The 1,153,433-nt window shown below is 38.7% G+C and overlaps 1 protein-coding gene, 2 long non-coding RNA genes and 1 pseudogene across 8 annotated transcripts; 1 reads left to right on the forward strand and 3 right to left on the reverse strand.

The window, feature by feature from the left end:
* Positions 1-2,333: 2,333 nt before the first annotated feature.
* On the reverse strand, positions 2,334-23,267 carry NRSN1 (neurensin 1). Of its 2 annotated transcripts, XM_064597098.1 has the most exons (5): positions 23,129-23,267; positions 21,310-21,385; positions 13,914-13,997; positions 12,527-12,739; positions 2,334-3,957 (listed from the first exon to the last, which is right to left on the reverse strand). In XM_064597098.1, exons 4-5 carry the CDS (start codon positions 12,728-12,730, stop codon positions 3,559-3,561), a joined length of 603 nt encoding a protein of 200 aa, XP_064453168.1. In that variant the 5' UTR covers positions 12,731-12,739; positions 13,914-13,997; positions 21,310-21,385; positions 23,129-23,267; the 3' UTR covers positions 2,334-3,558. The 2 variants fall into 2 exon arrangements, with proteins under 2 accessions (XP_064453168.1, XP_064453169.1); XM_064597099.1 differs by lacking the exon at positions 13,914-13,997.
* Positions 23,268-23,620: 353 nt separating this feature from the next.
* LOC135365476 (uncharacterized) lies at positions 23,621-619,115 on the forward strand. Its single transcript, XR_010413408.1, has 4 exons — positions 23,621-24,057; positions 26,003-26,084; positions 479,032-479,235; positions 619,007-619,115. It is a non-coding gene; the product is annotated as an uncharacterized LOC135365476 (long non-coding RNA).
* On the reverse strand, positions 136,489-136,824 carry LOC123837189 (nuclear transport factor 2-like; annotated as a pseudogene).
* A 408,897-nt stretch (positions 619,116-1,028,012) lies between the features above and the next one.
* Positions 1,028,013-1,056,779, reverse strand: LOC135365520 (uncharacterized). Of its 5 annotated transcripts, none has more exons than XR_010413471.1 (6): positions 1,055,814-1,056,779; positions 1,042,122-1,042,335; positions 1,037,432-1,037,492; positions 1,036,801-1,037,018; positions 1,028,911-1,029,027; positions 1,028,013-1,028,417 (listed from the first exon to the last, which is right to left on the reverse strand). It is a non-coding gene; the product is annotated as an uncharacterized LOC135365520 (long non-coding RNA). The 5 variants fall into 5 exon arrangements; XR_010413473.1 differs by having other exon boundaries at positions 1,028,014-1,028,417; positions 1,036,801-1,036,988; positions 1,055,814-1,056,773; XR_010413470.1 differs by having other exon boundaries at positions 1,028,014-1,028,417; positions 1,036,801-1,036,993; positions 1,055,814-1,056,772.
* Positions 1,056,780-1,153,433: the final 96,654 nt, after the last annotated feature.

The following is a 1,153,433-nucleotide window of genomic DNA, read 5'->3' on the forward strand; positions in this document are numbered from 1 at the left end:
CATAATGGCAAGCTAGCCACTAGAATGAGCTCCTCTAATCCAAATGTTAGGTTGAGGAGAGCTTTGCTTTGAGGCACCCATATCCATACTCTGGTCTTAGTTCTGTCCAGGAAATCCCCTACACACACACACACGCACACACACACGTTAGGGCAGAAATTTTAGTGCCCCTATCAGTTATCTCTCTGTTTTCTCTAGTGCCTGGCTCTAAGTAAAGCTGCACTAGTTATTTTAAATGACCATATAATAGTAGCACATAGATTTTCCATATGCACTTTTGAGGGTTCACCTTCATTAAGATGTGGTCCCTGTACCCAAATAGCTAATAGTCTAGCTGCTAATGGAAGAAACAGATGTGTAAACCGATCACTATAACAGAGACAGTTAAGTGTGGTAGAACATGTTTGTGCAAAATGCCGGCTGTATTGAGGAAGAGACCTTGAGTCTGAACCAGGGGTTGGGGGAGGGAGAGAGGAAACGTGGCAGAGAGCACACTGGATGAAAAGGCAGCCTGCAGACTCTGCAGCCAGGTTGCTGAGATTTGAATCCTGGTTCTTCTCGGGCAAGTGGTCCTCTCTTTGTCTGTTTCCTCCCCTGTCAAGTGGGCATAAGACAGTAGCTCTGACCTCACAGGGTTTATTGGTGAGAATTAGATGAATTACTTATGTAAAATGCCTCCACTCAGTACATACTAGGTCCCATGATTATTGCTATTATTTCCTGATGTGGCCTTGAATGATGGCTCAATGGCCAGTGCAGGGGCAGGAGGTTATCGCTGGGAAGATAAGCCCTGCGAGTGAAGGCACGCTGAGGGAGGAGAGTGGTGGCGCGTGGCCAGGATGCCGGGCTCTGGAGGGACTGTCAGAATAAGACTGGAAGGAGCTGGATCAGATCCCGGGAGGCCTCGGACCCTCGTCAGGGGTTTGCCTCACAGTCTCCCTGCCATCAGTTCTCGGGTTTGAGGTGCTGTGCAGACAGTAAGTCAGGGGATCTGACTGGTAAAACTGGTAGGGACCCCATTTCATAGGTGGCACAGATGAAGTAGGAACAGTAAGAACACACAGATGTGCCTCCCTGCAGAAGACACTGCGGAAGGGGACAGGAAATAACTGAATGAAAATCTTCCTGGGCTGGGACGCGGGGGGCGAGGTGAGTGGGCCATTGTAAGCGGGGTTAGCTTTCAGGTAATTTTGATAGGATTTGGTCCAATGTTTAGAAAGGCAGATTTTGGAAAGATCTGAGGGTAAGCTTACTAACCATGAAGATGCAGGGGCTTGCCCCGGGAGGGAGGCAGCAGGGGTCCCTCACTGCAGCTCCCAACACTTGCGGGATCCACGCTGACGTGGCTGGGCTGGTATCCTCTAGGGGTGGTACCAACTCCACGCTACCCCTTGTGATCTCTGAGCCTGAACGCATTCTGTTTCTCCAGTTGCAGTGTGAGCACGGTCTGCCCGGCCTCCCTCCCCGGCGGTGGGCATGCACTTCCATGCACCTGTGGGAATTTCCATAGCAGGGAGGAGGGACGGACTCCCTGAGAGCAGGCAGAATGAGATCAAGGCTCTAAGGCCATTCTGCCTGCCATACCACTGCTGTCTGCCCACTCAGCTTTAAAAAGTCCTCACGGGCTGCTCCCGTGAGTACCCGTGGTCCGCGCTGTCTCCAAAGTCAAACTGTATTTCCTATTCTTCTGCTTTCCTACAATTCCTCCCAAGGGTGCCAGGAGGGTCCTCACAAGCACCTGCTCTCACAGAGCCTGGGCAGGACGGGAAAGACGGGGCATGCTGAATTGCTTTTTCAGACTCAGCTTCTCCTCTCTCTGTTTTGGTTTCCTTTAGGTCTTTGGGGGAACAGAGCTGCTCCTTTATGGCTGCTCTCATGCCTGTACCGGAAGGTTCCCAAGCCCTGCCGCCATTATTTTTCATTCTGGAGGCTTTTAAAAGTCAAGTTCCATCCTCCAAGACTCCTTAGTACACAACACAGAAGGAAGCATGGAAATCTTCAAATGATGTTGTCTGGAGCAGATGCTTGGGGCTTACACAAGGCTTCAAAGAACACAATTAAAAGGCTATTTCCACGGCAAGGTGAGAACCTGAGGAAACTGGAATGATTTCTGCCCTATCTGGCCCGTGATCCTTGTGGAGGATGCCGATCTGCCCCCTAGTCCCTGCTGGACCGGGACTAACAAACAGTGTGCACTGAGAGCACCGATCGCTTGCTTTGTTCTTCCATTTCGCCAGGGAAACAGGAGAGCTCGCCCCCCCGCCTCAGGATGGAGGCTCGCTCCTTGGAGAGAAAACAGCCGCGGTGAAGGCATGACAGTGCAACTCACGTTCTGCTCGGTCACATATTTTATTTATCCGGTGAAGGAAGAAAGAGAGGAGAGACAGAACTCGAAGGTGGCACGATTTCTGAGAGAATACCAAGGTCACGTGTTCCTTAGTCCGGCTTAAATCCACAGACTAAGTAAAAGTGCATAGGGGTGAGATGAGCATCTTGCTGGAGAATAAAACATCTTATTTGAGGAAGAAAACCCTTTTTAAGGTTAATATCTACTCACGGGTTTCTTATTTGAGGATGGCTTACTTTTGTCTTTATAAAAACACGACAGCACTGTATAAACTGCTGGGGTTGGATATTGAAAGGTGAGTAGCTGCTGATTTGGAGATTTTTCTGGGAGTCCAGATCTCAAACATTCCCACTGAGGTGAGAGCCCTGGGGAGATCGCAGACACGGCCCCGGGGAGACACAATGACACGCGGCAAAAGAGGAATCTCAGACACCACAGTCCGGGATCTCTGTCCTATGGATGGAAACTGAGGCTGGGGGAGGTTAAACGGATCCCCCAAGGTCACACAGCTAGGTAGTAAGTAGTAGCTTCTCATTCTCCGACTTTTGGACACTGCATAGATACTCCTAATGTTAATTTCTTCCCCAAGATTCTAAAGTTGGCAATTTTAGCTTTTCAAGTGAAAACACTGGAGAAAACAAAACAAAACCAAAAGAAGATTGGCAGAGAACTCCAATAAATTTGTATCCAATCTCAGTAACCTCATGTGAAGATTGAGTTAAAAGACGAACGTCTGGGTCAGAATCAAGGAGCTCGATTTTTCTATGAACACACACAACAGTATCTTACACGTAGTGAGGCAGGAATAGAAGCAGCACCAGACAAGAAAGATCAGGAAACCGATATTAGAAAATAAAACACACCACGTTAGCCACTGGTCATCTGGTCTAAACCGGTGGGCGCTCTCCAGTAACGCGGGAAAATGACAGGGAGTCACGATATTTGAGAGGGGAGCTCCCGGGGGCTCCCGGTGGGCACACAGAGCACCCCCAAAGCAGCTCGGTGCGTATGCATGGGTCTCCACGGGCATCACCTCCTCCGGAGCCCCTCCGGAACCGAGCCGATATGAGCTCGCGCCCCGCGCTGCCCGCAGCCGAGCCCCACCCTGGGGCCAGCCAACGCCCTAGCCCCATCATCTCCAAAGCCAGCCCCGCTCCTTGTGGATGAACACTGTGTGTAATCAGAGAGGGGGGACTGGGGTGGGAGGTGTCTCAGGTTGCCGAAACAGGCTGGACATTCTGAACCCTGGACAGAGTGACGGGAATCTTTGTTTCCCCGGGGCCCGGGGCCTTTGTAATGGGCTGGGTGTGAGCCTTGATGTCTGCGATGCGCTCTTTAAACTTTTGCTGAAGGAGCTTTTCCTCTTTGGAGTAGCTTTTCACGAACACTGACATCAGCAGGCACCCCGCCATGGACATGCCCCCGAGGCAGAGGAGAACGGCCCCGGCCAGCTTACACACGTCAAGGGCTCCGTTGAACCGCACAGCATGCGTGTCCACCACCACGAAGTCGGCTTCGCCAAAGGCTTCGATTTTGGGGGGCACCAGAAAGCCCACAGCCAGAACAGTCAGTCCAAGAATCACGAAGACTGTGCCAGAGATGAGTCCGACCTGGAGAAAGACACAGGGAGGCAAGACAGGGTAAGCTCAGCACTTTGGCTCTCTTGAGCCCCCCAGAGCAGGACTTGGTTTCCGGGAGCAGTTGATATTCCCGAGCACCCCAAATTTGTGATCATTTCCTAATGATAAAAGAAGGCGAAAGGACGCCCTTTCTCTTTTTAATGCCAACCAGACACGGCAGCACTGCCTTGATTTTTCCTTTGAGCTTTCTCTTCGTACAAAGCTCTGCAGCTGACAAAGCCACCTTTGGTTTAGGTTGTCTCCTTCAGTCTTTGAGCAAGAGCAAAGCGGCCCTGATACCCGGGAAGAGCCTCACTCTATCCACTAGGTCCTGGAGCTCTCAGAAGCTGTTCCCCTACGGATGTAATCTGTGACACAGAATGTCCATGTCGGACAAGCTCATTCCATGCCCGTCACAGAGGGACACGAAACAAGTCAGCTTCATCGTTTTTTTGCCTTTTTAAAAAGATTTTATTTATTTATTTGAGAGAGAGAGAATGAGAGAGAGAGCCTGAGAGGGGGGAGGGTCAGAGGGAGAAGCAGACTCCCTGCTGAGCAGGGAGCCCGATGCAGGACTCGATCCCGGGACTCCAAGATCATGACCTGAGCCGAAGGCAGTCCCTTAACCAACTGAGCCACCCAGGCGCCCTCGTTTCATCATTTTGTCTAACAGACAAAAACAGGGTCATTGTGCAAAGCACAAAATATCCACAGCCTTTCCACAGCCTTCCCCTGCCCCACCCCCGCTCCAATAATACAAACAACAGCTGCTTCTTTACCCATTACAGCTTTAGTCTTATCCTCGTCTGTCCCTCCCTGTGGTAAAATTTATTATTTATTTATTTATTTATTTATTTATTGGCCAATCATAGAATTGGCCCTGATAATCCAGAGTGAACTCCACTCTGCCCACCCAAAGCCCATGTCCTGTAACACATCCTTCCTCATATTCTTACTGAGATACCCCAGGAGACCCTCTGGTGTCACCTCTCTCACTGTGATGAGGGATCAACTCAACTTGTCCAACGTACAGGTATGTTTCCCAGTGATTTGGTTGGAGGACGTTGGCAATCCGTGTAACTACCACCTCTTCCCCCAAATTACTGGGAAGGAACCATAATTGCTAGTTTACAGGTCAGGAAATGTCACCTCAAGGAGGGTCGGTCACTGGCCCGAGGATGGATGACAGCTAGCAGGTCACTGAGAAATTGCATTAGCTCCAGTTCGAATACAATATAACACACTGAAGCAGGAGAGGATTGCCTACCATCAGGTGGTTTGGAGGTTTGCAACGGACAGATTCAGGCTTGGGTTCCGGCACTGCCAACTAGTACTTCAATCATATAAGGAAAGTTATTTAAACACTTTCATCATTAATTTCCCCATCTATAAAATGCTAAATGATCATTGGAGCTGTGGTGAGGACCAAGTGAGGCCATCCTTGAAGGCACTTAGCCCCGTGCCTGGTGAAGCGATACATTGTAATAAGTGGCTATTATTACATCTATTTGGAAATGCACCTCTTGTGAAATGATGCTACACTGGAACAGCATTATAACAATCTGAGCCCTTGAAGAACAGCTAATATAGTTATTTTTTAAATACATTTAAATACATTTCCTTCTGTTCCTAATTGTTTTTAGTTAGCATGACAAAGTAGGGAAAAAACCAAACGCACAACACCATTTTATCCTGAGCTTTGAATTTAAAGCATATATATTTAAATTATTTATTAAATCTTAGGGTAATACACTAATAAAGAAGGTTTGGATAATAGAAGGAAAACATATTCACAAATCCATCAGAGAGCTAGTATTACGGAGTATCTCTTATGACCTAGGCATAGTGTTTGATATATTTTTCACTTGATCCTCAGCAGCATCTTCTGAAAAGGAGGTATTTTTATTCCCATTTCTCCTGTAAGAGACCCAGGTGAGTGGGGTGGAAGAAGCATAGTTCAAGGTCCTGTAGCTAGCAGGTGGTGTGACTGGGCTCTAACCCAGGTCTGTGTGACCTCCAAGCCTCATACTCCCCTTTTATTCTCCCATGGTATTTCACCAATTACTATTTTGTATATTATCTGCTATTATCATTTTTTTAAATTACCACAGAGTTTTAGTCACTATATAAGGACAAATTTCCACTATGTAATATGGTAAAGAAACTAAAAAAAAAAAAAAAAACAGACTCAATATAATGTCTTCTGAAAAGAATAGAAAGTTTTCTATGTAAGACTTAAGTACTATAAGAAAAGTTGGGTTTGTAAAATATAACATTTTGGATGACTTTCTACATTTTTCTAAAAATAGTGGCAAATTCACCTCCAAAGCCTAACCATTCTTTGTAACTTAAAAAATGAGTCACATTGGAAAGTTCGGAATGCATAAGCTAAATTAACATTAATATCCATGGTGACATGCTTCATATGTTACTAAATCCCCTTTTCCTCAAGAATTGGCACTCATCTTCAAAAACTGAGGCCTGTAAGAATGTATCCATCGTATTTCTGAGGTTCTTAAGAGCGACTGAGGCCAGTGTTCCGTGTCTTCTATTTCTGTCTTGCTCTCCGCATCTCTCGTTCCCGCCCTACACTCCATAAATATTCCTAACTGACTAACTTAAACGGCCAGACTGCTGACTACGGAGCCAGGTGACTGATTCTCAGAGCAGCCTGCTCCTCGACTGAGCAGTGCTTCATAGATTAAAATCCACTCTTGGACTCTCACTCAGAAGCTAACCGGCAAACTGTACCTCGCAGATGGCAGAAGCCCTGCTCACTTCAAGAACTGGAAAGTGGCTGGCCTCGCTGAACCTTCTCCCTTTCCCCCGTTGGATCGGAGTACCCGAGAGAGGCCTGCCATCTGTGGAGGGGAGCACGATGGTGGCGAACAGCCAAGTCCCAGGATCCAGAAGGTGCCCTCCACACAAGTCCAAAGAGGACCTCCAAGACATGTGCCCAGAGAGGACCCTAAACATGTGAAAACCTGTCTGGGAAGGTTTGGGAGGCGGGTGTGGAGGGGCAGTCTTGGGACATAAAGGATGCTGTCTTAACCGAGCGTGGGACAGAGGTGATAAGGGATGCTGGGATGCATCTGCCTAACCCTGGTACCATCTTGGAGGATCGGAAGGAATAAAGATTTGGGGAGTGATGCCATACAGAACCATAAAAACTGTCTCAGGACGCAGCTCTAGGTTGAAGTGGTCCTCGGTCTAAGAGAAAAGGGGGCTCTATGAAATAGAGTTCACAAAAGGCAACACAGGGGTCCCCAAGCATCTGAAAGCACAAACAGTGCTATGGGGGTCCATGCAGAGAGCTGGAACGCCACAGGGCCCGGCCAAGCAGCCCGGGGCAGCTGGTGGGTGGGCCGGCCCAGTGCCGAGGGAGAAGGGCCTCTCCCCGCTGCGACCAACCTTACAGACAGCAGCGAGGACAGTGACTTCTGAGGGCCATCCTGGCTGTGGGGGTGTGTGTGAGAATCCGTCAGCTGCCAGCCAGCACCTGCCGTGACTCGGACCAGCATCCCCACCATCATCTCCGTGTGAGCTGATGAGGTCGGAACACACCTCTGTTTGCTCCAACAAAGTGGGGCTGGCAGCAGGAGCTTCCCACCTGTCCTGGATGAGGACGTGGTAATGACCGCTGGAAGCGGGAACCAGCATGGTGGGAAGGACAGTGGGGGAGCTGAGGCAGCAGAAGGTGGAAGGAGCCATCTGGCTTCTCAGGGGAAGCACAGCAAGACGGAAGTGTGGCCCGTCTTCTTCATCAGCCCCACTCTGACCTCTCTTGAGCAGGACCTGGGCTCGGAGGGGTGTCCCCTGTGGGCAGTGACAGCAGATGCAACTCATCTGGTAGGGATACTGAGCTTCGCGGAGCAACCACTGATGCCCGGCTGGGGTCCCAGCCCACGCCCTCCAGGCATGATACCTGGTACCCTGAGCTCGGTCTCCCACCTGATGGAGGCTCGGTCCCTCCAGCATGGGAATGCACTCAATTGTTTCCATCTTCAAAATCTATTCCAGAGCCCCGTGTCTCTCTCTAGCTACAGCTTGAACTCATCCAACCCTTGATATTCAAGCCGAGTCCCACAATTTCACTGAAATTGGTTTCTCTGAGGTCACTAAAGTCCTCCTAATTGTCCAATCCCATGTGACCTCTTTTGAATAGTCTGCAGTCAGTGATGTTAAACACTTTCGTCTTCCTAAAAACCTTCACCTGACATAACTCTCTTCTGTTTCTACATCTGCATCCTTAACAATGCACACTCAACCTGTTTTGCCAGATGTTTATTAAATTAATGGTGTTCCCCAGGGTATCCCCCTTGATTCACAACTCTTGTTCAAGATGATCTCTGTAGGGTTGAATGTGTGGCTGTAGTTTAAACTCCTACCTAAATGCCAACATCTTCCAATCCCCATCTCCAGCCTGGACTTCCTTCCTGGGCTCTAGCACCGTATTTCTGGCAGCCAATGGGAAGATCTACACAAAAATGTCCCAAAGGCTCCTCAAACCCTAAATATTCAAAATGACACCCCTTCCTTCCTTCTTTCCTCTCTTCCTCCCTCCCTTCCCTTCATTCCTTCCTTCCTACTTTCTCTGTGTTCCTGCCATCCATCCATTCACTGAACTCCTCTCATTTCTAGTATAAAACCAACTCTGCAACCTCTAGCAAAACTCTGAAGAAAAATCTAACACAGAAGTTTAAACTCTGACTTAGCTCAGGGGGGGAAACTAGAGATCAGGACAGATGGGAGGAGGGTCTTGGGCGAAAAGAGAGAGGCCAGTGTCTCTCCTGTTCAGAGAGGCTGTGGAGGAGGCAGCCTTACCTCGTACCTGCACATTGCTGTGGGGACACCGTCTGAGAGGTTTCTAGGATGGGTTGAGAAGGTAAGAAGGAGGGTGACTCTGAGGGGAGGAAAGCATGAATGGGGTAAGGAGATTGTTCTCCTTAGTTTATACCTCCCTTACTGAGGTGATTTGCTGCACAATCAGGTGGTGACAGCTTTCCTCAAGGTCGAGTGCAAGTCTAAGAAGAAAAGTCCCACCACAGCCAGTTTGATTCCTGGGCAGTGCATGGCAAGGGGTCGGTGGGAGCACGTCACAGAGACTTGCAGGTGGCAGGAGTTTTGGGCACTGGGATAAAGGAGGTGTGGCTGAGGGGGTAGACTCTGTGAGGCACAGAGTGTGTGTGTGTGTGTGTGTGTGTGTGTGTGTGTGTTAGGGTGGTGTTTATCATGCTGGATGGTAACAGTCCGTGGACACGTCCACCTTCCCTCTTTGCGAACTCCTTCAGGTCAAGGCTGTGTCTAAGTCACAGGTGAAGAACAGCATCTTATTCACAAAGGAATCCCAGAGCCTATCCCATAACTGTGCACATAGTGGACATATAAGCATATGTAGAAAGAAAGAATGAATAGCATTGTGAGATCCAGGCCATATGGACCCACATGACAGGGCAAAGACTCTACGTCAAGCTCATTAGACTCCAATCTCCATTCTCATTACGCCCCTCCAAGCTTCTGGCCCAGTGCAGTGTCCTAGCCTCTAGCGAGAAACCAACAATCCCTCAGCTCCACTTCACTGGGAATCGGGAGAGGGGAAGCCCATAACTGGAACCACCCAAAGATGCAGTTTGAAATGAAAGAAAAAAAAAAATCACAAAAAACGAATCATGATTAGAAACATGTGCACAATCACTGTCTTTCTCTGTACTGATACAAAGCATTTCATAAATCCCACTGAGATGGATTCACTTGTCCTTTCTAGAAGGAAACCAAAGAACATTTAGTTTATTCCCTTGGTAGAGGGGAGGTCTCTAAGACAGTGACTTCTTAGGTGATTCAGGTTGACTCTAAGCTTCGGAATGCCAGTCTTGTGTTTTGTGATTAGGATCTGAGTCTAGGATTTGGATTTTGCTGGAATATAATCTCTATGTGAGGCCATGGACTTTTGCCTGTTTCTAGTCCCTAAAGTAGGTCCAGCACAATGGGGAACAGATACTTTTGAATCTTGTTTGTGTAAAACAGAAGAGAGAATTCTGAAATCTGAATTCTGGGGTTGGTAATTTACTGTGAGTTCTTTATTTTAAATCTATACCTACGTATTATTTGATGGATTTATAGCTTCTCAAATCTCCTAACTGGTAGTGCCTTGGAATGGTGGGAATGGTTTCAATATTCTCTATGACAGTGGTATTTCAGGCCCTTGGCACAACGGATCTGTCAGGCAAATATTTGTTTTTTTGACACATAAGGAAGCAGCCACCCACTTAACTGGGTAAATACAAGATGTGCCAAGCTTGGCTATGTATTTTATCAGTCCAAGCCAGTAAGGATTCATCAGACATGACATTTCCACAGGGCAAGGACGCTGGCTCGATCAATTCTAATACAGAGTACATGACACTTGTAAGATATTGAATTAACACAGGTCTTGGGTAATCCATGTTAACAACTGTGTTGCCCAGTACTTTATTTATTAACTAGATTTCAAATTTTCTTTCCACTTCAGGATCCAGTGTTTCATAGGACCTCTGATAGTAGGAGTTAATACACTGAATGCTTGATTGCATACAAGACATCTTACTTAATTCTCACAGCTTTACCTGGTAGGTATGATAAGCATCACCACTGCGGCCCACTAAGGTCAATTAACTTGCCCAAAGGTACAGTGCTGTTAAGTGTAAGAGCTGAGGTTTGAACCTGTGTAATCTGAGGACAGAGTCTGTGCTCATAAGTATTATGTGACATTGCCTCTTGTTAAACTATATTGCCAATAAATTGTTAAGTTTATGTCAACATCAATGTAAAACATTCTGGGATCTTTTGGGAGAAGGTTGGGGATGATTGGGATCCCCGAGCTGAGGCCCCACCTAAGGTTGTACCTTCTCAGCCTCCCTCCCTAAATCCTCACCCTTTTCTTGATCTCTAAATGTTCAGACATCTCGATGCCCTCTTCTACGTCCATACTCTCTTCCTGGGTCATTTTATCTAGTCTGGTGCCTCTTATGTATTCTGTATGTCAGGGACTCCCAATCCATGAGCTGCATTTAAATTACCACTAGAGATCCCCACTCACATGTCTGATAGGCATCTCCAGCATATCATGGCCAAACTCAGACTCTTGGTTCCCCACCATTCCCACTGCTCTCCCAGTGTTTTCCTCCCAGAAAATTATAACATCATTCAGTAAATAGCTCAGGCTGCAAGCCTTTGAGCTGTGCTTGGCTCTTTCTCTCTTGTCTACTTCATCAGCACGTCCTGACAGCTTTGTCTTCAAACTTTATGCTAATTCAGACTACTACTCACCATCTCTACCAACACCACCCTACTCCAAGCCATCATCATCTCTTGCCTGGGTGCTTTCAGAGCCTTCCAAATAACCTGGATGCCTCTACCCTTGTCCTCCTATAATCTATTTTTCAAACTGTAGTCAGCACGATCCTGTTGAAATATTAGTCCGATCGTGTCACTCCTCTGCTTAAAATGTTCAAGTGGCTTCCCGTATCTCTCAAGGTAAAAGCCAGTGTCCTCATTATCATCTACAAGGTGCTACACAAATCATCCGTGTCCTGTTATTTTTCTGCATTCCTCACTTGTCCTTTTTCTCCTCTCATTCCACTCTAGCCAGACTGGAACTCTTGCTATTTTTCAAGCAAATGAAATTGGTTCCCATTTCAGAGCTTTGGACTTGCTATTTTCCCAGCCCAGGAGGACGTTCAGCCAGGTCATCTTACGGTCTGCTCCCTCAGCTCATCCTGGTACGTGCTCAAATGTTGTCTCCTCCGAAGGGCTGTCTACAAACAGCAGGCTAAATACCAGGCCTCCATCACTCCCTACTGTCTTGTCCTGATTCATTTCTCTCCACAGCACTTGTTATCACCTGACCTTCTAGTATGTGGTTTATTCATTTACGGTCTGTTTTCCCTGATAGGTTGCAAGTTCCAAGAGAGCGAGGGCTTTTCCTTCTCATCACTTTAATTTCTAGCACATTGCAACTTCTCGACACAGAGTAGGTGCTCACTAACCATATGCTGAACGACTGAGTACATTGTCTAATGAAGTGCTTTCATGAGAAGAAGCTGGAGCTCACAGAGCCTCATGATCACGTCTGGTAGAGGTACAGACGGCACACGACCATTGTATTATGTCTCAGCATCAACTCTCAATACCCAACGATTTCTTTTTAATACTTGTTGCAATTTGTCAAATGATACTTACCAAGCCTGTAGGGGAGGCTGGGAGCATATAACGTTTTGCCTATGGGTGGCTTCACAGCTGGTGAATTTAGCGGCACATCAGTAACAGTAGCAACAATAATAATTAATGATGACATTTATACCTATTTATGTTTAACCTGCAAATCAACCACTGTGCTGTGCTCAGGGGCCTTCTTCAGCCCAAGGTTTATATTCTCCTTTTCTAAGGGAAGAAGACTGCACTTAGGATCATCAAGATGGATGCACACAGAGAGGCCCAGACCTCTCAGTTCTTCCTGGCTACAGGATTTACCATATTCAGTAATGTTTCCATTTCTTGACTTACAAAAATGTTCTGTTCTTACCTTCCAGAATAGTGAGCTCCACCTATTAGGTGATCTCTGGATCTGGAAATCGTCCTCATACTCCCAGATCGAGGTGGTACAGTCCTCATAAAACTGATGCAGGTAGGACCGGACTCCGTAGCTCTGGTACCTGCCCTCGGTAGTAGATGATAACGAGGACATGGGTGCCTGCTTGGACCCACAAATGTTGCTGCAAGAACTCATCCTTCCCAGCTGGAATGACAACATCCACAGGCATCAGCCCCATGAGCTCTGGCTTCAGGATTAAAAGGCATATTCAAAAAAGAAGAAGAAGAAGAAGAAGAAGAAGAAGAAGAAGAAGAAGAAGAAGGTAGCGGGAGGGGAAGAATGAAGGGGGGGAAATCGGAGGGGGAGATGAACCATGAGAGACGATGGACTCTGAAAAACAAACTGAGGGTTCTAGAGGGGAGGGGGGTGGGAGGATGGGTTAGCCTGGTGATGGGTATTGAGGAGGGCACATTCTGCATGGAGCACTGGGTGTTATGCACAAACAGTGAATCATGGAACACTACATCTAAAACTAATGATGTAATGTATGGGGATTAACATAAGAATAAAAAAAAAAAGAAAAAAAAAAGAAGGTAGCAGGAGGGGAAGAATGAAGGGGGGGAAATCGGAGGGGGAGACGAACCATGAGAGACGATGGACTCTGAAAAACAAACTGAGGGTTCTGGAGGGGAGGGGGGGATGGGTTAGCCTGGTGATGGGTATTAAAGAGGGCACGTTCTGGGCGCCTGGGTGGCTCAGTTGGTTAAGCGACTGCTTTCGGCTCAGGTCATGATCCTGGAGTCCCTGGATCGAGTCCCACATCGGGCTCCTTGCTCGGCAGGGGGTCTGCTTCTCCCTCTGACCCTCCCCCCTCTCATGTGCTCTCTCTCTCTCATTCTCTCTGTCTCAAAAAAAAAAAAAAAATCTAAAGAGGGCACGTTCTGCATGGAGCACTGGGTGTAATGCACAAACAATGAATCATGGAACACTACGTCTAAAACTAATGATGTAATGTAGGGGATTAACATAAGAAAAAAATTAAAAAAAAAAGGCATATTAAAGGTGAGAACCGGGCTGAGTACTGTTAGTCTATTTGAACAATGCTCTTTTCTTAAGAGAAAAGACATTTTTTAAAGACCTGCCTTTCTTTCTTATAAGCCGCTCTGCTTTTCGACTCAATGCAAAAAATACCCCCAAACACTCGATGACTAGAAACTGACTCTCCATAAATGAAATGAGACATAACAGCACAGCTCACTTAAATTATGCAAAAAGGGAAGCATGAAGCACATGAAAAATGGCAACAGAGAAGCCGAGATTTTCACTGTCTTGACAAGAAATCTTTAATCTCTTAGAAAGCAGTAGTCTTTACACTTACATGTTAAAGAATTAGGTGGGTACTCTCACTTGCTAGAGATGGAACTTTTCTTGGATTGTCCTCTTGGATGCTTAACCACGTTCCCTGGTGGAAAATACATGGTGTTACTCTTTAGCAGTCTGCAATTTTGCTTGCAGATCTCATGGATCTTGCTCTCACATTTTAGCTAATTGTCATATTGTACAGAAGCTGTGTTTGAAGGCTGCTGAGCAACTTACGCTTCATGCTTTATTAATCACAAATGGCTCAGCCAATACTTTACACCTCACCAACTCTAACACTAGATCTTTCAGTCATTATTTGTGGACCCATCTGTCCATGTGGGATGATAGAGCAGAATGGAGAGTGTGGACCCAGCCTTTCAACATGTTGCATGAAATGTCTACTCTACACAAGAGGCCAGGGAATTGTTAAATGGAACTATGCTCTGGGTGGGTTGTCTGGGACTTGGTCTTCTTAAGATGGAAATTTCCACTTGATTTGACCTAATCAGTACCCTTAGAGAGAAGCATTTGGTTATTAATTCATGTAAAAAAAAAAAAAAAAAGGAATTGCTGAGGGACAGCAATTTTGTTGAGGAAATTTTTAGTAATTCTCTGTTTGGTGTTTGGTTTTCTTTTCTCCATACAGGCAGATACATATGTAGCTGGAAAGTGAAATACTTTTTTTTTTTAGATTTTCCAGTTCCTCCAGATGGTTTTCCCTGTGTGGACATAGTCAGTCTCAAGATGATAAAACAAGAAGCTATGTAGAAAGGTATTTTCCCATTGAACCAAATTCTCTCAGGACTTGCCTGTAATCCAGGCTAACAGAAGACATATAAAATGTTTCCTATTCCTTATCCAGAAACCATGTCATGATGTTTATCTACAAGGAAAAAATTAACCCAAGCTGCCAGCAAGTGCCCCTGTGTAGACACTGAGTTTGGCTGGATAGAATTAAGGGGCTAAAATCAAGGTTGAGGGGTGCCTAGGTGGCTCAGTCGGTTAAGCGACTGCCTTCGGCTCCGGTCATGATCCTGGAGTCCCGGGATCGAGTCCCGCGTCGGGCTCCCTGCTCGGCAGGGAGTCTGCTTCTCCCTCTGACCCTCCCCCCTCTCATGTGGTCGCTCTCTTTCATTCTCTCTCTGTCTAATAAATAAAATCTTTATAAAAATAAATAAATAAATAAAGTTTCATTGGTGCCTGGGTGGCTCAGTCGGTTAAGCGACTGCCTTCGGCTCCGGTCATGATCCTGGAGTCCCGGGATCGAGTCCCGCATTCAGGCTCCCTGCTAGGCAGGGAGTCTGCTTCTCCCTCTGACCCTCCTCCCTCTCCTGCTCTCTGTCTCTCATTCTCTCTCTCTCAAATAAATAAATAAAATCTTTAAAAAAAAATAAAATCAAGGTTGAAGCCATGGATAGTTAGCATTGTCCTGTCCCATGGCCACAAAGTGAATCCATAAACTTATCTTGTAATGTGTGCTCTTAGCCAAAAAGGCATTGTGGTTAGAAAATGTCATCAAATTCAGGAAAAAAAAAATACGGCCCTGATCTTAGAAAAATGATGCAAATTGGTGCTACTGATGGTGACCAATACTCTCATCTTTTTAAGTGTCGGTCAGTATTACATTCAGGGCCTTCCTCCCTTTTTCAGATATGGCAGCCAGGAGAGATGACCCAGGAAGAGAGAGCAGGGGAGGCAATACAAAGATTTCTTTTTTTTACTTTTAAACATTTCAGAAGGATATTATTTCATAAAATATAAAGATTTTAGAATGTACTTCGCCTGATTGGAGTGGCAAAATGTGATGGGTCAAATTCTTTTGTTAACCTAGTTTTCATATTTTAAGTGTTAGGATGATCTCTTCAGTACCTTTAGTTTAATGCCTTATGATGAAGATGATTCATAAAGGTCTATTAGTAATGATACATAAGTAGAGTAATTTTATTTTTTAAAAGATCTTTAATTTATTCATTAGAGAGAGAGAGAACAAGAGTACAAGCAGGGGGAGGGGTAGAGGGAGAGGGAGAAGCGGACTCCCCGCTGAGCAGGGAGCCCGACGCGGGGCTCCATCCCAGGACCCTGGGATCATGACCTGAGCCAAAGGCAGATGCTTAACTGACTGAGCCACCCAGGCGCCCCCATAAGTAGAATAATTTTAAAGGTACATTTTAAAAAAGACATTCTAATAAAATTTTGATCAAGGGGCATGTTATATGCTACTGATGAATCACTGAACATCACATCTGAAACTAATGATGTACTCTATGTTGGCTAATTGAATTTAAATTAAAAAAAGAAAGTAATTATTGATAAAAAATGTTTGATCAAGGGGAGAAGGGATTCGTGTTTTACTAATTCTGCTTTGTCATTGAAGAAACTGAGGCACCAAAAAGTCATCTGCTAAAGGTGACACCCTGAGTCAGGGAGCAGATGAAAGATGACAACACAGAAAGCAAGAATATGGACTGAATCATGTACTTGCATAAGCAGACCAAGTCATCCAGATATGTATTTTCAGGTTTTCTATAAAACATCAGAGACTTTAACATGGAGAAAGGACAAAAATAGATAGGATTGGAGCACAAAGAAGTTCCTCATAGCAACAGGATGAGGTTATTCTTCAATGCTGAAGTCCCTCTTGCTCAGGGGTGGAGGTTTGATGCAGAACTGGACGTGTGACATGATGTAGCTCCTCCCCGCACAGCTGGTTTCTGGCACACGGGGTCGAGTGTTTCTGCATTATAGGATGGAACTCAGGAGTCCAACTTCGTTAAACAAAATATGGGTTCAAATCATAAAAGAGATAGAAAGTGTCCTAAACAAAGGTTTTTGAGCCTGAGGGATGGACGGCTCTACTCTAAGTCAGAACAGATTTTTAGTGATGCTAGATCCGTGCCAGGAAAGGAATCTCAAAGAGCCTTACTTTCTTCTGCAGGCATAGGAAGCACAAGAACACAGCCTGCGCTGTGCTAACCACACAGGGCAGAGAATGGGTTCTAATCCTAGTTCTTGATCTACAATGTTTTGGTCATGACATCGCAGGTAAACTCATTCACCTCCCTGGCTTACGGTTTTATCGTCCTTAAAATAAGATGGTTGGGCCAGATAGCCTTGAATTCCTTCCAGATATAGTTTTCCAGGAGTCTCTGGCCATGAATTTAAGGAATGAGTCAATTATTTTTGTTGGATAAACAACTGGTTTACTGATTTCCCATCTCCTCCCATACTCTCATTGACTGACTGTCTGATTGTCCCCAATTCTTTATCATCATAGTATACGTGAAGCTTTGGTTTACAAGAGCATATAAGTGACTAGTTAGGTCAATTACTTGGATTGTGTACGTTCCTAAATAGTACAAGTGTATCTCAGATATTGCAGGTTTGGTTCCAGACCTCCACAATAAAGCAAATATCATATAAAACAAGTCAAATGAACTTTTGGTTCCCCAGTGCATATAAGTGTTATTTTTACACTATACTGTAGTCTACTAAGGGTGTAATAGCATTATGTCTATTAATTTAAAAATTCCTTATTGCTAGAAAATGCTAACCATCATCTAAACTTGCAGCAAGCCATAATCTTTTTGCTGGTGGAGGGTCTGTCCCTTGGTGTTGACGGCTGATCAGGGTGGTGGTTGCTTAAAGGTGGGGGTGGCTGTGGAAATTTCTTAAAATAAGACAACAATGAAGTTTGCCATATCAAATAATTCTTCCTTTTACTTAAACTCCTAATAGCCACTGTAGAGGTATCAATTGCCCTAATTTCAATATTGCTCTGTCTCAGGGAACGGGGGTCCCAAGGAGAGGGAGAGAGACAGAGGAACGGCTGGTTGATAGAAAAATAGGAACACACACAACATTTATCGATTATGTTTGCTGTCTCCTATGGGCGTAGTTCCTGGTGCCCCCAAACCATCACAATAGTAACATCAAAGATCGCTGATCACAGATTGCTGAAACAAATACAGCAATAATGAAAAAGTTTGAAATATTGCAGGAATTACCAAACTGTGACACCGAGACATGAAGTGAACAAATGCAGCTGGAAAATGGTGCTTGGTAGACTTGTTTGATGAAGGGTCGCCACAAACCTTCAATTTGTAAAAAACACATTATCTGCAATGCACAGTAAAGTGAAGTGCAATAAAATGAGGTATGCCTTTAGTCCCTGGGGACCTTAGAGGTTTCATACATCTTTCCAGATATATAACTTATTGGATTCATTCTTAGAGGAGAATGATCGCTAGAAAGAAGTTTTAAAATGTAACAGGTTACAGTGAGAATTTTGCACCTACAAAAATGCAACAGAGTTACAATTCCTCATAGGGAAGCCAGTAACTTTTTGTCCCAACACAGAAAATGTTACAGTTATTTAGAATCTACTTGATTGATTGACACTTCCAGTATCATAAAGAGGATACATGATGTCACTTCACAAAGCCCCCTTTAAAAGCTGGGCAATTATTATACAATAAACTAGGGCTGAGAAGAAATGGAAAGCATGTACAAAGGTTTTTCAGCTTGGCTCAGCATTTACTTAGTGAGCAAGGTTTCATGAGAAATCTGGTGCTTGTATTGGAATGGCTATAGCTAGAGTAGCAGTTGCAAAAACAGTAATGATCTATCTGTGACTCCTGTTAAGTGATGGATTCTGGAGATGGCTTTTCTTTAGAGAAAGCCTTAACATCCCTGGAAGTGCATGAAGGGGGGGTGGGGGAGCGAGTGAAAATATTTTCCAGTATTGCACTTAAATGAGTCCATGTGAGTATTCCAGCTCCTGTTTGATTTTGTGTCCTCGCTGCCCACATGGCCGTCATGATGGAGTGCGAGCAACATTAGCATCTGGCTGTTTGGTCATCTATGAAGAGGGAGTTATTTTCACTCTCCCCGAAGGACATTCTAGGTGCTAATTAGTGGGGATCTGTGCATGGTTTTCTTCTTTTTATACTCTGTCTATGGTATCTATCTCAATTGCATGCATGGTTATACATTTAAATGGATATTCAACTCTTGGCAGCCCAGCATACCTGGCATGTCCCAGGGACTCACAGGAGGAGAAAATCATGCCTTAACTCCCCTCCCAAGCCCTCCCGAGAGACTCCCTACAATTAGCATGTTCAGTGCCAGCCCTCTATCCCTCTCTATTCTCTTGTCCAAATTTGTTTCTTTTGATAGTGCTTTTTACCATCTGGTGCTTCCTTATGTGGTTTATTTGTTCATGGTCTGACAGACTATGTACGTGATGGATTGTAAGTTTCCTGAGGGCAGGGGCTCTTTCTGTCCTGGTGACAAGCACTTCGAAATTTCTTGGCAAAAAGCTGTACATGGGTTGGTGTGGATGATGGTCTGAGTCATCCTTCCTTTTTCATTCTTCCCCTCTTTCCTTGTTTTTACAGCACTAATTATGTGCCGGATTATGTGAGATAATAAAGATGAGCAGGGCACAGTCTGCTCTCAGTGGGCACTTAGATTAGAAAGAGAAACACTGCTGAAGCAAGAAGGGCAACAAAATGGGCACCAAGAACAGATATTTGCTGGGGCGCCAGGATGGCTCAGTTGGTTGAGTGTCCAACTCTTGATTTTGGCTTGGGTCATGATCTCAGGGTCATGAGATCAGTCCCCATTTCAGGCTCCATGCTCAGTGGGGAGTCTGCTTGAGAGTCTCTCTCTGCTCCTTTCCCCACTCGTGTACACGCTCTCTCAAATAAAAATAAGTAAATCTTAAAAAAAAAAACAAAAAACAAAAAACCCAGGTATTTGTAGATGAGGGAGTGAAAATGTTGAGAATCCTTCAAATAATTCCTCTTTTTAAAAAAAATTTTTTCTTTAAATTCAATTGAGTTAACATATAGTGTATTATTAGTTTCAGGGGTAGGATTAAGTGGTTCATCAGTTGCATATAACACCCGTTCTCATTCCCTTACGTGTCCTCTCTAATGCCCATCACCCATTTACCCTATCCCCCGCCCCCAGCTTTGTTTTCCTATAGTTAAGAGTCTCTTATGGTTTGTCTCCCTCTCTGATTCCATCTTATTTTATTTTTCCTTCCCTTTCTCCATGAACAATTCCTCTTTCGGCAAGTAAACCCATACAGGTAATATTATGATCTCTGCATGTACCAATATTGCTACGGTATCAATTTGTTGGACATCTGAACCTCAGTCAAATAAATGCAATTATTTTTTATTTTACTTAAAAACCGTTTATAGCCATGAAAACAGAAATAAGTCTTTATGCCTCACGAAACTCCAAGAACATCACAGACTCTATATTATTTGTCTTCATGGTCTCCTTGAGAGAGGAGAGGCAGAAAATTGAGGCACAAAAAAGATTAGTGTTTTCCCATGGCTTCATGTGTGAGTCAGTTGTGAGACCAGGCCCTGTTCTATTTATTCTCGTGGAAATATCATTCGATTTTTTCATACTGCTTTTCTCTCCCATAAAAGCCTTCTGAGATAATGAGAGCCACTGCTCAGGAATAGGCCCAGAGCTGCTTTCGACCATTTATCCAACACCAAACCAAAAGGTCAATTTGCTTAAAGGACTCAGTCTCAGCGTGGATGCAGGAAGGCATGAAAGCCTGCTAACGGCTCTTTCATTTTTAACTCAGGCATTCTAGAATTGTATAAGCATGACCTTAAAACTTGAAAATGGGTTTCTGCCAAAAGATCTTTGCGGAGGTATTTTATGTTCTTGGAACAGTGGTAGACATCATGGCTCTATATTATGAGCTTTTTAATACCTTCTAAGTCAGAAGGTATGCAGCCACTTTTGTAATTTTTTTAAAGACTTATTTGTTTTAGAGAGAGAGAGAGATTGATAGAGAGAGGGAGTGCAGACACGAGTGGGAGGGGCAGAGGGAGAAGGAGAGAGAATCCCAAGCGGACTCCATGCCGAGTATGCAGCCAAACGCAGAGCTTGATCTCACAACCCTGAGATCATGACCCGAGCTAAAACCAAGAGTTGGCCGCTTAACTAACTGTGCCACCCAGGTGCCCCCACTTTTATAATTTTTAAAAAAGGGGTAATGATATGTAATTACCTAATTACTTCTTCAAGATGTGTGGTTTCTTTTTTTTTTTTTTAAAGATTTTATTTATTTATTTGAGAAAGAGAGAGTATAAGGAGAGGAGGGGCAGAGGCAGAGGGAGAAGCAGACTCTCTGCTGAGCAGGGAGCCCGATGTGGGACTCGATCCCGGGACCCTGAGATCATGACCTGAGCCGAAGGCAGACGCTTAACTGACTGAGCCACCCAGGCGCCCCTTAAGATGCGTTTTTAAGTAAGGTATACAAAGTCCAAAATCAAAATAAGAAGAGAAAAAGAACTCATATTCTCTTTAAACCTCTTCTTTAACTACGTACAAACCACAGGGTGCTTATGAATTTGCTTGTGACAAGGATGGAGTCTTACCTTTGAAGTCTTCTTCTTCCTCTTCTCTTTGTTTAGTCTTTGGCCTTTCTTTTTAACGGCACATCATCCTTCAAACCTATTTAAGAAAAGAAAAAATCTCTGCAGAATGTGATACAGATAAAAATCAAAATTTCATAAGCCATTCTTATGACCGGTGAAAAGTAATTTTAATGTTGACAAAAACGTTGACAAAGGACTTCTTGCTGAAGAGCAGGAAGATATTTGCTTTTAACAAAAGTACACATATTTCATAACTTTTTAATGGTCTCTCAGGAGACTTTATAGGGTAAATGAGACAACATAAATGAATGGGCTTTGTAAACTACAACACACTATGCGAATGCTATTCTTATTTTGATATAATCATATTCTGCAAGTCAGTAATACAATTAGACTAATACATTTGTATTTTAAAAATTCTAAATAAAAAGTTTATTTGCTCCCTAGATACTCCAGAACTGATCTATTTGGTGCCTGTTCCATTATATTGTAAAATAAATTAATCTTATAGCCATTGTATTTTCTGATCTGTTTACATGCATTTTAGACTTATTAAGGTTCTTTAGATGATTTACTCATTGGGTTGATTTTTTACTCCTGTATCCATTTCTTCCTATCGTGATCATTTTACTTTCCATCTGCCTAAGAAAAGCAGGTGCCCATGCAAGATTTAATTAAAACCCCACTGCCAGTTATAGAGTTCCTGGCTTCCTACATTACTCTACTCATGTGAAATAAAAGAATAGCTGGGCGATATTTTTCAAGAGGTCACTAAAAATTCTTGCTGACGATCAGTTCCCCATCCATTTGGAAGAAAACCTCAAAGACTTGAGGTGAGCAAGCCCACTTGAGGCCTGACAGACTGTTTTCGGTATTTTCCAGTTTCAGTCTATATGAGCCATAGTCAAACCTTCTTCAAGACTCATTTCCTTGCCCTAAAATTTTATTTTGCTGGTGGTATGTGAGCAGATTTGGGGGGAGGGGGAGCCAATTATATTAGGATCCTGGATCTGGATAAGCGAAAGAAAAACAAGTCTCCCCCCAACCCCCATCTGTGCCTCTCTCTCAGTTAAATGTCCCTTCTGTTTGTTTGTCTCCTTGCCCCTTTTCTCTGAAGGAAATGATTCCACACATGCCCTTCACCAAAGGCGGGCCTGGTCTGGAGCCCGGGGATCTCTCCAACGTGCTGAAAACATTTCTGCTACAGAGCCAGGAACCAATTAAGTAAACATCAGCAGTTTAACTCCAGCTCTGTTTTCTTGGAGGTCCTCAGCTTTGCTCTGACCCCCTCCCAACGCCTCTTTCTCACAACACAAAGAAGTAGGTCCTGAGATTATATCAAAGCACTCACATATCTTTGAATATGGCAAAGGAATGGGCAGGGCAAAGGGGGGGGGTTAAATTCAGCTTGGAAAACAAATCAAACCAGCTTTGCAGACTGCAAATACGTATATTTGACTCTTGCCTCATACTTAACTTTTCTTGGATCCCGGGAAAGAAACTCTTAAGTTTGCCCTGTATACCTCCCCAATTCTTACGTAACACAAACCACAAACCACCAAAGCATGGAGTTGGCTACCCCTAATTCGGATGTGTTCACGGTTTTTGATATGCATGATCTTTGCAGAGATTTGAGCCCCTATAATAAACGTGAATGAGTCAGGGGTGTGTGTGTGTGTGTGTGTGTGTGACAGACACAGAAAAACAGAACATGAATATGTGTGCGCGAGGAGAGAGGAAAGAGGAAGGGAGGAGCGGGAGAAGTGCGGAAAGACAAATGGAGCTCAGAAAACCTCGCCTGGGCTCCGCATGGCTTTACCTGCCCCCTCCGATCCCCCGACCCGTGGAGCAAGTGCAGCCGGCTAGCCGCAGATCTCTCGCCGGGGTCCCATCGCCGCCGCCGCTCCCGCCGCCCTGCGGAGCTCAGCCCGCGCGTGATTGACAGCTGGGCGGCCGCCGGAAGCGCCACGTGCGTCCGCGGGGCGCGCTCGGGCGGCGGTGGGCGGGGCCCCGCCGGGCGCGTGCGCCAACCGCGTTCGGGGCCTGGCCGCGCTGGGGGGGGGGCGGGGAGGGAGGAAGCGGCTGCAGTCCGCTTTGGCGTCGGGGGGGCGCCAGCTCCGTCCTTGGGGGGCGCCAGCTCCGTCCTTGGGGGGGCGCCAGCTCCGTCCTTGGGGGGGCGCCAGCTCCGTCCTTGGGGGGGCGCCAGCTCTGTTCCTCTGCAGTCCTGGTGTCTGGTCCTGCCCCCCCCCCCCCCCCCCCCCCCGGTGTCTGGCCCAGCAGGTGCACCACACGGTATTTTTTAAGTGGAGAAGGCAGGCGACCTGAGGTGTGCTTCTTGCACACACCCCCCCCTTTGGGATACATTTGGGGTATGCAGAGGTGTCTCTGGACCCTGAGTTTTGTCCTTGATGAGGCACGCGAGGCCAGGAGCTCCGCTGGGCTGGCGGAGCGCGGCCCTGCTGAAAGAACCTTCTGGCGTTGGCAGCACTGGGCACTTTGAGTCCTCACCTTGCCCCCGACCCCAACGTCAGGGACTCCCCGTGGGCGCGATGGAAGAACGATGTAGAGTGTGAATTCAGTGATGATATTCAAGAAAAAAAAAGAAACAACACCCCCCCCACACAGATGCGGGAAAGCAAGAACGCGCTAGAAATCACCTGTGAAACGTCTCAGAAAATGTGTGTAGGTGTGGGCAGGTTAGCGTGTAAATACAGTGACCCCTGCTTCGGGAGACTCTGCAGACCCCTGGTAAGTGGCATTTAATGGAAATGGTTGCTGAAATAGTTAATATTCGCCCAGCCATTCTACACATAGTATAACAACACCTCAGTTTACCTAGTGCTTACTCTGTGCCTGGCAGGCACTGCTTTAGGCACATTAATATATCTATTAATTATAAGCATATTAAATCCTCCCAGCAGCTCTGTGTGTGTGGGGGGGGTATTCTTTATTATCCCAATTTTACAGTGTACAAGGAGGCCGAGGTATAGGGAGAAGTGGCTTGCACCCACAAAGACACAGGCTCACAATGACTTGTCACAGGTCACACATCTCTTGCATGGGAGAGGAGGACTGGAATCTATAGATTTATCTCCTGCACGGGACTTAGGGTAAAAGGGATACTTTGCCTGAAAAACACAAAGAAGCAACTCCAGTTTTACTAAACAGGGGACAGACCAAAGCAAATGGTGAACAAATGCTTCGAGGGGAAGGAAACCACAGGGATGGCTGTGTGTTCTCGGTTCTTCTGGTTCTCAGCCCTTGCCCCAAGTTTCAACACTACTTTTCGACACCGTTGAAACCTGTAGGTCCTTCCCGGTCTTCAAAATGTACATCTTTAAGGAGTTTTGACACGTTGCTTGTTAGCTTGCTTTTCTCATGTTCAGTGAGTGGACCTGATGAACATTTGTTGATCCTTGTGACATGGTTGTTGTGTTTTCATCCTTGAAAGACAGGAAGAATCAGCACACATGCAAAAAATCCAGGAGCTCTCAGTCACACTTCTACCAGAGGTTAGGCTTTGGAAGGGCACGGCTGACCTCCGATTACCTCATTCTCCTCATCTATAAAATGGTTATAGGACTATCTCCTTCATATGGTAGGAGAAGTAAATGAAATTCTATTTATAAAGCATTTATCACAATGTCTGGTACATAGTAAGTACTCAGTAAATTATAGCATTGATGATGCTGATAATGATGGTGCTGATGATTTAGCTGAATGTTTTGGGAGCTTATAAATATTTTCAGCTGGGAGTCTCAAGTCTTCTCAGTTCCCCAAGCATTCTCCATTTGCTTCATTTCCTCTTTCACCAGGTCTATTTTCAATGCATGCTATCTCTGGCCTCTCGGTGGATGTTTCTGATGAGGTGTCACGGGGGCTGGGGGGCTGGGGGGCTGGGGGGGATATGCCTATCCAGGAGCCAGGGGGTAACACAGGCCTTCCAAGGTCCTGTAGCACATCTGCCTTTCGTTCCTTCTGTCTGAAGTAACTTGAGATAAAGCAAATGGTTTACACATGTCAAGATGCCCTTAAATGTGAATTATCACTATTATCTTGCCTTTCTCAAGTCCATAGGTTTTATTTATTAGTTTTGCAAACCTTAGGGAACAAAGATGATCATTTTGATCACTTAGAATATACTCACAATTTCCCTGGGTTATGTTACATAAAAACATTTACCAGTGAATGTCTTATTAATTCATTATTCAACACACATTTATGGAAGGGCTGCCAATCAGAGCACAGAGGGTGAGATGCAGACAGAAGTGTTATGGAAAGTCACAGAGAAGAGGGGTCAGGAGAGGTCGTCGATGCTCGAGTTGTTTTCCAGAAGGGATGCTATGATTAGACCTTAACCTGCCTATGTAGATATTTCCTGATTCCATCCTAAGTTCATTTCTCATCCCACTGAATGTATTTGGTGTTCTGTAAACATAGCTTGCACATTCTTCCTTCCCTTTATTTCCTTTGGTGGTTCTTTGTGCTTCTTCCTCCATATCTGTGACCCCAAGTGCTGCTCATTCGTCAAGTCCAAATCTTTTCAATGAAGCCTTCTTTGATATACTTGAATAGAGGTCATTGTTCTTTATTTTGAACCCATACAGCATCTTGTCTTATCTGTCTTATGGTACCACCACTTTTTTTTTTTGGCCTTCTATTGGCATTATTTATGTATTTGTTTGCTTTCCAGGCTTGTAAACATCGTGAAGGAAGGATCTACCCACAATTCGCTGTGAATTCTGCACAGTGACTAGTACATCACTTGGTATAAAGTAAGTACTTGTTTTTGGTAAATGAATAAATCAGTGAATGAAGGATGTGGATCTGGGGATAAGCCTTGCCAGGTGAATGAGATTGGGATAAAAGGAGGAGAGAAGAGAGTATTATGTCAGGGTTAGGGAATGAAAAGCCCGAGATTCAGCCTGCAGTCTCAGTTCTCAGATTTGTCCCCGGAATCCAGGATCTCCAAGTGGAGGAGAGGACAGTGATGGAGAAGGGGCTCCATATAATTTGTTCACTCACAGATGAGAGGCAGGACTCGTGGGGGGTGGCCTCCCTTGCTCCTGGGGTGACTGCAGCCTGGCTGAGGCCGAAGTGTTCCGTACCAAGCAGTAGCTTGTGATTAGTATGCTCCTTGTGTTCCCGGACAGAACAGATGTCTGTCTGCTTTTTTCTGTTTAATGATGATGGCAGGTTCCCAATGATCAAGATCCAATTTCACATTTTCTGAGATGCCGTGGCTGAGAAATCCTGTTTAGCCCAGTTCTGAGGCCCAGCCTCCTTTGCAGGAATCTTTGCTTTGCAGATTCAGAGGGACTGAGGGTGCAGTGGGCGGGAGTGGTCTCAGCCTTGCTCAGGTGGAGCAGGTGATTGGAGGGCATTCCAGGCATGGTCTCTACCTAAGTATATTTGCTTTTCTGCATTCCTTTTCCCCTAACAATAGGTAACACTAGGGCTCTTGTGGGTCCTGTAAGCCAATTGGTTCAAGAGAATATTTGATATTTGAAATAATTTCTTTGATAAGTTTATCTTTGGAGGGAGACAATATATTAGCTGCTACTCTAGTGATTAGTGAAAGAGTCAATTCGATCATTTCTGGTAACAGGTTGATTTTAGGGGTGGAGAAGGAATACCATAGGGCTGGACTAGAAATATGGGTTCAGAATCTGAAAAGCTGCCCCAAGATCTCAGCAGTGTATTTCTATAGTGTTTTATTTTTTTCTGTGTTCCCTACCAGAGTTGTATTGAGATATAATTGACATGCACTATTGTGTAAGTTTAAGGTATACAACACGTTGATTTGTACACTTACATCTTGCAAAATGATTACCCCCAGAGCATTAGTTAATACTTCCATCACTTCATGTAATTACCATTCCTTTTTCTGGTGAGAACATTTTAGTTCTACTCTCAGCAACTTTCAGTATATGTATACAATGTAATACAGTATTATTAAACAATAAGCATCATGCTGTACATTGGATCCCAGAATTTACTCATCTGATTACTGGAAGTTTTTGACTTTTGACCAACATCTCCTCATTCCACCCACACCGCCGCCCCCCCCCCCCCCCGCCTCCCCAGCCCCTTGTGCTAGTTATATTGAAATTCACAGATACATAGATCCTGTCCCCCAGAGGTTTCTAATCTAATCTGGCCTTGGAAATAAATCATGTACATAAATAATTATGATACAAGTATCCCAGGAGAGAAACAGATAAGCTGCTGTGGGAGTTGAAAGAATTAAGAAATTACTTCTGATTTGGGGATAAATGAAGGACATCTTAGATTGGAGGCTTTGAAAGGCTTTGAAAAAAGTGTGTCCAATGACCTTGGATCTTAAAATACAAGGGAAATTTTTAAACTTGTGACTGCAAGGAAGAAATCCAGAGATGGGCCTGGAAAAATGCCCAGTGTGGAGCCCTGTAGCTCTAGAAACCGACACATTTTTACTTCTGCGTTATTACTTTTTTCATTCTGTTTCTTCTCTACCTCCCCCAATTAGATTTGAAGCTTTTAAAGTATTTCTAATTCTGCTTCCTGGTAGCTGCCTTCTGAGGCTTTATGTTCTTCATGAAAATAGAGACAGTAGTATCAAGATTTAATCTTGAGTCAAGGCTAATGTTTGGAGGGAAAATGTTTTGGAACCAGTTGATATGGTGTGAGAACGGGCTGGAGCGTGTGTGTGTGTGTGTGTGTGTGCATGCGTGATATACACATATTAAACACAAGGATTAAAGGTTTTAAATATGGGGATTGATTTCATGTATGTTTTGTGGTCACTACAGAGAGGTCATCATTGCTCTGGCTTCAATGTCAAGGATGTGGTTATTATTTGAGATGGAAACTAATAGATAGGTAGGTAGGCAGACGGATAGATTAAGCATAGCACATCAAAAGGAATGAGATCTTGCCATTTGCAACGAGGTGGATGGAACTGGAGGGTATTATATGTTGAGCGAAATAAGTCAAACAGAGAAAGACATGTATCATCTGACCTCACGGATAATGAGGAATTCTTAATCTCAGGAAACAAACTGAGGGTTGCTGGAGTGGTGGGGGGTGGGAGGGATGGGGTGGCTGGGTGATAGACATTGGGGAGGGTATGTGCTATGGTGAGTGCTGTGAATTGTGCAAGACTGTTGAATCTCAGATCTGTACCTCTGAAACAAATAATGCAATATATGTTAAGAAAAAAAAAATAGCAGGAGGGGAAGAATGAAGGGGGGAAATCAGAGGGGGAGACGAACCATGAGAGACGATGGACTCTGAAAAACAAACTGAGGGTTCTAGAGGGGAGGGGGTGGGAGGATGGGGTGACTGGTGATAGACACCGGGGAGGGTATGTGCTCTGGTAAGCGCTGTGAATTGTGCAAGACTGTTGAATCTCAGATCTGTACCTCTGAAACAATGCAATATATGTTAAGAAAAAAGAAGAAGAAGAAGAAGAAGGTAGCGGGAGGGGAAGAATGAATGGGGGGAATCGGAGGGGTAGACGAACCATGAGAGACAATGGACTCTGAAAAACAAACAGGGTTCTAGAGGGGAGGGGGGTGGGAGGATGGGTCAGCCTGGTGGTGGGTATTGAGGAGGGCACGTTCTGCATGGAACACTGGGTGTTATGCACAAACAATGAATCATGGAACACTTCATCTAAAACTAATGATGTAATGTATGGGGATTAACATAAGAATAAAAAAAAAATAAAGAAAAAAAAAGGAGATAGTAGGAGGGGAAGAATGAAGGGGGGAAATCGGAGGGGGAGACGAACCATGAGAGACGATGGACTCTGCAAAACAAACTGAGGGTTCTAGAGGGGAGGGGGGTGGGAGGATGGGTTAGCCTGGTGGTGGGTATTGAGGAGGGCACATTCTGCATGGAGCACTGGGTGTTATGCACAAACAATGAATCATGGAACACTACATCTAAAACTAATGATGTAATGTAGGGGATTAACATAAGAATAAAAAAAAGATTAAGCATAGCAGCATGTGGATATGGATATGTAGAAGACACTTTGTAAGTAGGACCCTGCTTTGTAAGTAGGTTGTTTCTCAAAAAAGCTAAAACCCATTCAGTTACCTTCTTGGTAGGTCATGGCTATACAACTCACCATTGCTTAGTGGATGGAAGAAGAGTGTTGATTCCCTTCGTTCTAAAACTTTGTGAACCAGGCCACCTTCTGGTTTATTATGAAGGAAGCCTGGGCTGGGTACACATTTCTCAGGCTCACTCTTACAGCCTTAGGCAGTTTCTAAAATCATTTCAGACTTAGGTGTTCAGTTTTGAACCCTAAGAAAAGCTGGCAGGACCTGAGCTTACTTATAAGAAATTGGTTCATGTTAAAAGTTGCTGGTGATCCATAAAATGATGCCTGGTTGGCATCATGCCTGCTGGAAGGCATTTTATGTGACAGGACACAAAATTGGCTGACATGTAGGAATACTCTGACTTCAGGGGCTCTAGGGAAGATCATTGCTCAAAAAAGTCTTTCTCCAACTTCTACCTAATTTCAGAAATATTCCAAAGTATCCTCCTTCTAGTGTGTAGCTTTTTTCCCCATCAAATTCTCCAAGAGTGGTTGATAGTTCTTTGTATCTGTTAGTCAAGAAAGGGCCTGAGAGCATTGAAGGGAATGGCCACAAAGTCGATAGGACCAGAGAAGAAATTTTGGGTTAAAAGTAGACAACTCCCCCACCTTTTTTGTGGCAAATCTAATTGTATCAGTATCAATAATAGCATATTTACTACTTTACGTTGCTAATGGTATAGCTCGAAATACTTGATAATGTCCCTACCTTTTGGGGATCCAGTAACTAAAGATTTCTTGCATTCTTTCTTTTTTTTTTTTTAAAGATTTTATTTATTTATTTAAGAGAGAGAATGAGATAGAGAGCATGATAGGGGGAGGCTCAGAGGGAGAAGCAGACTCCCCGCTGAGCAGGGAGCCTGATGCAGGGCTCGATCCCATGACCTTGAGATCATGACCTGAGCCAAAACCAAGAGTTGTATGCTTGAGCCACCCAAACACTCCTCAAATCTCTAAATTTCTAAGAACTATTCCTTTGTTAAAAGTCAGATTCTCAGTTATGTTATTAAATTAATTACCCCCAAATGAAAACTTGTTCATATAGTGCATCACAGTTTGTAAACTGATTTTTAAAAAATATTTTATTTATTTATTTAATTGACAGAGAGAGAGAAAGACAGCGTGAGGGGGAACACAAGTAGGGGAAGTGGGAGAGGGAGAAGCAGGCTTCCGGCTGAGCAGGGAGCCTGATGCGGGGCTCGATCCCAGGACCCCAGGATCATGACCTGAGCCGAAGGCAGTCGCTTAACCGACTGAGCCACCCAGGTGCCCCCTAAGTTCTGTCTTAAAGTATTGACCTGACAGTCTTGAGTTCTTGGAGGAGGAATGAAATGTATGCTATAGCTTCTTTTTCTCAGCTCATCTGGGCTCCAGCTTTGCTGGCTGCATACACATGCCTTAAAAAAGTCCATCTAACAAAATGGCAGACCTTGTATAAGTAGCTTCTCTAAATTCTGGAGGAATCAATGCCAAAGAATTCCTCTGCTTTAATTGCTTCTGTGGAGACAAATCTTATGCATAAGCTGGGTGTTATTCAGCAGGTGTCCAAATACCTGGATAGTATACTTTGTCCTCCAAAATATTCAGACAATGAACATATAAAACCTATTTCATAATAAATAGTAATTTAATTAGATTTTGGAAGAAGAGTTGAGAGACATGAATGTTAAAGTTTAATGGGGACACATTTTTAAAAGGAGGTGATCAATGATGCCTAGAGAGACATCTGCAAGATTTCATCACTAGAGACGAAACCTTACCTAAGAGCCACGAAGCCTGATTCGTAAGCTAGTTCTATTTCCACTGCTTCCTGGTGTGGTGTCTGATTTATTTGTGTCACACTGAAGAAGGAGGGGGTGTCATTAGTCATCTTTTCCCCAAGGTCCGCTGAAACTTGTTGTAATAAAAACAGTACAGGAGAGTTATGTATCACTGTTATGATGCCCGTATGACAACCAAGACCATAATGGGGAAATGGAACTTTGGGGAAATATTTCCTCTATCTAGAAGGAGCAAATTTGAAGAGCAGTTTGATTTGTATAAGTTAGAAACAGTGCTGTTCACTTGGCTTGTCAGAAATAATGAATGTGGATACATAATGTAGTCTAGGTTGGGTCCTCTGGTTTCACAGGCCCAAAACTTGGACACTGTATTTTGAAATTAGAGAAGAGAGGTTATTGTGATTTTTTTTTTTTTATGCTTTGAAATTCCGTCAACCTAGTTTACCCAGTCCTGAGGAGTTAGTTCAGCTGCCATCCCACCTTTTGCCAGATGGCTCAGCACATGGCCTAAAGGCCATATCTTTGGGTGTATGTAAATAGTCCTACAGTTGCTTAGTCAAATATGAGTCAAAGTAATATTGCTGTATGCTGTCTGGAACTTTAGAGAATGTTAGAGTCCTGTCCTCCTTCCTTCCTAATCAAGGTGTCCTTAAGTGGTGGCCTCTGGAAACCCATCTAACTCCAAGATTCATCCCTTTAGACCCAAGATTCTGTGCTCTTTAACGTCTTCTCGTTAAACCTCCTTTATTCTCTGTTCTAATTATTTCCTCCCTTGCACTAACATTTTCCTTTCTAGGTGTTCTTTTGTTGCATCTATTCGTCCCACCTGTTATCCTTCTTCCTTCTGCTATCCTTATATTTGAGAATAGCTTAATTAAATTCAAAAGCACTTATTAAAACCAGTATTTATAATACATTTATGTATATTTTGTGGGAAGATATGAAAGGATTAAAGATGCAGTCTCTAGCTCATCCTTTAAGATCAGAGCTATCTACATCACCTTTCTAAAGCAATGGATGGCCCACTGTAGGTGTGGGACTGAGATACGAATCCTAACAAAGTGCCTTAAATCCTATAGACACTCAATATGCCTGTTGAATGAGAGAAAGTCAGGCTGGATTTAAAGTCAGGAACAGACCACCATAAAATGACCATGCTCATTAGTGGTGAAGGCTTAATATGGAAAAACATTTTGCAACTTTTTGTAAGTTTCCATCAGGCCTTCTGCCCACCCTATGCTCTGGTCACACCAAGTTAATTACACAAACTTGCTTGCACACTATCTTGGGCTCGTCCATCATTACCCCTTACCATTTGGTGAAATTATAGTCATTGTTCCTGGCCCAACTGAAAGGTCACCTCATATGGGAGACATTCTCTAAACTGCTCCAACTACCACACTGTAAGGGTGTGTGGATAATTCCTCCAATTCTGTCCATGTGTCCCTCCATCCTGCCCCACTCTTGGGCTGAAGAGGCCAGATCAAGCTTTCAAAATCTTCCTCAAAATAGCTCAATACATGACTGTATTGAGCATGTACCATGTAGGATGCAAGATGGGAAAATACAAAAAGAAATAAATCATGACCCTGAACTCAAGAGCTCATAGTCTAGTATGCAAATCCATACCTGTACCTAAAACAATACAGAGTGGTAAGGGTTATAATAGAATCAGGGTTTACGCTTGATAACTTCTTTAAGTATTCCCAACTGGAGAATCATTAGTTTGAGACAATAGATTACTTGTGAAAAACTACAACTACAGATTGTATTTAGAAATCTCCAAACATGAGAAGGGTGTATAGTTTGAAAGTATCCAGTAAGCAACTGACCCCATAATGTATCTCCTGTAAAATGACCATGCCTTACCCTCATCAATAGCCTTGCTCTCTGGCCAGCTTCCTCTGGAGAGAGACAGAGGCTGTGGCTTGCTATTGATGGGGAAGAGGGAGGGCTGACGGGGGTGGGGTGGGGTGGGTGTGGTGGGGGAGCAGGCTGCAGATTCTCATGCCTATGAATTCCTACTTCATAGTATTGGGGTTTTGAGGATAGACGGCTTGGACGAAGAAGGGAAGGCATAGGGAAGGAAGATACATCCTGTCCTGTTGGGCCCATCTTAAATTCCAAGGATGCTCAGTCAAGAGCTTGACAATAGTAAGAGCCCCAATCAGGCAATTATGCAATATCTAATGTTCCTAAGCTATTGTACTTGTATTAATTCTACCGTCCTGGAAGAGGAAATGTGCTTGAAACATTGGAAGTAATTTAAGCTAAATAATTTTACAGTGAATCTGTTTTCTGCCAAAGAGGAAGCTCAGGTCAGTGGCCAAACCAACTCTTGGAAGGGAACTTAGGGGCAGCTGAGGGGATCAGATTTTAACCTTCAAAGCATCAGGTTCCTACTCGGAGTTGAGCGAAGGAGACTCAGGGGGGTGGCCAAATGGTCAGCCCTGGAGCTACCCCAAGAATTACCTTTTCTGGAAGGATGTGAGCAGATAGTTCTCATAAGGAGGTACAGGGACCAATAAACATGGTAAAAAATATTGACTGGCCCACCTTAATTGACCTTATTTCCGGATAAGATCACACTCACAGGTACTGGGGGTTAGGACTTCAGCACATCTTTTTCAGGAGCACATGTGAAGCCATATCAGGGAGTATGGGATCATGTCATTGTTTTTCGAAAATGAAATTGTCAACAGTTCTACACTATTCCATTTTACAGATGTAATGAATTAAAATATCCATCCAAGTGAAAAAATTTAAATGATTATACTCAGTTTTGGTAAAGATTTAGAGAAATGTGCGTATTTTTATTTTTATACAGATAGCGTGTCTGATACTGGATACAATTCTCCTTGGCTGAATAATCTTACCTCCACTCAGAGGTGTGGCTTGAGGACCAGACTGGGAGCCGAGGTACCCTCTGTTGGGACGGGTGAAGGCTCATTTTGCAAACCAGTCAGGCCCGAGTCTCTGACATCTGTATGGGAGTTTTACAGTCTTTGGAATAGAAAAGAGAGGTAAAGCTATCCAAATAGTAAGCAAGTAGTAAGTCACCCCTGTCCATTCCCACACCAGCCTCAAAGCCCCTAGGCCTGAAGATGATTCCTTTTGTAGGCACTACCAGCCCCGGGCAACTCCTCTGTATGTTCCTTGCCTACGCCTTTCCTGTGCTCTGAGTCCAGGCCAACAGCTGCTTTGTCACTGGGTGTTGCAAACGGACTGACCTTTGGAGGCCTGCTTGAACCAGGTGAGAAGCCGGTATGCAAGGTATGCAGGTGGACCTTCCAACATTAGCTTGTGCATTCCTCAAGGGTCAGGCCTGTGCTGTGCTCATTTTTAAAGACTCAGCATGAGGATGATCTACATGTTAGTGGAACTAATCAGAAACTTCTGTGTTGGCCTTTCTGGAATATATTCCTGGGAGATTCCTAGTTAACAGACAGCTCATCTAGAAACCACTGGAAGGGGCCACCCAGGGTTCCTTTTACCTAATAGCCAGTGCTCCCTCCCTCCTCACTGCCTCCCACACTCTGTGGCTTTCTGTCTTTCTGTTGTGTGTTCTGACCCCCAGGGTCTATGGCATCCTTAAAACAAGCAAATGGCCACCTGACCCCATATCCAAGCTGGGCCAACCCTAGGAAGTGGTGGTCAGCCTCCAGCAATCAGTGCAAGCTCTCCCCAGGGGAGCTCACCAGAATTCTGGCAGCCTGGGTGGGGGGAGTATACCAAAACTGCTCTGTTCGCTTTTCTGGAAGGAAATAGCATGGGCAATTCTGCTGGGGAAATGCTCAGTTTTTGAGCAGGGGCTTGTGTGGAGTTGTGGAGACACTAGATTGTTCTGGAAAGTCTTTCCTTCCTTTTTGTTTCCTGTGCCACTCAGGACCTTTCTTAGGCTCTTGTGTTTGTTTTGGTGGGAAAGACAGCCCAACCCAGACTCTGCTCTCTGGAGCCGCCTGCGTGGAGTATCCTGGTAACATGGCTGGTGGGAGGAGTGCAGCTGAGCTCTTGGGATTGGTGCTGCTCTATTAACAACTGAAAGAGAAACAGTTTCAAGTGGGAGATGAGAATGGTAACAGAAAACCTATTTCTTTTCATTTCCCCAGCAGTTATAGATTCTGAGCAAAATTGCGAAAGCCCTCTCCAATTTGGAAGAATAACACTTTGGTAACATGTTGGAATAGATAGAGCCTCTTGATTAATAAACGTGATTGGGACACAAAAAGCACAGAAAACTGGGATCACTCTTATTCTTCACCATAATCAGGTAGCAAAGCATCACTTCTTGGAGGGTTGAATGCTGAAACAGGAAGCTTCAGATTAGAAAGCATTCTTGCAGGTTTCCTGATTGTGCCCACTTGTGGGGAAGGATGTTAGAAAGGCTGCTCGGGCAGGGGAGAGATACCTGGGGTGACTCCAACCTTTGGTCTGGGCCCGGGCATTGTCTTAATGGTTTTCCAAGAGGGCAGTAACACAGTTTGAGAACCCCACTCTTCACAGAGTTTCTTTGAAATAGCCTCTTCCCTGTTATCAGACCACAAAACCACCTCTGCTCAGCACTAAGACTCATGCACACGCACACGTTTGGATGCATACACCTTTGCTTCAAGTGCTCTCTGCAGATATTCTGTGGTCATACTTGTGATGTTTATCCCACCAGGTGATAATCAGAAGCCAATGGCAAACTATTGAGTGTTAGTTCACCAGGTATCAGAAGCTATAGTTTATCTGCATTATCCCATTAATCCTTTATTTCCTCGCTAGGTAGCAACTATTAGTGTCCTTCCTTTACAGAGAAGGAAACAGAAGCTCAGAGAAATTACATGATTGGCCTCAGTCCATGAAGCTAGCAAGGGACCGAGTGGAGATCGGAAGTCAGGTCTCTGGACCACTCCACCATATGTTGATGGAAGAGACACTCGAGGGTGTGAGGGGGTAGACCTCGCAGGGACTCTCCTGGGCTTCTCTGCTGGTGAGTCTGCCCTTAGAGATGCTCATCCACATTAGGTGCCATTGCTTCTGCCCTAGAGACTTACAATTCCCCAAGTATGGGAGAAGGGGGTGAGGCTGCTGTATGTTTTGGTTTATATTCTTGAGATCATCTTGTCTCATATTGGTCACCCCCTGCCCGCCTCTCTGGCAGTGGTGGGGATGAGTGGAATGAGGTTCTGTCACAGGTGAAAGCAAATTTGCTCATTTTCATTTACTCACCCACCCACTCACTCACATACTCATGAAATACATCTTTGAACCCTTTTCTTCCTGTGTGTGACGCACAGCCTGGGAATGCTGTGGGGGAATTGGACAGATGGGAGTGGATATGTGTTACTCATTGAACCTATCTGAAGACTCCCTCCTCCTGGCCTCAGGGTGACAATGCCAACCTCAAGAAAGAGATGAGAGTACTAAATGAGAGAATATATGAGAAAGTACTTCATCAGTTCTGAAGTGCTAAAGAAATAAAAACCATTGCTGTCATTTATATCTTAATGGGTTACCAAGATGGGACCTTGTCTCTGCTCCCAGGATGCCTGCCAACAATCAGCATCTGCTCTTCTTGCTGGTTGCTTACATTAGCTCTCCTGAAATTCAAACCCAAACCATATTTGAGTTCCTACTGTGCTCAAATGCGCAATCTCACTCAGTCTCTGAAAGTGCACTTAAGGAGGAAACAGTGTCCAGGACCCAGTTTTGCAAAAATGGCAACATTTTCTATATATTCATTATGTATCAAGGACACCTTTCCAAGGATAGCCCTTCCTCTGCCATTTTAAGACGACTTTGTTCTTGTTAACAGTTATATAGTATTTCATTACATAATTCAGCATCCTATATTTACTCAGCCCCCTATTCATAGGCATGTGTATTGCTTCCAACTGTCCCCGTTGCAAACAACGCTTTAATGAAAATCTTTGTACACATGTCAGTGTGGATTTGTGTCCGTATTTCTTTTAGATGAAAGTGAGATTGTGAGTTGGAGGAAATTTACATTTTATATTTTGTCAGATACTGTCAAATTGCATTCCAAAAAGGATGTACCAATTTATACTATCTCACACTGTATGTATGAATACTAGGTTGTACCAATTTATACTATTTCACACTGTATGTGTGAGTACTCCACATTCCTGCCAACACAGGATATTAACAATCTGTAAAAACATTTGACAAACTTATGGACAAAATTCATATTTCATTATTTACTTTGTGTTCCTTTGTTAACAAGACTGTTCTTTGGCTTTTATATTTCTTCTGTAAATTGCTGCTATGTCTTTCAGCTATTTTTCTATGGATTGTTGATATTTTTCTTCACTAAGTTGTAGGAGGTCTTTATATCTTTTGGATGTTAAGATTTGTTTGTTGAGTATATTACAAGGGATTGCCTTTCTGTAGTGTTGAGTAAATCTCCTTTTACTCATGTTAATGGGTATTAATCTCCCCTTCCCTAAGAACCTCTTGGGGTCATAAAATTCCCTTCTTCTTTTGGCATGCCAGGTACAGAATCTTGGCACTGAATTTTTGAGAGGTATCTACCTATAGAATGATGCCATAGGAATATTGGAAAAAGCATAAACTTTAGACACAGGTAGTCTGATACTGAGTGTTGATTCTATCATCTGCCCTCTGGGTGACTTCGGGAGAGTTGCGTAACCTCTCTGAGCTTCTGCTTCTTTATTGTAAGATGGAATAGCTGTCTTCTCTGAGTACCATATCTATCCCCAAATCCTGAAGATGTTTAGAAGTCTCTCTTCTAGGAGGTCTGTGGCATATAAAGGGTTTAAGAAGGCAGTTAAGTTATATAGACCAGGGAGATCTGGGAACCCTGAACGGGGCTTCAGTCACTAACCTGGCAAAGTAGGTTTTTTATGGTTTTTAATTGAGAACTGATTAACACAGAAGAAAACTTAAGGATTTTTGATGAGTTTTGACAATTATATACACTTATGTAGTTACCACCCAAAATAAGATATGTAAAACTTCCACCCCCCTCAGCAAGTTCTCAGTACCCCTTGTACTCTTGACAGCTTTCTGATTTCTATCACAGTGTATTCATTTTCCCTGTATTTGGCTTTCATATAAATGGAATCATATCATATATATGCATTTGTGCCTGGCTCCTTTCACTCAACATAATTTGAGAATCATTCATGCTATTTCATATATCAATAGATTGGTCCTTTTAATCACAGACCAGCATTCCATTACAGGGAGATACCACAATTTATTTATCCATTCTCCTGATAATGGACATTTGGGTTGTTTCCAGTTTGGGCTACTATGAGTAAGTATGCTACAAACATTCTCATACAAGTCTTTTGGTGGACATGTATTTTCATTTCTTTTGGGCACCAGAGTGGGCTGTTTGAGCCAAGTGTATGTTTAGCTCCATCAGAAACTTCCAAATAGGTTTTCCAAAGTGGTTGCACCGATTTTGCAATCCCACCAGCAACATAAGAGCATCCCAGGTGGTGTTTTGAGCTGTTTTGCTTTTACCCCTTCTAGTGGGTGTGAAGTGGTATCTCATTGAGGTTTGGCAAGTTGGAATTAATGTCTTAATTTTCAGTGGTGAGCTATCTGTCCATATCCGTGTACCTTTCTCTCTTTCCATGTGTGTTGGCTCTCCTGCGACATTTGAAATTCCATGAGGGCAGAGGCGCTGCCTAATGGACCTTCCCCAAATTCCTGACTACACCAAACACAAGGCAGGGGACAGAGTGGCTACTTGATTTCTTGTTGGTTGATTTCTTGCTGCTAAGAAAGGCGTGCAGACTATTTTGTGAGGAGGACAGACGAGAAGGACCGTCACCACCAAAAGCTTTCCAAATGCTTGCAACTTGTGTTGGTTTCCTTGGAGGCAGTTCTCAGATATCTTAGGAGAGACAGGCTCTGGTTTCTGTCTCCCCGCTCCTCATTCTCTCTCTCTCTGACAATGAGGTAATTAGTCAGGGCTTCTTAGCAGCTACTGGATGTGGGTGGCACTTTGATGTGTCAGGGCTGTTCAGCAACAGCAAATTCAAGAGGGCAGAGAAACAGGTGAGTTGGGGTCTCTTATTGGCCAGCTTCCCTTTTCTATCTCAATTGGCCTGCTCCCTGCATTTTAATTCTGATAGATGTCATGTAGTATCATGAAAATGGCTCTTTTTTGATTTTTAGAGTTTTTTGTCCTTTGACCTGAATATATTCCCATAAGAAAATGAAATAGATAAATGAAATTGTCTACAATGTCGAATTTTTTTTCTTCCAAGAATTTGAAGATAGAAGTCTACTGATAAACTGAAAATTTTCTGAAGATAATCACAGATTGCATGATGATTTCTTTTGCTGTCTAAATGTTGTATCAGAGAATACTGTGAAGCTCTTTTCTTTGTTAGAAATCAGACTTTTTTGCCCCATGAGAGTAGTGGGGGGCCTGTATAGTGGAGAGCATTTCAGTCAGGACTCCAGTGCAGGCTTTGGCAAGACCTTGCACGAGGACTTGGGACAGGTGCAAACATCCCAAATTTCATGGCTTGCTGTTGGAGGAAGTCATCAAGAAGAGGACGTGACCACAGGTTGACTGGATAGCTGGCCCAGGTTCCATAGCCCTCCCCTGCCCCTGAATGTACCTTCTACCCACCATTCCCACAGTGGGGACCATTTTCAAGGACACAGCCTTGAGAGTAAGGTGTTGCTGGGACCATCTGGACTGTATGTGTGTCTGTATAAACTTTTAAGGTTCTTGCAGGCAGATGGGGAGGTCTACTGATCTGGTGGCCGTGGAGGACAAGCCTCGTGTGTAGGTTCCTTTGTGTATTAGAATCATCCCCACTACATCTGTATCTTTGGGGTAAATACCCAGTAGTGCAATTGCTGGGTCATAGGGTAGCTCTATTTTTAACTTTTTGAGGAACCTCCACACTGATTTCCAAAGTGGCTGTACCAACTTGCATTCCCACCAACAGTGTAAGAGGGTTCCCCTTTCTCCACAACCTCTCCAACATTTGTTGTTTCTTGCCTTGTCAATTTTTGTCATTCTAACTGGTGTAAGGTGGTATCTCAGTGGGGTTTTGATTTGAATTTCCCTGATGGCTAATGATGTTGAACATTTATGCACCCCAATGTTCATAGCAGCAATGTTCACAATAGCCAAACTGTGGAAGGAGCCGAGATGCCCTTCAACAGACGAAAGGATAAAGAAGATGTAGTTCATATATATGATGGAATATTACTCACCCATAAGAAAGGATGAATACCCACCATTTGCACTGACATGGATGGAACTGGAGGGGATTACGTTAAGTGAAATTAGTCAAACAGAGAAAGACAATTATCATATGCTTTCACTTATTTGTGGAACATAAGGAATAGCATGGAGGACATTAGGAGGAGGAAGGGGAAAATGAAGGGGGGAAATCGGAGGGGTAGACGAACCATGAAAGACTATGGACTCTGAGAAACAGACTGAGGGTTCTAGAGGGGAGGGGGGCGGGGAGATGGCCTAGCCCGGTGATCGGTATTAAGGAGGGCACGTACTGCATTGGAGCACTGGGTGTTATACGAAAACAATGAATCATGGATCACTACATCAAAAACTAATGAAGTACTGTATGGTGACTAACATAACATAATAAAAAAATTATTTAAAAAAAAGAATCACCCCCCACCCACCTGCAGAGGCTTGCCTCTTTCTTCTGTCTCCCTCCGTGTACAAGGGGCTGATTTCAGATTTCACCAGGGAAATCCTTGAAGTTGTGAACCAAGATTTACCTGTCAAACCCCTAATCTGACAGTTGTGAGGGGCCCAGAGATTTGAAAAAAAATCAGACACCAAGGAAAGACGTTAAGGTTTTATGCATCACTTTCTTTAATTTACTTGGGGTAATGCATATGAAGTATATTATACTTAGTCAGTACTTCTTGTTTTCCTGTATTTATTCAGCAGATACTGATTGTGTAACTTCTGTGGGCAGGCTTTATGCCAGGTGCTGCAGGGCTGTCTGTGAATCAGACAAGCCCTGTGCCTGGCTTTGCAGAAAGAAGTCAGATAGTGTGGCCATGATCAGCAGGCAAGCCATCAGAGCATTCCAGGGAGTGAATGATGGGGTTGTGGCAGATGCTGGCCACAGCTGTTGAGTTCCTCACTCAGGGCTTGGGGTCATGACAGGCTTCCCAGAATAAACCTCGTCCAGCTTGCAGTGAATGAATGAGACCTAATTAGGCAAAGGGACACGAGGATCACTGTTTGAGCCAGAGGGAACAGGCATGAAAGTTTAGAGATGGGAGAGAGAAGTTGCTCCAGGACCTGAAGTTTATGAACACTGGAGCATGGGGTTGGGAAGATTGTGGTGGGGACAGCAGTGAGGGACGGAGCTGTGGCTGAAGGGAGAGGCTAAGGCACGTGGGGCCCTTCTGAGTCATCTTAGGGAGTGTGTCCTGCATCTTAAGAGCAATGGGAACCTATTGTGTGGTTTTAAACAGAGCAATAACATCATCAGACTTGTTTTCTAGCAAAGTCTATTTGGGTTACTCCGTGGAAGTGGGAAGGCGTGAGGCTGGATGTGGGAAGACTCCCTGTAGAGATTGGGATGTGAGGGGTGCTGGGGGCTGGGAGGAAGTGATGGCTTTGAGAAATGATTCAGTACTTTAGGTTCTTGCCTGATTTCCTCAGCAAGTAATATGTTGGCCGGATGACTCAGGAGGATGTAGAAATGTTGGGAATCCAAATGACCTGTTTTAGCCCCCTGTGGTGCCATTTCTGAGCTCAGAATCAGTAATTTAGAGCTGAGCAGGACTTGATAAAATCAGCAAGATGAATTCCAGGGTGCATGTTGACTGTGTGCGATTTTCTGAGTGCGTGGGCAGCATATGCTAATTGCCGTGCTCCTGCTTTTCCGAGCCGCGTGATGCTGAAGACCAAAAGAATTTATCCCTGTGAGAAAAATGTGCCAGTGTTTCAAAAACAATTCATTTTCTTGTAAGACTGTTGTGTCCTAGATCATCCTGCTCTGTGTAGAGGGGACAAAACCCACTCCAGAGACCAGCGGTGATCTTCCTAGTCTACGGGATAGCTGCAATCCCGGGCTCGGCGGCTGTCCGGTGATCATGATGCTTCCTGCTTTTGGTTTGCTGATCATCACCTTGTCCATTAAAATACTCCTCTCCTGTCGCCAAAGCTGTTATGTCGTGCTCTCCTTGATGGTTTCGGAAGATGAGAGCCAGGTGCCCAGTGGAAGTCCGCAAGCTCATTGCGCGGGGACGGATGAAGCTGACAACCACCAGCCAGAGCTTCCCTGGAAATCTGGCTTCCCAGGGAAGGAAGAGAGACAAAAGATGATAACTTTGCCACCTGTAGTTTAATCAAGGGAGTTGGTAGGCTGCATTGTTGGCCCCAAGAGCAGAGATGAGAGACCCTTAAAATCACCAGAGCAGATTGTCTGCGGGAGCCGCCGGCCACGACCTCTGCCTGCTTCCAGCAGCTGCGGTCACAGCCATATGGAGGAGGGGACCTCCCGCACCTGGCCATGAGCATCGCTGCTGGCTTTGTGACCACAACCCGCTGCTGAGGTGCCCCCTGGGGAGAGCTGCCCCTCTGGCTCCCAAGCCACCTGGCGGGAGGCTGGCCTTGCCCTCCTGTAGCTCTTCTAACGTCAGCTCACTCAGTTTTCGTCCTACTTGACTGTATTGACCTTCTGGACACAGAACTTCACTTGTCCCTTTCGAAAACACTTCTCTCTTTCTGCCTCACTTTTGCTTACTTCTGGGACTTTGGTTCAGATCTGATGTTGTACTCACAGCTGCCGAATTTCACTCTCTGCTGAGTTTATGTCTCACTGGCACTGGAATGTTGACTCTTCCAGTCTGCTCTTTGTGTGTGTGTGTGTGTGTGTGTGCGTGTGTGTGACAGACACGTGATACATGAACACAAAATAAGAAGGAAAGCCATCAGAGTCGGTAATGCAGATGCTCGCTGGAGTCACCCTGGCTTCTGAAGGTCCACTGGTATTCACTTGGACCCTTATTCCTCCAGCTTCCAGGCTGTCTGGGGGACTTCGGGATGGATGCTGTGAACTGGGCTGTTTTCTTCCTCGACTCTGCGTATCTGTTCGTCCTAGTCATCTGGTTTCCGGGGATTATCTCGGCCTGGGTGCCCTGTGTGTGCCTCTCTTTCTCCTTGTGGTACTGTTCCGTGTTGGATGCCTCCTGCTCTGCTCTTGCTCCCGAGAATGCCATCCCCACAGGGTGGAGAGGGAGCCCGACTTTAATGGAAGTGTCAGAGTTATCGAGGGAATTTCTATTGCAACGCTGCAAATCACTTACATCAAGGGAACATATCCTGCTGGATTTCCAAAATCCTTAGGGGAGACTGTTCAGGAATTTCTCATTGGCCTCCTCCCAGACTCCACTGTTTACTGCGTTGTTAGGTGCTTGATCCAACCGCTAACTAATTCAGTTGCTCTTGGTTTTTCTGCCTTTGGGGGGCTTACCTTTGCTATTCAGAGAATCCAATGAGAGTTCTCTGCATGCTGGAGCCTGCCAGGGCTGGCTGGAAAGAGCTGTTCATCAAGTGTTGGGAAATCTGGGGCCTGGTGGCCACAGTAGGAGACTTTACACCGCAGAAATTGGCAAATGCCACAGATCAGTAGCTGCTATTGTCTGGTGTGTGTTTGTGGTTTTCAGGAGAGCCCTGTTAGTGGCAGACCACCACCTCGGAAAGCTTACCTCGTGGACAAACGTCCTTTTGTTCTCTTCCCACGTAGAAATGGCTGTTGTAAGTTGTGATATTTTCCTCTTCATCACACAGGCTGAAGTAAACCGTGTTTGTTGTTGAATCAGCTGCCAGGCTTCGTTAAGATCTGTAGAGAATGTGCTGGGAGTTTAGATCTGGACATGTCGGGGTTGTTGTTGGTGTGAAGACAAACCAGGTCTGGTTTCCCTGGTTAAGTGCTGTGTGCAGAGGTCGTGGGGTGCGTAGTGCTTGCGGGGATAGGCTCTTCTAGAAGACATTTGTGAAGCTCAGAGATTTAGCTACATCCTGTTTCTGTGGGAAAATAAATGTAAAGACCGGAAAGGGAGGGACCAGTAGAATGAGTTGTTGGAAGCCAGGCTGAGGGACTTTATCCTCATTACCTGGGCCAGTGAAAAACAGGGACAAGATTGGCCAAAATGGAATTTACCATGTTTTTTTCTTGTGAATTGGCCCAGGACAGATTGGGGTGGGAGGTCCACTGGAATGAAGGAGCTTATGCAGACAGCTGCAACTCTCCAGCACGCCCCCCCCTTCCTGCCGTCTTCTGCTATTTCTTCTAGATGCTCTTCTTCTACCTCAGATGAGATGAACAGAGCTCATGTATTCCTTGTGCTTGACTCATGCTAAATAATTCATTAGTGTTTCCAAGTGAGACTTAATTGTTTCATTTCTTTATGATAAATCACTGAGGAGAAAATTGCTTTAATAGAAACCCCAATTAAAACCCATGGCCAGTGGCTACAAGGTCCCTTCCACGGAAGATTAGCATTGTTTGGCCTTTGACTCTCACCTGATGGATGTGAACCACTGCCCCGTGGACTCCAGTGTTGGTGAAATGTTAGTCTGGGACTGGAATGAGGTTCTGTGACAGAATGTCTCGTCGTGGGGAGGACGCTGACCTGGGAAGTTGAGACTCATCTTCTGGTCCCTGGACCAGAGCATCCTCCTCTGAAAAGTGAAAGGGTTGGCCTAATGTAAACTGGTGCACCAACCCTGGGGAGTCAGTTTGATCAAATTGGTTGAAGTTGAATGTGTGCTTGCTTCATGGCCCAGAAATTCAAGTTCCTGATATCTATTCTAGAGAAAGATACGCATATGTATGGCAAAGAGACATGCCATTTCTTTTTTTTTTTTTAAAGATTTATTATTTATTTTGAGAGAGAGACAAAGAGAGTGAGTGGGAGGAGGGGCAGAGGGAGAGGGAGAAGCAGACTCCCTGCTGAGCATGGAGCCCGACGTGGGGCTTGATCTCAGGACCCTGAGATCACGACCTGAGCCAAAACCAAGAGCTGGACGCTTAACCAACTGAGCCACCCAGGCGCCTCAAGACATATCATTTCTAAGCACCCTTCACACTCCAAGAGAAGGCAGCAAACTGTAGATAGGCCAGGCAGACCCATGACTTACTCTCTGTTGGACTCAGCTTTCTCATCTGTAAAATGGGAATAATAATACATGGAGGGCTTGTTTTGAGCTTCAGGTGAAATAATGCCCTTAAAGCACTTTGCACAGTGTCTGACCCATACATTTTCAATGAACACTGTTTCTTAAAAAGAGTTTTCATTTTAAATTAAATTTTAATTACATAAAAGTATATTATATATGGACTCTGAGAAACAAACTGAGGGTTCTGGGTGGGGGAGGGGGATGGGTTAGCCTGGTGATGGGTATTAAAGAGGACACGTACTGAATGGAGCACTGGGTGTTATACGCAAACAGTGAATCATGGAACACTACATCAAAAACTAATGATGTGATGTATGGTGATTAACATAACATAATAAAATAAAATTGAAAAAATATTGTAATATTACAGAGAGGCCAAAGTGCCCTTTAAGCTATTCATCCTCTCCCATTTCATTCTTGGCCCCCTATGCCACTATGGGGAGGTAGTTACTCTTGCTGCTTGCTCGTGTGTGTGCGTGCATTTGTGTCTTTCCTGGTCTTTTGCTGGGCATTGATATATATATGTGTATATATATTTTTTTCTCTTTAGAAAATACATACAGTATTATTCTGCAACTTTCTCCCCCCCCCCACTCGGTATGTTTTCAAGTTTTATCTAAGTTAATAGGTTTGAATAACCTCATTAATTTTAACTATGGCCGAGTCCCGTGTTATGTGTCTCATATTCCCTATTGATGCATATTTGAGGTAATTCTGGTTTTTCACCTGCACAAGCCGTGAGTGACAAACACCTTTCTAGCTCACTTGTGCAGGTACTGCACGAGGGGGGCTCCCAGGAGGGAGATATGTAGGATTGTAAAGCACATACATTTGTAGCTTCAGCCAATTCTGTACACTGATCAGCAAGGTGGTTCTGCCAGTTTAAATAATAACCACAACACACGAGAGAGATCTTTTCCTTAGTTTCTTGTCAAACTTGTCATCACTTTAAAAGCTTTTGATAATCTTGGGTGTGAAAAAAGAAAAGGTATATTATTTGCAGGTTTAATGCACTAATTACCAGTGGGTTTGAGTATCCTTTCATATGTTTATTGGCCATTTATATTTCCTTTTCTGGTACTTGCCTGGTAATATATGTTGCTTATTTTTCTACTGACTTGTTTGACTTTTTTTTTTTATTGGTAGGGAATACTAATCCATTGTTCTATATGTTGCAAATATATTTTTTTCTTTTTTTTTAATTCTTATGTTAATCCCCATACATTACATCATTAGTTCTAGATGAAGTGTTCCATGATTCATTGTTTGTGCATAACACCCAGTGCTCCATGCAGAATGTGCCCTCCTCAATACCCACCACCAGGCTAACCCATCCTCCCACCCCCCTCCCCTCCAGAACCCTCAGTTTGTTTTTCAGAGTCCATCGTCTCTCATGGTTCGTCTACCCCTCCGATTTACCCCGCTTCATTCTTCCCCTCCTGCTACCTTCTTCTTCTTTTTTTTTTTCTTAAAATATATTGCATTATTTGTTTCAGAGGTACAGATCTGAGATTCAACAGTCTTGCACAATTCACAGGGCTTACCAGAGCACATACCCTCCCCAGTGTCTATCACCCAGTCACCCCATCCCTCCCACCCCACCCCCCACTCCAGCAACCCTCAGTTTGTTTCCTGCGATTAAGAATTCCTCATATCAGTGAGATCATATGATACATGTCTTTCTCTGTTTGACTTATTTCACTCAACATAGTACCCTCCAGTTCCATCCATTTCGTTGCAAATGGCAAGATCTCATTCCTTTTGATGGCTGCATAATATTCCATTGTGTATATATACCACATCTTCTTTATCCATTCATCTGTCGATGGACATCTTGGCTCTTTCCACAGTTTGGCTATTGTGGACATTGCTGCTATAAACATCGGGGTGCACGTACCCCTTCGAGTCCCTACTTTTGTATCTTTAGGGTAAATACCCAGTAGTATGTTGCAAATATTTTATCCCAATTTCTGCCTTATGTTTTGATTCTGTTTATGGTGTCTTTTGATAAACATAAGTGTTAAATTTTGATGAAGCTAAATTTGTCATTCTTGCTTTTTTAGCATCTTGTTTAAGGAGAACTTCTGTTGCCCTCAAAGTCAGAGAGATACTCTCTATTATTTTTTTAGCACTTTTATAGATATATAGTTTATATTTCTGTCTTTAATCCATGTGGAATCTCCATATGAACAAATTTTATTTTGTTCAAAAGGAAGTCTTTTATTCCCAGTATCACTTGTTCACTGATCTACTCTTTTGTGAAATATTAAATACCTACTTATACACGAATCCGTTTTAGTTTTTGACTTTCTTCAAGTAATCTCTTTATTCCTACACTGCTACCATGTAATTACTGTAATTTTTAATGTGTCCTGATACCAGGAGGGCTGGACCCAATTCTGCTCTCTTATAAAATTATCTTGGCTATTCTGGCCTATTTGCTCCTCCAAATGATTTCCAGAATCAGTTTGAATGTTATGTGAAGACAGTCAACTGGCTTTGGTTGAAATCATATTGAATGCATGGGTTTAATTTGGGAGAAGTAGTAACAAGTATTCCATCGATGAGGATGACAAGGATTGCTCTCTGATTTCTGCCAGAGTATTTTCTGGGGTTCCAAACGGCATGATCTGGGACAAACAAAGATTACAGTGATAACAGTGAGTCATCTTCTCTGTTTATTTTTTTATTAGAACACAGTGCAGATGAGATCCAAGGAGACCATTGATCAAGGAGATCACACGTCATTCATGTCGTCTGTGGGGGATCCTTACACACTCTGATGTAACACTTGCCCTGCTCACACATTTCTTGAGGATCATCTGGGACTCAGGAACCCAGGGTCCATTCCAAGATCTGACCCTATGAGTGAGACCAACTACCCCATAGGGGCCCCTTTTAAAAGTGGTGGTTCTCACGTGAAAGCAGTAGTTCATCTGGTAACTGTTGCTCGAGAATGCATACAATGAAAAAATGCTACTGTGAGTGAAGTAATTTTTAAAAATTTTTTTAAGATTAATTGACTTATTAGAGAGAGAGAGAGAGCATGCATATGAGTGGGAGGGAGGGCAAAGGCAGAAGGAGAGAATCTCAAGCAGACTCCCAGCTGAGCATGGAGCCCCATGCAGGGCTCGATCCCACAACCCTAAGATCATGACCTGAGCCGAAATTGAGTGTCAGATGTTCAGCTGACTGAGCCCCCCCAGGTGTCCCTCAGCGATGTTAATTCTTAAATGTGATTTGATCATTTGCCAAGTAGGTGTATACGGATGAGACATGTTACTTCAGCTATGGGTGGCGCTCATGTCCACAAGGATTGGAGAACCGCTTACTTTGGCTGATAGGGAACTCCCCTTCTCAACTGGATTTACTTGAAGACCAAGGCCTATCTCATGTAATCTCATTTCTTGTCATGTCCTTTTATACTCCTGGGAAGTCTGCTCAACTAAAACCTACGTTCAAAATTCTCTAAGCCTTTAACCTGTAATACAGTTTGCAAGTTCACAAAGTGGTGCATGGCTTCCTGTCCTATATCTAGGTGATAGGTACCCAGTATATTAAGAAAAACACATCAGCCTTTTAACAAAATGGACTAGCTGTCCACAGCTAGCGGCCTTCATTTGTACACTGAACACTGGAAAATAGTAACCGTAGCCCCCACCTCTCAAGGTTACGGTGAAGAACAACTGAGCTGATGCATACGAAGCCATTTGTAAACCCCAAAGCTTTATACAAATGCTGTCTGGCTCCTGTAGGAACTGATAAACGAAACAGCCATCTTGTTCCTGCCCTTGAGGCATTTAAAACCAGGCTCAGATCTAGGTGGAACAATTAAGGAGAAATTGCAAGGTAAGGTGGAGGCAAGCTCCTGTCAATATACCAATAATGGGGCTGCCGTACCAAGCACCAGTGAGCTCTGTCCCTGCACAGGGGCAACAACCCAGTGGGCTGTCCCCGGCGAAGGTAGGGTGCTTCTCCATGGCAGCGGGGCCCTGAGGCTTCACCTTCCTCTCTTCCTCCTCTCCCTTTGAAAAGCTCTCCCTCCCCTGGAGAATTTTCCAGGCTGAGCCTCGCAGTTACTCGGAGGCCTCTCTCCTTCTAACAGCTCCTTTTCCCCTGTGACTTTTCCCTCCTCCCACACGGCAATATTCAGTCCATTCTGCTGGGACTTGTGCTCTGTGGTACGTGATGCTGATGAAAACAATGTCGAAAAGAACCCACAGCAGGCTTTCTGTCCTTGGCTCCAGGTCAGAGCCTTGTGTTTTCATCACTTCATTTATTATGCTCCCATTTTGAAATGCTGAGCACATGTACTCACTGTTCTTTCATCTGAGAAGGTCCTGGGCTGCTGGGAGGTATTCACAGGAAATTAATTTGTCAGGGTAGGAGAGGCAGGCTTGCAAAATACAAGCAAAAACCTCCAAATTCACACCTCATCTAGCAGTTGATTAGTTCTTCAAATGACCATGAATAACATAAAAAATGGGTGGGGGGGGGAGTGGTAGGGAAGATAAACCTACAAATGGATGAGGCTTTACTGCTAAGCTTGATGCGTTCATACTTTCTGTTTCTTTGAGGGAGGTAGTTTCCCCTTGTAATTGAATCCCTGTGGCTACCACATCAGTCTGCTGGATAAATAAGTTGTGCTGCATGCCTCATGTGGTCCTTGTGTGGGCAAAAGGAAAGGTTTGCTTTCTTCTTTTCTTTTTGTTTTTCTTTTTCTTCTCTCTCCTCTCCTCTCCTCTCCTCTCCTCTCCTCTCCTCCCCTCCCCTCCCCACCTCTTCTCTTCTCTGTTTCCTTTTCTTTCTTCCTCTCTTTTTTTCTTCCTTCTTTCAGAGAAATCCATGCTTTAAACTGGCTGTGAATTAAAGACACCATGAACAGATGTTCTAAACTTGATATTGGGAGACGTGGTCTGATGATAGGAGAGAATATCTGAACTCTGCTGGAAAACCCAGGCCATTCTATGGTGATGAGAGAAGTTTCTGCAGGTAGATTGACTGTCCCTCCGAGAGTTTGGATGATTGTCAGTCTGGAAGTATCAAGAGTATAAGTTTGTGAACCTTGTGAGTAAAGCGCCTGGTGATACTCATGTAACAAACCCACCATATGCTGGACATTTAGTATCTTCTAGTGTCCTTCACCCTGTGTAAGTCGCCATTGATTTGAATAATAAGTAATGGAGTGATTAAATTTTGTAAAGTTTCTAATGACTTGTTTTGTAAGCAGTTTTTAATATCTGGAGCTGCAGGGGAAGGTAGTCTCTCAGTGACTACACTTCCAGTACACCTGATTTCATGAAATAAATGTGCCTGGGAAGTTGTAGAACATTAATGTTTGCAAATCATGTTATGGTTTATGTGCATTAAGAATATTCTTCTGTTAACGATATCCTAGGGATCCTTTTCTTTGGGGATGGGAATGAAAATACAAATTTGGTAAATTCTCATTTTGTCCCCTTACTTATGATTTTCTTGGTTATTCAATTTAACTAGCTTTAAATGAGAATCTGTGATATGCTAGGTATTGCTTTGGCACACTCAGAACATGCCATCTAATAAAATTCTTTCAAGAACTACCTTAATTGTGTACGTAAGGGCCAAGTGTCTAGTGACTTGCTCAAGACTCACAGAGTTAGCAGGTGGCACAATCAAGATTTGAATCCAGGACTCTCACACTGTTTTCGTGCCCAGCTACTGATTACAAGGTCTGAGATTGTTACCTTTTCTCTTACCCTGAGCAACCTGAGACTTTGAGGAAGTTGTTATTTTTGGGAAAGTTTCTAAATTTCTCAGAGTTTTGGTCAACTTACTTGTAAAATGAGGACAATAATACCTGCCTCAAGAATATGTATAAGGATTGTGGAAAATAAAGTACCAGCCACATAAAAGGTGGTCCTTAAATATTAGCTACTATTATTGTCCTTAGTAGTAGGAGTAGCTTGCCATCAGCCTTGATTGTGGAACCCACAGGAATGGGGACACATCTTGTTCATCCAGGGACATTTCTGTGGGGGCAAGTAGAATGTGCTGCCAGTGGTTTAATTATATTATGTCATAGAATCATAGAAAATGTTAAGGTAGTGTATCGCATTGATTGATTTGTGGATGTTGAACCAAGCTTGCAGCCCAGGGATAAATCCCACTTGGTCGTGGAGAATAATCCTTTTAATGTACTGTTGGATCCTACTGGCTAGTATTTTGGTGAGAATTTTTGCATCCGTGTTCATCAGGGGTATTGTTCTGTGATTCTCCTTTTTGATGGGGTCTTTGTCTGGTTTTGGGATCAAGGTAATGCTGGCCTCATATAATGAGTTTAGAAGTTTTCCTCCTATTTTTATTTTTTGGAACAGTTTCAGAAGAATAGGTATTAATTCTTCTTTAAATGTTTGGTAGAATTTCCCTGGGAAGCCATCTGGCCCTGGCTCTTGTTTGTTGGGAGATTTTTGATGACTGCTTCAATTTCCTTAGTGGTTATGGGTCTGTTCAGGTTTTCTATTTCTTCCTGGTTCAGTTTTGGTAGTTTATACATCTCTAGGAATGCATCCATTTCTTCCAGATTATCTAATTTGCTGGCATATATTTGCTCATAATATGTTCTTATAATTGTTTGTATTTCTTTGGGGTTGGTTATCATCTCTCCTCTTTCATTCATGATTTTGTTGATTTGGGTCATTTTTCTTTTCTTTTTGATAAGTCTGGCCAGGGGTTTATCAATCTTATTAATTCTTTCAAAGAACCAGCTCCTAGTTTCGTTGATCTGTTCTACTGTTCTTTTGGTTTCTATTTCATTGATTTCTGCTCTAATCTTTATTATTTCTCTTCCCCTGCTGGGTTTAGGCTTTATTTGTTGTTCTTTCTCCAGCTCCTTTAGGTGTAGGGTTAGGTTGTGTACTTGAGACTTTTCTTGTTTCTTGAGAAAGGTTTGTATTGCTGTATACTTTCCGCTTAGGACCATCTTGGCTGCATCCCAAAGATTTTGAACAGTTGTGTTTTCATTTTCATTTGTTTCCATGAATTTTTTTAATTCTTCTTTAATTTCCTGGTTGACCCATTCATTCTTTAGTAGGATGCTCTTTGGCCTCCATGTATTTGAGTTCTTTCCAACTTTCCTCTTGTGATTGAGTTTGAGTTTCAAGGCATTGTTGTCTGAAATATGCAGGGAGTAATCCCAATCTTTTGGTACCAGTAAAAGAAAGAACAAGAACCATATGAAACTCTCAATAGATGCAGAAAAAGCATTTGACAAAGTGCAGCATCCTTTCTTGATTAAAACTCCTCACAGTGTAGGGATAGAAGGTACATAACTCAATATCATAAAAGCCATCTATGAAAAACCCACAGCAAATATCATCCTCAATGGGGAAAAACTGAGAACTTTTCCCCTAAGGTCAGGAACACGGCAGGGATGTTCACTATCACCACTGCTATTCAACATAGTACTAGAAATCCTAACCATAGCAATCAGACAACAGAAAGAAATAAAAGGCATCCAAATTGGCAAAGAAGAAGTCAAACTCTCACTCTTTGTAGATGACATGATACTTTATGTGGAAAACCCAAAAGACTCCACCCCAAAACTGCTAGAACTCATACAGGAATTCAGTAAAGTGGCAGGATATAAAATCAATGCACAGAAATCAGTTGCATTTTTATACACCAACAAGACAGAAGAAAGAGAAACTAAGCAGTCGATCTCATTTACAATTGCACTCAAATCCATAAGATACCTAGGAATAAGTCTAACCAAAGAGGCAAAGCATCTGTACTCAGAAAACTATGAAATACTCATGAAAGAAATTGAGGAGGACACAAAGAAATGGAAAAACGTTCCATGCTCATGGACTGGAAGAACAAATATTGTGAAGATGTCAATGCTACCTCGAGCAATCTACACATTTAGTGCAATCCCTAAAAATACCATCAACTTTTTTCAAAGAAATGGAACAAATAATCCTAAAATTTGTATGGAACCAGAAAAGACCCTGCATAGCCAGAGGAATGTTGAAAAAGAAAAGCAAAGCTGGTGGCATCACAATTCCGGACCTCCAGCTCTATTACAAAGCTGTCATCATCAAGACAGTACGGTATTGGCACAAAAACAGACACATAGATCAACGGAACAGAATAGAGAGCCCAGAAATGGACCTCAACTCTATGGTCAACTAATCTTTGACAAAGCAGGAAAGAATGTCCAATGGAAAAAAAGACAGTCTCTTCAACAAATGGTGTTGGGAAAATTGGATAGCCACATGCAGAAGAATGAAACTGGACCATTTCCTTACTCCACACACAAAAATAGACTCAAAATGGATGAAAGACCTAAATGTGAGACAGGAATCCCTTCAAAATTCTTGAGGAGAACACAGGCAGCAACCTCTTCGACCTCAGCCACAGCAACTTCTTCCTGGACACATCGCCAAAGGCAAGGGAAGCAAGGGCAAAAATGAACTATTGCAACTTCCTCAAGATAAAAAGCTTTTGCACAGCAAAGGAAACAGTCAACAAAACCAAGACAACCAAGAGAATGGGAGAAGATATTTGCAAATGACATATCCAAAATCTATAAAGAACTTATCAAACTCAACACCCAAGGAACAAATAATCCAATCAAGAAATGGCAGAAGACATAAACAGACATTTCTGCAAAGAAAACCTCCAAATGGCCAACAGACACATGAAAAAGTGCTCAACATCACTCAGCATCAGGGAAATCCAAATCAAAACCTCAATGAGATACCACCTCACACTAGTCAGAATGGCTAAGATTAACAAGTCAGGAAATGACAGATGTTGGCGGGGATGCGGAGAAAGGGGAACCCTCCTACACTGTTGGTGGGAATGCAAGCTGGTGCAACCACTCGGGAAAGCAGTATGGAGGTTCCTCAAAAAGTTGAAAATAGAGCTACCGTATGACCCAGCAATTGCACTACTAGGTATTTACTCCAAAAATACAAATGTAGTGATCTGAAGGGGTATGTGCACCCCGATGTTTATAGCAGCGATGTCCACAATAGCCGAACTATGGAAAGAGCCTAGATGTCCATCAACAGATGAATGGATAAAGAAGATGTGGTATATATATACAATGTAATATTACGCAGCCATCAAAAAACCTGAAATCTTGCCATTTGCAATGACGTGGATGGAACTAGAGGGTATTATGCTAAGTGAAATAAGTCAATCAGAGAAAGACAATTATCATATGATCTCACTGATATGTGGAATTTGAGAAACAAGGCAGAGGATCATAGGGGAAAGGAGGAAAAAATGAGACAAGATGAAACCAGAGAGGGAGACAAACCATAACAGATTCTTAATCTCAGGAAACAAATTGAGGGTTGCTAAGTGGAGTGGGGTGGGAGAGATGGGGTGGCTGGGTGATGGACATTGGGGAGGGTATGTGCTATGGTGAGGGCTGTGAATTGTGTAAGACTGATGAATCACAGACCTGTATCCCTGAAACAAATAATGCGTTATATGTTAAAAAAAAATCATAGAAAATGTAATTGATTTTCAAATTCATTAAAAACCCCTTAGATTTCCCAGTCACTTTCCATCCATCCACAGACCTAAGGAGATGCCTTTCATCATGTTTACCAGGCTCCAAGGAAAAGGCTTATTGACCTTTGGTCTATACCTGGGTTCAAGTTCTGACCCTGCTACCCTGCAGGGTGCCATGAGCTCACCTCCTATTTCCAGCTTGGGTTTTCTCATCCTAAGTGCTCTCCATGGAAATGTCATATTCTTTCTCAACTCACTTTTGGATTACATTTCACCCTCATAGTCTAGATTAAACTAGATTCCTAATTATTTTTCCCATTTGTTATTTAGAAGTATTTTTTGTAACCTGTATTCTGGTATTCCAGAGAGTAGTAAGTCTTGGAGCAAAGGAAGTATGCTCCAATCAGAAACATTTTACACCTGCTTTCCATGCCAGGGCAGGGGGAGAACTATATGTGGATTTTGAACACTGAAGAAGGCTGAAGGAGGAGCTAACCGGGTCAGCATCTTACTTGAGGAAGATCCCTGGAGGTGGAGTGTGTTTTGGAATCTTCTTCATATCCATGACAGTGCGTAATATGGTGCCTAATGTAATGCCTGTTCCAGAGTAGTTGCTCAATAAATACTCCCTGAGGGGAGCAGATCAAGGAAAGGGGAGCTATAAGATTTAAGTAGCTCTCAGATGTCCCTGGACCCCATCACCCAAACCCTGATCTAGGGGATTGCTCCTTAAACTGAAATGCCCTCTACATCCCTGCCTTGTCTTCTTTTTGAATTCCTCTCTGGTCAAGTGTCACCAGCTCTCTGAAGCTTTCACTGGCTTTCCCAGGTAGAATTAGTTCTGTCTTCCCAACCATTGACCCAGGAGTCTGCTATAGCTATAACAATCATGCATCATTTACCCTGAACTTCTGATTTGGCTTTGGACAGACCTGGACTCAGGTCCTAACTTCAAGAATTATCAGCTACACAAGTCACTTCTCCAAATCTCGAATTCTTCATGGGTATAGTGAGGATAATAACACTTCACTCATAAGATTGACAGAAGGATTTGAACACCATCCCTGTTTTCATGTATTTTCATCACATCAAAACTTTCAAAATCAGGAATTTGGTTTTGCTTTATTTCTGTAGGAGCTACTTCAGTGCTAGGCATTTAAGAGAGTCTCAATAATTTTTTTTGTGTGTGAAAAATATAAATGGATGGATGTGGTGGTAATAATTGTTATATGATAATTACAGAGTACTCACCATATGTCTGGCATACTTCTAAATGCTTTGCATATATTAATGCATTAACCACATAACAATAGCAATAATGGGTGTCATGAAGTAGAATATTATCTCTTCCCTGAATGCAGAGCTAAAATGGTAGGAATGGTGTGTGTGTGTAAGAAAGTATGAGTGAGAGAGAGGGAAAGAGGATAAGGATTTACTATTTCAGAGGTCAGGTCTCAACCCACATTGCTAAGTAATTCTCTCTGGAGCCCTTTTATTACTGTTTTTCTTTTGCCTCTGGGGTTTTCTGACCCTGCTCCCTGAGGTTGCTCAGCCATGCTTGCTTTCTCTGAGAGTACACATGGAGTAAATGTATTACCACAATTTATCTCTCTGTGTCCCTCCCTTGGTGCCCTGACTGGTGACTGGTGGCTCAATGTGATAAACAAATTAAAGTCACAGTAGTCATGGCTGATAGTGGCGCAAATCAGAGATGTCCTTTCCATATTGCATGCTCATTAGTATGCATCCCCAGTGCTTAAGTCTAAAACAAGGAATAATTTGGGAGTATTTTCCAGAGAGAGTCTTAGCATCTCTAATAGCAAAGGGAATTGAAGACTTAAAGTGGGAATAGAAATAGGAAAGTATGTGTTCAGTTGGTATTGATCCCAAAGCTTAATGAAGGGAGTCCAAGAAAGAAGACCAGGAATGAGAGTGGAAAATAGCATCATGCCTCAGGTGTGAGGCCCTGAAGGAGAAGATGGAGTTCAATTTCTGTGGCTGAGCCCTGGGATTACCGTTAGCCATACGAATTACAGAGGAACTTCTTAATGCTCTGAAGAGCAGTTGAAGATCTGTGAATATTGCTACTTGGACAGTAATACCTGAAAAAGTTCTACTTAATTCCTATTTGAGTTTATTCTGTATTGAACAGGCATGGCATGCAATGCCTCTGAGGTGAGAGTTCTAATAATCAGCCTTTTTTTTTTTCTTCAATGACAACATAATATATATTGTACAGACTAAGATCCAATTAGACCAGAAGTCTGGATATGACTTGAAGGGTGCAGTGTAACTTTTAGGTATTACCAAACGCAGAAGCCATAACCCTTGAAAGGTTAAAGACGGTGTAACAGATTTTTGGCATAGGTAGTAAATTTACATTGGTCTTTCCAAAGGGCTCACTAAAACCTAGGAAAAGCTATGCGGCATCTAGAATACTGAGTTCTCAGTGCACCTGAAATGCAACCTTGAACACATCACCTAATTTCTTTGTCTTTCAATTTTACAAGTTTGTAAAATCAAGAGTATAACACTAAAGACCCATTTCCCCCCAAATTTAATATTCCTAGTCATTCCTTCATGTTCTGTGAAACTGTAAAATCCCCCTCCCAAAGGTTCTTATTTATTTATTTATTTATTTATTTATTTATTTATTTTTTATTTAAGATTTTATTTATTTATTTGACAGAGAGAGAGACACAGCAAGAGAGGGAACACAAGCAGGGGGAGTGGGAGAGGGAGAAGCAGGCTTCCCACGGAGCAGGGAGCCCAACGTGGGACTCGATCCCAGGACCCTGAGATCATGACCTGAGCCGAAGGCAGATGCTTGATGACTGAGCCACCCAGGCGCCCCCCAAAGGTTCTTATTTAAAAAGAAAAAGATCTTGCCATGGTTGACAATGGAATGCATTTTCTAGGGTATAAAAGACAGTTTCTACATTGAGCAGGGTGACCAGGGCATAGCTTACTATCTCCCAAACCCCAGGGAACTCTACAGTGTGAAAGAACAGTTCACCTTCCACAGAAGTACTTGTCTAGCACCTATGGAACTGCCTCACAGTGTCTCCTTCCTTCTTATTACTCACATTTCATCAATTTCAGTGTGCTTTGATGCTGTTACCTTTTTTTCTTTTTGATCTTTCCAGACATTGTCAAAGGAAGATTTTCACAAAACTATGGCATATCATTTACCTCATGATCATAAATCCTTACCAATTGTGTGATGCATCTTGATTTCAGAGCAGAGTCTGTGAAAGAATGTATGCCTTAGGAATGATGAAATAGGGTGTTTCTTTATTCTGTTCTTTTTCTTTCTTTTTCCTTGTATCTTCTCATACACTTACCCCTATTTCTCCTCTCTCTTCAAGGACCCTAATATGAACTGAACATTTTTATAATGTGGAGTTAAATTCCTTGCCCTTATTTTAAAAGCACTGGAGTTGAATGCCCCCCCCTTTTCCCTAAAACACTTACAAATTCCAAAAAAGCGTGTGTGTGTGTGTGCGAGAGAGAGAGAGAGAGAGAGAGAGAGAGAGAGATACTGTCTGTGAGCCCTTCTTCAAGTTTTCTGAAGGTTAGTATAATTCAATAGCAGAAATATTCAACTCAGCTTTGCAGGACAAAAATCTGTTTTTTGGAGGATGCAGATGCAGTGTTTAGTCACAAGTTGGTGGAACGTTTTGGACAATTTATAGCAGCACCCTGGTTTGGTGTATTGTATGGACTTTGAGGTCTGGTTTGGCAGCCCCAGCGCAGGATCCCAGGTACTCCAGTATGCTGGCCAGGGAATTGTCACTGAAAACAATGTCAGTTTCCCAGGGCTGTCATAACAAACTGGGAGGCTTCACACAATTTCTCATGGTTCTGGAGACTGAAATCTGAAATCAAGTTATCAGCAGCATCGGTGCCTTTGGAGGCTTGATGTGGGGAGAAACCATGCCATGGCTCTGTCCTAGCGTCTGGTGGTCGCAAGCAGTCCTTGGTGCTTCTTGGTTTGTAGATGTGTCACCAAAATTTCTGTGTCCATTTTCATATTCTTCTTTTCTCCTGTGTGTCCTGGATTTCCTTCCATCTCTTATGAAGACACCAGTCATTGGATTTAGGGGCCATTCTAATCTAGTATGACCTCATCACAGCCCATTGTGTCTGCAAAGGTTCTATTTCCTTTTTTTTTTTTTTAAAGATCTTATTTATTTATTGGAGAGAAAGAACGTGAGCACAAATAGGGGGGAAGGAGCAGAGGGAGAAGCAGACTCCCCACTGAGCAAGGAGCCTGATGTGGGACTTGATCCCAGAAGCCTGGGATTGTGACCTGAGCCAAAGGCAGCCACTTACTGACTGAGCCACCCAGACGTCCCTGCAAAGGTCCTATTTCCAAATAAGGTTGCACCCTGAGGTTCTGGGTAGACATGAATTTTGGGGAGACACTGTTCAACCCTGTACAATGCAAAAATATAAGAGGTATACAAGGAGGAAGGGGTGGCCGCCCACAACTAGACCAGCTCTCTCGAACCTGGAGAATAAGACCTGCTTTAACGTGTGTTGATCTGAGTACACATGACAACGGATATTTTTACAGTCCTTTGCATGCTACAAATGTGATTGCATACCTTTAATTACTCAATGATTGAATATCAAAAGGAGTAATGGTGAGGGGTGAATGAGAGGCAAGGACGCCGTCTGTCCCTGTGGCATCTTTTATTTATTTATTTATTTATTTATTTTATTTTTTATTTTTTATTTTTTTTTGGCATCTTTTTTTTTTTTTATATTTTATTTATTTGACAGAGAGAGACACAGAGCGAGAGGGAACACAAGCAGGGGGAGTGGGAGAGGGAGAAGCAGGCTTCCCACAGAGCAAGGAGCCCGATGTGGGGCTCGATCCCAGGACCCTGGGATCATGACCTGAGCTGAAGCCAGAAGCTTAACCAGCTGAGCCACCCAGGTGCCCCTGTCCCTGTGGCATCTTAAGTGTATGCTGGGAGGTTTGAACAACCGGCTGCCTGTGGCAGTGGCTGACACATCTCTGTGTTGACTTGTCCTCTTCCCTGCTTTACCTTCCTGCTCCTGGGATCCCACTTGATAAATTTCTTGTACACACGTCTGTCTTGGGCTCTGCTTTCTGGAGGACTGAGGTTAAGGCAGAGCTACTGGAAACAATTGCTTCCTGGCTTTGCTTGACAAAAGCATGCCCCTGGTAAATGTATCTCATATGAAAATTTTTGGCCTGAGGCTGGTTGACTGAGGTGGTTCAAGTGAGGGCACGCTAGTGAACTGCAGACCCAAAGTGACCCATTTGGCTTCATTTTGTCCCATGACTAGCCTCCATTTTGTTCCGTGACTTCTGTGCAGTCATCTGGAGGATATGCACCTTCTCCATAAAGGAGATGAGGGAAAAACTTCCATTCACTCAAGGCTGCTTGCGAGGGCTTCTCTTTCCATCCTTCCCTGCTCTGCAGTGTGGCTTCCACCCCACTACTCACTGGTGATATATTCTTAACTTACTCCCTTCTTCGTCCCAGGCATCGAATATCACTAGTTTCTTGGGTTGCATTTCATAAATGTCTTTTGAAATTGTCCTCTCTTCCCTCTCCATTGCCCATAAGCCCAATCTTTTCTCCTTGGACCATCACAACCATGTCCTATTTGGTTTTATCCTCTTCATTCCCTTCCATTCTACTACATTATCTGTACTTACGGTCATGTTTCAAAATGAACAGCTCTTTGTGTCACTTCCTTATATTAAAAACAAACATGAAAACGAAAAACAGGGGGCACCTGGGTGGCTCAGTCAGTTAAGCGTCTGCCTTTGGCTCTGGTCTTGATCCTGGGGTCCTGGGATCAAGCCCCTCATCCGGCTCCCTGCTCAGCAGGGATCCTGCTTCTTTCTCTCCTGCTCCCCCTGCTTGTGTTCTCTCTCTCTCTCTGTGTCAAATAAATAAATAAAATCTTAAAAAAAAAGAAAACAAAAAACAAAATTGAAAAACAACTCACGATTGGTTCCCATTACCTACAGGATTAAATTCAAATGCCTAGGTTTCTTTGATCGTATTTCTCAAGTCATGTTTCCCTCCCCAACCCCTGCCCCATCTCTCCAGCACCATGCTCCCATGGTGTCACATACAACAAACTTCCCACTTGGCTCACACATGCCAAGTCTTGTTCTATTTGCCTTTCTTTCTGCCCAGAACATCTTTCCTTTTCTTTCCTTTTCTTTCTCCCACTTATTCTTGAGATGTGACATAAATAGCATTGCAGATTTAATTGCTCCGCTTTGTGTGTTCCCACACCTTTTTTTTTAAATTGCTCTTATACTTATTATTATATTGAAAATCTTCACCTTCTCCCTTAGTCTTCATTATTAGAATTTCATATTAGAGCTTCTTGTGAGTAGGACCTGTGTTTCGTCATCATTATATCGCCATCAGCAGGTGTCTTGTTTAGATGCTGAGAAAAAAAATTATTTTCAGAAGATTGGAAGGATGAGGAAATTTATCATCTCACCCAGAAAAACAGTGTTGGTGAATCACTAGCATCGCTTTGCACCCATGTGAAGGAAAATCTATGTTTAGAATCTCAGATTGTATTATAATCTCAGACTGCTGGTCATGAAGACAGTTTAAAAGGAAATCTTGGAATAAGTCATCCACATCTGGGTGCCTGGGTGGCTCAGTCAGTTAAGCATCTGCCTTCGGCTCAGCTCATGATCTCAGGGTCCTGGGATCGAGCCCCGCATGGGGCTCCCTACTCAGCGAGGAGTCTCCTTCTCCCTTTGCCCCTCCCCCCATTCATGCTCGCTTTCTCTCTCTCTGTCCCCCTCTCTCAAATAAATAAATAAAATCTTAAAAAAAAAAAATCATCCACATCTTGTTTGGTGAGATCTGCTTAACTGTGGGCTAGATCCCAAGGAGAGATGATGCTTCACTGGTTAAGTAGAGTAAGAATATTCTACACCTCTTGTTACTTGCTCCTGGATAGCCAGTGCCTGTTAAATGATTGAATCTGCGGCTTAGTAGCATTAAACATTTCATGTGTAGCTCGGAGTTTGCAGTTCACAATTATCTAGTCTGGACGCTGCTGAGAAGTGATAATTAGGTGCTAAATGTTAACTGGATTACAGCTGGATCGCTCCCACTGGCCATTTAACACCTCATCAGGGGTCGGACCTTAAATATTGTTTTCTACTTAATCTTCCTGTGCAGCTGCCTCTTTCTGACCTTTCTTCAACAGTCTATATTTTATCTTTCTGTCCAATTTTGGGACAGCTACATCTGTTCACCTATTTTATATCAGTATCCTTAGCACATAAGTAGAACTCTATGATTCTTCAAAGAGGGTGGGAGGAACCAAGAGCATTGGGGTATCTCTCAATTTTTCCCAAAAAGAGAATTCACTGTAATCACAATGGCAACCATATATTGCTGACTTCCTATGTGCAAGATAGCCCATAAATTCTGTACAAGGGTTATTTGGTTTATGAGGTGTTATGTATTATTACCATACCCATGCCACAGATGTAGAAACTAGAACGATAGGAAGTTTGCACTTGGGTTGGATGGACTCAGAGCCCTTGTTCTTAAGCATTGTGCTGTGTAGGGGCTCCAGCTTATTTTATCCTAGGCACATCTGTGTCCCCATTTGGCACCAAGAATGCAAAGAGAACTACCATTCCACTTCCTCTTCAGTGCTTCATGAGTGAGGGGTGTATGTACTCAACTCCCAGGAGCACATATCAGAGTGTCTGATGAGGGGGAAAAAAAAGAGTGTCTGATGAGTCTGAGAAAGACTGTTCCCATGAAGTCACCTGGGGAAATTTCCCAGGCAAAAATGCAGGTTGTAGCAAAGACCTGCAGACCAGTGGGATTAAGTTCATGGAATGTGAGCTGATTTAGAGAAGAAGAGAAAGAGACAGCTAGAGAGGTTTGAAGGTATCAGTTGAAATACCCTATTTATTCGTCAATGTCTCAGATCACTTTAAATGTCATTAGAGGCAAAAGGGTATGTGATTTTATTTCTGTATTCATTATACAAAAAAATTTCAAGACGTTACTCATACAGTGACTGCAGATTTTTTTCTCATGGTGTTTTCTTTTTTATTCTGTTACACTAGTATTTGGTAAATAATAAATTTACATTCACTTTGGCTTCTTTTTTTTTTTTTAAGATTTTATTTATCTGAGAGAGAGAGAATGAGAGACAGATAGCAACAGAGGGAGGAGGGTCAGAGGGAGAAGCAGACCCCCCGCTGAGCAGGGAGCCCGATGTGGGACTCAATCCCTGGACTCCAGGATCATGACCTAAGCCGAAGGCAGTCGCTTAACCAACTGAGCCACCCAGGCGCCCCACTTTGGCTTTTATTGTGAATTTTCTGGGAGAAAAACTACATGACAAAGCATTCTTATTCTTTTGTAGTAGCAAATTTAGCAGTTCTAATAGTAATTTTTGGTTTCCAACTTACATTTTGTTCTGAAATTTATCAATATTTATTGTGTCAATGAAATAGGTTTTTATTATTGTACCTTTTTTTTAAACTGTAGTGGGGGGGGAATTTTTTCTCTACTCTTTCAAGTTCTTTTGGCTGGTCTGTTAATTAAATTGACATCCAAGACGGATCAACAGGAGAAAAAAATTAATTTCTTACATATGGGAGCCCCAAAGATGTGAGACTCAAGGGCCATCAGCTTATATGCCATCCTGAGCTAAGGAACAGGATAGGGGTCTGGGGTGTCAAAGGGAAGGAAGACAATTCACAGGAAGATGGGAAGAGCAAATGTTTGGTAAACAAATGCTTGCCATGCCAATGGGAGACAGGAGGACACAGAGAGGACTTTGAACATATAGGCCCTGCTGAGCTCCCTCCAGCTGACCGCACCTGGCCCAGACTCTCTGTAGTTATCTCTGGTGATAGCTCTCTTCCTGGGCCAGACCCTCTATCTAAATTCTTAGAGGTAGTTGAGAGCGAAGTTAAAAATCTCTTCCTGAGTTTATGGGCCTTGATTGTCTTCAGCTCAAAATAATCCACATGCCAAAGTGGCACGTTCCCCTCAGAACCAAATGCTCTGTGAACATGCATGTTGATTAAGTTGTTTGGTTGGCTGTGTATTTTTTCTACATATTGCTGAGCAGTTATACTTTCGAAAAGGTAATTTCAGCCGTCGCTGGCTTACTTGCCATTCAAGACACTTTCTCTGGTACGGTTTGTTATTCTGAGGTTTTCTCTAGGTGGTTGTTTTTACACTTCTTCTTCAGCATGTGTTTTCTTAGTTTAACCATGTATCTGGCTTGATCTTGGGACAAACTCACTTAGCATTTTAATCTGAATCTCGCTTAATCCTTGTCACTCAGCTGATATAGACTGCACATTTACAATGCTCGTTTAATCATTCTGGAAACATTTGGTCATGAATAAAAGAACTCAGCAGCTGTTCCAGCTTGCAGGCAGGATGAGACCCTTCTTTACAGAGCTGTTCCAGAGACTACTGTACATCACAGTGACCTTGAATTCCTTGCTTAGGAGAGAGACAAATATCAAATCAGACATTTTATTAGAATACTGTGTATTTGCTGACCCTCACTAGTCAGCCCCAGGAAACTTTTTGGGGTCTTTCAGGGTCATTTTATCTTTCCCTCTTTTCCTCATCCCTCAAAAAGGAGCAATTTGCCATTTCCTAGTGTTTGACTAACAAAATGGCAGAGATGGAAGAACATACAAATTGTATCACATTTTTTTTTTCTGTGACACAAACATATTTGTTGTTGAGACCATTACAAATGAACCCTGCTAATGCTGTATTTTCTGTGGTTCAGTGGTGAATAGTTGGACTAAACAAATTAAACAGTAGCCTATAGGGCTCCCACCAATCCCTCATATCTTTGTGTAGGAGTCTTTTTCATTATCAGAAACGTTGTTGCCTTACACCCTGCTCCTTCTCCCCAGTTCAGTCTCTAAGTATTGCAAAGGATGCTTTCAGAATCTGTTTATCATCTTCTATGTCCATCAGGATAGGCTAAATTATGAGAAAAAATAAATCTTATTGGCTTCAAACCACAGTTTATCTTGCTCATAGAACATGTTCATTGTACATTGTCTGGGGGCTCTGTCTCTCTCAGGGACTTGCCGATGGAAGCTCCATCTTAACTATCAAAGCAGGAGAAAGGGAATGTGGCAAATGGAGTTCTGGCCTGTAAACCTTTTGCCCAGATGTGACATCATCACTCCCTGCTCACATTTTATCAGCAGCAAGTTCCAGTCCAGTCCTACCTATGTCTGCAAGAAGAACCCAAAATTCTTGACTGGCAGTGCTAATGACTATCACATCCTTGGGTTACACAATCCCTGGGGAGGTTACAGGCTACAGTCAGCTTGCTGAGACCCTTCCTTACATACCTCCAAGGTGCAGCTGAAGACATACACCCAGGGATGGCTGTAAGATTTGTGGGGTCCAGTGTAAAATGAAAATGTGTGGCCCCTTATTCAAAAATTATTAAGAGTTCCAAGAGAATAGCATCTGAAGTCCTAAGTGTGGAGCCCTGTGCAACTGGGCTCTCCATTGCCCACAAGCCCCCAAAGCTGGACCTGTGTACAGTGCAGAAAAGCATGCGGGAAGATGGTCCTCTAGGAGAAGCATTGGAGGATGCTAAATTAAATGTGTGTGCTTGCCCAGGAAGGCCACATACACTATAGCAGATTGTCTGCCTTACAGGAGGTACTGTCAAAATGAGTAAGACCATGTAAGGGAAGGATTTTCCTTCATGAATCCCTGTGGGGAGGTGACCTCTAAATTCAAGGCATAATCATTCCCCAACAGTGATTTAATAACATTAATTACACTCCTGTAACTGAACTGTCTCACTCTTGTAATTTCCTTAGAGAAGGAAGGTTGGGAACATCCTTCCCTACCCTGACTTTCTCTGGGGGAGGAAATATGGTAGCTTGCCAATAAGCATTAGGAGCGATTTCCTTTTGTCTGGGTCCATTTCAGCAAAGCTAAGCCAGAAGAACAGGTTTATTCAGGGGATGGGCAAGAGGACTGTTAACTGGAACTTCTTGTTGAGATGAGCCCCAGCCTATCATGTCCCCCCCAAAAACAAAGAACACTGGTGAGTCTGCCTGGCTTGGGTTGATCTTTGATATTCAGAGATTTTATCTTGATTGTTTTAAAATTTAAGAAGGCAAATTGGCCATTTAATCCTTTGGATTGAACTCTTTCTTTATGGAGTCATCTACTTGTGTAAAGGGTGTGAGGGGCAATTACTTTGTTTGTATAGCCTACGCCTGTTAGCAATGCAGTAGGTGCTGTTGATGCCCTGTCCAGTCACCCAGCTGCCATGTGGGATTGAATGCCCAGGGCTCATCACCTGCCTCCTCTGCCCCTCCTGTAGAACTGCCCTTGGCTGCCATTCACCCTGGAAGCTGTTCATGGCCAATGACTCACTGATAGGCGGGTACAAAGAACCAGACCCCTTGCCTCAAGGTGAGGACAACTTTGTGGTGTGATTTATGTTCTAGGATCCTCTGTGGACCAGGTTGAGGCTGCCATTGATTTGAGACCACGTCCCTGCTCGATTTTTTCCTTTCCCTAGCCTGATTCTCTCTCTCTCCCCTTCAGGATTTTCCTGAGGAACACCGCCCCCCGAATAAATCATGTTTGCCAAACCCTTGTCTCAGGCTCTGTTTCTAGGGAACCCCAGGTGAGACAAGAACTATATCTGTCTTATTAAGGGAAATTCATCTTGAATAGACAGTTGCCACTGGGTCAGAATTTGAACGCACTGACAGGGACTGTGGTGCATTCTTTTCCTAGAAACAAGGGTCTTGTTTTGGTGATATTAGAGAAATGGCCCCCTCTTGTCTTCTGGTCTGTAGATGGCTAAACAAACAGCAGATGAAGGATGAAGATCTGTGTTACCATCACTGATGTGGGCTGCTCCTATATGGCAGCCATTCTACTAACAGAGCTCCCTCAGAGCTGGGTCTCGAGCGAGCCACTGTATCACATCCTACTGCCCTCGCCCCTAGTCTCCAGCTCCCAGTTAACCACTGATGGTGTGACAATGATCGTAGCCAGCCTGCATGCTGACTGAGTGCTTTCTACAGGTCAGCACCTTAAATCACAAAAATCACCCCATGAGGTAGGTCCCGGGTAATAGAGCTACTAGGGGGCAGAGCCTATTAGCAGTTTGGCTCTAGATTCCATCTCCTTACTACCTTTGTTCTGCTGTCTCACAGGTAGGAATAGAGAATGATTCTCGCCTACTTCCTAGGGTTGCAAAATGAGATAATGTGAATGAAACAGTAAGTATAATGCCTAGCACAGAGTAAGGGCTCCATAAATAATCATCATCATCATTATATTTATTATAATATGTTATAACATTATATTATAATAATGCAATTAAAAAATAATAATAATTATTATTTTGTAGAACAGTTTGCAGAGATACGAACATTCTGGAGAGCTGGAATCAGCATCATCTTAGTGAATTCCTTTTAAAATACAAATGTTCCTTGTCTGGAGCCCCATTCCTTGCCTCACCAACCTCTGCTCCTCCCCATCCTAGGGGACAAAGCCTAGAGACAGTTGAGGTTTCTTTCAGCTTCCCATCTCAGCAAGGTGGTGGTGATGAGCACAGGGTGTCACCATGCTCCAGGTGCATTCGTGGTTCTGGTACCACTTTCTTGTGCTCATTGCCTCTTGGAATTACATAAGGAAAGATACAGGCCAGTCTGGTTAGAATTGACTTGGATATTTTTATTGTTTTCAGGCAGAAGAAAGAGGCACACGGGAAACGGGCAGTGCAACCACCAATCTTAAAACCGAGTTGGCAGATTGAGAAAACGTTGCAAGACAGGGTCATTCGCATTGGTGGTATCTTTGGCTCTCACAGTGAGTCATCTGCAGTCATTGCCAGGCGAGTTGGCTGTGCCCTGACTTGCACTGATATCTATATTTTGGTTGAGCATGGAGACTGTATGACACCTGTCCTATTAGATAGCAAACTTGTCATTTAAGCCACTTACAGTGACAGTTCATTGAGTTTCAGCTGAATGGATTAGCAGCTAGACGGGGCTCTATTAACTGACCCTGAAAGTCATGGAGAAGTGGGAGAAATTTACTTTCTGGGAGGCGGCTTACAATGAAGTCATACTGACAAGTGAGAGCCAAGGCATGCATGAGGACACAGAAATACACCTTCTTGGCCAAATTGCTCACAGATGCAAATTAACTCAAGTGAGAAAGAAAGAGCTGGGCAGTGGGCTAATTTTAAAGTATTATGCTGCCTCAAGTTTACATTCTCCTCTGGAATATATGCGTTTTATAGTAGGCTGGGAGTGAGGAAGGGTTATCAGGGTAGTAGGGTGGGGATGGGGGCAGAAGGGTGAAATCATGTGTAGTGCTTTCTGGGATTTGCATCTTAACTGTGAATTCATTAAAATATAGGTCAATAGAAACTTTAAGATGAAGTGTTCAAAACCCACAGACAGCAGTTTAACATCTTTCTATTTTATTGTCACAATCAGAAGACCTAGTTTTTGATCCCAGGACAAGCAAGAATGTGGGTAGAGCAATTGAAAATGATCACTGGAGTAGGGAAAAAGTCAAATCAGATGTTTCTGCAGTCTGCCGATAGGACTCCTGTTTATTGTTCACTCTCAGAGAGGAGACTGTTAGGTAGAAAGATTAAAAAGACATCAGGTATGGATTGGGCCAGTGACTGGTTGAAAATTTTGTTAGGTCCTTAGATTTTGTTTTTGTTTGTTTGTTGGCTTTGTTTGACTGCATATGTCTGAACATGTCAGGGCTAGTTTGTTTTGACTATTTGGAAATATTCTTTTGTTGGTAGTTTGAAAGGATTAATTTGTCTGTTATTAAGGTACCCAGTACAAGGGATTAGTAAGAGACAGATATTATTTCTGGGTGGTGCAGGTTGGAATGTTAGTGGGGAGGGCATTGTTGAGTAGGAGTTAAAAGCATAGACTTTGTAATAGAACTGATTAAGATGCAGTTGGAATTCATCTTCTACTGTGTGGCCTTGGAAATATTATTCAATCTCTTCAAGTTTCAATTTCTTAACCTGTAAATGGGGATTATACTTCAGGGTTTTGTTAAAGGATTAATTTTGACAACACATGAAAATTCTGTCTGGTGTGTGTTTGCAATGTAGGTATTCACTAAACAGTAGGCTCTAGGGTATGATGACGACCATGGTGTTAGCAAGAACTCTCATATCTATTAATCACTGAGTCCATATAAGGCATGTTTCCATCTCTTCCCTCTCTTTGAATAGAAAATTCCGGTAAAGATAGGTGTTAATGCCCATCATGCTCTTTACAATTTCGCTATAGTCTTAAGATCCCTTTTACTGTGATGGCTGAGCCCTTCCTGGTCTGAGAGGGGCCTATAATGAATGATGACCTGCCTGGTTCTGCTGGGCTCTTGGCTTTCCAAAATGGCATGACTATTTAGAATCCAGAAGCTAGAACTACTAGTGTAATGTTTTTCAAATGTGCAGTAATCATAGCTAATATGTATTGATCTCTTACTGTGTACCAGGCATGATGGTAAATCTTGAACAGTCCTTTTCTCAGCTGGAATCTTCCTATAAATTCACCACATAAAAGAGATAGACACAGAGCCATGTGATTGAAACTAGTAGGTGTGTTTTGGGAATAGGGTTGCCCAGAGGACTATTGTTACCTACCCTCCCTCTTCTCCCTTATGACATCTTGCAGTCCTCTCCTTGGAACTCTTGGACCTGATGGAGAGCTGCCAGGTGTTATGGTGGTCAATTAGAAGATAAGCCCAGTGAAAAGTAGTGATGCAGCCTTCATTCACTTACTGCGGTAGTGAAAGCAAGAGGACAAAAAGAGAGTGCTAGTTCCTCCATTGTCCCTTTTTTTCCCCCATATAATGGCACTGGGCATGGGTCAGATGGATCAGCACAGATGGGGGTAGGCGATGGTCTCACTGCTCAGGGAGCCCCCAAATAAAAGCCTCCTGCCATTTGATGGCCCTGGGGTTTAGGGGAATGGAGAGCAGCCCTCCCCTCCCCAACACACAGAACGAGGCTTCTGAATGGAGGTGCCTAGACTGGGAATGCAAATACATGTATGAGCATGGTTGGTTGGTGGGTGGGAGGGTGAGGCAGGCACAGTCCTTGACAACCATCCTTCCGGCGACTGTGGTGGACTTGCTTTGCACCAAGTCTAACCAAGTCAGGAGGGCAGCTTTCTCAGTGTGAAGTCTGCCAAGCAGAGCCTGTGTTTGCATCAGGAAGACCACATGTAGGATTCTGCACTCTTTAGGACCTTTAGAACACAGTTTGAAAATTACTGTAATACTTGATAGAATATAGGATTGCTTTATGAAGGAAAGATGTAGTCATTTAGCTTTTAGGGAGAAAAGGAGTTTAATATATTCTGTGCTAACAGATAGTTTATATTTATGCCTAATTGGCTCAGTGAACTCACTTTAATATACCAGTTGATCCTGCTTATGAAGGCATGCTCTTTATCTTGTTGATAGAAACCAAGTTGGTTTTCTACTTCCTAGGAAATATTTCTGCCCTTCACTGTCTCAACTTCTGTGACTCTTCCATGAGGTGGACTAAATAAGAACTCTCAATACTAGCATAAAATGTTATAGCTTGAAAATATGAAAGCTTTTGTAAATAAGATGCCAGTCATTGTTTATAGTGAATTTCAAGGTTGCTCAGTAATTAGGAGCAGAGGACAAGTCTTGCCAAATAGAGATGCTTTGCCTCTCAAATCAGATTTGAAATAATGACTTATAATTATTCAGCATTTACATGGTATTTTTATATGAATAAAATGCATCCCAATCATTTTTATTAGTGATGATCATGTGCCTTTTGGGATTTCTGTACATTTGTGTTGGTTGATGAGTGAATTGCTCTATGTAAAAGAAAACAAAGCAACCTTAGTGTGTAATGTTCTATTTCCAATTTTTAGATGCAAGGTTAGATTTAAGTTGAATATCTTGACTTCATAATTCACTTGCATACTGCAATCAATGGATTCAAAGAAACCTTTGCTAATTTGTTTGTGTGTTTCAGAAATAAATTTGGCATGTTAGTTAAAATGGGTTATCAGTTTTGCTCCAGGATGATTGAAGTCAAAATTACGTGCATAAATGCTTAGATAGGAAGCATTCAATGGAAGCACGTCTCAGAAGCTGTCAATCTAATTTTTTTGGTAGTGTGCCCTTTAGTTCCCACTTTTTTGTGTTTTTGATGGATATGATTCTATACCCAATTCCAATGTGTAGTTTCCTCCCAACCCCCCACCAAGAGATTCTCCCACACCAGCTGGGTATCCTGTAATTCAACTCAATTCTGACACTGTCTACCTTGAGATAGCTTCAGATCCCACAGGTTAAGGGCTCAGTCTTACCAGATTCCCTCCCCCTACCACTGCAGATACCAATCATAAATCCAGTTATTACCTATGCTTTTCACCCACTGCTCATAGATTGGAGGTCCCACCAACCTTCCGCTTGGGTTCCATTAATTTGTTAGAGTGGTTCATAGAACTTGGAGAAACATTTTACTTATTGGATTACTTGTTTATTATAAAAAGAAATAACCCAGGAACAGCCAGATAGAAGACATGCTTTGGGCACGGTGTGGGGAAAGGCATGGAGCTTCTGTGACTTCTCTGAGTGCACCACTCTCCCCAACCTGTAAGCACTCCAAACCCTGTGCTTTCGGGTTTTTGTGGAAGCTTCCTTATATTGTCATGATTGATTAAATCTTTGGCCTTTGGTGGGTGCCTGGGTGGCTCAGTCAGTTAAGCGTCTGCCTTCTGCTCAGGTTATGATCCCAGGGTCGTGGATTCAAGCATGGCATTGGGCTCCCTGGTCAGTGGGGAATCTGCTTCTCCCTCTCCCTCTGCTCCTCCCAGCCCTGCTCGTACTCTCTCTCTCAAATAAATAAATAAAATCTTAAAAAAAAAATCATTGGCCATTGGTGATTGACTCAACCTATAGCTCCTCTCTCCTTGCAGGTTGAGGTGTAATGTTGAGACTGAAAGTTCCCACCTTCTAATCACATGGTTAGGCCTCCTGGCAACCAGCCCTCATCCTTAGGCTACCTAAGGGCTTTCCAACTGTCACATCATCAACGTAACAGAAGACACCATTATTGCTCTCTTCATGTAGCAAATTCCAAAATTTTAAGAGCTGTGTGCCAGGAAGGTGGACAAAGACTGAATAAATCATATTTCTTACCATAAATCACAATATCACAGGGGGATATTGTAAATGATAGTGCATAATAATGGTACCTCTCAAGAATTTCTTTCTAAAAAGGGGAACCAATATTAGAATTGTAGGCTCCTGTGGAATACTTGGAAACCACTGGCAAAGATTTGATTTCTCCTAGGTAATTAAATCACAGGCTGAAGCTGTGGACATAATAGTGGCCATTCATAAAACACTCTCAGCTTGGAAGGAGATAGCAACTACTCTGCCGGTCTAGTAGCAGTTAAAATATTAGACACACCAGTAGTTTGGTTTTCTCTTTCTCAAATAACTGGTTCTTTAGTTTCCAAATTACTTTTCTCTTTTGTAGGCACAGCCAAAGAGGAGGGTTCAGAGTTCTCCCTTGGGTTCTGTCTTGTTTATCTAGTTGGTTGGAGAACATGAGAAAAGAGAAAGTACAGTGTAAGTTGGCTGAGGACACCAGCCCTCTGGAGGATAGGATTAGCATTTAATTAGAGGTTAGAAACAAATAGAACTAAGTTCAATTCCTGCCAAGTGTATCTTATTCATATGGAAAGGATCAGGAAGCTTTACAAAATGAAGTTCAGAAATACTCAGGAAAGATGCAAAGGTTGAATGGTTCACCATTTTAGAAAAGCAAATGTGAGTTTATATTGGGAGGTACTTTAACAGGAAAAGAGAATATAAGCTGCTATTATCTGGTTCTGCTTCTAATTGATCACACCCAGTTTCAGGGCCGGTTTTTGCACTAGACTCTGCAACTGGGGAAGTCAAAAAGAATCTGGAGTGTTCAGAGAAGGTAAAGAGTGCTTTACTGTTGGATGATAATACTATCAGTAAGGATCAACGAAGCTGCCATTTACTGGTCTGGAAAATAGGAGGCTAAAGCCATACATGAACAAATCTTCAGATGTTGTAGGAGAGGAATTGACTTATTCCACTTTCCTAATGGCAGCACAATTACACTCATATTTGAGTGGGTCCTTGGGGCTTCTCATCTAATATGTTACTTTTATGCAGGAATCCCCCAGACAACATTCCCCAATAGGTAACCATTCATTCACCTTTCAAGTACCAGACAATTGAGCACTACTCAGGCAGTTCCATAAAAATTTGAGGCTTTTAGTTTATGGAGTCCAAATCTACATCCATGTAGCATCTCCTTCGATCCAGGTCCTGATCTTTAGAGCCAAAGAGAATATCATCTCTTCCCTCCCTCACAAGGCAGACTTCTGTGTAGTCTGAGGACAATTGCCATATTCCTTGGAAGGTTTTTTTCAAGATAAGCACTCATACTACTTAGTTTTCTCGACTTTGTCATATGCTTAATTTCTCCCTCCTCTTGATCTTTTTTCTTTGAGCAAATTTCAATATGTCAGTTGTTTTTAAAATTATAGCACAGACCAGGTGCCTGGCTAGCTCAGGGTTATGAGTTCAAGTCCCTGTTGGGTATAGAGATTACTTAAAAATGAAAAATCTTTAAAATAATTGTAGCACAGAGAACCGGGCATATTGTAGGGGGAAACAGGACATCGGCTTCTTTATACTGTATCTTCTGTTAAGGAAGTCTAGGTGACATTGCATTTAGACAGCCACAAAACTCTGAGTGCAATCAGAACCTTGAAACGCATGAAAACCTTGGTTATTTAAGTTATAAAAGTTATTTACTGTTACGACATTAAAGCTCCCCATTTTATTTTTAGAACTGTAGAACATTGGGGCACCTGGGTGGCTCAGTTGGTTGAGGGGCGACTTTTGATTTTGGGTCCGGTCATGATCTCAGGGTCCTGGGATCAATGCTCAGCAGGGAGTCTGTTTGTCCCTCTCCCTCCCCCTCTGCTCGTCCCCCTGAATATAGGTGCCTGTGCTCGCTCTCTCCCCCCACTCAAATACATAAATAAATAAATACAATCTTAAAAAAAAAGAATTGTAGAGTATTATGTTAGTTTCCCAAAGCTGGTGTAATAAATTAACCTAAACTTGGTAGCTACAAAGAACAGAAATTTATTCTCTCACAGTCCTGGAGGCCAGAAGTCTCAGGGCTGCACTACCTTCAGAGGCTCTGGGGGAAAATCTCTTCCTGGCCTTTTTCAGCTTCCAGTGCCATTCGCATTCCTTGTCTTGTGACTGCATCTCTAGTTCACTCTAGTTCATCTTTTTTTTTTTTTTTTTTTAAGATTTTATTTATTTATTTGACAGAGAGAGGGAACACAAGCAGGGGGAGTGGGAGAGGGAGAAGCAGGCTTCCCACCGAGCAGGGAGCCCGATGCGGGGCTCGATCCTAGGACCCCGGGATCATGACCTGAGCCGAAGGCAGACGCTCAACGACTGAGCCACCCAGGCGGCCCTCGAGTTCATCTTTATATTGCCTTCACCTCTGTGGGTCTGTCCCCAACTCCCTCTGCATCTTTCTTATAAGGGTAAATATGACTGCATTTAGAGACCACCTGGATCATACAGGCTAAGTTCCTCTTCTCAAGATCCATCCTGAACAAGCGCTGTTAGTTTCTCATGGTTTCTGTAATAAACCACCATAAACTCGATGGCTTAAAACAGTGTATTCTCTCATGGTTCTGGAAACCATAAGTTTGAAATCAGGAACCCTGGACCAAAATCAAGGCATTAGCACAGCGGTGCTCCCTGCAGAGTCTCTAGGAGAGAAAACATTCCTTGCCTCTTCTGGCCTCTGGTGACTGCCAACATTCCCTGAGTTGTGACAGCATCCTTCCAGTCTCTCCCTCCTTGGGCACAGTGCTTCCTTCTCCTCTGTGGTGTTATTTCCCTCTGTCTCTCTCTCATTAAGACCCTTGTGATGGCACTGAGGACCCACCTAGAGTATCTGGGATAATCTCCACACCACTATCCTCAGTTTAATCACATCTGCAAAGAGCCCTTTATTCAAATATGGCTCCAGGTATTCGAATGTGGATGTCTTTTAAGGGGCTGTTCTCCAGCCTACAATAAATACATCATGTTCAACCTCCTTTTTCTACAAAGAAAGAAACAGAAGCTCTGACATAAGTCAGTCTGTGGGAATGGGTTTCTGTTCTTAAAATGAATAGCTGGAACAAGAAGACTCCCTCCAGACTGTACTGTAGTGGAAGGAAGTGACACTTAATTCCTTGCCCATGATTTTCACAACTGATACTGGGAGGAAGTAAATATATAATGCTATAATGATCTGTATTAAATTTTGCTATATTTGGCCCTTTGTTCTAACCTGTTCACTTATATCAGATTTTCTCAATAGTGGCACTAGTGATATTTGGGTTGGAAAATTCTTTCTTGGTTGATGGAAGCAGGGATGGGGCTGTCCTCTGCATTGGAGGATGTTTATCAGCCTCTCTGGCCTCTACCTACTAGATATTAGTAGTACTACCTCCCCCCATCCCTCTCCCTCTTTCCCCTGAGTTATGAAAACAAAAATACATCTTCAGACCTTACCAAAATGCCTTTGGGAGGAGGTGCAAAATCACCACCAGTTGAGAAAATATGGACTTGTATGGAAACACTAGGATTCAAGGTCTTCTTTTTTTATTTCAACTTTATTATCTGCCAGTTTGATCAAACATCATTTTCTGTAGCCAAATATTAAAGTTTAAAAGTAGTAATGTTAGAAAAAGGACAGGACTGTCATCAAAGCACTGCAAATCACCATTACCTTCTTCTTGATGGACCATAAATCTCCTTTTTGGAGCCAACTGTCAGTCCTTCTAACATTATCACCATCTGATTTACCTTGTTCCTTAAGGGTATTCTGAGCATGTTTGTCAAGTGACTTGCTGAAACCCAGGTCCTAGTTCTAACACATTTTAGTGCTAATTCTTTAGACAAAGGGGATAGAATGAATTCGACTAATCTTTAGTCTCTTCTGCTACTTGGTAATTATGGTTTTCTTTTTGAAGAACTCACAAATCACGCTATTACTCATCTGCTCTAGAGTCCTCTGGTGCTTAAATTTGAACTCACCAGTTTGTGTTTATGGAATCAGCTTTTCTCCCTTCAGAATATTTGTCCATTCCCATTCCCATTCTTTTGGTACTTAATCCTTTAATTCATGATTCCTAAAAGATTAGGAACAATAGATCCAAGATTCTATCTACAGTTTCTCTTAACATCTGAATATATACTATGTATCTTTATCTATCTCTGCTTCTATATTTATCTCTATGTATACGTAGGAGACTTTAACATCTTGGAATCAGCAAAAGGCTTTCGTAGAATCTCCTCCATGGTTGAAACCTTGCCTCTAGGTGCCAGAATTACATATCCAACTGCCAATTTGACATCTTCACTTGGATATCTCAAACATTATTCAAATTATCGTGAACTCCTAATATCCAGACCCAACTGTGGTCTTCTCTGCTGTATCTCAGCTTGGTGAAGGGCACCACCATCTGGTCAATTCAGCAAACCAGGACACTAGAAAACAGTCATGAACATCTTCTTACTCCATATCCAATCCATCAAAAAAATTCAATGGATTATACCTTCTAAAAATACTTTCCACATTTCCCCCTTCTTATTAACTCCCCTTCTTCTATACCAGTTCAAAGTACATCATTTCTCACCCCAGCTGATGGAATAGCTTCCTAATTGGGCATCTGGGGCAACTCCTGAGATGCATGCTGGTCTTCTGAGGTATGAATCTGATTATATCATTCTATAATGAATTCCCTTTATTCTGGAATAAAAGTTAAAATCTTGAACGTTGCGTAGAAAGCACAGTCCAGGCTGGCCCTGCCTATCTCTGCAGCTACATTGCACTCTGCCTACATCTTTATCCTTGGCCACTTTGGTCTTCTTTCTGTACCTGAGCACGTGTACCTTGCTTCCCTGCTCTTGCACTGGTAAATTCCCCCCATGCCAGCCAGGCTCTTCTCTGTCCTGTTTTTATCCGATTTTAGCTCACACTTATCTTCAGATCTCAGCTCAATCATCCCTTCCCAAGGAAGCCTCTCCCAGTCATGTCCTGACACACTCCTCTGTTCCTCTAAATCAAATCTTCCCAACGCATGCAGTCATAGCACCATATACTTCTCCTTTGTTGCGCTTTGGAAATGTGATTTTACACTTATTTGGGTGACAATTGAATTAATATGCCTCCTACAGGAAATCAGTGAACCTTGCTCACTTTTAGAGCCTTGTCACTTTTTTATCTTCTGTGCTAGTTACGCCACTTTTGTACCATTTGGAAAATACCTAGCATATTGTGTGAGCCTAAATATTTTTTTTGGGGTGGAGGATGGGTGAAGGAATGGTTGACTATTGGTCCCTGTTCCCTGTAACATGTTTGTTGTATGCTTTTATGACTAAAGATGCATTTCTTCAACAGAGAATGCAGAATGAAATCTGAGCTGATTTTGCTTCTCTGGTCAAATTAATATAAAACCATCTGCTTTCAGAAATAGATAAAACTCATTCTTTTTTTTTCAAAGAACAATTTAAAAAGCCATTTAATTTTGTTAACTATTCATAGTTATTTTTTATTATTGTTATTGCTGATTTATTTTATCTTATTAATTTTATTTATTTTACTTTTGTAGTTGGTTCTGGGGTTTAGTTCTTCTGACATCATTCAAATTATAGGATTATAGGTCTGTGCAATTCATTTGGCATTTAATGTTGATGAAGTCTTTTTCATTCTATTTGTTGCATGTAGTCTTTGAAAAGTATCTTTCCAGGGGCTCCTGGGTGGCTCAGGTGGCTTTCTACGCATCTGCCTTCGGCTCAGGTCATGATCTCAGGGTCCTGGGATAAAGCCCCACGTCAGGCTCCCTGCTCAGCGGGGTGTCTGCTTCTCCCTCTCCCTTTGTGATCCTTTTCCTTCTGTGATCACTTTTGCTCTCTTTCCAATAAATAAATAAAATCTTAAAAATAAAATTAAAAAAGTATCTTTCCAGATATCTGTGTAACCATTTCTTCCCCAATATGGGCCTTTACTTGATTTGTTTTTAGATAACCTATCTGATTTTTTTTTTTTTTTTTGCTTTTTTTAAAATCTCAAGTCTACCTCTAATGTGGCTCAGAATTCCCCCATTTGGATATCAAGGAGTCTAACACGTGTTTGGTTTCTCCCAAAGTTATAATCACTTCCATTTTACCAACCAGTTGGTTCATCATATCTGACTTGCCCTCAGTTTCTCTGTCTAGCTGTGCGGCCTCAGGTAAGTCCCTTACCTGTCAAAGTTCAGGTTTCTCATCTGTTGGGAGAGGAAGTTGGACTCGGTAAGGTCCCATCATATTCAAAACCCTTAAAGCAATAAATGTATATCATAGTGGAAGAATCCATTTTCTTTTACTTCTATTGAGGTTGGAATATGATGAAATTTTTTGTGAGTATCAGTATTTTGTTCTTAATTATTGCTGAGTAGTATTCCAAGGTAAGGATATACCACAGTTTTTTTTTAGCTTTATTAAAATATAATTGACAAATAAAATTATAATCTATTTAAAATGTACAGTGATCCCTCTTTCTAGATATCTGTATATGCTGTATATAATCCCTCTTTATCCCTGTATATAATCTATTTAAAATGTACAGTGATCCCTCTTTCCAGATATCTGTATATGCTGTATATAATGTATATGTATATCAAATTTGATATTTGATATCAAATATTTTTGATAGATTTGATATACATATACATTATGAAAGTTCCCACAAACACTTAACATAATCATCACCTTACATATTCACCTTTTGTCTTTTTTCACGATTTTTTAAATCATTCAATTGTTGAAGGATATTTGGGTTGTCTCCAGCTTTGATTATGACAGATTAAATTGCTATCAACATTCATGTGTAGGTTTTTGTGTAAACATAACTTTTCATTTCTCTGGGGTAGATGCCCAAGAATGCAATTGCTAGGTCATATGGTACTTGCATATTTAGTTGTTATAAGAAATTGCCAAATGTATTCCAGAAATATAATTTTGTATTCCCATCAGCAATGTATGGCAGATTGATTTTCTCTGTATCTATGCCAGCATTTGGTGTTATCACAATTTTTAAAAAGATTTTATTTATTTATTTGAGAGAAAGAAAAAGAGAGCATGAGCAGGGGGGAGGGGCAAAGGGAGAGGGAGAAGCAGACTCCCCTCTGAGCAAGGAGCCCAACTCAGGGCTCGATACCAGGACCCTGGGATCATGACCTGAGCCGAAGGCAGATGTTTAACCGACTGAGCCACCCAGGCGCCCCTTTCCATATCAATTTTAGAATCAACTTATCTATATCTACAAAATACCTTGGTGAGATTTAGATGGAAATTGAATTACATCTATAGATCAATTTAGGGAGAACTGACATTGCTATGTTGAATTTACCAATCCATGAACAGTATTTCTCTCCAGGTGGGCTTTCTTTGATTTCTTTCATCCGCGTTTTGTAATTTCTTTTCCACACAGATCCTGTACTTATTTTGCTAGGTTTATATCTAAGCATTTCATCTTCTTTGAAGAGATTTTTAAATAGTACTGTGTTTTAAAATTTCAGTTTCTTCATGGCCATTGTAAATGTATAAAAATGTGATTGATTTTTGTGTGTTGATCTTGTATGTAGACAATTGTGACGATACCTTTTTCTGAATTTACATGTTTTTTCATCAACTGGACTATGAAGGCCTTTGGGCGCTGTATGTTTCTATGCTACATGAACAGTAGGGGCTTCATGCATATTTATGTGTAAGAGGTCCAGTACTGTGGTCTGTGACTCAGTCACGTTTAATAAGACCTCACTTCTGTTCTTCTACCTTTCCCTTTTTCTTTTTGCTAAAAGAGCTAATTCACAGTGCATTTGTCTACATGCCCACACTCCTGTTTTTCCTTGGTGTGCAATGCACTGAATCTGTTGGGAATAGTTTTCATTTATTTACAGCTTCAAGAGAGCAGTGTCTTAGGACAGACTGAAATTGGGATTTAATTAATGTCTTTACACAGTACTTGGATACTAACCTCTTTAACTACTAGAGAAATACTTATATATCTGATTCCATTTAGAGTCTTTAGCAGGTACACAAAGTGCTAGAAACAGGGTTTTTTTTTTTTCCTTTTGTATGAGACAAGCAATAATTAAAGTTTAAAAGCTGTGTATTGGCTCTTTTTCATAGTTCATTTGACATTAATTGTGTTTCTATGCTTATGGTTTGGTTGAGGACTTTCATTCAGTACTTTTTATTACTTGTGCTGTGTGTTTGTACATATATCATATTTTTCAAACATTTTCAAACACCCTCTTTCCCAATCTCTACAAAAGATAATTTATACCTGGCAGAATACAAATGAGAAAGAGAACAGATGTGGGTGAAGAAAATCTATGATTTAAAGTTAATAAGCAAAGGAAGAAGTAGTAACGATCTCTTTAGGAGACTCAGGAAACCAGCTTGGAAATGATTAATAAAACCTAATGATAAGATCTTCAGCTTTACTGAAGCTTCATATTCTGTAAGTATGTGTGATCAAAAGTTAATATCTAATTTTGTCAAAAGCAAGACTGATAATGCTGGGTGATAAAATCTGAAATGTTGTTGCGGTTTGCTGAGACCCCATTAATGTAATAATATATGTGAAGAAATACAGTAGAGAAATCAGGAAGTCATAACCCAGAGACTAAGGGGTAACAGAATACACTACCCCAAAATATGCGACTTTGGCATGTGGGTTATTTGGGGTTGAAGGCAATCAAGGCCCAGCAGACTCAGGAAGAATTTCTTACCTCAGTCTTACCTGCCTAAAAGAATTTAGATAAGGGCCTGTATAATGAAGAGATCTATTGCCAAAGATAATTTTTATATCAGAAAGACTTATTTGCATGGTGTGGCATGCATTTGTTTACGTGTGGCACTCATTTGTTTACCACACATTTGCTTTTCCTATGAATTGTCTTCCTTCCCTTTGACTCTAGACCGCTATCCCCTTCTCAGTTAACTCAGGATGGCACATAAGCCTCAATTGCCCAACTGCCTTTGAGTCTCATGTCCTTGTGGGGACCCTGTATATATGTAATTAAATTTGTTTTTCTCCTGTTAATCTGTTTTGTGTCAATTTAATTGTTAGACCAGCCAAAGAACCTAGAAGGGATGAAGGGAATATTTTTCGATCTCTACAAGATTATGCTCCATAAAAGAAGAGCCTCTTCCTCCAAATAAACTACAAAGTAAGAGTGACAGTTATTTAAATATCAAACATTCAAGATAAAGTATAGGTCAATTCAATTTGACAGATGTCTACTGAATCCTTGTATATCCCAGGATCCATAGTATATACTGAGGGAAGAAAGAGGCAGAAGGCACAGGTCTTCCCCTAGATGTGTTAAAACCATGGCTTTCCCTGTAGATTGCCTGGGGAAATAATCTTGAAGGCATGGTACTCAAGCGCCAAGCATTTAGAATCTGCAATATCAAAGATAATCAGACTGAAAACAACTATGCTAAACAAAATCAGATATTCCTGAGATGCCTCACATTAATAATGAATGAAGGGAAGGTAAAAGAAACAATAATCCCTGTAAACCTTAAATTCTGAATATCCATCAGATTCATGTACTTTCGAAACCTTTGTCATAAGAACCAGAATCAGCACAAGATGAACTTGATAGTGCAGTTCTTTGTGTTATTTTCTGGACCTACTAAACCAGAGAATTATTTTTTTTCAAGGTGGCAAAAAAATACTATAATTGTTTTTTGGGACAGATTTGAATCAGGTGGATCTTGGTATAACATTGTTAAAATTTATTAAATTTTGCACCTTTTAAGATTTGATAGATAAGACTACCAGAGCAATAGTATTCTATTCCAGTGGTTCTGTAATTGGATCCAAGTGGAAATGCTCAGATGAAACAGATATTCACTCAATCGGCAAGATCTTGTGTGTGGTGGAGAAACAAAGAGAAGTCATGACTGATGCCTTCAAGAAGTCAAAATTCAGTAGAGCAGACAGATTGATGTGTGAGGAGTCCAGCTGCAGATTAAAAGCAGGGTGTGATTTTTCAGGCCCGACTAAAGTCAATTATAAAAGCTTTACATGACTGGCCTCGGGGAGAAGTCGTCCTGGCCCCGGCAGGCTTGGGACACAGCCAATGCACTGAAGTCTGAGGGGAGTTCAGTCATGATCTTTCACATCTTTCCATGCCTCGCTGCAGTACCTTCATTCCTGGTCTCTTCAGTGGGGTCTGGACAGTGTCCTCTGCATGTGCCCACCCCTGCTGAGCTCTCCTTACAGGAAATGAGGGGGAGAACCTTGAAGACACTTTTCCCCCACTATGGCTCAGTTCACTTCTAACCCACCTTGCTTGCCCTCTGCATCCCACTTCAGAGTCCATAAAACAAAATTCAGGCAACAGAAGGACCCTCTCGTCTGCACCGGTCAACTCATGTACCATTCCATGGGGGAAAATGGACCAGGAGGAGTGGGTGCTTCCTCTGGTTTTAGACTCTGACTTACACCATTGCAGTAAGTGATTAAGGGCTTGATGCCTTCATTTTTGTCTTGTTGTTTACATGGGCTACTCCTACACACAGAACCGCTCAGCCGAGCTCTCCAGGATGTGGGTACAAATAGTCACAACAGAGTGAGAGACATATAGATACGGGCACTGGAAAGAGTTCTGAGAGGCCAAAGGGTGGAGCAAAGGGACAGCCGCAGGAGGTTGTAATTCAGCATGGCTCATAGGTATGCACTGGAAACAAAGGTACTCGTGCCCTTGGGGCTGAAACTCCACAGCCCCTCGGGAAACTGCAAACAGATTGTGTGGAAGACATCGGCAAGTGGTGGTAGGTAGTGGTGAGGCTGGTTGCCTGGGCAGGGGGCCACCTGAAGGACTTCATTCTCTTGGGGAGCTGCTGAAAATAAAAGAAAAACAGATTCATCAGAGGAAAGCGATGATTCATCTATTTCCATTTGAAATGACTTGTGTTTTCTCCCCCCTCACTTTAAATTCCCACTCTTATATTTTAAATACACCAGTAAAGAGTGACCCCACCACCCTCGAGCCCCCACTGTGGACCCCAATAAAAGCAGAATCCACGAACAGTGAGTGCTTTGTCTACTTGTGACCTCACTGTGTGGCTCGAGGTGTGCTGTGTAATTTCCAGGGTTTATAAGAAATAAACCTTATTTTTTCAAAGTTTCCTGATGGTCATTGCTGAAGGGCATCTTGCAATCATAAAAAGAAGTGATGTGGGAAACAAAGGCAAAAGAAAAAAAATTAAATTTCCTTTTTGCCTACAGCCCATTGACAAGTCCTCGAAACAGGTAGAGTGACCTTCCTCTGGGAGCTCAGCTGCCTCAAGGTTGACACTTTGCTAAGGGCAAAAGGCAGTCTTAGCCCAATCCCCCAGGATCCTATGAGTCTACTTTAACATATAAAAATTCCTTTGGAAACATGCTTTATCTCTGCCCCCCATTAAGATATATGTTAGCCGTCATCCCCCAAGCATATGGCCCACTGATACACATCTGAAGGGTCTCATGACTAGGGTTTTACTAGACAGTAATAAATGACCTTTTCCTAACAATAGCTAGCACCCTCAAGGTCCTGGAAACCTTGCTTAGAGACATGCTATCCCTAATCCCCTTCCCAACTTGAAAGTATATAATTGGTCACTCCTCATGACCCCAGCACAGCTCTTTCTGCCCATGGGTCCTATCCCCATGCTTTAATAAAACCACCTTTTTGCACCGAAGATGTCTCAAGAATTCTTTCTTGGCTGTCGGCTCCAGACCCCAACATTTCCTACATCAGAAGCACCGGGGCCTGTCTAACCACAGCATTGCTTATTGATAGGCTGAGACCAGCACAAAACAGTACCACGTAAGATTGTGTGAAGAACGAACGAGAGCTTGTATGTCCAGCATCAGCGGCTGTGACTTAATAAGCTCTCACAAATAGTTATTTCTAGAATAGAGGAGGCGGGGAGTCATGAGGTCAGTGTGGCTTGCATCCTAAAGATGTAGTCTGTGTGTTTAAGGATTTCTGTCCATTAGAAAGTCATTAGTACTTTTTGGAAAGAAAGCCAATAGATTAAAAAAAAATAATAATTCTAAATAATAATCATCAGTGCCAAATTAGGCAATTAGAAAGATAATAAACCCAAAAAGAGACTGTTGTTTTCACACATATCCTCAAACATACATACAATGCACCCATCCACATGGTATTCATGCCTACAAACCCTTCATGTTTTAATGTGTTTCAGAAAGACAATCATTGTTTTGTAATCTACTCTGATTTATAACCATGCAGTCAATAATTAGGTATTCTGGCTGGGTGAACCAGATACTCATGAATCTAATCAAGCCTGTTTTTAAGTAAAACACATTGAACCAAGCCTGCTTTCAGATTCCATTCTCCTATCTTTCAGTATTCACGACCTAGCTGAGAAAATCAGAAGAGCCTGTGTGTGGTAAAATTTCACTGAATATTCAGCATATATGGGAAGCCACCTCCAATTAAGATAAACAATGAGCAGGATGCCTCGTTCTTAGGAAAGAGTTAATGGGAGTAGTGAGACGAACCCACCAGTTCCCAGCTCAAGCATTTTTTTTTGAAACATTGAAAGACTGATCTGCAAGTTTATGAATACAAATGTAGCAGTCAGTCATCTCATAAGATTTACAAATGGCCTTGGCTGCAACTAAGTGGGTGGGAAATGAAGGGCTCAGGGAGGAGGGGGCTGCTGTGTATGTGGTGCTCGGCATTATACCGATGAAAAATGCTGTCGAGGCGCCGTGTTTTCAGATACTTGCGAGAGTCTCCGGCCCGTGTTTTATCTTTGGATGTTACCATGGCTACTGATGGAAAGAAATGAAAACCAAAAGGTGGAGGGAGGTAGACAGATTAGGGGATGGAAGAAGTGCAGAAAACTATCTCAACAGCCAAGCATCTGGGAAGATTTATTACTGAAGGTCTTGATTGCTTATCCTGCTGCATGTACTGTATATTCAGACATCCACTCTGAAGCCAGTTACCTTTTTGAATAAAGCTCCACAAAGGACACACTGGAGATCAATTGACCTGTTTCTCGTGCAACCGTCCTTTTATTTCTTATACAGGAGGTTAAGAAAGTAGGGAATCTTGCCTTCAAATCTCAGCTCTGCACTTCCCAGCTACTTGGCTTTGACTGAGTTATTTCACTTCTTGGAGTGAACCTCGTCAGGTTCTTAGGGGATCACAGGTGTGAAAGTACTTAGGACAATACCATGCATACTAATGAGCACTTTGGGTCAGTTTTTATTCTACTTCTTATAAAGTTGTATATGAGTTGGTTATGACAAGCCAGTCCACTTGTCTGTTTCTAGGTCTTCAGGGAAGTACACATGTGGGATCTATTTCATTAAAGTGATGTATTATGGCTAATAAAGGCTGGTGAGCAAACAAACTGTATTCCCAGCTTCTCTATGGGCAGTTCTTGCCCCTCTGGTCAGGCCTGATTGAGGAACAAGGTATGCTCTATCACTGTTGGCTGCAATAGCCCTACCTTGTCCTGATACTTTATAAAAGTTGGTGTAGGGGCTCCTGGGTGGCTCAGTTGGTTAAGCGTCTGCCTTCAGCTCAGGTCATGATCCCAAGGTCATGGGATCAAGTCCCACATCGGGCTCCCTGCTCAGCAGGGAGTCTGCTTCTCCCTCTGTGCTCTCCCTCTCTCTCTCTAAGAGATAAATAAAATCTTTAAAAATAAATAAATAAATAAGTTGGGTGTAAATAACAGTTTTATAAATGGAGACATCTTTCCTTGGAACATCTTTTCTGTTACAATGTTCTGTCTCATCTCTGATTGAGAGGAAATTAACAATGATATTTAAAAAAAATTTTTTTGGGGGGGAAGGGCAGAAGGAGAAGGAGACAGAATCTCAAGCAGAGTCCTGCTGGGCATGGAGCCCGATGGATGACCCAGGGCTTGATCTCATGACTCAAGAGTGCAACCTGAGCCAAAATCAAGTCGGATGCTTAAACTACTGAGCCACCCAGGCGCCCTGACAATGATATTTAAACCTAGTTTCCCTTTCAGTGGTTCTGTCAAGTGGTTAGTTAATTTTATTACTAACTTAAATGCATTAGGAGCATTATTTCTATTTAAAATTAGTGAAAAAATCCTTTCATAAAGTAAAGGTTGCTTTTGAAATGTGAATGCTTAACTTCCTTCAACTCAGTTTACTAGGTTATAAAAATGGGTCTTCATATACAGTACTAAGTTTTCATAAGGTGCACTGATGAACTATGTCCAACATCTTGAGCATCTTGTTAAAATAGACACAGAATGTATTCTCCTGGAGGAGTTGTTCATTATTGTTTGATATTTATAGGTGTCTTACATTTTTGGAGAAGTAATTGAAAACACTCTGGAGAGTAAGAAGAATGAATTGCTTCTACATGTTTCCCCCTTACGTCTGATTTGCTCTTCTCCTTTCTATACTGTCTACATAATTGCTGAATCTTACGGCTCAGGACAGTGTTTTCCAGACTCTGGGATACAACCCATTTATGAGCCAGGAAATCAATTTGGTGGTGGCTACGAGTGTATTTAAAAAGTGAAATGGAACAGAATAGAAAATATCAGAGTGCATTAAACATGGGAAGGTTAAGTACTACTTCTTGACATTTTACTTCAGTTATATATTTATACTCTCACATGCAGATTGAGGTAGAAAAAAAATGGAGAGCCCTTGACTTCAGGGTTGTAGTCCAAGGCTAGTGGGACTGGGGAATGGAACCAGGCAAGTTTAGGCTTTTATAATGAAAATTTCACCTCCCTTATGGGATGAGAATTTATGATACCTGTAGTTCAGCAATTCTCTTAGTATTAGAATATTTCTTAGACTGTTCCAAGTTCCTGTTGGAGATGCTACCATCTAGATAGTTACCGAGGTTCAAAACATCAGGGTCCTTTTTGTCTTTTCTTTCTCTTCTTCTTCCTCCTCCTCCTCCTCCTCTTCTTCTTCTTCTTCTCTTCCTCTTCCCCTTCCCCTTCCTCCTCTTCCTCCTCCTCTTCCTCCTCCTCCTCCACCTCCTCCTCCTCCTCCTCCTCCTCCTCCTCCTCCTCCTCCTCCTCCTCCTTCTCCTTCTCCTTCTCCTTCTTCTTCTTCTTCTTCTTCTTCTTCTTCTTCTTCTTCTTCTTCTTCTTCTTCTTCTTCTTCTTCTTTCTCTCTCTCTCTTACTCTCTCATCCTTGACTTCAAATCTGTTGCTGGGTAATGATGATTCTACCTATATTATCCATCACTGCTCTGCCTCCTCTCCTCATTTCCCCACCCTGGGGAAGTCCTGTCTACTATAATAGGTTTCTCACACCTCCACGTTTTCTGCTGCCCAGTGACATCCTAAAATGGAGGTAAGGTTATCACTCTTAAGCTTAAAAAGTTTCAGAGCTCCCCTGATACCTTGGTTTCCTGATGTTTAAGGGCTTCATGATAATAATGCTGTCTTACGTCTCCTGTCTTCCTTGTCCGTACCTCCTGTGACCTACACTTCAGCCAGCCAGAACTTCCTGTTGCTTTCCACCCTCACCTCTGTAACTCTTTTCCACATTGTTCTCTCTTCCTGGACATATATTTTCCTTCTGTCATTTCCATCCTTTGCCTGAATTCAGAACTTTATGTCTTACCCAGGTTTATGCCCAAATGCTTGACTTGTTTCTCCAGGTAGAAGCATCCTTCCCACACTGAAACTCATTGCATTTTACCTGTATCATTCTGAGGATGTGGCTTTAATTATTCATGTACAGGACTGCTCTGCCTTTAGATGAAATAATCTCTCTCCCCCATTTCCTATTTATTATAGTGTCTTGAAACTAGAAGTGCTTGATACATGTTTGCTAGTAAGCTATAAAATGACACTCTTCAAGTAGTGTGTTTTGGGTCTAAAAGGGTTAAATCAGCTTCCAAAATGACCTCAGATAGTCCCAGAAATTGTTATATATACGGGAAGAAGGAGAATCATAAAAATCTGGGAAGAACTATTAATTCTTTTACCTGCTTTCAGATACTTCAAAACACTGGAAAAGATTGCCGCCTGACATATTGGTCCTTCTCAACCCATTCACACATATCATTAGTGGCCAGTCAGTGACATATCCCTAAACATTGTGATAAGGTGCAACCTACCAAGGTCAACAGCAGTGCCTGCTATAAATTTCAGTATTCTTTCTGGCTTGAACATTTTGTGTTTTGGATAGAGGTTTTCAAAGCATTGTCCCTGGATTCGTAGCACCAAGATTACCTGGGAACTAGTTAGAAATGCAGATTCTCTGCCTCACCCCACACCTGTTGATCAGAGGTCTGGCATGAAGCTCAGAAATCCGTGTTTCAATAAGTCCTCTGAGGAATGATGATGCATGCTGACCTCTACGATCTTCTGATTTACCTCTCTCTCTTCTCTTACCCCCATTCTCTCTGTAACTTGCATGAATCCTTAACACCATCACAAGCTTGTGAAGAGCACTGAGTCAGCCATCTCTAATCATGGGTAGTTATGCATCAGAAAAAAAAACAAACTCAAACCAGAAAACAAAACAGTATTGCAACTATACCAAGAATAAGGAAATCCAGTTTATGGAGCAAAATTAGACATAACTAAGCAACCTATTCCATCATCCACCAGAATTTTAAAAATTGCTAGAAAGCGTCTTCAAAATCCTTTCTTAATTTTCCTTAAACCTGGCTTTCTTTATGCAGTGCCATTCAAGATAAACTACTTCTCATTCAGTATTTTTTTCCCATTTATTCCCTAGTTATGTGACAGAATTCTGTTATCCATTGCTAATTTGTAGACTATCAGCAGCAGCATTTTAACTTGGGCAGGCTTTTATAGACTTCCTTAGGGGTCTAATTTGCAACTAATATCATTGTTGCTACAGGGAAACGTAGTCTCTGTTCCAAAAGTCCAACTCACAGAGCACTGAAATGTGGCAAATTGGCGCATTGGGAACTTCCTGTGTCGGGAAGATACTATGCATATCAAGTTCTCAGTTCTTCTTTCAGACATGAAAAATTGGCATCAAAGTATATCTTTCACTGAGAATCTTGACAAGACACAGGTAGGGCTAAGTGGGCAATAACCTGTGTCAGAATTTTTTTTGTAGGTGCAGAGAAATGCTAACTGGCCCTTGAGTACTTCCCGGGGAGGAATTTCACTTTTGGAGTTTTTCCCTTTAAATTTAATCATTTTATCCTAGTAAACCATAAGGGCCTCTGAAAGAGGCAACATTTGCAGGTCTTTTTGTTCCTTTTTTAAAAGTAGGCTCCATGCCTGGTGTGGAGCCCAATGCAGGTCTTGAACTCACAACTCTGAGATCGAGACCTGAGCTGAAATCAGGAGTCAGACACTCAACTGACTGAACCACCCAGGCACCCCCTTTTTAGTTACTTTTAAGCCTGAGGTTTTTTAAAAAGATTTTATTTATTTATTTGACAGAGGGAGACACAGAGAAAGAGGGAACACAAGCAGGGGGAGTGGGAGAGGGAGAGGCAGGCTTCCCGTGGAGCAGGGAGCCCGATGCGGGTCTCGAACCCAGGACCCTGGGATCATGACCTGAACTGAAGGCAGATGCTTAATGACTGAGCCACCCAGGTGCCCCTAAGCCTGAGGTCTTTAAAAGAGGAAGAAAATGAGAAGAAAGTGGGCATCTGAGGTTGAGGATCCATTGCCTCAGGGCCTTTGCACCTACCTGTTGTTCTCTCTGCCGGTAACACTTTTTCCTTAAATCTTTGCTTAGTTGGGTCTTATTTCATCATTTTGGACCCAGCTTAAAAGTCACCCCTTTAGAAACATCTTGCCTGAGTCCTTTATCTCAGCTCTCACTTCTAGTTTCGTCTTCTTCAAAACATTTATCTCTACCAAAATAATTGTTTACTTGAGTATTGTCTTTCTTCTACATTATAATGTAAGCTTTATGAGCATAAGAATCTTGTTTTCTCATTTTCTGCAGCTTTCCCTGTGCTCAGAATATTTCAGACTCACAGTAGATGATCAATATCTATTTTTTAAAATTAATGAATAAAGAGTTGAGAAGAAATATGATATTGTATCCTGGAAGGGGCACTTTCTGATCTCACCGACGTTAGGCAGGTGGTTCTATCACAGAGAAGTGACTTGGAGAATTGTCTTGAATTCTGCCTACCTTGACATGGCTTTGAAATTTTGAACCGCAGTTTCCTTATCTGAGGATGATAATAGCTACTTTGCATTGTTATTTCCAGGCTAGAGATAGTATACATAAGATGTTTAGCACTGTGCTAATATCAGCTATTGCTATGAAATATTTATTCCTTATTGTGTCCTTTCTAGGACACAATCTAGTTGAACAAAAATGGCATTGTCTGTGAATTTTTATCTCCAGGGTTGTAAGTGACTGATGTGTTTATCATTCTGGTATCTTTTTTTTTTTAATAGAAATTTATTTGAAAATATCCCTTGACATAGGGCCTAGAAGTTGGTGATGGAATGTCAGAGTACTATCAAGACTTTTTTTTTTTTTTACCCATTTCCTGTATTATATCCAAACTAAGTGTAGGTGTTCCAGAAGACTTGCAAAAGTTTTGTTTTTCTCATGCAGAAGCTCTACTTGAGTCAGACATAAATTTCATGCAGTAGGCATCTGCTCTGAATCCATATGCTATGTATGGACAGTAGAAATATTCCCCATAGAACTGATAATAGTCATCTAGAATTTCATTTTTAAGAAGAGTTTGGAACAATCATATAGTTGGAACTGATGTCAAGGGGACTTGTTTTGAAGTTCCATTTGCATAAGAAATGTATCATTTTTGTACTAAGATCTTCTTTACATAGGATGACTGAGAGTGGCAAGCAGAGAGTTGATACATATTACAAGGGTAGACTAAAGCCACCTGCTAATCAACCCTTTGTCTCTTGGGAATAGTCTGATTGACTTACTGGTTGCCCATAAGAGAACGTATGTTCTAATTATACCAACAGAGTAAGATATACAAAATCCTAAATTCTCCATAATACAGCTAAAGACAACAAACATAAACTGCTCCTCTAACAAAACAATAAAGGGAACATTGGAATGCAGAACCACTGAGTGTTATTTTCCTACTTAGGCAATTTCAATGATCTAGCCTGAGGAACATGGGATACCCCAAAGGCTTAACCTTTCTTTATATTGATTTGTAGATAACATTCAACTTAATGTATTGTTAATCTGGGGAAGAAATAGAACATTGTTTAAGAGTCTAAAATATATGTGTAAATAACTTAATTTTAACTTTACTTTTTTTTTTAATTATGGAAGGTAAATAATGTTAGCTGGAGCAGACCAGGCAAATTGGAACAGTGCTTCCATTGACAACAATTAGAAAGCTGGATAAGATGTAAAAAAGAAAAAACCTAGAAAGGCACTGGAGGATTGAGAGAGAGAGAGATAAGGAGATATCAAGGCAATATTTTAGAGAAGACAGAAATTCAGAGAAGCAAGTGTAACATTTGGGGCTTTTATTAGTCTTGGGATATTTGTTAATCTAGAGCTGAACAGAACTCAAGTGAAGGTCTGAGAAACACTTTTTATAGTTTCATGTGGCTAAGAGAAATTAAGTTGTAGTTAAGGGCTTAAAAAGAGCACTCTGTAAGCTCGCTATGTTTTGGAGTGGGAGCCTGATGGCTCTCCCCCTAGGATTAAGAGAAAATCAGAGGTCAGACAGCTTTGGCATATACTGCAGCCCAGTTTAGAGTCATCTAGGTGGTTAAAGAAAAACCACAATCTCTAAAATTGGATAAAGGTGATCATAGCTTGCTAATACCCCTAAGAATCTGGTAAGAGGAAATAAAAAACTTCTTTGTTGGGGAAGAACTTTATTTTACCCTAATTATCCAAAGCAAAGTTATTTCTACAGATAAATTTAAGTTTACAATGACTAGCACTCAGTAAAAAATAAATAGCCATGAAAGGAGATAATATAACTTAATCCAATAGAAACAATGGATTATAGAAACAGAACCAGAAGTGTTGTAAATATCTGTATTATCAGATTCAAATTTAAGAAAACTACATATCAAATGTGGGAGATAGGATTAAAGAGGTTCTTAGATATATTTAGCATAAATACACATATTAAAGAAGATAAAGGACTTAAAATTAGTGAGATAAGCATCTCTTTCACAAACTTAGAAAATATAGAAAAATCAACCCAATGAAAGTTGAGGGAAGGAAATAAAATTGTAACAGTATAAATTAATAGAAATAAGGAACATATAATAGAGATTAACAAAGCCAAAAACTAGTTCTTTGATGGGACTAATAAAATTGATAACTTCCTTGTGAGACTGTTTAAAAAAAAAGAAGTCACAAAATGGAAATAACAAAGGGGACATTACTGCAAATCTTGCAGAAATGGTAATGTAAGGGTATGATGAACAACACATTATTTGTGCCAATAAAGTAAAAAATTTAGATGAGATGGACAAATACCTAGAAAATTTCAACTTTATGAAACTTACACAAGAAGATATCAAAAATTTGAATAGTCTTCTACCTATTAAAGATACTGAGTCTGTAATTGAAAATGTTTCTACAAGGAATATTACTGTTACCCATGGGTATAAAGGTGAATTCAGTCAAACACTAACAGAAAATCTTCCAGGAAAAAAAAGAAGCATTTTCCAACCCATTTAATGAAACTAACATAAGTTTAATACTAAAACCTTATAGGGACATTATAAGAAATGAAAATTACTGGCAAATCTTGAAAGATATGGGGGAGGTATCCTGAAAAACACAGAGAGCACCAATTTGATATAAAATATAAAAATGATAATATATGAAATAATATAAAAATGATAATATATTAGGCTAAGCTTGTTTCATTCCAGGAGTGTGAGATTCATTTAATACTATTAACTCAATCATTGTAACCCACCACATTTATATAGAAAAAACATGAAGTCAATTAAACAGTTGCAGAAAAGTATATTATAAAATCCAGTACCTATTCACAAAAAATCCCTTAGCAATATATGAATAAAGGGAAATCTCTTAATCTAATGTATGCCTAAAAAGGCTGACAGCAAAAAACATAATCTCAATTTCTTTGGATATTAAGTATAAGAAAGATAACAGCTATTACCACCTCTATTCAACATTTTACTGGAGAATATAGCCAGTATGATAAATCAAGAACAAGAAACAAAAGTTGTAAGGATTAGAAATTAAGAAATAAAACTTTCATTAATTATGAATGATATGATTGTGAGTAGAGAATACTAAGCACTGTACAGATAAATTACTTGATTTGATTAATTTGGCAAGTTTTTTGATACAAGAACAAAAATCAATTATATTCCTATATTGTACTACTGTATAGGGAATTTTTAAAAAATTGCATAGCGCAATGTGGATCGGCAGTGACAGGGGTTGGGGAACTCTTCTCCACAAATTACCCTAGGCTGCGGGTGTCTTCCATTGTATGGTTTTACCACCTCATAGGGCCTGTCTTTTTCTGCATGTAGCTGACAGAGGGGGAGAGAGCATGAGATCATGGGTGAGAGGTCTTCATGGGCCAGGCTTGGAATTGACCACACTCCATTGACTATATAACACAGTGATTGGTTGTTTGGCCAGAGGAAAGGAAATCAAGTCTTGATCTACAGGTAGCCATTTTTACTATAACTTCTGTTTATAATTTCATTATTAGATAGATTATCTGTGGGGAATCAGGGAGCAAAAAAAATATTGTCCCTGAGTGCTTGGAAGAAAGAGAAACTTTGCCCTGGCTGGCTGCCTCTGCATCAGTTCTCCCATAAGACTCAGTTCCAATTCTAACAAGAACCAAGTTGTCATGAGGAGGTGAACGAATTTGTGGGCTACACTGTGTATTTCAGAAAGAAAAGAAAGCTACTTCTGTGTGACAGTTACTGTGTATAGATTTTGTTTGTTGGACATTAATTCCACAGTGGCAGAAACATAGATGAATGTGTTGCTTTGTTTTTTTTTAAATGTCTTGAGACTGCATTGGCAGAGAGAAGCCATATTCTACCCCTTCTTGCTTCTAGTACTGAATGAATTCACTTGTGATAGTGTTTCCTGAGGCAAACATCTTCTTGGATTCAGCTGGAGAAGAAATCTTTAAAGATTACTTTTGTTTCAAGGATAAGGAGAGCAGTGAGAATAACATTATCAAAATTTGGTGAAGTAATCATCATACTTATGGAGATAAGTTTTTCAGGAATAACCATATTGAACAGTGAAAATGTAGAATTGTCATTTTGTGGTAGTAACTACAAAAATTCATGAGCAATTTAAAAAGCCTTATGAGAATGGGCGAGAGAGAAGAAAATGATAAGATGGAACACAATAAAAGAGAGTCCATATAAAGCTTTGGAAATAGATTATTTGTTTATTAAGCTATTAGATTTCAGACCTTTTTTTTTTAAATCTCTGGGTGTAGCTTATTTTTCTCACTTTTGAAATAAAAGTGTTGGAATGAAAAATCTGTGTGATCTTTCCTAGTTTTAGAGCTGCCTGATTCTAAGTCAGTGTTCCAGTTAATAAAATGACTGGAAACACAAAAATGCTATGGGTTGTTAGTGTTGCTTGTGAATAAACTGGTTCATTAAGGCTGTCTGAGTGGGGGATGGTAATTTATGATGTCTGCAAACCCTCTATTTGGAAATTAATCAGAATGTGGCAGTTTTACCCAGCTGGCTTACGGGTTGGAGTTTAGGGCCACAAAGCCGCTGGATAATATCCTAGAGAAGGGAAATTCTCAGTGAGGAAGGAACTACAGATAAGGAGCCTAAAAATCTGTGTACAACTTCTCCTAAGTAGTCAGCCAGGTTCTCAGCTGCACTTGTATGGTGAATCTGGAAGAAACAACAGACAAATAACAGCTGGGAGTCAAAAGAGCTGAGTAGAGATTTCAGCCATAACTAGGTATACTGGGAAGAAAGAGATTCAAGTTTATGTCCCCCAAGGTAGACACCTTGGTAAATCTTCTGGGCTTAATATTGGGACCCCAGAGGCTCCAGAAGTAATGGCCACCCTCCAAAAGTGAAGCATATGTTTTGGGAGTTTTGCACTCCAGTAGTAAAGGGAAACTAAAGTAACCATGCTCTCCTACAACCTAAAACAAAGGCATGGCAGGATCAAGTGATATGCTGACATGCTAGCTGGACATAAAACAAAATGGGACAGCAACAAGCAAAACAGAACAACAACAAAGTGAATAAACAAAAACCCAACACATGAACTCAAATTTTAACCTTTTTGGAGAAATGTATAAGCCAGGTCCTGAACAGGATTTTATCCACAGTATCAAGCAGGTGATACACATTTACGAGGCATGCTAAAGCAATAAGGGAGTGGGGAAGCAAGAAGTAAAACACAGCAAAAAAGGTCCGTGGTGATAGTTATTGGAGGTATCAGATATGGCTAAAATAGCTGAGTAATATGTTTAAGAATATGAAGAAAAAGATGGACAAAATAGATAAAATATGGAGATTTTCTTTTTTTAAAAAAGATTTATTTATTTTAGAAGAGAGAGAGAGCATATGTGCATGAGCAGGGGGAGGGAGAGAGAGAATCCCACACAGACTCCCCACTGAGCCGAAGCTTGATGCGGGGCTTGATCTCAGAACCCTGACATCATGTCCTGAGCCGAAACCAAGAGTCAAATGCTTAACCTACTGAGCCACCCAGGTGCTCCCCACAATATGGAGATTTTCAACAGAGAATTGGAATCCGTAAAAAGAAACAAATGAGTATTCTAGAACTGGAAAATAAAAATATAGTATTTGTAATTATCTGATGGGTATAACAACAGACTGGAAACAACAGAAGACAAGATGTAGTGATCTGGAGGATATGTTCAGTCTAAACCCCAGTAAGTGTTTCTTTGTGGAAATTCACAAGCTAGTTCTGAAATATCTATGGAAATGGAAAGGCCATCCATGAATAGCTAAGACAATTTTGGAGGATACCTCTATCAGACAGCAAAACTTATTACAAGGCTACAGTAATTATGATTTTATATTGGTACAAAGAAAGACCCATATGCAGTGGACACTTGATGTATTATGAAAGTGGCACTTTAGAGGATGATCTCTCCATTGGATAGTGCTGGGCCAAATTGAAATTCACATGGAAAAAAATGAAACTTGATCCTCACTGATATCATAGCAAAATTTAATACCATGTAAAAGGCATATCTCAATGTGAAATATAAAATAAGAAAGCACTTAGAAAAAATAAGAGATTATGTTTATCACTTTGGGATATACAAAGATTTCTTAAATAGGAACAAAATCACTGAAGAGAAAGATATATTAAAATCAAGAACTTCTGTTCACCAAATGACACCATTAAGGGAGTGAAAAGGCAAGTCACAGACTGGGAGAAGATATTTATGGTACAAACAAGTGCAAAGGGCTTATATCAGAATACAAAAAGAACTCCTACAAATTTACAAGAAAAGGTAATTTGAGGCGAAAAAAATGTTTGGAGACTTGAACTGACACTTTACAAAGAGGGTATGCGAAGGGTGAGCAAACATTTGTTCTCAACCACATTTTTTCATCAGGCAAATGTGAATTAAAACCTCAGCACAATATCATTATGTATCCACCAGAATGGTGAAAATTAAAGACTGTCATTTCTAAATATCAACAAGAAATGAGTATCTGGAAGGCTCATCATTGCACGTGGGAAAATAAATAGGTAAAATCATTTTGGGTGAGTCTTTGGTATTGTACATGTTGAATATAAATATGTCCTCTGATCCAGAAATTATACTCCTGGGCTGGCTGCGGATAATGGCTATACAAAAATATAGAAGCACTGAGATATATGATAGGAAAGAAGGCCACAAGAATGAGAATACTTCCAATCATCAGAATCGACATTTAAAATCTACTCTACATTCAGATCTTGAGTTGATGTATACCTAACCATGAGAATAAGCCTCATAGTTCAGTTTGGTTAGCTGAAGAGGCTGCTCAGTTAAGTTACTGATTATCCCACTTTTCCTGAAGTGTTTCCTTAGGTAGGAGTTGTTTTCCAAACTTCCATTTTGCTTGATGACTACGTAGATGAAGGCAATTTTATTGTTTAAGAATATTCTAGATCATAAATTTCTGTTGATTTTTTTTTGCCTCTAAAATTTGAACTGTTTTATTTGTTATTTGCAGGAAAGTCAGAGATTAAGTGCAGATTATATATTTTAGTGTAGGGTAGAAATCCTTATGGGAATTGATGAAATTTCGTATCTTGGATCCATCATGGTAACTACATCAGACTTTTATTTTTTTAAAGAATTTATTTGAGAGAGAGAGAGAGCACGAGTAGGGGAGAGGGAGGGGCAGAGGGAGAGGGAGAAGCAGACTCCCCACTGAGGAGGGAGCCTGAGGACTTGGGGCTCAATCCCAGGACCCCAGGATCATGACCTGAGCTGAAGGCAGACACTTAACTGACTGAGCCACTCAAGTGCCCCTACATCAGACTTTTAACAATTCATTTTGAGCACTTGGAAAGGCCAGACAACCATGTTAAAGTCTAGGACGCCTTTTGATGTGAGTTAGCATGGGAAGGCCCTGTGATTATAGAAGAAGAATAATTGTAAGGGTGCACATTGAACAGACAGAGGTTGTTAGGAATTGCCATTAAAATTTAATTGGTTTCACCCTGGGTATAATTAAACAAATAACATAATGGTTTCTATATATATAGATTTATGAGAAAATAATTGGATGATAGTTTATATAATCAGTCCTGTGTTCCTTTATATCCCTGGCAGGCTCTGTGACAAATAAATAAAAGCAGCTAATTGTTGAAACATAGGTCCAGTTAAGGCAGGTTGATATACTGAAGTTCATTCTAATAGTGGGATCTAGGGCCAAATGGCAAACTCAACAGTTGGAAAGATTGTTGGCCATTGCAGTTTGATAGTAGCAAATAAAGGAATTTAAAAGTTTACAAAAAGGAGGTCTATTTAGAGAAGAACAAAAAAGGATTTACCATTTTAATAGTTTAGTACCTCCAGTAAAACCCATGGAAAGATTATAGCAATCAGTGACAGAAAAAGAAACAAATAAGATGTAATCTGGGTGTAAGTCCATTGTCCAATTATGGATCTTGATCTAAAAGTCTTAGAGGGAAGTAATGCATACCTGATATCTTTATGGTCTCTAAATTTTTGGGTTAGATGTTTGCTTCTATTGGCTTTTTAGGAAGCTACAGTGTTCAATCTTTTTTTTTCTTCATTTCACCTTATTTTTTAAAATTTTATTTTGTTATGTTAATCACCATAAATTACATCCTTAGTTTTTGATGTAGTGTTCCATGATTCATTGTCTGCATATAACACCCAGTGCTCCATTCAATACGTGCCCTCTTTATTACCCACCACCAGGCTAACCCATCCCCCCATCCCCCTCCGCTTTAGAACCCTCAGTTTGTTTCTCAGAGTCCATAGTCTCTCATGGTTCATCTCCCCGATTTCCCCCCCTTCATTTTTCCCTTCCTACTATCTTCTTCTTCTTTTTCCTTTTTTTAAACATCTAATGTATTATTTGTTTCAGAGGTACAGGTCTGTGATTCATCAGTCTTACACAATTCACAGTGCTCACCATAACACATACCCTCCCCAGTGTTTGTTACCCAGTCACCCCATCCTTCCCACCCCCCACCACTCCAGCAACTCTCAGTTTGTTTCCTGAGATTAAGAATTCTCATATCAGTGAGATCATATGATACATGTCTTTCTCTGATTGACTTATTTCGCTTAGCATAATACCCTCTAGTTCCATCCACGTCATTGAAAATGGCAAGATTTCGTTCCTTTTGATGGCTGCATAATATTCCATTGTATATATATACCACATCTTCTTTATCCATTCTTCTGTTGATGGACATCTTGGCTCTTTCCATAGTTTGGCTACTGTGGACATTGCTGCTATAAACATTGGGGTGCATGTACCCCTTTGGATCACTACATTTGTATCTTTGGGGTAAATACCCAGTAGTGCAATTGCTGGGTCATACGGTAGCTCTATTTTCAACTTTTTGAGGAACCTCCATACTGTTTTCCAGAGTGGCTGAACCAGCTTGCATTCCCACCAACAGTGGAGGAGGGTTCCCCTTTCTCCACATCCTTGCCAACATCTGTCATTTCCTGACTTGTTAATCTTAGCCATTCTGACTGGTGTGAGGTGGTATCTCATTAAGGTTTTTATTTGGATTTCCCTGATGCCGAGTGATGTTGAGCACTTTTTCATGTGTCTGTTGGCCATTTGGATGTCTTCTTTGGAAAAATGTCTGTTCATGTCTTCTGCCCATTTCTTGATTGGATTCTTTGTTCTTTGGGTGATGAGTTTGATAAGTTCTTTATAGATTTTGGATACTAGCCCTTTATCTGATATGACATTTGCAAATATCTTCTCCCATTCTGTTGGTTGTCTTTTGGTTTTGTTGACTGTTTCCTTTGCTGTGCAAAAGCTTTTTATCTTGAGGAAGTTGCAATAGTTCATTTTTGCCCTTGCTTCCCACACCCCCCTCACTGAAATGGAAAGATCATCTAAGCAAAAGATCAACAAGGAAATAAAGTCTTTAAATGACACACTGGACCAAATGGACTTCACAGATAAATTCAGAACATTCCATCCCAAAGCAACAGAATACACATTCTTCTCTAGTGCCCATAGAACAGTCTCCAGAATAGATCACATCCTAGGTCACAAATCAGGTCTCAACCAGTACCAAAAGATTGGGATCACTCCCTGCATATTTTCAGACCACAATGCTTTGAAACTAGAACTCAAGTCAATCACAAGAGGAAAGTTGGAAACAACTCGAATACATGGAGGCTAAAGAGCATCCTACTGAAGAATGAATGGGTCAACCAGGAAATTAAAGAAGAATTAAAAAAACTTCATGGAAACCAATGAAAATGAAAACACAACTGTTCAAAATCTTTGGGATGCAGTCAAGATGGTCCTAAGCGGAAAGTATATAGCAATACAAACCTTTCTCAAGAAACAAGAAAGGTCTCAAGTACACAACCTAACCCTCCACCTAAAGGAGCTGGAGAAAGAACAGCAAATAAAGCCTAAACCCAGCAGGAGAAGAGAAATAATAAAGATCAGAGCAGAAGTCAATGAAATCAATGAAATAGACACCAAAAGAACAGTAGAAAGATCAATGAAACTAGGAGCTGGTTCTTTGAAAGAATTAATAAGATTGATAAACCCCTGTCCAGACTTATCAAAAAGAAAAGAGAAAGGACCCAAATAAATAAAATCATGAATGAAAGAGGAGAGATCACAACCAACACCAAAGAAATACAAACAATTCTAAGATCATATTATGAGCAACTCTATGCCAGCAAATTCGATAACCTGGAAGAAATGGATGCATTCCTAGAGATGTATCAACTACCAAAACTGAAGCAGGAAGAAATAGAAAACCTGAACAGACCTATAACCACTAAGGAAATTGAAGCAGTCATCAAAAATCTCCCAAAAAACAAGAGCCCAGGGCCAGATGGCTTCCCAGGGGAATTCTACCAAACATTTCAAGAAGAATTAATACCTATTCTTCTGAAACTGTTCTGAAAAATAGAAATGGAAGGAAAACTTCCAAACTCATTTTATGAGGCCAGCATTACCTTGATCCCAAAACCAGACAAAGACCCCATCAAAAAGGAGAATTACAGACCAATATCCCTGATGAACATGGATGCAAAAATTCTCACCAAAATACTAGCCAATAGGATCCAACAGTACATTAAAAGGATTATTCACCATGACCAAGTGGGATTTATCCCTGGGCTGCAAGGTTGGTTCAAGATCCGCAAATCAGTCAATATGATACAATACATTAATAAAAGAAAGAACAAGAACCATATGATCCTCTCAATAGATGCAGAAAAAACATGTGACAAAGTACAGCTCCTTTCTTGATCAAAACTCTTCAGAGTGTAGGGATAGAGGGTACAAACCTCAATATCATAAAAGCCATCTATGAAAAACCCACAGCAAATATCATTCTCAATGGGGAAAAATTGAGAGCTTTCCCCCTAAGGTCAGGAACGTGACAGGGATGTCCACTATCACCACTGCTGTTCAACATAGTATTAGAAGTCCTAGCCACAGCAATCAGACATCAAAAAGAAATAAAAGGCATCTGAATCGGCAAAATCAAACTCTCACTCTTTGCAGATGATATGGTACTTTATGTGGAAAATCCAAAAGACTCCACCCCAAAACTGCTAGAACTCATACAGCAATTCAGTAAAGTGGCAGGATATAAAATCAATGCACAGAAATCAGTTGCATTTCTATACACCAACAGCAAGACAGAAGAAAGAGAAATTAAGGAGTCGATCCCATTTACAATTGCTCCCAAAACCATAGGATACCTAAGAATAAATCTAACCAAAGAGGCAAAGGATCTGTACTCAGAAAACTATAAAATACTCATGAAAGAAATTGAGGAAGACACAAAGAAATGGAAAAACGTTCCATGCTCATGGAGTGGAAGAACAAATATTGTGAAGATGTCAATGCTACCTAGAGCAATCTACACATTCAATGCAATCCCCATCAAAATAGCATCCACTTTTTTCAAAGAAATGGAACAAATCATCCTAAAAGTTGTTTGGAGCCAGAAAAGACCCCTCATAGCCAGAGGAATGTTGAAAAAGAAAAGCAAAGCTGGCAGCATCACAATTCCGGACTTCCAGCTCTATTACAAAGCTGTCATCATCAAGACAGTATGGTACTGGCACAAAAACAGACACATAGATCAATGGAACAAAATAGAGAGCCCAGAAATGGACCCTCACCTCTATGGTCAACTCATCTTCAACAAAGCAGGAAAGAATGTCCAGTGGAAAAAAGACAGTCTCTTCAACAAATGGTGTTGGGAAAATTGGACAGCCACATGCAGAAAAATGAAACAGGACCATTTCCTTACACCACACACAAAAATAGACTCAAAACGGATGAAAGACCTAAATGTAAGACAGGAGTCCATCAAAATCCTAGAGGAGAACACAGGCAGCAACCTCTTCAACCTCAGCTGCAGCAGCTTCTTCCTAGAAGCATTGCAGTATTCAATCTTAAGTCTAACACATATTTCCAGTTACAGGATCATTGGCACATTTACACAGGAAGACATGATATCATGGGTATATACCTTGGAATTCAAGAACAGTATTTGTGTTTACAAAAACTCAATATGGTTCTTTTCTAAGTAATGCTAAGTTTGTTTTTTATTGGTGTCTTTTCCTGTACATTCAGTCTCCTGGATGTATATTATGTAGATGTATGTCTACTGCTGTCTTTTTGGAAATGCAACTTGTTCTTGCCAAGCATATGTCTATGTATATGACATTTATTTTAACAATACATGATATAATCATAACATGACAATGTAGAGTGTCAGTGGAGAAGTATAGTATAAGACTCATAAGCTTTCTTGCAACAAATTTATGAGAACTCCGGAGAGTTTATAGGAATTTATTTTATGTAGATTGTATATCATTAGGAGTGTGGATAAAATTTAGGCCAAAGAGATTAAACTTGTCTGAAAATTTGGATTGTTTTGATGTAAGATACTATTAGTCTATTCTTTTCTCCCAGAGTTTTGGGAATGTTATTGTATTTTAGTATTCTGTTCATAACTGCTTAAGTATTTCACTTTTTAAAAAAAGACTTTATTCATTTGAGAGAGAGAGAGACAGAGAGAACACAAGCACAGGGAGAGACAGAGGGAGAGGGAGATGCAGACTCCCTGTTGAGTTGGGAGCCTGACGTGGGGCTCAATCCCAGGACCTGGAGATCATGACCTGAGCTGAAGGCAGATGCTTAACCATCTGAACCACCCAGGTGCCCCAGTATTTCACCTTTTAAAGGTAGATTTCTCTATTACTAGTGAGTGTTGAAGCTTTATGACAAAAACATAATTCATAATCATTTTATAACAGGATGTTAGCCAATCTCACCAGACTATTTTAAGTTATTATTAAGGCATATATAAAGGCTTTTGCTTTGGGCAAGTGAATGAAATCCATTTATGGACTGCTTATATAAGATTTTCTATCCTATGGAGGGGAGGGTGATGTTAGGGCTCCAGGAAATCAAGTCTATAGGTTTCTGGAGATTGCTTTTTCTCTGTAAATCATTAAGACAGTTGCAAACTGATGGAGATTCATATCCTGCGTGACCACGATCTCGATCAGTTAACCATTTGTTTTTCCCTTTCCTTTTTCTAGGGCAGCGAGGAGGGCCTGAGGAATGTCATACAGATCTCACCTGGTGGGGTGAGGGTTTGTGGGGTGTCAGCTTGTGCTTTGCCCTCAGCGTGCCTTCTGCTCCCTCATCAAGGTGAATACATTGAAAAGGGTAGAAAATGCTGAGGCACACGCTTGCCATAAACCTCATCCCTGGTATAGTGTCTTATAATTGTGAGGATAATTCCCAACTCTCAGCTTCTCCCTGAGAAGTGAGGAATTTGGATCCCATATTTAGTGCCCTAACTTTTAAAACTCCCACCTGAGGGATGTATCCCCAAAGCACTTAGTTCCACAGGGCTTCTGTCCACATGACCCTCAAGGCTTAGCAAACAAAGAAACCATTCTTAGTGGGCTCTAGAAGGTTCACAGTGGCTATCCCTTCAGGGCTCAGTGGGATCAGACAAAAACACCTACTAGTCTTTTCCTGAAAAGGGTCTATTTGCATACAGTAAAAGTTGCTGCTTGAGGGTGTACTTGAAATTTAGCATGCGTCTAGGAGCTAATTACCAACCTCCTGGGGACCAGGGAAGTCTGTGGATGCATCCATCCTCTGACTGCTCTCTCTAGGCTGCTTTAACTTACCAGTATCTTGTACATATGTCTGGTATTCTGGTATCTCAGCTTTTAAGGCTGCCACCCAGGGCCCGGGCCCCTCCATTGCTTGGCTCCGATAACCAGTGAAACTTGCATTCACAAATCCCACAGGACTATAGCAAACCAAGGAGCAGTTCTTAAAGGGTGCAGGGGCACCACTCCACAGCTATTTAATCAGCCCAAGTGCAGAGGGAGCAGGCAAAAACACCTATCTTTCAGTTTCTCCCTGGAAGGGACCCAACTGCATACTTTCCCAGCTGTTGTCCAAGGGACTGGTTTGCAATCAACCTGCATCTAGGTGCTGACTGCTGTCCTCTCCTTTGGGAAACTGACTGGTCTTGGCACACCCTTAACTACTAGGAGGCACCAAGAACAAAGAGGGTGGTTTGAAAATCATGGAGACTTAAGAGAAAACCAAGAGGTCAGATTAAGCTGGTTGACAGGGTTCCTCTACAGGAGATCACTCCATCAAGACTGAAGAGGTGGCTGTTTTATCTAATGTGCAGAAACCAACACAGAGTGTCAAGAAAAATAAGAAACAGGAATAAGTTCCAAACAAGAACAAGATAAAGCTCCAGAAACTCACCTTAATGAAATGGAGATAAGTGATTTACCTGATAGAGAGTTCAAAATCATGGTCATAAACGTGCTCACCAAGGTCAGGAAAACATAAATAAAGTGAGCATTTCAACAAAGACAGAAAATTTTTAAAAATTCCAAATAGGAATCACAGAGCTGAAAATACAATAACTGAACTGAAATATTCAATAGAGGGGGCTCCACAACAGATAGATCAGTGGAAGAAAGGATCAGCAAACTCAAGACCAGGGTAGTGAAATTCATCCAATCAGATGAACAAAAAGAAAAAGAATAAAAAAGAGTAAAGATAGCCTAGGGGACTTATAGGACAACATCAGGTGGACCAGTATTTACATTATAGGGTTCTCAGAAGGAGAAGAGACAGAGAGAAAGGGGATGAAAATTTATTTGAAGAAAAAATGGCTGAAAACTTTTTTAATTTGTGGAAAGAAACAGAGATCCAGATCTAGGAAGCTTACAGAGTTCCAAAAAAAGATGAATCCAGAGACCCACACCACAACACATTTTAATTACATTGTCAGAATTTAAAGACAAGAAGAAAATCATAAAAGCAGCAAGAGAAAAGTAATTTAATGCATACTAAGGAAACCCCCCTAAGACTACCAGCAGATTTTTTCAGTGGAAACTTTGCACGCCAGAAGAGAATGACATAGTGTATTCAATGTTCTGAAGGAAATGGAGAGGAAGGAAGGAAGGAAGGAAGGAACGAAGGAAGGAATGAACTCTGCCAAGCAAGAATAATTTACTCAGCAAAATTATTCTTCAAAATTGAAGTATAGATAGTTTTCCAAACAAGTAAAACTTGAAGGAGTTCATCACTAGACTGGCCTCAAAGGAAATGCTAAAGGGACATTTTCAAACTGAAACAAAAGATATACTTAGTAATAGGAAGACCTATGAAGGTGTAAATTGTCACTAGTGGAGGTAGATATATAAATTTAGAAAAGTTTAATGTATTGGTGATGGGCTTATAACTCTAGTATGAATGTTAAAACAAAAGTATTAAAAATAACTATATACAATATTTAAAAACTATAACAATAATAATTTGTTAATAGTGTAAAAAGATGTAAATTGTTACATCAAAAACATAAAATGTGGGTCTGGGAGTATATAAATGTAAAGCTTTTGTATATATTGAAAGTTAAGGGGCGGCTGGGTGGCTCAGTCATTAAGCGTCTGCCTTCGGCTCAGGTCATGAGGATCGAGCCCCGCATCAGGCTCCCTGCTCCGCGGGAAGCCTGCTTCTCCCTCTCCCACTCCCCCTGCTTGTGTTCCTTCTCTCGCTGTGTTTCTCTCTGTCAAATAAATAAATAAAATCTTAAAAAAAAAAAAAAAGAAAGTTAAGTTGTTATCAGTTTAAAACAGACTGTTACAAGTTGTTTTATGTAAGACCCCTGGTAGCTATAAAACAAAAACCTATGGTAGATACACAAAAGATAAAGAAGTCTATATATATCATTACAGAAAATCATCAAACCACAAAGTAAGAGAACAAAAGAGGAAGAGAGGAACAGATGAATTACATTTCTGCCAGGAAATAATAAAATGGCAATAGTAAGTCCATACCAATCGATAATTACTTTAAAAGTAGATGTACTGAATTTTCCAATCAAAAGATAAAGAACGGCTGAATGGATGAAAAAACAAGACCTAACTGTGTGTTGCATACAAGAGACTCACTTCAGCTTTAAAGAAACAAACAGACTGAAAGTGATGGGATGGAGAAAGAGAGTTTGTGCAAATGGAAGGTAAAAGGTAGCAGTCATAGCTGTACTTCTGTCAGACAAAATAGACTTTAATCAAAGACTGTAAAAAAAGTAAAGGAGTACATTATATAATGATAGAGGGATCAATTTATCAAGAGAAGGTAACATTTGTAAATATTTTTGTACCCAACATAGGAGCACAAAAATATATAAAGCGAATAGTAACAGACCTAAAGGGAGAATTAGCAAAATAATAATAGTAGAGGACTTCAAAACCCCACTGTAAACAATGGATAGATCATCCAGATAGAAAATTAATACAGAAACACTGGGCTCAAACTACACATTACCCAAATCTTCTTTTTTTTAAGATTTTAAAAATTTATTTATTTGAGAGAGAGAGCGCACATGGGGAGGGGGCAGAAGGAGAGAGAGAAGCAGACTCCCCACTGAGCAGGGAGCCCGAGGTGGGACTCGATCCCAGGATCTGGAGATCATGACCTGAACCAAAGGCAGCTGCTTAAATGATTGAGCCTCTACCCAAATGCTCTTAATAGACATTCACACAACATTCCATCCAATAGCAGAAAAAGACACATTCTTCTCAAGAACATGCGGAATATAATCCAGGATAGACCCCATGTTAGGCCATAAAGCATGTCTTAGTAAACGTAAGAAGACTGAAATCATATCAAGTATCATTTCTGACCATAATGGTATAAAACTGGCAATCAGTTGTGAGAGGAGAATTGGAAAATTCACAAATATGTGGAGATTAAACAATATGCTCCTGAATAATCAGTGAGTCAAAGAAGAAATAAAATGAGAAAACAAAATATCTTGAGACAAATGAAGGTAGAAACGTGATATACCAAAACTTATGAGATGTGGCAAAAACAGTTGTAAGAGGAAATTTATAGCAATAAATACTTATATTAATAAAAAGTCCAGATCTCAAATAAACTACACCTAAAGGAACTAGGAAAAGAAGAACAAACTAACCCCCAAGCTAAGCGGAGGGAAAAAATCATGAGGATCAGAGTGGAAATAAGTAAAATAGAGACTAAAAAGACAACAAATAATTAAAAATAGGGTTTTTTTTGAAAATATAAACAAATAGACAAGTCCTTAGCTAGACTAACCAAGAAAAAAACAGTAGACCAATAAATAAAGTTATAGATGAAAAAGGAGACATTGTGACTGGTATTGCAGAAGTACAAAGGATCATTAGAAACCACTATGAACAATTAGATACCAACAAATTGAATAACCAAGAAGAAATAGATAAATTCATAGAAACATATAATATACCAAGCCTGAATTGTAAAGAAGGAGAAAATCTGTAAGGAGATTGAGTAAGTAATCAAAAACCTCCCAAAATTAGAATAACCAGATGCATTCACTGGTGAATTCTACCAATTACTTAAAGAAAAATTAAAACCAATTCTTCTCAAAATCTTTCAAAAAATAGAAGAGGAGGGAATACTTCAAAATGCATTAAATGAGACCGGCATTAACCTGATACCCAAATCAGACAAAGACACTACAGGAAAAGAAAATAGTAGGCCAGTATCCCTGATGAACATAAATGCAAAATGCTCAACAAAATATTAGCAAACTTAATTCAACAATACATTAAAATGATCAGACACCATAAAGAAGTGGGATTAATTCCAGGATGTAAGGATGGTTCAACATATGCAAATCAATAAATTTGATACACCACATTAACAAAATGAGATATAAATTCATATGATTATCTCAACAGATATAGAGAAAGCATTCAGCATCCATTTCTGATAAAAATTCTCAATGTGAGTATAGAGGGAATATACCTCAAAATAATAAAGGGCATATAAGAGAAGACCAGAGCTCACATCATATTCAATGGTGAAATGCTGAAAGGTTTTTTTCTAGTATCAGGAACAAGACAAGGATGCCCACTCTTGCCACTTTTATTCAACATAGTAGTACTTGAAGTAGAGACTAAAAATAGGCTCCACCAGAAATGTTACCACTAATAAACAAATTGAGTGAAGTTACAGGCTACAAAATCAAAATACAAATTCAGGTGCATTTCTGTATATTAATAATGAACTAGCAGAAAGAGAAATCAAAACAATATGGTATTGGCATAAAAACAAACATATAGGTTAATAGAATAGAATAGGAGACTGAAAAGAAATCTATGCATATATGGTCAATTCATTTATGACAGAGGAGCCAAGAATATACAAAAGGAAAGATAGTCTCTTCAATAAATGGTGTTGGCAAAACTGGACAGCCACATGCAAAAGAATGGAACTGGATCCCTATCTTTCATCATACACAAACATCAACTCAAGATGGATTAAAAGCTTGAACATAAGATTGGCAACCACGTAAGTCCTAGAAGAAAACACAGGGGATAAACTTCTTGATGTGGGTCTTGGCAATGAGTTTTTAGATTCAACAACAAAAGTAAAGGCAAGAAAAGCAAAATTTAACAAGTGGACTACATCAAATGAAACAGCTGCACAGCAAAGGAAACCATCAACAAAATGAAAAAGCAAGCTGTGGAATGGAAGAAAATATTTGCAAGTCTGGAGAAGTGGTTAATATGCAAAAGGAACTTACACAGCTAAATTGTGAGAAACAATCCAATTAAAAAATGGGCAGAAGAACTGAGTAGGTATTTTTCCAAAGAAGACCTACAGATGGCCAACAGGTGCATGAAAAGGTCTTAACATCACTAATCTTCAGGGAAATGCAAATCAAAACCACAGTGTGATATGAGCTCACACCTGCTAGAATAGTTGCCTTCAAAAAGAAGAAATACCCGGGATGCCTGGGTGGCTCAATCAGTTAAGCATCTGCCTTCAGCTCAGGTCATGATCTTAGCATCCTGGGATTGAGCCCTACGTTGGGATCCCCACTTAGTGGGGTGTCTTCCTCTCTCTCCCTTTGCCCCTCCCCCTGCTCATTCTCTCTCTCAAATAAATAAATAAAATCTTAAAAAAAAAATGAAATAACAAGTGTTGGCAATGCTGTGAAGAAAAGGGAATCCTTGTGCCCTGCTTGTGGGAATGTGAATTAAGGCAGCCATTGTGGAAAAAAAGAGTGGAGGTTCCTCAAAAAAATTAAAAATAGAACTACCCTATGATGCAGCGATCCCACTTCTGGGTATATATCCAAAAAGGCAATGAAAACAGGATCTTGAAGAGATATATGCACTCCCATGATCATTGCAGCATTATTCACAATAGCCAAAGTGTCAGAACAACTAAGTGTCCACCAATGGATGAAGAGTTAGAGAAATTGTAACACACACACACTCAGAATTTTTCAGCTCATAAGAAGTTCATCCTGTTGTTTGCAACATGGATGGAAGTTGAGGGCATTATGCTAAGTAAAATAAGTCTGACAGAGAAAGACAATTGCTGTGTTATATCATTAATATGTGGAATCTTAAAAAGCCAAATTCATAGAAAGTGACTAGAACGGTGGTTGTCAGGGGCTGGGGGTTAGAGGAAAGGAAGAGATGTTGGTCAGAGAGTATAAACTTCTAGTTACAAGGTGAGTAAGTTCTGGGGATCAAAGTACAGCATAGTGATTATAGTTAATAATATTGTAATAAGCACTTGAAAGTTGCTGGGAGAGGAAATCTTAAATGTTCTCAACAGAAGAAAGAAATAGTAATTAGGTGACATGACACAGGTATTGCTCATATTCTGGTGGTGATCATTTCATAATATATGAAATCAACACATGTACGTCTTAAACTTACATAATATTATAAATCAGTTATGTCTCAATGAACCTGGGAAGAAGGTGGGATAGGTATCTGTTTGCTAATATTTTATTTTGTTTTTCACCAATATTCATAAGTGATATTTGTAATTTCTCTTTTGGTCCATCTTTATCAGGCTTAGATATCAATATTATAATTGTTTCATAAGTAGAATTTAGAAGCTTCTTTATAGTCTGTATTCCATGAAAAAAATATGTAGCACTGGGTCTTAGATAATTTGACAGAGTTCCCTAAGAAGGAATCTATATTTGGCGCTTTGTTGTGGGATATATTTCCTTGATGATTTTCTCTGCTTCTACTCCCTGAATTGGAATTAAGTATAAACCATTCCAATTTGGAGAGTAGAAAGAGAGAAAATGATCAGTTAATGAGGTCTATTTTGGTAGACTGTATTTTCCTATAATATTATCTTCTTCCTTGAGCTTTGTGAATTTATTTGCATAGAAGTCTACAAAGTAGTACTTTATGATTTTTAAAGGTGTTTGTTGTTTCAATGCTTATTTATTTCTTGTAAACTGTTAATTTGTATATTTATATTTTCTTCCTTTTGTTTTTCTTGATTAAGTTAACTAACGGTTGTGTTTTATTTTTTTATTTTTATTTTTTTAAAGATTTTATTTGAGAGAGAGAGAAAGCATGTGAGAGAGAGATAGAGCATGAGCAGGGTGGGGGGAGAGGCAAAGGGAGAAGCAGACTCCCCACTGAGCAGGGAGCCTGATGCAGGACTCAAACCCAGGACCCTGGGATCATGACTTGATTTGAAGGCAGACTCTTTTTTTTTTTAATAATTTATTATTATTATTATTTTTTATTGTTATGTTAATCCCCATACATTACATCATTAGTTTTAGATGTAGTGTTCCATGATTCATTGTTTGTGCATAACACCCATTGCTCCATGCAGAACGTGCCCTCCTCAATACCCATCACCAGGCTAACCCATCCTCCCACCCCGCTCCCCTCTAGAACCCTCAGTTTGTTTCTCAGAGTCCATCGTCTCTCATGGTTCATCTACCCCTCCGATTTCCCCCGCTTCATTCTTTGCTTCCCGCTACCTTCTTCTTTTTTTTTCTTAACATATATTGCATTACTTGTTTCATAGGTACAGATCTGAGATTCAACAGTCTTGCACAATTCACAGTGCTTACCAGAGCACATACCCTCCCCAGTGTCTATCACCCAGTCACCCCATCCCTCCCACCCCACCCCCCACTCCAGCAACCCTCAGTTTGTTTCCTGCGATTAAGAATTTCTCATATCAGTGAGGTCATATGATACATGTCTTTCTCTGTTTGACTTATTTCACTCAACATAATACCCTCCAGTTCCATCCACGTCGTTGCAAATGGCAAGATCTCATTCCTTTTGATGGCTGCATAATATTCCATTGTATATATATACCACTTCTTCTTTATCCATTCATCTGTTTGTTGATGGACATCTTGGCTCTTTCCACAGTTTGGCTATTGTGGACATTGCTGCTATAAACATCGGGGTGCACGTACCCTTTTGGATCCCTACTTTTGTATCTTTGGGGTAAATACCCAGTAGTGCAATTGCTGGGTCATACGGTAGCTCTATTTTCAACTTTTTGAGGAACCTCCATACTGTTTGCCAGAGTGGCTGCACCAGCTTGCATTCCCACCAAGAGTGTAGGAGGGTTCCCCTTTCTCCGCATCCCCGCCAACATCTGTCATTTCCTGACTTGTTAATTTTAGCCATTCTGACTGGTGTGAGGTGGTATCTCATTGAGGTTTTGATTTGGATTTCCCTGATGCCGAGCGATGTTGAGCACTTTTTCATGTGTCTGTTGGCCATTTGGATGTCTTCTTTGGAAAAATGTCTGTTCATGTCTTCTGCCCATTTCTTGATTGGATCATTTGTTCTTTGGGTGTTGAGTTTGAGGAGTTCTTTCTAGATTTTGGATACTAGCCCTTTATCTGATATGTCATTTGCAAATATCTTCTCCCATTCTGTTGGTTGTCTTTTGGTTTTGTTGACTGTTTCCTTTGCTTTGCAAAAGCTTTTTATCTTGATGAAGTCGCAATAGTTCTTTTTTGCCCTTGCTTCCCTTGCCTTTGGCGATGTTTCTAGGAAGAAGTTGCTTCGGCTGAGGTCAAAGAGGTTGCTGCCTGTGTTCTCCTTTAGGATTTTGATGGACTCCTGTCTCACATTGAGGTCTTTCAACCATTTGGAGTCTATTTTTGTGTGTGGTGTAAGGAAATGGTCCAGTTTCATTCTTGAAGGCAGACTCTTAACAGACTGAGCCACCCAGGTGCCCCAATGATTGTATATTTTATTACATTAAGAAAATAATAGGGGTGCCTGGGTGGCACAGTCAGTTAAGCATCTGACTCTTGGTTTCTGCTCAGGTCATGATCTCTGGGTCCTGGAATTGGGCCCTGTGTCAGGCTCCACACTCAGTTTGGAGTCTGCTTGAGATTCTTTCTCTCCCTCCCCCTCAGCCCCTCCCTCTTCCTCAGCCACTCCCTCTTCCTCAGCCCCCTCACTCTCATGCTGTCTCTCTAAAATAAATAAATAAAATCTTAAGAAAAGAGAAAATAATATATTTAGTATGATATTCTTTTGCTATTTAATTTCTGCTCTGATGTTTATTATTTCCTCTAATTTCATTAGTTTTGGTTTATTTTGTTCTTTTCAGCTTTTTGAGTTGGGCATTTAATTCATTGGTTTTTGTTCTCTTGGGAAAAAAAATATTCTTTAGAAATTCTGTCATTTTAGTTTTTGTTTCCTTTTAGCCAAGAGTTATTTAGTAGAAAAAAATCCAGGTGGTAGATCTTTAAAAAATTTTTGTTATTAATATCATTGTAGTTTGACTGCAGCCTTTTTTATAATACTTACACTTTATGAATTTACTGGTGCTTTCTTTTTAATATAATATATGACAATTTTTATGAGTGTTCTATGTACTCTTGAGATAAAGTTGTAATTTCTGTTGTCAGAGTATAAAATTCAGTATATATCCACAAGATCTATGTTATTGGTTAGTTGTTCAGTTTTTCTATATCTGTATTTATTTTTGTCTTCTTTATTCATCTGAGAATAATGTGATAAAGTCTTATATTATTCATATGTTTCTTTACATGTCTACTGACACTTTGGTAAAATTTATGTTTTACCAAAGTGGTTGCTTTATATTCATAAATACTTTTTCTTCAAGATGAATTGTATCTTTTAGTATTAAAAAGTGGCCTTCTTGATCATGTTACTGCTTTTTTTTTTCTTTTAATTTTATTAAGTTTTTAATTTTAATTCTAGTGTAGTTAACTTACAGTGTTATATTGGTTTCGGATGTAAACAATTCTGTACATTACTCAGTGCTCATTATGATAAGTGTGCTCTTAATCCCCATCACCTGTTTCACCCCCCCCACCTCCCCTCTGGTGACCATCAGTGTGTTCTCTAGAGTTAAGAGTTTGTTTCTTGACTTGTCTGTCTCTCACTCTTTTTTTTTCCCCTTTGCTTGTTTGTTTTGTTTCTTAAATTCCACATATGAGTAAAATCATTATGGTATTTGTCTTTCTCTGACTGACTTATTTCAGTTAGCATAATAATCTCTAGCTCTATCCACGTCATTGCAAATGGCAAGATTTTATCCTTTTTGATGTCTGAGTAATATTCCATTATAGATATACAACATCTTCTTTATCCATTGGTTAGTTGATGGACACTTGGACTGCTTCCATAATTTGGCTATTGTAGATAATGTTGCAATAAACATACAGGTGCATGTATCCTCTTGAATTAGTGTTTTTTGTATTCTTTGGGTAAATACCCAGTAGTGTGATTGATCATCTTAGTGCTTTTTGATGGAATTCTACTTTATCTGATATTAGTATTACAGCCTTTGCTTTCTTACTGTTTCCATTTGCCAGGTACCTTTGTCCATCCCTGTACATTTAGCTTTATTGAATTTGCTTTGGTGTGTCTTTTGTAATCAGTGTATATTTGGGGTTTTCTTTGAGAACCAAGTGGAAAATTCTTTTTCTTTTAATAGATGAGTTCAGACCATTCAATTGTATTGTCTATGTCATATAATTTGGTATGTATATTCTGTTTTATTCTCTCTGATTAACCTTTGATATGTAGCTTGCCAGTTTTTAATGGTACCCAGTGACTCCCATGTATCGATGGGACCAATGTCCTATTTCCACTTCTAACAATTAAATATATATGGTCCTTTTACCAATGTAATTAATTTATATCCATTGTTTTATTTGTAGAGGTATTTTAGGCTATGGACTTTCCTCTGATTATTGCTTTAAGTGTAATTGGAGCATGGTATGTACTGTGTTCCTTATTCTTACTCTTTAGAAATATGAAGACTTTGGGCGAAGTTTCTTCAGTCATTTCTTGGTTGGATGACCCTCATCTGTTGGAAGGGCTCATGGGTCTAGCATTCACTGAGTTCTTGCAAGTTGAAACTCTAATCTTGATACTTACAAGATAGCACAGTTGAATATAAAATTACTGGTTCACCTTCTCTTGATCTTCTTACAAAAGCCACTTCATTCCTGCCTTGCTTTACATATTGATTTTGAGCCATATGATGCCAAATTCTCTTGCTCTCATAAATTATTTTTTTCTGGAAGGCCGGAAGATTTTTTTTTTTTAATTTCTAAATTGGAATAGTTCTACTAGGAGAAGTTTTAGAATTGATCTTTCTAGATCAATTTTCTAAGTACTTCTTCAGCTCTTATAATATGTGGATCCAGGTCTTCTTTTATTTTTGGAACGTGTTCTTGAATTAGAGTTCAAAATAGTAGTTCTGTTTCACTGCATTGTTTTTCTTCTTTAGAGCCCCCACTTATACCTATGTTGATTTTCCATTGCCTAATTCCATTTCAAACAATTTCTCTCTGACTTCTTTTACTCCTTAAAAAAAAACAAAAACATTTATTCTCTTTGTTGTTTTCCTGCTTTTCTTCAATGCTCCTCATTAAACCTTCATTCAACTCTATTGTAAAAATTACATAGGCATCATATAACTGAGCTTTATGCTATGATTTTACCTTCCTCTATTTCTTTCCTGAAACCAACCTACTTTTATTTCATTTCTTTGTTTTATTCTCCATTTTCATTCTTAGATTTTGTATTTTGAATTTTACGTGTCTTTTTGTACCTGCCATAGCATGTTTGAGGGTAAATGATTCCGTTTTGCTTGTGTTAGTTTTCTTTAAATTCATGATTATTTATTTGGGAGAATTTTATCAGCCCAAAGTTTTAGTGTTAATTTTCTGTTTTCTTTCTTTCTTTTTTTTTTTTTTTTTACAGTAGCTTTGTATAGGAGGAAACTGCACATATCTGTAGGTTGGTTTGGTTTGGCAGAGTGCAGCGGTTTCCCAGATTTCTTGTTGAAGCCTGCCACCTTCTGTCGAGTAGAAGATTGCAGTTTCTTTAATAGGTGGTCTGGGGGCATGGCAAGGAAGGGCAGTAGAGTGCAGGATGTCATTCTTTTCCCTTTAAAATATCATCTGGATGGATCCTACAGTGACCTTTATGTTTTCCTTTTGCCACTCTCCAGTGGGCACCTCCCTCCTTCCCTTTTATCCTGTCTTCCTCCAGAATGTTTCTTTTCAAGGCTGTCTCCTTCAGCACTGCATCCAATTTTCACTCCCTTCCCTGTCCTTCCCGTACACTTTATCGGTATTTTATCACTCAGGGTGATTTTCGCTTAATGAATTCTCCCATTTTCTGCACACTTTTTTAAGATACTTTTTCTTCTCCCCTTCTGCTCTTCTCTCCAACCTGCCCCTCCCATTTTGAATGGTCTGTGATGGGAGTTTTAGAGAAAGCTTGGCTGAAAATTGGTATTTTTCTAAATACAGAAAATTTGGAATTGTAGTTATTTTTAAATCTATATATGTTGAAACTATGATCCATGTATGGATTTATTTGTATTTATCAACCCGTTTAGTTTTTTTTGGGCGATGCTTAGTAAGGTTCATATTTAGTTAGCTGTGATTCTGTTGGCTTCTAGATTGAGCACTCTTAACCCCTACATCCCTCAGTATTGTTGCCTTAGGTGTTACCTGCAGTTACTCTTTTGATAGGCTCTGATAGCATTTTCTTGGACTCTGTTTATAAAAGTAAAGAAATTACTCAGATGCCAAGTTGTATTTGCTTTCCCCATCATCTCCTTTCAGGGATATGCACAGACTTGCTTTCTTTATAAGCTTCAGACAAAACATTTCACCAAAATATACAAGCAAAACACAGCAAAGCAGACAACAAGTAAAGAAACCGCTCTGGCTTAAAAATCCATGTGCAAATCTCACCCACCAGTTCAGAAAAGCCCAGATACCTCTGTATGACAGTTTGGGGTGGTGCCTGCTGATGCTCTCTGCCTGTGTAATAGACTGCTCGGGTCTTGGGGTTGTCAGGGAAGATGACATAGACAAGGTTGGCATTTGACTTCAAACTTAAAGGGTAAGCTGGCTTTTTTCAAAGTAAACAGGAAAGGGACAGGAAGCAGAAGTTTTACGTGCTCAAAATCATGAGGATATTAAATGCTTGAACTGTTTGCACAGGTAATCTTATGTGACTTTAACACAGATGGTTTAAAATGAGGTGGCGAGGTGTGGGAGGCCTGGGGGAAGACGGGGCAAGACACAAGGCTGGAACTGTGGCTGGCATCAAATTTGAAAGGCTTTGTTTGCCATGTCCCTCACTCACAAAGAATGCTACGACCCAGGATTGCCTTTTTATAGTAAGAAAAATGAAGAAAATAAAACACCTACTGATAAGACTGATAAATTGTTAGGATCATAAATTTGTCACCTGTAACACAAACTGTTTTTCAGGGGAAAACCAAAAATGTATCAAGTAAGTTTATTTTCAGATAAGTAAACATTTTTTTTTCCTAGCAAGTAGATAACAGTTCATTGTTTGCAGTAGCAGGTTGATAATGTTTAATAGTTTATTTTTAAAGGATATCAGAATGCCCATCACCGGGATAACCCATTTCCCCATCCCCCTCCCCCCTAAAACCCTCAGTTTGTTTCTCGGAGTCCATAGTCTCTCATGGTTCATCTCACCCTCTGATTCCCCCCCCTTCATTTTTCCCTTCCTTCTCCTAATGTCCTCCATGCTATTCCTTATGTTCCACAAATAAGTGAAACCATATGATAATTGACTTTCTTTGCTTGACTTATTTCACTTAGCATAATCTCCTCCAGTCCCATCCATGTTGATGTGAAAGTTGGGTATTCATCCTTTCTGATGGCTGAGTAATATTCCATTGTATATATGGACCACATCTTCTTTACCCATTCATCTGTTGTGGGGCATCTCAGCTCTTTCCACAGTTTGGCTATTGTGGACATTGCTGCTATGAACTTTGGGGTGCATATGGCCCTTCTTTTCACTACATCTGTGTCTTTAGGGCAAATACCGAGTAGTGCAATTGCTGGGTCATAGGGTAGCTCTATTTTTAAATTTTTGAGGCACCTCCACACTGTTTTCCAAAGTGGCTGTACCAACTTGCATTCCCACCAACAGTGTAAGAGGGTTCCCCTTTCTCCACAACCTTTCCAACATTTGTTGTTTCTTGCCTTGTCAATTTTTGCCTTTCTGGGTATTAAGGAGGGCACATATTGCATGGAGCACTGGGTGTTATTCACAAACAATGAATCATGGAACACTACATCAAAAACTAATGATGTATTGTATGGTGACTAACATAACATAATAAAATAAAGGATATCAGAATGACCAGAAATTTGACTAGAGGGGCTTTCTCACTTAAGCAAAAATCATCCAGTGGATGGTTCTGCAAGTCTTTGGTATTTACCTCTTCAAATTTGTATCCTCAATGCCCAGCATGGTGTAGATGCTAAAAAAATAATAAGTATGCACTGAAAAAAAAAAAAGACAGAGAAACAGAGAGAAAGGAAGAAAAGAAGGAAGAACTACCTCTCTTGGTAGACTAAGTTGACCATTTGACTCATGGCTCTTGCATGGAGATTTTTGCTTAAGAGCTTTTTAGGGTTTATACTTTGGAACATACTTTAAGTGGTTTATTTGGGGGAGGCAACATTCTTCCAACTCCAACTAAAATATAATCATTCCAGAGAGTTGATAAACCTCACCAACCAATGTAATTTGGAGATAACTAATAGATAATCACAAAATGGGAAATAGGATAGGTACCAAAGGCTACCTTTAGTCCCATTCCCTACCTCAAGATGGGGCATTTGATTCCATAAAGGCATGGATGAAGGAGGCCCAAAGGAGCCAAGGACCGACATCTCCTGTTTTTCTTAGCGTTTGTTCATTCTGGGCATGGTTAAAGTAATGCCCCATTGTTCAAGCTCTGAAATAATCTGAAAAACAAACAAAAAAGATATAAAAGTCACATACTCAGTTCTTTCTAGGGAATACTTTGGGAAGAAAGTTATAAATAAATGAAAGTTTGTTAGTTTTTTCAGGATACCTAGAGTTATGTTTAATGATAGTCTTACGCAAAGAGGATATAAAATAAGTTTTAATGCTTACTAGGTACCTATAACCATAAAACTTGGGGTTTATATTTGAAACAGAACACGTCAGACTCTACCAAGGAGAAGGAAATAGTAACTTTGTGTTTGGGATATTTTTTTCCAAATTTAGCCCATATAGATATTTTTTGTCTAAATTTTACTAGAAATATTAGAAAAACATTAGAAATATTTTATTGGAATATATAGGTAAGAATATTCCAGAAAATGCAAAGTTCAATCTCGTCAAAGTAGGATGATATCTGATTTTTAAATGTTGGACTGTATGGAATTTTGTCTGGTTAACTGTGTGTGTCTGAGACCTTCCAGGGTAGTTTCTGCTGTCAGTGGATTTTACCCATAGCTGATAGAATTTGAGCTGTGACATGAACCTCAGAATACACATGAGTAAATTGTGGAGGAGACTGGTCATCATGGTTGGGAAGTCTGATATAACCTGCTGATGTTCAGTAAAAATTCACTATATTGTTTACTACTTTATGGTAAGATAGTACAAATTGTCACTTAGATTCTTAACCAACGCAAACTGATTTAGGGGATGAAGGAAATCTAGGACACAAAACGTTTAGAGGGCTTGTGTTATTATGTTCCAAATTTATTTTTCAGTTATTTATAGAGAAGTGGTAAAAACAACATTCCAAATGGATTTTTATGTAATTCTAAATATTGTGGGAAAAATTGCCAAAATAATAACCAAATAATTTTGGATTTTGGTGACACAATGTTGCATATGTGTGAGTGTGTGTGTGTGACCGGGGTGGGAGGAGAGAGAGACAGACAGACAGATGGCACAGAAAATGCCACTCAGAGAATGAATGGTGGTTTTATGTTGTCGGTGTTGCAGGATTTGGCACTTAGACTGTTCGGCTATTTGTAGCCGTGCATCCGCTTTAGAGATAAAATCCCATCAGGTCAATACCTGTTTTCCCCTTTGACCACTCTGAAGGAGCTTTTCAGCTTCTTCCTAGGCTGCATTATTGCTCTGGATGGTCTCTCTAATGGGATATAACCCAGTTTTGTGACATTACTTTTGTTCAATCTACTCAGAAAATCATGGCGTGGTTTGTGTTCTCTCTCTCCCCTTTTTCCTTTCCTTATCTCCTGCAGATGCAGGGGAAAAAAAAAGAAAAAAAATATGATGAAATTATAGAATTAACAGGCACTGAAAAGAAAGAGAGGCTGAGATCATGAGTTACTAAACCAATTTTCCTGCCTAGAGGGTGTAATTCAGTGATATTTTTATAAATGTGATTCAAGCTGTGGCTTTTGTGAAAGATCAGAAGCCACATTATAAAAAAAAAAAAAAAAAGGAGGGGAAGATCACAAGTACTCATCAGCAAGATGACCCTGCTTTCACTGATGAGATTTCTGTAACTTCAGTGATTCCAATTCTTGAGAGATACTTATTTATGAAATACTTAGCTGGAAAATGAAACACAAGGTGAAACCAGGACAATTAAACAAATGAGAGCATGTACATACCTCTGTCTTTCAATGTCAAGAACAAGAGGAAATCTCTGTAACCCAGGGTGTGTGGTTTGAGCAGATGAACACTGGGCTTGAGTCAGAAAACCTGATTTGATTGTGTGACATTTAGACATTATTTAATCTCTTTGGTTTCAATTTGGCTTTATGTTAATTTGGTCATAAATCAGTTAACCATGTCAGAGTAAAAAAAAAAAACGCACAACTTTTAATGCAAGAAATGACAAATTTATGTTATATTTTTGAAGTAAAGCAAGATAAGCTTTGGCTGCTGTGAATTCTCAAGGAGGTCTTATATCTCTGGATGGGTCCCCACTGACATCCCAGAGTATATGTGTGTGTGTGTGTGTGTGTATTTTAATAAAAGACCTGAACTTAATTACCAGCTGACTTTGTAATTTTGAATGAATTACCCAATTTCTTTGGATTTCTGTTTTGTTATCTGTAAAAGAAAAATACCACCCCATGTAGTGACCATGAGATGAAAATTGTTATGGGTGGAAGCAGTCCCTAAAATGATGACCCCCTTCAAATAGCTCAGCTGCTTTGGAGAATCAGCCCAAATAAACCGTTAATGTGGCTAATCCAGTGAATTCATTTAACAGATAGGAATGTTTGGTTGGCCCAACTTCAAAACCAGAGAAGGCAGGCGTCTTATGTATTCTGATACATCTTTCTTCTTGCCTACCCCTGAACCATACAAATGTCCTTTGACTGATGCTCTGGTGACACCGAGTGTTACCATCGGTAACAGGGCTGCATCGTAGATATGTGCTCAGACTCTGAAATCAGAGTCCCCTGCCTCTCATCCTGGCTCTAGCACCCGCTGAGCATGGGTCCTTGAAACTATTGAACTCCCCAGGCTTCTGTATTCTGATTTGTCAGACACTTATAGTAATAGTATCTACTTCATAGCATTTTTAGGAGGATGATAAGATAATGCATGTACACATTTAATGCAGAAATTGGAACCAAATCAGCCTCCAACAGGTCGTGGTCCCCACTACTATTATTATTGTTCTCCCTCCTTTAGGCTGTCTTGTTTGGCATTAGCAATCCTATCTCTGTCCATTGCAGAGGCTTCTTTTCTTCCCCCTCCCCCAAATTTATTGAGATATAGTTGACAATTGAAAATTGTATATATTTAAGGTGTAAAACTTGATTCAGTATATGTATACATTCTGAAAGAAACACCAAATCAAGCTAATTAATATATCCATTTCACATAGTTACCTTTTCTTCTTTTTCTTTTCTTTCCTTTTTTTTCCTTTTGGTGGTGAGAACACTTAAAATCTACTCTCTTAGCAAATTTACTTATGTCATGCAGTATAATTATAGTCACATTGTTGCACATGAGATCTCCAGAACTCTTACCATCTTGCAAAACTGAAACCCTATGCCCATTTAACAAAAACTCCCCATTTCCCCCTCCCCTCAGCCCCTGGTGACCACCATTTTATTTTCTGCTTCTATGAGTTTGACTATTTTAATTAATTAATTAATTTTTTGTTTTTAGAGAGAGGGAGAGAGCATGAGTGGGAAGGGGCAGAGGGAGAGGGAGAGAGAGGATCTTAAGCAGGCTCCATGCTCAGCACGAGCCTGACATGGGACTTGATCTCACGACCCTGAGATCATGATCGGAAATCAAGAGTCGGACGCTTGATTGATGGAGCCAGCCAGGCGCCCCAGGTTTGACTGCTTTAGATTCCACATAGTGGTGAGTTTGTGTAGCATTTTCCTTTCTGCGTCTTATTTCTTGAAATGTGTTCTTGATCTGCTTCTTTGGTGAAGGCTGGGTGCTTTCTCAGTTCCTGGGCTACACTGCACAGTTGTTCACGTTCTAGGGAAAAGTTTCACTTCCTTCATTTCAAAAACGGGAATAACAATAATGTATATGTTAATTTACGCCAAGTAAGCACTCAGTAAATATTAGCAAATAAAATTATAAAAATAAGCCAATATACATTTAGGCTCAAATTTCTGATACATGTTGCCAAATTCCTCTTCAGAGGTGTATCAAATCATACTTGCACCAGCTGTTATAACATGTTTACATTGCTGCCAATGTGATATAGATGAAAATGGTATATCGTAATTTTAATTTGCACTTCTGTTAATGTGACTGATATTTAGTGTCTCTCCATATGATCAGAGCATTTGTATTTTATTTTCCATGACTGTTCATATCCTTTGTGTACTTCCTTATGGAGTTTTTAGGGATCTTTACATATTAAGGAAATGGGTCTTCTCTGTTGTGATCTTTAGCAATTTAGACACTTTGGTTCCCCTGACCCAAGTTTTCATTTGTCTTTTGACTTTAATTATGGTACTTATGCTTTAGGAAAAAAAATGTGTATACTTATAAAATCAAATTTATTCTTTTATGGCTTCTGGATTTTGTATCATACTCAGAAAAACCTTTGTCACTCTTCTTATGCTTGTGTAGTCTTATTTCCTACAGTTAAATCTCAGCGCCATTGCGGTTTTTTTTTTTTTTTATAATTGTTTGTAGTAAGGGTGCAAATTCTCTGGAAGTATCCCTACAGGGCAGCTTCACCTTTGCCTTCTGTGAGAAGACCCCATGGGCTTTACGGGAATCTGATTTACTTATCCTGTTAAATTCTGAACTTGGAAACATTGTACCATGAAGGTGGTACATATTAAAACTCACACAAATACACATTAAAAATGGAAGAATTTCTACAATTAACTCTTCATGCTCTTAGCTCTAAGCTATAGCAAGTGTCCCTGCAGGTGTGGGCTAGGAGGGGGAGTTTTTCTGGCCCCTGTTTCAGGAATTCTGGGATTGAGGGGGTGCTCCCTTCCCTATCAACTCCAATGGTAGGTCACAGCCTCATAAACTACAACATTAAGTATTAGTGTTTGTTCTGAATACCAGTTTGGTATAACCATTTGCGGGATAGGACTTCCCATGCAGATTTTCATAGCCCTGTTGTCAGTGAGCCCTTTGAGAGGACATTTCCCTTCTGATAAATTCTTCCTGTGCCGGTTCATGCATTTGTAAGAAGAAAGCAGGCCAGACACTCTGTTATTATTCACACTGCAGGAAACTCTGAGAAGAGCTCAATGAAAGGAATGGCAGCCTAAAATTAAAGATCCATTTGGTGTGCGTGGTTTTCTTTTTCCCCCTGCTATCAGTAAACGCAATGACTAATATTCCATCCAGTGATACAGATATAGAAAGAAAAGTTGGAGTTAGTATAGAAGAACGTGGTAAAAAAAAAACACAAACATTCATAAATCCAGGGATTCAGTAAGTAATGGAGGGGCTGCAATGGTTTGTGGAGGAACTCACTCTGATTTTCAGGGCACCATCTTTTATACCATGATAGGCTCTATTTGAGACTGTCAGACCAGTGCCAGAAATAATCCCAAATAGCCATTCAGACTCTGGTTTGAGCTTCTTGACTTACCGTCTCTTATTTGGTTAGTCAGGGTTTGGGTTGGGTGAACAAACGTCGAGGGAGGAACCTGAACAGTTAAGTCTTCTAATGTTAAAAGCTTCTCTGTGTTTGGCGCCCTACAGTTTGCTAACACATGCATGCCAATCTTTCTGTATAACCCAGCAGTAGATTTTTTTTTCTTCTAATGGATGACAAAATGAAAAATGGGAGAAGTTGGATGACTCGTTTAAGATTATGTTGCAAAATGTAAGAATAGGATGCTCACAGCAACCCCAAAGAGTGCTGGCCAGAACGAAGAGTGGGAACGTGGGCACCCCCAGCACAGCGAGAAGGGTGTGCCAAGGGCTGTTAAAGAAGTGGGCAGCTGCTGGGAATAAGAGCAGTGCTCAAAGTCAAGTGTGGAGAGGTGAGTCGAAGCAGAAGCAGCCCCTGGATCATGGAGGGCCTCACATGTTTGCTGAGGACTTTGGATCTTATTTTCTAAAATAGGGGTAGACCAACACTTTCTAAAAAGCGCCAGGTAGTAAATACTCTAGGCTTTTGGGCCATGTGGTCTTTGTGGCAGGTACACAGCTCCACTGCTGTAGCACAAAAGCAACCGGAGACAATACCTAACCAAATGGGCATGGCTGTGTTCCAATAAAACTTTATTTATAAAAGCAGCTGGCAGGTGGGCGGGATTCGGGTCATGTGTTGGTGTGCGCTGACCCTACTTTAGAAATGGTGAACCACCAAATTTTAAAGGCAAATAAAGCATGAGGCATGTATTGCTTCTTCGAAAAAGGTCTCCCCACTCAATGTCAAATACAATTAAGCTGAGGTAAATGTATTTTCCCTACTCCGTCAAGGAAGAATGGTTCCAAGGGAGTAATGGTTAAGGCCCTTTCTCCAGGTGGAGTGACCACAGGTTCCTGGTTTACCTGGGATAGGCTACTTTATATAGTTTGCTCAGTATTATACCTGATGTATCTCCTTTCACCCTCAAAAATTTTCCTGCTTGGCTAAGTTATGTATGATCACCTTATTCTAACCCTAAAAAGGGGTTCATTTTAGAACTTCCACATAGGGTTAGACACTGGGCCTAATCTTTTGTAGATGGTGTGATGGCTGAGAAGACTAATGGATAAGAACCCCACCAGCTGGAGGGAGTCCTGGCTCTGCTCTTTATTAGCTGGTCTTGAGTTAATTGCTTAGCATTTCCAAGTCAAGATTTCATTAATTAAAAATTGGGAATGGTAGGTCCTTCCTATGTTAAAGGGCTATGTAGATATAATACAGTGATTTTTGTAAAAGTTCACAGGGGAAATTATTTGCCATATGTTATCCAGGTAGAGAAGAGGCAGAATTACAAGATAGGTAGGGCTTTGGACCTCTACAGAGGGCTAACCCAGTCTCCTCTACACACCGTTCATGGGACCTTGAAGAAACAATTGCCTCTTTCTGAGCCTCAGAGCCTCATCCAGGCTAATGATACCATCTCTTTGAAATTGTTGTAATTGTTTAAGATAATGTGTGTAAGTGTCAAGCACTGTGCCTGGCACATAGTTATTCTCTGTGAAATTCAGTGATTATTTTTCAAATAATCACATGCCATATCAAAGCTATTATTCATCTTTGCTTTGACACATGCCTCAAATTGTTTACCCCCCTTCATAAGCCACATTGACTCAGCCACGTTTCAGAATTGTGATGATGATATTGATGATGATGAGAGTAACTTCCTGAGCAGTTTTTAGGTTATAGGCATCTTTAGATGAAGCCTATTTCCTCTGTGGTCTGAGGTGGCTGATGCTAACTTCATCTGACTTCTGAGGCTCTGATGCACTTCTGAATCCTTGGTTTCCAGGACCATTTTTGGGTCATGGCAGAGCTCCCTGTGGTTTCTCTTCAATAGGGAAGACCAGATGAAATCACAGCTTGAGGAAGCAGGGCTGTGAACACCATGCTTTTCTCTGTTAATGCTCTGCCTACACCCTTCTATCATGTTTGCTTGAAGACCTGAAAATAATTGGTTGAAACTGCGATTTACTTTTAGCCTTTTATCCAAGTTTGACAAGTAGGTTTCTTCAAATAACAAGCACTATAAATGGCTTGAATCTAATGAGTAGTCTTTTTGGACATGCGATCTGTTGTCCTTCTTCCTTTCTTGAGAGGGAAATTACAAGCTTCCAATATCCTCCTTCCATTTCTATAGAATGTAGGTGCTAATTTGAAAGCAGTCTCATAAAATGGAAGCAAACAAGCTAATTAGAAATATTTATGGGCCTGTTAGTGCATATATGTCTAATTGAAATAACAAGGCTCTCCCTGAAGGGGAAAACATTACTTTGAATGTAGGAATAATTAGCTTGTGCTGTAACATTGAAATGGGATAAAACCCTTTCTCTCCTGATCAGATCCAATTTTACTTGATCAGACCAAGGTGCCTCCAGAAGGGCTCATTAATATTTTTATTAGTTTTATTATTTTTTTAATCAAAGGGACTTGCACATTTCTTATTCCCCTGAGATAATCATTTTCAACTCTTTTGGTCGATTATTTTGGTACTTACCTCCATATGTCTAAGTAATAGGCTAATATTCTTCTTTTTAAATAAGTTCCTTAAGTTTTAATCTTTTAAATCAAAATTACATACATGCATGTATTCAAGAGTCAAATATTTCTACATCGCTTTTTAGTAAAACCAGCATATCCATGTCACCCCCCCACCTTCTTAGAAGAAACCAATTTTTGTGTTGACACACATAATTCTAGTTAGCATGATATCATTGCTACTTCTTGCCTTTTTAGCGTTAAAGGTTAGCTGTTGGTTTTGCATGCTGGAAGATGAGAATTTAGTTTTCTTTTATTCATATGCCATCCTATACATGCATCCTTCCTATTTCCTCTCCTCCCAATATCATTTTATCCTAATTTTGGAGAGATCACTATTCTGTATCTATGTTATCATGACTATATTAAAACTGTTCATGGCTGAGCCATGTAATATACTATGGTTATTTTTGTTATCCTGTAGAACATTTAAATGATTTTAGATCATCACTTAAAAATACATTTGCTTAATTTCCTTGGGATTTAGCTCCAATTCCACCCCAAGTTCTCCCACACCAGTGTACATCTGTGCTAGATATGTTCTTTCCACCCAGTATTCTTCAATTGTCTTCTGGAAGAAACATTGAGAGCCCACTGGCAAACTCCCATCTGAATTGATTTCTCTCTGTTCTATATCACTTCTCTTTTACCTTCTCTTTCACCTTAGAGGTCTGCCTTTTGCTGATTTGTTCTCTCATTATGATTTAGTATACCCTCCTGAGGAGCTTTCTGAGAAAAGTAAAAATACTGTATGAAAGATGAGTTATCTGCTATTGTGCAGGTTTGAAAATGATTTTATTGTTGTACTTAATTAAAATTTGGCCAGGTTAGAATTCTCAGTTGGAAAGAATTTTCTTTCAGAATTTTAGAAACCATTTTATTATCAAAATTTCTGAATATGTAAAAAAGCAGAATTCAGAGAAATTCCATGTACTCATCCCACAACTACCAGCCTCAATACCTATCAGCATTTTGCCTATTTATTTCACCTGTCCCTTCACCTACCTACTTGTTTGTTTTGCTGGAGCATTTTCAAACAAGTTTCAGACATCATCCCATTTCACCTCTAGCTGATTCAGAATGAATGTTCACAATAAAATAAAGAGTAGTTTCTTACATAAGCAAAATACCATTATTACACTTAACAAAATTAATAATAATTCCTTTATATTGCCCAAAAAACAAGTCCATATTCTGTTTTCTCTGATTGTTTATAAATACCCTTTTTTAAAAAAGATTTATTTATTTAGAGAGAATGAGCATGTGAGTGGGGGAGAGGGACAGAGGGAGAGGGAGAGAGAGAATCCTAAGCAGACTCCATGCTGAGCATGGAGCCCGACATGGGACTCAATCCCAGAACCCAGAGATCACCACTGGAGCAGGAATCAAGAGCCAGAAGCTCAACCAACTGAGCCACCCAGATACCCCTATAAATATCTTTTATAGATACTTTGTTTGGTTCAAGATCAAAAGAATTTCTACTCATTGTATTTGGTGGTTATGTTTCTGAATATTTTAAGCCCCCAAATCTCCTCTTCTGCCGTATCGCTATCCCTCCCTTTCCCAGTGCCCTTGGCTTATTGAAGTAGTGAGAATGCCCCATGTTCTGGATTTGGCTGATTGCCTCCTCGTTGTAGGCTAACTTGTCTCTCTATTTCCATATTTCTTGTGGACCAAAGGTGGGCCTAAAGCCTTGATTAGATTCTGTTGTTTTCCCAAGAATGCTCCATAGGTGGTAAGAGTCTCTCACTTTTAGTTATCCTAAGCTAGAACAGTGATTCAAGTAGTGATAGCCTGGTCTCTTCTTTGTAATGTTCTCCACACAATTTTTCACCCATAGTTTTGTTTTTGTTTTTGTTTTGCTGAGAACATTTAAGTTTTCTACTCTTTTAGCAAATTTTAATTAGACAATACCTTGTTATCAACTGAAGTCACCATGTTATACGTTAGATCCTTAGACCTTATTCATCTCATCACTGAAAATCTGTACCCCTTTATCAACTTCTCCCTATTTCCCCCTCACCTGTTGCTTTCATATCAGTTAATGATGATCATCTAAATCAATGATCTTATTATAGAAGTTATATGATGGTGATATTTATCATTTATTTATGATGGTGATATTTATCATTCCTATTCATATATTGCTGGAAATCTTCTGATGGAATGATTCTTCCTTATTTAGGATGGCTGTACAGTTTATACTAGAAGACTAAGATAATTTTTCACATTTAATTTCAGAGTAGTAATGAATGGTGCCTTGGAAACCTCTTCTGTTGTCACATGAATTTTGTTTATCTCTTTCTTCTTTTTTTAAGTGTCATTATGAGCTAATGACTTTCTTTTTATAGTGAATTTGTTTTAATCAATTACTGTCATGATGTGTTTGATGGGTAAATTGTCTATTGGCTGGTGGAAGCCTGTTTCCCTCAGAAATTTAAAGGTGTTGATCCACTGGCTTCTTAACAACTGCTGATTTTTAAATCCTTTAAATGAAACCTACTTTTTTTCTCTCTGAATGTTTGTGGGATCATTTCTTTGTCTCTGATGTTCTGACATTTCATAGTGATAGCACTATTTTCAGTCTTTTTCCGGGACTTGTTTATTTACTTAGGTGGCCCTTTCAGTCTGAGAATGTATGTCTTCCACTTCTGGGAGATTTTATTTAATTACAACTTTGATGATTACTCTCCCCCCTCCCCCCACAACCCCCATCTCTCCTTCTAGTATTCTTATTTAGATGTTGGATCCTTTACTTTTCTTATTTTCTTTTTCTCTCATATTTTTTCAGTCTTTGTGTTTTTGCTTTACTTTTTGGGAAATTTCCACAACTTAATCTCTTCTCTTGGGATTTTCTTCTACTGAGATTTTTAATTTTGATATAATTAACTTTAATTTTTCACCCACTATTTTTAATATCCATTGAAAAAGCATGTTTTATGTTCTCTGAGTACTTCCTTTCATAGCATCTTTCTCCCCTTTCATGGGTATAATATCAACTTTTTATTTCTCTAAAGGATTAATAACAGGGTTTTTCGAAAACGTATTCTTCCCATGTAAGGTTAGGGACTTAGTCAAGACCTTTTGTACTTCTTTGTTTTAAAGATTTTTTTTTTAATTTATTTGAGAGAGAGAGAATGAGATAGAGCATGAGAGGGGGGAGGGTCAGAGGGAGAAGCAGACTCCCTGCCGAGCAGGGAGCCCGATGCAGGACTCGATCCTGGGACTCCAGGATCATGACCCGAGCTGAAGGCAGTCGCTTAACCAACTGAGCCAGCCAGGCGCCCCTGTACTTCTTTGTTTTAAAAGAAGATTTATTTACTTTAGAGAGAGAGGTGGGGAGGGGAAGAGGAAGAAAGAATCTCAAGTAAACTCTGTACTGAGCACAGAGCCAGACATGGGGCTCGATCTCACGACTCTGAGACCAGGACCTGAGCCGAAACCAAGAGTCAGACGCTTAACCAATTGTGTCACCCAAGCACCCTAAGACCTTCTGCACTTCTGACACCAACTTCAAGCTCAGTGTTCACAAGATCAGCTTCAGGGTTGATACTTTGTGAAAAGGACTCACAGAACTCACTGAAAGTGATTATCCTCATAGTTACGGTTTATTATAGTGGATGGACACAGATTAAAGCCAGCCAAGGGAAGAGACACGTGGAAAGTCCAGGAAAGTTCCAAGCACAGACTTTCTAGTTGTCTTCTCCCGGATTCGTGGACAGTGTTAACGACTCTTGGCAACAGAGTGTGACACGTCACAGAAAGTGTTGCCAGCCAGGGAAGCTCACTCAGCCTTAGTGTCCAGAGTTTCTCTTGGAGCTCAGTCACACAGACAAGTCAACTGCCCACACAGCTGACTTCAGTCTCCAGCCCCTCTGGAGGTCCAGCAGACAGTGCATTACCCAAGCCCCTACCATGAATCATGTTTGAGGCTCTGGTGTGGCCCAGGACCTCCAGGTAAACAAAGACACTTTTATCAGGCAGGACATTCCAAAGACTTAGAGGTTACTTCCCAGGGCATAGTCTCTGTTTCCTTCAAATTGATTTTTGTTTGCTGGTTTTTGCCTCAGTATCTCACCTTAGGTGTTTTCCTCAGACATCTGAGGATTATTACTATTTGCTTATATTTAAGAGCAGGGAAACAAAAAGTTGATGGGAGCTATCTGTACATCGGGCGGGGGGGGGGCTTGTGGGCTGTCACAGTAGGGTTATCTGCCTGTGTAACATTTTGGATCCCTAATGCTACTATGTTTAAATTATTTAAAAATTTTTCCTATCGGGATGGTCAGATTTCCCAGGGAATGTTCTTCCAGTTTCGTGCTAGAGGGTATAGAACTAGCTGCATGAATTATGAAATCTGAACTGGAAAAGAAGACAGGGAATTTCCGTATTCAGTCTGTACACGCTCATGCAATCCCTCTAAGCATCGTATCCCCATTCTTAGCTGTATTTGGTGCCATCCAGCCCACTGGCCCTCTGTTCTACCTTTCCCATAGAATACACCTCCAGCTTTCCAGAGTAAAGGGGATGAATTGTTAAATTAATTTTGAGCTGTCCTCCTATTTTTAGCCCCATCTTTGTCCCTGCTTCCAGAGTTGCCTCGCATCACTGATTCCTACCCTTTTAGTATTCTGTGTTGAAATCGGGTTAATTCTCAGCTTTTCCCACTGCCAGTTTAGGATTGAACTTTGGAGTCTCACATATGGTTATAAAGGCTGTGCATTGTACCCATGTGGGTGGTCTTTTGTGGAGGGCACCATGTGCATGCAATTAGTGCCCTAGGATTGTGGAGCATGCAAGGTGCACATGCAAGATGGCCCAACTCAGATTTTCTTGGATCTAGTAAAGGAGTTACAACTCCTCTTTCTACATTACATTGTCCAAAGTTTCATTTGTTTTCTTCTCTCCGCTTGTATTTGAACTTACTATTATTATGTTTAATCCCTTTACTGTTGTTTTAGTATAATCTGGCAGGAAGAAGAGTTAAATGGGTGTGTTCACTCTCTTTAATCAGAATTCTCATAACAGATTTTCTGCATTATAAGAACACAGCCTGTTCTGCGTATGCTTAAGATGTAAAGCATGTATAATTTTGCATCCAAAGAGGTCCTTTTCCCCAAGTTCTAAGCAGTCTGAAAACCATCAGATCTTACACAGGTTATGATGGCAGCTGCAGCCATAACATAAAATTCAACTATGAAGTTGGGGGGATGGGTGTGTTTGCTTCTCACTGTTGGAAATCATGAGGAGTTACATATTAAAGGTCAGGAAATGGGTTGAATGGAAGAACTGTGATGGTGGCTCTGCATCTGAGAATGCCCATTAGGTACAGAGATGGGAACCAGGAATGAATCAGAAAGCTTGTCTTAGGTATTCTTACTAAAATTAAGAGGCAGTTCTTTTTTTTTTTTTTAAGATTTTATTTATTTATTTGACAGAGAGAGACACAGCGAGAGAGGGAACACAAGCAGGGGGAGTGGGAGAGGGAGAAGCAGGCTTCCCGCGGAGCAGGGAGCCCGATGTGGGGCTCGATCCCAGGACCCTGGGATCATGACCTGAGCCGAAGGCAGCCGCTCAGCCAACTGAGCCACCCAGGCGTCCCGTTTTTATTTATTTATTTGACAGAGAGAAACACAGCGAGGGAGGGAACACAAGCAGGGGGAGTGGGAGAGGGAGAAGCAGACTCCCTGCCGAGCAGGGAGCCCGATGCGGGACTCGATCCCGGGACTCCAGGATCATGACCTGAGCTGAAGGCAGTTGCTTAACCAACTGAGCCACCCAGGCGCCCAAGAGGCAGTTCTATGTATGCTGCTGAACTGAGCAGTACCTAGCTATGCCTGCTTGTTGAGCTGCCTATTACTTTTTTCCTATGCTCCTGACTCTTTATGATGGAGTATCTTATATATGCACCATTATAATTAAATCATTTACTGGGCGCCCACTATTTATTACAGAAGTCCCTACTAATGATTCTTTCTTTGGAATGAAATTTTAAAACATGAATACCCCATTGGAGAGATGGCATATTACATTTTGCCCTTGTCCACACCTGAACCGATCAATAAATTTGTCCTGCTCATCTTAACTGGTTACTCTGAAATGGTTAAGAGTAAGACAGTAAGGGAGTGACTATAAATAACAAATAAATGCACTAATATTGCCAACTCTGTTTTATATGGAAATGTTCAATGAAATTACCTATCAATTTTTGTTTGGGAAGAAAACATAGTTTTGTGGTTAAGATTGCTGGGGACAAGTATGAGAAACATTCTTTTGATCCAAAAGCTGAAAATACTCAAGAAAAATGCACATCTAGAAAGAGGAACAAGAAGTCCTTTCAGTATTTTGTTTGCTTTTTGCGGCCATGTAAGTGAATTTATCATTGATTTGCTTATTTTCAATTTTAATACTATAAGGTTTTAGGGTACTGAAGCAGCCAAAAGCAGAGGCACTCTTTTTTTTAAATAATAATAATTTATTAAAAAATTTTTTGCAACCATCACCACTCTTATTTCCAGAAACTTTTCATCATCCCAAACAGACTCTCTGTACCCAATAAGCAATGACCCTCCCATACTGTCCTTCCCCCAGTCCCTGGTAACCTCTACTTTCTGTTTCTATGAACTTGTCTATTCTAGATACCTCCTAGAAGTAGTGTCGTACAATATCTCTCCTTTTGTGTCTGGCTTTTTTCAGTTAATATAATGTTTTCAAGGATTACCCATTCATCTCCCGATGGACACCTGGGTTGCTTTTACCTCTTGGCTGTTGTTAATGCTGCAATGAACACTAGGGTACACATATCTGTTTGAGTTCTTGTTTTCATTTTGTGTGTGTGTGTGTGTGTGTGTGTGTATTACCTGGGACTAGAATTGCCAGGTCACATGGAAATTCTTTGTTAAATACTGAAAACAGAGAGGAGCTTTTAAGAGTGCAGTTTATTTTTTTCTTAATGGGACACTACAAGGATGAGATCTGGTCAAGTTTTTTGTAAGCATTCCTTAGCTTCCAGAGGTTTCTCTTGGCATAAGTGGCTGTTGTTGGGTCTTGGTGAAATGGCCTTATTTAGATGAAATAGGATTGTTCCCCCTTTTTTATTTTTGGGATCAATAAAATGGTCTCAGCTGGACAAGGTCTGTCATAATGACCTCTATTTGAGATGGTGAGAAAAGATACCGGGACACAGGCTAAGAGGGGCTGCCTCTATGTTTCCTGGCCCCACGTGGCGTTGTGACTTTCATGTCTGGTAATTTACTACTGTGTTGTTCAGCGGCAGAAGGATGTCATGGCCATCTGGAAATCTTATGATCAAAGTACCTTTTCTTTGTCTTCCTGGAGTCTTTGAACATTTTCTTAAGTTTCAATTCAGTTTTCCCACACTATTCCCAAGCCATGATCTGGTTGATTTGGTGGTAAGAATTACTAGAATCACTGTTCTCTTTGGAAAAGAAGACTCACACTAGTGTGATGGCTGTATGATGGCCATGGAATGGAGACTTTCTTTATCGAGATGCTGCTAACTTTTGCTGTTATAATTTAGCGATCACCTTAAGTTAATTCGTATCGCCTTTGAACCAGAGTTGCCAGATAAAATACAGCACACTCAGCTAAATTTATTTTTATTTTTACTTTTTTAAAAGATTTTATTTATTTATTTATTTGACAGAGAGATAGAGAGAGAGCACAAGTAGGCAGAGCGGCAGGGAGAGGGAAAGGGAGAAGCAGGCTCCTCGCTGAGCAGAACCCCAATGTGAGGCTTGATCCCAGGACCCTGGGAACATGACCTGAGCCGAAGGCAGCCGATTAACCAACTGAGCTGCCCAGGTGCCCCTCAGCTAAATTTATATTAGGTAAACAATGAATACTTTTTTTAAAGTGTAAGTATATCCCAGGCAATCCTTGGGATATCCTTATACTAAAAATTAGTCATTTTTCCCCCCCTGAAATTTAGATTTAACTAGGTGTCCTATATTTTTATTTGCTAAATCTGGCAACCTTCCTCAGAGCACTAAATGCTGGTGAGACCCTTTCTTTTCTTCAGAGTGTCCTTCAGCACACATACTCCTGTCTGTGTGTGCCTTTGCGTCTCCAGCATGATGCAGCTGGTTCATGTTTCTCACAGGCATCTAGTGAGAAACCGTGGTGGATCAGACTCTTGAGTCAAGGACGCAACTGTGCGTATACACCCCGGAGGGCTAGTGTACCCACTAGTTGGGGAGTTGATTTTCAAACCTGGAGAAAGCATGCCTGAGTGGGACATCTTGGTGGAAATCTTGGATGAATTGGACAGTGTGTGTTCGGACCTTGGAGGGGTGGGGAATTAGGAGAGGAGCGTGGGTGGGTGCTGGGATAAGGGAAGCTGGAGTCAGACCACCTTTTCTGCATTTGTGTCCAACGTACTCTCATCCCAGGCATGAGCTGATGATCAGCCCTTACCTTCACTTCTGGCACCTGGCTGCAGGTCAGAATGGACTGACTTCCACTCAGAGCGGAGTCCTTCCATTTACAACTCCTGCCCCCTGGTGAATTTTCCTCCTGCCGTTATTTGCAGCTCCAAGCTTTCATGTACCTGACTCTTGTCCTCTTGTTATACTTTAAGCCCAATAATTCCAGCCATGGCAGCTGCTAGGTAAAGTGAGGCAACTTCAATCCTGTCCAGATTGGCTTTCAAATGAGGTTTGATAAATTAAATTATGGTCAGAGGAGTGGAGGAGGAATAATGATTTGGATGCGTGTCCTGATGTCTCTGCAGCACAGAGCTCCCTGAATCTTTTTTCTTTCTTTCTCACTCTCTCTCATTTTAGATGAAAGAATTCTTTATCTCTTCTCCCCACGCAAGCCAGCAGAAGCCAATGTCCAGCGTATTATAGGAAAGGGTTACTTTTATAAACCAGGGGCGTGCTGTGAAAGGCATCTGAGGGGCTCATCTAGATTGTTTTTCAGCTTACTTTCTTTTTGACAGCTTTAAAGGGCCTTTTAAAATTGCCAGGAGAGTAGATTCATATTTTTATCATTCCACCTGCATAGCATTTTAGACACATTTATATTCCTGAAAGCATAATAATACATAACATTTAGCATTTAATTTATGACTCCTGCCACATCTGGTATAAAACTCCTTCTGAAGCAATAAATCAACCTCTTCATGTCAAATTGCCATTCATTCTTTGACCTCCTCCATAATTTATGGTTTGTGAGTGCAAAATGGGAGAAGCAGCTTAAATCAAGTGGGTTTTAATTAACAATCTTAGGAAATTCAGAAGAATATTTGCAATTTATTCATGAGGGGAAAGGACTTTGTTGCTAGAAAGAAGAAAAAAAAAAGCTTATTTCCATGGGTATAAATTGAAGTCTATTCTGGGTACTTGAACCACAACATGAAGATTTTTCTCTACTTCGAGTCAGAAAAACAAAGTGATTCTGGTAGGAAAAAGCCATCCAAGCTCCTAGGACAGAATCCATTTTCTAGGAGAGGTTTTGCGGGGAAGGAGTAGGGGGAGACATGCAACCATCTTCTGCTTAGAGCGGCCTTTCACGGAGTCGCCTGGCTGCTGACACCATGCCTTTCATGTCGACGATTTTATTTCTAAGCTTTTCACAGTGTGTCCTAAGTAGCTTCTATTAGCATTGTCCTGTCCGTTTCCTTGGCAACAGAGCTGGTCAATTTAGACACCATTTAAGAGCTGTGGAAAAAGCAACAACCAGCAGTGCGATGGGTAAAATTACAGAGAACAAGCTGAAGACAATCCTCGCTGGAGGAGACGCATTTTCTTCCAGGGCCCATTTTATTTTAATTAAAATCGAAAAGCTCTTTTAAACAAGGCCCTAGATTAAGCACAGGCCAGAGTAATCTACTATACAACGGTACAGCTGCATTCCTTAATGTTATCTCTTTAACCCTAACGGAGTGCTTGCACTTTTTCCTTCCTCCCTCCCTCCCTCCCTCCCTCCCTTCCTTCCTTCCTTCCTTCCTCCCTCCCTCCCTTCCTTCTTTCCTCCCTCCCTCCTCCTCCTCCTCTTCTTCTTCTTTTTCCTTTTTTAGAGAAAATTTTCATGGTTTTATTGTACCATGAGGCATTGAAACATCTGAACAAATCATTATCTGGGTGGTGAGGCGGCTGCTTTCTCTTTCCCTTTCTTGGGGGGTTACTAGAGCAACTTGTCAGTAGATTACAAAAAGAAGAAGAAGAAGAAGAAAGCCTGTGGCATTACTGAAGTCTTCCCAAAGCATGTGCTGGGACAGTACCAGCCTCTGTCAGATGCAGCTGGTCCAGCGTGCAGTCATCACGCATGATACCTGGGTAATGTGCGCTGTGCCTGTCCCCACGGCAACCCTCCGTTGTGGGTGGTATCTGGAGCATCTGCAGAAGTGCATAGTGTCAGGAAGCAGAGTGGGGAGGAAGTGGGAAGAGCGCCCAGCTGGGAGGAGGTCAGCTGAAGTTGTGCAGGGCAAGCCTGAACATGTCATTATTGCAAACCCAGGCATCGTTGACGTTCTTTAACTGGAACATGTGGTGGAACCCCATAATGGGGTCTTCCTTGGCCTTGGATTGACCCACAGCCATGCTGATGATGCAGGTGTCTGGCACAGGCTGTGGGATTTTCTGGAACGGAGCTGCCCTCCCCAGGAGTTGCTGTCTTCCCATGTAAGGCGGGATGTGTCAATATAAGTCGCGTCTAGTGGGATTCTTTCATTATCAAAGAGCTGGTGGTGATGTTGAAGGAAACTGGATCCAGTCTTGCTCCCAAATTGGCTTGTCTCACATTCTGAAGTGTCACTGACCTTGGTGAGACCTTCAGGATGGCTCTTGCAAGAGGGCTGTGAACCGCATGCACAGCTTCCCGTTTCCACCCCACTAGTCCACGGGCTGACCGAGGCCAGGGTCCTCGAGGAGTGGAAGTGACTTTGACCTCTTGCCCACTGAGCTCCGGCCTTCACAGACGCTCGGGCCGCCCAGGGGCCGGCTCCCTGGTGGTGGTGGCTGCGGCAGCCCGGTGCTGTCTGCTTGCACTTTTTCAGATAAGCAAGGAGAGAAAACCTAGGGGCAACATGGTAACCTCTTACCAATCTTTAGCGTAAATACAGAGCAGAGAGAGATGAGTCTTCTCATGTCTGTGGTTGTGTTTCAGTGGGGCAGGAGAGAACCTCCAGCTGTATACATGATTACGGTTTATCTTGTGTAAGAAAATAAACTTTTATTCAAATGTCACAGGTGGTCTCATTTGCTATTTATCTCATTTCATGAGTTGTGGGACTTTATTTCCCACAGTGACCTCATATGGATTTTTTCCCAGTACCTTATATGGGTCATTTTGAATATGGAACCAACTAGAACTTTGGGATTTTCAGGACTGAGCTCTATGTTGGCAATTAGCTTACCACTTACCATTGCAGTCACAGATTTTTTTTTTTTTTGGGGGTAGGACAGGACAGAGCATATTTTGGGGTAGGGGAGATCTTTACTCCCAACATGGAATATGTTAAAAATTCCTTTGTCCTCCAAGATGAAAGTAAGTTAATTTATATACTGTGTATATTTGCAAATAAGACAAGACTGATTACTTCTATAGGGGTTTGAAGGTAGTTTCAATATCATTTTCATTTTAAGAAAGTTGGACGGGGGAGTTTATGAATAGGGAATTTTTTTTTTAAGATTTTATTTATTTATTTGACAGAGAGACAGCGAGAGAGGGAACACAAGCAGGGGGAGTGAGAGAGGGAGAAGCAGGCTTCCTGCTGAGCAGGGAGCCCAATGCGGGGCTCGATCCCAGGACCCTGGGATCATGACCTGAGCTGAAGGCAGACGCTTAACGACTGAGCCACCCAGGCGCCCCTGAATAGGGAATTTTTGATAATACTGTCTAACCCTGGTGAGTGCACTGGGACATTTCAGGGTTTGCTTCTTAATGCGTTTAAATTGCTTTCATCTGAGAGGAACCCTGTGCAGCAGTGAAAGCCTCTTCAGTGAAAGTACTAAAGCAGAGACGTAAATCTTGTTATTGGAGATATCTTACGTAGATTCCTGCCCCAGTAGATTTCTAAATTTCTAGGACTTCTGAAGTCCATTCATACACTGACATTCATGATCTTATCCTTGAACATGGACAAATGCAGGTAGCCCAGGAATTAGAGGGAGAAAATGACCCCTCCATTTTGTTTTCCCCAGTTATTTGTAATATACTTCACCTCTTTCTATAGGGCTCCTATTTTTTTGGGGGGGGGGAAGAATTCAAAAATGTTCATTTCTAGGCTTTTTGGATTCCTGTATTAATAAATATAGTAAATGACTGTGTTCATGAAAGTTTTTGATCAGATGCTAGTAGGATGATAGTTTCTGAGATTTCTCTGCATTTTTTTTCCTTTGAGTAAGAATCTGAATCATATTTCCCTTAAAACCATTCCAAACAGAATCTCTATGGCTAGATAACAAAGATGCCAATTAATGCTGGTTGTAAAGGGGAACAGCAGGGCCCACCAGTCATATTCCCATATGGCACACAGGAACAATTAGATACATAGGCTGACATTTCATCTTTGGTATTTACATAATGCATAGTATGGTGATTGATAGGAAGGAGGTACATAGATATGACAGACTGACAGAGGATAAGGGCAGATGTCGTCTGTCTTTTTCATTATGATTACTATTTTAACGAACAGACCAACTCATTTCTGCAGTCCATTAAATCATTTGACAGTATAAACATCTGGAGAAGAGCACTGGGAATTGGGTTTGTCAGGTGAGGGCTCTTGGGCTGGTGGGGAGGGGGCAGGGGACTCTTCTGGGGCTGCTGATTCTGGGGAGAACCACAAGCTGCCCATCACAGAAAACCCTGCTTTTCTTGACACCAGGGGTTTGGGATGTGGAAACGATGTGTGTCACTTAGATGGTATCCAGCTGAGAGCCCGGTTCTGTCCTTTTACGTTCTTTCAGGATTCTTCTCTCCAACGTCTGGCCTTTCCTGGCTTCCTGAGCATTAAACCTGATTCATTGAACAACCTCGAGCAAATGACAACCGCTTTTAGCCCCCTGTTTTCTCATCTGTGAAATGAAGATCCCTCCGAGTCCCAGTTCCCTCTCCCAGGGGAATAACTGTTTCTGAAAATCATTTTGATCTCCATAGGGGAAGGTGTTATATACAGCAACACAGTTATATTGGGTTCTGTACCACCCACAAGTTTAATTTCTGTGGTCCTAGCCTGACTCTGTAAACAATCTAAGTGTTTCTTGCTGTGTGCAGGTAGTGATACCTGAGAGGAGAAACCATTGAAATTTCAATGTGAGCGGCATTCGGTGGCCGTTTTTCTCATACCTTTGTTCCTCTAAAACAGCGTTTCTCAGCTTTGGGACTATTGGCGTGTGGGGACGGATGGTCCATTGTTGTGAGGAGCTCTTGTGTGCATTGCAGACTCTTTACTAGATAGCAGTGTCATCCTTTCCTCATTTCCTGAGCTGTGACCAGCAAAAATGTCTCTAGACATTGCCAAATGTCCCCTGGGCTGTCAACTCATCCTCTGTTGAGAAGCTCTGTTCAAAAACATGCTTGCACAGTCAACCTAGCGACATGAGACTGGGCTGTGCTTGAATCTGGGCCTAGGCTTGTGCTCATATAAACTAGCTGGTTGCATGCAAGGTTTGAAGCAAATCCCAGAGAGAAAAAAAAAATCCCGTTTTTATTTTTGAGTACAGCTAGTTACACGAGAGTCTTCTGGCATTTTCTCCCCCTAGATTGCTGCTGCCTCTCATGTGATGAGAACAAACAAGGGGTCCTGGCCTCTGAGCTTTCCTTAGATGAGGACCAAGGGAACTGTTGGATCTATTTGAAGTCTCCAGATTGAAAAGCAGACACCCAGTCTGGCTGAACGAGATACAGTCTCCTCCAGTAAAGATTTTATATGGCTTCTTGGAAAAGCTTACTGCTTCATGGTCACAGCCTTATTAGTTGGTTTTGTATCCAGCAAACATTCCACTGATTCTTCTTATATTCAGGGAGTGATAGAAAACTTGCACTGTGCTGGGCTGGCATAGTCTAAAAACATGATGTAATCACTGTAATTAAGTCATAAAACAATCAGGAAGGACCCTGGCTGAAATAACTAGGACATAAAACTGTTACGTCTACCACAGGAGGCCAAAGGATAGAAAGGTATTTGGGTATTTGGTTAATTATTCTGTCTGCTAACTGGGAAGGCTGGGCATATTTTTTTTGAAAAGCAAAGTTAACTTTTATTGGAAGAGGGACCCTCTCAGAAAAGGGAGCTTTTAAACACTCTTAAAAAGTGGTTAAGAATTTAGACTGCTTTTTCTCTCCCCCCTCAAAGAAAATGTCTCTGACACACATTGCCTGTGTCCATTGAGTTCCTTTTTCTGTAGTGTGATTTATCACACACCTTAACTGGAATTTAACTAACAGCTTCCCCTTTTTAGGAGACAGATGTGGAATCAGGAGGTAAAGATCAATTCTCATAACCAGAAGAGATTCCAAACAACCCAGGTACTGGGATTTGCATGCTAATCAATCAATTGAATAATTACTTTTTTCACATCCATTTCAACCCATCCAATCGACAGCTATCTGCTCCCAGGGAAGAGGAAGTTCTGGTTTGGGAAGCAGGCTCCATGCTGCTTTGGCAGAAAATCTATAGTCTTGGTACCAGGAGTGTGGTCTAGAGGGGTGTATGGGCTCCGAGTGGGCATATTTTCTTGGTTCTTGGGACCCAATAGCCTCTATGGGGAGGGACATGGCTGGAAGAGGGACAGTCTGAGGCCCCTTAAAGGCCAAAGCCCAGGGTAGGAATCCTTTTATCTACTTCTCTTGATGATCAACCTAGCACTGGAATCTGGCTGAAATAAGACAGATGTAGTTGGCTTGAGTTAAATGAGTTAATACACACAAACCATTAAGAGGAGTGTCTGGTACATGTACGCAATCTATAGGTGTTAGCTGTCTACGCTGTTATTAGCACTGAGAAAAATCAACCCAGGTTTTGGTTCATAGTGTATTTTGAATATACGTCAAAAAAACAGAGATCACTTGAAAAGGGAAAAGTTAAAAATTTCTTTTTCCAGTGCTGTTCTCTTCTGATGGTTGTTCCATTGTCATAGTGTAGCACTGAAATAGTGCTGTGAACTTTGAGGTTTGGGCTGACAGGTTTGGTGGTACCCTGGTGAATCACTGAGGGCTTACCATCACACCCGTGGTCTATAAGGCCATGTCTCTGGATCACTGCTTATGTAAATTAGTTCCTGGTGGCCAACACCTTGCCCTGGGCCTTGTTTGACTATCTTAAAAATATTTAGCTTGGTCAGGTGAAAATGCTAAAGACAGTGCAGACAAAACAGTCTACATTCACCAACACTGCTGGAAAAACTACTCAAAGTATGTCCTGTTAAGTGGTTGGTCAGTTGTTTACCTTTTAAAGATTGACCATGACTTTATAGCTCAGTTGTCTGGTCAAGTGTTCCAGAGGAATGGTTGGCTTGCCTTTTTTTTAATTAAAAAAGTTTAAAAATTTCTAGCCATATGAGTTACTGATTCTATTATTCTTAGCAGTCTGCTTTGGGAATCCTTTAAGAATATTGCTGGGCTAGCTATGTCAAAAAACACATGAGAAATTGGCTTCTAAAACTTTAAAAGTGATGTGACAAATTTTTCCCTCTTAATCACCTTTGCATCATTGAACTCCACATGAATCCAGTCTGGGACTGGCCGTGGACCTCTCTGAGTTAACAAATCAAGGTGTCAAGTCAGGCTCATTTATTACTTCTGAATGTCAGCAATTCTGTCCAAAAGTCTGAAAATAGCAAGGGGCTCTAGAATGAATCATCTCAATTTATTTTAGGCTTTCAGTTTCCACTGAGCGATTTTTACAATTCAGTTCATCTAGTTGGGGAGAAGTCTAGCCAGTGGGGCTGTGACGAATCAGGGTCAGAAACTTGATAATGAAAAGGAGGAATTGGTAAAAGCAAATTTTTAAATTTTAGGAACAGATCAGCTTTCATTGTGGGGCTCAACGTGCAGCCATTCATGCAGTGAGAGGCAGGATGGCAATCCAAGAGAGAGTGGTCCATCGCTAAAAGCTGTAGGATTTATTTTATGGCACGTTGATGCATTTAATGTGATCCGATTTGTTTCTCTAGAAAGATAATAGTGTAGCAGCATAAAATGCATTCAAAACATGAACATATTTTTCTTCTAAAATAATAAGGTAATTCGCTAGGGAAGCACTTGTTTTTTCTTTTTCCTCCTGTCCTTGATTCATTCCTCTTAAAATGGTACTGCCTTTTTCCTTCCTCATTAATAAATCTCTTTGTTTCCTACAGAGGAGAATAAATAAACCCTTCCTTTTTCCTCACAGAAAAGCCCACGATTTAGGTGTGTGTTTTCCACTCACTCTCATTTCTGATGAATTCGTCGTTAGAAAGAACCCCACATTACCCTGTTCTGTCCATCAGCTGAAGGGGACCTGGGAGCTCGCTCATGTAAGCATTTGGGAGAACGACCACATATTTTAATATCTCCGTTTTATAGGAATCCTGATAGAAGGAGCACTCTCAGTAGTTCCTCTAGAAAATAAGTCACTTAAAAAAACCTCATATAATATTATGGTCTCTTGACATTGAAAATTAGACTGAGGTTCTTGACTCAGGAATAAGACCAACTCAGAAAAAAATTGTTGAAAGAATAGAGTTTTCCTTTGAGGGGATGATCTCCTTTGGGGACTCATGACCATGGCTAGTTCTCTTGTGTTGACCACGCTCCTCAGCAATTTCCCAGGCTCCTGAATTTTTCTTTTTCCCTCCATGCCTGCCTTGAACTCAGTTTAGATCTAGGAAGACCCACGAGGGATTCTAAGTCCACTCCTTCATTTTCTAGAAAAGAGAATCAATTTCAAAAGAAGTTAAAGATTATGTGCAAGATTCCACTACTATTCCCTGACCTTGAAGTCTAGATCTGTGTTCTCTCCATGGCAAATTCAACTTCTCTGATGTGCTGCTGGCTGCTAGTCCCCTTCCGAGGACACTGGTATTTTCGGGGGGGGGGGTTCCAGAGAACACATTTCTAGAAGCTGAAGAAATGACTTGAACAGCAAGAACCTGAGAGACAGTAGCAGGCTGGTGTGGGTGCTCCTTTAGGAAAGAACAGATATTTTGGAGAATAGGCTTTTGTAGGTGACCTTGAGAGCCGCCCAACACCAAGGCTGGCTACAGGCTGGTGCTTGTGAGTCCTTGCCTTTGTCCCCAGTAGGCTCTGTGGGACTTGCCCACTCAGCTTTCTTCCAATTAAATAGTTACAATCTTTTACTTTAATTTCCAGGTAGTTAACATTAAATAAGACAACATTTTCTTTCCAATGTTTCTTTGTTCCTCAAACTATTTATTAATTAAAAATACTTATTCTTTGTAGAAAGTTTGAAAGATATAGAAGAATTGTAAGAAAAAAAGAAAAAGGCAATGCTCACTTTCCTGTTGAAGCCAATCACTGTTAACACTTGGGTATTTTGGCTTTCTGTTTTATTTCCATTCCTTTGCCAAGTTAAGGATTAATGGTCATATTTTTCTTTCTTTTTTTTTTTTGACAATTTTTTTCTGAATATGAAAGTAACAAATGCTTGTTAAAGAAAAATTGGAGAATGCAGACAAGTATAAAGAAGAAAATAAATCATTAATAAGCTTGCACCTGAGTGACACATTTCCTTCTAGCCTCTTAACCCCCCCGCCCCAAAATCTGTATTTCCTAATTTCACTTCTTCTTAATCAACAATTAACCAGTATAAAGCTAAAAGGAGTGACTGATACTTTTCACTTGGGTAAGATGAAGACCTTCCAATTAGTTGCCAAAATCTGTTTTAAGTTGAGGCAAACTTGGATACAGGTGAGCTTTCATTTCAAAAGAAGACTTCAGTCCAGACTTTCTCCTATATGAGTTCACATTTTAAAGTCTATGACGGAACATTTTGAACATGGCAGAGGTGCATTCTAAAATGTCAAGAATAATTGTAGCTTTTTTCAGTTAGGTCTTCTGTGTCCTTTTCAGAATGCCTGGAGATGTGGCAAGCAGAGTCTGTGATCATGGGGTGGGAGGGGGGAACTCTCGGTAATATATGACACAAAGGGATCTCTTATAGAAATGATGCTCATGGCCTGAGTGCATTGCAGGGACACGAGGCCATTACTGTTGGCTCTGTCTGAGTGAGCACACTCTTGTTAATCCTGAAAACCAACATCCTACCTGTCCCCTCACTTTTCCTCTCCTGTCTCCCTTCCAGCTAAGAGGACAGAGTATAGTGGAGAACACAGCCTCTCTGGTGGGGTCGGACTGACAGGCTCATTCTTTTCCAAATGCACATTTCACTCAGCTTGTGCCCTCAACCCAGGGTACACTTGTTTATCTAATGGAATCATAAACAGCCTTCAAGACAATTGACATTTCCTGCTCTTGCACCCCGCAGGTGGGGCTCTCTCCGGGCTCCAGTGGCAAATGCTCTCTCTCTTAGTTGTTTGACACTAATGTTTATTGGGGAAATACAGTTTAGGGTATGTGGGCATTGTCCTTGTCCTTCTCCATGGAAAATCATGCATCCTCTACATATTTTCCCCATCTTCCTAAATTCCCAAAGACTGCATTGGAGTGGAATCTCTACTTCATTCTGTCCCCACTCTGTAGCATGGGGACAGCTACAAAATTTAGCCCCACTCAATGACAATCAAAACTCCTATTCTCCTTCCTCTCCAAAAAGCTTGCTGGTTGCATCTTTCAGGCCAAAGAAGGGATCCTCTTTCAGACATCATTGAGACCCCTGGGTGGGCACAGCTAGATATGTGCCTGGATGGGATGTCATAGACTTTCAGCTTGTTTCCATGCTAGCAGAAGGAGTGAGCTCTCTGTGAATCATGCTAGGATAATAATAACCTGTCCCAAGTGTTCTGAACAGGGAATGTATGGACTCAGTGGGGGCAGTCCATCATTCTCAAAATGTGTGTGTTTTCCCAGCATCCTCCTGACAGCCCCACCTCCTCCACTAAGTTGACTTTCTCTTTTCTCTGGTGAAGAAAGAAAAACACTCTGGTCAAGTGTCAGTAACAAATAAAGTGAAGGGCAACATTTTCTGACATTTGCTGCCAGGATCACCAGACAAGTGACTCAGTCTAAGTCAATGGTGAATATTCCCTTATTGCTAAAAAAGGTTTGATGGGCACTGGTACATTTGACATGTAATGTCTTTGACACATACCTCTTTTCCCCAAGAGTCAGAGACATGAGCAGCCCTGGCTTTGGATGACTTTCAACTGATCTTGAATTTCACCCTTAATATCTTTTTTCAAGTCTTAATTTATTTATTTGTCCATCTATCTATATCTATCTATCTATCTATCTATCTATCTATCTATCTATCTATCTATCTATCTATCATCTATCTATTATCTATCTATCATCATCATCTATCTATTCATCTCCTCTGTTTCTTCATCTATTTTTAATTTTTTTAAAAGATTTATTTATTTAGGGGCGCCTGGGTGGCTCAGTCGTTAAGCGTCTGCCTTCGGCTCAGGTCACGATCCCAGGGTCCTGGGATCAAGCCCCACATCGGGCTCCCTGCTCAGCAGGAAGCCTGCTTCTCCCTCTCCCACTCCCCCTGCTTGTGTTCCCTCTCTTGCTATCTCTCTCTCTGTCAAAAAAAAAAAAAGATTTATTTATTTGACAGAGAGAGACACAGTGAGAGAGGGAATACAAGCAGGGGGAGTGGGAGAGGGAGAAGCAGGCTTCCCGTGGAGCAGGGAGCCCGATGTGGGGCTTGATCCCAGGACCCTGGGATCGTGACCTGAGCCGAAGGCAGACGCTTAACGACTGAGCCACACAGATGCCCCTCTTCATCTATTTTTAAATCCACTATTGGATTTATAGAAATTTGCCCCCCAAAATTAAAGTATGGTAAACATGTAGGCATGATTTGAGTGCCTTTACAAATTGTCTTCTTGTTAAAAAAGATTGAGATAGGAGCCTTAATTTCTAGTTTCATAAAGCTGTGAATTCATTGCTCAGGCCCTCTGTGACCTGGCTTCCCTAGCTTGTAAATGAAATGGATGATGCCTGCAGAATTTGTCAAAAGGAATGAAACTGACTTCTGTCACTTGCAGCCTAGGTAGGGTTGGGGGCCGACTGGTAAAACCAGCCTCTGGCTCTGTTCACAAGTGCTTTATTTAATTTTGTTTTGTGTTTTTAGAGACAGTTCTCTGTGCCATAAGTGAAAACCTGGTTACTTAGAATTCCTTAGGTTTATTTCAGTTGGGTGTTGAATTGTGAATCTCTGTTTTTATAAATACAGTGAGATGGGCAGGGGATGTCCACACAACACTTGCTGTTGTGTGTGTACATTGTGTCTGAGGACACACGGACAAATTGGTACTGAGGGTCATAGAGCTAGCCAGAGAGGCGAGCAGTAACTTAGTGGTTTGGTCCATCTGAATGGACAGACTGATCAAGTGGATGAGCTAATGTGGATGCTGAATAGTCTTTCTCCCTTTGTGGCAGCGGATCCATAGCCCCTTTTGGTAGAATAGGGAAGAATTCGGCCTCATGATATAGGTGAGTTTTTCCACTGTCCAACTTTACCCTTCCTGAGATAGTGCATAAGATGTTTACCTCTTTTTTGAAAGACAGATTCTAAATGTTGGTAATTCTGGTCTGTGTGACCAATTTAGGAATGTTTTAAAAGAAAATTCATTGTCCATGATTGTCAAGATTCCTGATACAGGGTGATTTTTATCTTTATTTATGTAGACATTAGCATGCTGAATTTTGTGTTTTTTTTTTAACATGACAGATTTACTGATACATATTTTGCATACCATGTGATTCACCCATTTTAGGTATACCATTCAGTGGCTTTTAACGTATCTGCAGAGTTGTGCCTCCATCACCCTAATCAATTTTAGAACATTTTCATCGCCCTGAGAAGAAATCCTGTGCTCATTAGCTGTTGTTCCCCTTTGTCATCCCACCACCCATCCAGCCCCTGCAACACTAATTCACTTTCTATTTCTATGCCTTTGTCTATTCTGGACATTTTCTATAAATGGAGTCACTTAAAATGTTGTCTTTTGTGACTGACTTCTTTCACGTGGGGTAACGTTTTCAAGTTCGCCTATTTTGTGGCATGCATTTATACCTTTCATTTAGTCTTCGCTGGATCATCTTGAGTATTCATGTTAAGTTTCTGGTTTCATACAATCTCACATACATAATCCTTTCTATATTACTGCTCTCTAAGTTTTTGGGATTTATTTTTTTAGCTGTTTTAAAAAAAATGTTTCAAAATGTTATCTTGAAAGATTTGAAAACAAGATTTAAAGAAAATAACAGACTGGTCCCAGAATTAATCTTATTCAGTTAATACCAAACTAATAATCTTAAAAAAATGTGTGGATTTATTCCCCCATCATCAGTGATTTTTTTCTATTACTCTATATTCTTTTTAAGGCTGAAATTTGAACTAGAAACACTTATCTTCCCAGAGGAGTGTTTGTATGCTTAGGTTACTTTAGAAGCTTCGATGATTTGGGTTAAATTGAATAGTTTTCCAGTGTTGGAGAGGTTATCTCAACAGAACAGACTCACTGAGCCATTTAAGCCTACTCATTGGAAAGTTTGGGAGGCTGTCTTTTCAAAGAAAGTAAAGAAAAAGAGATATATCACAATCATGGTTTGGAGGTGAGAAAATTTCCCTTTTTTTTTTTAATTCTTATGTTAATCCCCATACATTACATCATTAGTTTTAGATGTAGTGTTCTATGATTCATTGTTTGTGCATAACACCCTGTGCTCCATGCAGAATGTGCCCTCCTCAATACCCACCACCAGGCTAACCCATCCTCCCACTCCCCTCCCCTCTAGACCCCTCAGTTTGTTTTTCAGAGTCCATCGTCTCTCATGGTTCGTCTACCCCTCCGATTTCCCCCGCTTCATTCTTCCCCTCCTGCTACCTTCTTCTTCTTCTTTTTTTTTTTTCTTAACATATATTGCATTATTTGTTTCACAGGTACAGATCTGAGATTCAACAGTCTTGCACAATTCACAGGGCTTACCAGAGCACATACCCTCCCCAGTCTTTATCACCCAGTCACCCCATCCTTCCCACCCCACCCCCCACTCCAGCAATCCTCAGTTTGTTTCCTGCGATTAAGAATTCCTCATATCAGTGAGATCATATGATACATGTCTTTCTCTGTTTGACTTATTTCGCTCAACATAATAACCCTCCAGTTCCATCCACGTCGTTGCAAATGGCAAGATCTCATTCCTTTTGATGGCTGCATAATATTCCATTGTGTATATATACCACATCTTCTTTATCCATTCATCTGTCAATGGACATCTTGGCTCTTTCCACAGTTTGGCTATTGTGGACATTGCTGCTATAAACATCGGGGTGCACGTACCCTTTCGGATCCCTACTTTTGTATCTTTGGGGTAAATACCCACTAGTGCAGTTGCTGGATCATATGGTAGCTCTATTTTCAACTTTTTGAGGAACCTCCATACAGTTTTCCAGAGTGGCTGCACCAGCTTGCATTCCCACCAAGAGTGTAGGAGGGTTCCCCTTTCTCCGCATCCCCGCCAACATCTGTCATTTCCTGACTTGTTAATTTTAGCCATTCTGACTGGTGTGAGGTGGTATCTCATTGAGGTTTTGATTTGGATTTCCCTGATGCCGAGCGATGTTGAGCACTTTTTCATGTGTCTGTTGGCCATTTGGATGTCTTCTTTGGAGAAATGTCTGTTCATGTCTTCTGCCCATTTCTTGATTGGATTCTTTGTTCTTTGGATGTTGAGTTTGATGAGTTCTTTATAGATTTTGGATACTAGCCCTTTATCTGATATGTCATTTGCAAATATCTTCTCCCATTCTGTCGGTTGTCTTTTGGTTTTGTTGACTGTTTCCTTTGCTTTGCAAAAGCTTTTTATCTTGATGAAGTCGCAATAGTTCATTTTTGCCCTTGCTTCCCTTGCCTGTGGCGATGTTTCTAGGAAGAAGTTGCTTCGGCTGAGGTCGAAGAGGTTGCTGCCTGTGTTCTCCTTTAGGATTTTGATGGACTCCTGTCTCACACTGAGGTCTTTCAACCATTTGGAGTCTATTTTTGTGTGTGGTGTAAGGAAATGGTCCAGTTTCATTCTTCTGCATGTGGCTATCCAATTTTCCCAACACCATTTGTTGAAGAGACTGTCTTTGTTCCATTGGACATTCTTTCCTGCTTTGTCAAAGATGAGTTGACCATAGAGTTGAGGGTCCATTTCTGGGCTCTCTGTTCTGTTCCATTGATCTATGTGTCTGTTTCTGTGCTAGTACCATGCTGTCTTGATGATGACAGCTTTGTAATAGAGCTGGAAGTCCGGAATTGTGATGCCGCCAGCTTTGCTTTTCTTTTTCAACATTCCTCTGGCTATGCAGGGTCTTTTCTGGTTCCATACAAATTTTAGGATTATTTGTTCCATTTCTTTGAAAAAAGTGGATGGTATTTTGATGGGGATTGCATTGAATGTGTAGATTGCTCTAGGTAGCATTGACATCTTCACAATATTTGTTCTTCCACTCCATGAGCATGGAACGTTTTTCCATTTCTTTGTGTCTTCCTCAATTTCTTTCATGAGTATTTTATAGTTTTCTGAGTACAGATCCTTTGTCTCTTTGGTTAGATTTATTCCTAGGTATCCTATGGTTTTGGGTGCAATTGTAAATGGGATCAACTCCTTAATTTCTCTTTCTTCTGTCTTGTTGTTGGTGTATAGGAATACCACTGACTTCTGTGCATTGATTTTATATCCTGCCACTTTACTGAATTCCTATATGAGTTCTAGCAGTTTTGGGGTGGAGTCTTTGGGGTTTTCCACATAAAGTATCATATCATCTGCAAAGAGTGAGAGTTTGACTTCTTCTTTGCTGATTTGGATGCCTTTTATTTCTTTTTGATGTCTGATTGCTGTGGCTAGGACTTCCAATACTATGTTGAATAGCAGTGGTGATAGTGGACATCCCTGCCGCGTTCCTGACCTTAGGGGGAAAGCTCTCAGTTTTTCCCCATTGAGAATGATATTTGCTGTAGGTTTTTCATAGATGGCTTTTATGATATTGAGGTATGTACCCTCGATCCCTATACTCTGAAGAGTTTTGATCAAGAAAGGATGCTGTACTTTGTCAAAAGCTTTTTCTGCATGTATTGAGAGGATCATATGATTCTTGTTCTTTCTTTTGTTAATGTATTGTATCACATTGATTGGTTTGCGGATGTTGAACCAACCTTGCAGCCCAGGGATAAATCCCACTTGGTCGTGGTGAATAATCCTTTTAACGTACTGTTGGATCCTATTGGCTAGTATTTTGGTGAGAATTTTTGCATCCATGTTCATCAGGGATATTGGTCTGTAATTCTCCTTTTTGATGGGGTCTTTGTCTGGTTTGGGGATCAAGGTAATGCTGGCTTCATAAAATGAGTTTGGAAGTTTTCCTTCCATTTCTATTTTTTGGAACAGTTTCAGAAGAATAGGTATTAATTCTTCTTGAAATGTTTGGTAGAATTCCCCTGGGAAGCCATCTGGCCCTGGGCTTTTGTTTTTTGGGAGATTTTTGATGACTGCTTCAATTTCCTTAGTGGTTATAGGTCTGTTCAGGTTTTCTATTTCTTCCTGCTTCAGTTTTGGTAGTTGATACATCTCTAGGAATGCATCCATTTCTTCCAGGTTATCTAATTTGCTGGCACAGAGTTGCTCATAATATGTTCTTATAATTGTTTGTATTTCTTTGGTGTTGGTTGTGATCTCTCCTCTTCCATTCATGATTTTGTTGATTTGGGTCCTTTCTCTTTTCTTTTTGATAAGTCTGGCCAGGGGTTTATCAATCTTGTTAATTCTTTCAAAGAACCAGCTCCTAGTTTCGTGGATCTGTTCTACTGTTCTTTTGGTTTCTATTTCATTGATTTCTGCTCTGATCTTTATGATTTCTCTTCTCCTGCTGGGTTTAGGCTTTATTTGCTGTTCTTTCTCCATCTCCTTTAGGTGTAGGGTTAGGTTGTGTACTTGAGACCTTTCTTGTTTCTTGAGAAAGGCTTGTATTGCTATATACTTTCCTCTTAGGACCATCTTGGCTGCATCCCAAAGATTTTGAACAGTTGTGTTTTCATTTTCATTGGTTTCCATGTATTTTTTTAATTCTTCTTTAATTTCCTGGTTGACCCATTCATTCTTCAGTAGGATGCTCATTAGCCTCCATGTATTTGAGTTCTTTCTGACTTTCCTCTTGTGATTGAGTTCTAGTTTCAAAGCATTGTGGTCTGAAAATAGGCAGGGAATGATCCCAATCTTTTGGTACTGGTTGAGACCTGATTTATGACCTAGGATGTGATCTATTCTGGAGAATGTTCCATGGGCACTAGAGAAGAATGTGTATTCCGTTGCTTTGGGGTGGAATGTTCTGAATATGTCTGTGAAGTCCATTTGGTCCAGTGTGTCATTTAAAGTCTTTATTTCCTTGTTGATCTTTTGCTTAGACGATCTGTCCATTTCAGTGAGGGGGGTGTTAAAGTCCCCCACTATTATTGTATTGTTGTCGATGTGTTTCTTTGCTTTTGTTATTAATTGCCTTATATAATTGGCTGCTCCCATGTTAGGGGCATAGATATTTACAATTGTTAGATCTTCTTGTTGGATAGACTCTTTAAGTAGGATATAATATCCTTCCTCATCTCTTATTACAGTCTTTGGTTTAAAATCTAATTTGTCTGATAGAAGGATTGCCACCCCAGCTTTCTTTTGGTGTCCATTAGCATGGTAAATGGTTTTCCACCCCCTCACTTTCAATCTGGGGGTGTGTTTGGGTCTAAAATGAGTCTCTTGCAGACAGCATATCGATGGGTCTTATTTTTTAATCCAGTCTGATAGCCTGTGTCTTTTGATTGGGGCATTTAGCCCATTTACATTCAGGGTAACTATTGAAAGATAGGAATTTAGTGCCATTGTATTGCCTGTAAGGTGACTATTACTGTATATTGTCTGTGTTCCTCTCTGGTCTATGTTGTTTTTAGGGTCTCTCTTTGCTTAGAGGACCCCTTTCAAGATTTCTTGTATGGCTGGTTTTGTGTTTGCAAATTCCTTTAGTTTTTGTTTGTCCTGGAAGCTTTTTTATCTCTCCTTCAATTTTCAATGACACCCTAGCTGGATAGAGTATTCTTGGCTGCATATTTTTCTCATTTAGTGCTCTGAATATATCCTGCCAGTCCTTTCTGGCCTGCCAGGTCTCTGTGGATAGGTCTGTTGCCCATCTAATGTTTCTACCATTGTAGGTTACATATCTCTTCTCCCGAGCTGCTTTCAGGATTTTCTCTTTGTCTATGAGACTCGTAAGTTTTACTATTAGATGTTGGGGTGTTGACCTATTTTTATTGATTTTGAGAGGGGTTCTCTGTGCTTCCTGGATTTTGATGCCTGTTTCCTTCCCCAAATTAGGGAAGTTCTCTGCTATAATTTGCTCCTTTATACCTTCTGCCCCTCTCTCTCTTTCTTCTTCTTCTGGGATCCCAGTTATTCTAATATTGTTTCGTCTTATGGTATCGCTTATCTCTCGAATTCTGCCCTCGTGATCCAGTAGTTGTTTATCTCTCTTTTTCTCAGCTTCTTTATTTTCCATCATTTGGTCTTCTATTATCACTGATTCTCTCTTCTGCCTCATTTATCCTAGCAGTTAGTGCCCCCATTTTTGATTGCACCTCATTAATAGCCTTTTTGATTTCTACTTGGTTAGATTTTAGTTCTTTTACTTCTCCAGAAAGGGTTTCTCTAATAACTTCCATATTTTTTTCAAGCCCAGCTAGTATCTTTAAAGTGATGATTCTGAACTCTAGATCTGACATCGTACTAATGTCCGTATTGAGTAGGTCCCTGGTAGTCGGTACTACCTCTTGTTCTTTTTGTTGAGGTGATTTTTTTCCGTCTTGTCATTTTGTGCCGCGGAGAATAGATTAATGAGAGAACAAAATGCTAGCAGAGTAACAACGTCCCCAGAAAATATACTCTAAACAAATCAGAAAAGACCTGAAGCAGTGGAAAAAGAAACGGAAAGAGAGAAAACAAAGAAAAAGATAAAGATAAAAAGAAACAAAAACAAACAAAACAGAACAACAACCAAAGAAACCAGAATGTGATCAAATATGATCAGGCTGGTATATAGATCAGTGCCACACACTAGATTTTGGGTGTATTTGGTCTGTTAGAAGAAAGTGCCTCCCAAAATTTTAAAGAAAGAAAAACTTATATATGTACAAAAATAAGGGTTGATATGATGAAGGGATCGAATATGACTGTAAAGATGGAAATTATAAAAAATTTTATAAAAGGAATTGATAAGAAGTTGTTTGAAAAAAGAAAGAAGAGGATTTAGAAAAAGAAAAAAGAAAAAAAAAGGGAGAGAATGTGATCAGGCAGGGGAGTAGAAAAAATCATATACTAGAGATTTAGGGTATATTTTAATCTGTTAGAAGAAACTATCTCAAAATTTTCAAGAGAGAACAACTTATATATATATGCCAAAAATACGGGTAAGTACTATGAAGGGATAGAATATGACTCTAAAAATGAAAAATAAAAATGTTTTTTTAAAAAAAGGGATTGATAAGATGTTGGTTGAAAAAGGGAAAAAGAAAAACTCAAAAAAAAAAAAAGACAGTTAAAAAAAATAACTCTGAAAGACTAAAGAATCATGGTAAAAAAGCCGTGAATTCTATGTGCAGTAGTCCCCTAGCGCTGGAGTTCTGCCATTCTCATTGATCGGTAAACTTGGTCTTGGCCGGCTGTTCTCGCTGATCTTCTGGGGAGGGGCCTGTTGCCGTGGTTCCCAAATGTCTCTGCCGGAGGCGGAATTGCCCCGCCCTTGCCCGGTCTGGGCTAAGTAATCTGCTCGGGTTTGCTCTCCGGGGCTTTTGTTCCCTGCGAGCTTTCCGTACAGCTTTGGAGGCGGAGAGTGAAAATGGCGGCCTCCCAATCTCCACCCCAGAGGAGCCGAGAACTTGGGGCCCTGCTCCTCAGTGAGCCCCCAGAGAAAAGCAGTCAGTCACTCCTGTCTCCTGGGTCTCGGGCCACACTCCGTGCTTACCCGGCCTGTGACTGAGCATTTCTATCTCTTGCACACAACCCTGTCTGGAGTCTCCAAACCCAGCAGATCCCTGCGGTGCACTCCCTTGTGGCTCCCCCCAGGGGAGAAAGGTGAGTCTCCCCGGATCTGCCGCTTGCTGGGTCCCTGCTGGAGGAGCAGGGGCCCGACTCTGCCGCGGATCCCGGTTTATGGCCACCCCGAGCTGAGAGCCCGCGCCTGGGCTCCGCCTCTGCAGCCGGCTTCCCTGCTCCGATCCCTGGGAGCTCTGCCGCACTCAGGCACCCCCGGTCTTTCTGTGACCCCGAGGGTCCTGAGACCACACTGTCCCGGAGGGTTGCACCCCCCGCTTAGCCACCAGAGTGACGTCCCTCAGTGGAGCAGACTTTTAAAAGTTCCGATTTGTGCTCCGCGGCTCTATCACTTGCCAGAAGCGGCCGACGGAGGCCCCTCCCCCGCCGTCTATCCTCCCGAATATCGCCTTGGATTCACTTCTCCGCACGTCCTACCTTCCAGAAAGTGGTCGCTTTTCTGATGAGAGAGTTGTTGCTCTTCTTTTCTTCGATCTCCTGTTGAGTTTGTAGGTGTTCAGAATGGTTTGATTCCTATCCAGCTGAATTCCTGAGAGGAGACGAAATCCAGGTCTCCTACTCCTCCGCCATCTTGCTCCGCCTTTAGGAAATGTCACTTTTGATCAGTAGCTTCTTAGTCACTCTCTGCAATATGTGTGTGTGAGGCTTGGAAGATACGGAGCAGGGAGGGATGAAGCGCTGAAGCGCTACCTCAGGAGCCACTGGTAGTTCTGGCCCTGCCCCGCCCTGAAAATTTCCCTTTTTAGTGGCATATTTTTCTTTTTGTGGATTCTCGGACATTCACTCCTCACCTGAAGGAGGCCATGGTGTGGGGAGACATGACGATCCTGATGACCCCAGACCTGGAAGAAAGACCTAAGCTGTTCAGTATATTGCCCTCCTGGTCCACTTAACCACTTTTGGAAGACTATTATGTCATATCCAGCAGTGCAATTAAATGACTATAGGTAACAGGTAACCAACATACTAATGATGACAATTTATGACAACAACTGCAATCTCTTTATTCTTAGTTGCATCTGTTTTTGTTTGAATCCTTCCCCCAAACCCACTGAGAAAAACAGTGAATAGGTGGGACTTTCTAGAAGAGAAAAACTGTCTCTCACCAAAGCCATGCCTAACTACAACTACATCTAAAATTAGACCTGTAAAGAGCAGGGCAATTAAAATGGAAATCATAGAAACAGAAAGGAAAATTCTGATCATTAAGCCAGATAAGCTCAAAAGGGGCTTTCTTTGAGATTATTAGAGGATGTAGAACTGCAATTAAAATAAGGACCCAACATATTAGGACCAATTCTTAATTATATTAGCGTCGGAGAAGTAATTAATAGGAATATATACACACTGTGCAAGTTATCTTGTATGTAGTGATTTGCAGGCCCATTTAATTTGTGGGCAGCCAGAATTCATGGACCCACAGAAGGCTAAATTGTATTGCTTGGTATAAAATCTAATTGGGCAGTTTTAAAGTTTATGACCTCCAGCACAATATCCTTCCAGGAAATGAAAGCAGAATGTTCTGTTACTCAGAGATCACTTATAGTATAGGTAGTATATCCTCCATATATTTATAGTGACTTTATTCCTTCTGTTATCCTTTTTTTTCCTTCAGTACAGAATACAGAGAGAATAAATGAATCAATGCAATTGTTTTTCGAACTCTACAATCAACAGGTTTAGTACAGAGTAAGAAGTATAGAACAAACAAATAGCACTTTTGGTATGAAATCTTAGAACTGTCAATTGTCTTTATTTTGGCAACAAAGGATTTGTACAATGGACAGTATTTTCTTTCATGTGGTTATTATGCCAGAGACTTTTGATATTAATTAAGAAATACAGATTTTGTTGATTGTCTTCTTGGTTAATAGCCTACATTTAGGGAAAGTGATATAATTGGAATCTTGGAGTAAAGAGGAAAGCTGATTGAGGGTTTGGTTTTGGTGCATGTTTTATTTTGTTATACATCAGTAACCTTTGCAAAAATATTCTCCTGGCAGTAACAACACTAAATCACAAGCAGCATATGATGCAATTTGTGTCAACCGCCTCACTCTAGATGCTGTGCTAAGACAACATTGCCCTAAGTGCTTTGAGCAATCATCCTTAACTGGAAAGGCTATGCTAACCACACTGTAAAATGAGTCGGTTCAAAATGAGCAGGCTGGAATAAGCGATGATTTAGTTCCATGATCCACTTGGAACCTGGGGCATATTCAAAATCGGCTGTGGACTGCCGGATGTTACTAGAAGCGTGCAGCTCACCAGGTTAAACGTAAAGTCGTATTTTTCCAAATAAGCCTGCTGGGAGTGGGTTGCATTGGTGGCTCAGTGATGCTGCAAATGGGTTTTCAGCTGCGAGTCCCTTCCCGTGCTGTTTCCAAAATACTGTCAAAAGGTATAAAGAGTGGCGGGGGGGGGTGACTTTTATCTCCTTTAAAAGACATTACCCTGTAAGATAGAGTTTTGGGAGTTTGCTTTGAAGCATCTCCAGTCTGGAGGCCTCCTGAGGGGATAGGGGCCGCCTTTGTCCGCTCATCAGAGCTGCAAGGACAGCCTCCTGGAATTCCCTGCTGATTCAAATGATGTTTGGTCCCCGCACTTTTTTGTTTTAGGCAGATAGTATAACTCCATCACATATTGGGAGTGTCCTTTCTTTATATTATGTTAGGGGCTAATGGGGCAGGGGGAGAAATGAAAAGATAGAAGCCGTTAAAACAGTGGAAGCCCCCAGAGAGCTTAGGATGCAGTTCTCTTAGTCAAGAAACACCGCAGCCCACAGTCTCCAAATTATACTGGATCTTTCTCTTACACGGTGTATCGTTGTTTACCCGGAACTATCGTGGGTGGAAAAGCAAAGGCAGATTGGGAATTCAGGCTTTGCAGTCAAGGTGAAGTAAAGGGCAGAACCTGTCTCCTCACTTTCTGTCGTTTGCTACCCATGAGGAGAATGCTTGTTGTGGTGCCTACCACGTAATGTGTGCATGGATGAACGCTATGGCAGCTTGGCGTTCCTTGGGTGTTATGCAACAATTTGTCCAAGTTTTCATGTTTCTGCCAAATATTGGTGGTGGTGGGGAATTCATTTCCAGCTCGGATGCCAGTTAGGGAGTTATTCTTTTCACTAGAATGGATGAAATCTATTGTCCCATTAATTTGTTTATCCATACATGTTTATTGTGCACCTATTAGATGTTGGTGAAACAGCTCCTTCTCTTAAAACTCATGGTCTGAATACACAGAACATGACTGATGACAAAGAACAAGTATGTAAAATGAGAGGGAAACCACTCCCAGTCCACAAGTAAAATGGCAGGTGCCTACTCTGCAGTCTCTAGTGAAGGATGTCTGTCTCCAAGTATTGCAGACACTCTGATGATTGTCAACTCCACCTGGTCTGGTGCCCAAGTGGGTCCACTAGGTCAGCCACATCAATTACAGAACCTTATTTAGGTTCTCCAGAAAAACAGAACCAATACAACATATATAGACATATAGAAATATATTTATTATGAGGGATTGGTTCATGAGTTACAGAGGCCGATAAGTCCCACAGTCTGCCGTCTGCAAGCTGGAGACTCAGAAAACCCAGTGATAGGTTTCTAGCCAATACCTGAAGCCCTGACAAGCAGGGGGAACCAATAAGCCCTAGTCTGAGTCTGAAGACCCAAGAATCAGGAAGCCCGATGGCAGAGGGCAGGACAAGGTGGATATCCCAACTCAAGCAGAGAACGTGAATTGGACCTCCCCCCATCTTCTTGATTCTGTTTTAGGCCATTAATGGATGAGGTGATGTTTCACCCACATGATACAGGTGACTTTCTTTACCTGGTCTGTGGATTCAAATGTTCATCTCTTCTGGACTCACCCAAAGACACACCCAGAAATAATATTTTACCAGCTCTCTGGGCATCCATCAGCTCAGCCAAGTTGACATGTAAAATTAACCATCACAAAAACTTTGCCGTAAAAGGTTGTTCTGAATAAGCTACAAAAAGTATTAATACCATTGCATTGATGGGTGGTGACAATGCCCATTTGCAGTTCTTTGTGAAAGACCAGCCCCTTTCAGTTTTATCCTCTCCCCTCTGCAGCGCCTATATGACTTATCAGTGATATGTTCTGAGCCTTGTTCAAATTAACTAGCGCTGATCTTCAGCATGATGAAAAGAAGAGGAGAAACTGGGCAGCAGTGACTTGTTCCAGTTACTCTTTAGTTAGATGATATCATTCTCTATAAAAAAATCACCTTTTATATATAAAATTTTATATGTATATATATATTTTTAAAGATTTTATCCATTTATTTGACAGAGCGAGAGAGCACAAGCAGGGGGAACAGTAGAGGGAGAGGGAGAAGCAGGCTCCCCGCCAAGCGGGGAGCCCGATGCGGGGCTCAATCCCAGGACCTTGAGATCATGACCTGAGCTGAAGGCAGACGCTTAACGACTGAGCCACCCAGGCGCCCTAAAATTTTATATATTTTAAGTATTTTGATTTGATGGTTGATGGGGTTTGGTTTGAAAAGTTCATTGTATTTCCTTTATATTGTAGGTTATTATGCTGTAAAAACAAAACCAAAAATGCTAATTAGTGAATTTATATAAAATTTCCAAATAACTTCTGCTCAAAAATTTTAATGATAATATCGTTTGAGTTTGCTTCTGTGAACATTACCATTTCATATCAGTTTGAAATGGCTAATGAAGCTTTTGATTAAAAGTCTTTAACAGTGATCTTTCTGAGTTCTTAAGCATTCTTTCTGCATTCTTATGAGAATTATTTTGCACAGGTAGGAGATACAAAATTTAAAGCCATTTTTACAACCATTTAAAAATGTATAACATTTGACATTTTATGTAGAGTCAAACATTCTTCCTATTTCAAATATGAAATATAAGGATGAAATATCTTATGATAATGTGAATGAATTTTGAATTTTATCATAGAATTTTTATAATAAGTTTTCCAAAATAAAGATCAAACTTAATTTGCAGATGACCCATGTGATTATTAAAGCAGTCACTTTGCAGCTGGTTTGGATGTCACTAAAAGGTCACGTCTATTGCAAAAAGAGAGATAGGCTTAGTATAGATGAACACAGAGATTTGGAGATCTTTCCTGGGACATCCTGCCCCAATTGCACGCCTGCCTTATTTTGAGCCATATTTTCTGATTCTTGAGAACCTAAAAAATTAACTCCTTTAGTGCTGCCCGTGCACAATGGCAGTGGTGTGATCTCCGCTGGTTACAGAACTAGTTATCCAGATGGACGTCTTGGCCAGAGCCAGAACATTGTGGGTGAGCCGTGTGTTCTGGACGACCCTCCTCTGTGTGCTGCCAGCAAGGACGGCCACATGACCAACAGCCCTTTCTGCAGTCTCTGTGTCTTCTGAGAATCCCAGATAACGCCCCACCCTTTCAGGGAACTGTTCGGGGGTTCCCACAAACTTGGGCCCTGGTCAGTTACCCTGAGAGCTGGTGAAATCAGTATCTCCCATTTAAATGTAATCCATTGTGAGCCCATCAATAGGATGGCACTTGGAAAGCTCTGCTCCCAGCAGGGAATTTTGAACATTTAAAATCAGACCTACTCAGGACCCACCTACCCACTGGCATACAAATCTGAAACAAATGTTTTAGAAATTATATTTACTCTTATATTGTGCAATTTACTCTAATATTTTCCATTTTATTCTAAACATTTTAAAAAAGATTTTATTTATTTTTTTATTTGAAAGAGAGAGAGAGCATGAGGGCATGAGTGGGGGGGTGGGTGGGAGGGGGTAGAGCAGGGAGGAGCGGACGGAGGGGGACAAGCAGACTCCCTGCTGAGTGCATGGGGGGGAGGGGGGGCTCCATCTCACTACCCTGAGATCATGACCTGAGTTGAAATCAAGAATCAGATGCTCAACCTTGACTGAGCCACCCTCAGGCACTCCTCTATTTTATTCTATTTCAAGTTCTAAAATACTAACTCTGATATACTAAATTGATTTTACCATCTACCTAAGGGTTGTGATCTGTAGTGTGAAAATCACTGCCCTAAGCCTTTCATGGAAGATGGATTCTACCCCATGTGATAGTTTGGATAGACCCCAGACATCTCAGATTGGGAGGGACATTTACCAAAGTTATGGTTGCAAGAGTCAGGGTTGTGTTTTATTCTTTTTATTTGGGCCTTCCGGTATCTTCCACATCTTCTAACATAAACTGTGATTTGACATCAGTGTACTTGATTCAGTGTGTCAATTAATTTTCTTATCTCTTTCAGTGAGTTAAAACTTTATTCCTGATTTTTTTTTCTTTCTTGAAATTCTTCAAATGTTGAATAATTCCATGGGAATCATTTTTTTCCCCATTCAATGCTTTAGTATCTATTTGCATTCCCCCCTGCCAATGATATAAAACAATTTACAGGGAAAATTACCTTTCAGCAACAAAGCAGGCCTTGCCTGAAGGAAGGCCAAATGTGTGCTGGTGGTCTTTGTGACCATTGTATTGAATGGCCTTCTAGTGAAAGGCAGTATGAAAGAAATTAAATCTGCATGCCATTAAAAGTAAGAAACTTTTATTTTTTGGAATAAAACAAAGGATCCATTTGGAGTTCGTTATCTTAAGTCTGTGGTGGGTCTCGCCAAATAAACTGTCCCCACAGAGCCTGCTTGCCAAGCAGGGCATCATGGTTAGTGAAGCTATGTTGATTATTCCTCAATATTGAAAAAAAATGATACTCTATGCCAAATTGATCACTTTTTTCTTTTGCTTTCTGATTTGGAAAAAACTAAATTTAAATTTCTAGTGGTCAATATTCATATATTATTAAGCAAAATAATTATGATATAAAACATCTATGTAATGATTATAATTTTGAAAAAAAAATGGAATAGAATAGAAAAAAATGAGTAGAAAAATGACCCAGAGAGACATTTACCAAAATAATGAATGTAGTAAGAGTCATAGGTAATTTTTATCCTTTTCCTTTGGGCTTTCCAGTATTTTCCACACCTTCCACCATAAACATTTAGTTATTTGATGATCAAAAGACTAAAAGGTTAATTTGGCTTCTTGACAATAATGTGCTTATTCTTTTGGCAAGATCTAATAAAATCACTAAAAATATAGCATGGGATAAAACCTTATAAATGATCCTAGAAAAAGTTGAAAACATTTTATTTCTTTGCCTTTAGCTATAAGTAATATATAGTTTGATGCCAAAAGAAAAAAATGTGCTCTTATTTCTAATAGTTTCCAATTGTTTAACCCAACACCACAAAGTTATCTCTTTATAGTACTTGGGCCAATAATGTCAAACATAATTTGAAGTCAGGATTTTATTAACTTCTACTCTTCACAAATCACTAATTCTTTAGTTGAATGATAAATAGGAAGTTTGGATTGGAAGAAGTTAAGATTAATTTTCAAACAGACTTACCAAAATGTATGCATCAAAGAGAGCTTTATACCCTTAAGTAATTATTTGTGGTATTGTTCAAATCTGTTAATTCTATCTTAGACATTCCCCCAGAGCAAGTTCATGACCCATTAGCCCAAATGGTCTTCCCAAGAGTTTATCTACTGTTTTGTCCTTCAGACTTGGCTTTGAAAAATCTTTGACAGGTTCTAAAATAGAATTAAATCTATCCTCAAAGGATGAAGATTAGCTCCAGCCTCTTGCTTTTCTCAAGTGCACCATGTGTCTTGCCTGCTTACAATGTTTGTGCCTTTGGATAGGCTGTTGTATTCTGAAATGCCTCTCCCTTTCTCTCTATAAAAGTCGTACTTGTCCTAGAAGCTCCTGGCGAGGACTGTCACTTTGCAGCTGGCTTGGATGTCACTAAAAGATCATAGTGACGTGGGCCTTTTCTGGGCTGCTACTGATTGTGGTTCACACCTCAGTTTTCCCACATAACTGTCATAGTACATCTTCATGTATGGCTTCATCCTTCATATAACTTATAGGTTTCTTGTTGTTTGGTGCTTTGTTCCACTTTGAGTCTTCAGTATCTATCAAATTCCTAGCTCATGGTAATTTATGGCACTTATTTTTTGAATAAATTTAAAATAATATGAGGGTAATGAAACAAGAGGGTTATCATGCATGTATTGAGTTAATAGAAATATCTTTGAATAAGTGTATAAGACTCAAGTATAACCTTAAAGGGATACAATATTCATGATAATGTTTACATTTTAAAACTTTAGTTTAAAAATATTGTTTTATGTTTAAACTTTTTCTTCATGAATGTTTGCCCTGGGAAAAGCGTCATTCTGGGTGTCATGGACAAAATTTAGTTCCTATTCCCAAGGAACTTATAGTGTAGCTTAAGAAGCTAATAATTATTTGTGTGAAAATAATATTGTATATGTCAAGTGCCAACAGGCATAGACAATAAATACTGTCATCTGTCGTTTGTTCAGAGGATAGAAAGTTCAGCTTAGGGAGAGGTAAGTCAGAGAAAGTTTCTCCAAAAAAAGGGTAAAATTTGGCTCCTAAAGTCTATAGGATGGGTAAGAGTTGGGGTGTGTGTGTGTGTGTGTGTGTGTGTGTGTGTGTGTTTTAAGTAAGGGTAACTTTTCCTTTTCGCCATAGAGACCAGAAGCCATGTGTCTTTATGGATCATGAGGGAGCTGAGCTCCATGCCATGATTTAGGTGGCTGCCCTGTTGTTGTTCATGGTTGAACAAGAGGGAGGACGCCAGCTCCTTTATTGACACGTGCACGTTCTTCCTATCAGTTCTTGCTAAACCATTATAACCTCTAGTGGGAAGAAGGGGAATTCCTAATGAGTTTGAGACATATCATCTTCCTTCGAGAAAGCCTGATGTTCAGAAGGTGTGTTGTGAAAAGAGAGGCAGATACCCAAGACATACAGACTTGAGATACCGTATAGAACATTTCTACTTGAGATGGACTTGTGACCAAGAGAAAGGCCACATCAGGAGAAAATAATTGTTCTGGGTAGTAGACTCTTTGCCCTTCCTGCTTCCCTAAAATAGAGATCCTTGAGAAGATGCCTGCTAGGGAGACATACCTGCTTTAAAGGAGGTTGTGCTTCAGAGGAGCTGAGGGGGTATGGATGACACAGAAAAACAGTTGTCTAGAAGACAGCTCTTCATCCCACTCTGAGAATGGGGAATGGTGAATTTTTGTAGGCACAGGGGGGCAGGTGATGGATGAGCCATGGAACCCTTGCTGTTTGTCAGGTGACTCTGAGTGAGCTGGGATGATGTGCAGTGTGGGAAGCTGAGAGATTATAAGACCCACTGACACCATTTGTAGACCTCAAGTATGTTTCATGATACTTTGGTTTGCTAATCTTTTTGTCCATAATTCCATCTAAGTAGTTACAAGGAGATCTTATAGTACAAGGAGTCAGGATGGCCTGAGTTCCCATTTGGCTCTCTACCAGGTACTCTTGGTAGGTCACTTAAACTTTCTGAGCCCCAGTTTCTCATTAAAAAGAAGAGATTGCATTTGCCATCTAGGGTCACTGTGATGGTTAGAGAAAATGTATGTAAAATTCCTACTGTTGTGGTTGGCATATAGAGGCACACAGTAAATGGTAAAGTATGATGACAGTGAAGTTAATAATAATGCCACTAGGTGGGTAATATAAGGCTATCAATGATGGTCTATTTTTCTAGGGCTGCAAACTCTGAGTTAGTGAAATGTGCTCTCCCACAAAGAATCTCGGCTCCTATGTGTCAGAGGTCTCTCAGTATTAGAGTTTCACATGAACTTCTCCTTCTGTGGCACATGTGGGCCCATGGCCTCTGAATGGTGAAACTGTGGTGGGCATTCTGGGGTTGCCCAGTGGCACTCTCCTGTCTCCTTCTAACTTAAGGTCTTGCTCACCTGTTGAGAGGGCACATACCCACGGCTGAGAGGAAATATAAAAGTGTTCTCACACTTGTCTAAATTCTCCATAGCATCTCCCACATTGAGGAAGAGGTAGTCATAAGTGGCTGCTCCATGGGTGGCTGCCTCCCACACATGAGTCCAGAGCTGAAGGAGATCCTGCCTCATCTATCACTGAAGTTGAGTCATTAGTTTCATTCGCTCACACACAGTCAGAGTCTCCACAGGCTTTGTAAATTATTTCCCTTCACTTCCAAAAAACATTTTGAATTTCAGATCTATGAAAAGTTCACTTCTTAAATAAGACAGTACTCAACTACTGACAAAACATATTCCTTCACCACCCCATGCTCTTTGCAAATGTTGAGGGCATCTGATAAGGCAATAGATTAAAATATTTCTTTTTTTTTTATTTTTTATTTATTTATTTATTTATTTTTTTAAGACTTTATTTGCGAGAGAGACAATGAGAGACAGAGAGCATGAGAGGGAGGAGGGTCAGAGGGAGAAGCAGACTCCCTGCCGAGCAGGGAGCCTGATGCGGGACTCGATCCCAGGACTCCAGGATCATGACCTGAGCCGAAGGCAGTCGCTTAACCAACTGAGCCACCCAGGCGCCCCTAGATTAAAATATTTCTTAAAAATACTGATACTAAAATGAAAATGGAATAGGCTGTATAGGTATAACATATATATGGATTGAAGTTCCAGTGGGGTTTGCTGGCAATTGCAGATTAAAGAAATTGTATTATTTTTATATTTATAAGAATCTAGCCATCAGATATGTACCAGGCAGTACTTGGGAACAGGACTGAGCAGGTTGGAAGTGTAGGTGTAGTACCACCAGTTACTCTTGAATCTAAACTGGTCACAGTAGAGGTCTTTTGAAATAGTAGTTTGTTTTAAAATTATATTTATATTTTGATAAGGAAAACATTCACATGATTTAAAATTCAAAACTTGTAAAAGTTATACAGTGAAGAGATTTCCTTCACAATCCCTTTTCCCCAGTCTTCCTTGTTTCCTTTCTTATGTATTTTTTCAGCTATGTTTTATATGTATATAAGAACATGTGTGTTTATGTGTATAATTTTGTTAGACATTACCAACACACATGCCATAGAGTTTTTTACCAATTTATAATACCACCAACAAAGTATGAAAATTGCTATTTCTCCACCTCAATTGCCAAATTTTTATTACTCCTCAGCTGGCCAGAATAGAATTCTGCCTTTGTTATTCCCTCACTAGCAAGCCCCCATCTAATCGTTACACAGCAAATTTTACCCAGGTCTTTGCTCCAGAAGTTCTATGTGTTTTCTGATATTTTCACCCCTTTAATATATTTTTATGTAGTAGAAAAAGAATGCTTTTTCAAATCAGAGCTATTTCAAAATTCGAAACAGTACAGCACATTTAAGAACCTGGGCTCTGGGGGCAGGTCATGTAGATTTAAATCCATGCTCCAGTACTTACTTGCTGTGTGAGCTTAGGATAGTTATTTCACCTCTTTGAAACTCAATTCTGTCACGTAAATTGGGGAAAATAACTTGCCTTGCTGACAGGGTGTTAGGAATAAATGAGATAATGCATATAAAGTGTCTGGAACTTGGAAGATGCATAAAAGATAGTTGCTTTTGTTGTTAGTGCTGTTATTAATAAAATCTGTACCATGTGCCATTCAGTGAAATATATACTATATATAAATAGACTTAGGTTAAATCTTAACAGCAATACATAAGGTTCACATTTAAAGGGAAACTTTTATCTTTGAATACAAAAGACCATATGATAAGGAATTAGGGTAGTAGAGAAGACAAACAAACACTGATTTTGGGGTCACTTTGTGTTTGTTAGTTATGGAAAAGCCACCAGAAAAAACTGTTGATCAACAAAAGCTAAGTTTATTAGATTTACTGCAATAAGGGGGACACTATGTAAGATTGTGTCTTAGTAATATTGTAATAGGAGTGAATCAAGGAAGGATATTGAAAGGGATTTAGGGACCTGAGCTGGGTACTTTTAATAGTTGAAATTGGACAGAATTTATGACATTTATGGTAGGCATAGTAAGGTAAAGGTCTTGAAGTAAGAATTAATGTGTGAGCTGTTAGTTTTGACAAGTTAACTATTTTAGTTGGTTTAAAGTCTTACCACCCAGGAATAAGTATATCTTAGACCAAATAGCTGTTATTTTTGCCTGAGCCCTGTTACTGTTTAGAAAACTGGAAATAGGAAATTAAGAAATTAGGACACTTAGGAAATTGGAAAGTCTGTTTGGTCCCAGGATTATTTCACACAGGGTTGGGAAAGTATGCTTTGTCTCAGAATTTGTTAGCACAGGAAACTATGTTGGTTTCAATTCTCAATCCCAACTTTGCTGCAAAAATTACATGTAACTTAGGGCAAGCCACTCAGTCCACCACATACTTGTTCGCTCCTCAGTGCCTGAAAAGCCTAGTGAAAACTGTCTTCTAAGGAAGGTGAGGTTTAGGGCAGGGAGGCCAAATGCATTCTGGACCCTAGGGGAAATAAGAAGAATAAATAAGGGCATGTATTTTGAGTGAAGATTCAGAAATATTGAGATTTTCAAGAGGATAAAAATGAAGAAGTGAGGAGCCTATTTGCAGCTGAAGTGTCAGAAACAGGGTGTTATCAGGTGAGAGAAATAGCTGGGGAGAGCAGTTCTGAACCAGAGACTAAATGCAGACTGTGTGCCAGGTCAACATTTTTCATGCCACCATTCTGATATTTTGAAGGTCTGTTTGGTGGTTAAAGGAGGAAACAAGGGGCCCCTAGGTGGCTCAGTTGGTTAAGCATCTGCCTTCAGCTCAGGACATGATCCCAGGGTCCTGGGATCAAGCCCCGCATTGGGCTCCCTGCTCAGTGGGGAGTCTGCTTCTCTCCCTCTCTCTGTGTGCCCTCTCCCTCTGTGTTCATGCGCTTTCTCTCTCAAATAAATAAATGAATCTTTAAAAAAAAAAAAAAATAAGGAAACAAGCAGCCAGATGGCTGTTGGGGAGGAAAAAATTTTACTCTACCTTTCTAGATTCTGTGCCTGGTAGATTGATATAAAACAGACTGACAGGAGAAACAAAGTTAATTATGTATGTATGCATATGGGATCCATGGACAAGTTGGGCAATTGGGGCTTATATGTCATCTTGAGCTAAGGAATGGGATAGGGGCCTGGGGCTTGAGGGGAGGAGGGTAATTCACAGGAAGATAAGAAGAGCAGATGTTTGATAATTAGTGGTTTGCCCTGCCATACAGATAGGTCATTTAGATAGAAATTATCTCTGGTAAAAGCTCTTTCTCTAGGCCAGCACCCCCCTCATCTAAATTATTTTAGGTAGTTAAAAGAGAGGTAAAAGGTTTTTGTTTTGTTTTGTTTTTTTGAGTCTGCTGGGTCTTAACTGCCTTCAGCTCAAAATAATTCACATGCCAGAGAGGCATATCTTGGGGTCACATATTCTGCTCCCTTATATGGCCAAAATACTTCCTGAAATGAATGCTGCTTAATTTGGTTAAATTTTACTCTCCTCAATCACGAGTAATAATACATTTCAATAAATTCTGATTCAAATAATGTTTATTGAAAATCCATTGTGCATGTTACAGCACTGTGCTCTTTCACATTCATTTCTCATTAAGTTCTTACCTCTATATGTGTGGTAGGCATGATTGTCATATTTCTGAAACAGTGTTTTGAAGTGTTTGCTTGGACAAGGATAATTTCAATTGTTAAGATTCACTGCCAGGAACTGTACGTGATATTTTATTCTGCCTTAAAACATTTTTCTCATGTTTTGTAGTCACAGGCTTAATGTCATGCCCTGGACTTGGTTCATAGACCAGCAAATGGCAGAACTGAACTGAGATCAACTGTGGAGCATTTGACAATTTACTTTAAAATAATGATCTCAGACTCTAAAGGGAAATGGTCTCAGATATAAACAATTTTGCTTGGTGAAGGCCAAGGACAAGATAATGTTTATTCAGTTACTTTTGGTCCTCCAGAGTGTAAAGATAGATGATCAAGAGAAAGGAAAGAGACATTTAGACAGGTCAGCATTCCCTAGATTCTGGCAAGAGTGTGTTTTTCCATTTTTCTCATATTTCCAGCAGCACTTAAATAAATAAAAGTCTATTTAGTTAGTCCTCTAAATAAATTCAATAAAAAAGGAGAGTCACACTGACAGTTCCTAATACAGGAATTTGGGTGTATTAATGGGTATCTAAATGTGGCCAGTGTTAGAGATAGCTTAATACTATTGCCTTTTTGTGTTCTAAAAGAAGAGTAGTGGTATATTACTCATACCCTTCCCCAAAGTGTGTGTGTGTGTGTGTGTGTGTGTGTGTGTGTGTGTGTGTGTTTGTAAGGAGAGAGAAGAAAGCTTGATGATTCTTCTCTTACATGCATAGGGCATTAGCTACTCTGTGTTTTGGGGAAAAAGCATTTAGGAAATGCAGACAGGTAAGAATTTTAACTCTGTGTTTTTTAAAAGAGAGTCCTGATAACTTAGCTACTCTTAAGGGCTAGTGCTTTGGACTTTAGTTGTATTCTATATATGAATTATGAACCTATCTATAGATTATCACATTGATTTGTATGCGTGTTTTCTATTTTCCCTTCAAAAGTTACACTCTATTAAATGCTACCACAGTAGTGTTTCCCAAAGCATATTCCATGACCCAAAATAGATGTCATGTGGGAAAAAAAGGGTCTGTTATGAAATACTCTTGAAAAACTGGGTTAACAAAATTGAACAGATTTCTTTATTGGAAAATTACTCAAACATATTTTTATGTTTATTTGCATTTTAAGTCTCCAAGAGTAGGAAATTATGTGCAGGTTTTAAAAATACTTTTGACCTAAGCAATCTATCATCTGTACCCCTAACAGAATTTCTTCAGAAGTCATTGTCTGTGAGTCATCTCATCAGGGACTGTTGCTGTAAAACAAAAGTCAGCTGAATAATTCCAATTTGGGGTGCTCTGTTTAATTTTGTAGAAAAAATAGCTTGTTTTCTTCATATTTGAAAAAAAATTACTGTTGACTTTTATATGCATTGTACCGTAGGCCTAGGTTTTATATATTGCTGTTCCAAAGGCTCTTGCTTCCTATGTTCCAGAATATCATAAGCTTCCTCCAGATGGAGGTGGTGCTTTGGTTATTTCTTCATGACTGATGTTAATATTGGGAGAGAAAATTAAATATTACATATTTCTACCCAGTGATTGTTTTTCCTATAAATAAGAATACCTAATTGAAATGTTTGCCTATAAAATCTTATAGTGATGTAAATATTATGCAAATAGATAATACATAGATTATGATGTAACTAAAGACCAACAACTATAAAAGTATTTTACATTAAAAAAATTTAAAAAATTAAAAAAATTAAATTCTACTTTAACTTTGATTTTGATTTCTGGGCTTAGGTGGTTGTATTAGCTGCTTTTTGGGACTCTTCTAAATCCGTGCATATTTGATGAAATAATGGTTGACTGGATGGAAATGATGACCTCAAAAGAAATCTAGCCTGAATCTGTTTTGCCTGGTTGAAAAGAGGTCAGTTAGACTAGAGAATATACAAATCATAAGAGAGTACTATGAGTATGTAATATATGAACACATTTGATAATGTGGATAAATGGGCATTTATGACTGAAATATATACTTACCAAAACAAACCCAAGGAGAAATAGAAAAATAAAAATGAAACAATCCATGGCAAAGAAATTAATTTACTAATTAAAAATCACCCCCATAGAGTTCTGGTCCAGGAAGATTTATAGGTGATTTTGCTAGAGTTTTAAGAAATAGATATTTCCTGTCTTGGAAAAGAGAAAAGAGTGAAGAGATACCTAGCTTATTTTTTTTTTAGATTATTACAAATTTGATAACAAAATTGATTAAGGACAATACATAAAAATAAAATTATTGTACAGTAGTATTATTTATGAATAGATATAGAAATCCTAAATAAAATATCAGCAAGAAAATATATAGGTTTAAAAGAAATGAGCAAAAAGTAAAATAAGATTTATACTAGGAATGGAAGGCTAGTTAACATCCAAAAATATTTATTTATCTAATCCACCCAATGTATAGGTTAAAGGAAAATGCCATATAGTAGTTTTCTAAAGCTACAGAATGAGCAGCAGTCAATAAAAGTCAGCATGTTTACATTAATGTTTTGTGCAAATTAGGATTAGAAGGGGACGTTCAGGAAACCATGGCATTGTGTTTAACGAGAAAATGTTAGAAGCATTCCTGTTAAATTCAGGAGCACAGTTAAGTATTTCTGCCATAATATTGTGGTAGAACAAGAGTGTTAGTAAATCTACATTAATATTTTAGTTCCAGAATAAATAGAACAGATGGAGAGCCTTCAGATAGAGTAAAGCCTATATGGGACTATAGTCATTTCAATAAAAGGATTTGAGCTACTTGATTCTCCATGATAAAAAGAAAAATAAATAACATTAAAATGTTAGGATAATGTTGCAATAAATATAGGGTGTTTACATCTTTTTGAATTGGTGTTTTTATTTTCTTTGGGTAAATACCCAGTAGTGGAATTATTGGATCATATGGTATTTCTATTTTTAATTTTTTTTTTTAAAGATTTTATTTATTTATTCATGAGAGACAGAGAGAGAGACAGAGGCAGAGGGAGAAGCAGACTCCCCGTGGAGCAGGGAGCCCGATGCGGGACTTGATCCCAGGACCCTGGGATCATGACCCAAGCCGAAGGCAGACGCTCAACCGACTGAGCCACCCAGGCGTCCCTCTATTTTTAATTTTTTAATCACGGATGGACCTAGAGGGTATTTTGCTAAATGAAATAAGTCAGACTGAGAAAGGCAAATACCATATGATTTTACTCATATGTGGAATCTAAAAAAAAAAGACCCAAAACAAATGAATAAACAAACAAACAAAAAGCAAAAACACACTCATAAATACAGAGAACAAATTCATGGTTGCCAGATTGGGGGGGGGGGGGGTGGTCAGGGGATTGGCAAAATGTGTGAAGGGAAGAGGAAGATACAGGATTCCTGTTATAGAATGAGTAAATCATGGGAATAAAAGGCACAGCATTGGGAATATAGTCAATGGTATTGTAATAGTGTATAGTGACAGATGGTAGCTTAGAGAAGTTGAATCACTATGTTGTACACCTGAAACTAATGTAACATGGTGGGTCAACTGTATTCAAATGAAGACGTTTTTAAAATGTTAGAATAAGATGTAGTAAAATATGACCACAGGCTAGGAAAGAATTTGTTTAACCAGATACCTTCAAAAAGTTATAAAGAAAGAGGAAAATCTAAAAACTTTGTGTCCTAAATATACATGAAATACTTGAATACACATAAAAATCCCAAACATTGAAAAATATATTAATACTGGAATATAAAATACATTAGTATATACTATTTAATTATTAAAATATTTATATTTTAAATTTAACTTATATAAATTGATACTTCATAAAATTTGTAAGAGTCCTAAATATATATTAGAATCCTAAACATTAAAATGTTAGAATAAAATATGGCAAATGTATTTGCAACCAAATTGTAGGAAAGAATTTTTTAAACCAGGTACCTCAAGAAGTTACAAAGAAAGACAAACTTTGATACATTTTATAAAGATTAAAAACTTTTGCTCAAAAACCACAAGGTTAAAAGATGAGCAACAGAAGATATTTGCAACATACCCAATAGATCTATAATCATAAGCCACAAAAAGTATAAATGTGTACTACAAATCTGACAGAAAAAGATAAACAACTCAGTAGAGAAATGGATAGAATATATGAACAGGTAACCATAGAAGAGGAAATGGAAAGAGAGAACAAATATGAAAAAATGGTTGACTTCATTAATAATGTATGAAAGCAAAATGAAACAACGAGATTTTATTTTAAACCCAATCAGAACAACACATTACAAAGGTACAGAAAATCAAGTGCTGGGGAAAATGTGGAAAGTCTCATACAATTCTAGTGATTGGGTAAATTGGAACAAGCACACTGTAGAACCCCATGGCAACATCTATTGTAGTTGAAAATGCATAGATACCATGACCCAGCTATTCCATTTCTGGATATATGTCCTAGAAAATTCTAGGGTATGTAACTGCGCAAATGATAACATCATTTATAAAAGGAAAAAAAAAACCCTCAAATTCTCATAAGTAGGGAAAGGGATAAACAAATTGTTTATTCAGGATATTATACAGCAAATTGAATAAACTATATGAATGCATAAATATGGATGGGTTTCAGAATACCTAAGTTTGAGTAAAAACAAAAGCAAATTATAGAAAGTTACATAAAGTGTGATAACATTTGCATATATTAAAAAATACAACACTGTATATATGATTTGTACATTTTCAAATTTGTGTTCATTACAAGTACGTACAAATATGGATTGCATACTCAACAAATACAGGGTAGTGACTGATGCCAGGGATGGAGGGAGAGGCTTAAGATGGGGGAGGGGTCAGAAAAGCCATCAATTTTATCTGTAGTATTTGTGATCTTTCATAAAAATGAAGGTCTGAGTCAAATATGATAGGATGTTGAATGTTCATATTAACTCTAAGTGATTGGTACACATCCATTTCTTGTATCAGCTTTGGCAATATTCTGGAAAATCCTTTCAAAAAAATTACAAAGAAGAGACATTCACATTATCAGCTCAATTACACAGCTGATAATGCCGAGCCTTTATTATTATTTTTTTTTAGATATCATTTCCCACTGCTCTACTATCTATCACAGTTTCAGTGCGTGTTAGCATCTGGGTCTTTCAAAGCTGGAACTGCAGTTATTACTAATTTAGAGACAGTGATGAGATTTACACGTTCAACACTCCTCTGCCGGTTCCCCCAAACCAGTGTCCTGTTATCTTAAGGGAATGCAGCTCCAGTGATCTTTCAAATGCCATCACTTCTGAAGCCTGCCTGTACCTCAGCATGTTTTTTCTTATAATCCAGGATCACCAAGACATAATTTTAGAAATATATTTCAAAAGAGCATTAGATTTTTGAAACAGAAACACAAGGGTGTTTCTTTATAGAAGTGCATATCAAAGGAACTGTAAAAAGCTTGCTTCGAGTGACTCAAAACAAAGTTAGAAAATATTGCTTGGGTGTTGTGAAAAGGAAGAGGATTTTTATTGATTGCTCAACGTGGTGGTTCAAATTTCCTGTGAGGCCAAAGAATGACATATCATAACATTGAGAAATTTAACACATGTGAGATGGCTTGAAAGTATGCAGCTTTCGGGGCGCCTGGGTGGTTCAGTCGGTTGGGCGACTGCCTTCGGCTCAGGTCATGATCCCGGAGTCCCAGGATCGAGTCCCGCATTGGGCTCCCTGTTCGGCGGGGAGTCTGCTTCTCCCTCTGACCCTCCTCCCTCTCATGCTCTCTGTCTCTCATTCTCTCTCTCTCAAATAAATAAATAAAATCTTTAAAAAAAAAAAAAGTATGCAGCTTTGAAGTGAAATAGACCAGTGTTGGCTTCTTCCTTTTTTTCTTGGCTGTAATTTATATAATTCCAGAGTTTGAACAATTCTACCTTTCTCACTTCAAAGGATACAACAGTGTGGCAATCACAACTCCAGAAGAGAAATGGCATTCTTGCATGCATCAAGAGCTAGAACTCCCCCAATCCTGAGTACATCATGGTCCTTTTTGTCAATTCTGTTCTAATATCTGAACAGTGAATTTCTGAAGGGTGGTTTCTGTCTCTTGTCATTTTATTTCAACTAATTTTTATAGATTGCTTAGTCATGCAGAGCATTATGCATGGATATGGAAGTGAAGAACTCTCGTTTTCTGCATTTCTGAAATAAACATACTGACTAATCTTGGAAAAGATTGGTTCAAGGGATATTGGTAATGAAGAGAAAGCAATAAACCAACACGACTTCAAAGCCCTGACTCTTTGATAGGAAACATACTCCTTAATCCAACTGAATGAAACGGTACCAAAAAAAAAAAAAAAAAAAAAAAGGATGTAAAAAAAGAAAGGTAACGTTTGCTTCCTTAATATCTATTTTAGTGGCATCTCCCCCACATTTCCTTGTGCTGAAAGCCATAGAATTAGACAGAAAGAAGGTTTCCAGAGGCCTGTCAGATTTCTAAGTGTAATGTAGGGACTTTTAATATCATTTACTTCATTCTCCTATAATGCTTTCTAAGTGAAGCCCACCATCCACTGCAAGGAACAAAGAGAATAATGGAACATCAGGAATTGTTGCCTGAGAAAGAGCTGCAGAAGTTGACCTTCTTTTTTTGAAGTCAACACTTGGCCTTCTCTGATATTTTGTCACAGTAAAGCCCTAAATTTTATATTAGGAAAGGACTTTCGGGTCTGTGCTATACCTGGGGCTGCATCTGTTCACTCTCTATTCTGATGGGAGCCTGGGGCCCTTCTTCCTGTGCTCAGCTAAACAAAAGGTATTTCTCTCTTCACTAATGATAGAAAAAACTAAGCCACATTAAAAAAAAGCCCACCTGAATGAAAGCAGCAATAACCATTTGTGATTTCCACTATTCTAAGCCAACAGCTATTTACATTCACACACATTCAAATCTAGGCCAGCAGTCCATTTGTGCTTGGCATCCTTTTTTTTTTTTGAAATGCTGAAATGCCTCACGAATGGAGAGGGCACAGACCTCAGGCTTTATTGTTGCTTTGGAACTTTTGTGAATTTCATTCAAACTGATAGTGCTTTTGGGGCAATTTCTTTGTGCTTTAATTTTCCTGAGGTTTTATTGATAAAGATAAACTATATGATGAACTATATTAGCACAGGAGGTTCTCTTTCAAAAAAGCATTTCAAAAGCCCTTATGCAGGAGACACCAAGAGAGAAGTCTGCATAGTTTCTGTTAACCTTATAGTAAAAAGTGTTCAGTTACCATTCTCGACCTAAAAGCACCCCCTCTGTTGCCATTTGGAACCTAGAGAAGCTCTGTGCTTGGAAGTCATGGGGCAAGAATAGCATCTGGAGTGGGTTGAATAGTGTTTTTTGTTTATGGCTGCACAGAAACTCAGAATATGAGCATATTTGGAAATGGGATCTTTGGCAGATGTAATTATTAAGGATCTCGAGATGAAAGCATTCTGGAGCTAGAGAGTCCTTATGAGAACACCGGTCCCTGTAAGAAGAGAGGATGCATGAGGCACAGAGAAGGCCATGTGCAGATGGGGGCAGAGATTGCAGTGATGCTGTGACAGGCCTAGGAAAGTCAGGGATTGCTGGTGACCATCAGCAGTCAAGAGAAAGAGCCTCCAGAAGGAGCCAATCCCTTGATTTTGGACTTATGACCTCCCAAAATGTGAGAGGATGATTACCCAATGTGGGGTCATTTGCTGTGGCAGCCCTAGGAAAAAAAAATTAGCATCCCTCATCCAGGCCTGTTCTTCTTCTTCTTCTCTCTCTTTCTCTCTCTTTTTAAGATTTATTTATTAGAGAGAGAACGTGCATGCATTCACAAGTGGGGAGAGGGGCAGAAAGAGAGGGAGAGAGAGAATCTTCAAGCAGACTCCCTGATGAATGCCCAGTGTGGGGCTTGATCTCTTGACCCATGAGATCATGACCTGAGCTGAAACCAAGAGTTGGATGCTTAACTACTGAGCCATCCAGGTGCCCCCAGACCTGTTCTTCTAAGGAAATTTCTTGACTCTCCCCACCTTCCCTTGTTTTTGTTTATAATATTTATATCTTTTGGGATATATTAGGCTAGAACATCGTAATACAGAAAACCTTTACTTTAGCTTCAGTGTTTTACAGTTACTAAATCTAAGACAGTATTAGAAAGATGCTGTCTGAGCACTTTTCTTCAGTCGTGCATCAACCATCTGGTGCTGTAGGATCCTGACAGTTGAAAACTGTACTGTCTGGGCTTTCCTTTGAGAAAGCTCTTTCCAGTGCCATAGATCTGTAACACTGGGTAATGGTTGTCTTACGCATACACACACACACACACACATGCACACACACACACACACCAATATAGAGAGAGACCTTGTGGTTTTACCCTTGGTTCCATAGCCATGCATGCAATAGTCCAGGATCTTGAGCACATGGCTGGTCATTCCTTGATTTGACCACTGAACATACCTTTGACTTGTGCTGACAGTAAACATTTATTTCTGCTCACTGCAGTCTTTGATATCAGTAGAGTTGTTTTACTGGGGCATGAAGGTATGTGTGTTTGTAAGAGGACCTTAGCACCTCAATATGTTTTTTTCTATGAATTCTCCAGTTGCAAAGATAATGGGTGTAGACTTTTTTTTTTTTTATAGTCTTGCAGTCTTTTAATTTTTTACATTTATCATGCCATGAGTTCACAGGGAATGGGTTCCAGCAGCTCAGGCTCCTTTCCATCAGCTCTTACAAAGTGTGCTTCTCTGGGTGGGGCAACCTTGTGCTTCAGTTGAACCCAAGTACCTTTCTCTTTGGCTGCCTTCTTTTTCTGGTCATTTTCCTTCACACACTTCAAAGGAAGCTATCTTGGCTCTTTGAGTGTTTAATAGACTCAATATGTACATTAATTCTCTTGGCAGAAGTCTTGCCCTTCACTTGTTTGTTTACAACAATGCCAACAGCATGCTGGGTAGCATCGTAGACTCTTCCAGTTTTGCCTTGGTAACATTTGTGGAGCATTCCTTTGTGAAGAGTGCCCATTCCCTTAATCCCCAATATCACTTTTTTTCGTAGATTCACATGTATGTGGCCAAAGGACAACCCCATGTTTTCTAAGAGGCCTAGGGAACATATACATAGCAGGTACCTTTCCTCTTTCCCTTTGAATTGGTCATTTTGGGGGATTACTGGAAGATGGCAGTTCTGTCTGAAAGGTAGTCTTTTTTTTTTTTTTTTTTTTTAATACCAAAGCATAAAGGAAGTTCTTTATTTTCAGGTGGTTAAATTGAAACAATAAGGAGAGTTTCATGGGTGATTGCCATGTCCTCTTTATTCCAGAAGGTTGGCTAAAGAATGGTTGTCTTAGAACTGAATAACAAGGCACCATGTGTAGACTTAATAATCTCTCCTTTTCCTCTTGGCAAGTCCCTTTAAGACGTAGTACATTATCCCGTCTATGTTCTTTGTACTTCATGATTCTTCTTTAGCAGAACCACTTGCTGTCCTTTGTGCCACGACTTACCCAACTGTACTAAAATCTCATTCTTTCAGTTGGTTCAGAGTAAAAATAAAATTCCTTCTTTGACTCTGGGATTTATTGCCTAATTGACCACTGCATCCTGATCTCATGGTCCTCTCCCCATTGGTCACTAAACCCCAGCCCTGCCTGCCTTGTCTGATGGTTTTCACTGGAGGAAGCTCTTCTGGGTTTAAGGCCTTTCTCACTGGCTCTTCCCTGTGCCTGGAATACATTTTCTGTTAGCACCATCTCATCTCTGATGCATCAGTGTCCCTGACCCCATTATATCAAATAGGCTTTTATCAATTATAAAACATTGTGTATTTCTTTCATAGTATTTATTATGTTTTTTATTTGATGACTATTCCATGAGGATAAGGACTCTGTCTTGTTTCCCAACATGAATTCCCAACACATTTATGTTCTCAACACAGTGCATGGCACATGGTAAGCAACCAAGAACATTTGATGTTGACAAGTAGACGATATAGACATAGATCAAATATTTCTACTAATACATGGTTATTGAAAGACTATACATGCTATAAGGGAAAAATCTCAGAGCTTTGAAGATATATAATGAGGAGTTAGGGATGGCTTCCCTGAGAAAACAGTGTTAATTATGGCACTTGAAGAATGAGTAATATGTACTATGGTCAAGGCAGGGAGCATTTTCCAAGTGAGAGGGAAGAGCATGTATTCAGGCTCTGGGGTAAGAGGTAGCACGATGCATTCAAGGACCTAAAAGAAGCCCATTGTGCTGGAGTTCAGGGGACCAAGCAGAAGACAACAAAGGAAAAGAAGGACAGACTGTGCACATAACTTTTCTCTCTCAGGAGATTGCAAACCCTCTAGATGGGGTTGAGTTGGGGGCAGGGGTATGAGGATGGATGGACAATGTTTTTTGTTTTTGTTTTTTGTATCTCTAGAATAATGGCTAACAGGTAGAAGAAGCTCAATTAATGATATCTAAGCAGAGGGGTTTGGAGTTAGTGCTTCTTCCCAAAGTCAGCTCATGTGCAGCATCTGCAGATCAATAATTACACAGCTTGGAGAATAGCTATTTCTGTAGGGAGTGTGGCTTCCATAATTGTTGGTGAATAGACTCATCAGATGTGCCTAGAATTCCTTATTCTTTCAGCAAACCTTTATCATCACATTTTGTTCCTTATTATCTCAGTGGTCTTAACTTTTAGAAAATGTCTGTGTCCAAAAGGCTGAATGGGGTAATCTGGCTAACCAATGCTTGTCAGGAAAATAAGACTTTGTTTTGTAAGATAAAGAATATCTGTTGCCCATTTTTAAAGGCAAAAACAAGCTCTGGTTTGTGCTTTGGTGGAAGAAAAAATATTCAAACTACTAGCAATAATATTCTGTCTCTCAAAATCTCATTTATTTCTATTTTTAAAAAATCTCAAATAGAGAAATTTGTTTAAAGTGGAGAGAAATGGAGATGAAATGCTTTCCTCTTAAGTCATACATTGCATTTTGTTTGTAAGATTGCAGTTCTTTGAACATGTTCCTGGAATGGGGAAAATCCCGTAGTTTTAGGTATCAGTCATTAATAGAAGCATGCAAATGATTTATTATTTGAGAAGTAGTGAAACTAAAGCATTTTGTAAGAAGCTTTGCTCTAACAGCTACTCACTAGTAGTTATTTGAAAGCAGAAGGTATTACATTTCACCAGATAAAGGCTTGTTACACATTTATTTTAAAAGTTGTTTCATTTGGTCATTGCTATGAAGGTCAAATTAACTATAGTCAAGAAAGGCATTCTATGAAGGGGGGAAATCAGAGGGGTAGACGAACCATGAGAGACAATGGACTCTGAAAAACAAACAGGGTTCTAGAGGGGAGGGGGGTGGGAGGATGGGTTAGCCTGGTGGTGGGTACTGAGGAGGGCACGTTCTGCATGGAGCACTGGGTGTTACGCACAAACAATGAATCATGGAACACTACATCTAAAGCTAATGATGTAATGTATGGGGATTAACATAACAATAAAAAAAAGTTACAAAAAAAAAGTATGCAAGAACATTTTGTCTTGTTCTAACAAGACAAAATGGAATTGCATACTCCTATTGCCATGATTAATTTGTACTTTACACCTTAACATTCAATATGATGGAATGTCATTAAACTGTGAAGCTGGCATTAATGAGGTCACCTGGTTCATACCAGGCTTTTACATAGCATTTATTGATTTACCTGACTTCAAAAATTGTACTCTGAATAATATTTTAAATGAAAGGTAGAAACGTCCTCATTCTTCATCTTGGACATGGAGTTTCAAGGGTTTAAAAGAGCCCTTTATACCATTCCCATTGTAAACAAACTTTTCTTTTTCTCAAATCATGTTCCACCAAGTGCTCATGAAAAGTTTGAGACATAGATTTAAACTTTCAGTTCATTTTGTGATTTTTTTTATTATGTAGCTTGTATTTTTTGAAAAGTGCTGATAATGATCAGAAAGAGAGTTGTTAATATTCTTATTAAAATTTTACTAATAACTAATGAATGTTACTGATATCTGAATTTGGATTAATGCCAAAATAGAAAATGTTGAAAAGTGATACTTTTATTATGAATTTAACTTCCTGACCTATCACTTACTTCCCTCCCTTGTGTTCCTTTTTCATTTAGGTATGACAAATCCTTTGGCATATAAATCTTAGAGGGTAGGATAGAGTATATTATTCAACCTCCAAAGCATATGAATATATCAAAAAATCTGTACTTTAAGTACAGTGATTGAGCAGGATTGATTCAAATCGTATGTCTGTAAGTGAAAATAATTTTCTTGCGCAAGAAAATATCTCAATACTAGCCAACCTTTTAGAACTGAATGGCAAAATTTATGACTGACTTTCAAGTATGGTTTTTATATCTAGAGAGCAAGATCAGTGCCTTTCAGCGGACTAAATATGGTAGGTGTGCAAAGTGGCTGATGCATGGTAGGTACATAATAGTTCCTCAGCTTGCTCTCTTTTAGCTATAGCAACACCTCTCCTCGGGTAGCCCCTGGACCAGCAGCATCAGCATTATATGGGAACTGGTTAGGAAGGCACATTCTCAGGCCCCACCACAATCTTACTGAATCAGATACTCTGGGGCTGGGGTCCAGCAATGGGAGTTTTAACAAGCTCTCCAGATGATTCTGATGCATGCTAAAATTTGAGAATCTCTGCTCTCGAAATTTTCATGTATTGAGCTTTTACTAATTATCTAGGATATCCCGTAAGAAAAATGAACCTTAATCCTGTTCATTTTCTCTTTAATACTTTCCTAACACAGCTAACCTTTGTTCTGTTCTGGATGATGTATTTGCATTGTGCTAACCCCTTAAGAGATTATCTCACATAATTGTTGCTACAATATACTATTATTACATCCATTCTAAAGATGGGAAACTGGGGCTTTAAGAAATTGAATACTTTGCTGAAGGTCAAGATCGCTAAGCTGGTAAAGGGAGTAGGGATTCAAATCCAAGTGGTCTGGTATTCGCTCTTCATCATTGCGCTGTAAAGCTCTTTGTTATTGAAGAATTAAGGCATAGCCAAAGCTGCTAATAAAACCTGTGCTGGCAAATCTATTAGATCCCCCCTTACACTCTGATCTTTCCAGCCGTAATCTAAAATGAGCAATTACTTGCTAGTACTGCATTAGTTTTAGTTTCCATTTGAACTAGCTATAATTGTTAAAATTGACATGCCCCCAAAGGTTGGAGCTGGTAATAACCTTAAAAATGTACCAGCCAAAAGAATTTCACTTTGGCTGCATGTTCAGAACAAGTGTATATGGAATACAGATATTTTACTTCTTAGAAAGCACATGTTGGCTCAGCAGATCAGTAGAAGATAAAGCAGAGAGGAGAAAATAGCAGTTCAGGGAAACCTGGTGTGGGGGGTGCTGGGGTTGGAATTGGGCAGATAACGGAATGAAGAATGCCAACACATACTCCACACACTCCAGGGAATAAAAGTACTGACTGCGGCATCCTTGTTGGATGGGAGGAATTCATGACTTGAGTTTCCAGTTGGAAAGTCCCAGGTGAGCCATGTCAGCAAACATTGTGACCACTGGACCCTGATTTTTGTTTAATTGCTCCATTGCGAGAGAAAACTAGGGAACGAGAGGCTTCAGCTGATAAAGAGGAGTGTCCTGAGGCAAAGAGATGATTGCAAGGTTGATGCAAGCAGGGGAAGGTCTCTGCTGTTCATCTCTCTTTTTTCTTTACCTTCCCCCACACTTCATATTTCAGAAGCAACTCTCCTCAACGTATTTATGTGTCCTTGGAATTTCTGTGTGATGCTGAGTTTGTCCTCTGTTTGTCAATGACTGGCGATGATGTTGGAATTCAGATGCGGGGAGCTATCCAATTATAGCTGGGGGCACTTCAGGTCTTGAACAAGCAGCAAAGTTGAGCTGTTATCATACTGTAATGAAGCTGTCCTCTGCCGTCAGCGGCTTGGCTGGGAGAACCTCACCAGATATCCCTGGTAGGTCAGCTCTTCAATGGCACATGTAAAGCACAGGACCCCTACAGGGCACAAGAAGAGGCTTTGAACAATTGAGTGTAATCTTTTTAATGTTATATTTCCCCCTGGATAACACCTAATTGCTTTGTAAATGGTCCCAGTTTTTGCCTTTAACAATCTTGCATGGAAGGCAATTATGGATTTTTTTTTTAATGTGTAAAATACTTTTTCAGGTCTATTTCTTTCAACTTTTATTTATGCTGCCCAGTTAGATAACCTGTACAGCTTGTTTTTATGACTCCTCGTCATCTTCCAAGTTATGTCTTTCATTCTTTAAGATTTTCATGTTCTCTGATGAAGAGGTGAATTACCAGGTGACCACATCAATGGTACTTCTGTGGCTTGCTATCAAGGCAGAAAAGGGACTTGTTCACTTTAATATAATTGACGCGACTCCCAGTGCTCAGATCTTTGTGTCTAAGCTGAACAGCCTTGGGCAGAGAATCTGGGAGTCGTGAAGGCTGATTCCTCTTGGGAAGACAAGCAAGATGCCCAAGCAACCTTCCTAGAAGCTATTAATTCTCAGTTGTTGCTCAAATTTCAGAACTGGGGCTGCTCCTCAAATGCAGAGTGCATCTTTCCTCTGGGCAGGCAGTCTGGTGGCGGGGAGACTGCATATCAAATCTTCCTGCAGATTGATTTTCACTTTGGAGACAAAACCCAGTAGGTCTCAAGTCCTTTCCACTCCTTTCCAGGGTACTATTCCTGGTTTTTCATAATTACTCTATTAGTCCTCACTGCCAGAAGCCCACCTCCCTTTCCAGCTCTTCATAGTCATGGATCTTAATTATTCTGCCCACATTGGCTTGCTCATAGGCCTATGAGCCTAACTTTTATTATGTGAAGTGTTCATGAAAGGGGAATTTGGCATTCTTGCCTTTGTAATAAAAAAAAATCTCTGAGATTATACAAATTAATTATATTACTTTGCCCTTCAGGAAAAAAATAGAATTGTTATGTGAGACAATATTTATCCTTTTTCCATGATTATTTCTTGGTGACTGAATGACACCATGGGTATTTGTGACCTTCAAAGGTAGGAATGCTATAGTTACCGTGTAAAAACTGCATCAGAAAGGATTTGATTTCGGGGTTGATTTTCTGTTTGGTTGTATTGAATATTGTTTTCATTTGAACAGAATGGCAAAGCGACTTTGATGATTTGTTGAAAAGCTATTCTGGATTTAAATGCTTGATTTGGGTACATATGCGGAAACATATCCTTTCCCTCATTAATATATAGCTAAGGCAATTTTGACTGGATATATCAGTGTGCTTCCGTTTGGACATAAGGATGTTTGGGGAAATTCAAGGGCCTGCAGATTCCCAGTTGTGGACTCCTGACCAGGCTGTTCCTTAGACAGCTGCTGGATCTTGTCCAGTCACATAATTGCTCTGGGCCTGTATTCTTTCACTTTACATTGAAGAAGTACTATAAGGTGCTCTGAAAGCTATGTTTTAGTTCTCGAGTCCTGATTTCCTGTTTTCATATATCTAATGATGATAGAAGTGCTAATAAGAAACAAGCTAGAGAAGAACCTCCATGAGTGGGATGGTGTTCTTATAATGCTCGGCTCTGCAGAGTTCACTATGGAAGCACACACTTCCTTTCACAACACCCAGGCAAGGTCAGCTCATCCTGTTGTTAAAGTGTGAGGCAGTGAACTTGTATTTGCAGTATTTCCATTGGTTAAGTAAGTGAGATGATTTGCCAGAAGGTTCATCTTTTCTAGTAAGGCCACTGAAATAGGAAATCACTCTTCATCAATATATCATCAATAATTTCTCCACCAGGGAATGAATAATGCAAATACTTTGGAGTTATCTTTCCAATCTTTTCATCAAACATTTATATTATTTATAAACAAACATATTAAATGTAGGGCTGTGTATCTTGTTCTTTTCTCTCATATTTATATTATGTTATTAATATTCTTCAAAAATATTTCTTTCTTGGGGCGCCTGGGTGGCTCAGTTGTTTAAGCCACTGATTCTTGATTTTAGCTCAGGTCATGATCTCAGGGTTGTGAAATTGAGCCCCGCATTGGGCTTCATGCTCAGTGGGGAGTCTGCTTGAGATTCTCTCTCCCTCTCTCTCTGCCCCCCCCACTCGTGCATGCTCTCTCTAAAATAAATAAATAAAATCTTTAAAAAAATCTTTCTTAAGCTTCATCTTGTATGTGTTAAAATGTATATTTCAGGCCTGTTTTAGTTCATTTTTAAGATGTTCTTCATAAAACTCAGGGCTTGGATTCATTGAGTACTTTTTACACACCAATTACTTTAAATGTATGATCTCACTTCATATTCATAGTAACCCTACGAAGTAGGGATTATGATTATTGCCATTTTATAGACCTGGCAACTCAACATTAGAAAACTCAAGTAACTTGCCTAAAGTTACCCAACTACTAAATGGGGAGGCCAGCATCCACACGCAGGGTGTGAATCTAGATTCCCAGGTCCTTACCAACTACCTCAAGGAATGAATCTGTAGTATTCAGGCTATTGTCTACATAAGTTGTGTTAGAGACTCTCCAATCTTAATGTTTTTATCTGAAATACTTACATAATTAAGAAAATGGAAGAAAAAAGAAAAGGGCCATTTGACTATATATATGTAGTCTATATATATGTAGTCAAATATCTAGTCAAATATATATATGTGTGTGTGTGTGTGTGTGTGTGTGTATATAATCATTGCTCTTCTCTGCATTTTGGTTTTCTCCTTTATACAACAGATGGTGTGTTAACAATTCTTAACTCAAAAGAGTGTTGTAAAAATTGAAATAACAAATGTGAAACTGCCTTAGAAATTGACAGCAAAGCAGCCCTGCCTTCCAAGTAGGGATTCTAAACTCAGATCATTCTTGTATGATTCTGAACTCTGAGATGTTTTGGCAAGAAACAACTAGGTAAGTAAAATCAGTTTTTTCTTCTTGAATGAATCAGGTATTTCCTTGACTTCTAGGTTTCAATTTGAAAATATTTATTTGAAGTAATAAAGACCTTTTCAAAAAAGAAATTTCAACAAGGAATGAACCGAATCATGAAAGTCAGCATCTCAAAGGATTCAACCATTCATTCAACATGTAACAAATGTTTTCTTACTGTGCTAAGTACCCAAGATGCCCAGGTAGTGCCATGTGCTGGGACCACCACAACAAAGAGGGATCTCAGCCCTGACAAACTCTCTGTGACTATTAGTCATAAAAGCTGGCTAAGAGGTCCTCTAATAAATGTGAGGGACATCACTGAGCCTGTCTTATCATTTTACAGATGAGAAAACAGGTCCAGAGATATGAAGCAACATGACCAAAGTTGACAGAGCTAGAACTAAGTAAAACCATCCCTCTAACTCCATGCTTCCTTTTAATACCAGTGAAATGCTACCTGCAGATCATGGATGAAGTCGATGGAGAAGCCAATGCCTTTGTGCTTGGAAAGGTATTAGGTGGATGTTTTTGTACCAGGGGCAGTAGATTTTCTCTTCCATCCCAATTTGTACAGAAACATTCTGGCTTCCCTGGAAGCTTGTTTTGGGTGTGACAAACACAAACCCATGTTTGCTTCCAGTCCTGATCATTATGCTGCAGCACTGTTCCCCTGATCTCAAATTCACTTTCTATATTTCTTGGCCACTGGGCACATTATTTGACATTTATTTACACCTATCTGCATTTTCCATCTTCTAACCCCACATATAATATATAATAATGTAAATTCTTGGCTGCCGCTTGGCATCTGGGCACCTTATTATTTACTGTGCTGTGTCTCTCCCCCTCTCCATTTAGTGTAATCTGCAAATCTTGTTCTCAGTACCAAGTCATTTGTACACATAATTAAAATATGCAATCCCTCCCAACACTGATCCTTGTCATATGTCTTACTAGTAATTTCTTTCCCAGACAGTGAATATTTTGCTTTTACTTATTTATTTCACTCTTTGGAAGGAGATGGGGCAGAGCAAGCTCAGCAATGTTCCTGAAGTCCAACCCTATTCTTTAAAGTCCTAAGGAATCACAACATCCTTAGCATTTACTCATTTGCTGAGTGATTTGACATGTTTCTTTTTTTTAAAGATTTTATTTATTTATTTATTTATTTATTTATTTATTTATTTATTTATTTATTTATTTATTTATTTATTTATTTGAGAGAGAAAGGGGAGGAAGGGGCAGAGGGTGAGAATATTCCAAGCAGACTCCCACTGAACGCAGAGCCCATCACGGGGCTCGATCTCACAACTTATGAGATCCTGTCCTGAGCTGAAACTAAGAGTCGGTTGCTTAACCTACTGAGCCACCCAGGCACCCCTGACATGTTTCTTTTTAATGAAAAGAAGTTCTGACCCGTAATTGTAGTAAAGATATTAATGACACACTTATGATGGGGAACCATTTCTACAACCATTTGGAGGTTTTACAATTGGAGATAAAATTTGAGTTCGTGCTCACCATGTGCTAGGTGCTCATTGTTCTCCTCTCTGGTGTCACACAGGGACCATTTCTGGATAAAGGATATTGAACCAGATAACTAATCCTGAGATTTTTTAATGGCTCTGAAGCCATTAACTAGGGGCCTGATTGCATAGGGACCTACAGTGAGTTAACTCTCACAGACATCTGGCAAATTGCTTCCCAAACAGCCATTGCATGGCTGGGAAATTCTCTGATGCTTGAAACTTTCTGCTGGTTGAATAAGGAGTATTTAACAGTGTGAACCAATAAAGCTGTCCTCATTTTTTAAGCAAAATCGTACATTTGGGGTTGTTTATAAGCACCCCCCACACTCATATATGCATTCCCAAGCTTCTTAAATTTTTCTACCAGCTTTGATGTTTAACAGGTGTCGTATATCTGCCATTTCTTAATTGGGGGAGGTTTTAACATGCATGTGCCTTTGGGATGGGTAATGGATTGATGGAAATAAACACTGATGCGTACAAGAACTGTTTTCTGATGTGGAGGGCTGTCAGGGAGGGTTGGGAGGGAAAGGGTTCCATACATAGGGAAGAAAGCCAGTGGAGAAGGTGAGTCGGGGGGACATAGTATATGGCAGTTTCTCCAAAATGCAGGTTTCCTAATCAGGGAACTTTAAGGCTGTATATACCCCTGCATTGATGTCCAGTATTATTTCCGATTTAACCCTTTTCATGTGCAAAATTCAAATTCACACTCAAAATTATAAGGCCAGCCTACTGAGACCAAATTTCTCCTGATGTCCTAATCTGTGAGAGGCAAGTGTGAAAGGCAGGGACTGAAGACTAAAAGATGTGGCTCTGTTTCTCCTCAGTATCACCCATTTTCTCCCCTTGAGAAGTGAAATGCCATGCAATCTCTCTCTGGATGTCTGCAGACCAAGAGATGTTTATTTTTATGTCAGCAAAGGCTCTATGAATCCTTTAAGAATTTCAATCTTGATTTTTTTGTCAATACCATTGGCTCTACTTAGAGAGTCATACCCCACCTCCCCCATGAGATAGTTCTTGAGGTAGTACTTTGTCTTTCTCTGGAGACAAACTCAGTTCATTTCCAGAATTTCCCCCAGAAGTGCCACAACCCCAAAGAGGCAAGACAAACCAGCTAAGAAATCAAGCACTTCCTCAAATAGATACAAATCTTAAGCACATGGTTTATTTGACTATTAAAATTTTTTTTCTCATGGGTGTTGGCCTTATTCAGAGCTGTTATTCAGCTGGTACATATCCATGTACCCTCCGACCCCTGGTACAATGCCTTTGTCAGACATGTAATTTGCAAATATTTCCTCCCATTCTGTGACTTTAAAAAAATTCTCTGAGCAATGTCTTTCACAGTGCAGAATTTTGAATTTTGATGAAATCTGTTTATCAACTTGTTTCCTTTTATAGATCATACTTTTGGTGTCAAATATAAGATGTTTGACTAACCCAAGGTATCAATGATTTCAATTATTTCTTCTAAAAGACTGATATTTAGAAGACTTTATATTTAGGACTATAATTTTTTAAATTAAGTCTTGTAAAATAAGGCATACATTGAGATTCTTGTTTTGAAAATGGATGTTCAATTGTTGTAGTAGACATTTGTCAAAAACATTATCCTCTCTCCATTGTGTTGGCAACTGGGCCAAAAATCACTGTGGGTAACTCTCAATTTTGATTTACTTATCTCCTTTTTCACCAAAACCACACTGTTTTGATTACTGTAGCTTCATAGTAAGTCTTGAAATAGGATGTCATGAGTCTTCTAATTTGTTAATCTTTTCAAAATTGTTTCTGATTACCTCAGTTCTTTTGACTTCAGTATACATTTTGGAGTCAGTTGTCAATTATTTACAGAAAAGGTTGCTGACTTGGATTGAGATTGCATCGGATCTATACACTAAATGAGGGTCATTGATGTTTTAATAATATGGAGTTTTCCAATCTCTGACAATTATCCCTCCTTTTACTTGGAGCTTCTGGATTTCTTTCATCCGTGTTTGGTAGTTTTCAGCATAGATCCTGAACATATTTTGTTAGATTTATACCTAAGCTTCATTACTGGGATGCCATTTTAAATGTCTTTCTTTTTAAATTTCAAATTTAAGTTGTTTGCTACTGATATATAGGAATATGACAACTTTTGTATATTGACCTGGTATCCTGAAACTCAGTTATTTGATCAAGGAGTTATTTTGAAGAATCTTTTGGATCCTTTACACAGACAATTCTTTTCATGAATAAAGACAGATTTCTTCCTTTCTTTCCAATCTGTATGCTTTTTCCCCCTATTTATTATCTTATTTACTGGCAAGGACTTAGAGTATGATATCGAATAACAGAGGGGAGAGAGGATAGCCTTGCCTTTTCCCAGATCTTAGGTGGAAAGCATTTAATCTCTTACCATTTTGTCTGATGTTAGCTGTATTATTATTATTTGTAAATGCCCTTTGGTAGGTTCAATTCTCTCCTATTTATAGTTGGTAAAAGTTTTTAGAATAAAGGGATATTAAATTTTATCAACTGTTTTTTCTGCATCTATTGAGATGTTAATACATTTTTTCATAGTCTGTTAATATGGTGAATTACACTGAGTGATTTTTGAATGCTGAACCAGCCTTGCCTTCCTTAGATGAAACCCACTTGGTTGTGATGAGATTTGTTTTTATATAGCACTGGATTTTGATTTGCTAATATCTTGTTGAGGATTACTTATATTCATGAGGGATATTGCTTGAGAGTTTTCTGGTAATGTATTTGTCTCTGGTATTAGAGTAATGCAGGTCTTCTCATAAAATGGGTTAGAGAATGTTGCTTCTCTTCCATTTTCTGGAAGAGATTGTAAAATTGATATAATTTCTTCATTAAAAGTTTCGTAGCTTACCCCTTCAAGTAAACCATGGAAACCTAACAACTATATATATTCCAACTTCAGCTTTACTTGCTTAAAAGGAAATTGTTGCCTTTGGTTTTTTTTTCCCCTCTATTCTGTTCTTGTGAGCTAGAGCATGGGCATGACTACAATCCAGTTTTAAGCATGGACAATGCCTTGGAATAGTGAAGCAGTGAGAAAGAAGACATCTACGTATTTTTTTTTAAAGATTTTATTTATTTGACAGAGCACAAGCAGTGGGAGAGAGAGGGAGAAGCAGGCTCCCTGCTGAGCAAGGAGCCCGATGTGGGACTCGATCCCAGGACCCTGGGATCATGACCTGGGCCGAAGGCAGCTGCTTAACCAACTGAGCCACCCAGGCGTCCCGAAATCTATATTTTTGAATGACCATCCAGAGCAGAGCCACCCTGCAAACCAGGAGTCCTCATGTTTGTATGAGTAAGAAAAACACCTGTTCTCTTAAAGCTACTACATTCTGGGGTCTTTTTGTTAAAATGGCTTAGTCTTTACCCTATTTATCCTGACTGAAAAGAAGATCCTTTTGTCTGAACATTATTGAGATTCACCTGCAAGAAGTCGAGTGGGATTAAATACGGGGGGGGGGGGGGCAGGGGGAGGGGCTATGAATAGATTCTATGTGTGCCATGAAGAAGGTTATAAAACAGAGTGAGTGCATACCCTCAATTTTCCTGGAGCAGCAGACTGTGTTTCCTGCACATTGATATTTCTTGCAGCATCTCCCTCTCTTGGGCCAATTTAGAGATCTGGATTGCTTGGACTACATTTTTTCCAACTACTGGAAATGAGCAGGAAGGAAAGTGTTATTTGGGCATATATGACAAGGCTCAAGACCTCTTTGGTGGGCCTCTTTCACAGTGTCCTAAAATTTCTATTTCATTAGTTAAAGAAATTGAATACAACCCGGCTTTGGGGAGGGTATGTGCTATGGTGAGCGCTGTGAATTGTGTAAGACTATTGAATCACAGACCTGTACCTCTGAAACAAATAATACATTATATGTTAAAAAAAGAAAGAAGATAGTAGGAAGGGAGAAATGAAGGGGGGGAATCAATGGAGGAGACGAACCATGAGAGACTATGGACTCTGGGAAACAAACTGAGGATAGTAGGAAGGGAGAAATGAAGGGGGGGGAATCAATGGGGGAGACGAACCATGAGAGACTATGGACTCTGGGCAACAAACTGAGGGTTCTAGAGGGGAGGGGGTGGGGGGATGGGTTAGCCTGGTGATGGGTATTGAGGAGGGCACGTTCTGCATGGAGCACTGGGTGTTATGCCAAACAATGAATCATGGAACACTACATCAAAAACTAATGATGAATGTATAGTGATTAATGTAACATAATAAAATAAAAAAAGAGAAAAAAGAAAAAAAAATAAATTAAATACTAACAAATACAGAGAAGGTAGTCTTCCCTGATTTTGGACCAATCCTAAAACATGATGCTTGCATAAAGCTTAGTTAGAGTAGGTAGAATTATAAAAAGGTTGGAGAATATATGATTTTGCATCTAGGGCCTGAGTAATTTGAATCTCAAGAGGCCAAAATTAATAAATTCAGTTAACTCCAACAGACTTGAATTCCTCATGGGAGTGGTCCAGCTGTGGGGGGAACTGTTATCATTTGGAGGCCTAATCATACTGGGCAGTCAAAAAAAATCCACAAAACTCACCCCCTCAAAATCCAAAATACAAAAAAGGATTTGTTCTTAACCATACAGAATTTCATTACCAGAAAATACAGATGACAAGCTCCTGCCATTTTCCTTCTCTTTCCCTCCTCTCTTCCTGTAGATTCATTATATGCATTGGTACTACCCCTTCAGAAAACAGACAACCTTATGGCATTTTGTAATATTGGGAAGGTGAGTACATTCTATAACCTGGCTGTCTCACAACTAACGAGGTGTGTGCACATGCGCTTCAGAATATATACACATTTCATCAATCTTAATAGAATCATTGTGCTAATAGCCCCAAATTGAAAACAATTGTCCAATCCAAATGTCCATCCATCAACAGTAGGAAGGGTACAACATTATGTGTGATTCCCACAGAAATTATAGAGCAATGAAAATGAATACATCTCAGATACACACAACTTAGATTTATCTTGCAAATATAATGTGGACCAAAAGAAAGAAGACTTGAAAGAATAGGTCAGTAATGTTTGATTCATGTAAAGTTTTGAACCATGTCATTTAGGGATACTTTCATAAATGAGTAGTAAGACTATAAAGAAAAGCAAGGAAGTGATTTCTTATCAGGTGAAAATGGTCATTGTCTCGGGTAGGGATGGAGGGGATTGTCATTGGAATGAGACAGAGATGGAGCTTCTGGGGGTGCTGCCAGTGTTCTATTTCTTGGCTTGCTTGTGGTCATTGGGTGTATTAATAGTCTCTTGCTGCATAACACATTGGCAGAAAGGGAGTTAAAGGTGTCCATGGACACCTGCAAAACTGAATACTTGTTACTGTCCTGGTCCTAATGTTGAGAACCAAAAGGATGATGCTTCAGGGGTCCTGCCCACTGTGCTGCGCTTCTCAGAGACTTGGACCTTTGTGAAGGAATAGTTAGAGAACAGGGAAAGTCATTTATACATTTCAACATCAAAGAATTTGGACTCTGGCATGGGCTTTGGAGATGGCTGACTGTGGTCTCTCCATTTATGTAGGTGGAACTGGAGTCCCAGGAGAGTTGATTCAATGGAAGTGAATGGCCATTTAGTAGTTTTCTTTATTAAGCTGTCATGTGTCACATGATTTTTAATGCTTCATCTTACTTATGTCATAAGTTATTTGATGTAGATATTAAGTTTGATATGGATATTATATCTACCTTAGGTCCCGAAACAGACTATCTGAAGGCAGTTTGATGGATGTAATGAGTTTGGAGAAAATGCTTAATTGTTTTAATTACATACAGTTTTAGTGATGGTGTGAAAGGATATCATTCTGAGGTGGGGTTGAAATGGATAATGGATAATGTCAATTTCTTAAGCAGCAGATTCTAGTTTTTTTGGTATTGTCTACATCTTGACCTCTAAGAACCTCTTCTTCTCTTGTGGGGTCTGGTCTCAGTTAAAAATTCCCATACAATGGAATATTATGCAGCCATCAAAAGGAATGAAATCTTGCCATTTGCAATAATGTGGATGGAACTGGAGGGTATTATGCTGAGTGAAGTAAGTCCATCAGAGAAAGACATGTATCATATGATCTCACTGATATGAGGAATTCTTAATCTCAGGAAACAAACTGAGGGTTGCTGGAGTGGTGGGGAGTGGGAGGGATGGGGTGGCTGGGTGATAGACATTGGGGAGGGTATATGCTATGGTGAGCACTGTGAATTGTGTAAGACTGTTGAATCACAGACCTGTACCTCTGAAACAAATAATACATTATATGTTAAAAAAGAAAAAGAAGAAGATAGTAGGAAGGAAAAATGAAGGGGGCAAAATCGGAGGGGGAGATTAACCATGAGATCCGATGGCCTCTGAGAAACAAACTGAGGGTTCTAGAGGGGAACGGGGTAGGAGGATGGGTTAGCCTGGTGATGGGTATTAAAGAGGGCATGTACTGAATGGAGCACTGGGTGTTATACACAAACAATGAATCATGGAACACTACATCAAAAACTAATGATGTAATGTATGGTGATTAACATAACATAATAAAAAAAAAATTCCTTAGTTCTGAATGCAGATTCAAGGTAGGGTAGAACACACCCGTTCCAAACTACGTTTCTTCCTGTCTCAAGCCTTGTGTGGAGAATCCAAACTCTGTATAAGAAGATTAGCCTCCCAACAGCCTTTGGTCTTGTGCCCCCATATGCCCTGATTTCTAGCTCCTTTCTGAAATTCCTGTGTTTACTCTCCTGTCCCCAAAGCAGTGGATTTTCACTTCTTTACACTCAGATCAAAATGCTGAGTAGAGAAATTGCTCATAGACCATGACTTCTAACAGGAAAGCCCAATCAAAGAGAGGGGTCTTGTCCACTGAGTTTTAAGGACCTTAGGATTTCTGACAACCCCAAAGAAAAAATAGCCAATGATATAATCCATATTTCATTGTAAGGGGAGCAATATTACTATTCTGCTATGACTGTAATTCTTTTGTAGGCTCTTACAGTCATAGCGGAGGGGAGGAAGATGTGAATATGACTTTATTCAAGAATACAGAGCCCTTCTTTCTCCTGTAACCAGACTTTCCATCTCTCAATGAGTCAGTAATAATAGCATGATGATGATGATGATGATGATGGCTTTTCAGTACCTTCCATTACCATCTCATTACTCCACATACTAAACACCATAGGCAAGTGTTCAAGGAACACCTCTCTCATAGACCTCTGTTTTCCAGAGCAATTCTGACTTCTTTTTCCACCCTTTACTCCCAGTTATTGGTACACATTTCCCTGTTTGGTAGATTGAATCTCTCAGACATCGTTCTCTATCTCTCTCCGCCCCAGGCCAGAGTAAAGCAAGGATGAGAGCATGTTTGTTCCCCAAACAGAGTCCCTGTGGAGTGAGCTGATGCTAGGCTCAGACTTCACCTGGAAGTATGAAGAGCAGGGATGAACAGTCCCAGGGAGCACTCACATATTATAGCTGCCTTATTGTTTTGTCTGATTTCTCATTTGGCTCATGCCTCAGGTTGTTATTTACCTCCTCCTAACTCAATAGTTAGTGCATTTTAGGAAACTTGAAGAACACCAAAAGACTGGGACTTAGGGAGTACAATGAAACCTAGAGATTGAAATTTTTGTGGGGACCAGGCTATGTGAGGTTAAATCTTGATGATTTGCAACAAAGCTGGTTTTGCATTCATCCATTTGGCCTTTTATGGGTATAGCCTAATTGGGAGATGGACTGTCTCAGGCCATGCTGTATTTTACTTGGGTGGTAACTACAGTGTAGGGCAGTTTGGTTCACAGGTGGGTGTCTCTTTTTATATTGGCCTTGACTGAGTGCACACCAGACTTGAGCAAATACACAGAGTTCAGGTGGTGGTGGTTGTGAATGCCCTTCATGAGCACAGGGGCCTCAGCAAACATCACGGCTAGGTTATGTGACAGTAGGCAAGATTTGTTTGAACAGTTTATTCTTTTGGCATTCTCAGAAATTACTGATATTTTTCACTATGGGAGATCCCACAGAACAGATTTGAGGGGATGACATTAGGAAAACAAATGGCTGGGAGGAGATCCAACACAAGTAAAAGGAAGAAAGCCAAATGGTGCTAGCCCTGTATGTGTTAGGAAGGAAGACATTGAGTTTAAGGAGTAGGTTATGCATTCTGTTTAGCCTCTCTGAAAAGAATGAGACCAACATTGTAAATGGAAATACTGCAGATAAAGATGTAACAAAAGCAAATGCTACTCAACGTAGGGATTTTCAAAAATTATGGAAAACCTTGAGGAGAACAAGGCAGAAGTATTAGTCCTAACTGTTAGCTCTAGGGGCACAAAATAAAGAAAATCAGAAGTTTACTTGGGATCATTTTCCAGCTGAAAATAATGTGTGCAGAGGGGAGGCTGATTTCAGAGGCTGAAGCTAAGTCGTAGAAAGAGGCACCACGAGCAGCCGCTGTGCCACAGAACTGAAACTGGCTGCTTATGAGAGATCGTAGAGCCCAGGTTACTAGGTGGAGCCAACCTGAATGCAGTACCACGGTGCCAGGATATGGAGCTCAGAAGCCAAAAAAAAATTGAGAAGTTTTATTAAGTATGCTTCTCTGGAAAGACACACGAAGCAAGGCTGTGTGACCAGGGCTGTTATGTCTCAAATTCCCTTCTCTAAGAGGGAAGTATTAGTGACCTGATGAGCAATTTCTCTTAGCGTGGGTGGGTTGACATCCATCAGCAGTCCCAGGAAAAGCCACAGAGGACCAGTGGCATTGGGGTGGAAGTGTGTGATGGTAGGAAAGTATACTTGGATAGACTTCTCCTCAAGGGTAAAAACCACATCCTTGGATGACCATTGGTTAATGGTTAAGCCCATGGTTAAAGGAACAGTATTTATATTTATAGGACAGACCCACAGCTAACATCATACTCAGCAGTGAAAAACTGAAAGTTTTTCCTCTCAGATCAGGAACAAGACAAAGGTGCCCAGTGTTACCAATCTGATTCAACATAGTACTGAAAATCCTAGCCAGACCAGTCAGGCAAGAAAAAGAAATAAAAGGCATCACAATCAGAAAGGAAGAAGTAAAATTGTCTCTGTTTGTTGATGACATGAAAATCCTGAATATTCTACCAAAAACTATTAGGCCTAATGAACAAATTTAGTAGTTTCAGGATACAACATCAACAAGAAAATCAGCTATACAAAAGGAGTCCTGCCATTTGCAACAACCTGGTTGGAACTTGGTGTTATGCTAAGTGAAATAAATCAGCCAGAGAAAGATAAATACTATATGATACCACTTGTAGGTGAAATCTAAAAACATTAAACTTAAATACAGTAGAATGGTGGTTGTCAGTCACTAATGGGTGGGGAAAATGGAGAGATGTTGGTAAAAGGGTACAAGCTTTCAGTTACAAGACGAGTAAGTGCTGGGGATCTAATGTACAGCATGGTGACTGTAGTTAATAATAGTATATCGTATACTTGAAGGTTGCTATGAGAGTAGAGATTTAATGTTTGCACCATAACAAAAATGGCACTTAAGTGAGTTAGAGGATGTGTTGACTAACCTTATTGTGGTAAGCATTTCACAGTATATATGTGTATCAAATCATTCCATTTACACTTAAATTTACACAATGTTATACATAAATTATATTTCAATGAAGTTGGAAAAGATGGATTACTAAATAAATATCACCAGGAATGTTTATTATTTAGAAGAAAAATTAGAATCTTTTCTAATACCAGATGCCAATATTGACCCTGAACAGATGGTTAAAAACAAAATTGAATCTATACAAGAATAAAGATTTATGTGACTACTTACCTAATCTCTGGATATGAAGAGCCTTCTAGGAATAGCACCATGAAAGTATGAAGAAAAAGGAGGAATAGGTTTGACTATATTGAAATTATAAAACTTATGTAAATAAAAAATAAACAAAATTAATAGACAACAAACTGATAAAATATTTGTCCGAAACCAAAGAAATAAAAGACTAATATTCTAGAGGCGCCTGGGTGGCTTAGTCGGTTAAGCGTCTGCCTTCGGCTCAGGTCATGATCTCAGGGTCCTGGGATCAAGTCCCACGTTGGGCTCCCTGCTCAGCGGGGAGTCTGCTTCTCCCTCTGCCCCTCCCCTAGCTTGTGCTCTCTCTCTCTCTCTGTGTCTCTCTCAAATAAATAACTTTTAAAAAAGGACTAATATAAATATATGAAGAATTCTATATAAATTGATAGTATATGTGCTAAGACATAAATAGAAAAATGGACAAAACTATTTAGACTTTAAAACAGAGAAAATTAAAATGATACATACATGCAGTCAATCCTCATTTTTCAGAGATTCCATATTTCCAAATTCGCCTACTTGCTAAAATTTATTTGTGATCCCCAAACCAATACTCATGGTGCTTTCACTGTAGAATGGTGCTAAGTTGGAGTCACCTGATGCTTATGTTCCCAGCTGAGGTCCAACAAGCCGATGGTCTCCTTTCTTATTCAACTCTTAGACTGCACACAAGTGTCTCTTTCAAAGTGTATTTACTGCCACAATGTTTTCATTTTTGTGATTTTGTTGATTTTGCGGTTTAAAAATGGCTCCAGGGCTCAGAGCTAAAGGGCTAACTAGTGTTCCTAAGTGCAAGAAGGCTGTGTGCCTTCTAGAGAGAGTGGGGTATGTTCCGTAAGCCTCCGGGAGGCCTGAACTGTAGTGCTCTTGGTCGTGAGTTCAATGTAAATGAATCAATAATACATATATTAAACAACGTGTCTTTTTAAAATAGAGATATACATAAGACAAGATTGTGTATTGATCAGTTGTGAGCAGAGGCTTGTAGGGACCCGAATCTGTATTTGCCCTAGGAGCAATTGTTCAGTATCTGCTAACTCGTGAAGGCTTTCCAGAAAATAACCACCTGAATAATGAGAGCCAACTCTATATGAAAATGCTCCGATTTGCTTATAAAACATGTATATAGCAGTATTGGGATTCTACTTTTAACCTTTAAATTAAAGTGAATAATAATGATTATGCTCATAATACTGTGATACAGACATTTTCATATAGTGCTGGTGTTATTTTTAAATGGTTCAATCTTTCTGGAAAGCAATTTGACATTATACATTAAAAGCACTTAAAATATTTCGACCCTTTGACATAGTAATTCTATTTCTAGGAATCTGTTCTGATGAAATAATCAGAATGATGCTATTAAAGATGGGAAGCTGTTCATGATTTAATGTTAAGTATTTAAAAGAGCCAGATATAAAACTGTAAATGACCCCCGTTACTTAAAATGAGTGATATATATTTATATATCTGTATATCTATATGCAAAACAGTATGCAGAGGGAAAAGAAATATACCAACATGTTAACAGTGGACTATTTTTTTCTCTTTTAAACATTTTTTCATTTATTCCTTTTTATTATCATTCCCCAAGTTAATGTCCTCCCTAAGAGATACACACACGATATATATAATTTTTTATATGTGCTCTTGCAAAATATATGTAGGGAATATCTATGTCTATATATGATTTATATAAATAGTACTGTGCTGTTAGCTTGTGTTTTTAGGCAGTGGGCACTAGTACTTTGTTTTGGGTCCATCTTCGATGCTAGAGTACATCTGATTATTACTCCTGATGGTGGGTAATACTCATGGTCTCTGTCATCACATTTTCTTGCCCACTTCTCTAACACTGGATAGCCAAGCTTCCTCCAACTTTCTGCCCCCTCTGTAATGCTGAAATGGGCACCCTCAGAGATACTTCTGTCACACTGTGGGTCATAACATATGCGTATACTTAATCTGACTTAGAGGTGACATAGTGCCCTTCAGAATAACTGGCTTATTTAAATTGTGGGATTATGGTTATTTGAGTTTTTCTTAATTTGCTTGCATTATCTTTATTAAAAAACTAGTTTAATTTTTAAAGTATTAAAAAGGAGCAGTTTGGAGGTAGGCCCATGTCTTCCTGTGTCCTAGACTTTGCCAGTTTAGTTTCTTTGACCTTGCATGTCCCCCTCCTGTAGTAAATAATGGCTCCCATGTCCTACTCCCAGAAACCTAGGAATATGTTACCTTATAAGGCAAAGAAACTGCGATATGATTAAGTTAAGGGCCTTGAGGTGGGTAGGTTATCCTGGATTATTCAGGTGGACTCAGGGTAGCTGGAGGGTCCTTATGAGAGGGACCCAGAAGGGTCAGAGTCAGGGACAGGGCCATGTGATGACAGAGGAGAGACTGGGGTCACCTGCTTTTGGAGACAGAGGTGGAAGCCGAGGATCACAGTGGTCTCTGGAAGCTGGCAGCTCCATGATGAGTCCCCTTCTGGAAAATACCTCCCTGGAATTTTGCCTTTGTTACTTTATTTCTGTGTTTTAAGATTATGCTGCCTACTAATTCACAGGTATCTAATTTCATACTAAATATGATGCCTCAGAGATGTGGGAAACATGTGTCAGGCTGATCATTTCTTTCCAGAGCTTTATAAGGTATATCGAACATGCCAGTAATGTAGGTGAGGAAGAGTCATGTCCTCCACGTCATCCACTTGAGGGGTCTCAAGACACACAGGTGATGTCGCTAACGAGTTGTGCTGTGAATCGTTGATACTAATCACCATTAAGGTGCTGGAATTTGTAAATGATTTAATTTAAAAAAAAACAAAGGATTCAAACTTATCTCCACAATAAGTTGTCCTCTTATCTCTCATTCTCTTGCATTCTGCTATGCTTTCTTAAATAAGAAAGTTGGGGATGGCCATATAGTCTGTGTCCCCTAGAACTGACACAGTCTTGTTTGCCAGTAGGTGAGGTTGCAAAGAAAAATGAAAATATAACATAGATTTAAAAAAAAATCAACAGGTTGAGTGTATATGTAGCTGAAATAGAAGAATTAATTGGTGGTAACTCCAAGATTTTGAAAGGCGGGGGGATTGCTTAGGGGAAATTTTTCGGTAGTAGAGGAGTGTGTGTGTGTGGGTGTGTGTGTGAGTACAAGTGCATTTGGTGAGTTATTCATAAGTGTTTGAGGCAAATAAAAGTCCTGTAGACATTTGTTGATATGGAACAGAAGATTGAGAGCACAAAAGAACAAACAAGCAGATCTGGGGATTTGGGAATCAGTATAGCAATTACCAATGGGTATTCTATGAGAAAAATGTTATATGTAATTGTCGGAGAAAGAAAGTGCTGAGGACTGAGGCTTTGGGCATCTGGAATATGCTGACTGTCATTCAGAATAAGAAGGTAGAGGGCCAGAAAATCATATATTTGGAAACTGTGGAAAGAAATCACATGAGAATACAGTATCACAGATATCAAAGGAAGAGTATTTCTTGACGAGTATTCCATAGTATAATTCCTATAATAAGTATTCTTTGAGTTTCAAGTGCAAGACTTGGCTCGACTGTGTTCAGACATTTGCAGAATGTAACTCCAATGGATTCCACTTATATTTTTGTCTGTGTTGAATGTTTGCCTCTGGAGTTGTGCAGTGCACAGCCTGTGCAGCTGAACCGATCAGATGATTGAAGAGATATGGGTAGGAATGCATATCTAGTGGAGACATGGAGGAGGAGAGAGAATTAATATTGGTGCTACATGGAAGGGAAGAGACCCAGAAAGTAAAGACAAGAAATGCTACAAAGGAAATTTTTTGAATAATTTTTTTTTCTCTTTCTCGCTCTTTGCTCCTTTCTTGATTGATTTACTACTTCTCTGACTGGCAAGCTCTCCCCTATCATTCCAGACCAGGCAAAACTTCTGTGTCTCTCTGAAGTCTTCTCCTATCACTGCAAACAGAACTAATTCTTCCTTTTTGTAATTCTATCACGTTTACTATAAATCTTGTCAAGGACTGCAACAACATTGTATTCAAAATTGCTTATGTGTGTGCCCTCCCAATAAACTCTGGTCTTCTCTTTGGGCACTAAGGCCTTCGTCCAAGTTGGAGGTAAAAAGACAGCCTGGAAATGGGCTGGTTGACTTTTTGTAGGTGTTATGTGCCTAGGCTGTGAACTGCACCACAGGCTCTGCTAATTCATAGCCATGAAATTTGGCATCTGAGGCTCTGCCTTGTTGTATATGACTCTAGATGGCAGTGCCACGCACATGATAACAAGGACCTGGCTGAGTGAAGATCTGGTTCAGGCCGTCTGGGGCGGCGGGCTGAGATTCAGTGTTGCTAGCATGGGCTCGGGTGCCGTTAATGCTGTTGGTCTGAGAACTACACAAGGTACAAGGCTCCGGGCTAGATGGAGTAGTGCTGGTGAGCGGCTCCGTCCTGACGCCAGGTATCTGAAGCTGGCTTCCATTTGTTGCAGAGTAATAGGAGATCAGACTGTATGATTTGGGAACCCAAACCATAAGACCCTTTTACTACTGGCTTGTTGATGAATGTTTAATGACTCATTATTTAAGACTGCTTTCTTCGTTAAGAGCTGTGATGACAAATCCTGATATCCACATTAAGATATCTGTACCCCTACAAGGGTCAGCATGGTGGGTGTCAAAGATATGAAACTAATCACTGGATTGTTTACAGAATTCAGTAGTGGCGACTCTGGTCCTGAGAAATAGTAATCAAAGCTCCTCCAATTTCAGTAGAAAAAAAGAGAGATTTTCTTTTTTTTTTTTTTTAAAGATTTTTATTTATTTATTTGACAGAGAGAGATAGCGAGAGCAGGAACACAAGCAGGGGGAGTGGGAGAGGGAGAAGCAGGCTTCCTGCCAAGCAGGGAGCCCGATGTGGGACTCGATCCCAGGACCCTGGGATCATGACCTGAGCCGAAGGCAGACGCTTAACGACTGAGCCACCCAGGCACCCAAAAAGAGAGATTTTCTAGAAGTCTCATATTCTGCTGGTGAAAGTGTAATTTGGAATGACCATTTTGGAAACTGTTTGACAGTCCTTACTAAGGATGAATACAAGTAAACCCTATGACCAAAATTTTTCTTCAGCATATTAATATATTATAACAAACACACACACACACACATATATATGTAAAATGCAGGCATACCTCATTTTATTGTGCTCTGCTTTATTGTATATATATATATTTCAGCAAATTAAGGGTCTGTGGCAATGCTGTGTTGATTAACTGCTGGCACCATTTTTCCAACAGCATTTGCTCATTTTGAGTCTCTCTGTCACATTTTGGTAATTCTTGCAGTATTTCAAACTTTTTCATAATCACTGTATTTGTTACAGTGATCTGTGATCAGCGATTATGACTCGCTGGAAGCTCAGATGATGGTTAACATGTTTTAGCAATAAAGTATTTTTTTATTAAGGCATGCAAATTGGTTTTTAGACATAATGCCATTGCACACTTAATAGACTACAGTATAGTGTAAACATAACTTTTATATGCACTGGGAAACCAAAAAATTCATTTGACTCACTTTATTGCAGTATTTGCTTCATTGCTGTGGTCTTGAATTGAACCTGCAATATCTCCGAGGTATGCCTATGTATAAATAAATATGTATAAAACTAAATATATACATATGTTCATTAAAAGATGAGTCAGTGTGTCCATAGCAGGGCTCTTCATAATATCCCTAAACTGGAAGCTATCCAAGTGGATAGCTTGGATGAATGAATTGTTGCATATTCACACAATGAGATGTGTGTTTACAACAATGAAAATAAATGATCTATAATCTCACAACAATATGAATGTCACTAACAAAATGTTGAACTCAAGAAGCCATAACAAAGGAGTTATGTTATATGATTCCATTTATACAAAGTACAAAAGAGGCAATCTATGCTGTTAGAAGCCAAGATATTGTTTACCATTGGTGAGTGGTATTTTCTGAAAGACAGTACAAAGGGAGTTTCTGGGGTGCTTGTTTAATAGGATCCTGCTTCACAAGGCTAAGTGCTAGTTATATGGGAGTATTTGGTTTGTGAAAATTCATTGAGCCATCTGTGCAGTTTTCCGTATGAATCATGTGTTATCATAAAAGATTAAAGAGGGGCGCCTGGGTAGCTCAGTTGGTTAAACGACTGCCTTCGGCTCAGGTCATGATCCTGGAGTTCCGGGATCGAGTCCCGCATCGGGCTCCCCGCTCAGCGGGGAGCCTGCTTCTCCCTCTGACCCTACCCCCTCTCATGCTCTCTGTCTCTCATTCTCTCTCTCTCAAATAAATAAATAAAATCTTTTAAAAAATAAAATAAATAAAATAAAAGATTAAAGAATATGTATACAAAAAGAGTGTTCAGGGTGGGACCTTGGATTGCTGTGGGGGCAGGGATGGGATTAGGAAAGGAAGTAATTGTGGGAGCTATCTAAGATAAATTTTATTCTCTTTTGGACCAATTATGTATCCAGCAAACTCTGTTTTCTGGGGGTGATTTTGTGGGCATATTGCTCTATGTTATAAGACCTTTCTTCCCTGGCATGTTGCTAATGTAATAGTCAAGATTTAAAATGTTTACTTCTGTCTTGGTTTTTGGTTTTACAAAGGATTTGAGGCAACTTAAAAGAAGCATGGGCCAATTACCTGGTGAACCATTTCCATGAGAAAAGTCAGGTGAAATAATTTAGAGGAAAACACCAACAAAAATTACTTTTGATGATTTTCTAATAATTAAAAAAGCCATCGGTACTACCCAATACCCAAGTAATTACCAAGTTTACTTCAAAAAATATTTATTTATTTGAGAGAGAGAGAGAGTGCACATGTGCGAGCAGGGGGCTAGGGGCAGGGGGAGAGAGAGGATCCCAGCAGACTCCTCACTGAGCGTGGAGGCCGAGAGGAAGCTCCATTCTACAATCCTGAGATCATGACCTGAGCCAAAACCAAGAGCTGAACACTCAACCGACTGAGCCACCCAGGCGCCCCCCAAGTTTACTCTGTAACGCAGTAGGTTCTGTTCTTGATTCTTACTAACTAGCTATGCATAACCTTAAGCAAGTCATAAGATCTCTCTGGACAACTCCAACCCCAAGAGTAACTTGGTTACCTTGACTTTTTTAATACTTAGAGCACTTGTGACATCTGAGATTATCTTGATTTTTTTCTCATTGTTTATTTATTTCCTGATTCCCTCTGTCTTAATGTTTGAGTTTTATAACTCCCAGTTTATTCATTGGTATATTCCTAGTGTTAGAACAGTGCATGGCACATAACAGAAAATTTTTATTTAATGAGTGAAAAGCCTGGACTAGATCACCAAGCTGTTTTTAGCTGTAACTTTCTGGAACTCTAACATTGTACAAGCAATTTTGCAAAGCCAGAAGGAACTCAGGAGTTAACAAAATTCTGATTCCAGAATCAGAATGAAGGTAAAGTGTAGGACAGTAATTCTCAAAGCACAGTCCAGGGGATTCCAACAACTCAGGGGTTCATGAAGTCAAAAATATTATTATAATAATACTAAGACATTATTTGTAGTTATGAGTCTAATCATCTCATGAGCATACAGTAGAGTCTTCCAGAGGCTACATGACATATGATACTGTAATCGACTGAATGTGGAAGCAGAGATTAGAATCCTGCTGTCTTCCATCATGCAAGGTATTAAAGAGATTTGCAAAAGTCTCCAATGCTAGTCTCCTTGCTGTTCTTTAAGAAAATACAGTTATTGTTTCATAAATATACATTTTTATTAAGATATAATGGGTTTAGTATTGTTATTTTTAAATGAATTAAGAAATACATATATTAAAATGTCCTTATTTCTAATGCTATATGTAAATTGATATAACCCACAAAAACTGAAGTATCTTCAATAATTTCTAAGAGCATAAAGTCAGCCTGAGCCCAACAGTTTGACAGCTGATGCAAGAAGCCATTGAGGAAATGCTGGATGGTCCAGGATAGCCTGGCAGGCTAGGAATAACTCTTCTTGACTTACCCTTTCTTCCTCCAGGCTGTTCTCCTGCTCTGTAGCCTGCCCCATTAGTGCTACATCCTACCCAATCTCTTTTTCTAGAGATCTCCATCGCTGTTTCCCTTCCTGGATGCCGGTTGCTGCGATCACTGCAGTGAGTAGAAAAGTATTCCACTTCTGTTTAGCCAGTCTACGGAACCTAAGTATCCAATGTAATTATTTATTTGGCCACGAGCGTTTCTCTTGTCTGATTTTTAATAATTCTCTCCATTCTCCAGGGCTGAGAGTTGTATTTTTCTCTGGAGAGTTGACTCTAACAGTTTAGTTGCTTTTTATCTAGTGCAATTCAGCATATTTCAGAAGTGCCAGGGGCAGCATGTTTTCATCTGTCCACACCACTCTGACCCCGAGCAAGGAACCCCAGGAAAGGATAAACACGGTTGGCTGAGCAGCTGCTCCCAGTGATCTTAGTTGGACGTGTGTGCCTGCCTCCACTTCAGAGCTGCAGTCCCTGGGGAGGAGCTGGCTCTGTTCAGATGTGTGCCAGGTTGGAGGAAAACTAGGGTTATACAAAAGAAAGCCATTCCTGATTCCTCCTGCTTCTGTCTCCACCGTTCTCACTCACTGTGCATATTATGTTTCACTACTAAATCACGTGTACGTTGTAAGAATTTTTTTAATGAGAATTGATGCTAAACCTAAAACGGTTTTTGATCCTGGATTTATGTGTCACACTGACAAATGAAGGGATTCCCCCACAGGATCTCATGCTGTTGGTGTTTATTGAATGAGGCCAGCTTGAGGCCAAGTTCATATTGCATATTTGATGACAGGTTTACCATTTATCAGCTTGTTCCCTCATGAAGTTTCATCGAATTTTCAAGACAACCCTGTGAAGTTATCAGACAATCATACTTTCTCTTCCTACAGCTACAGCGTGATGTCATAGAAATAGTGTGGGGTCTAGAGATTTGGTGCCTTCATTTTATCCCCATGTCAGTTATGTGCTAACAATATGATGCTGGTCAAGTCACTTAACCTTTTTGAGTCTTGTTTTCTTAGTAGCAAACTTGGGATAATATCTACCTCATAGACTGATTTTTTTTTTTTTAGTTGAAGCTCTTTTTCTACAATTGATTTTTTAAAAAAATTTTTTATTGTTATGTTAATCACCATACATTACATCATTAGTTTTAGATGAAGTGTTCCATGATTCATTGTTTGTGCATAACACCCAGTGCTCCATGCAGAACGTGCCCTCTTTAATACCCATCACCAGGCTAACCCATCCCACCCCCTCCCCTCTAGAACCCTCAGTTTGTTTTTCAGAGTCCATCATCTCTCATGGTTCATCTCCCCCTCCAATTTCCCCCCCTTCATTCTTCCCCTCCTGCTATCTTCTTTTTTTTTTTCTTAACATATAATGTATTATTTGTTTCAGAGGTACAGATCTGTGATTCAACAGTCTTGCACAATTCACAGTGCTCACCATAGCACATACCCTCCCCAGTGTCTATCACCCAGCCATCCCATCCCTCCCACCCCAACCCCCACTCCAGCAACCCTCAGTTTGTTTCCTGAGATTAAGAATTCCTCATATCAGTCATATGATACATGTCTTTCTCTGATTGATTTATTTCGCTCAGCATAACACCCTCCAGTTCCATCCACGTCGTTGCAAATGGCAAGATCTCATTCCTTCTGATGGCTGCATAATATTACATTGTATATATATATACCACATCTTCTTTATCCATTCATCTGTCGATGGACATCTTGGCTCTTTCCACAGTTTGGCTATTGTGGACATCACTGCTATGAACATTGGGGTACATACACCCCTTTGGATCCCTACTTTTGTATCTTTGGGGTAAATACCCAGTAGTGCAATTGCTGGGTCATAGGGTAGCTCTGTTTTCAGTTTTTGAGGAACCTCCATACTGTTTTCCAGAGTGGTTGCACCAGCTTGCATTCCCACCAACAGTGTAGGAGGGTTCCCCTTTCTCTGCATCCCCGCCAACATGTGTCGTTTCCTGACTTGTTAATTTTAGCCATTCTGACTGGTGTGAGGTGGTGTCTCATTGAGGTTTTGATTTGGATTTCCCTGATGCCGAGCGATATTGAGCACTTTTTCATGTGTCTGTTGGCCATTTGGATGTCTTCTTTGGAAAAATGTCTGTTCATGTCTTCTGCCCATTTCTTGATTGGATTCTTTGTTCTTTGGGGGTTGAGTTTGATGAGTTCTTTATAGATTTTGGATACTAGCCCTTTATCTGATTTGTCATTTGCAAATATCTTCTCCCATTCTGTCAGTTGTCTTTTGGTTTTGTTGATTGTTTCTTTTGCTGTGCAAAAGCTTTTTATCTTGATGAAGTCCCAGTAGTTCATTTTTGCCCTTGCTTCCCTTGCCTTTGGCGATGTTTCTAGGAAGAAGTTGCTGTGGCTGAGGTCGAAGAGGTTGCTGCCTGTGTTCTCCTTTAGGATTTTGATGGACTCCTGTCTCATATTGAGGTCTTTCAACCATTTGGAGTCTATTTTTGTGTGTGGTGTAAGGAAATGGTCCAGTTTCATTCTTCTGCATGTGGCTATCCAATTTTCCCAACACCATTTGTTGAAGAGACTGTCTTTGTTCCATTGGACATTCTTTCCTGCTTTGTCAAAGATTAGTTGACAGTAGAGTTGAGGGTCCATTTCTCGGCTCTCTATTCTGTTCCATTAATCTATGTGTCTGTTTTTGTGCCAGTACCATACTATCTTGATGATGACAGCTTTGTAATAGAGCTGGAGGTCCAGGATTGTGATGCCGCCAGCTTTGCTTTTCTTTTTCAACATTCCTCTGGCTATGCGGGGTCTTTTCTGGTTCCATACAAATCTTAGGATTATTTGTTCCATTTCTTTGAAAAAAGTGGATGGTATTTTGATGGGGATTGCATTGAATGTAGATTGCTCTAGGTAGCATTGACATCTTCACAATATTTGTTCTTCCAATCCATGAGAATGGAACGTTTTTTCATTTCTTTGTGTCTTCACCCTCAATTTCTTTCATGAGTATTTTATAGTTTTCTGAGTACAGATCCTTTGCCTCTTTGGTTAGATTTATTCCCAGGTATCTTATGGTTTTGGGTGCAATTGTAAATGGGATTGACTCCTTAATTTCTCTTTCTTCTGTCTTGTTGTTGGTGTATAGGAATGCCACTGATTCTGTGCATTGATTTTATATCCTGCCACTTTACTGAATTCCTGTATGAGTTCTAGCAGTTTTGGGGTGGAGTCTTTGGGGTTTTCCACATAAAGTATCATATCATCTGCAAAGAGTGAGAGTTTGACTTCTTCTTTGCCGATTCAGATGCCTTTTATTTCTTTTTGTCTGATTGCTGTGGCTAGGACTTCCAATACTATGTTGAATAGCAGTGGTGATAGTGGACATCCCTGCTGCATTCCTGACCTTAGGGGGAAAGCTCTCAGTTTTTTGCCATTGAGAATGATATTCGCTGTAGGTTTTTCATAGATGGCTTTTATGATATTGAGGTATGTATCCTCTATGCCTATACTCTGAAGAGTTTTGATCAAGAAAGGATGCTGTACTTTGTCAAATGCTTTTTCTGCATCTATTGAGAGGATCATATGATTCTTGTTCTTTCTTTTGTTAATGTATTGTATCACATTGATTGATTTGCAGATGTTGAACCAACCTTGCAGCCCAGGGATAAATCCCACTTGGTCGTGGTGAATAATCCTTTTAATGTACTGTTGGATCCTATTGGCTAGTATTTTGGTGAGAATTTTTGCATCCATGTTCATCAGGGATATTGGTCTGTAATTCTCCTTTTTGATGGGGTCTTTGTCTGGTTTGGGGATCAAGGTAATGCTGGCCTCATAAAATGAGTTTGGAAGTTTTCCTTCCATTTCTATTTTTTGGAACAGTTTCAGGAGAATAGGTATTAATTCTTCTTGAAATGTTTGGTAGAATTCCCCTGGGAAGCCATCTGGCCCTGGGCTTTTGTTTTTTGGGAGATTTTTGATGACTGCTTCAATTTCCTTAGTGGTTATAGGTCTGTTCAGGTTTTCTATTTCTTCCTGGTTCAGTTTTGGTAGTTGATACATCTCTAGGAATGCATCCATTTCTTCCAGGTTATCGAATTTGCTGGCATAGAGTTGCTCATAATATGTTCTTATGATTGTTTGTATTTCTTTGGTGTTGGTTGTGATCTCTCCTCTTTCATTCATGATTTTGTTGATTTAGGTCATTTCTCTTTTCTTTTTGATAAGTCTGGCCAGGGGTTTATCAATCTTGTTAATTCTTTCAAAGAACCAGCTCCTAGTTTCGTTGATCTGTTCTACTGTTCTTTTGGTTTCTATATCATTGATTTCTGCTCTGATCTTTATTATTTCTCTTCTCCTGCTGGGTTTAGGCTTTCTTTCTCCAGCTCCTTTAGGTGTAGGGTTAGGTTGTGTACTTGAGACCTTTCTTGTTTCTTGAGAAAGGCTTGTATTGCTATATACTTTCCTCTTAGGACCATCTTGGCTGCATCCCAAAGATTTTGAACAGTTGTGTTTTCATTTTCATTGGTTTCCATGTATTTTTAAAATTCTTCTTTAGTTTCCTGGTTGACCCATTCATTCTTCAGTAGGATGCTCTTTAGCCTCCATGTATTTGAGTTCTTTCTGACTTTCCTCTTGTGATTGAGTTCTAGTTTCAAAGCATTGTTGTCTGAAAATAGGCAGGGAATGATCCCAGTCTTTTGGTACTGGTTGAGACTTGATTTATGACCTAGGATGTGATCAATTCTGGAGAATGTTCCATGGGCACTAGAGAAGAATGTGTATTCTGTTGCTTTGGGATGGAATGTTCTGAATATGTCTGTGAAGTCCATTTGGTCCAGTGTGTCATTTAAAGTCTTTATTTCCTTGTTGATCTTTTGCTTAGACGATCTGTCCATTTCAGTGAGGGGGGTGTTCAAGTCCCCCACTATTATTGTATTGTTGTCGATGTGTTTCTTTGCTTTTGTTATTAATTGCCTTATATAATTGGCTGCTCCCATGTTAGGGGCATAGATATTTACAATTGTTAGATCTTCTTGTTGGATAGACCCTTTAAGTAGGATATAGTGTCCTTCCTCATCTCTTATTACAGTCTTTGGTTTAAAATCTAATTTGTCTGATATAAGGATTGCTACCCCAGCTTTCTTTTGGTGTCCATTAACATGGTAAATGGTTTTCCACCCTTCACTTTCAATCTGGGGGTGTGTTTGGGTCTAAAATGAGTCTCTTGCAGACAGCATATCGATGGGTCTTGTTTTTTAATCCAGTCTGATAGCCTGTATCTTTTGATTGGGGCATTTAGCCCATTTACATTCAGGGTAACTATTGAAAGATACGAATTTAGTGCCATTGTATTGCCTGTAAGGTGACTGTTACTGTCTATTGTCTGTGTTCCTTTCTGGTCTATGTTGCTTTTAGGCTCTCTCTTTGCTTAGAGGACTCCTTTCAAGATTTCTTGTAGGGCTGGTGTCATGTTTGCAAATTCCTTTAGTTTTTGTTTGTCCTGGAAGCTTTTTATCTCTCCTATTTTCAGTGACAGCCTAGCTGGATATAGTATTCTTGGCTGCATATTTTTCTCATTTAGTGCTCTGAATATATCCTGCCAGTCCTTTCTGGCCTGCCAGGTCTCTGTGGATAGATCTGTTGCCAGTCTAATGTTTCTACCATTGTAGGTTACATATCTCTTCTCCTGAGCTGCTTTCAGGATTTTCTCTTTGTGTCTGAGACTTGTGAGTTTTACTATTAGATGTCGGGGTGTTGACCTATTTTTATTGATTTTGAGAGGGGTTTCTGTGCCTCCCGGATTTTGATGCCTGTTTCCTTCCCCAAATTAGGGAAGTTCTCTGCTATAATTTGCTCCAATATACCTTCTGCCCCTCTCTCTCTTTCTTCTTCTTCTGGGATCCCAATTATTCTAATGTTGTTTCGTCTTATGGTATCGCTTATCTCTCGAACTCTGCCCTCGTGATCCAGCAGTTGTTTATCTTTCTTTTTCTCAGCTTCTTTATTTTCCATCATTTGGTCTTCTATATCACTGATTCTCTCTTCTGCCTCATTTATCCTAGCAGTTAGTGCCCCCATTTTTGATTGCACCTCATTAATAGCCTTTTTGATTTTGACTTGGTTAAATTTTAGTTCTTTTATTTCTCCAGAAAGCGTTTCTCTAATAACTTCCATGCTTTTTTCAAGCCCAGCTAGTATCTTTAAAGTGATGATTCTGATCTCTAGATCTGACATCATACTAATGTCCATATTGAGTAGGTCCCTGGCAGTCAGTACTACCTCTTGTTCTTTTTGTTGAGATCATTTTTTCCATCTTGTCATTTTGTCCAGAAGAGAATAGATTAATGAGAGAACAAAATGCTAACAGGGTAACAACGTCCCCAGAAAATATACTCTAAACAAATCAGAAAAGACCTGAAGCCGGGGGAAAAAGAAAGGGAAAGAAAAAAGAAGAAACAGCAAAAAAAAAAAAAAAAAGAAAAAGAAAAAGATAAAGACAGGAAAAAAAAACACAGAACAAAACAAACAAAAAAACAGAATATGATCAAATATGATCAGGCTGGGACATAGATCAGTGCCACACACTAGATTTTGGGTGGATTTTGGTCTGTTAGAAGATAGTGCCTCCCAAAATTTTAAAGAAAGAAAAACTTATATATGTACAAAAATAAGGGTTGATATGATGAAGGGATGGAATATGACTGTAAAGATGGAAATTATAAAAAATTTTATAAAAGGAATTGATAAGAAATTGTTCTAAAAAAGAAAAGAGCATTTAAAAAAAAAAGAAAGAAAAAAAAGGGAGAGAATATGATCAGGCAGGAGAGTAGAACAAAACCATACACTAGAGATTTAGGGTATATTTTGATCTATTAGAAGAAACTATCTCAAAATTTTAAAGAGAGAACAACTTATATATATATGCCAAAAATAAGGGTAACTACTATGAAGAGATAGAATATGACTCTAAAAATGAGAAATAAGAATGTTTATTTATTTATTTATTTTTATTATTATTTTTTTTATTCTTATGTTAACCCCCATACATTACATCATTAGTTTTAGATGAAGTGTTCCATGATTCATTGTTTGTGCATAACACCCAGTGCTCCATGCAGAATGTGCCCTCCTCAATACCCACCACCAGGCTAACCCGTCCTCTCACCCCCCTCCCCTCTAGAACCCTCAGTTTGTTTTTCAGAGTCCATCATCTCTCTTGGTTCGTCTACCCCTCCGATTTTCCCCACTTCATTCTTCCCCTCCCGCTACCTTCTTCTTCTTCTTCTTCTTTTTTTTTAACATATATTGCATTATTTGTTTCAGAGGTACAGATCTGAGATTCAACAGTCTTGCAGAATTCACAGTCCTTACCAGAGCACATACCTTCCCCAGTGTCTATCACCCAGCCACCCCATCCCTCACACCCCACCCCCCATTCCAGCAACCCTCAGTTTGTTTCCTGCAATTAAGAATTCCTCATATCAGTGAGATCATATGATACATGTCTTTCTCTGTTTGATAACAATGTTTTTTTAAAAAAGGAATTGATAAGATGTTGGTTGAAAAAGGGAAAAAGAAAAATTCAAAAAAAAAAAAGTTAAAAAAAATTAACTTTGAAAGACTAAAGAATCATGGTAAAAAAGCCGTGAATTCTATGTGCAGTAGTCCCCTAGCGCTGGAGTTCTGCCGTTCTCATTGATCGGTAAACTTGGTCTTGGCTGGCTGTTCTCGCTGATCTTCTGGGGAGGGGCCTGTTGCCGTGGTTTCCAATGTCTCTGCCGGAGGCGGAATTGCCCCGCCCTTGCCCCCTCCCGGCTAAGTAATCTGCTCGGGTTTGTTCTCCGGGGCTTTTGTTCCCTGCGAGCTTTCCGTACAGCTTTGGAGGCAAGAGTGAAAATGTTGGCCTCCCAATCTCTGCCTCAGAGGAGCCGGAGGAGCCGAGAACTCGGGGCCCCGCTCCTCGGTGAGCCCCCAGAGAAAAGCAGTCAGTCACTCCTGTCTCCCCGGTCTCGGGCCACACTCCGTGCTCACCTGGCCTGTGACCGAGGGTTTCTATCTCTGGCACACAACCCTGTCTGGAGTCTCCAAACCCAGCAGATCCCTGTAGTGCACTCCGGTGCCACTCCTCCCGGTGAAGGAAGGTGAGTCTCCCTGGATCTGCCGTTTGTTGGGTCCCTGCTTCCAGAAAGTGGTCGCATTTCTGTTCAGAGAGTTGTTGCTCTTCTTTTCTTCGACCTCCTGTTGAGTTTGTAGGTGTTCAGAATGGTTTGATCCCCATCCAGCTGAATTCCTGAGACCAGATGAAATCCAGGTCTCCTACTCCTCTGCCATCTTGCTCCGCCCCCTCATAGACTGATTTTAAGTCAGATTAAACATACTTGAAATAATTGCTTAATTATAAAGCATTCATGGGCTTAAAAATTTTTTAGTCATATCACTGTCCTTTGTGAGTTTGTGTTTCACCACCAGTATTACGCTAACTCTGCATGACAAATTTCAGTTTTATTCTAAGGATAATAGCTTCCAACTCTTCTGGATCTGTCTCCTCTCAGTATCATCATTCCTCCTTGATACTCAAGTGGACTCAGACACTCTAAAATTAAGTGCCTCTTTTTCAAAATTCCCTTAAGAAGTTGAACAGTAGAAAAAGCTTACTGGTGTCTCACTGCTTACCGAGGACAGACACAAAAGAGAGAGGAGAAAAGGAGTGGCAGATTTCCTCTTTGGTTCTCTTTCAATTCCTCTGAATGCATGAGGGAGTAAGTCTCCATTTGATCACTAACATCTTTCTAATACTTGTTTTCTCTTTAAGACAAAGAAGAAGAGGGCACCTGGGTGGCTCAGTCAGTTAAGTGGCTGACTCTTGATTTCGGCTCAGGGTCATGATCTCAGGGTTGTGAGATTGAGCCCCGCATTGGGCTCCACACTCAGAGTGCAGAGTCTGTTTGGGATTCTCTCTCCCCCTCTCCCCCTCCCGCTCATGCTCTCTCTCTCAAATAAATAAATCATAAAAAAAAAGACAAAGAATAAGAGAAGCTCTCTGGAGGCAATAATGGATAGCTAAAAGTAATAGCATAATTCTTTTGTTTATATTACATATTTGTATATTAATATATTTAGTTATATTAACAATTATTTATATAGCAGATACAATCATAATTATAAAATGTATAACACATGTGTAAAATCCCATATATTTTATATAATATATTTAAATCTCTTTCTGTCTACAGCGGATATTGTTCAGGTGATTATCCAGAAAATCCTTTGAAGTGGTAACAGAATGATTGATCAAAGTGAACATGCTGACTGTTGTTGGATAGTTGGATCTGAGTTTTGTCATTGGCCTACTTGTGTCCTTTGGCTAGAGAATGGACTTCTCTGAACTTTGGTTTCCTCACTGTCAAATGAGACTATTACTAGCTGTTCCATAGGGTACTTGGGAAGATGGAATGAGATAAATTACGTCAGGAACTTGGCACAGGGCCAGTACATAGTGACTTCTTGACAACAGTGGTTGTCTTACCTCTGACTGATTGGCGTTCTTCCTGAGGCCAGCCTGCATGCCATTCCTTCTGGGTCATGTTGTCCTTGAGAAGAGGGTATTCAGATATAGCTCTCATTTCCCAAATGTGCATGCTCACGTGTACTCTTCCACTTCCCATCTAATAATTAAAAATCAGGAAGATATTGCTGGAAATAGCCCGGTAACACTCCTTTATTTTGTAGATTCTTCTACATGATCTCAGGATAGGATATAGCATTTTTTTTTTCACTGAGATTTTATAGGGCTGTATTAAAATGTTTGCATGAGAAATTTCTGCTTGGAATTATGCTTTCTTGAAACAAATGCAACAACATGAAAGCTCTTGTAGTAGAAGATAGAGCCTGGTCCGGTTAGTAGAGGTCACAGCCCACACTGGGGTCTGTCTGACAACTCAGTGCTTTCACTTCTGAGAGCAGAGATGAATGCGAGACGGTCCCTGGAGACATGAACCATGCGTGCCTGTGCACGGTTTTGTGGTTCCTGCTTTTGACAGCTCTTAACTTATATAAGTGTCTTGTTCATAAATGCCATCAATTAACTTTTGTAGGTGATTTTTGGGGAAAATAATTTATCTTTTACAATTCAAAGAAAAGAAAGAAATTTGTGCCTTCACATTTTGTTCAGAGGGCTGGTCTTTTGGATTGAGGAAGGACTGACCTCTGACCAGAGGTACATACCTGACTTCGGGTAGTATACTTGCTATTAAAGTTTCTTCCCCTAGAGCAAAAAACAAATAAACAAACAAACAAAAAACAACAACAACAAAAAAAACCCAAACAAAACAAAACAAAAAACAAAAAGGCAAGAAAAAGTCTCTTTAAACAGTCTTTGGATTTCCACTATTAGAAATCCAAGAATATTTGGTAAAACCACTGTTCCCTATTAAAATGTAGTGGAAAGAGCTCATATTTTGGAGTCAGGTTTACCTGGCTTAGAATCCCCCCACTATCGTTGGACCTTGTGTAGTTTCTTAATCTCTCTGAAGCTCAGCTGCTTCAACTGTAAAAATAGTTAATAATGTCTGCATTGCAGTACCTAATTATGCTGTTTTAAACCATTAAATGGGATTCTATGAGTAGAGTACCTTTCTCAGTGTACCTAGTGCATATTAGGTTCTCTGTAATTAACAGTTACTACTACTGCTCTCTTGGAGGGGATTGGCTCGGTTACTATTAAATTTCATATATTAGTATGTCAGATTTTTCCATGGTGATGGCTAAGGAGAATTCTCTAAAGCCATAAAAAGGGAAGTTTGGTTAGAGAATGGAAGAAGAACCTCTAAGACAGAGGGATTACCTTAATGGAAAGCTTAAGGACGGACTGTGAAGGGTCACTGGTAGAGAACCTGATACCCTTTGTCACCCTCTAACTTTGATTTGAGCTAGCCTGGGACAGAGTTGCAGAGAAATTCCCAGGCCAAGGAACTTCTAGCCACTAGCATTAGTGGAAGAGGAAGATATTAGGACGGGAGGAGGACCAGGGATGCTCATTTTTCTTGTTGATGTGGCATCTTTGTAAATCAACTGTCATTCTTTATCTCCTAGGTTCAAATGTCAATACATTAATGCTGTTAGCAAAGGGCAAATTAAATCAATGTTGTCAGAGGTATCATATAAGGGAGGTTAAGTCTTCACTTGTAAGTAATATATCCAGGTAAAGACAAAAAATATGGATATTTGAACTATCTCAATAGCTTCTGTAATTTTTAAGATTGTAGTATAGGGGTACCTGGGTGGCTCAGTCGGTTAAGCATCTGCCTTGGGCTCAGGTCATGATCTCGGGGTCCTGGGATTGAACCCCACATTGGGCTCCCTGCTCAGTGGAGAGTCTGCTTCTCCCTCTCCCTTTGCTGCTGCCCATGCTTGTGCTCCCTCTCTCTGTCTCTCTCAAACAGATGAAAAACAAAGATTATATTTTAACATTCTGGCAAGGACTGTATTTGTAGTTACTTAAAATTTTCTAAAAATTAAATCATTCTTACTAAAAGTTTGCATAATTTTCTATTGAAGAATATCTACTTACAAGTTGTTAATATATCTAATATTATATACATGCTCCTGAATAATATAATAACTTATATATACATAATAGATAACATACACATATATATATATAAAATTTAAGAGCAGATATGTGACTTATGCTCAAGTGAGATCTTATATATCAAGTTTATATAAAAATATATTGTGGCAACTTAGATGATAAATTATTTCTGGTTTTGATCAAAGTTTATTTCCCAAAGGAAAAGAGCAGTCTTTTAAGATCAGAATAATGATGTAATTGAAAAACAGAAATCATCAATATTCTTCCCTTGCTATTGCTTCTTCACCCAATGTTTTTATTGTCATGGGCTTCACAGGATGTTCCTAATCAAATCTTTCACATTACTGTTAAATATGATGCTGTCTCTTGCCACAAAGTTGCTTCTAAAGGAGAAGACTCCAAAACACTGCTTCCAAATTTCAATTGACTAAACACATAACATTTTGATGTGCTAATTGACATGCCCACAAGCATTGGTGAAGTGAGATATTTGTTCAAAATATTATCCATAATCTGATAGCACACATGGTGCACGTCTCCATAATAGCCCTTCCCATACTGTACAGAAATTTTTTAAGAGACTGGAGGTGCACACTCCTTATTGTCTGTATCCTTAGTCCAAGCATATAGCACAGAAAAGGCATGTAGTCAAAGCTCCATGAATGTGTGGAACCTGTTGAGTATGAAGTTCCTGTGGGACATGCAAGAGGAGCTATCCAGTAGGCAGTTGGAGCCCAAGAGATTAACGTAGAACCACTAGCCAAAAGTCTGTGTCTGGAACCATGCATGTGCCTGAATTTATCAACTGAGAATTGTTGGGGTGGGAAAGGTCAAAGGAAAAGATGGAATCCTGAAGGACATGAAGGTGTAAGGAATGGGCACATAAGCTAGTTCAGCAAAGCTTACTCAGTGGACAAGCCAAAGAGGAAGGAAAAAGATGGAGATAATGCAACATCCTGAAAAACCATAGAAAGAGAGCTCTTAAGGGAAGAATGTCAAGTGCTCCAAAAAAGCAAACAAAGGACTACAAGTAGCCTATTATATTTATCAACAAGAAGGTGTGTGTGTGTGTGTGTGTGTGTGTGTGAGAGAGAGAGAGACAGAGAGAGAGAAAGATAGGAGAAAGAGAGAGAGAGAGAGATCTAGACCAAAGCAGCTACAGCAGGATGATGTGGTAAAAACCATAATATAACAGAATGAGGAACTAAGGGCAAGTGAGGAGTGGAGAGAAGTATTTCAGGAAGCTTAATTTTAAGAGAGGAGATGAGATTAGGGTAGTAACTGGAGGGGGGAATGAGGTACGAAAAGATATCTGATCCTAACTCAATGCTAATGGCAAGGTCAATGGTATAAAATAATCACAGTGGATGACTGATGGGCTTAGGTCCATGAGAATCTAAGAAGGAATGAGTAGCAGAGGATAGATGCAGATGGTAGCCTTACACAGATAGGATTTGTATGGGGACCGCATAGTTCTGTCACTGTCACAGGAGGAGGAAAGGAAAGGATGAATTTATAGGAAGGCATGGTGTCAGGGAATTCCTATCTGGTTATTTTTTATTTTCTTTATGAAATAGGTGGTAGGTCCATCTACTGGGACTCTGGGACAGGAGTTAATGGAATAAGAGGTTTGCTGAGCACATGAAGCTATGGGCATAGTGTCTGTGGAAAGCAGTAGAGGGGTCTGGCTAAGAAAATCTAAGATCACCAAGATGCATGGATGGCCAGCCAGCCTTGGAAATTGAATGTGTAGAAGCAACAAACAGCTTGGCTCTAAATGTTTTTCCTCTAGTAGCCCTAAGGAGTTTGGTGTAGAAGTGGAAAGAATAAATGATTGGACTGACCCAGGTTTGGGATTTGCTAGAAAAGTGAAATAGCAAAATAATTGAACAGTAAAGTTAAAGGTAGCTCCAGCAGAGTAATGAAAACTATGCCTGTTATGTATAGCACTTCTATCTGGTGTCCTTTGGTGGAACTTTAGGGTTTATAATGGACAAGAAGCCCATCCCAACCCGAATCCCATTTTTCATTTGGAGGAGCAGGCTTAGGGAAGTTTAATATTTTGTTCAATATTGTATCTATATCTGATGAGGCTGGACTAAAACTGTTAGGACACTAAATTCATATTCTTTCTACCACATGTCACTTTCTACATGAGATAAAGAAGAAATTAAAAATAAATCCTAATGAAATTCAATTTAATTGGAGTTCATTTCCCTTCTCCCTCATCCTGGACGATTTGAGAGAGTGGGCTGAGGGACCAGATTGCTTGGGTTCAAATTCTGGCTCTGCCCCTTCCTAGCTGTGTAATCTTGGTCAAGCTACTCTACCTCTCTGTTTCCCATGTCTTATTGGTAATATGTGGATAATAACGTTACTTCTGTCATCTAACTGTTGTAAAGAGCAAATGAGTTAATACAGGCAAACCAGCACAATATATGGCACTTTGCTAGCATTCAATAAATGTGAGCAATTATTACTGCTGAATTCATGGCAAACTCTGAATTGAGCCTCCCAATAAGCTTGGCTCTTTGTTCGTTGAACCTCAGGTTGATTTCCTCAATCTCCCACTTCCCTTAGTTTCCACATTCCAATTCTACATTCCATTTACTCATCTGCATTTCCCAGCCTTCTTGAAGTTAGCTGGCACTGTATGTCTACATTTGCCCCGTAAGTGACAGCTGAAAGTAAATTAATGCCTTTCCCTCCTGGGCCGAAGGATAGAAGAATTGCACAATTCTACAGTTCTCTTTTATTCTGCCGCAGCAACTGAAGGAGCCATGTTGTCCACTTAGGAAAGCTAGAGAATGGGGCACAACCTTTGTCTGTGATCTCTGGGTCACTGCGTGGGGGACTCCTGCCTTGGAGAGCCACCGACTCTCGGTGGAGAGAGTCCATAGCAGAATTTGTGTGTATGAGAATCAAATCCTTGTTATACTGAGACCACTGAGATTTGGGGGTTTTTGGTTCCTGCAGCATAATTTAACCTGCTAGGATTAATATACCTTGTTCTTGCTTGAGTCAAATTGGAAAAAACAAAAACAAAGACAAAAACTTGAGTTCACAGTTGATGCCAATTCAGTGATGAATTTTTATATTTATAAATATAACAGTGTAGCACTGTGTTGTCAAGTGATGATAAATAAATGCTAAGGTATTATATTTCCAGTTCTTTCTAGAGGCAAAATTCAGTTCTCTACTCTTTCATGTGTGGCTTCTAAAACGTGAAAAAGAGAAGTTTTAAATTTCCTTTGAGGAGCTTCAACCATCCACCCAGGTTATTGGCAAAAACACTTGAAGTGGGTAACTTAGTAATCGTTGCTCATAGACAGTGTCTGAACTTGACTTTGAATAAGAAAATCAAAGAACCGTCGACCCTCAGAGCAGGAAGAGGCTTGGGTGTCTACCTAATCCATGCTTTTTTCTCTTTTGAAAGGGTCATCCACCCATGGATATCTCATCTAGTGGCTCACTGCAGATGGCACTGTTTTTAAGACAGTACTAATTTGAAGGGAGGGAGCATTAAACATGGTTCTTTCGGGGCGCCTGGGTGGCTCAGTCAGTTAAGCGTCTGCCTTCAGCTCAGGTCATGATCTCGGGGTCCCGGGATTGAGCCCCACATAGGGCTCCCTGCTCAGCAGGGGAGTCTGTTCTCCTTCTGCCCCTCCCCCTGCTTGTGTGAGCTCTCTCTCTTTCTCTCTCTCTCTCAGATAAATAAATAAAATCTTAAAAAAACAACATGGTTCTCTTTTGGTTTGTCTGACTTCTTCACTAAATTATCTGGTTGATCTGGCTCCATGTTTCTTTAACGTCATCTATGCCATCCCTTTCGGTTTCTACTCCTAGGCTCTCCTTTAACTGGTCGGAACATCTGATCATCGCAGCCTGGCCTCATGTGGCTGCTTGTGCTTTGCTGCAGGTGTACTAAACCTTCCCACGAGGATGTTCCTGTCACGCACACGCTCATGCTTCGAAAGTCCTGCTCGTCATATCCATGTCCACGTTAGGAAGCAGAGAGTCCTGAGGTCTGGGCGGTAAAAACAACCCCACAGAAGCAGAAAAACAAAGATAGAAAATGCAGGGAGAGTTGGGCACCTGGGTGGCTCAGTTGGTTAAGCGACTGCCTTCGGCTCAGGTCATGATCCTGGAGTCCCGGGATCGAGTCCCGCGTCGGGGGGGAGTCTGCTTCTCCCTCTGACCAGCTTCCCTCTCATGCTCTCTCTCATTCTCTCTCTCAAATAAATAAATAAAATCTTAAAAAAAAAAAAAGAAAATGCGGGGAGAATGTATATACAGAGCCCTTTTGCTCCACCTCCCTGGCTGGATTCAGTGACCACAGAGGCACAGCTGGGATGAGGCTGGGGTTTTGTCCCTATCGCGTTACAGGGGGTGACGCAGAATCCTTGGGCACCAACCAATCAGGAACCATGGGCCAGGTCAAAGGAGGAGTGATCTATGTGTAGAGTTAGGGTGGAGGATTAAATTTTTTTTTATCATACTCCATAAAAAATGTACTAATTGTGTTAACGGTTATAAGGTATTTCTTTAACAACAACAAAAAAAGAGAAACAAATTTTCTGTAAAAAAATTTTTTTAAGTGGTATTATTTATGTGTGCTAGCTATTTTTTATTAGTTTGTAAAATGTGGTATCATTAGTTCTGGTATTCAGGATGATTTGGGGTGCTTTGTTCATTTAATGAGCTTTTGTTATTATTAGGTGACATGGTCATAAAATTGTGTTATCCTGAAATTTGAATAAAAAGAAAATTTAAATTCCTACATCCAGGCCAATTCTCCTAGGTAAATCACAAATACATAGATTTCAGTGAATCTTTTTTCTTGTCCTTAATAATTGAAGTTGGGAAAACTAGTTCTTTTAATGATTTTCTTTTGCTAAATCTAAGAATGCTCAGATGTGATTGTTCCCTTTATTCTTCTCTTATTGAGCTATCAAACAGTGTTGCCAAGGACTTCTCTGTTTCCCTTGCTACTGTTTTTTTCCTCATGAGTTATGGTGCAATTCAGCTGGGTCCAGCGCTTTGTCAAATTGAATATTTTTAATTGCCTTATTTGCAATGGGAAAATCTTTTAATATTTCACATTGCCCCTCAAGAAATTATATTTTTACCCGTATGACATTTCTCTCTCTCTCACTTATGAATAACAAGATAAAGCTACACAATTAGACCTTCCGTGATAGATCTTATCATTCTTCCCTTTGCCCCACACGCCCACCCCCATCTCTCCCTCTCTTGGTCTCTTTAGTTGTGAATGATGAAAGGGGTAGAGATTTAACTCAATGAATCCATTTTGTATTTCCTCTTTTCACAGATGATCTTCATTATGTTTCTCTAACCAGCGTCTTTCTGCACTGAGAAGAGAAGTCACTGGTTAAGTCTGTCTTACTTTCTTTTTATGGCTTCAGAAAGCTTTGTTAAACCAATCCTGTTTCACCTTTTCTGCTCATTTGCCAGAGTATGTATGACCTGTGGTATCTGGTTAGGGGCCATCCTTTGCTTGTTCTGCTCTTGCAAAAACCAGCATATGAGAAAAAGGTCCTTAAAACCTGCAATATTTTGAGGGCAAATGTGCCAGACCCTGCTGACCATGAGAATAAGAGGATGGAGAATTTTCTTTGTTTTCATTGATCATGTTTTATTTATTTCCTTTCAGTATTGCTTCTTGCCTTCTGACATAACTGTCCTCACACAGTTACATTTTATTTTTTGTCTTTGTAACTGGTTTCAAATAAAACTTTGCTTTTTGAAATAAGTTTTTAAATCATCATGCTGAACTTTTATTTTCTTTTATTTTGATTTAAACCACTAATTTTCCCTGCCAAAAATCTTGCTTATGCTTAACGTGACTGAATGAAAAAATTCTCATTGTGCAACTATGCCAAAAGCGTTCTCTTTCGTACTTAAAGTTGTGCATTTGTTAAAAAGAATCTCTCTAAACTTCTGAAAGCAGGCCCATCCATATTCAAAACCTACGCTATTAACGTTGTCTGTTTAAAAGGACAAATCTCCGTGTCGTGAAAGTGAATCCACCCCCTTTCTTTTCTTAACCAATTTTTATGACTTTTTTTTCTTGTCTTAAAATTCTCTAAAAGCCTTAATTTTAATGTTTCTTCCTTTAAATGGGTTTTTCTTTTTTTCCTCTAAGTGACCACTCAACCTAATTACCTGTCTTCACCTGCAGTCTCTCTCGCTTGGACCTAATTGAAGCAGAGCTTCCTGTGATAAGGAAAGCTGCTTCATCACAGGGATCCCATTCCTGCCCGAGTGAGGGCTTCCCTTACCCTTTGTGAGGTAGCTATTTAAAATTTAGTCTAATATTCAGAAGGAAGCAAAAATAAAACCACAGCACGTGTATTAGTTTCTTACGGTTGCCGCAACAAAGCGCCTCAAATGTGGTGGCTTCCAACAACAGGAATTCATTCTCTCGCCCTTCTGGAGGCCAGAAGTGTGCAGTCCAGGCAGGGCCACACCCGCCTCTGAAGAATTTAGGGACGGTGCTTTCCAGCATCTCGTGACTGCGAGTAGGGCTTGCTTTGTGGCAGCTGGCCTGCCATCCCTGCCTCCCTGAGGCTTTTGTAACACCTTCCTCTCAGCCCTCAAGTCTCCCTCTGCTTTTCTTTTAGAAGGACACCTGCCATTTGGATGTAGGGCCCACCCCAAATCCCAACTGATCACAGCTCAAGATCCTTAATGTACTGATAGCTGCGAAAACTCCTTTCCGAGTGAGGTTGCATACATAGGCTCAAGGATTAGGGTGTGGAGTATCTTTTTGGGGAACACAGTCCAACCCGCGGCACCTTGGCAACACATCATCCCTTTTACTTTCAATTTTTACCAAATGCTAAAATGGCAATGGCAGTGTGTTAGTTGAATGTCTTAAAATTTAGGGTATTAGCATCTTCTTAGGAAACAAATATGGAATGACATAAGTTACATATTATCTCTTAAAGTGTCTAACAATGTTTTGCCCATACTTATGGCCCAATTCTTAGTGAGAGGGGGCAGATGGTGCTATGATGATGATTAATAATTTCTTGTTTTATATGTGATATCAAAAGGTCTCATTTCAGTCAAGTACCAAATTGTTATTTAATAATGACTATAGTTACTCCTAAACATTTATAGTTTCATAAATTAGTTTCAGATTTTTTAATCTTTTATTTTCTTATAATGGTCACAACAATTTTATGAAGTAGAATAGTAGCTTTAACAGGTGAGATAACCGAGACTCTAAGAGGTTAAGTGAGTTCCGTAAGATCTTACAGGTGCTAGTGACGGAGTCAGAGGGTAAACCCAGATATTTGACAATGAGTCCTATGTTTTTTTGCTATATATGTTGCCTTCTTGTTCATATAATATCAAATCAAACATAGAAATCATTCATTAAAAAGGCGTATATAGGCTTACCTACTTGGGGGTCAACTAATTAGGTTATTAGTGAAATCACATTTATTTTATTGGGTGTCGATCATACTACATTACTTAACATTGGTTTCACTAAATTTTAAAAGATTATGGTCAATTTCATGCTTTTTAAAAAATGTCATGCTTTTGAATTAGAGCTTTGAGTTTTCTGGAGAAGGTGTCTGCACACCAGAAAAAAGATATTTTAGAGTTTGTGGGGTATACGGATCTGTTGCAACTACTCAACTCTGTAATTGTAGTGAAAAAGCAGCCAGAGACAATACATGAAGGATTGAGTATGGCTGAGTTCCGATAAAACTACATTTACAAAAACAGATTGGGGGCCAGATAGGGGCCATGGGCCATAGTTTGCCAAATCTGGCTCTCGATCAGTGGTTTCCAAGTGAATGTTTGGATTCTGGCACTGGCCAAGTAATCTATTGGCATGTGAGAAAGAAAACATCAGGACTATTATTGGCATTTTTTTTTTTACAAAAAACAAGGACAATCAAATGTTGTTAATATATGTAATTTATAAATATATGTAAAAAAAATTAGGGCATGTGCACCCAATATTTTACTGATCTGGTACTTAATGTACAAAGTTTGGAGATGACTGCCCTATGGAGGTAACTCAGAAAAATGAATGATTTTCAAGTTTATTCTAGTAAAAACTAACCTAAATAACCTTTACAGGTAAATTTATATGGAACATTTACTGTTAATAATCTTGCTTATAATTGATTACTCAGTTTAATTAATCATATTCTGGTGCCTGTTCTATGCTGAAATTTTTATCCAGGTTTATTCTGCCACAAAAATTTAGCAGAATATGTAAATAAAATTCTTGGGCACAATTATAAAATTATTGCCTTGTATGCTTGACATGTAATCTCTTCTGATTTGCACCAGACTTCAGCCTCTCCACTAGACATTTGTCCTTTTTACTTTTATGGGAGTAGGAGAATTTATTAAAACATTAATCTGTTTTTGTTTTGTTTCCATATTTCTCTTCTTCTCCTTGCTAACCTATTGAAAAATGGCAGTCAGACTTTGCAATGTCTTGCTGCAGTGATTTGGGCCAGGCAGAAACATTAGAACATTGGAAGCAGCCTAGAATGAAGGAATCTATGAGACTTTTGTAAATGTCTGTGGTTCTTCCACCTTGTATTCATTTCCTGGGGCTGCCATAACAAAGTACCACACACTACGTGGCTTAAGACAACAGAAATATATTATCTCACACTTCTGGAGGCTAGAAGTCTAAAATCAAGGTGTCAGCAGGGCCATCTTTCCTCCACTACCTGTACTAGAGAATGGCTATTTGCCTCTTTCCAGCTTCTGGTGATGGCTATCAGTCCTTGACATCCCTTGCTCACCTGTGCATCACTTTAATCTCTGCCTCTCTTCTCACGTGGACTTCTCCCAGTCTAAATGTGTCTTCACAGACATTTTCCCTTTTCTTCTAAGGACTTCAGTTACATTGGATCAGGGCCCACCTTAATGACTTCATCTTAACTTGATTACACCTTCAAAAACCTTATTTCCAAATAACTCTGTTGTCATAGGTACTGGGGTTAAGGAGTTTAACATATCTTTTAGCGAACACAGTTCAACCCATAACACTACCAGTGGGGGTGCGATAGGAGAGAGGGACACATCTTTGAGACATAAGGAGGCCAGGAAGGAAAATTCCTCAGGAATGGGAAAGGAATGTAGGTTTCTTGATCACTCAAAAGAGTGAAAAAACTGGCTCATTACCCTGAGGAGTGGCTGCATGGGACGCTTGGGGAGCTGAAATGCCATTTATGCATTGTCATGCTCCCTCAGATTGAAAGACAGCATCTGGAGCTTTGTGCAGTACTCTTGGTCATGCACTTTGTGTTGAAGGAGAGAATATATATACATATAAACATAAAATTAGAATATACATATTCCTGGAAGTGGCCAGTGACCAACATGGCTGGTCAGAGCCTGGATGGAAAATGATTAGAAGAGTGAAGTCCATTTGGTCTAGAAGTTGTGGGAAGTAGATGGATAGATATAGTGGGCACAAAGTGTGGAGACTTTTATATTACACATTAATGCCCATCAGAAATCATCCACCATGGAAGAGGTACTAAAAATCAAATAGGAAAAGTGACTTTTCCAGTTGATATCATCCAGCCTTTGTTATTGATCACCCGAGTTCTAGCAAGAAAAGCATCTTCACAAAGTGGCCATGTGGCAGATTTGGAGGCTATACATGGATCCCAGTATGGACTTCAGCCCGCTGAAGTTGACCTAGCTTCTGTTGTCTCTGAATGTTGAACCTGCCAGCAGCAGAGACGAACACTGAGCCCCACGTATGGCACTACTTCTTGAACAAACTGGCCACTTAATGGCAAATTGACTATGTTGGGCCCTTTCTACCCTGGAAGGGCTAGCAGTTTGTTCCCACCAGAATAGACATGTAATCTGAGTGCGGATTTACCTTACCTGCCCACAGAGTCTCAGCCAATGCCACTTGACTGAGTTTGACAGAATGCCTAATCTTCAGGCATGGAATCTGACACCTCATAGCATCCAACTGGGGTCATAACTCCACACAGAGGGAGGTGAAGGACCCACTGGTTATACTGGATATAGCACCACCCAGAAGCTGCCGGGCTGATAGAACTATGGTATGCCCTGCTGAATGTGCAGCTGAAGTACCTGCTTAGCATTGATATTCTGCAAGGGAGGGGAGTTTTCCTCCAGTATGTGGTTTAAACATTGAATTGGAGACTTTTATATGTGCTGTTTCCCTAATGGAAAAAATACATGGATCTTGGAATCCAGGAGCAGAAGTAGGATGGACCCCAGTTACTCATGTTCCCAATGTCCCATCAGGAGCGTTTTTGCTTCCCATCCCACAATTCTGGGCTCTGCAAGGTCAGAAGTCCTGCTGTCAAAGGAAGTGCACTCTCACTAGGGGATGCAGCAAGTTTTTCACTAAAATATGAGACATACCTGCTGCCTAGGTACTTTGGACTTCTTATATCCATGGTCTAGCAGTCAAGAAGAGAAGTTAACATCCTGTCAGTGCTAAGTGACTCTGATCTCTGTTAAACAGTTGAATTGGGGGAGAATATGTGTGGGACTCAGGTCTTAGTTCCTTCAGGGCCTGCCTCAGCTTTTGAGCCAAGGGCAAGTTCTTGTTTGGGCAAGCCTAAGCCAATGACTTGAGCAAAGCATCTTACAGGGGTGTAATTATTTGTTCTATAAAGAACTCTTCTTATGGGCAATCTTTGCTCTGGATCTCCTGATTAGAGTGGCTGATTTGTCAGGCCTGCATTAATTACTGTCTGATGATTCCTTCCAGTCTTTTCCTTGTATAGATGTTTCTTCTCAATAAATCTTTTTAATTACTATCTCTCCTTCAGCATCTGTTGATGTCTCAGCTTTCTGAAGAATTCAACCTGTAATAGCAGACTTGGAAGGAACAGTGCTGTAGGTGGATGAGGCCATGGCACCTGGGACATGTAGGTTTCTAAGGGGTGACTAATGTGGACTGATGACAAATTATGATCAAGAGGGCTGCTATAAGATCCAGGGAGTTTAGAAGAGGGGAGGATTGGGTGAGTGAAGAATGATTTTGGTTGCATTCCCTGAGAGCTGAAAAAAAATTGGGCTTACAATTAGAATTTCCTTGATTTAATGAAATAAAAAGATGTGGTCTAGGTCCAAAAGGGGATATGAAGATGTTTATCATAGAATTACATGTGGCAGTGAAGAATTAGAAGCAACGTGAGTATCCTTTACTAGAACTCCTTTTCCTGTTTTCCATGAAACTACTGGCAATATTTTTTTTTTTTAAAGATTTCTTATTTATTTGACAGAGAGAGATACAGTGAGAAAGGGAACACAAGCAGGGGGAGTGGGAGAGGGAGAAGCAGGCTTCCCGCGGAGCAGGGAGCCGATGTGGGGCTCGATCCCAGGACCCTGGGATCATGACCTGAGCCGAAGGCAGATGCTCAATGACTGAGCCACCCAGGCACCCCACTACTGGCAATATTTACTGATTTTCTCATCTTTGCTGGAATTTGTAGTATTTTGAATTTGGAGTAGGAATCTTGTAGCATGTGGCTAATCCACTATTTTGGCCTAAAATCTCCCAAAGTTAGCTTCTAGTATGCCAGTGTAATGATACAACTTGGGAGTTTTAATTCTTTCAATCAGTCCTTAATGCTTCTAGGTTAAAGTTCAGATTACTTCCCTAATAGGCGTGGCTAGGTACCTAGTATTATCTCTTGCTCATTTTCCTTCCTTCCAGCCTTAATTAACTGCTTGCATCTTTGAAACCTGCCAAGATCTCTCAAACCACATAAATCAGCCCTCATCACTTTCCAAGTATTAAGTTGGCTGTGGGTACTCTCCTTCCTTAATTCACAAATCAACATAAACACTACTTTCATTGACAGACCCATTTACTTATAGTTCTAAAGATAATCCACCATTGGAAAAACTATGTAAGTAATTTATAAAAAGAAAGGCGCAAGACTAAACGGATAGAGCAGTGGTTAATGGAGTAGTTATAAAAGCTGTATGCTAACACTAACTGGAGAAACCAACACAGATAAATGAAATGCATTTAGAGAGGCAGTATATTTGGGAAGTTTCTTACAATTATATTACCTGTTGATCTAGTTCTTTATTATTATGTAACAGACTACCCAAATCGAATTGGCACCTCTAAAATGGCAGTCTTGGGGTAGTGTGATTTCTTAAACAATGGCTTACAGCTCCCCAAGAGCATGTTCCAAGAGTCCAAGGCAGAAACTAGAGACTTTTATGATCTGACCTCAAAAGTCATGTGGCATCACCTCTTTCATATTCTACAGGTCCAGTCCCAGTTCAGTATGGGAGGGCCTCACAAGTGCATGCATGCCAGAGGTGCTGACCTTTGGGGGACCCTATTAATCCTACCCCATCATACCTGGTAAAGGTGTCATTTATGTGATGAATCCATCGAGTGAATGGTTCTATCTTACAGCATCTAACATTTGTTTATTGATCCACCTTCCTTTTTATTGGGTCCTAACCAAAGCCAGCTTCCCAATTTCTTGGGAAATATATCTAGCTGCTGTGCTTTGTGAGGCAACAGGGCAGAACAGTGCCCTAAAGCGCCAATTCTATGACCTAGTTCCACATTTTCTTTTTCTTTTGTACTAAATATATATATTTTTTCTTTATAAAATGAACACTTTCTTTTAGGTGTTTATAATTTCTATATAAATTTCTTTTTAGTACAGTAATATAGTAACTCTTACTTGGTATCTTGTAAGAAATATAAGAAATTCTAATAACTGGATTTATTTGTTTTCTTTGCCACAACCTAGACACTTTTGGCCCCAGTATGTATGAATTTGAGGTATGGATGTTGAGGATAAATGGTAAAATAACAGCTATGGATTGGGGCTAGAAAGATTATTATGATTGTAGAGTATTCACAGTCTAGACAAAGGCAAAAACTTGTACACAGAAGGCTTGAGGATAACAAAAGCTGTTGAGGAGAATGGTCTGCGCCTTAGAAGACAGAATTGATTTTAGATACTAAGGAGATGAGACATGTTATAGCAGGCTGATGGAAGCTAATGGGTGCTTTCCATCTCTCCCCTTTTTATTACCACTTGCATTCCAGTTCAGGCTACTCTGGGATACCCTTTTCTATGTAAACATTTCCCAGTTACATATACTTGCTTTGTACATGAGCATTTTATGAGTACAAAGTTTTTTTATATTTCTTTACCCAAGCTTGAGACCATGGAAAGTGGAGATTCCGAAAATTTTTTTCATAAATAACAAAGGAAAATAGACTGAGCTGATTACTAATTTAATGTACTTGATATCTTTGTTGACATCATTTTTATTTATTACGCTCTAATATTTTTAAATAAATTAATAATTTTTATTGGACTGTAAACCCAAAGACTTTTTTTCAGATATAAGAAGTTTCTTAACTTTGAGTTCTGTTATGATGAGGTTTTCATTATGCTGATGCCCTAAGGTTGTTGAGAACCAACTCTAATGTTGGTAAAAAGAGAAAAAAAATGGACAAAGATGTACAACTGAATGGGCAAAGATAACAAAGGAACAAATATCAGAAAGAAGGAAAGGGGCAATGCAAAGAAGAGAGAGTTTGTGATTTAGTCTTTGTAATTTCTCCTAGTAGTCATGTTTTTAATTAATTAATAATTTAAGGCAGAGGGAGAGAGAGTGTGAGTGGGGTGGAGGAGCAGAGGGAGAGGGACACACAGAGCCAGACTTGGGGCTTGATCCCATGACCTAAGATCATGACCTGAGCCGAATTCAAGAGTTGGATGTTCAACCGACTGAGCCACCCAGGTGCCCCAGGATTCATGTTTTTTATACATGCATGTAAGTATTTGCTACTTCTTCTATGAAAGCTCAGAATTAGAGGTGAACCTCATTTATATTAGAGAATGTCACAAGTAATATAGGACATAGCATCAAATATCTAGATTTTTTTAAAAAATTCCAAGTAATTCTTGTCTTTCTAAAGATTACAATCCATTGAAGTGGGGAGAAGACTGAACCCGGCTGAGAACAAAGATGATGCCCCCCCCCCACTTAATTTTTCATTTTCTAAATATGTGCTTGGAATATATTTGAAATAAAATAATTTGGAAGCCAAGACTTTCATGTGTATATGTTATAAGATTCAGGCTTTTAGTGTAAAGAATGAAGGTATTTGAGTTCCAAGGAGTTGAAGCTGAGGGCCCAGAGCTGAGATTTTATAAAAGTTAACCCCAAACAAGGGAAGATGTAAGAGAGAATAGTTTTCTGTCATGAAAGGAGGATATGGAAGCCCATTTTGGGCCAGGAAAGGAACAGGATAGAGAGCAAGAGAGAGCAAGAATGCTGAGGTCTGTCCAGTGGTCAAAACCTAGGGGTTGGAGAAACACTAAAGAAATCCAAGGAGAGGATGTCCATCTGCCCCTTCCACCTGGGATTCTTGGAGGAATTGGCTTTCAATGTTAACTTGAAGAGGTTAGGCAAAGAAAAGATGGGAATTAATATTACTGTTTTCCCACAGCCTACACTTAGAGCAGAGGAAATTCAGATATTCTTGGATATCCCAGAACACTGATCAGACTGGGAGGACACAAGAGTTCTGGGATCAGGACAAAGAGTAGACCTCAAATCTTTTATAGAAAAGTCTTTGAGATGCTGTCGGATTCTTTGGTGGGACCATTTATGTCAGCAGTGAACTGACCTGAGTCCATTGAGATCTCAGAGGACAAATTTGGGAAGAAATGCCTTCCTTGCATCAATGGTATGATAGATTTTTTTCCCTCATCCCACACCAACCCAGGTAGGAGGGGAAGAAAAGATGCCGAGACAGAAGAAGGACTTGTTAAGATGATTGAATTTTGAGTTGACTGAGTTTAAACCTTAAACAGACTGAATAATTCCTCAGAAGATTGTTTTCAAGTGAAAGATAGTTAACACGAAGTGGGGAGATTAAGTGATTTTAGCTACTGAGAGGGAATCAAGGCTTGTGATTAAGTTAAATTCAGAAAAAAGTACGATTTCTGCACATCTGAGTGTCAGAGTAACTAGAAACATAGTTATGTATTCCATTTTTATTGCATTTTCAACCTTCTGTTGTCTGTTGTATTTTAATTTCCTATGCAACAGTGTCTTGTATAATGCTGATATTTGCACTGAATTGGGAAAGTTCCAGGGATGGAAGAGAATTTAAAGAAAAATGCCACCAAGAGTCAGTGTAATTTTCAAAAAAATTAAATCCCGACTTTCATACAAATATAGAATAAACATGTGGCAAAGATTTATGTAATTCATTCTTGAGGAAACCAGTATGATGATAAGTCTGGTACAAAAGATGATCAGAAGAAAAGTAGTTAGTGAGTCCCTCAGGAAAGTTATCCTGAGATAAATTTACTAAATTAGAACACAAATTAGTTAATGTCCTACAGGGCAATAAAAGCATAATCTTTGAGAGTAACTTTTCCACTGGAAGGGGATAATTTGTATTTCTACCAGACAAAATCTATAACTTAATATGTAACTTCATAGAATCTTGGCTCTGATAAATAATAAATGGCAAGTCAAGCAATGCTGTATCTCCTGACATAATTAAAGAATCCATGGGTGGATCTATGAGTTCATGTTTTAGTATGACATTGAAAGGACATGCAGTCTTTCTTTTGCTTTATTTTCAAGATTTGGGCATTATTATTTTGTCAATTTTTAATTGAAGTCTAATTAGGATAAAGTATTATATTAGTTTCAGGTGTACAATATAATGATTCAGTAATTTAATACAATACTCAGTGCTCATCATGATAAGTGTGCTCTTAGTCCCCTTTATCCATTTCACCCATACCCCCAACCCACCTTCCTTTTGGCAACCACTAGTTTGTTCTCTGTATTTGAGTCTTTTTGTCAATTTGCTTGTTTATATTGTTTTTTTAGATTCCACATATATGTGAAATTATATGGTATTTGTCTTTGTCTGAATTATTTCACTTAGCGTAATTCCTTCTATGTCCATCCAGGTTGTCACAAATAGCAATATCTCATTCTTTTTTTACAGGTGAGTGATATTCTATTGTGTATATGTAAATACCACATCTTCTTTATCTGTTCATCTATTGATGGACACTTGCATTGATTCCATATCTTGGTTATTGTGAATAATGCTGCAATAAACTCATATTATTTTTTAATGGATACCTAATTATGATCTTTAAATCTATGGTCTTATTTGTCTCACTGCTGGATTCTGTTGGAACTCAGAGCAGAAATTAAAACTTGGCAGTAGATTATGAACTATTTGGGAGCAATGAGAGATAAGAAATTTAAGGGTAGCAGAATACCTCACCCTCAAATATGCCAGTTGGGCATTAGGACTATTTTGAGCCAAAGGCATTTGAGAAGAAGCAGATATAAGAAAAGCTCTCTGCCCTCCTCTTATTTGCCTAAGAGCAAGACCTACATTTGTAAAGGTGTTCTATGTCCCCTCTGCCAGGAATGATGGATGTTAATCACCAGAGGCAGCTCTAGACTCTTACCAGCCCAGATACAGCACCAGAGGAACCCATATAACAAATCTTGCCCAAACTAGCCCTTTATCTACTAGTTTCCCCATATATTTGCTTTCCCAAAATGTGCCACCCTAGAAACCCAAAGTCTTTTTTCCTTTGTCTTGTCACTTTTCTAAGCAAGTTATTGTTCTCTTGTGAAGATGCTATAAAAGCCCAAGTTCTAACCATCCCTTTGAGTTCCTCATCACTGACTACTCCCATGTGTATGTGTGACACATGTGTGAATAAGCTTCTGTTTGTTTTTCTCATGTTAAGCTGTCTTTCAGGAGTCTAATTTATAGGGTCCTTGTAGAGAACCTAGGAGGGTGGAGGGAAATATAATTTTCTCCTCCCCCCCAAACCAAAAGGAAAACATTTGGAGAAACAATCAAGTTAAAAACTCCCTTTCAGCATCTCAAGTAACCAATTTTAGGACTGAACCTTTTATAACAGCAGTCCTCCCTAATGGATACTTCACCAGAAAGTTCTGTTGAATACTGTACTTCTCTGTTTTCTATGAGCTTTAGTTACCACTTCAGATTTAGAAACATTAATTTGATCACAGACCTTAAGGCAGGAAACCACCTTAATCATTAAAGATCAGTGACCTGGACCTATTAATGCTGCTGCTAACTTACTGGGCCTAACATCTCAGTGGTTTTCAAACTTGGCTGCACATCAGTGTCACTGTGGAACTTCTAAATATCCAAGACCCAGGTCTGACCCCAGACCAGTTAAATTAGAATCTCTGTTTTGGGGATCTAGGCATTTTTTTTTTAACAACTCTCCAAATGATTCCAGTGTTTTGCCAAGTTTGAGAACCACTTCCACATCTTAATGCTTTCTTACGCTTATGCTTTTTTCTACAAACAGCCATGAGAAAGAGAGAAATATCTGGCAAATGTTAGAAAGAACTCTCATTTAAATGGTGTCTCCAAACCTTCTCCCCCATTTCTTTCTCCTTAACTTACTGAAAATAGTGAAGATTCTGGAGAATACCTGGAGGCACGCTATGTGTACAGCTCTTTATTGTGGCAGCCAGGGCATTTTCTAGGGAATTTCTAGAGTGAGGAATAGAAAAGACATTCCCATCTTGGAAACCATTAATTCTGTGGGGCATCAGTCAGTTGAACACTAGAGAGGATCTAGGGTAGTGCTGTCCATTTCCTACAAGTATTTTTTGTTGTGCTATATGTGAAATAACATTCACATATGCAACCCTTTTCTGAATGTACACACACCTTTCTTTCCCATTCAGGCTGCACACTGGAATGGAATGTTCAAGGTATCATCATAGGATAATCTTAAATTTGTTCTTATTTACTTTTTTTTAAAAAAGGGCTTCTCAAAACTTCAGATATTAATGTTAGTAGTAGGTTACATGCAATGAAACTCACACATGATTTGAGTCACATTAGTGCCTTTGAGAAAAGCTCAACTGTGTGCAGATGGGACACAAATGCTTCGCGATTCTGGGATCTCTCTAAGACCTGTTAGAATAGATGATTTATGGAAGTTTGTCCTGGACTCTAAGTAACCTGCTCCCCTCCCCTAACCCTGTGTCCACACTGGAAAACCTCTGAAAGAAACCCAAGTTTTTACTCTTTCCAAGATTTGAATCATTATTCACAATTCAAAAGATACCTCACTTCTTGAATGATGGAATAAATTATGATATATCAATATGATGGAATTTTTTGCTACCACTAAACAATACTTAGGAAAGCAATGCAGGAATGTGGAATAATATCTGATCATAAATATGGACGGAAAAGGCTAAGTAAAAGTGGCCCCTACAACTATTTAATATTTGCGTGCCTGTGGATAAGAATTAAGGAAAACCTGCAAAAGTGAAAATTATTTCAATTTTTAAATCCTGAAACAGAAAATAGTATTTAAAATAGGTCTATTACCCTCACCTTATGTATTTGTTTAGAAATGTTAGGATTCTAGCATCCTAGATTTTAGCCAAGTGTCGATATTCAGGTCTGGCTTAGTTTACAGAGAAACATTTTTTTTCTTCTTGGGTTTTAAGACCTGAAAATTCACATTTTTTGTCTTGTGTCTCTTTATATCCAATTTATGATTCTAGAAATTATTAGAAATAATTCAGATATTTTTACCTGACCTTGAACTATTTTGTGTATTATATACCTCCCCTCTCATATTTCTAATGACCATGCTTTTAGTGAAATGGTCTATTTACTATGCCAAGCTTCTAAGAGAAAAAGTAAAAATTTCCATGTTCTCGTTCTACTCCTTTGTTGCATAATGCTCATTAATGCAGTAGGGCTCAAAATAGCCAGTTAATGGCAGACAGGGTACAGCACTATCTTAGCAATAAAGGTATCAACATCAAAAACTATGTCTGCATTTCACACTCCAGACAGATTAAAAAAAAAAACAAAAACAATAACAAGCTCAGTGCCACTCACCTTAGAAACCAGTGACATTAATGAAGATAGTCCCTTTTTTGCATGTATTATCAAAGTCTTCTTAAAAGTTCATTGAAATGGGCTGTTTACTTTATTCCATCTTCGGCCTTGGCTTTGAGCTTTGGCCAGCATCTAAAATGGCAAAGGATGAGACATTTTGCCTTCATTTGTATGATTATCTCAGCACCATCTGACAGGAAATTTCTCTCCCATTTTCTGGAGATTTTGCCTTTATTTTTGTAGGTAGAGATCAGCAATGTATCTTATACTCCACTTTCCTAATCCCATTTTCTATTAGGTCATAATGTCACCATTCTCAAACCCAGTAAGGCTGGATCTCAGTATAAATTATGTTTAATCAGGTCAGAAACCTACACGAGTAGGTAGCTGAGAGGTATAGGAGCTGAGATGAATGCTGGCTTTGTTCACATGAAATATCAGTCTGCATATTTCCCTGAGTTTGCTCAGTCTGGATATTTGTGTTGAAGTCCCTAAGACTGAGTCATTCACTCACTGCCCATGATCTCTTGGCTTCCTGAGAAAACTGCTATCATTTCCTCTTGATTTGAGTTGGCTTGGTTATACTTTTCATACCTCAAAATATTTTCACTCCAAATTCATTCCTTCTTTCTTTAGTCCATAATCCAAGGGTCTTTTTTGTTTGTTTGTTTTATTTTTATGTTTCTCCCAAACTAGAATCACCTCACTTCTTTTGGGTATACAAGATTCATCAGGAGGCCTAATAATTACCCCTTTTGTTTGGGAGGTGGCTTATGGGAAAGAAAAAGGTCATGTAAGTAAGACAAGGAACTTGATCTGCAAAACAAAAGAGATGTGGACTACTAAGAAGGCAAGAAAGAACCAATGATAACAGAAAAACTACTCCTAAGTGCTCGATTTCACTACAGGAGTTATTTAGTGGGATAAACTATGGAGCTATGTCCAAGGAGCATGGGGATGGTATTGTGAGGCCTCACTGACCAACCTGTATGACAAGGTCTCTGGGCTCCTGGTACCCCTCATAGAGATATTATGGCATGGTCAGGCACTTAGATAAATATTACAGATGCTAGATTGTCACAGTAAGGGGAACAGGACTGGGAGAGGTTGGTGTGTGAGCATAGAAGGCCACATTGGGCATATACGCACTTGTATCATCCCTGAGAAAACAGGCAGTCTGATGCTCCAGTACATCCTGGAAATCTCAGGTGAGTTACGGAGGTAAATACAGTTAACTCGATGCATTTTGAAAGCGTCGTGAAGTTTTTGTTATTAGGAGATCCAAAGAGGGCTCTATAATCTGGAAAGTGATTATTAAAACACTGTTATATCAGAAGACTTTCTGTGCCTTATACACAATTGGGAATAAGTAGTGGGAGGGAGGTACAAATGTGGTCTTGACATTTTTATTTATTTATTTATTTATTTTTTATTCTTATGTTAATCCCCATACATCATTAGTTTTAGATGTAGTGTTCCATGATTCATTGTTTGTGCATAACACCCAGTGCTCCATGCAGAATGTGCTCTCCTTAATACCCACCACCAGGCTAACCCATCCTCCCACCCCCCTCCCCTCTAGAACCCTCAGTTTGTTTTTCAGAGTCCATCATCTCTCGTGGTTCGTCTACCCCTCCGATTTCCCCCGCTTCATTCTTCCCCTCCTGCTACCTTCTTCTTCTTCTTTTTTTTTTCTTAACATATATTGCATTATTTGTTTCAGAGGTACAGATCTGAGATTCAACAGTCTTACACAATTCACAGCACTCACCATAGCACATACCCTCCCCAATGTCTCTCACCCAGCCACCCCATCCCTCCCACCCCCCCAGCAACCCTCAGTTTGTTTCCTGCGATTAAGAATTCCTCATATCAGTGAGATCATATGATACATGTCTTTCTCTGTTTGACTTATTTCGCTCAACATAATACCCTCCAGTTCCATCCACGTCATTGCAAATGGCAAGATCTCATTCCTTTTGATGGCTGCATAATATTCCATTGTATAAATATAGGTCTTGACATTTTTTATACAGTGGGCTTTTCCCACCACCAGAAGTCCTTGTATAACCCTTAATCACCTTGAATCCCAGTGTCCTGGAGAGTTTAGGGATATGAGGGAGGAAGAATCATTCTGTCAGGGACTAAGGGCCTTCCTTGCCCCTGGGATACCCCTAGTTGTCTGTAGGCAGGCATGAGGTCAAGATTGATTTTATTTATAACCAGAAGAATCAGCATGCCATTGTGAAATTACTTGACTTAGAAGTTAGGGGACTTGGATTCTAGGGTTGGTGTGGCCTTACATCCTTGGATAAGCCACTTCTGTCCTCTCTGCTGCAATTTTCTTGGAACACAAAATAAATGACTTGAATAAATTTGAAAAGCCTTTCTACTTTACTATTCTGAGATTATCATTCAAGAACAAGGTTGGGGGATATTGCCTTTTTGTGCCCATAGGTTTTTGTCATTGTTGTTTTGAATTCTAAGTTTATTCTCTGTTAGATACCTCTTAAAGTGATGTTTTTCTTTATAGTCCTTTTACATAATTTGAATGCCACAGCTTGCAAGCCACAGCTAATGTCCCTGGGAGTATGGTGGCTGGTGGGCCTATGCTGCGGATACTATATTTTTATTCTTCAACCATAGTGATATCTTGATGGTCTTAATCTTAATGGATCTGGATGGACTGTTCATGGCTTTGCTCACTTCTCACTTGGAGGTCTCTGAGTCACCAAGGATTATCTCACTAGTTACTTTATCTCAAGGGCCCCTATCCCTAAGCTGCCGAGGAGGTGTTACCTTACTCTTTGGTATCTTTCCCTCTTCAACTGATAGAGAATGCTACCTGGTCTTAACACACAGTTTAGATGGAGCAAGCTCTGGTTATAACTCGCTCTGCCATTGTGATGAACACTGTCCCCAACAACATGAGCACTGTGTTCCTAGAAGGCAAAGTGCTGATGAGGACCCTGCTTTCCCATGGAGCTGTTACCAGTTTTTATTAAGATAAAATACACACGCCCAGGCACATGGAAGCAGGCTTGAGAAACTTTCGCTTTAAACATCCTGTATCTTCCTAATATCCTTATTATACTTATAAAACCTTCATTAAGAAGCCTTCAAAGAAAGAAAAAAAGCAAGAGATGAAAAAGACAGACTTGGAGAGAGAATAAGAGATAGGAGATACCTCAGTAGAGAGAGGGAGATCAGTGTGGCGATCCACCTCCTGCTGACCTGCACCTGGCAGCCAACCCCTGGAACAGTTTGTACTAGTTGTACTAATATCAGTGTTAGTATAACGTTAAGACTCCAGTGGCTATGTGAATGCAGGCAATGGAGAATTTAACTTACCTCAGTGCCCTGTTTGATGATTGCCTGAAGGACTCATTAACCGGCTCGTATTGGGTATACTTAACAACGAAATGGTAAATCTTGTGTCCAATTTTGCATCTCAGTGTGGGTCTTTGGTCCATATTTGTGTTAATTTAGCACAGGAACACTGCTAAAGCCTAACTTGGTCACAGTTTTCAACTCTGTTGTTGGCTGTCAGGCTTCAGATGACATAATGGGATCTGACAGTAGCAGTGGGGGGAAGGGAAGGATGGTGTGTGTGGATAGATGGATGGATGGATGGATGGATAGACAGATAGATAGGAAAGAAGAGAGAGGGGGAAAGGAAGAGAAAGAAAATGCCACACTCAATCACACAGCAGTCTCAGTGTGATAAACTGCTGCTAACAAGCATGAGTGTGTCCTCCATTTCCATATAAATGTAGAATTTGACATTTTCCAGGGGTCAGTGATGAAACCAATTCATTAAAATTCTGGGAGAATAGTAATCTTTATCTCAGATTCTCTTGGTTGAAAAAGTTCTCCTTTTATTCAGTTTTGTCTTTTCCCTCTGTCATTTGTTAAGTTGTGTACACAGGGCCCTGAAAAGGCACATCCACTAGGCTTCCACTGTGTTGTAAGAGGAATGGGATATAAATGGCAGTATGTACTGTTCTCTGCAGAAAGTACATTGTTTTTAAGAATGGGGAAGGCAAAAAGGAACAGGCACAACCTAAAATTTGGCTCATGAACCATTCCTTCTCTTTGGAGTAAAAGAGCACTGCTTCTCTCCTAGCCATAGACCCAACCTACCAGGCTTTGGCAGAGCAAGGTGCCTTCCTCTGACAAGCACCTCATGGTGTGCTCTGGACTAAAGTCTGGCTGCCGTGGACACATAGAAATATCCTACATTCCTTGGGGAAATGTGCTGGACCACAGTACCATATCTCATAATCTGCCACGGGGGTAGGGACATAGAATTTAATCTTTGAAAACACAGTAGTCTACTTAAAGTTTGTTTGGTGAATAGCTATATGAAGTTGGTTATTTATGAATTTGAGAAATGGAGAACCTCTTGAAGCTTTACATGCATGGAGGTTGGTTTGTGTAATAAAGATCTCTTAAAGGGTTAGTGGGTATTAAAGGATTTTGAGTTGCAAACACACAGAAATGTTAGACAAATGGAGAATGGGTCAAGGCCACTGAGGCAGGTAGAACAAGTGTAAGAAGGAGCCAAGGCCATTAAAGAAAGACTGATCTTTTGTTTAAAGGAGGAGTTACGTTCTGATAAAGAACAATAACTTTTAGAATGTTAGGGGCAGGAACTTTAGTTAGGAGCATTGAAAATGCCCTTGTAAAGAAGGAAAGTGAAGTCAAGGTTAGTAGTTTTGAGGATTAGGTCAGAGATGATGCATTATAGTATGAATTATTTTTCAATTCATCATGCTGGGCTCCTAGTGGAATATCTTAATCTGAAATCTGTGTGTTTAGTTCTGGAAAGTTGTTTGCTTGTAATATCTATATCTTGTCCTCTCTGAAATTTCTGGTGGATATGTACTCAATTTTCTCTATTGATGTGTTAATATTCTTTTTGTTTTTGTTGTTGTTCTAGAAGTTGTCTCAATTTTATTTTCCGAACTTCCTATTGAGAATTTTTTGTTTCAGCTGTCATTGTTTTTTCTATACTTAAAAAATAATGAAGACATTTTTTAAGACCTGTTTTAGTTTCATAGGAAAACTGGAGGGGAAGGTACAAAGATTTCCTGTAAATTCCCACACATGCAGAGCGTCCCCAGTTAGCAACATCCCCCACCAGAGCGGTACATTTATTGTAATTGATGAACTTGATTATGACATCATTATCACCCAAAGTCCATAATTTACATTAGGATTGGCTCTTGGTGTTGTACAGTTTATGGTTTAGACAAATGTATAATGACATATGGCCATCACTATGGTATCATACAGAGTGTTTTCCCCACCCTAAATATCTGTGCTCTATCTATTCATCTGTTCCCTACAAGCATAACCCCTCATTCTTAAGTTTTGATTGTGCCTCTCAATTATTTCCTGTCTGTAATATCTTCTCTTATCTATTAGTATTAATTTTCATTACTTTGGAGTTTACTTCTGCTCTACCTTTTGTCTGTTTTAGTAAGCCCCTTTTATTCAGTTTATTTGATTCTATCTCTGTCTTCCATGTTAGAGGCTATCTTTAAATATATGCTAATCCTTGGTAGTCTCTAAGTATGTCTTAGAGACGTACTTATTAACATATCCATTATTAATCATCAGAAAATAAAGTTCTTGTTCCTTTGTATATTATAGTTTTCTATCTAGGTATATGCTATATAATATATATACCTAATATATTATAAGTTATACAAAATATATTTTATTTATATTATTTGGCATATCACATAACATAGAAGTATAGATATTTTATTTTTCTATTGCTGTAGAACAAATTAACATAAACTAATGGTTTAAAACAACATCCACTTATTAGCTTGTAGGTCTGTGGTCAGAAGTATGAGTGAGTTTGGCTGGGGTCCCTGCTTAGGGTCTCACAATGCCAAAATTATGGTGTTGGCTAACTTGGGCTTTTATCTGGAGACTGGGGAAGAGTTTGCTTCCAAGTTTACTCTGGTTGTTGCCAGAATTCAGTTCAAGGCAGTTGTAGGACTCAGGTCCCTGGTCCCACCCTTTTAATAGTTGCAATGGCATGTCAAATCCTTTTCCTGCATTCTCTGACTTCCTTTTTTGCTACCAGCCAGAAAAAGATCTCTACTTTTAGGGGTCTCATGTGATTTGTTTGGGCTAAATCCAGATACTCTTCTTTTTGTCATATTATAGTAATACAATTGATTTCATACTCATGGGTTCCCTCCTTATACTCTCTTTACTCCGAAAGCAAGGGTCATTGAGCTCATTCTTAGAATTTTGCCTACATTTACCAAGATAAATGAAGCACAGTCAGCTGTGCTGTTTAAAATGGGAAGGGGATGGCAGGGAACAATAGCTCCCTAATCAGACTCTCCAGTCCTACTTATCACTCTCACCTCTTATGACCGCCTAAATGGTGACTGTTGCCATTGATTCCTGACTACTTCCTGGGTTCTGCAACCTGAATCAGCACCACCCCGCCCCCAACAGCCACATAGGGTGCAGATTTTTCTGCTATGCTAAATTAGGGATTTGTGTGCTTTCCATCTTCTGAAGATGTGTTGACATCTCTTGTCTGCAGTTAATCTCCTCTATTACTGTTATTGTATGTTTTTACTATCTTATTGTTTACTATCTTCAAACCTTGCTAATATTTATACAACAAATCTTCTGAATTAGCAATCCCTTGTGTAAAACACGCAATTTAATGGTGGTACAAAACAGGACTGAATTAGGTAAAAACTGACATAAAATCAGAGATGCAAAGTTTCTGATTCTTTTTGTAGCATTGTTACTCCTCTCACTGGTTCATGAGTTTTCTTCTGAGGAGGTAGTTTTCCTTAAAACATTAAAATGTGTTGTCTAGACAGTTAAATATTTATTGAATCATTGAGGTAATTTTTTTTTAAAAGATTTTATTTATTTATTTGAGAGAGAGAGAATGAGAGACAGAGAGCATGATAGGGAGGAGGGTCAGAGGGAGAAGCAGACTCCCTGCCGAGCAGGGAGCCCGATGCGGGACTTGATCCTGTGACTCCAGGATCATGACCTGAGCCGAAGGCAGTCGCTTAACCAACTGAGCCACCCAGGTGCCCGATTGAGGTAATTTTTAACAATATATCAAGAAGCTAGATACCATCTGGACGTTTTGGCTTTTTTCAATGTGGGTAGTATTCTGTCAGTATTTTTAAAACCCTGTTTAAAACTAAATTTTCTTTTCTTTTTTTTTTTTAAAGATTTTATTTATTTATTTGAGACAGAATGAGAGAGAGAGAGAGAGCACATGAGAGGGGGGAGAGTCAGAGGGAGAAGCAGACTCCCTGCCGAGCAGAGAGCCCGATGCGGGACTCGATCCAGGGACTCCAGGATCATGACCTGAGCCAAAGGCAGTCGCTTAACCAACTGAGCCACCCAGGTGCCCTAAAACTAAATTTTCTTAAATTTAAAATATTGTCTTTAGTTGGTAACATAAAATATTTAATAAATATGGACCCTCAAAGGCATTCATAGCCTTCCTGCTCTATTATTTTATTGAATGTACTTTTTGAAGTCCCTCAAAGCTTTTTCAAATACTTTACACATTTTCTCAAATTCTTAAGACTGAAGCAGTACTTAATATAAACCAGAAGAGCAAAAGTGTGCATTCTCTTCCTCCTCCTTAGCAAAACAAGCTGATTTAAATCTGAAGTGTTATCATGAAGAACTGTTTTATTAAAATATATTGTTGTTACTTCTAATTTAGAGATAGTCCAAGTTATTGTTTGGTTAATACAGCTGTTCAAACTGAATATACAGTGGAGTCTGGGACATGTTTGGCCATTTATTCGGAAGGAAAATGAAATAATTTCGTGCACATACAGCCTTTAACATGTCAAAATCTGTCCATATGTTCACTAATTTTCCATTTCAATGTTCTTCCCTCCATGGAACACACTCACTTTCTCAGGAAGACAATCCCATATTCCATCCATTTCCTGCATCCAGAATAAAGAGCAGCATTCTTGGGTGGCACGGAGCCTCCTCCTTCTGTTCTGAATGGGATTCCTTATGGTGTAACCTCAGAACTAAAGTATAAGATTATATTATCCTCGTCTCCACTAGACAATGATGGAATTGGGACAGAATCACTCCAATAAACACACTAATTTGCAAAGTGAGGAACGAGAGATGTGTAACAGTCAGTGGTCTTAACACAACTGAAATGCCACTTGGCAGCTATCACAAAGGCCCTCTAATTTGGGGGCTGAGAAGTTCTTTTCATGAGATCAGGCTCCCACTCTGTAGAAGGAATGGTTTTGTTTCTTGTTTTCTGCAGCCCTAACTCTACCCTCTATCATTCTCCTTTGCGGTTGGAGTGTATGGCCCTTCTAGGGACTGCCCCAGGCTGGCCACCTGCTTGCTGCATCCTGGGAGGACTGGAGTTACTTGCAGTTTAAATAATTGAAAGCTTTTTAAATTTAGATAAATGGTTTCTTTGGCGATGTAACTTCCTAAAAACATGGTGGGCTTGATCTCTTTCTTGGTAGGCAGTTACATATGCTAATAAACACACTCGAAGTTCTTTCAAAGACATAGTTTTCACTCTACTGAATTTTTTGTTGTCTTTCCCTCCTGATTCTCTCTCAACTAAATGGCAGCTATCTTGAGGCTATCTAAAATAATGTGTGGGAAGATCATACTGTTAATCTGGTTTTACCATTAGGTTGAATCACTCCATTCTACTAAAAAGTCTCACCGAGACCTTTTCTCTCAAAGCTTTTTAAAAATACCCTCTTATTGTTTGAGGCCTAGAATTAGTCAGTATTTTCAATCATGTGAAGATTTATATTTCTTGACTCTATTTCCTTTCTCCTTTCAAAGAACTCATTTCTTTTCCCCCCCTTCAAATCGGAGGGGAAGACGAACCATGAAAGACTATGGACTCTGAGAAACAAACTGAGAGTTCCAGAGGGGAGGGGGGTGGGGGGATGGGTTAGCCTGGTGATGGGTATTAAAGAGGGCACATTCTGCATGGAGCACTGGGTGTTACATGCAAACGATGAATCATGGAACACTACATCAAAAACTAATGATGTAATGTATGGTGATTAACATAACATAATAAAAAAAAAAGTTAAAAACAAAAACCTCATTTCTTTCACCAGGCTTATTTTTTCATGAAACATTTGCTATACAAAATCAATATCAACCACTGTACACTTATAATTTTCTTTTGTTCATCCTTTTGCTCTAAAGCTATATAATCAGTAGGCACATAGTATGCCTACAAAGATATGGTAAGCAACTTTTTTTTTTTTTGCAATGACTCAAATATGTTTATTAAATGGAAGAAGCTAATCTCAAATGGTTACGTACTATATGATTCCATTTATATGATATTCTGGAAAGAGCAAAACTGAAAGGACAGAGAACAGATCAGTGATTGCTAAGTGATAAAGGTAGGGAGAGGGTCTGACTGTAGAGGGGAGGCATGAGGGCATTCTTGGGATATTAGAATTGTTCTGTATACTGTTAATTGTTGTTACAAGAATCTCTGCATGTATTAAAACTCATAGTGCTGGGGCGCCTGGTTGGCTCAGCTGGCTAAGCATCTGCCTTCAGCTCAGGTCATGATCATGGGGTCCTGGGATCGAGCCCTGAGTCAGGCTCCCTGCTCTCTGGGGAGTCCGCTTCTCCCTGTCCCTCTGCCTATCCCCTTGCTGGTGCTTGCATACTCTCTCTCGTGCTCTCTCTTGTGCTCACTCTCCCTCTATCTCTCAAATAAATAAATACCCATCACCAGTTTTAAAAAAACTCAGTACTGTACACACACATAAATTTTTACTGTATATAAATTTAAAAGCAATTTTTTAAAAATTGAAGTATAATTAACAGTTATATTAGGTTCAGGTGTATAATATAATGATTCAACAATTCTATACATGACTCAGTGCTCATCATTGAGTGTACTCTTAATCCCCTTCACCAATTTCACCCATCCCCCCCACCCACCTCCCATCTGGCAACCAGGAGTTTGTTCTCTGTATTTAACAGTTTGCTTTTTTATTTGTCTCTTTTTTCTTTCTTTGTTTTGTTTCTTAAATTCAACACATGAGTGAAATCATATGATGTTTGTCTTTCTCTGTCTGACTTGTTTCACTTAGCATAATACTCTGTAGCTCCGTCCATGTTGTTGCATATGGCAAGATCTCATTCTTTTTTTTGGCTGAGTAATATTCCATCGTGTATACATACACTACATCTTCTTTATCCATTCATCTGTCAATGGACACTTGGGCTGCTTCCATATCCTGGCTATTGTAAATAATGCTATAATAAACATAGGGGTGCATATATCTTTTCAAATGAGTATTTTTGCTTTGTTTGGGTAAATAGCAGCAGTGGAATTACTGTATCATATGGGCATTCTATTTTTAAGTTTTTGAAGAAGCTCCATGCTATTTTACACAGTGGCTACACCAGTTTGCATTCCCACTAACAGTGAATGAGGGTTCCTTTTTTCCCACATCTTCAATGACACTTGTTATTTCCCATGTTGTTGATTTTAGCCATTCTGACAGGTGTAAGGTGATGTCTCATTATGGTTTTGTTTTGCATTTCCTTCTGATTAGTGATGTTGAGCATCTTTTCATGTGTCTGTTGGCCATTTGTATATCTTCTTTGGAAAGATGTCTATTCAGGTCCTCTGCCCATGTTTCATTAGATATTTTGTTCTTTTGGTGTTGAGTTGTATAAGTTCTTCATGTATTTTGGATATTAATCCCTTATCATATTTATCATTTCCAAATATCTTCTCTCATTCAGTAGGTTTGGTAAGCAACATTTTTTACCAACTCTTTGATCACTGCATAACATAAATAATCACTTTTATATCTATCTTCAATATCAGTTGTCTTGGTTGCCTGCTGTCTAACAAGCCAACACCATATATTTTAGGTTTTTCTCAGCATCATTCCACTTCTGGATATAGGTCTGCATTCATCTGAGTAGATCATTTGGTCTAACAAACCTAAAAAATTATTTTTTATGCATATAGAATCCACTGTATATGTCCATAATGGGTGGTTAGCCTGGATGATTCTCCAAGTGATGAGCTGGGAACCCAGGCTTCTTCATCATGTGGTTCTGTCTCCTATAACAAGTGGTGTATGTATTCAGCGATGAAAGGGAAGAGAGAATATTAAGGAGTGCAGAGGATAGTTTAAGGTCTAGGACTGGAAAATACAAACATTTCACCCATATTCCACTGTCCAGAACAAGTATTTTCTTAAGCAGTGCAAGTGAGGAGAGTTTCAAAGGGATCATGGGGAGGGCTTTAATATGTTTCTCCTGGAGTTTGGGCTTGAGGCAGCAGAGCAAAGAAAAAACAAGAGAGATGAGCATCGACTGGTAGTGGAGTAGGGTTGTGTAAGTTTTCTCATGGACTTGAAGCACTTCTAAATGGGACCTGCCTGGGATCATTTTAAACGGGATCCTTCCCAGGAGGACTATGTGGAGAGCAGAAAGCCAGCCCAACACAAAAAGTCTGCGGTTGACCACACAGAACTGGTGGCTAAAATAGTCAATTTTAGGCGACCACTGGAGGGGGAAAAAATCTCCAAAGCAGTCAAGGGAGCTTTGTTCAGGAATCTCTAGCAAGGAGAAACTCTAGGGGAACAAAAAGTCCCACCAAAGGAAAAGCCAGTAATCTTGCACCTGCCATGTCCAGAGGGAAGTAACAACAGATCGCTACTGTGCTCACCACTTTGTAAACTGCAGAATGCTTTAGCGGTGTAAGCTATTTTATAACGCTAATTTTTGGATGTGTTTGGACACTTAGCGGTGTTGCTATAAATCTTTCTCACTCGGGATTTTTATATGTCTTTTTCTTTGACTTGGAACAATCTACAGAGGTCTTGTATGGCACCTGTGTAGCAAAGCATATTTGGAATTGTAGGCCGGTTCAGAAAAAATTTACCATCTGCCGACCTTTTTTAAACAAAAGGTATTCTACTCAATATCACTCCTACCTTTGCCAATGTGTTCTCTATAACTAGACTAAGAAAGTTGTTAGCTTAGATCCACATATATGTGTAAGCTTATCTGTTACCAAAAATTCATATGACAACAACCTAGTAAATGAATAAGAGAACAGAGTCATGGAGAATTAGAATGAAAAGACAGGGTAAGTAGAGATCCTGCAATGTAGAAGTAGAGGAAAAAGAGAGATTTTAGAAAGAAAGAAGAGGGAAATAGCAACACAAAATAAACTGTTTCATCACAAAATTTGACCTCTGGTGAACACATTAGCTGGAATTATAATCAACTAAACATTGGATGAACAGTGTTTTTTCTTTGAATTTTGAAGTGTTTGTTGAGGGGAATGATTTGGTGATTCCAGGATTTTTAACTGGTATGGCTCCTACAGGTTTCCTTTAAAACTCATATTGATTCCTTTGTTAAGAGTGAAGGTGGGTGCCTGGGTGTCTCAGTCAGTTAAGTGTCTGCCTTTGGCTCAGGTCATGATCCCAGGGTCCTGGGATGGATCCCCACATCGGGCTCCCTGCTCAATGGGGAGCCTGCTTCTCCCTCTCCCTCTGCCTGCCGCACCCCTGCTTGTGCTTTCTCTCTCTCTCTCTCTTTGTCAAATAAATATATAAAATCCTAAAAAAAAAAAAAAAAGAGTGAAGTGCTCAGGACCTGCCAGGTGCCATATACTCTTGAACTTAAGAAGAAAAAACTCTAATACAGTATCTCAACATTGTGGAGAAAACTGGAAATGGTTTTAGTCCATGATTCTTTGAAAAGCCTAAATTCAAAATCCAAAAAATTTGTTCTCTTCTCCCATCCTGTCTCCTCTTCCCTCAGTCAACAGTCTCATATTTGCTTGCTTAAGAGGAAAGTAGCTACCTTAAACTAAATATCAATTAAAATAAAAGAAGTATTTACCACAACATAATGTAGTTATGTTGATTGTGTAGTGGGTTGAGACTTTGGGGATGTTGGGATAGGGTGAGTGCATTTTTATTATGAATCTTGGAGACCAGAGGGTAAACTTTGGCAAAATAATGCCCCTGATGTCCAAGTCCTAATCCCTGGAAACTATGCATAGGTCACATTAACACAGCCTGATGATCTCATGCTAGAGGTTGGGCAATAGAGTTTTGCAGTAAGAGAAATCTCATTCACTTTCTTAGGAATCTGAATTTCCTTTCAAGTTTTCAAGTCCTTTCTTCACCAATTCTGTTCCTATTCATGATTATAATCTCTTGAAGCTTTTGGTTAGCCCTAGATGCTGCACTCTGAAACAGAAAGCTCTGGGGCTCTGGACTATATTCTAGATCCTTGATACTTGAAATGTGGCTCCTGGTTCCATAACATGAGCATCATATTGCTGCTGGTGGAAAATGAAGAATCTCAGGTCTTAACACAAAGACATCAGAATCATATGCATGTTAAAGTTGGAGAAACACTGCTTTAGGCAGTATTTCCCAGGTCACAGAAATCTTAGGAGACTGTCCTCAGTTCACTGACTGATATTGTTGATGCTATCTGTCATTGTGGTGGTTTCTGTGGTAGTGGTGGTGGTGGTTGTGAGGGTGTGGAGTTTTGGAAGTAGTTACATAAGACAAATAGCTACAGTGAGAAAGCAATTTCTCTAATATGGCAGACATCCACTGGCCTTGCCTACCTTTTTAAATCTAGCACCTAGCACAGTCCTTGGTCTATCTAAATACTTGTCGAATGGAAAGAAGTTAACAAAAGGACAATCAGCCATAAATTTCTGGTAATCATATCTGTCCTATATTTCTTCTTCAAGAAGAAATGAAAAGTCTATTTCTATAAATTCCTCATAAAACCATCCAACCAACTATCCATCCATCTACCCATCTACACATTCATCCATCTATGGGCTTCATTCAATCATGTGTTCAACAAATATTTATTGAGAATTTCCTTTTGTGTTAGATTCTGGGGAATTAATGATGAAAATGACACAGTCCTACCTTGAGGAGTTCAAAGTCTTGTTACAGAGAGATGTGGACAATTATAATGAAGTGTAAAGATTCAGTGACAGATATGTAAGGAGTATTATAATGTCATTGAGGAAAAGGTAATAAAAACTGGATTTTAAGGGCTGGGCGTGAAGGATCTGAAGGGTAAGTAGACTTTTATTAGGCAACATTGGGAAGACAATGGCATTTTAGGGAGGTGGGAAATCCTGAGTTATTTTCATGTGTTCAGATAACTTTTGACAATCTGAGCTTCATAATGTCTGATTGTCATGTTTGGGGTATGACATGTGGGGTGTGACAAATGGAGTCAGGCCAAGAGGAAGCAACTATACTTTTGCTCTGTGTCCCCAGGTTTCAATAGTTTTCTAAGAACTGAGAGATATTTACCACCCTTCTATTCTCTCCAAAAAACTCCAGAAATGTGCCAATGTATTTATGACAAGTGAGGTCTCCTTCATCAACATGACTTTAATATATGTTCTAAGAAATTCTTGCCCAGGAAGAAGAGGATAAAACTAACAAATACATTTACTGTGCACTTTGGGATATTCCTGAAAACCAATTTGTCTTAGCAAATTATTTCACTCATCTGGGTAAACAGCCCATGCACAGGACAATAGATTGCTCACCTGAGCAAATAGCTAACCAAATAAACAACTGTTTACATATCAAGGCTCATTTCAAGACCCTCACCTTATTGTGTCCACCAATCATAAAATATGATCATGAATTTAGCCCAGTCTCAGAGCACAACATTGAAAGATCTCCCTTAAACTATGTGAGCCCAGATCCCCACATCCTAGAAATATCTGTTCCTGACTGGAGCTTTCTGAGACTTCACAGAGTCAAGTTGTGCTCCTGTACTACATTAGGTTTAATCAACTTAGCTTTGCTTGATAAATATGTGATTTGGTGAAGCTTAGAGAGCAGTTTTGGGACATCTGGCATTTAAAATGTCTGAGAATAGAGGACTATAAAGGAAATACTAAGTTTATCCTATGGGTCACATGCAGTTACAGACTGGCATAGAGTTGGAGTGGGCAAATAATTTTGTTTATTAGGTTAGTCCTCCTTAAAGGAGGACAATATAAATATAGATACTAATTGTTATTACTGGAAATAAAAGATGCCTCAAGTATTTATGACAGAATACCTAACAGCAAATAATTGAAAGTTCATCTTGGAAAATACAGTCACCGTGTTTCTCTAAAAATGGTGTAGGTCCCATCACTGTTTATTTTCCACCTTTATTTGCAAACCAGACAAGTGAATTATTTTTCTTTTCCCCTTACCTATGTTGTGCATGGTTTATACAAGGTAATAAATGTTTATTGTGAATATTAGCAAAAAGAACCTAAGGGGTTAAGAAGGGTTCATCAAAAAGTGTCAAGATTTTCATTCAAAAAATATATATGCAATTTGAGGTTGGGCTGTTAATATCATTAAGCTTTGAAAAGAGCCATTTCCATTTCTGGCCTGACTGAGGAACATGAAGTACAATCGCCTTTGGTGTTGCTAAACAGATCTTATTTGTTTCCTTTATTTGAACTGGCACTGTTAACAAGTAGGCCCGAATTGGTTGCTACACAAAACAATTCATTCTTTACAGAAGGAGGCAGTGTGGAGGGACTAAAGGAGAGCCACATAACATCTTTTTTTCCAGTCTGGTTATATAAGGCCCTCTGTTTTCTCCTACATGGACAAAATTTATACATAGAAAATTTTAAAAGGATATAATATGAAAACAGAGATGTTTTTTGATATATCCTCATATTGACCCACATATTTGTGAATTAAAGGATGGTTTTAAGGATTGTGAACTAACAGGACAATCACTAAGGATGCTGTGTTTTCTGACTATGAACTTAATTCTGGCCCTCGTCACATTTTATTTCCATTACTACCATGGGCTCTTTATGGGTCTCATTGTTCCACTTTGCTCCGTGCGATAATTCATCATCTACATTATCTTGAGTGATTTTTGTTTTCTAAAATGCATATGTTATGATATCGTCCCTGCTTCAGTATCTTTTATTGGGCCCATATATTTTCAGGAAGAAGTTCAAGCCCTTTAGCAATAATAGTATAAACTTAATTGATGCATATGCTTCTGATCAGTATGTTTAATCAGTATGTAACCCAAAATTCTACAAATGACCTTCTATGACTTGCCCTCAGACTAAGCTGTTTGGTCTCAGGCATGCCTCCAGCACTCTGTATGTACTCTCTCACGCCGTGGCATCACTTGGTGTCACCGATCTTTGGCTACTTCCCTGTCTTCCTCAGTAAAATATGAGTCACCAAGTTCAGGGGCTGTGTCTCCATCTCTATGACCTTGCTCATCACCATGCTCACTGTAGGAATTCAGTAATAATCTGTTGGATAAATTAAAGGAAAACATCTATGCAGGATATTATGGCTGAATTGTGTCCTTCCTCCCCCCAAACCCATGTGGAAGTCCTAATCCCAGTACCTCAGAATGTAACTGTATTTGGAGATAGAATCTTTAGAGTCTTTAAATTAAAATGGGGTCATTAGGCTGGACCCTAATCCAACACGACTGGTGTCTTTATAAGAAGAGGACATTTGGGCACACACACAGAGTGAAACCATGTGAAGACAGGAAGAAGACATCCTTCTACAAACCAAGGAGAGAAGCCTCAGAAGAAACCAACCCTGCTGATACCTTGCTTTCACACCTCCAGCCTTCAGAACTGTGAGAAAATAAATTTGCGTTGTTTAAGCCACCCAGTCTGGATGTCTTTGTTATGGCAGTCCTAGCAAAGCAACTCATAGTGTCATAACATTAATTATGAATATAGGTGAGAAATTATCTATATCGAACAAGCCAATAGAACACTTAGGCTGAAAAAGACAATTTGTACATATCAGATATATGTCAGTTCAGTTTATATCATTCAATTTAATAGCTTATTATTGAGAATTATCTACTGAGAAGAGAGGACAGTCTGCTAGAATTTATATCAGGAGTGTTGGGTTTGAGTTCTGTTGTTATGACTTATTAGCCATGTGGTGTCAGACATTTATTAATCCTATTTTGGAGTCTATGACTGCATCTATACTAAAGAGATATAGTATCTCTTTCATTAAAACACTAATGTTTAAATATTTAAAATGTTTGGTAAGATGTTATTCCATGATTAGACATTATTTTTATATGCGATTTATTCTGCTAGGTGTAAAGATATGTCAGCTATTATCTCCTTTCCAAGGAGTGAAAGGATTTTTAATGTTTGTGATAAATATTGCCAAATTGCATCACAAAAATTTTATTCCAAGTTACATTATTACAGGTAGCAGATGAGAGTACATGTTGCTCCAAACTAGGTCATATATCTATTGCGATTTCTATTTATATATATTAAACTTTGCCAATTTTATACATAAAAAATACTCTCTCTTCATGTTAATTTACATTTATTTGATTACCGGTGGGAATGAATTTTTTTTCTTATTATCTCTATCTTTTGTGATGCTTTGCTCTTATTATTGTCTATTTTTAATTTTATGAAAGATATGTATAACATTTACATATGTGGATATGTGTATGAAAGAACATTGGCACGTGTTGCACAAATCATTCTGGTTTATAATTTATCTTTTAATTCTGTTCATGGCTTTTTAGGTAAATATTTCCATTTTTATGTAGATAAGTCTATCAATCCTTCTCTTTAGTTGTAGCTATAGTTAGGAAGTGATTTCTACAATTTTCCTTTTATGAATTTTTTTTCACTTTAAGTAATAATCCATCTGGAATTTATTCAGTATAAGAAGTGAGGTGTAGATATAACTATACGTAGTTTCAAATGTATGGCCATTAGTCCCAGTATCAGTTATTACATAGCCATGTATTTCTCTTTGATTAAAAGTGTTATTTTCACCCCCAATTTTTTTCTGAGTTCAGTAAGCTCTCACTTCATTTTTTTTAGTTTATTGTCTTTTTTTCTTATTAGTTTTTTTTTTTTTTATCTCTGATTTAACATGTTTTTATTTAATCCTAGAACACTTGTTTGGGATATATAATTAAACTGGGGTGTTGTATTTCAGTTATCTTCATGGCTGGTTTCTTGTGGGGAGGAATTTTATCAAGTGCAGTGTTGGTACTGAAGGGGCCAAGGGCAGGCCACCCCAAGATGGGCCACTTTGGCATGAGGATTATTTTGAGTGAAAAAGCCACCAAAACCCAGGAGATTGAGGAAAAGCTCTTTACATCCCCCTACAACTACCTAAAAAGAATTTTGATAGAGGACCTGCTCCAGGAGGAGAGCTGTTACCATGGATAACTACATTATGGTATGAACTAGGTATGGTAGACAGGGAGGAACCTAGCAAGGCCTGTTTGATCAAAGTCCTTTATGTCCTGTTATTTCTAAGTGGCCCAGCAAACATTTGTGTACCAAACATTTACTCTTTTTCATTCTTCCTGAGGATTGCATTCTTTCCTTTAAAGTCTAAACCCTTACCCCCTTCTCCTTGGTTGAGGATGACATATGTACCCCATTTTGTCTGACTGTCTTTGGAATTTCCATGTCTGTGTGGATTCCCAGTACATATGAAGTTAAATTCTATTTCATTCTGTTCATCTGTCTCATGTCATGTCAGTTTGATTCTTAGCCCAGCTAGAAGGATCTTGAAGAGCAGAGGAAATTCCTTTCCCTGATACTTTTGAGTTTTGTGTTTTGCTCGCCTAGGAGCATGTGTAGTGGGTGGTGCTTATTTCTATCTCTGCAGTTTGTGGATGGACTGGGGAATTCAAAATTGTCCTCTCCTCTCAGTTTACCCAAGCTCTGTGTTTTCAGTGGGTTGCTCTTTTTGGAAGGAGAAGGAACATTGTTGATCCTATTTTATGGTTCCTGCTCTTCTCTTCTCTTCTCTTCTCTTCTCTTCTCTTCTCTTCTCTTCTCTTCTCTTCTCTTCTCTTCTCTTCTCTTCTCTTCCCTTCCCTTCCCTTCCCTTCCCTTCCCTTCCCTTCCCTTCCCTTCCCTTCTCTTCTTCTCTCTTCTTTTTCTGTTACTTCATTCATTTCCCCCTCTTGCTCTTTTCCCCTTTCATCACCCAGTTTCCTAAAGGCACTTTTCCACCTCCTCTTCCTCCTAAAGGCAAGTGAACTTGCTGGAAACAATAACTTCTTTTCTTTTGTTAATACCTTCTTTGCCCCATCCTCTTCCCTATAGAAACCTTCTATTTTGTACAACTCAAGAGAATCTCTCTACTTGCTAGATGGTGGGCTGCTGCGGATCCATACACTGCTTAATAAAGCCACTTAGATCTTCAAATTTACTCAGTTGAAATTTTGTTTTTCAAAGTGATGTTCTCTGCTTTTTTGTCATGCCAGAGATCTGGGCTCCTTCTTCCTCTAGTTGATCTGTAGAGATTTTGGAGCATGTGTGGTGAGGGTACGATTTAGGTAGCCACTCTTAAACTGGCTAGTTTGCACTTTATAATGAAATTTCATACCTCTGGTTTCATAATACATAATAATTATTATTTTTAAAACAATATAAGCTAGTTTCTTTCAACTGTTTATTCCATGAACTATGGAACTTGTCATGATGAAATTTTCCATTAAAAGATAATCGTATGATACTTTAACATTTAAAAAGATGACTTTCTTACAATATTAAAATCTTTGTATCCCAGAACATGAATACCTCATCATTTATTTAATTTTCATTTATTCTACAGTAAAGAAGCATATGTTATTGATAGTGATCACATAGGTGATATTTGATATCAATTCATAATGGATATCAATATTATACTTATTTGTGTGATTTTCAAAATGACTTAGTGAGATACTCTTTCAATTTTTTTCTATAAATGCATTGCACTGTCGGTGGGAAACATATTATTACCAGCCCGTTTAACAATGATAAATTAAATGCCAGAAAATTTAAATGGCTTGCATAAGTTCATGGTTATTTGGCATTACATTTGGGTCCAGGTTCTATGTTAACTGACTTTCTAGTTCAGTCCTTTCTGTTTACCATAGAATCATGATTTTAAATTTCTGTATACTAAATAACCACACAGTGAGACATTTTTCAATTTATGTTCTGTGGTTGTTTTATTTCTAGATATTATTTGGTTTTTTAGCCAATGGATAGCTTATATATACATATGTATTTATCACAGTGTGTGTTTCCATAACCCAAATGTTTACCCTAATGCATTGCCTAACATTTGTTGAATGAATGAAGTAAATATTCTTTTAATTTTAGAGCTCAGTAACTAATATGTAAAAAAGAATTTTTCTGCAGTAATATTGAATAGTCTTGCCATTTTTGTTTAAAAGATCATGTAAAAATTTTTTCTATGTCACAATCCATCTTTTCTTTACTTTCTATCAATTTCTCTCTACTTCTTTCTCTTCCTTTCCTTACTTCTCATCTCCCACCCTCTTAGTCTTCCTCTGTCTTCTTACCCTTAAACAGAAATAGCCTTATTGATGAAAATAAATAAATGAATCTTGAAGTTTTAAGTGAGGTCTGGGCTCAGTAGAAATTGTCAGCCCTCTCAGATGATCTCATGTTTATATAGTAAAAAAAAATTGCAATTATAAATTTTTGGTTGAGGACTGATTTCAAAATATAATGGGTAATGGAAAAACAGTGTAATTTTATTCTTTTGAAATACAATAACAGGTTATCCATATGCAGTTACAGCCAACACTCAAATATGGTTGATATTAATAAATAGTAAGGAGAAATGTTTTCAAACCCTTACATTTACTGAATGCCTACTCTGCTTAGGTAAGGAATCAGTCAATTTCACACTATCAAATTTAATCCCTGCAATAATTCTCTGTTTTGCATGTGAAAAAATTCAGGTTAGGGGAGATTAATCACCAGGCAGGGGGTCACTTGGGATGTCAATGAAGGACTTAAGGATTGAGAGAAGGTATCTCTCATTCTAAATCTATTCTCTTTCCATCAAAATGTGTGGAAAGGGGTAACTATTCTGATAAGATCTCTAATTATGGTGTTTGCCTGGAAATAAAAAGAGGGGGGTCATCTGTCCATATGCAACTGTCTGTGCATATTAGAAGAATTTTCCAAGATAATTTTAGATAATATTTCATATAATCCTTTCCCCAGTGAAAGGGGAAACAGTCCTTTGAGTACATCTTTATTGAAGTATTTCTTATCTTGTCTGCTGCAGGCTACAGCATCTAAACCCCTGAAAGTCCCCAATAGATTTTAGGTCCAAATGAATAATGTTTGTCTTCTGTGTTATTACTTTTAGAAAGCAATTTGTGGTGCCCATGTGGCTGGGGACTGTGGGTAACAAGAAGTGCTACATTGAGAGAGCAGTATAGCCTGTTCCTTGATGTGGTACCTTAAAGCCCAATTTCCAAGAAGGACGTGGCTTCTCTGCTTTCAGTTCTTTTCTTTATAAATTTCCTTAAGAAATTAACTATTATTGGCTACATCCACTCGTGATGAAATTTCTGTGTTTAGAATGTATATACTATATCTGGTTAAGTGAGCCAGCAGTTACCATTTAGAGAGAAGGACACAATCTCATTAGCAAGAAGATAGGCAAATCATAGAAATAATGAATATTTTTTAAGCATTTTATTTATTTTTATTTGAGAGAGAGAGAGAGCATGAGCTGGAGGAGGGGCAGAGGGAAAGTGAGAAGCAGACTCCCCACTGAGCTGATCCCAATATCATGACTTGAGCTGAAGGCAGACTCTTAATGGATTGAGCCTCCCAGGTGCCCCAGAAATAATGAGCATTTAGTGAGTCAGCATCTCATAGGTGGGGAGATTTTATTTGGATATATTTTCATTGACTGTATTTCAGCTTCAATAAGATATAGTCTGCTTATTTAACATGATTTCTTTTAGTATAATGGAAATAATTATAATAAACCATCATGATGGACAATTAATATAAATTAGATTTAGCAGAAAGACATATATGCATGTAAATAAATGCAGATTGGTGGAGTAATGTGAATGAAAGCAAATACTTTTGAACAAATTATTCCCCAGAAGTTTAACTCCTTGAAATAATTTTTGGGATTTGTTAGTGTAAAAATAATGTCAAAACTCAGTTGATCAGGAGACTCACTTAAAGAACTTTTATTAAATAAATTACTTGGGTTAAACCTGATGTATTGGTTCAGTAAATATGAATGGGGCAGGAAGAAATTTTCCAAAGATCCCTGGTGATTTTGATGACTGACCAAACTAGAGAATAATTGTAACAACTTGACTTTATTGAGCTTTATTGAGCACCTACTATGGGCTAGACACTGTACAACACTTTACAAATACTGACTCAGTTTACCTTCATAAAACCCTGTGAAATAAATACTGTTTTTCAGGGCCCAATTTACAGATGTGATAACTGAAGCCCAGAGAGGCTAAGTACTGTGCCTAAAATTATAAAGCTAGTTAGAGGGGTGATGGGATAGGAAATTTGACTCCAGCCCCTGAGCTGCTTGCTAAACAGCATATTCTAGTTTAAAGCTCATCACCGTGAAAAAAAATCTTCCCTTGCCTGGAGTCCACCATTTCCTCATTCTGTGACCTTGAATAATGGGGTTTTACTTTGCCTTGTGGCAAAGTCTGTAGGAATTATGATAGAGTCTGGTCTTTCAAATGAACAACTGGTTGTTTTAGTCATGTAAATAGATGAATCCAGCCTAATAATTAAGTTTAAATTTATGGTTTTTAACTTTTTTTCCCCTAGCCTTCAAGTATATGAAAGTTGCTGTTGATAACTCAGTATGTATATTCTATAAATTCGTGTAATATCAGCTGTAATGCCAAACTTTTCCCTCTAGGGGAGACATCAGATACCCAGTGAGTGACAGGGTGACTGTTAACAAGATAATTTTGAATCTGCTCCAATTAATGAAATAAGAGCAAGTCATTTATGCTCTTTTATATCTTAACTTTTGTGAGTAACAAGTATCCTGCAACACTCCTCACAACTGATGATGATGTGTCCCTATGTCTCTTCCCAGGATGGAGAGAGCTCCTTCCTGGTTTATCCATAGCAGGCACATGGATCTGATTTGGCGGATATGACTTAATTCAAAAGCTTGCTTTCTTAAACTGACCAGGCAATGCCATCAAAATATTTGAATCAGTCCCAATAAACTCAGTCTTTCCTTCTACTTTGATATGAAGAAGAATTGGAACAGCCCTACCTATCCTTCCTGAAGCAATGTGGAGAGGATTCGAGGGAATACATGCATTTTTTGGAGGAAGTGCTATGCATTGGAAGTGCTATGCATTTTTTGGAGGAAGTCCAAAATGAAATATTTTCATAATGGGTTCATCTTATCTGACATATTAAAAATAATTCTGACAGGGTCATGATCCTGGAGTCCCTGGATCGAGTCCCGCATCGGGCTCCCTGCTCGGCAGGGAGTCTGCTTCTCCCTCTGACCCTCCTCCATCTCATGCTCTCTGTCTCTCATTCTCTCTCTCTCAAATAAATAAAATTAAAAAAAAAATAATTCTGACAGGACCTGAGTTCAAATCTTTACTCCATCACTTCCCAGTTGTGTGTTAGTGGAAAAATGATTTTGCCTCCTGTGCTTCAGTTTCCCCATCTGTTTATAAAATATAGTTATAGAATCTTTCACAGAGTGGTTGTGAGGATTTAATAAAATAATTAAAATGTTAAAAAAAATAATTCTGACAGTAAGAGGGCAAAGTGGGCTCATTACTGGATGTTTAATATCAGCCTTTAGCAGCCTCTGGGTAAAGATCATATTGGCTCAATGTGACACCAGTGGGGAATTGTTTAATTATAACAGAACGTAGCACAAAAGATGTGATTATTGCCCAGGAACAGTTGGAGATTCAATTCATTTCTATAGTTTTCCAAAGCTGCTTTTAGTTGCTCTACTCACAGAGGCACTCACTGTGGAATGAGGAGTGAGGTTTTAGTAGATCTCCCATCATGCTAAAGAGAAAATGCAGCCCCAGGGGGCATGCTCACTGCAAAGTTCTGAAGTCTGTCATAGTGGTCTTCATGGATGCTCACTTGTTGTTCAGTACTTCATTGCCCTTCACAGCCCTCCTGTTTTCCCTTGGAGCTTCTTCTTACATAGATGATTTGTACTAGACCTTCTCCCTCTGATAAAAAATTCTTTTTTTTTTTGGAGATGATCTCGTTGGGGCTTGGATGCGGTTCAATAACAGTCACAAAGAGACCCAACCCCACGCTCTCCACTGATGTTCTTTGGGTTGTTTGAGATGATGATGATGATATTTTCAATTTATTATATTTGAGGTCCAAAGAAGGAAGTGGGCATGTGGTAACATGTTTAGAGTTAAAGCAGATGGAAGTGGGTTCTGCGTTATCTATGTGGATCATGGTTTTGCCAGCTCTGAGCAGGTCTCCTCGGACGACTTCATTGATGGATTCATTGATGGATTCATTGATGGATTCGAGCTCCCAGTGAACCAAACACTGCTCTGGATTGGGTTTTACTTATGATATACATGGTATACCAAACGATTATCTGCATTGTCTCAACTCAATGAAATTAATTTTTAAAACAAAGGGAGAGAATAAATGCTTCTCAGATCATGTAATGCAGTAGAGTCACTACGAAACTAGCTGCATAATTATAGTATTTCTTCAGAAGGGGTCATTTCTTATTTTACCAACATACATTAAAGTTCCTCCACAAATTATGCCAATTTATGGTGGCCTTTATGTATTTATTTGTATTGAACATACCCTGTTTTTTGGTCTAAGAAATCACTTCCTAGCTGATAGATTATTTTTATTATGTGGTTTCTTTTAAGACAATTTGAAAACCAGGGGTCGTCTTCGACTAATGAGCTTCCTATGAACAGAAGGGCATCGTTGTTAAGGTGCTTTGAATTGGATCACAGGTATCCCCCACTTTGCTTTAATGAAAGACCTACATTAATACCTGCTTTCTCTAACTGAAAGGAATCTGAAGAGGATTTTCACTTTTACGATAAAAAACAGAAATAGTGTTCAGCATCTGTGTTCCAGCAAGCCCTTCTAGAGGCTGTGTGCAGCCTGAGAGCAAAGAGTAGCCCCCGCCAAGGTCCTTCCCCAGGAACCGGACTCAGCGTCTCAGCATCAAGCTGCCATCGCTTTGAACTGGGTCTGTGAGCATCTGTGCTTTATCTCAAGTTATTTTGTACATCTGTTAGCAAGATGAGTCTGGGAATTCTCAAAAAATTTTCCATATAAATTAATGGTAACTGCTTCATCACTTTAAGCCATTTAACTTACAAAAGCTTTCATAGGACTGCTCTACTTTCAGATAGTGGGGGAAACCTGCAGTTGGGGGGCCAGCCCTGGTCTTTTCTGTAGGCATCATTCATAAATCATTCCCTATGGTCTGCAGCAAAATCATCCACTCTCTATTGCTGGGAAAGTCTCTACATACAGTAATAACCCATAGCCCATCAGAAAAGAACTCCATTCTAAACATATTGAATTGTCTCTTTATAACTGTACCCACCTCGAATTAGACAAAAACAGGGCAGCCAAATGGTTTTACTTGATGTGTAATGGAGATTGTTTCATCTGGTGAATAGCTGGTTGGTGTGGAGAGGATAATAGGAAGAGACTATAATGAATATCCCACATGGTTAGCCAAGTTGAGCAGAAAGCATTGACTTGGACAATCGGAATATCCTTTGAAATCTTGCCTGCTGCTTTTCTTTTTTTTCTAGAATGCTTTGCAGTTTTATTTTTTGTTTTTGTTTTTGTCATTTTCAAGGAAGTCAGTAGGTTCAGAAGCAACTTTGAATTTTTCTTATCCTTGTTAGGTATTAACATTTCCAGAGGGAAGGCTATCAGAATGATGCCAGTCCTTGAAATGCATTTTCCAGTGCTGTAAATATTTGATGTTATATATCTTTTTAATAAAGTCATTATTGATCAATATCTCCACCTACCCTGCTTTAAGATTTATTGCCATCTAACCTAGTCTTTTTTTTTTTTTTTAAGATTTATTTACTTATATTAGAGAGAGAGAAACACGGGGTGGGGAGGGGCAGAGGGAGAGAGAGGGAATCTCAAGCAGACTCCCCACTGAGTGTGGAGCCTGACACAGGGCTCGATTTGACTACCCTGAGATCATGACCTGAGCCAAAATCAGGCGTGGGATGTACAATGGACTGAGCCACCTAGACGCCTCCCATCTAACTTAGTCTTTTTTTTTTTTTTTAAGATTTATTTATTTATTTTAGAAAGAGAAAGAGAGCAAGCATGAGTGAGGGGAGGGGCAGAGGGAGAGAATCTTGAAGCAGACTCCCGCTGAGCATGACCCATGAGATCTCGACCTGAGCTAAAACCAAGAGGCGGGTTGCTCAACAGGCTGAGCCACCCAGGTGCCCCAACCTAGTCTTAATCTGTAACTAACATAGCATTTTCCTCTGCATGGATGAAATATAACAAATATTATAATATTTTACATACCACTCCTGAGAAATCACCCTTATTATAGTTATTTTGCACCTAGTTAAGCAAAGAGGTCAAGTTCGTTTCTCAGGATAAGATAACATATCAGGGGCCTAACCAGACATAAATCCTAGAGCTCTAACTTAGGGTCCACAATTAAAAATACTTTTGCTTTTTAGTTTAAAAAAAGAAGAAATTAACTGGTAGCAGACTCTGAATTTCTGAATACCTTTGGTGTGACATCCCAAAAGGGTTCTTCATTATTTTGGTCCAGAAGATCCAGGTGATCACCATATAGGGCTCTAAAGAAAGAATCAGAGTTTGACTACTGAGTTTCTCCATGATTCTAAGAGGCAAGAGTGACTGTAGTCCTTTTGTCTGCAAAACTGAGCTCCATCCCACGGGGAAGCCCTGTTGTGTGTACTCTGTGCTGTGTCTCCCATGCTCTCCACCTCAGCCTGGTTGACTAAATGGACAAGTCATTCACCTCTCCAAGCCTCAGTTCCTCAACTGCAAAATGAGATCATTCCACCTGCAATGTCTGTCTCATAAGATTGCTGGAAAGGAAGGGGTGCCTGAGTGGCTCAGTTGGTTAAGCATCTGACTCTTGTTTTCCACTGTGGTCGTGATCTTGGGGTTCTGAGATCGAGCCCCAGGCCGGGCTCTGCGCTCAGCATGGAGTCTGCTTGAGATTCCCTCTCCTTCTTTTTGTGCCCCTCCTGCTGGTGCTCTCTCTTTCTCTCTAAAATAAACAAATAAATCTTAAAAAAAAAAAAAAGATTGCTGGAAGGGTCCTGTGAGGCAAGAGGTACTAGCCCTTTTAAAGTAGCATCGGATTGAAAATCTGCATTTTTAAAGAAAGGTTTGGACTTTGATTTAAAGCTTGGCATTACAAAGAAGATCAGAGGAGGGTATAGCAATGGACTCGGGGAGCTTTTATTTTATTTTATCTGTGATTCTTAATCATACATGTTAGAACAACTGCAGCAGAAAAATGATGTTAAGTTTCAAAATTAATTGTCACAAGGGAGCTAGAAAATTCCTAAAAATTCTTTTCCTTTAGCAGTCTTGATCTGAGAATCTACATCAGGCTTTCTATCAGGAGAAACAAGTTCAGAAGGAGGGGCATTGGATTGTGAATGATAATTTGAAAATTAAAAATGGATATTTTCTCCTCTGACAAAGTTTATAAAACAGAAACATGGTATATGATGTGGAAGCAATAAATTACATTGCTGTAGATTTGCTATGGGACCTCAGAGTAAGAAAGAGCTTTGGCATATTAGTTTTCAAATGTTCTTTCAAATATCAGAAAATATCTCAAAAACAAAAAAGAAAAGAAAATATCTCAACATTAACAGGCAAATCTAAATCCCGGGGTGTGGGAGAAGCAACATAAATATCCTTGGAATAGTCATAATATCAGTTCCCAAGTATATTTGATGTTTTTGCTCCTCAAAAGTTGCTACTTCCACTTATATGCATTTCAATCCACAGCATCTCCCCACTTGTGCACCACGGTTTAAATGCTTTAGTTAAAGGCATTTGTGGGACTCTGAATTGTGTCAAATGCATCCTTGACACCTGCTTAAGTGTTTCCGGAGAGAATTGTGGAATGGCAACATAATTAATTTTCTATTGAAGAAAGCCTAATGGATCAGAGAAAATGCCCAAGTTGGCATGTGTAATTTCAACACATAGCTCTCGGTGTTTCCCTAAGAGGTGTTCGACTAATGAAATAAGTAATATTACAAATGGCAATTTGATTTGCTTTGTTTATTTACCCAGTTCTATTGCTTCATGAAATTTAAGTTTACCTATGAAAACTTACTTTGGGCCATTCTCAAGATTAAAAAAAAAGCCTGACATGATCAAATAAAGTGACATTATTTTTTCTTAATCTATCACTGTTGAGGATATTCTAGACATACACTACTTAATTGAACACTTGTCTCAGGGACCTATTTATTGCCCCTTTTAACTTAAAATGTTTGACTACTAAGCAAAATAGTAAATATTGATTTTAACTATTTTTAAATCTCCTGAATATGGGAGCACTATTTTAATATAAATTGACTTGAATTTTGGTGGACCAATTCCTAAAACATTCTTCTGTCACTCTCATTTGGTTTATCTTGGTCTCTAGCAGCATCCGGGGGTCCACACCTGATTATGCCACAATTTGGTATGTATCACTTGCTTTAGTCTGCATATAATGTAATTTATCCCTCTCAGCCTCTGCTCACCCAGACCTCCTTATACAACTCTTTATTCCACATGGCTTTCACGTTTCTGCTATGATTGCATCACTAAACCCAACATGAGTTTTGTAGAGCTAGATAGCTGGGGTTTCTGAAACTTGAATCACGGGGGAGTTTATACCACCCACATTGGAAATGTGGAACCAGTGGGCAGCAGCATCAGGAAGAGCACAACCCAGTGACTCTAGGGTGATATTTTCAAGGCGGGAAGATTCCTTCTGCTATAGGCATATTTCTAGTACCTCTGAAATAATGCTCACCTGTGGCATTCATTAGCGTAAGTGTGTATCTAAGGGGGCAAAAATTGTGGAGGGCAGTATGGTATGGTAATGTTTGAATGCCACAAACTGAAAAGTGATCACTGTATTTGATTATTTATCAGGTTACTTTCACACTTTTAACTTTTACGTCAATCTCAGCGTAGAAGTAGGAGAAGGGTCTCCATATCCTTTATGTACAAGGGTGCTGGTGTGCCTCCCTGGATCCATTTTCCACTCTCTGTGCTGTGCTGTGTTCCTCAAGAGCTTGGCTTCTAAAGACTATATCACCTGGGCTCCTTTGGTGAATGGCCTTCAGTTGGGTTTGCCAATGAGCAGCACTGGCAAATTATTGGGGAAAAAAAAGGAAAGAGTGAGATCAAGGTATTTTGTCCCTGCTTTTTTCTCGTTCTAGCACCCTGACTTTGTACAGCTATAACTCCTCTGTGGTTCTTGTTTTCACCAGCTCCAGGAATATTGTTTTCTTCCCATCTTCCTTTGGCCTTGGTTTCCCTCTGGGGCTAGTCTTTGTGAGCATCAGCCTCCTTTCTGTCATCCATGAACCCTGCCAACACCGCTGTCGATAATCTCTTCATTCAAGTCTCTGTTTCCCGTCACTTTTTCTGCCTGATACAGAAGTTGTGTGATGTCAAGATTGCAGAGTTTGCTCTGTTCCACTCTTTTTTGCCTCCAAAATTAAATGTTGCTGAGTAGTCCCTGCCCAACAAATATAATTAAGCAGAGCGTAGGGCTTAAGAGAAAATGAAAAGGAATAAGAGAGTCAACCTTGGGTTTGATTTTGTGCAAGTAACTTAACCACTTCCATCTCCACTTTTCTCTTCTGTAGAACAGGGATTGTCATTGTATTAACATCGCTGGGGTGTTTTGAAGACTAAATGGGATAATACACGTAGGACTCTTGGCACAGTACATAATACTTTGTACACGGTGTATGGTAGTCTAGTACATAGTAAACGCTTAGTATACTTTAGCTGTTCTCGTGATGATTACATATCTCCTAGCTCTAAATGCAGTGATACTTAGAGGGAATGTGTCTAATGAGTTGATCTGTAGAACAGAGAGAATCTGCCCATCGTCACGTATAACATGGGTGGTATGCTTTGTTGGCAGGAAGTGTGGACGAAGAAGAACTTGGTGTGCGGAGTCAGAAAGGGATGGTACTTCAATCATACTGGTGTACCATCAAAGCCTCTCTGCTTGTGGTAGCTAGTTCTGCTCCGTTTAAGATGATCTGGGGGACATGTGGCATGCTGTTTTGATTGTCTCTGTTAAGAGGCTACCATCTGCTGTATGATCATCAGGATTACTGATATTACCAGTTGTTCTTTTATTTCTGTTTTAATCAACCTTCTTCAAGGCATGCTTCCCAAATGTGAAGAGCCAGTTTGCTGAGAAAGCCAGGCACTTGTGCCTAGCAAACTTGAAAGAATCTGTTCACTTGGTAACTCCCAAAAATGTTCTTATTAATGAAACAGAATCTACAGTTTTGGTTATGTTTTCTGAGTAGATAGTTCTCTTAGGAATTCAAGATGCTTATGCCAAAAATTTCTGTCCTTCATGGGTTGCTTGCAGGACTAATGGCTCTGTGGAGAAAAATCTAGGTCCAAAGTCATTAGCCTTCTACTTACTGTTACTCTCAGTGATGATACTAGGCAGTTGTCCATGGTTACTGTCATATCCAAGATTCCCAACTATTCTGGAAGCACTTAATTGCATAGATGTTAGTGGTATGTCTGGACAGCTGGTGAATGAATGCGTCCTGCCCCTTCTGTTACCCAAAGTGTGAAGGTTAGTAATTGATCTGCCTAGGCTGGATACCCCATAGCACCACTTCTGAGCTTTATAACCTTGGACATTAACTTACCTTTTTCTAATCCTCTGTTTCCTAATGTACAGGTAGGGATAACAGCCCTCACAGCATCCGTGTGAATGATAAAATGAAATAATGTAAGGAAAGCATTTATTACAGTTTCTGGCTCCTAGTAAGTTCTCGTGAAATGTTAGGTATTAGCTGTTATGTGGCAGAGCTGAAGATGCAGTGCCAGGTCCTGAAGCTGTGGTGTTAAACTAAATAGTCCCTTGTACTCATGGAGCTTAAAGTCTGTTTTTGGGCTAATAGCTTCCATGATGTTTGCTTGCAAACAGTATGTTTTACCCATGCCAACAACGAACGTTGGCCCATCTCCTGGTTTTAATGTTTCAGAAAGGGAACGCTCTGAGTATAATTTTATTGAATCCACACTGTTGCAAGAGTTGCTGTGCAAGTGGTGTTGAATTTCCATTATCTTCCCATTCCAGCACATTTTATTCCCCTCCTTTTTTGGCTACACTTGAAACTGTGACTGACTAGATAAGTATAAAAGTATCCAGTTGTAGTTAAAAGCACCATCTTTGCAATCAGACTGATTTATACTTGAATCCACACTCCACCACTTATGAGTGCGTGATCTCAGGCTACCTGTCTCACGAACTTGTCAAGTTTTTGTTATTATAGACAGACTAAAATAAAAAGAAGAGATACACACATGCAGAGACACACACACACAGGGAGAACACCATGTGACAACAGAGACAGATTGGAGTTACATTGCCATTAACCAAGGAACACCAAGGATTGCCAACAAACAACAGAAGCTAAGAGAGACTCATGGAGCAGATTCTCCCTCTGTACCCAGAGAAGGAAACAGCTTTGCCCACATGGACATTTCAGACTCTGGTCTCCATAACTGTGAGAGAATAAATTTCTGTTGTGTTATTTTATTTTATTTTTTTTAAAGATTTTATTTATTTATTTGAGAGAGAGAATGAGAAAGAGAGAGCATGAGAGGGGGAGGGGCAGAGGGAGAAGCAGACTCCCCGCCGAGCAGAGAGCCCGATGCGGGACTCCATCCCGGGACTCCAGGATCATGACCTGAGCTGAAGGCAGTCGCTTAACCAACTGAGCCACCCAGGCGCCCCAATTTCAGTTGTTTTAAACTCAAGGTTTGTGGCACTCTGTTACGGCAACTCTAGGAAGCTGATAGGAACATAATTTTTTACTACTGATAAGTAATAGGAGGACTAATCATTTTTTTTTCCACTGGATATAAAGGGGATGAGTGTCTTAGGGTGTAAATATCTAAGCTCTGAAATTATCTACTTTCTTCACATTGAGAAACAAGTCAATTTCATTAATATGTATTTATAAATAATAATTATATAATATTAAGTGTTACCTATCTGCATACTCTCTTATAGATCCTTATAGGTTATGTGACGGTTTCCCCCATGTTATCATTCTGAAATGCATGCAGTGGGCTTCAGTGATGAAACAGTTTGCCCACGGCCATACAAAGAATATGATTTCCTGATTGCTAGTCTGATTCCCTACTGAAGGTGAGACCTGGTAACCCTGCCCATGATTTCATCTCCTTGATTAATTCATTTCTCTTTGAAGATTGAGTTGGCAATCATGAGTGCCCTTCTGTAATATTTTTCCTTACACCATTATTCCTTTCATACTTGAAATTGCCATCTGTCTCTGATGCTCCTGTATCTTATTCTTTTCTCATGCAATATAAAATCTGATTTTTTTTCAGTTGATCGATGTATGATCTATGTAGATAAGGACCAATACTAAAAATGAAATGCTCTACCACTGAAACACCACAGTCTAATTGGGTGGGCTCTAGTGTGTTCTCTCTATGCCAATGATCATTACTTTCAGGGAGGTGGGAATAAGTATTAAATTATGAGGAGAAAAATAGTCATTAGGATATAAAGATTTCTTAATTTTTTGAAGGAAATCTCTCCAATGACCAGGCCTGCTATAAATACACAGAAATTTCTGATTTTGTAACTAAAACAATTGATCTAGTTACTTTTTTTAATGAGTAAGGGAAGAGTGCAAAAAGAAGTGTAGATGTGCTCTTTAATTAGAAAGAATTTGATAAACTCATTCAAATGGGATCATAAATGACCAGTGCATTTTAATATTTTGCTTATCTGAAAGGGTTCTTTTTTGTTGTGGTGGTTGGAGGGGGAGGAGTGTTGTATTAACAAAAACCTGAAAAACTGCAGTTGTAGAATATCATACATTAATGTGAATATACATATTGGTAGTGGGGGTGTATTTGCTGGTAGTGTGATTCAAAAAAACATCTGTATACATTTGAATCATAAATAACCAGAGGAGGTTGTGGTTTTGGAATTCACCTAAACTCCCATCTTTTTTTTTTTTTAGGTGAAAATTAGTTTCTCTTGATTTTATTGTTCTTTTAAATAAACTCCCATCTTTACAAGAAATATTGAACCCTGGGAAATTATGTGGCTTGCTAAAGTATAATACAGATTCAGCATTTAAGAAACAAAACAGATGAACACAGGGGAAGGGGGAAAAAGAGAGGGAGGCAAAACATAAGAGACTTTTAAGAAGAGGAAATGGTTGATTCTTGTTATGAATTGTCATCTCTGTTCCACACAAGACTGGGACTCTGAACATATTTTTAACTGTCATGTAGTAGATATCTCTAGAATGAAATGTGAAATGAATCATATGTAGGGGCAAGAAAGAGCTAAGTTGTGTGCGTGTGTGTGTGTGTGTGTGTGTGTGTGTGTGTGTGGTAAAGAAAGCAATCTTTTGCCCATGGAGGCATGTTTTCTTCAATTAAAAATCTCTTGAAGCTCAGAAACCTAGTGAAAGCCATTTGCAAAAACAAACCAAACCACAAACAGAACATTAAAGTCTCCTCCATGCACGAGAGTTTGGAATTTTAAAATGACTGATGCAGTATTTGCTTCCTTTACCATGAACACCTGCAGCTTAGAGGATGCCTCATTTGTGATTTATAAAATGAAAATCTATTGCCTTCACCTTTGATTTTCTCACTACAAAAGTATACCCTTTGTCTCTATTTAAAGCCTCCGTTCATAGAACATTCACAGAAAGAGAAAACCACACACTTCTTCCTTCTATACCCTTCCAGGTGACTGCTAAGCTGTCATTCTGCTTTTCATGATACTTTGTACTTGGAGATTTACTATTCTGAAAGGCCTCAAAGGGCTTCATGAAATGGAATTTGCTCTTTGATCCAATTCCCTATTGAGTTTGGAAAGCGTTAAGCAACAGTGTCTCCTTTCTTTTATACATGGGGAACTGCTAACAGAGAAGGTGAATGAACAGCCATGAGTCACACAGCAAGCAAGTGTTGCAACCTTCAGTTCTGACTATTATGCTATATTGTTTTTCTCTTTATCCTTTTGCCCTATTCCTGGAAGACCAAGGACTCCAGTGATAGTGTGCTTTTCAGCTTTACCAAAGCTTTGGGCTACTATCTTCACAGGAACCACACAGGCAGGAAGAAATGAGCCATGATCTACCTCCATGGGTCTCTGTTCTTTCACAGACACAGATTTGAGGCTTCATTTCTGGAGAATGAATCTCTGGGAGATAGATCACTTTAATCTGAAAATCAGTTTGAAGATTTGTGAGGTTTGTTGGCTGCAGGCAAGAACTGTATGAATTTTTTTTTTCTCTCAGACACCATGCATTAGGGCTCTACCTATGAAAATGACAGCTAGAAAAAGAAAATGATGTCTAGACCAATGGACAAAACTTTCAACTGTCTTTAAGTGATAAAGTGCAAGTCACAATTCCACTTCTCTGGCAGGGCAAGTTTTCAAAGTTTTTGCAATGTGCATTCATTTATGAGAACTCACAATTTTCTCTTCTGTGTGTCCAATTTCTGAAAACATGCTATCTGCTATCTGGAGACAGTCTTTCTCTGGCTGATAAGCCAGGATTGAAGACCCTGGAATCGTTCATTTCAGTGATTTGGGGAAGAAACAAGGCATAACTAAGGTTATGTCTGCACATAACCACTGGAATGACCTTTTTCAATGATGGACGAATGGATGGATGGATAGATTAGTTCAGCCTACCAATCTGCTAATTCAATAAATTTATTTAAAATATATTATTATATAATTTTTTATTATTTAATCTAATACATAGTCATTGGAAAATATACCATGAGAAAAAATACAGTTTACCCACAAACTTGTTGTCTGGCAATAACCACTATAGCATTTTGACATATTTTATTTTAATCTTTTTAATATGCATATTTTTAATATTTAAAAAGAAAATTGTTTATAAAATTTTGTATTTGGATTTACTTCCTTAATGTTAATGATATTTTCCTCATGCAATTCTTTGATTGGCTCTTTATTTCCCCATTTTATCATTTAAGCATTCCCCAATTTATTTAAGCATTCCTTTATATTTGAGTTATAATATTTTTAATATTATTAGTGAGACTGAAATAACACTTTTCTACATATATTTTTGTCTTTCTACTGGTCATATTTTTTTGTTAGGGAGAATTCAAGAGAAAGAAGAAAAGAAAGGAGCAAGCAGGTGTATTTTCATGAGAGATTGCCAAATTGTCTTCCAATGAGATCATTCCAGTTTATACTCCACCAGTGCATGAGAGTACTTATCTCCCTATAACTTCATGAATTCAGAATTCCATTATGTATTTGAAGGGCCAGTTTTATATGTAAAATATGAAAGTACAGAAAGAATGACCCCAATTTCCTTTGCATGTGGCTGGGAGACAGGCAAATGATCAAGGAAATCTTCACTGGGTCAGATGAGCAGAGCCTTGAAAAGGAAAAGGAAATCTCTGTGCACATAAGGGGTGAAAGCTCAGGCTGAGAAATCTACCAGGATGTGCAAAGAAGCAGGATCAGGAGAAAGCATGAAATTTGGGAGGGGCGGTCACATATCAGAGAGTGTGGATTCTTGGTTGAATGGAGGACAGTGGAAAGGGATAAAATGGAGACCAATACTAGAGCATAAAAGGCCATTTGTTTATCACAGAGTTTTTGGTCTTTGTCTTGTAGTTCAGAGTTTCTACTAAGGTTTTCCCCAAACCACCAGGCACTGAAATTACCCAGGGCTTTGGGAAGGAGCTCCTTGGAGCTGTTCTTCACTCTTTCCTTTAAATTCCTCTCTTACTTAATTTTTACCTCTTTTTTGAAGCATTTTCTATCATGTATCAGTTTTCATCTCTGTTAACTCCTTTTGCCTACATATAATTTTTTTTTAGTTAGTCATTAAAATCTAATTAATCACCTAACTCTTGTTGGTCATGGAGTCTGGTTTCTGGGGACCTACAGCAATGCTGGAGGGTGGGCTCATGCACAAGGGGTTGCAGCAGAGAGAGATGGCACAGAGGAAGACTTAATGGGAACATGGAGGAACTCTAGATGTGCCTGAGGATGACAAGGATGGTGCACAGTGTCATACTCATTGCAGACTTAGCATTTATAAGTGCTGATCATCATAGGCCTTGGTAAGTATTAATTTAATCAATACACCAATGAGTGGAAGGATCTTAAGCAGAGAAGTAATATGATATAAAGGAGACCAAAGAATGATATGGACAATGAGTTTGTGAAAGACCGATTTAGAGATGGGGAGAACAGTTAGGAGACTATTTTAATGTGAGAGGAGAGAGAGAGAAAACAAATCTGAACTATGACAATGGGAACTGAATGGAGAGAAAAATGACAGAAGAAAGACTTTTAAGACATTTTTGTTACCCATTGAATGGGTGTGTGTATGTGTGGGTGGGTGGGTGGGTGTCCAGGAGGAGGGAGTGATAAGGTAGAAGAAAGCATTTCTAGATTCAGACTTGAATGGGTAGATGGGGTTCCCTAAATTAATAAAGAAGTACTACAAGAAGACATGTTTAATGGGAAAGATAATGGTGGTAGCTGTATGGATTTGAGGTGCTTCTAATGTCTAGTGTAAGACATTCAGGTGAAGAGTTCCACAGGTGTTCTTTTCTATTGTATTAAATACTTCTTGTTGTTTGTCTTAATACTAACATGTGAAATTTATATCACTCAGAGATGGATGTGGGAATTTTTTTACAAAGTGTGTATTAGGCATTGTGAAAACATTATTTTTCTCTGATTTATATTATAGCAATGTTATGAAAGTGTATGAATATTTGGGTAATGTATTAACCAAATTTAAATGAATAGCAAGTGGATAAAAATCGCTGTAAAATGACTTGTATCTTCATAAACAGGTTACTTGTTGACATTTAGGATTTTTTTAAATGTTAAAACACTAACTATTTTAAGGATAAAAGATATTTAAGTTCTTTCTATTTTTACTTTTAACAACTCTATTATACTGTCACTGTAAACATTTAAAATGTCTACAGATACAAAATAAAGATTTTAAAAAGAATAACTTTTTTAAATTTATTTTTTTAAAGATTTTATTTATTTATTTGGCAGAGAGAGAGACAGCAAGAGAGGGAACAGAAGCAGGGCAAGTGGGAGAGTGAGAAGCGGGCTTCCCGCTGAGCAGGGAGCCCAATGTGGGGCTCAATTCCAGGACCCTGGGATCATGACCTGAGCCGAAGGCAGACGCCTAACGACTGAGCCACCTAGGCACCCAAAATTAACTTTCTAATTTTCGATAAATTTATGTAAAAATTCAGTGTATTGCTTGGACGTTAGAAAAAAGATGATCTTTACTGATTCTTTCATATTGTCTCATGTACTATATAATTAGAAACTATATATTGTTTTCTAGAAAAATACTCTTGTAATAATTTGAATACTTTAAAATTCTTATAATAAAATCACTTTATAAAATATCATTAACATTTAAATCTGACTTTAATAGTAAAATGCATTGAAATTTGCTAGAGATGTGACTCTGGATCCAGGACACTGTAGATGATAAGAATAACAAACATACTATATTTTAACAACAAAAAAGAGAGAGATAACATTTTAGCTGTATTTTAGACTGAGCTTGTCAAAGGTGAAAGACTGTTAATTATGAGGCTAGATTCAAAAACTTCAATAAAGAGTTTAATAAGAGGTGAGTTAATTTTATTTGCAATGAGATTTAATGCATCCAGCATATTCTCTTAATTTGTTTAGAACAAAAGCATTTTATGGAATATAAACAGTTTCTTTGCTATGGAGTCTAATGCTTTCAGGACACAGGAGTTAATTAGTAACTATGGTAACTCTTAGGCCTACTAAGTCAAAATGTAGAAATACTTGACTGACAATAGATAGCTTTATAATGTGCTTTCAGCTTTCATGAAAAATATTAAGCTCATAAGCTTTCTGAAGAAGATGGTGTTCAGGGATTCAAGATACGATGCTGAATTTACTTAGATTTTTTTTAAGCTTTTCTTTTTAAAAATCTCCATATGAGCAAGCAAATGGCCCAGATAAATGTTTCTCACTGAGGTGTTAGAAGAGAAAAAAACAGCAGGTAATAAAGAACAAAATGATAGAGGTGTTTTGGGACAGTTACATAACAGCGTAGTGTCCTGTTTCTTTGAGAAGTCTTTTGTCCTTGCATGAAGCATTATAAAATTGGACTCTCTAAATAATAATTTAAATAATAGATTTATAGGTGTTTTTCACATTTCATTTCACAAAGTTGGGGAAAAGGAGAAAGCATCTTTTTAAGGTCCTTTTCATTGACCTGTTGTTCTAGGTAAGATTGCACACTGAAGCACTATCGAATTGCTCAGTTTGGGAATCAGGAAAGAGCCCTTTGTTTCTGAATAGTATTCAAAAAGGTTTTAAAATCATACAGCTTGTTAATTTTTCCCACTCAAACCACTGAAATCTGTGAGTACCCGACTTTTGCAGCAAATGCACATTTGCTCTAGCTTGGTACTTTTGTTATTGAATATTTGCATTATGTGGAGAAATGTTCATATGAACCAAACTCGTGTATCTGAAGCAATATGAGCAAGATGTATGTATTTAGTACCTGAAAAAAAGTACTCTTTTGAATAGAAACTACTTTGTTTTAATTATGCAAATTTTATTTTTAAATTAAATTTTTTTAAGATTTTTATTTATTTATTGAGAGAGAGAGAATGATAGAGAGAGAGCATGCTGAACAGGGAGCCCGATGTGGGACTTGATCCTGGGACTCCAGGATCATGACCTGAGCCGAAGGCAGTTGCTTAACCAACTGAGCCACCCAGGCGCCCATTTTTAAATTAAATTTTTTGATACAGCTGTAGAGTCACATCTAATTTTAAGAAATAATACAGAGAGATCTCAAGTACCCTTTCCCTAGTTGCCCCTCATAGAAAACATCCTGCAAAACTGTGTTGTAATATCGCACCTGGGATATTGATGTTGATACAGTCAAGATGTAGAGCATTTCCATCTCCACAAGGATCCCTCCTGCTGCCCTTTTATAACCACGCCTGTTCCTCCCACTGCTGAGTCCCTTATAACCACCATCAACCACTTATCTCCATTTCTGTCATTTTTTTAAATTTCAAGATTGTTATCTTAATATTAGATATGGTTCAAGAATCATATAATATGTAGTGTTTTGGGATTGGCTTTTCTTCATGCAACATAATTTTCTGGAGATCGATCCAGGTTATTGCATATAATGATAGTTTGTTCGTTTTTATCGTTGAATATTATTTCATGACATTGTTATTATGTCATTGTTTAATAGTTCATGCACTGAAAGAAATCTGTGTGGTTTCTAGCTTTTGGCTATTACAAATGAAGTTGTTATAAATATTCATGTGCAGGTTTTTCTGTGAACACGAGTCTTCGTTTCTCCTGGGATAATTGCCCAGGAATGCAGTTGCTGGGTTTCGTGGTAGTTACATGTTTAGTTTTCTTAAAAACTGCCAAACTGTTTCCACAGTGGTCTTATCATTTTACATTCCCAGTAGCAATGCATGAGTTTCTCCACGTCATTGCTAGCATTTGATGTTACTATTGTTTTAATGTTAGCTATTTGGACAGTGCAAGGTGGTATTAAATTGTAGTTTTAATTTACATTTCCCTGATGACTAAAGATGTTGAACAGCTTTCCATGTGCTTATTTGCCATCTGTATATGTTCTTTGGTGAAATGTCACTTCGTGTTTTCTGACCGTGTTTTAATCGGATTGCTTTTTAAATTTTTTATCAAGTTTTGAGACTTCTAAATATACTCTAAATAAAGTATGGCTTGCAAATATTTCTCCCAGTCTGTAGCTTCTCTTTTCACCAAAGGGTCTTTCACAGAGAAAAAGTTTTTGTTTGGATGAAGTTCAATTTACCAATTTTTCCTTATTTTTTTTTTTAAGATTTTACTTATTTATTTGAGAGAGAGAAAGTTCATGAGAAGGAGGGAGGGGCAGAGGGAGAGGGAGAAGTAGGCTTCCCACTGAGCAAGGAGCCTGATGCTGGGCTTGATCCTAGGACCTAGAGATCATGACGTGAGCCAAAGGCAGATGCTTAACCAGCAGACGCTTAACCAACTGACGCCTACCCAAGTGCGCCTACCAATTTTTCCTTTTATGGATCATGCCTTTGCTGTCAAAAGAAAACCAAGAATTCTTTGCTAATCATCCCTAGATTCCAAGGATTTTATCCCGCATTTTTTCCTAAAAGTTTTAGAGGTTTACATTTTGTATTTACGTTTATGATCCATTTTAATTTAATATTTACATGAGGTGTAAGCCTTAGGTTGAGATTGAATTTTTTGTCTATGGATATCTAATTGCTGTAGCACCAGTTGCTTTCTGAAAAGCCTAACTTTCCTCCCCTGAGTTGCTTTTGTGTCTTTGTCAAAAGCATTTGTATACAACAGTATTTGTGTGGATGCTTTTCTGGATTCTCTGCTCTGTTCCACTGATCTAAGTGTCTATCCCTCTGCCAGTGCACAGAGTGTTTCAATTACTATATACACTAAATCTTTAAGTTGGGTAGGCTGGCTTTTCCCACTTTATTCTTCTTTTTTAAAATTGTTTTAGCTATTCTGGTTCTTCTACCATTCTATATAAATTTTTAGTAATTTTCTCTGTAGCTACAAGAATCTTAATGCTATTTTGATAGGAATTACATTAAACTTATATACTAATTTAGGAGAATTGACATCTTTTCTATGTTGAGTCATTTAATCCATATACATGGTATGTTTCACCATTTAGTTAGATCTTGATTTCTTTCATCAGTGTTCTGTAATTTTTATTTTTTAAATTTTTTATTTTTAATGTCTAATTTTTAAAAAAGATTTTATTTATTTACTTATTTGATTGAGAGAGAGAGAGAGTTCAAGCAAGCATGAATGAGGGGAGGGGCAGAGGGGGAGGAAGAAGGAGAGAATCTCAAGCAGACTCCATGATGAGCGTGGAGCTTGATGCAGGGCTCAATCCCAGGACCCTGAGATCATAATCTGAGCCGAAACCAAGAGTCAGATGCTTAACCATCTGGGCCACCCAGGCACCCTTAATGTTGTGTAATTTTTATTTAGCATTTGAGTCTTGAATTTGGTTGGTTAGATTTACACCCAAGTATTTAATTTTTTGAATGATTATAAATGGTATTGTATTTTTAATTTCTGTGCCCAGTGTTCATGGCTAGTATGTAGACACAAAATTGATTTTTGTATGTGTATCTTGTATCCTATGTCCTTGCTGAACTCACTTATTAATTCTAGACATTATTTTTGTAGATTCCTTGGGGTTTTCTATGTAGGGTATTATGTCATATATATAATATATGCAAATAGGGATAACCTAGGGCCAAAATTAAACTAATTTTTTTTCTTTCCAATCTGTATGCCTTTTAGTTCCTTTTCTTGCATTATTGCACTAGTTAGATCTTCCAACACTGTTGAGTAAGAGTGGTGAAACTGGACAAATTCGCCTTATTCTCAATTTGGGTGAGAGTATTTAGTATTTCTCCATTAAGGATAACGTTGCCATTAGTTTTTTGTTTGTTTGTTTTGTTTTTTGTAAATGATCTTCATTAAATTGAGGAAATTCCTATTTCAGTGTTTTTGAGAGTTTTTATCATGAATGTATGCTGTAAATACTTTATCTGTATTGATGGTTTTTTTTTTCTTTATTTTGTTGATATGGTGGATTAAATGGATTGATTTTCAGATATTACACCAATTTTGCATCCCTGGAATAACCCCACATAGCTGTGGTATATATTTTTCTATGTAAGTGTTGAATCCTATTTGTTGTTGTTTTAAAGGATTTTTGTGTTTAAATTCATGAAAGATACTGGTCTATAATTTTTTTTTTGTATTTTCTTTGATTTTGGTGTGGAGTAATAATAGGTTCATAAAAGGAATCCCTTTTCTTCTATTATTTGAAATAAGTTGTGTACAACTGGTATTAATTCCTTTTTACAAAGAATTCTCCATCTGGGCCTGCAGATTTCTAATTTAGAATTAGGAATTCAATGTCTTTAATAGTTACAGGACTATTCAAATGAACTATTTCATATTGGGCAAGTTGTGGTAGTTTGTGTTTTTTAAGGAATTGGTCCATTTTGTCTAAGATGTCAAATTTATGTGGTAGAGTTGTTAGGAGTATTTTCTTACTATCCCCCCCTTTTTTTTTTCTCAATGTGGGGCTTAAACTTACACCACTGAGATCAAGACCTGAACTGAGATAAGGAGTCAGATGCTCAACCGACTGAGCCACCCAGGGCCCCCTCTTATTATCCCTTAGATGTCTCTGTGGTCCATAGTGATATCTCCTGTTACATTCCTGAATTGGTCATTTGTGCCTTCTCTTTTCCCCCTTTGTGGTCTCACTAGAGGCTTCTTAGTTGTATTTACCATTTTTTTCCTTGGGTCCCAAGTTCTCCAGCCAGTCTGCCTTTTTCTTGCTGACTTTCAGGTTTCTTGTATTTGTTTTCTATATCACATCCAGAGTTTACATTTGTACCTAGTGGGAGATATAGGAAAAGTATATCTGTTCCATCTTTCCAGAAGAGGCATGACAGATTTGATTTTATGATGTATTTCTGACTCCTGTAAGTATTGCAGTGTCCTAATGGTTTCCCATTTGCCACAGAAGTGAGGATGAACACTTAGTTTTCATGGCTCCATAAGAAGAAGCCATAGGGAAAAAAATGCTTGTCCTCAATCCTTGTATTATATTTATAGCTGTTGTGAGGCTCTGAGTTTCAAACTAGACCCTCTGAAATCATACTGTGACTTCAAGAAGAATGTGGCCTTTTCATAAACCAGATATGAAGGATCACGGCATGTCATTTCCATAAGGCTAAGCAACTAAAGTCCCAGTGCTGAGGGGGCTCTGAGAGCCTAAACAGAAAGTTTCCTTTCTGTAATACCCCCAGTTTTACCAAGCTATCATGGTAGAATTCTGTGATTAACATGTGAATTTGCCCAAGTTCTGATAAACAGGCAAATCAAAGAATATTTAACAGTGAAGCAAGTGATTGAGGTGAGAAAGAAGAACAGAGTGGAAAATGATGAATGAGATTCAGAAGAGGTGAGAAGATAAAGAGAAGCCTTGATAATGACGGTGTAGCTGGAAGTCTCCAAAGGGGTGCAGGGGAAAGAGGGGCAGAAGGTGGTACTTGGGCAGGACAGTGTGGACGTTGACGGGGGTGAAGAGCGAGGCATGGCTCAGCAGAGTGGGAGGTGCTTAGTGAGTGGAGAAGAGACATCCTAGTGGGGCAGAAATGAAGGTTATGTCAGGGTGTGGAAGGAAGAATGACAGAAGACGTTAATTTAGCAAATACACATGCCATCTAAGGAAATTGAGAGAAGAGCTATGACACAAATGCGCACCAGGGAGAACAGCAAAGAAACCCCAGAATACTTTGAAATGGAGTCATCGAAGTTGATTGAAGAAGACCTTTGGGGTTATAAATAGGGAAAGGTAGCAGTTTCAAAGCAACTTGAAAGCATGGTGCCTCAGGACACTAGAATTTGGGGGAAGAGAAACAACCTAAAGGACAAAAGCAAGTTCCATCCCAGTGAGCAGCTCCGCATGTATTTGTACAAATACATGCAAGATACTGCAGGGGAGGCAAACACGGCATAGCTTCTGGTGCAAGACATTTATAGCGAGATGAGAATGTAATAGTTGCAAAACAGCTGAATAGGAAAGTACCACACTTGGAGTGAATAAAGGGAGAGAGAATTTAAGGAAGAGAGAAATGCACCCCAGTTGGAATTCATGAAGAAGGGGATGTTGGGCATGGGTCCTAAGACATGAGTAACTGTGACCAGGAGGAGACAGGAACAAGATGCCCCAGGCATGGGGTGGGCGTGTGCAAAGGTGCAGGGGTGGGATGTTTGGGGGATGTGTAGTCAGCTAGCACCAACGTTCCCACGAAGGCACTTTGGGGTCACTTAGTGGATGTCCTTGAGTGCCAGCACCTCATACAGCACCCAAGTGACCTGTGTAAAATGCAGATTTGATAGGGCCTTTGCCAGTTAAAATGCTCCGTCTCCCACTGCAGTTGTGATAATATGACTCTCTGCTGTGTGGCCCACAGGCCCTGCATCGTGCCTCCGAAGTCCATTGGAATTTACCTTGCTCTCTTCCTTTTCATTAAGTTCTGACCCAGCTGGTTTTGTTTGTGTTTCTTCAGGGATGCTTTTCCGGACCTCCAAATCAAGGTTAGGTTTCTCCATGTCGTGCACATTCTCATAACTCCTCTTATTTCTTTTTCTCCTCATACCAATTGAATATGCATTGAAGGAAAAAAAAATTTTTTTTGTTTTACTATCTGTCTGATATCTGTCTTTTCCCCTTGACCCATGAAAGCAAAAGCTTTGTCTGCTTTGAATTTTGTCTTCCTCATTGCTGTCTCCCCGACTCCTTGCTTGGCATATTGGTGGCTTCCAATAAAAATTAATTAAATTACTAAATGCCAGATTAAAGAGATATTCTTCTTTCAGTAAGTGATGAACAAACACAAAAAACCCTTTAATGAGGATGACAAAAGTTGAAAGATAGTTTAAGATAAACAATACAGGCACCCCTGAATTATAGACATCAGGTTACAAATGGGGGTCTTCCTGGCCCCACATGACCTCCAGCCCTTTCCCACTGCAAGCTCTTCCCCTCTCACTCCTGCCCTACTGTTGCTGTGTCCCCCATTTGTGAGAATTCTCGTTTATGAGAATTGAAAAATTTATGCTCCATTTTGATATGTAATCTTAGAAAATTATTTCGCTATTTCAGAATACAAAATATCTGGGTTTGGCTATGGTCATTAAAAAATTAAAAGGTAGTTTCTTAGAATAGGGAGTAAGGTCCTTAAGTCAGCATTTCACAAACTGGAGTATACAGGTTGTTTTTTTTTTCTTTCTTTTCTTTCTTTTTTTTTTTTAATCTTCTGAAGGTTTCCAGATGATTCACATTTTGAGAAACATTGCCTCACAACAGTCAAGCCAGAGAGTGACAGAGAACTGAGAGAGAGAGAGAGAACTCTTGCACGATACAATGGTGATCAATGATAGAAAAGCAAGTTGTAGCTTAGTAAATGACTATGTGGGCAGAATCTGAATCATACCAAATTTTTTTAAGGATAAAAATGACAACATGCAGACAAAAATATTAATTAAGAGAGAACACTATAAACAAATCCAGGGCAAGAAATAGAGAAGTACCAAAAAAATTGAGTAACAACTGAATTTTTAAGCGATGACTTTATTGGGGCACTTGGGTGGCTCAGTCAGTTAAGCATCTGCCTTCAGCTCAGGTCATGATCCCAGGGTCCTGGGATCGATCCCCTCTTTGGGCTCCCTGCTCAGAGGGGAGTCTGTTTCTCCTTCTGCACCCCCCTTCCCCCCCCATGCTCATGCTCTCTCTCTCTCTCTCTCCAGTAAATAAATAAAATCTTTAAGGAAAAAAGAGAGATAATTTATCAAATTAAAACTTACTTGGCACCATCAATAGATGTCTCATACAAAAGAAATGAGAAGAATCAATTTTCTTACATCTTAAAAAGCCAGACTAGAGATGAACTTATTGAAAGCATGTGAATGAATCTCCAAAAAAAAATAGGTAACCAGCCGTGTAAGTTGAACCCTTTCTTTTAGAGGGAAGTAGAGACTCTGTACAATGTTTCACTCACTGAAATGTTAAAGACGTGTTCTCCCCACTCATGCATCAAGAGTGAGTGCATTTTCATTTGGCTTGTGACCGCCAGCTCCTCTGACTCTCCTTTTGGGGTTTTTCTTGGCTGGCTTCTAGTTGGCAGATCGAGCTTTACTACTGTCTCAAAAGTTCTCTAACTTTTGGAATCAAGTGCTGAAGCTGCAGTTTTCTGGGGTTGCACAGCCAAGCGGGTCCCCACTGCTGAGAGCACAGAACTCCCATTACAGCTCCTGGGGCCTGTGGGAGGTACGTGAGAAGAGAATGGACTCCCAGAGGACTGTTTGTCTCTCACCCTCTTATCCACTGAATGTCCTATTGAAGAGTAAAGGAAGGAACACGTTTTCTTTCTCCTCACATTTCTTCAAGATCCACATCTTTTATTTTTACTTTGATCGTCTCTAAGTGAGGGTATTACAGAGATTTGGAAAAAAACGGATTGTTGTCTGATTAGCAAGGGGGCAGGGAATCTGGCTTTAAATTTCTTTTAACATCTTTGCTCTCAAATTGGTAAGTATTTATGCAGCTTCTTGTCTCTGGAGGGCAACCCCAAACATCAATCCTCCGCATCCCTGTAATATTTGCAGTGTCCTGGTGGTGTCAGAGTGTTCGCGGCTGGAGATCTGTTACCATGGCTACCACCTATAAAAAGGTCACCTTCAGGAAATTCTTTCTGTGTGCAAGATAATACAGGGATAATGAAACTTCCTTGGGAGAGGATAAAGAACAGAGTTTGTTATTGCAGGCCTATAATTACCTAGGTGGTTTTGGAAATCTGTACATTATAATCAGGGCTCCGTATTTCAATGGGAAGAACTCCCTCAATCAGATATGATCTAAGGTAGGATTCCACACTAATGCCAGCAGTCATGTTCTGAGAGGGCAAGTGAGCTGTGATGAAGGGGGCTCTGGTTTCTTTCCTCGGTGCTAAGTTTATTTTCGTCCCTGCAAATTGCTTGATTGTTTTAAGTCAACTAATAAGTGTCGAAGGAAAGGAACTCCTTATTGAGAAGGATTAGGTCCCTCATCACTACTGGGAAGAGTATTTGGCCGCATGTGCAAAGCGTTCGCAGTCAGATGTGACTGCGCTCTCTAAAACAGTAGGGAAACTGTAACCTGTAAACCGGGGAATCCTTTAAATGTTCATCCTATCAAATATCTGCCCAGTCCCTGAGATATCTCTCATCAGAGATTCAGTGGAACATTCCCCACACCATGATACTAGTCAGAGAGCTTGATCAGCCACCTCTTAACTTCTTCCTAGCCTTCCCATCGGATGGGCATCCAGCCCCAGTTACAAATCTGTTATGATTCGGTTTGGTATCTGTGCGTTCATGCACCGAGGGAAGAAGCTCGAGTCCCCTGTGCATGGACACAGGACATCGCCATTGAAGGATGGCCTCTGTGCTCAGCCGGGGCTGCCTCTCTAGTTTGTCTCTATAGAATCCTTCCTCTGGAAAAGCTGTTTTCACTGAGCGCCTCCACATGGCATCATGGGAAAAGGCCCGAGGGATGCAGACAGGTGAAGGTATCTCGGAAATTCGTGATGCACTTGTTCCTTTACGCTTTGCAACTACAGTTGAATAAACATAAAAGTCACTTTAGGAGGGTAGGTTTTCCCTGTGTCATTTTTAAAGAAATCTTAGGTTGTCAGATATGAAGGATGCCATACGCGTAGGCACATTCCTTTGGCTGAGTTTTAGGGCAATCCTGCTCGCTCAGAAAGCAATACAGACCTTAACAATTCTTGAAAATGAGAGACTGATATCTGAATGCAAAACTATGCGTGCACTCCGAACTTTAGGCAGTGTTTCCTGTATTATGTAAGCTTCTGATGTACATGAGGCCTGCATATTATTTTACTGTTTTTTGACTCTAGAATTTCAAGAAGGGCCTTTCTTCCCAGCATCAGTTCAAAGATTACTATTTTTTTTTTTTTTTAAGAATTTCTCATTTCCATGCCTCCAGGGATTCTACCAGTGAATATCCTTGTAACCTGAAGACAGGCTACATCCCAGGGGCCTAGGTGTAGTATGTGGGGACAAGCACATTTGCAAAGACCTGCCACCAACTGGCTTTATGCTCACGAGTTTGGAAAGCAGTGGGATGATAGTAAGAGCGGAAAGGCTCCCAAAGGAAGGCCTTTGCACCACGTATCCTTAGAAGTTGACTCTAACGTTTGGGCCAGTCATTTATTCCTTGAATCTTTTACACAACAGCTTGGTAATGCATCTGATGGAGTGGTGTTTCTAGGTGCTCAGGGCTTGTCTGGAAAATTTTTGCGTTCCTAATATAATCATCACAAGCCTTTGCTTTTTCTCTTTCCTCATCATCACAGAGTTTTGCTCTAATTCAGTAGCCTTTTATTTATTTAGAGGTCACTGATTAGTCATTTTAACCTTTTAGAACCACCAGGAACATAATTGAGAATCCATAAATAAGTTTAAAAATATGTATGGAAACAATGGATATTGTAAATCCCAGGCACTAAAGCAAACCTACTGAGCTCCTGCTCAGACTTTTGTTCTCCATTTATGTTGTCTGAAAGCCCAGAGGCCCCTGTCATTTCAGATCAGAAGCAGACAATTTAGAGGCATGGATGATAGCTGCTAGAAACAGATAGTAGAGGAAAGCAATAGCTAGTAAGAACTGATGTCTGAGTAGTGAAAGAATAAAAGAAATGTTACAAAAAATAAATACATTAAGTCACAAACTAGGGCAATTTGAGGCCATTTAGTCAGGGACAAATGACTTGAAATGTACAACATCTTTTGAGGACGTTGCTTTTAATTGCATGGTATAATCACGGAGCTATATCATGATGATTTCATAATGAAAATGTTGAATTAAGAAAAAAATAATTTATTATGTTTCTTCTGCATAAAACATAACTGTTACTTATGTTTACCAGGTTCTAGTAAAGAATTTAAGCAAAGGAATATAAATATATATAATTTATTTTTAAAATTCCATTAAAATTATAGTTTAAAAAATCATGCTCCCAGAGATAAATGTTATTTATCTAGAAACATTTGCTTATATGGATTATTTACCCATTTGTGCTGGGTATATAAGTTTTTACATAAGGAAAAATTAGAGAGTATTAGTGAAGAATGATTTCATGTGCCCTCCTTAATGCCCATCACCCAGTTACCCCAGCCCCCAACCTGTCTCCCCTCCAGCAACCTTTTTGTTCTCTAGAGTTAAGAGTCTCTTATGGTTTGTCTCCATCTCTGTTTAGGTCTATTTTATTTTTCCCTCCCTTCCCCTATGCTCCTCTGTTTTGTTTCTTAAATTCCACATAGGAGCCCAGATGTCCATTGACAGATGAGTGGATAAAGAAGAGGTGGTGTACGTAGATAATGGAATATTACTCAGCCATCAAAAAATGGAAATCTTGCCATTTGCAATGATGTGGTTGGAACTAGATTCTGTCCCTCTTGTTCCTCATGCCTCTGACCTGTCCATGTCCATGCCAGGTCCTTGCCAGCAGTGAACATTAAGGAGGGAGGGCACTGGGTGTTATATGCAACTGATGAATCACTGAATTCTCCCTCTGAAACTAATACACTCTATGTTAATTAATTGAATTTAAATAAAATTTTTTAAAAAGAGGGACAGAATCTAAGTGCTTGGGTCTATTTTATCCATACTGTTATTTCCCAAACACTGTCATGGGGTCTTGATGACAATGAAGTTGAAATCTTATAAAACATGGAAGAATAGATTGTACTATTTGGGGACTAGAGGGGAAGGGAGAGCTGATAGTGCCTCACTACTCAAAGAGTTAATTCTCATCATTTAATTTTATTAATGATCTATTCTGACCATAAAAATAAAGCAGGTTTATTGTAGAAATGATAGACAAGTATAAAGAAAATATAAATCATCCATGATTTCGGTACCCAGAGATAATGAGGAAAACTTCTTCACACACATACATACTGTCAAAGAAAAACCATATCTAGGTTATTACGTTAGAGGAAAAATACTTCTGCTGAGAACGGGACTCAATTCTGAATATAGTGTGGGCACTGGGAACTTTCAGCCAAAGAGCAGGGTGGGTCAGTGGATGGAAAGTCACTAAGAGGAAACATCAGCAGTAGAGGGGATTCTGGCTAGATCAACCTGATGGGACTGTGGGCTGCAGACAGACCAGGATGATCATCCTTCCCCTGTGGGTGGTGGAGAATGAGGACTTTAACCTGATACTGACGGTGATCAGATACAGAGGGTGGGGGTTCTGCTTAAGCTGACTTAGCAGAGTTCTTGCTAAAATTGGATTTAATATCTCTTCTGTAGATCAAAATTATTTCACAAAATGGTTACCTGTATTTTCCAGGTAGAAATGGCCGTAACAATAAAGGTGCTGGAAACTATGCTTCCTTTTGATTCCTTTCAAGATGTGCTTGTGTGTGTCAGGTGCACAGGTATCAAGGGTGTGTTACAAGTAGGATGTTGTCAGAGTAATTGGTATTGATGGATGGCATGTACAGCTGTGATTTCTATAACAAGGACTGTTGTCTCCATGAGATTCTAGCCGACCCCAACAAGTCTATGTACAATTGGTTGAATGACAACATTCAGAATTGCTTTCTCCCTTTGAAAGAAGAACATAATAGTGTTTTCAAAAGACAGCCGTCAAGTAAACAATATTCGTCTCTCTTGAAATAGGAGGTTGACAACTGTGAAGGCTAGCGTCCCAGATTTATCACCAGAACAACTAACGTTTGGTAAGAATAAGCATCACTATTGCTTTCCTAATATGCTTTACACTTGAATGACTAAGTGGTCTAAATCACTAAGACGAGTAAAGGTCTGGAAGCTTTTCATTTTTCTGAAAAATTTCTATTTCTCTTTTCTTATGAAAATACAGTTTGTACAAAGGTCACTAGCTCTTTGGATCGCCTTAGATAACCATTTCATCCCGTGAGAAGCCTTTTAACATCTCCCTAACTAAAATATCATTGCTTCCATTCTTAAAATGCAAAGATTGACCAAAAAGTCCTCAGTGGGTGAGTTCCATTTCTCGTGGAACTTTTAAATTTCAAACTATCTGTGTAAACGTGTTTGTCTTGATATGTCATTTTTGTGCATTGATATTGCCATTATCTTAGCTGCTTGTTTGAATTCTAATCCAGAAATCTTCCGAGGAACTAGAATGATATTAATTAATTCAAACGACACATTCAGAAGTATGTGAAGCCCTGTACCTGAAAAGTTATAATCTGTGCCTCTGACTCAACCTAGACACAGCTAGGGACTCCACAATAGTGAATTTCCCAGTTCTGAATCATAAATTGAGAAAATATATATATTTTTTAGTTTCTTATTCAGAATTGTGCCAAATGAAAATTTATTTTAATTTTCATCTTTTAGTCCATTTACATGTTTATTTTTGTCCTTTTATATTTAATTGTATATCTAGTTCTTAAACTGTCTGGTCTTATTCATGTCAGTTCATTTTATTGTTCCTTTGCAATATTTCCTCAATCTTTATTTTTATTTTTTTATAAACTTTGTTTTCTTTGATCTTTTTCAATATTCTGGATTGTCTACATGCTGTTTTTAAAACCGTCCTTTAGTCTGCATTTTTATCCTCCAAGTCAAGAATAAAAACACATGTTTTTTGGATCTTTACAATTGAAAGCAAGAAATTTCACCTGCTTTCCTTCTCCCTCTCCATTCACACCTTTCCCTCATCTATTTATTTATTTATAAATGAATAAGTTTTATTTATTTATTTTTAATCTGGGTTCTAAAATTCAGATTATTGCTCCGAAATGAAATATTTTACTTAATCACTTTTCTTTTTATAAAATCACTTTTGATATCTTCATCCCATTTAGTCATCAAATTAAAATAATCATTTTGACTCAACTTGATGTCTGGCCAGCTGGAGGTCTCACTGTCCTCTCTCACCCAAACCTCCTCTTCTTGAAGGCAAGTGTCTTCTTCATTCCAAGATCAAAGCACATACTCAGTTTTAAAAGTTTTCATGGGTGAATATTTTCTGAATCTTGCAAAGATCTCCTTTTGCCTTTATATACTGCCTGGATGTAAAGTTTATTAGCCTCTATCCTTCCTTTGAAAATCTCTGAAAGTTGTTCCACTGTTTATAGGCACTTACTTTTATTTGCTTGGTTGCCTGTAGTAGTTTTTCCGCATCCATGCCATTTCTAACATTTATCTAAGAGGTAGCTAATTATTTAGAGCAAGAATTTCTGGTGTATGTTTATAGATCTTTTCTAAGTTCAGGGAGCCTTTTCCCTTGGTATAACCCTAGCTTTCTGAGTCAGAAGGGAGATACAGTCTTCTTACCTCTTTATGGACTCTTTTCCTGAGGAGCCACATGGCAAGGTCTTTGATCTACTTTGGGTACGTTTCTTTCTATCTGATTCCATTTGTATTTGGAATCATTTAATTTATTTATGTTTTAATTAATATTAAAAATAAGATAAAATAAGTTAACATTTATTAATCTTGATTTTCAGTGGTATTATAAACTCTTCTTTTTATTGTGTTTTCCTTTTTTTATTCTTTGAGAGACAGAGAACACGAGAGTGTGAGTGGAGTGTGGAGGGGGAGGGAGAGAGGGAGACAGAATCTCCAACAGACTCCACGTCCAGCATGCAGCCAATATGGGGCTTGATCTCATGACCCTGAGATCATGACCTGAGCCGAAATCAAGAGTTGGAGGCTCAACTGACTAAGCCACCCAGGCAGCCCCTTACTGTGTTTTCATAAGCATTTCAGTGGGCTTTTAGAAGAGGCTGTCTTGGCAGCTGATAGACTGATGTGGTTTTCTAAAACAGAAGCCTACAAATAATGAATACGAGTGATCTGTAAAGAGAAGGGCAATCAGGATGAAACAAATGAAATTATTGTGTTTTCTTTTTTTTTAAAGATTATTTATTTATGTATTTATTTGTCAAGAGAGAGCACAAGCAGGGGGAGCGGCAGACAGAGGGAGAAGCAGCCATAGCAGGGTCGAGGCAGATCCCAAGGCCCTGAAATCATGACCTGAGCCAAAGGCAGACGCTTATCCAACTGAGCCACCCAGGTGCCCCCCCAAATCATTGCGTTTTCTTATTTCAAAATGTCCCCTTTCAAATAGAAGATTCAATATTCATCCAACTTTAGAATAAGTTTAGCATAAGTGCTATACTGAGCCAAATGAACAGCAGAATGTAGTTCCTCCCGGGGCACCTGGGTGGCTCAGTTGGTTAAGCATCTGCCTTTGGCTGGGGTCATGAACTTGGGGCCCTGGGATTGAACCCCGTGTTGGGCTCCCTGCTCAGGGGGGAGTCTGCTTCTCCCTTTGCCTGCCACTCCCTCTGCTTGTGTTCTCTCTCTTTCTGTAAAATAAATAAATAAAATCTTAAAAAAATTAGTTCCTCCCTCTATTCTTGTGTATCCTGAATATAACCACATAGGAGACCTCTCTCTGTTCACCTCTTTTCTAATCAATGTAGGTTTTCCTATTCCCATCAAGCCCTATTATTCCTTAAAGGGGGGATATCTCTACCAGGGATGGGTAAACTTTTCAGAGTCATTAAAAAGTTAAAAGTAATTGTATTTCCTATCAATCCCAAATGGACAATAATATTTTACTTTTAATTATAATAAATTTTCTTAAAAGATCAAAAACTTTCAATGTGAAAACATTTTCTTTTTCTAGCTGGAAAATACATAGCTGACTATTCATAATAACATCAATTATGGAGCCACTTCAGTTTTATACTCATGACAAGAATAATAAAACATTTTGGTAAATCAATTAATCTCACATACATTACAATCTGTACCCTTATTCCTAGGGCTAGTCCTGACCCTTAGAATGTGGCCTTTCTGGATCCTCATCCAAAAGCCCAGATGTTGATGAAGATCTTTCCTGGCTTGGCTGAGTCTGAATTCGAACCTTCCCGAGGCACCATGTGGCGTCTAAAACCTCTACTCAGCTCCCCAGGCTCCCAGGTGCTGTTCTCTGCTGGCCCATTCGAGTCTTACCCTGCTTGTGTGCCCCTTAGATGGTGCTCTAAGACCCCAGGGAAATTTTTATGCTGATATTAAATGGCTCCTTTTCAGCAGTTCTTTCCTCTCTAATACCCTGTCTCTCAAATCTCAGATGCATGGCCACCCCTAACTCTGATCTATGTTTCTTTCACTGACTGAGAATACCTCTCTCTGCCCTCAGGGATGAAGCTGGGGGAAAGATTTGGGAGTCACCTCCCTTCTCCCATGTCCCTTCTCGTAAGGATCATAATCTTGCCCAATGCCTGCAAATGATTGTTTTCTATATATTGCCCAGTTTTTATAGTTGTTTATGGCCGTCGTTAAGCTCTATATCAGCTCCTTCTGAAAGACTTTCTTTGAGCTTGGACTTACAATATGACTATAATCCTGCCTGACGTTTTTCATCTTCTTGCTAGCATATTATTCTGGTTTATATTCTAATAAACCACACCACTCTCTGAGGTTATCTCAGTTATTTGTTTGTTGGTTTGTTTCCTCATCCATTTTCTGTCTCCCCCACTGGAACCGTAAGCTCCATGGATTCTGACGTCTTATCTGTCCTGTTAAATGCTATCGCTCCAGCAGCTAACAGCATGCCTCGCATGCAGGAGACACTAAAGAAATATGTGCTGAACGACTGATTGTTTGTTATTCTTGTGGCCAAAGTTGCATAGAATAAATTTGAGTTTCAAACTGGATAAATAGCTAGCTTCATTATTTGTCATATTCATGTGTTGAAGACAAAGCAAAAAAACCTTGGTTTTTTTTTTTGGTTGTTGTTGTTTTACCTCCTTCCCAGTCCTTATTAAAGCATAGCATTTTATCTGAGGAGTTAAATCTTGAAATACATAAATACTGATATTTTTACTTTTTAAAAAATTTGATTCAAGGTCGTTTTCTTGCAGAGCTAGTCTGTACCTCTTTTCCAACATGAAGTTGGAAGTTATCTCTTTAACTATACAACTAATACTTTGTATTTTGAGTTTTATACTCCCCTCTAATTTGGGGGGGATATGAAAGTAGCTTTGTGAGGACCGTTTGGATTTCACTGTCATGACTCCTGCCTGTGGTGTTGTATCTCTGCACATGTGGAAAGATTTGTAGATGAAACACTGTATAGAGAGTTTGGTTGAAAACATAAACCTCACTGGCAGGCAGAGGGAAATAATAAATCAGTGATATTAAAATCTTACAATGTATTTCTTATGTCAGAAAGATAAGATCCAGAATAAAGACCCTTTGCTTTGAGAGAGTACTCCCAGATCAGTATTCAGGTGGAAATTTTAATAGGGAACATGCATCTTTTGGTAATGGCAGTTGTTAATAAAGAACAAGATAGCACAGATTGGTTTGTTCTGCTCTGTTTCTGGAAGAAAAAAGTTCCTGGAACAGAGTCCCTATGAGTAGGCTCCATGGAATTGCTGACAAATGCTGGTTCAGTAGAAATGAATGGGAGTGAATGTGAACCTCCCTTTAGAGGAGCAATTTATTAAATGGAGGGTGACCATGGACACTGAATGGAGGACACAGTGTTGGGAAATCATGTAGTGATCATAAATAATAGACTGGTATGGAAGGACTGATTTTGATGGCACTGAAAAACCCAAGAAAGAAAGAAAAAGATGGCCTAAGATCTTGAACTTTCAACTCAAGACAAAGATGGAGAAACAAAAACCTTTATGGTGATCATAAAGGAAAGGGCAGATGTAAATGACTGAGTTCAGAAGGGCCTAATTGTGTGCTTGCTCTTTAACTGTATGTAAGTTAGGGCATTGCTTGGCAGGAGTGGGACTTATGATGGTGCACATGAGAATATACGGATAAAATTGAGACATTTCAGCCTTTTGTTATCTGAAACCTGTTTGCTAATAAAAGCATCATTTTCTTACCCTTCTCTGGAATCAACCATTCTTTATATAAAATATTGGGACAGTTGACTTATAAACAAAATGACACCTGTTCTATGAAGGATCCTCTCCAACCATGAGATTTCCCCTAAAATGCGAGTTGATGTAGCTCCTTGAGAGTGGTATTGAGCCATAATATTCAGCGTGAAGGAATTCATAGAATAGTCATTTTCTGCAGCTTCCAAAAGACACAAAATACAAACACGAAAATGCTAATCTTTGTGATTACCAGAAAGTTAGAGTTTTCTCCTTTCAAAAAATTTTTTGACATTTGTAAAAAATATGAAGTTTTTTTTTAAGAAAATTATATAATAGTGGTGATAATCTTAACTCTGACCCCAGAAAGATATCCTTTTTTTTTTTTAATTTAGTGCATTTAGTTTAGAATTCAACTTCTTTTGAATGGCTGTGAATAAGCTAATCTGAGGCAAATTTCTAGAAGGAGCAGACAGCAGTCACTTGAAATATTGCCTAATGATCTGTAGTTTGGGGATTCCCTTGGTTTATTTCGTGTAATATTTCAGCCATACACTGTAGGTACACAGAATAGAATTTCCTTATGAAATACTTATAAGGCATCTTTCATATTATAAATAAATAAGTGGAAGACCAAATTCATGATATAATAAATTATAGTAGATGTCTTTGCATAAGAAACTTTCTTGCTGATTAAATTTATTTTTGAAATACCTAGGTATAATGTCAGTCCTTAGCTTAAAATTATTTTTTTTCTGATGTGTACAAGAAATAGAGCTTTGTTACCCAAATGTAAACAAGCAAGAAAGAATATATTAGAATTAATAAACTTGCACTGCCTTGAGCTCTTTTGGAAATCCTCTGTAAAGCTGATAAAGCATGTGCTTATTAATTCATATTTTTTTCACTTAACAAAACATTTGTGGAGCCCTTTCCATATGTCTTGGGGAAGTTTAGAAATGACTAAAGCTTGAAGGCTCAACTGTCAAGGACTTTTAGGATAGTAAAGAAGACAAGACGTGGGCATGTAAAATGTGTAGAACTAGTAAGTGCTATGAAAGAAGTGTAAGGAGCTACTTATCTCATTTTTCTGAATTTGCATAATGCTTTTACCTGTTGTTGAAGGAGTCAGGTTACGACTCCTTGGATGGGAAGAAAGTGGATTTCAAAAGGAGAAGCAGATAGACTTAGCTACCTAAAATAATAAACTTTTATAAATCAAATAACAAAGAAACAGAAGGCAAATAAAAAACTTGGGAACTGCTTACAATGAATCTTACTATAAAAGGGTTTGTAAGGATAATATATAAACATCCTTTATGATTGCTAAGCAAACACTACAACATCACTAGAAATTCAACAGAAAACGTAAACAAAAATTCACTGATCAGTTTCAGCCTATAAAATTAAACTTACCAACTTATTAATACCATAGTGGAATACGCTTTTTGCTTATAAAGTCAATATAGATGTTTTTGGTAAAAGATTGCATCAATCTTGACAAAGATGGGGTCAGGTAAGTCCCTTTGGGTGAGGAAATATTCCTGTAACATTTTAGGAGATATTTTCAATACCCACTGAGAGTACACATTTTTTTCATTTCCAGCAATTATGCTTTATTTTTTACCATGTGTCCTTAATAATGAATCACAAATATGGTCAGATTTATACATAAACATGTTTGATGCAGATGTGTTTATAATAGGGAGTGATTATGGGAAATATAAGTGTTTAACAATGGAGGAAGTGCTTAGCTGAAATGTCAGACAGTCATCCATAATGCGTGTGTGTGTGTGTTTGTGTTTTATATATACACATAGAAAACAAGGAATAAACCATACATAGCTGGTGCAGCTTTAGTTCTGTATTTTACCATGAGGACCTAATATGCTTATAGTTTCTTCTTCCACCACCCAAGTTATGTTCTCATCACCCTCAACAAGGACCTCAGCTAATTGGTTTTCTTTACTTAGTTGGGTGAACCAGACTTCATTTCTGATGGTTCTGAATCCTCAGGGGACATGCCTCTTTTTGTTGGTATGAGGGGAGTTGTTGTAATTTCCCATTATCTTTTACTTTTGAACATGGAAGTGGTAAGAGGTACTCCACAGAAGACCTTGGCTTCCATATATAGTTCTCTTGCCCAGTTTCCTTGATTATTAGGGTCAGCCATCCTATCCACTAGTAATGTGATCCCCCTCTTTGTCTGTAAATTTCAGTTACGTGTGGAACCCAAATGACCAGGTAGCAGCCCTAAATTTCAATTTGGTAGAAGCCGTCTAGTCTTTCTGTCTCATGGAGGGAACATTACCCTCTTGGAATAACGGACACCAAAGTAGGAGAGTTAAAAAGTCCAAAGAGAGGAATCACAAACTCTATGAATGGGTTTTTAGGTGTGAAGGTGAGAGGAGCTGCTCTCATCCCTTGATTTTTGGACCTATGAATCCCAGAAATGAGAGAGACAGCAGACTTCTAATAATGAGAGTGCTTTAAAAATAAAGCAATCTATTTGGAGTGTGTGAGTATCACTGTTCACAACACTTGTACCACCTGGAAACTTGTACATGTGGAGAGGTGGCCACTTCTGTGAAGAATAATTTTAATAGTCTTGATAAGAAATAAGAAAGAGGTTTTGATAGGAATACATATGTAAAGAGAAAGCCTTCATTTCTACCAGTGATTTTCGTATCCCCTTCAAAGCTCAGATATAAAAATTTCCATGCAGGTAAAACCCATGTCTACTTCCTTTTCCTGGCTCAAGAAGTAATGCTTACATCTGTTCTAAATTCACCTTTCTCTCTTTTTTCTTCCAAATGTGGAATACTCTCTTTTTGAAGTATGTGGGCTACCATTCAGAGTTGCTGGGATTGACTCTACTGTCAATAGACCAGATAACTTTTGTGCCATAGACGAGCCATAGATGTCCCCATAATCTCTCGGATAAAGTACCACCTTTCCCTTGCAACTCCTTCCTGTTGTAAAATGACACTATAACTAAAGTAAAAATCCTGCTTCTCTTTCCACTGTACAGTGGAATTTACCTGATCTGGTACTTCAGTTTTTCTCTTGTGGTTGTACTAAATTTGGAACCTAGTTATGATATAGTTGAGCAGTTGCCAGCCTTCATCCAAATTATTGGATCCAATGCTCCATTTCTCTCTAGCTGGAGTACTGCCGTGAATGAACCAGTCTACCAAAACCTGGTCATAACATACTTAACTTCCAGCAGTGCTTGTAACCTGGTATTTCTCAATGCTGTCTGCATTGGCTAGAACTCTCTCTCTGTGATCAGTGTTTACCTTAACTACACTTGAGCTTAGCTTATCAACAAGACACTTTATATGAGAAATTTACCTTCTGTAACATGTAACTGGTCTGAGGCTTCTTCCCAAATGAAAGTAAAACACAATTAACTAAAGAAATAGTTTACCTGATGTACAACTCATTCTTCACCTAGCCTTGCTTATTAAATAATTTATCTTGTTTCAAAATTAAAGAATCCTAGTTCCTGTCATAATGTCTTCCCATGGCTTAATTTCTAGCTCTTAAATTTGCTCAACCATTTTAGGTTCTCCTTTGCCCAAATATAGTTATGCCATATGACTTCACATAATGTCTCTTTGCAACACAACCTGTGAAATTATATTTTCTGGCTGGCACACAATCAGTGTTTCCATCATTTGTGAGATATAATACAGAGCTGCTAAAGCTAATTCTGTTAGGTGATGTCTCACTGCCTGCTTAAAAAGTGCAAAAAGATTAGCATGTTTAAATTAAACTAGATCTACTCATAGAAGATTAATTATTTGTCTTGCCAACAAGAAGTCACCACATTATTAATGTAATGAGCAAAGAAAATTGCTTCTAGAAGAGAGAATGATAATAAATGATACTTTGCCAAAACATCAGAATATAGCAGAGGTGAGTGATGGCAACATTCATAGATGTTATCCATGTATAATTTTTTTAAAGAGTTGGTCTCAATTATGATCCCATTATCCTGCTATTATTTTTAATAATTCTGGAAAGAGCTCATATTCAGATATCATTGATATGTGTAAATGATGTTAGAAGACTAAGTCTATATTGAGGGTACTCCAGACACTTGTCATCACTTTCATTAGACTACTGTACAGGCTGTCAGTTGTCATGGTCCAGAAGGCTTGGTGCTTGTAACCTTTCCAGGAGCTTAAATATTCATCATGGGTTCATCCCGGTGGCCATACTCAGAGATATGAAAAGATATAAGATGCATCAGAACCAACTTCTCTAAAGAAAATGTTGTGACAATCTGACAGCCATAAAAACAAATATGTCAGTACCACAGGTGAACATAAAAGGAGAAAAGAGCACCACAACTATACTGGAGAAAGGGATAGTGGGACAAATTGCTTTTTTATCAATACACAAAAAAATTTACAAAGTCACTATCTTCTTTTAGTTCAAATTCACCTTTTCAGTTAAATTCTGGTTGGTTTCTTTACTCAGTTTTTAGGGAAGAAATTTTAGGAAAATATAAAGAAGAAATTTAAATTACCAGCATTCTCATATCTCTGAGAATGTTTTGTTTTGTTTTGTAATGTGTTATGAATAATTTTATTTTAGAAAGTAGCTATATAAACCATATTTATCCTGCAATTTTATTTCATATTAAATTGTGAGCACTTTATTAGGTTATAAAAGTTATTGGGAAATATCATTAATAATGACTATATGATATTCCAAAAAATTGATGTATCCTTCTCTGATTGTTGAACATTAGACTTTCTCCAAATGTTTTCCATTACAGATTATTTTGCTTTGAGCATCTTTGTGTATAAATATGTCTATATTCAGATTATTTCCTTAGGATAGATGCCCAGAAGTATAATTATATTAAATACTATGGTTCTTGATGAATGTGAGTTACTAGACCAAGATCTAGAGTGTATCAGAAACCCAGGAATTTGAATACTATACTTGGGTTGTATTTTTACTGGGATATTTAGTAATTATGGGAGAGGTAACTGAGAGCCAGAGGAGTTAAACACAGATGCTGTAGCTTCTCAGGATAGAGAAAGATAAAAGAGAGTACTGTGAAACAAAACAGGGAAATAGTATCTAAAATAAAAGGACAAAATATATTTGAGTAAGAAAATATCAAAATTTTAGAACTGAAAAAAAAAATTAAAAACACAATGGGTAGGCTTAACAATAGATTACATAGAGATGAAGAAATTGTGTATGAAAGGAAAACTAAGTTTAAGAAAATGTCCAGAATGAGATAGATAGAATGAATAGACAGACAGATGGAAAATACAGAGGAGAATACAGATTCTTCCTTCACTTATGACGGGCTTATGTACCAATAAATCCATCATAAGCTGAAGATATCATAAGTTGAAAATGAATTCAATATACCTAACTTATCAGACACCATAGCCTAGCCTATTTTAAATGTGCTCAGAAAACTTACATTAGCCTACAGTTGGGCAAAATCATCTAACACAAGTTTATACTAAAGTGCTGAATGTAATTTATTGAATACTGTACTGAAAGTCAAAAACAGAACAGTTCTCTCTATGGGTACAGAAAGGTTGTAAGTGTATCAGTTGCTCACCCTCATGGTCCCGTGGCTGACAGGGAGCTGTGACTCACTGCCATTGTCCAGCGTCACAGGATAGGGTAGTACTACATATCACTAGTCTGGGAAAATATCAAAATTCAAAGTTCAAAGTATGGTTTGTACTGAATGTGTATTGCTTTCTCACCATTATGAAGTTGAAAAAGTGTAGGTTGAACCGTTGTAAGTAGGGACTGTCTGCCTAAGACAATTATTGATTCAAACTTTTTTAGGGAGATCTCTGTCCAATACATTAACTGACCACTAAGCTAACTGAGGAGAGACTTCAATGACTGCACGTGACAGAGAATGAAGGCTTTACAGAATTCCTACAGAAAGTCACTGTACAAACACTATTATATTATTTAAAAAAATTTTTAAAGGACCAAGTAGAAATTCTGGAGTTGAAAAGTACAGTAACTGAAATGAAAAAAATTTACTAGGGAGAACATGTCCGCAATCTATCCTACAAGAAGTATGAAAAATAGTCCTTTGGGCTGAAACAAAAGGACACCAGACAATAACTTGAATCCACATGAAGAAATAAAGAGTATTGGTAAAGTAATTACATAGTTAGATATAAAAGATATTATAAGGCATTTTGTTTGTAGTTTTTGCCTTTTCCTTTCTTATTTATAAAACAGGCGCATAGAGCAATAATTTATTTTTATTTTTTTATTAACATATAATGTTAATTATATATATATATATAAAATCAGGGGTACAGGTGTGTGATTCATCAGTCTTACACAATTCACAGCAAAGAGCAATAATTTTTTTTATTATTATGTTATGTTAATCACCATACATTACATCATTAGTTTTTGATGTAGTGTTCCATGATTCATTGTTTTCATATAACACCCAGTGCTCCATGCAGAATGTGCCCTCTTTAATACCCATCACCAGGCTAACCCATCCTCCTACCTCCCTCCCCTCTAGAACCCTCAGTTTGTTTTTCAGAGTCCATCGTCTCTCATGGTTCGTCTCCCCCTCCAATATCGCCTCCTTCATTCTTCCCTTCCTGCTATCTTCTTCTTCTTCTTTATTTTTTTTAACATATATTGTATTATTTGTTTCAGAGGTACGGATCTGTGATTCAACAGTCTTGCACAATTCACAGCGCTCACCATAGCACATACCCTCCCCAATGTCTATCACCCAGCCACCCCATCCCTCCCACCCCTCCCACCCCCCACCACTCAAGCAACCCTCAGTTTGTTTCCTGCGATTAAGAATTTCTCATATCAGTGAGGTCATATGATACATGTCTTTCTCTGATTGACTTATTTCGCTCAGCATAACACCCTCCAGTTCCATCCACATCTTTGCAAATGGCAAGATCCCATTCCTTTTGATGGCTGCATAATATTCCATTGTATATATATACCACATCTTCTTTATCCATTCATCTGTCAATGGACATCTTGGCTCTTTCCACAGTTTGGCTATTGTGGACATTGTTGCTATAAACATCAGGTGTACATACCCCTTCAGATCCTTACATTTGTATCTTTGGGGTAAATACCCAGTAGTGCAATTGCTGGGTCATATGGTAGCTCTATTTTCAACTTTTTGAGGAACCTCCATACTGTTTTCCAGAGTGGCTGCACCAGCTTGCATTCCCACCAACAGTGTAGGAGGGTTCCCCTTTCTCCACGTACCCGCCAACATCTGTCATTTCTTGACTTGTTAATTTTAGCCATTCTGACTGGTGTGAGGTGGTCTCTCATTGAGGTTTTGATTTGGATTTCCCTGATGCCGAGTGGTGTTGAGCACTTTTTCATGTGTCTGTTGGCCATTTAGAGCAATAATTTAAAGTGCAGGTTGATGTGCTTATAATGGATAAAGATATAATTTGTATGACAATAGAATGAGGATGGTGGAAGAAATCAAACTATGTTGGTGCAAAGTTTTTGTATATTTTAAATTTAGGTTGGTATTAAGGCTAGATTATTTTAAGATGCTAACTGAAATCTCCAAGGAAGCCACTGGAAAATAACTAAAAAATATAGAAAAATAGACAATAAGAGAATTAAAATGGCATAAAAGAAAATATCAATTTAACATGAAAGAAGGCAGTAATAGGTGTTGAGAGAAAAACACATAAGACATACAATAAAACATCAAAATGACAGACATAAATCAACTTTGTTGCTTCTATTCAACATTGTACTGGAGGTTCTAGCAATGGAAATTAGACAAGAAAAAGAAATTAAGGGCCTCTAGTTTGGAATGGAAGAAGTAAAACTATATTTACAGATTACATAAACTTGTACATAGAAAATACTAAAGATACTATAAAAGTAACTAATACATAAGTTCAGCAAGAGTTCAGAATACAAGATCAATATAATCAATTACATTTTTATATGCTAGCATAAAACAATACAATTAAGAAAGCAATTACATTTATAATAACATTAAAAAGAATAAAAACTTAGGAATAAATTTAATTTAAAAGTTGCATGTTAACAACTACAAAACATACCTGAATGAACCTAAAGAAAAATTAAATAAATGGAGAGATATACCACGCTCATGGATTGAGAGAATTAACAGTTTAAGATGGCCTTGCTTGCCAAATTGATCTACAGTTCAACACATCCCTATCAGAGTTCCAGCTGTTTTTTTTTTTTAATAAATTTACACTAAAAGTAACATGAAAATACAAAGGACCTAGAGTAACCAAAATACTCTTGAAAAAGAACAAAATTGGAGGATTCACACTCTTCAACTTCATAACTTACTGCAAAGCTACAGTAACTAAAGTTGTGTGATACTGGCATAAAGATAGACATATAGATCAATGGAATGGAACTGAGGATCCAGAAATATACACTTAAATTTATGGTTAATTGGTTTTAAATAAGTGTTCCAAGATAATTCAATGGGGAAAAATATTTGACAAACAATGCTGGGATAACTAGATAGGGACATGTGAAAGAATGATGTTGGACCCATACCTCACACCATATACAGACATTAACTGAGAATGGGTCATAGACCTTAGTTAAAAGGCTAAACTATAACTATGTTAGAAAAAAATCATAGGAATAAATAAATCTTCATGACTTTCAAGCTGGCAGAGGTTTCTTTGATATATCAAAGTACAAGCAACAAAAGTAGACAAATTGGATTTTATTAAAATTAAAAGCTTTTTTTGTTTCAAAGGACACCATCAAGAAAGTGAAAAGACAACCCATGGAATGGGAAAAAGGTATTTGCAAACCATATATGTGATAAAGGAGTGTATTCAGAATATATAGAGTTCTTACAATTCAACAATGCAAAGACAAATGATCCAATTTAAACACAAACAAAGGATTCAAATGGACATTTCTCCTAAGTTATATTAAAATGGCCAGTAAGCACAGGGAAAGGGGTTCAACATCAATAGTTATTATGAGAATGCAAATCAGAACTACAATAAGGGAGGCTGGAAAGATGGTGGAGTAGGAGGACCCTAAGCTTGCCTTGTCCCATTGATACTACTCACATCAGTTTAAATAACCCAGAAAATGACCCAAAGGCTGGCAGAACAAACTCCACAACCAAAGGTGAAGGAGAGGCCACACCAAAGAAGGTAGGAAGGGCAGAGATGCAGTTTGGGAGCAAAGGGGGACCATGGCTGTAAGCAGTCAGGAGTGAGCTGGAGGCAAGATAAAGGGTGAGGAATAGACTGTCACGCTTGGTAGCCTGCATGGGGAAGAAGAATTCCCATCATATTTGGCTTTGAAGGTAGGAGTTCTTACAACCAGCAGCACTTAAAACCTGGAAAGACAGTACAACAGACCATTTGTGGGGACACAGCATAGCAGGAATGGTTTGAAAAACACTGGGGGGCATAAGGGAGGAAGAGTTATTTACTCATCTCAGAGCATGGCCTGGAAAGGGAGGGATTGCAGGGACAAAGGAGATGGCAGGAACCATTTCCCTCCCCAGCTCCCCAGGACAAACACCTGCAGGAACCAGCAGTGCAGACATTAGCTACCTAACTTGCTTATACCACCCTGTGTTTTGGTGGATATGCCCTTTTCACTCACACTGGCCTTAGTTCTGGCTCTGTGGGTATTCTCACCCAGAAGCCTGACTCAAACCTTGCCAACACTGTGTCTCTCCATGCGGGGCCTTGATTCTGGGGCAGTGGTGGTGTCAGGTCACATTTGGCAAGCAGACCAGTGCACACCTTGTTAAAATGTGCCCCACCTGGCTGGGGACCAAACACTTCCCACAATCGCCTGAGAGCCTCTCCAGCTGACCGGACTAAAGGAAAAAGCAGTCAGGACACCACAGGGCACACATAAGACACATAGGAGATATTTGCTGAGGTGCCAGGGGAGCAGAAGACACTGCATTGAAGGCCACTGCAGGAACTCTTCTTCATAAGGCCATTACCGTTACCTTCAAAAGCAGGAAACTATAAGTGGATGTGAAAATAAAATTGGGGTAGCAATACTTATATCAGACAAAATAGACTTTAAAACAGACTGTAGCAAGAGACAAAGAAGGATACTATATAACAATAAAGGGGCAATCCAACAAGAAGATCTAACAATTGTAAATATTATACACCCAATTATGGGAGCACCCAAATACTTAAAGCAGTTAATAACAAATATAAAGGAACTAACTGATAATACTGCAGTAATAATAGGGGACTTTGACACCCGTCTTACATCAATAGGCAGATCCTCTAAACAGAAAATAAACAAGGAAACAGGGCTTTGAATGACACACTGGAGCAGATGGATCTAACAGGTATATTCAGAACATTCCATCCTACAACAGCAGAATACACATTCTTTCTAGGTGCACACAGAATATTCTCCAGAATAGATCACATATCAGGCCACAAAACCAGCCACAAAAAATTCAAAAATATTGAAGTCATGCCATACATCTTTTTTGACCACAATGCTATGAAACTAGAAGTCAACCACAAGAAAAAAATTTAGACCACAAATACATGGAAGTTAAGCAACATGCTACTAAACAATGAATGAGTCAACCAGGAAATAAAAGAAATTAAAAATTACATGGAAACAAATGAGAATGAAAACATGATTGTCCAAAATCTTTGGGATGCAACAAAAGCTGTTTAAGATTAGGGAAATTTATAGCAATACAGGCTTACCTCAAGAAGCAAGAAAAATCTCAAACAACCTAACCTTATGTCCAGAGAAGCTAGAAAAAGAGCAACAAAAGCCTAAAGCCAGCAGAAGGAAAGAAATAATAAAGATTAGAGCAGAAATAATGTTATAGAAACTTAAAAAAAAAAAAAAGATCAATGAAACCAGGAGCTGGTTCTTTGAAAAGATCAACAAAATTAATAAACCTCTAGCCACACTCATTAAAAAAAAAAGGAGAGGAAAGAGAGAGAGAGACATATGACTCAAATAAGCAAAATCAGAAATGAAAGAAACAATAACAAACACCACAGAAATACAAACAATCCTAAGAAAATATTATGAAAAATTACTGCCAACAAATTGGACAACCTAGAAGAAATGGATAAATTCCTAGGAACATATCAAAACTGAAACAGGAGGAAACAGAAAATGTAAACAGACCGATTCCCAGAAATGAAATTGAATCACCAATCAAAAAACTCCCAACAAACAAAAGTCCAGGACCAGACAGCTTCACAGGTGAATTCTACCAAACATTTAAAGAGGAGTTAATACCTATCTGTCTCCAAGTATTCCAAAAAATAGAAGAGGAAGGAAAACTTTCAAATTCATTCTACAAGGCCAGCACTACCCTGCTACCAAAACCAGATAAAGACACCACATAAAAAGAAAACTACAGGCCAATAACCATAATAAACATAGATGCAAAAATCCTCAACAAAATATTACCAAATCAAATCCAAAAATATATTAAAAAATCAGTCACCATGATCAAGTGGGATTTATTCCTGGGTTGCAAGGGTGGTTCAATATTCACAAATCAATCAATGTGATGCATCACATTCACAAGAGAAAGGATAAAAACCATATGATCATTTCAATAGATGCAGAAAAAGCATTTGACAAAGTACAACAACCATTCCTGAAAAAACCCTCTACAAAGTAGGTTTAGAGGGAATAACTCAACATAATAAAGGCCATATATGAAAACCCACAGCAAACGTCATCCATGATGAGATGATTTCCTAAGTCAGGAACAAGACAAGGATGTCCACTTTCACCACTTTTATTCAACACAGTATTAGAAGTCTTAGCCACAGAAATCACATAACGAAAAGAAATAAAAGGCATCCAAATTGGTAAGGAAGAAGTAAAACTCTCACTATTTGCAGATGACATGATACTCTCTATAGAAAACCCTAAAGACAACAACAACAAAATACTAGAACTGATAAATTAAATCGGTAAAGTTGTGGGATAGAAAAGCAATACACAGAAATCTGTTGCATTACTATACACCAAAAATGAAGCAGCAGAAAGAGAAATTAAGAAAACAATCCCACTTATAACTGCACCAAAAATAATAAGATACCTAGGAATAAATTTAACCAAAGAGGTGAAAAAGACCTGTACTCTGAGAACTATAAAACACTGATGAAAGAAATTGAAGATGACACAAAGAAATGGAAACACATTCCATGCTCATGGATTGGAAAAATCATATTGTCAAAATGTCTATACTACCCAAAGCAATCTACACAGTTAATGAAATCCCTATCAAAACACCAACAGCATCTTTCACAGAACTAGAACAATCCTAAAATTTCTATGGAACCACAAAGGAAGCCTAATAGCCAAAGCGATCTTGAAAAAGAAAAGCAAAGCTGGAGGCATCACAATTTCTGACATCAAGTTATATTACAAAGCTCTAGTCATCAAGACAGTATGGTACTGGCACAAAAATAGACACACAAATCAATAGAATGGAATAGAAAATCCAGAAATAAGCCCACAGTTATATGGTCAATTAAGCTTCAACAAAGCAAGAAAGCATATCCAATGGGAAAAGACAGTCTCTTCACCAAATGGTGTTGGGAAAACTGGGCAGCCACATGCAGAAGAATGAAACTGGACCACTTTCTTAGACAAAATAAGACAATAGACAAAAACATTTTGTCAATAGACAAAAATAAACTCAAAAGAGATTAAAGACCTCGATGTGAGACCTGAAACCATAAAAGTCATAGAAGAGAACACAGATAGTAACTTCTCTGACATCTACCTTAGCAACATTTTCCTAGGTATGTCTCCTGAGGCCAGGGAAATAAAAGCAAAAATAAACTATTGGGACTACATCAAAATAAAAAGCTTCTGCCCAGGGAAGGAAACCATCAACAAAAACAGAAGGGAACCTACAGAAAGGGAAAAGATATTTTCAATAACATATCCGATAAAGGGTTAGTATCTAAAATATATAAATAACTTAGAAAACTCAGCACCCAAAAGACAAATAACCCAATTAAAAAATGGGCAGAAGACATGAACAGACATTTCTCCAAAGAAGATGTACAGATGGCCAACAGACACATGAAAAGATCCTCATCATCACTTGCCATTAGGGAAATGCAAGTCAAAACTACAATGAGATATCACCCCACACCTGTCAGGATGGCTAAAATCAAAAACACAAGAAACAAAATGTGTTGGTGAGGATGTGAAGAAAAAGGAAGCCTCTTGCACTGTTGGTGGGAATGCAAACTGGTGCAGCCACTGGGGAGAGCAGTATGGAGGTTCTTCAAAAAGTTAAAAATAGAGCACCCTAGGACTCAGTATTTTCACTTCTGGGTATTTACACCAATAATACAAAAACACTAATTCAAAGGGATGCATGCACCCCTATGTTTATACACAGCATTATTTTATGGCAGCATTATTTACAATAGCCAAGATATAGAAGCAGCCCAAGTGTCCATTGATAGATGAATGGATAAAAAAGAAGTGGTATATATTTACAACAGAATATTATTCAGCCATAAAAAGAATGAAATCTTGCCATTTGAAATGACATGGATGGAGCTAGAGTGTATAATGCTAAGTGAATAAGTCAGAGAATGACAAATACCATAAGTTTCATTCATATGTTGAATTTAAGAAACAAAACAAATAAGCAAAGGAAAAGAGAGAGAAAGAGAGAGAGAGAAACCAAGAAGTAAACTCTATATAGAGAACAAACTGATGGTTACCAGAGGGGTGATGGGTGAAATAGGTGATGGGGATTAAGGAGTACATTGTGATGAGCATCGGGTGTTGTATGGAAGTGCTGAATCAGTACGTTGCATACATGAAACTAATATAACACTCTATGTTAACTATACTGGAATTAAAATTAAAAACAATAAAAAACTGTAATGAAATACCTTTTTACATACACTAGGATAGCTAAAATAAAAAAAGATAGACAATAACAAGTGTTGGTGAGAAGGTAGAGAGATTGAACCATCATACATTGGTGGAGGGATTGTAAAATGATGAAATCACTTTGAGAATCAATTTGGGACTCCCTCAAAAATTCAACACAGACTTACCATACGACTCTGTAATTCCATTCTTCATAGGCCCAAGAGAATTGAAAGGAAGTCTAAACAAAAAATTGACCACAGATGCTCATAGCAGCATAATTTATAGTAGCCCAAATGTGGTAACAACCCAAATGTCCATCAACTAAAGAATAGTTCAGTAAAATGGCATATTTGTCATAAAAAAGAATGAAATGCTCATAGATGCTATAACATGAAATATTGAACCTTAAGAATATTATGCTAAGTGAAAGAAGCTATATACAAATGGCCATAATATGTGTCCTTCCATTTATATGATATTTCAGAATAGGCACATCCATAGAGACAGAAAAGAGATTAGTGTTTACCATGGACTGGGGAAAGGAGAGAATGTGAAGTGGCTACTGATGGGCATGAGGGTTCTTTTGGGAATGATAAAATATTGCTACATTTCATAGTGGTGATTACTGCACAACTATGAATATATTAAACACTGAATTGTGTTTTATAACTGGGTGAATGTTAAGGTATATGAATCAGAACTTAATAAAGCTGTCATAAAAATAAATATGAAACAAAGATTTTCAAATATAAACTGAAAGCATAACTTACAGTTAATAAAAGGTAGTTATCAAGTGAAAGTAAAATGATCCTAATGGAAGCTTTGATATGCAAGAAATAATAAAGAGCAATGAACAGAGAAGATATTTGTTTAGTTGTCTAAACTATATGAAACAAAAATTTCCTTAGATAAATTGTATAAAACAATAGTATATTAAACAAACATAATATTTCTTAATTTAATCAAGAGGATGAAAAGAGTATATATTTATGCAAGTCCAGTCTGATACAAAACAGTAATAAGGTCTTTAAGGTAAATCCATTTTATAATAGAATAATAATTTTTTTTCAGTTTCAGATAGAATTTATAAGGTAGAAGTCCTGTGTATAAGTTGGGAGGGTTAAATGCATAATTTTGAAAAACACGTATTATAGGAAAAATGTGAAAATACCAATTAACGTTATTTTGTAAGTTTAGGAATATCTGAATTTTCAAAGTTGACATAAACTGATAAACAATGGAACATAACAATAAAATTACTAAACTTGAAAGATGAAGAATCCTGTGAGGGTCTATGCAAATGCATATCCATAAAGAGTGAAAAATCAGAATGGCTTTATAGTTTATACAGTTTCATTGAATTCCAATATTTTGCTAAACAATTGTGACAGTGATGTGAGAGAAAATAGGACCTGAGGAAATAGAACTTGAAATACAGATTTAATATTCAAGTTTCAAGGCAATAAAATAAACATTCTCCATGGATGCATCACTCAATATAACTTGATCATTTAAAGATATTTGATTATACATCCAGACAATCAACACGTGACACAAAACAAAAGTGAAAAGATGTGACTTGAAAGGATTTGCTATTAGTCCATCATCTTTTTTAGAAGTACAAATACCACACAGCTGTTGAAATTATAATCAGAGGATCTAAGTTTGTATATGATTACTTTAACATTAAAATATCACCTTATGAAAATCAGTTGGATAAGAGGATGGGCATGTGCCAGAAGGTTTAAAAATGCTAAATTCTTCATGTAGTAAATAGAAGAATTAGTAGATTCTGTTTCCAAGTTAAAAAAGTAAGAGTTAATGTACTTCTAGTTTCATAATTTCTAAAGGTAAACTAGAAAAACTGTACTGTTTATATACTTCGAAATTACTATTAGGGGAAAAAAAACCATAAAAGCACACAAATTAAAACACACCACAGCCATGTAGAAATCTTTATAGGGGCTATTTAAAAGAGAAAACAAAATATAAAATAAAAAATGTTTTGATAATATGTACATAGATTAAATTTAACTGGAACAAATTAGATTCGGTCAAACAAATTTCACACTACATTAAATAGGCTTATAAACTCTAAATCAATATGCTTTAGAAATGCCAAAATAGAAGTATGGAAGAAAAAAAAAGCAAGCCAGAGAAACAAAAAAAAAGCAGAAATCAGAATACCAAAGCAAGAGAAGTTTGAAAGGAGGTGAGAGGAGCAACAATGAATCATGAAACAGAGAGGCACTTCTAAATTACAAAGGTTACAACCCAAACTGGAAAGCTAATGGTCCTGAGTCTTCATGTAACAAATAACACAGCATCAAAATCTATATTGCTGAAATAATAGGACATTCAATAGAAAATTGTAATAAAATGTTTGACTCCATTTTTGATATATGACTCCTGAGAGGTCTCAAGTCCTTCATTTCCCTTTCCACTGCTTTCCCAAATCTAGGCAGGCTGGTAAGAAAGTCTGGGCCCCCCTCCTTCAGTGCTAATGGAAAACTCACAGCAGGCAAGCCCCAGCTCATGCCTGTGGGAAGCCCCCAACAACATTAAAAACCAATCTAGTCTCCTGCCTTTTAGGTCATTTTTGGACCTGCTTGGGATCCCACCCTGCTCTCCCAAGAAAGCCTCATTATGTGATGAATGAAACTTTCCCTACCCGTTGGTATGGTACCACTGTCTCAACATCTAAACAAAAGTTTTCATTTGTGGGGGGGGGGAGTCCATCCAGTTACTGCATGACGATTACAACAGAAATAGACAATTGTATTAGGATTTTTTAAATTAACATATAATATATTATTTGTTTCAGGAGTTGTATTAGGGTATTTTAACCTGTATCTCAGTCCAGGCAAGAAACAAATGAATATATAGAGGGTCTAAATGGTATAAATAGATATATTTAAATTAAATGCATACACATCTACTTGATTATATATTTATATTTTATGTGTTTAGCGATAGATATAAAATATATATATACATGTACAACACACAGATATACAGTCATATATAATGTATATGTATGTATGCATTGGTATGTGTGTGCATATATGTGTGTCAACATACACCCAAAAAGGAGCCTTATAGAGAGTATAACTTCTTTCAAGTATCCAAGGAATATATTTTTTTTTAAGTAGGTTCCACACCTAATGTGGGGCTTGAACTCATGACCCTGACATCCAGAGTCACGTGCTCTACTGACTGAGCCAGCTAGGTACCCCTATCCAAGGAACATTTTAAAATGACTATGTAGTAAGGCACATCTGCAAACAAAACAAAAAAAAATCAAGAATAGAAAAACAGACCCCATTATTTGATGAGAAACAAAAACTGGAAATTGATAAGAAAAATAGAAACTGGAAACCACAAACCACTGGGAAATTGACTTAATTTCTTCTTCTCCCCCCCCACCTTATTATTTTCTACAAAAATTGGACTGTGATTAATTTTGAGGGATAACTCTTTGCCCAAGAACTTTTGGGATTTTGCATCTCCTTGTTTTGGGAAGAAGGTGAGAATGTTTAAGTGTAAGTGTACAGCTTCTGTTGTTGTAAATGGACATTGAACCATTTGTACAAAGGCAAGTATGGTCTTGAATAGTCAAATGGGTGAGGTGTGCTTGTCACTGGACTTTTGTCTCTCAGCTCCAAATCTGCTCTTCTCTATTTTGTTCTGTGACTCTGGGGCTGGTCCTCTCCAAGGCACTTCTTTTTTTGCCAGTTGCTCTCCCCTTAGGCTCTTAGTGGTGACCACTAAGGTGAAACTACCTGATTGGAGGAAGGAGGGGACCTGTTACTTCCTGTTTTCTTCCTGTGCCTGTCACTGCATGACATTAATAGTTCTTCACCTTGGCAGTGGCAGTTCCTCCAAGCGGTAGTAGTTGATTTCAGGTTGCAGTTGTTTTAGCTGTCAGAACTAGCCTCCATGTGCCCCCTGAGAGAGTCCAGTACCAGTTGGTTGAAGCTCCTGTCTTAGAGGTCTGGTCCCAGCTCCATGGGTCCCATCTCCTGAGGTATCAGATAATTAGCAGACAGCATGTCTTTCTCAGAGGTACAACTCCTAGTTCCCCAGGGTCCCTCCATTCATCCCCCTACCCAAAGGGGTTGTAGCTTCATCCAATAGTGACTACTTCTGTGATTCCTCAGTGTCTTTGATTATTATTAGCAGTAGTAATGGTACATTTTCTGTTCTCTGCTGCCTGGTTGAGAATGGTTCATATAAAATTCTCTTTGTTGAAATGATTGCACTAGTTCCTATCTCCAGCAAGACCCTGACTAATACAGAAACCCATCCTTTCTCCTCCAGATACTTAATCCCCTAAACATAAGAAGCCAGTTTCCTAAGTGTCTCAAGCAACCATATCTCCTAGTTGCTGGGATCTTACATGCAAATTACTCCAAAGCCTATAATCATGGATTCTCCAATCACTTTCCCCAGAGAGGCATCCCATTTAATTATGTCATTGTCTCCCATTGTAAAAGTCAGAGCTCATGTGCCATGTCTTATGTGCTTAGATAATTTCTGAACACCAAAATAAATTTGATTAACCAAATGCCCTTTCCCTGATTATAGTAGAAGACTGAGAGCTATAATAAGTTCTTGAAACCATTTCTACTGAAAGCAATACTCATTCCTGTGGTTTACTTTTAGCCCAAATAGCTATTATAGTAGATAGAGACTTTTGTGGTTAAGAATCATTATTTTTTCTTGTTTTATGTGCTCATGAAGGCAATCATAGGTTTTCAAAGCCCTCAGAAGAATATTTAGTGTTTACATGTTAAGAAGTAAGATTCTTGAACTACTCTTTTGATACTATCAAAAGAGAATGCGGGCCAATGTAAGTGTGCAAGAGCATTTTAGTTTGATAATATTGGCTTCCGTCTTCTTTTATAAATTGTCACCTTGTACTAGCAACGTTGAAATTTAAAAAAATAGCTTAGTAGGATACATTTTAAATAGTTACCTGTGTCATTTAAGGAAATCTGTGTTCCACTTATAATGATTTGGCCAAGCATTGAGGATTAGAGTTTAAGATCCTCAGAATCTCACCTTTCCTATATCATATATCATAGATGGAAAATTCCCTAAATTTTTTTTTATCTGTGGAACAAATTGTATAGAATTAATCCTTAATGTTGTCAAAGGAAAGAGTAGTTATTTCAGGCTCCAGTTTATTTTCAATTGATTCTCAGCAAAGTGGGACAGTTTTATTCTAATTTAATATATACAGACCCACTGAAGTAAACATAGATTTTTGGGAAATGGAACTTGATATATCGCACTACATAATCCTTCTGGGACTGAGGTTGGCATAGGCCACTGTGGTCAGTTTTCTTTTTAATCTTCCCCATTTTCACTGTTGAGAAGGTCCTGAAGAATTTCACTTTGTGGCTTGCCAGAAACATGATAAGCATCTCTAGAGTTTCAAATATAGCAATGGGCACTCCACGTACTTTAGTTTTTCCTAAAACAGGAAATGCTATCTGCTGGATGTGAATCACTTATGAAATATAAAAAATACGGAAGGCTTTCTACATGCTTAACTTCCTAGAGAAAATACATGGAATTTAATTTCATGGAAAATGATCTTCAATAGACAAAATCATTATACAATTAAAATACATGCTTACAGAATATATTGTATGTGTTTACAAAACCTAAGGACCTTTAAACCTATCTTTCAAGATGATAAGACCCATGTCTATAAAAATCTGAAAGTGTATGATTTGAATTACTGTGCAGTAATTAAACAGAATTTGTATTAATTCCCCGTTTATTCAGTAATCTGTATTCCAGAATAGAAGAACACGAATTTGATTCATTTGACTTTATACCTTCTTCTATTATAAAAATAATACAAAATTATGGTATGATATGTGTGTGTGTGTGTGTGTGTGTGTACGTACATGGTATGTCTATGGTGTGTATATATATATATGCTATTTATATATATGTATACACACACACACAAATTTTCTGCAGGGAAACTTATTTGCCTAAATATGCTGGTGTATATATTATATTGATATAACATAATTCATTTAGTCTCTATGAAATCTAATTGTTTCTCATCTTTTTCCTATTAAAATACTGTAATTAAATATTTTTTTTGCCACTTATAAGATTATCTCTGAAGATAAATCTCAGAATTGGAATTTCTAGGTCACAATTTTAAGTTATGATGGATTGCCGCAGTGTTTCATAAAATTATACATTAATGTCCTTATCTATGCATATCCCATGATAGTCTATCAGTTTACAGGAATTTTTTTCATGTACAAAGCATTGGAATTTAAGGAAATTGGAAAACCTTCTCCAAGAAACTCATTCATTTTTTTACCTTTGTTAATGATGTTTTTCACCCTAACTTTTCCATTTTAAGTATTTTATGTCTTTAAAGTCATGCTTTCAAAAACCATTTTAGTAATTTTTTTTACTTTTTTTTAATTTATTTTTTTTATTTTTATGTTAATCCCCATACATTACATCATTAGTTTTAGATGAAGTATTCCATGATTCATTGTTTGTGCATAACACCCAGTGCTCCATGCAGAATGTGCCCTCCTCAATACCCACCACCAGGCCAACCCATCCTCCCCCCCCAGAACCCTGTTTGTTTTTCAGAGTCCATCGTCTCTCATGGTTCATCTACTCCTCCGATATCCCCCGCTTCATTCTTCCCCTCCCGCTACCTTCTTCTTCTTCTTTTTTTTTTTGTTAACATATATTGCATTATTTGTTTCAGAGGTACAGATCTGAGATTCAACAGTCTTGCACAATTCACAGCGCTTACCAGAGCACATACCCTCCCCAGTGTCTATCACCCAGTCACCCCATCCCTCCCACCCCACCCCCCACTCCAGCAACACTCAGTTTGTTTCCTGCGATTAAGAATTCCTCATATCAGTGAGATCATATGATACATGTCTTTCTCTGATTGACTTATTTCACTCAACATAATACCCTCCAGTTCCATCCACGTCATTGCAAATGGCAAGATCTCATTCCTTTTGATGGCTGCATAATATTTCATTGTGTATATATACCACATCTTCTTTATCCATTCATCTGTCGATGGACATCTTGGCTCTATCCACAGTTTGGCTATTGTGGACATTGCTGCTATAAACATCGGGGTGCACGTACCCCTTCGGATCCCTACTTTTGTATCTTTGGGGTAAATACCCAGTAGTGCAATTGCTGGATCATATGGTAGCTCTATTTTCAACTTTTTGAGGAACCTCCATACAGTTTTCCAGAGTGGCTGCACCAGCTTGCATTCCCACCAACAGTGTAGGAGGGTTCCCCTTTCTCTGCATCCCCGCCAACATCTGTCGTTTCCTGACTTGTTAATTTTAGCCATTCTGACTGGTGTGAGGTGGTCTCTCATTGAGGTTTTGATTTGGATTTCCCTGATGCTGAGCGATATTGAGCACTTTTTCATGTGTCTGTTGGCCATTTGGATGTCTTCTTTGGAAAAATGTCTGTTCATGTCTTCTTAAGGCAATTTATTCTATTAGAGATCATTAGCTTTTGTTTTAGAAGTTAGTTAAGTTACTTGAGAGTCAGTTTGATCATTTGCGGGAGTGTTTTTAATCTCTCTCAGGGTAGGTTTGGGATAAGCTTTACTCTAGGGCTAGTTGAGACTCATTACCAAGACATGACTTCTTAGTTGATTATGTTGAATGTTCTGTGTATTAAAGAAGACGCCACTCTGGCTTGTTGGAACTCAAATATATTTTGGATCTGTGTGACTCTGGGAATGGTCCAGCTCACAACTCATCAATCCTTTGTGTGGCTGTATATACAGTTTACTCTGTGCCTCTGCAGCCTCGTATTCAGCAACAGACTCATATGAAACTCTACTCAGCTTCCTGGGGCTTTTTCTTTATACAGCTTTAATGCTGGCATTACATATTGCAAGTTCTATCTGCCTCAGCCTTCTAACACTCTTAAATTTGTCTTATCATTCAATGAAGAGTTTTAAAATATCAGAGACAGTTGCAGTTTAGGCTTGAAACCCTTACTGACCATGAACTAACTATATTTATCCTTATTGTTTTATTGCTTAAAACAAAAAATAATCTTAGGGCATAATATCAAATGTAAAATGTATAACTCTTGGTAGGTAATAGTTACATTGTACTCTTTAAAGTTCGTATCTTTTCTGATATATATTTTTTCCTGTTGTCAACCATATTTTGAGAGAGATAATAATTAAGTGGTATATTAAAATGAAATGGCTGTATTTTCAGCTGAAGTTGTGAGACATTAAATATAAAGAATACTAAAAAGAACACTTAATTGAAAAGCATGAATTAATGTAAGTAAATGGACCATATATAAAAAAGAATTTTTTTTTAATGCAGAAATGTGTTGTCAAAGGCATAGATTTGGAGATCATTCCTTTAGTTATATTGACTTCTCTAGGGCAATCATAACCTCACATATATGAGTTAGAATTAATAGCAACATCACAAAACTTTAATTCCTTGTTAAAAGATTCGTGTTTTTAAATCTCGGTTGGTTTTTTTTTTTTTCTGTTTGTTTTGTTCTGTGCTTAAAATTCATCTTGAATACATGTGAATTTGTGGTAGTAAGTGATGTGAGACTGTGCTATCTAGAGAGGTCTGGTAAGTTCTTTTCCTGATAGTTTTATGAACTTAGTAGAATTGCTGTTAGTGGTTCCGACACTATGTCTTCCTCCACATAAACCTTTTTCATTAATTTTTAGCTGCTACAAATGATTTTGGTTGATCGGTATTCTTCACTGCAAACAGCAGGAACTGCTCAGGGTAATAGAAGCAGAGTCATTTCTTACTGGAGTATATTCAGTAGCTACCAAAATCATTGGTGATGAGGGAAAGGTACTGAAGAAATTGATTTGTGGTTACAAGTCTAGGAAGAAGGCCCCAAATCTGCAGAAAAACAGCCACCATTGCCATAGCCACCAGTAAAAAACCCAAATGGCAGGAGTTCACCTTTGTTATAAGCAACTGCTTCTGCCAAACATCAGAGATTCAACCTTGCAACTATAGTTGTTCTCAAAAGGTAGTATCTCTTTGCCATCTGTAGAAGTGAGATTAAATGTCTACATCAAGTCTACTTCTACATATCATTCACTTCAAAGTCAAAATCTTTTGTGGAGGATTTTGATTGGGGGTTCTCCATCTTCCCCCAGGAAAAAAAAAGCAAGGCACAGTATTTGAATTTTGAATTCCAATTTGAGGAGGCAGAACTCAAAATGCAGATTTTACCAATAGAGAAAAGCTAATCAAACATAATTGGCAGCCATGAAAGTGACACATCAGCTAACTCTGTGACAGCTCGCTTTTAGGGCCTACTTAGTTGCACTGTTTGCTTATCCCAAAGGCAGCTGGTGGTGGTGGTGGGGAATCAGTCACCCTCTAAATGTGCCCACGATTATTTTCATAATTATCTAGGAGTCTCCATTTTACCATATTCTTAGAGGTGTTAAACTATTGGTTCAAAGGTCTTTCATCGATCTGTTTCTTTCTTTTTTTTTTTTTTTTTGGTTGCTTTTCTTTTTGGTTTCATGTTTTATGTGCAAGTGATAAAGATAAATCATTGTTCCTACTCAACTCTAGGGAATTAGTTTCAAGCAGTGATGGTTTGATCCAAGTTTCATTTCCTGGAGTTGTCAGTTTTTCTCTATTTCATCTCATGAGAATACAGCACAACTTTTGCCACCACATTTGAGGTTTGGCATTCACAATGTAAAGAGCTGATAAACGGAGGCAACTGGGCAAACAGCATGGAGAGTGATTAGGACACTGACTTATTGGAGTGGCTGGCAAGGCAAATATTCAGCACCATTCCTAAAGAGGTACAGACTAGGGGGAGGAGGTAAGGTAGAGCATGCTACGATGTGTAAAATTCTAGGAATTTAAGGAGTTAAGCAGAACTGTGAAAGGGAGTAAAACAGAAATCACCAGGGTTAAACTTAGAAAGGTGTGAATTTGGATAGAAAATCCCAGGGGCCATGGAGAAATGTTTTTTTGAGTTGAAGATTTTCAAGTCTAAGAAGCTCGCACATGAACGGGTAAAGCAAAGAACAAATACATGTGGATTATTAATGTGTCCTGATTTCTACTGATGGGCTGGTGAGACCTCGATGTATTGGATGGCATAGTTAAAGATCACTGATTATTACCAATCAGGAGGGATGTAATGTGTCATCTTATCCATGAACAGAGAGATCTCACAAATTCATTCCATTTAGGGACTGTGATACCACAGACCCTCCAAACCTCCAAATCAATGTGCTTCTGCTCTCTTAAGAGAAAATATCTTTTTAACTTTTTAACTTTTGCTTGAGTCACTGCCAATAATTGTCTTAAGATTATGAGATGATTTTATTGGTTAATGTACAGATGTAGATGGTCACTATAAAAATTCACAATTTTTATAACTTTGCTAACTAGCTCATGAAATATCTCTAATTTAGGAATCAGATTTTGAGGGTTACTTCTAAGCTAGGGCTTACTTTAGTTTCCCCCGTATTCGGATATATATATATATATATATATATATATATATATATATATTGTTATAGAGATGATAGAATCATAGAGTAAAGGACCACAGAAATCACCTAGTTAAATCTTATTCCATAATTTAACAAATTGAAAAATAAGGAAGTGGGAACCCATTGGTGACAGTCACATAACTAATACGTGGCAGGACTGGGCCTTGTTCCAAGTCAATGGACTTCCAGTTACTTCTAATACATTCTGCTGCCAGGATATATATTTTTAACTACCTAAAAGAGCAAGGATTCTGATTATCAACACATAGTGTTGATATTATTATCCAATTGAAAAGCTATGGCTAGATTTACTGATGCGTGATAGATTGCCGCAAACTGTAAGTTACTGAGAGACAGGCAAGATGGCAGAAGAGTAGGGGACCTCATTTCATCTGGTCCCTTGAATTTAGCTAGATAACTATCATACTGTAAGTTGCAGTAGATGTATAATAAGAGTCCTTGTTGTAGATGTTGCCTGCCTGGCTTCTGAGTGTGCTATTCATTGTCTCATAAGCTGTCAGAATCATTTCTTCAAGTGGAAAGACTACTTTTCTGGTAACTACATACTGAATTGGTGCACTGGTTCTACCAAAGCTTCAGAATGCTGCCATACTGCTTGAAGCTTTTCCATGAGACCCACTGAGGGGTACAAGACTCTGCCCTCCTCAGGCCACCCTCCTGTGTCAGCCTTTTTCTGTGAATCAACATTGCTTAAGTATAATGCCCTTATTTATTTCCTATGCTTGTCCAGTTCCGATAAACTATTTTTTTTATTCAAAAAGCATTATTTTGGGTGTATAGAATGATTGGTTTTTATCACTTCCTTTTTAGAAGTCCTGTCTCTTCTTTTATGTTATATGATCTTAAATTATGCTGATAAAATTGCTGAAAATTTGGATGCAGAATGTTGAGGCAGAGCCAACACAAGCTCAGTCTTTGTTTCCAGATTTTCAGTGAGATATCTTTGACCTGGGGGAGGACTTTGAAAGTCAACAAAATTATCTAGGATCCCATATTTCACAGTGAGGTTTGTAAAATATTCTCCTGTCACCTTGCTGATAGATTTAGCCCATTTTCTTCAACCTAGATCCGGATTTCATAAAATTCAGTATGGAAACACATAAATTAGGAAGTAATTATTTGCATAACAAACTCATGCTTAGCCTCTTGATATGAAGTCCATCTATGCTAGAGGGGTTCTTTTATGTAAATATTAACACTTATGAATTCACTCTCAGGTTATGAATTATTTGACAGGCTGATTAGTTGGCTATTTGGGAAATGATGGCAAACTTGGGGGAAAAAAGTAAGACTTCAATACTAAACTAATAGAAGAATAATTAGAAAAAAAAGAAGAGAGATTCTCTCAAATTTTCACATGTCAGTAGAAAACTGACGTGGTCACTGGAAATTATTTAATAGATCTTAATGTGTTTGGGGAGTGAAATTAAAACAATATCCCTAAAATTCCATAACCCTTGGCAACCTAGTAGAGAATGAGATATAGGGGGGAAAAGGTACATACACAAATGCCCCAGGGAATCAGATAAATATAGATTAAAAGGAAACAGAAACAACATCCTTTGTTTGCCAAGTACTCACTAATAAGCAAATGCATAAAAACTGGGGTACTGGATCATATACTCTGTTCTTTGGGAAATGTAAGATTCTGCTGATCTTTCAAGGATTGTCACTTTATAGCAATCCTCTTTAGACTCAGGTGCCTTCCTGAATCCCTTGGGCTGTAGCTCTATTTCCATGTTGGCATTCAGAGAAAAGTATGCTCCTCATAGGTTCATCTCTTCAGTATAATAAAAAGTACAGAAACAGGCTCTGAGTATGGCCAGAAAATACTGACTGACTTACTTTAAATGTTTACACAGCACAGAATGGCAAATAATTGCATGGTTCATGTTATCGTATTATCAGAAAATCTTGTATTTATTTAAATTAGTTGGGTAAATTCTTGAAGTGAGTAATTTCTTTCAGTGCATTTATCCAGTTTGACTGTCTCCACTTAAGTAGATAGTTGCTTCTCTTTGAGTGGAGGTCTCTTGAGGCAGTAAATAAAAGGGTTTGCTACCTTTGAAAATGTGGATAAGTTGGGTGTTTTTTTGTTTTTACTTATTTTGCCTGTCTATAAAAGGGGGCCAGTGTTATCCATTTTTCATGTAATAAGTTTTTCAAAAATAGGGCATTAAAGGTACTTACATTGCAGATTTACAGTATGCAGGTAATGTAACTGATTACATTATTATTTTATGCTGATATAATAGTTATCATTATCATGAAAACAGTAGTTCTCAACCTTGTCATCTTTAAGGAGCCATTGAATTACTTTTTCATTGTAGACGCTAAGATTTAGGATCTTGTCAATAAACACTATTTGTACAAAGTAAAAATTGATTAGTTTTTAATATTTAAAAGTCAATGCTATTCACAACTATTAACCAGAGATTTCAATAAGCATTGATTAACCAGGTTATCAGAGCAAGTTAACATAATCTCAGTACAGAGTAATTTAATGCTGTGTGGAGCCTCTGTAGCTTCATCTTTTCTAAAAGTATAATATTCCCTAAGTCTTTTAAAGTTTGGAAAAAAGTCCCCCCAGATTCTTTCAATACTTTGAGAAATCTTTAGTGGCTCAGAGACCCCATACTGGGAGCTAGTGAATAAGGTGGAATGTCTTTGGGGTACTGTAAAGATTTTTGAGAGTACATAATAGTTCAGGAAACTCATCAGTATGTATTAAAACTACACAGGGAAAACTGTCAGGCTTCTAGAAGCCAGTAACATATCAAAGAGACAAACTATCTGCTGCTAGGGCTCAGGCTGGCAGGAATAAATTTCAGACTGTGGGAAATATGGCCAGACCTAACAGTAGGAAGGGTGCTGAGCATACACAATGCATGACTGATTACAGGAGCCAATTGTTGCCCCTCATGATAGCCAAGACAGCAGGTCCCAGGACACCAGCATCTGTGATAAATCTGACTTCTTCAGAGAACATAAAATGCCTGCTCTCGTTCTTAGACTAAAAGAGTAAATCTTTAAGCATCATTTGCATTCAAGTGAAAACCCTGAGGGTCTTTCAAAGATGTTTCAGAGAATGACATACAGCAGTAGGCATTGTTTTGTGCTGCCAGGATCAGAGAAAAGAAGAGAAAATGCCCCATCAGCGAAAAGAGATGAGCCCAGCTTCGATGTGAAAGACTAAAGGTCCGGCGATGGAAGGGAGAATGGCTTATTGTGGAAATCCATAGCAGTAATCCCTGACCTTGGACTAAATCCAGTTTAGTTTAAATCCTTCATTCCGCAATTTATAGAGTATTGGTATTAGCTGTGTGTACTCGGGCAATTTACTTACCCTCCCTGAGCCTTAGTGTTCTCGTTGTACCCTTAGTGTTATACTACACACGTAGGGAGTTACCATGAGTATTAAATTAAGGGATGTAACAGAAGCAAGATGTCTAGTACAGCCTGGATGCTTAATGCATGATAATGAAGATTATGAAGATTATTTGAATATAATCAAACCAGCAGATTGGAACCAGTCTCTTTCTGCACACTGGGGCAGTCACCTAATATTTGACTTTTTATTTCTTGTGCTGAGATATTTATCTCTTTCATTCTAAGATTACTTATATCTTGTTGTCTAGAAGATTTTGAAAGAAGTTGTGTCTTTTTAGGTGATGTCTTTTTATTGATCTGAGAGATGGATGATCTAATTCAAGCATTGAGAAAGAGAGAGAGAGAAAGAGGGAGAGAAATTTAAGTGAGCCAGATCAGGAAAACATGTAAATTCTGATCCAGTAATATATTATCAATACATGACTTGATTATTTATTATGCATTTTTCAGAATTCCAGATACTCGTAAGCTGGGATTTATCTGTTATTTAATATTTACTCTCAGTTTTGTTCCTTTCCATTAGTGTAGATAATAGAAGTTTATTGTATACCACTTAAAAATGAAAGCTAAGTATTTTATACATTCTTAAAAATACTTGCAAAATTGCAGCAATACAACATTTCGTGTATCATGGTTGGTTGTTAATTGTCAGTTACAGGCATTATATCAGAAAAAAAGTTGCAGCAGTATCTTATTAGCAAATGGAATAAAAAGATCTTTAGCATAATAGAAATAGCTCTGGTATTTTTCTAAGAGATGGTTATTATTTTCTTCGAGAAAAGAAAAATCACAGCTGGCATTCATTGGTAACCATGAGCTACTTAAATCAGCACAGTAAAAAATGGGCCTGAGATACTCTGCACTACAAAGATTGTAGATTTTAAATCTGGATAAACAAAGAAAACCAGAAATTATGGTGTTTTAGAGCAAAATGTATTAAACTCCATGGATCTAAAAGATTGTCTTTAGGGATATGCTACATAAAAGTTTGGACGATTGAAAGTCTTTGAGAAGATAGACCATAAAGACAAGTATCTAACAAGGTTTCCTATAAGAATTCTCAGAGATTTATAGCTTAAGAAAAATTTAAAGTGGAAATGGTAAGAAAGAAAGAAAAATTAACTATTTAATAAGTATACTGTTTGATGTTGGTAAGAGCAGCAAACATGAAATTAAGTGAAAATTAGAATAATATAAAAATGAAGATAGAACATTTATATAAACATTTTAAATTTATAATGTATAAAGCATTTTCCCATACCTAATGGATGTTATTTCCATCAACATATGGAGTGGAAAACATGTTGTGAAGAAAATATACTTATGGTTAAACAAATTGTTCTATAAAACTTCCTACCAGATTTTTTAAAAAGGGTATGAAAAGAGTCTTGATCATGATTATTAAAAACGAAACAGGCAAAACAGAAAACATACAATCTATAATTGTTTTAAAATTTAGAGAAGCTAAATATCTAGGCAACACATCTTTCCCGTGTTGTGTGACTTCCAGCAAGTCCGTACAAAAGTGAGCTATTAACAATTTCTCCTTTTGCTTGGGGGAAAAAAAAAAACAATAGTGTTTGGAACAAAAGGTGTATAAGTACTTATAATGGCCACAATGCTATTTTTGCTAAGCCACTTTCCCAATACCGTCTACTCAATGGAAATGAATACTTTATGTGTAAACAGAAACATTTTGCAAATGCTTTTCAGTTTCACTTGAAAAGTTGGTTGTGATTAACCTCTGTAACAGTTTGATTAATTAACCTCACTAACAGTTTGATTAATTGTATATATCAATAGAGGGGAGGAGTAACATGAAGGATAATTTTAGGGAGGGTATAGGATAAATGCTGTTTTTATTAAAGCATTAATTTAAATTTAAATAAGTTTAAATAAATTTAAATTTTAAATTAAATTTTCAACTACTTTCGACAAAATCTAAAAAGCTTAGCTACAGTGTGTCTCCCCAAATAGATGTACTATTTATAATGGAACCAGAGGATCTTTGAAGTAGGATCACGTGGCCCAGGGGTCAAGTGCATTAGTGTGCCAAACCTGGATTATATTCTTAGTTCTCAATACTAAATAAATAAAATTTATTTAAATTAATATTAAAATTAATTTAAAATTAATTAAAAAATTAAAGGGCTGCTTATTGGATTTATGCACATTTTCTCATAATTTGGGACTAAGATAAAGTCGAGTTGGTTGTGAAGAAGCTGACGTTAGTCCAATACAACAGGAGACTTTCTACATTTAATATTGTCAAGTAATAGAAGAGAAAATTTTAGCAAGTCTTCTGCTACTGGAAGTATTTTACCAGAATCTGGATTACTGTCTTTTGGGGAGATTTCAGATGAACTTCCATTGTGAGGAGGTGGAGTTGATTTATTTATGAACTTTATTCCAAAAATAATAGTGTAGATTCTGGACTACTATGTTCTAGATACTCTTAAGTTCATCAATTTCATTTCATCAAAAATCTTTTCACTTAGGTAATATTATGGCTTACATTTTACTGTTGCTTAATTCTAGGCAATTACTTACCATCACTTAATGTAACAGACTTGTTAGGTTGAGAACTAAGAATAGATTTGTCGAAAGTAGTTGAAATAAAAAGTCAGTTTTTGAATGTTCATAGAGAATGAAAAACACTCTCGTATCTGTGTTGTCAATAACAGATGCTCATATATATCTCTGTAAGCAGTACCTAGTCCAATAGGATTTGTTCCATAGTTTCTTATTGTCCTTGTTGAAAAGAAGTAGAGGCTGTCAAAGGCAGGGGAAAGTTAATTATAGCATGCTTTTGGAGTAGATCTTATCTCTTTTACAGGAAGAATTATAAGATTAATAAAACACATATCACATGTAGGGTACAAATATATTTTGCTTACAAGGATGTTAAAAAGACTTACCTGCACACATCCATCATCTAAAGAGTAGCAGCTGAGGGGTCTGTGGTGATGGTGGTTATTAATCTGGAAGTAAAAATTAACTGTGGGTGAATAATTCTTAGATAATCATCGTGTAGTTGATTGGAGTTTTACACGATATGAATACGTATTACCATATCTGCTATCTGTAAAGCTAATAAAAGCAAACCTTTATAATAGTGAAACTAAAAATGCTATTTACAGATTTAGATCATAACTGCAAAAGTAATCACAGAATACTGATCATTATACTCGAAGGCGCTACCAGTACTAGATAAGTCTTAACATTTTTTTTAGAGATTTTGGGTTGGCTTTTATTATTTCCAGTGCTACTGATCAAACTAAAGAAAAAAATTTAATTCACTAGTTCATTGAATGAACAAATGATGCAGGCTATTGTGTGGACAAAGAAATAATTAGGAGTTAGGACAACTGGGTTCTATCGCAGAATCTCTCACTAACTAGTTTATGTCTGTGGCAAGAGTGCATATTTCTTGGTTCTCACTTAAAGCCCTTTAATTATAAAATTTAGTGATTTTACTTTAATGCCTATTATGTGCAAAGCAAGTTAATTGCTCTGTGCATTTCCTGTCACATTTAGGGAAAAATGCCTGCATATGTGTCAATACCAGGTAAAGTCTTGCATAAAGTAAAAAGATACTTCTACTTTTTTTTTTTTTTAAACCAGGAGATAATCAGATGGTAACATCAGTGTGAAATGTTTCTTTGTTTCTTGTTCGATATCAGGCTGTACTAATTGTGGCTAGGCGCCTGGACTAGTCTATGACTTGTATAGCTATCCAGAAGTAATTATATGAATGGCACAATGGGTTTGTGCTTTTATTTGTAGTGATGAAACATGGAATCTGCAAATCATTTTGATGGAGAAATAGGACACCTGGAAATACACTGAGAATATTAGATCAACTTGGGTGCCTAAGTGTGCCACCACCCATCCAGTATGTTCAAATGGAAAAAGAAGAGCATCTAATGATCACTGAACAGAGCATCAACAGTAATTTAAGAATTTTGCTGACTTTTAAAATGTGTCTAGCAACTCCATTAGATACCACGCTGGCCTCTAAGGGGATGTTAATACAACACAAGCTGCATATGAAACCTTGTCCTCTTTAAAAGGACTTTCTGAGTACATCCAGAGGAAAGGTATTTTTCCCCCCATCAAATGAAATAGCCTGATTTAGTCAAAAAGAGGAAAGGGAAGGTTTTGGATGCAGCCAGACATTTCTAGAACAGCTCTTTCAAGTCACACTGAGATGGGGATGGCAGAGCAGAAGAGAGAAATCTGAACACAACATGGTGGTGGCCAGGAGCCAGGAAAACACATTTTGCCACCCCTTATTCCTTATTGCTCCCCTAAACATACCAGATGGGGAGGCTTCATCAATGTCAAACCTGCTGTTATTGTCAGAGAATTTCCTTATCAGTGGGTTTGGAATAGGCACCTCAGCCCCCTCTGAGTAGCAGACAGGCAAATTCATCCATTTCAAATATCACGAGCTTCACACGTTAGAGATGATTGCTCCAGTTAAGACCCAGGTAGGGAGGTCAGCAGGCTCACACGGATGGGGGTGGGGGCTCTCTGCTCATCTGAGGGTTTTCTGCCTCCTGTGTGAGTATTTGACCCCAAAATATGCATAGAAATGGTATTAGTAGATTTTATCTTGGGGGGGAAGCTTGACAAAGAGGGGCATGTTAACATTTGGGGACTGTAAAAAGGCTATTCAGGGGCGCCTGGGTGGCTCAGTTGGTTAAGCGATTGCCTTCGGCTCAGGTCATGATCCTGGAGTCCCGGGATCGAGTCCCGCATTGGGCTCCCTGCTCAGTGGGGAGTCTGCTTCTCCCTCTGACCCTCCCCCCTCTCGTGCTCTCTCTATCTCATTCTCTCTCAAATAAATGAATAAAATCTTTAAAAAAAAAGGTTATTCAGGATTGTATTCTATCTAAAGTATAATTAAGTCATTAAATACACGTGCATTTCTAAGTAAGTTTTCTGTATAAAAAAAGGATTCATATTGCACCTTGGGTCCACCTATGGGTTCATTAATATGTGTTCACGTATTCATTAAAGGTATATGTCTGTGCCAGAACTCCATTAGTTGCTGAAGGCACAGTAATGAAAAGGAGAGGTCCCTGTCCTCACATTACGAGAGTATCCAAGTGCACGATACTTTGGAACTGACAACAGGGAAGCCTGAGATGTTCGAGACACCGTAGGGAATTGAGTTTTACTTTGGTATTGAACAATATTCAAGTGTTCTGGGGAAAAGCATTCCAGACAGAAAAATACAGCAAGTTCAAGGGTCTCAAAGTGACAAAGAATACTGTAATTTGTGAAATGGAAAAAAAAAAAAGACTCTTATATTTGAAATGTAGAATGGGAAGGACTGCTAATGTTGTTTGAGGCCAAGATGTGTAGGTAGGGGCCAGATTATTATAAGACTTTGGCATTGATTTTAATGTTTTTCCAAGAGGAAATTTAAGTAACTGTAGGGTTTTAAATGAGAGAGATACAATTTGTGTCTTCAAAAGAAGATCTCTTGCCTGGACTATGAAAGGATGAAATGAGCACAGCAAGGGCATAGAGTGAGAGGTGAGGATGAGACGATTACAATAGTCCTGATTAGAAATGATGATGGTTTGGACTAGGGAGTCACAGTGCGGATGGGAAGAAGTGAGAGATTTGGAGATAATTGGATAGTAGGATTGAATCCCCAGAATTTGCCCTCAACTTGGTCGTGGTCTCACGGGACAGTAAGATGTATGAACAAATAAGTTTAAAATAGTGTGACATGTACAAGTGAAAACAATATAATCGTAGATGTGTGTGTTGTTAATTTGCATACGATCTCTTCATGTTACTTGGCTGTGAACTTGCTGTGAACTGAAGACAGCTCGAAGTGAATTGCAAACAGCAGGAAATCTAGGGTTTGGTTTCTGCTGAAGAACGAAAGGAGGGAAAAGTTGCATTTACCGAGCTCCCATTATGTGACAGTGACCATACCCAGTGTTCTCAAAACAATCGCAACTAAGTTTCATACTCCTGCAAAGAAAGTCTTCTCATTCACATGTGACAGATGATGAAACAGATACAGATAAGTCAACAGTGTGAGTTACAGCTCCTTGGTGGCCAAGCTGGGATGAACACTCACATCTAATTTTGAATATGAATTCTTTCCTCCACGTCTTCTTGTCTCAAATTCTCATAGGGAGGATTGGAAAGATCAACAGAGCTCAGGCAGGGTATACAGCAGGGTTCTTTCCAAAGTTTGGTACACATTATACCAGTGTTAAGTAAGCAGATTTTCAGTAGTAGAAGGATTGATAAAGGATTTTAAATTTTTAAAATTGTGTATTGATTTTATTTATTTATTTATTTATTTATTTATTTATTTATTTTTTGAGTTTGGACTTACTTGATTTTTATTTATTTATTTGCTATTTTTTTTATTCTTATGTTAATCCCCATACATTACATCATTAGTTTTAGATGAAGTGTTCCATGATTCATTGTTTGTGCATAACACCCAGTGCTCCATGCAGAATGTGCTCTCCTTAATACCCATCACCAGGCTAACCCATCCTCCCACCCCCCTCCCCTCTAGAACCCTCAGTTTGTTTTTCAGAGTCCATCGTCTCTCATGGTTCGTCTACCCCTCCGATTTCCCCCGCTTCATTCTTCCCCTCCCGCTACCTTCTTCTTCTTCTTTTTTTTTTCTTAACATATATTGCATTATTTGTTTTAGAGGTACAGATCTGAGATTCAACAGTCTTGCACAATTCACAGCGCTTTGTGTATTGATTTTAAATGTATTATAAAAAGTGTTAACGAGTATATCAAGCTCACGATTCTGCAAATATTAATGTTTAAGATGAATCTGATGCATTTAAGCTGAACACATGGAGTCAGTTAAAGGAAAAAAAAATTAAGGAAATAATTAATAGTACTGGTATGTTGGTAGGACAAAAATTCTGAGGGTGGCAGGTCATACGTAGGACTACACTAATCAGGATTAATCCACTACAATTTGCTTTAGCTGGAGTTTGCTTCCAAAATATAGCAAAGAGCTCATTTCATATATATATATATTTTTTTTTAAAGATTTGATTTATTTGAGAGAGAGAATGAAAGAGAGAGAGCACAAGAGGGGGGAGGGTCAGAGGGAGAAGCAGACTCCCTGCTGAGCAGGGAGCCCGATGCGGGACTCGATCCCGGGACTCCAGGATCATGACCTGAGCCGAAGGCAGTCGCTTAACCAACTGAGCCACCCAGGCGCCCCTCATATATATTTTTTATTGTCTCCCAATGGTATGACCCTTGAGAGGAGGGGAAAGAATTTCTCCTTCTTTTTGAGATGAAACTAGGAAGCCACACTGCAGGCTGGCATTTGGGGTCCCTCAAACGCTTCAGTGACTTCATAGTCTCCTTGTCCTTGACCAACGATGTCATCTGTCACCAAACTCTGAAAGTGAGCCTTCAGAATGAAAGGCTCATCCTTGCTCTGGTTGGTCACAAAGGACCAGTGTCAATGGCTGGAGTCCCATGAGGAGGACACCAAGGCTGTCCTTACACCTGGCAGTCCTAAACCAACCACAGACTTGGCCGCATCCCTGGCCCACTGGCTTTTGCCAGGCCCTTGGGCATCAAGAGATCAAGAGAGTTCATTTGCAAAATGTATTTGGAAGATATGACAGGAGCTCACAGCTGCCTGTCCTAGCATTTTCCACTTCATTTTTCCTTAAAACACTCAGGGTGATATATCAAATTAAGTGACATGTATCAAGTTACCTGAGGCTGTTCTTCGGGGAAGCAGACAGCCGTGGTCTCCTGAGATAATTCTGGACACCCTGCATCTGCCTGGAGGAAAAATGGGCCCTCAGGATGTGCAACGAGGCTGCCATTGGGCTGGTTGGCTCTGGATCTTGGCAGAGGATAGATTGGGCCTAAAGTCCACTACTTGCCCGGCCCTCACCTCCTAGAAAGCAGTGGATTTTTCTGCCCACAGGATCACAGTTCACTCCTCGGTTCTGGCCTGGGAACCAGAGTTGGCTCCCTAGCGCCTGACTGGGTCGGTGGAGTGTGGTTCCACAGCCTGTGACTCAGAGTGGAGCAGGGTAACACATGGAACCCCATGGAGGTTTGCTTGACAGTGGTGTGAGCCAGACCCCTAATGGATGAGTCTGGGACGGGGCCTGTGGCACCTAGCCCACCCAGGTGTTTCTCTTCCCAAGACGCACCTGTAGCCTGTGAAGCTCCTGGGATCCCCTCCCCCAGGCTTCCTCTAGGAGGAGTGGTCAGGGTGGTAGCACTTCTGTCCCCCATGCCCAGCACACCTCAGCCCATCCTCTCCCTGCTTCTTAATCAGTGCTCGGCTGTTTCCATGTGCTCACACACAAATACACATTTATACATTTGATATATTACCAGACCTGCGGGGACTGCATCTTACTATATTTTTATGAGCCTGGGGAACACAGAACCCTACCATACACTCTCTAAGACAATCTGTATGTTTATATTTGCACGAGATGTCAAATAAAAGATGTGACTAGTAAGAAAGCTGAAGAACACCAGAAATTAACCAGTATTGCACTAAGGTGGTGGAAAACCAGATCAAATGCCGCCGAAGAATTACAGAACCAGATGCTCCTATTGTATTGTTTATAAGCATAGAATAACTTAACTCTTTGGGAAACACCCTTTGGCTTTCCAGTGATTTCAGAAACACACCTGGGAAATTGCCATTTTCATGTACTATTTGGTACCAGAGTTAGTTGAATAGTATGTGTGAATCTCAGGACACATTCGGAGGGTATAGATACACTATGAAACCAGTTGGTTTTCTGTCTTCTAGCATCGAGCCTTCCTCGTGCTCTTCCCAGTGAAAGATGTGTTTATTCAGTCTGGCCTATCAGAGAACAGTTTTTAGAAATAGAGATGTAAAATATGACCAAAGACAAATAGAATATTAACTGCAAGAGTAATTTAGGTCAGAATAACAGAATTATTGCTAAGTCAAATATTAGGTAATATCCTGAAAGACATTTATCTCAAGTACCCAGTAGTCCACCTCGTTTTAACTGTGACATAAATCCCAATAAATCCAGGTGAAGTTGTTAGGTTATTCATTTCTTAGCACCTGCTCCAATTACCTTTTCTCTCTGGTGGCCGTAAATCCTTGAAACAAGATTCATTGATCTGTTCATTCACACATTAATTCATTCGACAACATTTGTTCAGTGCCCACATTTATAATTTTTATTTAAGTTTTTAATGCAGTAAAACTTACACATATAGATATACACAAATCATAAAATACAACTCTGAATTATCATAAAATAAATATACTCATGGACCCACCCTGACTCAAGTCAGGAAACAAACTTTTCAGCATTCCCAAATTCTCTTTGTACGTACTTCTAATCACTGTTGCCTCCCAAAGGCAACTATTGTCCCAACTTCTACCCTGTTTTAGACTTTATAGGCATGGAATCATCCTTGGTGCATTTTTCTGTGTCTGGATTCTCACTCAGTGATATCTTTGGAGGTTTATGCAAGTTGTATAAAACAGTATGTCATGGATTTTTATTGCTGTATTATTCCCTTGTCTGAATAAACCAGAATGTACTCAACCATTTTACACTGGGTATTTCCATTATTTGAATATTAAGAACAATGTCACTTTGAACATTCTTGTGTATTTGGTGTACTTATTTATGTACTTTTCTTGAGTTTATACCTACAAAGGATATTGTAAAATAGACAAGCAAAAAGTCCGTTGAATTTTTTTTTTTTTAAGATTTTATTAATTTGACAGAGAGAGGGAGAGAGAGCACAAGCAGGGGGAGCAGCAGAGGGAGAGGGAGAAGCAGGCTTCCCGCCGAGCAGGGAGCCCAATGCGGGGCTCGATCCCAGGGTCCTGGGATCATGACCTGAGCCGAAGGCAGACGCTTAACGACTGAGCCACCCAGGAGCCCCAGGCCCGTTGAATTTTTGTCTATGCATGCACATGTATAATTACCAAGATAAAAATCACTCCCAGAGAATTCCCCCATGGTCTTCCCATATGCTAAACACCTTTTAAATAGTTTCCAGTTGTCTTCCCTCACACACTTTATCATAAGTTCTTAAACCTATTATTCATAGTCATTTTTTTTTTATTTAAAGATTTTTATTTATTTATTTGAGAGAGAGAATGAGGTAGAGAAAGCATGAGAGGGGGGAGGGTCAGAGGGAGAAGCAGACTCCCTGCTGAGCAGGGAGCCCGATGCGGGACTCGATCCCGGGACTCCAGGATCATGACCTGAGCTGAAGGCAGTCGCTTAACCAACTGAGCCACCCAGGCGCCCCCATAGTCATTTAAGTTTTTATTTGATAACTATTTTATTCATCTTCTGAAAGTCTAAACCTATTGTCTATTCTCTTAATTTAATTCTTTAATTTTTCTATAAATTCTTATATTCTTATATGCCTGGTTATTTTTGATTGGGGTCTAAGCATTGCATATGGAAACGCATAGGAATAATTGGAGGCTACCTTCCTCTAGAGATGAGTTACATTTGCTTCAGACAGCAGCTCTGGTGTTGATCCATCACTGTAACTCAATCAGAATGAGGTGACTTATTACTGGGCTTAGGGAGCTGCTTATTTTCAGCCCACTCTTACTCCTACCATCTAGTCCTGCTGTGTTCTAATCCAAAACTCGGAAGGTTTACCTGGCCTTCTTGGCATTGGGAGGCCATGCATTCAAATGCCTGTCCCCAGTCTCTGTAAATGGTGGCAACTCTGACAGATTCCCATACTCTTGGACACTTTGGTAACCGGCCATCCTTGCCAGAGGCAAATGGTTTTCTAAATACTGAGCTTACCTCTCTGGACTTCCTACTTGTCTTGATCGCAGACCCTGGAAATTCTCATTGCCTTAGCGATGTGAAAGAGCAAAAATTCAACTGACTAAGTTTGAACATCTAACTGTTAATGATTCATGAATCAGGCAACATCCTTCTAGTAAATAGATAGGCACTATGAGGAGTTGTACAAAATGGAAGATTTTTATAGATAGAGGGAGTGTGGGACAAAGAAGTTATTAGCAAAAGAAGAGAGGGGATTGTTTTAGACCAGGTCATCTCCTTTTGGGGGGAAGTGAAGGGCAGGGGTCTTATGCAGGTGACCACAACAGTGCTGATCCAGAAATTTCTGCTTGGCTGTTTAAAGATCCCATTTCTGGGAGAGTTGAAGCAGTAGTGTCTCCGTTTGCTGTTGTGGGGGCAAATGACTCCATTTGGGGCCGGTGGTTTCTTTTCCAGCAGTACTCCAGTGCATTCTCATATAAAAGAAATTTTTGTATAATTTTTCTAGTTTTCTGAGGGACTTTTGGTCCAAAACATATTAGCCTGCCTTTGCCAGGAACCCAAATACTTCAGTGCTTTTTTTTTTTTCCTTTTTTAATGCAAGCTCTGCATAAAGGATTGCAGACACCTAGTTTAACAAGAAACAGTCCCTGCCCTCGAGCATCTGTCAGTGTTCTAGGAGAGGCAGAAATACAGAAGACAAAACCAACTCTAGACCTTACATGACTATGTGACTGACGCTCTTTCAGTGATTAACTTTGTGTTGTACATCAGAAAGGGTTTTGCAGACCAAGAAATTACTGGGCTGGGAATTAAAAATGGAAAATAAAAGGTAATTTCTTTTTTTAAAGATTTTATTTATTTGTCAGAGAGAGAGACAGAGACAGAGAGCACAGCAGGGGGAACAGCAGGCTGAGGGAGAAGCAGACTCCCCGCTGAGCAGGGAGCCTGATGCTGGGCTCCATCTGGATCCCAGATGACCCTGGGATCATGACCTGAGCCAAAGGCAGATGCATAACCAACTGAGCCACCTAGGCATCCCTAAAAGGTGATTTCTTGCCAGAGAGTATTAAATAAAGGGAAGGTATTGGAAGGAGTGTCTTAATAACCCTTGAGCTGGGATGTAAAGTAGGACCTTTGCTGTGGGCCAGGAGCGGACTTATGGTAGGGCAGGTCAGGCAGAGGGAAAGCAAAAAGTTGAGTATGACTACCTGGTCTCTCTTTCTTCCTGCCTCCTCCCTCCCAGGTGAATATTTACTATTTGTGGGGGCACATAGCGGGGGTTGCCATAGGACTCCCTCATCCGTCTCAGGAGGCATTTCCAAACATCTTACTTTCCCTGTGGTCACTCAAGTGCCTGGAACTAAAGCCAGGTAGAAATCTAAAGTATGTCTGTTTCTACAAACTTAGCATCCTGGTCTTTTCCAAGGGGAAAATTGTATTCATAAACACAACTGGTTTCACTTTTAAAATGATTGTCAGTTAAACTATAACAATAAGAATTCCAAAACAAAAAATAAAGTAAAATATAATTAGTCAGATCTAGGAATATAAGCAGAAAACCCAGAGCACACAAGAACAGGGCCTTGGCCATCTGTTTCATATAAGCTGATTTCTAAATTATGCCATGTGATTGGACTGGATCTATATAAACATCTGGTTCAAACTTCACAATAGTCAAGTCTTCTCTTTTGGCTTGACTTATTTGTACTGAACTTGGGCCTTCATAATGGGCTCATCAGTTGAGCTTGCCGACATAGCCTGTAGATGTATGTATATTATTATTTTAAAAAAACAATGTGGCATAATTCAGGAGCTGGTTTATGAGAAACAGACTGATAACCCAGGGCACATTGGGACAGGGCTTTTTTCTTCTTACATCTATGGATTTTTACTTCAGTTTTTCTGGAATCTTTTGACACAAAAGAGGGAGGATTTCCAAGAAGTTGTTATGTCTTGCTATTATTGTGGGGGTAAGGATTTCATTAAAGCAGATTAGTCAAAGAAAATATACAGACGGTGATTCCAGGCAAAACAATGTGTTATTTTAGCAGTCTATTCATATCAGAAATCTTCTTGTGTAAACTACAATAGAAATCTGGTTCATATGTGTTCTTTCTTTCTCCTTTTTGCATTGACCCTTTTTTTGCTTTTTGGTACCTTCTCCAGGGAGGAACCATTCTCAATCATATTAACTCATGTCTGTGCTCTTAACAAGACAAAGCCTTTCATGAGATCTTCAGAGTGCTTTTTAATACAGTTGGTCTTATGTGAAATTCACTCAAGGCGTGGTTAATGATCATACAGGCCAAAATCATCTTCCTTTCATCTGCCTGACACAAAAGCTGAAGACTTTTTGGAGGGTCTTATTTTTAGCAGTAGTGGTGTGGCCCCTGGGAGAAGGTATGAGAGTGAGGTTAGGGTTTCAGGCTAGGACAAAAATGAGGGTTGACAGGTTGGATGAAATGGCTGTTTTGCTGTCTTTGCAAGCATATCCTCCCATCGGATTATATTCTCTTTTGATGCATTATTGTCCAAGTCTAAAGAATATTTTTTCTTTCCATTTTTAGTATGATGACTCAGGAAATTATTATACTCCTACACAATTCTCAAGGAAATCATACCAAAACTTTTTCCAGGGTTGAAGAGTTTCCTCTCTCTTCCATAAGATAAGTCCAGTGGTGATTTGTCATGGCTTGTCAGCCAAAAAACATGATCACAAATAACACAACACATGTAAATATATAGAGAAGGGACTATGTCTTCTTTATCATTTTATACCCAGCATCTGGGGTGAACTGAAGGTAGAGCAAGTAATGAGAGAACCAATGTTTATTGAGGGCCAAGTGTGTGTTATGTGCTTTACACAGAGTATCTTACTTAATACTGATAATTACTTTTGTGGAGAAGTTGTTCTCAATAATTTAAAACTGAGAAAAGTCCGGCACATGACAGGTAAGCACCAAATTTTGTTGTTAAGAGTTGGTTGGAAAGAGCTTCATAACCTGAAGTTTTGGGTTAATTGTCTAAGATAAATCAGTAAGCATTTGTAGATCCTGGAGGCATTTCTTTCTCAAGATTTAGCAGAATTTTCTAGGCTGAAAAGAAGAAGAAACCTGACTTTCCAGCTATATTAATCACCTTAGTAAAGAAAAAAGGGAAAAGTTACTTGCTTCTTTAATCTCAAAACTGAGTACCTACTTTAGGAATGAGGACCATTGAAATTTCATGTGCCTGTGGTTGCATGTGTCTTAACCTCATTTAACATTTTAGCTACTTTAGATCTTGAAGTTGTTTTGGGGGCAAATAAGCATATGTGTTCTACAATATCAGTGTAATGAATTAAAATTGAAATATTTCTTACTATTTCTAGGGGTTTTTTTGTTTTGTTTTATCATTTCTGTCTACCAGAACATTTCCTTATATTGTACTTTTGGGAAGTTAGAGGTTTGAGGTGGGTGCTATGCTCTCATCAAAACGTTAGGTCCATATAATTTTTGAGGCAGAATCTATCACTATTCATCAATGTGACTGACTCTCTTGTTATTTTTTGCTCATTCCCAGGCATGTCGGCCAATGGTTTTCTTGATTTTGCTGTCTTTGGACGCTCTCTACTGTAGGGCTTCCCAGGCCTGAGTTTGAAGGGCCTTTAAAGGAACGGGAGGATTGTTGCTTTTTAGGTAAAAAGGCGAAAATTGCGATCAGTGTCTACTTTGCAGAGAGCCATTATAGAGGCTGTGTGCATCCTTGGAGCTCCTTCTCCACCAACCCCCCCACCCCCCATGACAACTCAGCATCAAGCCGCCATAGCTTTGGACTGTCTATGAGTGTCTGGACGTTATGTCGATTCATCCGTGCATCCCTTTGCAAGTTGTGTCCCGAGGTATCAGAAAACCCTAAGAGAGGTTATTTTTTTCATTCTGAGAACACTCAAAAATGTTTTTTCATATAAATTAAGGGTAATTGCCTCTGCACTTTACCCATTTTGGTTTAACAAAAGGTTTCATGGAAAGGCTCTATTTGCAGACAGTGGGAAACCTCTAATAAAAAATAGCAACAAGAACCCAGTTCTCCAGAAAAAAAAGCCTGTTTCATTTGGTTCTTTCAATTAGATCTGACCATTCTGAATTCCTAGGAGAAGTTTATGCATTACAAATTCAAGACATGGTAAGTCATCACAACTACCCCAAATCCTCTTTGAGAGCCTGACCCTTAACATCTTTATCATGTATCTTAACAAAAGCAGTCTCCATATAGAGCCCTTGATCAGATTTCTTCCTGTGTGTGGATGTTTGGATGATTTGATCATCAGAATCTGATACTTAGACTTGATCTTAAAATATCTATAGAGGATGGTACTCTTCATTTTAAGGGGTAATCAAAAAACATTAAGTGGAAGATAACTCTCTTGAGAAAATAGAAAACCTGGTGTCCATTCTTAGCCTCATTAATCTTTAATTCTCTTCTTTGAAAGTGAGAGGAGCTATCAAAGTTACAGGATCAGGAGGTAAATACAAAAACAGTCATTCAAAATTAAGGTGCTTAGTAAACATATAATAATATTCTGTGATTCTCCACTATGCCACTCATGTGATAGAATACTTTTGGTAATGATAGGGTCTTATTTAGCTTGAGATAAAGTATGAACTAGATCAGCCCTTGATCGTTTTAGCAAATACAAGAAGTTAATTTAATATCTGGGTAGATGAGGAATGTCTATGAAGAAAATTTCACTGGAACATCAATTTGGCTTCCTGGATGACCCAGCATATGAAGCTTTTTTTTTTTTTTTTTTTCCTATCCACTTATTCCAAAGAATGGCTATTCTTTCATTGAAAACACTATGCTTTGACATCTGTTTTCAATATGCTTCTGTTTGTTCCAATGCCTCTGGTATCCTCTGCAAATCTTCAGTCTGACCTGATATGACACTATCTACCCATTTAAAGTTCTTACCGTACAACCGCATGTTGGGATTTCTTATGAGCTTTCTCCAAGTCTTTCTCCATAATTTATTTGTTTTATATGAATCTTTTTTCTTTGTCTTAGAAGTAATTAAATTTATTATTTAAAATTTGTGTTGGATGGGATAAACTCCCTGAATATGCTCTTATAAGGAATAGCCACTAGTCCGTATCTCTTAAACTATTTTCTTGTACTGAATCAGGATTGTTTTTACTAGAGCCACATCTGACATTTACATTTTTGTTTGTTCCCTTTCTTGTTTTATTTTTAGACATTGAAAACATTTGTTCAATTTGGGGAGGTATTTTTTAATAATTTATTTCCACAATGTTTAAGCATGTTTCCATAATTTCATTTATAATGAAAAAAAGACCCAAACTTATAATTGGAGATAATTTCATACTTTCAGATAAGTTGCTAAGGTAATAATATAAGGAACTGCTGAACATTGTATATTCACTCAGATTCATCAATACTTACTGCTCTCCCCTCTCATGCATATGTCTGTGTCTTTTTATCTTTGATCTAAAATTGCAGTGTGTGTGTGTGTGTGTGTGTGTTGGGGTGTGGTCCTCACCAGCAAGCAATGTTCCAACACCAGCTGAGTGTCCCACCATTTAACTTAGTTCTGAGGCTACCAACAAATAGCATCAGACCCCATGGGGTAAGGGCTCAGTCCTATAAGACTGTTCCTCCTTCCACCACCTTAGATGGCATGGAAAGTTCCTGTTACTACCTCTGCTTCTGAGGAACTGCTATGGACCAGAAGTTCCAACAACTTCCTCTTTGGGTTCAATTAATTTGCTAGAGTGACTCACAGAACTCAGAGAAACATTTTACTCACTAGATCATCAGTTTATTATAAAAGGATGTAACTGGGCACCTGGGTGGCTCAGTCGGTTAAGTGTCTACCTTCAGCTCAGGTCATGATCCTGGGGTCCTGGGATCGAGTCCCGCATTGGGCTCCCTGCTTGGCGGGGAGTCTGCTTCTCCCTCTCGCCCTGTTCCTCCCTTGTGTGCATTCTCTCTCTCAAATTAATAAATAAAATCTTAAAAAAAATAAAAGGATGTAACTCAGGAAAACAGGCAGATGGAAGAGATGCATAGGGCAGGTGTGGGGAAAAGGTGTGGAGCTTCCATGCTCTCTGAGCGTGACACGCTCTCCAATCTCCATGTGTTCACCAAGATAGAAGCTCTTGGAACCCTGTTGTTTTAGGTTTTTATGGAGGTTTTGTTACTTAGATGTGCTTGATCACATCATTGGCCATTGGCATATGAACATCTCCAGCCCCTTTCCCCTTCCCAGGGGTGGAGGATGGGACTGAAAGTTCTGGCCATCTAATCCTATGGTTGGTTGGCTACCCTGGCAACCAGTCCCCATCCTTAGGTGCTTCTGAAAGTCACTTCATTAAGATAACAAAAAACACCTTACTGCTCTCTTCACTTAGGGAATTCCAAGGGTTTTAGGAATTCTGTGCCAGAAATGGGACAAGGGCCCAATATATAGATTTCTTATGAGAAATCTCAGTACCACATGATCAATTATCATTATCTGCCTTTTTTTTTTACATTTTACTGAGAATGGTAAATAGTTTTCTTTTAAAGAAATAACTTGCAGTGTTTTACTTTCATTTATTTTTCACAATTCCGTTTGTTTTTGCTCTTCATCACTCTTTCATCAGCCACATGTTATTACTCTTCTTTACTTAAACATGCATAAGAAAATAGCTTTCTAGATTTAGTGTATGCCAATAAACAGTGTGCAGTTCCACTTTGTTCCACTGTGTGTTGGTCAAATCTATGTAATAGATCAAGCTGTATAGCATTATCTAATCCTTAGTTTCAAGAAGGCTTCCATCAAGTTCTCTAAATCTTAAGTCAGATAATTACATTTCATTGTTGGGACTTCTGACATTGATGCAACAAAAAACTGGTGATATTTTAATTCTTAGTGTGCTGTGCACCTGCAGCTTTTCCTGTCCCCCCACCACCGCTCCCCAGTAGAGCTTCATCTTGGGAGAGGACTCTTCTCCAAATGAAATCTACCACTGTTGACCTCCCAGATTCTTCCCTAATTGTTTTTCTGAGCACTGACGTTTCCAAATCAAAAAAGATAGGGATTCATGATGGAGAAACTCTACTCTGCCTGCCATAAAAAGTAACCATTGTGTGTTTTAGGGACAGAGTTTAATGTTTTGTTGGGTCCCTTCCTAGGAATGTGAGGAAGAGCTATTTCTATTTACTTTCAGATGCACTGGCCTTTTCTGTTTGTGATGGCATGGATGTTGCGTCTTTGACTTTTCCATACAACGTCACAACGTCTGAATTCAGTGGCAATAAATCCAAAATTCTTAGGTAGTTGACTCTCAGTTCAACTTCACAACATGAGAATGGAAGTAGTGCTGCTATTTCTGGGGTGAACCAATCATGGCTCATAATATTTCAAGTGTTTTAAATTATCAATCAGGTAATATTTATTATTTTCATCATTATATTCAAGTGCAATTTATTTGCTCTGGTTCTAATCCTTTAGATCATGTAGGGTACAAGACATTTTGTAGACATGAATGTGTGATAGATATTATCCATTCATTCTCTCATTCATTCATGTTGAAGGACTGAGGAGTGTAGAGGTTAAGAGTATCAACTTTGGATTTTCATCATAACGTTAGGTTCAAATTCCAAGTCTAATTTTGACAGGTTTTTTGGACTATTGGCAGGTTTTTAACTTTCTTCGTTCCCATTTGCTAGCTCTACAGTAGGACTACCACCTCTTTCCAAAATGGCTGGAAGGATTAACATGATATTGAAATATAAAGTCTGCGGCATTGTAGGTGACTCACAACAGGTACTCCTCCTGTGAAAGTTATTCTTGTTTTTTTACTATCTAATGTTCACTCCCACTATTTGTCTATGCAGCAGAGCTATATGGCACTGTTGACCAATGGCAACTACTTCACTTAGCAGGTAAAATCTCTACAGCATGCAAACCTAACCTATTAAAGGAAGATCATAAAAAGGGGATGGGTCTTTGTGTTTTATAGTAAGTTACGTGTGCAGTTTACTGTATGGATCTAAATGAAAGATATATATTTAAGACCCAGGTTACACATATTAATAAGTAACATAGACACTGGCTGCATTTCTTCTGGTATCCTCTACTCTCATGATAGCAGTGCCCCTAGGCCTTGAATTGTCCCAGTCTGTAGGGTTAATTCCAGTCTTATATGGCAACAATTCTCACTTTACCCTCCACTGTAGGATGCAACATAAAAGCACCTTTTACAGCTGCTGCAGTCCCAAGTTGGGTTTCAGGTTTACTCTGTGCCCAGGGTCACTTCACTGAGTTTTTTTCTTTTGAACTCTGCCTCCGTGCTTCTCCTGGTAATGCTAGTAAATCAATTTCCAAAATATTAAGTCAGTGCTGATGGATGCTTGTTGGCATTTATTTAATCCTGCTCTTGTATGCCCTAGCTCTGATCCCTCTATAAGTACATGCCCACTGCATTGGAAACTAGGTGACTTTATGAGAATTCCTGATGCTCCCTGCACTCCAGAATCTCTGGCGAACATACTCCTTTTTGCCAGAGTGGGCTTCCTCTCAGAACATCTCCCGATCTCCCTCTCCAATGGGCTGGGACGGTCCTAGGTGCTGGCTTTCTCAGATGGCCTCCTACTGTGCTGCTTAACTGCATTCGACTTAGCCAAGTTCCAAGCTCTGACTAATCCATTTTTCGTATTTAGACAATGGAAAATTGTTCTAAGTTTATTGTAGATTTTATTGGGGATAAAATATTTATTCTTACTCAATTGGTTTATTCGAGAGAAGCACAATGCTTATTTTACTTAAATACTGTTTCATATGAAATTTTATTTTCTTAGGGGGAATAAGAAAATCATTTCATTTATTTATTTTTTGTTCATATTCACAATGGAAAGCCAGATTAAGTTCTATAGTACAAATAAATAAAACACTGTGTTTAACAGCTTGTCAGCTTGAACAATGACATGGCAAATGTAAAATTAAATTTTAATGTACGTTTGAAATATGAGGAAAGGATAACCATACAAAAGTTATACTAGAGCCCAGGAAGCATTAACCATTTTTATAAGAACATTAATAATTTACCATTAAGAAAAGGTGAAATGAAAAATCTTTGCAAACACTCTGAAGCAAACATCTTGAAAAAGAAGTTAGTGATATTTAAGTAGATTGTCAAATAGAGTCTTGTAATTTTATTTGAATATACATTTTATTTTTAGAGTCAATGAGTTGGTATAAGATATCCTTAAAATATGAAAGAATTTGGTAAAAGTAGACACCTTTATGTTTGTGAAAACAAATAATATTCATTTTAAAAGCCTAAAAGTCTGCACATTCCTTATTTTCTCTCTCCAGTCTTAACCCCAATGAAAATGGAATGTGGCCATTGATGTGGTTTATTTTCCTAGACAGAACATATAGCAGAGCAAGAAGGACACTCAAGTATTTCATAGATAAATAAATATGGTGTCCATTTGTTGCTTGAAACGTACCCATGCCATTTGCCTACAATCGCTCAGCTTCTTGTTCTTGCTGGGGGGTGTGGGGAGGGATGGCCATGTTCTGCAGGCTTTTTGCAAACCTGTGTCAAATGTTTTAGACAGTCACCCCATAAGCCCAATAATCACTTTGCAAGAGGAATTCTAAATTATGTACCTTCAGGGTAAAATGAATTTTGTTCCTGGAATTTGATACTGCTTAATGAAGGCTCTGTTTTCTGTAATACCAGATGGAGTACCATGTTTCAAGAGTAAACTCTTGAAAAAAGTTCAAAATTGCTGTATTATTTCCTTCAATCTCAATAGACAGATATATTAACTAGGATTTTCCAGTTTTAATTTTTTAAAGAGACTGAATCATTTTCTGTGGTTATGGAGTTATTAATATATCTTACTTTAGAGGTGTATGATGTTTTCTTGGATGCCTCAAACACTTACATTTTTCTTGCATAAAATAATAGCTATCTGTGGCAGCCACTTCCAGCCAGGTTGGAGTAACTGGTATCACTCTGACCTATCTTCCTGCCATAAACATCTAGAAAAGTGAGCAATATATATGAACCAGCTGCTGTCAGATACTAGATACTAGGCAGTTCTGTTGGAGAAGGTTGAGGTGGGGCAGAGTTTTGAAGAAGAGGGGCTCTGAAGAGAAACTGTTCTAGAATACCAAGCTGCACATCTGTAGACTGAAACTTCACAAAGTCATCCAAGCAACAATTGCTAGTAAGATGTAAGTTTTGAAACATTCCTAGGGCTGACAGAGGGCTAGAAGATGCTTGAGTTTTAACTGGCCAGAATACAGAGATCTCACTGAACACTTGGGGTATTCAATAGAGACAACATAGGATCACACCTTGGTCATGGGACCAAACTACACCTAGAGTACAGTTACCCTTACCTTATTCTAACCAATCTTAAAAACTGATTGCCCAAACAAATCATGAAAACAAAGCCTGAAAAATGGATTACCAACACAAAGTACAACATTCTTTAAAAGAAGAAAATAAAGTCCAAACAACATAATGTTCACAATTTCTGATATCCAAGGAACATTCTTAGACATCAAAGAAGCAGGAAGGGTGTCCATTAACCAGGAGAAAACCCAGCTAATAGAAACAGACCTGGAAATAACAACAGAGATGGAACTGGCATTAAAATAGCTAATACAATTAGGTAAAAATATATGAAGTCAAATGTAGACATAATGAAGGGAGAAATTAAAAATATTAAAAATACCCAGTTGGAATTTCTAGAAATGAAAATGTAATATATATTTAAAATGAATTATTTACTGGATGCTCTTAACGGAAGATTAGTAACTAAAAAAAAAAAAAATCACCAAGTTTGAAGACACTATAACTGAAAATAAGCAAAATGAAGCGCAGGGAGAACAAAAGGGTAAAAACATAGAGCTCAGTGGTGTATGAGGAAATGGGAAAGAAGCCAAAATACATATAATTGGAATTTCAGAAAGAGAAGAGGGTCAAAATAATTTTTAAATGATGGCTTAAAATCAGTCTCAATTTGATATAAATTATCAAGCCACACATCGGAGGAGCTCACCAAAACTAAGCAGTATAAACACAAAGAAAACCAAGGGTACATAGTAATTAAAATGCTGAAAACCAGTAATAAGGAGAAATTCATAAAAGCAGAGAGAGAAAAAAACCACACATCACTAACAAGGGAAAATAGGTAAGAATGACTGTAAACTTTTATTTAAAAATGCAAGCCAGAAAATAGGAGAATGGTATCATTAGAGCTCTGAAAAAGAAAATAGAAGGCCAATCTCTAATTTTCTATTTCAGTGAAAATAGTTCTGCAGAGTGAAGTTTAAATAAAAGCTTTTCTGAAAAATAAAAGCTCAGAGAAATCTGTCATGAGGAGATGTGTATTGCAAAAAACAGGGGAAATTCTTCTGGCTGAAGGAGGATGATCCTGTGTAGAAATCTGAACCCACGTACGAGGATGAAGTGAGGCAGGATAGGTAAATATAGAAGAACTTTTTCCTCTCTCTTTTCCTCTTATTATTATATTTTTTCTATTTAAAAAAATGATTTTTGTGAATACTCTTATGACCTGGGGCTAGGCAGAGTGCTTAGACATGATATCCAAAGCGTGACCGATAAAAATTTGATTCATTTACACTTCATCAATATTTAATATCTTTGGCTCTTGAAAAACACTGTTAGGAGAATGAAAAGATGAGCTGTGGATGGGGAGAAAATATTCTCGAATCTCATATGTGACAAAGAGTTTGGACCCAGAATATTTAAAGAATTCTCAAAGTTCAATAATAAAAAATATACAGCCTGATTACAAACTAGGCAGAAAATATGAATAGACACGCCACTGAAGAGGATACAAAGGTGGCCAATAAACACATGAAAAGATGTTAAAACATCGTTAGCCATTTGGGAAATCCAAACTGAAACCATGATGAAGCACTACCGTATGTGTATTAGAATGGTTAAGCTAAAAAATGCTGGTACTACTGGGTGCTGGATAGAGAACACCTCTAACTCTCTCACACTGCTGGTAGAAACAACAAATGGTAGTCACTAGAAAATCACTTGACAGTTTCTTATAAACCCATCAATCCCACTTCTGGGTCTCTGCCCTGGAGAAATGAAAACTTACACTCACACAAAAACTTACACACAAATGTTCATAGCATCTGTATTCATGATGGCTAAAAACTGGAAAACACTCAAATGCTCTTCAACTGGTGAATGGGTAAACAAACTGTTTCAGATCCATAAAATTTAATATTGTGAACAATATAAAGGTACAAACTACTGATACATTCAACAGCTTGCTTAGATTTCACATGCACTATTTAAGATGAAATAAGTCAATCTCAAAAGGTGATTTGTGATATTATGTCATGTGTATGAAATTCTCAAAAAGATAAAAATGGTAGTGATGGAGAACAGATCAGGGTTTTCCGGGGACTAGGGACTGGGGTGGATGCCTTAGAGTTCTCCAGAGAAACAGAAGCAATAGGATATATATTATTTTTCTCTTTTCTTTTCTTTTTTTGAAAGATTTTACTTATTTCTTTGAGAGAGAGAGATCATGAGCAGGGGGGAGGGGTAGAGGGACAAGCGGACTCCCCACTGAACAGGGAGCCCAACATGGGGCTCAATCCCAGGACCCTGGTATCATGATCTGAGCCAAAGGCAGACACTTAACCGACTGAATCACTCACGCTCCCAGGATATACATTATTATAAGGAGCTGGGTCATACGAATCTGGAGGCTGAGAAGTCCCACCCCCTGCAGGATGAGTTGACAAGCTGGAGACCCTGGAGAGATGATGGTGTAGCCTGAAGACTGGAACATGCTCGAGACCCTAGAAGAGATGATGTTTCAGGTGAAGTTCAAAGACAGGAAAAAGCTGATATCCCAGTTCAAAAGCCAGGAGACAGGAGAGATTTCTTTTTTACTAAAACAAATGTCAGCCTTTTTGTTCTACTCAGGCCTTCAACTGGTAGGATGAGTCTCACACACGTTAGGGAGGGCAAGCTGATTTACTCAGTCTATTGATGTCAATGTTAAACTTATTCAAAAACACTCTCACAGAAACACCTAGGATCATGTTTGACCAAATATCTGGGCACCCAGTGTCCCAGTCAAGTCAACACATAAAATTAACAATCACAGGATATATTTACAACTTGGAAGCACAGGGGATTTTCGGGGAGTTTGGAACTTTTCTGTGTTCTGATGATGGTGGTGGTTACACAAATACATGCATGTGTTGAAATCCAAAGAACTATACACAAAAATTAAAATAAAGTCAGTTCTCCTATATGATAACTTTAAAAGTAAAAGTAAAAAACATTGACTAAAATCAAGATGAGAATATACTGCATGGAGTTTGTAGCATATGCAGAAGTAAAACATATCACAGTGAGAGATGGAATCTGGAAGAGGGGGAGTTCAAGTGTATTATTTTTACATTATCCATGAAGTGGTGCAATATTTGAAAGATATCCTGTGATAACTTATGGATGCTACTATAAACTCCGGCACAACCAGCAAAAATAAAAATAAACAAAGAAACACATTAATATATCAAAAGAATAGATTAAAAATGCCCAATTCAGCCAAATGGGAGCCAGAGAATTGGGTGGGTGGGGGAACCAAAGACTAGATGGGACCAAATGTTACATAGTAATATGCTATACCAGGATACAACCATATCAATAGTTACATTGAATGTAAATGAACTAAACCCTCCAATAAAAAAGCAGAAATTGTCAGAATGGATTAAAAATAACAACAACCAAAACTCAACCGTATGCTGCCTACAAAAAAAATATGCTTTAAACATAAGAACACAATTGGTTAAAAGCAAGAGGATGAAAAATTGCATAATATACAAATAGTAATCATAATAAAGTTTGACTGGTAAACAAATTACACCCCAGGAGAAAAAATATTGTCGAGGATAAAGAATAAAATATAAAAATGATACAAAGGAATAATTCATGAAAAAACATAATAATCCTAAAATAAGTAAGCCCTGTAACAGAGCTTGTAAATATGTGAAACCAGCACTGAGAGAGCCAAAGGAAAGCCAGATGAGGCCACAATTGTGTATGGAGGTTGAAACGCCCTTCCTCAGTGACTGAGGTCTGAGTTGGCAGAAAAGTCACTCAGGGTATGGAAAATGGAAACACCACCACCCACATGACCCTGATTGATATTTATAGAACAGCACAATAAAAGAAATCATGTTCTTTTCAAGTGACCTGGAACATTAAGATAACTGGAGTCTGTTCAGGACAATAAAAAAATTCAGTCAATTTATAAGAACTTAAATCATACAGAGCATATACTCTGTCCACAAGAAAATTACAGTAGAAATGTAAAACAGAAAGCCATCTGGGAAACCACAAAATATTTGGAAAGTAAAAAATACCCTCCTAAATAACTCAGGGGTTGAAGAGGAAATGAATTGAGTGGAATTAAATCACAGCACAACAAAATAATTGGGGTGAAGGGCAATCGGTGCTTAGGAGGAAATTTTATCATGAGTATGTACATTGTCAAATTCCATTGAACTGTATGCTTAAAATGAATGGATTTTATTTAAGTAAAGTATGCCTCAATCAAGAACTATAGCTATTATTTATAGGGGGGAAACACTCATTCCACCAACTTGAGGGCTCAAGAATATTTTCCTGAATATCATACTTTTGTTGACTATGTATAGGATTATTCTTATTCATTAAGGAATTATAACAGCATTTGTGCATGCCTACTATTTTATAAGCACTGTGCCAATTGTCAAGGATGTCAATATGATTAAGACCATTCTCTGCTGTCTTAACTGCTTGATGTGTCACCTTGCGCGGCAGGAGCTGTGTTTGGCTGGACAATGCCAGATGGTACCAAAGCCCAAAGTGTATATTGCTCAAGAGCAATGTCACTCGTTAACAAAATTGTGCACGAGGTGGTAGGCAAAACCTTGTTATCACAAAAGTTAAAAAAGTCTGCAAGTACACATTCACCTGCACATATTCCAATTTTTATTCATGCTAAGTTCTTTGGGGATCCTGAGAATAAACACATACCCTTCATTTCGGTCATTTCATGTAGAAAATTGGAATCTTAGTGACTTTGAAATGATCCTTGTCTTCAAGCTAACAACTTTGACCTGACATGTCCTATGTCCTGGTAAGTTGATTCTAAGCTTGGGCTTGGGTGATGCAGCCATGATACCATCACCTCTGCTGGAACTTACATTGGTAAATGTGACAAATAACTCAGATGATTATAAACATTGCTCTCTACTCTTCAACATCGATCCACTAAAAAACAAGAATTAGAATGTAAGTTTATTCGTGGTCAACATCAGACACCAGCCAGAAAAATCCTGATGTGTTTCTTATGCCAAGACTTATTGACCTGAGTTTTTATATTTAGTCAATTAAGTCACTATTTTTACATTTAAATACTTATCTAAAGCCGTGGGTTTTTGTTTTTTTTTTTGGCAATGAGAAATTTTTAAACATATTAATTAAATGCTGGGTATTCAGTGACTAATAAATAAAATGAATACAGATTAAAATGAGAGTTGGAGACAAATATGTAAATTTAATGAGATGATTCTTTTTCTATGAATCAGAAAAAAAAGCATAGAACATGTTAACACCTAGATAAGAGAGAGGGAAAGCATTTATTTTAAACTTAACATAAGTGTTTTTAAATAAATATTTGAGAGCTTATCTGTGGCTAAAATGTTCTTCAGTAATCACTTGGTTTGGTAGGAAAAAAGTGAGAGAAAAAAGGCAATGAGTTTAAAGGAAATTATATTAACTCTCTATGTGCCTATTTAAGACATTTCTAAGTTGAGGATATTTGAAAGAGAAGGTAAGGAGGATGTGATGAGCGACACCAGCAAATACTGCACCCATTTTGTTCACTTTTTCTTTACTTCCCATAATTCATGCTATTGTTTACAAAATCTGTATCAATAACCAAAAGTGTATTCAAGAAAAAAAAATGAATGTTAGTCAGATGATTATAGTCAACTATGATTATATTTTTGTATTTCAGTGCATGAACATCTATTATTAAATTAGTGTTACAAATGTGCTGTGACCAGAATATGGACAATATTCTATCATATGAATTAGTTCTATTTCATTCAAGTCTTTCCTTATTTTTACTATATAGAGTATTATAATACGGCTCTAAAATAAATAGGACCACAACCAACATCTGGACATAAATCTGTGTATGTAAATCTGATCATTTCCTTATAAGTACCTCTTAGAAGTAAAGTTAATTGGTAAAAAGGGGCCCATATTTTAAAGGAAAGATTTCATAATTTATAAATAATAATTTATAAATTTATTTATATAATGAATTATATATATTTCTTTGATATCCATTTATATAATAAAATTAATATATACAATTTATGACCTCATCAGTAATACATAAGCATGCTTATCTCATCATGTCCTTGCTAGTAATATGTATTAACATTTTTAAATACCTTGCTAACTTGAAACCTAATGGTTAGGTAAGTTCTCATAAGTTTGATTAGCTGTGACAATAAATTTTTTGTTTGTTTGTTTTTTTGTGACAATAAATGTTTTTTTCATGTTATGCCATTTGTAGTTCTTACTCTATAAGTCCTTTATTCCAATGCTGTCCTCTAGGGATAAAAATAGAACTACATATTTAATTTTAAATTTTCCAGTGGTCACATTAAAAAAATATATAAAGGGGCACCTGGCTGGCTCAGTCAGGTGAGTGTCCCACTCTTGATCTCAACTCAGGTCTTGATCTCAGGGTCGTGAGTTCAAGTCCCATGTTGGGCTCCAGGTTGGGTGTGGAGCCTACTTAAAAAAAAAAAGTGTGAGGTGCCTGGGTGGCTTAAGCAGTTAAGCAGCTGCCTTGGGCTCAGCCCATACTGGGCTCCCTGCTCAACGGGAAACCTGCTTCTCCTTCTCCCTCTGCCAATTCCCCTTGCTTATGCTCTCTTGCTCTCTCTCTTAAATAAATAAAATCTTTTTTAAAAAGTATAAGGAAATGTAGGAAATTACTTTTAGTAATTTAGTCTATTTAGCATGATTACCATTTGAATGAAATCGATATAAAATTATTAGTGAGAAATCAAAATTTTTTCATACTAAGTCTTAAATCTGGTGTGTAGTTGACACATACATCTCAGTTAGGACTGCCCACATAATCACATGGGCTAGGGGATGCCTGTTGAACAGGGTGGCCTTTGAAGGGTGATCTATTCTCTTCTGAGCATTCTTATCTCAGGTGTATTTTTGAGACAAAGAAACTCATTTAGAATTGTCAAGATAGGAACAGGAAAATAGAGTCAATTTCTTTTGGGTGTGACCTTAGGATTTCTTTACCTGATTATGCAAATAAGGTGAGTTCATTCCTCTGTCAGTGGTACAGTAAGAAAGGTGAGGACCACCTCAGACAGGAAGTTGAAAATGGAATCAGTGCCATAGGGAGTTGAGTTGACCTCAGTCATGGCACACAAAGACCCCTTGGAAGCAGAGTTCTTCTTCATCTTTGGTATACAAGAAATTCAACTCCCCCTAATGTCTAATCCACCCCAAACTCCCAGATCATCCTGAATTGGGAAGTGCAGAGAGGTCTTCTCTAACATAATCCATTCTCTAACAAAAGCATTTGGAATTGTATATAGAAATAACTTTTGCTTGTTTTGAATCATACCAATGGTTAGGAATTCTTGATTTTTCCCATCTACTTTGTAACACTTCAGTAAATTCTTATTGGCCTCTCTATGTTTTTAAAAATAATAAAGTTCTTTTTGTTGAATACACACACACACCATATTTGAAATATCTCTCCCTCGCTTGTATAGTATATTAATACATGGTATTAATATAGTATTAATATACTATGTATATAAATAGTGTTAGGACCAGGACTATTTATAAATGCAGCATATTAATTACTGATTTACATAGAAGGTATAGAAATAAAACACAAGTATTTTATAATCAAATGCACATGCCCATCTATATGTAGATATGTATATTTGATACACACACACACGTGGAATATTCTTGTTAGCCAGTCTTATAACAAACAATTATGATGCTTAAACCTTAATTATTAAAATGATAAACTACTGAAACAGCATTGTATCATTTAATTACATGAGAGATAATACGTTTTCTCAGCATGGACTACATTTTTTCTTAGAGAAAAATGTTGCTCCCTGGAAGGGCTTGAGAAATGTTTGCTGACTGAATGGAAGAGACATCTCCCTGAAGGCAACAGCTGAGTGGGGCTGAAATGGGCTGCCGGCGCTGGTGTGCTTGCCTTATGCTGGTAGAAACCTGAGGCATAAAGAGGAGACGCTTGGATATATTTGCTGATCCTTGCATCTTAACAGTTTTCTGGGGATGTCTGTCCCTGTCTCTGCCCCTGCGTGTCCAACTTTAGCTATCAAGAACAGTTAATTGGGAATCTCAGTTAGGACTGCCCACATAATCCTACAAACTTGGCACAGTTTTGGAAAATCTTATTCTTCTTGGAATTTTTGCGAATTCCCAGAGATTTACACAACAGCGTCTCATTGTTCTCAACTTCAGCTTTCCCACGTGGTATATTTTTGCCTTCAGTCAACTCATAGTCTTCTTTTCATTTCCCCTTGAAGAGTCCATATTGATGAAAAAGAATTAGTGAGAGGTGTAACATTTACTAAAGCATTGGAAGACCAAAAAATCGACAGGTGCATAGGAATGCCCTGGTAAATGACTTAAAAATGCCTACTTAGTGTGTTTCTCATGTTCCAAAGTCCTTTAGGGATACTCTGTCCTTGAGAGTTTGCACCCATGCAGGGCCTTATCTCTCCCACCTCTTTTCCCAAAGTCATCTTCATGATGACTCTTCCAGTTAACATTAATATTTCTTCTCTACTGATTGAATGGAGAAATTCAGCTCTCCCAAATCTCTAGCTCAACCTGCACTCCCTAAACCATCCTCCCTTGAGAAAAGGGTCTTCTTCTTTTTTTTTTTTTTAAGATTTTTATTTATTTATTTATTTGAGACAGAGAGAATGAGAGAGAGAGAGCACATGAGAGGGGGGAGGGTCAGAGGCAGAAGCAGGCTCCTTGCCGAGCAGGGAGCCCGATGCGGGACTCGATCCAGGGACTCCAGGATCATGACCTGAGCCGAAGGCAGTTGCTTAACCAACTGAGCCACCCAGACGCCCAGGGTCTTCTTCTTTTCCTGCAGATTTATTATTTTTTATTTTATATATTGTTTTGTTGCAACTTTTTAAAAAAATATTTAATTCTTTTTAGAGAAGAAGAGAGTGGGGTCAGGAGGGGCAGAGGGAGAGAGAGAATCCCAAGCAGGCTCCACACCCAGTGCAGAGCCTGATGTGGGGCTTGATCTCATGACCCCGAGATCATGACCTGAGCTGAAATCAAGAGTCTGAAGCTCAACAGACTGAGCCACCCAGGAGCCCCAAATTTTGTTGCAACTTTACTAAAATATTACTTACATAACACAAAATTCACTCCTTGAAAATATATGATTCAGTGAGTTTTGGTATATTAACAGAGTTGTACAAATATCACTTCTTTTTAAGATAGTCTAAATAGCAGAATCATATATAGCAACATATACAATACATTTTGTTTGTTTCAAATCACACCTATTGTTACTCTATAAAAATATCCTGATTTATTTTTATCTACTTCCTAACATTTCACAGAAATTCCTATTGGCCTTTTTCTACTATTCAAATGATTAATGATATCATTTTCATTGATGGCTTTTATGTATCTGTTTCATCTCCCTATATTAGCTGGGCATATGACAGAGTTGTAGTACTTACAGCTTCATTATTAAGGTCATAAACTGTTGAGATTAAGTACTGTATTATTTCCTTGCTTTGTTTCCTTCCACCGGAATACTCAATCCTTCCTGTCCATGTAATGAGGCTTTAGGAGATCTCATGGCTCCTCTCTTTGCCTGTCTTCTTCTATATCAGCAATTGACTCCATAGTCTCCCATGACCTCAGTCTCTACACTTGAAGTCCATACTCTTCCTGTCTGCTCTTCCTTGACTTTGGGAGTTCTCTGTCTTCAGAGACATCCCTTTTGTCATCCCAGTACAGCTATCAACTAGCCTTTTATATATCCTTGTATCTCTTGCAATATTCTTTTTTTTTTTTTTAAAGATTTTTATTTATTTATTTGACAGAGAGAGAGATAGTGAGAGCAGTAACACAAGCAGGGGGAATGGGAGAGGGAGAAGCAGGCTTCTTGCCGAGCAGGGAGCCCGATGTGGGACTCGATCCCAGGACCCTGGGATCATGACCTGAGCCGAAGGCAGACGCTTAACGACTGAGCCACCCAGGCGCCCTGTCTTGCAATATTCTTTATGGGCTAGTTGTCTACTTGATTGGTATTAAGTTCTCAGGATTCATGAGAATAAAAATACCCTACAAACTTGGCACAAAGATAAGTTCCAGAAAAGAATTTCCAGGTGAGGAGAAGGAGCTATAAAAACAGCCCACCAAATATATTCTCCAAAAATGTGAATATCATAAAAAGGCTGAGATTAAAGAACAATAAAGATAAAATGGCACCTAAAAACAGCATGTGATTCAGACCTGCACTGTCCAATATGGCAGCAACTGGTCACATGTGGCTAATTGCAATGGATATTAATTAAAATTAATTAAAATTTAAAATTCAATTTCTTAGTTACAGTAGCCAAATTTCAAGTACTCAGTATCTGTGTCTAGTGGTTACTGGATTGGACAGGGTAGGCAAATTCACATGCTTTGCACTCTTACTCTTGGAGTATGCAATCCTTTGGGGAGAATTCTTGAGTTTCAATGCCAGCTACCTAGTAAACACATTAGTAACCTCCCATTGTAGCTGAAATCTCTAGTCCTCAAACATTCATTTTTGTATCTGCTAAGTTTGTAAAGTCTATTCTTGTACATATTTGAGATAAAAATGACTTGATGTTTACTTCAATTTTCAGAGTCTTCATGACAGTAAAATGCAGTTTGTACCCCCTTTTTAAACAGAAACTCTTGCTTTAAACAATGAAAATAATGGCTAATAAGAAGGCATGCCACTATAAATTCAGCAGTGTTATTGAGAGTTTGTAGGGTGGTTACCAACAGAAGGGAATTTTAAAGTCATCCTCTTTTGATAATGATTTCATAATTGAACCCCTTTAAAATTTTTAAAGTAAGTGTATGTTTTAGAATATCAATTTTTGTGTAACGATCTAGGCAAGAAAACCAAGGAGTCCACTTAACAGAAATGTCCAAAAGTCCTTTCTTAGCATGGTGGCCTTGTCTACGAGCTTTGGTTCTCACTAATGAACAGCGTTGTACTCAATATTCATTGTGCATGAAAGACCCTGGTAATATTACATTTCTAAAGAGCACAAATGCCTAATTTGTAGAGTAATCCCTTTGTTCTGTGATTTATACATCAGAATCAAACCCAGGGCATGTTTCTGGCCTTTGGTAATAGTAAAGTCATTTATCTAAAAAATATTATTTCTAAAGGTTCGGAAGCACTAGAGAAAAACTTAATTAAAAAAGAAAATCAAACCAAGTGTCGGTTTGGGTTTCAGTGTCAGTTAATGCAATTTTGAAAGTTGTTGCTCTGTTGGGTTCTCTTGGAGTTTCCTGACCAAATATATTCTGAGAGTGGGATGGAAGAGGCCCCCATTATGGGGGCAATGTGTCATCCCAGTACAGCTATCAACTAGCCTTGTCCTAGCTCTGATTAAACAAACCTTTTAGGGAGTTCAAACTACCACAAATTGTGTATTTTAATTAAAATAATCTGATGGGTAATTTAAATAGGAATGTATTAGTCAATATCTTGGCATCAACCAGCTTTATTTTTGATGTTGTATAGATTTCAACCCAAGTGTGAATAGATTACAGTATTGACTTTGAATTTTTTTGTTGGGCACCTAGTATTATGCCTCCCATATATCTGCTCAATGAATGTTAAATGAGTAAATAAATTAATGAATTTTTTAAAATTTGATTTTGGGTATGAAAATACACTTACACCTAACATGCCGGTAGGAGCAATTTCAGCAATATACCACATGATGGGGTTGCTATTCTATGAACAAAGACTTCTAAAGCAAAAGAACCCTTGCTGCATTTCTGGTAGGGTGAAATAATTTAGAGATAGGTAGAAAACAATTTAAAAAGTTCTCAAAAAAGGCCACCTTCCTTTTTTGGATTAAATATTGTACAATTGTTTTAAAGCAGATGCCTTAAAAAAAGAAAAAAAACAACAACAAAGCCTAGAGCAGTACTCTCAAGTATGGATCAAATCTGAGTTACCCAATGCATTTTAAACAAACAACAGATACTTTTGTCTTACTTTGGACTTTCTAAACCAGAAATACTTGGAGTAGGTAGGGGGATCCACCTTGAAAAACAATCCAAAAACCCAAAAACCAACTCAACTGTTTCTCTTTCTTGGTTAGAATTGAGACTCTAAAATAGTGGGATATATAATTAAATCTATTAAATTTTTATCTATTAAAAATGGTATGTTATAAGGAAATGAGAGAAATGGACTTCCAACGGGATGAGAGATGAGATAGGCAAAGCCAATGTGATAATTCAGATGTTACACAACTGGGAGACCCTTTAGTGCATGGGTAGTCATTTCTGTAACTGCCTGTGGTCCTTAAGATTATAACTCTTTTAATGCACATGACAGTCATTGGCATTCATAATGATTTCACCCAGTCATTTGTCTCCAGAATACTTCATAATACATTTTCAAAGATCCCTATAAAAACAAAAGCACCAGCAGCTTGAAAAACGCAAACAAACCCTCAGAGAGTCATCCTTTCTGTTCCCCAAAGTTGTAATTACTATGCAGCCTCTTTATCTCCTATTGTTCAGTGAAACTTCAGGGATTATTTTGTCTGCTTTCTACTTTGAATATTTGTTTGTGCATCTCTGAATACTAAGGGCAGGGTCTATATCTTATCTTTTCCTTTTTTGTGTGTTTAACCCAATGCTTTATGAAAAAAAGACATTTGGTTTGACTTCAAATTATGCTCAGATAGCGAGAAAATTCATTCATATCTAATTCTCTTGACACATCCAAGAATTGAGGTTTAGTGTATTACTTTATTATTTTTATTATGTGAAAAGGGAAGAGATTTGTGCGGAATGATTTCTCTGGCAGTTGTCTAGTTAGGAGTCTTTCCTTTGTCTCTGATATGATATTCCTTACCAAACAAAAGCAGTAAAATGTCTTTAGAATATGTAAAATAAGTGCTTTAATTTATTAGGTTACATAACAATACTATAACATGTCGATTATGTAACGGCAGATAAATATTTCCAAAAAACACCAGAGTAAGTTGAATATTTTAAAGAAGGTGACTTCCTAAGTATATTACAAGCATACATATGAGACTCTAAAGGAACGGTATTACAATGTTCCTGAGGATTGAATGATATTTTAACTCTCTTAATTTTTGAGTAAAACATTCTGGCAAAGGATCTGCACCCACAGAGAGAAGAGAATACAAAATATTTATTTTTATTATGTTTTCCTCCCAGTTTTGGTTTCAGTGATATTAAAATTGCATGGATGGGTAATTCAGTCAGATTTAACTTCTGTTAAAAACTAGTCAGTGTAGGATTTATGCATGATTCATATTTTGCTACAGTAGAATTAGCAATGGGAAAAGACAATGCACCTGTGGCAGAAGGAAATCATCCTGTTGGCTTATGATTGGTTTTTCCAGATAATGCCGGGTAGTTCATACATTTTAGGTAAAAAGAAATTTCAATTTACAAATTTAATTCCACCAATCTATTATGATGTAGACCAAAAATGTGATTTGTTCAAATATTTTGTCTCATTATCTTTAATTAGATTTTACTCTGTGATAGTCAATTTGTCATGACCTTAGTAAGTATGAGGCAAACATGATAGTGGAGTTTTAATTTAGTGCTTATAAAATCAACAGGGCTGAGAAGGGGACTCTTCTCATTTATTTCACTGACAATTTAATTAGAATTAGAAGAAATACTTTTGAGCAAACTTTAATGCATGTTATTAGTTGGGATTATGTAACATTGAAAAGATCTGCAAGGATCTTCAAATATGACTCTTTCTTCTTTATCATAATCTAAATGTTTATTTTAATTTGTTGATAAAATGCTAATAAGGCATCTCCTGTCAAGCTTCATTTTCAGTATTCCAAACAGAAGAACTGTATTTGCCTCCTGTTTTTTTTGTGACTTGAAAGTGGTCTTTTAAGCATTGTGCTGCTTTGTTTAGAATTATTTCTCTACCAACTGAACTCATCTATTAGAAGCGCTGGGGCTTGGAGAAAGTTGAGCCAGAACTAAGACTCAGAATGCCCCTTAATATAATATAATATAATATAATATAATATAATATAATATAATATAATATAATATAATATAATACATGATATAATAAGTATAATACGGTGTGTGCATATTATATGCACGTGTGATAGAATTTTCAAAAAGTTAATCCAATTTTCCTAAACATTTTTCTTTCTTTTTTGGAAGAAATTATCATTATATAAGAAAATACCCAACTAAAACTTTAGGATAGAAGCTGAGATCCTCAGGCAAATATTAGTGAATGAATAAACTAACCAATATTTTAAATTTGGATGTGGATGAAGACAACACCAAGACAGTAGAGCTTTACAGTGGTTGGCTCAAAGACTTTAAAACTTAATTGAAATGGTCTGTATTTCTGGGATTAAAAAAAAAAGCAAACAAACATTGCCTCACCGAATATTCAAGTCTGCTATACATTCCAATTTTCTGCAAGCTTTATACATATGTAGATGGTGTGTAAGTTAAAAATGAACCTTTTCTGTGATGTACAAGTTTTAAACAGAATTATTTTAGTAGAGGGGTGTAGAAGTGCAGGTAAAGTAATCGTGCGTGTAAAGAAAACTAGGACAGAGATTGTACACTCAAAGTGCCCAGAATGTGGCCTGTTTAGCTTTTATCAGACCACGGTTTATATTTGGGTTGTGACGATAACACAGTTACTAAGATGCGTATGTAATACCCTCTTTATTGGGTGCCTTATTTAGCGTCACTCTTAATATCTGCAATAGCCTAGGGCACCTGGGTGGCTCAGATGGTTAAGCGACTGCCTTCGGCTCAGGTCATGATCCTGGAGTCCCGGGATCGAGTCCCGCATCAGGCTCCCTGCTCGGCGGGGAGTCTGCTTCTCCTTCTGACCCTCCTCCCTCTCCTGCTCTCTGTCTCTCATTCTCTCTCTCTCAAATAAATAAAATCTTAAAAAATATATATTTGCAATAGCCTATGAAGTAGATATGATTCCCTTTTATAGACATGGCTCAAAAAAGTTAAGACATTTGTTCAAAATTGCACAGCTACTGACTGTTCAAACCCAAATCTGAATTCAGGTCTGCCTGATTTCTGAGCTCTTCTTTCCTCTACACCACACGTATCATTTTGGTGAAGATGAGATAAATACGTGTATTTTAACTTCCTAAGTTATAGGTAGTGGTGGGTCATAAAAGCAAGAGTAAACTGCATAGTGCAAGGTTCAGTAGGAAAGGGGGATCTCCTGCATGCACTGGCATGGAAAGACTCTTAGAAATGAGGGGCTTACCTGACAACTGGGGAAAGGGGGCCACCTGTGGTCACATGAGTGTCCAAGCGTGAGGAGGATGAGAGGTTAAGTTCGACAGCACGAACTGAAAAGTCCGGGGGAAGGGCACTGACATTCAACTTAATAATTTTGCCTAGGATCCAACCCCATCTAGGTCGTACAGTTTATGATTTAATACTTTTTCTAGTCATGGGACGGATGCACCGGGTGACCTTCTCTTCTCAGGAGGCCTTCAGTTGAATTCATGGTAGTGGATGTGAACCATAAAACATAGAGATTTTTTTTTTAAATCTCATTTATTTTTCCCCAAACTGACAAAAGGTCTGAGGAACAAAGGTCAGCCTTTATTGTAGCAGTAAAAATGCTCCTATTTATTTTCAATTAGTGGGCTGAGAGGCTGCGGGTGGTGATGAATGGCTTCCCTGGAGGACAAGGAGCCTTTTCGACTCCAGACTATCCAGCCTGAGCCCATTTGGATGGACATGCCTTAGAGGTGATGCTTCTAGGCCGGGGTCACGACTGCTCATGGATCTTTTTTTTTTTTTAAGATTTCATTTATTTATTTAGCAGAGAGAGAGAGATAGCGAGAGCAGGAACACAAGCAGGGGGAGAGGGAGAGGGAGAAGCAGGCTTCCCGCCAAGCAGGGAGCCCGATGCGGGGCTCGATCCCAGGACCCCAGGATCATGATCCGAGCCGAAGGCAGACACTTAACGACTGAGCCACCCAGGCACCCCTGCTCATGGATCTTTTAAAAGAGCGTTGGTTTCAATGGACAACGAGAGAAACGGGCTTTGCAACTTTTTGGCCCATTGTCTCTTCCCAAGGTTCTATTTTAGGAGAAAAGAAAGATAGAGAAAGAGGAGGGCTGCACATAAAATGATTGAAAAATTGCTTAAAATTAATTTGAAGGGCTAATTAAATGTAATTGAATGAGTTGCTAGACATAAATCAAAATCAAAAGCTTTTCTTTCTTCTTCTCTCTAAACCTCCTCAGAGAGTCTCCTCCAATTTGGGCTCATCGTAGCCACTGCAGCTTTGTCGTTGAATATAATTTAATACTGCACTCCCTGGGCAGTCTGTCTCTGGCTTGAGCAGCAACGTTCCTCACACAATCACGAAACCATAATGAAGACACATTGGGAGGCCATCCGTGCCTTCTTACCTAAACCGTCCCCAAACTGATTATGGGTTGCTTTTAAATTCAATCAAATCTTATCAGATGCTGACTTTCCTCTGCAGCAAAGCAAGTGCCTTAACCATTCTATCACTAGGAATGTATGCAGTGTGTTTATAACGTTAGCTTCATACCTGCTCCTCCTTTGCCCATGCACTTGCTGGGCCTAGTTAAGGCCCCGTAAGACATGGTTTATAGCTGTTAGTTTCCTCGCACAACATATAATGAAGCATTTTTTATATAAGCACTTCTCTACAGAGTGATTATGTGGGAAAATACTTTAGCAATTTGGTTAGTTCTTGCCACAGTAATGTTATGTAACAAACTATCCCCAAATTCAGACACTTAAAACAATAATTTATTCTCAGTCTTCCATTTGCGGTGCAGATGAGGGTTGGCTGATTTAGCCTGGGCTTAGCTAGCTTGGCTTCCAAGCCACATGTTGGGGTCAGGTCTTTTCCATGTAACCCTTACCTTCCTTAGATCAGTGGGCAAACCACAGCTAATTCTTATAGTGACGGAAGAATTGTAAGCAGACAAGCCAAACCATTCAAACATAGTTCCCCAACATTTTATTGTCAACACCTCAAACATATGGAAAAGATAAAGCCACTGGACAATGATAACCCATTCAAGCACCACCTAGATTCTAATATTAATATTTTGCTATATTTACTTTACCACATATATATCCAATGCTATGTATCTCTCTCTCCATCCATTAATTCATCTTATTTTTATGTATGTCAAAGTTACAGACAACAGAATATTTCACATCTAAACATGTAAGAATGCATATCATTATCAAGAATTTAATATTTGTTACATTTTGAGTACAACTTACGTACAGGGAAATACACAAATATTGAGCATACTTTTCTGTGAGTTTAGATGAATGTAGACACAAATGTAACATATTCTTATCAAGTTATAGGGTGTGATAATGACCACAGAAATTTCTCTTATGGCATTTCACAGTCCTCATCATCCAATCCTCAGGAGCAACCACTGCTCAGATTTGTTTATGTAGTACAGCTTAGCCTGTTCTAGAACTTCATATACATGATTCATACACAAAAAAATCAAAAGCATAAGGCCTGTTTTACTTAGCATGATATTTTTGAACAGTCTTCCCTATTTGCATAATCAAAGTTTCTTTTTATTGCTGAGTAGTATAACATCGTGCGAATATACCAGGGTGTTTCCATTCTCCTGTTGATGGATGTGTGAACTCTTTCTAATTTTTTACAACTTTAAATAAAACTGCTATGGTCATTCTTATAGATCTCTTTTTGTGAACATATGCTTTCTTTCATTTGAGTAAATATGTAAGAGTGGAATTACTGGTAAGTTTATGTTATGATTTAAAATATTACCACAAATTTTTTTGACACATTCCTCTTCAAAACTGGGAGCCTAATTCCATGCCCTGTAAGTGTGGGCAGGACTTAAGAGTTTTGCTTCTAACAAATAGGATATGGAAGGAATGGTGGTGCATGGTTTCAAAGACTAAGTCATAAAAGGTATTTTAACTTTCTCCTCACTTTCTGTCTTGGATCACTCATTCTAGGCAAAGCAAGTGGACGTATTATAAGAAAATTCAAGCAGATCTAGGAAAAGAGCCATGTAGTGAGAAGACAAGTTCTCTTTCCAACAGTGTGCGAGCAATCCAGCCATAGGTGTGAGCCATCTTGGAAGCGGGCACTACAGCACCCGTCAGGCCTTCAGATGACAGAGCCCTAGTCCATACCTGACTAAAACTTCATGAGAGATCTAGCTAAGCTGCCTCTGGATTTCTGACCCACAGAAACTGTGTGATAATACATCATTATCTACTTAGCTTTAAGCTTAAGGTTTCGGGTAGTTTCACATGTAGCAATAAATAACCAATACAGATTTTATTCCATGTGGGTTCCAGCTTGTCCTTGTTCTCCTCCATTTTACGTTCATCTTCCCTTTTGATTATCTGCCTTGTAGACTTAAGCTTGAAGACAAAAACATTATAGGGCTTGTTGAACCAGCTCCCACAGTTGCATAGGGTCAAATCATTCTAGTGGTTTGCTTCTCTAATTTACCCTGACTGATAGAGAATTCATGAACAAGAGTGGTCCCATAGGGGCAGAATCTTAAGCATGTGATCGATAAATTGTTCCTGGGTTATTTGGGATTGGTTTTTTGGTCAGATTAAATTTAGACATTAATGACTATTTATCAATAGATAAAAGGGGCACTACTAGCTCATGGCATTCAGTGGCAATGTAGTTGTACAAAAATTATTATTACTCATAGATACTATAATCAAGTGTGTATTGAAAACAAGTTTTGATTGACCAGGTATTTGCTGTTCTAGAATATTTGTGTGTGTGTGAAAATAAGGAGTATGATAGGCTAAGTTGGTTGATTTTCTAAGTGTGCTGGAAAACTTCGGGAGGAATGATGACCTTGGTGCTTATAATTCCCAGTTCAAGGTCCTTTATAAAAGTCCTGAAAGCATCTGTAGACTGCTCTAAAACTAAAAGAAACCTTGTTCCTCTATAATCATGATGCTGAGACTTCTGAAGATCAAACCCAAGGTCTGTTCCTCCAGAAGTTGACTTCATCAGTTTATCAATGAATCAATCCTTGCCTAAGTGACTTGTAATGACCCCCCACCCCAATCGTAGTTGTCTCACAATGTACTGGTGATTCTCCTCAGTTACTTACCTTCATTTTTTCTCCTTGCTTATAAACTATTAGTAGGCTGAAGTCTAGCAAGGCCTAGAGAATGAGATTAAATAATGTAGGAGGTATACACACCAAAAGAAGTGCATGGTTTTGCCAGTTTCTATCAACAAACCCTGGGGGATGGGTGTGTGAGTGGATCTTAAGGAAATGAGAATCATTCTGAAATGTTTTGTTGCTAATATATTTTAGCACAATGGATTTTTTTGTGTGTTTTTTGCAACCTTGACAAATCCACTTGTTAGTTCTAATAATTGTTTAAGCCAGTTCACACCTCAGGGCTTCTTGAATGAAGGAGAGTTCAAGTCCCATTGAAGGAGGACCTCACTACACTGCTGAAAAGTTTTACTCTTTATCTTACTTCAAGCCCTCCACAAAGGGACATGTGGTACTTACTAGGGTGAAGAGAAAATAATCCAACTTTTCAGTAGTTACTGGAAATCACTGTTACACCAGTCACAGTAGTGACTTATGGAAATCAAATGATCATTGGAATTTGGGCTCAGTTCCATCCCAAAGTGGGTCCAGTGTCTCCCCTGATCTACACTGTGGTTATTTCTCCAGTTCCAGTATGTACAATTGAAATAGTCCTACTCAGCTGCTGGTAAAATCCCCACATTGGTTCCCTGATATGGAATGTGGGCTATTTTTGGTAGGAAAGGCCAAGTGGAAGCAACCAGAACTGCCTCTACCTTTGAAAAGACTAAACCCCCAATAAAACCACATTCCTGCAGGGATTGTAGAGACTGTGCCACCATCAGGAGTGATCCCCATCACATCCCCATTCAACTCACCTTTTTGGCCTGCGGGAAAAAAATAGAAAGGGCTTAGAAAATGACAGTGGGTTGTTGTAAATAATTTAGGCAGTGACTCCAATGTACTGCTCCAGATGTGGTTTCACTGTTGGATCAAATCAGCATACCCCCTTGCATCTGGTATGCAGTTATTGTTCTGGTGAGTGATTTTCTCTATGTATCTGTTAGTAAAGATGATGAGGAGGGGATTGCTTCCAGCTGACAGGCATCATTTTTCAGGGTGTTCAGCCATTTACCTAGTGGGAGGTTTGTTACATTGTACCGCATCCATCATAGAATGGACAGTGTTTTGTTTTCACTGGAATAGTCACTTACTACAGATAGGGATTTTCCTCCCCTGGCCTATGCCAAAATATAATTTGTGAACTTAGGAAATTCCTTAACCAACATCATTGTAATCCATACAGCATTGCATCTGACCAAGGAACTCATTTTGAAGCAAATGAAGTAAGAAAATGAGACCATATTTATGGAATTCACTTCTCTTCCCATGGTCCTCTTCATCTTGGATGATCTCACTGACAAAACAGTGAGATCATCTTTGAAGTCTCAGTTATAGAACCAAATAGGTGGAAACACTTTTCTAGGCAAGGGTGGTCCTCCAGGATATGGTATATGCTCTAAATCAAAACCTTCACATAAGTACAGCCCAAGACTTTAGATTCTGCTGCTCTAGAGGTTTTCGTTAGTTTCAAAGGGAGGAATATTTCCACTGGAGGGAACAACAATGATTCCATTAACATGGAGGTTGAGACTGCCACCTGTCTACTTTGGACTCCTCATGCCAGTGAACCAACAGACAGAATGTGATTTACCGTACTGGCTGGGGTGATTGTTCTTGACCATCAAAGGGAAATTGGGTTGTTAGTACACAATGTAGTTATATTAGTTATCTAAGGTTGCTATAATAGAGTACCACAAACTAGGTGATTTAAAACAATAGAACTTGGAGCACCTGGGTGGCTCAGTCAGTTGAGCATCCAACTCTTGATTTCAGCTCAGGTCATGATCTGGGGATGGTAGAATCCAGCCCCACATCAGCCTCTGTGCTGGGTGTGGAGCCTACTTAAGATTCTCTCCCTCTGCCTGTGCCTCCTCTCCACCCCCAGCTTGGGCTCTCTCTCTCTCTCTCTCTCTCAAAATACAAAAACAAAAACAAAAACAGTAGAACTTTATTTTCTCATTATATTGGAGTCTAGAAGTCTGAAATCAAGTTGTCAGCGGGACTAAGCTTTCTCTGAGGGCTCTATAGGAGGATTGATCTTTCCTTGTCTCTTTCTAGCTTCTGGTGGTTGCTTGCAATTCTTGGCATTCCTTGGTTTATAGCTGCATTGCTTCAATCTCTGCCTCCATTGTCACATGGCCTTCTGCTGTGTGATCTGTGTCCAAATCTCCTTCTTCCTATAAAGGCAACATTCATATTGGATTTAGGGTCCATCTTAATTCAGTATGACCTCATCTTAACTTGATTACATCTGCAAATACCATATTTTCAAATAAAGTTATATTCAGTGATTCCAGGTGGACATAAATTTGGGGGATCACTCTTTAATAAAGGGGGTAAGAAGGAATATGTCTATATATTCTGTGGGATGCCTCTTAGTACTTCCATGTCCTGTGATTAATGTCACAGCAACTTCATTCAGTTAGGAACAGAAATGAAAAACCATAGAAACTCAATTCAGTCAGGACTACTCAAGGACCAGGTCTTTTATGAATGAACATTTGGGCTACCCCACCAGGCAAGGTACAACAACCAGCTGTAATACTTTATTTTTTTAAGATTATTTATTTATTTATTTGAGAGAGAGAGAGAGGTAGAAGCAAGGGGAAAGGAGCAGAGGGAGAGGGAGAGAGAGAGAATCCTTAGCAGAGGGATCTGTGCTGAACCTGATGCAGGGTTCCATCTCATGATCCTGAGACCATGACCTGAGCCGAAACCAAGAGTCAGATGCCCAGCTGACTGAGCCACTCAGGCGCCTCCCAGCTGTAATACTTTCTGGGAGAAAAAGGAATATGAAATGATTATTGGAAGAATATATTTATACACACCACTCACGTGACCATGTGCAAAAATGAGTACTATAATAATTATAAATATTTCTTCATTATTTTGATTTGAAAGTTTGATTATATATAAACCAAATATCTTTGCTTTCTTTTCCTCTCTCATTTTCTTACCATCAAACATATGATTTGCTAATAGTAGATATCTTTTTATCCCAGTATTTTAGTAACATATCAAAATCAGAGTGTGAATTAACTAGAAGAAGAACAAATATCATCAAAAGACAAAAAGAAATTTCACATTCTGTTCTGGAGTTAGTGTTAGCACTATTTTTTTTAAATTTAATTTAATTTTATTTTATTATGTTATGTTAGTCACCATACAATACATCATTAGTTTTTAATGTAGTGATCCATGATTCATTGTTTTGGTATAACACCCGGTGCTCCATGCAGTACGTGCCTTCCTTAATACCCATTTTTTATAGTAGGCAACACAACTGTATAATGCTAGGCAGAAAGAAGACTACATTTGGAAATTAAGTAAAGTTTAAAGATACATGTGTGGCTGCCAATGGGCCAAGGAGTGGGCTGTACTGGGTTTTGTAATGTGTCAATTTAGCTAATCTGAACCATGTTTATTTCCCTATACATTTTCTGTGGGTGACAAGGGACATTTTTGTGCAAAATTTGAAGAATAGAAGTACATCAGTCAGCAGCCATATATTGTTAACTCTTGAAATATTGAGACACCGTCATGAGGCATTTTTGTATCATGTGTGTATTGTAGTTAGTTGGAAGGCTTATCTTGTTGGCTCAGGGTAGCAGCTGGGCCTACAATTATTCTACTTCACCCTGGATCCTTTTTAAGTTCCCTGACTTCAGGGAAAGATGTATACTAAGTTCTGTGAAGAAGGGACCAGCTTCCCCAACAGGAAATCCATATTATTAAGGTAGAGACAGTGAGAAGTGACTCAGATTCCAGGCTATTTTATGGATCCATCTCATGCATGAGATAAATTTCAGCCATTATTTCTTTAAATAAATTCATTTGCCCTATTTTCTCTGTTATATTCTTCTGGGACTCCAGTAGTTTTGAAACCTTTTGATACATTTGGTAGTTTTTAAAGGCATTCTACATTGTATAGCAGGGCTTTATATTTGTTCTTCCCATTGGATGACTTCTATTCTGTCTTTACATTCTTTCCTCTGTCATCTACGATCAGCTGTTCAGCCCATCCAGAGATTATTTTGAGATTTTTTTTCAGTTCTAAAATTCTTATGGTTTATATTTCTCTGCTTAGATTTCCTATTTTTGTATTCATTAAGAACATATTTTTCTTTACATTTTTGAATACAGTTAAAATAGCTTCTTTAAAATCCTTTAAAATTTTTTCCCACCTGTGTTGTCTTAGGTTCAATCTCTATTAATTGACCTATCTCTTGATTATGTGTTCCGTTTTCCTGTGCTTTTAAGGTCTAGTAATTTTGGATTGAAACCTGGGGTTTTTGAATGATACATTGTAGAAACTCTGGATTTTTTTAATGCTCTTATTGGTTGGACTCAAGCTTCAAACACTGTCATTTCTGGCATAAGCATAAGGTAAAAATCTCTCTTCAACTCTTTTATCCTTAGTTTGGCTGCTTGAAGTCTTTCCTGTTCATGCATAATACAAGGGTCAGCAGGAATTTGGGCAATTTATATGCAGAATTAGGGCTTCACATCTGAGCTCTTTCCTTTCTTGGATTTACTCATTTACTCTCCACCTATTATGTTCGCTTAAATTCTGTCCTCTGTCATTCAAGCCCATAAGGCTGCAGATTTTCTATCTCAAATATAACTACCCTGCAAGGTCTCATTTGGTCCTGTCCTAATGGAAAAAATACAAAAGACCCTAAGAAGGAGACATTCACTCAGTTCCTTTGCCTTCTTCTAAGTGTAGATTTCCTTTAAGCTTTTTTCTGCTTTTGGTTGCTCTCCAGCATTTTTAAGGTGGTGGTTTTTTGTTTGTTTTTATTTTGTCCGGTGTTTATTGTTATCTATAATCTATACATATAGATTGATCTATATTGGAGGGTTGATCCAATAAGGGGTATTCTCCATTACTGGAATCTAGGATTCAAATTCAGTTTAAGTCTATTTGCCTCATTACTTCAACACCATCTGGTCAATGCAACTTGTATGTGCAAGCCCAAAATCAAAGGACAAGTATGTATATTCTACTCACCAAGAGAACATGACAGGGATTTATAATACAACTACAAGGAGTAAAGAATTAGGATTAATATTAAATTTACCACACTGATCAGGCAAAAAATATATACAAAGGCCTCGTATATACTGTGGTTTTTATGTCTTGTCAATTGAATTATCTTAAACATTAATCTAATTATATATATCAGCAATTAATTCTATAATATTTATCATGTTAGTATATTAATTCAACAATTATCAAGTTTTTACTATAGTCTAGAATTTGTGTCAGATACTGAGAACAAAGTCATAAACTAATGAAGGAAATAAATATTAACACTATTAAAATGTATTGGAACAAAATTTGAGATAATATCCAATTATTAATAGAGATATTATTAATACCTAGATGCAGTTGGATGGTTGCCAGGAATCCATATATCCTACTTACTGTGGGTACAACTCAGGGTTTTGGGGGTAAAGATAATAATACATATAAGTCAGTAGATATCCCATTGCAAAACTGACCTTCACTCTCAGGATGAAGATCAAGAAGGGCGGGATCTTCATATAAAAGTTACTTCCCCTCTGTGGCAATAGGATAGAGTATAAAAGGCAGCATGGTGTTATTGGACAGATGTTGAGACACCCTCCTACCCTTACATACACACACATACTCAGGTAACACTGGCAGCACTTACAATTTTCTATATTATTGAGAAACAGATATTAAAAAGGATGCCAACAGAAACCAAGTGGGAGCTCAGAATAGTCTGCACGAAACGTGTAGAACTCTGGTGGGTATGAGGAGACTAGCAGTTGCTAAGGAAAAATCCAACAAAATGAACTACTTCACCAAAAAGGTGAAGGAGATATCCTCCACCATCAGTAGCTGAACAGGAGATAGGACTCTCAGAGTTAGATCACAGGCATAGGAAAAGATGGGCGGAAACAGACCTGAGGATTTATTTAAAGGGACAGACAGATAACTTTGGTTTATCTGGATATTATCAGACTAAGTTTTCTGCAGTGAATCAAAGTGGAGCTTAAAAGCCAAGTAGAGTTCAATTATTGAAACATTTAAAAAGCTCCAAATTTTATTTACAATTTTTAAAAAGTATTATTAAAAGATGTTCAGTGAGTGTAAAGCAGAATGCATGAGGGTGAAAGAAGGCTTCTCCACGGCAAGGATTGGTATGAAGACACAAATAATGAGTAGAGGTTATTGGGCCCAAAGGGTGGGTGGGCACAGTCCAGGCAGAGGGGAAAGCATATGCAAAGACCCTGTTTCTGACATTAGCTTTCCTCACGGGTGGTCTCAGAGAAGGTCAGCAAGGCTCAGGATTGTAATAGAGTGAGAGGCCATATTTATAGGGCATTCAGTGTTTGTTTCATTTTTCTCGGAAAATGGTCACTGTCTTAGTCTATTCAGGACGCTATAACAGAATGCCACAGACTGGGTGGTTTATAATCAACAGAAATTTACTGCTTACAGTTGTGGAGCTGGAGAGTCCAAGACCAAGGGACCTGCAGACTTAGTGTCTGGTGAGGACTCGCTTCCTGGTTCATAGACACTGGTCTTCTCTCTGTGTCCTCACGGTGGAAGGGATGAGGAAAGCTCTCTGGGTGTCTTTTGTAAAGACACTAATTTCATTCATGAGGGCTCTACCTTTATGACCTAATCACCTCCCCAAAACCTTACCTCCATATATCATCACATTGCAGATGAGGCTTCAACATATGAATTTTGGGGAGGACACAAAATATGTAACAGCCGCCGATTGTCTTCAAGCACATCTTCAAGCACATCAGAGGTATACCGAGTTTTAACTATAAGGAAATAATGCCAGCTGTTCTATGAAGAATGGCCTGAAGGTTTGGGTAGATATGAGAGCCAGTTCCTTGATGAAACATAGACTGAACAGAGGGAATAAAAATTGTGGAGACCAAATAATAGGTTATTTTTGTAGTCCAGATAGCAGATGACGGTGTCTAGATATTTTTGAGCTGAAGATTAGAAAAGTCGAAGGCTATAATGATTTTTTTAAATGGGGAATAAATCATTTTGCTCTTGGTAGAGAGAACTTGAGCAACTTTCAGATATTTAACCAGCTAAGACTACGACTTCCCATTCTCGTCCATTCACTCTTTGAATTCCCCACAAAATTGTGTGAAGTCATTCATCCATCTTCAGTTTGTGAGAACAATATACCAGAACATGCAACCTTCTCATTTCCTTTATATAAGGAGTTACCTCTTTCTGTATTGATATATATGAATTAGTGTAGTAATAAAGAATTTTATAGATATCTGCTATAAAGTGGGGATGTTTGGCTGAAATGTTATAATGGAGAAAGTGTTATTATTTTCTTAAGCAGGGAAGGGTTTTGTTTTGTTTTGATAATTTGGCATCAGAATTTTGAACTAAATTTGAACTTAGTGGCGTAGGAATTAGTTTCCCCCTGGTTATATGTGACTGCATTTTGTCCAAGAAAAACAATTTGAAAGCCTTGGAAAAAAACTCAAAAAGCCTCTTAATATATCAAATAACTCTTACAAAACTATTCTTTGATGTTAAGTGTGAAAGTATCAGAAACATGGAGATTAAATTTCCTCTGGGACATTTCTACATGAACAGAAAAAGTGCTTAGTAAAACACCTTTTGGGTTTTGCCTATTCCCCAAAGTATTTTAAAAGGAAAACAGGCGTTTAACAAATCCAAGAGCAACTAAATTTTACATCTTTTACAGAGACATATTGTGTTACTTAACTTCTTTTCCAGTTCCTGTAGTTTGATTCTTTTTAATATATTTGGATTTTCAAAATTTTGTCAACTTGGTTTTAGTTTTGGATGAGTATTTTCAAATGGGACCAACAGAACAGCCAGGAGAAACTGGAAACAAAGATGCTACTCTGAAGAATTTCTGAATTTGAGGTATAATATCTTTGCTCTGTTTACAAGCACACCGTCCTCATTAAACATGATTTTCATTTGGTGAGGTCAAAGCTAGCCCCGAGAAAATCAGGATGTAGTCAAAATTTGTTGGCCGTGAGTAATGTCGGTCCTGCATAAAGTGCACCATGGAAATATCATGCCTTTTTTATAGGATCAATGTTGTTTTCCTGAGTTCTACTGTGATTCAATGACTTAAAAAAGTTTCTTTATTGGTTTCCATGATTCACTTTCCTTTTTAAAGAAATAAGTGTTCATCAGGAAGGAAACTAACACCTATTCAGTGTTCACTTTGTACAATGAACTGAGCTAAGCCCTTTACTTGAATTACATTAATATTTTCTTTGAGATGTGAAATAAGAATTAATTTCCTTTGTTCACAGTTGAGCAAATAGTGTCAAAGGATTAATGTTCATATGCAAGAAATAGTGGCACTGAGCTTTACATTTTGATTCTCTATCCCACTCTCAAAGTTATTGCTCTTTCTACTTTTCTGTTTTCTTTTCTTTCTTTTTTTTTTTAACCTCCTGTCATTTAAAGATGGATTTTCCTAAGGATCTGTGCTTGGTTTTCTTCTAGCTATGGTTTCCATGATGCTATCCAATCCGAGGTTTGCACTTAATACCTCTGCGTAGGGGATTTCTGTGCATCTGCACCCTTTCCATCACCGCCAATATGTCATATCATAATTGAATTCAAATTTAGCTTTACAAAAAATTATTTAGGTATGTAGATTCCTTTGAAGAATTTTGAATCTTTAAACTAATATCCCCAGTGGGGAAGGTAAGTTGTCCAATAGGAATACTCATATTTTAAATGGTCTTATATATTTGTGTGAAGGTTTGGATATTTGTCTGGCACACAATGAATAGCAGATATAAATCTTGTTAGAGCAGATGTGCTAACGTCTTGATTTCACATTTTTGGATGGGAGTATTTTATTTTTAGGGCCAATATCCCTATTACATAAATAAGTAAATTAATTAATTAATTAATTCTGGAGACGAAAGTGTTCTGAGTTTATGCTTTCATTTTAACATTTGCCCCATTATATTGCATATATACATGCATGCTTTAAGGAAAATCTATTTTGATCTCTTTCACAGAAACAGAATCCTGCAGAGCATCTTTTCTCTGACATATGAGATTCTTTGGCAAGAGTACAACTGGATTTTCTCAGCTTGCTGTATCTCCTATGAGACCAGCAGGAGAGAAAACTGGTTGGCAATTCATTTTCCCAGTTAGCATGTTCCTTTTCAATATTTTAAATGTGTGGTCTCTTGTAAAATCATTTACTGAACTTTGTGTTCTTGAAATCTTTACTTCCTCTGCTGTACAAGATTCTCACACACACAAAAGGTTCAATTATAAAAAAAACATGTTTCCATTATGGGCTGTAATAAAATATCACATTATGCTTATATGAACACTCACACCTCAACCAGTGATAATAGAAACCATTACACAGCATGTGGCAAGCTTCACACATAACTGTTCATGAAGCTAATCCTAAACCTTTGGGTAATTTGGCCAAATTTCTCTAATTATCTTCAAGGCTATATCACTGCTGTCATTATTAACTGTATTTATTAATGCAATAGCTTCTTAATAGAATTTAATAAAATAATAAATATTTATTATGAAACCATCATGAACATTTTTGAGTTTTTAACAGAGGCCAGGGATATACAGAAAAATGAAAGTAATTTCACTTTTAGTGGTCTAAGTATTTAAATTATTTTTCAGTAGTACTTTATTTCAGGCTGTTATCTGTTTTAAAATAAATTTTTCATTTAAGAATCATTTTAAATTTACATAAAATTGCAAAGATGGTACAGAGTTCTCATATACTCTATACTCAGTTTTCCTTATTATTAATATCTTACAAATATGGCACATTTGTCGCATTAGTGAAGCTATATTGATACATTCTTGCTAGATAGAGGCGATACTCTATTCAGATTTCCTTAGTTTTCACCTACTGTCCTTTTGGTGTATCAGGAACCTGTCCGGGATACCACATTACATTGTGCGTCCTTAGTAAACTCTTTTTCTCAGTTTTTCCATGTTTTTATAACCTTGACAGTTTTGAGGAGTATTGGTCAGGTTTTTGCAGAAAGTCCTTCAATTGGAATTTGTCTGTTGTTTTTCTCATGATTAGAATGGGTGATGGTTATGAGTTTTTAAAGAAAGAACATGGAGATGAAATGTCATTCTCGCCATATCCTATCAAGGGTATATACTATCAACATGACTTAATAATCTTGATACTAACCTTAGTCACCTGGCTGAGGTTATATATACTGAGTTTCTCCAGTGTAAAGTTACTCTTTTTTCCCCCCTTTCCATACTGTACTCTTTGGAGGGAAGTCACTATGCACAGCCACATGTAAGGAGTGGAGGATTAAGCTCCACCTCCTTAAGGGCAGAGTGTCTCTATAAATGATTGGAATTCTTCTACATGGGAGTCTTGTCTATTCTCCCTCATTTATTTAGCTAGTCACACACAAGCTGCAACCTGATGTCCAGGCCTCTGTTTGTATAGATATCTTTATAATTATATATCATAATTATTATTATATCATATATACTGATATAAATAAATGAATAGCTAAAGGAGGTGGAGCTCTGTTGGAGCTAGGTGGGATCAGGTTACTGCCCAATGGGATGTAACTGTGTGACTTGAAGAAAGCACATTCTAATCCCTGCATCCTTCCCATTGGCTGGAGTGCATAGGATTCCTACACCCGAGGCAGCCATCTTGGCTCTGGAGGTAGTGCGCTAAGTACAGTATGGCAGCAAGAAGGAAGCCTGGCTCCCCAGTGGATGCAGAAAACATTGCTGTGCAACTATCTATCTTCAGATATTCACATGAGAGTGAAATACATTTCTATCTTGTTTACATCACTATTCCCTTAGGTCTCTGTTACATGCAGCAAACAAGATTTGCCCTTGAACCTATGGCTTTGGTTAGTTGTGCCTTCCATGTGTCCTCTTAGCACACCGTGTTTTCCCTATTGTGACACTTCTCATGTTTTATGCAAATTTCTCGTTTCATCATTTTTATCTCTCAATAACAGGTAAGTTCTATGAAGACAGGAATCCTTCCTGTCATTTTTTATTCTCAGATCTCGCAGTGCCTGGTTAGTATTTTCTAAAATTTTATTGGATAAATAAATGACTTACTAAATGACCATCATATAGTTAGAATTTTTATGTGAACATCCAAAATGTTCTTCTGCACACACCTTCTGTCTTTTTAATTATTTTAAGAGCCTCAAAGGAAGAGACCATGATTCATAGCACAAAGATCAATGTACATTGCCAATAAATACTTGACAGTAGCACAAAACAATTAAACAAAATCCATCAAAATGTATTAAAAAGTGGTGTGAAGTGTAGTTCTAAGTGGGAAAACTAGAAGTACAAACACAGTTTTTTAATCTTTATAGTAGTTGAGGTTGCAAAGCAAATAAAGACAAAGTCTTTGACCTTATGGAGAGTAACATTTGTTAAAAGAATTTGGCATAGTCAGCATGGGCCCCCGACTACACATGCTGTAGGTAGAGTGGAGGGCAATGTGAGCATGACATATCTGAGAAATGCTGGACTAAATTATAAGCAGTTTTCAGCACACCAAGGCCAGGTGGAGAACAGGCCTTTTGGTGATGTGGAGAAAGGTCAGAAAGACAAGTCCAGGAGAAATTTTATTGTTTATGTTTTGTTCATTACTTCTACTCCTACTGTTCTCCTGTTTCACAATCATTTTGAATATCACACTTACAACTTACTACAACGCTTTGAACACTATGAGAGCTCATTGATTCATGATATTGCTCTTCTTCTGGCTTCAAAATTTGAAAATGATTCCTAGCATTTAGGACTGTGTTTATATATTTTTGCTGTCCTTTATAGCCTTTGGATACATTAAAATTTCATTCCTTTTAGGCAATATATGATGTTTCCTTCTCTCTTGTTTCACATTTACCTATATAATAAGATAATCAATAGCAGTAAGCATCAATAACCTGTTAAAATGTAGTCTCAAGGATCTTAATTGAAAGTCAGTGAATTTAACTTCATTTCTTTTTTACCCTGGATCTCTAGGCATATTCTGCTTTTCCTAATTTCTGGGTTTTTTTTAAAAATATACTTTTAACAACACTAAGAATAGTATACTAGTATCCCCACCACCATGTCTTCCCAAAACATTGACTGAATGATAACTCTTAGTCAGGTGATATTCTAAATGCTTTGAATAGACAGTAACACAATGAATCGTAACAATTCCAGGAGCTAGGTATTATTATTACTTCCATCTTAGAGAGGAGAAAACTGAGACACAGAAAAGTTACTTGTTGGTGGTTTTATTCAGTTAGTGATTATCAGAATGAGAATTCTAATCAAGATAGTCCAATTTTTGGACAGAATCTTAGAATGTAAGGGAGTCTGAATCTCAAACCACTGCAGTGTACTGCATCTCTGGTAGCTTCAGAAATGTATGTTGGTGCTTTAGGGATCTATCTAGGGTTGCCAGTTTTTCTGAAATTATTCTTAAAGATTGATTTCTGTCTTAGATTATTGAAAAGTTTTTCTTGGGGAAAAATTCATGCTTTGTTCTCTCTATTCTACATAGTTGTTTCACAAATCCCTGAAAATGGAGCTTCTGCTAGAATTTCACAATTTCAGAATGTGATAGGAATTCTGGAAATTTCACTATGAGATTGGAATTCCAAACTTGGACTCAAGAGGCTAGATGGGACTGCTATTCATATTTACAATGGTAATGATTTTAGTAATAGCAATGAACACAAACACTCATCCAGGCATTCCATCAGCAAATCTTCATTGAGCACTGTTTTCTAAGTACTCTAATATGTGTTGAGAATACATAAAATCTTTTCCCTTAAGGAATTCATGGTGGAGAAGACTCACAAAGAGGTCATTGCGATACATCGTGGTTACATGCTTTCATGGAGATTATATATAATACATAAAGCATGTAGTTATGGATGTGAGAGAGCAGTGTCTAATTGCAGTCCCGAATGCAGTAGGGAAGGTTGGAGGATGTCAGGGCTAAGATGAATTCTAAAGATGAATTGATCAATAGGAGTCAGAGAAGTAAAGAATAGAGAGATAAAAATAGGAGTAACTTGTATCTTAGGAAAGATGAGTTGATCAATAGGAACTAGGCACATAAAGAAAGTCAACAGGGAAGGACATTTTAGGCAAATGGGTGAGCAGGATATTGTGTATGGAGGAGAAAGAGTCTAGAAGAGTATGTAGTAAATTATAAGTGGTTTGGTGTTATTATGTGAAAAGTTTAAGGTAAGAAGTGTCAAGAGTTTAGATTCACCATTTGCTTTTGGCAGGTCAATGGAGAATTGAAAACACATTTCTAAGACTTTTGTTAAAGCACTAATATATTTAACCATAGGGCACAGAAAAATCAAGATTCTTGCAGGTGAGTCTTCTAATAATCGGAGATGGAAGGATGTATAGTCAAAAGGTGCTGAGAATCCATTAAGGTCAAATTCTGAATTAAGGCTTCAAAGAATCTAGCTATCTGGTATTTTAACTGTCTGAAGCTACACATTTGTCTTGAATTCTTTAGAACTAAGATGCTTATTACATTCCAGTCCCAGAGGCATGCACACACCTAAGAGTTATCTGTGAGGACTTGAGCAACTCATAAGTTTAACTTACTTCACTCTAGAATTATGGAAAATAAGGTATTCCAGAAGTACCCATGAAGTTGCTGGATATCTCAAGTGGCATCTGTCATCCATATAGCAGCTATATGTACAGTAATTCATTACCTTCCTTTTTATCATCCCTTTATCTAATTTTAAACTCTAGTCTGGGTCCAAGTTATGTTATGCCTAAATCATCCCAATAAATGTAAGTTTCCATAAATTCAGGTTTCATTTTCCATAAACATTATTTATGTCATGTCACTCCTTGAAATCAAACAGTCAGGGTATTTTTTTTTTCCTGACTCAGTCTAAATTTTTCTCCTATGTGGCCTCATTTATTCTATTAAGCCTATTCTTTATTGCATCTCAATATATACTATTTGCTTTAAGTAGATGTCCTTTACTACCTGGGCCTTCCTGCTCTTCCACTTACCTGGAACCTATCACAAGTTCCATCCCCAGTTGGATCCTCTGAAGTCACATTTATTATTATTATTTTATCTATCTATCTATCTATCTATCTATCTATCTATCTATCTATCTATCATCTATCTATCATCAATCTAAAGTAGGCTCCATGCCCAGTTAGGAGCCCAATGCAGGGTTTGAACTCATGACCCTGAGATCAAGACCTGAGCTGAGACCAAGAGTTGGACACTCAACTGACTGAGCTGCCCAGGTGTCCCTGAAGTCTTATTATTTTTTAAGACTTAGTCAAAATTCTTCTCTTTCCTGAAGGCTTTCTTGACTATTATAGGCGTTGGAAAGTAAAATGGTAAACAGTAACATTGTTGATAAAATATATGATTATGTTCAAGTTCAAATCACATTCTAAAAGTAGATTTACTTCTAAAAATACACACACATGGTCCATAGTCTCTCATGCTTAGAGACCCCTTTCAATATTTCTTGTAGGGCTGGTTTCACGTTTGCAAATCCTTTTAGTTTTTGTTTGTCCTGGAACCTTTTTATCTCTCCTTCCATTTTCAATGACAGCCGAGCTGGATATAGTATTCTTGGCTGCATATTTTTCTTGTTTAGTGCTCTGAATATATCATGCCAGTCCTTTCTGGCCTGCCAGGTCTCTGTGGATAGGCCTGCTGCCAATCTAATGTTTCTACCATTGTAGGTTACAGACCTCTTGTCCCAAGCTGCTTTCAGAATTTTCTCTAAATACACACATGGGCACGTGCGTGTGCACACACACACACACCATGGAAGTGAAAGTAGATAAGAAAGGTCAGTTTAAACCAACCAATTGATGAAAATAAATCAGGCTTTCTTTTGCATAATTTTGAGAGTATTACATTTTGCTCATTTAGGAGAAACCAATTAGTATTTGCATTATCATCAAAGAAGGGCTGTCGAGATGCCAAAGAAGGTAGACTGTGCTATCAAACCTCTTGTTTTACGAAAAGATGAACTGGAATATGAAAGTGTCTCAAGATCAGTCTGGAGTGGAAACCCGGGTGGATGCAGGAATGGAACAAAAGGATGAAGAATCTTAAAAATGTACATGCATGCATGCATGCATGTGTCTCCAAGCATGCACATTTGAGAACTGGAGAAACACAGCCCTGTAGCTCCTTCCACTGTCTTTGGACAGGTCTATATGATCAATAAATCATGTACTTGCGTATCTGTGTTGCCCCAGACATTGTCACAAGCAGGAAACAGCACAATGGGGAAAGATGGAAGCCCATTGCCCTTGTACCCTGTGAATTGGCCTGGGAATAGTGAAATCAAGGTAATTGGTGGCTTGGATCTGTCTCCCTCCCTCCTTGGGCCTGCCTGCCCGTGGTGGGATGTAGAACAGGGAGCCAACATCAGACCCCCTTGATCTCACTTGCCTCAGATCCCCTATAGTAATTAATGTGCCGTCATTGGAATTAGCAGCTAATTATATTCTCTTTAATTTTTTTTCTCTCTTTCAACTATATTGGAGATCCTTGAGGGCAAAGACTATGCTATAAGCTTGTTTCTCTTCTCTCAGTGTTCAACATAATGCTGAACACAAAGAGAGTGCACCGTATGTTAACTGATCCCACTTTGTATATAAAGACATGAGAAGTCCAGTGTGTTTAAGAATGTGTTTTACCATGATTTTAATAGTTTCATCATCAGTAATTCAAATTCTATTTGAGGCAGTTAACTTTACACTGGATAAAAATAATAATAATTAAAAAAAATAATAATAGTTATACACTTATTATGTGTACACATGTTATTTAACTTAATTATCATAACCAGAGCCAGGTGAAGAAGCTGAATGTCATTCTGATAGGCACTAAAAATACATGTGTACTTAAATATCACTGGAAAACAAATTTTTATTTATTAGAAGGCTTCTAAGGCCTTGTTACTGAAAGTATGGCTCAAGGATCAGCAGCACAGGCATTATCTGGGTGTTTTTTAGAAATGAGGATTCTCAGGCCCCACCCAGATCTGCTGAACCATGCTTTAGTTTTGTTTCAATAAGATACCAAGGGCCACATTATTTGAAAAACAGTCTTAGGGATAGTATGTGGTTAGAGGTATTACTTTCATAAACTGCTTAGGAAGAGTTATATCCCAAGAGACATGCTCATGGTTGCTCACTAAACTGATTCTTTGAACTGGTACATCTAGCAAATTTCAGGGTTTTTGCTTTGTTAAGCAAAGTATGTGAGTTTAGGGCCAGAGCGCAATCGTTCATAATACAGCAGAGACTGACTATTGCTGAGTAATACTAGTAATACCAGTAAACCTGAGTTTCAAGTCATGATGAGCACAGACAATATGCTACATACATCCAAAACAAACATTTAAAAATGTCGATACTGAGGGGTGCCTGGGTGGTTAAACGTCTGCCTTCAGATCAGGTCATGATCCCAGGGTCCTGGGATGGAGCCAGCGTTGGGCTCCCTGCTCAGTGGGGACCCTGCTTCTTCCTCTCCCCACTGCTCATGCTCTCTCTTGCTATCTGTCTCCTTCAAATAAATAAATAAATAAAATATTTAAAAATTGTCAGTACTGAAGAGCACCTTTGCTCACTATGCATTAGGCATATTGATCCTCTCAGAGCTCTTCAAACTTACCCGGTGAACCTGGGACCCCTGGCACTTGCTGTTCCTTCTTCATGGGATGCACTTCCTCTAAGTCTTTGTGTGGCTATCTCTGTCATGTCACATAGGTTGCATCTATGGAGAGCTTTTCTTTAGGCACCCTCATTAAAATAGACTTTACCCCTTTACTTTACTATTACTAATAGCATTTATCACTCTCTAAACTTCCTAACTTCCTTCCTTCCTTCCTTCCCTCCTTCTTTCCTTCCTTCCCTCCTTCCCTCCTTCCTTATTTGTCTTCTCCCCCAGACTGTTAGCTACACAAGAGGAGGAATTTAGTCTCTGTTGTTTGCCATCACATTCCCTGCTCTGGTACACAGTAGATGCTCAATAAATACTTGCTGAGTGGATGAGTCAACAGAAAGTGAAATCATGACAGTTATGAAGATCACTATGCTTAACGCATACTGCATTAGTAATGAACTATTGTATTCATCCCCAATTTCAAGCTCAGTCCAACTTTGCATTACATTTTATGGGTCCCCTTTGCGAAGTAAGGTGATTTCTTATAAACACAGAGCATAGATGAAGAGGGTGAGAAACCTTTTTCATTTTTCAGCAACTGTTGGTTGAGTGCTTTCAGTATACTCATGACAAGCACTGCCCTGAGCACCCAGATCTGCTACATGTTAGTGCATAACTTTGCTCAAGTTACTAAGCCTATTTAAACTTCAATTTCCTCATGTGTAAAATGGCCCTAATAATAGTACCTGTACCTACTTCATGGGGTTGCTGAGACTATAAATTGTGGTAATGCATTGAAAATGCTTATTATAGAGTCTGGAATATACTAAGCACTCAATATGTCAATATTAGTTTCAGAAAATTTAGACAGTTGGTGCTTGGGAGGATGAATTATCTTTCTAATAGAAAAAACATTTGCATTGTGATAACCATGATAATAGATGGTATTCACAAATAATTTAAAATATTTTTCGAAGCACTCTCATCACAATCTCTTCTGTTATTGTGATGTGTTTCCTTCATTTTATCTTCGGAGAGAAATGAATGTATGTTTACCAAGTTCCTTTTTGCTTCTTTTAATCTTTCCCTGTTGAATGCCTGGGTTGGATCACAATATATTAAAATAGGAAATTTTATGTGGCTATGTATTATATTTTATTAAAATGTAATACACATGATATGAACAGATTTTAAATGTACAGCTTGATTAAATTTTGCATATGTGTATGCCGACATAATAAACATCCAGATAAGAACATTGAACAAGACCAGATCCCAGAAGTCATCTTTTCCTTTCCCATATATCACCACTAATCACACTTACCTTACTGCGGATTGGTTATGCCTGTTTTTCAGTTCATATAAATGCAGTCATTTACATTCTTTTTTGTTTGGCTTCTTTTACTCCACATTATGTCTATGAGAGTTATCCAGATTGTTGTGTAGAGCAGTACATTGCTCATTTTAGTTGCTGCATAATATTTTGCTGCATAAGTATGCCATAATTTATTTATCCATTCAAGGATTCTGATGAGTGTGTGTACTGGAATCATACTGTGGTTTTAATTTGCATTTTCTCAATGACTAATGATGGGGGTGATATTTTCTTGCATTTATTGGACAATCCTTTGCCCGCTTAAAAAAAAATGGTGGGTCTTCCCTTTTATTGTTGATCTTGGAGTTTTATATCCTTTGGATAAAAATGTTAGTTGAGTAAATGTGTTGGAAATACTTTCTCCCATTCCGTGTCTTGCATTTTCCCTCATTAATGGCATCCTGTGGTGAACGGAAGTCTTCATTTTCATGTAGTCCTATCATAAGTCTTTCCATTAATGGTTAGTGCACCGTAGTCCTCTTTAACATATCTTTGCTTACCCAAGAACATGATGATTTTATTGTGTTTTATTCTATAGACTTTGTTTCACCTTTTAGATTTCCTCTCTTTTAAAGCACATATATTAGCTGATAAGAATTCTCATTTGATAACATTTCATTACAGCACTTTAACAATGCCATGCTACTGTCTTTGGGCTCCCTGGTTTCAGGTGAAAAGACCACTCTGTGCATGATAAGTAATCCTTTGAAGGGAATATTTCCTTTTTCACCAGTTGTGCTTTAATTTCTTTCTTTTTCATCAGCCCGGCTGTGATACACCTAGATGTGGTTCCTCTTGTATTTTTCCTGCTTGAGATTTGATGTTGTGACTTGATGTCTTTAGATGGGTTTTGAAAAATTGTCAGCTAGCATTTCTTCAAATATTGCTCCCTTTTACTGCTTCAATTAAACATCATCATTTTCCCGGTGTTCCTCGTGTCTTTTGTACTCTCATGTTTTTTAATCTCTGTCTGTATCTGTATCATCTGTCATCTGTATCCATAGCTACATTATAGCTATATAGTAGGAAAACTTGCTTAATTTGATAAAATACATCTTTGAAAAACCTGTAACTAATATTTTTTTTTGTTTTTTGTTTTTTGCTTTTTTTTATGTTATGTTAATCACCATACATTACATCATTAGTTTTTGATACAGTTTTTATTTATTTATTTATTTATTTATTTATTTATTTATTTATTTATTTATTTATTTATAATTTTTATTTTTTTATTATGTTATATTAATCACCATACATTACATCATTAGTTTTTGATGTAGGGTTCCATGATTCATTGTTTGTGTATAACACCCAGTGCTCCATGCAGAACGTGCCCTCCTCAATACCAATCACCAGGCTAACCCATCCTCCCACCCCCTCCCCTCTAGAACCCTCAGTTTGTTTCTTAGAGTCCATAGTCTCTCATGGTTCGTCTCCCCCTCCGATTTCCCCCCCTTCATTTTTCCCTTCCTGCTATCTTCTTTTTTTCTTTTGATGTAGTGTCTCATGATTCATAGTTTGTGTATAACATCCAGTGCTCCATTCAGTATGTAACTAATATTTAATGGTGAAAAACTAAACATTTTCTCCCCAAAAGTGGGAATAAAGCAAAGGTGCCAGCTCTCTTCACTTCTATTCAATATTATTCTGGAAGACATTGCAATAGTTTAAGAAAAATAAATAAAATACACACAGAGTAAAAAAGAAGTAGAACTCTCTAAATTCATGTATTCTGTGATTGTATGTGTGTGATTGTGTGTGTATCAAATTCTATGAAAAGTACAAGAAAGTATTGAATTAGTATATGAATTGTACAAGAACAATGACAAAAAATAAGTGATATATTTATGAGCTAAGGAAATCATGGGCTTCCCTTGGAAACAGCTGTGACCTTGAATGAAGCCATTTTCTTCACCGAAATTTTTGACTTGGTGAGTCAAACAAAAAGCAGTTCATGATGGACAGGCTGGCTGTTCGGTCACTAGAAATTTCATTGTCAAGTGACTTATCCTTTATTTAAGGAGACACATTTGGTTAAGTATACTGGAATAAAGGCTAATTAACCCCATCCACCTCCACAAAACCCACCAACCCAACAAAATTATGATAAACATTGAAGAAAATATCTTCAGTGGGAACAGGAAATGCTAAAAGTCTTGAATGAAAATACAAAGCAGATACCAAATACTGTGGAATATGGATCAAAATAAAAAAGGAGGATGAAAACTCACATAGACACTCAGATCTTGAGGAGGAGGCATATTTCTTCAAAATTAAAGGTATTAGCTCTAAGAGTCCTCTCCTGTGATGCTGCATTAAATCAGTGAGATACCAGGAATATGAGTATGCCATTGAAGGAGCAGAGTATATACCTAAGAGACCAATTTGATAATTAAAAAGAGATATCAACTGATCTTTGATAAGGGTGGCAAGCATACACAATGGGGAAAGGGCAGTCTCTTTAACAAATGGTGTTGGGAAAACTGGGTATCTACATGTAAAAGAATAAAATTGGACCCTATCTTATATCATACATAAGAATCAACTCACAATGGATTAAAGACTTAAATGTAAGACCTGAAACTGTAAAAAACATCTAGAAGAAAACTTACAGGAAAAACTTGACATTGGTCCTGGCAAAGTTTTCATAAATATGACACCAAAAGCACAAGCAACAAAAGCAAAAATAGATGAGAAAGACAATGTCAAGAAAAAAAGAAAGAAAGAAAGAGAGAGAGAAAGAAAGAAAGAGAGAGAGAAAGAAAGAAGAAAGAAAGAAAGAAAGAAAGAAAGAAAGAAAGAAAGAAAGAAAAAGATAGACTATGTCAAACTACAAAGCTTTAACACAGAAAAGGAAATAGTCAATAGAGTCAAAAGGCAACCTATAGAATGGAAGAAAATATTTGCAAACCATATATCTGATAAAAGGTTAATTTCCAAAATACATAAGGAACTCCTACAACTAAATAGCAGAAATAAAAAATACTAAAAAATTATATATTTTACATTAACAATGAAAAACTGGAAATTGAAATATATTTCTTTTTTTTTTAAGATTTTATTTATTTATTTGACAGAGAGAGACACAGTGAGAGAAGGAACACAAGCAGGGGGGAGTGGGAGAGGGAGAAGCAGGCTTCCTGTGGAGCAGGGAGCCCGATGTGGGGCTCGATCCCAGGACCCTGGGATCATGACCCGAGCCGAAGGCAGACACTTAATGACTGAGCCACCTGGGCGCCCGAAATATAAAATATTTCTATTTACAATACCACCTAGAATAGATGGAATCTCTAGGGATACATTTAAGCATGTGTTTTACAGTGCATCACCAGGTTATACCAAACAATACTGAGAGAAATTAAAGACCCTAAATAAATAAAGAATATATATCATGACTATTAATTGGAAGATTCAATATCATTAAGATGTCAATTCTTCTCAAATTAATTGATAGGTTCTACGTAATCCCAATCAAAATTCTAGTAGACTTCTTTTTTAAGATTTTTTATTTTATTATTATTTATTTGACAAATAGATAGAGAGCATTAAGTAGGCAGAGTGGCAGGCAGAGAGAGAGGGAGAAGCAGGCTCTGCACTGAGCAGGGAGCCAGATGTGGGGCTCGATTCCAGGACCCCAGGATCATGACCTGAGTCGAAGGCAGCCACTTAACCGACTGAGCCACCCAGGCATCCCATTTAGTAGACTTTTTAAAAATAGAAATTGAAATGCTGATTCTGAAATTTATGTGGAATAGGCAAATAATTTTGAAAAACAAGACAAAACAAGATTGAAAGACATGCACTATGTGTTTTCAAGACTTGCAATAAAAATTATCATTCAAGACAGTGTAGTAGGGGTACAATGATAGATAAATGGATCAATGGAATAAAATAGCGGGTCTAGAAATTGATGCACATATCTGTGGTGAACTGATTTTCAACCTAGTAACCAAGGTAATTAAATAGGAAAACAATAGGCTTCCGCAATGGTGCTAGAACTGCTGGATATTCACGTGAAAAAAACCTTAATCCTTAACTCACATCATACACAAAAATTAAGGTGAAATGGACTATAGACCCTAACTAAAAGCTAAAATAGATTTTTTTTGAGGAAAACAAAGGAGAAAATGTGTGGCCGTGTTATAGGCAATGATTTCTTAGATACCATAAGTACTAACTGAACAAAAAAATATATTGATAAATTAAACTTCATTAAAATAATAAACTCCTGCTTTTTTGAAAGACAGCATTAAAAAAATGAAAAGCAACAAGTTGGGAGAACACATTCTCAATACGTATATCTAACAAGAAACTCTCACAACCCAATAGAAAGCAGCCAAATAATCCAATAAAAAAATGGGAAAAGCAGGGCTGTGAATGGCCAATAAGTTGGTGGTAAAATGCTCAATATCATTAGTCATCAGGGACATGCAAAGTATGACCAAGTGAGATATCAGTGTAAATGCATTGGAATGACTGAAATAAAATACAAAAAAAGATTGAAATACCACATTTTGGCAAGGATGTGGAGCATCTGGATCTATCATCTGTTGCTATTTGGGAGTACAAACTACTCTGGAAAACACTTTACTACCTTCTTATAGATGTAAGTATATTTGCGCCAGGCAACAGCAGGTCCACTCCCAAGTATTTACCCAAGAGAAATAAAATATATGTATATATATACACCCCCCCACAAAAAGGCTTGTATATGAATGTTTATAACAGCTTTACTTATAGCGGCAACTGATAACAACCAAAATGTCCAACAACAATTGAATGGAAAACCCAACTGTGAGATACTCGGATAACAGATACTATTTAGCAATAAAAAGGAACACAACAAAGATAGGACATAAAACAGGACACACCTTATTATTATACACACACATACATACACAATTCTAGAACAGGTCAAACTAATCTATAGTGGCAGAAAGAATTTCAGTGGTTGCCTGGAAGTTGGGTGGGTGGGATTTTCCACAAAGCGTCATGAAGGAACTTTATGAGGAACTGGAAATACCTAATTCATAATTGTCATGATGTTTTTGTAGGAATATGCATTTATAACTTCACCAAATGGTATAATTTAAACTGTGCATTTTATGGTAATTTAAAGCTTAACTTAATGTAAGTATTGACTTGTCCATGATTGGACGTTAAGACAAGAAAAATCGGTAGTGCTGTGAACATGTTACTCTTCTCAAGAGGTACTCCAGGATTTTTTCACTCTCTCTTCCAGTGCTCTAGTTCTATTGTAGCATCCCCTTAACCCACCAACATGGAGTTTCATGATTTGTCATGGCTGTTTTCTCTGGTCTGCCCTTGCTCCTAAGGCATAGCCCTCAATTCTACTTTGTTGCCCTTTTGGGATGGTTTAATTTAGAGCCCTGAGTGTTCACTCTTCACCTTGGCTCACCTGGAATTCCAACCTCCACGTCCACAGCTGCCAAAGGGCTGCTCTGCTCCCCCTTTTCCCTGCAGTATTTTCTGCTGCATACTCATGCCTCTCTCATGTGTGTACACCTCCAGAATCTCAAAATGCCAACATGGGGGACAGTGAGCAGAATTTTAGCCTCTTTTTTCCTGCAGTTCCTTTCTCTCCAGCATTGAGTTCCTTTAAGTTTGGACTCCTTTGGTTGCTTTGATCACTTTTAAACACACATTTGACTACCTACTATGTCTCTGGCATGGTGTCTGGTGTTCTAGGATTAAACAAAATTTTATTTTCTGCTTAAATCTTTGGGCAGACTTAGTAGGCAAGTACAAGGGAGATGGGATAAAGATCTAGCAAACAATTTAGAGACGATTTACAGTAGTTCCCAGTAAAACATTGAATTTAACATTATCACATGCTGGGGTGGGATGGAAGGGAAGAGCATCACGGCTGGCTGGAATTAGGGAAGACTTCTTGGAGGTGGTGCTAGCTGAGCTAGACCTTTACTGAACCAGTGGGGCTCCGAAATTGGGATTAAGCTTGGATTAGGATGGGGTATTAAAGGAATCTGAGAAGATGGGCCTGCAGAAAGCTAGGTTATGATGGGAATCAGTTAAATCAGGATTATCATGGAGTAGACAGGGAAACTATCGTTACCTACTTTATCCACGAGACACAAACTAATTAGATGTCTTGCCAGAGATCACATACTTAGGGGCAGATGCAGGACTAAAGCAAAGTTTTCTGATTTTCCTTTAGTGTCTCTTCCTTACAGACACATTTTTCTGGTACTAAGGAAGAGCTATAAAAGTGTTATGACATCTCTTACCTGAAAAATTGAAAAGAAATATTGCTTGGGCTTCAAATCACTGGACTCATCTGGGAAATATATGAGGAAGAGCTGATAAATCTGTTTTTGTCTGGGTTTGATGTGGAATATAAACAGATGCTTATGGCCTGTTCATGAGAGTGTTGACAACTGAGTAGGAATGATGTACTCAGGATAGAGTCACACATGCTGGAAGATACATCACCACTCAAATCCTATTAAAATAATTTGTTCACTAAACAAATATGTGTTCTGGTTGCACATGATTCCTGCCTCCTGAGTCTCTGGAGTTATCTGTGGCAAAATTATCCAGAGCTCCTGGAGAGTAAGCTGCATGCCTTTCTTATTTGCCTTTGCATTTCCAGGGTCTAGCAAAATACTTGGCTAATCGTTGGTTTTTAACAAATGTTTGATGAATTGCATTAAATTTATTTTTGTCTGTTGGGTTATGGAAGAAAGAAAGGCATGCACAATGAGCAATATACTGGCCGTTTTCATATATTGCTATTCATGATGTAAATTGGTTCAATACTTTTGGAACGATATTTAGCAATAGATACTAAAGCTATAAAATTACATATGCTTATTAAAATCCAACTTCTAGATGCCTATTCTAAGGATATAATAAAAAAAAAGAAAAGAGTTATACTGATGGAACTCTTCACCAAAGTTGTTGAAAACTGAAAAAACAAAACACTGTAATGAATAGAAGTAGCAATAATGTCTAACAATAGAGAAATATACAAGAAAATACCCTAGTTTCAATATTATGGAGCCATTAAAAAGACAACTATGACTACCATGTAGAACATGGATAATGTATACTATATATCGAATTTAAAAATTAGAATACAATGGATGTATACTAAAAAATTACAACTATATAGAGCAAATAAATATAGTAGAAGGCCATACAGAAGATGGTAGTTTTGCAGGGTGGAGGGTTTATAAATTCAGATGGGTGCTGAGCAGGTGCCCATGCAAGATGAGTAGTATGAACAGCCCCAGTGGGTGGTAGGCTTGAGAGGAGAGGGCTGATAGAATTAAGCTCCAGCTTTGCAACTCATAAATCAGTAACTGGAGGAAATCTTTGGGGAAAGATGTAATATATCTTATCTAACTCACCAAGTTTTTGGTGAAACACATTAAAAAAAGAAGGTGAAAAAAATTTTGGAACCGTAACGCAGGACGCAAATACTAAACCTCTGTCATTGCTCTCTTATTTCTACCAGTAATGATAATGCCATTGAATCTTGAAGGTTTTTATTATTTATTTATTTATTTATTTACTTATTTACTTATTTATTTAAGATTTTATTTATTTGCCAGAGACAGAGCACAAGCAAGGGGAGGGGCAGAGGGAGAGGGACAAGCAGGCTCCCCACAGAGCAGGGAGCCCGATGCGGGGCTCGATGCGGGGCTCGATTCTAGGACCCTGAGATCATGACCTGAGCCAAAGGCAGACGCTTAACCACTGAGCCACCCAGGTGCCCCAAATCTTGAAGGTTAATATTAGGGAGTCCCTTATCAGCAAGTACATAACCATGGGAAGCACAGACCTTAAATGTTAGGCTGGCAATTCATATCACTGTCTGGAAGCCGTGGGAACAAGAGCCAGGTTGAATGTTCCAGAGGTGAAAGGGTAGAGAGAACAGGAATGCGGACTCTTCCTAGGCCACAGGAATGAGGACTCTTCTTTCTACGTGTCAGAGGGTTTGCCCTACACATGTGAGTGCCACTCTTTAGACACAACACAAGTCTCCAGTTAGCATTTGCTAATCATTAACTTTCTCTCCTGAGAAATCATGTTTCCAGTGCCCAGTCTAAAAATAATTACATTTATACTGTTTGCTACTACATAGCGATTTCATTTTCTTTTCCCTTCATTATTTGTGCCTTTAGGTGATACACTCATTGGAACAAGAGCTATTCCTTGTTTTGGCACAGTCTGTCCTACTTTTGTGCGCGGCTTATAGAATTCTAGTGAAACGGAATGCTAAAAACAGGAATGCAGGATAGAAATAACCCCAAACCTCCTGGGAGAATGTGAACTTGGTAATGTATATTGAAGGGGATAAAATTAGATTGTAGCAAAGGAGGGCTAAACCACATTTCCTGTTCTGTCTTTGACTTTCTGCACAACCTTGGAAAAATGACCAATATTCTATGCTGTGGTGCCACTCTGGTTCAGACTTGTGCTTATTCAACCAGTTTTCTACTGCTTGAGTTCCTGTGAGGGGGCATGGCTCTCCACTTACTCATTAACCATGAATATTTACTAGGATCAGCTACTCGTGACAGTCATTTCATGATTCCGTCTTTGGTCATTTGTTCTCATCTTTCCTAATGCAGTCATGTGTCCTGCCTATTCTATTTCTTCTATATTACTTCCATATTACTCCTATAATATGTTCCAAACTTAGTTTTTTTAAATGATATTTCATCTAACTCATCCTAAATAAGTCATTCAAGTTCCTAGAATACCCTCTCATGTCATCCAGGTGAATAACAATGCAATAGAAGCTCATGTACAAATTGCTTAATAAAGGATGGCTTATAAAAACTTTGAGAAGGTCTTTCATAATCATACCTTCTTAATGTAATATAGGGAAATTGCCTATCAAAGAGTCCAATATCAATTCAATAAATGCTAGGTTCTAGTCTTCCTTTCTTCACCTGCTTTTTAGAAAGCACTTGAGCTGTAGGGAGGACATTCATTATCTTTATTTTATAAATTTAAGAAAGTAAAAGGTTCAGAGAACCTCAAAGTCTAATTCATCGAAGACCTAATAACTAATAAGTAGGGATGACTGGACTCAAGCCTGTTTACTTGAGTAAGTTCATTAATTCCTCAACTCAATGACCAACATTTTAAGAATTAACTATATTACAGCTGCTGTTTTAGGTACTGGCATCTTATAATGTAGTGATTATAAAACTTCCCATTGCACCAGATTCCCCCAAATGGATCATGGTCCATTGGATCAAGATCCAATAAGGATCTTCTAATCTATGGTGATTGGATGAATTAATAACATTATTTTTTCATATTATTCAGTTGTTCATTCACCAAAAAGAAAAAAAAAAAAAAAAACCACCACCAGTGTACTGCTTTATATATATAAAATACAGTGATAAATACAGTATCACAGCAAGAAATATATATTTCATCTGATTTTTTCCTTTGTGAATTTACAACAATTTGCATGTTTAACAAGGTCATTATTAATAGAGGTCAGGTGATGTAGGAGAAGCAAAGGACATGATGGGTGTTAAAGAAATAACGTGGACTTCGGTATTAGAGTCAAAACTGAGTATCATCTCTTCTGTTTATTGGTTGTGTGAGTTAGGACAAATTATTTAACATTTCTGTTTTGGTTGTCTCCTTTGGTAAACTGGAGATAATCCCACCTTCAGAGAATCAGAGAAATTGATGACAAACTTAAAACATGACCTGAGTGAGCATGAGAGTGTTCAGGAAACATTAGTTTTTTCCCTGTCCTTAATGGAGGCTGCCATTCTCTGCTACAATCCTCTTTCTACATGTCAGAGGGTTTGCCCTACACATGTGAGTGCCACTCTTTAGACACAACACAAGTCTCCAGTTAGCATTTGCTAATCATTAACTTTCTCTCCTGAGAAATCATGTTCCCAGTACCACTGACCAAAGCATTTAGGTCTGCAGTACCTTTTTTTTTTTTTTTAAAGATTTTATTTATTTATTTGAGAGAGAGAGAATGAGAGAGAGCACATGAGACGGGGGAGGGTCAGAGGGAGAGGCAGACTCCCCACCGAGCAGGGAGCCCGATGCGGGACTCGATCCAGGGACTCCAGGATCATGACCTGAGCCGAAGGCAGTCGCTTTAACCAACTGAGCCACCCAGGCGCCCGAGGTCTGCAGTACCTTAACTGAGCATCATCATGAGGCCATGCATAGATCCATGTTCACCATAATCTCCACCAGAAGTGCCAAGCTTCCAGATTACTTGACTAGCTCCTGCACGTTCTTCCTTCTATAGTTCTGCATGACAGAATCTGATGCCATTCTCCGCCCATCCCCTCCACTCCTTGGCCATCCACTCCATAGCCCTGTCTCAATCATCAGGGATCAGCACAGTCCCCTGCATGGCCATTTACTTCCTGAGATATTCCCTTTCTCCTTGCTGTCCTCAGAGTCTTCCTATGGAGTAGTCATTTGTATATTTTATGCCCCCTATCTGTCAGGACCAGGAAATGGTGTTGGAGTCTGTCTTGAAATCTACTACTACTTGGAGATCATCCCCTTGCTTGTAGTGGAGTTGCTGGATATGAAAAACAAAACAAGTCAAATGAATAGTCTTCCCTTAGGAAAATATAAAGAAATACAAAAAAGTTACTTGTAGAACTCATATATCATTTCAGTAATCTGGCCATGTGTCAACTCTTCCTTATAGCAAATTTACCAAAATGGTTGTCTATGCACATCTTCACTTAATTACCTCCATTCATGCTTTTTGAGAGAAAGAAAGGGCACAGCAACACTGTAGCTCTTTTATTTCTCTGTAGCTGTCCCCACCCATTCCCCAATCCCACGGCCCTCTGAGAAGACTGGTGGGATTAAAATTGGACCCAAAGTGAAAATGATCTAGTAAATTCTACTGTAGTCTCTTAGAGCTTTCCTTGGTCCCTTCATATAACTGCTCAAACTTCTCATTCTTCCCCTTATCCTGCTCCTCTCTAGGATGGCAAATGGTTGTATGAAGGTTGTCTATAAGATTTGTAAGACAGATCCTATATGGTCTCACTTATAGGTGGAATCTTAAAAACTAAACTCATAGAAAGAGAGAATAGATTGGTGGTTGGGCGGAAACAGGGTGAGATAGGAGGGAAATAGGTCAAGGTGGTTGAGGGGAACAGATGTAAGTTATAAAATGTGTATTGCTGGAGATTTAATATTACAGCATGGCAACTATAGTTAACAGCCCTGTATTGTATATTTGAAAGTTGCTAAGAGAGTAGATCTTAAAAGTTCTCATCACACACGACATACAAATTGTAACTATATGAGCTGAAAGGTATAGTAATTAACCTATTATAGTAATCATTTTGCAATATTACAATATCAAACATTACGCCATACACTTAAATGTATTCAACGTTATATGCCAATTATATCTCAATAAAACTAGAAAAAATAATTTTTTTCTATACACAGGTTCATTGTAGAAAAACTGAAAAATACAGAGGTGCCTGGGTGGTGCAGTCGGTTCAGCGTCCAACTCTTCGTTTCAGCTCAGGTCTGATCTCAGGGTTGTAACATGGAGCCCTGCATTGGGCTCTGTGCTCAACATAGAGTCTGCTTTCTCTCTCCCTCTGCCTCTCTCTCTGCCCCTCCCCCATTCTCTCTCCCTAAAATAAATAAATAAATCATAAAAAAATTGATGGCCACAGAAACTTCTTTCAAGACACATCTCTAAAGGCAAGGGAAACAAAAGCAAAAATGAACTTTTGGGACTTCATCAAGATAAAAAGCTTCTGCACAGCAAAGGAAACAGTCAACAAAAAAGCTTCTGCACAGCAAAGGAAACAGTCAACAAAACTAAGAGGCAACCCATGGAATGGGAGAAGATATTTGCAAATGACATTACAGATAAAGGGCTGGTATTCAAGATTATAAAGAACTTCTCAAACTCAACACCCAACCCAAATAATCCAGTCAAGAAAGGGGCAGAAGACATGAACAGACACTTCTCCAAAGAAGACATACAAATGGCTAACAGATACATGAAAAAATGCTCCACATCACTTGACATCAGGTAAATACAAATCAAAACCACAATGAGATACCACCTCACACCAGTTAGAATGGCTAAAATTAACAAGGCAGGAAACAACAAATATTGGCAAGGATGTGGAGAAAGGGGAACCCTCTTATACTGTTGGTGGGAATGCAAGCTGGTAAAGCCTCTCTGGAAAATAGTATGGAGGTTCCTCAAGACATTAAAAATAGAATTACCCTACAACCCAGCAATTGCACTACTAGGTATTTACCCCAAAGATACAGATGTATGAAAAGAAGGGGCACATGCACCCAATGTTCATAGAGCAGTGTCCACAATAGCCAAACTGTGGAAGGACCCAAGATGTCCTTCAACAGATGAATAGATAAAGAAGATGTGGTTCATATATACAATGGAATATTACTCAGCTATCAGAAAGGATGAATACCTGCCATTTGCATTGACATGGATGGAACTGGAGGGGATTATGCTAAGTGAAATTAGTCAAGCAGAGAAGGTCAATTATCATATGGTTTCACTTATTTGTTGAACATAAGGAATAGCGTGGAGGACCACAGGGGAAGGGAGGGAAAACTGAATGGGAAGAAATCAGAGAGGGAGACAAACCATGAGAGACTCTGGATTCCAGGAAACAAACTGAGGGTTACAGAGGGAGGGGGGTGGGGGATGGGGTAACTGAGTGATGGGTATTGAGGAGGGCACATGTGGTAATGAGCACTGGGTGTTATATGCAAATAATGAATTGCTGAATACTACATCAAAAACTAATAATGTACTATATGTTGGCTAATTGAACATAATAATAAAAAAGTAAAAAATAAAAAATAATTGAAAAATACAGAAATAAATCTTATCCCCCAGAAACAAAGAAATAAATAAACAAACAGTCTGCATGGCCTTGGAGGCCAAGGCCCCCAGACTCTAATGCTGTTCTTGAAGGTGCCTGCCTGACAACTGCTAATATGTGGGTTAAGCCATTCTCATCTCTGATTGTTTTGCTCACATCTGCTACTGTCTGCAGTCGATGAATTCATGGTACAGTCAATTCTGCTCTAATGATTGTTTTGAAAACACGATTGATATATTAGGGAATAACTGAGCATAAATCCTGCCTCCATTTGCCTTGCTCAAATTCTTGAGCAGGAACACTAGGGGAACGCTGAAAACTGCACCCAGCAGAGCCAAGTCCTCATGGGCAAACAAACAACAGGCATGTGTACGCCTCAAGCATCTCCCAGCTGCCTCAGTTCACCCATGTGGCATGAACCACTCCCTTCCCCACCTAGTGTTGTAACTTCCTGCACTCCCACTATTCCCCTAACTCCCAAACTGCCACCCTTCCAGTGCCCAGTTCCACCTGGAAATTCCAGCTCTAATTCGAGGTACACTGCCCTATCATTGTAGTATTTGTTAACCATGTAGTAGCATTTCTAAATCATTTAACATGTAAATTGTGCTTCCGTTTTGAGGTGTTTCTTGTGTTATTTTGCGCAGCATGATGATTCTAGGAACACATATTCCTCCTATAGCAGAGCTGTCTATACGATCCATTGAGGCTAAGCGAGGGTCCTGCTGACTTTTTCTTATGACCCTTTTCAGTTCAGCTGTCATTGAGACTACACACTGCCTGAACTTTCTGCCTTGTCTTTTATCCAAATCCCTGTCTAGATGTTTGACTTTCCACTATTCCCCATTTCTTTTTCCACTCTTCCCTGACCCCGTGGCAGGTGTGGAGGCACTCAACTCATTTTGTCCAACACGGTGGGGCAAAAAAGGCCCAGGAGCCACACCACCCTCTCTGTGGCAACACACCATCAATCATGTCCTGGTAGGTGGGACAGGTCACCTGTCACAGTGGCCTTCTCCAAAAACCCAGACAGGGCAGAATAAGAGTCCCTTTCCCCAGAGCCTTTTCTCAACTTCTGTGCACATCCTTCCTCCTGGACGTTGGAGATTTTCGGGAGGAGCCGATGAGGGCAGGTGCCTTCGATGTGTCTTTCCTTCAGCATTTCCCTTTCTGCTTTCCCTATTCTCTGCCCCACACACCTCAATCTGTTTTCTGCTCCAACACTCACCGGAAACTGCTCTTGGCAAACGTCTCCAAGATCTTCCAGTTGCCACAGGCAGGGCACACCTCTGTCTTTATTTGATGGGATCATTGAAAGAATTTAGAAGCAGGTATCTTTCCTAATTTCAAAGTGGCCTGCTTGGTGGTTCTTCCAGAGCACGCTCCTTAGACTCCACTCCAGACTGACTTCTAAATTTGGACTTCCTCAAGGTGCAGGCTTGGATCTGCCTCTTCTCTGTTCTCTGCATCCTCTCATTGAATGGTACCATCTATTGCCTGCCATGGCTTTAGCTATCATCCACATGTTGGTTTTCTTACATGTAACCCGCACTATTCCTCTGAGCCCTAGACATATGTCTAGCTGGTAATCTCTACTAGGAAGTGACAAGACATCTTAAACGCAACATGTCCAAAATCAGACTCTACTTTCACTGGATTTTATTCCCATTGCTCTCTCTCTGAATTGGACAGAACACTTCCACATCCTTGCCAGGATGGATTCTCTACATTTTCCCATCTTTATGTCACTAGGTTCTCATGGAGAGGCTGTCTTGCAGGTATGTGGTACACAGAGGCTGTCATATGAAGGTTTTCTGCATATGAAGAAGGGATAAGTGGCTAGAAAGAATAACACATACTAGTGATGGTTGGAGGATATGTGAAGAGAAGTTTATTCTCATATATTGCTGATAGAAATGGGAATTTTAATAGCTTTTCTGGAAAGCAATATGATGCCATTTACCCTTCACTTGCACTCCTGAGACTCTCCAACACTGAAATAAAAGTACCAACGCAGAGTAAAGATATTTAAAACAGCATTGCTTATTGTGGCAAAGAGTGGCAATAAGGTGAAAACCCATCCATGGGGAAAGAATGGATCAATGGATTTCCACAATGAATAAAGCAAGCTGGAAAAAGGTGTGTCTCATATCTTGTGGGTTTTTGTGCGCATCTGTGGATGGTTTTGTGCAGTTGAGTGTGGAGAAAGGTATCTGATTTAAGGTGGTAGAATTTGGGTTATGTTTTTACTTCCTTATTCTTTTACCTGATACACACATGTGAAATGTTTGCATAAATTTTCACAAAAGTTATTCTCTTTATAAGAAACAAGAGAAGGGGCGCCTGGGTGGCTCAGTTGGTTAAGCGACTGCCTTCGGCTCGGGTCGTGATCCTGGAGTCCCGGGATCGAGTCCCGCATCGGGCTCCCTGCTCGGCGGGGAGTCTGCTTCTCCCTCTGACCCTCCTCCTTCTCATGCTCTCTGTCTCTCATTCTCTCTCTCTCAAATAAATAAATAAAATCTTAAAAAAAAAAAAAACAACCAAGAGAAACCTCTCTCCTTCTCTTCCTCCCTTCCCCCCTCCACCCCTCCTGCCATTTTTTCCCCGCATCTCTGTAAGGGCACCGTGTCTAAGGCAGCATGGGTTGGCATTAGCCTGGGATCTTTCCCGACCCATCCTCTTTTCTTTTCTGTCTCTCCTGGAATGCTCCTTCTGGCTCCCTTGTCTCCTTCATTTCTGGGAAATGCTCTGCCTAAATATTGTATGCTTCGTATATTAGGGAACAATTTGAAGAACAAGTACCTTAGGAAGCAAACAATGTAAAGTGAGCAATCTAGCAGAACTAGCCTTTCTTCCACAGTGATGTCTATTGCTCGGTTTCCTTCACTGGACACGTCAACTCTTCGCAAATCCTGTTCTGCTCATTTGTTCATCACCTGGGCTGCTATTAGACCGTGGCAAGCCCTGGATTCAGGATGAAGGATCTCCCTTACTCCTAGTCCAGGAGCGAGTGCAGTTCTTGGCACCTAGTAGGTGAATTTCAAATAAATATTGGTTGGGAAAAATGAACAAGTTACCGAGTGAAGAAATAGATATTTCTTACTAACAGAACATAGGAATATTTTAAATGACTTGAGTTCCCTGACACTACATGAAGTGATATATATATATATATATACACACACACACACACGCATATACACACATGCATCAATATTCCATGTTATATGTGTATGGAGGTAATTCTAATAACTTTAATTTAAAACTGTTACATGCAGATGCATTTTTCACAAAATGGGGATTTTTGTTGGTTTGGAAGATGAACACTACGTGGCATGGTTTGTCTGTGAGGTAAGACAGCAGGTTAGAGAAATTTCAGATAGAATTTGAATACCAGTCATTGCAGCTCTCATAGGTGAGAGGGAACATACATCCCTTATTAACATTTTTGACTACTTCTTTCTGTCCATAGTATTATATATCCTAAATAACAACAACTAAAAAAAAAAAAAAAAGATCGAGTTAAATTGGATCTGAAATGCCAGATACATGCCCAAACCTCTAAGAAATCGATGAAATATTCCGGTCTGAAGGCTGGAACCAAACATGATTTCATCCATATCAGCAGAATCACTAATAAAACACCAAGGTGCTTCCTGACCTCCAGGAAAGGTGAACGATGCTTAATCGATAAATGTTTAGCTGAAGCAGGTTTGGGCTAAGAATATCTATAGGAGGTAATGTAAAATGTGATATCTCCTGATGCTGTAATTGCCCCGTCAACAACACTAACATTTGAAATATGTATTCACACCCATACCATCCTTTTCAACATAGAAATGCAAATAAATTTATCCTCTAATTAATATTTCATTATCCCGATAACTAGAATGGATACTACCACAACCCCAAATTCTAATCAAGACACTAAGTAAAGCATTTCTTTAGCCAAATAATTGAACTCGTAACAAAGAGGTAAGTTGAAAGAATCAGGGTTGAGAAACTAAGTAGATCTGTCTTTGAACGGCTAGGCTGCCTGCTCCATAAGCTTCCAAGGGTGATATGACTTGTCTGACTCTGACTTTGTTCATCTGTAAAACTGAGAAAACCATATCTATTCATCGTACCATGTGGCAACTCAATTAGGAAACATATATAACATGCCCTGTACAACATCTGCATATAACAGGTGCGTGGCAGAATTTTGCAGGTACATGATTAGTTCCTTAAGAGTTTATTTAAATATAGTCTGGTGCAATTGCAGGGTTATTCAGGACATAGACTTAGCTAGAGTTTTGTCTTGTTTTCATGTCTTTGTTTCACAAGCAAAAAGAAAATCAGGGTGAAGTTTTTTTTTTTTAAAAAAAGGGTTTATGCAAAAGGATAAAAAGTAGCTTCGATGAGAAGGCTAGAGAAACAGCCTTGAAATAAGTCAGATGGAACAGGAGCCAATTTGGCTCAAGGTTCTTGACCTCAGGAACCTGAGACTCAAGAGATTATTTGGGTTCCATCACCCAGATGAAGGCACTTTACCATCATATTTTTTTCTATCCTGTGCCACTTAACTCAAAATTTGGGGATTCAATAGAAACTCTGATTGGCTTAGCTTGAGTTACTTGACCATCTTTTTTTTTTTTTTTTTTTTAATTAAATCTGTGGGAGTTGGATACCTCAGTTCATGGCCCTTCAATAGTACTTGACAAAGGAGAAAAGGCAATTCCTCGAATCAAAGCTCAAGCTGTTAAGAAGGGCAGAATTTAAATTAATTAATTAATTGGTTAAGAGGACAATTAAATATGAGAATTAAAAGTTAATTAAAATGAACATGTCACTACAAATTTCGAAGCCCTCCCCATGGCCTCTTGAACAAAATGGAAAATCTCTGAATAACATTCTTTAGGCGACAAGATGACACGGGGCGCCTGGGTGGCTCAGTTGGTTAAGCGACTGCCTTCGGCTCAGGTCATGATCTGGAAGTCCCAGGATCGAGTCCCGCATCGGGCTCCCTGCTCGGCAGGGAGTCTGCTTCTCCCTCTGACCCTCCTCCCTCTCATGCTCTCTGTCTCTCATTCTCTCTCTTGCAAATAAATAAAATCTTTAAAAAAAAAAAAAAAGATGACACTTCAATATCAGAATAGAAAAGTGGGAGGTGGTGTGAACATCGCACATATGAGCCCAGGGAGTCGTTCAACCAGGACAGGTGAGCCCCAGGATTCCCAGGGGTGGCTGGGGCAGGGCGGCGAGCTCTGGGCTTTGGACTTGATGACATTCCACATAAGCTTCACATAAAAAATAAAAATAAATAAAAAATAAAAAATGTTCTAAAACACACGTGTAGGAACAACAGCAACAAAACCACATTTTCAAGACTACAGAACAAAGGCACAGCATCCTAGCCATGGCGGCTGCATATTCTACATCTCTGATACAATGGATCTGATATCGTGGAGGAAATGGGATAAAGGTTAGCTTTGAGCTTCAACGCCGAACAGCTTTTGTTAAGGAGGTGACATATGGTCAGCCTAATGCTGCAAATACAGCATTGACGTTGGCACAATATTTTCCAGTTTTGCAAAGACCTTAAAGGAGCACTGAAGGGAGCTGATGGTCCCTCCATTGACAAATGAGAAGCCAGGTGCAGAGTGATGGGGTCTCTAGGACAGTTCTAGAACCCAGCTGTCCTGCCTCTTCATATAGTACTTACTACCCGATAACAGTGTTTTCAATTGAAAAAAAAACAATGGGTGGAACTCTTTCCTCAGATAAAAATGCCATGAGATCCCAGTATTTAAGACCGGAATGAGTGGAGCCTCCACAGTTGGATTGGGGTGAAGGTCTTGGGCCTCCCCTCACCGCTCGCCACCCCCTCACCCCCCAGAGCATGAGCAGGTCTCCAAAGGTCTGAGGAAAGTGGTGTTTTGCATTTCATGGTATGAACACTTGCCAGCTTTATCGTCCGGGATTTAGTTGGGTCTCCCTTCCTCTGTTCGCTCCACATGGTGTGATTTTTATTTTTTTCTGTGTGGCTTGGATCCCAGGGCTTAGCTGTAGTGGCAGGAAGCAGTGTAAGTGGCACTGTTGGGAAAACAGGCTGGAGACAGGAAGGCAAGATGCTCCTTTGGTTTTGTTTCTCCTGAAGTTGACATTGATTTATGGTGGTGCCCAAAGCAAGGCATGGGACTGCTATGTCACCATTTCTGTCATGAAAAGACACCAGGGGACCTTTTGTAGAGTGTTGCTGTGTTAACCCGTGAAGTCTCTCAGGATCTAAAGTGTTCTTTTTCCAGCCATAACTGCAACCACCTTTAAAAGCACATCCATGGTCCTGACCAAAGCTGGTTTTACTTCTGCAGCAACACTTCATGGGTTCGTCTTCCCTCCGTATAGCCTCTAATGCAATTACGTAAGTGTCTTCTTGTCTGCTTTATCTGAACAAGGCATGTGATAATACCCCTTCCCCTCCCACTCGTGATAGAGAATTCAAGTCCACCATGCATAGGCTACATATACATACTCCTATTCATGTTCCTTCACACACACGCTACTCAGTCAAAGCAAACCCAGGCCTTAAGGGGTCTTCAGCTGCATCAAAAATAGTGCCATTCTTAGGGGTGAATGGAGCTTGGCGTTCAGTGCTGCTGGGTTCCAGTACTGTGAAGAGAGGGGACAAACAGGAGAGGGTGAGACAGTGGGGCTGGGTGATTCGTTGGCTGTAGAGAGGGAAGGCCATGGTCGCTTGAGGATACGGCACTGGAGGGCATGATGAGGAGCCCTGTTACAGGGAGAACTGGCTGGCAGGACCATGAAGCCAGTCACAGCCAGATAAACAGCAACGGAATGAAGGAGAAAAATGGAAGCAAGCTGAAAAAAAACCCTTATTTTGCACTTGGGATTAGAAATGACTTCATATCATATGATATTGGTAATCTGACTGCAAATTAAATTGATCCGATATTCAGACATTTTGTCATGTATAAATGTTTGTGTGTGCGCATGTGTTCATGCTCGGTGTTTATTACGTGTTATTTACCTTTCTTGGGCTGTGACTAGATCTTGCTGCTCTTGTTAGAAAAAGGAAAATGGGGTTTTAGGAAGAATAATGAATTTGAGGGGGTATGTTAGTCAGGTTTCTCCAGAGAAACAGAATAAATAGAATGTATGTATGTATTGAAAAATATTTATTATAAAGAATTGGCTCATGCAATTATGAGGCTGGGAAGTCCCAAATCTGTGGTGTGGGCCAGCAGGCTCAGACCCCAGAGATGCAACAGTGCACTTCCGGTTGGAAAACCAACAAACTGGAGACCAGGAGACTCCTTGGTGCAGTAACGTCTGAAAGCAGTCTTCTGGAGAATTTCCTCTGGCTCAGGAAGTCAGTTTGTTGGTTTTGTTTAGGCCTTCAATTGATTGGATGAAGCCCACCTACATTATGAAAAGCAATCTGCTTTACTCAGAGTTTATCAATTTGCATGTAAATCTCATCCAAAACACCCTCCAAGTTGACACATGAAATTAACCATCACAGGTAGGAGGAATGAAGATATAAAAATGTAGGTTATTTTAGGTTCCAGGAAAAATGATGACTATCTTGCACATAAAAACATGTGCCCTATGGTAGATTATGAGGAAGGCATCTTGGTTTGATGAAGTAAAGTCCTAATGATAAAAAATTTTAACAAGCATATCAGCACCTGGGGAAATTCTCCATGCAAAACAAACCCCCTTACAGATGTATCAAGCACTATATTTTACTTTGAATTCCAGTTATCTTCACTTTTATGTTTTTAATACTAGTCACAATACTTTACTTACCTTTCTTTGCACGAGCCCTAGATTACTGGCACAAGGTAGGTACTCAATAAATACATGTTGGTTACATTTTGAGTATATCATAATTTACAATGTTTGGCAGTTTGCTGCCAATTTTTTTCTTGAAAGGGGAGACTCATTCACTTGATAAAGAATATATAGGAAGGAGGGGCATCTGGGTGGTGCAGTCAGTTAAGTGACTGACTCTTGGTTTTGGCTCAGGGCAGGATCTCATTGAGGAGTCTGCTTAAGTTTCTCTCTCTCCCTCTCTCTCTCTGCCCCTCATCCCCATGCGTGCGCTCTCTCTCTCTCTCAAATAAATAAATAAGTCTTTAAAAAAAGAATATATAGGGAGGAAAAAACTTGTGCAAAGTGATTCCCTTAACTCAGGTTTTCTGGTTGATCTCCCCACTCACAAATACTTTCTATGCAAAGGGGGATCAGAGACTATGGGGATAAAAAGGGGAGTTAAACTATCCTTACTTTTTTGCACCCCCCCCCTTTATTTCATCCCTTCAACCCAGGTGCCCTCTGGACTTCTCTCATCATTTTAATTTCAAATGATGAGAGAATTTAATATTTAAATATTTCCTGGACCATTCTGTCAAATACAGAATATTTTGTGTAATTCAAGTTAGTACTGCTCAATAGTTGAACCATATGCTACTGGAAACTACTTAATGAATTTTCTTATATTAATGTGCTTCTCTTGGGTTTGCCCAGTCAGACATCTTTGACCCTAATACTCAAATGTCTTCTGTGCCCTTGTGTTCTTTCATATTTCTACTCTCCTCTCCATCTCCAGTGGCACTGCCATCATCCTGCCATGTGGACCATTGCAGCAACCTCCCTGTCTCCATTTTGTTTTCCTCCAATGCACATCTTCCTCTGCTTCCAGCAGAGATGAATATTTCCGGCCTTGAAACTGCCTCTGTTATTTCCTTGCTCCAAAGCCTTCTGTGAGTCTCCATCATCTAAAGGATAAAAATCCAAATCCTGGTCCCTTGTCCCTTCCATTAGGCTTATCTTTTAAACCTCAAGTTAATCTTGCCACTAGTACTCATCTACTCATTCCCATGCTCTTTGTTGGCCTATAATGCCTTCCTCTTGTTCTGTCTGGCGAACTCCTTTTCTAGGCTCAGTTCAAGTGCTCAATATATTTAACTTTTATATGGAAGCCCCTCAAGCCTCTAGCTAGGCTCACATTCTCTTCTACTTTATTGTGGTGCTGATGACATTGTGCATGACACCATACCACTATAAAAATATCATGTGATGTTGAAATCATTTTTATAAACACCTATGTTCCATTATGAGCTGTGAGCTCTTTAGGAAACGACATGGTCTATATCGTCATAGTGCTAGCATCTACCTGAATCCTTGGCACATAACAGGGACTGAACAAATATTTGTTAAATGATAGAATAAGTGGCTCTCCTTCACCTCTTCTTGCAATTACAACTCACAGCTGAAAGCTGTCATATATTTATGGATTATGATTCATTTTAGGCCCAAGGAAGTTACTGAATAAAGAGGTGTCTGCTTTACAAAATGATAGTTAACTGTAGTTAAAGTAGAAAGGGGGAAATGACATGCCCTCCTCTTCCCATCCCTGTCTTTCCCTAGCCCTGTGGCAGCCAGCCCCTTCCCTACCCCCACCCCCCCACCGCCTTGGTTCAGGAGAGGACATTCTCACTTCAAGGTGTTGTGCCTCCAACATTGCTTCATTACTCCCCAAGGAACTATTTAGGAGCAACAAGAAATAATAATAATAATAATAATAATAATAATAATAATAATAATAATAATACTAAAAACCTCAATCACTGTACCAGGCTCATGTTTAATGAGGAAGGAGAATAAAAGCAATGAGTCAAGTATGATGGTGCTTGTTACTAGACACTGGTTTTGCCTGTTAAACTAACAAAGATTTCCGTCATGATTCTTCCTTTCCAGCTCTAGGGTGAAAGCACATCTTTGACATAAAAAGACTTGAAAAAGGCAGCCTGATGGTAACACCAGGTTCTCTGGTTTGTCTTCAATTCTCTCTCACTCAGATATCTTAATTTTCTCATTTTCTGTTACAGATGTGTTAAGTTGGGCAGCAGAAATAAGTCATTGGAGAGGAATGTTTGAGAAAGAACCCGATTTCTCCCTCACTTTCTTCAAAGTACATTCACATGCACTCATACCAAAATAATTGTTCTAGATCAGAGATAATTAAGGCTTCAAACTTACATAAAGCTGATAACATTTTATGATTTTCCCTTTGGGGGGAACTTAGTGGGAAGGGATTGAAAGTATAGCTGAATATATTACATTACCTTTGTTTGAGTCACAAATTTGCTCATGGCGGCTTGCGTGGGAGCAAGATGGATACACGCTCCTTTGGCTGACCAAATTCCCTTGAATATGTTTAGCAGAGACATACCAGTTATCTTATAATTAATATTGAAACTTGGCTTCTGGCTCATTGCCTTCAGAGTGAGCTAATCTGTGCTCAAATGCTGCACACCCTTCTATAAATGATAGTTCTCCAGCCTGCCTGTGCATTAGCTCAGTCCAGTCTCCATTTCCAGGCTATTATTTCTTGGTACCTTCTGGGTTAAATAAGCCTGTCTGTCTACTACTCTTGAGGTAAGCTAACTCTGTGGGTTATGAGTTTCCTTCCAGGCATCCTGCCAGCAGTGTCATGTTGAAGGGGATGAAAAACTGAAAGTAAAGAGGGGTGTGCGGGTGGGAAGGAGTGAATCTCAAAGTTTCTGGCTGATGCGAATCCAGGATTTTTAAGGACATGAGTAATTCTGTGTCTTTTAAAGGGCAACCTATAAACAAAGGAGTTTCTGGCCAACAGATATAACTGGAATTCAAGGATGAAACTCACAAACAGCAAGCCATGATTTGTTGCCTATAGGATAAGGTCAGTGTGATTTCACCGTGGCCCTGAGTAAATGTATTTCTTAAGAACCCTCTACTATGGTTTGGATTTGAGGGAAGATAATTTTTGGAGGACAAGGCCAGAGTTTTAGGAAATTGATGTGCTAGGACTTGTCAGCCAAATTATATTTCTTTCCTTAATTATCACGGCCACTCTTTAAGGTTAGTATTACTGTTCTCATTTTATATGTGAGAAAAATAAACTTTATATAGGCAAAGAGACTTGCCCATAGTAAATAAATGGAAGGTTTAGAATTCAAATTCTCTTCTGTCTGACCTCAAAGCTGAACTCTTTCTACCACACTGTTAATCATCGTTTGGCTAAAATGGATCTATCCCTCAAGTTGCTTACTCTGCTTTCAGTGATAATCTCTATGTCTGGGGGAAATGTGTCACTGACCACAAAACTTACAAATTATTAATCACATCAGTGTCCTGGTTATTGGCTCTACCACTTTGCCCTACTCTAATGGGTTGGGCTTCAAGTCATTCTTTGGGTAAAGTTAAACAAGTTGGCTTTCCCATGATCTGAAATACAGATTGACAATGCTTGGTGACCTGCTTCTCATCAAACTATAATATCGCAGACTTAAACCAGTGATTCATCTCTGGCTTAACATTGAAATGACCTGTGGATCTTAAAAACAAAAAAATATCCGTGTCTGCCCATCCTCCACCCCCTCCAAACATATACCAAAATAGATTCTGATTTATTTCTTCTGAGGTATGTACTGGGCATAGGATTCTATGTGATTTGAAAATACATTTAGGGTTGAGAACTGAGTTTTCCATCATAGCACTAAGTTCAGTCTTATTCTGAAGCAACTCTATTGGCAAAAAAAAAAAAAAAAATTAGGTAAAAGAATACAAAAAGATTATATTTATTTTTAACTTTAAGAGGAGTTTTGGAAAACCATGATAGATGTTAGCTGCTTCCCCAAAAAAAAAAAAAAAAAAAGATCGTGGAAATTTGATTTAATTCTATAAACATTTGCAGATGCCATAGAGGATACAAAAGCCAATAAGACCCTCTTTCTCTAAGGAAAGTGCAATCTAGTAGAGTAAACATGTGTGCAAGCATAACTACACTTCTGTGTGAACTTTGTGAAGCCCATCAGTAATTGTGCAATGAATTATAAGATGGACAATTACATTGTTCTAAAGAGAAGGAATGGAATGTGCAGAAGGTTAGAGTATTCAAAAGAAAGGTATATTAGGAAATGGCAGGTAGACCAGTATGTCTAGAGCAGAGGGATCAAGGAAGAGATTGGCAGGCATGAGACTGGAAAGGGGCAACACCTTACCAACCAAGTGTTCTCTGTTAGCTTCTGTCTCTTTTGTATCTACATAAACACACGGATTTCTTTCTCATCCTTTCATTTGGTCTCATCTTCCTTCTCTTTCTTGATTGGTTATAATTAGGTTAATAATAATGACAATGATAGCAGTAGCTTGTATCTTGGCTTTTCCTAAATACCAGTCACTATTCTGTCATCACATTTAATCCTTATAGCAACCCTAAAGATTATGTAGTATTATTGTTTTCATTTTACGTCTGAGGAACCAGGGGCCCAAGGGCACAGGAAGTAGCTCAAAGTGTTAGGGGCTCCAGAAATGGGGTGTGGAGCCTCAGCCATTAGGCAAAGTGGCCTTGGCGAATGAAGAACTTTGAGGGATGGGGGAGTGGAGGTAGAGTTCAATCTTGCCATTAAGATGCAAGACCATTCTCCTTTCAATTTTCTTGCTTCCCCTTCCATCTGACTTCATAGGTCACCATGGGAATCAAAACATGGAGATGGAGGGTTTCTGGCTTTCATAAATCATGAATCAGTCACTGACTTTTGATTTTAGAGTAGATCTCTTTGTATTGCGTCTTTGTATTGAAAGGAAGAGTAAATTTTACCTTTTATGAGCAGCAGTTGAAAAGAAGAGAAAAATTTGGAAGTATTTTGCATTGTTACATGTGAATGAATGGTTGAGAAATGATTTATTGGTTTTGAAGAGGAAAGCATTTGTGGGAAGGGTACCAGCCACCTAACTCTTACAATGAGTTAGGGCACAGCTTTCTAAACCACAGAGCCCCAGGGCTGAGTCCCAGCTCCAAGGTTTACTAGCTGTTCAACCACTGACCAACTTCTGAGGCTCACTAAGCTCCAGTGGTTTTCATTTGTAAAATGGGGACAAAATGGACTACATTGATGCTTTTCCAGTCATTCTGCCATGAGGCCACCATTGACATCTACCTACATAGATCAAGGAGTTGGGACATCTCTTATTTCACTGGCAAATTTTGAGGTAAGAAAAGAACTGATACCTTGCTGTTTAAACTCATATCTCTAGACCTATACATTAAGAGGCCTAAGAAAGAGCAAGAAAGGTGTCTGCAAGTTTATGAAGGAGAGGAATCCCCAGATGCTTTCTCTCCTCCTTGTGAGTGTTAAAAAACAGGAATGTAGAAGAAAAAAAACACCCCTCTTTTCTCCCCACCCCCTTGAGCTCTGCTCCTTTCATGAAGGCTCTAGACACTTTTCCTAATGCTTGACAAATTGATTCCTCCTGACTGCAAATCAGCAGGTCCTGGTTTGCAGTGCATACCCTCTGTGGATTACAATCCTAGAGGAATTCTAGAAAGAAAGAAATACTATGTTTGCTTTTCTTAAAAAAAGGCATTTGATAAATGCCCTGGAAATACCCATGAAACTGCTATAACCTTGGACCTCTGGTGGATTAGCTCCAAAAGCCCTCAGGAATGAATGTGCCATTCAGACTTCCGGATAACGATAACTCGAGTGTGGAAAATTTTTGCAAAGATAGATGGGTCATATGAAATGACCCTTTAGATTGAGCTGCTTTGTGACTGCCTTGTATTTTTATAGTACTCCACAATTTACAAAAGGCCTTCATCTACATGACAATCCCTCCCAAATTCCGGAGTCAGACCCTGGGAGTTATTGGTCCTTCTTTTCAAATGAAGAAAGAATGACTGAGAAAAGTTAACAGGTCCTTTTGAAGTGACTCAGCCACTATCTATCTATCTAAAGGAGCTTTACAAGAATCTCTCTGATGTTATAAAGACTATTGTTTGTATGGAACTTTACAGATTACAAGTCAAAATAAAACCAAACGCACTTACTTTGCTAGGATTTGTGAGTGATGCTAGAAATGAGAGGCAGGTTAATTTGCCTTAAATCAATTTATCGAAAGTCAATTTGCCAAATGATCAAGTTGCTGATTTGTATCAAAAAACCAATTGTGCTTTTTACCTAAAAGCTTTAAAAGGAATGAAATCAAAATATAAAATCCATTTTTTAAACAATAACAAACATAATGTTTATATGCTATAGGAGAAATCAAAGGATTGTAAAGGGATGTGAACATATTGGTGTAATGGAATGCCATAAAAAATAAAAATTTCTGGGGCACCTGTGTGGCTCAGTTGATTAAGAGACTGACCCTTGATTTCAGCTCAGGTCATGATTTTAGGGTCATGAGATGGAGCCCCAGGCTGGGCTCCGTGCTCAGTGCTGAGTCTACTTGTCCCTCTCCCTCCTTCCCTGCCCCTTGCATGATCTCTCTCAAATAAATAAACAAAAAAATAAATAAAATCTTAAAGGAAATAAAAATGAAAAAAAGAACTTTCTGACATCTAATGCTCTTTTTTCCCACCTGATAATGAACATTTATAGGGAATAGGAATATTGGAGCTATGTCTAGCAAATTAAAACCTAATATAATTATAGAGCACAGAATTTATATCACAAATATCTGAGAAAAATCAGAAGTTTTACTTAAATGTAATATAAAATTAAAATTTCAGGAGATTAGCCCAGCACTCTGGGAATACAATAAACATGTTTAGTTCCTTCTTTCATAGCCTGACTGTCTAGTGAGAAAGGTGGATCTTAATCAAAGTCTCACCCGTGAATGTAAAAGCGTAATGGGAAAAAAAAGAAAGTAACAATAACATACAGAGAAAAGAGGATCAAGGAAGATTTCCCTGCATTAGGGTCAGACATGGAGATCTGAAGGATGTGTAAAAGTTAATTTGGGAAGTCTGGAAATATATCCATAGCGTAAATTTTAATTACTTCTTAATCCTTTACACCAGCAGGGTCTGGGAACTTCACTGCCAATTTATTTGTATTTCTAATGAATGTGGTTCTTTCTACGGTGAACAACACCATGTGCCTGTCTATTTCTTTTTACCTGGGAAGTGTAAATGTAAATCCACTAATGATACTGTTAGAAATTATTTGCATTTCGACTTGTATGTTTTTCAGAGGGTTGCACTGACTTACTTAGCTGGGCTTCCATTAGTATAAAAGGACAGACTGAACCCATCCAATCTGACTGAATTCAATTCTGAGGTTTGATGATAACCAGCTTGACTGTCGCTTTTTTAAAACCATACCCAAGCTTTGTAGCTTTCCTATATTCATGCCTCCAACTTGAAGAATAAGGTCAAATATGTCTTCCTTCCAGATTTATAAAAATAATGGCATATCAATACATACATGATTATAGCAAAATGAAGAAAATTGAGGCTTTATAAGAATGGTGATAACCGTGTTACTAGTGGGAAATTTTATCTATAATATCCAAATCCACAAATCTTTTACTCATGAAAAGAACTGAATATCTTTTTAAATTTAACTTTTGGAAAGTGAATTTTCTTTTATTTCCCTGAGTTCCAGGAACCCAAAACAAACAAGAAAAACCTCAATCAAGTACATTATTAAATTGCTCCCTTTGGCAGATATGTTAGTTCCCTTTTTATCCTTTTCCTGAAACTAAGTTGTCTTTAAAATAATCATCCTTTCATTGGCAAGATTAATGTTCACTGAAATTTGCATGCTTTATAGGCTCACAGCATATGTAAAATACATTTTTCTCAGCGAGATGTTCGTACAATAACAAAATATACTACTGTGTTAAAATATGTTATATAATTGTGTAATTTTTTTTTTTTTTGCTTTAGTCACCTAGTCTTCGCATTTATAAATGTTTCTTTAAATGAAAGGATAGCTTCTTCATAATCAGGAGATTAAAATTTTAAATTCTAAGCTGTACTATCAATGTGTGATATATTTCTTGAGTCTTGCCTCATCTTGCTTAAAATTTTGCATCAAATTATTTATGCAGTTAAATAAAGACTATTAGTTGCACCACGACCGGAATGCCCGAAACTTCTTGCGAGCAATAGTCAACAATTGTTCATTATGAGGGAGAGGTAGCGCACATTATGAGAGAGACCCCCTGTTTTATAAGTGCAGACATTTTAGTTATAAGGAAAGAGATCAATGTGAATGCTGAGAGACTGATTAAAATAGAAGGGACGACATATAGTGAATAATATTGCAATATTTTTACTACTGTTGGAATCATTTAACAAAAGCATTCCATAAAAATTCCACCACAGAATCAAGATGCTAATGTTATACCTCATTTATTGCCACCATATTCAGTGACATTTTATAATGTACATCTGTCAGCCAGAGATATAAATGAATGAGGTGAACCATACAATTTACCCTCAGGAAGTTCCATTAGCGCCCCAAAGTATAATATTTATGAGGTCAGAATCAATTAATCAGATAGCTGTATTTGCTTTTCAGCTCAGCAGGCTCTCTGCTCCACCAAACTGTTGCATTTGAAAATCTTTCATATTTGGCAAAAGAGTGGGTTTGTATGTGCTACATAAAAGCTATTTTGTAAATCAATTACTTTAGTAACACAGAACGTATTCAGTAGTAATTCATGGTCTAAGTGGAGAGAATGCAAAATATGTTCTTATCAGAAATGTTTTATCTCAGTAGGAGTCCTAAATATTCTTTATGAGCTATGATGGTCTTACCTATCCCACAGTTTACTGAATCAAAGGCAATTATGCAAGAAATACAGGCTTGTGCTTGCATCACATGGTAATTCAAACTTTGGGTGGGGTGAAATCGTAGAAGTTGGCGGAGGCAGGGCTCATACTGCTGTCAAAAACAATCTGGGCAGATATGGACAAGGACCATAAGAATTTTACAGCAGAAATGGCTACTATTCTGATAAAGAAGGGCATGTGTAGTTAGCCTCAGAGAATACAGTGAATGACAGTTGCTATCTTATTCACAGGGAGCTGCTAGCTTCTCTAGCCGGAAAGCAGGTCTCAGAGCAATTTTAGAAATGATGATGCATTCAAAGAATTCTGATAGTAAAAATATAAGATCTCTTTTTTATTTTATTTTTTTGCAGTAGAGAAGAGAGAACAGAGACCATGACGACTGGTACTCTATTAACAAAAACTCTGAGGATAATTCTTCTCTATGATTTGACAACCTGGATAGACGTTAGAAATTGTGGGAAAAGGTTATAGGTTTTTGTTTTTTTTGTTTTTTTAAAGATTTATTTATTTATTTATTTATTCATTCATGAGAGACAGAGAGAGAGAGAAAGAGAAAGGCAGAGGGAGAAGCAGGCTCTCTGCTCAGCAGGGAGCCCGACGCGGGACTCGATCCCAGGACCCCGGGATCATGACTTGAGCTGAAGGCAGACGCTTAACCATCTGAGCCACCCAGGCACCCAAGGTTATAGGTTTTAATACAAAAATTTAGTCAAGAGACAATAGACTAATTTTATCACGTCCCTAAATTTACATTAAGTTCCTGTTATTTGCCCTAAATATTGTGTGCTTGTATGCGGGGGTGTGTTAAGGTGTAGTGTTGGTGTTTTGGTTCAGTGAGTCAGCGAGCGTACATGAAGCCCTACAATGTGCAATGAATGCTCTCTGCTGATATGACCCAGATAAACTAGGTTGCTTTCTAATCCACTCAGCATGGCATTGCATTCAAACAGAACAAAATGAAACCAACCCAACACAGTGACTTCTTAAAGACAGCAAAATAACAATATTTCTACCTCATCTCCCTTCTGAAACAAGCTAGCCATTAGTAAAAAAAAAAAAAAAATCATGGGGAAAAAAAACACAAACAACCCTCCTTCAATAAAACTAGAAATCCCTGAAGTGTAATTGCCATTATAGAATGTAAAGTTCACTTGTTTAGCTTATTAGCGGTATATCCCCAGAACCTAGAAAGTGATCGGTAAACGTCTGTCAAATATCCGGACTGTATTTTTGAATGGCCTTGTACGACCTTTTAACCTAATTGCATTCAACTAAGTAGGAGGAACATCCCTTTTTTGTATTCTTTTGTTTTCCCATCTTCAAACTCTATCTCTTGGTCTCCACTTTCTGAAGGAAAAGAGGAAAAATCCAAAATGCAGAGAGAAACCTTCAATCATACTCTTAATTTTAAGCATCCAAGGGCTCGTGTCCTGACAAGGTAAGCATGTTTACGGGAATTTTAGAAGGGTCATTTAGATTATACCCGATTTTTGCCTGGTAGGCTGACTGTAACACCTAGCCCCACTTAAGCAGAGAGACCACTCTGAAATACAGTCAGGATGGACCCATGCCCATCACACGCAGCAAACAGGCTTCCCCAAAACTCAGTGGCAGGAGTCTCAAGTCCCTAATACTTTACCTTTTACTCAAAGTAGCAAAGGTTAGAGGTTTAGAGTGCCTCCTGAAGCATGTGGAGCCTTCCTACATACAAACCTCATTAGGAGCGGCTTTGGTGAATGGTAGGAGGATGTGCCACCCCCCGAAACGGAGGGCTCTCCACATTTCAGAAAAGAGAGATCACAAAAGCCAATCAACTTTGCTCTGTAATAAGCATGTCAGAAAACATACCTGACAGGAAACACTTCCTTTCAGCCCCCGCTCATAACTTTGACCCATTTCCGCATCGAGGGGATGCTTGGGTCCATGTACCTCTGTTTTGAAATGTGTGTGAAAATTGCTTCCCTTACAGTGATGTATTCTGGCCTGGAGGTGCTGTGATTCTTCTGAGTATATTCCAGTTACTTGAATTAATTAGCTTTCAGCGATATCCGTGTTTACTGCAGAGGGAGCATCACCCTTCTTTATCTGATGCTGTAATTCAGAATGTGTGGGTCTTTCCTGGTAAGTCAGGTTCTATTTCAGCAGTTTTAAAGACAACTTTCCTGAAATTACTTGTAATGAAAATGGCAGATATCTAAATAAAAGGTAAGTATGGAGTTGTTAATGGACTAACATCAATCCCCGAAATGCCAATGACGAAGTTATAAAAGAAGAGGAAAAGGAAGGGAAAGACAGTAGAGCTTAAAGAGAGAACTTTGGGGGCTGGTGTTGTACTGTATTGCACGCATCCTTGCTTTTATTAAGTGAATAGTTAGTAATTTGCTTTCAAATTATCTGGGGTAGGCTATCATTTCTAGACAGAATCAACTTGACCTGTACACTGTGGATTCAACTCCGGGATGCATTGGCTGAGTCAATGAGGAAGGTGGGAAAATGTATACTTGGTAATGGGAAGAGGGCTTGGTGTGACACAGTATATGGAATTCACGTTTAGAATAGTGGACAAAGGCACCTGGGGGGCTCAGTCCATTAAGCGTTAGCCTTCGGCTCAGGTCATGAGCCCACAGTGCTGGGATCGAGCCCCACTTCAGGTTCTCTGCTCAGCAGGGAGTCTGCTTCTCCCTCTGCCTCTGCCCCTCCCCCTGCTTGTGCTTTCTCTCTCTCTGTCAAATAAAGAAATAAAATCTTAAAAAAAAATAAGAACAGTGGACAAAGTGGGGAAAGAGGTGGTAGTCCAAAAAAAAAACAACCCAGAAAAATTGGATTATTAAGCTTTTATATTTGAGCAAATTAAATAAAGAGGCAAACTGAAGATAGAGGTAGTTTGAACGTGTCAATGTAAACTCCTAACCTAGAGGAAATATTTCCCCCCATCATTTTTTGGAGTTTCTCTGTCTACTGCAAGCACCCAGTGGAAATTAGTTTCATGCCACTCTTGACCCCCCCAGTTTTGAGCACTAATATAATTTACTAAGGCAACCAGAACTCCGGGGAGAAGAACTAATGCCGTATCTTGAGGCAGAATAAATAAATATGGACCTGAAATACCTTCTGGCAAGAAAGCAAAGATATTTTCCGTGATGTTTGGGGTTGTGTTTGACAAAGAGGCCAGCAGAAAAAGCAGCCTGTGAGTGGCCAAGCTGTTAGAATTTGACCATCAGAAAGAAAAATTATAGCCAGTTGGAACAGAGGAGGATGTTTAAGAGGCTGTATGTCTGTGATCACACTAAAACAGGGAAACAAACCCAAAATGCTAAAAAGTGCTCTAATATACTTGAGTTTTTAACATCTTCTATAGGGGATGCTGTTTATTGTGTAATCCAAATGACATGCATCCTACAGTGTAGTTTTAGTCAATTGAAAGGTTATCAAATCCAGAGGGTGTTTTTTTTTTTTTTTTCAAGAGAAAATGGAAATGCAGAAAGACATGTAAAATATGGAGGAATTTTGCATAAGATGTTTGGCTCTCCCTGTGTCTTCTGTAACCAAATCATTTATGGCTCTTTTTGTGGACTAGTATAGTAACTTATACTTTTGCTACTCAGCCCGTAAAATTGTGGTAGTCCTCTATGAGAAAATTTAATACTATTGTGAAATGTCATGTGGTTGTCTGGAAATGAAAGTTTATATAAAGAGTTGGGCCCAAAACTGCATTGTGGCAAGAGCATAATAATCAGGGAAGGGCTTGTAATTCCTGCCCCTTTGGTTGGGGAAAGAGTAACTGCCTTTCACACATTTCTATGGGGAGTTAGAGTGGTGCCCCGAAATAATAATCTCTGGTCACTGCAACCTCAAGATTTCTTTTAGAGGCTTGTTTGGTTTGGTGTATGCCTTGTAGCTGAGATTTTTTCGAGGCAGTTTATATTAAAAAGTGCAGGATTTTTCTTTCTTTTTTTTTTTTTTGCAGGGTAGGAGTGTGGTAGGACAGAGAGGCCATGCGTGCCTCATTCCAGATTTTTTTCCTTCCATATGGAAGGAGCAACTCTTGCGGGAACGTTCCTGGCCTCTCTTTGCACTTCAATCATTCTTTGCCTGGGGCTGGGGGAGGAGGGGCAAGGATGAGTTTGATTGCTGAGATTAGGAGAAAACGGGTTTGCATAGCCCAGCCTTCTCTGCCTGCATTGTGCTCCTAGGAATAAATTGCCAGTAAGGCACAGATGTATTCTGCTTCTTAAGGCACAAGTCTTAACCTGGGCTGTACCAACCCTCCTTTCTAGGGAGAGGTGCTCCTGGCCAGCCTTGCCTGTGATGGCATGGGAGTCTTCGTCTGTAATTCATTGTTAGTAGTGACACCTTCCCAAGGACAGAAATCACACTCTACGGCCTATCCCTTATCAGGAATACAAGTGCTAGCACATTTCAACAATGATGTACTTCTTACATTTATTATTTCTGAAATTGCAAAATGCCTTGCAGTCCATGAGGTATTAGATTTTTGGAAATATAGTATTCTGTTCTTTCATCTGCCACTTACTTGTTTTACTTCACAAATTGTTCAGATCCTGGATAGGAAAAAAAAAGCTGCTCTTTATTGGGGTCCTGAAGATTCCAACATGTATGTAAAAACAGTACAAAGCTAATTACAGAAGTCAAAGTGTTTTAACCTGCAGGATATTTTTATTCCCGAGAACATCCTCAAGTCTGAGCTACATTTCAGCCCCGCCAAAACAAGACAGCTTGGATTGGTTCTGACACAGCAATGAAAAATATGTGAGAAAACAGTGGAAGGAACGCAGCACAATTAGAAACAAGAAGGGGGTCAAATCTACAGAGTTTAAAGCATTGCTTCCCAATGAAACACAGGCAGCTCATTAAGAATATACTGTACTTTGAAAGAATGAATTGGGAGAATTGATATTTTATGTAGTTTAAGAAGAGAATTACAACAATAACATATCTCTTCTATTAGCATTGAGGTAATATAGCAAAGTAATATCATGACAAAAGAACCGAAGTGGAGGCATGCAGAGAAAAATCACAATATACCCATTTTATGGAGAGACAATAAAGATCAGAAAGACACTTTCAGAGACTGAGGCATATTGAATTGGGAGGATTGATGAGAGGCGAAATTCAGAAGGGGATCTATTTTGGAGGAGGAATAAAAGGCATAGTAGCTAGTAGAAATAAAAAAGGTTAAAATGTCATTAATACATGTAGGGGAACTATCGAGTTCAGCTCCACCTTGAGGTAAATTAGAGAGGGGGAGAAAGGAAAATAATGAGAACAGAAACAAAATACACAACAGGAACAACAACAATGACAACAAAAAACAAGGAGAAAGCCAGCTGGCAATAGTAGGAATATTTCCATTCTTTCGATAACAGCATTTTATGAATCTAAAAACACAGGGAAAGTTTAGTCAGGTGAAGGTTTCAATAGTGACTGCACTAGGCAGAATCCAAAGGACTGTCACGAGGGTGGCAGGAGTCTTCCTTGTGGGAATGCCATTGTAAAGAAAACCATATGCGAACATTAATTACAGGTGAAATCCCAAATGGTCCCCCTAAGCCCACCTGAGCAGAAGTTCAGGTTGGAGTTTGGGAAGGATTTGTGCCACAGACAAAGGGTGCAGTTGTGAGGGACTGAGGCTGGGTATGTACAAAATATGGCTAACTGAGTCTCTGTAAGCACCTGCTGGTCCTCTCAGGCTAGGTCAAAATCACCATGTACCTGTGAAGTCACATTATTTTACCTCTCTCCAGTGTCTCTATCTGGAAAGAAAATTGGACTGAGAAGACAAGATTTCTGCTCACTCACTTGAGTCAGGACTAGAGGCGAAATAATAGCCTGCTTTTGTCCAGCAGGACTATGTTGGCCAGAGAACTTCCTGAGTATAAAATAGAGATTACACGGGAATTACATCTTGCTTAACTTTGAAGCTCCCAGAATGGATATGTCGTGTATATAATAGAGAGTTAATGCATATCTTGTGATTTGAACTAGGTGATAGTAATTGGGGCAGCTCTGAAGGAATCAGAACAGGGTTTACATAGTTGGTGGAAGATTAGCAGAGAAGGCTGAGCTGCACTTTGTGTGGTTTCAGGCACAAGTGCCCCATACCCCTGATGGTAGGAAAATGTCACTGAGTGAGGGGTCTGGAGTATGTGTATTTAGTTCTGTTTACCTCAATCCTTTATGAGGACCTGCTTACTCTGATGAGTCAATTAACTACTATGTTCAAACTATAATTTCATCATTTTTAAAGAACAGTAGAATCAATAGTAAGCAAGACTGTAGGCTTTCTGGGTTGAACAAAACAGACAAAGCCATAGTGTAGAGAATGGAATTCATAAGCAAACCATTCTAGCATGACAGCCAATGATAGTATTTCTGGGGAATATGAATTTTGGGGCAAGAGGTCAAGTTTGTAACTGGTTAGAATGAGTTATGAGAAAAAAGATTATCCTCATGATTCTCCCCCTTCAGGAAATATAATTCAGTGGGAAAAGATGTGGTTTGTTATGTTTTCTATTCTGTAATGGTTTCTGTTTGATAGGTCTTAGTGATTCCTTTTCCTTTTCCTATACTTTTCCTACTTCCTCTCTGGCTACCAGGAAAGCTGGTCAGTGTGATTTAGAAAATATAATCTCTGCTTTAACAGTGGTAATTCTGCTACAAAGTGACTTGTAGAGATACTCAGCTCTGAGTTTGTTGGCATGCTGGGGAAACTGAAACACTGATGTTAGAGAGGCAAGGGGACAGTCCGATGGTAAGAGAGATTGGACCAATAGAACTAGGACCTGAAGGCCTTTGGAAAAGTGATGGAAAGTGGCTATCAGCTAGTGGTGGCTGCATAAAGCTTGCACCTTAATAAGTTTAGAGAGAGTCATCGATGCCCAACCTTTGCTATCCAAGTCACATGATAGCATCTGCGCTATTCAGAGTTTGTGTTCAAACAAGCAAATAAAATAAATACCTACTTTGGCAAGCTTGAGCATAAAAGAAACTTACTAAATAACGTTAGACTCACAGCATCTCCAGTACAGTCGGAGAACCTGGCTTGGAGTCTGTGCCAATGGGAACAATGCCCAAAGGAGGCATCAGAATGGTTTCTGTGCAGACACCATTGCAACCACCACTTTTGTAAGGTAACTGCTCAAGGCTTTTGCCTATTTTTCTGTTATATTAACCTTTCTTTTTAAAACTTACTTGGAGGGGCACCTGGGTGGCTCAGTCGTTAAGCGTCTGCCTTCGGCTCAGGTCATGATCCCAGGGTCCTGGGATCGAGTCCCACATCGGGCTCCTTGCTCAGCGGGGAGCCTGCTTCTCCCTCTGCCGCTCCCTGCCACTCTGCCTACTTGTGATTCCTCTCTCTCTCTCTGTCAAATAAATAAATAAAATCTTTAAAAAAATAAATAAATAAAACTTACTTGGAGAAGTTTTTTTAAATAATGTGGTTATTAATTCTTTATTGATTTTATGGATACCAAATATTTTTTTCCATATTATGGCTTTAGCTCTTTTTATTTTATTTTATTTTTTCATTTAAAAAATACTGTCTACTTAGGGACCAATTACATTGAATCAAGCTTGGTTATTGTGTTTTCCAAATCCTCTATATCCTTGTTGATGTTTTGTTTTTTGGCTTGCCTTGCCCATTACTGAGAAGTGTATTCAATTCTATCATTCAGTATGATTGTGGATTTGTCTATTTCTCTTCAGACTACTGTCAGTTTTTTCTATGTATATTTTTAGGCAACATTATTGAGTAGCAACATATTTATAATTGTTTTCCCTTTCTGGTGAATTGAACATTTTATTATTCAGTAAATATCCTTATATATAGTAATGCTTAGTTCTTTTTTAAAATATTTTTAACTGGTAATAGCATACCAACTGATGCACTAATATTCTTTTGGTAGAAATTTGTCTGGCATATATTTTTCTGTCCTTTTATTTTCACCTTCCTGTTTTCTTAAGTTTTAGATATATTCCTCATAATAGTATATAGTTGGATTTTAAAAGTCTAGTCAGACAGTCTTTGATTTTTAGCATTTAGTCTGCTTATATTAATATAATTGCTGATTTATTTAGAGTCTGATACAAGGTTTTACTCTATATTCCTTCATTTCCAAAGTATGCTATAGTTCTTTTTCTCTCTTTCCTTTTAGTTTCTTCAGATTGATTTTCTTATTCCATTTCTTTTTTCTACCAGTTTTGAAGTTTTACACACTTTGTCTTTATTTACTGGTTATTCTAAAATTACACACACAAATTTAAAATATCAGAGTCTAAAGTGAATAACAAGGACCTTATTACACAATGAATCCATTAACTTCTCCCCATGTTCTATGCTATTACTTTCACGTATTTTCAATCTATCTCGTTTTTATTTTTTTTAGATTTTATTTATTTATTTGAGAGAAGGGGAGAGAGAGAGAGTGCACCTGAGTGGGGGGTAGGGGCAGAGGGAGAGAGGAAGCAGACTCCACTGAACAGAGAACCCAATGTGGGGCTCGATCCCAAGACCCTGAGATCATGACCTGAACCAAAGGCAGATGCTTAACCAACTGAATCACACAGGTATCGCTAACTTGTTGCTTTTAAACTAACACCAGGTTATTAGTTTTTATGGAATGTAACTTTAGATTTTCTCTGCTTCTTCCTCATCCTCATATGTGGTTTGACTAGCCATCTGCTTGACATGTATCTTTGAGAATTTTCCTTTTCTTTCTTCTGCTCGTAGTAAATTTTTTGTTTTTGTTTTTTAGAAATTATATTTGCTTCATTCTTGGAACCAATATTTCTGGGTAAAAAAATTTTGGTTGGCCATTACTTTATCTGACAGTGAAGATCAATACACTGTCTTTAATTTATAATACAACTGTTGGAACAGTGTATATTTGTTACTTTTTAAAAAAGATTTATTTATTTTAGAGAGAGAGAGAGAGAGAGAGAGAGAGAAGAGAGACGGGGGGGAGAGAGAAAGAGAGAGAGTCTTAAGCAGACTCTGTGCTGAGCATGGAGCCCGACGTAGGGCTTGATCTCACAACCCTGCATTCCCGACCTGAGCCAGAACCAAGAGTTGGAAGTTTAACAGACTGAGCCACCCAGCTGCTCCAATATTTGTCACTTTTTAAAAGATAATCTGTCTGTTTACTTGGCAGCTTTCCAGATTTTCTCCTTGTTTTTGATGTTCTTCAGTTTCATGATAATATCTTGATGTGGATTTCTTTTTAAATATCCCACTTGAGGTTCACTGGTTTCTCTGAATCTATGCATTAATATCTTTCCTAAATTAGTATCCAATATTCCTTCAAATATTGCTTCTGCTGAACTTTTCATTTCAGTTTAGACTTCAGTGAACTGTGTGCTACACCCTTCAACTTTTTGTCTTACCTTCTCTTCTCTTTTTCATCTTTTTGTTTTAATGTTGTTCGTTGGATAATTCCTACAAAACTCACCTTCCAGTTTATTAATTCTGTCTTCAGCTATGTCTGATCTGTTATACATTTACCCACTTAATTTTAAATTTTAATTGTTATAGCTTTCCTTTCCAGATGATCTATTCTGTTATTTTAAAAATATTTTAATTCTCTATGCATTATTTTAAACTTGTCTTTTACTCCTTTAAAGATTATCAAGTAAAAGAATTTTGCATTTCATACTTGATTATTCCAATATTTAAAATCTTTGCAAGGCCTCCTTTTCAATTGTTTCTGTGGGCTGTCAGTCAAGGTGACTTTTTCTTCTTTGCTTTCTGAGTTTTAATTAAGAGGCATTTTTAAAAATTTTTTTTATTCTTTTTGAGACCTAAAGTGATGTATTTTCTGCAGATAGTATTGCATTTGTTTCTGCCTGGTACTTTGGGTCAGTAAAATTTACAGGATTTCTTTGATTTATTAATGACTTGAGATTATTTTGGATAATACAGGTAATGTATATATAAATCTTTTTGCTTGTAGTTACAAGGGGCATCTTCCAGTTACAGCTTTTCTGGTTGCAATTGATCTTTTGGACCCCACTCCATTTTCTATTGGCAACACAATTTTCTTTGTTGCTTCCTGGAAATAGAATGTCACTTGGGTTTACTTTTGCTTCACATTAACACTGAGGGTACAGCCCTTTGGGATCTCAGATCTATAATGGCGATTCTCCTATTTGAACCTCCATTTGAGGGGCGCCTGGGTGGCTCAGTCATTAAGCGTCTGCCTTCGGCTCAGGTCATGATCCCAGAGTCCTGGGATCGAGCCCCACATCGGGCTCCCTCCTCAGCGGGAAGCCTGCTTCTCCCTCTCTCACTCCCCTTGCTTGTGTTCCTACTCTCGCTATCTCTCTCTCTGTCAAATAAATAAATAAAATCTTTAAAAAAAAAAAAAAAAAAAGAACCTCCATTTGAGGAGCGCCTGAATGGCTCAGTCGGTTAAGTGTCTGCCTTCAGCTCAGGTCATGATTGCAGGGGCCTGGCATTGAGCCCCTGCATCGGGCTCCCTGCTCAGCGGGGAGTTTGCTTCTCCCTCTCTCTCAGTCCCTCCCCCTGCTCACGCTCTCTCTCTGTCAAATAAATAAATAAAATCTTAAAAAAAAAAAAGAACCTCCCTTTGGGGGGTACTAAGTTTTGTCTTCTCTCCCAAGTACTATGAAGGACTATGAAAATATAAACTAACTTTATCCATATTTGAAAAGTGCTTTTAGACTATATCTGACTTCAGAAATCTGTTTCCCTGAATTTCAAGCTTTGCTTGTATATTGTACTTAGTATTTCCTTATTTTTGGCAGCACTTTTAGCTTTGAAAAGAAGTCATATATATTTTATCTAATCTGGGTTTTTCATGGTCTTTAGTGAGAGGGTGTATCTAACCAGTCATATTGTAACAGACAAGGCTGAGAAGAGGAAGATAGAGGATGAAAGGTGTCCTCTCACTAAAATTAAAATCTGCGTTTCATTGGGTATGTAAATCAGGTCTTTTCTTAATCCTGCATTATCATAGATAATTGAGCATGAAGCATTTTTATTAGCCCATAAGTGGCCCTAGACAAAATGTGTCCTTCATCAATATTGGCCTGCAATATGGAGGATTTTCTTAAGTTTCTTATTCCAAACCCATTTGTTTTTCTTAACATACATATAGCCTAAATTCCTTTAATCCTTCCTCATGTTTGTCTTTGATCTATCTGTCAAAAGATTACAAACCTTCTGGAAAAGGGCAAGAGTTCCAGCCATTATAGTGTAGTATCGCTAATAATGAAAACTATTGCCATGATGTCTCTTGTTTTTATGATTGTTGATATTTTGCGTGTGTGTGCTTTGTTTTTGGTGAGCATTTCAATGAAAAAGAGCTCTGCTATTTGTCTGTTTATTTTTGCAAAGGATTTGCCCCAAATCTCCAAGCACCCAGATGGATTTTCCTGATCTTTAATGATTTTCTGCAAAAATCACTTATTTCAAGTGTGATATATATTTTCTATAACATGCCTATCTTTGACTCATTTATTTTCATGGTCTGGACGTTGAAGGTATTTTCAGATAAGATTTAACTGCCAGTATTTTTGTGGCAAGGACCATTCCTTTTCTGTTGTTAATTTCGTTGTCCAAAAGAATCAACTGGAAGTGGATTTATTCACTTTACTCTTGTATTCAATGTCACTCTAACATTGTCAGAAAGCAGATTTTGGTGTCTTACTGCTCAGTCTGAAAACTGGGCCCTTTTCCTTTGCCTTCTCGTTAGCCTTGTCCTAGCGTAAGCTTCCTTAATTGCACGTTCTGTATGAATTTCCTATTGTTACTGTGACAGATCACCACAAATGTGGTGGCTTAAGACAACACACATTTCTTGTCTTACGGGTGTGGAGGACAGACATCTGAAATCAGTTTCCCTAGGCTAAAATTAAGGTGGTCCCTTGGAAGTTCCAGGGGGAGACTCTATTTTCATGTCTTTTCCATTTCTCTAGAGCTGCAGTCTCTCCCTCAGCTCCATTTCCATTTCCGAAGCCAGAAGTGTCACGTTGCATTCCTCTGTGTCAGATCTCACACTGCCTCTCTCTAATAAAGACGTTTGTTATTGCATTTAAGGCCCTCCTGCATAATCCGGGATAATCTCTCCATCTCCAAATTCTTAACTAATTCACATCTGCAAAGTCCCTTTTGCCATATAAGGTAAGATTTATAATTTCCAGGGCTTCGGACCAGGACACTTTGGGGTGCCATCACTCACCCGGTCGCATCTGTCGTTCTCTTGCTTCCCCTCGGCTGCCACGGTTGTTAGTAATCCCTTTGGTTTGCTTTGCTCTAACAAGATACGAAAGTCACTGTACAAAGACTGAAACTCCTAGTAGCCGAAACTGACAATGATCCTTTCATTTCTCCATTTCATCTTATGTGGAGCCACCTATTTTCTTCTGTTCTCAGATATAATGTCTTGTAATTTCCAAATGGACTGGAATAGGCTTCCGAAGTTAAAATAATGAATATTACCTCTCCAACGTAGTTGATTCTAACTCTCTTATTACCAGCCATTGAAAATGAGGTCCAGTAAATTCAGCGAGAGTGCTAGTTTCCTTCTCAGTTGAGGTCGCTGGTGGTGTTGCATATGCACACCCAGCTCAGAGTGCACAGGCAGGGTTGTGGTGTGTGTATGGGGGTGTTTCGTTAAGGGCAGAAGATGAGGCCTTGAGCCTGATAGGAGCCACATGGTAATCATACATACAGGACTGGGTGTTGATATACAAATTAACAATAACATTTAAATGACTTAGGTCCTAACTCCTCTGGGTTACCTAGTAAAATGCAAAAAGCAACAGGAAGTCAGATTTCCTAAAAATGTAGATCATTCAGTCAAAAAAACAAACAAAAAAACCAAAACCCAGGAAAATCACTGAGCAAATTGGGACAAGTTGTTAACCCTTCTCATAACCCACTTTTCCGTAACGTCTAGATAACCTCCAGTTTCTAAAGTTCCCTGATTTTGTAAACAAACAAACAAACAAATAAAAAACCCCAAACAAAGACCACTCAGTCATAAAGTTGGGTTTGGGAGCATCAGCTTGAGGGAAACGCTCAGATCTGAAGTTCTCATGAAGTGCCTATGTCAGGCGGGATGCTTGTGGTTTGCGATCTGTGCTGAGAATCCTGCTAAGGATGTTTTCAGGGCTGTCCTCCCTCACTGCGGAGGGCCTTTGGCCTTCCAAAAACGTATGGAACTGTAGTTTTTCTTTAGAGCTCTCTTCCTTATCTGGAAGAAACTATCCCGTTTGTCCTTTACTTTTTTGAAGCTATATTTACATTTTACGAACACAGAGCATTGGGTAAATTCTAATTGCACAGAAAAGTGAAGTGACTCATTCACATTCTAAAGTTGGTAAATGCCCTAGTAAGGGTAGAACTGAGTTTCCAGCTATCTAAGCAAGTGTTCTCCGCGTGCTCCCCCTGACCTACAAACATCAAATGATGAAGAAAAGGATACAATTCACTTCCTGCATCTGATATCCTGCAGTGAATACAGGATGTTAGCACATGTGAAAGGAAGACATTTAGCAGAAGTGGCATATGGAACCCTTGCAAATGTTATTTTGTGGTGGATTATGAATTAACCCTGGGTTTCCTTTTTTCCTTAACTTACATGTTTTAATGGTGCCAGCATTTCATTTATATTTGGAACATTTCGTGTTTCTTGAAATACTGTTAGCATAATACATATCTGAGAAAAAGAATCATTCTTTTAAAATATCTTTTTAATCTATCTTTTTAATTTTCTTCTCTGAGAAAGTCAGACTCGAAATTAGCCTACGCTGGTAAAGCATGATGTGCTGTCTGGTATTTTCTGTGGTTTTAACTCCAGTTAATCTGCCAAGCCTGTTTTCAAGGTATTAGAGGTCATTTTGAGGAAATGAAACAAGTAGAATATTGAAAAAGGATAAAGTTATGTCATTAAGGGTGGCAAATTAGTAAAGCCATTGTCCTTAAGTATTTATGAGGACTTTGGTTGTTGACGTATTTCAGTCCCTGCAGATACTCACCTAATGAATAAGTAGGTTCTAGTAAAAGAAAGCATTTTGTAGGCATGGATGGATAACTTTGCTTCACTAGCCAGAAAACTACACTAGAAAGTGCCGTGCGAGTCAGATGATCAGATGGACCCTCTGTTTACAGGACTACATATGAGTGCAGTTAGTGTTATGCTGGCTTAGAGAAGGAACTAACAGGTTATAAACAAACAAATCTTTGGCCTAAGGTACGATACTTGGAAATGGTTGCTTTTCTTAGTAAGTTAGGAGAACTGACATAGGGAATTGAATAAATAAATGTGTTTTTACCCTGATAAGTTTATTTCATTTTTGTCTGCGTAATTAACAACAGCAATAACAAAGGAAAATGACTAAGGACACAACATGAAGTCAAGCAAACATATATTAACAAGATGGGATAATTAGTGTCTAAGTGACTGAATTATGTCAATATATGAAAATATATTATACATTAATATAGATGGAATGGATAAATTGGCATGAATTTATCACCACTATTAGAAACATACATTAGTTAATGCTGAGATAGCTTCATTTTACTATCATTTTCATGAAACTATTATTTATTTTCATCAAATAAAAATAATACTATTTAAAATTTAAATAGTTAAGGTTTTAAAATATTGTTACTTGAGTATGTAAAAATGTTCAGCAGTTCATTTAGGGACCTTATAAAAATAATACCTTAGTATTATTGTAGAGCTTTTTTTGTTTTAACTACAACTACTTACCCAGCATACTTTCTTATTCCCCCCTTAATCCGATATTCCTTCCATTGGACAATGTTTCTGCAAAAATGCAGATACTAGCTGCATCAGATGGAAGTTCAAATCTTTTTTTCTTCAAGATTTTATTTATTTGACAGAGAGAGACACAGCGAGAGCGGGAACACAAGCAGGGGGAGTGGGAGAGGGAGAAGCAGGCCTTTTGCAGAGCAGGGAGCCGGATGCGGGGCTCAATCCCAGGACCCTGGAATCATGACCTGAGCCGAAGGCAGATGCTTAACGACTGAGCCACCCAGGTGCCACATGTAAGTTCAAATCTTCTTGAGGAACTTTTAAGAATGTCTCTTCTTGGGCGCCTGGGTGGCTCAGTCAGTTAAGTCTCTGCCTTCGACTCAGGTCATGATCACAGGGTCCAGGGATCGAGCCCCACATTGGGCTCCTTGCTCAGCGGGGAGCCTGCTTCTCCCTCTGCCTCTGCTTATGCTCGCGCGCGCTCTTTCTGACAAATAAATAAATAAATAAAATATTTTAAAAAAGAATATTTTTTTCTTCACTAAAATATCAAGTTCTCTTAGTTGTAGGGATTTAAATGTCTTTTCTACCCTACTTTCAGCTACCTAAAAGCACGCTCAAGAGAGAAATATTAGTAGACATTTTCTTGAGATGTACGTTAAGTTTCTGACTTCAAAATTTGCCACAGTAAGAAAATTATATAGAGCATAATTCTGAATGTGTCCCTATTTAAAGATCAGAATAATTGCAAATTATAATTTAAAATGGTCTCACAAATCGTTTAATTTTACTAACACCTATTAATATTAAATTACATACCTAAGCATATAAGCTAGTTGGTATTAGAGCTGTGAGTAAATCTCAAATTTTCTTATGCTTTAATGCAGTGCTTTTCCCATTATGTATGATTGGTACCTAAATTGATATGTGCGTTTTTGTATTTGACATTTTGTGATGATTGAGATTATATAATTGAAAACTGATCCTTATCCATATAAAAGATGCAGAAGAAAGTAGAGTCTTGCAGAAATACAGATTGGTGGATCAAAACACTGGGGCATTTGATTTGGCTCAGAGTTTATTGGCAGTGAAAACTGAGGGGGAAATGAGATTGAATTACAGAACTTCTATTTTCTGGCAACAGAGAACCTATATACATTCATTTAGAAAGACTGTATTTTCTTGAAAGTGAATTTGACATGGAATATATGAGAAAAGTGGCAAGAGAATATTTTCAGAGCACCTACTATGCTCCAGGTATTATATTAACTACTCTATGTATGCCATTTGATTTAATTTTCATGAACACCCCACAGGGAGGAATAATCACAGTTTTATATAAAAAAAGACTGAGCCTCAGAGAGGTTAAGCTAACTGCCAGTTACTTCCCCTTAACACCTACTAATCCCCATCACTAGTAAGTGACAAAGCCAAGATTTGGACTACCCTTGTCTCAGGTGAGTGATGGGAAGGCAGGGAGGTACTTAGGTGCTATGAAGATTTTTCAAGGAATCCACATATAATCAATTTGTTCACAAGCATTTTCTATATGTGTACAAAATAAATTTTAGGTCTTACAAATGTATGTACTCTCTTTAATGCTTTTTGCATTAATAAAATGCATATTTAGATGCATTACTGATATCTAGTAGATTTTTTATTGTACATTTTCATAATCAAGGTATTCAATATACACTTACAATTGGGTAGAGGGTCACAAGGCTTTTTTAGTGCTCACAGATTAGAAACTATTAACAAACTTCAATCAACTATTGATCATTTATTGGACACCTATTTAACTGTACCAAGCAACTACCAAGTGGGCAAAGTGGAATGAAGACTATATAAGGTATATTTCCTCAACAAAGGAAGCTTAACATCTAGTTGTTAATATATATAAACAATTTAGATATCAATATCAGAAAATATATAATCAATATAAACTATGTGGTACTTTATTAGAAGTTGAATAAAAATGTGGAAGAGAACAGGACTTCCAGTGTCAGATCTAGCATGTGAGGATCTTAGAAGTCACCATTCTGTCCTCACAACAAATGAAAAGCTGAAAAAAACTGAAAAGTCAAGAACTCTTCTTAGATATGCTATAGAAGTGAGATCACAGGGCAAACTCCTGCCCCCCAAATTGGAGAGATGAACAAGTGGTTAAGAGAATCACAACTTCCGTCAGCAGACACCCCATGGGGAGCCAGTGCTGGGGCAGACAAATCTGAATGGTACTTGACAAATTGCTGAAGGCTCAGAGTAGACAAGTCTGAGAGTTAAAAACTCCAAGGACTCCCGGTGATGGTGGTGTGGGGGTTGTCTCCCAGTTTGGTGACTTTTACCTTCAGTCTCTACGTGATTCTTGCAATAAATCCCAGAGAAAAATCCCCTTGTGCTTCTGGCAGGGGGAAGGAAAAAATAATCATTTTGAAATACTCCAGGGCGTTCTGTTCTTAAAACAAGACTTGCCCTCAGGAGAAACTATTTTTTACCAGAGTCTAATCTGAGATTTTTTCAGAGCTTAACCAAACTGAGGGTAGGAAAATACTCAACCTCAGCAGGCTCTAGCCTTCCACATGGGAGAAGAGAAATGCCCAATTCTTGCCCTTCTGAACACACTGACCTAAAGAGGGGGAAAACGAAAAACACTGATGAAGTTCATAGTCTAGGGGCACAACTTCACCAAAAGACTGAGACTAATCATAGGACTATGCCGTGCTTCCTTTACCCCCATACAGTACCACTACATTATTAAAAACCTATTTGCCACAGTTCTTTCTACCCAGTACATCATGTCCTCATTTCAGTAAAAAATTACAAGACATGCTAGAAAGAAAAAGCAGTTTGAAGAGACTGAACCAGCATCAGAAACAGAATCAGATATGGGAGGAATGTTGTAATTATAAGACCAAGAATCTAAAAAGCTGTGATTGATATGCTAAGGGCTTTAATAAGAAAAGTAGACAACATATAAGAACAGATGGGTAATGTAAGCCATCAGATGGAAATTCTAAGAAAGAATGAAAAAATAAATGCTACTGATCAAAAACATTGTAACAGAAATGAAGAATGCTTTAGATAGGCTCACTAGGAGACATGACATGGCTGGGAAAGAATTTCTAAGCTTGAGGATATCTCAATTGAAACCTTTAGAACTGAAACACAAATAGAAAAAAAAGAAGACTGAAGAAAAAGAAAAAGAACAGAATATCCAATAGCTGTGAGACAACTCCAAAAGGTATAACATATATGTCATGAAAACACCAGAAAGGGAACAAAGTGAGAAATGAACAAAAATATTTAAAACAATAATGAATGAGAATTTACCCAAAATTAATGTTGGACACCAAACCACAGATCCAGGAAACTCAGACAACATCAAGTAGTTTAAAAGCAAACAAAACCACACTTAACTATATCAAATACAAACCTCAGAACATCAGAAATTAAAAAAATATTTAAAGAAGCCAGAGGAAAAAAATAATAACCTTACCTATATAGGAACAAAGATAAGAATTATATCTGATATTTCCTCAGAAATATAGAGGCAAGAAGAGAGTGGAGTGAAATATTTATGGTGTTAAGAGAAAACCCCCCACAAATATAGAATTCTGTACCCTATGAAATTACCTTTCCAAACTGAAGGTTTGGATATAAAATCATTATTAGACAAATAAAGATTTGGTTTTGAAGGTTGATAGGTTTGAAAATATAAAATCATTATTAGACAAATAAAGATTGAGGGAATTTATTTCCAGTAGACTGCCTTGTAAGAAACACTAAATGAATTCTTCAGGGTGAGAAAAATTATATAGGTTAGAAATTTGGATTGACATAAAGGAAGTGCATCAGAGGAAGAATAAGTGAAAATAAGATAAAAACTTTTATTTTTCTTATTTTTAACTAATCTAACAGACAAGTTTGTTCAATATAATAATAGCAACAATGTATTCTGTTATATATATGCACATATGCTTGTGTACAAGTGAAATGAATAACCACAATGATAAAAGGGATGGAAAAGGGAGGAATCAGGAATATTTTGTTATTATAAGGTACTTGAACTATCCATGAAGTGGTATAGAGTTTTTGAAAGTGGATTTGGGTTGGTTGTAAATGTATTTTATAATATCTATAGCAACCACTTACAAAAAGTGGAAAAAGAAGTATAACTGATATATAAGAATGGGAAGATGGAATCATAAAATGCTCAATTCAAATCATAAAAGGCAGAAAGAGATGGAAAACAAAATAAGAGCAAATAATAACAGCCACAGATAGAAAATGATAGCAAATATGGTAGATAGGAATCCAAATATATCAATAATCATTTTGAATATGAATGGACTAAATGCACCAATTAAAAGACAGAGATTGTCAGGGTGGATCAAAACTAAGACCAAACTACATGTTGTTTGCCAGAAACTCACTTTCAATATAAAGACACATATAGATTATAAATAGATGGATAGAGAAAAATTTTAAATGCTATACAAATGAAAAGAAAGAAGGAGTAGCTATCTTAATCCCAGACAGAGCAGATTACACAGCAATAAAAGTTATCAGGCATGAAGAGGGGTGTTACATAATGATAATGATGTCAATTCTCTGAGAAGACATAACCCAGGATGCCTGAGTGGCTCAGTCGGTTATGCATCTGCCTTCGGCTCAGGTCATGATCCCAGGGTCCTGGGATCCAGTCCCACATCAGGCTCCTTGCTCAGCAGGGTGACTGCTTCTCCCTCTGCTTGTGCTCTCTCTATCCCCCTGACAAATAAATAAATAAAATCATAAAAAAAAAGACATAACAATCCCTAATGTGCCTAATACCAGTGTATCAAGATAATGTGAGGCAAAAACTGATAGAATTATAAGGAGAAATAGGTGAATCCACTATTATAGTTGGAGGCTTTAACACCCCTCTCTCAGAAATGGACAGATTCAGCAGGCAGAAAATCAGTAAGGACATTGTTGAATTCAACAACATCACCATAAACTTGATATAATGGACATATATAGACTACTGCATTCAACCCAGTAAAACACATATTCTTCTCAAGCTCACATGGGACGTTCACCAATATGAACCACATTCTGTTCCATAAACCACACCTTAACAACGTTAAAATAAAAGACATATAATTTCTGCATTCAGAGAGAGCATAATGGAATTAAACTAGAAATAGATAATAGAAAGATAATTGGAAAATCCCCCCAAACCGACACACTTCTAAATAACACAAGGGTCAAAGAAGAAATCTGAAGAAATATTAAACAATGTTTTGAACTAAATGAAAATGAAAATGCAACTTATCAAAATTCATGGAATGCAGCAAAAGCAGTGCTTAGAGGGGATTTTATAGCATAGTTTAGAAACAAAGGACAATCTGAAATCAATTATCTAAGTTTCCACCATAGGAAACTAGAAAAAGGGGAGCAAATTCAGTATAAAATAAGTGGAAGAAAAGAAGTAATAAAAATTAGAGCAGAAACCAATGGAAGCAAAAAGTGGAAATCAAAGAAAAAAATCAACAAAACCACAATTGTTTCTTAAAAAATCAATAAAATTGAGAATCCTCTAGCCAAGGTAACCAAAAAGAGAGAGAGAGAGAAAAAAAATACAAATTACTAATATTAGATCACTCCAGATCCATGGAGAACTAAAGGATAATAAAGAAATACTATGAATGACTTTTTGCTCACAAATCTGATAACCTAGATGAAATGGACCAGTTCCTTGAAAGATCCAATCTGCCAAAACTCACACAAGAAGAAATAGATGATCAGGATAAGCATATATCTCTTAAAGAAATAGAATCAATAACTAATAACCTTGCAAAACAGAAAGCACCAGGCCCAGATGGGTTAACAGGAGAATTCTACCAACATTTAAAAAGAAATTATACCAATTCTCTACAATCTCTTCTAGAAGACAGAAGCAGAGGGAATACTTCCTAATTCATTTTAGGAGGCCATCATTACCCTAATATCAAAAATCAGACAAAGATATTACAAGAAAAAACTGCAGACCAATATCTCTAATGAACATAGATGCAAAAATCCTTAACAAAATATTAACAAATAGAATTCCACAATGTATAAAAAGAATTATGCATTATGACCAAGTATGATTTATCCCAGCTGTACAAAGCTATTTCAACATTTGAAAATCAGTTAATGTAATTTATCAAATCAACAGGCTAAAGAAGAAAAACCACATGATCAAATAAGTAGATACAGAGAAATCTTTTGACAAAATCCAATACCCATTCATGGTGAAAACTCTCAGTAAACCAGGAATAGAGGGGAAATTTCTCAGCTTAATGAGGAAGTCATTATGTTCCTTATTTACAAAAAACCCTACAGCTAACATTATACTTACTGGTGAGAAACTAGACATTTTCCTACTAAGATTAGGGACAAGGCAAGGATGTTTCCTCTCATCATTGCTTTTCAAAATCATACTGGAAGTCCTAGCTAATGCAGTAAGACTAGAAAAGGTAATTACTGTATACTGACCGGTAAAAAAGAAATAAAACTCTGTTTGCAGAAAACATGATCGTCTATGTAGATAATGTGAAAGAATCAACAACAACGAAACACTCCTGGAGGTAATAAGCAATTACAGCAAGGTTGCAGGATACCAAATTAATATACAAAAGTCTATTGTTTTCCTTTATACCAATAATGAACATATGGAATCTGAAATTAAAACAATACCATTTCCATTACCCTCAAAAATTAAATACTTAAGTATAAATCTAACAAAATATGTTCAAAATCTATATGATAAAAATTATAAAACCCTAATGAGTGAAATCAAAGAACTAAATAAATGGAATGATATTCCATATTCATGGATAGGAAGACTCAATATTATCAAGAAGTCAGTTCTTCCCAACTTGATCTATAGATTCAGGGAAATCCCAATCAGAATTCCAGCAAATTATTTTGTGGATATCAGCAAAATGGTTCTAAAGATTTATGTGAAGAAGCAAAAGACTCAGAACAGCCAACACAGTATTGAAGGAGAGAAGCAAAGTTGGGTTACTGACACTATCCAACTTTTAAGACTTACCATAAAGCACAGCAATCAAGAAAATGGTGAGATCAATCAAAAATTAATCAAGACAACCAAGAGGTGAAATGACAGACAAATAAATCAATTGAATATAATGGACAGCCAAGAAATAGACCTACTTAAATATGTCAACTGATTTTTGACAAAGGAGTAAAGGCAGCATAATGGAGCAAAAGTAATCTATCCAACAAATGGTGCTGTAAGAACTGGACATCCACATGCAAAAGAATGGATCTAGAAACAGACTTTACACCCTTCGCCAATGAACACAAAATCAACTCAAATAGATCATACACTTTAATGTAAAATGCAAACCCCTGGAAGATAACATTGAAGAAAATCTCGATGACCTTTGGTATGGTGATGACTTTTTATTTTTTAAAAGATTTATTTTAGAGAGAGAAAGAGGAGGAAGAGGCATAGGGAGAGAGAGAATCTCAAGCAGACTCCCTGCTGATCATGGAGCTGGGTGGTGTGGGGCTCGATCTCACGACCTTGAGATCATGACCTGAACTGAATTCAAGAATTAGATGCTTAACCTACTGAGTCACCCAGGTGCTCCCAGTGATGACTTTTTAGATACAACACCAAAGGCACAATGCGTGAAAGAAATAATTGATAAGCTGGACATCATTACAACTTAAAACTGCTCCACAAAAGACAATGTCAAGAGAAGGAAAAGGCAAGCCACAGAATGGGAGAAAATATTTGCAAAAGAAATATCTAATAAAAGACTGTTTTCAAAAATACACAAAGAACGCTTACAATTCAACAGTAAGAAAATGACCTGAAGGATTAAATATGGGCAAGAGATCTGTACACACACCTCATTAGGTGTCATTAGGGAGTTATAGATTAGCACAGCAATGAGATACCACTACATATCTATTAGAATGGCCAAAATCCAAAACACTGACACCACCAAATGGTAGGAAGGATGTGAAGCAATAGGGAATCTCATCCAAAGAGAAGAAATGCAAAAATGGTGCTGCCTTTTGGAAGGCAATTTGGTGGTTTCTTAGGAAACTAAGTATACTCTTACCACACAGTCCGGCAATCATCTTTCTTGGTATTTACTCAAATGAATTGAAAATTTGTGTCTACATGAAAATCTGCACATGGATATTTATAGGTACTTTATTCATGATTGCTAAGACCTGGTATTATCCACAGTGTCCTTCAGTGGTGAATAGATAACTTAAACTGTGGTTCTCCGGGGATTTAATATAGACCGTGGTGACTATAGTTAACAATACTGTATTACACGCTTGAAAATTGCTAAGAGAGAGAGATCTTCAATTTTGTTTTTTTACCACACATATACACAAAATTGTAATTATGTGAGGTGATGGATGTGTTAGCTAACTTTATTGTGATGATCATTTCACAATCTATATGTGTATTAAATCATCACATTTTACACTTCAAACTTAAAAAATTTTGTATGTCAATTGTAGCTCAATGAACCTGGGAAAGACAGTTCAGGACAAAATAATCCAAAACACTAAACAAAAACCCTGAACAATAAACCAACCTAGCAACCAGAAAATGGAATATTATTCAGTGCTAAAAAGAAATACACTATTAATCCACGAAAAGACATGAAAGGAACTTAAATGGATATTACTAAGGGGAAGAAGCCAGTCTGAAAGGCCAGACACTGTGTAATTCCAACTATATGGCATTCTGGAAAAGGCAAAACTTTGGGGACAGATCAGTGGCTGCCAGGGAGTAAGGGAGAGGGCAAGATGAGCATACAGAGGATTCTTCGGGCAGTGAAATGATTCTTCATGACACTGTGGTGGTGGCTACGTTGTCCATGGGTCAGAACTCACAGATGCACACCGGGCATGAACTCTAATGTGAATGGTGGACTCTGGGTGGTATGATGTCTCCACACAGGTTCATTGATGGTACCCAACGTACCCCCGTTGTGTGGGAGCACAGCGGTGTCTGCGTGAAGGCAGTGGGTGCATGGAAACTCTGTACTTCCTGCTTAATTTTTGCGGTGAACTCAGAACTGCTCTAAAAAAATGAAGTTTTTGTTTCGTTTCTTAAAAGGGGAGAAAATAAGGAGGACCAGAATAGGGAGGAAGAGAGTTCATGGGGAAAAAAAGGGGCCAGGGTGGGAAAGAACAAAAAGAAGAATTCTTTGAGTTCCGGGAGCTACATGAACAGAGGAATGGACTGCAGGCCAGGCATGACATATAAAGAAATGGGTAGAAAAGGACACATTCAGCACAGCATCTGCCTATATGGAGATGGGTAAGGATAGCAAACTCTGAGGTACGAATCCGTGTACCCTCCTCTTGGAGCAGACAAATGAGGCCATATGCCAGTGTGGCTGCCCCCCTTGGGCCAGACCCTTGGGTGGAGCCCTTGGGGGCCTGAGACTTACCTGATGGTGAGCCTGATCTGATTCCAGCTTGCTTAATTGCCCGCCGCTGAGTGCACATTTGTAAAATGCAATACCACCCCTCAGGCGCTTTCTCTCTCTCTTTTCTGCAAAACTGTAGTTCCTGCTCATTAGGAACAACGCAGCTGGCGTTTTTACTGGGGAACCACCCACAGCACAATAGTCACAACAGGCCCAGGACATTCGGCTTGTGCGTAGTTTTTCGGATTTTTCTTTTTGACGCCATCAGAACAGTACAAAGAAAGGAAATCTCCTGGAGGTTTTCCCTAAGGAATGATGGTTTTGCAGTAGCGCTGATTTATCATCCAAGAGCCCAGTTCATAAAATAAAAATGTAATAAAACACAACGGGAATGGTTTTTCCTTATCCCACCACACAGCTCTTACTAACATAAATGGGAATTGTGAGTGAGTTTGGAAAGGGGAGGATGCCTGGTTTTTCCAAAGGCTTTATATTTAGACCGATTCGATGAGAGGGTCTCATGTGCTTTATTCAAGCACAATATAGAATAAAGGGAGGGATACAGGGCCTCTCTTTGGAGAATACTATGCTTTTTGTTGGGGTAATTTGATTTATTTTGCTGTTCAGAAGCGTGGAGACACGGGGCTTCATAGACACAGAGAGAAGGGTGCTGTTTATTGCTCAAGCCTGACGCACAGTGAATAAGTTCACTTATAATAATGATTTCAAAACACACCCTTGTAAAATGGATCTATTTCTTCTTGATTTAGTATTCCACGTGGTATATCTTACTCTACCCCCATCTCTGAGAACATATAGAAAAACATCTCAGAGGAGGGGAAAAAAAAAGTAATGATTTTTCTTCTCCTAATTGAATCAGGCCTTCAAGTCTCTCTGGGATTGAGCAATTGCCGCGAGCAACTGGTTTCCCTCACTTGGTGAATGCTGTCTGTGTGGTTGAGGGCTGCTGAGCAGCACCGAGAAGTTTATTTTTTCTAATTAGAAAATACATAACACATTTTCATGGTGCAAAATTTGAAAAACTCTCAGAAGGTAGAAAGAAAATAAAAACTGTCCATAATCTCATCATCCAGAAATACTACTCTGTTGCTACATTTTAACAGATGTGTATTTATATATATGAATGTTCATGTATGTCTTATGATCCTGACTGATACTGTATATAGATTTTTATACCTTGCCTTATAAAATTATTTTATGATTACTCTTCTTCCATGTCTTTATATGGTCTTTGAAAGCATAGTTTTCTTTTTTTTTTATGATTTTTTTTTTTTTAAGATTTTATTTATTTATTTGAGAGAGAGAGAGAATGAGAGACAGAGAGCACGAGAGGGAAGAGGGCAGAGGGAGAAGCAGACCCCCTGCTGAGCAGGGAGCCTGATGTGGGACTTGATCCCGGGACTCCAGGACCATGACCCGAGCCGAAGGCAGTCGCTCAACCAACTGAGCCACCCAGGCGCCCAGAAAGCATAGTTTTAATGGCTAAATAATTATATGTGCATTCCTTTAATTATCCTCCTATTGCGGGATATTTAGATTGTTTGCTAACAACAAAAATCCTTTTGTATACTTTTTGGTGCAGGGAACTGACACAAAGTATTGTAAGTTTAATAGTATTTGCTATTTTGACAGGTAAAAATATTATGCTGTTGTTTTAACTTTTGTTAGTTTGACTGATAGAGCAACGGAGAAGTTATTCAAATGTTTATTTGGCCATGCAGTCGCTATTTGGTGACTAGACAGCATAATACTTAATAATACCATATAAATCTGCACATCGGAGGCTAATGTTCATTTTGAACTGTATTTAAATATTACCTGTGGGCCAATGCTTTAGGGCTGGAAGTTATAGATATTATTATGGAACTCTTAGGAAAAGTTTGTTTAAAAGAGAGACATAATTATTCATGTATTAAGGAAGAAATTACAGTGCCCATGTCCCAAAATGTCTGTAAAGTCTGTAGGCTCATGGCAAAAACCCCATGTTTCTTAGCGATTTGAAAATAAAGGTATTGTCTTGATAGATCGGGTGTTGCTGATATCAGATATTGTTCTAGCTAAGTTCGACAGAAAGCTGCTCTGGGTTCCACTGGAACAACAACTGTTCTGAGTTTAATTGAGCCAAATCCAAACGCTGAAAAAAAAAATTATTTTTTGGCAAATTCCCATTGCAGTGATTATTAGCTCTAAACAAATGGAGTAGGATGTAAGTTTTTCTTTTAGGGACTCTAAATTCTCTTTCTTAGCCTATCTCCTACGGTCACCCACCTTTAGTAGCGAATTCTAAACTTATGGTGATTTCCAAACCAGACAGCTACTGGAATATTCTGATGAGCTTTACACACACAGACGCCTTGGCCCTTACTTAGGGCTACTGCCTGAGACTCTTTTGGGGGTAGGAGTGAAATTATTAATGATACTTCTCTATTGTCTTGTTACTTGGAGATCCAACCAAATGGATATATTGTCTTATCTAATCAGCCTCTGTAACTTACTCTCACTCGGTTGTAAAACCAGCTCCTGGCTTGCAAACCTTACTCCTTGGCCTTATTGGCATGGGGACTGGAAACCAAACCGAGTATCATACCCCTGCTGTTGCTCGAAGTGTTTTGAGCAGGATAATTCTTTGCTGTGTAGGAATACCCCACAGATTGCAGGATGTCTAGAATAGCGGCGCCTTCTGTACCAGGTACACTCTGAACATGACAACTCCCCAAAATGTATGCTGATATTTTCACTAGCCCTTGTCAGGGAAGCTTGGAAGAAATAAGAAAATAAATGGCATGGCACCTCCCTTGAGGGAGCTTATGATCATTTAGTGAGTCAAAGTATGCAGTTACAATACAGAATATAAGATGATAAAGAAGAGACCAGCAAAGGTCCGGTAGGGGCTATAGGACAGAAGAGAGTGATGAGTTGATGTTCTACCTATCTTTTAAAAAATGTTTTTTTTGGGGGGATGTCTGGGTGGCTCAGTCAGTTAAGCATCCGCCTTTGGCTCAGATCATGATCCCAGGGTCCTGGGATCGAGCCCCACATCAGGCTCCCTGCTCAGTGGGGAGCCTGCTTCTCCCTCTGCTTGTGCGTGCTTGTGCTCTCTCTCTCTCTTTCTCTGCCTCTCTCTCTCTCTCTATCCCTGACAAATAAATAAAATCTTAAAAATAAATAAACAAAATAATTTTTTTTGCTTAGATATTACAGGCAGCAAGTTTAATATAATCCCATCTAAAGGCATATGTCAAAAGCAACAACATCAATATTTGCCTCCCCAAAGGCAATCACTTTCAGTTTTGTTAGCTATTTATGTTCTGGCATTTATTTGATTCTCTAAAAATATATGTATATAGTTATTTCTTGATTTACTTTTTAAATGGTAAGCCACCTATTATGATATATTAGGATTTATTATTCTTACATTCTCACATACTACCGCTATGTTTTTATATATAATATATATTTTTAATATATTCTTTACTATTGCATATATTATTTGATCATTTAATGTAGATAATTACAACTAATTTTTCTTTCTTTCTTCCTTCCTTCCTTCCTTCCTTCCTTCCTTCCTTCCTTCCTTCCTTCCTTCCTTCCTTTCTTTCTTTCTTTCTTTCTTTCTTTCTTTCTTTCTTTCTTTCTTTCTTTCTTTCTTTCTTTCTTTCTTTCTTTCCTTTCTTTTTCTCCTGTAGAGAACCACCCCACTCCCTTTCGGAAATGTGCTCCTTATCACTGTTCTCTCACTAAACTCTCTTCTTTTTATTGAAGACAAAATTTCTCCAGTGAAATGATCTTCTGTCTTTTTCTCTTTCTTCCCTTGGGTTTGACTTCTTATTCCCTTCCTCTCATTTTAGCGTGGTCTGAGGGTGGTTCTGGAAAGGAGGTGGACATTTATATTCCATTCTCCTCATGTAACGGTCTCACCGACTATCTCTAAAGTTGGTTGTGACAGAGGGTTGGAGAAGGGTTCACAAAGTAGTAGTGATTTCAGAGGTGGGTTTTCATAAATGACTCACATCTGTACAGAAAGGTGGGAGAAGAGGGAAATCCACTCAGAGGGTGTGACAGACACGGGGACAGGGTGGAGGAAAGGGCTTGGCCTCCCTCATCCTGGGGAGGAGAAGGGGACACTCAGGGACATAAAGACCTCTGTGCACAGCGTTCCACCAGTGAGGACCTTTCAGGACCCAGTGAAATGTGAGGAGCTAATAGTGATTTACATAAAAAATTTCAAGCAGTTACTAGAAGACTCACCAGGTAGGGGAGTGGTGCAGCTTATCTGAGGGTGAGAAATAAGGTTTTATAATGTTCTTATATATACTGTCCTTTTTGCTTTTGATAGAGGCTTAGCAATTGCTTTATCAGTGTTGGTTGGAATAATTATCAAGATGATTTGATTAGCTTTCAAATTAGTACATCTGACTCTCAGAGGCATATGATCATCTCAGAAATAGTTACCTTACTGAATCCTGCCGGCCTATGAAAGTTTGCTTGGTGTATGCGGGGTGCGGGAAAGCCCTCTTTCTCCCTGCCCACTTTGGCATCTGCCAGCCCACTACCACCCTTCTCTCTGAGGAGGGCAGTAGAGTCCCACAAATCACGCTTCTTCCTGGCTTTGTTCCCTTTCCATTATTCATGCTGGTTTTCCTTTTTTCCCTGGATTCTCTCTTTTGTATAATTCCATCATGCATTCTCAGGGGAATAATATTATCTATTGGGAAGGCCTCACTGTCTGCAACGTAGCAAACCTGTATTTACACATCGGAGAGTCCTCAATACAGAACGTCAGGGCTGGAAGCTACCTCAGAGATCAGCGTAGAACCCTTGCCTCTTACAAAATCTGAAAACCATAAAGGTGACTTGACTTGCTCAAAGTCTCAAGTTAGGTATGAATAGCAGCAAGCCTAGAATCCATGTCTCCAAACTCTGTTGCTTCTGCCGTATGATTTTACTGACGTTTGGCAGTTGGTGCCCATGGTGTGTTTACCAACAAAGGAAGTACAATTCATTGTCATGAAATTTTATTATTATTATTATTATTTTATTTTTTTGGGTAATCTCTACTCCCAACGTGAGGCTTAAACTCATGACCCTGAGATCAAGAGTCACAAACTCTACCACCACGAAATGAAAATGTTTGCTCAAATTTTTAAAAAATATTGCCTTTTCTATCCCATTTCCATCTGCACTAAAAGTAAAGTAGGATTCCCTTCCCCCATCATCAGAGGGTTTATTTATTTTTCTTAATATGTGCCGTGTGTTGTATACCACGTTAGGCTTTGTGAAGGTTATAAAAATGGTAAAAACATAATGTCCATTTGGAGAAACAAGATATGAACCAAAAATAGCCAAACAAGTTAAAATAATATAAAATCATGAAGGAAGGGTTGTTCTAACTAGTTGCCAGGTTAGTTATACTAGTCACCAGGGGAATGATCTACACGAGCTCTGACCTCTGATGGGAAAAAGTTTGCGGAGGGGAAAAGTGAGAAGCTGACATAGACCTTGAATGATGATGGGCTGATGTCTGCAGCCAAGGCGGGGAACATTCCAGAAGGAAGAATAGCTTGTTCATGACGCCGATGCTCTCCTGGGCCAGTTACAGGCCTAGCGCTGGGCAGGTAGAAACGCTCTCAAGGGGTCCAGAATCCAGCAGGCCCGTAAATTCTGCTGTACTACAGCAGAACCTTCCGAGGGCCTGGGTAAAATGTTTGGAAGTAAAATGGATAGTAGGGTCATAATCACAGATAAGTGATTACATATTTAATATTTTCCAGGCATGTTACCCATGTGTAGGATTAACAATTCACGGTTACCATTGGAAGTGGGCGGTTATTGTCACTGATGTACAGGTGAGCAAAAATGCAGTTTCAAATGATGGTCAGGATCACGTAGGAAGAGACTCATATGAGGTGCTTTCTCAGAAGCATCTGCACCGGGACCCACCCCTACAGGCTGTGATGCGGGAGTCTGCACTAGGGTCTGGGTATTGGGGTAGTGGTTGTGTTACGGTTGTTTGGTTGTTTAAACCTTCCAGGTGGTACTCATGTGCAGCCAGGGCAGAGAATTCCTGGCTGAGAGGGACCAAAGAACAGTTCAGGCTCATACATCTCAGAAGTTGCAAAGTCAGGGTTCCAGCACAGGGGTCTGGGTCCCTCAGGCTGCTCCTTGTAGAAGGATAGAGTCGCTCAACAGCAGAGCACTATGAACGAGGGGTGTATATGTGTGTGAGTCAAGGAGACACCCAGAAAAGATGCATTCAGGGGATACTGAGTCCTACAGTTTGGCTAACCAGAGAACTTATGATGTATGGTAGGAAGTAAGGCTGGGAGAGATGCTCAGGTCTATGTTTCGGATGCCATATGCTAGGAACCCCTGCAGCACCATAGAAATGGAAGAGACACCAGAGGTCCCTGTTCAGGCCACTGGTAACGCCTGAACCATGGTCCAGATGGTTGATACTAAAAGGCTGAGTGCCGGGTTTTCCCGTGCATGAATCTATTTGGAATGGAAGGAAGGGAAGAGACATCATGGAGGTTGAGAGAAGAAGTCAGATAAGCTTGTGGGCCCTTTCTAGACCTCCGACTGAGAGAGTAAGAATGATCACAGCAGGGCGCCTGGGTGGCTCAGTTGGTTAAGCGACGGCCTTCAGCTCAGGTCATGATTCTGGAGTTCCAGGATCGAGTCCCGCATCGGGCTACTTGCTCAGCAGGGAGTCTGCTTCTCCCTCTCCTGCTCCCCCTTCTTGTGCTCTTTCTCTCTCTCACTCTGTCTCTCAAATAAATAAATAAAATCTTAAAAAAAAAAAAAAAAGAATTAGAATGATCACAGCAAGGCTACTCAGCACAACACAGAATGGACCTTGTCTGTTTACTGGACAACAGGGCTCAATTGTCACCACCACAGTCGCTCCCTTACAGGACCCAGATATGCCTGTCAGGGGCCGAGAACCCACTTGCCTAAGACAGGGGATGGAGCTTCATTAGTAGGAGACCTTGTGCTAGGTTCTCCCTCTCCTGTCCCGGCTGCTGAGCCTTCACCCCTGAGAGAAGGGAGGCTCTCCCACAACACTGGGGTTCAAAGCTGGAGCAGAGGTAGAGCCCGGGTAGGAGGTAATTCCGTATCAATTATGATCCTGTGTTGCATATTCTCCATTCCTCCAGACCCATCTCTCCCCACCTTAATAACTGTTCTCCTGACCTTCGGTCACGTGACTCTTCTTTTCCCCTCCCTTTTGCTCATTTTGCTGCACTGATCCCCATCAGGAACGGGCTCCGGGGCATCCGGGGAGCGACAGGAATGCTGCCCCTGCCCTCAGCTTCTGCAAAATGATGGTGGAGTGGGTGGTGTGTCTGTAATAGGTCTTTAGAAAAGAATGCATTGATTTCTCTGCGGATTTTTTAAAGGCTTTGGGACATGACTGAGGGAATGGCTAATTACTATTTATGACTGTTTCATTCGGAGCTAATTGCCGGAGTTGCTGCAGACGCTGGGGCGCTCACTGCTGCTCGGCACCAAATGTGCAAACAGTAATAAAATGGTCGATGGGGGCTGATTCTTTGCACACCACTCCTGGAACAGAGTCTGTGTGTGTGTGCGTGTATGTATGAGTGCGTGTGCGTGCACACACCCACAATCGCACAGATTTCAAGGAGCCCAGACGCAATTCCCGAAAATCCTCTATTTTCAATGGGTCGTGGGTGTACGCGAGGGCCTGGGCGTCGTTGTGTAATTAACCACGCTGAATCCTGCGCTCATTCGAGGCCTGAAACAACAGTGAGGGTATGGAAGAGTCAGCTGGAGTCATCCAAGTTTGACTGGAGTAAAAGGAAACATGTAGAAATAGTAAACGGAGCCTGGAGGGGTTTCCCCCAAGTTGTGCTTTGGCTTTCCTTTAATTGATTTTCCTACTTGGTGTGAACTCAGGACGGATGCAGTTTATAGGGGCTGAGTCCCCGGATGCGGTGCGCGCAGAGCCAGCCGCCCACATCCCGCCGGCAGCTTTTGGTCCCAGTGGGGAAAGATGTTCCCAGTGTGTGTCCCCAAGCCCCAAGCGCCGACTCCCTCTCCTGTTTGGTCAGGGTGGGGAAAGATGTTCCCAGTGTGTGTCCCCAACCCCCAAACACCGACTCCCTCTCCTGTTTGGTCCGGGTGGGGAAAGATGTTCCCAGTGTGTGTCCCCAAGCCCCAAGCGCCGACTCCCTCTCCTGTTTGGTCAGGGTGGGGAAAGATGTTCCCAGTGTGTGTCCCCAAGCCCCAAGCGCCGACTCCCTCTCCTGTTTGGTCAGGGTGGGGAAAGATGTTCCCAGTGTGTGTCCCCAACCCCCAAACGCCGACTCCCTCTCCTGTTTGGTCCGGGTGGGGAAAGATGTTCCCAGTGTGTGTCCCCAAGCCCCAAGCGCCGACTCCCTCTCCTGTTTGGTCCGGGTGGGGAAAGATGTTCCCAGTGTGTGTCCCCAAGCCCCAAGCGCCGACTCCCTCTCCTGTTTGGTCAGGGTGGGGAAAGATGTTCCCAGTGTGTGTCCCCAACCCCCAAACACCGACTCCCTCTCCTGTTTGGTCCGGGTGGGGAAAGATGTTCCCAGTGTGTGTCCCCAAGCCCCAAGCGCCGACTCCCTCTCCTGTTTGGTCAGGGTGGGGAAAGATGTTCCCAGTGTGTGTCCCCAACCCCCAAACACCGACTCCCTCTCCTGTTTGGTCCGGGTGGGGAAAGATGTTCCCAGTGTGTGTCCCCAAGCCCCAAGCGCGACTCCCTCTCCTGTTTGGTCAGGGTGGGGAAAGATGTTCCCAGTGTGTGTCCCCAAGCCCCAAGCGCCGACTCCCTCTCCTGTTTGGTCAGGGTGGGGAAAGATGTTCCCAGTGTGTGTCCCCAACCCCCAAGCGCCGACTCCCTCTCCTGTTTGGTCAGGGTGGGGAAAGATGTTCCCAGTGTGTGTCCCCAAGCCCCAAGCGCCGACTCCCTCTCCTGTTTGGTCCGGGTGGGGAAAGATGTTCCCAGTGTGTGTCCCCAAGCCCCAAGCGCCGACTCCCTCTCCTGTTTGGTCAGGGTGGGGAAAGATGTTCCCAGTGTGTGTCCCCAACCCCCAAGCGCCGACTCCCTCTCCTGTTTGGTCCGGGTGGGGAAAGATGTTCCCAGTGTGTGTCCCCAAGCCCCAAGCGCCGACTCCCTCTCCTGTTTGGTCAGGGTGGGGAAAGATGTTCCCAGTGTGTGTCCCCAAGCCCCAAGCGCCGACTCCCTCTCCTGTTTGGTCAGGGTGGGGAAAGATGTTCCCAGTGTGTGTCCCCAACCCCCAAACACCGACTCCCTCTCCTGTTTGGTCCGGGTGGGGAAAGATGTTCCCAGTGTGTGTCCCCAAGCCCCAAGCGCCGACTCCCTCTCCTGTTTGGTCAGGGTGGGGAAAGATGTTCCCAGTGTGTGTCCCCAACCCCCAAGCGCCGACTCCCTCTCCTGTTTGGTCCGGGTGGGGAAAGATGTTCCCAGTGTGTGTCCCCAAGCCCCAAGCGCCGACTCCCTCTCCTGTTTGGTCAGGGTGGGGAAAGATGTTCCCAGTGTGTGTCCCCAACCCCCAAGCGCCGACTCCCTCTCCTGTTTGGTCCGGGTGGGGAAAGATGTTCCCAGTGTGTGTCCCCAAGCCCCAAGCGCCGACTCCCTCTCCTGTTTGGTCAGGGTGGGGAAAGATGTTCCCAGTGTGTGTCCCCAACCCCCAAACACCGACTCCCTCTCCTGTTTGGTCCGGGTGGGGAAAGATGTTCCCAGTGTGTGTCCCCAAGCCCCAAGCGCCGACTCCCTCTCCTGTTTGGTCAGGGTGGGGAAAGATGTTCCCAGTGTGTGTCCCCAACCCCCAAGCGCCGACTCCCTCTCCTGTTTGGTCCGGGTGGGGAAAGATGTTCCCAGTGTGTGTCCCCAACCCCCAAACACCGACTCCCTCTCCTGTTTGGTCCGGGTGGGGAAAGATGTTCCCAGTGTGTGTCCCCAACCCCCAAGCGCCGACTCCCTCTCCTGTTTGGTCCGGGTGGGGAAAGATGTTCCCAGTGTGTGTCCCCAAGCCCCAAGCGCCGACTCCCTCTCCTGTTTGGTCAGGGTGGGGAAAGATGTTCCCAGTGTGTGTCCCCAACCCCCAAACACCGACTCCCTCTCCTGTTTGGTCCGGGTGGGGAAAGATGTTCCCAGTGTGTGTCCCCAAGCCCCAAGCGCCGACTCCCTCTCCTGTTTGGTCAGGGTGGGGAAAGATGTTCCCAGTGTGTGTCCCCAAGCCCCAAGCGCCGACTCCCTCTCCTGTTTGGTCAGGGTGGGGAAAGATGTTCCCAGTGTGTGTCCCCAACCCCCAAGCGCCGACTCCCTCTCCTGTTTGGTCCGGGTGGGGAAAGATGTTCCCAGTGTGTGTCCCCAAGCCCCAAGCGCCGACTCCCTCTCCTGTTTGGTCAGGGTGGGGAAAGATGTTCCCAGTGTGTGTCCCCAACCCCCAAACACCGACTCCCTCTCCTGTTTGGTCCGGGTGGGGAAAGATGTTCCCAGTGTGTGTCCCCAAGCCCCAAGCGCCGACTCCCTCTCCTGTTTGGTCAGGGTGGGGAAAGATGTTCCCAGTGTGTGTCCCCAACCCCCAAGCGCCGACTCCCTCTCCTGTTTGGTCAGGGTGGGGAAAGATGTTCCCAGTGTGTGTCCCCAACCCCCAAACACCGACTCCCTCTCCTGTTTGGTCCGGGTGGGGAAAGATGTTCCCAGTGTGTGTCCCCAAGCCCCAAGCGCCGACTCCCTCTCCTGTTTGGTCAGGGTGGGGAAAGATGTTCCCAGTGTGTGTCCCCAAGCCCCAAGCGCCGACTCCCTCTCCTGTTTGGTCCGGGTGGGGAAAGATGTTCCCAGTGTGTGTCCCCAAGCCCCAAGCGCCGACTCCCTCTCCTGTTTGGTCCGGGTGGGGAAAGATGTTCCCAGTGTGTGTCCCCAAGCCCCAAGCGCCGACTCCCTCTCCTGTTTGGTCAGGGTGGGGAAAGATGTTCCCAGTGTGTGTCCCCAAGCCCCAAGCGCCGACTCCCTCTCCTGTTTGGTCAGGGTGGGGAAAGATGTTCCCAGTGTGTGTCCCCAAGCCCCAAGCGCCGACTCCCTCTCCTGTTTGGTCAGGGTGGGGAAAGATGTTCCCAGTGTGTGTCCCCAAGCCCCAAGCACCGACTCCCTCTCCTGTTTGGTCCGGGTGGGGAAAGATGTTCCCAGTGTGTGTCCCCAACCCCCAAACACCGACTCCCTCTCCTGTTTGGTCCGGGTGGGGAAAGATGTTCCCAGTGTGTGTCCCCAAGCCCCAAGCACCGACTCCCTCTCCTGTTTGGTCAGGGTGGGGAAAGATGTTCCCAGTGTGTGTCCCCAAGCCCCAAGCGCCGACTCCCTCTCCTGTTTGGTCAGGGTGGGGAAAGATGTTCCCAGTGTGTGTCCCCAAGCCCCAAGCGCCGACTCCCTCTCCTGTTTGGTCAGGGTGGGGAAAGATGTTCCCAGTGTGTGTCCCCAACCCCCAAACACCGACTCCCTCTCCTGTTTGGTCAGGGTGGGGAAAGATGTTCCCAGTGTGTGTCCCCAACCCCCAAACACCGACTCCCTCTCCTGTTTGGTCAGGGTGGGGAAAGATGTTCCCAGTGTGTGTCCCCAAGCCCCAAGCACCGACTCCCTCTCCTGTTTGGTCCGGGTGGGGAAAGATGTTCCCAGTGTGTGTCCCCAAGCCCCAAGCACCGACTCCCTCTCCTGTTTGGTCCGGGTGGGGAAAGATGTTCCCAGTGTGTGTCCCCAACCCCCAAGCACCTCCGGCAATTACCTTCCTCGGCAAGTGTGAGACAGCAATGGGGAAAGAGACAGGGGCGTGGTTCGGGGAGCCTGGAGAGGAGGTGCTCTAAGTCCCTGCTGTAAACTAAGGGAAATAAATAGCCCCACAGTCCAGTACCATTTCCAGCCAGGGCCGCTGTACGCGCAGGAAAGCTTGACCCTGAGGGGAGCGTATCGGTCAAGGGTATATACGAGAGTCTCACTAGCTGATAACCAACGTAATGCTCGTGACATGTTGGTTGGTTTAGCGGTGAGAGCTGCACATCTCCACCATGTATGTAACGGGGCGAATTAATAAGCGGCTAATTGGTGAAAACCACCCTTTGGCTTGTATAAGGGCCTGGGAGAGAGATCCTGCAGGATTGGTCGCGTAGGGCAAGGACGGGGAAGTGCCTGGAGGTGGGACAGAAGGAGCTGTCTCACCCTGGAGGACGGGGGAGAGTGCTGACGCAGGCATTCTAGCGACATTTAAGAAAGACTGGGACCCTGCTCCTGCTCAGGTCCCTGGGACAGAGAATGTTTGGGGGTGTACTCCTGGAGATGGATCCTGAGCCCCTGGGCTCCCAGCCTGACAAAGATACCTGGTGTTCAACAGGGACGCAGATGCTGAGTTGACCTCTTCAAAGGCAACCTGAGGGATCAGCAAGGAGGGGCACAAAAGGAACCATAACAGCAGGGGCCAGGGGGGCCCTTGCTCACTGGAGAGTAATCCCCAGCCCTATTGTGGGTGATCCTAGGACAGAGGGGGCATTTTACTATCTGAATGCAATTGGATGTCTCTCCATCATTGAGACAGGGTTACAGAGTCAAAAATAAGTGTACTTAGGAAATTTAAGTAATGTGATTTTGTTTTTGCACCTGAATGCCGTAAATTAAAATCTGTAGTCATTGTACAGGTTTAGAATTCAAATGACAACAAGGAAATACATACACAGGCCTGATTTAGGGTCACAGATTAACTGAAATAATGCTTTCTGGTTGTCAGTTGGGTGCCGATAATGGTTATTCTCTTAAGTTCGAATCTCACAGACCGCTTTTGGGTTTTGCACAGGGTTCGAGCATTAGAAAGCTAAATAGGACAGAGTTCCTATTAAGGCACATTCAGACTAGTGGGGAAGACAGATATGTGAATAGATTTGACTGTGATGTCATAAGCACATCAGTAAGACTTCAGAGCTGAACAATTATCCTTTTTTATTTCTATGGACATCTGAGTTTAAAGTACTCCTATGTTTTAAATATGTCTGCTTTTTTCCTAGGGATTAGATTCCACTATTGCGCTATTTTAAAATATTATTTTTATACGTTTATAAAATATGTATTGAAAGACCTTTTTTTTTTGTAAGCTCATTCTAAGAAAGTGTGTATTAGTTTGCTAGGGCTGCTCTAACAAAGTTCCACGCCGTGGGTGCCTTAAACAACAGAAACCTATTGTGTCCCTGTTCTGGAGGCTTGAAGTCCAAGACTGCAGCATCAGGAAGGCCATGCCACCTCTGAATAGATTCTAGGAATGGATCTGTTCAGGCTTCTCCCCTTACTTCTGATAATTCCTTGGCTTGTGGCAGCATATTTCCCATCTTCACCAGGCATTCTCCCCGATCGTGTCTAGATTTCTCCTTTTAATGAAGACACCAGTCATATTGGGTTAGGCATTCTGCTCTAGTGTGACTCCATTTAACTAATTACATCATCAATGACCCTATTTCCAAATAAGGTCATTTTCTGAGGTACTGGGGATTAGGATTTCACCATATGATTTTAGGGGAGGGGTGCAGTTCAATTCCTAATAGAGGGTATCATTTCTTTTGTTATATTGATCATCTTTTATTCCTCTAGAAAACTCCCCTTTGAATTGGTTCACCACTGTCCTAAGTGGGTCCGACATTTATGCCACCTTTCTGTATGAAATGCCTCACTAGCATCATTTACAAAGACACACTGTAATGCCTATTCTAGAAAAGGTCTACAGGTAAAGAGAGGGTCTTTATTTTCCATTTTGTTGCTAGTGACTTTCAGGATGTCCGTCTACATTTCCTGCAACAAATATGGAGCACTGTATGAAATTTGGCTAGATGGTTCTCTTCTCCCTGAGCCTTGTAGATTGTTAAAACTGGCTGCTTCCCTCTTGGGGCACTTTCATTGGTTGTTGGTGATGGTCATTGCTGGGAGCCTTGCAAGTCAAGGAGAGCCTTGATTGGTGGAGTGCATCTCTACTCTAGTGGTTCTTTTGGTTCTTTCAGTAGCTCTTAGAAATGTAACATACAGGTCCAGGTATTTAGCATATGCTTCCTGCACGCTATCTCCCTAAGTGGTCCTATTATATAGGAAGCAAGGACAGACCACCTAGTCTTTCTCTTCTTCATGGCCAGCCTACATCTGTTCATTGCAAACACCTGTCCATATTTAGCTAAATTCAATGCAGTCATCTCTATCTTCTTCCACATCCTGCCTGCTTGAGGTTTCTTAGGCTTAAGCCGGGCACTAAAAGCAGTGAACACATTCACATTAGTCTGGATGCTTTTCTTCTTCTTCTTCTTCTTCTTTTTTTTTTTTTTTTAAAGATTTTATTTATTCATTTGAGACACAGAGATACAGAGAGAGAGAGAGAGAGCGTGATCAGGGGGAGAGGCAGAGGGAGAGGGAGAAGCAGACTCCCCAGTGAGCCAGAAGCCCGATATGGGGCTCGATCCCAGGATCCTGGGATCATGACCTGAGCCGAAGGCAGACGCTCAGCCGTCTGAGCCACCCAGGTGCCCCAGTCTGGATGCTCTTCTTACCGGCCCAGAGGTAATGGAGATTGTAAGCCTTACTAACATTGGAACAGTGGGATGTAGACTCACAGCAAAGCAAAATCTCTCCAAAAATAGTCATCTCCACAAATTCTCACTTTCTGACACCTTTATACAATACAGGCACTTTTTTTAATGTTAGCTATATTTCCTTTTTTTTTTTTTTAAAGATTTTATTTATTTATTTGAGAAAGAGAGAATGAGAGAGAGCACATGAGAGTGGGGAGGGTCAGAGGGAGAAGCAGACTCCCCGCCAAGCAGGGAGCCCGATGCGGGACTCGATCCAGGGACTCCAGGATCATGACCTGAGCCAAAGGCAGTTGCTTAACCAACTGAGCCACCCAGGCGCCCAATGTTAGCTATATTTCAATAACAAAGTTGAAGGCCTTACCTAATTGCTACCATTACATATTCTTTATTCACAGAGTATCTTAAAATATATTTTTGAATCTCAATGACTCTATTAGATAGGAAGGCAGGTAGCAGCATGCACATTTGACAGATGAGGAAGTCGAGGTCCAGAGAGAGTAAGTAACTCACCCCAGTACAGATGGCAGCTAAGTTAAAATGGGGCTGGGACTTGAAACTTGATTTTCTGATCATGTGCACACAATAAATGGTTTTCAATAAGAATCACACAGCTCTGGGAAGATGTGGTAGATGTGGGGGAAATGATAGATTGGAAGAGGGGCATGTGAAGTTGAAAAAAAAAAAAGAGCACAGTTTTCCAATACGATGATTTGCTTCTTGTTGCATTCATGGTATTTCAAATAAAAGAGTTTTTGAGATTTTTATATTTTTCAAAAAAGGGCATGGGCAAAAAAGCCTAAGGAAAATGACACTCAAATACTCTCTTTCGCTAGACCCATATTCTTCCTCAGCTTACGTAGCCTGCCAGGGTTGACACACATTGATGGTATGTAGTACTCTTTACCATGATGATATTTATACTGAGATAAAAAGTAAATTTCTTATTCCAGTTTAGCTTTTTAAAAAAGTTATCAGCATAAAACATACTTTAAAGTAAGAGCTAATAAAGACTTTAAGAATTGAAACCCCAAGGACGTTTCCTATTCAAAAAGCTAAAGAGCTAACTAAACAAAAATAAACCATAAACATGAACGCTTCCTCCTCCTCCTGCCCCTCCCCCACCCAAGCCCCTCTGATTTTTCTGGTTTATTTTAAGCCCACGGAGAACAAAACCCTTGCTGTTCTTTAACAAGTGAGAATGACTTGCCCAGACACACAATAAAACATTTGTGACAAGCAAGCATGCACTCTCTTAATCCAGATTTTGCTCAGCACAAGGTACTCTGGCTGCCTGATTCAACAAAGGGCCTTCTGTCCCCACTCCTTGCCAAGGCTGAATGCCAATTGTCTTAAATCTGATTGCTCGTTGAAACCCACTCCTCTCGTGGATGGATGAGAGCACCACCCAGAATACCAGGACCCACTGGGCTGAACTCAGTGAGGACATTGTTTTAAATTAAGTTTCCTTTATCCTTCGTTCTTTGAAAATGTTAGGTGTGTCTTTGCTTTGCTTCTCTTCAAGAAGTGTTCACTCAACCCCACCCTCCAGCCCCCTTCCCTAAAACAGCTGCTTTTTCCACCTGGTGGTCCATGTTACCTTTGACCAAGATGTCACTAGGCTAACACAGACTTGATTCTGTTAGATGTCCTCCCCAGATTCACATTAGTGTAGGGTGCAGTAAGAAGCGTAGTCAATATGAAAGAAAACACCTGGATATCAGCAAATTGAAGAATGCTCTGGAGAGGAGGAAGGGGAAAATAAATTGAGAAGGTATTATGGAGAGGCATTCCCTTAGAAGAGAGGACATTAGGGGCGCCTGGGTGGCTCAGTTGGTTAAACATCTGCCTTCGGCTTAGGTCTTGATCCCCGGGGTCCTGGGATCGAGTCCCATATCTGGCTCCTTGCTCAGTGTGAAGCCTTCTTCTCCCTCTGCCCCTCCCCCTGCTCGTGGTCTCTCTCTCAAATAAATAAATAAAATCTTAAAAAAAAAAGAAGACATTAAATGGCCTTTTGTCAACTTCTTGATATGAAATTCCTCCCAAATCTCAAATTCCGCCTGCGTCATCCTCTATTCTTGTCACTCAATTTTTTAGAAAACTAGAATAACTTACGTCTAATTATGGAAACAATATGTTGATAGAATTTTTTTAAAAAGACTGCAAAGTAGAAAATGAAAAACCCCACAATTTGGGCTATATAATGCAAGATTTCTCTCTCTCTGTATCTCTCACATAGACACACACACACACACACACACAATACAGTTTATTTGGTAAATTATGTATTTTTAATAATAATATATATGGAAATATTTTATTGGTAACAAATACTAATTTAACATCTGGCTGGAATTTTATATCATATATCATATTTATTTAAACAATCCCCTATAGTTGATCTTTTTTGATATTCTAAGTAATATTGCAATGGAAATCTTTAGAGCTACACTTAATTTTATGGGGAAATAACTAGAAGGGGAATTTTTAAAGTAAAAGACAAGGTAGATGTCAAAATATCTTGATGTTTATAGTGGTGCAGGAAAATTATTTCTCCTGCATTATATATCTCTTGAAAGGCACTCCAACCTCATATTCTTTATGGATACTCCTTTGAATGAGCAGAGCTAATCTTACATCTTATTAGCCCTAATGCACCTTTATCAACTATCTTTAATTTAAACTATTATGCATAGAATACAAATAAGAAAATGCTTTCATGTGCTTATGCTGGAATATATTCATGTATCCAACATGTTTCTGCTTCTGTTTTGTTTCATGATTAATTCAATGTTATAGTGGGGAGTCAATACCTTATCTGTTGTGAATCCCATTCATTTGGGGGGACAGTGTATAGACTGCTCATGAAGAAAGTCTTGAGCACATTATTTCATTTGAAATTCCTTGTGTTCTGCTTGGAAATGTTTATCTTAAAAGAAGCTAGACATTATTATCTCCACAGCAATATAACAACAGAGTTATCATTCTGCTGGGAATGAGTGAAATTGTCTGGTTATTTGTAAGAGAGGCCTTAAAATTATATTTTAAGTTATTTAGCTTTAGGGGACTGATGGCCATTTGAAAATTAAGTTTTTCTTTTCTCAGAGATTTTTTTTTCCTGTCAGACACTGTGTTTTGTCATACAATAATCATCATTGATTTCTTAATTGTGCTCTTGATTCTTTCTTAGCAAAATAGGGCGGCAAATTTGATTGAAATCATTATAGCTAGGTTGTCTGTAAGCTTACTGTCAATACAAGCATTTTCTTCCTTTCCAATCTGCAGCTCAAGGACAAATAATTCAGCCTCCTGAGACTGTCATTCACTGCCCCTCTCTCCTGCATGCACACACACACACATGCACACACAGGATCATAAGGCCTTATCAGGAATGCTTAGCCAATCTTTTGTCTTTTCCTAGTTCAAATAGCTATTTATTTTTCAGTGTATAAAGAAAGAACTGTGTGTAAATATTGTTCTAGATCTGAAACAGATGTCTTAAAGCAGTGTCTCACAGCTTTTACCCCTTGCCAAATAAACCAAAGAAATAGAAAGCTAGAGCTTGAAGTTAACTATTAGCTAAGTTTAGGTACCAGAAAGCAGGTGTTTTGATTGAATATCAAAGGCATTTAATCCCCGGTACTCAACTGCTGTATTAAATAAACACATTTATCAAATTTATTAAACATTTGCACAGCAGTTTGCTAGTTACCCTTGGCTTGAGGCATCAAATAGGGCAGGACATTGTGGGATCTCACAATAAATGGGACCAAGAGAACATTTAACAGCATCACTAATAGCATTATTTATGATTTTATACACATGAAGCAATAGACCCATGGAAAGAGGATCAGCCCTCACCTCAAAAACCTCAGTTCCAGAATAACCCCAGAATAAAGAGAGCATTTCCAGTTTTAATCTTTATGAACAAATCTGAATCCAAGCCATTCACCTTTGCTCTCTTTACAAAGAGGAATGGGTTGTTCATGGAGATATTCCCCTAAGGTATAGCCAAGTCCTTTACTTCCCCATTAAAAAGAGTTCTGATCCTTCTTCACGACTTTCCCTACAGGTTGGTAAATATATACACAAAAAATCAGCCTGGTTTATGTGATTTATCTTTGTCTTCAGAAGGAAAAGTGATGTTTCAGTACCATATTTGTAAATTTTAAATAATAGAAAGTTCTGTGTATTACTGGACATTCCACCAGGGAAGAAAAATTACTATGAGTCATGTGGTATAAAAGATTTATTTTAGATCTCACGTGATTTGGGGAGCTGGTGAAGAAGTTTATAGAAAGAAAGCTGCTGCCTCTGCCTCTGGGGGTGGGAATGACATTGTCATAGGTCAGTGAAGCCAGCAGTGGGAGAAAAGCTGGGGTAGATACAGGATGAACTGGAATTCGTGAGCAGCTGGACCCTGCATGTGCTTCTCACTGCAGAATGCACTTTGCACAAGGACAGGGAGATAGGTGGGGCTTCCGGAGGGAGCTGCAGACATAGATGCTGCCCCAGGGTGATTAGATAGTCAAGCAAATCAGCAACTTTGCGCTTGAGCTGCAACCCAGCCCTGACCCTCACCCAGCTTCAGAGCCCCATGTCCTCCTCCACTCACTTGTCATTCCAAATCTCTGCATAGTTCTCGTGGGTCACCTTCACCCACAAGCCCCAGAGAGGGGAATTCTAGCAAACGCTGTTCCAGTCTCATTCAGCTGACATACTATAAAACCAGTATAAGCAGTGATGGTAAGTTTTGAGACTTAAGTTTCCACCTTGCCTGAAACTTCATAGCTGAGAAGTCACCATCTTGCTTGTTGTTCACGCCAACTCATACTTTTTCATATTACCATTTCTTTCTATTTTTCGTGACTGCTAATTCAAATGTCCTTCCCTGTGTCTTTTCACCTGGTAAATTTCTAATAATCCAATAAGGACAGCTCAAATATCTCCTACTGTGGGAGGTTTTCTTCACCCCTACAGGCGAGGCTATTATTGTTGTTTTTTTAAAAAAAACCAAGCACTGTATGCTGTGACTAATGTTTATATTCCTGTTTGTCCCAGTAAAAAAGGAGTTCTTTTTTGAGAGGTACTACGGCCTTCTTAACAGTATGTTCTTATTGTGCAACCTACATGCATTTGGCATAAAAGTCAAATGCATGTGGTATAAATGAAAAGATAACCTGAGTTTATTATGTAAGGTGGAACGGATGTGCATGTTCTATTATGATAATAAAATTTCCAAGAATTACTGCAAGATCATACTTAGAAGGATACAATACATTATCCTATCTCGAAATATCTTCTAATACATCGAATAACCAGAATAAATTCTTCAGAAACCTCAATTACAGAGATATTTTGCAATATAGAAGGAAGTTTCATTGAAACCATCAGTGTGGTCCGTCCCAGAAGAGGCTGCTCTAGGTTCACCTACATTCTGTGAACTCCCTGTAAGTCCAATAGCTACGCTGGTGTGCGTGTTCTAGACCAGGTAATATTTTGTTTCATTTTAATAGTTCCAAAAACGCAATTTGAAGTGTAATTGTAATACAACGTGTCTGTAAACAGTAATTATACTTTTTAATATTAAAGATGAAAAAATGTTTTGACATAAGTCTTTCCACAAAATCATTATTCTACAAAGAGAGTTGGTGTTTATACAGGCCTTCAGTAATTTGTCAAGGATTTAAATTTTTCAAAGTATTTAATTAATTCTAGGTCAAGGAACTAAAATGATTTAGAAATATTTTCAACAATAATCACTGATACTATTTTTATCTCTTTTACCTCTCTTTTAAAAATAGAGTTAAACAGGAAAAATAATCTTATGGAACATTCTGATGAATGAACAATTTCTGTGCTGATTAGTGTAGCAAAAGGCATCTGAAAATATGTAGTTTAGAGTTCTATGAAGGTTTTTTTTTTTTTTAGGATGGCTCATTTTTTTCTTTCTTTCTCTCCTTTCTTTCTTTCTTCTTTCTTTCTTTCTTTCTTTCTTTCTTTCTTTCTTTCTTTCTTTCTTTCTTTCTTCTTCTCTTTCTTCTCTATTTGCTTTAGCTTCACAAAAACTCAGAGTCAAATTGGGTACTGTATTTCAATAATTAACTTAGTTCTGGTTCCTAGAACAGTTACCTCCTTTCTTTTCCATGTAACTTTGTATTTTCCTTTATATATTTTATAAACTCATCAATCTATTTTTCTATCTACCTATGTATTTATATTAATCTGAACTCTGTGAAATTCCCATATTTTTGAGTAGGAAACATTCTAATGTAAATTCATATGGTAAAGTATTGGCAGTTCCATATGGCAAGCACATTGTAGGCCATCTTAATTCCTTCTGGATGCACCAGTCATAAGTTTTAAAAATAGGTAGTTACCTTATTGACTTTACTTGTCATAAACCAGTGTGTGGTACATTGGAATAGAGAAAGACATGATGATTTTGTGGAAACCAGACAAATAAACAACAAATTTGTTGGGAAAACCTTTTTATTAAAAAACCATGCAGTTGATATAGTCAATTCAAAGAATTCTTTGGCATTATTTATTATTAAATGGAATAAGGGAGGTGAAAGTTCATTCACTCTTAGATTTTAATAAACTTAACAAAGAAAAATGCATTTTTCTTTTTAATTTTGATTTCCTTTTGATGAGACTTTCCATTGTAGTTACCAAAATGCATTTTTCTTCTTTCAAAGATACAATAACTGCACAGTGTATATGAGATACAATGGTTGAGGTGCCAGGAGATAAGGAACCATAGCTCACTGGTATAGTACAAGCATGAACAATATCAGTACCTTCCCCATAATATTCTAGAGTATGGAAAGACCAACTTGGCTTCTACCAATGGAAATAACATACATGTTTAACAAGAGGAGGGTGAGTTTAACAGGGTTAAAATTGCCGACAAGTTGAGCAAAACTTAATAACTATTTCTTGGGTTAATATCTGCATAAGAATTTAATTAAGAAAAAAGTATCCAATTTATGATTAAAATAGACCATTATAGGCACCATGTGACTCTTGCCATATGAATGACAATATAAAGATAAATTCATGAGTAATGGAATATATTTCACAGGAATATATGGAATATGGGAAGACACACTATCATAAAGATGCTTGTTTGTATAAATTACTGGAGTAATTGAATGTAATGCCAATAAAAATGCCACTCTTATTTTCTGGGGACAGAAAAGGTAATTGTAAAATTTACTTGGAAGAAAAAACAAGCAAATATATCTAAGGAAAACTTTAAAAGGAAGAGCTAATGGTGGGAGGGGTACCTAGACCTACAGAAATTAAAACATACAATAAAGCTTCTATAATTAAAACAGAAAGTGTATTGGTGTAGGAGTGGACAGGGAAACCATCAGAAGAGAAAATCTAGAAATAGCCCTGTTTGCATATGAAATGTAGTATCTTGATTTCTAAGTTATATTCTATAGTAAAAGGTTTCAAAGAAACCAGTGCTTCTTAAAGAAAAGCCTTATTCCAAGGCTAGGGCAGGAATGATACAACATGAGTGTTGAAAATTTAGCATGCCAGAAAGTTCTTTATAATACTCTATTTACTTTGGTGTATGTTTGAAATTTTCAGTAATAAAACATTCTTACAAAGTATGGTCTCAGAGAAATAGTTAAACATTCTAATGGCTTACTTGGTTTAGCTCTAAAATTATAACTGATTAATATTATTTTGAAATATAGCTTCACAAGGTTGGCCTTTTGATGGAAAAATTTTTTGAGACAAAGGTAAAGAACAATAGATTAGCTATATTACAAAAATCAGATCCTATTGATACTTTATATACAGTAGTTGGTTAAGTTGAAGATTCTAAGGGATTTTCTTCTGATATGGGAGAATACATGCACCTATAAGAAATTATAGAAATTGATAATACACTTTATTTATCATATACTTTTTATAATTTGATTTATAAATATGCTATAAATCAAACTAATTATGATTTTGGCATAGGACTACATTGGTGGAACAGACTAGAATTTAGGAACAGATTCAACCGTTAAAAAATTACGCTGTTCTGGGCACCTGGGTGGCTCAGTTGGTTAAGCGACTGCCTTCGGCTCAGGTCATGATCCTGGAGTCCCGGGATCGAGTCCCGCATCGGGCTCCCTGCTCGGCAGGGAGTCTGCTTCTCCCTCTCCCACTCCCCCCTCTTGTGCTCTTTCTCTCTCTCACTCTCTCTCTCAAATAAATAAATAAAATCTTTAAAAAAAAAAAAATTACGCTGTTCTTTGTAGAATAAAATGCTAATAACGCAGTATTAAGAGAACATGTATTATGAGTTTATCTTGTAGTATCAGGGATGAGTTTCTGCTGCATCACCTATATTTTTTAAGGTGGGAAACAGCAGAGCATGCTAATGAGACTGTTTGCCAGGGTTTTCAGTGAAGATCTATAAGTAATGTAAAGAGATCCATTGATCTCTTAGAGAAACCCATTTAAAATTCTCTGACATTTCACAAAAACTTCTGGTTTCTTTACCATAATTGTGGGGAAAATAATATATTAAGAGAAACACAAGTCATTTCTGAATGTTATATTTATAGATAATGACCAAATGTAATCAAAGTTATCCGAGTGATTAGGCAAAAAGGAGGCAGATGTTAAATATTTGCCTATTCATGCAACTACTTAAGCCGTAATAGATGAAACAAGTTACACACACATACACACACACACACAGGCAACCACAAAGACTTGAGGGCAAACAACTCTATAAAATTCTTTAAAGAGAAATTTTGCTAATTGGAGCTTACTTAAGGTTTTGGTAGTGACTTCCATTAAAAAGGCATCTTTCAGACATGGATGATCACATATCATAAAAATGTTAAAATACTCTGCAAGAAAAAGTTTCAGTACCAGAGGAGATACAATGATGCCTTTTCTGAGGCTTTGCATGCTCAGACTCCTACATTTTTTTTTTTCTTTTAGCCCCGCCACTGCCATGTCACTCCTAGCTTGCAATTTGAAGATTTTAAGCAAGCAGCCCCAGCTAAATAGCAGCATGATAGCTGAGTGTGGTTGATATGCAGAGAATCCCTGTACTAAATTTTACCTCTGCACATTCCCTTAATTGACTGCTTGCCTCCGGTAATGGTACAATTCTGCTACAATTCCGCTACTTCCTGTGCTCCAGGTCTGGTTGGAATCCTGAGTCCCTGGTAATGAAACAACATGGCAATCCCTCAGCAAACAGCCCATGTTGCAGAATTCAGCAGTTGTTCCATACAGGCTTAGTCAGTTAAAAGCTGCTCTTTTCAATAGTGAGTGGTTCCTTTTTCAATGACTTTTCTAAGGTAAGATCCCAGAAGGTAGGTGAAATTAAAACCACCGCCACAACAAAGCTGCACAAGGCTGATTTCCAAAGTGTATTTTAGCTCCCAAAGTATTTTTCCTTAAGAAATCCAGCTTGCTCAGGGTAACAGGAAGTCTGGTAGTTTTAGTATTTCTCTTTGGTATAATTGGAGGATTTATACCACGACTTCAGAGTCATGGACCTGGGAAATAAAAGATCCCGAATTTATATCTGCTTTTTAAGAAGCAAATTTATACTGCAGGTAAGAAATTCTACCCCGAGAGTCTCGGTCCTATCTTAAGAATACCTTGAGGCATGGGGTAGTAAATTCAGTTTGTGGAAGTATCGGAGAGGGAGTATCAGAATGCGAGCAAAAGGAAATAATAGTGAATAAAGCAAAATTAATAGGAAATAAAGGGAGGTAATATGAAAGTGATAGGGAAAAGTAGAGGGGAAAAGAGTGCTATTGTCAAATATAATACAAGTATGTCTTGAGGGATGTGGGTAAGTCTGTGGATCACATGGAACAGGTTCTTTCCTGGCTCTGACCCCCAAGGGCCCATCCTGCAAACATAGCCTGATGAGCTTTGAGAATACTAGGTGTATCGTAGATGATTGTTACCCCCTGGTTCTATGTATTGGTTGCCTGGGGCTGCCTGTGTTCATGCATGCTGTCCCAACATAATTATTAATAGCATACCTGTCACTCTTAGAAGTGCCTTGATACTAAATTATATGATTAGTCTGTATGCAGCACTGCTTTTTAGGCTGTGTGGCGTATCTATTTGTATGTGTAAGAAGGAAACAAATAGAACTTTCTTAACAAATCCCTGAAAATATTGTTTTACCTTATTACTTGATTTCACTGGGCTTCTCATGGTTTTGTCACCCCTAGGTACCTTCAGAAGAGATGACCCAGGTAGGAAAGGGGCTTGATCCTGTAAAGCCAGTATAACTTTTTCTCTCCTTGGCTTTTTTTTTTTTTTTTCTTTTTTTTAACCATCAACCTTGGCTCTGGAGCTGACCAGGTCTCATTGTGTTTCAGCACGTTAAGCAACCATCAGTACATTTTGATCTATCCCCTAACTTTGCTCCAATATAGATACACTTTATCCTTCCCCTTCACAAATGTCTAAGTTAATGTAACAAATATTTATTGACTACCCATTATGTTGCAGGTACAGCACTGAAGTGACTTGATAATACAGAAGGAACATTTTTCTTTAAAAACAAAACAAAACAAAACAAAACTAACACAACCAAAACAAATTCAAGCAAATTACATACAAAATAGATGGTGGTGAACCTGGGAGGTAATAATATACATCCCCTGTTTTCTGTTAAGAATCACAGAAGACTGATCACAAGAGGTATGCAGATGGTCATGCTCCTGCAGCTGGGTCAGTGGTTAGGGAGGTCAAGGGCACATTTAGAAGGGAAGCACTGTGTTATGATGAGCTACCCAAGAGGGGCAACAATGGAGGGTACCATCAAAGAGAAAGAAAGTAGAGATTGTGACTCCTACCACATCTTCATTGGACCTCACCAATTTGTCTTGAGCAAAACCCAGACATGCAGAGATTGTGACTCCTACCACATCTTCATTGGACCTCACCACTTTGTCTTGAGCAAAACCCAGACAGCTCTTGGGAGAATTCTAGGGTATTGTTTTAAACTTAATCAAACTGTGAGTCCAACTCCAGGTGTTGTTCCAGCTGTAGTTTCTTTACTGGAGCAAAGGAATACACCTTGATATCTGGTAGCCAATTATTGATTAATTGGATTTTTTTTAATATATTTTAGTAAGACCACAAAAAGCATATTGCTTTCAGTTTACACAGCCAGAAATATACCTTTACCATTCTATCTTGGGGCTAACACTGGAGCATTAATCGCCTCTCCATTCAAGAAGACTTCATATCAGGCCCTCCACTGATACCAGGTTGATAGTTCTCAGGGGCAGGAAGTAACAACTGTCTTGTAATTTTTGGAAAGAAAGAAGCATGTATGCCAGAAGTTGAGAAATACATTCCACTAATAATCAAGGGCCTGGCAGCTTATGGAAATGTCTAGGGCATGTTTTAATATCCTTTGCAAGATCAAGAAAAGGTAACTACAGCTGACCCTCCTAATTACCAAGAAAAAGATAATACCTAGTGAGCCTCTTTGGGTTTTGAAGGCCACATATGATCATTTTTGGGACAATATGAAAGAATATGAGTTTTGAGTGTGGCTAAAAGCAAGAGAAGTCTTTGTAATAGGGCCATACTCACTGTGTTAGATGCTCTGTCCCTTGGGCTATATGACCCAGCTGACTCCGTGGCTCCTGGAGTGTCTACTACAGATGGATATGCTCTCTGGAACTTTTGTAAAGTCTGTCTAGCTGAACCACTTTATAGGCTTCAGGTTTTAGAATAAAATCATGTCATCTTCAGTAGATGACAATTCTCTTTTGCTAAATAGCTTCTGGCTTATCACCAGGACCTAGAAGAGGAGGGACATTTGTCCATGGACCCCTAAGCTTCCCTGTAACATAGCCATCCACAGTGAACTGGGTGTTGTGTGGGCCCACCAAGCTGTAGAGTTGGGTGTACATAGCAGTCTTATATCTTCAACTTGAAGTGGGAAATGGGAAATGGCTCGAGTAGTCACTGAAGGCCCCTACCCATAAATTGCATGGGAAGTGGCTCAGATTCCCATGGCACCTAAACTTTACTTTCTGTCTCTCAGCAATCATATAGGGTCTCATGGATCATTCTCTGGGATGTGTTGACTGAAGAAGAAAAAAAATTCCTGATTTACATTAAGATTCTACATGATATGCTGAATCTACCCAAAGTAGGCATTTAAAGAAATTTAGCCAGATCCCAGGGAGGTCCTGAAACATAGTAAAGAAGGTAAGTCCTTCCAATGGCAAAATTTTGAGCATTGCACATGTTTTTGTTTTTGTTTTGTTTTGTTTTTACTTTACTTGTAATGGGAGATGTCCAGATATACAGCTGTCCATGAATTCATGGGCAGTAGTTATCAATTTGGCTGAATGGTAAAAATGAGGAAGGAACATGATTGGAAAATCAGTAACAAGGAGGTCTAGGAGCAAGTCTATGACTATATCTCTTCAAATGGGCACTGAGTGTGAAGATATTCGTGTCCACTGTAATTGCTCATAACTAGAAATATTAACAGAAGATGTTTGGACATCTGGGACAAGATGGCTCATTCTGCGGATGTCAGTAATCCTCTTTCCCCAGTTACCCCAACCTTGCACAATGAGCTTTGTGAAGAAAAGCAGCCATGGAAGCAGGCATGGAGATTATGCATGAACACAGCAACGTAAACATCTATTCAATGGTGCTGTTCTGGCTCTAGGCACTGATGAATTCCCACACTGCCAATGGCAGAGATCAACCCTGAGCCCCCAATATGGCACACCAAGGGTGAGCCAGCCATCTGTTTGCAGGTTGGTTATGTTGGATGATTTCCATCATGGAAGGAACAGCATTTCTTCTCACTAGAATAGACCCTTACTGTGGATAAGGATTTGCCTTTCCCGTGCAAAATACTGCTTCTAAGAAACCGCCTGTAGACTTACAGAATATCTTATTCACTGTCACGACACTCCACCCAGACTGATTCAGAGCAGCTGTCACACTAAAATTCCACAACGGCTTATGCTGATGGAATGCGTCTATCTCACCTCGTCTTCCGTCTTCCATCACCCGCATCAGCTGAACACTGAGCATCATGAAATGGCCTTTACATCTTTAAAGATTAGTTAGAGTACCAGCTGTTTGGGGGTAATGTCCTCAACGCTCCAGGGCATGTTCTGAATCAACAGCCTATTCATGGTGCTGCTTCTCCCATAGCCGGATGGCAGAGGTCTGGGAATCAAGAAATGTGGAATGTGAGCGACTCCTTCCACTGCTACTCTTAATCATCCACCAGCAAAATTTTGCCTCTTGTTTCCACAATTCTGGGCTCTGCTTAGATGTCTGTCTTGAGGTTTTAGTTTTCAGGGAAGAAATGCTTTCACCAGGGGGCACATACTGTTTCCATTAAGCCAGAAGCTGAGTCTGCCACCTGGCTATTTTCGGTTACTCATAACACTAAACAATGAGGCATGAGGCTGGGACAATTGATCTCATTAAGGGGGAATTCAGTTACTGCTGCACAGCCAATATAGGGAGGACTACGTTAGCAACAGAGGACAATAAGTAATAAGTAGTAAGAGGTATAACTCTTACTACCCTGCCATGTTTTGTGATGAAAGTTCATTGTAAACTACAATCCAATTCAGTCAGGACTACAAATGGGGAGATACCTCAGGAGGAAAGGTTTGGATCATCCTACCCGGCAAGAAAACATGACCAGCTAAGTTGCTTTCTGAGGCCAACGAGAATAAGAAGTGGCTGTTGGAGGAAGAATATCATGTATACCAAATACGACCACATGAACAACTGCAGAAATGATGCCTTGTCTATCTAAGAGATGTCAGCAATTAATATATGTTTCGGTATTTACGAGATCGCAACACTGGTGTGTGACTCAGCTCGAAGAGAAATGAATTTCACCCAAGTATGGATGAACTGACTTTGTCTATCCTCTTTCAAGTAGAAGGTAAACATTGTTTGGTTGTAGCGGGAATGACATCCCATTAGATGGATTTTGCTGTTCTCTTTATTTATAAGTTAAATATGATTAAAAGAAGTTTGTATGGTTGTCAGGCTGATAGGGACGAACTGCCCAATTGTGGTAGGTCAATGTGGCTAAGCTGTGAACTACGTTTTCCAGAATCCTTTCCCCTGCATGGTTAGAGGTTAAAAGGGAATGCTACGCCAGGTTTGGAAGCAGCTGTTACTCCAGCGAAGCTATTTCATTGGTGAGCAGGTGGGCGGTAGTCAGCAAAGGCCAGTTTGTCTTCAGTCCTTTGCCTCACATCCAAACCATCCTTCTGTCTGCAGTTCTGGGGTGTCATGGCAGCTGTAGGCTCACCACTGGATACCCGCCTGCCGATCCATACAGACGGAGCTACTCGGCAGCAAAAGCTTCACACAGACCACTCAGTGAATCCTCTTCCTTGATCCCATTTGGTGACTGGATATGCTTCCCTTCCCTGCTCTCCCTACAAGCTCCATGTTGCTTCACGGATGCACACTTTGATGATCAGACCCTCCAACTCCAAGGTGCTTCACACGAACAGAGTTGTTTCAGGATGTACCTCGAGCTGAATTTCACAGCCCTGACCCCTGGTAGTTCCTCTCTACTTCTTGTCATTCCTCACTCCTTCCTCCCCAGGCCTGGAAGCCACATGGCCAAGAACCCAGAAATTGCTGCTGAGGACGTTTTTGTTTTAGGTGGTGAATTGAGGGGCAGCAAAATACCTCAAAAAAATCCTCATCACTCTTGTTTCAGAGTCTGACCTTCTCTTCAGATGCCTGCCATCTCTGTTCAGTCTGAGACTCACTCCCAGATTCCATTTCCCCTCAGCGATCAGGTCGAAGCAATTTAACCAGTGCCATCTTGTTCTCCCGCATGCTTCCAGAAGAGTCCTCACTGTGTTCCCAAGGTTGAGATGAATGCTTCACAGAGATTCTAAATAAAATGATCATAGTTTATAATATTTAAATATTAAGCATATCAAATTATTTCTTCTCAAAGAAGATAGAGATCATTCTTTTCCTTTTGAAAGCATCTATATTTCATATTTTATACAAGCTCAGACAAGCCATGTATTTTGCAAATGTAGAAACCAGAGTTTCTCGGATCAGACCAGGCTCTAGGTACAAATAGGGTACAATTAATAACAAAATGATAACAAAAATTGCCTTGTCTTTGATTAGTTGTTGGAATTAATTGTTGGAATTAAATTAATTGTTGGAACCTGAAGCCTACCCTCCTAAAAGAATCCCAAGGTGGCCAGCCCCTTTGTACCAGGTCTCTGATACCTTCTTTGTTACTACTTGAGTCTTCCCTGGGATTTCTCCAGGCTTTGATTTGATCGACCTTTCATGGTTTTGGGCTTGCCCCATCCCACTGCCCTGAGATTCCATCTTCTCTTCAGTGCTGTTAGCCTGATCACAGGTGGCGTGGTCCATCCCCCAATGATGGCATCGCTGAAAGCAGAAGGGCCCTCTCCCGTGCTTTATCAGCCCCCAAACAGATGCCTTTTACTCTAATTCCTGCAGAAGTCCAATGAGTTGACGAGCTCTGTCCTTTGACTCATGTTGATCTTATTGCATACATCCTTCTTAGCATCTTGGTACAAAATCCCCCTGGGACTAATTTGGAAAACCATTTTCTTCTTGATAATCTAATCTCTGCCCCCTTCTCTTCACACCAATACCTAATTAGTATCCCCGAATAGAATCAGTACATCCTGACAGTTTTCTCAGAGTGAATTTTTTCTATGGTTAGTTTGTTGTTGTAGAAGTGCAGATGCCCTCAATTTACTCTAGATTCTCAGAACCGGCTGTCCAAAAGGGGCTATCTTTATTCTGTCCCTTCCAAAAAAGTCTTTTTGATCCTTCAAAGATTTGTTCTCATTTTCCTAGCATGACCTGACGTATCCTGAAATGCCAACGTGCTAATAATGGACCCAGATTGAGTTCCTCCTGGTGTCCTAAATATATATGCTCATCAAACTGAAAGTCCTAACATTCCTGGCATATTACCTTGGCCTTAGAGCAACCAGATACCCTGTTCCCGAGTACTTTACAATGCACTTGATAGCCTATAATGAGAAAGACTGTACCTGGATGCATATAGGAAATGTATACTTAGACAATAAAATTATTTTATAATTTCATACATTGAAAATATTAATCCTTGGATTTCATTTTTCCTAGCTGACAGGACAGAAGAATCAAAACAGATATTCTGTTTATCTAAGTAAAATATTCCTGTTACATAGTGATGTACACGACTATGAAATAAATGGTACCCCAGGACATGTTGGAAAAAATAACTTTCTTCCCTCTGCTTTATTATTACCATTTGGAATGCTGACATTCAAGTTTTCCTCTAAGGTCTGAAAAAAAAAAAAATTGCTGCCCAGCTTTAAAAATAGGGCTTTCTTCTTCTTTCTGAGGTCTACAAAAAACTTCCTTCTTTCAAGACTCATTGAAATAATCTATCAGTTACTATTAAAACTCTCCTCCATTCATTGAGCTGAGAAAGCACTGAGCCATAAGAACTAAAATCTCCCGGTTCCCCTCTGATTCTCTAAATGCTAGGGAACTGTGGGTGCAAGTAGATTAAAAGTGGCATTATCTTAAAAGTTTCAGTAAATAATGGATCTTAAATGAAGAGTCCAGACAGAGTCATCGTGGCTGAGATGAGTCAGCCGGCGCTGGGAAGCTGCCTTGGCGCAGTGGGTGGGTGAGAGCTCCAGGGTTTGTGTCTCCTTTGTCCCGTCCAGGTGTTCTCTGAGTGGAAGAAGGACCTTTTTGTCCATCTTTCTTTCAGGGCTTTCCTCCCCCCTCCCATCCAACCACGGGTCAGACCCTCCAAACTGAGAAAGAAAACCGCTTTTCTATGGGATCATAGAATTTTCTGCACAATAGGAATACACTCGTGGAAGGGGTCAAGCCCAAACTGAAAAACCCCAAGGAAGGGCTTCAGAAATATAAACTCGAAGTTGTGGGGCTTTGTCACCTGCTGCCGCCTGTCCATCTAATAATAGAGCAATTGCTAATTCGTGATGGTGAGCCGAAAGGGGGACGATTACGCATGTGCTGCACAATCGTGAGAAGTGGCCCTTTGTTTCCTGTGGCCGCCCCCCAACAAAGGCAGCAGTGAGAAGCGGGGTCTGGTTACCCGGGTAGCCATGGTGCGGAAGCCGGCCACCCTGGCACGGCTCCGACCGGCTGCCTTTGTCCTCACAGACTGCCAGTGCCCTCCCCGTTGAAGGGATGAATATGTAGGCCTTCGCACACATCGGGGCTCAAATGAGTTGGATACATGGGGCCTCTTGCAGCACCTGCTCCCATTCTCACATTCCAGCCCTGTTGGGAACTATTATCTGTCTCCCTTCTCCCACTCTCCCCCTTCGTAATTATGTTTAATCCCACAGACACCTGCCTTGGCTTTGGGGGACTACTGATAGAAAGAGATGAAAAGACCTCCCCCCGCCATTTGTATCCAAATCTACCAAATAAACACAACGGGCCCTGGCTAATTAAACATGTCCAAGGGGAAGGTGTGAGGAAAGCCCCACGAATAGGACGCAGCGCACACTCTCCTTCAGTTCTGTGGGGTCCTTTTCACCGGGGTCCAAAGTCAGAAAAATATCTAAACTATATCTTAAACCCTCCTCCATCCCTGAAGCTTCCGAGGGTAGTTCTATGGAGATCTTCTGTGATGTTTGTGTGTTTGTTCAGTGCAGTTTTATTTGAAAAGCATTATATTCCTTGCTGTCCTGACTGGGAAGTAAGACAAGTCAACGACAGGCCAGATCCATCATCTGTTATTGAAATGTTACCATCAAAGTGTCATATCTCAACATAGGAAGGTTTTCTCTTAACATGCCCTGCACCTCTCCTTTATCGCCCAGATTTAAAATTAATTTCGCTAAAATGACTTTACAAGCACTTTTATATTACAAATTACTTTTACTTTGCAAATGCAGCCTTAAATCTTAGTCTGGCATTCTCCGAAATATCTGTATTTGACACATTTGGGAACATTGTAGAGAACTGCATGGCTTGTTCCGGAAATTTGTCAGCATGTGGTACAGGAACAAATAATGATTTCATTTTTAAACAGTTATGAAATGAAAGGATCCTGGGACATATGTGCTTTGGGGAAATTTAAGTCAAAAATTTGAGGGGAAAGAAGTTTGGAGAGACTGGTCAGGGATGCAAAAAGATGGTAAATAATTTAAAATTGTATCATAATATACAAAATAATTATCTAACAATAAAAATTTCCTTTCTCTTTCCACCCGATGGTTAATGCAATCAGTAGAACCAGGCAGAAGTCCGAAGCATGACTCTTTAAGTTGCAGGGGATGTGGTTCTCTTTTGTATTAAAAGTCTTCCTGGTAACTGGTAGAAGCTGGCTTTTTTAGTCTGCAAGTGTGTGGATAGATGCAGATAGAGCAGAGGATCAGTTTGGATCATCCTCTTTTGTGGATGAAAGGACATATTTTTTCTTATTTAGGACCAAAGGTAAAGGAAGAACAATCTAAACATGGAAACAAGTTTTGGGGAAAAAAAAATTGTATGGGCTAAAACTTGTATGGGCATGCTTAAAAAACAAACATACTCTTGAGGTCCCCTGATATATAACTAATAATAGTCATGTAATTTTTTGAGTTCAAACACAGATTGAAAAAAACAAACATATGCAATTTATGCATTGAGCGTTCCCTTTCATTATATTTGACCAAAATCTTAAAGTCTAAGTACATCAACAAAAATTACATAAATGGTCAAAATCTACATAAATCAGCCATAATATTGCTCATGCTTTCCTGGAGGCATGCAGTTACTAATCTGTAGAAAGGAGTTCAGGAATATGTAATTCAACATCACATGAAATTTTGGATTATCTTGGGAGGGAAACTGGAACTTGTTGACAAACAAGAATATTTTATTGGAAGAAGCAGAGCCTCAGACGTGGGGCTTTGTATTAAGGACTTGGATGATGATTTGAAACAGTTTATGTCCCACTGTGATTATCTTTAAAGTTGAGTGTGAGAAAAAAATAGAACTTCTATGTATATTTATTTTATCTAAAAATAAGAAATGAATATTGTGTGACAAGGGAACTGTACACAATATATGAAATATATGATTATTTATAATCATATATATGAATATATGATTGACTCTGGAACCTCCATTCCACCCATCTGCTGAGTGCCCAGAGTAGGAGGTGAGGTACCAGGAGGAAGCATCCACCCCCACAGAGGGGCTGCCCCTGGTGTCTTCATGCATGTGTTGGCTTTCCAATTTATGTGATGTATTGTAATTTGCATGCTCCTCATTAACAGAGATTTTCAAGGATATTATCCTGTTTTAACTGAAGGAAATCCTTATAAAATGGGCAAGTTGGCTTAAAAAGAGTCCTGAGGAGTGAGTCTGGGTCAAAAATAAGACAGATCCTGTAATTGCAGCCAAGAAGGGATGGCAGAGCTGACACTTATCTGCCTCATGTGAGCTCTTCATCAACTGCTTCAGGAGGCAAAAAGAATGATATAATCAGATCTGACGAGAAATCAGTGCCCCGGAATTAATTTTGTACAGAAAATTATTTGAAATAGAGACATGTATCCATGGTTAATGGTGAGCCTTGTCTTAACTGTATATTCTGCCTTGAGATTTTAGCTAAGAATAGTGAAGCTATCAAACTTAGCAAGATATTTTAAAATATCATTCATTTCATTTTTATCTCATCCCTTAAAGGTTGCTAATTTTGTGTGCATGTAATAGTGCATGCATGCATTAGTACATTGTTAGGTCCAAATGCTAAATATGTGCATTATTACATTATGTGGTCTAAGAGGCTTGCATTGGAGAGTTGGTTCTATTCTATGCTCAGTCTGTTGTTGCCTGAGTCATATTACCTCCTTGAATATCAGTTGCTTCCACCAGAGAGTGTTGCTCAGTTATCATGTCCTAGTTAATTGTTTGGGTTGGGGAAGACTTAATGATGCCTAGCCTCAGGAATCTTTTGCAGGGTTTTAATGAAAAGTGAAAAAGTCCCATATGCCCTTTTCCAGAATTCTTAACCAATAGCCTCTCTCTTAGACTTCGCTTCACAAAAACAAATCCATTGGTTGAGAACTCACAACTTCAAGGAAGCCCAAAGTTATCTCTGGGCCCTGGCTGGAAAAAAAAAATATTGTACATGTATGGTTTCGAAGGGAGCATTGCTACCAAAAACATATGTGTATTTAGGAAATCTGTCTGAACTTTGAGTGACCTGAAATCTACCAGCACACATTATAGGCTGGGACATCTGGTGGTCAATAAACCTATTTATTTATTTATTTATTTATTTATTTAACATGAAGCAGCTGCTCTTGAGCAGATGACCAGGGGCTGTGCAATCAGAGTGTGAATAGCTGAATGAGTAAATCATATTAGGCTTCTTAGGCACTTGTTTAAGGGCTACATATGCCTTTTTAATTTTCCGTTATTAAGGTTGGCCCCAAACATAGCGGTGTGAGCAGTAGGGTTATTAGTGACTTATTTGCTTCATTAAAATTTATGGCACATTTTATATCCACCATCTGGGGCAATGTCTCCCCACCTCACTGTTAACATGTAACTTAAAACCATGCCTGGCACTGATAATTCCTGAAAAAAACACTGTATAGGTGGAATTCTTTTTTTTTTTCTAATGCCAGGATTATCCTGCCAGGAACTCAATACACAAACACCATAACAGCAAGGTCAGCATTTCCAGTCCAACCACACTCAATCATTGCTGGAACACAAAACCTCATGTTCAAGGGTTTTGCTGTAAGTTTCTTGTTTATAGGTAAAGGAAAAAAATAAGGGGGGTGGGGAGTTGTTATTTTAAAAGTTGTAAACCCTGTAGAAAAATGGAAAAAAACTTAAAATGTCTTTGGTAGAATAGTGCATATCTTGACCTCCCGTGGTTTAATTCAGAAATATTTGGGTTTAGGAGGCTGCAGATATATTAATACCAGGATGGATTTAAAGTAAGGACTGAGATATGTAAGAGGTGGTGGACTTTCAGGGCCTGCCTGATCCATAAAAATGTTTGAAGTCTTGAGAAAAATATTAGCAATGCGGGTCAATTTCCAAACTTGTCTCTTATTCAAATGCCTGGGATGGAAATCTATGAGATTAGAATGGAAGATTATTGAAAATAAAATCTGAGATACATTTCACAGTGGAGCCCATGAGATGGAAAGAAGGATCTTTGGGATAACACTTTGTGGATCCACATTCACTTGGGGTATAAATTCTGTCTGTTAAACTATTTCTTTTGGTTAAAACATACACACACACACATATACTACTAGAATTCTTCAACTAGATAATAATTTTCTTTGGTTTCTAAAATTTAGCATCAAACTATTAAATTGTTTTTAATTGACTCAGCATTGTAGTGTTGTAGTGACCAGCATATTCTGGTCCCATTCGTGCCACTTACTGGCTATGTAATAATCTCTGTGTTTGTGTTTCCTTATCTGTGAATAAGGAAAAGGAGTATCTTCTAAACTTTTTCTATAGCATTTGTAATAATCAAATTAGATCATGAATGTTAAAAATTTTGAAAACTAAATGCATTATTAAAAAGCAAGACGTGTTATTTTTTTCCAGCAAGTTAATAAAATATTTGAATAGGAAAGGATCTTATAAGGTTACCACCCCTCCTCTCCAGACAATATTTAAAAAAAATTCAGAAGTGATATTTTGTTAGTCTTAAAAACTCCAGAAATGGGATTCAAACCCTCCTTGGAGATTCACTGAAAGGTATAGTAACCCTTGCTGCCAGATTTTACTTCTTCTTCTTTGTTTAAGGTTTACTTATTATTTTAGAGGGGAGGTAGGGAGGGGTAGCGGGAGAGGGAGAATCTTAATCAGACTCTCCACTGAGCACAGAGCCCAATTCAGGGCTCCATCTCATGACCCGGAGATCATGACCTGACCTGAAATCAAGAGTCCAATGCTTAACGGGACTGAGCCACCCAGGTGCCCCTTTCTTACTTCTAACCTTAATTTCAGATTCTTTATTAGGAGTCTATTGTATCTTTCCATAAAGTAAAGTCTCGTCACTGGAAATGGGATGAGTAGACCCTTCTGGTCCTGAAGTGACTTTTACTAAGTCTCACCTCGGTTTTCTTTTTTCCAAATAAAATCATAAATTTAAAATTAAAAATTTCCCCAAAGTGCTTTTTTTGAATCAATTCATAAATATACTAAGCTGAAAAAATAAACTTCTAAATCTATATCCAGATAAAAACATGTTTCATAAGTTCGGATAAAATAAAAAAAATTTCTAGAAAATAGAAGCTGAGAAGATTTATTGGCAGCAGGCTTGATGTACAAAAAAATGTTAAAGGAAGTTATTCAATAGAAGGAAAATGACATCCAGATAAAAATTTGGTTATACACAGTAAATTGAAGTACACTAGAAATAGTAAAAATGTGGGTAAATACAAAGGAATTGGTTTTAATTTTCAATCTTTTAAAAAAGACACTAATCCAAGGGCACCTGGGTGGCTCAGTCCATTAAGCGTCTGCCTTTGGCTCAGGTCCTGATCTCAGCGTCTTGGGATCAAGCCCCACGTTGGGTTCCCTGCTCCCCACGGATCCTGCTTCTCTCTCTCCCTCTGCCACTCCCCCTGCTTGTGCTCTCTCACTCTCTCTATCAAATAAGGAAATAAAATCTTAAAAAAAAAGACACTAATCCAAAGTAAAATGAATAACAATGGAATTTTATTTGATATGTAGAAATAAGATGTGACAACAATCTCATAATGAATGGAAGCCAGTAATGGTTCTGATTTTATGTGAAATAATATAAAATAATGTAACTTGAAGATAGATAGTAAAAAAAATAAAAGGATATATTGTACACATCTAGAGAAACTACTGAAGAGAATGAAACAAACTATAATATACTTTATAAACAAGGAGTAGAGAAAAAATAGACTCTAAAAATGCTCTATTCAACAGAAGGAATGGAAGAGGGACACAAGGATACAGAGTAAGTGGGGCAAATAGGAAACAGCATGGACTAGATTTAACTCAACTACATTTTACATTAAATATAAATGTCCTAAATAACATAATTAAAAGGCAGGAATAGATGAATAATAAGGAAAGACCTTCCTCTATGCTACCTAAACCCAATTTTAAAAAAAGAGATAGACCTCAAGTAAAATGAAAGAAGACAGACCTTGTATATTAGCTTCCTGGGGCAGTTATAGCAAATTACTACAAACTTGGTGGCATAAAACAATAGAAATTCATTTTCTCATAGTTCTGGAGGTCACGTGTTTGAGGTCAGTATCCCTGAATCAAATTCAGGGTCAGCCTGGGTGCCATCCCTACAGAGGCTCTAGACGTGAATCTGTTCCCTGCCTTGTTCAGGTTTTGGTGACTTACAGCTTTTATTGATTTGTGGCGCATCTCTGTAATCCTTGCCTCTGGGTTACAATGCCTTCATCTTTTCTCTCTGTGTCAAACCACCTTCTGTCTCTCTCTCATAAGGACAACTATGATTGCATTTAGGACTGACCCAGATAATCAAGGATGATCTCTGTCTCTCTCTCAAGATTCTTAATTACATCTACAAAGTCTTTGTCATATAAGGTGACATTTTCTGGTTCCAGAGATTAGTTCATTGTATCTATGGAGGCTTGGGACACCACATAGTTACAAATGAAAATAAAACTGGAATGGCTATATTAATATCAGAAAAAAGTAGATGTAATAAAAAGGAAAATCACCAAGGTTAATAAAAGACATTACTTAATGATAAAGAAGTCAATATAAGAAAAAAAGAAGTCAATATCGAGGATTTATAATAATTCAAAATTTGTATGCCTCTAATAAAAGTGCCTTAAAATACACAGAAAAAAATCTAACAAAAATGAAAAAAGAAATAGAAAAATATACAAGTATTGTAAGAAATTTCAACAAACTTAGCTCAGGAATTGATAGAATAAGTAGGCAGAAAATCAGTAAGAATATAAACTTTGAAAACATTATCAACAAACTTGACCTATTTAACATTTATAAAATACTCTACCCAACAATAACTAAATACAAATTCATTTTTAATACAGTGGAATATTTACCAAGTTGTATCATTTTGTTGGAAATACATTTAAATTCAATAAATTTAAAAAGTTTGAAATCATACAAATATGTTTTCTGACCACAGAGAAATAAAACTAAAGAGCAAAACCATAAAGATGTCAAAACAAGCCATAGGCTACACACACACACACACACACACACATACACACACATATGGAAAATAGAAAATACTTTGAACTAAAAGACAATTAAACATATTCAAATTTGTGGAATGTCACTGAACCTGTGATTAGAGGGAAAATTTTAAGATTAAATGATTAACTGAGAAAACGAGAAGGATTTTGAACAATTACATAAGGTAGTACCTTTAGAAATTAGCAAAGGAAGAGCAGTGAAATTCAAATTAAGCAGAAGGAAAGCAGTAATAAAGGTAAGACTAAAAAATCAATGAAATGGAATACAGAAAAACAATGGAGAAAAATCAAAGCAAACAATGTTGGTTCTGGGAAAATATCAGTTGAAATACAGTTGAAAGCCTTTTTAGAGACTAATTAAGAAAAAAAAAAGAAGACAAAAATATCCAATATCAGGAATGAAAGGAATAATTACAGAAAATACAAATATAAAAACTGTGATGCTGGAGTTTTATAAACAATCTTTTGCCAATAAATTCTATAATTCTGACAGGAAGACAAATTAATTGAAAGACAAATACTGAGTTTACTTAAGAAGAAATACATTTCTCAAATAGCCCTGTATCAACTTTATAAACTTGAATTTGTGATTTAACTTTTTCATAAAGAAAATTTTAGGCCTATATAATTTCACTGTTGAATTCTCTATGATATTTAAGGAATAAAGAATTATAATTCTACACAAATTTTTCCAGAATATAAAAGATAATAGTAAACTTTCCAATTCATTTTATGACACTAAAATTACCCAGATAACAAAATGAGACCAAGACATTACAAGAAAGCTACAGACTAATATCGAAAAGTAGAAAGTTTAAAAAAAATCCTTAACAAAAAGCTATCAAATCATAATCAGCTATATATAAAATAATAACCTTTTGTGTCCAAACAAGATTTATCCCAGAAATGTAAAGTTAGCTTAACATGTGAAAATCAATCAATTTAATTCATCCTATTCACAGACTAAAAAAGGAAAAAAAAAAAAAACCCAACTTTTGTCAATAGAGCCAAAAAAAGTATTTTTAAAAATTCAATATACATTTGTGACTTTAAAACGTAATAACTCTCAGTAGACAAGAAATAGAAGGGAAATTTCTTTACCTTATAAAGTGCATTTATGAAAAATCTAGAGCTAACATTATATTCAACAGTAAAAGACAGAAATCTTCACCCTAATATCAGAAAGAAAGCAAGTATATTCCTCTCACCACTTTCCTTCAACACTGTATTGGAGATACTAACTAGTTCTGTAGAGCAAGAAAAAGAAATAAGAGGCACCCAATTTGGAAAGGAGAAATAAAAAATTTTGTTTGTAGCATTATTATTCTCTATTTTACAAAAATCCTAAAGAATCTACAAAAAATTTCCTGGAGCTAGCATGTGATTTTAGCTAGGTGACAGGATATCAGTTTAGTACACAAAAGTTAATCATATGTCTATATGCTAGCATGTCCAATTGGAAATTGAAATGAAAATGAAGTCATTTAAATATATCAAAAACACAACATATTTAGGACTAAATTTAACAAAATACACAGACGATCTTTTCTGTGAAAACTCCAGGAAACACACAGGAGACCTATACACTGAAAACTGCTGAGGAAAAATAAAGAAAATCTGAATAAATGGAATTGTGTTCTTTGTTCCTGCACTGAGAGTTTCAAAATTGTTATAATTTAATTTCTTTTCAGTCTTCTATAAAGATTCAAAGTAACCCCAATCAAAACCAAGGCAAATTTTTAAAATAGAAATTTACAGACTTATTTTAAAATTTATATGAAAATACAGCAGTTTGACCATAATGTGGCCAAGTGAGATTTTCTTGGTATTATTCTGATTGGTGTTTGCTGAGGTTTTTGAATCTGTAATTTTTGTGTCTTTCATTAAATTTGGTAAATTTCCAGCCATTATTCCTTCTAATGTATTTTTTTGCTCCATCATTTCTCTCCTTTCCTCCAGCACTCCAATTACATCCTTGGTAGATCTCTTGAGTCATCTCAAGTTCCTGAGGAGTTGCTCATTTTGGGCCTTTTTTTCTTTATATTCTTCATTTCTATTGAACAGTCTTCAAACTCATAGGATCTTTCCTATGTCATCTCTTTTCTGCTGTTAATCACATCCACCAAATTTTTTATTTTAAATATTATATTTCTCAGTTCTACAGTTTTCATTAGATCCTTTTTTAGTAGTTTCTATTTTTCTGCTGAGATTTCCTCAGCAGGAGCAGATTTTCTTTTACAATCTTGAGCATACAATAATAGCTGCTTATGTGCTAATTCCAACATCTGGGAATAGAGTCAGTCTCTATTCATTGTCTTTTCTGTATAGAAGAGCATATGTTTTCCTATTTTTTTTTTAAAGATTTTATTTGAGAGAGAGAGAGCGAGAGAACATGAGTGGGGGGGGAGGGGCAGAGGGAGAAGGAGAAGCAGACTCCCTCCTTAGCAGGGAGCCTGATGCAGGACGGGATCCCAGGACCCTGGGATCATGACCTGAGCCAAACGCAGAAGCTTAACCAACTGAGCCACCCAGGTGCCCCTGTTTTCCTATTTCTTATTATGTTGAGTCATTTTGGATTGTATCCTGGACTTTGTAAATGACATCTTACAAAATTCTGCGCTAGTTATGTTCCTCTAAAGAGCCCTGTGTTTGTTTTTGTAGGCTATTAAGTGGGCTTAACTCAAACTGAAAATTCTGTTCTGTTTTCCTTTCAGTTCAGTTGTTTTAGTCTTTCCAGGGATGCTTGTTGTTTGCATAATGCATGTATTTGAATCATATATGTGTCATACAAGGATCAGACAGAGACTTAGGGAGACTGTATATTTAGAATCCAAGGCTCCCTTCTCTGACTCTTCCTTTTCTGGAACTCCACTTTCCAAGGCCTGTGGTTGCCCCAAATTCTGTTCTGATTTATCAACCCAGTAATGTTGAGGTTTTTCTACTGAAGTTATAGCTGTCCTCATTGAATACTGGGGACTACTCTCAGGGTAAAATCTGTAATATGGGAAACTCAGTATCATTGCTGTGTTAGTTTTCTAGTATTGCCATACAAAATTACCTTAAACATGGTGGCTTAAAAAATAAATGTATTCTTTCACAGTTTTAGAGGCTAGAAGTCCAAAATTCAGGGTGAGCAGGGCCTTGCTCTCTCTGAAGGCTTTAGGGGAGGATCCCTCTTTGCCTTTTCCTAGCTTCTGGTGGTTGCCAGCAATCCTTGATGCCACTCTGTGTATAGACACATCATTCCAATTTCTGTCTCCATCATCACATGCCATCCTCCCTGTATGTCTTCATGTCCAAATATCCCTCTTCATTCAAGCAACTTAGTCATGCAGTATGACCTCATCTGAACTTGATTGCATCTGCAAAGACCCTATTTCCAAATAAGGTCACATTTGTGAGTATAGAAATCTGAACTTGCACATATCTTTTGGGAGATATAATTCTATCCACTACAATTCTCTTCTTGCAAATGTTACTTCTCAAAGAGAGTCTTTGTCTCTTTTTGTTCACTCTCTGGTATCTTCATGCAGTTGCTTTCCATTCTTTTCCAGAATTTGTAGTTGTTCTTTTGAGCAGGATTGGTTTTATAGGAGCTATTGTTCCATACTTGAAGTGGAACTTCCTTCCATCACGGCTATGTCTGTTTGTCTTGTCTATCTGTCTCTATCTATCTTTTTCTCTATCTCAGTTCTTCTCTCTCTCTCTCTCTGTATCTCCCCTCTCACCACCACAAATACAAAAGCCCTTGAGGCTTTAGATAGAAGATTTGTGATATCACTGGATTTAAGCCCAAATAATTCTTAGCTCCTCATTATATACTTCCTCCTCAATCACAATTTTGTTTCATTTCTTTAAGAAAAATAAATGTAAACAGTGGCCAAAAAATTAAGTGAAAAGGTAGGAGACTTTCCTGTTCGTCTTATTTTTTGTGTGTGTGTCACTTTTACCTCCAATTTTAAAGAGGAGGATAGGATATAACTAAAAACACACATATTTCTTAGTGACTACGTGCTCTGACTGCATGCCCCTTGCCCCTAAAATCTCCAAACTTTGAAAGTTTCATGTTTGATTTGGAAGACAGAATGAAAACTGGGCAAAAACCTTCTCTGTCTACAAATACTCATGAGTTTCATGGGATTATCTATTTGAACCTCAATTTCTACATCTACATGAGGATGACGCACATCATTCGAGTTACAGTGTGTGGCACATCCAAACAAAAATAGACCCTGTTCACCAGAATTTGGCCTTATGTTGTCCTTTATGTCTTTTGCATACTTTCACTTTCCCTTACTACATTTTGATGGGACTTTAAAAATGACAACTTTACAGCCAACAAAATAACTAGTTGAGGTAAATGGAATTCATACCATACATGACTTGGACCATCCATTGGTTTTGATTGTTTTTTTTCCCCTAAAAGCTGTGTTCACAATTGCCCTTCCATCGTTTTGCTACATATAGTGAGCTGGTACCATGGACACGATTCTACACAGTTATGCCCAAAAAAGTTTATTCACTTTTCCTCTCAAAGACCGAGGATTTTGTGAAGCTACCTCCTCTGTAAACTCTGCCTTATTGAAAGCAAAGCAAGTCTTTTGTTAATTCAAGTATTCAAGCTTTATAAGTATGGGTTCACTCATTTTTTTTTTATCCCCAGGCACTCAACTTTGCTGTGCCTACAATGCGGATAATAACATGTGCCTTATTCATGCGTCTGAGAAATGCAAGGAAAGTTAATTAGAAAATGTCAAGAAAGCTCTCCAGGCTCCTTAGAGGAAAGAGCATCACGTGACTACAATGTATCATTTGTATAAAAATAAGACCATTCCCAATCCCATAGCTCTTAAAGGGTCTTTACACATTGCTAGTGCATTTAAGAAATAAAATTATAGACTCACTGAACTGGAAAGAATCTCAAGTAGTCATAGGGCCCATTCCCTGCTTCAAGAGAGACCACAGTTCTACCATCCCATGTGACTTCCTAACCTATTTTTAAGATTTCTAAGGAAAAACTTCTAAAGTTCCCAAACTCCATTTGATAATTTGTTTCTACTGCTTAATATCTCTTAACTACATAAAATAGTTTTAACCCACTTTTTAGGAAATGTAATGCAATCTAATACTATTCAAGATACAGACTGGAATTTCTTAGTCAAGAATTACTCTCCTCAACTATTTTATACAACTAAATACAGTAAGTACAGGATGTAAGAAAGAGGGCAGAGATGGGGTTTGACCCTGAAATGAGGTCAATGTCTTGATTATAAATCTTTTATTTAAAAGAATATTCTTATAAAATTTTAAGAATATACTTGATACATGAATTTGCAAAAGATTCCCATTTCCTCCATTCTGTTTTCAGTTGTGTATACATTTATTATTCATTTATTTATTTATTATTTATTTATAGGCTGAAAATCAGATTTTAAAAAAGTCATAATTGGCCTTGATCCAAAAAAATTCAGAAAAAATACTTGAGAGAACCTAATAAAATTACAACTTCCTCCAAAATATTTTCCTTGGTGTAATTGGAATTACACTATAATGAGAAATATTTTAGAAGGTTCATTAGGCCACTTTCTACTGCAGCTTGTGATTCAAAATAATATATACAGTAAGCAAATGGATTTATTTAAGGAAAGGTCATGTTAATGCACACTTTAATTTAGAGGCACGCAGTATTTCAAGTGACATACATCTGAGAACCATTTACAATTTGAATGTTTTTTATTTTCATATATTTTGAAGAAACCAGTGTTGTTCAGTTGTCAAGGAACTTATTTGAACATTTCTGCCAAGCAGATAATGACCTCCCTCCCTTTATAAGATTCTTGACGTTCCCTTGCACTATGTTTGACCAGTTCTCTTGGATCTGGTCCCTATCCTATCACTTTATAGTTCTCTTTTCTTTGGCCAGTTTCATAATGCCTTTTAATCCCATTTTCCCTTGGACCTGTTGAGCTTTAGAAATCCATAATTTAAACAAGGAGAGATGTGAAGCAGACAGTTGCAAAGAGCTTCAAAATTTATTCCACCAAATTTAATTCATCCAAAATTATGGACTGGCTTATGGTCTTATACCAATAATTTGCACTTTGGGCTATCAGAATCGGGTTATAACAAATGCCACCTATCATACATATTTATGTAACAAACTATATTCAAGACTTAGTAATAGCTATTGCTTTGGGTAATTTGATATAAAAAAACTACAATGCTACAATATACTGCAAAATATAGAAGATTCCTGTAGTTTATATTAGCAAGATATGGCATTCAATAGAAAATGTGATCCCAACTCTTTAGTCTACACCTACTTTGGATTATAAGGGCATTTACTCAGAGGCTCTGGCTATTTATTTGATTATTTCCATGCCTTAGGATCATCTAGATAATGTACACGTTACAGAAAAAAGAAATGAAATAACTAAAAGTAGCAGATCAACTGTAATGCATGTGATTTCTTTTCAAGGCTCTGGAACTAAATTTTTGCCCAAAAGGAAATCAAAACTAAAGTCAAGCTTTTTTCAGTAGTAGTGATTTAAACAAACATGTGCTGGGACTTATATTTAAACATAAAGGTACATAGCCAGAGGTTTTATTCAGGATTGCTATTAAATAAACTCCCCTCAGGGCCTTGTAAAAGACGGTATTTGAATTATAAGTAGACATACCCCATTTTCCACATTCTTCAAGCCACTGAAGATTTCTCATTGCCTGGACTGTAGCAAGGGGAATGCCCTCTTTTGAATATCTGTTGAGGCCTGTCTCTATTGTAATTATGAGTTTGGAGATCATTAAAAATCTTAAAATTTTGGGGGGGTACATAAGACTGCTTTTGAAGCTCTGTAGCTGATCAACAACATGTTCTAAAAAGCTTTTGATATATACATGGCTCATTAAGTAAAGGTCAAAATTGGACAATGTCCTGTTAATTTCCTTTTGCCAGAGAAATCAATACCTGCATCAACATTCATTAAATTTGACAGAAGCTAAGAAAGTTAGATGTGAAATGTGAATCAATACTTACTCCTGATAGGATTAACTTGCTGTACAGAGAGTATAAAACATCAATTCTTTATACATCTTGTTCAACACAATACTCCACTTTAGCCTTAGGGAGGCTGCTTTTTTTTGCCTTTTTAGCCTTCACCTCTAATCTGCCTTCGGGTTTTTGTTTGCTGGACCTTAGTATTCCAACCTTGAACAAATTTTACATCTTGTTAATATATATGCAGTGTGATATTTCCTTTTGTATTATTAAGTTTGCAACTTATTAAGGCTAAATCATGCCCACCAGGATCACCCCAAAAATCTAGGTATTTGAAAGTTTCAGAACATATTTTATTCCCTATGAAATGTGCAGATTAAAGAATTTCATTTTCTCTCCCTTGCAGTTATCTGTAGAGCTTTTGATAGCCTATGAATTCCAGAAGAATTTTGGAAAAGTTCAGTTTATTGACACAAACATCTAGGAGTTGTTTGGATTCATTGTTGGTTCTATCTCTGAGACACGAAACTCTGCAACTATTGTAGTTCCATGAACCCAGCCTTATTTTAGTTGACATTGATGCTCATAATTATAGCTATGTGCTATTTTTTTTCAAAGATTTTATTTATTTATTTGAGAGAGAGAGAACAAGTGGGAGGGGGAGCAGAGGGAGAAGCAGACTCCCTGAGGAGCAGGGAGCCCAATGTGGAACTTGATCCCAGGATGCTGGGATCATGACCTGAGCTGAAGGCAGATGCTTAACCAACTGATCCACCTAGGTACCCTAGCTATGTGCTATTGCAAGATTGTAAGACAACCTTTGAACAGAAGAATATTAAATCATGAACATTATAGTTGTGGACTTTGTTACATTTTGATTTTTTTAAAGATTTAATTTATTTATTTATTTGAGAGCGAGAGAAAGAGAGAGCAGGGGGAGGAGTAGAGGGAGAAGGACAAACAGACTCCAAGCTGAGCATGGACCCTGACTCAGTGCTCCATCTCATGACCCTGAGATCATGACCTGAGCTGAAATCAAGGAACAGATGCTTAACTGACTGAGCCACCCAGGCGCCCCACATTTTGATTTTTTTAATAGAAAATGTATAAATGACAGCCATTGACACCTCATCCCGCCCCCCCCCACACACATATTCTAGCATTAGATAAGAATTTCTGGGTATGTCACATTTGTCTGGAAGTCTGAAAAATAAATTATTGCTTTCCCCCCCAAATTTGGGTTTGCTAAAATTCTCAACAGATACCAGCCAGCACTGTATCCTGTTGGGTTCCTCTTCATCTACTTATTCTCTGGCCATCCAGGAATTTCTCTGTAGTATCAAAACCGAGCCTGGTTGGCAATAGGAAAGAATCCAAACCAGAGAGAACCACACTCCACAGACTGAGTGGGCTCATCAGGAGGTGACAAAGGAGGTTATCTAGAAGGATCATAACAGAAACCAAGGGGAAACACCAAGACGTGGAACTAGAGACAGGGATGTTGAGGTTTTTCATGCAGAAATTAGAGCAATCATTTTGCAGAATAAATAGGTTTCCATCACTTTCCTGTTTAAGACATTATCTTAATTAGACAATTAAGACAAAGTACTTCTTTCTTAACTTGGTCTCTAAAGTTCTAGGTAATTTGATGCCATGCCTCCTTCTCTATACTTTTCTCTTGTCACTTCGCACATCATTCACCATGTAGTTAAGTCTTCTTTTTGTCCCTGGACATGCCAAGGGCCACAGGTTTTGCATTTATTGTTTCTGCTGTCTGACACACTCTCCCCCTAGATCTACCATTGCGTGGCTCCCCCTCTCATTCCTCTGGACTTCGCTTATGTGACACCTCCTCACAGGCATCGTTCCTGATCGTCACCCTAGAGAAAGTGACTCCCCCACTGGGGATGTGCTTTACGCCCTTGGTGTTATTTTCATCACAGCACATTTAGTGTATTCATATTTCTATGCCTTTCCGCTAGATTATAAACTCCAAGTGTTAGGGATTCTGTAACTAGAGCATAGCCTGGTGTAACAAGCATTTCAATACACCCATACTGACCAATGAATGAATTCACAGAGAAAAGGCAGAACCCTTGTCCGATGAAGCTGTGGAAACGGGATGCTGTCTGGACCCCGCAGGGCAGAGATGCACACATGAGGGACTTGAACAGGGAGCCAGTGACAGGACTTGGAGTAAAACTGAATTCATGCATTTGTAATTCTAGTTCTTTTCACAGGTCCTACCTACGTGTCTTGGGAAGAAACTTGTTGGGGACCAAAGGTCACATTTGTTTCCTGGTTCTCATTCTGTGCTTCCAATTCTTTGTTCTCCTAACAGATGCACCTGATTCCGTGCTCTGTTGTGCTGCTCAGACATGGACAACTCACTCACAGGCCCTCAGACCTCCCGGATGCCAGTCCAGCTTCAGGAACTTCTGCCTACTGCTACCTTCTCCATTGGCAAGCAACACCTCCCCTCTCCCTCTCCCAGGACTTTCCCACAAGATGCCCCGGAAGATCCACCTACTGGTGATGGTTACAGGTCAGTTTGGCTCTGTCCACATGGTAAAGATACATGCTTTCCAAGTTCCCCGGTAGGATCAGAATTGGCCGGAGAAATCCATTCTCTTTGGAGCGTTGGCATCAGCATCTCCACAAAGTTCAATCTTTGAGATGAGAACCAAGCACTTATCAACAAGACTGCTTGGCATACTAGAAACGTCAGCAGATCTGTCACATTTAGATTAAAATTCCTGGAATGACCTTGGTAGAGAACTTCCAAATATCTCATAAAATAAGAAACAAATCTGCTATAAAATCAAGATACTTAAACTTCAGGTCCTTCTCTTACACCTCGGGCCCTTCCATGGCCTTAAAAGGGGCCTTAACACAGTCACATATTCATATAAAATTCGAAAAAAGTATGATATTCCATTCTGAATCCCCTTCCATCCCGTTACCCCCCACGTTGGCTGGTATTGGGGTGGCCGTGAACATTTCCAGGGTAAGCTAGCTAAGGAGGAGTTAATTTAGAAATACATTTATGGTGGATTTATTGGGATATATTCCTGTGGCTTGTAATCGCTTTCATGTACGCTGAAGTTATTGCTAGCTATCCTGACACAGCCTCAGAGTTTCCTCCACGTGAGGGAGGCTTGTTGGCTCTTGAACGTTAAACCAACACTTTTCACTCTAAGGAAATAATGGTGACGCCAAACTTGATATTGTTTTGAAGGGTGATGACTGCTGCTCTGTATGGATTTGCGGGTGGTATGATCCACACTCCAGTGGACTGATGATCTGTGTTTGACATCTCAGTGACATTCCACGGAAGTTCAGAGGTAGAGGTGTGAGAACAGGGGTCTTTATACATTTTCTGTAAAAATCAATCATTTTCCATAGACCATGGTCCAGTGTGTGAACTAAGAAACCACTGGGACTTGATTTCTTAATAATCTTTGTAACATCATGTCTGTTTATTAGAGAAAACTGTCTCCTTCAAAGAAACACATTTGAACTATGAGATATAAGAGGATGAGAAGTTTTCCCCTTTTTTGCTTGATCAAAATAGCACACTGGGCCAACCTGATTGGCGGTTTCATTATTGATGTTGAGCAAAAGAGATGACAAAGAAGTAAGTAATGTGCTGCTGGGTGGATCTTTGACTGGGGCTTGATTAGGGAGGTGGGCGCCTAGAGATTTTTGGCCTGATGGCCCTTTGTGGCAGCGGGCTGGGGAGTCGGTTCAGCTTTGAGTTGAAGCATCTCTCCATCAAGAGGCCGGCCCTCACAGCTGGTCCTCGTCGGGGCTATTCGGCCTGGGCTCTGCAGACGGTGATGAGACAGACTGTATTTTCCTCGGCCGATCTGCCCCAAGCCAGAAGTCAGGCTGGTGCCTTGCTGCTGACCCAGGCTTTGCTCACCCTTTGGCTAATCAGAATATCTCTGTCTCTTGAGCTGTCAAGCTCACATCTCCCAAGACCATTATTTCATTAAAAACAGTCTACAGGAAAATATTGTGAGTTTTTCTTTCTACTGCACTGCCTGGCTTAAGTGGCTTTGAGCCTTCAGCAAAATGCTGACATTCTCAACTCAGGAAGAAGGAGGATCACTCAGGACGAAGGATTTTACAAAATAAAAGTCTTTGTTCTTGATGCTAAGAAACCTTTGGCTTCCAGTTGTGCGACACTCCAGGAAAGAAGATTTGATTCTTTCAAGCAATATAATGGCCTTGCATCTTGGAGGAGAATTTGGAGATGGGGAAAGAAAGCAAGTGGTGGAGGGAAAGGCATCCCATAAAATGGGAAAGGAGGCAAAAGGGCATACGAGGCTGAAAGGCTTTGGGCGAATAACAGGAGTGGATGGGATTACAGAATGTTTTTATTATTCAAGTACAGCTGAAGCTAAGGTGGAAAAATTACCAACTTTTGCCAACTCCAATGCATATTTAACAGAAACATTTCTATCTGGACCATTGTTAGGAGAAACATCTTTTTAAACAAAATGAAAGAACATACTCTAAAGTAATAAGTAGTTCTGCAGTTGAAATATAAGCCAAATGAGAGAGAGATCCACATTCCAGTCCCATTATTGTATGGCTTTTATTTCATTTCCAATGGAAAAAGCAAAGCATAATTTTTCCCTGTTCTACCTTCTCACCTGATCCTGTGGGATAAAAAATTCTTGAAGATTAATGAGTTCTTAATGACCTGGGTACCTCTTAATTATTGAGACAACATGTGTTAATAATCATCAGCCTCTCTGGATGACAGTTTCCAACATGTGCCAAGCAAATATGCATTTTCTTCACCCTAACCAATATGGTACTGGCATTAAATAAACGGCAAAGTAAATATGGCACAATGACCCTCTTGTGTCTGTATTAGAAGACTTTCAAGAAACATGTCTTGCTACTTTTGTGGGAAATTTAGAACATGCAGGGCCAAAACAGTGGATTCTCCCTGTGTGTTGTAGTGTTGTGTGTTCCACGGGACAAAGAAGAAAATAATACGCACTTTAAAAATGGAAGCACGTTTAATCCACACTGGTTGTTCAGTAACTAACAGTGACCCCCAGAACGACTGTGCTTTTGACATTGAAAAGATAGCACATACCTTTTTTGTGTTTCTAACTTCCTATTCTTTGCTGTAGGGCATTTGAAATTGGATATGGGGGGAAATTGTGATGTTCTTTCCATTATTGTAAAATGAATTCTTGGAAAAGCTTGAGGGGTTCTGCTAGCAATTGTTAATGAGGCTTTATTAACCTAGGACACCACCCTATGGAATAATAGCTTAGTAAAATAGATGTCCTCATAGGACTCACTTGTTTTATTAATAGTGTAGCAGGGAAGTATGCAAGGCTCTGGGGAATGAAAATGGCCAGGTGAGTGGGGTATGTGGCTTTTCCTTCAAGAGCAGCAATTCACCTCTTGCTCAAGTCAGACATGGCCCCGATTATCCACCACAGTTACCAAGTCCATCCTCATAGATTGTTTTGTGCCAGAAGGTGGCAACTTTTCTTTATAATCTACTTAGTTCACTTGAATCCTGTATCTATATATTTATTCATAGTCTTTTCATTTGAGGAAAAAAATGTAATTTCTACCGTTAGGAATTCAAGATTTAAAAAAAAAAAAAATGGGTGGGGGGAGGACCAAAGAAGTGCCGGTCTTGATGTATTTCACGTTTTTGTGGGTTTAACTGGAGTCAGGGTTTTGTTTGTTTTCTGTCTTTGGAGATTTCTTAAGCTCAGAGAAAATCCAGGGAAAGAGACACGAGTACTAAAAAGTGTTTGAGTGCTGGGGTTGAAGAAGAAGGCTAGACTCGCTCTGGGAGCAAGCAGAGCGAAGTAAACACACAGGACACAGGTAGACGCAGCTGGGTGCGGATTCACAGCCACACGGGGGAGCCAACACCAGGTGCACCTGCATATTCTCTCTCCATGTTCTTGGAGTCCTGACATGAAAGATGGCGGGCATGGCTGGAGGGTTCCAAGGAAAAGAGACCGCCCCTCCCACCTCCCCCTTGCCCCCTCAAAACAGCTAAATTGAAAGCAAGAAAAATGGCCAGCAGGCAGCCACCACTCTGTCTCTGTATTGTGTCCTCCAAGACTGAATATTTCTTGTGGCTCCATTTTGCTGGTGTTCTGCCTTTTGATGGGTCTGGCTTGGCCTTTGATGACTTGGGTCTTAAAATACAGCTGTGGTTACTCTGAAGAGGCAGAGAACTCGCTAACTCACAACTGCTCACTGGTAAACAGACAGACGCTGGAGGATCGTGTAACTTCTTGCGGTCACTGCCAACTAGTATGAATTTGAATTGGTGACCAATTTGGATGCCGGGATTTTTTTTTTTTTCCTGTGTGTTTAAATATCATTTATCCTGAGAAGTGCACATTACTGCAATGAACAGGAGACCCCACTGGGACTTAATTAGGAAAGCCTGACCTGGGAAGTGACAGTTCCCATGCTGTTTTGGAGCTGTGCTCCCAGTCCTTGTTTCTGTCTCCTGTAGTAATACAATTAATATCCTGTATCTAGTTTTAATAGAGGCAGTAACTCTAGTAAGACACATTATTGCTTCTTGGCCCAAAGAGAAATGTTCATATATTTCTCTTCTTGCTGTTATCTGTCAAGCCGACCAGCTTCATCTGTGCCCTGAGACATTACACATTCAGGAAAGCAGTTGTTTCCATATGTCTTGGGGGAAAGCTATCATTTTTCAGAAAGGCATGAGGTGCATGGAACATTTTTCGTACTTGCTTTCCCTCTGCATATATCAGGTGGTAGCCATTATAGCATTCCCAGGACATACCACCAACGTGAGAACTGGAACTTCTATAACCTACAGTTTGTATTTATTTCATTGGGAGACAGAGTTATAAAGCTGCTTCCTGACATATAGCAACAGCTGGGAAGCATCTGTCCACCGTCTTATGAAAGAATTCAATGGAAGCAAGAAAATATTGTTTAAGGACTACTGCTAGGACACGGAACAATCATCTGAGAAGTAAATCAATGACATTTTCAGTATGCTATCTTTAATTTATTTGCCAAGAGTAGAGAATGAGGATTATATCACACTTATTTTGAACCAATGGTTTAATTACACTTTGTTTTCTCCAGGCTACTTCCATATCTATCATTCATGATCCTGGTGTAATATGCTAATAATTTATGAAGCCCATTTTTTTGTTGGCTTGTTTTTGTTTTGTGGGGGTTTTTTGTTTGTTGTTTGTTTTTTGTTTGTTTTTTTTAGAGAGAGAATGAGAGAACACTATCACCCGCGAGTCGGGGTGGGGAGGGGCAGAGGGAGAGGGAGAGAGAAAAATCCCAAGCAGGCTCCATGCCCAGTGCAGAGCCCAATGTGGGGCTTGATCTCAGGGGCATGACCCTGAGATCATGACCTGAGCCGAAATCAAGAATCAAACACTTAACCTACTGAACCACCCAGGAACCCCAAGGCCCACTTGGGATCACAATAGCCTTGGTGCTAGGTGATAAAGAATTCCTTTGTTTTATCCTATGAACAACAGACTATTTACAATATGAGGGTTTCCTGTATCTTTTTTTAATAGGATTTTTTTTAAAAGATTTTATTTATTTATTTCACAGAGAGAGAGAGAGAAAGAGCGTACAAGCAGGGGGAGTGGGAGAGGGAGAAGCAGGCTCCCTGCCGAGCAGGGAGCCCAATGTGGGGCTGGATCCCAGGACGCCGGGATCATGACCCGAGACAAAGGCAGACGCTTAACCAACTGAGCCACCCAGGCGTCCCTTAATAGGAATTTTTAAAGAAGTTTTACGTTTACAGAAAAACTGAGCCAGGAGTAGAGAGTTCCTGTATACCTTCTCACTACCACCCCAACCCACAGTTTCCCCTATAATTACATCTAATGTGGTACATTTATTGCAGTTGATGAGCAAATACTGATAGGTTATTATTAACTGAAGTTCATAATTTATACAAGGGTTCATTCAATGCTGTACATTCTGTAGGGTTTTTTTTTTTTTTTAAGATTATTTTTATTTATTTATTTAACAGAGAGACACAGCAAGAGAGGGAACACAAGCAGGGAGAGTGGGAGAGGGAGAAGCAGGCTTCCCGCCACAGAGAGCCAATGTGGGGCTTGATCCTAGGACTCTGGGATCATGACCTGAGCTGAAGGCAGACGCCTAATGACTGAGCCACCCAGGCTGCCCCCATTCTGTAGGTTTTGACAAATATATAATGGCATCTAGCTACCATTACACTATCATACAGAATAATTTCACCATCCTAAAAATCCCCTCACCTCTCCTATGCTTTATTCCTTTTCCCCTTCCTGAGAACCCTGGGTGACCACTGATTTTTTTTACTGTCTGGTTAGTTTTGTCTTTGTTAAAATGTCCTATAATTGGAATCATACAGTACAAAGCTTTTCTAGATGGGTTTTTTTCACCTAGCGATATTTACGTTTCTTCCATTTCTTCCTGTGGCTGATTGTTTGTATCACTGAGTAATACTCCATTTCATGGTTGTACCACAGTTTGCTTATCCATTCACTGATTGAAGTTTTCCAACTTTTGGCAATTATGAGTAAATCCACTATAAACATTTGTGTGCAGGTTTTTGTGTGGATGTTAAGTTTTCAACTCATGTGAGTAAATACCAACCAGCAAAATTGCTGAAACACATGTCTGATTTCATAAAAAATTGCCTAATTGTCTTCTGAAGAGGCTGGTGCTGGTTTGTGTTCTCAACAGCAATGAATGGGGGAGTCCCTGTCATTCCTCATCTTTGTCTATGTTTGCTGCTGTCAGTCTTTTGGATTTTGACCATTCTAATGGGTATGTAACAGTATTTCATCGCTTGTTTTAATTTGCGATACCCTGATGACATATGATGTTGAGTGTCTTTTTATATGCTTATTTTCCATCATACATCTTCTTTGGTGAGGGGTCTGCTCAGATCTTTTGCCCATTTTTAAATTGGATCGTTCGTTTTCTTATTATTGAGTTTGAAGGGTTCTTTTATATTATGCATATCAGTCCTTTATCAATTAAGTATTTTGCAAATATTTTTCTCCCGGGTATGGCTTGTCTTTCAATTCTCTCAGTGATTCATTCTTTCATTTAATTTATGCAATACTGCTTCTTCTAAGAATATCATGGACATGAGCACTTGTGCTTATAATGTTGATTTTAACCTACAAGTTCTAAGGAAGCATAGGTGCCAATTTTCTGTAGGTAGCATAGAAAAATAAACCCAGGAGTTCTGGAATCTAAACGTGCAAAAACTAAGAAACATGAGATTTTAGAGAAACAGAAGAAAGATTAGTGTGGCTGGAACACAAAATAAAACAAAGGAAGAGGCACAAGAGAAGGCTGTTGAAGTTATTGAAGGGATTTAAGTGTGTGTGTTTGTGGTCAGTGAGCAGGATCGGGGAAAATAATTCCTGTTTGAAAAGATATCAGGGTAGGAGCTCCTGATAGGTTAAGTATCTGACTCTTAGCTTTGGCTCAGGCCATGATCTCAGGGTTGTGAGATCGAGTCTTGCATTGGGCTCTGTGCTGGACATGGAGTCTGCTTAAGATTCTCTCTCTCCTTCTCCCTCTGCTCCTCCTCCCACTTGTGTGCTTGCTCTCTCTCTCAAAAAAAAAAATAGAGAAAGATAAAAGAAAAAATATTAGGATAAATTGTTGAGAATGGACTTGGGTTTGGTGGGACAAAGTTGATGTAGGGTTAAACAGTCAGGAAGCTATTGCTATAGTCTGGACAAGAGATGCTGGTAGCTTAAAGTTGCATGTGGGTCTGGAGATTTTAAAAAGATATTTTGGGGTTAAAGTGGATGTAAGTTGTTGATTAATTATATTTTCTTGGGAGTAGTTAAGGAGAAGAAGGTGTTAAGGGTACTCTTAGTTGCCTGGATCATACAACTTGGTGAATAATGATGCTATTGATTGAGCTAGGGAATCATAAAGGAAGATAAAATCTGACAAAAAAGATGATGACTTTTGAATATGTTAATGTTGAAGTTTCTGAAAAACTAACTGAAGATATCAAGTAGACAACCACATGTATAGCTCAAGAGTTAGGAAATTCTGAGCTGATGATATAAATATTGAGAGTCACCAGTCATAAATATATGACTAATATAGAAGATTAGATCACTATTCACAAAACACCTACTTCCTCCCCTCTCTATCTCCATGAAAGAAATTTACTTCCTGTTTCCAGGCTTAGGGCTTGCCATGTGACTTGCTTTGGCCAATGGCATGTTCACAAATGTGACATAGTCAGTGGCCTGAAATGTGCTTATGCAATTGGGCTTTCCATATTGTAGCCTTTCACCAGCCTCCATGAGCTGCTGGTCTGAGGAGTTCAAAAGACATGAGCAGATCTGGGCCTAACCAGCAGCTTGGAGACAAACCAAGTCAAGTCCAGGCCAGACTGGCTGGAGTCTAACTGAGCCACAGAAGCACTGGCGAGATGTATGTCACAGCTATCTTATTATGTTTTGTGCCCTAGTAGCTTTCTGAGACTCTGAGCTCACTTAAGGGGTTACTGAACGGTAAGATGGGAAAGGGACCAGGGTCAGATCTTGAGGAATGCCAACACTAAAGGTTGGGTAGTGGAGGAGTGGCCAGAGGAAAAAGGGAAAAATCAAGAGCACGTAATAGCAGGGAAGTCAAAGAGGTAGATAGGGACTAGTCAACAGGGGGGGAAAAACCTACTGTAAGTTCAAAACGTATATAACAGCATTGAAATGAAGAGCCTCCCAGTGGTGAGAAAGGAAAGAATATGAATGTGAGCTACAGAGTCTGTGTAAGATGAAAATATAGACGCAGGTGGAGAGAGAGAAAAAACAAGAGCAGAGGAAGAAAAGGCTTAATCACAGACACAAAGCGTCTCAAATTTTGTGGGGGATGGGATGTGCACCACAGGCTGCAAGATTGGATTATAGAGCTGGAGGAACTCTCCTTTGTTATAGCAGGTGGGAATGAGGTTTAACTACGGGAAGGTGAGGAAATTCCAGTTAGTAGCTTCAAATTTAAATTAGAACTGCTGTATAAACTTGATGCCATCTTCTGAGAGTGAATTAGGAAGTAAGGGATTCAGAGGCTTCTGAGTGGGAAGACAGAGGCCATTTTACATTGTACAAGAGGGTTAACTTGCAATGAATGAGAAAAAAACCCATTTGTACTCGCCAGTTTTCTCTTGAAGTCTTGGAAGTTTTTGTTTTATTTGTTTGTGTGTGTTTTAATCAAAGAAGCATGATAAACCCACTTTTATATGAGTGAAAAATATCTGTATTAAATCTAAGTGGGATACTTTTGTTTTTCTCTTCGTTTCTCTGTCTTCCCTTATCAGTTATTTTGCATTGCAAATAAGCACATACTCAACCTTGAGTTGAAAACTTGGCTCTTCTTCCCCTTTCATTATGGAGTACTCATTCCAAATTCCAAAATTCAAACTCACAGAACAGACAAATGAAGCTTACGTATGTAGATTTGTGAAGAATAAAAGGTGATGGAAGAGGAAGAGGGAAATTCCATCATTAATATTGTGGGTCATCTTTGTAGCACTGAATTTTAACCTTGAAACTCTTCCAAGATTTCCTTTTCATGAGCTTTATGGCCAATTGCCTCCAGATAGGCACACTTCTTTCTACAAATATCCTTTTAAATTTGACACCCGGGCCATATGTTATGCTGTTTTGCTCTGATTTTCAGGCAGAATTCTTCCCAATCTACATTTAATTATGTGGAGCATTTGGCTTTGCTGAAGTCTGACAACTCTACCAGAATCCCCTGGAATTCATTTTGTCTCCCAGATCAGAGGAAGCTTGGATGTTAATTAAGTAGGACTGCAGTTTACCAGGTAGTGACTCAAAGTATCTAAAGACATGTTTGGGGCCACTGTTGGGAGGTAATTTACCCCACTCTGCCTCCAATTATTATGGAAGAACTTTGCTACAGAAGAAAATATGCCCTGCTCTGGCAAGTTATTGGCGACTTTTCTTCTTTGAAAAGGTGAAAGTCAAGGCAACTCTGCCTGATTGATTGGCTAAGGAAGATGTCATACAGGATTTGCATGTGAAAGTTATTTTGGGCTACAGCCATGAGTCTGAGGCACAGAGCAGATTACCTGGCTGTCTCCTATTGCTTTGGTACCATAGTGGATACTCTGCTGTGCTACCAAGGTCCACTTTTGAGGTATGAGGTATTCATTTCCCCAGTGTCTGAAGAATGATGCCTATTGACCGTGTATAGCTAACTCGTACCCTCAAGAATTTCCCTCAGCTAAAAGAAACAGTTTTGCCTAACATTACACCCTCACTCAGGAGACAGGCCACATTCAATAACTGGTCAACCAACATAGGACTATAATTCTGGGTCCTCTTGCCTCTCTGTAGGACATCTCTGTAGGACATCTCTGTAGGACATCTCTGTAGGACATCTCTGTAGGACTATCTCAGCTTCAGAGCTTCCTGTGAGGTCACCTGAGGCCTCCCTCACTCAGGAGACAGGCCACATTCAATAACTGGTCAACCAACATAGGACTATAATTCTGGGCCCTCTTGCCTCTCTGTAGGACATCTCTGTAGGACATCTCTGTAGGACTATCTCAGCTTCAGAGCTTCCTGTGAGGTCACCTGAGGCCTCCCTCACTCAGGAGACAGGCCACATTCAATAACTGGTCAACCAACATAGGACTATAATTCTGGGCCCTCTTGCCTCTCTGTAGGACATCTCTGTAGGACATCTCTGTAGGACATCTCTGTAGGACTATCTCAGCTTCAGAGCTTCCTGTGAGGTCACCTGAGGCCTCCCTCACTCAGGAGACAGGCCACATTCAATAACTGGTCAACCAACATAGGACTATAATTCTGGGCCCTCTTGCCTCTCTGTAGGACATCTCTGTAGGACATCTCTGTAGGACTATCTCAGCTTCAGAGCTTCCTGTGAGGTCACCTGAGGCCTCTGTTGTAAGTACACCCAAATGCAACTCCTCTCCCTGGGCAATCCTGCTTCCCTTTTTTTGTTACAGGTGTTTCTGAGAGTGTACCCCAGTAAACCATCTGCATACAAATCTCCATTTTAGTGTTTATTTCTCAAGAAACCAACGGAAGCACTTAGTGCTAGGAGTGATCCTAAGAAACAGACTCTAAAAGAGATCTTGGAGCTGGATCATCTGCCTGCCTCCCAACAACAGGGACTCCATTACTCCAGGTCAGGAAAATACTGACAACCTCTGAAAAGTAGCGATGTATTGCAAAAACGTCCATCGCTGGTGAACTGGGGAACTGGAATGGGATACCACTGGGATCCCATGGAAGGGATGTGTGGATATATAAAATACCCCAGGCATTTGAGAGGTTCCCAGAAAGTAGAAATGATAAGGTCAGATGACTATGACTGGGGGTTAGCAATACATTGGAGAAGCAAAAATGAGGGACATTAGTCAGCTTCTTTATTTTTTTTATTTTTTAAAAGATTTTATTTATGTATTTAATTGACAGAGAAAGAGACAGCAAGAGAGGAAACACAAGCCGGGGTGGGGGGGAGTGGGAGAGGGAGAAGCAGGCTTCCCGCCAAGCAGGGAGCCCAATGTGGGGCTCGATCCCAGGACCCTGGAATCATGACTTGAGCCGAAGGCAGTCGCTTAACCAACTGAGCCACCCAGGCGCCCCTAAAATTGACTTCTATGAGAACAAACATGAAGCAAAAAGTGATAGCTAGGTGACTTCCTTGCCAATATATAAAAAAGATTCTCATCTTCTGCAGAAAGAGGAAGGAAAATTCAGGATGCAGTTGTAAAAGTAATTGCGTTCTAGAGAAAGTTGAATTCCAAATCCCAAGAAGTCTGCTCTGCCAAGGTGAGGGCCCTGATGGCAGGAACAGCAACCTGACACTTGGGATAGGAATATATGTCTCAATACACTCAAACTCCTGAATCTTTAGATCCTTCTGAATCCTCTGGGCCTGAAGAAGTGGCCCATTTCTTCTCACTCAAGACTAGTCCCTCTCCCTCTTTGCTTTGCAATGAAAAACAACGTGTCCTCTGGTTTTCAAAACAACGTGTGCCCTGCTTAGGATGTGCCCACACAGTTCCTCTTGGCCAACGGACCATTAACTAGGGTTAAGTGACACATTATCTGCTGGGGAAGTGCTGAACAGCTAAGCGCTCTATACTCTGAAGGAACTGCAAGATGGAACTAGCACATACCAGGATGAACCAGGAGAAAGCATAGGGGATTATATGCTAAGAGTACTCGATCAAAGTGAGCATCTTCGCTTGAGATAGGGGTCCCAGGAGACAGTGCTAACATGCTACCAGAATGGCTTTGGGAAGTTTCAAGAAAGTGATGGCCTAAGGAAGTGAAATGAAAGTGCAGTATTGCCATGGCAGGCAGTGGAAGAGATCAAAAGCTTCTCAGTAGAAGGCATTCCAGAATGTGCATAGCATCCCATCAGCTGACTGCGCTCCATGGAAGTCCCACGTTATATTCCATTTCCAAGCATCAACATCATTCAGAAGCCCAGTGGTGGCTGTCCATGGGGCCGATATAATAGGAGGTATTGTTAAAAAAATAGGTTCCTGGATAGCAGTGGAGATAGTAAGGTCTTGCAGTGAGAGCCCAGGGGGCAGCACTTAACTATTACAAGTGAAGTGGGCACAATCATCATAAAGAGCAGTGTGGTTGGAATGACAGCTGTGGGAAACTGACCCGCAGAAAACTACAGAGATGGTTAGTTGAATACAGCCTTTCTGAGGGTAAAATAGATGTTCAGCCAGCATGAGTATTGTTCAGTATATACAGTCAGAAGAAATTTAAAAAGGGTGGTCAGGAGCCTGAGGACAACCATTCTAATAAGAAGCCAGGCTCCTTTGCCTTCTGCAACTTAGTCAGTTTTTAAATCCAGAGCCCACAGACTGAAGCAGAGACCAGATTCCCAGGATGAGGGACCCCCGTAAAATCTCAGCTTGTAAAAACAGGATCGCTTGTTCCAGATCTTCCCCCAAGGCCATACCCTCAAGGAACCATACACTGAGGAAAGGGAAATACCTTGAGAAATGGCAGACTTTGAGTGGGGGTAGGTAATTAGTGGAATCCTGGTTCAGGTTCAGGTTCAGGTCATAGGAAGTTCACTGGGTTCAGAGACATGCCCAGTGTTTATTTTCCCAGTACCCAAATTTATAAAAGGCATGTTCATATTTGGGAACCATCATGTTGATTTCTTGGTCAGTGGGGGAAGAGCTGCCAAAATGGGGAAGGCCAAGCTGAAGTTCTAAAACTACCCCTTTTTGCCTCCCCAAGTCAAGACAGTAAATATAAAATTGCATTACACTTTGGCGGACATTATTGCCACACTTAGTGACCTAAGGGATTTGAAGGTTGTTGACTCTACCATATTCATATTTAATTCACTACTCTGGCCTTTACAAAAACCTGAAAGATCTTAGAAGATCATGGTCAACTACCACCACTTTAACAGCGGCCCATTTGTGGCTGGCCAGATGCGGTATGTTTATTAGGTGTATATGACACTTGTCATCACCAGAAAGGAAAGGTAATGCTTGATAGACCTCTTCAGGTTAAGTAACATATTTCAACTTTAGGTGACTTCCCCAACCAATTTACCAAGTTGCCCAGAGGGCTCCCAATTTGGGTGGACCCTTGAGTAGGAAAAGGTTCTTCATAAGGCCCAAGCTATGGTATAGAGAGCCCTACATGTGGACAATAGAACCCAGAAAACCTCATGGCATTAGCAATATCTGTGCTGGGAAGAATAAAAAACAGCAAGTGGAGTTTCCAGGAAGCCCGTTTAGGAAAATCATAATGTGGACCTATAGATCCATCAGATCATAAGGCTAAATGGGCCCAGCAGCAAATCATCTTAAAATGGAAGATGTTAAGGTCTCCTAGGACAGATATCTCTAATTCAAGACTGGGTACAAGCAGGTGAAGGGTTGTAAGTAAGCTGCACCAGCAGGTCATACATGCTGTATGCCACGCCCCATGATGGCATGGACACTGTCTCCTCAGCTAGGGCCACAGGCAGGGACCCTGACCACCAGCTGAGGGAGGAGAGCAAGACCAAGCTTGAGTCACAAATGGGTTTCCTTGGTATGTGAACCCAAGCCCCAAATAGACTGCGTCTGCACTGAAGTGCCACTCAGAGTTGGCCCAGGAAGACAACAGTGAAGAGAAAAGCTTCGGACAGCTTATCAGGTCATTGCTTTTCATTGAAAGAGAGGTGCTATGAGGAAACTATGTACATGGATTGACAGGCAGTGGTAAATGGTTTCATTAGTTGGTCAGAAACCTGGAAAGAGAAAGACCAAAGTCTGAGGAAGGGGTATGCGCATGGGTCCATCGAAGCGGGGAAGCATGTGTGAAAATCTTTATACTGTAGGATAACATGCACTGTGAGAGAGGCGCCGTGCAAGCTAGCAGACAACATGACTCAGCCAATTGATATTAGGCAGACTTTCTCACTGTGGCTCTGCAAATGTTGGCACGTGAGTGTGTAAACAGAGTACTTCAGGGCAATAGGGATAAAGCATGTGCATGAGCCCAACAACATGGATTTCCCCGCATTAAGGCTATTCTAGTTAATCCTATTGTGGAATGCTCCGCAGTTCAGTAATTTTGAGCCCCTAAGATGGCACCATCTATTGAGGAGACTAACGAGCCACTTGGTGGCAAGTGGATCACCCTAGACCCCTTCCATCTTCGAAGGGGAAAAGTTTCGTCTTGACTGGAATGGTTACATATTCTAAATATGGGTTTCCCTTTACTACTCATAGGCCTTCAGCCCCACTCGTTGTTACCACCTGGGCAGGGGTCCTTGACTCCAACCATCAGGAAGACATAGGGCTGCTGGACACAATGTGGGTAGGTGGGAATAAGTTTGGCATCGAGGTCATTTGCAGGAGCATCTCAGCTTATCCCCCCACACAGTTTTGAAAATCAGTGGACAGGGCAGTAGCCACACTGAGGAGGACAGAGTGATGAGAGTCATAGACGCCCCCCTCCCGAGGATGACAGTCTGGATTGTCCCATGAAATAAGCAACTTTAGACCAGCGGAGGTGTTCGTTAAGGGCAAGGGAAGAGATGGATATTAATCATGGCCCTGAGATCAGCTGCAATGGCAGGGCCTTTATTTAATTCTACTAAACTCCCTCTTATAATAATTTCCAGGAAAAGAGACTGATGTATATGGTCGAGGAGCGATTTCAAGATGCATTCAACCTATACAAAGCAAGTTGGTCCAAGAGGCACAGGGGTGGACTGAGTGATCGTTGTTGTCTGCCAATGGGTATATGACTGAACCACACATTTCCCTAGGTGTCAGGAGTGTTGTCTGCAGACTGTTCACCTGTAAGTCCCTCTCAGGAGTTGTCTTAGATCTGAAGAGAGCGGACTCATCCCTCCCAGGAACACTTGATATCCAATGACTGCTCAGTGCAGGGGTTCAAAGTCCCTACCCCTGCACTGAGATCTGGATTGAGAGATCTGGGCCATCTCTAAAGGGCCGTCTTGGGTGTAACGTTCCCTGTGCGATCAAGTGAGGATTCTGATTTGGCTGCACAGTATTTATCTTTGCCTTCTGCCTAATCCTTCTGATCCCACTCCATTATAGGTGTTATTCCCAAAGGCATGTGCCAATAAACCCATCATCCTATTTCCAAGTCTGTTTCCTGAGGAAACCAACTTAAAACAAATGCTGGATCTTCCAAGGCCACTGATGATTCACTTTTTTTCTAGTTGCTCTTTTTTATCTTGTGGTTTATACTGTGGTTTTCCTGCAACAGTCATTTGCTCTGGATGGGTAAAGGCACAGTTCTTTTTTTCCAGTCTTCTTTCAGTAAAGATTTCTAATATTAACTTCTGTTGTTTGGTTGAGTGCTAGGGCATCACTCTTGAAATAGATATTCGTAGGCGTAGCTCTTGTTACTGGATTACTTCTTCCGGAAAATCTGTGCCTAAACTTTGGAAGCCATCACTAGGTAGTCTTGGTGGCAGGGGCTTGAGCAATGTGGGGACTCAAACAAGAAGCAAATATCTGGAGGAATAGAGATAAAAAAATCAAAATCCAAATTGTAAACATTTTGGGAAAAAAACCCACAATCCATTTCTACACATCAATGTTCTCTCTCTTTTTTTTTTTTACTCAGCCCTGTGCTGCCAAAAAGCTAATAGAAATATTAGAACACTTCTCTGGGTTGTTTACTGTAGTGAAGAAAACACTGATTAGCTCCCTGCTAATGAAGAGCTATAAAATAATATATTAACAAGGCACCAAATAAATACCATTTCCCTTGTCATCAATTACCGTTCAAGTCAATTTAATCCTGATTTTCATTTTCATAACTAAATAGTTTGTTTCCATGCCTTAATAGCTAGGACAATTCTGTGAAGTCGGGTTTTTTGGTAGCTTTCTAATTTTAAATGTTAACCTTTCTAAATGTCTTCAACACTTTGCCTCAAAACTAACAAAACACCGAAAGGTCGCTAAACACACCGGGATTGTCTTTTCTACCCTAGAGTGTCTTTTCTAGGGAGTTCAGTATTCAGCATCTCTTTGATGATCAGAAGGGGAAAATACCATAGGCAATGTCATGTTTTTTTCCTTCCCTCTTTGTTCCGTCCAGTGGTGTTCAGGTGGGACCTCAGCATCCTATCTCCATACTGCTCTCAGAGGGCCTAAATTGCGAGCCTAATGCATGGCTTTGTGTGCAAACTTGTATTCCTTTTCTATTTCTTATATCCCACACTACTGTGCTTTTTTATAAAGAACTAATTACATTCTTCCCATTACATATGTAGAGGGTATTTTTAAACACCTATGAGACTCTTCTTCTTTAATCGGTTAACCCTTTCCCTTCTTTAAATTTATGTCTTTAATATGGTTTTGTTTCATGGATTTGTAAAATGAGATTTTCAGATTTGTTATTTCCTGTGGCAGGGGAAAACCTGGTGCACAGAATGAAGTCGTGGCAGATGGAACAGGGCCAGACTCTAGCGAGTATGATGCGAAGAGCCTTTCAGGGAGTTGACCTTTGGTTCGTGGGCGTCAGGGTCACCTACCCATTGTTCCCTATTTTAGTAATTTATGAAGGCAGGCTGTGGGTTTGATGTGAATGTCTCCTGTTCTGTACTCATATGCTCCTCTACTCTTAAACTCAGCAGTTAGAAATTAAAATCAAAAAACAAAATAGGACAAAAGGTGCAGTGTGCCTGACCATCTATAAAGGGTATAATTTATTCTAACCAGGATTGACCTTCTTTGGTGGAAACCATCCATTCCTCTGCCCCCATCATCCTTACTCTTTGGGGTGGTATTAATTAAGAGCTATTGATTTTCTCCTAATGTCAACCCACCCATTCTTCCAGCTACCCTGCTAATCCACTCATTCATATTTAGCAAAGGCATTCACTGCAGATGCTACTTCTTTCTATTCATCTTTCTTCCTCTTCCCGAGTCTTTCTTTTCCATTCAGAAGAGTCTGTCCTCGACCCACTAGCTTCCTTCCCTTTCTCCACATCTCTTTGTGGCCTCTTTTGGCTGAATGCTTTAGTGACAATGACTACATTGACAATTCTGAAACCTCTCTGTCCACCTCTAACCTCTGTCCCAATATATAGCTTCTCTGTCAATCAGAGGCCCCCTCTGGGCATTCACATGCATGCCCAATCTATTTGAGAATGAAAGAATCTTTCATTTTGTCCCTCTTCCATTCCATCATTTAGAATCACCTCAGGCATCACACTTCTAAAGCCTGAATATGCATTTTGATGCATGTCAAGATCAAGATGTATCTTTAAAGACAGACATTGCTGTGGTCAGAGGCCCTTGGCTGAGAGGCATTGCAGTTCACAGATGTCAGATTGCAGGAGAAAGCCTGGATATGCGACGACAAGGCCCTGGAGGTGACACAGGAGTGAAGCTTCCTCCTCTCCATGAGCCCAGAATCTCCACTTAGCAGCTTCCTTAGAGGTGATTAAACTTGGGATGGAGCACAAATTCAGGCCAAAGGAACTCACAAAAGTAGATTTGGAAACCAGAGTGTCAGGGAGTGAATTTAAAGTGGAAGATAGGTCTCCCCAGGTGAGCCAGACCAGTCATTTCCTCTGGTCAAGAAGAAGCTGCTGGGTAAGTGGGTTCAGTAGAAAACAAGTCAGAGTTCTGAAGGTTGCCTGATTGATCGAGAACCTGAAGACTATCCCTTGGTGTATAGATTCTCCCCGGGAGGAACTCAGGCTCCACCTTGTAAACCGGAGTCAGGTTTAAACCTGAGTCTCAAGCCCCAAGCTCACTTCTTGTAGTGAGTCATTTCTTCAGGTGGTCATTTATATTGATTTTGTTCTAATTTCCATTTCGGGGAGTTATGTTGCCTTCACCTTGGTCCCTGCACTAATCCCAGCAGGTTTCTTTCATTCTGGCCCAGAGAACTTTTAGATAATCCTCCTTTCACTGAGGAAGAGAACTGTATGGAAAAAGCACCTGCAAACAAATAGTTATGCTCTCCTATCAACAGCCCTCGAAATGGTACTTAGGTTTTTTGATGACTGTGGTGACCAAGATCATTTCAAGTGTAACTGATACAACCCAGGAGGGGTTAATCATTCAGAATACCAGCCATGAGCTAAAAAGTAATAGTAGCTCATATAAAATATAATTAAAGCTAAAACTTAAAAAAAATGCCATCAGTTCTAAATGAAGGAAAAGATTCATCTGGTTTAGTAAAATGCACAATTTAAAAACAATATTATTATTTTATTTTTTAAATTTTTTCAAGTTTTTATTTAAATTTTAGTTGACATATGGTGTAATATTAGTTTCAGGAGTAGAATTTAGTGATTCATCACTTACATGTTAAAAACAGTATTATTATTTTATACCACTTTGTGTGTGTATCTTTAAGAATTACTTTTTTTTTTTTTTTAAAGATTTTGTTTATTTACTTGACAGAGAGAGACACAGCGAGAGAGGGAACACAAGCGGGGGGGTGGGGGAGGGAGAAGCAGGCTTCCCGCTGAGCAGGGAGCCCGAGGTGGGGCTTGATCCCAGCACCCCGGATCATGACCTGAGCTGAAGGCAGATGCTTAACGACTGAGCCACCCCGGCACCACCAAGAATTACTTTTTATTTCTTTTCCTTATATATGGCCCATACCCTAAGAGGCATCATAGCATACGGGTTAAGAATATGGTCTCTGGGAGTGCTTGGGTGGTGCAGTTGGCCGAGCGGCTGACTCTTGGTTTCGACTCAGGTCACGATCTCAGGGATCATGGGATCGAGCCACACCATGGGCTTCTTGCCCAGCAAGGAGTCGGTTTGAAAGATTCTCTCTCTCTCTTCCCACTGCACTCATACGCACACATGACTCTCTCTCTCTTTCAAATGAGTAAATAAATCTTTTTAAAAAATTATTTATTTATTTATTTATTTTTTATTATTATGTTATGTTAATCACCATACAATACATCATTAGTTTTTGATGTAGTGTTCCATGATTCATTGTTTGCGTATAACACCCAGTGCTCCATGCAGAACGTGCCCTCTTTAATACCCATCACCGGGCTAACCCATCCCCCCAAACCCCTCCCCTCTAGAACCCTCAGTTTGTTTTTCAGGGTCCATAGTCTCTCATGGTTCATCTCCCCCTCCGATTTTCCCCCCTTCAAATGAGTAAATAAATCTTTAAAAAAAAAAAAAAGAATATGGTCTCTGGAGCCAGATTGTCTGGATTCAAATTCAAACTGTCACTTTCTAGCTGTGTGTGACTTTAGTTTGTCCTTAATTTCCCTGTACCTCAGTTTCATCATCTGTGAAAATGGGATTTCTAATAGTATCTGCCTCATGTTGCTAGTGGAAGATTAAATGATTTAGTATACTTGGCAGTAAAACAATGCTGGGTATAGAGTAAGAACCATCTAAGTGCTTGCTATTATTTATATAGAAATGGATGAATGTGGGGACGCCTGGGTGGCTCAGTCGGTTTAGCATCTGCCTTTGGCTCAGATCATGATCCCAGGGTCCTGGGATCCAGCCCTGCATTGGGCTCCTTGCTCTGCGGGGAGTCTGCTTCTCCCTCTCCTGCTCCCCCTGCTTGTTCTCTCTCTGAAAAATAAATAAATAAATAAATAAATAAATAAATAAATAAATAAATAAATAAAATCTTAAAAAAAAAGAAATGGATGAATGTGAACATTTATGTGCCTTTTAAAAAGTAGTCTTTTTTGAAAGAGAGAGGACTTGGTTTCGTTCTTTCTGTTTCTTCTTCTACTCACATCAGTGCTGCTCTTCTCAATCCCATCCATATGCAGGGCACACATGCCTCCATGTTCACATCTCATAAGGGCTTATCTGTATTTTTCTCTGTACTCAGTAATTCTATAAAGAATATGCAGATATGTGTGGAAAAGTTGGTGATTGTTTCATTTTGTAGAAGTGATATCATAATATGCAAGCTTTTCTACAGCCTGCTTCTCTCATTCAAGAATCACTTCAAGTAATCTGCCTTTGCATGAATTCATGGTTGCACCATGATGTGGATACACAATTGTTTATGAAATTATTTGTGCTCTGATGGGCGTCGATTTCCAGTTTCCTGAAGCATCCTAAGCAATGCAGTAATAAGTGGCTGATTACATAGACATTGCCTTTTTTCTGTGTATGGCAGAGATTCCCACAGTTGAACCTCTGGCTTGAGAGTCTATGTATTTTAATTGGTGCTGTCAGATGGTTTTCCAAAGCTGTAACACTATGCACTTCCAACAGCAGTGCAAGGAGACACCCCCTTCCCGACATCTCCAGTAGCAACAGGTGCTACTCTTCCTAATTGTTTCCAGTCTTACTGACAGAGAAGCAGCATTTAAAGGAGTTAGAGGACCTCACAGGATGAAGCTGTCCATGCTGAGCACAGGGAACAAAAGCAGAAGTGAAACAAGGAAGGAAAATCAACCAGAAGCTAGCAGACACCTAGTGAAACAGGATGGGTGCTTCTTTCCCTCCGGAGCAGGCTGAAAACAGAAGCAAAGCTCAAACAGAAATATGGCAGATTCACTTTAGCGCATTCACGCCTTTGTTTACGTATTTAGAACTACCTACTTGGCATCTACTAATGGCCACATAGCAGAGATGCAAAGGGGCTAGAGCCTTGAATAAGACAGACAAGTTCTGTGCACTCAGGGAACATGTAGCTGGAGGTTCAGATGGGTACAGGTATCCACGATCAAAGGGACCCAATCTGGGGAAATACTGAGTGGACCCAGACCCAGAATCGGTGTAGCCATCAGCCTCAGGCTTCCCGTAAGCATTGGAATCCACTTAAAATCAAAGAGCCAGAAGAGGAAGAGAGCCCAGTTGCCCAGCAAACAGGGGCAACAGGAACAAAGCAGGAAGCAGACCCAAGTGGCTAGGATACAAGACAGGGCTTGCTACCTGACATCAGTGTTTGCGGGATGGGGGCAGAGAACTCCAAGAACGCTCACGATTCAAAATGGACAGCGCTATTTACTTAGAAACAGGAAAGTTGCTGCCCGTAGAGTTTCGTTTAAGCACCTGGTACTTGTCCTTCTGGGGATAATGGCAGAATAGAACGATTTCCAAATTCCGGGGATTTATGGGACAAATGGTTTTGATACGCTGATTAACTACTTTCCTCTACTTTTCCAGGAAAAGAGTGAAATGACCTGGAGATAACTGAACATTCATTTCAAAGAGCTGGGGTATGGTTTGGCTAATTGGGTCGTAGCAGCTCTGCAGTGTGTGAGGCCAGTGGAGGATTGTTGTAGTCATTATTTCCAGGAGCTCATCAGAGATCCAGGAAGTTATAATGGGAAGAGCTTTGGGGTTTTGCAATTAGAAAGTAATTGGTGAGCTTGGAAAACAGTTTTATAAGAATCCTATGTACAGAAGGCAGATTTTAGGGGACTTAGGGAGCGACTGAGCTGTGGGAAAGGGGAGAGTGAAAATGTAGATTGCACTGTTTCCAGCTCTTGTGGTTCTAGGAAGAAAAGTGATAGAACAGCAGATAGGAGAAGTGATTTTGGGTAAAATATATATTTTTTTTTTTCTTAAAAGAAAGGTATGGTTTAAGCATATCAAGAGGTAGGTAGAAAAGAGACAATGGATTTTTTTTTTAAGATTTTATTTATTTATTTGAGAGAGAGGGAGAAAGCACAAGCAGGGGGAGGGGCTGGGGGAGAGGGAGAAGCAGACTCCCCGCTGAGCAGGGAGCCCGATATGGGGCTCGATCCCAGGACCCCGGGATCATGACCTGAGCCCAAGGCAGACACTTAACCCACTGAGTCACCCAGGCTCCCAGAGACAATGGAGATTGACAAAGTTGAGTATCAAAAGGCGACAGACCAGGTCTGAAGGGAGCTGGCCAGAAGAGATTGGATCATGGGCAGGGATAAAAGCTTCTGGATTTCTGCTCCTGGAAGTCTAGGTAAAAAGAGTGTTTGAAAATGTACACATATACACAGAAACTCTGAAAGCAATACCATTGTAAAAAATTTGTTTCTAAAAAATAGTTAATGTGAATGTAGAAAATTTCTGGAAGGAGACACTACAGTTTTTTTTTTTTTTTAAGACTTTATTTATTTATTGAGAGAGGGAATGATCAGAAGGAGAGAGAGAGAAGCACACTCCCTGCTGAGCAGGGAGTCCCATGTAGAGCTCCGTTCGAGGACCCTGGGATCATGACCTGAGTGGAAGGCGTCGCTTAACCCACCGAGCTGCCCAGGTGCCCCTTCACTACAGTATTAATAGTGGTCACTTTGGAGGAGTCATTGTCTTTCAGCAAATATTTAATGCCTGCTCTCGTCAGCTGCTGTCGAGCCCAGTTGTAAACAAGTCCTCGCCCTTGTAGAATTCAAACTCTAGCAAGGAGGAAAGAAAATACAGTATCTGCAATGAAGGCTATCAGGAAAACATTAAGGAGGCTAAGAGAATCCGGAGGGACAGGGACTGGGACGTTAGATAAGCAGGCCTCCAAGGTGGGATCTGAATGCAGGGGAGGTCAAGCAAGTAGCTGGGAAAGATCTCCCAGGTCAGGTGTCAGCCAGGGCAGACTCTGGGCCAGGATGAAGAGAGCAGGAGGGGCTGTTTATGTGGGGGCTGGTTGGCATTAAGAAGAGCCTCAGAGTCCATCTTAAGGCAGGGGAAGCCGCCAGAATGCTGTAAGCATCAAAGCAGCGGGGTCCGACCTGGATTGGGTGGCTGTGCTGTGAGAAACAGAAAGCCCAGGGTCTGAGAAGGCAGGAAACTGCAGCAGCCCCCGGGGAGGGATGGAGGTGCTACGGTTAAGGGTGAAAATGAGATTCAAGTCAGCATAGCTAAGGCTTGCTGATTGTGAGGTAGGGAAAAAAAAAGGGAAATGTTGGGGCACTGCAGCAGAAACAAAAGTTGGGGAACTGACCCTGACACCTAACGGGCTGTTGGTGACAACTGAGTAAACCCTGTCATAGTCCTGTGGTTGCTCATGGCCGTGAGCATGCATGCGCACCAGGACCCAGTTAGCCTGCGAGTGACTGGAAACGGCCCCTCCACCGGGGGCGCTAGAGGGCACCCCAAAGTTCTTGACTGCATGTGGAGTCTCCCCCAGAGAAAATCAGACTGTGGCTGCACATAGTAGCTAACATAGAGCATGAGTCATATCAGGCAGAGTTCTTGGAAATCCCTGCCTATTCCCAGAACCCAACATGAATAGTCTGCGCCCAATTATAACCACCCATAAGAGTCAGAACCCTGCATCCACCTGGTGCAACTGAGATCCTCTTTCTGAATGCGCCCACACTCCCTCGTTGAGTGTGTACTTCTGCTTTGTTATACAGCTTCTCCTGCTATACTTTCCTCTGACTCGTCCTTGAATTCTTCCTCGCAGTGGTCAAGAACTTGGCACCGGCTTGGGGTGAAGTCTCAGGGCCCGAGAACAACTCCAGTCTCCAGTATCAACTGGGGGTTGACTTTTCTGCATGCTTAGATTATTTTCTTTGCAATGGGAATGCACTGTTACTATAATTCAGGTCATAAAACCTAAGCAATCTCATAACATTGCTAAATACCAAGCAGACCAGCAGTCAGGTTAAGACCATATTAAAGTAGCCGCAAAAACAAAAGCATGGAAGCCAAAACACAATGCTAATAATGAAATGATGGGAAAAGGTTCAACTCTTTCCGTTGGAGTTCAAGTTGAAAGTCAAGTCAAATTCCAGGAACCAGAAGTAGGTCTCAGAGTACAAAGCTATTTTCCCTGTAATTCTCCGAAAGTGTTCACAATGAAATGAGGGCTGTGTTTTGCCAGAGAACCTGCACCAAGGCCCATGGATTCTTAATCAAATCAAGTGGCTAGCTACAAAGTTATCTTTATGCAAACAATTAAGGGCTTTGTTTTTCTATGCAAATCACTTGGGTTGTGTTTGAATTTTGGAGTCATTGAGATCAACATCTGGGTAGTCATTGTGAATGATATTCCTGGGGTCCAAGTGTATATTTAGTTTCCCTGTTTTCCATATATTTTGAAACCAGGGAGAGAAAAAAGGGATATTAAAAAAAAAAACAAACATGAAATGTCTAATGTTACTGACATTGAAAAAAAAAATGTTATGTGGTCAACAAAACAAACAAAACTGTCTGCTGACCAATCAGGAAAAAAGCAAAAAGGCAAAACAAATTTACTTTTTTTTTTTTTTGTCCTGACTTAAACTTTTGCACTTGAAGATTGCTAACGGATTGATTTTCTCCCTGCTTGCGAGATGAAACCAGGGAGTGTTCCCCACCCTTGATAGGCCAACTGCTGCTTCAGCTGCAGTCTGACCTTTGGCTCGCTGGTGGAATAACATTTCCCTGACATGGCTTCATCAGACTGTCCTTTCCCTCCTGCAAACCTCAAGATAGGACAGAACGTGCCAGCAAGCTCTTCCAGAAATCTTGCAGAGAATAAGCTGGCAACCTTTTAGACATTTGTGGTTGTGAAAGATGAATTGTAGACATTTCAGGGGAGGTTGGCTTCCCAGGGCATTGGGCTATGTAGATACTCACTTCTGAAGTGGAAATCTCTTTCTTGGGGCGTGTGTGTGGATTTTGTTCAAATCTTAGTTTGATGACTTGAGCTCAGAAATTAGTAATTTAAGGTGGAATGATTTAGGTGCCTTTCATACTTCTGGTTATAACGTGAAAAATGGATATCACGATCCCCCTTGCCAAGGATAGAGATGTGTGCTGTCATTTACTTACTGGAATCTGCCATCAAATAGGAATGCTAATCCTACAGCTAAACCTTAAAGATGACTTTAAAAGTCTGTGTCTTTACCACTGCCAACCCACTCCTTCCCCTAACTTTAAAGAAAAAAAAAAATCATTTGTGGTCAGGACTTTCTTTTGCATTTTCCAATGCATTTTATGGAGTCTGAACCTACATTTATTTTTAAACAGAAGAGATTACGCCACCTTGCATGTCAGAGATGAGCATGGCTCACACTCCACCCTCTTGTAAATGGGGATATTTTAATTCTGGACTTTTGCCAATATCTTGCTGTCCTCTCCTTTCTTTCTTTTCTTAGACCCTGTCTTGGCAATTAACATTACTGAATGCGTTTATGTGATGCAGACTGCAAAAATGGCATTTTTGCATTATCTTATTTAAACCTTGCAGCAACTCGAGGACAGCTGATGGAGGTATAATTATCAGGAAAGAAATTGAAGAGATGCTGGTGAGGTAGCAGGGTAGGAATTTACACTCAACCTGTTTCTCATGCTGCTTTTCCATTACTCAACACATCCGCTTAGATTCAGCACATTTTTTTTTTCCCAGAGTTAATTTTGTTAGGTTATTTTAAGGGGGTAATCTCCTGATCTCTAGATGAGATTTTTTGTTTGTTTGTTTTGTTTTTGTTATTCTGTCACTTAAAAGATAACAAGGAGTTTGAGCAATTACCATTTTTTCCTCTGCGTGTTTCATTTAACATTACCAAACTTCTGTTATGTCATTTATACCACTATACTTAAACTTGAAATTGCAGTTAAATCTCTGACCCAACAAGCATGAAAGAATAATGGCTCTCCAAACACAAAACCTCACCCCTAATTTTATTTCCCTCCCATGTAATTTTCCTTACATTTGGTTTGACCAAAAAAGAAAAAAAAAAAAGAAAGAAAGAAAGAAAGAAACTGCCTGGTAATGAAATCTATATAACAAAGTTGAATCTTTGATGTGGCACTTATTACTCAGTGGAAGGGTTGGACAGTGTGCATGCATAAACACACATACACACACACATTCACACATGCCTTCTTTTCCTATCGAGGCGGAGGAAGCGTGAAGAACAGAACTGCTGTTTAATGGGCTGCTGTGAAGGTTGTTCTAGCCTCCTTTACAAGGTGATCAACCTTGAGGAGGGGTAGAGACAGCTTTGCATTCTGCATGCCTCACCTTTTGGGAAGGTGACACACCCTTTTAAAGAGAAGTTCAAGAATACATTTTGGCTTTGCTTATTTTTATCCTAAAGGGGAATATACTTCATGCTTTTCCTGCCGCATGTGTGATACTTAAATTATTGACTATCTGAATAAACGAATAGACCATTTCAGGGACAGTGTGTTTAATTCACATTATTATTAGCAGCTTTTCATAGTGAAACCTGGAACATCCAGATAACACACAAATGAATAATTGTTGAATCTTATTTTTTTATTTTTTAAAATATTTTATTTATTTATTTGAGAGAGAGAGAGAGAGAGAGAGAGAACTCAAGCAAGGGGGAGGAGCAGAGGGAGAGGGAGAAGCAGACTCCCCGCTGAGCAGGGAGCCCAACACAAGGCTTAATCCCAGGACCCTGGGATCGTGATCTGAGCCGAAGGCGAACGCTTAACCACCTGGGCCACCCAGGTGCCCCTGAATTTTATTTTTAATTTAAAAAAGTACTCTGAAGGCGCCTGAGTGGCTCAGTTGGTTAAGCGTCTGCCTTCGGCTCAGGTCATGATCCCAGGGTCCTGGGATTGAGTCCCACCTAGGGCTCCCTGCTCAGCGGGGAGTCTGCTTTTTCCTCTCCCCCCGTGTTCACTCTCTCTCTCTCACAAATAAATGAAAATAAAATCTTTAAAAAAATAAATAAAAAATAAATATACTCTGAAATATTCTGTAAGCTCAGTACTTATATTCAGGTAAGTAAAAATGTCATCAGAGATGCGCAATACTAATGTGCACCATCTAAAAAGGAATTAATGAGTTATGTCAGGACTTTAATTTTTGACATTTCAAAATATATGTCCATATGACTGTCATATTTAGTAAACTTTAGTTTAATTCTAAGTGGTTCACTATAAAAACTCTTTCTGGGCTATACATTCATAAAAATAATTGTAGAGGATTGGCCAGGTATTCATGATGTAACCTCTTATGCAATCAGAAAGGTTCTAACCTTACTGACTTGGTTAGGCAATAGTTAAGCCATATTTAAAAACAATGTGGTGCTCTACAACACTTAGGACAGAGTTTCAACTTTATGGTAACCTGGTTTCACATGACTCTTTCCTTCTAACTAGTAATATTTCTCTCTCTTTTCTGGTATAATTCTTCTTTCTTCCTTTCTGACAAAGCCATTGCTCTATGAATTGCAAATCATGTTATTTGATTCCTAGATTCAACCTTCCATATTTAGACTCTCATGTAATCTTCCAAGATCGTGGGAAGTCTGCCCATTCTCCTTTTCATTAGGTAAGAGGAGTTATTTTTATACTTTGAATCAATAAATGCATATATAAGCTGGCTTTGGGGCTTTTCAAAAAATCATAATTTTATAAAGAAGATTTCATTTGAGCTGCCATTTGTCTGATATTCTACACTATAAATCATATGCCATTAATGAAATGTTATGTTTTTCTATTCAACAAATACTACAGGGAACACTGCTATGTCCCTGGTACCATTCTGGATATCAGGGGAATAAAAAGGAGTAACACAGGGACCTGCCTCCCAGGAGCACATTATGTATATATATAATGGAAATGTTTAGGGCTCTGGTTCCAGGTAAGATGGAGTAAGCACACTTTTTTCCACTCTTGTGGATTCAAAGCCATTGAGGAATAATTGAGAAACACTGTAGCAAGTACTCACTAAAGGTCTTCCAAGGTTAGTGATTCTAGGAATATTTTCAAACTTTCCTGGATATAAATTAGATAATGGTTTAAAAATATAATAGCTCATTCTAATAAACTGATTGGAAATAAATAAGCTAAGTAAACCATATAGAGAATAAACATAAGTTTAAAATTATAAAAGTCAAACCAAGACTCCAGCTTCTTGAAAAAATAAGAAAGTACTTGATCATAATCTTCAAAAAACACTATTCAGTCTTTCTATGGAAAGAAAATTAAAATACACGTGCTCTTCATTATATGAAAAACTTTTGGAAAATATAAAGCAAAGAATTAATGAAGCATCAATAATTTTGTATCTATGAAATTTTGAATTTTCTCTTTAACTCCAGGGAATATCTGAATTATTTAACTGTAGGCCGATATCCTGAGGTTTCATTATCTTATTTTTTATTCCTTTTCTTTGTTTATTTAAGATTTATCATTTACCAAACAACAACAACAACAAAAAGGAATGTATAAACCTCAATTAGGGGAAGGTGATGCATAGGACAGAGAAACCACGTCCGTGGTTCAATAAAATAATGTACAGAAAATTGTTTTATAAACTGCAACACTACTGAAGTGCTGTAATTATTAGGAAGACATGAAATACAGTGAAGAGCAAGCACAGCTAAACGTTCATTCAAAAGTCATCCTCAGGGGCTCCTCCATGGTCCAGTTTTTTATGCATCTGACTCTTGGTTTCAGCTCAGGTCATAATCTCAGGGTTGTGGGACTGAGCTCTGCGTCAGGCTCTGTGCTCAGCATGGAGTCTGCTTGAGATTCTCTCTCTCCCTCTTCCTCTGCCCCTCCCCCAGCTCGCTCTCTCTCTCAAATAAATAAATAAATAAATAAATAAATAAATAAATAAATAAATAAAATCTTTAAAAAAGTCATCCTTCCCCTCAACTCTCCCCTTCCTCTCTCATCGCACAGCCGGGTCATCCGCAAACTCTACCCTACGGCTACTTGTGTCAGTCATCCTCATTATTACTCTTCCACACTCATCTCTCTGCTTCTATCCTTGCTCCACAAAGTCCATTCTACACCTGCTTCCAAAATGATCCTACTTCCTGGGAAGTGAGATTCTGCCACTGCTTTGCTTCGTTGCATCTAAAGCAGACAGCAAAGTCCTAACAGTAGTCCCATGGGTATCTCGCCCACTCCCTTCAGTTCCCTGACCTTATCTCTCTCTTGCTGCCCACTTCTGTCTAGCAAAACAAACTCCCTTGCTGTTACTCCAACATGCAAAGTGAATCCTCCTTGAGCAGTCTGCATCCGGATTTTACTCTGGTTGTTCTTTCTGTCTGGTAAGCTCTAACGCAATGTGGCTTACAGCTCTCCCCTTTCAGATCTTCGTTCATATATTGATCAGTTATCATTGCATTTCCCGATCACCTTATTTAAATAGCAAGTCTCCTATGGCCATGTGTCACTGTCTTTCCTTTTCCCTGCTTTATCTCCATAATATCTGTCAACATCTGACGTACCGTATCATTTACTTGTGGATTTATTTAGTATCTTCCATATTGGAATGAAAGGTACATGAGGGTTAGGGATTTTTATTGGTTTTACTGAAAGATATATCCCTAGTGTCTAAAATGATAACTGCAAATCCTCAAAAATAAGTATGAAATGAATTGCATTTTGATTGAATATTGATTTGATCAATATTTCCAGAAGGAAGAATTCAAAGGTAAAAGATACAGACAAAGGGTCTGTTCTCATGGACTTTCAAGAATTAGGATTCAGAAACTGAGGATTCAAATCCAGGTTCCATTTCCTCCTGAAAGAGCCTAAATAAGTTACAGAGACTCTCAGGTCCTCAACTTTCTCATCTGTAAAATGGGCCGCTGCTCATGCCATCACACAGGTGGCTGGGAAAATTAAAGGAGACAACAAAAGCCAATGCAGAGAATGAATTATTGCATACAAATGCATACTTTCATACAAATTTTACTATGATTTTATACTCTTTGTGGAGAGACTCAATGACTTTTTAAACAGAGGAGGGAAAAAACGGGGCAGAAGATGACTTCAGAGTGGAAATAATAAAGCATGTTGCTGGGTCATGAATGAGAAGGCCCTAAGCATGAGGAGATTAACATTTTTAAGTAAATGACAGTTATGCCCATTGTGGGAATGGGAGAAGAATTTGGGGAAACAAATAGTAACCAAGGAAAAGTGTTCACCGCCTTTTCAGGTAGAAGTTCTCTTTCTGGAGTTGCCATGTATAGCTATTCACGATGTTAACCGAACAAGAGGATCTAGACAAGTGTTTGGGAATGGAGCTAAGATCCAGCCTATATTTTGCTTGGGAAGCCACACGGTCTAGGGTTGCATTTGCCTGAGGAAGGGGTGCCTTATCCAATGAACACAGAGACACTGTGGGCTGCCTACAACACTTTACTTTCCAGCCCAGGTAACTTCTGATAAGGTCAGCCTTAGCCATCTCTCCTCATATGAACATGTACAGTTCCTAAGATTTGCACCACTCATGAGAAACAGTTATATGTGGAATTTATTTATTTTTATTGTTAGTATTAATTTATTGCTGTCATTATCTGTCAATAAAATTTTTATTATGCAATAGACATTTATTGCACATCTGGGATGTGTGGGCTGGGATGTGTTTATAGCTTATCACTCGAAGAACCTAAAATACGTCTTGAGCGTAGGAGTAGTTAGAGTTTCTTGGATCTGTTTGGACCTCATGAAATGCCCTGTTTAGTTGCCGAGATTTTCTCTGAAGGCATTTGCTGATTGATTGATTGATTGATTTACTGGTTGCGGTCAAAATAGTGTGAGGAAAGCCAAATGGTAATGATAACAGGCAGTAGAAAAATAAGAATGCAAAATAATTACTAAAATTGGAAGTGTAAATGTGTAGCAGGTGAAAACCTAAAGTCAAATCATGAAAACTTAGGATGTGTTACTTCCATCTCTTCATCTGCTGATCATCATATTTTTAGTTTCAGTATTTTTATCTTCTGACTTTTTCCGGGATGTTAACATTTAATTTTAAAATTGGGTTTGCATTAGAAATATACTTAGAATGACTTTGACATATTATTGAATATGACTTTATTTTTTTTTTCAAAGAAGTGAACAGAAAAATGAAGGGATAGTATCCTGGTTTAGTTTAGAGACCGTTTTTGAGGAATCTATCTACTTTATATGCAGAGATGTTCAGTCAAGACTCCCTTCAACAATATAAAACATTTAGGACTAAGTTATTGTATTCAAAGGCCAACTTTCTCGACTTCTTCCTGGCAACTGCAATTTAGGATGCACCCACTGTAAGACGATTCTGATTTCAGAGATTTTAAATGAGAAAATTGGATCTCTTAGACTTGATGAAGTATGGTGGTAGGTGAGAAGCAGGGTTGGTCGTGTGCTAGGAGTTGTGGATGGAAGGAGGTTCTGTTCTTCAGGTGCTGAATTGAACGTACCTGGGGAGACCAATGTGGAAGACCTCCCCCTCGAGGTCTTGAACTAGGTTCAGCTCTGAGTGAGAATGACAGGTCAGGAACCTCAAGGGCATGGCTTTCAGCTCGAAGTTGTCCCAGCTGACAGAAGGGAGCCCTGGTGGCAAGCAGAGGGAAGTGAGCAGTGTTCCTGGGGGTGGAGAAATGTCAGGGGCTGATGTGAGTTGGGTACTGTGAGATCCAGCATCACATATGTGTGGCTAAGACTGCTGGCTAGTAAAGTCAACTCTGTTATTCTCCTTCACAAAACCTCCCCCGGAACTTAACCATGTCGTTTGAAGGACAAAACAGAATTCAAGTTGCAGCCAACATTCCCTACTCCAGGAGGTGGAAAAAAGGACAAAGACGGAAACTATATTGTGCCTTAATAAAAATAAGGGAGAACGAGCCCCACATCTAATACTGCAACCCTCTTCTCTAAATAGATAAATCAAAGATTGAGATGCATCAAAACAAAAACATCTTGATGGCTCTACAGCTGAGTATTTATTTTAATTCCTTCGCTCTTCAGCTCGCTCTTGGGCTTTCTACAGGGCAATTTGCTCCTGCCTTCACGACGCTGTTTGCAATCGCCCTGGGGAAACACAGTAAAATAGGTTTTGTGAGAGTACAGCGAGGAGAACGGTATTTATAAAGGATACTTACTGCTCAGATTATGATTACCAGGCTTAAACTGATATAACAAAAAGAATATGCTTTACCAAGCAGGGATATTGCTGAGATTTTATAGAGCCATTATGATTGGAGTGAACCTTCAGCACAACTGGGTTTACTCCTGCCTCTACCTGGAATCGAATTAGATGGGCTCTCCTTGGACAGGGAGAAGTGCAGAGTGGGTAAATGAGAAGATATGCAGGTTTCCTCCCTGTCATGGGCCAAATGAGAAGAAGATGATGTACATGTGGGGATAGTGACCAATGAGGGGTAGGAGATCTGGAGAATGACATCTGAGGCTGGGGGAGGAGGGAGAGAAAGAATTTGCTTTCCCTTCCTGGATGGAGGCTGTCTGATCTGTCTGTTTGTCTCCCCATGGCCTTCAGCTTAAATCTGGACTGCAGAGTTAGAGATTATCGGTACCGTAAGGTGCCTTGTAATCTAGCTGCCCAGTCTCATGACCTACCATTTCCCCCATGCTCTCTACAGTCTAGCAATTCATCCCTCAAACAAAATTTTATGTTTGTCATGTGATTCTTTGTGGTTTTCCCACAGTGCCATGCCCTATCTTATCTTCAGGCTTTCATGTGGACTGAGCTCTTTTCTCCAAACACTTGACTCCCCTGAGGGCCTGGGAGCTGCCCAGAGTGGCGTAAGTAAAGTAGCTGCTCTTTAAAAGCTGGCCCCAGACACCCCCAGTGCTCACCAGCATGCTAATCTCTAAGCCCCTATTTGTCACACTATCCTATTGGACTTTCCACACAATGTGAAGTTGGCCAGCCTCCTGAAGCTCTCTCTACCCTGATCACTGAGACACCCCCTGCCTCCTGATTCTTCCTGTACCTCTCTGATTGTATTTTTTCCACTATTTTTTTCTGTTCTCTTCCACCAGCTTCTCCAAATCTAAGTTTTCCCCTATATTCTGTACTCTGTTTTCCTATCCTCCAGCTTTTACTGTTTTCCTGGGAAATGTCACCTCCTTAGCTATTATGGATATATGGAGGACACTCGGCCAAATCTGTGAATCCTTTCAGGTTTCTCTAAGTAGAACACTTTCATCCTCATTTGTGCTGCTGTTGACACTTGCTCAGAGCTTCATGGAGCCAGGGGAGCCTTTGTTCACTCACTTTTCAATAACCAGCTCCTAGCAGGGCCTGCCACATACTGGGTATCTTATGTATACGCATAATGCATGCATGCATGCATGCGTGAATGAGTGTTTATCTACATACACACATGTTATAAATTAGCTTTTAGTGCCAGTCCTATGTTGTAGGACAGTGCAGGAAACAGCTAAATACAAAAGCAGTTTTCTAGAAAGAGTAATCAAACTAATAGCAATGACTCTTAATAGATTAATTTTAAATATTTGGCGTCTTTATGGAGTAAGGTAGAAGTCATCAGTCTGGTGGAATGTTTTGGTTCTGGGAACAGCTACATTTTTCACCTTGTATGCTGACATATCACCAAAAAAGTTTCAACTAAAACTGAACTCAAAATTGAAGAAGAGTGATTGATTGAGACACAAGATGCTAAATCTCAAAATGAAGGCTGCCCTTTGCTAACGTGCATTGCAGTGGTAATTTGTTTACCATCAATGAATACACCAGTAGCCCATTTATGTTAATACTAACATTTTGAAATATCATAGGATTATTACCATGTCATTCGCAAGTGTCATCTGTTGACTTTTCCCCAAGAATCATAGATGTTTTCATCCTACAGGGAAATCAAGAGATTATCTTGTCCAGCTCTTTGCTTTTAGGCAGGTAAGGCATGAATAGTCTTATCTCAGAAAGAAATTGCTGCTGAAGCCCAGAGAAAGAAAGGACTTGACCCAAGTTCATGGTTAGTTTGCGGTGGATTCCTAGGCTCAACATCGTGCAACTGCCGTGCACTTGTTACTATCCTGAACTGCTGATGTGTCTGCAGCATTTATCACACCGAATTAACCTCGTAGAATGCTAGTATGATAAGGCATATTCAGAGACCGATGTGGAGACTCAGGAAGGGAGGGTACATGATGACCTCATGGGACCAAAGGAAAGAAAAGAAGCAGTAATTTTTAGGCTCATCCTTTACACTCTAAAGATTTTGGACATAAACAAGCAAATGAACCCCTAATTTTAAGGAAAAGCATGACAATGATCTTAGTCATATTTGAAGAGTAAAATACCAGAGTCATGTCAGTAAGGCTGAAAGGATCTCTGCTTTCTCTCTTTATCCTTTGCCCACCCGGAATGTGGTGAATGACCAGTAGAATACCATTGTTATTCAACTCGAGTTATGTTCCATATGAAAAGAGAGATGTAAGGAGAAATGGGAATGTTTTGGGACTTGCCATCCACTACTGATAGCTTTGAGCAAGAGCTTTGCAGAAAGCATCTGTAAATTATGGCATTTGTGCACCACAAAATGATGCATGCTCTTGTTGACTCTCTTTCTGAAACTCTGTCAACCCAAAGCAACCATTGACCTTTCTCCAGCCGCTGGTGGGTATGTCAGTCTGGCACTACAGAAGTCCCATCCTGGAAGCCAGTTATGGCCATCCTCTTCAGGGACTGTCCCATGTTCTGAGCTTATTTTCCCTTTCCCCATGCCCCATCACCATGGCGATTTCCATTTCTTCCCAACATCAAGCATAGAACACTCTGCGGTGACTGTCCCAGCAAATGCCCACCTCTGTCCCCCAGGCAGCTGCAATTTTAGACATGGACCACAGTCGGTCCTTGCCCATCACAACAGTCCATCCTCAGTCCATCATGGCCACAGTGATTGGTTGAGGGAAAGGCATGTACTGGAATGCGGTCCAACCAGAGTGAATCCCATGAGTTTGTTTCGGGGCTAGAAGAGGGGACAAGGTGATGTCTCCTGCTGTAACTGGTGTAACGTGTGGAATGACCCTGGCCATTCTGACGGAAAAGCCACTGGGGTTGCAGCCAATATGACAAACGGGGAAGATGTGAGAATCTTGCTTGAAGATTGCTTACCCTCTTCATCTTTCAGTTACAAAGGCCAACTTAGGAGATGAATACAAAGGCAAAAAAGCCAGTTTGAGTTAGGTATCCTTTGCCTTAAGCTGAAATCATTTTAAAGCTCTCTGGGGAAGGGGAGTGTGGGACTTGCTGGACTAGGGATGTGCCCCAGCCAGAGTGACAAAAAGCCCACTCCTCCAGTGAGGGAATTGGCAATTTTGCTTTGCGACATCTCCTTGAAGATGGGTGCACTAGCTTATGCGCTTTGGTTGTATAATTATATGCTTTTATGATATTATTCTTCCAAAGTATTGGTACTTTGGAGGCCAGACTTTAAAGCCCAAGGGAGTGAATTTCTTATGCTGCACTTGCATAAGTTTATTTGGGGGCCAGCAGAGTTGATTTGCCTCTCCGATGCTTACAAACTACTCCATCTCTGTGTCATACACATTGAGTGAATGAAAAATGATACCACCTTCCTATTAATTTAGATAACTAAGGGAACACCATTCTTTAACAATTCTTTGTCATGCTCTTCTGTACCATGACTCTTTTTTCCAGGTGCCCCACTGTGTTAAAAATTGTATGTATTTTGGGGGCGCATGGGTGGCTCAGTCAGTTAAGCATCTGCCTTTGGCTCAGGTCATGATCTCAGGGTCCTGGGATTGAACCCCGCATCGGGCTCCCTGCTCAGCGGGGAGTCTGCTTCTCCCTCTGCCCCTCCCCTGGCTTGTGCTCTCTCTCTCTCTCTCAAATAAATAAATCAAATCTTTAAAAAATTGTTTATAATTAAGGAACATCTAGCATGGGTTCAGTAACGTCTTGATGCTGCCAACCTCAAGTTTTTGTCGGGGTTGTTATTCTGTTCTGTCTTTTTCAATTTTCTCCTGGTGGGGACTAGACACAACTGAATTACTGCATAGGATGTGGCCACACAGAGTTTTGGTCTCGGCTACATAACCAAGACAGATGGAGGGAGGCAGCGTCTGCTACACATTCTGGGTAAACATTTTGTAGCCTCTTAAGCAAATATAAATTCAAGGTGCCCTGTCCTTCTGCCCAGACCTCTGGCTGGCATCCAGGAAGCTTAGTGAACCATCTGTCCATTCATGTTTTGGTGCATTATTGAAGACATTCTTGATTTTGTCTCATTTTGCCTTGTTTACATGTGGGGTCCATACTGTACACAGAGAAGAGCCCTGGGCTGGAGGTAAAGGCTGCTTGTTTCTAATCTTTGTTTGGTGTCTGACCTGCAGTATAACCTCAGGTAGGACATTTCATCTTTCATGGCTCCTTTTCTCATCTGTAAATCATGGGGTTGAACTGGATGTTCAAAAAGTCCTTCAAAACCTGAAGAAATAAGTTTGCATTTATGAGGATGGCATATGGACTAAATGAATTGTGGTAGTGACTTCAACAAAGTACCAATTCCACAGACAGTCTCTCTGGGCACAGCTGGGCATCCACTCACCCATCCATCCATCCATCCATCCATCCATCCATCCATCCATCCATCCATCCACCCATCCATCCATCCATCCACCCACCCATCCATCCATCCATCCATCCATCCATCCATCCATCCATCCACCCACCCACCCACCTGTCCGTCCATCCATCCATCCATCCATCCATCCATCCATCCATCCATCCACCCATCCATCCATCCACCCATCCATCCATCCATCCATCCAACAGGTCCTGGGCTCTCACAGTGATGGGGGCTACTACAGGTGCTATGTCAGAGGGGAGGAATGTCGGGGAGGCGCGGGAACCATGCATGAATGGTTATTTCTCTGTGCTCAAGAATGGAGCTCATCCTCTAGGAGGAAGACAGACATAAACAAATGATTAATTTACTAACTTCCTTTCTGGACTGGGGACCAAGGACATAAGCCGAAGGAAGGTAATGAGGCCAAAGGAAAGAAGACTCAAAAGAAGTATATACTCTAGATGCTAGGGAAAGATCATTTTCAGTTGCTTACTTTTCCCACCACAGGTAGAAAACTCTCCCAAATGAACTCATTCCGTGATCACAAGAGCCCAGTTAAGAAACCTAGATGATTGAATGTACACTCTATAAATCAATGTATTGGAGATCTGTGAGCTTGGGACTATGGAACTATGACCATTTTGTTCACCACTGCCTCCCTTACAGTTAGCACAGAGTCTACATACAGCCGACACGCAATAAATACTTACTTGCCCAGTGGCTGTTGGAGGAATTAACTCACATTAATTCTAATTGAGGTGGTGTGATGTCTTCTTCATCAATTATTAAATAAAAGACCCGATATGTCAATGTGTAGGAAAGGAATGAGGCTGATTCATGAACAACCAAACATTACAACTTCACTTTAATGAAATTGGGGAGGGAACGATGATGCGAACCTACTCGGAAATAATTTTTTTTTTTTAAGATTTTATTTATTTGCGAGAGAGAGAATGAGAGACAGAGAGCATGAGAGGGAGGAGGGTCAGAGGGAGAAGCAGACTCCCTGCTGAGCAGGGAGCCTGATGTGGGACTCGATCCCGGGACTCCAGGATCATGACCTGAGCCGAAGGCAGTCGCTTAACTGACTGAGCCACCCAGGCGCCCAATGAAACTTTATTTATTTGTTATTTTTTTATAAAGATTTTATTTATTATTTGACGGAGAGAGAATGAGAGAGAGAGAGCACACGAGAGGGGGGAGGGTCAGAGGGAGAAGCAGACTCCCCGCTGAGCAGGGAGCCCGATGCGGGACTCGATCCCGGGACTCCAGGATCATGACCTGAGCCGAAGGCAGTCACTTAACCGACTGAGCCACCCAGGCGCCCTCTCTCTCTCTTTTTAACAAGGGAGACCAGTATACATTGGCGGTCCTTACATTGTCTTGATATACAATAAGACATTTTGGATGCAAACCTTCGCTTTTATGTAATTTTTGCTTATGGTCCCTATTCCTTTGGCAAAGGAAATCACAGGCCTGCACCTTCTCAAGTGAAAATAATTTTAGCTTTTATAGGAGCGAGAGAGTCATTGGAAGCAGTAGGAATATCTTAATGATGAAAGACAGGTGTTTTTCAGTGTGGGGCTGACCGAATAGGGACTTGGTCAGATCTGGGTGGGATAGAATACAGTCAAGTGATCAGAAGCTTCCAGGACATTTTGTGGCTTGAAGGAAAAAGCTTTCAAATCTTTCAAAATTGCTCTGCACTAAGGCATTTCAGGGCCCACTTCCTTTTCAGATTCAACCATTACAAAAATGGGAAGCGTTGCCATCATGGCAAATGGGCTCAGCGTGCCGAAGGCAAGGGCGGAGTGAGGGGGATTGGTGCACTTTGTGTCGACATGTGTTCCCCCAGTCACGCAGCTAATCTCCTGGCAATGATCCTAAGACCCTCAAGTTACATGGCGTGAGCCAGGAGTTGTGCGAGATCTCTTCAAAGGAAAAAAAAATCTGAAGGAAATGATATTTGAAAGTACTAACATATCCCCTGTCCCCCTGGTGGTATACACAACTTACTCACGACCCTCTGAATGAAATTTGCCAAGGGAAGAGGGAGTCCGGCCATTAGGAGTCACTTCTTCATCACACCTGCTCCCACATAAATTGACACACGCTAAAGGTGTTAAATATGAACCTCTTCTTCCCTTTAAAGAACGGAGCAGTCAGACAAACCAGGTGCTACTAGTTTACCCGGGTATGTTTCTGTAGCTGGCACTGGTACATCTGCCAGCGAGAGCTTCGTCATCTGCATGGAGAGAACTCAGATCCCCTCGGGGACGGACAGAGCCCGCGTGGCTGGCTGCCATCCAGACTCCAGAACTGTTGAGTTTACTCCAGTGTGCCACAGAAATTCTATCATGCTCATGTTCACGTGACACTAACATTTTTAGGAAGCGCTGACCTGCCCAGATACCTATTCTCTCCTTCTTTCTTAAGAGAATTCTGATTTTGTTTGGGGAAGTACTATGTTCAAGGAAAATATTTAATATTCCAGTTCCCTTATGGATAATGATGTTCAGGTGACATAGTCACTGCCAGTAAAATGTCAGCAGAAGTGTGCTTAGGTGGATCTACTGGAAAACCTAGAGTTTCCTGGAGTATTGGGTCTCAAAGTTTCTGGGCCATCAGCAGTCTCCGCATATCCTTGGGCACTTGTTAGAAATGCACATTCTTTACCTAGACTATGGGGGTAAAGCCCAGCAATCCTTGTATTGACAAGTGTCTATATGATTCTGGTGCACGATCAAGTTTGAGAACTAATGTCTCAGGCCTCGAGTAATTGTTCTTTTTTTTTTTTTTTTAAGATTTTATTTATTTATTTGAGACAGAGAGAATGAGAGAGACAGAGAGCACATGAGAGGGGGAGGGTCAGAGGGAGAAGCAGGCTCCCTGCCGAGCAGGGAGCCCCATGCGGGACTCGATCCCGGGACTCCAGGATCATGACCTGAGCCGAAGGCAGTCGCCTAACCAACTGAGCCACCCAGGCACCCCATCGGGTAATTGTTCTTAAATGTGATGGAAGCTGGAGGCACCTGGGGTGACTGATGCTTCTTGGGTATTGCCCCCAGAGAGTCTCATTTCATTGGTCTGGGATGTGGGTTAAGTCAATGCCAGTCTGCCTGGTTGTAATTTACGCCGGATGTCACCTTCTTGCTCTCCAGGTGGTTCTATAGCACATAAAGTTTGAAAGAGCCTGGTCCCCAAATGGTGCATGCCACCCTGTTCAGTTTCTCAGTGATGGAGATGACGCCCTGTCGCTGAATTGTGCTTCTGTTCCCTTATTTGTTGAAAGTGTCCCTTTGAAAGTAACAAGGATGGCAATGCCAGAAATCTGGAGTGCTTCCTCCTATCCATCTCCCCGCCCCGAGTTGTCCTAGAAAACGAGAAGTGGGTTAAATCCCAAAGGTAGTAAAGAACTTGTCAGTATGATAGCAACGATAATAGAGCTAGGGAGCAATAAAGGAAACCTTGCTTTATGTTCACGCCTGGATCCCTGAATAGGGGAGACTATGCTTTTTGGTTTTTGTTTGTTTTTCCAGATGTTAAGCTGTGCATTCCCGGCATTCTCAGGAGGCTCACCGACTTCTAGCTAAGGCTGACAGTGGATTTGCCCCAGCTTGACGTAGACTAAATAAGCAAACTCAGTAGTTTAGACTTGGGGCACGGTGGTTTGTGGCTGTCCAAGTTTACTTGTTTATTGGCCTTGAGACTTCTCCTAAATTGCTGGAGAAGCCAGCCAACCTGGGCACAAATGGTTGAAGCAGGAATCTGAGCAGTGTTTAAAAACTGGGTTGTGGCGAATGAGCAAGACTGGGTGGAGTTGATTCACTTAGTAAAACACACATTAGCAGTTGATGGTGGTTTAGTTTCATAGCAGGAGTGGGCATGCACAAGTGGAAATCGTGTTTGGTGAGAGAATTCTCCAAGGTGCCTGGCTTAATCTCTGGAGGGAAGGTAGCTGAACTGGAAAACAATGGATTTGCAGTCAGTTTGATATGACTCCCCCACCCCCAGTCAGTTACAGAGAATTGTAACAAGTTAATGTTTATCTAGGGCAGCTTGCAAAGTTGAATGACACTAGTTTTAAAGGAAAAAACGAAAGTCTTCATTATTCTTAGTGGTGACAGAAGATAGTTTTTTAAAATGTTGCATATAAACAAAGAAAATCAACAACTCGGCACTAAAACGATCATCAATCTAATATGACAAATGATGCTTGCTAAAGAAAAAAAAAAATCTCGTTTTCAGCCACCACGCTTACAGTGTTTTGGTGACCCATGTGCCTGGGTCTTCTGAGAAGCAGAGGCCAAGATGAACATAGGAGAATTTTATTAAGAGAAACACCAGATGAGAAAGAATGAGGAGTGAACCAGGAAGTCTGATAGAAATCTGACCCCTTGGAGAGGATGGATGGAAGCAAAGTTGCCCGGAAGTGTTCTAGACTAGGGGAGGCAGCCTAAGGAAGCTTTCCTAAGGCCACTGGGGAGTTATCAAGCCAGTCAGTCGTCAGACAAGCCCCCCATGTCTCAAGACAGAACCTGCTTTTCTATCCCAGCCAATATCTTCATCTAGACCATGGCACTTATGAGTAACAGATTATTATATTGTAGCACGGACGTGATACATTCACTTAGATCTTAGCAACTGCTAATAATCAGCACCTTTCGAGATGGAGATGTCTACAAGACCATATGATCTTTGAGGAGTCAATTCTACTACTTTCATGTATTGTGAGATATTATTGATGCAACAGGTTCAAAGGTTATTTGGCTCTCCCTTGCCAAAATTTCTTCATATTCGTATTCAATCTTTCTCTGTTCTTTTCTCAGAGGCCAGAAACAATCGATGAGCAATATATGTCTTTATGCTGTTCTTTTGATTTCAAGTCTAATTTTTTTTTAAAAGTCATTTGTTAAACCCCAGTGTTGTTTCTGTGAAGGTATGTTTTAGTTGTGAATGATGAGCGCAAAGAAGGTTGTTTCCACAACTGGAAAAGAATTCAGCAGGAGTAAATGGCTGTCTTTGTACAATTGTCATCTTGATAATAGAACGCGGTAGCCTCATGACAGCAAGTTATACTTACCAATGCATGAAAGTTAAATATCATCGTGTTACTAGAGGGTTTGTCACAAATATATGTACAAATGCAGTAACAGCATTGCATCTATGTGGTGGTGTGGGATTTTTAGGTGGCTGCCCAGATAATCAACACCCTGCCTGACAGCATCAGGGTACTTCTAAAATATACATCAGTTCTTGGATGTCACACTCCAGAGATTGTGATCCAGTTGATTTTGAGTGGAACTGGGTGTTTCTGTGTTTTAAACTCACAGGTTTTATTTTATCTTATTTTATTTTACTTTATTATTATTTTTTAAGATTTTACTTATTTATTTGAGAGAGAGAGAGATTGAGAGAACACAAAGGGAGAGGGAGAAGCAGACTCTCCACTGAGGAGGGAGCCCCCGATGCGGGGCTTGATCCCAGGACCCCAAGATCATGACCTGAGCTGAAGGCAGATGCTTAACCCACTGAGCCACCCAGGTGTCCCAAACTCATAGGTTTTAAATGGAAATCACCTGTAAACTTATAGTGAGTTTTTACATTATCTTAAGAATGAGAAAATAATTTTCATAGAGAGCTTTCAGATCTTTTAAAATACGATCATGGATAGTACAGCCACTTCGGAAGACAGTTTGGCAGCTTCTTACAAAACCAAACATACTCTTACCAGTGTGATCCAAGTGTAGTCCTCCATGGTATTTGCCCAAATGGATTGCAAACTTATGTCCATACAAAATCCTGTGCAAAGATGTTCTTATAGATTTATATAAAATTTATAATTGCCAAAGCTTGGAGGCAACCAAGATGTCCTTCAGTAGGTAAGTGGATAAGTAAGCTGTTGTCCATCCAGGCCATGGCATATTAGGATTCAGGGCTAAGAAGAAATGAGCCTGTCGAGCCATGCAAAGAGATGGAAGGATGTTAAATGCATAAACTAAGTGAAAGAAGCCAGTCTGAAAGGGCTGCATACTGCATTGCTCCAACTATTTGACATTCTAGAAAAGACAAAACTATGGAGACAGTAAAAAGGTTAGTGGTTATTAGTAGTTGGGGGGAGAGATCAATAAGCATAGCACAGAAGATTTTTAGGACAGTGAAACTATTCCACACTACTCGACAGTGGTGGGGGATATGAGGCATTATACATTGGTCCAAACTCATAGAAGGTACAACGTGAAGAGTGAGCCCTAACATAAGCTCTGGACTTCGATGATAATGATGCATTAATGTAGGTTCACTGATAAATGTACCATCGTGGTGTGGGATGTTGATAGTTGGGGACATTGTGTATGTGGGGGAGGCAGGAGATATAGGAGAAATATCTATACCTTCCACTCAGTTTTGCTGTGAACCTAAAACTACTCTTAAAAAATTAAGTTTATTGGGATGCCTGGGTAGCTCAGTCAGTTAAGTGTCTGCCTTCGGCTCAGGTCATGGTCCTGGGGCCCTGGGATCGAGTCCCGAGTCAGGCTCCCCATTCAGCGGGCAGCCTGATTCTCCCTCTCCCTTTGCCTGCCACTGCCCCTGCTTGTGCTCTCTTGCTCTATCTCAAATAAATAAATAAAATCTTTAAGAAAATAAAGTTAACTACTTTTAAAAAAGGTGATCATGAGTCTAACACTGGATTAGGGTAAATAAATACTGGTTTGTTTTAAGAATAAGAACTGATTGTAAATACTGATTTCTAGTTTTTCTCTGTCCTTGCATTTACCATCTAGCCATATTTTTTTTCAAAATTTAGATTATTTTTATAGTGTAAACTTTAAGGCAATTTACCATAAATAAAACTTTATCATGATGCAGGAAATTGATTTATTTGAACTCAGGAACAGGTACTTCCTAGGCAAAAGAATGCCCAGAGTTTCAGTGACATTGGCAATTATCAGCCTGTCCCCAAGCAGATTAGTAGCCAATCTCAAGTGGTCAGATCAGTAGAATTTGTACAACAGAAAAATTGGGGTAGCAAAGTTTATCATCATTTCAATTGAGGAAGCTGGAAAATGTATAATAATGAAAACTGGTTCTTTTCTTTCCTAACTAACCACTGAAATACATTTCTTTTATTCACAGCTAACCAGACAAATAGACAACTTCTCCAAATTTACTAGAACCACTAAAAAGATAAAACTTTCATAGTATTAAGTGGGTTTTTTTAAAAAAAGAATTAAGTAGATTTGCAGTAAAATATGAGGTTGCAATGAATAGCTGAATGCAATTTAAAAGTCACAGGCTTAGGAAACTTACAGATCTGGATGCTGGTTTGGGCTTTACTTCTTATTAGCTTTGTAGTCGGAGAAGGAAACTAACCTCTTTGACCTCAGATTTTCAATCTGCAACACAGATGGTTATCACTTGTAGGCTTTCCTGAAAGTTAGGTGAGCTAATGTTGGGTTTGTTGTTGTTGTTTTCTTTTTAAAGATGTATTTATTTGACAGAGAGAGAGAGAGCATGAGCAGAGAGAAGAGGCAGAGGGAGAGGGAGAAGGAGACTCCCCACTGAGCAGGGAGCCCAGTGTGGGGCTCGATCCCAGGACCTGAGCTGAAGGCAGACGCTTAACCGACTAAGCCACCCAGGCGCCCTTAGGTGGACTCATGTTGTAAAGCACGTGGCAACTGGTATACAGCTGTGGTCAAGTTATAGTGAGTTATTGCTGTTACTGACAAAAATATAGGCGGTAATTCCAGTAGCTCTTGTTCCAACCAAGGGATGGTTCACATGGTTTTCCTTTGTTTTATTGTCTCACTGACAATCTAGGGATGCTATAAATCAAAATGTAGAAACATGGGCAAACTCCCATACACAAAATTGCATATAAAACACCTGAGATTTTGAGACCTGCTCCCAAATCCACCCATAAGCCTTTCATTTTAGATCATTTTATCTCAGAGTGTGTTCTGGAGATGGTGTCAAGATGCAGTTTAGGAAGGATCCTGAGAGATTCTTCATTAGAGAATACAAGGGAGAGAGGGGAATGCACACAGAACTAGATGCATGTCACTACAGTTTTCTTGGGTCACCTTGGACTCTCCCTACCCAGACCTCTGGTTCCTGTGCATTCTGCCTCTTCTTCCCCAACCTCTCTGGTTTTGAATTTTATTCTGCCCAGACCCAGTGTACCTAATTCACATCATTTTGAACAAACTAAATATCGGATCCTGAGGCTCACTGCAAAGCATTCCTTTTCCATGTGTGTCTTCCAGCACAAGACTTGGTGGTAGACACGGCCATTGTCTTTTGCTCCACACGCAGTCACAACCTATGGACTTTGTCTCCTTCAACCCACACATGCACTCAACTGGCATGATTGTCTCAGCTGCTCTGGACAGAAAATGGGTTAGGAGGCCTGTGCCTCTGCCCAGGCCCCAGGACCCTCTCTGCATTCTCTAAGAGGTGGAACTCTTGCTGATCACTGATTCTTATAGACCTCTTATAGACCTTATAGACAATCAGTGTGATCGTCAAGCACCTCCCGCCCTGTATTCCTCTCTAGTGGTTTTCTTATGCTAAGGATGCCTTCTCTTTCTCAATTTAGTTTATGACAAGTTTTCAGTATTTCATGACCTGAGTGCTTCTGAAGAGCACTGAGTTATTTTTTCAAATGTTCCTCAATTTGGGCTAACTATGTTTTCTTATGACCAGATTGAGCTTATGCATTTTTATAAACAAAAATGATACTGTGTCTTTCATAGTACATCCTACCACGGGTTACAAGATGTCTGTATATATTACTGATGATGTTTATTATTAAATACAATATAGGATGCTGGAATAGTAAAAGGACATTAGTGGAAAAATTAGTGAAATTTGAATAAGACTTGTAATTTAGCTAACACTGGATTAACGTTAATTTCCTTTTCTTGGTAATTGTACTATGGCTATATAAGATACTAACATTACATGAAGTGGTTAAGGGATATACAGGATTTTCTTGTACTAAGGTACTTTTGCAAGTTTTCTGTAATTCTACCATTATTTCAAATTAAAAAGGTTTTTTTTTTTTTTTGAGATTTTATTTAAGAGAGAGGGAGTGAGAGTGGGGGAAAGGACAGCAGCAGAGAATCTCAAGCAGACTCCCCACCAAGTGCAGAGCTCACCATGGGGCTTGATTCCAGGACCCTGAGATCATGACCTGACCCAAAACCAAGAGTCAGATAGTTAACTGACTGAGCCACCCAGGTGCCCCTCCAATTAAAATGTTTTTAAAAGTGCAAAATATTAAAAAGATGTTCAAGTAAGATGATGGAAGGGCCTGATCATCGATCAGTGAATGATAAATTTCTGTCTAACCAAGTGTTGGTTGAAATTGCCCTATATATGTGCTTAGAATCTCCTATACAACAACAGATAAAAAACCTGGCTACCTAGAATACAGGAATACAACATTTGATATCTCTCAGTAAGATGTTTAAAAAAGAATTTGATAGAGGGGTGCCTGGGTGGCACAGTTGGTTAAGCGTCTGACTCTTGGTTTTGGCTCAGCTTGTGATCTCGGGGTCATGATCTCAGGGTCATCAGCATCTGGCTCCACACCCGTTGAGGAGTCTGCTTGAGATTCTCTCTCCCTCTCCTTCTGACCCTCCTGCTTATGCTCTCTCTCTCAAATAAATAAATAAATCTTTTAAAAAATAAAAAATAAAAAAGTTTGATAGATAGCTAAACATGTTCCTTTCTCATCTCTTCTAAAACTAAAAATGGATTATAGAGGAATTTCTTTTTCAGGTTTGCAAATATAATGAGATTACTTGTTCAGAGTTCAAAGCTATGACAGTTTCAGTCTATATGGCTGTCCTTCAAATGAACTAAAAAATAACTTTAAACATTTCATCTCCCTTTTCCCAAAATCCTCCTAGAGTTTTTCTTTTGTAATATAACTCTGGACCACTTCAATTACATCTAAAATCAGAAGAGGTTCAGGCAAAGAGTGTAAGATTAAATCACTTTTTTTTTTTTTAAGGCAGCTGGAGTTTATTAAGTTGAAAGATTCCAAAGGCTTGCTTCAGAGTGTTTTTAAAGATTTGCATTTGAAAACAACTTAGGAAAAAGTGAATATTATTTGTTTCAAAAATGTGTTGCTCTTGATATTAAAACAAATGTTAAAAATAGACAAAGAATCTTGTTTACCATTTGTGGGTTGTTGTGGCTTTTTTTAAATTTTGATGCTATTACTAAGTTTGTGTTGCTGTTTTTTATATGAACTATTTGAATCAAAGCAGCTGTTTTTGCTGGGACAATATACCAATTTTTGCTAGAAATTTTGAGGGCATGGTTTAAATGGTACATCTATCCAAGTAGTTGTAGGAGGGCTATCTAGGCTAAATTAAATAGGTCCCACAGTATCCACTATCACCCTGGCGCCTCAATAAATGCCAATTATGGATAGAGAGCATCAGCATTTGCGTATCCAGAATATGGTCCTGCCCACGTGGGTGAGTGTGATAGGAAAGCCCTAAATAAGAATCCCGAGGTTTTGTTCTTTCTTTTTCCTCTTATTACAGAGGCATACTTATTTCTCTTATTTTTTTCAACCTGAACTTCAATCATTTTTCGGTTTTTAAAGAGCATATCATTTTGTTGTTTCTAGAATTGTCTTTTCTATCTCTTGGTTTTTAGATTTGTTATGGCTCTCATTGTTCATCAATTCATTCAGAAATTATGCATTGAGTGCCAATTATTGTTCAGGATTTTCTGGAGGGAATTTTTTCTACAGTGGAAAGACTGTTCATGCATTTCTTGTTAATATCTTTCAATCAGTTTGTAGCTTACAGGAGAAAGTCCCTTACATAGCAGGTAAGGTCTGTAACCAGCATCACCACCCCCAACCTCTATGGTTCTAGATGTATCCAGTTGTCTCATAAACTTACCATGTCTGTGCACATGACTATCTCCTGTATGAAATGCCTCATTACAAAATCCAGCTGCCTTTTGCACATTCTTCAAAAGTCAACTGAAAGGTCAGCTTCTCAGGGAAGTGCTGCCTAATGAATGCTTGTAGAATAAAAGAAGAGGTAGAATAATTAATGAATTCCTAGTTCCGTTTCTGGTCTGGTCTGGAGGGCTTTCCAGAGACCTGATCTCAAGGGGAATGTCTAGAGCAAGAATGATAGAGAAGTCTGTTGAAACATCTGGTTTATATCATTAATCTGGTCAGTTTCTATACTGCCAGGAGATGTGTGTTGTTGTTGTTGCTGTGTTCTCTCTTTGGGATAGAGAAGATGGTGGTCCTTCTCAAACCCAAGTAAGCAGCTAACTGAGACCAACCCACACTGGACTTGCTCTGAGGTATCTTGGAATTCTTTTCAATCAAGAATCTATTCCCTGTTGCTACCTCATCAACATAATTCCACCGTAGAGAAAAATCATTGACGAGATAGAATACTCAGTCCAATCAGGGACCTTCCGTCCAAGGAAGGAATCCTAGAAATGTCTTGACCAAGAGCTCGGAATAATTCCTGACCATTGAGTCAGTTTAGATTGAGACTGTCAGTGAAGAGAGTCCTCCTCCAACATCATGTGCTGGGTTTCAAATGAAGACCACTGGTGGCTTCTCTTAAACCTGTAGGTCAGATTTGGCCCGTGGTCATTCTCAAGAGCTACCAGTGCTTGGCAGGAAAGATCAGACACCCTTGTACTTACCTGAATTCACTGCTGTTGAGGAAGCTTCTTTCTCCCTCAAATTTATTTCTCTACAAAGGTTCTTTTTTTAAAAAAAAAAAACGGTAACAACTCCCTCTCCCCAACCCAAAGTTGGCTTGATAGAAAACTACCAGCAGCTCCCGGAGAGCCCATTGTGTACTCAGGAAGTGATAGCCCTTTGCAGCTTTGTACATCATCGTTACCATTGATTTGTTGCTGTTTACACAGAAAGGGAGCCCCAAGTATCCTTGCATTTTAATTTACATGTATTTTATGTCTCCGCTATTAATCTCTAAATATCTTGAAGGAAATATTTATATTTGAGTCATCAATTTATCCAACACAGCACGTGGCACTAAATTTTATAGAGAGAGGTAAAGTAAGTATGGTTTAAGTTACTGATGGCATGAAATGAAGCTCAAATTCATGACTTCGGAGAACAGAGAGTACAGTGTGGCTTTTTGTAGCTTCTTAATGTCGTAAAACTTCACTCCATGTTAACAGCATCATTCGATCAACCTGGAGCAAAATGTTAGCTCTCTTATTTGGGCATCGCCATAAGCCGTAATAGAACAATGAAAAAAATCTTAGGTTCCATAGAACAAACATTAATAAGATGTAAATTAATACCCTTATATTTAAAAAAAATGAATCATGGAACACTACATGAAAAACTAATGAAGTAATGTATGGTGATGAACATAACATAATAATAAAAAGAATTTTCAGAGGGGCACCTGGGTGGCTCAGACAGTTGGTCTGACTCTTGATTTCAGCTCAGATCATGATCTCAGGGTCATGAGGTCGAACGCCTCTTCCGCTGGCTCTGCGCTGAGCGTGGAGTCTAAGATTCTCTCTCTCTCCCTCTCTGTCTGCCCCTTCCTCTCTCTCTCTAAAAATAAATAAATAAATAAATAAATAAATAAATAAATAAATAAAATTCAACATTCATGATCATTTTGATTTCAATAACTTTGTGCAAATATTTGGGGAATGGAGTATTTGGGAACATTTTCCTGTTGAAGTTGGTCCTCCGAACTTGTGTTCACTTTCAAATGGTGTCAGAAAACACTGCAGAGTTAACCTCTGTTGCCTTTTGTAATTTGGTCATTTAATTCAAATTAATACCTTTCACTTGGTAGGTGCAAAAATGCTATTTCTCATTGTGCAGTAGACTATAGAGAATAATTGCCATTTATCCAACGTTTTAAAATACCAATTAGCATCCTAAACAGTTTTTTAAAAAAAAAAAAACAAGTAATGCAAGCCTCCAGAATTAATGGAAGTGATAAGATGTGTTTACATGGAGGAGATAACTGCTCTGTTTGAATCAAACATATTTGAAAAAGTTAGAAGCTGTTCACTAAAAGCAACATGGTTGCCTTTTTCTGTATTTCTTTCAAAAGATGATGGTGAAGTTTAACTCATATGGCAAAAGCACATTAAGTCCTACTAGATAGCATTCCATGGAAAGCTTTGGGTTTTAAAATTCCCTTTTCCTCATAATCAAATGTAATTAAATTTTATCATGCTTCAGATGATACCACACATTCATTAAGCTTAGCCACTTACCTTCTAGAAAAAGCTCCTGATTTGAATGACCCACAGATCTGATTTCTCAGCCCATCTCTGTGTTATTCTGTGAATTCATCTTTTACTTTTTCGTGTATTCATAGTTTCGCATATATGATTCTGTGTCTGGCACATAATTGAAGCTTGGCCACTGTTTCTTGAATGGATTAATTAATGCTTAGTGTGACTTTGGTCAAGATCTCCTCATTGCTAAAATCAAACAGAATGAGGCTCAAGTTCCCTTCTAGCTCTGTGCTTCTAAAATAAGCCCTCTCCCAAATTGCTGCGAACATAAACCTCAAAGCATTTCAGAGTAGGGCAAAAGTAGGCTACATTTATTTCTTATTATTTAAGGTGTATATTCACCTTTCATCAGTGGCTATTCATCTTTGGAGAAACTGGGGGATGTACATGACTCGGGTTTTCCATCCTCTTAACAATAATGGCCTTTTCTCTATGAACTATTTTGCCATAAGTCTCAGGTTGCGAAAAGGTTGAATATCAAGCAGAATCAGAGCCCTTATAATTATGTTGCCTTCTCTACTGAAGTTCTTATTTTTAAAACATAGTCCACAAGACGGTGTTTTTGTTTTGTTAGAGTTCTACTAACTTGTTCCTTTACCACCACCACCATGTGGGTTTCAAAATCAGTCACCAAAATCACATTGCCCTTTAAAATCTGTCCCTGGCTCCCCACACTAAGGACACACTGTTCCATAACAGCTCTTTTAAAATCTGTTGAGGGTCAAGGAGTTCTCCTTTTGACTTGGGGGGATGAATCAGTGGACTGATGTATGTGTAAAGTAAGATCGTGATGATGGACGTGAGCCCTAAAATAAGGACTTTCTGATTTTCCTTTTCACTCTTGACAAACCCTTTACCCCATCCCATTAAGAAAATATACACATGTACAGGACCTCTATTTCCCCAACCTCTTGTCTCAGATTAGAGTGCTCTCAGCGTTTTCATGCTCTGAGAGGGGAAATCTTTTACACTGTCAAATTGTGCTGGAAACGATGTGAGCTAAACTTCGTTTTCCTGCAGTTGAATATTGAATCACCTGCTAAGAAGATGCTAGGGCAAAGTAAGCTGATGGTTACATGCAGACCCCACACATAGAGCTAAACCACCTGAGTACCACTCCCTGATGCTCTGCTGTCTGGTGATCTTGGGCCTGGGCTCTCTGTACTTTAAGAGTTCTCATCTCTAAAATTGAGTCAATGGTAGCATATACCTGTTTGTGATTTTTTTAATGGATTCTATAAATTGATGCATTTAAAACATTCAGAATACTACCTGAAAAATTAAAGTGTATAATAAGAGTTATTTATTACTATAGTTATCATAATTATTTTGAAAGGAGTGCTTTGAAATAATTTTTATTAGGTGCAATACCAGTACACTTCCCTACCCAACATGTTCCAGTATGAGTTTTAAATATTTGTTTTTGGGGGGTATAACTTGAGAATATTATGCTATTATACTGACAGAATGCAAAATATCAATAAAGTGTCCTTATGTAGGAAATGGCCATATATAGCTTCTATTGGCCCAGTGCTCTGACAGATATTTTCAAGGATACCCCAACAAATAAATATTTAAAACTCAATACGGGGTAATGTCCAACAAGGAAGTGTATTGGTAGAATAGGTATTGGTAAGTTGACAGACATAAATTTAAACATTCAAGAAGTTCAGCAAAGCTGAAGCAGGATAAATATCAAAAAAATATACCTAGACAATTCCAGTCCACTGCAAAAGACCAAAAATAGCAGGACAATCTTGAAAGGATCCAGACATAAAGGGAAACAATGATCAAATGATCTTTGTTTTATCCTCAAAACAATGGAGTCCTGAAGCTGGTGGAATACCATCCTTAGAGTGTGAAAGTCTCTAAAGAATGAAGACAAAAATAGAGGCACTTTCATATAAAAGAAACTACTGGAATTTGTTACTTAGAAGATCTGCACTACATGAGATTCTAAAGGATTTGTATAACCAGATACAAAACCAAAATGTTTTAATCCCCCCGCCCCGCCCCCCGCTCACTGTTTTTCACCATGCTTGGAAAAATCTACTATATTGACCCGAAGATGTCTCCACCAACCCCCATGGCTTTTGAATCTCTTTTAGCAGTTCAAAATGTTCTCGACTTCTTAATTTCACATCCAATTAACTCTCACTCTTCCCCTCCCATGGCTGCCAGTCAAAGTTTAGTTGACAACTAAGAGTGGGTGGATGAGTTGCCTGTTCTAATACTCCTTTCTCTTTTCTGTGTCTGTTTCTTTTATGTTGTTGGACTGAAAGGGGAAGATCAAGTACAAGCATCAAATATCTTTTTTATTAGCAAGTGCCACTATGGTCCTTTTAGGTTTCTCATGACACAGCAATGCAGCCTCTGGGCATATCATAGGGGTTTTTTATTATTATTATTATTATTATTATTATTATTATTATTATTATATTTTTTGGCAGGTATTCAGACTGTGGTCTTTCTTGGGGTCTGTGTCACAGGTATTCAGAGGCTGAGTATTTCCTGGGGCCTATGAACCATCTCCCGATACATCTCATGGACTGGTTCTGTCATGAGCTCTTGGGAAATCTCTTCATTTTTGATATTCAGGGATGCCTCCTCAGCTGCCTTTCTAGCTAGGTGTTCCACAGTCATATACTTCTGGGAAACCCTCTTTGCCCAGGTTTTGTAGAATACATGACTGCTCACAACAGTGCAAGACTGTCTTCTTTCTTCTGTGTTATCTAAGCCATGAAAATCTCTCAGCCTGATTACTCAAAACTTGTAGGATTGCAGATTATTCCACTGTGGCCTCCTTACGTGGCTCAGCCATTTATCCTCACTTCCTACCCCCTCCTCCATTCAAGAGGACAGGAGGTAGATCAGAAATCTCTTCCTAAGTGGGTGAATAATCAGGAATGAGATGCCAGTCTTTTGAGGCTTCATCACGTGGCTATCAAAAGATGACAAAACATGTCCCCATCCTCCTACTGCACAGAAAAACAGAGAAAAGCCTCAGGACTCTCTTCTCTAGCCAATGACCCACCATTCCATGTATATCCTTGAGTCTCCTCCCACTTTATAACTTTTGCTAGAAGAGATTAATGGGAAAATGGCTGAGGAGGCAGACTGTTTTTGACTGTTTGTGTTTAAGTCCTAGGGAGCTATCTGGACCTTCCAATGTTGATTCCTTTTAGAGTGTAGTAGTAATCATCACTTCTTGTGTTCATTTTTGGACCTCATCCATTAATTCTGGGGCAACAGGAAAGAATCTACTCAGCATTCTGTTACAATTCAGGTCAAAATCTCCTAAATATAAGATACAATTCTTCTTTTTCTTTTTTTTAAGTCTTTTTTTTTTTTTTTCTTATTTGGAAGGTGGAACAACATAAGATTGTACTTGTTTAGCATTTTGGGAAATCCTCAATTTCTATGCATTCTGACACTGATACTAGACTTTAACAAGATATGCATTTTGTGAGGTTCAATCTAAATGACCCCAAGAGCTCTTGACTATGGGTCCCATAACCTCTATGTTCTCAATGGCCAAGTTAACTGGGAATGTCCGCAAGAGGAGTCATACTGCTTAGGGTCAGTGCCAACATCTACAATTTTTTCATTTTGAGCCAATGGTTTTAACAATGACAAACTATGTACTTTATATCCATATTTATGGATTTACTGTGACATATGTTAATATCTTCTAAATCTGTATGCAGCTGGTCATCTCCTGAGCTCCAGAAAAAAATATGCAATGCTCATGTCTAATTTAACATGATCATTACTAAACCTATCATCTTCTTTCCAAAATGTTCTACTTCTATATTCACTTTCAGAAAAATATATTTTGAACATGACTCTCATGGATTGGTTAGTCTCATGGAGGTAAATGGATAACAAATAAATATCCTGTGAGATAATAAGTAGTAAGGGAAAGAATAAAGCAGGGAAGAGGGTGAAGAGAGTGTGATTGGACATACATTGGTCAGTAAAGTCCTTTATGACAAGATGATACCCAGGTTAAGACATGAAGGAACTACAGCAGTAAATCATGTGGATATCTGGAAGAAGAGCCCTCCAGAGACAGGGGCAGAGCTGGATTTAGGGAAAATCAAGGAGGCAAGGGTGTCTGGAGCCCAGTGATCAAGGAAGAAAGTGATAAGGAATGAGGTCAAAGAAGCTGTGTGGGTCAGATCACATAAGCTGTTATAAGAGCCATGGCTTTTCCTTGGGATAATATGTAAGGCCATTCAGGATTTTGAGCAGAGAGATGATTTGATCTTTTTTGGATAATGTGAAAGGAGCCATGTGAAAGAAGACATAGTAAAGCAAAAGGAGTCAGTATGGCAGAAGACATTATAACTAAATTGTCAAAGTCAAAGACAAAGCGAGACATTTGCAAAGAGCAGGAGACAAGTGTCTTGTCACATGCAAGGGGACCCCCATAAGACTAAAGGGACCCTCATAAGACTATCAGTGGACTTTTCACCTGTAGTGGATTTCTCTTTGCAGGCCAGGAGAGAGGAGGATGGTATATTCAAAATACTGAAAGAAAAAAAATCCCTGTCACTCAAGAATACTATACTCGACCCAAGTTTTCTTTCAGAAGTAAGGAGAGGTAAAGACCTTGAACAAAGAAAAGCTAAGAAAGTTCACCACCACTAGACTTGACTTACAAGATTTGTTAAAGAGCATTCTTCAAGCTAAAAAAAGTTGCTACTTAACATTATAAAAACACATAAAGGTGTGAAACCCATTGACAATGGAAATATATGGTCAAAGTCAGATTCTCTGATATTGTAATGGTGGTGCATAAATCACTTATAACTCTGGTTTGAAAGTTAAAAAACAAACATATTAAAAATAATCATAACTATAATAATTTGTTATTGGATATACAACATTAAAAAGATGTGAATTGTAACATTAATAAACTAAAAGGTCAAGGGGGAGGGAGAAGTATAGGTACAAAGTTTCTGTATGCTACTGAGGTTAAGTTATCAGCTTAAAATAGGATGTGGTAAGTATAAGATATTTTATGGAACCATCATAGTACTCAAGAGAAAAACCTGTAGGAGACCCATAAAGATTATGATAATGTAGTCAAAAGCATATCACCACAAAGGATGATATTGAGAGGGAAAGCAAAGCAAAGAAACCTACAAAACAGAAAACAACAAAATAACAATAGTAAATCTTTACCTAGCAACAATTACTTTAAATATAAATGTATTAAATTCTGTAATCAAAAGACAGAATGGTTGAATGAATAATGATAAGAAAAAAAAAAACAGATCCAATGGTGTTGCTACCTACAAGAGACTGAATTTGACTTTAAGGACATATGTAGACTGAGAGTAAAGGAATGGAAAAATATTTCAAGCAAGGATAACCCAAAGAAACAAAGGTAGAAACACTTATATCAGACAAAATAGACTTTAAGCCAAAATGGTCTCAAGAAACAAAGAAGTTCATTATATAATGATCAATGGATCAATTCATCAAGAAGATACAACAATTGTAAATATTTGTACACCCAACATCAGAGCATCTAAAGACATAAAGCAAAAACTAACTGCTAGGAATGTAGGAAAGTAAAATAGCTCAGCTGACGTGCAAGATTCTCGGTAGGTTAAATATAGAATTACAATATGACCCACTGGGCGCCTGGGTGGCTCAGTCGTTAAGCGTCTGCCGTCGGCTCAGGTCATGGTCCCAGGGTCCTGGGATCGAGCCCCGCATCGAGCTCCCTGCCCGCCGGGAAGCCCGCTTCTCCCTCTCACACTCCCCTTGCTTGTGTTCCCTCTCTCGCTGTATCTCTCTCTCTGTCAAATAAATAAATAAAATCTTTGGGGCGCCTGGGTGGCTCAGTTGTTGAGCAACTGCTTTCGGCTCAGGTCATGGTCCCAGAGTCCTGAGATCGAGCCCCGCGTTGGGCTCCCTGCTCCGCGGGAGGCCTGCTTCTCCCTCTCCCACTCCCCCTGCTTGTGTTCCCTCTCTCGCTGTGTCTCTCTCTGTCAAATAAATAAATAAAATCTTTAAAACAAACAAACAAACAAACAAACAAACAATATGACCCACTAATTCCATGCCTTAGGCATGAAGGATGATGGCCATTGTGTCCATTAAAAATCAGAATGATAGAATGTTTTCTCTGGACTTACACATCTTATGGAAGAAGAAACTGAGATTGTAGTCATATTGTGCATGTTCGATAGTACACAGCTATAACTGATGGAGCCTGAGAGGGAAGTCACATTTCCAGACTCAGTTTCCCCAGACTGCTAGTGATAGAGTATAAATTATCCTAGAACATCAGTGTAACTCCAGGTAGCTGTGATATGTTACTATGTAACAGTTCAAACTGTGCTGAAGGAAAATAAGCACATCCCAGCACACACCCTGATAAACTCTAGCCACTTAAAAAAGAACAGATCCAGGTGCCTGGGTGGCTCAGTTGGTTAAGCGACTGCCTTCGGCTCAGGTCATGATCCTGGAGTCCCTGGATCGAGTCCCGCATCGGGCTCCTCTGACCCTGCCGACCCTCCCCCCTCTCATGCTCTCTCTCTCTCAGTCTCTCTCTCAAATAAATAAATAAAATCTTTAAAAAAAACCAAAAAAAGCCAGATCCCAGCTCAGAGATTATTTAATATCCTCTGATTAACATAAGCAAGCGTTATAGTTACAACATGCCTTTTCTGGCAGTATGCCTAAGTAGTCATCCTAAAAATAGCTCCTGACTCAAAACATATACCAAAATATATCAAGTATCTTATATAATATATTGCTGAGGTCGTATGAATAATGAACCTTGAGACTTCCAATTGGAAGGAAAATGGGAATGAAACCACAGCATTAACATTTTGGAAGCCAGGAAGCATTATACTTGTGATAATGGAATTAGCAGCCCCTAAAAAAGCTGGATTCTAAGCTGGCAACAGGGAAAGCCAAGAAATGACCTTATTTCTACAACAGAATCCTGTCCCCGCACCCCCAATCCCCAAAAGGCTCAGGACTTTGTAGTACCAGGTATCTAGTAATCGGGGTAAATCTGGGGATGAATATACAGAAATTTGTTGAAATCTGTATGAGAAGCAATTAGAAGCCCCAAACTGCTTCTCCCACTGGCAGTAGACAGGAGTTTACTTTGTGGAGAAGTTGTAACGGAGTCTCTGACTTGGGCCACACCAGGCTCAACTGTTAGTTAAAAGTTTACTGGAAGAAAAGGCTCTGAGCTCTGTTAAGAGCTCAGCCTTCTTCCGTCAGTCAGCTCTCAGAAGGCCGGCAGCCAGGCCCATGAGTGCTTCGCAGAGTTCAGGAGGCACTTTGCAGTGCCCAACCAGCCAGAACAGGGTAAGGTGCCAACACGCCAGGCTTCCTGGTGGTCTTGTTCTCTCACGTGGCAGGAACAAAGTACCACAAGCTGGGGTGGTTAAACAACAGAAGTTTGGGGTCTCCTATTTCTGGAGTCTAGAAGTCTGAATTCAAGGTGTTGGCAGGGTTAGTTCCTTCCGTGGGCTGTGAGAGACAGACCTCCGTCCCCGGCTCGTAGATGGGCATCTTTCCCTGCTCTTCTGTGTGTCCATATTTGCCCTGTGTATGAGGAAAACAGTCATATAGGATTAGGGCCCTGCCCATTATAATGACCTCATTTTAACTTGATTGCCTTGATAAAGACCCCATCTCCAAGTGAGGTCACATCGTAAGGTAGTGGATGTCAGGACTCCAGCATGTCTATTTGGGGGTAGACGCAGTCCAACGCATTAGACCAACAAAACTTCCAACAAAGCTTCTGATCTTCCTATTAATGCCTTACTTTTAAATCTGTGGAGACAAAAAGACTGAGAAAATAACCAAGGAAATGGATATGAAGGATGAAGAATATTAAGAAACAAATTTTCAGACAGATATGACAAGACGGCAGCAAATAAGAACAGGTGTTCTGATTGAGTTCTATTCCTATGTTGGTTTTTTTTTTTTTTTCATTTTTGTAGAGCTAAGAGCTGAGAAACTTTGTTCACATAAATAAGTAGATGAGAATGGAAGAAATTTCCTTGTGGCTCTTAACTGCATGAACTGTTATGTATCAAAAACTACATAAAGTTCTATTCCTAAAATTTTTCAGGCATAATTAATTAGCAAAAGGATGAAATCCTACTAAAATCTCGTTGCAAGTAAAGCGTTATGAACCACAAACCCCGCATAAAGTTGTGTTATATAGTCAGTAGACTCATTTCTTTTTCTAAATAAACTGCAATGTTTTAGACTGTCCTTGGTACTCAAGGAATTTTTATATTTTGGAACAATGTTCCATGGTAAAATTCTGAATGGATACACAGGTTTTTATTTATTTTTTTATTTTGCTTTAGATAAAGATTTTTATTTTTTTGTATGTATTTTATTTTGTATGTGTTTTTATTTTTCTGTATAATAGCTCTGTGAATCTCTAACAGAGGTATGGATTCATGTAAACCCCATGACAGGGAGGAAACAGCCCCTTCTCCCAAAAAGCTTCTTTGTGTTCCCTTGATGACTTGTATTCAGGCTCTCTTCCCACACCTCTCTTTGCTCTTGGCAAACACTGGTCTCCTCTTTATCACCCATATGTGCTTTTGCAGAATGGTATAATAATGCATTCATATACTATGTAACCTTTTGAGACCTTTTTTTTTTCATTTAGCATAATGCCTTTGAGATTCATAGAAGTACAGTCCTTTTCATTGCTGAGTAGTATTCGATAGTATGGATATCCCACAGTGGTTTATCCATACCTGCATCCGAGGACATTTGGGTTGTTTCTAATTTGGGGCAATTATGAACAGATCTGCTATATACTGTTGTGTGTGGTTTTTGTGTGAACATAGGTTTTGATTTCTGTAAGATAAATATGTAGTAGTGGGATTGCTGGGTCTTATGTTAAGTATGTATTTAATGTTGTAAGAAACCGCCAAACCATTTTCCAGAGTGCCTTGCAGTTTTGCATGTAGTGGTGATCTATGAGAGTTACCATTTTTCTATTATTTTCCTATCACTTGATAATGTCAGTATTGTTCATCTTAGCTATTGTGATAGGTTTATGTAAAATGAGAAGGGAGTGCTTTTGAAAGGAGAGGTGGGAAAGGAGGAATAGTAGCCTGACATCTTAACCATAGGTACCGACTTAAGATCACGTGAGGAAAAAAAAGTCTTGTGGAAGTTGAAGTTAATTGCTTCCATTTAAAGCACTATGCTCTGGGAGCCTGAGGGGCTCAGTCGATTAAGCATGTGCCTTTGGCTCAGATCATGATCTCAGGGTCTTGGGATTGAGCCTCAAGACCAGCTCCCTGCTCAGTGGGGAGTCTGCTTCTCCCTCTCCCTCTGCCCCTCCCCCCGCTTGTGTTTGCACGCATGTTCTCTCTCTCTTAAATAAAAAAAAAATCTTAAAAAAAAAAAACAAAAGTAAGATAAAATAAAGCACTATGCTCACACACCTATGGAGACATTATGTGTTAACTTTACCAAAGTTTGAAGACCTGCTCTAGAAAAACTTTCATATATATTTAATTAAAAAAGTAAATAAATGTTAGTGACTGGTAGGAAGGTATAAAAGTGCAGTCATAGACTATTATACCTGGGGTTTCTACAATTGTCACACTTCTTAAGCTCAGTTGGGGATACACAAACATCTATTAGATAATCCTCTATGCTTTTTTAAAAAAAAATTTTATTGTTATGTTAATCCCCATACATTACATCATTAGTTTTAGATGTAGTTTCATTGTTTGTGCATAACACCCAGTGCTCCATGCAGAACGTGCCCTCCTCAATACCCATCACCAGGCTAATCCATCCTCCCACCCCCCTCCCCTCTAGAACCCTCAGTTTGTTTTTCAGAGTCCATCGTCTCTCATGGTTCGTCTACCCCTCCGATTTCCCCCGCTTCATTCTTCCCCTCCCGCTACCTTCTTCTTCTTTTTTTTTTCTTAACATATATTGCATTATTTGTTTCAGAGGTACAGATCTGAGATTCAACAGTCTTGCACAATTCACAGCGCTTACCAGAGCACATACCCTCCCCAGTGTCCATCACCCAGTCACCCCATCCCTCCCCCCCACCCCCCCTCCAGCAACCCTCAGTTTGTTTCCTGAGATCAAGAATTCCTCATATCAGTGAGGTTATATGATACATGTCTTTCTCTGTTTGACTTATTTCGCTCAGCATAATACTCTCCAGTTCCATCCACGTCGTTGCAAATGGCAAGATCTTATTCCTTTTGATGGCTGCATAATATTCCATTGTATATATATACCACATCTTCTTTATCCATTCATCTGTCGATGGACATCTTGGCTCTTTCCACAGTTTGGTTATTGTGGACATTGCCGCTATAAACATCGGGGTGCATCCTCTATGCTTTTTTTAATAAAAGATTTAAAAATATATTTATCTCATCCTTTTCTTGTGTGGTCAGCTTTCTTTATGTCCACTTAGGGATGCAATCCATCTCACCTCTTCTGTTCTTTTTCTCCATTCAAGCTTCTAAATCTTAGACTTGGTTTGGAAAAAAAAAAAAGAAATATTAAATACTGATTAAAATTTTCAAGGCTGTTGATATTCTTTATTTCCAGAGATTTATTTTTTGGTTTAGAAGGCAACACACAATACTTCTAAGAAACCAACTTTTGAAGTTAATCTTGATGGATCTCAAGTGACAAATCCAGTGTGAAAAATAAATTTTCAATAACTAAATAGTCAACAAGTGCACAATAAGGATGCCTAAATTCTTGGCTAGCTAGTTCTTTATTACAAATGAGCCAGGCCATTATAACAGTTGCTAGGATTAAAACGATGCTATAGTGAAACTAATTGCAGTCACAACAATGTTCTTGGTTTTTTCTTTATCTGTAGACTAGATTTTCTTTGGATTTGGGTTTCTTTGAGCATCATCACTTAATACAAAACTTAATATAAAGTAATTAGCTATGAAAGAAGTGAAATTCCATTTTATCCTAGAAATATCAATTGCTTATTATTTTTGCCTTTTTTTAAAAAAAAGATTTTATTTACTTATTTGTCAGAGAGAGAGAGAGAACACAAGCAGGAGGAGTGGCAGGGAGAGGGGAAGCAGGATCCCCGCTGAGCAGGGAGCCTGATGCAGGACTCGATCCCAGGACCCCGAGATCATGACCTGAGCTGAAGGCAGACGCTTAACCAACTGAGCCACCAAGGCATCCCTATTTTTGCCTTTAAAAAAAAATATTTACCCAGAAGCTAATCTTTGAGCTGAGGACAGAGCGTCTGGTTCAACCACGACGTAGCGTCCAGTGTTCTTCAGAGTGCACCTTCTTTCCCCAAAGCAAGCAGGTGTTGGTTGAATGACTGAATGAATGAGCAAGTGAATAAAGTGTGCTTTTAAAAAATTTAGTGTTTTTGACAGCACTATAGTCAGGTCTTAAGTATATTATTTGATTACTTTAGATATTGAGCCCTTGTTTCTAAAGGCCATTTTTAGATGCTCTTCCTCACTTATATTTCTTAACTAACTTCTTAACAATAATATTAAAGCCCTGATGTCAGTTTACCCATTTGAGACATGTTTAGACGTAGGTGACTTCTAGGGCCCTGACAGTCACCGACAGAAATGGCCCAAGACAAGACACCACCATGTAGTATAAATGCCAGTGAAATTATTCTCATTTCGCAGATGTTTAGGTTTATCTGTATCAACTCTGACTGTGAATATGTGTCTCCATGTATAATGATCTATAGCAAAAGGATGAAAGCTGTTCTTAAAAGAAAAAAAAGACATTCTGAATCTTTACTGTAAATTATACACTATACAAAATCAGTCCAAATTGTTCAAACCCTTGGACACTCATAGTGTTATTATGCTCACTGCTCAGAGTGCTGTATAATTATCCCAGTTAACAGCAGTTTGTTAGGGCTGATCTCCTAAGAAGAGATGCAAGACTCACAGAACTAAAATAAGTACAGATGTGGGCCCCTGTTTTTGTTCTCTGACTCTGCCTGTGAAAAACAACCACTTAATTCCAGGCTTTTTTCATTTTCCTAGTTAAGATGTTAAGCTAGACAGATCAAGTGGTTGCTTGGTAAATAAGAATCTCAACAGTGAGCTGAAAGGCAAAGTGCTGTATGCATCTCCAAAGCTAAATTCACCTAATGGGAATGGACATGAATTTCCCTTTCAGAATGAAGAAAATGCAGTTATCCCATTGTGTGTTTTTTTTTCCCCCTTCTAAGCATGGGGAAGTAATTTTTGAAAATATTTTGGCTTTTGGTGATACTTTATCATAATTTATTACAGTATCAGAAAATAATGAGGAGAAGACACACGGATGGGAAAGTGGACGAGAACTCTAAAAGGAAACCAGAGCCTAAAATGGTGCTGGATTTCAATAAATAAAGGGAAAACGAGTGAGAGCAGTTTCAGTAACACTAATACTGTTGGTTCCCCTGCCCTAGCTTTTGCACTTGATGGAGAAGAACTGGGGTATCAGGAAGGAAGTCAATGCAGAGTATATAAAACCTTCTCCTGAGAACATAAACCTCACTCTCCCAGCGGCTCCTCTGGGTCCTGTAAATCAGTCTTCACTCTTAATTGTGTCAATTAATGGTGCCCTGAGTAAGCCACAGGGGCAAAGCCGAGGAGCCAGAGAAGAGGGTGAGTATGTGGCAATTCTCCCGACATGATGGAGACTAACCTAAATTACACACTTTATTATAATGGCATTACTAACCTAAATATCATTGCAGATGATTCATTCCTATCATAATCATGGGGGAATCCTGCAAGTCAGCCTGAGAGAGAATTGGATCCTCATTTTTTATCGTTTCATTTGACACCTTCTGCTCTACATAGAAGAGCAAATTGAGAGTGTGTGGCTTTGGCAATCCACCTCCAAGGGTTGCTCTTTTAAATCCAGCCTAGATGGGTCTGACCAAAAATTATGGACATTCAAACCTAGTTAAAAGGGGATTGTTAGGAAGGAGGGTGTTTTTAGCCTGCTTGTTTTTCTGAGTTAGTTACTGTGGTAACTGGAGCTAATAGGACAGTTCTCCACGGGCAAAATGAATCTGAGAGTTTGCAGCAGCGACCTAGATAATCCAGACAAACTGCCCACTTCTTCCTGGAGTGTCAGGGAAATTGCTCTAATTCCCCACTTCACTTTGATAGTGGGAGCCTACTCCGTTTTCTTCAGCATCCTATTAAAGCCTGAGCTCTTCTTCTTGGTCCATAGGATGGGGCTGAGTGTGTCAGTTGGAGCTCATTCTCTATAGCTCTGGATTTGATTGCTATTGAACTGGATGGGACTGAAATAATAATTTGGTTGAACTCATGGGAGTCATATGGCCTGCTATATGGGGCAATCACTCTTGTGTCATTTAAAGTGATGCTGTGTGAATGGCAATACCCGAATGCTCCAATCCTGGCCACCCTTTGTTATTTCGTCCATCCTACAGATACTTATTAAGTGTCTATTACATCCCTGTGATGGTCTGCGGGAGCAGGATGTGCGTGGAGGTAGTGGAAACTGGTCCTTCTTTTGGCCACCGAGACCCGGAACATGTTTCTCGAGTTTGGGAAATGTCCCAAATTGTTTGCTCCATGCTCCTCTCTGGGGAAACCTTTTATTTGCTTTTCCAGCCTTGCTTTTCAGTGCTGAGACAGGCTAGATTTTGAAGAGGAAGCTCGTGAAAGAAAGTCTCGGGCATCGTGGGAGTGGTGGCAGCTCTGAGTTTCAGAGTAGCAGGGGGGCAAGTAGCCCCTTTAAGTGCCCAGCACTGTCACATTGGAGGTAGAAACTGAAACATCCATGCTAAGGGTAGCAGCAGGGAAATCTCTATTGAATCAGTTCTACAATGTGCTTTGGGGCATTGGTTTGGCTGTGCACCCTCTATCATTGTTCTCTGTCCTCCCAAAGAATCCATAAGCTACCTACTATATTTTAGTCAATAAATATTTTTTTTTCTGGATAAACTAACTAGAGTTGGTTTCTCACATTTGAGATTAAATAGTTCAACGGGGAGCCCAGGACAGATGGTCAGCTCCTCTGAGGGAAGAAGGGTGTCAGGAACAGAATTGTAGATGAGGCCACCCTTGAGCTGAGACTCAAGAGGCTAACAGACCTCTCCATCCCTCCTCAGTCTGACCAGGCTTGCATGGACATAGTAGTAATTTGACCTTTCAAAAAGGTCTGCTTGAAATAGATACAAGAAGAATGGACAGACAGATGACAGACGTCAAACCCTTTAATTTCAATTATGCATTACAATGCTTTGCTCCACATGAAAAATTAGGGGATTTCAAATTAAACATTTAGGGTTTGAGTCCCATCCCTGTATTAGAGTAATTAACGCAACACATAGGTTCTCAAATCTCCGTGGTTTAACGCAGAAAACTTGAACTCGCCCTCATGTCAGAATCTGATGCTGGTGACGCCACTCCCTAGAAGAGTTCTTATAAAAAGTGGGATTCGGGACACATCTGGTGGAATATATGGCCTCCAAAGTCACCTCAGTGTGGCAGAGGAAGAGAGGGAGGATGGGAGCCCATGTCTCTTAACTTCCCGAGATCAGAAATGATCTTCCTTCCTTCCTACAAGTATAGAGAAGCCCAGAGATATCTGTGGGCCTTCACAGCCTCTGCCGGTCTAGCCTCCAGTCACTCTATATCCATTCACTCTCTCTTCCGACACATAGAGCACACACACTCCCCTCCCCAAGGGAGACGACCTCAGGTCCCATCCAGTTACTACAGTTAGCTCAAATCCAAGGTTTCTGGGTGGTCCCATATGTTCTTCATCCAGATGTTGTTCCTTTTGCTCCTGAGGCCCATGGGCAAAAGAAACATGGCAGATTATCCGTGCTCCTCCCCCTTATACACATCCACTATCTAGAATGTTGAGACAGGGATGAGAGATGCAATAAAACCCCCAATGGGAAGTAAGAGGAATGAGATACAGCTGTAAATGTTCTATGGCAATTATTAAATCAACAGGGGGCAGAAACTGTGAAGACCCCTTCTCTGTGGCACGGGAGGCACCTTGATTACGTGTTTGTTCTTCTCCCTGTGAAGAGTTTATTTTCCGGTCCATTTCTTTCTGGGAACCCTGCCTGTACCCTCCTGGCTGTTTGTCCTTTTCCATCATCCTCTTTGACAACATCTGAAAAGGATGTTGGGGAATTTGACCACTTTACAAGTTGCACAAATTTCTCGGCCTGCTTCCCACGTGTATTCCATATAGATGGACTATAAGGAGCCTACCGATCATTTCAGTTTTCAAAGTGTGAAAGGGATTTTATTATTTACTGATTTATTTTGATTAAGGCTTGGGATTCCTTTGGGAAAATAGTATATCACCTCCCTCCCACCACCAAAACTTACTAGGTTTCTGATCTGTGTGCATCCTATATGTTTTATGGGCCAGTAAGGAGGAGGACTCCCCTCCTCCTTTCTTTTTTGCTTAGGTGCCAACTTCTCTCAACTGAGCTGTCTCTCTTGGACCCACCATGTCAAAGCCTGGGCCCCATATTTTATTTTCACTATTGCTGCTACCCAGGCCCATGTGGGTTCTGACCACTTTCCTCCAAGCATAATCAAGCAGTACCTTTCTACAGACCGGGGTCAAGTATCTTTTCCTTCTTGTTCCAGGGTTCTCTGATGTCACATCAGAGGCGGCATCCTCAAGGACTATTCAGCACTCATATGCATACAACCCAGAAGTGGAATTGCTGGAAAAAAATGAATGTAATTGGATCCATTCTTGGCTTCTGGGGAACAGGACACAAAGGATAAAGTCTCCCACCTTCTATTCCTGGGTATTCAGCTCTGAGATGCACTCTGCAAATCTTGCAATATCATGCAAAATTGAATGTCATTGTCTAGAGCAGTGGCCAACTCCAGAAAGCATTCCCTTGTTGGCTTTCCCTTTCCCTGACTCATTTCTTATCTGTCCTCCTCTCTCAAATCCCTTCCCAAATAAGCTCCTTGCCTATAGGCCTTCTGCTTGGGCCCTGCTTCTGAGGAATGCCTAGAGTACGTAAGCTAGTGGCTGGCTGGGGGTGGCTGGTGGAAGGGAAACCCCCTTCGTGTGATCCTGCCTTCTTTCATCCAATAGAGCTCAGGCATATCCCACATAGTAGAAGTTTTACAGGACTCTTGCCACTCAAAACCTTTTGGATCTCATGGTTCCCCTGTCCAACCTTGGATTTCCATTTGTTTGTTTGCTGGCCTGCCAGCTTACTTGGGGTTTATAAGGACTCAGTTTCTCCATCTGTCTGGCCCCTGAATTTCTGAACATCGTCTATTCCTTTAAATTTCTAGTTGCTTGCTGGTCAACTTGTTTCCTCACCTCAGGTCTATAGCATCTTGCCAAATATTACCAATCGTGGCCACCTCACAGAACACCTTTCTGCTTTTTAAGCTGTTTCACTAAGTTGCAGAAGCAATAGGCCTGTGGTTCACCTCCTATAGGATCACGTGTGGCACCGTCACTGGATGTTTCGTGTCTCCTTAACCTGAATCGCCTGTGTACCGGTCCATCCTCTGCACCAGCTCATCACCGCCCACACCTGAATCCCAACCCCGTGGCACACATTTTGTATTTTGGCCACAACAGCACCCAACTTCAAGTGCTTGTTTCTACATTAGTCAGCGTACTTATTGCTTGGGGCCACCAGTATGAACCCTAAAATCCAGTGGTCCATATCCTAAAGATTCACTTCTCCTGCTCATGCTGTCCACTGTGTGTTGGATGGCCTTCTCCACTCCACTGTGCAGGGAGGCCATCTGGAACACACAGGCTTTGAGGACCCCGGGGTAGGGGAGAGAGACGGGGAGGAGGCTCACTGCCTCAGCTCCAAATGACTCTGTCACTTCCACTCATGTTCTGTTGGCCACACAGATCACAAGGCTCCATCTTCAGCACAAGAGCATCTGCAGAATAAACGCGGAGCATGTGGCTCTCTGATCAGAAGTTTCCACTACCTTCATTTTGGTTGAATCTTAAATTTCTCATTGGCTGAACAGGGGTTATAAAACCTGTCCTAGTTTTAAGAGTCATCACGGAGCTCCAATCCAATATGCTTTTCCTGCATCTCCTTATGAAGTACAGAGTTTCCACAAACACTAATCTTTTATTAAAAAGGAGAACCCCTCATTCAACTAGTAGGCATTTTGTTACACTTTCTTGTTTATTCCTAGAAAATCTTTAAATAGAGAGGTTGGGGTCCATGTTTCAATAAGGACATGATAACCATGGTTGGTTTCCATGGCTAGTTATTCCTACCAGAATAGGCTGGCATGAACCTGGGCTAGTTTACTGCATATCATCAACTACAAATAAAACAAAACACACAAAAAAGTGTGTCTTAAACTGATAGCCTAGCTATTCACAGTGAAATCTCTTAACCTCCTTCTATTACAGATCTGTTTCTGTTGGCTTCTGGTTTCCAAATCTCTCCCACATGAGATTCATCCCAGGAAAACGGCCTGATCTGACCTATTACATCTGCTCATCTCTTGCAATAAATCCTCTCTCTCACTTCCTCCCCAAAAACATGCATCTCCCTTCTCAATGACAGAGAGCTCAGCTCTTGCAGACTCACTGATTAGAAGGTGGATCCTGCATTTGTATCAATCTTGCAGAATTTCAAGATCCTCCTTTGAAATTATATAACTGCCTTTCCTCAAAGTTGTTGCCAAAAATCTCTCCCTTTCCTGCGGAACTTTCATCTAGTGTGTATTTACTGCTGTAGTCCTGCTCTGTGTGGTCTCGAAGATGTTGGAGGAAAATCATCTGTACAGACCAGTGAAGTGGAGCCTTCAGTTTTTAAATGCTGAATGTCATCTTTGTGGACAGCTAATAAAGATTATTCTAGTCCCTTAAAATTTTCCAGGCTCAGGATGATTTCTCCATCGTTCCATCGTTCCATTTTGATTAGCTGATACAGTCTGCAAAATATTCATATTTTACTAATCTTTTATTTCAGATATAAGCTAACATTTCCTAATGGCAAATCTTTATTTTTTTCTCGCCATTGAAGATTGGAATTTTTTTTTTTTGGTAGACTTGTAAGATAATTTCAATTTGCTTTTTTTTTTTTTTTAATGATGGTTCTTTGTGCAACTGTGGTTAGTTTCTCAGAGTTCTTGTTGAGGTCACATCACTTATTGTACAATAAAAGTCTTTAGGTGCAAAGAAGCAGATGCATTTCAATCTGCCCAGCAGTAAGATTCACCCCTCCAACTAGATACACTGGGAATTTCTTCTGTATGCTTTTCACTTATTTTATTCCGTGATGTGCAATAACTTATGGTCAAGAAACTGACTCTGATTTCCTTCCTCGTGGTGTCAGCCCAGAATCACTAAGGTGATCCTGTCCTCAGTTTACCATGGTCCCATGAGCTGTATGGATATTAACATAACGAGCAGTAAAAATATGGAAAAAGAAGAAAGGCTGCCTGGCCATTCTTTGATTTTCAACTTCTAATTAAGGTATTTTGACAACACACAAAAGGAAAGCTTTCAGATAAATCACTTTCTGGAAAGCAGTATAAAATGCCATTAATTGTGATGCTTTTGTAACACAGTGAATCTCTCCTCTTTGCAAAGCTATACTGCTCCTAGAATATGTCCTCACTTGAAATTGTTTTGTGATAAAGAAACTGGGGGTGGGAGAGAGTATGTTTTCACTCAGTATATATACATATCTGTAGATGAATGCAGGGGACCACACACAGTACATACAAAGAAATTGATGTGGCACTGGATATTTACTTCTGAGCACAGCAATTAATCACTCAGGACAGATGAATTAACCTAGCTAGGGGCTGTTAAGAATAAACTGGACCTTAAAAAAAAAATGAAAAAAGAAAAGACAGAAAAAAGAAACTGGAAACTTTGTGACTTCTTGGCATTGGATGAAATACTCTAACCCAAAGTTGGCCCTAAATAGAATGTTAGAAAGGCCCCTTTCCCTCATAGCCCTTTCTGCCTCGACACTGGCTTGGAGTCCTGGTGTGGCTAGTGGGCAGTTTTTCAGTGAAAAGGCATAAGATGCTGATTACACTTTCTAGAATTTATCAAAATATTAAGTCACTTGATCTATGGTCTATATTGAGTTTCAAATGTTTTAGAATTCCCCAAATAATAAAACATCCAAGTTTACTGGTAAGAAAAAATTAGTGAAAATGTAATTTTAAAGAGAAATAATACCTGTTTTTAATTTATATACAATCAACAATTTTTTAGGAACTTGCTTGCTGTTCAAACACCAGATGATCTCTCTATAATTACCTATTTACTTTTAAAAACGCAATCTAGTTGCATAGATTGTGTCAAATCCAAAGAGAACTTGACTCTTGAGAAGCTTATTCCATAGTCTAAAATTAAAGTCCAAAGTGTCTTGAGTAAAATCAGCATTCTGTTAAAAGCGGGACAGATTCCTAGGATTTCAATACTACATGTTTTCTAAATGTCGACTGTTGTTGTCTGAATAACCCAGATGTCTTCTGAATTAGTAGTATTCTTCTTTCTCCTATCTGTCACTCTGAATCTTATTTCCTTGCCTGTTTACCAGTGCATACACATAAAGGTAATTGGAGGTTAAATCTTATAAAATGAATATCCATCTTTCTGTTAATTCAAAGCTACTTTTTGCTTTTATTTGAAAAATTGAGATGTTCATCCTCATCTCATCGAAATGAAGAGAAAACACATGTTTCTAATTCTAACCATGAAACTGATATAACTTTAGGATCCATCTTCTGCTGAACTTAAAGAATCAGGCTGTGTTTCTGAAAAAGTGCCCAACATAATAACGTAGTGGATACACCAGGAAAGAATGCTGGGAAAGAAGGTAAAATGATGCCCTCTTAAATTTTTTAGCAGCCAGGTCTCCCAACTAGGGTTACTTTTAAAGGATGAGAATAACAAAATAGTCACTCCACGTTGAGCCAACACGTATAATTGCAGAAATGGCAGTTTCTATAGATTTTTTCCTTCTGGCTTTAACAGGGGGCCAGACCCGGGTGCTAAGCTTTTCAGTGACTGCCTCCCCATGTCCACCTTCCTGTAGGGCACCGAGGTGGGGTGGCTCTTGGTGCTTCCCATCTCTCCCTTTGTCCTTCAAGAAATGGAGTCCTCCCCAGCTAGGGAGAACAGTTACCCCGTGTCCACGTGGATGACGTAGGGCCTTCCCTCCCCATGAGAGGCATTCCATCCATCTGTGACAGTCAGGCTGCCCTTTAGAAACAACTGCTGTTTTCATTTCCCAGCTGACTCCATGTGTTGTTAGAGTCTGTGTTTATCTGAATCTCGATTTTAAAAATGTTCTCTCAATAATGGCTGATTCTGTGACGACTTTGAATTTTTTCCTTTGCCCTAAAACATGTGCTTCATTTAAGTATCACTTCTAAGAGGCTCTAAAATAGTTCTAATTTAATTTTCAACTATTAATAAATCCTAATAAATGTTTAATTGTTCTTTTATAAAGGTTAACTATATCTGTCTGAGATTTGTTTTTTTTTTTTTTTTACCCGAAGAGTTAGATTCAACAATGCTTCTTTACTCTAACATTTTCTCTTGTTCATTCATACTAATAATTTTCTTCATGTGGACATCCTTATTGTTTTTCTTTTACATTTCCACATAGATTTAATTGAGAATGGAATAAATTAAAATACATTTTTTTTAAATTAAAATACTCTTTAAATAAAATAGTTCTGTCTGATAAAGTCTTATAAGAAAGTTATATTGGTTTTCTCTCTTGAAGTTCTGGTTAAGAAATCAAGCAGGCAAAACAAACACAAAAACAAAACAAAACAAAGGAACAAAATAGGCAAACCAAATTCCCACTTAATGAGGATATATTAAATTCTCTGTAAACTTGGTGTCTAGGTTTTGTTCTAGTAATCACTACCCTCGATTAACAACCAGAGAGGAACAAACAACATATTCACAGAATGGGGCTGTCTGGGTGCCAATATAGTAAAGGGTTAGTTCCTAGGTAAAAAGTACTGAGCAATGTCTTGAGGTGGTTCAGTTTAATTCTTACCACAAAGATTATTTTTAATGATGGGGTCTTTTATAAAACAAACACCTTGTAAAACATTAAAATTCAATAATTATAAATAATATTTATCCTTCTGGGCTTTTAGCTTCAATATGGCGAAGGGAGAAAAATCTCCTTTTATTTTAAAATTGGGACACCTGGGTGGCTCAGTAACTTCTTGATTTCCATCTCCTCAGTAGTCAAATAAGGATGATGGACTAATGTATTTCTATAGTCTCTCCCAATTCCTAAAATCCTGTTAATTTGGTAACTTTTCCTGTTTGGGTCAGAGAGGTGAGTGGTCAGTATCTGAGAAAAATTCTGTATAACTATGAGCAGATTCAAATCCATTGGAGGTCTAAACATAAAGTCAAATATAAACCCACTAACATTTGTGTTTATTCTAGTATTTTCTTCATTAAAATATTATAACAATCATTAAGGATTTTTTAGACAGATTTTCATGGCAGTCATTCGTTTGTAAAATATAAACCTGAATCTGGTTTTAAGAGATGTTTAAGGATGAGACATTTGCATAGAGAATAGCAATTGGTTTTAAGCAAGAATAGTAGTTACTGTCTGAAACTAACTACAAAGAGTGTTAATAGCTACTATTGCTTGAATGATTTAGGAGGTGTGGACAAAAGAAGTCAAGAGGGAAGTCTTGAAAACTAGGGTGACATGTGTTTGAAGTGTTTAATTCATATATTTTAAATGTTATTTGTATTAAAAATGGAGCTCTCGCAAATAATTGGCAAACATCAGAACTAGTCCCTTCAGCCTTTTGCTGAGCTGAAATTTGCTGTGATAGCAAAGCCCAGATTTTTTTTTAAGTAAGTTAAAAACACTTATTCACGTAACTGACATGGAGTTAATCTAGCTGGGAGGTCTGGGATATTTCCATCACCAACAACAGCATCTCCAATTTCTTCCTCTAGCTCAGGATTACAAGAGTATTTTTTCGGGTCCTGCATTTGTACCCTGCTCAGGGGAAATGAAGTCAGGTCTATTCTTCGTGGTGTGTTGGAGGAATTTTTTCATCTTGTGCTCAGAATATGAAGCCCTTGACACCTGGCTTTCTGGGACAGGCACTGAAGCTGAAAGACAGAGGTCGTTATCTCGGTGCTTTGCCATCACGGTGTCTCTCCCTCCCTCTGTATCCAGCTCCATGACTTTTGAGCTCTTCATTCAAAATGATTGGAATTTGCCTGAAAAAGCGAAATTCTGAAAATAAAGGGGGAAATTGGCGATACAGGTTCTGCAAGCTTTTCTCACCATCTCAGCAAATGTGAAGTTTTTTTTTTTTAAGATTTATTTATTTATTTATTTGAGAGGGGGGAGAAAGGGTGGGGGGCTGGAGGGGGAGGGAGAGACAGATTCTTGAGCAGGCTTCCTGATGAACACAGAGCCTGATGTGGGGCTTGATCTCAGGACCCTGAGATCATGACCTGAGCCAAAATCAAGAGTCTGATCCTTTACTGACTGAACCACCCAGGTGCCCCCAAATGTGAAGTGTTTTATGTGTATCTCTCCTTAGGAGATAATGTATGAGTTTAGTAATGTAGGCAAATCCAGTTAGGTCTGTACTGAGATCTCAAAACTTTCTTCCTTTGGGTGCTTTAATGTAGAGAAAATTCCATTTTCTGTACAGAACTATGAAATGATAAACCAGACAATTTTTTTCTCCTTTCATTTAAATGATAGCTACAAAAATCAGGTATCCAAATATTTTTCTTTTCGCTAAATGTTCAGTTCCATGTGGAAATTAAAATCTCTACATTTTACAATGTCTTTAGTGTTTAATCATGTTAATATGTACAGACATCATAATACATGGAAAGTGATCACATTTTCTTGTGTGATTAGCCTTACACACAAGTTTAACATTGCCTAACTAGCTTTTATTTATTTTTTTTAAGATTTTGTTTATTTGAGAGAGAGCAGAGAGCACGAGAGAGAGCTACCTTTCTCCCGCCTCTCAAATACATAAATAAATGTGTAGGGAGGAAGGACAGAGGGGGAGGGAGAAGCAGGCTCTCCACTGAGGAGCCTGATATGGGGCTTGATCTCAGGACCCTGGGGTCATGACCTGAGTTGAAGGCAGATGCTTAACAGACTGAGCCACCCAGGTGCCCCAGCCCAGCTAGCTCTTGAATAGCATGTCACTGCAGAAAATGTGATGATTTTCACATAAACAATGAGGAAGAAAGTTCCTTCTGAAACTTTTTTTTTTTTTTTTTGGGTTTCAGAATATAAGCATTTTGCTTTGGTTTTATTGCAGTTCTAAGAAATACAGTTTCACTTAATTTTATTTTGCAATACATTGATTCTCTCTTTAACAAACACTTTATGTGAGCCTTCTGAGTATTTGATTAAGTTATTTAAAGACAAGGTAGAATTGGAGACAATAAATATGTACAATAATGTTTCTTAGCAGTGAGCTTAAAATTACATAATCAATAGGCATTTAATTGTAATTGTATTACTAGAGATTAAATGTATAAAGTAGGTCAACTATGTAGTAATTTAACATAACTCAGGATAAGTAGATATTAATTATTTAGGTACTGAGAAGCGCTGAGAAGTACTATACAAATGGAATGCAACTTGAAGTGATTAGCATTACACATTTTTGATATAGTTTCATCGAATCTGAGAACTGGGATCAGAAGAGAATCCTGAAGCCAAGGAGATTTTGTGGCTTCCAGACCACCTGTTAGTGGTCTGTACAACTGAGTTTCTGGTGTTGGATTTTCTTCTTCTTCCCCGCATAGTTACTCTTCACATTCTTTTAGAGAGACTTCAATTTGCACCAGCACATCACGGGACATTATGAAATTCCCCGGGATGAATTCGTTTGTATTTGTTTGTTTTAAGAATATCTGTTGAGTAGCCGTTCTTCTCACAGAGAGAAAACATGGACACACAGACACAGATGTGATCATGGAAGTGGGAGCGATAGGAGGGTTACCTGGTGGAAGCTGGCATGAGGAGGGGCTCAGGAAAGCCAGCAGGAGTAGAAGCATGAGGACTAATCAGCAGTGGGAAGAATGCATGTCTCCATGCGGAAGTGCCGAGTGAGGAAACTGATTATGCCATCTATGCCCAGGAGGATGGCAATGTCTGAGATGACTCGTGTATGGCCAGGAGACCTGCTGCTGAGATCCCCACGTCACCGAATCAGGCTATACAAACAGGGCATTAGACAATGAACAATCTCAATGGCAAAGATGAAAACACAATAGGAATTCACCAAATGGTAATGAAGAGCTAGAACAAAGAAAGTGACTGTCACACTCACAGTTTGACAATGACTTACCCCTGAAGAAAATAAGGACACGCTTTTAAAACAACAAGTACACCTTCAGTGAGGAAGAGGTAAGTAAAGGCACGAGACAAACTGGATAATCCTCAGTTCATACTTTGCCTCATGGAAGAATGATTAACTCATAGTGGATTATAAGAGCTAAGTGTAAAATCGAAAGCCATAAAACTTCTAGGAGAACGTAGAGGAGAAAATCATGGGATCTGGGCTATGCACGGATTTCCTAGGTGTGACATCAAAAGCAGAAACCATAAAGAAAATAAATTGCTGGGGCGCCTGGGTGGCTCAGTCCTTAAGCGTCTGCCTTCGGCTCAGGTCATGATCCCAGGGTCCTGGGATCGAGCCCCACATCAGGCTCCCTGCTTAGCAGGGAGCCTGCTTCTCCCCCTCCCTCTGCTTATGTTCCTGCTCTCACTCTCTCTCTCTCTGTGAAATAAATAAATAAAATCTTTAAAAAAAAATTTTAAAAAAGGAAATAAATTGCTAATTGGGACTTTGTCAAATATATGAATGCTTTCTGAGGGACTCTGCTAAGATAATTAAATATAAGTCATAGAAAAGACCAATCACGGATATACACATCATATGGATTAAAGGACTAGTATTCAGAATATATTCAAGACTCTCAAAACTCAAAAATGATACAAAAAACAAACCAGGTATATAATGGACAAAAGATTTGAGCAGTTACTTACTAAAAAAAGATCTGTGGATGATAAATATCATTAGTCATTAGGAAAATGCAAATTAAAACCACAATAAGACACCAGCACATACCTATTAGAATGGCAAACAGAACAGAATGAAACAAAACTGCCATTATCAAGAACCAACAAGGCTGTGGAGAACTAGAGCCCCTATGTATTGCTGATGGCAATGCAAATTGGTGTGAACACTCTGGAGAAACATTTGATGTTTCTTATAAAATAAAACATACATTTACCATATACCCCAGCAAACTTAATCCTATGTATTTACCCAAGGGAAATTAAGATTTATGTTCATACAGACATCTGTACCCCAGTGTTACTGGCAGCCTTAATATCAAACTAGAAACAATTTCACTGTCCCTCAGCTGGGCACTGGGTAAACAAACTGGGGTATATCCATTCAATGAACTTCTCAGCAATAAAAAGCAATGTATTTCTGGGGCGCCTGGGTGGCTCAGTTGGTTAAGCGACTGCCTTCGGCTCAGGTCATGATCCTGGAGTCCCGGGATCGAGTCCCGCATCAGGCTCCCTGCTCGGCAGGGAGTCTGCTTCTCCCTCTGACCCTCCCCCCTCTCATGTGCTCTCTCTCTCTCATTCTCTCTCTCTCAAATAAATAAATAAAATCTTAAAAAAAAAAAAGCAATGTATTTCTGACACATTCAAAAGCATGGATGGATTGCTAATGCATTCTGCTAAGCGAAAGAAGCCAGACTCCAAGAGCTACATATTGTTATGATTTCATTTATATGACATGTTTGCAAATCAAGTTATCAGTGGTCACCAGGGGACAGGAGTGAACCTAGGAGTTCATTTCAAAGAAACAAGGAAGAGTTTTTTTCAGGTGGTGAGTATCTTCATTGAGGCAATGGATACTTATGACTATGTGTTTGTCAAAACTTAAAGAACTGAACACCGAAAAGCAACAGTTTTAATGTATGTACATTATATCTTAATGAAAACAAAATTAAACAAACCCAAACCTTAGAGAGATAAGGTAGAAAATTGCAAATATAATAAAGCATATAAATAACTGAATACAATTTAGTAAAAAATACAGTTATGAAAAAAGAACAAGTAGTTCTTAGAGATCTCAGAATACAAAAAAAATTGTTGATTTGTAAAATCAGTATATGGACTGAATAGGGGAAGGATAAAGGTAAAGAAAATTCATACCAGGTATAATTCAAGTGAGTCATCAAGGGCTATATCATATTTATAAAAATACATTTTAAAAATTTTTTAAAAGATTTTATTTATTTATTTGACAGAGAGAGACACAGTGAGAGCGGGAACACAAGCAGGGGGAGTGGGAAAGGGAGAAGCAGGCTTCCCGCGGAGCAGGGAGCCTGATGCGGGGCTCGATCCCAGGACCCTGGGATCATGACCTGAGCTGAAGGCAGATGCTTAACGACTGAGCCACCCAGGCACCCCTAAAAATACATTCTTGACAACAAAATGACTCAATAACTATAAAAATGAAAAGGTGGAAAAACTTATATCAGTACAGATTAAATTAAATCAGATTATGCTATCAAAATTGTGAAAAAATACCTAAATGTCACATAGAACATTCAGGAATATAACACATTGAGTGAGGTTATTTGTGATGCAGTTACTGGAAAGAAGTGATAGGTACCATCAGTCCCATTGGGTTGTTAACCCATATTTCTCTCTCCGTCAAGATAAGGCATTTCCATTTTAATGACCAGTTCCAGAACCAGTCTGCATCAAGATGGGTGTCCCATACTCTGACTCTTGATGAAATAGTTACTTGCTTTCCGGGTCTCTGTGAAGGCTGCCAGGAAAAACGAAAGGCCTCCATGACTTGGCTCCTCAGCAGCAAATGCAAAAGCATAAAAGCCTCACCACTGCCCCATTTTCTCCTTGGAAATCTCACACCACTGCATCGCTGGGGGAATATAACACATCTGGAATCCTAGTTGTAAGGAATTCTAGAGAATATAGGCTTTTGCACATCTGCATGTTGGAAGTTTAAAAATAGGTTTTGAATACAATCTGCCACACTATCAAAAACATCATCAAATTTGTGTGTGTGTGTGCATACGTGCGGAGAGAGAGAGACATATATATATATATATACACATATACATGATTATGCTGTGTTTAAACAGAACATTTCTCTGCCTTCACAGATACAGACTGGGCATCTGGTATCAAAGGAATATTTACTTTTCATTGTAAAACTGGTTCATATTGTTTACACATATGCAGGTACTTTTTACCATATACAGGTACTCTATTTTTATAAAAAGATTGGGTTTTGAAATAAAAGCCCTTACAACATGTTTGCACGCAGAGTGTTCTATCTGGTCGTATAGCAGTGCTGAGAAACAACACTGTTATTCCCATTTTATAATAGTGGATCATGAACTGCAACATTTTTAGTGCTGAAATCCACCAGCCTTGAAGCATGCTAAAATTTATTTGGAAGTGTCATGTTAGTGGGACTGGATAGTCTTCAGTTGAGGGCAATTCAGCAATATTTATAGAAATTAAAAATGTTTATGCCCTTATATTTAGCATTTCTACTTGGATTTTTTTCTGCATTAACATTTCCACAAGTATTTGAGGGGACATCTACAAGAAAGTTTCTTGTAGCTTCCTTCATAAAGCAACCAATAAGAAGAATCTCAATACACACCAACATGTAACGGGTTAAATCATGAAAAACTACACAGCCCTTGCAAATAATGAAGTAGGTAAAGTATGGGTGAGCAAACTGTGCCCTAGATGTATTAACTGGAAAAAAATCAAGTTGAAAAATATTGAATATATTTTTGTTCATATGTAAAGACAATATTTATGGTAAATATGTTGAGACTCATGAAAAGCACTGTAGTTACATGCATGGAATTATTTAGAGTGTTATGACTGATTGGTGAACATTTCAGAGCTCTTGTTTTCAAGTTCTGTGTATGTAACATCTGTGTTTAACTATGTGCAATATTTGCAATAGGAAAGTAAAGATATAAAAGTAAGACGATAAAAACATGAGATGATTCAAATAGATGATTTCTTGGATTCTCATCATATGATATTGTATGAGTTTGGCTTGTGAGTCTGCTAAATGCCCAAGCAGATTGACCCAATGGTTTGGTATCCCGACCCTTATGGGGAGCAGGTTGGTACAAAAGAGTTGCTGAGGAGCTGAATGTTAGAAGTACTGCGTTTGAATCAAAGCTCTGTCATTGCTTCAGCAAGTTGTGCAATAAAGCTGAGCCACAGTTTTCTGATTTGTAAAATGAGTGTAATAAAAATATGTTGAATGCTGCTCAGGAAAATTCAATATGATTTAAAGATCCAGTTGAAGACTAAAATCCAGTATATTGTTAGTGAGATACATAAAAACTACTTTGTGAAGAGCTGTGACCATATATCTTCAAGACCTATTCTTGAAAATATTAAAAAAATTAAAAATTGCACAGATACTCTGAGATAGCCAATGTAGGATGATGCCACCAGCCAGGCTGGCCACCAATTCCAAGGCTGAGGCTGAGACAGAGGATTCTACATCATAGAAGAATTTAGAGCTCCTGGGTGAAATCCAAATTCAGGCATGTGAAGGGACTAGCAGCACAATCAGGTTCACAATGTGCTTGTCCAATAAGGATTCTTATGATTGCTTTGATAATTGTTTCCGATTTATCAACTTGAGTTTGGGGATATAGGTGGTTTGTTGGATGGCCCAGCCCACTGTGGCAATTAGGTTTTGTCTGGAGTAAGGTAAGCCATGGGTACATTATTAAGTTCCATGTTGATGTTCCTTCATCAAGTTAATGGAATTTTCCCCCTAGAAACAAAATAACCCTATTCTAATGTAATTCAAATTTACACAATGCATTTCCTTATGAAATATTTAGGAATTGGACAAGCATGGTGCAATTTAGATACTTTAATATTTAATAACATAAAAAGCATTCTATTTTATTGTGATATTAGTTCAATTTATTTCATGATATTTTTAACCTTTTTGCAGTTTTATATTAGATATTTCATATGTATGAAAAACATGAGAAATAACAAAGTGATGCCTATCTACCCACTACTCACATCTGTCAAATCCCAATGTTTTGCCTTGGTTGCTTCAGATATTTTTAAGAAAAAAAATATTTCAGAAGCATTTGAAGACCCTTATCTACCCAAGTAAAAATCTGCTTCTACTCTACTCAGAGATAATAGCCAGCTTGAATTTGGTGTTCAATGTTGTCATGAATATCTCCAAATAGGTACATAAACAGGTATCCACATACAATATATGATACCAATTGGCAAATTTTAAAAATTTATAAAAATGACTATACAATGTAGGTTTTGCAGTTTGCCTTCTTTACTCAACATTATATTTTTGACGTTATTCATATTAATACACGCAGTTCTGTTTCAATCATTTTAACTTCATTTAGCATTCCAGTGTGTATATATACCCAAGATTTTAAAATTGTCGCTGAATACTTAAATTATTTCTATTACTTTTCCTATTATAAGACATGCTGCTGTAGATATTTTTACACATGTCTCCTTATGCATAACACTTTTTAAGATATATATGAAGATGTAGAATTATAGGATCAGAGCTCATTCATGTCTTTGACTTTACCAACTATTGCTTAATTACTCTCCCAAGAAGTTTAATGAATATTGACTTCCACTATCTCGGTAAGAGACTTCTCTATATCTTCTCAGCACACTTTTAATTTCTGCTTCTCTAATAGATGCTAAATTATGTTTCAGTATTTTAACTAGCATTTCTCTGATTACTGATGGAATTGAGCATGCTTTTGTTTCTTTTGGCCATTTGAATTTCCTCATTTGGGTGTTCCTTATACTTAATGATTTCCCATTCTCCATTTGGAGTGATTGTCTATTTACTATAGATTTGGAGAAGATAATTGTATAATCTGAATGCTAAGCCTTTGTTGATTGCGGATGTATTCTTCCAAATGATAGCTTGTGTTTTCTACTCTTTGAAATGCATCTACGTTTTTACTTTTTTTTTGGATATATATCTTAATTCTTTTAATTTATAGATTTCATCTTCCATAGTATTTACTTCAGTTGCTTTTTTTTGTTACTGTTTTTTTAATTTGATTTAATTTTATTATGTTATGTTAGTCACCATACAATACATCATTACTTTTATTTTTATTTTTTTTTTTCATTTTTTTATTCTTATGTTAATCCCCATACATTACAACATTAGTTTTAGATGAAGTGTTCCATGATTCATTGTTTGTGCATAACACCCCGTGCTCCATGCAGAATGTGCCCTCCTCAATACCCACCACCAGGCTAACCCATCCTCCCACCCCCCTCCCCTCTAGAACCCTGTTTGTTTTTCAGAGTCCATCGTCTCTCATGGTTCGTCTACCCCTCCTATTTCCCCCGCTTCATTCTTCCCCTCCCGCTACCTTCTTCTTCTTCTTTTTTTTTTCCTTAACATATATTGCATTGTTTGTTTCAGAGGTACAGATCTGAGATTCAACAGTCTTGCACAATTCACAGCGCTTACCAGAGCACATACCCTCCCCAGTGTCTATCACCCAGTCCCCCCATCCCTCCCACCCCAACCCCCACTCCAACAACACTCAGTTTGTTTCCTGCGATTAAGAATTCCTCATATCAGTGAGATCATATGATACATGTCTTTCTCTGTTTGACTTATTTCACTCAACATAATACCCTCGAGTTCCATCCACGTCGTTGCAAATGGCAAGATCTCATTCCTTTTGATGGCTGCATAATATTCCATTGTGTATATATACCACATCTTCTTTATCCATTCATCTGTCGATGGACATCTTGGCTCTTTCCACAGTTTGGCTATTGTGGACATTGCTGCTATAAACATCGGGGTGCACGTACCCCTTCGGATCCCTACTTTTGTATCTTTGGGGTAAATACCCAGTAGTGCAATTGCTGGATCATATGGTAGCTCTATTTTCAACTTTTTGAGGAACCTCCATACAGTTTTCCAGAGTGGCTGCACCAGTTTGCATTCCCACCAACAGTGTAGGAGGGTTCCCCTTTCTCCGCATCCCCGCCAACATCTGTCGTTTCCTGACTTGTTCATTTTAGCCATTCTGACTGGTGTGAGGTGGTATCTCATGGAGGTTTTGATTTGGATTTCCCTGATGCCGAGCGATATTGAGCACTTTTTCATGTGTCTGTTGGCCATTTGGATGTCTTCTTTGGAAAAATGTCTGTTCATGTCTTCTGCCCATTTCTTGATTGGATTCTTTGTTCTTTGGGTGTTGAGTTTGATGAGTTCTTTATAGATTTTGGATACTAGCCCTTTATCTGATATGTCATTTGCAAATATCTTCTCCCATTCTGTCGGTTGTCTTTTGGTTTTGTTAACTGTTTCCTTTGCTTTGCAAAAGCTTTTTATCTTGATGAAGTCCCAATAGTTCATTTTTGCCCTTGCTTCCCTTGCCTTTGGCGATGTTTCTAGGAAGAAGTTGCTTCGGCTGAGGTCAAAGAGGTTGCTGCCTGTGTTCTCCTTTAGGATTTTGATGGACTCCTGTCTCACATTGAGGTCTTTCAACCATTTGGAGTCTATTTTTGTGTGTGGTGTAAGGAAGTGGTCCAGTTTCATTCTTCTGCATGTGGCTGTCCAATTTTCCCAACACCATTTGTTGAAGAGACTGTCTTTGTTCCATTGGACATTCTTTCCTGCTTTGTCGAAGATTAGTTGACCATAGAGTTGAGGGTCCATTTCTGGGCTCTCTATTCTGTTCCATTGATCTATGTGTCTGTTTTTGTGCCAGTACCATGCTGTCTTGATGATGACAGCTTTGTAATAGAGCTTGAAGTCCGGAATTGTGATGCCACCGGCTTTGCTTTTCTTTTTCAATATTCCTCTGGCTATGCGGGGTCTTTTCTGGTTCCATACAAATTTTAGGATTATTTGTTCCATTTCTTTGAAAAAAGTGGATGGTATTTTGATGGGGATTGCATTGAATGTGTAGATTGCTCTAGGTAGCATTGACATCTTCACAGTATTTGTTCTTCCAATCCATGAGCATGGAACGTTTTTCCATTTCTTTGTGTCTTCCTCCTTTTCTTTCATGAGTATTTTATAGTTTTCTGAGTACAGATCCTTTGTCTCTTTGGTTAGATTTATTCCTAGGTATCTTATGGTTTTGGGTGCAATTGTAAATGGGATCGACTCCTTCATTTCTCTTTCTTCTGTCTTGTTGTTGGTGTATAGGAATGCCACTGACTTCTGTGCATTGATTTTATATCCTGCCACTTGACTGAATTCCTGTATGAGTTCTAGCAGTTTTGGGGTGGAGTCTTTTGGGTTTTCCACATAAAGTATCATATCATCTGCAAAGAGTGAGAGTTTGACTTCTTCTTTTCCAATTTGGATACCTTTGATTTCTTTTTGTTGTCTGATTGCTGTGGCTAGGACTTCCAATACTATGTTGAATAGCAGTGGTGATAGTGGACATCCCTGCCGCATTCCTGACCTTAGGGGGAAAGCTCTCAGTTTTTCCCCATTGAGAATAATATTTGCTGTAGGTTTTTCATAGATGGCTTTTATGATATTGAGGTATGTACCCTCTATCCCTATACTCTGAAGAGTTTTGATCAAGAAAGGATGCTGTACTTTGTCAAATGCTTTTTCTGCATCTATTGAGAGGATCATATGATTCTTGTTCTTTCCTTTGTTAATGTACTGTATCACATTGATTGATTGGCGGATGTTGAACCAACCTTGCAGCCCAGGGATAAATCCCACTTGGTCATGGTGAATAATCCTTTTAATGTACTGTTGGATCCTATTGGCTAGTATTTTGGTGAGAATTTTTGCATCCATGTTCATCAGGGATATTGGTCTGTAATTCTCCTTTTTGATGGGGTCTTTGTCTGGTTTTGGGATCAAGGTAATGCTGGCCTCATAAAATGAGTTTGGAAGTTTTCCTTCCATTTCTATTTTTTGGAACAGTTTCAGAAGAATAGGTATTAATTCTTCTTGAAATGTTTGGTAGAATTCCCCTGGGAAGCCATCTGGCCCTGGGCTTTTGTTTTTTGGGAGATTTTTGATGACTGCTTCAATTTCCTTAGTGGTTATAGGTCTGTTCAGGTTTTCTATTTCTTCCTGGTTCAGTTTTGGTAGTTGATACATCTCTAGGAATGCATCCATCTCTTCCAGGTTATCTAATTTGCTGGCATAGAGTTGCTCATAATATGTTCTTATAATTGTTTGTATTTCTTTGGTGTTGGTTGTGATCTCTCCTCTTTCATTCATGATTTTGTTGATTTGGGTCATTTCTCTTTTCTTTTTGATAAGTCTGGCCAGGGGTTTATCAATCTTGTTAATTCTTTGAAAGAACCAGCTCCTAGTTTCGTTGATCTGTTCTACTGTTCTTTTAGTTTCTATTTCATTGATTTCTGCTCTGATCTTTATGATTTCTCTTCTCCTGCTGGGTTTAGGCTTTATTTGCTGTTCTTTCTCCAGCTCCTTTAGGTGTAGGGTTAGGTTGTGTACTTGAGACCTTTCTTGTTTCTTGAGAAAGGCTTGTATTGCTATATACTTTCCTCTTAGGACTGCCTTTGCTGCATCCCAAAGATTTTGAACAGTTGTGTTTTCATTTTCATTGGTTTCCATGTATTTTTTTAATTCTTCTTTAATTTCCTGGTTGACCCATTGATTCTTCAGTAGGATGCTCTTTAGCCTCCATGTATTTGAGTTCTTTCCGACTTTCCTCTTGTGATTGAGTTCTAGTTTCAAAGCATTGTGGTCTGAAAATAGGCAGGGAATGATCCCAATCTTTTGGTACCGGTTGAGACCTGATTTATGACCTAGGATGTGATCGATTCTGGAGAATGTTCCATGGGAACTAGAGAAGAATGTGTATTCCGTTGCTTTGGGGTGGAATGTTCTGAATACGTCTGTGAAGTCCATTTGGTCCAGTGTGTCATTTAAAGTCTTTATTTCCTTGTTGATCTTTTGCTTAGATGATCTGTCCATTTCAGTGAGGGGGATGTTAAAGTCCCCCACTATTATTGTATTGTTGTCGATGTGTTTCTTTGCTTTTGTTATTAATTGCCTTATATAATTGGCTGCTCCCATGTTAGGGGCATAGATATTTACAATTGTTAGATCTTCTTGTTGGATAGATCCTTTAAGTAGGATATAGTGTCCTTCCTCATCTCTTATTACAGTCTTTGGTTTAAAATCTAATTTGTCTGATATAAGGATTGCCACCCCACCTTTCTTTTGGTGTCCATTAGCATGGTAAATGGTTTTCCACCCCCTCACTTTCAATCTGGGGGTGTCTTTGGGTCTAAAATGAGTCTCTTGCAGACAGCATATCGATGGATCTTGTTTTTTAATCCAGTCTGTTAGCCTGTGTCTTTTGATTGGGGCATTTAGCCCATTTACATTCAAGGTAACTATTGAAAGATAGGAATTTAGTGCCATTGTATTGCCTGTAAGGTGACTGTTACCGTATATTGTCTGTGTTCCTTTCTGGTCTATGTTGCTTTTAGGCTCTCTCTTTGCTTAGAGGACCCCTTTCAAGATTTCTTGTAGGGCTGGTTTTGTGTTTGCAAATTCCTTTAGTTTTTGTTTGTCCTGAAAGCTTTTTATCTCTCCTTCAATTTTCAATGACAGCCTAGCTGGATATAGTATTCTTGGCTGCATATTTTTCTCATTTAGTGCTCTGAATATATCCTGCCAGTCCTTTCTGGCCTGCCAGGTCTCTGTGGATAGGTCTGTTGCCAATCTAATGTTTCTACCATTGTAGGTTACATATCTCTTCTCCCGAGCTGCTTTCAGGATTTTCTCTTTGTCTATGAGACTCGTAAGTTTTACTATTAGATGTCGGGGAGTTGACCTATTTTTATTGATTTTGAGAGGGGTTCTCTGTGCTTCCTGGATTTTCATGCCTGTTTCTTTCCCCAAATTAGGGAAATTCTCTGCTATAATTTGCTCCATTATACCTTCTGCCCCTCTCTCTCTTTCTTCTTCTTCTGGGATCCCAATTATTCTAATGTTGTTTCGTCTTATGGTATCGCTTATCTCTCGAATTCTGCCCTCATGATCCAGTAGTTGTTTATCTCTCTTTTTCTCAGCTTCTTTATTTTCCATCATTTCATCTTCTATATTACTGATTCTCTCTTCTGCCTCATTTATTCTAGCAGTTAGCGCCCCCATTTTTGATTGCACCTCATTAATAGCCTTTTTGATTTCTACTTGGTTGGATTTTAGCTCTTTTACTTCTCCAGAAAGAGTTTCTCTAATAACTTCCATATTTTTTTCAAGCCCAGCTAGTATCTTTAAAGTGATGATTCTGAACTCTAGATCTGACATCATACTAATGTCCGTATTGAGTAGGTCCCTGGCAGTTGGTACTGCCTCTTGTTCTTTTTGTTGAGGTGATTTTTTCCGTCTTGTCATTTTGTGCAGAGGAGAATAGATTAATGAGAGAACAAAATGCTAGCAGAGTAACCACGTCCCCAGAAAATATACTCTAAACAAATCAGAAAAGACCTGAAGCAGTGGGATAAGAAGGGGAAAGAGAGAAAAAAGAAAAAGAAAAAAAAAGAAAAAGAAAAAGATAAAGATAAAAACAAAAACAAACAAAACAAAACAACAACAACAAAAGAAAAACCAGAATGTGATCAAATATGATCTATATGGTATATAGATCAGTGCCACACACTAGATTTGGGGTGTATTTTGGTCTTTTAGAAGAAAGTGTCTCCCAAAATTTTAAAGAAAGAAAAACTTATATATGTACAAAAATAAGGGTTGATATGATGAAGGGATGGAAAATGACTGTAAAAATGGAAATTATAAAAAATTTTATAAAAGGAATTGATAAGAAGTTGTTTGAAAAAAGAAAGAAGAGGATTTAAAAAAGAAAAAGGAAAAAGAAAAAAAAAGGGAGAGGATGGATCAGGCAGGGGAATAGAAAACACCATATACTAGAGATTTAGGGTATATTTTAATCTGTTAGAAGAAACTATCTCAAAATTTTAAAGAGAGAACAACTTATATATATAAGCCAAAAATACGGGAAACTACTATGAAGGGATAGAATATGACTCTATAAATGAAAAATAGAAATGTTTTTTTTTTAAAAAAGGGATTGATAAGATGTTGTTTGAAAAAGGGAAAAAGAAAAATTCAAAAAGAAATAAAAAGACAAAAAGACAGTTCAAAAAACAATTAACTTTAAAAGACTAAGGAATCATGGTAAAAAAGCCATGAATTCTATGTGCAGTAGTCCCTTAGCGCTGGAGTTCTGCTGTTCTCATTGATCGGTAAACTTGGTCTTGGCGGGCTGTTCTCGCTGATCTTCTGGGGAGGGGCCTGTTGCCATGGTTCCCAAATGTCTCTGCCGGAGGCGGAAGTGCCCCGCCCTTGCCCCCTCCCGGCTAAGTCATCTGCTCGGGTTTGGTCTCCGGGGCTTTTGTTCCCTGCGAGCTTTCCGTACAGCTTTGGAGGCGGAGAGTGAAGATGGCGGCCTCCCAATCTCCGCCCCGGAGGAGCCGAGAACTTGGGGCCCCGCTCCTCAGTGAGCCCCCAGAGAAAAGCCGCCAGTCACTCCCGTCTCCCCGGTCTGCAGCTGCACTCCGTGCTCAACCGGCCTGTGACCACGCGTTTCTATCTCCGGTACCCGACCCGGTCTGGAGTCTCCAAACCCAGCAGATCCCTGCTGTGCACTCCCGCGCGGCTCCTCCCGGGGGAGGAAGGTGAGTCTCCCCGGATCTGCCACTTGTGGGGTCCCTGCTGGAGGAGCAGGGGCCCGACTGTGCCGCGGATCACGGTCAATGGCCACCCCGAGGTGAGGGCCCGCGCCTGGGCTCCGCCTCTGCAGCCGGCTTCCCTGCTCCGATACCTGGGAGCTCTGCCGCCCTCAGGCACCCCTGGTCTTTCTGTGACCCCGAGGGTCCTGAGACCACACTGTCCCAGAGGGTTCCACCCCCCGCTTAGCCACCAGAGTGACGTCCCTCAGCGGAGCAGACTTTTAAAAGTTCCGATTTTGTGCTCCGCGGCTCTATCACTTGCCAGAAGCGGCCGACGGAGGCCCCTCCCCCGCCGTCTATCCTCCCGAATATCGCCTCGGATTCACTTCCCCGCACGTCCTCCCTTCCAGAAAGTGGTCGCTTTTCTGATGAGAGAGTTGTTGCTCTTCTTTTCTTCGATCTCCTGTTGAGTTTGTAGGTGTTCAGAATGGTTTGATCCCTATCCAGCTGAATTCCTGAGAGGAGACTAAATCCAGGTCTCCTACTCCTCCGCCATCTTGCTCCGCCCCCCCCCACATCATTACTTTTAATATGGTCAAGTGTATTTCTTTTCCTTTCTAGTATCTAATTTTAATGTCATAACAGAAAATGATTTCCTGGCCAGATATATCCAATATTGTTATTCTATTTTCTGATAAAAGCTGATTGACTTTGCTTTTCATGTTTAAGTTTTAGCTCCACCTGTATTTCCATTTCTGAGTGGTGTGAGGTAGGGATCAAACTGCAATTGTTCCATCTATCTGCAAGCAGCTGTTGCCTACTGCTTTCTAGCTTCACCATCATCATGTATCAAGTTTTCAAATAATGTGTGGGTGTATTTCTCTGCTTCATATTTTGTTTCACTCGCTGTTTTTTGTCATTGTACTTCAAGTATGGTTTATTATTATTTAAAGATTTATTATTTATTTCAGAGAGAGAGTGTGCAAGCAGGGGGGCAGGGCAGAGGGAGAGGGGAAGTAGACGCCCAGCTAAATGTGGAGCTCGATGTGGGGCTGGATCCCAGGACCCTGAGATCATGACCTGAGCAAAAACCAAGAATCGAACACTTAACTGACTGAGCCACCTAGGTGCCTCTAATTTATTGTTTATTATGTGTACTAATTTTGTCATCTGAATAGAGCCAAAAATATGTCAGGAGACAAAATTCCCAGGCTGACTCTTATTTTCACCATTTTACAGTGGGGGAAAAAGGGCAAATTTGGTATTTGAGTTTGTACTTTCACAGGTATTTGGTAGGGGGAAGGTATTATGTTGCATCCCCAATTCCCCCCTGCTTCATAAAGGCAGCTTCTTCAAAGAGGAGATCAGTTAGAGCAGAAAAAGAGGAGTGGACTTAGGGTCAGAATATGTTGGTCTTGTTTTTGGACATGTCTTTCTGTTACTTTTGTTATAAAAGATGTGTAAAATCAGCGCTGTCTACTTTATGGAATATCACCTCAAGGAAGGTAATAATTATACTGTAAAGCATGATGCTAATATTAGTTATTATAATTATCTTATAAATGCCTTTTTAGAGAGTGGAAGGGAAAATTACATTAGTTGTGTGTGTGTGTGTGTGTGTGTGTGTATCACCCTCATGCATTGAGCACCCTTTGTGTACGTAGCACCACATGGTGGCTGTGGTATTAGGAATAGCTGTAGTAGCAGTATCACTGGAAGTACTCTAGTAATACAGTAGTAATAGAGGTAGTAACATCTAGTAACATCTCAGCTGCTAAGTCATTTGCTCCTTAGAATAAAAAAAAAGCATTCTTAAGAACTGGCTTCAGTGAAAGATTAATTTGCTCTACTGAAGTCGGGTGGGGAAATACCAGCTCCAATATTCTCTTGCTTCTCAGTTTTAACGAGGATTGGAAGTGATCTGGGTTCTTCCCCAGCATCTTTGACCATCTTCAATGATTAATTCTGTGACAGTCATTTGAAATGGTGTAATCCCTTTCCTTTAACTCCCTTCTGGGAATGGACCACTGCTCTATCCTTGTTGTTATTCGCCATCTTTGCGTGCACGATTTCTGCTCCTTAGTGAACGTGCGCGTGGGTGGGCACTGCTGGAGTCACTCTGCTCCCCTCTGCTCTACTCCTTGGGAAGGGTTCTGCCCTGTTTTAAAGGATTAGCATCTTGGTTCCTCTTTGATTTATCCTTGTTAGTGAAATAGAATGAGAATCACTGACACTTTTCAACGGGGTGTGCAATTTAGTTTGACTAAGCAAGAGAAAAAAAATATGAGATGAGAGGTTCGCTCTGGAGATGTGTTCAAAATTATTTTCTTCATAACAATGAATGTGGCATTTTATAATGAAAATAAGAACACCCCCCTCCCACATGGACCATTTATATAAAGCAAAGGAAATGAAGTTATATGAAAATGCATTATAGCTTTGTATGTGTCATATGATTCTAATGCTCATTAAATACAAGTATTTACGGAGAGTGTGCTGTGAGCAGACTCAGAAAGAAAGGAGATATTCCCTACCCTTTGGAATAAAAATAAATGTGATATGAACCCCCATCTTTCTTGTTTATTTTTGTGACTTTTGGAGAGTTTTATATATACATAAATTCTCTCTCTCTCTCTCCACATACAGAGACACACAGAAGTACATATGCATATATACATTGCTGAACAGAAAAACTGTTCAGTAAAGTATATAAAAACAAAAATATTTTTAGTGGTTTTGGAATGATAAGCTAATACTAAACAAAAAAAGTGATACAGACCGAAGTTTTAGTAACTGGAATGTGCTTTGTCCAAAACTCAGTAAAATGTCTTTTTTTTTCTGGGCCTACATAATATTCAGGCACTCAGACACTGTAGTAATACTTTTGGACCATAATATTAGAATGAAGTGTTTCCCTGAATTACACTCCAGTGACCGAGGTCAGTGAGCTCGTTGGTTTGGCAGATGTTTGTGGAGGGCTGCATTTCGGCTAGGCTCTGTGCTCAGCACTGAGGGTGCAGGGGTGCACAGAGTGGGGGAAGAATTTGTTATGCCAAAGAAACAGAAAGAAACAGAAGGAAAACAGATGTGCCTCATGGAGAAAGAGTGGCAAATACGAGGCTAGGGTGGTGTATGGGGGTTGCCCATCATGAAGAGATGTATTTAGAGTTTTGTGCATTTTCCAAGTACCATAGACAATGACTGGAGTATGTCATGTCATGCAGCGTCATATTTGAAGTTAGTCTTTGTACAGATAGCTGCCATTTTTGGAGTGCACATTATACATTAGACACTGGCTAAGGGTTTTCTCTCTACTTGATTCATATCCACAACAACCCTAGAATCGCTTTCTAAATGGGGAAAAGTAAATCTGAGAACTTTGTTAGGAGTGAGTTGGACAGTCAGGAAGTCAGGTCCAGGGTCCGCAACGAGAAGATACGGAGTCAGGACAGCTAAGATAAGATAGCACCGACATCCTGTTTTGCAGCTTAGACGGGACCACACTGATACTCTGCTTTGCAGCCTTTGCAGAAATGATTGCTGCAAAACGTCCTAAAATAAGACAATTAACCATAAAAGCATTTGTCAATTATCATGGGCAAGGGGCACTTAAGATGCCCCCAGATGTCAGCAAAAAAAAAAAAAAAAAAAAAAAAAAACCACACCAAAAAACAACAAAACAAAAAAACCCGTCAGCACGTGGACATGAACCTAATAGGTAGACAGACACATGACCAAATCCCTGATTGGCACGACTCAGCACACCCTGAGAGAGTGTTCCTCAGAAGAGAGTTCCGCAAAAGAGCTCATAAAAAACCCTAAACTTAGAAACTCTGGGGGCCCCCCTCCCCTCTCCAGGAGCTTTATACTCTTGCTCAATAAACTTTGCCTTGCTGCCCACCACTGTTCGTCTGGTCTACCTCTTCATTCTTTGAAGGGGCGTGACCAAGAATCAAGGGCACTAAGGAGACCCAAAATCTTCTAACAACCTGACACTATTTTAACTGAACTCAGGTGGCCAGTAGTTGGCAGGGCTGAAATTAGAACTGATGTCTCTATCTCTGTAGCTCATGCCCTGAAGCATTCTACTAACTGACTTTCTAGTGTATTTAATTGGGCCATTGGCACACATCTCAGGAGGTAGAAGAATCAGGCACTACCAACTTTTGTCTAGGAATTTTCTAGAACAGTGGCTAGTCATTGTGACTTGAACCATTGTCTGCGGTAGTATTTAAAGACTAAGTAAAAGGATCTCTCCTGAATGAGAGTCACCTTCCAGCTGTGCCCACTATTTGGTTTGGTTAACAGGAGAACAAATGAAATGGTAAGCTCCCTCCAGTTAGCATTTATTTGAGTAATGATCTATAAGGAAATGGCACCTCGAGGGCTACCCTGAAATGGAACTGCCCAGCTGGTTCTCAGCTGGTCGGCTTATTTTGGCCCATGTTTCACAGACACCATCTCTCCTCACCAAATTGGAAAAAAAAAAAGTATGCTAATTTAAAAACTGCTCTTCATGGCTTTTACCTTCTTTACTGGCAAACTTCCTTCACATTATTCACTACTGCTCTGCTCATCTGAGAGCACAACTATTTTTATGGCAGGGAGAGATCTTGTCCTAGGTAACTCATTCACAAATAATATATCATTTGGGCTCAAGTTACTCTGACTCAGTAAACGTTTAAGCTATTAACCCCTCTGGACTGGGCCTTACATCATTTACTCCACTCTTAATCTCAGTCTTAATTTGTTTACCCCACTCTTTTACCTCAGCTCCTTCTCTTCCCCCTACCTCCTCCCTTCCCAGACCCATGGCCACTTCCCCAAACTGACTTTCCTTTCCTTCCCTCAGAATACATCAAAAGGGCCCAACAGCTACGTCTGTAAAGAAAACTTCCCTGACCTATTACTATGACCACGGCTTAGTGACATTTTTCTGGTTCCTAAAATAGAGGTATGAGGACTACTTATTGCCAACCTTATGGACCCCAAAGCTCTTCATCTCAAATAATGATGTCCAGAGAAAAATGTTGGCCATGGAAATGAAGGATGGGTGTGTGCCTTCTCAATGCGAACATTGTCTGAAATGAACTGTGAAGAGTCAAGTGTTATCATCCTCATCATTCTTCCTAACTGTCCTCTCTCCTTGTGCCCCAGCGAGAGTGGTTGAACCCCTTTGAAATTTCAGGGGCTTGCTTTATCTAATTCAGGCTTAACTGGAGTTCACTCGAAATAAGAAGAGCGACTACATAATTCATCAACCAAACTGATAAATTCTGAGTTAAGTGGGATGTTATGAATAATTATTCCAAGGTCATATACGTAAAAGTACTTTCTTGAGGGCAAAAGAAATATAGTCCATCTAAAAATACATAATATGGCAAGAGTTCATGGAGTGAAATGACACGTAGTCAACATTTTCTTTTTTTTTCTTTTATCCTTTCTTCTGACTCTTTTTCCTTATCCTTGCTTTGTTATTCTTTTCCCTAAACATTATTTAAAAATTCAGATGTTTGCTGTGATGAGCACTGGGTGTTATATGTAAGTGAGGAATCACTAAATTCTATTCCTGAAACCAGTATTACACTATATGTTAACTAACTAGAATTTAAATTAAAAAATTGAAACAAAAAAATGAAAAAAAAATTTATTATTTTCAAAATAAATAAATAAATAAATAAATAAATAAATAAAAATTCAGATGTTAACCCATACTGGTTTTACCCATCTGCTTATGGGTATGGTTTTTTTTTTCTCAGTTAATTTGCATTTTATTTTCTCCCAAGTAGCTGTCTGGATCCATGCTTTTGGGGAAAATGGACTACGAAGATTTTCTGCAACTGGGCTTCTGCTTCAAAAAGAATAGGTGCTGTGACATTTATAATTTCTTCCTCTGGTCCAGATGTTATTTTTTTATTATTTTTATTTTTTTTTAAAGATTTTATTTATTTTTATTTGAGAGAGAGAGAATGAGAGAGAGGGAGTACATGAGAGTGGGGAGGGTCAGAGGGAGAAGCAGACTCCCTGCCGAGCAGGGAGCCCGATGCGGGACTCAATCCCGGGACTCCAGGATCATGACCTGAGCCGAAGGCAGTCGCTTAACCAACTGAGCCACCCAGGCGCCCTGGTCCAGATGTTATTAATCACATCATCAAACCATAATTTAGTTTTCTCACTTGAGGCAAATTCACTAGGCAGTTCTCACTATTTTTAATTAAAAATATTAAACATCAGACTAGCAAAATGTATCTCAATTTTATAACCTGTGTAATTTATCTCTTCTGGGGAAAGACATCTTGATTTTACTGTGATTTATTTAATAAATACAGATAATCATAAAAGTTATTATTAATTGTATGGAGAGAGGCAACGTCTCTGTTGGAATGTAGAGGTGATCTTGACAAAGGAATCCTTACAACAGTGTTGTACTCTGTAATTTTAGGCTGAAAAACTGGCAAAAAGGATGGGGGGGGAACATGAGAAATATTTCTAAAATAGTATTTTGAGTCAGAATAAAAACAATGGAAATGGTATTAAGTTGGAAACCCAGCAGTTAGTATTATGTTTTTGGCTTGGTCTATATGATATGGACAATTAAACTCTTTGGGCCTCAGTTTTCTTATTTATAAAAGAGGTAACATTTTACTATGTCATTGCCAAAGGTGTCTAAAGTTCTTTTAATTAGTATTAGTTGGTAAATCTGTTAACTCTAGTGTGATTTGACAAGGAGACTCTCACTTGAGTCTGGCTCATCCCCTTGATGGCGTTCCCAAAAGTCAACCCACAGTGAGGTGGTATATGGTGGGTAAGCATAGGAGCTTGCTCTACATGTGACCCTGGTTCAGATGTTAATTTGTGAACCTTAGTTTCCTCAAATGTAATATATCTGCATTAGTATGATCTTTTGCCATTGTTGTGAAGCTTGGCAAAGAGTATTTACAACTTATTACTATTATCATCATTTTTGTTTTCATTCATCTCCACCATCTACGATTGATGGTGCATTAACATAGCATTAAAATAATCCTAAAATCACAAGGCCCCATTATATTGATGAAAATGGAATCTGTCCCTCCACAAAGATGGGTATCTCACTGACCACCAAACAGGCCACGCTCATTTCCATTTCTCTGTGTCTATTTTTGAAGATCCACTTACCTGGAGTCCTCTTGACTTTTTTTCTGCATATCCACTGCTATCCATACTTTAAATCTCAGCTCAAATCACACCTCTTTGCATAAAGTTTGTCCCTATTATGTCAGCCTACACTGATTGTTTTCTGTGAATCGCTATGCACCTAGCGTCATTATCAGTGAACGTTAAGGGAAAGAGCGTGAGCTGTGGAGTTCATACACTTTATTTGCCATCTGGGATTTTTACAACTAGGAAATGAGCTAAGTGATTTTGGAAAATTATTTAACTTCTCTGATTCTGTTTCCTAATATTTAAAATGGAAACCATGTTACATACCACCAAACTTGTCAAGTACCCGATGTACATTACAAGCTTAGTAAATATTTATTTCTCCCTATTGCTTACTACAGAAATCTATAAGAAATGTATGTTGAGCTGAATATATATATATATATATATATATATATATATATATAATATATAGAAATGTCTTATTCTCCCAAGAGAGAATATAAGTCATTTAAAACAGGATGATACTTTTTAATTTTTTATTACAAAATATAACTTTTGAATACATCATAAGCATTAAGTAAAACATTGCATTAAAATACTTGTCAGACAAAGTTTGTTGTTTGCATAAGAACAATCAAAATAGAGCAAAGTCTTGGGTGAATAAGAATACTTATTTCCTTAATCATATTAAAAAAGATATGAGTAGCTTTATAACAATGCTCATATGATAGAACAACATAAGTAAAGAGATTTCTGTAAAGGCAAAAGGATAATAAAATAAAATAATAAACTTGGCAATCAAAAAGAATGTCAGGAATTCCTAATTATTAAAGGTGGATTGAAAATTTGACCCTGAGCCTCCTCATAGAATTGGGTGGACTCCTTCACTTATATTTCCACCTACAAGTTTTCTATTGGTTCTGGAAGACTTCCTTGGGGTACCAGAAAAAAAAGTCTTGGCATTTCAAAATCAATGATTTTTGCCCAGGCCTACCTATATGTAATGAACAACATCTATCACGTCCCTCTGGAGTTTATCTATCTGCTCTACTTTATAAGATTAGATCAGTCAGTAGCATTCGTGTGGCAAAGTTTCAATAAAAGTGGTTCCAGGGATATACACTGAGTTTTCTGAAATAGTGTTTCTGAACCCTCACGGAGAAGAATCAAGGGGCTAAACTTGTGTGAAGATAGGTAATTTCAAAAGGAGACAACTTTCTGCCAGGATATGCTGAGGAAAAATCAGCCATGCCCAATTGTTACTTGTCTCATTGGCTGTCATTGAAATAAGTAGTGATATAATGCCTATAGGATGTTGTTGTTTCCTTTATGAATACTTGTCTCTGACTATTTCTTCCATTATGGCTATCTTTCCTTGGAGATCTATAAATATACTTCACTTTCCTTAATGCATTCTTTCATCCTAAAAGCATTATTTTTGTACACGTATTAACAGATTAACAGATCTTTTTACATATGGTGTGTCAAATGCCGAGACGTTAGAAGAACAATGTTGGAATCAAATGATTACCCTAATAAATTATTTTAATAATTTAATGTTAATAGAATGAGCAAGATCTCAAAGTGCAAATCAATTTTGGGTGCTTTTTTAAAAAACACCTTTCATAACATGCCCTGAGGTAAGTATGAATTCTGTTCATTCTTTTAAACTTCAGGATGTATAGCTGTGTAATCATGTAATTATCAAAATCCACAAGTGATGACTCTTTAGTCATGTTTTTCTTAGTTGTAAAAGAAAGATTAAATTAGTCTTAGTGTCCTTATAGAAGCAAGGAAGTGGATTACCTCAGTATTCTCCATGTGTGAGAGGGAAAGATTTTTGTGGTCAAGTATGTAGGAGAGACATGGGTTAAAACAAGATAGACATTTGGGGTACTGGGATGGCTCAGTTGGTTAAGTGTCCCACTCTTGATTCCGGTTCAGGTCATGATCCCAGAGTCATGAGATCGAGCCCTGTGTTGGGATCTGTGCTGAATGCGGGCTTACATAAGATTTGATTCTTGCTCTCCCTCTGCCTCCACCCTCCCCCTCCATGATCTCTTAAAATAAGTAAATAAATCTTTTTTTAAAAGATAGACATTTATTCTATCTTTAAAAATTCTCAAAGCTTGATTTCTTTATTTAATCAGAGACTTCTAACCCAAAGCACACATTTCTTGAATATGCTGATTAGGTTTTCTGAGGTGGATTTCCCCTTTAGGGGAACACTGTTGACTCTAAGCAGCCAAAACGACTTCTAAATGTTTCTGATATTTTCCTAGCAGATGACTGGGGTTTGAAGACTGTGATAGATCCTTCTCAAGAAGGGGCCTTGCTTGAAAGTCACTGTTGGTCTCCCTTTAACATTCAGAACTGTGTAGACCTGCCTTGGAAACAAGATTGATTGGCTAGAGATGGAGCTCTCCTTATGACTGGGTCAAAGAAACTTTGGAGAAGATAAAGTCAAGTTAATCAGGCTTGGTTCAGTTATAAGAGGGTCAGAATCAGAGGGTAGTGGTCATTTTAAGGTGAATGAGCCCAGAATCTTTCACTCACCTCTTCTAAGCCAATCCATAAGAGCTCTTGCGTGAGTTTTAAAGAATGACATCTTAGTCCATTTTAATACCCAGACTAGGCAGCTTACAAACAACAGAAATCTATTTCTCAAGGTTCTGGGTAGAAGTATGAGATCAGGGTGTCAGCATGGTTGGATGGGGGCCCTCTTCTGGTGGAACACTTCTCAGATCCTCACATGCACAAGGGACTACCAAAGGATGGGCACCTCAACTGTGACTCAATCCATCTCCCAAAGGCCTCACCTCCTAATACCATCACTTGGACATTAGGTTTTCAACACATAAATTTTGCAAGGACACAATCAGATGTTAGCAAATGCTAAAGGAAAGTACTAGAGTAGGAGTAAAATCTGAAGTAACTTGTTTTTTTTGTGACACCGAAGACTTGAATGTGTGGCCCTGTAACAAGGATGACTGATGAATGTTATCCTCATTTGGGATTTTGGGTCCCTGTATTGGACCATGGAGAGACACAGCAGCCCAAGCGGTGATTCATCAAGGGCTTCCATGCCCAGGAAAAGTAGTGAGTACATGGCTTCATGATAGCATTTCAGAACACCAATTAAATTTCTTTAGATTTTCTTCGTAGTTGATTCTCTTGGTTGATTCAGAGATTAGGCACAAATTGACTCGAAAGTAAAATTATGGAGAGACTCAAGGTTCATGAATCTAAATGGGTTTATGACTCCTTTCTCTCCCCCTTACTTCTTAGATTCTGGAGAGCAGAGAGGAGGGGGTTGAGTAAAGGGAGAGAGTTTTTACCGGTCTGCTGATCCCTGGCCGGAGGAATCCTCAGTGGGTAGAGTGGGCTCTGGCAACTCTGGAGGAGAAACACAGTAAAGAAATATATACAGATATATGATGCCAATCGATGATGAGTTCTATAAAGAAAAATATACCAAGATAAGAGAACAGAAAACAAAGCGATGTGTATGTATGTATGTATGTATGTATGTATGTATGTATGTATGTGTGTATTTAGGATCATTAAGCCAAAGGTCTCTATTGTAGTAACTGAGGAAGCAAGCCATCCAGGTATCTGTCATAGCAAACACAGAGGCACTGAAGCTTGCTCTCTGGGACTGCAAGGAATTCTGTATGATTGAACCAATATGAGCAAGGAAAAAGCAAATGGGAGCTGAGGTTAGACTGATAACTGGAACCAGATCACATAGGGTCTTTCAGGCCATGGTGAAACTTTGTTTTTTACTCCTGATGAGATAGGAAAGCACTGAAGATTTTACGCAAAGTGACATTTGCCTGATGTTGCCAGCAGATCCGAAACTCACTTTTTTTTTTTTTTAAACCAAAGACTAGGCTAGACTGTAGCTAGGTTGATCTACAGTTACTTTATCCCAATTCAAAGTTCTTGAGGAAGAATTCTGATTGTTATTCTCTTGGCTCTCGGGCCTCACAATGATAAAGTGGTTGTCATTACACCAAGCATTATATCATTACGTGTCAAGGTCCATAGGCAGGAAGGAAGAGAGGACTTCTTCCAGTACTTTTCTCTTGACTAGAGAAGAAAATCTTTCCTGGAGCACCTTCATTACATATACAGTTGATCCTTGAACCACATGGGGTGTGCATTGTGCAGGTCCACTTATATGTGGATTTTTTTTTTATATAAGTACAGTACCATGCTGTAAATGTATTTTCTCGTCCTTATGATTTTCTTAATGACATTTTCTTTCCTGTGGCTTACTTTATAGTAAGAATAGTTTGTAATGCATAAATAAGACATAATGTAAAAATATGTATTAATTGATTATGTTACCAGTAAGGTTTCTGGTCAATGGTAGGGTATTAGTAGTTAAGTTTTTAGAGGAGTCAAAAATCTATACAGTGAGTTTTTTGACTGCTTGGGGTAAAGGGGGTCAGCACCTCTAACTCCCCATGTTGTTCAAGGGTCAACTGTACCCTCCCAGGTTGCATTGGAAAAAATTCAGCTATATGCTCACTTTCAGCCCATAATGGCAAAGGGAGTACAGGATTCACATGCCTGACTTAGACTCAATATGTTCATCTCTTAAAGCTGAGCTTGCGCTTCTTGAACACAGTACCTTCCCCACCCTCAAATATTTGAACAAAATTTGTATTCTATTAGTAAGGAGTGTTGAGTTGGAAACCGCAGTGTCTTAAATATCCCTAAAAAGAAATCAGTATCTAACTGAATAGATGCAGAAAATAGAAAAATGATATAAAGTCCCAACAACATTCCATAAAAGAAATGTTGCCTATTATTTAAACAGATTTTACTCCTACGTTGCCTATTACTCAAACCCTCTCTCTTCTCATTTTTTTCCACATCCTGATTCTGTGGCTTTGTATAGTCTTTCATGATTTATTAAGCATCTCAGAAATCTGCTGTACCCAAAGTTTATTAATCTTTCCCAAGTCATTTGGTTTGCAGGGCTTTCTAAATATGGAAGCGTAAAATGTTTATTTACTTAACTTCAGGCATTTAGTTACTGAATCATCCCTTTGCTAACTCTAAATTGGTCTAAAAGATAGTTCAAACTCAATTCATTTTTCCTTTTTAGAAAGAGCATGATAAAAATAAGAAAACCCATTCTAACAAGAGAGAAAAAAAAATGCCCACCCTAGAAATCAGTGCAGAAAAAGGAGAGTTTTCTCTTTAAATACCATGGATCATCATCCCCAGAGTTGGACCCAGTTATAAATTTCTTGAATTGTTATGTATGTGTCCAGATCTCCCCAATTTGGTGCCCTTTGATTCCTTAGGGAAGCCTCCCTTTCCTATCCTCACAGAGCCCTAAGGTTAGTTTGCTTTCTTCTTTCTCCAATCTTTCAAAATTTTGGTAAAGAATTTAATAAATCAGAATTGCCACATACTAATGCAGAGAAGGTTTAATTAGCTATCATTCTCATGGGAGTTTTAGTTGAAGAATAAGTCTTACATCAAAAGAATGCGTCTCTAAATTGTGGCATCCAAGCCATTGTGAATGTACTTAGACTATATGGAAGCCCTACTGGCCCTGCTGACCTCACACAGTGCATTTTTGTTGTTGTTGTTGTTTACTTGTGAAGCCAGCCTGATCGTCCCATTTGCTTTGGAACTGATGCATCGAGTCTCCTTCTAAGAAACAAAACGACAAACATTCTTTCATCTTAAAAAAAATGTGTAAGATAATGAAGTCAGTTAAAAACACTAAAGAGGACAGAATTGTAACATGGAAAAAGTACTGGACTGAATATTTGGAGAACAGCGTTCTAAGCCAAATTTTTCTCTAGTAAATTCTAAGACTTTAAACGAATGTCTCAGCACCTCTGAATGCACTTCCTCATGCTTCACTTGAAGGACCTAAACAAATAATCTCAAATGCTTTTCTAATTCTTTGGATTCCTTAACTTACGCTTCTTCAGGAACCAGTACTCTGTAAAGAGGAAAAAAACAAGAGGAAAAAACAGGACCAAAATGTATGAATCTTTCTAAGTTATTGATAAATTTGCAAACTGATTGGGGAGATGATCAGAGATCAATGGAAAACCATGTGGTAACCAAAGCAAATGGTATCATACTCATAAGAAATGTTCTAATAACACACTGCCAAGGACAATCAATGGAGTAGATCTAGGGAAGATGTGGCAAAGGCTGGAGGACCAAGACTGATGACAAAGGATGGGGGGGGAAGTGTGCAGTCACAGAAGGGACCAACTAGGCACACCAGCATGGTCAGATTAGGACAGATCTCAGGATGGGCCTGAGCGGGGGAAGAGGCCAGAAAGGGGATTATCACAGGGTCATATACTGGGGTACGGAGGTGGTAAATTAGGATGGATTCAGAAGAACCTGATGAAAAATTTCCTCCTAAACAGGGAAACTATGAATTTTATTATTCTAACTGGGATATTCATCAGAGTAAAAAGAGGGACCCTGAATAATTACTCTAAAATAATGGGTGTAACTGGTACTATATCAGGAAAGCTGGGATGATCCCAAGTAAGCTGGGGCCTATGTTCCCCTGCTTAGAAGGACTGCACTTCTTTTCCCTGTAGATGTGGAAATGTCTGAATCCTGGGTTGAAATCGCAAAGCCTTTATTTAGGTAGTAAAAGCGGAGCCTGCCTTGGATATAGTCTGCTCTAAATTTTAGTTCTCTCTCTGTCAGCTCCCTACAGACACAAACATATGATATGACATGTGTTATGTTGCAGATATTTCCTGTGTGGGATTGCTAATTATACCTAAGGGAACAGAAGACCTCCCTGAGAGTAGAAACATGACGTGAGAGTGATAAACTATGGAGCTAGACCTACACATGGAGGAGAGAGATGGAAGAAATCAAGGACTGTAAACAATTCTAAAAATTGTCTTAGAATATACACTGACACTTCCAGATGGGTTTCTTCGCTCCACTTTCTCTGACATTTATGGGCACAGTTCCTGCCTCTGAAATCTCTGTGGTTTGCTCGTGGTTGACGATGTGTGGCAATTCCCAAAAACACTGACGCTCGCCACGAGTGCTGGATCTGTGCTTGGCTCATTCCATGGCCATACTGCAGCCAACGTTCCTCTCTGAACACCGCTCTGAAAGTCAGCCAGTCAGCTGGGCAGATGGGACAAGATAAATATGGTTCCTGCTCTCATGGAGCTTGTGTTCTGGCAAGGAAGAAACAGGATTATTAGTAAGAGCCTATGAAGGAGAAGTTCAGAATTTTATGGCAGCTATAATTAGGTGATCTCCCTTTAGCTGGGACACCAGATAAACTAGATTACATATGAATGGTTATAATAATACAACAATAATACCATTGATTAAGAACCTATTATGCATGAAGCCCTTTTCAAGGGCTCATGCAAGGATCTTGAATCCTTACAAAACTCTGTGGTATCTGTAGTAGTATTGTTGTATTACACATAAAATATGTGTGGCCTTAAAAAGGTGATGTGACTCACACCACCACATGACTGGTAAATAGCAGAGCTGGGATTGAGACTGGTGTCTGCCTGGATCCCAAGCCCACATGTTTCCATGGTGCCATATTTGTTTTTTCTGAGCCCTAATCTCTTCACCTGTGAAATGAGGGTGTGAAAATCTAGCTCATGGTGGTGAGGATTGCATGTGGTGATGTTTAAAACAAACGAACAAACAAAAGCAGGGCCTTACACACGATCAGACTAGACCTCTCAAGCCTCTTTGAGGTCTGCATCTCGGAACCACAGTATTCTGAGTAACTATCCCTTCACCCCTCTCAAAATGGCTTCTCCATCTTTCAAATCATAGCTCTGATGGAGTTTGTACAACCCACCTCTTCCCATGAGCGCCCACGGTTCTTGTCCAAATTCCCAAAGTAACAACAGGAATGAGAAGAATCATCCCATAGATGACATCAGTTACACACTTACTGTGTTGTATGTCTTTTGCAAATACGGTTGACTCTTGAACAATGCAGGGGGTAGCCAAAAATTTGGGTATAACCTGTGACTCCCCCAAAATTTGACTACTATGAGCTTACTGTTGACCAGCAGCCTTACCAATAACATAAATAGTTGATAAACACATATTTTGTGTGCTATATGTATTATATAATGTACTCTTAGAATAAAGTAGGCTGGAGAAAAGAAAATATTGAGAAAACCAAAAAGAAGAGAAAATACACTCCCAGTGCTGTGCTATAAAAAACCCATGCATCAGTGGACCCATGTAGTTCAAAGGGTCCTATTGCTCAATGGTCAACCGTGTTATGTAATTGAATTTAAGCAACCTATGTGGCAGGCACTTTAATTATCCATACACAGAGCAGAGAAAACTAGGACACAGAGAGCTTAACCAGCTGTCCACGATTCCACAGTCCGTCAAGGTCAGAACTGGATTCAAATCCACAGTTCATCTCTAGACCACATATTCTTCATCACTTACTACTGTTGAGATGATTCGAGGATCTTACGATATCCCAGTTTAGAATTTACCTATACATACAGATTATCCTCCAAGTTAAACAATTAAGATAGATTGATAGAGGATTGGAAGAAAAATATTCTTTCCCTCAAACACACACTTACCTAAATAAGGCCCAGTCTCATCACAGAAGCCATTTTATATGGAAATAAGAGCTTTGGGGAATTTAAAGTTGCAAGGGGAGGTCAGTAATGAGGAGAGTATTTCAGAACAGAGGCAAAGAACCCTGCCAGCCAAACATGAAAAGCATTTCTCATGTACTAAAATGATAATATAAAGGAAATTAGAAGACCGAAGTGGTGGAAATGGTAAGGTGATTTGATACCAGCTGGAGGGACCATCGGGGAGTGGAAAGGCAATGATGGGTCAAAGGACATCAATTTCCAAAGCCATGAAATCAGCTGGGACACAGAAGAACTGGCTGGGGACTAAGTATATAGGGAAAAAATTTTATTGTTTTTAGAGTAATTTTTTAAAAAGAAAATCAGAAGTATACCAGTCTCTGAATGCCACATTCTGAAAGTCCTAAGGTGGTGGGGAATGTGCTCACATCTGAACTTGAGGAAGTGCCTGGAGAAATCAGGAAAGACAAAGATATTTTATTCTTCATTACCGGGGAATTAAGAAAGAGGGGCAAAGGAAAGAACAAATATATTTATAACCTTTTATTACAATAATCTATTCTCCGTCGAGTCAGCTGAAATAATATGGAACTATATAAGTTTTTCCCAAAGTTTGTCATATTTTAATAAGGTCGGTGCATCTCTTCCTTGGCTTCAGGCTTGAAGTGTCCCTACCTGAGACAGGTGTGCCCTGAGCCCCGAGGCTCCAGAAGCTTCTCAGGAGTTTCCTGTGCCCTTCATCTCCTCAGCCTGGATTGTTTGTGGCTTCCCAATACAGCTAAGCTATAGTTGCCTCGCTGTTCCCTGTTCACTCTCAGAAACTTACTTCTGTGTAACTGATTCTTCTGTGTAACTGATTTTCTATACCCCCTTCTCTCTGTTGCAACTACTGTGTCCTTAGAATATTCCTTTGTTTGGAAGGAGGTGGATACATTAGTTTTCTCAGGCCGCTGTTTTAATAAACTGCCACAAACTGGGTGGTTTAAAACATTTATTTTCTCACAGTTCAGAATGACACGAGCCCCCAGATTCAAATATCAGCAGGGTTGGTTCTTCCGGGAGACTCTGAGGAATGATCTGTTCCATGCTTCTCTCCAAACTCCTGGTGGTGTCTGCAATCCTTGGTGCTCCTTGGCTTGTAGATGCATCAGTCCATTGCTCTGCCCCCAACTCCACACAACATTCTTTCCTGTGTTTCTGTCTCAACTATCCCTCTTTTTTCTCTTGTAAGGACATTTGTCATTGGATTAAGGACCTGCCCTAAATCCAGGATGATCTCGTCTTGAGATCCTCAAGTTAGTTATATTTGCAAAGACCTTATTTCCAAAGAAGGTGACACTCACAGGTACTAGGAGTTAGGACTTGGACATATCTTTTTGGAGGCACTATTCCACCTGCTGTAGATTTTCCTCTGTTTTTCTGTTTAGACCATAAGAGGCAGAATGGTCCCCACTCTCACATTTTCAAGTGCCATTGTCCAATAGAATGTTCTATGATGATGGAATTGTTGTCTCTGCACGGTCCAATTCAGTAGCCATTAGCCATGTGTGGCTAGTAAGTGCTTGAAATGTGGCTAGTGCAATTGAGGGACTGAATTTTACAATTTATTTCACTTGAATTCATTTAAAATTAAGACATTTCATTGGACAGAGCTGTTCTACAAGGAGAAATTCGCAAACACCAGTCAGGTTAATTCAGTGTAACGAATGTTACGAGAGTGGGTACCTTGCGAAAAATGGAGTCAGTGACAGTCACAAAAACAATGACATGGGACTGGGGCTTTGCAGGACAGCAGAGGGGCTTGCAGGTATCAAAATAACCTGCGTGAAGGCACAGAGGAGAGAAGGAAATGCCTAACAACATATGGAGCACAGGGGCTGGGGGTAAGTGAGGCTTCAAAGGTAACTTGTAGGTAACTCAGTCATCGTGCTAGACAATGTGACCCGTGTCCACCTGCATAAAAGAGGCGAGGGAAATAGTCAAGCTTTTTAAAATTTATGTTTTCCAGCCTTATTGAGGTATAATTGGCAAATATTGTATCTGTTTAAGGAGTCCAACTTGATGATTTTATATATACATCCATTGTGAAATGATTGCCGCAATCAAGCTAATTAACATACCCATCACTTCGCATCCTTGCCATTTTGGGTGTGTGTGTGGCCAGAACACTTAAGATCTACAGTCTTAGCAAATTCCAAATATTCAACACAGTATTAACTGTAGTCACCATGCTTGACAGCATATCCTTAGAATTTAATCATCCTGTGTAACCGATATTTTGTATCCTTTGACTCTGCATTCCCCCTATTCCCAGCCTCTGGAACCCACCATTCTACTTTCTGCTTTTATGAGTATGCCTATGTTAGATTCCACATATAGGTGAGATCATACTCTTAAAACGCACCTGAGTGGCTCCGTCAGTTAAGCTTCTGACTCTTGATTTCCACTCAGGTCATGGTCTCAGGTCCTGAGAGCCAGCCCTGTGTTGGGCTCTGTGCTCAGTGCGGAGAGTGCTTGTCCCTCTCCCTCCCCCCACTTGTGCTCTCTCTCTCTAAAATAAATAAATACAATCTTTAAAAAATAAAACATAACCTTACCTGGAGACAGAATGGAAATTGGGTTGGAGCAGAGGGAGCCCAGAACAAAGTTTCCTATTCCAGCGCTTTCCTAAAATATATATATATAGTGTGTGCCAACCAGCACAGTAACCCAAATTTGAGAGTTGAGGAAACCGTGCTGAGTTCATGCACGAGAATTATATACATGTTTCAATTCTGTTTATGTAAGCTAGTTAGTAAAGTCATTGCATTCCTTAGAGCATGAAAGCCTTTTTAAAAATCTCTTTGCTAATTTCCAAGGCAGTGGAGGTATTACATGCAATATGTAAAAAAGAAATAAAAAGATCCCCTGTGGTAGTTCACCTTCTACCCAGAATAATTTTGAGAGATGGCAAAGCTGTCCATCTTTCCGTTGTAGGCCCTTTAGATTTGGTGACAGTAATAATTCTTCTTGTAATTCTTGGCTAATGCATTAGCATTCACATTAATTTCTGCCATTAGACAGGTCTACCATGCACCATGACGGTTTCTACTCTGTAATTGTAGGGATCCTCATTAATCTAAAAGAATATTATGACACTGTAAGCTTACAGGGGAGACAATTCATGACTGACACAATAAAGGCTTAAATTATCCTGCTTTTGATGATGAGAGATACAGAGCTGCATTTTTTTTTAACTTTTGCAAAATTAGGATTTAGCAGCTGTTAAGAAAATTTTCTTGTATAATGAAAGTGGATGGCGTTCAGACACAACCAATTCCAGGCCTGCCTTGAGGAAACCTTTTATTTCAGGAAGAGATTAAAATTTCAAAGCTGTTTTCTGGTGGCATTTTTATTGATAAACCTGCATTTAAAGCAGAGCTTTAAAAAATGCATGAGCTGCACATAGCCAGAACATACCATGTTAGAAGCTGCTGCCTGGAGCCTGAAGCTCACAGAATTTTACAGACTGCTCTGGACAGTCTCCAAGATGTGTTTTGACATATGTTAAATTTTTTACACTCAGCTCTACTTGATGAAAAAGAGTTGACCTGGGTGTGTGTGTGGGGGTAGGTTTTCCTTTTTTATTAAGTAGGTAAAGACTGTTTACTTTTTTTTTTTTTTTTTACTGTCCAAAAGAAAGGTATGGATTTAAATTTAGACAAAATAGAAAGTAAAAGGACTTCTCTCTGGTGTCTTCCCTTCATATATATGCTATCATCCATATCGTTCTCATAGGTGACTTGCTATGCACATTGTCTTAAAGATTTAGACTTGCTTTATTTTTATCAATGAGAACATTGAAACCCAGGAAGGTAATGACTCCTTCAAGTTCTCTGATGCTTGGTGGTGATCCAGAGGAAAAAAATAAGCCTTATTTTCCTCTTTTCAGATCCAGTACTTTTTTTTTCTTTTGTAATATCATGCTGAAATCAATTAATCAATATGTATTTAATATCTACTCAGTGCCTCTCATTGTGCTATACATCAGAAATGACTCTGGCACCAGAAGTTTACAGTTCTTTAGATAACTAATCTAGCACACATGAAATTATTCTCCACATCACCAACCATGAGGGAGATGCAAATCAAAGCCACTGTGGGCTATCACCTCATACCTGTCAGAATGGCTGTCATCAAGAGGACGAGAGACACAAGTGTTGGGGAGGACGTGGAGAAAAGGGACCCCTTGTGCACTATTAGTGTAATGAGAACGGGTGCAACCTCTATGGAAAAGAGAATGGAGTTTCCTCAAAAAATTCAAAATAGAACTGCTATATGATCCAGTAATCCAACCTCTGAGTATGTGTCTAAAGGAAATAAAAACAGAATATTGAAGAGGTATCTGCACTCCCATGTTTATTATGGCATTATTCAGAATGGCCAAGATATGGAAACAACCTAAGTGTCCACATACACATTAGTGTGCATATATACACAATGGAATATTGTTTAGCCATAAGAAAGAAGGAAACACTGCCATTTGCAACCATGTGGATGGACCTCGAGGGCATTGTGCCAAGTGAGATAAATCAGACTGAGAAAGACAAACACTATATGATATATACTTATATGTGGAATCTAAAAAACCCAGACCCTGAGAAATAGAGAGTAGAGGTTACTAGGGGCTGAGGCTAGTGGATAACTAAGTTCTGAGATCCAATGTACAGCATAGTGATTATAACTAACAATACTGTATTATAACTGTGAAGTTGCTAAGAGACTAGATCTTAATTGTTCTCACCACAAAAAATAAATGACGATTAAATGATGTGATAGCCGTGTTAGCTAACTCTATGGTGGTAATTATATTGCAATACATACATGTATCAAATCAACACATTGTACACCTGAAACTCATACAATGTTATTTGTTAATTACATCTCAATTTTAAAAATGGTGGATCTAGGGGCGCCTGAGTGGCTCAGTCGTTAAGCGTCTGCCTTCAGCTCGGGTCATGATCCCGGAGTCCTGGGATCGAGCCCCGCATCGGGCCCCCTTCTCCGCAGGGAGTCTGCTTCTCAGTCTCCCACTTCCCCTGCTTGTATTCCCTCTCTTGCTGTGTCTCTCTCTCTGTCAAATAAATAAAAAAATATTAAAAAAAATGGTGGATCTAGATATGCAACAGAGTGCAGTTTATTCCCTGTTGGGAGAATGGAATGATTGCCATCTGAGAAACATGATAATACGGGGGGGGGGTGGGGGGGGAGGGAATATAGAGGCCAATCCTATGTAACAGACTCTGGGCAAGGCAAATAAGTTAAGGTGCAATATCTCAACTATATAAATAATGCATTAACAACTGGAAACAATGCCTTACCAGAAACACCTATGCATTTCTGCTTGGGGATGTGTGATTCTGTTTAACCTCTCCCATTACTTACTAATGCAAGTGGAATTTGTTTCAAATTAATGACATGTAGGGATTTCAGTGGTTTGTTGGTCAACTTTATCTCTCCTCCTGAGAGAACATATGGAAATGAGGAGCAGTGTCTCTTATCTATGTGGCTGATATGACCTCACCATATGGACACACTTACTCAGAATATAGTCTTGAGAAACTTTGTTGAATTTCATATATCCTCCGCACTGTCAGAGGAGGACTCTCTAATTGACAGCGTATCTCTAAGAATAGGTGCCCTTTTGCCATTCCAGAAACACTTCACTCTCTAGAGAGAAGGTCAGAAATATTCTCCCTCACTAGCGAATAGGTTTTGTGTTGACAGCTCCTGATGCCAGTGGGGATCCATTAAATTAGTTTCTATCAAACTCGAGTATTTCAAAACATAACTCAAGGTGGACACTTTACATACCCCAGAGAAGCATGCTCAGAGAAAAACTAATATTCTAAGCAACACTGTATACTTGTTCTCAAGTCCTATCTCATTACAAGGCTTTCTTTTCCAAAGTGATCACTTTCATTGAAATTTTGTATTGTCCATGCCCCATGATTTGCATCAGTTTTCCATAAGTGGAATGTAGGAGTTTTCTGCTTTAAGTTTTAAGAGTTTGCTTTTTACCCTATATTATGCATGCAGAGATTTTAAAACAAAATTTTAACTTTTGTTAACTTTTTATGACAATGATCTGCGATCCCTTTATTAGCCAATATATAAAAACACAAAGAAAACAAATTTCCCCCAATTTCTAGAAGTAACCACTATTAACACATGATTCCAGACAGAGAGTTTTGCTACCTAAATAGATGGGTGGATAAATGGAAATAGCTTTATAAAAAGAAATGATACTACACATGCTTTTAAAAAATAAAAGGTGCTACATATCAGTTTACTTGCATTAAACAGAAGAAACTTGAGTTATAATAAAAGGGCTGCAGCCTCCAAATTCCAAATAAACATTTTCCCCACATTCTTTTGCTGCAAGAAATGCTATTTCTATGAATTATCAAGGTAAAAGATCATGAAAAATATGGAGAAAAAATATGGAGAAATTGAAGACATGTTATTTTTTATTTTTTATTTTTTTATTTTTTTTTAAAGATTTTATTTATTTATTTGACAGAGAGAGACACAGCGAGAGAGGGAACATAAGCAGGGGGAGTGGGAGAGGGAAAAGCAGGCTTCCCGCCGATCAGGGAGCCCAATGTGGGACTCGATCCCAGAATCCTGGGATCATGACCTGAGCCGAAGGCAGACGCTTAACGACTGAGCCACCCAGGTGCCCCTCCATGTTATTTTTTAAATGGCAATATTTATTTCATTTAGTAGAAATAAAAGGAAATTAAAGGATAAGCACTTTCACACTAGGTATTTTTAAATTACTTTTCTATTTGTATTTGTAAAATTGACATTATATTCTAGAATCATAATTCCTATACTTGTTTAGTGCATATTCTATGGTTAGAAGGATTAATGTCTCCTCCCACACCAGCCCCCTGCTTCTTAATTCCTGTGTCCTTTATTTCTGACTTAGCAATTGTTTGGATGAATTTCATCACCTTCTTTCCCAAAGAGCTTCTATATGCTATTTTTCCCGAGATGTTTCTTATTTGAGAAAGTTTGCCTATTGCCTTTCTGCACTTGGAGTGATGACTGTTAGATCGATGACTTGGTAGACACCAGACCCTGGTCTTCCAAGATGAAGTGTTGTTGTGAATTCTCTCACAGATTAGCCTCTCACTGAAATGTCCCACAGTATGAATCATATCAGCTGAACTGTATGGTTTATATTTTTATTGAAAATATCTTTCCTGGAAACATCAGTGATCCTTTTGATGTGGCCTGGTTACTCTCCAGGACCACAGCAGAGTATCACTGTGAGATTTCTTTTGCTGTCATCCTTCACCATAATTCTGTGTTGGTGTCTCTAATTAATGACTCTCCTATCATCCTGTTTAGTGGTTTATTTCTGTATATTGGGCATTCCCATTCTGCAGCTGTAATGTTAGGTTACAAAGATTATATAGTAAGCAGATGATACCACAGTGCCTATCTTTTGGGTCATTCGGCTCCGGGTCAACTGTGTTCTTCCACACCTGGTGCCCAATGTTCATTCATTCTCCACTCCCCCATCGTTCCTGGCCTCAATAACTTCTTCCCCTTTTTTTCTTATGTGATGCTCTTTTTATTATCTTTCCACTTTGTACTAGTTCTGGTTTACTCCCTAATTTGGGTGGAGTTTTCTTGCTCTCAGTAGTGCCAATGAAATCCAGTTATTTGATTCTTTTTTTTGTTTTAAAGATTTTATTTACTTATTTGAAAGAGAGAGAGAATGAGAAAGAGAGCACATGAGAGGGGGGAGGTTTGGAGGGAGAAGCAGACTCCCTGCCAAGCAGGGAGCCTGATGCGGGACTCGATCCAGGGACTCCAGGATCATGACCAGAGCTGAAGGCAGTCGCTTAACCAACTGAGCCACGCAGGAGCCCCAGTTATTTGATTCTTGATCATTAATCTGTAACTTCTTTAAAACTTTATGGAATCTGTTCCCCTTGATTCCTGGCATTATGAAGTCTCGCCATAATGTGCTATTGGTGAAAAAAGTTCTTGAATGATTTTTCCTCTATTTTTTTTAATTTTTCTGTTCTCTCTGGAGAGTTGTTATTGTTCAGATATTAGACCTTGTGGACTAATTATCCAGTTTTCTTAATTTTGTCTTCTTTTTTTTCTTTTACTCTATTTTGGGAAGAGTTTCTCAATCCTACTCTCCAAACTTTCTGTAATTGAAGGGTATTTTTAAAATAACCACTGACACATTTAAGTTTCTGAGGGCTTTATTTACCTCTCATTCCTGTTTCATCTTATTCCATTCTTGTTTCATGAATGAAATTTTTCTTCTACCTCTCCAATGATATAAATAATGGATTTTAATTTTGTTCCTTTCTGTATTTGTCTTCTCTCTACAAATCATTTTTTTTCTTTTATTTTCTTGTTTGAGTCTCTGTTCTACATATAAGAAGCTTTCTTCAAGAGTTTGGAAATTCTCAGTTTTGAGGCTTATGATTAGGGGTGTGTGTGTGTGTGTTTGTGTGGCTAAAAGGCTAATTAGAGGTTTTGTGGACATAGGGGGCTTGTTAAACTGAGCTTTACTATATGATAGTAAAGGCTATTTACAGAGCTTAAGTTCAGAATCTTTAGATCTTTTCTGTAGGGATGATTGGTTTCCTTAACAAGGACTCTTTCAGTCTCCTGTCTGGAAGGTGAATGTCTGGCTCTAGGATAGTGGGACACAACGGAGTCCTCTAGGTTCCTGAACGTTTTGAGGATTTTAGAATATGAATTGAACTTTTTAACATGCTTGGATATTTAGTGCACATCAACGTGTTTTCTAGTTTCCAATAGTTATTACTATTTCCACTTGTATTCTCACTGTCCTTCTTTATGTTAAAGGAGTATTTTATGTTAAAGGAGTATCTTTATTACAGTTGTATGTTAAAGGAGTATCTTTATTACAGTTGTGATTATGGTTGTAATACAGTTGATTTTTAGAATGGTGTGAATTTATTTGTATATATCCAATCTAATGTCTTACCTTGAAGTCTACCATGTTATTTTAATTTTACTGATTTCCCTTTTTCTTTAAAACTTGCTGAAATTATCTCAAGTCTTTTCTTAATCCCACTAAATTAATTTTCAACTGGCTCTGTTTTATTGCATGTCCTTTGCAATCTGTTTAACAATAGCCACACTAATTAGCACATCAGACCTAATACAGAAGGTAATATTTTTACTCTCATTTCAGAGATGAGAAATGAAATCACCCGGAGGTTATGTAATTTGTGCAACACTGCAGTTAGTAATGGGAAGAGTTTGGAAATTCTCAGTTTTGAGGCTTATTAAGGGGTGTGTGTGTGTGTGTGTGGCTAAAAGGGACATGATCATTGCAGTTTATAGCTTGAGACTAGGTTTCAAATTCAGGAGATGTTATTCCATGCATGTGCTAATAACTGCTATGGTATTCTAGCTCAGTGATGTTATTATACTTCCTTATTTCTAACCTGAAAAATTCCCATTCTATAATTTTATCGTTTTATTATTGAAATCTACTTTTGTTGAGTTTTTATTCTTATTATGTTCTTCAATACTATAAAACACTCCTGGGACTTCGTCTTCTGTTTCTTGCTTTAATTGGCTTCCATATCAGATTTTTTCACTTCGTAGGAAGTTATGCCACCTTAATCATTACTATATTCGTTATTACTACTCCAAAATGGTATTCTTTTACAATTAACATAACTTTTCCCCAGTACATCCATGCTTAATGTAAGTAAAGTTAATAGCTCTGATATTGTGTGGGTGACACATAGATGTTAGTTTATCCTCAGCTGGAATATTGTATCTATCTCTTTGAATTATCATTTAAGAGATGGGTAAAGCTTTTCCTTAAGTTTTCTTTAATCAGTAGAAAGATTCCTTGATGGGAGACTTGAATGAGCTTTTCTGTTCTGACTACTTTTTAAATGAACGACATCACTGCCCAATATACCTATAAAGTCCTTCAACTTGGTCTTCTAGCCAGCACTGTACCCTGGAAGATCTGTGAGGCCCTTGTCTGTGCTAAAGCCCCAGAGTGGTTTGATGGACTTCTAAAAAAAAGCAGTTTAATGCAACCATGCCAAAAGCTGTTGTGAACATACCACCTCAGACAACCTTTCATTTGCAGAATATTCATGAATTCTCAAGGTGTCGTCCACGTAGATTCTTTCTCTGCACCTTTTCTAGGGTAGAGATCATACAGAGGTAAGATTGAGAGATTAGGCATTTGGCCACAAATACATCTCTTTCTAGTCAGGGACATGATCATTGCAGTTTATAGCTTGAGACTATAAACTCTTTTCTCATTAGGTAAGCTGGTAAATTTCTGGTGGCTTTTTAAAAAAGTATTTGGAATTGTTTAATTATAGAGTGGAGCAGAGGTATTCTGTAATCCAGTTTTTCTCCACTACTTTATTTTAATTATATTGATACTCACCTTCAAAATCTAGCAGAAATAAAGATCAGAAAGTCAACCTGATTTAAAATAAAATAGAGATTAGAGGTGACCTCAGTATAAATGGGTTGGGTAAATTTTTGTTCCTGCTGGGGGTCAAGGGACATAGGGAACATTTTCTTTATCTTTCATCCATTGATGGGTATTTCCATACCATAGACAATTCTTTAGTAATTGTGAATAAATGCTGGTATGAACATGGAAGTACAAATATCTCTTTGGGATAATGATTTCATTTCCTTTGAATATATACCCAGAAGTGGGACTGCTGGATTACATGTTAGTTCTGTTTTTAATATTTTGAGGAACGTCCATACTGTTTTCTGTAGTGGCTGAACCAATTTACATTTCCATCAACAGTGTACAGAAGTTCTCTTTTCTTCGCCTCATTGCCAGTGTTTATTAGCTCTTATTTTTTTGATAATACTCATTCTAACAGGTGTGGGGTGCTATCTCATTGTGGTTTTGGTTTGCATTTCCCTGATGATTAGAAATGTTGAACACCTTTTCATGTGTCTGTTGACCATCTGTATATCTTTTTTGGAAAAATGTCAATGCACGTTCTTTGTCCATTTTTTAAATTGGGTTGTTTTTCTGCTATTGAGTTGCATAAGTTTCTTACGTATTGTGGATATTAACTCCTTCTTATCAGACATGTGGTTATCTTCTTGTAATTAATTTCTAGTTTCATACCATTGTGTTTGCAAAAGATGCTTGCTATGATTTCAATCTTCTTAAATTTGTTAAGACTTTTTTTTTCTGTGGCCTCACATGATTTATCCTGGAAAATATCCCATGTGCACTTGAGAAAAATGTGTATTCTGCTGCTGTGAGATGGAACGTTCTGCATATGACTGTTAGGTCAATTTGGTCTATAGTGTTGTTAAAATCCACTGTTTCCTCATTGATTTTCTGTCTGGATGATCTATCCATTGTTGGAAGTAAGGCATTGAAGTTCCCTGCTATTATTGTATTGTTAACTGTTTTTTCCTTTCAGATCTGTTAATATTTGCTTTATACATTTGTGCACTCCTATGTTGGGTGCATAAATACTTACAGTTGTTTCATCTTCTTCTGATTGACTCCTTTATCATTATTGAATAACCTTCTTTGTCTTTTGTTACAGTCTTTAGCTTAAAGTCTATTTTGTCTAATATAAGAATGGCTATCCTTGCTTTAATTTTGATTTCCTTTGGCATGGCACTTCTTTTTACATCCAGTCACTTTCAGTCTATGTGTGTCAAAGCTGAGCTGATTCCCTTGTAGGCAACATGTAACTGCATCTTGGTTTTTTGTTTTGTTTTGTTTTTTTACACATTCAGCCACTCCGTTTCTTTGATTGAAGAATTTAGTCCATTTACATTTGAAGTTGTTATTGGTAGTGTGGGACTTTTATGGTCATTTTGCTAATTGTTTTGTGTTTGTTTTGTAATTCCTTTGTTCCTTTCTCTCTCTTTTAGTCTCAATCTTTGTAATTTGATGATTTCCTATAGTGGTATGCATTAATTCCTTTATCTTTTGTGTATCTACTTTAGGCTTTTGTTTTGAGGTTACCATGAACTTACATAAAACATCTTATATTTATAATAATCTATTTTAGGTTAATAATCACTTAACTTTGAAAACATAAAAAAGCTTTCCCACCCCCCATTTTATGTTTTTGATGTCACAATTTGCATCTTTTTACATTGTGTATCCATTAACTAATTATTGTAGCTATAATTATTTTTAATATTTTTGTTTTTATCTTCATACTAGAGTTATAGGTGATTTACCCACCACCATTACAACATTGGAACATTCTGAATTTAACTAGGTATTTACATTTGCCACTGAGCTTTATCCTTTCAAATGTGTTTGTGTTACTAATTAGCCTCTTTTCATTTCAGCTTGAAGACTTTAACATTTCTTGTAAGACTGCTCTAGTGCTTCAGTCTTGATTGTCTGAAAAACTCTTTACCTCTACTTCAATTCTGAAAGACAACTTTGCTGGGTAGATTATTATTTTGCAGGGTTATTATTATTTTTTTTAATCTTTTAGTACTCTGAACATATCACTCCAATCCCTTCTACTCTGCAAGGTTTCTGATGAAAAATCTGCTGACAGTCTTATAATGATTCCCTTGTACATAACAAGTTGTTCTTCTTTTGCTGCTATTAATATTATCTCCTTGTCTTTAATTTTTTTTCCTTGTCTTTAATTTTTGACAGTTTGATTATGAAGTGTCTCAGTGTAGGTCTCTTTAGATTCCTCTGTTTGGTGTCTGTTATACTTCCTGGATCTGGATGTCTGTTTCTTTCCTCAGGTTAGGGAATTTTCAGCCATTATTTCTTTGAGTAAGCTTTCTGCCCCTTTCTCTCTTTGCCTTCTGGGACTCCCTATAATGCATATATTGATTCATTGGATGGTGTCCCATTAGTCTCTTAAGTTGTCTTGACTATTTTTCTATTAGTTTTTTTCTTTTGGCATCTCTGAATGAATCTTACTCCCCTGTCTTTGAATTCTCTGATCCTTTGTTTGTTTGATCTAGTTTGTTGTTGATTCTTATATTGAATTTTACAGTTCATTTATTGTATTCTTCAGCTCTATGATTTTTGTTTGGAACTTAAAAAATATTTTCTATCTCCCTATTGAAATTCTCACTTTGTTCATGTATTGCTTTTCTGGCCTTTGTGAGCATCTTTATGGCCATTATTTTGAACTCTCTATGAAATAAATCACTTATCTCCATTTCACTGAGATCTGTTCCTGGAGTTTCATCATGTTCTTTTGGAACAAGTTCTTTTGGAACATATTCCTCTGTTCCTTCATTTTCCTTGATGATGTATTAATTGCTGTGCATTAGATAAAAGAGACACCTCTCCCAGTTTGGATGGAGAAGTCTTGTGTAGCAGACATGCCCCATTAGCCAGTCAGTCCAAGCTCGTCATTGTCTCTCAAACTTTTGTGATTGTCCAAGCTGCCTTCTTTGTTCTTAGCGGCCCTGTAGTGGAGGGTGTGCCAAAACTCATCAGTGTCCAAAAGGGGAGCATTGCAGTCAGCACCTAGATGCAGGCTGATTAGATGCTGGACCCTGAGGCAGCAGCTGGGAAAGTATGTAGTTAAGTCTCGTCTAGTGAGAAACTGACAGATGGCCATTTTTGCCTGCTCCCTTTGTGTTGGCCCAAGTTTATAGCTGCAGGGGTGCTCTTAGAGTGCCCATTAAGAACTGCGTGTATTTGTTTGTTTGTTTGCTCCAGTCCTGTGGGACTTATGAATGCAAGCCCCATTGGCTATTGGAGCCTAGCAATACAGGGCCCCATCTCTCAGGTGACTGACACAAAAGTTGTAGCTGTGGTACCATGTGTGTATACTAGCTCCTTCCATGGATTTACTGGTGACTTGATTTTATTATTGGAGTTGACTGGAGGGAGAAGGCATGAGAGGTATCTGCTAGCTGCCTCGGTGTCTGGGAAAAATCACAGCTGCCCTTAGAGACTTGCCAAATTAGAAGCCTGGCCCTCAGGCAGAAACTTTGAAGTATGTAGATAAGCCTCTTTTAGTGAAAGTTGAGAGATGGGAGATTTTCCCTGCTCCCTTACTGCTGAGCCCTGGGGGATAGTGGCTGTGAATGCTCATGCACCTGTTAAGAATTGCTTCTTTGTTTGCTATAGTCTGCCATTCTCACAGATAGAGGTCCTATTGACTTTCAGAGCTGTTTTAGGATACCATCTCTTCCTTGGAAGGTTTAAAATTTGGACTGCTACAGGGTGTTCAAATCCCTCACTCCTCAGGGAGAAACTAGGAGTTGGGGGTTAGAGGTGGGGTTTATGATAAAAATGTGTCTTGGTCTTTCTTACCCATTTTGATGTGGGCATTTTCTCATTCATCTAATGTGTAGGAGTGACTCAGCTAGTTTCTAAATCTCTTTCAGAAGGAATTACCTCAGGTGTAGCTGTACATTCAGTGAGTCCATGGGAGGAAAGGAGCTCAGGAGCCTCCTCTGTTGCCATCTTGGTTGACCTGGAATGTCTTGTAATTCTTCCCATTCACTCAAAAGAAACATTGCTAAGACAGGCATCAAAAATATGAACATCTTTTTTTTTTACCCTGGAAGCTATTTTTTAATTACTCTTTTCTGCATTCAGAAATATGCATTATCTTCTTACTGTACTAATAGAATACTTGTTATATTGTTCATAGGAAAATTTATTCAATATTCATGTAGGTTGTGGTCTCCTTTGGATCATGTATCTATTATAACTAGGTTCTCTCAATATTAAAATATGTGGTCATTACCATTTGTTGAATGATCCAGAGATGTCCAATTACTAGTTTTCAGTTACACTGAGGAATATTTACAAAAGTAGCTATCTTAATCGCCAAGCACTGAGCCTTTTCAATGTGCCTTGAGTGGCCCAATAACACCAGTAGGCCAGTTTTTTTACCCCAGTTTTAAGCAGAAAATTTGAAACTCAGAGAAGATAGGCCTTATGCCTAAGTTTTTGTTGTTGTTGATAAGGAGGTAAGTGAAATTTAAAAACAAGTCTGTTTTTCTCAAGAGTTCATATATACCCTTTCCCCTATATCGGACGCACTATGTTAAAAAAAAATTACACTCACATAAAACACTTTAATAAAGAAATGAGTTTGCTAACATTATTCTTTAATATTAGGGTTTGTATACTTCTTTTCAACATTAAAATAAAATAAAATAAAATAAAATAAAAATATTCAATAGCTTCTGAACTCCTAAATAACATTGTAAAAGAGATATGAAAGGTAAACACCTGACTTATATCTCTCATTCATGAATTTCTAAATATTATTTTGAAGCCTGTTATCCTTAGATACACATTCATTTCCTTCAGTCAATACTTACTACATTTTAAAGACAAGGCAATGGTATCTAGACTGTGATTTTTCTTATTTATTATGAATTTCTGCCATTTCATTAACTAGTGCTTTATTGTGTTAGGGAAAATATATTTTCTTTTCCCTTCTTTTTTTTTTTTTTTTTTTTTGTTTTGAGAGGGAGAGCATGAGCATGGGAGGAGGGGCAGAGGGAGAGGGAGAGAGAGAATTCCAAGCAGGCTGCACGCCCAGCCTAGAGCCTGATGCGAGGCTTGATCTCAAAACCCTGAGATCATGACCCAAGCCAAAATCAAGAGTTGGATGCTTAACTGACTGAGCCACCCAGGCACCCCAGGAAAATATATTTTAAGGAATGTAACTCAATAACTATATTACATTTGGTTTTTGTCACCTTAGCTACTCAGATACTTTGTTTGTTTAATAGCCTATTTTTTTAAATTGTGGTAAAATACACGTGACATAAAATTGGCCATATTAAACATATTTAAAATGTACACTTCAGTGGCATTAAGTATATTCACATTCTTGTGCTGTTATCACTACCATCTGTTCACAGGACTCTTTTCATGTTTCAGATCTGAAACTCTATACCTATTAAATGATAACTCCCCATTCTCTTCTCCCGCCAGACCCTGGGAACCACCATTCCATTTTCTGAGGCATGAGTTTGGCTACTGTAGGTATTTCATATATGTGGGTTCATACAGTATTTCTTCTTTTGTAACTGTCTTATTATTGCTATGTATTAAACTACTATAGAAGCCCCAAATCCTGGATTGGTGTGATTGTTTATAAGGTTCAGGTTAGACATTTTGCAAGCATATTGCATTTTTGCATATTCCTTACCTCTCATCAAAAGACTTCATGTATTTGTTTATGTGACCCTAACTACTAGGTCAAAGATGTCTCAGGTTACTCATCTATAAAAAAAAAAAAAAAAAGGGACAAGGAGAGGAGGAGTGATAGATTTTATATTTCCAAGATCTCAACTACACTGACATTTTTACTTAATAAATTATGGAATTGGTAGGTAAAGACAGTATTATTTGCTGATTTTGACTTGTTATTACCAAAATCTAGGGACTTTTTCTAATTTTGCAGAACAAAAGTCTTTGCATAGCTATACCACTGAGCAGTTAATTTTCTTACTCTAAAGAAGTCTATTAAGAATTTTGAAGTATTTTCAATTGTTCATTTAATTTTTAGTAAAATGGATATACTTTAAAATAGTATTTTAATAAACAAAACAAGACTACCTTATTCCAGAATCAAAATGGTTTGATATATAGAGAAAATGTCTTTAAATAAAAATTAGAAATATTTTCCTCATTCCTTTCATAGCATAAATATTGAACTCCGATTCTCTTATTTTTTTAGTACTTGGTGGAATTATGAATCTAGGGAACATGATTTCCTACCATGTTTTCTGTGTAATATTAAGAAACCCTTAATATTAAGACTACTCTACTTTTTTCTTACTATCACATATCAATTTATCAGTCTTGATTTTGTCTTATATACACATTTTTAAAAACATATTGCTCCCTACAGTGAATCTATTTTAGACATATCCAGCTTGAGGGGAAGGCACCATTTGGAATACTGACTTAAAGACTTTATTGCTGGCAAGAATATTTGATTTGTTTACCTAGTAATATAGCTTAAGGTAAAAAGAGAATTTGGTTATACTCCAAAGAATTAAATACCTAAGGCTGTAGCTTAAAATACATTATTGAATGTATTTAATAAAAATTTAAAAAACACACTATTGTGGGATATTTTTCAAACCTGATACATTTTGTATGGAGAAATTCTCCTTATTTTTTTTTTCCTAAAGAAGGTCCTTAAAATCTGGGGCACCTGGGTGGCTCAGTCATTAAGCGTCTGCCTTCGGCTCAGGTCATGATCCTGGGGTCCTGGGATGGAGCCCCGTGTCGGGCTCCCTGCTCTGTGGGAAGCCTGCTTCTCCCTTTCCCACTCCCCCTGCTTGTACTCCCTCTGTCGCTGTGTCTCTCTCTGTCAAATAAATAAATAAAATCTTAGAAAAAAGATTCTTAAAATCATAGAAATTAGGTTTTCGAGGATTTTAGAGTCTGTTGTAACACCCTGCTCTTCCGCTCTTGTTTGTATATTCACATAAACTGTTTTCTCAGCATTTTCCCCCTCTATGTATTCTCTAAAAGGGGGCTTTTTGGGTGCAGTTGGTTTGGTATAAAAAAGACTACATATTAATAAACAAGGCTTTGTTTGATGTGTGGAGGCTGTACCTTATCCCACAGCTGCCTAATAGTGAAACCAAAAAAAGAAAGAAAATATATATAAAAGATAGGAAAATATTTGAACTTGACTCCTTGCAATAGACTTACCAGGAAAAACGGCTTCTCTATTGGGAACAAAATTGTTCCATAACTTTTAATCTGGGGGGCTCCAGTCAAAGAAGTGTTCTGGAATCTTTCAAATTTAGCTCAGTTTGATTCAGGAAATAGGCTGTGGATGAGAGTCAGTAAGATACAGATGTATAAAATAACCCTGCCGTTTAGAAACTTCAGGCATGGGGTACGGGTAGGAAGGAATTTGAATGTTTTCCATAAACTGGGAAAACTGCAAGGAAAAACATGGACTGATGAATGAGTACAGAGAAACAGGGTGGGTTAGGGAAGTTTCTCAAAAGAAATGAAAGCCCTAGCAGGTTCTGAGGGACATTTAAGTAAAAGAACTTGCCAAACAGATGGGTGGGAGCAGGAACATCTCAAATAATGGGGACATGCTACATAGCAGTAGAGAGGTATAAAATAGCAGATTTTTAAAAAAGGAATCACAGCTATTTTACTATTGAGCATAAAGTGCAAAAGAGAAGTTGGCCCCACTGCCTTTGGTGTTACAGAGTAATTCTTTTTCCCAGTCTTATTTTCAACTAACTTCCCTTTTGCTTTGTATGGGAAACACATAATTTGTGGAACTAGACAGAGACAGACATTTGACAAGTATTACGCAACAATACAGTCTGATAAATTAAGGGATCATGAATTGAAAGTAGTGTACAGAATCAAAAAATATTTAAGAGATAAGGACAAACGGATTGATAACTGGTCATAGATATACGGATGATTAAAAAGGCAACATTGTCTTTCAGATTTATGATATGGGTGATTGGATGTCTAATAATGGCAACCAAGTAGAGAAAAGAGGACAAAGCTCAAGCTTGCTAGGCATGAATAACAACTTCAATTTTGAGTTCTTGGGATTGAAGTATTCATTTATATTCCTAAGGAGATATCTAGCAGACAGATGTGTACATGCATACATGCATATATACACACAAATATCAGTGAAAGTTGCAGAATCTAGTGAGGTCTAGATGTGGGGGATGAATGTGTTGTTAAAAGATCCAAAAGTAGACAGTAAACTCTGGCTGTGTTTTCTTAGATTCTGTACTTGTCTATTTGGCATGCGCTGATTACAGCTCCAAACTAATGACCAGGGTGGTTTACATCCTACAGTCTAGAACCCATTCTCTGCACCTTTTCCTTATCTAAAAAACACACGGAACCTATATTTCCCCTGCCCCAAAGTCAACCGAGGGCCAGATAGCAGACAATAGGAATAGCCCAACCCTAAACTGTCTATCCCATAGAAAACCCCTAAAGAAGTTCTAATCTGGGCTTTCCCCTCACTCCTCCTGGCAAAATGTGGTGTTTCCACATGTGGCCCTGCATGGCATGGCATGCCCCGTTCTCATGGGAAATGAAATAAATGCTTCGTTCAAAGGCGTTGTCTCGTGTTTGTTACCTTACTTATGAAAACAAATCCTGGGAATAAATGCTGAAACAAGCAGTCAGTGAGGTGAGAAGTGTTGGTCGAAGATGGAAGACTGAGGAACAGGGTATCAGGGCATCAGGGAATAGAATTAATGATACGACAAGGACCAGGAGAGCTAAGCCTTATTAGTAATATTATTTATTATTTTCAAATAAAGATACTTGTTAACCACATCCATTAAAATACGGACTGAAAAAGTGTCCACTGATTTGCAAAATGAAGTTATCAATAATGGCGTTAGCAAGTGTTTCATGGGTATGGTAGGATCCAATGATTAGAGATTCTATATGGATATCAGTTTTCCCAGCTCATCTTTCTTTCCTCAGATAAAACTCACCTAAAGTTGTGATTTCTGGTCTTTAAGAACATAAGTCTAAACCGTAATTTGCACTCTTTGGGACACTTAGGTAAGTGCACTATATATAATATGTGCCCTCTCTCTATATATTTAGAAACAAAATTTCTCAACTGCAATGTGATGATTAGAGAAAGAAAAAAATATGTGAACTAAATCATAGACTTAAAAAAAGGTTTTTGGAAAGAATCAAGTGTATGAACAAAATTATCACTAAACTTGAAGTCAAATTCAACAGCCTTATTGAAATTGCACAAATTTAGAGGTCTGGACAGCATTTAACAATATAATTAGGCTTCCTAATTTTAGAGGGGGAAATGAAATTTGAAAAAGTTAACTTGCCTAAGGACCCATGACCCCAGGTGTTCTGGTTATTTGCACAAGCTTTCCCTCTACTTCATAGCACATGGCCTTCGAATCATTTTCTGTTAATTCTTTTATCTGGTTTGCTCCCCTTCATGAAAAATGCCTGACATTATCATAATTATATGATATGAGAGATTAGTCCTTACTTAATATTCCATTTGACAATAGATTCTTCTTTTCTTCAAGACAAAAAACAGTCCCCATCTCCCCTCCACCCTTTTTAAAAGATGACCCTGGCATTGTCCTGTTTATCTGATTGTGGTTAGAGCACCATGGGCAGTGAGGTAATGACATACAGACTTTTTTTTTTTTTTTAGGATGATGGTGATGATAAGAGGGTTGGAAAATTTTATAAGAGGTATGAATAGACAGGTAATCGACCTCTGTTTCCGACCTAACAGAAATAGGCAAAAAGGAATCATAGATCTTGTCCTATACTTTATAATTTAAATAAGTTATTGACTATTGGTGATATTTATTTCAGATTGTGCATTTTTAAGATCCTCCCTCAAAATCCCCAATTTATAATAATTATTGCAAAGTGTCTATTTTGCACTAAGAATGGAACAAAAATGCTTTCTGAAAAGAACTTTTACTGGCTTTGTCTTTTTCCTTCTTTTGAAACCTGTCCCCATTCCAATATCCTGTCTATTTTTATGTTCCCTTCCTATTTTCCTCAGCTTAGTGGAAGTAAATAGCTGTTGATTACAGTTGCCCCAGTCTGAGCAGTGGAGCTAAACCTGGCTCAGAGAAAAGAGGTTGTTTGTCAAATGGAAACAAATCACTTCCAGGCTTGATTTTAATCAGATAATTGTATCTTGAGTCCCTCTAATGAGGCTTTTGAAAGTCTCCCAAAACTATAACAAGATTGAACAAATATTCTGCTATGGGATGTGTTTCCTCATCAAGCATAAAAGGAAAGATGGAAGGAAGGAAGGAAGGAAGGAAGGAAGGGAGGAAGGAAGGTAGGTAGGAAAGAAAGAAAAGGGAAAGAGAAAGGAAGGAAGGAATGAAAAGAAAGGAAAGGAAGGGAGGGAGGGAAGGAAAAAATAGTGGAGAACACCTTCACCCTCTAATAATATTGATTTAATTTTGTGGATGTGTTTTTTAAACAAACTGTTTAATAAACTGTTTTATTTTCCTCTATTTTGTGTGTTCAGTCACTTTTTAAAAATTTGAACTAAACTGCGGTTTACAGAAAAGTCACAAAAGCAGTATGGTTTTCCTCCTCACTCAGCTTCCACTAACATCTTACTTAGCCACGGCAGAAGGATCGGGACGAGGAAATTAACATTTGGTACGATACTGGTAACTCAACTAAGTGCTGCTTTGAATCTCACCAGTTTTTCTGCCAATATTCTTTTTTTCTGTTCCAGCAACCTATCCAGGTTTTCACCTTGTGATTAGTTGTTATTTCTCCTTACTCTCTTGTAGGCTGTGGGAATACCTCAATGTTCCCTTGTCTTTCATGACCTTGACACTTCTAAAGATGATTGATCGGTTAATTTTCCAGTGTTCCTTAAGTGGGGTTAAACTAATTTAAATATGTTTTCTAATGCTTGGCTGAAATATAAATATCCTTTTCCCTTTTTCTCCCCCTAATCCGGGCTTGCTCAATGTTTTCTAGTCCTTTGGCAAGAATATCACAGAAATGATGTGTCCTCCTCTCTCCATCTTCTCACAGGGCTGATAATGTTCAGGTATCTTATTACTGGTGACACTGTCTTTGATTACTTGGTTAAGATGGATTCTATTGATTTTCCCCCTGTAAAGTTACCATCCTACACTGTGTGGTTAATAAATAACTCAGGGAAGATACTTTGAGACTCTGTGAATCCTGTTTCTCCTCAAACATTTGCCACTGAATGGAGCCCCAGAGCTTGCCTACAACAGTTACTGTTGTGGTGTTTGCCTCCTGGTACTTTGTTTCCTCTTTGCTTTCCTATATTTTTTTAAAGATTTTATTTATTTATTTGAGAGAGAGAGAGAGTACCAGCAGGGGGAAGGAAAGAGGGAAAGGAAGAAGCAGACTCCCCGTTGAGCAGGGAACCCAATGTGGGGCTCGATCCCAGGACCCCGAGATCCCACGACCCTGAGATCCCAGGACCCCGAGATCATGACCTGAGCTGAAGGCAGACGCTTCACCAACTGAGCCACCCAGGCGCCCGATGCTTTCCTTTATTAATTGGAACTCTATAAGGAAGAGATTTCCCTTCTCTCCTACTTGTTTATTTTTTATATATTTTAAATCTAGTCTGCGGACTAAAATCTAACACTCCTGTTATGTATTTTATTGTTCAGATTCTTCCAGCTCTGTCTGTTGGGAGCGTCCCAGGTTGGCTCCCTTTGTTTTGACAAGCCCACATCTGGTTTGAGTACATTCTTCCTTTCTGATGCCATCCAATGTGCCAGACTCATCTCATATTTTCTCTGCCTTTGCCCTGGAGCCAGAAATTTCCCCCAAGAAATCCTGGTTCCTTCACTGCGGAGAATGAGACTGAGAAGCCTAGATCTCATGTCAGCATTTCTAGGCCCTTCTAGAAGACAGAGCTGGGATGTCTGCATTAGTTTCCAGGGGCTGCCACAACATTACCCCCAATCTTGCAACTTAATGTAACAGAAATGTGTTCTCTCAAAGTTCTAGAGACAGAAGTCTGAACTACTGAACCAACTTTGTATTTTTGCATAAATGTCACTTGACATAGTATATTATTAATCATGTATTGATTAATGTATTATTAAGGTATTGATTCTGTTTGCTAATATTTTCTTTAGAATTTTGAATTTACTTAAGGAGTAATATCGGTCTGAAGTTTTTTTCTTTCTCTCTCTCTCTCTCTCTCTCTCTCTTTTTTTTTTTTTACTATCACTATCTGGTTTAGGTATTAGGGCTTAAGAAAAGGAATCAGGTAGTTTTCTTTCCTTTTCAGTGCCTTGGAATAATTCAAAGTATTGGGAATATCAGGTCTTTAAAGAATTTGGTAGAATCCCTCTGTGAAAACGTGTATTCTTTTTTTATAGGGTGGTTCCTTAACCACGTTTTGTCCTTTTACTTAATTTCTGGAATTTCATCTGTCTTATATGGAGACTAATAATTTAAAATCTCTTATCAGCAAGACTAAGATAAGGGAAAGGGGACTGATGTATTTACCTTAGGCACAAAGTGTAACGGGGCACCAAAACACTTGGTAATCAGGATAAACAATATTTTAATGCAGTATTTCAAAAGATTAAACCAGCAAAGTACAACCTTTATTTTTATAGCCTTTTGTTTATATAAATAAAGTTTTATTGGAATGTGGGCCAGGATTGTGGTGACACGTGTGAGTCGGGGTTGTGGAAGTGAAGAGCCAGATGTTGTCTTTACTTAAAATTTTATATTTGACCATCATGGATTTTAAAATTCTTCTGATTGTATTAGTGTCGATCTAATAGACAGGTATTGAGTTCTGCTATACTCTTTCTTGCCTCGCCCAAGTTGAGCCAGCTCTCCTAATCTCCCCATATCACCTGCATCTCCTCCAATTGTTGTTTCATGAAGGTAGTGACTGTGTTTTTTAATTTTTGGTATCTTCCCTTCTAAGACATACTTGGAAATTGCTTTTGTGCAGTTCTTGTTCTGATCTGCCCCATTACTTCAGTTACTTCTCCCCTCAGATTTAGAGTGAATTTACTTTTTCTGGTGGTCACACCAGCTCATAGGCCTGTTGGCTGAAGTTCCTGCTCTAATCCCCTTCGCTGTTTTTTTGTTTTGTTTTGTTTTTGTTTCTCAATCTGCACTGCCGGTCATACCAAGGGCAGAGTTGGGGTGCTACCACGTGAGACCAGCACTTGCTTGTCTTTATTTTTCCCTTTTGACGTGCAATTGTTTTGCCAGTTTTGCTTTCTGTGTCTTCAAGTAACTTTGAGTGTATGGTTTTGCTTTGAATTTTCATGGATGTGAAATTAGTTCATATTGCTGGGGAGGAGATTTGGGGAAGTTGTTTCTTACATACCCGCTGTTGCCTGCAGCAACTTGGAAGTCTCCTGGCCGTCACTGCTAACGTTATAATTATGATTCTTTACAGTGGTATTATGTACTCCCAAGTGATATGCAAACAAACTAATAACGTCAAAAATATCAAGATATTTTTGATTGTTCACCTGAAACATCTGAAGGTGACTGGGGCTGTATCTGAGATCCTGATGTGTGAAACTGGGCAGAGCAGGTGTCCCTATAACAGAACGATAACAGGACATGCAGACAGACTTACATTTGATTTCCAGGTTAGGGCACGTGTTTTGAAACTGAATACACCTCTGGTTGAATCTCCAGATGCACAATCATGAACAAGTCCCTTAACTCTCCTATGTGTCCTTTTTGTCCTCAACAAAATCTCCAGGCTGTTGGGAGAGACGATCTGATCACATATTAAAATGACCTCCCAAAAGTGCCTGGCACAGTGTGTGTTCAAAAATGTTCTTGAATTTACCATTTTGTTTTTCCTTCCCTACAATTTTTGTTGGTGTAGTAGGCGGTCTGGACTGTTCCTTCTTCCTCGCATTCCTGTGTTAGAAAGACGGTCTTTTCCCCCCTTTTGACACAATTTTCTCACGCTCCCACTCTGCCAAACACTAAGTCAGCAATCCTCCTGCATTCTGAGATCCACGATTGTGAGTGCACAGAATCAACTTCAGTTCTCACTGTGCAGTTTTTACTGCATAAAAATTACATGCAAATATCCAACGATCGGTGCAAACTGTTAACACTGAATCCCGTCAGGTGCAAGTTGGGATTTGTGTGGTTTAGAAGTTCTGTCTATTTTCGTGACACCTGGGTGGCTTAGTTGGTTAAGTGTCTGCCTTCGGCTCAGGTCATGATCCCAGGGTCCTGGGATCGAGCCCCGCATCGGGCTCCCTGCTCAGTGGGAAGCCTGCTTCTCCCTCTCCCCCTACCCCTGCTTGTGTTCCTGCTCTCTCTCTCTCTCTGTCAAATAAATAAATAAAATCTTAAAAAAAAAAAAAAGTTCTGTCCATTTTCTCTTGTCGTCTGAGTTCCCATTCCTGGATTCTTCTAGAAATCCAGAAACCTACCCCAGTGCAGTTCTGCATTGCATCCGGTCCATTCAGCGCTGCTCAGGGACAGAGAGGCAGGGATGTGGGAGCTGGTCGCTGGGAAATGAGGAGGATTTTGCCAAAAAGGAAACGATGGGTGGTGGCAGGGGACATTGTGGTGACCTCCGGTTATGTACCAGTCAGTGGTTTTTTAACAGAGCCCTTGAAGCCTTAGATTTTCCCTGAGGACTTGAGTAGCTGTGGAAAGGATGAAGTCTGATGGGACAGAGAGGTGATCGAGTGCGCAGACTGAACATACATGATCGTAGGCCAACTCTTTCATGTTTCAAAACATCATCCACGGAGTCGAGTTTCAAAGATCTAGCTGATCTATACCCTAAAGAGTCCCCGTTCTCTAAAAGCTCCCTGTTGCTTAACATATTCAAGCTTTATTTTCTTCTTTATCACTTTTACTATTTGTCTTCATATCTGACACCTGGTCCTGTTTGTCTTTCATTTACTGCTGAGCTCCTGTTACGCCCTTCATTCTAATCATTCTGGCTTTTTCACCCTCCGTCAACTCTCTGCTCACCTAATATATATGAGCACTTTCAATTAGGTAGCCTAATTGGATTGAGAAAGCATTGTCGGTGTTAAAGAAGGGTATGAATGAGACGGTTATTAGGGAAATTCTGGCCTAGAGCAGCTTATAAAGCTCGGCATTCTCCATTGTTTGAAATAAACTTCCCTCATTACTTTTTTTTTCCCCCCCTTTGGTCTCTTAAAAAAATCATGACTCTGTGGAGACTTCCGAGGAAGAACAACCAGATTTCATCACGTTATTTTCCAGCTGGATGTGAAGGCAAAGGGTAGCCTTAGAAGCTTCTGGCTGAGGATGAAGAAGCCCCTGTCAGTCTGCTTTCCTGAAGGTTCGGGCAGGTCTTCCCTATCCCAGCCAATGGGGCTTCAGGTGACTAATAGGGTATTGTGTGAACGCGTGGAGATTTAAGGGCTCATTTATTACAGTAGCCAGCGTTATAAACCATCAGACACTGGAGACATAAACCTCTGTGCCTTTTTACCTGTTTTCTTTCTTTTAAGGTCCATAAAAAAAAGTTTCGAACCATTTCTGGGAAAACTGTGTTGCTAGAGACTTAAACAAACCAACATAGATAGCTCTGAATAGAGATGCTCTTTGCTTGCTTGCTTGTTTGTTTTATTGGGAATTAACCTCAAGCAAATGTTACTATGACTGCAGTCAAGGGAGGAGCTTTCTACATAAAAAAGGTAGGAACAGGTGTTTGAGGGGCAGACGGCCTCCTAGAAGTATGGCTATACAGATAGGCAGAAGGGCCATCCTGGAAGATACAAATATTTATTTTCTAAATTGAGAGGAAAACAAAACTTTTATTTTTCCAAATATTTATCGTTGCCAGTGTCCGTCATTCTTTCCAGTGGAGCTTGTCAACACTCCCCCAACAGCCCAGAGAATTTCCTTTATCCTGCATTGCAGATCTATTGGCAACAAGCTCTTAGTTTTAACATCTGAAATGTCTTTATTTTATCTTAGTGTTAATATCTGAAAATGTCTTTATCTTAATGATTAATATTTTAGTGTCTGAAAATATCTTTATCTTAATGTCTTTATTAGATCTTAAGTATTTTTGTCTGGGTGTAGAACTCTGAAATGTCTGGGTTATTCTGATTTTCAGTTCTTTGCAGATGTCTGGTTTCTGGTGTCTTAGTTAAGATGTCTGTGATTAATGACATCATTGGCCACCCATTTCTATGTGTTCCTGGCGACTTTACTGGCTTTTTATGTGGGTTGCAAGAGTGGGGTTTTCATCTTATTTCTTCTGTTTGGAATTTGGTAGGCAGCTCACAAGTGTTAATGTATGTCTCTCCCCACATTTGGAAGTCTGGGGGCCATGATTACTTTAAATATTTTTCTTCCCCTTTCTCTTCTTTCTTCTTGGGACTCCATTTACTCAAACATTAGATGTTTTGCTATTATTTTACAAGACCTTAAGATTCTTTTTTTCAATTTTTCCCAACTTCCTTTCTGATATGGAGGTCTCCTGTGGGTTTTTTTTTTCCTTACTTTTTTGAAGGGCCTAGAACTTTCAGTACAATGTTGAATAGAAGTGGTGAGAGTAGATACTGTTGGTTTTTCCAGATGATATAGGTGGAAAATGAGGTTTTTTGTCATCAAACATGATGTTAGCTGCAGGTTTTTCACAGATGTCCTTAATTAGGTTGAGGATGTTCTTGTCTGTACTATTTTTCTGAGAGCTTTTTTGTTTTGTTTTTTAGAATTTATATTGGATTTTGTCAAATAGGTTTTTTGACATCTATTTCAGTAATCATATGTCGGTTTTTCCTTAGTTTATTAATATGGTGAATTACAACGATTGATTTCCTCATGCTAGATGACTCTTGCATATCTAATATAAGCCCCACTTAATCATAGCCTATTAATACTTGTATGTATTTTTGGATTGGGTTTGCTGGAATTTGTTTAGAATTTTTACATTTATATTCATGAAGGATATTAGCCTGTAGTTTACTTTTCTTACAATGTCTTTGTAAGACTTGCAAGACTTTGCAAGACTTTGTCTGGTTTTTGTCTTCCAACCATCATAGGATGAGTTGGGAACAATAACTTCAGTTTTTCAGACTTTATGTATAATGGTGAGTTTCCTTCCTTCAGTGTGTGGTCTCTTGGAAAGGCTTGAGGCTTTCTTTGTGGAAAGGATTTTAAATATAAATGAAAATTTTCAAAAAAGATACAGGGCTATTCAATTGATCTGTTTCTTGATTGAGCTTTGGTAGTTTATTTCTTTTAAGAAATTTGTCGATTTCATTCAAGATATCAAATTCAAAGGCATAAAATTGTCCATAGTATTCTTTTATTAGCCTTTCAAATCCATAGACTCTGCAATGTGGCCCCTCTCTCATTCCCAGTTTGTGATTTGTCTGTGTTTTCTTTTCCTAATCTTTCTGGAGGTTTATCAATTTTCTCAAAAAATCAACTTTTAAAATTTTCATTTATTTTCTTGATTTTCTCCTTTTTATTACACTGATACCTGCTCAGATGTTTATTATTTTATCTTTTCTCCTTATTTTGGGTTTGATTTGCTCTAATTTTTCTGGTTTCTTAATGTGGAGGCTAACATCATTTATTTGAGACCTTTGATTTCTTCATAGACTTTTCAGCTGAGATGAGGGAATGAGTGTTAGTAAACACAGTTCATTATAAATTCTATGTCAGAAGGTTAGAAGCACTATGAAAAAAAATGTAAAGGTTGGTTAGAATTGACTGGTGCGCGGTCCTTGGGACGGGGTTGCAAATTCCAACAGGGTGGTCAGTGTAGGCAACATTAAAAAGTAACATTCAGGAAGATTTAAAGGATGTGACAGAGTTACAAAGTTAGTCCTGACTCCTGGGGAAAGAAATTTCCAGAAAGAAGGAAAAATCAACACAAAGGCTCTAAAATGACACAAAATGGGAGTTTTGATTAAGAGCAAGGAGGCCAATATGGCTGCAGAGTGAGTGAGGAACCAGGGTAGCAGGTGGAGAGGTGGGACCGTGAAGGGGGAGGGTGTGTTACAGTGCTCCTCCATTAATAGTGTTCTAGCTGGTCCCATGGTGGTCATTTTTTTTAAAATTTTTTATTGTTATATTATTATATTATATTTTTTTAAAGATCTTATTTATTTTTTGAGACAGAGAGAGAGCATAAGCAGGGGCAGAGGCAGAGGGAGAGGGAGAAGCAGACTCCCCTCTGGGCAGAGAGCCCAATGTGGGGCTCGATCCCAGGACCCTGGGATCATGACCTGAGCTGAAGGCAGATGCTTCACCGACTGAGCCACCCAGGTGCCCCTGGAAGTGTCTTACAATGCCATTTGTAACTGTGGAAGAGAAATAACAACAAAAATAAATAAATGAAAAAGAAACTAACCTTTTCTGATTCTTTTAAAGATTCCATGCTTAAGGCAGGGTCTTCTGCAAGTGGTCTTCTGAATCAACAGCTTCAGCGGACACATTGAGGTGGCAAAGCTGTGACACATCACAGAGAAGATTCAGGTGTGCATGCCATCTTATCCTGTTGCCTCTCCTACAGCACTCAGGTGCCTGCTTTGTGTTATGCACACAAAGTGCTGCCTCTGGACAGTTTTGTTGTTGTTTTATTTTAATGGATTGGCTTAACCCAAGAAATGTTATATCCACAATCATTAGTATTTGTCACTAAACCACCCCCACGTAGGACAATCCTCTTCCCACATAATGCTAGAAACCATGCCCCACCCCTGGGTGGCTCAGTCGCTGAAGCAGGGGACTCTTGACTTCCGCTCAGGTCATGATCTCAAGGTTGTGGGATCGAGCCCCCTGTCTGGCTCCTCACACTCAGCATGGAGTCTGCTCAAGATTCTCTCTCTCCCTCTCCCTCTGCCCCTACTGGGCCCTGCCACCCCCGCCAGTCATACTCTTGTGCACTCTCTAAATAAATAAATAAGTAAATAAATAAATAAAATCTTTAAAAATAATACGAGAAACCATACCATCTTGAGCGTAGAGGAAAGTGAGCAGGTGAGAACAGCATTCATTCACCTGAATTCACAATTATAATGATAGTGATGGGGGCAACCAGAATTTAAAAAACAGGAGGAGGTACAGTGTGGTTGAGTTTTGTGAAAAAAAAAAAAATGACACTGTTATAACAATATTAATGATTAATACTAGTTAAGTCTTTTTTCTTTTTTAAAGATTTTATTTATTTATTTGACGGAGACAGAGATAGCCAGAGCAGGAGCGCAAGCAGCGGCAGAGGGAGAAGCAGGCTTCCCGCCGAGCAGGGAGCCCGATGCGGGGCTCGATCCCAGGACCCCGGGATCATGACCTGAGCCTAAGGCAGACGCTTAACCGACTGAGCCACCCAGGCATCCCAATACTAGTTGAGTCTTACATAAAAGTTTTGAAATGGTGCAAATGACTCCAAGTCAAACGTTCAGTAAACATCAGGAAATTCAAAATCTTTGGATCAAGTGAATTTTTAACTGTATTTTCTACTATTGCCACATCAGGTGGGCAGGTGGGTAGGCAACCCACAATAGTGTCTTAGGAGAGATAAGAAGGATGTGAGGTCTGCAGGAATCCTTAATCCCGCATGGAATGCTACGCCCTGTTGTGCTATCTTGTCTTACCCCTAAATGATGCTGAGAGGTTGGTGCTGCTCTGGTTTTCATCTCGTGGATAAGGACTCTGAGATTCAGACTGAATACATGGCTTGTAAATATCACTCAGCCACTGTGCACCCACATCAGGACTCAAACTGGCTAAATCCTGATGTGCAAGAGTGCTGACATCTTAAAAAATCAGGCACATTTTTAGCCCACCTCAAACAGTGAGAGTGACCATTGTCTCCTCCTCTTTTTTTTTTTGGTCTGACTTTCCTGACCTAAATATTGCGTTAATTGTGGATTTCGGAGTTCCAGGAGAGAGGCTGGCTATAAACATTGGGCGTATCCGATTATCTACATTGGTACACTGCTGTTTGAAGAAACGGGTTTTAGGATTTCAGCATCACAACAGGATTCTTTGGGGCATATTTGGCACCTTCTTGTCACTGCGTCTTGTTCCACAGGCTATGCTCTAGCAAGGGACATGTGACACCTGTAATATGAATCCTAGTTAATAGCCGATTTTTCTTCTTTTTCTCTAAATGACGTTACTTTCATGGGTACACACTGGCAAGAATATTTAGAATTTTATGTTTTTCCGTTTTATGAAACTACATACTGTCTTTCTTAACTCATTTTCCCTGTGAATATATATGCAGTGCCAGAAATTATATTTAAACTACTTACTCATTGAAGTAGTTACTGCAATTTTCATGCTTTCAGTGTGAAGGCATTTTAGATGTGGTGCATTTAAGGGTTTAAAAGCAGCAACAAGGCACTTTCCCCAGCTCCCCTTCCAGTTGCGTCCTCAAAATTTGAAATCCTTCTTATGTAGAAGGACAAAGAGGCAGGGTCACCTACCTGTGCCTCGTGCTTAAATTGAGGTGGGCTAATTCATGTCTTTTCCCTCTCTTTTCCTTGAAGATAACTGCTATTTTCACCACAGAGAGGAAAAAAAGATTTTACTGTACATTTCTATAATGGAGCTAAAAGAGTCCAGTAGCTTGTCTGAATTGAAAGGTCTAATTAGATTCTACTTTAATGTAAGATCTTGGCTTCAAGGTACTTAACCACTAAAAGAGAGAGGGCTTTCAAAGAGGAAGCCATAAAATGTTTAAATAGGAGCATCTTAAGGGTATAACTAGGAAATAAAAATAGAGCGCACCTTATAAACTGGGGATTTTCTAACTCATTGTGAAAATTTTTTTTTTTTTCTTTCCTTTCATGCTTGTTTCCATTCTGGCTGTATCCTGGCCTCATAAAGGAAAGGGTGATAAAAGGAGGTGAGCTATGGGAGAAAAAGATCCCAGCGAGATCTCCAATTTTAAAATAGAAGCAAGCTGTTCTAATATATTAGTGATACAAAGAGATTCACCACTTCTGCCCCTTCCAAAGGGCAATATTCACTCTCCCCGCCATGTTCCTGTGGATAAAAGATTTTCTTTTTCATTTTCTAATTTTTCCAGACCAGCAAAATAGAGACTCTCAATGAATATGCCATTGTTAAGCAAGACTTAACAGTGTTGTCCACATGAAATTTGGGGACAGATGTTTGTGAAATGTATCTGCATAGTGAGAATTATTGACTTGAATTATTCAGTGATTCTGTGATTGTGTGCCCTGAAATCCTAATTCTTTTAGACCCCTTGTGAATTGGGACTTTGTTGAGGCAGGTGAGACCTATAACCCCTCTACCTACCTCAGCCACTTGAAGCTAAATTAGTTAAAACAGCAGCCTGTTGACAGAGTTAAAAGCTCCAGCGGGGGGGAGCAGTTTCTCAGACCTGAGCTCTAGAATCTGGACTTCTCTTCTACTCCAGGATTAATTTTGTAATTGAAGAGCCTTCGTGAACCCTTCCACTGTGTAATTTTGTAAGCTCACGTGTATTGTTCTTTTGCTTCCTTCCATTTAAAACTGCCCCATGCCTTTTACTGCGATTCTCATAGGACCGAAAAGAAAAGTTTCGTTAAAGAACATGGTTTCTGGCTTCCATGCTGTCGTCTATTAGAGATTAATTTGGTTCTTCCCCTGTTTTCAAAGAAGTAGAATCTGAAAGAATCCTTTTAAAGGAATGCAGTGATGAAGAACTTCTATTTTGTTGGTGCCTGTAACTTTTTTCCCCCCCGCTTAAAATAGTATTTTTGTCTGGGAACTTAAGAAAGACACTCTGCTAGCATTCAGGAAGTATTTATTGAGTGACTGTTATATACGGAGCACTGGGGAAAGAATAAAAAGTAATATTAAACGAATACAGATTGCTACATTAAAAAAATACCTGGATGGGTGCGACTGGGTGGCTCAGTCGTTAAGCGTCTGCCTTCGGCTCAGGTCATGACCCCAGGGTCCTGGGATCGGGCCCCGCCTCGGGCTCCCTGCTCTGCGGGGAGCCTGCTTCTCCCTCTCCCACTCCCCCTGCTTGTGTTCCCTCTCTCGCTGTGTCTCTCCCTGTCAAATAAATAAATAAAATTAAAAAAAAAATACCTGGATGAGTTGAGGCAGTGTAGTGTGGTATGTAGTATGCTTTACTTTTTTCTTTTTTTTGAAGTTGCAAAAATATATTAGAGTTCCTGTACACACAGCTGCAAGTTTCCTCCATTGCTAATAGTACTGTGGTACATTTGTTGCAACTAATGAACCAATGTTAATACATTGTTACAACTCAAGCCCATACTTTATTCCAATATCACGATTTTTTCCTGAATGTCCTTTTGAGGTCCCAGGATCCTATATGGGATCCCACATTGCATTTATTCAGGATGTTCTTTAGGCTTTAGACTGAAAATTTATGAGACTTACCTTGTTTTTGAAGACTGTGACAATTTTGAGGATTACTGGCCAAGTATTTTGTGGAATGTCCCTCAGTTTTTTGTTGTTGTTTTTCTGATGTTTCTCTCATGGTTAAACAAGGTTTGTGGGTTTGGGGAAGAAAGATCACAGAGGAAAGCCATCTTTTGTTGAGCATAGATACATGATACATGTTCAAAACATGACTTACCACTGTTGTTACTGATCTTTTTTTTTTTTTAAAGATTTTATTTAATTATTTGAGAGACAGAGAGTTGAGTGAGTGAGCATGAGCGGCGGGAAGGGCAGAGGGAGAGTGAGAAGCAGGCTCCCCGCTGAGCAGGGAGCCAGACATGGGACTGGATCCCAGGATTCCGGGATCACAACTGGAGCCGAAAGCAGACACTTAAATGACTGAGCCCCCCAAGCTCCCCTGTTATTATTAATATTGATCACTTGTCTGAAGTAGTGTTTGTCAGGTTCCTCCCTGTAAAGCCCCTTCTTTCTTGCTGTTCATGTCCTCTTTGGAAGGAAGTTACTATGTGCAGTTCTCACTAATGGGTGAAGAATTATGCACCAGAACTTTGAGGAGTGAGCATTTACCAAAATTATCTGGAATTTTTCTGTTTGGGAGATTTGTTTGTACTCCATTTATTTATTCTATCATGGGTTTATATCACTATGGACTCAAGGATATTTACTGTATGTTTTGGGTTATAATCCAATACTATATTATTTATTTTGTTGCTCAAATTGTTCCAGCTTTAGTCATTAAGAGACCTTTCAGTTGGCTCCTGTGCCCTTTGGACATTCTCTCATCATTGTGGGGTTTTATTTTATTTTTATTTTTATTTTTTTTAGCACATTTTTAAATTCTGACACTGCATGAAGCTTCAGGTTCATCTTTCAAATCTCTGCCCCAACCTTAGAACCATCCACTTCTCCAAGGAGCCCTCATTCCTTTTATTGATTCACTCTTTGTACTGAAAAGTTCTATGGGCTTTAACATATGCATAATACTGTGTGTCCACCATGCTAATATCATGCAGAATAATTTTGCTTCCCTAAAAGTGCTTTGGGCCTTACCTATTGAACCATAATACTCCTAAAACCTTGGCAACCACTGATGTATTTTCCATCTCTAGAGTTCTGAATTGGAATCCTACATTAAATGGCCTCTTCAAACTGGCTTTATTCACTTGACAACGCTCATTTTATAGGCACCCCTGTCTTTACATGGCTTGATAGCTCGTTCCTCTTTATTGCTATACCATTTTGAATTTCCACCAGCAATGAATGAGAGTTGACACCGGTCCTAATTTTCATCAGCTATTGGTATTTTCAGGGTTGTTTTTTTCTCTCTCTAGCTTTTAGCCATTCTACTAGGTGTATAGTGGTATCTCAGTATTGTTTTACTTTGCATTTCTCTAATGAAAATGGAGTTGAACATCTCATATGCTTAGTTGCCGTCTATCTCATATGGTGAGTTTTCTGTTTGGATTATTTGCCCATTTTTCAAATGGATTTTATTTATTGCTGAATTTTAAGTTCTGTATATATTCCAGATGCAAGTTCTTTATCCAGTATGTGATTTGCAAACATATCCTCTTGGTCTGTGACTTGTCCTTTTATTCTTTTGGCAGTGACTTCTACAGAGCAAACATTCTTAATTTTAATGACATCTGTCTTATCAATTTTTGTCATGGATCATGCTTTGATGTTGTATCTAAAAACTCACCACCAAACTAAAGTTTACACAGATCTTCTCTTCTGTTTTCTTCTAGGCTTTTTGTCTGTATATACTTTATAGTTATATAATTGATATGTTTTTAGTTAATTTTTGTGTAAGTTGTGAGTGAGGCTTGTGTTTATGTTCATTTTTTGCATCTGGACATATATACAGACAAATGTTCTAGCCCCAGATGTCAAAAAGATGCCTCTCTTCATTGTATTGTCCTTATGCCTTTGTCAAAAATCAGTTGGTCACATTTATGTGGGTCTATTTCTGGGCTCTCTATTCTGTTCCATTTTTCAATGTCTTTTCTTTTGCCAATACCACACTATCTGGATTCTTGTAGCCTGACAATAAGTCATGGGTAATGCAAATCCTCCAACTTTGTTCTTTTTCAGAAGACAAAGGACCTAGAAACAAAAACAAAAACAAAAACAACTCCTGTATGTCCTTGAAGAGTTTTACTGAAAGTTAAAAGACAAAAGTTAAAATAACTGTAATTCCAAAATTTGTTAGCACAAGCTAAAATGTAGATTGTGAAATCAAAAACATTAAATGTTGGGGGGGGTAAAAATATAGAGCTTTAGTATGTGTTTGAACTTATGTTATCAGGAATTTTTTAAAAACAGGTTTTTTGGGTTTATTACATAGACAACCATGCCAACTGCAATAGAAGACAGTTTTATTTCTCCTTTTTGCCTTCTTGCACTACCTATAATGTGAAGTTGAATAGTAGTGGTAAGAGAACCCACCCTTGCTTTGTCCCTAATGTTAGTATGAAAATGTTCAGTCTCTCATAATTAAGTATTCTGTTAGCTGTAGACTTTTGTATTTTTTGTATTTTTATTAGGTTATAGACATTTCCTTCTATTCCTAGTTTTTTTAAGAGTTTTATTATGAATCAGTAATTTTGTCAAATGATCTTCCTGAATATGTGGGGGATACAATCTGTTAGTATGATGAATTTTGTTTGTTAAATTTCAAATGATGAACCAGCCTTGCATTCCAGGAATGAATTCAACTTGGTTGTGGTGATTTATCCTGTTATGTGAGATTAGATTAGCTCATATTTTGTTAAAGATTTTTGTCTCGATCTTCATCAGAAATTGGTCTGTGTTTTCATTTTCTTGCAGTAGCTTTATTTGATTTTGGTATTAGGGTAATGCCATCCTCATAAAGTAAGTTGTGAGGTGGTCCCTCTTCTATTTGGGGGGAAAGGATTGTGTAGAATTAATTTATTTTTTATGTAAATGTTTTTAAAAATTCACCGATGAGACCATGTGGGCCAACTATTTTCTGTTTTTGGAAGATTTTTAACTGCTACTTCAACTTCTCAGTAAATATTATAAAACTATTCAGGTTATCCATTTCTGCCTTACCTATGTATTTTGGTAGTTTGTGTCATCAGATAAAAAGTCCATTTTATCCAAGTTATTAAATTTGGATTTATAAAATTGTTTGTAGTGTTCCCTTATGATCCTTTTGCTGTCCATGGGATCAGTAGTGATTACCCCTTCCTTCATTCCTGATATGGTAAAGTGCTCTGTTCTCTTTTTTTTGGTTAGCCTGAAGAGATTTATTGTTTCCAAAGAATCAGCATTTGGGTTCATTGATTTTTTAAATTTCTTTTCCATTTTTAATTTTATTGTTTTCTGCTTTAAATTTTGTTTTCCTTCCTCTGCTTTCTTTGGGTTCAATTTGCTCTTCTTTCTCTAGTTTACTAAGGTGGAAGCTGAGATGACTGATTGTGGATATGTCTTCTTTTCTAATGTATATTATTATTAAATATTATTGGTAGCATTCCAAAAATTTTGAGGGTATAGCTTCATTTTCATTTAGTTCAAAATACTTTTTATATTCCTTTGAGACTGCCCCCATGTAAGTATGCTGTTTCATTTCCAAATATATGGGGATTTTCCAGCTGTTTTTCTGTTCTTGATCTCTAGTTTAATTCTGTTGTGCTCTAAGAACATACTCTGTATGATTTCTATCATTTTAAATTTATTAAGGTACATTTTAAGGAACAGAATGTAGTCTAACCTGGTAAACATTCCATGGGAGCTTGAGAAAAATGTGTATTCTGCTGTTGAATAGAATATTTTATAAATGTCAATTAGATCAAGTTGATTGATAGTGTCATTCAGGTTATCTATAATCTTACTGATTTTCTGCCTGCTTGATCTTTCAATTACTGACAGAGGGATGTTGAAGCCTTTAACTATAACTAGGAGTCTTTCAGTTATAATCCACTGTTATTATATTGGATACTTGGCAGTATTGCAGGATTAGAGGAGTGGGGGACATTCTATAATTTTCTCATTAAGTCTCAGTCATTAGTGGGCCTGTGTCTCAGAGGAGAATCTTGCACAATTGCTTCTGTTCTTCCTCCAGCAGTATAGTTTTTTTTTTAGCCCCTATTCTCCTTCTCCCTTCCTTGTTTCCCAAGGAATACAGGAAGCCTGGCATTGGGGCAAGATTCCTTCCTGAACTGGGATTAGGTTTCAAGTTTGCCCTATGGTGAATCCCTTCCCTCTGGGTTCTAGGCTTTTGTCAGGGTACAGAATCTGAGTGGGTTTTAAGACTACAACTCTTTCCTTCCTCCAGCCTGGGCTTTGAGGGGATTATTCTCCGATCCTCACCATGAGAGCCTGGTGGGACTTCTGGAAATGTAAGCTCCCTAAGATGGCTACCCCCAACAATTTCTCATTCTCACACTAGTTTGAACTCAATCTCTATTTATCAAAATAGTCATTCAACTCTTCCTACCAGCTGTGGATCCAGTGACTTCTGCTCCAGATAAGCAAACCTCAGAAGCTGTATCTCTCTTGGATGCCTCTGTTTCTTTAGATTCCAGGGTGGGTGGTTTGTCCTGGGACCACAGGTCTCAGATTATTCAAGAAAAGTCATTGATATTCAGTTAGTTCAGCTTTCTTTCTTGTTGTAAGGTTGGGATGGCAGTTTACCAGTTCTATATGTGCTGGAGTTTAACTTAAAGCCCTGGTCCATGCTTTTATTTAGTCACGTCACCCTGGACTTACGATATAGCCTCTGAGCATCAGTTTCATCACCTCTTTTTTTTTTTTAAAGAGTGGATTATGGATTCTAAATTCCCTTCAAGCAAACACAGTAGGACTCTGAAGGATTCACGAATGTGCGACGTGGAGATGGGCCTCAGGAACACAGGATTTTAAAGTCCCAGAGGAGATACAGAGGCTTAACACAGGTAAGCTACCATCAGTATCAAAATGTCACTCACTCCTGAATATTCTTTTCCTCGTACTTTACCTCCTGGAGGCCTGCTAACTACTGATCAAATAATTAGAATTCAAAACAGAAGTTAAGAGCTGACTCCAACATTAAAATTTACCCATTACCTGTGAATTCACTCTTTCTTCCTTACCTTCTCACTCCCAACCAGTATGGGACATTCCATTAATTAGCTAGAAGGTTGTGCTACCCTCGTGCTAAAAATGACCAAAGTGACTGAAACAAACAAACAAAAAACCCCCCAAAAGCCAAATGAGTGTTACTTTATTTATTTGTATGTAACTTGGCATGAATAGCTCAGTTTGTCATTCATCCTCATGCGTTTCTAAGATTGGAGATGACTATCTCTAGGACAATGAGAACAAAAGCAAACTGCATCACTATAAACAAAATAATACATACTAGTCTACCTGGATGTTTCATTTAATATTATATCATCAAATCCTTTGGTGTGAGGGCTAAGAAAGGTTTGAGTTACTCATGGACAAGTCATAATTCTATTTTTTTAGTTGGCCATGTCCATCCAATTATGACCTCTTCGACCTCATCATCAGACCCAAATATAATTTTGGGTGTCTTGTGTATTGTCTTTGTGATCAAATTGTTTAGTGCTTCTTGGTGGTCTCTTCAAACTAAACAGGGATCAAAGGTAACGTGTCTTTTGTTCTAGTCAGGTCCTTTCTCCCATCTCCCATGGATTATTCATCTATTTTGCCTAGCTAAAATCCTTAGAACTACCTCTGACTTTATATTCTCTACCGTTTCTATTATTCTATCACAAAGCCATGTTATAACTTCTGTCCAAACATCTCTGATTCTCTCTCACTTCTCCATTCAGACTTATTACCACCTTAGAGACCAAGTACAATGAAAAATGACATTAGTCCCTCTTTCTTCTAATTTGAAACAACACTAAACTATAAAGCACAAGATTTATGATGCAGCATAAAAATAGCTTTATTTTAGATTGCAAAAATCTTAATAAGTTGATCAACACTAAAATTTACTCTTTTTAAAAAATTTTTATATTAATCCCTGTATTGCTGGTGCCCTGGAAATATGTTTAGCCTCTGTAGGCTGTAATAAAATGTATTAGGAGATTATAGTTAACAGGTGACAAGATAGCAAGGTAGTTGGGAACCTGGGAAGAGGATGAGGATCCTTTCTCTGTAATAACCTGAATACAAAGGAGACATGACAATCTTTCCATTCTTCCTCTTTCTAAGGCCTGGGCTATGAGGAACATTATTTTGTTGTTGTTGAAAGAAATATTTTATAGGAGTACACGAAGAGGTTTATGAATCTAACTGAATTCACAAATTAGTGTTTGCTTCTATGTTTTTGATGTTATTACTCTATATTTCTTCCCAGACTAGTTTCAGAACAATGGTGCAGCAGAACCAAAATGACCTACTTTTTTTAGGTGAATTCATTAGCACATTACAAAGTCTCCTTTTTAAACTTCCTATGGCATTTTTCCACATTAACCTTATTTGCCATAATGGATTTGTGTTTTATTAAATTGTGAAAATGGCACTTTCTATAATAAGAGATTGGTTAATTTGCCATTTTACTGAAATGGCTAATGGGATGATTTTCATATTGAATTAGCATTATTACACCATAGATTTGAAAACACATAACTGACTCTCCATAATGCTTCTGTGATGGCTTGTTTATTCTTTAAGTGTTCCTATGGCGAAGTGGGCTGTCTGTCTCAAGGTCCGATGATTCTAGGTATCCTGTAAAGATGCTGATGTTCTTTCTTTATGTCTTTGCCCTTTGGTTTCAAGAATAAATTCAGACTTTTATTCTTGCTGTTTGGTTCTGATGTTTGGGACATTCTTTGTTAAATCCTATGAAACATTTTGTTGTTCTTCTAGTTTGAGTAGATGTTTAAAACCAACTGCTTGGGCGCCTGGGTGGCTCAGTCGGTTAAGCGACTGCCTTTGGCTCAGGTCATGATCCCAGAGTCCCAGGATCAAGTTTCATATCGGGCTCCCTGCTCAGCAGGGAGTCTGCTTCTCCCTCTGCCCTTCACCCCACTTGTGCTCTCTCTCTCTCAAATAAATAAATTAAAAATATCTTTAAAAAAGTAAAATAAAATAAAACCAACTGCTTAAGGGAGCTTTTTTGAAGATTGAGAAAAAAATCATCCAGAAGCTGGTAAAACTGAAACCCATTAACACTGTTTTATGCTTATAAATACATATATATATACACACAGATGTGTACATATATAGATAGATAGATATCTATGATATACTAATACAAATGATGTATCCTTAACATATGACACATTTTTGCCTTTTCAAGAAAAGGAGCAAATTTAAAAAGGTATTAGACACTAAGAAAAACTGGCAACATTGTAAAGCAACATGAAGAAAATGGGAATTATATAGTTTTACCAACTTAGCACACCAACTGAGTCCATTCTTAGGGATTTTCCTTACCTGGGATGTTAATTTAGTTATAATAATAATTTACACATGGTGTACCTTCCCCTTCATTTAGTATTAAATCAGAGATACCACCCTATATTATTGCTTTCCCTTAAATTTCCTTAGTTTCTCAGTTGTCATTCCAAGTTAATTCCATTTCAGCAACAAGGTACCAGAAGAAGTGATTACATATCTACAAATGTGGAGGGGTGCCTGGGTCGCTCAGTCGGTTAAGCGTCTGCCTTCAGCTCAGGTCATGATCCTGGGGTCCTGGGAGCATGCCCCACATCAGGCTCCCTGCTCAGCGGGGAGTCTGCTTCTCCCTCTCCCTCTGCCTGCTGCTCCCCCTGCTTGCACTCTCTCTCTCTAATAAATAAATAAAATCTTTAAAAAAAAATCCACAAATGTGGAACAACACTTGAGAAGTAACATTTGCCTGTGTTCTAATTAAATGCTTGAATGTGATCTCTTGTACATTTAAAATAACACATTTATGTAAGTAAGAGTGGAGGGTAAATGAAAGATTAATAACCCCAGGTCAGAGCTGGGTAATGGCCAAGGCAAATAATTGCTATGATTGTAGTATTATCTGGATATGGAAAATGGTCTTCAAATTATTGACCTGTGCCTTTAATAGAAAATGATTATAATTATGTTCTTGGTCTTATAAAATTATGAATTTCATACAGATGGCTATTGTTGCTCTCTATACTAAGGTAGTAAGGATAACATACTTCCTTCATGACTGTGCTATAGGGTGAGTTGAATAGACTATTTCAGTATAATCTCGGGCTTCACAGAACCATGTTTTATGAATTTGAATCAACTTCCACCGAAACCATCTAATGCTTGCTTAGTGTAGTGGACACTGTGAGATGAAATTTTTATCAATTTCAAACAATTTATGTGGATTGTTGTTGCTTCTACTTAAACTTTGTGTTTTCTTAAATGAGGAATTGTTTTATTTTTAATATGAATAAATAAATTTATATTCAAATTCATATGTTGTTACAAGGAAGTATTGACTCAGTTACAATACTTTGTCTCATGATTATTTGCTCTGCTCTTTTCCACAGGATTTCATTGATCAGAATTGTTTTAATAAAAGTACAGTGGAAATTTATGGAGTCTGCAGATTTGAAACTGAAAAAACAGGTAGGGGAATAATAACATATTCTTTTTAAAAATATCTTATTCCTCATCAATCAAAAATAATTTATTTGATCTCCTAGTATCTGTTGTGAGTTCCTGGAGCACTACCATCCCTGCTGTGAAACCCATATCCCTTTTACTTGAATAAGATATTTTTATTAAAGACTTTAAAAAATTTGTCTCAGTGGACAGAAGGCCAGTGAACTATTCAGATGACCTGAAATGAAATACATTTTTTTCTGATTAATTTTTAAATAATATTACTGAGACATTTATATAAGGCTACAAAATATTGTTTGGACACGTAAATATTATCTCACTAGACATGTACCTGAGGTATCAGGATGATTCTGAAGCATTTTTGTTGTAATTTTTGTTTTTAAGGCTTAGTTTGAGTGTTCTGGGTACTTAGTTTGGGTCTTTAATAAGTGCTCGATGACTCTGTGTTGAATTTGATGAACTTCATGATATTTCTTTAACAAATACGGAAGTCTGACACAATGTCTTGAAAATCTCACAGATTCACCTTAGGAGATAGAGTTCTTATAGAGTGTTTTCACTGACTTTTTGGAGGCAGAGCCCTGCATATTGTGTGATGAATTTCATCTTTTCTGGATCATGGGGAATAAAATGTGATAGCATTCTTGTTTAATTTTCAAGATCAGTCTCCCTTTTTTCAGAAACTCACAAAACCAAACCTGACCTAGGAGCATAATGAATCTTGCCTGAAGTGATTTTATATATACTATATACTTATATATATATATATACACTTATACATATACATATATATACATATATATAAGTCTATATGTAATTAATATATAAAATAAATTTTATGTATTTATAAAATATTGTCATTTAAAATATATTTTTTCTTTTTCTTTTTTTTAAAGATTTTATTTATTTATTTGAGAGAGAGAATGAGAGAGAGCACATGAGAGGGGGGAGGGTCAGAGGGAGAAGCAGACTCCCTGCCAAGCAGGGAGCCCGATGTGGGACTCGATCCAGGGACTCCAGGATCATGACCTGAGCCGAAGGCAGTTGCTTAACCAACTGAGCCACCCAGGCGCCCTTAAATATATTTTTTCTAAGATTTTCCCTCCCTCTTGCATGAAGTCAGTATAATTTGTTTTTCTCAGCAAAAACTATCTATCTCATAAAGAGTTCAATGACGGAAAGCTTTGGAAAGAGCTCAATTTCCTGTTGTCTAGCACTGATCAAAACTCACCAATGTCTTGTTCTAGAATTTGTAAGAATTGCAAATATATTGCATCAGGTATTGGTACATGTTGACTTCAGTGGCCCACTAGCTGGTTCCATTTGCTTAGAACAGATATATAAAGTAACACACATTTCCTCTGAGGTTTGTGGCTATGACATTGAAAAATATTGACCTCAATGTCAAAGAAAAATAATTTTTAAATGAAAAATTTATCTGTGGTTAGTCTTTAGATTATTACAAAAGGCTTTTATAAAATCTATTTCTTAAGACTAGAGTGTATACTTCAGAATAACTCGTAATTAATTTTTTGGACCTTAGGACATCCTTCGATTTTTCCATTAAAAAAGTATTCTAGGAAATCAGGTTACTTTTATTATTATTATTATTATTCACTTCCTATAAGACCAGCATTTTGAGAGAAAATAGATGCATATTATGCATTAGGCTACATTATTTTCAACCTAGGTAAACTTGATAAAATTTTGGCCATATTTTCCTTATTTAAAAAAAAAAATGAGAAGAAGACCTGGAATCTCTGATTCCATATGAAAGTCCAGTTTCTAGTTGATTTGTCTGTGTTGATAGGAAAGGAAAGGCTGGCTTTTTATTTAAGTTTAATATTCCTATTGGTGCCTGTCTAGTTCCCAGTATCCAGTCTGTCATTATCCACTGATGTATCAACCAATCTCATTTTGCTCTAAGAAATTGACTAAATTGCCTATGTCATAACTTTGTTTGCATTTAACAGTTTAAACTATCTGTCACTAGTGTCATTGTCATCGAAATAATTTCCCCCAACTCTCTAACTACGTATGGCTCCATGTTTTCAGGTTTAAAATTAAGTGAAGTGATATGGTCTCTGCCCTCCAGGAGTTTATAATCTTAGAAAGACTTGGTTAAGGCAATCTTGCAGACCTCCATCTGTGATTTTTTTTTTCCTGTGATTTAACCTGTGGTTGTTTCCTGAGCCCCCTTCCAAGTCCCTATCGCCAGATATATGGTCTTTGAAAGGGCAGATGTTTGCAACGGTGTGTGTGTGTGTTTCCACATGCACACAATCAAAGCATGTGTCTCTATCTTAATTAGGTGGCAACATTTTATTAAGCCACAGACCTGGCATAATTGATTGACTTAAGAAAGAAAGACAGGAGAAGCATTTTCACAATTTTCCAATTCAAGTAGAACTCTAAACTCAGTGCTTTGCCCAGCACACTTCTCCCGACCAGGGAGAAGTAGAGAACGGAGAAAGGCACCTTTCCCCGATGTCACCCGTTTGCTTCTGGGCCAGCCTGATACCAACTCAATCCAGTTGCTTCTGTGGAGGAGGCAGCCACTCCTCTCCTTCCACATCTTGGAGGTGTAGGTCACAAGGCACTAGAGATTTCTGTGACCCCAAATGAAAGAGAGGAGCTGAGAGCGGTCTGAGGGGACAGGGGAGAATATCTGCTCCTTACCTCCCTGTCTTCCTCAACATGGCCACCTCCAGACTGTGCACATTATTAATAGCTGTCATTTTTCTTTCTGAACAAATCACCTCCATGCAGTTTGCACTCGAGGGTACTGGAGAGTGTCCTGCCTATCTCCGTACATTAAATAACCTCATTGCGGTGCTGAGCCTGGCCGTGTCTCTCTCTTTCTCTGTGGCAGGTGTATTTATCATTTTCTCCACTCTGACATTCCTAGCTCCAGCTGCCAGACCAGGCCTGGCGCCTTTCTCTCTGTAGATTAGTTTGCATTCTACAGGATTAAAAAGGTTTAGGGAGCAACTGGGAGTTGGCAGGAAGAGACTGAGTTGTTTAGAAATGTCAGAAAAGTGTCAAGACTGCCAGTTTTCTGGGGGCTGAAATGGAGGGAGGAACAGAAGTACTTTTCAATCAGATTCTGGCAGACAAAACACCAGGAGAAAAAGTCAGCAAGGATCCCTAAGATGATAAGAAACGTGAGCATCCTGAGAGGGGTAAGAAGAGCAAAGAGGATTGGGGGAGTGAGGACGGTAGAAGGGACAAACAGCTCTGCTTTGCCACCAGGCAATTTAAAGTTGACAAATAGGACAGCCCAGTATATCACACTCCGGTATCCTTCTTGTGTATGAGTCACCGTGGTGGAAATCAGCCACTGGAGAGAAGATAAAGCAAGAGATGGAGCACTCTGAAAACACACACAGGGCTCATGCACTCAGCAGCGGCTCCCTTTCCCATTTCATTTTCAGCCTCTATTCGGATTTCTTTGGTTATTTGTGGAGGAGGGGGCTTTTGTCTTTGATGCATTTCCTTGAAGAAAGGAGACCCTTCCCAGAGCTCAGAAAGAAGCCTTGATTTCCCAAAGATCCTGCGCAGGTGACAAAGGAAACGTAAAAACGTACATTTTTTAACACCGTATCTATCCCATGCACCACCACAACTGCTGAGAACAAAGGGGAGTGTCAGGTCTGAAAACCTCAAAGCTGGACTTCACATGAAAAATGAATTGGAAGTGTTATGACTGCACTGCATACATGGATAGATTGGCCACACCCTCTTGCCAGTGTTTTGTGCCTGTATTGGGGGAATGTGTTCTGAGCAGCCTTAGAAAGTGTATGACTCAGTGCACCCAGAAAAAGGACTGAGGCCTGAGAAACTTGGAGAGAATTTCCTTGGGTTTGGCTGAATTTGAAGTGAAACACTCAAGTCATTTGGCACCTCCTCAGAAGTGATTTTCACCATGCTTTCTGCCAGCTTGTATCGCACTTTGGGACCTTCCCAGGGTAGAGAAGGAAGAGGAGCAGAACACAGCAAAGATTTTGGCTTTGACTTCATGGCAGGAAGCGTGGGAACAGCCTTAAATTAGGAATCAGAAAGGAAAGTTTTAGTCAAACTCTTGGGCTTTTTTCTCCATTTGTAATATAGGTTGGGTGGGTCATTTGTAGTATGGGGAGCGGTTGGCCCATATGATTTTAAAGGTTCCTTCTAAAATAAAATCCTATAATTCACTTATTAAACTCACACCCCTGGCCGTAACAGCTGGATGAGGCTGGTGAACTCTGCATGTGTCCTGTCTAAAGGTGCTACTGAGGAAGAGGTAAAATCATCTCTGCTATGATTAGTTCTTATCCAGATGTTGGGAATTCAGGGGTCAATGCTCAGGGCATCTGACATATAGAGCCAGTCAACAGGAAACAGAAAACTTCCTTTTGGCCAAAACATTGTTTACAAGGGCAGCAAAATTAGTCAACCCCTTTTGCTAATGGAGAGCAGATTCCTAAAGGAAGGAAGGCGTATCTCCTATATGCGAGAAAGAACTAGATCTTGTCCTCTTGAGATAAATCCCTACCTATTCTTATTAAGTTCTTTATCTCCTTACCTGTATGAAGCCTCATTCTACCAACATCTCTTCATTCCCTTCTTCTCCATGGGTTTCCTTCCCTGCGGTCTGTGCGCATGCCCGCGTCTCCCTTGGCTACACCTTCATCCAGATAGCTCTATGCAGAGCTCTCCAACTTATATTGTTCTTTTCACTGATGCATCAACATTTTAGGAGCAAGACACAGGCCAGGACAGCAAAGGCCCTTGCTTTCATGCAAATTAATCTCCAGCATGCTGTGGAGGTGAGGAGGGGGATTCAGTGGGAGAATAATAAATGATAAACATGTACATAAACGAGGTACTTTAACACTGTGTTTCACAACCCTCTTGGGAGCTTCCCAGGAGTGATCTGAAACTTCCCCCTATGGGAGGGGCAAGGGAAGACCCATGAAAGAGGCAGGTCCAGCCCAGGTTGGTAGGTGGCAGGTTTAATAAGCAAAGGGAACTTACATGGGTGGGAGAAAAATGAATGGATCCCTGCATTCACCTGCCAAATCTTAAATGTTTATAAAGAGGCCCTAACTGGGCTCAGTCACCTCTATGGTGCAAGTGTTCTCAACACCACATCACCATCTTAAGGCTGTATCCTTGGGGCAGCCTCTGGGAGCAGGAAAGGCAAGGGACAGGGAGGGCATAAGCAGTCTCCAAGTGCCCAGGCCCAGCTAATGCGTCAACTGGCTGGTCACCTCTTTTTGATGATGTTTCCCAATAACCATAATGATAAGAACTTTAAAGACAATAAAAATAGGTGACATAATAGAGAGTGAATGAGGGGTGGGAGGGACATGGGGCTACCTGAGATGGTGAAGTAAAGGGGGTCTTTTTGAGGAAATGATATTTGAACTGGAAGCTAGAAATCACAGGAAAGAGCCAGTGTTATAACGATCCATAACAAAACATTCAAGGCAAAGGGAGTAGAAGGTGCCAGACGCATAAGGCCAGCAGGAGTTTGTGACTGAGAAGAGAAAAGAGGCTATGTAGGGCGAGCAGTAGGGAGTGTGGTAGGAGACACAAACAGACATGGGCAGGGCTGGACTGTGAGAAACTGAGGGCCTAGTGAGTCATGGTTAGAATTTGGGGGATTTTAAGCAGGAGGTGACACAATCCACCTTATATTGTAAAAAAAAAAAAAAAAAAAAAAAGCATCCTTGTTATTGTGTGGTGAGCTGATGGTAGAGAAGCAAGAATAGAAGCAAGATGGCCCATAAGGAGGCAACTTCAGTTTCAGGTGAGTCATGATGGTGGCCCGGACCTGGTCCATTTGGTGGATGGAGATGGACAAGAGCCGTATCCAAGACAGGATTTTGAGATTAAATCAATAGATTTGGAGGTAGGTTGAACTTGTCAAGCAAAGGAGTTGAGAGTGTTAATAATGGTTTCCAGATGTCTGGCTTGAGTAGTTGAGCATGGAGACGTGACAGTGACCGAAATGGGGACAGCTAGGAGAGGAGAGGTCTGAGTATTAAGGAAGGATTTGTCTTTGGCCATCTTCTTTCCATTGTATCCATTTCAAATGCATCTTATTATTCCTCCTGGGGGCAGCAGGAAACACCTCATCTTCCCTGTTACCCAGTGGTAGTGCTTCCAGTTAGACTGATACTATGGACTTCTCTCTGCCCCTTGAGGACTCAGACCTGTCCTGAGAAGAGAACTGAATTACTTCACTGGCACATTTTTGAGCAAGAAGTGGGAGTGCTTAGTTCTGCCTCTTCTATTGTCTTTTCTCCTCAAGATTTGTCTTCACTCAGGCTCACAGCCTGGAATTTCTGTGGCCCCTCATTTCCATTGTCACATTCATTCAATGTTCATGATGTTCACATTCATTCCGTGGATGAACCATGTCAGGTCTATCTGTTACAGCTCTATTGTATCTCCTTTTCCCTGTCATTCTCCAAGTACAAATCCTCATCGAAACCTTGACTACCAACCTAGAGCCTCTCCCTATGTTCGCAATGTTAAATGAGCATTTTGTATCAACAACTTTTAATAGTTTGGGCTGGAAAAAAAAGATATCAGACTCCCTTAGACCACTTACAATTGAGTCTCAGTTAATTCTTTCTTTGGTAAGATTTTACTTATTTATTTGCGAGAGAGAGCACAAGTTGGGGGAGGAACAGAGGGAGAGAGACAAGCAGACTCTGCACTGAGCTCTGAGCGCAGAGCCAGATGCGGGATCCAATCCCACGGCCCTGAGATCATGACCTGAGCCGAAATCAAGAGCTGAACACCCAACTGACTGAGCCAACCAGGCGTCCCTGGTCCCAGTGAATTCTTGCCCAATTCATAGTAATATGAAAAGTGTCTCTACTTCTCAGTATCACTTTACGCTATCTGGTCTACATGGATAATTCATGCTATTCTCTTAGCCTAAAAGCTCTAACGTTTCTGCAAGGCCCAATTCTTTCCATTCTCTATGATCCAGCTCAGTGACACCAGTGAAATGAAATCTTTTCCTATTGATGTCCCTAGATGGAGATAATTTCTCTCTTCAAGTATTATATTCAAATATGATCTACATCCCAAAAAACACACTGAGAATTTAATAAAAAATGTTATGCTGATGCACAACTTCCACTGACCTACAACTCCTCATTTAAAATTGTTGTTACAATTGATGCTTTCTAAGAGTCATTCTCAAATAGTAGTTGTCAGTTAAAAAACAAAGGGTAGTCTAAGGAAATTTATGATGATCTGAATCCTGATGCACATTGGCAAGACACCAGCCACCTAAAGGAGAATGTGAGTGATCCAGTGAAGGAAAAGTGGAGAACAAGACAGAGGCCAAGATAGACATTCCTCTGTTCAATGTAGTCTGTTTCTTTCCTTCTCTAGAACTTCCAGCAAAGTCTCGAGGGACACAGAAAAACACATTTTAAGTTCTTTTTGTGGATTAAAGTCTTAGATTCTAGGTTTTTCCCTTTAATATGCTAATCACCTGGGCCTTAGCTGAGTGATCAGGCAACTGGTGTTCTTGATGTATAAAACATCGATGGGCTGTTTTTTGGTTTTGGTTTTTAAGAAACGTGGAGCTTTCTGGTACTTCCCCAAAGCTGCTGATCCACTCCTGAATAGCACTGAGCACTATATGTATCAAGATAATGCTTTTTATTTTACATCATGACATTTTTTGAAGAACACAGCGCTCAGTACAAACAATGGTTCTGATACCATCAACAAGAAGGATATTGAAATGTACTGCTCTTCGAATATTAAAACTGGCAGCATTTTTTAATATGCTTCTAAAGGATAATGACCCAGGGACCTGCTATCAGTATCATATTATTGCTATTACCGAACACTATCAATTACAGAATACCACCTGGATCTCACAGTAACCTTTTAAGATAAGCCGGATGGGTATTTTAAATTCACACTTGTACAGAGAAGCAACTAAGGCTCAGAGGGAAGAACTGACCCAAAGCCACAATGTGAATGGTACAGTGAAAACCTGAATCACCACGTGTGAGTCTTACACAAATGATCTTTCATTGCACCATTCAGACTTACAAACTAGCATTTGGTAGACTAAATTAATCAGACCAGGGAAAATTCGTGCAGATTTACACAAACACGGACACACACACATACACACATACACACACACATACATGCACACGTATGGACAGAGGCAATTTGTGGGACCAAAAATGTGCCATATTCTTCCAAGTCTTTCAGTTTTGCTGCATTTAATATTTATGTTCATTTTTGGTTTTTTAAGATTTTATTTATTTATTTCAGAGAGAGAGAGACAGAGTGAGCATGAGTGGAGGCAGAGGGAGAAGTAGACTCCCCACTGAGCAGGCAGCCAGACACGGGGCTCGATCCCAGGACCCTGGGACCATGACCTGAGCTGAAGGCAGGCGCTTCACTGATTAAGCCACCCAGGTGCCCCTAATTTTTGTTTTTTGATGAAATGCTAAAACAGAGGCAGCAGCTAAATGAAATCAAATATCATCTATCTTGGGGCACCTGGCAGGCTCAGTCGGTAAAGTGTGCAACTCTCGATCTCAGGGTTGTGAGTTTGAGCCCCACGATGGGTGTAGAAATTACTTAAAAAATAAAGTCTTTTAAAAAATACTGTCTATCTTTCAGAAGTTCCCTTTTTTTAATCTAGAAGCTTGATGTTAAATAGGTTTAGGCCAATACTATATACAATGGGAATAAAAGTTTTCAAAAATATCTACATTGTCCATTTCTTTTCTCGTGTCTTTTTTTTTTTTTTTTTGGTTTATGTCCAAAACTCTTTTAAATATCAAATTGGGACGAACAGCACTTCATTGGAAAACAGTTGGGGATTGGAGGTTTTCTATCTCCTTATTATAAAATTAGGATTGAAGCCATAAGAATGGCAACTTCAAGACATAGGAATGACTTGAGTTGCACCTCTGGCCATGTCAAGTCAGACTCAGAAGTGCACCGTGACTTCCCACCGAGTGCCCTTGCTCATCCTGGCCCATCCTCCTGGAATGTCTTTCTCCTGCTCCCTGGTGTAATCCCAGTCTGTATTTTATGCATCAGATATAAATCGTATAGATCCAGAATTTGCATTTGCTTTCTGGGGCTGCCGTAACCAAGTTCTACAAAATGGGCGGCTCAGACAACACAAATTTATTATCTCAGGTCTGGCGGGTAGAAGCCCAAGTTCAAGATATCAGCAGGGTTGGTCCTTTCTGGGGGCTATGAGGGAGAACATATGCCTGGTAGATGGTCGTCTTCTCCCTATGGCCTCGCATCTTCCTTCTGTCCCTTCTCAAATGAGTACCTTGTTCTCTGCCCTCCCAGTATTGTTTTCAGTGTGATTCCATGCGTTCTTCATCCTGGCAACTTCAATGAGAGCTGAGACATACTTGATTGCCTTCACCTCTTTATGCCACAATCTAGAAAAGTGTTGTCCATGTAGAAGCCTTCAAGAGTTAAGTAATGGATAGCCACAACAAAACTCTTCGGTAAGGGTCTTTGAAAGCAGAAATGGAATACATTTGGCAATATTTCCTAGATTTTGAATGGGGCATCCTAATGTGTGCAAGCCTGTCATCAGGTGAGAGCTCATCAATATTATGTACTTAAATTTATATGTAGATTCAAAGGTAAACCTCGCAAGAAAATATGAGTTTGTTGTACGGATTGGGACTCAAGACTGGTTTCTTTTAATTCACACTCTTGTCTTTAATTCTGATTTACTTTCAGTCTGAGCATTGATTTACCTTTCTTTAGTGTTTTCTCACTTTGTTCTTCATAAGCCCTTTGTTGGCTTTCTAAAAGTTATTGCCACTGAATTAGATTTTAATGGAGTTAATATATCAGTATGTTATTTAAGGTTTTAGTCTGTGATTAATCCTAGAAAAGCTGGGTGAGTGCCTTACCAGGGGCTGTGTTTTCTCCAGGTTGTAACATTATTCATGTCAAATGCAAACCTACAAATACAGAGCGGCAGGAAAAATGAAGTGAGGAAGCAGGGGGGTCTGGGCTTTGGCAAGAGAGAGCAAGGGGTACATTTTTCTCAGGGGAGCTCAATTTTCAGTCTAAGGGTCTCTGGTGAAGCAGGTCGACTTGAATTCTGTGCTAAGATTAAGATGTTATTTGTTTCTGCTCTACCTTTAATGATGAATTAACAGATTTACTTTTTTTTTAAAGATTTTATTTATTTATTTGAGAGAGAGAGAATGAGAGACAGAGAGCACGAGAGGGAAGAGGGCAGAGGGGGAAGCAGACCCCCCGCTGAGCAGGGAGCCCGATGTGGGACTCCATCCCAGGACTCCAGGATCATGACCTGAGCCGAAGGCAGTCGCTTAACCAACTGAGCCACCCAGGCGCCCCAGATTTACTTTTATATTCAACTATGTAATATAGGGAATCAAAACAAAGGGCAGATCATTGGATTGTATGACCCAAGACTTACAGCTCTATTTGCACTTCTCCTGGCCTGATGAAAAGTTGCTTAATCTATATATGACTCTTGTAAATAATATTCAGAGCCAGTTAAGTTGGATCCTCTGTGTTATGTGTGTTATGAAACATGCATCAACCTCACACCCCCTCTCTGCATGTCTCCTTTCTCTAGGGAGCTCCTCCACCTTCTTTTGTTTTCCTAATTCACACATGATGAGAGCACCAGCAGAACATTTACCTGAATTCCCCTCTCAGACATGGATGGCTAGAAAAACCTGAGAAGAGCTCTAGAAACAATCCCACTTACATTTTTCTACCCCAAAGGTGGCCTGAGAAGCTGGAGATTCCGCAAGTCTAGACTATGAGGTCGACATAGCCTCCTACCTACATTTTCTCTCAGAAGAACATGGCTGGTGATGTGCATCCTCCTGTCAGTGGGTCTGGGCCCCGTGTGTGGATAGCAGTGCTCTTTTCATTTGAGATACCTGGAGCTACAGGTCACTTTCTAAACCAGCAAAAATACCCTGCAGTTCTAGGTTACTCTGACATGGGTAATGACTTAAAATTCCTCTGAGCTTAGATTTTACACTTCACGATTCTCCAAATTAGCTCTTGTTATCCCTCTAGGTTTCTGCCTTTTGAGCTTTTAGTCTCTAATATAACCAGGGCACCAAAGTCCTTAGCGTATGGAGTCACAACCCCCTGCAGGATGGGATGGGAGAGCTATGTGTGTATGTTAGCAGGGGTGAGGTAGCTAGTGAAATAAAGAATTGAAGACTTGTCCGATGATGAATAGAAGAAATGGTGCTGGATATCAGCCTCAAAGGCACCAGCGGATATCTGATCCAATCTGTACCAGACTGGAGAAAACTGTGAAAAAGGAGAATTACGGAAGGTTATACAAAGACTCTCAGAGAGTCTTTACCAATGTCCTGTATCTGTCAGCTAAAGATATATTATGAACTGCTTATGGGCATGAATGACAAATATTATTTTCATTTCATGGAATCTGAGGGCTCGAAAGGAAACTAAGATGCCATCGAAACTGTCCACCTAGCTGGGCATAAACGTGACCGTCCTTACAGAACACTGTCGACATAGGACAATCTGGACCGTTCTCAGAGGATATGGACATTCCTCTCTTGAACAAATCATACCTGCTGTTTAATAACCTTTATAGCTGGGACGTTCTTCTCATAAAGAACTTGCTTTTAGCCTTGGACAGAGTTTTTCCATTTTGCTGGAAGAAATAGACTACTCTGTATTGCTTGACCACATATACAAAAAGCTTTTGTAGCAAGGGAATTCATCATATGGTGAATGTACTGGTTTGGTGGCTATTTCTTTCCAGTTGTGCTCTTTCCTTCCTCTAAACTTCCACAATCTCAAATAGAATTGTCTCCTAGATACTTTTTCCCTCCCCTCTGGGTTACGGCACATCACACTAGATGGCAGTAATACCCCAGTTTGGGAGTCCATTTACTGTCTCCCCTACCCCCACATACAACCTTTTCTTGTCCAAAATAATATGGAATAAAACATGCAAATAAAATCCGTTCATTTTGTACAAGATTCATTCAGAAAAGCTGATATACAATTAAAGCTGGTAAAGAAAAAAAATATAAGTTAAACAATATTGAAAGCTCTGATTTTTGCGGGGCGGGGGACTGGTCTTCTGGTTTGTTTCTTTGTTTGTTACTGTTTTTCAGATATAGTTTAATTACAAAAGGAAATGGTTGGGCCAAAAATCTAAGCTTAAGTGAGAAGGTTTATCTGTATTTCTGAGAAAGAAGGAAGTCAGCCATGCCAGTCACTTCTGATTTTTTTTCAAATTCTATGCTTCTTCCAGCAGATTGGCTATGCTTTTATGCAACATTAACCTGGATTTTCTAGACAGAGGTGGTCAGATGCAAACTGAGAGCCTTATGTGTATTGCCCATTAATAGTGAATAGGATGACTGGAAGGAAAACCAAACCAAACCAAAAGCTCCTGATATAATAAGGACCCCTTTTCATTGTGTTTGTGTAAGTCTACAGATCTGCTGAGGATTTAGAGGGAGACAAAATCAGTTTCTGTAAAATATTCTTGGTCAGCTAATCCAGAGCCCCTGAATGCCCTACTAGGTGGGCACCATCTGAGAAAAAAATATGCAAAAATTCGCTCTACTTAGACTGGCACTAATTCATTTTGCATATAAAGTAGAAAAAGGTAAAATGTTTTTATCAAAACAAATTTGTCAAACATTTAACTTGATGTTAGAGGAATGTTATTTTTTTTTTTTCTCTCACAGTTCACAGTCCTAGGCTTTATATTGGAATTCATAGGCACTATGCTCTCATTTTAAAGGAAAGCATGTAATCACCTTTTAAAGGTTACTACACAGAAAACTGAAGCAGCATCATGAGAAGCAGCATGAATTCATGAGCAAATATGAAGAATGTTACTCAGCCTGCATGTGAAAATGCTTAATGCATTATTTATAGATATTGTTTTACCACGGAGATCAAGGTCATGCATTGGCCTCCCGGGCAATGGGTCAAGTCTTGAGAGGCCATCCTGGTAATACCAGCTGACAGTTTCTTGGATAGACTTGGTGTACTTTAAGTAGATGTATTTTCCAACTTGGAAGGAACAGTCAAAACTTTTTTTTTTCTTAATTAGCTAGCTGCTCATTTATCCAACTTGATCACAACTCATTAATTTTGATCAGAAACAGTGCACGGGGTTGTGAGGTGTTGCTATGTTCACATTCTCTCTCCCTAAATTTTATGAATCATTCTATTAAGAGAAATAGGCAATTAACCTTTTCTTCTACCAATTCCTTCTTGCCTTCTATCCTTTGCCAATGATGTTTCCATATATTCTGGTGTCCAAAAGCAGACTCAATTATAATGTGACTTATAGGAAGATCCTGGAATCCTAGGGCATTTACTCTAGAATCTTCAATGGCAAATTATTTCTAAATACTTTTCAAAATCAATATATATTAAATATTACAGAATTCCATGCTTTTGTTACCCATACTGGGCCCTTTTGTTGTATGGGGCTCCCTTAGGTTCTCTTGTGTAATACAGAAGATGTAGACCTGCTTGTTCAAATAATCTTGGGACATGATATTGAGGTCCTGACCTCACCTAGTATTGAACAGGCAGAGTGGTATATGGTGGGGGGATTAGGGAGAGTGGTTTGTCCCTAAACAGGCAATAAGGGAGTATATCATCTGCAGAGAATTTAAAAACAATAGTAAACCCTACAAAAAATAGCTCTGGCTTTTATTATCATTGTGCATGGCAATTCTAAACAATGTCAGTAATAAAATAGTCTACCACGTCAAGCATATCCTTCCTCCTCTCTGTCTTCCTTTGAGGGCTGCTGAAAAGGGGAAGGTTCTTGATCCCATCGTACTAGCTCAAAGGGGCTACATTTCCTACTTAGGCTTAAGTGTAAAAAAAATAAAAACACAAGAGTTCTCTTATCCTGCCTTTTAATCATTTTTCCCAGTTCTAATCTCCTATACTTCCTTCAATTTTGATTGGAAGGTTTCACATAGTATTTTTGTGAGCATGCAGGATTTCATGGCAATTAGCACTTTCTATGAATACTGGGACATTTCTGGATCAATTTGGGCTTTCCTCAAAACCTTGGAATCACATATATTCCTTTCTATCTTTTCTGACACCCAGGATCAGTAGATTAAAAATCAGTCAAACTAACATAGATCTTTTATATTCACAAAATACTATAAGATCAAAACATTCAGAAAGAAGCATCCCTATTTAATAGCTAATGGAATTCAGGGTAATAAAAGGTGGCAAAAGAGCCTTCTGCAGGAGAAAAACTAGCAAGAACTTGTCACCAAAGCTGACATGAATCACGTGAGCCCCAAAGCAAGCATCTCCGGGCATCTCTGTTTTCATTAACCATCTCTGTATCATTGGCCAGTTGTTTCCAGACCAATTAAAAAAAAAATCATTGATTGAATTTACAGTAAAACCAACATATGAATGGAAAGCAGGGTTGTTGCATTTGTACATCCAGGAAAGGCGTAGAAATAGGACCCATGATTAGAGGTGTAGATTTCGAAGTTAGGAAACTGAAGGTTTTCGTCCTGGCCCCACCACGTCCTAAATGTATGACACTGCATACATGTCTCTTTAAGACTTGGTTTTCTAAGCTGCTAAATTGGTATAAAAATAGCATAATAGTAGCATATTGTGGGGTTACCATTAGGTTGAAATGATTTGATGTAGGTAAAATGCTTACCCCAGTTCTTGGCACATAGAAAGCTTTCTATGCTTTTTGGCTATTTGATTCCATATAGAATTCCATGCATACAGTGGGTGATAGAATAATTCTCTTTGGCCTAGATGAGCTATCAATTAAGTCTGGAGTGGGTTCCTAAGGCTTTAAAAAGCAAATGATCAGTCTAGGTCCTCACCTTATCTTTCTATATTTACTCATTTTCTCACACATCAGCACTAGTTATTTAGTCTAGGCCTGGTTATTTAGAATATATCCCATGTCCTCTCACCAGTGTGTAAATAATAACAATATCATACTCCTAACACAAGTGGTGGATTTTCATCAAAGAAAGAAGAAAAAGCAAGAGATTATCAATGAAGTAAGAGAAGTTTCCGTGGTAGGGGAGCTGTTGGGCTCAGTCTTGCAGGATAGTATGGGCTCAAAACAAGGGGAGCAGGAAGTGGTTTCACTTAGGGGTGGAGGAAGAGCATGAGCAGAGTAATGGACACAGGGAGAGAAAATGTGCACAGAGGAAGGAGGGAACAAGCATCAAGGGTGTAGGAAGTTGTGTCTTGAGTAGATCAGGTTGGGTACGCAGGCAAGGCTGGTCATGCAAACCCTTTAATGCTGGATGGAATTCTATTGACTTACAGCAGGAAGCCTCTTGGGTATGAGATTCAGGGTTGGTGCTGAGATGTAGGATGGACGCTGGGGCTAAGGTTGGAGCTAGAAGTTCTAGGTAGTGTTTGAAACTACACCTGGGTTTAGAGTAGGTTTGGGGGCCACTCATGAATAAAAGTGAAGATATATATGTGCATAGATGCATACATTTCAGAGGATTCAAACTCCCTGAAGCCAATCAATGGGTTACTGTTTAAGAGCCTCTGCCTCAATCTCTGTCTCTGTGTGTATATATGTATGTATATATGTAAATATATATATATGACTACATTGTATGTACACATATGCATATAGCCAAAGCAGTCACGAGTCCTACTATAGGAAATGCTGTCTGATATGTTTGTGAAGCAGAATAATAAAAATACTAACGAACATTTATTCAGCCCAGGCACTGTGCTAAACACTTCATGTATGTTATCTACTATAATTTAAATCTAGTGGAAATGGAAGCGAGATTACAGTTGGGGCAGAAAGGGGACGGGCATCAGGGAAACCAGTTAGCAATCTGTTGCCAAAACCAAACCAATGAAGCTTTGGCATATGATAAATAGAAGTGGGAATGGAGAGAAAGGAGGAAGATATGAAAAATATTAGAAAGGGAGAAGTGATCTCACTTCAAAAGACAGCAGGCCGAAGAGCTCTTAGAGAACACTGGAGGATGTTTGTGAATTGAATAAGTTCGGGAAGTTACAGGAATACAAGAGGCACGGTAGTGTTTGTAAACTGCAGTGTGCTTATGAATGTACGCCATTATTATTTTACCTATCCACGCGATTCTCCAAAAGAATACTTGAGTTCCTGCTGTACGTTATCCTCTACTCTGTGGTATGCTTTATTTATTTATTTATTTATTATTTTAAAAAATTTTATTATGTTATGTTAGTCACCATACAATACATCATTAGTTTTTTTTTTTTTTTAGATTTTATTTATTTATTTGAGAGAGAGAATGAGATAGAGAGAGCATGAGAGGGGGGAGGGTCAGAGGGAGAAGCAGACTCCCCGCTGAGCAGGGAGCCCGATGCGGGATTCGATCCTGGGACTCCAGGATCATGACCTGAGCCGAAGGCAGCCACTTAACCAACTGAGCCACCCAGGCACCCACATCATTAGTTTTTGATGTAGTGATCCACGATCCATTGTTTTCGTATAACACCCAGTGCTCCAGTGCAGTACGTGCCCTCCTTAATACCCATCACCAGGCTAACCAATCCTCCCTCCCCCCTCCCCTCTAAAACCCTGTTTGTTTCTCAGAGTCCATAGTCTCTCATGGTTCATCTCTCCCTCCGATTTCCACCCCCCTTTATTTTTCCCTTCCTTATCCTAATGTCCTCCATGCTATTCCTTATGTTCCACAAGTAAGTGAAACCGTATGATAATTGACTTTCTCTGCTTGACTTATTTCACTTAGCAAAATCTCCTCCAGTCCCATCCATGGTTGATGTAAAAGTTGAGTATTCATCCTTTCTGATGGCTGAGTAATATTCCATTGTATATATGGACCACATCTTCTTTATCCATTCATCTGTTGAAGGGCATCTCGGCTCTTTCCACAGTTTGGCTATTGCAGACATTGCTGCTATGAACATTGGGGTGCATATGGCCCTTCTTTGGTATGCTTTAAATAATGTCTGTTCAGCCTGTCTCTGACTTTGTCTCCTTGTTTCCAAGCAGATGAAAGAAAACACAGCTATGGACTGGCTTGCTTCAATGACATCAAACCCCATGACCCGATCTGTTCCAATCAGGACATGGTCGCCCTAGCAACCAGTTACTCTTTTTTTGTTTTTTTGTTTGTTTGTTTGTTTTTTGTTTTTTTCATTTTCTCTCCCAAGAAGTAGGAATTAGTTTACATAGACTAACTAAAAAAATTTATTCACTATATTCTGCATTTTACAGTTTGGCTCCTTGAAAGATGCCCCAGTGTTTCTCCTCCTTAAATGGGTCAGACTCCTTTACATCTTTCTGAATATTTTAAGACACAGTTTAAACAAAATAGACTAGGTGGTAGAAAAAGTGATGCCGTCATGAAAGCAAAACATTTCACTCCATCATTTTTTTTGAGATTGACATTGTAATAGATGGTTTGCCCTCCTGAACTTTAAATCCAAACTGAGATAATGAAATTATGATTTATTTTTCTCAAATCTTCCATTCTCCTTTCTTGCCATTCCTCAACTGGCATTCTCAGATAGAAACATCATGGTCATCTCTACCCTTCACAGGATAAGAATGACATTTGTCTAAAAGAGATGGCATGGTGGGGATGACAGTTTTCCTAATGTGGTGACTTCTGTGAAGGAAAGTTAATTGCTAGGATGAGCCAGTTATGTGTCAGGCATCCCATGAAAAAATAGTCCCTTGGAACAACAACAACAACAAAAAATCCCTGACCCCTTTGGTCTTTTTGTCCCAAGTTTTCCTTCAGTACTAGTTCAATTCATATTTTCAAGCTCTCAGTAGAAGAATTTCAGAAGAGACAACTAGGAAACATTCAAAACCACTACCTATTTGCTTACCAACCTCAACTCATATTTGAGCAGTTCCATCCTATTGGAAGAATTTAGGTTTTGTGCAGCAAAGGGGAATTTTAAACAATTTGAAAGGGCTAGATTTATACTGGGGGATTCTAAAATCTAGGCATTCATGTAAATAGCATTTTTATAATTTGTTAAAGGGTTTATGGGAACTTAAATGTTCTAGAGATTTGGGGATTGTCAAAGTTTTAGAGATTAGTTTAGAGTTCCCTAAGTCTAATGACAATAGGATGGTCAGAGTGGACCTCATGAAGAAATGAGGAAGGGTGTTGGAGCAGAGAATGGAAAGAAATGAGGGGCAAGTCATGAGGAAGAAAATTTTGGGGGAAGAAAATCCAGCTAGAAGAAATGTCCAGAGAAAGGTCCCAAGAAGGAAAAGTATCTGAATGTTTGGAGAAGAGTAAGGACGCTGGCATGGAGTGCATGATGCAACAGTAATAAGTATTGAGGTCAGAGAGTTAGGAGGACAAGGGTGTAAGGGGGAAAGCATGTTGGTGTAGGTCACTGCAAGAAATTGTAAAGATGTTGGCTTTTATTCTGAGGAAAATTTTCTGCTGAAAACCTCTGCATATAGGTTATCAAATTCATTCACATCTTTAGACTTGTCTACAGTAGGATTGGTACTCCTTTTCATACAGAGCTGAATAATAAGTATTTTAGGCACATGAGCCTGATGGTCTCTGTTTCAACTGCTCAATTCCGCTAATGTGGTATAAAAGCAGCCATAGGCCATAGGTATAAAACGGGCGTGACTGTGACCCACTAAAACTTCATTTACAAAACATGGCAGCAGCCCAGTGGCCAAGTTTGCTGACCTTTATTCTAGAGATTCATTGGACTTATTTATATGTCTTCCAGGAAAATTCAGCTAAAGGAAAACGGAGAAGAAACTTAAAGTGATTGACTACTATGGGCCAGCATGTGTTCTAAGTATTATACATACACACAGTCATCTATTTCCATCCCCATTATTTGTCACCTGTCCAGGACATCTTTATCTCTCAGTAAAATAACTTCAATAAACCCCTTCCTGATTCTGTTTTGCTTGCACATCTTCTCATGCATTCTGTCAGAATAATCTTTTAAAATATAATCATGCCAAATATTTAAAGAAAGAATAACACTAATTCTATATAATGTCTTCCAGAAGATGTCAGCTCCCAATTCACTTTATAAAGTCAACATTATTCTAATATTAAAACCAGACAGAAAAAATATAAGAAAACTACAGAAGAATATCCCTTATGAGCATAGACCCAAAAATTATCAACAAAATTTTAGTAAAGTGACTCTAACAACATATAAAAGGAATAATATACTAATATCAGGCAGAATTTATTCCAGGAATGCAAAAATGAATCAATATTCCAAAGATGATTCACAGTAATCTGCAAATTAAGATCCAAAAGAAGCAAAAGCACAGGATGATATCAATTGATGCAGAACAAGCATTTGACAGAACTTAACAACCACTAACGGTATAATCTCTCGGTAAATTAGGAGTAGAATGAAACATCCTCAACCTGATGAAAAGCATGTACAAGAAAACTCACCATTAACATTGATGGAAGACTGAGTGCTGTCTTTCTCAGACAGGAAACAAGTTAAGAATGTCCATTCTCCCCATTCATATGCATCACATTACTAGAACACTAGCCTGAACGATAAAGTAAGAAAAGAAAATTGAATGCATATGGATAAGAAAGAAAGGGAACTTTTCTGTCATTATTTGAAGGTGGCAAGCATATTTCTACATTTGGGTAATAAACTGATATAAAAAATAAAAACATTTAGGAGAGTAACTCAAAAAAGTTAAATACTGAGGTATAAATCTAACAAAACATGGGGGCGCCTGGGTGGCTCAGTCATTAAGCGTCTGCCTTCTGCTTAGGTCATGATGCCAGGGTCCTGGAATGGAGCCCTGCATTGGGCTCCCTGCTCCACAGGAAGCCTGCTTCTCCCTCTCCCATTCCCCCTGCTTGTGTTCCCTCTCTCGCTGTGTCTCTCTCTGTCAAATAAATAAATAAAATCTTACAAAAATGTATATTAAAAAAAATCTAACAAAACATTTATAGGATCTGTATAGTGAAAAGTACACAATAATCATGAAAATAATCAAAGACCTAAATAAACAGAGAGATAGATTTTGGTCAGGGATTGGAATACTCAACATAATACAGATGGTGATACTCCCCAAATAGATCTGAAGCTTAATGTAATTGCTATCATAATCCCAACAGAATTTTTTTTGAAAATATAGATAAGCTGATTCTAAAATGAATATGGAAAGGCAAAAGAAATAGAATAATGAAAACAATTTTGAAAAAATAGAATAAGGTTGGAGAAATCAGAATACTTATTTTATGATTACAATTATCAAAACAGCGTGGTCCTGGCAGAAGGATAGATACCTAAATCAACGGAACAGGACAAATTAATACAGAGAGGCACAACTGATTTTCAACAAAGGAAGGACTGATCTTCATCCAGTTTTCCCTATGACAGTTAATTGAATCTTCATCCTTTTATTTGGTTGTAGTATAAGAGCTTGACATTAAACTTTTCGGTGCTGAGGCATCCAATTCAAAGACATTCTCTTGAATAAATATAGCACCAGTGGTGTGACAAAGATACCAGTAAAACCACCAAATAGGCTACCACTACCCAAGGAGTTGCATCTTTCAGAAAACCCTGGGGGACCTAAGTAATTACTGCTTGAGTAACCCTGCATCCGTTCTCCCATGCCCTAACTCCTGCTCTTGTGCTTCAAATTAGCCAGTAATGAGGGACCCCAGAAACTGCAAACTTCTCGCCCTTGCACCCTAATAAAGGCAGAGTACCAGGTCCATTCCCTCCATCTGTCTCTCTCTCTCCCTGTGAAATCATTGTGTGACCCTCAGGCAGGCAGTGTGCCCCATAGGACTTGTAAGTAATAAATCTTGTTCCTCAAACTTCCCTGATGGTTTCTTGGTGAAGTTCATCCTGTGATCATAATAAGAACTATAAGGGTGTGGCCCTGGTAGGAGTGATGTCTGTGGGGGCTCTCCATCATTAATTCGGGTTGGGTGAGGCCTTCAGGCATTCCTAGCTGAGAGCACGACCTTCAATATGCTGGGGCTGACATAACATTGGTCAAGACCAAACTAGAGTCACCCTTGATTCTGCTCTTTTTCTCACACACCTTTGCCCCATCTGTTGAAAAATCCTATCTATTCTTTCTTCAAAGCATATCCAGAATCTGACTACTTTTGACCCCCTCTGCTCTTATCTCCACCATCCACTCCTTATCCAAACTGTCGCAATAGGTTTTTAAGCGGTCTCAATACTTCTACACTTTTCCTGCTCTATAATCTATTGTCCATTCAGTGACCAAAGAGTTATTTTAAAAGATGGTATCAATCCTTGACTCAAAGTCTTCAAATGGCTTCTCATCTCACTGAGAGTAACCCGAAGTCACGACCATAGGCTTAAAAGATCATGCTTGATCTGATGTGGTCTTCCACCATCACTCTGCTCTCAATACTCTCCTGTCTCTGTTTCGCTCATTGACTCTTCTGCTGTCACATTGGCTTCCTTGCTGTTTCTTGAACAGGCCAAGTACACCCAACCCTTGTAGTTTTTGTACTTGATGATTCTTGTGCCAAAACTGTCTTTTCCCAGGACTCAGAAAAGTTCACTCCCTTGCTGCCTCCAGGTTTCTGCCAATATGGCATCATATCAGAGACCTTTCCTGATGAGAGCAACCTAGCCCTCCCTGGCATTCCCAACTCCTCCTACCCACTTTATCTTCTTCTTTCTTTTCAGTATATACAACCTATTAATGAATTACATATATTTTCTTTATTATGCTGTTCCATAAATAGAATTTAACTTTATTGAGGGCAGACAGTTTGCCTGTTAGTTTGTTTATTGCTAAATCTAGAATAGCCCTTGCCATATCATAAGTATTCAATGATGGGGTTTTGGAATATAGATGAGGTTCAGTGGGGTGGAGTTTGGAGCAGAGGACTAAGAAAGAGTTCTTGAGATGTCTTTGGTGCAAAATAGTGGTTGATTAAAGCAAGGGGACGGGACCCTGGGCAGAAAGAGCTGCTGCCCTAGGGTTGTGAGGGGTGGCTGATTATCTGCTATGGGGTTGGGGGAGGTAAGGAAAAAGGGAGGTTTTCAAAGGACTTTCATATGCTAAAGAGGACCTACAAGATACCAGAGGCCTTCCTCTGTCAAGTTAAGGTTGTTTACCCCTCTATTAAGGCATTAACATTAAGATAGTTGGGAACTTCCTGGAGGAACATTACACTCTGCCCCCTTCAATTATCTGTCAACGGGCTGCAGGATATTAAAGGCATTTAATTGTATCTACATTTCTTTCTGGAAGCTAGGTTATTGATGATAGGAACACTTTGTTCTTGTAGATTGCTAAGACATTTGTAAACTGAGGGAGACTCATGTCTTGTAGGATTGTGATCTCTATAAGTTAACTATTTGTTTTTCCTGTAGGGCAGCCAGGAGTGCCTGAGGAATGTCGCATATATCCCATGGGGCAGCGGGAGTTGTGGGGTGTCAGCTTCTGCTTTGTCCTCAGCTTGCCTTCTGTTCCCTCATCTCTCAGTACATAAATGTTCAATGAATGAATTTAATAAAGTCATGGCTTTGATGTCCAACTCAGAATCTATGAATATACTTGATGAATCAACCAAGCTCTGTCTTTTATGAATATACATTTGGAGAGTACTTTTAATAAATAATTTAGGTTTATAAGTATTACTATTATTCTCTACATGTCTTTAACATAAGCCATAATTTCTATCCATTCCTCCCGTTCTTTCTAAATTCTTCAAGAGACTCCATGATGCACTGTTCATCATTTTATCTTCTGTGATTTATCATTATTACATTGAGAATCTAGATTCCATGCTCAATAGGCTATTTCATCTTTAGTGTTTTGACAAGAATTAATGAATGGTACTTCTGGTATGTGTGCTGGTTTTTGCCATGTGTTCCAACCAGCCAGTTTTAGTACAAGTGTACTTAAGTCAAAGAGCAATCAATGTTTGGGGTCTTTCTTCCCCTCAATCAAATGTCTTTACTGTAGCTTGGATTGACAAGATTGTTCATTTCCATTTTGAAAAGAAGTTGGCAAATATTTACTAACAAATACCTGTTCCCTTTCAATATATTTAAAGACAAATATAAAACTTAAAGTCGTATGTAACAACGGTTACATTACATAGAACTTGTGTCAAGGACCTTTTCAACAGAGTACAATGTTTGACTTTTATGTGGCAGAGCAAAATAGGAAAAGGGATCAGAGCACCTAAATAAGTTTATATAACACAAGTCATGAGATCGCTCTTCTCAAGGATAATGAGACTACAATGATAAACAAAACAAGATAAAAAAAATGGATAAGGATCCATGATGTACCTAATTCTATAGGAAATTGCTATCAGCAAAAATGCTTCTTAAGCAACGAAAGATAATGTTTACCCTTAAGTTGTCTACAATCTAGGTCATGGGAGAAGCCAAACCCGCAGCGCTCGCCGCATGACAGCAGATGAAAGGGAGATGAATTATTACTGAGTTTTGGGTTTCAAAGCCTTTTAGGGACATTGGGAACTTTCAGGGATTCCAGAGAAGAGCCACAGAGATGATTAAAGAGTGTAAAGCAGGACCTCTGAGGGTAGGTGAAAGGAACTGGGATTATTTGGTTTGGAAGCGAGGTGATTAAGAAGTGGTTTCAAAATAGCTTTAAAAATACACAGTGAGAGGGGCGCCTGGGTGGCTCAGTTGGTTAAGCGACTGCCTTCGGCTCAGGTCGTGATCCTGGAGTCCCTGGATCGAGTCCCACATTGGGCTTCCTTGCTCAGCAGGGAGTCTGCTTCTCCCTCTGACCCTCCCCCCTCTCATGTGCTCTCTCTCTCTCATTCTCTCTGTCTCAAATAAATAAATAAAATCTTAAAAAAAAAAAAAAATACACAGTGCTAGCTTTTCCCCAGGATGAGAAGTGAACAACAAAATGCTGCCTGAGAGATCTGGTGAAATATATTAGTAAGGGGGCGTTGTCTGAGATTAAAGATAGAAATGGATCGTCAAAGTACGAGACCATGTTTTCTTTTCAGTTTACTTAACCTTTAAAAACGAGAAGAGATCCATGCAACTGACATGCAAAGGCAGAGAGTGAAAGTAAGTCATTTTTAAGGGCTATAGCACTGGAGGACTTTTCAAAATATCTTCCACGTAAGTGATTCTTAGACTATAGTTAGCATTTGCCAAGTCTTACCATAGGCTCCGTGTCAACTTTGAATAGGAAATCCTGCAACTCAGCGTTTCCTCTCATCTTTAATTTTTTTATATAACACTAATTATCTCTATGGATTGAAATTTTAAGTGCTTGGTATTTTGTATCCACTTATCAGGCACACCAAAATATCACAAAGGAAAGCTTTGTTTGTTTTCTTTAGGAAGTATTTCACAGTTCATTGGTAGATGATGTATATAGTCTTCTCGCATATGAAGCCAGACTGGCAATAAACATTACTTCCTGGGGCATTATAATTTATCCTACATTTAGTACCTCCAAATAGTTTTGGTAGAGAAAAAAAAAAACCTGAAGCAATCAAGCTGAGTTTCACTTTTTTACTTATTAAAGCCTACTTAAAATAAAAGGAATGCTTAATGCATTGATTATGAAAATAAATTTTTCCAGTCCAAAGGCAATAATTCAGTTGAAAAGCTCATAAAAATGGGGTACTCTGACACAATTCATCTCTGAAAGCTTGAATAATGTTTGATTTCTTCCAAACCAAATTTTAAACAGCCTAAGCAAACCCAAATTTATTTGAAAACCCAACTCCCATTGTTTACTTTTTCAGTGGGTTTTCTTTTTGGCAACAAAGAACCTGAAGTCTTAATAAAGTTGGGAACTTACTTAAATGCAGTGATGAAGAAAATGGGCCAATGCTTAGGGAAACTATGTGCCAAGAAATTTTAGAACAATTGCATTTTAAGTATTGTTCCATTTCAGGGGTGGAATTAAACTTCTATGGAGCAAAACTGCCATATACACCTTATTGCTTGGTATGCTTTGCACAATCTTAAATGGAATTAGGTTTCTCATTAATGAAGGATATAAATCTGAATTTATTTGCTGAAAAGGCAAGATATGGATTCCAGTAATAGTGTTTTAAAATACACTCTTGTGTACTTACCTACATTATAGTATTTCAAAGTAATAGAAATCTTGGCCATCAAAAGTATCTTCATTAATTTCACACCGCACATGTCAATAAACAGCTAAGCTCAGCACAGACTTTCTAAATCTTTCTGCCCCATCCACTTACCTATTCCTTTCGCTTCATTTACAGGGGTGTGAGAACCAGCTATGTGACTGGATTTTTGGTGCATGAACCATTGCATGTTAGAGATAAAATTGTTTCTATTACATGAATTACTTCCATGTAGGCAGGAAAAGAATCTTTAAAAAGAGTAAGAAAAAAGCCACCCAGGATTAGGGGAATGAGCTAGTCTTGGTGATCATGGGTTAGACGATACTCAGAAGAGCTAAGTTTAACTGACTCCTCTACCTCTGTATACAACCTCCTATTTTATAACATCCTATTGCCAAATTGCAAAAATAATATTTTTTTTCCAAAAAGAATATTTCTAAGAAAATTGGGAATCTTGTTCAACAATGCAGATCAATGCTGGAAAAGTGTGATACTCCCTGAATGGAGCACCTACAATAAGAATACCCCATTTAAAGACATTTTACTCTACATTAGTTAGAATTAGAAAAAAAAAAAGGCCATCTGGGTAAAATCATCAGATTTTTACCTCTGAAGTTTTTAGAGATAGGCTCTCCCACTAAGGCTCCATTTAGGCAGAAATTAAATTTCCATCCTTATCAGCTGTGCAGGCTTCCATGGAGCCATGCCCACAGAGCTTAATCCAGACAGCAGTGTTTTGTCATCCACAAATCTATTCTATTCTAACCTTTGGGTGTGTTTAGAAATATGAATGTGGTATTTTCATAGGCCAGGCTGCAAATTGGAGGCATACCATGTGGCAAAAAATATGAGCTCATGGGGGAAAAAGAGCTTAGGTATTTTACTGTCAATTGACAAATAGGATGTTCCTGATCTCAGAGGAATTCTTTGGCTCACTATTTAATTGCTATTAAAAAAAATGTATTACTGAAAAACATACACATTGAGATCCTTTAGGAAACAGAATTTCAGTGTATTTTGTATTGTTTCCAGGACGAATTAGCAGCACTGAATTAAAGGCAATGCACAATGAAATAAATTTAAAAAAGCCTTCATCACTGGGAATCTTATGATGAAGAACTTTGATACAAAAAGTAACACAAAGGATAGAATGTCCCTCGTGTATATACCCAAGGGAGAGAGGAAGTTGTAGTCATGTGTTTAGACCCGAAAATTTGCCAAATATCCTTTTGAGAAGGTTTGATTGGGAAGTAATTCAGGTGATACCTCCCTGTACAAGATAGGAATTTAACGCACACGGGAGAGTGGGGCATTTCAGGATCATGATGAAAACAGAAGAGAAGCTTGGAACATGTATTGCAATGGCTGGAAAATGAGTGAAGGGGGGAAATGGATGTGCACTTAGAAGACAGAGGCTCCCAGTCTTCTCCACTGTCTCTCTTAAAATAACGCTTTTATTGTGTGCATAATAAATGTTCTAAGAAGTACAAGGTGGTCATAGATATCTGTTAAAAAGCTTGGAGCAAGTCCTGATGGGAAGTTTAAAGGTAAAACTTTCACGTTCTTATCAAAGTCACTGGGTGAAAAAGTAGCTTTTAACCATCATTACCTCCTGGCTGCTTTTTGTTTCTCAATATACTTGGCATTGGCATGTTAAATATCATAAACCTTTACAGGAAAGTGGTGTTGGTAGGCATCCAAGAAAGTATGTGTGAGATAGATACACACACATACACACACCCTTGTAATCTGAGTCCCCTTTAAGTCTATGCCAAATTTGACCTCTATTTTTTAAATTTTCTTTCAAATAGCTGTGCTAGTTATTTTATTGTTGTATACGAACTGAGTTATGAAGATGTAATAATATATTTATAGGGATGGTGTGAGTAGACTACAGTTTATATAAAAGTCTTGGAAATAATTTCTTTGGGCATATGGCAGGTATAACATATCAAGCCATTTCAAATGCATTTACTTTATTTTTAAAGACTGCCCATTATATTATATTAAATTCCTTAGGTAAGTTTTAAAAAACCATTTATAATGAAATGGGTAACTCTTAAAATAAATGTGTTTTAGTAGTTGTTGATGGGTTGTGATGATTTAATAAGCTGTGTCTAATACTTTCTGTATCTATTTAACATAATTTATAACCATTCAGTCTAGCAATTGAGAAATAGAAATGAACCATTAGGGCAACTTGTCCCTTTCTGCTTTTTCTATACCCCATAAATGTGCTTTGTCCATTCTTGGTTTCAATAATTCTAGTGGTGGTTCATCCATCATATCCTGTGGGAAAGCTGTGCACACAAAGATAGCTCTCAATGTTTAGATATTTTCTTTTCTCGTAAAACTTAGTCCTTAATGTATATAACAAAATATGTTGGTTGAGGTTTGTACAGAATATTCTCTAGGGGAATAAGTGCATAGTACATTTTCAGATTTATAAGCTATTTCTAAATCTTTGCAAAATCCATGGCAATATGCTTTAAATAGTATCATTAATATGATATCTCATTGAGACTTAGATACTTAAAACTATATATATATGTATATATATAAACTATATATATAAACTGTCTCTATATGTACAAAATCATATCCTATCTCTTGTCAGTCACCTGGTGAGGTCTAAATGTGAAAGAAATCACTTCGGGGACCCTCCATCATTCTGCCTTCTTATATCTCTGATTACACATGTAGCACTTTTAGATGGAGATACTGACTTTTTTTTTCACATGAGGTTGAATGTATTTATTTGTATTTGTCCTATCTCTGACATCAAACATTAATCACTACAAGGGTCACCCTTTTAAGCCCAATAGCATAATTAGAGAAAATTTTCTTTTTCATATAAATGTAACTCACCTTAATAAGATCTAAATGGAAACAGGTACCCTGAGCCAAAAATGAATTTGGGACATTCAAGATGATTTATTGCCTTTATGCTGTTTTGCATTCTTTTTAGAAAGCAGCTACACCGTAGGGTTAAAAAGTTCTCTGTCTGCAGCTGGAGGTTCTGGGTCTAAATTCTATTTATGTGTCCTTTGGAAATCTAAGTGTTGTGTCCATGTTTCCTTATCTGTGAAATGGAGCTAACATTTTGGTAGATGATAGAATTTTTGTAAATATTAAACGAGACGATGCATTTAGAACACTTACTAGAGTATCTAGCTCATAGTTGGCATTTAATAAATATTACTTTTATTTGAAAAATCAAGAATGGATAATGAAATAACAAGTTGCTAGTAATGGGCATGGAAATGTGCATGTAGATCCCCTTGGAGGAAGGATCTGAGGCCCCCACCATTGTAAATGTGGTCAGAAGACTGCATCTGGTGGGCAGTGCTTCTTCGGACTGCTTCTGTGGCCGACAGATACCGCATCCTTTGGGGGAAGCCATGTGCATTGATGATCAAAGCATAAGCGTTAAAAGTCTCACCATTTAGGCTCAAAGCAGAATCACTGTGACTGGTCATTTCAGCTCTGCAGCTCCCAGTGGATGGCTGAGGCTGCTTCACACTTTGCCTGCACTGCTTCTTGTCTCTCCCTTCCAGAGAGGTTGAGCTGATCTCATGGGCCCTCCCTGATGAACATTTTGAACACTAAACTCTGTCTCAGAGTCTGCTCTCCAGGAAACCCAAACTGCAGCCTTGCTTTACAAGGAGAGTTTTAAAAATACTAGCTTTTTAAACAAATATTTAATTCAAAAATATAAAAAATGTAAAAAAAAAAAAATCTTCCTAACTAAAGGTGTTATTTCAAGCCCAGCATACCTGTCTTCAGCATTGCTTCCAGTTAGGTTCCTTAGAAAATCACTTAAGTGTAAAGAGATGAGTTTTTGAAACAGTTTTATGCCATGAAGTTGCATTCTTTTTTTTTTTTAAGATTTATTTATTTATTTATTTTTGAGAGAGAGAGAGAGAGTGCATGAGTGGGAGGAGGGGCAGATGGAGAAGCAGACTTCCCTCTGAGTGGGGAGCCCAATGCAGGACTCGATCCCAGGATCCCAGGATCATGACCTGAGTCAAAGGCAGATGCTTAACTGACTGAGCCACCCAGGTGCCCATGAAGTTGCATTCTTGATTGAAACACCTGATGGCCAAAATTCTGTAGAAATCATTATTAACAGTATGCATTATAACTGATATAATTATTCAGTTTCAAAGTATTCATTAATAGCTTGTTTTGTAGCAAGACATGTTTAATTCAATTTATAGAAAAGATTATCCAGGAAGGCGCCTGGAAGTTTTGTGATGCCTCCTAGAATCAAAGGAATCCTAGAAGAGTAGGGCAAGATCTTTTGAATATATAAGGACCCAGATGGAAGAGCAGACTAATTCAAAATGTCACTCATTGGTTAAGCATCTGCCTTTAGCTCAGATCACGATCTCAGGGTCCTGGGATGGAGCCCCACATCAGGCTCCCTGCTCAGTGGGGAGTCTGCTTCTCCCTCTCCCTCTGACCCTCCCTCTGCTCGTGCTCTGTTTCTCTCTCTCTCTCTCAAATAAATAAATAAAATCTTTAAAAAAATAGGGGTGCCTGGGTGGCTCAGTCGGTTAAGCGGCTGCCTTCGGCTCAGGTCATGATCCCGGGGTCCTGGGATCGAGTCCCGCATCGGTGCTCCCTGCTCAGCAGAGAGCCTGCTTCTCCCTCTCCCTCTGCTTGCTGTTCCCCTGCTTGTGCTCTCTCTCTCTATCTCTCTATCTGATAAATAAATAAAATCTTTAAAAAAATAAAATGTCACTCATTTATTTATTTATTTATTCACCAGGTATGTATTTATTGAGCATGTATTAGATAATAGGCACTTTGCTAGTACCAGTAGTGAGAAAACACAGATGTGTTCCCTGTCTTTTTTGGGCTACTTTTATCGTATGTGAGACATATAATCACATAAATACCCACCAAATTTCAACTGTGAAAAATCCTAGCAGGGAAAGGGGTCTTGGTTTCCTTGAGAGATTTTAGAATGGAGATCTGCCTCATCGGGATGCGTCCCAGAAGCCACTATTGACCAAAAGCCTGAAAGATGAGTAGAAGTTAGCTATGTGGAGACAGAATGAAGAATGTTCCCTGTAAATGCAGGAGCATTTCCAAAGGCCCTGAGGAGGACACAGTTTGGCATATGACGTCTGATACATGAAGGAATGAATAAAGGCTAGTTTGCCAACATCAGAAAACAAGGGGGAGGGGTTGAGGTTGAGGAAAGACTTAAAAAAACCCACATGATCCTGAGTTCTTCAAAGTGGCACATGACGACTGTCAAGGAAGTGATAAGCAGAAATATATACGTATGTATCTGTATAATAAATATACATATATAATTATATAAAATATATGGATACTTTTAATATATTTTTGAAATATGATTGGCTAATGCAAAACTAGTTTTACTATATATTGGTGGGTGTAGAAAATATTTCTAATCAGAGTGGCTGCACAGATGGTTCCTGAACTCCCCTCTTTCTATGGACTCATGAGTCCCTCCGAAAAAAATCCAGAAACTATCTGAGCAACTCCTACACAGTGGGTGTACCAGAAAATACCCACATTGAACTGGGTAGGAAGGGCTGAGATATACCTTCACCATAATTCTCACCCCTAACATAGCCCCATGCTATCTGCAGGGAACACCTAGCTAATTGGCCCCCAAAATGCCATTCCCTCAGCTTTTACTTATTTTTTTATTTTATTATTTTACTTGTTACTCCTAAAGAACTTTAGAATTTGTGTATGTTTAAAGCATAATTTAAAAACAAAAACATTTTGTATTACTATGTGAATCTTAAAATGACATATGCACAATAATTACTTATGGTACATATGCAAATTCCTTAGCCCATTTCTTAGCCGTATCTGTCTCTAGTGCCTTGTCAAAAGTATTTAAAAATTTTTTAGTATAGTGTTATTTTAATGTGTTTCAGAAAATCATCTGCAATTTGTTCGAAAGTTGTGTTTTCTAGTTAAAGAATGTTGCAATTATTGATACATTTGTCTTTTTTCCATAGATCCTAATATTTTACTTGTGTTCCACAATTTTCTTATTACATGTCTTCATTATCATTCAGGTCACAATATTTTAAATTTCCCTTGTGACTTCTTTTTTGTTTTACTCTTGGTTATTTAGAATTATATTGCTTCCTTCTCTCTCTCCTCACAGAGACATTGGTGTTCAAAAATTGGGTGACAGGAGCAGGGCTTAGAGGTGACAGGTGGAAGAGGTGGTTAACTGACTGGTTATATTGAACAAATATGTTAACTGATGGAGCAAGGAAGTAAGTGGAGAATAATGGGAGTCATTATTCTGTCTGAGAAGTTATTTACAAACAGCAATTGGGAGGACCACAAAAATTCCGTATGTGATGGACTGGGATTACAGTGACAGCCAAGTAGCAGTGAACACAACAAGCATTTGGAATTTGTATTCCAAATACTATTCTTCCCTAAAAAAAGAAAACCAGGAATGCCCTGAGAAATATCTTGGAAAGGGAAAGGAGATGAGCTTGGAGTCTCTTTCTCTTCTCAAAAGAATGAAATTTCTCAAATAACAATGGAGGTGCATAAAAAAGACTCAGGAGTCAGCCTGAAGGGCCAAATGTAAGAAATTTGAGAATCAAAATAAATAATGAGTCTAGCCAATCAAATCCATTGAATGGAATTGGAATCATTCTGCTATTAAAAAATGAATAATTGGGCTCCTGGGTGGCTCAGATGGTTAAGCGTCTGCCTTCGGCTCAGGTCATGATCCCAGGGTCCTGGGATCGAGTCCCACATCGGGCTCCCTGCTCCTTGGGAGCCTGCTTCTCCCTCTGCCTCTCTCTCTGTCTCTCATGAATAAATAAATAAAATCTTTAAAAAAAATGAATAATTATATGAAATTGGAAGGAGAAAGAAAAGTTCTTCCTTGCAGTAGAGTGTCTGACAATAAATGTATGAAGAAAGACGGACATGATGATCCCCATCTGGCGACCATCTTGGGTGCTGGTTGGATCAGTCAGGAGTCAGAGTGAATTATCTGGCTGGTGAGTAGAAGCTGGAAGGGAAGAGACTCGATAAAGATTTGGCAGGGCAAAACAGGCATGAGTCCTTTCTGGCTCCAGAATTATTAGGATCTCAACTGCAATGGCTCACATGGCTAGAGGTATCCCAGACAGCTTGCCTCGGGCTCAGTTCAGGCTGGAGCTGTGTTCTTTTGTTTCTTCTCTGCATTTTCTGTGTTGGGCTTCCAGGGATGGGGCCTGTGTGAGCATGGCCGGAAGAGCTTAGGTTGATTTCAAAGTTTGTTTCATAGCTTCTGCCTTCTGCAAGGATGTGTCTTCGAAGGGGTCAAAATGGAAACTGCACAGCTTCCTTTGAACTAACCTCAGAAGGGCTGAATGTCAGCTCTCTCCGCTGCATTGTGTTGTCAAGCAAGTCAGTTGGGCCAGGACTAGATTCAAGGGGAAGGGAAAGAGCCTTTACCTTTCAATAAGAGGAGCAGCCCAACATCTGCAGCCAATTTTATCCTACTGTACTCTCTATCCCAAGTAAATTTCTTCTCCATTGCTATTTTACTCAGTAAGGGCATTGTTTTATTTACAGTAATGAAGTGTTTCTCAAAATATGTATTCATATTATCACCCACCTAAATCCTTTTCTCTTTGAAGTATTGCATTGTTGCGATAATTCGAGGTTCTGCTAATGGGGCCAAGACAATCAACTCTATCATTTTGATTTTATTAGTTCATAGGAACATTTGGAATTGAAGATGCGTGAAATCAAGTTTTAAAATTGATTTAATTGAAAAGTCATGGTTCATACTGTTGTAGGTAAATGTGACTTTTACAGCTACAGGTACGGAAAATTTTTGAGTTATCTTAAAATAATGGCCAACTCTGAGGTAGATACCAATTACTTTCAGTGGATTTTTGACTTACTTTCATTTTATCTGTAATGTCACTGCTGTCACTCTTTTTTTTTTTTTTTAAAGATTTTATTTATTTATTTGACAGAGAGAGAGATAGCGAGAGGAGGAACACAAGCAGGGGGAGTGGGAGAGGGAGAAGCAGGTCCCCGCCAAGCAGGAAGCCCGATGCGGGGCTCGATCCCAGGACCCTGGGATCATGACCTGAGCCAAAGGCAGACGCTTAACGACTGAGCCACCCAGGCACCCCTTTGATGTTACTCTTATGGGCAGTAAATACTGACAAAATCATTTTGTGTTAAATCACTCATTATCAACTTCCAAAAGAAACAACTTGTCAGTATTTAATTTTTCATTAAACATGCAATTTTATTTTGTAATCTAATTGTTGATGGAAGATTTATCACACGGAAGTTTACAATCAGTAAAATAATTGCAAAAACTGACAAATACATAACACGTAGCAAAGGAGTTAAGACTACTCTCATAACCTCTACAGAAGGAACGCAAAGCTCCCATACTGACTTTACAAACACCTGTAGTTTCGGGCACCTGGGTGGCTCAGTTGGTTAAAGCAACTGTCTTCGGCTCAGGTCATGATCCTGGAGTCACTGGATCGAGTCCCGCATCGGGCTCCCTGCTCAGTGAGGAGCCTGCTTCTCCCTCTGACCCTCCCCCCTCTCATGTACTCTCTCTCATTCTCACTCTCTCAAATAAATAAATAAATCTTTAAAACAAAAAACAAACACCTGTAGTTTCCTATTTTGTTGTTGTTGACTCTGCAGACTGGCAGCCTGGAGGCTTCACGCATATCATGGGTCTCTGTGATCCTTCTCTAGCTGCTTGTGTCTGAATGCATGTTTTCAAACAGCAAGAGCCCCACGTTGTAATTGAAAGAGAGGTGTTGTATTGAGTCAGAGAGAGAGATGAGTTTTTGCTGGCTGTATTACAAATGGAATAGACTTTAAAGTGAGAACCCTGTCCCCTGCCTATGTATTCCATACATGACCAGATGGGCATTGGCAGAAACTGGGAGTACATAATAGACGTCTACCAAACACAGCCTCCTTTTCCCCCCTGGCTTTTTATTTATTATTTATTATTTTTAATTAATTAATTAATTAATTAATTAATTAAAGTAGGCTTCACATCCAGTGTGGGTCCCAATGCAGGGCTTGAACTCATGCCTCTGAGATCAACACCTGAGCTGAGATCCAGAGTTGGACCCTTAACCGATGGAGTTGCTCAGGTGCACCCCAACCCCTGCCCTGCCTTTTTAAAAATGCAACTCTAAATAATGCTACTTTATAAAAATTCAGAAATCAAGAAACAGCTGGGACAACAATACCATACTAGGAAATCAAGACATATGATCATCTACAAGAGCAAAATGAAAAGTCAATTATTTTAATTGTGTTGCATTTAGAAAGGATCACCCCGGTGCATTGTGAAGAAGGAACTGGAAGGCATAAGAGAGGATACTGAGAAACCAACGCACATAAGAAGTTATCATTATATGCTGGGTGACAGATGAACTATATTGATGGTAACAGGGATGGCGAAAAGTGGTGGGTTTCTATAGATACGTAGGAAATAAAAGCAAAACGATTTTGTTCTATATTGGAGTAGGACAGAGTTTCAATAATGACATCATGTATCATGTACATGTACTGGGTGGATGATTGTTTCATTCTCTGTTAGAGAAAAGGTCCAGAAATATCAGAGGACTACCTTTGAGATGAGATGGCTTTTACTCATTCAAGAGATGTCAGCTGAATATATAAGTCTGGAATGAATGAGGATAGAATATTCTTAGCTAAACAAGTTTTTAAATGAGAACTTAAAGTTTCGTTTGATGAGTTAAATTTTCTCAGCCAAGTAGGAGACAAAAATGTGATTGCTAATGGCTGGAGGTGAAGGTAGAAAGTGAGAGAGAGAGACAGAGAGACATAGAGAGAGAGAGAGAAACAGAGACAGAGCGAGGTTAGGAGACTGAAATTAATCATTGTTATTGCCTTAAGTAGCTGCATGAGTTGATCAGGGACGCGGAAGAGCACCAGGAGGACATGGGAATTTTCTGATTGTGATATAATCATACCGAGCCAAGTGCTATGAGCGTGGGTTGCTCTAAAATTCAATCACTGTACATTTAATTATGAAAAGAGAGGGAAACTCTGTTATTCATGGTCTTTGTTGATTACATTTTAAACCGATCACGTCTTTTGTGAATCAAAGTCACTTTTGTTGCTTAACGTTTGAAAAATACTTTTATACACCTTGATGTGCTGAGCTGAAAGCAATTTCTAGTTTTCCTGCTACTGATTTGCATTGGCACTTTCTAGTTATTGTTCTAGACCAGGCTTTTTAAATTGCTATTGGATTGAAGGGCAACATTCAAGAATAGGCCAAGAATCAGGAACCAAAATATCTGTGGCTTGAACTCAATCATATAACCCATTTTGAATTTTCTTTTTTTTTTTTTAAAGATTTTATTTATTTATTTGAGAGAGAGAGAATGAGACAGAGCACATGAGAGGGGGGAGGGTCAGAGGGCAAAGCAGACTCCCTGCCGAGCAGGGAGCCCGATGCAGGACTCGATCCCAGGACCCTGGGATCATGACCTGAGCCGAAGGCAGTCGCTTAACCGACTGAGCCACCCAGGCGCCCTCATATAACCCATTTTGAATTTTCTTTTTCCTAGCCATTGCATTCTACAAGAGAGGGTATAAAAAGAGACTGTTTTCTTTTTTTTTTTTTTTTAAGATTTTTATTTATTTATCTGAGAGAGAATGAGAGACAGAGAGCACGAGAGGGAAGAGGGTCAGAGGGAGAAGCAGACTCCCCGCTGAGCAGGAAGCCCCATGCGGGACTCGATCCAGGACTCCAGGATCATGACCTGAGCCGAAGGCAGTCGCCCAACCAACTGAGCCACCCAGGCACCCAAAAGAGACTGTTTTCTAAATCCCTAGATCCATTTGCAGCATAGGTGAAGAAAAATGGTTGCTAGCTACAAGTCTTTATTCATACATTTAGCTCTACTGTATGTTTTATTACAAATGAATTTGGGGTCCATATCTATCAAGGTGATGCTCATAGAAAATAGAGTTCTATCGTATTAGAGTTTATGAATATCACTTCAACAGAACTAATTCTAGGGATCGTGCCATGTGTCAGAGGCCTTTCTCAGTCTTCAATGCCATTCATATTTAAAATATAAACAAAGAAGGATCAGAGTTAGTCAGTTACCACGGATGACATTTGTGCATTTGTGTGTCTGGGAAAAAAAAAAAAAAAGCTGATTGTGAAAAAAACTGTCCCAACTTTGAATCATATATTTCTTAGGTGCTAAATCATATTTTAGAAAAACCTAGTCTAAGGAATTTCCAGTGAGGCTTTCTGCCTCATCAAATGTCATTTATGTCACAGTCCTTAAAAGCTTTTACCCTTACTGTTTTTTTTAACCTATTGGTTTGACAGGGAAGTGCAGGATGCTTTTTGTGTGTGTTAAGCCCTCACCATCTATCTTGTCCCAAACCAATGTGGCCCAGGAAATGGAAGGCGGAATGTTATTTTTTCACTAAGCTCTGCCCAGACCACTGGCAATAAAGAAAAAAAAAAGTGTTGTTTTTTTTTTTTTTTTAATAGTAGCCTCCACACCCAGCATGGAGCCCAACAAAGGGCTTGAACTCACGACCCTGAGATCAAGACCTGACCTGAAATTAAGAGTCAGATGCTCAACTGACTGAGCCACCCAGGTGCCCGAAAGAAAAAGTTTTTGAAACTCAATGTAGGGAAGATTGGGGTTAACTTTTTGAGTTATCAGTGTCATATTCATTGGATTTTTATATTCACTTTGCATTTCCCTTCATCTTTATTTATTGGTTAATTTTTTTTTTTTTTTTTTTTTTTTAGTTTCAGGCATCACTCATCTGTATGGGTAGCTCTGAAATGTCAGTATGTTAGAAGTAAAATACAGCAAATTCATATGCCAAACCTACAGCTGTCATTTACTTTTAAAACTCCAGGAATCTGACAGATTTGGTAGAATTCCTGTGGGATGGGACATCATTCTTTGAGATAAATCCCTGTCTTTGCAATGGACTGGAACTAGGAATTAAGAATGAATGGTGACTAACATAACATAATAAAATAAAATTAAAAAAAGAAATGACTAAAGATTTTTAATGTCATATTTTGCATCTGTGCGCTAATAAAATTTAATTTTCAAAAAAAAGAATATTCACAAATAATGATCAAAATTTTTTTTTACATCAAACACATTTTAAAATTACAAACTCCAGATAGATTTGAAATGCTATTAATGTGCCAGTGGTCTGGCTTTTTGGAGGGTGAGGGGGTGTGGGGGGTGTGCGTGCGGTGGGCACGCCAGGCTGACGTCTAACGCTTGTGGGGACAAGAAAAATGAATCAGCTGCCCAGGTGAAGAAGCAGGTAAACACATACCTCCCTTGCGTGTGGAGGGTTATGTTGGGACACGATGAAAATCTGTCACAACCAGGAAAACTAAGTAATTGCTTTAACCTGCTAAAGATCCCTTCTTACTCCATAATCTATTTAAGTCCTGAAGTTTCATTTCCACCCACCGAAGCCGACTCACAGGTGCGACTGGAGACACCACATTGCTTGAAGGTCCCTGGCAGTGTTCCCTAGGAAGCTAGAAAAAATAGATGCAGAAGTGCATTTGTGAATCCAGAGATATCATCTAATATCTGGTATAATTTATTTGTTAAGGAGAGCTTCAGCCTCTGCTTCATTTGAGAAGTACAGCATTGATTTTGTCCCTGACAGAATAAATACATTCCATAGGTCACCTGCACACTTTGTAAACTTATTTCAGCAGACATTAAGAATTTTATCATATGGATTATGGGTGATTTTCATTTTTCATTGCTGTTTTTCTTGGAAAATAAGAAAATTCAGGCTATTTTTCCATAGTTAAGTGGATACAACCTTCACAGATAGATCTTGAGGCCAAGGGCAGGAAAAAAAAATGCATAATTTGTGGCAGTTTCCCATGAAACTTGGATATGGAATGTAATTGTTATTAATACTTTCACATATAGAAATATACAATTATAGGGGCACCTGGGTGGCTCAGTCGTTAAGCGTCTGCCTTCCGCTCAGGTCATGATCCCAGGGTCCTCGGTTCGAACCCCTCATAGGCTCCCTCATCAGCTTCTCCCTCTGCCTCTGTCCCTGCTTCTGTGCTCTCACTTACTCTCTCTCAAATAAATAAATAAAATCTTTTTTAAAAAAGAAACGTACAATTATAATTCTATAGCAATAGTCCCAAACTTTAGTTAGCATTACAATCATCCAGAGAACCTGTGAATATTTTAGACATATGTTCTTCACTATTGTCTAAAGACCTCAGATATTCCCCATTAAAAAATATTTTGTGGGGCGCCTGGGTGGCTCAGATGGTTAAGCGTCTGCCTTCGGCTCAGGTCATGATCCCAGGGTCCTGGGATCGAGTCCCGCATCGGGCTCCCTGCTCCTTGGGAGCCTGCTTCTCCCTCTGCCTCTCTCTCTCTCTCTGTCTCTCATGAATAAATAAATAAAATATTTAAAAAAAATATTTTGTGTTTCAGAGTAGGAGCACTCTGTGGCCAATTACTGTGTTTAACAAGTGTGGGACCTTTACTTCGGGCCACACTGTCCCTGGTGTTTTTAGACTCACATACCTACACTCACTTGCGTATTTTTTTTTTAATTTTTTTTTTAAGATTTTATTTATTTATTTGAGAGAGAGAGAGAGCACATGAGAGGGGGGAGGGTCAGAGGGAGAAGCAGACTCCCCGCTGAGCAGGGAGCCCAGCGTGGGACTCGATCCCGGGACTCCAGGATCACGACCTGAGCCGAAGGCAGTCGCTTAACCGACTGAGCCACCCAGGCGCCCTCACTTGCCTATCTGAAACACATTCAATCAGTGCACTGATGCTGTACAGGACCCATAATAATTTAAAAATAAATCAGTCCTTCCTTCAATGAGCAAACAATCTAGAAAGAGAGGAAAATAATGCAAACAAAATGTTATAATCCTATACCATAAAATAGGGGTTTTGCAGAAAAGAATATAGATTAGAGAGGGAGCCTATTCACTTCTCTCCTAAAGCCTAGACTTTTCTATCCAGCTGCGAATGTGACATCTCCCTTTGATGCCTGACAGACACTGCACACTTAGCATGCAGAAAAGTGGACCCCTGATATTTCCCAGATTTATTTCTCTTCTAGTTTTCTTCAATTCAGCAAGCATCAACTTCACCTGGTACAAAATACATAAAGTCATCTTGAGGTTCTCCCTTGCTCTCATACACTACATCAACCCGTCAGCAAGTGTGTGGGCTCTACCTTATCCTTTGCTGTGATTTTATTCCAGCTCCCCACCGTTTTTCACCTGGGTGATGCAATGGTCTCCTACCTCACCTCCCACGCCCATCATTGATCCCCTTTCCATACTTTCCGTGCCTTAGCCAGAGGGGCACTCTTATGCCTAACCATGCCTTATGCAACTCAGAACTCTCCAGTGGCTTCCCATTTTGTTCGGAGGGAAAGACCCAACAATGATCCATGAGGATCTACAAAAAATCTAGTTGCCTCTTTCTTCCATTGACCTCAAATCTTAATATTCTCCATCTTGGTCATTCTAATGCAGATACGTTTACTTTCTCTCTGTTCCTCAAACACTACAGATGTGCTTCTGACTCGGGGCCTCTGTTTGGTATGCTCTTCTCAGAAGTATCTGCATGGCTTTCTCTCCTCCAGATCTGTGGTTCACTGTCACCTGTTTGGGGAGCCCTGCCTTGACTATCCTTCTTCGTATTAGTTAGGGGAGGCTGGCGACTATAATGCATAGACCTAACATGCATCCTGGATCACAAATCATGGATGTTTATTCCTCAGTCTCATGATAGTGCAAGGCAGGTGCTCTTGTTGGGAAGAATTCTTGGTTGATGGAGTACTTCTTTCCATGTGGTGATTCCATTCTATCCTATGAGTCAACCATCCACTAGGACAAAGGCCTGCCTCCTGGCCAAGTCTGGCCCACACATGTGTTTCTATTTTTGCCCCATAGTAAATTTTTTTTTACATTTTAAAGGGGTTATTGGGGGAAAAAACTAAAAAATATGCAGATGTATATGCCTAGAATACCTTTAAAAATTTGCTAATCTTTGGTCAAGAGACTAGGCGGTAGAGTCAAATGTAGTCATCTAAAAAGTCTTAAAGTCATATATTTTTTCTGCTTTTTTTTTAACTAAACCCTTTAAAACGAAAAGAAAAAAAAAATCCCTAGTTTGTGAGCCATACAAAAAGAACCAGAGGGCTGGATTTGGCCCACAGCCATAGTCTGCAGACCCCTGCTCCCGCCATACATGCACTTTGGAGATCGAGTCATTTTTCTAGGCTTTGATCCCAACAAACAGAATGGAAATTTTTTTTATTAGCAAGTATGAACACTATCAGCTTGATATCCTTGCCTTGTGTTAAAGGAGCGTGGTTTGCTAGTTAAGGGGAAGAAGATAAAAGGCATTTACTTCCCTGACTGCTGTGCTCTCCAGCCTTGGACTGATGGTCAGTGGGAACCAGGAATTACAGCACTCTGAGTTCCTAGGCAGGCCACGGTGATCATTTTTACTTGAACTGAAGTTTTAATTTAGTAGTCTGCTATAGGGAGTATAGGGGTGGCTATAGGGAAAATAATTACTGTGCATGTCAGGACAATGGTCCCTGGTAAAAAGGGGACCTTCCCCCATATGTCCTGATAAAGCTTAAGGCATAACCCACCTGTCACTTTAAATCTCTCTCTCTCTCTCCTGCGGTCTCGGAATTCATGCCAGCAACATTCACTGTGAATTGTAACATTGCCTTACATGTATGACTAGAATAAAAATAACAACCTTGTGCTAATAGAATTTATTTACTTTGTCTTGAATTTCAAGCATACTAACCCACAGAGAAGATCTAAAACTGTAACAATCTGAACCAATGGACTGCCATTGTTTTGAAAACAGGAGAAATAAAATTTTCCTGAGTGCTGGGGAAATAAATATTTGAGTGGGGATAAAAAGGAAGTGGAAACTTGATTTTGCCAAAATAAAAGTCATGGGGTGAAATTTCCCTTTGTTCTCATGTGAATGGAGTTATTATCAGGTGACTTTGAACCCAACAAGGAGGACACTGGAAAATAACTGGCCGCCTAGGTACAAGGTTGGGTCGTACCAGTCCTTGTTTCCAAGATGGAGACTGTTGGAACATCAGGGATTATAACGCAGTTAAACCAGCACAGCTAGCCTGTTTCTAGTTCAACTCAGCAGGTATTTGTGGAGGGCCTGCTAAGTTCCAGATATGTCGCTGGTGCAAATGGATATAATAATGATGTTACCACCCCTGCATTTAAAGCCTATAGGGTGTTGGAGAAAACAGCACTGGGGAAGCCCATTAGGATACAGTGTGGTCATCACTACAAACAAAGCCACCCAAACAGAAGACTCCTTGGGTGGTATTAGCCTGGGAGTAAGCTGATGTGAATTCAGGCTCCATATTTGCTATGTCTTTATATGCAATATTGGGGAAATAATAACTATCTCACGGGTATGAGAGGATAGACTGATAGATGGGTGAATAAATAGATTACTAGGTAAATGATAGATAGATCCATCTTCTATGTGATAACACTTGGCATAGAGGGTGCACAAAAAAGAAGTGCTTCTTTTCTTCATCTACTCCTATAGCTGGATAAATCTAACATACCTCAATGTACCAAAGAAGAGATTAAAAGTAGTCAGCAGTATTTTTCCATAGATATTATAGTTTGCTTTTATCACTACTCCATATTTTCATAGTTACTTCATAAACTTCAAAACTATCTCATTTTTGGCATTACATACATTTACCAACCTATTCTTGACACCATTTCAATCACTAGAAGGGCTCCCACATTTGTGAGTTAAAGACAGATTGCCCACATGTGATTCCAGTAAGATCGGTAATATCATTAAATGCAAACAAACACATTTTGTTTTAGTGTTTTGTAGGAAAGGTATTTCTTTTGTTCCTTTATTAAAGTAATTGGAGGGTGATTATTTTTCCTATCTCTGCCCTTAGCTATTGGGTTTTTAAAATTCTTTTGATGATCATGTATTCCTACAGATGTAACATCTGCAAAATACCTATTCATAGTACAGCAATTAGCATACATGTGAAAATGTATCGTTGAACATCTACTTGTTAAAATCGTGACAAATATGTATCTATTGTTTATTTGAAACATCAAGGGACCTTGCAATGTATATCTTATTATAAATGTTTTAAATTTATATTATTTGTATTTTATTATACAATATTAGAATACTTGGAAACGAATTCATTATGCAATCTCACATGACTTGAATTAGCAGAATCCTTCTAGTTGCATATGTAAATGTTTTCTCCCAGCTCTGTGTTTCATGGTGGCAGGATTGGATGGGAGGCTCTATCTCCCAATTATCAGCGAATTCAAAAGGTAACTCTGAGTTACATTAGAGGGCAAAAATAAATATAAAAGAAATAAAAAAGACATTGTTTTTATCTCATTTTCCAGAGAGCCACCCAATGAGATCATTTTCTTTCCTCTGTTGTTACTTTATTTTCCTGTGCACAGGTTTCAGTAAGTGTTGAGTGTGGTTTTCCAGTGTATCAGACACCTGGACATCGGAGAGGTCTCAGGTGTGTGTATGTGTGTATGTGTGTTTATCTAATTACCTTTTTGGATACAGTGAGTCTGCTGAAAGCTTCTCAGGACTTGAGTTCTAACGGATGAGCAGCAACAAGAGGAGGTGACCATCTTGAAATGGGAGAGAGATACACACTGAATGCTTGTCACGTGTAGCAGGAGACGTCGAGAGCCCACAGCCTGACGTCTCAGAGCCCCGGAACCCCAGGCCAGGGAATTTGTATTTCATCTTAAGGTCAACTGATTGCCACAGAAACTTCTTGCACAAAGGTGTGAAGGGAAGCCAGCCCTGTAGCATCTTCACTGTCTTCCGTGCCTATGAGCCAGGTAGGGGAGGGACACTTGGGTAAGGGAAGTTGGAGAAAAAACGTGAAGATTCTGTTTTGCTATAAAGAACTTGGGGCAGTAGTTTCCATGTGAACACACTGAAAGGTATCGCAACAGGCTGGCTGTTAAAGACAGTTTCCAGAAAGAGGCCAAGCCAGAACTGAGTAATGAAGAAAAACAAAAGTGAGTGGGGTGGGGGGGTAAAGAGAGGGCCAGGGGTAGAGGGGGTGGGGATGAGCCTGCAGGAGGCATGTTTCTAAGGGAGGGACTGCTGCTTGCCCACTTCACCTGGATCTGTCCTGAATTCCTTCCTAACAGATGAGCAAAGGTGGAAGGAATGATAAGGGTGGACGGAGCGAGGACAGGAGGAAGAAAGTTAAATCAAAGAAATTAGCAAATACACAGCAGCTTATATTTGTTCTTTCCCACAGAATGAATGGTATATTGAATATTTTATTTATTTATTTATTTTTTGTTTATTTTGTGGGGTTTTTTTTTTTGCATTTTTTTTTGCTTTTTGGTTTTTGTGGGGTTTTTTTTGCATATTTTAAAACTCAAAAAATTATCCTCACTTTCAGAACACCATTACTTTGAAACTGTTTTTAAAATATCAGAATTCTCAGCATTTGTCGTCATCAATCTCACCTGTATGGACTGCCTATGGATGATTTTTGAGTGCCTGACCCCATATGTGCCAATCAGGAGAGAATGGAATTATTTCCATGCCTTCAAAAAGCCTATACTCTGGTTTCATGAGGAATCACTACTCTAAGTGGCTAAGGTTTAAAAATGCACTTCCTCTTTTTAAAATCATTACTAATGTAATTCTCCTTTCCAGTCCCGCACCTCGCTAGCAACTCCTTACGGAATGAATGATGCGACAGAATTCAGCAGTAAAGCACCACATTTTCAAAGCACCAACGACCGTTCTAGACTTCCCTTAGCCACAGCCTATGGCAGCCCAGAGTCTGAAAAACATGAGTTCGCAAGTGTAGGTCTTCAATCGTGGTCCTTGAAATTTCCATGAGGGTCGTTTTCCTACAACAGCCCTGCATATAGACCCTTTCTGCTCCAGGAAAAGCTGTTTTTGAATTATAGAGGTGAAAGATGACCAAACTTTAAAAAATTTTTTTATTAACATATAATGTATTATTTGTTTCAGGGGTACAGGTCTGTGATTCATCAGTCTTACACATTTCACAGTGCTCACCATAGCACATACCCTCCCCAATATCTATCACCCAGCCACCCCATCCCTCCCACCAGCCAACACTCCAGCAACCCTCAGTTTGTTTGAGATTAAGAGTCTCTTATGGTTTGTCTCTCTCTCTGCTTTCATCTTGTTTCACTTTTCCCTCCCTTCCCCTATGACCCTCTGCCTTGTTTCTCAAATTCCTCATATCAGTGAGATCATATGATACTTGTCTTTCTCTGATTGACTTATTTCTTTTTAACTGGAAGAGATAGTACAGATTGTCTAATCCAAACTTCTAATTTTGTAAGAAAAGAAATGGAGACCAAGAAGTTTAAATGATTTACTTAATATCACACTGTGAATGACAGAGGTTAGATGATAACCTACTTCTTCTGACTCTTGAGACAATGTTTTCCCTTTTACTATGCCATATCACCTCCACTTATCTAGTGCAGATTAGAAAAAAGAAAAAAACACTAATGGCTTTCAGAATTTGTTTTGCTGGTTATCAGAGACAAGTTTGAGAAAAACAGTAATTGGGAACAAAATTTGATTCAACTCTTTTTAAACAGGTGCTTCCATCGGTAACAAGAAAAAAAAAAGAACCTTTCTCTAATCAACTGAACAGGAATATTATGTGAACAGAAATGCAAATTGGAGCATCATTCAGTCTCCTCTTTCCCTGGTCTCTGAAAAACCTTTTGTTTCTAAGTAGACATTAGCAGGAGAAAAGAGCCCCTTTGCTCGAAAGCCAGGGCCAGGGGTTCTCAGCCTCTTGATGCTTTCCTCTCCCTCCTGGCTTCTCCTGTTAACTTCTTCAAGGTTCAACTCTATTTTCCTTGTGGCATTACATTCCTAGCTAGGCAGCTTTCCCTTTATTCTGAATAACTGAAGGCCAGTCCCAGAGAAAGGGGAGGGAAAGGAAGGGTGAAAAAAGGAAGCACAGAAGAGAAGAAACAGAGAGAAATCCATTCCCTTTTGCAAACTGCTGATCATGAGAAGAGCCACAAAGGGCACAGAGGATGTAGAAATAAAAATACTCCAGACTATCCTGCAGATGGGGCATAGTAAGAAAAAAGAAGCTCCCTGGTCGAAAGCAAGCAGAATAGAAAGAGTAATAGAAAGGAAACTCAGGCATGCATCTTAGCAAGTTCCACAAGGAAAAGGGAAAAAGTGGATCCAGTCATTGCTCACTGACCATCCCGGATGAGCCCATATCACATACAAAATGATGGTGACCATCTGCTTTCCCTCTCTGATTCAGGAGCAGTGTCCAGAGCCACACTGTTCCTTTCGTCCTCCTTTGCCCACAACCTCCCACATGTGGTTTCATGGGCACTCAGGTCCTACAAGGTCTTGTTTTGCAAGCAGACCCTTGAGCGGCCACCCGGATTGGTAACAAGGGACCGCAACACCACCAGCCCATCAACTTCTAGGCAGAGCCATTATGGTGACTTTTATTTCCAACTTTAATCTCCAGTTCAAACAGAAAGCCTATAGCTACAACCTCAAGAATAGATCAATGTCAAAGGTAGCGAAGGAGGTCAAACTGAATGCAGAGAGAGCTTGAGGCAACTGAAAATTATATCAAGGCAGCGGGTCATCGTAATTCCATTTCATGAATACTTTACAAAGCAGGGACTGGTGGTCCCCAAACCATTTAAAGCTTTTATTGCTTTGCCAGGCAGCCCGCAAAGAATCTCAGCTGTCAGACATTAGCACCTTGAAGGCCCTCAAGGTCGGTGAAGTTTTCAGTTCATTTGTTGTTCTGTCTGTATAGAAGTTGAGTTATAACAGAGAGTCTGGTGCCCTGATATGTTGATTCCTGATATCAGAGTCATGTCTCCAAGGCTGATAAAAGGAGCACCAACCTCCAGGCTGCAGGGGAAGAGACAAGCTGTGCGTGTACACATTTCAGGAAATTGAACAAAGTCAACACATTCAAATGAGTTTACTGCATAGAAGTATAAGAAATGGAAAGACAACAGGAATCAAGGCAGAATGAAGGAAAACAGAAAGGCAGGCAGGAAGGAAACAAGGTAGGAGGAATAAGGATGGCAGAGACAGGGTGGAAGAAAAGGACAGAGAAACCAGATAATGGATGGAAGCCTTTATCCAACTATGGATTCAACTATGATGACGCTGAGCTGTGGAATTCGATTTTTCAACAAAGTCATTTTTAAAATTAGTCATTGAAATAGATGTCATTACTGAACAAGATGTGGTTGTGAGATTAATATTAGTAGTCCATTTTGGTTTTTAGGACAAGCAACTTGAGTTTTAGCTTATAAGGAAATCCATAGCTTCTTTTCTATACTTCAAATGTTGATATGAAAGAATGCAGAACAAGGAAGTGGGGATGGCCAAGTTTGGCAACAGACGTGGGCCCATATGCAAGAAGGACTTTGTAGATGTGACAATACCAAAAAGTCTTTGGTGTACTGCTTTGAATGTAAAGATTTATTTATTAATTTGAGAGAGAGAGAGAGAGCGCGCGCACATACAAATGGGGAAGGGACAGAGGGAGAAACTCTCAAGCAGACTCAGCGGAGAGTCCAAGGAGGGGCTCAATCTCACGACCCATGAGATCATGACCTGAGCTGAAACCCAGAGTTGGCTGCTTAACCCACTGAGTCACCCAGGTGCCCCATGCTGCTTTGAACTTAGATGTGATGTTTTATAATAATGAATTGAATTATTTATGAGATATCTGTTTGTAAAAGTAGTATCCTATACTCCAGATGACATATGTCTGTAGTCCTAAATCTATTTTTCAGTTAATTCTGACATTCCACCAAAAATGAAATATAAGATCCACACGGTGAGTGCCTTGAATGTGACACTTCCCTAAATCTCACACACACACACCCCCACACACAGGTGTGCATGCCCACACACTCACACTAAAGCAAAATCCATTCCTTAATGAAACAGTGCCCTTAATCACCTCTACTAATCTCTCTTTATTTTTGAGATTCGCTGTTCAGTTATCTAATTTTCAGTGGCATGGGAAATGCTCCCATAATTTTTAGCGAAGAGCAGGATGTAGCCCCTTGCAGCTTTTAGAATTCTAAGGAAATTATGCATAGGGAAACACTGGACACAGATATAGGATGCGTGTGTTAACATCGGCTGTCGGATGAGCGGATTCCAGGTGATCTAATTGTTTTTCTTGAAGCGTCTACGCATTTTCCAAATTTTCAGCATTTTGGAAATTACCTTTATAATCTGTAATCTGTCATTACGTAGTGAGAATATATTGCTGGTGTTATTATTCTTATTCAAGTGAAAAGGAAAGTGAAGCCTGTGTTTCATGCCACAATGACTACTTCAACTCTTTGAACCCTTAGACCTTAGTGTGAGTTCTCCATTTTTATTTTATCTTTTTGCCCAGGCCCAAGGTTGTATTTGAGAGATAACTCCACTGCCTCCAAGACTGATCAATACCAGGAACTTCAAGAAGGTCGAGCTCCAGTACTAATTCACTTACAAAATGTGTACGCATTCAGACCCACACACCACCCTCTTACCACTACCATTCTAATATACTTAAAGAAAACCCCATTTTAAGTATACAACATGTTGGACCAAATTGAAAATCCATAGGCACAATCATTACACAAACTGCTCTTTAAAAACAAAAATGAGTTTCATGCCTTTACGGATCTAAAAATTCGAAGTGAAAAACTTTGGCCCGGCTGTTTAGCTAAATTATAAAATGATTAAAAATATACTTGATATCTAACCCATGTAAACGTTACTTCACGCAGGAAGCTGCCTATCATCTCTTAAAGTATTTATAATATTTATTAAGGTGAAAGAGAAAAGGAGGGCTGGAAACTCTTTGAGCATCTAAGGGTTAAATTTTTTTACATAGCATTATCATTTATCAAAGAAATTAGGATTAATTCAGAGGCCTAAAAATTGGTAAAAAAAAAACAACAACCAAAAAACAAGTAAAAAACATCTGTTTCTTCGTTTTTTTCTCAGTTCGTCAAGGGTGAATGTTCCAAGAAATCTTTCGTCATGGTGGAAGTTTCGGCTTCCCTTTGTCCTTACACAAACATGCTCAGTGTCATTTTGCTAAGGTCTCCCCTTTAAGGAAGCTCTCCAATTTCCTTTCAGCTAGATTTAATACATCTCATAGTTGAGGTAGTAAGGAGGGGATGCATCTAGTGTGATTCCTTTAAAATATCCTTTCCCCCAAGTCGTGTGTTTAGTTACACATTCAGAATGGGATCCCTGCATGTAAGACGATGTATCACACGAGGAAAATGGCCACTCCCCTGTTCTTTGGTTTAAGAGCCAAAGGTTGAGAAAGAGTTGATTGTAAAGTTATGATAGGAATTGAGCTACATAACTAAGGAGGGGAGCATGCTAGAACCTTATTGCTACTATGGTCTATAACATCCCTCGCCCACTCTAGTCAGATGGCCCACGTAGCCACCAACAGAATCTGCACATCAATTTCTTCACGGGAATGTTCCATCCCAGATAATCACGGAAGAGTGGCAATTCCGTGATTTCAAGTTTTAACCTCACATGGCAGACGATGACATGAGGTTCACAAACAGAAATCACTGGCAAATTCATTTTTTAAAATACTCGATTCTTCTATAAATTTCCCTATAAAGACTGCCACAGTTAAATTAATAACTAGTAAAGGAAGATAAAGAAGGTGCATTTTTTTTTTTTTAACAGAGATTCAGGAAATGAGGTTGTTTTTGAAAGTGTCAGGGCTCCTGGGAGGCTCAGTGGGTAAAGCTTCTGCCTTCGGCTCGGGTCATGATGCCGGGGTCTGGGATCGAGTCCCGCATCGGGCTCCCTGCTCAGTGGCAAGTCTGCTTCTCCCTCTCCCTTTGTGCTCTCTCTCTCTCTCTCTCAAATAAATAAATAAAATCTTAAAAAAAAAAAAAAAAGACAGTGTCTAAAGGCATGAGTTAAAAGCAATGAACGTGATTGGCCAGTAGGTGCTTTTCTGTTGCTACTAGAAGGTCTGTGTGTCCCTGGACTGGCCCGCTTCACTCCTGTGTGGAAGAGAACGCACCAGGCACACTTAGAAATTCATCGCTCGGCCAGGCTGCTGTGGCAGGATGATGTAGACATTATGCATGGCTTTCCTTGCTTTTCAAAAGAAAAAAAGAAAACCGTGAAAAGATCACTCCCTCGCATCAGGAGAGAGCTGGGTCAGTGAATTCCTGCCTGGACATGCTAGGTCAGGTCACAGAAGGCTTTCTTCAGAAACCAGGGGGATGGCTTGCTTCAGCTGTCATGGGGAAGCAAATTCAGGAGGTGAGCTCCGCATTGCTTTCTCTCCCTGCATCTGCCTGAGGAAGGTTTCCTCCTGGGTAGATGCAAACGTTATTTCGTGCAGACCGGAGTCCCGCAGGTCCCCAAACTCCCTCTCTTCATGTGAATTCCAGCATTGTAAGAAGGCAGGTGGGGGGCCCCACTTCACTGTGCTGGCCAACCCTGCTGAATGGCACGCCCATCACGCCGTGTGCACGAATGTGTGTGTACGTGTGTATCGGGCCTGTGCGCGTCCGACCACCCACCTCCGTAAAAATATAAAAATACAAACTTGGTCACCTTTGTTTTCACACATTCCTTTCTTATCAATCTCACGTCCAACATAAAGAAAGAAGCATAGACATAACTCATCATTATATTGAAAGCAGAGGGGGCAGGAGAATGTGGATCTCTCGATGTATTTTTGTAATTATAAGAAAAATAAATAGAAATCATTCTTCCTCGGGGTACCAAGAGGACGGCAGTTGGAAGAGCGGGGGTCTCCAAATGAACTCTCGCAATTATGTGTCCTCCACAAATCATTCTCTGAGCATGTTTGTCTTCTTTTAAGTTGACAAGAAATCCTTCGCCAAACCAAATAGTGTCAGGAAGAGATTGGTACCTTACAAACTTTGCAGGGTTTTCTGTCTTTTGGTTGTGATTTTTTTTTTGTTTGTAAGTTCATGATTTAGTACCTGTGAAAGTAGGAGGCTGCTATCCTCGCAAGTTCCAAGATTGATTTCTTCAAGTTCATCCTTGCCAGCCTCATTTGACATGTACAAACACAATCAATACACTCACACCCCAGGTGATCACTCATTAGAAGGACTCCATCCATCCCAAGCGCCATGTGCATCAATTCATCATTTCATTTCCATGCATGTCAGAAGGGTGTGCTTACCTTTCAGGGGCATCATTTGAAAAGACAAGGTTAATACCAACTTAATTTTACTTTAATGGTAATTTAAATGGAATACTTTGAAGAACGTGAAGACCTGGAGAGTCTGCTGAGGAGCTTCAGTTAAAAAACCGTCTCCCAACAGACCTGTATGTGAAGGGTGGCTGTTCACCCTGTTTTATTTGATCTCTTCCCCTTTTATGATGGATAGTAGGAGACCAGCACCATGGGGCCTTGGGCATGAGGAGGGAATGAACATTGGCCATTGAACTGCATTTGCAGGGGTTGGAGGGCGGTCAAAGCCTTTTGCAAGCAATGTCAATTTTCTTACACGGGACTCTGAATGTCCTGTCTTTGCACAATATAATAGTGGAAACAGAGCATGTGATTTCAATTCCTGTTGCCTATTCACTTGCTTCTTTTCACATTATTCAAGAGGAAGCCTTAGCACTGTGGGCTCTCAGGTCTTCACGGGGCGGTACCAGGGGGATCCAGTCCCTCTGTGGCCCCATAGCACTTTCTCTGGATCCTGCCATAGCATTTCCTGCACTGTCCTGGCCGATATCTGTTCAAGATAACTCTGCAGCTCAGACTAGACTCTGCTCTGCCTGGTCCCCAGTAGCTGAGCTATGGTAGTATCTCTTTTGGGCACATGCAAAACTTAGTAGGTACATACAAGAGCTCTCTTGATATTAATACTCATTCATAATACACGTTTAATAATTTTTTATCTTGTGGTGAGTGTGCATTTTTCTTTTCTTTTCTATTACTTGTCTTGTGCCCATAGGTTCTACTCGTCAACCATGGCACTTGTTTTCAAGGTGTAGGTCATGGGTCATCACCCGTGGATCCCTTTATAGTTTAAAAAGTGCCTTCAAGAGGCACCTGGGTGGCTCAGTCGGTTAAGCATCCGACTCTTGGTTTCGGCTGCGGTCATGATCTCAGGGTTGTGGGATTAAGCCCTGCCTTGGACTCTGGGCTGCACGTGGAGTCTACTTGGGATTCTCTCTCTCCCTCTCCCTCTGTCCCTGTCCTCCCTGCTCTCTCTCTCTCTCCCTCCCTCTTTCTCTCGAATAAATAAATAAATCTTTAAAAAAATATAAGAATAAAAAGTGCCTTCAAAATAAATGTGCTCACTTAAAGCTAATAGCCTGTGAAGATGAGAACTGTAATCCCCATGAGGATAAAGTCAGGTAATAGTGACAGAGTACAATAGCATTTAGTTTACTGATGCATTGTGTTTGATGTGTGTGTGTGTGTGTGTGTTTGGTGTGTATGGGTGTGTGTTTCTTATTTACCCCCCCAACTCCATGTGAGTGAAGATTTCTGTCTTTATTCGTCATTAATTCCTCCACACCTGACAATCCTTGGGCACAGTAGATGCTTGATAAATATTTGTCCAATACATTAACATATAAATGAATGAGCAAATATCACTATACTTTTACTAAATGAAATCTCAGCCAGTGTTCCCGTGCTCCCTTGGTTAATTTTCTCTACCTTGTCTCTCAGTGGCTATTCTAAACTTTAATCTTTCGCATCAAGCCTGCCCCCTCTCTCCCCTCCCCCAGCCAATAGTACCGTGGAAAGCACCTGCACAGAGAAGAGAGCAGACTCCAGGCAGGGACTCTCTTACCTCCTGGTCTCCACCCATTAAGAGAGCATTGGAATCTCCATTCCATCTTCTCCCCACCTGCTTGAAGGCGGAGGCTTCCAACCACACTCGTCATTCCACTCCTCTCCAGTGTCTCCTGGATCCTTTCCATGAAGTATTCCATCTCCCACACAGTTTAGTCCATTACCTTTCTTCCAGTTGTTGTTGTTGTTGTTTTTCTCAAATGCTGAGCATGATGAAGTCACGTTTACTGACATCTACTTTTTCTCTTGGTATCTGCCCCCTCTCCTCCCTCAGGGACAAGATTCTACTCCCTTTAGCCTTACTCTCTCCATCTGTTTACATTTCATATACTTCTCCCAACATTTCGTCTGGTTCCGATCCTCACTGGTGCTGCTAAGGTCCTTGCTAAAACCAATGGACACACTTCGATTCCTAAGGTATTTTCTTTTAAGCGTTTGGTTCTCTTGACCTTTTCCTGGATTTTAGAACATCTTTTCTTTGGTGGCTGTCCTCTCTCTGGTTCTTTCTGACCATTTTTCTTCCCCCTTTACCTGTCTTTAAAATGATGGTGCTTCCTGGTGTTTATCCTTGGTTCTCTATTGCCTTTCCTATTTGATCCCTTGACGATCTTAATCTGATTTTGTTACCACATAAACGCTAATGACTCTTAAATCTAGCTCTGATGAGTTGCTTGACTTCTAAATTATGAATCCCCCATTATGAATTTTTCCAAAATTGAATTCATTATTTTCCCTGGAATCCATTTATATTCTGAAATTTCTTGTCCCTTTTTAATGAGTACTACATCAACACAGTAACCTAAACCAGTTAACTCAGCCATTATTAATTTTTCTCCCTTCTTCATAATCTACATGTAATTGGTTATTAATTCCTCTCAAATTATACTACTACTTAATTCTTAGTTTTCTCTCCTTCTCTTCATTTGTCCTCCTGTGGCTTCCATGCAAGCCTTTATCACCTCTGGTCTAGGCTGCTGAAAAGGTACCATGAGGGGTCCCCCAAACTCTCCCCCCCAATCCATTCACCCTCCATGTTGCTGCTATCATTTTATTACTGAGGCAAAGACCATTATATCATATACTTCTGTTGTAATCTTTTGGTACCTTTTTATTACCACAGAATAAATATTAAATTTTTTAGCCTGCCTTCCAGAATGAAGATCTAGCATGTCCCCCTCAACCTCATCACCTAGGAGTCTAGGTTTTACGTCCCCCACCTCACTCCCTGCTGTCCCAGTTACATTTGTCCCAGTCACACTAAAACATTCGAAGACCTTGAATCGTGTCATATCTTCATGCCTTTAAAAGTATTTTTAGTCTAAAAATCTCTTCACTTCACTCTTTCATCTCACACTATTTTTCACTTTTTAAGACTCAATTGTCAACAACTGTTATCTTTCCCAGACTCCATCACAAGCATAATTGATGAATTAGTCCTTTGAGTATCTACTGTGATTTGTGTATGAACTTAAACTTCTTGAACCAATGACTGTAATTTTTCATCCAATGTCTTAAAAGAATTGAACACATAATAACTGGTAAGTAAGTATTACTTGAATAAATGTAAAATAATATTAGTCACTATCATTTATTTTCATGTATGATCACTCATTAGTAATTAGCATTGATTAGTAATTAGTAGATTAGTCTACTCCTTAACCTACTCTTCTTTATTACATTAGAAAAATCTTTTTCTTATTTTAGTTCACTGTGGTGAGAGCAGTTAAGATGAGACATTTCCTCTTAACAGATTTCAAGTATCCAATACTTACAAAGTATTATTATATATAGGTACAGTGTTCTACAGATCTCCAGAAGTTATTTATCCACTTAACTAAAATTTCATACCCATTGATTAGCAACTCCCTGTTTCCCCCTCCTCCTAACCCCTGGCAACCACAGTTTTATTCTTTGCTCCCATGAGCTTATTTTAGATAACTTCCTGTAAGTGGATTTGTTCTTCAGTCACTGGCTTATTCCATTTAGCATAATATCTTCCAGGTTCATCCACATTGTTGCATATTGCAGGATTTCCCTCTTCTTTGAGTTAAGGATTTCAAAGACATATTAACATTGGCATGATCATTCCAGCACTATTCACAACAGTCAAAATGTGGAAACAACTTAATGTCCATTAGTGGATAAATGGATTTGAAAAAACACTGGCATAAACATACACATGAAAAAGTGCTCAACATCGCTTGGCATCAGGGAAATCCAAATCAAAACCTCAATGAGATACCACCTCACACCAGGCAGAATGGTTAAAATTAACAAGTCAGGAAACGACAGATGTTGGCGGGGATGTGGAGAAAGGGGAACCCTCCTACACTGTTGGTGGGAATGCAAGCTTGTGCAACCACTCTGGAAAACAATATGGAGGTTCCTCAAAAAGTTGAAAATAGAGCTACCATACGATCCAGCAATTGCACTACTGGGTATTTAACCCAAAGATACAAATGTAGTCACCCGAAGGGGTATGTGCACCCTGATGTTTATAGCAGCAATGTCCACAATAGCCAACTGTGGAAAGAGCCAAGATGTCCATCGACAGATGAATGGATAAAGAAGATGTGGTATATATATACAATGGAATATTATGCAGCCATCAAAAGGAATGAGATCTTGCCATTTGCAATGATGTGGATGGAACCGGAGGGTGTTATGCTGAGCGAAATAAGTCAATCAGAGAAAGACATGTATCATATGACCTCATTGATATGAGGAATTCTTAATCTCAGCAAACAAACTGAGGGTTGCTTGAGTGTTGGGGGGTGGGAGGGATGGGGTGGATGGGTGATAGACATTGGGGAGGGTATGTGCTATGGTGAACACTGTGAATTGTGCAAGACTATTGAATCACGGATCTGTACCTCTGAAACAAATAATGCAATAGATGTTACAAAAAAAAAAAAAAAGAAGAAGATAGCAGGAGGGGAAGAATGAAGGGGGGAAAATTGGAGGGGGAGACGAACCATGAGAGACGATGGACTCTGAAAAACAAACTGAGGGTTCTAGAGGGGAGGGGGTGGGAGGATGGGTTAGCCTGGTGATGGGTATTAAAGAGGGCACGTTCTGCATGGAGCACTGGGTGTTATACGAAAACAACGAATCATGAAACACTACATCAAAAACTAATGATGTAATGTGTGGTGATTAACATAACAATAAAAATTAAAAAAAACACTGTGGCATAGACATACAATGGAATATTATTCGGCCTTAAAAAAGAAAGAAATCTTGTAAAGAGAAAATTATGGATTTTAATATATGAAATTATATTTTTAGGCAGAAGATAACTTGCTTTTCCTCGACACAAACTGAGCACTTAGCAATTATAAATAAACCAATGTCATTGAGGGGAATATAGTCAAAAAGAATCAGCAATGCACAGATTCATCTTTTCAATAAAATTCAGAAGAACATAAGAGTAAGAGCCAAAGGGAAATTAGTACCTATCTTCTGGTTTGGGATAAACTCATGGTGTTTGAAACAAAGGCTGTGGATAATGTGACCAACACCCTTCAGCCCACTTTACCCATCCTTTTGATTTGGTCCTTTTGGTTTGATTTTTTTGTAACATACCCCTGAAAGCTGAGACCCTGAAGGTCTGTGATCATTCATATCCTTGCTATCTGAAATTAAACGGGTGTGGGTGTGAAGCTCTAAAAGATGAATTCCTAATACCCCCACATTACCTGTATTTTGCAAAACAATAATTCTGCAAATAATCCCTTAAGACTTCCAGGAGAGTGAAAGCAAATTTAAATAAATTACAGGGCACAGTCACAATTCACTGGGCTTATGTTCTATACGCTACTTAAGTAGTGAGAGAAGCCTTGATACCAAATACATGATTTCTTCTGACCTAATGATAATATTATTCTTATGTTTTACCTAAACTTTAGTACTGAAAGAAAAGACCAAGTAATAACCCGCTGCCATGCATATTGCTGAAACAGCTAACACACCAATGTGGTGTGTTCTTTGCTTGATAGGAAAGCAACAGGGACATTTTGTGGCTTCTTCCAAATGTCAGGAAGCCGAGATCTTTTTCCTGCTTCTACTTATTGATCGTGTGCCCTTTTGTCACCTCATACACATCATGATGGAGTGAAACCTGTTTCTAATAATGCAAGGTTTCAAGTTGCAGGTGGGGTGGGGAGCAAATATATTTGTTGGAAATATGATCGCGCTATCAACAGTATATACCAGCAGCTACATTGAGGTGAAATGTAAGTCAAGTTCATTCTACCACAGCAAAAAACATACATATTTTTTTGTGAAGATGGAAAAAGAAAAACTATAAGAAGTTTGGCTTCTTACTTAACTAATCCTAACACCTCAATTTTGAATTGCCCTCTTGCCCTCTTGAAATTATTTATTAATAATAAAAAATGTATAGCTTAACACTGGCCGGCAAACACAATTTTTAGCAGCATTAAAATTTAGCGGTTCAGAACATATAACTCTTAGGAAAAGAATCATGGATTTGAGTTCTAGTCCACAACTGTGATGGTGGACGATTTAAAATCAGAGCTTAACGTCTCTTTAAGCGAAAAAATGCATATAATCAAAATACCAGCCTCAAAAGTATTTTATGTGGCAGAGAACGTAGAGTTTAGTACATTTAGTACATTGCAAAACCCATGACTCTTATCACAGAGATTCAGTTGTTTAGATGATGCCACCATCCTTCAGAGGCCGAAGTCAGGGCAGAGATGATTCTGAATAGAATGCCACGTTATATACGCAGATGTTCCTTTGTTACAACCAACCTGCCATGGCCCAGTGGGGAAGGAGAAGCAATGCTGATGTAGAGAATCCTAAAAAGAGTTCTTCAATAGGATTTCAAAAGGACTTGAATTTGCAAGGGATCAACGTTTAAAAGGCATAACCTGTGTGGATTTGCAGAAATAGTGGAGAGAAAATTAAGAAGGCTCTGCTTTCCTTCGGAGCCCGTGGAGATGGGGCCTGAGAGGTACAATGTAGTGGCCGTCATGGCTTGGGGACTGGTGATGGACACAGAGACTCAAGCACGGGACAATCTGCTATCAGGAGGTGGGCAAGAGCAAGTAGAAGAGAGACAGCAAGTTCACTCACTGGAAGATTCATCTTAGTATGCAGGTTAGGGAGTTACTTAGATAAATTTAGTTCTTGAAGAACTGGAGGCAAGAGAAGTCCCAGCGCAGGGGAAGGCACGGGAAGATTCGGGAAAGAGCAGTTTCCCCGCAGCCATTCTCCTTCCCAAAAGGCAGAAAAGCAGCTGATCCGGGGCTCCTCGGAAGACTCACCAGCCCCTCTTGCTTCCACAGATGCACATTAGTTATATTATTGTCTAATAATGTCTGCTTGCTTCCCATCTCGCAGGGATAGAGGAAGAATTAACGGTATGAATTTTTTCAAGCACTTCAAGACCCCTGGAGATATGCAACATAAATATCTTATGATGGTATACATTATTTCTTCAACTCGTTTTGTACCTCATACGTGGGAGAGAAAGATATATGCATTTATTTAGGAAAAACATTGGTGGTGCTTTTAAAATAGAATCCAATTTCATTGACTCCATTCTTTGGATTTTGAGGAAAGGCAATATATATATTTTTTAAATGGTTTTACCTTTTTCGTGTCCTCATTAGTGATGGCCGTGATATCCATATTCTTACTATGCATTCCCACGTCTAACATATTTGAATCCTTGCAAATAGCCATTACAACCATTCTGTATCAACATTATTTTCTTATTCAAGCACATGTATTCTCTCCCTACCAGCCTATCGGCTCCTGTCTCTTTTAAGAATATACAAGAAAACTATCTGAAATAAAGGGATTGAAAATACATAAAACAAACCCTGTGAATTACTATCGGTTCTTACTTAAAAACTATTTTTCTTTAGTGAAAGACTACATTTTATGCTCAGCTAATTAAGCCAATATAATGCCATTCACCTCAGTTAAAGAACAATGGCAGCAAAGATGAAATAATAAGATGAGCAGACTGCTGACCAGTGGGCCCATCTCCCTCCTAATACATACATTCTATCCTGATTCATTTCGAAGGCGCTTACCCACGGAGAGGACGTGCTTCTGCATATCTGTACTAAGCTGTTCTGTTTGTGAGGAAGGGAAACTTTCTGTAGCAGTATGCTCTGGATATTTTTCCCCTCAGAGCACCAATGAATTATTTAGTACTTGATTTGTCAAAGAAAAGCTTGGCTACACTATGGTGACAGAGCTATGCTGTAGAAATAGAATATTGTTTAAGAAATTATTGGTGCAAAAAAGGCAACTAAAGCAGAAGGCACAGTTGGTTTTCCAAATATACATACATAGCACTCACATTTATCATAATTCAAGGGCTTTATGGGAAAAAACTTCTAGCATGTTTTGCCTTTATAAAACTGTCTTTATGTTCCATGTGCATCTCTTGGCTGGCTTCCCCCTAACCCTTTCTCTGTAGCCATTCGTACTGATTTCTTTAGGGGTCTCCTTTTGTCACATATATTCAGGATAAGAGGGATATTTCTTTTGTATCATCTCCCATTTGCTAGTACTTCTTAATCCCATATTGCATGGAATTGTCCATATGGGTTCAATAACATTTTTCCTTTGTTTAATGTGTGTTTTTTTAAAAACTTTATTATTACTTTAAAAACTCATTCCTCCTCTCCCTCAAGGCTTTTCAAAACTGATAGTTTTCAATTATTCGACCTCCTTGTGTACTCAGATTCCAGGACAGACAGCCCTTGCTTTGCCTGGTTGTGACATGCACAGATTTCAGTTGTCCTGATTTAATTAAACCACATGAGTGCCTACATGGTACATTCAAGCTTCAAGTACCACATATACTAACTGTGAGTAATTGCAGAAGTACAGCTTTAGCTGCCCCCTCTTCAGCCAACTAATCATGACATCATAACAAATGAGCATCCATGCTTCTGACCAATCACGTCACTGCTTTTGAAATCTGATGGTTGGTCCCAACACAGCAGCAGTTCAGTCCACACACAGACAGCAAAGCACGTAGTTGTGTTTCCTTCTTATCACTCAGCGCTAAAACCGGGTGATATTGCACAAAAACAGATACCTGAGGTTGGAAATATGCCAACAAATATGGAAGTCCAGCAAAGAAACAAAACATGGTAACACTGGGAGTGAAGTTGGAATTGCACACGAATGGAGTTGTAGAAGAAAGAACTGATTCTAGGAATGTCAACCCTGCTGCCCTTGACCCTACATATATAACCAGGGAAACAGAGTGAAGGCAAACTCATTGATATCAATGAGAAAAGTGGTTATGCTAAAGAGGAGGAAGATGGGCGCCTGGGAGGCTCAGTAGATTAAGCATCTGCCTTTGGCTCAGGTCATGATCCCAGGGTCCTGGGATCGAGTCCCCCCTTGGGCTCCCTGCTCAGCAGAGAGTCTGCTTCTTCCTCTGTCCCTGCTCAGCAGGGAGCCTTCTCCCTCTCCCACTCCCCCTGCTTGTGTTCTCTCTCTCTCTGTCAAATAAATAAAATCTTAAAAAAAAATAAATAAAAAGGAGGAAGATGTCCCAGAGCCAATGACACTAACATAAAAGACTTCCCATAAAAGGAACCCTCAGTCCATTTCAGATCACTGTAAGAGCAAAAGGTAAAATGTTGAAAGCTGATGAAAACCTAGAGTGGGCTAATTCGCTGAGGTGCACAAAGATGCTCCCTCTTTGCTCCTTACTGTAAGTTGTGCTATGATAAGAAGGCAAACACTGGTCCAAGGACTCTGTTTGATCAACGTTTTGCACAAAGAACTTAAACACTAATTTTCCATGTCGCTCATGTTTGAAATGATGATGTACTCAATAACTATCAGTTTTACTATTTTTACTATAGCACTTCACTGCTGGGCAAGCACTGAAACATTTAAAATATAGGAAAGTCGTGGTCCTGTTGATTCGGTCTCTTGGATCAAGATATTTAAACTACTTAATGTATCTTAATGTCATGTATACTTACTGGCACGCTGACTGGGGCAGATCAGGGTATGCCTGGTGTTGAAGCCATTTTGGAAATGTGTTCTATGTAATTGATGTTCCAGGGAACTTGAATCAAGATAGTCACTGTCCAGCTGCCCAAATCATGATCCTAATGGTCAGCACAGCGTTTCTATTATTTTTCAGTTACTTTTAGTTGTAACAAATGAGTGGCATTTTACTATATAGGTTTTTTTTAAGAGTTAGGTATATGATTGTTATTCCTAAAGATTCTCCATTTTTTTTTTTAAGATTTTATTTCTTTGTCAGAGAGAGAGAGAGAGAGTACAAGCAGGGGGGAGCGACAGGCAGAGGGAGATGCAGGCTCACCGCTGAGCAGGGAGCCCAATGCGGGGCTCAATCCCAGGACCCCGGGATCATGACTAAGCTGAAGGCAGATGCTTAACCTACTGAGCCACCCAGGCGCCCCAAGATTCTCCATGTTTCATCTATGAACTGCATCCCTTTCTCCTCCTACTGTGCTTTCCCCCCTAAAAACTATTGTTAAAGGTTAAACAAATAAAAATAAAAACATTAAAACATTACAATTAATAATTAAGATGAATAAGGAAGCCATATTAAGACTACTTCTGCAGTTTTTTTTTTTTTTCCAGTATTTCGATTAGGGTCATTGCCCTGTTATAAAGCTTCTAGGTATAAATTTTTTTTGGAAGTCAGGACCAGGAACCCCCCCCCCCCAAAAAAGAAAAGTTTTTTCCCCTCATGAACAGGCTGCATCTTTGTATCTTCATGAGTTTCCTATTGCTGCTTTAATTACCACAAACTTAGTGGCTGAAAACAACAGAAATTTATTACTGTATGGTTCTAGAGTGGAAGTCTTAAAACCAAGGCAGGGCTCCGTTCCTTCTGAAGAATCTAGGGAAGAATCCATGTGCTTGCCTTTTCTAGTCTTTGCATGTAGCTCCCTGCATGTTAGAATCAGCAACAAGCTGTTGAATTCTTATCCTCCCATTACTCTGGTTTTCTGCAGCTGGAGAAGGTTCCTCACTTTTAAAGACTTGTAATACAGGGATGCCTGGGTGGCTCAGTCGGTTAAGCATCTGCCTTAGTTCAGGTCATGATCCCAGCGTCCTGGGATCAAGCCCCGCTTTGGGCTCCTTGCTCAGCAGGGAGTCTCCTTCTTCCTCTTCCTCTGATGCCCCCTCTGCTTGTGCTTTCTCTCTCTCTCTGACAAATAAAATCTTAAAAAAAAAAGACTTGTAATACAATTGAGCCCACCCATCTCAAAATGCTCAGTCTTAATAACTGCCAAGTCCCTCTTACCATCTGTAAGCTAACACGGGAAACAGGTTCCAAGACCTAGGGCTCTGGCATCTTGTTATCCTGCCCTATCACACCACGTGGCAATAAGAACGAAAGAGCAATTCATTCCTCTTGACTCAACTTCTACAAAACTCAGAGCTACCAAAAGTACTCAGTTGTCATAATTGCAAATTCTGCTTCCTTTCTGACTTTTCTCTGCAATTACCCCTTTTCTATTATCTGGTTTTATTGTGTGAAGGTCCTTACTGTACCTACGTTTTTAGTACAAAATCATATTTTTTTCATTAACAAGTAAATTAAACCAAAGTAATACCATCAGTGCCTCCTTAATACTTCAATCTTTTAATTTGTCAAGTCGTGATGTTAAAAGACAGAACTAAAAGTTTGTCCATTTTAACACAAAAAAATGGAGGATGGACACAAGCACAGAATAAACGGTATTTCTTTCAAAGAAAAGAGAATGACAAATACCAGATTTAGCTCTCTGTATCCTCATAGCTCCGGTGTTGTTAAAATTAAAGTGCAGGGGCGCCTGGGTGGCTCAGTCGTTAAGCGTCTGCCTTCAGCTCACGTCATGGTCCCAGGGTCCTGGGATTGAGCCCCGCATCAGGCTCCCTGCTCAGCGGGAAGCCTGCTTCTCCCCCTGCCACTCCCCCTGCTTGTGTTCCCTCTCTCGCTGTGTCTCTCTCTGTCAAATAAATAAATAAAATCTTAAAAAAAAAATTAAAGTGCAGATAAATAAGGTTGCTTTTTTTAAAAGATTAATTTACTTATTTTAGAGAGAGAGAAAGTGAGCAGGGGGATAGGCAGAGAGAGAGAAGGAGAGAGAGAATCTCAAGCAGACTCCCCGCTGAGCGCAGAGCCCCACGTGGGGCTCGATCTCACAATAAGGTTGCATTTTGATTTAACATTTGTGTAACTTTTTCTTCACATGATTGATATGTATTGAATAAAGACCAAAGTGTTCTGGCGTTTTCTATTTATTCTGTTTCAGATAGATTAACCGATGCAAATGGAGGCAACACCCTGAATTTGGAAAATTTGTCCTCCAAATAAATATGTCATTGATTTTTTTCCCCTAAACTTCTTGGAGAGGTTGATATTATGTAGATACCACTTTATGAACGTAAAAACATGGAAATTATATATGAAATATATATAATGAATTATATATGAAATTATATATGAAGATAGAATTGCATTTCCTTGCAAAAATGATACCATGGTTTATGGTTAAGATGGCTGCAAAGGTGTTAAAAATGTTAAATGTTGGGGCGCCTGGGTGGCTCAGTCGTTGAGCGTCTGCCTTTGGCTCAGGTCATGATCCCAGGACCCTGGGATTGAGCGCCACATCGGGCTCCCTGCTCCGCGGGAAGCCTGCTTCTCCCTCTCCCACTCCCCCTGCTTGTGCTCGCTTTCTCGCTGTTTCTCTCTGTTAAATAAATAAAATCTTTAAAAAAAATTAAAAAAAGTTAAATGTTGAAAAACGGTCACTTTTCGTCTACCAGTTATGATCTCCACACCCTCTCACTTCTCTTTTTTGGAGCAGTTGTTTGCCCTCACTTTTTAGGACTTGTCTTGCATGGTCTCTGCTGGGTGACAGTAAACCAGCCCCCAGGTAGATTCCTGACCCAAACTGGATGGACTGAGTTCTTGCTCCCAGGATGTCAGACTTGGAACAGGGAGAGCTGACTCACTTAGCTGGGGGCACCAAGGCTGGGAGCTCACATGGGGATCAGGCTGGAGTCACTGTTTCGATCATGTGCATGAAGAAGCGGGAACGTGTAGACCATCACGAAGGACAAGAACAAAGAAACGCAGCAACAGAATATGCGACCAAAGAGAGAGAACCAGCTGGCTTCCCAGAGCCCCTCTGGTTTGTTTCCAGTGCCTGGTAAAACACAGTTTCCTGTTTTTGACCTTGAGTTCCATCAGCTCTTTTTAACAAATTCCTATTTTAGATAGAACAAGGGTTATTTTTGTTGTTGTTGTTGTTATTTACAACCCAAAGTCTTTCTGAGACTTTGATTATTCCATGTGAAATCTCCTATTATCCAAATTATGAAATATTTTGATGACCATGTCAGAGTCGATGAGGCATGTGTGATATAACAAATATTTAATGAGTGCCTGTTCTGTATCATACTCGGAACTGGGTCCTAGAGTTATAATGACAAAGAAAGCATGGTTCCTGTCTGGTTCCCTTTGTTGTTGTTGTTATTTTGTTTGTTTGGTTGGTTTTTTTGCAAGATAAATAAACACACATCCTACTTTGGGCCACACAGAAGAAACCCCCTTTCAATGGTCATTTCTAACACCAAATAAACTTTCAGCATTCAACAGCAGTGTGTTTTCATGTTAATAAAGCTTGATGTACTGTGGCAATTTTTATGATCATTCGGATCTGTCTAATTTTAATTTGACTTTTTATTTAAGTGAAGTGGAATGAGCATAGTAAAGGACTGACAGAAATGTGGTGAATTTAATCAGAAGAATTTCTCCTGGAGGAGGATTTATAAGAATTCCATGAAATCCAGTTATACTCAGCTTTGAGAAATCAAGAAAATATATTTGAAGGGAAAAGCCATTTGAGATCATTATGCTGTTTTCTTGCCTCTGATGCCCAGCCCCTTCTTTGTGAAGCCGAACACACTGGTTGGGAGCTGAACACAGACTTACAGGTTTTGAATCCTGGTCCCGCCACTTTCTTACTGAATGGTTTCAGCTAATGTATTACTTCCTCCTGTTTCCTCGTTTTTAAAAAGAGGATACAACCGTATCTACCCACATGGTCATTTTTGAAAATTAGATAAGATAAAAAATATAGAGCCCTTAAAACAGTAGCCGGTGTGTAATCAGGTGTTGAATACATAACAGCTGTTATCACACTCTTTTAGTACATACACAAAAACACGCAACACAGCCGTGCACACACACTCGGCCCAAATAGAACCATCAGAGTCTGAACTCATTATATTTTTTTAGGGCCTAAGAGATGGGAAGTGCTACAAGGAAGAAATGCATGTATAGTGACTAGATTATGTTCAGTGTCTGGAGGTAATTATGCAAGCCATCCCTCAAAAAATAAAGACAAAATTTCTATTCTATCTTTATTTAGCTTTGCTATTCGGTAAAACTCAGCTTTATTATTATTTACTTGAACGCGCACTTACCCTGGTGCAGTAATTAATGGCAAAGGGATGCTTATGACTTACCTTTTTTTCATCCAAAAAAAAAAAAGATGATTAAGATACAGAGAGTAAATACAGATTTATTTCTGACAACAGTAGTTCAGCCAGAAAAGTTATATGCTAAGTTATTCCTTCCCTGTGAAAGTTATACAAATATAACTGAATTTATTTGATGGATTGAGGTTAAGTGAATGTGATATAAATATTTATAAAACACAATCATATTAAAAACCTAATTTATATATATACACATATATATATTCCATATATATATATATATATATATATATATATAAAATGGAAAATGTCCTGAGGAATAAATTCTGCACACAAATAACGCTGCAAGGTTTAAGCACCTAATTTACCAGAATTAGAAAATGAGAAGACCAGGAAATATACCTCAAAAATCAGAGACGAACAAACCTAAGGTGAGCCTCTAGGATTTTTCAAAGTGTTTACAAGAAGGGTTTTAGCATTTCAACTCCTAATTATACATATAAATGATTATCCTTCTAATGATCAATAAATACTTAACCCAGATCCAATATTATACTGTTAATATGTTGTATTGTCCAAGGAAATATATCCTTAGTGTTATCTTAACTTTCCCTCCCTGTATTAATCAAGTGTTGATGACCATGACTTAAGGCCTGAAAATATTACAGCAGAAAACCTTGGCAGAGGGAAAGCCAGATCGTGCATGCGCAGGGTTATTTATCATACTGTCACTGAACCCCAGGGAAGTGCAGCTCCAGCTAATTTATTACCATGTTGTTTTCATTCTTACTGGGCGCGGGAAGAACCTACACAGGGGCTACAGCTCTGATTTCCACCGGGTACAGGCAGAGGTAGCAATACCTTGCTCGTGCATTTTTTTTATGGCACCTAGTTTTCCCTGACTCTGCTCTCTTTCCCATAACATTTAAGAGCATTCATGAAACTCAACAGACGCCCAGGGCTGGATCCGTGTGGTGAGGACAGAGGAGAGAAGAGGAGGAGATTGAAACGCATGAAGGCTGCCCCAGCGCCATATGCATCTTACATGCAAAAGTGACCCGTTTGGACCCCCAATGCCTCATGCAGGGTGACAGGATACCCAAAGCTGGCACATGTGGTGACTGTCCACACAGACGACAGAACAAGGTGGAAAGTGAGCTCCCGGGATGGCCAACTCTTTCTTTTTCCAGCATAAACGCACAGACAGATGGAACTGGGGTCATGAAGAGTGATGGGTGGGGAGTCCAGAAGCCTCAGGAAGTGAAAATTTGTTTTCATTGTGTGCAAACCTGATATGTGGATTTCCCATTTCTTCTTGTCTCATGCAGTCAGAAAGCAGATCCTTCCCACTGTTCATATAGGGCTTAGCTTCCACAAAGAAATTGTAAACCAGGAATCATTTGTCATAAGTTGTGGATATTTCCTGAGAACGTGTAATATATATATATATATAAACACTCAGTATGCATTTCTCTTTGATATACATACATATATATATATATATAAAACATCAAAGAGAAATGCATACTGAGTATTTACTCAACTGCACAAAGAAAACAATACACAAAAATGTCCTTTGTCCCCAAAGATTTGGTCCAGCTTCCATCAGTCCGCTCCTGCTTTACTCCCTAGGCACCATTATAGACTGTATCCAAATGAATGAGCATCTGCATTATTTGCATGGGAGGGTGATGCTCTTGTGCGACAAACATCCATCTTCTAAGAACTAGAAATCATATGAATCATGCATGTCCTGTGAATATACTTAGAAGTTGCTTTCATCTGCTGTTTATTTAATATCTCCAACGGTGCCTTGAAACATAAGGTGGCCCATCTTCTGGCAGCTAAGGTAACTGAGAACAAAGAAGGGAAATGCCCCCCGTAAGTCAATGCGTAAGCCATAGTCACTCCTGGAGCCCAGGACTAAGGTCGCTAGATTGTGCCCTGTGTAGATACTGGAATAGGACATTTGAATCTATGCACACATTGGTGCAAATACAGTCTTTGTGATAATTCACACCTTGCAACAAGCTTCTTGCTCCCAGGATGAAGTCCATACTCCTAGACAAGGGTCTGAAGCCTCTCTTGGACCTTCAGCCCAATCAAACATTCCTCCTGATAGCCACTGTAGAATGCAGCACAGCTGAACCACTTGTAATTTATTCTACGTGATCCTGTGCTCACCTCTCCTCAGAATGCTTCCTGCTGGCCTTTTCTTCCTTTCACCCACTTGCACATCCTCTAATCATTTTTACCTCATACCTCCACTCCCCAGTAATTGTCCCTGATGCCCTCCATGAGACTAGACCCTTACCCTCCATGAATCTCCCATAATTACTGTGCATGCACACATCCTTCTACTTCACACTGTTGTTCTAAAATCAGCTGTGAATGGGTGTGTCCCCTGCCCTGGTCAATGACCTCTCAGAGGGCAGAGGTATCGATTCTTTTCTTATAGTTTGAGCACAGAGCCAGGTGCCCAGGCATATATTAAAAATAGTTGATGGAAACAAAAAAAAAAACGGACTCTTAAATACAGAGAACAAACTGATGGTTGCCAGAAGGGAGGTGTGTGGGGAGATGGGTGAACTAGGTGAAGGGCACTTAATCATGATGAGCCCTGAGTAATGTACAGAATTGTTGAATCTTAGATTGTAAGCCTGAAATTAACATAACACTGGAGGTTAATTATACTTGAGTAAAAAGTAGTTGATGAATGTATATGTAAAGTAATAAACAGTAAATGTTTGATGTAATTACTCAGCTGGTTAGAAGACATACACTCACATGGTTTAGGTTGAGCATACTTGGGGGACAGTTAGGTACATCAACCAAGACAGCAAGCCTGGGTGCCTGGCTGTCTCAGTCGGTAGAGTGTGCGACTCTTGACACTGGGGTTGTTAGTTCGAGCCCCATGTTGGGTGTAGACATTACTTAAAAATTACATTTTTAGGAAAAAAAAGACAGGAAGCTAACTCTAGTAATGTATCTTCTCTATGGGGAATGTATGGGGCCCTTCTAAGAAGTAGGCACGATTCTGGGTTCTGAAAAGTCAGTTCACGGTGTAGATAAATGGGAAGAAAATGTTAAAACAGGAAAAATTCCTCATGTCGCACATCCTACTGATGGTTGACCAGTAATGTTAGCTTAGTAAACCAAGCAAAAACATTAGGCATCAGAAAAAAATATAATATCCCCCCGAAAATATCATGATCTAATTTCTTATTACAATATTGAGGAGTTGCGGTAACTCTCACTACATAAGGAATTCTTATGAATCCTAGCATTCAAGTTTGAGATATCTGTAAAATAAAGGTCTTCGGAAGTTATTTTAGCACTTTCTCCAATTATAAACATAACCTTTACTCAATATACTCATTGATTAAAGACACACATGTAAAAGAATGGGAGAACAGATACAAGCATATTTCACCAACGATGACTCTCCTATTTAACCATTAAATTAAAGATTTTATTTATTTATTTGACAGAGAGAGACACAGCGAGAGAGGGAACACAAGCAGGGGGAGTGGGAGAGGGAGAAGCAGGTTCCCCGCTGAGCAGGGAGCCCAATGTGGGGCTCGATCCCAGGACCCTGGGACCATGACCTGAGCCGAAGGCAGATGCTTAATGACTGAGCCACTCAGGCGCCCCTTAACCATTAAATTAAAAAAACCTAATTATAGCTAAAATTATCAAAATTTTTCACATACCAGAAAAAAAAATCATGATTCCCCAAGGTTGTTAGTAATCTAATTTATAGAATATTGAAAATTATATCTTTTTCACTCAGTATTTTCCTATCATACACGCTCTACCCCAATTTATTGATTTCTATACCAGGGCACTAGAAAGTTAAAAAAATGCATTTGAAATTTTGAATGGATTTAAAAGTAATTCCACATGTTTTTTTTCCCTGCCTTTTTAAAAAAATCCTCCAAATTAAGCTTATCGGTTTCTTCAAGTAAGATTTTTTTGTTATCTCCTTCCTTTGTGACAAATTTCAGTCAAAGCCTCAACAAATTATGTCATAAAAATAATTTTAGAATGCTCTTGTAAAACGAAATTCAGATTTAACAGTAAAATCGAGAGAATCTGGTTTGCACCAATGCTGCTGTCCTGGACACTTGCTCCTTGTTCGAAACCCTCTCCGCTTCACTTCCTAACTTCAGTTTGTTGGTGCCATTGGTCTCATGCAGACTCTCGCCAGCTTCACACGGTGCAGTTAGACAAAGTCTCGCCTCAGGCACTGTATTTCTCTTGTTCCCTTTCTTGGGACTTCTTTAAGACATGGTAGGAAATAACCAGCAACCATTCTGCATCTACAAGGTCAGGGATGATAATGTCCATGGGGCCAACCTTGGCCAGTGGGGTAGAGGAGCTGATGGATCAATGTTCCCTTCTTTTATCCTCTGGGGTAGACTGTTCTGAGGGATATTAATAATGCTCCTCAGAAATTCCTGGGCCGTATCATAATTGCACATTTTTCTCATCTATGGAGGACTGGGAAAAGGAAAGGGCAGGAAATGAAGCATCATTGTCACAATGTTCTCCAAGTAGGATCCTTGAGCAAACAGCATCGGCATTGCCTGAGATCTTGTTACAAAGGCAAATTATTGTGCCCCACACGGGATCTATCAGAATCAGAAACTTTAAGTTGGTGTGGTCTGGCGATTTCTGTTTTAATAAGTCCTCAGGTAATTCAGATACACAGTAAAATTTTCTAAGCACCGAGGGATATGAAAGCTGTAGCACTCAACAGCAGGGGGCATTCCTAAATAGGGTTGTGAAGTGAGGTGGCTTTTGTTTTTGTGTTGGAATTCCTGAAAAAGGAAAATGATAAGCCAAGGTCAGGTAACTATCATCATGTTTCAAGAGCAGAGTAATTCTATAGTGGTATTTATGGAGACCTTCCTCTTACACAGACAAGCGGCTTAGTGCTAAAAATAAGGTCTATACTTTCATCACGAGAGTGAGAGATTTTGCACACTGACTAAAAGCATAAACTCCAGAGAAAGAAACTATGTTAAAAATCAGGGCTTTAATAAGAAAAGAATGTTACCCTGAAATCTGGAATGGCCATAGTTAGGAGAATGAGTCTGAGAATCTTTTACACACACACACACACACACAGATATGTAGGTATAGATACAAATCCACATGTATGTATGAATGCATGTATTTATGTATAGACAAATACATAAATAGATTCCAGCCACAAAAATTGATTGCAAAAATTGTTTTAAAATAGAGGAAAACCAATGCAATTTATCCAGAAATGTTAGGGAGTAGGTGTTAAAAAAAAAAACAAAACAACTCAGGAAACTGCAAAGAGAATAACCACAGGTGTGATTCAAAACAAACAAGAAGTGCTTGCCATATTTAATTCCACTTGCTCTGGTTAGAGGCTGGGTGGTGTCAAAGGGATGGTTTCCCCCACTCCCCAGTTCAGGATAATTTCGGGGTGCACCTTGGGGCAGAGACTTAGAAAAGCTAAATTCTTGGAAAAGCTAAATTACTCTGCATAATAAAGTTGATAGAGAACTATCCCTATTTTTTTTTTCCTGAGGACCCTAAGCATGCCATGGGTGACTTCCTGAGGCACTGATTTCATCTACCTCCTGTGTAAGTTGGAGATACTACCTTGTCAGTCCATTACAAACAGAGGCATCGTTTTTACTCCCATTGGGAAAAATAGAGCCATGGATTAGATAAGAGAAAACTAGGCCTAGCCCCCAGCAGAGATAAGTTGTTAGTTTCCTATTCTAACATTTCCCAATCAAGTATGTTAGCATAGACAGACCTAAAATGGGGACTCTCAGGAAAAAGCAGAGTATCACCCTGCTAGGGCTAAGCTGTCTAATGAGGTGACCGGTAGCCAAGAGGTGACCGGTAGCCACGTGTGGCCCCATCCAGCAAAGTGAAATGTGACGAGCCCAAATTGAGATGCGTCATAAGGGTAAAATGCATATTAAATTGCAAAGGCTTAGTACAAATATAATGTAAAGCATCTTTATCAATTTTACATTGATTACATGTGGGAATGATTTATGTTGGATATACTGAGTTAAATAAAATATAGCACTCACCTTTAAATTTATTTCATTTGCAGTTTTTTATGTGGATGTTGGAAATTTTTAAGTTTTATCTGTGGCTCACAATATATTTCTATTGTATAATACTGATGCAGGTGATTTCCAGATAGTTAGAAATTAAGCAAAATTACTTCTAAACAGTTTATGATCAAGAAAGAAATCAGAAGAGGTATTCAAAACATTTCAAACTGAATGGGTATGAAAATACAATATATCAAAAATGTAGAGTGATAATAAAACAATGCTTCAAAGGAAATGGATAGCTGTAAGTATGTTTACTAGGAAAGAAGAAAGATATAAAAATGATTATCTCCGTTCCTAAGGAGCGAGAAATGATACCAATTTTAGGAGGAGATGGGAAAAGGGAAAACTTCCCAACCTATTTTTGTGAGGTTTGATAACTGAAACAAAACCTGGCAATGACCATTCAGGCAAAGAAACAAATTTCGGTTTCAGATCAGAAACTCTCATGACAGAGATGCAAAATTCTATTAGGAATAACAGCAAATCAAATCCAATACGTAAAAAAAAGAATAATGTATCATGACCACTGGGATTAATTCCCAAAACGTATGGCTAGTTTAACATTAGATAAATAAATTCATGTAATTCATCATATGAACAGAATAAAAGAAAAATCCTATGAATATCTCAATTGAAGCTGAAAAAAGCCCTTGACAAAATTCAACATCCATTATCAATAAAACCTCCCAGCAAACTAGAAAATTAGAGAAGATTCCTTAATATAATGAAGGATGTCTTTGAAAAACCTACAGCTAACTTCATAATAGTGAAGTATTACAAGTGTTTTCCCAAATTTGGTAATAAGAAAGGATATTTACTCTCAGACCTAAGTAATGGATAGAAATACTATATCCATGGATCTGGAGACTCGATATTTTCAATATATCCTTTCTCCCCACATTTCTTGATAGATCCAATGAAACCCTAATAAGAATTTCAGCATGATTTTGGGGGAAATTGACAAGCTAATTCTAAAATTTACTTCAAAATGTAAACAACTAAACAACTAATACTAACTAAATAATTACTAAATATAATAACTGAAGCCATTTTAAAAGAAAAAACTTGAAGGCTTTACTTACCTGATTCCAAAACTTATTGCAATGCTACAATAATCATGACAATATGGTAATGGAGTGAGGATAGGCAAATAGATCAGTGTAGCCGACCTACGGACCCCAACGGACACACAGAACTAAATGAAGGCCATAGCACCAATTCAATTTGGTGGGGATATCTTTTAACAAATGGTGCTGGAACAACTAGATATTTTTATTTAAGAGAAGAGCCATGACCACTACACCACTATATCACTTCATACACAAATTTAATTCAAGAAGGATAATAAACCTAACCATAAAAGCTGGAATAAAGAAGCCCCTAGCAGGAAACATAGGAAAATCTCTTCACAGTACTGGAGTAAGTAAATATTTTTATAGGATGCAACAAGTACAAAAATGCAAAGGACATAACAGAAAAAAAAATAACAAGTTGGACTTTATCAAAATTAAAATTTTCTACTTACCAAAAGACACTACAGACTAGGAAAAATAGTGTGTGTGGGTCCAGAATTTTCTTATTGTTTCTTTCAACAATAAGAAAACAAGGAACCTGTGGTAGGCAGAATAATGAGCCCCCAAAAGATACCCACATCCTCATTTCCAGAACCTGTGGATATGTCCCTTTCCATGGCAAAAGGAATTTACAGGTGTGATTAAATTAAGGATATCCAGGTAAGGGAATTATTCTGGATTATCTGGATGTGTCCAATCTAATCACAAGGATTCTTAAAATCAGAGATACTGTCAGTGCTGAGTTCAGAAAGAAGGAAAGATGTGACCACAAGGAATGATTAGAGGGATATAACCTACCTGGCTTTGAAGATGGAGGAAGGGGCCATGAGTCAAGGAATTCGAGCATCCTCTAGAAACTGTAAACAGCAAAGATAGGGATTTTCCCCGAAACCCTCCAGGGAGGAATGCAACCTTGTGACACTTCATTTTAGCCCAGCAAGACCTGTGGCAGATGTTACAAGACAATAAAACTCTGTCGTTTTCAGGAATGGGATTTGTGCCCTTTTAAGAACAAATGAGAGAGAGATCTCTCTCTCTTCCCCCTCTCTTTCTCTGTCCAGTAAGGATACAGCAAGAAGGTGTCCATCTGCTTCCCAGGAAGAGAGCTCTCACCAGAAACGAAGTCAGCCAGCACCCTGATCTTGGACTTCTCAGCCTCTAGAACTATGAGAGATAAGTGTTTCTTGTTTAAGCCCCCCAGTCTGTGGTGTTCTCTTGGCAGCCTCTACTCACTAAGATAATTGGCAAAAAGATGTGGAGCAACTGGTAATAGTATTAAAGGGCACTATCATATGTAGACCTGCTCAGCAAGGTTGTGATAAATATTTACTCTATGACCCCAGCAGTTCCATTTTTAGGTATTTACTCAAAGAAATGCAAACATATCTCCACAAAAAGACTTGAACAAGGACCTTCATAGCCACCTTACTCATAATTCCTAAAAACTGGAAAACATGGTGCCATCGATGAGAATATGGATCAACAGTCTTATATTCCAAGAAAAATCTTGCCTGATAATAAGATTGGGTAGCAAATAAAACAATACAAAGAAATGTACTATATACATCACAGCACGATATACATACAGCATGAATGAATCTCAAAAGCATCATGTTGAATAAAAGAAGTCATGCAATGGTGTGTATATTTTTATTATATTTACATAGTTATAAATCAGACTAATGACAATTTAAGTAAGATTAAGCTCCCAATTTGATGTGATAGAAATCAGAATGTAGTTGCCTTGAAGTTGGGGAGAACTGATGAGAATTAGACTTTAGGTAACTCTGTAGGGTTATGGTAACAACAGTCGTACCTTGTTTAGAGTGATGGTTTCACTTGTATATGAAATGGTCAACACTTCTTCAACTGGACGCTTAAGATCTGCACATTCAATTTTATTTAAATAACACTTCAATGCTCCAGCCTTGCACACGTTGCCTCACTCCTCTGCAGCATCCCTCTCGCTCCCTGCCCTGTGGCACCTCCAAGATGGCGAGGTGGGACTCTTTGGAACTTGCTCTGCTCTCAGCATGCACAGCCCAGCAACGGGAGGGTGGGAATTCCCATTTGAGTGCCGCTGTCCAATGAGGGAAGGGGTTCATTCTCCAGGCATAGAGAGCTAAGATCCATTCTGTCAGTATCCTCAGAAGCTTCTCCTGTGGTTAGGGGACTAATACAAAGACTTACCCATGTGGTGGTGTTTTCTCTGTGAGCTCTTTTATCTCATTCTCCGTATGCCTGTGTCCTTAGAACACATTCCCACATTAACTAACTGAATATAAGGATCTGTCTCCTGTTCTGCTTGGGGAGAAGCCAGACTAAGTGGTCCCTCTCTCTAGTCATACATTTTTTTTTCCTTAATGCTGACTCTTTTGTAGCTCCCATATTTTTAATAAAGTGGTTGCTCTTACAGTATAATATTTCTGTATGATAATTTTATTAAAATGTATGTATGTCTTTCACATACAAATATAAAATGTAAACATCCATACTCAGAAATCACTAACAGTTTTTTTAAAGGTCAAATTTCACCTAGTATGCTTTGTATTTTAGCTTGTCAGAGTAACGGCAGAAATGTTTGTTTTGTTCAATGACATTCCTTTGATACTGACAAATAGATCACATTATATTGTTTGGGTCTTGATTTGTTACTTTCCTTGGGTACTCCTTTCTTTTTTTTTTTTTTTAGATTTTATTTATTTGAGAGGGAGAGACAGAGATAGTGAGATAGAGAGCACAAGTGGGGAGGAGAGGGAGAAGCGGGCTCCCCAAAGAGCAGGGAGCCCGATGCGGGACTCGATCCCTGGACCCTGGGATCATGACCTGAGCCGAAGGCAGTCGCTTAACCGACTGAGCCACCCAGGCGCCCTTGGGTACTCCTTTCTTATTAACATATTAAAATCAATGGGACAGTTTATATCTTCAGATACCTGAGCTATAGTATCTGTCAGTTTAAAACTCAAGAGTTGTGAAGTTGAGAGCCTTTTCATGGCTAAACACATTCCAAATAATGAATTTACAAAACATATCACAAAACTTTATAAGACACATCACACAACTTTATTTTTATTTTTATTATTTATTTATTTATTTTTAAAGATTTTATTTATTTATTTATTTATTTATTTTTAAAAGATTTTTATTTATTTATTTGTCAGAGAGACAGACAGAACACAAGCAGGGGGAGAGGCAGGCAGAGGGAGAAGCAGGCTCCTCGCTGAGCAAGGAGCCCGATGTGGGACTCGATCCCAGGACCCCAGGATCATGACCTGAGCCGAGGGCAGTCGCTCAACCAACTGAGCCACCCAGGCGTCCCGTTTTTATTTATTTATTTGACAGAGAGAAACACAGCGAGGGAGGGAACACAAGCAGGGGGAGTGGGAGAGGGAGAAGCAGGCTTCCCGCGGAGCAGGGAGCCCGATGCGGGGCTCGACCCCAGGACCCTGGGATCATGACCTGAGCCGAAGGCAGACGCTGAACGACTGAGCCACCCAAGCGCCCCACATCACACAACTTTACAAAGCACATTCTTTTACAAAAACACATTTAAATAACATATAATTCCTGGAGGTCAGGCTGGTATGATGCCAATTTTGTGAAGTAGCTCAGGGCACCTTCATTTTTGTCCCTTTATGAACCTTTATTTCCCTGAAGATGTCCCCCACCCCACCCCACCCCCCACCCATTGAAGGCAACTCTCATTCGGCTGAGAGTAATACTTCCCACTGTTGAGTACTTGAAAAAAGACAGATTTTGGAGTGAGAGAAAGAGGACAGGTTCTCTGCCTCACTACTTGCCAGATATGGATCTGTTGAGTCAATCTTTTAACTATTCTGTACTTTAGCTCCAGATCCCAGAAATGTCATCTTAACATTTCTGGTCCTTCTTGAGGGACAGACTCAAGTTGGAAGGGCCTTGGAGACTCTGTCCTGAGTTTTCCTACTCAAAGCCCAGAATTCTAACCATGGACTCACAAGGCTCTGTGGCCGTGATCATGTCTTGAAGTGCGTCCTGATTTGATGGAAGGTAGGAGTTTGGGCATAATGTACTGGTTACTGGGAACATAGTGTTCTCATCAACAGCTTTAGGGCCAGATACCCACTTTAGTATAATCCCCATTCTGCTATTTCGTGATAGGTCTACTTTTCATACAGGGGTGTAGGTTTTAACAAAGATGGGAGAAATTATATTAATGCTCTACACTAATCCTCATTTTGGAAAAAAAAATGAACATGATATTTTTGAAGGCCTTCTCCAAATGATAAGAGATCTCTCCCTAGGTGTGCTTCTACCACTTTCTGAATAAATATTTCCATCTCCCTAAAGTATATTTTGTTCTCTCATCCTTTAAACAAAACTACTTCCACCCCAGAGGTTATGGGAAGAAAATAGCTGTCAGGGATACCATATAATTTATCAGCTTTACCATTTTCCAGCAGTTTTAAATATTTCATTGTTCTTTCTATGTAGGCAGTAACTCAGCTGGACTGTTCCCGTCTTTGCAAGTTGAAGAAGCTGGAGATACAAATTCCCTCAAGATTCCCAGTTCCCAGATCCTATCCCGGGGAAAGGCAGGCTAAAAGGAAACATGGCTGTGATATCAGCAATAACTCAAGTTTGGGAGCTCTTGTCCCTCCTTTATTGCTCTCTTTTGTTTTGATTTGCCTCTTCCATCTTTTTCTCTGTCCCTGAAGATGGCAGTTGTCACACTGTGTACAGGTAAAGATAAAAAAACGGTTCAAGGAGCACCCGAATGATGCCTCCTGTCTTTCAAATAAACGTGCCAACAAGAGCCCAGGGAGATTTATCTTGGCATTTTGCAAAACCCTGTTGGTTTATTTATTTATTTATTTTCATTATGCCCATGCCACCCTCTCACCCTCTTCATTATACTCTGTCACTGCTGGTTCCTGTTTATCATTTACTTAAGGGGTATGTTTTCATCCATTCATGAAAAGGTGACACCACATCCATTTCAAGTGACAGTTACCAAATAGGCTAGTCTAGGCTGATTAAGTGCACAGGGAGTTTCTTTTCTTTTTCCTTAAAAAATAATTATTCACAAAGACTGGGGGGGGGGGGCAGGAGGGCATGGAAACACATTAGTCTTTTACTGGTAACAGTTAAAATTTAGTTAACTTTCAATACCTTATTGATTGGGGAAACTCTACATTTCTGAAAATATGTGCTTAATTGTCTGAAAAGTGAGAATTGCATTTACCAAGGTAATCCGTAAACAAAGGAGGGTTATAATCTCACCCTTAAATAAAACATAAACAGATTATTGACCATGCTAAGACCAATGATCTATGAATCAGTCAAGTAAAAATTTGGAATTAAACAGGGTACGCATTTTGGCAAATGTATGTGCTCATTCCAGTAGACCTGAAGAGTATAGTAGCCGTGATTGCTATGCCCTTCAAAATACTAGGACTACTAGGCCTTCCTCCTCATATGGAATTACATCCCATAGTTAACAAGGCTAAGAAAGCAAAATTAAAAGACAGCCTGACTTCCCGTGTATTTAACAGTTGAGCTTTTGTTTTTCTTTTAAATCAAGATGAAAAGAATTGTAGATGTCAGATGAAGTATGAGCGCATCTTTGGTGGTGGCAGATGGCTCCACCTGCTTGGTTTCCTCTGTGCTGAGAGCAATATAATTTGGGCAAAAGCAACTCTGTGGAGCCATTAGCTTCCTTGGCTCTCCTCCATGCCTGAATCACGTAATTCACATCACTGGGTATATGCCTCACAGTTCAAAGACATTACTATATTTGTTTGAATTGTTTACTTTTGTTTTTCCACCTTTATTTTTTTTATTAACATATAATGTATTATTTGTTTCAAGAGTACAGGTCTGTGATTCAACAGTCTTACACAATTCACAGCGTTCACCATAGCACATGCCCTCCCCAATGTCACCCAGCCACCCCATCCCTCCCACCCCCCACCACTCCAGCAACCCTCAGTTCGTTTCCTGAGATTAAGAGTCTCTTATGGTTTGTCTCCCTCTCCGGTTTCATCTTGTTTCATTTTTCCCTCCCTTCCCCTATGATCCTCTGTCTTGTTTCTCAAATTCCTTATATCAGTGAGATCATATGATACTTGTCTTTCTCTGATTGACTTATTTCACTTAGCATAATACCCTCTAGTTCCATCCATGTCATTGCAAATGGCAAGATTTCATTTTTTGATGGCTGCATAATATTCCATTGCATATAAATACCACATCTTCTTTATCTATTCATCTGTTGATGGACATCTGGGCTCTTTCCATAGTTTAGCTATTGTGGACATTGCTGCTATAAACATTGGGTTGCATGTTCAGAACATTTCGTCCCAAAGCAACAGAATACACATTCTTCTCCAGTGCCCAAGGAACATTCTCAGAATAGATCACATCCTGGGTCACAAATCAGGTCTCAACCGGTACCAAAAGACTGGGATCATTCCCTGCATATTTTCAGACCACAATGCTTTGAAACTAGAACTCAATCACAAGAGGAAAGTTGGAAAGAACTCAAATACCTGGAGGCTAAAAAGCATCCTACTAAAGAATGAATGGGTCAACCAGGAAACTAAAGAAGAATTAAAAAAATTCATGGAAACAAATGAAAATGAAAACAACTGTTCAAAATCTTTGGGATGCAGCAAAGGCAGTCCTAAGAGGAAAGTATATAGTAATACAAGCCTTTCTCAAGAAACAAGAAAGGTCTAAAATACCTAACCCTATACCTAAAGGATCTGGAGAAAGAACAGCAAATAAAGCCTAAACCCAGCAGGAGAAGAGAAATAATAAAGATCAGAGCAGAAATCAATGAAATAGAAACCAAAAGAACAGTAGAACAGATCAACGAAACTAGGAGCTGGTTCTTTGAAAGAATTAATAAGATTGTTTTTCCATCTTTAATTGTTGATTGTCATCAATGGGCAGTGCAAAGATCTCCTTCTCAATCACTCTAAGTCTGAAGACCCATGGAGCCATACTCAGTTGAAAGGAGTTAGGCTTGTCTTTAAATGCCAGAAAAGGTAAGAGTGAAATTGGAATCCATGATTGGTGTTCTTGTTTACATAGCCCCCATCCTGGTGTTGTGTGGGCAGTCATTGTTCTTTCTTGTCCCTGATATCAGTCATGGCCCCTCCAACCCATTCACCAAATCTCAGTCACTTTTGAAGTTTCCACCCAGAGGGTCCCCTGAGTCCAAAGGAAAATTACTTTATGCCTGCGAAGAATTATGGCAACTAAAGATAGGAATTGTAACATTGGCTAGTGGAGTTTTTGTTTCATTATATTATTTTATTTGTCAAAAGCCCCAATATGTAATATAGATAGACACTCTTCTTCTTATATATTCTGGATTCACAACCTTAAAAAAAAAAATCTATATATGAAATAGGGTATGCAACTACATATACAATGCAAACGAATATAAAAGTAAATAACTAGAAAAAAATGGAAAAAATACACTAAATGTTAGCAACCGCTTATCAGTTGTGAGATGATACCATTAATCCTCATTACTATTCTCAGAAATGAATGTTGATTATTATTATTTTTTAAAGATTTTATTTATTTATTTATTTATTTATTTATTTATTTATTTATTTGACAGAGAGAGAGAGCGAGAGAGGGAACACAAGCAGGGGGAGTGGGAGAGCAGGGAGCCTGATGCGGGCCTTGATCCCAGGACTCCGGGATCATGACCCGAGCCGAAGGCAGACGCTTAACGACTGAACCCTCAGGCACCCCTATTATTTTTATTATTAAAGAAAAATTCTAACAATTTGGAAATCAACACACAAGAGAATAGATGTGGTTTTTCTTCAATTTTTTTGAAAGCAAAAGTGATATACATTTCAAAAAATAGGAAATTGCGTGGTCTAAAATACAGAACTATAGGTCTCTGGTGCAACTTTTTAAGGAGGCTATCTCTGAAAATACATGAAAATTTTTATTTTAATGAAAAACAGAGCTAATAGTTGCTCTTCATGCAATTCTTCTCAAGTATTCGTAGCTTGTATTTACCCCCAATTTAAATATATCACCCATTAATTTATGTCAACTTTTTAAATTCATAAACTTAAATTTTAGAAAATTTAAGAAAGACTTACAAGCTGAAAATTCAGGTGGCAACATGTTGATGCTAAAAGCACTGGGTGATGGATGTTCTCTGGGTTTAAAAATATCATTCACTCATGGATTATTTCTTATAAATTGAGTGGACAGACCATGTGGTGCCACTTTACCCAAGTGACCCAATGTAGCATCAGCAATAGTGAAATAAAACTTAGGTTCCACTTGAAGGGAAGCAATAAAAAAAATATACAACATCCTCCATGTGTTTTTTCTGCTGAAAAAAAAAATAGAGAGAGAGAGAGAGAGAAAGAGAGAGACAGAGTCAATCATGAAGAAACAGTCAAAGAGTGCCAGACAAAGGGACAATCAACATGAAAATTAGCCTGAACTCTTCAAAAAATTCATGTCATGGCTCAACATTGTGGACAAAACTAGGTATAACTGAATTTATTTTAACGATCACACGTGTTTTAATTGTATTGTGGTCATGTAGGAAAATGTTTTCACTCTCAGGAAATGCATGAGAAAGTATCGAGAGGTGAAATGTCATGTCTGCAAATCATTTCCAAATGGTGACCACCGCCATGAACAACAGAAAGTATTAAAACATACAGACAGAAGGAGAGCAATAATGGAAAAAAAATATTAATCATGACTGAAAATAGCGAAGGGTAATGAATGTTCTTTGTGCTATATTTCAATTTTTCATTCAGTCGATGCTGAGTGATGTCTCTTACTCAGAGCTGAAAGATTTGAAAACAAATGAACTGAAGCCAGCTCAGAGAGACTTCCTTCCTCCTGGGGCTTCTCAAGGAGCCATATGTGTGTGCAATTCATTCATAGCCAGGTGTCTATTAATGGCTTCAGATAGTTTAGATGGTAAGTACAGAATAGATACGGCAGGGAGATATCTGGGAGTGAAATGTGTGGCATGTGTGACTATAAAAGTAAGAATATAAATGTGCATGGGTGTATAAGAGAGAGACTATATATGTATATATCAGTATATGATGTTTATAGCGGTAGCAAATTTAGAAAGAGCTATTTATAATTAAGAGCATGCTGAATAGCTTTCGATCCTCTATAAGAGTGCGCACCTTCTTACTCAGACATGCTTTCCAAAGGTAGGAGAATGAAAGGAAGATCAATAGCACTCTAGTTGATTATAAGAGTCTGGAAAGATTAGGTTGAACATTTTTGCAGACTAAATAACAATATAACGAATCAAAACTGTTGAGGTCAAATAAAAGGCAACCTAATTCCCACACCTTTGTGGATAATATTGAGATCAGTCCTCAGGCACCACTCAGATCTGGTCTGTGCATCTAGTAAGCATGATGCTTGCTGGCATATTCCACCTCCAAAGCCACTGGAAATTATCATCCTCTTTATCTCACACCCTCTCTAAGACCAGCAAAAGAAATGGTTTTTATTTTCCAGCGAACTTCCTGTTTCAATTTATTTTAGAAGAAAAACCTAGATATTACAAAGTACTGGCACAGAAATTAAAATCAACTTGAAATTTCTTTGGATAAAGAAAGAATCATTGCTTTGGCCATCTGTTAAATATATTCGAATAGGTCTGGCAGAATATTGCATCTGCTCCTGTCTCTCCTTACAGCTTTATCAGCTTTAAAGGTCAATTGTGATGGTGTTTATTAAAGAAAAGGACAAGGGAATTTGTTTCACCTTTAAATCTTTCACATACTTTGCCTTAAGCTATCTCCTCAAGACATAGAACCCATTAAAGCAAATCTGGCCACATTTGTGGATAGCAAACCATGCACATTTTTCCTTCATTAGGGAAGGATTTGTTTCCTTTTGAATTACTACAGGTTAAAGTGGGAGCATAATTGAAAACTGAGAATAAAATGGTTAAGTTCATATACCTTGAGTCTGTTTAAACCATTAGCCAGCACTAATGGACTTCTTCTATCATTGGTTAGCTAAAATAAATGCTTCAAACTTTTGCAAATATTAAATATCACTCAATCGAGTTCAATAACAGAGAGTGAGATCATCAGTTAATTTTTCTTAATAGTCCTTCTGCAAATTTTCTTTCTCATTTTTTATTAAAAAAAGAAAATTCATCCTAATTAATGTTACCCTTCAAAGTATAAAAGTGAATTGTTCTAATTTGCCTAATACTAGATGCTTTTCTAAGTAAAAACATGAACATTTAGGTATATATTTTGTCTGGTACAAAGAATTTTTGGAAATTATTATTTTTTTTTTCTTTTGGAAGTGAGGTAGATACGTTGGCAAAGGAGACTGAGCAGCAATGCCCAGAGACATGGGCAAACGTCCTGGAGAAAGTGGCATAGAAAGAATGAAAACCAGAGAGAGATGTCCAGAAGTCAAGAATGCCAACTGGGTCAAATGCTACTGAGAGGGTAAGATAATCCTGGCATCGCACCATTGGATTTACTGTCATAAACATCACAGGTGGCCAGTGGGGAAGAACGTGAGGATGAGAGCAGGGTAGAGTGGCTTGCCGCATGAGGACAAGGAGACAGAGCTTCTTTCAATATTGAGAACTTGCTATCCTTCCGAACTGCCTGACAGTGAAATGGACGACATAAGAGATAATGTGCTTCCTGTCAGAGGAAATGCTCAAGGTGATTTTCGATGTTCAAGGATGTGATGGCACAGATTTAAGCACCTCTTGGGAGGTGAGGAAGAAGAAGGTGCTGCATTCAACATGTGAACTCCTTGGGGACACAGCCACTTTATGTGACCCTGGCAAGACTTAGGAATTATGTTTATATTTCTGTCCATTTCCATATAGACTTCTTGTTTTCTCCAAATTAGCAGTTACAGCTCAAAATTGAGATATACAGATTCTGAGAACCTCCTGTGAGAGCAAGCAAACAAAACTCTTAGGCAATCAGAAGGCAGAAAGGCCTAAGAAATATCTGCAAAATCATAACAGAAACATCTTCCCCTCAAAATTTTTGGGAAAACTGAAATTTCAATTGACAAGAGATATCCTTCCAAATATAACCTGGAGTAATAATTCCTTCAATCTAAAGTAAGTAAAATTAAGGTAGAAGGACAAAACAAACTGACAGAGAAAGCAAGAAAGAGCTTTGGCTTGAAGAAATTAAGATACATCAGTAAATAAAGTATTTGGAGTTACGAAATTAAACTTATGTCGATGTAACCAAGAGATGGGTTTTAACTGCTCAAAGTTGGATAGCAAAAGTGTTATGATCCCTCTGAACAATAGCATATCTCACAATGGGAGAGATTCTATCTGAAAACAAAGTACTTGGAATCCTTTCCCAAGGCTCCCATATCAAAGATGGCACCTATTGCTTAATAGGCATATGATTATTACAGGATTAATTCAACAAATATTTATGGCTATCTCCTATGCCCATGACATTGTCCTGGGTACTACGGAAATAGTGAACAAACAGACAAAATTCCCTGACTTAATGGAAATAGTATTCTAATGCAAGAGATCAACAAAGCCAGGATTATTCAGTGAAGTGTGTAGTAAGATAGAAAATGATATGCCCCAAGGAGAAGAAGTAAAAAACAGAGATATGAAGTGTCAGGGGACAAGACCAACCATTCTCTCCTTGTAAATAATTTCAGTGCCACTAAATGCCACGTACAGGGGCAGGATGAACACCATTAGCCTACTGGAGTTTCTAATAGTCCTTCTGCAAATGTCCCCAGCCTGAGGATGTACCCATTACGGAAGCTCAGTCTTAAAGTCTCCTCTTCCGTTCCATACATTCAACTACATTGTTACTCCAAATATCTTCCCATATCGAAATTTTGAATCTGCTGATGACATAGATGTGTATGAGAAGCCAAAACATGATGAAAATGTTTCTTAGTGAACATATGTTCGAAACAAAGAGATCTGCGTGAATTAAATCTTTAACGTACAGCCTGAGTCTATCAGGCTAAGAAGGCCAGATATATTTGTTTCACAACAGAAATGATCTTGTCAATGGCATCCAGAGTAAGATTAATCTTGATTTAGGTTTTCTAAGTCAGTCCTCAGATGGCCTAGCATCCATTCATATTGAGATTTTTTCCACGTTTCCATTAGGCTGACCTTCCTGTTTTAACGATCAGTTCCCTAAATACACATTGTACTGACTTTACTAGAGTTATTGTGATATCTCATTGGTCCAGGGCACTTAGCTCCAACTGATTGTGCTTTGCTTCTACATTTTAATTGAGGGTAAATTGTTTTCTGTTTTCTAAATTCTTGCAGGAACAGGATGTTCTTTGTGTAGAGTTGAAGCTAGTCATCTCTGGCTTCTGTGTGGTCTTTAGAAAGTTCTTCCCATAATATCCACACGATGCATTCTCCTATGCATAGATTTTGGAAGCCCATTCTTCCAGCATCCTCTTGAGAAGTAAATACCGTGAGTTCTTAAAGTCATGCTGGTAGTCGACTGCCACCTTAATCCCTGATGTGCAAAAGTATTTCATACTGAACCCTTGCAGATTAGCGCTGCCGTATTTTTGCCAGAAATTGTTTTGCCCCAAACATGGGCATAACTAGACCCTTAATTTCTCCAAACACAGCTTCCTCTGAGCTATCAATAAGACCATTTTAAAGATGGCTGGGGAAATAACAAAAGTAAAATATAGAGAGTGGTTACAACTGTTGGGACCTATTCAGCTAGGGGAAGAGGCAACCCTCTCAGCTACCATTTCAACCCTACCTCTCTCATTATCTGCCTGAAATGACTGATAGGAGACTAACCATTCCCCTCAGTGGGTATTTGTCACCCCAAAAACAAAAGATTGGAGGTCGCCTTCAAATAGAAACACATGTATATTTCCAAATGTCTGCCCTATTCTGTCTTAAATTACACCTCACACCTGATGCTGACACTTAGATAGATTTTGTTCTATGCTACATCCTGTGTAGCTTCTCTTTGCAATTTTCCTCCAAGGCGAGATTTTAAAAGTTCAGGTCATCAGGATTTTCAAACACTACATTTGGTTCCAATTCTACCACATCATTTTTCAGAACAGAGTATTTAAACGTACATTTCTTCTTCAGCTTCCCTTGTCACTTTCTTATAGTTGGGAGGCTACCAGGTTGCTCTCACCCTAAGTGTTGCTTTGGGCCAGTCCTATGCTAGCAAGAATCTATCCCTTACTTGTGACCATCCCCATTTCTCACTGTCCAAAGATTCCAATCCATGGCTCTGGGAATGAAGTTTATTTAAGGGGAGTCAAAAGTTATCAGGAAAACCACAGACAACTGAAATGTCCATATGTTTCAAGCACCACTATAAAAAATGCACGTGTTGTATGCCCACAAGATAGAATATAATTTAATCTTTCTTTAAAAGGCAAGGGAGGAAAATATTTTAATATCATTATACTTTACTGGTGGAAAAATCATGATTCCCTGAAATGTTACATAATGTTTTGTGTAAAATGGGGAAATTTACCAGAATGGTACTATAGTAATTTGGAGTCCACATACTCATAGATTCTTCTAATTCTAATTTGTTCTTTCCTGGTAGTCAGTGAGATTCTAATGCTTTGTTTGACTACTCTGAGAGGTGATTTCTTTTCAGTAGATTAAATCAATTTCCATTTGTTCTTGGTCTAGGAAATTTTATTTTCTCTTGTCTTTATTCAATTTTCAATTCATTCTTCTCAGAGCATAAATCAATGTCTTCCTTTGATTTCATGGCAGGTATTCCTTAGTAGAGCATGAAAAAAAATCATTATATTAAACATCATTCCAAGCTTTGAAGTTAGAGTTGTGCAAAATAATCAATATCAGGATACTTCTAACTCTATGGGAAATACCAAAAGCTTAATATTCAAGGAGATGAATACTTTAGGAGCAATAATTAGAAATCCTTGATCAGGTTTACCTTTACCTGCGATATAGACAGTACAGTATCACAAAGCAGATATAGCAGAAATGAAGAAGAAAAATAAACTCTCAGAGGAACACAAGTCAGAGTGATGATTTTATTAAGATTCTATTTTTTTCCTGAACAAGTCTGCCTAGAGAACACAGGACTGCATACTTGTGGTCATATGTATCAATATACTGGTGGATAAATTAAAACTTTAGTTTCAGACTTTCCCCCTTATGTGATATATCAAGTGGTTTAATCCTCTCTCTACCCTCTTCTCTCTCACACACTCACACTCACCTATTAACATCTACAACTATTTGCATGGGCTTCATGAACACCGATCCTTGAAGTTTGTGCAACTATTGAAAAAGAGGGATTTATTTTGACCAGTGAAGTCACTATCACACCAATTCCAACTATTTTCTTATCATTGTTTAATTTATAATTTTATCCTCATGGTGCATAAACATTTTCACTCTTCTTAAAATTAGTCCCCTGATGCAAAAACAATGGGTGAAAAAGTAAAAAGTTTATTTAAAGTGATTATTTAGCATCAAACAATAGAGTTCACAACTAAGTGGATTTTTGAAATAAGAATTCATTTACATCAGTCGATATGCTCATGTAGTACTAAAGAAACTAGGTTAATGACTTCATGTAAGAGCCTTATGTCTGTGTATTATGAACTTTTATGTGTAATCCAGGTGACAGAGTATGATGAGTGGAACTAAGAACTAAAAAGTTTGGACATGTATTTCAGTAATTTGAAAGCCACTTTAAAAGTTTTCTCAAATAAATTTATAACTGCAGTTTTTAACTGAGATCCTCAGTGCACTGGGTGCAGTGAAATCATTGGAAAGTATAGCAATACAAAGAGCAATTGCTAAACTCCAATCTAGTCAGGTAGAAAGGATATTGTGTTTGTATAATATCAAATAACCATATGTTTAAGAAAATCCAGTGAGCACTTAACTAATGTTTGATAATTTAATTGATTGTCACTCCCATTTGTGACACACTTGTCAACATGTAGCATTACACAAAAATAGAGATGACTGGTATTTTCTCTTCCTATCGGCAATTCCAGGCACCCTCTAAACTCTCCATTTATTGGTTTTCAATTTACTTGTGCAGTTGCCCTTGATTTCATTTGTAAAAAATGGAGAGAAACACAAACTAAGGTCTAGGAAAATCTCCAGGCATCCAATTCTGTGGCTCTACTAAAACATGAAAGCCAAGGACAATTAATTATGGCTTAATTCATTTCAATCATGGAGGGAATTCTTTACAAAGTTTCTGATATTAAAAAAAAAAAACAACCCAAAACACAGCAATCAAAAATTTTCTTGTGAAGCATGCTTTTAAGATGCCAGAATATTTAAAAAGAAAGATAATTTCAGTAGAACTCTTATTTAGATGAAGGACAGTGTCAAACTTTAAGGAACAGAAAGTAAGTAGAGTAAACCAAATGGTGCTAAGCTTTCACAGCTCAATTATTAGGCCTGCTTGAATGAAATAAACATGTCAGATCAAGACATTTGTTTTATCCCAATTTATGTAGATGAGCACCCGGTAAACTAATCATAGTTTAACAGTGCAGATTCTCACAACTATTTCATTTTAAGGCTTTTTAAAAGTGTTATTTTTCAATATTATGTTAAAATCATATAGACATAGATATATATCTTTAAAAGATATATATATATATATATATATATATATTATGCCTATATATATTATATATATATAGGCACCTGGGTGGCTCAGTCTGTTGAGCAACCAACTCTTGATTGGCTCAGGTCATGATCTCAGGGTCCTGAGATCAAGTCCCATGACAGGCTCCATGCTGAACGTGGAGCCTGTTTGAGATTCTCCCTCTCCCCTTCCCCAATGCTGGTGCTCTCTCTTTCTCTCAAAATAAAAAATAAATAAATAAATAAATATATATATACACACAGATATATCCTCATGTATATAATTACATACATGTATATAATTACATACATATGTATAATACATATGCATATAATTACATACATGAGGATGTATCTGTACATATAAAATATTTAAGACATATATAAATGAATACATCTGTATATGTACCTATATGTGCATTCACACTTCTCAGTAATTTATAGTCTTCACATATCTAATAAATCACAAATAATTGATCTTATGTAAAATGTAAAGAATCATATAACCTCTCCTTTTAGGTGAAATATTTTTCCAAAAAATATAGTATTTGCTGAGAATGTATATTTCCTATAACCATAGCAGCATCCAGGATATTGTTGTATACATATTAGATACATACAACATATGCCCGTTTATTTGATTTAATTGAACAGATGAACATATGTATTTTGTGAAATGCAAAGGATATGCTATTGTGGTTTTTTTCCTTATAATCTGATTTTAAAATGAGAAAAAAAAACCTTGAGGGACGACTGGGTGGCTCAGCCGTTTAAGTGTCTGCCTTGGGCTCAGGTCATGACCTCAGGGTCTTGGGATCGAGCCCTGCTTTGGGAGTCTGCTTCTCCCTCTCCCTCTGCCCCTCCCCTCTGCTTGTGTTCTCTCTCTCTCAAAAAATAAATAAAATCTTTTTTTTAAAAAAGAAAAAAAGCCTTGACTAAGGACCAAAAATACCCCCCCAAAAAACAAAAACAAAGCAAACAAATAAGAAATGGCTTCTAGCTTTTCATCTATATAAATGGATAGAGTTTATTTAAGTTTTTAGTAGAAATAAAGACTCACTGAGGTCCACACTCATCCTTTTTTCAGCTTTCTTATAAAAGAGTTAAAATATGGAGTAGTATGTAATTATTTAACATAATATGTAAGACATTCAAGGTATCTTAAAAAACTAAACAAAATTCTGAGAGAAAATCAAGCAATTATATAATATACAATACAAAGCATCCTATTAAAAACTAACACAGCTGTGACATATAACAAATGAGCTATGAATTTGCCAGAAAATAGGCATTATGGGGGTTTTCTTTTACAATTGTAATGCTAACAAATGATATTCTATCATGTCTATCTCTGTACCACTTTCAAATAACACAGATAAACAGTTAAAATAGTAATTTCAAAAATAAAGAAAACTCTTGAGTTTCTTGAACAATATCAAAAGGAAGTTACAGAGCATGGCAAAATATCTAAAGCATCGGGGCACCTGGGTGGCTCAGTCGTTAAGTGTCTGCCTTCGGCTCAGGTCATGATCCCAGGATCCTGGGATCAAGCCCCGCATCGGGCTCCCTGCTCGGCGGGAAGCTTGCTTCTCCCTCTCCCACTCCCCCTGCTTATGTTCCCTCTCTCACTGTCAATCTCTGTTGAATAAATAAATAAAATCTTTAAAAAAAAATATCTAAAGCATCTTCTCCCATCTCATCTGCTTCCCTCACAAATCACAGCTACCTTTCCATTGTCTATCAGTAACCTACTCGTTGGCTAGAAGTGCACCCCATCTTTCAGGAACTGCCCTAGAAATTGAAATTCATACTCTTCCCTTCAGCCTTCCCCAAAGCATCTGCCCATCTACATAAATGAGTCATTTTCTTCCAACCTCTCTTCTTCTCTACCCAAGACAGGGTCAAGAAATGGGAACGAAAGTGTGTGGCCTGCACACAGCAAGGGAAAGGGGACCCAAGAATGTGGATCATGAACAGGAATCCAATGAACACATTTGCCTTTGCTGGAGGTCCTTCTTTAAAAAACAAAATAAAACAACAATGAAAACTCTAGACCGGATCTCTTTGGAGAATCTGGTTCAAGAAATTCCTTATTGGCAACACCACCTATCTTCAGATAACCAACTAATTAAGGAGAAGAAACAAATCAGTCTTCAATTTCTGTACTATGATGTATTTCGTCAAGGTCCAGGCATCAGTTTTACTTATACATCTAGTTGACTTATTTTGTCAAGGAACTTCTCAAAACAAAGCATAGGAGACCGGTCATATTTCAGAGTGAGGTTTTGTTTGTTTGTTTGTTTGTTTTAATCTGATAAACAGCCCTGAATATCTGTTTACTTCAAGTGCATTAACCATCTTAGATAAGAAAGAACTATGATTGTATCCTTATGTCTCTGAAAATATATGGATTATGACGGGTGTGATTTATTTGCTCTAGGTGTATTTGAATTTTTAAAATTCCTTGCTATAGTCTATATTTATTATTGGTATTTGAATGATTAGGATTATTACGATATTGCATTATATTTTGAAATGTCAGGTCATGGTTTCAAAACTCTCTCCCATGTTGGTTGACTATCTAAAAGGTTCTCTGACATTTCAGCCGTCCAAATACACAATGACAGGATTGTGTGACAACCAAACTTGAAACTACATTGCAGGTTGCATATGAACAGAAGGGATCGCTTTTTTTTTTTTAAGACTTTATTAGAGAGAGAGAGAGAGAGCAAGAGCAGGGAGAAGAGGGAGAAGCAGTTTCCCTGCAAGCAGGGAGCCCGATGTGGAGCTTGATCCCAGGACCCCAGGATCATGACCTGAGCTGAAGGCAGACACTTAACTGACTGAGGCACCCAAGTGCCCCCAGAAGGGGTCATTTATTGGTAACTCAATATCTGAATTCCAACTGATGGCAAAAATTAACTAGCATGTTCTTAACAGGTTCAAATTTTAATAATATTTCTTAAGAAGGAGAATCAAGAAGGCCATGTTATGAGAAACATTACTTTTTAAAATAAAGGACATGAAAATAGCATCCTATGGTTCCAAAAATCCCTGAATCTGAATGGATGTATGCTCCCTGATTTCATAAATTGAGAAAGGGATTGATGCAATTCAGAGTTTGGCTTTTTACCACAAGTGATGATAATCAAATGATATTTGTAATTGTTTAGCAATCTTATGTACTTAGAATAAATAGCACAGCTTAAAGAGAGGAATTGCTCAAAACTTCATTTCTTCCCTTTTCATTCCATCTCTTGTATTTTTTTCCCTACCCCTCACTCTTCCAAGTGAAAGCAGAATGTTTAGTAGGTCTTCAGATTTGTCCAATTAATTGAATATGATAATGAATGCAGAATAACGTTTATTCTAAAATGGATGGGGAGAAAGACAAAACAGAAAGCTAACTTGACCTAGTTTCATAACATATGTATTCTTCTTCATTAAAGACAAATGTTGGGTTAGAAATTAAGAAGCAGCATATTATGGGTGAATGTGATGTTTAGATAAATTATTCTGATTGAATTATTTACCTCCCTCTCCTTTCAAAAAAATCAATTATTCAGATTAGCATAGAGGAAGACAGACACGACAAAACAGATCTTCTTTGGTTTTGGATACTATGTGAATTTATGGTGTGGTAAAGATTGTTCACAGCAGTGTGAGTAGCTGGAAAAGTTACTGAAAGAAGGTACACTCCAAACATAATAGGACAGAATGTTGGTAGGGTGTGACATTTGGGGGTGCCTGTGATGAAAATGGGACTTCCTGCTCATGCTCTATTATTGGCAAGAGAACCAGGAGCTGATTATTAAGCCCTATGTTTTCCATTTTGATAAGAATCTCAGACTAATTTAGAACCGATTCAAATGGAGTCCCGCCATTTTTAATAGCAGTGACATACTGAATCTGCAGCAAGAAATGACGTATGATACTCTTCTAAAAATTGGTGATTCCATATTAAGGAGAACAATAATTAAAGTATGATATCTGAAATCACAGTTTTCTCTTCAATATTGGTCTTACTGTATTAACAGCCATGATAATATGATCCCTACCTATACGGTCTTCATTATTTGAAAAGTCCACTGATGCTAGTGTTACTGGAATTTGGAAACCACTCAAAAAGAGTAGAGAAAGGGATATCATTCAATACTGTCACTTCATAAATCATTAATCTCTATATTAGGATTGCATCATGAAAGTCTAAAACTCTATTATTAAGTAGAAATTGTCCATGTATGGCTTTCTCTCATCTACTCTTCTTTACTTCTCGTGTCATGCTGTCTTCATCTACTGGACCCACAGACAACCAGTGGGTCTTGCATTGCTTCCTCATAATAAATAGCAGCAAGAGAATCCCTTAAGGTCAGGTCTTCCCTGCAATGTCACATTCCCAGAGAGAAATTTATCTCATCTAGGTCTAGGAGAGAGAGCAACCTGAACAAATGAAAGATTTTCATATAAGGTAGGGAGATTTCATAGAATAATGTTATGTTGCATAAGCTCTAGCTGGGCTATGAACAGGACAAATCAATACACTAAAATTATTCTCCCTACAGAGCTAATTTACATTAATTTACAAAATTCAGATCCGATGTAGTCCCTTCTTTCCAAACAGCTTGGACTTTCATCTCCATTTCAACTTTACTTACCCCAAATGCAAATCAAGTCAAATCAAAACATTTGCTTTTAGGAAGTGAGAAACATATGTCAGTCTATAGCCTCTATGTATACTATTTGTGGATTCATGCTACCCAAGAACCTCAACATGCATTTTAAGTTCAGTGCCCTTCCAGTCAATTATATCCCCCCAAAGTTTGTCATAATCAACTGAAATAAAACAAAGTGATTTTTCCCCCAGGGAGACACCAATCAGGCTGGAAATATGGGTGATCCGGGCCACTCTCTTCAAGTCCAGAGAGTGCTCTGGTTTCGGCATTAGGCGCTAATTCAGTTTGTTTGGCTGTTAGAGCTGATCCTCCAGGCATAAAGGATGTCTAGTCATCAAACAAACAGGATTACTCTATCTTGGACTTCTGCCCCTGGAAACCATTAGCAGGGCGGTAGTGGGCGGTGGGGAGAGTGGAGATACAGATGGGCAAAGTCGGGTGACTATCCTTCAGAGACCCGTTTCAATGACATAGACTTAAATTTACTAACAGGCTGTGAAAGCTAGCCCTTCCTTCTCTTTGCCCCTTACCCATTCTATACAATTTGGACTGGGCAGAATTGGAAGGGGCCCTATGGGTGTTCTGAGCAACTCCCCCTCCTGGGGCAGAAGACTTCTCTACAAAATATTTATGACAAATGGTTGTCACAGACTCAAATACAAAAATAAAACCAAAACTTCTGTTGTGGGAAAACTTGCTTCTCAGAATGTTTTTACCTCTTGGAGATAGTGTGCCCGCTGGAGCAATGAAGACCAATAAATCAAACCCCAGATTCCTTTTGACAGAGCTGGCAGATGATGGAAGACAACAATTACACCCTCTAAGTTCACTTTGTCTATGATTAACATGCACAGCTTTGTTATTTCCAAGACTTCTGAATGAGTCAAATCGCTTAACCTCACATATCTGTACCTGGAAACCCAGTGTCCTGGAGAAATACTCTCCAGCCTTGTGACTTATGAGGTCGTTGAGGAAATTGTGGGTGGGTTGGAACCATGCTCCCTGCTTTCAAAGTCAGGTGCTTTCACACTCTGACACGTTCTCTTTAGCACATATGGGCACCTTATCCAAGATGACTTCTTCCCTGAGCTGTATCAACCCAAAGAGAAATTAACTTATCTTCAGACAGCAGTGCCTCTAAAAGAAAAGAAAACTGCCCTAAATCGAGAAATCGGTGAATGATGTGAGTGTTATGATCTCCTGAGGCAGCTGCACTGCCCAGCACATCCCAGTCCTCTCCCTGGTCCCTCAATATGTTTTCACATTCATGTTAATTCATCCTTGATAGCAGTTGCACTCTGAAGCCCTCTTCACTTGAAGTGATAATTACATGGTTCTCCAGACTTTACATTGGAACCCACGCAGAGAGGTACCAAGCTATGGAGGCGCGGCATGTTTGGGGCCGGATGTGAATTTGCAGGAACGGCAGTGACAGGGCCGTGTTGTCACACGAGCAAATTAAATAATTAAAGCTATTTCCCCCATCCACACACCCCACTTTCTTTACGGCTCCTAATTACAATGATGCACTTGGGTGCAGGCAAGGGCATTATCAGATAATGCCTGAAGTGTGAAGTGGCCTCATCAGCCACCCGAGGCGATGCATAATTGCCCCACTTTTGTGCATTATCAGATGGCAGACTATGTTACTGAACGTTATTACATAAGTATTTTAATTTTTCATTCGGTAAAGCCATTAACTTCCAGCTCCAAGAGAGAGCAATCTCTGGATTGTGTGGGTGGGTGTGTCTGGGCAAGGGAGGGACCGCGATATCCAGGAGACTTGGCGCATCCTTGGAAAGGGTGAGTCTTGCCTATTGGACATGTGCTTTTTCTCCTTCTTCTGACACCCAGGGAAGAGAAATTTCCAAGTCCCCGTTTTCTAAGGAAAGCAAAACTCTCCGTCCTCAGTTCATTGAAGACATAGCTGTAACAAACTCGCTGATGGCTGGTAAAGTGGTTGTGTTCATTTGGATGCAGAGAGCTGTCTTCCTTCACCAGAGGGCAGAAAACATAAGGCATTTGTGATGAGCACACGTTGCAAGACCGACAGATGTTCTTGGTCCTTGGTGCATTTTTACTGCAGTCATGGCTACGAGCAGCCACTCTGGCTGTGTGGCCTCTGCTAGGATGGCAGAGTATAAAAGTCACCAGCCTGCGAGGGGACTGGCCGTGTCCGTCGCCATCGAGTCTCTCCTGGCGTAGGAACCAACTGCTCTAGTAAGAACTGGTAACAGGTACATGCAGAGGCATTAAATTCCCCTGCCCCCCACCCCCGGCACTCCATAAAGATTTTGTTTTGTTAAAGGTCATCACAATGGCATGGTTGGAGTTCAGTGTTGTGGCAGGTTTCCCTTCCTTCCTTCCTTCCTTCCTTCCTTCCTTCCTTCCTTCCTTCCTTCCTTCCTTCCTTCCTTCCTTCCTTCCTTTTTCCTTAAGTCACAGAATTACTTCTATGAAATTTCACTTGGGTCCACTGTCCCCAGGAGGAAGGTCAGATTCCTTAACACAGTTTTTCATAATCTAACTACCTGCTTACATCTGCTGTCTCGTCTCTTATCCTTTCTTCTGGCTCCTGTGTGGCATGGCCATGGCTGTCTTCCCTCAGGGACCCTGCAGGTTTGACCACAGGCTTAGAAGACACTTCCCATCAGCACTCTCCCTGTTCACCATCTTGGATTGGTGTCTCCAATCATAGGGCTGAATTGCCTATATTTCCACCCTGAATGTAAGGGACAGTGTGTCCCATTCACCATTTCTCCCTTACCACCGAGCATTGATTATACAGGCAACCAATGGTTGTTGAATAAATGGATTATGGGATATTATAAGATTTAATAACCATAATCATGACACATTAAAAGTAAAAGTCCTTGGCAGTTTAATGTCACATTTATTGTCAATAAGTTTTAAAAGACTTAATTCATATCCCTTGTATCTGGTACCCACATGGGAGAAATTTCTTCTAGCTGTCAGTTCCAGAAAAAACTTTAGGACTGAGAAAACTGGTGTTTTTCTTTTCTTGTCTTGTCTTGTCTTTCCTTTCCTTTTTTTATTCTTCCCTTCCCTTCTCTTTTCTTTTTTTTTTTAAAGATTTTATTTATTTATTTGACAGAGAGAGACACAGCAAGAGAGGGAACACAAGCAGGGGGAGTGGGAGAGGGAGAAGCAGGCTTCTTGCGGAGCAGGGAGCCCGATGCGGGGCTCGATCCCAGGATCCTGGGATCATGACCTGAGCCGAAGGCAGACGCTTAACGACTGAGCCACCCAGGCGCCCCTTCCCTTCTCTTTTCTCTCCTTCTCCTTTTCCTTCCTTCCTTCCTTCCTTCCTTCCTTCCTTCCTTCCTTCCTTCCTTCCTTCCTTCCTTCCTTCCTTCCTTCCTTCCTCCCTCCCTTCCTCCCTTCCTCCCTTCCTCCCTTCCTCCCTTCCTTCCTTTATACGCACTAACTGAACCATTTCTTTGTTTACACTGGCTCCTACAAAGCACAGACCCAAATTTGAGGCTGGATTTTGTGCACTAAAAAAAAAAAAAAAAAAAAAAAAAAGGCAAAGACAGAAAATAAATTTTCCTGGGTTGCGTAAAAAGCCAGTCATGGCCCCCTTAGTTCACAAAGCACCTTCTCGAATCAATGTTGGGGTCCTGTTTGCATTTAAAGACATAGTTTATGCCTTCAACAAGAAAGTATCAGACTGAGCATTCAGATTGAGCTATTTGCTGTTACACGTTCTTCTTAGAAAAGTTTTAAGGGATGGCTTTGGGCTAATAGCTACTGTTTTCCTTAAGAGGTATCAAATGGCCCTATAATCATTTCCCTAATCCTGTTATTGTATAGTTGAACTTTGCTAATTGGTTTGAGCCTAGGTTTTAGTCAAATGTAAGCTTAGAAACAGTCCATGGATAGCCATGTTTGCTCAGCCTCAAAGAGCTCAGAGAAGATAAACGTTCAAACATGCACTGCTGTCTGCCCACCTCTTGCTACAGTTTGCAGCCTGTGACTTTGTATAATATTCTGAGGATCTGACTGAAGGTGAAGGAAAGCAAAACCATTCAGCAAATTATTTTCAGGCTACTTTGTACATTTTTATCAGTCCAGCCTTCATAAAGAAAGGTCTTAATTTTAATTGTGCCTCCATCATCCTATGATGTACTTGAATGGGGAGATGCAGGGATCATTTCACAGCTAGTGAAATGGCCTCACTTTTTAATGAGTGCCTAAAAATGAACACCTTAGTTTTTACTGAAAACAACAAAAAAAATAAGAGTTAAGCACATCAAAGGTCCTAACTCAGTGGATGTTAAATCTTGACCAACTATAGCTGGTCCTTCTAAGGGTATGAACCAACAACACTGACATTTTCTATGACAAATTATTGAAAAAGCAATGTCATGGGGACTTGTCATGTGTGTTTGTTTGTTTTTTGCTTTCGGTCTCTACAGACAAGTGAATTGTGATATATAAAAATTTGATTTTCCACCTAGTACAGTGTTTTGATCCCGAAAGGCATTGGATGCAGCATACTTGATCAAAATTATCTGGGGGAGAGACTGCCAGTGCATTTCCATCTCTGGTCCCTTTCTCCTTGATGGGCATAATTAGTGACTTCACCCTTTGAACTGGATGAAGCGATTAGATGGTATTTGTGTTGGCTTCCTTAGAGAGAGGTCAGTCTACTACGTATAGAAGAAGACTGTGCACTTAATGTGTGGTGATCAGGAGGAGGAACTTGGTAGAGACTGGCCAGCATAAGGTCTGGCAGGCCCACATAACTAGTTTTAGCCAAATACAGAAGACAAAAAGTGATGTATGTTGTTTGGGTCCCAGGTGATTAAGAGCTGGGATGCCACCCACACAGCTGCTCACCCTGCCATATCCCTGCTGGAGGATGGATGCATGTGGGATTGAAGCCTGGAATGGAGAAAAGCCTCTTCCAAACACATCAGATTTGTGTGAACCAGAAATAAACTAATATGTCACCTCTAAATCACACTATGGTCCAGACTTCTCAGTCTTGTAAACATGAACTCAGTTCTGAAAACTCAAATATGTTCTACTTTCCTTCCATACCTTCTATTTGGAACGAGAGACATAAATGAACATTCCATCTCTCTTTCCTGGGTGCATAAATATCAATCTAAATTCGTTTCATTACCAACTTTTTAAGAAACAGATGAACTCCAAGGTACCTTCAAATGATAGGCTTTTATAATGTTTTGGATGTAACTTAATTAATTTCCATCAAGATTAGTTGCTGGGATTTAAAGAGTATCTTAAAAATAATAAAAGAAATCTGATGACTCGATGTTCAGTTCAGAGATTTCTTTGGCAAGAGTAGTATATAATACAGAAACAAACATTTTGAATTTTTAAAAAATGAACTATACAGTGAAACTGGCTCTAAACTTTGCATGTTGGTCTAAGGATGAATTTATTTTGAATTTTTTGTTGATGTTGTTATTTAGAAACTAACTGAAAAAAAGTGAGATTGGGTAAAAGCAGTAATGGTAATAGATAAAACTACCTTTGAATATAAACGAAACGTAGCTGACAGTTATTCATTTATATTCAACCAATATTTCCTGAGCTAATTATGTTCACTCACATGTGCTGTGAAATAGGGTTGAATAAGACAGGGTCCACATCCTCAAGGAATTCACTGAGACTATGGACAACAGACTAGAAAAACACACAATTACAATACAGACTAAAAGACAATGCTATCACGTAAGTTTATTTGATAACTCAGGGTGCCATGGAGTGGGAGTGGGAGGTGACATTAACTAGGAAGGGGGAAAAGAGTGGAGAGTATTTCGAATCTGTAGGAGATATATAAAAAAATCACTGCATACTAAAATTTCTTTCCCTTTGAAATAACTAAGTAACCAAAGTAAATGGTTTTCTATCAACTAGACAATTACTTCAAATAAAGGAAAGGGAAGGATAAGAAGAGAGGAAGAAAATGCCAAACTGACATATAACTTGATAAAACCATGCAGGAATACAAGCTCAGGTTTACTGAAGCATTCCATTTGAAAATGTGTCAGGAAACACAAGGTCATTTCTAGCAGGCAATGCATGAGAAGAAGATGAATTACCTATAGATGATCTATTAATTACAGACACATGGTTATTTATAAGCAAATATGAGAAGCCATTTTCTCCCCCACAAGCCCCACTCCCCAAAGCCTTAAAAGTCTGAAAAATAGTCTAGACTTATCCCTTTATGAAAATGTTAATTTTAACCATGACAAGCTAGACGGTAAGTGGAATATTATCCATCCAAAATCTCTACTGAGGATTCCAGACATAAGATAAAAACAAAGGGAAAAAAATACTTCAGTAGTAACTGAAAAGCTTGAGGGATTGGAAGAGAGAAGAATAGTAAAATTGATCTTGGTGTTTCAAGGTAAGACAATAGTGAGGCACTGGCCAAAATTAGACAGGACAGCTTTGACCTGATTCTTAGAAGATCACACGTAGAAATAGGTGCTTAGCTTTTGATACAAATGCAAATTTTCACAACTTTGTTTTGTAGGTAAGAACACTGGAATAATGCATACAATGCAGACTGCATATAGCCTTCCTTTGCAATCTCCTGAATTTTATAAATAATCTCAAGCATAGCTTCACCCTCATTAGTCAATGAAGGCAGAATGTCAAGGAAGAAAAAGGAGCAGCTTTATAATGAGGAATGGATATAATTATAGTTATTATCACAAAGAAAATGAGGCAGAACAAGTTTAAAAGAATGAAAATATGATTAAGAATCAATTTTAAATACATTCTTAACTTGCTGTAAATACCAAACACTATACCCTGAAAAAATTTTTAATCACACATTTGGATAGGCCCATTTAATTTTTTAAAAAGCCCTAGTCCAAGGCTGACCTCAAAATATTCAAAATAGAGACCCACATTTATCTCACTTAATCCTCATACACAGGTAGATATTAATATTTTATATAATAACATTTTTCTTCTCTATGAAGTTATGGTAAGAAACCACTTGTCCATTTTATACAGTTAATAGTTAACAAAACTGGGATTCCAATTCTGATGTCCTTCTGCATTTCTGGGCTACTTTCCAGAAAATTTCTATTTATTATAGAAGATTTAACATAATTCTTTCCAACTTTCCTAACCTTCTTCCAAGGCCTTCAGAAGAAAATAAATTTCAATCCACTAAGAATGTGTTGTCAAAAAGCATATTTATACAAAGGGGTAGGATGTTATGAAATCAAATATGATTACTGCCTCCCACCTCCGTCCTGCTTCCTCAATAGAAGCTGTTTTGATATCTTCACGCCATACACCTGCCCTTGTTTATGGGGGGAGGGTGGGGGTGCATAAGTAGGTCACCCAACAGTTGACTTTCAACTGTTTTGTTTCATTTTTTGTTTTTTGTGTTTGTTTAATTTGAATATAACTGATACACAATGTTATATAGTTTCAGGTGTACAACTTAGTGATTTGACAAGTTTATACATTATGCTGTGTTCAGCATAATGTACCTACCATCTGTCCCAGTACATTGCGATGACAATATCATTGACTGTATTACTTATGTTCTGCTTTTTATTCCCCTGACTTACTCCTTCCATAACTGGGGGCCTCTATCTCCCTCTCCCCTTCTCCCATTTTGCCCAGCTCCCACCTGCTCCCTTCTAGCAACCATCAGCTTGCTCTCTGTATTTATAGTTTCAATCCTGCTTTGTGTTTTGTTTATTCATTTTTTAAGATTCTATTTATGAGTAGAATCATATGGTATTTATCTTTCTCATCTGACTTATTTCACTTAGCATAATACCTTCTAGGTCCATCCATGTTGTCTCAGATGGCAAGATCTCATTCCATTTTATGGCTGTGTAATATTCCATTGTGTATATATACCACATTTTCCTTATCTATTCGTCTATTGATGGACACTTGGGCTTCTTCCATAATTTAGCTATTGTAAATATGCTGCAATACACACAGGGATGCATATCTTTTGGAATTAGTGTTTTTGTTTTCCCTGTATAAATGCCCAATAGTGGAATTACTGGATCATATGGTGGTTCTATTTTTAATGTTTTGAGGAACCTCTATGCTGTTTTCCACAGTGGCTGAGCCAATCTGCATTCCCACCGACAGTGCACGAGGGTTCTTTTTAGAAAGAACAGTCTGGAAAACATTCTGATTGAAAGCTCTTAATCTCCACTAGGCAAACCCAGAGTATCATTGCTCACGAGGCAGAATTCGAAGGGGATCAAGTGGGCAGAGTTGAAGGATATCAGGACCAAAATGGACTGGTGACTAACCCATTTTCTATCGCTCCTTTTGGTTACCGGATGCACCAAGTGTCATTGGCAGCATTGACACCATGGGCCCTGACCTAATCAAACAACACTGGTCTTGCCACACAAAGAAGTGTCAAGGTGCACACGGATATGTTGGAAGCATGTCCACCACAGAATGGATTTCTTGAAGATGCAGTTACTTAGGCCTTAGTGTCAGTGAAGTCGTTGTTAAAAACTGCAAATTATCCTGAAAGTATTTCTGCCTGTTAGACCGTATCATCATGTCAGAGTATGCTCCATCTAGTGCTGCTTTGTATTTATAGAGGGCTTTTGCTTGGAGTTTTATTGCCCATTTGTCACAAGAATCCTGGAGAGGTGTCAGCCTCCATATCTTTATTTTTTACAAGGCAAGAAGGCAACCGAAGATGCGCGTGCATTACATGACCTGCCTCTGGGCCCCGAGTTCTAACCAGCCCGTTACAGCACGATGTCCCTGAAGTGGGGTGAGACTGAGGTGATGCTGACCCGTTCCAACATGCCTGCACCCCTTGTTCTGCATTACCTAGCTGATCGGGGCAAATGAACGCATGCGACATGCACAATGTTTTGCTAGGCCATTATTTTGCTTCAAGTCAGAAGATTACTTGACAAAATCTCCATACAGGACGCCTGTGTGGCTCAGTTGGTTATGCATCTGCCTTCGGCTCAGGTTATGATCCCAGGGTCCTGGGATCGAGTCCTACATCAGACTCCCCCTGCTCGTTGGGGAGCCTGCTTCTCCCTCTCCCTGTGCCTGCCACTTCCCCTGCTTGTGCTCTCTCTCTCTCTGTCTGCCAAAGAAATAAAATCTTAAAAAAAAAAAAAAATCTCCAAACAGATGCCACACCCAGACTTCCCAAGGCTGTTTTTAAGTCCCTTCAGGTTAGTGGAGGGGAAACGAGTAGAGAAGGTTCCTGTGGGTCTGGAAAGCATTAGTGGTAAATCCTGCGTATAAAGCTCATCGACACCACTTTCTCTTAATGAACATCTAATCCAGAAATACGGCACAGTCCCCAGGGGCAGGACTACACATCTGCTATCCACATCCCACCAGGGGTTCCAGTTTTCTGGGAGGAAGACTGAATGCCTCTGCAGTATCCATTATGTCCTTGAAATCATGCACGGGCATTTGGAATAAATACAGACAACTGACTTGGCTGAAGTCAAAACCAATCTGGACTTCTAGCTCTCCCTGAAATGTTTAAAAGCAAATCTAAAAAAAATATGTATGCCTATATATATATATCTCTCTCTCGACATCTCGTTTTTATTATCAGTAAATCTTTGCTGAGTACTAATTATAGTGGAGGCGTTAAGTATTGAGAGTGAAAATATTTGGAAGTAAACAAGGTATCTATATTAGAAGAGAGATCCTAGTAGGAAAACCAGATATATGAACACATAATCTAAAAATGTTTGAATATATGATATACCTCTGTATGCATACATGTAGCTCCTTCTTATATTAGTTCTACAAAACTTTAGACTTCCAGTCGACAGGATTCTCAGCGATCCTTGGGTCCTGATATTGATGCCTTTGTGGGGTCCCCTCCCATAATGAATAGGGCTGACTTGTGTAAGTAATAAAAGATTGCAAATATGACAGCATGTGATCTCAGGCTAAATATAAAAGACACTAAGCTGACATCTTGACTGAAACTTTGTAGGAGTCCCCGAGACAAAACCACCCAGCTAAACTGCTCCCAGGTTCCTGATCCACAGAAACGATGCAAGACAATTTCCCCCCAAAAATGTCCTTTAATTGTCAATGTCTTAAGGTAATTTGTTATGCAATAATGGATAATTAATACGACTTTTGTAAGGTAAATTAACATTACCTACATTGCTCTTCAGTCAAGAACAAGGCATAAGCTTTGAACTGCTATTCTGGATTTAGTGATGAATTTAGTGAGGGGACACCTTGTCTAATTACACTATTGTCAGAAAATCATATTGATAAGACGGCTAGTCCGAATTTAGGACTACATTTAGTACTCCTTCTACAGCCATGCAGCATAAAGTTTCTTATCCTTTAGCTTAAGTCTGACTTAACTGTGCTCCCATCTATTCAGAGAGTCTGGAATATTGCCATGATTAAAAAAAATATATTTGTTACCGCTATGTTGGGGTTTATAACACTTATTAGAGATGATTGATCATAATTCTTATTCACATCCCTATGAGTAGGAGAAAAAGAAGTTCCAGCACATATAAAGGGAAAATGATCAGCGGTCGAGGGTGTGCCCTTGAGAAGTACATATGCCTAGTAAATGCCATATGACCTGCTTGTCTCCATGGAAAACGACTGGATGTCAATTCCCTCATAAAAACAGCGGATGAGTTATACCATGCAGTTACTATTTTGTGAGGGGTCTTTGATAATTTCACAAAGGAGGCGAGGTTTTCACTTACATTTTACAAGAGGCATGGAGCAGGTTTGATTGCAAAACAACAGAAAGGGTTGCCTAGGAATCTCAAATAATCCATACAATGCTCAGAAGTGGGATAAGGAGGCCAAGCAGGGGGTGGGTGGGTTTGCCAAGAGGGTGGCTTGTCTCCCTAGAGCTGAGGATGGACATGTGTAAGTAGGATGGGATGAGTGACACAAGGCATGAAGAGCCCGGGGTAACCGAAGAGCTTAGCTGGAAGAGGGGGACGTGGACACACACACATGGGTGTGTGTTTACAGCATGTCTCATTCTATGTAAGGAGAGAAGAACACCAAAAGTATGAGTATAGGAGAAAAAAGGAGATTGGGGCACAGAAAACCATTAGCCCCTTAATATCCAGAAAAGAAGAATAAATGTAGGCAGGAGTCAAGCCATGATCACTGGGAAGAAGTAAGGCAGAGACACAGATGAGCCCACCTCGCATTCAAAGCTACTTGTTTCCTGATCTGGACCCTGCATATTCATTTATTTTATCATGATCTCATTCAACAATATATTCATTCACTTAATAAGGATTTATGGAATGTTTTCTCTGTACTCAGTGCATGCAGGAAACTCAGGATACAGCTTGCAACAAGACAACCCAGTCTCAGTCTCTACTTCACTACGAGTCCCCTGCTCCATCATTACTGAGCATCCCCTAATAACTACACAGACACAAAATTTTCCCTTCCAATATATATGTCTTGGCAGCCGTTGTTTGCTCCTTGTCCATCTCAAGTGTCTGAAAGGAGTAATGATATTCTCGCTTCATTTAATTCCTCAGTTCTCAGCACTCTGGCTCTCTTCTGCCTATGCACTGGACCCACTCTAGACCTCTCCAGAAGGTCAGCCATTCATAAATTCCTTGCTAGTGCTCTGTGACATTTAACACAGTTTTCTACAATCTCTTCCACTGTCTTGGGCAATACCACTATCTCCTAATTCCCTGGGGCTTCCTTGTCAGCATTGAATGGCATCATTGACCCAGTGTTTGGCTTAGAATTCCACTCTATTCCCTCTCTCATTTCCACTCCAAATAAGAAGAGATCTTATCCAAACACAGCTCCTTCAACAACAATTCTAAATAGTAAGTCATTGCAGAAAATATTTCCTACGTGCCCACCGTGATCCGGGCGCAGATCTAGGTGCTGAAGATCCAGAAATAAGCAAGGAAAGTCCTTGCCCTCATGGAGTTTATTTCTAGCAAGGGAAGACAGGAAACAGTGAACATGGCCAGAGGCCATGCGTGCTTCCATGAAGAGCTTCCTGATCTCAATTGTCCTTCTCAAGTTTCAATCTCAAGTTCAAACTCGCTCTTCCCACTGTTCTACACATTTCCTGGAGTATTTAAGCTCAGCATATCCCAAACTGAATTCAGCACCAAGTTGCCTGAACCTGCCAACCCCTCAGAAATAATCTCCTTTTAGTTTTCGATCTCAAAGAATTAAGCCATCATCTACCCACTTGCTTGAATTTTGATACATTTCCTGTACGGCCACTGGTATTAGTTTTTGAAAAACTAAGTTGTGTCTTTGCCTTGCCTCCATTCTCCTAGTAGTTCTCCATACAAAGTCCAATCTCCTTGGCAGAGCAGAAAAAGCCCTCCAAAACCTACCACCTGTCTCTTGCCCCTTATGTATACCTTCTGGCATACCCTTTCTTGCCCTCATCCTGAGCTCAAGATTCTCCTTTTGCTCGTCATATCCTTGCCGAGTCGGTCCCTTCTCCACGCAGCTAACTCCAATTTCAGCATTCCTCAACATTCTGTTGACCTGTAACATCCTCTTGGAAGTGTGTACCATCCTTGCCTTCCCTGTTGAGATTGGCATCCCCAGTGTTTCTCTCTGTCTCCTTAACATTCAGACACTTACCTTGTCATTGACCATAACCACATTAGGAGGCAAATCACATTCCATGTTTTTCTCCCACATTCAACCATGACTCCTTTGAAGGTGAGAGGCTGTTTTCTCCATCTTTTCCCCAAAGTTTAGCACAGTGCCACCCATCGAGGAAGTTCATGAAAAATCTATCACGAATGAGTCACAGAGTCAGCATGCCAACCACTGAGCCAAACCTACATTATGCTTATGTGTATTTCCACCTTCTTACAGAAATTATCCAATTGGAATCATTTTATGTAGTGTTATTCGTACACAGTCATGTTCTCTTCTGTGATTTTAAACTTGGTAAGGTGTTAACTCAGGCAAGTATCCTCTCCAACTCAGTTGTTAGGTGAGGTGTTTTTACTTATTCTTTCATCTTACTTAAGAGTAGAGCTATGTTGAGTTTGTGCAGAGACATTTAATTTTTAATACCGAAGAAGTTTATTAGAGGATTGTAAATCATTCTTCAGCAGCCATACCTGTCCCTCACATGCTGGGGTATGAGCTTTCCTCATCTCGTTGGCCCAAATGAAAACAAAGCAACTGTTGTTCACATTTTCTCTCTGAGACCATCTGTCATCTCCCTCAACCTAATTTATACTCTTTGCATTTAGAGAAATAGGAAAGAGGACAAGAGAGGTAAACTGCAGAATTTTATCTAAGAGAAAGTAATCTTTAAACTCTTCACTGTTTATGTCATTCTTCAACACGATCTGTGCATCCAAATGTGTTTGGGAGCATTTTGTGTCACCGTGTACAGCTCTTCTCAACAGCAGCAGTTAAGCTAGACTTAGTCCTTCAGAGGCTTTACCCACAGCCAATGGTCACAGTGTCCAGTGAAGACACGGGGACCAAGGCACTGTCAGTTGTGGCTTACAAGTGGGTCCTGAGCTGACTTTATATTGCAAGGCATGAAAAGGAGGGGAATTGTGGTGCTTGGCAAGATTGAGTTTGGTCGAGAATTTTTTTCCTCACAGCAAGACAAAGAAAGCAGTGTTCTCTGGAGCCTCTTAGATGCTCTCTTGAAGGCATACTGCTGTCAGCTATTTTTCAAATGTGGAGAAATGGGGAATGTTCCTGTTCCAAGGTAGCTGGAGGCTGCCTGGACTCTTGACCAGGCTGCAGCTCCTTGGGAAGAATGATTAACCTGCCATATGCTACACACCCTGGAACAGAATAAAAGAGGAGGTGGCAGGGAACCAAGTCATAAGAAGGTAAATTAGGCCAAGTCAGAACACGAAAAGTCACTACCATTTATTCAACATGTATTCATTTGTCAAATATTTTCTGAGTACCTACTTTATGCCAAGCACTGTTCTAAGCATGAGGGATGAATTAGCAAACAAAGCCAACAACAACAACAACAAAATCTATGTTCATGATTCAACATTCTAGTGGGGGGAAATGCAGCAAATTATAAACATCACAAATCAGTTATATAGCATGTTAGAGAGAGTATCAGGTATCGCAGAAACAAGTAGAAAAGGATAAAGAGAAACAAAAGTGCTAACAGTGAGTTTGTCACTTTAAATGGAGCTACACTGGGCAGGTGATAGCAGAGCCAAGAGTTGAAGGAGCTGAAGAAGTGGCCATGTAGAGGGAGATTATTCTGTGCAGGGAACAGACAGTGCAAAGGTCCTGAGACGAGAAGCATGGCTATAATGTTTGTGAAGAATCAAGGAGAACCGTGTGTCTTGAGTAGCCTGAGGCAGGAGAGGGTTGTACAAAATGAAGATAAAGAGATAACAGACCAGGAATGAGGACTGACTATATATATATAGTCTTTTGGGCCATTTTAAGGACTCCCACTCTAAAAATAATGGGGAACCATTGGAGAATCTTGAGTAGCATTAGATGAGATGACTTCAGTTTTTATAGCTGCTATGTGCTTGCCAGGTTGAAAACAGCCTGTGGGAAGACTGTACGGGGTCCTAGTGACTAAGGACTGAGAACTTAGTCCTTTTAGTAAAACAGGCATTATAATACCCATTTTACAGATGAGGAAACTGAATGACAGTGAGGGGTAGTAGCTTGAGCAAGGCCACACAGCTAGCAAACGATGGATTTAAACCATGATGCAAGCAATAGTGTGTATTCCCCCTGCTTTACAGCAATATCGATTCTGGTCTAATTGCACTGATGCTTGGGGTTACTAATGGGATCTTAGTGTATCAGGAAACAGTCCATAGACTTTGGGGCATTACTGCTTGAACTAACTTCCAGACCATATATGAAGGATGTGATTGAAAGCTTTGGCCAAAATTGCTGGCACTTTTAATAGTTAACCAGTTTCCTACTTAAGGAAGAAAGAGTTCCCTGTCTCTCTTCACAGATGCATCTGCAGATGGCTACGTACCCTTTCATGAGGATTCCTGTATCATTGGAGAGGTACAACCCTGGTTAGGATACTAACACTCTCTGAGTTGATATATCTTACCAACTTATCAATAATAACTGCACCTGCTTCTAAAACATCCAGTATTTCTCCAAAGCAAATAATAGAAAAAATGGTCAAACTGAATAAAAGCAAATACCACAGTGATGACCAGTGGTATTCAGTGAAGACTCCTGTTGAAATTAATCCTCATGATTCTTTCATGCATCAGCTTTTACATATAATTTGTCTACCTTTAGTTAAGAAATATGCAGAAAGGCTTGTAGCCATAAAATCAATAAAGGTAAAAAATATACAATAATGACTAGAATCTTAAAAGTTTGGTACCTACCCTCACACCACAAAGTTAAAAATAACAAATAGACTATGAGGAGTTTCTGCTTAGTTCTGGTCTCCTTTGACTTTGGGATGGATATCAAAAAGCAAACGTGGGGGAAGGGTGCCTGGTTGGTGCATTAGGTTGAGCCTCCGACTCTTGGTTTCTGCTCAGGTTGTGATCTCAGGGTCGTGAGAGCCAGCCCCGTGTCTGGCTCCACACTCAGCAAGGAGTCTGCTTAGAGTTTCTCTCTCCCTCTGCCCCTCCCCTCTCTTTCTCTCTCTCTTGTGTGCGCTCTCTCAAACAAATAAATCTAAAAAAAAGAAAGCAAATGTGGGAAAAACTTTACTGAAAATTTAATTGACAATAAACACCGTGATTACTTTAGAAGATAATTTAGAGGATATTTGCCAAATTATCTGATTCTTTGTTTGCAGGCATTGGTTTCCACACGTCCTAAATATAATCATAGGTGATTGACCATGGCTTTCTTGTGTTTGATTTACCAAGGATATTGTCCTTGCCATTAACCAGAAACAAATCACTCAAACTATAGGCTCATGCCATTCTCTTCAGGGAAAAGTCTACTTTTAAAGATTGTCTTAACATGCAAGTGAACTGAACATCAGAAATACTAAAGCTTCACTTGAGGGAAGAAAATCCAAAGGTCAATTTAAACCTTACAATGTATATCCACACACTAGCATCTGAAAAGGTTTACTTATTTGATGTGAAGCATAAAAATAAAAGATAGTAGCATCCAAATATTTGGCCTCACATGGAGAAGAACATCTGGATAATGGATTTATTAAGAAAATTATTCTGAATGTCTGAGTGTAAAGAATAGTTCCTGTTCTTTGCTCAGAAAAGTGGTCTTGAAGTCTTTTTTTAAAAATTTTATTTTATTATGTTATGTCAATCACCATACAATACATCATTAGTTTTTGATGAGGTGATCCACGATTCATTGTTTTCGTGTAACACCCAGTGCTCCATTCAGTACGTGCCCTCCTTAATACCCATCACCGGGCTAACCCATCCCCCCACCCTCCTCAGTCTGTTTCTCAGAGTCCATAGTCTCTCATGGTTCATCTCTCCCTTGAAGTCTTTAGGAAGAAGTTCCTCATGAGAAGAAATCTCATTAAACTTTCAGTGTGACCTATTTTAAGCTTGACTGGAAAATACATAATTGTTCCATTTGAAACCAGGAAGTAGAGCAAGTCAACATCCTTTATAGCCAAATCAATATAAAAAGTGCCTGTTTATAGATAGGTGCCATAACTTTCCACAGCAAAATTGACAGTTTCCAATTTATAGCATCTGAATGGGAGCCACATTTGCATGTGAAATTAGTTAAATAGGTCTCATTACTTTATAGACACATTCTACCTGTGTGTGTGCATATGCATTCCATTAAATCATTTTTACCAAATAATTTTATAAAACCTGCCTTTTGCCCTGATTCTGTCATAATTTGGGGGGAACTTTCCTGTCGTTTTATTTGTATTGCCCTCTGGAGATGGCTCTCAGCAGTTTTATCCTCCCCAATTTATTGCTTATATTTTGTCCTTGTTTCTTACTGATTTAAAGCTACATGCAATTGTTTTCAGGTATGCTTCTATATTAAGCAACGTGATCCATCTTTCAAAACCATTCTACAAAGACCAGTGCTGTTGGACTCTTGAGTTCTAATAGTGTTTTGTCAATGCAGACACACTAACTTGCCATTGAAATTCATTGAAATCATGGCAAACATTTCTGCGTTTGATTGACTCCCATCAAATTCCAGTGAGTAGCCATAACAAGTGAGTTGCCTGGCTTTCTATGACTGAGGTGTCTAATTCATTTTATTGCTCAGAAATATATTTTAACTCTACAGAAATACAATTTTCATTTTTTCCCTACACACACACACACACACACACACACAACACACATATGCATATCTATGTGCCCCATAGGTAGAGGAATTAATTCTATAGAAAAAAGTGAGGTGTTTGTGTATGTGTTTATTTTATCATCTATCTATCAATCATTACCTACATCTATCTATTCCTAATTTATCCTTCTATACTTAGATAGTATAAAATCAGATCCACATCTAGGTATAGATCTAGAGATAGATGGATGGATGGATAGATAGATAGATAGATAGATGATAGAAAGATTAGAGATAGAGCATTTCTTTTTCTCTGAGAAAAAGATGGGAAAAAGAGGAAATGACATATTTAACCACACATCATCTTATTTATATGGATTGGTTTAAAATAGACTAAGCATTTGTCAACAACTTTTCTTCCTCCTTCTATCCCCACCTGATGGCAATGTCCTTGAGGGATACTGTCCCAAAAGACATGGGGGTAGAAAAGAAAATGAAATCATATTATATCCATTCTACTACCTATATGTAGAAGCCCTAGTAAAGAGCATAGAAAATCAAACATTGGTTTTCCATTAATTTTATTTATAATTGGTTTGAATTTTTGCAAAGAGTTCTCAAACTTCTTTAATACAGTGTGTGTCTGAACAAGGTTCACTGGCAACTGGTTAGTTAGCTTTTTAAAAATGTAGCTTCTAATTACCTATGGTGTTAACCACAGGAATTCAACTTATATTATATCCTGATAATGTCCTTTCAACACTGTGATTATTAAACCATCTGGTTTTCTTTCACAATCTGAATCTGAAGACAACTGTGCATATTAAGGGCACCAGCTTCTGAAATTCAGAAACTTGTCTATAAACATGTGTTAGGGGATATGGGATGGGCATGCAGAATAAAAATTATAGACACAATAGCCAGTATGTATTAAAACAGCAATAACAGCAGTCACACTATACCACTGTCAAATCAAGTTTTGATGGATATAAGCATGTAACTGATTACCTTATCAGAGAACGGCAGAAAACCAGTTGTCCTGTTGGGCTCTAATTGAGAATCCACATGGAGACTGGCAGTCGGCGTGGTCCTTGGACATGCAGGACCACAGGAGGCAGTGAGCCATTGGTTCGTTTTGCACATAGCCAGAACTGCCCTTAGGAGTAAGAACAGATTTCCCAAGCTATGCATATCCCAGCAAACATACTTTGCTCTAGTACACAGCAAACAACAGATTCTGTTGTAACAGACACTTTCTAGTTCTTATGAACACTTCTAATTATTTTAATGTAAGGAAAGGAGGTGAGTCGAAATACATAAATGATATGAAGAAACTATGGGGAGTAAATTATTTTCTCCATTCGAGTTGCATAAAAATGCTCATGTAGGAGGCTATTAATGTATTTTCCATGAATTACAACACTGTACTCATTCCATCTTCAGAAGAAAAATATGAAATTTCAGTTAGGAAACAATGTTCTTGCCCACATGGAAATGAATTAGTGAATCTTGGCAGATTAGGGAGGTGTGTAAAGAATAGAAAGTTGTAGCAGATTTCCAAGCAGTCTTCCCACATTTAGAAAGCATTCCAAAGCAGAACAAGTATATTGTGAAGGATTAAAAGTGCAGAGCATGCTAGTCCCCTTCACTGTGACTCCCTAGACATTTCACTCGTCATTTCCCTCCCTTATTGCAGAACGCTGCATGGAAGGAGGGGGCAAAGTAAGGACAGCTACAGAAACGGGGAGGGGGGTCAAACAGAACTGCTCAGGAGGGAGTCTCTTGTTGCCTAAATGTGGGCAGGCTTTGCAGTAGCCCAGCTTCATTTCCCCAGCGTGTGTGTAACAGAACTGCTCTTCTGTATCACAAGGCACACGGAGCCTTATGTCACAAGCACTAGGATTCATTCCAAGGTGTCACACTGCATGCTTTGGGCATCACATTTACAATCCAAAGAAACTCGTTTGCTTAACTGTCTTTTGCATTCCTATACAGAGGTGCGGATTTGACAAGGAACCAAGTGGAGAAGCACCATTTAGAAACTCTATATATTGTGAAAGAAGTATATAGAAAGTATGTGGTGGATAGAATCATGGCTCCTCCAAAGATGTTCACTTCCTAATCCATGGAACCTGTGAATACGTTGGCAAGGAGGCCTTGCGAATGTAATTAAGTTAAAAATCGTGAAGTGGAGAGATGATCCTGGGTTATCTAAATAGTCCCAATATAATCTTATGAGTCTGTAAAAATAGAGAATCTTTCCTGGCTGTGGTCAGAATTACACGTGACTATGGAAAAATGGTCAAAGACATGCAATATTGTTGGCCTTGAAGATGGAAGCAGGGAGCCATGAACCAAGGAATCTGGTGGCTTCTTAATGGCTGGCAAGGAAAAATATTCCCCAGAAAGTAACAGAACTCTGCTAACACTTTGATTTTCACCCAGTTAAGACCCAGGTTAGACTTTTAACCTACAGAACTGTAAGGTAATACATTTGCATTGTTTTAAACCAACTGTTTGATGACTTACTTTGGCACCAATAGAAAACTGATACAGTGTCTAATAAAACTACCTTTATACATTATCAATGATAGTTTACAATGTCCTTCTACCAAGCCCTTATTCATACATCTCCTTCCCCTACCATATTTGAGGATAAAAAATACCCCTATTGACCCACCACCTAACTTTCAGCCAGGAATTTTCCTTTTAATGTATCCAGTGGCTTTTTTTAAAAACAATATATCAGCTCACATTTTAAACTCAGGATTCTTTTTTCCCCTAAATATCCCATTTTAATTCATTTCTTTTTAATGTTTGAATCAGCACAAGGATGGGGAAGAGTAGTTGTCTCAAAAACTAAACTCAAATACTAACACTCACTAAAAGGAAGCACACATTTCAAGTGCATATGAAATATTCTCTAAGATAGAGCATGTATTTGGCCATACAATAAGTTTCAGTATATTTAAAAAGATGGTAGTCACACAAACACAAAACACATGTTTTCTGAACACAATGAAATTATATTAGAAATCAACAATAGAAAAGATATCTAGAAAATCATCCAATATTTGGAAATCACATAATTCACTTAAAAAAACCCAATGGTCAAAGAAGCGTAATTAGAAAAAATTTAGACCAAATGAAGATAAAAACAAAGCCATTTAGACATTTATGGGATGAAGTTAATGCAGTATTTTGAGAGAAATTTATTTCATCAAATGTTTCCATAGAATAGAAAATAATGGTCTAAAACTAATTATATAAGAGTCTACCTTAAAGCTAGAAATAAATGAACAAATTGAACTCAAACAAGCAGAAGGGAGCAAATAATTAAGACAAAATGAGAAATTAATCAAATAGAAAACTTCTGTTTTCTAGACCAAAACAGAAAAAAAATCAATGAAAGCAAAATTAATTCTTAAAAAGATCAGTGTAACTGATAAACTTCTGTTCAGATAGATCAGGAGAAAAAGAGAGGAGATAGATATCACCAATATCAGAAATAATGAAAGGTATCACTATACATTCCACAGACTTTCAAAGGACAATAAGGGAGGATTATGAACAAATTTATGACAATAAATTCAGTAACCTAGACAAAATGGACAAATTCCTTAAAAGAAACAAACCACTAAATTTAATCTCAAAAGAAACAACCTGAGGGTGCCTGGGTGGCTCAGTTGGTTAAGCGACTGCCTTCGGCTCAGGTCATGATCCTGGAGTCCCGGGATCGAGTCCCGCATCGGGTTCCCTGCTGAGCAGGGAGTCTGCTTCTCCCTCTGACCCTCCCCCCTCTCATGCTCTATCTCATTCTCTCTCTCAAATAAATAAATAAATAAATAATCTTAAACAAACAAACAAACAAACAACCTGAATAGACTATGGCTACTAAAGAAATGTAATTGATAATCCAAACAAACAAATGCCTCATTAAAAAAAAAAAAAATCCAGGAGCAGTTGGCTTCACTGGTAATTCCTAACAAAAAAATTAAGGAGAAACAACACTATTTCTAAACAAACTATTGAAGAAAAAGGAGAAGAAGAAGGAGGAGGAGGAGGAGAAGAAGGAGAAAGAAGAGAGGATACTTTTCAAATTATTTAATGAGCCAGCATTACTCTGATAAAATCAGACAAAGATATTACAATAAAAATATAGATATCTCTCAGGAATAAAGAAAAATATTTTTAATGAAATATAATAAAAAATATAATAAAATGATAATATAAAATTATCCACTGGAGTTCATCTCAGGAGTACAAAGTTTGTTCAATATTGGAAAAATCAACAAATGTACTTCACCATATCAAGAGATTAAGAGTAAAAATCATATGATTATTTCAATAAATACGCAAAAAGTCTTTGATGAAATTCAACATCCATACTAGGAGTTTTCTTAACCTGACAAAGTGTATCTATGAAAAATCTATAGCTAACATTACTCTCAAAGGTGATTAACTCTATGTTTTACTCCAAAGATTGGGAAAGTGGCAAAAGAGGAGGTAGATGAAATAAAAGGTGTACAGATTTTAAAGAAGAAACTAAGCTATATTTCTTTTGATCAAAGAACATAATCATCTACTAAAGAAAAACTACTAGGGGCTCCTGGGTGGCCCAGTCATTAAGCGTCTGCCTTCTGCTCAGGTCATGATCCCAGGGTCCTGTGATCGAGCCCTGTATCAGGCTCCCTGCTCTGCGGGAAGCCTGCTTCTCTCTCTCCCACTCCCCCTGCTTGTGTTCCCTCTCTCACTGTGTCTTTGTCAAATAAATAAATAAAAATCTTTAAAAAAAAAAAAAGAAAAATTACTAGATCTATTAAGTGAGTTGATGTCACAGGATACAAGCTCTCTCTATAAAATTCAATTGCAATTCTACAGACTAGCAATGAAAAAATTGGAGATTAAAATTAAAACAAATATTTATAATAGTATTATAATGTGAAAATGTAGGGATACCTTTAAAAAACACAAGCAATATCTGTATTTTACAATTATAAAATATTGCTGAGAGAAATTAAAGACTTAAATCACGAAGACATAGACTGTATTTATGGATTGGAAGTTTCTATGCTATTAAGATGTCAATTCTCCCCACAGTAATATATATATACATATACTTATAATATATAATATATATATTTATATTATACATATATGATATATATGTATTTTTAAATCTCAATCAACATTGACATGAAATTTTTGTATCAATTAATTGACATTTCTTAAATTTACATGTTAATACAAAGGACATAGAAAAGTCCAAATAATTTTTAATGAGAAGAGCAAAATTGGATGACTTACACTATTTGATTTCATAACTAATGATGAAGCTACTGTATGCAAGGCTATCTGGTATTGATATAAGTAGACATATAGGTCAATGGAACAGAATAGGTAAGTTCAAAATAAATGCATACATGATCATTTGATTTTGACAATGTTACCCAAGTAAATCAATAAGAAAGGGATACCTTTTCAACAAATGGTGATAGAACAATTGAATACTCATACTTATTTTATACCAAATAAAAAAAATAAGTCAAAATGGATCATAGGCCTAAACTTCAAATTTAAAACTACAGAACTTCTAGAAAACAGAAAAAACATTTTTTTAAATTTGGCGAGGCAAAAATTTCTTTTATAGCACAAACCATAAGAGAAAAATTTATGTTTATACAGTAGGAGTTTCATTTCCACATTTCCAGTATTGAAAAGATAAATATCCAAATTCATTAAGATTTTGGAGATTATCTCATTTCAAAATAATCAAGCTAGAGCACCTATTTGGGACTTCATTATCACTGTTGGGGTCTAGTTGTCTATCTCATGGTTTTTATTTTTATTTTTATATATTATAGCTTTTATTTCAACTAGGTATAAACTCCTTGAAAGTCATCTTTGATACATCTTGCTAACATGATTTATTAGATAAGGGGATATATAAGTAAGCTAACTGGCATGGATCCATTTTTTTTTTTTTTTTAATTACAGGATATCCCTCAGGAAAAAGTAGGTCACTGTAAAGATAGGAAGATGGGGATGGAAGTCTTAGCAATAGACAGGAGCTGCACAGACAAACAAGAGCACCCACCTCTCTTCCACCTCTTTTTCAAAACAGTGATGATCTGGCACAATGCTCCAGCTCTGTCTGAACAACGTGGCTCCTTTCATTTCAGCAACCCAAGATTGTGAAATATACTCAACGGGATACTGAAACTTGTCAAGATGGGGTGATGATGTTTCATCCTTTTGTTCATATGCAGATTGATGTCTTGTTAATTTCCCTGTTTTGATTCCAGCCGCAGTCCTTCACCATTATCTTCAAATGTTAGTTGCTTATACAAGGAAATTTTGCCAGGCATCTTAGGACTGACAAAATTTCTTTGTATTAGCAATGGGTTATTAACTGTAGGTGTTTCGATGACAATGGAGAGATTAGAAAAGAAAGAACTAATATTTACTAAACTTCAATGCCATGCAAAGCACTTTATAAGCTTTATCTTGCTCAGTTCTCAAAAATCTCATAAAATACTGATGAGTTAGGTATTATTTCAGTTTTAAAAATGAGGAGGGGATGGGGCCCCTGGGTGGCTCAGTCGTTAAGCGTCTGCCTTCAGCTCAGCTCATGATCCCGGGGTCCTGGGATCAACCCCCACCTCGGGCTCCCTGCTCCGTGGGAAGCCTGCTTCTCCCTCTCCTACTCCTCCTGCTTGTGTTCCCTCTCTTGCTGTCTCTCTCTCTGTCAAATAAATAAACAAAATCTTTAAAAAAAAATGAGGAGGGGTGCCTGGGTGGCACAGTCCATTAAGTGTCCAACTCTTGGTTTTGGCTCAGGTCAGGATCGCAGGGTTGTGAGATCAAGCCCCTGACAGGCTCTGCATTCACCGTGGAGTTGGCTTAATACTCTCTCTCCCTCTGCTCCTTCCCCCCGCACTCACTCTCTCTCTTTCTCTCTAAAATAAATAAATCTTTTTGTAAAAATGAGGAAATTGTGCCCCAGTGATATTAAGGGAACATGACCAAACTCAAGAAGAAAGTAGGCAGTAGTTTTTATTTAAACCGAAATCTGAGTTCAGAGTCTGTGCTGTTTTTGCTACTTCACCCTACATCCAGGAGGATCAAGAACCTGGACTCACGTCTCTGGCCCTGCCAGGGAATCAAGGCAAAGACGGTGTATGAGTCATCTATTGCTGTGTAACAAAGTATTCCAATTCTCAGTAGCTTAAAATAGAAGAAAATATTGATTATCTCACATGGTTTTTGTGGTTCAGAAACTAGGGAGCAGATGTGTTAAAAAATACACAGGGGATTGTAATTGATGGAGATGATGGTGCGACAACATGGAGAGGCTAATGCCAAGATAAAGGGGTATGCCGTACCATGTGAGGCTGCATGGAGAAGTGTAGATTCAGGCAGGAGGTAGAAACAGGGGAAAGGAGAAAGCAGAGCCTTTACTGTGTTTTCTGCAGGAAAAACAAGGCAGGGGATACAGCTTAGAATTGGCTAGTAGAATGTCAGTGGGCTGTGGACTGTAGGGGTGGTCTTTAGTTGTCTAGTACCTGGTCATGGGTGGTTGATTTAGGGCAGGAGAAATATTGGCTTGGCGTGTGAGAGTCACACAAAGGAGGTGGTGAGTGGTGTGGATCCAGGATTGGTCAGTTGCAGATGCAGTGTGTTTGTGATGGCAGGTGAGTTGTTTGTTACCTGTAGGAATTAGCTGGGCCTGAGTGATAGTCTCTCCCCAGCAAGCTAGGCCCCTCAAGATTTCAAAACATCATAAAATATTTTTAAAAACATGATTCATAAACAGCCTAGCTGGGTGGTCCTAGCTTTGGGCCTCTCATGCAGTTCCAGTTAAGATGTCAGCCAGAATTGCAGTCTTCTGAGTGCTTGACTGGTGTTGAGGATGCTCTTCCAAGATGGTTTATTCATACCATGCCAGTTACTGAGGGAAGACCTCAGTTTACTTCTGTATTAGTTTTCTATTGCTTTGTAACAAATTGCCTCAAATTTAATGGCTTCAGTCAACACAAATTTACTATCTCACAGTTTCCATGAGTAAGGAGGCAGGGTACGGTTAAATACGGTCTTCTGCTTGGGTTCGTTCCTGAGGCTGAAATTGAGATATTGGCTAGGCTGTATTCTCATCTTAAGCTCAGGGCCCTATACCAAGCTCACACAGATCGTTTGCCAAATCCAGCTCCTTGTGGCTATAAGAATGGGGTCCCTGTCTTCTTGCTGGATGTTGGCCAGCCATCTCTCTGAACTCCTAGAGGCTGTCCTCAGGTCCTAGTCACATGGCCCTCTCTTAACATGGTGACTTACTTCCTTAAAGAATCTCTCCAGTCTGCTATGACAGGCTTAAATAACATAATCATGGGAGTGACTATCCTTTCACCTTTTCTGTATAACCATATTTGGTCACGAGAGTAATACAAACTCCTATTCCTATGTCCTGTCCACATTCAAGAGGAGAGGATTATACAGGATGGGTACACCAGGGGGTGGGAAGCTTGGGGGCCTTCTTACAATTCTGCCTGCCACACTCTGGCTTTCCACACACACGGATGTGGCAGTTGGCTTCTCCCCGTGAAAGCCATCCAAGAGCAAGCAAGGAGGAGGCTGCAAGGCCATTCATGACCTCGTCTTACAAGTCTTGTGCTAGTATTTTCACTACATTCTATTCTTTAGAGGTAAGTCTCTAAGTCTGCCTTACTCTCAAGATCAGAGTAATGAGACTATCTTTTGAGAGGAGCTTATAAAAAAATTATGGATGTATTTTAAAGCCACCACAGATGGCATTTAAAAATGTTAGCTCTTTGTCTCATCGTCTACAAAATGAAGGGTTTAAACCAGTTGGTTACTAAGATTTTTGCAGTATACGTGCATACATGTTTATATATTTGCGTTTAAAGTAGTTCCAATTGTGTGCCTCCAGAAGGGATATTCACTGGCAAGGGGTGTGGTGACTCTTTCTAAGGAAAGATATGTTTATTTTGAAGTCGATTGGTCTGGATTTTATACTAATGCCTTTTCCTTCAAAGTGAGGATTTTTCCTCATTTATGTAACTTAATTAGCAGATAAAAACTCATATTAATGGTTTAAATGTGTGCATGTTGGAAGGGGAAATTGTCACAACATACTTTGCTACATTTCAAACTGTCAGATTGTTGTTCCTCCTTTCTTTTCAGGAAGATTTTTTTTTTTTTAAATATAAAACACTTTTCCTTCTGAAAGAATGGGTAGTTTTAAATTTGTCTATCTTTGTGAAAGAAAAGAGGAAAAGTGGGGGTGGGGGTTTTAGTCATCCTGACCACCCTGACATTCAGGGAAATAGAATAATCCATGTCCAGTTTTCCCATCAAAAAGTTGCTGTGGTTTATGGCACATATTTCAGACCCATTACCTCATGGATTTAGTGGCTCATGGATTACCCAGCATATAATTCAGGAACATGACTTCATGAAGGAAACATCTTTATTATAAGATGGCCATATTTCTGAAACATAAGCTTGCCACGTGGTGGCTATAGGTGGCTGCTGAGGAATATACATTAATAAAAAGCCTTGATCACTAAGATACCTGATCTTAGACCAAACAGTTCCTTGTGGAGGGCCAAATGAGCTAACAGTATTTCTCTCTGACATTTTGTGAATTAAAGGCTGCTATGCGATCAAAGTATGCATTTGCCAGGCAAAAAATTTCCATTAGAGAAAGCTACAACCATTTCTTTTCTTCTTTGCAGAGGTCTCTAAAGCAACAAGAAGCCAAAATGAATCTCTGAGAGTATGATCTTCTCAAGAGTCTACCCAGCTTTTACTTGGTTTTAGCATTGTTTATTAAAAATAAGTTTAAGTTGTCAAGGATATCTAGGTCTTTACAGGTCAACCAAAATTAAAGGGTGGGAATCTAGGTGCTCCTCAGGGTACCAACCATCCCAGGAATACTAAAAAGCCATGGTGGCACAGAAATATCAGAAGAAATATAATGGACTGAAGAAGAAGGTTGAATGAAACATTTTGAAGATTTCACTTGAGGTGGGAGTAGAGAAGTCAGGATCATGTAGTGGTGCCTAGTCTTTAAACAATTTACTATTTGCCCTCAACTGTACAAAACAGTGTATCTATATTATTGTAATCCTTATCATAAAGAAACTATACTATTGCTGTATGCAAATTAAAAAAAGGCAAATCAAGACAAGGCAGGTCATTTGCCCACATTTACTTGACTGGGAAGTGGCAGAATTAAGGTTCTATTCAAGGAAGGCTAACTCCCAAACATATAACTTCAAACACGGGATTAATAACATCTGATAACTGAACTGCTACAAAGGAGCGTAGTCCAGGGATTCTGAACTTCTCACTGAGTGGAATATCGAAGCTATGAAAGAGCCACCAATAGAAGTACCCTTTGCTCTTCTCTGACATAACACTTAGCCTCAAAAACATGACATAACACTTAGCCTCAAAAACATTACATAATAAGCAACTCTCCAAATTTCCATGATTTCTCATGACCAACATGTTTTTGTTTGTTTTTCCTGTGGACAGGTCTATGAGTTGAATGCGATCGCTCTACATCAGGTCACGTTCTAGACTTTTCCAGGCGCAGGCACTCTGAGCAGCTTTGGGCACGTTTCCATCATGGTGGATGGCAGAAGTACTAGAGTCAAGCGAAACCACACAAGCATATTGAAAGCCTGGGTTCCCAGCAAAACTGCTTACATTCCACTGGCCAAAGCAAATCACGGTCAAGGTCAAATTCAATCTGTAAGCATTAGAAACTTTCTGAGTTCTTGAAAATAAATGCTAATACATGGGAAAATTGCAAACATGATACAATGTAAAGGTAATGCATTTTAACACGTGTTGTTCTGGTGTGCTGAACCATATGAGTCGGGCTCATACACTGCAGGTAGAAAAGCCCTCAGTATGTCTGCAATCTGCTTCTAATGCCAAGGCTTTTGTCCCACCATTCAGAAATTCAGAGGGTGAGGGCTTCTCTTTCCCATAAGTAGTTCACACTGATGCCATCCTCTCTCAGAAATCTTCTTGCTCCTCCCAAGTTCTGATTCATTGCTCAAGGAAATATGATCCCTATGCCCTTGAGAAGCCCCTCTCTTGGCCCTCACCACACTGTACTGAATCTGCTAATGTTCTCATCTGTATGCCACCCAAATGTAAGTTCCTGGAGGACTTAATACACGTAAAATGCCTAGATCAGTGTCTAAAACTCTTGAGTAAATGTTGTTTCTTCCTCTTCTTCTTCACAGTTATATCCCTGGTACCTAGCACATTTTCTAACACATCGCGGGGGCTGAATATTTACTTGCTGAACCGTTTCCTTGTTGTGCCTTGAGAGCAAGTATGACCAAGTTTTTTTAAATATGAAATCAGCATTTTTATTTGTCTTTTTCTCTAGCTTTACTGAGATCTACTTGACATACAACATTGTGTATGTTTAAGGTATACAACGTGATCATTTGATACACGCATACACTGTGAAGTGATTGCCACAATTAGCTCAGTTAACACAGCCATCACTTCACGTAATTACAATTCCTAACCGGGGGATACGAGCTAATGGCTACTGACGGTCCGCACTGGACCGGGACATCACATATTGTATCACAGTTAACAATCACAAAATTCATGCTGATAAGTCTTATACTCGAGGCATCAGAAAATAAATGACTTGCCCAGGATCTGACAACATTGGATTAGAACCCAGGAGTACCCCCTACATCTGAGCTTCTACTGGAATCTACATACACATGAGGGTTGTGAGCATAGGGGCAGTTATAAAGGTGAAATAGGCATGCTTCACTCAATCCAGGGATGACAAACACGTCTCTGCTTTTGGTTTATGATGTATCCTGCAAGCCTTTTATTTTCTCTTCTTTATAATACCGGTATACTCCTGATGTAAAAATAAATAATCACAGGTATGTACTCCAAACTCATTTAAAACCCAAAGATTTGGTAATCCCCAAACTCTGCCTACCAACCAAGAGTTTTGCCAACCAGATTTTCTAGTAAAGACCAAAAATTCTATTGCAAATCTGTCTTGAGGTTTAGAACCATTAACTATTGGCAAGATTTAGGGAGACAAACATATAAAATACATACTCTGCCGCAGAGCATCCTCCTGATTTGCCTCCGTATTTCACAGCACATATACTGAGGACTTTTATACCTGCAGTGTATGAGCCCAACTCATATGGTTCAGCACACCAGAACAACACGTGTTAAAATGCATTACCTTTACATTGATCATGTTTGCAATTTTCCCATGTATTAGCATTTATTTTCAAGAACTCAGAAAGTTTCTAATGCTTACAGATTGAATTTTTTTAGCATACTGATGCAATGAAATAAAAATTAAATGTGCATTACTTTTAGCGGTATCACTGAAAAATAATCATAAACGTTTTGTGAGAATTGCAGTTTTGGAACCTCCTGCATTGCCTTCTTTTTAGAGAGAGAGAAGGAGAAAAGGAAGAAAGAAAACGTACATGTTGATATTTGAGTTTTAAGCTGGGGCTCTCGTCCTACCTTTTCCTGTAATATTTTTCCTTAGAACCATGTTTATTTTTTTAACAGATTTTTAATAATGTATTCTTATGTTAAATACTACTTTTTACATATGTTTTAGGTTATGTTCTTTCACCCGAACACAAAAGTTCCCCTCTTCTACTAGAAAACTTCATGAAAAACTTTAATGTAATGCTCCTTGCTGCGAAGATTTGAAGGTCTGACACTGAATACGCAGGTTTTCCCCTGTCTCCCCGTAGACGTTTTTTCACGTCCTGGGCTCTTGAAAGGATGTGGGGAGCATCCCAATAAATTTAGTCTTGCTACAGAGAGTCTACATATGTTTGTACACTTCCTCACCCTCCCTTCCAAAGGCCCCTGGAGCAGATGTTTGCAGATTGATTTATGCTCCATTATATTTAGCTGTCACTTCACCCAGAACTGAAAAGCAGTCATCTCTGGAGGAAAAAAAAATGGCAGGGTTTTAATGAAGTGCATGGATACTAGCAATGAAGGGCAGGAAATGAAGGCCCATTTGAATCTCAACCTGTTATCATAGAAATGTAAGAATTTTTTTCTGTCAGGTGTTCTGTGAACAAATTTGGAATGTGGGATTAGCATTCAGAAGGGATTCTCTGTCTGCATCCCTTCTGTCCCCCTCTACTCCCCAAACACAGCCTTCCGTTACACCTAGTAGGTCATGGACACCAGTGATGTTCCTACGGTCTTCTGGAAACCCTATTCCTAATGATAGTGGCCAAGTGAACCTGGAATCTTTAAAAAATAGTAGAAGCACATTTTTTGAGCATTCAGTGGCTTCATTTGCCCCTTGAGACTCACCTTCCCTCTGAGGAAGCCAGCCGCCTTATTAGCCATCACTGTGAGAAAGCAGAGGACCATGTTATCCTGGAGAAGTAGCCAGTCACCAATGGGGCCATGGTAGAAAACATTCTGTCCCATCCTGCGATCTTCACCCCACTCCCCCACATGTCCTTCACTATGGACACCGAAAAATTTATGCAGTATGGTTTCATTTCATTTTCTAGTCTAGTGGTTCCTCTTATGGAGTACAAATTCTCCCTGGGGGGTACCTCTAATCTAATTGAACTGATGGAAGAGGTTTCCTTTCTGATTAGAGAGACCAGGGCAGGATACAAATGCAGGCGTTAGCTGTCTGGGATTTCTAGGTGAAAAGAGAAAAACGGATAAAAGGGAGGGAAAAGCGGAAACTGAAAGCACCAAAGACACTTGGGGAGCCTGGGTGGCTCAGTTGGTTGAGTATCCAACTCTTGATTTCAGTCCAGATCATGATCTCAGGGTCCTGGGATCAAGTCCCAAGTTGGGCTCCATGCTCAGCAGGGAGTCTGCTTGAGATTCTCTCTCTCCCTCTCCCTCTGCCTCTCCCCCACTCACACACTCTCTAAATAAATAAATAAATAAATAAATAAATAAATAAATAAATAAATAAATAAAATCTTAAAAAAGAAAAAAAGAAAGCACCAAAGACACATTGGAAATGTCTGCTTTGGACAAGCTCTTTGCTGTGATATTATGACTCTGCTCACTTGTTTCAACCCTCAGTTCTAGATGCTTTTGGACATCTCCATGTAGGTGAACCTCTGCTCTTCAAATATAATACCATCCCCCTCACACCCCTCCCCTTTCTCTTAAGTTCCTTATCTCAGTGAGCCAATGAAGCTTTCTTTATGGTTCTGTTTCAGCACGTGCTTCATTCTTTGCACTGTAGAGCAGTATGTGAAACATTTATTGACATATACATTCATTTTTAGTATATTCCTCATACATAGCAAGTATTCAGTCACTGTTAGTGAGATTGGATTACCTTTGATTACTCTTTGGAATAGCAATTTTTTCCTTTTCCAGGGAAACTCATCTCAAGGTCACTGGAACAAATAACTTCATGAGTTTAGGGAGGTTCCTTGGGCTCTGAGTGGCCCAGTAGGACACTGGGAACCCAAGGTGTGAGCTGGGAAGGCTCGTTCTACCCTGAGAGTAAGCATTTTGCAAACACTCTATCAAGACCTCAACACATCATCTAGCACAGGCTGGCCACCCTCCTCAGCCCTTGCCCTTCACCTTTCACAAAGCAATCTTAGTTTCATCCAGAAAAATCTACCCTTCCCAATGTTCAGGTTAAACTCATCCCATTTTGATTCAACCACCTGTCATTGAAAGCTTACTGCACCCCAGGCTCTTGCTGGGCACTTCAATATGCTAAAGCAATTTAGTCTTTACAAAACCACTCCAAGATAGGCATTGTTACACCACTTTACAATAGGGAGTACTGAAGTTTAGAGAGGTTAAGTGAGTTGGTTCAAATTAAGCATCTAATAAGTGAACCAAAAAAACAAAAAATAAATAAGTGAACCAGACTTCAAATTCACATCCAGATGTGCTGATTCTGTGTCCTACATTCTTTTCACTGTAAACCACAACTGCTCATCAAAACAGATGCAAGTTGTGTCCAGTCTTATTTGATTACTCCCACCTGTTTATCATTCTCCAAATGTCTGCCAATAAAGATTGGGCTGAACCTATCAGATCAAATTTGAAGTGCTGTCTACCACTCTCTGGACAATGTTAGCCAATGTGGCCCAGTTGGATCAATGAATTCCAACACATTAGATTTCAGCTCTATTTATGTGAAGGTGTATACCTGTAGATAATAAGTCACAATATAATCAAGAGATCAGACTATTACTATAGTAAAATGTTTCAGAATAGTTCTCTAAGAGAGAGGGGTATTATGAGCCTGACCCAGGTAAGAGAACCATTTTATTTCATTTGAACCTATTTTCTAAACTCATGTGTATGTTCTGGAAGATTGCTGATGTAGTACCATCTTTACCATCTAATTAAATACCACACATACCTGCATGTTTGTTTGCTTTTGAAAGAAAATCCTTTCCTACACTTTTGCAAATAAATTTACTTAAGACAGGGCAGAAACCATAGTCAATTCTTAGACTTTTGACCCCATTGGAGAGAATAACACAGTGTATTTAGTGATGGAATTGGGTGGGGGCATAGCAGTGGTAAAACATGGTGCTGACAGCCTGTCTTGATCAAGAATATTCTCCATGTGTGCTTGGCTGAAACGTTTTCAAAGCACTTTTCCCTCTATTCTGAAAGGTGTTAAGTATCTCAGAGTGCCAGAAACACATCATTCCCAGCCAACTCTAGTGAATTTTTTGCCAATATTGCATTTCTTCCTTCCTGCCTGAAGGTATGAGGCTAACAGAGTTTAAAAAGTTCTACATCTTAAGAAAGAATGCTCGTATTTTATTTTTTCAAAATGTGGTTTATATGCCTTTTAAAATCACAAGAGGTCCCCCAATGACTTCTGCTCCTCATTGTTCACTCATGGAGGTAGGCCGTGACCTCTGGGGAGTGGTTTGATCATTGGCATACCCTACACCCACTTGGTAGACAATCAGGAATCCAGAAATGTTTTATCATCTCAACTTATACTAAGGTGATCTTTACTGTGTGTAAATTTTAACTCTTGCGATCACATTTTTAAAGTATCTCAGAGTGCCACTTAAGATGTGGCTTTAAAAGCTTGTCATTGCACTTAGGATAAAGAGCCAAATACTCACTACTGCACAAAGACCCACCTGTTGGGGGCCCTCCCTTCCTCTCTATCGTCCTCCCCATGGTCCTCACCCCATCCCTTCACCCTGGTGAACTCTCACTCTTCCTTCAAAACTCGTTGAATTCCCACTTCCCCATGGACATTTTTCTGCTACCCTTGAATAACAGCGCCAGAACTACTAGTAAATAATTCCCTAGCACCCAGTAGTTTTCCATGAACTATCTTCTATAGCTCTTACCATAGTTTTAATTTAACATTTCTTTGCACAATTCTTTGATATGCTTAAGTCTCCCTCACTGTGTTCCAGGAAGGTAAAAAACATGTTTCTCTCTCTTTCTTCTTCTTTTTTTTAAATTCTATTTTTCAGAGCCTAGAACAATGCCTGGTACATAGTAGACAATAAACATTTGTCGACGAGATGAACAAACAATCATCTTCATTTTTATTTCTAAATGTCCTAAACAACAAGGCTAGAGTAAGCATTTTGGTTTTCCTCCTTTAGGAAAAATAATCCTTTTAAGCACTGGAAACTTGGAATATTTGTCAACTCAAAGGCAGAGAGTGGACCAAATGTTCTATCCAACTCCATGGTTTCTTATTTTATCTGATGATTTTTTTTTTTAAGATTCTATTTATTTATTTGAGAGAGAGAGAATGAGAGACAGAGAGCATGAGAGGGAGGAGGGTCAGAGGGAGAAGCAGACTCCCTGCCGAGCAGGGAGCCCGACGTGGGACTCGATCCCGGGACTCCAGGATCATGACCTGAGCCGAAGGCAGTCGCTTAACCAACTGAGCCACCCAGGCGCCCTATCTGATGATTTTTAAATGAGTTGTGGAGTCACATGATATGCAAACAAAAATGGTAAGTCCTAGAATTACAAAAAATAAGGAAGCCCTTATTCCTGCCCTCAGGTTACTACAGTTTTATGGAGAGACTGAAAACACACTGATTTAACTACAAGGTGGTGAGGATGAACATTACAGAGTGTAAAAGATGTAAATGGCATGCAGGGGGCAGGGGCATCTCAGGGACCACCCGGGGGACAAGGGGTTTCCACAGAAGGAACTACCCTCAAGCTAAGACTTGAGTGGGTAGCATGACAACTGGTCCAGGTGAATAAGCAAGGAAGGGGGTTGGGAATCCAAGTAGAAGAACCAGTGCGACCAGGGTCAGAAGACACAAATCCATGGCAAAGTCTGGCTGTTACAATTCATTTGATATTGGTAAAGTTTAAACCTTGTGTTGGGGGTCAGTGAAGAAGAAGCTGGAGAGAAGAGAGACATGAGGGCATGAAAGGCTCTGCCACACCGAGGAGTGTGGTGGTCAATATTGTGAACACTCCGTTTCACAGCTGAAAGAAATATTTTAAATTGAGCGTCAACATAGGCTTTATTATTTCATTTTTTTCTGTTATGAGACAAGAGCCAAATGATGACTTTCATCCTTTAAAGACATAAAATTAACTCAGGAAAATTTTAATCTTTTCTCAGAGCCTTCTCAGGATCAGAGACTATAGAGTTTAGGGAGTTGCCTAAAATTAATTGAGACAAAAATAAACATACACTGCTAAAAGTTTTCTAAAAGATGAACCACTACCTCAAAGAAGAGATGAGTCCCATTTACTGTATTCTCAAGGTGTTCCTTCACCACCATGGGAAAACAGGTTACAAATCTTATGATTTTCTAGGGGAAGTTTACTCCTAAATGTTATTATAATAATATCACCTTGGAGAAAGGAAAATAGCACTATAACAAATGTGTATCTGATTAAAATGGGCTAGAATTAGTTTTGCTCTAGTTAGAATGATTTGGCCTTAAAAATATATTGACAGTCAAGAGCCCCACTTCAGATGGAAAAACTTTGGGGATGATGGAAAATAGTGCTGAGCCCTTCTTTTGACGTTAGGTGTGTGTGTGTGTGTGTGTGTGCGCGCGCGCACACATGCACAGAGGGGCAAGGATGGAGTAGAGACGGAAATATTTGAAAGGATTTCACGTTTAGGAGTTGCCCAAGACTCCCTCCTGGGCCCCCTTCATGGCTCATTTTATGTTTCCCTAAACAATTTTATTCATATCCATGGATTTAATCGACCATCACTTATCTGAGAATGAGTTACAAATGTTTATTGTCAGTCCAGACCTACTCTCTGAAATCTGAATATAATTTCACTACACACTCAGTACCTCTGTGTAGGTGCTTCAAATTAACAGTCTATACTAAATTCGTTTCCTCTCTTCCCACATCCACCCAGGCTGTTCCTCCCTGCTGAGGATACCTCACCCAGTAAATGCCACCACCATCCATGCAGGCGGATGCAAGTATCTTTCCACTGCCATTTTTTACACTTAGAACCTAACCCATCAACATGTTTGCTCTTTTCTTACAACATCTCTAATCTCCGCATGAATTTTTATTTCTTCCTCCAAGCCAACATCATCCTTCTTCTAAATTACACAGTGGCCGCCTCACTGAGGTGCCCCATCCATCCTATCACCAGAGGAATCTTTCCAAAGTCAAATCTCATCATGTCATCCATCTCCCACCAACTCCTGACCAAAAGCCTATGTGGCTTCTCCCTCCTCCTTGAATGAATAATAGCCTGCAAGGCACTGCATGGTGTGGTCACTGCTAACACGATTTATTCTACTTCCTTTTCCATTTGAACTTTCCCCTTTCCTTCATTATGCCATGCTTACTTCTACTTCAGGGCTTTTGTTCCAATCATTTGCATGTCTTTTCTCCTGGTTAATTTTTATTCACCTTCAGATCTCTGTTCTAACATTGCTTCTTCAGATAAGCATCCATTTAACTTGTCTTTATGACATTTACCACATGCTGTGACTCTTCATTTATTTTTATGTTCATTGTATTCTCCACTAGACTTCAAGATACTTGTAGGGAGGGGCTGGGTGGCTTAGTTGGTTGAGCATGGGACCCTTGGTTTTGGCTCAGGTCATGATCTCAGGGTCCTGGGACTGAGCTCCTCCTCTGCTCTGTTCTTGGCGTGGAGCCTGCTTAAGATTCTCTCTCCCTCTGCCCTCCCATCCTCCCACCCTCCCCTGCTCTCTCGGCCTTTCTTTCTGGAAAAAAAAAAAAGCTACATATAAGGAAGGAACATGTTTGTCTTCATGCATTATTGTATTCCTAAATGCAGGAGAGTTCTTGGTACATAGCTGGCACTGAATTAACATATGTTGAATGGATGAATAGTACGTGTTCAATAAATATTTGCTGAATAAATGAATAGGTCCTAATAAAGGAGGGGAATTGCTGAATTTAATTATGACTCTAATTTCTCAGGTGAATTATTGAAATCTAGTCATCTCTCCTCTCCCATCCCAAGCAGAAAATAGGGGGAGAACACAGAACTTAGTCATAATTTAGATCCAGCCATGAATGCCACATTGTTTACATCAGTTCCATCTAGAGGAGGAGCATGCCGGCTCTCTGGAAAATAAAGTTCTGGGATGAGACTTGGCTGAATAGTAACAGTGAAGGCACCTTATACCACTTCTTGATTTATCTGCAACACCCAGAAAATAATATTTTTTCCTTTCTCTTTCTTTTTTCTTTATATTTAGTGTTTCTTTTTTTTTTTTTTAAAGATTTTATTTATTTATTTGAGAGAGAGAGAATGAGAGAGAACACATGAGAGGGGATAGGGTCAGAGGGCAAAGCAGACTCCCTGCCGAGCAGGGAGCCCGATGCGGGACTCGATCCCGGGACTCCAGGATCATGACCTGAGCCGAAGGCAGTCGCTTAACCAACTGAGCCACCCAGGTGCCCTATATTTAGTGTTTCTGATATTAGATGCTCAATTTAGCCATTTGGGAAAATTGGGGAACATTAACAGTGGTATTCTTAAATTTCTCTAGTGATCCATTTACCCTAGGTTTGATGACCCCAGAAGGTGATGGCTAAGAATTAAAAACAAACAAACAAACAAAAAACACTTAGTATTTGCTTCTAATTCCAGATTTAGTAAATATGATCTAAAATTGATTTATAGGGGTGCCTGGGTGGCTCAGATGGTTAAGCGTCTGCCTTTGGCTCAGGTCATGATCCCGGGGTCCTGGGATCAAGTCCCGCATCGGGCTCCCTGCTAGGCGGGGAGCCTGCTTCTCCCTCTGCCTCTGCCTCTCTCTCTCTCTCTCTCTCTCTCTGACTCTCATGAATAAATAAACATTAAAAAAAATAAAATTGATTTATAGAATTTATAAATTATAGGGATTATGGGAAGTTGTTGGTAGCCATGTCTGGAAAAATCTCCTAACATAGCACACATAATGAAGTCATCAACACAAGGAAGCAATGTGAACAAAGATGTTTTCAAAAATGAAGATTAGAAATATTTTATTTCTTACCTAAGTTCAACAAAATTTTGATGAGCTAGCAAAGTCAACTGGGAAAAGAGTCATCAATAAAAAGGCAAAAAATATACACTGAAAATAAATATTCCAACAAAAATAACTCCACAGATATTATTGTTGTTCATTTGTTGGCTTTTGATAAACTTGAATCATAAAAACAATGGACAACGGTGTTACTCCAAGCAGTGATGTCTGCTATGTTTAGAGAAGAGTCATGTGATTGCTCAGGTAAAATACCATATTTTTTCATCACAGCCAGGCATGGCCAGGCTGACTTCAGTAGGACAGGGAATATAGGGTCTGTTTGTTACTCTTTATGCTCAGTGGAATACTGAGAACACTGATGGATCAAATCAGCCAATCATCAATTGGGAGGAAATAATAACCAGTTGGGAGTCCAGCTTCTCAATCAGCACTGTTTAATTGAAAAGCAAGACAAAGATTTGAAAAATAAACAAAGGCAATTAGATAAGCAGTTTACATGGAAGCTACTCATGGTGTAAGAGCAGTCTCCCAGGAGAGGTTTGATGATGAGTGGTGGGTGAAAAATAGGGCAGTGTGCAAGCTGCCAGACCAAGGAAGACTTTCTGTTGATAAAAGGGAAATTAAGCTTCTTACTCTGGGATAGAGTTTGACCAATTCAACCTAGGCCTTAGCACCAAGGACAGAATAAAGGCCTTAAAAACAATGAAGTCACCCATGGAGCCACCAGAATGTTAGAACAGATTAGTAATGATTCCCTTATCCACAGTCACCTTTCTGAAAGCTGCCATCAGCAAGAGCTAAGAAGGAATCTATGACACCAAATAAGACCTCTTATTGAGTGACTCTGTAGGTCACTCACATATTTGCAGTGGGATCTCTGCAGACCACCATTGGCAGGGATTGAGACTGTCCCAATATTCAATGTATGACCACCTCGGAAACCCTTACTTCCATTGGCAGGAACCAAGTGGGTACGTGAGAACTCTTCCTGCTCCAGGGAAAGTCCTACAGTCCTCCTTCCCCTCGAATTGACAGCTTTAGGATTGTGAGACTATCTGGGATTAAACTCATTGCACCTTGTCCTCCTCCTGGGGGTCACCTAAAGCAGCTCTGGACTATAGACTATTGCTTATCCCTTGAACTCTAATCCCTATACCACTCCAAACTTGTCTGACCACTTCTCCCACCTTGTCCCAACCTGTGAAACCAGTTCTCTGAGCTTCTGGAACCCTAAGTCAGTCATTTGTAAAATGCCTCATATCTCCTGCCTCCTCTCTGAGCATTCACTTGGTCTTCTTTCTCTAACTGAAATCTGACTTTCTCCTCATGAAACTGCTTTCCCTACAACCTTCTCCTCTTCCCCCTGGGGTCTGTTGGTGGGAAAAGTTCCTTCATTACTGCTTGTTGTGACTCCCTAGACCGTCACTTCTCTCTCTTCCATGAAGTTATCCACCTTGGACTCTCCTTTCTTCAGACAATAGCAGCCACTTCTTTATTTTGCAGACAAATACTTCCCTTCCTCAAGTTACTTCACTTCATTCCTTGAGCTCCCAATTCATTATCTCTGTTACAACTATTGCCATCATACTTCTCAGTGACTCAAATACCCATAGAGATGACTTCCTACAGGCTGGTCTTTTATCCTTTGACCTGTAAATATCTTGTCTTTCACTCACCCCATCCACTCATTCTCATGATCTTACCTTGACTTTGTTATTATCAATAATTGCAACCCCTCTATAATCTAAATCATGAGCATCCCACTCAATACATAAACTGATGTGAAAGAAAGGAATGGTAATCTATATTCTCATAAGAAAGGACCCAGACCCTCCCACTGCAGACCTGTCAGAAAGGGTTGCTTCAGGAACAGGGTGCTCGAGCTGAAGCTAATAGATGTGTAAGTGTTTAGTAGGAAGGAAAGGATCTCTGTGGAGAAATAAAGGAGAGGGGTTGACCAAAGACTTTCCAAGTAGAAGGAAGGCTATGTGCCAAAGCCCTGGGGATAAGAGGGAGCATATCTAAAGAACAGAAAATAAAACAAAAATTAAAACAAATAACCAGAGTTGTGCAATGTGCTGAGCTGAGGCACAAAGCCCTTAAAGAAAGGATTTCCACATTCCAGCTGCTCCTGGCAATGAATGCTGAATTCTCCATAAACACCACCTTTTCTATTCACGCTGGGCTCTCTGGCTTCTTCTTGAATATAGAGACCATGAACTTGACCCAAAGTCTCTGTTAGCTCATACAGTCATAAGATACTCTTCCTCACATAGAATATTTTTCAGTTAGGATATTTTGGATTACCCTCAGCAGCTTTGTGCTGGGGGTCACTTTCAACCCTGGGGACAGCCACCCTAGGTGCTCACAATCTCACAAATGGTCTTACCCGCTCATCAACCCTCGATGTCAGGGTGGGCAAGCTTCAGGTCCTACTCTGCCTTTGCCCAGTGGAGACTGGCTTTAGGGAGTGGCAGACAGAGGAAAGCAGGGAACAGTGAGAGTGTGTCACCAGACAGGGCACAGCCATGGCCCTGTAGGCCCTAGTGAGTGTGTGTGAGCATCCTCTCCCATATGTGCACATGCATGTGTGTGCCCATGAGTGTCAGCGTGGGTTTATGCAGGAGGAGTCTCTCTCCTTCCATTCCAGGACTTGGTTGGGAGGCTCAGAATCTCCATGTTCCATACCCACTGCCACACAAATCACTCTGTGTCTACAATGTGAGTGGCTCTCTCTCTTGTGCAGTAGACGCCGACAACCCCCCTTTGTTGTGGCCTGGGCTTGACCTCTCCTCTCTTGTTTCATTGTCTGCTTTCTGGACTGGAGCTCTCTTTGTTTTGGCTCCTTGATAATTGCTCTTGATTTCCTGCCTGTTAGATCTTTAATTCACTTTTGACCACTTTTCCTCAGACTGTAATAGTTTTTAACCCCCCTACCCCCCCACCCCCACTCCATTAACTGATCCAAAGCACAGATGTTTGATTCGTCTTCCCATTTGGGTGCCTGGCACACCAGAGAGTTTGACCAGAGAGACACCAATCAAGCAAATATATACTCATTTTTATGCTAATGTGAATAGCTTTGGTTTTATCCTTCTTTGAAGCCAACAGCCCATGTGATGTTTGAAGACATTTAGTTTGGGGTAAAAGAAGTATTGTAACATTGTGTTTCCGTCAGTGTTTTTCAAAGTATTTTTTGCTTCCTATATATCAGTGTATGCAGTGCACTTGAATAAATTCCTGATGCCAGTTGCTGAAAATCACAAACTGCATTTTATGATTCCTTGAAAATGAAAAATGCATGGGTGTGTGGATGTGGCAAACCCACACTTCATCATTTTCAGCTGTTAAGCTTTTGCTGCAGAGATTTTTCCTAGGCAGATCAGTGGAGTTTTAATCTTCTACTCAAGAATATTGATTTAACAAAGGGGGAGAGAGGTTGGCATTTTTGTCAGCTCTTCCCACTTGAAGACTGATCACTTATGGGCAGTGATCCCCCTGAGCCTAGCATGTCTGGACTTATTTATATAAGCAAACCCACTGTCAGAGGATTGCAGCAGGAGATACAGTCTGCTATTTTGTTAATACAATTACTCCTGCCTTCTCTACGTAATCAAAATTGAATAGAAGGTTAAGATAATAATTGAAGTTCAAGAACGTATCCTTAAAAACAAAAGACTTTTGCCTAAGTTAGATGAAAAATGGTTTTATTAATCAATTTCATTTACATGTTTGTTCAGCTCTGCTTGGCCTGTTCTGATTTAAACTAAATGGGAGTTTAATAATACTTACCAATCAGAAATTCTTAGAAGAAAATTGGTGGTCAGAGGTTAGCATGAGAAAATGATTGCGCTGAGGTGTACTATTTGATCATTTATGTTGTTTGGCTTCAAGAATAGTAATAATTTTATTTTTTATTTTTATTTTTTAATTTTTAAAAATATTTTATTTGCGAGCAAGTGAGAAAGCAAGAGCGAGAGTGAAAGAGAGAGAGAGAGAGAGAGGGAGAGAGAGAACACGAGTGGGGGAGGGGCAGAAGGAGAAGGAGAAGCAGACTCCCCGCTGAGTAGGAGCCAGATGCTGATGTGGGGCTCAATCCCAGGACCCCAGGATCAAGATCTGAGCTGAAGGCAGATGCTTAACTGACTGAACCACCCACCCAGGAGCCCCAGGAATAGTAATAATTTTAATGAAATATTCATAAAGATTTCTTAATTGATTCTTTGGGAAGTGATTTGTTTCTGGAGTATTTATTTTCCTAGAGTTAACATATATATAATAAAGATTCAGAAAAACAAATATAATACACAATATAGAAATAGGCAAATGTCTTAAAAATCCAACTGAATTGCCTAAGTGATTGATAAAGTGTACAAATGGCCGCTACTTTTTTCTTTGAGATTAAAAGCAAGCTAAGAATGAACAATAGCTCACTGTTTACAATGAACTGTAGAAAAACAAGAAACCAAGACAAGTAGTGAAACATAATACTCCTTCACGTCACTGGTTCAGAAAAAAGATAAGCCACATTGGGAATTTTGCTCCTTGCTTGTGTATATCATGTTATGTCATACAGTAAGAAAGCTGCTGAGAATGCAGTAATAGAAAAAAGCCATTTAAATCTATCTATTGTTGTAGGCACATAACAAATGAACCTTCATTGTACCCTCCCTTCAAGGTGGTCCAGGAATAATGGTAAAGTAAGAGCACGTCGATACCGATGGCGCATCATTTTTCTCCACTTGGAGGAGGTGGAGGAGGGGAAAATAATCTATTTAATAAATGTATTTTAACAACGTAGTACTTTTATATCATAACTCTCTTCGGCCAGATGTCCTACCACCCCACAAATAGGAATTAGCTGGCAACTATCCTGTGAATTTTGATTTTACTAGAAAGCTAATCTGGATCAATTGAGATAAAAAATCCACTTACCCTAAGAGAACTGAAGTATAGGTAAATTTATGAAAAGAGTTACTTTTCCATTTTTTTTGGCTTAGGCAAAGCTGTCCCTTGTGGAAGGCAGACTGCTTTCCACATGTCTTGGTGTGAGCGTTTGAATCGTGGGGCTTATTACCTATGTGGCCCTCATCCCATTACTGGTCTTCTTCGAGACTCAGTTTCCTTGGGAGTCAGGAAATAACTGTCTTGCAAGACTGTTGCAAAGCTCAACCATGACTTAGAATATTAATTTACAAATAAATCTAGTAGAAGCATAAAAACCTACACTTTGGTAGTAAGTGAGCATCAGAGAGCTGAAATAGAGAGCTATAGACGATAGACGACTAAGGAAAGGAACAGAATCCAATGGGGATATATAGCATTTTTGTTACTGAAATTTAAAATATTTAATTCAATTTGGAAATTCAACAGTAACTTACACATACACTTTAAGGGTATCACTAACATATGCACATGTATAGTTTTCATCTCAAATTACCTAGCTTTTAAACCCAAGTTTGCATATGTAAGATAGCCTTCCAGGAAATCACATTTCAGGAAAGATCCAATGGGATAAAAAGGAAGCCACTCCTATATTTCAATGAAAAAGTAATCGTTAGCTAGTGGTAACTTTGTTCAGATGTCTGAGGGTTAATGAGCAAAGCTACTCAGTGCCGAACATGATTCACAGGGTGCAAGCATTTGAGACTCTAACTCCTTAGGACAGTTTTTTTTTTCTGATGGCTTTATATTAGTAGAGACTGGCTGAATGTTGGTAAGTTAGGGGCATCTACTCAGGTTATGTAAGTGACCAAATTATCCATATTCATTGTTTACACTTTAAAATACATCAAAAACTGACACACACAGCGTTGTTTCTCCATCTCAAGTTCCCTTTATTTCTTTCACCTTTCCTGCTCCCCAGTATCTCACAATTAGAACATGGCAATGCTGTCCCTGTGACTTCTCCAAGGGATCCAACAAACACATCAGAGGAGCGAAAGTACAGCTCAAATTCAGGAGGTGGAATTTACCAACCCAAGTGACTTCTGAAACCTGGACCGTGAGTCTCACGGATACACACACACACACACACACACACAATCAAATGGTCTTTTGAGCAAGAGTTAAGCTGTATTTGCTTCTCTCCAGTCCCCTTTCCTTCCTGTGGAATGGCATAACCCCAACGTTCTAGACTCTTTAGTTTGGACGGACCCACTCTAATTGGCCACCCTCACCTAGATAACAAATGTCTAATGTGTTAAAGGTGTGTGCTCTCCCCAACACAAATCAGTGAGTAAGGTGGACAAGACCAAAGCCCATGTAGTCTCTTCAGTTGTATCCTGAATTTACTGCAAGGGTAGGAAAGTAACAAGTAATTTGCAATGAAAAAAAATAAGAAGTCATATGGAACTCATCTTAGCCCTTCACTCATCTTCACTACTGTTCAACAGATCTTTTCTGAAAACAAGGTGGGTGTTTTGTTTAGATGGTGGGTTATATTCAGGGAAGGCAGGAAACTTCTAGACTTCACTCTGAAGCTTAAGCAGATGCTAAATCTTAAGTAACTGCTTTAAGGCACTCTTGATAATTTTATCAATCTGTCTTAGCTTTAAAAGCCAAGATATTCTCATTATATGTTAAAGAAAACACAAATTATAGGAACACAGGTTTGCTATGTTTTTCTATGTTCCTAATTGTCCATGCCACCCAAATATTTCCCCCATGAAAAAAACACTGACATCCATTCCTCACTCGAGAGCATGTCATTGGATGAGTCTGTGGGATTAACGAGAGTATACTGTTCACCAGATTTTACTGTTTGTTCTAGGATTTAAGCTTTACACATAGAAAAATAAACCTTGCACAAAAATTACTAGTCACAGTGGGAATATGTGACTTTTGTAATTATCAGTGTTTCTTACATTGTATATCCAAATCACTTTCAACATTGATTTTTGATGCCCCTCATAAAAAGCATACATTAAAAAATAATCTGCATCAGGGGCGCCTGGGTGGCTCAGTTGGTTGGGCGACTGCCTTCGGCTCGGGTCATGATCCCAGGGTCCTGGGATCGAGTCCCACATCGGGCTCCCGGCTCAGCGGGGAGCCTGCTTCTCCCTCTGACCCTCTCTTCTCTCATGCTGTTTCTCTCTCGCTCGCTCTCTAATAAATAAATAAAATCTTTTAAAAATAAAAAAAAAATAATAATCTGCATCATACATACATGCAGAATATATTCCAAAAACAAGGTGGACAGAATGTGGGAAATGTACACTACTCTGTGTCTGTGGACAGTTTTAGAACTATCAACTCCTCTGGAGGCTACAAAGGACAATATATTCCAAGCCATTTGACATAACTGTTTCTTTCTTTGGTTGTGGAAAGAAACCTCTGATCATGAATGTATTTGATTTTATAGAGCATTCAAAATTTTCTTGATTGCTATAGAGTTTTGAAAGGAAACTGACAATAGGTCTGCATTTGGATTAAAGAATGCTGGGACAGAATGCTAAGGAGTGGTACTCTCTGGGATGTTCTGACGTGCATTATAGAAAGATCACTTATCACTCAGTGTGGCATTCCATTTTATCCATTAAAGGCTGTTTTAATAAATTACTGAAAAAAATCAATATCTTAATATTTGGTCAAATCCTCTCTGTCTAGTGAATCAGGAACATCTAGTTTACCTTTCCCAGATCCTCTGGAATTAGATTTGATGAATGACCCTCAATCACAGAATGTACAAATTTCACATCATTGCATATGACATGACACGCTTGCCAACTAAAATGCTCTGACAAACGTAGTGAAGATACTTAAAGAGCATTTCCTTTTAATTTACATGTGGTTTGGATGGGAATCCTGGGGAATCACCCATGAAACAAACAAGAAAACCACAATGTGAAAGTGGATCTGCTTTTTTATCTCCACCAAAAATATTGATTTCTTTATAGCTCTCTTCCCATGAATCAAGTTCTTGGTCATTTGCTCACATACAGACTACCTCCTAAGTGACACTGCCTAGCACTTTAATTGAAGGCAGATGCCTTTCTTCTTGATTTCTTTGCATTGCTGAACATGTCCAATAAAATAATTCAGTGAGACTCTTGCCCTTTAACTTCACATATTAAAAAACTAATAATATGTTGAATAACACAGAAGTCTTTCCCTTTTACATCGGGATTAGGTGTTGGGGCTTTCTTCCATACCCTCCATGTCCACCACATCATCTTTCTAGTGAATTTTAAAATCAGGAAACAAAAGGAAAAACCAGTGTTCACAAAAGGGTCATCTTCAGGGTGTATGTAAATTTCCTTTTTTCTTTCACTTTGGGTATGTCTTTTAGAGAATGACCTCAAGGTGAGGGATCTGGCTAAAATGCAGGTCAGCAGCCTTAGTTTTTATACAAAGTTTTAGAGAAGAAAACTCTTATTTTATCTAAAGTTGAGGCAAAGGGAGTCTCCAAGTTTATCCATAGGTACTATGATTCAATTTCCTGCATGGGTGTGTCCATGTGTGTGCATTTGCCATTTTGACCATAGTAAGCAGAATACCTCCCTTCTCCCCTAACCAAAGATGTCTAAGTCCTATTCCCCAAAACCCAAGAATATGTTAGGCTATATTACAGAGTGCTTTTGGAATTTCAAATCACCAACCTTGAGATGGCAGGTTTTCCTGGACTTATCCAGGTGGGTTGAAGGTAATCACAAGGGTAGTGCAGTGATAAACAACGGAAGAGGGAGGCAGAGAAAAGGTCAGAGTAAGAGGACGTGACAAGAACCCAGTCCACCATGGCTGGCTTGGGAAGGGGCCACAAGCCAAGGAATGTGAGCGGCCTCTCGAAGGTGGGAGAAAACCTGGAAACGATTCTTCTCCAGAAAAGAATGCACCCTTGATGACAACTTTAGATTAATCCCATGAGACCGATTTCAGACTTCTGACTTCCAAATCTGTAGGACAATAAAACCATCATGATTTAAGGCACTAAGCTTGTGGCAATTTCTTAAGGCAGCAACAGGAAAATGACACATGATTTCTGCAGTTCATTCTGTAACATTGTTGCAAAATTGTGTCCTGCTCTATTGGACAGGGAGTGTCAGACAGATTGGGGGTAGTGGTGCCATGGTGGGAGAGGAGAGAGAGGAAAAATAATACTAAGTTAGTTTAGAAAAGCTTCATGTCATCAAAGAACTGTCTCCTTGAATTTTTTTCTACTTCCATGCCCCTTTGCAATGCTAACTATGGCAACAGATTGTGAAGTAACTTTGGTTTTATCTAAAAAAATTAGAGTCTCGTTCCAAAGGTCTTATTTTAATAAGCTTTTCCTTTTTGCAAAATAGAAAAACTTTCTTCAGTATCCCATTAACTAAAATAAGACTAAATGCCATCCCAAACTCTTCCTTTGTTACAAATCCATCTACGGAATATGTACGTGTGTGTCTCATAGGCATCTACATTTGTCATAAGTCATTTTCCTTGGAACTATCTCTCCAGTAAATTCCTTTCTGTTTTTGTTTTAACCAATGTCTGAAAGAGTGGAGACCCCTCGGTTTCTATTTTCGAGTTAAATGACTATATATAGGATTCTACAGATGATTTATTATCCCTGGTTTCAATATGTAAAGTCTCAACAGAGAGGTGTTCTGCCTAGAGACTACACATTTTTAGTCATTGGTAATCTGAATTCTAGGATTGGAAGGGAATTCCGAATTCACTAACTTCTCTTTAGGTAGATATCTACATTAATGATCCAGACAGACATTGCCTTTTTTTTGTTTTCCTTTTGCATTTTCCGGTTGTCCTGGGAAGATACTTTCATAGCAACATGAAATTGTGTTTCAAATCCATAACACTGTGCTTTGTTATGTCTAATTTAAGTCCCTTCTGATCCATTCAAACCCAGTTCCTGCTATGGTCTTACTAGTTATATGTCACAACCCTTACCCCTCTGACTCATCTTCCTCTTTATACTTGAAATTTTCTTAAGTAATCACTATCCCCCAATGATAGTTTTGTCCTCTCCAGGCTTAATGGAGTCTAAAGTGTTTTCCTGAAATAGGAGAAAAAATTCAACAATTAATCACATTCATTCTTCTCTCTTGGGGGCACTTCATAGGTCAGCTGTGGAACCCAAACAAAGTACTATATCCTAATTCGATTGTGATCATTAGGGATTGAATGATATTAAGGCACTTCAGTTGATGTTATCTCTATCATTGTCAAATTTCTTACATTATTACTACATTAAAGACTCATCTTTAATTCATGGCCTCCATAGCCTGATTTTTTAATCACAATTAAAATCAAAGTTTATTTCTACCCAGAAATTCTGTAGTTCATTTCCCTTCTTCCATTAAAGGAGAAATACAGTTATATCCAAAGACGGTGGGACTGGGAATAAGGAAACAAATTCTAGGCAAGACCCTTCTCTTAACTGGGCCTTTTATTCTGTAAAATTAGCCAATGTGAACCACACAGATTTATTGTACTATCTTCCTCCAGCTCCTATCCCTGAGATATTTTAGATTAATTGATGTACATTTATGGAACTCATGAACAAAAATACCCCACTGCTTGCTGTGAAGAGCCACTTGATTTTTTCTCACACAGAAAATTTCTCTAGTCTGTTAAAACTAGTATAATGGGGGTGGGCGGAGCAAGATGGCGGAGGAGTAGGAGACCTGGATTTCATCTCCTCTCAGGAATTCAGCTGGAAAGGGATCAAACCATTCTGAACACCTACAAACTCAACAGGAGATCGAAGAAAAGAAGAGCAACAACTCTCTCATCGGAAAAGCGACCACTTTCTGGAAGGTAGGACGTGCGGGGAAGTGAATCCGAGGCGATATTCGGGAGGATAGACGGCGGGGGAGGGGCCTCCGTCGGCCGCTTCTGGCAAGTGATAGAACCATGGAGCACAAAATCGGAACTTTTAAAAGTCTACTCCGCCGAGGGACGTCACTCCGGGGGCTAAGCGGGGGTGGAACCATCCGGGACAGTGTGGTCTCAGGACCCTCGGGGTCACAGAAAGACCGGGGGTGCCTGAGTGTGGCCGAGCTCCCAGGTAACGGAGCAGGGAAGCCGGCTGCAGAGGCGGAGCCCAGGCGCGGGCCCTCAGCTCGGGGTGGCCATTGACCGTGATCCGCGGCCCAGTCGGGCCCCTGCTCCTCCAGCGGGGACCCAGCAAGCGGCAGATCCGGGGAGACTCCCCTTCCTCCCCCAGGACGAGCCGCGCGAGAGGGCACCGCAGGGATCTGCCGGGTTTGGAGACTCCCCCCGGGGTCGGGTGCCAGAGATAGAAATGCGCGGTCACAGGCCGGGTGAGCATGGAGGGCGGCCGGAAACCGGGGAGACGGGAGTGACTGGCGGCTTCTCTCTGGGGGCTCACTGAGGAGCGGGCCCCGAGTTCTCGGCTCCTCCGGGGCGGAGATTGGGAGGCCGCCATTTCCACTCTCCGCCTCCAAAGCTGTACGGAAAGCTCGCAGGGAACAAAAGCCCCGGAGAGCAAACCCGAGCAGATTACTTAGCCGGGAGGGGGCAAGGGCGGGGCAATTCCGCCTCCGGCAAAGACATTTGGAAACCACGGCCACAGGCCCCTCCCCAGAAGATCAGCGAGAACAGCCAGCCAAGACCAATTTACCGATCAATGAGAACGGCAGAACTCCAGCGCTAGGGGAATACTGCACATAGAATTCATGGCTTTTTTACCATGATTCTTTAGTCTTTTAAAGTTAATTTTTTAACTGTTTTTTTATTTTTGAATTTTTCTTTTTCCCTTTTTCAACCAACATCTTATCAATCCCTTTTTTTAAAGAAACATTTTTATTTTTCATTTTTAGAGTCATATTCTATCCCTTCATAGTAGTTACCCATATTTTTGGCTTATATATATAAGTTGTTCTCTCTTTAAAATTTTGAGATAGTTTCTTCTAACAGATTAAAATATACCCTAAATCTCTAGTATATGGTGTTTTCTACTCCCCTGCCTGATCACATCCTCTCTTTTTTTTTCTTTTCTTCTTTTTTCTTTTTTTAAATCCTCTTCTTTCTTTTTTCAAACAACTTCTTATCAATTCCTTTTATAAAATTTTTTATAATTTCCATCTTTACAGTCATATTTCATCCCTTCATCATATCAACCCTTATTTTTGTACATATATAAGTTTTTCTTTCTTTAAAATTTTGGGAGGCACTTTCTTCTAACAGACCAAAATACACCCAAAATCTAGTGTGTGGCACTGATCTATATACCAGCCTGATCATATTTGATCACATTCTGGTTTTTTGTTGTTGTTGTTTTGTTTTGTTCTGTTTTTGTTTGTTTTTATCTTTATCTTTTTCTTTTTTTTCTTTTTCTTTTTTCTCTCTTTCCCTTTCTTTTCCCACTGCTTCAGGTCTTTTCTGATTTGTTTAGAGTATATTTTCTGGGGATGTGGTTACTCTGCTAGCATTTTGTTCTCTCATTAATCTATTCTCCTCTGCACAAAATGACAAGACGGAAAAAATCATCTCAACAGAAAGAACAAGAGGTAGTACCGACAGCCAGGGACCTACTCAATACGGACATTAGTACGATGTCAGATCTAGAGTTCAGAATCATCACTTTAAAGATACTAGCTGGGCTTGAAAAAAATATGGATGTTATTAGAGAAACCCTTTCTGGAGAAGTAAAAGAACTAAAATCCAACCAAGTAGAAATCAAAAAGGCTATTAATGAGGTGCAATAAAAAATGGGGGCACTAACTGCTAGAATAAATGAGGCAGAAGAGAGAATCAGTAATATAGAAGATGAAATGATGGAAAATAAAGAAGCTGAGAAAAAGAGAGATAAACACCTACTGGATCACGAGGGCAGAATTCGAGAGATAAGCGATACCATAAGACGAAACAACATTAGAATAATTGGGATCCCAGAAGAAGAAGAAAGAGAGAGAGGGCCAGAAGGTATGATGGAGCAAATTATAGCAGAGAACTTCCCTAATTTGGGGAAGGAAACAGGCATCAAAATCCAGGAAGCACAGAGAACCCCTCTCAAAATCAATAAAAATAGGTCAACACCCCGACATCTAATAGTAAAACTTACGAGTCTCATAGACAAAGAGAAAATCCTGAAAGCAGCTCGGGAGAAGAGATATGTAACCTACAAGGGTAGAAACATTAGATTGGCAACAGACCTATCCACAGAGACCTGGCAGGCCAGAAAGGACTGGCAGGATATATTCAGAGCACTAAATGAGAAAAATATGCAGCCAAGAATACTCTATCCAGCTAGGCTGTCATTGAAAATTGAAGGAGAGATAAAAAGCTTCCAGGACAAACAAAAACTAAAGGAATTTGCAAACACAAAACCAGCCCTACAGGAAATCTTGAAAGGGGTCCTCTAAGCAAAGAGAGAGCCTAAAAGCAACACAGACCATAAAGGAACACAGACAATATACAGTAACAGTCACCTTACAAGCAATACAATGGCACTAAATTCCTATCTTTCAATAGTTACCCTGAATGTAAATGGGCTAAATGCCCCAATCAAAAGACACAGGCTATCAGACTGGATTAAAAAACAAGACCCATCAATATGCTGTCTGCAAGAGACTCATTTTAGACCCAAAGACACCTCCAGATTGAAAGTGAGGGGGTGGAAAGCCATTTACCATGCTAATGGACACCAAAAGAAAGCTAGGATGGCAATCCTTATATCAGACAAATTAGATTTTAAACCAAAGACTGTAATAAGAGATGAGGAAGGATATTATATCCTACTTAAAGGATCTATCCAACAAGAAGATCTAACAATTGTAAATATCTATGCCCCTAACATGGGAGCAGCCAATTATATAAGGCAATTAATAACAAAAGCAAAGAAACACATCGACAACAATATAATAATAGTGGGGGACTTTAACACCCCCTTCACTGAAATGGACAGATCGTCTAAGCAAAAGATCAACAAGGAAATAAAGACTTTAAATGACACACTGGACCAAATGGACTTCACAGACCTATTCAGAACATTCCACCCCAAAGCAATGGAATACACATTCTTCTCTAGTGCCCATGGAACATTCTCCAGAATCGATCACATCCTAGGTCATAAATCAGGTCTCAACCGGTACCAAAAGATTGGGATCATTCCCTGCCTATTTTCAGACCACAATGCTTTGAAACTAGAACTCAATCACAAGAGGAAAGTCGGAAAGAACTCAAATACATGGAGGCTAAAGAGCATCCTACTGAAGAATGAATGGGTCAACCAGGAAATTAAAGAAGAATTAAAAAAATACATGGAAACCAATGAAAATGAAAACACAACTATTCAAAATCTTTGGGATGCAGCAAAGGCAGTCCTAAGAGGAAAGTATATAGCAATACAAGCCTTTCTCAAGAAACAAGAAAGGTCTCAAGTACACAACCTAACCCTCCACCTAAAGGAGCTGGAGAAAGAACAGCAAATAAAGCCTAAACCCAGCAGGAGAAGAGAAATAATAAAGATCAGAGCAGAAATCAATGAAATAGAAACTAAAAGAACAGTAGAAAAGATCAACGAAACTAGGAGCTGGTTCTTTGAAAGAATTAACAAGATTGATAACACCCTGGCCAGACTTATCAAAAAGAGAAGAGAAATGACCCAAATCAACAAAATCATGAATGAAAGAGGAGAGATCACAACCAACACCAAAGAAATACAAACAATTATAAGAACATATTATGAGCAACTCTATGCCAGCAAATTAGGTAACCTGGAAGAAATGGAGGCATTCCTAGAGATGTATCAACTACCAAAACTGAACCAGGATGAAATAGAAAACCTGAACAGACCTATAACCACTTAGGAAATTGAAGCAGTCATCAAAAATCTCCCAAAAAACAAAAGCCCAGGGCCAGATGGCTTCCCAGGGGAATTCTACCAAACATTTCAAGAAGAATTAATACCTATTCTCCTGAAACTGTTCCAAAAAATAGAAACGGAAGGAAAACTTACAAACTCATTTTATGTGGCCAGCATTACCTTGATCCCCAAACCAGACAAAGACCCCATCAAAAAGGAGAATTACAGAGCAATATCCCTGATGAACATGGATGCAAAAATTCTCACCAAAATACTAGCCAGTAGGATCCAACAGTACATTAAAAGGATTATTCACCACGACCAAGTGGGATTCATCCCTGGGCTGCAAGGTTGGTTCAACATCTGCAAATCAATCAACGTGATACGATACATTAACAAAAGAAAGAACAAGAATCATATGATCCTCTCAATAGATGCAGAAAAAGCTTTTGACAAAGTACAGCATCCTTTCTTGATCAAAACTCTTCAGAGTATAGGCATAGAGGGTACATACCTCAATATCATAAAAGCCATCTATGAAAAACCTACAGCGAATATCATTCTCAATGGGGAAAAACTGAGAGCTTTCCCCCTAAGGTCAGGAATGCAGCAGGGATGTCCACTATCACCACTGCTATTCAACATAGTATTGGAAGTCCTAGCCACAGCAATCAGACAACAAAAAGAAATAAAAGGCATCCAAATCGGCAAAGAAGAAGTCAGACTCTCACTCTTTGCAGATGATATGATACTTTATGTGGAAAACCCAAAAGACTCCACCCCAAAACTGCTAGAACTCATACAGGAATTCAGTAAAGTGGCAGGATACAAAATCAATGCACAGAAGTCAGTGGCATTCCTATACACCAACAACAAGACCGAAGAAAGAGAAATGAAGGAGTCGATCCCATTTACAATTGCACCCAAAACCAGAAGATACCTAGGAATAAATCTAACCAAAGAGACAAAGGATCTGTACTCAGAAAACTATAAAATACTCATGAAAGGAATTGAGGAAGACACAAAGAAATGGAAAAACGTTCCATGCTCATGGATTGGAAGAACAAATATTGTGAAGATGTCAATGCTACCTAGAGCAATCTACACATTCAATGCAATCCCCTTCAAAATACCATCCACTTTTTTCAAAGAAATGGAACAAATAATCCTAAAATTTGTGTGGAACCAGAAAAGACCCCGCATAGCCAGAGGAATGTTGAAAAAGAAAAGCAAAGCCAGCGGCATCACATTCCGGACTTCCAGCTCTATTACAAAGCTGTCATCATCAAGACAGCGTGGTACTGGCACAAAAACAGACACATAGATCAGTAGAACAGAATAGAGAGCCCAGAAATGGACCCTCAACTCTATGGTCAACTCATCTTTGACAAAGCAGGAAAGAATGTTCAATGGAACAAAGACAGTCTCTTCAACAAATGGTGTTGGGAAAATAGGATAGCCACATGCAGAAGAATGAAACTGGACCATTTCCTTACACCACACACAAAAATAGACTCCAAATGGTTGAAAGACCTCAAAGTGAGACAGGAGTCCATCAACATCCTAAAGGAGAACACAGGCAGCAACCTCTTCGACCTCAACCGCAGCAACTTCTTCTTAGAAACATCGCCAAAGGCAAGGGAAGCGAGGGCAAAAATGAACTATTGGGACTTCATCAAGATAAAAAGCTTTTGCAAAGCAAAGGAAACAGTCAACAAAACCAAAAGACAACCGACAGAATGGGAGAAGATATTTGCAAATGACATATCAGATAAAGGGCTAGTATCCAAAATCTATAAAGAACTCATCCAACTCAACACCCAAAGAACAAAGAATCCAATCAAGAAATGGGCAGAAGACATGAACAGACATTTTCCCAAAGAAGACATCCAAATGGCCAACAGACACATGAAAAAGTGCTCAATATCGCTCGGCATCAGGGAAATCCAAATCAAAACCTCAATGAGATACCACCTCACACCAGACAGAATGGCTAAAATTAACAAGTCAGGAAATGACAGATGTTGGCGGGGATGCAGATAAAGGGGAACCCTCCTACACTGTTGGTGGGAATGCAAGCTGGTGCAGCCACTCTGGAAAACTGTATGGAGGTTCCTCAAAAAGTTGAAAATAGAGCTACCATCTGATCTAGCAATTGCACTACTAGGTATTTACCCCAAAGATACAAAAGTAGGGATCCGAAGGGGTACGTGCACCCCAATGTTTATAGCAGCAATGTCCACAATAGCCAAACTGTGGAAAGAGCCCAGATGTCCATCGACAGATGAATGGATAAAGAAGAGGTGGTATATATATACAATGGAATATTATGCAGCCATCAAAAGGAATGAGATCTTGCCATTTGCAACGAAATGGATGGAACTGGAGGGTACTATGTTGAGTGCAATAAGTCAAACAGAGAAAGACATGTATCATATGATCTCACTGATATGAGGAATTCTTAATTGTAGGAAACAAACTGAGGGTTGCTGGAGTGGGGGGTGGGGTGGGAGGGATGGGGTGACTGGGTGATAGACACTGGGGAGGGTATGTGCTCTGGTAAGCGCTGTGAATTGTGCAAGACTGTTGAATCTCAGATCTGTACCTCTGAAACAAATAATGCAATATATGTTAAGAAAAAAAAAAGAAGAAGAAAAAGGTAGCGGGAGGCGAAGAATGAAGTGGGGGAAATCGGAGGGGTAGACCAACCATGAGAGTCAATGGACTCTGAAAAACAAACTGAGGGTTCTAGAGGGGAGGGGGGTGCGAGGATGGGTTAGCCTGGTAATGGGTATTGAGGAGGGCACATTCTGCATGGAGCACTGGGTGTTATGCACAAACAATGAATCATGGAACACTACATCTAAAACTAATGATGTAATGTATGGGGATTAACATAAGAATAAAAAAAAAAACTAGTATAATAGTAGATGAATCCAAAATGCAATTATTTTATAAACTCTCATCTTCTAAGGATTTTCCAATATTTTCTTAGCGGTGGCAGATGAGGTAGGAAGCCTCTAATCTCTAAGGCTATGGTTCTTATAGGTTACAGTTAGATGTTAAATGTTAGTTCTTATATAGGGATATTTAACTAAGCTTCCATAAGTTGCTCAAGAAGATATGTAATATACATGCAAAATCAGCTACACTTATGAAAAAAAAAATGAAAATTAACTATCAGACAAGGTGAAATGCTAGGCTAGGTACTCCTTAAGATAATCATGAGGAACCCTTAAGAATAAGAAGAAATGTCTTTATTCATGCTGTATGTCTGAAATTTTTGTAGCTCATATCCTGTAGACACCTCAACAAATTTCTGAAGAACCGTAATGGGAAAATATTACGTGACATGAACTCGAGAAAGCTCCGTATATTAAGCTAGGCATAGACAGCTTCGTCCCCTTCGGAATTCTAGTTATTGGAATCCTGCTAAGTTTGGGGTTAATGATTGTGTCTTGAAATAATTTAAGTTCTATCCCTTTAATGTTTTTGATCATAAAATATTTTTTTCCTTTCATATATATTTTGCAGTCTTTACAGATGGGTTTAGAGGGGTGGTTTTCAACCAGGAGTTAATACTGACTATAGTTATAACCCAGAATGTAATTCCCTTCAAGGAAAGTTGTCCCTATCAGCAACAGCACTCTCTTTCAAAGAGAAGACCCTGAAGGCTGAGTAGGTGTAATTGAGGAGGAATAAAATGTTTTTAACTATTAAAATTTACTTCTGGCTTATAGGATTTAATGAAATGGTTTTGCACCTGTTCAATGATTTGTATCCAAAATTCAGATTGTCAGCATTTATTTTAACAACTGGTGGCCCAACTGGCCTAGGGAGGACAGACAACTTGTTTATTCCTCTCTGTATTGGAGAAATCAAAATATAAAGAGAACATATATACATATATATATACACAAGCAGAATGTTTCACTTCCTTTGACCAATAGTGGGTGTATACCCTTTATGCTCTTCTAATACGGGACATATTAAAAGCTTTTTGTTTTTTGTCCTCGAAGTGCATTTATCACAGAAAATTGGCCCATACGGTGTATTAACATCCCCGTGATGAAGCAGCTACTGACAAATTCAGAAGACTTCCTTCCAGGAAATATAGTTGAGTAATTGAAAGATGTGATAATCTTTTCTCACTCCCGGTTTGCATGAAAACTGTTCCAGGAAAAATGGGTTCTGCTATAATACTGCCTGTCAGAGTCCTTCCCACGGGAAGTGCGGATTCTCAGTGACACTCTTGATAATGTGGAGAGACGTGGAGATGGATTGCAGTCAGACCTTGAACTTCAAATTAGTGGACAATGGCTCTGTGGAGATACCAACTAATTTTCTCCCTACAGGAATATTGTGCAGCCTGACAGGCCAATAACATCCATTATTTTTAATTGGAGAGAAAAATGACACAGTTAGAGTGACATACCACATATCCATGGCCTAACTTTGTGATGGGTAAAAAATTTGCCAGCAAAGTGGACTTTCGTTTTGTATTCAGTTCCTTTTCACACCAACGGGAAGAGGTGAGGGGAGAAATGTCTAAATGTCAGACAGTCAGTGAGGAGACTGCTGCTTCTCAGCAGAGGTAATTAGGTGGACCTTTCTCAACCCTGGACTAGGGAGTGAAGGCTCCTTCCAGGTAATAGTGCCCTTTATTCTGTTTTCAAGAGCCACAGACCAATGTATGTTCTCAGAAAGGCGCTTTCCCCTCTGTGATTAAATATTTATCACAGCAAGAAGCTAGCAGTGGGTCTAAGTGCCTCCAATTAGCCACAACAGAGGGTTATAAGTGACTTCAGAACAAGTATCAATATTTTAAAAGGGAGGAGCAGGTCAGAGCAGTGAGGTTGCCAATCTTTATTTCTCCCCGCAAGCCCATTACAAAGGATGCTGTGTGTTGGTAAACATCAGCACTCACCAGCCTTCTGCTCTATTAGCAAGCTTTTGGTGGCAAGTGTCAATTAGGATAGAACTTATGTAGAAACTCTCTTGGCTTCCTGCGGTCTTAGGCGCAAAGAGCAAAAAGAAGCCTTCTATGAAGAAGGTGATCAATTCTAAGTCTACATGATTTAGCTCAACCGTGGCTCACCAAGAAGAAAGTCTGGCTTCATTTCCAGGCAAAGATAAGTTCCTTGAAGGCAAGTGCTCTATGCTAAGTTCTATTATATGCTCAGTGCCTAGACGGATGAGAGATTTCAACTTAGCTCTGATGGCAACCTTATACTCAGTCATCCTGAGTCCAAGAAAAGGTAATACTCTTTTTCACAAAGACTTCATCTTTACAGTCTTCAAGGATACAAAAACAATGTAAACATGACAAAATGACCAGATAGTGCCCAGGAAAGGAAAAAAAAAATGTACAGCAAATCTTCTAAAAACGAACTGGCAATCTGACATTACATATTTCAGAGTTAGGGAACAACTGCATTTCTATGATATAAAGTCAATAAAGGCTTCTATTTTAAGGGAGAAATCCAGACGTTTCACACCCCAATATCAAAAGTTTTTTGAATGCAGTTTTGCAATACAACTGATACTTACAAGTAGCTCTATCCAGCATGAGTCATGATGAATCATCATTCATGAACGAGACAATGATATCCCTTGCCTCACAAAGTAATAAAGGAGACAGTGTAATGTGATCACAGCTAATAATGTGCCTGAAACAGCCATTCAACGGTTATTTGTCTGCTCCCTGACCTTCCCTCAGTACAGATCTGCTTGCTTGGGTGGTTAGTTTATTACAACTACTTTTCTATAAAAATAGGAAACTAATATTACACTGTTAATTAACTGAAATTTAAATAAAAACTTGAAACTAAAAAACAAAACAAAACAAAACTAGGTAACATAAATGATCTATTAATCTTCACTGTAACTGCCATAATCTGGCATGTCAGTTTATAGTGATATGATAACTCAGCAAGTGTTTCCTCAACATCCTAGAACTTTGTGTATAAGATGGGCCTGGCCATGACTGATTTAGATATAAACATTCACATGTGAATAGTAATAATATCTAATACATCTAATTTCGGGCCCCAGTTCAAAATCATGGTGGATACTCGAACTTGTTCCACATTCTATTTCTGCATGTTGGCATTCGGGGTTAATTTTGTTAAGTCTCCAAAAGCAGAATGGGAAGATCAATTCCCACTGTCGCACAGAGACAATGCAAAGAGGTTCACAGTCCTGAGGAAGTTCACTTCTGCTTCTTTTTCCTTTAGAATACTGGTCACAATCTAGGTGGTCACTTCTGGCTAGGTTGTTAGGTCCCCTAAATGAAAACTTTCAGTTTGGAAGTGTTATGTCTACCTGGTAATTTTTGTTAAGATACTTGCATATCAAACGTGTCACTATCAAAATAGATCAAATGTAAGTGTTAAACAGATGCGCTAGCGATCGCTAATCTATGTCAGTTGGTTATGAGTTACCCTCATTGTTTGTGTTGTGTCTGAAGAATGGCCGTTCATTCCAGGTGCATCCATGAGCCCAGGGCAAAGGCTCGCCCAAAGCACAGACTGGTTTGAATGACTATTCTGTACCTGTTTACTACTGGTTTGTTACCTCATTTGGTAACATTTGTAATGAGAGCTCCTTTTCAAAAATAATATACTTTCTTCTTTTAACCCTCGAGTTTACCAAGTTCTACCAAAAAAATAATATAAAATATATAAAAAAGAAAAACTGACCTTGGCTGAACAGTCAAACTGACTTGGGCTAACGTATGACACAAAGATATATTTCGCACTTCTTTTACTGGGCTTACTCATCAACAATTTTTTTCCTGTGTATTTTGTGTAAAGAGCAACCCAAATATTAGGATGACAAAGATGAGTTAACATCTATCCAGTGTAACTGGTACCACAATGGTTAACACGGTTCCAACAACCATCCCTGTAAATGTGCTTTTGGCAGTTCTGTTCATCCACCAGTGATTAAAGGATGTGGCAGCAAAGCTTAACTGCTGCATTCAGTAAACAACCAGAGGAACAGTAGATGCTTTGTAGCATCTGAAATGGCTCTTGTTACCAGTCCTGAGTTCATGTGATTCTTGGAACAGTGCAGGAGGCTGAAGTTGAGATGCCTTTCAACCAAGAATGTACCATTTAAATAAATTTGAATAAAAATAGCCTTCTTGGAGTCACAATACATTCCACTTAACTAACAAGTCACTATTGATAAAATATATAAATATATATATGTGTGTATATATATATATATGTATATGTATATATATATTTCAGAGAGTATATAAATTAAAACTGAACTGGAAATATTCATCATCGTGAAATTCTGCAGGTTGGAATACACCTATTGTATTTCACACGTTCCCTGGTTATTTGAAAATGTGAAGGATTTGTATGAGTTACAAGATGAGCTCTCAGGTGCTTCACTGAGGAACAAACCATAGGGAATGTCAGAAGATCATTTATATGGCTGCTCTCTCATGCTGTAACTGCACTGGTCTGTCCAGAAGTTCTTTATAGTCATTGGATCTGAACACATTTTTTAAGGCAAAGTAACAACACTTGGATTTAGGAACACAGTATCAAAGTTATGGGAACAAAAGAAGAGCTGAGAGACCCTGATAGAATGTAAAATGTGGTATTTGTTGTATATCTATGCATCCTCCGAGTGGGTGGTCCCCATAATAAGCCATGCAAGACCGGTGTAAGCCTGTTCCCAAAGATCAATGCCATGACTGCGGTCATCCATCATCTCTACCACAGGCAGGATGCAATCAATGGTAATCCATCTCTTTCCCATTGGATAATTGATTTTTTAAAAAATTTGTGGGATTGATCTTTTTTCATTTTAAGAAACTGTCATTGCATAAATACAGTAGTCTTAAGGATTGAGGGGAAAAAGGGTCTGGTTGTTTCAATAAAATTCTAATGTCCCTAGATTTAATCATATTCTTTCATGATTAGCCCTGGGGAAAAAAATTATAAAGCTTTCATCTTAGGTAGTTTCCTGTGTTCCCATTTTGGCTATTTTCCCCTCTCCTGGGATCTTTTAGCTGCTTACCAAGGATTCCGTTTGTGTTGATTAACTCACATCAAATTATTCTCCACTAAAGATATTCCAATCCTGAGGACTTTGACTTTTACAGAGGTCTTTTAAAAAGTAAACACTTTTGTTATCCCTATAGGATTCTACCTCAGGGACAATGATAACTAATAAACATACTTTTTTGAGTGAAGGCTTTTTAAAAGACACAAATGTTACAGCACCTAGCCAGACTTCTAATTTTCTCTTTCAACTTTTTAAGTGTTAGAAAAACACTTCATAGCATGCCTCACTTCCATGTGTTTACTCATTCAAGAGGTATTAATTTTGAACCTACAATGTGCTAGACACTATTCACTCCACTGGGTATACATTAATCAAAAAGAAAAAAAGCTGAATCTCTCTCCTTCAAAGAGATTGCAAGAACAAGAGAAACAACAATAAGAAATACATAAATATCTTCTAGTATTGGTAAGTTCTATAAAATATAAAGTAGTCTGATCTCAGAGTGACTGGAGACTGCTAATGGTGGCTCACCTTGGAAGGCCTCTTGGTGGAGGTGACATTCTGTAAAAGAAATAAAACGTTCCAAAGTTCTATAAAAATTAAAAAAAAAAAGCAACTTGAAAGAAAGAGATCATGCTGGCATGAGAAGCCATGGTTTCGGGCTGGGTGTGCGGAGAGCATGTCCCCAGTGATGATGTCTAGATGACAGCTGAATGATAATGACAGGCAGGCCACACAAAACTATGGGAGTAGAACATCCCGGCTGAGTGGCTTGTTAGGGTGGAGTGAATTAAGCATGTTCTGAAAGAGTTTGGTGGATGTGGCAGAAAGCAAGCCAGTGGCACCTGTGTGCAGTGAATGCCATCTGGAGTGGTACCCTCAACCCACAAATACCCTTGTCACCTACATGAGGAACTGAGACAATTCACAAAGCCATGCTCATGGAACATCCCCAGCCAGAGGTCTCTGTTACAGTCTTACTTTAAACGTATCATAATGAACACCAACGTCTATAAAATTCTTTTGTCAGAGTGTCCATTTTCACCAAGCACAAAACCTGAACTTTCCTAGAATAATCTCAAATTCAGAAAGAGTCCCAAGGTCCTCATTGCAAGGGTAGTAAATATGTTGATTGATTTTAGCCTTTAAACATGCAAGATGAGTTTTCAAGGTAACCCCTTAAAATATATTAATAAAGACATACTTGTTTGTAATTTTTCTTTTCCTTATAATGTCCTGATCAGGTTTTGGTATTGGGGTGTGCTGACCTCATGAAATGATTTGGGAAATGTTTTGGGGTTTTTTCCTCCTCTCTTTTATGCAACTCTTTGGGTAAGTTTGGTCTTATTTCTTCCTTATTTCTTTCCTTATTGTGAGGGTCATCCACAAAACTGAGTTTGGAATTTTCTTTCTGGGAGCCTTTTATTTTTTTCAAGATTTATATATTTATTTTATTTTTAAATTTTTTTTAAAGATTTTTTTAAATTTATTTGACAGAGAGAGAGACAGCAAGAGAGGGAACACAAGCAGGGGGAGTGGGAGAGGGAGAAGCAGGCCTCCCACAGAGCAGGGAGCCTGATGAGGGGCTCTATCCCAGGACCCTGGGATCATGACCTGAGCCAAAGGCAGACACTTAACGACTGAGCCAAGATTTATATATTTATTTTAAAAAGAGGGGGAGAGAGAGAGAGAACATGTATGTGTGAGCAGGTAGAGGGGCAGAGGAAGAGGAGAGAGAGAATCCTCAAGTGGACTCCCCACTGATTGGGAAGTCTGACACAAGGCTCAATCTCAAGACCCTGAGATCATGACCTGAGCTGAAACCAGGAATCAGGTGCATAACTGACTGAGCCACCCAGGAGCTCCTTTCTGGGAAACATTTTGAAAATTTCAATTCAATTTCTTTAATAGATATAGGGTTATTTGGACTTTCTATTTCTTATAGTGTCAATTTCACCAAGTTGCATTTTTTCAAGGGATTTCCTCATTCTAATTAAATTGTCATATTTAGTTTTGAATGGATGCTCCTAATAGTCCCTTATTATTCCGTAACAGCTATAAAATCAGAAGCAAAATATCCTCTCTTTTAATCTTGGGATTGGTAATTTGCTTTCTCATGCATTTTTTTTGTAAAAAGTATTGTTTGGTGTTTCTAGCAACATTATCAACAACAGCCAACTTATGGAAAGAGCCCAAATGTCCTTCAACTGATGAACTGATAAGGAAGATGTGGTGTATACGTGCACACACACACACACACACACACAATGGAATATTACTAAGCCATAAAAATAATGAAATCTTGCCATTTGTACCAACGTGGATGGAGCTAGAGTGTATTATGCTAAGTGAAATACGTTGAGTCAGAGAAAGATAAATACCGCAAGATCTCACTCATATGTGGAATTTGAGAAAGAAAAAAAATGATCATAGGGGAAAAAAGAGAGAGGCCAACTAAGAAAAAGACTCTTAACTGTAGGGAACAAACTGAAGGTTACCAGAGGGGTGCGGGGTGGGGGATAGGTGAAACAGGTAATGGGGATTAAGGAGTATACTTGTTGTGATGAGTACCAAGTGATGTAGGGAAGTGCTGAATCACTAAATTGTACACCTGAAACTAACATTACACTGTATGTTAACTAACTGGAATTTAAACAAAAACTTAAAAAAAAAACCCTATTGCTGGGGTTATCCATTTTATTAGGCTTTTTGAAAAGACTTTTAAAAGACTACCTGTAGTATTTTAGTTCCATCTTGTAGGTGATAAGGCCGTTCAGCTTTTGAGTATCAGAAAATGTGGATATAGAATTCCAGATTGAAAAACTTTGGCTTTATTAATTTTTCCCTATTATTTTTCTGGCTTCTATCTCATTGGTTTCTCCTCTTTGTTATTTCCTTTCATGTACATATTTTGGGTTAAATTTCCTTTCCTTTATGTAGCTTTCTAAGATAAAAAATGACATCATTTTTGTAAACTTTTCTCCTTTAATACAAATATTTAAACCTATAAATTTCTCTGTAAGCATTACTATAAAGTCATCCCGGGCGCCTGGGTGGCTCAGTTGGTTAAGCGACTGCCTTCGGCTCAGGTCATGATCCTGGAGTCCCCGGATCGAGTCCCGCATCGGGCTCCCTGCTCTGCAGGGAGTCTGCTTCTCCCTCTGACCCTCCCCCCTCTCATGTGCTCTCTCTCTCTCATTCTCTGTCTCAAATAAATAAATAAAATCTTTAAAAAAAAAAAAAAAAAAAAAAAAAAAAAAAAAAAAATAAAGTCATCCCACTAATTTTGACATGAGAGCATTTTCTTTGTCATTCAGTGTGAAATACTGTATAATGTCTTGTGCGATTTCTCCTTTTGCCCATGAGTTATTTAGAATCGTGTTGTCTAATTTCCCAGTATTGGGTTTTTTTCAGATGTCTTATTTCTACTGATTTCTATTTTAATTCTGTAGAGGTAGCAGGACACGTTTTGTGAGACTGAAATATTTTGAAAATTACTGAGAACTGTTTTATGACCCAACATATAGTTTATTGTGGTAAACATTCCAAAAGGAAACAAATGTATATTTAGCTGTTACTGGGTAAAATGTTCTATGAATGTAAATTAAGTCAACTTATGGTATTATTTGAATCATTTAAAACCTTACATATCTTTTTATCTATAAATTACTTTTCCTTTAAATTACTGAGGACTTAAAATCTCCGCCTATGAGGGTGCCTGGGTGGCTCAGTTGGTTAAGCGATTGCCTTCGGCTCGGGTCATGATCCCGGAGTCCTTGGATGGAGTCCTGCATCGGGCTCCCTGCTCAGCGGAGAGCCTGCTTCTCCCTCTGACCCTCTCCCCTCTCATGCTGTTTCTCACTCTCTCTCTCTCTCAAATAAATAAATAAAATCTTTTAAAAAAAATCTCCACCTATGATTATAGATTTGTCTATTTCCCCCTTTACCTCTGCTTTTTCTTCATATATTTAAACTCTATGGTTGGTTGCATGCACATTTATGGTTGTTACAGTTTTTTAATAAATTAGTCCCTTTATCATTATGAATTTTTCCATTTTATTTCTGGTTATACTCTTTCTCTTGATGTTTACTTTGTCTGAAAGTAATATAACCACTTCAGGTTGTCCATGCTCAGTATTTTTATTGCAGGTCTTCTTTCCTCCTTTAACTTTCAATCTATCTGTGACTTTATGTATAAAGTGTTTTGTGTTTTCTTAGGAAGAACTTAGTTATTAGCCTTATTTTACAGACTGACAATCTCTCTCTCTAAGTTGGACTTTTTAGTCCATTTCTGTCAATGTACATAGTGATGTGGTAAGTCTACCAGCTTGCTCTCTATTTTCCAGTTGTCCCTGCACTTTTCTATTGTTCTTCTGTTTCTCCTTTCCTCCCTTCTTTATTAGGGATAATTCAGTATTTTTAGTATACCACTTTATATCCACAAACTCTTTTTGAGTTATACATTTTTATTTTATTGTGTTAGATATTCCTCTAGGGATTACATATCACTTCCTTTACTTAAAATAGTCTCCTTAGAGTAAGTATTGTGCCACTCACAGAAACACATGAGTTTACCAACAGTATGATTCCATTTACACCATCCCTCTTTTTCTCTATGGATGTGTTTTATTTCACATCTATAAGTATTATTGATTCTGTAGTACAATGTTATTTTTTTATGTAAACCATCAGTTGTATTTCTAAAAATTAAGAAGTGAAACAAGATATATTTTTTAAAAAGATTTTATTTATTTATTTGACAGAGAGAGAGCACAAGCAGGGGGAGTGAGAGAGGGAAAAGCAGGCTCCCGACTCAGCAGGGAGCCTGATGTGGGGCTCTATCCCAGGACCCTGGGATCATGACTTGAGCCAAAGGCAGATGCTTAACCAACTGAGCCACCCAGGTACCCCAAAACAAGATACACTTTTATATTTACCATTATGCTTGCTATTTCCAATGTTCTTTTTCCTTAAAAATTTCAAGCTTAGGGCGCCTGGGTGGCTCAGTTGGTTAAGCGACTGCCTTCGGCTCAGGTCATGATCCTGGAGTCCCAGGATCGAGTCCTGCATCAGGCTCCCTGCTCAGCAGGGAGTCTGCTTCTCCCTCTGACCCTCCCCTCTCTCATGCTCTATCTCATTCTCTCTCTCAAATAAATAAATAAAATCTTAAAAAAAAAAATTTCAAGCTTAAAAGTATCACTTTACTTCAGCCTCACATATTTCTTTCAGTATTTAGCAGAATTGTAGGTGAAAAATTCTTTCAGCTTTTGTGCAATAAAAAATATTGGATATAGAATTCTGGATTGACAACATTCTTCGTTCCCATGTCAGCACTTTTAAGATGCTTTTTCGTCATCTCCTGGGTTTTGCAGTTATCAATAAATAACCAATTATTAACCAATAAATAACCATATTGTTATTCCCATATATGTGATGTGCCTTTTATCTATAGCTGCTTTTAACATTTTTTCTTTACCTTTGATTTTCAGCAGTTTGACCCATTTTGTTTTTGGGTTTGCTGAGATTCTTGGGTCTGTAGGTTGATGTTTATATATATATATATATATATATATATACATATATATACACACACACACACACACACATACATATATATGCATCATTGTTTTTATTTTTGGAGACTTCAAATACATATATATTATACTGCTGAAACAGTTCTATGTATCATTGAGGCTCCATTCATATTCTGTAATTTTTTTCTTCAGGTTGAATAATTTTTGGTTTTTCAAACTAATACCTCTTTCTTTTGCCATTTCTAAATTCATATTAAACCTATTCAGTGAATTTTTCATGTCAGATGTATATTTTCCAGTTCTAGAATTTCTGTTCTTTTTTTTAATAGTTTCCAGTTCTATGCTGAGCTTCATCACTTGTTCACTTATGTTCACCTTTTTCTTTAAATCTTGAATATATTTATAATAGCTGTTTTGTAGTGTTTTTCTAATTTCAAATTCTGGGTCATCTTGGGGTCTATTTTTATTAAATGCTTTTTGACTTGATTAGTGGTCATATTTTTCAGCTTCTTTACATTTCAAGTTTTTTTTTCCTTTGCACTAGATCTTGTACACATTAAATTATAAGGAGTCCAGAATATGTTGTCTTCATTTCTAGGAATTGATTTTTCTTTTGATAAACAGTTAAATTACTAGTGGATTTTCTTGATCCAGTCAGGCTGGGTTTTATCCCTTCTTTGGCCATATCTATCTTTATCTTCTTTGGTCTTATGGTATAGCTCCTACTCTAGGCAGTATCTAGTTATAAAGTTTACCCTTCTGGGAGCTTACCTCAATACCCAATGTGTTCCATGTGGCATTTCCACTCTGACTGGGTGGAATATTCTAAGAAATGCTAGTACTGCGTGACTTCAGAGGTTTCACTTCAGTTTCAGGTACACAGCCTCTGATTTCTGTTAGACTTTGCAAACTAATCCAGGCCTCAGCCAAAGACCCAAAGGGTACCTCCACATAGACATTGCCCTGCTCCCCATACCTCCATTTTCTCTGGTACCATGTCTCTCACAAATTCCATGGACCTCCATAGTCCTGGACCCAGATTTCTGCCTGCTTAGCCTGAGTGGAGTTAGTTTTAGTTAACTTAGACTTCTGATTTCTGCCTGGGCTCCATGTTCCTGTGCCATGGTCTAGAAAGCTCCCAAAGCAGAGAGTCCTGTATTAGTTAACTGTCCCTTAGGAAAAAGACTGCATAGCTGTAGTAGCTACCATAAGGTATAAAACTCTCTGAAAGTATTTTGGGTTTTGCTTCCTTTAGCAGTAGGTTTTAAGGAGAAATCTTATTACCATTTTGGGGATATATATGTAGATATATAGATGTATAGATACATAGATACATATAGATATATCATAATATATATTTTATATTTATCATTTAATTAATTTTATATAAATTGTAAATTGAAATTAAATATGAATTATAAATTTTAAATTTATTTAATTTTATAGAAATTTAATTAATTTTATATAAATCATTTGTAAGTAGTAATATAAGGACAAGAAAACTGTATCTGTTAGGGTATCTTGAATTATCACAAAAGTATCTCCTTCCTCAGCATCAAACAGAAGTCCTAATGGCTATTTTGATGTCATCAAGCTGAACCTACTGTGTTGGCCAGGGATATTAGATTGTCCACAACTGCTTGGACTGATCAGGACACACCTCTGGGGCTGAGGGTGGGACCCACTTTCCCTAAAGCATGTATACTGCATGAACAAGAAATTATATCTGCAGGAGCATGGGGATACTGGATGTTGACTTGACCATCATGTCTAGTACAAAGTACTGTAGTTTGTGTGTATCTGCTACTGATTTTATAGATGAGGGAGCAAGCACATTATTGTTACTTTATATGTTAAAATATAAGTATAATGGTATTTAACAATAAAATGTCAAATGCTAGTAAATAGAATGCTTTAGTTGACATATGTAAATGCCCATTGACAAACACTATGCTTCACAGAAGAGACAGTAATTGTTAATTAGGATGGCATTTTTATAGTTGTTCTTGAATCCCTGTACACATGTGGAATGTTTATGTTATTATAGAGAAAATAAAATGACACTTATGTTCTGTCCACTAGGGGAATCCATTTTTAGTTTTTGTGCTCTTCAAGGAATTACTCTATTCAAAAAAATTGTGAAGTCTACTTCCATTTTACTTCCAGAAGTAGAACACAGATTTATCAGGTCAAAGAACAAAAGATAGACATAGAGCACTGAGGTAAGACAGATGAAGATTTGCAGCAACAAGGGAAGAGACATGAAATCATTCCTAAGGCGCTATGCAAAGCAGGCAGCCAACAATTTACAGACCATTCTAGAAGAAAAACAAAACTTCCTGAGAAATGCAATGATGATGCATAAACTTTGAATATAGTCAATATCAAAGATTAAGAACTTTATGTAAATAGAGTAAGGATTATGATCTGGAAAATTATAGACCCAAAGCACAAGAACAAATAGAATAATTATGTTCTAGGGACACCAAAGGATCAAATATTCAAATAAAACTGTTGTTTTAACAAATGGATTCATTCTCAATGTGTTACTCATTAAAACTGAACTGAATTTTTATATTTTCTAAGGTGCATTTGATATGGCAAGATTATTCATGGATATGAGCATATGTAAATTCACTCACTTGCAAAAATCATCCATAAAGAATTTATTGAGCACCTATGATTATAAGCACACATCCCCTGAGTAGATTCAGTGGAGCCAATTACCATATCCTAGAGGAATACCATCACTGCTAATATCTACAGATAGCTTCATTTAGGTTTACAGCCACCCAGAAGGGTATGGATATTAACATTTCTTTAATAAGACAAACTACTCCAAAGCAATTAAATTTTAAGCTTCCATTTCTACCCTACTCTGAACACTTCCAAAAATCCAAGTACCCATAGGATACTGAAAATCTATATGATACTCTCTAGTATGCTAACAAACAATGTCATTTGTGTTGATGGGCTCTAGAGGCCATCTTATTAGTAGATGAATCTACTCCTGCTTCAGCTCCCAACCCCCTTCTCCCCTAGCAAGTATTTGTGGTTTTCCTGTGGGAGTATCACAGATGACTTTGTTTAGAAAATACTGAGTGTCACTTATTTAAATATTTAGATTTGCTTAAGTTTGGGGAAAAGTCTCCAAGGACTCTCTAACCCTCTTCATAAATATTTAACATCAGTTTTAACTCTATTTCTCAAAAATTTTGTTAGAATTCAGCAAAATCTATCTTAATTCTCCAACTGGTGCCCTTTAGGGCTGCCTTAACCTCCACAGTTGTGTGATCTTTTAAAAGATATTCCTTGTGCTTCTATTTCATCATTCGAAAAATAAAAATAATTTTCCTAAACATCCTATATGGCTGTTGTGTAGTTCAAAGAAGCTAATTCACAGAGCACTGATAATATTACCAGTCATGTAGTAAATGCTCAACAAGGATTAGTAAAGTGACCATATTAATTATCATCCAAGTAGAGACAACTTTTGAGAGTAAAGGGTACTACTGATAACATACAGGAACAACAGGTATAAAGTAGAATCACCTAGAGCAAATGAGGATGTATGGTCATCCTGATTAGTTGCTGTCATTAGTGAAGAAAGCATGTCCTACAATGTAGTGGTTTTGATCCAGCACTCCTATTTCAATTTGTTTGGATCTAACACCGATGGTCTTTCCTAGCATGAACATCCATGAATGGTAGTCCTCTTGAGTTGCCTGCCAATAAATATTCACCTACTGCCTAATGAAAGCCAATATTGTTCCTATAGTGGGGGAATTTTGACAGGAGGTCACGGAGGTTTGAAGTAGCTTTGGAAGAGACTGGACAGAGACTGGTTCTCCAAGGCTGGGCAGAATTTGAACATGTTAAAGGAAAAGAGAGTGCATTCCTAGGGAAAAAATGTCTAGTGTACTGAAAACAGTGTAATGCATACACTGAAGAATAGACCAATTAGACTAAGTTCTAGATTAGTAGCAGGGGGATATATGTTTACCCAGGTGAAGTTTGATTAGAAAGGGACTTTACAATGAAACAGAAAGGTCAGGATTTAGTGCGACAAGGGGCATATAGTTTAGGAGTTTTTTACATGGAGGGCAACCTCATGACTGTGTTCTAAGAAAGAGCATTCTGCAAGAAGACAGTGATTTACACAAGAAGTCTGTTTCTTATTAAAAGGGAAATTTGTTATCTCAAATCTTGAATCAAGGACACTGCAAATTATTCTTCCTCTGTGCATTTTCTCATCATCTACTCTCTATTTGCTTTCAGCCAATTGTTTTTGGGTTATCCCTGACACTTATTTTCACATGTCCTGTAAATGTATGTAACACTTACTTTGTCCTTAGCACTCTCAGTGCAGCTAATTCACATCAGGGAACCATGCGAGGAAACAAAGATGCTAATTTTATAAGTTCAGTGTAGCTATGTCTTCAATATTCAATTTACGGAGAGAATTTTACACACAACTGATTGAATATCCATCTGGTAAGTCTTCAGCATTATCTAATTTCTTTCCACTGTGCATGGAGCTGCTGAGACACCTTGGGGACTATTTGTACAACATCGTTGCTCCAGGCCATGGAAAATTCTGTGCGCTGCTTTCCACACATGCTTGGTTACAGCTGGTTCTGGTTTGTGTGTTTTGGGGTTTTCCAATGCAATTACTGCCTACTTCATATACACCAAATGAATCTGTCTCTTTCTGTTTCAACTGAAGGCTTTTAAACCAGAGTTTGAAATGTGAATGCACTGATTCAAACATAAAAATGCCCAGACAGACTGAAGGAAATTCAGAAAGACAAAGAGAACCTCAGTGTAATGTGTTCCCAAGCAGGAACTACCAAAACAAGGAAGGGAGGAAGGGAGGAAGGAAGGAAAGATGGAAGGAAGGAAGGAAGGAAGGAAGGAAGGGGGAAAAAAGAGGGGGAAAAAAGCTATTTCTGTTCTATGTTCTATTAGACTCCTTTGTGAGTGTGTATACTTTGGATTCAAGTGTTTCCTTGGAGAGAATAATTATTTCCCTTTCTGTGGAAAGAACTTTCCCACCAGGAGCATGATATATTCTGCCCAGACCTGACAGATCCATCCTATTCCTACTAGATCAATATGGGCCTCAGTCTTGCAGTCACCAAAGCCTTCGTTCGATCTCAGTAATTCTCAGACTGACTACCCATAAATGCAGCGAGGAGGAGCCAATTATCCCACACGGCCTCTGGCTTGTTACGGCTGCACACAATTATTGGAAGAGAGGTGTGCAGAGTAACCCCAGGGATGGTACCAAAAAGAATGTTTTTTTTTTTATTCATCATTACGGTCTCAGTAAAATCAGATAGTACTCCACCAACCAACTTTTTAAATGGGGGTTTATATTGCTTTGCTGAAAATAGGTGCAAAATGCATGGCCACCGACAGAGAAAGTCTGTGTCTTCCATGTATGCAAGCAAGATATTCTATACATTAATGCTATTCTCCTCCATACTGAAGATATTGCTGACAGCAAGTGAAATAATACTCAAATATATGACCCTTTCAATGCTATTGAAAGAACACCTGCAAACACAATGATGGATTTGTGCTTGGGACACATTCTGCACTGTTTTCTGACATGCATGCATTTAGCATAAGCAAATGCTAAATAGTGATGCATTAACAATATGGTTAGTATGTCAGTGATATTCTCTCTTTCAGTTAATAATATGATAACTATGGAACAGGCGTTTAACTCACTTTCAGAATTGCCAAATAAATACACCAATGGAATATAAAAATAGAAAGGAAAAAAATTTTGAAACGAAAGAAGGAGAAAAAAATCCAAACGCCAGGAACTTTAAGTCATTTCTGCTGGATCCACTTGATTCAAGAGACAGTTGACTTGAGGACTGGGCTGTGACTCTTAGGGGAAGGACCTGTGTACGAGGGATGCTACTGGCAGAATGTTACTGATATTTCTGAGGGTGTGAGATGCGTGCGTGTGCGTGCGTGTGTGCGTGTGTGTGATGTTAAGGGAAGCACGTGGGTTGGGGATATGGGACAAGCAGGGTTCTGAGCGAGAGCATCTGGGTCCCATTCAGGACACTAGGAAGTGATTCTGGTTCTACATCGAGCCTGGAGACTATGTGGGCACCTATTGCATATTTACACCTGATGTAGCTCCTCCTATCAGGCAAACAGGGTGATTTTACCAGGGCTGGCTGTGGAGGAAGGCAGACATGCCAGAAAGTTAAAAACAAAACAAAACAAAACAAAAACGCACTGTGCCAGTATAGAGATATCTATCAGCACAAGGAAACACCAACACAGAATTTACCTTTCATTAGGCTTTCTCCCTTCCCTCCTGCTGTTCCCTTTGTTGGATCACTGACCAAGTACAAGAAATGCTGTGTTAATTCTAAACCTCCCACGTCTCACATCATTTGGGACTGATTTAGGAAAAGACGTACACCGTTCTATGCAAAACCTAGCTCAAAACTTTAGAAGAAAATAAAATCATTGTTTTTCCAGGTTGACTAAATACCTAATTCTATGCACCTAAAGTCTTCTGCAATTAACAAAGATTAAGAGACTTGGAGAAATCAGCTGGTAATTTTTTACAAATTGCACTTCATTTACATACTTTCTAAAAAAATAAATTCCACATGTGTTGAGACATTTAGGGGGAAAAACAGTAAAACAGCAGGGAGAAAATGTAGACTAGTATTGAATTGAAGAAGTAAAAGATCCTATGCAAAGATAAAAGTGAAGGGTCACACCAACTAAAAAATACTGGTAGCTATACCTTTGTAATTATAAATACCAAAGGTCATCCCAATAACTATCTTTCTTCAAGCTAGGAAATACTTGCAACATAATCGATTTATTTTTAATTAATTAATTATTTTAGAGAGAGTGCATGCAGAAGCTTGGGGGTTAGAGGGAGAGGGAGAAAGAATCTCAAGCAGATTCTACCCCCAGCACGGAGCCCTATGCAGGGCTCAATCTCACAACCCTGAGATCGTGACCTGAGCCAAAATTAAGAGTCATGCAGGCGCCCCTGATTTAAAAATAATTAATTCCCCAATATATAAAGAATTTGTCCGTGGTCAAAAACAAGAAATACATGAGAAGAAACATAAATGGCTTATAAACACACATGTGCACGTGTGCACACACACACACAAATTTTCTTAACCTGTAATTAAAGAAACACTAACTAGAAAAAATAAAACAAATTACCATCTCTTAAAGTGGCAAAGGTATTTTCTAAATTTCAGTAGGGCTAGTTAGAGTGGTAAAGGAGCACTCTTGATGGGTACCATTTATACTCTTTCTGGAAAGCAAATTGGTCATATTATGGAGCCCATTACAAATGTCTGCATCTAGGGACACCTGGGTGGCTCAGTCTGTTAAGCGTCTGCCTTTGGCTCAGGTCATTATCCCAGGATCCTGGGATCGAGCCCCTTGTCCGACCCCTGCTCAGTGGGGAGTCTGCTTCTCCCTCTCCCTCTGCCACTCCCCCCGGCCACTTGTGTGTGCATACATGCTTTCTCTCTCACAAATAAATTAATAAAATCTATTAAAAAATCATTTTAAAAACAAACCAAAAACACAAATGTGTGTGTTTAATCAGACACAGGCACAAAGATTTGGGTAGCAGGGTTTCATCAGGGCATTGCTGATATCTAGAAAAAATAAATCAAAGGCTAAAGCCCAGATAATTTCTTTTTTTTTTTAAACAGGCAAAAATCACACAGACACGTATGCAATGATTAAGATCATTTCTTAAAATAACATTTGATGGGTGAAGCCAAGCTCATAATAAATTCCGATGTAGAAGATCAGAATAACACATCATGTTATTTCACCCCCATTTTTTTAAGATAAAAATAAGAATGATAGGATTGCACAAACCTCAGAAGGAAATAGAGTGTCGGTGTGTGTGAACCATGATGCTCTTATGGACAATGCCTCTGACATTAGCCATACTTCTTCCTTATTAACATGCAACTTTTTTTTTCAGGGGCTCAGAGCCTTTATCAGGGTGCTGTCCAATGAACCAATATGACAGCCATTAGCCACAGGTGGCCCTGAGCACTGGAACCAGGCTAGTCAGAGGAAGATGTGCTGTCACTTTAAAATATACACCAATTTAAGGGGCGCCTGGGTGGCTCAGTCGGTTAAGTGCCTGACTCTTGATTTCAGCTCAGGTCATGATCTCAGGGTCGTGAGATCGAGTCCTGCATGGGCTCCACGCTCAGCACAGAGCCTGCTTAAGATTCTCTCTCCTTCTCCCTCTGCTCCTCCCCACCCCATGTGTGCTCTTGCTCGCTCACTCTAAAAAAATATAAAATAAAAATAAAATAAAATATACACCAATTTCAAAGACAAAGTGTAAAACAGGCAAAGTATCTCTTTAATAAATGTTATATTGACTATGTTAAAATGATAACATTTTTTTTACATGGCAGGTTAAATAAAATATATGACTGAAAGGAATTTCACCTGTTTCTTATTTCTTTTTTTCCAATCTGGCTATCAGAAAATTTACAATTACTTAGATGGCTTATTTCTAGGGGACAGCACTGTTAGAGATATGATGATGGCTTCTGCTGACCTTTTCCCCTCTATCCTGTACCATCTCCTGCATTTTGGCATTCTTTGTTAAAGTAGCTTTTGCCTCAGGGCATTTTCTGCAGTGAAGGAGACAAGACACAAGGAGGTGGACAGGCAAGAATTTTTAAATTACAATTACTTTGGAGAAGTTGTTACCCCTGACCTCAGTCTTAGGAAATGTTGTTTCATGTAGTTGCCGAAGAGAATGCCAAGTAGAAAATTCTAGAGCAGAACCATCCACACTGAACTTACCTCTACAGGGACCATGTCTGCTAGACTACTTTATTTTTAGTTTTTACTCTTTAATATCTTACTTGTTGTCTGATGCTGGGCAAGTCATGTGTCTCTGGGGCTCAGTTTTTTCCATCTCTAAAAGGAATCAAAAAAATTCTTCATCTGTAAAAGGAAACAATGAAATTCACACAGTTGTGCAAACTACATGAGTAAATGAACCTGAGCGCTTAAAAAGTACACAGCTACCTATGAAACTTTCTTAAATATACTGACAAATATGGGGAACAAACTGAACAGATTTAATAACCTGATAAAAATTTAAGAATATATATTATCAGAGAAATAATCTGGGAAAGTTGAACAGGGCAGGCCAGGGACTTAGATTCCCTGGCCCCAAAACGGATACGATCTTAACAGTTTTCATCTTGGGCAGGTTACATAAGTCTGCGTGTTTCCTCTTCTCTGCAATGGAGTCATGCAACTCACAGGGATGGCTGGAGAAATGAAATCAATAAATGCCTTGGAATTGCTTAGGACAGTGCCATGGACAGTTTAATAATTGTGATCCATTAATATCACCATTATGGGGAAACTTACCAACAAATTCCCACACCTTCAGGTAAAACAAACAAAAATTTGCAAATATCATACACTCTCAAAGTAAAATTCTTCTTGGGGGGGGTGCGGTGGCAGCCACTGATCCTCACAGTATTTCTGAAGGCGGGAATATCAGTAGCCTAGCTGGTATTCTCATGCTTTACCATGTGCAGATAAATGCCCTGGGACCTTGTTAAAATGCAGACTCGGATCCAGTGGGTCTGGGGTGGAGCCTCTTGAGATTCTCCATATTTAGTAAGCTCCCGTGTTTTACTGGTGCAGCTGCTTTCTACTGCATTCAGAGTACCAAGGGCTAAAGCAGTATCATCCACCTTGACAGCAGAAATAATTGAGGTGCAAGATCACAGAAGGCGCATCAACATAAGTGCATGAAACAACAGTCCTTTTTGGTTTTTTTTTTACACTGACTACTAGCTCGCGGATAGATTAGCTTCTTTCTCCTTTAATTGAATTCATCTCATTAGGGTTAGAGAGGGGTCAGGCAACATCCCCTTAATAGAGATTATGATTCTGTAGCATACACAATTTATGACATTTGCTTTGGGTTTCATGACAAATACAACATAAAGAATAAACAGGCCTTTCAAAATGTAGTTTTCCAGAATAAAGGATTGTCCTAACTCTATTTTGAATGGTTCCTTCTTTACGGAGGTTTTTAGAGCCACCAGTTATTCAGCTAAGAATAACTTAATAACCCTTTTAATTAAGTTAGTGTGTAAAGAATCTGAATTGCAAATCAGTGTTAAATAATATCAGATGCTTTTTATGCGTCTCTGTGTTTTCTCCTTTAATTTTTTAATATGCAGAGTCAGATTTATAGATTTTTCTAATGCTCACCCACCCTGCTCTTGCATTCTTTGGAAAAACTCAACGTGGTCACAGTATATATGCTGCTAGATTTCATCTTGCCAGTATTTTGTTTGGCCTGCCATGTACTATTTTGGTTTGGGTATCAAGGTTAAGAAAGCCTTGTAGTGTGTATAAATTTCAGGTGCTACTATGTTTCAGGTACAATAAAACTTTATGCCAGGAGCATCAAGTTCACGGACAGTGACTACCGATGAACGAACATTTAGATTAATGTACATTTTGTAATATGCATAGTAAATTATAATGATACAGAGTTTTATTTCCCATGATCATGTTAATTTACTATTTCAAAATACATGCAGGATTGATCTGTGCCCTTGAGGATGTTAAATGTCAGCTCTCTCAAACACACCATAGAAACCATCACAGATGCAGAACCTTTGTATCTCAAAGGATAAGGGATGTCAGATGCCTAAGAAGAAATATCCCAGGGATCTATGTTCCTGCACTTTCTCTAACATACATAACTTGCCATTATTAATTAAACTGGCCATTTTCTCCAGACTTTATGCTTATTAACAATCTTATTGAATCCTCACAATAACCCTGAAAGAAAGTATTTTCATTCTCATTTTTCATGAACTTGAAAGTCTGAGTGGTAATTTTCTAGGGTCACATAATGAATGAATGAAGGAGTTAGGCATCGTTGACTAACTCCAGAATTTAGATACATTTTCCAGTGGCATCCTCTCCCTTATAATTTTAGTTCTCAACTCAGAGTACATACACAGTGCATATACAGTACCTCATTGTTCTCCTGGAAGCACAGAAATTTCTATCTTGTCCCATATTCTAGGGAAGCAGGTTGTGAACTAGAATTTTTCATCAGGTCTGTTCATTCTTTTTTTTTTTTTTTTTTAAAGATTTTATTTATTTATTTGACAGAGAGAGACATAGCGAGAGAGGGAACACAAGCAGGGGGAGTGGGAGAGGGAGAAGCAGGCTTCCCGTGGAGCAGGGAGCCCGATGTGGGGCTCGATCCCAGGACGCTGGGATCATGACCTGAGCCGAAAGCAGACGCTTAATGACTGAGCCACCCAGGCGCCCCAGGTCTGTTCATTCTTGATATTCTCTGCCCAGCCTCACCTTATAATTAATGTTTCCAGATCACTATAAACCCACAAACAAATAAGTGAATAGATAGTTTATAATCAGGATGATCAGTTTGCTCATTAATTGATTCAAGTAGTGGGTTTTTCACCTAACACACTTTTCCATCTGACAAATTCGCCTTGTTTAAATCCTAAAGTCCCTCTCCTTCATCGTACTTAAAATGTTGAACGCTGAAAAATACATTTCTCTGAAATGAGTAACAGCGCGACATAGAAAATGACAAAAGAAGTAGCATTGGAGAGCTTAAATAATTTCAATATGCAAAACTCATTTAGACTATAAGCTTGATCAAAATGAACAAAGGTATTGGTTCTACCAAGAAAAATGGCTTTGAACACCACAAATATTTAACCTGTCTCCTCAGTAATGTGCTTTCTAATTTCAAACGCCATTGCATTTGTATTCCAGCCAATTTCCATACTATAAATGTCAGTCAACATAGGCTGATTATGCCTAAGAATGATTTAAAAAGAACCTTAACAACAGTAAAAGTCATGTCCGTATTTTCATTACGCATCTGAGCCTTTGGATTGTAAATATTCCCTCTGAGCTAATATTTTAGAATTCAAGGTCATATACAGGGGATTTTTTCCTTGCTAATTAGAAAATAGATTACTCCACTTGAAATTATGTAGGTGGAAATTCTTCCCTGAGGAATTTATCTCTTTCAGATGTGTTTGATCATGTTCAATATTTTTTTAACTATATTATATTTGCTTTTTCCCCTCTCACCTACCAAATATGATGCACCAAATGCTTAAGGATTTGACTTATTATTCTGACATTAGTAATAAAGTTATATTAAAAATAATGTACTAGAAGTCTTTCACCTGCATACAATTTTCCTTATTAGATTTGCTTGTGATTTCACTTGTCAAATTTCACAACGTCTAATGTTCCCTCTGTATATTTATAAAAATACTTTATTGCAGATGAGTCTAATCACTATGTAAATTAGGTAATTATTTGGTGAATATTAACATTCTTTCCCATACAAAATAATACATATATTTTGAATCTTCTTTCCTTGCTTTTGGGAGAATATAGCAATTAAAATAGTTATTGAACCCTTATTTGCATGCAAATGAGGCAAGTGAAGTAGCATATCAGGTTATGCAAAAGTATATTTAATTTTCAATTTCAAATGTATTTCTTATTAGCTAGACTACATCATTTTCAATGCAATTTTCTTCTGGCATGTCACAATCATGTATCATAAAAAGCTTTTCTGGTAACTACTTGCTTGCATGTATGGGCTTTTAATCTTGCTGGATTCTTCTATGGCAAGACAAAGAGAGATAAAGAGAGAAAAAGTCACCATGTTGATGAATTACACGATTAATAGATGGTATATAGCAAGTATTTTAATATTGTATTGAATGGATGGCTTAAAAAGGTAAGTTTAAAGTAATTATAAACCAAGTATAAAGTAATTATAAAGAAATATGATGATTTTTCTTCTACCAAGCAATCATAAAAATATTATTAAACATAGAACTATATCTGAAAGAAAATAATAGATATGTCCCTGGGTAAATTGCAAGAAAATCAAATAAATGAAGACTTTTCTTGTAAAGATAAAAACTGATGTTATTGATATTTCTATAAATATGAATGACATAGACAATAAATACATATTTAGATTTCAAACATTGTAACTGCATAGGAATGAGGTACCTCTTGACGTTTTAAGAAAACAGTTATGAAAGAAATAAACAAAAGTAGTACAATATTAGAGTAATGAATTCAGTACCCCAAAGTGTAATGAAAATAAATATATTCAAGATGGGTGTAATCTGTAGATCTAGCTTTTGATAATGAGTTACTAAGGCAAAGTTCATGGTGTGTCTTACACTCCTTAAGGCTGATGGCATGGAATACACACCGTCTCACATGCATTCCATAACTTGAATAGCAGACATGAAAATCTGGCTATTGAAGTTCATTGTCTGGACTAAGTGAGATATCTCTTAGGTTCTTAGATTGAGACAAAGGAGTCGTACTTAATAAAAAATCAAAATATGTTTCAAGCCACAGATAGTTTTTTTTTGGATATTAGGTGCATGTTATGATTAACTATAATTGCAATGGCATTTCCTATAGGGGGAAAAAACTATTTCCAATAATCTTTGCTTATAGTAGTATCCTGTTTTGTCTCTGTTATCTGCCTCAAATTAACACCTTATCTATCTATCTATCTATCTATCTATCTATCTATCTATCTATCTATCTACCTACCTACCTGCTACCTCTCTAACCTCATGCCCTATTCTCTGGCTCTCCTCAGCGACTACAGTGCTATTCTCCTACTTAACTACTTTGGTCCTCTGTGCAACCTTAATTCTATGTCCTTTCCTGAGTTCTGTGGCCAATCAGAGCCTGGCAGATAGCTCTACTGGTCACGTGACCTGTGTCTGTCTTTCCACCTGGGGCTGGGTGGGGGGCAAGGTTGAATATAAATTCTGTTTTCTAAGCTCTGTCTGAAATAGATTTTTTTTTAAAGATTTTATTTATTTATTTGACAGAGAGAGACACAGAGAGAGAGGGAACACAAGCAGGGGGAGTGGGAGAGGGAGAAGCAGGCCTCCCGCTGAGCAGGGAGCCCAATGCAGGGCTCCATCCCAGGACCCTGGGATCAGGACCTGAGCTGAGGGCAGACGCTTAACGACTGAGCCACCCAGGCGCCCCTGGAATGGATGTTTTATGATAAAGACTAGAGCTCTATCGTCTTGTTTTTGTATATTTTGGTGTGTGTGTGTTTTTTTTAATCTAACCTTGTGGTAATTGAAAAGGAAGGCAACCCTGGTATATTAATTAGGTTGATGGATTATTTGGCCCTACAAACAAGGGAACCTAAATGGCTAGTGACATTTCCATAGAGGATATAACCTGGTTTATTTAAAACATATAGAATGTTAATATCTGTAACCCCTCCCGCGGGATGGAGGCCTTCTTACTTGTTCTCATTCCAATGTCTGCCCCTCCAAGCAGCACTTCTCAGGGCTGCAATTTGAGTCTGTTTTTAATTGTATTAATATCTGTATGTCTCTATCACCTGATTCTTCTCAAAGGCAGAGTTGGTGCCTCCTTTTGCTCACCATATAATACCGAGGTCTGGCACACAGGCAATCCTGCATGAATTAATTATTGAATTTCAGTTTAAGTCAATTAGGTTTAAGTTTGGTTCAACCACTCAATAGCTGTGTGATCTGAGCCAAGTTATATAACTACCTATGCCTGCTTCTCGTTTTGCAACAATGTTACAAGAAGCAATAAAAAAGCAAAAAAATAATATAGAGATCTTAGTTATTTTAACTACATAGTAATAATGCCCAGTGTAAAGGTTGTTATGAAAGTAATCAAATGCCGCTGACTTCTTGGTTGGTCTGTTTATTACATATCTTTTCTTTTGCCACAGTAAATGTGAAGCAGAACCACTGTTCCCTGAACACATACCATGCTGGTAGCTCTGTATGACCCAGCAGAATGTTAGAAGTAATGACGATGTAACCATACTTATTTCTTCTTTAATGCAATATAAGCCTGTTTTAAAGAAAGACTGAACAGATCAATACTCCTGATGTGCTGGTACAAATAAAAGGTTTTATCTCCCATGGATCCCCCAGGAGCCCACTCTATATAAACAACAATTGTTGACCTGGTTGTTGTGGAAAGACCATGGGCAGGTTGTACTGGGGGCTCGCTGGAAAAGCACAGGACTCCAAAGCTGAGAGCCTAGAGAGAGATCAGTGTGTGCAGGAAAATAAGGGCCATGAAGGTTGAAGGTAATGAAAATCAAGACCGCTCTTGGGCCTATTCCCAAAACTTTATAGAGGTCTTCAGTTACAAGGTATGTGTGATAAGTTTAGAGATCACAAAGAAAGGGCTAACCTAGGGCAAAATGAGGGAATAGGGGTGAAATGGGGATGCTTTCTGGAACAACAATGATAGCAGAAAAGGTAAAAATGGGGATAGAAATGGGAGCTCCTGGGTGGCTCAGTCAGTTGAGCATTCGACTTATGATTTCAGCTCAGGTCATGATCTCAGGGTCGTGAGATTGAGCCCCTCACTGGGCTCCATACTCAGTGGGGCGTCTGCTTGAGATTCTCCCTCTCCCTCTTCCCCCTGCACACTTTCTCTCTCTCTCCCCCTTCTCTTTTGAATAAATAATTAAATCTTTAAAAAAATTATGGATGGAAATGTGTTGGTCTAGATTGTGTCCCCTCAAAATTCACATGTTGAAGGCTTAATCCCCAGAGTGACTATATTTGGAAAGAAGACCTTTAAAGAGATCATTAAGATTAAATGTGAAAGGGTGAGGCCCTAATCTAATAGGACTGGTATCCTGGTGAGAAGAGGAAGAGATACCAGGAGTACTACAAACGGAGGAAAGGCCATGTGAGGACACAGCAAGAAGGTAGCCATCCACTAGCCAGGAAGAGAGGTTTTACCAGAAACCATCCCTGCCAACACTTTGATCCTGGACTTCCAGCCTCCAGAACTTTAAGAAAATAAATTTCTGTTGTTTAAGCCCACCCAGTCTGTGGTATTTTGTTATGGCAGCTGGAGCCGACTAGTATAGGAAAATGCAACTTAATGTTTGCAAGTTTAAAGAATAAGGACTCATGTCTCTGGATAATTCAAAATATAACACCTTATTATCTGATGAAGGTAGGTAAATGAGGTAATACATTTCAAACAGTTAAATATTAACAGCGAAAAGAAATAAAATATTGGTTTCTTAAAATACTGAGCCAAGATGTTTTCCTATTTCCCCATAGGTTTCCCTGATCTTATACAGAGCTCAACCCTCTCACAAGGGCTTTAGCAGAAACCCCAAGATGCACTGAACTGGTTACCCACCGTTCCTAGGTCTGGTTTAGACTGTGACACAGTCTGAGATACCATGGTCATATCATTTACCTTTCCTGGTCTCAGTTTTCTCATTTTGAGAGTAGTGGATTTGATTAACATGACCAGTGTGTGAGTGAATTTTATTTCGACTTGACAGCAACAAAAATCTATGATGAAAGATACACGAGGAAGGTGCCCGGTGTAACAGAATTCTCTATCGCAGAACTGCTCAGAGCACTTTAATATTAATGTAACTTACAAACCTATAAGATGAGGATTCAGCATGCAGTGTTCCTCCAGTGTTCTTTCACCACACAACACTGGAAAGTGGTTACTGCTCACTGTGATCCCAAATTGGAGATCCTTTGACCATGATGTAGTAAGTTCACAGAGATCGTTTTCATGGATTCTTGACTGCTCATCCTCTAAGAAAGAGGAATAATGAAGGATCTTTTAGGAAGTTTACACCTCAGGAAAGATGTTTTAAGAAAACACAAGTATGCTATACACTCAGGGAAAGTGCATTTTTTAAATATTTATTTATTTGAGAGAGCAAGAACAGGGGGAAGAGCAGAGGGAGAGGGAGAGAGAGAGAATTTCAAGCAGACTCTCCGCTGAGCCCAGAGTCCGAGGCTGGGCTCAATCCCTTAACCCCAAGAAGATGACCTGAGCTGAAATCAAGAGTCAGACACTCAACCAACTGAGCCACCCAGGCGCCCCGGTAAAGTGCATTTTAAGAGAGAGTTACTGGTGGATTTGAGATGAAACCCTTAACTCCATATGCTACTCTTCCGTTCTCAAGACATTCTTCTGTTAACCACAAGAACCCCCCCCTCCATTTCCATCTCTCAGTTTTAACATTTCTTATTTATAAACATGTAATGCACTATTTGTTTTGGGTTTGTTGTTATTGTTGTTCTTTAGCATGGAATAATATATTCTTGTAAATAATGAAATGGACTCCAAAATTACTTGGCAGGAAATTCAGGACACGATGGGAAACTGACAATATTTTGTAAACAGGAATTCATCAGGATTCTCTGAGAGACAACTATGGCCACAATTCCTAAGCATCATGAACAGTGTTCCACTGGAGGAATAATTACTGGCTGCATCATCACTCCCATCATGGAAGTATAACAAGCAGGAGTCAGGTGATTCCTGAGGACTGATGCTGTGCAGTGTAATACAGCTCACTTCATTTTATCTACATTAAATGGTGCACAATTTACTAGGTTTTCTTATACTTTTTTTTCTTAGCTGTAGTAGAAACTGCTTCAGATGGACTCATTGACCATTGATCATAAATCAGCCCTTTATTGGTGAAGAGGTGAGATGGGTTAACAGTGGATTTACTTGTAAATTGAGAAGAGATAAATCTTGGCTCCCTCAAGGGTAGCAGTGTATTTATAGGTTGGAAGGCAGTACCACTTTTCAAAAGGCACTTTATAGGAAGGTAAAGTCTTCAAGACCTTGGGTGTTTATGATCTCTGAAGCTTGTGTATCTGCAGAATTGTTGTAAAATACACTAATAAAATAGAATAGGATGTTGCTTTATATTTGCCTGTGTTACCACTTGAAGTACTTGTACAGGTAGAATAGAGGCTCCATAAAATAAACTCATAAGCTGAAATTTAATTCTTTTGGGAAATCTGCCACTTTTATTTACAGGTCTATAAGCCTAGCAGATAAAAATAACTAAGAGAAAATATTGCAAATATATTTCATACCACTCTGCAATCAAGGTCCTTGCATGGTCTGTAAGCATTTCCATCCCATAAACCTGTCTGGCAATCATTACTGACTTGAATATGGGGAATTAATCTCCTCATCAGGAATCACCAAAACCTACTTACAGAATAAGAGAAACATGGGATAGGCTTAGTCTTCCACTGGTTTATGATTATATTATGATACACTGAAATGTTCTTCTTGACTGCAAAATGACAGAATAATTATCTTGGAAATTTGCACTATAGAAAGCAAGTAAATTTGGCATAGAAAATGATGTTTGAGATTTCAGAGCAATATTAAAATCTGAATTATATTTTAAAAAACCATGGAGAGGTTCTTCTCACAAGAGTCATTTGGAACATTTTGAAAGAACCGACTAAATCAGATTTTGGGTATTCTAACCTATCTCCATGCCATCTAAGTTAGCTGTTTGGATATGCTAAGCTATTTCTATTCTCTAATAAAGCAGTCAAACAAATAAAAACAACTTTGGTCGAATATCCTGAGAATTTGAATATTAACCAATCATTAAATATGGAGCACGTTCCACACAAACATGATATACTGTGTCATTTACTCCCATACTAACCAGATGAGGTATTAGATGACGAAGATCGATGACATGATCCATGCTGCCAACTGTCTGGAATGTCTACCTGACATCTGAAACTGAAATTACCTAGAGCTGACTTCCTGCTCCACACTCCCCAAGACCTACCCCCTCAACACCTTCGCATCTCAGTTGATGGCAGCCCCATCCTTCCAGCTGCACAGGCCAAAAACCTTGGAGTTACTCTTGACTCCACTTTTCCCTTCACACACATATTCAGTGTGTCGGCAAAGTGTTTCACCTTTAAAACAGAATGTACCGCCACCTTGGTTCACCCACCATCATCTCTCACTTTAACTCTAATAGTTTTCTTCTTAGACTCCTTGCCCTCAGCTAGAGTAATTCTTTGCACCTAAGAGCTGGCTGGAGGGACTTTATGAAGCCTGTTAGATCACGTCTCTCCTCTGCTTCAATTACTCTAGTGACCACATGCCCACCATCTCACTCAGAAGAAGAAGCCAATGAACCGCCACCTCTTTATCTCCCTGACCTCATCGCCTCCCACTCTCCCCTGGGTCTCCCTGATCTGGCCGCCCTGGTCTTCCTGCTCTATGTCATGTACTCTCCCGCATTTCACCAGCCGTTCCCTTCTCCCTCCAATATCCGAGTGGCCAAACCCTTCATTCTTTGCTCAACTGTTACCTTCTCCATGTGGCCCATGCTGATAATCCTATTTTAATTACTTTTTAAAAAAGATTTTATTTATTTATTTGTCAGAGAGAGCACAAGCAGGGGGAGCGGCAGGCAGAGGGAGAAGCAGACTCCCTGCTGAGCAGGGAGCCCGATGTGGGACTCAATCCCAGGACCCCAGGATCATGACCTGAGCCGAAGGTAGACACTTAACCGACTGAGCCACCCAAGTGTCTCAATCCTATTTTAATTACAACATAACTGCGAATCATGCCTGATCCCTCTTTCATTGTTCTTTTTTATCTTTTCGTGGTACCTGTCCGCTTCAAACATACTACCTTCTTTCATTTATCATGTATGCATTATGTTTACTGTTCATTACCTTTTCCCTCTCCCCAGAACCTAAGCCTCCAAAGGCACAGATTCTTTTTTGAGGGCAGGAGGGGCTTTACTTACTTGTGCTAAGTTTTTAAAACTGTGCTTTGCACAGAGTCCACGCTCAACATATTTCTATGGGATGATGAACTGAATACTGACATTATATAAATCTAAAAGCTCTGCTCCAAAAACAATCGATTTTTTTTTTACCACTATCTTGCTAAACAGGTTCAAACCAAAAAATAACATATACTTCTTGAAGAAAAACCTTGAAACTTGGATTTTTAAAGATGTTCTTAAACAGAGCTTCTCTGTAGGTCTCATTAAAATATTATGAAGGACCAAAAATTGATATGGTCTAATAAAGACAATGAGTTCACGAAATGTGTGCTCAGACCCATGTTATGTAATGGTTGCGCTAATGGTGCAACCAGCAGAAATAATCCAGATTTCCTGACTCCTGTTGTTTGCTTGTTTGTTTTTACTATTCCACTGTACTGGCTACGTAGTTCCCATGATGTGGTTATTCCGATCTGTTTCTGAGGAAATTTTTGTGCAGGTTTGATGTTCAGTTGAGATGGGCTTCTAATCTACCATCGCCCTTGATCTCAATGCTAACAAACAGCATTATAATTCATCCATCTCCTCAAGCCAGAACTCTAGCTATTCCTGTATTCTTCCTCTAACCATGCACACTCTTCCCCTTTGCCAAAAAAAAATAAAAAATAAAAAATAAGCAATAACAAAGTCGTATTAGCATTTACCAAATCCGTATTGATTGCACTCACTTCTTTCCACTGTCTTTGCTATTTCCCTAATTCAGAAAACAGGCATCTCTCTCCTGGTTTTCTGGAAAAAATTCACATACATTCCTTCTTACTTCCTGTTACAATGACGGGGCTGCATATTTTTCCCGTTCAAGACCACTTCTTCTGTGTACAGTATGGATTCTACTCTTTCCTTCTTCTCAAGTACCTTTCATTATTGTGTATCCTTCCTCTCTCGAGTATCCTCTTCCTCTCAACTGATCCTTTCTACTGGCTTTTAAACATCTGTCAATCCTTCCTTTTTTACAAACTAAAGTCAAATATCCACTTTTTTCTAATCCACGTCCTCTTCCACTTACTACCATATCTCCTCATTTACGACCCTATCTCTTTTCTTGAAAAAGTCATTAATGCACCATGTCTTCATTTTATCACTTCCTGCCCTTTTCCCAACTGTCTCCCATCCGGGTCCCTCTCTCACCACTTCTCTGAAGCAGCTCCTGCTACATTGTCACTCACAATTCACATGTCAAAAATCAGGTATTTTCCATTTTTCAACCTACTGGAGTTCTCCTCTTTAAAATGTTGTTAAATTAAGAGATAAAACTATGTATAATTTAATTGCTAAATACCCAATCCAATACATAACACAGAGTTGAAGAAACATGATTCCACTGTGGCGTTTGAAGTACCCATTACTGGGGCGCCTGGGTGGCTCAGGCAGTTAAGTGTCCAACTTTTGATTTCGGCTCAGGTCGTGATCTCAGGGTTGTGAGATCGAGCCCCACATCAGGCTCCACTGCTGAGTATGGAGCCTGCTTAAGATTACCTCTCCTTCTGCCCCTCTCCCACTCACTCAGGTGTGCATTTCTCTGTCTCTCTCTCTAAAAAAAATATGAAAAATAAAAAATAAAATGAAGTCCCCATTGCTTCTCTTCACCTAGTCCTTTGCATCTCCCTTCAGATGCATCATCAAAAAATAAAATAAAATAAAATAAAAATAAAACAAAGCAGATAGCCTAACAATATTATTTTATAAAAGCTTCTACTGGACAATTGTAAGGAATTTATTTGGTTCTGATGATCACTCTTTTCCATTAAATGATTTATAGCATTCTTATTTTTAAGGAATTTTCACAATAATCGACTCATCATGCTTTTTTGATTTTAATAATACTTAGTGTTACAAAAGCCTCAAAACATGTATTTTTATTGGCTGTGATTATCTGACTGGTATTTAAAAAAAAAAATCCATCTCATTGACTTTGCTTGAGCTGAGCTGAAAGAATCTGTCCTCAGACCAGATGACAAATAAGAAGCTTCTGAATAAATGAATAAGGGGATACCCTCAGAAAGACAATTCCTATTCCTCCCATTTTAAAATACAATTTTCCCTGATGAAACTAACATTCTGGTCTAATTTTATTTCAAAACCATTAACATTCTATTTTGTCTGTTTGTTGCCAAACATCTGGGATGAAAACTAAAAAAAAAAAAAAAAAAAAAAATTACTCATTCATATTTTTCCCTCGAATCCACAAAGAAGATTAGCACTTTACAAATAAAATTGCCAAATAAAATGCACTATTCAGCTATATATTTATCAGGTTTTGTAGACATGGCTGCCATGGAAGTAAATAACAGAACAATGCACAGAGAACACATGTAGTTCACTGTATTGATCAGCTTTTACTGGGTTATTCTGTAGTAACAAAGGTTATTTCTGTGGTACTAAAGACCCCGAAAATTCAATAGTCTACAACAGCAGTAGTTCATTCCTTGACCACAATACATATCTATCATGGGTTAGCTGAGGTTCTGCTCCACAGATTCTTTGTTCTGGATCCATAAGTCTCAACCTCTACCAGGTCAAGCTGGCCTCATGGAGAAAGAAAAAGAAAAAAAAAAAAGAACCTATATAATTACTCTTAAGGCTTCTGGTAGAGAATGGTATATGCCCAGTTCATACACATTTCATGAGCCAAAGCAAGTAATGTGGCCGTATCTGACTTCCATGTCTCAAGGAGGTATAATTCTCTCATAAGAAGGTAAAGCAAGTAATGGGCAACAGTACTAAAATCTGGCACACCTCACACAACATAGAAGATTATGTCTATGATTATGATCTCACTGATACAAGGGGATTTAGAGTCAGTTTCTTCCCTGGAGGATGAATCAAACAAGTGGGTTCAAATCATGATGTTGTTGCTCATTGTTAGTAAGGGATGTTTGTTTACTATGTGTTGGGCGCTGTGTTAATGCATTCCACTTACTTAGTACTACTAAAATGATATCCTTATTTTATAGATAAGGACACTGAGACTTAGAGACATAACTGACAATTAGATCCATTGTCTAAGGAAATACAGAAAATGAGTGATAGAGTCTAAGATTGTACCATGGCAGCCTAACTGTAGAGACTATTTTTCTTAGCCCATCTGAATCTTAGCAAGTTATACAGCCCATAAAATGAAGAAGTTAGACAAGATAATTTCAAAGTTACCTTTAGTTTTAAAAATCTACATTACAACCACACTCATAATACATATTATTTTTAAAATAAATAAATTTTGAATTCATATGTTAGATATGTCTTTCACTGATTACAAAAACAGAAGGCAATCTCTGTTGAATCTGCTCTGATGCCCAGAAATAAACTTAGTAGGCACTGGTGAGAAAGCAAGGCTTGTGCATCTTCCATATACATCACACCCTGGCACACTCCTAGGCAAAAAATGAGGGACCCAATCATGATCTTTATGGGATACAATGAGTATGTGAATTAATAAATGAACACATGATGACATAAGTGTCCTTTTTCATGCCCCAGATCTACTTCTTTAATTCACTAGTTATTGGTGGCTTAATCACTACTCAGTGACTTCATTATTTTTCTTCATTACCTTCAGCTTCCTAGGCTGAACTAACAGTATTCAACACCAATATAAGTACACTCAGAAAAGAACTGAATTATCAGATATGGGAGGTTTGCCAAATGCATCTAAAATCACTCTTTCCTTATATCTAAGATGCACATATATCACTATGTTCTATTTAGGACCATAGAACGCAAATATTTTGAAGGATTAACAGCCATTAACAGCAATATCACCACAGAAGTTCTTTTTTATCACTTTCTACCAAATAGCTGAGCATTAAGAGGTCAATAATTGGTTTGAAAAAAACCTTCCAGGGAAGTTATGTTCAAATAATTGCAAGAGCAATTGGAAAACCGAGTCAGGTAAGAGAAATGCATAAACGAAACCGAAAACTTCATGTACAAAGTGGATGGGTGGGAAATTTATATAAAAATTGAAGAAAATATATTTGATAGTAAAAACAAAGTATATACACCAGGAACAAACAAATAGGAATGAAATTTTTTAAAAAAGATATGTTTACAATAGCATCCAAGGATAACAAATATCTAGGAATTTAACAAGAGTTATGAAACACTTCTATAAATGAAATAATAAAATATAATGATATATTTAAAAACACAAATAATTGGAGAGATAAATTATATTTAAGAATAAGACAATATGTTTATTATGTTGGTCCTTCTGCAAGTCATTTAAATGTAAATCAAAACCAAAATGCAATGCCATTTTGTTAAAAATAAAAAGCATGACAATACAAAATGCTAGAGATGTGTGCCCATGAGATCTCTTACACTTGCTCGTGGAAGTGTAAAGTTTTGCACCCACTTTGGAAAGCAACGGACATTATCTCCCACACCTAAAGACTCATGCACCCTATGAGCAATTTTCATTTTTAAGCATATGTATAAGAGAACATCTTGCATATGTATAGTAGGTAATATTTATAAATATTTCATAAAAATAATCCTCAAAATAGAAATAAATACCGAATGTATGGAAGAAATGTATATGAATCAACTAAAAAAATTAAAGCAATGGAGTATTATGCCATAGTCAAAACAAAAAAAATTCAATGACATGAATTAATTTTAGCAATATGAAATTAAGTGAAAAACAAAAGTGTGAAAATATTATTTACAATAGGGTACTTCTTATAAAGTTAAAAATAAACTTCTAACATGATAATATATACTATTTAGATATATGTGAACACACTTTTTTTTAAATAGGCTCTATGCCCAATGTAGGGCCTGAACTCACAACTCCTAAATCAAGAGTCACACGCTCTACCGACTCAGCCAGCCAGGTGCCCCTGTGAGAACATTTTTTAAAAAAGAAAACACATAAAAAGAAGGCAAGAAATTTTAAGTCAAGATGGAGAAACAGACAAAGATTTACCTTCTGTGCAAAAATAACAATAACAAATACACATAAGACATTACAGTGTTATAATGACAATTAAAATGTTGAATATCAGAGACAGAAAACAAACAAGGTAAGCACTACAATTGTCCTAAAAGTGCTGTAAGTTTCTAAGCCCTGGTATATAAAGGAAAAACTCAGACACCCCCTGGGCATTTCCCTGAGTTGAGCGGGAGGATCTGGGAGTCTACTGAAGCCAAGAAGTCTCAATGTCATAGAGCAGAACACAGGAGACAAGAGGGGTGACCAGAGAGAGAAATCCAGGGATCTCCTCTGAGTATTCAGTTGAGAACTGATCATAACATGCATGCAAGAAAACTACCCAAGTCCAGGAAGGATTAGAGGGAACAGTGCCAAGCCTGTCAGAATGGAAATCTCAATAACTCAGAGGACATTGGTTCTAATACCCTGAAGCCTCTTGTTCACTAATGGAGAAAAATTAACATTAGGAAATGCAGCTCTGTGAACAGTTAGCAACATTTAAAAACAAGACCCCAAAGGATCAAACTATTTACAAATAATTTCAACATGTCCCTAAACAAAACTCAATAATATCTGTAAAACACAAATCTATATTGCATCCAATAATGTAAAATCCAAAATGTCTGGCATCCAATTAAAAATTATCAGACATGTAAAGATGCAGGAAAATACAACAAAAAGCAATCAATTGAAATTGATCCAGAAATGACAAAATATATAAAAATAAAAATTTTTGCCTAGCAAAAAAACTCTCAAAAATGAGAACCAAATAGTATTTCAGATATGAAAAAAATTGAATTCATCAGCTACAGATGTAAGATGGCAGGATTAGTTGACTAGGACATTAAAGCAAATATTATGACTGAATTCCACATGCTTAAGAAGCTAAAGAAGGAAAGACTAAACATATAAGAAGAAATATACAAGATATTTTAAAAAGGCACACGTTAAAATTCAAGAAATGAAAATTTTAATATCTGTGATAAAAAGTTCACTGGATAAAATTAATGTGGCAAAAGTACTGGAGAAAAAAAGAACTTGAACACAAAACAAAAGAAAATATCCCAAATGAAACATATTAAAGAAAAGAAGACTGAAAAAAAAAAATGAGCACAGTGCTACTGATCTGTGGAAAATTTCATGCAGTCAAATATATGGGAAATAGAAGTTCTAAACGGGGAGTGGTGGTATTTGAAGAAATAAGGTCAGCAATATTCCTAACGTGATAAAAATTATGAACCCACAGATCCAAAAATTTGCTTATCTAACCTGTAGTGCACGCACACACACACACACACAACACACACACACTACATAAAACCATGATGCAAATTCTATCAAAGCTTTCATAGCTTGCTTAAAACCAGAGATAAAGCAAAACTTTAAAAAGCATTCAGTGGAAAATGACAATAAATGCAGAAAAACAACAAAAAGGACAGTAGATGTATCGCTGAATGTAAAGAAAATTAGAAGACACTGAAGCAACATGTTTGAAGTACTGAAAAAAGTATATAAAAATAAAAATTTTTGCCTAGCAAAAAAACTCTCAAAAATGAGAACCAAATAGCATTTCAGATATGAAAAAAATTGAATTCATCAGCTACAGATGTGCGTGACAAGAAATGTTCAAGGAAGGTCTTTAGGCAGAAGGACGATGGTATCGGAAGGAAACATTGAGCTACACAAAGAAATGAAGAGCACCAGAAATTGCAGCTACATAGGTAAATATAAAGACATATAAAGTTCATTAAAAGGTAAGTAACTGCTTAAAGAAAACATAATGAAATACACTGTTGGATTTATAACACATAGAGTAGTAAGTTATGTGAAAACAATAGCACAAAGATTAGAAAGGGAGAAATGGAAGTGTATTATTGTAAAGTTCTTAAACTATATTTAATACATTACAATATCACTTGAAGTTAGACAGTGATAGGTTACTCTAAGGTATGCCCTAAAATGATATATGAAAAAATTATAATTAATAGAATCATAAAACATACACAGTTAATTCAAAAGGAGGCAGATGATGAGAGAAAAAGGAACAAAGGGTAGATGGGATAGGATGAAAATCAAGATGGTAGATTTAACCCAACTATATGAATAATAAGCTTAAAAATAAATGGGTTAAGGACTTTCTGCCTCCTGGAAAATGGATTAGGGTAGTTTTTCTTAGTCCTCTCATAAGTACAACTAAAAACCCTGGAACATTATATTTAGAACAAATATAAGAGGACTCTGGAAGGTAGAGAGAAAGCAAACCAGATGGGGTCCTCAAGACATGATGAATGACATGGTGTGAGTTTCCTGTTTTTTTTTTTTTATCATTATTTTTTTGTTTTGGCAATCTTGAGATGCCAATGCATGCAGAAACATAAACCCCTCAAAACCTCACAATCTCTCATCAAACACCAGAAAATGGGCAGTTGATTAAGACAGAAAATTCTCAGACAATAACTGCTGTACTCCAACCAAACACCACAGAAAAATAGGACCCCATCTCTAACCACATGAGCAAAGTTGAGTGGGGAGCCAGGACTTCCATGCTCACTAGGCTGTGATGGGGCATTCCAATACTGCTGCCAAAGAAGTGTTAGAGAAGTCCCAGTAAAGAACCAAGACTTTCATGTCCATTAGATAATAAAAGGTCCCTTCCTTCAGGTGATAGTAGAGAACACATGGGAGCTTGAACTTCTACCCCTACCTGTAAGTGTGAAGCATGTCATTCTTCCTGCTGGGTTTCTGTCAGGAGAGAGTCAGGATATGCCCAACACCCATCAGTAACAATGCTAATTCCTATGCAGTATCAGTAAAGACCACATGAGAGTGGGAGTTATAATCAGGCACTGCTACTCTTCCCAGCCAGGGTAAGCATCAGTGGAATATAGTGGGGAGCTATAACTCCCAACCTCACTCAACATTAAGGAGGACCTTCCACTTCTCAGATGTCTATAGAGGCTGAGTTGAGAACTTGGAATTCTATCCTCAAAGGGCAGTAGTAACAAGGTGATGACCTCCAACCCCCTGCTGGAACAGCGTTAGAGGAAACCAGTGACAATAGTAGGTTTAAATAACATTCAGAGTATCATAAAATTACACCTTAATATCCAGGTTTCAACTGAAAATTCACTTGCCATACTAAGAACCAGGAAGATCTCAAGTGGAATGAAAAGAAACGATCAATAGATGTCATCATTGAAATAAGAGATTGTTGGAATTATCTGATATTTTTAAGCAGCCCCACAAATGTATTTCAAGGAACAACTACAAACATTCCTAAAACAAATGCAAAAGTTCTTATCACAGAAATTAGGATATAAAGAAGAACCCAATGGAAATTTTAGAACAGGAAAATGCAAAAATCAAAATTAAAAACTCAGTAGATGGGCTTACTAGCAGTGTTCCCTCTCTCACTGTGTCTCTCTCTGTCAAATAAATAAAATCTTTAAAAAAAAAAAAGAATAGAGAGGAGAGAGGAAGGAATCTGTAAACTAAAAATGGAACAATAGAAGTTACCCATCTAAACAACAGGGAGATTTTTTTTTTTCTAACCAAAAAACAAACAAACAAAAAAAACAGAGTCTCAAGTACTTGTGGGAATATCACAACAAAAAAATCTAATATTTGTGTCATCAGAGTCCCAAAAGGAGAGGGGGAAAAGCTGGGTGGCTGGGGGGTGGGAGTGGGGGTGAGAGGATTATAAAATACCCCAAGTAATAACGGTAGAAAATGTCTCAAATGTGGCAAAATACATAAACTTAGAAATTCAAGAAGCTTGAAGAATCTCAAAGATAAATTTGAAGAATTGTACATCAAAACACATCATAATCAAACCTCTGAAAACTAAAGACAAAGAAAAAAATATTGAAAGTGGAAAGAGCTTATCAGGGGGAAAACAATTGGAATTCAGGAAGATTATTCATCAGAAAACAGTGGAGGCCAGAAGGAAGAGAAACTATATTTTTGAAATGCTAAAAGAAAGATCTGTCAACCAAGATCCCTTTATCCAATGCAAATATCCTTTAAGAATGAGGCAGAAATTAAAGCATTCTCAGATGAAAAAAATAAGAGAATTTGTCACCAGCATCTCTACCCTGAAAATGATGGCTAAAGGAAGTTCTCTAAACAGACAGAAATGATGAAAAAGGAATACTCTAACAATAAGAAGGAAAAAAGGGCAACAGAAAGAGTAAAAATATGGGTAAATACAATATGTTCTCATTCTCAAGTAATCCAAAAACTGCATCTTACAATTGAAGCAAATATAACACCGTCTAATATAGTTCTAAGTATATGTAGTGAAAATATTTAAGAAAATTTTAAGGGAACATGAAAGCAAGATTACTACATTCACTCAAATCAGTAAAGTGATTGTACCAGTAGATTATGATAGGTTATGTATATGTAACTTAATACCTATAGTAACCACTAAAAATAGATCTATACAGATACACATGAAAAACATTAGAAATAAGTCAAAGTAAAACTCTAAACAATGTTCAAGTATCTGACAAGAAGGCAGGAAAAAGAAAACAGAGAAACAATAAAATATAGAGAACAAAGAGAAAAGAAAAATAAAAAATAAAATGGCAAAGTTAAACCCTAACATATCAATAATTACATTATATGTAAATGATCTAGATGCATCAATAAAAAGACCAATATTGGCAAAGTGGAATAAAAAACATGAGCCAACTATATGCTATTTACAAAAGGCTCACCTAAAATATAATGACATAGGTGGTTTGAAAGTAAAAGATGGAAAAGATATATCAGGCAAATATCAATCAAAAGAAAGCAGAGGTAGTCATACTAACATCAGATAGAGTTCAGAGCACAGAAGTTCGCTAGGGGCAGAGGGACACTATACTATGATAAAGAAACCACTAAGAAGCATATAGCAATCCTTAATGTGCATGTACCCATTGTGGCAAAATATATAAACAAAAACTGATTGACAGAAATAAAAGAAGAAATAGCCAAGTCCATAAATATAGTTGAATATTTCAAAACCTCTCCCTCTAGCACATCCAGACAGAAATTCTGCAAGGATATAGAAGAAATAAATAACACTATCAACCACCATTATCTAATTGACATTTACAGAAACTCCACCAAACAATTGCAAGATACAGTTTATTTTCAAGTGCCCATGGAAAATGTACTAAGATAAACCATATATTGGGTTTATATATATAGATCAATTGTCTTTCTATAACACTAAGAATAAGTACATGGATATCAAAAATAATAATACAATATCATATATAATCACTCAAAAATGAAATATTTAGGTGCACCTCTAATAAAATATGTGCAAGACTTGCATGTTAAAAATTACAAACATTTATGAAAGAGTTCAAAGAAGATGTAGATATAGAGAGATATACTATATTCATGGTTTAAAAATCTCAACATAGTAAGGGTGTTAATTCTTCTCCAGTTAACATAACAGATTTAACATAATTTCTATCAAATAAAAACATGATATGTTTATACATATAAACAATGTTATTCTAAAGTTCATATGAAAAGGTAAAGGAATTCAAATAGTTAAAATAATTTTTAAACAGCAGAACAAATGGGAGGAATTAGTCTACCCAATTTTATGATTTGTTATATACATATACTCAAAAAGATGGCATAGTATTTGCAGAAGGGTATCTACACTGATAAATGGAACTGAATAGAAAACCCATTAGATTCACACAAATATATCCAACTGATTTTTGACAAAAATGCAAAAGTAATTCAATGGAAGATATATTGCCTTTTTAATAAATGGTGCTAGAGCAATTGTACATCCACAGTAAAAAAAATGACACCTTACAAAGATTAACTCAAAATGGATAGAGAAGTAAATGTAATATGTAAAACTATAAAACTTTGGAAAAAAGTACGGGAGATAATCTCTAGGATCTTGGGTTAGGCAAGGAATTCTTAGACTTGACATAAAAAGCATGATCCGTAAAAGGGAATAAATGATAAATTGGAACTCATCAAAATTTAAAAAGTTTTGCTCTTCGAAAGAGACCATGAAGAAGATCAAAATGAAGGGTACAGAGTGAGAAAAAATATTTTTAAACAATATATATGTTGAGACTACTATCTACAATATATAAAATCTCCTAAAACTCAACTATAAAATAAAATAATCCAATTAGAAATTTGGCAAAAGAATTTCACCACAGGTAAAACATGTGTCAGACATATGAAAAGATATGAATAGACACCACTTCACCAAAAAAAAAAAAAAAGACATACAGTGACAAATAAACATGATAAAATGTTCAACATCATTACTCACTAGGGAAATCAAATTAAAACCACAACAAGATATCCCTACACATCTATTACATTCACTAAAATAAAACATAGTTACAACACCAAATGCTAACAAAATGCATAGAAACTGGATCACTCATACATTGCTGGCTGGAAGCCATACTTTATTAGTAACTAGAAATAAACCAGATGTCCTTGGTGAGTGAATAGTTAAACAAACTGTGCTACAACCCTGATATGGAATATCATTAAATAGTCATAATGAGTGGACTATTGATTGTGACAATGGCATAGATGAATTTCCAAATAACTATTTTGCACGAAAAAAGCCAGTCCTAAAAGGTAACATATAGTTTGATTTATACAACAATCTTGAAATGACAGAAAAGAACAGATAGATAAGTGGTTGACAGTGGCTAAGAAAGAGGCAGAAGAGAGGGGGCTGGGACTGTAAAAGGACAACATGAAGCTTCCTTGTGCTGATGGAAATGTTCTGTATCTTAAGTACATTAATATCATATCTTGGTTGTGACACTGTATTATAGTTTTGCAAGACGATTCTGCTGGAGGAAATTTGGTAAAGGGCATGTAATATTTCCCGCTATTATTTCTTGTAAGTGAATGTAATTCTACAATATCTCAAAATAAAAAGTTTAATTAAAAACAATTGATTCAAATTAAATAAAAAGCAAATGGTATAATTATCCCAATTAGAAGGAAGACATTGTCAGATTAGATAATATAGTGATCCCCCAACACAGGGTGCCTATACGAAACCTAGTTTGAATTAAAGAGATAAGTGAGTTAATGTTTAAAAATGAAAAAATATATGACCTCCTAGTTTTAATCAAAGAAAGCTGGAAAGGCTATATTCATATCAAACAAAGTGGATTTCAGAACAAAGAATATTACCAGAGTTAAAGAAGTTCACTTGGTAATGAATGAGGGGTCAGTTCATCAAGAAGACATAAGTTCTAAATGCTTATAGAACTAATAATAGACCTTCAAAATATATAAAGCAAAAGCTGATAGGAATGCAAGAAGAAACAGACAAATCTGACAATATGATCAGAAATTTCAATACATTTTTTTCAATAGATGACTGAGGAAGGTGATAGAAAATCAATAATGTTGAAGATTAGAACAATACTATTAATCCAGTTGACATAATTAATATTTAATGAATATGCTACCTAACTATAAAAAAATACACATTATCTTCAAGTGAGCATTGACTATTTATCAGAAAGACAATATTCTGGGGGCACCTGGGTGGCTCAGTCAGTTAAGCATCCGACTCTTGATTTCGGCTCAAGTTGTGATCCCAGGGTGTGAGATCAGCTCTGTGCTCAGTGTGAAGTCTGCTTGAGATTCTCTCTCCCTCTCCCTCGGTCCCTCCCGACCCCACGAGCTTTCACACACACCCACAAGCAGTCTCTCTCTCTCTTGCTCTCACTCTCGCTCTCAAATAAATAAATAAATAAATATTAAAAAAATACTATATTCTGGGTCATTAAACAGGTCTCAAAATATCTAACATGATTCAAGTTATACAAAGTATTTTCTCCAAAGACAATGGAATTATGTTAGAATCAAGCAACAGAAAAATACTGAAACACTCCCTAAATAATTGGAAACTGAAGAATATGGCTCATGTGCCTAAGAAAAGGAAAAGTTAAAAGTATTTTGAACTGAATGAAATGAAAATGAAAACACAACATATCAAAATATGTTGAATGCCATTAAGGCAATATTTAAGGGAAATTTTATAACACAAAATACCTGTATCAGAAAAAAAAAAAAAAGAATTACCTAAGTTTCCACCTTCACTAAACAGAGGAGAAGCAAATTGAACCTAGAGTAAGCAGAGCAATAAAATCAATGAAATGGATACAGAAAAAAAGGAGAAAACAAAAGCTATTGGAGAAGATAAATAAAAATGATAAATTTCTAGTCAGACTGGTCAGGGAAAAAAGATAAAAATTACCAATATCAGGAATGAGAAAAGTGATACTACTATAGATTCTACAAATATTAAAAAATAATAAGGGAGTATTATAAACTATTTAATGCAAATAAACATGAAAATTTGGAGGAAATGGACACATTTCTTGAAAGATGCAAACAACCAAAGTACATTCAACATGAAACATAATCCAAATAGCCCTGTATCTGTTAGATAAATTGTATATGTAGCTAAATCTTCCTACTAAAAATTCCAAGCCCAAATCGATCGAACATTGTGTTTTACCAAGTATTTAAAGAAGAAATAATATTAGCAAAATGAAAATGTTATGAGAAAATTAGAGTATCCGTTTTTAACAACATTTTTGCGAATGGAATTAGAGAAAAAGAGAGAGGATAGTACAGTAACATCAAGTGGGGTTTACCTCAGGAATGTGGGGTTGATTTAACATTTGAAAATCAATCAATACAATTCACTATATTAACAGACTCAAAAAGAAAATCTATCTGATCATCACAACAGATGCAAAACACCACCATCTCACAAAATCTAATATCCACTCCAGATAAAAACTCTCAGAAAACTAGAAATATAAGGGAACTTCTCCAACCTGATAAAGGATATATATGAAAAACCTGTAGCTAACATCATACCTAATGGAGAAATACTAAGATCAGGAACAGCAATAATGAAAAATTAGAAGTTGAATAAAAAAACACCATTTAAAATAGCAACAAAAATATTAAATATTTAGGAAGAAGTCTGGAAACAAAGTGTGAAAGTTACAAAACATTGTTAAGAAAATTAAAGAGCTAATCCTTAAAAAATTAAAAATAAAAATACCACACAACCCAGTAATTCCACTACTGGGTATTTGCTCAAAGGAAACAAAGACATTAATTCAAAAATATATATGCACCCCTATATTTGTTGCAGCATTATTTACAATAGCAAGATATGGATGCAACCTAAGTGTCCCATCAATAGATGAATGAATAAGGAACACACACAAACACATAATGGAATATTACTTGCCTATAAAATCGAATGAGATCTTGCCATTTGTGCAACATGGATGATCTGGAGGGCAGTATGTGTTAAGTGAAATAAGCCAGATAGAAAAAGACCAATACTGTATGATTTCACTTATATGTGGAATCTAAAAAACAAAATAAGACAAAACAAAAACAAACACAGAAACCAGACACATAAATACAGAGACCCAACTGGTGGTTGCCAAAGGGGAGGTTTTGGGGGGTGGCAAAGTGAAGGAGATTAACAGGTACAAACTTGGGGTTATAAAATAAGTAAGTTATGGAGATGAAAAGTAAGCATTAGGAATAAAGTTAGTAATGTGGTAATAACATTGTATAGTAACAGATGGTAACTACACTTATCATGGTGACCATTGTATAACACATGGAATTGTCGAATCACTATATTGTGCAACTGAAACTAATATAATATTGTATGTTAACTATACTTCAAATATAAAATTATTTTAAAAAAGAAAGTTAAAGAGTTAAATTAATGGAGCACTGTGTTCATGGGCAGGAAAATTCAATATTGTTAAGTTGTAAATTCTTCTGAATAGATCTCTATAGATTAAGGCAATCCAATTCAAAATATTGGCAGGGTAATTTTTGGAAATAATAGGCTGATTATATATATATATATATTTTTTTTTTTAATTTATTTATTTATTTGAGAGAGCGAGAATGAGAGAGAGAGAGTACATGAAAGGGGGGAGGGTCAGAAGGAGAAGCAGGCTTCCCGCTGAGCGGGGAGCCCAATGCGGGACTCAATCCCGGGACTCCAGGATCATGACCTGAGCCAAAGGCAGTCGCCTAACCAACTGAGCCACCCAGGTGCCCAGGGTGATTATATTTTTCATGTGGAAATGCAAAGGTTCTAATACAGCTGAAACAACTTAAAAAAAAAAATTACAAAATTGAAACATCAACACTGTCTGATTTCAAATCTTAATATAAAACTAGAGTAATCACTAAGGTGTAGTACTGTCATCAAGACAGACAAATAAATCAATGGAATATGATGCAGAGTTCCAGAAATGAATCCAAATTTAAGCTGATTTTTGATAAAATTTCTAATTTAATTCAGGGGAGGAAGAATAGATTTTTTTAATAGTGCTGGCACAACTGGATACCCAATTTCATAATGAATTTTGTCTGTGCCTCAGACCATAAAAAAGATAAGTCAAAATGAATCACAGACCTAAGTGTAAAACCTAAACCTATAAACTTTTAGAAAAGAAGGAAGAAAATCTGTGACTTTGTATGCAAAAGTTTTTTAAACACAACTTACTGGGCAATGATTTAAACAGACATTTTACCAAAGAAGATATGTAGATGACAAATACGCACATGAAAAAATGTTTAACATCATTATTCATTAGGGAAAAGTAAATTAAACCTACAATAAAAGGAGAATTTTGGTTTCTTGTTCTGCATGTAAGGAACTTGAAAGTTACCATCCTGTCTTAACAAGTAAGAGGGTAAACATATTTTTTTTTAAGTAAGCTCTATGCCCAAGATCAGGGGTTGCATGCTCTACCAACTGAACCAGCCAGGCACCCTAAAAGGGTAAACATATTGAATAATCAACAACTCTTCTTGGGTCCATAAGAGATTAGAGGATCTAGGACAAACTGCTGCTCCCCAGGTTGGAGAGACAGACAGGCAAATAAGTGGAGTCACCACTTCCCAAAGCAGAGACTCATGAGTGGAAACCATGCTGGGGTACATCATGTCCAGCTCCTGAGGACAAAATTACAAGACACACCATAAGGCAAAACACATGATTTAAAGAGACAGAACAATCATCATAACCAGACATGCTAGGAATGTGGGAATTATCAGACCAGGGATTTAAAACAACTGTAATTAATATGCTAAGGGCTTTAATGATAAAGTAGACAACATGGAAGAACTGATGAGCAATGTCAACAGGAAGATGAAAATCTAAAGACAGAATCAAAAAGAAAAGCTAGACAGATTGGGTGGTTGCCAGAGATGGGGGCTACGGGGTGAGCAAAATAAGTAACTGTGGTCAAAAAGGTACAAACATCCAGTTAGAAGATGCTTAAGTCTCAGAATGTAATGTATGGCATGGTGACTATAGTTAACAACACCCCCCTGTTTATTTGAAAGTTGCTAAGAGAATAGATCCCAAAAGTTCTCATCACAAGAAAAAAAAGTATAACTATGGGAAGTGATGGACCTTAGCTAAACTTATTCTATTGTGCTGTGTGTTTAGCGAAATCATTATGTTGTATGCCTTAAATTTATATAATATATGTCAATTACATCTCAGTAAAGCTGTACAAAATGTGCAATTTATTTTATATCAATTATATCTCAATAAAGCTGCTCGAAAAGTGAAAGCAAGAAAAAGAAAAATATATATTTGGGATGATATTTATTAACCTCAGTAGAGAGAGTGCAAGTTATGCATTGTGAGGGGTCTGTGGTTAGCTGTATTTTATTTTTAAGATCTTAGCTTCTAAAAACTAATAATAAATAAATAAACAAACAAACAAATAATTAATTTTGGCTGCTGTGTTGGGAGGTGTGTTTCTAAGAACTTTTTATGTTATTAGAAATAATAAAATGATTAGATAACATCAGTGCAGAATGACCCAATGATGAGAATGTGCTTTAAGGCAATGGTTGTCATGTTTAATCTGATCCTCTGTGTCTGTCTTCCAAAAAGCTAATAATAATAAGAAGAAGAATATTTTCCAAAGTCTATTCAAATGTTAATCCATCACAGTAAATTATAGCAACAAACTAAGTTACCTTGGAATTAGAGACTCTATATTTAATTCTATTTCAAGTTTTGACCTACAGAGAAATAATGCACACCAGTTTCCTCAAGGATATGCTTTTAAGTATTTTGGCAGATACCTCAGGATATTTTCGTGTTTAATAACAGTCAACCCTAGTACAAGGAGAATGCCACATGAAAAATCGCTTTTTAAAGTGGGTTGCAGGATGCCATATCTCACCTATGACCTCTGCCATTTCTCTGTGCATTCAGACATGAAACTTAACGATCTAGTCTGCACAGATTGGCTGTCAATGCCCTGACTTTTGGGAAAGGTGGAAAGATGTTAGCCTCATACTGCCTTATTTTTTCTTGTGGTGAAGGGTGGAGTGATGTGTGAATATCTGATGTTTTTCCGAGGTTTCTGGCAAGTATCACACCTCTAACCATGATCTCAACTGGAGGACCTGAGCCAATTATTTCCCCATTGGTTTTTTTCTCTCTCCCCCCTCTCTAATATATGGTCATAGCAGACCTTAAATCATGGTTTGGTAATGTATTTAAAGTTCTGTATTTAAAGTTTAATAGTTCTGAAATGCTCAGTTTCTGCTAGAATGATAATGAAATAAACTAATAGCTATAGATTTTTCAAAACAGATGTTGGTGGTGGGCTTTTCTCATTAAACAACTTCAAGGTAAAAAATTTACATAGAGTATCAGTCAAAGATGACCTTGAGTTGTACAGCATATATATCAAATATCAGTGTGTAATATTTTATGTTCATTCCTAAATTTTCTCCAAGAATGAAATTGGTAGATACTCAAGAGAACATTACATAAGTTTTCTGATTTTATGAATCTTTATATTTGACATTTTTAGTAAAATGATTTGGTAAAATTATTTCTTAACATGTTTTGAGCATGTACAAATGTTACTATTCATAATCTTGAAAATACTCAAAATCCTGAAAATGAAATCATGGAAATAAATCTCCACTTTGTACTAGTCACTGTTGTGACCTCTTCATACAGTTCCTCAAATAGCAAGTGACTTAACCCATGTTTTCCAAAAACAAAAACAAAATAAAAACCCCAGCTGAACAAAGAGCTATGAGATGGAGCACAAAAGTTTTTCAATACACTTCAAACCTGCCTTCTCCTTCCTCACACCATGTGTATCCAGATGGCCTTCCTGGTGGTGGAGTGCCTTGATCTCTACAAAAGTCACAAGAGAAGACCTTTAATGGAGCAGAAACAATCTCCTCTGCTACAGCTTGCCCTTTGCCATAATTGACACTCATCTTTGTATCTAATAGCTCATCATGTTTTTAATTATTCCCTTGGGTTAAGCAAGGAAATGCTTGTTTCTAGAGGTAGAATTACTCTACTTAATGGATTTTGTAATGTTTATACTGCCTAGTTTCCCACCAAAAATGTTTTAATTTATACTTTGTTGATGGTAAATGAGAAACCTTCAACTCTAACCATCATTGAGCTTTGTCACTTTTGCCACATTTATTTGATTTATATAAAATAAAACCCAGAGAATTAAGTTGTTGGGTAGCTTAGTCATAGGTCTGTCTACTAGAGCTTTCATAAAAAACCTCTCCAATTGACCAGCTTTTGAATATAAAGTTCAATATTTATATATCAAAGTGTAACAGAAATATTTACCCAGAATATTTTAACATTTAGCAGTCATTCCTCGTCTAGTCTCAAAAATTCAGCACCTTTCTCTCTTTGTCAACTTGATTTCTCTTATTCTTAAGTTGATAACTTCTACTTTCCTTAAGAAATAATTTTCAGTATTGACTGGTACTGCATAAGTGAATATACATTATTTATAGGAAGCCTAATAACTAACATATGCTCCACCTACTAATCTGATAGCAATATAAAGTGCCCCACAGTGACAAAAACTCATTAGGATATTGCAGAGAAACTAGTGTTAAAATTCAGCAAGTCTAATAAAAATTCATATTGGATTAAATAATAAAAATGAAAATGATATTCAGTAAGAAACTAAACCTTAGTCTTTAAGCTTCTCAGCAGGATTGATAAATTAGAATGACATGAATAGAGAAGAAGCCATAGAAAAGAATGACATTAGTTGGATTCCCTTTCGACCAGAATTCTTGTTTTAAAAATAATCAATGAAAAACTTGTGCACAGGCACACAAGTGTGTGCACGTGTGGACACACACACACAGACTTCCCCAAAGCTCCAAATACTGTCTCCAATATTGCATAAATTGTGTTATCTTTTGTGTGATAAAGCACATCTCCATATTTCTTTGGTCCAGTCCTAAGTTTTGGATAGCTTATCTACTTGATTAGCATTTTAGAGCAAGATGGCTTACATATTTATACTCCATAAACATTTATTTTTCTGTTTTTAGTAAAATCTTAGTTTTGAAATTAATTCATTTTTCCCCATTTACCCTTTTTATTTTCCTGTGGCTATATGTTTCAGTAATCTATTCTGTAAATTCTATTATCGGTGAGATTGCTGATTAAGGTGCTATCGATGATTGGCTCAGAAGCATCACTACTATCTGAAAATGTGGCTCTAATTATATTCCTACTGACAGTCCAATCTTTATGTAAGAAAGACTGGACCATACCTTCCATGATACAGGAACTAGCAATACTGACCAATTTAGATGAATGGGGAGAAGAAGTTTAATTCAGAAATACCCTTAAACATGTAAATTCTCTCACTTAATTGCTCATGTTTCTAAAGTGTTCTTTATTATTGGAATTAAAGCACCTTCTTAGATTCCTTAATCATTTATATGTGGTTGCAGCATTCCTACTGCCCCAGAATGACTTTCTTTCTCAGGCTCCATTTATTGACAGACATTTGGGAAAAAGATAACTGGGCAACACATAACCATTTCATTTCTTCTTAGAGTGGATCCCTGAGAAGTAGCATTCATGGAGACACCTCTCTAGGGACAAAGGAGGTGTCTGGGGCCATTTCATTCCCCTGCCCCTCAGCAGAAACAGAGAGGCACCTGCAGGAAGCAACGCAGCACCTACACTGGCCTGCCTAAGCTGCTTACACCAAGCCCCACCTCCCTGTGTTCTGGCAGGACTGCCATTCTCTGTCAGGCTTGCCTCAGTCCCCACACAGAGGGCCACTTCCCCAGAAGACTAGCACAAATCCCTGCTCACGCCACATCTCCTGACCAGAGAATTCTGCAGGACCTCAATTCTCTTGGAACCAGTACCAGGTCTCATTTAACAAGCAGCCCAGAGCACAACTAGTTAAAACCACATTCTGGTCAAGTACCAAATGCTGCCCACTGTGGGCAAGGAGAGTCTTTGCAGATGACTGGCCTGAAGGATAGAGTAGCCAAAACACAACAGTAGAGGACACTCAAGACACACTAGGTATATCACCTGAAGTTCCAGGGCCTTGACAATATATGACCTCTTCTTCATAAAGCCATTACTCTCAGGAGCAGGAAACATAACAGGCTTTTCAAACATGCAGAAGAAGGCACAGACTTAGACAAAATGCCAAGATGAAGAAATTCATCCCAAATGAAAGAACAAGATAGTCATGGCCAGAGATCTAAGCGAAATGGATATGAGTAACATGCCTGATGGAAAAGTTAAAGCAATAATCATAAGGATACTCACTGGGCTTGAGAAAAGAATGGAAGACTTCATGGAGGCCCTTACCACAGAGATAAAAAAGTTGAAAAAGAATCAGAAATGAAAAATGCAATAACTGAGATTGGAAACAGGCTGGATGCCATGAACACAAGGCTAGAAGAAGCAGAGGAATGAATAAATGATATAGGAGACAAAATAATGGAAAATAATGATGCTGAACAAAAAAGAGCAAGAATTATGGAACATGAGAATAGACTTAGGAAACTCAGTGACTCCCATCAAACATAATGACATTCATATTATAGGAGTCCCAGAAAAAAAGAGAGAGAAAAGGGGCCTGAAAATATATTTGAGGAAATAACAGCTAAAAACCCCTAATCTGGGAAAAGAAACAGACATCCAGATCCAGGAGACACAAAGAACTCCCATCAAAATAAACAAAAGAGGCGAACACCAAGACATATTCTAATTAAATCTGTAAAATATAGTGATAAAGAAAAAAAAAATCTTAAAATCAGCAAGACAAAAGAAATCCCTAACTTACAAGGGAAGACCCATAAAGCTAGCAGCAGCTCTATCCACAGAAACTTGGCAGGCCTAAGAGAGTGGCATGATATATTCAACATGCTGAATGAGAACCCAATTCTGCAGCCAAGAGTACTCTATCCAGCATGGTTATCATTCAGAATAGGAGAGATAAAGAGTTTCCCAGACAAACAAAAACTAATGGAATTAATGACCACTAAACCAACCCTGTAAAAAATATTAAATAAATAAATAAAATATTAAAGGGGATTCTTTGTGTGCAAAAATCTCCAGAAAAAAAAACAACAAAAAAGTAATAAAAAAAGAAAACAAGAAAAATCTACATGCTGCCTACAAGAGACTCATTTTAGACCTAAAGACACCAGCAGATTGAGAGTGAAGGGACAGAGAAACATTTAACATGCACATGGATGCCAAAGGAAAGCCAGAGTAGGAGTACTTATATTGTGTAAACTAGACTTTAAACCAAGACTGTAACAAGAGATGAAGAAGGACGTTAAATCATAATAAAGGGGAAAATCTGACAAGAAGATCTAACAATTATAAATATTTATGCATCCAACATGGGAGCACCCAAATATATAAAATAATTAATGACAAACATAAAGAAACTCATTGATAACAATACAATAATAGTAGGGGACTTTAACACTCCACTTACAGCAATGGACAAATCATCTACGCAGAAAATCAACAAGGAAACAATAGCTTTGAATGACATACTGGACCAGATGTACTTAATGGATATATCCAGAATAGGTTATCCTAAAATTGCAGAATACACATTCTTTTCAAGTACACATGGAACATCCTCCAGAATAGATCACATACTAGGTCACAAATCAGGTCTCAACAAGTATAAAAAGATTGAGATCACACCATGCATATTTTCTGACCACAACTCTATGAAACTTGAAGTCAACCACAAGAAAAAATGTGAAAAGACCACAAATGCACTGAGGTTAAACAACATGCTACTACACAATGAATGGGTCAACCAGGAAATCAAAGAAGTTAAAAAATATATGAACACAAATGAAAATGAGAAAACAATGGTCGAAAGCCTTGGGGATGCAGCAAAAGTGGTCTTAAGAGAAAAGTATATAGCAATACAGGCTTACCTCAAGAAGCAAGAAAATTTTCAAATACGCAGCCTAACCTTACACCTAAAGGAGCTAGAGAAAGAATAATAAACATTGCCTAAAGTCAGCAGAAGAAGAAAAATAATAAAGATCAAAGAAGAAATAAATGATATAGAAACTAAATAAACAATAGAACAAATCAATGAAACCAGGAGCTGGTTCTTTGAAAGAATTAATAAAACTGATACTCCCCTAACCAGACTTATCAATAAGAAAAGAGAAAGGACCCAAATAAATAAAAACACAAATGAGAGTGAAGAGATCACAACCAATACCACAGAAATACAAAAAATTATAGGAGGATATTATGAAAAACTATATGCCAACTAATTGGACAACCTGGAAGAAATGAATAAACTCCTAGAAACATATGAACTACAAAAACTGAAACAGGAATAAATAGAAATGTGGGATGGAACCTGCATCAGACTCTATGCTCAGCGAGGAGTCTGCTTCTCTCCCTCTTCCTCTGCTCCTCCCCCTACTCATATGCTCTCTCTCTCAAATAAAAAAAAAATTTAAAAAATAAAAAGAAAATTTAATAACTTCGTTTTAAACCTTTCCAAAAAATAGAAATGGAAGGAGAACTTCCAAATTCATTCTATGAGGACAGCACTACCCTGATACCAAAACCTGGTAAAAATTCCACTATAAAAGAGAACTACAGGCGAATATCCCTAATGAACATGGATGCAAAATTCTCAATAAAATACTAACAAATTGAATCCAACAGTACATTAAAAGAATCATTCACCACAATCAAGTGGGATTTACTCCTGGGCTGCAAGGGTGGTTCAATATTCACAAATCAATCAATGTCATACACTACATTAATAAAAGAAAAGAACAATATGATCCTTTCAATAGGTGCAAAAAAAAGCATTTGACAAACTACAACATCCATTCATGATAAAAACCGTCAACAAAGTAGGGTCAGAGGGAACATACCTCAACATCATAAAGGCCATATATGAAAAACCCACAGCTAATATCATCCTCAATGGGGAAAAATTGAGAGCTTTTCCTCTACAGTCAGGAATGAGACAGGAATGTCCACTCTCACCACTGTTATTTAACATAGTACTGGAAGTCCTAGCCACAGCAATCAGATGACAAAAAGAAATAAAAGGAATCCAAATTGGCAAGGAAGAAGTCAAACTTTCACTATTTGCAAATGACATGATACTCTATATAGAAAAACCCCAAAGACTCCACCAAAAAATTGCTAGAACTGATACAAGGAATTCAACAAAGGCACAGGATACAAATTCAACATACAGAAATCTGTTGCATCTCTATACACCAATACTGAAGCCACAGAAAGAGAAATCAAGGAATCAATCCCATTTACAATTGCACCAAAAACTGTAAGATACCTAGGCATAAACCTAATCAAAGAGGTAAAAGATCTGTACACTGAAAACTATAGAACACTTATGAAAGAAATTGAGGAAGACACAAAGAAATGGAAAAATATTCCATGCTCATGGATTAGAAGAACAAATATTGTTATAATGTCTATGTTAACCAAAGCAATCTACACATTTAATTCAATCCCTATCAAAATACCACCAGCATTTTTCCCAGAGCTAGAATAAACAATCCTAAAATTTGTATGGAACCACAAAAGACCCCGAATAGCCAAAACAACCCTGAAAAAAGAAAAGCGAAGCTGGAAGCATCACAATTCCTGACTTCAAGTTATATTACAAAGCTATACTAATCAAGACACTATGGTATTGGCACAAAAACAGACACATAGATCAAAGGAACAGAACAGAAAACGCAGAAATGAACCCACAACTATATGGTCATTTAATCTTCAATAAAGCAGGAAAGAATATCCAATGGAAAAAAGTCTCTTTAATAAATGTTGGGAAAACTGGACGGCAACATGCAAAAGAATGAAACTGGGCCACTTTCTTACACCATACATAAAAATAAATTCAAAATGGATTAAAGACCTAAATGTGAGAAGGGAAACCATTAAAATCCTAGAGGAGAACAAAGGCAGTAACCTCTTTTACATCAGCCACAACAACTTCTTACTAGATATGTCTCCTGAGGTAAGGGAAACAAAAGCAAAAATAACTACTGGGACTTCATCAAAATTAAAAGCTTCTACACAGCAAAGCAAACAATCAACAAAACTAAAAGGCAACCAAAAAAAACCCACAAAAAACTAAAAGGCAACCTATGGAATGAAGAAGATATTTGCAAATGACATATCTGATAAAGGATTAGTTTCCAAAATCTATAAAGAACTTATAAAACTCGACATCCAAAAAATAGATAATGCAGCTATAAAATGGACAGAAGATACAAATAGACATTTTTCCAAAGACATACAGATGGCCAAGAGACACATGAAAAGATGCTCAACATCACTCATCATCAGGGAAATGCAAATCAAAACTACAATAAGATATCACCTCACAGCGGTCAGAATGGCTAAAATCAATAACATAAAAAAATTTTTTTTAAAAATAAATATAACACAAAAACAACAAGAGTTGGTGAGGATGCAGAGAAAAGGGACTCCTCTTACACTGTTGATGGGAATGCAAACTGGTGCAGCCACTATGGAAAACAGTATGGAGAGTTCCTCAAAAAGGTAAAAATAGAACTAACCTACAATTCAGTAACTGCACTAGTAGGTATTTACCCAAAGAATACAAAAAATTAATAATTCGAAGTGATACTTGTACCCTGATGTTTATAGCAGCATTATCAACAATAGCCAAATTATGGAAAAAGCCCAAATGTCCAACAACCATGAATGGATAAAGAAGATGTGAATATGGGTGGATGTGAATATGAATGGATAAAGAAGATCTGAATATTACTCAGCCATAAAAAAGAATGAAATCTTGCTATTTGCAACAATGTGGATGGAGCTAGAGAATATTATGCAAAGCTAAATAAGTCAGAGAAAGAGAAATACCATACCATTTCACTAATGTATGGAATTGAAGAAACAAAACAATCATCGGGGAAAAAATCAGAAAGGAAAACCAAGAAACAAACTCTTAACTATAGAGTACAAACTGATGGTTACCAAGGGGGGGATGGGTTAAATAGGTGATGGGGATTAAGAAGTACACTTGTGATAAGCACCAGGTATTGTATGTAAGTGTTGAATCACGAAATTGTACACTTGAAACTAATGTTACACTGTATGTTAAATAACTGGAATTTAAATAAAAACTTCAAAAAATAACAATTTCTAATTAAAAAATTATACACTTATAATTAACATATATTAGTTTCAGGTATATAACATAATGTTTCAATATTTGTGTATATTGTCAAATGATCACCACAGTAAGTCTAGTTGACATCTGTCATTACATAGTTACAGAATTTTTTCTTTCTTGTGACGAGAACTTTTAATATCTATTCTCTTAGCAACTTTCAAATATACAATACAGTATTCTTAACTATAGTCACCATGCTGTACATTACATTCTTATGACTTTTTTTACCTCTTCACCCCAATTTTTTAAAATAAATAATGACACTAAAAGTGAACAATAGCTTCTTTCAGGAGTAAAAATATGGAAGAAAAAATATACTTTGGATGATATTTTATACATCATTTAATACAATCCAAAATTATCATACATATGAAGAATCCAAAAGATTTGACCCATTTTGAATAGAAAAGACAATCCTGAGATAACTCATATGTTACAATTAGCAAACAAGTATTCTTAATAGCAATTATACTATTCAAGAATATAAGGGGAAATATGCTCACAATGAATAGAAAGGAAATAGAAAATAAATAAAAATTTTGAAAAGAAACGAGCATCATATACAATATCTGAAATTTTAAAATTGCTACATAATATGAATGAGAAAAAGTGAGTGAACTTGAACAAAGAGGAAAAAAAAGGGGGGGAAAATGAAAAAAACAAAAAGAAGAAAGCTCAAGAATATGTGGAACTATATAAAAAAAATCTAATATACATTTTTAATTGGAGTAACTGGAGTCCCAGAAAAAGAGAGAGAATCAGGCAGACAGTTTATCTGAAGAAATAGTGTTCAACATTTTTCCATAATGAAATATATAAGTTTAAAAATTCATGAATTTTTGCAAACATCAGCGAGAACAGCCAGCCAAGACCAAGTTTACCGATCAATGAGAACGGCAGAACTCCAGCGCTAGGGGAATACTGCACATAGAATTCATGGCTTTTTTACCATGATTCTTTAGTCTTTCAAAGTTAATTTTTTTTTTTTTAAAGATTTTATTTATTTATCTGAGACAGAGAGAATGAGAGAGACAGAGAGCACATGAGAGGGGGGAGGGTCAGAGGGAGAAGCAGACTCCCTGCCGAGCAGGGAGCCCGATGTGGGACTCGATCCAGGGACTCCAGGATCATGACCTGAGCTGAAGGCAGTCGCTTAACCAACTGAGCCACCCAGGCGCCCAAAGTTAATTTTTTTTTTAACTGTCTTTTTTCTTTTTCTTTTTTTCTTTTTTTTTGAATTTTTCTTTTTCCCTTTTTCAACGAACATCTTATCAATCCCTTTTTTAAGAAACATTTTTATTTTTCATTTTTAGAGTCATATTCTATCCCTTCATAGTAGTTATCCGTATTTTTGGCATATACATATAAGTTGTCCTCTCTTTAAAATTTTGAGATAGTTTCTTCTAACAGATCAAAATATACCCTAAAACTCTAGTATATGGTTTTTTTCTACTCCCCTGCCTGATCACATTCTCTCCCTTTTTTTTCTTTTTTCTTTTTTTAAATCCTCTTCTTTCTTTTTTCAAACAACTTCTTAGCAATTCGTTTTATAAAATTTTTTATAATTTCCATCTTTACACTCATATTCCATCCCTTCATCATATCAAACCTTATTTTTGTACATATATAAGTTTTTCTTTCTTTAAAATTTTGGGAGGCACTTTCTTCTAACAGATCAAAATACACCCAAAATCTAGTGTGTGGCACTGGTCTATATACCAGCCTGATCATATTTGATCACATTCTGGGTTTTTTGTTGTTGTTGTTTTGTTTTGTTCTGTCTTTGTCTGTTTTTATCTTTATCTTTATCTTTTTCTTTTTCTTCTTTTTCTTTTTTCTCTCTTTCCCTTTCTTTTCCCACTGCTTCAGGTCTTTTCTGATTTGTTTAGAGTATATTTTCTGGGGACGTGGTTACTCTGCTAGCATTTTGTTCTATTATCCTCTGCACAAAATGACAAGACGGAAAAAATCACCTCAACAAAAAGAACAAGAGGTAGTACCGACTGCCAGGGACCTACTCAATACGGACATTAGTACAATGTCAGATCTAGAGTTCAGAATCATCACTTTAAAGATACTAGCTGGGCTTGAAAAAAGCATGGAAGTTATTAGAGAAACGCTTTCTGGAGAAATAAAAGAACTAAAATCTAACCAAGTCAAAATAAAAAAGGCTATTAATGAGGTGCAATAAAAAATGGGGGCACTAACTGCTAGGATAAATGAGGCAGAAGAGAGAATCAGTGATATAGAAGACCAAATGATGGAAAATAAAGAAGCTGAGAAAAAGAGAGATAAACACCTACTGGATCACGAGTGCAGAATTCGAGAGATAAGCGATACCATAAGACGAAACAACATTAGAATAATTGGGATCCCAGAAGAAGAAGAAAGAGAGAGAGGGGCAGAAGGTATGATGGAGCAAATTATAGCAGAGAACTTCCCTAATTTGGGGAAGGAAACAGGCATCAAAATCCAGGAAGCACAGAGAACCCCTCTCAAAATCAATAAAAATAAGTCAACACCCTGACATCTAATAGTAAAACTTATGAGTCTCAAGACAAAGAGAAAATCCTGAAAGCAGCTCAGGAGAAGAGATATGTAACCTACAAGGGTAGAAACATTAGATTGGCAACAGACCTATCCACAGAGACCTGGCAGGCCAGAAAGGACTGGCAGGATATATTCAGAGCACTAAATGAGAAAAATATGCAGCCAAGAATACTCTATCCAGCTAGGCTGTCATTGAAAATTGAAGGAGAGATAAAAAGCTTCCAGGACAAACAAAACTAAAAGAATTTGCAAACACAAAACCAGCCCTACAAGAAATCTTGAAAGGGTCCTCTAAGCAGAGAGACTCTAAAAGCCACATAGATCATAAAGGAACACAGACAATTTACAGTAACAGTCACCTTACAGGCAATACAATGGCACTAAATTCCTATCTTTCAATAGTTACCCTGAATGTAAATAGGCTAAATGCCCCAATCAAAAGACACAGGCTATCAGATTGGATTAAAAAACAAGACCCATCGATATGCTGTCTGCAAGAGACTCATTTTAGAACCAAAGACACCCCCAGATTGAAAGTGAGGGGGTGGAAAACCATTCACCATGCTAATGGACACCAAAAGAAAGCTAGGGTGGCAATCCTTATATCAGACAAATTAGATTTTAAACCAAAGACTGTAATAAGAGATGAGGAAGGACATTATATCCTACTTAAAGGGTCTATCCAACAAGAAGGTCTAACAATTGTAAATATCTATGCCCCTAACATGGGAGCAGCCAATTATATAAGGCAATTAATAACAAAAGCAAAGAAACACATCGACAATAATACAATAATAGTGGGGCACTTTAACACCTCCTCACTGAAATGGACAGATCGTCTAAGCAAAAGATCAACAAGGAAATAAAGGCTTTAAATGACACACTGGACCAAATGGACTTCACAGACCTATTCAGAACATTCCATCCCAAAGCAACGGAATACACATTCTTCTCTAGTGCCCATGGAACATTCTCCAGAATAGATCACATCCTAGGTCATAAATCAGGTCTCAACTGGTACCAAAAGATTGGGATCATTCCCTGCCTATTTTCAGACCACAATGCTTTGAAACTAGAACTCAATCATAAGAGGAAAGTCGGAAAGAACTCAAATACATGGAGGCTAAAGAGCATCCTACTGAAGAATGAATGGGTCAACCAGGAAATTAAAGAAGAATTTAAAAAATTCACGGAAACCAATGAAAATGAAAACACAACTGTTCAAAATCTTTGGATGCAGCAAAGGCAGTCCTAAGAGGAAAGTATATAGCAATACAAGCCTTTCTCAAGAAACAAGAAAGGTCTCAAGTACACAACCTAACCCTACACCTAAAGGAGCTGGAGAAAGAACAGCAAATAAAGCCCAAACCCAGCAGGAGAAGAGAAATAATAAAGATCAGAGCAGAAATCAATGAAATAGAAACCAAAAGAACAGTAGAACAGATCAACAAAACTAGGAGCTGATTCTTTGAAAGAATTAATAAGATTGACAAACCCCTGGCCAGACTTATCAAAAAGAAAAGAGAAATGACCCAAATCAACAAAATCATGAATGAAAGAGGAGAGATCACAACCGACACCAAAGAAATACAATTACAAGAACATATTATGAGCAACTCTATGCCAGCAAATTAGATAACTTGGAAGAAATGGATGCATTCCTAGAGATGTATCAACTACCAAAACTGAACCAGGAAGAAATTGAAAACCTGAACAGACCTATAACCACTAAGGAAATTGAAGCAGTCATCAAAAATCTCCCAAAAAACAAGAGCCCAGGGCCAGATGGCTTCCCAGGGGAATTCTACCAAACATTTCAAGAAGAATTAATACCTATTCTTCTGAAACTGTTCCAAAAAATAGAAACGGAAGGAAAACTTCCCAACTCATTTTATGAGGCCAGCATTACCTTGATCCCAAAACCAGACAAAAACCCCATCAAAAAGGAGAATTACAGACCAATATCCCTGATGAACATGGATGCAAAAATTCTCACCAAAATACTAGCCAATAGGATCCAACAGTACATTAAAAGGATTATTCACCACAGCCAAGTGGGATTTATCTCTGGGCTGCAAGGTTGGTTCAACATCCGCAAATCAATCAACGTGATACAATACATTAACAAAAGAAAGAACAAGAACCATATGATCCTCTCAATAGATGCAGAAAAAGCATTTGACAAAGTACAGCATCCTTTCTTGATCAAAACTCTTCAGAGTATAGGTATAGAGGGTACATACCTCAATATCATAAAAGCCATCTATGAAAAACCTACAGCGAATATCATTCTCAATGGGGAAAAACGGAGAGCTTTCCCCCTAAGGTCAGGAACGCGGCAGGGATGTCCGCTATCACCACTGCTATTCAACATAGTACTAGAAGTCTTAGCCACAGCAACCAGACAACAAAAAGAAATCAAAGGCATCCAAATTGGCAAAGAAGAAGTCAAACTCTCACTCTTTGCAGATGATATGATACTTTATGTGGAAAACCCCAAAGACTCCGCCCCAAAACTGCTAGAACTCATACAGGAATTCAGTAAAGTGGCAGGATATAAAATCAATGCACAGAAGTCAGTGGCATTCCTATACACCAACAACAAGACAGAAGAAAGAGAAATGAAGGAGTCGATCCCATTTACAATTGCACCCAAAACCGTAAGATACCTAGGAATCAATCTAACCAAAGAGGCAAAGGATCTGTACTCAGAAAACTATAAAATACTCATGAAAGAAATTGAGGAAGACACAAAGAAATGGAAAAACGTTCCATGCTCATGGATTGGAAGAACAAATATTGTGAAGATGTCAATGCTACCGAGAACAATCTATACATTCAATGCAATCCCCATCAAAATACCATCCACTTTTTTCAAAGAAATGCAACAAATCATCCTAAAATTTGTATGGAACCAGAAAAGACCCCACATAGCCAGAGGAATGTTGAAAAAAGAAAAGCAAAGCTGGCGGCATCACAATTCCGGGCTTCCAGCTCTATTACAAAGCTGTCATCATCAAGACAGTATGGTACTGGCACAAAAAGAGACACATAGATCAATGGAACAGAATAGAGAGCCCAGAAATGGACCCTCAACTCTATTGTCAACTAATCTTTGACAAAGCAGGAAAGTATGTCCAGTGGAAAAAAGACAGTCTCTTCAACAAATGGTGTTGGGAAAATTGGATAGCCACATGCAGAAGAATGAAACTGGACCATTTCCTTATACCACACACAAAAATAGACTCCAAATGGTTGAGAGACCTCAATGTGAGACAGGAGTCCATCAAAATCCTAAAGGAGAACACAGGTAGCAACCTCTTCGACCTCAGCCACAGCAACTTCTTCCTAGAAACATCGCCAAAGGCAAGGGAAGCAAGGGCAAAAATGAACTATTGGGACTTCATTAAGATAAAAAGCTTTTGCAAAGCAAAGGAAACAGTCAACAAAACCAAAAGACAACCGACAGAATGGGAGAAGATATTTGCAAATGACATATCAGATAAAGGGCTAGTATCCAAAATCTAGAAAGAACTCATCAAACTGAACACCCAAAGAACAAAGAATCCATCAAGAAATGGGCAGAAGACACGAACAGACATTTTTCCAAAGAAAAAATCCAAATGGCCAACAGACACATGAAAAAGTGCTCAATATCGCTCGGCATCAGGGAAATCCAAATCAAAACCTCAATGAGATACCACCTCACACCAGTCAGAATGGCTAAAATTAACAAGTCAGGAAATGGCAGATGTTGGCGGGGATGCAGAGAAAGGGGAACCCTCCTACACTGTTGGTGGGAATGCAAGCTGGTGCAGCCACTCTGGAAAACAGTATGGAGGTTCCTCAAAAAGTTGAAAATAGAGCTACCATATGATTCAGCAATTGCACTACTGGGTTTTACCCCAATGATACAAAAGTAGGGATCCGAAAGGGTACGTGCACCCCGATGTTTATAGCAGCAATGTCCACAATAGCCAAACTGTGGAAAGAGCCAAGATGTCCATCGACAGATGAATGGATCAAGAAGAGGTGGTATATATATACAATGGAATATTATGCAGCCATCAAAAGGAATGAGATCTTGCCATTTGCAACGACGTGGATGGATCTGGAGGGTATTATGTTGAGCGAAATAAGTCAAACAGAGAAAGACATGTATCATATGACCTCACTGATATGAGGAATTCTTAATCGCAGGAAACAAACTGAAGGTTGCTGGAGTGGGGGGTGGGGTGGGAGGGATGGGGTTATGGGTGATAGACACTGGGCAGGGTATGTGCTCTGGTAAGCGCTGTGAATTGTGCAAGACTGTTGAATCTCAGATCTGTACCTCTGAAACAAATAATGCAATATATGTTAAGAAAAAAAAAAAAAGAAGACGGTAGCAGGAGGGGAAGAATGAAGGGGGGGAAATCGGAGGGGTAGACGAACCATGAGAGACGATGGACTCTGAAAAACAAACTGAGGGTTCTGGAGGGGATGGGGGTGGGAGGATGGGTTAGCCTGGTGGTGGGTATTGAGGAGGGCACGTTCTGCATGGAGCACTGGGTGTTATGCACAAACAATTAATCATGGAACACTACATCTAAAACTAATGATGTAATAATGTATGGGGATTAACATAAGAATAAAAAAATTTAAAAAAAAACTAATAATGTCATGTATGGTGATTAACATAACATAATAATAAAAAATAATAATAATCAGAAAAAAAAGAATAAATGTGAAATAAAATCATTTTCAAATAAAGAAAAAATAAGATAATTTCCAGCAGACCAGTGCTATAAAAAATTTTAAAGGAAATTCTTTAGAATAGTTTAAAGCAAACATTAATTGCCCTGTGGGGCTTGCAATTTTGTGAATATGTAATACATATTACAGTTATAGCATAAAAGATGTCTTCAAGTTTTCTACATTTTATGTGAAATGGTATATTAATACTAAGTAGATTGAAAAATAAAGAATGTATTGTAAAATCCGTAGAGCAACCACAAAAAATAATGTAAAATGTCATGCTAAAAAAGCCAGTAGATACATTAAAATGGAATTCTAATGATACTGAAATAATCCAAAAGAATGCAAAAAAGGAATAACAACAATAACAACGAAAAACAAAAAACAGAACTAACAAGCAACACAAATAGCAAAAGATAGACCGAAATCCTAAATATGTCAACAACTGCATTAAGTATTAATGGACTGAGCACTCCAATTAAAAGTCAGTGATTATCAGAATGGATTAAAAATCACAAACTATCTGACAGTTTCTACAAGAGTTTCCCTTTAAATATAAAGACATAAATAAACTGAAAGCAAATGGATGGAAAAAAGATATACCATGCTTACAGTACACCTAAGAAGGCTGGAATGGCTGTTAGTATCAGGCAAACTAGTCATTAAAAGAATTTCCAGAGGGAAACAGGCATAAATATAAAATGTTCCATTTTTAAGGAATACATATAATACATGTTCATGCACTTAATAACAGAACTTCAAAATATATGAAGCAAAAGTTGACAGAATTAAAAAGAAACTCTTTCACACTCACAGTTGGAGATTTCAACACTACTTTCTCAGCAATTAACAGAACATCTAAACAAGAAGAATCAATAGATATATTGTTTCAGTAACAGTGTCAACCACTTTGACCTATTGATGTTTATAGAAGACTGCACCCAACAACTGGAGAAAACATTCTTTTCATGAGCATATGTTATGTTCAGCAAGACAGACATTATGTGGGGCTATAAAGCAAGCCCCAATAAATTTAAAAGAATTAAATCATGCAGAGTATGTATGTGCTCTGGTCACAAGGGGGTGTAACTATAAATCAAAAACTGTAAGATACCTAGGAGAACCACAAATATTTTCTTTTTTTCTTTCTTTTTTTTTAAAGATTTTATTTTTATTATTTATTTGACAGAGAGACACAGCGAGAGAGGGAACACAAGCACGGGGAGTGGGAGAGGGAGAAGCAGGCTCCCCGCAGAGCAGGGAGCCCGATGTGGGACTCGATCCCAGGACCCTGGGATCATGACCCAAGCCAAAGGCAGTCACTTAACCGACTGAGCCACCCAGGCACCCTTGAACCACAAATATTTTCAAATTAAACAAGACACTTTTAAATAACCCAAGGGTCAAAATCACAAATGAAATTAAACAATATTTCAAACTGAATATTAATAATGATTCATCATATAAAAATTTGTCAGATACAGATTAATCATTGCTGAGGGAAATTATTGCCTTAAATACTTCCATTAGAGATGAAATAATGCTCACTCTATATCAGAGATAAAGGAGAAATGAGATAAATTTTAAATCCCCCAAGGCTAAAACAGGTTATCTGATGTTTTTGGAAAAAGGGTAGTTTTATAAATTTGGATTTTTTAGACTTTCAATCTCTCTTTTCTCTCAGCCCAAGAAAGTCTTCATATTTAGTTAACTACATAAATTTGGATTGAGTGTACCTGCTTCTTCCATTTCTTTCTTCTTCCTCCCTCGTCTCCTGATCTTGGGTCCTTCACTGATGGTTCCTAAATGAAGGAGGCTGAATTAATCCTCAGTCAGATTCACTGGTCTTCTTGTTCTAGTATCTCCACTAGTATTGATTTATCAGTCCTGTATATTTTTCTGAAGATTAAAATGTAACTGCCCTGAAGGACTAAGGTGTGCTATTCCTGAGGTCATCATTTTCCAAAGCCAAACCTGACCCTTAGGAATAAATGTGAAAATGAGTATCTGATTCACAGATGTCCTTGGAATGAAGTTAAAACTTAAGCACAAAACTTCAGTATGGTTTCCCAAAATTAACTGTCGTAAGCTACTCATTTGAATACCTGGATTCAGGATGAGAAAGAGAACCTGTATGGTTCTCATATCTAGTGTTTATGTCTGACTTGGGAGAAGAAGCCTTGACCTAACAAAGTAAGCATGAGTTCCAAATCCCAGATACTAGACAAACCCATGGAGATGAAAAATTTAAGACTTGTGTTTTTTACATTGTAAGGTTTAAGAAGTTTATAATTAGTTGACTTTATTTAGCAATGCGAATTTTAGACAATGATGCAAGAGTTGGGGACAAGAATATAGAAAATCTTGATTTTAATGTCTATGTTTTTCTCTGTATATAAACAAATCATGTAACATCTAAAGTGGAACGCTCTATGCATAAGAGATTTGTCTGCACAATCAAGACAATGCAGTATTGGTGGTCAATAAATTCTCTTTCTTTCCATTATTTCAGGAATTATAGTATGTGGCATATACATAATCTAATTTAGTGGCCATTGTATAATGGATGCATTTACTTTCTAAAAATGCCCATTGTTGCTTTACAGTTTATGGAAAAACATACCTAGACTTATTATGCATATGCTAAATTTTATTGCATGTAAATTATGATATTGAGGTCTTAAGTTATTATTATTCTATAACCTATTATGGGAAGTCTTTTAGGAGATTACTGCACTGTTTCAGGGAAAGGGACAAAAAGATTTAGAGAATTCTTTCTTGGGGTTAAATGTAGTATTCATCACTATTTTATAAAGTGTATAAAGTGATGCCCATCCCATGTCTCTCATACTTGGAATTTGTACTTAGTTTAGGAATCCTGAGAATGTTCAAAAAGGAAAAAAAAAAAAAGGATTGTTTAAAAGTCATTAGTATTTGATTGAAAAAATCTAGGAAGACCAGATTCCAGGTTGCAGACAACAAGATAGCACCTGAACACTATGGACAACATTCAAATAAGGTTGTAAAATCAATCCAGGCCTCCTTTGCTGGCATTAATTTTCCATAGTCACATATGAGACATAACTTCATCAGCTTGGCTGATTTTTCCTCCCCCCGCAAGCCCCCTGGAGGTCAATGTCTCAGTCACTATGGAAACCATTTGCAAGGAAGGGGTGTACCAATGAAGCAAAATCTCATGAAGAATGAATCAGAAACTGCTTTTAGAACTGATTCTGGGGGTACCTGGGTGGCTCAGTCGGTTAAGCAACTGACTCTTGGTTTTGGCTTAGGTTATGATCTCAGGGTTGTAGGATCAAGTCCCCATGTGGGGCTCCGCACTCAGTGTGGGGTCTGCTTGGGATTCTCTCTCCCTCTCCTTCTGCCCCTGCCACTAGTGCTCTCTCTCCCTGAAGTAAATAAATCTTAAAAAACAAAATGATTCTCTCTCCCTCTGCCCCTCCCCCTTGTGTGCACTCACACACACTTTCTCTCAAATAAATAAATAAATCTTAAAAAAAAAAAAAAGAACTGATTCTTATGACTTGGAATGTTTATTTCCGGAATGGTTATTTGCTCAAGTAATACATGTCGATAATTTTGTAAGTTTTATCACCAGATGCTATTTTCATAAAAGAGCATTTATGTATTATTCATTTACCTATATTCCAATACATTAGCATGCAAGAAATAAAATGAGGCTAATTGGGGGGGGGTGCATCATAGTGAACACTTCCTTTAATGTTGGATTTACTTTGTATTTGTTCTAATATTTTTACATGTATTCATCATCACACACACAGAGAAAATCTGTAATATTATAAAGGTAGGTAACCATTAGCCTCCTAACTTTACAGATGAGGAAACTAAGGCATCAAGAGATTTAAAAGTGACTTGCCCAAGAATACATGAAGAATAGTAGATGGTACAGTTGAAATTTGCTCTTAGGCAGTTTAGTTCAGAACCTATATTCTTAACCATTATATATATTGAGGAAATGTCCTTCATGAGTTAAATATTGACATTCTGTGAAGAGCCTGACAGTAACATTCAACTACTGGCCTCAATAAACCAGACCTCAAATTCTTCTGTTCAGAAAATCTCTGTTAATAGGTTGTGAATCCTGGGATGAGTCACCCCATCTCCACATTGATTTTTACCACCAGAAAGAAATGAGTTATTTGAGTAAATGGTCATTAAATATTTGAGTGCATAAAACTCTATGATTCTAAAAGCACGTATCAATGTATCATTTATCCAGATTTTCTTCTGATTGCTTGTTAACTAATTTACACTTATGATTTTGCATTCATAGACAGAGTGAACCACGATAATAAATGTAAAGAGTTTTCTTCTTGCAATAAACTCACAAAAATTTTGGATGAAAGGAAGCTGAACATAGTAATAAAAAATATGGCAGCAATATCATTGGTTAATTTATTAATTAATCCTATAATTGCAAATTATAAAAGTTTAGTATATAAAGTAAAATGATAATAATGTAAATGGAAGCATTCACAAAGAGCATGTCTGACAGTGACATTGAACAATATGCATTATTTTATTTATGACCAGTGTGAATTTTTTAGTAATCATTTCACACTGACTCATTATTGTGAACAGAGAAAAACCTACCAGAAGCAAATGAAGACAAATTATAGAAGCACATATATTTAAATGCCAAAGACTCTTACCAACCTATTTCCCCAAAGCGAAAATCTATACCATTTTCACAATGTATGCAGTCTTAAGTTGTCTTTGTTTTAACATGAAATAGTGGATTACTTTGACCTATGTGGTTATTAAGTCCAATTGCCTTTGATATTTTACTTAGGATTTTACTTAGGAATACTTGACCATATATTTTATGTTCCTGAATATATCTATACATACTGAATCATGGTAAATCATGTAATTTGACAATCTGAAAAAAAAAATTTGTGAGAAACCCCTCCAGAATCTTACTGTAAACATAGCAAACTGTCTTTGCTTTTTTATACATAATTGTTCATACACTTTTGAAGAAACTTCTCTTGGTTGGTACACAGTATTCAAAAACATGTGGCAAAGGAAGTGACAGGCAAATATTTTGGAAATTACCTGCTAAGGTGGAAAAAAAAAGTCCCCGATTAATAAAAGAACTTTTGAAGATATTCCAATAGCCAAGTTAGGACAATTTCAATTAAAGCGATTGGAATGCTCTACATACCAAACGTTTCTTTCCAGGGTTGTCCTGATACTCTGTTCTGTCCTAGAGTGGGATTCACCTGCTACCTTTTCTGTTGTGTTATCAACTATCCAGCCATTTCCCTCCCCTTTCCTCTCTGGGCAGTTTGCTGGCCCAGCTCAATTAAAGGACAAATCCATTGCAGTCTGCAGCGCAGGAATTATAATGAAGTCAGCTGTCAGACCCCATCTCACAGCTGCCCCTCTGTGGGTAATCTGATGGCCACTCGTCAGTGGTTTCGCCCAGTCAAACACAGACAAAGGGCCTCTGATGGCTGCTTTATTCTAATCAATCTACACGGAGGCAGATGTTAAAATCCCAACAGGAAAAGGTGTAATTTGATTTAGCATTCAGAACTGCCTTCTTCTATTGATACATCAGATCTCTCTGAACTCGATATCCTTTTGCAACCAAGGGGCAAATGACTTTGTGTTTATTTATTTTCCTCCTTCTGTCATTAGAAATAATGCTTTAGAATGACATTAAGGGGTACAGAACATTGCCCAATAGAACATAACAGAACACAATAAATTAATTGGTCTCTCAAGGTGGAAGGAATCTGGGTGATTTTGATTTTTAAGATTTCTGTAATTTTCTAAATATTCTAAAGTGAGCCAGAAGAACCAGAGAGCTATTCATTCACTCATATCTTTATAATCTCTGCCAGCCTGGGTAGATACTAGAAGGGGAAACAAAGTAGATACTGTTCCTAGAATAATTAGGCAGAAAAAAAAAAAGCAAGATTGGATTGAAAGAAATAAATCTGATACCAATTATATTCTTAGTTTTATAATCTCTATCCACAAAGACTGTAGTGAAGCTACCCGTTTTCTTCATGCATTTCTCTTTTTTTAAAGGATAACTTAAATCAACACATATGCTATTAACTCTAAACTTTTAAAAATATGTGATTTTGATTACACAATTACTGACTCTGCCACTCTGACTAGCCCAGCTATGTCTCCGGTCTTCTTAAGTAAGATACACATACATCGGAAAATCTAGCCTCAGTGGAACAGTTTGTCTTCTTAGTAACGAATATCTGTAGTTTCCATTGGTACTGCCTTTCTGAAGGTGGCAAATTCTTCTTGATGTTATTCAAATATTGAATACATGGAAGTAATTATGTCTTAAAGACATGATCATAAAATAGACTTGGGGAGCCATACCATTTATCTTAACATCTGCTTGAAAAGGGGAATAGAAATATTAATGATCACATATTTGAGGTTCTTTTATACTGAGAATTAGTATCTTCTCCAACCCAACTCCTGCTATATACTTAGGAAATCACCTTCACCTCAGGCATTTTGTTTAGATTAATTTAAACTCAAGCTGTCAAAATGTAAACTTTATGTTTTATTAGGTCTTTGAAAATCAACATAATACTGAATTCATGCTTCCCACATGTCAAATTGCTGACAGACATTTTTTCACTGGCTTGGTACTAACTTTGCAGTGGTTTTCATAATTATTTAAAACATCAATGTCTAAGAAGAGAACAATATTGTAGAATGAGGTTCTACTCCACACATTGCAACTGGTGATGTTGGAAGAAATACAGAGACAACATAAAATTGTAAGAAGAAAAGGCCAAATCTTTGGTGGCAAAATACTCAAAGACATTTAATTAGAAAAAAATCATAGCCAATGCTAGGAAAAAAAAAAAAAGCTATTACAGAAACCAGGGTTTTTAAGAATTTGGAATTCAATGCTGCAGTGGTCTTTTCCTATTAAAATAGTTTCAGTGAATGCTCTGCTGTATTTGAAGATCAAGATGGTGTGTGTGTGTGGGTGTGTGTGTGTAGTGCTTTAAGAATGACAAGAATTTGATGTAAAAAAAGAAAATGAGGAGATAAGCTTTCTGTCATTCCTGGTAAAATCAGTATCTGCCTATCTTTTGTCTGGCCCGAGCACAGTCCTAAAGTTGATTTGTTCTAAAAGAAGAGTAGGCTGTCCATACAGATAAGAATGAATGCTTAAAACTGTCTTTAGGTTTGGGTATTAAAATGGTGGTGGCAGGAAGAGGGGCAGGATGTCTAGCCTTGTAATTTCTGTGTGTTATCCTAACTTTGGAACAAAAAGGGAGATCCTTAGACTCTGAATAACTGCCAATATATGTATTATAGATAAATGATAGAGAGATGATAGATAATCTACTATATATATATTTATATATAATGGCTTCCTTTTGGAAGAATTGCTTATTTAAAAAATAGCTAGGTAGCTCAATTTTCTTCGATGTGAGTGATTCTCCAAGTTTGTTTGGGATCCCTGTGAATCCTCAAGATCCTTTCAGAGTGTCTGTGAAGGCAAATCTATTTGCATAATAATACTGAAGTGCTGTTTGCCTTTGTCACTCTATTTTCCCATAAGTATAAAAGTATAGTTTTCTAGACAGCTAATGGAATGTACACTGTGTATTCTGTTTTAAAAATTTCTCAGTTTAAATTTCTAACATACCAAATATCAATGAATATAACCCAATAAATAAGAACTCTTTGGAATCCTCAAGAATTTTGGGAAGTATCACTATATATTAAACTGCGTTTCCCCTAAATTCATATATTGGAACCTAAGCCCCAAAGTGACTGTATTTGGTATTTTGTATTTTGGCTACCAAAAAATTCAGCTCACCCAGATGTTAGGGTCTCTTACTAGAGGGCGTGACATCACACACACACAAAATTAAAGGTGAGTTTTGCTGCTCTTTAAATGGTATCGTGCAAATGGATAAACTAAATATTTTAATTTCAACTTAATTTAGACAGAAATAAAGTAATTCTGGAAGAATAGAGCAGGACATTTTCCACTCAGAATAGATGCCTACAGAAGACTGGATAAAGAAATAATTCACATTTATGGCATGATTTCTAATGCAGGAGCTGTCAAGAATTTTTCATCATCTCCTTTGGGTAATCCCAACCAGAATTTTATGCTAAAATAAGAAGCTAAACCCAGGGACTGGGTTCAAACCTCTGTTCTATTTATCGGGTCGGTAATCTTAACTTCTTAGTGCATCAATTTTATTATCTATAAACTGGGATGCCAATAATAATAACTGACTTCATTGTGTTGCTAAGATTATTAAACTTATTAATATACCTAAAAGGCTTAAAGCACTACCTGACTCACAGTAACCTCGATATGAACTACCTCTTATTTTCTCATTTTACTAGTAAAGATCTGAGACTTGAAAAGGTGAGTTAACTCTTTTTTTAAAAGATTTTACTTGAGAGGGAAAGACAGAGAGAGACAGTGGGGTCGGGGAGAAGGCAGAGGGAGAGGGACAAGCCCCCCAGTCAGGGGGCTCGATCCCAGGACCCTGAGATCATTACCTGAGCCAAAGGCAGACACTTAACCGACTTGAGCCACACAGGCACCTCGAAAAGGTTAGTTAACTTATTAAAGTCTATGACTAGCAAATAAATAAGTTCTGGAGATCTGTACATGGTACAGTGATTACAGACCATAAAATTGTATTATAAACGTTAAACTTGCTAAGAGACTAGATCCTAATTCTTCCTGCCACTGGGAGAAATGGTAAGTCTGTGATATGAAAGAAGTGTCAGCTAATGCTACCCTGGCCATCATATCACCATATAAATGTCTCAAATCAATGTTGTACACCTGAAACTTATACAATGTTATATGTGAATTATATCTTCATAAAAATTATTTTTAAACTCTTATATGTGAGAGTTGGAATTTAAATCCAGACAGTCTAACTGCGTAAGTCATGATCATAATCTGCAATCAAAACAGCCTTTGCCAGAAGTGAAGCAGAGAACGGGGACCATTGAGGAGAGCACGATTAAGGAGCCATCAGAAAGATAAAAGTCAAAAACCCAAACTCAGCCACAGGTGTGTGATACTTCACTCTTTCCTCACAAGCATTCAGTTAGCCAAAGCAAACGTTATTCTTCTCATCTCACAGATGATGAGACTGAACCTGGAAAACATTCAGGGCTTGGTGACTATCAAGTGTTCATGGATAAGTCTCGACTAAAACGCAGTCTTCGGAATAGAGACTCAGGACCATAAATATGGGGAGATCAAGATGGAGAATGGACACTGATCTTGATGTTGCACAGGATGCATTAGGCTGTCTTTAAAATTCTTTGCGTGACTGTTAGTTTTGAAAACCCAACAAAAGAAGATTTTCTATTGAGGCAATTATCACATTAGGATTTTTTTGAAGCGGAGGTGAATAAATTTTTCCTGTGAAGGGCCAGGGAGCAAATATTTTAGTCTTCCCAAGCCAAGAGGCAGTCTCTGCTACAACCACTCAACCCTAAAGCACAAAGCAGCCGCAGACAACGAATAAGTAACTGAATAGGCATGGCTGCCTTCTAAAAAAAATTCATTTACAATAACAAGCAGCAGGCAGAATTTGGACTTCGGGCTATAGTATGCTGACCTCTGTTCTAGAAGCGGAGAGATACTAGTTTCTTACCAAATGCTGCATTAAGTTTTCATTGAATAGCTGTGAATGGATAAATCTAAGGTTAAATGCAATGTGATGAGGCCAGCCTGATTGTTCATTCAGTGAATATTTACTGCATACCTACAAGAGGACAGATACTTTCCTAGCTGGTGGGAAAAAATAGTTAAAAAATGATAAAGTCCCTTATCTGGTGGAATTCATAATATGAATGCCCTTTCCTATTAGAAGATCCTTAAGTAAATTAAATACACACAAGATAATTACAAAGCACAGTACATGAGTGATAGGAAGGACATAAACACAGTGATGTGATAGAGAATAATTAGGAGTGGGGGAGATTTGCCGGTAGGATATTTTAGGTATTGCAGTTACTTACAAGGAAGTTTGTGTGACTAGACAGTAGGAAAAGTGGTGAGTGTAGTGCTAAATGCGGGGGGAAAAGGCAGATTTTGACATGTGTTGTCAGAACTCTGTGTTTTATTCTAAGGATATGGGAAACCATCAAGGGGATTTAAGTTAGAAAGTGGTACGTTCTGAATTTTGTTATTAAAAAAGCTCACATGGTTGCTGTATGAATAATAAGCTAGGGGAGAAGGTCATCTCTGGGTGTGGATGGCCAATTGTAGGATTTTCAGAAGCTTAGGGTAGGGGTGGAAAGACCTGGACCAGAGTGGTAGCAATGGGACAGAAAGAGTGGACAACCCCGAGAAGGCTTTGGGACTTATTTTGGAAATAAATCTCACTCTTTCTAAAGGGATCCATGGGAATTATTTTGGCTTGAGAAAATCAGTACATGATGTTGTTTACGGAAATGAGGCAGAAAATATTTAGGGAGGCTGTAGATGCAAGAGTTCCGCTTGTAAACAAACAGTAAGCAAGTCCGTGATGTTTATTGGACATCCAAGTAGAGTTTTCACAAAAGCAGTTGAGGAATTAGGTCTCAAACCCAGAGAAGAGGTCAGGGGTGGAAATACAGATTTAGGAGTAAGAAGCCTCTGTACGGGTCTTTAAGGCCACGAGGCAAGACGGAATACAGAAGACAACAGGGGATCTAGGCCAGAGTCCTGCACATAACAAGACAACTAAGAAATATCTGGGGGCTTCCAGTTCAAGATGCAGGAGGATCCTGGGCTGACCTCCTCCCACGGACACACCAAATCTATGCCACAAATGCAACAGTTTCCTCTGAAAAGAAAGACGTAAACGTTGGTTGAGCAACAAGCACACATCGGGCAAACGAGAGGAAAGCCACACACCGAAGCAGGTAGCGAAGGCTGGGTCACCACCTCGGCATGAACTCCATTCCCTGTGCTGTCTGCCACCCACAATCCGGAGGGGACCCAAAACCCGGAGGGAGATTCTCCCCGAGAAGCGAAGGGTCTGAACCCCACCTCAGACACCCCAGCTTTAAAACCTGCACCTGAGAGAAGAGCCCCCAAACATCTAACTTTGCAAACCCACGGGCCTGGCGTCTACCAGACCCAAGAGACTGTAACAAACAGACTTGGCTGGAAAAGGGCTGGGGCACGGGTGCTCACCTGCTGGGGCTCAGTGCAAAGGCACACCACGCAGAGGTGCGCCACTGTCTGCCCTGAGGCTTTTTTGGGGTTTTTTTTTGCTATTTATAACACGTCAGCCTGAGAGGCAGGCATCTCCTCTAGCACCCGTCTACGGCCTGCTGGCTGGCGGGCAACATCTTCTGTAGTTCCCTCTGTCTTGCTGTAGCCTGAGCTCTTCTTTTCTTCCTCTCTGGTGCCATCTGTGCGCCCCGTCCACCTCGTCCTGCGCAGGCACCGTCGTCCTGCTCCCCGCCGGCCCGGAGCCAGGCCTCTCCCGGGTAAGCTTGCAAGTGCGTCCGCTGCTCTGGTTTCGTGGCTGCCCACGGGCACATCCTCGATCCCCGAGCTCTGGAGGCCAGGGGCCCTGGTGATCCTGGGTGTCCCAGGACTGTAGCAAGCAGAGACAGTTGTGGGCAGACTGCCATCCTGCAGCAAACACGCTGCAGACTGAAACTCCACTGTCCCCGTCCACTTCCCCAGCCCCCAGCTCTCTGGGCAGGAGACCTGTTTCCTTGTTCTGGAGCCTGGAGGGCGGGGGAGACGCAGGCTTCCAGTTTGGGCACTAGCTCTGGATCTAGGAAGTGCTCTTTGGGATCATGGTGGTCATGAGCTTGGCACCTTCGGCCCCCTCCCCCCCGCCCCAACTCCAGCTCTAGGTCACCGCCCAGAGAAGAGCTCATACGTTTGTCTGGAGCCCTGTTGTGTGTTGTTGTGGCCCACACACACTTCCCTGTTGCCAGGCTCTGGCTCTGGGGTCCCAAACAGACAAGGTGCAGTCACTCCCTGCTGACAAAATCCAAAGGCAGAGAGAAACAAGTAGTGGTAAAATGGAGAAGGAATTTATTTGTGAGGCCAACAACAGAAAACAACGGACTAACATCTCAAAGACTGTCTCCAAAATGTCGAAAATACTTCCATATTTAGATAAGGAAAATGTGGGGCAAAGGCAGTGGGTACATGCTGGTAGGCAGTGAGGGTCAAGTTGATCATTGGAATGGGCAGGGTCTTGCTGGTAGTCCTTATTGCTTGGAGGGGGAGTTTTGGTTCCCATCAGAGACGCTTTGCCTACAGGGTCTTTGCCAGAGTTAAGAGATAAGCTGGAAAGAACATAATTAGAAAGCTGCTTGCACAATCCCAAAGGTTTGAGAGACAACCAAGAGCTAGGACGAGGATGAATGATAAGTTTCCTCCTCTATAGGAAGCCACTCTTTCAAGACGGGAGGATAAGGCTGTTTTATATCTAATACATAGGAACCAAAGCAGTCAAGCAAAATGAAAGAATAGAAAAAATGAAATGAAAGAATAAGATAAAACCTCAGGAAAAAAACCTTAATGAAACAAATATAACTAACACGTATTTTGACAGGAGACATTAGCTAAGGAGATGGAAAGGGGGCTTCTGGAGAGATAGAAGGAAAACTGAGAAAGCATGCTTTCACAAAAGACAGGAAGTATATCATGAAAAAGGGATCAGCCCCTATGGCAGAGGCTGCTGGGAGCCCATGTCCAACAGGTATAATGCCTCTATATACTTTAATTCTAACCATAATGGTCTTTGACAGCCATGAGAAGAACATCAGTATAGAGAGGAAGACAAGGGAGTGGGAAGAATGCAAGAGAGAATGGAAGGTAAGGAAGCGAATTCTGAATTTCTCTGTGAATACGGAATGGGCACTTGGGAGGAGGACACTGGAGTCAATGTTTGTTTTTTACTATGGGAAATGCTGGAGCATGTGGGTGTGATAATGAATGTGATCTAACAGAGAAAGGGAAATTAATGAGGTAGATGAGCAGATCCTAGAGCAGAGACTAGATAAACAAATCTTGGTATATTACAGAATAAGCTCCATTTAGAACACAGTACAAGTTAAAAAAAACCAACAAGCTATTTTGAAGTTTAACTATTTTGAAATTTGGGATGAATAAAAGAAAGGAGAAACAGAAAGGAAAATTTTTATTTGCACAATATTTGCAAATAAATACTATTAAGTTTTAAATCTTGGACTAATGGAGTGTTATTACAAAAGAATAATAACCTCGCAGGCTTGAATGAGGAAATAAAAATACTTTGTTACTAGCACAGTGCATATTGCAACATTATAAATACCTACCAACTAGTTTTTAAAAATCCTGTAAAATCAGTTTTCCTTTTTGTTTTCCAAGTATGTTAGAAATCATCTTCCTCCACAAACACAAATTGTGATTATAGTTTTAATTCATTTTTCATATCATGGCAAAGATAAACACCAGTCACATATGTATTTGAATTAGGACAAATTTGAAGAAAATATTCATAGCCATTTAAATGATTCGTAAGGAGGACATTATGCCAATATAAATTACAATTATGATGATGATCAATATTTATGTTGCCTCTGCCAGTCATCTGAGCACATTCTGTGGCATTCTGAATGAGGGGGCTTATTTATAAGAATTGCTGTCTGCAGAAGACCATTGAGTGAATCACAATTATGGTATCATGACATTAATGTAGGCTGAGTGATGATTGGTTTCCACCTCAGTGATGATACAGTTGTGGATGGCCCAGTTTCAACAAGCAAAGGAAACTCATTTTTATTTATCAGGTATAGCATGTTCTTGTTACCTTTCTATGCAAAAGCTCTGTTTTCCAGGTAAACTGGATAAGAGGACATTTGGGAAAGTGGCAGATAATGTCTGTTGTTGCTTCATTTCTAATTAACTACACAGGATACCATTTGAGTTTTTATTTGTTTAAAATATATTTTGACTTCTTTGTTATTAAACCAGACCAGATACATATTTTAAATTGCTAACATTTGACCCAAGAATCTGAAGGCGAGGAAGATCCAGAGCTTATGATGGGACCACCTTGTAGTCCTGGAGATGACACAGAAGAAGAGTCTAAAGAAAAAATCAGGCAAGGACTTGCACTACGTCTAAATGGATGAGATCAGGCTTTCAGAGCTTCAGGCCAAACCAACCACAGAGCATATTTGTTAAAGTTATGGAGTTAGGAAAGCTGATAGGGAAATCACCAGGAACATTGTTACCCTCAGGCTCTCCCTTGCACTTTACTTATTTTTGAAAACCCATCTATTGCTTGTAACTGAAAATATGTTGTATCTCAAACATATAGACATAACCTAGTGGGCAAAAAAACCATGAGATTTAGCATCTGAACACATGGATTTGAAAATCAGCAGCCCCTTTTATAGATGTATGACATGCCATGTTGGATGCAGTAACTCCGTTTCCTCAGGATTGAGAACCTCAGTTCCTGAATAACCAAGATGGACATCGTCATGGTTCATACTTTGTAAATAGCTCAGGCTGCAGATTCAAGCAGCCTGGTTTCAGATTCCAGCCCCATCACAGACAACGCTGCGTTACCTTGGGAGAGTCACTTGTTATCTCTGAACCTCAGCCTGTCCAATATAAAAAGAGGACTAATATCACCTTGCTCATGGTGCTGTTGTTGTTGCAAGGGATTAAACAAGATAATCGATGTAGATGGCTGAGCTTTGTATGTTCCAGAGAGTCACTCAATACATCTTCAACATTCCCTTTCTTCTCTAATTCTACAGATTTCTGCCACTTTAGGAACTATCAGTGTGGCCATTTTTTTCCCTCAAGCTTGTGAAGTGGATTCAATGAGCTGCTATAAATTGAAAAACTTTGATAGATTAGGACTTAGGGAGGTGGTGGTAGCTCCCAAACATGGAGAATAATCTGATACAAATGGTGTATAGGTGTTTTTTATTTTTATTTTTTTTAAGATTTTATTTATTTATTTGAGAGAGAGAATGAGAGAGAGCATGAGAGGGAAGCGGGTCAGAGGGAGAAGCAGGCTCCCTGCCGAGCAGGGAGCCCGATGCGGGACTCGATCCGGGGACTCCAGGATCATGACCTGAGCCGAAGGCAGTCGCTTAACCAACTGAGCCACCCAGGCACCCTGGTGTATAGGTGTTTTTTTAAAAAAAAATTAAAAAAACAAATTATATTATTTTTCTTACTATTTAAGTAATACATAATCATTGTAGACAAGATTTGTCTTACTCTACTTTGGATTTTTTTTTATTACTTCCACTAATTTTCTGAGCATAGCATTTTTAATTTTGTATATCCTGATAATTTATTTATTTTTATTCCCCCCATTGTTTAGTTTTCTCCCAACATTTGCTGTTACTGAGCATAAATTTCCATATATATATATATATATATATATATATAAGCACCTGTTGAAGATTAATTCCTAGAATGGACACACTGGATCAGATACATAAACAACTTGAATATTGCCTATTTGCCTTTTAGAAAACTGACAATATTGTTCCCCTACTAACCTCAGTGTCTTTCAAGGTGAGGCATGAAACTCCAGAGTCAACAGTAGTCGCAGGTATAGGTTGAAGGGGAGAAAAGGTAGAATTGATGTATCTTAAAAATATCACCTTTCCCCTTGCTGTCACTTCACATGGATGGTACCCATTCTGTACATGTGTTCATGATTTTCCACCATGTGATCCTCTTCACTTGGACTGTGCTTGTCCATACAAGGCTGATTGTTTCAGAAGAGCTCATAAGAGCTCCTATTCATTTTTTGGCATTAGTTGTAACTACTCCTACCTCAGGTCTTAACCCAGGTATTTCTGGGAAACCTCCTCTGGACTGTGAGCCAGTTGCCCCCGCTCAGTGGTCCCACGGCACCCTGTTTTTCCTCTACCATTTATCCCCTTTGACAGTTGTCTTCAGGTTGGATTTTCCTATCCGTAGGTATGTCTTGCGGAGGCAGACACAATGCCTTTCTTGTTTATGGCTATACCTCCAGGGTCTGCCATGAACATACACTCTACAATGACTGTTGAGTCAGGGCAGAATAAATGAATATCTGAGTGAAAGAGTACGTGAGCTTATATTTAAACCCCTTTCACGATTGGATGTGTGGAATTGCAGATATTAATAACTCAAAAGTCATACCGCTATTTAAACAGTGATCATCATATAACTGGAATGAGTATATAATTACCTTTCATTGGCAAAATAAAATAATTCAATTTATAATATCAATTCAATTTTTTTTTTTTTAAAGATTTTATTTATTTATTTGACAGAGAGAGACATAGCGAGAGCAGGAACACAAGCAGGGGGAATGGGAAAGGGAGAAGCAGGCTTCCCGCCGAGCAGGGAGCCCGATGTGGGACTCGATCCCAGGACCCTGGGATCATGACCTGAGCCAAAGGCAGACGCTTAACGACTGAGCCACCCAGGCGCCCAATATCAATTCAATTTTGAGAGGGGGAAAAAGTCCCTTTCTGTGGAAAAACACATTAAAGTCTAGTTACAGCTGATGCTTTCTTAAACTATCTGGTTCATATTTCCTAAGACCTTCTTGGAAAAAATATTAAATACTTGGATGCTCTTAGCTTAAACTTAGATTCCTGTAAAGAAATAATGAAGTTTGAATTCCTTAGATAAATTGTTACGTCTCCATTATTAACTATTAGAGAGAGGACTTTCTGGCTCCTTGAAATGGCTTTTATTCCTATGTATTTATTTTGCTGGTTTAAAAAAGGGAATTAATGATATTCTTTTTTTAAAAGGTTTTATTTATTTATTTATTTATTTGAGAGAGAGAAAGAGAGGAGGAGCAGAGGGGGAAAGAATCTAAAGTAGACTCTGCATGGAGCCTGACGTGAGGCTTGATCTCAGGACCCTGAGATCATGACCTGAGTTGAAACCAAGAGTTAGGATGCTTAACCAACTGAGTCACGCAGGCACCCCAGAAACAATGATATTCTTTTTTTTTTTTTTAAGATTTTATTTATTTATTTGACAGAGACACAGCGAGAGAGGGAACACAAGCAGGGGGAGTGGGAGAGGGAGAAGCAAACTCCTCGCTGAGCAGGGAGCCCCATGCAGGGCTCGATCCCAGGACCCTGGGATCATGACCTGAGCCGAATGCAGACGCTTCACTGACTGAGCCACCCAGGCTCCCCGAAACAATGATATTCTTAAAGAGACTCAGAAATCACTATTTTCTAATTTCTTGATAATTATTCTATTAAGTTAAACATTTAAAGTTTATTTTCTCCTGAGAACTACAGAAAAAATAAAACCAAACTAAAGCCATCAGAGAAACCCCAGATTCAATCTGTACTTTGATTCATGAAAATAGAGAGAAGGACTGTTTCTGAACTCAGTGACTGAGGATTTCTGTTCAGAGAAATCCTTTCGTCGGTTGAGCAATGGAAATAAGTACGAATACTTGAAGAGAAGAGGTAAACTGATGAAGATTATTACAAAAAAATATCAAAATCAGCAAAATTCTATATTTAGCAAAGCACTAAGAGAATTGGCATACAGTTGTAGTTATTATGGATTAGACATTGATTACATTTCACAGCAGTACATGACCTCAGGTTGGATTTGCCCTTGTCTTCTGGGATCGAGCCCCGCATCGGGCTCCCTGCTCCTCGGGAAACCTGCTTCTCCCTCTCCCACTCCCTCCGCTTGTGTTCCCTCTGTCACTGTGTCTCTCTCTGTCAAATAAATAAATAAAATCTTTAAAAAATAAATAAATATAATATAATATAATGCCACAGTATGATTGAAAAATGTGGAAAAAATATGGATAATGCTAGCCAAAAGAAAATCAGGAGAACTGTATTTATATCAGAAAAGGTAGACTTTAAGAAAAAATAGTTTTTATGGTAGAGAATATTATCACCATATGATAAAATATTCCACACACCAGAAAAATACATGCACCTGAAAATGTCTTTAAAATATGTAAAGCAAAAATTTATAGAACATAGGGATAAGGTAGGGAACCCAGCATTATAGTTGGAGGTTTCAAAACTCTTCTGTCAGTTATTCATAGGTCTTGCAATAAAAACTTGATAATGATATGGAAAATTCAACAGAATTATTAATATCCTTGGATTTAACTTTGCTTCTCGTGTCTTGTTTCTTAATACATTTATTAAGATACAATTTACATACCATAAAATTCAACTGTTTCATCAAGGAAGAAATAATAATAGGAATTTTGAAATACTTGGATGGGTTGTTATATAATAAGAGATTGGTTGCATATAATATGGATTAAAAATAAAATGCAATAGTAGGAACAGCTCTTTATATGGTTAATAACCTAATTTAAATCCAGTGGCAGGTTTTTATGTATATTTAAAGGTATTTTAGATACCATTGATATGCTTCATAGCTCATATATATTCTATACATACTCTTCTGTATGAATTACATAACAAGTAATAAAGCTTTTAAACAACGCCTAAGAAAACAGTACAGAGGTATTTACAGCCTCAGAGAGCACGGAAGCCAGAGAAAATTACATGACTGATCCATTCGTTCCTTCATACGTCAGTGTGCAGAAATACTTAAGCATAACTCCAAACAGCTTCTCTTCCACTGATTATCAACCAACAAAAATGCTTCAGTGTCTTATCAGCTACTGAAGTTATTCATTTTTCAAGCACCTATTGATTTCTAAACATTTCTACGGAGTTTTCTTTAATTGTGGTATAATTGACATGTAACATTATATAAGCTTCAGGTGTACATCCTCATGAGTCCATATGTGTATACATTGTGAAGTGATCACTGGGAGGTCTAGTTCACATATTCATGTGAACATTCACATACATCAGGGGTACTGATGCTAATTTCAGTGGTTGACATAGTGAAGTAATGAAGATATTGGCTGAGTAAATAAATTTAGGAAGTCCAGACACCGTGTTAGGAGTGTGATCCCGGGACGGGGAGAATGGAGAAGAAAATGACAGTGGTACAACAAACATCAGTCCAAATCATAAAAATTTCACAAGTGCTTTAACTTGGTAAGGAGGTACCGACAGTCCCAGTTACATGAATTTTGAGGCCAATATCCCCTTGGCCCAATGGTCCATCATACACTGACTACGTTGATGTGTGTGCCCACATCACTTCAGAGAAACCAATAGGAAGTATGGATATCTTTATTTATTCTACTAGATCTGTATAAAATGAGCTAAGAAAAAAGGAGCAGGTCACTTAACTGCTTTTGACAATCAAAAAAACCCCATAAAAATAAAATAAGATGAGAAAAAAAAAATAAAAGGAGTGATACTAATGCTGAATGATTCAGTATTGAATTCCCTGTCTTTATCCATTTACATAATTCCCTGGTCAAAGTGGAATCCATAACTATTACTTCATCCCCCTGACCGTCCTTTATAATTAAAATGACTTTATCTACCTGAAGAGAGATTATATGTCACAGAATTTTTTTCTGGCAAATTTTAAGCAGCGATTTCCAGGCTAAGAAATAAAAGTAATTTTGACAATGGTGATTTATTTCATAGGAAATTATGATTAAAATTGTCTTGATTATTCAAAGATGTGAACTGAATAATATCCCGATGTAGAATTATATAACTCAACAGCGATACTTATCCTACTGTATTAGCCATCAAGGTAACAATTAAATAAAAGACCTTTAGTCCTTATTGAATAAATCATAAGAACTCATTAGAATTGGGTTATTAGAACACTGAAATCCTGACAGCGTGGTCCACAGATAGAAATGTGCTTCTAGTCAGTTGTTTTCTTAAGAGAGAATTTACATTTTATAACAGCCAAGAGCTTCTCCAGCTTACATGTGGAGATTTTATTGGCGTATATAAGCAATCCCAGTACCCCAGCTTAAAATAGGATTTACATGCACGGAGACTTTGTGTCCCATTGCTCCCTGTCTTTCTCTGGGATTACTGTAGGACTGTATATCATTTCACAGTAATTTTCAAAAGTGAGTATAAATATTGAATGCCACATTCTTTCCATATATTATCTCAGGGAAGCAGAATTTCCTCAAAATCAAACTTAGGTTTAACTGGTCAGCCGCTGAATCTTTTTGTGGCTTCTAAATTACTTGGTCTTCCAAACTCTGTTGGCTGGCAAACCTACGGGGCCGGAAACTACTAGGGAAAGTGTCCAGTTACCATTTTGGAGGTGAAATGATATGCTCTGAGTGTGTGTAACTTGTCAAGGGTGAGTTATCTTGTCTACCTATCAACATGGACTACCAGCATGCAAACCCAACAGCTGTCCAGTATATCTACTTAGTTATTACTTTTACCCCTTTAAGAGCAGATTGTGATATTTAGCAAAGTTTAAGGCCTCAATTCAAGTCAGTGGATCATCGACATAACTGTAGGACATCCGTATAAGTATTGGCATTATTTAAAGGTCATTAAACAAGAGTAAGCTGCAGGATGAACTTCTAATGCAATGGCTAGCAATACAAAAATCCACACCAGCACGCAATAAAATCTTCTGTCACAAGCATGACAGGCTTCCTTAAGCACCTGGCATTTCAGGGAACCCAGGAGAAAGCTGAGAAAACTAAAAGGTCTAAAGACTGGATGGTAAAAAAGAGACAGCTTTCGATTGGTCTGCTTTCATCCAATAATGATGTATTGATGAAGGTTATAAAAGATAACTACATGGCTGCAAGAAGAGTGTTGTTTAAAACCACTTATTGGTAAAGATTAAGACACCACAATACATGTCATTAAGAGACTTAAAACCGGTAAGCTTCATGGAAATAACCTATAAGTGGAAAATTGTTGGATTTTGTATGAAATGGGTTAATGGGAAAAAGAATGATAGCAAGTAAAACCAGGAGCAGGAGTGTCAACATCATAGCCTGGAAATAGTGGTTCAGAATTTATCCAGATTTGCTCATGTGGCAGGTAATGGAAGTATTACATCTTGATGAGTTAATCAGGTTTCTCCTATGGTGGGAAATGGCTTTTTCTGCTATTTCATGCACTCCAACTGGGTATAATATATCTAAGATATATATTGTCTCTCTCTTTCCTTCCTCCCTTTGTTTCTTTTGTTGTTTTATTTTGTTTTGTTTTGTTTTGTTTTATTTTATTTTATTATTTTATTTTATTTTATTTTATTTTATTTTATTTTATTTTATTTCAGATAAATTGTTTGGCCTCTTAAGTACTCCCACTTTTTCCCAAAAGTTGCACATACAATTAAAGAGAGAGAACTTGTTAGTTAAGAAGGTGACTACCTATCTATAGTATATACTTATGAATGTATTATATGCATTGTGCTCAGATTTTGCATGTTTAAAAAATAAAAGAATTTTCTCGTCTGCATTGATATCCCAACTCTCCTTCCCACCTGGGCTGCCTAACCTAAGAAGCCACTCAGAATTCAAATAAGGATTATTTTTTTTTTTATAAAGCATAATCTATGCAGTGTCTGATTATATTCTTCAGGAGAGATGAATGAAAGAAAGAGTAACTATGCTATTTTTCAAGCTCCTTGAGGACCAAAATCATGTCTAATATCCCTTTAAGAGCAGATTGTGATATTTAGAAAGTTTAAGGTTATCGGTTCCATTCAGTAGATCGTCTGTGTGACTGGGGAACATTTGTGTGTTGTGTGCACTGTTTAAAGGTCACAAAGCAAGAGTTAAATTGTCTAGTTCACTTGCATTTTACATGCTCAAGTATAGTGTCAGACTCTACGCAGACTCATGATAAATATTAATTGAATAAATTAATTAATCATTTATTTGTTTCTGATAATAGATAATGAATATGATAAAATTAATAGTGATGTTTTAAAATAATAAACATATGGGGCTCCTGGCTGGCTTAGTTGGTAGAACATGTGACTCTTGATCACGGGGTTGAGCCCCACATTGGGTGTAGAGATTACTTAAAAATAAAATCTGTAAAAAAATGATTAAAAAGCCATATATATTAATTTTCCCTTAAATTGTATACCCTTGCTCATGTCAGACAATTATAAAATAAGTGAAATATATGCTTATGAATAAAGACAGAAACAGATTGAAAGACAAAGTGAACAGTAAATATTCATGATGCACTAAATATATATGAAGTTTATGAGGCATTTAATTGGATAAAATCTTAAATTGGAGCCCATTGGTGATACCCATTCTGATTCTAAGTGTCCTCTTTTTGAGACACTCAGGTAAAAAGACATGGCGACTCAGCAGATCATCAGCAAACTAGAGATAGCTCTGAGCTATGACTAGATGTACTACTCCTGAGATCTACCTCTGATGGAGCAAGAATTTTTGTTGGCTCTCCATGCCTCCCGTCTCGTGTCATCCCTCGTGATACCTGAACTCTGCTCTAAGCACACCTATCATGGTGGAACACTTACACAGCAGAGAAAGTGGTAGAATATATGAACCCAGAGTTCAGATAATGTTACTTTATTTCTTTCCATGTGGATCTCAGTTTGTGTTCTGTATTAAATAAACTATGGGCATCCCTTATTTTAGTTAGGTGTGTGAGCCTTCCTGTCACATGACTTGATTATAACTTGTCTCCTCATGTCCTCAGAGGTGACCGTTCCATCAAAGTCATTTCCCACATGACAGAAGGCTATTCTTTCTAACAAAAGTGGAAGAAGGGATAGCCATACATGGAGTCTGAGGGCTGAGTGTCAACCATGTTGTCCTCACTTTTCTTTTGCTTGAGGAAATTGGGGGAGGCATCAATAGTGGTAAACTTTGCAAGGGCCCTAAGTCAAGATTTCCCAGAAGCCACTTCAAAAATAAATTCCTGAATGGATGCGTGGATAGATTAGCCTGAGGGTGAGCCTCTGGTTCATCTGTCATCCCAGCATTGACATGGAGCCTATAGGATGTTGAGAAGGATGATAGAACAGAAGAAAGTGTGGTGTTAGACAAAGAGGCCACAGTTGGAGCGAAACAGTGATTTCCACTTAGTTCCACAATCTACCCCAAGTGTCAGTTAAAACCAGTCACACCACTCCAGGTGAGATCCAGACACCTCATAATAAAACAGAGATATTACAAAGACCAACCTGAATGTTCTTATCTAGATTTCTTGGAGAAGATCAGGCAGTTGGGGGATATGAATGACAGAACACTTCAACAAGAGAGACAAAGTCATTCAAGAGTCGATTAAATCCCCTGGGAATTAAGATACTATTGATTGAGCAAGTTAACAATTTTATTGTTTGTTTTTGTCCCGGCTACTCTAAGGTATGGGAACTGGTTAAAATAACAACAACAACAAAAGGATGTTGAAAAATTTAGAAACTACATTTTTTTGTACACATGTACAAAAACATTTGGTGTGTGCAAATGTTTAGCCCTTTTTACATGGGTTACAAATATGAAACTTGCTCTCTTGCAATAATAGACACTCGTAAGTTATAAAGACCTAACTAATCATCTAAAGATAAGCATTCAGGCAGTACCTATAACTCTATTTATACCCTAGCATCTTTACTTAAACATTTGCAGTAACTTGGACTTTATTACTTCACAGGTGAGCCTGCTTGACTTTTAGTTAGCTGTATTTTCTAAACAGTACATTTTTATATTGACCCCAAATTCACCTCCCTATAACTTCATTCCTTGCTCCTAGTTCTGTTGCACACAAATGCAATGTAGAATAAATTTGCTTTCTTATCCATATTTATTCAGCAAACATCTATTGAGTACTTAGTTTATAGCATTGCATATTACGTGCTAGAGGTTGCTAAAAAGACTTAAAAATGATTATAGGTGCTTCTGGTTCATGTGCTGATATCTCAAAAGACCATTGTTCTCATCCTTGTGATTGAAACAAGCCAAATAGGTTACATAAGCATAGCTTTAAAACCCATCAGAGAGATTAAGACCCACACAAACCTAAAAGAATTCTAGAAAGTGATGAGGCTTTTATAAGAAAGGAAAAAAAATAGCTGCATTAAAAAAAAATTTTTTTTTAAAGCTTTAATTTTTTTGAGAGAGAGCATGCATGTGTGGAGGGGAGGGGCAGAGGGAGAAGGAGGGGGAGAAAAGCAGACTCCCTGCTGAGTGTGGCACCTAACACCGGGCTGATCCCACAACTCTGAGATCATTACCTGAGCCAAAATCAGGAGTCTGATGCTTAACTGACTGAGCCACCCAGGCGCCCCTAACAAAATTATTTTAAAAAAACCCATATTTTTTCAACTTTATGGAGATATAATTGACATTTAACATTGTGTAACTCTAAGGTGTACAATGTGTTGATCTGATACATTTATATATTGCAATATGATTGCCACTATTATATAAGCCAACACCTCCCTCATGTCATATAGCTACCCTCTTTTTGTGGTGAGAACATTTAAGATCTACTCTCTTAGCAACTTTCAAGTGTATAATATAGCACTGTTATCTCTAATCACAGTGCTATGCATCCGATAGACCCAGAACTAATTAATCTTTGAACCAGAAATTTGTTCCATTTGACCAACGTATCACCATTTCTTTCACTCTCCACACCCTGGTAACCACTATTCTACTGTTTGCTTCTGTGAGTTTGGATTTTTGTAGATTCTACATATAAGTGATATCATATAGTATTTGTCCTTCTCTGTCTAATTTCACTTAGTATAATGCCCTGAAGGTGCATCCGGGTTGTTGCAAATGGCAGGGTTTCATTCTTTCTCATGGCTGAATAATATTCTATTGTGTTGTATGTGTATATATATACACCACATTTTCTTTATCCATTTTTTCATTGATTAACATTTAGATTGTTTCCATATCTTGGCTACTGCGAATAATGTTCCAAAACATGGGAGTGCAGATATCTCCTTGATATCCTTTTTATCATTTCCTTTGAATATATACCCAGTAGTGTAATTGCTGGAATATACGGTATTTCTATTTTTTAGTTTTCTGAAGAAACTCCATACTGTTTTTATAAAACAGAATTGCTGATCTAGTTTACATTTGCACGAACACTGAATAAGGATTTCTTTTTCTCCAAGTCCTTGCCAGCAATCGTCATCTCTTGTCTTTTAAATGCTAGCCATTCTAACTTATGAGGTGTTATCTCCCTGTGGTTTTGATTTGCATTTCTATGATGATGAGCGATGTTTTCATGTACTTGTTGGTCATTTGCATGTTTTCTTTGGAAAAACATCTATTCAGTTCCTCTGCCCATTTTTAAATCCTACTGTTTTTTTTAATTATTGATATGTATGAATTCTTTTTCTATTTTATTTTATTTTATTTTATTTTATTTTTTTTTAAAGATTTTATTTATTTATTTGACAGAGAGAGACACAGCGAGAGAGGGAACACAAGCAGGGGGAGTGGGAGAGGGAGAAGCAGGCTCCCCGCAGAGCAGGGAGCCCGATGCGGGACTCGATCCCAGGACCCTGGGATCATGACCTGAGCCGAAGGCAGTCGCTTAACCAACTGAGCCACCCAGGCGCCCTCTTTTTCTATTTTAGATATTAACTCTTTATTAGATATTTTCTCCTATTCCTTGTTTTTTTTTTTTAATTTGTTGATTGTTTCTTTTGCTGTGCAGAACCATTTTAGTTTAATGCAGTCCCACATATTTATTTGCACCTTTATTGTTTGTGCTTTTGGTGTCATATGTGAAAAACTGTTGCCAAGACCTAGACCAATATCCTTGATGAATGTAGGTACAAAATTCCCTACAAAACTTTAGCAAACTAAATTTAAAAGCATGTTAAAAGGATCTTACACCATGCCCCAATAAGATTTATCCCTGGATTGCAAGTCAATACACAAATTAATAAGTGTGATGCATCACATTAACAGAAAAAGATAAAAATTATATGACCATCTAAAGGCAGAAAAAGCATTCAACAAAAATACAACATTCTTTCATGATAAAAACTCTCAACAGATTTGGTATAAAAGGAACATAGCTCAACACAATAAAAATCATAAATGAGAAGCCCATAGCTAATATCATACATCGGGGGGCAAAGTGAAAGCTTTTTCCTTTAAGATCAGGAACAAGAAAAGTGTGCCCGCTCTTACCACTGTCACTCAACATAGTATTGGAAGTCTTAGCTAGAACGGTCAGGCAAGATAAAGAAATAAAAATCTTTCAAATAAAAAAGGAAGAAGTAAAATAGTCTTTATTTGCAGATGATGTGATATTATATAAACAAAATCCTAAAGATTCAACCAAAAAAACAGTTAAAACTAACTAATTCAGTAAAATTGCAGGAGATAAAAATCAACATACAGAAATCAGTTGTACTTCTAAACACTAAAAATGAAACATCTATAAAGGAAATAAAGAAAAAAGGTTCATTCACATTAGCATTAAAAACAATAAAAGACTCAGGAATGTATTTAAGTAAGTAGGTGAAAGATCTACACCCTGAAAACTGTAAGACTGATGAAAGAAATGGGATGCACAAACAAATGGAAGGATATATCATGTTCATAGTTCAGAAGAATGAATATTGTTAAAACCATACTACCCAAAAGATATCTACAGATTGAAGGCCATTAGTATATGACATTTTTTGCAGAAATAGAAAAGGCAATCCTCAAATTTGTCTGGGACCACAAAAGACCCCAAAGCGCCAAAGCAATCCTGAGAAAGAACTGAGCTAAAGGCATCACACTTGCCGATTTCAAACTCTAGTGCAAAGCTCTAGTAATCAAAACAGTATGATCCTGGCATAAAAATAGTTGCAAAGACCAATGGAACACAACTGAGAGCCCAGAAATAAACTCCCACATATACATTTGACAAAGGAACGAAGAATGTGTAATAAGAAAAGGATAATCTCTTTAATAAATGGTGCTGGGAAAACTGGATAACCCCATGCATAAAAATGAAATTGAACCCCCTATCTTATACCACTCACAAAAATTAACTCAAAATGGATTAAAGACTTAAGTGTAAGACCTGAAACCATAAAACTCCTAGGAGAGAGCATAGGGAAAATCTCAGCTGCTCTTACTGCAGAATGAAAAGTAGCAGAGATGAAGAATTTGCCATAGGTGGGATTAAGGAGGAGAGTGTAACACTTACCAATCTATTATTGGCTGTGTGTGGTCTCACTTGGTAGATTTATTATGTGCTCCATAGACAGACTCTTTAGTTTTCACTTGGAAATCATCTCTGTGAAATTCTGGCCTGAGGTTTCATGTCTAGAAGAGAAAGTAGCCACCAAGGCTCCCCTTTTTGCATTTAGTTCATTAAAAATAATGTTCTTTTCCTGACTAATGCTAGCAAGTGCAAAACACTCAAGTTAAATGTAATTTCTATAAAAGAAGAATAGATACAATTACCCTAAAACAAAAATCAGTCCAAAAAATCACCATAAAAAAATAGATTAACTATTGATGTAAATGCTATCAAGCCAAAATTAAGTAATAGATGTTTTGAAAATATGTTGTAGATAAGACTAACATGCTTCCTAAATTTTGGCAAGAGCTAAGGGTGCCTCCTTGAACAGATCATGTCAATATAAAATGTAGCTTATATAAAACTACAAAAAGGAAATTGTACAGAACCAGGACATTTTTACAATTGATGATAATTACATCTGATAAGGAGGATAGAAAAAGAGGATTGTGTACACATAACTTCTCAGTATCTTCTCAAAACTGTTCAGAGATGCTATTTTAGCCCCAATGATGTGTATTCCTTATTTAGATTGAAATATAGTTGAAGACAATAATTTGTCAAATAATATTAGCTCCATCCATACAGTTTTTTAAAAGCTCTCAAACTTTAGGCTTACTCTATAGCACATTTGGGGCTCTTCAAATAACCAGAATTGATTATTCTATCACATTTAGCTCCCAGGATAAGATAGATTTTAAGAGTCTGGTTTATCTGATCCAATCTGGAATTAGTGTTATTAATCATGAACTTATTTCCAAAATCCTTACTTTTAATTGGGAAAATAACATACCCAAGTTCATAAAATCAGAGACCAAACCCTATATTTTTTGCATTGACCCTGCTAGGTGGCCTATAAAGTGAATGTGAGATCAATTTTTTTCTGTCTCTTTCTGTGTATGTGTGTATGTGTGTGTGTGTGTGTGTGTCTTTTTGTTTCCTTCCATTTTTCCCCTGTAATCTGATTAATCTGAGTGAGGGGGGAAGAGGGACTTGTGTATATTTAGTGTTAATAAATATCTTCCGTGTCAGCACTGGGCCACTTCTATATCTGGAAGTAATGTGAAGAAATTATCTGAAATGGAACTTCTAATCCCCAAGGTTTTAAATTTTCCACATTCTCTCTCACAAGGCAACATCAGACTGTGAAATGAACAGTGTTCTGAGAATCAGAAGACTGTTTTCTAATCTAGACTCTGGCACTAAAACCACGTGGCATGGCTGACCCTCCAGTTCTTATTCTACAAAATGAACCAATTAGGTTTTTTTATTTATGAAGTCTTTTCCAACTTAAAAATCTAGTTATAGAAGGACATCCTATTTAATATAGTCCTGAGAATGTCACTAAAGTTTTTAAGAGAATATGGCAAAAGTAAATCCATGGAAAATAAATTATATAATATGAAGGAGTAGCTTATTTGAGAATTCTAGACCTAAATAGAAATTGCTTTCCGTAACTGGATGCATCTAAGTTCATGGAATATTTGTGTTTGTGTGTATCTGTGTGTGTGTGTGGGGGGGGGGGGAGATGGATTTTATTTGATCAATTTAGCCTTTTTGTATAATATAATTTCAGTGAGCAGTATGGCAAACATAAAATTATAACATTAGTATTGACATGGGAGAAATCTGTAGGGCTTAATCAGTGAGGCCATATTTAAAATGTAAAGCAGTAAATTCTGCCATCAGTACAATAAAAGAAATACAATATGACCAAATATTAAGTGTTTGAAGGCTATAAAATTAACATGGTTTGCATAAAATCTGAGCATATGAATAATTCTTACATAGACACCATACTCAGTAGCCAGAAACAAAAATGTAGTTATTACCAAATATATGTTCTTATAATTTCTGCCACTCTACTTATATTTGACAGAAGGGCTAGATTAGGCTAAATCAGCCAGAAATATATGGGGCTTTAATATTGGTTCCCAAGGCAAAAACTTCCTAAATGTCCTTTGTTAACCATGACATGAATGTCGCAAATTAAAAGGGTACACATATTTTCTTGCATCTTCTTCCATCACAAAGTCACTAAAATAGCTTTACACTACTTTTTAAAACTTTTTTTTAATGATTATAGACTCACAAGAAGTTGCAAAAATTTTGCAGGGAAGTCCCTTGTGCCCATCACCCAGCTTCCCCCAATGGTGACATGCATAACTCACGTGCATTACCAGCTCAGGAAATTGATTGGCACAGCACAATTAACTAGATTCCAGTTTTGCTCAGATTTCCCCTGTTTTTGCCTGCACTCAAATTGTAGATATCTTTTTTACATTAATTTTTACTTTCAGAGATGGTGCACCAACCTTTCCTTTTACCCTGTACTAATTTGAAATCCTAATGGCTAAAAATCATATTTTCATTTCTGTGTCATGAATAATCTGTACTCTTTATGGATTTAAAATGAACGTGTAGGCATAGAATCAGCTATTTGGAAAACAATGACTAATATTTATCTTACCAAAATAGATTCCTCAGATATTATAACTCTCTGTGCTATATCTGGCGAGGGACTCAAGCGTTGAATTAAATCCCATTTCGTCCTACAGACCATTAAGGTATTCGTTGATTTAGGAGATGTTTATTGAACAGCTTATTCTGAGCAAACACTACACTAGACAATATGAGGGATAAGATATACATAAAAGCAGTTTCCCCAGTGTTCAAGGGACTTGAAGACTATGGTAGGGAAGTATGATTGTGGGAAAAATAAAATAAACAGCAGAGATTGAGAAGTAGCCTGGATGTGGGGAAGGTATAAGGGAATGCCATTATGTTTATGGAGAGTTTGACATGAAATAATCTGCCCCAGTCAAGACCAGGAAGTTTGAAATTATGTCTAATTTAGTATCTCAACCCAACCACTCTGGGCCTCCACTCTTGACTCACAATCCCATCTACATTAGTTTTATTACAGCAATTTAGAAGCCGTTTATATTTATTAATATATATTATATATTTATATATATTTATATATTTATAAAAATAACACGTTTATTTTTATAGGTTAGTATTCCCATCAAGAATACTAAACATCGGGCGCCTGGGTGGCTCAGTTGGTTAAGCGACTGCCTTCAGCTCAGGTCATGATCCTGGAGTCCTGGGATCGAGTCCCGCATCGGGCTCCCTGCTCGGCAGGGAGTCTGCTTCTCCCTCTGACCCTCCTCCCTCTCATGCTCTCTGTCTCTCATTCTCTCTGTCTCAAATAAATAAATAAAATCTTTAAAAAAAAAAAAAAGAATACTAAACATCACAGCAAGGATAAATCCTACATTGAAAAATACTTTGGTGTTTCCCTTTTTTGTTGGTTGGTGGGTTGGTGGCTCATTGCTGTCAACTCACAAAATGTATACTGCCTTGCCAACAGCAGATTTGATTCTTTCTGGGGAACGCTAACTTTGCATTTACCTTTTCTTTTTTCTTTTCTTTTTTTTTTTTTTTAAGATTTTATTTATTTATTTGAGACAGAGAGAGTGAGAGACAGAGAGCATGAGAGGGAGGAGGGTCAGAGGGAGAAGCAGACTCCCTGCCAAGCAGGGAGCCTGATGCGGGACTCAATCCCGGGACTCCAGGATCGTGACCTGAGCCGAAGGCAGTCGCTTAACGACTGAGCCACCCAGGCACCCCTAAGATTTTATTTTATTTTTTTTAAATTTTTTTATTTTTTTAAAGATTTTATTTATTTATTTGAGAGAGAGAGAATGAGAGAGAGCACATGAGAGGGGGGAGGGTCAGAGGGAGAAGCAGACTCCCTGCCGAGCAGGGAGCCCGATGCGGGACTCGATCCAGGGACTCCAGGATCATGACCTGAGCCGAAGGCAGTCGCTTAACCAACTGAGCCACCCAGGCGCCCCCTGCATTTACCTTTTCTTACCCCAAGATCCAGCCTTTAGTTGGTAAGCTTGATTGTTGGGAATAGCTCCCAGTCTTAAAACAGAAAACAATGAGCACAATGCTTCCCACAGACAAAGGGAGACAGATGAAAATTAACATCCTTTTAACACTACTTCCTGCTGCTTGAAATTTTACTTGGCTTGAGGAGCTTGTTTATGCTAAAGAATACAGCAGTGAATAATTTGCAGTGCCAACACTAACTTAGTTTTAACCGGAAGTGTAACCAACATCACATTTAAGAAGAAAGGAGTGAGTTAAGTTCCAGCTTAGCGTAGTGGATCCCTACTGGAGCTCTGGAATCAGATCTCTCAGTTGACAATCTTGGTTCCCCAAGACATCTGCGGTAAGTTACTTAACCTAACTGAGCCTCCGGTTTTTCATCCGTGAAATGGGAAGAGTAGTAATGTATATCTTCGGGAAGGCTCGGTTCCAAAATGGGTAAATATCAAAATGTCAGTGGCTTAGAATTGCAATCAACCAAAAGAGATAGCAGCAAACAACTGAATAGGTCACCAACATGGTGCTGATAACTCCCCTGCTGGGACTCTTAGGAATGAACCAGGGACCCAAGAAGCCTAGGAAACACCAGAACGTGCTCATCATGATGAGAGGCGTTGGGAGGCCATCACAGGCTACGGTTGCTGCTGGAACTGTTATAGCCCTACCTTCCTGCCTCCACAATAAAGGAGTTTTAATTAAATCATGTACATGTGGGGTTTTGCTGTTGTTGTTGTTGTTGTTGCTGTTGTTTTAGACATAATACTGTTGCACACTTAGTAGTGTAAACATAAGTTTTATATGCACTGGGATGCACTGGTTGAATTGTGTATGCCCACACACACTCCCCGCTAAATTCATGTGTTGAAATCCTAACAACCAATACCTCAGAATGGGATTGTATTTAATGAGAAGATCTTTGAAGATGTAATTAAATTGAGGGCATTAGGATGGACCCTAATTTAATATGATGGGTGTCCTTAAGAAGAAGACATCTGGACACAGACATGGACAAGGGAAAGATGATGTTAAGAGAAAGAGAAGATGGCCATCTACAAGTTAAGGAGAAAGGCCTAGGACAGGTCCTTCCCTCATGGCTTGCAGAAGGACTCAACCCTGCTGGCATCTTGATCTTGGACTTCTAGCCTCCAGCACTGTGAAAAAAAAATCTTTTTTCTGTTGTTTAAAAAGGAAAAAAAAAATGGCAGTGGCTTAACCAATTAAAACAATATGTTCTGTTTAAGTATAGTCTACTGTATGTCCCAGGTTGCATGCTTCTTTTGCAAGTGGGCTCCTTTTTATTTGGTGGTTCCATCTTCTTTAGTATGAAGATCCTAAAGACACCACCATGTGTGTGCGTGTGTGTGTGTGTGTATAAAGGGACAGGTGCATCTCCGTTCCAGTGAGCTGGAAATAGAAAAGATCATGAAGCGCTGTGCATGGAGGGATATATAGTTCAAAACTGGAAAGAGAAAAGGTCATAGCTGTCCATATTTCACTGGTCTGAAGTCAGTTACAAAGCCACAGGTCACTGCAAGATGTAAAATATAGTCAAGAAAAGAAATCAGGTTTTAGCGAATGTCTAGGAGCTCTGCCATAATTCTGTATCTGCGGGGTTCTTGTGAGATTTAAAATGAATTAAAACACGTGACACCCTTGGAATTATGCCCTGCAATACAATAAATATGAACCATTTTTACATTGTTTATGACTACTTTTTCATAATCTCAAGTGTTAGCTCTCTTTCACATCAATTCTAAAGCTTTAGGCTTCTACAGACTAGTTGCAGAACAGGCTCTTGACTCAGTCACTACTCAAGAATACAAGATGTCTACAACATCATTGGAAATTCAATGAGCAAAGTATCCATTCAGCAGCGTAGTTCTTGGTGTTTTAGAAAGACGTATACGCCCATATTAATTCAAAGAGGATATAATATATTTAAATATTTATATGAAAAAATAGCCAGAGTAATGTGACCCTTTAACCCAACAAAATGGAACACTGCTCCTAATATCTCTGCTTTTAGATCCTACATTATTTCCCTTAATTGACAACATGTAAATTAGATATGTCAACCATTGGCATTTCATCAGAACTGCCTTGTATTGGGGGGATATCTTTCTTCTCCCCTCCAATTTTTAAATAATTCTTGTAGAGGTTTATTTTTCACATCGCTCTATTTTGAGTCTAACATTTTGTAGCCAGGGACTACATTTTTTTTTTTTTTTACATCTATAAAAAAAGAAACCAGGTCTTGGAAAATGCTTAATAGCTCTGCCAGAATTTTGAGGATTGGGTATATATATCTACTTTTTCAATTGAACCCGTTGCCTTATATGTTACAAGTATCCTCCAAGTGCTTGTTTATTTGATTCTTTGTATCCCTGCTGTGCTGTGGTCAAGGAGTCTGACTACTATATGGTAGCCTGCGGAAACTTGGGCAAGTTACTGACAACTTTAGGGTTAGCCTACAGTTAAATAGTGACGTGAGCAGGTAATAACTGCTCATAATATTACTACTACTACTTATTATTACTGTTATTATTAATGGTAAATAGGTAAGAATTCTTGGGATAAGTAGGATGATGAATGAAGACAAATGGGAGGGAAAAGCCAATGTTGGCATTAAATAACTCGGGGATGCTTGCATCTCCAGACCTGAACAAATAATTCGAGCACCACCCTGAAGCAAACCATTCCCTTTGTATCTTTCCAGAGTTCTTTCATTTCCAAGATGTCACACCACGGTGAGAGCAGACTGGACAACTGGGGAGGCAGGCCAACAACGCGAAGATTTTAAAAGAGTTAGGGATGACTCCTTTTCCTTCCCCTCGAGAGATCTACAGAGCACAGACTGAAGAAGCACTTCTTTCCTTGACCTGGTTTTAAATAATTCCATGGGGGGGGAACGAGCAATGTCTCTATTTGTGCTATTGTTTGATGGAGGCAAAAATTGTTCATCAGTATTATCTCAGGAAATGAAACCCAATAAGATGGATATTATATAAGTAACCTGACTGAATCACACAGTTCGCTGTCACCGTGACCTGTTCCTGCTGACAACCCACAGCATGAGTGGCCATTAGGAGTCTGGGTATTATCGAATTGGCAAAAAAGCATTAAAACCCAGCATAAGAGTCCTTAGCCCACTGGGGAGAGCTCAACAGATGAGCAAAGTTTTCACTCTAAGCTTCAAGACTCTTTAAACTTCCACATTAAGAGACAGCCCTGAAAGGAATAACACTTCACTCAGAGGAAGCCACCCTCTGAATAAAACATGATTTACTTCCCCTGTTTCCCTCGAGCTGTACCCACCCCCCGCCCATCACAGAATTCTTGACCTTGTAAAATTTTGGCAAAAGCATTGCAAGCAAGGCCATGGCTTGTTGTGCAGCGGAAATAAAGCAATATGTGAAAGCCTGTTCTAAGCAATGGTCTGTTTGACAGGCATGCTTAGGATGGAAGGCTGATGCTTTTCCACAACTGTTTCTCGGGCATTTTGTGGGGCTGACTTGTCAAACTCACTTGAAAATCTACAAAGAAGCCTTTTTGGCTAACCTCGGCCAGGAAATTAAGATGCAAGTAAGTTGAATAAAAGTAGATTGTGAAGAGGTCAGATGAGGAGGGTGTTGCTTGCTGATGCGGTGGACCTTCCCGAAAGCCTGCGGTTCTTCTGATACACACGAACCTTAGTTTCCACCTCATTCTCTGGCCCACGACTCCCAGACACAGGTCCTAAATAAACAGACCTTAGGAATTCAGAGGCACACGTTTGTGTTATAATAGCACATAGAGCATGAGAGGAAGATGGGCAGTGTTTGCTTCCGTTCCAGAGGAAGGCAGTTGGCTCCCGCCGAGCCTAATCACGCAAGTTCAAAAGCGTTTGGCTCAGGCCATGCTAACGTGAGGGAGGGAGGTGCTAGTTAAGTGTTGGTCAATTTCCATTCTCTTTAGGGGGATTCTGCTGGTGCCAAGGCTGCAAGACCCTGAGACAGATTTCTCCAGACATCCAGCCAAAAAAAAAAAAAAAAAGGTATGGTATTTATCTCTTTCTGAATCTGTTTTATATCTACGCCTCAGCCAGCGAGGCTCAGGTACCAGAGCTCTGGCTCCTCATGTCCCCATTTGTCTATCACCCAGTTCTGCTCTTTCTCTCCAGCCTGCATTCAGGTTCCTCGGGGCATTCTGAAAGCACCATATCATGCTAAGATGTAAATAATTAATATCTCCTCACAGATTTCCATTTTAATTGGTTTTTCTTTACTGAATACATGACCAAGTAGTGGTATACAAAATGGGGGAAATTAAAACATAGGGCATCTTATGGAGTTGTTCTGGGGATGTTGTAGAAACAGTGGCCCTTCTTAATAACATCCATACTCTTTTATCTCTTTTTCATCCTAGAAAGCAGATAATGAAACATATATATCGTTAAAAATAAAGGAAAGAGAGAGAGAAAATGGGAGAATGAAAAGAAGGAAGGAACAAAGAAAAAGAGAGGGAGGAAGGAAGGAAGGAAGGGTAGAAAGAAAAGAATGAAAGGAAGGAAGGAAGGAAGGAAAGGAGAAAGGGAAAGAAAAATGGTTCTTGGGTGCCTGGGTGGCTCAGTCGTTAAGCGTCTGCCTTCAGCTCAGGTCATGATCCCAGGGTCCTGGGATCGAGTCCCACATCGGGCTCCCTGCTCGGCAGGAAGCCTGCTTCTCCCTCTCCCACTCCCCCTGCTTGTATTGCTGCTCTTGCTGTCTCTCTCTCTGTCAAATAAATAAATAAAAATCTTTATTTAAAAAAATGGTTCTTAGCTCTTCCTAAAGTGGCATTTTCCCTACAAGGAAAGTCTAACCTCATGGATGGCTTTTAAATATGTGACACCTCAAGAATCCAAGGGCAACAACTATAATCAATTTGAAACCCTACAAATTACAGAGAAGAAAACTAAGACCAAGGAGGCAAGACCCAAAGCCAAAGGCAGAGAAAGACCTGTAACAAAGGCCCAGATCTCCAGACTTATAGATGAGTGTTCTTCCCATCCCACCATGCTTCCGTAAATGCTGGATTTAATTTGACAAGAGGCAGAATATAACAGGGCTCAAGAACTCGGGTTCTTCAGTCAGAAAAACTGGGGTTGGAAATGCAGTTTAGCCGGTGTGTGAATTGCTTAATCTTCAAAGACTTGCTTCTCAAAAGAAGGTCCAGAGACCGGCAATAACACTAGCATCCCTTGATGGCTTGTTAGACCTATAGGGTTTCAGGTCCCACCACAAGATCCCCTGGTAATTTGCATGCACATCAACGTTTGAAAAACAGCACTTAGAATTAATGATTCTCAATCTTGTATTTTTGTCAGAATCACCTGGGAAACATGACAAAATACTGGGCCTCACTAGGAGAGACTATCATCAGTGATGTTTGGGCATCAGCTACAACCCATCTTGCAGGGATACTGGGTGATTTTAATCATCTAACTAGTCTAGGGCACCCTTGTGCACTGGATGAGCATCAACACTTCTATTGCATAGGTTCTGTTTGGGATTATATGGGATTATATGGGATAATGTTTATATCAGCATAGATTATGTGCTCAAAACCATTATTTCTTTCTTTGTTTTCTTCTCCTCATTCTATTCTTCTTTCTCCTTCTTTTCTTTTTAAGATTCTATTTATTTATTTATTTATTTATTTATTTGAGAGAGAGAGAGAGAGGAGAAAATGTGAGCAGGGGGAGGTGCAGGGGGAGAAGAAGAGGGAGAGAGAGAATCCCAAGCAGACTCTGTGCTAAGCGCAGAGCCCAACGCAGGGCTCGATCTGACCACCCTGAGGTCAGCACCTGAGCTGAAAACCAAGAGTCAGATGCTTAGCCGACTGAACCACCCAGGTGCTCCTGTCCTTCTTTATAATATAATGCATACGTTAAAGCAAGTTTTCCCCCTTGGAAATGTCAAGGTGGGCTTTTTTTTTTTTTTTTTGCTGTTTATTTAATAAATTTTTTGAATCAGTAAAATTGAGTGAGCTCATAAGATGTGTCTGGCCCCCTGCTATGCACCTGGTGAAGCAACAGTGAATCCTCACATACCATAGCTCTATGCAGACAGAAACTTTGTCTCTGGGTCATACATAGTCAGTACTGAGTTCTTGAGTCCTCAACCTGCTCTATTATAGAAAGTAAAACAAATAAATATTGAAATATATATCCCCACACAGCAATAAGTATATAGTAAGTCAACTATTGGGGTCGGAAGGAAAACAAAACCCACACAAAACATTTTCCTTTGAATATCTAGAATAAAAAAAAAAAACAGTTTAATGATACCTTCTTAGTTCAAGTTCTTAAGTTTTGCAAAATCTATTCTTTTTCCCTTAAAATCAATGACATTGTCAAGTTATCACATGCACGTGCATGCACACACAAGCACACACACACGGTATTAGAAGCATTTAAGTGAGAACCCACAATGGGAGACTAAGCAGTTTGAGGTCAGGGATGCCCCCGGGTGACCGACCGCATCCCCGCCCTGCAGATGTGAGGCACAGAGCAGGAAAGATACGCGGAGGGAGGGCTGCTTCAGGGCGATTGTGATCAAGGATTTGTATTTTAATATCTCCATGCTTTTGTCTGATCAGAACATTATTATTCATTGTTTCTAATTGCTCCATTTCTGGATCTGTTCATAAATACACATCATAAGAACATTTTCAAAAGATCTGTCACAGGATTGTCTCTTATTTTTTTTGTGCTTTTAAATATAAAAGCCCCCAAAAGAATTGTCAGCAACTCAAAATAATGATTATGTAAATGAAAAAAAAAAAAAGAGTCCTGCTTTTAAACCAAAGAAAGGCAAAGCTATTTAGAGCAAGGACCCTTCTCTTCCTACCAGGCAGGCGGTGCTGCCTTCCTCCTCCCTGGACCCCACTGGCTGCTAAATCTTAGGGGACCTTCTCCCCCCACTGCCCACAGCAAGGTCACCCTTCAGTGGCCTGAGGACCAAGTGCCAATCTACATCATACAACTTCATCATACAACTCAAACTGCTCTCGATTTCCTGGCACTTGGGTCAGCCCATGGGACATTTGTTTCATCTTTTGTGGTTGAAGATCAATTCTGGTTGGAAGGGGGGAAAAAAAAAAGCCCTCCAGATATTACAATAAACACACACACACACACACACACAGAGGCAGAAAAAAAAATTGTCTATCTCCATTGAGCTTAACAATCAGCAGGGCCCAAATTACCTCTTATTAACATTTATTTTACAAAAGAGGCAGGGTATAATTTGGTGATAGATTCAGATTTGGAGAGGAACTATAATCAGCCTCCTGAAGTGTGCAGCCCGAAGTACATGGCTGCTATTTTTTGTAATTATATTTCTCTGTCCCCAACCCCCTCCTCGGGCTAGAGAGTCTTTCACTGGTGCCTGAATGCTCCCCTCCCCCTTCAGTCCCTTCTTGCTCTCCTCCCCAGCCCCGGCCCCTTCTCTCCCCTTCCCTCTTCAGGCCTTCTGAATAACGCAGCCCCTTTCAGCAGCCCGGGGCGGCTTGAAGATGAGGAGGCCTGTTTGTAGAAAGAGGGGCTGGCTGAATAGGAGCCCGAGGCCCCGTCCCCCTGGCAAACAGGGCCCTGGGAACCGGTCCAGCCGTGGAGAGCATGTGCTGGGGGGGCTGAATAGGCAAGCAGCCGGCTGGCCCATATGTCGGCCTGTGCCACAAAGACTCCTCTGCGTATCTACCATGACAAACAGGATTACCAGAGACAATTAATCTGGCACGCTTTATCAAAATCAAGCACTGACCCCCGACCTCTCCCCTCGGTGCACGGCAGATGCCACGCTCCAATTCAGTAGACCTCAAGGGGTCCCTGTTTCACTTCTGAAAAGAATCCAAGGCCTGAATAAGCCTGGCGTGGACTAATTGCAGCTCCCGTGTGACGGGGACGGTCAATCAAATAGGATGGGTCTACCTTTTCTCCCACTGCTAACAGAAAGGCCGGCCCTAGCTCCCTGTCGGAGGCAGAAGGAGAAAAGAAATGCAGCCCTTTTGCTTTTATGCCTCTTGCCGGGGGCCCGCAGCTCTGGGGGGTGGGAGAAGGGCCCAGAGAAGCAGGTAGCTGCTAGGTTGCTGCTCGCTGCCTGATACTTGGGATTTCGGTTCCAGTGGGAGAAGGTCCGCCAGTGGCTGGAGATCATAATGGTGGTCAGAATTAGTCCATCTGTGGTACTTTGAGTGGGGGATAATAACATTGTAGAAAGCCTGTGGGGCCCTCTGGCATCAACAAGATCTCGAGTCATGACTCCCTATAGTCCATTCCTGTGACTGAATCCAATTTATAGAGGTTTCCACATCTGTTGTTGTTGTTTTTTTTTAAGATTTATTTATTTTAGAGAGACAGGGCACAGTGGGAGGGGCAGAGGAAGAGGGAGAATCTCAAGCCGACTCCATGCTGAGCTCGGAGCCCCGTGTGAGAATCGAGCTCACAACCCTGAGATCACCACCACCGGAGCCGAGATCAAGAGTCAGATGCTTAACTGGGCCACCCGGGCACTACTCACATCTGTTTTCTTTTATGACCCTGATAAGAGGAACCCTGAATTTGCTTCTGTTAAGCATATTGACCAAACTGCTGAGAATAATTTAGGAATGAGAGCTCCTTGTAGAAAGAGAATAATTCATTGTTCTTGAAGCTTTTAAGGTTTGAGAGAGACCAACGAGAAAAGGAAGGCTTTGACCACATCTCTTCTTACTGGGAAGAGGCTGGAGGATAATAGGGAGGTCAGAATTGAGCAGAGTTGACATTTTGGCTTTGTTTTGGGGGTGGGGGGACTCACAATTCTCTCTTCCCCAGAAATCAGCCTGAACACTCTTAAGTGTAGAGGGACAGGAAGCAGGATAACTCCTATCAGTCCGTTAACCTAGGTGTCCCCTTGGCTAGACACTTGAATAATTAATTTCTTGGTTTTGATTCCAGAAGTCTTTCTCTTAAAATCAATGGCAAGCTGCTCCATGAAGGAATGCAGCTTTTCCTAAAGCAGCTCAGGCCACCCATGTCGTGTAAAAAATACGGATTGCTGCATGTGAGCCTCTTGGCGTGAGTCTGTGTCTGCACACTAAGGTCAAATAAAAACCGGAACGGAGGCTGGGACCACTTTTCGCCTCTGAGCCAAAGATCCCACCCAGACCCAGCTCAGCAAAACTCACCAGCAAGCATTTCCCCGAAATATCCACTTCAACCGTAGAGGAAGTTTCAGTCTTCCTTCCTTCGCGATGGGACTCAACACACTATAGCCAGTCGGGGATGGTCTAAGTAACCTGCTCTCTTAGCCAATGAAAATTAAGTTCTAGAAACTTCTTCTTCCCGGCCTTATAAAACCTCACCTTAACCTTCCTGAGAAGGTTTTGAAGTCCTCTGTTCCCAAACAATCTGTTTCTTACTCAATAAAATACCAAAAACTCCCTGAATTTTCTTTTGTTTCTGCTCTCTGAGAATTCATGTTGCAGTCGGAGAGGAATGCCAGCTCATCGATTCGGTTCTAGGTTTATTCCTGACTAAGCTAGCTGCATCATTACGGCTGAGTCTCTGCGTTTTGGTTTCTTCACGGAGAATGATGGGATTGCATCAAGATCTCTCTTGCTCAGTCCAGCTTCGAAGCCCCTTGTTTTTCTGGACCTGATCTTCTGAGAGCTCCTTCCCTCCTGCCTGGTGTCTGACACATGGCGTCTTCCCTTGCTCCCATTTAGTCCTGTAAGTTAGGTACTCTGCAAGATTGCTAAGAACGTCTGAAAGGTGCGGGTTGTATGATTCTGTCCCAGGACACCGTTGCTCTATGATTTTTCTTTCTGGCCCAGTCAGTAAAATTGAGTGAAAATGATCAAATTCAGTTACCAAAAGAAGGGAGAGGTTGTTGTTAAACCGTATATGAATAAAATCAGAATGCTGGGGAGTGTTTGCTCATACTTGCTCAACTTGAAGAAACTGAAGATGAAAAACATTTTACTAATAGGCATGGGAGTCTGGATACTAAAGTGTGTGGGGAAATCGTATTCGCCTGAATTGCTGCGACCTTAGGTCCATCTGCGATTTCCTCTGTCAGAGTGTCTTTCTATGTTTGGCCCACTGTAGGTGCCTGACTCTTGGGCATTAACCCTTGAAAAGTGCAGAGACTCTACCCTTCAAGAAAGCTCTCTGCTGGCATCATTTCAACGCAGGCTGGAGAGGATTACTCTTTGCAGGCATGTCCACCTTAAGGTTATGTAGCATCCTTACATGGAGGTGTTAATTTTCCTCAAACACAAAATTATCCCCTGAAAATATGAAAATCTTGTTTTACTGCATTTATATTAGAAATTATTTGCAATTAAGTTATTAATTAGTTTAGGGATTTGCAAGATCCAAGATCAGTAAGAATGTCTCCAATTAATGTTAAGGGTATAATATATGTAAGACTTGAAATAAAGAGGAGCATTTCTAGGGAAATGATGCATAAATGAGATAAAATAAGAACATTAAGAATGTTATTATTTATTTTAGAAAAAAATAGAAGATTAAGTGATTTTTTTTCTATAAGGCTTGAGGAGGAAATAATATATATTTTGTTTGCTTATTTGTCTCTTGTAGCAAGAGACACAAAACCAGATAGAAATGTAGAGAGATAGACAAATAGAGGATAGATAATTTTAGACCCAAGAGAAGATTTGAGTATAATCATAGATCTATAAGGCATAAGGTTCTTAGTCAATAAAAATTTGGTCAGTAAGCACTTAACTAGATGGTTTTAGTCTCTAGAACTATTTTCCATTCCTGACTTTACAGCTTTACTAAACAATCCTGGTATTTTAATGTATAAGGAGTCCCGATTCACTCGGGCCTAAGTGCACACACATGGTTGGAAGTGGCCATGTGCGAGTTCTTAAAATGATCCTGGACAAAGCTAATTTTGCAAGGCTGTGAGGCCGAGGTAAAATGGAGCCTGCTTTCACTTTCTGGGGAGAAACAGGAGGAGATGACAGGCCAGCAGAGCTCTGGATCTATGGAATCACACTCTATGGTGTCAGCGATTGCTATAGGGTTCCAAGGGGTGATTGTCCCCCATAAGCCAGTCCGGGAGGCCCAGCTTGCTGGGGTCCAGCACACACTGTCTCTTGAGGACAACATTCTCTCCTGGAGAAAAATGGAGGTGCTGCACGTACCATTCCCTCACTTACAATCCTGCTCGTGCTACTTCATTTCTTCTGAGTGGCTCAGCAGAAAATGCACCTGAGGGTAAATCTAGGGCCCTTGCCGCATCCAGAAAACCATCCAGTAACAATGGGAAATGATCCCTCCCCCATCCCTTTTATCTTCCCTCTTTTGATTCTTTAAATGGTGAGGCCGCCCCCCCCCAACGCCAAAGGCAGAGATAAACTGCTGCTCAGATAATTCACTGTCAAAAATATTGAGCACACTTTAGGGGGATGGCAGTAGTAATGGGCTTTTCAAGTGCTGCAGCGCAAAAGCTGGGCCGACCAAGATTTTTTGGCAGGCTCTGCGTTTAGCTTGTCATATTACATACTGCAGAAGTGCGGTTGGGGATCAGTATAAATCAGCTCCAGGAGCAGGGAAGCGGTGGGAAGGGCTGCGGTAGCAGTACCAGGGCTAAACAGAAGGTGGCAGCATTTTAACGTCATCTGCATACAGGACATCCAGATGCCCCTGCCATGGTCTTGGGCTCTCTTCTCAATTCTTGATAGGCAGCTTACAGCTTCACGCTTAGTGCAGCAAGGGAGCAGAACACAGAGCGAGGAGACGTTTATTCGGATGTGATAGCCCTGGACACTTCGAGGTCCAACTGTCGAAATCTACAGCCACTAGGGAGCCATGGCATTGGGCAGAACGTCTACAGCAGGACCAGGATTTCCTACTTCCTATTCTTACTTAAAAACTCAGTGTTAAAGGTAAAGAATGCATAAACATTAAGCCTACAAAGGGACGGGGAGGTTCAGTTTTTCCTGCTTCCCAAAGAACCTTCCGGAACTCTTTTTGTAGTAAGGGGAATCCCCTGGGTTATAAGAAAACGTTGGTCCAGGATGGGTTTTGCTTCTGATAAGGGTGTGCATCCTTAGGTCATCAGTTAAGCCCAAGGGCGTACACTTTAGTGTTAGACTCCCTAGGTTCGCTACCTCCCAGCTCCACCACTAGCTAGCTTCTGACCTAGGTCAAATCCCTAAACCTGTTTCTTCATTTCCAAACTGGGGAATCCAATGCAGCTCTCTTGATAGGGTTGTGATGACTTGTGAGATCATGGGTGTAAATCACAGTGTCTGGTTCATTCCGGCTGTTCAATAAATGTTATCTTTGGGATTATGATTATGTTAAGACTGACTGTATTGTTTTCCAAAAATTTGCAGACAGTGTCTAACTCGATTCTTCCAGAGATTCTGCGAAGTAGGTGGGAAGGGCATTCTTATCTTCACTTTACAGTTAGGACTAGTGAGGGTAGGTTAAGTGACATGCTATGTTGCAAACCCTGTCCTTTCTCGAGGATTCCATTTTCTCATCTGTTAAATGAAGAAACTGGGCTGGAGAAGGGGCATTGTAAAGCTCAGTCCAGCTTTAACATTTGCAGCTCTGTCCTATAGATTAATTTACAGCACAGGGAAGAGAGATCCAGAGGGGGGATTGACTGAATTTATCTTTTCTTTTAAAAAAAAGATGTATTCATTTTATCTTAGAGAGAGAGAGAGCAGAGAGCAGGGGAAGGGGCAGAAGAAGAAAGAGAGAATCTCCAGCAGACTCCCTGCTGAGCACAGAGCCCTACGTGGGGCTCGATCTCACGACCCTGAGATCATGACCTGAGCCAAAAATCAAGACTTGGACGCTTAACTGACTGAGCCACCCAGACACCCCTGATTGCACTTTAATGTTAACGACAATTTGCTACATAATAAAGATAATGTTTCTTTGCAATGAGCACACAAAGCTCTTCTGCCTTATGAGGAGCAAGAGAAATGTTGGAACACAGGGGTCTTGTGAAACCTAACCGATGACAGAAACCAACTTAAAGTGTAAGCACCTCACAAAAGAAACCCTGTGTAATTTTATTCACAGCCAGGCACTTGACTGTATTTTGCAGTCCACTATAGTCCCCGTCCATTAGCTCCTTATCTGTGAGAGTGCTTCTCCTGAAATTAATCTGACCTAAATTTGTCATACATGTTCTAGAATGAATGTAATTATCAATACACTATTTAAAAGAACGACCTTCCAGAGAGAACAAGCAAACATTAGCAAAGGTGATTAAACTACCACCACTTGCTAAGAAGTGGGGTGTTTTCTTTACGACTGTTGTTTTGGTAAAATGTCTGAAATCTCCCAATTATTTCATACAACTGCCACATTTAGAGTTTTGCATAATGCTTTTGGATGATTACACCACATGAGAACCCACGCGTCACGTGTGACCTCAGCTGTCCTTAAGATCATTGTGAGTATTTCATCCTATCAGCCAGATGTGTTTTAATTGCCACACCAAAGGCCATGCTATAGCAAATTTTACAGATTTAAATTAAATCTTTTGTTTTAATGGCAAGATCTGCCGGAGTTCTAGTAATTTAGATGGGAAAAAACTATCTGTCATTCCAAGATTGTCAAAACAGAAAGGAGAGCTTTTCTCACAAACATCCATGGCAAACGTCTGAGCTGCTTCTCTTCCTCTCTTTGCAGTAGACCCTTGACTCGGTATAATTCTTTCTCTCTGGTACCAGGCCAGGCATGAGAATACACGTTGTGGACCACAGCCACAGTTGGGTAGACACGAGTGCCGACCCAAAAATCCATCCAAAATGGATCCATCCTGCTCCAAAACCCATCCCAGCATTTGCACTGAGTCCACACTTCCAAACGAAGGACTACATGACTACAACACTGAGGCTGGCCTGTTCCTGGAAGGCAGGGGACTCCTTTAATGGCCCACTTGGTCTCAAGGACTCCCTAGCATCCTGATGGAATTTTCCTTAGACCAGATGGCAATTTAAGACTCTTCCACCTAACCTTTTTTTCTCCTCTCCTTCCCTTGAGATTAAGCTCACAGGGTGGTCTGATGTCTCCCCCGAAATTTCGTGCCTCCCTCTTCACTTTCTCTCCCAGACTTTGTTGCTAATCAAGTCCTTACAGGTCTAACCCCATCTTGGCATGTTGGTTGTAATGTAGTCGTGTTTCTTAAAATGGGATCCATAAAGCATCTGGGCCAGAATCACCTTGAGTTACTGGTTGACATACAGTTCTCCAAATCCCAGAGGAGAGCCCCTCAGTCAGAATGTTCTGAGGTCCGGGAGAGCTTTCTGCATTTTTAAGCAGTTTGGCAGGTTATCACGGCTCCTACTAAATGCTCAGCTCCACAGCCTCACCAGCATATCTTTCAACACTTTCATGATTTCCCTCCCCTTGTCTCTTGCTTGTATAATTTCTGAAAAGAAGTCCACTGTCATTCTTATCCTTATTCCTTTATGAGTAGGCTGGTTTTTTTTTTTTTCCTCTTCTCTATCTTCTTTGTCCTTGGTTTTCTGCAGTTTGAATATGATAGGTTTAGGGGTATGGGATTTTATTGTTGCTGTTTGATATTTATCTACTAGCTTTTTCCTAGGCTTTCTGGATTTGTGGTTTGATAATGTCAATCATTTTTGGAAAATCCTTGGTTATTGTTATTCTAAACATTTCTTCTGTGCCAATCTTTTTTTTAAATTCTTCTGTTATGGCAATTTTGCACATTGTACCTTATGAAATTATTCCAGTTCTTAGACATTCTGGTTTTTGCCCATTTTCATTATTTTTTCCTCTGAGTTTCTGATTAGGAAGTTTCTATTGACCTGTCATCAAACTCAGGGAATCTTTCTTCCATTACTTCAAGTCTACTGATGAGCCCATCAGAGACACTTTTTATTTCAATCACAGTGTTTTTGATTTCTAGCATTTCCATTTCATTCTATCTTAGAGCTTCCATCTTCCTGCCTATGTTACCTATTTGCCCTTGCATGTTGTGTACTTTTTCCATTAAAACTTTTAACATATTGATCATATTTATTTTAAATCTGCAGCCTGATAATTCCAAAATCTGTGTCATATCTGAGTCTAAGTATGATGATTGCTTTCTCTCTTCAAACTGTGGTGTGGGTTTTCTGTTGTTGTTGTTTTTGGTTTTTTGTGTTTTGCCTTTTGGCATGTCTTATAATTTCTTGTCAAAGCCTCCGTTCTGGTAATAGGAACTGAGGTTATCAGGCCTTTAGTTTGAGAATTTATGTTAATGTGGCTAGGAGTTGTGCTGTGTTTAATGTTTTCTGTAGATGCCAGAGGCTTCACATTTCTCTAATGTCCTTGTTTGAGTTTCCTCTCTTTGCTTTGGGCTTCCCTAAATGCCCCTTCTCAGAGAGAGTCTATGTCTTACAGTTCTTTTATTTGGAATACATTCTATTGTGTGGAGCAGTGATGTAATCTGCAATTTTATGATTGCCTCTCTGTGTTCTTGCGGGCCTGTGTCTCAGGGCCATAATCTTCACAAATGTTTATATTCCTCTACCTCCTACTCCCTTGCGTGTCTGTATTTTCAGTCAATGTCCTTAAAGTCCTGACCTGTTGCCTCAGGGTTTTGTTTTGCTTTGTTTGTCCTCCTTAGCTGACACAGGAAGGCTGGAGGTGGCTTTGAATAGAAGAAATATTTTTCCCCCATCTGGTATAAAACTCTGGCAAATCTTTTTCCATGGAGAATAGGCTTTTGTGATGAAGGCTCTGGGTGTGTTTCACAATATGTCCTCCTCCCCTTTCCCTGCCAGAACCACAAGGGGATCCCCCATGTATCTTCTTGCAGAGACATCACAAGGAAATGTGGACCACCCCCAAAGACTGCAGCCTCTAGGGAGTTATAACTCTAATTCAGCCTTCAGCAGTTCATCAAAATTACCATGTAAGTGTTCCTATCAGTTTTTAGCTTAAACAGCTTCCGCTCCAGGTAAGCAAATCACCGTTGTGTGTCTAGATGCTCTTTCTTTCTAGATACCAAGATAATGGTTCTCTGATGGGTCTAAGAAGAGTCACTGATGTTCACTTTGTCCAGCTTTTCCTTGTTGTAAGGATGGGAGAAATGACCTCTGGGATCTTCACATGCTAGAGATAAGACCATTGTAGCCACATCTCTAGTTGCAAAAATCAGCAAATGTGATTGAACGGCTAAAACATGAAAAATTACCATAAATGATACAATAATGAGCTCAAGACCCTATTTGTGTCTAGAACTTCATTGGAAATACAAGATATCCACAACCCTCAAATAGCTACAATTATCCCATATCCTCAGATCCAAAGTGTGCTTTTCCTACCAGCTTTTTGGTCTCTGGCTTCTTCATCTGAAGTGTAGCTTCTTCTAAAATGTTTTCCAACACTCTGTGTTAATCCTTAGTATAGCAATTAAAATATATACATTTCTATCTACTCACTAACCAGTAAGTGCCTTGAAGGAAGGAATTTATTTTATTTATATATGTATTTCTAGAATATGAAATATTCTATCAAATAGAGGAGGCCCAGTATGCATTTAATGAATAAATAAAACCAGATAGTTTCTACTTATAAATTAATAAATATGGTTTGACCACATTTCCTTGACTGGAAACCCTTTTTAATGAATATCCAGGAATAAGATAAATATATGTAAAATAAATATACTCAGATAAGTTACAGGCAAAAAGCCTCTGTAATCTTCAACCTCAATATTAATTCAAAATTTGTGGGGTATGAAATAATGGTAGGCAGTACCTACATGCTAACTAGTCATTTCTTTATAAGTTAAGGACTCTCCTTAATATTCTTCTACAAGATCTTGATCATTAGCAATTTTTAATTATCTTACTCTTCCTGGCACTCATATTCTGATCATGCAAATCTTATGTTTTTGTCATTCAATTTCATCAGTAATTTATTAAGCATCGATTAGTAACAGTCTTCTTGTAGTTGCTGGTGATAAACTAAGAAAATATTTATGTTCTCTTGCTTTTAACTAACTTGAATATTGTAGGTACAGACAGACTGGAAAAATAAGAGTCACCTAAGGTGGAAAAAGTATTGCAGGAAAGTTTTATGGCAGAGATGGTGTGAGTTGACTTTTTGAAAAACATTTTGTAAATGTTATTTAAATAAAACCTACATATAGAAAAATTCACAAATAATACTTGCACAGCTCAATGAATGTATATAGCAAATTGGAAAACAGTGTAACAGGGCCCACAGAGCCAAAAACAAAATGCAACTGTAACCCAGGTAGCACCTGCTTGCCCTTTGAAATCACTAACCTCCCCAAATTCACCATTAACCTGATTTCTAATATCATAGATTAGCTTTTTTTTTCTATTACCATATATTAGTTTTTCCTCTTTTGAAATTTAATTGATACACATGGACTTATTTCAATAGACTTATTTTTAAGTTAAGTCTAGGCAGGTATAAGAAAAAAAAGTGTGGAAGATTCCAAGCAAAAGAAACAGAGGTGGATGGGTCAAAACCTGTTTCATTTACTGGTTGCATCCCATTTATCTTGGGTCTTTTCCTACACGTGGAAGGCTAGGTATTTCTTCTTCACTATTTCTCTGCTCCACCCACTCTCTCTTCATCTTTGGATACTTTTCTCTTGAAACGGAACTGAGGTAATCATGTTTTCCTCTTCTTCCTCTGTTTGCTCTGTATGTACATTGAGTTTATTTTATAACAACATCAGCACGTCCCATCTTGGATTGTAAACTCCTCTGGGCAAGGGTTGTTTTATTTAAACTAAATTTTAAATAATTTAATAAATTACAGGCTCATGAGGGTGCTCTAAGCTATTTAATAATATATTTTCAATTGGGATAGCTTCATATAGAAAAGTGTAAGTGATGAACTAAGGTTATACCAAAAATCTCAATGTGATGTGGTGTGTGTGTGTGTGTGTGTATGTGTATTTGACAAGAGTCACAGTTTTAGAACATTTAAAAGTTATTTCTTAGCAATTTTTAATAAGCCTTTATTTTTCTAAGGGTATAACTTTTTACCCTTTCATCATTGTTTCAATTATATTTCTGGTGCTTACATTTTTACTCTGGGCTCCATTTTTCCTTTTTTGTGATACACTTTCCCATAATATTTACTAATCTTAATGAATACCAGAAGCAATAGATCATCATGCACTTCAGACTTTACAAGGCCCTTAAATTAGCCAGAAATCCTTTTCCTCTTTCTTCCTAAAGAAATTGGGTAATTTCTATGGGTTTTTTGAGCACTGATCTTTGCTGTGCAAAAATGCCTATTAAAAGGTCCATGTTGTTTTATAACATGTTTAAGTTAGCCAAGCGAGTGGAGGTCATGTTTTTCCCATTTGAAAATGCTTAGCCCAATGAAACGATTGAGTTTGTGTTTATTGTTTCATTTTACCTGAGTATCTAAGTCTGAATCCATCACTGTGATATATTACATTATTATCACAGTATCTTCATGTTAAAGAGCTCTTTAGGGCAACAATAAATGTCTTCATGAATTGTAATCATGAAACTAATTAATATTTGTTGGCTGCCTGAATGGTTCTGGCTCTGTTCTAATCACCTTATTAATTCATCTAACACTTTCAACAACCCTATGAGGTGAATATTATCTTCATCCCCCTTTGGCACATGAAGAATCTGAGATACAGCAACCCTAACTAGCCAGCTTTTCTGGGGTAGAACTGGAACTCCAACACAGGCAGTGGGACTCTTAAGCCTATGCTCTTAACAAAACCATCATCAATATGTATGACTGGGGACTATCAGCTAGAAGCCATGCTAATTACTTTTAAACTCAGATTTATCTTGAAGCCAATACTCTCCATAACTGAGTTCCCGTTGAGTTGCGATCATGTACCCACACTGTACCAATAGAAGACGTGCTGCCTGAGATTTGAGAACTTTGGTAACACAACTGAATTCTTGCTGTGACTGTTCAGAGAAAGAGGAATGCCCTACGAACAAAAATACAGGAAGAGCAGCTGAACATAAGAGGTGGCTGTTAAATTAGGCTTTCTAGTATCGAAAGGATTGAAATAGGCAAGGACAGAGGGAAAGAGCATTCCAAAAAGATGAAAATTGATGAATACAGTTGTGATGATGGCTCACCTGGGTTGTTAGGATCCCCACAACTCAAGCTGAGGGGGTGCTGAGGGGGGGCGCGTGGAGTGAGGAAGGATATAAAGATGAACGTGCACAACACAATCAGGAAGGTGCGAGATAAAGCATCAAATTTGCCATCATATGTTATATAAATGCAAAGGGCTTTTTTTTTTTTGTATATATAAGTACTTATAACGTATTTGGAATTGTTTAGCATTGCTCACAATCCTTCATGGGTCCAGTGGCACCACTAGGACCCTAGATGTTTTCAAGAGCTTATGTGTACCTGTTTCTAAGGTGATTTTTCCATTTCTGTTTTCAAATTTTGTGGCCTCTGACTTTTTCACGTTGCCTATTAAACTTAATCAATCTATTTATAATTCACTTATAAAGAAGGTACCACAAATGTACCTACATTATACAACTTGCAGATTGTGGAATAAACAAGCTTTCCATTTTTTTTTTTTCTCTTTTAGGTGTTTTCTTTTCCTTCATTGGTTGACAACTCCCATAACAGATTTCCTTCAATGGAAACATTGTTTTTGGAGGAGTTGGAGTAGGGGGGTGGGGAGGTAGAGAGATGATGTAAGGAGCAAAACCTTAAAATAGACAAAGGACACTGCTGTGGACCCTCCTCGAATGTAAGCGTGCACACCTTCATTAGCCATTCCAGCTTCTCACTGGGCTGGCAGCAGGGGGAATGAGATTTCTCGTGAGCTGGGCTGATGACCTGCTAACTAGCCAGGTTAGATAGACCTAGGACGGGTTTCAGACAGCAACTCGATTGGAAAGAACTGGATGTGGCTGCTTATTGGAATTTAAATCCTCCTTATGTCTACTGAAAAAATTCTCAGGAAGAAACTGTAATATACAGTTTATATTAATAGTATTAATGTATGATTATTCAACTTGCAGCTTCCTAATATAACAAAATGTGAATTTCAAACATTCCTTCTTTACAAAAAAAAAAAAAAAAAAGTACACAGTGGATAGCCCTCCCACTTTTCCTTCTTTCCTTCCTTTTTTTTTTTTTTAAAGATTTTATTTATTTATTTGAGAGACAATGAGACAGAGAGAGCATGAGAGGGAAGAGGGTCAGAGGGAGAAGCAGACTCCCCGCTGAGCGGGGAGCCCGATGCGGGACTCGATCCAGGGACTCCAGGATCATGACCTGAGCCGAAGGCAGTCGCTTAACCAACTGAGCCACCCAGGCGCCACTTTCCTTCTTTTTTAAAGGTACTTTAGGTTTCACTAAATTTAATACTAATACTGTTCCAACCCGATGCCCAAAGACCTCCTGATGGTTAGTTTCCAGGATGGAGTGGGTGCAGTTGAGAAGGCATTTCAGGCGGCTATTTGTCATTCTTGGAATTAAAATCTCAACAAAGGACATCAGGGGTGAGTGGTCAAACATCACTTTAGAAGTGAGGATGTCATATTTCCATCCTGTTTGTCCCTTGGGCCAATCCTTCAGGCCAGCAATTCTCCCGGAATGGCCTGGTGACCAGCAGCATCAGCATACCTAGGAGCTTGTTAGGAATAGATATTCTCCAATCCCATCCAGACTTACTGAATCAAACACTCTGCAGGTGGGGCTCAGCAATGTGTGCACTGGAGAGGCTTCTAGGTAATTCTGAGCACATTAAAGTTTGAGAGCTTTTTCTGCAGTGTCTGTGTCTAAATTTCCTTTTAAGGAAAATAGAGAGGATTAAACTTGATCACTATCCAGGTTCATCTAACTGTTAACAACCTAAGATTCTAAACTTTCCTGAGGCCCTGTCTACTACCAACCAAAAGAAATATGGCTAATTTAGCTTGGGGAAGCAGTCATCTTGAAATAAATTAAGAAGGTCTGACTACTGAGTTGATACATGGCACCTAGTACCTCACTTGAAACTCTAAGACTTCTAGAATGTTACTAACAATTTCTTTATCCGTATTATAATAAACAGACCTAGTGCTACAAAAAAATTTACCCCCTCCATAACACTCAGGATTATGTATTGCTGTTTATAATAATTCTTTTTTTCTTGTTTTATCAAGAAAGTACGTGGGGCAATTGGACGGCTAGTTTTTAACGATCTGGAGAAGCTCAGAGTTCAGGACCGTATTTGGCAGCTACTGGATAAAAATCATTAAGTATTTAAAAGCATTTAAGATGTTAGCTGAACGTGGAATTAAACAGTTTTGACCACAACCATTAGAAGACCATGAAAAATATGAACAGAGAAATGCCCGAAGAGAAACACATCTTTGGTCCTAGATGGAAACGGCCACATGACATGATTTAAAAGTGGGTATTTGAGAAATAAACACTTTTTCAGCAAAGAGCAAAAGCAGCTGCAAAAATAATCACCATCTTTAGAAGCCAGAGCTCAGAAAAGATGTCAGTTTCTGTTCTCTTTGCCAAGAGAAGAGCACACCCACCCTCCCGGCCGCCCAGCCCGCGGCACAGGGCAGGGCTCACAGGTGCTGGCAGGGAAGGAGCCTCCAGACAACTGGAGAAGAGACAGAAGAAAACAACCCAGTATGTTAGTCCACCCCATGCAGAAGCAGAATGTGGTTTGCACCGGAATACATTCTTGTAGCCATTCTTCATCTGTATTCCTGTAAAATGACAAAAGCAACAATTCACTCTGTTCTTGAAGTTCCTTCTGGTTGTAGAAACCTATCCCGGGTGCTTCTGACCCTGGATGTTGGCAGCGGTGAAGTTTTACTTGGGTCTCTGTTTTCCAGGTACTGTTCATAAGTTGAATTAGGTAAATTTGATTTCTTTATGTTGATGTTCTTTGAGAAAAAAATGGGAAGGGAGGCTTATCTTTCTTTGCATTTCCTACTAGCACCACTTTGAACTTTTGTGTTTCAGCCACAAGCAAATATTAACAGGAGGGTAAGCGGAGAATAATTTGCCAGGCCTGGACCTAAATCTGTGTATCAGTAAGGAAAGTTTGACATCCTTGCGTAGGTATCTGCTCGAGGACCAGTTAATTTTAAGTGAACTGACTTTGCTTAGAAAGAATTAAAAATCAGCATCTTTGGAAAGTAGGCATGCATTTCTGGGTTTTCATGACCACAGTTCCTTAAGATCCATGTGAAAGTCAAATGTAAATCAGTGAAAGGCTAAATCATTACTTTACTTCTGTTAAGAAGACTAATGAGTGTGATGGAAAGATTGGGCTCTGGATTCATACAAGGTCCCAGCATCATTGCGGCAAACCCAGAGATGGTGTGCAAATTACTTAGCCCCCTGGGCATCACTGAATTCCGCTATAAGCTTTAGCAAATACAGCTGCTGTAAGAACTAAGTGAATGTTTCCTATGTGGTATCCACTTTAAATGTGTCAGTATATATTAGTTATCTTCCTTTTAATAAATAGAATTGTCTTCACACCATCCCCATGTGAGGTCTTTAGTTCAACAGAATTGTGATAGCTATTTTCCTTCCTTCCTTCTTCTCTTTCCTTTCTTCCTTCCTTCCTTCCACACCCCTCTTCTTCTCTCTCTCCCTCCTCCCCCACCTCCTTTACAGAAACTTGATTTAAGAACTTACAAACGGCTGGACACTGAGCTAGATAATGGATATCACTGATGTGAGTGACATGATTTTGGTTTTCAAAGAGTTCATGGATCCTCTGACTTTGATACATGATAGATCCATAGGTGAGTGCTTTGATGGAGGAAGCGGCAGGAGCACTGGGTCAAGATTTAACCTTGACGATGGTGAGGAAGAGTGTGCTTGAAACAGGGAAGAATTGATGAATAGGATGGAAGAAGCCATTTGGGACTTTTAGAGCTTTAAATATGACTGAAGTCTATGATGTGTGTGGGGAACTTTAAAAAAAAGAAGCCAAAATGGAGAACTCGAGTGGAGTCAATGATAATGAGCCTTATAATTCTAAACTGATGTATTGATTGGGTTTTATCTTGCAGAACATCTACTGTCATTGAAGGGTTTAATTGGAGAAAGGGCATAATTATATCTCCATTTTGAAAATATCTGGTCTTATTGGGTAAGAGGGGTTAGAGCAAAGGTTTTTAACTGGATCCACAACCCTCAGGGATCATTCTACAGCCCCCAGAGGTCCAAAGACCTCCTGAATTACATGCATGATATTGTATGTACATGCATTTACATCTTTTTAAAAAATATTTTATTTATTTATTTGTCAAAGAGAGAGAGAGAGCACAAGCAGAGGGAGGGGCAGAGGGAGAGGCAAGCAGGCTTCCCGCTGAGCAGGGAGCCTGATGTGGGACTTGATCCCAGGCAGACGCTTAACCAATTGAGCCACCCAGGTGTCCTGATATCTTTTATTCTTTCTTTTCTTGGAGGATCAGATTTACTTGAGAAGTCCATCAGTCAAAAAGTAATATTTGAAAAACCCACTCACATAAAAAACAAAAACAGAAACTGGTAGTGGGAAGATCATTTAAGAAGCCCTTATACTATCTGGGTGAGAGATAATGGAACAAATTAAGGTCAGTGAAAGTGGTCGAGAGGAGAGTATGAATTTGCGGCTCTTTCTTTTTTTTTTTTTTTTTTTTTTTAAAGATTTTATTTATTTATTTGACAGAGAGAGACAGAGTGAGAGAGGGAACACAAGCAGGGGGAGGGGAGAGGGAGAAGCAGGCTTCCTGCAGAGCGGGGAGCCCGATGCGGGGCTCGATCCCAGGACACTGGGATCATGACCTGAGCCGAAGGCAGACACTTAACGACTGAGCCACCCAGGCGCCCCGGAATTTGCGGCTCTTTCATAGGAACCAAATAGAGGACTTTAGTGGCCATTTGGATATGGACGTTAAAAGAAATAGAAGGTTCTGAAAAGACCCCAATTCCCTACATGAGTTTTTCTGATGAAAGTAATGATCACAGAGGAGCAGGTCTTCAAAACTTATGGTGAGATCAGCTCTGGGATGTTTGATTGAAAAGTTATTGCTGAATCCAGTAGATATGCACAAGGAAGATGCAGATAAGGATCCGGAATGGCAGGAAATCATAGCTGGGGACACTCAAAAGCTTTAGGAGTTTAAGAAAAGGAGATCATACATGAAACAAAGGGGTGATCACACAAATAGAAAATATGGTAGAGAAAAATTGCCCAAAATATTCTTGTGCCCACTTAAAGAGGGAGGAAAGCAGGATGGTGGGTCTCAAAAAATTGATTTTAAAAAGGGTAAACCAGCTTATCACAGTGGCCCATGAGCTGTCCTCTATTCTGACAAATCAGTTTGGCAGTTTCTCTCTTGAGGAAGACACAGTAAGTGGTTGAGTCAAAAAACTAGGATTGTTTTTCTTTTTACATTCCTTTGCTTTTGGTTCTCTCATTTTTGAACACTTTTAAACAGCAAGCTGATTATAAGATTATGATTGTTCAGGGATGCAGCTGACTTCCTTGAAGCTGCTTGCCAAAGAAGCATCTTCATTCAGTTCTTACTCACTCCGAGTCCCCAACCATTCCAGGTAAAAATGATTTCTCTATTTTCATACAATGACTGTATTGTTTATGCCTACCTCTTTTGCATACTGCCTTAAGTCAAATATAGATAATATTTGCTGAGAGTCAGTAATTTAAGTGGCTCTGGAACCAGACAGCAAGAACGCGAATCCCAAGCCCACCACTTACTGGCTACGCCACATTGCACCAATTCTTAGCCTCTGTGTGTCTCAATCTCCTTTGCCTGTAAAATGGGGATGCTGACTGCAACAGAACTGTAGTGAAGAGGAAATAAATTGATGTAAACTTGTAAAATGGAAAATGCTTGAATAGTATCTGGCACATAATGAGAGATCAATAAACGTTCACTTTCGTCTTGGTATTTCTGTATAGCAGTGCAATGTGGCACGTGGTAAGAAGTTCTTATTTCTCACACATCTGTGGATAATCTAAAGGAGCTCTGTTATCTCCGCTGGGTTCACTACCTTGTCTGGGTAGTGGCCAGTTTTTGCTTGGTCCAGGTTAGTGGCTCTGGGCAACTCAGCTTCAACCTGCAGCTCTGTAAGTTGACAAGGTCATTCTGCTTCTTTGTTATTCATCTTCCTTGGACAAATGGGCTAGCCAGGGTATGTTCTTCAAGCAGTGATTGGAGGAGGCAAGAGTACATGCACAACCAAACAGTAAACACTTTAGGTCCCCACTTGCATCATGACTGGTAGTATTCCATTAGACAAAGTGATTTATATGGCTGAGCCCAAAGACAAGGAGCAGGGAAATACATTCCTCCATGAGAGTGAGGAGGACGATGGAACTGAATAATTTTGAACAATAATTTAAACCACCCCAGCTATGTATCTGTAAGGTGAGTTCTTGTTTTTTTCTCAGTGTGCCTTACAAAAAGAACTTTGGGACCAACGGTCAGAGCACCTAGCATCTAACATTGCATCTAGCCCATAATATGATAAGATTTGGAATTTTAAACCTGGGAGAGATAAGTACAGTTTTATAAATTACATATATTTGTAAATAGGTTGACTGATTGAGCCATTCATCATGGATTCAAAGAATATGCTCAACATTATCACTGGACCAGCAGTCATGGGTCATTTATTATCATTGTTAGTTGCTACCATATATTAAACTAATTTGCATTTGGGGGATAGAAGAAGAGATTGATATGAAGTACGAATAATATTGTTCCTCTTAGATAAATCTGACATTCATTCCAGTTCTTTTTGGAATAAAAGCCACTTCCTATATTAAAAGAAATGCATTGTGGTTTTAAAGTTGCAAGAATCAAGCAATCCCTTATTTTTAAACTCCATTGTGCACACCTTAAAAATAGAATATAAGAAGGGAAGTCAGCAACCTTTAAAAATGGGATAGGATAAAATAAATGACCACAACTCCCAAAAAGGAAAGAGGAGTATTTCCCTAAGTAAGCCAAATCTCAGCTTCCAGAGGATTGAGTCTATCTGTACTCAAAATAACTGATACTATTATAATTTTTATGCCGAAAGAGTCAGTTCATCTTTTGATTTTAGACAAAAATTTCACAGTCGAAGTCATTATACTGAATTAAGTAATGTGTCATGATATACTGTTTTAGACATTCTACTAATAAAGAAACATTTGGACAATTTCAGCCAATATATAACTAAAACTCATTCAGCAATCCACCAGACAGGATTTTCTGGAAGTAATCTTATCTGAACTTCTATCAATACATATTCATAGGATGCATGTGAAATGTCAAAGGATAATGCCAGGTAAGAATCTTTAAATAAAGATGGTAATATTCTTAAAGCAATTCTCTGGTCTGTCACTCATTCCTTTCTTAGGCAGTGAACCAAAATACAGTTTCTAATAGCTGTGATAATATAATTCAGTTACAAATAAGACATAATTTAGCATTGTATAGAATTAATCCTATGTACTTTTATTATATAAACATTTACAAATAATTTAACTTCAAAAATCAATGTTTGACTATATAATACATTTGTGTTTTCGCTTGGGCTTTCTGTTTTAGAAATTTGGGGTGCAGAGTAAACACATTTTTAACAGTGAAATATCAAAACAGATATTGGGCCATCACCCTGAAACAAATGGCAGTCTTATAAATGTTACAAATGTGCATATTGTTAAAGACTTATTGGATTTTAATGACATCTCTGTAGATTCAAGTTATGGAGGAAGCTACCATACATACAGATGAAGGTTACAATTCATAAAATGAGAGTCATTCCCTAGCAGAATATTTCTCCTGTCTTTTCCCTTTCATTTTATAAAACAGTTTTTGCATATCACCTCTGACTCCTTTTGGTTTCCCTCCCCTGAATTATGATCATTACTAATGCCAGTAGGATTACAAGGATATTCACGTGCATACATAGTGAAACTCACTTCTGGAATTTAACTTATATACATTTTTTCCTCCTTTCTAATGAAAAGTATTCCGTGATTTTTTTTTTTTTAAAGAATCTTTCTGGATTGTACCACATGAGTTTTTGTGTTGGAAGCTGGTAATTACAGGGCAGTTCTTCTGTAGATGCTTTTTGGGGCGATTACTCTTGCCGTGGGCTAAATCCCCAGGCTTCTGAAGATTTCAGGCCCTGCGTTCCTGTGGCTCAAGTCTGCATGCTTCACCTGAAGGGAAAAACTCGAGTAGATGCCTGTTCAGTCCTCTTTTTACATGTGATAAAAGAGGACCCGAATGCAGTAACTTTTGGAGGGTATGTTGGTGAGTCAAGAGAGAAGGCAGCTGACAAAGGGGAAGAAAGAAACAAAGTGCAGACACTAAAATAATTATATATCTGTCAATTCCCTTTTTTTCCTGTTAAACACTCACCTATTTTTTTCCCTGTGAAAAGTTCATTTAAAGCTGTCTCCCTCCAGCTATATGAAAAAACCCACAATGCATTCAATAGTATAATACAAATCCAGAATGTTTTCAAATTTCCCTCTTTTGTGGTGTTTGAGATTGACAGCTCTATAATTAGAGATAACAAAGAAGAAGGGAATTAATAAGATTCAAATACAGGGCCCAGTCAGAAATCTGGAATGGGGAATAGAGGGGAGAAAGGAAATCAAGGGGTGTAAATCATATAATCTTACTGTAGACTAGAGAGTTAGATGTTCAGATTTTATACAACTAGTTATTTGTTTAGATTTTATAGAACTAGTTAGATGTTCAGATTTTATACAAAAACTAGTATCCTCGGTCCCCAATGTATATTTATTGATCTAAAATAAAAATTTGGTCCAATGTTCCACCAAATACTTGGTACGTGAAAATGTCTCCATTGCTAAGTAGTCTCCTGGCTCGCGGGTTAATTAAATATAGCTCTCAACATCAGAACAGAAGACTTGGAGACTGTGACCCGAACATCCTACTGTAGATTGGGAGAGAGGGATTTACAAATTACAACATCCTGCTGTAGATTGGGAGAGAGGGATTTACAATTTAAAAAAATCACTGGCTTTCATCCCTGGGAGCTCTTCTTTTTTTTTTTTTTTCCAGGATATGTTCTTTCATTCTTCTTGTTCAATTAAATTAACCCATGTGGTGTTCTGCAAGATAAAAAAAAAATCATATAGAATATATTTATGTTTTTTTAATTTTTTACCATATCTGCCATACTTTTATTGTATTGTATTTATTTCTACTTGTTTTATTTACTTATTTACGTCTCCTCTTCGAGACTTCTGATTTAGAATAATAGATTTCCATGTCTGATCTTCCATTCAGTAAGAAAACCAATGGTGGTAATAGCACTGAAGGTTATTTAGATGTTTATTTAGTCATTTACTAACTGTTCATGCAAATCACTTGTCAAAATGCAAATTGTGTGGACTACATCTCTGGCAAATGACTTTAAGGAAGCATACACAAAATTGAAGTAAATAATTATCAGGACACCTCAATTTTAGTTATCAACTCTAACAATTTTTACATAGTCTTACCAATTCATTTCAAATATTTGTTAACAATTCAGATCTTTATAATTCATATACTAAAATTTATTGGGGATGATATTTGGGCATGATTAGCAGCCAAAGTCTAGTAATATGATATAAGCTCCAAGAACTTTTTTTTTTTTTCAAGATTTTATTTATTTATTTGACAGAGAGAGACACAGCGAGAGAGGGAACACAAGCAGGGGGAGTGGGAGAGGGAGAAGCAGGCTTCCCTCTGAGCAGGGAACCCAATGTGGGGCTCGATCCCAGGACCCCGGGATCATGACCTGAGCCGAAGGCAGACGCTTAACGACTGAGCCACCCAGGCGCCCCTAGCTCCAAGAACTCTTTTTTTTTTTTTTTAAGATTTTATTTATTTATTTGAGAGAGAGAGAATGAGAGAGAGCACATGAGAGTGGGGAGGGGCAGAGGGAGAAGCAGACTCCCTGCTGAGCAGGGAGCCTGATGCGGGACTCGATCCCAGAACTCCAGGATCATGACCTGAGCCGAAGGCAGTCGCTTAACCGACTGAGCCACCCAGGCGCCCCGCTCCAAGAACTCTTAAGAGATGTGTAAATAGTGGGTGACGGAGGTACAGATAATAAGCCGTTAATTATAGCTAGAATGAGTACGAAAAGCACCAGAAGGGGGAAAAGACAGAAATTCCTCAGGGCGCCTGGGTGGCTCAGTTGGTTAAGCGTCTGCCTTTGGCTCAGGTCATGATCCCAGGGTCCTGGGATCGAGCCCTGCGTCGGGCTCCCTGCTCAGCGGGGAGCCTGCTTCTCCCTCCACCCCTCCCCCCTGCTCATGCTCTCTCTCTCTCTCTCTCCTCTCTCTCAAATAAATAATCTTTAAAAAACAAAAAAACAAACAAAGACAGAAATTCCTCAGCCAGTCGAAAGGCAAAAGGGTCCTCCCTTCGTGCAGAGGAATCAGCATGGTCAAAAACAGAATGGACTTGGGAATTTGGGGCAAGTTGTCAGAGAGGCTGATACATAGTTTCCACATACACATGGGATTACAGAGGTGGATACCCCAAAGGATACAGAACTGTCAGTGGGGATGACACTGGAAAGCCTTGCGTATGGGAAAGACTTTAATGGAGGCCAGTGGCTTCCAAAGTTTAGTGTCATAAATTCACCAAGACAAGTTTTGTGCTTAACACTATACATCGCTTCAGGTGTTACGAAAGATATTTTTCTCCATTAGATTTAGTATTATTATTATTATTACTTTTTAAGTCTTGTTTGTTTGTTCTGTGTTTGCAGCTTTCATGCTGAGCTGCCCCCTTCACATATTTAGGAAGTCATGAACACTAAAAAATTAATGAATAGTCAATGCATGGTTCCCATCAAAGAAGGTTCAGTATCACCTTTGCTATTTTCTCTGGCCTTGGAAACTTATGAGAGAGAAATGATTTACATGTTTTCTTTCCAGTAGCTCTACAGGAGCTGGGGCTAACAAGTAAATCAATTGCACTGCACTGGCAATAGGTAATTTAAAACAAGACTTAGGGTAAGGTTATTGACTTGTTATAGATCTGTGATCTGGTCTTTATTAAAAAATAATAAATTAAGCATCAAAGTATTCACTTCGCATATATCATTCAAATGAGCCAAGTTTCCTGTACGACTTGGTACACAAAACCACCAGAGGTCAAAATAGTCCCTGCTCGTCTTTCAGTTACTGTAAGTAAAGCTTAACATCTTTATTGCTAATAGTATGTCTCTTTTTAAAATACGATTTTCGGGCGCCTGGGTGGCTCAGTTGGTTAAGCGACTGCCTTCGGCTCAGGTCATGATCCTGGAGTCCCTGGATCGAGTCCCGCTTCAGGCTCCCTGCTCGGCAGGGAGTCTGCTTCTGCCTCTGACCCTCCTCCCTCTCATGCTCTCTGTCTCTCTCATTCTCTCTCTCTCAAATAAATAAATAAAATCTTAAAAAAAATAAAATAAAATACGATTTTCTTGTGCCTCCATTACTTTTGTCGTTCTTTATCAAATTCCTTTCTCTTTATCAACCTCTCATTTGTAGCCTGCACCGTTGCAAACCTTATCTGTTTTAATTTACTTTTCAAGCAACCTCCTATTCTTTGCCTTTGTTGGTGTGTTCATTTTTCTCTTTTACCTTTAGATCATTTTTTCTGCCCCCTTTATCTTCTGTGTTCTTCGATGTTTGGTCTTCTAAGAATTTTCTTACTTTTTTTTTTTTTTTAAGTCTATGCCTGAATAAAATTTAAACTCCTGAAACTTTACGTCATCTTCAACATTCAGCCTGGACCTTATTTTCATTAGAGGGTTTTAAAATATTTTTACATTTACTGCTTACCATTCTTTAATTCCTCATTTTCTCTGTGATTTACTAATACACTGGCTTAGATGATTTATTTCATTAACTTGACTCTAAATATGAGTATTTAGAAATTTTTTAAGCTGAGTTTTATAGGTAGCTTTATTACCACACCTTCAAATCAAAGAACTCTAAGAATTAGCCATGTGGTCATTACTTCCTCTCCCTCAAGAACAAGCGGCGAGTTTATATAAAAGCTGCTTTGAGGAGACATAATCAATATTAATCCCAATAAACAAAATGTGAATTACTTAGAATTTAATAGAAACCAATTGTGATTTCGAATGGCTTGGGAATATTTGCTTGCTACTTGACAAGGTTACATAATAGAAAATAATGTACCTAAGGCATTTTATCAATTCCCTTGACTGAGTGCGTGAAGTTACTTTGAATCAGCCCAGCTTAGAAATTAATTTTCCATACATACAGATGGAAGACCATTACTGTATTCAAACCATAAATTTGTAGACAGAAATGAAGATCTTCAAAGGTTCTATTAATCAACCAATTAAATTGAAGTTGAATGTTCCAGAATGTTTTTGACATTACAGACAATTGGTTGAAGGAGAGGGAATTTGACACATGGTTAGAATTTTTCAAAGGGGATGCAAGCTAAAATTTATAAGCAGATTATTGCTACCTACATCATTGAAGCAATTTATAGAAAATACAATGCCACATCTGAAGAAGTAAGTATAGAGAGTTTGTCATCATTCCCATGTTAAAGTCTGAGGAAAAGTACAACTATTGGTCATTTAAATTATTTTGAGTGTATATAGATTTTCCTTACATTAATCCAAGAGTGTCAGCAAGCCCATTTTCATCCCTGGATTTCACTGTAAAAAATTTCACTTTGCTGCTTGAGCAAAATAATTTTCAAATCATAAAACTCTATTTGATTTCTCTCTTTGCAGAGCTGTTAAAAATAATAATCTATACCAATAAATTTTAAATATAAGGCCAGGAAATACAACTAAATAAAAATATACTCATAAAAGTGATATACCCGGTAAACCCCACAGGAGTAATTCCCCTGTTGCTGAAATATCATTTGTAGGTCTTAATTCAGCTTAATTTATTACTGTAGGACTCATAAAACTCCTCCAAGTTTTAGGGATGTGTTTAACATCTTTGAAGAGAAATAGAAATGGTTATTTTTTTTTTATGCGTGACCTGGGTTTTTTTCTTTTTTTTGAGGTCAGATTTTATAATGTGCTATAATGTACCCACATTTCAAGTCTAACATCAAACATGTAACATTTGACATTGCTTTTCATTTGCTTTATGATTTTCTCCCTTAGGATGTTTGACTTACCAGTGTAGAAGCAAAGATTTCAGATATATCATAAAAAGCTTGTTGAATTCTTTTTATTACTTTTCCCCTGTTTCTTAGTCGTTGTTGTTGTATAATCAGTGGGTGGTTTTTGTATGATACACTATGTTCAAATATGTTAGGTTTTCCTAAGAGGTGGGAAATTTTGGAATTAGAACAATACCCCAACCAAAAAATGAGCTACCCACTTGCTGTTTCATCAAAGACTGTACATGTTTTAGTAAAACACAAAAAGAAAATCAATACTTTTCTAATAAACACATAGAGATTCAACACCAAAAATAATTAAGAAGCAGAACAATCAAACAAAAAATCCAATCAAATAAACAATAAAAACATGTCATTATTGAGGAACCCATTTGGTCATTTCAGACAAAGCTGAAGATTCAACCTAAGTATAAATTCTCAATATCATGTGACTGATTCTGAAATCATAAGTTCAAGTACTTAGATACCACCACCAACAGCTTCCAAGGAGCAGAGAGATTCAATTTAGTCTCTGTTTAGAAATTAGCTGTATATATATATATATATATATATATATATATATATATATATAGCTAGTTTCAGGTTTGTTTGGTTGTTTTTTCTCTCAAAATAATTGTATTCTCCTGAGTTTATAGCATCCTCTTGCCTATGATTAAAATGTCTATATCAGGTTTTTCTGGTTATTTTCTTCCTCTGTCTTCTGAGTGACTGATTCCCTGCGACAGAAAAATCAGACTGTTAACATATAGGTTATATACAGTTAAATAAATATATCTTTTTAGAAGCTGACTATAAATACATCCTTTATACCTTCTACTGATATTCAGGTTTATCTACTAACTGATAAACTAAAAACTCTTCCTTGTGTGGTGCATGAAAGATGGCAGCATTTGTTATTCCTAAATATGCTACTTCGGCATAAGGTGTATTTTGAGGTAAAAGCACTTGAAAAAGAGCAAATTTAAGAAGAGTGCTTGACTTTCCCTTTTCTTCCTGAAAGCAGGAGATAAAACTCCTATGTGAAAGGTGCCCTTCCTATGCCAAGAGGAAAGAAACATTCTTATCACCAGAAATGGGGAGTCAAGGCCAAGAGAGATCTGTATAAACAGACATCGTTAAAAAAACAAAACCAAAAACAAATAAACAAAAACCAAACTGTACTTCCATTAGTTTCCCCTATATATTTCACTTACTCCTCAACAATATCTTCTCTTTGTTCAATCTGGTATAGAAGCGTTTAGGTTTGGCACTTCCTTCCATCTGCATTTCCTTAGAGGGCTCTCGTGTCATCCAAAACATAAAATAAATCTGGGTGCTTTTCTCCTGTTCATGTAATTCTCAGGTCCAGCCCAAAACCCTAAGAGGGTCGAGGTAAAGTTTTACCTCCCCGGCATGTGGGTGATAGAAAAGCTAAGAAAAGTGAGTAAAACAAATCCACATTTACTATCTTTTGCTTTATTTTAATTCTTTTTTTTTTAAGATTTTAAAAATTTATTTATTTGACAGAGAAAGACAGCGCGCGAGAGAACACAAGCAGGGGGAGTGGAAGAGGGAGAAGCAGGCTTCCCGCGGAGCAGGGAGCCTATGTGGGGCTCGATGTGGCGCTTGATGTGGGGCTCAATCCCAGGACTCTGGGATCATGACCTGAGCAGGAGGCAGATGCTTAACGACTGAGCCACCGAGGCGCCCCTATCTTTTGCTTTATTATGGAAAGGCAGGAGATAACAAGTGTTAGTGAGGATATGGAGAAAAGGAAATCTTGTGCGCTGTTGTTGGGAACGTAGCTTGGTGCACCATTCTGGAAAACAGTACGGATGTTTCTCAAAGTATCAAAAATTGAACTGCCATATGATCCAGCAATCCCACTTGTGGATATATATCCAAGGGAAATGAAAAGAAGATCTCGAAGAGATGTTCACACTCCACGTTCATTGTAGCGTTATTCACAATAACCAAGACATGGACACAACCTAGGTATCTGTTGATGGATGAAGATATAGATTTAGATATAGATGATATAGATATAGATAGATATAGATATATACAGACATTCACACACACAGTGGAATATTATTCAGATTTAATAAAGAAGTAAAGCCTACCATTTGTGACAGTGGGGATGAAACTGGGGAACATTATGCTAAGTGAAATAAGGCAGAGAAAAAGACAAGAAATGCATGGTCTCACTTATGTGGAAACTTATAAAAGGGGGCAAACTCACTAAATGGGGAATAGGATACTGGTTTTAGGGGATAGGGGTGGGGACGAAGTATGGATGTTGGTCAAAGAATATAAACTTTCATCTTGAAGATGAGTATGTTCTGGAAATCTAATATACGGGATTGTGACTAAAGTTTTTTTTTTTTAATTTCAGCCTTATTGAAGTATAAATGACATATAAAACTGTAGGGTATTTAAAGTTGACATCGTGGTGATTTGATATAAATATAGATCGTGAAAGAATCCCCCCCATCTGGTTAATTAACACATTCATCACTTCGCTTATTTACCTTTTTGGTGAGAATATCTAAGATCTACTTTCTTTGCAAATTTCAATTATACAATACAGTGTTATCTATTGTTACCATTTTTACATTAGAGACCCAGACCTTATTCATCTTGTAGCGGAAAGTTTGTACCTTTTACTGACCTTTTCCAATCCCTATGCCCCCCTGCCCTGCAGTTACTGGCAACCCCTTTTCTACTCTCTGTTTCAATGAGTTTGACTTTTCTTTGCTTTCTAAAATAAGTTTGACTTTTCTTGCTTTCTAAAAATATTTCATATACCAGGCAGTATTTGTCCATATCTATGTGGCTTATTTCATTTAGTATAATGACCTTAAGTTCCATCCATATTGCTGCAAATATTAGGATTTCCTTCTTTCTCACGGTTGAATAATATACCATTGTGTATATATACACATCTTCTTTATCCATTCATCCACTGAAGGACACTTAGGTTGTTTCTGTATCCTGGCTAATGTGGATAATACAGCAATAAACATGGGAGAGCAGATCTCTCTTCAATATCTTGTTTTCATTTCCTTTGGATATAAACCCAGAAGTGGGATTGCTGAATAATATGGTCATTCTTTTTTAATTTTTGAGGAACCTCCATACCATTTTCCATCCTGGTTGTGCCAATTTCCATTCCCACCAACAGTGGACAAGGGTTATTTTCTCCATGGCATTGCCTATACTTATCACTTGTCTTTTTGATGATAGCCATTCTAACAGGCGTGAGGGGATACCTCATTGTGATTTTGATTAGCACTCCCTGATAATGAATAATATGGAGCACCTGTCCATGAACCTGTTGGCCATTTGTATGTGTTCTTTGGAAAAATATCTATTCAGTTCAACTGCTCATTTTTTTCAGATTGTTTTCTTGCTATTGAGTAGTATGAATTCATCACATATTTTAGATATCAACCCCTTATCAGATATGTGATTGCAGAATTTTATCCCATCCATTAGGTCACCTTTTCAGTCTGTTGATGATTTCCTTTGCTGTACAGAAACTTTTTACTTTGATGTAGCCCCATTTGTTTATTTTTCCTTTTTGTTGCCTTTGCTTTTGGTGTCAAAACCAAAAAATCATCGCCAATACCTATGTCAAAGTGGGGTATTAAAGTCCCTGCTATCATTGTATTGCTCTCTATTTTTCCCTTTAGTTGTGTCTCTCTTTGCTTTATATATTTAGGCACTTCTGTGTTGAGTTCATAAGTATTTATAGCCTCTTATGAATTGATACTTTTATCACTATATAATGACCATCTTTGTCTCTTATTACAGTCTTTGTCTTAAAGTCTATTTTGTCTCTTATAAATATAAATATCTACCCCTATTTTCTTTTCATTTCCATTTATTTGGAATACCTTCTTCTATCGATTCACTTACAGTGTGTGTATCCTTAAAGCTGAATGAGTCTCTTGTAGGCAACATATAGTTGGGTCTTTTTTTTTTGATCTATTCAACTCTTTGTGTCTTTTGACTGGAGAATTTAGTCTTTTTGCATTTAAAGCAATTATTGATAGGTATGGGCATACTATTGCCACTTTGTTAGTCATTTTCTAGTTGTCCTGTGATTCTTTTTTTTTCTTTCTTACTCTCTTCCTCTTTGATTTGATGATTTTCTGTAGTGGTGTGCTTTGATTTCCTTCTGTTCATTTTTTGTTATTTAATATAGGTTTTTGAATTGTGATTACCATGAGGCTTATATAAATTATCTTTTATTTGTAATGGTCTATTTTTAAGCTGACGACAAACAATTTTGAAAGCACACTAAAACTCTACATTTTTATTCTCTTTCCCACATTTTACATCTTGGATATCACCATTTACATCTTTTAATCTCTTGTTTCTATTGAGAAATTATTGTAGTTTAGTTATTTTTAATATTTTTTCTTTCAACCTCCATAGTACATTTATAAGTAGTTTAGCTACCCCTTTACATTAGAGTATTCTGAATTAAAATATATATATTCACCTTTATGAGTGAAACATATGCTTTCAATTCAACTTGAAGAAGTCCCTTCAAAATTCCTTGAAGTCCCTTGAAGAAGTCCAATTTTTTTTTAAGGTTGTTCTGGTGGTGATGAACTCATTTAACCTCTTGTTTGGAAGACTTTATTTTTTCTTCAATTTTGAAGGATAACTTAGCTGGATAGAATATTCTTGATTGTTGTGGGTTTTTTGTTTGTTTTGTTTTCCTCTCAGCCCTTTGAATATATTGTGTCACACCCATTTGGCCTACAAAGTTTCTGTGGAAAAATCTGCTGATTGTTCCCTTGTATGTAACAAGTTGTCCTTCTCTTGCTGCTTTTAAAACTCTCTCCTTGTCTTTAAATTTTGACAGTTTAATTATAATGTGTCTTGGTGTGGGTCTCTTTGGATTCATCTTATTTTGAACTTTCTGTGCTTCCTGGACTTGGATGTCTGTTTCTTTTCACAGGGTAGAAAAGCTTTCAGCCAATATTTCTTTTTTTATTTTTTTTTAAAGATTTTATTTATTTATTTGAGAGAGAGAATGAGAGAGAGAGAGAGCACATGAGAGGGAGGAGGGTCAGAGGGAGAAGCAGACTCCCCGCGGAGCAGGGAGCCTGATGCAGGACTCGATCTGGGACTCCAGGATCATGACCTGAGCTGAAGGCAGTCGCTTAACCAACTGAGCCACCCAGGCGCCCCCCAATATTTCTTTAAATAAGATTTCTACCCCTTTCTCTCTCTTTTCCTCTGTGATCAATATAATGGGAATAATGGTCCACTCAATGGTGTCCCAAAAGTTCTTTCATCTATGTTCACTCTTTTTCATTCTTTTTTTTGCTTTTGGCTCCTCTGGATGAATGACATTGCCCTGTCTTTGCATTTGTTGATCCTTTCTTCTGCTTGATCTAGTCTATTGTTGAACATCTCTATTGAAATTTTTCAGTAAAGTCATTGTATTCTTTAGCTCTGTGATTTCTCTTTTGTATTTTTCAATATTTTCTATCTCTGTTGTAATTATTCCTTATTCATCTGTTGTTGATCTTGGTGAGCATCTTTATAACTATTATTTTGAATTATTTATCAAGTTAATCATTTATCTCCTTTTCATTAAGACTGATTTCTGGTGTTTTATCTTGTTCTCTTGTTCTTTTGTTTGAAACAGATTCTTCTGTTTCTTGATTTTTCTTTGCTTTCTGCATATAAGATACAACAACTATCTCTCTCAGTCTTGACAGGGTGGTTCATATAGAACATAAAGTTAATCACTGTGCTCATCCTGACCTCTTGGTTGTCTCTCAAATCTTTGTGATTATACAAGCTGCCTTCTTTGTTTTTAGTGACTTCCAGCACATGAGGGTGTCCCATGAAGTTTCAGTGTTGCAAAAGGGAGGATCTCAATTTGAATCTAGATGTAGGCTGATTGGAAGTCAGACACTTGGAGAACATATTTTAAAGTATGCAAGTAGACATCTTTCAGGAAAAGACTAGCTGATGAGTGTTTCTCTCTTCTCCTTCTGCACTGAGCACCATTTTTTGATGTGGATATTTTCTCATTTATATAATCTGTAGGAATAAATCAGTTGGTTTTTTAAATTTCTATCAGAAGGAATTGCTCCATGTGTATATTCAGTATATATATTTGTTCATGGGAGGATGTGAATTCAGATGAATTCATCTTGGACCAGAACTCATATAAACAAACTTAGATAATTCAACTTAAAATAGAGAGATTATTCTGGATTATTTGTATGGACCCAATGTAATCACAGGATCTGCATGGGTTGGTCATGGGCAAGAAGCTCACTCCTGCTGTGCTACAGCATGCTAGGTAGCTCTTGTCTGAGGAGGGTGATTCTCAGAAGGTGCAACTGTGAGTGTTAGTAGTCAACACTCAAAGTAGCTGAAGAAGGGTGTACCCACATAGTGGGGCTGTTTAAGCAAGTCCAAAATCTTTAGGGTAGTTTATCAGGAAGCGCAGGCTAGAGCTCTCGGACTAGGGATAAACCTTGATCCACTGATGGAATATGTTCTGGTAATCTAATGTAAAGGATTGTAGCATAGTTAATAACACCATATTGTATGCTTAAGATTTGCTAAAAGAGCAAATAGTAAGTAGTCTTATCACAAAAAAAGATAACTATTTTTAATTTTTAAAATTTATTTTAATTAACTTAGTTGTGGTAATCATTTCATAATGTATACATATACCAAATCATGACATTATATACTTTAAATATATACAATTGTATTTGTTAGTTATATCTTAATAATGCTGGGAACATAAAGTAAAATTAAATTAAATAAAGAAAAATTAAATTAACTGGGCAATGAAGGCCATTGTTGACAGGAGAAAAAGGAAATGAGACTTATGTTTTAGTAAAGATTTATAACTTGATTTCAGATTTCACACTAAAGAGGTAACTGGTATTTTTGCTTTAAGCATGAAATGCGAACAATATTATTGTGGTAAATGAAACAATGATTTACTAATGGTGCTCATAAAAATAGAATCTTGCCTTTTAAGTGCAAACAGAATCTAGTGTTGGTAATTACAGACTGAAACATAATATAGGAAATACCAGCAAGTGTTCATCATTCTAAACATCACTTTCTGTGTTCTTACACAAAGTTTAAGACTGAGGAAGTGTCTATTTCAGCATGAGGCAGTGAGAGAGTGGCTATATGATATCCACCATAGAGTCCTGGGAATGGAACTTTCATACCCGGGTTCCAATGACTTGCCTCAGCCATGTGGCCTTGACATTTAGCCTTGGTGAGTCATTTATCTCAACTTTCTCCCTACGTAACTAAGGTTAATGGTAAAGTCTGTCATGGTCCGTTTTTGGTGTTGTTGTGAAGACCAAAAAGATAATTCACGAAGACTATTTAATTTTATAAACCATGTTATTGGTGTTGATACTATCTTCATCCACCCCACTCCCCATCATCAATATACAAGCAAGAAGTTAAATACTGATCACTTCCAGTATTTAGAAAGGAAATATATTGACTTTTTGAATAGATATAAATATAAAAATGGCAATAATCAATCCTGCGAACCAGACTGGGCAGTTCCCCATATGAAATGTTCCAGTGACGGTGCAGAATTTAAAAACCTAGGTGCACTCGACCTCAGCCACAGCAACTTCTTCCTAGAAACATCGCCAAAGGCAAGGGAAGCAAGGGCAAAAATGAACTACTGGGACTTCATTAAGAAAAAAAACCTTTTGCACAGCAAAAGAAACAGTCAGAATGGGAGAAGATATTTGCAAATGACATATCAGATAAAGGGCTAGTATCCAAAATCTATAAAGAACTTCTCAAACTCAACACCCAAAGAACAAATGATCCAATCAAGAAATGGGCAGAAGACATGAACAGACATTTTTCCAAAGAAGACATCCAAATGGCCAACAGACACATGAAAAAGTGTTCAACATTGCTCGGCACCAGAGAAATCCAAATCAAAACCTCAATGAAACATCACCTCACACCAGTCAGAATGGCTAAAATTAACAAGTCAGGAAACGACAGATGTTGGCGGGGATGCGGAGAAAGGGGAAGCCTCCTACACTGTTGGTGGGAATGCAAGCTGGCGCAGCCACTCTGGAAAACAGTATGGAGGTTCCTCAAAAAGTTGAAAATAGAGCTACCATATGATCCAGCAATTGCACTACTGGGTATTTACCCCAAAGATACAAATGTAGTGATCTGAAGGGGCACGTGCATCCCGATGTTTATAGCAGCAATGTCCACAATAGCCAAACTGTGGAAAGAGCCAAGATGTCCATGGACAGATGAATGGATAAAGAAGATGTGGTAAATATATACAATGGAATATTATGCAGCCATCAAAAGGAATGAAATCTTGCCATTTGCAATGACGTGGATGGAACTGGAGGGTATTATGCTGAGCGAAATAAGTCAATCAGAGAAAGACATGTATCATATGATCTCACTGATATGAGGAATTCTTTTTTTATTAAAGATTTTATTTATTTATTAGAGAGAGAGAATGAGATAGAGAGAGCATGAGAAGGGGGAGGGTCAGAGGGAGAAGCAGACTCCCCGCTCAGCAGGGAGTCCGATGTGGGACTTGATCCCAGGACTCCCGGATCATGACCTGAGCCTAAGGCAGTCACCCAACCAACTGAGCCACTCAGGCGCCCCTGATATGAGGAATTCTTAATCTCAGGAAACAAACTGAGGGTTGCTGGAGTGGTGGGAGGTGGGAGGGATGGGGTGGCTGGTTGATAGACATTGGGGAGGGTATGTGCTATGATGAGCACTGTGACTTGTGTAAGACTGTTGAATCACAGACCTGTACCTCTGAAACAAATAATACCTTATATGTTAAAAAAAAAAAGAAGAAGATAGCAGGAAGGGAAAAATGAAGGAGGGGAATCGGAGGGGGAGACAAACCATGAGAGACTATGGACTCTGAGAAACAAACTGAAGGTTTTAGAGGGGAGGGTAGTGGTGGGATTGGTTAGCCCAGTGATGGGTATTAAGGAGGGCACGTACTGCATGGAATACTGGGTGTAATACGCAAACAATGAATCATGGAACACTACATCAAAAACTAATGATGTAATGTATGGTGATTAACATAACAATAAAAAAAGAAATAAAGAAAAAAAACCTAGGTGCTCAGCAATACATTTTTTTTATTTAGGATATTTATTTTACTCATTAAACTTCTATGGTCTCCTTTCTGCTTGTCTTTATTACCTGGCTTCTAAGCTCATCCATTCATTATTTGGGATGTTACTTTTTTTCTTTTTGATGACTCTAGAAGAGGATTGAGGATGAAGAACATAATTCTTATTGCACTCCCATCTCTGCATGTGGCACTTCCAACATTTCCAAATCTCAAGTCAGAGGTAAGGTAGGGATTACCTCAGGTAGCATAGATCTGTCAACTACTTAAAAGTAGGTGCAGTAGGGGGCGGAGCAAGATGGCGGAGGAGTAGGAGACCTGGATTTCGTCTCCTCTCAGGAATTCAGCTGGATAGGGATCAAACCATTCTGAACACCTACAAACTCAACAGGAGATCAAAGAAAAGAATAGCAACAACTCTCTCATCAGAAAAGCGACCACTTTCTGGAAGGTAGGACATGCGGAGAAGTGAATCCGAGGCGATATTCAGGAGGATAGATGGCGGGGGAGGGGCCTCCGTCGGCCGCTTCTGGCAAGTGATAGAGCCGCGGAGCACAAAATCGGAACTTTTAAAAGTCTGCTCCGCTGAGGGACGTCACTCTGGTGGCTAAACGGGGGCTGGAACACTCTGGGACAGTGTGGTCTCAGGACCCTTGGGGTCACAGAAAGACCGGGGGTGCCTGAGTGCGGCAGAGCTCCCAGGTAATGGAGCAGGGAAGCCGGCTGCAGAGGTGGAGCCCAGGTGCGGGCTCTCAGCTCGGGGTGGCCATAAACTATGTTCTGTGGCACAGTCGGGCCCCTGCTCCTCCAGCAGGGACCCAACAAGCGGCAGATCCGGGGAGACTCACCTTCCTCCCCCGGGAGGAGCTGCGCGGGAGTGCTCCGCAGGGATCTGCTGTGTTTGGAGACTCCACACGGGGTCGGGTGCCAGAGATAGAATCGCGCGGTCACAGGCTGGGTGAGCACGGAGTGCGGCCGGAGACCGGGGAGACGGGAGTGACTGACGGCTTTTCTCTGGGGGCTCACTGAGGAGCAGGGCCCCGAGTTCTCGGCTCCTCCGGGGTGGAGCATGGGAGGCCGCCATTTTCACTCTCCGCCTCCAAAGCTGTACGGAAAGCTCGCAGGAAACAGAAGCTCCGGAGAGCAAACCTGAGCAGATTACTTAGCCCAGACCGGGCAAGGGCGGGGCAATTCCGCCTCCGGCAGAGACATTTGGAAACCACGGCAACAGGCCCCTCCCCAGAAGATCAGCGAGAACAGCCAGCCAAGACCAATTTACCGATCAATGAGAATGGCAGAACTCCAGTGCTAGGGGACTACTGCACATAGAATTCATGGCTTTTTTACCAAGATTCTTTAGTCTTTCAAAGTTAATTTTTTTTTAACTGTCTTTTTGTCTTTTTATTTCTTTTTGAATTTTTCTTTTTCCATTTTTCAACCAACATCTTATCAATCCCCTTTTTTAAAAAACATTTTTATTTTTCATTTTTAGGGTCATATTCTATCCCTTCATAGTAGTTACCCGTATTTTTGGCATATATATATATATATAAGTTGTTCTCTCTTTAAAATTTTGAGATAGTTTCTTCGAACAGATTAAAATATACCCTAAATCTCTAGTATATGGTGTTTTCTACTCCCCTGCCTGAACACATTCTCTCCCTTTATTTTTTCTTTCTTCTTTTTTTTAAATCCTCTTCTTTCTTTTTTCAAACAACTTCTTATCAATTCCTTTTATAAAATTTTTTATAATTTCCATCTTTACAGTCATATTCCATCCCTTCAACATATCAACCCTTATTTTTGTACATATATAAGTTTTTCTTTCTTTAAAATTTTGGGAGGCACTTTCTTCTAAAAGACGAAAATACACCCCAAATCTAGTGTGTGGCACTGATCTATATACCAGCCTGATCATATTTGATCACATTCTGGTTTTTTTGTTGTTCTTGTTTTTTTGTTTGTTTGTTTGTTTTTATCTTTAGCTTTATCTTTTTCTTTTTCTTTCTTTTTTCTTTTTCTTTTTTCTCTCTTTCCATTTCTTTTTCCACTGATTCAGGTCTTTTCTGATTTGTTTAGAGTATATTTTCTGGGGACGTTCTTACTCTGCTAGCATTTTGTTCTCTCATTCATCTATTCTCCTCTGCACAAAATGACAAGACGGAAAAAATCACCTCAACAAAAAGAACAAGAGGTAGTACCGACTGCCAGGGACCTACTCAATATGGACATTAGTACGATGTCAGATCTACAGTTCAGAATCATCACTTTAAAGATACTAGCTGGGCTTGAAAAAATATGGAAGTTATTAGAGAAACCCTTTCTGGAGAAGTAACAGAACTAAAATCTAACCAAGTAGAAATCAAAACGGCTATTAATGAGGTGCAATCAAAAATGGGGGCGCTAACTTCTAGGATAAATGAGGCAGAAGAGAGAATCAGTAATACAGAAGACCAAATGATGGAAAATAAGGAAGCTGAGAAAAAGAGAGATAAACACCTACTGGATCACGAGGGCAGAATTCGAGAGAAAAGCGATACCATAAGATGAAACAACATTAGAATAATTGGGATCCCAGAAGAAGAAGAAAGAGAGAGAGGGGCAGAAGGTATAATGGAGCAAATTATAGCAGAGAACTTCCCTAATTTGGGGAAGGAAACAGACATCAAAATCCAGGAAGCACAGAGAACCCCTCTCAAAATCAATAAAAATAGGTCAACACCCCAACATCTAATAGTAAAACTTATGAGTCTCATAGACAAAGAGAAAATCCTGAGAGCAGCTTGGAAGAAGAGATATGTAACCTACAATGGTAGAAACATTAGATTGGCAACAGACCTATCCACAGAGACCTGGCAGGCCAGAAAGGACTGGCAGGATATATTCAGAGCACTAAATGAGGAAAATAAGCAGCCAAGAATACTATATCCAGCTAGGCTGTCATTGAAAATTGAAGGAGAGATAAAAAGCTTCCAGGACAAAGAAAAACTAAAGGAATTTGCAAACACAAAACCAGTCCTACAAGAAATCTTGAAAGGGGTCCTCTAAGCAAAGAGAGAGCCTAAAAGCAAGATAGACCAGAAAGGAACACAGACAATATACGGTAACAGTCACCTTACAGGCAATACAATGGCACTAAATTCCTATCTTTCAATAGTTACCCTGAATGTAAATGGGCTAAATGCCCCAATCAAAAGACACAGGCTATCAGACTGGATTAAAAAACAAGACCCATCGATATGCTGTCTGCAAGAGACTCATTTTAGAACCAAAGACACCCCCAGATTGAAAGTAAGGGGGTGGAAAACCATTCACCATGCTAATGGACACCAAAAGAAAGCTGAGGTGGCAATCCTTATATCAGACAAATTAGATTTTAAACCAAAGACTGTAATAAGAGATGAGGAAGGACATTATATCATACTTAAAGTGTCTATCCAACAAGAAGATCTAACAATTGTAAATCTCTATGCCCCTAACATGGGAGCAGCCAATTATATAAGGCAATTAATAACAAAACCAAAGAAACACATCGACAACAATACAATAATAGTGGGGGACTTTAACACCCCCCTCACTGAAATGGACAGATCGTCTAAGCAAAAGATCAACAAGGAAATAAAGACTTTAAATGACACACTGGACCAAATGGACTTCACAGACCTATTCAGAACATTCCATCCCAAAGCAACGGAATACACATTCTTCTCTAGTGCCCATGGAACATTCTCCAGAATAGATCACATCGTAGGTCATAAATCAGGTCTCAACCGGTACCAAAAGATTGGGATCATTCCCTGCCTATTTTCAGACCACAATGCTTTGAAACTAGAACTCAATCAAAAGAGGAAAGTTGGAAAGAACTCAAATACATGGAGGCTAAAGAGCATCCTACTGAAGAATGAATGGGTCAACCAGGAAATTAAAGAAGAATTAAAAAAATACATGGAAACCAATGAAAATGAAAACACAACTATTCAAATCTTTGGGATGCAGCAAAGGCAGTCCTAAGAGGAAAATATATAGCAATACAAACCTTTCTCAAGAAACAAGAAAGGTCTCAAGTACACAACCTAACCCTACACCTAAAGGAGCTGGAGAAAGAACAGCAAAGAAAGTCTAAACAGAGCAGGAGAAGAGAAATAATAAAGGTCAGAGCAGAAATCAATGAAATAGTAACTAAAAGAACAGTAGAACAGATCAACGAAACGAGGAGCTGGTTCTTTGAAAGAATTAACAAGATTGATAACCCCCTGGCCAGACTTATCAAAAAGAGAAGAGAAATGACCCAAATCAACAAAATCATGAATGAAAGAGGAGAGATCACAACCGACACCAAAGAAATACAAACAATTATAAGAACATATTATGAGCAACTCTATGCCAGCAAATTAGATAACCTGGAAGAAATGGATGCATTCCTAGAGATGTATCAACTACCAAAACTGAACCAGGAAGAAATAGAAAACGTGAACAGACCTATAACCACTAAGGAAATTGAAGCAGTCATCAAAAATCTCCCAACAAGCAAAAGCCCAGGGCCAGATGGCTTCCCAGGGGAATTCTACCAAACATTTCAAGAAGAATTAATACCTATTCTTCTGAAACTGTTCCAAAAAATAGAAATGGAAGGGAAACTTCCCAACTCATTTTATGAGGCCAGCATTACCTTGATCCCCAAACCAAAGACCCCATCAAAAAGAATTACAGACCAATATCCCTGATGAACATGGATGCAAAAATTCTCACCAAAATACTAGCCAATAGGATCCAACAGTACATTAAAAGGATTATTCACCACGACCAAGTGGGATTCATCCCTGGGCTGCAAGGTTGGTTCAACATCTGCACATCAATCAATGTGATACAATACATTAACAAAAGAAAGAACAAGAATCATATGATCCTCTCATTAGATGCAGAAAAAGCTTTTGACAAAGTACAGCATCCTTTCTTGATCAAAACTCTTCAGAGTATAGGCATAGAGGGTACATACCTCAATATCATAAAAGCCATCTATGAAAAACCTACAGCGAATATCATTCTCAATGGGGAAAAACGGAGAGCTTTCCCCCTAAGGTCAGGAATGCAGCAGGGATGTCCACTATCACCACTGCTATTCAACATAGTATTGGAAGTCCTAGCCACAGCAATCAGACAACAAAAAGAAATCAAAGGCATCCAAATCGGCAAAGAAGAAGTCAGACTCTCACTCTTTGCAGATGATATGATACTTTATGTGGAAAACCCCAAAGACTCCGCTCCAAAACTGCTAGAAGTCATACAGGAATTCTGTAAAGTGGCAAGATACAAAATCAATGCACAGAAGTCAGTGGCATTCCTATACACCAACAAGAAGACTGAAGAAATAGAAATGAAGGAGTCGATCCCATTTACAATTGCACCCAAAACCAGAAGATACCTAGGCATAAATCTAACCAAAGAGACAAAGGATCTGTACTCAGAAAACTATAAAATACTCATGAAAGGAATTGAGGAAGACACAAAGAAATGGAAAAACGTTCCATGCTCATGGATTGGAAGAACAAATATTGTGAAGATGTCAATGCTACCTAGAGCAATCTACACATTCAATGCAATCCCCATCAAAATACCCTCCACTTTTTTCAAAGAAATGCAACAAATCATCCTAAAATTTGTATGGAACCAGAAAAGACCCCACATAGCCAGAGGAATGTTGAAAAAGAAAAGCAAGGCCGGCGGCATCACAATCCCGGACCTCCAGCTCTATTACAAAGCTGTCATCATCAAGACAGCATGGTACTGGCACAAAAACAGACCCATAGATCAATGGAACAGAATAGAGAGCCCAGAAATGGACCCTCAACTCTATGGTCAACTCATCTTTGACAAAGCAGGAAAGAATGTCCAATGGAACAAAGACAGTCTCTTCAACAAATGGTATTGGGAAAATTGGATAACCACATGCAGAAGAATGAAACTGGACCATTTCCTTACACCACACACAAAAATAGACTCCAAATGGTTGAAAGATCTCAATGTGAGACAAGGGTCCATCAAAATCCTAAAGGAGAACACAGGCAGCAACCTCTTCGACCTCATCCACAGCAACTTCTTTTTAGAAACATCGCCAAAGGCAAGGGAAGCGAGGGCAAAAATGAACTATTGGGACTTCATCAAGATAAAAAGCTTTTGCAAAGCAAAGGAAACAGTCAGCAAAACCAAAAGACAACCGACAGAATGGGAGAAGATATTTGCAAATGACATATCAGATAAAGGGCTAGTATCCAAAATCTAGAAAGAACTCATCCAACTCAACACCCAAAGAACAAAGAATCCAATCAAGAAATGGGCAGAAGACATGAACAGACATTTTTCCAAAGAAGAGATCCAAATAGCAAACAGACACATGAAAAAGTGCTCAATATCGCTTGGCATCAGGGAAATCCAAATCAATACCTCGATGAGATACCACCTCACACCAGTCAGAATGGCTAAAATTAACAAGTCAGGAAACGACAGATGTTGGCGGGGATGCGGAGAAAGGGGAAGCCTCCTACACTGTTGGTGGTAATGAAAGCTGGCGCAGCCACTCTGGAAAACAGTATGGAGGTCCCTCAAAAAGTTGAAAATAGAGCTACCATATGATCCAGCAATTGCACTACTGGGTATTTACCCCAAAGATACAAAAGTAGGGATCGAAAGGGTACGTGCACCCCGATGTTTATAGCAGCAATGTCCACAATAGCCAAACTGTGGAAAGAGCCAAGATGTCCATCGACAGATGAATGGATAAAGAAGAAGTGGTATATATATACAATGGAATATTATGCAGCCATCAAAAGGAATGAGATCTTGCCATTTGCAACGACGTGGATGGAACTGGAGGGTATTATGTTGAGTGAAATAAGTCAAACACAGAAAGATATGTATCATATGACCTCACTGATATGAGGAATTCTTAATCGCAGGAAACAAACTGAGGGTTGCTGGAGTGGGGGGTGGGGTGGGAGGGATGGGGTGACTGGGTGATACACACTGGGGAGGGTATGTGCTCTGGTAAGCGCTGTGAATTGTGCAAGACTGTTGAATCTCAGATCTGTACCTCTGAAACAAATAATGCAATATATGTTAAGAAAAAAAAAAAGAAGAAGAAGAAGGTAGCGGGAGGCGAAGAATGAAGCAGGGGAAATTGGAGGGGTAGACGAACCATGAGAGACGATGGACTCTGAAAAACAAACTGAGGGTTCTAGAGGGAGGGTGGTAGGAGGATGGGTTAGCCTGGTGGTGGGTATTGACGAGGGCACATTCTGCATGGAGCACTGGGTGTTATGCACAAACAATGGATCATGGAACACTTCATCTGAAACTAATGATGTAATGTATGGGGATTAACATAAGAATAAATAAATAAATTAATTAATTAAAAACCCTAAAAAAAAAAGCAAAACGTTTATAGTAATGCAAACATGATGAATATGAATATCTATTTCTCTTTAAAAACCTAAAAATTCTTCCCTGTCAGGTGCGTGGTTCTTGCTCCATTCGAACTCATAATGTCATTTGAAATCTCCTAAAAGTTTCCAGTAGAAACTATCAGTATTCGGGAGAAAAGAAAAATTATTTGATGATGAAATCATATGACCATTGAATTTTACTGTATTTAGGGGACCATCAAACACAAGTGTAACCCCATGACACTGAGATTTAGAGAATTCTAATGGGTTTGCCCTTGAACAAGTAGCTTGCATCAGAGTTGGGATAAAATTCTAGAACTTTTGTTCATTCTCAGTATGATGCCTGCGCATCAGCGCACTCACAGGGGGAAACGGGGCAGTAAGTACACTGGCTACAGGTATTAATAAATACATGGTATATTAATACATAATAAAAATAAATGGGTCATATATATGTATACTACCATATACATATATGTACATATGCATACATATATAGATATGTATTTGGTAGATGGAAAAGAGCTCCCTACGTAGCTAGTCAGAGAGCTTTTTGAAAAGCAACCTTTTTCCAACATGGGCATTGAAAATAAACCCAAACATAGATGCCTCAGGTATGTGCACTCCACATCAGTAAGACAGTAGTCCAACTCAGAAGACATCACAACATGATTTGCCTCTGGTAATTCACTGGACCTCCATACCACCCCCAATTGCTTGTCCTCTTCACGGTCTCGTTTTACCTTGTCATGACCTAGAGAATTCAAATGGGACATTTGTTCCAGATTCAGAAAATGCTTATGGCACCCAGCACATGATCGGCCTCATGCCAAGGGCTAGCTGCACAATGCTGAGCAAGCCAGGATTTGTCCCTGCCCTTGTGCTGCTTACAGTCAAACCTTTCAAGGAACACCAATCAATAGTGCAGTGTAAGCTCTGGGGCCCCATGTCTAGTGATTCTGATTGAATAAGTCCAAGTAGGCCCAGGAATCTGCATTTTAAGGTGCCCAGGTGACTTTCAAATAAGTTTTCCAATGGTGCTGCTTGAAGAAGCCCATGTGCTCAGACAGCTCAGGGATGTGAATCATGAGAGCCATGACATCTGCTTCAGTCGGCTAGGGTCGCCTAACAAAATACCACTGGTTATGTGGCTTTAACATAGAAATGTATTTCCCATGATTCTGGAGGCTAGAAGTCTGAGACCAAGGTGCCAGCATGGTCAATTTCTGGCAGGGGCTCATCCTGGCTTTCAGACAGCTACCTTCTTGCTGTGCACCCAAATGGCTTTTCCTGGGTACATGTGCTCAGAAGGAGTGAGCAAGCTCTCTGGTGTCTCTTCTTATACAAGTACTAATCCCTACTGGACCAGAGTGTTACCCTCAGGACCTCTTCTAACCCTATTACCTCCCAAAGGCCCCATCTCTAAATACCATCACCTGAGGGGTTAGGAATTCAACATATGAATGGGGGAGGGTACATAAATCAGTCCAGTGGAGCATCTTCAGTACATCCACTCATTGTCCCATTCCACTAACCTTCATTATTTTGGAACTTGGGGAAACTCCCTGCTGGGTCTTCACTGTTGTGACAGAATTAGAATCTTGGACAACTTAACCCTGCTCCCTGAGAGGACTGATGCATTTTTTAATGAAATAATGGTTGTCTTAAAAAAAATAGTCCTGGGGCCCCTGGGTGGCTCAGTCAGTTAAGCCTCTGCCTTTGGCTCAGGTCATGATCTCAGGGTCCTGGGATGGAGCCCCGCATCAGGCTCCCTGCTCAGTGGGGAGTCTGCTTCTCCCTCTCCTTCTGCGCCTCCCACCCCTGCTCATGTGTGGGCCCTCTCTCTCTCTCTCTCAAATAAATAAAATCTTTAAAAACAATAGTCCTGAATTATTTAGCTCAAAGTAAAAGTAACTATTAGATGACATTAAGGCCTTCCCCCCCCCCCCCCCACCGATGTGATGTCTTCATTTGAGAACTCTAAACAGTAAACTTTCTAAGGGGATCCGTGGGGAGAACTGTGAAAAACAGCATTTTGCATTCCACAGAAACATCTAAAATCTCTGCACATGTCTTCTCCCAATTTGTATGTTCTAAATCAGTCCAGAGTAAATACAATCAAAATAAAAGGGAATGATACTTTGCTGCTTTATAGCTCTCACCCAGGCCTTTCCCTGTTCTGAGAATAGCAGTTAAAATCTCAGCATTGAATCTTTCCAAGTGCAGTGCAATCTCTCTCTCTCTCTTTCTCTCTCTCTCTCTCTCTCTCTCACACACACACACACACACACACACACACACACACAAGAGTATAAAGATATTACAAGTGTTTAGGAGCAAGAGTTGGTAGAGAGATGTAAGCAGTTTTGGACATTACACATTTCAGATTTTCCTTTTCCATTGCCTTGAATTTTTTTTAACACTTTTACTGATGTATAATTGGTATACAAAAAAAAAAAACAAACCTGGACACATTAAATGTACATAAATCTGATGAATGTAGAGATATGCATGCACCCATGGAAACATCACAAAGATCAAGGTAATAAACATTTATCACCTCCAAAACTTTCCCCCTGCACCTTCATTGTGTGTGTGTAAGATTATTTAACATGAGATCTACCCCCTTAATACATTGTTAGGTGCACAATACTGGATTATTAGCTATAGGCACTGTTTTATATGGAAGATCTCCAAAACTTGTTCATCTTGCATAACAGAAACTTGCCTAGAATATTGTGAAGCAAATTCTTGCTTATAGATAAAAACAAACAAAAGTTTTGGTTTCCTTATATTGAGACATATCGTGATGCAAAAAGGTACAATGTTACTGGTCTCCAAGCTCTTTCAGGCTCAAGACCTCTATTCATGATGACACTTGTCCCTTCGTTCTGCTCACCCTGTCTCCTAATCCCAATCATATGGTTCAGGTCAGTGCCACCTCTTTATTCTCTATTATTTGACTCAGCTGGCCGTTTTCACAATTTGGTGTTTCCTTTTTGGCTGACTAGGAATATAAAGTCTTTATTCCCTTTGCACCGTAAGCATTACTTCTGGCATGCAGCAGGTGCTCAAACATGTATTTGTTGAATGCATGAATTCACCGCATTGATAGGCAATCAGGACAGATGCATAGGGCATGGGTTAGAAGAGTTATATGCATTTTTGCTTAGTTGTGTGTATTTTTCTCCCTCAGAAATGGAATGCATGAAAGTATGTTAATCCTTCTCATAAGAACACCTGACAACATGTTACACTTCAGTATAGTTGGTATGTCATGTTTAGGAAAATTAATTTGTTTTTTAATCAGATTTTTATTCTTGCATGCTTGCCAGTGTTTATGAGAGAGGCAGAGAGAGAGAGAGAGAGAGAAAAGCCAATGGACTCAATCTTCCTGGGAATGTTTTTAATTCCTACATGTGTCTCTACACTAAATAAAGGGAAGAGATGGGGTGATTACAGGGTCTTACAATATGATTTTTTAGGCAGCCACCATACAAGAGAGTCAAGGACATGTTTTATTCCTTCCAATTCCAAAACATAGCAGCTAAGTTCATTACAAGCTAAACTCTTTGATACAGATGGGAAATACTTTAAAACATACTGGTTCAAAGTTCTCACCCTTACCAAATTAGCCTACCATTGTATTCAGGTATATAGGAATTATACAATTTCACCTAGAAGAAAAAAAAATGAAAAGGATAAAGTATAATAGAACTGATTCCAAATAACATCATAGGGTTTTACAGATAAGCACATAAGCACTTGAAGGTAGGCAATTATTTCTAGGAAACAAACAAACAACAAGAAATGTTGTCACTGCCCTTTCCAATTAGGGTGAAGCTAATCCCAGTTTGTCTGTCCTGGCAAAATTTTTAATAGTGCCTCTTTTCACCTTTAAAAATATTCTAGTTTGGACAATAAATTATATGAACACCTTATTTGTGATTTCTGAACACCTGCAGCTTAGAAATCTGGGAAATTCAAGATGTATCTAAGTAAACAACAAAATATATCCATATATCCTTTAGTATTGATTTTGTCCTTTTCAATTATATTCTGAAAAATAATTGTCCTGAAATTCAGAATAACAATTTCAACTCTTATTCCCATATATGACTGGATGTAGCATATTCTTTGTACTAACAATGAATCCTGTGGTAATCACGCTTCGAAAATGTGTGTCAAATCAAATGCAGGGCATTAAAACAGTGGTAAGACACAGAATAACTATGGAAAAAACCCTGGACACTTGGAATTTCTGCTCAAGGGACCTGGATTCTGGCCTAGACTCTACCATAAACTAACTTTGTGGCCTAGGGCCATTCATATAACCTAGACAAAAATTTTCTGATATGTAAAAAGAGATGAAAAAATTCTCCCTGCCTATTTCACAGAATTAATAGCATCAATGAAGAAAACGCATAATGCCATCATCATTAATCTTACTGCATTTAAGGGCAGCCTGAATGGCACCTTACCTGTGAAAATAGACAGCTATGAAGCCCACCAGGTTCGGAATGTGATTAGGCTGCTAGAGGTCCTGGCTTACCAGGTCACTTACCTTGGAGAACCTACTTCACCTGCTCAATTATTTGTTTGTTTGCATACAAAATGGGTATAACTGTACTAAACCTTGTTTCTCATGTTTGTGAGACAATGCAAAACATCTCACAAATAAACATTAGCTTTGGTACTTGAGAGAAGGACTACTGTGAAGGTGGTTTCTTACAATATAAAGCTGGGATAGAACCCCTAGCACTTTTAGAAGTCTGAAATTCATCTATACATATAGGAGACCCAACAAAGTGGTGGGGTGAGGGCGAGGGAGGTGAATCCAAATTGTTTTGGAAACAAAAGAGTAACAAACTCCATAGGCTCTATGTGTTAGTAGGTTGAGTTATGAATGAGTTCCTTCTATTTTTCTATATTCTATAACAGCCTGTATCCAATGTTACCAAAACTTGAGTTTGTAATAAATTTAAACATTTGTTAACTATGAAGACAATTTGATATAAAAGTAGCCCCTAAAATGGAAACAGGAGAGTGTTAGTGATTATAGAACTTCACTGGCTAGATTGAAGCAGATGGAAGGAGACCTCGGATCTGATCTTAAGAGATTTAGTGGGATTAGGAGAAAAACAAAGTAGCAGGTGGATTTCCAGCAACATGATATTCAAAAGTTGTCACTGTGGTAGAAGATACTATAGTTGAAAACCCTCATAAAATTCAACCATGGTTATCTGGTTGAGCCTGTTTCTTGCCTTAGTACAAAGACACCTCACAACATTTTTCATGGACAAGAAGTGATTGCAGATTTTCACACATTTCAGAGTAAAGTTTCATTGTAGCATTAAAGAGAGGAGAAACAAAATACAGACTTGTTGCTCCATGGAAATTTTTATGAAATATAACTTGTTTTGTAGCTTTTTAAAAAATTTTGTTTCAGCTCTTTGTTAAACAAGATATGAAACATTTTACGTATTATATGTTAAACATTGGATCTTTGACAATTTACTTTTTATGATCTGAGAATGGGAAGGAGAAAGATATTATAGTTTAAGGGGTAAATAACTCATTTGTCACCTCTTTGGATTGAGAATTGTTCTGAGTGTATACCTAAATTGACAGTTTATTAATCAATATTGGCAATTTTTGATGGAGGTTCCTTTACTATTCTGCCTTCTTGAGTATTAGCTATTATTGTTACATCCTCTAAGATGGGCATTAAAATGAGAGCATACTCAACCTGACAAGAAAAAAAATAATTAAGGGGGAAAAATCAGTGTAAAACCTTATAAATTGTAAAAAGATTACTGGTAATCAAAGTGTCTGACTTTCTCTTTATGCAAATATTATTGAAATTCATGCATATGCAAATAAAGATACTTCTTTATGACAGAGATTAAAGACATACAGTACAGTGATTAGTATTCTTTGTATACATTCAAATACAGCAAGATTGATATGCAAGCAAAATGAATTACAATCAGGAATAACACTCTATTATTATCATATCACTCAAAATCCATATCGAAGTACCAAGTAGGCAACATAGCATTCAGGGCAATGTGGGAATGTTGTAAGGCATTAACAAGAGACAGGAAAATTTCTCTTTTAGCAAGATGACTTTATATCACTCGTGATTTAAAAATCTATAGGTAACACACAAAATAAAACACAATGGAAAGTATAATTATTTATAAGTATATTATATAATTTATTAGGAAACAAAACCAGTTTCGCATACATTTGCAAACTTTGGACAAGGCTGATCTTTTTAGGGCTTAGCTCCTGCTAGGTTGATGCTAAACTTTGCACAAAAATTTCCATTGCAGAGGACAACTGCAACTGATCCCATCTAATATTTTACGGGGAAAAAAACCCTATAAAATCCAAGTTAGATATTCAATTTGGAAGCTATTTGGAGGAAACTACTCTTTCTTTAGGGCAATGATATTTTAAAAAATGTTATGCATGTCTACTAAGAAGGAGTAATTACTTCCAATCCTTCAGAGTAACAAATTATATTGCATGCCAAGGTTAACATAAAATATAGTCATGTACTATTTCCTTTTGAATATTGAGCCACAGTAGCAACTAGGGTAATAATAATTTATAAGTATGAATTAATTAAGTATCTTGTTCTCATATTGTTAAGTTACAATTTTTCTTGAATAGAATAAATATGGTATTTCTGAAATCCACTTCCTTTAAAAAGGCATACTGTGGAGAGTAGATTAGTTCAGATCCATTGCCAAATAATTTACAACGTCCAAGCCTCCCCATAACTTAATCTAAATGGTCCTTGAGTTACTGCACCTTTCTTTTTCTTTTTTTTTATTCTTATGTTAATCCCCATACATTACATCATTAGTTTTAGATGAAGTGTTCCATGATTCATTGTTTGTGCATAACACCCAGTACTCCATGCAGAATGTGCCCTCGTCAGTACCCACCACCAGGCTAACCCATCCTCCCACCACCCTCCCTCTAGAACCCTGTTTGTTTTTCAGAGTCCATCGTCTCTCATGGTTCGTCTACCCCTCCAATTTCCCCTGCTTCATTCTTCCCCTCCTGCTACCTTCTTCATCTTCTTCTTTTTTTATTATCTTAACATATATTGCATTATTTGTTTCAGAGGTACAGATCTGAGATTCAACAGTCTTGCACAATTCACAGCGCTTACCAGAGCACATACCCTCCCCAGTGTGTATCACCCAGTCACCCCATCCCTCCCACCCCACCCCCCACTCCAGCAACCCTCAGTTTGTTTCCTGCGATTAAGAATTCCTCATATCAGTGAGGTCATATGATACATGTCTTTCTGTGTTTGACTTATTTCACTCAACATAATACCCTCCAGTTCCATCCACGTCATTGCAAATGGCAAGATCTCATTCCTTTTGATGGCTGCATAATATTCCATTGTATATATATACCACTTCTTCTTTATCCATTCATCTGTCGATGGACATCTTGGCTCTTTCCACAGTTTGGCTGCTGTGGACATTGCAGCTATAAACATCGGGGTGCACGTACCCTTTCGGATCCCTACTTTTGTATCTTTGGGGTAAATACCCAGTAGTGCAATTGCTGGATTGTATGGTAGCTCTATTTTCAACTTTTTGAGGAACCTCCATACTGTTTTCCAGAGTGGCTGCACCAGCTTGTATTCCCACCAAAAGTGTAGGAGGGTTCCCCTTTCTCCGCCAACATCTGTTGTTTCCTGACTTGTTAATTTTAGCCATTCTGATTGGTGTGAGGTGGTATCTCATCGAGGTTTTGATTTGGATTTCCCTGATGCTGAGCGGTATTGAGCACTTTTTCATGTGTCTGTTGGCCATTTGGATGTCTTCTTTGGAAAAATGTCTGTTCATGTCTTCTGCCCATTTCTTGATTGGATTCTTTGTTCTTTGGGTGTTGAGTTGGATGAGTTCTTTCTAGATTTTGGAAACTAGCCCTTTATCTGATATGTCATTTGCAAATATCTTCTCCCATTCTGTCGGTTGTCTTTTGGTTTTGCTGACTGTTTCCTTTGCTTTGCAAAAGCTTTTTATCTTGATGAAGTCCCAATAGTTCATTTTTGCCCTCGCTTCCCTTGCCTTTGGCGATGTTTCTAAGAAGAAGTTGCTGTGGCTGAGGTCGAAGAGGTTGCTGCCTGTGTTCTCCTTTAGGATTTTGATGGACTCCTGTCTCACATTGAGGTCTTTCAACCATTTGGAGTCTATTTTTGTGTGTGGTGTAAGGAAATGGTCCAGTTTCATTCTTCTGCAAGTGGCTATCCAATTTTCCCAATACCATTTTTTGAAGAGACTGTCTTTGTTCCATTGGACATTCTTTCCTGCTTTGTCAAAGATGAGTTGACCATAGAGTTGAGGGTCCATTTCTGGGCTCTCTATTCTGTTCCATTGATCTATGGGTCTGTTTTTGTGCCAGTACCATGCTGTCTTGATGATGACAGCTTTGTAATAGAGCTGGAGGTCCGGGATTGTGATGCCGCCGGCCTTGCTTTTCTTTTTCAACATTCCTCTGGCTATGCGGGGTCTTTTCTGGTTCCATACAAATTTTAGGATGATTTGTTGCATTTCTTTGAAAAAAGTGGAGGGTATTTTGATGGGGATTGCATTGAATGTGTAGATTGCTCTAGGTAGCATTGACATCTTCACAATATTTGTTCTTCCAATCCATGAGCATGGAACGTTTTTCCATTTCTTTGTGTCTTCCTCAATTCCTTTCATGAGTATTTTATAGTTTTCTGAGTACAGATCCTTTGTCTCTTTGGTGAGATTGATTCCTAGGTATCTTCTGGTTTTGGGTGCAATTGTAAATGGGATCGACTCCTTCATTTCTCTTTCTTCTGTCTTGTTGTTGGTGTATAGGAATGTCACTGACTTCTGTGCATTGATTTTGTATCCTGCCACTTTACTGAATTCCTGTATGAGTTCTAGCAGTTTTGGGGCGGAGTCTTTGGGGTTTTCCACATAAAGTATCATATCATCTGCAAAGAGTGAGAGTCTGACTTCTTCTTTGCTGATTTGGATGCCTTTGATTTCTTTTTGTTGTCTGAATGCTGTGGCTAGGACTTCCAATACTATGTTGAATAGCAGTGGTGATAGTGGACATCCCTGCCGCGTTCCTGACCTTAGGGGAAAAGCTCTCAGTTTTTCCCCATTGAGAATGATATTCGCTGTAGGTTTTTCATAGATGGCTTTTATGATATTGAGTTATGTACCCTCTATGCCTATACTCTGAAGAGTTTTGATCAAGAAAGGATGCTGTACTTTGTCAAAAGCTTTTTCTGCATCTATTGAGAGGATCATATGGTTCTTGTTCTTTCTTTTGTTAATGTATTGTATCACATTGATTGATTTGCGGATGTTGAACCAACCTTGCAGCCCAGGGATGAATCCCACTTGGTCATGGTCAATAATCCTTTTAATGTACTGTTGGATCCTATTGGCTAGTATTTTGGTGAGAATTTTTGCATCCATGTTCATCAGGGGTATTGGTCTGTAATTCTCCTTTTTGATGGGGTCTTTGTCTGGTTTGGGGATCAAGGTAATGCTGGCTTCATAAAATGAGTTGGGAAGTTTCCCTTCCATTTCTATTTTTTGGAACAGTTTCAGAAGAATAGGTATTAATTCTTCTTGAAATGTTTGGTAGAATTCCCCTGGGAAGCCATCTGGCCCTGGGCTCTTGTTTTTTGGGAGATTTTTGATGACTGCTTCAATTTCCTTAGTGGTTATAGGTCTGTTCACGTTTTCTATTTCTTCCTGGTTCAGTTTTGGTAGTTGATACATCTCTAGGAATGCATCCATTTCTCCCAGGTTATCTAATTTGCTGGCATAGAGTTGCTCATAATATGTTCTTATGATTGTTTGTATTTCTTTGGTGTCAGTTGTGATCTCTCCTCTTTCATTCATGATTTTGTTGATTTGGGTCATTTCTCTTTTCTTTTTGATAAGTCTGGCCAGGGGGTTATCAATCTTGTTAATTCTTTCAAAGAACCAGCTCCTCGTTTCGTTGATCTGTTCTACTGTTCTTTTAGTTTCTATTTCATTGATTTCTGCTCTGATCTTTATTATTTCTCTTCTGCTGGGTCTAGGCTTTATTTGCTGTTCTTTCTCCAGCTCCTTTAGGTGTAAGGTTAGGTTGTGTACTTGAGACCTTTCTTGTTTCTTGAGAAAGGCTTGTATTGCTATATATTTTCCTCTTAGGACTGCCTTTGCTGCATCCCAAAGATTTTGAATAGTTGTGTTTTCATTTTCATTGGTTTCCATGTATTTTTTTAATTCTTCTTTAATTTCCTGGTTGACCCATTCATTCTTCAGTAGGATGCTCTTTAGCCTCCATGTATTTGAGTTCTTTCCAACTTTCCTCTTTTGATTGAGTTCTAGTTTCAAAGCATTGTGGTCTGAAAATAAGCAGGGAATGATCCCAATCTTTTGGTACCGGTTGAGACCTGATTTATGACCTAGGATGTGATCGATTCTGGAGAATGTTCCATGGGGACTAGAGAAGAATGTGTATTCCGTTGCTTTGGGATGGAATGTTCTGAATAGGTCTGTGAAGTCCATTTGGTCCAGTGTGTCATTTAAAGTCTTTATTTCCTTGTTGATCTTTTGCTTAGACGATCTGTCCATTTCTGTGATGGGGATGTTAAAATCCCCCACTATTATTGTATTCTTGTCGATGTGTTTCTTTGCTTTTGTTATTAATTGCCTTATATAATTGGCTGCTCCCATGTTAGGGGCATAGAGATTTACAATTGTTGGATCTTCTTGTTGGATAGACACTTTAAGTAGGATATAATGTCCTTCCTCATCTCTTATTACAGTCTTTGGTTTAAAATCTAATTTGTCTGATATAAGGATTGCCACCTCAGCTTTCTTTTGGTGTCCATTAGCATGGTGAATGGTTTTCCACCCCCTCACTTTCAATCTGGGGGTGTCTTTGCTTCTAAAATGAGTCTCTTGCAGACAGCATATTGATGGGTCTTGTTTTTTAATCCAGTCTGATAGCCTGTGTCTTTTGATTGGGGCATTTAGCCCATTTACATTCAGGGTAACTATTGAAAGATAGGAATTTAGTGCCATTGTACTGCCTGTAAGGTGACTGTTACCGTATATTGTCTGTGTTCCTTTCTGGTCTATCTTGCTTTTAGGGTCTCTCTTTGCTTAGAGGACCCCTTTCAAGATTTCTTGTAGGGCTGGTTTTGTGTTTGTAAATTCCTTTAGTTTTTGTTTGTCTGGGAAGCTTTTTATCTCTCCTTCAGTTTTCAATGACAGCCTAGCTGGATAGAGTATTCTTGGCTGCATATTTTTCTCATTTAGTGCTCTGAATATATCCTGCCAGTCCTTTCTGGCCTGCCAGGTCTCTGTGGATAGGTCTGTTGCCAATCTAATGTTTCTACCCTTGTAGGTTACATATCTCTTCTCCCGAGCTGCTCTCAGGATTTTCTCTTTGTCTATGAGACTCGTAAGTTTTACTATTAGATGCTGGGGTGTTGACCTATTTTTATTGATTTTGAGAGGGGTTCTCTGTACTTCCTGGATTTTGATGCCTGTTTCCTTCCCCAAATTAGGGAAGTTCTCTGCTATAATTTGCTCCATTATACCTTCTGCCCCTCTCTCTCTTTCTTCTTCTTCCGGGATCCCAATTATTCTAATGTTGTTTTGTCTTATGGTATCGCTTATCTCTCAAATTCTGCCCTCGTGATCCAGTAGGTGTTTATCTCTCTTTTTCTTAGCTTCTTTATTTTCCATCATTTGGTCTTCTATATTACTGAATCTCTCTTCTGCCTCATTTATCCTAGCAGTTAGCGCCCCCATTTTTGATTGCACCTCATTAATAGCCGTTTTGATTTCTACTTGGTTAGATTTTAGTTCTGTTACTTCTCCAGAAAGGGTTTCTCTAATAACATCCATATTTTTTTCAAGCCCAGCTAGTATCTTTAAAGTGATGATTCTGAACTGTAGATCTGACATCGTACTAATGTCCATATTGAGTAGGTCCCTGGCAGTCGGTACTACCTCTTGTTCTTTTTGTTGAGGTGATTTTTTCCGTCTTGTCATTTTGTGCAGAGGAGAATAGATGAATGAGAGAACAAAATGCTAGCAGAGTAAGAACGTCCCCAGAAAATATACTCTAAACAAATCAGAAAAGACCTGAAGCAGTGGAAAAAGAAACAGAAAGAGAGAAAAAAGAAAAAGAAAAAAAAAAGAAAAAGAAAAAGATAAAAACAAACAAAACAAAACAAGAACAACAAAAAAACCAGAATGTGATCAAATATGATCAGGCTGGTATATAGATCAGTGCCACACACTAGATTTGGGGTGTATTTTGGTCTTTTAGAAGAAAGTGCCTCCCAAAATTTTAAAGAAAGAAAAACTTATATATGTACAAAAATAAGGGTTGATATGATGAAGGGATGGAATATGACTGTAAAGATGGAAATTATAAAAAATTTTATAAAAGGAATTGCTAAGAAGTTGTTTGAAAAAAGAAAGAAGAGGATTTAAAAAAAGAAGAAAGAAAAAAAGGGAGAGAATGTGATCAGGCAGGGGAGTAGAAAACACCATATACTAGAGATTTATGGTATATTTTAATCTGTTCGAAGAAACTATCTCAAAATTTTAAAGAGAGAACAACTTATATATATATATATGCCAAAAATACGGGTAACTACTATGAAGGGATAGAATATGGCCCTAAAAATAAAAAATAAAAATTTTTTTTAAAAAAAGGGATTGATAGGATGTTGGTTGAAAAAGGGAAAAAGAAAAATTCAAAAAAAAGAAAAAAGACAGTTATAAAAAATTAACTTTGAAAGACTAAAGAATCATGGTAAAAAAGCCATGAATTCTATGTGCAGTATTCCCCTAGCGCTGGAGTTCTGCCATTCTCATTGATCGGTAAACTTGGTCTTGGCCGGCTGTTCTCGCTGATCTTCTGGGGAGGGGCCTGTTGCCATGGTTCCCAAATGTCTTTGCTGGAGGCGGAATTGCCCCGCCCTTGTCCCCTCCCGGCTGAGTAATCTGCTCGGGTTTGCTCTCCAGGCTTTTGTTCCCTGGGAGCTTTCCGTACAGCTTTGGAGGCGGAGAGTGAAAATCGCAGCCTCCCAATCTCCGCCCCGGAGGAGCCGAGAACTCGGGGCCCGCTCCTCATTGAGCCCCCAGAGAAAAGCCGTCAGTCACTCCCGTCTCCCCCGCTCTCCGGCCGCACTCCGTGCTCGCCCGGCCTGTGACCGCGCGTTTCTCTCTCTGGCACCCGACCCGGTCTGGAGTCTCCAAACCCGGCAGATCCCTGCGGTGCCCTCCCGCGTGGCTTCTCCCGGGGGAGGAAGGGGAGTCTCCCCGGATCTGCCGCTTGTTGGGTCCCTGCTGGAGGAGCAGTGGCCCGGCTGTGCCGCGGATCACGGTTTATGGCGACCCCGAGCTGAGAGCCCGCGCCTGGGCTCCGCCTCTGCAGCCGGCTTCCCTGCTCCGTTACCTGGGAGCTCTGCCGCACTCAGGCAGCCCCAGTCTTTCTGTGACCCCGAGGGTCCTGAGACCACACTGTCCCGGAGGGTTCCACCCCCCGCTTAGCCACCAGAGTGACGTCCCTCGGCGGGGGCAGACTTTTTAAAGTTCCGATTTTGTGCTCCGCGGCTCTATCACTTGGCAGAAGCGGCCGACGGAGGCCCCTCCCCCGCCGTCTATCCTCCCGAATATCGCCTCGGATTCACTTCCCCGCACGTCCTACCTTCCAGAAAGTGGTCGCTTTTCTGTTCAGAGAGTTGTTGTTATTCTTTTCTTCGATCTCCTGTTGAGTTTGTAGGTGTTCAGAATGGTTTGATCCCCATCCAGCTGAATTCCTGAGAGGAGACGAAATCCAGGTCTCCTACTCCTCCGCCATCTTGCTCCGCCCCCCCTAAACGTTTTGCTTTTGTTTTTACTATTATTATTATTTTGCAGGCACGTCAATGGGGACATGCAAGTGGCAGAAGAAAATAGTTACCTGAGGGTAATCAGGTGTGTTCAAATAAATGCTCTGTCACGCTGGTATAAATCCCAACATGTTCCATTCAAATTCTCTCTGATACAGTCAACTAGATTGAAATATATTTGTTCATAAATTGAAAAACAAATTTATACTTGGCATAGTATGAAGGGCTAACTTTATTTTTATTGTTCATTTGCTCACTTTTTGGGTGGGAGAGGACAGTTGCTGACAGAGGACATGATTTCATCTGGAGAAATCAGGAAATATTTGCAGGAAATAGTAATAAAATGACATGCAAATATGTACAGATTCTAGGTCGCCACACAAAGCCAGATCTGCATCCTGTTTTCCTCTGTGGTGTGGAAAAGAATCAGACCAACAGACTATTAGTCATTTTCTATCAACTGCTTTCAACAATTCTTAAACACTCGCCCCACTTGCCTCTGTGATAGATCTGGCGAATGAATGCAGTGGAGCAGGTAACAGTTCACTGGGAAAATCAACAAACATTCCCCAAACCAGCTCTGCTGTTTCATTACCATGCCTTCCCCACTTCTGTTTATCCTCCAGATCCAGGGTTTTGAAATAAAATAATGACCACCCATTGTTCTTAGGAGCAGAGAAGAGATGGACTGAATCATGGAGCCTGCCTGACAGCTGTAGGGGAAAGAGTGGAGACAAAGTCTTTTCTGTGTCATTGTCCCTCCCATGATAATTTCTTGCCTGCTACAAGGGAATACAAGGGCCTCTGCGATTCTCAGAAAGCCTCCAAGCAGTGTAGGAGAAAATAACGTGAACCAAGAAACTTTGGTAAGATTAGTTTTGTTTGGAGAACACTGAAGAGAATAGAAACTTCTTTGTTTACTTTAGAGGTATATTGCCATTTGATTGTATTTACTGCAAACAGCAACGGTTAGGAAACAATATATAAATCCAATCTATTACCATAGCAGTAGGAGAACTTTAAATGAGCCTACTGAAAGCCTTTACTAAATGAAACACTTTGCATACTAGCAGCAAATCTGCACCTCCTTGATTCCTGAGGAAGGGTGCTTACACACAGGGTGTGTTACCTGGGGAGATGGATAACTGCTTGCAAACAAGGAGCACTTTTTTTTTTTAAATTTTATTTTATTATGTTATGTTAATCACCATACATTACATCATTAGTTTTTGATGTAGTGTTCCATGATTCATTGTTTGGGTATAACACCCAGTGCTCCTTTCAATATGTGCCCTCATTAATACCCACCACCGGGCCAACCCATCCCCCACCCCCCTCCCCTCTAGAACCCTCAGTTTGTTTCTCAGAGTCCATAGTCTCTCATGGTTCATCTCCCCCTCCGATTCCCCCCCTTCATTTTTCCCTTCCTACTATCTTCTACTTTTTTTTTTAACATATATTGTATTATTTGTTTCAGAGGTACAGATCTGAGATTCAACAGTCTTGCACAATTCACAGCGCTCACCATAGCACATACCCTCCCCAATATCTATCACCCAGCCACCCCATCCCTCCCACCCCCCCCACTCCAGCAACCCTCAGTTTGTTTCCTGAGATTAAGAATTCCTCATATCAGTGAGATCATATGATACTTGTCTTTCTCTGATTGACTTATTTCACTTAGCAAGGAGCACTTTTAAGCAGGCTTTCAAAGCAATGCTGCAAAGAGGGCCAGCCTTCCCAGGAGCCTAGACTTGGCCATCCTGTTGGCACTGTTCCTTCTAAGGCAGGGGTCCAGTTCATCCTCTCTCCACTGGCTCCCTTGATATCTCAGTCTTTCCATCAAGTCCTCTTGCCCCATCCATACTCTCTCTCTCGCGCTCTCTCTCACATGCACACACATACACACACACCACACACACAACCCCTTATGTGAATTTCAAATAGAGATCTCCCATTAATATTCACCTACCTTTAAATTAGGTTGTTCTTGAGGGCATTCTAAGTCATTAATCTGTAGGGAGACGATTCTGGTTTTGGTTCTACTCTACAGAAATTCTCTTTTCATTTTTCTTTGTATTGCTATTTTGCCAAGTAATACCTTAGGATATTTCTTCTACAATTTTGGAGCTGTATTATTTTTAAACAGCATTACTGATAATTTATATATAATAAAATTTACCAGTCTTAAGAGTACAAGGCAATGTGTTTGGACAAATGCATATAATCAAGTAACCAACACCAGAAAAATGATATAGACTATTTCCATCACCCCAAAAGGTACCCTGTGCCCCCTTGGAGTCATTCTGCTACTCCCACCCTCAGCTACTTGCAAACATACCTACTTTATGTCACTATAGTTTTACATTTTCTAGAATTTCATTCAGTAGAATCGTTGACCATATAATCTCTTGTGTCTGGCTTTTTTCTCCTAGCATAATGCTTTCAAGATGCATCCACTTGGTTGCATAGCATCAATAGCTATTGTCTTTTTATTGCTGAATAGTGTTTTATTATATGTGCATACCACGGTTTGTTTATCCATTCACCAGATGATGGCCATTTGAGTTGCTTCCACTTTCTGGCTGTAGTTAATAAAGCTTCTATGAAAAGTAGACTGCAAGTCTTTATGTAAACATATGTTTCATTTCTCTGGGGTAAACAAGAATGGGATGGAGTCCTAGAGCAATATAAGTACAACTTTAGAAGAAATTATCAAAGTGTTTTCCAAAGTGATTTATACATTTTGTATTCCTACCAATGATATACAATGGCTCTTATTGCTCTATAATTCTTGATGTGATCAGGCATTTTTATTTTAGCTATTCTAATAGGTATGTAATAGTATCTCATTGTGGTTTTAATGTACATTTTCCTAACGATTTCATGCATCTTTTCATGAGCTCATTTTCATGTGCTCCTGTGCTCATTTCTTTTTTAGAAATGTCTGTTCAAATCTTTGTGTTTTTTTTTTAAGATTTTACTTATTTATTTGATAGAGAGTGATAGAGCATGAGTGGCGGGGGAGGGGCAAAGGGAGAGGGAGGAGCAGACTCCCTGATGAGCAGGGAACCACACATGGGGCTCGATCCCAGGACCCTGGGATCATGACCTGAGCCAAAAGCAGACACCCAACCAACTGAGCCACCCAGGTGACCCAAATCTTTGGTTTTTTAAAGTAATTTTTTCCCCTTTTTATTGATCTGTAAGTGTTCTTTATACATCCTGGATAGGAATTCTTTATTGGTTATGTGTTTTGCCAATATTTTCTTCCAGTCTGGGACTTGTCTTTTTATATTTTTAATCGTTTTAAGTTCAACAAAGTCCAATTTATCAATTTTTTTCTTTTGTGGTTAGTGTTCTTTCTTCTTTAATTAGTATTACTCTACATAAGTTTTTGAAGATTTTTTTCCCTAAGTTAATGTTTATAGGTTTTAGAGTCGCAGTTCTTATATATAAGTCTATGATCCAATAAGAAGTAATGTGTGTACTTTTTTCAGATGTAAATTGTTTAATTTCCAAATATTTAGGGGTTATCCAGATATTTTTCTGTTATTAAATTCTGCTTTAATTCTGTTTTGCTCAAAAAATATATGATTTATGTTTTCAAATATTTTAAAGTTGTTGAGATTTACCATCCAAAATATGATCTATCATGGCCAATATTCTGTGTCCATTTAATAAATTATCTTCAGTTATTGATAGATGGAGTATTTTTTTTTTTTAGGTGGAGTATTTTATAAACATCAATTATATCAATTTCATCAATAGTGTTCCTTGAGTCTTTTATATTTTTACAGATTTTCTGCCAACTTTTTGTATTGATTACTGTGAGCCAAACAGTGATAACTAACAATAAATATAGATTTCTTTTTTCTGTTCTATTAGTTTGGGCTTTATGTGTTTTGAAGCTCTGTTCTTAGGTACATATTCATTTAGAAATGTTATGTCTTTTTGAGTATTAACTTCTTTATGATTATAAATATCCCATTTTATGCCTGATAATTTTATGTGTCTTTTGCACAAAAGATACATCAGGAATTCACTCTTTTTTTATATATACTATCTGATTTCTATTTGCATTGTTTGTATAATTTACCCTTAAAGTAATTATCACTATGTTTTCTTTACATATTTCCTCTTGCTATATGATTTCTATGTACCTATCTGCATATTATTGCTTTTCTTTTTTTCTTTATTCTTTTCTTTCCTTTCTTTTTTTTTCTTTTCTTTTTTTTTTTTACCTACTTTTGAATTGACATATTGTATGATTACATTTTTTGATCATTGTCTCTTGTGTTTTTGTTTCTGGTTGTTCTAGAATTTACAATATGAATCTTTAATTTTTCATGGCTGATAGTCAAATAATATAATGCTACTTTACATACAATATGATTGCCTTAAATTGGAATATTCCATTTACCCACCAGTCACTGTGTGATTATTTTCATATGTGGTTATTGTTTTGTTTTAAACTGTCTATGGTCCTTTAAAGATATCTGAAAATGAGTAAAAATTTCTTTTTCTATTTATCATTCTATTCACTATTTTCATGACTTAATTTTTTTGTGTAGATTCATATTTCCATTTGGTATAATTTTTGTTCTACTTGAAGAACATTTTTCATTTTTTGTAGTGGTAGTCTGAAAAATAATAATAATAAATTATGGAGTTAATAGTACATGAAGAAGTAGAATGTATGACAAGAAAGCACAAGTTCTAGTAGGGGAGAATAATACCTAACAAATGGAGGAATGTATTATGTCCACAGATTTAGGAGACTCAATTTTTTAATGCAAGGCAAACCACAGCTTACAGGATCCCCAACCCATTGTCTGTTTTGGTAAAATTGTGTTTGAACACGACTACACCATTTATTTGTGTATTTTCTTTGACTGCCTTCATCCCACAATGGAAGAGTTGATTTGTTACAACAGATATTGTAACAGTATGGCCCACCCACAACACCTAAATATTTACTCTTTAGTTCTTTACAAAAAAGCATTTGCTGACACATTTTTGAAGTGTGAATTGTCCCCAAATTGATCTATAAATTTAACATAATCCAACTCAAATCCCAACTGCCATTTTCATAAAAATCAACAGGTTAATTATACACATTTATATGGAAAAGCAAAAGATTTGGAATAGCAAAAGGAATCTTGAAGAAGAACATCATTGAAGGACTCATGCTATCTGATTTCAAGACTTGTTATAAAGTTAGTTATTGAAAGACAATGGTGTTGGCATAGAAATAAACAAAAAACACCAGTAAAACAGAATAGAGAATTTAATATTAGGCCATGGCATATATGTCAATGGATTTTTTTTTAACAAAGGCACTAAGTCAATTCAATTAGAAAAATATAGGTTTTTAATTGCTCTGTAAAAACTCGATTAAAGTGATTCACTAAAAAAATGAATCTAGTATTTTTATCATATGATACACAAAAATTAATTTGGAGTATATGAGTAATGTAAAAGCTGAAACTATAAAATGTCTAGAAGAAAATATCAAAGAATATCTTAATGACCTTGTGGTAGGCAAAGATTTCTTAGAGAGGAGACAAAAATCACTGAGCATAAAATAAAACACTGGCAAGTTGAACTTAATGCAAAATAAAAATTTCTATTCATCAAAAGACATTATTAAAAAGTTAAAAAGGCTGGCCATAAAATGAAATAATATATTTGAAATATACATATTTAATAAAGAATTTACCCCAAATATACAAGAACATTAACACGTCAATAGAAGAGGCAAAGAATACCTCTTCTCCAACAAATATGGGCAAAAAACAGTCATAAAGATATATGAATGGGCAATTAGCACATGAAAAGATTCTTAATATCATTAATTATCAGGTGAATTAAAGCCAGAATATGATACCATTTCACATCCACTATAACAGCTAGATTAAAAAGACTAAATATTGGCCAGGGCCTGAAACAATTGGAAAGTTGCACAATATGGTTCAACCAGTTTGGAAAACTATTTGGTAGTTTCTTATAAAATTAAACATCTCCATCAATTTCACTCCTAAGTATTTTTCCAAGATAAATGAAAACATGTCCCCAGAAGACTTATATGAGACTCTTTTCATAGCAGCTTTATTCATAATCTCAAAAACCAGAAACAAAACCAAGCATTCATCAACAGGAGAATAATAAATCATGGGATATTCATACCATGATGTACTAAACAGTGAAAATAAAGAATCCACTCATGATGTGCACATAACGACACGGATGAATCTCAAAATCATGATGTTAATTGACAGAAGCCTGAAGAAATGCACATATACTCTAGGATTCCATTTTGCTAGAAGTTCAAAAACAAGCAAAATTAATCTATGACAATAAAGATCAAACTGATGATGGCCTATAGGGGGTGGAATTGCTGATGGGAAAATGGAACAACTTTCTTGGGTGTTAGCAGTGTTTTATGCCTTGATGAAGATGGGACAAGAGTGTGTTGGTTTATTAAAGCTTTGTACACTTCATTTCACTTCACATATTTCACTTTATGTAAAGTTTACTCCAATACGAAAAGATAGATGATGAGCAATGGGTTGATGAATGGAATTGTTGAATCACGATGTTGTACACCTGAAACTAATATAACACTATGTTAACTATACTGGAATTTATATTTTAAAAAAAATAATGCCCAAGCAGGTATCAGAAATAAACGTGGTCAGATGGGGTCTGTTCCTCGGGCACAGGCTTTAGCCTGGAGGTTATGCTGGGCTGCCTGGATAATGCATGACCAAGGCCTGCATACAACATTGTCAAATTAAGCACTGAATAAATATTGGTTAATAAAAAAAAAAGATTTATAGTGCAGTATTTTCTAGATTAATCCTGGAGGTAAGCCAGCAATTATTACTTTAGTTTATCTCGTATTTTCGTCATCATTTTCGAACTATTTAGAATCTAAGACATGTTCAATGACCACCGCCTCTAGTTGTGAGTGGATAGTAATTGGAAAATTGAAAGATATATGTGTCAGAGGAACAGCAATTCAAAAGTTCTGAAGCCAAGTGATGCTTGGAGGTGGTCTCAGCATCCCCAGATGCCCCATGGTCTGTTTGTGGGCACAGGGCAACATACAGAGCTCAGCATCTTGGGAATCTCACCTTGCAGAAAGTGAGGATTACATAAGTATTCAGGTGTTTCATGCACCACAGGCTTTACAACAGAGGAAGATTATTTGTGCAAGATAGCAGCCTATATTAAGGTACACATGCGTTTATATTGTTTTTGGCATCCAGGGGCCCTTTTTACTAGATTTTGTCAACCATGTTTCCTTTTTGAACAGAGGCCGCATACAACAATTGGATGAACAACTTTGCAAAATCTCTCAAGGGGCCTCTCTTGAGGCTGAGCCTGTATGAGATCACGATATGAGAATATGCCTTGGCTGGACTTTTATTTCAGTAAGTGATCTCATTCACTTAAAGCACTAATCATTTTAACAGGAGAAAAGTATAGCTTTCCAAAATCACAGCAGGAAAAAATAAGAGAAAAAGCATGTCAGAGTGATCTTGTAGAGGTTCCCATGTGCTCTTACACTGAAAATTTTCCATTTATACATCATCAGAATGGATGTATAGTCTAATATTACTGGTGAAAGATAGATGAGAAAAGACAACCTAATGCAAACAAATAGGATTCCAGGCTGCAAAGCTGACTTACCTGGTTTGGGTTTATTACATTTGACATGAAGAAAACCACTTTCGCCTTTTGGAAGTCTTTCCATCATAAGACACATAACATCTGCATGAGCATAATTTGCAGATGAGAGAGATCAGAATATGCTTTATAGAAGGTTTGATACTGGTAACTGGGTCTACCTGATGTACAATATTTAAAGGAAAACTGGAAATTTTAACATGGCTTCCCCTGCCATACATCCTGGTTTAATTTTATGTTTATATTCAGGTTAGCTAAGCAGAGCTCTTTCATTTATATTCCCTATCTTTCCCACTGTAAATCTGTCCCTTTGCTTATTTCTGATTAGCCACAGTAAAAAGCTGCTCTGTATGTGCAGCAAAGCACTTTTAGACATCTAAACACTATAGGGAGTAAGATTACTTCCAGCTAACCCTAACAAGTCTGGAAAGCCCATCAAACCCAGAAATAAAGTTGGCCTAATTTTGTTTTCCATCAGTGAATGCATCAGGAACAAATTCAAGCTAAGTTCATGAAACGGCTGTATTTTTAACAAAAATATGTCTCTATTGGGGGAAAAAAGAGGGTGAAGGGGTGATGAGCATTTCTATAATTGCATGTGCAGCAATCATCTCTCCTGGATTTCTGAATAGAGTCCTAGATAATGCAGCCCGCTGTGAGATATGTCAATTAGAGCAAGACTGAGTACTATTAGTGGAGATGCTCATAGTTGGTGGCTCCTGTGGGTTTATGATGCGTGGATTCATGATGAGCTTCTTTCAGTTTCTATGACCCAGCATCTGAGCATTAGAACTCCTCCTTAACCCTTCTGCACACACACCACAATGGAGGGGGCCTCAGTGTAGGAACCTCATGCCCAGAGCCTTGTCATCAGAACCAGTATGGTCAACTTAAATCAGAAGTTCCTCACTGAGTACACCTTCCTTTGGAATTACAGTAACTCAAGCCATAGTTGGTCTTTCCCAGATGAATAGGAAACTCTTACAGCAAATCTTGGAAGGGTGTGGCCAGTTTAGTCTGCCATTACTCAAGTCTGTTATCCTTGCTCATTGCCTATGATCCGAGCCTTTCTACTCATTGACCGTGTACATTCTCAGTTAATGTACTCTGCCCAGTGCTTACCCTCTATGTGCCTTTGGGAGACCCTGATCTGGTTACTAATTTCTCCCTTGTTTGTGAGTTGTTCACTGAACATCCCAACTTTTCCTGATCTTAACTGGAAGTAGGCTTTGACATGTAAAGCTATTTTCCCTGCAACTCTTTCATCTGGATTCGTTTTTTTTCTCTGACTTCTCATAGACCTCACCTCTGGGAATCAGATTGGCATCTCTCTGAATTTGGTTCTGGAATCTATACTGTTTTTCCTTTTCTGTAGAGTAAAATTCCTGCTCTTTGGAGGCTTATACCAACCCCTCTTCACCCATCTCATAAATCATCCATGGACTTTCTTTTTTTTTTTTTTTAAGATTTTATTTATTTGACAGAGAGAGATACAGCGAGAGAGGGAACACAAGCAGGGGGAGTGGGAGAGGGAGTAGCAGGCTTCCCACGGAGCGGGGAGCCCAATGCGGGGCTTGATCCCAGGACCCTGGGACCATGACCTGAGCCGAAGGCAGACACTTAACAACTGAGCCACCCAGGCGCCCCCATCCATGGACTTTCTGAACTCTTGCTCATTTACTAATATTTGACTAATATTTTAGTATCTGGTCATAGTGTTTCCTCCTGGTTAAGGTGGGCCTTTATTTTAAGCGACTTCAAACCTCACTTTGGCAACCATCTAACATAATAGCCTCTCTGTTTCCTTATTTTTCTCATCCAGTTCCATTTGCTTCCAGTCTACTTTATAACCTATTGCCATGGGCTTATGTCAGAACTTGGCTTCTTGTGAAACTCTTCTACCACTGGACTAATCTTTCAGAAGCTTAGTTGAGATGGATAAAAGAAAGAGGAAACATTTATAGATTGTTTTTATTTCACTTTTATATACAGAATACTTTCAAATACATGTTCAAAAAGGATCCAATGAAGAATAAGTGGTTGAAAACGATGAATTTCATTCATTAGTGATGGAGAAAACTGTCTAAGAAGGGTGAAGAAAAATACAAAAGCATAGGTGGAAGGATTGAACTTGGTTAGAGGAAGAACAGCGTGCCCTTTGAAAGAGATGGAAAGAAGATAAGGACACATGATTATATTAGTGGCAAGTTTAGGGAATGCATGTCCAATGGTTTCTAATTTCTCTGTAAAGAACAAGTACAAATTTCCTGCAGAGTGAAAGAATGTGGGTGAGAATGAGGCAAAAGAACTAAAAAAAATTGTGAAAATTTAGAAGAGAATTATCACACATTGTTGCATATCCAGATGAAAACTCAAACCATAAATGAGTTGGAGTAAATGACAAAGGAATGGCACCTTGGTAGACATTTGTAGCAGAAGGTGAAGAGGCTGACATTGCTGGTGAGTGTGTAGTTATGGATGAGTGGGTTGACATTTGATAGGCAGAGAATGGAAGCCATGCAAGAAGGCTAAGAGACTGAGGGGAAACAGGAGGGATTGAAGGACAAAATGCCTCAGAAAGATCAGAGATAAAGCATGAGGAAAACAGAAGAGAGAAATTGAGAGGATGAGATATATAAAAGAGCAAAACACCCAAACTGGCCACTGCCATTCCTTTCTCGCATAAGAAATGTCCTACACTGTTGGTGGGAATGCAAGCTGGTACAGGCACTCTGGAAAATAGTATGGGGGTTCCTCAAAAAGTTGAAAATAGAGCTACCCTATGACCCAACAATTGCACTACTGGGTATTTACCCCAAAGATACAAATGTAGTGATCCAAAGGAGCACATGTACCCCAATGTTTATAACAGCAATGTCCACAATAGCCAAACTATGGAAAGAGCCTAGATGTCCATTGACAGATGAATGGATAAAGAATATGTGGTATATATATACAATGGCATATTATGCAGCCATCAAAAAATGAAATCTTGCCATTTACAATGATGTGGATGGAACTAGAGGGTATTATGCTAAGCGAAATAAGTCAATCAGAGAAAGATAATTATCATATGATCTCGCTGATATGTGGAATTTGAGAAACAAGGCAGAGGATCATGGTGGAAGAGAGGAAAAAATGAAACGGGACGAAACCAGAGAGGGAGACAAACCATAAGAGACTCTTAATCTCAGGAAACAAACTGAGGGTTGCTGGAGGGGAGGGGGGTGGGAGGGATGGGATGGTGGGTGATGGAAATTGGGGAGGATATGTGCTATGGTGAGTGCTGTGAATTGTGTAAAACTGATGAATCACAGACTTGTACCCCTGAAACAATATATTATATGTTTATATATATATAATATATATATAATAAAATAAAGATGATCTTGTGTAGAACCGGGGGAAAAATAAAAAAGAAATGTCATGACAGGAGGCTCACGTTAACTAGTATAGGAATGTCATTTCTGCCTAAAAAATTATTAGGGATTCATAAGACTAAAAGCGGATAACAAACACATTTTAGTGACACAATTCATTTGTAGTTTGGAGACTGATTGCTTGTTCCGCTTTGTCACAGCCTAAGTAAAGTGGGATCTCTGATCCAATAGTTCATTTAAAGAGGAAAATTGAGAGCTAGAAAAGGCTCCTTAAAGGAAAGCAATGGAGAACACAATTCCATATTGAATTTCCTTAACCACAATTTGCTTTAATCCCCACCTCCACAGGGGACAAGCAGATGGCAGTCATTCCTTTCAAACATTGTTGCTGATGAAATACAAGTTGCAGATTGAATCATCATTCTTTTTTCTTTTTTAAAGATTGTATTGATTTATTTAAGAGATAGAGAGATAGTGCACAAGTGGGGAGGGGAGTAGAGGGAGAGGGAGAAGCAGATTCCCCGCTGAGCAGGGAGCCCCATGTGGGACTCGATCCCAGGACCCTGGGATCATGACCTGAGCCGAAGGCAGATGCTTAACGACTGAGCCACCCAAGAGCCCCTCATCATTCTTTTTATAAGTGATGTATTAATATAAAAAAAAAACAGAATCAAGTGTCTACTTCACACAATATTTACTTAAAAATCAAAAAGATGATTTGACATGAACCAAATGAAGCCAACCCCAGGTAACAGTAAGAATCAAAGGAAGAATTAGACAGCCCCAAGAGTAAGTTGAACAAAACTATTTGGAGTTTTTTTGTGTGTGTCAGAAATTGCTATTAGAAGGCAGGCAACAATAGTATTTTCAAACATTAAGAAAAGATGTATTTGTTCTGCAGAACTTAAGCCCTCAGGGTAAATGTAATGGATTTTCTAAGAATGGCCTTTTTGATAAAGCCTGGAAATTCAGCATTTGGAAATATTCTCTATCTGATAAAGTATTTCTTGCAATCATATTTTGTTCTAGGAAATTGGTAGACAGCAGGTGTTTGCATTGCATTTTCCAGTAGGTTATGGATTTCAGGCAGTTTTTAGCCAAAGGGGATATCGATTATATTACTGCTCTACACTCAACGATTCCTGTTCACTGGGGACTATGACTCAAGTTCAACTTGTGCTCAAAGAGAAATATACTTGCTGGTGTCAATGAAGTCTCTGGTAGACTATCATCTGCACAGAATTCAGTTGCAGTGACAAAAATCCTTGGCCAAAGCTATCAAAGAAAATGAAATACAGCAGAATTCAGTACCTTTGGGTCAACCTGGAGGCCAGTTGTTTGGGGGGTGTATTTAATGACAGAGATGGAGTAGAGCACAGGTATGTGTTCTGTCCAGATTTACTGAGAGATAATCAGAGGTGAGGGGGGTCACCAAATGCATTCCCTGCCCTTGAATTAGGTGGAAGGAATCGCAAGGAGAGCTTTCTCATTCTGGGCGTCAAGTATGCAACCTTAACATCATAATTCAGACACGAAGAAGTAAATTATATCATCTTCCTGATCTCTGCTGGAGTAACATTTATCATAATCAATCTTATCTAAACATGGTTTAAGTAACCTCTTCCTCTGGAAGGACAAGGAAGAATGCAAGCAACCAAAATACTTGTGCATATTTGTTCATTCATTCAACAAATATTTATTGGCACCTACCATGAGCCAGGTACTGTTTCAGATGCTTAGAATACATTGGTGCTCAAAATAGATGAAGCTCCTAGTGGAGATTACATTGTACTGAGGGAGGTAAGCAAAAACAGTAAAGATTGTAAATAAATTAGACAGTATGTTAGAAAGTGATTGCTTTAAGGACAACGAGGAGGACCAAATGAGCAGAGGAAGGAGATGCTTCAAATTAAAGAAGGAAGTTGGAAGTGAGGGAAAAAATGGCATGTAAGCCAAGTCTTTAAAAGAGTTCAAGGAGTTAGTCCTGTAAATATTGGGGAGAACTGACATGAGTCCATGGAAGAGGATGGGTTTTGAAAAGGGGGGGCTTCAGTTTTCTACCTTCCCTGGAATGTAGAAAACAAGATCAGATACTAAGACCAACATGGGCTTGGAATAAGGAACTGGTGAGAATAATTAGAGTTTGGAAGAGCCACTATGGGACAAGCAAGATGAAGTAACCAGGGAGAGTAGCAAACAGATGCTCGCAGTGCTGGAGGCTCAGGTAGGTCAGTGGACACTAACCACAGATACACACAGTCTGAATGGTGGCATGCTTTTCTGAATACTATGCTTGACAGAGTGAGAATTGATTAAATCAGTAGGAAGACCAAAAAACAAAACAAAACCAAAAACATGAGTAATAAAGAAAACGTTGTTGTTTGAGTGGGACCGTAGATTCAAGTTTTGAGGATTATAATTATTTCAGGCACTAAAAAGGTATAACCTTGGAAATGAGTTACTTAGGGGTTGTTGGAGAAGACAATTGGATTATAGGAAGTCACCGAAACTCCTGTCCCATCCAGTGATCCTTGAGGCTAGGAGGCAGGGTGTTTCATCTACTATTCCTCCAGGAGAGAGGTATGAGGTTGGCAGTTGAATTTAAAGAACATAGGCCTTTCTTTTACTTACTAGCTCAGTAACCTTGAGCAAGTTCATTAGGTATAAAGAAATTCAGTTTCCTCATTTGCAAAAGGGTTAAAATTGAATGCAAAGCGAGACTATTGAGAAAAATAAGCAAGTTAATGCATGTAGTATGTGCCTAGCACAGTGCCTGACCCAGTGAAAGATAAACGACCTACAGCTACAACGTTTTTTTCCATCCGAAGATATTTTGTACTTTTAAAACATCTGTGGGGTGTCTAGGTGGCTCAGCTGGTTAAGTGTCTGCCTTCGGCTCAGGTCATGATCCCAGGGTCCCGGGATCAAGCCCCACGTTGGGCTCTGTGCTCAGCGGGGAGTCTGCTTCTCCCTCCTTCTCACTCTGCCTCCTTGTGCTCTTTCTCTGTCAAATAAATAAATAAACTCTTAAGAAAAGATCTGTGATGTGTTTTATGATTCCTCCTCCAAAGCTAATACTAAATCGATGATGTTTCTCACTTTCTTACAGTTGATCATGTTTTAGAATTGAAGCATTATGTCCATTCCCTCCCCTCTCCTCCATCATTTCTTCCCCAGTGAATGCAGAGGACTAATTATAAACTAAGAGAATTATGCTCGTAAGCACAAGCTGAAGCTGGAAGAATTGGCTGGCTGGCATCTGGAAGGAAACGGTGGCTTGGCGGGAAGGTATGAAATCCAATAATCCAAGAATGTCATGGTGATGACAGTGACGCTACCACCTGGTCTGACATAGAACTTGATTTCCCCACATTTAACTTTGGCCTCTCGCCCAAATTCTCAGGAAAAAAAAAATGTAGGAAGTTTCAAGGATATGAAGTTGAGGGATCCAAATTGACTAATAACAATGCCAAGGAAAGATTGAGATGGACTAAAAGAGCACCTTCTCTTATGGCCCAGAAAGAGACAAGCAACTGGAAACATTCTTTTTTTTTTTTTAAGATTTTATTTATTATTTGACAGAGAGACGGCAAGAGAGGGAACACAAGCAGGGGGAGTGGGAGAGGGAGAAGCAGGCCTCCCGCCGAGCAGGGAGTCCGATGTGGGGCTCAATCCCAGGACCCTGGGATCACGACCCAGGCCGAAGGCAGATGCCCAACAACTGAGCCACCCAGGTGCCCCAGCCACTTTGGAAACATTCTTATTTACCCACTAAACATTTTTTTCTGTCCAGATGTGACAGGGAAGGGAATGTTAGGTGATAGCTTGAATAAAAGGAGTAACAGAATTATGGATTATGCATTAATTTAAAGAGTAAGAGGGCTTTGGACCTTCTTGTGAGAGCAGAAATGTGGGGCTTTTCCCAAACTAATGGAAGAGTATTAAGAGGAATTTTACAATATCTTCATCACTATATTAAATGTGGGGCTCAAGTTAGAAGTTCTATCCAGAAATTGCCACCAGTTTGAGGGCTCCCCATGGTCTGGTTCCTCTGAAAATGTCATGGACATCTACCTTCCAGGGTGGGTGGTGAGGTGTAAGTTCTTAAATCCTGGCTGGACTATTTGGGTTATTTGCAAAGAGTAACTCATAGCAGTGGAGACAAAGAAGAAATCCATCTCCTGGTAGAAGACACAACAGGATAGAATTGGCAATGATACTGAGATGAAATCTGGGAACAAATAAAACTGTAGTTGTAGAGGAACTCACAAGTTCAGGACCCAGAATCATCAAGAATAGATCAGAACTTGAAGGGGAGTTGGGTCAGTCTGGGTTGGGTCAGTCTGAGGACTCAAGGCAGAACTGAGAACAGAGAGAATCAGTGGCCACTTTTTATTTGGTGTTGGCATGAATGTTAATTTGCTGATTGAGAAAAGACTAAGTAATTGGGATACTTCTTCAGGATCTAGATGTGGTGGATATAACCCAGGAGAATCTCAATATTATTTAAACCTGATTAGAGTTGCCTCTAATCATATTTTAGTAAGTAAAGATTTATTGTAAAAAAAAAATTTCCTAGCAACAAAAACTACCAGGTTGCCTGGTAATTAGGTAATTTATCCTTGAAACAACCATAGGTCTGATCGAATGGAATATGATATGTGGCTAACAGATAAGGTTATCTTGCAATTTATGCAGCTATAAGAGTTTAGGGATTTTAATACTAAAGCATATGGCATTAGGATTTTGTCTATTTCACTTAATTTTTTGAACTGTTCTATATAACATGTGAACCATGATTTATAGAGTACAATTGAACTCACATTGAGGTCACAGGGCCACAGGTTATATTTCAATTGGTGAACTACAGAACACAGCCTTTTCATTATAACCTGATAGATTTTTACAGTGGAGCCAGGATTTTATGCTATTTTAAAATCCTCAGTCTTCTACTTGGCTTCTGTGTCAATTTCATACAGAATCTTACTGTGTAGTTTTCTTAGTCACAGAAAAAAAAAATCTTTTCTATTTTTTTTTTTATATATGTCAAACTGGTGTCCAAGTAGCTCCCTGATTTAAGACTGTATGCTAATAATAACAGTGAAGTGTTTATGCTTCTATGTTATTTATTGACCTTTTATAAGTACCAGGCACTGTGCTAAATGTTTTATAGATATTTTCTCATTTTATCTCCATATCAATAACTGTAACTATTATTACGTATATATAATTTTCTCCATTGCACAGATGAAGAAACCAAGCTATAATTAACTTGCTTAGAATTCCAAATCTTGTCATTGAAATAACAGAAATGTAAGGCCTGACTGCTGAGTTTCAGTTCTTATAATTAGCCACCATTTTGTATTATGTTTAGCTGTCTTTCATCGAAATCCCCTTAAATCCCTTGTGGATGATTGTTGATCAGCAATTCTGATGTTGTCATGTCCTGTGGTCTTCCTAGCTTAGTCACCCCGGTCAGCTAATATTCTTCATTTTGATATCCTATGTAACTATTCTATTCCAGCCCTAATAAAATCATCCTGCTTTCAGATCTCCAATTTACTTATCTCATTATCCTGGTCGTTCTCTTAGTGCATATTTCTGGGCCTTCACTTCAAAGACACAGACCAGTCAGTCCTGCTTAGGTCACCTGGCAGTCCGTCCTTGTCTGTTATAAGCATTAGTGAGAATAAATCTAGCACAGGCTCATGATGGCGCCTCCCTTTAGCAGAGAGTACTTATATTTAAATCTGTCTCTTTCGGCAATGGCTTTTTCTTTGCGGAGATTATTTTCCCTCAATTGTGTCCTGTGACGTTTATGAGCAGTGACTTCTTTGCTTTAAATAGAAGCATCTACCTAGGTATTATTTTCATTTTAACCTTCCCCGTGGGTCCCTCCTAAATGAAAACATTGTAGGTCAAAGCAAATGGACACCAATAGCATTACTGAGACAATAGCTTTTGTGCCCTTCTCCCTGGTATCCATTCAGTTTGGCTTAAGTGCCTCATCTTACAGTATACTCCTAGTAAATACGAGGTAGAATTTGCAAAGCCACATAAATGGATGTTGCTTAAAAGCCTCATTGAGATTGTGAATGTCTTATTGTGTGCCACTAGTAATATTTAAATTTTGGAGTTAGTGGAAAGTAGAAAGGGATATTGGGTTCCATTTAAAAATGGTAAAGCTGTTGGGGCACCTGGGTGGCTCAGTTGTTAAGCGACTGCCTTCGGCTCAGGTCGTGATCCCAGGGTCCTGGGATCGAGCCCCGCATCGGGCTCCCTGCTCGGCGGGAGGCCTGCTTCTCCCTCTCCCACTCCCCCTGCTTGTGTTCCCCCTCTCGCTGTGTCTCTCTCTGTCAAATAAATAAATAAAATCTTAAAAAAAAAATGGTAAAGCTGTTTAATATCAACAGGTCTGGAAGCAATCAAGATATTTGGAAATAAGGTTACTAAGATCATTCATTCATTCTTTTTTTCCTCCTAAAACTTACAAAATTTTTATCCAACACCTACTTTGTTGTAAATTTTAAGACATGATGCTAACTACCGGATATTTACCCAAAGGATATAAAAAATACTAATTCAAAGGGGTACATGCACCCTGATGTTTATAGCAGCATTATGAACAATAGCCAAATTATGGAAAGAGCCCAAATGTCCATAGGCTGATGAATGGATAAAGGAGATGTGATATATACACAATGGAATATTACTCAGCCACAAAAAAAAGAATGAAATCTTGCCATTAGCACCAACATGAATGGGGCTAGAGAGTATTATGCTAAGTGAAATAAGTCAGAGAAAGACAAATAACATATGATTTCACTCATATGGAATTTAGGAAACAAAACAAATGAACAAAGGGAAAAAGACAGAGAGGCAAACCAAGAAATAGACTCTTAACAACAGAGAACAACTGATGGTTACCAGAGGGGTGGTGGGTGAGGGAATGGGTGAAATAGGTGAGTGGATTAAGGAGGGCACTTGTCAAGAAAGGCCCCAGGTGATGTATGGAAGTGTTGAGTCACTATATTATACACCTGAAACTAACATGACAGTGTATGTTAACTTACTGGAATTGAAATAAAAACTAATAAAAAGGGGCACCTGGGTGGCTCAGTCGGTTAAGCATCTGCCTTTGGCTCAGGTCATGATCCCAGAGTCCTGGGATCAAGTCCCCCATTGGGCTCCTTGCTCGACAGAGAGCCTGCTTCTCCCTCTGCCGCCTCCCCCCCTGCTTGTGCTCTCTCTCTCTCTGACAAGTAAATAAATAAAATCTTTAAAAAAAACTTAAAAAAAAGACATAATGTTAAATTATAAAGACAAAGTACGATTCCTTCTTTCTCTTAAGAAAGGGAAACCAGATGAATAAATGATAATACAGTGTGAGTGTGCTATGTAGAGACAGAACCATTCCCGGTGAGTTATTTTACCTCTAAGGAAACTTTTATTCACAATTGCAAATCAACATTTGATGCGAATAATAGAATGTACTCATGTACGAACATAATAGGCGTGTAATAGCATCATATATTTATATTTGCAAATTATTTATTTACTTACTTAATTTTTATTTAGAGAGGGAGAGATGAGAGGAGGGGCAGAGAGAGAATCCCAAGTAGGCTCTACGCCCAGTGGGGAGTCTAACTCTGGACTCGAACTCACGACCCTGAGATCATGACCTGAGCTGAAATCAAGAGTCAGATGCTTAAGCCACTGAGCCACCCAGGCATCCTACAAATTTTTATATAAATAAAATATACTTATTTACGTGCATTTTTATATTTTCAAGTAGTATGATAGGATCTATGTATAGTTTAATTACTATTTACATGTATCTTTTATATTTTCGAGTAGTATGATAGGATCTATGTATAGTCTAATTACTTATTTACATGTATCTTTATATTTCGAATACCATGATATGATCTGTATATAGATTAATCGTGCTTTTTAAGACAGTGTCTCCAACTTCTTCTTTTCTGTCTGAAGTCAGGACAGCCCCCCCACTCAATAAAAATAGAGTGCAAGAGAGAGGAAAACATAACAGCAAAGTAGGGAATTTACCATGTCAGTTTACAATGCAACCAATGCATGGTTTATTACCTAATGATACAGTTCCTTTGCACTGTTTTCGCTATTCCCTGATGGAATGGAATAATTTCTGCTGGTAGAACTGAAAACCTAAGAACTGTTGTTAGACCTTCTTTTTCTTTCTTTCTCTCTCTTTCTCTCTCTCTTTCTCCCTCTTCCTTCCTTCCTTCTTTCCTTCCTTCCTTCCTTTCTTTCTTTCTTTCTTTCCTTTCTTTTTTCTTTCTTTCTTTCTCTCTCTCTCTTTCTCCCTCTTCCTTCTTTCCTTCCTTCCTTTCCTTCCTTCCTTTCTTTCTTTCTTTCTTTCTTTTTCTTTCTTTCTTTTCTTTCTTTCTTTTCTCTCTCTCTCTTTCTCCCTCTTCCTTCCTTCTTTCCTTCCTTCCTTCCCTTCCTTCCTTCCTTCCTTCCTTCCTTTTCTTTCTTTCCTTTCTTTCTTTCTTTCTTTCTTTTTCTTTCTTTCTTTCTCTCTCTTTCTCCCTCTTCTTTCCTTCTTTCCTTCCTTCCTTCTTTCCTTCCTTCCTTCCCTCCTTCCTTCCTTCCCTTTCTCTTTCTTCTTTCTTTCTTTCTTTCTTTCTTTCTCTCCTTCCTTCCTTCCTTCCTTCCTTCCTTCCTTCCTTCCTTCCTTCCTTCCTTCCTTCCTTCCTTTCTTTCTTTCTTTCTTTCTTTCTTTCTTTCTTTCTTTCTTTCTTTCTTTCTTTCTTTCTTTCTTTCTTTCTTTCTCTTCCTTATTTACCCTCACAAATTCACCAGCACTGGAAGGGCACACACTGTAGTCCCACTACTTATAAAGAGAGAACAGAAACAGAAATTGTGATGAGAAAGTAGTTAAGGGATAGGTTTTTTTTAAGCAATACTTTTCAGTTTCTAAAAAATATTTATTTAAGTATAGTTGGCACACATGTTTCATTAGTTTCAGGTGGACAGTACAGTGATTTGACAACTCTATACATTATGCTCTCCTCACCACAACAGTAGCTGCCCTCTGTCACCCTACAACACTATTATGATACCACCGACTGTATTCCCTCGGCTGTGTTTTTTATTCCCACAACTTGTTCCTTCCATAACGGGAAGCCTGCACCTCCCCCTCCCCTTCACCCATTTTGCCCAACCCCCCACCCTCTCCCCTCTGGCAACCATCAGTTTGTTCTCTGTTTATGGATCTGTTTCTGCTTTTGTTTTTTGTTTGTTGTTGTTGTTCTTATGTTTCGTTTTTCAGATTCCACATATGAGTGAAGTCATATGGTATTTGTCTTTCTCTGACTGACTTATTTCACTTAACAGAGTACCTGCTAGGTCCATCCAAGTTTTCTATTCAGTTTTATTGGAAAATATATCCCTTTTGTTAGGAAAATAGTTTACTTTGGAATCCTTGTTATTCTTATTAAATGTTTTCATATATTAAAAACTAATTCTTAATTATATTTTGGAAATTAATTATAGAACCTCTACTAAATTAAATTAAACTAATTAGAGTGAATACTAATGAAGTCTTGCAAGGGTAGTGTTTTATAGACCTTAATCAAAATTGTACTGAATAGAGTTATGCACATCTATGGACAAGTGAAGAAGGGGAGAATGTTCTAAGAAAGGAGAAAGCAATAAAAATGCCCAAATGCAAGAAAAAAAATATATTCTTAAAACTAGGACAGATTTGATATCTTCAATGTATACAGAAGGCAGGTAAATTCAGGATTTTAGGCCACAGAGATGGTCCAGGGCAAATTACAAAGATGGGGCAGGTTGTTGAGGCACAAATAATGACTTCAGTTTATAAGGAAAGCAAAAGAAAAGAAAACTGTCCCCCTCCCAAGAGTGAGTAGGGAAATAACCCCTTCCGGGGGGTTAGGCTTGAGGAGAAAGTCATTAAGAAGTTTGCAGGAGTGTCACGGATAGATAAGATAATTTTTGTGTCCTTGAAAAACCTGTGATTTTGGAGACAAAGACTTTAGAAGATCAAAATCAAGGGGGTTATTGTAGACTGAATTGTGTTCCCCTAAAATTTACCCATTGAAGTCTTAGCAACCAGTGCATTTTGAGACAGGGCCTTTAAGGGGGCAGCTAAGTTCAATGCGGTCATAAGGGTGATGCCCTGATACAAGAGGACTGGTATCCTCATAAGAAGAAGAAGAGACATGAGAGATCTCTCTCTGTGTGTACACAGAGAAGGGCCATGTGGGGACACAGGGAGAGGGTGGCCATCTACAAGCCAGGAAGAGATCCAGAAACCAACACTGAGGGCACCTTGATCTTGGACTTCCAGCCTCCAGAGCTGTGAGAAAATAAAGGTCTGTTGTTTAAGCCCCCATCCCCACCCGGTCTGTGGCAACTTGTCGTGGCCACCCAATCTGACTAAGATAGGGGCGACTTAATTTAATTGATTTAGAGGAAAAGAAGACATTATAGCAGGTGTCAAGGTTGGGAATTTTGCTGTATATTGTGATGTGTTGGGATTTTAGGAGGGCAATAAACAACAAAATAAATATATACTGTATGTAATACAGGATGTGATACATGTATTTTATTTGTTACATACTTAATTCCTTACTGAACTGGGTCAACTGAGATAAATGTGTTTCATACAGGCGATCAGATTATTAACTTTATCACTGTGAGGATAATTGGAGATTATATTTCTGATTTCCAGTTTAAAGGGCTCATTAACATTACACTCCTGCATTAGACAGATCCAACCCTCATCACCAATGTGGCTAGATGACCACATGGCAGAGCGCAGACCAGAATGCATGCCTCTTGCAGACAGACCTTGATGCAAAACAGAAAGACGATGGAGCTCTTCACTATGGTTGCTATAACAAATTATCACAAACTCAGGGGCTTAACTACAAGTCTGAAATCAATGTGTTGGAGGGGCTACGCTCCCTCTGAAGACTCTAGTCAAGAATCTTTTCTTGCCTCTTCCTCACTTCTGGTGGCCCCAGCAATCCTTGGTGGTCCTTGGCTTGTAGATGCATCACTCCAAGCCATGCCTCCATCTTCCTATGGTCTTCTTCCTTATGGTCTCTGTGTGCTCTCTCTTCTCTTACAAGGACATTAGTCATTGGAGTTAAGGCCCACAATAATCCCATATAACCTCATCTTAACTTGATTATATCTGCAACAACTCTATTTCCAAAAAAAGGTCCCATTATTGGATTCTGGGTAGACATGAATTTGGGAGGGGGGTTACTGTTCAATATACTACAAGCTGGACTAGTCATGCCCACATATTTCTTTTAAATCCCCTGCTCCAATATATACTCTCTTCCTCCAATAAAGGAGAATGAATAAGAGGTGGGGAGTGAGACCAGGTATGTTACTCTACTGGAAATAAAAAGATGAAAACAGGAAAACGAGGTCAGAAAACTAGAAATTCTCCCAATTACATTTCAGGTTTTTGTTTTTATAAATGATTACATTTAACTCTTGGCTCTGCATTCCACTGTCCTTGTGGATACCTCTCCCAGAAGAGGCAAGCCCCATTCTGTGAAGACTGTTCCACTCATCTCTCCTGAGTCTAGTCCCCAAGTCTCTAGTACTGTTCTTTGGGCTTCCTTCTGCTACTAGGAGTTTAGATTTTGCCCCAACAGGTGTCTGAAATGGGGCAGTTCCATATATTTAAGTGAAGATCCTTCTGTTCCCTAGGGCAGAATAGTATTTCTTATTCTCATTTTTCTTATTCTCAAAATATGTTCAGCCACATTGCATAAGATAACTTAACCATGTGTTATGCTATTAAATCAAATGACAGCAGGAAAACATTCTAATAAGTTGTCAGCATTACAAAGATATTCCAAATTTAAGTACTAACACCCCTCATTACTACATGAGGAGAAACTAAAATGTCAAGAATAAGATCTTACAAATCTAAGTGCACAGAAATCAAAGATCAAAATTCTCGGGTTAATGTCAAAGTAAAATAAATAGCAAAACACAATTATCTTGCCTTTAAATATTAAGTTCAAAGAATGTCCAAAATCTTCAAGTTGTAGTCCAGCAAACATCATTGTCAATGCTCTTGTTTGAAGGCTGCTAACTCTCAGCCAAAAAGCAGAACCCCAAATCAGAAGTCTGAGTAGATGCCTGTCTGTCCCAAACTGGAAGGGATGTCGCTTTGTGGTGCTTTTGGGATTGGATTACTCCTGCCAAGTTTCTCATGTGCTCCTATTTATAAAAAAGTCTAAAGTATACACTGGGAACAAAGGAATATCTTAGCATTAAGACACACACTCACAAAAAGAAGACAATAAACCAGTCCTCAGCCCTGATAGCAGTTACCCCAAACAAAAGAAAGGTTCCAAAAACACAATTAAACTAGACCCATATTCCTCTTGCCTGAGACTTAATGATATCTGAGCAACAGAGGAGAAATAAAATCAAGGAAAGTCTTTGTTTCAGGCTCACCAGGTTGCCATTCATTCTATCCTGGGGGTCTAGGCTTCAAGACTTGAATTAAAATTTAGTAGGGAGAAGCATCTCACCACAGAATTAATTATGGCACTATTTAAATTCTCCATATCTTGGAGAGAAAGCCTTCCCTCGAAGTGTGTGGCATTAAAATAATCCTGCTATGTTGGGGAGTTCAAAATTTGCAGTGGCAATAAGCCCATTTTCAGAATTTATTCTCATCCAGCACATTCAAAATACCTTCATTTCCAGTTTCTCTCTGAACTTCAAGGAGCTGGTATTCTGGGGCCCCATGGAGTGGGGGAATATTTGCAGTAACAAGCCTCCCCACCTGCTGCACATGCTTTCTTGATTGGAAGGCATGTTTACTCCAGTTCATGACAGCTTCCTCTCCATAGACTCTTACAGTGTGATTGCTTTATGCCTCAAAAGCAGGGTTACCCCAATCCCATCATCAGAGAATCACCCTCAGTGCATTACCTGAAGAAGGCTGCTGTTGATGGATATGGAACTCATGCCCCTTGGGCTTGATAATTACCAGTCACTCAGCTATCCACTTAGTCACTCTCTTTACTTAATTTTCCTTAATGGTTGGGTTTTGAGAAATGTTTTTGGACATACTTTTATGCAATAGTGAGATATGTCCCCTATGTCTCCAATGGTCTCTTTCCTCCTGTAGGAGTCCTTACTCTTTTGGGGATAGCTGAGCTGTATTTTAGACACCGAACCCTACTTTTTGACCTCATGTAGGACTGGCATTTTATGCTTGATCTGGGTGTCTCCTTATCTTTGTCTTTCTCTTTGTCTTCTGGCCCTGACATTTCTTTTGCTAACATAGTCTTCTAAACTTTGTCTTGTATATCCTTCATAGTAAGAGATTTGGAGTCAAGGAGTCCTAATTTTGCTTGAAAGCATTAATTGTTCACAGGATTTTTTACTCTGGCACAATATCCATGATCCCCATCTTAGTCATTAACAGAACCCTGATTTTGCTAAAAACTACTTACCTCTCAGGCTCTTGCACAGAAAGACTGGCCACGAGACCCAGTTCTGGCTACATGATGTATGTGGATATGACAGCATGGGAGTTCAAAGAGGCTTTAAAAGAAGACAGACTTTGTCCTTTGCCTACCACCTTTTCACTGTTTTTCCTCCAAGACTCAATTCCCACATATACAGAATTAATCTCGATCAGTATTTTATATCTACCAACATACACATAGAAGCAACACCCTGTGGGTACAGTGGCCATTTGACTAACATCTGGCTAGGTTCAACCTAACACTGACCATACTCAGCACCTTCAAAAAATTGTGTCTGATCTCTATGCCTTTATAACCCTGACTCCATACATTTCTAGGATGTATTCAAGTAGGCCAAGAGTGATATCCCCAGATGTAATATTTCAAGCTGGCAAATTAATGCTTTAATAATTCTGGTATTTTTGATAATGCTGGTATTTTTTTCTCTACCTCTCAGATCATCCCAAGTATTATGGAAGTACTTGGAATAGATCCCCAGTCATCAAGGGGTGATTTCTTGAGAGCTCTTATTTTGAGTTGCCTTAAGAGAATGACTCTCAATTGTTGCCTGCATTTGGGCTATCTCTGGGGAGTAATTCCAGGTTATTAATGAGATTTTGACCTCTCTGTCTTGATAAATTTCTTTGGGGGCCTCAGTTTCAGTTTCTGACTTAACATCTACTAAATCAACTCATCCGTTTTTAAGACTCTTTTGAAGAGTAACGAGACCTGCATGCACCTCTGCTCTGCTTTCATTTCTGCTCATCTTTGCATTCAAGGCCTCCTCTCTCTCTCTTTCCAGATCTGTCTTGCAAGTTTTCCAAAAATCTCACGCATTTTTTTCCACGGGCAGCCCTTTCTCTACCTCAGTCAATCTGTCTAGTGTCATTCTTCTTTCATCGTCCCACAACATCTGTGCGGACAGTAAGACCAAAGGATAATTTTCAAACCTCCCTAGTTTGTCTTCGGTTTCCTTACTCTTAAAGGTGGGGATTTCCAAGGATAGGGCATTTTACATTGCCTTTTTAGCTTTCGGATTCCCAATAATATCTCTGAGTTATTCAAATTATCCAGAGAGGGAATTTGCAAGGCGTCTCTCATTGTTTTGCTCTAGTCCCGTCTTCTGCCTCTGGTCCACTCACACACTGACTGGTCTTGAGCTGGTGGCCTCCGCTAATTAAATCACATGTGAAAAGGAAGCCCAAGCATTCCAAGTACAGCTGTTCCTTCACTGCAAACACGTGGGAATCATTTTTCTGAAGCAGAGTCTGGGGGCTGGCAGACAATGATCGGTGTTCTAGCTAAAAGGAGTGAATATCTGAACGAGGTCTTAGGGTTCAGGCAGACACCGAACCAACCTCTGTAAGCAGGTGTCTCTGGGTGTGAAGGAAGCACCTGCCTCTACTCAAGGGAGAAATTGCTTTCACCATCACTTGTCAGTGAAAGCTAGAAGATAGGAATACACCTTTGGAATAGATTAATGCAGCGGTACTTATTTATAGGAGTTCTAGAAGGAAAGCATTAGGAAAGAAAGATGCAATGAAACATAAAGCCAAGGGAGGCCTGGGTTAGCTCACTGTGTTAATAAGAGAAAAGGAGAACACTGGTGACCCGATATTGAGCTCACCTTTCGGATGGCAATTAACAATGCCAGGGATCTGAGGCTGACCAGGCACATCATGGGTCCAGATCACAGATAACTTCATATGTACCATGAATACGTTCAATTTTATTCTAGAGATCATGACATTCCTTACGAAAAGTCAATACAGAGACAAAAGTGCTTTTTAAAAATACAGTATCTTGCCGGAAACTGCACCAGTTAGGATATGGATATTGGTCACAATATACATCCAAGTAAACCTGTATTATCTGATTTTAGATAAAAGGAGAATATGGTTCAGTTAGGAAGTTCTCTGTAAGTACTTTATAATAATATAGAAACTTGGTGAAAAACACCAGAGTAAATAGCCCAAAGCAACATAATATTTATAATGTATGTGTAAGATTATGTTGGTGAATGGCCCAGAATGTACAATCAAGCTATGTACAAGTGACACTTTGGATCACCAGTGGAGAGACTGCCTTCTTTTGAACAAAATATATTAAGTGTATTGTAAGTGTTAGTAATGTGAAAGCAGGAAAAACAACATAATAGTTCCATTTTTTAAACAGCTCAAGAAGACTGCCTGCCTTGATAGATCTTTTAACATATAAAATATTAGTATCAAGCTGGAAGACCAATGAATTTATAAAGCAAATACTCCTGAAAAGCCATTTCCTGTGTTGTAATCATTTCTTCATTTAAACCATTCTGCTTAATAATCGAGCTTACTGGGAGCATAATGAGGCAAAAAGCTATCAAAGTGATTGTTGCTATGAATGCTGAGATTGAATAATTGTTCACTCTTCAGCAAGGTCTTGCTATAACCAGAGGCAAAGATAGAGTCAGGACAAACATTTACATTTGAAATAGCCTGTTACAAAGTAACAGCCAGACCTGCCTACAATTAGCTCTGCCCAGAATGATTTTTAGTTAACATATGCAATGAAATGTCAGGAAACAATGCATGTGGTTTTTTTTTTAATAGTCTTACAAAAAACCTGATATATGATAGAAATCAAAGGAGATTGATCCTGGCTGGTATCAGGTGGGGCAGGGAGAGAACCCTACTCATTTCTTCTCCCCTTGCTAGTCTGAGACGACATCTCAGGAAGTTTTGCAAGACTCTAGGGCTCTGGAGAAAGAGGCTTGATAAGCATTCTTCTAAATGACAACTGGAATGATTCCAGGTAGTTAAAACCACTGTCATGATGGAAAACCCTTCTTTGATAGGTCATGTTCAAGGAAGCATAGAATTATGAATCCTAAGCACTAAAGAGAACGTAGAATGCCTGTCCCACAAATCACATATCCTAAGAGTCCCTGTAAACTATTTCTAATAGACAAGTCATCCAGTTTTCTGGTTATTCAGCAATCCATCCACGTATTCTCTACTTCGATTTCTCATTTTCATTCATCTGGTAAAAGAGGATTCAGTCGGGTTTCTCCCCTGCAATCAATTTTATGTATATCTCCTAATGCACACATCTTTGTCCTTACTCTTGGTGAGGAGGAAGCAGCCCAGATGTCCGGGAGCTGGCCTGGTCTATAGGTCAGGTTTTGGTGAGGCTGGAAACTTATGTGACCCTCACAGCTCAACCTTGATGACCTTGATGTTCTCCTGTTGAACATACACAACTTCATGGAACGTCGATATCAGACAAGGCTGCTCTGGACACTGATAGATCAAGACAAAATCAAGACGACTGTGCAATCTTATCTGAACACAGAGAAAAACAATAATGTTGTCCAAACCACAAAAATGACCAAAAAGCCCATAAGCTGGCTAATATGTATGACTGCTTCTTTACCTACTACATCTTTATCCTTGACTCTTCTCTCCTTCTGGATTATATTCATTATGAAACCCAATTTTACCCCCACTTCTTGACAGCATCCAATCCAGAGAAAAGCCCAATGTCCTCCACAAAATCACCTAACCCAAACCTGGATCCTATAAATCTTGCCATTCTCTTACTGAAACACCTCAGAGTCCCTTGCTGCAAAGAGCAATTGGCCAAAGCTATCTTCGTGCTGGTCTTTGGCTGAGGTCAGTGGTAACATCCATAGCTCACAACATTTCTCCCTGTCACCATCATCCAGGGCATCACATCCTGTCTGGCTATTTATCATGACTTTGAAGTCCTGCCCTGATTTCATCCCAAACTTTATGCCAAACCTCATTGCCCTTATGATTTCTCACGTAGCATTTAGGAAGACAGGCTAGGTACGAAATGATATATCTGAATTGCCTCGTTTACTCCTCACAACAATCTTGAAAGATAATATAAAATTATTTCTTTTTTACCAAGAAAACAGAGAAACAAAGAGGTTAGCTAGCTCTTGCAAATCCACATGGAAAATCATGGAAAGAAGCAGAATTTTTACCAAAGTATGTGTACAAGTCCTGTGGTCTTTCCATTGCATTATGCAAGTGGCAGACTACTTGCTATCACTCAAACATGCCTTATACTTTCTAGTTCTTGTGCTCTTGCTTGTGCTATGAATGTGTTCCACTGTCTTTATTATCCTCCCAGGAGTCTAGCTCAACATATCGCTGACTCTCCATGATGCCTTCTCTCCAACGTTCATTCACTTGTTCATCCACCTCATCAACACTCCTTGGGCTCTACCTATATTTACATTAGAACAAAAACCTCCAGGAAAGCAGTGCTACGCTTTTCCAGTGATGTTGGTAAGATGCAGAGAAAGGGTGGGGAGGAAGTGAAGCATAGAAAAAGATACCCCCCTGTCAACGTCTAGTGCGTTGGGGTCCCTGGGTAAGGGTCTACGAAATCACCAGGACACAGGGGATGCAGAGCAAAGGCAGCACTTGCAACTGCATACTGCCGTTTATTACTCACATAGCTATATACTCGCAGTGATCAGATAAACATAACAATGTGTACTTAAAGTATCAAGCCAACATCTGTGAAGTGAAATATACACGAAATTCAATAAGAACAAAATACATCCTGTTTATGCTTGCAGAATAAAGAATTCTCTTAGCCATCCTTCCTTTGGAGACAACATGTTCTTTGTCTTTAGAAAGAACACTTCTGTTTAGAGAGATACACTTTAAGCTAGGCAAGAGCCACTTCCTGCTGATCCAGGCATTTAGGCCTTGCAACATGAGATAAGGGGAAGAGAACATTTTCTCCTCCTGGCCTAGGCCTGCCTGGCCGTCCTTAACCTCAGTGCAGTCCTCAAATGACCCTGGCCTGCAAGGGGTCTACAAGCCTACACCATCTCACCCCCAACAGTTAAGCACGATACATATGTAGGTTGTAATTATTAGGATCATGAATCACTTCTGCACCTGTGTGCATTTCATGGTTCCCCTTTATTGTACCCCTTCCCCAGAAACGTGTTTATTATTCACAGATTTTCCTTGCAAAAAACAGGTGAATGTTGGCATTTGCTCTGGGCATATTCTCGTAGCCAACTCTCTCTCTGCTTGGCCGGAGACTGGCAGTGCTCCGAATTGAGCCAGTCTCGCAGAGGCTCCTGCTGGCTGCACCACGGAGCCCCCGCTTTGCTCTTCATCCAGCACTGACCGGTGCCTACCAATCTCTGCTGCAAAATGCCTTTTCACTGCCTCATGGTCCTGGGGGTGGCTCACTTGTCCCCAAGTCAGTGTGCATGCAGAAGGAACACTTCAGTGGCTCAAGAAGGCTAATGAAACCCCCACACTTGCCACCACGGTGCTGCTAATTTGTGACCTTGCTCCTGGGAGGTGTGGGACAGCCTGTGGGATGGTTCCTTTCCAGAGTTCTAGATGGGGAATGAGGAGAAAGAGCATCCCTCAACCCCAATGCAACACCCAATTCCATATGGCAAGTACATGCAGACAGCTCTCCCATGGCCATTCTTGTCTACACAGGCACTCAGGGCATGTGGGCCCCCAGGAGCCTCTAGGATAGCACAGGAAAGAGGAGACAACACCACTGTCCTGAGATAAAATAAACTTTATCCCATATGGACTTCACCATCTGCAGGCATTGCTAAATATTTGGAAGGGGCAGAACAATTTAAACTGAATAGAAAATAAAAAGTGCCTTCCCTTCCTGGCTTTAATGAGTGAGTATGGCCCCTGGCAAAAGGCCACGTTAAATATTAGAAAAATAAGGATCACGATGCTCTCCGTGCATTCTGCTCATTCTGTGTCTGGACTTGGCCTGGGACAAGCAAACCTCGCTGGCAGGTCGCACCTGCAATTCGTGGCCAGTGATCTCGGGCGGGCGGGACTCTCCTGGTGGCCATTCGCCATTTCGCAAGCCTGTTCACTCTTGGACTCTCCTCAGGGACTATTCTAGGTTTTCTCCTCTTTCCTGAAACCTCCTCCCTCCTCATTCTCAGCTGCTGAGCTTGCTTCCTTCTTCAGCCTTAAACTAATGTAATCGGAAGAAAATTTCTGCGGACTCTCAACAACCACGGGCCAGGATCTATGCCCACGGGAGGTGTGTTGACTCCAGGTGACCACAGGTAAGCTCTGTGCCAAGGCAGCCCCTTGGCTTGTCTACCACGCGCCCTCCTCTCGGCCCTGCCCCCTCGCTTCTTTCTTCTGTATTGGATTATTCTCATTGGCATATCAAATATAACCATTTCTTCCACGTTAAAAATTTTTTTTAATGCTTCCTTTGACCCTACTTATCCTTCCCGGTAGCTCCCATTTCTGACCCTTTTGTAAAAATTATCTTCGAAGCTGTTGTCATTATTCGCTATCCCCAGTTCTCTCCTCCCATTCTGTCTAAAGCCTACCCCTAAGATTTGCCCTCTTCTCCGCTAAAAATTTTTTTTTATAAAGGTCACTGGTGATTTCTACTTTGCTTAATCCAATGTTCAAATTTCAATTCTAATCTCATTAAACTATCAAAGACATTTCACATAGTTCATCACATTATTCTTCTTGGAATACTTTCCTTGCTCTTCTGGACGATGTGCTCTATTGCATTTCCTCTTATCTTAGGGGTTCTTTCTCAGCCTCTGAAACCTTCACCCCTCCTCAATCCCTTATCTTCAGAGTGATTCAAGGCTTCATCCACAGTCTCCCCTCCTTCATAGCTATCCTCCCTCCTTGGCTACCTCATCCGGGTTCATCGTACATTTTATTTTATTTATTATTATTACTATTATTTTTATTTATCTATTTATTTATCTATATATTTATTTATTTATAGTATTTATAACTTTAACCCAGACCTCACTCCTGCATTTTAGGCTTATGTGTCCAACAACTTGCCTGTCAGAGTGCTGGTTAAGGGGTATCTCAAATATAACACACTCAAGAATTAAACCCTGCGTGGTCAAACTTGTTCCCATATGTCATTAAATAACCAGAAAAAAAAAAATTCATCCCTCCAATTGCTCGGGATAAAACTTCAGAGTCATTCTTGTCTTCTCCCTTTATCTCCTAGCCCACATGATTTTGGTCAGGAAAGCCCACTGTCTCTGTCTTCAAAATAGGACCAGAATCCGCCCACCCACCTCCTACCATCTCTACCACTAAGATCCTGGTTGAAGTCACCACAGACTCTCACCTAAACGCTTTGAAAAGCCTCTGAGTGATGTTGCTCTTTCCATCTTACCCCTTTGCAGTCTATTATTCACAGACTAACCTTTTAAACATGTCAGTCATGACTCTTCTACTGAAACCTCTAAGAGTTCCTGATTCTTATAATAACCCCCAGCATTCTGAAAGTGGTCTACAGAGTCTCAGGGACATAACCCCTTTTTCCTTTTTCTCTCTGACCTCATCCTCTGCACCCCCTGCCCGTCCACCCTACTGTCCCTGCACCACTGTCTCAATATCCTGGGCACAGTCCCTCCTGAGAACCTGCGCTCTCTGTCCCTTCTGGAATAGTCTTCCCCTCAACATCCATGTGATTCATCCTTCATCCCCTTCACACCTTTCTTCAAATGCTGCTTTCTCGATGCCGCCCTACCCTGACACCCTGTTTCACATTGTACTTTCTCTCTCTCGAGTCCCCTTAGGCTATTCTAGTTGCTTCTTTTCCTATAGCACTATTTTGCTTCTCACATAATAATATATTATTATATTTATTATATGTTATTATAATAACATAAGTTATTATATTTATTATGTTGTCTATCTTTTCTTTACAAAATATAAACTCCATCAGGGTCAGAATTTTTTTTAAACCGTTTATTGCACTATTGTATCACAAGCGTTTAGAACAAGGCCTGAGATAGGAATGAATGAATGAATGAATGAAAATCTGAGGTAAGTATTTCACAGAGAAAATGTCTGGCATGCTTTAAGTCCTTAATAAATATTCCTTTCCTTCCTACCCTATCTTCCCATTTACTTCAGTATTTTATATTGTCTATGTTATTGATGAATTACCTTCTACATATAGAGTATCATTTGGCTACAAAATCTACAATTTTGTCCTTATCGAGTGTAGACCATATTTAGGACAAACAGAACCATCCGTGTACAATCCTGGCTTTCAGAATTAGGAGGAATTATCCTAGATTTGAAAGATCAGCATTCTGTTTCTTATTTTAAAGTGGGATTGATTGTACAGAACAGAGTGTCTGTGCAGGGAGTCGGTCTTTTGATTAATTCAAAATTATTTATCAAACTCTGCCATGGAAACATCACAATCGTTAACTACTGTGAGTACATTTTCAGCTAAGGATAGTGTTTTAGGAATACCTGATAGTTTCATCTTAATTTAAGCTTCTCCCCACCCCCATTTTTCCATTCCTACCTTAAAAGGTAGCTTTCCAATAAGATGTCCTAGACCAATGAATGACTAAAATAGCAGATAAATAGCTCTATGGACCCCAGGGCTGGTTCTGAGGTCCAGGCCTGAATCTGCTCTGGGATGTCAAATTGGATTTGTAGCATTAGCATATTTGAATTTCATTGTAGCATATTTGAATTTCGTTGTACGTGCTTTTGACACAATTTGTTAACAACAGCAAGAATGTTTCTACCAGTCACAGTGATTTGCCGGCTGCCAGTCCCATGATAACAAATTTTCTTTGGTTCTTGGCACGGATGTTCTTTTATACAGTAGCATGGGCAATGTGACATAAATGACTTGTCCAAGAAATTTATGGAAAATTTGGAAAGATAATGGGGTAAAGAGAGAAAAAAACCCACAGTTAAGATGAATTAAATAGGCAGCATCAACTAAAGTATAGATTATAGAACATGTTTCATCACCTCCACTGTAATTATAACCTTGATTATCTGAGAGATCTTTCCCAGAGACAGTATGATATTTCAAGCTGAAATTTCTGTAGTTTTGAAATTTGCAGTTCAAAGAGAACGTTTGACAAATTGGCCCCCAAATTAACTTGGCATCTGTTTTAGGTCATTGGCAACTAGCTCCCTGGCATGCTTTTCCTTTTGCCTTCCATTTTACCCTAATTCCTCATGCAACCCCTCCTTATGCGTTTTTAAGCAAATAAACCATGTGATATATATATATATTTTTTTTTTGTGGCAGAAAGAGGGGTTTTATTTATGGCTTTCTGTGATCTGTGCCTTATTCTGACAACAATACAATTTTCAGACTTCCCAGATTTTAGATATTTTCTCCTTAAATTTATAGAGATGAGGGAAAGGATTTTTCAGGGAGGTCCTAGATATGATGTGTTTAATAAAAGACTAGCCTACTGCCCCACTTCTCTCCCAAAGACGCTCTGAGTAATCTTCTTTGTTGGAAACCATAATTCATTATCTCTTCTTACCTCCTATAGAGAAGGGATTGAACTTAAATCTCCAGTTTGCACAGATTTATACAGAGGGGAAAGAACCACACATACACGCATGCACAGAAGATCTATATTAAGGAGAGACTGTATAGGCATAATTAATGTGAGACAAAATTAGGAAGCAAGGAAGATAACAGGACTGCTTTTCTGTTTAAGTTGAAGGGATGGCAGTCTGAGTAATTCCAGAAATTTCTGTCCTTCCCCGAATAACTCAAAACATTCTTATTTCATCAATTGATAGCTGATATCCATGACTAATAGGTATTTATTTCAGTTCTATATTAGGGTTAAAATTTAAAAAAAAAACAACAGTCCTTGAACTTGCAATCATTGATTTACATTGATTTGCTTTATTTGTGCAGTTTAATCTTTTATGGATTAAGGCACAGAATAAATACATAGATGAAAGATAGATAGAGAAGTAGATAGATAGATAATTAGTTTTAATAACATCTGATCTTTCCAGAGTTTGATTGTTATGGGAAGAATGTGGAGGTGATAATAAGTCACAATGGCCTAAAAGGGAAGTAAGGATTTTTTCCACACAAAAGAAAGCACTGAAATGGAAGTTTAGGCAGGAAAAATAAATTTTGGTCTATCACACTATTTTTTGCAGGCCAAGCCTTAATTATGTCAATATTTATGGATCCCAGAACTATTTTAACATTGTTATACCTGAATTGAGTTCAAATTTGGAAATCAGAAAACTTTGCCATAACAGTGGCAGAGTTGGCTAAAGGGAAAGAGGAAACTGGCTGGAAAAATGACAGAAGTTCAGAGATAAAAGTAATCTTCGAAACAGTTCCTTACAAATGAGGAAACAGAATCCAGAGTAGTTAGGTTGGATGGTTCTCAGGTTATTAATTAAAAGGAGGAAAGCTTTTGAGTAAGAATCAAGGTTTTCTAAATTGCAAACTTCACTTAGAATAAAAACATGCTAATAAGTTAATAGATCAATTAGTTTGAAATAGATCACATTGTTTAAAATTTGACCTTAAATTTGAATTTAATTGATGACTTCAGGATAACTGCACCATCTGATTATAAGAGAAACCTTAAGTGAAAAGTGCCTATCTAAGCCCAGTCAAACCCCAAACCGTGAGACATAATGATAAAATGATTGTTGTCATATCCGTTAAGTTTTAAATGGATTTATTACATGATATCGATAGATAAATACAGAAGTAGAACTTCTATGAGTTTTCCAAATTCACCGGCAACTTCTAATCATTCTCTCTGTCTTGCTCCCTTATCTCCGTCTAAGCTCTTTGTACTGGAATTCTACAGCCCTGAGTTCTGTGCTATATGTTCTTCTAGCTACATGTTCTACCTTGTCAATCTATGCCTTTAAGTATCTATATAGCAATGACGCCCTAAAAGGTATATCTCACCCTCACCTCTCCGATGAATTGTAGTTTATAGAGTCAACTGCCATTTTGAAATTACTATTTGAATGTCTAAAATTTACCTTCAAATATTCTTCTCCAGTCTTTCCCATCTCAGTAAAAGGTACTGTCATCCACCTAGCTGCAAATGATTGTTACATCTAGAAATAATTCTTAATCTTGTCCTTTCCCTCCACACCCATGCTGTCCAGTGCAGCAATAAATCCTCTTGACTCTCCCTTCAAAATATATCCCAAGTCCCGTCACTTTTCTTCATCTCTGCTGCTACCAGTCTTGGTCTGTTGCCTTAGGATTGCCACATTTGCCCTGCCCTGAACCTACAATCCATTCTCCACAAGGCAGTAGATGTGCTCTTGGCGGGGGCAGGGGAGGAATGATACTATATATTCCTGTTTAAAATTTTTCCTTGGTTTGTGATCAAAATTAACATAGAATCAAAGTTCAGAGGGCTTTCCCTGACTACCTGATTGAAAGTGACAATCTTCCAATCACTCCTTTGTACAATTTGCTTTTTCATTTTCTCTATAGATAGCAGTTATCACAGTTATTATCTGTTTTATTTATTATTTATTTACTTGTTTATTAATGCCTTTCCTCAGATCTTCCTTTTTAAAAATATTTTTTTGTAAAGATTTTATTTATTTATTTGAGAGAGAGTATGAGCAGGGGGGAGGGGCAGAGGGAGAAGCAGACTCACCACTGAGCAGGGAGCCTGATGTGGGCTCGATCCCAAGACCCCGGGATCATGACCTGAGCCAAAGACAGACGCTTAACCGACTGAGCCACCCAGGCGCCCTGCCTCAGATCTTCCTTCAGAGCAGGGACCTTGCTTGTCCTATCTGCCACTGTGCTGTATTCTTCTTTCACCAAGTACAAACTTCGTAAATTTTGCTGAATCAAAGAATGAATACATTTGTATTTTTCAAGATAGATATATTGTCCCTGATATGTCAGAGAAACATTTTGGAATTTAGATCTTAAAAAGAGTTGTCATGGGCACCTGGGTGGCTCAGTCAGTTAAGCATCTGCCTTGGGCTCAGATCACGATTCCAGAGTCCCTAGATGGAGCCCCGCGTCAGGCCCCATGCTTAGCAGGGAGTCTGCTTCTCCCTCTCTCTCTGCCCCTCCCCCACTTGTGTTCTTTCTCTCTCTCAAATAAATAAATAAAATCTTAAAAAAAAAAAAGAGTTGTCATATGCCTGTTTCACCTTACTCATAAGTGGGGGTAATATGAACCAGAAATTCTAGATCTATTGGTAGTGGCAATCGTTAGTTTTTAAATGACTTTAAGCAGTATCCTGAACATAAATGATAACATTTAAAAAAAAAAATTTTATTTAAGAGAGAGAACATAAACAATAAATAACATTTTGATTCTTTCCACATTTCTAATGTGGTATCTTGCGTTTGTGTATAGCTCTGTGTAAATGAGTATATTGATTCAAACTCAGTTTGACTTGACAGTTGGACTCTTGGTGTCAGAACGAACATAACCAGAAATGTCTCTTGTCACAAGCTGGGTTAAGTGACATTATCTTCTCTCTGGAGCAGCTACGCAGGTTCATGTTATAATGGTGGTATATTGCATGCTGACCTTCCTGATCTTCTTTCTTGAACATTGAATGGTTCTGTAGCTTCTGGCCTTTGGGAGATGACAGTCACTTCAGAGTTTGAGATCGGGAGGAGTAATGACTGTGATATCAGTCTCCAGTGAAAATATAATTGCGCTAAAAAAAAATTCCACTTGTACATAGAGAACAGGGACCAGCACCCTAAAACAGCCAGAGTTTCTGGTTCAAATTTGGTTGTTTAATAAAGAATGAAGTCATTATTGGCACATTTAAGTGATTTAAGAAGGAGGGTCTATTGTGATTGTGAAAGAACCAGTTATCTAGAGATTCAAGAAATATCACAATTTTTGGCAATTTAAAATGAGGATTTGGAGACTACTTCAGCTTAATTTTTTTTTTTAGCATGAATGATTGATAGCTTTAGATTGGAAATTCTGGGAAAAGCCAATAAGAAGTAAAAGAGTATTTTCTTAGAAAGCCAATAAGCACTTGAATGAAAACAAAAAAATAAAAAAATTCAAAACAGTATTTTCAAAGAACACAATTATATGTATGTAATATACACATCATATATGTAACATATATGATTATGCTATAGAAATGCCTTAGAACTTTTAAATGACTAGCTGTATATTTCAATTCAGATAATTATACACTATGTTACATATTATTTAAAACAGGTTTAGCCCTTTCTACTGTTATAACAACCCAATGAAATGCACTGGTCTCTTTTCCTCCCACTGACTAGGAGAAAATTCATAGCAGGAATTGCCTTGTTCATGGGACTAAATCAAACGAGAGTCCAAAGAAGTAATTGACATTGTCCAGAGCAGAGAGCTAACAAGACTTTCTTAACAATAAGGCTGAAACCATCACAACTAAAATATATGTAAACGTCAATGAGATTAAATTTGCCAAGATTTTTCTTTTCTCTCCTCTCTAGGACCAGCCAATGAGAATTCTCCCACATGAGGTAATGCTCTTCACTCATACTTTATTGGATGAATGAGTTCTGTCCCGAGTCTGACTAGAAGAGAGAGCTTCCTCTAAGAGACTACAGATGCTGCTAGACCTTTCTCCCTGCAGCCAGTGTGGTCAATTAAATTACATTTTTTTTTTATAGAGTCAATTCTTTTTTCTACCTTTGCCTCTTCCCCTCTTAAATAATTCGATGCCAAAGACAAATGCCTTCTCTTGTTTAGCAGGAGTATTGTAAAATGGAATTTTTACTGATATTTTCAATATCTCCTTGTCTTTTGCACTGCAGCTCAGAGCAGTAAGAGATCACTGGGTCCGTCAGCTCAAATCATTTAATGTTTCTTCATTTAATTTACAGTTTAATAAATGAGACAGTTCTGTTTATGGTTTGGATTTATTTTGGTAAGTTTTGTTTTTGGTTTTGAAGGTTTAGTGTTTTCTTTCTTTCTTTCTTTTTTTGAAGGTGTTGTTTTTGTAGGTTTGCCTGTAATTTTGCTTTGAAATGTGAGGTCTTAATTCAAAAAGATCAGCATCTCATATGTTTGTTAACAAAAGCCACAGAAAATGTATAAGTCCCACTCCCCTAAGCATTATATTTTTCATAAAAATGGATAATGCATGTCTATAGCTTGTCACAATTATGTGTTATACTCAATTTATGAACCGGAAGAGAAAAATTGGCTTCAGACTCATGAACACCAAATGAGATTTTTGGATTCATTACACTTTCCAGTTACATTCCCCCCCCAAAAACATTGATCTGGTTATCAATAGTACATGGGAATAAGAACAAAGTTGCACATTTTACATCCAGTTACAGGCCCTTTTTCTAACCCGAAGCTCTTATGGAGATAATTTTTAATACATACTGTCTAGGGGAAGCATTTTTAATACTCTTCTCCTTAAATGGAAAAAAAATGAACTGAATAAATAAAAAATGAATAAGTAGACTTTCTTACGAACCATGGAGACACAGGGTGGACAATGAGAAACAGAATTTAAGAGTTAAGAAAAATATTGGAAATTAAAAGAATGATCTCTCTCATATATTATATCACAAAAGAAGAAAAATATAATTTATCTATATATCTATTTTTCCTATATGCCAATAGTTCAGAGTCTATCAGATCAGAATGTTACTCTATAGTTAAGAAATATGCATTTTGACTGGCATATGAAAGAATATTAGTACATAGAATATCATATATGACATCTCAAAGCTTGAAAATATCACATTGTCTTCCAGTTTGCTTTTAGTGAACTCTGGTAATAATTTTTTTAATGTGCTGTTTTGGCATGAACAGACCCTACTTTAATCTTGAAGGTGTTACAAAGGATTCTTAGAAAGCACGCTATATAATAGAACACATTTGACACAGTAAAGTAATAGTGCTGAATATATTATCACTGGAATTAGGGATTAGAAATCCTAAAATTTTGCTAATACAAATGAAACATGCTGTGTGTCTTCTGATTCTTATTCTGAAGATTATGGGGTTTTTTTCAGTGTTTTCTGAATATAAATGACGGGCTTCATCAATAGTGTTTTTAGAATATTTGCTCTTTCATATCCTTAGAAACATGATAATTAACATGCAAGATGGTATCTGATTATCCAGAAAGGAAAAGACAGGCTAACCTCTGGGAATTGAAAATTTTACTAGAAAAGGACTCCATTTGAGATGGTTTTACCTAGGCAAAATTACTAGGAGAGGGACACATTTTACATACGCGTTTTAAAATGTATAAATTCTAGATGAAAGAGCAAAGACTCATTGCATTTTGAACACGTTTTAGAAGCTAGAATTTTCTGTATGTGCTGAGGTTAAAGCTAGTTAACTTGATACATTCAAAGGAAGAAGGAGCTTAGCACTGCTATTGGGCAAAACTATTGAACATTGGTATATCTCTATCCATTGAACCCCATCACATGCAATGAATCCAAAATAAGAATCATGCGAAGTAGTTTAGATGGGTTGGGTACAAATATTAATGCTCTGCATAGGGACCACTGCCCTGTATAAAACCAATTTTATTCTAATCTGCAGGCCACTATTAACATTTTTGTCTGTATGAAAATCTCTATTTGCCATTCTCATGCTTAGAATTTATTTTCCTGGAGCTAAATGTAAGATGGAAATACAACCCAATGTGATCAAAGATTCTCATTGATTTGCTTAGCAGTAGCAAGTTTCTAGGTTTTTAGATAGAACGAATAAATAATATTTCTTCTGCAGAAGCTGTTCTATTGAACTCGGGTTCTCATCAGTTTCCACACTATATGGGGATTATCACATAAAGTAGTAGAACTGATCGATTTTTTTAAAGTAAACTTCAAATTTTAGAACAGTTTTAGATTTACAGAAAATCGTGAAGACAGTACAGAGAATTCTTATGTATCCAACAATCAATTTTCTTACATGTGGGCTGTCCCAAAAAGGACAGTGAGAAAAGGAAGGAGTGGTAAGAATAATGTTTCAGGGGAGAAACCTGACAAATACTTCCTAAGCTGGTTGACCAAGGTCAACACCAACAGTGTTAAGTCCTGTTGAAAATATGTACCCTTGATATGATGCAATGAATATGGTACTTTATGTCTGTGGTCTTCCTCTCAAGAACCCACACCTGTCTAATCATGAGAAAAATATCAGACACATTCCAATAGAGGGGTGTTCTAAAAATACCTTACCAGCACTCTTCAAACCAGTCAAGGTCACCAGAAAAGAAATAGAAAAACTCTGAGAAATTGTCACAGCCAAGATAGGGAAGCCTAAGGAGACAAGACAAATAAATGCAATATGGTACCCTGGATGGGATCCTGGTACAGAAATAGGACATTACAGTCGAACGATGGAAATCTGAATGAGAATAGTGTTTGTCAGGTTCATACACCGTAAAATCCCCTGTTTTCTCCTGCTATCCCTACAGCACCTTCTGGAAGGCAGTCAGCACCTGCAGCCAGCAAGTTAAGGAGTGGGGAGCTATGCTCCACCTTTTCTGAAGATGGAGGGTTTACATAAATTATTTGAAATTCTTCTGCAGTGGAAATTTGTCTATTCTTTCCCCATTTTTTAATCTATCCAATCACTTATTTGTATCAGATACTGTATCAAATCAGCATACTGATTTGAATCAGTGTTTATTCAATCACTTATTTGTAACAGTATCAGCTTGGCCCCTGGGAGCTCTTTCAGTTGGCCCCTATATTCCTTTGACATACTCTCATCAACGTGAGCTGTTTTTTGCTTTGTCTTGTTTGTCTTTGAGCAGATCCTTACTTTCTGACACTACAGGATGCTCCAAGTGCACCTTGTATTTCTTATGCTGCATGCCCAAGAAGCAGCCATTTCTCCAAGGGGTTCTGGTTACTTTAATAAGAAGATGGTATTAGAGATCAAGACCTAGGAACTAGGTATGTTCATTACTGCAGGAATACAGTTGCCCATGATAGCGCTGCTTTCTAAAACACAACATAGTACGTCCGAATAGATTGTTTTCTTTATTAAATTACTCACTCTGGGTTTTTCTATAATTATTCTAACAATCTTATATTTTTCCAACCCCAATTCAGAAGTTCTAATTTAGAAGCACTTTGCAAATAATACTAAAACATTATTGTCAAGTAACACAAAGAAACATTGCCTTTCTTTTGTAATGACTTCCCCTCTTCCTAAAACATAATAATCTTATGAAGCTTGCTGATTGAAAAATCAAATCAACTCAAGAAGAAAGACTTCTCACTCTCATTGCTGCTCAAAGTAACATGCATAAGTCTGAAAATTCATTTTTAAAAATGATTTAGAAAAAAAGATAAAATATATTCTTATTAGATTAAATTTACCTCTTTCTTCATTGATTATTTTGAAGGGGGTCACAAGAAGCATAAAAAAAAAATGTCTAGAGTCAACAAAGAAGTTGGAGTTAGGTCATTCTTCCTAGGTGGGGATCAGAAATTTCCCTTCCCTCACTGGATCGACTCTGCCATTGGGGGCTAGAGGTGGCTATGCAATTATAAGATACTCAAAGTGAGATGGCTGGAAGCAAGTGGGTTAGAAATTATTGAGATTTGCAAATCAGAGCCAGGGTATGATTGCCATCTGGTGAAGTAGTAGACGGGGTATTGAAACTGTGGCGATTTAAGGGATGTTGAATCAGCTCAGCATTTGAGAGTCAGGAAGCGGACTTTAGAGATGGTTATATATGATCAAGTGGACCAAATAGGAAGGCCTTATAATTCAACAGTAGAGAGACTTCGTATAATATGGAAGCCAGGACAAGAAAAAATATTGAGCCAAATGGAATAGCTGGGGCTCAAAGAACTTATATTTATTTTTTTTTAATCTATGACTTTATGTAATTTTTCTCACTGAACAATTCTGTGTCTTTCTGCGGAAGAGACACGTAGCATAGCATCACCTAGAAAGGTTACCTTCCAGGGACTATATGGTCTAGGTGGATGAACGGTTCCTTCCAACTATGATTTTATGAAAAAAACAAATGGACAAAAACTACACATAAAGTAGAATTTCTCCTGAGTGATTCTGCTTGACTGTGGAGCAATTGAATTTGTTAGGTGATTGCCAGGAGCACCCCCTACCCTATGTTTGCTTTAGCAGAAAGCCTAGGCTTTTGAACAGACATAGGTTAGGGTTATTATTCTGAGGTAAACCAAAGGCTGCATTCTGGATCCCATTTCAATTTGCCCTTGTTGTTCTAACTTTGTCCCTAGATTCTGCAAACAGGAGCCTGAGTGTGATGAAAGGTAATTATTCCAATAAGACCAATTTATTCAATAGCTTATTTATAAAGATCCTTGAGAAAATAAATGTCTGGCTGGACTCAGCATGGGAAGAGGTCCAGGTCTGTCTCCAGTTGGAATTCACAGTAAAATGCAATCTTAATTTTTTTTTAAACCTTGAAGGAACAAATTTTGCTGAGTGAAAACCCAATCAGAAGCAAGAAAAAAGAAAGAAAAAAAGAAGAGGAAGAAGACAGGATTTTCGAGATTTCCCATCATGTGTGAAACTCTGCACGACTTCAGCTTGCCTTTCAATGGCTTACTTGTGAGTATCTGTGTCTAGGGGAGGAAAATGAGGGGACAGGTAGAGACTCAAAGGAAACCTTACAGATGTCTTTATGCTCCCCTGCCCCGAACCTTTAATTAAGCTTTTGCAGGCACTTGAGATGTCAAGCCAAGGAAAAGTTCCTTTTTGTTTGCTCGCTTAAAAGCTTTATCCCAATTTTTGTAATAACATCTATCACATGGGCTAATTGGTTGTGGGGCTTTGTCATTTATAAATAGCTTACACTATCTGGGCTGAAAATCTGTAGAGCTGAAAAGTAACACAAGTTTATCAGTGTGAAGGCTTTGGCATATTAAGATTCAAATTAAAAAATAAAACTTTTCTCAGTAACTAAACTGAAAACGGTTGTCTTTGAATGACAGCAAACCAGACTACTTTCTTTTTTTTTTTAAAGATTTTTAAAAATTTATTTGACTGAGAGAGACAGCGAGAGCAGGAACACAAGCGGGGGAATGGAAGAGGGTGAAGCAGGCTTCCCGCCAAGCAGGGAGCTGGATATGGGGCTCCATGCCAGGACCCTGGGATCATGACCTAAGCTGAAGGCAGATGCTTAACGACTGAGCCACCCAGGAGCCCCAAACCAGACTATTTTCTAAGGTCAATGAATATGTCATGAGTTAATGAAGAAGAAAACCAAAAGGCATCAGCATCAGAAAGCATTTCAGGATCACAAAATCTAATTAGTCCTATCCATTGAGGGAGGGGGGGAATCTGACTTAAATTGGAAATATTAAAAAGAGTTAATAATCAATTAGAAAATATAATGGAGGAACAACTCCATGTGTATTATCAACCAAAAGTACAAAACACCAGGAAACTAATTTAACCAACACTCTGTGGGGCAAATATGAAGAGACTATAGAATTTTTTTGACATATTGAAAGTGCTAACTAAAAAGACAGCTATATCATGTTCTTAGATGGAAATACTAAATACTTTAATAACGGCAATTCATTCTCATTTTAAAAATAGCTTCAAAATAATTTCAAATAAAATCCTAACACAATTTCTCTTATAAAATTGCAAAGTGTTTTAAAAGTTTACTGGGGGAAAAAAGTTTACTGGAAATTATAAATGGAAGAGATGAACCTTGACAGTTTTTTTTTTTAAAGAGGTGTGACCAGATATTGAAATATATAATAGTGTTTGACAATTAAATAAGTAGGGACTAAGTTGATACAAAATAATACAAGTGAAGAAGTATCCTGAATACAGACATATTTAAAATACAACAATATTTAATAGTCATTTTAAATCAATCAGGAAGGGGAGAATTATTCAATGAAAACATTGGACAATTAATTCAATATAGAGGAGATTACAAATCAATGTCATAACATATATCCATATATTTCCTATGGTAACATTGACTGAAAAGTCTATTAAAAATAAATTATAAGAGAAATATAAATAAGAAACATCTTTCTAAGCATCAATACTTGCTTTGGGAATCATCCTGAGAAAAGATTATTAGGTTAACAACTACATATATTTAATAAAGATTAAAAATACACTAAATCAAATGACACGCTTTAAATATTAACATATTAATAATAAACATACTAGTAGAAAATCATCAAAGAATTTAAGTAAGCATTCCCTGAAATGCAAGCTTCATGAGGACAGAAAGGCTTATGCTTCATTCATTGCAGCAGGTGCTCAATAAATATTGTTTACATTCACTGATGAAGTAATCCAATAGCCAACAAACACATGAAAAAAAACTTCCAGCCTCACTAATAATCAGACAAATGAAAATTAAGGGAAATGCCATGTTTAGGTTACTCAAGCAGCAAACATACAAAAGTAAAATCATGGTTATTTAGTACTTGCAAGAATGTAATGAGCATAGCTGTACAATCTGGAACAAACACGGCCCTAAGAAGTCCATGTCAATTGATAATTCTCCAACTAGAAATTTATACAGATAAAACTTTTTCCAAAAATATACACTTGTTCTACTCAATTGGCTTTCCTGACTAATCGTCCTTTGATGGACATTTCTTCTCACCCAACCATCATTTGTGTCTGCCCTTGTGTTCATTTAAATTATTTTATGAACCTACATTTTTTCATTTGCATTTTGATGAGAGCTTTAGTTTCCCAAATTACTCTATTTTATTTTCCTAAAATATTTTAAAAATTGAGATTTTCATGTTGCAATATGGAAGCGCTTTAATGCAATGAGGAAAGGTGCCAAACCGTCTAATCTAATGACATAGAGAACTTTGGTAATATAAAATGTTAACAATGCTGAGTGACCTAGTGTCCCATATGAAGGATGATTTGTAGTAGTTCTGAAAAAAAAGTGGTGGGTGAAAATCGAGTCATCAAAATACAATGTCAGCAAAGACACAAAAAACATCCTTTACTAGCAGGTGGTAATATATTCTTGATACAAATAGACTCATTGTTTGATTTCTTTCTGGGATACGCAATGTAAATAGAACTATAAACTGTTAATGTAAATAGAGCTCTCATTTTAAAGTTGAATATGTAGATTGTTTTCCAATAATAATTCTAGGATCTGAAATATGGGGAAAAAAAGAAGTTTAAGGACTAAGTTAAAGAGCTTAATCTGGGGGGAAAAAAACCCACTGTGATTAGAGTATTCAATTAGATTAGAAAGTTAAACACAAGTCAGTTATTTTGGGCATCTTAATCAAAGTCGCTAATATGTTGTGAAACAGGAGATTGTATATTTGATGTTGTTCAAAGCTAAAAATAGCTTTGTGTATATTGTATAAAAATATTATTTTTCCTCTTAATGACAGAAACATGAGCAAATAGTTACTTTGTAGCTTTGTAGGCTTGAATATGTAGGAAATGACAAAATTATATCTTTAATCTAGTTTATTTAGATACAATTTACATACAAATTAATGCACCTATTTTAAATGTTCAATGAGTTTGAAAATGTATGCACCCACGCATCCACCTCTATACCTCTATTTTAGATAGATAATATATAGCGTTTTCTTTAGTGTAGATGGTTCTGTGATTATAAAGGCCTATATAGACTGGTGCAATCATCCCCACAATCGTTTAGTGATAGTTCCATAATCCAAGAGAATTCCTTCATGTTGTCCCTTTGTAGTCAACCATCCCTTTTTGATCAAATGCCACTGTTAACCCAATCTATCCATCTGCATTTCATCTCATGTCATATTTATACCAGTGGGTACCGATCCCAGCCCTAAAGGGTAAAATTTACAAATTCTCTTTCTCCATTTATGAAACTGTTCTTTCAAAAAGAGAGAAATGTCAGCTCTCAAAATTCATTATAATTGCATAACAAAATTACACAGTATCCAGCAGACAAGTAATTCTGTTATTGGATATAGGAAGCAAATACTTCTGGAGAATAGTCCTATACTCGAAAACATATGCACAATCTGTAGAGCTATATTTTGGAAACCGTCTTACCAGATGAAAAGATAAATAATCAGACATTGAACTTTAGTCAGCATTTAAACCGAGAGCTTCAAAGAACTTTACCAATAGAAACTAGGAATCTCTGCAAAAGGCAAGATTAAGATACGAACGTATTCTAAAACTCGTGGGACATATTTGGACTATATTCACATGGATCCTTGTGCAACAATCCATTCAAATTTATCTCTTGGCATAGTCAGATTTCTCTGACATAAAAGAGAGCTTTTAGTATCTGTTTCTGTTTGTTTGTTTTCTGTGCAGAAGGGAAACATCAAATGAGTTTCACATCAAGAAGATCTCTCATAAACTTGACAAAATATGTACCATAATGCTGGTTCCCCTTCGCCAGGATGATGCGCTTCTGGCTCAGTGATTTGAAGCAGACTAGGAGCTGCTGTAGGTGTCTATTTTGCATTTCAGTTTATTATAGTCACTGGAAGACATTAGTCTAACAGCTCTTTTGAATTGATTGCCTCCTCCATTTGCATGAACTATCCTATGAGTTCTTGCGTTAAACAATTTCCGTTTGGGTTCATTAAATGATAAAATGAAATCTTACTGCAGACATATAGGCCCTGAACTCAAGTTTAGCTCTCATATTAAAAATGACAGAATGAAGGGAATTTTTTCCCTCTTGTAATAGTTCATTTATTTTCCCTCTGTTGTCATGGCCTTGGGCTCTCCAGCACGTAGATTGCCATATAAAGATAGATCTAAATATCCAACCTGAAGGACCTTACTTTCATCTGACTTGGCCGCAGATCCTTCTATATGCACAGAGACTTTCTAGCAAGTGGTGGGAAATGGCCAGCAAAGCTAGGTCCTTCTCAGAGTATGCTCCTAACACGCTGTGTCTTCTCCATTGCCAGATCTTTCTTGTAGTCATCGAAGAAAATATAAAGACACCTTGAACATTCACTGATGTCTGATGGAGAGATTCAGCAAGCAGATAGGATTCTGGATTCACTTTTACACCAGCCAGATAGATGGATATAAGTATATGGTGGAGACATTAAATATGTTTTTTCTAACCCCCAGATTGGGATTTTGCACTCAGCTAATACTCTTTTTATTATTCCGTATTTCCCCGTTTGTCCACTATAATGCAAGGTATTTCAAAGAGGGTAAACCTGGAAGGTAGACAGCAAACACAAGCCTAATTTCCCTTTCAAACTACCTAAATATTCAGTAGTTCTTAATAGAAATGTGCTTTAAAATTACTATTGTTATTATCATAATTCTTTTTATTTTATTAGTGTTTATTATACTGTGATTTTTGTAAAAACAATTGTCTCTGGAAGTTAATTTCACTTTTCATTGCTGCTCGGCCCACTGGAAATTATTAACTTGACAGTGATGGGAAGAGGAAAATTATCTAGAAAACACCTGCACAGTGCAAAGCAACACTGAATATTTTCTTCCCCGTAGAAGTCATTTTTATTACTTAACTTTCTTTTCTGTAAAATCATAATAAAATATACATATATAATGTGCCCTAGTTTACTCGGAACACATAAATTAGGGTGTATGTTTCTATTAGTTCCTGTTTCTGTTATCTTCATTTTGGCAACATCCACCTGTAGGACTGTATATATACCTCCAAAGTGTGCATGATAAGGGAGCAGTTGTATCCACTTGTTTTGACTCATCCTTGAATATAATATTTTATGTTTTCTAATGGGTTCATTTTTTTTGATTATGCAATTAATGATATTACCTCATACAACATATATTTCATACAGATTCTTTGCATTTTTTCTGTGTGAGTGATTCTATGGGGACTTACCTATGATGATTTTATCCAGTTATATGAAAAAATCTCCTGTAAGTTTATTTACAGCATGTTTTGTTGGGAGGCTGAAAGAAGTCATGGAGATGTAATGTGCCAGTCTGTTTTCTGCTCCATGATTCACCAGAAGTGCTGTCCATAACATCGCCGATGATCTTGACGTAAACCATTCAGCTACATGTTTTCAGTCCCTGTAATGCTGGACCTTTCTGTCTTTCCTGAGACTATTGGCTGGTGGCTTCTTTGATGTGTGTTCTCAGGTGACTCTGTCAGTGTCTTCTGTACCTGTTATTTTAATGTTCAAATTGCTTTGTCTCTATGCTTTGGCTGTCTTCTCTTACCCTAACACATCTCAGCTAGTCTCAAATCTCTCAATTACTATCTCCACTTCAATCTATCTCAGATCAGTTCCCTTGAGTGGTGCCTGACTCCTGAGCTCAATATGTACAGATTAAAGTGTATATACACATAGTATATACATATATACATAGTATATATACACACACACATATATAAAGATATATATGTATATATCTTTGCCTACACCCAGAGTGCGAAGATAATTTCTTTTACTTTCTTCTAAAAGTTGATGGTTTTAGCTTGCACATTGAGGACTATGATCTATCTGAAATTAATTTTTATATATGACTTGAGGTAAGGATTGAGATTCATTTTTTTTTAATTGATGCATCCATTTTTTTTTTCATGTATGTATCCGGTTCTTATAGCACCGTTTGTTAAAGAAATTTCCCCTTCCCCATTAAATGGCTTTGGTGCCTTTGTCAAAATCAATTCACGTTGATAATGTTCGCCTGCTCTGGACTCTATATTCTGTTCTATTCCTCTCCTGTATATTTTTATGCCAATATAGCTGTGTCTTGATTATGGTGGCTTTGTAGTAAGCCTGGGAGTGAGTCGTTTAAGTTTTCAATTTTATTTGCCATTTCTAAGATTGCTTTAGGTTCTCTTCAGCTTTTGGATTTCCATATAAATTTCAGAAACTCTGTCAGTTTCTACAGAAATGTTTGCTGAGATTATGATTTTTTTTAAAAATTTTATTTATTTATTTGAGACAGAGAGAAGGAGAGACAGAGAGCATGAGAGGGAGGAGGGTCAGAGGGAGAAGCAGACTCCCCGCCGAGCAGGGAGCCCGATGCGGGACTCGATCCCGGGACTCCAGGATCATGACCTGAGCTGAAGGCAGTCGCTTAACCAACTGAGCCACCCAGGTGCCCCGCTGAGATTATGATTTGATTGCATTGAATCTATAAATCAATTTGTGGATAACTTATTTCTTAACATGTGTATACATTCATCTAGGTCTCCTTTAACTTAGAATTTTTGTGCATTTTTTACAGTAGTGTACCTGATTTATGATTTATTCCTAAGTATTTTTTTCATGCTATGGTAAAGAGAAGTTTTAAAATTTCATTTCCCAATTGCTTACTACTATATGAAAATACAGTTGAATATGGATATTGTGAAATCTATCCCACACATTTTAGTATTTTTAGGTATTGTTTTTATTTCAACTCCCAATTGGTCCTTGACATTATTTTAAAAAAATGCAATTGCTTTTGTATTTTCATCTTTTACTCTTTGATATTGTTAAATTTACTTATGATTTCTAGTAATTTCTTGTAGATGCCTTATGACTTTTGTGTAGACATTCAGGTCATTTTCAAAAACAGGCCCCATTTTTTAAAAAATGTATATTTCTTGCTTTCTAGATTTATCTTTTACCTTCTCTTAACACTGGAATCACCCATTTCCCCAAAAAAGCCCAATTTCACAGGTGGGAAAAGGTAGAAGAAGACACACTGGTCTCTATGGGCCCTCAGCTGTACTAGGACAATGTTACTTCTAGGCTCTTTTACTGGAAAAAAGGATACATATTTTCAAAACCCATTAGTTTATGTTAGTACTTTCAATTCAATTTTAGTATCATAGTATTTCCGTTAATTATATTTCTTTTTTCTTATCCTAAAAATCTCGACTCCCAACATCACTAACATAATTTGTTAATTATATCCTCCTTTAATGAAAAAAGGACTAGTTTCAAAATAGCAACAAATAAAATTAGCAAGACTATTTTTTAATTAAAACCACTTTTAACAAAAAGCTAGTTATTTAATTTTTGAATTTTAATTTTTAAATTTTTTTGCCCTCTTTAAAAAAATTTTTTAAAGATTTTATTTATTTAGTTGAGAAAGAAAAAGAGAGAGAGGGTGAGAGAGTATGACCGGGGGAAGGGGTGGAGGGAGAGGGAGAAGCAGACTCCCCACTGGGCACAGAGACCTACGCGGGGACCTGGAGATCATAACCTGAGCCAAAGGCAGACCCTTAACCGACTGAGCCACCCAGGCGCCCCTAAATTTTTTGTCCCAAATATCATCCTCCTAAGTGTGTATAGCCGAAGTTGTTCTTTATTCTAATGCTTTTATTTCTAGTTTAAGTGAAATAGATAAATTTTAATGGCATTTGATATCAATATTTTTCTATGCATTTATGTTACCATTTTAATATATATATTTAGTTTGAGGCACTTTTAGAGTTTTGACTAATTGAAAAATAGTTTATTTTTATCATTCAAATCTCAAAACTCTATAGAAAATATTTTATATAGAAATCTTGCTGCCACTCTTAAACCTTTCCCACATTGCATGTATCTGTCCAAATATAACTGCTGGTGGGAGTGAGAAACTGCACCTTACATCCCTCTCCCAACATGCACGTTCCCTATAAATACTTTCTTTTATTTAAAGAATTTATTTATTTATTTGAGAGAGAGAGAGAGAGAGAGAGCACAAGCAGGGGGGAGGGGCAGAAGAAAAAGGAAAAAGGAGAAGTGGACTCCCCCCGGAGCAGGGAGCTGGATGCAAAGCTTGATCCCACAACCCTGAAATCATGACCTGAGCTGAAGGCAGACACTTAACTGACTGAGCTGCCCAGGTGCCCCTCTCTCACCCATTTAAATCCATTTTCCCTCCTTAGCTGCCTGCCCTACAGACTTCAAGCTCCTGCATCAGTCTTACAGAGACTCTCTCATAATTAGGTAAATTCATGTCCCTATAAGAAATCATATCTATCTATCTATCTATCTATCTATCTATCTATCATCTATCTATCTATTATCTATCTATCTATCTATCTATCTATCTATCTATCTATCTATCATCTATCTATCATCTGTCTAAAGGTTTTGCTCCCTCACTAAAATTTGTAATTAGTCACTTAAAATTCATATTTTCACCCAGTCTGTACGTCCCAAGATATCAGAGATCATTCTCCATTCCCTGCTGTCTAAACCTGGCCCAAATAGTGGCATTGGGAATGCCATTCCACCTGTTGCTGTGAGGTGAAAATGATGCCTTCCGTGGCCAGCCAACATTACAGACTCTTCTTTCTCCTCTGGTCATACTGGCATTCGGCGTTAGGTATCCATTCCTTTCCTTCTCTCTCTCTCTCTCTCTCTGTCTCTGTCTCTCAATCTTTCCCTTCCTCTCTCCCTCCATCCCTCTCTCCCTCCCTCCCTCTGTCTTTGTCTCTGTCTCTGTCTCTCTCTCCAGGACAGGGAATGAACAATTTCTTTTGCAATGGGACGGTCACTAGAAACGGGCTTTGACCAGGAATTTTCTCTGTGAAAAATGGAATTCTCTTTGGAGACTTTTTGGTTATAGATCCTTTAGCCCTTATAATAAAGGAATGTGAAAAATAAGATGGCACTTTTTAAAACCCTCAATTATATCCTTACAACATACTCTACTTGGATCAACACCACAAAAATAAAAGTTATTTTGTCTGCCCATGAATCTCCCCCAGCAGCCCCTTCCCAACCCAACTTCCATCTGCTATGATTAATTCAAGATCTTCTTGTATTTATCAGTTTAAACCTTACCTACTCCTCCAAAAATCTCTTTTTGACTTCTCTCTCTAAACTTCCGTAAGTGGTTAATTCGACTAAATTACCTTATGGCCAGAGCACCCCGTCACATTTCTCAACACATCGTATAGTTAGAGTTACGGCTGTTGATAGGAAGTCTGGTTCCCCATTTGTCCCTAAGAACGGGGCAACTGTCTTACTCTTTTTAGAATTCTCAGTGCACAGCACACTTCTTGGGGCCTTTGTTTTTTAAAGAACAAACAAGTAAATAAGTTCTAGTCCAGATACCTATCCTTAGATGCAAGTGAAATATCTAGTATTCCCTGTCCATATCACCTTGGAAGAATACCGAGGAATGAAATAAAGCCAACTCCTATTTCTTGAAGTTTTCCATATAACAGTGATGGTATCACCTGCCAGGGCAGAAAATGTCATTCTTTCCCAGCGACATGATTTTTCCATGATTTGAGGGCTTTCTGCAGTCAAGCCTTTGTGATTTCTGGGGTGTGAGGATTCTTATCAGCCTCAGGGATTGAGCTTGTTATTGACAATCTCAGAGCCTGCTCCTAACGATCTTCCAAACCATTGTCCTTCCTCACCCTAGTAGTGGAGACACTTTTAGGGTTTACAGTTGTTGGTGGTGAGGCTCCGGCACTGTTACCCCTTTCCTCATGAGTCAAAACGTCTCAGGGCCCCTAATGGATTCCTCTCACGTTAGACAAGCCACCAGTCTCCCTCTCCTAAATCCAACTTGCAAAACCTTGTGTTTCTCTTCCTGTAATCATGATGATTTTTGTTGGAATTCTGGCAAAATTGGAGGGAGGTGTGGTGTAGAGATGTGCTGTTAGATGCAGGCTGAGGGACAGTGTAGCCATGGCTAAATAGTAGGCTAATACTTGCAGAGAGGGAGAAAGAGTGCCTAAATATACTGCTCCATCAAAAAAGAACTCAGAGAAAAAGATCAGTTGAGAAAATATCCACATGAATGAGAGAAGAAAAATAAATAGAGCCTCACTACTTAGGCATTAGAACTTACTTATGTATTAGCATCAGAACTTTTCATTAGAATTACATGATAATTACTTAGATAGTCTCTGTCGGGCTGAGCACTCCTCATGTCCACAACTGTGGACCATTTGTCTTTTCTGCATCTTGTTTATCTCATCCTTATAATGCATGGGTAGAATAAATTTATATTAAAAAAAAACTTTTGTTGAGGAGCTAAATTCTACTTTTTACGGGGTGGAAAACTGAGGTGAGAAGCAGGCAAATTAAAATAAGAATTGACATTCATCACTGTAAAGGCTCCCAACCTCCAAGAGGGAACAAGCCCCTGGCTCAGGTTTTAACTAAAGCAGAGACTATAAGAGGATGATTAGATGTCTAGGGTCAGAATGTTTTGTATCTCACTTTCAAAAGAACTTGTGCATTTCATGCCTGTTTCTCACTAGACTAACAGAGATCACTTTGCAAGTAAAATCTTAAATACAATAAAATGTTTTCTATTAGAAACATTTACTCAAATATATTATTTTTTATTATTTTTTGTAGTTAAATATATAGATAACATAAAATGTGCTATCGTAACCATTTTTAGGCATACAATTCAGTGGTATGAATTACATCCACAGTGCTGTATATCATTACCATATCTTAGTCTCTAATTTTTTTTATCACCCCCAAAGAAATTCTTTACCCATTAAGCAATAATTCTCCAGCCACTCCCCCATCCCTGCTCCTGGTAACCTCTGCTCTCTATCTTTATCAATTTGCCTTGTTCTAGATACTTTATATATTAAAGTGGAACCATACAATATTTGTTCTTTTTTGTGTCCAGCTTATTTTACTTAGCATAATATTTTCAAGGTTCATCCTGTTACAGCATGTATCAGAACTTAATTCCTTTGCAAGGCTGAATACTATTCCACTGTATCTGTGTACCATTTTGTTTATCCATTCATCCGTTGATGGACATTTGAGTTATTTCCACCTTTTTTTTATTGTGAATCTTGCTAATATAAACATTGGCATCCTGTCTCCTTATTTTCATTTCTGTTTGGAGAACTAAGAGTGGATCGAATATACTATTTTACATTGCATGATGTTAAAAAACTTAAAATGTTCAACCCTCTGCCAGATATATTTTTTAAAATCTGAGAAATTAAAAAAAAACATTTATCCCTATATATATTATGATTGAACATTAGAAGCCTATAAGGCTTATAAAATAAAATAAGGCATTCAAAAACTTGCTTCTCTCTGTTAAAATTTGAGGCCATTAGGCGCCTGGGTGGTCAGTGGGTTAAGCGTCTGCCTTCAGCTCAGGTCATGATCCAGGGCCCCGCATCAGGGTCTCTGCTCAACGGAGGTCAGCTTCTCCCTCTCCCTCTGCCCCTCCCCCCTGCTCATGCTCTGTTTCTCTCTCTCTCTCTCGAATAAATAAATAAAATCTTTAAAAAAAAATAAAATAAGTTTTGAGGCCATTAGACATGAATAATTTATTTTTTAAGGATTTATCAATAGTTGAATTTAGTTATCAATAGTTGAAATCAGTAACTGAGTAATAATTGACAGTAAACAAAACACCCATCTGGTGCCTCGCCTTCAACTCTTGTGATAAACTAGTAGATTTGTTAGTTTTTATCACGATCAACCCCATTATTGAGAATGCTACTGCACAAGAAGGGAAGGTAGATTTAAAAGATAAATAGTAGAAATATTAATATTAGTAAAGGCGACTATGTGCAAATCAGTCAGTCATTGAGACAAAGAGTGAGACTCTATGAGACACAAATCTGAGAGGAGAAATAATAAAACTGGCATTTTTTGCATTCTTTTAGCTACCGAAGTTGGAAAGACAAAAGCACAGAAGGAGTCTGAGTAAGCTAACTGCACATCTTTCCCTCCTAGTTGTCTTGGTGATGACATTCCCATTTTTTTTACTAATGACCATATCATAATAGCAAATGAAAGAAATACTCTGGATTCCATAAAGTCTAGCTCTCTCCAACTTATCAGACAATCCGAAGAGCATTTAAGGGGAGTTTTGCTGCAGATAACTGATGATGTTATTGGACATTGTATGACACACTGGCTTGACTGGGAAAAAAATGAAAAAAAAAGGTCCTGTTTTTTTAAAATTTTAAAGAAGATGAAGTCAAGAAGCGGGATAACTCACTTGCTTGACAGCCTGCACTGAGGTAATTTGAGCTTAACCCGTAATATTTGCTTTCTCAGTTTACGGTGGTGCTCCCCATAGAGACATCAGATTTTCCCTCTTGAAGTGCAAACTTAAAATTAATTTGAGAAGACGAAAAGTTGGCCGTTCTGTTTTGATTTAGCTGAGGATGTATGACATGCCGAAAAGAAGAATACACTGCTAGTGTGAAAAATAAAACGGGTGGTCTGGCGTTACATACAGAACAATGTGGCTATAAGATATTGTAATTAAAACAGCAATGAAATATCCTATCATTGATTCAGAAATATGTTTCCCATTCTCTTTTGTGGCCCTTTCAATTCTCAACGGGTAGGCAACATTTTCTTCCAGTGTTTTTCCTATCTCAAACAGCTCTGTAATTTAGACAACAGCGAGCAGAGCACATGATTAATGGGAGTTGTGAATTGAGGATGGGACAGCCGCGGGATCACAAAGAGATGCTTTGTGGGCATGTTACTACATGTACAAGAACCTCAACAAATTGATAATTTGTTAAGCTAATTGAATCTCTCCGTGAGAGTTATTGTAACTTTTGGTTAGGCTAGGATATAACCGAGCGTTTATACCATTGTAGGGCAGCTAAAGGCAAAGCCTTCCTGTCTACTGATAAGAGCATTCAGCAAGACAGCCTTAGCAAAAGAGTCAGGCTGGTGTGCGTGTCCTTATCACTCTCAGAGCCCTGCTGGCCTCCTTCTATCCCTTCCATGGAGGATCCCATGCTCTTCCAAGAAGGCTCACTTGTTCAGGCTGCCCTCATTATGTGTTTCCAAACCAGCCTGCCCATAGCAGGGATGCATGTTTCTTCGTTCCCAAATTCTTCTAACCCATATCAGGAGGGGTGATGGAAGCCCTTAGACCCTTTCCTGTGTGGTCATTGTTAATTTTATTGCTGTTATTATTTTAATTATTTTAATAGTATTTTGTATTATATTCTCTAATATTTCACTGTAGGTTCGTTGGAAATCTATTGATTTTTGCGAACAATGACTTCTGGATTTTTCAAAAATAGATGTTGGTGCATCCTCTTTTTCTCTCTCGTTCTATCGACCAGGACCACCACTATAACGTTGCATGTTGATAGAAGAACTAAACATCCTTGTTTTGTTTGGACTTACATGGGAATATGTCTAATATGTCAGTATCAAATTTAATATTTTTATACGTTTTTGGAAATTTTCTTTCATCAGGTTATCAACAATCTATTTTTTTTATTTCCTAAGATTTTTTCATAATTATTAACCATTGACTATTATCTGTGATTATTGAGGGGATCTGATTTTTTTTCTTTTTTAAATCTGTTAACTTTGGGTAATAGTATTGATAATTTTCTTGCTCAATTATTTTTGCATTCTTAGAGAAAACTCCATAGTTTTAATAAGCTAAGAGACATAGGGGCGCCTGGGTGGCTCAGTTGGTTAAGCGACTGCCTTCGGCTCAGGTCATGATCCTGGAGTCCCGGGATCGAGTCCCACATCGGGCTCCCTGCTCAGCAGGGAGTCTGCTTCTCCCTCTGACCCTCCCCCGTCTCATGCTCTATCTCATTCTCTCTCTCAAATAAATAAATAAAAAAATCTTAAAAAAAAAAAATAAGCTAAGAGACATAGTTTGTCAAGATTTTTATTGATTATTTTGGCATCTATTTTTTAATTATTTAAATTTTTACTATCGTTTTCCAGTTTGGCGATTTTCTTAAAACAGGAATTATTTAATCCTTGATAGTTTTGTAAAATTGTCTCTTTTGACGGAATGGAATATTTTTGACCTCAAATCCTTTCCCTTTTATTATTTTCCACTAATATGTGTTTTCCATTTGTTCTTGATTAAATTTTGGTGATTATTTTTTCGAATTGTCAAGTCCAGGAAGTTTAAAAATTGATTGAATAATATCATTGAATGTACATTTATATTTTGGTTTAGCTTTCACTATATCTCTCCTAATGCGATGTATTTGTACCTTCTCTCTTTTTCCCAATGTGAGGGAAATGGGTCTATTGTATTTGTATTTCAAAACCCAACTTTGAATTTATTGGTCATCTATATATTTTTGCTTATTATATTCTGCTTTTAAGTTTGTTATTTTCTTCCTTATATTTCCTTTACCTTTTTAGTATATGGCATTGTCAGTTGAGAAATTAGCAAACTTATTTTAGTCATTTTTTTGTTACATAATGAATACATTTATAGATACAAATTTATCCTAAGTACCTCCTAAGTGGCAATGCACAAATTGTTAAATGTGTAATCTATTCATTATGGTACAGGATTAAATACTTTGTAACATCCATAATGTTAATTGCCTTAGCTCACAATTTATTACATAATATATATTAAATAAATATTAATAAACTAGTGTATAATTATTAAAGTCATAATAGAAAATAAATAGATACTTCTTTTCTGAATTTCATTGGAGTTCTATGAATTGTCCTTTCTGCATTGATCTCTATATTGATGGCATTAGTTCAGAGAATGTAGTATATGTATTATTGATTCTTTGGAGTTCTTAGTTTGTGGATACATAGTAAATAAACTGAGTTCGTTTTTTTCCCATTTTTAAGTCAACTTTACTAGAGTTTAATTTGCACACAATGAAACTAACCCATATAATTCAACAAGTTGTGACAGACAACTATATACACCTTTGCAATTGTCACTACAATCAAGATATAGAATATTTCCTTCACCCCGAAAATTTTACAAGAAATACTCCCTGCCCCCCCGCCCCCCCCCCCCCCCCCCCCCCCCCACCCCGCCCCAGACACAGACCCTGCTTCTCTGCTTTTATTCACATTAGAATACTTTTGGGCTTTCTAGAACATCATGTAAATAAACTTATCCAGTATGTACATTTTATGTATGGCTTTTTTTTTTTTTTTGGCTCAGTAAAGTGTTTTTAAAATTCATCCATGCTATTGTGCTTGTCATTAGTTCATTTTTTATAATGCTGGATAGCTTTCTGTTATATGAATACACCTTGTTTTTGTTTGTTTGTTTTTTAATGCTTTCCTCCAATGATGGGCATTTGGATGATTTCCAGCTTTTGGCTCTTATGAATACATATTCTATTAACACATCTGTTTTTGTGGATGTACTTTATTTTTATTTTGTATTGCGGTAAGAACACTTACTCCCTCAAAAATGTTTTAAATGTATAATACATTATTGTTGAGTAAAGGTACAGGGCTGTACCACTGATCTCTAGAGCTTATTCATCTGTCTTCACTAAAAATCTTTGCCCATTGATTAATAATTCCCCATTTTGCCCTCCTCCCAGCCTCTGACAGCTACCATTCCACTCTTTGATTCTATGAATTTGGCCATTTTGATACCTCACGTAAGTAGAATCATGCAGTACTTGTCTTTCTGGGACTGACTTTTTTCACTAGAAGAAACTATGGGATAGTACGGAGTGGAGCAGGGAGATTATTGAAGTTACCGATGTGAGAAAAAATGGTGGCTGGGATGAAGGTGGAGTCAGTGGGGAAAATGGTAGGACTTTGGGTACATCTGAAGGTACAGCTAGTAGAACTGGATACTGCAGAGAGAAAGAGGAGATTCAAGATGGACTCAGGGTTTTCCCCTGAACAACTGATTTACCATCAACTGAGACTGGTAGGAGCTCCATGAGAGCAAATTTTGCAACAATATCAGATCTGTTTTAGACAAGAGATGTGTTTTAGCAAGAAATCCACCTGGGTATGCTGAGCAGGCACTGCATTTATGACTCTAAAGTTCATAGAAGAGGCTCCAGCCAGTGGGATCATTAGTGAATGGCCTGCATTTAAAACTGTTTTACTCCGATTTCCCCCCCTTCATCCTTCCCTTCCTGCTATCTTCTTCTTTTTTTTAAACATATTTTATTCTGTGCTCAAGTTAAGTGTGTTTTCTTTTTTAAAAAATTATCTTTTGAAACCCCTTTAGTTTTCCTGACACTTCATAGAAATATCCACACTGTTTAGTAATTTATCAGCAATTGAATCTGTTGACATTCCAGCTATTACTTATAGTATTTTCCCCTCTTTCAAGATCAGAAAACCGAGAACAAAATGACACCTGACTATTTTGCTGGCTCAGCATGTCTGGAGACACGAAGTGTCTGACTAAGGGAATGTGCATCCCTCTTATGGGGTGAGAAAGTACTCGAGACATCAAATAATTATACTTTCCCGTTTTTAAAGGCTTTAAATATAATTAGGGAAATGAATTAAAAACAGTTATATTTTTAGATGATGAAAGCATCCCCTCCAACCATAGACTCTTTGAGGCAGCTTAAGAAACCATGTATGTACTGAGGAACCCTCTAGCTCTTCGAAAACCTCACACAGTCTAACATGCATAGAACAGCATTTTCAGCGATTCAAATTGGGAGCAATAATTGTAATGAAGGCTACATTGGGCTAAATAAAGGAAATCTTTTCTATCATCCTCTAGGAGATCCAAAATTTAAAATAGTCATAGACAAGTGTCTCATGAGGGATATTATTCCCGGCTTATCTGTGCACTGTTGCTGACGCAAATGTGAAGTCTTGGTGACATTACTTTCAAATCAGCTTTCTTCATTTCATTTGTTCCGCGTTGGAGGGACCCCACTGGAGCAAGATGGCTTGAGATTTCTTTGTTGTTCAGTTATATCCCGCTGGGCTTTTCTTATGCTCAAAAACACAAAGTGTAGTTACTAATCGATAGGTGTTCTTGGTATTCAGGCAACAATTTATATGTTCTTTTGTACCCTGTGTACTTGAAATCACATTCTCAACTCCTTCCTAATCAATTAAAGGTGGTTGCAGGCCCTTGTTACATGATTTGTGATGAATAAAGTAAACCTCTCTTAAGAAAAGTGGGCGAGGTAATTTTCCTCTGGAGCAACTATATATGGGTGTCCACAAAAAGCCTGGTGCCATATTTCTAACATGTACTTAGAGTTAACATTTCCAATATCATTGCAGTATTTGTTTCTACAACGGCCAACAGAAAGCTTGGAAATTGATACTAAATTTACTTTTACCTCGTGGGCATGTCCGCTTGCTGAATACACTCAAAAGTATGTATGTTCAGCTCAATGAGGAGGAGCGTGCTTTCGTTTCGTTTTGTTTTGTTTTTTCCTTTTTATTTTGTAATAATTGTAGATTCACGAGAAGTTGCAAAGGTAGGACTTGTGGCTTTTGCCCAATTGTACCCAATGGTTACATCTAACAGAATGAAAGTACAGTATAGAAACAGGGAATTTGAGGTTGGTACAATGTATGTGATAGTTCGCTTGTTCTGTCATTTTATTACACATGTAAATTCATGTAACGATCAGAGTGTAAATTTATATGAGATGTAATAACATATTTTTTTAATTAAAAGTGTCAGTGCTCATACATATAATTAAGGACTGCTCTTCAAGACAATTAATTACCTTCAAAGACTACAATTTTTTCAAAGATGGATATTATGCTCAAAATATTTCTGAAGCTCTCTTTTGCAATCGTGCTTCTAACTCACTGCAAAACACAAAAGAAACTGACCCAGAGTGCATATTCTGTCCTGCAATCTTATTATGTTCCCTCTTAAGGTTACTGTTTCATTCTCTGCTTTGGCAGGGCTAAGCCCTCAATTCTTCTCTTAAATCTATGGCTTTCCCATTGCCAGCTTCACTGTCAGCAAACTGCTTTGCTTCCCAATTCTCTAAGAAAATAAGACCCTTAGACATGAACTCCTCTGACATCCCATCAAAGCCTGCTACAATGGAGGAAGTAGCTTTCTTCTCATCCACAACTACTTCATACTTTCTCCTATCACCTTTGTAAGTGATAGAGTGATAACAAGGGCTTTCCTGCTGGAGAAGGGTCCCGGATGATGCTCTCTCCTCCCTCTGCAGGGTTCATCTCTGGGAACGATGCCATCCCTCCCATGCCCCGCTCAAACCCAAGGCATCCTGCTCTTGGTTGGCCAAAATGTGCTTTCTCTGCTTGAAGTTAAAAGATGTAACTCTTTTCATTGTAAAAAGGGATATATACATACATATCTCTATAATCTCAAAGAGGGAATTTGTATGAGATTTTGTATTGGGGACTATTTCTTACCAGTGCCGTGGCTTTTCGCTCTGGTTTGTAACTCTGACACATGATGTCCTGGTTTCGGAATAGAATACACAGTCATGTCCTTCTGGTGAGGGACACAAGCTTAATCAAGGCAAAACCGTACTGGAGTCTCCCTTTATCAAATCACTTGGGTAGAATGTTTGCCTGTGATAGAGTATTACAGCAAAGCGTTCAGTGGATACTTTATGGCTGGTAATGTACCTCAAAACAGCCTCTGAGACATAATGTAGAAAATCCAGCTAGTTTTATTAATATTTGAACACATTCAGTGTGTAAAGACGTTTTAAGCTATATTTGAATACGCTTCCCCTTGAAGTATGAATATTTTCATTGTGTCACGAGTATGGCATATTTCAATATATTTTTTTTTAAAGAATTTATTTATTATTTGACAGAGAGAGAATGAGAGAGAGAGCACATGAGAGGGGGGAGGGTCAGAGGGAGAAGCAGACTCCCCGCCGAGCAGGGAGCCCGATGCGGGACTCGATCCAGGGACTCCAGGATCATGACCTGAGCCGAAGGCAGTCACTTAACCAACTGAGCTACCCAGGCGCCCATATTTCAATATTTTTAATAACAGAAGACAGAAAGCAGAATATTTGATTTGCGTGAGCCTGTGATGTATATATCACGCTTTCTCAGAGGAAGCACACCTATTTTTGTGACCCAATTAGCAAAATGCTGAAATAATCAGCAGTAATTTGGAGAGCCAATGAACCCGGGGGGGGGGTTCTATAAGTAATAGCAAACCTGTCCAATACCAGCATTGGCCTCAAGATTGCCCCCATTTCTGAGGCGGGTGCTGTTCAAAATTTTAAAACACCTCAGGCTAAAACCTGTTAAATCCGTTGTCAGTTCATTTGCAAATTTTCCTTTCTCCCTAACCTGAAAATGTTTGGATTTGTCAAACCATTCAGTCAGCAGCTGACTGTGGATTTTTGCTTACCTTAGGCAAACTGGAAATTGCCTACTCCTTCCAAATCCCATCCTTCAACTCACTCACCGGTCATTTTGCATTTCGTTCCCAGTTATGTTTTGTGTGGTGGTGGGGGGGGTGGCCCACCTGCTCTGTCTCTGAGGTACAGTCAGACTTGTATTTAGAATATGCGCTGATTTAATGACAATCACCTTTCTATCCAAATCTGCTGTAAGACTACGACTAAATTCTGGTTCACCTTAGTCAGCGAACCACTGATTTAGAGGTGGTTCAAGTGCTTGATTCTGTGACAAAAGCCATTGCTCCTCAGAGCAACTCCTCAGAGACCCAGTAATGAAGTTTCTTGGCTGGAGCAGTGTGGAAAATCTATTTTGTGGCATTTAGAAAAGATAATGTTGCAGGTGCCCACGTGCCCAAGTGCAATTCCAATCATATTGTGTCTAAATAGGCAGAAATGAAGGAATAGGTTGTATTAAAATAATCCACTGGTTCACAATCATCTACTGCACCTGCCGAGTTAATATTGTCTATTAGCATCCCGAAGTAATTAGTGTTTTAATAAAGGCACGAAACCTGGTACAGTTAACACCAACTTGGTTGGTAAATGCTATTTATTTTTTCAGCTTCCATCACCACCCTCATCAAAGCTGTTGGTCCATGTCGCTTCTAGTCTTAATTCTCCTGAATATCGGGACATCATGTAAGGATTCTGAAAAAATTGTCATTGTTCCTGGATACTAATGATACTGAACTCCACACAGTTTATGAAGAGGGGAGTTTAAATGTGCTCTAACTCGAGCAATAGGTAGCAAGTACCCCTGTAATTTTTGTTTTTAGAAAGCAAGATTGTCTTACCCTGATCTAAAATGTGTAGGTAAAAAGTGTAACAAAGCCCTTGGCCGATGAAGTAGAGATGTCTCCTAAGTTGCCTCTCTATTCTTACTCTTGCTTCTTTCGTGTAGACCCAGCAGAGCAGGAAGTATGATTCTTTTAACATAGAAGTAGGATCATGTTACTCTGCCTTGACAGTCACTCCCCATCTGACTCAGAATCAAAAGTAAAGTCCTCAAACGCCCTACAGAGCTTTTCTGAGGTGACCTCCCCCGCCCCATTCTTCCCCTTACTGACTATTCTCTGACCTCAGAGCACTCGTGTGGACTTTTTGTTCTCAGTGTGAGATATTCTTCCCTCCCCCGCCGTATTTGCATAGCAACCACTCTAAGTCCTCTTAATGTGAGATACTCCCCATGATACTTAAAATTAGGACCCTCCCCTGAGGGTTCTAGAGGGGAGGGGGGTGGGGGGACGGGTTAGCCTGGTGATGGGTATTAAGGAGGGCACGTACTGCATGGAGCACTGGGTGTTCTAGGCAAGCAATGAATCATGGAACACTACATCAAAAACTAATGATGTAATGTATGGTGATTAACATAACATAATTAAAAAAAAATTAGGACCCTCCTCGCCACCTCAGGACACCTATTCCCCTTATAATGTTCTCGTCCTTCTTTTTGTCCTGTAGACCTTCTCCTCTTCCAGCATACTCCGTAAGTATTTGGTACACCATATGCAGATGGCTTTCGACTTCGGATGGTGTGACTTTTAATTTTTCCACTTTCCAATGGTGCAAAAGTGATACTCATTCGGTAGAAACTGCACTTCGGACTTTGAATTTGGATCTTTTCCCAGGTTCCCATGTGTGGTACAACCGTCTCCCGTGATGAGGGACAGTGTCTACATTCTCCACGGGTCTCTTGTGTTTCTGCCACCCGGAGTCAGCCACACAATCATGAGGGTGAACAACCAACACGCTTATAGCCATTCTGTTCCTACACATCATCCTGTCTTTCATCTTCAGTACAGTATTCATTACATTACATATTGAACACGTTATTATCAAACAGGCTTCATGTTAGATGATTTTTCCCAACTGTAGGTTAATGTGAGTGTTCTGAGCACATTTGAGGTAGGCTAGGCTGAGCTATGATGTTGGGGAGGTTAGGTGTATTAAATGCATTTTTGACTTAATGATTTTTCAACTTGATATACCTGTCAGGATGAAACCCCATTGTAAGTTGAGGAGTATCTGTAATTCTCAAGAATTTTTAAGCTTCTACTCTATTTGAAAGTTAATAAGTTAGCCTACTGTCATATCATGAATTCTGGCAGAAATCATCAGGCTGGGTCTGAGAGAAAGGATTTTCTTACTTTCTAACACAGTGAACCACACAAATGTCAGCATATTTGCACCAGTTCCCCTTGGTTTGAGCCCCATGGAGGCGATGTAAGTGGGTCCAGATGGATGCCTACACACCCACTATATAGTGTTACAGGCGATGAACCCGAAGCTTAGAGAATTCAGATTCTTTTGTAGGGTGCAATAAATGTGCCTACTCTTTGTTCCAGAGTGAGATAGTATCTCTGTCTTCCAAGGCTGTTCACAGGACAGATATTCTTGTTAATAACAGCCAGAAAAGGGACCGTCAAAGCTTCGCTAGCAAAATGTGCAGAAACACAAGAGACCCATGGAGAATCGTCTCCCAAGTACAATATAATTTTTATACTTTATGAAATATGCTCCCCCCAAAGTAAATTCCCTCAAAGATTTTTATTCACTGATACACTCAAAAGGAAAACAAAATGGATTTAGACTTTGTTTTTTCAACCCCCAGTCCCCAAATCTGCCACTTCCTCCCTTGGTGTCTTTAGTCAGAGTAATCTCTATTAGTATCAATGTTCTCAATCATAAAATGGACATGGTAACTAATGCCTCTCTAACACATTGTGGTACGAATTTAATGTTAAGTGTCATAAGTGTTGGAATTTTCCAAGGCTCAGATGTAGACAGGAAATGAAATCTCATCTTGAGTTCCATGGCCTGACTTTGACTATATATGATGACTTTTGAATTTATTTTGCTAGCCTCGTCCTTTTCTCTGACACTTAGTCCTGTCTATCCTACGTGTACCCAAACTGAATTCATTTTGATCTTTCCAAGCTGGGTCCTCTTCCAGGGTCTCTTAACACAGTAAATGGCCCCTCCATCCATTTTCTGATGCAAGCCATAATCCATGAGTCGCCTTCAACTCTTCCTTCACTTCCCATTCATCCCACACTCACGGGCAATTATTCATTATTTCTTGTTCATTTCACCACTTAAATTTCTTTGGACTCTATTCACATTATTACATGTCTGCCAATACAAATGTAAATCCAAGGCCAGTGATTCTCAGCTGTCTCAGATCAATGCCTCCCACTTACAGAGAATATTTTATAATACCTCCCTTACTATACTGAAAAAATTCATACCTAATATAGCCACACTTACACATAAAGTTTCAACACAAAATGAAAATATTTTAATTATGATATGAAGTACAAATAGATGAAAATTACATTAAAGTAATATGTATTTCAATAGGTCAATATCAGGTGTGGCTACACCAGAAGACCTAACAATGCCATCAGGGGCTGTGTGTCTACATAAGGAATCATTATGGATTTGAAAGCTACAAAGTCAGGCTGTACAGGCTGATGGCAGGTCCACTTGTATTGGACTCGAGTGTCAAGAACAGCCTTACCTTCAGTGACACAATTTTCCAAAATGGCCAAAACTCTTAGTAACTTCCCAAACAAACTGAAGTACAGTTATGTCTTCCTTTATGTAGGAGGTGTATTCCTGGAAAGTTCAGTGTGTACTTAAATCATGCAAAAATACTGTGTGTTTATACGTGAAACATAATTGGATTCTATCCAGAATTTTCACGTAATGAAAGCCTATACTTTTAAGTGGCCATTCCAAAGTTTTATAAGACAGAGACAATTATCCCTTCACATGTAAATATCCTGCACACTTTAAGATACGCCTAGTAGACCTGGACCCCACCTACCATTAAGTGCCACTAACCAGTAGTCATCACCCCCTTGGAAAAAATAAAACAAAACAGAACAAAAACATTTTCATTACTCTCCAAAATTGTCATGGAAGGGTATGGCACTCCCACTGAGAACTCCTGTAGATCAAATTGTTTTTACTCTTAACTCATTAGCTTCTTGATGGTCTTTTTGGCTTCACTCTTACCCCTCTAATGTATCCTCTCCCTTAGCGAGGGCTGTTTCTCAAACCTGGATTATTTCATTTGTATTAGTCTGGGTTCTCCAGAGAAACAGAACTGATAGGATATGGAGATATATATGAATTTACTACAAGAATGGCTCATGCAATTACGGAGGCTGAGAAGTCCCAAGATCTGCAATCAGTAAGCCAGAGACCCAGGAGAGCTGATGCTGTGATTTCCAGTTTGAGTCCGAAGGTCTGAGATCCAGAAAATCTGATGATGTAAGTTCAGGTCCAAAAGCCAGTGGTTCAAGACCTTAGAAGAGCCAATTTTTCAGTTAAAGTCTGAAGTCAGGGAAAAAAAAAAAAAAATCAGTGCCGTAGTTCAAAGCAGACAGGAGGAGTTTCCTCTAACTCTGGGGAAGGTCAGTCTTTTGACCTATTCAGGTCTTTATCTGATTGGATGAGACCCACCCAATTTGGGGAGGGCAATCTCAGTTTTACTCAGTTCACCATTGCAAATGCTAATATCATCTAAAAACACCCTCACAGGCACACCCAAAAATATGTTTGACCAGATATCTGAGCACCTTGTGTCCCAGTCGAGCTGACACATGAAACTAACCAGCATTATTGCCATTTCGTTTTCTTAAGGCACAAAAGTTTTGCACAACCTCTAAGGCCTTAAGCTATCTAACTCTTGTTTGCTCTCAAGCCATATTTCCCCATTTGCATATCCCACTTATGCTTTAGCCACACTGACCTTTTTATTCTACAGATGCAGTATGATCCTTCACTTGGCATGGCCTGTGTGTATCTGTTCTCGCTGTGTACTCTTCCTAACACACCAACTTTCCAAGTTAACTCCGAATTATAGCTTCTCTGCTTAGAAGCTGTAGGCTTTTGCTTGGAAGATACAATGCCCTTTCAGAAAAATTTATCTTAAACTTCTCTATATGGCCAAAGGTGACATTAAAAATATCTAACAAGCAAGACATGGGAATAAATCAATCAAAATACATGCCAGCTACTGGAGAAGCATCCAAGGGACACTAATCTATTAAGTGTCAACCCATTAGTTGTTGGGTCGTGTTGTGTTCTGGGCTGGGATGATCCAGGACATTCCTTAGGAGAGAGTAGAACAGTCAGGGAAAGTGGGCACTAACAAACTTGGAGAATCAAATATTTACCAACTCTTAACTATTTTAATATTTTGAAACCAGTATGGCTGTTGAAAGTAAATCAAATTATATAATGATAATAATTATTATTATGATGATGATGTACTGTCAGTTGCGTGCCAATATTTAGGCTGAGATGGAGTTTACCTATAGATGTTGGTAGCACTCTCAACTCCACCCCACGAAGAAATCGTTATAGAGCATGTAGCTGGGGAATTCTCCTTTATTACCCTTTGCACAATTATAATTTTACCCTTATTTGTAAAATGATTTGATTGAGCTTTCTACCATGAGATTGTAAATTCGGTAAAGGCAGACACTATATTTTTGTACACCACATCATACTAAATACCAAAAATAAAGTGTGAGGCACCTATTGGGGTCAATAATATTTACTGACGGGATGAATGTAAATGTCTTTCCTCAAGTGAGTACTCAACACAGCTTAATGTCTTTTTTTCCTCTCCAACTTACCCCCAAGCATGACCTGATATTCATTCATTCATTCATTCATTTAGATCAGCACAGATCAATAAATTTCCAGATATTAGCCAGCTGAAAATTTAAGGAGCAAAACTTGAAATTACCTAGTAAGTCCTGCAACTCCCCTTTCTAGTTCTAATGTGCTAAAAAGGACAATGGCATGGAGACTTATTTTCTCCATATAATTACTTCTATTTCTTACCCTCTGAGCTTTGGGTACTTAGCCCCAGATCTCAACTTTTGTTTTCCCTCCCACACCAAGTGCTACGCCTCTGTTACACTGAATGTATTAGCACCCTGTGTGCTCAAGCCCAGCAGCTTCTTCTTGGAGGAAATGGAATTCTATGTTACCACAGCCTATGGGACTAAGATTTAAATAACAGCCAGGGTAAAAGGCAATTAATGACCCTAATTATCAGCTCAAAAAAAAAAAGTTGTACAAAGAAGCTGTTTCTAAAGAAAAGACAGAGAAATGGTTATGCCTGCTACCCAAAATGAATGAGGACTCCACAATCCAAGACAAATGCTCAGGATTAAGAGTCATGGCTGGTCTTCAAGCATCATTTATATACTTTCAAACCTCAAAATTTCCAAAACAAAAGAGATCTGCACTTTTTCTTGTACTTATTATCTAGTCTGTTCAATGCTCCATGCGGTTTATGTCTCTGCAAAATTAAATATAATTGGTTTATGGAAACTGAACAAAAGCCTAAGTTCAAAGCCCACTTTTAAAATCAAATTCATTAATTTGGTTCACTTATTCATTGACCCCATCCCACCAACTCTACCATCCTTTGTTAACTATTCTGTGATTAAACCTAAAAATGTTTAGATAAGCTCACAAGTAACTGTGGTGAGAAAATATTTTTATTTATTAACCAACATGACTTTCCCACTATTTCTGCACCTCTGTTCTTCACCCGCCCTCCCCCTTACCCCAATCCCAACCAAACTAGAAAAGGCATTCTTCCAGCCTTACCTTAAAAGAGGTATTTGCTGAAGATGACAATGAGTGAGGAATACAAATCTTGGCTTTTGACTTTTAAAATAAAAAGGCAAGACATAGGAAGGAAATAGATTTGAAAGAAAACAAGAATACAAAACCAGAGCAGTGTTTTTAACTCCTAGAGTCTAGACAAAATTTATCACATAGGGAGAACTAAGAAGAACAAGCAGAAGGAAAAAAGAGAAATAGAGAAAAATTTGGGAGAAGGTCTGTGCACCTTATCCTTTATCCTTAAGACCACATTCGGATGGGGGGTGGAATATTAGAATTCTTGGACTAGTCTGGAAATCTGAGAGCACAGAAGAAGTGTATCTTTCAGCCACAGAGAACATTCTGGAGCAGGTGAGATGAAATGTGGCTCAAGAGATGTCAGCCTGCAGGAATAATGACCAGGAATCAGATGCTTGCCACCCCCAAGCCTAGCACCATGAAAGTCCCTAGAATTTAGATGGCATGGAGAAGAAATTGGGGTAGGAAAACTAATTTGACTGTAGTTGCTTTTTACAACCAAAAGGAAGGAGCACAAAGTGGGAATTAGGGTGATATAGGAAAAATTAAAAGACATTATTTCTTACACCTTTGGGGAGTTGGATGGAAAGGTCTTAGAGAGTGACATCAAGTGTCTCATATCTCCTTCACAAACTTTGGTCTTGTCTTAGTCAACTCGGCTGCTGTACAAAGTTATAAACATCAGAACTTTATTTCTCACAGCTGTGGAAGCTGGAAGTCCAAGACCATGGTGCCAGCATGGTTGAGTTCTGATAAGACTCCTCTTCTGAGTTATGGATGTCAACTTTTCCTTGTGTCCTCACAAGGTGGAAAGAGAGCACACAAACCCTCAGGCCTTTCCTTTTAAGGGCACTAATCCCTTTTTTAAATGCTCTGTACTCCTGAATCATCACCTTCCAAAGGCCCTACCTCCAAATATCATCATATTCAGATTAGGATTTCAACATATGAATATGGGGGGGCACAAACATTCAGTCTGTTTGAAGATCTGGACAAGGACATCAAGATTTATTAACATTTAGATTTGCCTACAGTGTGCCATGATAACAAGTTATAGAACATTAAAAAAAAAAAAGTTTAAACCAGAAGAAAGTTGAAGGGTCATACCACGGTGCAATGTGATATTTATTCTCTGCTCAGGCTTCAGACAGTTCCATGTTATGGATGTAGACAAGGCACCCACGGTGTCCCGCCTTCCCCAGAATCACTCCACTGGAAAGTATATAGGACTCAAAACCCAAGAGTGGAGGCGAAAGAAGACAAGTAGGCAGTGTCTTCTGTTGGTCCAGAGCAAATGCCATGCCAGGTACATGAGAGGGACATTGCACAAAAAATGAACCATTTTTGACTAAAAAAATTAAATCATAAGTTATTAAAGAGGCAACTCCATGACTAAAACAAAAACTTGTGTAAGGATGCGGGGCATTTCTTTGGTTCCATCTCGTCCATCAGTCTGGACTCCTTGCAGAGAAGCAACTAGAGTAAGGACCCTCCAGTGGGCACTTCCTGCCCTCTGCGTTCTTTGCCAATAAGATCCACAGACTCATGGATCTAACCTTGTGGGTTTCCCAGTTCCCTCTTGTTCCCTCACTTTATGCTCCAGCTTGTAAACAGTATCACATAGACTTTGAGTTTTAGAATGAATGTTCTGGAAGGGAGCATGGAAGTAATTTGCATGAAGTGAGACCTCTAGCTAACTGCCCCTGAGCCTGGCTCCCTTCAGCTCCTACCACTCTGCTTCTGGAATCAGGACACAATCACCCACATGGAAGCCACAGGTCAGGGGTGCAGAGGTGACGCCAGGCACATGAAGAGGAAGGTATTACTTATGGAAAACCCCTTCTTGTGCCTACATGAATATATAACAGTTTGCGATAAGTTGCTGGAGTGTCCTAACCCAAGCGGCTAGTCCTATTCCATCACGGATACCCCCCTCCCCCACCAGGATGGAGGACATTTCCTTCCTGAGCACGGGTGAAAGAGTGACTCTTGGAAATACTTTTGATGCTCCTAAATGCACTGCCTAATAATCTATCCCGTCAGTGTTTGTCCCAGTGTGTTTCCTGGAGTCTGAAACTTCGGAGAAGGTGGATGGAAGCCCTCTTAGCTTCCTGGGTCGGTAGAGAGGGGCTGAGATTGAGAATTGGCAGCAGGATCCTGAGAATCTTGGCTTTTTCTAAACAGCCCGTTTCTTCCCATTAAAGGCTGGAAGCAGCTTTCCCAGCTCTTGAGAAACCCTGCCCCATAACCAGGATTCCCCAGCGTAAGCCTGGGCCGCATCAAAGTGATCTGTCGTTTCTTGGGTGTGAAAAATCTCTGAGTTTCATTAGGATGAACGGATCCGCTGGGATTCTGCCCCGACGGGTGAGCTGAGATTACCGTTGACGAGCAGCCAGGGGAACAGACTGCAGCCCCCAGAACCCGCGGAAGAAGCCACAACCGTGTGCGCAACGCTGAGTGTGCGGCCCCATCAAATTTATGGCCAACTCTGTTTATAATCTTGCGGCATATGCCTCTGTAGTGTTTGTTTATAAAGGGCCAAGGCTGGGTGTATTATGCATCACAAATGATATACTGTAGGGTTTCCCAGGATAAATGAAATATGTCCATTTTGTCCCATCTGGATCTTGTTATTTTTTTCCCCCCATGATTAGCATTTTGGCAGTTTTCACTCTTCCATTCTGCTGTTCTATGTACCCAGGGGAGGTGCGGAGTTGAGCTCTTTCCAAATCCGGGTAGTGCTGTGTGGAGAAAACCCACAGCTGAAAGGGTACTTTCTCCATGGTGCGCTCTGCGTGCTGGACCAGAGGAAGCGGAGGCGGCGAGCGCGCCCAGCGGCAGGTGAGCGCACCATGACATCGAGACGCGCGTGAGTCACCCAGGGTGGAAATGTTCTCACCAGATGATGATGGTCAGGAGGCAGATTTTTCTGTGCCCCACAGCCAGCTGAGCTTGTGCAATTCTCCACATCCAGTTTCGCTGAGCTGGGGAATGAGGCCCTGTTCTCAGTTTGGAATTCAGCGTGCTTTGCTTGACATCAAAATGGGGTCACGATGTTCATTTGACACCTTGTTAATTTATGCTGCAACGAAAACCAAACCAAACCAAATACGCTCGTATGCAGTAACATGATTTATTCTTTGTAAATAATGCTAGAACAGACCCAAAGTCTGTTTTTCATTTTGGGTGAGTTACTGGAGGAGAACGTGGAGACAAAACAGCCCACCGGGGCAAAGGTCTCTTTTTCACTTGTGAAAGAGATAGAACCAGCTCAGAAGTCACAGCCTCCCTGTGCTTTAAAATGAAGTTTCTGTGGCTCTTTTTAGTTGTCTATTTAAACAATAGTGGCCTGTAACTGATATTTTCAGGTAGGACTTTTTGTCTCGGATTTAAAATCGCTTGCTGTTTTCTTTCACAAAGTATATTTCTATTCAGATTTTTATCCATACACGTAGACTAAATTTTCACTTTCATTATAGAGATTCATTTTAAATGAATCAGGAAATTAGAAACAAATGTGATAATAAGTACTGCATAATACCCAAAGTTAGAGAGAAAAATCAAGAAACAACCTCTTGGAGTTCTGATTAAGGTTTAATGCATGTGACCATCTGTATGAGAAGGTTTGCCAGGCTTCAGTTATTGGGATACCTTTATTATTTTCATGCTATTGCAATTATGTATCATATATAACTTAAACACTTCATAAATTTTTGATACATCAAAAATGCTGCCATTTTTGCCGATGCATGCCATCACCATAGAGATGATGCTTCCACTTTAAATGATGAGATGAAGTATTTAATTCAAAACAAACCCCCAGATTTTCCAGTTAAAATATTGTTCTGATTTCTATATATGTTTTTAAAGATTTTATTTATTTATTTGAGAGAGAGAGAGAGAGATTGAGAGCATGAACAGAGGGGCAGAAGGAGAGGGAGAAGCAGGCCCCCTGTTGAGCAGGGGGCCCTACTTGGGGCTCCATCCCAGGACCCTGGGATCATGACCTGAGCCAAAGGCAGCTGCTTAACCACATGAGCCAGCCAGGCGCCTCTCTGATTATTATATTTATATGGTTTCTGTAATTGCTGAATCTTCTTTTGGTGCAAATCACTCTGCTGATACTATCCATCAATCTATCAACCTATCTCTATGTCATATATTATGTTCTGTATTATGTAATATATTGCCAATTGATGTATTAGTTCAAAATATGAGTTCTTTCCATTTTCTGCCTCTGCAGAAGTATGCCTGATTGATTCTATTTCTAAAATCAGACATAGCTCCAGCTCCTGAAATAATTCGCGTCCACAGGCAGGAACGGTAGAAAACGCACAGATGCCTCTCCTCATATCTCCCCTCTATCCCAGACCTTTGGTGGTTAATGATTGTAATACCTTAATTCAGTGGAGTATTTAGCAGTCCCCTGGAAAGCTTGTGTAAATGACAGTCTTACTTGCCATCCTTCAACGAGCCTGAGACAGAGCCCAGGGATCTGTATATTCAATGACCTCCCAGGTGCTTCTGACCCAGATGGTCCTCGAATCACACTTTTGAGAAACAGTGCTTTAAAATCTGTGTGATCCGGTAATCAAGACCACTTCACAAGCTTTCATATGACACCTCAATACTCCTGGAATTAGGTTTCCCTGGAAGAGAGAGCCAGGAAGCTGTGGGTTTTGTTTTGTTTTTGTTTTTGCTTTTTTTCATCTTCTCTCTCAGAAATGAGTACCATTAGGTTACAAATGAAATGAACATCATGTTAGCTGGATTTCTGACACCAGAGGGCAGACTTTCTGAGTAATGACTTCGCAGTGCATTGATCCTTATAGCCCTCACCCCATCCCCATCCACCTGTTTTATGATGCCTTCTTGTTGACCCTTACTTTCATCATATTTGAACGTACTCTGCCTTTTTGAACACTGTGTCTGCTTGGGTGTTTTTCCCTAGGCAGTCAGACTCTGTGGACTGGTCGTTCCCACCAGAGCTCTCTGGGTCTAACAGGTGACATGGGCCAAGTTCGAGAGGCTACCTCTTCTAAGCCTGATGTGCATACATGATCACCAAGCCTTGCAAACCCACCTCAGGGCAGTAAATATTAACTTTTCCTAGCTCTTTGGGATCTGGGGTTAGACAATGGTGAAAGGTCTCTTAGCAGGTAAAGCATATGGATGTAAAAGAAAAGTTTGCTAAAGTGGACTTTATCAAAATTAAAAGCTTCTGCTCTTTGGGAATAAGCTATAAAAAAATGAAAAGAAACCACAAACTGGTAGGAAACACATAACACATATGTAATAAATACATGGTAACAGACTGGTTTCCAGAACATATAAAGAACTCTTAATAATTAAGTAATTGATATATCAATAATAAAAAATATATTTAAATGGGCAAAAGACTTGAACACACGCTGCTTCAGGAATACTATATGGATGGTAAATAAACGTGTCAAAATATGCTCAACTTCATTAGTTATTAGAAAAATGCAAATTAAAACTTCAATGAGATGTCGCTTACCCTATAAGGATGGTAAAAAGAAATAACAATATCATGTTTTGCTAACAATAGGGAGCACCAGTAACTTCATAAATTTCTGTGGTGATGAAAAATGGTAAAACCAGTTCTAAAAACAGTTTGGCAATTTCTTACCAAGTTAGCATGTGCTTACTATATAACCCAGAAATCCCACTTACCCAAAAGAAATGAAAATCTGTATCCATACAAAAACCCACTTTTTTTAAGTAACAAAAACTCTAAAATTAACTAAATATAACTCAAATGTCCATCAGCTGTGGAATGGATCAACAAATAGTGTTGCAGTGAAACAATGGGATGCTACTCAGCAAGAAAACAAATGTTCATGCAACAACGAGATGGATGGATTTCAGATGGATTAGACATCATGAAAGAAACCAGACCCAAAAAGCTAAAGACTGTATAAATCCAAATATGTACTATTCTGGGAATAGTGCAACCAGAGGGACAGAAAGTAGACATCGGGCTGCCAGGCTCTTGGAGGTGGGGAGATGGCAAAGTGCATGAGGGGTCTTTCTGACATGATAGGAACAATCTGTTTTTATTATCATGGTGGTGACACGACTGTGTGCATTTGTCAAAATTCATAGAAATGAATGCCTTAAAAAAGCTGAATTTTTTGTATGTAATTTATGCCTCAAAAAATCTTCAAAAATTTAAATTCTGCCAGATATGGCAAAAACAAGAATTTTCATGGAACTCTCGCTGTGACTTTGCAGTGTAGTATTGAGCCCCTTTTCCTTGTACGCTCTTTGAAGGTAGAAGAATAATTTTTGTGGTTAAATTTCTTCCAACTGAAATCCTGTAATTATTAAAATCAGACTTCTCCTGACCTCATAGGAATAGACCTTGAATGAGCTGAAAATATCTCCTCTTAATAGTTTTCAAGGATCTGAAGAAGGAGAAGGGAATAAAGATTGTGATAATCATAACGTTTTAAAAGGTTTCATTCCATTCCATCTGGAATTCCTGGTTTCTGCTGGAATGACATGTGTTTGCCTCACGGTACAAGATGGACATGGTTGTGACACAGAGGAAGTGGATTGTAACAACATGACACCAACAAGGACCCCATCGGCTTGGCTCATTCTCATGTTCAAGTCACGGTTAATATTCACCTTGCTAAAATCCTTTAAGAATCAACCCACTGCTTGCTGACCATGCTCTGGCTACCTGTGGGGTCACCAGAAGATTATGGTGCCGTCTAGCACATCATGGAGATTTGGTTATCATGGCTATTGGAGAGGCCGGGGGGCTGGGAGGCAAAACATCACACAGATGGGCTCTGAAAATCCACCACATCCTGGCTTTTTCAATCTTTAGAACTGATTTCAATCTTTAGAACTTAGTTGGAGAACCCCTGAAGCGAGCATAATGGAGCCCAGCTGCATGGGTATAGCTTTCCTGTGTGAACTGTAGCATCTCACGAGAAAAACAAATTACCGTCGATTCGGTGGCTGACACTATTCAATACTGCAAGATAGAATGAATTTGTTTATTTAAGTAACACCTCTCATGAATGCACTAATTTCCAACATGATGGATGCGGGAGTCTTATCACCAATTGAGTTTCTCGGTGATGAGAAAGGGGTGCTTGGAGCTTCACACAGGCTCCGTTGAAAATTAAATATTCACAATTGTTAATTAAAAATGGATTTAAGGAAGGAGGTTATGGATTTATCTGCATGAATACAACCATCTGGGTGAGTACGTTGCATTTTCCAGCAGAGGGGGAAAAAAAAGCCCACACCATTTCTGGTAATCCAGTGGGAGGCAGGATGAGAATCAAAGGATAGGAAAAGTTGATATTTTTGAAGGCTGTAATCATCACTCATTAATCCAACAATCATTTATAGGGTGCTAACTACGTGCAAGGCACTGACTTAAGCCCTATGGAAATAATAAGAACAATCCCTGCTTTCAGATGTCTCCATAAAGAGTTGCATGACCTCACTGAAGATTCAGTGTTGGGTACTTAAAACTATGAAAATGTCCTGCCATCCTCATCAAAATAATAGTTTCCAATCCAATAATTGAACAGTTTCACTTAAATCTTCAATAGTTAAAATATCACTGAACTGGAGAGAGAATAGGAGAAACATCCCTTTAATGAAATGGAAAATTATGTAGAAAATATGTCTTTGAGTTAAAATAAAACCAAACTTCTGAAATTTATGCCAGAGCCGTTTTTGATGCAAGTTCTAACCCATTAATAATGACTTTTAATTACAACATACATAAATATGTCAGGAGCATTTGTTTAGTGAGGTAAACGTTGCTGACTATTGGTAGACTTGCCTAATACGTTAAATTTATAGTATTCTATAGGGCATCGTTACTGGGAATCTTTTTAACTATAATAAATAAAACAATTGAAAATAAAGCTCATGGGGAGAGTAGAGATGTATATTCCTGTCATTGAGTGGGAAACAAATATTTGATTTGAACATGTTGTTCTATATTAATTGTGATTGATCCATAATTATCACCCAAAATGCTCAGTTTTTAGCCCAGAAATTATTTATGTTGTTTTTGCTTCCAAAAAAAAAGGCCTATCAAAAAAAAAAAAAGGTATAGGGAGTCATCATTTGTTTGTGATTAAAATAAAATATAGTCAATGTTGTATTTATGTGGAATACCAGATGGAAATACTGTTTTGGGATTTGTTAGTTATAGGAGAAGGAGAATAGGCATGCAGTGGAGAATAGGAATAGAGCTGGGTTTTATTTTTATCAGTTCAAACTCTGGTTTATTATTGTGTTTGTTTGTGACTGGGTATGATGGGGAAAGGCTCTGAGAGCCATGACTTGGCACACATTAGGTGCCTACTAAATGTATGCTGAGGTCAAAATCTGTATTCAGAGAATATAGGATTCACTATAAACCCAAAATACCAACCAAGACCAACTGATCTTCAGAAAAAGTCAGAAAAGAATTTGGTATTTATGCAGAGCAACATGTAGGAATGCTATCTATGGCAAAATAAAGAATTACATCTTTAATTACAATATGTAAGGAGAAAATATGTAATTAGATTCACAAAACAACATATTTCCATATCTATGAATGGTATGTAGCAAAATCCCTATATTTCTTTGATTTCATAAAATCACTGCCTTCATCCACCTCAAACCTCTTTGCATGCTATTTGGAGGTAGCAAAGTGTTACTATCCAAAAAGCATATTTTCTTCAACAAAAACCCAAGTAGTTTTGAGTTCAGGGATTATGTTAGGAATTTCTAATTTAACATAAGTAAGAAGAGTTGGGAATCAGCTGTTCTTTTTTTAACTGTACACCTATATAGTACATTAACTATATAATTATATTTAACTATATAAATATAAATATATATTTGTACACCCCTTCATGAAAAAAGTAGTGGGTGCCATCCTCAAGCGATAAACCAGTTTCCTTGGTTATCAATGATAGTATTTGACTGCAGATTACAACTCAGAATTCAGTAAACAATTGTATCGTATCCTCTCTTTGAGTGATCTTAATTTACACCCAAGCAGAAAACACTTTTGCAAATTAATCTAATAGCCAAGTTTGTACTGCAGTAAATCTTAGGACAAGAAATAGCCAAAGGGCCAAGAATGCAAAGGCATGAGGTTCAGAGCTAAGAGTTTAATGTTAACTTTAAAAAGAAGAGGAAACAAAAAATCCTAAAGCTTAAAATGGTTAAGGAAATACTTAGTAGTTTCCTCCTAAATTGTTATCCAAGCATTTTCGGAAGAAATATAAGTGCTATATAAGATTTGGCTGGACATCATCAACCCATGAAGATATAAGATGTCTGGTCCAGGCTTATTTGTTTTAGTATATGCAGTTGGAAAGTACTTACTTCCAATTTTTAAAGGAAGAATTTGACAAAAATATATCAAGTCTATTTTTTACTAAAATTTTCTCACAAAGTTCTTCCTTTGGGATAATGACGCTTACAGATATAAAAGCTGAAGAATGTTGGTTGGTTTTTAACTTTTGTTTTTCAAATGAAACGTACTTCCAGGTTTATTTAGATAGTCCTGTGTTCCAGTAAATGTGTGTGAAACCTCTTTAATCAGCCAAAGCTCAGACATTAAATGGAAGGTTGTTTGTGAGATGACAGAATGGGAACTCTTTTTACACAGATACAACATCATTTAGACCTTGAACAAATATATAAGTAAATTGCCATCAATGTCCCATCTCAGAATGAAATTGCTTTTCAAAAAGCACTAGCCTGGTGATGGGTATTAAAGAGGGCACGTTCTGCATGGAGCACTGGGTGTTATGCACAAACAATGAATCATGGAACACTTCATCTAAAACTAATGATGTAATGTATGGTGATTAACATAACAATAAAAAATTTTTTAAAAATTTATACTTGGCAAAAACATTCCAGATTAAAGCTACAAGTAAATTCTATGAACACACTGACAAAACAGCTACTCTCATGAATGTTTCTAAGAATGCAACATATCTTATTTTCCTAACAATATTTATATCAAGCTCAAAGTAATAGTACCAAGTCTAAATTAGGGTAGCTCATTCCTCCTGTCTACCTGAACATAGTGAGATTGGGGTGTAAAAATTTTTTAAGTTTTATGGGATATTTAAGTCCCTCAACCATTATATCTATTTTCAATTTTGAGTATGTATTTTTGATTGCAATAGAATTTTGAAAATAAAATAGACCAAAAAAAAAAAAAAAAGGTGGATTCTGGTTTCTGCAGGATTTTCCATTTTCAATCTTTTTTTTTTTACTTTCTACTAAAATCCTAGAAATCCTAATTTTAAATTTATGAAAAATAGAACAAGAGAGAGAAATTAGAATCACACACTAACATTTTTTTCTTTCTTTACATCATTAATTTGGTATTGTCATTTTTTTATGAAGGAAGTAGTACAGTGTATAAAACATGTACTTGAAATGACATTGGAGCTCATTTCCCAGGCTTGTCACTTTTTACAACCATGTGATCGCAGAAAAGTGTCAGGAGGGAAATTAGCTCTAGTTTTCTCACTTATGGAATGTAGATAATGATACTTTGATTATAGGTCTATTATGATGAGACACTTCAATGGTATATTTAAAATAACAAATGTAAAAAAAAAATAAAATAACCCACGTATATTAGGTACCCAGCAAAAAGAACCAATATATTGTATGACAATTTACTATATGCCACTCAAACAAGAATTGATCCATATTTCTGCACAGATTATAAGATTCAGAATATAATAAATCCATTAGAATAAATAAATATATACTACATATAAAGCAGAGATGAAGTAATGGTTTATATGGTGAATGATCACTGCTTGTTGAATCTAATTTTTACAGTTAGAAATGTATTGTTAGAAAAAAAATCCTCTTATTCATATGCAAACTCTTTTTTTCTTTTTTTTAATTTCCTATAGGCAGTGATCCAAGAGTAAATTTTAAGGGGGCACTAGACAGATAAAAAATATTAAGTCTAGCGGTGCCTGGGTGGCTCAGTTGGTTAAGCATCTGACTCTTGATTTCGGATCAGGTCATGATTTCAGGGTCATGGGATCGAACCCGGTGTTGGGCTCTGTCCTGGACGTTGAGCCTGCTTGAGATTTTCTCTCTCCCTTTGCCCCTCTCCCACTCTCTCTCTAAAATAAATAAATAAGTAAAAATTTTAAAAAAATTAAGCCAAGTAAACATCTTATATTTAAAATTCTAATTTTTAAAATATATAAATAACAAGAACATACAAATCATATATGTACAGTTTAAAAGATCCTAAGGATACTTCCAGTCTGGACATGATAACATAGACTCCTTTATTTTCACTTCTTTACCCAGTGTCACTATAAAACCTGGAAATGGCACAAGGGTCAACCAAAGGGAGTTGGTTTCAAACACAAACCAATAGAAGGTCTCCCAGATCCAACACTGCCTAACCCCTGACTCATCAAAAGAAGGTAATTTAGGTAGGTTTATTCCTCTTCCAGACTGATTGGACATCTGTCTGGCAATATTAAGAGAGCCTGATAACACCAGTAAGAGGAATGAGTCAAGAGCCCCACCAGCAATTAGCAGCCAGGAGAAGCTGCTATTCCATCAAAAGGTACCAAGGGGGCATGGCAGACCTGGGAAGGGAAACCCAGCTACAGAAAGCAACTTGGTCCAAGAAACCTCTTTGTCCCTGTGGGCCCAAGACTCTGCACCCAAAGAGGAGTATAGGTCAGCAAGTGCAGACAAGGGGGATGCAGCCAAAGCAAGTCACCTGGTCCTGAACATCTTTTGTCCCCATGGACTGAGATGGTCCTCCTTACCCAGAGACACTAGGCCAGCTCAGAGGGTCTCACCACATTTCTCCCCCATCAAGAGATGCTCAGTGGCCTGGCCTGGGTAACTCCTTTGTCCCCCTCAGGTAACATCAACAGAGAACTGAAAAGGGAGCCCCAGGAGCACCAGATAAAGGGAACAGAACAAAGTCACACTGTAAAGTCTCTCAAAATTAAACTGCCATTAGAACCACAGCCCGAGAAAGTAGGCCAAGACCACATCATAAACCTAAAGAGACTGAATGCCTATTAAAATACAAGATTTAAGTAAGACCTTGTCTCCCACCTTAGTAGACAAAATGTAAAAGATAGTGTTCTTTGTGTGCTTGAAAAAAACCCCAACGGTATCCTTTAACTGTTGTGTGCATTAGATTAAGCCTGCTGATTATTATTACTTTTAAAGATTTTATTTTTTAATTTATTTGAGAGAGAGGACAAGCAGGGAGAGGGGCAAAGGGAGAGAAAGAGAGAGAATCTCAGGCAGACTCCCTGCTGACTCCCCACGGTGGAGCTCGATCTCACAACCCTGAGATCATGACCTAAGCCAAGATCAAGATTCCGACACATTAACTGACTGAGCCACCCAGGCGCCCTGAGCCTGTTGATTACGTTAGCAGCCATTGTCCAGTCCAAGAAAACGAGTAAACTACTCTAAACATTTCAAATTAAGACGGTCTTAGTAAATACAGAAACTTGTCACAGCAGTATTCCAAGAGCTGGAGAAGCAATAGAGAAGAAAAGGTTGCCATTGTCGATGAAGCTATTTTTGCTCCTCGCTGCTCTTTCTGGCACTGAATTAAGAGGCTGAGGAACCACTCACGGCCATTATTACTGGCACTAACTGGAAGACAGAGACAGGGCTACCAAAGCTGCTGGAGGCTTCAGGACCCTTCGTTGCTTGTAGTCACCTCTGCTGAGAGCTTGTTCTGGAAATTGGCTGGAGCCTAGTTGCCCCCATCAACTATGGCGGCCGCTACCAGAGCCGTGATCAGAATGACTTCTCCCTGTGCCCACCTTGTCTCTGGTGTATGGTAGTTCCATTCTGATGTGAAACGGGTCTGGATTCCTTGATTATACACTGCATGCTACACACTGGGATTCCCACCTCTGTGTATTTTAACATTTCATCTATTCAGGAATGTTCTCTGTCACTCCCTCTTTAAACGATGATGTGGCCCCCCATTTCCTGACTTCTCTCCTTTCTGGGAATCTCTATCGCTCTATCCATATCTTGATCTCCCCATTAGAGTTGAGATAACTCCCCTCCATAATCTTTCCGATTACTAATTTTTCTTTCAGCTGTATCTTCTCTGCCATGAAATTGGCCTGGTTAAAAATGACTGTCATTTTACTTTTCACCTCTGACGGGGCTATTTGATTCTGCTTCAAATCGGCCTGCCCATTCTTTGTAGATTTTTATTCTCCACAAAGTATTCAAGTGTTCTCTTTTAAAATACATGGTCGTTTAATATTATGTTTGATAATCTGAGTAAAGGACGAATTTGCAGATCTCTTTTTGCACTCTGATATTCTGTTGGTTTTCCCTCAGGGTGCTTTCTTTCCTTCTGAATTTATTAACTTTGTTCCTTGGGCTCCTTTTACTAAGAATTATACTTGTATGATTTATCTGAAGTCTGGAAGAAGGTGAAGCCTTCCATAGAAGCTTTGTGCTTGTTTCTTCTAGGCCTTCTGGACAAATACAAATGCAGGATTACTTCAAAGTTAATCACTGATTTATGGTTTTCGGACCACAGAGCTATGAAATCAGCCTGCAGATCTAAAGGAGAACTTGCTAATTTATGGGTACAAAGTCTCAAGGGTTATCCCAGGTCCAAGCTCAGCTTCAAAGTTAAAATAGCAAATTTTTCCTTGTAATCTATTTGGGGTAGATACCTTGAGGGACTGGCTTATTCCCATTATTTTTTAATTTTTTTATTGTTATGTTAATCCCCATACATTACATCATTAGTTTTAGATGTAGTGTTCCATGATTCATTGTGCATAACACCCGGTGCTCCATGCAGAATGTGCCTCTTTAATACCCATCACCAGGCTAACCCATCCTCCCACCCCGCTCCCCTCTAGAACCCTCAGTTTGTTTTTCAGAGTCCATCGTCTCTCATGGTTTGTCTACCCCTCCGATTTCCCCCCTTCATTCTTCCCCTCCTGCTATCTTCTTCTTTTTTTTTCTTAACATATATTGCATTATTTGTTTCATAGGTACAGATCTGAGATTCAACAGTCTTGCACAATTCACAGCGCTTACCAGAGAACATACTCTCCCCAGTGTCTATCACCCAGTCAGCCCATCCCTCCCACCCCACCCCCCACTCCAGCAACCCTCAGTTTGTTTCCTGAGATTAAGAATTCCTCCTATCAGTGAGGTCATATGATACATGTCTTTCTCTGATTGACTTATTTCACTCAGCATAATACCCTCCAGTTCCATCCATGTCGTTGCAAATGGCAAGATCTCATTCCTTTTGATGGCTGCATAATATTCCATTGTATATATATATATACCACATCTTCTTTATCCATTCATCTGTCGATGGACATCTTGGCTCTTTCCAAAGTTTGGCTATTGTGGACATTGCTGCTATAAACATCGGGGTGCACGTACCCCTTCGGATCTCTACATTTGTATCTTTGGGGTAAATACCCAGTAGTGCAATTGTTGGATCGTATGGTAGCTCTATTTTCAACTTTTTGAGGAACCTCCATACAGTTTTCCAGAGTGGCTGCACCAGCTTGCATTCCCACCAACAGTGTAGGAGGGTTCCCCTTTCTCCGCATCCCCGCCAACATCTGTCGTTTCCTGACTTGTTAATTTTAGCCATTCTGACTGGTGTGAGGTGGTATCTCATTGAGGTTTTGATTTGGATTTCCCTGATGCCAAGTGATGTTGAGCACTTTTTCATGTGTCTGTTGGCCATTTGGATGTCTTCTTTGGAGAAATGTCTGTTCATGTCTTCTGCCCATTTCTTGATTGGATTCTTTGTTCTTTGGGTGTTGAGTTGGATGCGTTCTTTATAGATTTTGGATACTAGCCCTTTATCTGATATGTCATTTGCAAATATCTTCTCCCATTCTGTCGGTTGTCTTTTGGTTTTGTTGACTGTTTCCTTTGCTTTGCAAAAGCTTTTTATCTTGATGAAGTCCCAATAGTTCCTTTTTGCCCTTGCTTCCCTTGCCTTTGGCGATGTTTCTAGGAAGAAGTTGCTGTGGCTGAGGTCGAAGAGGTTGCTGCCTGTGTTCTCCTTTAGGATTTTGATGGACTCCTGTCTCACATTGAGGTCTTTCAACCATTTGGAGTCTATTTTTTTGTGTGGTGTAAGGAAATGGTCCAGTTTCATTCTTCTGCATGTGGCTATCCAGTTTTCCCAAAACCATTTGTTGAAGAGACTGTCTTTGTTCCATTGGACATTCTTTCCTGCTTTGTCAAAGATTAGTTGACCATAGAGTTGAGGGTCCATTTCTGGGCTCTCTATTCTGTTCCATTGATCTATGTGTCTGTTTTTGTGCCAGTACCATGCTGTCTTGATGATGACAGCTTTGTAATAGAGCTCGAAGCCCGGAATTGTGATGCCACCAGCTTTGCTTTTCTTTTTCAACATTCCTCTGGCTATTCAGGGTCTTTTCTGGTTCCATACAAATCTTAGGATTATTTGTTCCATTTCTTTGAAAAAAGTGGATGGTATTTTGATGGGGATTGCATTGAATGTGTAGATTGCTCTAGGTAGCATTGACATCTTCACAATATTTGTTCTTCCAATCCATGAGCATGGAACGTTTTTCCATTTCTTTGTGTCTTCCTCAATTTCTTTCATGAGTATTTTATAGTTTTCTGAGTACAGATCCTTTGCCTCTTTGGTTAGATTGATTCCTAGGTATCTTCTGGTTTTCGGTACAGTTGTAAATGGGATCGACTCCTTAATTTCTCTTTCTTCTGTCTTGTTGTTAGTGTATAGGAATGTCACTGACTTCTGTGCATTGATTTTATATCCTGCCACTTTACTGAATTCCTGTATGAGTTCTAGCAATTTTGGTGTGGAGTCTTTGGGGTTTTCCACATAAAGTATCATATCATCTGCAAAGAGTGAGAGTTTGACTTCTTCTTTGCTGATTTGGATGCCTTTGATTTCTTTTTGTTGTCTGATTGCTGTGGTTAGGACTTCTAATACCATGTTGAATAGCAGTGGTGATAGCGGACATCCCTGCCGCGTTCCTGACCTTAGGGGGAAAGCTCTCGGTTTTTCCCCATTGAGAATGATATTCGCTGTAGGTTTTTCATAGATGGCTTTTATGATATTGAGTATGTACCCTCCATGCCTATACTCTGAAGAGTTTTGATCAAGAAAGGATGCTGTACTTTGTCAAAAGCTTTTTCTGCATCTATTGAGAGGATCATATGGTTCTCGTTCTTTCTTTTGTTAATGTATTGTATCATGTTGATTGATTTGTGGATGTTGAACCAACCTTGCAGCCCAGGGATAAATCCCACTTGGTCGTGGTGAATAATCCTTTTAATGTACTGTTGGATCCTATTGGCTAGTATTTTGGTGAGAATTTTTGCATCCATGTTCATCAGGGATATTGGTCTGTAATTCTCCTTTTTGATGGGGTCTTTGTCTGGTTTGGGGATCAAGGTAATGCTGGCCTCATAAAATGAGTTTGGAAGTTTTCCTTCCATTTCTATTTTTTGGAACAGTTTCAGAAGAATAGGTATTAATTCTTCTTGAAATGTTTGGTAGAATTCCCTTGGGAAGCCATCTGGCCCTGGGCTCTTGTTTGTTGGGAGATTTTTGATGACTGCTTCAATTTCCTTAGTGGTTATAGGTCTGTTCAGTTTTTCTATTTCTTCCTGGTTCAGTTTTGGTAGTTGATACACCTCTAGGAATGCATCCGTTTCTTCCAGGTTATCTAATTTGCTGGCATAGAGTTGCTCATAATATGTTCTTATAATTGTTTGTATTTCTTTGGTGTTGGTTGTGATCTCTCCTCTTTCATTGATGATTTTGTTGATTTGGATCATTTCTCTTTTCTTTTTGATAAGTCTGGCCAGGGGTTTATCAATCTTGTTAATTCTTTCAAAGAACCAGCTCCTAGTTTTGTTGATCTGTTCTACTGTTCTTTTTGTTTCTATTTCATTGCTTTCTGCTCTGATCTTTATTATTTCTCTTTTCCTGCTGGGCTCAGGCTTTATTTGCTGTTCTTTCTCCAGCTCCTTTTGGTGTAGGATTAGGTTGTGTACTTGAGACCTTTCTTGTTTCTTGAGAAAGGCTTCTATTGCTATATACTTTCTGCTTAGGACCACCTTTGCTGCATCCCAAAGATTTTGAACAGTTGTGTTTTCATTTTCATTTTCATTTGTTTCCATGAATTTTTTTTTAATTCTTCTTTAATTTCCTGGTTGACCCATTCATTCTTTAGTAGGATGCTCTTTAGTCTCCATGTATTTGAGTTCTTTCCGACTTTCCTCTTGTGATTGAGTTCTAGTTTCAAAGTACTGTGGTCTGAAAGTATGCAGGGAATGATCCCAATATTTTGGTACAGATTGAGACCCGATTTGTGACCTAGGATGTGATCTATTCTGGAGAAAGTTCTATGGGCATTAGAGAAGAATATGTATTCTGTTGCTTTGGGGTGGAATGTTCTGAATATATCTGTATATCTGTGAAGTCCATTTGGTTCAGTGTGTCATTTAAAGTCTTTATTTCCTTGTTGATCTTTTGCTTAGACTATCAGTCCATTTCAGTGAGGGGGGTGTTCAAGTCCCCTACTATTATTGTATTGTTGTCAATGTTTTTCTTTGATTTTGTTACTAATTGGCTTATATAATTGGCTGCTCCCATGTGAGGGGCATAGATATTTACAATTGTTAGATCTTCTTTTTGGCTAGACCCTTTAAGTATGATATAGTGTCCTTCCTCATCTCTTATTTTAGTCTTTGGTTTAAAATATAATTTGTCTGATAGAAGGATTGCCACCCTAGCTTTCTTTTGATGTCCATTAGCATAGTAAATGGTTTTCCACCCCCTCACTTTCAATCTGGAGCTGTCTTTGGGCCTAAAATGAGTCTCTAGCAGACAGCATATTGATGGGTCTTGTTTTTTCTCTAATCTGATACCCTGTGTCTTTTGATTGGGGCATTTAGCCCATTTACATTCAGGGTAACTACTGAAAGATATGAATTTAGTGCCACTTATTGCCTGTAAAGTGACTGTTACTGTATCTTGTCTCTGTTCCTTTCTGGTCTATGTTACTTTTAGGCTCTCTCTTTGCTTAGAGGACCCCTTTTAATATTTCTTGTAGTGTCGTTTTCGTGTTTGCAAATTCTTTTAGTTTTTGTTTGTCCTGGAAGTTTTTATCTCTCCTTCAATTTTCAGTGACAGCCTAGCTGGATATAGTATTCTTGGCTGCATATTTTTCTCATTTAGTGCTCTGAATACATCCTGCCAGTCCTTTCTGGCCTGCCAGGTCTCTGTGGATAGGTCTGTTGCCAATCTAATGTTTCTACCATTGTAGGTTACATATCTCTTCTCCCAAGCTGCTTTCAGGATTTTCTCTTTATCTCTGAGACTTGTAAGTTTTACTATTAGATGTCGGGGTGTTGACCTGTTTTTATTGATTTTGAGAGGGGTTCTCTGTGCTTCCTGGATTTTGATGCCTGTTTCCTTCCCCAAATTAGGGAAGTTCTCTGCTATAATTTGCTCCATTATACCTTCTGCCCCTCTCTCTCTTTCTTCTTCTTCTGGGATCCCAATTATTCTAATGTTGTTTCGTCTTATGGTATCGCTTATCTCTCGAATTCTGCCCTCGTGATCCAGTAGGTGTTTATCTCTCTTTTTCTCAGCTTCTTTATTTTCCATCATTTGGTCTTCTGTATCACTGATTTTCTCTTCTGCCTCATTTATCCTAGCAGTTAGCGCCCCCATTTTTGATTGCACCTCATTAATAGCCTTTTTTATTTCAACTTGGTTAGATTTTAGTTCTTTTACTTCTCCAGAAAGCATTTCTCTAATAACTTCCATGTTTTTTTCAAGCCCAGCTAGTATCTTTAAAGTGATGATTCTGAACTCTAGATCTGACATCGTACTAATGTCCATATTGAGTAGGTCCCTGGCAGTTGGTACTACCTCTTGTTCTTCTTGTTGAGGTGATTTTTTCCATCTTGTCATTTTTGTCCAGAGGAGAATAAATGAATGAGAGAACAAAATGCTAACAGGGTAATAAGGTCCCCAGAAAATATACTCTAAACAAATCAGAAAAGACCTGAAGCAGTGGGAAAAGAAAGGGAAAGAGAGAAAAAAGGAAAAAGAAAAGAAAAGAAAAAAAAAAGAAAAAGATAAAGATAAAAACAAACAAAAACAGAACAAAACCAAAAAAAAAACAGAATATGATCAAACACGATGAGGCTGCTATGTAAATCAGTGCCACACACTAGATTTTGGGTGTATTTTGGTCTGTTAGAAGAAAGTGCCTCCCAAAATTTTAAAGAAAGAAAAACTTATATATGTACAAAAATAAGGGTTGATATGATGAAGGGATGGAATATGATTGTAAAGATGGAAATTATAAAAAATTTTATAAAAGGAATTAATAAGAAGTTGTTTGAAAAAAGAAAGAAGAGGATTTAAAAAAAAAAAGTAGGGGCACCTGGGTGGCTCAGTTGGTTAAGCGACTGCCTTCGGCTCAGGTCATGATCCCAGGGTCCTGGGATCGAGTCCCGCGTCAGGTTCCTGGCTCAGCGGGGAGCCTGCTTCTCCCTCTGACCCTCTCTTCTCTCATGCTGTTTCTCTCTCGCTTGCTCTCCAATAAATAAATAAATAAAATCTTTAAAAAAAAGAAGTAAAAGGAGAGAATGTGATCAGGCAGGGGAGTAGAAAAAAACCATACACTAGAGATTTAGGGTATATTTTGATCTGTTAGAAGAAACTATCTCAAAATTTTAAAGAGAGGACAACTTATATATATATATATGCCAAAAATACAGGTAACTACTATGAAGGGATAGAATATGACTCTAAATTGAGAAATAAAAATTTTTTTTAAAAAAGGGATTGATAAGATGTTGGTTGAAAAAGGGAAAAAGAAAAATTAAAAAAAAAAAGTTAAAAAAAAAATTAACTTTGAAAGACTACAGAATCATGGTAAAAAAGCCGTGAATTCTATGTGCAGTAGTCCCCTAGCGCTGGAGTTCTGCCGTTCTCATTGATCGGTAAACTTGGTCTTGGCTCGCTGTTCTCGCTGATCTTCTGGGGGAGGGGCCTGTTGCTGTGGTTCCCAAATGTCTTTGCTGGAGGCGGAATTGCCTCGCCCTTGCCCCCTCCTGGCTAAGTAATCTGCTCGGGTTTGCTCTTGGGAGCTTTTGTTCCCTGCAAGCTTTCTGTACAGCTTTGGAGGATGAGAGTGAAAATGGTGGCCTCCCAATCTCCGCCCCAGAGGAACCGAGAACTCGTGCCCCGCTCCTTAGTGAGCCCCCAGAGAAAAGCAGTCACTCACTCCCGTCTCCCCATTCTCCGGCCACACTCCGTGCTCACCCGGCCTGTGACTGAGCGTTTCTCTCTCTGGCACCGACCCCGGGTGGAGTCTCCAAACCCAGCAGATCCCTGCGGTGCCCTCCCGCGCGGCTCCTCCCGGGGGAGGAAGGTGAGTCTCCCCGGATCTGCCGCTTGTTGGGTCCCTGCTGGAGGAGCAGTGGCCCGACTGGGCCACGGATCACGGTCAATGGCCGCCCCGAGCTGAGAGCCCGCGCCTGGGCTCCGCATCTGCAGCCGGCTTCCCTGCTCGTTACCTGGGAGCTCTGCCACACTCAGGCACCCCCGGTCTTTCTGTGACCCCGAGGGTCCTGAGACCACACTGTCCCGGAGGGTTCCACCCCCCGCTTAGCCACCAGAGTGACGTCCCTCGGCGGGGCAGACTTCTAAAAGTTCCGATTTTGTGCTTCGTGGTTCTATCACTTGCCAGAAGCGGCCGACGGAGGCCCCTCCCCCGCCGTCTATCCTCCCGAATATCGCCTCGGATTCACTTCTCCGCACGTCCTACCTTCCAGAAAGTGGTCGCTTTTCTGATGAGAGAGTTGTTGCTCTTCTTTTCTTCGATCTCCTGTTGAGTTTGTAGGTGTTCAGAATGGTTCGATCCCTATCCAGCTGAATTCCTGAGAGGAGACGAAATCCAGGTCTCGTACTCCTCTGCCATCTTGCTCCGCCCACCCGGTTTATTCCCATTTTTACATCTCTTTCAAGGCACAGGCTTTTGGCATCTCAGATTTATGGAAGGAAGATCCTATTGCAGGTAATGGACTTTTCCTCATGTACTCCAAGCCTGGAGGCCTTGCAAACAGATGGACAGGGTCACCTGGCTTCTCGAATTCCCTTGGATAAAACCAGTTTCAGTTTGGGGACCCACACTCATGCATTCCCTCACTTGAGTAATTCTTGATCACTTGCCATCTCATGAACACTTCTAAGGTGATGCTTTATATGTTTTTCCAGCATTTGGGGCTGTTTTCAGTAGAAGGTTCCTACTTAGAACTTATTACTGGATTTTGAAGTCCCCTTTTTTAGACAATTAAAAAAAAATCAATGTCTTGGCATTTTATTCTTTAAACTTTATTAAAATGAAAAGACCATAGTAGAGCTACAGCTGATAGAAATGGAAAAGAACACATATAAAAAAAAGGACACTATTTTATGTAGAGTTGGTACTGTGCAATGGATTAGGAGTATTTATTGCTGAATTTTGCCATTGACTGGTTTCCTCAATGATTAATTATATATAATCTGAAACAAAAGTGTAATGAGTGGAGGGTTTCAATGTGATCTTAACCATATAATCTTTTATAGCTGAGATTTATATTCCAAGTACCAATCACCCCTCCTCTAAATGATATAATAGTGTCCCAACAGGCTTTTTGTTCACATATGCCCTAATTAATTTGATTCTTTATGTAGCAGATCAAAAACATTAGTATCATCAATTGATATTTCTGGTTAAATATTTCAGAAAAGAATGTGTTCCTAAAACACTCTTCTGCCTGAGACTAATAAAAAAAAAAGAACAACAGGAAAAGAGAAAAGTGAAAGCCACTGGTAACAGCAGAAATTCGAAAGACATGACAGAAAACAGTATCACAAGTATAGAAGACAGTGTGAGCTAAATTAATTTTTAAGTGGAAAATGATAGCTATAAAAGTTATCTAGCACATACATAATTCTTCTTTCAGAATAAAACCCTGAAAAATGGAATTGAATTATATTCCCGACCACAATAGAAGCAGTAAACTTTTCAAAAATACATAATACCTGAATCTGCAAATTGGATTTACACCCCATACGCTAAGTACACTGTGTACTAAGAAAAATTGATACAAGGCAATTAATATTAAGTCATGTCCTTAAAATAATTGGACTTTAAGGCAAAGAAATATTTTCCTGGTGATCTGGGCATTAAAAAACCAAAATGTATCAACAAGGAGAATCAATAAGCTTGGCGTCATTCTTCTCCAGGGGGATATTAAGTGACAGAAGGGAATAAGACAATCAATACAAAGTCCTTGGGGAGAGGATGTGTGAACCAAAATGCTTTTATATAAAGACAACAGGGAGATATTTTTAAACATATAGAAACTCAGAAAAAATGGTAACCAGGAGCCCTGGTGGGAGTAAAGGTGGAGGACACTCCTTGGTGTTGCAATTTAACTACACAAAAAAATGAATAGGGGGCGCACCTGGGTGGCTCAGTCATTTAAGCATCTGCCTTCGGCTCAGGTCATGATCCCAGGGTCCTGGGATGGAGTCCCGCATCAGGCTCCCTGCTCAGCAGGGAGCCTGCTTCTCCCTCTCCCTCTGCTTCCCTCTCTCTCTCTCTCTGTCTTTCATGAATAAATAAATAAATAATCTTAAAAAAAATGAATAAAGCAGCTGTGGTAAAGTAACTAGCATCCAGCATCATGCATTCCAGTATGGAATTAAGGATAATGAACTGGGTACAGTGCTTATAAGAGAACGCTAATGTTATAAAATGTTATAAACCTTGACACATAAATATCACATACATGAATATCTTATAAAATGAAGAGGTAGAAAGGTGAAAGAGGTTGAAGGCTTTCTTCATTTTCACTTATAAATGCTTTATAATTTTCATTATCCTTCTCTTTAACCAGTGAATTATTTATGTGTGTTGGCTGTCTTTTGTTTGTTGATTTTTAATTTTATTGACACATGAATAATATATTATCGTAATGTGAACACACATTTATTTTATATTATAATATGATAGTGTAATATTATTATCAAATTTTTGCAATCTGAACAATACTATAAGAATCAGCAGGTGGAGAGGTAAGAGCAGGTTACACACTTTCTTTGCAGGTATAGATGTCTATAATATTAATATTTTTTGGCTTTATTGAAGCCTAAGTGACAAAATCATAGGCTATTTAAGGTATACATACTTTTAGTATATATACACATTGTATATACATACACATTGAATCAGTTTTCCCCATTGAATTAATTAACAATTCCATCATCTCTTATGTTTACTTTTTTTTTTTGATTCCACACATAAGTGATACTAAGCAACATCTGTCTTTGTCTTCATTTCATTTAGCTAATGCCCTCCATGTTCGTCCGTGTGTCACAGAAGACAGGATTTCCTTCTTTTTTGAGGCCGAATTGTATTCCATTATGTATATCACATTTCTTTATCCATTCATCTGTTGATGGACCCTTAGGTTGTTTCCCTACCCTGGCTATTGTGAATAATGCTACAATGAATATGGGGTTATAGGTATCTCCACAAGATGATGATTTTTGTTTCCTATCGATATAGATCCAGAAGGAGGATCACTGGATCATATGGTAGTTCTCTCTGTAATTTCCTGAGCAAACTACATAGTGTTTTCCCCAGTGGCTGCACCAACTCACCTTCCCATCAACAGTGGATGAGGGCTCTCTTTTTTTCTGCATCCTCACCACCATCTGTTACCTTTTGCCTTTTTGATAATGGACATTCTAATAGGTGTGAGGTGATGATATCTCATTGTGGCTTTGATTTGCATTTCCCTGATAATGAGTGATATTGAACATCTTCTCATGTACCTATTTGTCATTTGGATGTTTTCTTTGAAAAATGTCAGTTTAGGTCCTTTACCCATTTTTTTTACTTGGGTTATTTGTTTTCTTGCTATTGAGGAGTGTGAGTTCCTTATGTATTTAGATATCAGGCCCTAATCAGATTTGTGGTGTGCAAATATGTTCTCCTATTGTATAGATTACTTTTTAATTTTGTTGGTGGTGTCCTTTGCTATGAAAAAGGTTTTAATTTGATGTAGTGTCACTTGTTTATTTTTACATCTGTTGCCTTTGCTTTTTGCTGTCAAAGTCCCCCACCAAAATTGTTGTAAAGACTGATGTTAAGGACCTTACCTGGTGCTTTCCTCTATGAGTTTTATGGTTTCAGGTCTTACACTCAAGTCTTTAATCCACTTTGAGTTTATTTTTGTGTATGGTGTAAGAAAGTGGTTCAAATTTATTCTTGTGCATGTAGCTATTCCAGTTGTCCCAACACCATTTATTTTAGAGACTATCCTTCCCCCATTGTATATTCTTGGCTCGTTTATTTTAAATTAATTGACCGTATATGCATGGGTTTAGTTCTGGGTTCTCTAATCTGCTCCATTAATCTATATTGTGTGCTCACTTTATGCCATTACAATACTATTGTGATTACTATAGCTTTGTGCTATAGTTTAAGATCTTCTTCAAGATTGCTTTAGCTATTCAGAGTCTTTTGTAATTCCATTCAAATATTTGATTTTTTTTTTTTATATATCTCTGTGAAAATGCCATTGGAATTTTGATGGGGACTGCACTGAATCTGCAGGTTGCTTTGGGTAGTATGGACATATTTACAACATTCATTCTTCCAACTTATGATCATGAGACATCTTTCCATCTATTTGTATCATTCTAAATTTCTTTCATCAATGTCTTAACAGTTTTCAGGGTATAGGTTTTTCACATCCTTGAATAAATTTATTCCTAAGTATTTTATTCTTTTGGATGCAATTGTAAATAAGATTATTTTTTAAATACCTTTTATTTATTTCTTTTAAAGATTTTATTTATTTATTTGAGAGAGGGATAGCACGAGAAGGGGAAGGGGCAGAGGAAGAAGCAGGCTCCCCACTGAGCAGGGAGCCTGATGTGGGACTTGATCCCAAGACCCTCGGATCATGACCTGAGCTGAAGGAAGATGCTTAACCGACTGAGCCACCCAGGCACCCCATAAATAAGATTACTTACTTAATTTCTCTTTCTGGTAGTTCATCGTTGGTGTATAGAAACACAACTGATTTTTGCATATTGATTTTGTGTCCTGTGACTTTCCTGAATTCATTTATTATTTCTAATAGTTTTTTGGTAGAGCCTTTTGGGTTTTCTACATATAATATCCCGTCATTTGCAAATAGTGACAGTTTTACTCATTCCTTACCAATTTGGATGCCTTTAATTTCTTTTTCTTGCCTACTTGCTCTGGCTAGGACTTCCAATACTATGTTGAGTAGACAAATAATAAAGGCCTTTAAAACAATTCCACGGCTAACATCATACCCAACAGTGAAAAGCTGAAAGCTTTTTGACAAGATTGGGCATCCTTGTCTTGCTCCTGAACTTAGAGGAAAAGCTTTCAGCTTTCTACTTTCAGTTTCATTCCTCTATTGATAGACATTAACAATGTTTCTAATTTGGGTCACTCTAAGCAACCCCCACTTAGATGCTACTTGACACTTAGACTCCTACCTGTGGGCACCTGTATTTCTATTGTGTTGATCTCTTGAATGAAATTGTTGGATTGAAAGGACATTTTGTATTCTTAATTTTAACATATGTTGTCAATTTTTTTTTTCTAAAAAGACTGTAATACTTCACATTTTGTCCATCTTTGGATAAGCATGCTCTTTTGTCTATAATCCCGACAGGGAGGTCTTTTCTTTCTAATTTTTGCCAGTCTATTGTGTATAAGGTAATCACTTTTTTGTTAACTTGTATATTTTACTGATCAGACTACTAGAAAATATGAAAATATTTTAGTGTACTTCTTTTCTATAAGGTTTTAGTTTTCTGTGGATTCTTTAGTTATGGTTTTATCCATTTTCTATTGAACTATTTTTTCTATTTTTAAGAACTGATAAATATTAACTCTTTGCATGTCATCAGATTAGAAGTAGTTTTACAGGTGAATCACTGTCTATTGACTTTATTATGTATTTTTCCACATGTAGTTTTTGTTTATATGAAATAAACTATATTTATTTGTAAGACCTTTTAGTCTTCCAGAACCGACCATGATGGTCACCCAATCACTAATGTCTTAGTATGTATAGTCTTCTAGATTTCTTACAAAATTTTCCATTTTTTTCTTTGTTCATTTGTTTTTCACCCTAGGCTTTGGTCCATCTGGATTATATTTTTATATATGGGTAAGATGGGGTTCCATTTTTATTTCCTTCCAGATGGTTGGCCAGTTGTGCCTATGTTGTTTGTTTAAAAAAATCATCTTTTTGTCATTGAATTAATTATTGCTTTTCTCTGTATTAAAGCTCTACAAACTAAAATCCTCATTCTATGCCTATTTCACTAATCTATTTGCATTTTCCTCCATCCATATCATATTTACTTCATTTAGTGACAATACGGTGTATGTGATATGATAGATTTTCCCTGTGTGTGTGTGTGTGTGTGTGTGTAGGTACATGAATGTTTGGCTCTTCTGATCCATTTTTCTTCATTATTGATGTTCCACCTTTCTATGTCTCTTCTCTGGTAGATGGCCCTATTCAGTTTTCTACTCTGTCATTTTTGGCAAACTGTATGATTCAAGTAGCATTCTCTTTTTAGTCTATCTTTCCTTTCTATACTTGGTTTTGTTTCTTTTCTCATACTTAATCTTATCTACTTTAGCTATCCCTTTTTAGTTAATCAGACTTCCAGGGGCTTATCTATTTTACTGGTTTTTCTCCTAGGAGAATTGACTTATTGATCTACATTTTAAATGTTTTTGATTGTTTTCTATTTCATTAACTTAATTTTCTCCCTACTAATTCTTACCCCTTGCATTTTTATTTTCTAATTTCTTAAAATGGATATTTAATTCCTTCCTTTCTTTAATCTCAATGGCATTTAAGTCTCTTCATTTCCCTCTGAGAAAGGAAGAAAATTTACCTAGGTATTGTTTTACTATGTTACATAGATATTCTTTTGAAGTGCTCTTTTCCTTGCTTTCTAGTTTTTTATTTTACCTTGAATTTTTCTTAGATTCAAGGTTTTTTAGTTACTCTTCATATTTACCTTAAAAACTGGTTATCTTGATTTCATACTTTCCATTTTATTGTATTTTATCTTTAATTATGCACAGCTTTTTTTTTTTTTTCTCTTTCTTTCCTTGTTTTTTGTGCAGTTGATCAAGTTACTATTCCTTCCATGCTTCCCTTGTTAATTTGGGGATTCTACTGAAATTTTCCAATCAAAAGAGTTACTATTATTATATTCAGACATTTATGAATATAATATTTATTGAAACTAAAATAGTTATGATTTTTTCCACCAACCTACACTTACATCCCCACAGAAGCCAAAGCCAGGATGTTTTTTTCTGTTTCAAAAGTCCTTAAAAACTTCCAGGAAATGTTTTACCCCAGCAAATGGTGTCTAAGTATAAGATTCATAGACAGCACTTTCTCCCCTTCACTCCTCTCCATGTTATTGTTTCATTTCTTGTTGCTCACCATCTTCCAGTATTAGAGATGAAAAGCCTGCTGATGGCCTGATTTTTTCCCCTTTGGGGGATATTTTATTAATTATGCTTGGGTAATTGCCACCTTTAAAAAAAAAACTGTTCTTAGAATCAGAAACTTTATTGGGATTTTCCTAGATGTGTCCTTTTCTGATCTGTATAGCCTGGTGCAAAATCAGAACTTTTTATTTCAAGGACATTTTATTTTTCTTATTTCTTTCAATAATGCTTTTTTCCATAATTGCTTTTTTTCCCCTCTGGAACTACTATTTTTATTTATTTCCTATCCACTATAATTTTCATTATGCTGTATTTTTGCTCTGCTTTGAGAAAGGTTGGCACTTGATCTCCCAAGCCTCTCATGTGTAATAACCAACCTCAACTTTGACTCATCTAATAAGTTACTGTGGGTGGTTGCATTGCTGTTGGCCACTATTCATTCTTCATTCTTTGCATGATACAGTCCTGTCCCACAGCATTCGGGTTTGGCTATGTGGCATGTTTGCCTGATGACTATGAATTCATGGGATCAGTGCTATGTTTGAGCCTAGCCCATGAGAGGAATGGGCTCCACCAGCACCATCCCTTCTGCCATGACAAGGGCATTTTTCAAGGCAGCACTGCTCCTTCTCCTTGGGCTCCAAAGGGGGAAGGCAGCTGCAGCATCCCTGCAGAGAAGTCCATGTAATAGGAGCCAGAAATAAATCTTTGTAACTTGGAAGCCATAGAGGTTTTTTGGGGGGTGGAGGGGTTGTATCCACACACTTGATCAATGAATTCTTGTCTTCCAAATGTACATGGCTACAGGAAATAATGTAAGTAAATGCTGTACCACTTCATGCTTTGGCCCCTTTAACCAATGGAAATAGAGCCAGTGATGCCTTTAAATCTAAACAGAGAATCAATTCTAGAAAATGCAGGACTAATTTGGAGAAACGATCAGTTTCAGATTCAGCTCTTCTGGAGCCATGTCTAGTACCAAATTCTCTCTCATGGTTTGCTCAGGGAAGTAGAAACACCAGGGATGGTATCTAACCAAGGATAGATGGGGATTTGACTTTATGAAACTCTGAGAGCTGGTTCAAGAGTGCGTGAAACTGTGCCTCCCTAGTCTAGACATGGGACCCACCACAGGTACGGCAGACAGCTCTGAAGGAAAGATGGATGTGAACTGTAGAGTGGTGAGTGAACAAGGATCAGGGGCTCTGGGAGGACAAGCTGGAATCCACAAGGATGGATCGGAACTCACTGGTCTCTAACAGTCTACTCTGATGGTGTTGGACCAGCAGTAGAAGCAAGGACCCTTCAAAATGGTGGTAAATCTGTAAGTGGTGCAGGAATCTGAGAAACTGGAGAAACATATCCAACAGGATCTGAAAGTGCTGAGGCTTTGTCTGTTGTCCCCTTCCACAAGGTGAACCAAGGGGTAAGTGACACAGTGCCCAAGAGGACATGGCTGGGCTTCACTGCTGTTCTCCAAATCTCACACAAAACATCTCTTGTTTTGTAGCCCACACGAATCTGGAACTATGCAGAGAAGGGAATTCTGGAAACATAATTCCAGCTCTGCTAAAAGTGGACAACAATAGGGCCTATGAAAACTTCTCAATTAATATTTAATAAATGAAGGAATGCACAAAGGAGTAATTGATCACATTGAAGATTTAACTACAAGGCACTTCGGGTATGTAAATGATCAATTATCTTCTTTTCCTCCAGGAAACTTAAACTTTCTGTTGCTGAGAAATATATTTATTACCATTTTGTTTGTTTACTTGTTAGCTTCAAGTCTCTCACCTGATTCCTTCCTTAAAGCATCGTCTCAGCCCATCCGGTAGAACTTATGCTTGCATCCGTCTCAATCCATTTGTCTGTGTCAAGGAAGTTCTATTGCGATAGATTAACCAAGCATCTCTTCCTCGATGTTTTGATTATTCTGAATGTCTATCTCAACATGCAAGAGTAATCAAGTGCATTTATAGAAAGGGTTCAGGAAGAGATACAAGATAATAAAAACTGAATCTTGTTTAATGGAGCGTGCGATGTTCACTTCTTTAGATAATGAAAAAGAGAAGGATAGATAAGGAAAATAAAGATTAGCTGCTTTCCCTCACCTCAAACCTCAATCCTAATACATCTATAATAAGCCACCGTCTATCAGAGTAAAGGTAAATATTGAAAAATTAAGAGATGAACTGATAATGATTTATTAATATGAAATGATTTTCCAGTATGACCCAATTTGGATATAGATATAATTCATTAAGAGTAATTAGAAAACTGATTCACACTGAATTGTTTGGTGCCAAAATATAGTGTGTGTGATCCCAGTGTGTTAGGGACTCTCTTACTAGCCGTGGTTCTCAAACTAGCATGGGAAAGAATCATGAGGAGGGCTTGTTAAGGCATACATTATGGGCCCTGCTCCCAGAGTTTCTGATTCACTAGGTCTGGGATGGGGCCAAAAATTTGCATTTCTGACAAGGTCCCAGATGATGCTGATATTGCATGTCTGAGGACTGAACTTTGAGAAACACTGTTAGACTAAAACCACTGAAAGAGGGTGGATAGTCTGTATCTTATTTGTCAGGATCCCTTTAAGGTATGTCTTGCAGGTACCTGCAATTAACTCCACAATTAAAGTGCTTATTATCACAAATGGCTAAACACTAAGCTATATGTCAAATCATTGCTTAGCACAACCTTAAGTTAAAGCATCCACTGTATGTCTTGTTATCCAGCCAATACAGAGACTTGAGCCAGGCATTTAAAACCTTGTTTAAATAGATACAGTTACTATATCTAATCAACATAGCAGTGGGGCTTGCCAAAAACCTATAAAACTAATGGATTTGCAAGAAAATTACATCACCTTCAAATCAATGCTGTAACACAGGTGGCATTTGTAAGAAGTAAAGAAACTGACATTAACACAGCCCATCTCTGCTGTCTGCCAGTGAGTATTCCAGCTTTGTTAAGGAAAGATGGTCTCCCTTCCAAGAATTATATTTAAATATTCCAACTTAAATCATTCTAAAACGGTGTAGGAGAAAGGATCAGTGACTTTTCTAAAATCTGTCAATTGATAGGTTGGGAATATTTGGGTCTAAGGACCATAGGGCTGTCCTTATCCAGCAATGGGTGAACGGTTTTTAAAATATGTGGATTTTTTCCTATTGAAACAAATAAAAGAATGACCCTTCTAACTCAAACATCCCTTGCTCCATCACCAAAGAGGCCTACAGAAATTACAGAGCACAGTTTAATGAGAAAGCAACTGAGGACATGCATAACCTCTGCTCTGGGGACCTGCATTGCTTAGCAGATGGAATTAAAATTCTGATAAGTGATATAAGAGGTTTGTGAGGGAGGAAATTGGTGTGTGGTCACATTGTCTGCCTTAATCCCCTTCACTTTGCACTACCCAGGTTGTTGTTAAAACCAATCCGTGAGGAATCATTTTCACCTTGAAAACTGCAGATGTTCATGTGAAGCTTAGAAATAAAGCTCTCTGGAAAATGCTTTCCTGGATAATCCTGGAGAAATAGAAAGCACGTGCTGAAAGTATGCACGTGCGTGCGCGCACACACACACACACACACATATGTGCCTGCTTGCACACCGCCCTCATAAAAGAGCTATATGAAATTAGCATATTTCCTAGGAAGAGATATTGTGATATTGTACGCTACGATTTAATCAGCTACAAATCTATTCAAGCATAAAAATAGCTTATATTCCACTGACTGAGCTGCGTAAATGTTCTACCTACATGACTAGATACTGACATAGAAATATTTGGATCACTTGGGTTTAGAAATACCTGTATACATTCCACTACAAACATTTTGTTACCTCCTTAAAAAAATAATAATTAGAGGGAGAAACTCACAAGCATGAGCCAACAATGGAAGGACCAAGTACTGACATGAATCCTATTCGGTCAGGGCCCCACACTTACGATATCCATTCACCTTAATTATTTCTTGTTCCAAATACAGCCACACTCGGGGTTAGGGTTTTACCATATGAATTTTGTGGACACATGCATTCAGCCCATAACACGCATAATGCCCATTAACAATGAATTTACTCAGCATTCACCTGTAGGCTTCTTCTAATTTAATCATGCAAAGAAAAGACAAACTATGAATTTTAAACACATTTCATTTTCAGCATTATCTTTGTTTACTGTGCTTCCACGGTTGCTATTTGGAAACTAAATGAGGAAGTGTAGCTTTTGCGGAAACGTTGCTTCCTGCTTTAGACTGAATTACTTAGTTCTCCTCCTGGCCCAGAGACGGAGGCTGGTATCATTTTCGTATCATACAGGAGGAAACAGTCGCAATCCTGGCAACCAAACTCCCTCAGAACTTGGAAAAAAAAAAAAAAAAAAGGTGTCAGATACTTCACAGATTTCTCCCGGGGCATCATCTGAGCTAGAGAAACTCCCTTTGTCCAAATTAGGTACTAATACTTTTTTGATGGAGAAATACAAAACAGAACTTGACTTCTTTTTCTGGTCCAAATTTCTTCCAATCATGTTATCTATGAAGAAGGTAGATGATATCACCACAAAAATAAGGAAGTGAATTAGCACCATTTTCTCATTTCAAACCCAAAGCAAGCACCCTACCACACACCCATTTCCCCTCGGATTTTAGATTCAGCTTCCGGTCACTCTCTCCTTGTGTCTTAGCCTTTGATTTGCCCTTTACTCCAATGACTCATGTTTTTCTCAATTAACAAATTTCCACACACACAAAACGATACGTATCCTCGCATCCAATACCGTCCTCCTTTTTCTAACGTAAGCTTGATCTCACTTGGCCCCTGACGTTGGGATGACAGTCATGAAGTCTTTACCCCAGAGTCGCTGCATTAACCAAGCAGTTTCTGCTCTGCAATGCCAGGTGCCATCATCCTCAACCACTTGTGATCTGAACGGTCTCCTCTGGAACAGCAGGTCACTATCGCAGCCTTCTGAGAAGAACATGTGAAAACATGGTGGAGAGAAGGTGGAATAAAACACTTTACTTGGAAGAATCTCAAGCACCAATATTTGCTAGGTTAATATATTTTATTGCTTTCATTTATTGATGCAGTTTTATTTAATAGTGTGCTGCAGATTTAAATGAACCCAACACAACTTTCCCAATTATTGACCCTGCGGATAATCCTTTTACACACGTGTATGTAGGTACTCTCTATCAGAATGAGGAAAGCAGTAACTTCGAAGTACAGATGGAACACTTTGAACATGGGGCATAAAGCATATATAACATAGCATCAAGTGTATGTCTGAGCTAACATTTTTCTGGTGGTGAGTGTGTCAACACAAAGCAGATCAAAGACTAAAAGACAGAGTGATAATGGTTTTCATCAGCTATATTCACACAATTCAAGTGAAGGCACAGATGGAAAACATTCCAATTGCAAAACGTTAACAGGCGGTATTGAGAGGAGAAAGAGCAATTAAGTCGAGCAATGAGCTATTTATGATTTCAGCTGCCTCGAATCTTGAATTTTCTTTACCACCATGTGGTTGTGGTTATTTCTTGAATGAGTTTTGGCCTAACGTATCCTAATAACAGGTTTTCAATTTGATGAAAAAAAGACACTTTTTTTGTAAAATAATAATGATAATAATTAATAATGTGCTATCAATATAGGGGACTTTTAGTATCCTTTCATTCTTCCTGATGTCCATTTTTTGTACAATGGCTGTGAATCCATCATCTTAGCCAAATGTAATGGTAAATGAGTCAGAGTGATATGACAAAACCAACAGGAAGTTCTAGTTTTATATACCAGATTTTAAGCTTCTTGCGGGCAGGAACCAACCAATTTATTTGTACTCCCAGCATCTAGCATACTGCCTCTCAAATAGGAGAAAAGATGCATTTTTGAATAAAGGAATGAATATATAACATATACATGTTTAACCTATATTCAAATAAACAGAACATTATCAAACATATGAAGCAATAAAATTGTCCTAAATTTAATTTTTATTCTGTGATTCAGAAAGAACTAGGATCTTATCTCTAGTCCTCCATCAGTGGTGTGCAAGGTAGCAATCAGATCTGGATTATTTTAGCTTTTGGTTATTGGTACTCTTGATGGGTACTGTAAAATTTGTTATCTTCTGATGGTTTTTAAAGAGCATTAAAAGCCTTTAAATCCTCCCCTTTCCTGTAAAATGGCTAAGAATGCCTTTCTTTGTTTTTTAACATGGCCTGGGCCTTGAGGAACGTCTCTAGCAGTAATTAATAAAGATGGAGCACACAAGGCAACCTTTTTCCTAGAAGCTGTTATAAATATATCATTACAACAGCTTTTGGTTTCCCACATAAACTCTTCTCTCACTAAGAGTTATCAATTCACATCCACAGTGAGAATCTTCCAAGTCCAGAATGATGTTCTTTGTTTATTTGTTTGGGTTTTTTGGGGGTCAATTTAAGGCATATGTATAGAAAAGCAAGAACTGTTGGTTAAAAAGGAGGCTAGCCTACAAGGATGCTCTCTCACATTGAAGAAGGCCTATTCCCGCAGCTCTCCTCATGGTCCATCTTACTGGAATAGCCCACCAGCAGCTGGGCATATTTGGTAGGTCCTTTCACTTCTAGGACCTTCACTTAACAAGAGCTGAAGGGGTTATTTTAATATGGAGTTTATAATAACCAATAAAGGATTAATATGGGGGAAAGAAAATTACCTCGTGGAATAAACAATTTACAGCATATTCATTCACTCCATAAATGTTTATGGAGAACTGTCCATATGCCAAGAAATGTGCACCTAAACATGGTGCCATTTGCCTCTGTGCCCATACATTAAATAAAAAGTAAGCAACACACAGGCATAATTGAAACCTAGTAAATGGGATTGCCTCCTCACCGTGGAGTTGGCAGACTCATCTAGAAGCAGTGGGACAAGGGGTCCTAACTGGTGTGTTCATTCAGATCTTCCCTCATCATGACAATTCTATGGCTCTAGCTTCTACAGTCATTTGTGCAGACTGGCTGTGTTGTGCTTTGAAATCTTCTAAGATAACGATGGAGCGTTCTCGATCTCTGCCAACTACACCTCTTCAAGTCTCATCCATATGTCCTCTATGCTTCTGCTGGTGACAGTTCTTCCCTTGTACCACTCCTGATCCCTAATTACTACCGCCTAAATCTAAGCAATGTTTGTAACCATTAAAAGGTACAAAACCTTTTTGGTGGCTTGAAATGTTTGCAAATATGTCCCAACTTCAAGTGGGTGTTGGGTTGAGATTTAGAAGCCTCTTCAGAGTAAGAGGAAATAAAAATAACTTCTGAGATGAAAGCTTATGGTCATTTACCCCCATGTTTTACCTTTGATCCAGGAGAAAATTCTCTTCATTCTTCACCCCTTCCCAGTCCCAGCCCTGTGGTCACTCTCCACTATTGCAGGAGAAGTCAAGAGATGGATCAGACCAGTTAGACACTTCATATATTTGCACTCGTGTACAAGGCAAACCCCCTTTTCAGGTGAACTTCTCTTCACTAATTAAGGCCAAATTTCTTCTCTGTAAGACTATCAGTAGGTTGTAGAGTTTTTGTTGTTTTACACAGTATTCATATTACTGCAAAAGTACTTATATCCCACTGTAACTTAATTTTGAGTGTCTTCTCTAAGACATTATAACCCTCTTGAAGGCGGAGGGGATGTCTTTGTATTTGCACTCCTATTGCCCAGTTCGGTGACAGTTACACTGTAAGTTACCAGGGAATAATATTTAGAAAAGAAATAAACGAGGTAATTAAAAATACAACTTTCTGCAAAAAGAATAATCTGTCTTCCTGGGTTTTTTGCTGCTTAACTGTTTCATGCCTTTACATATGGGATACATTAGTAACTAAAAGGGAAAGGGCAAACACTTATTTTTAATTAAAAAATCATGATGTGATGAAAGTTAAGAGGAAATCATATTTTTATTTTGAATAGCTTTATAGTGCTCAGGATACAGGTGAAGTTCAGACAATGAAAAGTCTTCCTATTTTCCACTTGGTTTCAAGCAAATGTGAAGACTAGATAACCGAGTGGCCCCACTTCCCTCTGCTTCTTTTGACAAATTTATCCAGATCACACTGTCATGGATCCACACTGAACAATCCAGGGTAACCAGCAGGCTAATGCAAATGGCCATCTGCTTAGCCAAAAATTGGTAAGTGCAGACTATGCTGCTATCCCACTGATAGCCATTACAAATTGATCAGGTCAAACGCAGTCCTTCTCAGAATGTATGATATTTCCCACCACATTCCTCATTCTTACAATGTGTTGAAAGACACCTGACTTCGCATTTGCATCCTACCTAAACACGGTGATTTAGTAGTCTGAAACAAAGAGTCATTATAATATTGCTGCAACTTGAGATAAATATTTTCTGCAAATGTGAAATCATGCTTCATGTGGGAGGAGGATATTTTAGAATAATGTCAACTGAGTTATGTTGGCTGATATTCACTTTGTTTTCAACTGTGGGCATAAACAAATGAACAGATTTATTCCTTCTGTCACCATTACCCTGACACAAGTCATAATACTCTAGAAAGCACTTAACACTTGGAAGAGTGTATTTTAGAATAGGAATATTATGCCTTATTTTTAAAGGTTTTATAACCATTGGAGTTTTGGGGATCATGTGACTCTGGAAGCATATGAGTATATCAAGAGCTTTTCACGTCATGGGCACTGACTGGGATATATTTTCGCTCATAGTTAGTCAACAAATGCCAAAAAAAAAAAATGCAAAAAAAAATCTTATTCACCTTTGGCTATCTTTTATGGAACTCTCTGGATCGATGCTCTAAATATATTCTAAACATCTTTTTACTGCCTCTGGATTCTGAAGGGAATGTTCAAGCACTTTTAGATTTAATAGTGTTTGCTACTCCTTCATGCCCATTTTTCTTAATCCTCTCTTTATGCTTTATATTGAAACAGTTCTTCATCCTATGTACATATTACAAACTGCTAAGGACAAGAATAGGCTAGTCCTGGGAAGAGGGATCGTCTTCAAACTGGGAGGCTTATTGCCATTAATACTTGAAACTGTAAAAATAAAGTTTTAAGGAATGTACAAAAGAAGAATGGATGAAAGACAAAGCTAGGATGAAGCATAATCCCAAGGCAGTATAACATTGAGATTTGGAAGTATAACATAGCAGTTAAGAAGCAGAACTGTGGATTCACATCATCTGGTTTCCAACCCCTACTTTGCTTCTCTATGCCATCAGTTTTCACATATGTAAAATAGAGATGATAATAATAATGTCTTATAGTTGTTAGAAAGATTAAATAAATTCATGCAAAGTAATAAAAATGTGCCCGAGGGGTGCCTGAGTGGCTCAGTCGGTTAAGCATCCGACTCTCGGTTTCTTGCTCAGGTCCTGACCTCTGTTTCTGAGATCAAGCCCTTCATCAGGCTCCGTACTCAGCACGGAGTCTGCTTATCCCTCTCCCTCTTCTTCTTCCCCCACTGTCACTCTTTCTCAAATAAATAAATAAATAAAATCTAAAAAAAATGTGCCTGAGAAAAATAATAAGACCTTAATTCAGCTTAAAGAGCTAGGTAAGAAATGCAATGCACTATTTGATATTTGGCAAATGCATGTCATTGAACAAAAAGATTAAAAATACATGAAAGCACATACATGAGAAAGTATAATCACAATTATAATAATGCATTTTAGATACTTGACCTGTATTCACTTAAGAAGTATTATTGAGTACTTACTGTGGACCAGGCATTGTGAGCTATTAAAAGACATGGTCCCTATCTCCCCCCAAGTAGTTTATGGAGAAGGGAGAAGAGGAACACCAAGAACAATGCTATGAGGAAATGCTTTGTCAGAGACGAGAGAGGAAGGGACTGTCCAGGCAATTTAGCATGTGTGCCAGACTGTAGGGAAGAAAGGCAAGAAATAACAAAGAGCCTTCACTGTCATATTAAGTGGTTTGGTTTTTACCCTTACTAGTGGGAAGCATTTGAAGACCGTTTTTCAGCTCACGGTCTACATTGGGGGAAAGGAATGGAGGAACGTATAGGTGAAGGCAGGGAAATCACTCAGGTTGCCATTTCAGGAATTCATACTCTGGGAGGGAGCCGATTACTCTAAACTAAGACAGTGGAGTTGAGACAATGAACAGACAGAAGATCTGAGAGACATTAAGATGGAAGAATATACAGAGAATGTTGTCACCAATTGGATTGAAAATTTAAGGGAGAGGGAGTTCAGCATATATCCCCAAGTTACCTGATTTAGTTAACTGGGTGGTTGAATTTGTCACTAATCAGGAGGAAGAACATGGAAGGATTAGGTAGATTTAGGTAAGATGGTACTGTTTCCAGATTTGCATCTAGTTAGACAGATTCATATGTAAATTTCTGCAAAATGAGCTTAGTTGACAGGAAAAGATACTTGTTTATTACACAGAAGAGAGCTCTGCAGTTGGGAGTTACCTCATAAAAATGGTAGTTGTAACCACGAGAGCCGTATTTTCACCCAAAGGGAGTGAGTGGAATGGGACAAAAACAAATGCTAATGATGAAATCCCGAGGAATGCCAACAGTTCACAGGTAGGAATGGGCACGTACTGAGAATTGTCAAGAATGCCTGCAGGAAAACTGAGACAAAGTGGCGTCACTGATATATGTTCTTTGTCATTAGCACCTGAAAAGTCAGGCACAGTCCATGACTGTCATGGAGTGTCCAGGTGGGGTTGCTGAGGTGTGTGTTCACAGGGAAGGTGCAGCAGTGTGGAAGAGCTAGGAGTGCAGGTTGCTCTTTCTAGAAGTTTGGCAGAGTAACAGCTAAAGGGAGATGGGTGGCCTTTGCTTTCGTGAGGCTGTTAGATTTAGATTTGAGCAGGTTTGGCTGCTAGATGGCAAAGCTATCTGAGAGGAGTAGACAGTGTTTGCAGTAAAATACGGTGGGATCCAGAAAATAGAGGTACAGATATAGGAAAGGAAAAGCATGATGGTTTGGGATACAGTTTGAGGTGTTCTTGACTGACATTCTCTACGAAAAAGGAAATGGATGCTTATCTCTGGAGAATGATAATGAAGGAATGACATAGAGGGTTTGAAAGGAGGGTTGACGGCAATAGTTGATGTAAAGATTAGGAAAAGGAACCAGTGAGGAAAGGATCGCTGGTTGGCATCCCAAGCCCAGTAGGATGGCTTTGTAATGGTGGCACAACTCCTCGTGCTAGACTAGACCACAGATCTCACTTGTAGGCTTGGTGGTCTAATGAAGAAGGTACAACAAGGCAGCGCTTTTTGCAAGCTATGCGAGCCCAGGGATAGTTGATAAATGGGACTGCTCTGATTGGCAGAATCCATACCCTGTTGTAAACACCCGGGGATAAGGGGTTAAGAATTTGGATATTGCTCTTGTGGAGGGAACCACACAGCCCCCATAGTGCAGACACCCCTGAGTTATCTCAGCAGATCTATAGCTGGGTATCCTTGGCTACACCTTCCTAAGCCATCGGCACACAAGACTTTCTTGAGAAACATCAATGATTCCAGACTTAAAGAGATATAACTTTTGAAGTTAGGTAAAGACCATGATGTCTTACCCACAGTGAGTTGTTAGCAAGCATCATATGAACCTCTTCATGAGATTCAATCTAATAGTATCTTTACATTTAGGGATAAAGCCTTATAAAAACATCATGATTACTTATAGACTTGTCCCATTATATGTCTGTCCTTCAGTCAGAGAAGTCTGAATGTTCATATATACCAGGGAGTATGTTTTGTTTTCTGTTATTAAAGCATATTTCAGATTCGTATTTTTGTCACATTTTCTTAAACACATTTATAACATTTATTGCATTCACCATTTTTCTTTCTCAACAAAAGGCAGCATCCTCAAGGGAGACAGAACAGAGTACTAAGGAACAGAGGAATCCTAGGATAGAGTCCCAGTCTGACCACTTATTAATGTGCATTATCTAACCAGCCAGGTAACCCCTCAAGCCTTGCCTTGGCTTTCTTCCTTGTTAAAAAAAAAAAAAAAAAAGGTTTGACTAGATATCATGATGGTTTCCAGTTCTAAAAATCTTGTATAAGATTTTTAGAAATTTCACTTTGCCAATTTGAACTGTAGCATGAGAAGTCCAACAACCAGGAACACCTGCCATTAGGGTAGGTAGCAGACCATGGCCATAGATTCTAGAAGCCCAATACTGACCCCAGAATTTTACATGGCAGCAGCATAATCGTTCCTACCAGGATGTTCCATTAATGCGTGACTTACTGCCAGGGGATTCACCTGCTGACACAGTAGAACTCCTAACTGGAAGCATTAACATTGCAATGTCAGGTGGGGGAAAAAATTGTTCATAAATTCCATAAACGTGCACTGCTTTCTTTGGGGTCCTGGTTGCAAACTCATGATTTATGCTGTGTACAGTAGGCCATCAACATATCCCACTGGGAAATTAGTTTGCAATTTAGAATCGTTTCAAAGTACAAGTGATTCTCAAGTCATTTTCTGAGGTTAAATGAGAACTCTTATTGCTTTCTGTGGGCTCAGAGGGAATTTTGACTCTACCGTGTTCCCTCCTCCCCCCAGCTTCTGCTGCACTGTCATGATTTTTCTTTCTTACGTGTGCTTCGGTGCTAAATATTTTTTTTTCTCTCCCAAGTTTTGAAAGCCAGTAAATGGGATGGTATTCGTTGCCTTTTTTCGCTTGCTGGGACCTCGGAAGTACCTTCCTTTGGATTACTGCTTTCTTCCGTCGGAGACTCTCCGGACCGGCTCGCCTCGCCAAGCCAGGACTGATTTTGGAAGATCGAGTGGCATCCACTCTAGGAGGCAGTGAATCAGAGTCATCGTCCCTCTGAGTGTGTTCCAGCCTTCTCGCTCCAGGGGCCAGGCTGTGGAGCAAGGACGCCGCAGCTGCGCTGAGGGCAGGAGAGTATCTAGTAACTCCAAATGGAAATCACAGGTTCAACTTGGCTTATGAGCCCAGAAGCAAAGAGCAAATTATTAGGATAAAAAGGTTCCACTGACACTTTTCACTTTCACGCACCCCTCTGGTTATTTGAGTCTTTCTTTTAGAACTTCCTTAAGCATTTTTTTTTTAAAAGATTCTATTTATCTATTTGACAGAGAGAGACTGAGAGAGAGAGAAAGAGAGCATAAGCAGGTAGAGGGAGAAGCAGGCTCCCCGCTGAGCAGGGAGCCCCACATGGGGCTCGATCCCAGGACCCTGAAATCAAGACCTGAGCCAAAGGCAGAAGCTTAACAGACTGAGCCCCCCAGGTGCCCCAAGAATTTTTTAAAAACTTGATTTCATTGGTAAAATGTGGGCGTGCCCCCCCTCCTACCCCCAGTCTTACCTTAACCCCGGGAAAGCTGGCCTCCAACCTCCTGGTAGGTAATTTATAACCTGATATTATCCTTAGGGAATAAATAGCATTATTTTAAGTGTATTGGTTTACCCTTTGTCATTCCCAGAAAGTAAAAATTAATCCACAGTGTGAAGATCTTGTAGGATTTTTTTTTTCCTTTCCTCTGTTCTCAGCAAGTGTCTGAAATTATTAGGTATAATAAACCAAGATCAAACAGAAAATAAACCAGCGTTGTTAAGCCACATCAAGTGGCTCTCCTCCCCCGCTCGGGCAAGAAGCACTAGAATTTATCTGAAATCAGGATTTCAACATCTCTAATGCATTGGGGGAGTTCTTCCATACGCATGGACTCGAAAGTATACAAACCAGAGGAGATTAAGTGTTTAGTTTCAAAACACATGAAATCACTAGTTTAAACATAGAAACTACACACAAAGAGTGCAAAGAAACAATGAAAGCGAGAGATCAACAGAGTAAATACCACCTAGAAAATACTAACAGTCTTAAAGGTCAGAAATCCTTGGTCAAACAAGAAGACCCATTCATTAAAAACAATCAGTTAAGGGATAAGCTGAGAGCAGCAGACTGCAAATTCCCTTTAAAAGCAGAAGTTATTCAGTGAAAAGCCATTAGCTATGTGCCCTCGAGGTAACTAAATAGAGCAGGTAACAATCAGAAACTGAAACCCAAAGAAGAAACCTCCAAAAATCGGTGAAACTGGGAATTGCTTAAAGCAGAACTTCAAAAGCACAGGAGAAAGGCTTTTGTTGTGTGGATATCCACCTTGAAGGTTCAAAGGTTCGGGGTGCCCAAGCTCTTGGGTACTGCGTGGACGAAGAACCAAACTATTCACTCAATTCAGGGTCCTGAGTGAGTCTTCACAGGTTGACCTTGGCTTTAAATGCTTTCCTTAATGACAGATCATTTGAGTCTTTTTCTGTCACTATGTGAATGTGAAAACTCTTCAAAAATATTCCCCCTTTTCCTTCAAGCTTTGAAAGAAGCAGATGTTGGATTGGTCTGCTGATGTCTTGGGTGGTTTTGGTTTTTTACAACTTCTCTTGGCCTTTGCTCGGTGAAATCATGTTAGGTATGATACCTTGCATGGACAACATCTTCGAACCTTTAAGAACACTCAAGTTGGGTGGTATTTATAAAGACATTTCTCACATGTCCAGCAATTCCTTTTCCCAGGCTTTCATATCATGATTTTTACTTTTAGGTAGCATACTAATTATTTATCATGAAAGCTAATCATCTTCTCATGGGTATGGAGATAGGCCGAACCCATTAAGACCTTTCAACTCACAAGGACAGTGTTTTATTATTAAGGCAACTTCAGAGATGCCCACATGTTGAATGTTTCATGACAAAGTGAGTAGTTTATAAATAAGTATCCTACAGTGTGGCAAAAAAAAAAAGTAATAACAACACGCAATAGGACCTGCTCTCGTGACTTTTCCCTTTTCATATACGTTATTTGAGCAAGGGAAGAATTAGTTCTCTAGAAGGAGGATCACACTTCTAACCTCTCAAAGTTGTAACCTACCTTGGCTCTGTAATAGAGCTTTCCTTGGAAGGTCAATCATAAATTGCAAAAAATGGGAATAAATATTTCTTCCTTTCCTCCCTCCCCAAAATGCTGAGCTTGGCTTAAAAGCCTGATTCTCAACCACGTGCCAAAGGATGCTTTCTCTACCTAAAGGTTATATAACTAAATCCTTGAAAATAATTCCATAGAAGCAACGTCCACGGCAGGCCAATGTTTTCCAGATCACTAAAACCTAGTGTAATGGTACGCTTGCAGGTGAACTTTTATAAAACATATTATTGAAATCAATAAAAACTCAATGACTGTGGGGCAGCAGGAGAATTATGCTCATGTAGGTGGGTTGCACTGAGGCCCTAATTATGAGGATCACAACAATCAAAGTGATTTTTTTTTTAAGGACAACATAATTGGGCTCATAAACCTGCTATTCTAGTATATGTACACATGGCCGTGGATCTGGAAGGAACGATGCAGTTGTAACATCTTTAGAGGAAATTGTTGAAATAGGGAGTTGAAAAAACACAGAGCATCCTTTTCTTCATCTGGTGTTCACAAGTCTGTCCGTGTCAGCAACTCAGTCTCAAGACAGTCAAAACAGAGCCCTTCAGTTGACCTCATTCCCCCAAAGCTTTGCTGCTTTGCCACTCGGGGATCAACATTTTGGTGAATTTTTAAAAGTTTTATTTCTCAGGGCAGAGAGCAGGAGAGACCATAAATGCACGGCCACACTGATTGGTTTGGCTTGCTTTCTTCCTTTTTCAAGTTTCTTGGAAACATGGTGGCCCTCCCTGTGTAGGTTTTTAAAGATCTTCTGTCTGCACGCCCTTGGAAAAGAAAAAAAAGAGGAAAAAAAAAAAAAAGCAAAAGCAAAAGCAAAGTTTCTGTGGCACGTGGCCAGAGTTGACTTTAAAAAGCTGCTAATTTTGAACTCTCTTCTCTCCATTAGGGCCATGTAAGAATTATGCACACAAGGCTGAGGCTTTTCTCTGCTTAGAAAACATCTGCATTCAATTAGAAATATGCCTGAGTGTTGTGTTAATTCTGCAGAACCAAACAAAGTCATTTTTGTTTAAACTCTTTTCGTACTACGAGGATGAGAGGTTACAGGAGAAAAAGGGGGAAAAAAAAAAAAGCAAGCAGTAGAACAAAACTGCTATGGAGGCAAATAAGAAGTTCCTTCTTGAGAAGAGAGACCCCGCCATTTTTTTCCAGAATTTTCTTCTCTGCACTTCTCTCTTGGGGATTGATGGTGGGAGGAAGCCTACTCTTTCCTCTAAAAATGCAACTTTTAAAGCAATGGAAGTGATGAATCCCTAAATTCTACACCTGAAACCAATTTTACCGTATATGTTAACTAACTAGAATTTAAACAAAAACTTGAAAAAAAAAATAAATAAAGCCATGGAACATTCTCCAGATTCCTCCAAAATGGATTTGCCCAAAGAGTTGACGTGTTTGGCAAATGAGCAGTAGCATTTTATTTTTAATTTTGTGGAAAGCCAAACAAATCAAAAACTCTATTTATAGTCCATTGGGTGCATTTCACATCACTTTCACAATTCCTAAATATGATTGGTGTGCTGACCTCAAATATACTAAAAACAACGATTTCTGTTGAGACCCACATCATGCGGTGAACATCAGCACCCATGCCCACTTTTTGTTGACATCGGTAGCACTGAGTCTACTGGAGTTTGAATTTATCGCTCTCAAAGAAGTCTTTGGCTAACCATAGATTTAGTTTCTGCACAAGTCCGGTAGAACTACACGTTGGTGAAGCTGATAGTCCCTAAAAAAGGAGACTTCATTCATTCCTTTGAGCTTAAAGTTAAGTCTTACTGTTTCTCAGGTAGGTAGGGAAGGCAGATGAAGACCCTATTTTTGTTTGATTGAATGTTAAGGGATAGGATTCAGCCCTTAATCCACAACACCCCAAACTGCCCTCAGGTTCTTTCAGGTAGGTAAAAATATTTAAATCTCTGCTATTTAATCCTTATCAAAATGCAAGCTGTGAAGAAATGTTTGTGGATGGAGGCTTGATGGGCATGCTAAATATTTATTCTTTCATGTATTTTGACTCTATCTTTGGATCAAACCAAGGAACTGGGCATTGAACCAAAATGTTTGGCACCATCTTTATTGGTTTTCACTACATTGTCCAGTAACTTTATGCCAGTTGTCTATATTGAAAACACCATAAGAAACAGCCCAATAAAATGTGTCATTATACTTACTGTAGGATTATTTCTATTACGTTTTTTGATACTTGTTTATGAGAAGCCATGGGAGACATTTCTCGGATTTTGAGTTTGGGGTATTTTTTCCAGAATTATGGTTTTCTCTGTTTTTATTTTTGAGTCTTAGGAACACTGTGATTCTTGTAATTGATACTAGGTCCCTTTTTGTTTTAACTGCTAAAAGCTTTGAGGCCAAATTTGTGACTTGCTTTTAGTAACTACAGTGTGTCTATTCCATATATTTATACTCCTATTTATCAAGGGGTTAATTAGAGCATCACCCGAGAATCCCCCTTATTCTGTCTCTCTCAACTATTTTTTTAATCCTTTTTATGTTTATTTTTGTAAACTCTGGCAATTCCTTTGTGAAATAAGTCAGGGAATTTATAAGTAAATCAATAACTAAATCTAGGTTAAACCCTGATGTTGAAGTGCAAGACTATTGAACCGAAGCCTTATTTGTGAGTGCTTGCTATGTAATAGTTTTACAAAACTATTTAATTTTTGTATGATGTTTGTACCGGACCACTTTTTGTTTCATGTCCAAAATGTTAAAGAGTGAATGAGATGAAAAAGACAATTTTGAAGGTGTAAAGAAACTCAAGTACAACATCTGAAATATTATATAATTGGCAAAGAGGACATAAAAGAATGAGAAAGAAATTAAGATTACTTGACTTTAAGGGGGGAAATGATGATAAAGAAATTAAATAATAGTATTCAAGATGTTAGCCATCGTGACAACTGTTGTCTATCTCTTTAGAAAATAAAGCCTATGTAAAAATAAGAGGAATTAAGCTTAAAAGTCTGAAATGAACATTGGGAAGATGGTGTTGTGTGCTTAAGTAATATTTTACTAGAGAACTTTACGCTGGAATTTGCCCATTACCTTCCGTGTTATCTCTGTTTGCTGATGTCTTGTTAGTGTTGCCATGTTTATAAACATGAAGGAAGTGTACAACTAAAACACAAGAAATTTACAATGTTCACATTATTCCACTTGTTTTCAGATGTGAAAAGATAGGCCCAATCTCTTGACTACTGGTCCAAACTGATTTTTCTTTGGTTTTCAGGAAGAAGAAGATGGGGATGTAAGCTCTAGCCTAAATAGAAAAAAAAAGAAGAAGAAAAATGATAAACATTAAATATACAGTCCATGTTTCTGTGTCTGTTCTATTGTCTTTATATATAGTATAAAATATATATACTTATGAAAAATGTCAGAGGCCACAGAGTTCCCACCATTTTGTCCAATCACAAAGGACTGTTCTATTTCTCACTAAAAATTCCTTCTGTCTTCCTACTATCTGGCAATATTTCATTGAATTTTGAAATGATAAATGAAAACAGAGTATCAGTCATTTAGCTCTTTCCAAAATCCACAAGTGCTGGTCCTCTGCCACCCAAACTCCATTTCTATATGATATCAAAGAGGGTGTTTTTTAATAAAGAAATAATTGGTGTATAAGCAAAGAGCCATTGCCCATCTTAACACGGAAAGGGGTTTTTAGTAGAAAATTATTTAAGATCAGATCTTCCTGGAGACTGAGGTAACCACAATAAACTATCACTTAAATGATTTATCCTACTTTATCTCCATCAACAATTTGGGAAGTACTACCTAGTAATTGTATATGTCCCTTTATATTTTTCAAGGAATACTAATATTTTATCCCAAATCCATATTAACACAAAAGATTTTTTAATTTATGGAGAAGGTTAAGAACAGAAGAGGGAAAACAGCTGAAAGGCAAGAGGATATCAAATCTTTCATGTTTTCCTATGTGGATTTTTGTTGTCATGAGTTGTTCTAAATTCGTCATTATTTCCCACGTGCGTACTACCTGGGTAAGTTATGGCTTACATTGCCCTCCACTTGAAATGAAAAGCAGATTGTATGGCAGACTTGAATTATCCTCCAATATTGCATGATATATGATCCATCTCGGTGGGAAACTATTGTATATATTTCATAGTTACGATTTCCAAGATATCAAACTCCTCATTATCTTCCCGTGCTAGCCAGCTATAAATGCCCAAACACTCTAGCTTCCAGAATGTGCTTTTTGAAACTTATAGTCCTGAGCTCTGTGTATGTTTAGCATTTTATGGTGCTGTATAATATAGAAATATCATAATACTTTGTCAAAACCCCAGCTAGACTGTTGAGGGTATAGGCGTCATTTAATTCCTGGATGCAGCAGACGTTCTTTGGCATTTCCTATATAATATAATAAGCACCAAACGCAGTGCTTAAAATGAATATTTAAAAAATCAATCAAGCTTGAAATTTAATTTTATCTAATTGGTTTGCTATAGTCTAACAAAATCGAATGACATAAAAGTTTCACCTACCCTATATAATTTCATATTTTCTCCAATCATAAAAAATAGATTATTTTTTTCTCTTTTAACTTCCTTTGATATGATCTTTTAATTTACTAAGTTTACTTAACCCTCTCTTATATAGGTTGAAGAAAGTGTGTATCGTCCTCCCAGGGTAGTAATCACACGTGCAATATAATTTTACATCCGCCACTCTATTCATGCTTCGTTTCTACTGTGAATCTCCAAGGCAATTAGAGCACTTGAAGAGGACTTTGGTGCAGATGGCAAGAACTGATTGTTTTTATATATATACATTCCTGAAATTGGCTGAGCTAGAAGATACATACATCATCATTTCTGCTCCCCTAGGACCTTCCTGAATTAGGCACCTCATCTTTGGTTCCTCCTCGGACAGAAAGGAGCCATCAGCATGACTCACACCACAGTGAATATTACCAGTACCTCCAAGAACAAGTATGTCTCAACGAAAAATATGAAAGCAACAACAGCAGGTGGCTTATAAGCAGACCACATAGGGAAATATATTTTTTACATGTAGTTAGTATGTCTGCTTGAAAAAAATAAATCTACGGAAGTAGAAGAATACCCATAGCGAAACCCCCAAAAGAGTGTGAAGCTCATGTGTGTTTCTGATTAGCTAACATTTCTGATTTAGTATACTGACATGGCTGTGTTTCCTTAGCCAGCTGGGTTTATTGAATTTTTTTCTTAAAGTTAAAAAAAGAAGAAAAAAGACAAAAAGTGTATTTACTAAAACCATTTTATTATTGCTATTTTACCATCATACCAAATAATTACTTTGCTTGTGTTTTATCTCTTTTCATTTCTTTCTAATAGTAATATTACCATAAACTTATATCCAGAAATCACAAGGTAATGAAAATTCAAACATGTTGAGCCTGACCAATTATCAAACATTGCAAACTACAGTTAATATATTCATGACAGGTAAGAAACACATCTACCTGCCAATCCTACTGTGTAAACACAGTAAATTCTTGGAATTCTCCTTCTTACTGTAGAAAATACTGATTGAAAATGTCATTACCCTAGGATCTTTTTGAAATCCTGAGACTCAAAACAGGGCTGAAAACTCTTCCAACCAATTTTGTATTATTGTCTAAGATGGTTCAACCAGTTAATTGGTTGGCACAGGGAAACATGGGTCACCGTGTTTTCCTCAGAATGAAAATTTCTGTGATGAGCCAGACAAACTAAATGAGTTTATGAAACTAAAACGATAGCCTTAAGTTATGCTGGTTGTCCAAGCCTCTAATGGTATGACTAGAGAAAACACTTTGAGAAACAAAATCCATACACCCTGCCCTCACAAAGATTTTGCTCCAACCAGCATCACTAACAATCCCAAGAGCCCACATTTCTGGTTTCTTTAATTAAGGAAACTTCTTATTTAGCTGTAAAGACTGGTTGAAATTATGCAATTGAAAATTATAGATAAAATGGAAAGGACTGTGCACAGACTGTGTAAGAAAATTATTTTCTCTCAACTGACTGCATGTAGCTGTTTTTGGACTAACTGGGAATGTCTCAGTTTTATCCACGTATCTGATCCACATTCAGATTAATCCTACTGTTGTGATTTATGATGCCCTCAGTTTCATATTTACTGCTAGCTCAAACTAATAAGCTCTCTCTGGACAAGTGCCATGACACCAGGTCAACGCCCAGTTAATCACGCCATTGTGTTTCCACACATTTTGCCCTATGAATTATCTACAATGATAATTGATTAAAAACACATCTTGTATGATGTCATTTTTTTAAAAGGAGTAAGTTCAATTTTTCAAAGAAAGCTTGTTTTAGGTTTGTACAAGACACTTTGGGAACATCTTAAATCATTTTATTAAATACATTTTGCATTCATCAAAATATATATATATTTAGGATCAGCATTAATCACCATTAAAGTTTCTTCTTAGTCTCCACTTGTAAAGCCACAATGCTTTGAGTTCCAAATGTCAGCAAGAACTAGATCATATCAAAACATAAAGAGAGAGGGTAGTATATGGACAGTTTTACTTTTAACCTACACTACATAAATCTATTCTTCATATTCTAAACTTTATTGAGAGTAACCATTTTTTTTTTTTTGTAAATCACATTAAAATGTTCAGGATAACAGCATTACAACATAAGATATTATATGTACTACTGATTGTTCAGCGTTGAGACTAATTTCTATTAAATCTCTCCACATATAGCATAGTGTATCCTCCCCCCTTAAGAGGATGCCTTATCTTATTTTGCAATTTCCTACTATATTCAGCATATCTTAAAAGGAGAAAGTCAATTTTGGACACATCTTTTCCAAGTAAAGCAGACCCAGACCATACTAAATATTGAAGATGTATAAAAGAAGTTAAAGATAGTGCCAAAATATTAAACCAGGAAACAAAAGGTTTTATAACAATTTCTGATTTTCTACATCCTGACCTTAGGAGAGTTGCTTTACTTTTGTATCTATGTTCCTTAGAGTAAATATAACCTCTGTGTACTGACAACCCCAAATATATTACATTATGAAGATAATTATGAAGTTTAGCCACTGGCTGCCAGAAACAATCAGATCCACGAATATTGTGTGGTTGGTTTAACTACATTTATATTGTTTACATGGCACATAATTAAAAGAACAAAGAGAACAAATCCGTATTCTATTGGCTTAAGGGTCTGCAGGAGTACCTTAAGCAAATGGTTTTTAAATCAAAGTGAAGAAATTCTTTTTGGAAAGGAGATTGAGTATGGGGAAGATGTGGGAGAAATTAAAAAGAGCAAATAGAGAAGTAGATCTATGCAGACAGTACTGGGAAAATTCCACTAGTAATGCAACGTTGGCTCCATTGTTGGCCTTCATTTTCAAAATTGTTTTGCTTTATGTCCATATTCCCATTCACCATTACTTATTTTTTGTAAAAACTATTAGCTCTGGGTAAGCCAGCAATCGTAGGCAAACTTTAATCACTAGTATCAATATCTACCCTCCCTTATTTGACTTTATTTTATCTGCAAAATGACTGTAAGGGATTGATGATGAAAACTGTCCTATGTTAATGGCTCCATGCACTCTACATTGCCATTTCTTTTTCTTTTTCCTTTCAAAGATCTATTTGTTTTACAGAGAGAGAGAGAGAGGAAGAGAGAGAGCACAAGCAGGAGGGTAGAGGGAGAGAGAGAAAATCTCAAGCAGACTGAGCCTGATGTAGGGCTGGATCTCTGACCCTGAGAACACAACCTGAGCCAAAAGCAAGAGTTGGCTGCTTAACCGACTGTGCTGGCCAAGCATCCCTCCATTGCCATGTCTATAGCAAACCCATTTCATATTACAAAGTCATTTAACTTGAGGCTCATAATATACAACCACATATGCCATCATCCAATTGCTATCCTCTTTCTACTGAGTTCTTGGTTAAACCCTCATACTCACAGGGAACTGGGCAAATGCACCTCCAGGTTTCCAGCCTTCTCACTGGATCTACAGTAACTCTTCAAATCTCAATTTACCATTTGGATTATTCAGTCAAAATCCTAGTTATTTCATCCCTGAGATGAAATACCTGAGGCTTCTGTTTTAGTAAATCTGAGTTCTAAGATTATCTTTTCTGCTAATTCTATCAATTACTTGAGATTTGGAGGCCTTAGTTATTTCCTGATTAATAAGGAGAACAGCTTGGGTTGGATGATTGCTGAAGTCCAGTCAATTTAAAATTGGGGGGCGCCTGGGTGGCTCAGTTGGTTAAGCGACTGCCTTCGGCTCGGGTCGTGATCCTGGAGTCCTGGGATCGAGTCCCGCGTCGGGCTCCCTGCTCGGCAGGGAGTCTGCTTCTCCCTCTGACCCTCCTCCCTCTCATGCTGTCTCTCATTCTCTCTCTCTCAAATAAATAAATAAAATCTTTAAAATAAATAAATAAATAAATAAAAATAAAAATAAAATTGGACTGATAACCTTCCTTGCCAGAATTTTCCTTCCTCTTTTTATCTCCATTTTGTCACACAACCCTATCAATCACATCCATCTCCACCAATATGGAAAACATAGCATTGTCTTTTCCATTGTCTACAACCAATCCATCATTAACTGGGTTGCATTTAGTTTCATAGTATAGCTAATATCTGTTTCTAAAATATTATGATCCACTCTCCCATACTGGGTTCAAATATAAAGGCATCATCCCCATCTTATGTCCCTGGCTAGCTCTGAGGAATACACTGACCACATTGACCAACTGACCCACTCTCCATCAACCAGCAACCTACTCATTGACAGGGTCCACCTTTAAGAGTCAGAGGTATGTCTGCATAACTTCTGACTTTCAAGGCTGCCCCAGCATCTCACATCTAAATGTCATTCCTCAATCCAACTTCCAGAGTGTAGTTAAAGTGACAGTTTTTTCCTCCTAAACCTTCATGAAGACAACTGATAGTGAATATTCAAATTATCCCTTAGGTTTTGTTATGCAATTGAAGGATGTTAAGCAAACAGGGCTCATAGATCACCCTTTCAAGAATCTTGTCCAACTCTGGAGGCATCTTTAAGCTTTATTTCATTGGTCAATGGCACAACACTTTAGCAGAAACTGTCATCCAATGTAAATATGAATAACTTTTTTCTTTATGAAAGCATCATTTTAAGTTCAACAAGTCATCAGTTTTTAAGTTTCCTTTAAAGCATGAGAGAGCCCAGCACAGAACGAGCCTGAGGATGGGTATGAATCCACTGATAAGGACTCAGGCCAGATTTTGCAGAATAAGTTGAGTCAGCAGAACATCCCAGTCTCTGAGACTTTCTATTCTTTGCCATTAAAAATCTTGCTCAAACCAAATATTTTTCACCAGTCATTGGCTTGGTTCTTTCTGCCAGTTTCTCAAGTTTCTGTTAGCAATTAGCTTGTATCAGTGGTTCCAAAGGCTGTTTATTTGAAAATCCCACAGCAATTTCCAAGTCCCCAGGGATCCAGTTTCACTTGTGGAACTAGAAACTTCAAATTAATGCAAACTTGGCTGCCATCAATCTTCTCCACACTTCCAGAAGTGACTTCTTAAGAGATAGGGGTTCCATAGAGGTTGAGTTAAATGCTCCCAGGCAGCAAATGCAGAAAACAATTTTTAAAGATTTCTTCTAGCTGGTGAACACATATACAGACTCATAGAATCTTCTCTCTCTGGAATATAGAGGCCAGCAGCACATTCTCTCTTGTATAGCACTTTTGACCTCAATGTAAATTCCACTATATCTTTTTGTTTTTTTCTCACATATGTGTGTGTGTGTTTTAATGTGTATGTTTTGGGATGTATGTATGCGTGCGCGTGTGTGTGCTTTAGTTTGTTTCTGTTTTTTGAGAACTGTCATGCCTCAAGAAGCTTGCCAACCCCACCCACTCCTTTTTCTTTACAGTATTTTTCCCCAAAATCGGGAAGTCCGATAAAAATAAACTCTTGTCTCAAGCCTAGTATAATAATTTGAATTGGAGGTAAAACTGAGAACCTTAAATTCAGCAACCCAGAGGTTAGGCCTCATTATTTACCCAAATTTAACTGGGCTTCATGGTTGCTAAGTGGACTTGGATTTCAAAGGAATATAGCCTGGAAAATAAAAATTAAAACCAAATCATCAAATTTTTACATTGAATCACAAGGACATATTAAAGTCCTAGTATAAATACATACATGCAATACTAATGCACAGAATAATGTCTCTCTCCATCACTGTCTCCCTAAAAAGTATTCATTTGAAATTCTGAAATTCTCTTACCCACAATGAAATCCTAATACAGAGGATTCTTACCTACAGCCAGTATAGGCATCCTTCTTTCTCCTTTTTCTCTCAGTTCTTGTTAAGCTTCTTCTAATGCATATTAATCAGGCCTCTATAACTTAATTTTTTTCTTTATTAACTAGAATATTACAAATAAATTTACTTCATCCTGACCTCCCCCAAAAGTCTCATTCCATTACAGAATCGTTGAAAACTCCAAAATCTCATCTATATTTCATTATCTCAAAAGTGCCAAATTTGGGGGCTCCTGGGTGGCTCAGTTGGTTAAGCCTCCGACTCTTGATTTCAGCTCAGGACATGATCTCAGGGTTGTGAGACCGAGCTCTGTGTCAGGCTCCATGCTCAGCAGGGAGTCTGCTTGAGATTCTCTGTCTCCCTCTCCATCTGCCCACCCCCTTCTCGCACACATGTGTTCAATCTTTCTCTCTAAAAAAAGAAAAGTGCCAAATTTCATCATTTAAAACAAGTTTGGATATAATCTATCCTGAGGTACAATTCCTCTCCATCTGTGAACCTGGAAACTAAAGATATGCTATCTTTTGCCAAAATACAAAGGTAGAAAATGCATAGGTTAACAGTTACAGATATTCTTATTCAAAATGAGAGAAAATGGGAAAAAACAATAATAAGACTCACTAGACTAGTCCCAAGCAGTTTCAAAACCTAGTCAACCAGACTTCATTGGGTATCAAGTCCAAGGAACAACACCATGTAGCCCAGCTCCACCTGTGGAGTAATTCCTACTTTTTCATGGAAATCAATGAACACAATACACTGTATCAGTAGAATAATAAACAAAGCACACAGGATTATCTCAGTTGGAGCAGGACAAATAATTTGACAAAAATCTAACACTGTTTCATGATAAAAATGCTTAAAGACTAGAAATAGAAGGAAACTTCCTTAATTAAAAGGACTTTCTATGGAAAAAAACACAGCTAATGTCATAGTTATTGAGGGAAGACTGAACACTGTCCCCTAAGATCAGGAACAAGCCAAGCAATCAGACAAGAAATAGAATAAAAGCTATTTTGATTGGGGAGAAAAAAATGAATATCTTTATTTGCAGATGGTAATCTCTTACATGTAGAAATCCTAAGGAATCCACTGAAAAATGATGAGAACTAATGAATGTGTTCGGCAAGGTTTCTGGATACAAGGTCAGTGTACAAAAATCAATTGCATTTCTATACACTGGCCATGAATAATCTGAAAATAAAATTAAGAAAACAATTGCATTTATAATAATACCAAAATGAATATAATACTCAGAAATAAATTTTACTAAAGCAGTGCAAGGATTATACACTAAAAATTATTAAACATCATCAAAAACAATTAAAGACAATATAAATGATTGGAAATACATCCCATGCTCAGATTGGAAGATATAAAATGGTAATATTCTCCAAATTGATATACTCCAAATTGATATACAATCCCTACTAAAATCCCAGCTGGTTTTTGTTTTGTTTTGTTGGCTTATTTGTTTAAGAAATTGACAAACTGATCCTCAAATTCATATGGAAAATCATGAATCCAGGATAGCCAAACTATCTTGAAAAAAAATGGAGGATTCACATTTTTTTTAAGATTATTTATTTATTTATTTGTCAGAGAGACAGAACATAAGCAGGGGGAGAGGCAGGCAGAGGGAGAAGCAGGCTCCCCGTCGAGCAAGGAGCCCGATGTGGGACTCAATCCCAGGACCCTGGGATCATGACCTGAGCCGAAGGCAGCTGCTTAACCAACTGAGCCACCCAGGCGTCCAGATTCACATTTTTTTTAAAAAAAATTTTAGAACATACTGTATAGCTACAGTAATCAAGACAGTGTCGTACTGACAGGGTAGTAATGAATAAAATTGAGTCTGGAAATAAAACCATACATTAATCATTACTTCATTTTTGGCAAGAGTGCCAGAACAATTCAAGGGAGAAAAGTCTTTTCAATGAATTGTGCTGGGACGCCTGTATGTCCACATGCAAAAGAATGAAGCTGAACTCTTAATTCACACTATACACATAAAGTAACTCATATTAGACCATAACCTCAAATTATAGAGATAAAACTCTATAATTCTTAGCAGAAAATAGAAGAATAAATTTTCACGACTTTGGACTAGGATCATTAGATGTTAAATGGCACATCAAAAGTACCATTGGAGGATGTGATAAATAAGATGTGACGTCCAATTGAGCAGTGAGCTGGACCCAGGCACTTAGAGGCTCCTCACCCTCTCCCCTGTCCTTGGATCATGGGTTCCATTTGCTTTCCTGCTCCCAAATGCTGCTTGCTCCAAGGACATAACCTTGAGAGAGTGACCTGGTGTTGAAAACACCTATATGGTATATGTGACTGAGCCCAGTTAGGGCCTCTTTATTAACTTTAAGATATAGTGGGCAGGCGCAGTGATCCATTCATCTTGCTACAGCCCAAGACAAGCCTCATATGTAAGTTCCTTTGCTTCATTAAACCCGCCACCTACCAACCTGGGGTGGCCTGCCTCTGTCTTTCGTTTCTCTCTGCACTCTTCTCATGGGGGCCAGTTTTAGATTACATTTGAGAAGTTCCCAGGAGGGTTACAAACCAATAAGTACATGATTAAAAAAATAGGTAAATCAGACTTAATCCAAGTGAAATCTTTTGTGTGTCACAGAACCATCAGGATTGTGAAAAAGAAGCCCATAGAATGGGAGAGAATATTTGCAAATCATAGATCTTACATTGGACTTGTATCTAGAATGTATGAAGCACTCTTAAAATGCAACAATAGGGGCATCTGGGTGGCACAGTCGGTTAAGCATCTGCCTTCGGCTTAGGTCATGATCCCAGGGTCCTCGGATGGCTCCCTGCTCAGTGAGGAGTCTGCTTGTCCCTCTCTCTCTCTGCCTTGCTCGTGCGCTCTCTCCCTCTCTCTGTCTCAGTCTCTGAAATAAATAAATAAATAAATAAACAAAATCTTTAAAAGACCCCCACAACAATAAAAAGACACCCCAATTTTGAAAAGGATAAAGGACTTGATTAGAGATGTTTCAAAAACACGTAAGTGGCCAAGAAATACATTTAAAAAAAGACAACTGTAGTCATTAATGCAAATCAAAACCACATGAGCTACATCTTACCTACAGAGGATGGCTAAAGTTTAAAAAAAGACAGATAACAACAAGTGTTAGCAAGGCTTTGGAGAAAACGGAACTCTCCTGCATTGCTAGCAGGAAGGTAAAATGGAATAGCTCTTTGGAAAACAGTTTAGTGTTTCCTCAAAATGTTAAACATAAAGATACCACATGACCTGGCAATTTCCACTGTAAATATTTACACAAGAGAATTAAAAACATATGTTCACATAAAAACTTGTAATGAATCTCCATGGCAACATTATTCATAATAGTCAAAGAGTAGAAATAACCAAATGTCTATCAACTGGAGAATGGATAAGCAAACTGATAAATTCACCCAGTGGAATATTATTCAGCCATAATAATGAAGTAATGATACCTTCAGTAACATGGATGTCCCCTGTAAATATCATGCTCAGTTTAAAAGCCAGACACATAAAAACTACATATTGTATGATTTCATGTCTATCCAGGATAGACAAATCCCATAGAGAAGGAAAGAAGGTTAGTGTTTGCCACGGTTTGAGGGTAGGGGGAAGTAGACAGGGGATTTTGCTTGGGGTGACTAAAATGTCCAAAAAATTATATAGCAGTGTTATAAAACTCTATACTAAAAAAGTACAGAATTGTACAATTTAGAAGGATGGATTTTATGGTATGTGAATTATATCTCAAGGAAGCAATTTTTTTAAAAAAGTCAATCTTCAAAAGGACGTTATGCCCAGTTATGATGATTTCTGATTTGTGTGCATTGGGTATTGGGTACCTTGGTTTTGCTCTCCCATCTGGCCCCCCCAGCACCACCCCCACCCCGTTTCTATCGCTTTGTGCTCTGGGATGCTGAATTTTGTGGACACATTAACTGACTTCTTGCCCTTTGGCTTTCTGTTGAGTGAATCAGTGGAGACTCTTGACAGGGGATGGCAGAAAAGGAAGAGTAAGGTCAAGGAGTTATCCTAGTTCACCCTGCTGGGCCTCAAGATTACTCAGTCTTTCCACCAAAGGCCACAGCCTGCCAGAGGCTCTCTTTCTAGACCCATTTTCTGGGTTCCTGGTAACTGTTTGCTCCCATTACCTTCAGGTTTTTCCGTGGTATGGGTGGTAAAATTTCCTCAGGCTGCTTGCTCTGGAATACTGAATCTACCTAGGTGATGCCCCTACCCCTGCCCATGCATTTTAAACAGCACTTTTATTAAAAGACACCCTTTCACCTCTCACCTACCAATCCCTTGTTGATGTACTGTGTTTGGTTTAACTTGTTTTCATTTTATTATGTGCTTTAATTTCAGTCTCTTTGCTTTTTCATTTTCTTCTGTTTTAGTAGAGGATTTATTTCAGCTTTGTTTTCAGCAGGGACTTTCAAGGTAAACATTCTATTTTTAGCTCCATTTGAGATAAGCTTAATGCCTTAACAGCATATTTTGTACTATATTAAACTATCAATTGTAGAACAAAATCATTTTTGATCATTCTTTCTTCAAGGTAATGACTTGGCCCTTTACTAACCTCTCTCCCTTTCTCTGTTTTAGTTCATTTACTTTGAGTTTGTGAAGTCTTTCTTCATTTTAAAAACATTTCATTTGTCCATTTATTTTATACTGGGTTTCACGGTCATTTATTATTGTTTCTTTAAACTCTTTGTTGCACCTCATAATGATGTAATAGCAACAATTGAATGTCAAGAGGGGCTAGGTCATTCACATCAGGGGTCAAAGGGAAGGAAGGCATGCTTAATTTACCTTGGTTAAAATAATTTTTGATTGTCTTAATAAGTATAGTAAATCAAGAAAGAGGAAATAAACTGACACCACTAGATAGCTGGGCCTTTCAGAGATTTCTGAGATGGGCAGATCTGGTAGACAGTCAGGTGAAGCCTAGCAATCCAAATAGAAACTTCAGTTACTGTGTCATATTATATTTCCAAGAGCAAAGGTCCATTTTTTCCTATACTGCAATGCAGCCACTTGGCTATTGTATATTTTATAATTTACTTCTTAAACTTCGTTCCACGAGCACCGTTGACTGAAGTCAGTTCAGCCCTCCGCCACCATCACAAACACAGCATCAAACTGGGAACAAGGACAGGATTCAGCCAAAGCCTGGTATCTCTGAAGCATAAATACCTACAAGCTTGAAGGCCAACATTTTTCTCCACAGCAACGTTTTCACGAAGTTACCTTTTTAGCCTAAAAATTTAAATGATGACTTCTTTTCTGTTCCTGCTTTGGTTTATTTTTGCCGTTCAGGATATTTCTTGAGACATTCATTTTGAATTGCTGTTCACATTTTGTATGATTATTTATTTTCTGAGCAATCGTCTTATCTTTCCAAATTCATTTAAGCTTTTTGAGACCACAGACCTTTTCATTTATATTTTATATACATCACACACCTAACAGCTCAATGCTGGAGACACAGAGATGTTCAATAAATATTTCTTAATTTGATTTATTAGAGCTCTTATTAGTTCTGTCTGCTTAGTCTGGTAGTGCATTCCCTTCTGTTTGGTATAAAGCAGACTGCACTTGATATACTTTGAAATGCAGTCCAGAATTAATAACCTCTGAGAAACCTGATATGCTTTTAAACTTCCCAGATCCCTTGTTAGAAAACTCAAGAGACTCTAAGCATCGACTTTTCATAATCTGTTACCTCATTTGGTGTACGTTCATATCTACAGCAACATCATGAGGTGAACAAGGGCTCCACAAATCTTTGGATTTGTTTAAAATTGGCATTTAATATGTATATTTTTTCTTTTTAAAAGCATTTGGGGAGAGTTCAGCTGCCAGGTCCCTAGAGCAAAATGGTTTTCTTGACACTGCTTCTGTGTTGTCTCAAGGCCATATATCTGGCCCTGTAACTTGAACACAGGAAAAGGAGGGGGAGGGAGAGAGACCTTCTGTTCATTCCCTGTGGCAATCCATTGGGATTCTAAATACTTGAATATTTTCAATTCATTAGGAGGCTAGGAGCTATTATGGAAGAAAACAACATATAGAAATTTTAAAATAGTAAGTCAACCCATATAAATCATGATGATGTTCCCAAGGACAGAGGTTTAAATCACATTCCCCCTTGATAAAGCTTTAATTGTATAAATAGCTCTGTGAAATCATTTTAACTGTTCTTGCCCCCAATCTAAGGGTACATCTACACAGTTCATATAAAATCATTGAAGAGTACTACTTTATCTCAGTATGTTTGAATATCCAGATGTTTGGCAGGAAGTAAAACAAACATCCAGATGATTGACTAGAATTTTAAATATTTCTTCCAAGTCCTGACAAAGAAGGAAAGAAAGCAATTTACTTACCAGATAGTTCCATGTTTAATAATCCTGTAGTAATCAAAGAACTATCTTCGTGAAGAAAAATAACTTAGAACTTTGTCTCAAATATTATTCCTTAAAGGTACTGAAATGCAGAGATGCTGCCGTCCTCCTGCCCCAGCATGGAGAATGTCCCCAGAAGCCAGTCGGACATGTAGACGGGTGAAGAGGCATTTCTTCTGTAATTGCCACATGTGCACTCAGGCTGAAGTCACATCCTGTAGATGTCATGTTGATAAGTGCTATAGGAATGCTTCTGGACACCCAGAGATAAGATGACCAAATGTCTATGAATTCCAAATGGTAGTGTAGGGAAGGAAAATTTTTTTCTCTACTCTTCCAGATTCTTTTGGCTGGTTTATTAATTAACAATTAGTTAACACCCAAGACAGATGAACAGGAGAAAAACAAATTTAATTTCATACATATGGGAGCCAGAAAGATATGAGGTGCAAGGGCAAAGTCGGGCAGTTGAAGCTTCCATGCCATCCTGAGCTAAGAAACAAAGGGGATAGGAGTCTGGGGCTTCAAAGGGAAGGAGGACAATTCACAGGAAGATGGGAAGAGCAAATGTTTGGTAAACAAACATTTGCCATGCCAATGGGACAGAACAGGACACTGAGAGGGCTTTGAACATACAAACCCTGCCAAGCTCCCCCCAGCTGACTGCACCTGGCCCAGACTCTCTGCAGTAGTCTCTGGTGATAGCTCTTTTCCTGGACCAGGGCCTCTATCTAAATCTTAGGGGCAGTTAAGGGGGAGGTTAAAATCTCTTCCCAAGTCTTTTGGGCCCCGACTGTCTTCAGCTCAAAATAACCCACATGACAAAGTGACACATTCTGTGGTGTCATACTCTCATCCCCGTCAGTAGCAATCTCTGAGGTCATTTTGCTAGAAATCCTTTTAAATAATTGGATGATTAATGGCCATAGCAATCCTAGGGACCACAAAAAGTCCATTTAAAAGACATTTTTGTTTGGAAAGAATTCTTCATTTTTTTGTGAGCATTAAATCTCATGTTGTCTAGCCCACTTTTACAATAATTGGGAGTATTAATTGACGGCACTGATAGGACTGTCATAAAATCTAATGATGACCGGCATTCAAGACTGAATGTTGTTTGTGTCATGAACTTTCTCCGGCTTGTCACTACTCCTTCTCCCCCTCAAGCTGTAATTTTCCAGTGACCTTTGCCCAGACTGACCTATTGTTCATAGTTGTCACCAAAAAGGCCCTCGGTTCAGTTTATTTAGGGAATGATGGCAGGTAACTGTGAAATAACAAAAGCATGAATACCATTGATCACGGTGGATTTTTTTTTCCCACTGTTTTCAGCCACATGATAAAAACAGGATGCTTCATTCTTGGGGACCAGTGGCTGGCATAACTTATCAAAGCTGCCTTTTCCCCTTCCTCTGACTTTCCCCTTTGTTTCCTTGAGGGATGCAGAAATGACATCAAACTGTTCAAAATAGCTCTGACCTATTATGGATGACCAAAGAGATATTTGCTTTATTTTGGAGAAGAAATAATTGCTCTAACCTTTTGTTTTGTACAGAAAACAGACAAACAGGATATATTTTTTTTCACCGTCTCCAGGTTTTGTCTCATCCTTTCCTGCTCTTTTGAAACAAAAGAAGTCAATTTTAAAAAGCAAAGAAGAATAAATAAATTTTAGGAAGAGAAATTGCATTACAATTTCCCCTAGAAAAGTTCCAGTGACATCTTACCCACCATGACAATAGGCCTTGTTATCCTAATAAATAAGTGAATCTAAATCATAACTATTTTAGGGACACAAGAAAAGAGAATGGAAATATCTCACATTGTAAACCAAGTGGGTTTCTTGAAAAAAATAAATGTTAATATTTATCAGTGAGTTCAATTCGTACCAAGTAGTGTCCTTACTTTGCCTCTTTGAAGATGCTCTTTCAAAGTTTCTCAGGCAGTAAGGTGTGGATCTCCTTATACCAAGATCATTTCCCAGTAGCTATAACCTTGTAATTCAGCAGTACCAGTTCAATGATACACTGCCTGACTTGAAACCTTCCTAAATCACATCACCAAAACAAGCTGAGCTGTCCCGGAAAAGGCATCGAATCATTTATAGGGGGGCAAACCCTCAATTCTGCCTAAGAGGCCCATCCTAAGTAACCCCCAAACATCCCTCTGCCTCCCCTGACAAGGAAAGATCTGATTTTATGCATATGTGTTTAATCTTGACATTTTCCTTTAGAGTAGTGCTGTCCAACAGAAATGTCTATAATGATGCAAAAAATAATTGTTAATATTTGCACTGTTCAATATGGTAGTCTCTAGCCAATTATTACTATTGGGCACTTGTAATACGGCTAGTGCATGTAAGAACTAGGATTTTTAATTTTCTATAAGTTCATTAACTTAAATGTAAATATCTATAGGTGGCTAGTGACTATTATAGTGGATAATGTGGCTTCATAATTGCCTAGAATGTGTTTCTTGGTGCTGAATTCCTTAATGTATATTTAAGGAACAATATTTCTGATCCTTTCTGTTGTTAAATGCAAAATATGATAACAAGCATCTCAAACTGGGATAAGAATGTTGAATAGTTTTTGATAATGCTCCATGAAAAGCCTAAGTTTGGGCATTGCAAATGGAAGTTCCAAAGGCCATCTGTAGGTTTATCATTTTGCTGTCCAATTATTTTAGTTTTACATAAGTATAAACCATATGCAATGTTATAATAAGATTTTGGCAGATCTAATAATGTTTCAAAGAGTAATTTTCATAATTTCTCAGAAACTAGTCAACAAACACACTTATCTCTACATAAACAAGGGTAGATAGGAAAATTTGCTAGTGTTATTTATGTGATGTTTAATTGAGTGTGTCAAGTAAAGCACATTTTAAAGATGGTGCCAGCTTAAGATTGGGAAGAACTTTTTTTGAATAAAGAGCACACTGGACTCTTCTGAACCTCCTCTTGCACACGTGAAAGGTACAAATGAGTTTGGAGCTAGGGAATGGAGACTATATTGGAGGACATTTTCTAGAAGAGAGTGGTGTTTCTCTCCCAACCCGAAGCAGAGAAAAGAGGATGACCCTTACTTTAGGAGAATGAGGCTTTAAAGAAATCACCAAAATGAGCCCTGCCTCCTCAGCACCTCCCTTTTCCAAAAGGAAATTACATAGTTGACCAAGTCAACCTACAGATGTATAAAGAGTTGGCTGAGAAAGGGCAGAGGTTTGTGGAGTAACCCCACCCCCAAAGACTCCAAAGTGAAGGACGAGTCCATGTTTCCCCTAGATAAACCTGTGAGTCCAAAAGGGCCATCTGTCAGAGGGACATCAGAAGTGCCATTGGAGTCCTCGGGCATTTGCCATACTGGAGGGAACTAGATTTGCAAGTTCCTTAGATGGGGGGAAGTGAAATGCAGGAGATGCACTGAGGTCTCCAAAGAATTCACAAATCTCAGGAGGAAATAACTTTTAAACTCCTGCCAAGCTCCTAGAGCGCTGACACTAGCTGGGGGAGCGTTTTCATTAATTGAAGGGCTTTCCTCTCAGCAGGCCTTGTGGCCCTGGCCCAGGGGGGGCGGACACAGCAGGAACCAGCTGGAGGAGGGGAAGGTCAGGGAGTGGAGGAAGGAAGGAAGCTGCCTCCAGTTCTCTCTCTCCAGGTCATCTTTCCCACCTATGGGGGCCTGAGGGGAGGGGAGGTGGGGGGTAGGGGAGGAAGTGGTGGTGCATGGTGCATGGGGAAGTGTGTGCGTGCATGGGGGGGTGCGTGTGGGGTATGTGGGGTGGGGTACAGGGGAGACACCTTCGTACCAAATCAAGTTTGCAATTTGAGTCTTATAATGGGTGGGACGTTTTAGTCCAGAAGCAGTTTCAGCCCTGGGTAAAGTTTTTGCTAGGGCAATATGACAGTATTGAAACAGATAGGTTCTTCAGTTTTTTTGACCCAGGGCTTTGGAGGGAGGTGTTGTAGGAAATTAAAAGGGCCTTTTTCCTTGCCCACAGGATTAAAGACATTTCAAATTAGATGTAAGACTTTAAACAAGGGGATTGATTATGCTAACAGTATAATTTAGAAATACCTTAAGTAACCAATAAATATTGGAAGATTAAAGACTCAAATGAGTTATTTCTGCATGTATATATGCCCTTTTCTTATTCATTAATACAACAGCATATATTAATGCCTGTCTTATTCTGTGTGAAAAGCTTTGTTCTAGAGCGAAGTTTTGATGTTAAGCTAAACATATCCTGGTAACTTCCCAGAGGGAAACCAGAACAATACTTATGTATAGAGGATCACCTGCCTCAGACAGGAAGTATATGTGACAAATGCAAATCAGGTCCTAAACCTGAAGTAAAGTGGCAGATTTCCTTCAATGTAAATCATCTGCACAGATATAACGGTTTTATTTAGTAGCGGATTGAAGAATCACCAGACTTCCTTGAATGGACTTTACGACTCTTTCAGCCCAACTTAGACATTGTAAAAATTACTGGACTTAATATATTTTTATTAAACTGAACTAAATTGAATAAGGAAACAGAGTTTAAATGCCTTAACAGTACTCAGAGATTGAACAAGGAGTTAAACTCGGGCCTTATAACTTCCTATCCTGATGTGTCCTTCAGGAAATGCGCTTTGTCATCTACCTTTATCCACTGGATTCTTTAGCAATAATGTTTGTCCAACTTGACTGTGTTTTTCATGAGCATATGTGTCAATTGTGTGTCCCTTTTAAATATATATTCAGACCACTGTCCATTAGAATTAATGAACTCTACAGAAATAATTCATTAAAATTATAGAAAATGTAGAATTGAAAAATTACATACTTGGATTTTCCCCTTCAATTTCTTGAAAAGCCAGTATTTAAAATACTCCAGAAAACAAACTGGTATGGTATAGCGAGCTAGAAATTTTAATCTTTCATTTCTTTTCTTTGTTCTTTACTCACAAGCTGGGTGAGAGTTGACAGCTGTCAGTTATATAAGATTAATTTAAATTATTCCAGGTCATGAAGTATGTACCTACATAAACCATTAGCTGTCTTGATCAGCCATTGATGAAATGTTTTGACTGGTAACTTTTTTCACGGGGATGGGATTGGTTAGGAACTAACACACTGATGAAATGGTTCCGTAGGCAACTTTACCTCTCCTTAAAGAAAGGCAGAATGTGCCTGGTCTTTGTTTTCAAAAATGTTTACCTTATCTCAGCTAAGTATGGAAGCAAACAGTGGAAATGCTGAATTTGCAAAAGTATGAGTAGTCCTCTGATTTCTTTTCTTCTAGCTATGCCCTCTTTTATTTCTTATTATTGAACATTTTTTCCCTGAGTTTATTTTGGTAAATTTTCGTTCTAAGTTTTCTCTCAATCTTAAATTTTGCAGAGACTGGTTATTTTCTATTATCACATTCCTTGACTAAATTACTGGGGATGGTTCCAGAGAAGGAAGCATAGGAACTCCAAAATACTTAATTTCAACATTATTTCACTACTAAGAATAGAATCCTTTTTGCTTTCACGGATGCTATAGTTGTTTACAAACTTTTCCAGAAAAATCCATAAACTAGACTTTTTCGGTAGTGGGCAGAAATTTTCTGTCTTCTCAACATCCAATCAACCATATTTTGGGCTCGTAGACTATAGAAAAGGATGATAAAAGTGACTTTATATGGAGGGCTGGCTTGAAGCCCTCCATCGTCTTCAGAGGTATCTTTCCGATCATAAATTCATCTGTGCTAAAGAGCCCTGTGACATAATGTTATCATGTATTCTTATTTAATCACTGACACTGGTTTCTAAATTTCAAGGTACACATCCACTAAGCATCTTCCAGTTTAAGAAATTTTATTTTCTAAAGATGCACTGCATTGTCTTGAAAGGACCAATAAAACATAAGCCATTTTTAGTAGATAGGTCATGAGAATTTTTCTGCTTTAAAACATAAGTGACAATCGATTCCAAGTTTTCTTATGATGGTTCCAGCTTCAAATACCTGGTCCTATTTCATATACTTATAAATAATTTCACTAACCAAAAAAATAGGATACTATGCCATACCGTGTGTGTGTGTGTGTGTGTGTGTGTTGTTTTTGATTGGGGAAGTTTACCATAATAGTCGGAATATACTCAAAATATAGTTCCACTCTCCTGGTAAGACTCAATCTGCTCAGTGAATGGCCAGCAAATCCACCTGGTTGTACATGATAGCAATAAGAGAGACTTCTCAGGATGGAGAAGCCTCTGTTCTCAGTCGTTTCCATCTGCCAAGGGGGAAAAATGCTGATATGCACAATGTTCATTCAAGAGAGATTTTCTGACAGCTTATTTTTTTTTATAGTTCTGTGCCTAGACACTGAATTTGAGAGAGTTTATTACTTTGAAAATTGATTTTGCTCTTATATATCATATGCCTTAGTCTACTAGAAAGAAACCTGCAGGCACAAAGGCAAATATGAGCACTGTATCTGGATGGTTCTGTGCGTTTATCCACTGTAGCTCTACATGACCTCAGTAGCTCTTTTCTTTCCTCCCCCAGGCCCAGCCAGAGCCACCGCCTACAGCCACACCAGGAGCTCCATTTGTGGAGACTATAATGTGAATTGTCTACAATGTAGGTGATGTTGTGTACAACCATTGCAACCACACTACAAGGAGATGCCATGATGCCGCCATGTTACTCCAATTCTGCCCCATTTTGTCACTCCGCTTAGAGCTGTCCCTATTCTCCATTGCCCTACATGTAAAAGAAAATTCTCTCCTTCATTTTCTCTGCTACCCACATGGAAAATTCTTTCCTTAACCAATGTTATCTCAAGTCTTTAATATGAGGAAAATACTCTAGTTTCCAGCAGACATAAATGAATTAATGATCGACTCTCCTCTATGAGCCCAAAGTGATCTTTAATTGGTAGAACTTCCAAAGCATGCAAAGTGTTTCATTTCATATTATATGAGGGAAATATCTGGGGACCAGAAGGCCTTTGGACTCTACCCCCTGCCATTTTTACTACTCTGGCTTCAGCTTTCTCATGCTGACAAAGGAATAAAATCACTTCAGGGGAAATCATTGACATTACAAGAAAGTCACTGAAGAGTGCAGATGATAGTATATGCTAGATTTAGAAAATTCTTACTACGATAGTCCCCCTTACATGCAGTCCTGTCTTCTGTGGTTTCAGTTACCTGGAGTCAACTGCAGTAAAGCAGATGATCCTCCCTCTGAGGAACCATCAGTCAGTAGTAGCCTAACTCTACATTACATGCTTGCATCATTCACCTCACTTCATGTCATCATGCAGGCTTGTTATCATCTTACATCTTCATAAGAAGAAGGGGGAATATAGGATAATAAGTTATTTTGAAAGAGAGACCACATTCACATAATTTTTTTACAGTAAGGATTATAATTGTTCTACTTTATTATGTTACCATTATTCATCCCTCCTGTGACTAATTTATAAATTAAACTTTATCCTAGGCATGTATATATAGGAAAAAACACAGTATATATAGGGTTTTATACAATCCATGGATTCTGGCATCTGCTGGAGTTCTTGGAAATGTATGCCCCACAGGAAAGGTGGTGGAGGAAACTACTATACTTCATATTTTCCTAGAATTTTACCTATTACTGCATTTCTAAAATAGTCTATGATTACAGGGGCCATGTTTAGTTTTAACTTTGTACAATAGACACTTGTTAAGTTTTTATCATGTGCCTTGTAATAGAAATTCATAATGAAAATAAGATGAAACCCTGCCATTGAGGAACATCTATCTGACTGGAAGGATAGAAATAACTCAAGGGTCATGATAGGTATGCCTGGGTAGCTCAGGAAGTAGAGCATGCAACTCTTGATCTCCAGGTCGTAAGTTCGAGCCCCACATTGAGTGTAGAGATTGCTTAAAAATAAAATCTTTAAAAAAAATAAAGAGTCATGATAGAACTATGCCATGCCATGGAGCATAAGTCATACAACTATTCCAGCCAAGGAAAGAAATTTGTGTGATAGAGTTAGAGAAGAACAAATCTTACAGAATGATGATGAGTTACTATGTAAAAACACAAGTAGAAACGAATACTTCATACACTCAAAATGATCAAAAGCAAGAAGATATAAAATCTCCCTGAGTGAGAGAACCCCATATGTTTTTGTTTTTCGTTTTTGCCCAAACATAAAATATGAATCAAGGAGGAGCTGGTGATGGAGGCCAGTCCTATAGTGGCCACTGTATGCCAAACTGACTCTTAAGCAAAGGGGTTCAAGACCAGCTTTACTTTTCAGATAAACCACATGTTGAGAGATGTTGGCATTGGGAAAGGAGAAAATGATGGGGCTAGGGGGACCAGCGAGCAGGCAATTTCAGAAGACTAGGGGAGAGACAATGACATTCTGAATTGGGGGAGTAGCAACCGGCAGGGAGAGGAGGGGAAAGAATACAAAAATAATAATTGGGTTGGAAGTTTCAGTAAGAGTTGCTTGGATATGTTGTGTTGTAGGATGGAAGGAGACAGGAATAGGAGCTCAGTTTCAGAAATGTTGACTTCCTGGCATTTGCATTTCAAAGTCTGAAGCACAGGGGATAGTAAAGGGATATATATATATATATATATATATATATATATAATAATGGGAATCATCAATATATGGGTAGTAATTAAAACAATGAAACTGCATGGGATCCTGAGGATTCATTTATAGAGTAAGAAGATTTGAGGCATACTGGAGGTCAATCAGGGTCTATGTTTGGAGATGTGAAAAAGCCAGGACAGAAAAGAATGATCCTAAGGAGAAGCGACTTCAGAGAAGATGATGTTATACAAACACATCAGAGATGACCGATGCCACATGGTTGATATGCTTGAGGGCTTTATTCAGATAAAATAATGAGGTCTTGAGTCCAACACAAAAACCTGGTCAAGCCCTGGATCGAAACAACAGCCCACAGCCACTATTAATTGGAGATATCATCAATACCATCTCCCTTTCATCTTCTCAACAACTCCAAGTTCTATATCACACAGTTTATAGAAGAGAAAAAAACGGAAGCCCACAGAAGTGAGGGATTTTCTTGGAGTCTCAAAGATGAGAAGTTTCTGGAACTGAGTTTTGGTCTTTGTCACTCCAGAATCTCAGTTTTTGAACAATGGGGTGTTTTGCTTCCTTTCCTATTTTTTACCCGCATCATTTCCATTTTATGGAATAATAATCAGTTCAGATATGTAGAATACTGCTCAGCCGTTGAGTGATGTCCTAAATTCCTTTCACTGGAGTTTAGAAAATGCCTCCACTATCGTAAACAATTCTGTGGCCATGTAGCACAGGATCATAAACCACTTCTTTCCTTTGAATTGACCTTGGCTCCCTGTGTTTCTTTAAATAGAGCACAGGCCAGAGAAGCACTGTCACCCTTGAGAAAGTTCTGTGTGACATAGAACAGAAGGTGCTTAGGAAGAGGGGTAATTAAGTGATCTGAGTTACAGCAAGCTCTGAGGGATGGGAACCGTGAATTTCACTTGAAGATCCAAAGTCCTAGTGGAAAGTCACTGGAAGTCTCAATGTGGAGACATTTTCTGTATATAAACAGGAATCTGTTGACCCAGGAGGCACATGGATGAACTTCAAGGTGAGGGGAAGGGAGAAGAGAGAGCCATGACTCTTTGCAAATATACCCGAATATTTTTGAATGCATACATATTTCTGGACAGACTGTGAATTGCCTTTACTAGCTATCCAAGTGGTCAAAAACAAACATTTTTAAGAATGCTAGTATTATATATTTGTTTTGTTTTTTTTTTTAAAGATTTTATTTATTTATTTGAGACAGAGAATGAGAGAGAGAGAGCACATGAGAGGGGGGAGGGTCAGAGGGAGAAGCAGGCTCCCTGCCAAGCAGGGAGCCCGATGCGGGACTCGATCCAGGGACTCCAGGCTCATGACCTGAGCCGAAGGCAGTCGCCTAACCAACTGAGCCACCCAGGCGCCCTTTGTTTTTATTTTATTGTGAAAAATTTTCAAAATACACAGAAGTCGAGATAATGGTAACATGAACTCTCATGTAGTTGGCACCCTATTGCCAAACTATCAACATTTTGTCAATTCTATGTTGTTACCTATTCCTCACCACTTTCGGTTGTGTTTTCCAGGAAATCACACACACTGCTCATAGTGCACAAGAGTTCTTTAGCGTGTATCTCTGGTTTCTCTGCCCTCCCACCCATTCAACACGGGGTCTTCTCGAGGTTCCATTATCCTCCTGTATTGCAATGGTCAAACACTCTGAAGATATAGGGGTTACTGGAAAGTCAAGACTTTCCAAACACCCCCTCTAAATAATCTATTTTTCTCTCATGGGAATACTCTTGAACTCCTTCTGCTCCAAACAACTTTGTCCCCAAAATAGGGCCTTAAGCGTTTGCATGTTGAGGACTAGGATTATCCGTGATCCCTTAGAATGACTTTATTCTGTACCTCACCTCTCTACATTTAACCACTCCTGAAGTTTTGTGCTTCTTCAGAATATCTTAGATACCTTAGTACGGGATCCTGAGACCTGTGCATTTTACATAAACATTTGTCGTTCTGACAGCGCAACTACAAAATTCTTCCTGCATTGTAGATAAACTTTCACACACCCTCTAGTCAGAAAGCAGCTGACTTTTATGTCTACTTTCTGTTTTCTGGAAAGCTAACTAACTATCTCTGGTACACAACAGTCAAATACCACTCCATGGGTATTTTGCCAGTAGGTTTGTTAGCCTGAATAACCTGAATAAGTTCTGGAGGTCCACAGGAGCTGCCATGTTGGCCCTGGATCTCAACTATGAGTGGACAGGAAAAGAAATAACAGCTATCTGATGCAGAAATAATTGCAGACTGTGTTTCTGATACATTTCTTAATCCCCCTACCAATGTAATAAGGCAGAGATTGTTGTTATGGGAATTTTTTACTTCAAAAGACTGATATTCAGAGGGAATAAAAATCTTAGACATAGTTGCATGGCCTATCAGAGGAAGATGCAGAACTTTAAAATTAGGTCTATCTGCCTAAAAATTTTTCCTTGTTTCACTTAATGCAAGGAGTCTTCAAAGATACCATGAGGGCCCTCGCATTTCTCTTAGACCTAATCCAAGCCACCCATGATCCCTTCATTCTCCCCCAGACCCACCTGCTTCCCAGATCAATAATCATGTTTGAGTCAACAGAATAATCAATATTTTTAATTGCGTGTACATTTGGTCAAATGACAGTGATCAAATCATCAGTTCTGAAACCCACTTTGCAGATGACAAAGTCACTGACCAACAGTACCACCCATGCCCCAGCTAAAGCATTCCCTCACTCGATGTCTTTCTCTCTCTGGATGCTAAATAGATTTCTCAGTGACCTATGGATAATTAACAGCTTTACTGCAGGGTCTATTCTGAGAACTTCACTGGTCAAATTGAAAACAACCAGAAGACAGCCTGTATCAGTTTAGTTCCAGACAAAAAGAGATTCAGGACAGTCTGTCTTGCCCGACACAAACAGAATAAACAGGTAGAACCTCCTACTTCTCAGAGTATAAACTCGATAACTGGCCCTTTAAAAGTATTTTGACACAACCAGCCGTAAATGGGGTTGTGACGGGTTACATATTAATTTTCAGAGTTCGGTCCAGTTGCAAATGAATACTAAGTATTTTTTGACAACTTATTAAAAATTTAAGTATGATTCCAAAGCCTCAGGCTACTTGATTTTTTTAAAGTTAAATTTTCTTCTGAAATAGCAGCACATAATGGCTGTCAAACACTCAGAGCCATAATAGCTTTAGGCCACTTTCCAAAAATAAAATACCAGTCTCTATCAGTCAGCGAAGTGCCAGTGCCTTGTTGTACAGGGCTTCCTTTAAAGGTTGATAATTCCTGCCATTGAAATTTGCCTGCAGCTTGGCTAGAAAAGAGCGCTCTGCATTAACAATATGAAACAAATTATGCCCTGTCCACTGAGGCGACCAAACAAGAGTGGACAGCCTGCTTTTGATAAGCAGATGGGTAAGAAAATGGCTTCCCCTTTCCAAAGGAGCAATACAGTCATAATGAAACCATTTCAGCATGCAATGTTTCCTCACTTTGTTTCCTCCCCTTGCAAAAAGGGACAGGAGCAAAGAAACTCTGTGTTTGTTGAACACCTACTCTGTGCTAGATGTTTTAGAGCCTGTCCCATTCCAGTAGAGTGGCTGATGCTCAGAAGAAGGGATTTCTCTAGGTTTCGTAGCCTGTTTGAGATGGGGAAGGAGAGACAAACTTAAAAGAGACAAATATAAGTGCCCTCCTTGAGAACTGTCTTTCTTATTTTAAGAAAATGTGCTTTTAAATTTTAGATCTTTGCCTTTCAATCAGAGTGGTACCATTCACCCAGGGAACATTCACAGAGGTGGGTGTGTGTGGGGGGGTGCTCATTCTTGGTTTTCCTACTTACTGAGGGTAAGGATGGTCCTGACATTTAACGGGCAGAGCCAAAGATGCTGATTTTACTGCATTGTACCAGACTGTCCTATTCCACATGTCGGTAGTACCCACCCCCCACCCCAGTGAGAAATGCTGATCCCCACCATTTGGTGGGTATTTATTTATTTATTTTTAAAGATTTTATTTATTGATTTGACAGAGAGAGAGCACAAGCAGGGGGGGCAGCAGGCAGTGCGAGAGGGAGAAGCAGGGTCCTCGCTGAGCTGAGAGCCCAACATCGGACCCATGACCCTGGGATCATGACCTGAGCCACCCAGGCACCCCTGGTAGGTATTTATTTTATGTAAACATGTAAACATGAAATGAAAGGACATCTTCAATATTACTCTTATTAATATTGATATGACAATCATCACATATTTCTAATCATATTAATAATACTTTAACATAGATACGTAAAAAAGGATAGAAAGGATTAATGGTATTTTCTTCCCCCCTGCCCCCCCGACAAATCAAATAAATTCAGGGACCTGTTATTCCTACTGGTGCTGCTATATTCTCAGTGTTTGAGATAGTCTCAGAAAATTAAATGCCCCCTCCCTCGAAGAAATTACAGTTCCTCTAAAAGACACATGGTTTGTGATTCAGCTGTTGCTTCCAAAAGATAAGTTTCTGGGGCACCTGGGTGGCTCAGTCATTAAGCATCTGCCTTCGGCTCAGGTCATTATCCCGGGGTCCTGGGATCGAGCCCCACATCGGGCTCCCTGCTCCACGGGAAGCCTGCTTCTCCCTCTCCCACTCCCCCTGCTTGAGTTCCCTCTCTCACTGTGTCTCTCTCTGTCAAATAAATAAAATAAAATAAAAAAAAATAAGTTTCTTGCTTATGAGTGGTATACCTTACAAATTACCATCTTTATTTCATTTATTATTTTTGTGAAAAAATAGTCATGATGTATAATGATATTCAGAAACAGGTTATAATAAGTTTAGTTATCCATAAAATAATGTATATCCAACCCCAAAGAAAGTCAGGTTTCCTTCTGCATGTGTGAACAAGCTCCTCTCTGGTTCTCCGATGTCATTGATAAGTTCATACTAGCCTTGAAAAGGAAACTCAGAGTTGAGCTGGTATGAATGTAAGGAAAGGGAGACATGTGAGATCAACCTGCAATGGGTGAGTGCTTACTTAGGTTCTCTTTGATTTCACAAACACCCATTCCCGGTTGCATAAACCACCAATTCACCCTTGGCGTACTGCCCACTAGACCAGCCAAGTGGAAGGTGTTTTGCTATTTTCCTCTCTTTTCATTTATCTTTTTGGGTGTTTTTCAACTAAACTATGTGTGGTTCAGGACCAGGCTATTCCAGGCCACAGAACATCTTCAGCAACTTACAACCAATGGTATCATCTATTTCTTGATGAAGATTTTCTTGCTTGCTTTCATTTCAACTTTGTTGTTCACTTGTTTTTTCTTTGTGATTCCCTCGCAAAGTATGTCTATAAAGCAAGTAACAAACTCATAACTGACTTTATTCCTGCAGTTTCTCTAGCTTTCCTAAAAGAATGAAAAGATATTGGGCACTAAAGAAAATGTCTCTAAACACTTACAAATTACCTAAGATATGCCAACATTACTTAACTAGATTCTCCCTGCTGTCTATTAAGGGCTTGGAAAATTGCATAAAATCAGTGGGAAGTGGTAGCAAGATCTAAATATGGGGGTTAATATGTAGAATGTATGAAGAAGGGTGTGATGGATGACATCAATGCCTAGGGAAGATAAAACCATAAACTAGGAGCCAAAGTCTACAATGAATATGGAGAAGAGATCTGGAAGACAGTAGATGACTATGACTAAGAATAGTGGCAGACACAGTCTTATAAGAGAGTATGTCAACAGTCAGTTGACAGAAGATACTAGAACTCTTGAGTCTGCTAACTTTGGTTCTGGCTACTGTACGTGGCAGAACTTGAAGAAAACAATCACCATATAAAAAGCCTTTTGAGTGAAAGTGATCCAATGATCGAAAGGTACAAACTCCAGTTATAAGTTCTGGGGATATAATGCACAGCATGGTGACTATAGTTTAAAAATTAAACAAAATATGAAGTTTATACCTTTTGATCACTAGATCACCCATTTCCCACTCCCTGCCACTTCTGCCAATCACAAATCTATTCTCTGTATCTATGAGCCTGGTTTTTTTTTCGATTCCACATATAAATGAGATCCTACAGTATTTGTCTTTTTCTGTCTGATTTCTTTCACTTATGATAATGCCCTCAAGGTCCATCCATGTTGTTGCAAATGTTAGGATTTCCTTCTTTTTCATGGCTGAATAATATTCCATGATATATCTCATGTGATAGATGACTATATATGGTTATATGTATCTCATGTTCAAGTTTGAATCTATATCAAAATATTCAGAAAATGTGGGGTCCAACAGAAACTTCAGTGACTATAAAGTGGAAAGAGCATGTGCCTTTCTCTCATTTACATAAAGCTCGTGAGATGAAAACCTATTAGCAACAAAACCGTACTTTGTCTCTTCTCTGGGAATTAGAAGCTGCACTTACTCTCAATGTAGTTAAAGTTCAAAGCCCTGTGCAAATCATACCACGTACTTTTCTCTCTTGACTAACTCCCCTACCACCCATTTCATTATTATGTTAAATTGGAGGATAGGAAGAGAAAAACAGAGGAGAACTTGAGCCTCAGTGCACTGGTTGACTTTACTCAAGGGAGATCTTTGAGCTGGTGAAACCAAGTTCAAGACCAATCACATCATTGTGCTAGAGCATATTATAAAAGAAGGTATATATTTAAAGGCCCCAATGATTCACTTGCATCATTTTGAAGGTCTTTCTCCTTGAATTTTAAGTTGAGCTCTTTGCTTTAGTTCCTGGGCTTTTTTGTTTGTTTGTTTGTTTGTCTTTTGGGTGTGTTTGGTTTTTTTTTTAGGTAATATATGTATCTACGTGTGTGTCTGTATTTTCTAATGTTTTGTTTGGGTTTTGGTTCAAATGATGAGATATCTTCTGGAATATTGTTCTGCTTGTCACAGGGAACAGCAGATTAGATTCGAGTCAGATTCAGCCAACCCCAGTTGTAGAGCACCTGCAATGTGCTGACTACATTTTCATTTACATGAATCCCACCAAATCTATGTGATGAGTTTTACTTATGTGCATGAATACTTCCCTTGAAGTAGCTGGTAAACTAAACAGCGAGTCCGTTCTCTTTTTCACTACAGCAAACCTGACCAGGCATTTTAAGTCTTCAGCCCATTTGTGTTTTTTCAGTATTCAAATTGTTTTGAAGAATCCTAACGTTTTGGACACACAGTGAATTCAATGGCATGTGTGAGGAGATAGACGTGTGTGCATACACTCGTACATACCACACCCTGGCTGTGTGGGGCTGCTGGTGTGGTGGCTGAAGGGGAATGTGGTCAAAAGTGTATGAATTGCTTTTAAGAATAATCCCTTTGAAACAGGAAATGTTTTACTTGTTCTTGTTTTCTCTCTTTTTTTCTTTCTTTTAAACAAATGAGGAATTGTTTATAGCAGCTCAGATATATTTTGTAACACATCATTAAAATGACCCAACCCAAGCCATTCCCAAGAGCCAATTTTCTAGGTAACGATGGAATTGTGATACAAAGGAGCCAGACGGGTTATTTTGCTGATTCAGTTTGACCTGGGGGGTCTTGGATACACATGGTTTTCTCCAAACACAAAAATTAATATTTTTTACTTCTTTTTCAAAATTAATAATTTTAAAAGCACCTATAATATAAAGAGAAACATCCAAGGACTCCAAATTAATAGGCATATCTCAATATGTATTTCTCTCTGCATCAGAGGATCTAAATGATTATCTGTTAAATGGCAGTGATCATTTTAAAGTACACTGTATACCTCGTTTAATTTTTCTAACATATCACCAGCCTTAATAGTGCAGATTATATTTCAAAAAAATGATTTTGGGGAAGAACAATTACTATTCAATGTGTCATCTCTAAGTTCATTCTAAATGCCAGTTTTTCATCATCGTACAATAGTAAAAGAACACGCACCTAGACATTTAACATTGTTACTTGAACTCACACATCTCCTGTCTCTGGTGTTTGGGGAAAAAAAAACCTGTAAATATACAGTACCTTGTGTATATTCTTTTTTCTCTTCCTGCCAACAGATGGATTCTCCCTTCTGTTCCTAGACAACAGAGATGTCATCAGCTGTTATGAAAAAAGACAGGTTCCTAAATTCAAACCTTGAAGGAGAAAAGCGTTTTACTTCACCTTTAGTAAGGATTTCATTTGTAAATGTTCCTGCCAATTGAACCATACCGAAGAAGACAATGACTGAACATTGCAGCAAAACAACGTAGCAGAAGGAAATGAGGCTGTGCCAGAGCCTGGACATGTTGGGATTTGCTATCTGTGTAGACATGAATCCTTTCAAGATCATAAAACTCTCCCCTGATCTCATCCTTGGGTAAAGGTCACCTACCTTTTTATATTCAAACCAACCCTCTTTCCATATAAAAAAAATGTAGCTCAATCACAAAATGAATGAGAATGTCTTGGAATATGACTCAATTAATTTTCACAAAAGAAAGTGGATATAAAATCATAAAACCTACTGAGAGAGAGAGATTGAGAGGTCAAAGGCAGCTATCCAAAATCAACTTTAGTTTACTCAAGATTTCATTCTTAATAGTTCCTACCTTCCTATTTCCACTGGCACAGGAAGAATTTAAGGCAGAGAAAGATGCCCACAGGGTAACAAGTGATCCCCCAAAACATACAAAAGGTGGGATCGGAAGGACCTTCTGATTTTAGAAAGAAGAGCCTTATCCTGAAATCTCTGGAATACAGTAGCCCCCTTATCTGCTGTTTCATTCTTCAGTTCCAGGTTCCCCTTAGTAAACCACTGTCTGGAAGCAGATGATCTTCCTACTGACGTTTGGTCAGAAGGTCAATAGTAGCCTAATGCCAGGTCACAACACCTGGGCCGTTCAACTCACTTCTCATCACAGGGACATTGCATCATCTTACACCATCACAAAAAGAAGGGTGAGTATAGTACAGTATTTTGAAGGAGAATGAGAGAGACCATATTCACTAGCTTTTATTATAGTAGATGAACAGTCTCTTGCTGTGTGTAATTTATAAATTAGACTTTATCACAGCTGTGTATGTATAGGAAAAAACACAGCATATATAGTGTTCAGTAGTATCGTGGTTTCAGGTGCCTACTGGGGTCTTGGAATGTATCCCACACAAATAAGGGGGGGATGACTGTATTTCTCTGGTCCTTTTTGATTTTAACGTATGTACATAGTTTTTTGGCTGTTGTAGCTGATATAAGTTTTGAGAGTCTTCCATAGTCTTTGTAATATATGATGCTGCTGAGCAATACTTCTTATTCTACATGTAAACAGTTAATTTTCTTAGACCCCTGTGCTAAGATTAAGTATCTGTTTTTACTAAAATTCACCTTGTTTTGCTGAGCCCAGTTGCTGTATAATGCAATGAATTTGTTCTTACTTCCAATTTCATGGCATACACAGTATAAGTTTACTAAGAGATGGGAAGAAGGTGGAGGATGAAATGAAATACTTCAAATGACATTTGTATCGGGCTTTGAAAGATAAGAAAGATTTTGAGAAATGAACATCACAGAGAAGGTTATTTTTTTTCTTATCCTATTATATACTTTGCTTCTAGCTGCCTATCACTTCCTCCAATATCCACCAAAACATATCTTCCACATAATGGCCCTATTTGTGAGACAAGAAAAATAAAAACATTAAATGTCAAACCACCACACAAAAGAGTTATCTTTATGATTTTACTTTATGTAGTCCGCCGGAGAGAATTTGAGAAACTGGAAACAAAAGGAAGCAAATTAATTTGTGAAGCAAAAGTCTCTTCTATAAATGAGGTAATAAAAGACACATAATGGTAAAAAAAAAAAAAAAGAAGAGGTTCTCACAAGGGTGATATCACTCACCCATTGCTAACCCTCTACCCAATGTATTGAGAAATGTGAGGGTTTAGGAGAGGGGATTGATGTCAAGGCAAATGGGAGATAGTGCTTGTTGGTGGGAATATAAACTGGTGTAGCCACTCTGGAAAACACTATGGAGATTCCTCAAAAGCTAAAGATAGAGCTAGGATCCAGCAATTTCACTACTAGGTATTTACCCAAAGAATACAAAAATACTAATTCAGAGGTATATATGCACCCTGATGCTTATCTACAATAGCCCAATTATGGAAGCAGCCCAAGTGACCATCAGCTGATGAATGGATAAAGAAGAGGTGGTGTATATGTATGTAAATACATGTACAATGGAATATTACTCAGCCATAGAAAACAATGAAATCTTGCTACTTGCAATGACATGGATTGAGCTAGAGAGTATAATGCTAAGTGAGATAAGTCAGTCAGGGGAAGACAAATACCATATGATTTCACTCATATGTGGCATTTAAGAAACAAATGAGCAAAGGGAAAAAAAGAGAGAGGCAAACCACGAAACAAACTCTTAACTACAAAGAACAAACTGATGGTTACCAGAGGGGAGGTGGGTGGAAGGATAGGGGAAATAGGTGATGGGGATTAAGGAGGGCACCTGTTATGATGAGCATTGGGTGTTGTATGGAAGTGTTGAATTCCTAAATTGTACACCTGAAACTGATATTACACTGTATGTTAACTAACTGGAATTTAATTAAAAACTTTAAAAATTTTGGGAAAAAAAAGGAAGATAGCTCTGAACTTTGATATCCATGACAAAGGATAGTAAACATCCAGCAAATTTTTAAGTAGACCCAAAAAATAATTATCCTGCCCAAATGCCAATAGCAGCCCCATTTTGAAATAATGGTAGGAGTTAAATGACTTCTTCAAAAATCAGACGAGGTAACCCAGAGCCAGGACTCAGACTGCCTCCATGTTTTGTACAGAATGTTCATTTCTTGAAGCTTTACAATTCTTTATATTTGTACAGCGAGGTGTTTTATAAACATAATTTGTAAGAAGTAGATTTATTTTTAATTTTCAGTTTATTGTTTTTATTTTCCATGTTGCTTATTTGGCATTTAACTTGTGCTAGGAATGTTTTGTCTTATTCCACGAGCAGGAATTCAGACAATGTCAGAAACTGAAAGTGCTAGAAGTTCTGTGTTTGGGCATGGAATTTTCAAGGGTATACATAAATGTCATTTCACCAAGTAAACTCTAAGAGCTGTTGGGTCAAGTCCGTGTCTATTGTTTTATTATAAATTTAGTTCCAAAGACAATGTCCTGTGAGATATAGATACTTAACTGTTTGATTTTGAGGAAATTAGTAGGGCAGTGTTTATATGTGTGGGTTGGGAGGCCATTTTATTAATAAAGTGTGTTTATTATCATCCTCCTTAAGAAGATGATGTCATTAGACAGGATTTGGGAGGAACTATTCCTAGAATCAAGCTTTACAAATAACACAAATGTTGAGGCAATCCTAGAAGACCTGAAATACTTGGATTCTGCAGATTTCTTTAAACAATATTGAATACGCACATAAGTTTATAATCACTTCAAAATAAAAAGTTAAGACACGTGCACATAAATAAGAGAATAGGTTTCTTTTTAAATATATATTTTGGCTTATAAATATGCCTATAAGCATACTCCATATATTGGAATTCATGGTTTGAGTAACCACTAAAGATTTGAAAGTGGGGCTGTATTTTGCTCTCTTTCTTTCCCCATTGATTAATTTACTAGGTGACACTGGGCAAATCTCTCATCTTTCCTGTGTATCAGTGTCTTCACCTCCACTAACACATCTTGGGAGCCAGAGACAAGGCAGACAATCAGGCAATCTAGGCCTGCAGATGATAACAAAGAGCATAGGACTTTTTAACAGAAGAGGAATCACACTTTTTATTTTCTTATCAACAAGATATCTTTGGGTATTCTTAAGAAGTTGGCATTTATTTATTTCAGGCTTTTTTTTTTTTTTTTGTCTTCATCTGAGGTGTTAACACAAATTTAAGTGGCTGAGAAGATTTCTTCTAGATCAGTTGTGCAACAATTCTCTTACTTCATGTTCTATGGTACTTTGTCCTCAAGTTTTCCAGAGACACTTGGAAGCCAAAGTCAGACATTTGGGAAATATGTCACTTCTTTCTCTGGCTAGATCTCTCATTACTTACCTATATTCATGTTCCATTGCTCAAAATTAATTTACAAGGTGAACCAAACAGAAAATTAAGAAAATGAGTAAGACAACAAAGCAAATACTATATAAAGTTTTCAGCATTTCAGCTAGCTATAAAGATCTCTCTTCTCTACAAAACATAAATTATACAGAACCTTTATTTATCATATTTTCTCTTGTTCTTATTTCCCATTTAAAATTAATGTTACACAGTTGTGTTAGTTCTTTAAAAACAGCCTCCGGTACCCTTAGGTTTTTTTTTTTTTTTTCTTTCTAAACGATACCAATTATAAAAATAAACTAACAAAATCACACAGAAAAAAGAGGAAAACCCCAAATGTATTTAAAGATGTAATTTAACAAGGCCAGAATGATATCTTGATCGCCTGGGATAGCTTTGCCTTCACTGCAGAGACAAAAGCCATGAAGGCAAGGATGGTGGTGAACTGGAGAAAAATGAATCTTACATCTATGGTGTCTTGTGTATTTGGAGCTCAGCTTGGCAGGAGAAAGTAACATCAGGTGAATGACTCAGAGTAGCATTGTTTCCTGTGAAATCTTGGTTATGGTCCCCACTCTACTTGTATGGAAACCCATCAGGACTATTCAGCTATAGCCACCAGGATAAAATTTTTCTTTTTCTTTTTTTTTTTTTTTTACATTCAAAGCTCGTCTAGGTAGCTAAGATGGCATATTTATTTCAGGTGACTTCTGATCCTATGAGAAATGCATAAGCGCTAATGGCTTTGTGAGTCATGTTTTGTGTGTGGTTGCTGGTGAGGGGCAATCACTCACTAGGTGAATAACCCTATTTCAAACACAGGACAGAGGCTAGAACTCAGAAGGGAAGAACAATTCCTTGCCCTTAAAACAAAGCTATCAAGGAAGCATAGAGTGAGGGGGGTGGGAGGATGAGTTAGCCTGGTGATGGGTATTAAAGAGAGCACGTTCTGCATAGAGCACTGGGTGTCATACGCAAACAATGAATCATGGAACACAACATCAAAAACTAATGATGTAATGTATGGTGACTAACATAACATAAAAAAAAAGCATAGAGTACTGAGTCCTGTGGAATAGACAGGAAACCCATTTTAGGGGTAAGGAAAAAAGGCTACATAAGAGCATCCAGGTGAGTCCAGCATCTAGAGTAATATATTCATCCCTAAAGGTAAAAGGTAATAGGGAAGGAAATGACAAATGTAAACTTTCCCTTCCTTATAATTTTGCCTCCAAATGGCCCAGAGTAAAAGGATTCTTCGAGATAATTATGAACTTTGGGCATGCAAAGTCTCAATACAGTATTTATTATATTTCTGTTTAAAAAAACAAAACTTGTGCACGGAACATTTGAAATAGGCTTTAAAATATACATTCATTTTAATGTATGTATAATGTTGAACAGAAAAAAATCTCTAAATTGTACATTTGTTGACTTTCTTTTTTATTTCGTATCTCTATATTCTAAGAGTTTGAATTTTAAAAATGATGTGTACATCTACTAATACAGCTACTTTATAAATATTTACTTAGTTTCATGTCTATTTCCTCTCATAAAAGAAAATATAGGAAGCTGAATGGTACTTATTATTGAATGCATTATAGGGCTGAGCAACCAGTTGCTTTATAATTAACCCAAATCTCTGGTCAACATCTGAACTCCTCAATGAACTCCTCCTCATATCATCCAAATGGACAATATGATATGGCAGGTTCTGTCAATGTTGAAATTCAAAAGTAGACAAGGTTCTATGATGGCTACTTCAGAGAACTTAACAATGAAAACGTACTTGGTCCTTGACCTTAAGATTCTTGGAAAACTCAGAGATTTTAGAACTATCCAATTTACCAAAGTGGAAGATTTGGGAGAAAACCAGAATGAATCCATTTCCTTATCAAATTAAAAATATATGTTCAATGACTACTATTTTGGGGCATTTGGTTAACTTTTCACTAGGTATTTGGTTAAACTTTCCCCTTGAAATTCTGTAGAAACATTTTCATCTACAACCACCAACTCCTTAACACCCTGATCACTTTAAGGCTCTAATACTTCAAACTATAATTTGTACTTGAGCTTATTTCTCAGTCTTCTCTTACATCAGGCTATCTTGAGAACTGCTTCCAGTTGAATGCCTTATTCATTTAAAACTGTCAAAGTATGGGGCACCTGGGTGGCTCAGTCGGTTAAATATTGCCTTCAGTTCAGGTCATGATCCCAGGGTCCTAGGATCGAGTACCACATTGGCTCCCTGCTCAGCGTGGAGTCTGCTTCTCCCTCCTCCCCTCCCCCTGCTCGTGCTCTCTCTCTTGCTCATTCTCTCTCAAATAAATAAATAAAATCTTTAAAAAAGTTAAAGTATTTTTAATTATTGAAAAGAAATGGGAAAATACAGAAAAGAATAAAAAAGAACATATTCATACCCAAAATTTCACAACAGGGAAAATCAGAGTTAATACTTGGTTTATTTCAGGGTGCCTGGGTGGCTCAGTCAGTTGAACATCTGACTTTGGCTCAGGTGGTGAATTTCAGGATCCTGGGATCGAGCCCCATGTTGGGCTCTGCGCTCTGCGGGGAGCCTGCTTCTCCCTCTCCCTCTGCACTTCCCCTGCTTGTGCTCTCCCTGTCTCTCTCTTAAATAAATAAATACATTAAAAATATTTGGTTTATTTCTGTTCAAACATCTCTAATAATCAATCTACATTTACAGAGATATTTTACAAAATTGAGATTGATTTGAATAGATTGCAATCCGATTTTGTTTTAATTTAGCAATGTATTAAATGCATTTTCATGCGCTATTATTTGAGACATGTTTTAATGGCTTTGAATGATCTCAGCATATGGATGCACTAAGCTACTTAAATATTATTGTTTACACATACAGACAGATTCAAATTTTTACTGTTATAAAGAACACAGCAATAATCATACATGTACATAAATGTCTAATTTTTTAATAAGTTCTCTGAGTGGCACTATTGGGTCTAAGGTTTTGAATATATATATATATATATATATATATATATATATATATATATATACATTTAAGTTTTTGTCTAATTGCTACAATACCCCACAAAATTCCTTGGTGTTTCTCTGATAATTTTTCTCACAGTGGCTATTGTGCATAAATGGGGTACCATCTTTTTTCCTAAACAGGAATAGTGCCTGAGAGAGAAGACCATGATCTATACCTTTGGTAATATCTCTAATTACACTCACAATACACTTAATCTCACACAAGTTCAGTTAATAAGTTTTTCTCCAAATAGTGCTTGCAAAGCTTTACCATTTTCCAGACAATTCCTATCCGTTCCCCCACCTTTTTTAATAATAAGGAATTTATTGCCAAACTCGCTAAAATAAATATGCCCTAAGAAGAAGTATTTCAGCGCATCTGGGTGGCTCAGTCGTTAGGCATCGGGTCCTGGGATCGAGCCCCACATCGGGCTCCCTGCTCCGTGGGAAGCCTGCTTCTCCCTCTCCCACTCCCCCTGCTTGTGTTCCCTCTCTTGCTGTGTCTCCCTCTGTCAAATAAATAATTTAAAAAAAAGAAGAAATTTTTCAATACAACTGGTTCAGGCAGAGGTAGTTTACTTGACACGACTGGTTTTGGTCTGAGAATGCTGTGTGAAACATGTGAATTGTGCTCGGCGTTAGAGGACTGACGTGGACAATCATGTGAGATAAAAGCAGATTACAGAACACTTACGATCATAATTGAGTGTATTTATATATATGTGTATAATATATGTATATTTAATCTTAAAGCATATAAAACGTGAATTCTGTAGAAGTAACCAATGTTTTATTTTAGGCATGTTTTAAAAAAAATGGTTTAAAAAAAATGCATGGTGCCAGATTTGGCCCACGTTGTACAGACATGTAGGACTCCAGTTGTCATCCCGAATGTAGAGTGTGTACAGTTGTGAAAGTGGGACACCCACTGGGTCATCTTCAGGGTACAGATGGGGCCCAGGCCAAATATTCTGACTACAACCAAATGATTTTCTTTCTTGAAGTTTCTGTTTCTAAAATTTTCCAAATAATAATTCTAAGGGTTAGCAAGGATTTACTGACTCTCTCAGTGAAAAATCTGATAGAAAAAACATGGCTTTTTCCACCCGTACTCTCCCATGAACGTGTTTCAATTTATAGATTCAATATCCATCTGGAGCTTCCCATATTTGCTTTGGTCCTTGATGATCGGAAGAATATTATCATTACCTCTGCAGGCACAGACGTAGTCTAAGGTTAGAACTTTCCTTGAGCAAATGCAAGGGAATTAAAAACATTGTCTCTCCTGTTGAAAATATCAAAGCTTCTTTTTTTATAACAACGAGTGACGATTAACAATGATAATACTTCTGAGTTCATATATGTGATGTTTAAATCAATTGAAATGCCCTAAGTTTAATGCCATAGTGAAACATTTCATTCTGGTTAAATTCTTTTAAAATAAATAGAGAGGTGTAGTTCCTTGGTCATTTTGTTTGCCCCCAATGCACATTTTAAATAAGTTACTTAATTTTGAAAGACTCAAAAGGTCACTTAACTCTTTTAAATGTGACTTTACTACTTTTAGTTCTTAGAATCCACAAAGGGTTAGATCTTTATAGCCTGTCCTTTATTTTTTAAATACTGTCATTTGATTGCCAACAATAAACTAGGTTAGATTAAAGTAAGCTTAATCCTAGATCTGTAGAGTTTTTTAATTGATAAAGTTGCAAATACTTTTAAAGCAGATAACATGGTCTGTGTTGAGTATAAATGGGAAATCATTTGATATTTCAGTCCTGCGTTTTCACGGAATCTAAAGGAGACCTAATTCTTTAGAAAGTAAGGGGCAGGTCAAATAAGATTTGTTAGTAATCATTTTAACAATGAGCAGTAATTAGGTGGTCTATATATATTGTCCCACAATCTTTAAGTGATTTAACAGTAAAGTTATTAGACCACGTATTAGTTTCCTATTGCTGCCATACAAAATTACAACAATTTTGCGGCTTAAAATGAGACACAGGTATGAACTTACAGTTCCAGGTCAGAAGTCCAAAATGGGTCTCACAAGGTCAAAATTCCAGCATTGGCAGGGCTGCATTCCTTCTGAAGGCTCTAGGCTAGGTGAATTCCTTGTTTTGCCTTTTCCAGCTCCTAGAGACTGCCTTCATTCCTTTGCTTCAGTTCAGAAGCACTCATCTGTGTGACTCGTAACTTCTCTTCTGTTGTCACATCTCCTCCTCTGTCTCTGACTTTTCTGCCATCCTTTACACTCAGAAAGTCTTTGCTTGTGACAAATCAGGGTCATCCAGGGAATCCAGGATAATCTCCCCCCTCCTCAAGATTCTTAACTTAATAATCATATGCAAGGTCCCTTTGTCATATACCATAACACGTTTGTGGATTTTAGGAATTACAACATGGACATCTTTGGGGAGATTATTGTTCTTATGGGTCAAATATTTTTTTTCTCATTATGAACAATATGCATCTGCTGTTTGAGTTTCTGTCAAAATGGGAATTTTTTCCCCCAAGTACTCTGAATATTTTCTGACTGACTGCTGTTTCACCCTAAGTTGAAGAACTGAAATTTCAGAAACATCAGAGATACCAGTGTTACATACATGGATCATTTAAACATAAAATTGTCACAATGGATATGGATAAAAATTCTTTATCAGTAATTTTGATAAGCATAACATTCTAGTGACCTTTGACATATCACTTTATTCTGGAAATTTTGACGTTTGTGTCTCCTTTATACTCAAGTAAAGAGGAAGAAAGGAAGGTTTGCACACTTGCCTATTATTGTGAATCAAAAGTGTCTTTGGAACAATAGCCAGTTAAGAGAGCTGAAAGTTGGTAATGGCCTCCCCTATTGGACTTGAATGATCACCATGGGGTGTTTTTCTCTAACTGTTTTAAAGGGTAAGTCAGAGTTTATCAGTCTCATTAATCCAGGCTTCCACTGGGGCCTGGCCAAAAAGGTTTAGAATGTGATCAGTATGCAGCTTTCATGACCTTTCTTTTGAGCAAGGATCTTAGCAAGGGAAGGAGACCTCTTGTAAGACTCAACCTCCACAGGAGGTGGTTTTCTCATTCCTACATGGGGATGAAAGGCACCACATCGCAGTCAATTCAACAGAGATAGCGAAAAGGTCACTGTATCCTCACGTCAAGTATGCTCAATACAGACTGAATGGGTCCAGTTTTAAGTTCCTCTTTCTGTTTAGGCATTTAGTGTCAGTGAATTTTTATTTACAAGTATAGTGATATCTTCGTCACTTTTTCTATGAAATAGTCTTGATAAAGAGTCAAAGAGGAAAGACTGGCATTGGGTGATGATTGAATGTCTTAAATTCACTGGAGGTGAATTTAAGCAGGAAAATTCCAAGTCCTTTTTGGGTATATTTGAGGCCCAGAAGCGCAGAATGTAATCGAGGAGTTTTCTGTATTTTTGATTCCATATGTCCCAGACACTACCATAGTTTAAAAGAACAAATTCTTGATTCTGGTGAAGACGACTCCAAGGATAAAGAATGAAATACAGACTAAAATGCCCTTTTTTGAAAGGGGGTGTGTGGGGGTGGGAGGATGGGAACCCACTTCTTTCTGTCTGTGTTTTCAGTGCTTCATGAAAACATAAAGTAAATGAAGTCAAATGGTTGTATCACATGTGAACCCTTGGAACTTCTGTGAATCTTTGCAGCATTTAGCATCAGTTGGGGCAAATAAAAGATGCAAAGAAGCTGTATTGCTTGTATTTAGGTTTTACTTATCAGTAAATTGGCGGGAATGATTTCTGTGGTCAGGATGACCTTCTAATGATTGCATTTGTATCCATAGGAGACTTGTAAGCAATTGTTCATTACTTTGATATTACTCTAACTTTAACAAGAAATGTGGTTATGTGAGCTCACATCACTTGGGGCAAACCAACAGGCCTTGCTGTGTGGACATGAATAAGCTATAATCATTGAATGCTATTATGTTTTCTTAGTTGAGCACTTATACACACACACCTTAATTTAGGAGCATTTGGGGAATTGTCTAAGTGATTATAAGATTGAGTGTTCTATTTATAATTAATAGTCAAATTACTCTAAATAATGATCATAAAATATAGATGATGTCATTCTTATTTTCTAAGAGTTTCAAAAGGGAAGAAAACTTGTGTATTTCTATATTCTCTTATATACACTGAATGCATATTTTACTTTAGAGAAGTTATGATGAATGAGATTAAGTTTAATAAGGAATTCTATTTTAGGGTAGCAAAAATATAACAGGAAAATCCACACAATCCCCCACTGTCCTGAAATCTTTTATGACCTTAGCTCTTTGCCTTGTCCTATTTTGTCTTCTGGATTGAAACATGCCCCAGATTCTCTAAGAGTCTTGCCTTGTGATTTTTGCATGCTCATTATTCACCACTCTTTCTTCTAATCTTCTCAATTCTAGTGATGAAACCACTTCTATTCCCCTCTGTCTTTGCCATTCTAACAAGGACAACCAATACTCTAGCTCCATGGAGGTTTGGGGCCAGACAATGTGGTTAATCTACTCTGTGAATATAATAATAGATTCAGGAATGGGTGCTTGGCCCATGTAAATAGGATTTTTTTTTTTTCCTGAAATTACTGGGTAAGAGGCAGTAAAGTGTTGGTAAGTCAGATGTAGAATGGTGGAGCTGGTGAATAGTGGAGAGATAGGGAGCTCTGATTTGTAGTAATTGCTGATTTCCCATGGAGAAAATACTCCCACTTTAGACGATTTTAAGCTACTGAGCTGACACCACTAAATGAAAAATTTTCTTTATGGTCCTTCAAAACTGATGGTCAGTACTATGTCCTGAGGAATAAGATGTGATTTCCTCTTAGACTATTATATTAACATCTTATTCATAACACCTTCTGTGCGTACAGAACCTTCTAAGTAAAATGTCCCTGCCCACAGCCCTGGAGGAAGAGGCAGCCTTGTGTAAAACAATGAAATATCCTCTCTTCTCTCTATAAGTAATTGGGCAGGAGTTGGTGTTGAACAAAAGTAATCAACCTACTAGCTATACAGAGCCTATGATAAAGGAGGCTAGTCCAACAAAATTTACTTTTTCTGGGATTTTAATTAAGAAGCACAAAGAAAATCCAGCAATTAGTAGCCATTGCTCAAGGTCAAAAGTGGCATAAAGAAAAAAGCCGTGAGGCAGTGTTGAGGCCTTAAGGTAGGGAATATGGAAAGCTGAAGTTATAAAAGAATAGAAACTCAGAAAAAAACCCAAAGACTCAAAATACAGTTTCATTTACCCTGAGAGATACAGATAGAACAGCTGGTTCCTAGACCTGTTTCAATTCCAGTCAATAGTCTTGTTCTAGAACTGGACCACATAGATCCTTAAGAAAAGCTCTCTTCATGTTGAGGTCTCGTTAATGAGTCTGTTTACTTGTAACAAAAAGACTTTAAGTAAAACATAAATTTGTGCCAGGAATCAGGTGTAAGCAAGTGGAAATGGTGGGGTAATTGGAATTATTTACTGCCCTACTGTAGCTAAGATACAGCTAACCAAGTCCTCATCTGTGATTTCTGGAGAACAGGAGTATAAGGACTCTTCACTCTAAGAGAAGGTAGGTAGCAAGGTGATATCCTTAGAGTCACTCATCCTGTTAAATATCTTACCATCCAAAAATAAATGGCCTTGTAATCCCAACCATGGAAACCTCATGTTTCAAGGTTAGTGAACTATTCTGGAAAATGAATTATATGTTCAGGACCAGGGACAAATGAATGATACAGAGCTCCAAGTACTGAGAAGTGAAGGTTCCTTCTCACTTCTCTCTTCTATAAAAGGTAACTGTTATGACAGTGGTGGGTTTTTACTGCTATTTTATATCAGTTATTTGGTGGTGTTTGTGTAAGTTACAAGTGCAGAGAGGAGACAAATACAAGCTGAATGTATTTCAATGGTCCTATTTAAAATAGTAGGTAGCATTTCATGTTCCTATGGTTTTTGATTCAATTAATCTGCTCCAAAATCTTACAGGGTGGGTGAGAAGCATATTCATCTTATAGACTAGGAGACTGAAGAATAAAGAGATTACAACAATTGCCCAGATATTAAATATCAGAGCCAGATTTCATAGTCTAGCCTCAGATCAATGGCCTTAACCATTACCCAGTCGACCCTAAGATCATCAAGCAATTTTTGATATGAACTTTTGACATTGTCTCTAGAGGCAGTAGATGATGTTGATGCAAGATTAACAACATCCTATTTGTAAGATGTGGGTGTATTTACAATGTGTGTGAAGGATGGAATGTGTTAGGTGGGGGCAACTTTGAAATTGTGTGGGTGGGATGTAGGCAGTTCACTGGTTAGCAAGAGCTAAATTCTGCTTTGCCTGCCAAGTACTGTGTTCATGCTGGATATACTTCTTTGCAGGACGAGCTGCCTCAGAAACATCTTACTGCACAGCTTTTTCCCTCCTTAGCCATCTCCAACCAGACTGAGAGGTAGGACACTGGACTCAAGGGCAGTCACCCCAAAAGCTGATGAAGAAGCTATAATGTGGCCTGGCTCACCAAAGATGAGCTCAGTCAGTGAGAGTCTCTTAAAGTAGGAAATTCTAGCAGAATGAGTCATTTAGCAGCAGGAATCAAAGTTAAATATTGTAGAAATCAGCCTGGAAAGACCATGATGGACTTTGCCAAAGTTATGAGGTCACAGAAACTATGAGTAAGTGGAGCAATTAGGTAGAGAAGAAGGCTAAGGAAACTTTTTTCTCCCAAAGGACATTAAAAATGGGCATGTGGAGAGTATTTATGCCATAATGTGGGCACAGCAGGGTATATAATAAAGACCCCCAGATTATTGCTGTTGAGGTCTCTAGAAATATTGTATATCCAGAAATACCTTTCTTTTTAAGATTCCATTGGGAAGTGGTCATTGTCAGTAGATTCTCTTCCCTTTTGTTTGAGTTTCTTTGTTTGTTTGTTTCTTATAAATGAGAACTACTACCTAAGATAATAAAAATGCGTTCAGAATTGTTCAGAACCTGCTTTTATTGTCTTAGGCAGTAGCTTCTGTTACTCATTATTGCATAGCTCCTCCACATGAAGAGTTAGCAACTCTGGAATATAATAGGAGACGCATTGGGCATTTCTTTGCATGGCACTGGTGTGTGATAGTATTTAAAGAACATTCTTTATTATCCACTACTATGAATGTGTCTGGGCTTCAAAAGACAGAAAGCTAACCACATTATAATAATTATTGGCTACAGAAATAATAAAGAAATGTGTCTCTTGCAGGAACTAGATCTCAGATTTGGAATTGAAAGAGAAAAAATTCTTATGAGACTCTATTTATGGAGAAAACTGGAAAAATATTTGGACTGATTTTGATCTTTTCCTCAATTCCAACTTCTCCACAGTAAATTAAATAATTAAGCAGGATCATTCATCTATTTTGCCAAAAAGTATGCAACTGATATCTTATTTTTCTTACTGCTTCAGATGAATTTCCTAAATATCATTACTAAATACCAATACCAATGTGTTACATACTAAATTCTTTGTTGACCCTGATTTTTCTCCTTTTAGAGAGCTATACCCACGCCATTCTCTCCAGATTTTATTATTATTATTATTATTATTATTATTATTATTATTATTATTATTATTATTATTATTTTACCTCTGTCAGTTAGCTGGTTATCTGTAGCATTCCTTTAGAGTTACCATACTAACCATGTCTAACCATACCACCTGGAATTTGTTTTCATTCTGTTTTAGAGTTTGTAATTAACAACAGTCTAGCTTAGACACACCTAAGTTAAGAGTTGTGATAGAAATATATAGTGGCTTAAAATTTATAGAACATTTTAAGTCAAATTTGTTTTCTACTGCAATAGCTAAGTTTTGAAAAGACGAGTCACTTATTACTACTTTTTTTTTAGGTGTATTGCTAAGAATGGTTTCTATTGCGATTGACACAAACCCAAACACAAGTGGGCAAAATAATAAAGAAAATATTGGATGACTGGAAACATCAAATGGTAGATCTGGCTTTAGGCTTTCTGGGGGTATGGCATCTCTTACTCTGGAATTTTCTGGGTCTGTCCTCCATGTGTTGGCTTTCTACACAAGTGAGTTTCCCACATGGCAGCTAAAATTTCCAGCAATCAATGTCCTCACATCTGTTCACCTGACCATCAGCTTGACCTGACCAAAAGGCTTCCCTTCCTCTAGCATTGCCCTGAAGCCTTACACCATTCTCTCACTAGACCGACTTAGGTCAAGTGTGGACTCCTAGAAGAGTAGTCCAATGCCATACTCTGAGTAGGCCTGGATTAGGTCCCTGTCACTGAACCAGTCATTGTGAAAAGAATGGATTTAAGCTGAGTTGATGAAGCTAATCCCTGGTGGACATGGGGAGATGGAAGGTGGTCCCATGTTCATTGCACAGCTCGTGCCCTGTTGCAGAAGGGTAGCAGTGTGCTGAGTGGCTACTTCTATGGTGTGTACTGTGACCAAAAGTGGGATCTGGAAATGTCGTTGAGAGTCCTGCCCCCCCATTTTGAAGTAGTAAGACACTGTGTGAGTCACTTCACATTCTTAAGACTTTCTTCACTCAGAAAGAAGAATAATACTAATATCTATATCTTGGAAAGGAAAGAATGAATGTCCCCTGCAAAATGAGGAAACACTGCCTGTGTATTTCTCCTTCACTCCCACACTCTTACCACACTTCACTCTGACACCAGATGTGTACGTTTTCCCCACAACATACCATTCTCTGTGATATACCAGCTGGTGGCCTCTGAAACAATCCAGTCTGGACACTATCTGGAGTTCACATGAGATTCCCCTGCTGTGGACACCAACCACAAGTCACATGTTGTTACCTGTACTTCTGACAGTGTAAATCAGGGTTCCATTATCCCCTCCCTGGCTTTGGCTATAATGGCTCAAAATACTCAGGAAAACACTTACATTTATGGTTTATTATTAAGAATATAAGACAGAGATAGGTAGCCAAGTGATGGGGTACTTGGCACAAGGTGTGTGGGAAGGGTGTGGAGCTGGGTACCACCCTTCCCATACCTCCACGTGTTCATGAGCCTGGAAGCTCTTCAAACCCATATACTCCTTAGATTTTAGGAGGCCTCATCAGTAGGCATGATGGATCATTAACCCAATGCCCAACCCCTCTTCTCTTCCTTGAGGATGGGGGATGGGGTTGAAGGTTCCAAATTTCTAATCATGGCTTGGTCTTTGTAGTGACCAGCCCCCATTCTGAAGCTACCCAAGACCCACCAAGAGCTGCCTTATTAGATCAAAATAGACCTTTATCACCCAGGACATTACAAGTATTTCGAGAACTGTCAGGAACCAGGGTCAAAGACCAAATACAGGTATCCCCTGCTGTTTAAAATTCACTTTTAGGAAAAGACCTCCATTAGTATATTTCTGCTAACCAGACAAAATCAAAGAGGATGTTTGCTTTTACAAAAAAAGGTGAAAAGCGAAAATATCAATCGGTGTCTGTTTTGCAGCAAGATGCTGTATGGGCAGCATGCTCTGAGCAGCCAGAGTGGCCCCATGGATCTCCTTTCTGGGGGACCACACTCATATCATCATCAAGCTGCCATAGCTTTGAACTGTGACTGTGAGCATCTAGGCTTTATCTTGGTTTACTTTGTGCATCCGTTAGATGGGTCCTAAGGTATCAAAAAAGCCTAAAAGAGCTTATTTTTTTGGATCTGAGAACACTAAAAAAATTTTTCACATAAATTCATGATAATTGCTTTTTCTCTTAAAGCCATTTCAGATTCATAGGAATGTTCTACTTTTGGATAGCAGGGGGGAAACCTGTATTAGAACAAAAGCTACTCTCAGTATTTTTATCACTTAGGAAATTACAAGGGTTTTAGGAGCTCTGTGCTAGGAACTGGGGCCAGAGACCAATATATGTATTTTCTATTATTTCACACCTGCCAAGTAATTTTATAAACCACTATGTGCTATGAAAAGAATTTGTTACTTTAATGTAGTCGATGTTGTAGCTATCTATATAAATGAAGATTTTTTTAAACTTAGAAGGACACAGATACATCACATATTTAATAAGAAACTCTGAAGCTTTAAGAATTTCTTCTAAGCGAATCAAGTGCTTGTGTACACATTCAATTTCGCCAGGATTTTCTGGTGCGTTTTGTAACAAAGTGCAGAGATTTATAATAGCAATTACTGAGATACAGATGATTCTGTAGTCAAAATATTTGGGAAATGTTAAATTAAACAAAAATAAATTGGTTTCTTTGCAATAAGACTTTTCAGAATCTTTAATATGCTAATAACGAATATGAATCTTTAAGAGTTATACTACTGCAGAATTTGTCATGTAAATCCCATCACAAAACCATTGAGGAGGGATGAAACATTAGAAAAGAGGATCTCAACTAGGTTCATCCCCCACACATCCCCGCCCAGGGAACATTTGGCAATGTCTGAGGACATTTTTAATTGCTACAAATGAGTGGGTCCTATCATCATCTAGTGGGTAGAGTTTGGGAAAGTTGCTAAACATCCTACAATGCACAGGACAGCCCTCTACAACAGATAATTATCCAGCCCAAAACATCCAGAGTCGAGAAAGCCTGTGTTATGAAATTAACTTTGGTCAACACTGATTTGTGTGGCTGATGACAGATTTTCCAATCTAGTTTTCAAATGGCTCACCATCAACTTGACCTTTATTTAGTATGAAGACACATACAGTAGTAATTGAAGTGTACCAGAAACAGAGCAAGGTTATATCCTAAATTAGGTACAAAATATACCTCACATTCTACATTATACATTCTATTGATTAACATGATTGAAAACTTTGTCATTAGGCTGAAACCTTTATCTGTCATCACACATCTTTATATGGATTGAGTCCAATCATGCCTGTCAGAAAGTAGCAAGTAGAGTAGTTCGTGGTACAATTACTGACAACTTACATTGGAAAACTACTGGATCCTTTCTACACAACTCTTACATTTCTGTTCCTACTCTTTTCATCATCATCCTTAATGTGACTTCCCCTAAAGAGGAAATTTGTAATCATTTTGTACAATTTGGCTGAGTCCTGAAAAAATGATAGAATGGTTCAAATAAGAAGTTTTCCTTAGTCCTGTAAACTCCTATTTGATAGTCTTTGTTGACTGCTCTTGGTCCAGACTTTCATCTATATGTAACAAAAAAATTAGTTAATAATATATAATATTAAGAGTAAGTACCTTGAGGTTAAGAGTAAAAACCTGATGTTAAAACAAAGTTCCCTAGGATCCAATCTGCTAGGTCAAAATAATAGAACTTTAAGAATTAGAAAAAATAAATAAATAAATAAAATAAAACTTTAAGAACCAGAAAGGTGAATGAGTTCAGGGGAAATGAGTCAGAACTGAAATTTGTGGAAAGCTCTATGTGGGTAGATGTCCCTACCTTTAAGATCCAGGGATCCTATAATATCACGGTGAATTTGTAATTACTGTGCCAGTCTCTGACTGGCTTATCTAGGAAATTCCTGCTTTAACATAGGTAAAAACCTAAAGTCTTAAAGACAGAAAAGCAAACAACAAGAAAACAACATTAATAAAGCCCTGCGACACCTCAGTTTTTGTCCTCATCCTTCCAAAGTCAGATCACACAGGGAACCTGAGGTAACAGAAACATCTTACACATAAGGCAGCTGAAGAAAGTACTTGACCAACTGAAGGTTCACAGGCAGGCCTCACACACCCTGCTGATAATGTCAAGTTCTTTCCATAAATATATCTGTCTTCGTTATGGAATTCCTAGAGCACAGGTCTGATCGAACTGATGACATTTTTAAAGAAAGCTGTTCCTCTCTACCTGCTCACATTACAAAGTGGAAGGGTAAATACGTGTCAAATACGATCATCAACCACTCTCATTTCTGTCTTTTCCTCCCTCTTTTCCTTTTTCCTAGAAGAATTGCATGGTTAGCAATAACAACGGGTCAAGTGAGGTAAGTGGTCTAATAAGGAAGTAGCTTGTTCACAGGGCCATTCCAGCACTCTAGTGGAAATTCCCCAACATTGTAATGAAGTAAGGCAAAGTTATCTGGCACAGACTTCCATGATTTGCTGGATCCAGCTTTTGTTTACCAACCTGAAAGGACAACAGTGATGTAATGTTATTTTCCTTAGCTCTTGATTTTCTAAAGGCTCTGTAGGATAGGTAGGCTCAGTCTTAGGGGACCAGGAGATGTTGTACTTAATCTACTGCCCTTACCTGTTTATAAAGATATAGATCTACCGATCTCTCTCTTTCTCTCTCTCTCTCTCTCTCCATTGAACAAAAAGGAAGAAATGTAAGATACATTTATTATGAAACAGCATGTCAATTTCATTCCTAATTAATATTTTAATGTGTTTCTCTTCAGTATCTGGACACCTTTTCAGATGGAGTCCCTCAAAATTTCTATCAGTGGGTCTAATTATTAGTCTGAAAAATTGCTAATAAGCATACTGTTTGCCCCATGTTTTTAGAATTCGGGGACACCCTGTGATGTGTATATATTATAATGATTTTCTCCTCATAGAAATTAAATCAAATAATTATGCATTAAAGATCTGATAAGTCAGGAGGTGCCTGACTGGCTCAGTCAGTAGAGCATGTGACTCTTTTTTTTTTTTTAAGATTTTATTTATTTATTTGAGAGAGAGAGAATGAGAGACAGAGAGCATGAGAGGGAGGAGGGTCAGAGGGAGAAGCAGACTCCCTGCCAAGCAGGGAGCCCGATGCGGGACTCCAGGATCATGACCTGAGCCGAAGGCAGTCGCTTAACCAACTGAGCCACCCAGGCGCCCCGAGCATGTGACTCTTGATCTCAGGGTTGTGAGTTCTAGCCCCACACTGGGTATAGAGATTATTAAAAATAAAATCTTGGGCGCCTGGGTGGCTCAGATGGTTAAGCCTCTGCCTTCGGCTCAGGTCATGATCCCAGGGTCCTGGGATCGAGACCCACATCTGGCTCCCTGCTCAGCAGAGAGCCTGCTTCTCCCTCTGCCTCTGCACCTCCCCCTGCTCATGCTCTCTCTCTATCTCTGTCTCAAATGAATAAATAAAAAAAAATAAATAAATAATAAATAAATAAATAAATAAATAAAATCTTAAAAAAATAAAATAAAAGATCTGACAGACGGTCATGACCTGGGCTTCTTCACTTGGGCTTTTTAGAAGAAGCAGTTTAGGAGAGAGGGAAAAGCTGGGTCTGGAATCAGATATAAGACCAACACTGGCCACAATAGTTACAAGGCACTATGCGGAGTCATTCACATGTAAGCCCAGTGAGATGGGCTAGATGACATTGTGATCTCTATCTTATTGATAAGAAGATTGAATCAGTTGACTTAAGATTGCACATGTAGGAAGTGGTAGAATTGGTGTTCAAACCTAAGCCTATCTGGTTCCAGTTTTTTTTTTTCCTTAGGAATTTTATTTATCTATTTGAGAGAGACAGAGATAGCGAGAGAGTGCACAAGCCAGGAGGAGAGGGAGAAGCAGACTCCCACTGAGCAGGGAGCCAGATCCTGGGCTTGATCCCAGGACGCTGGGATCATTACCTGAGCCAAAGGCAGATGTTTAACCAACTGAGCCACCCAGGCGTCCCATGTCTGGTTCCAGTTTTAACTTTAGCCACTAAGCTAATGTGGTTGACAGTCCAGTACCCCCGCATTCATGGTACCACTTCCACAAATTATACCCCTTTTTCAGCCTCCACTCCCTCATTTGTACAAAAGGCTGTGATGCAGACTATTCTAAATGGTTATTTTAAAAATAAAACAGGATCGTGTTGTGCAATCACCAACATAGAGTATGTGTTTAATAAGGATGCATAACTCATTCCTCAGAACTCAATCGAAACAAGAGAAAGTGGTATAGAAGACAATTAGCAGTTAATAAAGTGGTTCTCATCCCTGGCTGTACCTTAGAATCTGCTGAGAAGTTCTAAGAAGTATTGATGCCTATTAGGAGGGCATGTAGGTGGGACACTGGTGATTATCTAGTTAACCAGAATAGAGGTGTGTTCATTTTGTGATAATTCCTTAAGCTGTACATTTATGAGAGTGGCCTTCTTCCGTGAACATATTTTACTTCAATTAAAATGGATATATTTTTTAAAACTATGATTTCCCGGGTCTTACTCCTTAGAAAATTCTGATGTAATAGCTCTGTAGAGGAGTGTAAACATCAGCTTTATTTAAAAACTTCTTGGCAGTGTTAATACACGACCAGCATTGAGAGCTATTGTTAGAGTAGAACCAAGCCTTAGGAGATTTAAGAGTCAAGGAAGGCATGTTTTACAGCAAAATAGGTAATAGCTGCCAGATTTAAAAGTCTGGGTTAGTGTACAATAATTAGATATAGAGAACAGGAATTCATATCTTCATGTTTCATATAGGGATCCACCCCCACAGTGGGAATTGCAGTAGGCAGGGAAAATCTATTAGGTGCCTCAAAAAACCCACTTTACATTCTTTATCTTTCCTTCTTTTGTGAGCATTTCTATTCACTTCTATTTTATTAAACCATCCTGCTTTTTGTGAACCCGTTTATTTGACAAAACCTATGTAGTTTGAAAACAGGGAAACTAAATTTATGAATTAAAGTGTCTACTCCTCCCAAGTGCCCACATATGCACAATTTAATCAAACATCCTCAAATGTCCAATAAGAAGGACTAGATAAGATCACCATGTCTACATTGTTAATTCTTTCCCCGTGAGACATCATCATCGTATTTGCCCCTTGTTATTGGACGGTGGTCTTTTAGACCATGCTAGTATTGTTTGCATCTCCTCCTTGGTGACACGCATGCACACTCACATACATGCACGCACACACACACACATACACGCAAATACACACAGGTGCATGTTCTACCTGTGCTATTATAGAACAGTGTTTTATAAAAACATAAGCAGTTAAATTTACAATCTTCAATTTAACCAGCATTAATTGGAATATATACTATCTATTGATTCCTTGGTGAATCTTTATCAGTGCTTTCATGGTGACGTTTTTAAGTAGTGCACTCATTATAGTGGGATATTTCAAAAGTGGCTAGTAAAACAGAACTGTCCAGTAAATTTCAAAATTCATCTAGTATGAGATGAAACTTCAGGTATTTATTATGTATATTCAAGAACCTCTGCCTTGCTTTCACATGGTAACGTGTCACTGTCACTATAACTGAGTTGATTCTCTTGCTATTAGTAATAATTCTTTGTTCATGCAATGCCTAACCAATTAATAACTGAGAGCATTTGCACATCCTCCTAGCCAGAAGACCATTCATGTCGTTGACTAAGTCAGCAGAATGTGATAGGATTGTGTACATAAACTGAGTTATCAGAAGGGTAAACTTAATTAGTGCCATATTTTTCAAAAGCATAAACATCAGGCTTTAGGTATACTCAAAGAATGCATAGGCTTATAAATTACATTAGCCAATGGGAGAAAATAAGAAAAGGAATAAGGAAGGAAATCTTCAGTCCGATGCCCAATTGGGAAACCCAAAATATGGATATAAACTCCATCAAGTTTCCAGTGGATGGGCTTTAGACACCCATAGATCTATTATACTCACAAAATTGCGGGAAAAGCTTTGAGTAAAAAAACTTACAAAGGTAAAAGCAGCTGAAGAGACTGAAAAATAGAGATTATTCCATATTAAACCATCTGCAGTATTAAAGGTTGGAGGCACAAATAGATGTCACTGAGGCAACCATACTAATGTAAGATTTATGCTGTCGATTACCATTTGCAATTAAGTATAATGTGCAAATACCATGGGATTATTTGTTTCAGTTGTAAGGGGAAAAAAAGAAAGCATTAATTTTTGGCGCCTCTTAAATTTAATTATAGTTGGTATGCTGCAAAGAAAAATGAGAAAATCCATTCTCTGTATTAGCAGAGAAAGAGCTGATATCTGTCAGTGAACGCCATTGTGATTTTTCCTGCATGTCTCTGCTCTGGCTTCATTTACAGATTGTACAGATATTATTAAATAAGTCTTCAAGAGAGAACATGGGTTTTTGAAAATGAGGATTCGTCTCTGATGTTGTGGTTGCCAGGTAATGGATTAACAAGCTGTCAGTGTGAAATCCATTCATTTCTTCTTATCATTCAGGAAGAGGGTGTCCTGTCACTGTCCACTGGCTTACAGACTTCCACGGGAAGGTGGAGACATCACAGGGACAGCACCAGATTTTATTTATAGGAAATAATATTCTGTTCGTGATGTCTGATCGATCTAGCACCTTTATTATTTTAATCTATGTGCCATTGGCACATTCGTGTGTTTTTTAACAACAGTGTTCATTTGAACGTATGAAATTTCCATCTCGTAGCTCCAAAATGATTAAATATTGACAATTTCACAATTTCATATGGTCCAGTCTATGGTTAATTTACTTATGGGTGAATGAAGTGAGAATTTTAGAGCAAGGAGTAAAGGAAAGAAGACGTGTGTGTGTGTGTGTGTGTGTGTGTTTACTGGAGTCGGCTGTGTGCTAGGCCTTGTCCTACACACCAGATATACAGCAAGCCACCAGATAAAACCTTTGCTCTCATGAAATTTATATGCCCCAATGGGAGACAGACAATAAACAAAGATCATTCCAGATAAGTGCTATGGAAAACAGATTATTCCGTGAAAGGAACTACAGCTAGACCTGGGGTGTTGGGGGCAACTTTTTTAGATAGGGTGGCCAGGGAAGGCTGCCTTCAGGATATGAGACTTGAACAGAGACCTGAAAACAGAGACTCAACCTCGCAAGGGACTGTGCTCTGTGTTAATGGATAGCAAATGGGAGGAAAAGTGCTGGGCTGGGCTGAAGAGGAGTAAGGGGGCCAGTATGCCCAGAGCAGAGTGAGCAAAAGGGGCAGGGGTAACAGATGAGGTCAGAGAATTATAGGCCAGCAAGTGAAACCATGGAGGAGTAGCCCGTAAAGAAGAAAGAAAACAAGAAATTTTGTCATCTAAGAAGCCAAACGTTAAAAAGGAAAAAGTAATTCAGGAAGGGGACAGATCACCTTTGTCAAATGACCTCAGAGGGGTCAGAAGAGGTGAGGGCCTAGAATTGACCACTGGATTAATTTTTGAATGATAATCAATTACTACAGATGGTTATGAAGTAATTGTCCGTGAACTTTTTCTCTATTTTTTAAAATGAGGTATAATTTACATATAGAAGAATCTGTCTTTTTTAGTATACAGTTCCTTAAGCTGTTGTTTTTAAGAGAGAGTGTGAGTGGGGGGTGGGGAGGGACAGAGGGAGAGAGAGAGAGAGGATGTCAAGCTAACTCCCCACTGAGCACGGAGCCTGATGTGGGGCTCAGTCTCAGGAGCCTGAAATCATGACCTGAGCCAAAATCAAGAGTCAGACGCTTAACCAACTGAGCCACCCAGGCACCCCCAGTTCCATACGTTTCCAACATTTACAGTTGTGTTATCACCAGTATACCCACAACATAGAATTTTCATGAAACCCCCAATTCTCAGTGCCTCTTTGTGGTGAACACCATCTCCATATCCAGCCATGGATCTGTTTTCTGACCCGCTGGTTTTGCAAGTGTGTCATATATATGGAATTATTTGGTATGTAGCTTCTAAAATCTGCTTGCATTTAGCAGAATGTGAAATTCATCATGTTGTTCCAGGTATCAAGAGTTCCTTTCCATTCACTGTAGTATCCCTTGTGTGCATAAACCTCAGTTTGTTATGTATCCCTGTTGAAGGTTGATTCCAGTTTGGGGAGATTACAAATGAATCCACCATAAATATTCACATAGGATTTTTGTGCGTGTGAACATGGGTTTTCATTTCATTTGTATAAATACCAAGGCAAGGAAATGCTGGGTTATATGGTAATTGCATATTTAAGTTTATAAAAAAAAAAAATCTAAACTGTTTTCCAAAGTCATTGAACCATTTTTATTCCCACCAGCAATATACGAGCTCTCCATTGGTTTCACAGTTTTGTTCTTCCTTTCTTTGTTTTAATTTTAGTTATTCTAAAGTGTGGTATATCATTGTGGTTTTAATTTCCATTTCTCTAATGACTAATGATATTAAGCATTTTTCCATGTACTTATCTGCCAGCCTTATTATCTTTCTTTGGTGAACTCTCTCCTCAAATAGTTTGCCCATCTTCTACTTGCGTTGTTTGTTTCCTCATTATTGAGTTATGAATGTTCTTTGTGTGTTCTACGTACCAGGTTTTTTATCAGATAAATGCTTTGCAAAGATTTTCTCCCAGTCTGTGGCTTGTCATTTCCTTCTCTTAATGGTGTTTTTCAAAGCACAGGAGTTTCTATGTTTGATGAAATCCAATATATTATTTTTTCATGAATTAGGCTTTTCCTGTCATACCTAAGAAATCTCTGCCTAACTTACCCAAGTTGACAAAAGTCTTGTCCTATATTTCTTCTAGAAATTTTGTAGGAATCGATTTTACATTTATGACCAGTGGATTTTGTAAGATGGAAGCCATTGGTGACGTGTACTTGAGTGTTAATTTGGGCAAAGACCTAATCAGAATAGGTGAAAAAAAATGGAAGAAAAGAAAATTGAGACCATCTTTATAGATTTGTGCTACAGAGAGTAAGTGAAAATTGAGATTTTAGCTGGAGAGAAACCTTGTAGGTGGAGTAGGATGGTTGGTTATTGTAGGTAAGCAAAATTCAACGCATTGGCTTATGTATCTACAAATTAAAATGGTACAAATTGAGACAAATCAGGGGAGAGCAAATCCAGTGAAACCTCACTGAGTAGTGGGTTAAAAGCTCCAAGCACAGAGACTGGTTATTTAAGATGAAAATAACAGGGTTTCTAGGGCAAGTAAGGATAAACTTCTATGCTTTCTGCATTGGAGCCAGTAAAATGTTTGGCTTGGAAAAAATGAAAAGAGGTGGGAAAAGAATTTCAATTTGACCTTAAACTCAGCAACTTGTCTGGTTGAATCTTTTTCCATGGATTAAGCAAGAGAGAATTAGGGAGTGGGGGCGTCTTTTCCCTGGGCTGAACCTCAATGGGTTTCATATTTCCTGGGATCTCTTAAGATTTCCTTTAAGCAAAGTCTGTTTATACAGTGACCTCAGTGGCTTTGGTACATTCCCTACAGTCGTGGCATTCTCTTTGCCCAGCATCCCAGGAAGTAGGTAATGAGTCAGGGGTGGAGATGACATGCACAGTGGGCAGGATGGAAGAGCAAGCTGGAAGAAAGTTCTTTTCAGATAACCCATTTTTTTTTAAATTAAGAAATATTCAGGCTTTCAAAGGGAAAAGAGAAAGCACATTTAAGAAGTCATAGAATTCCATGGTAGTCAAACTCATTTGTAGGATTTGATTTCTAGAACTAGATTAGATTGCACAAAACAATATTTGGGCTTTCTGAGAGCAGGAGTCCTGATTTTGCTTTCGTAGCCCATCAGACTGACATGGAGATTGCATCTCCATGTAGCTGTGCATCTACTATATGTCCACAATTCAGTTATTGACCCATCAGAAGGAAACATAAGCATTTATTCTTGACATATTTAAAGAATTAGGAAGAAAGTATTGAACTTTCATGGTGGTTTTAATTCTTTTTTTGTTTTCTTGTTTAGACTCTCATAAAAGTCTATTTCCAGCTAGAAGGAAACATGACAGCCAAGGCTAAGATGAACTAAACCTAAAATAATCTATTTCCTTAAAATACCCAATTAAGCATGACAAACCATATTATGGAAACTTTTCATGGACTGGGCTGTAAGTGAAAAATACTATATATAACACATGTATTTTAATGGTCTTTGTGTGCATCCATGTGCCAGCAAAGAACTAAGAAAGGAATGGCTTTCCTCCCCATAGTAATGTGAACAGCTTTTCGTTATAATTTAATAAAACACAAATCCTAGTGGTTAAAGTTCCTAGTTTTCATTTCATTTATGTCAGGACCAATGAAAAAACTAACAATAAGAACAGCATTCATATGACTCTTTAGGTCAACAATGTGTAAATTATATTATGCCTGATTTATACATGAAACTAATAAAGACTCAGCATCCCAAGTTAGTCAATGACATCCCTATTACTGTATATGGATAATAGAGATGAAGTCTTTATCATCCTTCAATAGAGAACAGTTCCAGGTTTCTCTTCTTTGTCTCCTTTCTTGTACAGGATCTTCCGTCATGACTAGGCACAAAACTGGACCTGGCTCATTTTGAGGACATAGAATCAGTCCACTTCTGCCAGTGCAATTAATTATTGCCACATTTTCTCCAAATCCAGTTTAGATCACAATTACACCTTATTTTTTTATCATTTCCTATATACCAGAATGTGCTCAATAATTTGATTCAATTTCTTTTCCTTAATCCCCATAAAGTAAGTAATACTTTTATCCATGTTTTACAGAGGAGAAATGGGTTTGGGGAGGAAAACCACTTTCCAAAGCTCACATACAAATTATGTAAAGAAGTCATGTCTTGGGGCACCTGGGTGGCTCAGTCGGTTAAGTGTCTGCCTTCGGCTCAGGTCATGATCCTGGGGTCCTGGGATCGAGCCCCACGTCAGGTTCCCTCCTCAACGGGGAGTCTGCTTCTCCCTCTCCCTCTGCCTCTCCTGCCCACCCCGCTCTGCTTGTTCTCTTTCTCAAATAAATAAATAACGTCTTTAAATAAAAGACTTCATGTCTTGAACCCAAGCATTCTTGAGGGTAGATTCTTACCCACTAAGTAATTGATACCTACTTAATAAGAAGAGATCCATATTGGGCAAGAAAATTTCCATTAGGGTGACAGGAGGAAGGGCATTCATAGCTGGAAGGGCATTTAGCAATGATTGTCATTTGCGGTCTGTGTTTTCAGAAGACCATAGCTAGATCTTGTGTGGATGCAGGACATGTAGAGGATCATGACCTGAAGCTAAATGTGAGTTTAGCTTCAAGCTAAGATAGCCCAGATATCTTAGAAAAGACACACAGTAGCTATGTACTCCTAGACCACTTGCTCAGATGTACGCTATCCACAACGTTGGCTTTTCAGTTACATTACTATAAGCATCATTGCTTTTAAAGGAATACACAGAATCTTGAGGACCCTAGATACTGTTTCTGCCACCCTTGAACCCCAGAGTCTGTCAAAATAGAGAACTGGGAATGCTCAGTTGACCACTTAAATCCTAATGCAACTTAGCCAAGTCATTATTATTAGTGCATGAAATCAACATGTTTCAGGGACCAAAGTTTCTTTTGTTTTTAAATTAATTAATTATTATTTTTTTTATTTTTTTAACTGGGTTCCATGCCCAATGTGGGGCTTAAACTCACAACCCTGAGATCAAGAGTCGCAGGCTCTACCCACTGAGCCAGTCAGGCACCCCAGAGAACAAAGATTTTCTTTGTAATTTCCAATAATATAATCAAACAGGTATGCAAATGAAAGAGCATTGGTAAAAGGGGAAATTGAGCTACGATATGTTGAATATTTGCTTTAGAGAGGTAACTAGAGCAAAATTATCAGGGCTGCAGGAGTTGAGGAGAAGCCTATATATTCATTTGTAAGTATGGTTGTATATCATCTCCTGCTTTTCACCCAGTGCGCATTTACCTTCTGTTCATGTTGTCGGCACTAAGTCATTTTAATGTGAGTTATAGCTATTATTTTATTATAAAATTATTTTATGAAAGCATATAGTGCTAAGCATATATAGACACATTTTTATTATATGGATTATATATATTTCATTATATATTCTTATATAATAATATAGTATAATAATATATATTGTTGTTTGTTAGTTTGATTCAGGATAGAGACATTTTCAGTGTCAGTAAGCTTGTGGGGAAGTCATTCCTCACGGTAGACATTCAGATAATTTTTGGTTCTTGCTCAGACACAGACCTTTTGTTATTAAATACATCAAAGCTTTGCTTCCAGGAAGGATAATCTTCTCAGTTGTTCCCTCTCTGAGTCAGAATTTGAATGCTTTTCTCATTGAAAGTGATTACTATAGATTAATAAAGAGAAAAACGCACCCTTCTCTCTCCTTTCTTCCTTCCCTCCCTCCCTCTCTCCTCCTTGCTCTCCTTTTCTCCTTCATAACTCCTCCCTCCAGTACTTGTACTTCAGGAAAATAAATCTTTGGCAAAAGAGAAAATGAGCAATTGTTCTTTGGCGTATTGTTTGTGACTCCATAGATACACATTTGTAACATTAAATATTTATAGCATTAACACAACAGGACACATTTTCCCCTCAGTTTCTTTTTTTCCCTGAATTCCAAGAGGAGCATTGACATTAAATCTCTGCTTTGGAAAGAAGCAACCACTCCAAAAAATATGCTAACCATTACCCCTTTGTTTGCATTCTACTCAATGGCTTACATAAATATTCAAGATTCACTGAGAGTGTGTACAATGAAGTGCTTGGCATTTGCTTAGGTGCTCCCCACATTCCTTAGGGGACCAGACCACACTCACTCCACACTCCAACACTCTGGGCTACTTCCGCCCAAAGAGGAGATGTTAGTAAGACAAGAGAAGTGGGCTGCTTGAAATGCTCAGAACATGGTTGTGAGGGAGCACAAAACAGAAATGTCTCTGCTTATGCAAGGCATGAATTGAAGAGTTTTAAGGGAGAAGACAGGACTATTTATATTTGAATCAACTCTCCAAAGGTATGCTTGGGTAAACTTTCTGGAAAAATAAAGAATAGCATCTCATATTTTAAAGAAATTCTGCTATATTTATTGAATCTTACATTTCTTAAAATTATCATATGCATTTACACATGTGCTGATTTTCAAGTTTTCCTAATTGGGTCTCTTACTGGTAGCACTTGAAGGCTATTGGTCCTGTTCTTCATCCTTCCATTTCCACCCTCTCACACCCTCTCATTATCATACTAAGGAATATAAATTTTCAGTGTATATACCAGTATTTCCCCAAAACACATTCCAACAAAAGGTAGTTTCATCTGGTTTGATAGGTGTTTCTCAAAATTAAGGATTCCATTTCAAAAGTGTTTAGAAGAATTCTGGATTAAATACAAGTTAACAGGCTTCTTTTTTGGTTTGTTTGTTTAAAGGAAAAAAATCAACATCATTTTTATGGTGACCTGTAAATGATTCAAATCTCCTTGACAAAGTTAGCAACTCCCTTAATTATGAATTCACTACACGGAGATAAAAGTGTTTAACAGGGAATATATTTAAAACAAGCTATCCACTAATGCTTCAGTATCATGGATTTATGGTTAATAAACATATTTTACTTATGTAAATTACATGATTTCAAGAGAAGAAGCCAATGGAGAATAACCCTTCCCCATCATCTGTGACAGTGGGATGTGGTTATCAAATACTGTTGCCATGGGACTTGGATGTACCACAAGATGCTTCAGTTCCAGCCTGGAGCTTCTGGGGACTCCACGACTAGCTCTGACAGCTTTGACTGGGTCACAAGCACCAATCTTAGAGGTAAAGTTCCTAAAAATGACTCAGCTCAAGGAAATCGTTAGCACTTCCAAGTCATGAAATAGTATTTTTGTCCTGTGAGAAAACATGTCCTCATTGTTTTCTTTTTCTTTTAAGAATTTTCTTTATATCAAAGCGTATTTTATCAAAGTGAGTATTACAAATACAGTCTGTTTTTAAAGCAAAAGAAGTGTTAAAAGGCTTACAACAACAGCAACTAAAAAAGTGAGGTCTCTGCATTACCTGGTCATGCCCCCAGTCCCAGAACCATGTTAAACTCATTTGCTATTTCTTCTGGTGTATTTTGCCATATATCTACATAATATGCTCATGTTGCTAATTCCTAATTCGTTCTTTTTTAATTGAAGTATAATTAACATTAGTTTCAGGTGTACAACATAGTGATTCAATAATTCTATACATTTCTCAGTTAATTTGGCAAGTTTCTTTACAACGAATTTCTCAGAACCTTCCATGAGTGTGTACATTACAAAGCTCCAAGAAAGAAATCCCATAAGCATTCATTTTTTTTTCTTTCTTCAGAAAACCTTTGGCAGGGCATTTTTTAAGTCTCAGTCCAGACAGGCACTAGACTTGCCAGCTCAGCTGAATATTCTAGAACCAACTTGCAGTCTTAGCTCAAGTGTAGGCAAAGAGTCATGGAGTATGTCTCCCTCTTCTACTCAGTGATAGTACAGACAACCAGAGGTATTTCTTTTGTTTCATCTTCCTAGCTCCCAGTACCTATTCTGCAATATTTCAAAAGGGCAATGACCTAAAAATTGTCTGTTATCATCTCAGCCACTCATTAGAATGAGATTAGCATTATATGTTGTAAAGAAATATAAAAGTTAATATAAAAGAAGTTCTTAGAATTTGCATGAATGTTTTATATAAATGACCCAAATAAAAATCCTTTTGTCACCTCTTCAACTGAGCCAGAGTCCCAACTATTTTGAAGGACATGTCTTTGATGCCAGGTGATCTGTAGCAAAAAGGAGAAACATGGAAGCACCTGCATTGAGCATGTGGCCTGAACCAGGAAGCAAACGCCAAGGAAGATCCATCCAGGGAGGTTATGAGAACTCTGTTGGGTGGTAGAGAACACTCTTCTCTCCTGCTATTCCTTACAAAACATGTGTACATAATAGAGGCACATGAATGCATGCTGGTAGTTTTTGATGGATAATCACCAAAAGGCTAAAATAACACAATATCCAGTCTGTCAACAGAACACATTGGTGTGTGTGTGTGTGTGTGTATAAATATATATATATATTTTTTTAATTTTGTCATTCAAGAGTTTGTTCACTAAACTGCTTAAAACAACTGGTTAGCTCATTTCCCCAGTAAAGAGGGTTTTTTTTTTTATCAAATTAATGAATTCACAGTGTCTTCTTTTCACACTGAAGAACAAAATAGACACAAGGCCTTAAGACACGAAACAGAACATTCCTTAAGCAGTTTCCTGCTCATAGTGCACTATTAAGGCCTTGTATTTGTTAACTTATGACAACTACTAGTCTATGTGAGGGACACAGAAAGATGTGGAATCTCTAAGTAGAGGAATGGAAGAGCTCGAGAAATTCAAATTCTTTATTGACAGTTGACAGACACTAATGACTTTACTGAGCTTAGTTGAAAGTTACTTGGTAAGAATAAAAAAATTGCCTTTCTTATTTGCTGACATATTTTAAGGACCTGTCAGGTACACAGAATTGGATGAATCCTAATTCTTCATTTATGACAGGTTTTTGTTGAACCATGCATGGTGCTATTTGTTTGATTGTTTTAATAATATATTGAAAACCTGTGAACCCACCATTCTACATGGAGACTAAACATATAAATCATTGACCTTTATGCGGTCCTCCTATTCTCTCACTCCACCCTAGTTTCTATAAATCTGTTGGTGAAAATGCTGTCTTTGATGTGACATGCACAGTTTTCATGTAACATGGGTTCATGCAGCACATAGGTCTTCTCTTTTCAATGAATATCTTGTCATGTCTTTATGGAAAGATCATTTCTTGGAAAGAAACCACTTGGAAAGATCATTTCTAAGTCCTGTCATTCTTGGTCTAGACATTTAGTAGCGTCCACCAGCAGGTAGTAATGATACCACCAACTTCTAGAGAGTAATACCTAGTTCGCAAACCATGTAAAGAAAGAGCGCTCACAAATTTCCACCAGTTCTGTAAGGGCACCATGATTCATGCCACAGGAGGGATTAAGAATGTCAGAACCAGAATCTTACTCCGGCTGTTACGCTTTTTCCTTGACATGGAGTCTAAGATACAGCAGTCGTCCACTGAAGTCATCCAGGCTTGTACTGCTCCTGTCCAGCACTGCAGGGACTAGAGCAAAGCCCTCTTTCTTCTTTCATTAAGTTGACCTCTATGGTAGATGATGGGACATCTATTTTGACGTCTGTCTGTCCAGACTTGAAAAATGATGTGCTTAATCAAAGGTAATTGTGGCCATTGTTTTCTCTTCTGTTCTGAAATCTTTGTGTGATTCTGCAAAGACTTGTATGGGAGCCCAAAACCTGTTGGCAGTGGGCTCGTTTTCAAAGTGAAAACAAATGCTTATCCCTGTTTCCCCCGCAGCTGTCTTTTCTGAAATTGTGTTGTGCTACCTCCTTGATTATAGACTTTAAAAAATCCAGGCAAAGAGTCTAGTTGGGGAGTAACCTTGAAGGGTATGATTTCTTGAATTCAGACATTTATCAGCCGTCCTCTTATATGTATTATTTTGTACTGAGATAGTTCAGGTCCAATAAAACCACAAGCATTTGGCCTGGAAACGAAGGGAGGTGTATCTGAATTGATGAAAAGAGATATGGATTATGAACTATTTTTAACCTTGGTTTTATTGTTCTCCAAGTCCCCAGTCATTGGAGCAAGTTGAACAAAGTGTTGCCTAGTAGTTGTCTTTACGTGACTCTTCTTAGTTAATAGCTAATAATGATTTGTAATTAGCAAATAATTTAAATGTAAATAGATTCTTCCACACTGCCTACCAATGCCTGAAAACAATCTGTTCTCTTAAATAGCCTAGAAATTATCCAGGCAGTCTTGATACTGTTAATTTGCTTGGTTAAAAAAAAAGAAATTCTAGATAAGAAGTACAAAAGGAACTTTAGCTCTACCTCTATTTGAATTATAACACATTTCCAGTAGTATAGTCCAAGTTTCTGAGGCTTTACAGGCCACTGGTGTAGCAGTCAACAACAACTCATTTTCCAAGAAAATGAGTCTTGGAAAAGAATTCAGAACGTACCTCAGTAAGTCACTAGATGCCCCAGGAAAATACTTAAGCCTAGTAACTTCTTCAAACCTCCTTACAATTTCCTATGACAGTGCCTTCAAACTGGAGGATGAAGAAACCTGTTAAAAAGAAAGGCATTCAGAAATTATTAACCTGGATGAGAAAAAATAGAGAAGGGGCTTTGAGGTATTGAGGTAGCAGAGACCATAACAGTGGGAGTATGCAGGGGTAGGGAGAGCGGTAGCAAGACTTCAGAGAGGGGATGGTGGGCTTCTGTGAAATATTATGTGTGGAATTGACAGAAGGTGAGAGGTGAGAAATGGAAGATGCTTTAGAAGTGACTCCATCATTTGTCAAATCCTTGTCAATCCTCACAAAGGGGACCCAGAGAGAAAATAAAGATGGTTCAGCCTTCAATTTATCACACACCTGGGGTGGGGGAATCCCAAAAATTCAACATGTTTCAGCCTAATGAGTGATCACTTTATTAATTTTGTAGAAAAAATCTGGACATTGACACACTGATACTAGAATTTTTTTTTAAAGATTTTATTTATTTATTTGAGAGAGAAAGAGAGAGAGAGCACATGACGGGGGGGGGAGGGTCAGAGGGAGAAGCAGACTCCCCGCTGAGCAGGGAGCCCGATGAGGGACTTGATCCTGGGACTCCAGGATCATGACCTGAGCCGAAGGCAGTCGCTTAACCAACTGAGCCACCCAGGCACCCTGATATTAGAATTTATATATAAATAAAGATCTAACTTTTTTCCAAGCCTTGTCTTATTTTGATATTCATCTCACAAGAATAAAAAAAAATGCACTCATAAAAGATATATTTCTAAAGCATGGTAAACTTTCTACTTAATTCATTATCACTTATTCATCAGGATTCACCAGGATTTCCACTCCTGCTACCCTGTTTCCCTGGTGGATTTCTACTCAAGATTCTAGAACCAATATCAATACCGTTAGGATTTTATTTCTGCAAACTTTCCTATCAGTTGGACTAATTGAGCTAACTGAATATCCCCTCATCACCATTTCCCTGGTATTTGCTAAACCTCAGTTATAATATTTATCACATCTATATTACTATATTTGGCTTATTTTAACTTTCTTAAATCTAATACATTGGGGCACCTGGGTGGCTCAGTCGTTAAGCATCTGCCTTCGGCTCAGGTCATGATCCCAGTGTCCTGGGGTCGAGCCCCACATCAGGCTCTCTGCTCAGCCACGGGCCTGCTTCTCCCTCTCCCACTCCCTCTGCTTGTGATCCTTCTCTCACTGTGTCTCTCTCTGTCAAATAAATAAAATCTTAAAAAAAAAAATCTAATACATTGACATGATTTACACATTTAAGTGACCCTCTTCTCACTTTATTAACAACTAGGCAGACCATTTAGTGAGTCTTCATAATTGCCCCTTGTATCTTGTTTGTCCTACCAACATTTATTTCTGAACTTATAAACAAACTCAAATATATTCTTATTTTTCCTCCTTCCCCATCACCCATCAGAAGATATACCATAATTTTTACATGGTTCAGTTTCTTGCATCTTCACTTAATATCCCCAAAAGATATTTCCATGTCAATCTATAAAAGAGATTTCTCATTTTTATTTTCAACTGTATGTTATTATATAGAATGCACCATGGTTTATTTGACTTGTCCACTATGGATGAATATTAAGTTGTTTCCAATTTTTTGCTATGAGAAACAGTACTGCAAAAATTGCTTTGTAAATGTGGTCTCACATGTGTGAAATGTGTATTTATTTTACTACTGATAAATATTTCCAGATTGCTCTCCATCAGGTTTGTAAGAATATGCAGTCCTACCAGAAACTAAGTCCTGATTCTGTGGCCTTGTGAAAAGAATGGTATTCAATTTCTGCATTTTTGCTAATTCAATGTGTGAATATTGGTATCTTATCCACATTAATCTTAATAAAAATAAGATTAAACATCTAGCATTTCTTTTTCTTAAAAATCTAGCTGTCAGTTTTCTTTTGGACTATTGACCTTTCCTTTTCAATTTCTAGGAGCTTTTGTTTGATATATTAGGAAGAATTGTTAAATTTTACCTGTGATGTAGGCTGCAAAACGTTTTACCAGTATATCACTGTCATTGATTTTGTTTTGTTTTGTTTTAAGTAGGCTCTACACCCATCGTGGAGCCCAGCGTGGGGCTTGAACTCAGGACCCTGAGATCAAGACCTAAGCTGAAATCAAGAGTCAGATGCTTAACCAACTGACTGAGCCAGCCAGGTGCTCCTCTGTCATTGTTTCTTTACAAGATGCTAGCTTGGGTTCTTTCCCTATTGTTGTTGTTTGCCTCTAGAAGTTTTTAAATACTTAAATATTCAAATTTATCAATATTTTCTTTTATAGCTTGTAAATTCTGTCATAGATTAAAGGTCTTCTCTACTCCAGGTTTATAACAAATTATTACTTGTTTTCTTCTAGTCATTCTGCTTCTTTTTTTTTTCCCTTTATACATTTGATTCTTTGGGAATTCAGCCAAATATGAGTTCTGAATGTGGGCTACACCCATTTTTTTTAATTAGTTCATCTTTTCCATCTTTCCCACACAGATTTTGAGACTCTCTCTGTATTTTATACAAAACTGCCCCCATTGCATCAGTTCTATTTCTTTTTTTAAAAAGATTTTATATATTTATTTGACAGAGAGAGAGCACAAGCAGGGGGAGTGGCAGAGGGAGAGGGAGAAGCAGACTCTCTGCTGAGCAGGGAGCCTGATGTGGGGCTTGATCCCAGGACCCTGGGATCATGACTTGAGCCAAAGGCAGACGCTTAACTGACTGAGTCACCCAGGAGCCCCTACATCAAGGTCTATTTCTGGACATCTGTTTTACTGGTTTGTCTATGCAGACATCATTACTACACTGCTTTAATTATTAAGGCTTTGTGTTCAATTTTAGTATTTAGCAAGACTGGCCTCCATTTCCCACTGCATCACTTCTATTTCAGTGATTCTCTGAAATTCTAAAACTTTTAAGGAATTTGCTAGTGAAAACAAACACACAATGAGTAATATTTTACTGGAATCACATTAGTTTCATAAATTAACTTAAGGAGACCTGATAGATGTTCGCCATGCTGCATCTGCCAAGACTAGAACACAGCGTGCCTTCTCATGTTTTCACTTCCCTTTTTTGCTCCTTACCTAGGTCTTCCATGTTGTTTTCAATTTATTTCTCCTTACAGCCTTTAACTGCATACCAAATTTATATATGAATTCCTGATTTAATCTAATAAATTTTGTGTCCTAATTTATTAACTATGCATGTAGCTTTATTCTCTTGGTAATTTCAAATAGCCTGGAGGATAGTCCCTCCACAATAACCCTAAGTATTAGAGCTGAAACTAGTAGTTTGCCTTGCTCTTGAATTTAGTGTGAATATGTCTAATGGTTTCCACTAGTGGGTTTTTAATGCTGAGATGGAAGTATAATTTAACATGTTAAGAAATGGCTAAGTGTTGGAAAGAAGGAAGGAGGAAGAAAGGAAGGAAGGAAGGAAGGAAGGAAGGAAGGAAGGAAGGAAGGAAGGAAGGAAGGAAAGAAGGAAGGAAGGAAGGAAAGGAGAAAAGAGAAAAAAAGAGGCAGAAATGGTTGAGTGCTTTGAAACCAAAAATGGTTTTTGAAATTTTTCAAATTCTTTTTCAGCATATACAAAGATACTCATGATTTTTTTTTCTTAGATCTATTAATATGATTAAAAAGTTTGGAAGCTTTGCTTCTTTTCCTATTTTCTGGACCAGTTTAAATGGCACTGGCAACATCTGCTCTTAAAAGTTTTGGTAGAATTCAACACTAAACTGTTCTGGTCTGGGATGTTTGAGAAGCTAGCTTCTTGATGGGCTTCCCTATCTTCTATAGAAATATGTGGAAATTGTACTGTTTATAACTTAAAAGATTGGATCCATTTTAATAAGGCTTCTATGTCATTGTAAAGGGTTTGGAAAAAGTTGGCTCAACATTATTTCTTAAATGTCATTAGATTTGATGATTATTTCTACATAAAAATATGTGCTTGATTGGCATTTTTCCCACTTCCCTCACCCCAAACCCCATCTCCATCTGTTTATTCCTTTTATTTTTAAATTTTATTTTATTATGTTATGTTAATCACCACACATTACAACATTAGTTTTTGATGTAGTGTTCCATGATTCATTGTTTGCATATAACACCCAGTGCTCCATTCAATATGTGCCTTCTTTAATACCCATCACCAGGCTAACCCATCCCCCCACTGCCCTCCCCTCTAGAACCCTCAGTTTGTTTCTCAGAGTCCAGAGTCTCTCATGGTTCATCTCCCCTCCGATTCCCCCCTCCTTCATTTTTCCCTTCTTACTATCTTCTTCTTCTTTTTTTTTTTAACATATAATGTATTATTTGTTTCAGAGGTACAGGTCTGTGATTCATCAGTCTTACACAATTCACAGCGCTCACCATGGCACATACCCTCCCCAATATCTATCACCCAGCCACCCCATCCCTCCCACCCCCCACCACTCCAGCAACCCTCAGTTTGTTTCCTGAGATTAAGAATTCCTCATATCAGTGAGATCATATGATACATGTCTCTCTCTGATTGACTTATTCCGCTTAGCATAATACCCTCTAGTTCCATCCACGTCATTGCAAATGGCAAGATTTGGGGGGTTTTTTGATGGCTGCATAATATTCCATTGAATATAGATATACCACCTCTTCTTTATCCATTCATCTGTTGATGGACATCTTGGGTCTTTCCATAATTTGGCTATTGTGGAAATTGCTGCTATAAACATTGGGATGCACATGTCCCTTCGTATCACTACATTTGTATCTTTGGGGTAAATACCCAGTAGTGCAATTGTTGGATCGTATGGTAGCTCTATTTTCAACTTTTGAGGAACCTCCATACTGTTTTCCAGAGTGGCTGCACCAGCTTCCATTCCCACCAACAGTGTAGGAGGGTTCCCCTTTCTCCGCATCCCCGCCAACATCTGTCATTTCCTGACTTGTTAATTTTAGCCATTCTGACTGGTGTGAGGTGGTATCTCATCGAGGTTTTGATTTGGATTTCCCTGATGCCAAGCGATGTTGAGCACTTTTTCATGTGTCTGTTGGCCATTTGGATGTCTTCTTTGGAAAAATGTCTGTTCATGTCTTCTGCCCATTTCTTGATTGGATCATTTGTTCTTTGGGTGTTGAGTTTGATAAGTTCTTTATAGATTTTGGATACTAGTCCTTTATCTGATATGTCATTTGCAAATATCTTCTCCCATTCTGTCAGTTGTCTTTGGTTTTGTTGACTGTTTCCTTTGCTGTGCAAAAGGTTTTTATCTTGATGAAGTCCCAATAGTTCATTTTTGCCCTCGCTTCCCTTGCCTTCGGCGATGTTTCTAGGAAGAAGTTGCTGCATCTGAGGTCGAAGAGGTTGCTGCCTGTGTTCTCCTCTAGGATTTTGATGGACCCCTGTCTCACATTGAGGTCTTTCAACCATTTGGAGTGTATTTTTGTGTGTGGTATAAGGAAATGGTCCAGTTTCATTCTGCATGTGGCTATCCAATTTTCCCAACACCATTTATTGAAGAGACAGTCTTTGTTCCATTGGACATTCTTTCCTGCTTTGTCAAAGATGAGTTGACCATAGAGTTGAGGGTCCATTTCTGGGCTCTCAATTCTGTTCCATTAATCTATGCGTCTGTTTTTGTGCCAGTACCATACTAGCTTGATGATGACAGCTTTGTAATAGAGCTGGAGGTCCGGGATTGTGATGCCGCCGGCTTTGCTTTTCTTTTTCAACATTCCTCTGGCTATTCGGGGTCTTTTCTGGTTCCATACAAATTTTAAGATTATTTGTTCCATTTCTTTAAAAAAAGTTGATAGGGATTGCATTAAATATGTAGATTGCTCTAGGTAGCATTGACATCTTCACAATATTTGTTCTTCCAATCCATGAGCATGGAACGTTTTTCCATTTCTTTGTGTCTTCCTCAATTTCTTTCATGAGTATTTTATAGTTTTCTGAGTACAGATCCTTTGCCTTTTTGGTTAGATTTATTCCTAGGTATCTTATGGTTTTGGGTGCAATTGTAAATGGGATCAACTCCTTAATTTCTCTTTCTTCTATCTTGTTGTTGGTGTATAGAAATGCAACTGATTTCTGTGCATTGATTTTATATCCTGCCACTTTACTGAATTCCTGTATGAGTTCTAGCAGTTTTGGTGTGGAGTCTTTTGGGTTTTCCACATAAAGTATCATATCATCTGCAAAGAGTGAGAGTTTGACTTCTTCTTTGCCGATTTGGATGCCTTTTATTTCTTTTTGTTGTCTGATTGCTGTGGCTAAGACTTCTAGTACTATGTTGAATAGCAGTGGTGATAGTGGCCATCCCTGCCGTGTTCCTGACCTTAGGGGGAAAGCTCTCAGTTTTTTCCCATTGAGAATGATATTCGCTGTAGGTTTTTCATAGATGGCTTTTATGATATTGAGGTATGTACCCTCTATCCCTACACTGTGAAGAGTTTTATCTTTTTTTATTTTTATTTATTTTGACAGAGAGAGAGGGAACACAAGAAGGGAGAGTGGGAGAGGAAGAAGCAGGCCTTCCGCTAAGCAGGGAGCCCAATGTGGGGCTTGATCCCAGGACCCTGGGATCATGACCTGAGCCAAAGGCAGATGCTTAATGACTGAGCCACCCAGGCGCCCCTACACTGTGAAGAGTTTTAATCAAGAAAGGATGATGTACTTTGTCAAATGCTTTTTCTGCATCTATTGAGAGGATCATATGGTTCTTGTTCTTTCTTTTATTAATGTACTGTATCACATTGATTGATTTGCAGATGTTGAACCAACCTTGCAGCCCAGGGATAAATCCCACTTGGTCGTGGTGAATAATCCTTTTAATGTACTGTTGGATCCTATTGGCTAGTATTTTGTTGAGAATTTTTGCATCCATGTTCATCAGGGATATTGCTCTGTAATTCTCCTTTTTGATGGGGTCTTTGTCTGATTTTGGGATCAAGGTCATGCTGGCCTCATAAAATGAGTTGGGAAATTTTCCTTCCATTTCTATTTTTTTGGAACAGTTTCAGAAGAATAGGTATTAATTCTTCTTTAAATGTTTGGTAGAATCCCCCTGGGAAGCCATCTGGCCCTGGGCTTTTGTTTTTTGGGAGATTTTTGATGACTGCTTCAATTTCCTTCGTGGTTATAGGTCTGTTCAGGTTTTCAATTTCTTCCTGGTTCAGTTTTGGCAGTTGATACATCTCTAGGAATGCATCCATTTCTTCCAGATTATCTAATATGCTGGCATATGGTTGCTCATAATATGTTCTTATAATTGTTTGTATTTCTTTGGTGTTGGTTGTGATCTCTCCTCTTTTGTCATGATTTTATTTATTGGGGTCCTTTCTCTTTTCTTTTTGATAAGTCTGGCCAGGGGTTTATCAATCTTATTAATCAGCTCCTAGTTTCATTGATCTGTTCTACTGTTCTTTTGGTTTCTATTTCATTGATTTCTGCTCTGATCTTTATTATTTCTCTTCTCCTGCTGGGTTTAGGCTTTATTTGCTGTTCTTTCTCCAGCTCCTTTAAGTGTAGGGTTAGGTTGTGTATTTGAGACCTTTCTTGTTTCTTGAGAAAGGCTTCTATTGCTATATACTTTCCTCTTAGGACTGCTTTTGCTGCATCCCAAAGATTTTGAACAGTTGTGTTTTCATTTTCATCTTCATTTGTTTCCATGATTTTTTTTTTAATTCTTCTTTAATTTCCTGGTTGACCCATTCATTCTTTAGTAGGATGCTCTTTAACCTCCATGTATTAACCTCCATGCATTCTTTCCGACTTTCTTCTTGTAATTGAGTTCTAGTTTCAAAGCACTGTGGTCTGAAAATAGGCAGGGAATGATCCCAATATTTTGGTACAGATTGAGACCCGATTTGTGACCTAGGATGTGATCTATTCTGGAGAAAGTTCTATGGGCATTAGAGAAGAATATGTATTCTGTTGCTTTGGGATGGAATGTTCTGAATATATCTGTATATCTGTGAAGTCCATTTGGTTCAGTGTGTCATTTAAAGTCTTTATTTCCTTGTTGATCTTTTGCTTAGATGATCAGTCCATTTCAGTGAGGGGGGTGTTCAAGTCCCCTACTATTATTCTATTGTTGTCAATGTTTTTCTTTGATTTTGTTATTAATTGGCTTATATAATTGGCTGCTCCCATGTGAGGGGCATAGATATTTATAATTGTTAGATCTTCTTGTTGGCTAGACCCTTTAAGTATGATATAGTGTCCTTCCTCATCGCTTATTTTAGTCTTTGGTTTAAAATATAATTTGTCTGATATAAGGATTGCCACCCTAACTTTCTTTTGATGTCCATTAGCATAGTAAATGGTTTTCCACCCCCTCACTTTCAATCTGGAGCTGTCTTTGGGCCTAAAATGAGTCTCTAGCAGACAGCATATTGATGGGTCTTGTTTTTTCATCCAATCTGATACCCTGTGTCTTTTGATTGGGGCATTTAGCCCATTTACATTCAGGGTAACTACTGAAAGATATGAATTTAGTGCCACTTTATTGCCTGTAAGGTGATTGTTACTGTATCTTGTCTCTGTTCCTTTCTGGTCTATGTTACTTTTAGGCTCTCTCTTTGCTTAGAGGACCCCTTTTAATATTTCTTGTAGTGCCAGTTTCGTGTTTGCAAATTCTTTTAGTTTTTGTTTGTCCTGGAAGTTTTTATCTCTCCTTCTATTTTCTTTTTCTTTTTCTTTTTTTAAAGATTTTATTTATTTATTTGAGAAAGAGAGAATGAGAGAGAGCACATGAGAGGGGGGAGGGTCAGAGGGAGAAGCAGATTCCCTTCCGAGGAGGGAGCCCGATGCGGGACTCGATCCAGGGACTCCAGGATCATGACCTGAGCCGAAGGCAGTCGCTTAACCAACTGAGCCACCCAGGCGCCCTCTCCTTCTATTTTCAATGACAGCCTAGCTGGATAGAGTATTCTTGGCTGCATATTTTTCTCATTTAGTGCTCTGAATATATCATGCCAGTCCTTTTTGGCCTGCCAGGTCTCTGTGGATAGGTCTGTTGCCAATCTAATGTTTCTACCATTGTACATTACAGATCTCCTCCCGAGCTGTTTTCAGGATTTTCTCTTTGTCTCTGAGACTTGCAAGTTTTACTATTAGATGTCGGGGTGTTGACCTATTTTTATTGATTTTAAGGGGAGCTCTCTGTGTCTCCTGGATTTTGATGCCTGTTTCCTTCCCCAAATTAGGGACGTTTTCTGCTATAATTTGCTCCAATATACCTTCTGCCCCTCTCTCTCTTTCTTCTTCTGCGATCCCAATTATTCTAATATTGTTTCATCTTATGGTATCACTTATCTCTTGAATTCTGCCCTCGTGGTGTGGTAGTTGTTTATCTCTTTTTCTCAACTTCTTTATTCTCCATCATTTGGTCTTCTATATCACTAATTCTCTCTTCTGCCTCATTTATCCTAGCAGTTAAAGCCTCCATTTTTGATTGCACCTCATTAATAGCCTTTTTGATTTTGACTTGGTTAGATTTTAGTTCTTTTATTTCTCCAGAAAGGGTTTCTCTAGTATCTCCCATGCTTTTTTGCAAGTCCAGCTAGTATCTTTAAAATCATCATTCTGAACTCTAGTTCTGACATTTTACTAATGTCCGTATTGATTAGGTCCCTGGCAGTTGGTACTGCTTCTTGTTCTTTTTTTTGAGATGAGTTTTTCCATCTTGTCATTTTGTCCAGAGGAGAATAGATGAATGAGAGAACAAAATGCTAACAGGGTAACAACGACTCCAGAAAAATATACATTTAACAAATCATAAGAGACCTGAAACCGAGGGAAAATAAAGGGAAAGAAAGAAAGAAAAAAAAAAAAGAATACGCTCAAATACAATCAGGCTGGTGAATAGATCAGTGCCACACACTAGATTTTGGGTGTATGAAAATTATACAAATTTCAAAAATGAAAATTATAAAAGATTTTATAACAGGAATTGATAAGAAGTTGGTTGAAAACAGAAAGAAGAGAAATTTTTTAAAAAATGGGAGAGAATGTGATCAGGCAGGAGACTAGAACAAAGCCACACACTAGAGACTTAGGGTATATTTTGGTCTGTTAGAAGAAACTGTATCCCAAAATTTTAAAGAGAGAACAACATATATATATATATATATATATATATATATATATATATATACCAAAAATAAGGTTAACTACAATGAAGGGATAGAATATGACTCTAAAAAATGAAAAATAAAAAAGATTTTTGAAAAAGGGATTAAAAAGATGTTGGTTGAAAAAGGGATTAACAAGATGTTGGTTGAAAAAGGGAAAAAGAAGAATTAAAAAAAAGAAAATAGAAAAAGAAAAAAGAAAATTAAAAAAATTAACTTTGAAAGACTAAAAAATCAGGAGAAAAAAAGCCATGAATTCTATGTGCTGTATTTCCCTAGTGTTGGAATTCTGCCATTCTCATTTTTGGTAAACTTGGTCTTGGCTGGATGGTCTTACAGATCTTCTGGGGGAGGGACCTGTTGCAATGGTTCTCAAATGTCTTTGCCGGAGGCGGAATTGCCCCACCCTTGCCCCCTCCCGGCTAAGTAATCTGCTCGGGCTTGCTCTCCGGAGCTCTTATTCCCTGCAAGCTTTCCGTACAGCTTTGGAGGCTGAGAGTGAAAATGGCGGCCTCCCAATCTCTGCCCCGGAGTAGCCAAGAACTCGGGACCCCACTCCTCAGTGCACCCCCAGAGAAAAGCAGTCAATCACTCCCGTCTCCCCAATCTCCAGCCACACTCCATGCTCACCGGACTGTCATTGAGCATTTCTATCTCTGGCACACGACCCTGGTTAGAGTCTCCAAACCCAGCAGATACCTGCAGTGCGCTCCCATGCTGCTCCTCCTGGGGGAGGAAGAGGAGTCTCCCCGGAACTGCCGCTTGTTGGGTCCCTGCTGGAGGAGCAGTGGCCCCACTGTGTCACGGCTCACGGTTTATGGCAACCCCAAGCTTAGAGCCCACTCCTTGGCTCCATCTCTGCAGCCGGCTTCCCCGCTCAGATCCCTGGGAGCTCTGCGGCACTCAGGCACCCCTGGTCTTTCTGTGACCCCGAGGGTCCTGAGACCACACTGTCCCAGCGAGGATTCCACCCCCCACTTAGACACTGGAGCGACATCCCTCGGTGGAGCAGACTTCTAAAAGTTCCGATTTTGTGCTCCGCTGCTCTATCACTTGCTGGTAGTGGCTGATGGAGGCCCCCTCCCCTGCTGTCTATCTTCCTGTATATCACCTCGGATTCACTTCTCCCCACATCCTACCTTCTAGAAAGTGGTCGCTTTTCTGTTCAGAGAGTTGCTGCTATTCTTTTGTTTGATCTCCTGTTGAGTTTGTAGGTGTTCAGAATGATTTGATCCCTATCTAGCTGAATTCCTGGGACCAGACAAAATTTAGGTCTCCTACTCCTCTGCCATCTTGCTCTTCCCCTCCATCTGTTTATTCTTAACTAGGTTAGTTTGTAGTGTATTTTTTTTCAAAAAATTATTATTAATTTTTTATTCTACAAATTTTCTGTTTTCTAACTTATTTATATCTGCTTGTATCTATTTACTCCTTTCTTTTTTCTCCCTTTATTCTTTCATTTGGATCAATTTTTCTTTTTTAAAATTTCTGATTCAGATGTGTACTAATGTATTTTAATTGATGTATTTAAATTTTTCTTTTTTAAAATTTCTGATTCAGATGTGTACTAATGTATTTTAATTGATGTATTTAATGTTACACATTTTCCTTTGAGTGTGGTATTTGATGTATGTCATAGGTTCTTATAGGTAGTTTTCATTATTGATATTTTGTCAATATTCTGCATATCCAGCTTGAATTACCTTTCACTCAAGAGTTGTTTAAAGGAGACTATTTAAATTTTCCCATGTATAGGTGACCTTTTTCATGTTTTGCTATTTTTTAATTCCATTATGATTAGAAATGTTATTGTTTTAAACAGAATGTTTGTATCCAAAATTCATACATTGAAGCACTAATTCCCAATGTAATGGTGTTTGCAGGTGGGAGCTTTGGGATATAATTAGGTTTAAATGAGGTCATGAAGGTGGGGTTTTTCTGATGGGATTACTGCCCTTATAAGAAAAGGCCAGAAAGCTTGCTGTCCCTCTATCATGAGGACACAGAGGAGGCAACCATCTGCAAGCCAGGAGGAAGCCTGGCTCCTTGATCTTGGACTTCCAGCCTCCAGAACCGTGAGAAATAAATGTTTGTTGTTTAAGCTACTCTGTCTATGGTGTATATTATAGCAGCCCTCATTGACTAAGACAGTTGTCTTCCATATTTTTTGAAATGTATTAAGATTTTTCATATGGCATAATGTATGGTAAACCTTTATGATGTTTCTATAGGAACTGAAATGTATATTCTCTATTTCAGACTGTGGAGTTTAATATATCAATCACAAGAACCTTACTAGTTACATACTATAAATTTTCTACACCTTGTCTACTTGATTTGATCTGGCATGCACTGAGAGAAGTGAGTTAAGATTTCCTACTTCATGTGTGTACTGTCTCTTTTTTCCTTGTATTGCCTCTTTTGTGGCCTTGCCTGTTATGCCCTTCTTATTAATTCTAATAATCCACCTGTATATTATTTTTTTAAATACAGAGTCAAATCACCAGTGAATAATAAAAAGTTGTTATCTTTTTTTTTTTAATACTTGTAGTTCTTTTTCTTTGTCCTTTATTGGCTATGTCTTGAAAAAGATGATTCTGGGCTTTATTGCGTAGGTGATTCTGGGCTTTACTGCCTTTGTAATCACTTTAAAGGGAATGTTTCTACCAGTCCTCATTATTATAAGCCATGTGAACTACAGTTGTTGGGAGATGTCCTATATCAGATTAAGGAATTTTTATTATTTTCCTAGATTGATAAAAAATTTTTTATCAAAAATGGGTATTAAATTTTATTAAACATCTTTTATTCTTACACTGCTCTAATTATATAGTTTTTATATAAAAGATATATAGATGTAGATTATACCTGCCCTTGCGTTCTGTATTTCCTTTCTTTAAGCTTTTCCTGCCCTGCTCCACCACCTCCCATAGATATTTTTTGATTGATTAAATTATGATTTGTTTGCTTTTCCCTATACCATTTCTTTCTCTATGGATTTCTATTTTTTGCTTTCTACTCTTATTCTTCTAGAAAGAAATCCTTAATATACTTCTTATAAAAAGATACATGAGGAGTCATTGCATATCTAAGAATGCCTTTACTATCACATTTGACTACCATTTTAGCTGGGTATAGAATTTTAATTTGAAAATAATTCTTCCTCTGCACATTAAGGTGACACCCTCCCACCATACCCTGCCACCTGCCATGTTGCCAAGCTGCTGATGAGGTTTCTTCTACTAGCTTTATTCTCTTTCTTTTGTAGGTGTATTTTCTGTTTAAATCTGGAAAATTGCAGAGATGTTAATCTTAAGTCTTGTGCTTTCCTCTATGCTCTTTATGTTTTGATATTATTATTTAATGTATGTATTCTTTGAGCCCTCTCTAGTTGAAATTGTGTTTTCAGAGTTGTGTTCTCATTTTTCCTTCCTCAGACCAGGTGTTTTTTCATGCTCCCAGGCTCTCAATTACCATTTTCCCATTTTAAATAAGAGCAAACTGAGGGCAGAAAACTGCAGTAATTTGCACTAATTCAAACAGAGCAAGTTGCAGGACTAGGATCTGTATTCACATAGAGTGAATCTTGAACTTACACTCTTAAGAGTCTGCTAAGCAAGGAGTGCCTGGGTGGTTCAGTTGGTTAAGCCTCTGACTCTTGATTTTGGCTCAGGTCATGATCTCAGTGTCGTGAGATCAAGCCCTGCATTGGGGAGTCAGCAGGGAGTCTGCTTGAGATTCTCTCTCTATCTCTCCTGCCCTTCCCCACCTCTCTCTTTCCCTCTCTAAAATAATAATAATAACAATAAAAGAGTCTGCTAAACAAGATGAGGGTGATCACAAGTCTACCATTCATTAAGAGTTCCTTAAGGGATAGAACTTTGTCTGACTCCTTTCAGATCTGTCCTTTTCACAAATTCTTTAACCTTTTTCAACATCATGGCACCAAGACAGCACCAAAATCAATTAAAACCCTATCACTTTTGGACTTCAAAACTCCACCTGCACTCAATATTTTGCTATTCTGTCCTCCCTTGATACCCTCTGCCAAGGTCCCTGACATTCTTGGCTCTAGATTATCTCTCTTCATTTGGATTTGCTTTCATTTGTCCCTATTTGTTCTTGAGAAATTATCTTACAGGAGATGTCCTCCAGTAAGTGTTAACCACTCCCATCCATAGCTATATAGATATTAGTTTTAGGAGATAGATATCTCCAGTAACCACTTCAGTGCTTCAAATACAAGAGACTGTGAATGAACATATGTTGGGTTGAAATATAAAAGACCCAGAAAATAAAGAGAAAGAGAAGAGACAGATTATTATAAAACATAGGCACTAGAGCTTTTCACTAAACATCATCCTCTAGATTAAAATATACTTGACTATGTAAATGTAACTTCATATTAACAAAAGCATGTTAGATAAAAGATGAAAGAATCTTTAGGGATGTTAAACAATAATAAATTCAAGTATTAAAGCAGGCTACAAAGAGGTACAAAACTTTTTGAGAGTACCTGGCCTTTTTTTCATCATTTATTTCCTTATTTTCTGTTTTAATCCTTGCACTTGCATTTATTCTGGATTTTTCTGATATCTCTCTTATATTATTTGGCAGGTTATTTTCCTACATTTCATTTTTTCCCCTACATTTCATTTTGACATATGATTGATTTGTAAATTCAAGGGCAAATAAAGGAGTTTGCATTTTTACCAACTTCTAGATTCTTGAATTTTGGTTTTATATAGTTAATTGCTGCCTTGTGTCAAATGTTTTTCTCACTTCTATTGGCATTAATTTTTTAAAAATTTATATTTAACAAGGTAGACTTCACAAGTTAAGTGGATGCCAATTAACCTAAAATCTGAACTGACTTTTAAATGCAAGTCATTCCTATCAAATTAGCGTTCTCTACAGATTTAGTAGATAGCTGTCAACACAATGGAACCTAAGCATCAATTTTAAGCAATTTATTTTTTTAAGTTTATAATATTAGTTTGATTGTGATTACATATCCCAAATTTATATAATTTTGTGCCAATTACTAAGATGCTAGATGAATTTTGTATATTATTACATTTTAATCATCTTCATAATTAACATTTAATTTATATCCCTTTCTCTTTCCTTTTTCCATCTACAGAATGTATTTCTTTGAGTTTGTCACACAAAATTTAGGCAATTTTCCTGCCAATTAAGTGACATTTTATTTTTCTAAGTGAATTGACTGCTGGGGAAATGGACCCTGGAGACTAAAGGCCTGTTTATTAATAATAATAATTAAAAAAAGCTTCTCTCACACACAGACACATGAATCTGCCTCACTATGTCTTCCTTACAGCATGGCTCATAGTTTTCCTGGGACAGGGGCTGTGATGTCAAAGCCCACTTTTAAAGTTGTTGAAGACACTAACAAAGGAGGCTTTTATTCTGGCATTTCTTGTGCAAATCCTACCAGCCCAGACTCAATATTCTGAGACAATGTGTAGAATTATCTTCAAAGTAGTGGGAAGGGATATATAGATTTTTGGGGACTTTTTGTACTAGAAGTAAATCAAAACATTGAACTAAAAGTAAAAATGTTATAGTGGGAACTCCATGTGAATACTGATAGAACATATTAGATGATGCCCTTTTGACTCACAGTTATTGTTCTCATTTTTTTTTCTGTACTCATTTCCTTTTTCAATCTATTTGGAATGATTCTGCTTGAATAATGATCCTATAGTAACTTCATTATCCTTAATTATATTATCTTAATGTGCAAATTCAATCTTTTTTGGCTTTCCCTAACAAAGAAAAAATATGGCCAGAAGTTAGTAGTAGAAGCTTGGTTTTACATGAAATAAGGACCAGATAAATGTCCAGTAAAATGTTTATATCTTTTGTATGATATGCAGACATCAATTCTTGATGTCTTACTCAGACATTGAACTTAAATACATATGCATAGTGAGAATGCATTTAAGAACATGGGAGAGAAGTTCACTGGGAGAATTTTTAATTATATCCTTTACAACAAATGTTTGTTGAATGCAAATTGACTAGAGCATTCATTTCCATGGAGTATGTTGGCATGTTCACATTTGTTGTGTATTAAATCAAATCCATTTAAGATCATCTTACTTATTCATTTTTTAGCAGATCTACAAAGAGATCATGTAAGTTGGTTAAGTTCATTCAACTAAGAAGGAATAGAGAAAGGAATTAAATGAAGCTTATGAGGTTTTCTGTTAATACCATGAATATGACCCTCTGGGGATACAAAGGGCTATGATAAAAAAACATCCATCATTATTCACAAAGGAGATGTTTAATTGTGCTTTAACCTTAACCTATTACCATACATATTCAGTCAACCAGGTCAAAATTTTCAGATCAATTGGAAAATTTTTAAAAAACTTATATTTTTATTGAATAGAGTACAAACTGACCCTCCCATCTCAAGCAATATGTGTTTATACATACATACATATATATATATATGACATTAGTTCCATTACTTGACAATATGAACCTATCTAAAATATCACCATTCTCCTTCCACTACCCCATCAACATAATCTAATTTGTATAGTAAAAATAGAAATTTTATGATAAACCTTTCAGTAAATAGACTTCTTAAGACCTTTCCAAAATTGATTTGCTTTTGTTTTTGTTTCTGTTTTTTTGTGGGGGAGGCTAAGATGTTTTTCTACAAACTTTTACTAATGCTGATTGCATGACAAAAGATATTCCAGTTACTTGGAGTCTTATAGTCATTACGACAAGCCCCTGTTCTAGGGTAGCTCATTTTAGCTGAAAAGAAGATTAGACAAGGGTTTGGCTGGCAAGAAATGAATGCTTTAGAACACTTTTTCAGCATTTAGTAGTAATTAATACAAGTTTTACTTGTTAATGTAGATATTTTGAGGTAATAGCAAGAGGATGCCTAAGAGAATGATTAGAAGATTTAAATCAATTTAAAATTGTCTAACTTGATTTATCAGGCTATAACTTAATATTATCAAAATCAGGTGAAATTTCTATATTTCATTCTGAAAATATGTATCAAATAATAATCCAAATAATTTATGTAAATAAAAATATCTACAGTGAACCAGACTTTTGGCTTGAAAATAGACCAAATGTTTCAGATAGCAGAAACGTATGATTTTCATGAAAGTTGATGACAAATCTGGGTTCAATAAACCTTTTTTAAAAAAATGTTCTAGGGCAAAATGACCCACAGCAATAATTGTGACCATCTGGAATCTTATGCCTAAAATTTAAATAAGGTCAAGTATTTTCCTTTTATTCATGTGAATTATTTGACCATTTAAGATAATGCACTTGCTCTAAGAACAGCAAGAAGAAAATAGAGTGAGGTGAAATATTGCTATTTAACTATAGAGGGGACACCTATGGCAGATCAGACAAGTGTTATCTTAATCTTCACAGGAAATTGCGACTTGTATAGAGTAGAAGCATAAATCAAGAGACAGACATGCAAGCACTTCAAAGGAAGGCACAGCATAAAAAGATTATCCAACACAGATAAAAAAAAAAAAAAGATCTAAGAAAACAAAAGCTCCAAGCAAGTCCAAATCTATATAGACTAAGACAGAAAGGTGTGTCCAGGAAGAAGTTCCCATGTAGTATTTACAGGTGACAGTGAGTATTAATGAAAATAAATTCTATAAGATCAATGTCAGAATGCCGTGGACCCCGTTAATAGCTACGTGGGGGTATTTAGAAGGGGAGATTAAGCATTTTGAGGATATAAATAGGCAAAGTTAAAATGCCATATTAATACAACAGAGAAATTATAGTCACAGTCATTTCACTTCCTTGGATATTATCAAAACATTGACATGTCATGAAAACTCCAAAGAATTGTTGAGAAAGTTAGTGATAAAACTTGAGACAAAAAAAAAAAAATCATTGATAACCTGATAGTGAATAAAATGTATTAGATTTCAAGAAATGCTGAGTTGCATATTCCAAAGACATAGTTTCTAGCTCTATTGATGTTACTTTTAACTAGGCAGTGAAATGATGCATTTTTAAGCTCCCTTTTTTTAAGGGTAAAATTTGGTACATAACAGTTGTGCTTTATTTTATGTAATTTTTGTGGAGTTCAGATTAGAAAAATTGAGTTGAAAATTCTTTGTAATCTATAAGGTGACTTTACAAAATACTGAGTTTTCCTAAATTGGCTTTTGAAATCATATACTACCTGGCAGTTAAGCTAAACATTTCAACAAGCATTTACAGATATCTTCCCATATGCCTTGCACTCTGCTGAGCAGTAACAAAGAATAAGTGTATACCCTGCCCTTAAGGAATTTTGAGCCTAATTTTAATGTGATTTGAAAAATGACTTAGATGTTCCACAAGCTTGTGTAAGAACATACTGAGAGATGTTTAGACCATATCACAGGTCTCAGAAGTCTTACAGTTGAATTTTAAAGAACAGAAAGGGATTACCAATTAAATTTCAAGGAAATAAAAATTTATGAGAAGTGTCATTTAAGTGAGAAACAGCTGGATGTGTGGACGAAAGAGGAAAGGGAAGCAGTTGTTACTGGACCATCAGATGTTGGTTGGTATTCCCAATTAGGAAAAGATGGTGTGGGAGAGAACAGGTTTAAGTAAATGATTTTACAACTGCACTCTTGCAGTTGTCACCATGATAAATAGCAAAGAGGAAGACAAGGGGGGGGGAAGGGAGAAGGGAATCCATGCTCCACAGCTGCAGTCTGTAACCTCAAATAGCACACACACTTCAACACAGTGAAAAAATCGCAGCTCTGCTTTTTTGTCATCGACACACCGGGTTTCCTTTCAAGAATTCATTTGTAGGGGCACCTGGGTGGCTCAGTCGTTAAGCGTCTGCCTTTGGCTCAGGTCATGATCCCAGGGTCCTGGGATCCAGCCTTGTGTCAGGCCTCCTGCTCAGTGGGGAGCATGCTTCTCCATCTCCTCCCTGCTCATGGTCTCTCTCTTTATCTCTCTCACTTTCTCTTTCTCTCTCAAATAAATAAAATCTTAAAAAAGAAGAATTAATTTGTATAAGGGTTCTGTGCTCGATGACCAAACATACGATAAAATAACCTTAAGTGACTATTGCTTTACTTATGAGCAGATTTATTGTTGCATTAAATCAAACCAGAAGTTCTGATGAAGGAGAAGATCTTAGAACATGAAACCAGTTACTCTTCTGGACATTTTAAGTGTAAGATATCTGTGGAATGTCCAAGTGGATTTTATAACAGACTAAGATTTCTAAATCCACACTAGGGGGAAGATCAGAAATAAAAATATATGTTTGGGGGATGCCTGGGTGGCTCGATTGGTTAAGCATCTGCCTTCAGCTTAGGTCATGATCCCAGAATCCTGGGATCAAGACCCAAATTGGGCTCCTTGCTCAGCAGGGAGCCTGCTTCTCCCCCTGCTTATGCTCTCTCTCTCTCTCTCTGACAAATAAATAAATAAAATCTTAAAATATATATATATATGTTTGGAAGTTGCTGGCATCATGGAGAAGTTAATAAGCACAATATAAAAAATCCCACAGCAGAGCGAGTTGAATGAGGAGAGCAATGAACTGAAAACAGAACACTTGAAAAACCAGTGTCCAAAGGATGGTCACAAGAAGGTGACCCTGAGAATAGCGGAAAGCATGGTACAGAGAGTAACCACAGAAGTGTGGTAGATTTGAAGATAAAAAAACAAAACAAGCGTTCAACAATATCAAATAAAGTAGAGACAAGGAATACAAGCATGTGTTAGATTTGGTGACATGGAAGCCATTTGGCCAAGATAGCTTAATGTTGTGACATGGAAGCCAAACTGTGGCATGTTAAAAAGTAAGTGAGAGGGACCCCTGGGTGGCTCAGTCATTAAGCATCTGCCTGCAGTTCAGGTCATGATCCCAGCGTCCTGGGATCGAGCCCCGCATCAGGCTCCTGGCTCAGTGGGGAGCCTGCTTCTCCCTCTGCTTGCCGCTCCCCCTGCTTGTGTTCTCTCTCTCTCAGATAAATAAATAAAATCTTAAAAAAAAAAAAGTGAGACTCAGACATGATTAAAAACAAACAAAACCCGATGTTTGCTATGTTGCTCACCAGGGATAAATATAAAATATAAGAAATGATGAAACTAATGATGAAGGGAAAAGCAAGCACATAAAAACTAACTTAAAGGAAGCCAGGGTAGACATATTATGGACGTTAAGGCAAATCACATTACTTTAGACAAAGAGAACACTTCATAATAATAAAAGGTTTCATTTAACAAGAAATATAGCTATTCTAAATGCTATGTACTATGCAACATAACTAAAAATGTACAAAGCCAAAACTGGCCCTTACAAAATATTTATTCATAGTTGAAAATACACATGGAGCACCTGGGTGGCTCAGTTGGTTAAGCCTCTGACTCTTCATTTTGGCTCAGGTCACAATCTCAGGGTCATGAGACCCATGTCAGGCTCCATGCTCAGTGGAAAGCCTGCTTGAGATTCTCTCCTTCTGTCCCCTCCTCCCTCTCTCTCTCTCCCTAAAATAAATGAATAAATAAATATTTAAAATAAAAGAAAATACACATGGAGTATTTATAAAATTGATTCATATACTGAGCCATAAAGGAGGTCTCAACAATTATCAAAAGATTGAAATCTAATGATTGTTTTCTGATCACAGTAAAATTTAGCTATAAATCAATAGCACAAAGATAATTTTTCTAATCCCAAATATTTGAACATTAAACAATACACTTTTAAATAACTTATGCGTCAAAGAAGTCATAAGGAAAATTAAGAATTATTCTGAACTAAATGATAATGAAAATTCAAAATGGGACATAGCTAAGGCAGTGATAATAGGGAAATACATAGCCTTCAATTTATGTAACTGAAAGTGAAGAGAAGCAGAAAAAGCAATGAAATAGACATACATGACAGAAATTAAGGGAAAAAATGTCCAATTAAACCCCAAAAAGTAGGAAGGAGAAAATGTAAAAGAAAAGGGAAGATATTAATTAAATAGTTTTTTAAAAATATACAATGGAGAGAAGCAACGAGGCAATAAATTGATTCTACAAAAAATTAATTAAACTTGGTAAATGCTTAGTCTTACTGGTGTGCTTACATATGTGTGCACATATATGTGAGAGAGAATGCACTAATGACCAAAGTCAAATTAGAGTGACATCACTAGGGAATCTGCCATTTTAAAAACACCATGTTAGGATACAATGGAAAATCCCAAGTCAATGAATTTAAAAATTTAGATGAAATAGAAAAGTCCTGAAAAAACTTCTCAAATGGACACGAAAAGAAACAGAAAATCCAAACAGTCATTAAAATTTTATTGGTCTGTATTTACGAACTTTTCCAAAAGAAAACTATAAACATAGAGAGTTTCTCCAATAAATTCTAGTAAATATTTAGAGAAAAAATTAGTACCAAACTTTCACAAACTCTTCCAAAAAATACAAAAAGGGATAAACATTCTCATTTTGATTTGAGTCAAGTATAGCCTATAAACCAAAACCTTACAATAATACTCTGAGAAAAAAAATTATGAGAAATCTTACTGAATAACAGAGATGAAATCATCATAAACAGAATATTAACAAACAAAATTCAGCAATATATTAAAAAGGATAAGACACTATGATAAATTTGGACTTATTTCAGAAATGCAAAGATGACAACAGTAAAATTAATCAATGGAGTTCTGCAGACAGATGGAATAAAGGAGAGTCATATTATCATCTTAATAGATGCATAAAAAAAACAACTTATCTATTAAGAATCAATACCCAGGGGTGCCTGGGTTCATCAGTTCATTGAGCATCTGACTCCTGATTTCAGTTCAGGTCATGGTCTCAGGGTCATGAGATCAGGCCCCACATCGAGGGTTAAGATTCTCTTTCTCTCCTTCTCCCCTCTGCCTCTCTCACCCTGTTCATGTTCTCTCTCTCTCTCAAAAAAAAAAAAAAAAAGAATCAATACCCATGGTAGAAGTCTTAGCAGACTAAAAAAAGACTATCAATTATGATGGAATGGCAATTCTTATATGTGGAAGAAGTATAAATCGGCATCCCACTCTGAAAACCATCTTGAACTTCTGCTACGTTTGAACAGAAGCCTATCCTATTGGATGATGTCTATCCACAAAAATGCTATGAAAAAACAACAAAATATTTACATTTTTATCTATGAGATTGAAAATGAAATGAGGATGCTCAGAATCATCTATGGAATCAATATTGTCTATTCAATTGTATAAAGTCAAAAGAAGAAATAACACTGTCCTTATCTATAGATGTTATGATAGTATTAGTAGAAAATTACAAAATTCTACAAATAAATTTTAATAATTAGTAATTCTAGTTATTCGAGTTTAGCTAATTTGCTGAATACAAGTTTATTAAACAAAACTCAATTTATTTTCTGCATGCCAGCAACAAGCAGATAGAAAAAAGCTAATTAAAAAAAGTATGATTTACAAAAATAACAAAACTATCAAACACATATAAATAAAGCTAACAAAATACATAAAATACCTCCATACACGAAGACTTTATTGAATGGTATTAATGAATGTGTAAATAAATGGATAATTGCCTTTCTCATGAATTATAAAGCTCAGTATTGTAACAATGTCATTTATTTACAAACTGATTAAAAGATCTAACAAGATCCCAATAAAAATCTCACAATTTTTTATTGTATGATAATTAGCAATTAATTCCCAAATGTGTGTTAAAATTCAAAGTGCCAGAAATGCCTGAGATACTCTTTAAGAAAACCATGTGAGAAAACCTTTTCAACAGGTATCAAGATTTACTATAATGTTATGCTAACCAAAGTAATGTGGTGCAGGATAAAGAAATAGAAAAATGGAATATAATAAATAGCACAGAAAAATCAAAGTTACAAGTAGACCCTTAATTTATGAAAATATTATCATTACAGAGCATTTGGAATTAAGTACTGGACAAATGGAATATCCATATATTAAAAGATGAATTTTTATCTATACCTCAAATAAAAGTCAATTCCAAGGAGACTGAAGATCTAAATGCAAAAAGTAAAATGAATCTTCCAGAAAATAGCAAAGACAATAACTTTATGGTCTTAGGACAAGAAAAGATTTCTAAAATGAGTGATAAAAAGTACTGTCTATGAAGGAAAAGATGATAGATTGGATGGCATTAAAAGTAATAATTGCTGGGGCACCTGGGTGGCTTAGTTGGTTAATCATCGGACTTGTGATTTCGGCTCAGGTCATGATCTCAGGGTTGTAAGGTTGAGCCCCACGTTGGGCTCTATGCTCAGCATGGAGTCTGCTTGGGATTCTCTCTCCCTCTGCTCATGTGCTCTCTAAATAAATAAGTAAGTAAGTAAATAAATAAATAAATAAATAAATAAATATCTTTATAAAAAAGTAATAATTGCTGTTCAATAAGTGAGATCATTAAGCAAATAAAAACGTAAGACAAGGAATGGGGTATGTGGTTTTCAACATATAGAACCAACAAATCAACAATAAGAAGGTAGAATCAAATTGAAAATGGGTAGGAGTTTGGAACAGAAACGTCACAAACAAAAGAGCTGAATTGCCTGCATGCATGTCAAAGATGTTCAAATCCATCATTCACAAAAGCCACCGACAGATGCCATTACAAATCAAGCAAAATGGATATAATGAAAAAGACAGATAATCACAAGTGCTGGTGAGGATATGGAGTAAAAGCTCTTGGGAAGATAAATTTGTACAACTATTTTGGAAAACAGTATCCACTAAAGGTGAGCATGCACATACCTAGCATACCTGGGAGGACCAATTGTCCTGGCTTATGAGGTCTTACAGATCTCCCAAGACACAGGATTTTCAGAAGTCGGCTGGGACAGTCCTGAACAAACTAGGGACAGTCACCCTATACAAACCCCATGACCTAACAATTCCACCTGTAGGGTAGACCTGAAAGCAATATGTGCATATATTCACCAAAAAAAAACAAGAAAAAACTATGCATAATAGCCCCAAACTGCAAATAAACTAAATGCTCATCAATGATAGAATAGATTAATAAATTGGGGTCTTTTCATATAATGGAGTGCTACACAGCAATGACAAGAAGGTGAAATGCAACTATGAACAATTAAATGGATAAATATCAAAATGTAATGTTAAATGCACAAAGTCAGAAATAAAAGAGACAAATGATACACTGGGTATGATTCTATTTATAAATTTCAAAAATAGGCAAAAAAAAAAATCTAGGACATTAGAAATCAAATAGTGATTGACCTTAGAGAAGAGATGGTTCGTGGAAGCATGTTGGGGGGCTTCTGGGGTGCTGGTATTTTTGATGTGGGTACTGTTCCGTGGATGTGCTTACTTACTTTATTTATTATTAAGATTTTGCTTGTTTCCAGAGAGAGAGCAAGCGTACAAGCAGAGGGAGAGGCAGGCTTCCCGCTGAGCAAGGAGCTAGACGTGGGACTCAATCCCAGGACCCTGGGATCATGACCTGAGCCGAAGGCAGACGCTTAACCGACTGAGCCACTCAGGTGTCCCAGAAGTGCTTACTTTAAAATTCACCTAGCCATACACTAATAATTTAGGCACTGTGTATATGATACTTCAAAAAAAAAGTTTTCTTTAGACTATAATATACATTAGATACCTAAAATTAAAATTTGCTTCAAATGTATTAATGCTCATTTTTTTTAAGGTTCTTCTAACTATACATCCAGGAAAATTTGCCATATTACTCAGTAGTTTGATAAAAGTGTAGGGTACACAACACTCCATATCCTGTAGACTTAAGAATTCACTAGATTGAGCATAGGCACAAGGCAGAGAACAGTGGTAGCAAAGTACTTGCAAATCCAGTTATTTTTTACTAAACTGTGTGGCAGTTTTTAACAGCACAGGTTCTAGAAATCAAAGTACCTGGGATCAATTCCTTGGTTCTACCAGTTACCAGCTAATGCAACTTTCGGCAAATTACTGAAGCTCTCTGTGCCTCAGACTTCCCATCTGCAAAGTGGGAGGGAAGTATTATCAATTCACAGCAATATTGTGAGAATTACCAGTTCGTGTACAAAGAACTTAGGCTACTTTGTGCACATTAGTTGTTAATATTGTTTGTTGTGATTAGTGTTGTCTGGCATGCATCTGGCAGATGTGCGTAATTCTTTCAACCACTCTTGGAGGGAAGCATTGTCATCCCTGTTACATTAAGAGAGAATCTGAAGGCTTCGGATAAGACAAAATTGCCCTGCGCTTCACTCTGTGTCTTCTATTTGTGGTCTGGCACTCATTCTGTCGTTTGTGGTGTTCTTGGACAAGATTTCAGTCCTGGGCTCTACTACTTTCTGATGCAGATGAAGAAATAATTAAGTGCATCATATGGAACCTCCCAGAGATTGTTACGGGATTTTGTGCAAATTATCTTCAGAAATTTTTACTGGTGACTACATACCCAGAAACCATCATCACAGTGGCCATCGTAATAACTTGAATTCACTAAGTCATCAGAGCAAATCATATCTATTTTTTAATAATTTTGTTCGAGAGTACATTTATTGGGTGTTAGTGAGAAATTGGTTTTCTTAGTTAATTTCTATTGAGCAATTTAATGATAAAATCACATGGTTTTTGAGGTTTAGAGATTTTTCCACTCCTAGAGCTTGCACAGCATTTAATTGGCACTTAACCTAATATAGAATGTATCAAAAATTAAGTAGGCATTAATTAGGAACACAAAATGTGAACTAGCCTTAAAAAGTTAATTATCAAATTGGTATAGCTATCTGTCAGCAGTCTCCCATAAGCATCCTGTTAAAGCGGTTTCATTTTTTAAAATGTAATATGTTTCTTAGGATGTGATTACACATACAATATATGGTTGTAATTTTGAGTTAATTGCATAGTAGCTAGATTAACTTTTACATCATTACACTTTAATCAGTGTTTTTCATGATTAACGTTCATTTACATTTAAAGCTTTCGAGCTCTTTCTTTTCATTGTTTCTGCCCCTCCCTTCCCATGCCCCTCTCTGACTTAATATATCACTACGTTTAAACTCTCAGAGGACAAACTTCTGCATTTTCTCACTTTCCGTATCTTGAAAATGCTCTTGCGAACCACCAATAGTGATAGTATCTTCACCACAGTGTAACACTAAAGACTGCAGTTATCTTAATATATAGAAAAGAAAGGGGAGAAATTAGCTGCAGAAATCACATGGCTAAAAAGGAAAGGAGTTAGTACTCTGTATCACTTCGACTTTAGTTTTATTCCAACTGTAACTTCCAGGGCAAAAGAAAGATAAAATTGTTTTTTCCTTCTTACATGTAGCCTAAACAGCATGAACCATATCTGGACCTTTGAAGAAAATCATACTTTCTAATATTATTAGGCATATCATAGCTAATAAATTTGACAATAGGTTGAAAAAGAAGGAACTCTTCAGTAATGTTTTTAAAGAATGCCATTACTGACTTGAACCAACCATTGAGAGGTACAGGGTGGCCCCCACCAAAACTGGTTTTTAATTAACATAAAAAATATACAAGATATAAATATATGTATAATATATAAAATAATTTTATAAAGTATATAATATATACAAATCATGATTAAAGAAACACCCAAGTACATCAGTTACCATTAATTGCCTGAAGTACCCCACCCATCCTACTCTCAGAGCCCCCTGAAATAGTTACTACCTTCATCCAGTGCTTTAGTATGATCTGGAGGTTTTAAAATGTTTTGTCACCCAAGATAGTATTATTGTTGTATTATATAATTAGTGTTTGATTATATTTTACCACGTTTTTGGCCTTCATTTCCTCTTCCATCTCAGACCACCCAACCGGATTCATTTTCTTCTGCCTTTAGAAATTCCTTTAGTTAAGATCTTTTGGTGGCAAACTCCTGTGGATTTTGTTTGCCTAAAAATGTCTTTAGTTTAGTATCATTTTTAAAGTTCTTTTTCCTGAAGATAGACTTTATGGTGGCCTATTATTTCCTTATAGAACATTAAATACATTATTCCGTGGTCTTCTGAATCCATTGGTGCTGATGAAAATGTAGCAGTTAGTCTAACTATTGCTTATTTGAAAATCATACGCCTTTTAATGTTGGTTTTGAAAAACTCCTTTTCTTTAGTATTCTGCAATTGCATGGCATTTGAAAACTTACCAGTCCTTTGGTTGGTGTCTCTCCAATCATTTCAATTCCCTCAGCTTGTTCACTAGGGAATTCCTTGATAAAGACACAAGGAACAATATGCCCTAAGTTTCTGAATGTTCATAGTGGTCATGCAGAGCCTTTAGAATTAAAGATCATTTTGTTGGGACAGAGAATCTTAGCTCATATTTTCTTGAGTATCTTAAGTTTCTTTCTCCTTTGACATCTGGTATAAAGCAGGTTGACAATATGGTTTTATTTCTGGGCGCCTGGGTGGCTCAGTTGGTTAAGCGACTGCCTTCGGCTCAGGTCGTGATCCTGGAGTCACGGGATCGAGTCCCACATCGGACTCCCTGCTCAGCACGGAGTCTGCTTCTCCCTCTGGCCCTCCTCCCTCTCATGCTCTCTGTCTCTCATTCTCTCTCTCACAAATAAATAAAATCTTAAAAAAAATTTTTTTTAAATATGGTTTTATTTCTTTTATAAAAGAAAGGCTTCTTTTGTACAAGTGCCCCCCAATTTTTTTTCTTTTTCTTGGAAGTCCAATAATTTTTGAGATTGTGTATTGGTATTGGCAATTTGGGGTCAGTTTTCCAAGGTACATAATGTGCATTTCAGTATATATTTTTAGGTGGCTTTCATGAAAGGAACATTGTTGTGAGTCATATTTTTTATTCTATTGCTTTGCTTTGCTTTTCCAGGAACACATATTATACATATATTGGTCCTTTTTTCTCCACTATATTTTCTGTCCCTATTATTTCTCCTTGACTTAAAAATATTCTTCCTATTTTCTCTTTTTCTTAAGGCAATATCATTGTGTTTATTGTCTCTTATATTCCTTTTAATTTGATATTTATTTCACAACTTTCTTCTTTAATTTCTGATTCTGTTCTTGGATTTTATTACATCTCTTCAAATCTCCCTTATTCAATCACCTAAGTTCTGAATTTCTTTAATTCTGATATGTTTGTTTTTATAGATGTTTTAAATTCATAATTGCTTTGTTCACCTCTTTATTCAGGTATGGTTGATATACAAAATGATATACAAAAAGTTCGATATATTCAGTATATACAACCTGATGAGTTTGGAGGTAAGTGGGTACATCCATGAAACCATCACCACAGTGTCCCTAGACAATGAAATCCCACAAAATGCTATGCCCAGAAAACTATAACCTAATATTTTTAATGAGATCAAAGAAATAAAGAATAGTTCTTTGACAAATAATGCAATATATGTTAAGAAAAAAAAGAAGAAGAAGGTAGCGGGAGGGGAAGAATGAAGCGGGGGAAATCGGAGGGGTGGACGAACCATGGGAGACGATGGACTCTGAAAAACAAACTGAGGGTTCTAGAGGGGAGGGGGGTGGGAGGATGGGTTGGCCTGGTGGTGGGTATTGAGGAGGGCATGTTCTGCATGGAGCACTGGGTGTTATGCACAAACAATGAATCATGGAACACTTCATCTAGAACTAATGATGTAATGTATGGGGATTAACATAAGAATAAAAAAAAAAGAATAGTTCTTTGATTGCATTTAAATATATTGAGTTATAGTTTTCTAGGTATATATGTCAGTGGAATTTCATTGTCTAGAGGTGTATTACTCTGTATTTTATTCTTATTGTCTTATAATAATTTTTGTTGGATTTGATCACAAATCCCTTTTTGTTGCATTTTTTTTTCTGTCATTTTTTAAAGTGAGAGTTACGGATGCCTGGGTGGCTCAGTTGGTTAAGCATCTGCCTTCAGCTCAGGTCACGATCCCAGGGTCCTGGGATCAAGCCCTGTGTCAGGCTCCCTGCTCGGCGGGGAGTCTGCTTCTCCCTCTCCCCCTGCCCCTTCCCCTGCTGTGCTCACTCTCTCTCTCTCAAATAAATAAATAAAATCTTCAAAAAAATAAAAAGTTAGCAAAACCCTGATCCTGATCATCTCTGTTCCCCCTATTATCTCTAACTCTCAAATTGGATTAAGTTCCTAAAACTTCTCCATGTTGGTCTTTGCACTGAAAGAGGGCTTTGGTTTATTAGTGCTAAGACTTTATAGGACTGAGAATGTTCCAACACCTTCTTCCATTATACAGCTTATTCGATTTCATCTGAGAATCAGAATTGGTGGGACCCCATCAGTTTTAGCTGCTGTTCCCAGATTGATTTGTTTCTTTGAACATTGTTACAACTATAATTCTTCACCCTGGAAATAGCAGTTGGTTCCAATAGAGCAATTAGTTCTAGCTTTTTCTCAGGACATTCCCAGCTCTTCAAGCATTGTCCTCTGGGTTTTTTTTATGTCCCAGCACCGACTGGAATGGGCACCTCCCCACCCCCCGATAGTAGTTTGGGTCCCAGCTCTTGTGCTCCAACATTCATGTGATAAATTCAACTTTATCCTTTCACTTCCCCACAATTGCAGGGGGTGGTAGCTGCTTCCTGCCGTGATTTACACGCCCTACTTGTTAGTTTGTCTTTTTCAGTCTTCTAATACCATTAGGCAATGCTTTATGTTGCATTCTCTCTTTCTAAATAACTGGTATGGCTTCTATTATGCTGACTGAACCCTGCCTAATACCAGCATTAATATTCTGTGTTGGTAAAGATTTTTAAAAATGGGTGCTGTCATATAATGGTGATGGGTATGCAAAATGATTTGAGAGCAATTTGTCAGCAGTTATCAAAATTTAAATATGCATGTTTTGATCCAGAATGTGATTCTAAGTAATCTATCTCGTAGAAATATGTGTGCATAATGATATATGTATATAGGTTTTGTTGTGTATTATTTAAGCTATTAAAAATATGAAAAGAACTAAACATGCCTAAAAGGAGAGTTTTAGATAAAATATAAAGTATCGAATATCATGAAAGTCTATGCAACAATTAAAAAGAAAGAGATAGACTCACATAATAGTCAGGATCAAACCCCAGAGCTGCTCATTAAATGGAAAAATGTGTCACGGAACAATGTCTGTACTCTGCTTTCGTTTGTGTTCAATGCGGTATATGTACACATATACGAATGGAAAAAAGACAAGACGCCTCACCCTAGATTATGTCTGCTAAGGAAATTAAGTGCATGGGTGATGATGTTACAGGATTTTTTTTCTCCGTTGGTGGTGCCCATGGTTCTTGGTCACGCCACTTCGAAGAACAAAGAGGTAGACCATACAGAGTGGTGGGCAGCAAAGCAAGGATTGATTGAGTGATAGTAAAGTTTATTGAATGATGGAGTACAAAGCCCCCATAGAGCAAGGGGACTGAGAGGGTTGCCACCAGAGTTTCTAAGTCTAGGGGTTTTATGGACTTGTTAGCGGGCTGTTTTCATCTTGATTAACCCTCCCTGTGCCTGTCATTCAACCAGGTTTTTGTCACCTATCTATCATAAGGGAAAGGGTTGGGGGCTCCTTCTAGGGTGTGTAAAATCCTTTTAAGGGTGGCTTCCTCTTAAGGTGGGGGCCCCTTGTCCCTGCCTGCCTGCCTTCCAACTATCCTTCCTCAATGAGAGGATGATTTGTACTGTTTATTCTTCATGAGTCTGTATAGCTTGAATCTTCCACAGTGATAATTCTTTCATGTATTACTTGTGTAATAAACAATCAATACGAAAAACAGCCACAACAAAGGATGAAGCCTGGGAAGGAGATGGGTTGTAAGAAGTGAGCTTGGGAGAAAGAGAAGGAGGCGAGTCTCTGGAGGGAAAGTGAGAAATGGCCTAAAATCAATGATGTCAAGTTGAAAAGTGCTAAAAAAACAAAGCAAGCAAGGGCTGAAAAATGCTAATGAAACTTGATTCTGAAGTCTAGACTATTCTGTTCTGAAGTCTAGACTCACATAGTAGCATATCCAATCAATACTGATGATGTGTGATTTTAACACAGTGCCTTAAATGTGTACAGGAAGTGAGGAAGGGCCTAAAGCCATAGTTTTAAGAAGAAAAGCTGAAGGAAGCTATATCCAACAGACAGAAAATGAATATTCTTATATTCTGAAAAAAATATGCATGTTTTAGTGTTCAGAACGTCATTGAATCAGTCCTTCATTTCTATACATTACCAGTTTTAAGAGACAGAAAATATATGGGTTCCCACATGTCTGCTTTGTTTTCACTTTCTTATTATAAAATTTAAAAAACTGACCATTTTAAGATTTAAGACCATTTAAGGATTGACCATTAGAATTATCCAAAACATTAAAAAATAGAAAGGTATGGATTTACTTCATGCCTCAAACCTCAATCGGCCTGAAAGTGGGAAAATATAACGTGTATGTAAAAATAGATATTGTAATAGAGGCTGTCTAGAATAAAGGCACTCAAGACAGTTTCAATTAGACTGTACTCTTTCAAAAGGTGTCTCATTTGTGTATGTGAAGCAAATTGCAGTCTGTCTGATATAAAGGTATTCTCAGAAGTGCAAAGATTATTTGAGGTGAAATGCTTAGTTCCAAGCCAATGGAAGTCTCCAGGTTACCTGGGGAAGGATTCACGAAAGAATCTATGTCAGAGAATACTTTGAGTTGAGCGGCTAATCTAAATGCACATTGCTACAGACCAACTTCATTAATAACCAGTGTGCAGGAATGCCCTTGACTGGTGAAGAACTTGCCCAGTCAACGTTGAAAAAGAAAAAGGTGGCCATTATATGTAAGTCTGGGAGCGACTGGTCAACAGCACTTTAAAATGAAGTGTGAGTATATCTGCCTCTCCCCGTCTCTTTGTAAAGCAAACTCCTTGTCTTTATCTCAGCACTAGACTTTGAACATTTCCGTGGAATAGTATTCTTCTAAAACCTTACCCCATTCATGAAGAAATGTTAATAAAAGTACGGTAAAACACTTAGGTAATTTGAATTCTCTGAAATTTTTTTTGCCTTGTGTATAAAACAAAGTATACATATGCTAGGCATATCCCAAAATGCTAGAAATATTTAACATTAGAATTGTTTTTATCTTTGAGTGAAGAGATTGTAGGTGATTTTTATTTCCTTCTTTCTTTTCAGATAGTACATATTACTTTCACACCCAGAAAAAAAAGAGTAGCAATTTTTTTTTAAATTGCACATTCTAAAAGTATGAATTTACAAGTTTTGATGAGATAAAAGAAAGTTCTCTTACCTGCAATGAATCCATGGCCCCTGGTGCTTACTGGTGGAGTGCTCTGGAAATGGTTTCACAGGAATGTTCGGACTTTGTAACTGTTCACAGTACTTTTTTCCACTCTGAGCACTATTGTGGATTAAATGCTTGCATCCCTCCCAAAATTCATTTGTTGTAACCCTAATCCCCAGGGTAATAGAGTTTGTCAGTGGAGGCTTTGGGAGGTACTTAAAGTTAGAGGAAGTCATGGAAGGTGGGGGCCTTATCAAAAGAGGAAGAGACATGAGATCTTTCTCTCTGCCGTGAGAAAATACAAGATGTCTGTCTGCAAACCAGGAATGGAGTTCTCCTCAAACACTGAATCAGCTGGCCCCTTGATCTTGGACTTCCCAGACTCCAGAACTGTGAGAAATCAGTGTTTGTTGCCTAAGCCACCCAGTCTGTGGTAATTTGTTTAAGCAGCCTGAGCTAAGACAGGCACGGTAGCCTCTGCCCATCTCTTTAACCTATATCAACTTCCCTTTAACCCAGGAACTACCAGTCACGGAAGATGATTTGGTATGATTGGTGATGGAACTTGATTTTGGAAGCCATAGGTCCTATTGTTATAGTAAACAATGCATTGCTAAAGAACATTGTATAAAACCTTTCATACCAACTACTTCAGTCAAACAAAATTACCACCAAAATATAAGGGAAATGTGGTATTATAGAAAGTATATTAGATTGTGACCCCAAAGAAAGCTATTCTACCTATGACTTTTTTATAGCCAAATATGTGACCCGAGAAAGTCACTGAAACATGTTGGTCCCCATTTTCCCCATTTGCAAAATAGAAGGTTGGATTAAATGATAAGTACATTCTCTGTCAGCATTATAATACCATGTTTTTCTCCATACAGTTAAGAAATTCTCACTGTCAACAAAATCAACAGAACACATGTTTTTACTTTCTTATTTTTTTATTTTTTGTTTTATCTTTTTTCACATAACTATTTTCTTTTTTTTTTAATCTTTTTTTTCTCTTCTTTTCTTTTTTAAAGTAGGCTCCACACCCAGCATGGAGCCCAGTGTGGGGCTTGTACTCACAACCCTGAGATCAAGACCTGAGCTGAAATCAAGAGTCGAACACTTAACTGACTGAGCCACTCAGGTGCCCCTATTTTTATTTTTTTATATTAATTCCAGTATAGTTAACATACAGTGTTGTATTCAGTTCAAGTGTACAATATAGTGATTCACAATTCCATATATTACTCAGTGCTCATCAAGATAAGTGTACTCTTCTTAATCTACCTATTTCACCCATCCATTTACTCATCTCCCCTCTAGTAACCATCAGTTTGTTCTGTATAGGTAAGAGTTTGTTTCTTGGTTTTCCTCTCTCTTTTCCCCCCATGATCATTTGTTTTGTTTCTTAAATTCCACATAAGAGTGATATCACAAGGTATTTGTCTTTCTCTGACTGGCTTATTTATTTATCCATCTATGTTTTTGCAAGATTTAATTCTTTTGTATGGCTGAATAATATTCCATTGTACACACTTAATGTTGCTTCCATAGTTTGGCTATTATAAATAATGCTGCAATAAACATAAGAGTGCATATCCCTTTGAATTATTGTTTTTGTATTCTTTGGGTAAATACCCAGTAGTGTCATTGCTCGACAATAGGGTAGTTCTATTTTTAATTTTTTGAGGAACCTCCATACTGTTTTCCACAGTGGCTGCACCAGTTTGCATTCCTATCAACAGTGCACAAGGGTTCCTATTTTGCAACATCCTCGCCAACACCTGTTGTTTCTTGTGTTGTGGATTTTAGCCTTTCTGACAGGTATGAGGTGAAATGTTATTGTAGTTTTGATTTGCATTTCCCTGATGATGTGATGTTGAACGTCTTTTCATGCGTCTGTTGGCAATCTGTATGTCTTCTTTGGAGAAATGTCTGTTCATGTCTTCTGCCTATTTTTTAATTGGATTATTTGCTTTTTGGTGTTGAGTTGTATAAGTTCTTTATATATCTTGGATACTAACAACAGGGGAATAAATTTAAAACTATTCTCTAGTGCTTTTCTGGAAGTCTATCTCATGTGACCAAGACAAAGTAAGTATCACGAAAAATTGAAAAACACATCTGTAATATTCTGCTCCATATTGCTATAGCATGTAGTTGGTCTACATGTGCACCAACAATTTTTTTTAAGATTTTATTTATTTATTTGTTTATTTATTTATTTATTTGAAAGAGCGAGAACCAGGGGGAGGGGCAGAGGGAGAAGAAGAGGGAGGGATCTCAAGCAGACTCCCCACTGAGAGCAGAGCCTGAAGCAGGGTTTGATCCCAAGACCCTGAGATTGGGACCTGAGCAGAAACCAAGAATGGGAGGCTTAACTGACTGAGCCACCCAGGCGCCCCATCCACCAACAATCTTACATGAGAATTTATTTAAAAGGGAAAGTATACAGCCTGGATGATAAGGGCACCCTATTGCTCTAGCTTGTATATAAAAATAGGGCGAAATTTTTACCTTATCCTCCTGCTCTAAGGTATTACACTTATTTGTGACAGCCCTTATGTATCACCCACTATTTCCTTTTGTGTCACATCATTATTTAATTTGTTGATGGGAGAAATAAATTCCTTAGTGAAAATCTCTGCACAGACACTTTATTCTTTTTTATTCCAATTTGTCAAGATAGGTAACTATAAAATATTCCCGAAAGACAGTAGCCTTCCAATTGTTCACATTTTCTTGAGCCACAAATGCATAAGATTAAACATTTTTATACATTTATATCATGAAGAGACATTATGCTATTTTTTTCTTGTGCCATTTCTATTGTTTTTTTTTTTTCCTTTTTTTTCTTTTTCTAACTAGGACTGTCTTCTTTCTAAGGAGGTATAACACAAACCAATTATAAATGCCAAGATATATATCATTTATTCATGTGTTTTTGGTTTTCTCAATGACTATACCATATTTCCATGAACAATGGATCTGATCAGTAAGCAAAGAGATAAAAAATAGTGATTTAATAAGGACTAGGTTTTTTTTATCTGCATGGTCGTAGCTGATATCATAGCAAAGATCTACATAAACCTTGCTCACTCTGCAAAGAGTCACAACTGTAGCTGTTGATAGATATCCCACACATGGTTCTACCAATGCCTCTCCCACAGCCTGAAACAGAAAAGATGCTCAGTAACTGTTTTTTGAATGAAAGAAGAAATTGTAGTATTTTTGAAAACACTGTTCTATAATAACAAAGTGAGAGATTCTTCAAAGAGTTAAATGACAAAAAATCCTTCACCTGCACATGACATTATCAACTATTCCCAGTTACATCCTTCTCGTGTGTCTGAAGTAGGATTTCTGATAATATTTTAGAGAGATGAGATTAAAAAGTATAATGGCTCCATTCTTGGCAGTTCCTATCTTGATTGTTTAATTAACTCTCCTCTTTTGATGTATTTTCTACTGAATTTTTTTGAAGGCAGTATAATCAAACAGGGAATTGTTTTATTTTTTTGTTCCAAGTTTGGACTTTGAAACTTGAAATTATCTTAATGTATAGTTCCTGAAGAAGCTGATAAGACAGCTTCGATGTGGTGGAATTGTTTGGGGCAACTTCAACCTTTAGGCATATTACAATGGCCGGACCTTGAATGAATTAACTTTAAGAGAAAGGAATAGCTCTGTGTGTGTGTGTATATGTGTGTGTATTTGAATCGAAGGTATTATTTGTTTAGGTAGGTACTAGAACATGGTAGGTAGTTCAAATGGGCAGTCATGAGCAAAGCATGGGGAACGAACAGGGAAAATTCTGCTAGGAAGTGTTTAATTGAGTTTACTTGAGTATAGATTTTATTTTAGTGACTTAATGGAGATAATGATGAAAATATAGGTTGGTACCAATTAGTGGAAGAGTTCTAATTCCAATCTAAGACTTTTCCAATTAGTTCCATTGGCAATGAAAGAGCCTATAGTGATTTTCAAACAGGAAAATATCCCAGTGTGGTATTCTATGGATATCTGGGAAAAGAGAAAAGAAAGTTGTTCATTTATACTAGGTGTTATTAACACAGTTGATCCTTTGGGAATAGATGAGCAATCTCGTTTCCACTGCGAAGCTTACTCATCAATAAGGGTTTTAAGGAACTTCTGCAAGTTTTGCTCGGAGTTTACTTAGCCTGTTACTCTTACTAACTTTTCTGACAGAGCTGAGTTGATAGATCTTTGCTTAAAAACCAGACTGGGCGACCGTTGCCATCCCCAAGCTGATCCAGATAGAACTTGGCATAAAATCCTCTAGGGACTGTCTGGGTACCAGCTCTGTCATCTGACCACTAGTGGGCAGAAGCAGCCCTTGGTTCTGAGGAAAACTATCTCAGAGGGGAATCAGGGTCAACTAATTCAGGGGCAGTTCCTTTCACTGCTTAATCCAACCTGGTTGATTTAAGGATATAAACTGTAGATTTACTGCCTCTGTACTCTGCGCGCTGAGCCACCACCTCCACTCTAAAGGTAATTCCACCTGGTAAATAGCTGTGAAATATGGAGTGGCCAGTGTCTGACCTGAGAGTTTGTGCCAAGCAAAAGTTTCGCTTGTGTTTTTTTTTTTCTTTCTTTTTTTCTTTCTCTCTTTCACTGCCAGTTTGTGTGTATGTGTGTTTTTAAGTATTAACTCTCATGGAAGCACATGACTATTTAAAATTCCCAGACGATGAGTCAGACCCGTTCAGTGAGGTTCCTGGAGAGTCACATGATATGGTTTGATGAAACTTCACCTTATGAAAGGTTGAAGGAAAAAAAAACATCAGAAGAGCTCTTTCAGGTTTATACGTATATACGTATGCATATATATCCATATATATATATATATACACTTGGGTATATGTACTTGCATATATTATGCACGTAATCTTGCCTATGTATATTAAAAACATATATACACACAACAGAGGGAAACACAGAGAAAGACACATACATGCAGGAAAAACAAATCCCTTTCCTTTTGTCTTCCATAGATATTAAAAAATCTGGAGATACAATAACTCATTCTTTTTTGAAATAAGAAGAAAGTAAAAGCCCTGTAGCCCTGTATGCTACTCCTGTATTTTATTTAAATACCTACCCCCTGAATTAGATCTAGTCACCCTGGAAATCTTGATCCCAACGTGATAGAGAGCCAGCATAGCTGGGACTTAGGATATGCATCTTGTTTCACTCACTATGTTGATAGGATGCTTTAGGCTTATCCTAGTCTCTAAAAGAATCTATATTATAGGGGCACCTGGGTGGCTCAGTAGGTTAAGTGTCTGCCTTCGGCTCAGGTCATGATCCCAGGATTCTGGGATCGAGGCCCGAGAGTCAGGCTCCCTATACAGCTGCGGGGTATGGTCTACTTATCCCTCTGCTTGTCCTTCTCCCTCTCTGCCCCTTCCCCCTTTTGGGCTCCCTGCTCAGTGAGGGGTCTGCTTATCCCTCTCTCACTCTGCCCCTCCCCCCTGCTCATTCTCTCTCTCTCTCTCTCAAATAAATAAATAAAAACTTAAAAAAAAGAATCTATATTATAAATCACAGTTTTCTTCAAATCTGTTTGGTGCTTTGTGTTATAACTAACATATCTTGTTAGTTTGAACAATAAAATTAATAAATTTAGTAATAAACCATAGTAATAATAAATGATAGTAATTTTTGAAGTTTTTCAAATTAATTCTTCTACATAATTTCTCTAAGTGTAAGTTCATTCTAGGAGTGATTTTTGGAATATAAAAGCCTCGTTTGCTAAAGAACCCTAGCTATAAGCAGGATTGAGTCACTTCTCATGAAAAATATGTTAACTATAAAATCATAAGTATTCTAGAAAGATCCTGCCTCAAGATGAGTGAGAACAGAGGGCAAGGAGGCAGAGTTCCTTCGAAGGGAAAGGTACTCCTCAAAATATTGAGGGTACACACAACATTTTTAGTAGCGCTTTGGTGTTTTAAGATCTCATGGAGGAGGTTAACACCAACTAAATTGGCTGCACAGATTCATTCATTTAATGAGAACCTACTATGTGCCAAACACTGTTCGATGCTAGAGATTCAAAGAAAAATATATTCCAGCCCCACCCACGAGCACTCCCAGTTTGAGGGATGAGAGTTGCATAAGCAAATAGTTGTAATTCAGGAATGTGGAAAGTATTATGAAAACACAGGTGTAGAAATGACTAACTTTGTCTAACAGAATTTGATAAAACTTCACAGAGGAGCTGATACTTGATCCAGATCTTTACAGATAAGTAGGAAGTGCTTGCTGAAAACTTAGGAAAGCAGAGGAAAGAGTATTATAAAAGTGGAGGAGGGAGGGTTGAAAGAGAAAAGCTTGTGAAAGGCAGAATCTAATGCTAGCCAGGACAGCTTGCACTGGGGAGACTTGAATGTGCCATTCATTTGCATCTTGATTCCGGTGCAAAAATCAGAAGCTTAACATGTTCCAGAGGAGGGTTTATCTGAGAAAGACAAAAGCCACCAGTAATCTAGGCTTGCTCTCACATTTGCTCACGCATTCCCCGTCCCTGACTCCGTTTCTTTCTTTTTCTCTCTCTTGCTCAGATTCTCCCATCTCTAAGCCTGAATCATTCTACTTTGAAGACCAGCACCACCATTGAAACCCCACAGGTTACCTACCACTATGTCTAGTTACAGTCCAGACTTACTGTTATTGTTGTATCTAAGTCCGTGAATTTCTAGAGGGAGAATCTTATCTGTGTAACTGACACAGTACACTGTGGTCAGATAGGAGTCATGGAAACAAACCTCTGTTGAATGGGAAGAGCATCCCCAGAGTTGGCAAACTCTGGGCTGGGCATCACCCCAAATTTATCAACTACAAATGATAATTCTACTTTGGATGCACCAAAAGGATTTGGGGGTGCAGGACATCACTGTTGTCTTTTGCACAATGCCAACCTAAATTTGCTGAGATTGTTGTCTGTGACTCTTTACCTCTTTATATAACTATTTACAGGGTGCATGCAGAAAAAAATTTTTTTAAAGATTTTATTTATTTATGTATTTGTCAGAGAGAGAGACAGCACAAGCAGGGGGAGTGTCAGACAGAGGGAGAAAGAGGCTCCCCACTGAGCAGGGAGCCCAATGTGGGACTCAGTCCCAGGACCCTGAGATCATGACCTAAACCGAAGGCAGATGCTCAACTGACTGAGCCACCCGGGTGTCCCCAGGAAAGAAAAAATTAAAGATGGATGCTGGCATGTCCAGAAATGTGTATTTCTCCATGAAGAGGGGAGTGGTGGCCTGGGTCATAAAACTTCATTCAGTGTGAATATTCACTATTTTTTACTTCCTTTTTCCTCCATGGTAACTACCACTAGGGATTCAGGGTGATGCAAAAGTCATATAGCATTGCGCACCTTTCCTTTGGAATTCAATTCTTCACGTGGTCTGCACATAAGAATTTAGTTTCAATAAGGCTCTGAGATTCATATATAAGTTGAGCCTATTAAGTGTCTAGAATTTCTGCCATGGAATGATGATATAGCTGGTGAATTAAGTGAGTCCCTGAGCTTTGTATTATTTCTTTGTGGTTTTCGTCCTAAAATGATTCAGATCCCTTATGTCAAAGCAAACCAGCAGGTCATAGGAAGATGGACTTTTCACTATGACTGGAGTTACTTTGTAAGAATTATTATTATGTTTTAAAGATTTTATTTTCAAGTAATCTCTATGCCCAACATGGGGCTTGACATTACAACCTCAAGATCAAGAGTCATACGCTCTACTGACTGATCCAGCCATTCCCGCTTTGTGGGAGTTACTAAGAGATCACTTTCACCCAATATTTCCATAGACCTGTTAGTATTCAAAAGTATAAAATAATTCAGAATTACGTCTAAATTAGTTCAAACTTGTATCAACAAAGGTAACCATAGCTGCCCTAATAAATAAACCCCCAAATATCAGTGGTTTATTGTTTGCTCACTTAAGGTCCAAAATGGGTGCCCTTGAATGCTGGATAGCTCTTCTCCATGATTCAGGGAGCTTATCCCATTCCACCTTGTGGTTTCACTATGTTCCACAGATAGCTTCCAAGGTCACCATGAAAGAGGAAAGAATGTAGAGAATTGCATGTTTACAGTTTTTATGGGCCAAGCCTGGAAATAGTACACATCCAACTTTCACCCATACACACTGAGCTGCCAATAATCAGGTATATGGGTGTTCAGAGTTGCTAGCTACACAGCATGTGTGTGTAGCTGCATTTTACCCAAGAAGAATAAAAATGAAATGGGATGAAAAGCTAGCTAGTTTCCTCATGAAGGGCTTGGTAAAGTCTCTTAGATACTTTCCTTGCAATGAGTAATAAAAAAAAAAACTGTAAGTTTATTTGGTATAAAATGAATTGGAAATCACTCAGATAAATTCCTGTAACACAGAGCTCCTTCTGCTATTGTGTTGTTTACAGTCCAAACAGATATTAAAGAGCTTTAAAAAATACACACAATATTATGACATTTCATTGAAAGTTGGCTTCTAAACTCTTAGGTTGTGCATAGATACCCAAAAAGAGAAATAGAAATGTTCTAAGTATGAGAAAATACAATTGTCCTATCAAAGTCATTGTTTTAAACAAAACTGTTTTACTTCCTATTCCTTGTTGAATAAGAAATGTCCTCCTAGTAGTTGTCAATAAAATACTTCATTATTCTTGCTTAGTTATCATTTTAATTATCATTGTGCCGATTGTTACATTCTTCTCAAATTTATAATAATACATATTTTCTTATACTGCTTTATATCATTTTATAACAAATTTAATATTTGTTCCAAAATGATTCCTCCTTTCTTTAGTTCTGGGCGATTAAACTTATATCTCTTTAGATTTTCAGGTTCTAGTGATGTTACTGGTTTCTTATATTTGTAGGAACTCATGGTGAAAGATTCATTTTGTAGGTTAAATAGAGAAAGAGTGCAAGAAATGTGTTTATTTTTTTGGCTTTTGAAAATCAGTTCCAGTTCCCTTGATTTTGATCTGTCCCTCTCATTACAGTCTCTGGAGAAAGTTTTTATGGTTTGAATCCTATAAAAAGTTGTCAGATGAAACCTGGGAACACCCAAGGAATAACACAATACCACAGAGCTAATATGATTGATGATATCATAGCTCATTTTTAACAGATGTCAAAAGAAGGAAAATCAAACTGCCACTCCACATAGTGAGCCCTTGTTCACAGAATACATTTAGAAGTAAATCATAATTAATGGTTAAGTATTCAGTGGGTTAAGTGATGAGTATTTGTGTTCCTTTGGACTTTCAAAAAAAGACATATCCTAAAAATCATAATTTCTAGAAAAGATGCTTCTATATTCCTTTATTTCCTTGTGCTGTATTTGACAACGACGTTTAGTTTGGCATTGGTGAATGGATCCTAGTTAGAAAAAGTTTGTGTTTGAAATAGAACCACCTTTGTGGAACTCTAAAAATCTCCTATGTATCCAGTCATAAAACTAGCTTTTCAATAACTGCCAAATGAATCTCACTATCCAACTGGAGACAGAGTGTAGGTGGTACTTTTTAACAATGTATGCATGTAAAAATAATTTGGGGGAAAGTAAAAGAGAACAACTATATCTACACTTAGTTAAAGAAGGGCTGTGGTTGCTTTGCTGAATCCAACCTTCCATCAAACCAGATTATTTTCTGTTGAGTTGAGGGCTCCGTGTGCTGACCATCTCCAGTGAAAGGATAAAGTGGTTGGCTAACTTATCTACCAGATCTGCTCATCCTGAAATCTGTCCCCTCAGCAAGCCCTCACACCACTTTTGGAGCTCTGGACAAGGGTAGTAGATGGCATGATTCCTATTCTAACATGATGCTAGGGAAGCAAGAAGTCCCACATAAGGGAGAGGGCAGTGGTTCTGAGGAATGTCTTACTTTTGAAGCATCCTCTCTTGTCAAGCTTGATGTTATTGATCAACTGTCAGGCCTGTCCTGGTGGGGTATGATAGCAGGAATGTAGACCTCCTATTTCAATGTAAAATTAAAAACAGAGAAATCTTGTTTCTATTAAACACACACACACACTCCCTGAAAGAACTTTATTTGGAGTTTCTTTGAAATGCTGGTAAAATATATAGTCTTCATTGCTAGCTACTGTGAATTAGCTGAACAAAGGGGAACAAAAGTTCTGCAGACACCATGTTCTCATTTTACATTGAAAATAGCATGCTGGAATTTAATTCTGAAAAAATCCTTGGGTGTTGTTAAAAGGTGCTAACTCGAATGCATTTATATTTTTAACTTGGTGATTTCAACGGTCTGTAGCAGGGGTCAGCAACATTTTCTATGAAGGACCAGTAGTTTAGATTTTGCAGGCCAGAGGTCTCTGTTGCAACTACTCCACTTGGCCTGAGAAGCAGGAAAACAGCCATGGACCATACATAGCACACGAACATGACTGGTTTCCAATACAAATGCATTTGCTAAAACAGGCGGTGCACCAGATTTGGCCCCTGGGCCATAATCTGTCAACCCCTGGTCTTTAGCAACCATCATTTCCTGCGTTGACTGAAATTCCTCTCCTCACAGAGAGCCCTTAGCAATTATTCTCAACTTATTCATAATTTTAGCTTTTTATCTGAAATATAGACATAAAATATTGCCCCTCCCATTTGTTATGAAGAATATGGTCCATCTGCCAGACTGAAGAGACCGAAAACCTGTCATCTTCTCTGGGTCTTAATGAGGACAGTGAGGGCCTGTAGGAATTGGGAATGAGTTCATCTGTCAACTTACAGCTAAAGAATTTGAAGCAAGAACATGGAGTTTTGGTTCCACACGATGCTCTCTTTAAAAGGACACTGCTGAGAGACCCAATGTTCGGTACTACTGGGGACAGTCTTGAAAATAATGGCCTACTTTTCCTGAGCAAAGTCAACTCTGAAGGAGGATGATGTCTACAAATGAGGTCTCATAAAAGAATATAATTAAACACTGATGCTTTTCAGAATGAGAGAGCTTTCAGATAATGACTACAGTGGCATGCATTGTACCAATGAGAACAAGATGTCACAATTATAGATTTGCAGGTTGATTTAATCTGACAAGATTCTTAGCAACAGTGAACTTGGTCTGTCTGTGCATAACAACACAGTCTATGTGTTCTACAAATGAAGCTCTATTTATCTTTTATAAACTTACATGTGTCAATTAGCAAACTTCTTAATCTAGCTGGACATTCTTACCAGTGGAGGTCCATCGAAAGTCTCCATTTGCGGCAGCCCTGCATCTGTAAGCCATCCTCTTTATTTAATTAACATCTTTTCAAAGTTTTTTTCTTATAATTTGTTTTTTGAATGATGTTCTCTCCCTGCAAAATTTTAATTATCCCATCTTCTCAAGGATCCCTAACAGATAAATTAGCAGCTACGTGGTTTGGGTTGTCCCTCAAGTTAATCATGGAGAGACAGGAATGAGCTATATGGGGATCTGGCAAACGACAGCCCTTGAGCCAAATCCATCCCATATTTTTGGACGGCCTGCAAGCTAAAAACAATTTTTTATGTTTTTAAATGGCTGGGAAAAAATTAAAAGGATAATATTTTTGACGCATAGAAATCATATGAAATTCAAATTTTAGTGTCCACAAATAAAGTTATATTGGAACAGAGCCATGCTCTCTTATATATATATATATATATATATATTTTACAAAAAAGCTTATTGCTGGTTTCATGCCACAACCCAGAGATGAGTGGTTGCGGTGGAGACCACATCGCCAGCAAAACCTAAAATACTTAGTCTCCAGTCCTTCACAGAAAAAGTGTGCCTGCCCCTGGCCCACATGAACTTTCAAATTTGCTTTCCAATTTTTATTTTATTTTAATGTTATGGTTACCTCCTTCCCTTTCCAGTTCCCACTTTTGCCTTGGCTTTGGGATGTGGAAGGTATTCTAAGATCATGGTGGGAGTCAACATTAGAGGCCCAATTTTGTACGTGACGATACATCCTTCATATTCTTTCATCTTGGTCATGTAAATAAGAGTTCAACCTAAATACTCATTTGTCAAGATGCCTAACATTTATATCGTGCTTTCAGGCTTATGGAGCATTGTCGCATGCCTTGTCTTGCTTGACCCTACACAAAGGTGTATTCCCTCCAAAGTGGAGCAGCCTGAGGTCTACCAGTAACTGATTTTCCAAAAATCACGCAGCTACTAAGTGATGGAAACCAGCTCTAAACCTGACTCTGAATCTTATGTTATTTCCAAGTTACTACCCTGCCTCAGAAAGTAAGAAATTCAAAGGAGAAATCTGTGATCTGACAGTTAATCTCGTCAGAAAATCATGCACAAAGCTCAAATGGAATGGACCTGGGAGAACTTCAGGTCCCTTCGCTGTCACCCAGAGGTGAAGCCTGTAAGGCTGTAGGTCAGGTTCCCTTTCTCTGCATAGAGCAGAAGAGAGCAATGATGTTGTGTGCTTCCCTAGCCAGGGTAACCCATGCATCAAAAAAGAATTAAGAAGCAACACTCAGAACTATTAAGATTTAGAAAGGAAAATAACCAGTCTTTCTGATTCCACCCTTGGCTTCCTAAGACCATGTGATGGATTGAAGGTTTGTGAGTTTCCCCTCCCCCAATTCATATATTGAAATCTTAACCCTCAGTGTGATGGTGTTAGGGGATGGGGCCTTTGAGAAGTGATTGGGTCAGGGGGTGGAGCCCTCATGAATGGGATTACTGCCTTTATAGGAGGAAACTCAAAGAGCCCTCTGCCTTCTTCAGCCATGTGAAGACACAGGGAGAAGACACCGTCTATGAACCAAGAAGTGGCTTCTCATTAAACATCGAATCTGCTGACTCCTTGATCTTGGATTTTCCAGCCTCCAGAATCATGAGAAATAAATTTCTGTTGTTTATAAGCTCTCCATCCAATGGTATTCTGGATAGCTGCCCAAAGGGATAAGGACAGACTACTCCCAAGTAGGAGCCAGACTCATCTTTTGGAAATCCAAATCATATCACTGGAATAAATTCAAATTCCCACAAGGCTATGCTTTGTTTTGCCATCCTCCACCACCCCCCGCCCCAACAACTCTCTCCTCTCTCCTGTTACGACTTCTTATTCAATCCACTCTTGCCACAGTGATCTTCCTGCATTGGTGACAACTGTTCATCGCCATCCTTGCTATTCCATGGGCCTGGGGCATTTTCTGAGATCTTGGGGTTCCCTTTGTCCCATCAAGGAGCTCTAGTCCAATGGCAGCTTGTCTTCAGAGACACCATCTTTGATCCCTTCACCCATTTCTCTCTATCTTGGTACCCTGATTTATATCGTCTTAGCATCATCCCACTCTAAAATTACCCTATTTATTTATTGGTGCAGCTCTTCAAGATTTATATTCCTCTAAGAGCACGTCAGCTCCTTTGGTGCCTTTAGCCAACTTTTTCACTAACGCCTACATCACTTCATGGCACATGGCACACGGCACACACTCCGTAAGTGAATGCTGAGTGGCAGATGAGTGAATGTGTGTGGTCTTTGAAATACAATTTCCCCCCTCTATTTTTTTTTTTAAATATACCCTTGTTGGTGATAAGGCAGGGCATATTATTTCAACCAAAAGACACAATATGACAGATCTGTCAATAGTAGGGTAAGAAATATACGAAGCCACATAAGAAGTGAAATCATGGGTTCGATCGGGAAAGAAAAAAAACCAGTTTCTAAATTCTGTAGGGATGAACACTGTTTATAGCAACCATAGGCATTTTCACCTGTGAACATTTCTTTCCACGATATCCATTTGAAGCTTCAGTTTTTCAGTGTGTGGCCTCTTGTGATTTCAAGACACCTGGGTGTTTAGAGGCGTCTTATGTTTCTAAACGGTCATTTTTTGAAGACAGAGCAGGCTGCTATCTGAGCAGAAAGCTGAGAAGCCCCATTTAACCAGCTACTACTGTGGTTCAACTCCTTTGAGGCAAATACATTTTGTATGGCCCCATATATTAACAATGGCCAGCTTTGAGAATATTGACTCTTCCAGGTCATCGATGGCAAGTGGGAGTAGCTGAAATTCTATTTTGTGTGCATGTGTGTGGGTGGATGGATTAAAAGTTGTATTTAAACACTCTTGAAATGAGTATTGTTAAAAAAAAAATTGAAGAGCTGAAACTGGATGTTACCTTAGAAGCACCAGATCTGAATCGAGCAAATTAATTTCTGGAAATACCTTTTATTTGAGGAAAATACAACTTCTCTGTTTCCATGACAGTCAAGAGGGGTGGTGTTTCGGTAATGCACGGCTTAGTTCTACGGTATACACGAAGAAGGAGTTGAATTCTACTTGAGACGTCGTGATTTAATGAAGCACGGAAAAGCGCATCTATTTCAAGGGGACAAATTGTGCTCTCAGCACATTTCATCAGGAAGCTTAGAAGGGATTTTTTTTCTTTTTTTAAACAATCCAAATCAACTACACCACAGTGGGATCAGGTTAGAGAAGAGAGATGTGTGGTTGAAATAGTCAACGTGCAGTTGATTGCTGAGAAAAGCTTCAGTTTGGCCAATTTTATAAATTTTTCT

This window comes from Mirounga angustirostris, unplaced genomic scaffold, assembly GCF_029215605.1.
Source record: "Mirounga angustirostris isolate CCGP_5_RB_7025 unplaced genomic scaffold, mMirAng1.0.hap1 SCAF_8, whole genome shotgun sequence".
NCBI classification, from domain to species: Eukaryota; Metazoa; Chordata; class Mammalia; order Carnivora; family Phocidae; genus Mirounga; species Mirounga angustirostris.

Coding starts and splice junctions, on each gene's coding strand:
- NRSN1 (XM_064597099.1), bottom strand. CDS start 12,730: ATGAGTTCTTGCAGCAACATTTGTGGGTCCAAGCAGGCACCCATGTCC. Junction 3,958..12,526: donor GGAGCTCACTATTCTGGAAG/GTAAGAACAGAA, acceptor GTCTTTCTCCAG/GTCGGACTCATCTCTGGCAC.